This window comes from Crinia signifera, chromosome 1 (assembly GCF_055691185.1).
Source record: "Crinia signifera chromosome 1, ASM5569118v1, whole genome shotgun sequence".
Lineage (NCBI taxonomy): Eukaryota > Metazoa > Chordata > Amphibia > Anura > Myobatrachidae > Crinia > Crinia signifera.
Window position 1 is genome coordinate 139,823,530 of NC_139217.1, and position 1,084,753 is coordinate 140,908,282.

General features: G+C 43.6%; 6 protein-coding genes, 1 long non-coding RNA gene and 2 pseudogenes across 12 annotated transcripts; 5 read left to right on the top strand and 4 right to left on the bottom strand.

Annotated features, from left to right (window-relative positions):
* The first annotated feature begins 152,717 nt into the window (after nt 1-152,717).
* Nucleotides 152,718-152,937, top strand: LOC146045075 (U2 spliceosomal RNA; annotated as a pseudogene).
* A 157,023-nt stretch (nt 152,938-309,960) lies between these two features.
* SPRY1 (sprouty RTK signaling antagonist 1) lies at nt 309,961-314,159 on the bottom strand. 2 transcript variants are annotated; one of them, XM_083174265.1, is made up of 2 exons: nt 313,556-314,159; nt 309,961-312,119 (listed from the first exon to the last, which is right to left on the bottom strand). In XM_083174265.1, exon 2 carries the CDS (start codon nt 312,062-312,064, stop codon nt 311,105-311,107), a length of 960 nt encoding a protein of 319 aa, XP_083030391.1. In that variant the 5' UTR covers nt 312,065-312,119; nt 313,556-314,159; the 3' UTR covers nt 309,961-311,104. The 2 variants fall into 2 exon arrangements, with proteins under 2 accessions (XP_083030391.1, XP_083030381.1); XM_083174255.1 differs by lacking the exon at nt 313,556-314,159 and adding an exon at nt 312,855-313,334.
* Nucleotides 314,160-348,503: 34,344 nt separating this feature from the next.
* AFG2A (AAA ATPase AFG2A) lies at nt 348,504-756,041 on the bottom strand. Of its 3 annotated transcripts, XM_083174281.1 has the most exons (16): nt 755,764-756,040; nt 750,611-750,735; nt 743,559-743,716; nt 738,280-738,341; nt 731,528-732,136; nt 728,986-729,115; nt 727,222-727,278; nt 718,419-718,542; nt 716,020-716,275; nt 679,748-679,902; nt 677,300-677,509; nt 662,859-662,912; nt 643,523-643,602; nt 566,106-566,229; nt 404,538-404,702; nt 348,504-348,732 (listed from the first exon to the last, which is right to left on the bottom strand). In XM_083174281.1, the coding sequence occupies exons 1-16, from the start codon at nt 755,885-755,887 to the stop codon at nt 348,556-348,558; spliced, it is 2,610 nt and encodes an 869-aa protein (XP_083030407.1). In that variant the 5' UTR covers nt 755,888-756,040; the 3' UTR covers nt 348,504-348,555. The 3 variants fall into 3 exon arrangements, with proteins under 3 accessions (XP_083030407.1, XP_083030417.1, XP_083030427.1); XM_083174291.1 differs by lacking the exons at nt 348,504-348,732; nt 404,538-404,702 and adding an exon at nt 463,615-463,703 and having other exon boundaries at nt 755,764-756,041; XM_083174301.1 differs by lacking the exons at nt 348,504-348,732; nt 404,538-404,702; nt 566,106-566,229 and adding an exon at nt 638,622-638,697 and having other exon boundaries at nt 755,764-756,041.
* Nucleotides 756,022-775,503, top strand: NUDT6 (nudix hydrolase 6). 3 transcript variants are annotated; one of them, XM_083174332.1, is made up of 5 exons: nt 756,022-756,111; nt 760,684-760,887; nt 763,337-763,392; nt 770,865-770,919; nt 772,626-775,503. In XM_083174332.1, the coding sequence occupies exons 2-5, from the start codon at nt 760,743-760,745 to the stop codon at nt 773,018-773,020; spliced, it is 651 nt and encodes a 216-aa protein (XP_083030458.1). In that variant the 5' UTR covers nt 756,022-756,111; nt 760,684-760,742; the 3' UTR covers nt 773,021-775,503. The 3 variants fall into 3 exon arrangements, with proteins under 3 accessions (XP_083030458.1, XP_083030447.1, XP_083030438.1); XM_083174321.1 differs by having other exon boundaries at nt 756,064-756,168; XM_083174312.1 differs by lacking the exon at nt 756,022-756,111 and adding an exon at nt 756,176-756,563.
* Nucleotides 769,905-849,327, bottom strand: FGF2 (fibroblast growth factor 2). Its single transcript, XM_083174346.1, has 3 exons — nt 848,538-849,327; nt 812,493-812,596; nt 769,905-773,525 (listed from the first exon to the last, which is right to left on the bottom strand). Exons 1-3 carry the CDS (start codon nt 848,713-848,715, stop codon nt 773,340-773,342), a joined length of 468 nt encoding a protein of 155 aa, XP_083030472.1. The 5' UTR covers nt 848,716-849,327; the 3' UTR covers nt 769,905-773,339.
* A 60,591-nt stretch (nt 849,328-909,918) lies between these two features.
* Nucleotides 909,919-924,109, bottom strand: BBS12 (Bardet-Biedl syndrome 12). The gene is made up of 2 exons (XM_083174357.1): nt 923,762-924,109; nt 909,919-918,922 (listed from the first exon to the last, which is right to left on the bottom strand). The coding sequence occupies exon 2, from the start codon at nt 918,899-918,901 to the stop codon at nt 916,904-916,906; it is 1,998 nt and encodes a 665-aa protein (XP_083030483.1). The 5' UTR covers nt 918,902-918,922; nt 923,762-924,109; the 3' UTR covers nt 909,919-916,903.
* On the top strand, nt 923,905-940,329 carry LOC146060758 (uncharacterized). The gene is made up of 5 exons (XM_083174371.1): nt 923,905-924,219; nt 929,948-930,103; nt 932,288-932,416; nt 932,508-932,645; nt 939,800-940,329. Exons 1-5 carry the CDS (start codon nt 924,217-924,219, stop codon nt 939,887-939,889), a joined length of 516 nt encoding a protein of 171 aa, XP_083030497.1. The 5' UTR covers nt 923,905-924,216; the 3' UTR covers nt 939,890-940,329.
* Nucleotides 940,330-1,020,785: 80,456 nt separating this feature from the next.
* Nucleotides 1,020,786-1,035,286, top strand: LOC146026569 (uncharacterized). Its single transcript, XR_014454488.1, has 4 exons — nt 1,020,786-1,021,477; nt 1,031,927-1,032,058; nt 1,033,302-1,033,379; nt 1,033,487-1,035,286. It is a non-coding gene; the product is annotated as an uncharacterized LOC146026569 (long non-coding RNA).
* LOC146045087 (U2 spliceosomal RNA) lies at nt 1,029,503-1,029,639 on the top strand (annotated as a pseudogene).
* Nucleotides 1,035,287-1,084,753: the final 49,467 nt, after the last annotated feature.

The following is a 1,084,753-nucleotide window of genomic DNA, read 5'->3' on the forward strand; positions in this document are numbered from 1 at the left end:
ATGGTTAAGTCCACTCTCACATGCATTCCAATTCATTACACTGTACTCGCAGGTTGGACCTGACACTAGAATAAGCTTCATTGAAATTAGCATAATTCAATCATACACAATGCAGGAACATAAAGGGCCTGATTTAGAGCAACACGCAATGCTGATATTCATGAAGTTGGAGCAATTTTTCCCTAAAAACTCTTAAAAGTACATGCATTACACAGTGGTTCTTATTTTGGCTGCAAATTTTGCAGCCTTGCGAGTTCACTAGAAGACACCCGACCCCCCATCCATTCGCAGCCTTGGGTGCGTGGGTGAAATCACTCGATGGTCAGTGACCATCAAATTATTTCTTCAGCGCTTGCAGATCTGAGACACCTCTATGGTGTCACACACTTGAGAGCGCCCTGTGCGGGCAGCAGGCGGGCAGCTGACATCTGCTGACATCATCTTCCCGCCCTCCGCACGCGTGTCATCAGGGAGTTACCATGAGAACACCCAGCGTTCTCATGGAAATGCCCATAAAACGCTCTGCAGATGCCCACAGGCAAACAACTTCCCTTTTAAAGAAGCCATGACTCAAGGGCTGGAGCTACACACTTCTATCCCAACTCCCCTGAGTGACATCATGACGGCCCCAGCTGGCAGCCAAAGTAACGAGCACACGCCTTGCCCTCAGGCGCTTAACCAGTGAGAGGTGGAAGAGAACCAAAGAAATAAAGGTCCAGCACCCAATCCCTAGTAGTGACCACAGAGACAACTAGGATGAGATACGATGTAACAGAGTCAATCAGAAACAATATCGATTGTAACATTACAGTGCATACAATTTACCCACATAAACAAACAGTATAAAGAAAAAATGACAATAAGCACCATAGTACTCAGGTCTAAACCTTAATCATGTATAAACAAAGGATATGTCATGAAGTTAAAAATCAACATATATTTATATAGTACATGTTTAAATAAAGCACGTACATAGAGGATATTAAGTGAGTAGGCTAATAATTCAGTGCTAGTGACATAAAAGGATGACGTATGCTGTAAGGCTAAAAACATTAAGAAGAATGTAAATAAAAAGTGTGTTTATGTATAAAATAGAAATACAAACCCTCCCCGATCTATTTACGTGCATTACAGGTAACCCATAACGATTTAAACTATATTGTGTGTACAATCTATGAAAAATAAGTAACTGGTATGTGTATTTAAACTAGATTTATTTTAATTCTGAAAAAATGGGTATACTCGAGATGGGGTACTCAGAGTAGGAACAGGCGCCCTGTGGGGTGTGGTGCCAAGCTGCTCCTGCTTAAGGGGTGTTAACCCTCAGGTGGGTATAAAGGAAAGAAAAAAGGAAGTGGAGCGCTGAAAACGGAAAAATTGGATATTACAAATATGATTTAATAAGTAGGAATTTAAAATAATAGTAATAAAAAGACATCAATGACAATGTATGTATAAAAGAATTTTAGGACATGGATGATACTTATGTCTCTGTGATGCTGCTGTTAATGTCCCAAGGGATGAGGGGCTCCTTGATCCGATGGATTGTGCCCTGTAAGGATGGTGAAGGCAATATACCGTCCTGGATTGCCAAAAGTGACGCTGGAGGATGATCTGATTCCCAAATGGATATGGGGTCCTCACTATGTTGCGATTTTTGTAATCCACAGTAGGTTGGCTCACGCTGGAGGATGATCTAATTCCTGAATTTTGGAAAAGTCCTCACAATGTATGCGGAACTTGTGGTCCACAGTGGAAGAAGGTGGAAGTCCCCAATGGGGGGGGGGGGGGGAGGCAATCCGGAATAGGTGGCAATGAAAGGGGATTCCAGGGATGGGCAGGGAGTATAGCAGCAATAAACAGAGATCCTTCAAAGTCCAGGTTAAAAGTAGCAAGTGCTGCCTAACAAGTTTCGTCGTGACCTCACGACTTTATCAAAGGTAATTCCTACTTATTAAATCATATTTGTAATATCCAATTGATCCATTTATTTTAATTCTACATTACTGTAGGTCAAAATTACCTTATATAAGGTATGTGATAATATTAGATTCAAAATAATTGGTGAACTTCATATACTTTCAACTCTTTTAAGAGTCTCATGTGGGCTAATGGTGTTAATGGTGTTAAAGATCCACCAGGCTTCCACTTGTAACAGTTTCCCTGCTCTACTCCCGACGTAGGCTTTTAGGGACATGTGAAATGACTTGTTGCCTCAGGTCCATCAATGCGTGGCCTGTGTATGCAAACTGTCTTACCACAGGTTGTTCTGATAATGGCCAAAATGGCAGACTTAATAGTTGATCTACTGTATGTAGGGCCATAATTTCCCCTGTAGATGTAGTAGTAGTAGTAGTAGTAGCAGTAGCAGTAGTAGTAGTAGTAGTATGTGAGTGAGTGTGTGTGTGTGTGTGTGTGTGTGTGTGTGTGTGTGTGTGTGTTTTGGCAATGAAGGGATTCCTTCGGCATTGTTATCTGCAATTTCTGAATTAAGAAGAACAGCAGTAGTATACAGTAACACGCTGCGGAATGTATGTGCACTATACAAATAACTTAATTGATAGCTGAGTATGGCAGAATGCAAGGAAGGAGCCATGTGGAAGCATCTGAGTTCTGCTGGGTGTTGCACTGCAGTACAATCAGAGCATAATTGTAGCTGCAATTGTAGGCACTAGTTGCACGCTTATCTTTCAAGTCAGCATTCCAGAAGTATGAAGAAATAGCATGTTTATACACCAAACAGGAAGCATAGTAAGCCAGACACTTGCATCACCTCACCTGACAGATGTGTTTTTTAAATTAGTAAGTTTATTTAAGGCTTTTTGTGGAATGTGTGTTGACAATAATAAAAAGTATTGATAGTACAATCAAATTGTTTTCTCCCAGGTTAAATGAGAATTACAGAACATCTAATAGGACACAGATTGGGACAGCATGTGTGCCCCGGAAGCAGAGCTCACATGAAACAAAACAGCAAGTTATCTAACGTATAATAACAAGTTAGCTAAGCATAAAACTGTCACTGTTCTCGGCTAATAAATGGTTTGGCCAAGGGGGAGACAGGCTAAATCAATCTGGGAGTAAATGTTAAGCAGTATGAAGGAACGGATTTTAGTGCTTTTAGGGTGAAAACCATTTATCTCTGTCCTATTGTATTTCCCATGCTTCAGGTAGAATCCATACACTGGCCTCCTGCTTGGCTCCAGTCAGGCTCCAGCCTTGATTAATGGCAGATGGAAATGTCTACAAGTCTCGTTACCTCATGATAAACTACAACAGAAACATAGGTCTCAGGAAACATAAACCTATTATTATTACTTCAAAACATACTCTGTATTATTATCATTACTATTACTACTACTACTACTGTCTCTTGTAAAACTTTACATTTAGAGGAAAAAACTAACATAGAGTGAGTACAGTATATATTAATTTTACACATCTAAATGTAAGAAGTATATAAGTTAACATGCCGTCGATATATATTCATATAGTAATGGCTAATGTTTTTTTGTTCTGTTTGCAGCAGATTGTTGATGGAAATTAGTTAATTGTATAACTTGTCCTTCGATTGTCTGCACTCGGGGTCAGACTGGCCCACAGGGGTACATGGAAACACCAGGTGGGCCCCACTGCCTGGGGGCCCAGCTCCTCCTCTTGGTAGTAGGTTCCAGGCTGTGAATTTGAATTATACTTTGTACATATGTTACTGTATATCACAGGTCTGTAGTGTATTTTTACAGTGCATTATTGTTATTAATCTGAAACATTATCATGTATACAGTGGCGTAACTATGGAGGGTGCAGGGGATGCAACTGCTATGGGGCCCGTGGCCCTGCATGCAATCCCCTGCACCCTTTTATTGTATTTAAGTAACGCTGCATGCATAGGCAGTCTTTACCCTACCCTCTTCCCTTCCCTGTCAGCGGCAGTGTGCGTGGCATAATGTAAAGGGAGAAGAAGTGGTCCGGCTGTTCCAGCCTCTCCCTCCCTGTGCCCCTCCCTTCTCTATCGCTGCTGGGGCTCGACGTCACTATCTAGTGACCAGCCCCAGCGTGAATCACGCAGCACCTCTGATACTGTCTGCACCGTCAGGTTGTTCCAGACTCCCTCCCGTTCTCTCTCCCCTCCCTATTGCTGCCTGGGCTCATGCACCGTCTGGCTGTTCCAGCCTCCCTGTCCGCCCCCCTCCCCTCTCTATCGCTGCCGGAGCTCATGCACTATCCGGCTGTTCCAGCCTCCCTCCCTGTCCCCCGCCCCCCTATATTGCTCCCGGGGCTCGATGTCATCTAGTGACCAGCCCCGGCGTGAATCACGCAGAACCCACCCTGTTCGGAAGTACGGGAGCTACCTGCAGTTGAAGAAGAGAGAGGATGATTGGCAGACTCAGAGCTAGCACAGTCTACAGCAGCTGAAGCCCTGCGCCGACAAGGTGACCCTGCAGAGTGTGGGGAAGTACTGTCTCCCCACACTTCTTGAAAAACCCTCGCACTATTGCTTCCCTTTTTTCTCTCCTGGATATTCTCTCCCACTCTTTCTCACACCCCTCCTTTCTCCACCCCTACCTCTCTGACACCCTCTTTATCTGTCACTTCTCTCTCTCCTTAACCACCCCTCTGTCTCCCCTCTTTTTTTTCCCCAACACCCTCTTTGACTGGGGGGGAGGGGCCCTTTTCAACATTTTGCTATGGGGCCCCAAAGGTGATATTTACGCCTCTGCATGTATACTCCAGCAGTATTTACTAAGGATAATAGCCAATGCACTCACTTATGGTTAGGCAACCAATGTGGTGGCATGACACGCCCCCTCTGGAGACTGGTCACACCCCCTAACATGGGCCCCTACTGCTGCATTCCCCCGATGGGCCCTTATTCCCCCAGCTCAACACTGTGATTAAATATGTCTGCTGCGTTTTGCTGGGTACACACTATGCGAAATCTGGTTAAGTACAGTGGCGGTTTTTACCTATGGGCTGCAGCCCCCCAGGTAAAATCCACCACTGTAATGAAGCCAGATGCAGTCTGTTAGACTGCACTGGCTTCACTGTGACTGGCAGTGATTTTCTATTGAAAGTCCGACCTGCCAGTCACCAAGGCAGTCCCATTGGGAGGTATTCCCTCCCTGCGGAATGCCTAAATTGGTACTGCACAAACGCTGGTCCCGGTGCCAGTCATTTGTATTGTACAGGCGCCGGGACCATGATTACTTCTATGGGCTGTTGCTGAAGCAGCCCATAGAAGCTGGCCGCATGCGCAGTACAGAGGTTTGTACTGCGCATGTGCCAGTCTCTTTCATCAGAGCACAGGCGTTGGGAACTCTATCTGCAGGGACCGGCGGCGGCAAAAGGGGAGGGGTCCTGCATCGCAGTCAGGGGCAGCCCCCCTCCCCAGAAAAGGTACGGACCACCACTGGTTAAGTATATCGATGAATTATATATTTTAAGTACATCTGTGACGATTTGGTACTGAAAATATTCCCGTGAACATTTAAAATACAAATATTATAAAAAATATATTTACCAATAATTTTAAACAAACCTTGGCCAATGTTAACCACCCACAGTAATGTATAAGTAAAAAGAGATTTCGGTACTTGTTTAGTTTTAAGGCGGCAGCATGGCCGCGCGTCTGAGTCCCCTTGCGGGGCTCGCTGCGCTCTCCCACCCTACAGGCTCGGTGGCTCGCTACGCTCGCCACGCTATCTAAAATCAACTCCATGCCAACTTGGATAGTGGGGGTATGAACTATCCATGTTGGCATGAAGTTTATTTAGTTTATTTAAGAAAGTTTGGCGAGCGCCGAACCCGGAAGTAGCGGGCGGCCATGCTGCCGCCGTGAAACTAAACAGGTTCCGAGATTTTTTTATTCAAATTGCTCCTAAATATTATAAATACAGATTTCTTATTCCTCTTCTTTAGCTAGTGATGTCACTTTGCTCAGGCTAGGGGGGCCCCCTAACAGAGGGGGGCAGGCTATAGAAGCTCTTGTGTCCTTCCCTTAATCTGGCTATGCTGCCTCCAGCTGGTGGCAGAGTGTAACTGTATCAAAAAAATTAAACTGTCCTGTGAAAATTGGGACAGTTGGGAAATATTTCGGTACTTGTGAGTTATCCGGGCTGCCGATTTTTTGATTGTATGCCTTAAGTTAAGGCATACAATCAGATGCGATGCGATGCGATATCGCATCGCACGTGACCATCGGATGCGATGACCCGATTTTTCCATAGGAATCAATGTTAAAATTGACTGAGTCCATTTTAACATGGAATTCAATGGGAAAAAGGGGTCCTTTTCATACCCCTACTATCCAAGTGGGCATGGAGTTGGATATAAACCTGTGGCGAGCGTAGCGAGCCACCGAGCCCGAAGCGTGGCCAGCGAAGCGAGCCCCGCGAGGGGACAGTATTCTGTGTCCCCTCGCGGGGCTCGCTACGCTCGCCACGCTTCGGGCTCGGTGGCTCGCTACGCTCGCCACAGGTTTATATCCAACTCCATGCCCACTTGGATAGTAGGGGTATGAAAAGGACCCCTTTTTCCCATTGAATTCCATGTTAAAATGGACTCAGTCAATTTTAACATTGATTCCTATGGAAAAATCGGGTCATCGCATCGCATCGCATCCGATGGTCGCATGCGATGCGATGCGATGTGCCCGATCCGACCCGATTTAGAAATCGGCAGCCCGGATAACTCACAAGTACCAATATTTCATATTCATTTCTCAGTTCTGAAGGCAGCTTAGTTTGTAACAGTCTCAAGAAGGCACATAGAATGAGCAGCAAACTTTTGATCGACAAATGGGCGAAAAAATTTAACTTCCAGTCTATTAGTGCACTGTAGCTTTATCTGGAGTTAAGTATTGTGGGGGTTGTTCATTAAGGATCTCAAAAGCAAAAACATGTTCATTTCAAGTGGGCCAAAAGTAACATGGGTAGAGAGTTAGATTTGGGTAAATTTTGTTTCTGTGCAGGGTAAATACTGGTTGTTTTATTTTTAAACTGCAATTTAGATTTCAGTTTGAACACATCACGTCTAAATGGGGGGGTATTCACTTCTGGACGATATTTCCGATAATCAGAAATATTATCCAGGACATATTCAATCCATTTTCGAATTAGCATTAATTTTCCCCCAAAAAATATGTGTATTCGCAGATCCATGTATTTTTCAATCTGAAGAGCTAAATGGGCATTGAATAGGTTGAATGTACATTTGAGCTATTCTTGTCAAAAAAGGACGATAATTCCAACAGGTGGAAATATTGACTGAGATTTAATACCCCCATATGTCTGCTTTTTCAGTGCTACTTGTCCTAACAATGGGCCTGATTCACGTTGACTCGCTAAGCAGCGTAAATTCACTGCTTAGCGAGTGGGTAAATGCTGCCTGCCGGCACTGCGAACGGCTGCCCCCTTCACCAGATGTACTGCCGCATTTGCATGCGAATGGCTGTGTACACTCACACCCACATTCACATGGGGGTGTGAGCCTACAGGGACACTAAATGGACCCTAAAAGGACAATTTATCCCTTGTATCTCTATTATGTAAATGACAGTAGATGTCACAACTCTTATGTGCAGTTCAGAAGTTTACAGTTATTTTTGGATAGGGAATTGCCAACATTGATAAAAGGCAGATAATTGTATTGACAAGACCATTTTGCTCCAGCACATATTAAGATTTCATTTTTCTCCTTTCTAAAATCTGTTGCTGGAATTTGTAATTAAAAAACGTATAATATATCCAAACGTCACTCTCCAGATTCATATGGAACAATAAACCACAGAGAATAGCTGTTAGCTTCCTCAAAATGCCCAGATCCCTGATGTTAAGTACTATTACTTGGCATCACAACTGAGCAAGATCACCACTTCCTTTGCCCCATCTGGTTCAATAGCTTGGATTGATTTAGAAACACAATTTTTAGGCCTCTGTTCGCTAGCCTCTCTTTGGAGTCTTAAAAAACCCCATAGACCTGCCCTCGTCGGCACCCTACCCTTGCTTAAATTTCACCTCTCACTGTGGGATAATGCCCTCTACAAATACAAACTATCCTCCTGCCCCTCTCCCCTCACCCCCATATGGGACAACCATGCTTTCCCCCCTGGAACTTCTCCTTCATCCTTCGCACAGTGGGCTAAATCTAAAATACGCTTTATCTCTGACCTATCTACCCAAAACTCATGGCTATCTCTGGCGGAAATAAAAGACAAATTTCCCTCACTGGCGCCCCCTCTGTTTGAATTCTTTCAAATCCGACATTTTCTCTCATCACTACCACAAACGGAGACGCTACGTGTCTTGACCCCCTTTGAGAGACTATGTGCAACGAACCCTCTCTCTAAGGGCATGATATCTCAGATATATAACTTACTAATCGACACAACTGCCCCTACACTTATCCGCCACGAATCAGAATGGGAAAGAGACTTGGGTGCCCCACCAGATGGGAAGTGTTGGGAGGACGTCCGCGAGAGTATTGCAAAATGCTCAATATTTACACGCATCAAGGAGACTACATATAAACTATATTATAGATGGTACCTTACCCCAGAAAAACTTTCCAAGATGTTCCCCACGGTTACACCGAACTGCTGGCGCAATTGCGGACAGAGAGGCTCGCTTCTCCATATATGGTGGTCCTGTCCAAGAATAGTCCCCTTCTGGGAAGAAGTTCATACTCTTATGAACTCTCTATCAGGCCTCGCTCTTCCCCTAGATCCATGGTCCTTCTTACTAGCCCACCCGTTCCAAGACATTGACCCTCCCCTGAATAAATTACTATCGCATATCCTAGTTGCAGCAAAACTGGTCATTGCCAAACAATGGAAATCTTCGGTTACCCCCCCCACTGGCACTACTAACTAATTATGTATGGTACATAGCCCACATGAAGAAGATAACCTATTTTCTCCATGATTGTCCCCACAAGTTTGACGATGTTTGGAATCCCTGGACAGCCACGATGTCCTCCCCCTCCACAAACATTCCAACAATTAGCAACTAGACCCCACACAAGTGACCTCCCTCCCGATCTCAAGAAGCCTTGAGACTTCCCCCCCCCCCCCCCCCCCCCCGCCTGGGACCCATCTCTTTCTTTTCCTCTCTGCTCTCTCTCACCCCTCCCCCCTCCATTCCCCCCCTCTCTTGCTTTCTCATCCTCCTCCCCATCCCTCCTCGCCCCCCCCAACGCAAGTGAACCTATTGTTTGATTTATACTCCTGAAATGCTTAAATACAAAATCTGTGAAGGCACTTCTATATCTGTTACATGTATGTTCAATCATTCATACTGTGTACTTTCACTTTGTTCAAAATAAAAAGTAAAAAAAAAAAGTATAGTATATAAATTCTCTGAATTTGAATTATATGCAGAAAATTCACTATGGGATGTTGCTATGGGCAACATCCCATATTGGATTATATGGGGAAAAATTTCATATGGGGTGTTGCTATGGGCAACCAATCAGAATCTACTGTACTTCTTATTTATTTAGCACCTTCTAGAAGATAATAGATAGTATCTGATTGGTTGCCCATAGCAACATCCCGTCTGAAATAAACCATCTTAGTAAATTACCCCCATGTGCGCAGTATAGATGTAGACAATAAGACATAGTGGTAATTACAGTATATCAGTTTACATTATCACAATGTACCAGTATATTTGAATATTTGATCCCTCATTATGCTCCACAATAAATAACTATGCTTCATATGTATTGTTTGACGCCATGGGAGGCACTATACATACCTGTCTAATTTCAGTATTATTGCTACCATTAATAATTGTGATATGAAGATGCAGATGAGCATCAAGCGTTAAAGCAGCAATTGAAGTAAAATTACTCTAATTAAGTAAGACAAGAACAGCAGGGTGTTTGTATCCCAACTCCTACATCTCTGAGCACATTCTCTTAATGGTCCTACACACTGGGCTATTTGTGGGCATTTTCTAAGCAATCTCACTAGATCACTTAGAAAATGCCCCTACCTCACTCCATGTGTAGGGACCACAGCAATGCATGGCCCCGCACCGAGCTATCCCACAGCGATTAATACCCAGCATGCTGAATAAATCTACTTAATCATCGGTCTCGCCGGAGAACACTGACACTGACTGATAGCTCAGCACAGAGCACTGACATACTGCTGTGTGCTAAGCAATCTTGCCGAGCGTTCTTATCGATCTAGCATTGCTCAGAACGCTCAGAAAATCTCCTTGTGTGTAGGTCCCTTTACTTTTGTGTTGTTTTTATATATTTCACTGGTCCTTGGTTGATTATTATATGGTACAAATAAAAGTTAAGTTATATACAGTTTTAGTGTGCCATTATAAGCTAACACTTAAGCTGGCCAACATGTACACCTTACGACTTATTGTCTGATCTGTTTGGTTGGAACAAAACTCTGGTAATAGCTGAATTACAGTTTTTGTCATTTGCTACCATAATAACAGATTTTTGTTCCAACCAGCCAGATCGGACATCTTTAGGTGTATAGCTAGCTTTCGTCTTATAGGTTCGGTATTGGTTGTCAGCAGGCTGCACCCCTAATCTAATTGATTGGTATAAATTATGGGGTTTGGGAGCTTAATATTCAGAATTGATAAAATGGTGGCAGATGTTTCAGTGTCTTTTGCTCCATGATAATATTGGTACATCTGCCTGTGTATACAGCTGACGTGCTGACCAATGCAGCTGCAGAAACCAACATCAATGACATCACATATGGGCAGGCCAATTAAAATGTTCTCTCAGTTGTGATGTCTGGTCAGACAAATAAAACCTGTGTGTGTGTTAAAGGCCAGAAAGTAAACTGTGTAACAATAATGCTCAGTAGGTGCCATATCACTGCATTAATAACATAAGCACTGTAAGTCACAGTGTGAAGTTGTTATCATGTGTTTAAAGAACTGGAAAGAATGTTGCTTTTTGTAAAACGTGTGCATGCTCACAGCCAGGTAGCAGAACTGTGTTACAATAATGTTCAGAAGGTGCCATACCACTGTACTGATATTATAAGCACCGTGCATTCTAAAGTAATCAATACATTTCAACCCTTGTCAGTAATCCTTGGTTATTAATTGTACTCTTGTTGTATGGATGGCCTTTTCTTGTAGAATCTCTATAACAGATTTTTGCAATGTTTTTTAATTGTAAATAAATCAATAAATAACCAAGTCTATCCTCCCTTGTCAGGAATCTTTTGCAGAGAGTGTATTCCTTTACTGGCTTTTGTCTTAGTGGCTGCAAAACAGATGAATTCCAGGAGATTGTATGTAATGCTAAAAGTACTTCAAGTGGTCGGATAATTGATTAAGCTGCCATTCTGTCTGCCACTGCTGTTTGATAATATTTTTAAGATGTACTATAGGTTTTCAAAGTGCTGTGTATTTGTGCTTCCTCTGCTTTGCTTAGTTTAACCAGACTGTGGTTAATAATACCACCATAGGCACAAATGCAGGTTTAGAATTACAGGTTGAGTATCCCTTATCCAAAATGGTCAGAACTAGATGAATTTTGGATAATGGATCACTCAGAATATTTTTACATTTCAATGATGTATCTTGAGGTATCTTGCATTTATATTGTATAAACACATCAAACACAAGAAATACACAAAAATATATTTTATTTGTGCACAAAATAAGGATTCAAAACATGAAACAAAGTTTATGTGCAATCTCAGGGACTGAATGTGAATGCCAAGCAATCATTTTCTTGCAGATATTTAGTGCCAGTTACATATCATGTCCCCAGTAGTGCTTTTAGCAAGAATTTAGGTACTTATTTCCTAGCACGGCGCCCCCGATTTTTATCACACTGCATCTTATGCAATCGCATCGCATGCAATATAGCGGCATGCGATGCGATGTGATTTTTAATTGTACAAGCACCCTAACGGGTGCTTACAATGTTAAATGCACCCCCATTGTCAACGCCACCCCCACTATCAAAGCCAACCCGAAGCGTGGCGAGCGCAATTATTACTTTGCATGTATTCCACGTCCACTCGCCACGCTTCGGGCTCGCCACTCTATCTAAAATCAACTCCACGCCGACGTGGATAGTTGATGTATGAAAAGGTCGTAGGACGCATACCACCGCCCCTCGCGAGCTCGCTGCGCTCGCCAAGCTTCAGGTTGGCGTTCATAGTGGGGGTGGCGTTGACAATGGGGGTGCATTTAACATTGTAAGCACCCATCAGGGTGCTTGTACAATTCAAAATAGCACGGTATTCTGTGTCCCCTCTGTGTCCCCTCGTGGGGCTCGCTACGCTCGCCATGCTTCGGGCGCGGTGGCTCGCTACGCTCGCCACAGGTTTATATCCAACTCCATGCCCACTTGGATAGTAGGGGTATGAAAAGGACCCCTTTTCCCATTGAATTCTATGTTAAAATGGACTCAGTCCATTTTAACATTGAATCCTATGGAAAAATCGGGTCCATCGCATCGCATCGCATCGCATCGCATGCGATATGGTCGGGTGCGATGCGATGCGATGGACCCGATTTCAAAATCGGCAGCCCAGTTACTACATAAGTACCTAAGAAATTATTTGTTCTCACTTTCTGGAATGTATGGTTTTCTGAATAATTTGGATAACGGATATTTGGATTAGGGATACTCAACCTGTATATGATTTTAGCTATTTTAAAAAAAAAACATAAGAATGAATACAGATCCAGAACTAAAATATGAGGGTCAGTACACATCTATAATAATAATAATAATAATAATAATAATAATACAAAGCAAATTTAATCATGACAATTACCGACAAAAAAATACTTTAGTAACTTACTAAACCAGCATTCTAAAGAACAATATAGTTTTTCATGATCTGTGGCTAGGTCTGTAATGACGGTTTTGTTATTATGCCTATGAAGCTGCACATCTGATTATGCTGCTTGGTGTGAGACGAGTACAGTGTCAAAGTCACTATGGTCAATGTATTTGGCATACAGTAGCTTGCAATTTTGAAAGACTGTCCTTTATTTCTGTGACCCAAAACTTTATCCCGATTCATTGGGAAAGGTAAGGTTGGGAGATATTGCAGTTTTGCATGCTGTGGACTGTTCATCATAAAAATTGGAATTTAAAACAAAAACACAAAAAACGGTGACATGTCCAGAGCCCCATTTAACCATTTCATGCCCTCGGTCTTACATCGATACCTCTGAGTTTGTAATATGTATGTTTGGATAAAGATATAGCTGCTAATTTTAAAAGGGTGTTGCAGATTAGGAAGTGGAAAAAACACTGAATCATTGTCCAGAAATCAATTTATTGAGAAAACTGTCCTGGCATGATGGTGGTGGCAGATAACTTAGAAATACAGCTCTTACCATTGTGAGTGTGTGAGCAGGGCCCTCCAATCTCTATGTCTGTCTGTAATCACCCAGTTTGTCTTATCACTGTTGATTCCAAATGTAAAATGCAATGGAATATACTGCGCTATACTGTATAATATATACTGTACAGGCCTTTTCTCTCGAACTTCAGTTACAGCTCTCTCTTGCTCAGTGACCTTCTATAGCAGCGGTGGGGAACCTCAGGCCTGGAGGCTGTATGCGGTCTGAGTGGCCCACCCACATGGCCGGTGGCTTTGCCGGGAGTCAAGTACAGGGGAATTCTCGCGAGAGGTCGGTAGTTCTCGCGAGATTCCTCTTAATCAACAGCAGCCATAGACTGTCAGTCCTATTCAGTCCTATTCCGCCGGTGCATGGGACGGCTGCAGCAGGACAGTTTGTAAGAGAAATTTTTACATATGGCCCCCGAAGGATTTTTCCCCATACAAACAGCCCTTGGCACAAAAAAGGTTCCCCACCCCTGCTCTATAGAATGCCCTAGTAGAATTCCAATTTTGATTCGCTACATCTCAGCTGTATTGTGTTGTAAGAATTGTTCTGCTAAGGGTTACCTGTGCTCTGTTGTTGTTTTTCAGTTACTGTAATGTTAAATTCAGTGTACCCTGTATTGTTCTAATGTGTGATATATATACAGTATATACGGTGCTGCAAACCACTTGGGGTGAATTAAAAATAAAATATAATAATAAAAAAAGCAAAGTGACTCAAAGGAGCAATATTTGAAAATGCATAAATGGGAATCGAGCCCATGACCTGTGAGGCAGTAATGCTAACCATTACACCATCCATATTGTTCTAATATGTGCTATATGTATTATCTATATATATATATATATATATATATATATATATATATCCACATTCTGCCTGCACTCGACTCAAGTGGGCAATGATGCAGGTGCCATCCCAAGCAATAAATACAATCCGGGTAGAGGGCGGCACTCCCAAGAAAAAGGCTCAACACAAAATTGTGATAAAAAACATGTGTATTATAGCGACGTGGGGTTTTCGGGGTGTCCCCCGCCCTCAGGGCAATACACACAAGAGAGAAGCAAAGATGCAGTGTAAACTTACCCATATAAGTACCCCCCAGGGTCTCCGTCTGCTCCCACGCCGTCCGGCACCGCCGTACATCACGCCGGAAGCTCTACAGACATCACTTCCAGGATTGCGGCACCCGGAAGCTGGAGCGCACTCTCATGCGTTCCAAATCTCCGTGTTCCTGCGTTCCACTCAGAAGATCAGTCTGGGCTAATCCGCGCATTAGTGCTGACATCTCCTGGGACAGCGTCGGTACTACAGTCCTGCACAAAACATAAACACAGAAAAAATATTAACATACAAAAATGACACAGAGAAAAGGCAGACTGGGCAAATACCCAGCAGCTCTACCAAACTCATGGTCATTGAATCCAAAACGAATCCCAGATGTGATCCCAAACATAATAAGTGAAACAAAAAAATAAAAATAAAACAAAAATGAAAAAACCATATACATACAAAAATGACAATAAAACCACAGTAATGATACAAGGATATACTAAATACATAACCCCCATCTCTGCTATAACAACAGCTTATGGGGAAACTTTTCAATACAAGGAACCATGATAGCAGCCACCATATCATCAGCATTATCACTGAGGACACCATATTTCATATAAGTCTGTTCCAATTAATTTTCTCATTAAGTCCGCCAGGACTAGTAGTGCCTAAGCGGATAATCCATTGCGACTTTTTCTTAAGGAGCACCTTAGATCGATCACCTCCCCTAAGTGATTTGGGTACGTGATCGATCATAAAGTAGCGCAAGGATTTAAGAGTGTGGCCTGCCTCTTTGAAATGTCTAGCCACTGGTTGATCGATTTCGCGACCTTCCAGTGCTAGACCAATAGAGGACCTGTGTCCTGCCATGCATTGTTTAAATTTACACGATGTCTGTCCTACATAGTGCAGGCCACATGGGCAGATAATAATGTAAACCACATGAGTGGAATTACAAGAAAGTACAAACCTTAAATCATAGATTTTGGGGCCATGTGGATGTCTGAATTGTTTACACGGGGTAAGAAACTTACAGGTGATACAGTTATTGCAACTGTAGCATCCAGGTGGTTTAAAGATGGTATTGGGCGGGATACTTTGACCCAGTCCCGTGATGTCGGTTTTAACTAATCTGTCCCTCAAGTTCCTGCCTCTAGTGTAGGCCAGGATAGGGCGTTGATTTTTAAAGACAGGTAGGTCCTTGTCTGTGCTCACTATAAGTCATAGGGCCTTGGTGGCCCGCTGGACGATAGGATGCACAGTAGAATAATCGCATACTAAAGGAATGACCTTATCTTGATTCCTATGAGAGGGTTTCAATAATTCTTCTCTGGACATAGACATCACCTCCTGTTTGGCTATTAACAACTCACGTTCACCATACCCGCGGTCTCTGAATTTGGTTATAACCGCATCTAAACCTTTAGCTCTGTGATCCGGGTTGCTGGTTATTCTTGCCACCCTGATCATTTGTGAGCGTGGGAGGCCTTTCTTGAGGGGTGCAGAATGGTAGCTGGAGGATCGCAACAAAGTGTTGCGGTCTGTTGGCTTGCTATATACCTCCGTATGTAGAATACCATCACGTACTTGGACCGCCACATCCAAGAAATGTAAGCACTCCATACTGTAGGCGTAGGTAAATTTTAATTTCTTGTGTGTATTGCCCTGAGGACGGGGGACACCCCGAAAGCGCTAGGCACTATAATACACATGTTTTTTATCACAATTTTGTGTTGAGCCTTTTTCTTGGGAGTGCCGCCCTCTACCCGGATTGTGTATATATATATATATATATATATATATGTCTAGTGTCCATTTGTGTAGATCTATAGATTGTAAGCTTGCTGTAAACTGTAAATAACCAATAAATAATCTTTCTCTCTCACACATGCACAAAGAGGCAATCACAAGGTAGCAGACTAGCTTTCAAAGCATTTGCTTTGAGTCGGCTTACTAGTAATATATATATATGTATATATATATATATATATATATATATATATATCCATGAAGGGAAATAGTTTCCAGAGAGCGCACTCACCAGACTTCAGAAAAACGGTTTAAAACTTCCAAACTTTAATTCATCCTTTTAAAATTCAACATGGTAGTCGACGTTTCGGGCCATTGCACGACCCTTTTTCAAGACCTTAATCCAGCTTGATCTCCTGCTGTCAGCGATGACACTGTCCCTCTGCGCCAAGCCTTAAATGCTACAAGGTACGCCCATCAAGGTAAATTCATAGCCTATCAAAGCAAACTATATTCAAGAACTCAGCTGTTTAATTAAATCACATACCTGTCCGGTGTCAGAAAGCCCGCCGCTCGCTCGTGGGACGGCGTGCGTTCCACACATAATGCTGTATAGCCGCAGCTTCCGTGCGGCGTGCGTTCCATATGGAGGAAGTAGTCACATAGACTTACTCCTGAGCGTCCGGTCATGTAACTGATTGCCGGATGTGACGCTGCTTGCGTTCCATCTATGGGCCGGAAATGTATTATATACAACAACCCCGTTTCTTCCTGCGTTCCACCAAGGCGGGAGCAGGTTACTGATGGACATATACTGTATTTCAAAAGCGGGCATGATTATTATCGCAAAAAAGAGCTTTTTAGCAGGGGAACCGAGTCATCGCTGTTTATTACATCAAAATACACATGTCATATGAATAAAATTAAGTAAAAATACACATGCTTGTGGAAAGACAGCACTAATCAGTCAGTCAACCACAGGGCATGTGTATGCCGCTGTCCAGAGCCCATATCAGCCCATGTGTCACCTACCAAATAATATTTACACCAACTTAAGGAAAAAGAGAAACACAAAAAGAATCCAAAATCATAATAATGTTGAACCAAGCCATAAAACACAAGAAAAACCTAAATATCATGGGCATGTATCAACAAGGTAAGGCTTCCTTGTTTTCTAATTGTCAAGGAAAATCGACAAAGTATTCTTCTCATTAAGGCCTCTTGGCGATATTGTGTCCAAATAGTGTATCCAATAGGCCTCCTTTTTGAGTAGAGTCAGTCCGCGATCACCACCCCTTGGATTGGGGGCTATCCAATCAATGATCATATATCGAAGATTGGAAACTTGGTGCCTCTCCTTTAAGAAATGAGCCGCTACAGGTTTGTCGGTGGTACCAGTCGACAATGCTTCCCTGATTGTGTACCTGTGTTGGCCCATTCTTTCACGTAGTGTCCTTACAGTTTTTCGAACGTACATTAGCCCACAAGGGCACGTGAGAAAATATATTATGTGGTCCAAAAGACAGTGTAGTTTGTATCGTAACTGGATCTTCTTCCCGCTGTGCGGGTGACAGAAGTACTGACCCACAATCAACCCTTGGCATGTGGTACAGCCAAGACATTTTATGCAACCTTTTTTCTTTGATAACCACATGGTGTCAGCCGTCGTAGTATGTTTCGTACTCGTGCGATATAGGGTATCCTTTAGGTTGCGTCCTCTAGTGATGCTAATTAGAGGCTTGGTGTGTTGTAGCTTTTTGAATGCTGGATCCGTTGCTACAAGGTGCCAGTTTTTCTTCAATGACTTCTGTGTGGTACTTAGATTAGTGTCACAGTGTACATTTAGTACGATCCTGTCTTCATTGGACCGAGGTATTCTCCGGGCGCTGTACTGGTGAGTGGCTCTAGCTTTTATTAGGCTCTGTTGGACATCATGTTTACTGTAACCCCTCATGATAAATTGGTCGACACAGTCCTGGATCTGAATCTCAGCACGCACCGGGTCAGAATTATTGCGCATGACCCTCAAGAGCTGGGATACCGGCAGGTTCGATTTCAGCTGGGGGGGATGGTGACTGGTGGCCCATAGAAGGGTATTTCGGTCTGTTTCCTTCCTGTAGAGGGTATATTGTAGACCCCTCTCATTTCGGAAGATTGTCACGTCCAGAAAATTTATTTGGATCGGATCACACTCTGCTGTGAAGCGGATCGGGCTGTTGATGTTATTTAGAGTCTCTACCATTTGGTAGAACGTTTCTTTATTGCCCTTCCATATCACAAATATGTCATCTATGAAACGCTTAAAGTATATTAGACAGTCATGATATGCTGGGATGATGTTATCACGTTCATATGCATCCATATAAAGGTTGGCGTAGCTAGGGGCCACGTTGGACCCCATAGCCGTGCCAGCCAGCTGGATGTAATGCATGCCCTCATACATGAAATGATTCTCCCTTTAAATTTAAAGCAGAGATACCAAAAATTCAGTTGGGGGCCCGCCCTCATTTCTTTGGGTCAATGCCTCCCTAATTGTTTGCAAACCCTCTGAATGGGGTATAACGGTGTATAACGAGCATACATCCAGTGTGCCCAATATATATTCATCAGGTAGGACCCCCAATTGGTCCAGATCGCATAACAAGTGACCAGTATCCTTCAGGTATGTTCCCGTGTTTCTCACAAGGGGCTGCAAATAATGGTCCAAATATTTCGCCAGGGGTTGTAAAACAGAGCCCCTGGCCGAAATAATGGGCCGTCCCAGAGGATTATCCAGGGTTTTATGGATCTTGGGCAATGTGTAGAGCACCGGACAAACTGGATGCTCTACTGTCAAAAAGGCTGCCTCATCTTCATCTAACCAGCCCTGGCTGCTGCCTAGGGCAAGGAGTAAATCAACTTTAGTTTTTACCGTTGGCATCGGATTTATGGGGACCTTTTGATAGGTCAGTTCATCCGACAGCTGTCTCATGACCTCTCCATTGTAAGTAGAGAAGTCCTGTAGGACAACTGCCCCGCCTTTATCGGCGTTCCTTATAACTAGATTGTTGTTGTTTTTTAAAGATGTTAGGGCACGTCTTTCCTCACTGGTTAAATTGTCAAATGTATTTTTATTTTTTGTTGCTGAACTTTTGCAGTCCCTATCGACTACTCGCAAAAAGGTTTTTTGGTAGGTGACACATGGGCTGATATGGGCTCTGGACAGCGGCATACACATGCCCTGTGGTTGACTGACTGATTAGTGCTGTCTTTCCACGAGCATGTGTATTTTTACTTAATTTTATTCATATGAAATGTGTATTTTGATGTAATAAACAGCGATGACTCTGTTCCCCTGCTAAAAAGCTCTTTTTTGCGATAATAATCATGCCCGCTTTTGAAATATAGTATATGTCCATCAGTAACCTGCTTCCGCCTTGGTGGAACGCAGGAAGAAATGGGGTTGTTGTATATAATACATTTCCGGCCCGTAGATGGAACGCAAGCAGCGTCACATCCGGCAATCAGTTACATGACCGGACGCTCAGGAGTAAGTCTATGTGACTACTTCCTCCATATGGAACGCACGCCGCACGGAAGCTGCGGCTATACAGCATTATGTGTGGAACGCACGCCGTCCCACGAGCGAGCGGCGGGCTTTTTGACACCGGACAGGTATGTGATTTAATTAAACAGCTGAGTTCTTGAATATAGTTTGCTTTGATAGGCTATGAATTTACCTTGATGGGCGTACCTTGTAGCATTTAAGGCTTGGCGCAGAGGGACAGTGTCATCGCTGACAGCAGGAGATCAAGCTGGATTAAGGTTTTGAAAAAGGGTCGTGCAATGGCCCGAAACGTCGACTACCATGTTGAATTTTAAAAGGATGAATTAAAGTTTGGAAGTTTTAAACCGTTTTTCTGAAGTCTGGTGAGTGCGCTCTGTGGAAACTGTTTCCCTTCATGGATATGGATTGGCACACATAGGATCCCCTCTGTGAAGCCTGGGCTCGTTTGGCACCCCAGCAGGCGTCTCTAGGAAAATTGTGAGTGCTGCTTTATACTTTGGATATATATATATATATATATATATATATATATATATATATATATATTAGAGGCACTGTATACAATACTGTATATGATAAAGCAGTATACTGTAGACATCACTGTTGATATGTTTATTAAAAAAATAATGTAATCTCAATGTCTTCTAAATGCCAGGAAATATAATTTCCTAAAACATGAATTAGGGTCAGATTAGCAGCACATTGTAAGAAGAATGGGAAGGTTCCTATTAATGAATTAAGGCTGGTGGTTAGTTTAAAAATACATCATAGACATAATTTGTTATATATTTAGCTAAAAATACATTCTTATATAAGTTATTTAAAGGTTTAGCATGGACTGTTTAGCAGACCTCTCAGATGCCTAGAAAACATTCCATGTGCCATGATTAAAGAACAAAAACAAATGTATGGAAATATTTCTAATAAAATGATTTTCATCAGATTTTTAGAATGTCTACAAATAACTACTGGTTAATTGTCATAAACCTCATACACAATACAATATTCCTTAGTTTTATCCCCAGCCTTACTAAATTCCATACACACAACCTATTTACTGACTGTTAATATCTTACTTAAAAAAAAAAAAAAAACTCAGACATTCTTATCCCTACATTAGCCTTTAACACTGGTTCCTCTGTGTTGAGATTAACTGTTCCCAAGATCTGAAAAGAAAAGAAGTTGTTTAAACGGAATGGGGAAATTCTTGTTCACTGTCAGAATCTCAGCTTATCACAGCAGCCCCCTATTTTAACTCGATTGCAAACGATATCAATGATCAAAAGAAAAGAGCCCCTGCAGGAGCTTAGGTGAACAGCGTGGCAGCCCCAATTCTTCCTGTTGATCAGAAAGCAGGAAAAGACTTTTGACATGAAAGACAGCTTAACCAGAAAAAGAATAGCCATAAACCATCTGTAAAGTGCTCGGGGTTGCCCTTGAACTAATGCAAATTGTTCCAAACAATTTTTCCTTTTCTTCAGCTTGAAAGTTCCCTGCAGTGTCATTTATTCAGTCACATGCTTATCAACAAAAGCCCTATATAACTGGAAGTACAGTGTGCTTGTGTGTGTCCACAATGCACATTTGCTTCATTCAGTAACTAGCAGATTTAACAGTTATATTGACAACCATTTGCTACATAACTCTTGTTCATAAATATATAAATATATTAAATTAACATTCCATTTTGACATAAAAGAGGCTTTAAATACATTAGTTCTTGTTCAAACTTTCATTAGACAAACTTTAATGGAGTTAATATTACATTATTTTGTAAACCCATGTCAAGATTAACTGTGCAACATTTCTGGTGGAGTAGCTATAAAATTTTAAATATAAAATGCATTTATTTATTTATTTACAGTTTCTTATATAGCGCAGCAGATTCCGTTGCGCTTTACAATTGTAAACAGAGATTAAACAGGGTAACAACAGACAGATTCGGAGGTAAGAGGGCCCTGCTGCAAGCTTACAATCTATAGGGACATAGGAGGGAAACACAAGGACAGGCACCAGTAATAGCATAGCTTGTAGGTCCAGAAGGGAAGCTATATAATACATAAGTGCCTCAGAGGGTTATGTGTATGGAACTTAAATATGATAGGCTTGCCTGAAGAGGTGAATCTTCAGGGAACACTTAAAAGTTTGGAGGCTAGTGGAGAGTCTTATTGTGCATGGAAGGGCATTCCATAGGGTGGGAGCAGCTCGATGAAAGTCCTGTAATAGTGAATGGGAGCTGGTGATCAGTGCAGAAGAGAGGTGCAGATCCTGTGCAGATCGGAGTGGTCGATATGGGAGATATTTTGAGATAAGTAAAGAGATATAAGCTGGTGCAGAATGGTTAATAGCTTTATATGCTAGCAGAAGGGTTTTATATTGAATACGGTAAAACGCAGGTAACCAATGGAGGGAATGGCAGAGCGGATCAGCAGATGATGAGCGTCTTGCTAGGAAGATCAGCCTAGCAGCAGAATTTTGAATGGATTACAGTGGCGAGAGTCTGTTCTTGGGAAGACCAGTTAGGAGACTATTGCAATAATCAATGCAGGATATAATGAGTGCATGGATGAGAGATTTAGTAGTGTCTAAAGTGAGATAGGGTTGTATTTTGGATATGTTTTTTGGATGCATGTAACATGATTTGGTGACAGATTGAATGTGGGGAACAAGGACAGTTCAGAGTCGTGGATGACCCCTAGGCAACAAGCTTTTGGGGTAGTGTAGATTGTCGAGTTGTCAACAGTGATGGAGATATCAGGATGGTAACTGTTCTTAGTTGGTGGGAATATAAGTAACTCTGTTTTGGAAATATTAAGTTTGAGGTGGTGAGAAGACATCTAAGATGAGATGGCAGAGAGGCATTCAGAGACTCGGCCCAAAACCACTGGTGAAAACTCTGGGGTTGATAGATAGATTTGAGTATCATCCGCATATAAATGATACTGAAATCCGAAAGAGCTGATGAGTTTGCCAAGAGAGGAGGTATAGATTGAGAGAAGCAGAGGACCTAAGACTGAGCCTTGCAGAACTCTGACTGACAGAGGTAGTGAAGAGGAAGTAGAATCGGTGAAGCGATTACCAGATCATTCACCACTTTAGTCAGTGCTGTCTCAGTGAAGTGTTGGGAACGAAAGCCTGACTGAAGCAGGTCTAATAGGGTGTGAAATTTAAGAAAGTGTGTGAGTCAAGAGTAGACAAGTCTCTCCAGTAGCTTGGAGAGGCATGGGAACATGAAACATAGGATGATAGTTAGAGAGAAAGTTAGGGTCAGAATTGTGTTTTTTCAGAATGGGAGTAATCACTGCATGTTTGAGCAAAGAAGGAAAATTAACAGTAGCAAGAGAGAGATTGCAGATTTTAGTTAAGGTTGGGATAAGAACAGGAGACAGAGTTTTAATGACTTGTGCAGGAATAGGATCAAGAGGGGAGGTAGTAGAGTAGGAGGATAAGACGAGAGTGGAAACTTCCTTTTCATTTGTGAGTTAAAATGAAGAGATAGTGCCAGAGGGTTCAGGTGGGGAAGAAAGAGGGTTAAAGGTTATGGAAGAGCATAACATTTCATCTCGGATGTTATCAATCTTGTCCTTAAAGTAGGATGCAAGTTCTTTAAATGTGTTAAAAAGTCGTTTAGGGTTGGCGGCATGCGAAGAGATGAGAGATTAGAAGTATGTTTTTGCATGTGAGGAAATCAATCAGATTATGAGATTTACGCCATTGGCATTCTACTTTACGTGACTGAGTTCATAGTTGTCTTGTCCTTTTGGTGTGCCATGGCTGGCATCCAAGCCTGTGGGGGGTGTAATGGGTTGCTGGAGCCACTTCATTAAGGGATGTTTGGTACAGGTGGGAAACAGCAGAGTCGGGAGAGGTAAGTGTAGGAATTAGAGAGAGCTGTTGTTGCAGAGAGGTGGAAAGTTGTGGAAAATTAATAGCATTTGTATTTCTATAAGTTAGAGTAGGCATGCATGATTTCTGTGACAGTGAGCTTGGTATAATGGAGGAGAGCGAGAGGGTAATGAGATTGTGATCAGAGAGATGGAAGGGAGTGTTAGTAAAATCAGAGACTGAGCACAGCTTGGTGAAAATAAGGTCAAGGCAGTGGCCTTCCTCATGAGTAGAGGAGTCGGACCACTGGGAGAGGTCAAGAGAGGTTAGAGAGCGGAGCTTGGAAGCCTGCAGAGATTGTGGACTGTCAATAGCAATATTGAAGTCACTCAGGATGATGGTGGAGATGTCATAGGATAAGAAATGGGGGAGCCAGGCAGAGGAATCTTCCAGAAATTGAGATTTGGGAAGCCCAGGTGGACGATAGATAGCAGCACCACGCAAAGAGAAAGGGGGGGGGGGAATCCTAATAGAGTGTACTTCAAATGATATGAATGTGAGTGAAGGAACTGGTGGTAGAACTGAGTAAGTGAAGGATTGTCACAGTAATATACCTACCCCACCTCCTTTATAGTTACCAGGCCTGGAGGTGTGGGTGAAGTGGAAACCACCATGTGACAGTGCTGCAGGTGAGGCCATGTCTGATTGTGTGAGCCAGGTTTCTGTAATGGCCAGCAGGTTGAAGTTGTGAGAGATGAAGAGGTTGTGGATGGATGTTAATATATTGCAAACAGAGCGTGCATTCAATAGGGCACATTTTAGTTGCTTGGTATGTGGTGGGAGGCATGTGATATTTATGAGGTTAACTGAGTTTCTATAAGGCTTGGAATCAATTAAATCTGAGTGGGACAGGTGGTTGGGGCCTTGGTTTGGTGATATGTCACCAGCTATTAAGATTAGAAAGGATAAATAGCTATAGGTGGATGTTTGTGGATTTTTTATACTGGTGGTAAGATGTGGATGTAAAAGTACAAGTAGAGAAGTAAGTAAAGAGCTCATGAGTGTTTGGAAGAGGGGAGTGAATAATAGAAGAGGCAATGTGCACAGAGTGGTGAGTGTCAGGGGATTATAGGACGGGTGAAGTTTATTGAGAATTCCATGTAATGCAATGAGAAGTAGCAGTTTGGTGAGCATGATGTGATTGTGTGTATGGTGGAGGCAGTGTTAGGTAGAAAGGATATGTATAATAAAGATGTGTAATAAGTATTGTTTTTACCTTGCTTGAAGTCCTTCAATGTTTTTCAACTGTTTTTTAACTGTTCCTTTACGAGTAATTGCTACTCTGTACTTTCTACTTTGTATATTTTCTAACCAGACAACTGCCATGAGACTAAAAAGCAGAGATATAGCAGGGCTGATTAGGAGAAAGTAAGGAGAAAATAAGACTTATATACACACACACACATATACATATATATATATATATATTTATATACAGTATGTTTTCGCTGCAAGGAGGGGGGGTGCACCCGGGAAAAGACCAGCTTTTTATGTCCCCATGTCTCCACGGCCCGATGACCATCCAATGATTTCTCCTGCTAGCAGCTGCATGCATGGCAATTATGCATGCTGGGCGTTTATGGCCATTGTGTATGGACAACGGTGACCACTGTCATCACTGGGGGAAAACCGCTCAGTGCATACACACTGAGCAGATTTCACCCTGCCCGGCGCGGTCAGCAGGGAGGGGGGGGGGGGGTGGACGGCTTTTGCATAGTGCAGTGCTATGCAAATCCGTCCTCAAAGCCACTCATCTTCGGGTACTACCAACAGATGATCGGCTTTCCCGGCGATGATGCGGGAGCGCGCAGCAGCGCTCACCACTCATCGCCGGGCCATACACACCGGGCGGCTTTGAGCTGAAAGCCGCTCAAACTTGCTGTTTTGAGCAGCTTTCAGCTCAAAGTCGCTAGTGTGTATGGGCCTTTACTGTATACATTTAATAATTCATTTACCTTTAATATAGTGAGTAATATACATTTATATTATGTCCAGCATACGAAAACCCTTCTTAACAAACACCTTTTCTCTGTACAACTGGGACTGTTTAAGATACATGGTATAACTGAATATTAAATGCCAAATTACACCCTGAGGGGTAAAGCTTCTAAAAAATTAAAGAAGTGATATTGTCCATAGAAACCAATCAGATTCTATCATTTATTAAGATGCAATAGAGAAATGATAGACAAAATCTGATATGCGCAACATCACCTCCTTTTTTTGGTAACTTTAGTAAATTTACCTCTACAAGTGCCAAATAAATTTAAGGTGTCCATTATTTATGCACATTTATTTCTGTTACTATACTGTATCTAACATTTTTACTTTACCTTTAATACAGCATCACTGGCATTGTCAGATGGTAAGACACGTGCAGATTCCATCTTGCAGCTGACCCCCACCATGGCATCGTATAATCGGCTTCAGCAGATTGAACTGTTTACAGCATCATATTCGTTAGTTTAACCTCACTAACGTTATGTTGGTGATGTGCTATTTGTGACTTTGTTAGAAAGTGTATATACTGTACTGTATCAATCAGAATCAGCTTTATTGGCCTGGTATACTTGTGTATACTAGGAATCTGATTTGGATTGCTGTGCAACAGCCGTTCAGGTAACAATTAATCAGTGACAGTACAGATACACATAATACATACAGGTATACGCTCGAAGTGCCTTGGGCATTGTATACGCAGGGAACATTTACCTGCCGAGCTGCACAGTGCCTTGGCAGCAGTGCCACTGGTCAATGCAACAGGTTGGTAGGTAACAGTTAAGCAGGGACAGTACAGTTTTAGGTTACTATGCAGTGTGCGAGACAGGGGAGAAACAGGGGTACATATGGCCGAGTGGCACAGTTCCTAGACAGCCATCATGCTGCTCAAAGGCAGCAGTAATAATATTAATTTAATTTATGTAGCCAAAGCTGGCACACCCTGCCAGCTTGTTGCTGGCAGGGTGTGCAACCAGTGATGGTACAGCATACAGGCTTTGAAAATAGTGGTTGCGGAGGTACATGGTACAAATCATGGTAAAGAAACAGTAAAAAAAAAAATAATACATAGCTTTCATCAGCTTAGAGGCTGAGAGATGGTAATTGGTGAAAAATAAAAATAAAATGATTCAATGTGCGGGTGTAAGTCCAAATCCAGTCCAAACTCATGCTTCAGCTGACATGCTTAGGATGCAGGCTAAGATGGCAGGCAAGCCTTTGTGCTGGCTTCCAAATATTTCCAATTTTAAAGGAAAGTTTGAGTCAGCTGGTACAGGAGGAGGGGATGGTGTTTGAACAAATTGCTCAACAAGCTAATTAATGGTGGGGTGAAATGTAATAGAATGAGAGATTCAGAAAGTGAGAGATTTGGTAAGAAATCTCCAGTTTTTTTAAAGCGGCAATCATTTACACTGCAAAATCACACTGGTTTTGCAGTGTAAATGATTGCCGCTTTAAAAAAACTGGAGATTTCTTACCAAATCTCTCACTTTCTGAATCTCTCATCCTATTACATTTCACCCATAATGTTCAAAATGGGATTCATGAACCTGTAAAATAGGAGATGAGATGGTTTTAAAACTTCTCTCCAGTCATGCTTCATCTGACATGCTTACGATACAGGCTAAGATGGCAGGCAAGCAAACACGCAGACAGAATATGTAAAATATTGTAGATCCTTCTGGTTCATTTTGCATATTTAACCCTTTGAGTGCCAAGGGAGTTTATCAAAATTGGTGTGAAAACTGGCAAGCAAACTTTTTTTTATTAACCCTTTGAGTGCCAAAGTTGCTGTGTGAGATCCTCAACACATCCGTTATAAAATCCAATATTTAACTAAACTTTAATTAATTGACTTGGCTGTATCTGTATTTAGTTATACTAAAATAACAGTCGCTGTGAGCGACACTGGCATTTTAGTGGATATTTTGAGGATCGCTCACAGCAACATTGGCACTCAAAGGGTTAAGTCTGATAAACAGAGCTCGCCAAAGTGGTGATATCCTTTAAGTTAGAAAATATGCAAATTGTGGGGGTGTTGATAATGCCTGAATATAGGGTACAGTGCCAAAAGAAAGCAATAAGTCAGTTTATTAAATATCTCTGTGCTAGCTAACCTTAAATTGGATGAAAGGATTAGCAATAAAAGTATAAAATAAAATCCTGGGATATGTTTTGACATTGCAGCCCAAATATGCACCTTTGCTGCCAAAAAGGCAAATAAAGTTTGTGGTCAAATTATAGGACAGGAGAAAGAAAGAGAAGGAAGTAAGAAATATGTTTTATCACTTTGCATTTTTATTGTTTCAATTGTGCTTGCAAAATAAATGTCACAGTGGATAATTTTGGATTATGTTTGTCATTTTTACAACTAGCCTCCTTCCTCCTAATGATGGTTGAACATGACATAGGGTTTTATGATCCTTATTTCTGGGAACAATTATACAATCGTATAAAGAAGTCACATAGGATTTAAGGTCTTGTTAGCTATTTGGCAGAGCTAACTTTAAAAAAAACCCATTCATTTGGTTAGAAACTAAGCAGATACCCCTGAAATGCTTCCATTGAGTTGTTTTTCTTTGTTTTTAAAAAAAATATGTTCTCTGAATGATTAAAAGATTCAGAGTAAGCACTGTTACATTGAATATAAATATTTCATTGTGAAAGTGTGCAAGGAAACTAACTAGGAAAGATTGTAAAGTTCAACTGATTCAACTAATACAGTGGTTCCCAACCTGGGGTACTATTACCCCTGGGGGTACTCTGCAGACCAGTTGGGGGTACTTGAAAAATAATAAATTGGCAATGGCGGAAGATGAAAAAGTATTTTGATGTCATAAGACCCATTGCTATGGAGAAGAACCAGGGGCGAATTTAGGGGTCAGACCGCCCCTAGGCACAATTTTTGACTGCCCCCCCCCCACACACACACACACACACACATACATACATACATACATACATACATACATATATATGTGTGTATCATAATAAATTTTTTAACATGACAATTTATTAGCATATCACTTACTGTTTAAAAGAAGGTAGACAAGCAGTTAAAGTGGTCCAGTCCAGACACATTCCGTTCACTCCTGTGTAGCAGGCAGAAGCAGCATGATGACAGAAGGGAGGGCTAATAACCTGAGTGTACTGCAGGGAGAATAGTTCCTTGCCACTTGCAAGGAACAGAAAGCACTAGTAGGTAAGTTTGTGTGGACGGGCTCCGGAGTTACAGGCTGTCAGTGTGTGACTCTGTGAGCAGGGCAGGCATACTGCCTGTATGCTCTGCAGGGAGGGAGGGACGGGACTGTGGCTTCAGGCTGCCAGCGCTGCTGCCCAGAGAGGGACAGGTACAGCGGCAGCCGACAGCAATGCTGAGGGGATGCAGAGAGGCTAGAGAGCTCCTGCCTGCACTGAGAAGCGGCCGCTCTGTTAAAGTCAGTGTCATGAACTGAGTGGCAGCAGGTGCCCGGCGGCTGCCGCCCTTGACAGGTGCCGCCCCTAGGCACGTGCCTCACTGGCCTAGTGATAAATCCGGCCCTGAGAAGAACCATGTTGTGTCACTTACGGTTTTGTCTTCAGCATCATCAGTGTCTCCTTGTGCTTTTGCCCGACCAGCAATCCACTGGGAGCTACTCATGCTGCCCTCAGACATCAGCGATCCTCTGCCCAGTGCTGACATGGATGGAGGAAGCAGCGTTATTAATCCTACAGGTGTTAGTGGGGACCCTGGAGACAATACACAACCAGCGGCCAGACACGGAAGGGAACGATTCCTGACAACACACTCCTCCGCTACTCCTTCATAAAAGGACACGCATACCACTCACTTCCACTTCACTGTCTATATTTTAAATTGAGAGGAGGGGTACTCATCGTTGAAAAGCCTAATCAAGGGGTACGGGAGAGAAAAAAGGTTGGGAACCACTGAACTAATAGAATCATTTCTAAGAGAAATGCAAAAAATCCAAAGTGAACCATTGAAAAAAAATAGAGATGTTTAAGAAATCTGAAAATGACACGTACTGTATAATACTCTCTACTGACTCAGAATCAAGAGTACAAATCCAGGGTATACTATTACTAAGGTATTCTCATAAGCCACCATTTTACAAAATATACATTAACATGATGACATAGACAGGAAGCAACCTAAAGAGAAATGGTTTCATTTTTATGTTTTTAGTATAGGATAGCAGGTTACATATATAGCATTTTTTTTTAATCAAATGCACCGAAATATAACTTTTTTGTGGCGCTGAAGTCTGGTTAAAACATTTACTTTGACAGTAGATAATTTGCCAAAGTACTAGACTATCTCATGTTCTGAATACCACATGTAAAACAACTACTAAATTATAGCACCAAAAATAGTGGCAGGGACCAAAATACCAACTCTATAAGTGAAGTGGCAAAATAATAAGCTTTAACACACAACTAATGTTGCCTGCCAAACATAATCATAGAATACATTTTAGATAAGCAGAAAATAAGCAAAGGTAGTTATAAGAATTGCAACTTGTCAGTCTATCTGAGGGTCCTATGGTGCCTATCATTGAGAAGCAGTCTCATTTCAAAGGCTGGGCAAGCAGACCAACAGTATTTCATGCCATCTGGCCGGCCGCATAAAATACTGTTTAAAATGTCCTTTAAAATAGCCATGACCACAGAGGAGACACTTGTGAAAGATAGTAGGGGAGTAGTGCGGCCATTTTGGGAGGGAGCAGATTGTGTTTCATTATTTGTAAGGGGCTTTACTATATGAGGCATAATACGGTGTTAGGGGCATTACTGCATGAGGCATAATATTGTGCAAGAGGCATTACTACTGTATGTGGGGCATAGTATGGTGTAAGTGGCACGATTGTGTCAGTGTAAGGTAGTCTGTTCCATGACCATGCACCCTACAGCACATTTTTTGGGGCACTTTTTTTCTATTGTCGATGAAATTGTCAATAAACGGCTCTTCTGAGAAGTTGAATGTAGCAGAACTTATATGTATAATGTATATGTATAATGTATATACGTATACATATGTCTTTGATACAACCAGACATAAAGGGGTTGAGTCACAGATGACTCTGTCTACACACCATACTGCATTGCCAGCAGTTCCATCAACATGCCCTCTACATAATCTCATTTATTTTTCCCAACCTGTGGACTACTTACAGCATTACCACAAAATGATACCCATGTGGAGATGTGATTGGCTGTAAAATATAGCAGTTGTAAAGGAATCTGTAAAATCAGTGTGGTTTTCCGAAACTGTATGGAGCACCTATTCATGACTACATGGCATTGGTGTCACCTCCTCTACTTCTCATAATAGGCCTCTGAACATTTTCAGCTGCAGGCCTGTGAGCCTCTTAATCCAGCCCTAAGCAAAGTACAGTTTATACTCTAAGTCCTGCATAAGATAAGAGCCCTCAATATGAAACTCGATCCGGATAATTGCCATTTCTGTGTAACTGAGTTTCCATACGTGGGTCACTTCACCACTCTTGGTGTCAAACTGGATCCTGCAAAGAAACAGGCTTTACAGTTGATAACTACACCATCAGACATGATTAATGGGTATGATACAGAAGAAAGAAAAAAATGTTGATGCATACTTTAAGCAATAAAACATTGATAGTCAAAATACATTTGATAAACTCTTACAAATGTAATGGAGTATAAGTGAAGTTCTTAGTACAAATGTAACCAAATATGTGGGCTCATCCAGCCCAACCAGGTGTTTTTCAATACTGTATGGTTATAGTTTGTCACCAATAACACCATGACAACCGAATACATCATATCTGCTATTACAGCTTTCATGTGCAACGCTTAGTACCACAGGAGCTGTTGGATGTTATAGTCTAGCTCTGTGATTTGTGCTCTGTAAATAGAGTGAAAAATGTGTCCAATTTAAAGTACAATTCTGTTCATATGGCTCGGCGAGTGCCCCATATAGAAATACTTTTGTCTTAGTTTACACTGTCCACTACTTCTGGGTGCACCTCCCATACTTTATTATTATCCCCACATACCGTGAGACTCTCGCTCTCTAACAGGTTGGCTCCACGCCCATATGTTAGTGGGAACAAACCATAGAATTATTATTTCATCTAGTTTTGTGTGGACACAAACCTACTCCTATAAAAATGCCTGACAGCCTGAGGAACTTCTCTATGTGACATTCCCAGAAATGGTGGAACCTGAGAGGGCGCGACATGTAAGGAGGCTGGGAGCAATGAAATGGTAGAAGAACCAGGGACAAGGAGGCATCTTATAATGTAATTTTGCTGGTGCTGAGCGGTGTGTGTTGTTGGGTGTTTATTGAGGAAAGGGGAGGAATGACAATGCATGGTGGTGATTAATAAGGTGGGGGGTTCTGTGAGGTTAGTATTGAAAGGGCCATGCCTATGAGGTGATTACTAAAGGGGGTGCTGCTACGTGATTATTGAAAGAGGCGAGTGCTAGACATTTGGACTTTGTTGGATGTTTATTTATTTATTAACAGTTTCTTATATAGCGCAGCATATTCCATTGCGCTTTACAAAGGAGACAGTGATATAACAAACAGGGTATTTACAGACAGTCAAAATGTAGGAGGGCCCTGCTCGCAAGCTTACAATCTATAGGGAAATAGGCATTGATACATAGGATAGATACTGTATTCTTTATTGCATCAATTCCACCAGAATGCAAGGTTCCATGACTGGTTCTGGAATTTGATAAGCTTGCCTGAAGAGATGAGTTTTTAGGTAACACTTATAGGTTTGGAGACTGGAGGAGAGTCTTATTGTGCTTAGGAGGGCATTCCACAGAGTGGGTGCAGCCCGAAGAAAGTCCTGCAGTCGGGAATGGGAGCGAGTAATGAGTGTGGATGAGAGACGCAGATCTTGGGAGGAGCGTAGAGGTCGTGTTGTATGATATTTTTTTTTTTTTTAAACTTTTTATTTAGAGAGAGTGAAAATACATAGTATATGCTGGATAACATACAGATATGTAATACAGAAGTAGTTTCACAATTTTTCACAGTCAAATATGATGATGCATCTGATCATACAACAGGTTTAGTAACGAACATTAATAGAAAGCATATGGGGTGGGTGTAGGGGTCTCAAGGGGGGGAGGGGGGGGAGTGGGGGGGATAGGGGGGTACCTCAGGGTATATTTAGTCTGGGAGGTAAGAGTAAATTATCTAGTCGTGACTTATTTGGGTATCTGTGGGTGGAGAGGTCATCCGTGTAGTCCACGGGGTCCAAACTGTATCAAATTTATGGGGGCATTCGTGAAGATAGTACGTAATCTTCTCCATGTGGGCAATATACCAAATGTAATTGTTTAGTAGAGCTAGTGGGGGTGTGTCGGGGGACTTCCATTGTTTAGCAATGGTCATTCTGGCTGCTGCCAGTATATGTGAGAGTAATTTGTTCATGGGAGGGTCTATCTCTTTAAATGGGCGGGCTAATAAAAATGTCCATGGGTCAAGAGGAAAGACAAGACCTGATAAAGAGTGTATAAGGTCACGGACCTCTTGCCAGAATGGGACAATTTTGGGACAGGTCCACCAGATGTGCAGGAGAGATCCCCTCTGACCACAGCTGCGCCAGCAATATGGGGTGGCTGTTGGGAACATCTTTGAGAGTCTTTCTGGGGTAAGATACCACCTGTAATATACTTTATATGTGGTCTCTTTGATGTGGGTAGAGATTGAGCTTTTGGCTATGCTTTCGCGAATTTCGTCCCAGCAGTTTTCATCTGGTGGGGCGCCTAGGTCTCTCTCCCAGTCACATTCATGGCGGGTCTGTGTAGGAGCAGATACGTCTATCAGCATCTTATATATCAGTGATATCATACCCTTAGAAAGGGGGTTGGTTGAGCATAATTTCTCGAAAGGGGTCATATCTCGGAGTGAGTCCGTACTTGGTAGTGAGGTAAGGAAATGGCGAATTTGAAAGAATTCAAACATAGGGGGGGTCAGGGTAGGGTATTTGTTTTTCATTTCATCTAGGGAAAGCCATGAGTTTTGCTTAGAAAGGTCAGCGATATAACGGATATTAGATTTATTCCACGTTGTGAAGGTTAGAGGGGAAGTACCAGGGGGGAAGGCAGGGTTATCCCAGATGGAGGTGAGTGGGGAAGGATATGAAGATAATTTGTACTTATGTAGGGCCTTGTTCCACAGTGTGAGGTGAAATTTCAGCGAAGGTATGGTGCTGGCCAAGGAAGATCTATGCGGTTTTTTGAGGCTCCACAAAGAAGATAGGGATCTAAGGCCTAGGTATTGTGATTCTAGATCTATCCATGCGATTGAGCCTGGTGTTGCGAAGGACGTAGCGATTTGGCTCAGATGTGATGCCAAGTAGTAATATTTGATATCTGGGAGTCCTCTGCCTCCCCCCGCTCTAGGTAGTTTAAGGATGCTGAAGGCTATTCTAGGTGGCTTATCATTCCATATGAATTTGGAGATTAAAGTTTGGATATTTCTTAGTATTTGGTAGGGAATTTTAATTGGGAGGGTCTGGAAGAGATAAAGAAATTGTGGCACGATGATCATCTTAGTGGCTGATATTCTCCCGAACCATGAGATGATGTTTGATCTCCAAATTTTAAGCTCTTGTTTGACTTTGTTTAGGAGGGGAGGTAGATTTTCTTTGTAGAGGAGGTCATATTTGGAAGTTATGTATACACCGAGATATTTAACTTTGTTGGCTTTCCAGTTAAATCTATATGAGGATAATAGGGATGTTTTAATTGAAGGGGGGATATGTAGAAGCATTGCTTCAGATTTGGAGAAGTTTATTTTATAGCCTGATAGGGAGCCATATTCATTAATGATCTCATAGAGAGCTGGTAGAGAAGACTGAGGATGGGTTAGGGACAGTAGGACATCGTCAGCGAATAGTGAGATTTTATATTGATGGGTACCCACTCTCACCCCCTCGACCCTCTCTGAGAGTCTGATCCTGGCCGCCAGGGGTTCGATCACCAAGGCAAATATAAGGGGCGAGAGTGGGCACCCCTGTCTGGTGCCATTTGAGAGGGAAAAGGAACCAGAAAGGGTTCCATTTGTAAGGATGCGGGCAGAGGGGGCCGTATATAAAGCTGAGATTGCGGTAAGAAATTCCGCCGATAGGCCGAAGGCGCGAAGAGTCTGGAATAAGAAGGGCCACGATATTCGGTCAAACGCCTTCTCGGCATCTAGTGAAAGGATGATAGAAGGGGTTTGTTTGTTATTAATGATCTGAATAAGATCAATAGTCCTCCTTGTGTTATCCCTGGCCTGTCGACCCGGGATAAAACCCACTTGGTCGTAGTGGATCAGACCAGGGAGAACAGTGCTGAGGCGAGAGGCAAGTACTCTGGCGTATAGTTTGATGTCATTATTTAGTAGAGATATGGGCCTGTAACTTGCACATTCAGAGGGGTCTTTGCCCTCTTTGTGTATTACTATTATTCTGGCCTCTAGCATCGTTTTAGGGAACTGGGCGCCATGGAGGACCGCATTGAACGCCTTTTTAACATAGGGGATCAAAATATTAGCGAACTTCTTATAGTAGGCCGCTGAAAACCCATCCGGGCCAGGTGCCTTGGATGGCTTTTGGGCCTTTAGGGCTCTTAAAAGTTCCTCCTCTGTAATGTCCTGGTTCAGTTGTGCTGCGGCTTGCTCTGAAAGCTTGGGTAGGTTGGCTTTTTGTAGAAAGTCAGACATCATCTCAGTGGTGGGGATTGGGATCATTGGGTCATTATTCAGATTATAAAGGTTATAATAGAAGTTCTGGAATTCTTGATTGATGGCGTTGGGAGAATGGGACATAGTGCCATTTTTGGTTTTGATAGTTAGGATATTGTTCTGGGAGCGCTGAGATCTGAGTCTCGAGGCAAGCAGTTTATCCGCTTTGTCGCCCTTCTCGTAGAACGTCTGCTTCAGTTTTTGGAGTGTTTTAGCCGTACGCTCCGAGAGAAGGAGCGACACCTCTGCCCTGGCTTTGGAAAGAAGGTCAAGGTTTAATTGGGAGGGAGAGAGTTTGTGTTGTTGTTCTAGGGTTTGGAGCTTAGTTGTTAGGTTTTTGAGGCGGGAGCTTATAGATTTTCGGTGTCTAGAGGACAAACTTATGAGATGACCTCGTAGTACCGCTTTATGGGCTTCCCAGAGTATCAGCGGGGATGTATCTGGGAGATCGTTAATTTGAAAATATTCAAGGAGTTGGTCTTTAATTTGATTGGATAGCCCTACGTCGTGGAGAAGGGAGTCATTCATTCTCCATGTAGATGCTGTTGGTCGAGAGTGCATTGTGGAGATTGTTGCAGAGATAGGGCAGTGGTCAGACCATATCATAGGGTGGATGTGTGCTTCTTGAATTTTAGATGTCAGGTCCCTGCTCAGTAAGATCATGTCAATACGTGAGTAGGTTTTGTGGACAGAGGAGAAAAATGTATAGTCTTTAGTTACCGGGTTTATAATGCGGTAGGAGTCAAATAGAAGGTGACGTTTAAGAAGGGCGAGTAGGGCCAAGGTGGCTGGGGTAGGGGCCTTAGGGCTGGAGGAGGGAGGGGGAGAGGTGCGGTCCTGTTCTCTATCGAGCACTTCATTGAAGTCGCCTGCCATTATTATTGAGCCTACTGCATGTGCTGAGAGGGCGGAATCTATTCTCTTAAAAAAAGAAGCTTGTTGCTGGTTAGGGGCGTATATATTGACTAGTGTGCATTCCTCTCCATTAAGTTTACCCACTAAGATTAGCCACCGTCCTTTCCTATCCGCATGTGAGTGTAGAAGTTCGAACGTCAGATGAGAAGCAAATAGTATGGCCACTCCACGTTTCTTTTGTTTAGAATCACATGCGTGGAAAGAGAGAGGGTAGGCCTTAGATCTCAGTTCTGGGTGTGAGGGTTTTTTAAAGTGGGTCTCTTGGAGAAATATTATATCACTTTTGGATTGTTTTAGAGTAAGATAAAGTTTGGTGCGCTTTGATGGGCTATTCAGTCCCTTGACATTTTGGCTGTACAGTTTAATAGTCATGGGGGAGAAAGGAGACGGCGCTTTGTGGAGCTCTCCGAGTTTCCACTAGAAAAGACCATGATGTAACGTAAGTTGGGGTTGAAAAGGTTTTTTTCAAGTAGAGGTTAACCCTGAGGTGGGGGTTAGAGTAACTGCCTGAGGGGGGAAAGTAAAGGGATAGTGAGGGGAGGGGAAAAATGGAGACCAGATAGAAAGATGTCTGGTCGAACTTTCCGGTCGGGGGGAAGGAAGGGAGAGTCACGAAGTGACAATGACCGGGTTTGGGTATAAGACCCATATTTGGAGAGCGTGGCCTGGGCCTATGACAGTCCAGAGGTATTAATGGGGGAGTCTTGGTCTATTAGGGGAGCTAATCCCATATGTGAGCAACAGGTGTGTAGGAGGGTAGTAATATTTATAGCCTGCCTGTTTTGGGGAGAAGGAAGGAAGGAGAACAAAACATTTTCTAATACTCAAAACGTCAATAATGGTGTTAACAACAGTTCTAACATTTCTTACCTTTCGGAAACATTTTAGACATGGGCAGTTCTGTCCGCGTCTCCCTATACAGGAGAGGCCGAGAGAAGTATACCCAAACACTAAGCCTTTAGGTAAGATAAAACTTTAACGGAGACAGAGATGGTTGTTTTCAACCGAACATATGAATGAGTGGGTGATGTCAGGTGGAGTTAAATGTCTAAGGAAAACCTAGAAATGGAAAACTGGTCCACTTATCACCATAGCATTAGGGTTGTTGCCAAGCTGGGAGTCCAACAGGGCCTCATGGAGGTGGGTTAGGAGGGTTAGCCTTTTTGGTTGAGGATACCCTAGACCAGTCCCGATTCAAGGTACGTTTTGGTGTTGTCAGTTGATCAATATTGGAAGGGTCCTGAGGTTTAGCACTGGCGGTGTCTGGGGGTGCTGGGACCTGCAGGCCTAGGGTATGTAAGAGTTGGCGAGCTTCTTCAGGGTTCTTCGCCGTCTGAAAGCGGTTCTGATGCCAAATTAGGATGCGGAAGGGGAAGCCCCATCTGTAGCGTATTTTATTTTCCCTCAGAAAGGAAGTAATGGATTTGAATTCTTTTCTTTTAAGCAAGGTGGCAGGGGCAATGTCTTGAAATATTTGAAGAGAGTGTCCTTGAAAGGAGATTGAGGAGTGTTTTCTTGATTCACGGAGGATATCTTCTTTTGCCGTATAATAGTGGCATCTGAGGATGACATCTCTAGGCTGCGAGGACTCTTGTGTGCGAGGGCGGAGGGCTCGATGGGCTCTGTCTAGCAGGAGGTGGTCTTCTGGAGTGGTTGGGGTAAGATATGAGAAGAGCTTTTTAAGATAGTCGTCCAATTGTGTTGCCTCCACCTCTTCCGGAATGCCTCTGATACGAAGATTATTGCGTCTCGCCCTGTTGTCCTGATCTTCTTGATATTCTAAGAGTGATTGGACTTCTTGCCTTAGTAGGCGGATCTCATCCTCTTGTTCATTATGTGATGAGACTACTTCGTCCATTTTTGTCTCTAGGTGGTCGGTTCTATCTCCAATTTCATCGAGGTCATTCCTTAGTGAGTTGACGGCTTTGTGTACTTCAGATTGGATCGCCTGGACTGAGCGTCTAGTCTCCTGTACCTCACGGAAAAGAGATCGAATGTCCTTTCTAGTGAGTGGGGCATTGTCAGAGTCTTCAGAGTCTGAGTTGTCTTGTTGTAGGGAGGTGTTATCCTGCGAGGGCTTATTGGCTGAAAACGCAAATTTTTTGAGACTTTGGGAGAGATCTTGGTCAACAGGTTTCTTGCTGCCTTTCGGCATCTTGGAACAAGTCTAATTAATTAAGCTTCTAGGTTCGGCTGAAGAAAGAATTGTAGGTCACTGTGGCAGGATAAAGCGAGCTGGATTTACATTGGTAATATAGGATTGTAGGGCGCTCCCCAAGGTTCGGAGGGTTGAGGGGTGTTACATCTCGATATATAAGCTAAACTTCAATAGAAGCTGAGGTATTAAGGAGGCGTCCCAGGTACAGCTGGTGGAGTTTGCTTCTGAGGTTCAGGGCAGGTCGGTGTGCGTGAGCCGACGGAGGGCAGGGATGAGGTCACCTCTCCACTTGTAGTAGGTGGGGGGTCGGGTGATTGCTTTTGTTGTTGTGGCCCGCAGAGAGACAGTCACATCGGCCACCCAACCAAGAGGGACCTGCCTGTTTGGGTGCGCTTCTCTTAGTTTGAGCCTTAGGGGGATGTCTTTCCCATGCAATGTAGTCAGGGCCTTGGATATATAGGCAGTCGTGTAGTTGGTCAGGGCTGAGATCTGGTTCGATGCCCCCTCATATATGGCCACCCGTGCAGTATAGTGTTTCTAATTATTAAAAGTGCCCCCTCAGTGATGGCCTCTTATAGGTTGCAGGGAAGGGGGGAGGTCAACACAGCTCACCTGTGTCCTCTCCAGATGTCAGGGCAGCTACCAGGAGAGGCGAGCCTGGCTGCAGAGATGTGCTGCTGTGTTCTGTCCCCTTTATCACTCTATCTAAGATGTCCGCCGGGGTTTGTATATTTAATTTGCTTTTTTTTTTTTTAGTTTTATAGTGGCTCTGCAGGGCCAGCGCTAGTTTTAGTGGCTGAGCTGTTATGGGCCACCAGGGCTTGCTGGGTCCAGTGGTTTTACAGACAGTAGCTACAGTGCAGGAGGAGAGGAATAATGAGGGGAGAGATTTCTTCCACCAAAAAAATGGCCGCCGTCACCGCTGAGAAGCAGGGGCGCCTGTCCTCCTCACCTGTGTCAGCGCTGCAGTTGTTAGGTGGCCCCTGTGCCAGGGGAGGACTCCTCTGGCTGGGTGGGAGGCTGAGGACCAGTCCCAGGTACCGGAGCGGGCAGATCCGTCCGCGATCCTCTTCACGGGGCGCCGATCCGGGCCGGAGTCCCCAGGCGAGTCCCCGGCTCCGGCTGCTGAGTAGGCCGCAGCCCTTGAGAGCTATTCAGCGCTTCCCGGTCGGCGTCAGTGAGCTCCGGGGGTGTCGCTGTCAGCGGGTGTCCGTGCCCTGGCAGTCTCTGGAGTCAGCGGTGGCCGGGGTGGCACCAGTCCGTCGGGCGATCTCGGCGGGGGAGCACCAAACTCGAGGCCCCGGCCTCAGCACAGCGGGAAGGCCGCAACCCGCAGGACCACTATTAAGTGTTCCCCGGCTCCGCAGCGCAGACCCGCCGGTATCGGGGTGTAGGTAGAGAGGTAGTGGGCAGATGTAGTCAGTAGGGATGGGGGTTAATGTAGGGAAATTGGGGTTTTTAAGGGGCTTTGATCGGGAGCTCCCCTGAACTGCGTCCTCTCTCGTGTCCAGTCAGGCCACGCCCCCCGTTGTATGATATTTTGAGATAAGAGAAGATATGTATGTTGGTGTAGTTTGGTTTATGGCTTTGTGTGTAAGTAAAATAATTTTGTATTGAGTACGATAGAATACATGTTACCAATGAAGTGACTGACAGAGTAGCTTTGCAGATGATGAACGTCTGGCTAGGAAGATTAGCCTTGCAGCTGCATTCATGATGGACTGTAGTGGTGAGAGTCTGTATTGGGGAAGGCCAATAAGGAGACTATTGCAATAATCAATGCGTGAGATGATGAGAGCATGGATTAGAGTTTTTGCAGGGTCTTGTGTAAGGTAAGGGCGAGTTTTAAATATGTTTTTTAGGTGCATGTGGCATGATTTTGAGACAGATTGAATGTGGGGTACAAAGGAAAGTTCTGAGTCAACGATAACACCTAGGCAGTGAGCATGAGAGGTAGGAGTGATTGTCATCTTCTCAACAGCAATAGAGATATCAGGTTGGTAACTACTATTTATTGGCGGAAATATAATTAATTCTGTTTTTGAGATATTAAGTTTGAGGTGGCGAGATGACATCCAGGATGAAACAGCAGAAAGGCATTCAGAGACACGGCTCAATACAGATGGGGACATGTCCGGGGAGGATAGGTAGAGCTGAGTATTATCCGCATACAGATGATACTGAAATCCAAAGGAGCTGATTAGTTTGCCATGCGATGAGGTATAGATTGAGAAAAGCAGAGGACATAAAACTGAACCTTGAGGTACTCCAACTGAAAGAGGTAGCAAGAGGAGGTAGAATCAGAGAAATTAACACTAAAGGAGCGGTTAGATAGGTAGGATGAGAACCAAGAGAGGGCTGTGTCTTTAAGACCTATGGATTGCAGTGTTTGTATGAGAAGTGTGTGGTCAACAGTGTCAAACGCAGCAGAGAGATCTAGAAGAATTAGTAGTGAATAGTGGCCTTTAGATTTAGCAGTGACCAGATCATTCACCTGCTTTAGTCAATGCTGTCTCTGTGGAGTGTTGGGCACGAAAGCCTGACTGATGCGGGTCCATTAAATTGTGAGAGGTAAGAAAGTGTGTGAGGTGAGTGTAGGCAAGTCTTTCAAGTAGTTTGGAGGTGCATGGAAGTTGAGAAATGGGACAATAGTTTGAGAGAGAGCTTGGATAAGAATTCTGTTTTTTTTCAAAATCGGAGTAATAACTGCATGTTTGAACAATGAAGGAAAGACACCAGTAGAGAAAGAGAGGTTACAGATTTTAATTAAGATTGGGATGAGTTTTTAGGTAACGCTTATAGATTTGGAGACTGGAGGACAGTCTTATTGTGCTTGGGAGGGCATTTACTTATTTGCAGAGGGTATAGGGTCAAGAGGAGAGGTAGTAGAGTGGGAGGAAGAGAAATGTGCAGATACTTCATCTTTCTTCGTGGGATCAAATGAAGTAAATGCGTCTGAGGGCTCAGGTATGGAATTGAGCATATCTCCAACTGAGTTGAGCATACCAATTAATCACTGATCACTGGCGTAACTAAGCCTCCGCAGCCCCCGCCATTGCGGGAAGGCGCAGAGTAACTATGGGCGCCTGGGGGGCTGCGGTGCTATAGTTACCCGTTGCGCTGCTGCCCGGCCGCATCTGCGGTCACTGTCCCGTCACTCGCTCCCGGCGCCGGCTCCTGCTGATAATGAAAAGTGACACTTAGAAAATGGCTGCCCCCGTATTGCAGACAGTTTTGGCAGCCATTTTCTAAGAGTCACTTTTCATTATCAGCAGGAGCCGGCGCCGGGAGCGAGTGACGGGACAGTGACGCAGATGCGGCCGGGCAGCAGCGGTGACTGAGGGAGACTGGACGGGACAGTGACCGTCAGGTAAGAGTATGGGGGGGGGGGCGCGGGCGCCGAAAAAATTTGGCGGGGGGACGCAAAATATATAGTTACGCCACTGTCACTGATCTTGTCAATCTTATCCCTGAAGTAAGAAGCAAGATCTTGTGCATGGATAGTGGTTGGTGGCTTGGGTGAGGGAGGTTTGAGAAGAGATTTAAATGTATTAAAAAGACGTTTTGGGTTAGAAGCTTGAGCAGAAATGAGAGTTTGGAAATATGCTTGTTTGGCAGTTTCCATGGCATAACTATAGGACTGGTAGATAGTCTTATATGTAAAGAAATCCATTGGACTATGAGATTTATGCCATTTACGCTCAGCTTTGCATGAGATATTTTGTAGGTGTCTCGTTAATTTAGAGTGCCACGGTTGGCGTCTAGGCCTACGTGGAGTGTGGTGGGTAACTGGAGCCACTTCATCCAGGACTGTTTTGAGAGTTAGGTTTATGTGTGATACCGCCAACTCAGGAGTAGTGAATGCAGAAATAGGAGCAAGCTGTTGTTGCAGCGAGGAGGAGAGTACTTGAAAATTAATATCATTAATGTTTCTGCGGGCTTGAGGTGGATTAAATAATTTCTGTGTTTTTGAGTTAGAAGTAATAGAGGACAGCATGCAGGAGATAAGGTTGTGATCTGAGAGGGAAAGGAGTATTGGTGAATTCAGACACTGAGCACAGCTTAGTGAATACCAGATCAAGGCAGTGGCCCTCCCGATGAGTAGAGGAGTCAGTCCATTGGGAGAGGCCGAGAGAGGAGGTTAGAGAGAGTAGTTTGGAGGCATGAGCATCAGATTTTGGGCTATCAATAGCAATGTTGAAGTCACCCATGATGATGGTTGAGATGTCAGAGGAAAGGAAGTGACGGAGCCAGGCAGAAAAATCTTCCAGAAATCATGTTTGCTGCCCAGGTGGGCGATATATAGCTGCAACACGCAGCGAGAAAGGAGTGTAAGTTCTGATGGAATGTACTTCAAATGATGTGAATGTGAGTGATGGAACCTGTGGTATAACTGTGTATGTGAAGGATTGGGATAGTAATATTCCAACCCCACCTCCTCTGCTGTCACCAGGCCTGGGGGGGGGGTGAAGTGGAGAGCACCATGTGACAGGGCTGCAGGGGAGGCTGTGTCTGATTGTGAGAGCCATGGTTCTGTTATAGCAAGCAGGTTGAAGTTGTTTGTAATTAAGAGGTTGTGGATGGATGTTAATTTGTTGCCAACAGAGCGTGCATTCCATAACGCACATTTTAGTGGTTTGGTTGCTGAAGGGATGCATTTCATGTTTATGAGGTTAGCTGGATTACTATGTTCCTGAGCGTTAGGATGTTGCCCTATTGCCACTGGTTAAGAAGGGGCCCCCTATAACAGTGCTGATTACGATGTTCTACAATACCATACTATAAAAACCAGAAGATAAACTTGTTTTTAAGAAATCATGAATCATACAAGAGTATAAGGTCCTCTCTGTTACATAGAAACATAGAAACATAGAATTTGACGGCAGATAAGAACCACTTGGCCCATCTAGTCTGCCCCTTTTATAAACCTGTTACCTCAAACCATATTTGATCCTTATTTTTTTGTAAGGATATCAATATGCCTATCCCAAGCATGTTTAAATTGTACTACTGTATTTGCCTCTACCACCTCTGATGGGAGGCTATTCCACTTATCTACTACTCTTTCTGTGAAGTAATTCTTCCTCAAATTTCCCCTGAATCTTCCTCCCTCTAGTTTCAGTGCATGTCCTCGTGTTCTGTTGCTCCTCTTCCTGTGAAGAATGTCTCCCACCTGTACCTTGTTAAAACCCTTGATATATTTGAAAGTTTCTATCATGTCCCCCCTTTCCCTTCTCTGCTCTAAAGTATACATATTAAGATCTTTTAGTCTTTCCTGGTACGTTTTGTGATGTAGGCCATGCACCATTTTAGTTGCCCTTCTTTGTACAGTCTCTAATGTATTTATATCCTTCTGGAGATATGGCCTCCAGAACTGAACACAATACTCTAGATGAGGTCGTACCAATGACCTATACAGTGGCATTATTACTTCTTTCTTTCTACTGCTGATACCTCTCCCTATGCAACCAAGCATCTGACTTGCCTTCTTCATTGCTTTGTTACATTGCCTACCTGCCTTTAAGTCCCCTGAAATAGTGACACCTAGATCCCTCTCTTCCTCAGTAGTTTCCATTATAGTGCCATTTATACTATATTTAGTCTTTGGATTTTTGCAACCCAAGTGCATGATTTTGCATTTTTTGGCATTAAACTGTAGTTGCCATGCTCTTGACCATTCCTCTAATCTACCTAGATCATCAGTCATTTGTTTTACCCCTCCTGGTGTGTCTACCCTGTTGCATACCTTTGTGTCATCTGCAAAAAGGCACATTTTACCCTCAATTCCATTTGCAATATCACCAATAAAGATATTAAAAAGCACCGGTCCAAGTACAGATCCCTGGGGTACTCCACTTGTAACCTTTCCCTCCTTTGACTGTACTCCGTTTACTACAACTCTCTGTTTTCTGTCCTGCAACCATGCTCTTATCCATTCAACTATCTTAGAATCCAATCCCAAGCTTTCAAGTTTATTTAACAGTCTGCGATGTGGGACAGTGTCAAAAGCCTTACTAAAGTCTAGATAAGCTACATCTACAGCCCCACCTTGATCTATTACTTTAGTCACCCAGTCAAAAAAGTCAATAAGATTTGTTTGACATGATCATCCCCCAGTAAACCCATGCTGTTTTGGATCCTGTAAATTGCTGGTTTTGAGATATATATAAATGCAGTGCCACTATTATTAACAGCACTCACCATTGCAGACTGCACACTGGCAGTAGGGGGAGGATAGACAGAGTGTGTGGAATGGTTTAATTTAATAATGATTGGAGGCAAATACTGTGCATGTTAGGTTACATGAGATGGACATGTCAACATAATTAATATATTTACCAGCATCATTTTGTTATATAGATCATGATGATGAATATTGCCATTGCAACTAAAAATGTGAGTGTCTATATAACCATGTACTGTAACTGCAGTATACTAAGTAAGCTGAGAAATCTGTAGGTACTGTAGTTGTACAATCTAGATCAAGTGTATTAAATACTTTACACATGATTTTACAATTAAGGCTCCTTGTTTTAATAAAGTTAAACACATACCCCCAAAAAAGTATAAATATCTAGTGGCCACATTGTTTATATTTATAAATATCAACTTTAGATTTTTTTTTATTGCATTTTCATGTTCTGTTCTGAAAAATATTTTAGTAAAGCATGTTATTTTTGTGATTAAAGAATCCAGCCCGCTTATTATCAATCACACTCATAAATCGTAAAGAATGAAAAACATGTGATACATTAGACTGTTAATGGGATGAACTGAAACTAGATGCTAATTGCCAAGGATGATGAAAAGACTCATGGATCATTCTTGATTGTAAACATGGAGGTTAATGACGTGAATGTGAGGTTTACATTACCCCTGTGAATATACAACCAACTAAGGCACTATGGCTTAGTGATCAGTATATACTATAGTTTATGTAGCTAAGAAACAAGATAATATGTATCCATTGCACATACAGGTATTACACATTGTATTATCCAGTGTTCTATATACAGTATATTCCAGAAGGGAACTCCGATTTCAAAAGGCCTAATTGCCGGGGTGCTCAATCAAGGGAATGTGTAGGAACAGGCACTCAACTGGACTTGTATTGAAGATAACAGGAAACCAAAATCTAAGCAGAGGCTTCTGAATTTATTCTGTCATCAGGACATAGAACAAGAACAAACTGCAGGAGCCGTTACATATAATAAATATATGTTTGTACATGCAGTAAATGCAAATCTTCACCCAGATTTAGGTGCAACAAAATGAACAAAGTGAACCCACAGACTAGTAAGGAGAAGCCGTATGATGTGTGTTTACATCCTGCAGCTCCTCCTCCTAAATAGCACTATTGGCCATCTAGTGGTATAGCGACACCGGATTAGCCGATAGGCGTCCAATAGCGCTATTCGGGAGGAGGAGCCGCAGGATGTAAACACACAACCTACGACTTCGCTTTAATAGTCCGTGGGTTTGCGTTGTTCGTTTTGTTGCACCCAAATCTGGGAGAAGATTTGCATTTACTGTATGTACAAACATACATTTATTATAAGTGGCAGCTCCTACTTTATAGTAAGAGGGTGGCTGCCAATGGCCGGGATACCAGCTTTGGCAGCAGCCCATATAAATGAAATCACAATCCTGGCACCTTTACAATACAGATGACAGGCACTGGGACAGGCGCATGCACAGTACTGACCTAGGTACTGTGCATGCTCCTGGTTCTATGGGCTGCTTTGGCTTCAGCCCATAGAAGCCAAAAAGGCAGCCCAGAGGGAGGGAATACCTCCCAATGAAATTACAGTACATTGAATGACTGTCAGGTTGGCCTTCAATAGGGATCAGTACCAGTCACAGCGAAGCAAGTGCCAGTCACAGGGAAGCCAGTTCCGTCTCACGGACTGCATCTGACTTCACTTGGGCTAAGCACATTGGCAGATTTTACCTGGGGGTGTTGCAGTCCTGCAGTCCCGTCCTACAACCGCCACTGTTTCATTATTAATTATTTATATAGCACACATATATTCCGCTGCGCTTTGCAGAGAATATTTGACCCTTCACATCAGTCCCTGTCCCAGTGGAGCTTACAATCTATATTGATTGTGAGGCAGTAATGCAAACCATCAAAAGAGCCATCCAGGCATCCACACACTACTAATGTTGGCTTACATGCCCAGGACACTCCCACCCATGTCACAGAAACAGTGACCTTATCATTCCCTTCCACACTTGCGATATACAACCGCATGCATATGCCTGATTCAGGGCATTCACCCCTGCAGATTGCTTTCCACAGTGCACGCGCAGTATGCGGATACAGCAAGATGTCTCCATATACCCGCTTACATCCGACTCAGTGGGGCCCAGAATACACATCTTTCTCTGCCTGGGAAACTCTCCACTGAGGAAAGCAGGAATAAAAAACTTTTCACTTGTGTTTTTCCCAAGGCTAGATACACCAATGTGTGATCCAGTACAATTCATTTTCCATATAAGGAAATAGTGGGATTGACAGTATGGCCTCTGAAAACCCTTCCTCATGCAATTTGTAAGGAATAAATACAGCTGTCACTTGGTTAATACCACTGGTCAAACATCTGACAGCTGATACTTTAGAATTCAAAAATCATTTTTAAATTCCATCTTTTTAGTAAATGATTGCAAATGACCTTTGTCTTCTTGTCTCTCTGTTTCTCACCCTTCACATGTTCTGAGTCAGTTTTGTTACATATGGGAGATAATGTTTCTGAATCTGAAGGCTAGTAACAGGAGACTGGAACAGTCTAGGCAAATCAATCAAAATGATTGAGTCATAAGTGCTCAAATGGAAACACCTTTAAAAAAACGCCCTTTCAATGCTCCTGACAGGTTGTATACATCAAGAGCATTATTTTCAGGACAGCACATAAGTATCGTCACTGCACGCGCAAACAATGAACTAATTATTCTACAAATACAAGGACCTCTTTCGTACATTGGTGTTATAGGGTTTATATTTGCTCGAGTTCCAAGTAGATGTATGATGTAAAATGATGCACTAATCCCAGTAGGGGACTAATGAATGGTCAGGGGGCTTGTCATACATATAGTTGCGCATATTGAGAACATCCTGTTTATGTAAATTGTTCTCCCATGATTGGCTGTGGGTTAGCAGCACATTGCTGACAGCTGGAAATGTCTCTGGTGGAACATGCCTTTCCTATGACAAAGAGCCAGGAAGAATCAGTAACATTCATCTCCAGAAAAATGTAACATTTATATAGAAATGAATACTGTATTGGTTTGGATGATTTTTTTTTATTTGGACCTCTGCTAAAGGGCCCCATTGACCTATTTATACCATCTGAGCTAATAAATCCTTGGACCCCCTGTTCCGGGAATGTTTTGGGTAAGGTCAGCATGGCAAATTCCCCTCTTCTACAATATCAGATGTTATGGTAATTCCTTTTAACTAATGAGTAAGTGCAAAGGAATCTCTTCAAACCTCATCTAGACCCAGTGGAATCTGTTGAAAATGTATGACAGCTGTGAGCTTTGGCTGGGATTTTTTATGAATATATGAGAGCTGGCAGGAAAAAAACGGGATGACTGATTGTACATCTAGTTTCACAACCTTCTGTTTCGCACAGCATAGCTAACTCAAAGTGTTATCACCATGACCACCAATATTGTTTTTCACTAAATTCGCCCTGCCAAGTGCATTAAAATGAAAATGTTATTAATTTTCAAATAACGATTATTGTATGAAAAGTTGTTCTTAAGCTGGGTATTATATTGTTTTCTCTTTTTTTAACCCAAAATTTAGTATTCATGTTAGACATGATCATTTCATGAATACATTTTCTCTTGAACTACTGTACAAGTATTATGTTAACAGAAAACAGGACATGAAAACTAACCAATCACACAGTAGCTTACATTTTCTACATTTCTCAAAAAAATTACAGAATCTCATTGGTTCGGATGGGCTACACTACATGTTTTCTTAGTGCACATCGTTGGGGCCATCTTAAAAGCATTGTAGGCTCATTCACGGGAATAAATTAATAAGAAATCATTACACTTGTAAAGTACAATAGAATCTGCTGCGCTATATAAGAACCTAACTCTCCTCTGCTCCTGCGTCAACTCCTCACATGCTAACAGTGAATGGCTGGGTTAGCACTCTAATTGGTAGATAGCTCCTGCATACTGACCGCACCTGTCTTGGGCCTTTATTCTGATCTGTGCGGAAATTCCCGCATTCTTACGGAGCGGTCCGCACGCCACGGTGTTTTGCCGCATGCGGCCATCGTCCGTAGAAACGCCCACGTGTCCTCCGCATTCGGACGGACTCACTCTTGAAGAACAGGGCGTGTTTACGGACGACATACAAAGCATGCGTGTGCGGGAGAAACACTCCGATTCGGCACGGTATTACAGAGTATTACAGAGTATGCTCGGGAATACCGCATCCGAACGGGAGCCAAGCGGTGCTACCGCACGTAAGCGGAGTATTTACGCCAAACAACCCACTATGAAGTATCTTCTGCAATACATCACATGACCCACTTATTCAATTACCTATCCTCATAAAAAACTGCTTATTTGGACTTGGAATCAATTAGATTCCAATATATCCTTACAAGCATGCCTAACACATGCATTGCACACATTAACCCTTACAGCAATTGAAGTGCAATGGTTTCAATTAAAGCACTGACAAGCGGCCTATTAGTGAGTAATGAGTAAAGGAGTAGATTCTATTGGGTTCAGGTGTTAATGCTTGTAGTCATTAGGCGTACGTTCGCCTACCGCATGAACGAGTGGTGTCCGCAAAGCAATAGTACACTTGTGGACACCGCACATTTCTGCCCTTTTTGATCGCGTGCATTCGGAGTGGTTTCCGAATGTACGCCCCCCAACATAAGTGTACTCCCCCGTGTCCGCCCATGTTTCCGCCCCGTTTTGCCCACTTTGAAACTACGCCCATGTGTCATTCCGCATGACGCCCATAATACGCCCCTATTTCCCGAATGATAGCGGTGAACAGTTCTGGACGGGATTTGGCCGAACTGGTACCGAGTCAATGCGTGGCACATGCGCGTGGCGTTCTCCACGCATGTGCAGACGCCGTAAAGACGCGATCCGAAAGTACGCGGTAAAGTCCGCGTCAATCAGAATAAGGGCCTTGGTGCATATAGAAAATAAGGCATGGCTGGTCTGATTGTATAGAATTCTCTACTTGCCACCCAAGATACCCTCTGGGCCTGCCTGCCCCTGCTCGAAGGCCTACAAAATTGTGGGGCTCCTGGCAGCTGTCCATTGTGCCCATATGTTAATATGGCCTTGCCTGTAATACTATAATTTCTCCCAGTAAAAAGACACATCAACAAGCACAAGGTACATTTAGCTGTAGTTTGAAGCACAGAATAAGTTCATCTGTACTTTTAAAGAGTTAAATATTTCCAAATAAGTAGTAAATGGAAAGTCTGTATAGATGCTTAAGACAACTGCTGCAATACTTTTAATTCTTTCATTGCTACAAATTGTGTGGATGTACATTGTCAGTATTACGGGTTGCGATTTCAAAATAAAACACTATGGGCGGGATGCTGTATCAACTGCGCCCCCTTACCACCGCACATCGCCAGCTACCGCACACCTAATTATCGCATATGCTGTAACATATGCGATAATTATGGCAAAGGACAGCTCTTGCGTTAAGAGCTGTCCTTTGCGATCTTGCTTGCGATGTGCTGCGGGTCCCACGGCTCCCGCCTCCCTCCATTACCCGGGGCTGCTGCTGCCGGGTGGCCTCTCCTCCTGCTCCCTGCACCCGGAAGAGGATACAGTGCAGGGAGGAGGTCACAGGTCCAGGCAGCACGCGCTGTGCTGCCTGGACACAGCAGCTGAGGGGGGGTGTCTGCGCGAGGCGGCGGGGGTCTGTTTGGGGCGGCGTGGGTCACGTTAAGAAGCCCATAGGCTTCTATGGGGTATCGCCAGCTTTTGCTGACGATAACCCTCGCAGCAAAAACCCACCGTGCGGGCTTTGCTGCATACCAAAATGTGGTAAGAACCCCAATAACGGGTTATTTACCGCATAATTGCTTTACAGAATCTCCCCCTATCTAATTTAGTATATACACATGTACTAGTCTTTTGGAAAATATATCTAAGTTACTGTATGACTGATTTCATAAAAGAAAAATAACCACTCTAATTGACCCCACCCAGGAGATGAGCAAGTGTTCACAGAGCGGAGTGAATAATTTCTCTTTCTTTTTCTATAGCAATTACTATGTTAATTAACCGCCATAAAGACACCTGCAATATGTCCAACAAAAAACTTTTTTTTTTTAACCAAACAATTAAGGGGAAGCAGCTTATATATGACAGGAAAGAACTTGTGGTAATAGGTTGAATCACATTTACTATAAAATGTCTGGTTATAGCAAAGCTCATAATTGGCCATGGTTAAACACAATGCAAGTCAGGATTAAAAGGTAAACCAGTTTTTACAATTGTTCCAGCGTATGGTATACAATTCATTGTCTAGACCAGCTCTATCAAAATTTACCATGGAGTTAACCTTAATAAAAAAAGATTTTAAACACAAATAAATGATTGTAAGATAGATGATTACACCAAATAATGGAATCTGAGATAAGACAGTGACATAAAAAAAATCTGATTGTTTGCGATGGGCAACATCTATACTTCTAAAAAATTCACACTTTATTAAGTAAAACCCTTAATGTAAGTCAAATGACATATTCCCATGTGCCTATACCACAGTTGAGATGATTTATATGGGAACAGTGGACATGATGGAAATGTACACACCTATCTTCCATTTTGGTGAGGTGCGTTTGCAATATAGAGTGAGGAGATGCTAAACAATTCACAGAGGTGCACTGCAACTCACATGAAAGGTCAAACTCCTGTCATTCACCTTTGCTTGGCCCTTTTTGTACTAAATATTTCAGACTTCCCAACATGACCCTCTCCAGGAGGGACAGAATACTGTATTCCTGTATTTTCCTCTTAATTTATGGCTGCCATCACCTGTGGTGAAATACCTTTCTTATCCATTAACCTGTTTGAAACAGGTGATGGCAATCATACATTAACAGGGAAGTCCAGAAACAGAGCATTCAGTCCCTACTGGAATGGGCCATGTTCGGAGGTATGATAGTGGTCAATTTAACCTAATTTATGGTTTAAGATTATCATGAAAGTGATGTATCTATAAATTATTTTTATTATATGGGACAATTTTATGTGTGATGCATTTTATTACATCACTCATAGCGCATCCTCCATAATGAAGTGCAGCACAGAGCCATAAAATGGGTTTCATTAGAAGTATCTTAATAATGTAAAACTCCAGCTTGGAGCTGGCACAAAATGTATGCTCTGAGATAAATCTGCAAGGCTCGGTTTTAGGTTCTCTGCTTTTCTCAATCTATACCTGTACCTCATCTCTTAGCAAACTAATCAGCTCTTTCAGATTTCATATCACTTGTATGTGGATGATACTCAAATCGATTTATCAACCCCAGAGTTGTCACCAGTGGTTTTGGGCCGAGTCTCTGCATGTCTCTCTGCCATCTCATCTTGGACGTATTGTAACCACCTCAAACTCAATATTTCCAAAACGGAATTAATTATATTCCCACCAGCCAAGATCATTTACCATCCTGATATCTCCATAACTGTTGACAACTCGACAATCTACCCTACCCCACAAGCTCATTGCCTAGGGGTCATCCATGACTCTGAGCTGTCCTTTGTTCCCCACATTTCATCTGTCTCCAAATCAGGTTACATGCATCTAAAATATATATCCAAAATATGACCCTATCTCACACAAGACACTACTAAATCCTTTATCCATGCACTCATTATATCCCGCATTGACTACTGCAATAGTCTCCTAATTGGTCTTCCCAATAACAGACTCCCGCCACTGCAATCCCCACTCTGCCAATCCCTCCATTGGTTGCCTGTTTTTTACAGTATTAAATATAAAATACTACCCACATATAAAGCTATTAACCATACTACACCAGTATACATCTCTTTACTTATCTCAAAATATCTTCCAACTCGAGCACTCCGCTCTGCACAAGATCTGCGTCTCTCATATGTACGGATTACTAGCTCCCATTTACTATTACAGGACTTTCATTGGGCTGCTGCCACCCTATGGAATGCCCTTCCGTGCATAATAAGACTCTTTACTAGCCTCCAAACTTTCAAGTGTTACCTGAAAACTCACCTCTTCAGGCAAGCCTATCATATTTAAGTACCACCAAGTCTATCTGTTGTTGTTTCCTTTTATCACTGTCAACAATTTTAAAGCGCAACGGAATCTGCTGCGCTATATAAGAAACTGTACATAAATTGAATAATTAAATAAGAACACAGGAGAAGAAAGTTAGACCAATTTTAAATGCATGGATTATCATTTTCTAAATCTGTTTTAAAGTACTTTGTCCTGTACTGTACTTTCTGTTTGGTTGCTTGGTTGTTTATTTTAGGTATATGTTCAGGATTCCAGCAGTGGTGTAACTAAAATGTGTGCACCCCCCACCACTAAAATTTGTGTGCCCCCCTCCACTGCAACTGTCGCCGCTTCCAGGTCCGTTGCTGATCTGCTGCCGGCCCGCCAGGACCAGCAGATCTTCCTGTCTGCTGCCCCAGCGCTCCTCTTGTTAAAATGTCACTTGCAAAATGGCCACCGCCTTACAGCAGACCGTTATTTAGGATGCAAGAGGAGGTCGCCATCTCCTCTAGCATCCATAATAACACAATAAATACACAAACACAATAAAACCAGTACTGCGCTTTCTAAGCACACATTCTCCCACCTATCTCTTCTTCCTGGCAGCTGCTCTCTGGTCAAGTGCACTGATTGAGAACTCCAATCCACACACACAGCAAACCTGGTAGAATAAACTGCTATCACTAGGCCTGTGCAGCAGCTCTGCTCTGTACCTTACAAAGCATGATGTGACTGCAGCTCTAGTAATCGTAGGATATGCTATTGTCATATTTTTTGAACCACTTGCCATGAAGATCCAGGTTTCTGGGCAACCTCCAGGATTTCATACCTAACTATTACTTTGTATTTTGGCCATGTGTTACTGATGGACAAAGATAACCACCCCATGTCGCATACAGGAGAATTATTTTTTTTTCACAGAGGCAACATGACATGAGAAATATATTATACACACATATCCATGTGACAGGAAGTAGGTTCAGCCTACCAAAGAGTAAAGATGTGTGCAGATTCTCATGTTTTGTGTTTGATTCTAATTTCATTATCATGTGTTCACTTTTGGTTTTGCAAAACCACCCTCAAGTGTTTTGGCTCAGAATTTAAATTCAGATTTGAATCATGATTTTTGGATTAATTGAAAATGTATAAAAACCCCAGGAAGATCAGAACCAGGACTTAAGCCCCATATACTGTACACTAGACAATATACCGCTAACTACATGAAAGATATATCATCTCATATTATATCATGCTTTATTGTTCATATTGTCAAGTGTAAACGCTCAATATTGTTAACGATGCATGAATCATTAACAATATGTTCTGTTGTCTGAACATGCACATACCTCCCAACTTTCAGGGAGACGGAGGCGGGACAGAGCGATGCGCGCCGAAAAATGTAGGTGGCGTGGCCTGTTTAAAGGGGCGTGGCCTATACTTGCGGCTCTCCCACGAGGCCACGTCCCCGTTTTGACGCTATGGGGGCATGACCCAGAGGCTCTGTGAGCCTCTAGCCATGCCCCCAGCCCCCTGGCTGCGGGAATAGATGCTGTGCGCGTGCGACAGGGGGGACTCCCAACAGCCCCCCCTCGCTGCGGGACACTGCTGGCCGCGGGAGGGACGCGGGAATGTCCCCGAAAACCGGGACATTCCCGCGGTTTTCGGGACTGTTGGGAGGTATGCATGCAGGTCAGTATACTGTTGTCTGGACATGCAGGTCATGTTGACAATATACGTCTCAAGATCTCCACTATTAGATTATCTTTCAATGGAACCAGTACACACAGGTGTCTAAATAGTTATACTGATTTTATAGTTTGCCTTTGAAACATGTACCAGAGGAAAAAGTATTTATATATATGCAAAGTTTTAAACACCATTTGACAGTATTGTGACTTCTTTACAACCACAGAGTTACAATGGCTAAAATATTTTGGCGAGCACATGTAGAAAGCCACTTAAGGACTGTCCCACTACATTTTTCTTTGCCTATTGCTTAGAAAGAAATATGTGTTTTTTTCTGAAATGCATGCTATTTTAATTGCAATTTCTCTGAATTGCATAATGAAATAGGAACTGTGCACACATTCAGTAGCGTTAGTGAGCGTATATAAGTGTGTGAATGCAAAACAGCATACACCAAGGCATCTTCGCAAAGGAATGCAGATGACCAGGTAGGACTGCCTAATTGCCACAACATTTGCACTCACACTTAACAACCTTAACTTAACCTTAATGCAACAGCAGCTCTCCTCTACTCTTTTGACTGATTTTAAGTTAGGGCCTAATTCAGGTTGGCTCACAAAAGCAAAATCTCTCTCTCTCTCTCTCTCTCTCTCTCTCTCTCTCTAATAAGAAAAACCATGGGCACTGCAGTATGGGGCTGATGTCACATGTGCAGAGAGAATTAGATTTGTGGTGTGTTCAAACTGAAATCTAAATTGCAGTGTTAAAATAAAGCAGTGGTTATTTACCATGCACAGAAACAAAATATCTCAACCAAATCTATCTTTACTAAGATGGGAGTTCTATTTCACATGGGATGTTGCTATTGGCAAACACTCAGATTCTATCTATTATCTTCTAGAAGGTGCTAAATAAATAAGTAGATTCTGATAGGTTGCCTATATTGCATCCCATGTGAAATAGAGCTCCCATCTTATACCCCTTTTACACCGCCGAAAAATCCGGGTCAGCGGCGGGTCAGACCCAGGTTTTCGGCGGTGTAAATCTCTAACGCTGTGACCCTTTACACGGGACTTCTACCCAGGTCCTGACCTGGGTAGAACACGGCTAGGACCTGGGTAGAGGGCGGTGTAAATGGGAACGCCGGGTCGGATGACCCGGCTCCCATTTACATGCCTGTGTGTGGCATCCATTCACCTCCTGTGCGACGGCGGGGGGAGTGTGCGCGGGGACTGGGGGCAGCCCAGCAGCTTACCTTAGTGCTGGGCTGCCCCCAGCAGCGTTCCGGTCCGGCGGTGATTGGCGCTTGGAGATGACATCATCCTGTCATCTCCAAGCACGGGGGAGGGGGGCGGGTGCGGGCCGGGCTGTCCGCCCGGTGTAAATTGCACTAAAATCCGGGTCGCACCCGGCTTGAACCTGGGTCTAAAAAAGCCGGGTGCGACCCGGCGTTTTGGTGTAAAAGGGGTATTAGTAAATTTGGGCCATAGAATGTCCAGACCAGGGCAGTAGACAGCATGGCCAGGCCCAGGTATTTCTGTGGAGGTGTGTCCTAATCAAGGGAGGCATAGCCATGCACCCTTAAAATTCTGAAAAATATGTGCTTTAAGTGCCTCCCTGACCACACTAATGCCAGCACACAGCAGCATGTACTGGGTTAAGAAGAAGAGCTGCTGCAGCTACTGAGTCAAGGTAAAGGTGGGAGAACCAAGGGCCTCTGTTAGGGCCTTATTCTAGTTCACTCTTTCTGACAAAATCCTTCTTGGATGGACAAAACCATGTGCACTGCAGGGGGGAAGATGTAAAATAGATGTAAAATAAGAGAGAATTAGATTTGAGTGAGTTATTTTGTTTCTGTGCAGGGTAAATACTGGCTGCTTTATTTTTACCCTACAATATAGATCTCACTTTGAAATAAAACCCCACCCAAATCTAATTCTCTCTGCACAAGTAACATCTGCCCCACCTGCAGTGCACATGGTTTTGTCCATCTAAGAAGGATTTTGTCAGAAAGAGTGAACTAGAATAAGGCCTAGGTAATTAGTACCCCCTCTTGGCGCCCCTGGTCCAGACCAATTTTGTATAGGCAATTTAAATGAGATATGGGTATTTACACCCTGTGGTTTCTCAGTGTCTAACAGATAAATCCATTTTCTTTCAAGTTGAAACCTCTTATGATGATCACCTCTCCATGGATTTTATGGAACATGATATATGATGATATGGCTAAAGTGGAAAACTATGTCTGTTCTCTGCACAATGCCTAGTTAGTGGATGCTCAGAGCTCTTTACATTTAATGCTGCCCATATCACCAACCTATGCAGTGCCATACATTCTTTAAAAGGTCATAAGAACTTATCTACATAACAAGATCCCCATATTATTTAACCATGTACTGTATACTACAGCAGCTTGTGTGTTAAAGCAAATGTATACAATAACTGCGTCCAGTATGTCAATATATTAGTTATATTTGTCCAGTCACTTACATTCTTCCCCTGTTTGGGTCATGGCATACTTGTAGTCTGTTTGAGACCCTTCAGTTCTTTATCATATAAATATCTCCCATCTCGACCACTCCGCTCTGCACAAGATCTGCGTCTCTCTTCTGCACAGATTACCAGCTCCCATTCACTATTACAGGACTTTCATCGGGCTGCTCCCATCCTATGGAATGCCCTTCCATGCACAATAAGACTCTCCACTAGTCTCCAAACTTTCAAGTGTTGCTTGAAAACTCACCTCTTCAGGCAAGCCTATCATATTTAAGTTCAACACACATAACCCTCTGAGGCACCTATGTATTATATAGCTTCCCTTCTGGACTTGTAACTTGGTGGGACTGCTATGCTATTACTGGTTCCTGTCCTTGTGTTTCCCTCCTATATCCCTATAGATTGTAAGCTTGCAGCAGGGCCCTCCTACCTCCAAGTCTGTCTGTTTTTACCCAGTTTGTTTTATCACTGTCTACTATTGTAAAGTGCAACGGTGTCTGCTGCGCTATATAAGAAACTGTTAATAAATAAATAACAATATAGGCCATAATCTTTATTCCTTTTCAATCACCTGATACATCACTTAATACAATGCATCAATATACTGCCGCAAAGTAAGAACATGGGCTGTGTACCAATGAGAAATACTAAAGGAAATGCGTAAAAAATAGGTGTATTTGTATCCAGAAATTCACTTATTTTTGACATTTAGGGGGACATTTACCAAAATGGATTCGTAGAAAAAAGGTGTATTCGTAGGGAGAAATACACCTTTTTTTTACGAATTTGTATTTTCGGGATTTACAATCCCAAAAATACAACAATTCGTAGTCCTAAAGATGGAACATTCGTATTTGTATTTACAAATACGAATGTCTACACCATCGATAGAATACGACAGAAATCACCATTCAAAAGAATGGTGGTTTCTGATTTACTAAGCAGCCGTACTGATAATACGGCTGCTTAGTGGTGTAAAACACCCACGCAAATACGACAGGAAAATAGAACACCATTTTCATGTCGTATTTGCGTTTTAGCCTGCACGGATCAGTCACATCCGTGCAGGCTGCAGTGTAAAAAAATAGAAAAATTAAATAAATAAAAAAAAAAACGGCGTGGGGTCCCCCCCACAGCCGAAACCAGCACCAGGCTGACAGAGGCTGGAGCCGGTAATTAAAAATCAGGGAACCCGACAAATAGGGGTTCCCTGATTTTTAACAACCAGCCCCAGGCTCCTGCTCTGGGGCTGGTTCCCAAAATACGGGGGACAAAATGACTAGGGGTCTCCCGTATTTTAAGAACCAGCCCCAGGCAAAACCAGCCAGCAGGGTAATGCCACAGCCGGGGGGAGACTTTTTATGCAAGTCCCCCCGGCCAAAGCATTAACCCTACCGACCAGTCAGCCTGGCCAGGGGCCCTGGGGGAGTGGGGACCCCCCCAATAAAGGGGTCCACCCCCTCCAGGACTTACCTGACCAGGCTGAAGCCTGGTGCTGTCCTCGATGCCCCTGGGCGGTGGGCATCGAGCTGATAGCGGTGTAAAAAATAGAAAAAACTATTGTTTTTTACTGTGGCACGACTTTCTCGGCTCCTGATTGGCCTGCTAGGCGGCCAATAGAATTCAGTCTGAGGAGAGGCGCCGAATATGAAACATCTCAGCATCTCTCCTCAGCGCGATGCAGAGACAGCGGAGACAGCGGGGAGCGCCGACAGCTGTGAAGATTACCTGGCCAGGCTGACTGGTCGGTAGGGTTAATGCTTTGGCCGGGGGGACTTGCATAAAAAGTCTCCCCCCGGCTGTGGCATTACCCTGCTGGCTGGTTTTGCCTGGGGCTGGTTCTTAAAATACGGGGGACCCCTAGTCATTTTGTCCCCCGTATTTTGGGAACCAGCCCCAGAGCAGGAGCCTGGGGCTAGTTGTTAAAAATCAGGGAACCCCTATTTGTCGGGTTCCCTGATTTTTAATTACCGGCTCCAGCCTCTGTCAGCCTGGTGCTGGTTTCGGCTGTGGGGGGGACCCCACGCCGGTTTTTTATTTATTTATTTATTTTTTTTTTTTTTTACACCTTGCAGCCTGCACGGATCTGACTGATCCGTGCAGACTGCCTACAAATAATTTGTATTAGCAGCCGTATATACGGCTGCTAATACGAATTCCTACGACATCGGAGGGTTACAAAGCAGTCGTATATGACTGCTTTGTAACTGATCCTCCGGAACACGACTTTGCATACGACTTAAACAGTCGTATGCAGTCGTAGGGAAAATACCAATACGAAAAACTAGGTTTTTCATATTGGTAAATTTCCCCCTTACTATCCCGAAAATACGGCAATTCGTATTTGTATTGATAGCACATCAATACGACTACGAATTGCCGTATTTTCGGGATAGTAAATGTCAAAAATAAGTGTTTTTCTGGATACAAATACACCTATTTTTTACAAATTTCCTTTAGTAAATTTCCCCCATATTGTCTGTTTTAGGATTTTACATGTTTGTTCGTCCATTATACTCCAATTTTAGTTTTTGTACCCCCCTGTACTGTTTATATTTTTGTTTTCTAATATAAAAATATTTTATTATATTATATTTCAACAGCGTGTCCTACATTATTGTGCTCAGTGTGAGATTACTATTCTTCTCTCTAAATTTATTTTCTTGGTTATAGCGCGGTGTGTACCCCCAAACAACTCCTGCCCCCAGCAAACCTTCCTAGAGTTTAGCAAACTCTCCACACCAGCAGCAGATCCCCAAGTGAAAAAATGGATCTTTGTATTACATACTTCGTGTATATATTTTTTTCCATTAGCGCCGGGACTCTTGAGAGAGAAGTTCTCCTTCTCTCAAGAGAAAAATTTCCTTCTTGATTTTAGATAATGTGGTGAGCGCAGTAAGCCACCGAGCCCGAAGCTTGACGAGCGGAAGCGTATTACTTTACATGTGTTCCACGTCCCCTAGCGGAGCTCGCTGCGCTTGCCACGTTTTGGGCTCGGTGGCTCACTGCGCTCGCCACACTGTCTAAAATCAACTCCACGCCGACGTGGATAGTGGGGGTATGAAAAGGTCGGAGGACGCATACCACCGCCCCTCGCAGGCTCGCTGCGCACGCCACGCTTCGGGTTGGCGTTGATAGTGGGGGTGGGGTGGAGGTGCTTTTAACATTGTAAGCACCCCTTACGGTGCTTATACAATGAATAATCTTATTGGGGGGGCATTTAACATTGAAATTGAAACATCGCATTGTATGCCATTGTATGCCATATACAATGGTATACGATTTTAAATTGTATAACATCGGGTGCCATCGCGTCACATCACATCGCATCGCATACCATTGTAAGGCTTATGGTATACGATGCGATGGGCACCGTGCTACGAAACAAGTACCAGTGATTTTTTTTATATTAATTTTATCTTATCACATAGGACTTAAAATTCCTAGTCTATTCAAATATTCTAATATCCATCTGCTTAATTTATAGGGATGAAGTCATAATGAGTCAAATGTAATAGGGTGTGAGAATCAGAAAGTAAGAGTTTGGGAGAGTTGTCCCATTTTTTTTGAAGCTGCAATCATTTACATGGCAAAATCAACCTGGATTTTCAGTGTAAATGTTTGCTGCTTTAAAATATGGGAAAACTCTCCCAAAATCTCTCACTTTCTGATTGTCATACTGTACCCTATTACGTTTGGCCCAATATATGTTCAGAGGGAATGCAATGTAAAATTTTAAAATGAACTATACTGTTTTACACAAATGTAAACAATAAACACATTATTGCTATATCAAACCTTTACTGAAACTCTGCTCACCTGGTACCCTCAGGAATAAGATAAGGTTTTTTTGCTATCTAATCTCAAGTATTACAGTGACTTGTGTTCTGTCTCATGCAACTGTTAAAGCAGGTTCGAGCAGAAAGCGAAAGAACACCACAGTAATGATATAATGTGATTTTCCCAGTGATCATTGCGTCACAGTATCACTATCAAACAAGCATTAGACAAAGGTATGGAGAGTGGCTGACATTTTAAGAACTAAACATAAATCCATCAACTTTTTTGTAAGAAATCTAAAATATATATCCATAAACATAAAAATGATAATAGAAAAAAAGAGAATATTTACCATGTCAATCAACATCAAATTCATGTTTGTTAGGATAAACAATGTAACTATGGGATCTCCTGAGAAGAACGTGCCTCAACACTATGGAATTGTATGGACAACACGTGTTTTGGAAATTCATTTTACAACATCCCTCAGGATGAATTTTATTCAGACAAATGTTAAAATATCCATGACTGACAGATATATTGCCCTCTATCAATCAATGCTTTACCTTGGTTAATAGCAAGTAAATTCTGTCTTTCAAGTTTGTCACGGTCAACATACTTCAGTTGTCCTTGAGACATATATGATTATTTATGGAACTCTGTTGACTGTATACTGAATAGCAATTAAGTAAAAAGTTTAAGACACAAGAGGAGTAAAAATTCTAAGACACATGATTTTACATGACAGATATTTTCTTACTATTAGCATATCGCATAAGAACACCTCTATTTTTAGAATTTTATATTTTAAGTGTAAATCCAAATAACGATTTTTTAATCGGCATACCTCCATTTGGCAGAAACTTTGTAAGGAAAAGTCCAGGGAACACATATTCACTTTCTGCCTAGACACAGCAGCAGTGAGTACACAAACAGTACTGTAAAATGTACGGGCAGTAGGGATGGTGTAATGGTAAGCATTACTGCCTCACAGCACTGAGGTCATGGGTTCGATTCCCACCATGGCCCTAACTGTGCGGAGTTTGTATATTCTCCCCGTACTTGCGTGGGTTTCCTCCGGGTACTCCGGTTTTCTCCCACAATCCAAAAATATACTGGTAGGCTAATTGGCTCCCAACAAATTACCCCAAGAATGTCTGTGTGTGTGTGCGTGTACATGTGGTAGGGAACATAGATTGTAAGCTCCACTGGGGCAGGGACTGATGTGAATGTTCAACTATATTCTGTAAAGTGCTGCGGAATGTGTGTGCGCTATATAAGAAACTGTTAATAAATAAATAAAATAAATAATGTGTTAGATGGGTTCTACACATCTAAGACAGCATTAATAGGGTTAGCTGGGTTCTATACATAGAACAATATGATTAAGGTTAGGAAGGTTCTAAGCATAAAAAAGTATGATTAGGGTTAGGTGGGTTCTTCAAATAAGGGTTAAGTGGGTTCTAAAACAGTAGGATTGAGTTCTACACGCAATTTACCATTAGGCAAGGAAAGCATGTACTGAAGGGCAGCAATCTGATTCTAATTTTATTATTGTCAGTTATAGATTTCCTGTAATTAAACATTATTTCCATTGTACTGTACTGTGTGCCATCTTGAATGTGGATGGGTAACACATATGCAGACTACCTCAAAGAGGATTACATTTTGTATATAACTGATCTTGAGAAACATTTGCATTTTTTTGTTAATGTTGTTTAACATTGAAGCTGATTGTTAATAAAAAAAATTAAACAAAATATCATGTCAGGGCTTGTTAATTTTATTTATTATTTATTTATTTATTTACAGTTTCATATTCCGTGCCACTTTACAATTGGAAACAACAGTGATTAAACAAGCTGGGTAAATACAAACCAACATAGAGGTAGGAGGGCCCTGCTCGCAAGCTTACAGTCTTCATTCAATAGCATGGCAGTCCCACCCGATTATAAATGGGTTTACCTCAAAAGATATAAAGAGGGCGCTCCGTGATGAGCTGACAGGTCAAGTAGTTGCTATTACAAAATACTGGCGGTAGTAACTCCCCCAGTCAAAAACATGCAAGAAAATCGCACTGTGCAACAGGATGGAAGATGTCATACTTGGCCTTTCTTGCTTTCACAGACAGTTGTGGTTTATAAACAACAAGTTTTCTTGGTCTCTTTCTGGGATGAAGATTTACATCCCAGCAGCAGCAGCTGAATGTAGTTGCTCACAATGGGGCAGATGTATTAAGCCTTAACAAGAGATAAATCCAAGGGTGATAAGGAAAGATAAACGTCCAGCCAATCACCTCCTAACTGCCATGTTACAGGCTGTGTTTGAAAAAAGTCAGTAAGGAACTGATTGGCTGGACGTTTGTCTCTCCTTATCACCCTTGCATTTATCCCTTGTTAAGGCTTAATACATCTGTCCCATTGTGAGCAAATACATCTGTGTACAGGACTCCAAGAATAAGAACTTAAGTAAAAACAATCTTGATAAATCCGTTCAACAAAGCAACTGAACTGCATGTCTGTCGAAAATACAAAAATGAAAACGTATAATTACACTTTGTTCCAGAATATATTTTATGTTATAGAAGACAACAACAAAAATCATTTGAAATATTTCCATGTTACAGTACTATATGGCATGTGGTTATTTTTTTGCATGCTCCATGCTATAGTTTTGACTTTCTTCCAGGGAGTTGATGAAGCACCAATTTTGTTTTTAATCCAAAACCAAATGTTATGTCAGAAGCATAACAGATGCCAAAACTATCACCCTTTTGCAGGTATCGTTATCCATCTGGATACACATAAATATGTTTCACAAAAAAAAGTAAGTGACCCAAGAGAGCTGAGAGCTTGTCTTCCCACCAGTACTTGTAACATTACTAAATATTTCCCAAACATCCAGTTTTTCCACAAGGAAGATGTAAGGTATAGATCTCATAACCCGAAATGGTTTTAAAAGAGTAACTCTTTTATATCTCTACCACAGTTCCTGTATAACTATATGTATTTACATAATGCACCTGGAAAGTTATGATTGGCTGCCAATGAAAGCTCCTGGAACACTTCCCATCTTCTTCCCCACTATTTCCACATAGGCTCGGGTGGGACTTTGCCTATTGCAGCAACCTATACAAACAGATCTTTGTAATATGTTTTCCCCTTGATAATAATCCCAGAGTTATGCAAGTAGCTTTCAATGATCAGATTGAAGTAAGGGAGCATAGCACAGCGCAGTTGGGACAGACCCAACAAAGCCTAGTCCAGTTAGGGCATGCACTAGATGCCTAGTCCAGTTAGGGCATGCACTAGATGCCTATCTTGGGTTTTGAACACAGGACTTTGATGCTGCTATACTATAATTCTTCTCATGTTCTCTTGTAGTTTATTAATTTATTTGATTATTTACAGTGTCTTATATAGCGCAGCATATTCCGCTGCGCCTTACAATTGGAAACAACAGAGATTAAACAAACTGGATAGATACAAACCGATAAGGAGATCTGTTATGTCCTGTGTCCACGACTCTCCATATCAGCTGGGGCGACTTAGCGGCCGAGGCGATGTATGCCTCATAGGCAGTCATAAACGGCTTGGGGGACTGAAGGGGGCAGCCACACCGAGCATTAATCAGCAGGCTGTTCCTAGCGCACGTTGGTTCGCTGATAGTACATTTTAAAAACGTTAACACCCCCCACCCAGTTAACCAGCGTTAAGTGCAGCATATGCACTTAATGCTGGTTAATACATCTACCCCTTTGTCTCTATGATATGTTTCTGTCATGCTTTGTATTCCCTTCTATAGTTCTGACGTAACTTGTGCTATTCCAAACCTAGAGGGCATATATAACCGCTAAAGGCCCAACAGCACATTATAGTGAAGAAATTGGTGTTAAGTGTAATGGTTTGACAAGTCTCTGCACTTCTTCATCTTCTTGCTGTCCTCACTCAGTTTTGTCTGAATTTAATGTGTCTATGGGGGTTATTCTAATTGACTCTTTCTGACAAATTCCTTCTTAGATGGATAAAACCATGTGCACTGCAGGGGGGCAGATGTTACTTGTGCAGAGAGAATTAGATTTGGGTGGGGCTTTACTTATAAGTGAGATCTATATTGCAGTGTAAAAATAAAGCAGCCAGTATTCACCCTGCACAGAATTAAATAACTCACCCAAATCTAATTCTCTCTGCACAAGTTACATCTGCCCCACCTGCAGTGCACATGGTTTTGTCCATCTAAGAAGGATTTTGTCAGAAAGAGTGAACTAGAATAAGGTCCTATGGGCTAGATTCTCTAAGCTTCAAAAGTGATAAACTGGAGAGTGAAAAACAGCCAGCCAATCAGCTCCTACCTGCCATGTCACAGACTGTGTTTGAAAAATGTCAGACAGGAGCTGATTGGCTGGCTTTTTATCACTCTCCATTTTATCACTTTTGAAGCTTAGAGAATAAGGCCCTATGTCTTTTTTTTATGTCTTTTTTATTTTTCCATTTGCCTCCTGATATTGACCCCTCTCTATCGGACCTTGTGGCTGCTTGGACCTGGCATATTTTTCCTCTGATTGTTAAAACATTTACTATTATCACCCATATTATGTCAAGAAGTCATATACACTCTTTACACAATCTTCCAATACTCCTATCCTAATCATTTACATTACTCTGTTGTGGGATTCAGTTCTTCCTCAAGTACTAATAATCAGTATATATTTTAGTTTTATTTAGATTCTTCTTAAGTGGGTTAATTTCTCCTCGTTTCGTTATCTTAGAAGAAATAGGCTGGATTTCCTGTTCTTCTAAGATAACCAAAAATAAAATGTATCCTCATTAAGGGAAACAACGTTTGGAAGAACATAAGGGGTACATAACACACTAATAAAAGCTTACACATTACAGCACGTATAAATCAGAATATCACAATCACGTTTTTTAAATCACTATTTCTTATCTTTAATGCACTTCTTTATCTTATTTTTTGTGGAGAGGAGAAATGATATATATCTCCCCTCTTTTTAATGAGAATATAAATAAAGGTTACATTTTAATAACAGTTTTTTTCTCAAACTAGTTGAATGGACCGCATAACCATCCCCAGTATCTCTTATTTTTTCTTCTCTCACCATATATGCATATATACCTAGAGAAGGGTAGCACCACATTTGCTGAAAAATAAAAATATTGGCACACAAGATACAGTGTGATACAGGAAAAACCTAAAAAAATATATAGATAAGCAAAAGGGAATTGTATGTGGTCCACACAAAAGAGCACTCGGTGCGGAAAAGACAAACACTTCCTCCAAAACTTAAATGTTCAGTTATCTACAGTATTACCTCTTTTGTTACTTGTGTGTATCTACTAAATGCTACATGATAAAGAAAATCTGATATTTATACTGAATTCAATATCTCTACATTATGTGAAAACATATATTCCCATGCCAGATGCAGGAAAATTTTTGAGTAGTGGAATAATTAAGGGTGGATTTAGGAGTTAGGGAGCCCATAAACACAACCGTATTGGCCACTGACCAATTATTTTCATTTTCTTGTCCATTTAAGATGATAAATGGTGCATGGAGATGGTACAAACTGGTAATGTTGGACTGGCAGCAATGAAACTAGTGTCCAAGTACTGTCCCAGCAGGTGGCAGTCCTAGGCACAGGGAAAGGAAACCAAAACCACTAAAACTATATAACATTTCTTTGGGCGTGAAAACTAGCGCCAATAATGGGTCCAAAATACTGGTAATTATATAATGGGATAATTAATATATTGGGTGAAATTTAATAGGATGAGAGATTCAGAAAGTGAGAGATTTGGTAAGAAATCTACAGGTTTTTTTTAAAGCGGCAATCATTTACACTGCAATATCAAACTGGTTTTGCAGTGTAAATGATTGCCGCTTTAAAAAAAACCTGGAGATTTCTTACCAAATCTCTCACTTTCTGAATCTCTCATCCTATTAAATTTCACCCATTGTGTTGAGGAGAAGGAAATAAAGAAAACATTACTCAAGATAGATAATATGAATATAATATTCATTAATGGAATGCCTGTTGTTAAGGCTGTAAGATATCAATTATGTTTTACTGTATTATGGAAAGGCATAATTATAATTATAATATTTATCTCTGCTGTGCGTTTCTCATTATGTTGACTTGAATTACCTTTAGATTAAAAAAATAATAATGACAGCATTTTTTTTGTCTGGAATTACTTTTAAAAATATTGTTAGCCCAGGAAATGAATTAGTGATCTTTTATGAACACTTACACTAGGGGTGAAATTTAATACGATGAGAGATTCAGAAAGTGAGAGATTTGGTAAGAAATCTCCAGTTTTTTTAAAGCGGCAATCATTTACACTGCAAAATCATACTGGTTTTGCAGTGTAAATGATTGCCGCTTTAAGAAAACTGGAGATGTCTTACCAAATCTCTCACTTTCTGAATCTCTCATGCTATTAAATGTCACCCTAGGTTTTTACAATAATCTATTTTGCTTCTGGAAGCAAAACATACGTTTATTAGGGAAAACATTTAAACAATGGAAAAACCAAAGAAATGCTAATAGTACTTAATGCATTGTAGTAAGTAGCGGTCATACCGAGTCTCAGGTTTCTGATGAAAATCCAGTCTGAGTAATGTACTGTCACTGATAGAGGAGCTCACTGAAGTGGTTTGTGGTTAGTTCTGAATGAAGGCAGTGTAAGGAAATGGCCTTTCATTACATTCCGCAAATCATTTTGACCGGGCTAAGGATTTAATTCTTCTGTTATGCTCATAACTTATTATGTAGTCTGGATATTACTGCAAATAATATGTCTCATTTAGCCTCAGTGATCAATAAAATAACTCATCTAAGTTCACCATCCACTACCCCACTCACACGCTGGCAAAGAGCCCACAGTCTACAGTGCTGATTTTTAATGCTTTCTTAAGCCACCTTAAAATGATCAGTCAGTTCTCAGGATCCTTGACAGCAGCTGCAGGCAGCTGTGTTGTGGAGGAACAAAACATCCGATAGACCAAAGTCCAGACTGTACTTGTGTCCCAGATGATCCTTGTCTAAAATGGTGGAAACACATCTTTGCCTGCTGAGTAACAGTTTCCACAAGGAAGTAAGGTCCCATATGTTTCTGCTGAATGTGGAGAAAAAGCCTTCCATTCTCCCCTATAGGGGTGAGTCATTTCCACATGAACATTTTAGATCAGGCAAAATACCCTGTATTTTTTTCTCTGACGCAAGCTCAAACAGTTGGACACACTGGTTGCAAGTTGCTATAGTATCTTAAACTGGAAAATAATATGTCAGACATTCAAAAAAACAAGTGTTCCCTGGTGTTTTCAGAAGTGACGTTCTACTGTATAAATACGAATGTATGCCAAAGACATCTGCATTTACAACACCCATATAAGGAACACTATCTAATGATAATAAATGGTCATTTACCCTTCAACAAATCTGCTGGCCTAAAGAAAAAATGCCTTTTTGTCCATTTTACATCTATTTTGGTATGATTTTAGTATGATTTTAGTGTACCTAGATGGACATAACTGTTAAGGGACTAGGCAAGATACTAGAGTCTAAAGGCCCATACTAGCTTTTAGCATTGTACTGTAGATCACACTGTACTGCTAAGATTTTTGTGCTCAGGAACTCAATGCTTTCAGTTCTATTTACTAGCTAGGTCTAAAAACCCCCATCCAATACAGCAAGGCATCACATGCCGTACCCCGCATGAAATACTCCCCCAACTCAACCGACAGGTTCCGGGTGGCAGAATCGTATGATACATAGAATGTGGTCCTTTTCCATCGATGTATCATATGCAATCCTTTTTCTGGCTGCAGGTTTCAATGGATCCTTAGTGCAGCAGTGAAGATTCCCATTTCTGATCCAATGCACACGGGACCCCGTATCAGATTGGAATCGGAGGTTAACCACATGTGATGTAGGCCATATTCATCCGATTCCTTGGCCCTATGCCAAGAAATCAGATGAAAAGGGCACAAATCGCACAAGTGAATGGGCGCCTTTAGTTTATGTTCAATCTTTTTGCAAATCAAAACACCTAAAGCTTGATTCACAGCCCCTGGGGGCTCACACCAGATTGTATGGGGGGAACCAGTTAGCATATATAAACATACTTGCAGGAATACATGTAACATATGTGCTGGTCCCCAGTGATCAGCAGCACTGTTTCTATCACAGGCACTGCTGCAGCAAACAGGATTCATTAGGCATAACTCTATCTCAATCTAAGCCCACCCCCAGGCTCCCATTGGCTAGATTTCACAGGAGTCTGGGGCTTTGCAGGATAGTGGAGTCAAATGCAGCATCCCAGGTTCAGCAGTAGCTGTGACATGCACAGCACTGCCAATCCCTGGGGACCTGCAGCCAGTACATATGATCTAATCTTGGCCAAAAATTTGCCACATAGCGTATTAAGGCTAGGAGCAACATTTACTAAAATCAAATGGCTACAAATGATCCAATCTCGGCTGAGAATCCCATTTCAGAAATTTACTACACACAAAAATCAGTTGATTTTGCTCAGACACAAATGAAAGTCATGGTAGAACACAAATGTACAAATTAATAGACCATCAGCCAAACTCGGCTGGATTTTCAATAAGCATGAGGACAGCATTTACTATCATTTCTATAAGCAGTAGGGGTGGGGTGACGAAAAGGAAGGAAAAAGTTATGAATGAAAACAAACTCTCGCAGTGAGGAGGAGGAGGGAGAGGTGAACATGACCGCAGGGTCCACCACAGACACAATTAGCACAGAACCAGCAAACAAGACCAGCAAAGCCCCATACCACCCTCCACTCAGACAGACACGTACATCCTGCTCCCTTTCCAATGCTGGAATGAAGATGGCGCCGATCACTGGGGACGAATATAGAGTCTGGATCTCACGAGAATTTGACAGCGGGATGATGACATTTTGCCTCATGCCGGGATCCGAGTCTAGTGGGATCGTGAAGTTCAGGGGGGTTTGGATCTCGGAGATCCGAACCTGCTCATTCCTAATATAGAGTACTCTGGCCACGAAAACATATCCATATATCCAAAGGATAAATCCTAGGAAAGAAAAGTATCCAGCAGCTAAGTGCTCACACGATACTTAGTTTACAGTTTCTTATATAGCGCAGCAGATTCCGTTGCGCTTTACAATTGTAGACAGTGATAAAACAAACCGGGTAACAACAGACAGACTTGGAGGTAAGAGGGCCCTGCTCGCAAGCTTACAATCTATAGAGACATAGGAGGAAAACACAAGGACAGGCACCAGTAATAGCATAGCAGTCCCACCAAGTTTCAAGTTCAGAAGGGAAGCTATGTAATGCATAAGTGCCTCAGAGGGTTATGCGTGTGGAATATGATAGGCTTGCCTGAAGAGGTGAGTTTTCAGGGAATGCTTGAAAGTTTGGAGGCTATTGGAGAGTTTTATTGTGCATGGAAGAGCATTCGATAGGATGGGAGCAGCCCCATCAAAGTCCTGTAATAGTAAATGGGAGCTAGTGATCCGTGCAGAAGTGAGACGCAGATCTTGTGTAGAGCGGAGTGGTCGAGATGGGAGATATTTTGTGATAAGTAAAGAGATGTTTGCTGGATACTTTCCAATGCATTTCGTCTGCCTGTGCAAACTACCTGTGTGTGTGTGTACTGTAAGTGGGATATATATATATAAATATATATATATATAAATTTGAATAAAAAAAGCTTTACGTCGCTGATGGTCATATATATCTTTTACATTTAGCATTTTTTTTATATGATGTCCATTAACTAAAAATATGTCCATTTTACTGTGCTACAAAAAGTAATACATTTCCTAAAAATAAGTTTATATAATTAAATTGTGGAGTGTAAAAAAGTTATAAAAATAAAAAAACATTTACCCATTTGCCCATTTGAAACACATTGGCCCTTATTCTGGTTGGTGCGGTAATATCCGCGCGCGTTCGTGCCGCCGATGTTTTGTGTCTGCGCATGTGCAGAGGCGTCTCTGCGCATGTGCGAGCGGGGCGTACGGCCAAATCCCGCATGAAATGTGAACACTCCGAACAGGGGGTGGAGAGGGGCGTGAAGGGCTATTTGGGCTCATTACCATATGCATACGGCCCGCGTTTCATGGGCGTTCCCATGCAAACACTGGGCGTACGTATGGTAATGCGGCCGTGGCGCACGTGTAGGGGGCGGACATATGACATCGCCGGATGTCAGCTGCCCGCCCAGATCCCTGCTTTTGCACGGAGAAATGTCCGTGTGGTCTGAGGTTGCGGGAGCTGGTGGACAACTCGGTCCTGCATTCGATGGTCTGCGACCATCGAATGATGGGGGAGGTTCCCTGAGATGGAGGAGGCGTATTCCATGAAAAATACACGTGTGGTCCGTTCGGACAGCTTCTTACCGCGTACGGACGGAGTTGGCGATCCGTATGGAAGGCAGGGTTTCGCACGCACGGTCCTGGCCGCATATTCGGATCCGGCCGCACCGATCAGAATAAGGGCCATTGTGATATGTGGTCTGTTTATGATGGAGTTAAAACACTGCAGTCTTGAAATGGTTAAACATATATCACCATTAACATAAGCAAAGGATGTGACTTAAAGGATATCTATTTTTGTGCACATAGCGTGAAAAGCTGTGTGAATGTTTTCTCTGCATGCACCTGGTATGTGTGCCATGGGCCAGTTAATAGTTAGGCCTGCACTGCATTGCCCCCAAGCCTAAGTACTGTCAGACAATCGTTGCCCCTTAAGCATTAAATCAATGTATTTTATTGTCACAGAACATTTCTTTTATGGAATTTGCATTCCTGTACTTTATAGAAATACAGGTAAATAGTTCATTATTAAGCATGCCAAGGGGTATGTCTATTAAAAAAGCTAAGGCCTAAATACTAACAAATGCTGCAGTTTGTACTGTATGAAATGGGGTACTCCCTTTGGAATTTTAATTATAGGGGAAATTTTTTGAGGTGTATAATGATCGATCATGCTGAAGAGTTGAGAGAGTTTTAGTATAGCACTGTTCTAGGTTTTAACATTTCTGCCCTGCTACAATAATAATATCTTTATTGTAAAAAAATGCTTACGTACATGAACATTAAACAAAATTCAGGTGTAAACAGTACAGAATAAAAGACAATAAAAGAAAGTAGCATTGGGTACAAGATTTATGAGTAATTCAGTATTCCCACTAGGTGTTTAAGATACGGATTGCTGTCCGAAAGAAACTCTCTCTGTATCGTTTAGTCTTACACAGAACCGAACGATATCGCTTGTTTGAAGAAAGTAAGGAAAACAAATCACTACTAGGGTGGGAAGGGTCCCTCAAAATACTTTTAGTCTTTTTGAGAAGCCAGTTTTCCAATACGTGTTGTATACTTGGTAAGGCAACCCCGATTATTTTACTAGTTACAGATACCACCCTCTGAAGGGTTTTGTGATCAGCAATGGAGCAGGAGCCAAACCACACCACAATACCGTAGGTGAGAACACACTCGATGACACTAGTGTAAAAATTCACCAAGGTTCTCTTACACATACCAGACAAACGTAGTTTCCTCAAGAAAAACATACGCTGGTGGGCCTTTTTTGTAACAATGTTTATATGAGTGCTCCATAAAAGGTCTTTAGACATGTAATTACCCCAAAATTTAAAAGAATCAACCATCTCTACTGACCATTTAAAACAAGTGGACAATATGGGACTTTAGGTGGTTTCCTAAAATCTACAATTATTTCTTTGGTCTTGTTCACATTTAGGACCAAACAATTTTCCTTACTCCAAGACTCCAACCTGGATACTTCCAGCCTATAGTCAGACTCATTGTCGTTGACAATAAGACCTACAATAGCAATATCATGTGCAAATTTAACAATTTGAACAGAATTAGAGCTTGAAGAACAATCGTAGGTGAACAGAGAATACAACAGGGGGCTCAAAACACACCCCTGAGGGACCCCTGTGCCAATTATCAATTCACCAGACACTCGATCTCTTATCCTAACTGCCTGAGGCCTGTCTGACAAAAAGTCAAAGATCCATCTACACATAGACCCACTTAAACCAATGTTAAAAAGAAGATCCCTTTAGTTCAAGATGGGCAAGGGTTTAATGAAGTAAAGTGAGTGCCGTGTCATCCGTAGATCTATTTGACTTGTAGGCAAACTGACATGGGTCAAAGCCAGATGGGATGCTTTTCTTAATGTGTTCTGAGACCAACCTCTCAAAAGCTTTCATAATGAGGGATGTTAAAGCGATCGGCCGATAATCATTTAGGCAATCAGCCTTACCATTTTTAGGAACTGGAGTAATGATTGTGGATTTAAAACACTTAGGCACATAACATGCACTAAGAGACAAGTTAAAAATAAAGGTAAAAATACCAGCAAGTTGTGCTGCACATTTTTGTAAAACTTTACCCTGAATCCAATCGGGGCCGGGGTCTTCCCTACCTTGGTCCTAAGAAAGCACTGTCTAACAAACAGATGCCCAGGTCATTAAGGCAAAGCGCCAAATGGATTTAGCATTACTTATGTTGAGCTTATATTATACAATTGGTCCGATAATTGCATAGTGCAGTAGTTGGATGCTACCAACCACAAGTTATCGGTCTATCGAATATATACAATCGTCCGGCATGTCCAACAGATCCCATAATTTCTGAGCTGCCTTTCAGCTGCATCGAGCAGTGTATATGCTGCCCTAGCCCAACTGATCAACAGTTCTCCTGTTCCTTCCCAGGCGAGGAAAGCAGATATTGTGTGACCATACAACGTCGGCGCTTGGTAAATCTAACTGTATGGTTGACCCCATAGAAACGGGTATTTTCATGAGATATACACCGCATAATAATTGATAAATAAGTCTCTCATGTATAATACCGGTGTAAGTCCAGGCCCTATCAATATTATTATTGTAAGAAAAAAAATAAAGATCTGTTTTTTATTTTTATTTTTACCAGATACAAATCTTTATACTAAAAAAAAACAAATATCTATAGAAGTGACCCCATCCACTCTTTATTCTTACTGTTGACCAAGGTCACAGCCATTCTTCCAGAAGTAGAGAACCTCTGAGCAAAGGCAATGAACCAAATTTGCTCCACTTAAACCACACTTCAGGCAATTGCTATCATTAGATAACCCAATCTTATTCCTTCTATTTGGAGATAGATAGGTTCTGTGATAAATCTTTAGAAATAACTCTATATAAGTTGGCATAGGTAGCATCTTACAGATGGAACCCAAATGGGTATATATATATATATATATCATTCTCCATCAGATCCGAGAATACCTCCGACCATCTACTAATACCCGCAAATTTCTGTGCTACCTGACTGTAAGTCATGGGTTTCTGTTCTCGACATCTATTAATTGACCAACTCTAGATACACCTATATCTTTCCAGTGCCTAAATGGATACTCAGCTTTCCCTTCTTGGAAACCAGGGTTATTCAAGAAGTTTAGAGTATAGAAACTTTCGAGTTAATGCCTATGGCGGACGACGTACCATGTTCTTCTGGTAGATGTTAATATGGGGTTCGATGTAGCCCCCAATTCAACCTCCAGATCCGTGAACTGTTTTTTTTTTAACTGTATTTTTCACAGTAGTACATCTCATTCTATGGTGGAATGAAGATTGAATGAGCACGAATGCACCCATTTGTACCCATTCGATTATATTTGCGGCCAATTTATAAAGGACGAAATTCAGCTTAGTTGTCATTTTTACGTACAGCAAGCTCAGCCGAATTCTACCTTACAAATGAAAAGACCATCGATAGAAATTCGAATAGCCCTAGGGTTCTATCAGATCACCCTATTTACAGTCATTCGTATCGCTGAATTCATCCGTGGATTCAACTTAAAATACGAATGCAAACACATTTTCCATCCCTATTTCATGAAGCATGCACAAAACAAAAACCCAGGGGGTCCTGCTGTATAACTATAAGTCCCAGCAAGCCTCCCCTCATACAAGGACTTGGTGAACCACAAGTCCCAGCATGCAGAGTATTAAAGGGCCCACTGGCATGTCCATGTTTTTTTACTGGAGAAGAGCACCAAACCTATTTTTTCTTATTTTTTTTAAAAAAAGCATCACATGGATCTGACTGATCTTTGTAATGCTTCATGGTTGTCCGTATTTGACTGCAAGGAAATTGCCAAGTTTTAATGCCGAAAACATGGGCAATCCCTTCGCAGCCATACATTCAGAGGATTAACTGTGATCGGCCAGGTTAGTAAATTTCCCCCCTATGCATTTTGAAATTTTTCAAAACATTATATTACACAGAAAGAAAATTAAGATATGTACTAAATGTAATTGTATAGCTCAAAGTCTAATTAGGAAAGTAAGATTTTTTGTTTGTATATTTTATTTTATTTTTAAACCTAACTCATTTCCTTTTTTTTACCTCTATTACTTGTTCTCTATATGCCTCAAGGATCAGGTTTTTAACCTTTTTTTTATTACGCTAGCTGTGTCTTCCTCAGGTGAGGTGTTGTTTCTTAAGTGTAAAGTAGTAACATTCCATCCTCACCATGCCCAAGGTCATTTTAATGAAAATTCCTCGGTCCATGCCAAAGGGATAGAATTGCTCTTAATCCTTCAACCACCTGTTATTTGATCCCAAGCCCCACTGCAGCTTATTGTTGTGAATCTGTAAAACTCTTTGGCCTCATCACAACTGTAGATATAATAGCGGTCAGTTTACAAACATTTCAGCTTGTTCATGTTCAGTTTTTTTATACTACATTAAATAATAAATATATTACATTTTATGTGTGCTCTTTTAATACCCCTTCATTGTAGTTTTGTTTCATGATGCATATTCTGCTCTATATAATGTGCCTGAATAAACAAGTATGTATTTCACATTTCTATTATTAATTTACATATCCCACTGAATATAAAAAAAATAGATTCAATAAATAAACTATTTGTACTAATTGTCATAGGCAGGGATATATTTTATATAAGGGAATTCTTATACTTAATTTGTAGTGTTTTCTTTATTTGACTTTGATATCTTTTTACTTCAGTTACACAATAATTGGTGTTCTTTTTAACTCCACTCCACATAATCTTGGTGTATCACCCGTTGCTTTAATTTTCTTTCATTGTTCTTTTAGCGCTATTTTGAATTTCAGTGGCCATGCATTTGCTTTATGAGCAATGTAAAGTAGAAAAAAGTAGAAATGAGAAAACAGATAACAGTAGTTATATGTATATTTAGAACTTTTCTTCAAAAACATTATAAAATATGTGAATAAACATCTATACAGTGACTGTACTGTCTCAAGATCTGCACAGTGATAGTATTGCATTAACATCTACACACAGTGTATTCTATCAACATCTACACAGTGACTACTGCATCAACATCTGCACAGTTATGGTACCGCTTCAACATCTGCACCATTGTGCCACTGCATCAACATCTGTCCAGTGACAGTACTCAATCAACACCTGTCAAGTGACTGTACTGCTTCAACAGCCGCACAGTGACTGTGCTGCATAAACATCTACAATGCGACCAGGGCCGGATAAACAATGGGCCTGATGGAGCTAACACTCCAGGCCCACTCTCCAAATAGGCCCATTGTGTAGATGGGAGAAAGGGCTTTCCAACGAGCCTGGTCCTGTGTCGCTATCCCCCCCCCCCCCCCCCCCCGGGAACCGGAGATACAGCAAAGCAAACCTGGACATTTTCCCAATAGGATAACATGGGATCCGCTAATTCAGACCCAACCGGTTCCAACTGATTTTTTTCATTTCTGTAATTTCATGGCTGTTCATGTTGTTTGAGGACAGATTTCTCTGGACAAAACGGCCCAGTTTCACAGGACCAAAATCATTCGAAGCCCACATTTAAATGGGTCAGTTGGTTCTGAATATATAGCTGGTTGTTTAAAGGGGGGTTCTCTCCCCCTCACACCAGAAAATGCAGGGACTAGGCTGGTGTAAAAGGGGCTAGCCCAGGAATGTCCCTGCATGATCCTGGGACCATATTACTGGGTAAATCCCTGCATTTTCTGGTGTCAAAGGGGTATTATTTCAAATAGCCGGGTCCTGCAGTGCTCTAATTACAGCAGGGCAGCCCCCTGCTCTCTGCCCGGCTGTCACTGGCTGTCATTTCTGCCCAGCGGCGGCTGTCCTCCAGTTACCGCGAGCATGTAATCCCACCCTGGCAATGAGCATGTAGGTAAGCACCACTTATGCAGCATAATTTTTAATAGGCATTATGATGTTTGGCATAATACGTAATGGACATTATGGTGTGTGGCTTAACATTTAATGGCCATTATGGTGTACATTTTTAATGCCCGCCTTTGGTGCACAATGCTTCTGTTTATGAGGCATAGTGTGCATTATTGCTCAAACTGTTTGGTATAGTTTGTATTTTGGCTTAATCCATGAGGCAAAATGTGAATGTTGCCTTAATCTGTGTGGCATAACGTGAATTTTGACTCAATCCGTGTGCCATAGTGTGAATTTTGGCTCAGTCAGTGTGAATTTTGACTCATTCCATGTGGCATAATGTGTAAGAGGCATGTACATTATAAGGGGGTTACTATAGTGTTGCCTGATTTGTATAAGGGGCATATGGTGTGGTAAACTTAGGTGACCACATAAAAGGTGTTGAAATGCTGTCTACCAAGTTTCGGCTTTCAGTATATATTTTATGACTGGAGTGCCGCCTCACCTCACAAGTATTTTAGGACATCGGCATCCTGCGGGTGCACCTTTGGAGGGCACCTGCCAATACTGTATATCTCTCTGCATTTTTCCTATGCGAGCCCCCTGCCTTTTCCAGGCATATCTAATTAATTGAAAGTATTTACACAAATAGAGACACACCCATGAGCAGACCAGCCAAACAGAACACTGGTCACACCTCCCACATTATTTGGTGCTTGCCACAACCCCTAGTATTGTGCATAAGAGGCCCTTGATAATTTTCAGCTCCAGGCGCATTTAGACCTTAATCTGGCACTGAAAGTGACTGTACTGCATCAACATCTGCACAGTGAGTGTACAGCAACAACATGTGCACAGTGACTGTACTGCATCAACATCTGTCTAGTGACTGTACTTCTTTCACATCTGCACAGTGACTGTGCTGCATAAACATATATACATTGTTCTGCATCAACATATGCAAAATTACTGTTCTGCATATGCATCAAAACATTGACTGTAGAGTAAAACATCGGTCCAGTGATGTCATTCCTCAACACCTGCAACGTAACTGTACTGCATAACCATCTGCAAAGTTACTGTAATGCATAAGCAGACTGCGCATTGAGTGTACTACTTTAACATCTACACAGTGTGTGTACTGCATCAGCATCTGCACAGTGTATTCATCAACATCTGCATAGCGACTGTACTGTAAAACATCTGCACAGTGATTGTACTGCATCAACATCTACACAGTGAGTGTATTGAATCAACATCTGCCCAATAAGTGTACTGCATCCACATCTGCATAGTGTATGTACTGCATCAACATCTGTCCAGTAAGGCATCGCATCAACATCTGCAAAGTGACCGTACCTCACCAACATCTGTCCAGTGACTGTACTGCATCAACATCTTTCCAGTGACAGCACTGAATAAACATCTGTCCAGTGACTGTACTGCTTCAACATCAACATAGTGCATAAATGTCAACACAGTAGCTATACTGCATCAACATCTGTAAAGTGACTGTACAGCTTAAGCATCTTCACAGTATATTCATCAACATCTGCACACTGAGGGGCAGATTTATTAAGCTCGGTGAAGTGATAAAGTGTCTGGTGAGTGTACTGTATCAACATTTGCACATTGTACTGCATTAACATCTGCACAGTGATTGTGCTGCAAAACATCTGCCCAGAGACTCTACTGCATCAACATCTACACAATAAAAGTACTGCAAAAAAACCATCTACACATCAACTGTACTGCATCAACATCTGCACAACGAATGTACTGCAGAACATCTGCACAGCGAATGTACTGCATCAACATATATACAGGGGCCCTAAATCTGGTTGACTCAGTGAGCTACCCCTTGCCGCCATATCCCCCCACAACCATGTGAGGGGATGTGTTATGAAACGACCTTCCCTCGCATGTGCCTGCAGCTGGAGAAATAATATTATGGTCTCTGTCCATCGAATGATTTCTCAAGGGCTCGCAAAAATGCAGGCTTCTGGCTGAAGACAGGGCGGGCGGCTGATGTCATGTGACATCAGCCGAACGCTCCCGGCACCCTGCGTCCTGCTGCAATTTACATGGGAACACCAATGAAATGCTGGTGATTCCCATACTGCATCATTATCTGCACAGTGTACTACAGTACATCAATATCTGCACAGTGAGCGTACTGCATCAAAATATACACAGTGAGTCTACTGCATCAACATCTGCACAGCAACTGTACTGCATCAACATCTACACAGTGAGTACACAGCATCAACATCTGCGCAGTGTACTGCATTAACAGCTACATCGTGAGTGAATTGTATCACTGCACAGACTGTACTAGAAAACATCCGCACAGAAACTGCACAGCATCAACATCTACACAGTGATTGCACTGCAATAACATCTGCAGTGACTGTACTGCAAAACATCTACACAGCAAATGTACTGGAACAACATATGCACAGTGACTGTATTGCATCAACATCTGCACAGTGACTGTACTGCATCAACATCTGCATAGTGAGTATACTGCATCAACATCTACACAGTGGCTGTACGGCATAAACATCTACACACTGTACTGCATCAACATCTTCACAGTGACTGTACTGCAAAACATCTGCAAAGCAACTGCACCGCATTAACATCTGCACAGTGACTATACTGCATCGACATCTGTACACTGTGCTTTATCAACATCTGCACAGTGACTGTACTGTAAAATATCTGCACAGTGATTGCATTGCATCGACAGCTGTACAATGTACTGTACTGCAAAACATATGCACAGTCATTGCACTGCAAAACATCTGCACAGTAACTGCATCGTGACTGTACTGCATCAACATCTGGACACTGACTGTATTGCATCAACATCTGGATAGTGACTATCTTGATCAACATCTACACAGTGAGTGTACTGTAGGTATTTTTGTACTATTGAAATTAAAAAGTTACTGTATAAAAAGAAGGCAGATGGCAATATAACTATACTATAACATTACTATGATGCTGCCTTTCAGTGACTTTTACAATCCTTTCTCTACAGAAGTAAAGAATATTCTTGCATAAAACATTTTTAATCATAGCAATATTGTACAATAAGCTCATTGTTACATGTTTTAACACCTGTCTCTGCCAACAGGTCATAATCTTCTCAGAGTTCAGGAAGGGCCTTTCAATAAATTTAACCATCTTGTAAAATGGCCATGAATCATTTCTGGAAGCTTTATAACACAGGTAAATAGTCACATACGGCAGTGTCGGATCATCTTCATTACTGGCTGCAGTATTTCACTATCCCATGTCAATGAGTACGAGCTATTGAATGGTATAGCATAACATATTGTACAATGTTTGGCTTTGTTTATTTTATAAGCATTGGGCTTGGTTCGTCAGGATTCTAGCAACAGCTGGTGGGTTAGGTGCAAGCCTTCCGATAGATGCTGAGACAGTAGAGTGTCAAGGGTGCAGATAGCGGCTTAGCTGCGGGTGCCATGCTTGTGGCTAGTGCGTGTGCATTTCACACACGCAAAGCAAGTTGCATTGTATAGAAGGCTAAGCTCCACCCCCTGAATTCAGTTTTTACCTCAGTGCTCTGGATGGAGGACTCAGTGTCTGTGTCTGCTACAGATACATTTCTAAGGTGCCCATCCTTCATTTTAGGTAGGCAGTAGGGATGCCAATCCCGGGGCATTTTTTCAATCCTCGGATCCAGGATTGTAAATACTCAATCCCGGGATTCCCGGGATCCCGGGAATGGCATCTCTCGTTAGTAGGTGTGACCCTGTACCCACCCCAACACCGGCCGACCCACACATTTACTTAAATTGGAGGGCAGGCAGCCGGGAGTGGAGCATCAGTGGGTTCGGAGGTGCGCAGTGCCTCCGGACGCGTGTATCTCCTCCTCAGCAGCAGGAGAAGGGGCGGGCGCAGGAGGAGAAGGGGCGAGCAGGCACAGGAGGAGAAGGGGCGGGTGGGCACAGGAGGAGAAGAGCGGTCACTGGAGAAGGGGCAGATGGAGGAGAAGGGGCGGGCACAGGAGAAGGGGTGGCCGGGCAAGTGGGCACTGGAGAAGGGGTGGCAGCAAATGGGTGGTGTGGCCTGCGCAGCGCGACCTCTTACTGTCATGCTACGTAGGCCGCATGCCGGGGTTAGGAACGGCCGGGCAGCATCTGAGAGGGTGCTCTCAGATGCGCAGTCTAATCCCGAAATCCCGGGATTGAATGCTCCAATCCCGGGATTGAAATCCCAGACTTTTTTGGGCCAAATCCCGGGATCCCGCCGTTCCCGCCGATCCTGGGATTGGCCACCCTAGTAGGCAGCCTTCCAAACATGGCTGCAGGGTCTTCGCCTCCCCCCCACAGGGTTTTTTTTAGGGGTCAAGCTGCACCTAGGCACAACATTCCCCCCCCCCCCCCCCCCCCCAAGACAGAGACAGCAGCGGCACCCCTTGTCCCTTGGCTGACTTCTCTTGCTCCCCACCAAAAGAGCACCAACTGCAGCGGTGGACTATTAAGCCCGCCCCATCCTCCATCCCCCGTGCCCACTAATGCAGAGCCGTGGCTGACACATACCAATTCTTCCGGATTCCACCTCCACTCTCTGCATGCGCGCACAGTGCCGGGCTCCTCAGCCAGAGCTTGTCACACACACACAGACATAGCTAACTATCGAGCCCAGGTCACGGAGCAGGAGTGCCAGTGATACTGCATGCTCTGGGGTTTCTTATATGTCTTCAGCAAGGACAAGGTGGCAAGTGACTCTATTGTCTCCCGGTGTTCCACCTCTGGTCTGACTGCCACCTGTAATAGGTGCCACCCCTAGGCCCATGCATCACAGGCCTAAAGACAAATGTTGCCCGCCCCCCCCCCCCATACACACACACACACTTTTTAGACAGCTATAAAATCACACCTTATTGCATATGTAACATTTTAACAGAAGTGTGTGTTTTTTGGTAATATTGAAAACAGTTGTGGGGTCCCCCCCAGTCATAAAAAGCCCCAGGGGAAAATATGGGGGGGAAAACTGGGGTCCCCCATATTTTAAAAAAACAGCACCTGGCCCTTGGACCAGCCCTGGTTCCAAAAATATTGGGGACAAAAATAATAGGGGGTCCCCCATATTTTGGAACCAGCGCCGGTCTTCAACAGCCAGCAGTGTAATACCACAGCCGAGTGACACTTTTTCTACAAGGTCCTCCTACCATCATATTAACACCCCAGCTGGTCAGCCCCAGACAGGGTCCCTGGGGGATTTGGGATCCCCCCAATAAAGGCACCCCCAGCTTCTCATATCCAAGGCTGAAAATAAGGGCTGTCCTCAGCACCCCTGGGCGGTGGGTGTCAGGCTGATGTAAAAAAAAAAAAAAAAAAAAATAAAGTTGGGTGGAAGAGGCACTTCAAAGCAATCTATACATTTTTGGAAGAGGCACTTCAAAGCAATCACTATTTGAAAGCTTATGACTGCATTAGAAACATCTTCTTCTTTACATGCTTGGCATGCTGCTATTTTACGTGATCCTTAGCATCAGGTGCACTTAAAATTAAATAACATTGATTGTACAAATAATTTATTCTGTTTATAACAAAGATTCTTTGTGCTGAATTATTGATTTATTGATTTATTTTATTTATTAACAGTTTCTTATATAGTGCATACATATTACGCAGCGCTTTACAGAGTATAGTTGATCATTCACATCAGTCCCTGCCCCAGTGGAGCTTACAATCTATACTCCCTACCACATGTACACGCGCACACAGACATTCTAGGGTTAATTTTGTTAGGAGCCAATTAGCCTACCAGTATATTTTTGGATTGTGGGAGGAAACTGGAGTACCCGGAGGAAACCCACGCAAGTACGGGGAGAATATACAAACTCCGCACAGTTAGAGCCATGGTGGGTATCGTTGGGTTTATGTCTTTATATATATTTTTATATGCGTCATTAGTTCACCATAGTTACATGTAAACTAACCTACATGTTGCGCTGTGTAGTGGCGCCGCGTGATGATGTCATTTGTGAGCGTCATTGAACCGGGCATGCACGCCGGGGGGAGGCACACACACAGGTTGAAGGTATATAAGGTATGTCACTATTGTATATTGTTAGCCTCAGGAAAATAATAAGTTTGTATTGAAACTTTGCTATGGAGTAAAAGGATTTATTTCTATTTATACTGGCTAGAGACAGTTCGGAGCTTAGTGCGGTCACCTGCAGAAGCAGTTTAAAATCTTAGTTGGCTGTGCTGGACCGACCTGCCTATTGATAGATAGATAGATAGATAGATAGATAGATAGATAGATAGATAGATAGATAGATAGATAGATAGATATACAGTGTAGATCAGGGGTGGGGAACCTCAGGCCCGGGGGCCGTATGCGGCCCCCGTAGCCAGTCTAAGTGGCCCTCCCACCCGCCTGCCAGCTTTGCCGGTAGTCAAGTACAGGGGAATTCTCGCGAGAGGTTGGTAATTCTTGCGAGTTTCCTCTTAATCAACTGCAGTCAGACACTATAGCTATAGACACAGATAAGTGAACGAATAAGGTGCGCACCCAGCTGCAGGACAGTCAATTAATCCCAACAGGTTCCTCAAAAACCCTTCACCATACACCAACACACAAAAATGGATTAAGACTTAGCCAGCGCTTGGAGTTTTGATCAATACCGGAGTTCCTCCCACATAGCATGTAGAAAAAAATGGGAAAGAAATGGTACATGCAATAGTGAAGTACGTTTGATACAACACACTTTAATAACACATCATTATTTTAAAAAACACAGCTAGTGTTAAAAATAGCATTAACAAATGCAGACTTTCTCATATACTTCAATGAGTCCTTAAATGAATGGAGGTTTGTAATTACCGGATCACTATGGAACTGACAGTGAAGCAGTTCCACAATCGCATGAGATGTCACACATCAGGGTCAATGCTGCTGGGCACTTCTGAGTGGGTCTCCTCCGGTCCTCCAAATCCTTAAGTGGCTTCTGTGCAGGTCACCAAACCAGACCTGCACAGAAGCCACTTAAGGATTTGGAGGACCGGAGGAGACCCACTCAGAAGTGCCCAGCAGCATTGACCCTGATGTGTGACATCTCATGCGATTGTGGAACTGCTTCACTGTCAGTTCCATAGTGATCCGGTAATTACATTTAAGGACTCATTGACTTATTGACTCATTGAAGTATATGAGAAAGTCTGCATTTTTTAATGCTATTTTTAACACTAGCTGTGTTTTTTAAAATAATGATGTGTTATTAAAGTGTGTTGTTTTAAACGTACTTCACTATTGCATGTACCATTTCTTTCCCATTTTTTTCTACATGCTATGTGGGAGGAACACTGGTATTGATCAAAACTCCAAGCGCTGGCTAAGTCTTAATCCATTTTTGTGTGTTGGTGCAGTCAGACACTGTTAGTCCTAGTCAGCGGCAGCCGCCGGAGCGCGGGACGGCTGCAGCAGGACAATTTGTAAGAGAAATTTTTAAATATGGCCCCCAAAGGATTTTTTTCCCATACAAACGGCCCTTGGCACAAAAAAGGTTCCCCACCCCTGGTGTAGATTGTATATGTACATACAAAACACTCCTACATATGTTCAGGCACCCTATATATTAACTGTATTAAACTCTTTTTTTCCAAAAATGTCCACTAAATTGTACGCTTAAAGGTTCATTTTTTTAAATGTATTTTTAAATAATGTACTGTCAGTTTTTGAAGAAATGATCCCATAAAATAAATCCTTACTTTTCTGTCAGTTTTAGTCTTATATCATCCAACAGATGAAAAGAACAATGACTGACAGTTTACATCACAGTTTGGATGTTTCTTCCCTGGAATTGTGGAAGTTATTTGCCTGCTAAAATATAGAAACAATAAAATGATTATTTCCCTGAGTCAAAGGGGGCGGAGAGGAATATTAAGGAGAGCAAGGGAATTCAAAAACAAAAGCAAGCTGGATTATGCAGGACCAGCCATCTGCCCAGCTAAATGAAGAAAGCATCCACTGTTCCTGAATCAATTACTTCCCATTCACAGGTTCTCTGTATAAATTCAAAATGGCTCTCAGGGAATTCATGCCAGTTGCATAGCCTGCTTTCAGCCTTGGTACCTCTCTCTTTCTGTTGTGAGGCTGTTAGGAAGTTAGTATTTGTCAGCAGTGTATCCCTGCCCGCGCATACATAAGGATCTCAAAGAAAGCTGGCATTGAATCACATGGATTTGTGCAGCTAACAACTACAGCAACGCCATTCATTGTTGATTAATTCAGTCTGTTATATAAACACAAAACAACAAATGCCATTTGCCCAGCGTCCCCCGTTCTAACATTGAATTATGTTTATAAGACTAGAGAAATCGTAAAAGATCTTTTCATTTTTGTTTAGACACATTTAATAGCTTCCTTTGAACAAAAGATACATTTGTAGAGAAATGTAGTAAAATGTTACCTTGAAGCTAAAACGCCTGATAAAAATGATTTTCAAGGTTGCAGCGAGGACTGTAAATGTACTTCAGAAACATGCATTAGATAAGCAATAAAGGTAGGGTTGTATGGGCATAAAGAAAAAAAACACAAATGAAAAAATTCATATACAGGAGGAAATTTACTAAGATGGGAGTTTTATTTCACATGGGATGTTGCTATGGGCAACCAATCAGATACTATCTATTATCTTCTAGAGGGTGCTAAATAAATAAGAAGTAGATTCTGATTGGTTGCCCAATGTCATAGGAATTTTAGTGTTGCTGGAACATTTTTCAGAATGTGATTTATGTTTCAAATGACAGTCCTCACATAAGCAAATCCCTTTTACAGTATTAGACCTAAGGCTCCGGTGTGTCTCCGGAACAGTCCCAATTTGTGCTACTGGAAGTGGTTAGATTAGGATTCTCATTTTCCTAGAAATCAGACCCCCGATGCACCTGGATTAACATATTTAGCGGAGATGGACCTCACTGGACAGATTGGCTTCTCTCCAATGTATTTAGAACACTGCAGGTAGATTGTACTCTTCTCCGCAGCCTCCTGAAGTACATCACCTTTCTGCCAGCCAGTGCCTATCATACATATAATGCAAACTAAATTTAAATTCCTACCATAAAAAATGCTGGACCACATTATGTATTTAAGTTACAGAAGGTAAATTGTGGGGGAATTCCTTCTTTATAATTTTTATTTACAATGTGTAGTATACATTTGGTAGGAGGTGTTGGGAATCAGGCCTGACCTTCACTTGCAATCAGTTATACCTGGCAAATTAAGTGGGACAGTCTAGATTTGCATCGTCTTACTGTTACTATAAGTGGGGCTGTATATGGAGGTATGACATACTGACACTTTGTTTTTGCCCACTAGTGGGCAGGGGCATAGGGAGGGCGGAGCCAGCGGAACACAAACTCCAGTCGCTGAGACATCAAAGGGCGCCGGAGCCATGCAGCCTGCTTCCTCCCCCGTCCACTCCCTGCTCTGCCCGGTTGAGCGCAGCTGCTCGACTGCCCTGTCTGCCGCTATTAAGTCCCCCGCTGAACTGCTAGCCAATAGGAGCTTGCGGTCCAGCAGCCAATCAGAAGCAACATTGATGGCTGCTGGACCGCAAGCAACTATTGGCTAGCGGTCCAGCTGGAGACTTAATTGTAAATAGTTGCGGACAGGGGCAGCTCAGCCTGGCAGAGCAGGGAGTGGGCGGGGAGATAGGGGGTCCCCCTTGGCAATTAGCAATTTTAGTCCCCCTTGACAACGAGCAATTTAAGTCACCCTTGGCAATGAGCAATTTTAGTTCCCCTTGGCAAAAAGTAATTTTAGTCCCCCTTGGCAATGACTAATTTTAGTCCTCCTTGGCAATGAGCCATTTCAGTCCCCCTTGGCAACAAGCAATTTCAGTCCCCCTTGGCAACGAGCTATTTCGGTCCCCCTTGGCAATGAGCTATTTCAGTCCCCCTTGGCAACAAGCTATTTCAGTCCCCCTTGGCAATGAGCTATTTCAGTACCTCTTGGCAACGAGCTATTTCAGTGCCCCTTGGCAATGAGCTATTTCAGTCCCCCTTGGGATCGAGCATGAAGCCCCTGGCATCGAGTATGAATTTCCTAGCAATGAGCATGTAGGTAAGTGGCACTTTTGTTTCAGATGTGTAATGGGCATTACAGTTTGTTATATAGTATTTAGTGCGCATTATGGTTTGTTATATAGTATGTAATGGGCATCATGTGTGGCCTTATGTGTAATTGGCATTATGGCATGTGGCTTTATGTGTAATGGATATTACAAAGTTCGCTAAAATGTGCAATGGGCATTATGGTGTGTGGTATAATGTTAGGCTGCGCCCCCTTTTTGCCACGCAAGAGCCCCACCTACTACAAATCGGGGAGGGGGGTGAAACATGCCCTTACTCTGGGTACCGTGGCACCTAGCTACACCACTGCTTGTGGGATCCCAGCGCTGGAAAAGCAGTGGTATTGTTGAAGAGGTGTCCCTCTGGTAACCTCTCAATTGGCGGTGGCAATGCTGGGAGAGGAGCTGAGCCAAGAGCATCTGATCTCACCTGCAGTGCAGTGATAGGCACGGGGGGAGTAGTAGGAATGTGAGAGGCATAGGAAGGATAGCGGAGTGAGAGGCACAAGGGGGTAGAAGATAGGGGAGTGAAAGTTGCAAGGGAGGAGGTAGAAGCAGGGCCTGAAAGGGTAGCGGGGTGAGCGTAAGTTAAGGAGACAATTCAGGGAGTAAGAGTGTTACCTAGGACAAAGCTATGGACACATGAGAAGAGTCAAACACACACAGACAAGTTGACCCGCACCAAGTGATGTACTCGGAGTATAATCCCGTGGATGTCCAATTTCTGTTCAAACAGAGAGGATTTTTATATATAATATTCCTCTCAGATTGTGGGTGCTATCGACTGATTTAAGGATATAGATTGTACAAATAAAGTAAATAAAATAAAGTAACTGTAAATAAAGTAACGGATGGCCTTTTACCTTTAAATTGTGTGTTAATAAAGATATTATTAAAAAATTGTTTTGGGTCCTGCGGGACCACGTGGATGAGGAGTGCATCCCAGTAGAACTGATTTCTTTTTTCTTACTTTGTACAATACACATGAGAAGAGTGACAGATATAAGATACAGTAAAGACAGCAGAAGAGACACGTGATCAAAGGTTGTTCAATATATCCTGATACACAGGGCCGGTGCTAGTGATTACAATGCCCCAGGTGGGGGGAGCCCCGCCGCTCACCCGCCCATCACTCGTTGCTCACGCGCTGCTCACCTGCTGCTCACCCGCCGGGGGGTGGTGATGCGTCCACCGCCGCCGGGACACTCCAGGGGGAGGGGGAACTCTCCCGGGCGGCGATTGACAGCAGGGGCTCAGGAAGCGCTGCTCTGCTATGATGGTGGAGGAGCTTGTGCTGGGGAGAAGCTTGTGCTGATAGTGAGACAGCGCAAGTTCAGTGTACCCACACGCTGTGTGTCTGATGGCACCATCATAGCAGAGCAGCGCTTCCTGAGCCCCCGCTGTCAATCACCGCCCAGGAGAGTTCCTGCACATTGTCGCCAGGGATTTCTGGTCAGCACCACTGCTCACACGCTGTACAGTGGGGGTGGGGTAGGGGTGCGGGTGCTGCTGCAGTTCACCTCACCTGGCTCCAGGATTGAAAGAGGGGTACACTTTGACCTGCTCCGTCCCAAATGCCAGAGCCGGTGCCCTAGGAAAATGCCTAAAGCTACCTAGTGGTGGTGCTGGCCCTGCTGCTACATTGAGTATTACAGCTAAAATAAAACATATTATCAAATATTCTAAGGCTTCAGGGGAGGGTTGTGGGTTAAAATGTCCATACCCCCACTAAAGGTCTTGGAGCTATGCTAATAATGATTTTTTTTTGTCAATTTTGGCTGGAAGTTGTAAGGCATCCATGTTTACAGCTGCTCTGCCTGGCCTACATCGGAATTGCAGGGAGTTCTTTCATATCTTCCAGGAGTACTACACTACAAGGTTTACAATACATCCATGATAAAGGGGTTCTAAACTAATAAACAATCAAATGTATAGTGATAACCAGTGGTGGCACCACAGGGTTGCAGCAGAGTCCAAAATTCAAATAGGAGACCCAACCCAAACACTACCAAACATCGCTCTCAGGGACTTACTGGAAGTAACCGGTGTGGCTCTTCAATTTGCACGAGATGCATGCGCGTCCCCTTCCGATGGCGCTTCCCCCGGGTCCCCGCCGGCTTGCCGGTGGTCACCCGGGGTCCCCACCGCCTCCCCGCTCTCCCACCTAACCATGTCCGTCTCCCTGAAGCAGAGACGGACAGGGTTCCTGTCGCCACGCCGTCCGGAAACTGAGACGCGCGTGCGTGTGAGACGCACGCGCGTCTCAGTCAGATAGAGCGATTCGCCAGCAAGAGGGAGGCTTGCTCCATCTGTAGCTCCCTTTGCCTCTGGGCTCCATAGTAATGGCACCCCTTGCACTATAGATATGCACATGCTGTTTTCCTTTTTTATTGTAACTGTTGAGAGCAGGATATATATATATATATATATATATATATATATATTATATATTGCTATTGAGTCTCTGTGCTTGTAATGTTTATATATTGTAATTGTAATAATCAATTTATATATAAGTTATTTTGTGTAGTGTAGTAAGTGAACCTCTGCTTTACTAATCTATATTAATTGTCCGGATATTAGAAAGAAACATACATAAATGTATTTAAAGGGACAAATGTCACAAAACAATAACTACTGAGACAGAACAATGACCCTTTACTGTAATACACTATAACTGTACTGTACATAGCATATATAACAATGTCCCTTTAACATGACATGTAGCTTGTGCTGCCAAGTATTGACGCACTTCAGCACTTAAAATCTTGGCAGATCACAAAAAAACACTTTGCTTTTGCTTTTTTACAGATTAAAATTTAGCCTGCTCGGCTGCACAATGCTATACAATGTTGTAGATTTGTGAATGAGAGTCAGTGTTTTTTAGAATGTGGCAGGTTAATATTTTACTTCTATGAAACCGACTGCTTTCCAGCTTGTTGATCCCTGTAACCAGGATGGAGGATAGTTTGCAAATATTTGGAGAAGGTTCATCATTAACCTGCTCAGAATAAAGCAATCTGTATATTTTTAAAGATACAGACAAAAAATACATTCCTGCCATGAACAGAGTCCAAAATTCTTCCCGATTAGAGTTTCAGCCCTGACTGCTGTTTTGATGAGATAACAGTCTGTACCTATTAATATCACAATATTCAATAGTAATGTACTAATAATAATAATAATAATAATAATAATAATAATAAAAAAAACTTTGCAACATTTAGTTTTGACATAGACAATCTGTTAAAGCTTGTGTTTGCCCTATATTTGTTTCCTAATGTAGAATCCACTCATTGTAGTTGGTTGCTGCCCACAGTCCTCCTGGCATAATCAGACAGCAGGCGATATATATACACTATACAGTGTATATATATATATAAGTGCCACACCAACTGTCCCCTTTTCCTCCAAATGCTGCCAAACATTGCCAGCCGGGTCACACCGGCAGCGTGAAGGAAAAGAGACCTGGCATAGCAGCATTAGAACATTAGCTTGCTCCCAGCCTCTGTAGCCAACAAGTTTCTATTGACTATGACAAATGAGTCTGGGGGCAGGTAGTTAGCTAGATAATCTAAATTTTGGGCTACGAAGGTTGGGGTTCCAGGTGGCTTCACGCTGCAGGTGAGTCCAAACTGGTGGTGTTTAGCTGGGAATGTATTGTGATGATATGGTGTATGTATGTAAATAAAATACTTTATTCTTACATTCTAAAGGGGAGGGTAAGACAGACAGGAGTGACACAGAAGGGGTAGCAGTGAGCATAAAGAGAAGGTTAGGATGAGAGATGGTTGTATTTTATATAGGAGGGTGGGAAGATAATCAGTTAAGTCTTAGACATTTTAAGTCTAAGAAAGCGCTGGGTCATCCAAGAATAGATAGCAGAGAGACAGTTGGAAATGAGTGAGAATAGAGGGAGAGAAATCAGGAAAGGAGTAACCTTGATCTGATATATATATATATATATATATTATATTAATTGTATCACTTGCCACCACCCAAACCTAAAACATTCTGATGCCCCTGAGGCTGTATACCAGCAATATTTCATCAAGTCATCCAGACTGCCCATGTTGAGAGTTGACATGTCGGCATGTTAAATGTCAGCATTTAGACTACGTCAGTTAATTGATCATGTCGGCATAATGAATGTAAGTATATTGACAGTTTTGGTATTTTGACTCTCCGTCAGTGGGTGTTGGTATAATGATTATCGGTAAAATATTTGTTTAGAATTCATACTGAACCCATCTAAATGCCGGCTCTACATGCGCATAGCATCTGGATTCTGTTGTTGTTTTTTCAATTGGGCTAGTGCCACAGAAATCATCAGGAAGGGTGGCCAAAGCCTGGCATGGCCAGTTGACAAAACATTACACCTTTCACAATTGTACTAACAGAAAGAATGATTATTTCAAATATAAATAAAAGAAAGAAAAGAAAAGGAAAAACACTTGCTGGTAGTGTCAATGCCCACAGTACAAACATAACCTCTATACCCACATTTTTTTACAGAGATTATTGAAAAAAACAGATTTAATTTTTTTTAACCTAGTGCAACTGTCCCATTAAATAATATATATATATATATATATATATATATATATATATATATATATATATATATATATATATATATGTACAGGTGTTATTTCTCATAAGTCAAACAATTCAAGTTTGACCGTCTTAGCAATGGGTCACAAATAAGTTTGTGAACAAAAAACAGCATCTCCAGATGTACAATAAGAAAAAAAGGCAACTTGGGAACAATATAAAAACATATGTAAGCATTGGAGTTGCTAAGGAATTATAATCAGCCTACAGTAACACTAGACCTATATTCTGCTGGATTCTGAAAGGGCAAAAATAAATAGTCCCATAGGTGCATAAAACCATCAGAGTTCCACTGGTCTGAGGTGAAGAGTACATCATTCTTATGCAGCTGTGTTCAGAATGTAATCATAAAATTTGTAACGCAACACACACTGGTCACAAATCTATTTCATTTCAGTTATAATTAGTAAATGTGCCTTTTACACAGTAATAATTTTCCACAGACCACTTAGCGAATAGAATTAAAATAATGTGATTAAATTACACGAATTAGATTCATTGACCAATTATGAACACAATAAAGCATGTGAAAGCCTATAAGGGCAGATATAGCTATTTTTGTAAAATATTATTGACTAGGGGCCAGATGCACTAAGCTTCAAATCAGCTCCTACCTGCAATGTCACAGACTGTGTTTGAAATATGTGAGGCAGCAGCTGATTGGCTGGTTGCATAGGCAAACGCGGGGGGGGGGGGGGGGTCTGGTTGCCCAGATACCCCCCTCCTCTTGGCAAGTGCCTTACATTATAACAACAATAGCACTGGTGTATAATATGATCAATAGAGCTGCTACAACATCATGCAGTGTAAGGGACAGAGCAGAGCTGATGCACATGCCTAGCGTACCAGCTTCTTCTATCACATACTGTATGTGTGGATCTGAGCCCTCAAACATCACAATGGACCAGAGAGCAGCTGCTAGGAGAAACAGACAGGATCCTTACCATGTGGTGGGAGATTGTGAGCTTAGAAAGTGCAGTATTGGTTCTATTATGTAAGTGTATTTATTTATTATGTTTTTTTTCCTAACCATGTAACCTTTTTAAATGTTTGAGCCTATACTATAGACCATCTGTACTGATAAATATTAATACTGTATTCCATACTGTATCCAGTGTATAAAAAGACCAATTTTCTAGGCTGTTACCGCTCTCCCAGACTCCCGTACAGCATCACAAAGGCAGCTACTACTCTGTTACCACTAGTCTGCAATTTGGTATTTGGAGGTATTGAGTGTATGGTGATGGAGAGCTGTCAGTAAGTAGCAATAGCCAGAGCTCTCCCTACCAATGCAGTGGTTCCCAAACTTGATCCTGAAGACCCAACGCAGTTCAAATTTTCCAAGTTACCCAGTAGGTGCACTATGTATCACCAACTTTTATCCACAGATGACCTGAAAAACAAGAACTGTGAGGGATCACGAGGACTGAGTTTGAGATCCTGTGTCTAAGGGATAGGTAATGTCTGGAGTAATGGCTATAAATAACTTATCCAATTGATTTAATAATCATTAATCAGCCATTCATCAAAGCGAACCCACCCTGTGCACTGTATACAATAGCATCAGGTAGTTCACATTAGAAACAAGAGACGTTTATGCCCATGGTAGTGGTAACCTCCATGTGGCCCGCCATCTTTCAGGATTCTGATCGTCGGGATACCAATGCTTTTATTATGCCGCGGATCATATGGAACCTTTCACTGTTCATTGTCCTTTGCACGTTCAGTAGTGACTGAGAAGTAATAAAGGGTTACATCATGGGCTGTGTTCAGGAATGGGTGATGCATGATAGACTTTGACCTGGTTAAAAAAAAGGAAGTGGCGCGGACACAGCAGCTCTACATGACTTCTTGTTGTGGTAAAGTTTATTAAGGTTGTAAAGGAAGATTTATTATTATTATTCGGCATCATTTAAAATAGGAAAAACACAGGAAAGATTTCTCTAACCCAAATATGGCCACATTCACATATGTTTAGAAAACTTTGCCTGTGTTATGGGCTATATATATGCAGCTTTAAGTACTGCTAGGTGATTCTGACCTGCGCACATCTCAGTCTTATCTCAATGAGTGGGCTTTAATGGTGGTCACTGGGCATTCAGTTGAAAGAATGTTCAATGTGTGTGTGTACTTATATCCAGTGTTACTATTAGTCTGACGTATGCACAGTGCATGTTCTGTACACACAGACTGTCTACAACCCTGGTTGCATCTCTCGCATTTGGGGGTTATTCAGACCTGATCACATGGCTGCAAATTTGACTAAGAATCAAAAGACTGTGCATACATACAGCCCAGAGTGCACATGCACAAGGCCCTCCTGCTAATGTTCATCACTGACTGTACGCAAGTTGATGGGCTGACACCTGGAGCTGAAGTATATGATAATAAGCCAGAATTTAGGGGTGGTAACGGCTGTATTCTGGGAGTGTCAGGGAAAACATAGGCATTTTCAGGGAGGGTGTGTGTCAGCTCCCTTCTCGATCCGCCTGTTTCTTTCGCACCCACCGAATAAGTCCGAGGCTACGCACAGACTGCAAACACTAAAAAAAATCCTGTGATGTGAGCAGTTTACAGTATGTATGGATATTTTGCTAATCCAGTATCAGATTAATTTTCGCAAGCCTTGTGCATCAATTTGCAGGTTTGCACAGGACAGGATTCCACTCTGGCTGAGCGGCGATTACCTGATTGCAAAATGTCCACAAATTAGCAGCCCAGCGACCAGATCTACATGTCCCCCTTTTCCACTATTGCTTATTTACATACTACTGTATGATTGATTGATTTATATTACTTTTGTGTAGATGTTTTGGTGATTTTACCTTTGTGTTGATTGTTTGATTTTTTTCCCACCTGCACATAAATTAGTTTCTTTGTCTTTGAATATTGGAAAAATGTTAAATAAACGTGTTTAATAAGGCTGTAGTGTCACAGGTAAGGTTATTTGTGGACCCGGACAAGACTGGAATACAGGGCCCTGACTTGAACAGGTGATAAACATAAGAGGCTTGATAAAAGATTTATTCATGCATCAGTATGAATGTGATGACATGTCTTAAATGGCAAGGGAAATGAACCACAGTAATTATACTGTAAGTGAATGTCCTGCACCGTAGAGTGTGCTGAGAGGATGCAGGTCAGTCAGACTAGCGCTTGTGCTACTGGAGGTGAGCTGGAAGAATGTAGGCCAGCTGGTTGGAAATACATTGCTGGAAGGATGCAGGCCAAGCACACTATAGCAAAGTTGTACCTTGAGCGAAGTATAATGCTGAGCTGGAAGAATGCAGGCCAACATACGCAGCATGACACTACAGGTACAGATGGTTGGAATGATTCAATGGGCAGAGCAAAGCAGGGGCAGGTACCGGGATTGAACCGAAGTAGACATCAGTGCAGGCTTCCATGATGTACTGATGAGCAGAGCACAGCAGGTACAGTCACCGGAATTGAATCAAAGTGCAGCCAGCAGTGTAGGTTACCTGGATTGAGCTGGATGAGCAGACTAGAGCAGGTGCAGAGGACGGAACTGAACCGAAGTGCAGCCAGCAGTGTAGGTTACCTGGATTGAACTGGATGAGCAGATCACAGCAAGTGTAGAGACCGAGATTGACCGAAGTGCAGCCAGCAGTGTAGGTTACCAGGATTGAGCTGAATGACAAGACTACAGCAGGTGCAGAGGACGGAACTGAACCGAAGTGCAGCCAGCAGTGCAGGTTACCAGAATTGAACCGGATGAGCAGATCACAGCAAGTGCAGCAACCGAGATTGACTGAAGTGCAGCCAGCAGTGTAGGTTACCAGGATTGAACCGTAATAGCAGACCACAGGTAAGCTCCTGTATAGAAGAACCACATGAAGTCTGTAATAGCTGTAGAGGCAGCAGAGGTTATGAACATGCTGGTAGTGCCGGTGCAAGGCGCCGGAGCACCCCAGGTGGGGGGGAGCCCCGGCGCTCACCCGCTCTACGGGTGGGGGGAGGGGAGGAATATGGCCGCCGTGCTGCTCCTGGGGGGGTGATGCATGATGCCGCCGGCGGCGCGCTGATCTGGGGGGGAGAGGGATACGGCCGCCGTGCTACTCACCCTTCAGGAGTAGCTCGGGTGACGGTCTAGCTCAGCGGGCGGGAGGGAGAGCTGGAGGTCTGGCTTAGCGGGCAGGAGGGAGGGCTCGCTGCACTGTGTGCAGTTCAGTCCCGGTGCATGTTAACTGACATTTTCCTCCACCCGCACCGTGTACAGCCGCTCAGCGCTGAGCACTTGGCTCACCCTCAGATGCTGCCCGGCTGAGCGGCTGTACGCGGTGCGGGTGGAGGAAAATGTCAGTTAACATGCACCGGGACTGAACTGCACACAGTGCAGCGAGCCCTCCCTCCTGCCCGCTAATCCAGACCTCCAGCTCTCCCTCCTGCCCTGCTCCCAACTACCTGCCTAGTGGTGGCGCCGGCCCTGCATGCTGGGATACATGTATAAGGCCAGCAAGGGCTGACACCTGGATCTGAAGTATATGACATGCGCTTCTGTGCATGGTGTACCCGGGAGGGCAGCGCTGCCAAACCAGGCTTTGTGACATGCAGAAGTGCAACCTTCATCAATCCTTACTGGCAGGCTTCTTTCCATTTAATACAATATGGATGGTTCATATTCCAAGCAGATATGTACTGCACAGATTGTATTTAGTGTTCTAGTTTATTAATGAAAAATGATTCAGTAAATGATTTGTAAGTCACTGAAAAGCTTTCTTTCCTTGAGGCTTCTGTTTCATTTATAAGCAGCATCTGATATTATTTCTCCTGGTGTTATGGCAACAAGCACTCTCTGTTTACAGAACTATCAAGTTCTGACAGGCCAAGCAGTAGATTTTGCATCACTTTGTCACATTAACATGGAGAAAAGGGCTTGGTGTGCGTGCAAGGTTTTTGTGCATTAAACAGAGATTGAAGTGTTGGGGAACCTGAGGCCAGCACAAGATTTTTCTTTCTTTTTTTTTTAGTGTAACAAAAAATGTCACTATAAAGATGTTCAGAATTATATTGGAGGATACTCTAGAGAAATTAAATAGAACATGAAGTTCATTGTACTAATATTGTAGGAGCTTATAACAACAGAAGAATATACTATATTAAATTACACTATTTTAAATGACAATATACATACTGTATTATCTCTCAATGCAATCTTAGCTCTCTGCAGACTTCTAAATACAAATACACAAACTGTTTAATAATAATCAGTGGGTTCTAAACATCACTTACAGTATAAAAAATAATTCATGGCACCCATGTATAATTCCAGGGGTGCCCCATGTATGCTGTATAATTCCAGGGGTGCTGCCATATGTCATGTTTAATTCCAGGGGTGTCCCATGTATGCCGTATAATTCCAGGGGTGCTGTCACATGTCATGTATAATTCCAAGGGTGTCCTATGTGTGCCGTATAATTCCAGGGGTGTACGCCATGTGTAGTATATATATATATATATATATATATATATATATATATATATGGTAGGAAAATGTAAAGTGTGCTACTCTCACCTCTATGCACAATTGTTTTTATATAAAAATACAACTGTTGGTAAAAAACAATATTTTATTAAAATAATTTGAATTTCAGCATCTCAGACATGGGCCCTTATTCTGGTTGGTGCGGTAATATCCGCGTGCGTTCGTGCCGCCAATGTTTTGTGTCTGCGCATGTGCAGAGGCGTCTCTGCGCATGTGCGAGCGGGGCGTACGGCCAAATCCCGCATGAAATGTGAACACTCCGAGCAGGGGGTGGAGAGGGGCGTGAAGGGCTATTTGGGCTCATTACCATATGCATACGCCCCGCGTTTCATGGGCGTTCCCATGCAAACGCTGGGCGTACATATGCTAATGCGGCCGTGACGCACGTGTAGGGGGCGGACATATGACATCGCCGGATGTCAGCTGCCCGCCCAGATCCCTGCTTTTGCACAGAAAAATGTCCGTGTGGTCTGAGGTTGCGGTAGCTGGTGGACCACTCGGTCCTGCATCCGATGGTCTGCGACCATCGAATGATGGGGGAGGTTCCCTGAGATGGAGGAGGCGTATTCCATGAAAAATACACGTGCGGTCCGTTCGGCCAGCTTCTTACCGCGTACGGACGGAGTTGGCGATCCGTATGGAAGGCGGGGTTTCGCGCGCACGGTCCTGGCCGCATATTCGGATCCGGCCGCACCGATCAGAATAAGGGCCATGGTGATTTTTAATCCGTTTCATAAAAATATGGGAACAGATCCAACGCGTTTCGTCACCTGAGTGACTTCATCAGGGGTAATAGTTCCAACACCTTTAAATCGCATGGCGTGGGACCTTTAGGACATTGAGGTGGGACCTTTATTGGCACCTCAATGTCCAAGCACATGAAGAGAGTTTCTATTAAACAAACGTCAGTGTTGTATGATGTCCAATTGAACACATATAGTGTGTTGTATGTTGTCAAATTACACCTCTATGTAATTAGCTCCTCAGTCTCCAGTGTCTGAATGCAGCTTTCCCACTCTATCCTCCGCTAACAGGGAGGTTTTGTAAAGTGCAGCTGACCAATAGAGCGCAAACAACAGTCAGTTCCTTTCTATATATATATATATATATATATATATATATATATATATATATATATATATATATATATATATATATAGAAGACAGGGGCGGGCACTCCTCGCTTCCAGAACAGCAGTAGCCGGGGTGCAGCGCATAAATTAATTTGTAGACAGCGGGGGGCTGCAGCACTCTCTCGGACTTATTCAGTAAGAAAGCTCACACAGACAAGCAGGTGGCCGACGTTTCGGATTTAATTCCGTTTTCAAGGCAGGGACCTGCCTTGAAAACGGAATTAAATCCAAAACGTCGGCCACCTGCTTGTCTGTGTGAGCTTTCTTACTGAATAAGTCTGAGAGAGTGCCGCAGCCCCCCGCTGTCTATATATGTATATATATATATATATATATCAAATGCGGATTGCCGGCACTCAGCTCCAGAAAAACACTTTGTGGGCCCCGTGCCCTCGGTGAAGGCCCAAGCAGGGTCAAATACATACAGACGATGGCCGCGGCACTGGGGACTTCAAATGAATGAAACAAACAGACAAGCGTTTCTGTAACGTTTCAGCCTTTACTTCAGGCTTTTTTCAAACAGCTTACATACAAATAGAGTGAACACTCACCTCTAAATACTGTGCGGCATCACCCCAGCGTCCAGGGACAGCGTGCACTTCCAGGCGCTCGTGTCAGGCGCCTGTGTATGACGTCACTCCCAGCTCGGTGGTTACCGAGGCAACCAGCCGCTCTGCGAGCTAAACGAAATGAACAATAAAGTTATATTGTGAAAAAACCTTCTCCATATATCTGTGTTGCGCTCGTATGAATAAAAATGGAAAGACTACTGTTAACTACGTGGCATGTCCTATATAAGTGCCTGCTGTCTCTAGAAACCGAAGTGACACTGCAAATGAACAAAACAAAGACATAGTGAAAACATTTTTTACATAGCAGGACCTATATTCAGGCATGTGTGTTGCGCCTAACGCTTCACCTAAAAATCACAATATTTGTGTACACAACAAAAATATAAACAGAGAAAGAAAACATTACTAAACAATTAATTCATAAATAAGTATTGTGGACTATTGTATAATAAATGTGATAATACATTGATTTATACTCAAAATATAATGTGAAGTGTGGTAATTGTACCAATTCCTATGACTATGTACTAAGCACATCTCCGGACAAGGACAATATTCCCCTGACATGTACCCCATATTAGTTAACAAGTTGAGCCCAACTTACACTGATGGGTTGCTTTTCTGTATTATCAAATACTGCAATGTTTACAAGAAGCAATGAAGCCCTAGTTGCTCGTTTAACCCCTTAGGGGCCAAGGTGTCTAATTTAAAGATCCCTCTTGTTTCTAATTGGAGTAACTTTCTCCCTCTGTCCTCTCCCCTAGATAGGGGTGGCACATGATCAATGATCATGCAGCGTATAGAGGCCAGAGAATGGCGAGCCTGGGCAAAGTGCCGCGCTAGCGGTTGATCGCTTTTGCCTTTTTGTAGTGCTGCTCGGATAGCTGAGCGATGTAACGCCATCCGCTCTCTGAACTGACGTTCAGTTTTACCCACGTATAACAAAGAGCATGGGCAGACAATGATGTAAATTATGAAACTGGATGTACAAGTTAAATAAAACCTAATGGGGAACCTTTTGCCTGTGTATGGATGTGCCACTGTAGACCCGGACTGCATAGCATTGCAGGTAGTACAGTGTGGACACCTAAAGCATCCCTTCTTATTCAAGGTCAAAAATGTGGTTTTGGTTATTTTACCCCAATTGGTTATGTCTGTCTTCACTAATTGATCTTTTAAGCTCCTTCCCCGCCTATATGCTGGCATAAGTCTACACCCTTGTAGGTTCAGCCCTGGATCACTGCTGATTATGGGCCAAAACTTTTTGGCTGTTTTGATTTTTGTTGAGGATTGGTGGCAAAAGAGATTCACCCAGACTAGCTTGTTGGTTTGATTTTGTGTCGGAACTTGTGATTATAATAGTTCCTGTCTGGTTTTTGTGAGGGCCTTTTGGCATTGTTTTTCCAACTGTCTTTGACGGTACCCTCTCTCTTTAAATTTTAACATCATAACCCTCAACTCTTCTTTAGCTGTCTCCGGATCACTGACGATGCGAAGCACACAGAGAAATTGGCTATATGGCAGGGACTGCTTGCAATGTAGCGGGTGGGCACTTGATGATAATAAAAGGTTATTTCGATCTGTGGGCTTCCTGTAGATGTTAGTTGAAATACCCTCAGGACTCAAAGAGATAGTGACATCTAGATAATCTATGGTCTGGGTCTCCACAGTATAAGTGAACTTCACTGGGTGTGATGTACTATTATGGTTATCCATCAATTCTCTAAAGCACCCTTCCGTTCCTGCCCAGAAAACCAAAATATCATCGATATATCGAAAATATCGAACAATGTTTTTACTGATGTCACTGTTACTGAAAAACACATCATTTTTCACTTCGAACATGTAGGTATTGGCTAGCGATGGGGCCACATTCGACCCCATCGCCACCCCCGATGTTTGCAGATAGTATGCATTATCGAAGTAAAAATAATTTTTCACCAGGACCATTTTCAAAAGCTCTAGAAAAAACGCTGGGTCAGGACCATGATATGCAATGTTGTTAGAAATAAGCCTACGCATGGCTTGGATACCCGCCTGATGGGGAATGCAGGTATAAAGATTGCAAACATCGATAGTGATCAATAAACAATCTGTCGGTAACTGTCCCAATTCGTTCAGAGCCACTAAGAGTGACGTGGTGTCCTTAAGGAACGTGGGCTTGGACTGAATGATAGGTTGAACAAACCCATCCAGGTAGACCGCAATCGGCTGGAAAATAGACCCCCGAGCCGATATAATCGGTCTACCTGGCGGCCTGGTAGCATGTTTATGTATCTTCGGAATGGTGTACAGGATGGGCTTCACCAGAAACTCAACTGTAAGGTATTTTTTACAGGAGTCCGTAATGAACCCATCCTGCACACCCCTCTTCAAACACAAGTCCAGTTCCTTTTTAAAGACCTGGGTAGGATCACCTCGAAGCTTGGAGTACACTGTGGTGTCTGCCAACTGACGCTGCACTTCTTCTCTGTAGTCAGACACATTCTGGATCACGATTGATCCCCCTTTATCCGATTGACGGATAATGATGTCCTGATAGGACGCAAGATCCCTAAGGGCTTTGCGCTCCGCTTGTGAGAGGTTCCATTTGTTCGATGGTATTTTGATGTCACTTGATTTCTTAAATTCTGTTTCCAATAATCTTGTGTAGGTTTTTAAAGAAGCATTATTGCTTGTGGGCTCAAACGTGGATCGTGGTTTGAATGCTGTAATGTGTTGAGGAATGGAAGAGGATATTTCTTGGCTGGGTACGTTTTTGAAATGTTCTCTTAACCTGATTTTACGGTGCAATTGATAAATTTCAATTTTGCTCTGCAACGGATCCACAGGACAGGTATATAGGACATGCCACGTAGTTAACAGTAGTCTTTCCATTTTTATTCATACGAGCGCAACACAGATATATGGAGAAGGTTTTTTCACAATATAACTTTATTGTTCATTTCGTTTAGCTCGCAGAGCGGCTGGTTGCCTCGGTAACCACCGTGCTGGGAGTAACGTCATACACAGGCGCCTGACACGAGCGCCCGGAAGTGCACACTGTCCCTGGACGCTGGGGTGATGCCGCACAGTATTTAGAGGTGAGTGTTCACTCTATTTGTATGTAAGCTGTTTGAAAAAAGCCTGAGGTAAAGGCTGAAACGTTACAGAAACGCTTGTCTGTTTGTTTCATTCATTTGAAGTCCCCAGTGCCACGGCCATCGTCTGTATATATATATATATATATATATATATATATATATATATATATATATATGGGCAAGAAAGGAAAAAGCACTCCCTCGGTCTTCCACTACTAGCCCATATTATTCACTTTCTGGACAAGCACCTCGGCGGCTGTTGCCATAGGACAGGAGTGCCGGTCTGCCACAAGGACATTATATATATATATATATATATAGAAAAAAGAAGAAGCCAGCACATCCATTCCAAAAGGAAAAAAAGTTTTTTATGAAGTAAAGTGCAAAAAACAGGGACACATCATGGCGGGTAAGGGTCAATGCATAAATGCAGTCCAGTTACAATGTTACTGCAATCCAGAAAGATAATATGATGGTTCACTTTCAAGCCACTGATGCCCGACGGCCGTTTCGGTGTGGTCACCGTCGTCAGGAGCATGCTTCTTCTTTTTTCTAACTTATTTTTATGTGGCCCCTGCACTCTCACATTGTTTTGCTAAAGTGTGCGAATTGCCTGGACTCTATATATATATATATATATATATATATATATATATATATACGATGACAGGAGGCACTCGAATGAAGATAACAGTAAGAGCAAGTAGTGCGCTACTTGCGCTTACTGTTATCTTCATTCGAGTGCCGCCTGTCATCATATACCTGTGGAGCTCCTGCACAGGGATCTCCGTTTGGAAGGCACCGTGCTTTTGTGCAGATTGTACTGGAGTGCTACCCCGTTCCAAACTATATATATATATATATATATATATATATATATATATATATATATATATATATATATATATATATAGGAAGCAGAAAACCGGCACTCACTCCTTCCAAAATAAATTCAAGGACACTCAGAGGTGCATATTTGCAACGTTTCGGGCTTTTTTATTCAGCCCGTCGTCAGGCAGTACAGGATCCTGAATAAAAAATATATAGTTATATATATAGTTTGGAACGGGGTAGCACGCGTTTTTGTTGTTTTTTTGTTTTTTTTTTTGTTGTTTTTTTTTCACTCTACTTGATTGATCGTATTGATGGACTAATTGAATCATTGTACTGATAATTAGCATCATTTATTTACTTTAATAATACCAGTAAAGCTTCTTTTATTTAAATCAACATCCACGGTTTATTCATCATTTAAATTCTACATTTGTTTTCAACCATAAGAAGGGCGGAGCGCAGCACTAAACCAACATATATTCTGTAATTAAACCCAGCGGATTAGTCATCCGTTAAGTGCGGCAGCTAGCCCAAGAATTCAGTGCGCAGGTACAACCCCCAATACTATAAAATATAATGCAAGCCGCTAGCAAATGTAATCATGGTGACATGTAGTGATTGCGCTAAAAATACGTACATAAAAATGTTCACAAAGAGAGACTCAAAATAATGACATGTAAAAGAGACCCAAAAAGAGGCTCTTAGGTACAAAGGTTAAGGTAGCAACAGGTAGAATATAGCTAAAAGGACCAGAAGATCAACGAGATTGTTGACATTACTAATATCGAAGGTAATGGCATGACAGAAGAATTACATACTACATCAATCCAAACTATAAGGCAACAACCAGATACCATGGGTCATAAGTTGTTACTTTCTAGTGAGGCAGCTAATGCCCGCTAGCTCATTTAGACCGCGGGGAGCAAGCGTGTCTAAACGGTGTATCCACCGTGTTTCACATTTGAGTAACTGCAAACCCCGATTGCCACCCCTCAAGTTGAGAGGGATGTGGTCAATCATACGGTACCTTAAAGAAGGTAAGGTGTGTTGTCTCAATACAAAGTGTTTAGGTACAGGCAAATCGCATTTCCCACCCGCCAGTGCAGCTCTTATTGTTGAACGATGTGTGGTTATACGTTCTTTAAAACTGCGCTCGGTTTTTCCAATATATGAAAGGCCACAAGGACAAATTAATTGATATACTACGAATTTAGTTTGGCACGTTAACGTATGTCTGATGGTATATTTAGTACCCTGAAGTGGATGATAGAATGTATTACCCGGTATCATACATGCACAGACCGTGCAAGTGCACCGGATACAGCCTCTAGGGGGGGGGTTTTGGGGAGCATTAAAGCCCGTAATATCGGTTTTAACCAATATGTCACGCATATTAGGACCCCTCTGGTAGCATGCCATAAGTCTGGTGTTAGGAATATTAATTTGTTTGTCAGTTTTAACAATGGGCCACAATTTTTTAGAGATTTTATTAATATTTGGGCTGGCTTTGGTGTAAGTGGTAACCCAGGGAATGATCGGAGTAGTGGGTGTACTAGGTTTAGTGACCAAAAGGTCCTCTCTAGGAATACTTGCTACCCGGTCCCGAGCGGCAAGGAGATGTTGAAAACTGTACCCACGTAGACGAAATTTATGAATCAATGTGTCAATCTAAACATCAGACTCAATTGGGTCAGACACAATGCGCTTAATTCGCACCATTTGGGAAAATGGTAAACCCTTAATCAAACTAGTCGGATGACAACTGGTTCCATGCAAAAGATTATTCCTATCAGTCTCCTTCTGGAATAAAGAAGTGGAAATAACACCATTTGCAATTTTTACTGAGACATCAAGAAAGTTTATGGCACCCTGACTATAAGTCATAGTTAATTTAACCGGACTGGGGCCAGTATTGTGGATGTCAATATGAGCAACCAAATCAAGGATATCACCAGACCAAATTAAAAACAAATCATCGATAAATCTTCGATATAGGAGAATTCTGGCTGATATCGATGGTGTTTGAAAAAATAGTAATTGCTCAACATAAAACATGTATATGTTGGCATATGCCGGAGCGGCATTAGAACCCATCGAGCAGCCATTAAGCTGCAGCCAGAATTTTCCATCATGCAGAAAATAATTTCGACACAACACAAATCGTAACAATGCAATCAAAAAATTGATGTCAGGTCCCGTATAGTCAGGTAATTGGGACAAAAATAATCTAAAAGCCTCGACACCATCACCATGAGGGATGATGGTGTAGAGGCTTTTAACATCCAGTGTGACAAGCCAAATCTCACCAGTCAAGGTGGGTAAATTTTTAAGTGCTACCAAGAGCGCGGTGGTATCTAACAAATAATATGGCTGGCACACAATGAATGGCTGTAAGATAGCATCGATAAATACTGAAATGAACTGTGATAAAGACCGCCGGGCCGCTATAATGGGACGCCCGGGGGGCGCAGTTAATGACTTATGGATCTTAGGTATGCTATAAATTACCGGTACAACTGGGTGATCAGGAATTAATGCCGACATCAGTTCACGGTCGATTATCTGCCCATCAACAGCTTGTTGAAGTAATGTACATAGTTCTTTACAATACTCAGCTGTCGGATCATATGGCAGTTTCCTGTAGGTGGATGAGTCAGCCAGCTGTTAGTCAAGTTCCTCTTTATAGTATTTATAATCCATTATTACAAGGGCGCCGCCCTTATCTGCGGGTCGAAAAATAAGTTCTGTGTTATTGGACAAGATCTTTAGGGTCTTTCTTTCGGATGATGCAGGGGCAAACGCAGGATTTTCAGAAGGGGGTTTCCAGAGGGGCGGAGCAAAGCACGGAGATGGACACTTAGGTGACCCAGTATATGCCGGGTCAGTTAAAGTATTATAGATAGACCAAATGTATATAAATAATAATAATTAAAAAAAATAATAATAATATATATATATATATATATATATATATATGTATATATAACTCCAACAGGCAGCGGCACTCAGAGACTTGTAGACGGTGAATAAAACGTGAATTTATTGTCTACATGTTTCGGGGTACTCCCCCGTCTTCAGGACAGTAGTACCCCGAAACATGTAGACAATAAATTCACGTTTTATTCACCGTCTACAAGTCTCTGAGTGCCGCTGCCTGTTGGAGTTCTATGCATTGGGCTGTTTGCCTATACTGAAGGCACCAGAGCAAGTTAACCCTTGGAGGGTCCGAGTGCCGGGTTCACGGAGTTGATATATATATATATATATATATATATATCTCACATACATACAGGGGCGTCAACAGCAGTGTAGTCCCCTGGGCATAGCAATGTATTGGGGCCCCTACCGATCCTCCAGCGGTAGGGGTAGGGTGTGCTATGAGCGGAAGCTTTGATGTCTCGCGGGTGGTAGGGGGTATTATATCAACCGCTCAGCATGTAGGGCCTGGATCAGTAATTTCCACTAATTACCCCTTTACTGCACAGATGGTGGGAGATGAGGTGGGAGAAGGGGACATTAGGCTGAATGAAGGGGCCCTGATACATAACTTCCAGGGTGGTAGAGGATGTTTAATATGCAGAAGAGGGGTGTATAGTGGAGTGGGCTAATTATTCATAATTTTCTGGTGGGAGGACAGCTTGCTTGACTGCAGATATCTCCAGTTCCCAGAAATAGATTTCTTAGATTTTAATGGAATTAAAAACTAGAGAATCCCACCTACCAAATGGTATTGGGGACTAGGGGATCAGATTTTAGGAGGCAGAGCAATCTGCCAACGAGGATATAAAACTACATACCAGGTGTGTGGAGCTGGAGCAGTAACCAGCTGCTGGAAGGCTGATATCTCTGGTTCTGGGAACAGTAGAGACAAGCTACTAGTGTCCATTAAAGGGGGAGAGTCCCAGCTTTTGGAAAATACCCTCAGAAAAACTCTCAGTCAGACAGAACCTGAAATATCTGACTGGGAAGAGCAATTAACAGGCTTGGATGGGGACCACTGCTTTGAAGTCAGATATCTCCGGCTCCCAAGGGACGATTTTTAAAATTCTTGTACCAATGGAAAGAGGAGACCCTCAGCTTTCAGTTTAGGGTCATTCAACTCCTGGGGGGGTTTCTGGGTACTCGGAAACCCCCCCTGCGTGCGCTACTGTGATGACATGTTGGAATGATGCGGGGGAGACCGGTTCAAAGACTCATCAACCTGGGAATCCAAGAGTCGCATATATGTTTTAATCGACGGATTGGTCGACTGGGGGTCAAATGTCGACTTAGGTTGCAATTTGGCCAGTTGTGGGGGAATTGGCACAATAGGTGTCTCACGAGTGTTAACACAGGGAGATGATGAGAAATGTTCCTTCAATTTTAGTAATCGACACAGGGAGTACTTCTCTACCTGCCAATCAAGTGAGTCCATATTTAGAGATGGAACATATGATAAACCTTTCGAAAGGATAGAATTCTCTTCATCGGATAGGGAGTAGGAGGATAAATTGACGACTAGATTTTCATCGGCACCGGGGTTTTTTTGCCACTTGGCTTGTCTCTGCCACTGGCGCCCCCGCCTAGTAAATCGCCTGCGCCGTCGTTGTTGTGTCGTTGACGCGTTGTCACGGCTAAAGGGCCAGTGGGCTGTCGGCGTCCACGTCCTCGAGCTCTCCTAGGAGCTGTATCCATATCACTATTAGAGGAGTGATTGTCAGATGACTGGTCAGAAGTGACATAACCACGGTATCTGGCAAAAAGGGGGGAGTACAGCGCTAGGTTTAACTGAAAGAAATATACACTACCACATGTACATAAGTATATAGCATTTATTATACAAAGAAATAAATGAGAGCTCTCATAAAAACATATATAATAATAAAACAATGAATAAAAGTAATCAAAAAGAGGCTCTCTGATGTGAGTATAGCTCCACAGTGTATGCACCAGCAAATATATAGTTACCAGGGGGAGACGGAGAATGTGTGCGATCTCCTTGGTGATTTGGCTGCATTAAGTGAGTCCCAATCCGGATAAAATGCCCAGTAGGTCCAGGGATCTAGATGAGATGGTTTAGGCAGTCCTTAAGGTATATGAATACCAGGCATGATGTTACAGTGGCTGCTTGAGAATGTAGGTCCTGGAGGGGGATGAACTGGTCCGGAAGTAAAGTGCAGGATTGTAGTGCAGTCTTAGTTGGTGCAAACAGGCAATAAAGTGCAGTGGAGTGATATGGAAGCTGCTCAACACGTTTCGACGCTCGCTTGCGTCTTCATCAGGAGCTGGGGTATAACCACGGTATCTGTTTTAACGGAAAAAGGAACGGCGATCACTACGGGTAGATGAAGTCCAATTATATACTGTATTACCATCATAGTCTGCGTCAACCTTTTCACGTTTCGCTTTCTTGAACCGTGTTAGTTCACGCTTATATGCAGTGATCTGGCCAGCCAATTTGTCGTACCATTTTGTATCCACATCAGCAATAAGTGTAGGTCTGTGGATAACTTCAAATTGGTCAATTTTGACTTTCAAAGCAGCCGCTTCTTTAGAGGTAAAGTCAATAATAAGAAGCATGAGATCGAATGAGCACTTGTTTAAAGTGGCTACCCACTTCCTGCAAAAAATAGGATCCTTCTTACCCAATGTTGGGGCATTTTTGACCCTCAGACCCCTCGGGATCTTTTTTGCCCGGTAGTAGTCACTCAGGGTCATAGCGTGGAAAAGCAGGTCGATCTCTTTCTTCTTATGTTTTAATAAATATTTACACCAAAGCCAGCCCAGTTATTAATAAAATCTCTAAAAAATTGTGGCCCATTGTTAAAACTGACAAACAAATTAATATTCCTAACACCAGACTTATGGCATGCTACCAGAGGGGTCCTAATATGCGTGACATATTGGTTAAAACCGATATTACGGGCTTTAATGCTCCCCAAACCCCCCCCCCCCCTAGAGGCTGTATCCGGTGCACTTGCACGGTCTGTGCATGTATGATACCGGGTAATACATTCTATCATCCACTTCAGGGTACTAAATATACCATCAGACATACGTTAACGTGCCAAACTAAATTCGTAGTATATCAATTAATTTGTCCTTGTGGCCTTTCATATATTGGAAAAACCGAGCGCAGTTTTAAAGAACGTATAACCACACATCGTTCAACAATTAGCGCTGCATTGGCGGGTGGGAAATGCGATTTGCCTGTACCTAAACACTTTGTATTGAGACAACACACCTTACCTTCTTTAAGGTACCGTATGATTGACCACATCCCTCTCAACTTGAGGGGTGGCAATCGGGGTTTGCAGTTACTCAAATGTGAAACACGGTGGATACACCGTTTAGACACGCTTGCTCCCCGCGGTCTAAATGAGCTAGCGGGCATTAGCTGCCTCACTAGAAAGTAACAACTTATGACCCATGGTATCTGGTTGTTGCCTTATAGTTTGGATTGATGTAGTATGTAATTCTTCTGTCATGCCATTACCTTCGATATTAGTAATGTCAACAATCTCGTTGATCTTCTGGTCCTTTTAGCTATATTCTACCTGTTGCTACCTTAACCTTTGTACCTAAGAGCCTCTTTTTGGGTCTCTTTTACATGTCATTATTTTGAGTCTCTCTTTGTGAACATTTTTATGTACGTATTTTTAGCGCAATCACTACATGTCACCATGATTACATTTGCTAGCGGCTTGCATTATATTGTCCGTGTTGTATTTATATTGCCCGCTTATAATATATATGCCTTTTCTATTATCCATGTTCTATGTCCCATTTGTTGATCTTTAATCTGCAGATGGGGGTTTGTTTCTGTATGTATCCATGGTGATGGTAGCACTTTTTTATGATGTCATGCGCATTGCGCCGCCCTGCGTGGCGGCAGGTGACGCTAATTTGCACAGAGGGGTATAAAGTCATGTTTCTTCCAAGTGATTAACAGCCTGAAGAAAATGTCCAAATAAAGGACGTTGAAACGTCGCTCATTTAACAACGTGTACCTGATTCTTATTTCTGCTGAGAGTGCCGCTCTACCTCCAACAAGTATGCTATCCTTCCGTGCAGGCACCCAGCCAATATCCTCCGCATAGCTGCAGTGGACTGTCCCGGTCTCTTGGACTCGTATCTTTTGGAACTCGGGAGTTGTTACCCCGTGCTCTGACAAGGCACCCACCTGTTATTGCTTTGTGCTCATCTGTGCCAACTACAGTGCAGTAAGCATTACTCGTTTGTTACCTGTGGATTATATTTGAAGGCATTTATTGGGCTATAGCTTCAGTGACTGTTGATTTCGCTGTTTTGACATAACAATGGAAGGTGATCAAGCTACAGGTGGTTACTCCCACCCCACCTATCCTTTGGGAGATATTAACTGTTTCACTCCAGAAGATGCAGAAGCTATCCTGCGTGGCCCAGATTTGAATGATCTTTTTGAACCACCTTCATTGGACACACTGTACCACGATTTATTAAAACATAAGAAGAAAGAGATCGACCTGCTTTTCCACGCTATGACCCTGAGTGACTACTACCGGGCAAAAAAGATCCCGAGGGGTCTGAGGGTCAAAAATGCCCCAACATTGGGTAAGAAGGATCCTATTTTTTGCAGGAAGTGGGTAGCCACTTTAAACAAGTGCTCATTCGATCTCATGCTTCTTATTATTGACTTTACCTCTAAAGAAGCGGCTGCTTTGAAAGTCAAAATTGACCAATTTGAAGTTATCCACAGACCTACACTTATTGCTGATGTGGATACAAAATGGTACGACAAATTGGCTGGCCAGATCACTGCATATAAGCGTGAACTAACACGGTTCAAGAAAGCGAAACGTGAAAAGGTTGACGCAGACTATGATGGTAATACAGTATATAATTGGACTTCATCTACCCGTAGTGATCGCCGTCCCTTTTTCCGACAAAACAGATACCGTGGTTATGTCACTTCTGACCAGTCATCTGACAATCACTCCTCTAATAGTGATATGGATACAGCTCCTAGGAGAGCTCGAGGACGTGGACGCCGACAGCCCACTGGCCCTTTAGCCGTGACAACGCCTCAACGACACAACAACGACGGCGCAGGCGATTTACTAGGCGGGGGCGCCAGTGGCAGAGACAAGCCAAGTGGCAAAAAAACCCCGGTGCCGATGAAAATCTAGTCGTCAATTTATCCTCCTACTCCCTATCCGATGAAGAGAATTCTATCCTTTCGAAAGGTTTATCATATGTTCCATCTCTAAATATGGACTCACTTGATTGGCAGGTAGAGAAGTACTCCCTGTGTCGATTACTAAAATTGAAGGAACATTTCTCATCATCTCCCCGTGTTAACACTCGTGAGACACCTATTGTGCCAATTCCCCCACAACTGGCCAAATTGCAACCTAAGTCGACATTTGACCCCCAGTCGACCAATCCGTCGATTAAAACATATATGCGACTCTTGGATTCCCAGGTTGATGAGTCTTTGAACCGGTCTCCCCCGCATCATTCCAACATGTCATCATCCGAAAGAAAGACCCTAAAGATCTTGTCCAATAACACAGAACTTATTTTTCGACCCGCAGATAAGGGCGGCGCCCTTGTAATAATGGATTATAAATACTATAAAGAGGAACTTGACCAACAGCTGGCTGACTCATCCACCTACAGGAAACTGCCATATGATCCGACAGCTGAGTATCGTAAAGAACTATGTACATTACTTCAACAAGCTGTTGATGGGCAGATAATCGACCGTGAACTGATGTCGGCATTAATTCCTGATCACCCAGTTGTACCGGTAATTTATAGCATACCTAAGATCCATAAGTCATTAACTGCGCCCCCCGGGCGTCCCATTATAGCGGCCCGGCGGTCTTTATCACAGTTCATTTCAGTATTTATCGATGCTATCTTACAGCCATTCATTGTGTGCCAGCCATATTATTTGTTAGATACCACCGCGCTCTTGGTAGCACTTAAAAATTTACCCACCTTGACTGGTGAGATTTGGCTTGTCACACTGGATGTTAAAAGCCTCTACACCATCATCCCTCATGGTGATGGTGTTGAGGCTTTTAGATTATTTTTGTCCCAATTACCTGACTATACGGGACCTGACATCAATTTTTTGATTGCATTGTTACGATTTGTGTTGTGTCGAAATTATTTTCTGCATGATGGAAAATTCTGGCTGCAGCTTAATGGCTGCTCGATGGGTTCTTATGCCGCTCCGGCATATGCCAACATATACATGTTTTATGTTGAGCAATTACTATTTTTTCAAACACCATCGATATCAGCCAGAATTCTCCTATATCGAAGATTTATCGATGATTTGTTTTTAATTTGGTCTGGTGATATCCTTGATTTGGTTGCTCATATTGACATCCACAATACTGGCCCCAGTCCGGTTAAATTAACTATGACTTATAGTCAGGGTGCCATAAACTTTCTTGATGTCTCAGTAAAAATTGCAAATGGTGTTATTTCCACTTCTTTATTCCAGAAGGAGACTGATAGGAATAATCTTTTGCATGGAACCAGTTGTTATCCGACTAGTTTGATTAAGGGTTTACCATTTTCCCAAATGGTGCGAATTAAGCGCATTGTGTCTGACCCAATTGAGTCTGATGTTCAGATTGACACATTGATTCATAAATTTCGTCTACGTGGGTACAGTTTTCAACATCTCCTTGCCGCTCGGGACCGGGTAGCAAGTATTCCTAGAGAGGACCTTTTGGTCACTAAACCTAGTACACCCACTACTCCGATCATTCCCTGGGTTACCACTTACACCAAAGCCAGCCCAGTTATTAATAAAATCTCTAAAAAATTGTGGCCCATTGTTAAAACTGACAAACAAATTAATATTCCTAACACCAGACTTATGGCATGCTACCAGAGGGGTCCTAATATGCGTGACATATTGGTTAAAACCGATATTACTGGCTTTAATGCTCCCCAAACCCCCCCCCCCCTAGAGGCTGTATCCGGTGCACTTGCACGGTCTGTGCATGTATGATACCGGGTAATACATTCTATCATCCACTTCAGGGTACTAAATATACCATCAGACATACGTTAACGTGCCAAACTAAATTCGTAGTATATCAATTAATTTGTCCTTGTGGCCTTTCATATATTGGAAAAACCGAGCGCAGTTTTAAAGAACGTATAACCACACATCGTTCAACAATTAGCGCTGCATTGGCGGGTGGGAAATGCGATTTGCCTGTACCTAAACACTTTGTATTGAGACAACACACCTTACCTTCTTTAAGGTACCGTATGATTGACCACATCCCTCTCAACTTGAGGGGTGGCAATCGGGGTTTGCAGTTACTCAAATGTGAAACACGGTGGATACACCGTTTAGACACGCTTGCTCCCCGCGGTCTAAATGAGCTAGCGGGCATTAGCTGCCTCACTAGAAAGTAACAACTTATGACCCATGGTATCTGGTTGTTGCCTTATAGTTTGGATTGATGTAGTATGTAATTCTTCTGTCATGCCATTACCTTCGATATTAGTAATGTCAACAATCTCGTTGATCTTCTGGTCCTTTTAGCTATATTCTACCTGTTGCTACCTTAACCTTTGTACCTAAGAGCCTCGTTTTGGGTCTCTTTTACATGTCATTATTTTGAGTCTCTCTTTGTGAACATTTTTATGTACGTATTTTTAGCGCAATCACTACATGTCACCATGATTACATTTGCTAGCGGCTTGCATTATATTGTCTGTGTTGTATTTATATTGCCCGCTTATAATATATATGCCTTTTCTATTATCCATGTTCTATGTCCCATTTGTTGATCTTTAATCTGCAGATGGGGGTTTGTTTCTGTATGTATCCATGGTGATGGTAGCACTTTTTTATGATGTCATGCGCATTGCGCCGCCCTGCGTGGCAGCAGGTGACGCTAATTTGCACAGAGGGGTATAAAGTCATGTTTCTTCCAAGTGATTAACAGCCTGAAGAAAATGTCAAAATAAAGGACGTTGAAACGTCGCTCATTTAACAACGTTCACCTGATTCTTATTTCTGCTGAGAGTGCCGCTCTACCTCCAACAAGTATATATATATATATATACATATATATATTCAGGGGTGCCCTATGTATTCCGTATAATTCCAGAGGGGCCATCAGGTATTGTGTACAATTCCAGGGGTGTCCCATGTGTGCTGTATAATTCTAGGGGTGCTGCCATGTGTCGTATATAATTCCAGGGGTGCTGCCCTTTTTTTATTAAAGAATAAAAAGTTAATGTTTTGTTTACTGCACTGGTCCCTCCATCTGTGCTGTATAATTCCAGGGGTGCCGCTATCTATGCCGTATAATTTCATGTGTACTGCTATATGTTTGTATCAGGTCATGGCTGCCACCATCTGTGCCGTATCAGCCCAGGGATGCTACTATGTCTCCCAAATCAGTCCAAATACCGCCATGTGTGCCATATCATTCATGGGGTGCCGCTATCTGTGCTGTATAATTCCATGTGTGCCTAAATGTTGGGTGCTGTCAGGGGTGCCACCATTCGTAGCTGCCATTTTTCTGATTTTTTTTTTTTTACTGCCTTTAAGTGTCCTGTATAATTTCAGGGGAGCTGCCACGTCTGTTGTGTAATTCATGGGGTCCTGCTAAGTGTTCTTATATCAATCCAGGGGAGCTGTCGTTTTTTTATTTAAAGAAAAAGTTTTTTATTTTTTATTTTTTACTGCAAGGGCTATTAGGTGTGCCGTACCAGTTCAGGGGTGCTGTATCAGTCCAGGGGTGAGCCATGTGTCATGTATAATTCCACGGTGCCACCATCTGTCCCGTATAATTCCAGGGGTACCCCATGTGTACCATATCAGTCCAGGGGTGCAGTATCAGTCATGAGGGGTAAGCAAGTGTGCTGTATAATTTCTGGGGTGCTGTTAAATCAGACGCATACTTCCTGGGGAGATGCTTTTTTAAATTACAAGAAATAAAAAATGTTGTTGTTTTTTTTTACTGCAAGGGTGCCACTATGTGTGTCATATAATTCCATGCGTTCCGCCATGTGTGCACCCAGGGGTGCTGCCATTTGTGCCGAATAATTCCATGTATGCTGCCATATGTCCAGTATCAGTCCAGAGGTGCCAACATCTGTACCACCATGTGTGCTGTATCAGGTCAGGGGTCACACCATCTGTGCCATATAATTCTATGTGTGCTGTATCAGGTCAGGGTGCTACCATCTGTGCTATATTATTCCTGAGGAGAGCAAAGTCTGCTGTATAATTCATGGGGGGGGGGGGGGCTGCCAAGTGTGCCATATCAGACCAGCAGTGATGCTAAGTGTGCCATATCAGTCCAGGGGTGATGCTGAGTGTGCCCTATTAGTCCAAGGGTGCAACTAAGTGTGCCATATCAGTCCAGGGGTGATTCTAAGTGTGCTCTATTAGTCCAAGGGTGCTACTAAGTGTGCCATATCAGTCCAGGGGTGTAGTTAAGTGTGCCGTATCAGTCCAGGGGTGCTGCTAAGTGTGCCATATTAGTCCAGTGTTTGTGCACTTGTGTCGCTTAGCTTAGTCATCCAGTTACCTTGGTGCAACCTATTGGCCTAAAAACAATATTGTGAGGTGAAGAAAAGAAATGACTGGAAATGAGTGGAAATTTATGTTAATGTTATTGAGGTTAATAATAGTGATGCCGCCTGCAATTAGGAACAAAAATATAGTGCTATGGACTGATTGACGAAGAGGTCCTCTAATCTGGTATCTTGCTAAGTGAAGTCATATCTAAATATGGAATTTCCCACTGCACCCGAAGTCTATCACATTCAGGGATTGGTACATTTGCGTTATGCAACCAAATCTTATTTGTCATTTTGGGAGGTTTGTGCAACTGTTGCCAGCATATGTGTGATCTGCCACTAATCGTCCATCAACAGTTCTCTGATAAATAGGAAGAACCCCTTCATTATCCCATCTACAAAGATTATAGAGTGTTCTACTGGTTCAAAAATAAACACCAGACAGTACTATCATAAAATGCATAAAGTATTTAAGATTTAGTCAATATTTGTTTTCAATTTACAGGTTTCGCAAACATTCACCAAATTCAGCTTTGTATATTATATTATTTTTTTTTTTTTACCCTATTTGGCTTCAAAACTTTCAATTGCACTTTATTCTTAATGTTCCTTTAGCTTTAAAAAAAAGGAGGCAATTGAATAACATTTTAGAGAATAAGATGCAGGCAAAGTCGATGTTTACAGAGTGGATCGTATATATCTGCTGCCGAGTGGGATAATACCTGAAAACTTATACAGAACAGATGTTACACTGGGGGTTATTCTAATTCAATCGGTCCCCCGCGCGTTCGCACGGGGGACCGATTGTTTGCGACTGCACATGCGCATACATTTTATGCGCATATACAGCCGCTGTGTGCGAGTGTCCACAGCGATCACACACAGAAGTCTGGGTGTGGGGCATGGAGAGTCATGGGGAGGCAGGCTGGACAATTTGTCTATGGGAACACTCTGCCGCTGGGCTAGGGTGACCAACTCATCCCTTTAATCCGGGACACATATTAATTACACAGGTTCTGTGGAAGTTTAAAACCAGGTGAAATGGAGTCTTGAGGTGTGGCAGTTTAAAACCAGGTGAAAGCCAGCCACAGAACCTGTGTAATTAATATGTATCCCGGATTAAAGGGATGAGTTGGTCCCCCTACGCTGGGCATTCCCATGGTAATTCCCTAATGATGCAGGTGTGGGGGGCAGGCAGCTGACCTCAGCGGATGTCAGCTGCCCACCCTGTACTCACGCAGGGTGCCCGTAGATCAGAGACACCATAAAGGTGTCTCAGCTCTGCAAGCACTAAATAAATCATTCAATGGTTGCCGACCATCGAATGATTTCTCCCCCACACCCAAGGCTGCGAATGGATGATTATGCAAATCATCCATTCGCATGTCTGCGTGGGGTTCGGGGTGGGGCGGTCGTGCAAGAAACAGGCGGTGTCTGGGGGACTCGCAAGGCTGCGAAATGTGCATCCTTGTGAGTCAACCAGATTAAGGACCACTGTGTGTACACAGAGGGCCTAATTTGAACATAAACTAAATGTAACACTGTGAAACATAAATGATGGTCGTGATGGGGATCCAAAGCTGCATACTAAGACAAAGCACTCGGCTATGACAAATGCATGCAGGAGGCACCTATAACCTACAGATGCCTCCTGCTGTATTTGAATTGTAATACACGCTGACATGTGGCTGTGCAGTTCCTTTCAAACATGGATCAGAGCCGGAGTCGCAATTGAGATGCAAGCAGGGGCGCTGGAACGTTTTTAGGTTGGGGGGGGCAAGATATAATCTCATTTTGGCGCCCCCTAAATTGCTATATGTTACCCCCTGATAGTTAATGAAATATGTTTTCATCAATAGTAATAGAGTAAAAATACATGTGGGCATTATACACAGGGCAGCGGCATATACACGTGGGCATTATACACAGGGCAGCGGCATATACATGTGGGCATTATACACAGGGCAGCGGCATATACATGTGGGCATTATACACACGGGCAGCGGCATATACATGTGGGCATTATACACAGGGCAGCGGCATATACACATGGGCATTATACACAGGGCAGCGGCATATACACATGGGCATTATACACAGGGCAGCGGCATATACACGTGGGCACTATACACACTGGCAGCGGCATATACACGTGGGCATTATACACAGGGCAGCGGCATATATGCATGGGCATTATACACAGGGCAGCGGCATGTACACGTGGGCATTATACACCGGGCAGCGGCATATACATGTGGCCAGAGACACCAGGACTGACATTAATCCAGGGGTTGTCATTTACTCGTAAAAAGTGGAAAAAGTGGCAGTGTCACCCCCAAACAGATTTATGTGATTATGTCTGATGATGATAAAAATTACATAAACCTGTTTGGGTGTGAATCCAGGGGTAAATGACAACCCCTGGATCTGTCAGTCACTGGGGAAGGGAGGGTGAGAGGAGCAGCATTTACCTTTAAGTTTTAGTTGTGGCAGCACAGCGTGATGGCTGCTGCTGCGGCTGTTGTAGGATGCTCCCGCGGCTCCCGCCCATGCACTGATCCACGCGACCAGTCTCCCTCCCTACGGCCCGCATCACGCCCGCCAATCACTGTGGACGCATCACATCCACAGCCACTGTGATTGGCGGGCGCTGGTTCTCAACATCTCCCCGCAGCAGTCATCCATGTGGGCGGCGGACGGCTGCGAATAGGAATCGGATTCTTGCTCGGCGGGCGGCTGCGATTAATCTGTAATATAGGCGGACGGGCGGGAGGCTGGATCAAGCTTAATCAGCCCACCGCCCGCCCGCCTATATTACTGATTAATCAGCCGCCCGCCCGCACAGCTATATTACTGCAGTAATATAGCCAGGCGGGCGGGCAGCTGTTAAACAATAAAATATGCAGCTGGACGGGCGGGCCGGACAAGCAGGGTGCGGGGGCCGTATCCGGCCCGCGGGCCGGAGGTTCCCCACCCCTGCTTTAGCGCCTCAGTAATTTGGGGGGGGGGGCAAGCTGCCCCCTCGCCCCCCCCCGTTCCGGCGCCACTGGATTCAAGGTATGTTCATTGTATTTAAAATATGAGGGGTGGCTAGTCAGATGTCCAAAGATTGTCTATCTTATGGTGTGTTATGGGAGTGTCGCAAGTGTGTCACTGAACAGTTGACATATGATGATGGAGATTCTGCACCTAGCATGGGACAGAGGCAAAGTTCCCTGGTGCGACTGATGGTTGTGTCTAAAGATGCACCAAGCAAGATTCCAGCATCTGAACATACTGAAAAGAGGTTTTCCAGTGATTGTACTTTCAGGTGTATAGCTGTACCCCAGTAGAAGCGCTGAGAGCATCATTAGCATAAATTCACAGGTGTAACCACGACAACAACAGATACTAAAGCAGTCCAGTAGTGTGGAACTCAGAATCAGCTGCTAAATTAATGCAATAATGGTGTTGAAGTAGGCTGGGATTTTCACTGGCAATTGGACTATTCTATAACTAATTGCCCAAATCTCATTTGCATGTGCCAAAATACCTGCAAATCTTCATTATCAACTGAAGTCAGGGGGCGCTAATTATGCTCTCACCATGAATGCATCTGGCTATGGGCGGGATGTTGTAACATCCGCTGCCCCGGGCATCGCATTATTAATAACGGCATATGTTGTAACATATGCCGTTATTAACGCAAGGGACAGCTCTTGCGATAAGAGCTGTCCCTTGCTATGCGGTGCCGGCACTCGACTTCCGGGTCCGTGACCCGGGAGTCCATCTGCGCATGCGCAGACTGACGGCGCCTGCCGCAGGGCATGCTGGGAGGTATCCGTGACGGATCCCTCAAACAGCGCTGCGGTAACAAGCCCATAGGCTTCTACAGGGAATCGTCAGCAAAAGCTGCCACTGCGGAGGGGGGTTAGGGCATACAGAAATGCGGTAAAAACCCAGATAACTGGGGTTTTACTGCATTTCTGTGTTCGATAATCGCCCCCTATGTATGTTGTAATGGTATGACCATGCCTATGGTGCACTGGGAGACAACATAAGATACCAATGTTGTAATGTCAATTGGTGAGTAGATACTGGATACAAGGGGCTGGTCACAAAAACAGCAACATATCTTCCCACTGGATAATAAAGACCTCTATGTCACACAACCCCTGTTATACCTATCTTTGACATTATTTAAAAAATATTTGTTATATTTCTGTTATATTATATAATACTGAGACACTGCATAATGGCCCAATTCAGAGGTTCCCGGGGGAATGACAATGTGATAGGCAGTGGCTACCGAGCATTTTGTGGGAGTGGAACAGACAGCGCAGGCATTTCTGGATCGCTTGGGGGACAGCCCCGGAGGCTGTGTGACATCACACGCAGATCCCAAACATAGCTGGCCTGTGCCTGGCTTCGCAGTTAGGGGGCAGACAATAATGTTTAATTGCTCCACGAAAGTTTGCGGGCACATTGAGGGGAGCTATGGGCTTGCTGGGCAGCCTTGCCCTGCACTGAATCCCCCACAGCCTAGTGCCGGCAGTTGTAGATTAGCAAATCCTCCCTAAACTACAACTGACTCTTAAGTCAGACCCTAAATGTACAAAGGCCTTGAAACAATGTGATAAAGGAGCATTGTAAGGAAATTACAAGACCTATGAACAAATAAACCTTTTTTTATGGTGAGAAATTACTCAACCCCAAAATCTCAGATACATTTTAGATGACTCTACTAACAAGTATCCTTTAGAACATCTGTTATCTCAGATTTTCCAAACAAGATGTTACAATTTAGATAAAAGATATAATAATTTAAAACAAATCATTATGACTCGTTCATAACAAATAAGTGTATAACAGATTGTAACCACAGCAAGTAATGAGCAGGTGTACTTATAAAAGTTCCCAGCCAGTCTCAGCTCCGGAATGTGGAAAACAAGGCCAACTCAACAACAAAAAAAGGAACAACTATGAATAGATGAGTAATTGATGAACATACAAGTCATGCTTGGTTAGTAGAGTACTTAAAGTACAGGATGTGTAGCCCCGTTTCACTGTCTGTGATTATAAACCTCAACATCTGGTTGTCAGCAAGTTTGGTAGCAGATGTTACGAGAGAATTATTAGGGGAAATCACATTTGTATAGTTCCTAGATGTCCGGACAGCTGGTAAAAGGATGTGCTGAGCTCCATTTTGCTGCACATTAGCAGTAACTAACTATTGATAAATATGATCACAGCTGCAGAACATTTCAAACCAAACAGTTGTTTGAGTTTAGGTTGTTGGAGAGTTATACATGTTAAAATTACACAATTAATGGTGCTTTTGTAATTAAAATATAAAATGATCGTGAATGTTGAGTCTGCCTTCAGGTTATCCAGATCAACACAAAAATCCTAGTTGTTATAGTTATATATATATATATATATATATTTATTTTTTTTGTACAAAATATTTATTACGTCCCAGCTTTTCTATATAGAAATGCTAACACTTCATGATGATCACAAATAATCAGTAGCACTAGTCTCAATGTGGTGATTGGACATCCTGAAAGAATATGAAAGACCTAAAAAAAACACACAAATTTATTTGCATGAGGTGGTGTTGTTTAAAGTAACATATTACACCCAGGGGCATAACTAGAACTTTGTTGGACCCATAGCAAAATCTTGAAAGTGCTCTTTCTTTAGAATGTTGCAAGTAACCTGCAGCAGTGGCAGCGGGTTTCCTCGTCAGCCGGGCCTAGATTGTGCAGTCAAGCCTGGCAGTGCCAAGGAGGGGTAGTGAAGGAGAGGGCAGATGCTGGATCAGCTGGTCCTCTTCCCCTTTTATTGCATAACCACCTCTGCTGGCAGGACGGGTCAGCTTGGCAGGGTGTTGGTAGTGGGTCAACGGGACAGCGCTGCCACCAACTCTGCACACATGGCACTGCTTAAAAAAAAAAAAAAACATTTTAAAGAGTACAGGCATTTGCCTGCTGTGCCTTGGGGCCCCGAGCTCTCGGCCCCATAGCAGTGCATCCCTTGCACCCTTCACTGTTATGTGGTTTACTACACCATAAGATGTCCTCATTGTATATTTCCATGCTGCAGCCGAATAATGGAATAACTGTCTACAAAGAAAGCAGTCATATTTATATTCACAAGAATGAGTTGCATGGGCTAAGCATTATTTATCACATAGTGTACATATATATATATATATATATATATATATATATAGGTAAGTAGGTGTATCGGGTTGGCACTCATGGCTTCAATAAAAATCCGGTGCCAGGAACATAATAGAGCAATAAGAGACACTTACCCCCTCAGAGAAAGGATGGATCCGACACACGGTAGTATAGGTGAAGAAAAAGAGGTTTATTAAGAGTGCAACATTGCACTAAGTGACAGCTGCTGACCTGACAGCCGTTTAAACTGCTGGGTGCAGTTTTCATCAGAGGTGAGGCACAGTAGTACAGAGCAGGTTCAAATAGCTTCAAATTGCGCCAAAAATCATGCAAATGAGGTCAACCAAGCCTTCCTGCATCACTGTAGCTGAGTGACAGCAGGGAAGGCGGGGGGCGTGGCTCTATGATGCTATGGGAATCCCCAGTGTGTCTACAGTCTCAGAAGGAGACTGGCTCCGGGGTCCCGTGTGTACTTGTACTGTGCGGCGGCAGCTGTCACGGAAAGCACAGCTGAGCCGCCAGGAAGGTGATTGCAAGGGGTGCGGGGAAACAGTGCGCCTAAGGCACTGAGTGGCAGAACGGAGGCTGATGTGTATGGAGCGGGTGTGTGCACTAGCGGGCGGATCGGCAATGATGTACTTGGTTGGCCCCATCTACAGCACAGACGTGTACATACATATATGGGCTGGTACGGGGGTAACATGGCATATACAGAAAATAAGGCATATAAAGAAAATAAATAAAATAAAGCATAACAGGATATGTCTAGTCATTGGCAGCAGCATAGAAACATCTGTAAGGAGAGAAGTACATAGAATCCTAAGTACTTTATAAAACCGGTCGACACACGGCGGTGTTGACATTGAGGCAGTCCATAGAAAATGGTCAAAACAAACCGAAACGACGACACACAGCAGTGTCGACAATTATAATCAGAATCCTAGCCTCATGTTGACTGCAGTAGAGTAATCTATGCCATAAACGCTGACACAAGGTCCGGGCACCCAACGGTGTCCAGATTCTGTTCCAGTAGGACCAATGACAAGTGAATATGTATGCATATATTAGGGTAAGGACCCTAGGGAGTACGACGCACAGCGGTGTCAACACTTAGAGTACAATTATTTCCCGACGACACACGGCGGTGTCAACATCTTTAGAAAGGATGCAAATCTTAACAGAAGATTTAAACAAAGAGTATTGTCGACATGAGGGCATGTAACCAATATGCAGCCCATAGAACTGATGACATCTGTGCTGAGTACACGGCGGTGCTCACACAAATTATCAGACGGTGATTAACATAACAAGGGGTGGAAAAGATAAGTAGTAATGTAAAAAAAGAATTCAAAGAAAGCATCCCATCTTAAAGTCTTCATTTAGTCCCTGTGGAGCAAGGCAGTTAAGTCTAAAAATCCAGGAGAGCTCCCGTTGGAGAAGCAGTCTTTCTCTGTCACCCCCAAATTTCATAGGGGGGACATGGTCGAGAATGGAGCATTTAAGATCCGTGACTTTGTGGGATTTTGTCAAGAAATGTCTTGCAACCGGTAAGTTCTTCAGTTCAGTCTGTAATACATTCGGGCTGGTACTTTTCTTAATGGACGACCTGTGCTGGTTCAACCTTTCTTTGAGCATGCGGGTAGTTTTGCCCACGTAGACCTTTTTGCATGGGCACTGCAGGGCGTATATGACAAACCTGCTGTTGCAGTCCAAATGGAATCTGATATTGAAGTTCTCCCCATCCGCGGGATTGGTAAATTTAGTTCCTGTAAGTAGAAATTGGCAATTGACGCAGCCCCCGCATTTGTAGGTCCCCTTCTTTAGCTTCAGCCAGTTGTGTTTGGATGTTGTAGCTGGATCTATGCAAGTTTTGACTAGCATGTCTCTCAGGTTGGGGCCTCTGCGGTAGGCAAATCTCGGGGGCAGAGTAAGTTCCTTGGCTAAGACTGGGTCACTGGAGACCAGATGCCAGTGTTCATTGATCTTGTCTCTAATGTGCTTTGATGCCACCGTATAGGTGCTCACAAAGTTCAATCTTGGCAGTTCAGTACCATCTTTAGCTGTAGTCGGATTGAGCAGTTCCTCTCTGTTCAGTTGGGAAACCCTTCTTACTGCATCATCCACTTCAGAGGAGTTGTACCCTCTCTCCAGAAATTTGATTCTCATTGCTTCCAATGCCTGTGTCCTCATGTCTGGGTCGGATGTGATACGCACTACCCGTAGCAGTTGGGAGTAAGGTAGGCCCTTCTTCAGTGGTTCAGGGTGGAAGCTGGAGGCAAGGAGCAAGGTATTTTTGTCTGATTCTTTGGTGTATATTTTAGTGCTGAGGAGTCCCCTGTGCAGCATCACCGTCACGTCCAAGTAATTGATCAGCTTGCTACTGAAATTGGTGGTGAATTTGATGGTACCCGGTATAGAATTCAGGTATTTCACAAAATCCAGTAGTTTCTCCTCTCCCCCAGTCCATATCAGGAACAGGTCGTCTATATAACGAACATACATGGCGATATCTCTATTGAAGTGGGTATTGCCCATAATGTGCTCTTCCTCAAAGTCCGCCATGGTTAGGTTGGCATACGTGGGCGCCATATTTGACCCCATGGCGGTCCCCTGGCGCTGAAGAAAGAAGCGACCTTCAAAGAGAAAGTAGTTCCGTGTAAGTATGGTCTCGATGAGGAGCAGTAAGAATTCGGCTGGAGGTCCATCATATTTATCACTTTGTGTGACAGCTTGACGGCATGCTAGCAATCCCATGACATGGGGGATGTTGGTATACAGGCTCGTGACATCTAGTGTCACGAGCAGGGCCCCTTCGGGGACAGGTCCAATCGCTTGTATCTTGCGTAGGAAGTCGCTGGTGTCGGCAATTGTTGGAGAGTTATACATGTTAAAATTACACAATTAATGGTGCTTTTGTAATTAAAATATAAAATGATCGTTAATGTTGAGTCTGCCTTCAGGTTATCCAGATCAACACAAAAATCCTAGTTGTTATAGTTATATATATATATATATATATATATATATATATATTTTTTTTTTTTGTACAAAATATTTATTATGTCCCAGCTTTTCTATATAGAAATGCTAACACTTCATGATGATCACAAATAATCAGTAGCACTAGTCTCAATGTGGTGATTGGACATCCTGAAAGAATATGAAAGACCTAAAAAAAACACACAAATTTATTTGCATGAGGTGGTGTTGTTTAAAGTAACATATTACACCCAGGGGCATAACTAGAACTTTGTTGGACCCATAGCAAAATCTTGAAAGTGCTCTTTCTTTAGAATGTTGCAAGTAACCTGCAGCAGTGGCAGCGGGTTTCCTCGTCAGCCGGGCCTAGATTGTGCAGTCAAGCCTGGCAGTGCCAAGGAGGGGTAGTGAAGGAGAGGGCAGATGCTGGATCAGCTGGTACTCTTCCCCTTTTATTGCATAACCACCTCTGCTGGCAGGACGGGTCAGCTTGGCAGGGTGTTGGTAGTGGGTCAACGGGACAGCGCTGCCACCAACTCTGCACACATGGCACTTCTTAAAAAAAAAAAAAAAACATTTTAAAGAGTACAGGCATTTGCCTGCTGTGCCTTGGGGCCCCGAGCTCTCGGCCCCATAGCAGTGCATCCCTTGCACCCTTCACTGTTATGTGGTTTACTACACCATAAGATGTCCTCATTGTATATTTCCATGCTGCAGCCGAATAATGGAATAACTGTCTACAAAGAAAGCAGTCATATTTATATTCACAAGAATAAGTTGCATGGGCTAAGCATTATTTATCACATAGTGTACATATATATATATATATATACATATATAAATCTTACATATTTAATTTTTGAAAAATTAAGTTATTAGACAACATACAGTAGCGCCAAATATTGAATACATAATTACTGGTTTGTATATCTAAACATAATACAACTTAAGTTTGTCTAGGTGCATTTTATTATTATTTTTTTAGAAATATACCTCTAGGGACTTTTTATGAACTACGGAGGTGTCTATTCTTCTGTTCATTCTGGCATCACGAAAAACTACTAGATGAATTTACTATTGTATAGTTTAGTGATCTAGAAAGGTTCTGAGGTACAGTACTGTATGCGTGATCTCGATGTAACATCAGGGAAATTAAAACCAAACACTTTACACTCGGCATACCGAAAGCTGGTGTTCCAAAAAATCCATGAGAGCCTTGACTGCTGCGGTCACAAAAAGTAATTGTTTCATGCTGACACTTTTGCCTAAGTCATATCAAAGCTTTGAATTTGTGAATGGGGTTGAAGTCCTTCCAACCCAGCATACAGCAATCTCCATTACTAGGCTCCAAGGTATTTTGTACATACCTCCCAATCTCAATGCTCTATATGTACAGTATACAAAGCCAAGATACACATTTTTTACAAAAAATTTTTTTTAATTTTACTTTATTTATAACCCCTTTTCTATCCAATTTCTGCTCTTTACCACACACCACAGTACAATTCTAACACCTGCTTCAGTCCTCAGACCTGGTTAGAAAAGGTCCTTTCATGTGTATCGCTAATCACAGCTATATTTTGTTAATAAAGCTTTGTATTATAGGTGATGGGTTACTGGTCTAGTTAAACTAATAAAACATACTTTGTGAATTTGATGTTCTAAAGAAGTATATTTTCAAGGAACACATAAAACATGCAGGTTTATTGGGCCAATGTGTGCATTCTAGAGTGGAGGTGCAGCACAAATAAATATAAAAGGGCAATAAAAATGTGCCAGAAGTGAAAAAATACCAAGAACAAAGAAAAACAAGGCAATGGTATCAACGGTACTTGGCATGATTTGCTGAAAAAGAAAATGAACAATGAAAAGAATTGAGCTGCTAATATTTTATTTATTTATTTATTAACAGTTTCTTATATAGCGAATATATATTCCGCAGCGCTGTACAGAGTATAGTTGAACATTCACATCAGTCCCTGCCCCAGTGGAGCTTACAATCTATATTCCCTACCACATGTACACGCGCACACAGACATTCTAGGGTTAATTTGTTGGAAGCCAAATAACCTACCAGTATATTTTTGGATTGTGGGAAGAAACCGGAGTACCCGGAGTAAACCCATGCAAACACGGGGAGAATATACAAACTCCACACAGTTGGGGCCATGGTGGGAATCGAACCCATGACCTCAGTGCGGTGAGGCAGGAATGCTAACCATTATACTGCCCAATTAATATAATATTAATAGTAAGATAGAAAACCTGAATGATAAAATGACTAATACCATGAATCAGAATTTAAATATTAATGAAGAAATGAATTATTATTATTATTATGTAAGTGAATGGCAGTGAATGAATAGCGCAGTGCTACTCTACCAAATCTATTAACCATTTAGGTGCCAATGTTGCTGTGAGAGATTGCAAAATATCAGCTGAAAATGCCAGGGTCGAAGTCGAGGAATAAGAATCACTTTAGTTATTGCTGGCAAATGATCTAAAGTCAATTAATTGAAGTTTTGTTAAACATTTCACCCCAAAAAACAGTCACTGTGAGCGATGCTGGCATTTTTAGCAGATAGTTTGCACATCTCTTGCAGCAACTTTGGCACTCAAAGGGTTAAAGCATGCTTTCTGAGCCTAATGTTTGTGCATGTGTGTGTGTGGGGGGGGGGGGGGCTGCAATTGTTCCATCATGGTTACTCTTCCAGATATTCAAAGGCGCAGTTCTTGACTCTCCTCCGCAAGGATACATTGAGGAGCAGAAGACAGTAGTATCTTATTGGTTTTCTCAATTGAGTTGCTCACACACCAACGTGAGAGTGCAGTGGGGACATTAAAACAGTCATTTGGGGGGTCTGTCCTTTTCAGCGATAACAGGGTTTTTCACTGCTTAGTGCAGGCATGGCCACAATATGGTCCTCCAGCTGTTGTGAAAGTCCCATCATGCTTTGCCACAGTTTTGCTATTAGGGAATGCTAAAACTATGGTAAGGCATGCTGGGATGTGTAGTTTCACAGCAGCTGGAGGAGCACAGTTTGGCTATGCCTGGCTTAGTCCTATTCAGAGAAGGAGTTACCATGGAGAAATCTCTGATTTCTCCAAGGGTGCCCCTGATTAGTGTACATATTTTTCCCCATACACTACTGTGAGGAGAACAAGTCAGTTTTGCATCTCAAATGCAGACTGTAGAAATGCAGTGAAGACTGTGGTTTTCCTGGCTCCTCCTTGTCCTCTGTGGCCCTTTAACAGACTCAGAGGGGACAGGTAGTTATTGATGTGCACAGAGAGACTATATTTTGTGATCTTCCCGATTTTGTACTGCTATACATAAATCCACTATTGACTTTAATACCAGAGGCAGAACTCTGTAAGGCAATGAAGTCATCTGCCGCCGGGCTCCTGCTCCCAAGGGGGCACCTCTCCTCCCCATCAAGTTTGAATCAGTTAATTAAAAGCAGTTGATATTGCTAATGTGGCTGACTCCTCCTTCTAACATCATTTTTGCAAGTACCACACCCTGTATTAGATCCCATGACCTTACTGGCGACAGACACCTTACTGATTGAGCTATTTAGGGGGCCACCAATACTTATCTTGCCTCCGGGCAACTTGGATGAACTTATACCAATGTTTAATACAGAACAGTTTATACCCTACATTGGTAGTGCCACTCTTCTGCCCATCTCTTCTAGTCTAGGGGCCCACCCATGCAAGAAAGATTCAGATCCTCCCGCCCCATGGTGCCTGCTAATTGTCAGGGGAATCTCCTCTGCTGTCTTCGGTCCCTTTGTAACTGCCTCATGCTGTGCTCATTGTCAGAGGTTCTGTTTGTTGTCATCCCCCTCCTTTCAGACATGTCCCAATTAAAATTGCCCCTCCCATTTTGGGAGAGACATTTATTATAGGGGCAGCCATAATAGGACCACAGACAGGTATCTGCAGGTCCCAGTAGTGGCATAGCAGTACAAGCTGCAGACCCCAGTGTCCACAAGCCACCCAGCAAATCCAAGCAGTGGCAGAGTCTATGGGGGCTATAGCTATACCACTGGGGGGAGGGAGGCACCGAGCCCCCACTGCACCACCTACACTAAGCTTACAACCCTGCAACTCTCAGTCAGTGTTCACCCGCACCCCCAAATCTAAGAAAGGTCCTGATGCTGTATAGACCCGGGTCCAGATTGCAAGAGGAGAGGGCCCTTATGCATGCTCTGTAATGGCCCTTTCCTGTATGGCAGCAGCACTGAGTATAATGCACATGTGCACGTCTCTGGTAACATGGCACCTGCCAACAACCATTCCCCAATCATTTCTGTCTGCAGCGCCAGCCCCCGCAGGACTGCAAGTGGTTAATATAATTATATGGGTGGAGGGTGTGTGGTGTGGGCCCTCTCTGGACCCAGGGGCCCATGTGCATTACACACTGTGCACCTACTAAAGATACCACAATAAATATACCACTCAATGTTTTATTTACCCATACCATTAGTGTCTTAGGTTAACCTAATAATAGAGCAATCCCTGACTGCACTTCATGCACAATGTTTAAAGGTCCATACACACTAGGCGACTTTGCCCAGCGTGTATGAAGGGCCGTCTTAACAGCAGTGTGGGCCCCTGGGCAAAGCAATGCACTAGGGCCCTTACCCAATCTCCCCTCCTAGGGGTGGGGGGTACTATCAGCAGCAGCTTTGGTGTCCCACGGGTGGCAGGGGGTGCTCTATCTTCCACTCAACATGTAGGACCGGTAGCAGTAACTTCTGCTAATTACTCCTTTACTGCACAGGTGGTGGGAGGGAGAACACTAACATGTGGAAGGGGGAACTGAGCTGAATGAAGGGTCCCTTGTAAATGACTTCCAGGGAGGTAGGGGGTGTTTTATACGCAGGGAAGGGTTGGATAATGGAGTGGGCTTAATATTCATCATTTTCTGGTGGAAGGGCAGCTTGTTTGACTGCAGATATCGCCATTATCTGAAAACAGATTTCTTAGCCTTCAATAGTATAAAAAACTAGAGTCCCAACTTTCAGGAGGTGCTGGGGACTTGGGGATCAGAGATCAGTAGCCAGAGCAATCCATTGACAAAAATATAAAACTGTACACCAGACGTTTGGAGCTGGAGCAGGGACCGGCTGCTGGAAGGCTGATATCTCTGGTTCTGGGCATGATAGAGACAAGATAGTGTCAACAGAAAGGAGAGAGTCCCAGCTTTTGGAATATACTCTCAGAAAAACTCTAAGTCAGAGAGAACCTGAGAAATATGACTGGGAATTGCAATTAACAGGTCAGATGTGGACTGCTGCTTTGAAGTTGGATATCTCCAGTTCCCCAGGGCCGATTTTCTAAATTCTGGTATTCCTGGAAAAAGGGGATCCTCAGCTATCAGAATTGTCCTTATACAACTGGGGACCCTGGGCAAGTGCCCATTAAGCCCATACGAAAAGACGGCCCTGCGTGTATGGACAGCGATGATGCCAATCATCGCTGCGGGGAAAGACGCTCAGTGCATACACACTGAGCGGCTTTCCCCCTGTCCAGCGCTGATGGAGGGGGGGAGGACGGCGTTGCATAGCGCAGCGCTATGCAAAGCCGTCCTCAACGACGCTCATCTGCTGGTATAACCAGCAGATCAGCGGCTTTCCCGGCGATGATGCGGGAGCGTGCAGCAGTGCTCACCGCTCATCGCCGGGCCATACACACTGGGCGGCTTTGGGCTGAAAGCCGCTCAAACAGGCTGTTTTGAGCGTCTTTCAGCACAAAGTCGCCCAGTGTGTATGGGCCTTAACAGAGATTTCAGAACAAAGAAGATTCCTAACACCTGGCATGCTTAAAACTTTCATTGTTTTTCAATGAACAGTGTTGAGTGAAAAGTGTGATGATGTGGCTGAGAGCAGAGCACAATCAATCCTGGTGCAAAAGCCCATCACTGTATAAGTATAATAGGTCAATAAATAAATCTAACCAAAGACAACTTTCAACAAATACCGTCTTTTCTAGTTGATATCTTTAGCACATGTGCATAGGAGTGTACATTTACACCTATAATTATTTTTCCTATCCAACCTAACGCAGAGCTATAATAATTGAAATAACATGGCTACTGTGTCTAGACAGCACCAACGGTCACTGCAACTTCACCAGCAAAATGCTTTTCCGGTGTCAGTTTTTATAGAGATAAAACTTGGAATTGTGAGAAAGGGGAAGAATTTATTTTTTCCAAGACAGAGATTTCCTGCTCTTTGTCTTTACAGAAATCTGAGTTATTCTGCGCGCATTATTCTATACTCTAGTTTATTCAGGCGATTCTTTTTCCATAGATCACTGGTCATGAACTGCTACACATCACAAGACTCTGAGAGGAGACAAACAGGGAGAGCCTGGGGGAGTATGAATCCTCCAAGATGGAAATGAACCAAGATGTGATATAAACCCAGAGAAGCGAGGTTGTTTTTCAGGATATTGCATTTCTCAACTATTTTACTATAAGCTGTGCCAAAAAACGTTCCATTTATTGCATTAGTAAAATTGTACAAATGTACATAGCACATATGTACTATTTCTGCCAATGCGTTTTTATTGCACTTTGTCAATAAGTGTAGTTAAAGCCACTTTAAAGTAAATATTAACTTTGATGCACGTGCAGGGCACAAACTGTATTATGGATTACTACTTTATGTGCAAGGCAACACACGGAGCGATTGCAGCACTATTTCTAAGTGATCTGACTAGACCACTCAAAAATTAAGCACAGGTCGCACCCCTGTTTTGCGCATTCCCGTGCATCGCCATCACTGGGCTAGATTTATAATGCAGGCAGTATAAATCTAGTCATCGCCGGTGTTCCCTCACAGAGAACAATGGCCATGCCAGATCCCTCAGCACACATCACTGTGTGTTGATACAGTAGGTCTGTGCTAAGCAATTTGTGCTAAGCAGTATCACTTAGCAAGAGGCACCCTTCGTCCCATGTGCATGGGGCTTTAGTTTTTTTTTTTTAAAGCGTGCAGAGATTATGCATGGGGGTAGTGCTTGGTGGAACATATGTACAAGGGAAGATATGATATGTAATGGGCCCCATACATCAGCAATCACAATTTATGGATTTCCAGATACAGGGATTTTTTGGCCAGATAAATGGATTTTACAATCTATCTGATTTTGCCCACACATTACAGATTTATTTCAGTGATCGGCAGATTTTTCCATCTAAAGATTGCATCTTCATATCTGGAAATTGCCCAATCGATTGTCATTTCAGCTGTTCATAATGTAAATAGATGAAGAAGACGAATTGGGAATGCCCACACATATAAAAAAGATCCGCAGATAATACCAGATTATTAAGCATGTTTAAAAATCTGATTAAGCAATCAATTAGTGATCCCTATTAATTTTTGATTGGGATTGCCAAAAAGGGGGACCCCACACATCTAAAATTAATTGTGGCAATCATCTCCAGATCTCAGGATTGTCACAATTAATTGCTGATGTATGGGGCCCATAACATATACCCTCTCTTTTTTATTTGTCACCAATGACAACTCTAGAGGTAGGGTTGCGTCACGGTTGAAAATTCAAATAGGGGAACCACACCAACTGGCACCAATTGTCATTCCAAACTGACTCACTGACAGTGGGTGTGGCTCCCAATTTGAATTTTGAACTGAACCCTCTGGAGCCGCTACTGCCCATACAGTATGCTCCCCAACTGTTCTCCATGTAGTGTACCAGGAATAATTAATAGGGTATTTGGTAGTGGCTCACTATTTCTACCTCCCGTATTGATTTCCCAGTCACAATTTTGCAGTTCACTCCTAAGCGTTAATGGGTTTTTGGAGAAGTCTCTCTTCCTTACTAAGTTACTTACTAAGCAACAATCTGGCAGGGTGTGCCAGCTATGGAGGAAAAGTCCTATACAGTATAAATAAAATTATTTTTACTGCTGCCTTTGAGCAGCATGATCAAGATGGTTATCAGCCATATGTACCCCTGTGTCTCCCCTGTCTTGCACACTGCATAGCACCCTAAAACTGTACTGTCCCTGCTTAACTGTTGCCTACCTGGCTGTTTGCAATGACCAGTGGCGCCATTGTTGGCTGCCTAGGCACTGTGCAGCTCGGCGGGTAGGTGTTCCCTGTGTGATAACTGTACTGTCTCTGCTTATATTGTTACCTACCTGGCTGCTGCAATGACCACTGGTGCAGCTGATGGCTGCTTAGGCGCTGTGCAGCTCAGTATGTGTTATGTATATCTGTACTGTCACTGTTTAAATGTTATTTAAACGGCTTTTGCACAGCAATCCAAATCAAATTCCTAGTATACACAAGTATACCTGGCCAATAAAGCTGATTCTGATTCTGAAGTTATTACCTGAGGTGCAACTGTGTTGTAAAGAATATTTTTAAATTTAAAGAGATTGGATGTGTTAACCAAGGTTTAAAGGTTTTTATTAAACACAAATGTTAATATAAAATATGTATCATTTTGTGACACTTTTAACACCAAGCTTTTACTCTGACGATGGATTAAAAAACCCATTCACAAATGCAATCAATACAATTTTTCTACAAAATACAGTGAATGTTCAATTATAGATGCATGTCATCAACTAACCAGGATTGTGACTTCACTTACATCCTACTTCCTTATACTCTGTTACATACAGTGTTAATGAGCTGAAGATTTTACAGGAAAAAAACACATTTGCCGAAAACATTCAATTACAGTATATATTCCCACTAAGGGCAGTATTCAATGAGAATTTTGACGATGTGCAGCGAATCCTGTTTAGGATTCGCTGCACATTCGCCACTGCCCGCCGCGTTCCGGAGCCTCGGCGGCTCCAGTATTCAACGAGTCAGGGGCTCACTGCGAATTTTAACTCCTGCGGCGATGCCGCAGGGAGCCTGAGGACGGTGGCAGGCAGGGAGATGGAAGTCTCCCTGCCTGCCCCAGAACGTTTGTGGGGGGGAGGTGGGCTCCCCGGGAGCCAGGCAGCACAGGCTGCCCCCCGGGATAGCCAACAGGGGACCGGGTATTCACTACACCCGATCGTGCATATGTAATGATCGGGTGCAGTGAATATATGAATATCTAATGAGCTGCTCGGCTCCCGCCCCCCCCCCCCCCCCCCCCCTGGCTGCTCCGTGTAAAAAAAAATATATATATATTTTTTTTTTATTAAATATATATTCATGTGCTTACAGCACATGAATAAAAATAGCATGCCTCTCCTCAGAATAAAATTCCTGATTTTTTTACACCAAATGTAAAAAACAAAACACTTTATTTTAAAAGTTCACATTCCACTTCACCATTAAAAGATTGCGATTGCTACTCGGTGAATCATGGCGATAAAAACCTTGAAATGTATTCGCCATCTGGTCATTGAATAGGGTGATTCACCGTTTTAGTCAAAAAAATCGCCTTACAGCACGAAAATAGCACAAAATCGCCATAAAACATGGCGAATCAGCCTCATTGAATGCTGCCCATAGTCTACTGGGCTGAACCTCGTTGGTGCATTAGCTGTTCATCCAGGGCAATTTGGTGAGAAAATGCGGTCTGTTACTTTACACTGCACGTTGAGCTCTTTCAGTACAGTTTTAAGCATATGTGCTGATTTAAGTTTAACTTGGGAAAAAAGACAGAATCGGGAAGATATTTTGGGTCTGCGGTTGATGAACTGGTAAATTGTTGGTCAATCCTAGTTGCAGATGACTTGGTGTACAGGTTGAGTATCCCTTATCCAAATATCTGGGGATTTTTTGTTAAAAGCACTACTGGGGACATCTGTAACTGCCACTACTGGGGCTATGATATATAACTGGCACAAAATATGTATAAGAAAATGATTGCTTGGCATTCAAAGTCAGCGCCTGACATAGTACAAAAACTTTGTTTCATGTTTTGAAACCTTGTTTTATGCACAAATAAAATACTGTATATTTGTGTGTATTTCATGTGTTTGATGTGTTTGAACAACATAAATTCAAGATACCTCAAGACACATCATTGAAATATAAAAATATTCTGAAATAAAGAATAATCCGTTATCCAAAATTCTTCTGGTCCCGAGCATTTTGGATAAGGGATACTCAACCTGTATAAACTTCTGCTACTGGCAAGTGGCATAAAAATAGCTCCGCAGACCCCACGGTTGCTTAGAGGTGCTAGGTAACTTTGGGCGCCGCAGGGTCTGGGGAAGCTATTGTTAATGGGGCCGCCGCCGCATCTCTGCCGAGTGCCGGTGCTCCTGCTGCTCCTCCTGTTAGAGCGTAATTTGTAAAATGGCCACCCCCTTCACAGCAGACAGTTATTTAGGATGCTAGAGGAGGCGGAGACCTCCTCTTGCATCCTAAATAATGGTCTTCTGTAAGGTGGCGGCCATTTTGTGTGAGACATTCTAACAAGAGAAGCAGGAGCACCTGGACTGACAGCAGGTCCAGGAAGCCGGAATCGTCAGCGAGGCGGAAGAAGATGCAGCGGTGAGGGGGTGAGTAGGGTGAAGGGGGTGTGGAGGTGGGGGCGCAGAAATTTTTGTGGCGGGGGTGCCCCAATTCTAGTTACGCCACTGCTCTTAGAGTACATTTGTTCATTGAAAAGTGGCACAACATATGTGTTTCTTAATAGATCTTCTCTAAATACAATGTTTTGACTGTGAAAAACTAATTTCCCTGTTGGCCTTTTGCTTGTGCCGACCTTTTGTCCATATCGACCTACTGTAGTGCATGTTGACTGTTTTCCTGTTTTCCAATAGTGGTCGATCCAATGACTGTGAACTTAATTATTGTCTATCTAATAATCCAAAATACACAAGGATAGGTGCTTCATATAGCAAAATAGTCCTGGCAGATTGCACAGCGTTTGGTGGGATGGATGATATGGTTACAAAGCAATGTTGGCCAGGGGTGAGATAGATGGGAATGTGGACAAAAAAAAAGAAAGTGAGAACTGTACAGTGGGGATGTAATTGGATAAGAAAGCTTATGAAAGTTATGTGTGCAGTTCAGGAATTTGATAAGCTTGCCTGAAGAGGTGAGTCTTCAGGGAACACTTGAAGGTTTGCCGAGTAGAGGAGAGTCTTACTGTGCGAGATAGTGCATTCCACAGAGTTTTGCAATTTTAAATGGGAGCAAGCAATGTATATAAGAGATACAAATCTTTGTGTTAAGCGAACAGATGTATGCTGGTGTAGTTTGGTTACTAGCCTTGTGTGTTAGTAAAAGTAGTTTATATTAAATATGGTAAAATACAATCAGTGGCCATGTGCCCCCCAGGCCAGTATGATTTCAGGGTCCTTGGGTCAGAGGTGTGCGTCTAATGAGTCAGGAGACATACAGCAAATGCTACCCGGCAACTCAAGTTTAGGCTCAGCGCCACTGAGCAGGCTCATCGCCTGCGCTGATTGTGTAGTTCCCGCTACTTTCGTCTGGCGCCTTGGGGGTGAGAATGTCATACACTGCTAGCACAAGGGAGGGAGAGTGATTCAGAAGAAGCCTGAGTGTCAGCACCTAAATGTGACAACAGCCTTCTACTCCTACTCATGGCCATCCTCTTAACCCCAATACAGGAGTCAAGAACTGCAAGGTGGACAACAGAAGTTGGTAGAGACAGGTAGAATAGGATAGATAGATAGATAGATAGATAGATAGATAGATAGATAGATAGATAGATAGATAGATAGATAGATAGATAGATAGATCGATCGATAGATAGATTAAAAAAATGCACTCTCCCCCAACAAAAACAGCAGTGGGTTGCCCAACAAAGAGAACATGCACATAGTATGTACCCAAAAATAGTCTAGGTATTCCACATGCAATGGCGTCAAATAGTGAGCACTCGCCAGTATCACAAATCAGCCTTGTGATATTTATATTTAAATCAAAAATAGTAATTTATTGATAGCCAACAAATCCAACGTAAATTAAGGGTTAACGAATGTCGCAGAATACATGTAAAGTATATGTAAACGTATATTTAGATGAAATATATGTAGAAGTCTTTGGCATCTTTCACATTTCTGTTGAGAGGGATCCAATCAGTACCCTCCCAGTACCCCCTGCAGCACATGTGTCACTAGATGCATGCAGATTGGACTATAGGTCATAAACCCAGAAGTCCTATAATTGCAAAGGACAACTGTAACCGCAAGTGATGCAGTACTTAACTACAACACCGTACGACATTCTACTTAGTACTGAAGTTTGCCTATTCTGACTATTGTCCATCGCTGCCATAGTGTAGAAGACTATTACTCCACTACTAAGGGGTATATTTAATGCTTTTTACAAGCTGTCACAGCTCGCAAGGTCAGTATTCAACTGACCTCCCTGCACATGCCATTTCCACATCGCTGGGTTTTTACAGCGACGTGGAAATGGCGTGTGCGGCTGCTAAAACAGCGAGGCTCGCGACTAAATGCAGAGTTCTCCAAGCATTAGCCGCGAGCCTCGCTGTTTGGGGGAATCCTCGCAGTCATCTGACAGCAAGGGTTCCCCCGGAACATTGAATAGCGACCAGCGCAGGGGGTAAACGGCGAGGGTTGCTTGTTTTCGGCGATCCCTGCCATTTAATCCCCTCGCCAGCCGCATTGAATATGGCCCTAACTCTTGCGCTTTTGAGACAGTGCTTGTATTTGCTGAATTATTCTTATTGATACTGTATGTATTCTTTCTACGCTGCATTACTGTACACATTTCTACATTGTGTATGATCAGTAAAACCCTTTTGCATAAAATAGTATTGATTTTTACTGGACCATTACACTAGGGTTGTGCACTATACCTGCTTTTTCTTTGACAGTATTTAGTTATTAAAGGCTTTCACAGTATAGTTCGGTACTTGTTTCCTAGCACGGCCACAATCGCGGGCATCGTGTACCTTATAAGTTACACGATTTCACATTATATATGGCCCCGTCGTCACCCCACAATTGACGCCAACCCGAAGCGTGGCGAGCGGTGCGCGTCCTCCGACCTTTTCATTCCCCTACTATCCACGTCGGCGTGGCATTGAGAATATAAAGTGTGGCGAGCGCAGCGAGCCACCGAGCCCGAAGCGTGGCGAGCGCAGCGAGCCCCGAGAGGGGACGCGTATACCTGTGAAGTTATACGCGTCCCCTCGCGGGGCTCGCTACGCTCGCCACGCTTCGGGCACGGTGGCTCGCTGCGCTCGCCACACTTTATATTCTCAACTCCACCCCGACGTGGATAGTAGGGGAATGAAAAGGTCGGAGGACGCGCACCGCCGCCCCTCGCGGGCTCACTGCGCTCACCACGCTTCGGGTTGGCGTCAATCGTGGGGTGGGGTTTACGGTATAAAATTGGGGGTCTAGGGAATATTTTACATTGAATCCAATGTAAAATCGGGTCCCAGGGACCCTATTCACATTTGATTCAATTAAAAAATCGGGTCGGCCGCATCGATCGCATCGCATGCGACCAAATCGCATGCGATGCGACCGACGCGATTTTTCCGACACGACCACCACGATGGAAGTCGGTGTGGCCGTGCTAGGAAACAAGTACCTATAGTTCTATATGGAATGGCTTTATGGTACTGTATACCCTGGAGAATGGGGGGAACAATTATATGGCCCCTCATGTGACAGTTTTGTACCATCTTTGGCATAGGCACTGATATGGGAAGAAAAGAGGGGGGCAAGGTGAGCAACTCTCCTTCCCACACCACTCCCCCCCCCCTCCCAAACATTTGAAAGGTGGGTCACAAAATGCAGTATGGCTGTCATTAAGAGTTACCATGGGCAGTGTGAGTATGGATACAATCGCCTTTCTGGATGCTCCACCACTATCCTCCCCATGGTCCTTCTCCACCTTCCTTCAGGACCATCCATCCCCCTGCACCAAGCTAAAAATCCTATACTTTGTAGGAAGAAACTGGCGACTAGACACTCCTCCGGGACCAGCACTACACCTTTCTCAACTTCTACGTAATATGACCCCCCCCCCCCCTCTCCCCTTCCCTTTAGCTTTGGACTGCAAAGGGTTAAAAATTTAAGTATTTCTTGAATGTATTACATGGGTTCTGCAGCAGAACATCAATATACTGTACAGTATTGGAGTTATGGGGTGTTCGGAGTTAAATGGTGCTCTCCAACACAGTATCGGAGAGCGTGTGTGTGTGTGTGTGTGTGTGTGTGTGTGTGTGTGTGTGTGTGTGTGTGTGTGTGTGTGTGTGTGTGTGTGTGTGTGTGTGTGTGTGTGTGTGTGTGTGTGTGTGTGTGTGTGTGATTTTAACTACATCCAGGCTGAAAATTATTTTTTACAAGAAATGTTATTTATCATGTCTAAAACTTAATAAATAATACAACATGAGTTTGGCCGCTTCAATATGCCCTGATAATTAACATCAAATTATATCTAATCATTTTAAGTAGACTGAATGTGTACATTTGGTAACACCTTATGTTTAAGAACATAATTGAGAAAATCCATACTTTCACCATACACTGTATCCCCCAAATGACTAATGACACATTCTTCAAGCTACACATTATTACACATAATTACATAATTAATACTGCGATTGCAGCTTTCCACAGCATCATTTGATTTGGGGAGGTGGCTGTTTCACAAATGTCACAATAGTTTTACTTAGACCACAAAGGAAATTGTCGTAGTTTATTAGGCTATCACTGAATCATTCATTCCGCATTAATAGGTGTTGACCTGACATTTGCCAGATAAGCTCCTAAAAAGCTGACGAATGGTACACAAACCATATTTTTTTCGTGGAAATATAAACTTCTGACATAGCAGGGATGGTTTTCTTATACATGTAATACTTCCCATGACTAATCTTAACAAGTGCGTGTTTCTTGTCTTTCTTGTGTGCTGTCACTTGTATTGTTAGAAATATTAAAATATTAATCTACAACAGTGCATTGAAGAAAAGCAGATGCAGAACTAGTAGATATTACAATTCTGATAGCTGCAAAAAGAAAATAGTTTTTCACATATGGCCCGATTTATCACCATCCGCATCCACAGATGCAGATGTCCAGTTATAATATCGGACCAAGCTTGCGAGAACGCACTGCTCCTGCATTGCCACTCCGTTGCACTATTGGGGTATTTTCAGTAAAAAATGACAAGTACTGTATTGGCTGTGCAGTGTCACCTGACATCACCGCCACTGCCGGTACCCCCAATGCAACAACCCCCATGACACATGGACCAGTGATCAGGGCAGCTGGTCATCGGAGTAGGTGTGGATTGTTAGGTCTACAGTGTCTAGTTCGACAGTCGGTAGGTTGAGTACTATTGGTTCGACAGGCAATAGGATGACACGTGAAAAGGTCGACATGCAATAAGTCTGCATAGACAAAAGGTTAACATGGGTAAAATGCCGACATGGGAATGGTTGAAAAAGGGAAATGTTGATACAAATTTTCCCCTGCGCTCGGCATAGTCTTACAGAAGCTTTGTGCTCATAGCCTGAGATCTGCGGGACCCACTGTGGTAATTATTGGACAAACATATGTCCAAACGATACACGGAGCATTTCCACTGCATTTAGTTAGATGTTTATTTCATGCATACATTAACACTAAACTGATTTTTGTTATATTACCAAAGACCAGTAGCTTGCATTTACTCCTGTGGACTGTGTCGACAATTAGGGCAGATAGTGGCCAAGCACCTCATATTATCTATTGGTGGGCCACCACCAGCTCTTATTATAAATAAAATGTATATTATTGCAAAATGCAGCATTGACATTTGGTAGATATTGCAGAATGTTCAAAAACTAATATAGCAAACCTTATGTCCAGAGGACCACTATGTACTATTAGTAAGATCCACATTTTAGTATAAAAAGCACCAGTTTTTACATACTTCTTTACTGTATATGTATCAATTTAGAATTTACAACTTTTATATATATATATATATATATATATATATATATATATATATATATATATACAGCAACAAATAAGTGGCACTCGGAGGCTTGTTAAAGTGGTGAAATAAACAGGAATATTTATTCCTCCCTGCACTAGGAATAAATATTCCTGTTTATTTCACCACTTTAACAAGCCTCCGAGTGCCACTTATTTGTTGCTGCATATTCCCTAAGGACATCCCTTTTGAAAGAGGGCACCGGAGCAAGCAACAGGCATCCATCTGCAGACCTGAGTGCCGGCCTCATCGTTGTATATATATATATATATATATATATATATATATATATATATATATATATATATATATATAGAGGGTGTAGGTGCGGCACTCCGGAGCAATACTTAAGTAAAGTCAGACGACAAAGGACTGATGTGACAACGTTTCAGTTGTATTTAACCAACTTTTTTCAAGTCATACATATAAAACAAACAGCGTGTACATACCTTAAATACTATTAACAATCACCCGTGCAAAGTGAAGCTGCGGCAGAGAGGGCGGGACAATCCCCCGGCCTCGTCGCCGTGCAGTGACGTCATCGCTTGGTGGACGCAATGCAATGACAAATGAACCATCACCATGACAACAGACAAGCAATCTGGAGGAAAAAGCAAAAGTACTGGTTACCAGCAAATATATACATAAATGCGAATATATGCTAACACTGCATAAAAAGCAAGCATGAGCAAGAAGTACAATGTATCACATGTTTCATGAACCCATTACAAGGTAATCAACAATTAGCGGAAACATGCATATGAGATACTTTCATTTAGACCACGGGGAGAGACCACATCTAATTTATGAATCCACATTGCCTCTCGTTGCAACAATAGCAGAGCCCTATTCCCACCACGGATAGAGGGGGGAATTGTATCAATAATGCGATAACGTAGGGAATTCAAGGGGTGAGAGAATTCCGCGAAGTGCCGTGCTACCGGCTGTTCGCTGGTGCCCGCTAGGATGGCTTTGCGGATAGCAGCGCGATGTGCAGCCATCCTCTCCTTGAATTTACACTCGGTTTTACCGATGTAAGTGAGTCCGCAAGGACAGAGAATCTGATACACCACATGGTTGGTGTCACAATTGACGTGGTGCCGTATGGAGATGGATCTGCCAGTGTGGGGGTGTTTGAAGGTATTGCCTGCCAGCATAAACTGGCATGTGACACACCCGCAGCGGGTGCAACCCAGCGGTCTGCTGGTGAGGAAAGAGCTGATAAGGGGCTTGGACTGGCGTAGTTTAGCCACGTCCGTTTTGACAAGTAGGTCCTTAAGGTTTTTACCTCTCGAGTAACACGGCATCAGAGAAGTGTTGGAAAAAGGAAGCGAGGTGTCAGATGACACAATGGGCCAGTGTTTTTTAGTTATGGCATTAATGGACGGGGAGATCTGGCAAAATTTATTAACCCACGGTAGTTTGGGCTCAGTGGGAAGTTTGTTCTTTTTGCTCAACAGGACGGTGCGATCCAAAGTGAGAGCCTTGGTTTTGGCCTGCTGTAACACGCTGTCAGAGTAACCTCTGTTGCGAAATTTACGCATCAGAGCATCAATCTGTGTAAGTGCCGTGGAATGATCGCTGTTGATCCGCAGGATGCGGATCATTTGGTGAATATGGCAACCCGCGTTTGAGACTCTGCGGGTGACAGCTAGAGGATAACAAGGGTTGATTGCGATCAGTGGGTTTTTGATATAATGTGGTGTTCAACTTGGCATTAGAGAGTGAAATGGATACATCCAGAAATTGCATCTGGCTCTGACTGGCAGAGTAGGTAAATTTGATGGGACATGGGGATTGGTTGTGAACTTCGATGACTGCGGCAAACGCTTCTTTGGTGGATGACCAAATGATAAACACGTCATCTATATAACGACCCATGAACACTATATTGGCAAGGACCTCCGGTCTATTGTAAAATAACACATCTTCTATGGCGTACATAACAACATTAGCGTAGCTCGGAGCTGCGCTTGATCCCATTGCACAGCCCCGAGCCTGTTGGTAAAACTGACCATCATAAAGGAAAAAGATACAATAAATCGGCAATGGCATTAATCTGAGGTGGAGAAAAAGTACTCTTATTATGTAGAAACATTTTAGTGGCATGTAGACCAAAGTCATGGGGAATAGAGGTGTACAAACTCACCACATCTAGTCCGATAAGCCAACTGTCCGCAGGGATGCAGGTGAGCGCATTAAGTTTGGATAGAAACGATCCTGTATCCAGCAAAAAGCTGGGTTCGCTGGTAACCAGTACTTTTGCTTTTTCCTCCAGATTGCTTGTCTGTTGTCATGGTGATGGTTCATTTGTCATTGCATTGCGTCCACCACGCGATGACGTCACTGCACGGCGACGAGGCCGGGGGATTGTCCCGCCCTCTCTGCCGCAGCTTCACTTTGCACGGGTGATTGTTAATAGTATTTAAGGTATGTACACGCTGTTTGTTTTATATGTATGACTTGAAAAAAGTTGGTTAAATACAACTGAAACGTTGTCACATCAGTCCTTTGTCGTCTGACTTTATTTAAGTATTGCTCCGGAGTGCCGCACCTACACCCTCTCTATTTCGCTACTTTGTGAGGGCACCGGACCCAGTTACTTACTGGTTATTGGGAGTGCCGGACCTTGGACTTTTACATTGGATCAGACACCGATTTCATCGAGTGAGTGATCATGTCCGTGCACCCAGCGCAACATTCTACAAACTTTTTCCTGTTCATCGTGGAGCTACCCACACGTTTTTGCTTGTTCCCCACTGGGTGATTCACCTTGCACACCCCTTCTCATCGTGGTGTCTACAACCAAGCATGGCAGAGGAAACTGAAGACCTGTTTCCACACACCAAATACCCCTTGGGGGACATGTTCTCCTATTCAGAAACTGAAGCTGATAAAATTGTTTCGGAAAAAGGGATCAACGACGAGAATGAAGCTACCCCACCTGAAATTCTATTCAGAGACCTTCTTCGTTTGAAGAAAAAAGAGACGGACTTTCATTTGCACAGATTGTCACTTAGTGACTATTATAAGGCTAAGAAGATCCCGAGGGGCTTTCGCGTCCGCAATTGCCCCACCATCGGCCGCTATGACCCCCAGTTCTGCCGCCGCTGGGTGGCCATACTAAACAAATGTTCGTTCGACCTCATCCTATTGGTCATAGAACACTCTGCAAAAGAGCTGGCATCCCTACAAGAAAAGATCACCATTTATGAGGCAGCACACCTACCCTCCCTGACTGCTGACACTGAACAAAAATGGATTGAGAAACTTGCTAACCAGGTTTCCCAATATAAAAGAGACTTGATCAAATTCAAAAAAGAAAAATTGGTTAAAGTCGACACCGACTACGAGCGTCATACAGTATATAAATGGATTACAAACCCTCAGACGCAAGATCAACGCCGACCTTTCTTTCGCCGCAACCGCAAAACACAAGATCGTTTTGACACTGGGTCCTCGCAAGACTCAGCAAGTTCTAATACCGACCAAGAGCAGCAGTCGACATCGAGGGTCCCTTTAGGCCAAGCTCCCAGATACTACAGAGGCCGAGGAAGAGGCAATTCACGAGACGGGGCGGCCAGAACAAACGACTTCACACGGGGCCGCAAGCCACCTCTGGCGCACAATCAATAATATTCAATCTGTCATCCTACGACCTGTCTACAAGCGAAACCAGTCTGCTCAACAAGGGCTTATCCTTCATCCCCACCGTACAATTTGACCATCTTCAGTGGAATGTGGAGAAATCCAGACTACATCGCAATTTAAAACTCAAGGAATGGTTTGCCTTGCACCCCAGCCCAGTCACCAACACCAGCAAGAATATCCCAGCACAACTGAAGAAATTTAAACCTGTTTCAACTTTTGATCCGGTTTCTTATAACCCGAGTATCCGCACCTTCACACGCATCATCGATCAAGAAGTATCCTCACTTACTGACCCGATGCCTCCAGTTCACCCCAACTTGTCTCCAGCAGAGCGTCTTGCATTGAAAACCCTATCAGCCAATCCGAATCTGATCATTCGCGCTGCGGACAAAGGTGGCAGCATAGTGCTGCAGGACCTTTGTGATTATCGCAAAGAAGCTGAATCCCAACTGGCTGACCGAGATGTCTATTCTTTGCTCTCTAAAGATCCCTCACCGCATTTCAGGCGCTTATTGTCTACATCGCTTAAACAAGCAGTCGACGTGGATCTGTTGACCAAGGACATCAGTGACATTTTGGTACCGGACTTTCCCATCGTCCCCTTATTCTATACCTTACCCCAGGTCCACAAAAGTCTAACAAATCCCCCCGGGCGCCCCATTATCGCTGCCCGTGATTCGCTTTTTCAGCCGACTGCCATTTTCCTTGACTCTATCCTCCAACCCCTGGTTCAGTGCGAACCCAGCTTTTTGCTGGATACAGGATCGTTTCTATCCAAACTTAATGCGCTCACCTGCATCCCTGCGGACAGTTGGCTTATCGGACTAGATGTGGTGAGTTTGTACACCTCTATTCCCCATGACTTTGGTCTACATGCCACTAAAATGTTTCTACATAATAAGAGTACTTTTTCTCCACCTCAGATTAATGCCATTGCCGATTTATTGTATCTTGTACTTGCTAACAACTTTTTCCTTTATGATGGTCAGTTTTACCAACAGGCTCGGGGCTGTGCAATGGGATCAAGCGCAGCTCCGAGCTACGCTAATGTTGTTATGTACGCCATAGAAGATGTGTTATTTTACAATAGACCGGAGGTCCTTGCCAATATAGTGTTCATGGGTCGTTATATAGATGACGTGTTTATCATTTGGTCATCCACCAAAGAAGCGTTTGCCGCAGTCATCGAAGTTCACAACCAATCCCCATGTCCCATCAAATTTACCTACTCTGCCAGTCAGAGCCAGATGCAATTTCTGGATGTATCCATTTCACTCTCTAATGCCAAGTTGAACACCACATTATATCAAAAACCCACTGATCGCAATCAACCCTTGTTATCCTCTAGCTGTCACCCGCAGAGTCTCAAACGCGGGTTGCCATATTCCCAAATGATCCGCATCCTTCGGATCAACAGCGATCATTCCACGGCACTTACACAGATTGATGCTCTGATGCGTAAATTTCGCAACAGAGGTTACTCTGACAGCGTGTTACAGCAGGCCAAAACCAAGGCTCTCACTTTGGATCGCACCGTCCTGTTGAGCAAAAAGAACAAACTTCCCACTGAGCCCAAACTACCGTGGGTTAATAAATTTTGCCAGATCTCCCCGTCCATTAATGCCATAACTAAAAAACACTGGCCCATTGTGTCATCTGACACCTCGCTTCCTTTTTCCAACACTTCTCTGATGCCGTGTTACTCGAGAGGTAAAAACCTTAAGGACCTACTTGTCAAAACGGACGTGGCTAAACTACGCCAGTCCAAGCCCCTTATCAGCTCTTTCCTCACCAGCAGACCGCTGGGTTGCACCCGCTGCGGGTGTGTCACATGCCAGTTTATGCTGGCAGGCAATACCTTCAAACACCCCCACACTGGCAGATCCATCTCCATACGGCACCACGTCAATTGTGACACCAACCATGTGGTGTATCAGATTCTCTGTCCTTGCGGACTCACTTACATCGGTAAAACCGAGTGTAAATTCAAGGAGAGGATGGCTGCACATCGCACTGCTATCCGCAAAGCCATCCTAGCGGGCACCAGCGAACAGCCGGTAGCACGGCACTTCGCTGAATTCTCTCACCCCTTGAATTCCCTACGTTATCGCATTATTGATACAATTCCCCCCTCTATCCGTGGTGGGAATAGGGCTCTGCTATTGTTGCAACGAGAGGCAATGTGGATTCATAAATTAGATGTGGTCTCTCCCCGTGGTCTAAATGAAAGTATCTCATATGCATGTTTCCGCTAATTGTTGATTACCTTGTAATGGGTTCATGAAACATGTGATACATTGTACTTCTTGCTCATGCTTGCTTTTTATGCAGTGTTAGCATATATTCGCATTTATGTATATATTTGCTGGTAACCAGTACTTTTGCTTTTTCCTCCAGATTGCTTGTCTGTTGTCATGGTGATGGTTCATTTGTCATTGCATTGCGTCCACCACGCGATGACGTCACTGCACGGCGACGAGGCCGGGGGATTGTCCCGCCCTCTCTGCCGCAGCTTCACTTTGCACGGGTGATTGTTAATAGTATTTAAGGTATGTACACGCTGTTTGTTTTATATGTATGACTTGAAAAAAGTTGGTTAAATACAACTGAAACGTTGTCACATCAGTCCTTTGTCGTCTGACTTTATTTAAGTATTGCTCCGGAGTGCCGCACCTACACCCTCTCTATTTCGCTACTTTGTGAGGGCACCGGACCCAGTTACTTACTGGTTATTGGGAGTGCCGGACCTTGGACTTTTATATATATATATATATATATATATATATATATATATATATATATATGTAGGAATCAAGCGGCACTCTCGGATTTGATGCAAAGTGAAAAATTAATTATTCATCCGACATGTTTGTATAGCCCGTCCTCAGGGATAAACATAAGTGTTGACCCCCAGCAAGACATACGCTTGATGACGTCAGCGAGAAGTGTCGGGCGGAAGTACAGCCTTCTCAATGGCGCAGCACACGCGACTGCACGCTGGGGGAAGGCGGAAGCGGGGACCGGACCTGGAAGGCACAGGTAAGAGGGGCGGCGCTGGTTGATCATGGGGGGAGCTTTTCTCACTTGTTTTAGTAATTATATGTGTGGCATTATCACTTATGTTTATCCCTGAGGATGGGCTATATGCCTGAAACATGTCGGATGAATAAATAATTTTTCACTTTGCATCAAATCCGAGAGTGCCGCCTGATTCCTACCCCTGCATTAGGACTGAGAGTCCACGCTGGAGGGCACCGGGTCAGTATCTGTTGATTCATCCTTTTGGGAGTGCCGGCTCACAACAAATATATATATATATATATATATATATATATATATATATATATGGATTGCTGATGCCTGGCACTCCACTGTCGAATGTGCTTTGTTTTGTACCCGGTGCCTTCCAAATGTGCTTTTCAGCTTTGGATATATAGGGGGGTATATAGCAGGCGGCACTCCCGGTTTTCGTGATAAAGCAAATATCCTTTATTGGTCCGACATGTTTCGGGCGTCTGCCCGTCCTCAGGGATCAATATCAAATCACACAGTGATACATTTTATACACACACATCTAAGAACCCGCCCCCAACACCTTTACATTACCTGGCGTCCGTCTCACCTGCGATTTCCCGCGCGGTCTCCGTCTCCCTGAGTCCTTCCCAGCGTTACCATGGCCATGACGTCATCAGGGTGTCCGCCTCTCAGCGTCCACTACCTTTCCTGTCATACGGCGTTGTTCTCCGCTGGTTAGGACTTCCGGGATCCAAGCCTCGCTCTGGTCCACACAGTGTACGGTTGCCTAGGCAATTGTGCTATCTGAAAATCACAACAAATACATATTAAAGGTTTATATTAAAAAGTGCAACTTTAAGAGGCCTTTTACTTGGCCATATTAAGAGGCTCCTAGAAACCATAAAAACGTGAACATATATAGAAAAATATAAAAATACGATACATTGCAATCTCGTTACAATACATTGTATGTGATTAGACGCTGGGTAAGCTGTAATGCATGCTCTATGTTTTACATTTAATTATTATTAAATCTTATATTGTATATTTTTTTTAAAAAAAATTCTATATTATTATTAATATCATGCATTATTTTACGTCCATCTTTTTTTGTCAGTTACAGCCTTCTAAGGGTATATTTTATAAGAAATTTTGCATCCCATGTTGTTCATTAAGGCCTCTCGGAGCCAGAGTGTCCAGAATATCTATCCATCTGGCTTCTGCTTGCAACAGTAATCTACCCCTATTGCCCCCCCTGATATTTTGGGGTATGTGATCAATAATTTTCGATCTCATACTAGCAATGCTATGTTTTTTCTGTATGCAGTGCCTCGCCACTGGTTGATCGCTGGTTCCTGTATTTAATGCATGTCTAATAGAGGAGCGGTGATTGGCCATGCGTTCTTTAAATTGGCATTCTGTCTTGCCCACGTAGTACATTCCACATGGGCAGGACAGAATATATACCACATATTTTGTTGAACATGTCACAGAGTGCTTTATGGGAATTTTACGCCCCGTGTGCGGATGGCTCACAAAGTCACCTGTCATCATGGAGCTGCAGGTAGTACAGCCAATGCATCTATGACAGCCTTTGGGGCGTGACATAAAATGCACTGGAGCAACTGCTTTGGTTAATTTGGTGATATCGGTTTTAACCAACATGTCCGCCAAATTGCGTCCCCTCCTATAGGCTGGCATAATTTTTTTGTTCTTTAAACTTTTCAAATCAGCGTCTGTTGACACAATGGGCCACAATGATTTAACACGTTTAGTGGTGCTTTCACTGTTGGCTGCATATTGTGTTACCCATGGTATTTTGTCTTCTAATGAGCTGTTTTTAACTTTTGGTGTTAGCAAGTCTGCTCTAGATTGTTTTATTACCTTATTTTTTATGGCAATTAACTCTTCCCTACTGTACCCCCTTTCTTCAAATTTCAATTGCATCAGGTCCAGATCCTCCTTTGTCTTTTCCTCATTACTGGTGATTCTTCTCACCCTTAACATCTGAGAATATGGGAGACCATGCCGCAAGGCCCTGGGGTGACAACTCTCTTGTCTCAGCAGGGTGTTACGATCTGTCTCTTTTACATAGATAGATGTTACAATTTGATTATTCTCAATCTTGATCTTTACATCCAAAAAATTTGCTTCTTTGCTGCTCATGTTATATGTTAATTTGGCAGGGCTAGGACTTGCATTATGAGTTTCTAGTATGGTTTTAAGCTCTGATTCGCTGCCTCTCCAAAAAATAAGCAAATCATCTATGTAGCGAAGGTATAATAATACCTTAGCTACATATGGTGCTTCAAAGATCAGATTTTGATCTACTGTATTCATATACGCATTGGCGTAGGATGGGGCCACATTGGATCCCATCGCTACGCCAAGGCGCTGGCGGTACATTTTGCCATTGAAGTAAAAATAATTTCTATGTAATACAAGTGACATGAGTTCAAGGAAAAAAGAGCATTCTGGTCCCTTATATGCCACATTATCTCTGATGAGGGATTCCACTGCATGCATCCCCTCCTCATGTGGAATGCATGTGTACAATCCCACAACATCTGCGCTACACATTATTACATTATCAGGTACATCTCCTAAATCTTTCAGTTTAGTCAACAACATGTTGGTATCTTTTAAGTATGACTGTGTCGACTGTATACATGGGTTAAGGTATGCATCTAAGTACGTCGATACCACCTGAAACAGAGATCAACATCTATCTATGTAAAAGAGACAGATCGTAACACCCTGCTGAGACAAGAGAGTTGTCACCCCAGGGCCTTGCGGCATGGTCTCCCATATTCTCAGATGTTAAGGGTGAGAAGAATCACCAGTAATGAGGAAAAGGCAAAGGAGGATCTGGACCTGATGCAATTGAAATTTGAAGAAAGGGGGTACAGTAGGGAAGAGTTAATTGCCATAAAAAATAAGGTAATAAAACAATCTAGAGCAGACTTGCTAACACCAAAAGTTAAAAACAGCTCATTAGAAGACAAAATACCATGGGTAACACAATATGCAGCCAACAGTGAAAGCACCACTAAACGTGTTAAATCATTGTGGCCCATTGTGTCAACAGACGCTGATTTGAAAAGTTTAAAGAACAAAAAAATTATGCCAGCCTATAGGAGGGGACGCAATTTGGCGGACATGTTGGTTAAAACCGATATCACCAAATTAACCAAAGCAGTTGCTCCAGTGCATTTTATGTCACGCCCCAAAGGCTGTCATAGATGCATTGGCTGTACTACCTGCAGCTCCATGATGACAGGTGACTTTGTGAGCCATCCGCACACGGGGCGTAAAATTCCCATAAAGCACTCTGTGACATGTTCAACAAAATATGTGGTATATATTCTGTCCTGCCCATGTGGAATGTACTACGTGGGCAAGACAGAATGCCAATTTAAAGAACGCATGGCCAATCACCGCTCCTCTATTAGACATGCATTAAATACAGGAACCAGCGATCAACCAGTGGCGAGGCACTGCATACAGAAAAAACATAGCATTGCTAGTATGAGATCGAAAATTATTGATCACATACCCCAAAATATCAGGGGGGGCAATAGGGGTAGATTACTGTTGCAAGCAGAAGCCAGATGGATAGATATTCTGGACACTCTGGCTCCGAGAGGCCTTAATGAACAACATGGGATGCAAAATTTCTTATAAAATATACCCTTAGAAGGCTGTAACTGACAAAAAAAGATGGACGTAAAATAATGCATGATATTAATAATAATATAGAAATTTTTAAAAAAAAAATATACAATATAAGATTTAATAATAATTAAATGTAAAACATAGAGCATGCATTACAGCTTACCCAGCGTCTAATCACATACAATGTATTGTAACGAGATTGCAATGTATCGTATTTTTATATTTTTCTATATATGTTCACGTTTTTATGGTTTCTAGGAGCCTCTTAATATGGCCAAGTAAAAGGCCTCTTAAAGTTGCACTTTTTAATATAAACCTTTAATATGTATTTGTTGTGATTTTCAGATAGCACAATTGCCTAGGCAACCGTACACTGTGTGGACCAGAGCGAGGCTTGGATCCCGGAAGTCCTAACCAGCGGAGAACAACGCCGTATGACAGGAAAGGTAGTGGACGCTGAGAGGCGGACACCCTGATGACGTCATGGCCATGGTAACGCTGGGAAGGACTCAGGGAGATGGAGACCGCGCGGGAAATCGCAGGTGAGACGGACGCCAGGTAATGTAAAGGTGTTGGGGGCGGGTTCTTAGATGTGTGTGTATAAAATGTATCACTGTGTGATTTGATATTGATCCCTGAGGACGGGCAGACGCCCGAAACATGTCGGACCAATAAAGGATATTTGCTTTATCACGAAAACCGGGAGTGCCGCCTGCTATATACCCCCCTATATATATATATATATATATTTATATATATATATACAGTACATACCTACCAACAGTCCTGAAAACTGCGGCAATGTCCCGGTTTTCGGGGACATTCCCGCGTCCTTCCTGTGGCCGGCAGTGTCCTGCGGCGAGGGGGGGGTTGTTGGGAGTCCCCCCTGTCGGCTGGTGAGCAGCGGGGAATAAACGCTGTGCGCATGCGCACAGCGTATATTCCCGCAGCCAGGGGGCTGGAGGCATGGCTAGAGGCTCACAGAGCCTCTGGGTCATGCCCCCATAGCGTCAACACGGGGGCGTGGCCTTGCGGGTGAGCCACGAGTATAGACCACGCCCCCGAAATTAGGCCACGCCCCCTGTCCCTCCTCCGGCTCCTAAGAAGTTGGGAGGTATGACAGTGTATATTGTATTTCTTATTTTTTTTTCTTTATTTTTTATTTTCATTTATTCTTATTCTAAAAGTGCCCATACTCGTTATGGGCTGGATCGCATAACAACGCATGCATTTTGCATGCGATATGCGTGCAATGCGATCCGAGGGCAGTACAAAAGGTATGTGCAGCACATTGTTTTTATACTGTGCGATGAGAGGCCCGTGGGAGTGGGCATCGCATCGCACGGTGCAAACGCACCCTGTATGGGCACCTTTATTATCATTTTATTTATTTTTATGTCTCTATTAATTCATGTGTGATATTGTGAAAAAAAGTGATATGGTCAATACCTTTGGTCATTATCTTTATATATTCTTAGGTCATTACCAAAGAATATATAAATATTGGAAGTTTTTTAAAATTATTTTATTGTTGTGTGAATTATTTTGTGTCAGCACGCTTAAAGGTCACCATTATATAAACGCAGAAAGTTATTCTGTATTCTATATATGGTTCCTCATGAGAGGACCGTTGTTTAAAAGGAGTCCGCAGACCTGTTGGACTATCTGGCTGCTGCATGTATATATTTTTCAAAACTATATAAAAATAAAAACAAAAGATTGATTGAGCATAGTTCTAATTAATAATATTAATAATATACATATTGAGCTCTGATTTTATTGAGAATATTTCTTGGTTTCCTATTAATGTTTTACATCAGCTTGTATGTCTATCGGACCCACATACAGTAGCTCACACTGGTCCTGTCCCTACACTGCTTTCTCTGTCTAGGGGCAGAAAAAGCTGTGCAGGGCAGGTATATCTCAGTGAGCGCTGTGATGACACCAGCTGGCTCACTGCAGGGTTGTTTTTTCAGAATTTCCTTGTTTTTTTTAGTAAATTTAACTAGATCACATTTCCCATTATAGGTATAGGTATCGCTTCTCGGCCTTTTGGCTAAGATCAAGTGTAGTATCTGTTCTTATCAGTGGGTATGGACTGGCCTCTGGCAGAGAATAGAGAAAGGCTGGACTGAGTAGCTGCTCTGATGGGCGGAGGGTGTGGGACCCCTCATTTTTGCCTGGGAGTGGTGAAAAGTCTGGCTGAGTACCTTCACCTCTGCCAGTGGTAGGAGGTGTTGTTTCCGTAAACCCACTGTTATGTCAGCACTGCCATTTGGGTCTTGTGTGGTCTGCAGTGCCTCTGGTTACTCAGAGGTGCTGCTGTTATTATTTGCATCCTGCAGTACCTCTGTGTGGCCAGAGGTGCTGCTGTTTGGCCCTGCATGCAGGGTTGTGGTTTCTGAGGACAGTCCCAGCTGGTGTAATCAGCTGGGCTGGGCTGTTCTCAGAGTGCCATCCCCAGCTGCAGCACATGTGAATAATTGTGGGTTTGTCTCTATGTGCTGCAGCCATTGGTCTGGGCTGCCTTTAAAAGAGGCATTGGCCCTGAGCTCAGGGCCTTTGATAGTTCTCTGTTTGTTAGCTTCCTGTTAGTTTGCTGAGAGCTTTCTTATGTTATGTCAGCACTGCCATTTGGGTCTTGTGTGGTCTGCAGTGCCTCTGGTTACTCAGAGGTGCTGCTGTTATTATTTGCATCCTGCAGTACCTCTGTATGGCCAGAGGTGCTGCTGTTTGGCCCTGCATGCAGGGTTGTGGTTTCTGAGGACAGTCCCAGCTGATTACACCAGCTGGGACTGTCCTCAGAAACCACAACCCTGCATGCAGGGCCAAACAGCAGCACCTCTGGCCACACAGAGGTACTGCAGGATGCAAATAATAACAGCAGCACCTCTGAGTAACCAGAGGCACTGCAGACCACACAAGACCCAAATGGCAGTGCTGACATAACACCCACTGGTGAGAGGGGGGGAGAAACACTGGGCCTAGTAGTTTGGCTCTCTTGACGGGGTTCGTAGCCCCCGAAGGATGAGACAGCGAAAGGCTCAGTCTAGTATCCATTCCCAAGGAGAGGAGAAAGGCTGGGACTGAGTAGATGGCTCCTGTTCCAGAGGTTCGTAGCCTCTGATGGGGAGACCGCGAAAGGCCCAGCTTAGTACCTTAACCTTGGGATCGGAGAAACACTGAGACTGAGTAGATTGCTCTTCCGAGGGGGCCGCAACCCCTAAGGGAGTCTTTAGAAAAGTCCAGTGGAGTACCCATTCCCATGCCAGGGGCTGTAAAGTGCCCTACGATGGGAGCAGAGATGGTCGGACGCTGATCGGTCGGTTGCTTGGAGTCCGAGGCTGCACTGTGCCCCCGGGGAAACACGGGGGTGCCGAACATGCACGGGTGATCCCAAAATCACCATGCACTAGTAAGCACTTGCACTGCACACTTCTCTTCAGGTAGCGCTTCACGTCCTTACCTCGTCATTTTGGATGGGGTAGGACAATTTTTCACATCCCCACCCTGGCCCTCTGGCTCAGGTATCTTTATTATTTATTTCTCTTCCCCTCTCACGTTCGTCACTTTTCACGTTCCTTGTTTTTTTGTAGTTTTGTCACTTTTTTTGGGTAGTGTGGTCGACCCTTTTGGGCCTTCCATTTCCCCAATGTGCCGAAGCTCTCGCCTTTTGGGGAGAGCTTCGGTCCCCTCGAGGACAACCCCGAGCCGCAAGGCGGAGGTAAGTCTACTGAGGGTCTCTCCAAACCTTCGGGTGCGGAGGACCCACCGTCCTAACCCTTCCGGGGGTTAATGAATGAGGGTCTCTCTAAGCTTCGGCGAAGAGGACCCACCGTTCCCTATTTTCCCCTCTTCGGCCTTATGGCTGAGAGGGGTTAGGGGAAAAACGGGGCCCTTCTCCTTCGGGAGATAGCCCACTCGATCGCACGACCCCCTATGCACGTGTTTAGGCACAGCACTGGTGGTAGGGAGCACACCTCGGGCTCCTGAGTTTTTCAAACTCATTATAGGTATAGGATATGCGATCTGGTTAATTAAAAAATGTGATCTAAATGTTTTGGAGCAGTTTTTTCCCGAAAACTGCTCCAAAAATCATTTAATGCATTTAGGTGATACACCCTTATTTACTTTATTTTAGTGAAAAAACTGTAAATAAATTGGCCCTATAATAAGCCTTTTAGTCACTGCAAATTTTATGTAGTGTCCAGGAAAGAGGAAAGTCAGGAGTACAATTTTTTGATAATGTGTGATTTTTTGGTTAAAATTGTATGTTTACCGCAAATCGCACATGTAATAGGGAACAATTTTAGTAAAAAACACACGTTTTAACCTTCAGGTGTGTTTTCTAACTTAATTAGCCTTTATTATGGCGATATATCCCAATAGTAAAGTGCAGCTAGCTCCGTTTTGACTGACAAGAGGAATGCTGCTGATGTGGCACTCCCTAATTGGCTGCTAGGTCCTGAATTCACCCAGGGACCTGGCAATTGGGAGAAGGGAGCCCATATGAATATATGGATTTCCTTCTGTTCTTTTGGTTCGGATTTTTAGCTTTTTTTTTTTTTTTTTAAACCCATGGGTGCTTACCGGGACAGTGGAGGACTGATATACACTGGATTCAGGTGTTTTCTTTTTTGACAGGTAACTCTGTTGGATTTCTGTTGGATTTCTACAGGTCAAAGGGAGTGCTCTAGGAGGTGTCTTCATAGGTTAGAATGTGTGTTTTGGCATGTATGTATGTATGTATGTGTGAATGTACTGTATGTTAATAAAATGTTACCTTCACAGTGTGTGTGTGTGTGTGTGTGTGTGTGTGTGTGTGTGTGAGCATTTTTATTTTAGTATTGGTTTTGCTGTGGAACTAAAAGTACCAGCAGGCCCTTTAATGCCCTGCATGCTAGTACTTGTAGTTTTACAAGTACCAGCATGCGTAGGAGGCTTGTTTGGACTTTTAGTTCCATGGCTAAACCTAATATTAATTTAAACTTTTACACTAAATGGACTATCAATGGTCCTAAATGGACTATCAACTCCACTCCCAATGGCCCTTAGAAACATAGAAACATAGAATTTGACGGCAGGTAAGAACCACCTGGCGCATCTAGTCTGCCCCTTTTTTAAACATGTTACCTCAAACCATATTTTATCTTTATTTCTACGTAAGGATATCAATATGCCTATCCCAAGCATGTTTAAAATGCTCTACTGTGTGGCTTTGAGGTGGGGGATTGAAGGACCCCTGTCAGGGCTGACTATTTGGGGGGGTTAATACCAGGGCCATGGGACCTATGAAAAAGTGTCCCTCAGCTGTGGCATTACCTTACTGTCTAGTGCAACCTAATGGTGTTTTAAAAATACATCTTTTGTCCCCTGTATTTTTGGAGCCAGAACTGGTTGTATGTTTACAACCAGAACCAGATCAAAGAGGCCGGGACTGGTAATGCTTGGGAGCGGGAACTACATGCCAGTTTTCTTAATTAAACATAGTACACAAAAAGGCACTAAAAAATTACTAACTGTTACTAAAAAAATTGTACGTTTCTTTGAAAATCGCACCTTTGCGTTAATAAAAAATTGCCAGAAATCGCTTTTCGATTTCTCTTCTACTCTCAAAAATTCCACCCTATTACATGTGCAATTTTTAGGGGAAATTGTACATGTCACACATATGATTTGGACACACACACACCCAAAAAAAATATCACACCTCATTAAATTTGGCACCATATATGAGCAGATAACAATCAACCTTGCTCCTTTCCTTGTTGATATGCCCAATTCACTCAGTGCCACTGCCAAGCAGTACCTAATAATAAAATGAATTACTATATATTCTGCTGGTGCACATACTAGTATTGCTGACGTATCTACCTGTCTTGTGCCTAGTACTGCCTTATCTACCAGTGTGGTGCCTAGTACTGCCGTATCTACCTGTCTGGTCTGGGGCCCACTGCCTAATACTGCCGTATCTACCTGTCTGGTCTGGGGCCCACTGCCTAATACTGCTGTATCTACCTGTCTGGTCTGGAGCCACTGCCTAATACTGCCGTATCTACCTGTCTGGTCTGGGGCCCACTGCCTAATACTGTCGTATCTACTGTCTGGTGCCTAGTACTGCCGTATCTACCTGTCTGGTGCCTAGTAATGCCGTATCTACCGCTGCAGTGCCACTCTTACATGAGCCACTTGTTTGTGCCGCACACTTGTGTGGCTTAGCATAGTTATCCAGCTACCTCGGTGCAACCTTTTGCCCTAAAAACAATATTGTGAGATGTGAGGTGTTCAGAATAGACTGGAAATGAGTGGAGATGAATGTTATTGAGGTTAATATAGCGTAGGAGCAAAAAAAAAAAAAACTGCGATTTTAGCAGCTTTTATAACAAAAAAATTAGAACCCAAAACCCAAAAAATCCAAACACAAAACACTTAGGAGGTGTTTTGCCAAAACCCATAGAACCCAAAACCTCAAGCTAATCAGAACCCAAAACCCGAAAAGTGGCTGGTGCACATCCCTAGTATAATTGCAGTATCACCGTACAAACTAAATTTTTGCTAGAAGTTGGATTTTCAGTGATAACTGTTTACTTGGGTTACAGTGGATGATGATTCTCTTGATTATTCTCTATAGGACATATTTAGAGTCCCTTATAAATATATATATATATATATATAAATAAATAAGATGCATCTGTAGTCTTGAGTTTTCACATTTGTATGTTGTGCTTGCACCCAATCTAAGATATATAAGGTGTTAAATTTATCAACAACCTGATTGCTGGGTAAGTTTGAAACAACTGCATACTGTATCACGTTGCATAACCAGTGTTTTTGCCTAGAGCCAAACCTAACCAATGTGATGCCATAGGCAAGAATTTTGGTGGTGCCCCATAGGCACCTGTGCCAGTACCATCTCTATTCCAGCATCCCTCTCCCAGCACAGGACCTATCAACCAGCAGCATAGCAGTAGCCAGCAACACCAACCTCCCTTCAACCATAGCAATCCTCATCGACAGAGCAGCAACTAGACAACAGCAAGACATTCATATTTTAAATAGGTACAGAGTGCACCAAAAGTGAGTACCCCAGAAAGGGTTGTGGTCTTGTAGGAAAAAAAGTTGTGGCCACATAATAGTACCAAATCAAATTACATCACACAATAGTGTCCCTTATTCACATTACATGATATGTAGTGTCCCTTATTCACATTACATTACATGAAATCAAATGTAGTGTCCCTTATTCATGTAACACCACACAGTAATTGTACCCCTTTACATAATACACGTGCATACCCCCATATATTACTACAGCTATTGTTTGAAGGGTTGGAAGCCAAGTCAAGAGATATGTGCAATGTGCAACAGTTTCAAACCTGCCAAAACCCTCTATATCAGTATTTCTTTAAAGGAAACACTATGATTTTTTTTAAAGTGTTATACTCATTAATTTAAAACTGCACAAAGCAAACAATTGATAGCTAATTCATTTTGAATATTTATTGTTCATTGATTTTTTTAGTTATCTTCCTAATTTGTGTGTAAGTGGAATGATGTATACTATTTATTTTCTTCATATTACTTAGTAAAGGTGCAACATTGAAGCACCCAGAACCTGTCATATTATCATCATTAAGATATGGAATTTGCCTCCCATGGAAAGGAAAGCCATTGCATTTTTACAAGAAACAAAAGACATTTTGGCCAATGAAAGTGTAAAAATTGTCATATTACAGCATTTTGCTTTGGCGCCATCTTTTACTGGAAATGCAGTGTTAAACATAAGATATGCAACTGGTTTGAAGAATGTTGTATTTCTTTTGTAACTGGTATGAGAACTGATTGTTGTGTGAGAAACTTACATCAAATACTGTAAGTGAAATCAGTGAAAACTCAGTTTAGCCAAAAAGACATTCATTGACTGGAACAGTTATCTCAGGGAAATTTGTGCCACAGTTGTAAAGAGGAATTCATATTTATGAAGTGTAAAAACAATGCAGAAATTCTTACACCACAATGGGTGTTTGGGGGTATATATGTTGGGAAATTGCTGACATATTCTTGGCAGAAGTACCAGATAGCTCAGCCAAAACTCTATTAAATGTTGTAAAGCAACATAATTGGTAAATGATCTAACATATATTTTGGTTCCTGGCACACCAATATAACAGCTACATTGAACAAAGCAGGCTTTCATCACCTGAAAGTGAACCATAAGTAATTTTTATTTAATATGAAACTGGAGTCCACACACAAAATGTGGAAAGTACATGAAAGACCTACATTGGCGAGTTTGCATGGAGCATGAAATTGGGTGACTGATCTAGGGTAAGTATATGGGGTAAATTTCTATAATAGCCTTTAGATACGGGCAATGGCAAGGTGTGCCTGGTGTTTTAAAGGTAATAGGCAAAAACCAAGCTTTAAAACATTGTGCAGACTCTGCAGGAACTCCCAGTTTCTTGCAACTTTTAGGCGTTTATCTGCAACCCATCAATTCTGGAATCCAAAAATGTCATAAGAATGTTGAGGTCTGTTAACCAGTCTGTTAGACATGAGGTAGAAGAGACAGTTGGCAGATGGTTGAATGAGTTAGACCCTTTAATACATACAGTTCCTTGCAAAAGTATTCACCCCCTTGGCATTTTTCATGTTTTGCTGCCTCACGACCTGGAATTAAAATGGATTGCTTGAAAGTTTGCATCATTTCATTCACAGAACATGCCTACAACTTTGAATATTTTTTATTATTATTTTTATTATTGTGAAGCAAACAACAAATAGGACAAAAATAACAGAAAACTTCAGCATGCATAAGTATTCACCTCCCTAATGTCAGTACTTTGAGAGCCACCTTTTGCAGCAATTGCAGTTGCAAGTCGCTTTGGATAAGTCTCTATGAGCTTGCAACATATTACCACTGGGATTTTTGCCCATTCCTCAAGGCAAAACTGCTCCAGCTCCTTCATGTGGGATGGTTTCTGCTTGTAAACTGCAATGTTCCAGTCTGACCACAGGTTCCCAATTTAATTGAGATCTGGGCTTTGACTAGGCCATTTAATACATTTAAATGTTTCCCTTAAACCACTCGAGTTTTGCTTTAGCAGTAGGCTTCGGGTTATTGTCCTGCTGGAAAGTGAACCTCAATCCCAGACTCAAATAACAGGCGACTGAAACAGGTTTTGCTCAAGAATATCCCTGTATTTAGCACCATCCATCTTCCATCTCGACTCAAATCAATTTCCCAGTCCCTCCTTCTGAAAAACATCCTCACAGCATTATGCTGCCACCACCATATTTTACTGTGGGAATTATGTTCTTGGGGTGATAGAATGTGTTGGGTTTGCTCCACACAAAGCGTTTTCCTTGGTGGCTGAAAAGTTACATTTTAGTAAGTGAGTTCTTATTTTAGACAGTAAGTAATGGCTTTTTTTCTGGCCACTCTTCCATAAAGCCCAGCTCTATGGAGTGCACAGCACAGGGTGGCCATCAAAAATTGCAGAAATTGCAGGGCATGGGAGTGACAAGGTAGGCAGGGCCCCCCTAAATATATATTTTTTAAAGGTGGGTGGAGCTGTAGATACTTTGGGTGGTGCTACAGATGGGGTGGAGCTACAACTGGGGGGAGGGCAATTACAAATTTCTAAAATAAAAGGGGAGGCAGAGCAGGGGTGGCTGGACTATTATGACAGTGTAAAGATATAAAGATATAAAAATCCCATCTCGACCACTCCGCTCTGCACAAGATCTGCGTCTCTCTTTTGCAATGGGCATTACAGTGTGGTGCATGATGTTTAATGGGTATTACAATGTGCGGCGGAATGTGCAATGGGCATTACAATGTGTGGCATAATGTGTAATAAGCATTACGGTGTGCGGCATAACATGTTATGGGCATTATGATGTGTGGTGTAATGTGTACTAGGCTTTACAGTGTGCGGCATAATAATAATTAACACCACAACACCAATTTGATGGTAATTACTGACTACTTACCACTTTGTGGTAGCATGTAATTTTCATTGTTATAATTTTTTTTTATTTTCTTTCGTCTATCTTAGGTAGTTTGATAAAAGTTACATTTTAATTATTACTATTTATACTGCTATAAAAGTGTCCCTTATAAGAAATCAACTTCTGCTGATTGACCCTTCAATCTACCCGTCATTGGTAAGTTTGCATTACTGTATAAGATTATTTTTCTTAGTAGTAATACTCTTTATTAATATAAGTAGCACAGTCAGAGAATGTTTATTCATCCTCATCAGAGTCTCCTCTCTGGGGAATTTACAAAAGAAGTTCCCCGCCAGGGACACACAAATGTACATAGTGCCATTTTACTTAGGAAAATGAACTTACCAGTATGTTCAGTGCAAGGAAACTGGAGCCCAGGATGCTGTGAGAAAACTTCCCCTTCCCCACAATTGTTACTCAAATGTGAGTTTTGCTCCACACTGTTGTTCAGCACTGAGAAGGGCAGCGATGGAGTCAGGACTCTGGAGACAGGTGTACAGTTATACAACAGCTTTATTATATCCATATGTAGGAACAATATAAACAGGGACAGGACTGAGCAGGGGGGAAGGATAGATGGGATAAAAACAGTATTAACACTTACAGAGAGTGAGGCTACAAACTACACTCCTTCCTCTTGGTGATGTTTTCCATACAGGTCCTGTTGGGAATTATGAAGGACATAAAAAGGTCTTGTGTAAGAAGCAGAACTATACTAAATGTCTGTAAAAAGTAAACCTTTTTAGAAGCTGTTCCCAGAAACGCTAGGGCAGAAGAGCAGTGCACTACTTCTCATTAGCATATATGATCTGCTGGACTGTACAAAGGCCATAAAGGTGCCCACACACAGAAAGATCTGCGATCTTAAAATGTGCGCATAAATTAGCCTTGAAATCTTTTGTTAATCTTGGCAAGGGCACATCTTCACCAAAGATTTATTTTAAGATTAGATGTGCGTTCCTACTGTTCTTTTGGTAAATCTTCTGATCTTTCATGCAGCATGTAAGATTCGAAGATTTAGCAGAAGGTCCGCGGCCAATTTGCTGTAAAAAATTTCAGATTTTCTGCCAATTGGTCAGAAATCAGACGATAATTTCTGAAAGAAATTTGTCCTAGTGTGTGGGCACCTTAAGATCGCCCAATGAGTGGAAGACACCTTTTTCCTACTGGTGAAGTCACTGCAGATGCTTATCTTAGTAGAGAGCAGTGGTGGCTCCAGGGGTGAGGCTGCAGCCACTGGCGTAACTATCGTCCCGCAGCCCCCGCCGTGGCGGGGAGGCGCTGAGGGTATGTGGGCGCCGGGGGGGCTGCGGGACGACAGTCACTGTCTGGCTGCCTGTGTGCACCGTCCGGGTCCCAGCTCTCCCGGCTATTGCCGCAGCGCTGCTCTCACTGATACAAAAAGTGACACTTGGAAAATGGCTGCCCCCATACCGCAGACAGTTTTTCGTCTGCTGTATGGGGGCAGCCATTTTCCAAGTGTCACTTTCGTTAGCAGCAGTAGCCGGTAGAGCCGGGACCCGACGTGGACGGATGCGACCCAAGGTAAAATACACACGCACACAAACACACACATACACACACACGCTCTCTCCCCTCAATCATCCTCCCTCCCCCCCCCCCCCGCGCCACGGTTCCCCGCTGCTTTTTTTTTGTTTTTTTTAGGGGGGGGGCGCCCCCCTGCATTTTCGGCAGGGGGGCGCACAATTATTAGTTACGCCTCTGGCTGCAGCACAATTCAAAATTCAAATAGTGGAGGCACAGCAACTGCCACCTACTGCCATTCCAAACTGACTCACTGGCAGTGGGTGTGGCTCCCTTATTTCAATTTTGAACTGTGCCGCAGCCCCACCTCTGGAGCAGCCACTGGCAAAAGAGGTTACTTTTCCAATGCCAGAGCTTGCTTAGGTTATATCAATATACAGATGTGTCCACTTACATTGTTGCTGGAAGAACAATGCAGCAGGTTAAATTCAGTGCACATGCCCAGAGGTGTATTGTGGAACCATGGCATAAGGAGCAAACTCACCCCCATTTGGACACTGTTTACATTTTATGCCCACAGTTGCAGATATCTGTAGCGCTGCTTATAAGTAATGGCCACAGTTGCCGACAATAGAAAATAGAAGCACTGCTTATACATAAAGCCCAAAGTTGATGACAGTAGTAGCGCTGCATATATGTAATGCCCACAGTTGCCAACAGTAGTATTGCTGTTAATACATAAGACCCACAGTCGCTGACTGTAGTAGTGCTGCTTATACATAACGCCCACAGCTCGCAAAAGTACTAGCTGTAATTAAAGATAACGGCCACAGCTGCCGACAGTAGTAATGTGGTGGCCCCCTTCTCTGTGCAAAGAAGTTGGGGGGGTGGCCAGGCCAGAGTACTCACTGCCCCCTTTAGTCCCTGAGCATAAGCAAATACAAATAAAACGACACGTATGCTAATGCACATTAAGGGGGGTATTCAATCTTCGGGTCACGGCAGACGAGCTTGCTCGCCTGCCGTGACCCAGTCCCGTTCTCGGTCAGCTCGACCGAGAACATGCAGGCGGGATTCAATGTCCCGTCTGCAGCGGTTCGAGAAGGGGACGTGGCCGCGAGTTGCGGCCGGGAAGTGACAAGATGCAGCCGGCAGCTCGTCACTTCCCCGCTGTTCTCGGCAGAACGAGCCCGACAGCTAGAGATGTCGGGCTCCTTCTGCCAGGAAACCCTGTTCAATGCTGTCGGGGAAGACAGCATTGAATAGGGCCCGTCGAGCATCTCCCCCACGGGAGATGCTCGACGGCGATTGAATACCCCCCTAAGTGTTGGTATGTCAATTGCCATAAGTACAACACCTTCTGTTAACCACAAATAGAACCAAACATGTACTGTACTTGTCAGCACAAAAGTTTAAACCTTCTCTGTGGCAGTGTGTGATGTCACTGCTTGCAGTACATACTGTGGGCCTGATTCAGACCTGTTCGCTAGGCTTCGTAGGTTCGCAGTCTAGTGAACAGGTAAATGCTGCCTGGTCCAACAGAACACCCCCCGACATGCAAATCCGCACATTTGCATGCAAGAAGATGTGTACGCTCACACATCCCCTTGCATGCGACCGAACGGAGGAGAAATCGTTCGATGGTCACTGACCATTGAATGATTTCTGCAGCCTTTGGTCTGAAACTAACTCCCTACTTATTTTTCAGATAGCCACTGATCTCGGAAGTCAGGGTGGGCCCCGAGCATTCGTCCACACGCCTGCACTCCCAGCATTTTTATGGGTGGATGCCCATAGAACGCTTGACTTTCCCCTGCTCTAGCCCCCGGCCCACACCTTTTCCTCCCCTGACAAGGCGATTACCCAGGGGGTTTGCAGTGCACATGCGCATATTCGTGCATGCAAATGTTCCCACCATCGAAAACAGGTCAGAATTCGGACCCAAACGAATGGGTCTGAATCAGCCCCTGTATGTATGCTTTAAGATGGGAGAAATGTAACATGAGAAGCAGCAAAATAAGGAGGTCATTCTGGTTGACACGCAAAGCTTGAAACTGCCTGTCATTTTAACGCCACCCGCCACCAGCACGAACTGCAAGTATCCCGAATAGAATGGATGTTTAGCGGGACAATAGTGAGACAGTCCCGCTATAATCGAGACAGTTGGGAGATGTTCTATAGAGAGATTATTATTATAGAATAATTATTTCAACGTAAACAGCATACAGCAGTGAGTTAAGCTTATCACTGTTAAACATCAGCAGCATATTTGCTATCTGGGCTAACATCAGTAATCGTTTTACTGCACTGTTCCATAAATAAGAAACAGGCTTCTTAAATATTGTATTGATTTTTAAAAATAATTTAACAGAGAACAAAAAGAACACATTTAACAGCAGTAATCGTATCAATATGATAACTAAAAAAAAAAGTAATAACAATACCGAAAAAAATATTAAATACATTTCTGGGGAGAATTAAAAAATGACAGTGACACAGGAGAACACATACTGGGATAAAAACTTAAAAAAACACAACACAAAACAAAAAGGCCCTGTTTAACTTTACAAATAAGATCTAATTTCCAGTCAAATCTTTTGGTCATTTCAATCACTCTGCTTATTTGCATGTAACTAAATATTGCTATAACTCCCTGCACATTTTTGTTCTTCGAATAGGAAAGCACTGTTGCTAGCCAGGCAGAGCACAATACCAAAGTCATTTTACATCCTCCATCAAACATTTAGAGTCATCAAACTTAATTTCCCTTTTGTGCAATAAAACCCTAAGAGGAAGCTTTCATAGGTTGTATTATGTAACAGTTCTATAAAAATAGCAGTCCAGCAACTGGAGCACTTCCTTCCGGAGGCCCAATAACCTCCTGTGCTGAAAGCATACACTGGGTGCCATGGCAACCATGAGAGACGACACTAGGGGAACGCCAGCAACAAAAGGGACTTTTTTTGGTTAGTAAAATAAGTCCTGGGTTTTAAAAAGCCAGCAATGCTGTGAATAAAGAGACATTAAATGAGAAAAATGCTCAAGAATTCCTTGTAGGTTTCAGAGATCTTACAACACTGCTTTGTCTGTTACATTTCCCCTGAAAGTAGGACATAATTATTAAATTACATCAATTGTAAAACACAGAAAGATAATGTGAAATTCATGAGGATATGAGCATGATATAAAATAAATTGTTTATTTTGTTTTATAGGAATTTTTTTTTTTTTTTTCATTTAAGTTTATCATGTGTATTTTTGACACATGCAACTCAGACTGAAGATATCTTTTGACTACATGGTGGGCACCTCCTCAAACAGCTTCCTGTTTAGAGGTGAATACACCTTAGGCCAATGTTTGCCAACCCCGGTCCTCAAGTACCCCAACAATTCACGTTTTCCAGGTAACCTGGCATTTTTAAAAGATCCACAGGTGGAGCTAATTATTTCACTTGTGATTCTGTGTGGAGACCTGGAAAATGTAAACTGTTGGGGGTATTTGAGGACCGAGAATGGGTACCACTGTCTTAGATGATGTGTACCCAGCAGACAACAGGACCCGGTGGGGAAGCATGCATCAGCAAATGTATACGTATATGCAGCGATGGAGCGACAGCGGGGGCCATGCTGCATATGGCTGCATCTGATTGCTTTGCATGCAGGGGCGACAGAGGATGTTGCTGAATACACACAGGACCACGCATCATCTAAGACATATGGCCAGGTGTACTTATCCTTGAAAAGCGATAAAGTGGAGTGTGATAAACTACCAGCCAACCAGCTACCAACTGCCATTTCCCAAACCCTGCATGTAACATAACAGTTAGGAGCTGCACGGTTGGTGAGCTATCATCTTCTACTTTCAATGCTTAGTACATCTGGCCCTGTATATTGTGTACACACTAGATATTTTGAACATTTTGTCACTCTGACCCATAAAAAGCAGCATAAGCGTTCAAAAAAAATTGTCTATTGTTGTAAACTCAGATCAAGCTCATGAGGAATCACTTGCAACGTATCATAAATTAGTAGTCCGGATTAGAACATTTTCCCCCATATTGAAAAATGGCAAATAGAACAAAAATGGTAATGAAGATTTTGGCCTCTAGGAACTTCCACAATATAATATGCCATTCATTTCTAAGAGTACTGTATGGGATATTTCATATACTAAGAGGAGGTACAGTAGAAAGCACTTGATTCCTAGTCCGAGTTTGCGGAGGTACCGAATTGTGGTTGAAATGAGCCATATTTTTAAAGAGGGAATCACTTACAAGGCAAAAAATGCATTTCCCCACTGAAATAGAAGATCCTATTTCAATTAGGAAATACATAGATATTCTTAATATCCAGGTCTACCAATAAATAATAAAACACATATTTCAGATGAAAAAATTATTTTGTAAAAGAGAAAAACCTGAAAAGTGGAGACGCAAACAAACATAGCATCCTATGTTATTATCATTGATTAATAGTTCTAATGAAACTCCTTTGTTCTGTCTTGCATAGTGTACTCTATGCTGTATAGAGTTTGCTCAAATAAAAATCTAGTACTAAATACTAATACATTTTAATATTTCATTTACTTTGGTGATAAAATGAAAATGAAATAATTGGAGAACCCTCATAACTGAACATAAAAAGATGTTTAAATTGCATTTCATTTTGCACTGAGACATCCGCAAAGAAGTTCCATGAGAAAGATGCAGAAAATGGGGGGGTTGTTTTGCTGAAGATAGTGACTATGGGCCTTATTCTAGTTCACTCTTTCTGACAAAATCCTTCTTAGATGGACAAAACCATGTGCACTGCAGGGGGGCTGGTGTAAAATGTGCAGAGAGAATTAGATTTGGGTGAGTTATTTTGTTTCTGTCCAGGGTAAATACTGGCTGCTTTATTTTTACACTACAATATAGATCTCACTTTGAATTAAAACCCCACGCAAATCTAATTCTCTCTGCACAACTAACATCTGCCCCCCTGCAGTGCACATGGTTTTGTCCATCTAAGAAGGATTTTGTCAGAAAGAGAAACTAGAATAAGGCCCTATGTCCTTCATGAAGCTTACCTGGGTTCAGCAGTTTGCATTTCCTGGCCTTTTTAAATAACCTGAGGGTTAGTACAGATGACTAATGTTCACGCAAATTATCTACTGATGTATCCTTGGTCCATCATTCAACAAAGTGGTAGTGAACAATGCAAAGTGCATCCCAGTTCCATTATAGGACAGTAATGCCCCCTGGGCCAGCTCCCATGATTCAACGTCCTCTGCATATGTCATGTCATGACATCAAAGAATTTGCTGGGCAGCCATGATGCCAAGTTGCCACCCTATCAGTATTGCGCACTTTGTGGCAGCACCAATTATGCACTAATAGATGCCGCCCTAGTGTCCTATTACTATTTATAATAATGTATTTACCACTTTTGACATAGTGTGAAACTAAGTAGAGTGATGTTAACCTTTTTGCCAAGTGCTAATTTTTTACTTTTTCTAGATAACTGCATACTAGTATTCAGAGCACGAAGGAATAATGTGTATGTTCATGTGGACAGTGTAGCCAGGGTTGTCATCAAAGTTGTGTTGCCTGGGACTGAAAAATAGGCAGACCTCCCTTTCTTGAACCCCTGGTGTGCCTGATGAGATCTCTGGTATCTGCAGCACTGGTCGCAATTCTTTACATGTACATTGCTTCCAGGGAAAAGGTTTACATGATAGACCCCAGTCCCGGGTTCCCTTTCTGTATGGTCCTATGAATGGAGTCCTTGCAGCTCCCCCTGGTGACAGCTCTGAGTGTGGCTACAGTACCACAGTACATAACCAAAGTGTTAGTTATGTATATCCAGGGCCTGATGAATGCTTGCAAAACACTGCATGAACTCAATGGGTTTAACCAGTGGCAGCTCTAAAGGTGGAGCTGCAGAACAGTTCAAATTTCAAATAGGGGAGCCACACCAACTGCCAATGAGGCAGTTTGGAATGGCAGTTGCTCTGCCTCCCATATTTGAATTCTAAACTGTGCTGTGGGTAGCCCCTATGGAGTCTCCCCTGGGTGTAACTCTGCAGTATTTAGGATCATTTGTCATGTTTGCACAGTTGCCAGTGTTTCCATATCCCTGAAAGAGATCTGAGTCTGCTTCAACAACAAGGTCCAGTACTTCTCATCGAATGCACTGGTTGATAGCTAGTTTTGCTAAAGGCAAGTACAGGTAGACCACTGATAATCCAGCACCCTTGGTTCCAGTACAATCCTGTATTATCCTCCAACTGCCTAAACCCTAATCTTCCACAGACACTCCTTTTCGCAGCGTAACCAAGCCCTCCAGCAACCTACCTGAGCCCTCCTGTAGCCAAACTCCCCCCACGGTGCCTAAACCTCACGCAAGCCTGACTACACCCCCCCACCCCCCACCCCCCGCAGCCTAACTCTACCCCACGGACTAATTAAACCCTCTCAAAGCCTAACTGATCTCTTCCGCAGCCTAACTACCCCTCATAATCTACGGTGTACCTGTAAATAATTGTGCGTTGCATTGACAGTGTAGAGATAGTCAAGAAGTCAATGTCGCTGACATGTAGCCTCAACTGAGTATTGCAGGCAAACAATCTGTGCAGAATATATGCTAGAAAATCATATATATGTTTATATGAAATGTGCGTATTATATATAGGTATATAGAGCATATATATATACACACGTTTTTACATTTTAATAACACTTATTTGAAGTCGCTGAGTTAAAAAAAATTTAAACATTTATTTGACACTTTTTAAAACACCATACATTAGAAGACCAATACCTTGACATGTAGATATAAGGTTTTATATGAACATTCTTCACTAATTGCTTGGTGAGGAAAGTATGAAAATAACGTTTGATGTTAAATATACACAGATGTTGCACTGTAAGCTTGATTGCGCATGGCTCGCAGACAGTGATTAATGTTTCCATGAGACACATTTTGTATCTATTATCTCTTCTAAGGTAACAGCATATGTGTGACACCTACATATACTTGGGGCTGATCTCTGTGGTGACAAAAAACTCTATATAGTATTCTCCAGGAAACACAATGCAGTAATCATTCTGCGAGTATCAGAGTACTATGTTTGTTGTGTTTTAGGGACCACACAGAAGACAAAAATGTGGAGAACAAAAAATTGTTATGAAGATGAATATAATGCTCTCTTTAACATATAAATATACTAAAAAATCTCTTTCAGTTAAGAAAATACATGGCTAAACCTAGGAGTGGTAGAGCACGTCACCTGGCCACATAAAAAAAAATATTATTATCTGTATATATATATAGATATATATATATATAGATATATATATATATAGATATATATATATATATAGATATATATATATATATATATAAAATAAGCATGGTAGTACACTGCTTGGGCAGGGTTCTGTGCCGATCCCTCTCCTGAAGTAGGGCACTGCCTAGAGCGTCCTTAGAGCATCAGAATGTGCCTGCACCCTGCAAACCAAATAAAGGTGCCGTGGGGGTAGTGTTGTTGCCACCCTCAGTGCCCTGGTCCTAGATGATGGCTCTACCTGCATGCACGCGCACCTAGTGCTCTGCCATAGTCTGTATATGGGTGTGTGTATACATATTGTAGTGTCTATGTTAGAGATGTGTGCCGGACCATTTTTTGGTTTTGGTTTGCTTTGAATTTATCATCTGGTTTTTCCTTTGCAAAAATGCTGTCTAGTTTAGGTTCATTAATTTGGCCCTTTTTTGTTCCCACAGTATTATTAACCTCAAAAAACATTTCCAGTCAATTCTGACCATCTCACGGCTCACAGTATTGTTTCCATACAGTTTAGGCAAAGGCTGATGTGAGCTGGCTGGTTACAAAGCCTCAGACCAGCACTAACACAAGGCAGTTTATGGCACATCTATTAAATCTTGTCACACACAGCAGTGACAGAAAAGAAAAGTGATGCAAGCTATAATTGTCCATGGGTTCTTCCACTCACCTTTACGTGGAATATTAAAAATTACATGCACAGTTTAATAAACCAAGCACTTCAGCTTCAGGGACTGCCATGTTTGTGGTTGAGGTGCCTTGGTTTGTTCAGGCCCTCAAAAAACTGTTTTTGGAAGGATTACCTTGATCAATAACGAGGAGCTTAATGATGAAAGTGTTATTTACATTACAATTTTGTAAAATACATTTCAAGAACTTGCTACAAGTGCCCAGATGGCTAACACCCGCATCTCTACTATCTGTGTCCTCACATATGGGGCAATTGCCTTCACAAATGGTTTTCTTGGTTTAAAGCTGGGTACACAACTATACAATCGTCGGGCCATTTTTCCGTTCTTCCTTCTAGATGTAGTCAGCCGGCAGGGTGACTAGAGACAGACATACGGCAAATAGCTGGGGTGCACATCTAGATGTAGTCAGCCGGCAGGGTGACTAGAGACAGACATACGGCAAATAGCTGGGGTGCGCATCTAGATGTAGTCAGCCGGCAGGGTGACTATAGACAGACATATACGGCAAATAGCTGGGGTGCGCATCTAGATGTAGTCAGCCGGCAGAGTGACTAGGGACAAACATACAGCAAATAGCTGGGGTTCGCATCTAGATGAAGTAAGCCGGCAGGGTGACTAGAGACAGACATACGGCAAATAGCTGGGGTGCGCGTCTAGATGTAGTCAGCCGGCAGAGAGACTAGGGACAGACATACGGCAAATAGCTGGGGTGCGCGTCTAGATGTAGTCAGCCGGCAGGGTGACTAGAGACAAACATACAGCAAATAGCTAGGGTGCGCGTCTAGATGTAGTCAGCCGGCAGGGTGACTAGGGACAGACATACGGCAAATAGCTGGGGTGCGCATCTAGATGAAGTCAGCCGGCAGGGTGACTAGAGACAGACATACGGCAAATAGCTGGGGTGCGCGTCTAGATGTAGTCAGCCGGCAGAGAGACTAGGGACAGACGGTACTTGTTTCCTAGCACGGCCACAACGATCATAATCGCGGTCATCGGGGGTAAAATCGGGGCCATCGCGGGCATCGCATGCGCAAAAAAATCGGGTGCGATGGGCCAGACGCGATGCCCGCGATTTCCCCATAGAGAACAATGTTAAATGCCTCAATTTACCCGCGATGACCACGATTTCCCATAGGAAACAATGTGAAATGGCTCAATTTACCCAAATTATCATAGGAACAATGGTAAATGGGCCAAAAACACCCCTGAACATTGAAATGTCCCCCCAAAAGTAGTTTACGCCACCACGTGATCAACGTGAACCCGAAGCGTGGCGAGCGCAACGAGCCCGCGAGGGGCGGCGGTACGCGTCCTCCGACCTTTTCCTACCCCTACTATCCACTAGGGCGTGGAGTGAGAATAGAATAGTGTGGCGAGCGCAGCGAGCCACCGAGCCCGGAGCGTGGCGAGCGGACGCGGATTCCTGTGAAGCCCGCGAAGGGACGCGTTTACCTGTGAAGGTATCCACGTCCCCTCGCGGGGCTCGCTGCGCTCGCCACGCTTCGGGCTCGGTGGCTCGCTGCGCTCGCCACACTATTCTATTCTCACTCCACGCCCTAGTGGATAGTGGGGGTATGAAAAGGTCGGAGGACGCGTACCGCCGCCCCTCGCGGACTCGCTGCGCTCGCCACGCTTCGGGTTCACGTTCATCGCGGGGTGGCGTGAACTACTTTTGGGGGGACATTTCACTGGTCAGGGGGGTTTTTTGGGCTTTCTGGCCCATTTACCATTCTTCCCTATGATGATTTGGGTAAATTGACCCATTTAACATTGTTTCCTATGGGAAATCAGGGTCATCGCGGGTAAATTGAGGCATTTAACATTGTTCCCTATGGGGAAATCGCGACCATCGCGGGTGGACCATTTAAGCATTTTTAGGCGCACACGACGCGACCGACCCGATTTTTCACTGTTTTCAATGCATTTCAATGGAAAAATCGGGGGCATCGCGTCGCAGGCCACTATAATTACCCCCGATGGCCAAGATTTGTGGCCGTGCTAGGAAACAAGTACCAGACAGACATATACAGCAAATAGCTGGGGTGCGCATCTAGATGTAGTCAGCCGGCAGGGTGACTAGAGACAGACATACGGCAAATAGCTGGGGTGCGCGTCTAGATGTAGTCAGCCGGCAGAGAGACTAGGGACAGACATACGGCAAATAGCTGGGGTGCGTGTCTAGATGTAGTCAGCCGGCAGGGTGACTAGGGACAGACATATGGCAAATAGTTGGGGTGCGCATCTAGATGTAGTCAGCCGGCAGGGTGACTAGAGACAGACATACGTCAAATAGCTGGGGTGCGCGTCTAGATGTAGTCAGCCGGCAGGGTGACTAAGGACAGACATACGGCATATAGCTGGGGTGCACGTCTAGATGTAGTCAGCCGGCTGACTACATCTAGATGCGCACCCCAGCTATTTGCCGTATGTCTGTCCCTAGTCACCCTGCCAGCTGACTACATCTAGATGCTCACCCCAGCTATTTGCCAATTGTCTGTCTCTAGTCAGATACACCGTTTTTCAGAGCGACCAGATACACCGTTTTTCAGAGCGGTTTGCCGGACTTAACTTTTTATATGGCACTACAAGTACCTGTGCAGCAGGGGTGTTAACCATCATGCAATGACAATGACAATTAAGAGAGTGTGTATGTGGTACAATCTTTTTCTTGCAACTGTTTGGACGGGTGTACATCGGACATCGCAAGTAAAATTGTACAGGTGTGTATGCACATATCGGCTGATGTTTCTGGACGGTCGGTCGCGTCTACGGTCGGTCAAACGGTTGCAAGAAAACAGGGATTGTATAGATGTGGACCCAGCTTTATGCCCAGGCATCACAATGGTTTTCTTTGATCATGGATAAGAACTGTATCCACTTGAGTTATACAAACAAAATCATTAACATATGTCAGATAGCAGTAGTATACATATATCCCCCTCATTATGTTCCACTTCCACACAAGAATCCTCAATTTTTATTATGTCCTTATGACCACCTTTACTTGTGTTGCTCCCCCTACTGTATGTGTAGATGGTGGGTGCAGAAAGGGTGGTAGGAGGGGAAAGAGGCTTCTTAGCCACCATTTCTATTTTTCGTCAGTAATGGCAAGTGAGTTTCTCACCTTTAATTTAAACTGGTGTAGGTATGATACAGTATGTGCACATGACTGGAATGCAAAAGAAACCATTCTGAGTGCTCAAGCAGCAAAATAATCAATAACCACGTGTATAGCATGGCAGCATGCAATAATGGCACACAAACAAACCTGACATCAAAAATGTTATAACTTTATGTACAGTGTCAAGAAAACATCAGCTGAATGATGAATTACATAAATCAGTCCATTCTAAACTCATCATTAAGTCCAACAGGCATTAGGGGTTGAGTTTATGCATCTACTTCCAGTTCATGTTGTAGCACTATCCGTTCACTATCACCTCCTCTTGTCAGTGTGGGGAAGTAATATACGAGGGAGCATATCAACTGGCTGAGTTTGTATTTTTCTTTCTTGAAAATGATTAGTCATAGGCAAGTTCTTTAGGTCATTGCTAGTGGCAGCGAGCTTCAGAGTATTTTTGCAGCACTGTGCTAACCTCTCTTTGAGCATTCTGGACATTATTCCCAAATATAACAATTTGCAATGGTAATTAAGGCTGTAAATTACATATTTACTATCACAGATAAGTGCAAATTAGAGGGATAGTGTTTAAGAGTGATATGGTATATAATCAGAATATAAGAATTTAATAATTTGTTTAGAACAGTTAGGGCCAAACATAATAGGGTGTGAGAATCAAAAAGTGAGAGATTGACAGGTTTTTTTTAAAACGGCAATCAATTTCATGGCAAAATTAACGTGGTTTTGCAGTGTAAATGATTGCCGCTTTAAAAAAATTAGGAAAACTCTCCCAAAATCTCTCACTTTCTGATTATCACACCCCATTACATGGCACAGGAGATTCCTCTATAAGCAAATCTTGGCTTGCCTGTGATCTTATTTGAAAGAGATGGATACGAGATAAGCAAATGGCAGGATTTCAATACAATGGGGTGCCGGACGGGGTCCAGACAGTCCGGATCCCGACAGTCATTTACCCGAAATCGGGTGTTAAAACACCGACAGACGGGTTCCCGGCGGCCACCGGCTATTCTCCCTCGTGGGGGTCCATGACCCCCATAAAGGGAGAGTAGAATAGATGGCAAGCGTAGCGAGCCACCATGCCTGCAGTGTGGCGAGCGCAATGAGCCCGCAAGGGACTTTGTTGCACTTGCCATGCTGTCTGAGTCCGGTCAATCGGGATCCCGACATCAGGCTAATGACTGTCAGGATTCCGACTGTCGGAACCCTATACCACACCATACAATGACACGACTGTGCTCACCACACTTTCTAAAATTAACTCCATGCCCACGTGGACACTGGGGGTATGACGTGGATAGTGGGGATATGATTGTGTTATTGCGTGTTGTGTGTGTAGTGTGTGTGTGTGTGTGTGTAGTGTGCATTATACTTACCATCCAGGATCTACCCGGTGCCTCCGGCACTTGGCTCTCCGCACTTCCGGCCGCCATGAGCATAGTGCCGCTGGGGGAGCTGGGAAACCATGTGATGCTCCCCCAGCAGTCACTATGCTAAATGACGGCCATTGCTGCCGTCCAGCTCAGCAGCACTGCCGCCTGGATCTCCCCCCCTCCGGTCATCTGCCACGGTAGCCCCGCCGCCAGGGCCACCGCCCATCCTTCCTCCCGCCACCGCACCTCCTTCAGCCCGCCGGCAGCCCAACCCGCCGCCCGTAAGTCCCCACATATTAGCAGGGTGCCCGGCAATGGCTACGCTGACAATGTAGCCAAAGCTACGTTGTCAGCGTAGCGTAGCCGGGTGCCCTGCTAATACATAAGTACTGATAAAAGTAAAGCCTCACATTTTTGTAGGCTCACATCCCCATGAGGATCTCCATGATCTACCTTATAGAAACTTATGAGCCATAACTTGTAAAGTTTTGAACAATTCCTTATGACTGGAGGTAGTTCATACAACTCTCAATCATTCGGAATAAGGAAAGTCTTTATTTAAATGTTTGAAACAGCCTATAGCATGTGTCTTCAAACTGTGGCCCTCCAGATGTTGTGGAACTACATGTCCCAGCATGCCCTGACAGTTTTTGCATGCTCTTATAGGAAAAAATGTGGCAATGCGTTGGAACATGTAGTTTCACAACATCTGGAGGGCCGCAGTTTGAAGACCCATGGCCTATACTGTAGACCATCTGTACTGTTAAACATTAACACTGTACTCCATGCAGTATCCAGTGTATAAAAAGACACATTTTCAGAGCTGTTACCACTCCTCCTGACTCCCAGACTGACTCCAATGCGCTGCAGAGTGGGAGTCTTTGGGGTACATTTGGAAACCCCCCTCGAAAAATCCTGCGTTTGGCACTGTGCACATGTAAGCAACTTTAAAGTGTAACCCCTCTTAGTGTAGAGAAGCCTTTCTTATGCGTTTATGATTTTTTTTACCATTGCAGTTGATGACCCCAAATCCTCTACATGGTTCCTGATTAGTGCAAGATATTTGTAAGACAATATTTTGCATAGCCTTATATATAATATTTATTATTATATTTATTAACAATTACTTATAGTACCAGCATATTCCAATACACCTTTTTCCAAAGTAAACATACATAAGATTTTATAACATTTCTATATAAATTATCTTAAAGAGTTTACACTAAACAAGCATTTAGGGTAAAAAAAGAGGAAATATTTTCTTCATGAAAATGCTGATTCTAACATTGTAGGCGATTGGCTTTTAAATTTACAGTTCCGTAGAATTCAGATTTCCCTGCCTCACCACAAATGCAAGTGAATTACCAGCTTGTGGCAGTGACTCCCAAGAGTAGAGGACAAGCGCACTGTTGTAGAACCAGGGTAGTTAGCGCTGCACATCAGCTCCATTTTATAAATGGGGTGCACTGTACTGTATGTACTAAGAATAGCATCAGGTCAACATTGATTCATGTTTTTTTAATATAGCTTGAAAATCATAATATCAATGCAATATGCCCAGCAAAAAGAAATGTAGTAATATAGTAGTACACAATACCTTATTTAAGATAACGCAAAGATCTATTAAGTATTCTCAGTACGTCATACAGGTTTAACACCAAATGCTGTAACTGAGGGGCAGAGGTATTAAGTCTGGAGAAGTGATAAAGTGGAAGATGATAACATACCAGCCAATCAGATCTTAACTGTCAAGCACAAGGCTGGGGTTGAAAATTGACATTTAGTAGCTGATTGGCTGATGTATAATCACCTTCTACTTTTATCAAGGGTGACCGTGTAACTACCACAGGTGCAAAGGGTCCAGAGGTGAAGGGGGCCCCTCTTTGACCTGTAAGTTATATGGGCACTATACTTTTATCACCATTATTGGTACATAGGGCCCCTTACAAAATGTTGCTATGGGGCCTACGACTATCTAGTTACTCCACTGTACTTTATCGCTTCTCCAGGCTTAATACATTTGCCCCTAAGAGAAACTTCCTCAGTTTTATTGCCATTCAGAATGTGATATTTCACACAACAGTTTTAAAAATCACTCATCTCTGCTTCCTAAGAGAATCATTTATTATGCATTAAAGTATGGTACTGTCTACACTAATTCTAGACTTCCCATGCTGAGTCTATGGGGGATGTTGTCCAGGACACCCACATTTTCCCATAAAGCTTAGTTTAACCAGGATGTAAACACTCCAGATAAGACAGTTGAGATGGAAAAGTAAGATCATTCTATGCACAATTATCTACCTTGTCTAAAAGCATTCCATCATCACCCTGATCTGATTACTTATAAACTTATTTGCCTTTTCCTGCCCGTTACCTGAAGAGGAGAGTGAATGAGGTGAGTCATAGTTCCTGTGCCACAGCCAGCAGAAAGGGCTGTATATGTACTGCACAAGGCTGATACTAATTATTCTCCACAATTATAATCCATTCATTGTAAGTAACAGGTATTGTGCTGAACGCCAAAGCATCTTTATAAGGTATTTCTTTATTCATTTTGTAGTGATTTCTTGTTTTAAAAGCAGCAAATAAGAAGTAAAGAACTAAATATAAAGATGGAGCGCCTCCCATCCATCTGACGGGGACACGCAAGCGTCTCACACACTTCCGTGTCCCAATAAGCGCGATGGGGAGCAGATTCCCTGCAAATCTCCGCTTCATGGAGATGGGCAGGGCTAGTGGGGGCTGTGGGCGGCGATGGGGGAGCAGCGGGATCACTGACAATGGAATATACTTTTGTGGTTTTGGAAAGAATTCAGCTAAGAAAGGGCAAGGTGGAGATTTATTTATTAACAGTTTTTTATATAGCGCACACAGATTCTGCAGCGCTTTACAGATAATATGTGAACATTCACGTCAGTCCCTGCCCCAGTGGAGCTTACAATCTATATTCCCTACCACATGTACACACACACACACATTCTAGGGTTAATTTTGTTGGGAGCCTCTGTTTTGCTTGTTTGACTGCATTTCCACTTTGCCGGGCAGTACGGATGGTGTAATGGTTAGCATTACTGCATCACAGCACTGAGGTCATGGGTTTGATACTCACCATGGCCCTAACTGTGCGGAGTTTGTATATTCTCCCCGTACTTGTGTGGGTTTCCTCCGGGTACTCCGGTTTCCTCCAACAATCCAAAAATATACTGGTGGGTTAATTGGCTGCCAACAAACTAACCCAAGAATGTCTGTGTGTGCATGTACATGTGGTAGGGAATATAGATTGTAAGCTCCACTGGGGCAGGGACTGATGTGAATGATCAACTATACTCTGTAAAGCGCTGCGGAATCTGTGTGCGCTATATAAAAAACTGTTAATAAATAAATGCACAACTGGACCAATAGATGCAGACACAGAAAATTATTTGGGTTCTCGATACTCCACAAAAAATTAGGCCAGCCTTTCAATGTTGAGGTGTATGTGGTATATATGGTGGTATTTGTTAAAAATTGCTAAATGCCCAGTGTAGAATTAGGCTGAATTTGACTGGCCCTAGCCAGGTTACATGGGCTGCAGCTAGGTCAAGCTACTGTGCAAGCTCAGTACAATCACAGCTACTGCGCATGCACCAGTCCAACTACATTGTTCTGATGCCTTGACCTAACCAGTGGCAAGGACCTAGTGACAGCTCCCTTCCTCCATCCAGGTCGGAGCAGTTGTGCTCTACAGTCAATCATCATGTTTTGCTCCCTTCATAGTATCATACCTACCAAGATGTTTATAAAAAATGTGTATCACTATTAAACATATCTTTAATAGAGAGTGTGTATAATGCTCCAATAAATATGTAATACTCCTAAAGCTGTTCTGCTACATTAAAGTGCAGGCCTAAGAATGGACAGTTAGACCCAAACAAAGATAAAGACAGGTCTAGTGGGCCACACCATTGCACTAACCTTTATGGAGGAGACATTTTACTTCCAATCTTAGGGACAATGGGGCATATGTATTAAGCCTTAACAATAGATAAATCCAAGGGTGATAAGAAGAGATAAACATCTAGCCAATCACCTGCTAACTGCCATGTTACATGCTGTGTTTGAAAAAAGTCAGTAAGAAGCTGATTATATTATGTCAATGCCCCAAAGCCTACATTTAAACCCATACTAATGCCGGGTCCTCTGGGGTGCTCTATTTTTTAATTACTCATTGTATCAGCTATTTACAGTTATATATGCTTAACATTAACTCTAGTGCTGACAGACTCAGTATAGGTGAGGCTGGGTACCTGCATCCACTGGTGAATTCCCAGCATCCACCTAGCTGCAAATGCCCAGTCTATGTCAGATGAGTAGGTGAAGCATTATACATACAGTAACACATATATCAGCTGTATGGGGCCTTGTGTTATCCAGTCTGTGTACAAAGCCATCTGAGGCCTATATCACTAACAACCCCACAGTAACCAGTGTCTATGCCTTTATCCTGGGTGGTGTACATTGACAAATCCTACCCATAAAAAAGATATGTTACATTTATCATTATTATTTTATTACAAAGCTTTTTAAGGTTCTATGTAATAGTGGTAATATTCCAGTGATAAAAGTTTGACATATATCTGTCCCAAGTTTTCATTAGAGGGATTAAAAACAGACCATGATTTTTCAGTTAGTTTATTGCTGAAATTCCGGTCCAATGCCACAGATGTCAGCTCAATGCTTTCGGCTGTTAATGATTCAGCCAATGTTTATTCAAACCTTTATTGAACATCAGGGAAATCTCTCAACTTCTTAATGTTATGCGATCATGTTTTCAGCATGTGAGGCACATGTACAAAAGGGAAAATGGTTTGCCCAGCTGTTGTATTTAGCAGGAATATATTCCATGGAGTTATAAATGTTCCTGTAAATAATGTGTATTGTTTTATTTAAAATATTATTGGTCCACTTTGCAACAATATTATTATTGTAAATATTCCCTATTGTTGTGATAATATAAAAAGTGCAGTATATAATTAGATGGAAGTAAGAAGATACCATTGCTAGTGGTTGTGCGCAGAAGCATAAGTTCCTCCCAGTTGCTCCGGAGGCAAGTTGGACTTTGGTGTCCCCCTCTCCTTAAAAAAAAGGTGTGACACTGGTGGGTGGGTCTGGGTCTGGGTCAGACTCACAAGATTCAGCCTTCATCGGCATGATTCAGCATTACATCTCATTATACAGCAGCAGCAGAGGGTGCACCAGTGATTGCTGCAGCGCAGGCTGAGCGGAACCAGGTGGGAGCATTCCTGACCCCTATAGCAGGTGTTAGCAGGGCTCCTGGGACCGAACCAATTAAATCTGCAGAAGGTGCACCAGAAAGCTCCAATGAAAGTACAATGCAGTCCCATTATAAACCACACAGGTGCTGCTGTATATGCAGGTACCCCTTTAGGGCTTGAAGCCTGGAGGTAGGCGACTCCATTGCCTCTGGGAGTTACGGCCCTGAATATACATGTGTGTCTGTGTACTGTGGGTGTCCAAGACCAAGATGTTTTTCAAAATGTTAAAATGAACATTAAGAGGGGTATTCCAGGATTCTCATGGGGTATGTACATTCAAGAGAAGGCAGGAAAATGAAGTAACATTGTCCTAAAACAGAGCATATTTAGTTCTAGTTTAAATAACAACTTTACATTTCTTGAAATTCTATGAACCTCATAATGGGGAAAAGAGATAAAGCGAGGAGCTATACTTTACCATCCTAAATGCAGTTTTTCAAATACAGACTACAGGAATATGATGAGCCAGAGAACACTGATCACAAGCTGCAGTTTAAATGGAAAAGACATCCGTCCAATCTGCACCCAACTGTCATTTATCTTCAAACCCAGTCTGCAGCATGACAGTTAAGGCCTGATTGGCTGGTTTTTTATCACTCTCCACTATATTACTTTTTTGAAGCATGGAGCATCTGACCCAATACATGTTGACCTTCTTACAGTCCAAACAGACATGTTTCTATATCCGTTGCCCCATAATCTCTACAGAAAGATTAATTTGGGACTGACGAAAATCACTGGGTTAGGCTGGGTTTTTTTTATAATTTCCTCATAACCTCTACTCCTTTTGGAGCAAAATCCTCAGCTGATGTCATGATGATTGCACCCCTGAGTCTAACGTGTGATACGTTTACCCTTTGCCTAGTGCAGCATTAAACTTGTCTATATGATCACAATACCATACAGTATGCAGTGGCATCTCTATGGGGATGTAAGGGGGCGGGGTGGGCAGACTGCAACCGGGTGTCAAACCACTGAGGGGTGACACCAAAGTGTTGACTCCTCCACAGTGATAGAAGTCAGGTGCTGCATTTCAACATTACATGCAGCACCTGGCTCCTGTCACAGTGTAGGAGCCAGCACTGCACACAGACAGCCCAGCCCATGCCACGATCCCTACCCAGGAGACCATGGGGGTTATTCTGATCTGATCACTGAGCTACTAATTTTTGGAGCCCTGTGATCAGGCATACGCTGCCCTGCCAGAGTGACATCCCGCCCTGTGCAAGCCTGTAAATTGCTTAGCAGGGCTCGCAGAAATGAGCTGGATTGACGATTAGCTGCAAGCCACTCACGATCTAATTATTTTTCCACTGTTGCGGCTGCAATACAAACAGTCGGTTCCGGAGCTGGCATTACACGCCTTCCCCTCAAACACCTGAGCTCTGCGTTTTCTCGGACACTCCCCTAAAAATGCCCGGTTACCACCCCGAAGCACCCGCTTTCTGTCAATCACCTTGCATACGGCTGGCGATTAAAAAGTGTCAGGATTTTATCCCAGGAGGATATACCACACGGGTACTACCTATATTTATGCGCAGTCTATTGATTATCCCCTGGCCTGCGAATTCCCTGCTGTGCGATCTGAAAGGCCACCATGCCCCCTACCCGTGAAGCCACTTTATTTGTTCCAACATACAATAAAATGTTCGTTGAATTGTTAGGTTTACATATGCCCCCCCAAAAATATACAATATACCACTTAAAACTTCTCTAGGTATTATTATTATAGCTACTCCCAAGTACAATGTTTAGATTCATAAAGATGTTTAGTTTTTCTCAGCCAAATGGTAACTTACCGGTTTTATGCCACTTACAGCAATGCATCCTCTTAGAGTAGCCTACTTATAAAAAAGAATAGTCTTCCTGAATTCACCATACCGTATCTTGCCAAAACATCATTTGAATTGTGACGCGTGGCTTTTGCCTTAAAGTGTTGCACAAATAAGGTTCTTTGTAAGTGCAGAAAGTAATGTGAATATTGATATTGGCCTCTAGCAAGCTTTTATTAGGTAAAATCATAATATCCATCATCCCTCGTATCAAACTATAAGAGTTTGTGCATGCATCATATAGAATATATTTCTGTTTGAGTGTATTTCTTCCTAAGGGCATGGACAGGTTTCTTGATTAAACTTGTTTCCTTTGAAGCATAAGCACTAGGAAGCAGATTCGGCTTGGCTCTAATTACCTCTTTACATTCAGCTTCTTTACCTTAGTTTACACAATCATTGTCACAACATTTAAAGGTTTGTGAATTTAGAAATAAGGTGATCTTATGCACCCTTTATACTGATTCCTGTGCAACATGTCAACATTATCAAGAATGAATTACGTATTTTTATTTTATTAAGGGACAATGATAATTCATCTCCAGGCGTTTCCTTTATTTGGGTGTTTGAAACCCGCCGGGATCTGCCACAGACCTAGGGCCAGATGCACTAAGCTTCAAAAAGTGATAAAATGGAGAGTGATAAAAAACCAACCAATCCGCTCCTGCCTGACATTTTTCAAACTCAGCTTGTAACATGGCAGGTAGGAGCTGATTGGCTGGCTGTTTATCACTTTCATTTCATCACCTTTGAAGCTTAGTGCATCTGGCCCCTAAACTGAACAAGTCATCATTCCCCATTGGATTTGAAATTGCTGTTCTAGGTGTGAAGGTGCTGTGAAAATAATAGGAACTACCACCATCGCCCCTGCCTCATAAAAATAAAAAATGGTCACAAGGGGACATTCATCTAATTTAAAATCAAGGGGACATTCATCTCAAATGGAAACAACAGGCTCAATGCCTGTCATTCGCTTCACAGTTTCAAAGAAAAGTTGAGTGTCTGTTGCGATTGTGGTTTGCCAAGCTAGAACATGGATAATACAGGGGTCGACAAAGACTATCCCTGTGGCATTATGTGAATATAAAATGGACTGAAAGTCCACACAGAGCAATCATGCTAGGCAAACTGGTACTTGTGGTTCTCCAAATGCCAATTGACCCGGAAGTTAATAAAATTAGGCATGACAGGAATTACTGGGGTCTGTAGATTATGACATTAAAATGTATTTCCTAATTGCTGTTTGATAAATTTGATTCTTGAGAGGTCATTTTAGGTTTTATTATGGTTTCAGACTGTAGAATAATGAGAGTCAATCCAACAGAAAAAATACCTGTAGTGATTCAGAAATGAGTGAATAGAAATTAAATACACATTACCCAAAATAAGATGTATATATATATATATATATATATATATATATATATATATATAGTACTTGTTTCCTAGCACGGCCACAATCGCGGGCATCGTGTACCTTAAAGTTAAGGTACACGAAAGGCAAAATCGGGGGCATTGCGACGGTCGCGTGCATTAACATGGCCCCCGACGAGATCGGCCCGATGCCCGCGATTTTGCCATAGGCTTCAATGTTAAAATATTTTTAACATTGAAATCGGGAGCATCGCGTCGGTCTTGTGCCATTATAATGGCACAAGATGAGATGGACTTGATTAAGTCCATTTTACATAGGAAACAATGTGAAATGGGCCAATATGACCCATTTCACATTGTATATGGCCCCGTCATGGGTTACACAACCCCATTGTAAGCGTCTCCCCACGATTGAAGCCAACCCGAAGCGTGGCGAGCGCAGCGAGCCCGCGCGGGGCGGCGGTGCGCTTCCTCCAATCTTTTCATACCCCTACTATCCACGTCGGCGTGGAGTTGAGAATATAAAGTGTGGCGAGCGCAGCGAGCCACCGAGCCCGAAGCGTGGCGAGCGGACGTGTATACCTGCGCTCGCCACGCTTCGGGTTGGCGTCAATCGTGGGGGGGGGCGTTGAGGGGGTAAAATTGGGGGTCTGGGGAATACTTTACATTGAATCCAATGTAAAATAGGGTCCCAGGGACCCTATTCACATTTGATTCAATGTAAAAATTGGGTCGATCGCGTCGGTCGCATCGCATGCGATTTGGTCGCGTGCGATGCGACCGACGCGATTTTTCCGACACCATCACCCCAATGCAAATCGGTGTGGCCATGCTAGGAAACAAGCATATATATATATATATATACAATATTCTGTGGGAAACGCACACTTTCCAATGTAATTCAGGCAGGGGTTCAAGGTCTGAACAAATAAATATAGTAAGCCAGCCAGAGAGACCCTCAGTCTCCTGGAACGACAGGACCAGCACACCCTTATATTAGATGCAAAAAGTGTATTTATTGAAGCATCGTGTCAATCATCATCAAAGAGATAAAAATTCATCATACTTAGCAGTGACTGGCCAAGGACTGAAGACAGCAGCATACAATCATGCACAAGTGCCCTATATATGCGATTTGGTCGCGTGCGATGCGACCGACGCGATTTTTCCGACACCATCACCCCAATGCAAATCGGTGTGGCCATGCTAGGAAACAAGCATATATATATATATATATATATATATATATATATATATATATATATATATATCCATGGCAACACAACTGGAAATACAGTACTTTTTATTTTATTATCCTTGAGAAAACACAATATAAATACATTATTATTTTAATTATTATACCTACATTACGCTGAACTAATGATTCTTATTTAAAAAGCACCATCTAACTGTCAACCAGACTGCTACTCAGACAAGGAACACTGTTAATTAAGTGGGCCTTATAGCTTAGTACACAAATATGTTAGGTACTGGCATCTCTGCAGCACCTCTAGTGGCTGCTGGGTGTATTTCTAGGCACCCTCAAGCCAAATGCCGATGCCATAGGGCAGCACCCTGGGCACTGCTCACACTACCCTAAGTTACAGCCCTGAGGACATACTGTATATTTGATGACAAATCCAAATTTAAAATCACTAGTTTATTTCATTGGAACAGATTGCTCAGTCTAGTGATGTGTCTTCATTCGGTGATAGAGTTGATGGCTTCAATATATTTTTAATTCATTGCATCTCCGCGAAAAGAGTGAACAGCAACCATAAGCCACAATGATTTGCCGTTGTGTCTGATAGTGTTTCTCAAACCAGTCGTCATGTAACAGTATACACTGTACATGTTCTCCATCTCATGTAGCTGGAGCACATAAACATCTGTCATTTTATACACTGTACTAGATACATGCTAGCTAGAAGATGATTGGATGGGCATTTACCTCTTTTTAAGGACTGATACAGCTTCCTGTAAGATGTTACAAAAGATCCACAGGTTGTAATAATTATTTGTGATTCTTAGTGAGATTTGTACAATATATTGAAGGTCATGCAGATCCCATCGAATCTCCTACTTCATGTGCTAAGTACCGATGTTTGGTACTTTGTACAAGTGCAAACCTGTTCTGCATGTGTGTGTGTATGGGTCCCTAGATGTAGGAAGCTTGAGAGTCAACGGATGTTTAGGGGATGGGGAGGGGCAGCGATGGCCTCCATGCCACCACTGATTAGGAGGAGGGAAGAGGCCAGGGAACTCCACAGCTTGCACATCCCCATGGAGGCTGCAAGCTGCCCAATGGTGAGTGATTCTAGGATACAGGTCGGATCAGTCCTGCAGCAGGAGGCATCTGCTTGTAACAGACGCCTCCTGCTGCATTAACATACATTCCTTGGAAGCAGCAGCGAGAGCCACTACAACCACATGTGAATGAGCCCACTATGTTTATGTTTCCAGAGGACTGCATTTAGAAACACTTATATAGTATATAATTAGGCCCCATGCAGAAGCTTGGAGCACTCCATACCATAGACATTGATGCCTATGTGCTGCTGATTACTCCACACAAGGGAAAGTCACACTGGTGGATACCTGCAGCTTTCCTTGTGTAACACCAGTTTATTATTACAGCCTGAGGAATCGCCAGATTTCCTTAGCTGGCGCAGGCTGCCAGTCAAGCACTCCACCTGACGGGGATGCGCGAGCGTCTCACATGCACACGCGTCCCCATCTGCATGGTGGTGGGGATCGGTTTCCCTGCCCGTCTCCACTTCAGGGAAACAGGCATGGATCTGGGGCAGCTGGGTGCTGCTGTGGCGGGCTGAGGCTGGAGCTGTTGAGGGCGGCGGAGGGCTCCAACAGAATAGGGTGCGCAAGCATCTCATTCACGTGTGCCCCGTTCCGTCGGCTGGCTACAGCTGGCAAATGGTGATTCATCTGATTGTAACATATTCCAGGTTGCTCAGGATTAACAAGCCAAAAACATAATGCACACCTGTAGGAACATGAAACGTAACTAAGTAATAATGTCATGTAATTAAACTGCAGTTCCATTCACACTTGTGACTTTTGAATTTGCCTCTCTGGGAGAAACCTGGAGAGGACAACCAAATCTTCACGGGGACAAGGCTGACGTCTCAAAGCCCCACCCCCAATCCACGCAAACTCTGCGATTCGCAGGTCTGCAAGGAGGGGACAGGACTAAAATGATACAATTCCGCAAATTCCAGCATTCTCTTAGTAGCTACAGGGGGAGCGTGCTATGGCGGACATGCAGGAAACTTGTCCACCTTCCTGGGGGGCTGGAGGGGGACCTGATTTTCGGGAGCCTACTGGCCATTCCGGGAGGGTAGACAAGTATGGTTACATTGTATCACCAGAGGTCATCTATTGCAGGCATGTCCAACGTTGGCCCTCCAGATGTTGTGAAACTACACATCTCAGCATGCTTTGCAATAGTTTTAGCATTCTCTAATAGCAAAACTGTGGCAAAGCATGCTGGGATGTGTAGTTTCACAACATCTGGAGGGCCAACGTTGGACATGCCTGATCTATTGCATGTAGCAGTGAACTTCAAAAGGTTAACTACTGTATGAGTGGATGCATGGTTTAGCTATTTAAGGATAAAATACAATAAAAAATTGTTACGTATAAACAAAAGAATGCTATAATCAAGTGGAGGAATAAGTATGAAAGGGAAGTAACACAAATGAAAGCAGAAAAGAAAGACAGTAGATTCAGGAGTATTTCTTCACAGCGAGGTCTCATAGCAATCTTCATTCACATCTCAAAATATGACAGGAATCAGGAAATATTACTTCAGGTTGCATGCTTCTGTCCTGGCCTATCAAACACACAGAGTAGTAATAGCAAATTACTGGAAACTGCACTTTGAACTACGCCACTGGCAGGTATCCCAGTTAAACAAAATGTAAAGATTTCTTTCCTCTGTGGGGCCTCTTGCACAGGGGTGTCCCTATAGACTCTCTATAGCTGGCTGCAGCAGGTTGGAATGAGGCTCCAGGCCAGGAAAACAAGCCATGACTGGCATTATTTCCTACTGCCTGTGTTGTTTATAAAAAAAGAGATCTTTGGCACGTCTGTCTCTAGTTTGCTCAGTTATATTACAGCAGATTGTCCGCATGTAGGAATGTCATTGCCGGAGCAAAATACTTTAACTACAGCTTCATTATTTGAGAGTTATATACCAGTTCTCCCAGTAAGCACTGGAATGTGGTTATTGTTTTACAGTCAGAAGAAGACATTTTCTGGATAAAATGTGTTTAATGAAAGCAATGTTTCATTTAAAAGACATAAATAAGTAAAACTTATATCCTGCAGTGGCTACACCCACTGTAATTTGAAAAAAAAACAGTCTCAAAATTGAAAGAATATGGGGGGTTATTCGGGTTGATTTGCAAATTCGCAGCCTTGCGAGTCCACCAAACCCCGCCTGCGAAGGCAAGGCCGTCCACCAAGCACCACTAGCATATTACAGTCCTTTTCACATTAGACTGCAATAGATGATTTGTTCTAACATCCGCAGCCCTCTAACTCCCCCCTTCGCTGGGTACTGTATTGTTAATAATCGCATATGCTTTAACATATGCGATTATTAACGCAAAGGACAGCTCTTCCGGTGCTGGACTTCTGGGTCTGAGACCCGGGAGTCCGTCTGCACTTGCGCAAAGTGCCAGAGCTGGCCGCAGGGCATGCTGGGAGGGATTTGTGACAGATCCCTCACACAGCACTGCGGTAAGAAGCCCATAGGCTACAGCAGGGGATCGCCAGCTTTTGCTGGCGATTCCCTCCGCAGCGGTGACACTGCGGAGGGGGGTTAGAGAATACAGAAATGTGGTAAAAACCCTTATAACGGGGTTTTACCGCATTTCTGGTTTAGAGCATCCCGCTCCATGAATTCAAAATATAATTCCATTTAAACAGTAAACTATGCAATCTGGAAAATAAGTGGTTAACTGTCTTTCCGTGTTAGCTCTACAGCCCTGGTCAGGCTGGACCATCAAACATGAATCCTCACAGACAAAGGTATGTATTTATGTATGTATGGCAATGCATGTCTGCTTTTAAAAGCATTCAAAACATTATCAACAACAGGAATATTTCTAAACTTCACATTAAACCATGAAGCGCACATACTTGTATATTCTAATAGAAGTGTTTTGTTCAAATTTTTTTGACAGCAGGGCTGATTTTTATATATAATTTAATTCTAGAAAGCCATATCAATGAAATAGGATTGTAAGTTAAAACATTTTCAAATTGAAATGCTAAATATGCAGCACATAGCAGTTTTACACCTGTGCAAAAGCACCTGTTTGTGTTTGTTAGGTAATACTAGGTAGACAGCTACACCCCTTGATGTTGGAATGCACACCTGTGCAAGTGTTATCTTACGGGCGGTCATACGTGGGTTGGGCAGAGAGGAGAATGGGCATGCCAGTTCACCATGACTGCTATCACTTTACTATCACCCATTTATAATTTAGACCTTTTCTATTTTCTACTGAATTGTTGCTACCTCATTTTACTGCTACCTTATTTTACCTCATTTTATTGCTACCTTAATTTTACGTAAGTCATGGGGAAAAGATCCCAGAGCTCTCTTAATTTTCATTTTTTACATTTAATTAATACTTACAGAACACATAGAAGAAATGTAATTGCACATCAGTCATATAGCTTAATTTATGCATTTCATTTGCGAGCTCGGTCATTTTGTTTCATTGGGCGGGATGTACGAAACAAAAATTGTTTTTGAAATGCACTAAAGCCCCTTCTGCCGGGGCTTCGCTGCTTGGGTTACACCAGCTCTATCTGGCATAACCGCATAGAAGCCTATGGCTTCTCTCTGCAGCGCTGTAGTGTGAGTGATCCGTCATGGATCCCTCCCAGTATGCCCCGTGGTCACCGGTGTCTCTGCGCAGAAATGAGGAAGTCCAAGCAGTGGCAGGGATTGCATTGGGCAGCTCTTATTGGGAGTGCTGCCAAATCCGTTGGTCACTGCATATGTTAGTACATATGCAATGAGCAGCGGCACGTTGGGGGGCGTCATGTACAGTCACAGCTTGGTACAGACCGCCTATTATTCATTATTTTAAATCACACATTTCTTAGCAACCATACCAACAACCTACAGTCACATCCTCCTTTATTTTAAGCACCCACATAAAAATACTGTCCTACCCAGAGTATTTTGAAATGTGTGCCTTAACTAAAGGAGTGTGTGACTGAAGGTGCTTAGTGACATGAGTGACAGATGAGGCGGACAGGTGATGCCGGGGATTAAAGAACAGGAAGTTGCAAGTGACATTGATCATCAGCGAATCTCCAGCAGTATATACTGCTGCACATGTATATAATGCCGGCATGTACTCCTGAGCTCATATATTGTATGCAAATCTGGCTCTGGTACTTGGCAGGGACTTCACAGCCATTTACCTCACTGCATGTCCATGCCTATTTTTAAACCTAATACTAATCCCAGTCCTTACTGTTGGGATCCTGTAGGTCGGGATGTCACTTAGCATTCTGACCATCGGAATCCTGAAAATATTAACTACATTCCTTTGTGGTCAATTTAGGAACTGGAAATAACTCACATTCAGTCTCCATGGCCCTTATTCTGATCGGTGCGGATATATCCGCGTGCGTTCGGCCCGCCGATGTTTTGTGTCTGCGCATGTGCAGAGGCGTCTCTGCGCATGTGCGAGCGGGGCGTACGGCCAAATTCCGCATGATATGTGAACACTCCGAACAGGGGGTGGAGAGGGGCGTGAAGGGCTATTTGGGCTCATTACCATATGCATACGCCCCGCGTTTCATGGGAGTTCCCATGAAAACGCTGGGCGTACGTATGGTAATGCGGCCGTGATGCACGTGTAGGGGGCGGACATATGACGGATGTCAGCTGCCCACCAAGATCTCTGCTTTTGCACGGAAAAATGTCCGTGTGGTCTGAGGTTGCGGGTGCTGGTGGAGCACTCGGTCCTGCATTCGATGGTCTGCGACCATCGAATGATGGGGGAGGTTCCCTTAGATGGAGGAGGCGTATTCCGTGAAAAATACACGTGCGGTCCGTTCGGACAGCTTCTTACAGCATACGGACGGAGTTGGCGATCCGTATGGAAGGCGGGGTTTCGCACGCACGGTCCTGGCCGCATAATCGGCTCCGGCCGCACCGATCAGAATAAGGGCCCATCTCCGGATGTTTATGTAAATATGTTATCAAGGAATCAACTCTCATTTTTTAGCACATGGTTGCATAATAAGTACGAAAAATATAATTAATATTAGTTTTTCCCTTTTTTATCGTATATTTCTCCCAATCGGACCCAAAGCACTTGAAATTACTACAGAGTGTGAGGCAGCCATCTTGAGCACACCAGATTCTAATTCAGAGATGCAGGTAAAACCAATCTTTACATACATCTCTGAGATTATTTGATGTACCCATTCACAGGATCTGAACTGAGCATGTGCAGATCTATGGATGCGATGACAGTTGCATTGCCCCAAACGAATGATAGAAATGCTGCGACCATTTGCAGGTGAAGGTATGGCAGTCATGACCTGTATTATCAGAAACAAGAAGTGTCTAATACATTTTTGAGGCTTACAGAGATTAGGCAGCCATTTTGAGTAGGCTTAGGCTCACTCAAATGTCCGATGCTGCAACGGATTGTCATGATGATGATACGATGCTGCGTCTTCAAAGACAGTAGTTGGATCTGAGTTGCCGAGTTTCACTTCAGGCGCCTCCTGCGGCAGCTGTTATTCCTTTGGCAACAATCTCTAAAACAGGCCCTCAGTTGCTAGTAATTATTCAATTTCATCAATGCTTGTCCAAGTTCAGTTTACAGTCTAAATCAACATAGCTCTATGATTTTGGACTTGAATAAATCCAGAGCACCCAGGAGCGTCCCAATCAAAACATGGGAAGAACAGACAAACTGTACATAGATAGGGCCTTTTGGGAATGAAATCCAAGACCCCAGTATTGTGAGGCAGGAATGGTAACAAATGTGCCACCATGCTATCCCTTGCTTGTGCCTAGCTCTGTCTGAGGTCCCCCTGCAGAATCTAGAATCCCAATCTACCATCCTTTTATAGAAGAGTCTGCTTCAACTCAAAAATGTGCATATTTGTTAAGTGGTGATGGCTGCTAGGTGCGAGACTCCTCACCATTTTCTGGCACGTCACAACCACAGTGATCATGGAATTTTCATCACTTTCCAAAGATTTGTCCAGGAAAATCTGTGAGGCAGGATTAAAGTGCATTTTTATGGGACACAAACCTATATTTTCCCAGAATTTTTTTGTGAGACCCACTTTGTGCACCCAGACATGAGGGTACTGTAGAGTGCCAAGAAAAATACTACATGGCCACTGGTTGAGTCCTAGTGTTGTTGGTATAGCTATGAAGAGGACTGGACTCTTTTTAAGGCATGACTCTCCTGTAGTAGCCTGGTCACCTGGTCCGCGGCTGGTTGGGGGGATCCCATACTGTGGTAACCTGTGCTAGGCCCTGGTTTTCTTTTTCTATAATTCCTGTACTACTGGTAGATGAAACTTTGTACTACTGGTAGATGAAACCCTGGTTTTTCTTTTTCTATAATTCCTGTACTACTGGTAGCTGAAACTTTAGCATATGGCCACCTACAGTATGATGGAGACATTGTTATCAGTTAAATTGTTTCTAAAAAAGGTTGAATCCACATACACTTGAACAATTTGAATTATATTTGCCGGTTGGATGTCTGGCAAGTTAAACATAAACCAAAACAAACTCCCACAGCAGTTTTTAATTGGTGTTTTTTCCCCTTTTTTTTCTTTTTTATAATGTATTAGTTTTCATTAGTTTTATACGATATTGAACAAAATAGTAGGGTACAGAAAGATAAATAAAATAGGGGAGAGAAAAATAAAGGAAGAACACACATTGATACAGTCATAAATATATACATACATACACATATATATATATTATATATAATCGTGCTTGTAGGGCGGCACTATCTCAAAAAATCACGTCGTACAACTGGAGTAGATATCAACGTTTCAAAGTCTTTTACTGTTACTTCATCATCAGGACATGATGACGAAGTAACAGTAAAAGACTTCGAAACGTTGATCTCTACTTCAGTTGTGTGACATGATTTTTTGAGAGAGTGCCGCCCTACAAGTGTGATTATTGTTGGACCCCTGCATTTGGGAGTACCAATGGGAAGGCACCCCATGTGAGTAAACTGGTCGAGGAGTGCTTGCCCAAATTGTGACTAATATATATATATACACTAAATCAATATTATTATAGAAGCCAATCAGAAGGCACTCAAAAAGCAAAATCAGCCCAGCTAATTCCACCTTGATTACACTGCTCTGTGCTAATTTTACCTCACAACTAAATTAACCCAGAAGAATACATTTTTTATGTCATTATTGTTGTATATAATCAATCCTGGTTGAGAAAATGGATAAGTAAGTTTGGGCAAACAGTGCAGAACACCATGGGGGAAATTTACTAAGATGTGAGTTGTATTTCAGATGGGATGTTGCTATGGGCAACCAATCAGAAACTACTTTTTTATTTTTTTTAGCACCTTCTAGAACATGGGTCCTCAAACTGCGGCTCTCCAGATGTTGTGAAACTAAAAATCCCAGCATGCCTTGCCACAGTTTTGCTATAAGGGAGTGTTAAAACCGTGGCAAGGCATGCTGGGATTTGTAGTTTCACAACATCTGAAGGGCCACAGTTCAAGGACCCATGTTCTAGAAGATAATAGATAGTATTTGATTGTTTGCTCATAGCAACATCTCATGTGAAATACAACTCACATCTTAGTAAATGTCCCCCTGTGTGTTGAATAAAATGGATTTTGCTGGCTCATAGGTGCTGCATGAAATAATGTTTTCCTAGAAGGCAAACATGACTCAACATAGGTTCTTTCTAATTTCCTTGTTTCTGTTGTGGGATGATCTATCCATTTGCAGAAGTGGGTGCTGAATGCTGCCTCTCACTATCCAAACAAAGGGTCAGCAAGAGGCAGATGGAACCAAAGGTTAGACAGCTGAAAAAACAATGTTTTATTTATGCAGCAACACAGGTGATCCAGAGGAGGAAGTGCTAAATCCAAGAACTGGAATGCCGGCTCTGAAGGTGGAGGAGGCTATAGAGGAGGAATGTGAGGACAGCTGGCTTTGGAATCATCAACTGATTCATAAGGGACTTTTCTCAAGGAATGTCAGTAGGTTTTTAATGATCACTGAACTTCCTACTACAAATCTTTTTGTGCTGTTTAGTATTCCAGACGTGCCTTACCCTTTCACCCCAGGGTGATCTTTTAATCCCTTATTTGTATGGAGAGTTTTTCCTGCACTTAAAGTGTTAATTAAGCTTCCATATGTACTCAATTGTTAAAGCAACTGGTTGCCCTTCCTTTACCACTCTTAATGGGGTAAAAGAATATTATTCCAAGCGTTAAGAACATGTGTCACTAATAGGGCACTCCACTGAGGACATGTATACTCTTACAGCTTCATACATATTTAGGGAACTTGTCTTCAATTATTTCACATGCATTTTAACTTCTTAATAATTGTATTTCTTGAGTCCGATTCTCAGTAACCTTGGGCTAAGCATCATACAGGTTTATGTACTGGCTCAGGGGTTCCCAATCTTTTTAGAATCAGGGCACTCTAGAGTATCAGAATTTTTCCACGGCACCCCTCGGCCCCAAAAATTATATAAAATTAAGTAGATTGCGTTTATATGTGCTTCTTATGTTCAGTTATGTGTTAAAGGACAGGATTTGCTTCTGATTGTACACATATTTTATGATTGGCAGCCACCATAAATAGTTTTTATTGGTCCTGGACCACCAACCCGTGGCACCCCTGCCAGTGTCCCGAGGCACCCCAGGGAGCCACGGCACACAGTTTGGGAACCACTGTACTGGCTAATTTAAAACATGAAGGGTTGAGAAAATTGTAAAAAAAACTATTTTAAATTAGCTTACCCATAATTCCTTTGTCATCAATCCAGACCAATTAACAATTTCACCTAAAATGATTGTGGCTTTATCAGATCCTGCATCAGGCCATTGCCTAATTTGTCAGGTTTTCCCAAACAAGAAAATGATAGGTCTTATGCATTGTCTTGTCAACAGGTATGTTCACAGGATATTCAACCCCCCAACCGCATACCCTACCCAACACTTACCATATACAATGCATGTCCACAGGTCTGACCCCTACATACAACTAATTAAACCAGTGTTTTCTAACTCCAGTCCTCAGGGACCCCTAACAGTGCAGGTCTCCTACTGGGTGAATGGGGTGTAGTCACTACTTGCAGACGCATTTATTTATTTATTTATTTATTTATTTATTTGATTAACAGTTTATTATACAGTGCAGCAAACTCCATTGTGCTTCTTTACAAATGTAAACAGTGATAAAACAAATTGGCTAGTTATAGTCAGTCATATAAGTAGGAAGGCCAGCCCTGCGCGGAAGCTTTCAATATGGTTTACAGCAGGGTTGCCAACCCTCCCGGAAAAGCCGGGAGGGTCCCGGAAATCGGATCCCCCTCCCGGCCCCCCGGAAAGGGGGTCAACCCTCCCGCATTTCCATCCATCGCCCGGGACCCCCCACCCGGCAGGGAGGTCTGTGGGTTAAATGACGCAATCGCGTCATTTTAGCCCCACCCCCCGCAGTGCAATGACTGAAATACCGACATTGCACTGCCGGGGGTGGGGCTAAAATGACGCGTTTGATATAGCCACAGTCCCAATAGAGCAGCCCGTCCGTTGCTCCGCCCCCTACTTCAGTGAGATGGCTTCCCCTTTCCCGGGGAGGGCAGCATAGAAGTCGGCAAGTATGGTTTACAGGTGGAGCCAATTTTTGAATTGCGATACTGAGGAGATCTGTAAAACATGCACTGTAAGGGATCCCTAAGGACTGAAGTTGGTAAACACTGATATAAGGTCCATACACACTGGGCATTACATCACTGGCAATACATGCTGGGCAAAAACGCCCGCTAGTCTCGGGGAGGTGTCACGGCTCACCGTTTCAGGACGCTGTACAGTATACAATCCAACTCCAATTTATTTGCGTGTAACCACCCCACATATATATCCTACCACATCGTGTTGTCGGTTCTAGACACACCATCTATGAACTACCTATCATAGTGAATTTTTGATTATTTTCAATCCAATTTTTTTATATATATGTATATGCATTTCTTTCAATTTTTTTCTTCCTTTTTTGCAAAGCACCTTTGCTCTTGAAGGAGTGCATTCTTCCAGCATATACAGACTGGACAATGCACTGAAAGGAGCAAGTGTTCTGTTGCACAACTTTTGTTTGTGTTTTTGTTTTGTTTTTGTTTTATACATTAATAAAAACACCCATTCATTTTAACAAACCATTGTTAGAATCTTAGTGACAGAGCGCGGCATGTAGTGAAAAGTGCTGGCTGGAAAATCGCTCAATGCATACACACCCGGCCCGGCAATTTTCATGGGGGTGGACGGCTTTCCATAGCAGGATGCTTCTTTACCGCTGAATTCTGTATTTGCCTGTTCATTGCATACTGTATGTATATGTAAGTACTTCACTAAGAGAAATGACAGTGGGAAGAGAGGGGGGCATGCAGTCTTGATGCAGCCAAACCTCCCCGATCTGCCCATCTAACAAGAAGCCCATACTTTCTCATAGACCTTTTGTGGTCCCTACAGCAGGCAATTCTTCCAAACACAGAGACTTTATAGGAATACTTTGCTGTTTATGGACCTTGTTTTATTCTTTCCATTTATCTATTGCTTTGCTGTTGTTGTTTTTTTCAGCTTTTTAACTTATTAACTGAACTGATCATACTATATCTTAATCACAATAAAAAAAAACCTTGAGATGAATAGACACCATCTAAGCATTAACAGAAGGCAAAACACATGCTAACCATCCTATAAATTGCGTGCATATACATTTGATTGCGTACCACTCTGCAAATGTCTGGTTTTAAATGCTACAAACATTACATTACACAAAGATACATTTAAAAAACATATTAAACATATGCTGTGCATTGAATTGCTGCAAACATTTTTATACATGATATCTGTCCTTTTTTCCAACACTGCCATTCATTGTACACTTTTGTCACTGGGTGTGAACTCAGCAACAACCGGATAGACAATCACGTTTGGCAAGGCACAAAATTGCAGCAATTACTGTGCATGCATTATGCTTTTTAGAAGTTGAATGCTTTCCATGCCTGTGGCATTTAGTAATTGTAATCAGAAAGTAACATAACTAAGGTTAATAAGTTACTTCTAGAGGAAGTTAGTTCACATAATGGCAGCAATTTCTCTGCACTAAACGTTAGTCCTGAGTCTCAATATGATGAAAAGGAAATGGGAGCATTTGGCAAGATATGCTGTGTTGCTTGGTAGCTAAGCCATAGAAGATGGGTGGGGGTGTTCCGCCTGGAGGGCTGACTGTCTCTGTAGCCATGGCGTGTGTTGCAAACCATGTTTTTTTTTTTCCAGCAAGCTGTAAGCCATGGCATTGTGTCATGTTATAAGAAATCAGAATATACCACTAAAATACACATGGTGAATATGTAAGCCTCCTGAAATAGCCAATGATTTCACAAGAAAAGAATGCAATTTAAGAATTTGCCAGCCTTTATCAGGATGATGTATAATATTCTGGTACTCAGAGGTTTCTTGGAGACTGAAGAAATACGACATGTCTCAATGCTGTCCATCATGATAAAATAATTTCCTACTTTTATAAAGATAAATACGCAGCATATGAGGAAAATGCATCCACAGCAACAACTGAACTTTCTGTAGATATTCTCACCGGTATGGTACGGCATTATGGATGGTGTAATGGTCCCTATGTTTGCGTGGGTTTACTCCGGGTACTCCAGTTTCCTCCCACAATCCAAAAAAATGCTTGCAGGTTAATTTGGCTCCAAAAAATTTAACCCTAGAATGTCTGTGTGTGCAAGGACATGTGGTAGGGAATATAGATTGTAAGCTCCACTGGGCCAGGGGCTGATGTGAATGTTCAAATATTCTCTGTGCAGCGCTGAGGAATATGTGTGCACTATATAAGAAACTGTAAATAAATAATAATAAATAAGTATCTTTCGGTAAAAGTGATGTCACTTTATTCCACAGAACAGGATCTGGTCATCCGGTCTGCATGCTGAGAGCTGCAGCAGCTACATGCATATAAGCAGTGTGGTCGGGTTTAAGGCGTATCCACTCTCCCACTCCACTCCCTATTTTCTACACAATGAGCTCACTGAAGCGCCAGCCAGGTAATTTGTTTGAGCATAATTAAACCCTTAGGTGGGTCTGAGGATAGGTTCTATTCCCACCCTTGTAAGAAGTTGTAGGTGCTGTGCTAGAATTTCTTGATGGGTTTGTTACCCATTTAAGTTGAGGGGTGTGTTTATTATTGTATATATGCAAATGTTTGTTCCAAGAGAGATGCTGCTATTGTTGTTTGTCATTTTTCTATACTTTATGTCTTTGTTAAAAGCTATTTTCCTTTATCTTGCTTTTCTGTTTTTACTTTCCCAGTCCACTGTATGTGCTATTTGCGGTCATCCTTTTTTCTTTATTTATCAGCCATGTTTCTTACATCTTATCTTTATTTTTTTTCCTTTCTGCAGTAAACCCCTGGTAAGGTTTCCTCCATGTGCCTGAGGCCAAAGTCCTGAGGTCAAGGACGATTAGCGGATCCCCGCAACCATGGCCTCCGAGAGAAGGGGCAGATACTAATGACATGGTCCTAGGCTTGATAGAGGGGCTCGGACAGGGCCTGGTCCACCGCACATCCTCCCTCCTCCTTCCTTACCGGGCAGCTGCATGAGCTCTCATCCTGGGCCAGGTGTACTAAGCTTGAAAAGTGATAAAATGGAGAGGGATAAAGTGGCATCCAATCAGTTCATATCTGTCATGTCACAGGCTAAGTTTGAAAAATGGCACACAATCAGTGCAGCTAATAAAGGGATGGCTGGAGCTATCCACCAATTAGAATGCCAGGCAGCATTCTCTACCACCCTACCAGCCCGCATGCTGATAAATGGATGGCTGGAGCTATCCACCAATTAGAATGCCAGGCAGCATTCTCTACCACCCTACCAACCCGCATGCTGATAAATGGATGGCTGGAGCTATCCAACAATTAGAATGCCAGGCAGCATTCTCTACCACCCTACCAGCCCGCATGTTGATAAATGGATGGCTGGAGCTATCCACCAATTATAATGCCTATTTATTATTTAGCATTAATATTTGTGTGGGATTTACCATGTTCAAACACATCTGGTGTCTTCGCACTGGAAATTTTCCTTGAATTTGTCTTCATTCTGTTAATCCAAATTCCGAGTCAGTTTACATTCCGTGAAAAGAAAGCATTCCATGTTTCAGAGTTCCAAACACCCCAAATTGATCAGATCAGTGTTCATAGAAGAGGCCCATTGAACCTTTAAGATTTGAGGACAGATTATGAGGAAAAATGGACCAAAATAACAACTAAGCAATGTATGCGACTGCAGTGGCGTAACTTCATAAATTGTGTCCCCCCCCCCCCCCGCCGGGAATTTTGTCGCCCGCCCCCCCCTCTCAAGAAAAGTTACCCCCCCTCCTTTCTTACCCCGTTGCTGCTGCAGTGCTGCCTTTGAAACAGTACACGCAGATCTCTGCGGTCCCGGCGCTTCTCCTCCAGGCTGGCTCGGCTCCTGTCCTGCTGCTATTAAAATGTCCCTCCCAAGATGTGCGCCCCCTTACAGCAGACCGTTTTTTGGGATGCTAGAGGAGGCTCCTCTAGCATCCAAAAAAAGTCTGCTATAAGGCGGCGGACATCTTGGGAGGGAGATTTTAATAGCAGCAGGACAGGAGCCGATCCAGCCTGGAGGAGAAGCGCCGGGACCGCAGACAAGTAGATGTGCGTGTCCCGGCTACAGAGGTGGTGGCAGCGGGGGCAAGCAGGCAGCAGTGAAACAATAGCCCCGCAGACCCCCTGCACCCACACTTTACTCAGCGCCTCCCCGCCGCTGCGGGGGCTGCGGGGCTATTGTTACGCCACTGTGCGACTGGTTTCACCATACAGGAGACAACTTGAAGCTGTCATTACCAACAAAGGCTTTTATACGAAGCATTAACACACAAACACCCGCTTCCTGTCACTCAATATACAGCTTTGTTGCGTTTACTATTGCTATTTCACCTCGCACATGGGCAATGCTTATGGTACGCATGTGCATACATTCGATAATGGCTTGCAAAGTCTTTGATTAGCGATCCATATTTGTGTCCTCATTACAGTGCACAACTCAGACTTAAATTTAGACACTTCTCTACTGGGCAATCAGGGAAAACTTCCTGAACACATGGCAATGAAGGGGTTGCATGTGTACATTATACATAGATTACTAAGGTCTGCTGCATGTTATCCTTAAAACAGTAATTTCTGGAAACTATACTTAACTACATGTCATGAAAGGGTCTTGTGATGCTAGGATTACATTATTTACAGAAAATAAGCTACAGTATAATTATGTACCAGAATAATTGCTTCAGTCTCCATGCATTTATATAAGGTTACAATATGGATGTAGATGATACAGCTTTTTCCGACAAATTCAGTACTGATTTGTTTTTGTGTTTTTAAAAGATAAACAAAAACGTGTAAATCTTATTTGTACTATTATATTGAATATAGGGTTGATAGAAGAAATTCATGCTTCATCCAATGTAATTAATACATGATGTTGCACAGCGGGTATTCTTCAACCAATATGATACCTTATTGACCTGAACTATTTCTATACCCTCTATTACTTAATTGATACTACAGGGAATATTTCATATGTTACCACTTATGTGATGTTTTACAATCAGTTACAATTAGAAACCCAAAACAATGTTGTAACAGTTACAATTTATGTTTAATCATTATTCTAGAGAGCTCAAAATAGGGAGCTTACTATTAGCACCAAAAATATGGCAGATTTCTACATTATCTGATAGATTCAAGCTCATTTATTTATTTTTTGCATCTAGATCACACGATCGTTAACCTACTAATCCCATTCAGGAAGCGCAATATCCAATACACTTTAATTGTGCAGTGGGAATTTAATGTAACAGATATATACTGTTTGTCTTTTTATGTTATATGTTGTTTATGTCCTTTTATCTAATTTTGAATAAAATATTTTAAACATTTATAAAAATTATAAGAAGTGCCCCCCAAAAAAAGAGTTTCTCTCTTTACCCCTTTTTTTTTTTAATCACTTATAACTCTAAGGTAGCACCACCAGACGCGCAATTTCCTATACCTATATTTGTAAACATGGATGGGGTTGCCATAACATTATACCAATACCCCCTCTTTTCCCTAATTTGCCTGTGCAGAGTAACAAATTCCCCCTGTTGATAGCACTAGGTGGTCTCAGCTGTATGTGTGTGCAATCTGTAGCACCAAGGACATCAGGTATACCAGCTGTGCAATAGAATGCTACCCTGACATCATGCCACTGTGAATCCTGGCTAGGGAAACAAATAGAGGCAGCAGCAGGCTGCTCGAATGCCAGTACCTGCCTATGGTACCATGAAGGAAGAGGGGGCCCTAGACTGTTAGACTGCTAACATATATTCCTATTATATTTCATTTATGAGGTTGTTAGCATACGTTTGGCCAAAGATATGTACCTGCCCACCACGTTAAGGTCACCTCTTTAGAGCAGGTCCCTAGCACTATGGGGTTCATGCCTGGGGTGCAGGGCACCCCAAAACCAGTCCAGCAAAACCACCCCGGGGCATCACATAAATAAAATATAGCTGTGAAGTGTAATAGAGTGTAAAAGAGTGTAAAGTGTCATAGAATGTAGGGTATGTGAAAGCAAGTAATAGTATTGTAAAGCGCAACGGAATCTGCTGCGCTATATAAGAAACTGCAAATAAATAAATAATAGTGATAAAGGGTGTGTCAAAAGAAAAAAAAATGAAAAAATATAAGGGTACTTGTGTAGTTTCACAGCGCCAGCATGGCACTGTGCTACTTCCGGGTTCTACGCTCGCCACAAACTATGTTAAAAAAAAGTAACTTAACTCCATGCCAACATGGATAGTTCATACCCCCACTATCCATGTTGGCATGGAGTTGATTTTAAATAGCGTGGCGAGCGTAGCGAGCCACCGAGCCCGCAGCGTGGGCGAGCGTAGCGAGCCCCGCAAGGGGACTCAGACGCACGGCGCCGTGAAACTACACAAGTACCAATATATGTGAAAAAATACATATAAAAAAAAACATACATAGAAAAATTGATATGTGAATATTGATAAAGTAGAAACAACCTCATCCAACACATAACTTACTGTTAGAAAATTAGCTAAACAATCATTTACATTTGGAAATCACATCGAATGGATACGTATACGTGCATTTGTACCCATTGGATCTTAGTAAATTTCCCCCATTGTGTGGAAAATGGAACAAAATTACGCCTGAGCAATGCATGCGACGTTTCTCCATACAGGAGGTGTCTTGAAGCTGTCAATACCACCAAAGGCTTTTATATGAAGTATTAACACCAAACGCCCGACTCCTGTCACTCAATGTACAGCTTTGTTGGGTTTACGATCCATACGCATTTTCAGTTGCTATTTCACCTTGCAGAATGGGCAATACATATGGTACATTCATTCGATAATCACTTGCAAATTCTTTGATTAGCGATCCATGCTCAATTAGGCCCATATTTGCGTCCTCATTACAGTGCACAAGTGCACAACTCAGACTTAAATTTAGATTAAGACAAATATCTGTACTTGTTTCCTAGCACGGCGCCAGCGATAAAAATTGTATCCATCGAGTGCTAAAAAATCGGGTCGATCGCATCGCATGCAACCAAATCGCATGCGATGCGATCGACACAATTTTTTACATTGGAACCAATGTAAAATGGTCCCTGAGACCCGATTTTACATTGGCCCCAATGTTAAATGCCCCCCCAGACCCCAATTTTCATTGTATCCCCATCCTGATAGGTCAAATGCCCCCCCATTGTTAACGCACCCCACGATTAACGCCAACCCGAAGCGTGGAGAGCGCAGCGAGCCCGCGAGGGGCGGCGGTACGCATCCTCCGACCTTTTCATACCCCCACTATCCATGTCGGCATGGAGTTGATTTTATATAGTGTGGCGAGCACAGCGAGCCACCGAGCCCGAAGCGTGGTGAGTACAGCGAGCCACGCGGGGGGGACGCGCATTACTTCACAGATATTACGCGTGCGCTCGCCACGCTTCAGGCTCGGTGGCTCGCTGCGCTCGCCGCACTATATAAAATCAACTCCACGCTGACGTGGATAGTGGGGGTAAGAAAAGGTCGGAGGACGCGTACCGCCGCCCCTCGCGGCCTCGCTGCGATCGCCACGCTTCAGGTTGGCGTTCATCGTGGGGTGGCGTTAACAATGGGGGGGCATTTGTCATGTAAATTACCCATCAGGGTGGGTATACAATGAAAAATCGGGTCCATTGGCCCATTTAACATTGTTCCCTATGTAAAATCGGGTCCATCGCATCGGTCGCATTGTATGCCATTATAATGGTGTCACGCACGTAAAATTACCAGCTGTAGAATATCGTAAGCTGAGTGCTTTAACGTTTGAGGATGTGTGCACGACAGAGTAGAGGAAACAATGAAGATAAAATATAATGAATTTAATAAAGATATTGCAAACAGTGATAATGATGGTATAACTGGGATATGGCAGGCATGCAAATATAAAGTCAATTGTCCAGTAAGTTATTGTAATACATGATGAAGCTTGGTCCTTGAAGAATATTGCAATATACTTGAAGAGTGGAACTTGAATAATAGCCTTTAGATTGTAGAAGGAATTGAAGATTGGATGGGTTGGAGAACAAATGAAGATTGTATTGCAAATTGGAAGATTGGATAAATGATTGAAGATTGAGGTATTGGATGATTGGTTGAAGATTGAGAGATTGGATGATTGGTTGAAGATTGAGAGATTGGATGATTGGTTGAAGATTGAGAGATTGGATGATTGGTTGAAGATTGAGAGATTGGACGATTGGTTGAAGATTGAGAGATTGGATGATTGGTTGAAGATTGAGAGATTGGATGATTGGAGGATTGAATGATTAGAGATTTGGATGGTTGCTTGAAGAATGGAGGATTGGATGATTGGAGGATTGGATGGTTGTTTGAAGAATATTGATAAATGAAGAATGATGAAGAAGAGTTGTCCTTTGCTGTGTGAAACCGGGGCTGCTGCCAGAGGTAACCGTGGAAGTAACCGTCGGGAGTGTAGCAAGGTGAGACCCCTTAGAGAGCCTGACCTTGCATGGTCCACATTGGCGGTAAGCAGAGTCCGATGGTACGTGAAGCAGTGAACGGCCAGCAGGATCTCTTTCCGGGAGAAGCTCGGGTTGTAGTGAGGACTACAGAGCCAGGTTGGAGCGAGTAAGCTCAGGAGCGTAGCGAGTACTACAGAGCCAGATGGGAGCAATGATGGTGCAGGGTGGACATCATTGTACTGACTGCCGGACTAGCCTAAGTCAGTACTTACCAGGTGAGCTGTGCCGGGATTGGTCAGGCAATCAGGGAGTGAGGCGGAGCTGTGCAGGAGTGGCTGGGGAAACCAGGAAGATGGCGCCCGCCAGAGAGGGCGACAGATTCTAGCCGGACCTGATGATACGCAGCTGCGCAAGCACCGGCCTTTACACAGATGCTGACCAGGCACAAACACACATGGCGGCATGCTACACATATCCTGCATGACACTGGAGCACAACACGCCGGTGTCACCACGCGGTGACAACGCGACCATATGTACCCATGTGAGACATGAGCAGAGGTGAGCACCATGGTTTTAATGTACCCAGAGGGTCCGATGCTAAGCATGACACAGGGGTCTTTGGGTAAATGCCATGGTGGATGTGACAAATGGCATACAATGGACCCAATTTTACATAGGAATTTAACATTGAATACAATGCATTCAATGTTAAATCGCGTTGGTCGCATCGCATGCCTTAACTTAAGGCATGCGATGGATGCGATGGACGCGGTTTTTTAATTGTCGGGGAAAAGGCTAAAAATAGCCCTAAAATCGAGTCGGTCGCATCCATCGCATACCTTAAGTTACCTTAACTTAAGGTATGCGATCACCCACGATGGGCGCCGTGCTAGGAAACAAGTACCCAAATATCTAATGGGCAATAGGAGAAAATTTCCTGAGCACATGGTAATGAAGGGGTTGCATGTGTACATTATACATAGATTACTAAGGTCTGCTGCTTGTTATCCTTAAAACAGTAAATTATGGAAACTATACTTAACTACATGTCATGAAAGGGTCTTGTGATGCTAGGATTACATTATTTACAGAAAATAAGCTACAGTATAATTATGTACCAGAATAATTGCTTCAGTCTCCATGCATTTATATAAGGTTACAATATGGATGTAGATGATACAGCTTTTTCCGACAAATTCAGTACTGATTTGTTTTTGTGTTTTTAAAAGATAAACAAAAAACTGTGAACCTTATATACAGTATGTGATTGTAAAACTAAAGTTTGATATGGGGTTTTACAGTCTGGAATATTGAATGTGAATGTTTCTGCCAGTAAATGTTTGTGATCAGCATGCAAAAGTGGTAGCATTCCCTTCTTACCAAGCAGCATGCGTGAGGTGCCAAGATGGAATCCCCAAATGACAAGTAATACATAATACAGGAAACTGGGTGTTTAGTGGTAAGAGCAGTTTGACAGGGAAGAGAAAGCAAAATAAGTGATAAAAACTGAAAATAGCTGAGATTCAATCCTAGAACCCGCATGCCATCATCACTGTTTACTTTTTATAAATTCCTTCCGGGAACCAAGAATGACTCAGACCTGCTCATGGGAACACTGTTAAGGGTCAGTAGAAGCATAGCCGGAGGAACCTGGTATTTTGGGAGGAGAGGTGGCAAGACAGAGCGCTTCCCTCCACTGGCTATCTCCCGCTGGATCCCCAGCTGTTAAATATAATACAGAGACCCTGCACCCCTCCAAAGAAATCCACCGCCTTAGTGGAGACAGATGCTAGAGTCTTCCTGCACCTCTGGCGTCTGTAATCCCCTGTGGCAAGGAGCATTGAACCCCTGAATTCAAGCAAGAAACATCTGGCAATGAGCATGGTGTGAGGGTGTGGCATAATGTGTAATAAGCATTATGTTGTATGACAATGGCCAGTATTCAATTCATCGTTTTTTTTTCAGCGTAAGAAAAACGTAATGGCTGCATAGTCATGTAGGAGATTAAACATGATAGCTGGGTGTGACCTTAGAGGTCATGTGACATGGAGAGCCTATGGCTGTCTTGGATTTGGGTTGTTGGCTCTAATCATTACTCTGGGAGAAGGAGTTTCTTCCAGAAAATTTCTGAGTGAGTACACACACTTTTTGGCTCTGCAAGTTAGGCCCAGTTAGCTTAATTTCCCTCCCTAGTTCTATTCTTCTTTAGCTTAAAGCAAAAAGCATGTCCCGCTCTGCCCCCAGTCGCTCAAGGCGTGGTGTTAGGCCGCCCGCCCGCTTTGCGGAGGCCTTGGGGTCTGTGAGGGTGGCTGCGCCCTCACCTGAGGCAGGTAACCCTGCTTCGTGTGCTGCTGGTGGCTCCGGTGGAGGGCGTAGGGGCAGTGCGGCTGATGCTGCGGTCTCGGCGCTCCCTGGCTTGGAGCTAGCGGCTGCACGCGGGCTGAGGGCGTCGCGCGGCGGGCGTTCTGGTTCAGTAAGCGCCCGCCGCGGCCTTGCGCTGGTGGAAAGCAGCTTCCCCCAGGCGTTCCAGGCGCCCGGGCGTGGGAGGGAACGGCTAAGCACCTCGGCCGGGCGCTCGGGGAGAGGTCGCGCGACGGGGCCTGCAGCGCAGCGGGTGCCCGGCTGGGACGGCATCCCGCTGCGCGTGCAGCCATCCAGGCGCGGCAGAGCAGCATCACGCGGTGGGCGCAGGTCTGCTGACGGCGCCCGCCGCGCTGCTCGCGGGGCAGGGGGCACAGATGACAGGAGGGATATGATCAGCGCGGCTGCAGCTAGCGTGATGGCTAGCCCAGACCGGCAGCCATTACGCGGCTCAGCGCGTTCCCTTGACATGGCGGCCGGGCCTAGTCGCCCCAGAAGCCGCAGGGGGGCTGCAGCAAACACTGACACAGGGCTAGATGGAGGATCAGGGGAGTCAGAGAGGGGCATAGCTCCTTCCCCTGATCCTGAGACTCCCCAGTACGGCTATAGGCCTTCATGGGAGAGGCAGAGTCAGGATGAAGAAGAGGGGACACAGACTCCTCCCAGATCGAGGGGTGGAAGTAGCACTAGGAGTAGTAGGTTGCCCAGGAGTGATAGCAGGGACGGGGATCCCACAAGGGGGTCCGGCAATGCACGCAGGCCTTCCCCTGCAGCATTTGATCCGGCTTTATTATCTGCAGCCTTGTCATCAATGGCTGGGGCTCTGGCTCCTTTGATAGAGGAGGGTCCTGAGGAGGCCGGTTCATCAAGGTCTGCCAATCGCAGATCTTCTGCTAGGGGGCAATCTATTCCTGGTTGTGCGGAGTTTGTCAGGGCTTTTAGAAATATCAGCCCCTCAGGGCACGGTGCCCGGCCTAGGTCTTCTCAGAGGCACGATGCTAACATTGCTTCCAGTGGTCGCAGGTCTGGCCGGAGCAGGACAGAATGGCCCACCAGGCCTTTGTCTGTTGTTTCCTCAGATCCCGATGAGAGAGAGGCAGACCCTGAGGACGAAGGAGAAGCTGAGTTGGAGGATGACACAGATGACGACACCTGGGCGGCACAGCCTGAGTCTACAGGTGAGGAGAATAAAGATGAAGGGGCCGGTTCAGTGGCGTATTCATCCACAGTGGGGTCTGGCTCTAGTCGTTTTTCCTCTTCCTCCTCTTCTTCATCTGCTGGTGGGTCTAAGGTAGGCAGTACCAAGAAGGCGCGCAAGCGGGCGGCCAAATATGCTAAGAAGGAGGCGGGTCGCCAGGCGCTTAGTCGCAAGCGTAAAGGTGCAGCATCAATTACTAAGAGGGAACGCAAGCGCCGTAACCTGCCTGGGGTCGTGCACTGTGACTACACGGCCGTGCTTCGGGGTCTTAGGGACAGCTGTAGGGCAAAAATTCAGAAAGGGGAATTCGTGGACTTGTTCAGCCTGACTGACGAGTCCAAAAAAGCCTACAAAGCTGCTAAGGCAAAAGGGGGCATAGGAGCGGAGGCTTTCCGCTCTTATGATAACTGGTTGGCGGGATTCTGCGTTTTCTCCGCATGTTATCTAGAGGATAGGCCCCGTGAACATATGAACATCATTCGATACATCCACATGGTCCACGAGATGAGACGCACATATGGTGGGGTAGCGTGGAGGACATACGATGAGCAGTTCCGCCGCAAGCAGGACTGTTTACATATCATAGACTTTGGGTGCAAGGACGTTGAAGTTTGGATGGCCCTCACCAGGACTCCCGTAGAGGCAGTGGAGAGCACACGAGCTATTGTCGCTGCAACCCCTGCCACAACGGTGACTCAGCGTCCCACAGGGAGTGACACGGCTGGGCCAAAGCGTTTCCCTTCGGGCGGGAGGTCCTTTACCCCAGGTGCTGCCAAAGGCAAATGCTACGGCTTTAATAACTCCTTCTGTAATCAGGGGCAGCGGTGCCGATACAAACATATCTGCATCAACTGTTCAGGGAATCATCCTGCCTTTAACTGCTTTCGAGGTGGCCGCCCCTCTCGAGGGGCGGTTGCCTCGGCAGCACCAAGGCCCTCCGGGTCAGGCAACCCTAGATAGAGCCTTTACTCCGGTAAGGGTGGAGGCCATGTCACCGTGGCTCCGCCAATACCCGGACAGAGAGTCTGCTGTTTTTCTGTTACAAGGTTTTACTGATGGTTTTCACCTCCCTATACAGAGCGAAGTAGCTGGGGGGACGTTTAGAAATCTTCAGTCTGCTCAGTCTGCTCGCTCCTTGGGACAAGGTTGACAACGAGCTGCGGTTAGGTCGCATGGCCGGGCCCTTCCCATCTCCTCCCCTGCCCAATCTAATTATATCTCCCGTTGGGGTAGTGCCAAAGAAAGTTCCTGGTAAGTACAGACTTATCCAGCACCTTTCTTATCCTGCAGGTTCATCGGTTAACGATGCCATCCCGGAGGTATTCTGCTCAGTGACCTACCAGTCGTTTGATGACGCACTAGAGATGGTTCGGGCCAACGGTGCGGGGGCACTGATGGCGAAGGTCGATGTTGAATCGGCATTTCGTCTCATGCCCTTGCACCCCGATGCTTTTAGGTACATGGGCTTCCGCATAGGTGAGGAGTACTTCATCGACAAGTGTCTGCCGATGGGGTGCTCTGTATCCTGTGCCTTTTTTGAGAAGTTCAGTAGCTTTTTGCATTGGTGCGTGGAAAAGTCATCAGGGATGAGCGGGATCGCTCACTACCTGGATGATTTCCTTTGTGTTGGCCCTGCCGGTTCCAAGCGCTGCGCTGTATTGCTCGAGACGGTTCGTTCTATCTTCTCGCAGTTTGGCGTGCCAATTGCGGAAGACAAAACCGAGGGCCCTATGACCTGCCTGTTGTTTCTGGGGATCCAGATAGACACAGTTTTAGGACATTGCTGTTTACCTCAGGAGAAAGTTACCAAGCTGAAAGGGGTCATTGACGCGTGCTGCGATTCTCGTAAGATTACTTTGCACCAGGCTCAGTCGCTACTAGGTCAGCTTAACTTTGCCTGTAGAGTCATCCCAATGGGTAGGCTGTTCTGTAGGAAGCTAGAGAGAGCAACCTCCGGAGTCGCCAGAGCTCACCATCTGGTGCGATTATCCGCCGAGATTAGACGCGACTTAGCTGTCTGGTCAACCTTTCTGGAGGACTTCAACGGCATTCGCATCTGGCTGGCTCCCGTGGTTGACAATTGCTCCCTGCAGCTGTTCACCGATGCTGCTGGCGCGACGAGCTTTGGATGCTTTTTGGACGGTAGTTGGTGCGCGCAGCCATGGCCCTCTTTGTGGTTTGCTAAGGGTCTCCCAAAGGATATGCTGCTTCTTGAGTTGTTCCCCATCATGGCGGCAATGGAAATCTGGGGCGCGCGGCTTGCTAATCGCAGTGTACTCCTTTGGTGCGACAACTATAGCACAGTGCATGCGATTAACAACCAAAAGGCGAAGTCGCCATTAGTGCTAAGAGTGTTGGCGCAGCTATTTCTGCAATGTCTGCGTTTTAACATCCTCTTTAGGGCTAGGCATGTCCCGGGCATTCAGAACGGAGTAGCTGACGCTCTTTCGCGATTTCAGTGGGAACGCTTTAGAGAGCTGGCGCCTGATGCTGACGCTGTTGGGGTCTCGTGCCCGGTTTATATTTGGCAGGTCATCGGCCCGGACTGGAGGGGCTAGCGGAATTATCGGTGGCGCCGGCTACTCTTAGAACTTACCGCCAAGCTTGGTCGGAATGGGAGGCTTTTTCTGGAGGGTCGGCACAGCCAGGTATGCGTGGTAACAAGCTATTCCTATCTTTTGTCTGGGGACTGTACAGGGCCGGAAAATCCAGAGCAGTCACAGCGCGATACCTTGCGGGAATATCATTTTTTGCGCAGCTAAAAGGGGAACATGATTTCACAAAGTGTTTCCTGGTGCGTAGGGCCTTGAAGGGTTGGGCTCGCATTGCTCCTGTAGCTCCCGATTGCAGGCGCCCCATTAGTTTCCCTCTTTTGTTATCCTTGTTGGATAAAATTAGTTTGTTTGCAGACTCCGAGTTTGAGACGTTACTGTTCAGTTTAGCTTTTTCCATGGCCTTTCATGGGGCTTTTAGAATATTGGAGCTAGTTTCGGCATCAAAAGTTAAGGTTGCTGCGCTGTTATACACAGACATTCGCATAGATGCAGGGTCTCTTTGGTGCAGGATTAGGCGATCCAAAACTGACCAAGCAGCGAAAGGGACGTGGGTGCATATAGGCTCTGTAGTACCCAATTCAGCTTGTCCGGTGGCATTGGCCGAGCGTTATGCACTGGTGCGTCCAGCAAGGGCCGAGTCATGGTTGGCACACTACGATGGGTCTCCCTTGACTAGATATCAATTTACCTGGATGCTCAAGAAGTGCTTGGGTAGCCTAGGTTTGTCGCCAGGGGAGTTTGGCACCCACTCCTTCAGAATTGGAGCTGCAACATGCGCAGCTAGCGCTGGGCGGTCAGTTAAGGATATTAAGAGGCTAGGGCGTTGGCGCTCAGCGACGTATAGAAAGTATATTAGGCCTCACCTCCTGCCCTAAACTGTCTGTGCATGTATGGTTTCCAGCTGTTTGGTTGTACTCCTATGTTACCCCTGCCCTATTGTTTCCTACTCGGGGATTAGCCACGCTCTGTTGTTGGGCCAGCGTCCGGAGTTTTCACGCTTTTTTACCTGAACTGACGGACTGAATTCGGCTAATTCTAATTCGGCTAATTCGGCTTCAATTAAGAGTCCCTCAGCAGGTTCAGACGTTTTTTCCTCCGGCCGAGTAATCCCTGGTTTTCCAAACTCCCATCCAAACCCATTCCTCCCTTCCTTTGTGGCTTTCCCTTTGTGTCCAGGAGTGGCTTCGGTACTCTTTACTTAGAAGGGCGCCCACGATTTTGATCGTGGGCATCGTTAGTAAAAAATCTCGGGCATCTCGGGCATTGAATGCACTAAAAAATCGGGTGCGATCAACCGACGAGATGCCCGAGATTTCCCATAGGGAACAATGTTAAATGTCTCAATTGACCCAATTTTCCTGTTCAATGCCTCAATTGACCCGATTTTTCCATAGGAAACAATGTTAAATGGGCCACAGAGGCCAAATAGGCACCCTGAAGTGTATAATGGCCACCCGAATTGTTAACGCCACCCCACGATCAACGTCAACCCGATGCGTGGCGAGCGCAGCGAGCCCGCGAGGGGCGGCGGTACGCATCCTACGACCTTTTCATACCCCCACTATCCACGTCGGCGTGGAGTTGAGAATAGAAAGTGTGGCGAGCGCAGCGAGCCACCGAGCCCGAAGCGTGGCGAGCGCAGCGAGCCCCGCGAGGGTACGCGGACAGCTGTGAAGCCCGCGAGGGGACGCGGATACCTGTGAAGGTATCCGCGTCCGCTCGCCACGCTTCGGGCTCGGTGGCTCGCTGCGCTCGCCACACTTTCTATTCTCAACTCCACGCCAACGTGGATAGTGGGGGTATGAAAAGGTCGTAGGACGCGTACCGCCGCCCCTCGCAGGCTCGCTGCGCTCGCCACGCTTCGGGTTGACGTTGATCGTGGGGTGGCGTTAACAATTCGGGTGGCCATTATTCACTTCAGGGTGCCTATTTGGCCTCTGTGGCACATTTAACATTGTTTCCTATGGAAAAATTGGGTCAATTGAGGCATTGAACAGGAAAATCGGGTCAATTGAGACATTTAACATTGTTCCCTATGGGAAATCTCGGGCATCTCGTCTGTCGCATCGCACCTGATTTTTTAGTGCATTCAATGCCCGAGATGCCCGAGATGGGCGCCCTTCTAAGTAAAGAGTACCGTGGCTTCAATTGGCATTGAGGCATTCAGCACCAAATTGTGCAACAACCACGAAATTCCTTTTTTCTTTTGGCAGACCCTTCTAAAATTAGTGAATTAATGTTCCGGAATGCTAGAGGCAGGTTCTAACTGATGTTAAACATCTCCTTCCTTATAGGTGTGGGCTACGATGCATGCAGAGTATGGATAGTTGGGCACTCCTTTGTGCATTGGGCGGACAGGTTGATAGCTTCAGGCGAGGGTCCAGCAAGTGATTTTGGTCATTTGGTAAGGTGGATGGGCGTGAGAGGAATGTCCTGGCGCGAGCTAAGGACCTTCCTATTGATGAAGGTGAAGCGGTTTGGTTTGCCAGAAATATTGGCGATCCATCTTGGTGGTAACGATCTTGGGAAAATGTCCCAATTGCAGTTGCGGGCCCTGATTATTGATGACCTGGCCGCCATTAAGGGTGCCTGGCCTAGGTGCACCCTGATCTGGTCCTTTGTGGTTCCCCGGTTGTGTTGGAGAGGTGCGAGAGACTGTAGGGCCATAGATGAGGCCAGGAAGAAATTGAATACAGCTGTTGCTAAATGGGTGATCGGAACCGGGGGGGGCAGTGGTACCACACGATCGCATAAAGTTTAGGCATCACCAGCTCTTTAGGCCAGACGGGATTCATCTAGTTAAGGAGGGTCTGTATTGGTTCATCGAGGACTTGCTTGCAGTGGTAGGTTCAGTCCTGTAGTAGGTGGCGGGCGGGGGGCTCTGGGCAGAGACCCCGCGTTGGCGGGAAAGAGCGGCAAGTTATAGATTTAAGAGGTCTATTAAGTTATGTTATTGCGTATTTGGTCATGTTGCGGTGCGCTCGCCTCTCATTTGGCTTAGGCCTTCGCTAGATTACCCGACCGGGGATGGCGAACCCACTCGGAGGGGTGGGCAGCCAGTGCTGTGGGTTGAGTGGATACCGCTTTCTATGTTAGACGGATTACGCATGGGAGTTGGGTGGAGCTTAGTTAAAAGCCGCTCTTTTCTGGGCCACCATTAAAAAGCTAAAATAAAAATAAAAATAAAATAAAAATTAAACAAACAAATTAATAACAAAAATTAGCATAAAAATTCTTTCTAAATAAAATTCAGCTAACAACTGTTCTGCCAAATTCAAGTCTCCGTGTCTTTATTTATTACATAGAAGTATAAGTATTATGTGACATCAGAACATGCGTGGGGTCACACATCTGCTATTACAATGTTTATGTGTTTTCACTCCTTGCAGTGAATCTTTTTCACTGAAAATGTGATTCACCCTATTCAATGTTCACTGTTCGCCGAAAGCGAACAGTGAATGCCGGCCAGTTCTCCGTTTCATGCTCGCTGCAATTCGCTGGTGTATTTCATGGGGTTTTTACTGGGATTCGCTGAGAGTGTATTCAATGCTAGGATGGCAAATTGCTTTCTCCCTGATTTTTGCCATGATTCACCGTTTTGCATTCGACATCTTTTTAAGGTGGACTGGAAAGTGATCTTTTAAAATAAAAGTTTTGTTTTTTGTGTCAAAATGTCAGAATTTTTTTTCTGTGAAGGGGCATGCTATTTTTATTCATGTGCTTGAAGCACTATATTTAATTTGTATTTTTTTATATTTACATTGTTTTTTTACACATTCGCCAGCAGGGGGCCAGGAGATGCTCATTAGATATTCATATATTCACTGCAGTGGGACCAGTGAAGTGGCTCCCTACCCCTGTCCCCTGCCAGCTCTGTGGGGGGGGGCAACTTCTGCTGCCTGTGTCCCCTTAAGCGCTCCTTCTCCCCCACCAAAAATTCTGGGGCAGACAGGGAGGCTTACATCTCCCTGCCTGCCACCGTGGCCCGGTTCCCGGTTAAAATTCACCGTCAGGGGCAGCGAGCCCCTGCGGCTTTGAATAGGGTGACAGGGAGGGCTGGCAGCGAATGCTGCAGCCCTCCGGAACCCTGCGAATGTGCAGCGGACCCTAAATAGGATCCGCTGCACATGGAGAAAAAAATCATTGAATACTCCCCAATGTGAGATAGTAATTACAGTGTGCGTTTTCCTTGTGCAGTGTGTCTAAGGAGCTCTAGCTGGTGCACTGTGTATATATGTCACTACTGTGCGGTGTATTGTGAATAACGGACACTTCTATGTGGTGTAATGTGAATTGGTACTATTATGTGGCCACACAAAGCAGTAGCGTAATTATACTGGATGAAGTGTGCACAGTGTTCTGGCGATCTGCAAATGTGCAATGATATCTGAGTGCTTTATAGTTCAGACATCACACTGCTGCTGGTGCAGGAATTACTAGAAAAATAGGCATTGCACCATTTATCCAGAGATTTGCACATGTGTAATAGGGTCTAAGCACTCTAGTACTCAGTCCCTGCTACTCCCGGCAGAGAGTAGGGGGCTTGGCCGAAGGAGGCTGCACATGAGCCTCCTCCTCTCTTAAAATGTCCCTGCCATGAAGCCACACCCCACGGCACACACTGTACATATTTTTTGTGTTTATGGGAGGGGAGGACCAATTTTCTTGCACAGGGCACCAAAATGTCTGGTTATGGCATTGCTGCAACTCGGCTTATTATGTATATGAGGCAATACTGCTACAGGCCTGATACTGCTACAGGGCTTAAGGTGGTCCCCTGCCACAGCCCCCTCCCCATTAGCTAGAGCCCGGCCAGTGCCATGGTTTTTGGCACCCACTGCAAACTATACATCTGTGCCATACATTTGCTTGTGAGGATCTTCATACCCTGACAACCTAATCCCTGCCGACCTTCAGTGGGCGACACAATTCATGTCAATCTCAATGTATTTGGCCGTGTGAAGCATTACCATTTAGGGTATGGGTCACAACCATTAGGTGCGCAATGTCAAGATTCACAGTCTTAAGGGCGACATTTATTAAGGGATGCAGTTAAAATTCCGGCGGTCGGGATCCCGGCATTCAGAATCCCGATGCCGGAATCCCGACCGCCGAAATCCCGACACATTCTCCCTCCGTGGGTGTCCACGACACCCCTGGAGGGAGAATAAATTAGTGTGCCGAGCGTAGAGAGGCACCGGGCCCGCTGCGTGGCGAGCTCAGCGAGCCCGCAAGGGGGGGCGATCCACGTCCCCCCCTTGTCGGGATTTTGGCTGTCGGGATTCCGGCGTCGGGATTCTGAACGCCGGGATCCCGACCGCCGGGATTCAGTACTGAATCCTTTATTAATGTGTGTTTGTAATCGACATGTGTCCAGTACACTATGCTTGTAGATTACATTAGTGTGCCATGCCCCCTGACCAAACTAGTGTTGGCATGAAATGGCATGAAATGGCAGAAGACTTTGACGGGGAACTATGTCGACATTTGATTTGGGAATTAAAAAAAACAGTGCCATTGCCGGCCTAATGTTTGTGTCAACATTCAAGCACGGTTTAATATAGCCAAGACAACTGTGTTGCCATCGCTGGCTCAGATCTTTAGTGCATACAGTGAAAATCTAGTCAGATCGCTTAGCAAGTGCATACAACCAGGGCCGGATTATAATGGGGGCACAAGGGGTCAGTACCCCTGGGCCCCCCTCTAGCTAGGGCCCCCCCTGTGGTTGGCATGTATTTAAAAAAAAAAAAAAGTTTTGTGCATGGCAGTGGGGTAGTGCTGCAGCTTCACCTATGCCAATGTGACAATGATTAATGGTACTGATTAATGGTGCTGAGCATATAATGGTGTTGAGCATTTAATATCTATCTATCTATATATCCATTGCAGTTACCCATTGACCAAGTTTATACTGCCTTTACTCTGTGTTTTGACAGTGTAATATTCTCCCATGCAATTTGCGGCCAGTAATGACAAGTGCAAGGGGGCCCCGGCCCCCCTGTCTAAAGTGCCCTGGGCCCCCCGAAGGCTTAATCTGGCACTGCATACAACACATTAGTTAGCACATATCGCAACATGTGTATAAGGTAATCTAGACACTGAGGTATCGGCTACCCTATATCGTTAAGCACAAATGGTTAGTGCACATCTTAAGGAGTGTATGCCCAATTACCCTATAAGCCTATATCTGACTTTGAGGAACAGAAGCTTCTAGACAAAGAGGTTGTCACATAGATCCATGAAATCAAGCGTAGCGGCAATTATGTTCATTTAGACCCGGACACACAGAGTGGAATCGCGGTAGAGTTCTGTACAAAATAAGCTTGGATAATATATTTGAATTCGCATCTTGTACTAAAGAATCATGACCAACAAACAAGGTACTGTATACAGTATATATTTTTTAATTACTACTGAAACAATAACTTGCAGGACCTCTTCATAAATGTACTGTAGTACTTTTACAAAGGTTGCCATTGTCTGTAGTACCTTTTATAACAAAGATTTCAGATCTAAAGTAATACTTACTAATACACACCACAGAACTCTTTGCGGTTGAACCAACACCAACAAGATTTATTCCACAACAAAAATCTTCATGCGGATCAGGGAATGGGTTAAATGCTGCTCCCCAGACAATGCCTAAAGAGAGAATCCTTCCTTCCTACAGCATGTTCTGCCTGGCTAGCTAAATTAAATGGACTTGACTCTCCTGTTGCGGCCAGTAGGCTTGACCATAGTTAAAACTAACAAATGCAGTTTCTGGTGGGTGCTTCTGAAATGCCAGACTGAATCAACAAGCAGATTAATTGACATGCAAATGAATCTATGTTCTCAGCAACACCTTACGTGGCCTTCTTTACCCTCTGCCACTGGAAACCATTCTCAGAGCTGATTAACAGACTTATTGTTTGAGGGGACAAAACTGGAGGCGCTCGTGAGGAATATAAACTATAAAACTTTAATGGAACCTTCCCTGTAATGCACCTTTCAAAGACGTTCTAGAAATGTGAAAAAAAATTGCAGCAATTATGTAATTTGCTGTCACCTGTCAAAATATGCATATAGGCCTACGCCTAGGCACTGTGCATCTCAGCGGGTATGTGCCCCCTGCGTCTATATCCCCCAGGGTACTTCTAGTGTATACCTGTATGTGTTTGTATATCTGTCACTGTTTAACTGTAGCAAACTGGCTGTTGCACAGCAATCCAAGTCAAATTCTTAGTATATGCAAGTATACATGGCCAATAAAGTTGGATCTGATATTATAGAAACCCTGGCTGAGAACAATGGGTATAGGCAGTGGGGTAACTACATATACAGCGCCCCCCCCCCCCCCTGCTGGGAATTTTGGGTGCCCCCCCCCCATATTTTAACACTCTCCCTCCCCCCCTCAGAAAAATTAACACCCTCCTTACCCCGTTGCCACCGCCGCCTCTAACCCAGGCACGCAGATCTGTCAGGTCCCCGGCTCTCCCAGCTCCAGCTGCTAATAAAAATTGACACTAAGAAAAGGGCTGCCCCCATAATGCAGACAGTTTTTGAGGATGCTAGAGGAGGCAGTGGTCTCCTCTAGCAACCTTAAACCTTAAAACGGTCTGCAGTAAGGCTGCAGCCATTTTCTGAGTGTCAATTTTTATTAGCAGCTGGAGCCGGGAGAGCCGGGGACCCGACAGATCTGCGTGTCCGGGTTAGAGGCGGCGGCGGCAACGGGGTAAGGAGGGGGGAGGGTGTTAACTTTTCTGGGGGGAGGGCAGGAGCCGGGACCCGACAGAAGCGCCGGCGGGCAGATGGCAGCATGTAACTCCCCTTCTTAGTGCCTCCACGCCACCGCGGGGGCTGCGGGACTGTAGTTACGCCACTGGGTATAGGGGCCTGATTCTGAGCTGATCGCTGATCTGCAAAGTTGCAGATTACTGCTAGTAGAGAGCCATCACCCAGACAGAAAAAAACCTGCCCCATGTACCTGTAAATTTGCAAGATAATTATTAATGGAGTCCATCCAGTCTCTGCGTCTGACACTTCGTCAACTCTACGACAGGCTCATAGAGGACAACACGGATGCCACAGACCCTTCTTTAAAATGCCTGGGCACACCTGAACAGACATCAGATTACCAACCCCCAAACTACTAGAGGACTACGAGTATGATCCATGTGCATTTTCTGTCGATATTTCCCTCACCCATGCGCAATGCAGAATTGCTTGATCTGCTAATTTTGATTTTTGTGCTGTCAGCTTACACTATGGGCCTAACTCATGTCTGTACACAAAACCAATGTTAATGCAATGGATTGATTAGTATTGGCAGACTGTATCTGTGCGGCGATCGTACTGAGATTTTAATCCAGACTGATTGATAGGAAGGTACTGTTTGGGGGAGGTAATGGTAGATAGAAACAAAAGTGCAGATGTGTCATAGCCATTTTAGGGGCGTGTTTATGCTGTCATTCGCAATCAAGTATATATATATACAAAATACCGCCATGACATACATACAGTAGTAACATAGTAGGTACGTTTAAAATAAAGACGTTCCACCATTAAGTTCAACCTGTTTTAACTAGACTCATTGGAGTAAGTCCTAGATGTGATGGCCTCTCTCAGGATTATACATTTTGATTTCATCGTTGGCATAACTAGTTTGTTGGATTTTACCTCATTTAACCCACTGATGCTTTCACTAGACCATAACTTGCTGATTATAGCCCTGAATGTTATTATCCATCAAGTACTTCTCCAACCTTATCTTAAATGTATTTAAGGTACAGTATATGCCCTCACCACCTCTGCAGGCAGTGAGTTCCACACCTTTACTGCCCTCACAGTAAAGAATCCCTTCCTGCTATGGGTACAAAGCCTCCTCTCCTAACCCCTAACCGATGCCACGTTGTTTAACCGAAGTTTTGTAATCGGGTTGGAAATGGGCTGCATTTCCACAGAGGCCGTGTTCACACAGAGGGTCTGCCATAGTCAGGTGCAAGTGTCAACGCTGGAGCAACTAGCGGTGCTACTGCTTACAGGGGTGAAAAAACTGGGGGTCCAGTGACTTTCACATTCCAGCACACAGTGTACAAGGGGGAGGCTGAAATTAGCATTGCATGTGATCATAGATGCAACTCCAGCAACTCGTGTTAGAGGGGTTAAGTCCATCTCTGAATCAGACTCATAGGAACAAAGACTTATTTCACAGTGCATTTCTGTAATGGCAAATGTTTTATACTAAGCACTGGGGAAATGATCACCAATGATTGGAACAATAGTTGTAATTTTATCAAGTCATAATTGACTTAGAAATTTACTAAAGGAAATTTGTAAATAATAGGTGTATTTGTATCCAGAAATATAGTTATTTTTTACATTTACTATCCCGAAAATACGGCAATTCGTATTCTTATTGATAGCACATCAATAGAATACGAATTGCCGTATTTTCGGGATAGTAAATGTCAAAAATAAGTGTATTTCTGGATACAAATACACCTATTTTTTTTACAAATTTCCTTTTGTAAATTTCCCCCGTAATCCATTATGTTTCAGCTGTGAATGTCTATTATATAATATTCTTATATAATATTATACCCTGCAGCATTGTTCATGCTATTCAGACATATATTGGAGAACCATGTTCAAAGCTGTTGATGGCGGTAATATGATTGGGTGGTTTGGGCAGGCCAGGGTGCCCATCTGCCATGCCAGGAGCTGCAGCAGGGGTAAGTGCTGCTTATGCTATGCTAGAGAGATTACATAGCAAGCACACAAATATACAATAATAAGGATCCGTTTTATGCATTGGATATCTAATATAATGTACACAATTTCCTTTCCATAGCACTAGGATATAATACATAGATGGCTGCACACTGTAGGATACCTAAGTACACACATTTATTATGTAATCCTAGATCATGTACTAATATGTATAATACTTCATTCACATGCTAATAATGAATGGATACATAATAAGAACACCATAGCTTCTTGCTTTCTTTTCCTAAATAATAGTAATATCCAGCTCTGCCAATATCCTCCTACTATGTAGTTATCTTCGCACATGAAAGTATAAGATGCTTCAAAGCACAGCTTTTATCCGTCAGATTACTATAGGAAAATCCATGATGAGAGGTTTGCTAATGATAAGTCTGGGATGAGAGGGAGGAGGTAGGTTGCTGCTATGGATAATCATCACAATTCCCATGTAAGTAATCATTATCACCCAACAATGATAAAGCAAATAAAATACCTGGGACAGAGGGAAGGGAAAGAACAGGGGAGATTAAGTGGTCACTTCCAACTGTTTTATAGTATTGCCGTTTATAAAGTACCCCATGGTATCTGTGGCATATCTCATAGTTCCTCATTTCTCTGTTCTCCAGAGAATAGACATATGTACAGAGCAAATCATGAAGCAAATTTATTTAATCTGAGGCCATGTGTATTGGTCATGCACACCAAATATCCATACTGTAGGGCAGCATGGTTGGTGTAATGGTTAGCATTACCATCTCACAGCACCGAGGTTGTGGGCTTGGTTCCTACTAGGGCACTATATGTGTAGCATTTGTATATTCTCCTTGTGCTTGCATAGGGTTCCTCTCACACTCCAAAACTATGCTGGTAGGTGAACTGCCCTCCAACCAAAATATCTCTGCGGTATATGTGTGTGCTATATAAATAACTGGTCATTTTAAATTAATATTAATATGAGTGGAAGATGGGGGATGTCACTAGCGACCAGAAGGAGGGCGCATATCATGGGTATACAGTAGAGGATTTACCCAATGTGTTGCTACGGTCTGCAGGATTGGGAAACTATCATCTAGTGTACCTAGCTTTACAATCCAGGTTTTAAGTATATCCATGTTGGCCACAGGTTCCTTTATTAGTACATCAGTCAATTTGATGTAACCATCTATGCTGAGCCATGAAGATCTTCAAAATCTGTACTATTATATGGGTTTATTTACTAAAATGGGAGTTCTATTGAAAATGGGATGTTGCTATGGGCAATAATCAGATTAAATCAATTATTTTCTAAAAGGTGCTAAATAAATAAGAAGTAGATTCTGATTGGCTGCTATGTGCAACATCCCATCTTCAATAGAACTCCCATCTTAGTACATAAACCCTTTAAGGTGCATTAACATCCAAGTTTGGAAATAATAATAATAATAATAATGTTATTTATACAGCACTTTTCTCCTAATAGGACTCAAAGTACTTGCATTAGCCTTTTACAGCACAAAATATAAAACAAACTTAACAAGGGACATTAGTGAAATGCTTGGGTGAACAGGAAAGTCTTGAGTCTATTTTTGATTGTTTCCAGAGTGGTAGCTTCTTGAACTGAGCGGGGAAGTGAGTTCCATAAAGTTGGAGCCACAGTTCTGAAAGCTCGACCGCCCAGATGAACTCAGGGAAATTCTGGGTACTGTTAGTAGCCTACATCAACCGATCACAGCAACTGAGTGGGACAATAGGGGATCAGAAGCTGCTGCAGGTACCTTGGGCCCTGGTCATGTAGAGCTTTGAAAGTCAGTAAACCAATCTTGAAAATGATTTGCCATCTTATAGGCAGCCAGTGAAGGGAGTACAGAATGGGTGTTATGTGGCTGGAGCGGGGCTGATTGGTTAATAGACTGGCAGCTTTATTTTGTACCATCTGCAAGCGGTGCAATTATTTTGTTGAGAGCCCAAAGTAGATGGCATTGCAATAGTCAAGGTGCGATGATACAAATGCTTGTATGACTTTAGGCAGATCTTCTGAGGGAATTAAGTGCTTGATTCTGGCTATATTCTTTAGATGATAGAATGAGGATTTAATTGTGGCTGATACCCGATGTTTAAGTGTCAGGCTATTTTGCAGGACAACACCAAGATTCCACACAGACTAGGGAACAAGGAACTTCACAGGCCCCCATTACTGCAGAGAGATTCAGGTTTGCTGCAAGAGCCTGGGGAGTCATACCCCTCCTTGGGCGATATCTGGTCAACTCCATGAGTGAGGTTTTATTTCGAAGGGTTGCAACTGAGAACCAAATTGAGTGGAGGTCAGACCATGTGACTGGGTTTATTTTTAGGTCAGAGACCTAATCCAATCTGGAAGACAAGATCAAGAGTGTGACCCCTTTTATGTGTAGCAGAAGTAATGATCTGTATAAGGCACAGAGCATTCATCGTACACAGGAGTTCTTGACCAAGACATGAGAGCTCATCGTCGACCCATGCATTGAAATCACCAAGGATCAGCCATCTTTGGTGCTCCAGAACTAGTACCTGTAGAAAAATCTTTCCATCTAGATGAGAAGCACTCTAAAACCTAATTCTGTAGAACTCTGGGCAGCAATGCACTGCTTTGAGATATTTTCCAAATCTTTCAAATATAAAAAATTCTGAATGAAACAAACGGAATATTCCTTACTGCAATGCAAATCAATGAAAGGAAGTTATGTCAAACTAATATTTATATACAAAATGAATAAAGTTCATAGAATGAAATAAAATGTGTTCTTAATGAGCTGTTGATTGGGGATTTATATTATTCTTGAACAGTTGAATAAATAACAGAAATGGTCAAGGTCCATTACCATAAATATGTACTCAGTTATTTCCAAGGAGCCTCCCTTATTTGAGCAGTAAGTGTGCATTACATAAGATAACCTAGAAAAGGGAAGTCATTTATCTGGGGAATATATCAACAAATAGAAGAACACAATAGGAAACAATATTATATTGATTTTACATTACTGACTTATATGTAGGGACTTTAAAGGTATAAACCGCATAAAATAACCATGTGTACATAAATTTCATTTTCTCTACACAGCTTGTTTGAAAAGCAATGAAGGATTAATTGATCTCTATTGAAACAGCAAATCGGTAAGCACAAGCTGATTAACAAAGGTTAATAGGAGCGTAGATGCAAAACTACTGTTTAAATTCATGAGCATAGAACTAAGGATCAAGAATACTGTATTTCAATTTATCAAATATAAATCAATGGATAATCCTCACACAATTTAAATTTTTATTTTTGGTTGGTCATCAATAGGACCTGAGGTCCAAAGTTCACACAATCTGCAGCATCTGTGATTGGTTCTGCAAGCTGCCTGTTTAGAAAATTTTCCAGTTTTTAATATTATTATTATGCAGAAACTGCATTTTCCGTACATTTGTGGGCTTCCTGACTATGTACAGACTACAGTTTCCGTACATTTGTAGGCATCCCGATTATGTACAAACAGCCTAAACCAGGATATTTCACAGAAATCTCCTGCAAAAGTCTTACAACTGCTGCAGACCACAGGTCCCATTATTATCAATGGGGGACTATAGTCTGCACCTACAGTCTGCCTATTTCAAACGTAAAGCACAACGGAATATGCTGCGCTATATAAGAAACTGTAAATAAATAAATGAAGGCATATTTGAAGGAGATCTACCTTAAGATTCTCTCCCACAGCCTCTGGAAACGGTAACTTGACCTGGATAAATGCAGGTACTGTACTGTTTCAAATTCCCGCACAGATTCCTGATTATCGGGCATGTGTGCAGGCACAGGATCCATTATGTGCATGTACAGAATAGGTCCTGAGGGATCGTGCGCAGTACCTTTTCTGCCTCAATCAGGCAGAGGTGTGTGTGGGGCGCACCCTTTTTTGGGGAAGGGGTACGCGTCTCTGGATGCATACAGTACTTCCTGGATTCACAGGGTGCCCTGCGACAGCCAACCTAAGTAATCTGAGACTTCCTTGGCTGACCATCTAGGGGAAACATTGAGACCATCAGTCACAAAGTTGATCCCAGGCTGCAACCTTGGCCACAGAATTCAGATCACAAGTGCAGGAAGGAGGTTTCCAGCGGATTAATTTGCAAAGCAGCTTGCGGAACGCTTTCCAAAGCCATCTATTGCTCAATCGGGCCCACTGTGTGCAAGCACAGTATAAGTTCCATTGTCAAAGACTCCTCCTATACCCCCAGAATGTAGCTTGCAGGGACAATAATTATCGCTATCACTGTCCCTGCATGTTAGTTTTAGTACACAGTGGGGATAGTCATGGAAAAAAAAATATTATTACAGCTGAGAGGTACAAGAAAAATAATTGCAGCACTGCAGTGATTTTTAATACAATCACATTCAGAAGGAGTTGTGCATCCAATTTTATAAACATTACTTATTCCTCTCCTATCCTGGCTTTATCAGAAGGATCATTGAGTGCTATGCCTTCTGCTACTGGTAATGTGTGATTGGATCTTCATCCCACAAAGGGATCTGGTCAGGGCCGGTGCAAGGCACCGGAGCGCCCCAGGCAAGTCGGGGTGGGGGCGCCCCGGTGCCGGGGGAGGGGGGGTTACCTGTCCTGCGGCGCTGTGTATTTAAAGCTGGCGGCGGAGGCAGCGGGGGGTCCCTGCAGTCAATAAATAACGAGCGCTATTCGCCGGGCTATGCGGAAGCGCTTCTGTTGTGAAAACACTGTCCGCACGGCGCACGCTGATTGGCTGAATCTCAGCCAATCAGCGTGCGGACAGTGTTTTCACAACAGAAGCGCTTCCGTATAGCCCGGCGGATAGCGCTCATTATTTATTGACTGCAGGGACCCCCGCTGCCTCCGCCGCCGGCTTTAAATACACAGCGCCGCAGGACAGGTACCCCCGCGGCACGGGGGGCAAAATGCCGCCCTCCAGTGGCCGGCGCCCTAGGCAAATGCCTAGATTTGCCTAGTGGTGGCGCCGGCCCTGGATCTGGTAGAATACTTTTAGTAGTTTAACAACACAATTGACTTTTAAATACTTCTTTGCGGAGGGGGGGGGGGAGTAGGACATCAGTTATCCAGTTGCGTGGCAGATTACTGATGCCTTAACGGCTGTGCTGGTATTAGATGTGCATCTAGTATCTGCCATTAATCCAGTAGGTTTTAAACAGTTAATTGAGGTCCTGTGTCCCCACTACCAAATACTCATCCTAACCCTATGTTTATGTTTGCTTCTATCCCTGCTGTGTCACCCCAGTTTGTTTGCCCCTTACCTTTAGAATGTAAGCTCTAGCGAGCAGGTCCCTCTCTCCTCATGTGCTTTTCTTATATTATATCTCTGCCAGTGTTTTAATTGCATCAGTGTCCACTGCTGCAACTGTCTTTTTTATTTACCATGTACTTGTCCTAATTTGCATTTGTACTGCAAATCACAATCTTTCTTGTATTGTTCTTTGCTCATCTATGTATTGTCAGGTGCTGCAGAACCCATGTGGCGCCATATAAACGATAATAATAATAATAATACCATCTAGATTCCACTTCACTATCTAGATTCCACTTCACCAGCCGACCCAAGTTCACAATATGCAACCCGGCTGTGGGTGAGAGGAAGAGAGTGACCAAGGCAGAAGTGCACCCCTTAGTCCTCAGGGGCCCCGGTGCAATGTACCTGCTGCACCAATGGAAGTTTTGCCTCTGGTGACAGCCCACTTGGTAGGAGTATTGCATTCAGCAGCACCAACAGCAGCAGCAGCAGCACCATCATCATCTCACCATTTCATTCAGAGGCAGGATACTCTGTGCATCATGGTTTCACTAAGAGGCATACTGCTCTCAATCTTGGAAAAATACAGGAAAATCATTGCAAAATGTTTACTCTGCTTGGACTCTCCATAGGATTTGTGATTGCTGATGATGCCACCAATATTGTGAGAGCATCCAACACGTCACCTATTTTGCCAACTTGGTCGGTAAAAAATCTTTTAAAAAGTGACAGGGGTGTGCAGGAGATGTTCTCTGTGGCTCGAAAATGTCTGGATATTTTCAACATCCAATAAATGCATTGCAGCACCTGCAAGTACTGTGGAATTTGCCCTACCATCACCTGAAGCAATAGGCAGTAAGTAGGTGGAATTCTACTCTTTATATGCTTCAGCGGATGTAGGAGCAGCAAAAGGCCATCCATGACTATACAATGACCTATGACATAAAGAAAGGAGGGGGAATACTCCATAGTCAAGCACAGTGGAGAAAGCGTTCTGTGTTGTGCAAAGTTCTTAAACCCTTTGAAGTTTCCACATGTGAAGTTAGTTCAGGCACTGCCAGCTTAAGTCAGGTCATTCTCCTAGACCAGTGGTTCCCAAACTGTGTGCCGTGGCTCCCTGGGGTGCCTCAGGACACTTGCAGGGGTGCCACGGGTTGGTGGTCCTGGACCAATTCAAATGATTTATGATCAATTATTTATGGACAAAACCAGTGCTGGTGGCTGCCAATCATACAATATGTGTACAATCAGAACCAAATCCTGCCCTTTACCATATAACTGATCCTAAGAAGCACATATACACACAATCTACTTAATTAAATATATATATTTTTGGGCCTACGGGTGCCGTGGAAAAATTCTGATACTCTAGGGTGCCGTGATTCCAAAAAGATTGGGAACCCCTGTCCTAGACTCTTGGAACAGCAGCTGAAGAAACTGAAAGAGGAGTTGAAACAGAGTGATTCCACTAGGCATGTCGGCCTTGTAGATCAAGCCCTTATTTCTCTTTGCCTGGAACCAAGGCTTATAAATCTTATGAAATTGTATCGCTATACGTTAGTGACCATACTTGATCTTAGGTTTAAATCATATGCTGTTTATTGCTTTCTGATGATCACAAATCTAATGAGAGGCAAAGAGCTGTTGGTAAACAAATTTTCAGCTCAAGCGATACATAACATAGAAACTTCTCCACATTCAGTTTCTCTGGCAACTCTGGTGGTGATGCAGATCAGTCAGCATTACTTTATGACATTATACACAACAGTTAATAGATAAATACACTCCTAATAAATAAATATATTAATAGTTATTCAGCATGATCGGTGCCAAGATTGCAATTAATTAGTAAGTGTTCAAGATAAAATCAACTTCAATAAAAATGTTCAGTATTGAAAACAAGATGTTATCTCACCCTATTTGGCTCTGGTAGAGGTCAAATTAAGCCGGTATCACTCCTTGTGGGATTGTAAATTTGTACTTAAATGGGGACCCCAAAAATGGGTGCTAGATTGTGTTGGACCCTCAGGTCTATTCTGGAGAAATATTGTGCTTGTCCAGCAATAAAAGTTGCATAGAATCCTCACTAATAAGGTACCCGGCAGCAGTAGTGGTAGAGAAATTCAGTTGTGAGCGGACAGCTCAAGCTGCGCCCGCCCACCCGGCAGCCGTCGCCTATTGACGTACCGCCGCAGATGTATTCAGCAGGAGGAAAGCCGTCTCTCACCTGCTCAATGATGCATTTGACCGTGGGTGAGGCTTTCACCTGCTTGGGGATGGCCAGGATGTGTATATGCCTTCCCAGGTTTATCCCCCCCCCCCCCCTCTCTTTATTATTACTTGCCCCTTCATTCTCTTTTCTACGAGCTGCTATGGAAGCTGCACAAGGACTGATTAAGATGTAAAAGATATAGAGGTCAAAATGGTACGGCATTAAATTAATTGGATGGGGCGACTTGGGGGAGAGGAGGGGAGGGGGGAGGAGGAGGGGAAGGGAGATATATTCAAGGGGGGGGGGGTTTGTTCACCATATACAGTACTATATGCACATCATAAATAAAGAAATGTATAAAAATTCACTTTAAAGAATAAATAAGGAAAGGAATAGGTATAGAATTATGCACTATGTACACTAAATGTATAGAGTACCAAAGTAGAAATTTATCACTATAGTAAAACACTAAAAGTACAGTAGGAGTCCATCTCATCTATCTTCCTTAGGCCATGGCTCAGGATGGATAGCCATTGCTTTCCTATTGTTCTCAGCTGCAATACAATACATAGAACAATAGAGTTTAAAAAAAAAGACAAATAAATTTAAGGTACACTAAAAGGGGGAACTTCAAATCACAGAAGTAAAAATAAAGGTGTACAAATTAAGAGGAGAAGGGAGGGAGGGAGGGGAAAGGGAAGATTTCTCCCCTTTTTTTTCTCTTTTTTTTTTTTTTAGGGAGAGGGGGAAGAGGAGGGGGCATTTTTTATGCTTTTTAATATTATATACAAATAAATTGATACATTTGTATTATTAGTTATCTAATCGTGTGGCGATCTCTTTTATATATACACCAATGATAATAAATTAAATCTTAATTGTATATATTCTCATTCAAGTATCTTTCAAAGGAACAATTGCCAGATTGTTGGTGGGAGCAGCCTTTAAATAGCTTTTTTAAACCTATATTAGTTTATTATTATTATTGAACTGATATAATTAATCAATTATTGGAGTGTTCTCTAATGTAAATTTAAAACGATTACGATGTTATTTTGCGCAGATTGCTTTTTTGCTGAAATTACCTTATGACACCTGGTTGGGTCTAAAAGAACTGCCTACAAATAGTGATATGTCTACCATGACTCCATCTGACACGGTCCCCTTGCAAAGAATAATTGATGAATATTTAGTGATAGTATTCAAATAGGCATGTCAGACATACCATCTAACTACTGGCAAAATAAATGAAATTTGGAGGCCCTTTGAGCACAGAAAGAGTTTCCAGTGCAGCAATCAGCATAGGAGGTTACTTTCCCAAAATGTGGAAAACATGATGTTCATCAAAATGAATTACAAATTCCACAAGGAAGAACTTTACTAAAAATTATGCAAAAAATAAAATAAAATACAGAGGCACCTGTAATAGTGGATTCCATAGAACTCTGATTAATTCTATGTGAAAAAGAGGATGTACACACTGATGGAGTTGAGGAATCGGATGATGATAATGATGATGATGATGATGATGAAGATGAATTATTGGCTATGTAGAGCCAGTAGAGCAAGTTTGTGCATGCAGAGATCATTGCTCACACAATCAGACACGACCTCCCCTGCAGCACTGAAGCACGGTGGTTTCCACTTCACACACACCTCCAAGCCTGGTAAAAGTAAATGACTGTGTTTTTGAATATTACTGTCTCAATTGTGCACATACACAGTGCTACCACTGGTTCCATAACTGACATTCACATAATTTGAAGTTCACTCTATCAAAGTTTTCACCCCTTTCTCTCTGCATGATGCAGCTATCTGTCTCCCACCTTCCTACACAATAATTCCTGGAAGATTTCTCTGCCTAGATCCCACACTTTTTATCTTCTGACATCTCGACCATCATCATGGGTGATTTCACTCCTCACAATCCACGTAGACTTAGATGCCAACCATAGCACTCTAACAAAAGACCTACAAAAACACGTAGAGTGCAACATCAGTGGTGTAAATCTCGGAATCCAAGTGACTTCCTCACATTCAAGACTACCTACCACTCCTATCGTAATGCTCTGGACACTATTAAACAAACATATTTTCAATCTCTTCTCATGCCACCAATCCCACGCAACTTTTTAATACATTTAAATCACTTCTATATCATCCCACACCATCCCCGCCAGCTACTATCATTGCACAAGAACTTGCTTCCTTCTTCAAGGACAAGATTGATAAAATCAAATATGAAATGGCATGCTCTTCCTCAGCCAGTGACCTGCAATTTTCTCGTCCTTTGACCCCACAAGTGAGGCTGAAGTAACAACACTCTTCTCATCCTCCTACCCCACTACCTCTCCTCTTGATCCTATACCCTAGCAAGTCAGTAAAGCTCTGTCTCCTGTGTTTATCCCAAACTTAACTAAAATCTGTAACCTCTATCTGTCAACTGGTATCTTTCCTTCTCTGTTCAAGTATGCGCTTATTACACCCATTTTGAAAAAACAAAATTCCAATCCAAACTGTCACTCTAACTACCCTCCCATCTCTCAGATCCCATGCCTCTCCAAGCTACTTGAGAGACTACACTGGCCTCACACACTTTCTTAATGACTACAACTTATTGGACCCACTTCAGTCAGGCTTTCGCTCTCAACACCCTACAGAGACAGAGTTGAGTAAAGTAGAAAATTATCTGGCCACTGCTAAATCTAAAGGCCTTTTCTCACTTCTTATTCCTTTAGATCTCTCGGCTGTCTTCAAGATGGTTGCGCACTCTCTTGTCATACAAACACTACAGTCCCTAGTGTTTGGTTCTCATCCTACATAAATAATCGCTCTGTCAGTGTTCGCTTCTCTGATTACCTCCTGTTCACTACCTCTATCAGTTGGAGTACCTCAGGTCTCAGTCTTAGGTCCTCTGCTTTTCTCAATCTATACCTCCTCTCTTGGCAAACTAATCAGCTCCTTCAGTTTTCAGTATCATCTATAGGCTGATGATGCTCAAATAGATCTATCCACCCCTGAATTGACACCATCAATATTGCTCCATGTCTCTGAAGGCCTTTCTGCCATTTCATCTTGGATGTCATCTCACCACTTCAAACTTAATATTTCCAAAACAGAAGTAATTATATTACCACCAGCCAAGAGTAGTTACCAGCCTGATATCTCTATCACTGTTGAAAACACAACAATCAATCCTACTCCACATGCTCACTGCCTAGGGGTCTCCCTTGACTCTGAACTGTCCTTTATTCCTCACATTTAATCTGTCTGTAACTAATTTTTTATTCTTCTAAAAAAACATATCCAAAATTAATCCATATCTCACACAAGACGATGCAAAAACTCTAATCCATGCACTCATTATATCACGCATTGATTATTGCAATAGCCTCCTTACTAGTCTTCCTAAGAAAAGACTCTCACCACTACAATCCATTTTAAATGCAGCTGCGAGGCTTATCTTCCTGGCTAGACTTTCAATGTCTGCTGATCCGCTCTGTCCCTGTATTTGGTTGACTGTATTTTACCATAGTCAATATAAATACAGGTTGAGTATCCCGTATCCGTGCATCCCGTATCCGAATTATTCCAAAAACCGTGGTTTTTGGAATAATTCGGATTTTTTATTTATTTTTTTTACCCCCCCTAACCCTCTTTTCATACTTACCAAGTCCCCGAGCGTCCACGGCAGGCCTTCGACATCTTCTCCAGGCTCACCAGCGGTCCCAGGAATGCATTGCGCGAGTGTGTGCGCGCGCCGGTGACGTCACCGGTGCGCGCGCACACTCGCGCAATGCATTCCTGGGACCGCTGGAGAGCCTGGAGAAGATGCCGGAGGCCTGCTGTGGACGCCCGGGGACTGCGTGGAGGCCGAAGGACCACTGGACACCATCAGGGGACAGGTAAGTATGCTAAAAAAAAAATGTATTCCAAAAACCGTAAAATTCCCCTATCCGAAATACTCGTGGTCCCGAGCATTTCGGATAGGGGATACTCAACCTGCAATTCTATTCACATTCAATGCCATTAACATGACTACAACAACATACAGTATGTCTCTATGCTTATCTAAAAATATATCCCCACCAGACCTCTCCGCTCTGCACAAGATTTACATCTCTCATGCACACTCATTACTAGATCCAATTCACAATTGCAGGACTTTCTTTGGGCAGCACCCACCTTATGAAATGCCCTTCCATGCACATTAAGACTCTCCTCTAGCCTCTAAACTTTCAAGCGTTCCCTGAAAACTCACCTCTTCAGACAAGCTTATCATATTCCAGAACCCCCACATAATCTCCAGTAGCATTCATATTTAATTGCATCCCATCAGGACTGTCTTGTAATCTGGTGGCACTGCCATGCTATGGAGTCCTATCCTTATGTACCCCTCCTATTATCCCTATAGATTGTAAGCTTGTGAGCAGGGACCTCCTACCTCTATGTAGGTTTGTTTGTTCTATCAGTGTTTCCTATTGTAAAGCAGAATGTGCTGTGCTATATAAAAAACTGTAAGTAAATAAAAAATAAATACATTGCCAGCAATGTCCACTGCCTATTGGCTGTTTGTTTTGTGGGGGCTAAAAATAACATGATTATTTCAGCCACTTTGCAGCATTTTGTGGGCATTGCCACAATAATGATGGGAGCGCCCATAGAAACGCTGGTCGTACCCTTGTGAACGCAGGCGTGGCCATGCAACTTGAGGGCGGGCAGCTCAAATGAAGTTAGTGCACACCCTCAATTTGGTGGCATCTGAAAAGTAATTATAGCTACTTGTTCGAGCGAAGGCTGGAAAAATGATTGATGATGAGCGCCCATCTAATGATTTGTCTTCCGTGTGTCCGCATGCGAGCGGATGTGCAAGGAAACAGATCCGCTGACATGGTGGTGCTGGGATTTGCGGGAGGGGGAGCTTTTACCTATTCGCTAGGTAGTGAATATATGCAGCCTAGTGAGCAGGTGTGAATTAGGGCCATCACACCCCCTGCTATGCAGGCAGAGAGTTTGACTGATGTCTGAAAGTCGGCCCTCTGTGGCACCTAAAAAGCCCCCCCCCCCCTTCTAGAAGCGCCATATATGCCATTGCCATATTATTTTATTATTTTTCATGTGTAAGAACTGTAGATTTGGCGAACATACGTGACTTATAATCACGGGTCACTGCGGAGTACCTACACTACATACAGTGGTTGCGGCTACCTCCTTTGTATTACACAGAGCGGTGGGAGGCAGCCGAATACATGCTCTGGCCAAACAGCCGCTTCCCCCCGGATACAGCCCGTACCTGACACAGCGGTGGGAGGCAGCTGAACACCCGCTTCGGCCAAACACCCTCTCCCCCCTGATACAGCCTGTCCCTGTACCTGGTGTGTGTGTGCCAGGGCAGTGGGGTTGCGGCATACAGTGCTGGATGGGGTGGCCGCAGGCTGCTGGTAATGAAAGACAGCGGGGCAGAGGTGGGAGCACCATGTACCATGTAATGTGTGAGCTGCAGCGGCACACAGCAACCACCTGGATTTCTGGATCTTTTACCATTTTTTTTCTTGAAATTGTATTATACTGTGTGTACTTTTAAAATCTTTGTAATCATCTTTGTAACCATTTTTATAACTAAGCTCTGAAGTATTTTTGGAATAAATCATTCATATTTCCAGTTCTGACTTGGTGTTCATAGGATTTACGCTAAGAGGGCGGCTTTTCCCTACAAGCCTTTTTATATATTGTATTATGTATCCAGGCATATGCAAGCGCTCTTTCGAAACCTGCATTGGTGGCAGTGACCATATATAGAGGATGCATGGGTCCAAAGTGAACCCCAGTCACGGCCAGTGCTGCTCAGATTGACGTACCTGAAGGAGCGACCGGTGGGTCCGTGACAGAGATGTCAAATAAAATCTTACAAAACAACAACATCTTGTTTAGAATATTGCTGTATAAAAGGATTTTTCTAACATTAAAATAACTAGTTACAGTGGAAATGTTGCAGAATCGGAATCAATACCACTGATAGGTAGATACATATTATATCATGTGCTTGCTTGTTAGTTAAAAAAAAGGGCTTAACAAAATAAAGAACAAAATTCAAAACAAACAACATCCCACCACCAAGTCAATTAATTATTTTGTAAAGTAATAAATAATTTTTGTTTTAAATCAAATTATTACAGTTCTTAATATTCTTCAAATAAAAATGATATTCCTCTTATGCCCAAAATAGTACTTTTAAAATGTTTCTAATACCAAGTTGCATCTAATTTTATACAGTATTTTCTTCAAAGCATTCTTTGGTGTTTTTACTGTAAATATTGTCTGGAAAAGAGACACAGTATTTTTTTATTTATATTTTTGTTAAGCACAACATGAAAAAAGCAGACTGGAGTGTTTCCTACATATAAATGCTTTCTTCACTTTCATAATTCACCTGATTTTTGGATCTTTTCAGGCAAATTATATTTTGGGGGATATTTATCAAGCCTTGAGGTGCATTAAATGTATCAACAAATTAACTTCTAACCTGTCATTTTTTCAAGTAAAACCTGTAAAACAACAGACGCTGACCGGCTGGTACTTTATTCTCCCTACATTATCTCTCTCCAAAGCTTTCTGCATCTCTCTCTAGTCTGCCCCACTTTCTACCTTCAGACAATTTATTTACCAGTTTACAGTATATATCTCTCCTCCAAGTTTATTAGATACACTGCTTTATTTTTATGACTTTATTCTATGATTTACATCAAACATTTGTAGCATCTAGGTAACTGTTTAATTTGTGGTCTGCTTTGATATTGCATTTATACATACATGTTGAGTATCCCTTATACAAAGTGCAGTGTGGATAAGGGATTATTCCGGATTTTGGAATTATTATTCTTTACAGTTTTTACGGTTTTCATAATATTTTGGTTTTAGGATATCCGAATATAGGATACCCAACCTGTAATAAATAATATAACACAATTAACACAAAACTAATATGTGGATACAAATATATCACATCATCATGCACATAATAAACAAAATATGTATTATTATTATTATTATTATTATTATTATTATTATTATTATTATTGTTGTTGCTGTTGTACTTTAGAGGTATAAGGGGAAATTTACTAAGATGTGTATTCTACTTCACATGTGGTGTTGCTATGGGCAACCAATCAGAATCTACTTATTATTTATTTAGCACCCTCTAGAAGATAGTAGACAGGATCTGATTGGTTGCTCATAACAACATCACATGTGAAGTAGAATACACATCTTAGTAAATTTCCCCCATAAACTGTTACAAAATTGCTATCACAACTCCAGAAACATATGACTAAAGCCCCGTACACACGGGGGGGAGATATATTGCTCAGGAATATATTGCTAGCAATATATTCCTGAGCAATATATTGCCCAGTGTCTCCTTTGCATCAGCGACCAGAGATGGTTGCTGATGAAAAGGAACCTCTGCTGGGGGAGCCGCAGAGGTAATTTAGCTGGTCGCAGGAGCAAGCTCCTGCGACCAGCGATTACAATGGGGCAGAAAACGGGAGCGCGCACCCGGCGATTTATCGCTGGTGCGCACTCCAATCACTGGCAATATGGTCGCCTGCGACCATATTCCCAGCGATTATAGCCCCTATCGCCCCCGTGTGTACACAGCATTATGCTAGTGTGTCCTTTTCCTCTAACAGTCCACATTCTCATAAAGCTACATTTGCTTACATATACCCAGGTGCCCCAGAAGTGCTCATGATGGGCACTCAATTATTGTGACAGCACATAATACAGATTGGGAACTCTGCAAGAAAAAAAATGGGCCTATTTATAAATCTAATCCTGTCCTTAAAACATTTAAAACACCCTTGACCCTCCTATAATGGAGAGACTGCCTTCAATCTCTGGCTAGAAGGTCTGCAGCAAGATATCCGGAGCGATAGTGCCCCCCAATTAGCTATACAGGGATGCCTGAAAATTGCATAGGATTTGGCAAATTTTGCCACATAAGCTAACTGCACATCACTTCATTTGGTCTGGCCTATTGTTGGGTGAGACCATTATTACATTGCATCTCACAAGCTAGAGTAAATTTTTTCACGTTGATAAAAAAAATTTTTCACTGTAAATTTTTCATGTATGGGTACTGTTCCCAAGATCTGGGTGAGGGGGGGGGGGGTTCTAAGGTTCCCACTTCCTGGAACCTCTGATGGGAAGGGCAGAATAATCAGGTCTCTTGGAGAAGTCTTGGCAGATACATTTGGAAAAGGTTCTTCCCTAAGCATTGCCCTCGAGGGATCTATTCATTCTGATGTTTTTACACTTTATGTTCACTTGGGTAAAAAAAATCAACATTCCTGGCTTTAAAAAAAGTTTAAAAACAGCTGGCATTTTATTGCCAGGCAGTGGGAAAACTGAAAACGAAGTGTACGTAGTGGAAAACCGGAAGTGTCAGGCAGACACGCTGTTGGGCAGATGCGCTGAGAGAGCAGAGAGCGAGCAGTGAGGAAACTGCAGGGACGTGTGTGAGTGCTGCAACTCAGGTGAGTTGGCAACACAGGTGGTGAGTGTCAGCACAGTACAGACACCAGAGGGGATAGGAGTGTGAACCGTGCTAGCGCCTGGGCATGTGTGGTAGTACAGGCGGCAGGGTTCATAAGCAGGTGCCAGGGGGGACTGTGTGCAAGCACTGAGGGTGTAGGAGGGCAAGGGCACTTAATTTAGCAGCACAGTGGGAGAGTGTGGGCAGCAAGAAACAAGCATTGTGGTTTATATGATCAACGGTAATAGGAAGGCAGTGTGTGTGGGGGTGCTGTAAGAAAGGAGGAGCATAGAGACTAAGCATGAGCAGCTTCAGAGAGACACTTTAAAAGGCTCAGATAATTAGCTGTTGTATAGCTGCAGTGTAACCAGGGCCGGTTTATAATGGGGGCACAAGGGGTCAGTGCCCCTGGGCCCCCCTCTAGCTAGGGGCCCCCTGTGGGTTATTTTTTGGGGGGGATTTTGTGCATGGGAGTGGGGTAGTGCTGCAGCTTCACCTATCTGCCTATCTGACAAACACAGGCTTTTTATGTGGTATGTGTGTGTGTGTGTGTGTGTGTGTGTGTGTGTGTGTGTGTGTGTGTGTGTGTGTATGTATATATATATATATCCCCTGAAGTTACCCATTGACCAAGTTTATACTGCCTTTACTCTGTGTTTTGACAGTGTAATATTCCCCCATGCAGTTTGCGGCCAGTAATGACAAGTGCAAGGGGGCCCCCCTGTCTAAAGTGCCCCGGGCCCCCCAAAGGCTTAATCTGGCACTGAGTGTAACAGCAGAGTATTGTGTGAGGGGGGAGCGGAGCAGTCTCAGTTTACAGATGCGAGAGGTTGAGCTGCACATGCTAAGGGAGAAGGAGAGAGCGGCCAGAAGGGTGCGGAGCAGTCTCGGTGTGCAGCCGTCAAGCAGCAAATGCTAATTGAGAGCGCCCAGGTGCTGAGAGGAAGGTCAGATCAACTGCAGGATGGATATGGACTGGAAGGTGAGTATGTCTGTACCAGATGCAAGCAGGTGTTTGCTCTGGAAGCCCCGGTTAGAGATCTTGAGCAACACAATGCAACACTGAGGGAGATATCTAGCCTTGAGCAGAGTTTATAGCTTACAGTAGTTGCATTAGAGGACAGGGGGCCCTGTGGGGGTCTGAGGTTGAGTCAGACTAGGAATAGAGGATTGGTAGCTGGGTAACAGTTACGGGGACTAGGAGGAATAGAGCTCTGAGCTACCAAACCCTAGTAGATACGCCCGAAGGGATGATGATACTATGGTGGTGAGCGAAGAGCTGGGGTGCTGGAAAGCAGTCTGTCTTCTGAGTGCGGACGGGGTGGACAGATTATTGGGAGGGGCTGGGGAAGACTGGTGCATATTGGCACCAACGACAAAGTCAGTGGTAATGGCATGTCTTCAAAAAAGACTTTAGGGTTCTAGGCAGTAAACTTAGGGTGAGGACATCTAGGGTAATATTCTCAAAAATATAGCCTATGCCACGAGCTAGCCCAGGGAGACAGAGGGAGATTAGAGAGGTTAACATGTGGCTCTGAGTTTGGTGCAGGGGGGGGGATTTGAGTTCCTATAAAACTTGGCAGTCTTCTCAATCAGGGGCCATCTGTTTTGCCGCGATGGAATGCACCTGAATAATGAGGGGCAGGGGTGCTCGGTGATAGAATGGTGTGAGGGCTTGAGGAGATTTTAAACTAGGTGGGTGGGGGGAGGGTATAGTAAGAAACCATAGGGCAATATATGAGTGTAGAATAAAGGGAAAAGATCGCTATATTGTGGAGGAAGCAATGGGAAGGGAGGAAAGAGAGGAGCAAAGTGTATGACAGGAGTATGAGAGTTACAAAACCAAATACAAGTACTGTCTGTGATGCTGTTTTATAATTTCAGGAACCTTATGCAACCATAACAGGTAACACAGAGAGGGAGATGGAAAAACGTGACCTGAAATGCCTTTATCTGAATGCTAGGTGTTTAAATGGTAAAATGGCAGAACTACATACCCTAGTTCGGAGGAAGATTTTGATCTCATAGGTATTATCGAAACTTGCTGGGATGAATCACATGAGTGGGAGGCTAACCCCATAGAAGGTTATAGTCTGTTTAGAAAAAAATAGGTTAGGTAGAAGGGGGGGGGGGGATATTTATATGTTAAACCTTCCTTGAAACCATACATAAGGGAAGACATATATACGAGAACAGAATGGAGTCAGTAGAATCGATATGGGTAGAAATCACAGGTTACAATAAAGGGGATAAAAAATTTATAGAAGAGACGTGTTATAAACCACCCAGTATAAATACGGAGGAGGAGAAGGACCTCTTGCTACAAGTGGGGAAAGCGGACAGCTTAGCGGACATTATCATTATGGGCGACCTCAACTACCTGGAAATAAATTGGAAGGATATGTCAAGTAGTACCCCTAAGGGAAATGTTTTATCGGATGCCCTTAATGACCGCTATTTGTACCAATTTATTGAAAATCCAACCAAGAATAATAATATCCTGGATCTCCTGATAGGCATTAATGGGGAAATTCTGTCTTACATAAGCATAAGAGAGACATTGGGGAACAGTGATCACAATATGGTCACGTTTGATTTAAATTTTAACAAAGATGCCCTCCTGTAGTATTTAAAAAAAGACTGCAGGAGGGCGCTGATACATTTTTTTCTAGGGTAAACAAAAGAACAAATGTCAAAAGGAAACTGATGTGGCTTAACAGAAAAGTCAAAATTGAAATGGCTAGAAAAAGGAGGGCATTCCAAGCATTTAAACTGGATGGGACACCAGAATCATTAGCCTCATATAAAGAATGTAATAAGAAATGTAAAAATACAATCAATATGGCTATCTTAGAGACATAAAAAAATAGCTGCAGATAGCAAATCTAATCCCAAAAAAATTCTACAGTTATATAAAAGGAAAATGGTTAATGGAAGAAAATATTGGCCCGCTAAAAAAATAAGCAGGGTACCCTGGTAATTGTAGAAAAAGAGAAAGCGGAAATATTCAAATAATTTTTTGCATCAGTATTTACAAGGGAAGAATCTTCAGAGGTGTCCCACAGATTAAATGCTCAGCTCTTGATTATTCCCAAACCGAATGTTTGAGTGAGGAAATAGTCAAAAAGAGCTTACAGGACCTAAATAGTAACACATCTCCTGGCTCCTGAAATAATTAAGTTCTGTCATAGCACTTTCATTATATATGATGTTTGATGAATCAATAAACTAGGGGATGGTGCCAAGGGACTGGCGTATAGCTAACATAGTACCAATATGGAAAAAAGGTAACAAAACTAACCCTAAAAATTATAGACCGGTCAGTCTTACATCGATTTTTGGGAAAATATTAGAAAGAATAATAAGAGATAGTATCTAAAATTTCTTAGCACGGGAGAAGGTGATAAGTAAGGCTCAGTATGGGTTCGTTAAAAATTGATCATGCAAGACTAATTTAATTACTGTATTTGCTGGTGTATAAGACATGAAAAACATGCCTCCAAGTGGGAGGGTCGTCTTATACGCCGGGTGCATTTATATAACAAACTCTATATTTTGAGTGGAAATGTTGGGGGTCGTCTTATACGCCCAGTCGTCTTATACGCCGGCAAATACGGTAGCTTCTATGAAGAAGTCAGTAGGGGGTGGACATAGGGAAATCTATTGATGTAATACTTCTTGATTTTGTTAAATCTTTTGACATGGTACCTCATAAAAGGTAACTAATAAAAGGTAACTTTGGGGTAGGGGATACATTTGTAATTGGATTAAATACTGGTTTCACAATCAGGGACAGAGAGTGGTGGAAAATGGCATACATTTCAGCGGGGGGTACGGTCTAAAGTGGTGCCCCGCAAGGTTCAATATTGGGACCCACCATGTTTAATATATTCATTAATGATATAGGTAGTGACAAAGGGGTTTATTCTAGTTCATTCTTTCTGACAAAATCCTTCTTAGATGGACAAAACCATGTGCACTGCAGGGGGGCAGATGTAACATGTGCAGAGAGAATTAGATTTGGGTGAGTTATTTTGTTTCTGTGCAGGGAAAATACTGACTGCATGATTTTACACTTCAATATAGATCTCACTTTGGAGAAAAACCCCACCCAAATCTAATTCTCTCTGCACAAGTAACATCTGCCCCACCTGCAGTGCACATGGTTTTGTCCATCTAAGAAGGATTTTGTCAGAAAGAATGGACTAGAATAACCCCCATAGACAGTAAGATTGCAATATTTGCGGATGACATGACATTTAGTAAGGAAATTAACTCAAGAGAGAACGTGGATACACTACAAAGTAACTTAAATAAACTGGAAAGGTGGGTAGAAAGTTGGAAAATGCAGTTTAACTTTGAAAAATGTAAAGTTATTCATTAAGGGTACAAAAATGAGCAAGCTACTTATAGGCTAAATGGAGTCAACATAGGGAATTCCACAGTGGAGAAGGACTTAGGGGGGCATTATATATGATAAATTGGGTAATAGTGCACACTGCTCAAGTGCAGCAGCAACAGCAAATCGTGCACTTGCATGCTTTAAAAGGGGAATGGATTCAAGGGATGCCAATGTGATAGTCTTTACTCTTTACAAGGCATCGATGAGATCACACTTGGAATACTATGTCCAGTTCTTAAAAAGGACATAAATTAATTGGAACAGTTACAGAGAAGGGTGACTAAACTAGTAAAAGGTCTTGAATCATTAGAATACTAAGATAGGCTAACCAGGCTGAATACATTTTCACTGGAGATACGGAATCATATGGAACTGGGATATGATTTGTTCATTAACAGGTCTATACTTAGGACATGTTGTGGGCTCGAGGAGAAGAAATTCAATACTGAATTAAGAAGGGGATTCTTCACCATTGGAGCAGTAAAATTCTAGAACTCATTGCTGGTGGGGGTGGTTACAGCAACTACTGTTAAAGAATTTAAATCAAAATTGGATAGATTTTTGGCCACTAAGGGAATCATATAACTCAAGACAGCAGATACAAGTCAAATAGGTTGAACTCGATGGACTAACATATTTTTTCAGCCTCATTTACAATGTTACTATGGCCCTTATTCTGGTTCGTGCGGTAACGGCCGCATGCGGCCGTTCCGCCGATGTTTTCGGTCTGCGCATGTGCAGAGGGCACTCTGCGCATGTGCAGGCGAAATCGCCGCACACTTTTTTTGAACGCCGCAAAGGGGGCGGATAGGGGCGTGAGGGGCTACTTAGCCTCATTTCCCTATGCATACGCCCCGCGTTTCATGGGCGTTCCCATGCAAACGCGGGGCGTATGCATGGTAATGAGGCCGTGACGCTCGTGTAGGGGGCGGGCAGCTGACATCGCCGGATGTCAGCTGCCCGCCCCAATACAAGATTTCACACGGACAAGTGTCCGTGAGGTCTTGTGTTGCGGGACCTGGTGGAGCGTGCGGCCCTGCCTTCGATGGTCTGCGACCATCGAATGCAGGGGCTGCTCCCAAGGTGGAGGAGGCGTATCCCCGTCCACTTTCATACGGATCGCCACATATCCGCGTACGGACGGAGGTGGCGATCCGTATGCAAGGCGGGGATTCGTCTGTGCGGTCGGAGCCGCATATGCGGCTCCGGCCGCACCGATCAGAATAAGGGCCTATGTTATTCAGCCTATGCTTGCCACATTCAGGGGGAAATTTAATAGGATGAAAGATTCAGAAAGTGAGAGATTTGGTAAGAAATCTACAGTTTTTTTTTTTAAAAGCGGCAATCATATATGCTGGAAAACCAGTTTGATTTTGCAGTGTAAATGATTGCAGCTTTAAAAAAAACACTGGAGATTTCTCACCAAATCTCTCACTTTCTGAATCACTCATCCTATTAAATCTCACCCCCAGTCTTTGTCTGCCGCATTCATTTTTTGCCTGCAACTTTCAATTTCTCTGCCTTTGCTTAATGCAGGGGTTCCCAATCTTTTTCTAATCACGGCACCCTAGAGTATCAGAATTTTTCCATGGCACCCCTAGGCCCCAAAAATATATATCAAATTAAGTAGATTGTGTTTATATGTGCTTCTTAGGTTCAGTTATGTGGTAAAGGGCAGGATTTGGTTCTGATTGTACACATTTTATGATTGGCAGCCACCAGCACTGGTTTTGTCCAGAAATAATTGATCATAAATTATTTGAATTGGTTCTGGACGACTGTCCCGAGGCACCCCTGCAAGTGTCCCGAGGCACCCCAGGGTGCCTAGGCGCACAGTTTGGGAACCACTGGCTTAATCTTTTCAGTTTGTCCCTTCCGTAAATTTTCTCCTTAAAATAAATTGTAATACCAGTTATTCTGATATCCTTAAGAGCCTGTATGCCTTCTCATAATCATATTTATGTCTCATCATAAGATGAGACATAAATATGATTTTAACTACAGTATATTCAATGTTAGAAAGCTCTGTATCAAAATCTGATCTTATTTTGTGCTTCATAGTTCCAAGACTAATTTGAATGCATGTAGCATAACGCAACCAAATTATCTAAACCTAGAATAATTTAGCAAAGAAGTCTCACTTTGGGGTCAGAGATCGAGATGATGAAAGTTGAAAAACACGAAGCTTCAAATGGAACAAAAAAAAAAATGTGCTGGACACGTGGTAAAATGCCTCTACCTCTATGTCTCTCATTTAAACAGTGTCTCCAGTGTTGCGGGGTCCCTTCTGGCATAAAAGGAATTGCAATTAAGTAATTAAATGGATTAAACAAAAGCTTTTTATTGTGCAGCATGTTGCAAGCTATTAAAATAAAGGACTTACAGAGCCATTCACAAACAGATGGTTCCAGTTCCTTGCGATATCCTGTACACATTTGTTTTCAATTTGTCTAAAAATAATGGAAGAAAACACAGCTGAGGGGCCCAGCGTGATTTTTAGGGAAGTCACTTTTTTTTTCAATCTGATAAGTTTATAACAACATATGTTTGAAATCACTCCTGTTCTAGAACACTAGAAAGAAAGAATTCGGAAAAACTGTCAAGTATTGCATGTTTATTTTATGTAATACTTAGCCATGTTTTTCCAAGCACAGCAGACTTGATTCATCCAGGTCCACTAAATATTTGGCTAAGATTGTTCACTGGAACCCACAAAATCGATTCATTATCATCAACTCTTTGAAACTGGCAATACCCCAGGAGCTTTAAATGGATCCTTTCTAAACATTGTTGGAAAAGGTAGAAGACAATGCCAAATTTCTGATTGTATTTATTTTTCTTCTATAAATATTGAAAATAAGTTTATTTGTACAGAAATGCCTAGTGATTAGTTATGCTGCTAATCTCCTATTGTGACACAATTATAAATACTGTATTCTGTGTGATAACTGATCTCTGAGATATGTTATTGATCAGTGAACTATTATTTTTTTTATTAATGCTTATTTATATAGGGCCAGCATATTCTAGTGTGCTTTACACTTGGGAAAACGGTACTAAAACATTTTAGGGTAATAACAGGCAGACACACTGCAGATGAGATTATGTTTTTTTCTAAATGTTTCATGAAGTTAAAAAAGTTGCACTTCTAGCTCTTAAGTTATACAGTGAGAACAGGGCCGTGACTATGTCTGGGTGAGCGATGAACCGCGCAGAGCACAGAGGCTCTGTGGACGCACCGTCACTCACCGTCATTAACCCCGCTTCTGACTTTGAGAGAAGCAATGTGATAAGCCACACCCATCCCCTGTGCAGCCAATGAAGAGAGAGCCAGGTGTGGCTAACATGTGTTGGCATGTTACATTTGAAAAGAAAAAACTTAAAAAAATCTAAATGGATGAAAGGGTCCATTCTTTTTTTATTATGCAGAAATACAATACAACAGTGAGGTGCAGTAACAAGAAATACAATAACAGTGAGGTGCGTAGTATAAATGGGCTCAAAACAATGTGTGAACAGTTGTTTATAACATTTTTTATAAAATGCTAAATCACAAATAACCCCATCAAAGCCAAATAACGGAATCTGCTGCACTATATAAGACACTGTAACGGAATCTGCTGTGATATATAAGAAACTGTAACGGAATCTGCTGCGCTATATAAGACACTGTAACAGAATCTGCTGCGCTATATAAGACACTGTAACAGAATCTGCTGCGCTATATAAGGTGCTGTAACGGAATCTGCTGCACTATATAAGACGCTGTAACGTAATCTGCTGCGCTATATAAGGTGCTGTAACGGAATCTGCTGCACTATATAAGACGCTGTAACGTAATCTGCTGCGCTATATAAGGTGCTGTAACGGAATCTGCTGCACTATATAAGACGCTGTAACGGAATCTGCTGCGCTATATAAGACAGTGTAACGTAATCTGCTGCGATATATAAGACGCTGTAACGTAATCTGCTGCGCTATATAAGGTGCTGTAACGGAATCTGTTGCACTATATAAGACGCTGTAACGGAATCTGCTGCGCTATATAAGACAGTGTAACGTAATCTGCTGCGATATATAAGACGCTGTAAAGGAATCTGCTGCGCTATATAAGACACTGTAACAGAATCTGCTGCGCTATATATGGTGCTGTAAAGGAATCTGCTGCGCTATATAAGACACTGTAACGAAATCTGCTGCGCTATATAAGACACTTAACGAAATCTGCTGCGCTATATAAGACACTGTAACGGAATCTGCTGCGCTATATATGATGCTGTAAATAAATAATTAAATAAGTATATATACAGATAAAGATATTTACGGCAGAGCAGGGCGGCAGCAGAAGCCAGAGAGATTCATTCCCCCCCACCACCACCACCCCTCCCCTCCCCCGGGCCCCACCAATCCCCCAAACCCCAAGTTTATTACCATGTTTATTAGCATCATTAATTAGCTTTATAAAAAAAAAAAAAAAAAAACCTCCTCCTCCAGGGTACAGCCAGCGCTTGGGAAGGCTGATGACGCTGCTGTAGCCAGGGAGGAGGGACAGAGTCACCTGCCTGCGTAGCGCAGGCAGGTGACTCTGGGGTGACCGGGTGAGCAGGGCAGGAGGCAGTCGCTGTGCAGGGCAGCCGCCGGCGCACGCTGCCCGCTGCCCATTACTAGTAGTGCTAAATATGATCTTAGTGCAGGGCTCATTTGCGGAGGGGGGGCGGGCCGGCGGCGACATTCGACCAATCGGCGCCCGTAATGTGAGCTCCACTGGCTCCGCCCTTCCTACGCCTCTGGCGACAGGGGGATGGGATGAGTATTGATATAAGGGATGGGGAGGAGTGATAGACATAAAGATATGTGGAGGGGAGGGGTTGATGGGCATAAAGGTACATGAGTCAGGATATAATGTTGCCCAAGTTTGGTGGCAGTGTGGGATGCAGGCTGAACACTGCCATTTTTTAAGGGCAATCACTTACAAGGCATGGTTTAGCAATGTAAGTTATTTCCTTTTTAAAAAATGTCAGCATTCAGCAGGCATTCCGCATGGCTGACAAACTCATTATACCCCGCTTATGGGCTTATGGAGTGGAAGGGTGACGGGCATTAGGATATATGCAGTGGAGAGGAGGAGGTGATGATAATAAGGATATATGGGGTGGAGGGATGATAGGCACTTCTGAGGTGGGCATTTTGTGTATAAGCAGCGCAAATGCTGTGGGTATTATGTGTATAAGTGGCACTAGTACTGTGGGCCTTATATGTAGAGGACACTCTATTGTGGCATTATGTGTGTTAGCTGCACTACTGCAGGAATTCCTTGTATAATCAGCACTACTACTGTGGGAAATATGTGTAACTTGCCCTACTACTCTGGGAATTATGCGTATGGCACTGTGTGGTGAAATGTGAATAACGGATGCTACTGTGTGGTGTAATGTGAATTGGTACTGTTATAAGGCACGCCCCTACAAGTTTCCAGTTTTAAGCTTGTGTGTGTGGGGGGGAGGGGGGCAGCACCAATTCCAATTGAGAGGCTGTGCCACAGAGCATGTCTTGAATGTCTTCAATTTTCCTCCAAACAATTTTAACCATGGGGGTTATTCTGGTTCATTCTCTTGGATGCGAATTTGGATCCTTGGGAGTCATCCAGATCCCACCTTGTGAATGGCGGTGCGCCAGCCCACCATTCGCAAGGCGCGTACGTTCGCACTGGCTGTGAATGGATGTTTTACAACATCCATTCACATGCCACTGGGACCCTCCCACATCTTTTGATGGTCGCCGACCATCAAAAGATGTGGAAGGTGCACGCATATGTAAGGTTGCTCTGAGCAACCTTACATATGCATGTACGCTTGGGGGGAAAGTGTGCGGGCAGCTGACATCCAGTTATGTCATGCCCACCCCCTGCATGTCCATCACAGATGCTTTAGCATAACACCCAGCATTCTCAGGGGAACGCCCATGAAACGCTGGGCATTCTCATATGCTAATGGCCAGCCCGGCGCCCCACCCCCCGCCCACAAAGATGTGTGCGTGCAGCCAGCACATGCGCAGCAAAGCGCAAAGTGCAAACATCGGCCCCGAGTGAGCGCACGCACGCAGGCCAACAAATGGACCTGAATAAGATCCCATGTGCAAAGGCATCATTATCAATAGGAATTGTGCAAGTCTTATTTGCAGACTGCAGCAAGTGATAGATTTATTTATGTAGACTTGGAGAAGGATGTACATCGAAATTCTAGCAGAAAACCACAGGGCTCTTGGACCAGTCCTGGTTCTAAAAATACAGGTGACAAAAGGAATAGCGGTCTATTTTGGAAGCACTGGGCACCAACAGCCAGCAGGGTGATGCCACAGCCAGGGGAGACTTTTTATACAAGTTCCCCCTGACTGGTCAGTCCCAGGGTTTTTTTGTTTGTTATTTTACTTTCAGACACTTTTTTTTTACACTGATCTGTGCGTGGTTCTGTCAAAACAGGTGTGTAATGTTAGTACCTTTACAATTTTAATGTTTTAAATGAAAAAAAATTTTGATGCGTTTTTGAAGTGCGATTTTTTTTTTGGTCACAGCAAAATATGCGATTTTAGGTATATGCACAAATTTTGTCCATTTATGACCAAAAATTGCACGTTCTTAAAGATTGCACCCTATTACATCTTGCCCATATTTCTAAAACTCTTCCAGAGATCACTATAGTGACAAATCCCAATGGTGAAATATCAGGTAGTGTACCCTACTCACAAATTAGAAGATTGTGCACGTAAAGGTATCTTTAAAGGTCCACCATGTACAGATATAAAAACGGTATCACCATATGGGTAATTTTATTTAGCAATATCTTACCGTACTCACACAGGTACGTACAATAGTAAAGCAAATAGAGGTTTCTTTAGGGCATCACTGTGTTTACTTTCGATCTTCCTTGAATCTCCACTCACAGGCCAATGAAAAAATTAAAGCTGAACAATAACAGCCTCAGTTGGTACTTTAAGGGTTAAGTCGGCATATACTCAAGCAGCTGTCCTCCACCAGGGGGAGTAGGGTAGCGTTCCTCACTCACATGTAAATGAAGGAAATGGTGCAGAAAGGTAACTTTTATAGTACCACCAGGTATAAACCACAAAGGATAAATGTCACCATATAAACTGCGAGATCTTATAAAGCAGTTTCTTTAGTAAAGACCATGACTCCTACTGAGAATTTTCTTCCCGTTATCACTCTACAATTACTGTTAATGTGGGTCCAAGGAGCCCAAAAAGAGGTCCAGCCACAAAGTGGCTCAGGGAAGCAACATGTGGCAAAGTTGCATAACATACAGGTGTAGGGGACATTAATTGAGTCCAGATTAGGTTCACAGCCACTAATATCCACAATCCTGACACCACCGGAGGCCCAATAAGGGGTCCGGCCACTACACAAAGTGGGTCAGAGATGCAAGATATGGCAACATAAAGGGGGTAGAGGACATGCGGTTTATGATGCTGTGCTCAGATCTGGGAGTCCACCACAGATGCCGGTCACAACATGAACATGTCAAGTAGCTAAGCTTAAAAAAAAAAAAAGGATAAAGTTCAAGTAATGCTAACTGCACAACCAAACCCCAGAAACACCGGGTACCTCAGCTAGAACATAAATAAGAAATTGAATGTCTCATGAATGGGTGTGGTATAGGGGTCCGACAGTCTGGATCCTGACAGTCCTTATCCCGACGTCGGGATCCCGACTGGCCAGACCCAGACAGCATAGTGAGCGCAACTATGCCCCTTGTGGGCTCACTGCGCTCGCCACGCTGCAGGCGCTGCAGGCGCTGCAGGCTACACGAGCCACCTATTCTATTCTCCCTCTATGGGGGTCGTGGACCCCCATGAGGGAAAATAGCGGGTGGCCATTGGGAACCCAGCTGTCGGTGTTTTGACAGTCGGGATCCCGACGTCGGGTGAATGCCTGGCGGGATCCCGACTGTCGGGACCCTGTCCGGCACCCCTCAGGAATATTTTATTAAAAACACTCAAAATTGGCTTTATGGCCACAGATGGAGGGTTAGGCTGCCAGAAGTGAGAGGGCAGGGTGATGTTTATATACTTACCTGACCCCTGTTGGGATTCCCTCCATTAAGATGCCAGCATCAGTATTGTGACAGCCAGCACCGTGACCGCCGGTCCTCCGTATGCATCCCTATTCTATAGTATGTAAACACTATGGGCGGTATTCATTCCCGGGTCACGACTGTAGGGCCGGCCCGGCAGTCATGACCTGGTCCTGTTCTCTGCCCACTCAACTGCAGGCGATATTCGATGTCCTGCCTGCTTAGTGCCGAAAAAGAGGGCGCGGCCATGAAAAATGGCTGTGAGCTTGACAATCCATGGATGTTCTCATTTTGGTGAGATGCCTGTTCATTGCTGTTGGGAAAGATAGCATTGAAAAGGCACCCACTGCTATTTCCCCCATCGGAAATAGTACTGTGCTTGGTACACTTTACCATCCAATCTGAGTCCATGTGGATGGTAAAGTAGGAAAAAGTACAAATAAATGACAAAAATTGTCAAAAATTCATGTTGACCTTTTCATTTCTTGACCATTTTCATGTCAACAACTTTTGTCAGTGTCATCCTTGTGTATGTCAACCTTTTGCCAATGTTGTGCTTGTGTGTTTGGTGTTGACCTTTTGACTGTCGACCTACACATTATCAAACTGAACTTCGGATACCCCTGCGATATGGCCAAGCTTCTAATATGTTAAAATGTTACATTAATGTCTCTGTGTGCCGCAAGTGACAATGATCCATTTCCATGATGGCATGCACACTCAGTCCCTCTGCCATAATTCTTCAAACGTCAAGGAGTTTGCAACCTTGCACACAGGCTTACAAGTTACTAAAAATGCCCTGATGCAGGTAAAACTGATAGGAGACCTTATCCTGTTCAGGTATATTGCTCTAGAAACAAGACAATTTGAGGATACAACACTGGCCACACATCCATGTGTGGTGCCAGATCAAAAGTTAACTTTGCAAACCTATCAACCTTTTTTGTAGATATCTGTAATGCATTAACCTTGACATTTTGCATTATAGGATCTTGTCATGTGTTTTGTCTTTGAGATACCCTTTAAATTCAGGGTTTTTTCCCTACAGGATATAGCTATCAATACCTGGTTGAACAAGGCAATGTAGTGGATTAAATACTGGCACTGTGTGCCAGTTGATGATATGAGTAAATACTAGCTAAATAATTAGCTGCCATTAAGGAACACAACCTAACTTATCACTTGCTTTGTCAAACAACTGCCCACTCTAATTGAGAGCTTAATTAATAACTACCTGCCATAGTAAAATATGCATGCAGTTGTCACATGCTTTCTTGAACCAGAATAATTGGGGAAAACCTCATAAAAGAAGGACCCTATTTACTTTTCAATGAAAATCTTCTATGATGCAAAGCAATTGACAACAAACATCAAATGTATTTGACTTAAGAAATTACAACACGTTACAAAATGTTCCTTTATTTATTATTTATTTATTCTTATATAGCGCACACCTATTCCGCAGCGCTTTACAGAGAATATTTGAACATTTACATCAAAATAAAAAGGACAAAAGGATTCCTACAAGAGGCACTCTAGACCAGCTGATATTGTGACACACAGAGGGGAGTATTCAATAGTTTTTTCTCCATGTGCAGCGAATCCTGTACAGCCCTCCCTGTCACCCTATTCAACGTTGCAGGGGCTCACTGCCCCTGACAGCGAATTTTATTCGCCGCAGGGAGCCAGGGGACGGCGGATGGCAGGCAGAGAGATGTAAGCCTCCCTACCTGCCCCAGAATTTGTGGGGGAGAAGGAGGGCTCCCAGGGACACAGGCAGCAGAAGCTGCACCCCAGAAGAGCTGGCAGGGGACAGAGATAGGGAGCCGCTTCACTGGTCCCACTCGTAATAAGCTGGGACCAGTGTGTAGTGAATATATGAATATTTAATGAGCGGCTCCCAGCCCCCTGCTGGTAAATGTGTTTAAAAAATGGTACTTGTTTCCTAGCACGACGCCCCCGATGTCCATCTTACGGCCTCTCATTGCATCGCATGCCATATAGCCGCATACAATGCGATGTGTTTTTTAATTGTACAAGCACCCTGATGGGTGCTTACAATGTTAAATGCACCCCCACGCCACCCCCACTATCAACGCAAAGGCGAAGCACAAACCTGAAGCGTGGCAAGCGCAGAGAGCCCGCGAGGGGCGGCGATACGTGTCCTCCGACCTTTTCATACCCTTACTATCCACGTCGGCATGGAGTTGATCTTAGATAGTGTGACGAGCGCAGCGAGCCACCGAGCCCAAAGCGTGCCGAGCGCAGCGAGCCCCGCGAGGGGACGCGTATTACTTCACATGTATTCCGCATCCCCTTGCGGGGCTCGGTGCGCTCGCCACACTATCTAAAATCAACTCCACACTGACATGGATAGTAGGGGTATGAAAAGGTCGGAGGACGCGTACCCCCCTCGCGGGCTCGCTGCGCTCGCCACGCTTCGGGTTGGCGTTGATCCTGGGGGTTGGCGTTGACTATGGGGGGCCATTTAACATCGTAAGGACCCATCAGGGTGCTTGTACAATAAAAATTTGTATACAATCGCATCGTATGCCATTGTATGGCATACGATGCAATGCGATATTTTATTGAACAATATCGCGTTGCATCGCATACCATCGTATACCTTATTTAGTACAATGGTATACGATGCGATGGGCGCCGTGCTAGGAAACAAGTACCAAATTTTTTTTTTAAAAATAACTAAATAAAAATTAAATATATATTAAATGTGCTTCAAGCACATGAATAAAAATAGCATGCCCCTTCACAGAAAAAAAATTCTGATAGTTTTTACACCAAAAAAAAAAACCTTTATTTTAAAAGATCACTTTCCAGTTCACCAAAAAAAGATGTCGAATGCAAAACGGTGAATCATGGCAAAAATCAGAGAGAAAGTAGTACGCCATCCTAGCATTGAATATACTCTCGGCGAATCCCAGTGAAAACCCCATTGAAATACACCAGCGACTTGCAGCGAGCATGAAACTGAGAACTGGCCGGAATTCACTGTTCGCTTTCGGTGAACAGTGAACATTGAATAGGGTGAATCAGATTTTCAGTGAAAAAGATTCACAGCAGGGAGTGAAAACAGCCAGATTCGCTGAAAAAACTGTGAATCGGGAGCACTGAATACTGGCCTGAGAGTTATTTAGGGCAAGTGATAGCTAACTGCAACATCTCTAACATTTAAATCATAGAATTACAATAAAGATTAATAACAATAAAGAATCACACACAGCAGACAAGTTGTTTTTATTATTACACTTCAACACACATTATCACATTTTTTTTACACCTAATTCACTGTAACATAATTTTTTATCATATTTTGCCAGTTTTAATTATTATTAATAGTTAAAAGTTAGCTTTTATCACAACCATCGTTCTTGGGACACTTTATGAAGAAAATATAGCGACCATATGCTAAATATCAATATCAACTGGCCTAGAGTGCCCCTTGTAGGAATCCTTTTGTCCCCAATTTTGTTTGTTTGTGTGTGTGTGTGTGTGTGTGTGTGTGTGTGTCTAATACTGATTCCTGGGAGCACCTCCCTTTATATTAAACACTGAATCTGTGAATATTCTACAATGAAAGGATTGTCCAGCTGTAACATCTATTGACTATGTGGGTTAATCTTTTGGTTACAATCTATATTCCCTACCACATGTATACACACACACACACACATTCACTCTTTGGTTAATTTTGTTGGAAGCCAACTAACCTACCAGTATACTTTTGGATTGTGGGAGGAAACCAGAGTACCCAGAATAAACCCACGCAAGCACAGGGAGAATTTACAAACTCTGCACAGTTAGGGCCATGGTGGGAATCGAACCCATGACCTCAGCGTTGTGATGCAGTAATGCTAACCATTACACATCCGTGCTTTCCCTACTGGATATGCAAGGCTCTTGTAGATAGTCTTTGTATCTAGAAGTCATGTCTTACAATTCAAGATGTCCTTAATTACCTTTTACTGGAGGTTCTCAAGGCTCCTCCTTATACAAAAAGTAAAATATACTCTATCTCAATGACAGAATCTTTAGTAGAAATTTGAGGATAATGAAATATACAAAAAAAAAACGAGTGACATTGCTAAATTCTCATCATATAGATATGCTTGCAAAAAAACAAAACTGTACATGTAATTCTGATACTCTGCACTGGGGACTATGGGACAATGTGGCCTTTCCAGAACTCATATACCTTTTGACTGTCTGTAAATACCCAGTTAGTAGTATCACTGTTTCCTATTGTAAAGTGAAAAGGAATAAGCTGCACTATTTAAATAAACTGTTAATAAATATATAAATCATAGTCTCCGACATTCCAAATATATAATTCATGGTTAATTTGCACCAAACACTAATAACCCTAGTGTGTCAGTGTGTGCATGGATGTGTGTGTTTAGGGTAGACTAGATGAGCTAATGGGTTCTTATCTGCTGTCAAATTCTATGTTTCTAGATAAAACAGGAGAAATCAAGAGTATATATTTAAAATACTAGATTTTCTGGTTCATTTTATCTCAGTCCAGAATTTTAGAATATAGTTCAATCTAGAGGTCAAAAATTATAAACATAAAAGGTGCAATGACTGGGTCATGGACAAGCAATAAATCAGGAAGGATGGTCTCGGCCTTGATAGATGGTCAGAGTTTAGTAAATTCAAGGGAGCAAAGATTGAGGCTATTTTCTTTAAATATTGTGAGTGTACACATTTATTATTTATTACCAGTTTCTTATATAGCGCAGCATATTCCGTTGCGCTTTACAATAGTAGACAGTTATAAGACAAACTGGGTAACAATAGACAGACTTGGAGGTAGGAGGGCCCTGCTGCAAGCTTACAATCTATAACATATGTTATATCGCTGCTCAGCTATCAGTTTATTGAAAGATAATTATCCTTCTTCATCTGCAATAAGTCTCTATTGAAAGCCTAAATTACTATAATCATGGAAAAAGAAAATTACCAAGGTATTGTCTGTTTCCACACCATAGCATATATAAAATACCATTTAAAGTCTAGAAATGTTTTTGTTTTGTTTTTGTGGTTGGACAAAAAAGTATGGACAGCAATAAACAATAAGACAAGAGCTTTTAAAATTTTCAAGGCTAATGGGTATGACGGTGAGTTCATTAAGTACAAAGAATTAAATAAAATGTATAAAGCGGTAATCAAAGTAGCTAAAAGTGAAAATGAAGAGCGCATAGCCAAGGAGAGTAAAACCAATCCCAAATTCATAAATAACAAAAGAATAATAAAAGAGAAGATACCGTAGGTCCCATAAACAAAATCAATGGAAATAGCTTTACTGAGTATAAGGAAAGCAGAAATGTTACATTTTAATCATCCGTGTTTACTAGGGAGGAGCTGACAGTGGAACTCACAGGTACAACAAATGGGACAAGCCAACTTGACCTTAGTATTAAATTCTCTACAGATAAAACAAACAAATCCCCAGGTCCAGATGGGGATATTCAAAAAAAGAAAAATGATGAACAAATTTATTAACTTTGTGAGCTTAACATCAATAGTGGGTAAATTATTTGAGGGAATTTTAAGGGATGGTATCCAAAAACATTTAGAGCTGCACAGTATAATCAGTATTAACCAACAGCAGGTGCACAGATTATTCAGGCACATTTTAAAATATCCTCAGGTGGAGCTAATTATGTCACTTGTGATTCTGTGTGGAGACCTGGGAAACATGCACTGTTGGGGGTACTTGAGGACCAGGGTTGGGAACCACTGATCTAGACAATGGGAATTCTGTAGACGTGGTCTTCCTGGATTTTGCTAAGGCTTTTGATACTGTGCCACATAGAGGTTGATAAATACATTGGAGGAATTTGGACTTGGGGTAAAATGTATAGATGGGTAAAAAACTGGCTGCGGAACAGATAACAGAGAATTGTAAATTGTGATTGTAAATGGTGCAGTTTCGAATATGATAGCTGCACTAAGTGGAATGCCACAGGGTTCAGTGCTAGGGCCTCTTTTATTAAACAAATTCATTAATGATATTGGGGAGGGTATGCTCAGTAAAGTCTCAATCTTTGCTGATGAAACAAAACTGAGCAGGATAATTAGAACAGACAAGGATATATCTAAACTTAAGTTATGCATCTTGGGAGATATAACCAGTGTGCTAGTTATAACCTAAATGGGGTGGCATTGGGTAAATCAGAACTGGAAAAGGATCTACAGTAGGAGATCAAATAGACAACAAACTGGGGTGTAGTGCTCAGTGTCATGTAGCAACAAATAAGGCCAATAGGATACTAGCCTCTATAAGAAGGGGTATGGAGACTTGGTAGTCAAATGTAATTATGCCTCTATAAAACTTTGCTTAGACTGCAATTAAAATATGGAGAACAATTCTGGGCCCGCACTACAAAAAGGACATCCTGGAACTGGAAAAGAGTCCAAAGAAGAGCAAGAAAGCTAATACAAGGGTTGGAGAAATTAAGCTATGAAGACATGCTAAACATGTACTATTATCTTAAATGCCAATAAAATGAACTGTCAGGCAACCTATTTGCTATGAGGAAGGATACTAGGACACGTGGACATGAGTTTAGACTAGAGGAGAGAAGATTTCCTACGCTTAGAAGAAAAAACTTTTTATGGTCAGGGCAGTTAGATTATTAAACTCTCTTCCTGGAGCGGTGGTGCCGGCAGACACAATAATTACATTTAAAATAAGGTTGGACAAAAATCTATTGGGCAAAAACATCCAGCAGTACAAACAATAATCTGGATATAATTAAATCCGATTTCAGATTATATATGGAATGTAGCAAATGGATCATACTCTAACCAAAGGACACACGTCTTTATTCAGCCTTAACTACTATGCAACTATGTAACTATGTAATTGAATATGGGATGTTGCTATGGGCAACCAATCAGATTCTATCTATTATTTTCTAGAACAGGGGTAGCCAAACCTGTCTTCAGGATCTACCAACAGTTGAGGTTTGTCAGGTAACCTGTGGATCTACAGTATAGTAGGAATGAATGCAGCGTGTTTGAAAATGTGACTGTAAAGGCCCCCATGCACTGCAGCAACTTATCCCCTCGCAGAAGTCACACGCAGTGCTCCCTTGCGTGTCAGGTTTGCATGCCATATATATGGCATGCAGTCCTTTTTCATGCAATATATTGCATGTGGTCCCATGCAATCACAGCCAAGCCGGCCTGGCTCAGAAGCAATCCAAGAAATTGCTTCTGCAGCAGGGGCGAGTCGGAGGGTCTGATGCGATGCGCACTGGACCGCGCATTGCGTTGGACCCCCTGTCAGTCACCTGCAATTTGTTTGTTTTTTTCCTGAGATTGATTGCTGCAAATCACCGTGTATGGGGCCTTTACAGCTGATTTAGAAAACATGGACCGTTGGTGGATCTCAAGGACTGGTTTAGCCCTTCTAGAACAGTAGCATCAAATTAATCCCTCCCCCCCTTCCCATATAGAGCGCAGTGTTAGCTGAGACTTACTCGGCGGTGCGATGGCGGTGGGAAGATCGGGTCCGCTGATGACGCCAGCATCCGATCTTCCCAACGACTCGGAGCCACCTACGTTTCCTGGGGCACTCCCGGAAAATGCTGCTATGCTGCCCACAAATGCCCATCGGCTGTCACTCAGCCAGCATACAGCCTGGAACACAGGCCATCTCTGTGATCATATTGAGGGCTCGCTAATGCGCACTGCAGACCACGTGCATGCACGGTCCTCTAATAATTGCCAGGGCTTCAAATTTCAAAAAGTCTAAAAATCGGCCACAGTGTGCATTGTTTTTGCTGTCTGTAAAGCATCCTGAGTTCTGTTGGAGAGAAAGCACTATATAAATGAAATTGATGTTGTTATACTCATATTATTATTATTATTATTATTATTATTATTATTATTATTAATTATAATAATAATAATCCTTCCCCACCAGTGCTTACAATCTATATTCCCTACAACATGGACACACATACTGTACACACTTGAGTTCATTTTTGATCAGAAGCCAATTAAACTTCCAGTATGCATTTGGAGTGTGAGAGGAAACATAAACACTTGGGGAGAATATATAAACTCCACACAATCCGCACCTTAGTCTAGAAATGATCTTATGACCTCAAGGCTGTGAGGTAATAATGCTAGCCATAAGGTTTGTTTAATGAGACCACCAATCTGGCAGTCCTAAATATCATAAATGACATGTTGGTTCCACGGCAAATTATGTACTTGTGTTTTCCTGTCTGCATAATGGAAAATTAATGTTTCAGGGGATATTTCCATTAAAGTATATATTCCATATTTCCATTCCCTCGCTCCATTAGACTCTCCCCGACCTTGCAAAGCTTCAAACGGGCACTGAAAACTCACCTATTCATCAAAGCGTACCCTTCCACTGCATAAACCAGCTGGTTCTCCGACCCCTTGCCTGTTTCCTGTTTACATCCTGCTATCTAACCACCACCCCCTCGCTTGCACCTCTTTTAATCTGTCTGTCTCCCCTTCCTACTAGATTGTAAGCTCCTCCGAGTAGGGCCCTCTTCCCTCCTGTTGTCAAAGCCCACTTCTCTTCACATTTCACTCACAGCTCTCCTTTACTCCAACACTCAGTGACCATCTTCATACTCATCTCCATCATTGGCCTCAAGCCTCTAGTTGTATGTTGATTGGGTCCTCACAACTTACATTTAAGCTGTAATGTGTATTGAACTGTGGCGCTCTTTATTTGTACTGTATTTTTGTTATTTATTCAATGTTATGCCAAGTTTTGTCTCCCTGTATTGTTCCTTTGTACGGCGCTGCGAAACACTTGTGGCGCCTTATAAATAAAATTATAATAAAATTATAATAAAGTAATATTATTTTCATGTAGCCCATGCCATTAAATGTTACTTTTCACCTAATACCCAAGTGCTTCCTGTAATAGGGAGCTGTCAACATTTCCAGTGATTGGCAAAGCAGATTTATTTTAGCATTGTCTTTCAATGGCAATAAGCATGTGGATTTCCTGCCATTTGCACCTATTTAAATTGTCTATATTCATTTGCTACAGTGAATAGCTTGCAGTCCACTCTGAACAGGAAGGTGTACACAGGCAATTACTACATTGCTGTATACCCTTTCTTGTCAGCCAGCTAGCAACATAAAACTTAACAGTCACACAAAGCAAAGACATCATTAGTAAGTGTGGGGTGATTGCTTGAGATTATTTTATTTGGCCGAAGGCGGGGGAACACATTGGGTCATAAAACATCTCTTTTCCCCGGTATGCATTGTATCATTTGTTTCATCATTTGCTTATTTGTTGAGATTTTCACTCATTTGTCTACAGAGCTTTGTTTCAGCAGAGGTCAGCTCCCGGTCATCGTCCGAATGTCGCTCACAGTTATTTAAGAAAGTTGGGCAAATCTGCACTTAATCCATAGCAATTTATCAAACATTTACTTTCAATGTCTAATGAGAAATAGACAGATAAAAGCTAATTGCTGATTGATTGATTGATTGATTGATTGGTTGCTATGCAGATAAATCGTTCTCCTATCCATTCACTGTCAGCATATCTAGGAGTATACCCATAATCTGGAATGTTAGCGGTGGCTCAGATGTCCAGGTGCATGCCAGTAACATGGAAAGATCAATTCAAAGACCGCCTACTTTCAGTTGTCGACGCCCCTTAGATGAATTATGCTATCCATTAACTTTTCTATTTTCTTTTTTACATTCAGAGTTGGACATGGGAACTGTTTTTATTTCATATGTTTAATTTGTACAGTTTAGTATTTTCTTATATTGTCAACCTTGGCACAAATGGAAGCTCCACTTTCCCCCACCCCCGCAGAATACACGGAGAGAGAGGACTGTCTGCATCTGCAGCAGCCTCTCTCCCCAGTGCAGCATACAGACAGTCTGCCCTAAGTGCCCCTGTCTTCAATCAATGGGAAAGAAGCACTCCTATAGTAGGCCCGAGCCCCAGTAAACACCCCCATCTTTTTTTTTTGGGGGGGGGGGGACAACTGCTGGAGGGTCCTTTTGTTCTCTAAATTATTGATACTGCTGGAGGGTACTGTTACTTATTGTTACTTTTGGAGGGCTCTAAGGGCCCACCAGGGGAATGCATTTGTAGGGTCCATATTTAGGGGTGTGGCCAGTACCCAGAGGTTTCTCTTATGCTTTAGATCATGCATGGTTTAGGCCCCTTAATCAATGTATATAATATATATATATATATATATATATATATATATACAGCAAATATTACCACTGTAGTGCTTGCATGGTAATGTGCCAGATAAATAACAGCAATGCAGTCCTGTAGAAAATACACCATAGTCCTGTGCAGTATAAGGTAACATATGAGTAATGTATAATTAAGTGCACAGGTTGGTCTGGAACCTGATCTCTACATCTCTGGAGCAGTGTGTTCATGAAAACTGCTCCAAAATCCCTCTAATACATTTCTAAAGATTCAGTGAATGCCTTGATACTCTCCCACAACACCCAAGGAACTCCCGAATGTGAAGGGGCTCTCCTGGACTCCAGCAAGAGCAGGTAAGCCTCCTGTTATCCGCTGCCCACTACTTGCCACCCTTACAAATTAGTTTATGGTCCGGGTTTCTTGTTCTGCAATTCATAATTACATACCCCCGCCAAGAAGTCGGCAAGGATGGTGAAATATGCAGCTTGACAGGATGCACCATATATCAGTACAAAACATATATTATTATGTTTCTACTCATTATGATCACTCCAGCAGGCAATTGGAATGAAAAACACTATTACCAGAGCCGGCCTTAGGCATAGGCCAACTAGGCAATTGCCTATGGCATTTGGAATGCCTAGGGGCATCAGCAGCTTCTGCTGATTAAAATGATATGCAGCATGCCTATTTTGTGTGTGTGAGGCTGTTAGCGGCTGTGCGAGTCCTGTCTGCGGGTGGGTGGGTTGTGCAATAGTGTTCGGCATATGTGTAAGGGGCATTATGTGTGTCATGTATAAATGCATTAATAATGTGTGACATGTGTAAGGGCATAATGTGTGTCATGTGTATAAGGGCATTAATAATGTGTGACATATGTGTAAGGGCCATTATTTGTGTCATTATGTGTACTGTGTGATGTAACGTGAATAAGGGACACCATCGCATGATATCATGTGAATAAAGTTGCACTACTGTGTGGCATAATTTGAATTGGGGGTACTATTGTGTGGCCATGCCCCATCCCAGCAAGAACACACCCCTGTTTGGGCTGCACACCGAATGTGTGCGCTGTTTCTATTTAAAATATTGCGGGTAGGAGCACCAAAATGATGACTGCTATGATGAGGGTTGATGATGCTGGAAAAGGGGAGCAGGGTCAGAGGTGGAACTAGTGGTGGTGCTAGGGGGCAACAGTAAAAATCTTGCCTAGGGCATAATTTAGGCTAGGGCCGGCTCTGACTATTACAGTACTGACGGGCGGGTTGCAAAGCTTATTCATAGGTTATACAGTAGCATGGAACCATATGGTGGCGGAATAAGCATTGAATACTATTGTAGCATACTGAAGAAACAAAACAAGGAATTCCTCATTTCTAGCCTAGTATCACTAATCTGCTTGAAGTGATCAGCTTTAACCTTGCACTATGAAAAAAATGAGAGCAAAACATCACACCTCTGGCAGCCAGAGGGCTAAATGGGTTAAAGTAACAGGTCTGAGGAGTATGGTAGCTGTAATTGTTCCAAGCCAAAGAGCACTGACCTTCTGTAGGAGCACAAAAGGGAAATGAAGGTTTGAAATGTCACTAGTCATTCAGACAAAGGGGAGTCAATCCTAACATCTCCAAAGGAAATGCTAATGTGGGGACAATGGGTCTATGTATAGAGCATTTCCCATGACATCTCTGGATGACTAAAGAATTGCTTCATCCCATGCTGAGCTCTTTTGCAGTTAATAACGTGCTGCTTTATATCACAAAATGAATGCAATGTCTTTCATAGGAAATATCTATAGCGGATAATAAATGGCAGTCAACAGCTCACATTTTCCAAGTCAACTCGACATACTGTCATTTATAAAAATAGAATGCAATGAAAATATTTTTGGTCGTTTTATTATGTTTAAAACATTTATGTCTTATTATTCTAGCAGACTAGTTTGAAGTACTTAGGGCCCAATTCAAAGCTGCTCTCTGGGCTGCGAGTGTTTGGAGCCCAGCGAGCAGGTAGCTGCCGCCCCACCGTGTGTACTTCCCCCCCCCCCCCCCCCCCCACGCAAAAGTTTACCCAGCCATGCGCACATGGGGGGAAATCATTCACCATCAAATGATTTTTCCCCTGATCAAAGCGCTGAGTAAGCCAGGACTGTGCTGTGAATGCCATGGGGAGAGGAAGGCCCCTCCCTCCCAATGGGGATGCAGCATGCCCCCAAATGCCTTCATCTTGTCAAAACCCTTCGCTCGCTGCCTTCAGGCGGATGGTTTGCGTATACTCACTACATATGGCCTACACTTCTGGGAGTCAAAAAGAAGTTACAGACGGCTTTGTTCATTTCAAACAGTCCCAATGAGTGCATCAAGATCAACTCCAATCCCTGTAGACTTGGCAGTGCTAGTCTAAATTCAGCATATTTCTCCAAGGTAATGTGTAAAAGGGCTATATATGAAATGGGATGCAGTTGGATCCTGATGATAACAATACCAGTGGCAGGATCCCGATGGGTGAAAATGCAAACAAATTCAAAACGCAAGTATGAGAGTTCTGGTCAGGCTGCGGTAGAGGAGGGCTAGGTTGTCAGTGTAGAAGTTTGGTGTTAGGCTCCCGGGGTGGAGGGGATAAGCCTTACAATACTGATCAAAAGATGCTGCCACCAGATCATCGGTGCTGGCATTTTATCCATTTTTAACCATTGCGATTCTGAACATTGGGGTTCCGTTTCCAACATAAAACAACATTCAGCTTGTTTAACTTTGAGTTCTACATTAGTGTTATTGCACTCCTTCACTTATCCTGTCCATTATTCCCGAATACACATGGACTCGCATATTTATGCGCTGTTTCCCATCTAGTAACAGATAATAAAGCCAGGTTATGATGAAGAAAACAGACCAAACCAGCACAGACTAGTGTCCATGTACAGCTGGCTATTACATGGATCATTAATAATGTACTGTACATAGGACCTGATTCACCTTTGTCAGCAAAGCAAAATAGCACACAATTGGGAAAAACCATGATGCACTGCAGGTGGGGCAGATGTAACATGTACATAGAGAGTTAGATTTGGGTGCAGTGTGTTCAAACTGAAATTTGAGTGCAGTGCAAATGTAAAGCAGCCAGTATTTACCCTGCACAGAAAACATATCACCCACCCAAATGTAAATATGTCTGCACATGTTACATTAGCTCCTCCTGCAGTGCATCATGGGTTTGCCCAGGTGTATGCTTTTTTGCTTTACTAAACAGTCCCCTTTCAATATGTTATATGCAAGTCGTTCTATAACATAAGCAAACATTCATAGTATATTACTTTGAAAAACTCATAGTTGAGTTATTTTGATTAATATGTTGAAGTTTTGATTCTAGAATTCAGCTTTAATGCTTTTTGGTGGGAGGATTTTTCTTTGATGGTAAGACACCCAATACATACACACAATGCATGCACATTGCACAACACATAGCCGCCAGTAATCTGTATAATACTGGTCATCTTAATTTTGTAATTCAACCATCTCATGTATTCACATAACCTCTGAGGGTGTTGAGTAGCATTCCAAGGTCAAACTTAGCGAATACAAATCTGGGAGTCTTGAATCTGACATTAGGAAGTATCTGGTATCCATTGTGGTTAATGCCAGGAATGTAAAGAATAGAATTCCACACAAGGTTATTTATCAGCATGCCTGCTACATGCAGTGAAATTAGAGGACATCTTTAACCCTTCATAGCTGACACTTAAACTCAACAACACATCAAGTTACTCTCTATTTCCTCCATTTCGCAGGTGTCATTGATACGTTACATAACGAACCAGCTCATGTAATTTTTCAAACAGACCATAATATGGCAATTAGGAGCTGATTGGCTTGTACTTTACCTCTCCTCATTATCTCTCTCCACTGTTTAGTAAATAGACCACACAATAGAACATGGCAGTTTTTTTCCCCCACATAGTTCCTTATTCCAAAACTATCCTATTTAACTTTAAGTGAAGTTAATGTAGCCAGAAGAGCTGAAAGGCGGGGTGATGCGGGTATTACGTGTCCACACATGAGCCTGTCCTGGGGCCCATTCTGTTGGAAAAGTAGCAGCAACATGGGGTAATAACCGAAATGGTACGCACCATACAGGGAGGCTGTAAGCTCTCCCTTGCTGCCTCCAAAGTGTAAGCTTTCATAGGCACCCCCAGACAGGCCACACACACCCCCAGGTGGGGAAGAATGGGTGCGAGCAGGGCCGCCAAGAGGGGGGGAACTAATTACCTGGGCCTGAGCTTGCTGGAGAGGCCCAGCGGGGGGCCCTGGTCCGACCCTCCCCTTCCCCCTCCATCCCTCCTGGACAGCAGCAGCAGCAGCACACACCTCTACAGCATGTGCTGTGTTGACAGCAGGCTCAGCATGAGCATCCCACTGACAGTGTGAGAGCTCATGCTGAGCCTGCTGTCAGCACAGCACATGCTGTAGGTGTGTGCTGCTGCAGAGAGGGGGGGGACAATAACACCCCCTTGACTTTACAGCATTTTTCACCCCTTCTAAACATTTTGGGGGCATGGCCTAATCGCGGTAGGTGGCCATGCCTCCCACGATTAGGGCAACCACCCAAAATTTTACCGGGGCCCAGCATACCTCTCAGCAACCCTGGGTGTGAGCGATGCATGCACTTAAAAGACAACATTTGCTGCATGAAGCTGGTCCGGTCTGGCCTTCCGGGGTCCATGTACACGTATGGGTACTTGTGTATTTGCAGGGCGCCCAATTAACGTACGTACGCAGGCGTAGTGAAATCGTATTGCATCGCATGGCACGTTTTCGTGCCATGCGATGCAATGCAATCTCACTAGTTAATATGGTACTTGTATATTAGCATGGCGCCCGTTACGCAGTTAGCGTAGCAGCGCTGTCAGAATCAGCGTAGTGCTGCGTAGATAGTGTAGTCAGTCAGAGTAGCATAGTGTTCCCGCTCCCTGCCAGATTCAGTCAGAGGTGAAGGAGAAGTGACAGTAATGGCTGCAGAACCTGTCACACTGTTCACCTTGCCGCAGACAGAGGAGGCGGCAGTGGTTTTCTTCCAGCAGCACCATTTGCTGCCAGTGACAGTGATGCAATGTGATTTCACTAGGCAGAATAGCCCACTAAGCAAATAGCTTAGTGGGCGCCCTGCAAATACACAAGTACCCACATATGTCTTATACAAGGAATATAAGTGATGAAACTGATTATTAAAAGACAACATTTAGCAATATTCAATGAGACAGAAAATGTCTTAGGATTGTATATAGGAAATTAAAATTGTTGGCTTTATCATGGACAAACACTGAGTTATTAAGAATTTTTTTACTTTATTTTTTAAATGAGCCACTTTCACTATTGCCATTTGCTGTGTGACTTAAATACAGCCTTGGTGAAGGAACGGTTGTAAAATGCATTGGAAGTCGGAGAAAAAAACCCTCCTATAGTAAAATAGCAGCTGTGCTGTATAAGAAATGAAAAATACATTAAACAAAAGAAACAGTTTACAGATGGCTGAACAGAAAAAAAAAATCATTTGGCACTATGCACAAATCTTCTTCCAATATTTAATGAGGAGAGCTGAGAAGGAAAAAGTATTTTGGGGGAAAAAAAACCCAGTCTTATATAACAGATATTCTCCCTGCCCCCTGCTATAACATAGGAGGCCTTTGCTGTACTAAATTTTTGCAAAGCCTTGCATTGTTCTGACACCGGATCAGCAAACACATAAAGAAGCAACTGCCAGCTCCAAAGCAATTCAGTGATAGAGCCTGGTGCTATCTAATCAAGGCCAAAAGGTCACTTCCGAACAACTGGGCAATAAAAGATTATGTCTAACCTCAGAACAGAAAGGTCCAGAGGTGGCTGGGTGGGGAGGGGAATAGAGGGCAAAAGAACCCCACACCCCTCCCCTCTGTTGGAGGAAGTGCATTGAATAAAGCCAGCAGACAGGAACCATCTGGCTCTGTGAGTGGTCTTCTCTTAAGAAGTGAGAAAAGACTTCACAGTGGGGTAGTAACTTTCAGCAATGCTCAGCCCTTCAAAGCCGTTTCCCCTGCCTCTAAATAACAAAGAACAAAAAAATAAATACAAATACGAAAAGTATGTATTTATCCTTGTCAAATTCATTTAAATAGGCTTCCATATTATAAGTCTGACAGTAAAAGTAAACCAAAAACTACTTGTACAATAAAAGTAATATGTATTATCCATGATAAACTGCTTCAGATAGTGTGCTGAGGAAAATACATAGCACACTCCATATGATGAAGCAGCCAGATTAATATTGTTTTGGTATGTAATGGTGAGATTAGGAAAAAAAAAACTGCATTTTATTTTACAGTAGTAGTAGCAGTAGTACAGGCAGTAGTAGTAGTAGTAGCAGTATCAGCATACAGGTAGCAGTAGTAGTATTAGTAGCAGCATACTGGAAGTAGTAGTGGCAGCATACTGGTAGCAGTAGTAGTAGTAGTAACAGTAGTAGTGGTAGAAATAGCTGTACTAGTAGTAGTAGTACTAAGAGAGAATAGGATAAAAGATCAGGGAAAAAGAATAGAGATTAAAACACTAGGAATGTCTATTAGATAAAAATCTGCATGCTTAAAAACATTTTTTAATTGCTTACCATTGTGAGAATGGTTGCTTCAGCTCCACATTGGGAGATGTAGACACTGTCATCGGCAGTACCATAAAACAGGGGTGACATGCCTTCATTTTGAACAATAGTATCTGTTGCGGGCGCCCAACTCCTGGGATGTTTTTCATCTCTTCAGATCACCTAAACTAGTTATCCACCCACACTAATAGGTATAGGTTGCACACAGGGCCGGATTAAGCCTTCGGGGGCCCAGGTCACTTTAGATAAGGGGGCCCCTTGCTCTTGTCATTACTGGACACAAACTGCAGAGTAAGGCAGTATAAACTTGGTCAATGGGTAACTGCAGGGGGGAGGGGTAGGACAGTAGGAGACCTTAGCTCCTGATGCTCAGTACCATTAATCATTGTCACATTGGCAGATAGGTGAAGCTGCAGCACTACCCCACTCCCATGCACAAAACCTTTAACTAAAAAAATAAAAAATGCTAACCACAGGGGGCCCCTAGCTAGAGGTGGGCCCAGGGGTACTGATCCCCTGTGCCCCCCCTTAATCCGGCCCTGGTTGCACCACTGGCATCAGTGGCCGAGGTGAGAGTTATAGAGCTATTGGTTACTTGTGTACTGTATTGTATTGTACAGTGCTCTTTTACCATATAAATACAGTTTATTATTAATAAGATAAGTGGACGGGGGGAGTTAAAGAGGCATAAAATTTAAAATTGTAAAATGATTAGTACAGCCAATTCCAAATCTTCCATGGCCAAGGGGTTGAAGTAGATACAGTGCTGTGTATTTACGTCATCTGTGCAACTATAAATGGACTGAATTACCTTTACCTTTTTTTTACAAGAAGTAGGGGTATATTTAATAAAGCTTCTAAAAATTAAAGAGGTGATGTTACCCAAAGCCACCATAAATAACGGTTGTTCTGTCACACTCCAGAATTTTAAACAGACTGTCTTACCATTGCAGTGTTTATCCCTGCTGGCGGATATGCACACTGCCCGCTGCGGCATGCGCCTGACCTCCAGAGTTCCCTTCTGCTGCAACAGTTCACTATTCTCTGCAAGTCAACAGCCTGCTCCATGACAGAGTTCTCTGCAGAATTGGGACTAGGGGGTGCAGCCATAATGGATTTTGGGACCTGACTGCTTACAACTGACTGCTGGTCTCATCACTTCTTCGGTTCCAGTACAGTTGCCTATCCATTCCCAGCTCGTACATCTGGCCCATATCTGGCAAAAGATTCTGCACTTCAGCACAAGCCACTAGTCTTCAGCTCCTGCTGCATCCCAGAGCTTCTTGAGCTGGATCAAGCTTCTTAGCTTCTTCCATACTATATTACATTATAACCACCAGTATGCAGAGTATTGGGAATCTTAGCAAGTGGTCTGTCCCATCTATACACTTGGTAATCACATCTATATTCTCTATGGGTGAATTCAATTGGGCATGAGGTTTTGCCCATAAAAAACCTCACACCCATATTGCCCAATTTTGGATTACGATGGGCAGTACGGATGGTGTAATGGTTAGCATTACTGACTCACAGCACTGAGGTCATGGGTTCAATTCCTACCCACCTCTATATAGTTTCTACAGCAATAAGGTTTGCTTTCGACTTCCTAAACAAACAAATGGTACAGGAAAACAATGTGAAAACTAATACGGCCTACACACGAGGCGATTCCAGACCATTTTCTAAGTGATCTGACTTGATCGCTTAAAAAATGACCCTACATCGCTCCGTGTGTAGGGGCGATAGCGATGCACGGCCCCATGCAAGATCCAGCATGCAGGATAAATCTAGCATACCTCCCAACTGTCCCGCTTTCTGCGGGAACATCCCGTTTTTTTAGGGGATGTTCCCACGCCTCACCCGGGGTCAGCAGTGTCACGTGGTGTGGGGGCAGTTGGGAGTCCCCACTGTCACCCGTGAATAGACGCTGTGCTCATGTGTATTTATCCCCCCAAAAATGGTGTGTGGCCTCGCAGGAGCGTCGTGAGTACAGGTCGCTCCCTAAAAATTTGGGCAGCGTCCCTCCTCGTACCTCTCACTGGAGAACTCTGGTCCTAAAAGATTGCTCAGCACACATCGCTGTGTGCTGAGCGATCTTGCGGAGCAACCTACATTGCTCAGATCACAGTCACCTTGTGTGTAGGCCCCTTTTACAAATTGTTTTCCTCCTGCCATTCATATAATCAGTTCATATATCATATATTATTCATATATCAGTAACAAATGTATAGGATATTCTAGAACATAAAGAAATTGTTCGATCTTGATACACTTTACATAGATAGACACCAAAGTTTCCTTTTATTAATATCTTCTCAGAAGAAGCTGCAAATCCAGGCACATCACTTGGGGTAAGTACCATGGCCAATGTTAAAGCTCTGTCATTCATCAATACTCCTGTTAGGAAGTGGCAATTAGCATACCAATTTCCTACAGTCACCGTAGATTGTGATTCCTTATCTAGTCATTAACAATTGCATTTTGCCATTTAAAATATATTTGTACACATGTTAGATATAAATACATTTAAACATGTTAAATAAACTGTTAATAAATGATAATAAATAAATGCTACAGATTATTAAATATACTCTGCTTTATACACCAGTGCATTACATACTTGCCTATTCTTCCAGAAGGGTCGGGAAGCTCATGATTTTTCAAGGAGCCCTCTGCCTCCCCGCAAGAGCAGGCTTATCTCACCGCATCCTGACCATTCCCCAGTGAAGCAAGCAGAATCGGGAGATTATCACTGGAAGGGAGAACTCCAAAGTAGGTAAGTATGATGCATTGCAGATAATCTACAGTGCTTCACAGCAATATGTATATAATACAATTTATTATAGCCGTTGGTACTGAGAGGGGGGTAGCACGGATTCTCTTTTACCCGGGACCATTGGAGGGGCCTGCAGTGTCTTGGGTACCACTGCCCCCCCCCCCTTCCCCCCCTTCCTGTTGCAGACAGCAGGCAGGCAGGGTCAGACGACTGACTGCTGGTGCTCCAGGCAGGCTGCTCTTCCGAAGGGCAGCACACTCTGCTGTGTGTTTGACTAGAGATAAATGGAGAGGCAGCAGTCAGCCTCTCTCCTATGTGCAGTGGGGAGGCAATCGCACCTAAACCCCACCACCACCAAAACCACCACTAAATGTAACATAGGCGCCCCCGCCAGTGGAGCCTGGCCACACATACCCATTGGCTACTCCCCCTTAAAATAACCAGGGCCTAACAGAGCTGTCAGTGCCCCAGATTATAGCAGCACTGGAACTTGCCTATGCCATGTCCCATCATAATGCAGAGGCCAGCCCTACACTGCAGCCTGGGTCTAAGCGCTCCTAGCTGCAGTCCTGTTCTTTGCCAATGGCTATTACATGTACAACTGACGCCTCATTGAGGTTTGGGCCATTCAGAAAGTAGGAGGGCGAAACCCGTCAGGCAGCAGCCTTGGCCATGTGGGCCTGGTGTCGGCAATAGCCTTCTACTACAATAGCTGTTTTAAATGCTTTCTCTTTCGTGAAAGAATGTATTATTTACTACCAATGCACTAAACAAGGATAAGGTTGTAGGGCAAATACTTTAATAAAAATAACTGAAATATAAGGTGATTTTCTCATTTTTAGAATCTAAATGAGCCCATCCTGCATCTGCTTAACATTAACATTTTTGTCAAATAATACAGATAAGTACTGAACAGCTAAATTGTAACTATTGTAGTATTCTACCATAAGAAGGATTTGTTCTAAGTTTTGTCCCCAAAAGGTGGGGACACTGTTTGATATACAGTATAATGGACTGATGATATGATTCACTTCTGAACCAGAATAATAGAACATTTCAGCTTTTTTCAACAAAGTTTGTTCAGTAAATGTTTCCTTAAATTATATCTGGAAGCATATAAATAAGCACTACTGATACTCCTCTAGAAGCGACTTTACCACAATGCCTGAGTCAGGTGGAAAAACGAAACAGGAAACTGTGATGTCAAAGTTTTGACTTAGAAAGTGTGTTAATGTATGTGACATACTTTCCTTTTCTTTCTTTGTCTCTCTCATTACTTCTATCAAGTAATTGGAAATATCCTTTTTCAGACATATGTTTATCTTGTTATGAGATTTGAGAGTCACAAACACATGGTTGTTTCTGCATGATGCTTTCTACATGTGATTATCCAACATATCCCGTACTTGCCTATTTTCTAGAAATGTATGTGAGACCCCCAATTTTCTGCCAACTATCCTGGGCCCCTCACAGATCATTTGAAGGACCCCTAGAAGCCACTGTGTAATCAACAGCTACTGTAAATACAGTAGGTGATGCCATTGTATTACTTATGGCTAAGACAACAACGGCCAAGTAGCGATTGCACAGCCAGCAGATGAGCAACAAGGAGCAACGTCCTGCTATGGGAAGCCATCCACCCCATGGAAAATCACATAGACAGTGAGTATGCACTGAGCGATTTCAGTCCAGCGATTTTCCCCATCATCATTGTGCCTACAAGCTGGGCAAAAACGCCCAGTATGCACGGTTAGTGTTTTTCTAGATACATTTGCAATAAGATATTGCAGGGAGATTTTCAATTGCATGAAACATAAAAGTTTTCTATATATAATTTATTGTAGGGCTATTCTCAGTGTGAACATCATTCTGTTTCTAAAAATTGCATTTGGGTCCTTTAAATGACCTTTATATTTGGCAAAGCTAAATTGCAATCTGACTCGGCCAGCGATGGAACAAATAAGCCTCCAGCTTAGCAGTCCACTTACAACTGAATGCCAGAACAGTATAGGCTTATCTTGTAGGAGAATCTGTTTTAATCTTCGCCAAGTTATACAGTCAAGTCTAGTGCAGCTTATGCCTCAGTTGTGATAGCACATGCACTTCTGGTACCATACGTGAGTGCTAATATCCATGCAGGATAACACATTGGGCCTAATTCAGTAAGACTCAGTCCCCCAACGTATTCATGCCGGGGACCAATATGGCGGGTCTGCGCATGCGTATGGGCGAAAACACACATGTGCATACTCGATTTGCGGATGCCTTTGGTGAGTATTACACTCACCGCGCGTTCGTATGGCCAGGAGAGGGAGGGGGACGGAGAGCGGCCTGGGGCACGGGAACACCCAGCATTTTATGGGCGTCCCCATGAACACTGGTTGTTCCCCTGGAAACGTAGGTGGGCCAATGCCTGCTCTGGGCAGGCAGCTGACGTCACATGATTTCAGCACCCACCCCCTTTTTCGGCCATCTCCTTCACAGATAAAAGTCAGCTTAGACTGACATTTATCTGCAAGTGGGCAAAAAAACATTGACTGGTCGGCGACCATTGAATGATTTTTCGCCCGTACGCCTGCATGCGAATGGATGTGTCAGCGTACACATCCATTCTCCTGCCGGGGTGAATATTCCCATGGCAAAAGGGGTGTGGGCATTTGCACGGCCGGCCGGCAGTGTTTCAGCGCTAGGTAACCAGCAATTTTCACTGCTTACCGAGCCAACCAGAATCAGGCCCAATTCATGGTGTTCTATATTAAACTCATAATCCTATAGAGATGAAGTTTAGAGAGGAGCTGCAGCTTTCCACAGAGGGGGCAGGTGAACTCATCAATAAGACCCACTCACATTGTACCATAATCCTGCATTGGTCAAAGAGGGGGCTGGGCAAATCGTATACAAGTCACATGATACTGGTCCCTCCTACGTCCTACAGACCCACATTTACTAGGACTGAATGGAATGCAGGAGATCCAGTGTTCAAAGGATCATTAGTTTCCCAGACTTTCTAGGAGAGTAGGCAATAACAGTATGTGCTAAGTCCTTGTTTTTATCATCATCGTGTCTTGGCTTTCTAGGCTTTCTAGGACAACTTCTGGTTAAGTAATAGGAAAACCTGGACTGAGTACCCATTCAAATGCTGGGGGCTGTGGCAGAGGCCAGGATATAGAATGAAGAAAGGTCTGGTTGAGTACCTCTACCCACCAGGCGATCGTGAGCTCCTGGTGGGGAGAGGAGAAAGACCGGGAATGAATAGATTGCTCTAATTTTGGTGGTTTATGGCCTCTGATGGAGGGAGAGACACTAGGACTGCATATATTGTTCTTGTTCTGGGGTTAATAGATAGAAAAAAGCCCAGTTTAGTACACTCTTCTATGCTCGGGATAGAACAGACCCTAAATATAGAATGGAGAACCAATGGTCTGATGCTGGAAGGTCGGATGCCTGAAGCCTGAGGTGTTATGTCCCCCTGGTGCACTTTGAGCCAGTTGTGCCTGAACATGCACGAATGTTAGTCTCTCACCAAGGCACTAGTCTGGCACGTTATACTGTGCACATCCACTTCAGGCTCCATTTCACATCCCTTGCCCTGGCCTTAGGGTAAGGACACTTTTTTACACCCACACCCCTGCTGGCTGGGGTTTACTATTTTATTTCTTCAGGAATTGTCACTTTTTCACGTTATATGTTTTTTGTTGTCATGTCACATTTTGTGGCTGTAGGCATGACCCTTATGGGCTGCTATGCTCCTCGTGTACTGAGGCTCCCTCCTTATGGGGGGAGCTGAGGTCCTTAGTCCCCAGAGGGTCAATTCAGCCAACCCTGGGGCAGATGTAGCGACCATGAGCTGTAAGGTGAAGGGAAGCCCACTGACCTTAACCGCTTTGGTGGTTGAGGGATGACATCTTTTTCCCCTCAATAAGCCTTTTGGCTCTGAGGGGTTAGCAGAGTAACATGGCCCATCTACTTTTGGAAAGGGTCCACATGACCTACCCCGCCCCCTCCTTCCCCTACACATTTGGATTCACGAACTGGGTAATGAAGCCACACCCCTTGGGTTTCGAGCAAAAAATAAAATTGCTATAATCTGGCCAATTATCTTATATATAACAGTATAAGAAGCCATATTTATCTAAACAATAATACCCCTTTCACACCACACAAATCACCCAGGTCCAACCCAGGTTGTTGCCGAGTTGACCCAGGTCACTGTGCGGTGTGAAAGGGCATTTTGAAAAATACCAGATCCCACAAACCGGCAATCCCACCCAGGTTAAATAAAGGGTAGCCCAGGTCGGTCCCGTTCACACTATAGGCAGGAGGCAGAGCTGCCTCCTACCCTGCCCTGCCCCCCCCCCCTTCCCAATGAAGAACTGCTACTCCGCCCTGCTCCCCTATTATGCTTATTGCCTGGCAATGCGGGGAGCTACACCTCGCAAGTGCCGGATCACTCCCGGGATGGCCCCATGTCCAAATTCTTGGGTGGGACCCGGAATTTGCGATGTGAAAGTGGTATTAGAAACAGAAAGTGACATGTATTGTATTAGGCCAGCTGATTCTCTGAAATATAATGAACAGAGAGTTGTTAAAGTCGTAGATCCTGGCGATTTTTTTCCTGACTGACTTTGCCTTTAAACAAATTGCTGCTGTAATGGCAAAAATCACTAGGAAAGTAATAATGAATATAACACTTCTTAGCAAATCAGCCACAATTTGTAAATGTTTTTTTTCTTAAAGGGCTAATCACCAATGCTGCTTTCACATTGCAAACCTGCTTTCAACCCGTGGATGTCGTTTTAAATGGACTTCTGGGACACAGGATCACATATGACGTTTTTACAGCATAAAAAGGAGGGGTGGGGAGTGCCGCGAGCATCTTTGCAATGTTTCTGTACGTCACCGTATCCTTCATATAAAAAATATCTTTATAATAAATGTGATATACCATTAAGCAATTCTAATTTATTTGTGTGAGCGTATTCATCCATGGTGCAATAATTAATTAATTGAATAATAGAGCAGTAACTCTAATCTTTTTTGGCTCTATATTTGTTTTATCACTACATCAGTGCATGAGACTAAATCTCTCTGTGCACGGATGTGAGATAATTCTATGCACACACACTTGTGCATAAAAGAGAACTGCAGCTGAGTTATACTTTTACCTATATAAAAAAAATATTTTTAAAATTTTTATAATTTTTATTTATAAAATAACTATATTTCTTGTATACATCAGATAGCGCCTAAATTAACACTATTTTATAATGGCTGTTTCTTTTCGAAGGTTATATTAACTGTTAACTTTTTTTAATTAATATAAGTATATTGTACACTCATTATCAAATACCTTTATTAATATATTACATTTTTAAATATATTAAATGTATCAGAGACAGATCTACTTACAGCTATTATCGTGTAATGTCATGTTAGCAAAAATAATAGTAAAACAATCAAATTAAAACAAGTTATGTGATTTACAGCTTACTTGATGTTTATATATTTGCATCATAAGTTGTACAAGAAAGTAATGGAATCTCCAGGACACAGAAGGTTATTGTGAGACAGATCAGTTCCAGAGAGCAGAAGATGAGCTGTAGGGAAAGTGAGAGTGACAAGAGATTATTTATAGATCAAAGTGCTTTAAAAAAAATCTAAAGTCTAATTTTACATGTCGGCAGATGGATAGGGGGTTTTGGTGTATTTCGAGGCCTACACTAATCAACAATGGACTGTAAAATGTAAACACTGAAATGACAACTTCTCCACAGAGACAGGAGTTTAGTCCTGCAATTTGACATTCTCCTGCAGCACCTGGCTTCTGTCATAGACAATGAGGTATAGTGCAGGTGCTAGTATCCGGGGACAGCTAGGAACTCTGGGGATGCCGATATCACTGGTATTCCATCCAAAGCCCCGTCTTTTTATCTTACACCATGCACCCTTTTCACCAGTACATCGGGTGTCACCAGAACCAGTGATGCCTCTGCTAGTAAATTACTGCAGGGTACATTTCTAGGGATAGTTCTTTAAAATCTGGGACATCAGGCAAATAAATTGTAAGACAAATACTACATAGGCAGCTTTTGATTTTTATAAGAATAACATGTTTGTACCACTGGCGAGGGTAACTTCCCACTTGCAGTGAGCAATATATTCTACATGTCTGTAGGAGCCACACATTAACCACTTTCCCTCTGACAGTCATTAGTCCCATCACATGTCATATGCTCCTGTAAATCAAAACTTCCCCAGAAAACCAGCCACATTTGCCTACATGAACTATAACGTCTCTCAGAAATACAATTTCCACACTGTGACTCAATACTGGAAACTATTTCTCTCAGTTGTTATGAAGCGGACATCTGTTGTTAGAAATGAGAACATGTCATGCCGGAAACTAAATGGATTTACAGCTTTATCAATCCTTATTTTCATGCATTGGGACAACCAAAGCAATTACTTAACCCTCGGCCTACCAAGAAGCCAAGTCAGACATGAATATATTGCGTTGTACCTGTGTGTTTGTCATGTAGATTTCTCTCTTAATAAAAATACTGAACTATGTCTAATGGTTAACACTTTATGACATGAATAAAAGTTGATCACTTAGGATAAGTTTAGAATGAACAGGTGGTTTCTGGTGTTCAATACACACAGTCTAGGAAAATATTTAACTGTCTTGTATAAATGTCAATAAACTATAAATACATATACATGAGCCAATTTCACAAGTGTAGAGAAAGAAGAAAAAGTTAATCATTTGCATAGGGCCTATCACACTGGTTTATAAGCATGCTTTATCTAGCTAGTTCTTAATGCTAGGGAACACAGGTAAATGGGCATAGGGATGGAACCTATTGGCTCCTGCACCCACATTCCACACTTGCACATGCTTTGCAGTTGATAGTGGTGTTGACTTGGCCTTAGCACTGTTTTTTTGGATGCTGCCTGGTTCTATTTATTTGTGATCTCTGCATGGGATCTCAATGACATGATTGGTGTATCTTCCCTTGGCCACTCCAACCCAGGGGCGTTTTAAGAGAGGACGAGGCTTGTGTGAAGCCTACTCCAGTTGGGCCCCTTACTTTCTGCTGGGAGTAGTAGGGTCTGAGCACTAGAGCGTTCATACTCTATTGTGCATGATCAGATCTTCAGAAAAATGGTGCGTCATCATTTTTGTATGATTTCGGCACCAGCAGCAGTGTGGAGTCTGAGCACTCAGATTCCATTGCACATGCCAAATCGCCTTAAAAATGCAGTGGCAGCCACCATAAAGTGGCTAATAAGGACTCCTTCAAAATCTTTCCCCAGGATCAGAGCAGGTTTATTATCCTTGTATTGGTGACTATATAATTGGGTCCATAACAACCATTCTTTTAATCAATTCTTGTTTTTAGTGTATTGTATTTTAACATGTTTAATTGTCATTAAATAATTACTGAATTATTGGTAACAGTCAGCGCTGCTTTTTCTTGTCTATTTTTATTTATTTTTACCTATTTGGGAGCTGACTACTCCCATAAGCAGCTGCTTTTGATTAAACAACTCTGGGTAAGCGCTCTACACTAACCATAGGTTAGTTCCGTCTTATTTATCAAGGATACCAGTTAGGAGGAGATTGCAGTAGTCCAGCCTGGATATGATCAGTGAGTAGATAATGGTCTTAGTGGCATCCTGAGTGAGAAAAGGTCTAGTTCTGGAAATATTTTTTAGATCAAAATGGCAGGTTTGTGAGAGGTGCTGAATATGTGGTCTGAAGGAGAGAGAAGAGTCAAGGATTACTCCAAGGCAGCGTACTTGGGAGCTAGAGGTGATAATCGTGCCATCAATAGATAATGAGATTTTCGGACGCAAAGTTGTGCAGGAGGGTGGGAAGATGATCATCTCAGTCTTGGACATGTTAAGTTTGAGAAAGCGCTGTGACATCCAGGAAGAGATAGCAGAGAGACAGTTGGAGATACTAATGAGGAGAGTGGGGGAAAGGTCAAGGGATGAAAGGTAGATTTGAGTATCATCAGCATAGAGATGATATTGAAAGTCAAAAGAACTAATGAGCTCACCTCATGGGGATGTATAGAGAGAGAAAAGGAGAGGACCAAGAACAGAACCTTGTGAGACACCAACGGTTAGGGGAAATGGGGGGGAGGTAGTGTTATGAGAGGGTACAGAGAAGGAACGATCAGAGAGGTACAGCCAGGAGAGAGCAGTATCACACAGACCAAGGGAGTGAAGGATTCAGAGAAGAAGAGGGTGGTCCACAGTGTGAAATGCAACAGACATGTCAAGAAGAATAAGCACAGAGTAGTGGCCCTTAGATTTGGCAGCATGAAGATCATTGCAGACTTTTGTGAGGGCAGTTTCAGTGGAGTTGAGAGAACGGAAGCCAGATTGTAATGGGTAAAGCAGAGAGTGGGAGGAAAGAAAGTCAGTGAAGCAGTTGTAGACAATACGCTCAAGGAGTTTGGAGGTAAAAGGGAGGAGAGAGATGGGTCGGTAGTTGGAGAGGTTGTTATTATCAAGGGTAGATTTTTTAAGAATAGGGGAGACAATAGAATGCTTGAAGGCAGAGGGGACAGTGCCTGATGAGAGGGAGAGATTGAGAAGGTGGGCAAGATGGGAACAGATGTGTGTATATCAGTCATCTTACTGTGCCTACAGCATGCACTGTGATGGTAAATATGTTGTATCTTAGTATATTTGCTTTGTAGAATGTGATATGCTCCTGGTAGTCATCACTGATATGGTGAGCAGACCTGCTGAAAAACATTCCCAGAGGTGGTGATGCAGAACTGACAAGAGCCATCCGTAATGATTCTGTCCCATTGTTCTCTCTAGTTTCACCATATGAACTGTGTTACATCTGATGGCTCTACAGATGAACTTTGAAATCTATATATGATATGGTCACACAGTAGGGAACAAGTCATTCAATGAGCTGGGAATTTGTTTTAGGGTTTGCAATCTTCTATGTACTCTAAAGGCCAACACTGGGGGCTTTAATAGTGGAGCAGGGACACTTGGAAGATCAATTCTGCAGGTCAGATAAATGCTGCTAATCATCAGCGACTATCTGATCAGTGTGCACCTTGTGCACACTCAGCTACTTGTAGCTCAGCCTGCACTTTCTTCAATGGGATTGGGAGGTGAGGATTGGAATTTTTGAGCAGGACGTTTAATCCTGAACTTCCGATCCAGGAGCGACTGAAGCTGTTTATGGACTATCTCTAAAGTAGCTCACTGCAATGCTCATTACACATTATGCCAGACACTGTCATGCCTATTACATATAATACCACACATATTATCCCACATAAGTTCCACTTACCTAAATCTCGTTGCTATGGGTTTCATGCTTGATGCCAGGGGTTAACATGATCTGCTAGGAGTTAACATGCTCATCGCCATGGGGTTAACATGCTTGATGCCATGGGGTTAACATGCTTTGCCAGGGGATACATGCTCTGCCAGGGGTTACATGCTGACTTCCAGAGTTAGATCTCAGCCCCAGCAGCATGCAGGGAGGCAGCAGACACGGAGCACCCAGCCACCCACCTGCCACTTTGGAACACAGTGACCTGGACATGGGTGGGGAATCAGGTCTGAGACTGCTGGGCTGGAGACATTGCACTAGCACCATCTGCTGCTGGCATGGGATCCGGCTTCTCTCTGTCCCAGCTCCTCCCGGTATCCAGGGACTACCTGCCCAAAGTACGCTCCTGTCGCCGAGCCACGGAAAACTCCCTACTCATGTGATGGGCTCTCAGCAGGCCCTGGCACCGGAGAGCAGAACGCTGCTCAGAAGGACATCTGTGATGCTGCCGCCCCAGCGCCCGTGTTCCCACGGCTATAGAGCTGACTCCAGTGCTCTCAGACCTAGCACACTCACCACCAAATTAAAAAAAAGCTGTGTGTGTATGTCTGTAAATACATTTACATTTTTTTTTAAATTTTAGGTGTCCTAACTATTGAAAGCATGACTTAATCTGTAATGGTTTTATAATCTGGGGCAGGGGCAAATTTAGGGGTCAGGCCACCCCTAGGCACAATAACTGCAACAGTCTCACCCCCTCTCCACCCCCACAATATTCTGACCCATTGCCCCCTCCTGCCTTACCACTTGCAAAATAAAAACATCATTTGTAATGAGTCTGACAAAACAAAATAAGAATCATGCAGTCCACTGGTGCTTGTCTCTCTACCATGAGGACAGTTCTCCTGCTGAAATTGCACAGCAGATTAAAAGGGGTGTGGATCAGTTTAATCGACCACACTAAGGTCGACAGTCATTAGGTCGACACCGTTGGGTCGACGGGGGGAGGTCGACAGGTGTCTAGGTTGACATAGGACAATGTCGACATGGGTTTAGGTCGACATAGCATTAGGTTGACATGGTGTATGTCGACAGGTCAAAATGTTGACTTTTTTACTGTTTTTTTTACCCGAATGTCGACACAGTCGACATGGACAGAGTTGGAAGGCAACCGCAGCCCCTCGCATCGCACGCTTCACTCGCGATGCTTCGGGCACGGTGCCTCGCTGCGCTCGGCACACTATTTTATTCTCCCACCATGACCTAGTGGATGGTAGGGCAAGAAATACCGCCTGTCGGCACATGTTGTTTCAAAAAACAGTAAAAAAAAATATTTCGACCTTCCGACCTGTCGACATAAACCATGTCGACCTAGCGCTATGTCATCCTAAACCCATGTCGACCTTGTCTTATGTCGACATAGACACCTGTCGACCTTCCCCCCATCGACCCAACGGTGTCGACCTAATGACTGTCGACCTAAGTGTGGTCGATAATTCAACCGTATCCCAATAAAAGTATACATTGTTTTCAGTGTCTGTTGCTTCCTTCGTCTCTCTCCCATACTGACCCTAACTATTATGACTATGTTTAACAATATATAGGCCAACTTGCTGATTTGTCTTATGCTAGTCATGATTGTATTATTAGTTCATCACTAGGTCAAAATTAGACTAAAGGGAGGGAATCAGTCTTAAGCCCCATACACACGGGGCGATTTCAGCATGAATGGCCAGGGAGATGGTCGCTGAGCAACCATATCCCCGTGCGTGCTCTCGGCAACCAGCCCTGAAGTGATCGCTGGTTGCAGGAGCATGCTCCAGCAACCAGCGGCTTCCCCCGGTGGCTTCCCGGCGATCAGCAGCTTCCCCCAGCAGTCTCTCGTTTTCATCAGCGACCATCACTGATGAAAATGGGACATGGAGCAATATCGCTCAGCGACCAATCGCTCCGTGTGTACAGAGCTTTAGAATCATTTGTACTACCCCAAACAAAGAGTAATATATAAGTAACACAGTGGGTGACATTCTATGGGTTGAGATAATTAGACTTTTGCGATTTTTTTCGCAAAAACGGCCGAAATCGCATTTTTTACCATTTTCGCATATTTAATGAGCTGCGAAAATGTGAAAAAAGTGCGATTTTGGCCAACAAGTTGGACACACTGGAAATGCGATGGCTGCTTTTCGCAGCACATCGCATCCAGATGTTTTCACATGAAAAAGTATACAAATCGCATATTTAATGGTATGCGATTTGTATAAAGTGTGTCTATAATTCGCCCAAAAATCAGACCAGGTTCTGATGGGCGAATTAGCCAGAACCCTGCACAGATCGCAATGATCTGTGCAGGGTTCTTGTGTAAAAAAAAGTTTAAACAGTTAAAATAAAAAAAACCCAGCCCGGGGTTCCCCCGCCAGAGCATAACCAGCCCTGGGCTCATTGAGCCGGTGCTGGTGACATAAAATCAGGGTCCCCGACAAATAGGGGTCCCCTTGATTTAATGAAACCAGCACCAGGCTCAAGGTCCGGCGCTGGTTCCCAAAATACGGGGGACAAAATGACTAGGGGTCCCCCGTATTTTAAGAACCAGCACCAGACCCAACCAGCCAGCAGGGTAATGCCACAGCCGGCGGACACTTATTATATAAGGTCCCGTGGCCAAAGCATTATCCCCCTGGCTGGTCAGCATGGGCAGGGGTCCTGGGGAAGTGGGGACCCCCCCAATGAAGGGGTCCCCCCCTCCAGGACTTACCAGCCCATGCTGAAAGTCCGGGGCTGTCCCCGATGCCCCTGGGCGGTGGGCATCGGGCTGATGGAAAGTGTAAAAAATAGAAGAAAAACTATTGTTTTCTACTGTAGAACTATGAGTCCTAGCAAGCCTACCCCGCATGCTGGGACTTGGAGAACCACAAGTCCCAGCATGCGGGGCATTAAAGGGCCCGCTGGCACTTGTAGTTCTACAGTACAAAAATAGTTAAATAAAACACACTGACACCCTGAAAAATAAAAGTTTAATACACACATAACACACACACTGATACTTACCTACCTTGAGCCCGTAGGTTGGTCCCTGGATCCTGGGTCCGGGACTCCTCGACAGAAGAGTCCGGTTCCGGGGCCTTGGTCCTGGTTCCGGGGCTGGTCCGGTGTCCTGGGCTCCAGGGCTGATGTCTCCGGGGTCCAGGATCCGAAGTAGTCCAAAAGGGGTTCCTAAGGAAGGAAATCCTACTCACCTGCTCCCCGGCGACGACCTCGGCATCCTCTCAGGCAGACGCGCTGCTCCCGGCTGGTACCCGCTCTCGGACTGGAGAGGCGCAGAGATTTTCATCTTCCGCGCCTTTCCTCCAAATGATTCTATTGGCCGCCTAGCGGCCAATCAGGAGCCGAGAAAGTAGGCTCCTGATTGGCCGCTAGGCGGCCAATGGAATCATTCTGAGAAGAGGCGCGGAAGATGAAACATCTCTGCGCCTCTTCAGTCCGAGAGCGGGTACCAGCCGGGAGCAGCGCATCTGCCGGAGAGGATGCCAAGGTCGTCGCCTGGAGCCCAGGACCCCGGACCAGCCCCGGAACCAGGACCAAGGCCCCGGAACCGGACTCTTCTGTCCAGGAGCCCCGGACCCAGGATCCAGGGACCGACCTACGGGCTCAAGGTAGGTAAGTATCAGTGTGTGTGTTATGTGTGTATTAAACTTTTATTTTTCAGGGTGTCAGTGTGTTTTATTTAACTATTTTTTGTACAGTAGAACTACAAGTGCCAGCGGGCCCTTTAATGCCCCGCATGCTGGGACTTGTGGTTCTTCAAGTCCCAGCATGCGGGGTAGGCTTGCTGGGACTCCTAGTTCTACAGTAGAAAACAATAGTTTTTCTTCTATTTTTTACACTTTCCATCAGCCCGATGCCCACCGCCCAGGGGCATAGGGGACAGCCTCGGACTTTCAGCATGGGCTGGTAAGTCCTGGAGGGGGGGGACCCCTTCATTGGAGGGGGGTCCCCACTTCCCCAGGACCCCTGCCCATGCTGACCAGCCAGGGGGATAATGCTTTGGCCGCGGGACCTTATATAATAAGTGTCCCCCGGCTGTGGCATTACCCTGCTGGCTGGTTGGGTCTGGTGCTGGTTCTTAAAATACGGGGGACCCCTAGTCATTTTGTCCCCCTTATTTTGGGAACCAGCGCCGGACCTTGAGCCTGGTGCTGGTTTCATTAAATCAAGGGGACCCCTATTTGTCGGGGACCCTGATTTTATGTCACCAGCACCGGCTCAATGAGCCCGGGGCTGGTTATGCTCTGGCGGGGGACCCCGCGCTGGTTTTTTTTTATTTTAATTTGCGATTTCCTGCAAACGTGCGATTTTCAGACATGAAAATCACACATTTTCAGGACTAAAGACATCGCACCAACTCGCACCTATTCGCACTATTTGGGCCGTTTTTCGCATCTCATTAAATATGCGAAAAACGGGCCAATCTTGCGATTTGAAAAAGTGCGAAGTGGTGCGATAAAAAAAATGCGCATTTATCTCAATCCATAGAATGTCACCCCCTATCTCTATAGCCTTTTATCAAATGGATATAATCAATAAAAACCATAATAACCACCTTTAAATAAAGACTCATTATGGTATTTCAAGATATTTCCCTTCTGAACTGGTCTTGACAAGTTCTGTTATGTTATTTCTTTTTTTCTTCCTTCCATTCCTGTCACTCAACTCTCTGTCTACTTTCTTTACACATACACAGTACAGGACAATTAAGTGAACTGCCCCGACCCAACTGCACTCATTTTTCTATCTACCTTTAGAAACTAAGGTCATCAAGGGTGACATCCAAACAATCAGTCCTGACATCTCTATCACCAAATAGCATTGGTTCCTTCCACTTCCTCCTACATCCTCTCTAGGTCATATCAGGCTGGACAAAGAAGCGACAGGTTTTGATCGTTTAGAACAAATAGTTGGCTTTATATATGGTTTTATTCATTTACGACATACACTTTCCAATCATGTCTATTAAAAAAATGATCACTTATCTGTTTAGATTTAAAATATAATTACCCACATTATAACATTGATAGATTTATATTTCACGATGATATTGCAACTTGAATCTAATGAAACTCTATTAAACCTACTGTAATAGACCTTTTAGTGCTACAATTTTATGACATTCCCAGTTATATTAGTAATCAATTGATTTCGTTAAATGTAATGTTTTGCCTCACATACGTTTCAAATTTCCTTCCAATATGAATAAAATATTTGGATAGAGCGGTAAGCCAGCTTTAAGACATTTCTGTGTGAAATGGGGTATATTCACCAACAATGAAATATAAAATGCAGTTGTGGTAAGAAAATTTGTCCCAATCGCGATGTGGTCATAAAAAGGAAAGGTGGCATCTATCAGTTAGAATGCCAGGATAGAAGTACCCAAAAAGTACCGGCACTACCGGCAAATGCCTAGAGGTAAAGTGACCACCATCACTATCGCTTTGTTTGCTGAATCGGCACTGGCATTCTAACTGAGCACACGTGCGTCATTGGGACCAACGCAGAGGAATTTGGAGGATCCCTCTCTGGGAAAGTTTGCCAAAATGGAGACTAAAGGCCATTATGGCTAACTGCTGGGGCTAATCTTCTGAATGTATTGCTTTCCAGAGCTTGGTAACTTAGAGTTGCTTAGCAGCCCACATAGGGTCTGATTCAGGTTTGTTACCAAAGCAAGAAAACACAAAACTGGGCAAAACCATGTTGCACTGCAGGTGGGGCAGATGTAACATGTGCAGAGAGATTAAGGTTTGAATGGGGTGTGTTCAAACTGAAATCTAAACTGCAGTGTAAAAATAAAGCAGATAGTATTTACTATGCACAGAAAAAAAATCTAACCAAACCAAATCTAAATATGTCTGCACATGATACATCACCCCTGCCTGCAGTGTAACTTGGTTTTGCCTAGTTGTGTGCTTTTTTTGTTTTGCCATCAAAGCTGAATCGGGCCCATAGTTTCTATGGAATCCGCTTTTGCTGTCAGGGATCAAGGCAGATATCTGCTGGGAGCAAATTCTCTCTCTAATGGACAAAACCATGTGCACTGAATGGAGCAGATCTAACATGAGCAGAGAGAGTTCGATTTGGGTGTTATTTTGTTTCTGTGCAGAGAAAATACTGGTTGCTTTCTTTTTACACTGCAATGTAGAAATCACTTTGAAGTACAAACCTCACCCAAATCTAATTCTATCTGCACATGTTACATCTTCCCCACCTGCAGTGCACATGGGCCCTTATTCTGGTTGGTGCGGTAATATCCGCGTGCGTTCGTGCCGCCGATGTTTTGTGTCTGCGCATGTGCAGAGGCGTCTCTGCGCATGTGCGAGCGGGGCGTACGGCCAAATTCCGCATGAAATGTGAACACTCCGAACAGGGGGTGGAGAGGGGCGTGAAGGGCTATTTGGGCTCATTAACATATGCATACGCCCCGCGTTTCATGGGCGTTCCCATGCAAACGCTGGGCGTACGTATGGTAATGCAGTCGTGACACACGTGTAGGGGGCGGACATATTACATCGCCGGATGTCAGCTGCCCGCCCAGATCCCTGCTTTTGCACAGAAAAATGTCCGTGTGGTCTGAGGTTGCGGGAGCTGGTGGACCACTCGGTCCTGCATTCGATGGTCTGCGACCATCGAATGATGGGGGAGGTTCCCTGAGATGGAGGAGGCGTATTCCATGAAAAATACACGTGCGGTCCGTGTCACACATGACCTGAAACTTTGGCTTTAATTATTTACTAGTCCTTATGCGATATTATCAACTAAAATACTGTATATTTGGTTCAAAGACCAAAGTTGATCAAGGTGAAAACCAAACTTACCAACCTAACAAAATGTTTCCTTATATTACTTCAGTTTTTCATTACATTTTTTTATTTAATTGATGTTAAAGATTTAAGTTCTTCTTTTGTTTTTATTTTGCTTTAGTTATTTATTTAACATGATATATCCTTGTTGAAAATGGTTGTTAAGTTAATTTGTTGACTGAATTAATAGGGCCTACACACGGGTTATTTTAGGGCATTGTCTAAGCCAGTAGTGTTAAACTCATGGCCCTCCAGCTGTTGTGAAACTACACGTCCCAGCATGCCCTGCCACATATTTTATATAATGGATTGCTAAAACTGTGGCAGGGCATGCTGGTAAGTGTAGTTCAGCTGGAGGGCCATGAGTTTGACACCACTGTTCTAAACGATCTCACGCTCCATGAGTAGGGGCCATAGCAATATCAATGTGTAGCCCCACGCGGGGCTATCACCTGGCAATTAGGGCCGCTGAGTGGTATGCCGGGGCCCGGTAAAATTGGGGGGGGGGGTGTGGCCATGGGAGGCATGGCCACCTCCCACAATTAGGTCACGCCCCCAAAATGTTGTGAAAAAACACTCTACAGTCGAGAGTTATTTTGCCCCACCCCCCTCAGCAAAAGCAGCACATACCTACCTAAAGCATGTGCAGTGCTGACATCAGGCTCAACATGAGCTCTCACGCTGTCAGTGAGATGCTCATGCTGAGCCTGCCGTCAGCACAGCACATGCTGTAGGTGTGTGATGCTGCTGTCCGGGAGGGAAGGAGGGGGAAGGGGGGGGGGGTCTAACCAGGGTTCCCCCTGCCCCCCCCCCCCCCCCCCCCCCCACACACACACACACACACCCTCTCAGCGGCCCTGCTGGCGATTAATATCCAGCATGCTGGGTAAATCTGGTTAATCGACGGTCAGGGCCGGTGTTCTCATCAGATTTTTTCTGTCTGTTTCTTATCTACAGTATAAAAATATTCTTTAAATACCAAACAGACCTAGAAAAAATGTAGACCATTTACCAGACTCAAGAGGCAAAGTTTTTAAGAACAGGGAATTAAGGGACACTTGAAACATACACAGAGAGTGACTGCATACATGGGATAAAATTGTAATTATCACGCTCAGTCCATTATAGTTGGTCAACTTCAGACTTCCAGCTGAGACTGTCTAGCCAGAAATATATAACGTTTTTCAGGATTGAAGGAACTAAAGGAAAATAAATATATTACTATAGTACACATTTGTAATATCTAAACTATTGGTTAAAAAGTTATTTTTTATGTGCACTTTTTTTTTTTATAATCTGATCTTTGTTGCAAAGTAGACAGCATTAACAATCAGGGCAGCTCCGAGCCTTCCGTGTCCATCTGTAACGTTTTCAGAGTATTTTATCATAGACGTATATATGTATGTCATATGTATTCAATACTAATACAATTATTGTATCCATAAAGTAACAGTATCTGCGGCAGAAGCAGTATACGTACTTCTACCTTTTATCAGATCTGGAAAAAAATGCAGAGCAAACATTATCTATTGTTAATTAGCTGTAAAGTAGGGCTCTAGTCACTTCCACTATTTCTAAAGAGCTCTGAAGTGAAACCTGAATGAAGTTAGCCATTGTTTTCAATTGTGCAAGAGCCAGGAGCAAATGGGGGCTCAAATAGCAGCTCTGAAAGGCAACAGGAAATTGGCATACTGCTAATCTGCAGCAAACTATTCATAGTAACAAAGGCTACATTCCTGCTAAAATATTCACCACTGGAAATGCTAGGCAGATCTGTTTTAGCAAGTAGGACAGAACAAATCCACAAGAAGAGAAGGTCTTTAATGAGAGGGTCCCGGGGAAATAGCTTGCTTCCACTTTGGCCTGCTACTTGCAACTTGCACATGAATTATAAATGCTCCTAGAAGTTATTTCAAAAAGGAAGCTGAGGGTCAGAGTTGATCTCATCAGTACAAATATAGACTTCGCAAAAACTTGTGTGTGTGTGCGTGTGTGTATATTTTTTCTTTATACAATATATATCATTGTTTAACTACAAATCATTATGACACTCACACGATGATTTCAATTGTTATATATTTATATACCGTTTATTTCTTTGGAAAACAAAAAAATATGTAATTATGCAATTCATAACCACTGGACATGATAGCACTTATTTCTATGCTTGCATATAGTGAATTTTAGGGACAGTGCTTAATTTTCCATTGTAAGCAAAGTTGATACAACATTTATAGCATCTAACATACTCAGGACGATTATTTTATTCCTATATTTATTTAATTCACTGATTTGTTCATGCCACTGGTACTAGTTATAACAATTATAAATTAAACCAATATAAGGAGCGGGTATCCTGTACTGTTGCGTTATGTTGGGAGGAAACCAGTACATAGGGCCTATTTCTAGTTCACTCTTTCTGACAAATTCCTTCTTCGATGGACAAAACCATGTGCACTGCAGGGGGGCAGATGTTACTTGTGCAGAGAGAATTAGATTTGGGTGGGGTTTTACTTCAAAGTGATATCTATATTGCAGTGTAAAAATAAAGCAGCCAGTATTTACCCTTCACAGAAACAAAATAACTCACCCAAATCTAATTCTCTCTGCACAGGTTACATCTGCCCCCCTGCAGTGCACATGGTTTTGTCCATCTAAGAAGGATTTTGTCAGAAAGAGTGAACTAGAATAAGGCCCATAGTGAGCTGTGCATCTCTCTGCTCTTTAGTAAATGTCACACTGCCATGATTAACAAAAAAAAAAGAGGTTTATATTTTTCTGTTGAAAGATAAGCGTACGACAGTATATTGAGAAAGCAAAGCATTAGAACTACCCAACCAAAATATGTGCTGACACTTAATACTATAATATTAATATTTTTCCCAGTGGTTACCAGTCAATAGTCCAGACAGCATGTGTTCCCTAGCAGAATGTGCGCACAAGTCCCACAATTTACCAGTGCCAGCTTCATTCCTATTATCTGTACATCTAAACAAGCCTGTTCTATAGCTCATGTTCCTTGAGCTTTGCAGCTGCTGTTCCATGTCACATAAGCCTGAAGTAAACCCACTGACACAGAAAGGCAGTCTCTCAACATAGAATAGACCCTTTTTTGCACACTTGACCTTTTCCTGCCTGTTGTTTCCCACTACCTAAATGAAAGGCTTGTTGCTAAAATACATTATTTTTGCCCAAAAGAAGGACCAAAACTAGAACAGAATAAGTTTAACATAACAATTTAGCGGTATAATGTGTATCATCATGTGAAAATACGGATGGTGTAATGTTTAGCATTACTGCCTCACAGCGCTGAGGTCATGGGTTCGATTCCCACCATGGCCCTATGTGCGGAGTTTGTATATTCTCCCCGTGTTTGCGTGGGTGTTCTCCGGGTACTCCAGTTTTCTCCCACAATCCAAAAATATGCTGGTAAGTCAATTGGCTACCAACAGATATTTACCCTAGAATGTCTGTGTGTGTGTGTGTGTGTGTGTGTGTGTGTATGTATATGTGGTAGGGAATATAGATTGTAAGCTCCACTGGGGCAGGGACTGATGTGAATGTTCACCTATACTCTGTAAAGCGCTGCAGAATATGTATGCGCTATATAAGAAACTGTTAATAAATAAATAGATAATCAGTAATTGTGGGGGGGGGGGTTAGACTTCATTTGAAATGTAAAAAATTCAGAAATGTTTAGGGGGGGTATTCAATCCCTGCCACTATTTTTGACAGGGGAAATATCGACAGGCGCCTATTCAATGCTGTCTTTCCTGCCAGCATTAAAGAGGCAGATCAACAGAACAGGGCCGACTTTAAAAGCTGTTGGGCCCATTTTGCCCATAACGGCCGTGAATTGTTGCGATCAAAGCCGAATCTTGACAATCCACAGCCGTTTACGCAGACACCCCCCCCCCCCCTTTTGCCGATCTGCAGGCGCGACATAGAATCTAACCTGGTGATATGCTGTCAAGCAAAATGAAAACAGGCCAGGGTCACAGCTGCTGGGACAAACCGTGACCTGGGATTGAATACCCCCCTAAGCGTTATAGATTTGCATTCCTATGCGTATGTAAAAATATATATTCTAAAATGTTTCTTTATTCTAACTATAGATATGATATGTGTACATGAAAACTTTAATCTTTGGGGGTTTTTTTTCTTCGTCTGCTTTAATTAGCCAGGGTCAGCCCACTGTTTCGGTAGCCCAATCCATCCCTGTAGGTATATAATAGGTAAGGTAGGTGAGCAGTAAGGTATATTATTATTTATTTATTAGCAGTTTCTTATATAGCGCACACAGATTCCGCAGCGCTTATAAAAGATATTTAGTATCAAAACCCTTACTGTACTTAAATGGTGAGCTCTGTCAGACAATTTTATTGGTACTTGTTTCCTAGCACGGGGCGCCCGTCGTGGGTCATCGCATACCTTAAGTTAAGGTATGCGATGGACGCGACCGAAGCGATTTTGTGCTATTTTTAGCCTTTTCCCTGACAATTAAAAAATCGCGTCCATCGCATGCCTTAACTTAAGGTATGCGATGCGACCGACGCAATTTAACATTGAATGCATTGTATTCAATGTTAAATTCCTATGTAAAATCGGGTCCATTGTATGCCATTATAATGGCATACAATGCGACCGATGCGATGGACCCGATTTTACATCGGGAACAGTGTTAAATGGGCCAATGGACCTGATTTTTTATTGTATACCCACCCTGATGGGTAATTTGTATGTAAAATGCCCCCCATCGTTAACGCCACCCCACGATGAACGCCAACCCAAAGCGTGGCGAGCCCGCGAGGGGCGGCGGTACGCGTCCTCCGACCTTTTCATACCCCCACTATCCACGTCGGCGTGGAGTTGATTTTATATAGTGTGGCGAGCGCAGCGAGCCCCGCGAGGGGTCGCGTAATATCTGTGAAGTAATGCGCGTCCCCCCGTCTATATTGCATAAAAAAGCAAATTGGTTACTAATTTAAGAGTCTTTTACTGCAATAAAGGTTATAATCTGATTAATATTAATCAGTCATTTCTAAAATGACTAGTAACCAAGTGTAAAGTACATCAGCTGAGGAGTATTGTATATGCACAGTGTTTTTCATTTGCATCGCGAGGATGGACCTTGACAAAGCAGTCAGTAGCACTGCAAAACGCGTTGGTGCCTGCCTCTTTGGACCCAATTTGTTTTTAAGGAAACACCCTTCTACACCAAAGGACTTGTCCCACCTGTTGATCATCTGATCGGATCTCTTTTACCAGTTACACTATGGATACCTGATCACTCGCAGTAGTGAGGACTCCCGAGCTGGCTAATTCAATCTGAGCCATCGATTGAGTCCACTCAAACACCTTCAGGACACCATAAAGTGGCCAATACGGACTCCATCACATTCATCCACCAGGATCAGAGCAGGACAAAATACCCCTTAATTTGGTGACTATAGAATTGGGTCCATATTAATACCTTTTATTTATTTTCTGTTTTTTAGTGTATTGTATTTTAATATGTCTTATTGTTATTAAACTGATTACTGATTGATTGGCTAAAATCAGCGCCGCTTCTTCTTGTCTGTTCTTATTTAATTGCATTGCGAGGATGGACCCAGTTAGGGAACCAGGGATTTTCTACCTCATGAAGAGGGTCAGGAAGGCAAGTATGCCCTATGTTCCTACCCAGTGCTTATAGTCTATGCAGAAAGGTGCATGTACTCACCTACAGTTACAAGTTGATATAGGAGTTGGAGTACCTTGCACACTCTGGATAATTGTATGTTTATTTTTGTCAGGTCCGTTGTTGGTGTCTGAGAGTCAGTGGTGGAAGGATTAGTCGTGGAGGCAAGATACAGTTATCGCATGTGCGCTGGTATTTATTACAGGGTTGCCTACCTGATCCTCTGCTTCAGGGAGATAATGCTCTGTTCCTGGACCTCCCTGGTAATGTATGATTGCCATCACCTGTGGTGAAACACCTTTCTTATCAATTACCTGGCTCCCCACAGGTGATGGCAATCATACATTACCAGGGAAGTTCACGAACAGAGCATTTTCTCTCTGAAGGAGAGGGTCAGGTAGGCAACCCTGGTTTATTATGGAAGGATGCAGGTAAGCAATATGGCTATTGAAACAATGCAATTAATCAGGGTTGCCTAGCCCAGTGGTTCTCAACCTCAGTCCTCAGGGACATGCAAGTGCACGTTTTCCAGGTTTCCACACAGAATCAAAATGTGCCAGTGACTAATTAGTGCACCTGTGTATCTGTGAGGTGACCTGGAAAACGTGCACCATTGGGGGTTGTTGAGGACAGAGGTTGAGAACAACTGGCCTAGCCTACCTGACCCTCACCTTCAGGAAGTTAATGCTCTGTTCCTGGACTTCCCTGGTAATGTATGATTGCCATCACCTGTGGTGAAACACCTTTCTTATGAATTACCTAGCTCTCCACAGGTGATGGCAATCATACATTACCAGGGAAGTCCAGGAGCAGAGCATTTTCTCCCTGAAGGAGAGAGTCAGGTAGGCAACCCTGCAATTAATATAGTATGAGCAAATGGGAATAATCAGCGTGGAAGCTGGGAATCCGAGCAGTAAGGTGAGCGGTGTAAGTCCAGTAAATAATACAGGGAATGATGGTAGTGCTACTGAAATAGGAAAGCAACCAGGATTGCTTGGTGTGAGACTTGCACTAATAATCTTCAGCACCGGATGGGTTAATACAGGCTGGAATGAACAGGTTGTTGCTCAGGTGCTTGCTGGTGATTACACCTGCTGGAAGTCTCTGTTGCACTTAGTAGTAGTAAACTGCAATTTGGAAACTGGAGTCGCTGGGAGCAGTAGTTCCATGGAGGGTAATTGGAGTAGAGACACAGGGGTTTGGAAAGGAACAAAAGGAATAGCCATCAGGAGGTTACTGACTGCAGGGGTAGCCAACCCTAGTCCTCGAGAGCTACCAACAGTGCATGTTTTGCAGGTCTCCTCACAGAATCACAAGTGAGCTAATTAGCTCCATCTTTGTAACTTTTAAAATGTGTTCATGATTAATGAGTGCAGCTGTGCAGCAGCTAGGTTGTCTGGAAAATGTGAACTGTTGGTAGCTCTCGAGGGCTAGGGTTGGCTACCATTGGACTAGAGAAATAACACTGGGAGACAAGCAGGAGCAGGTAACTGTGTCAGAACTAGGAAATCGAACTGAGACAGAGCCAGGATAGTAGTCCAAGGCAAGGTTAGCTTGGGATAGATGATCTGTATATCGGAATGTTTGCAAACATTGGTGGAGCAGAACAGGGGAGGCGCGGCCTGTACAGGATTGGTCAGCACCTAAGCAGCAGGCGGACTAGAGCGCTCCAGCGCGAGAGAGGTAACAGTGCTGTATGCCGGTACATGACTATTTTATTCAGATCTGTAATGAGCTAAATGATTTTTTTCTGTTTCTCAAACTAGCTGTGGAACTAAAAATGAATGCTTTGGCTGCTGAGGGTTTTCTCAACCTTGTGCTGGCGCCATTTTCTGACATTAGCACATTCCAACATCAACATCACTTTTTATCTGGTACACACACACACACACATTATTCCATGGGGTGTTTTTTTCTTTTTCTCAGAAGACTTTGTATTTTCAGAAATACCATTAGTCTTAATTAATTCTAATAAGTCAAAATAAAATTACCCTAAATGGGCAAAAAAATGTTTTTAGTGAAATTACAAGAAAGGGAACCAAAAAAAAGTGTTCTTTTTCATCTTATAAGCACCACAAAGAAATACTTTGTGGTTCTTGTTTAACCAACAGTCCATATTTCCAAAATAGTATAAGCAGTTTAATACAAAGTCATGCACTTAGATCTCAAAACTCCTAAGGTTAAATATAGCATTAATGGCACTGCAGGTATAATGAAAACAACCGAGGAAAGGGATCTACTGTAGGTGTCACTATTTCAGGTGACTTAAAGGCTGATAAGCAATTTTATGCTTTACCATCTCCGTGGACTCTGAATAGGAGTGGCAAAGTGTGCCAAGCACAGCAAGGCACCAGGCCTGAAACATGGATCACTTTCCTTATCATGGAAGTGTACATGCTACACCAGGGGTGGCCAAACTGGTCCTTAAGATCTACAAACAGATCGTGTTTTCCAGACCACCTGTGGATCTGTAGAAGTTGTTGGTTAGGAATCAATGCAGAAAATGTTTTAAAATGTGACAGTAATGAGCACACCAGGGCAGCAGCTAGGTGTTATGGAAAACATGAACTATTTGTAGATCTCAAGAACCGCTATGGCCTGCACTACACTAATTGGGGCTCCACGTGCTCAGATGTTGACATTGACACCCAAAAAAATGACAAAATCATGTTGACCATTGCATTTGTCAACCCTTTACATGTCGACCTTTTGCTTGTGTTGTGTGTGTCACAATCTGGACCATTATAAGCTCTTTCGTACCTTTTAAGTGTTCCTCCAGGCTTGGTCTGCAGACTGTTTCCAATGGACACTTGCTCTGTATTTGCACAGCATGCATCCCGGCATCTGGCCAGCACTTAGTTCCTGCAGTGATCCAGCCTCCTCCATTCTGCCATAGTTATACACTGCACACCTCTTCACTACTATTAACTTCCCATCTCAGTACTCCACAGCATCTGCATTGTCTGCCATGCTTACAGACTGCAAGGCTGCTACTACCAAGCCAGGTGTACCTTCAAACTCCAGACATAGGTGCAGCCATGTTGGATGCAGTCAAATGACACCTTGCGACCAATCCTGAAATTCCAGTTCTGACATCTTTTTACTGCAGCCTATCCACTTACATAGACCACCAGTGGCAAACGCAGGATTTTCAGAAGGGGGTTTCCAGAGGGGCGGAGCAAAGCACAGAGATGGACACTTAGGTGACCCAGTATATGCCGGGTCATTTAAAGTATTATAGATAGACCAATATATATATATATACACATACAGGGGCGTCAACAGCAGTGTAGACCCCTGGGCATAGCAATGTATTGGGGCCACTACTGATCCTCCAGCGGTAGGGGTGGGGGAAGCTTTGATGTCCCCCGGGTGGTAAGGGGTATTATATCAACTGCTCAGCATGTAGCGCCTGGATCAGTAATTTCCATTAATTACCCCTTTACTGTACAGATGGTGGGAGATGGGGTGGGAGAAGAGGGCATTGGGCTGAATGAAGGGGCCCTGATACATAACTTCCAGGGTGGTAGAGGATGTTTAATATGCAGAGGAGGGGTGTATAGTGGAGTGGGCATATTATTCATAATTTTCTGGTGGGAGACAGCTTGCTTGACTGCAGATATCTCCAGTTCCCAGAAATACATTTAATAGATTTTAATGGATTTAAAAACTAGAGAATCTCACCTACTAAATGGTACTGGGGACTAGGGGATCAGAGATCAGGAGGCAGAGCAATCTGCCAACGAGTATATAAAACTACATACCAGGTGTGTGGAGCTGGAGCAGTAACCAGCTGCTGGAAGGCTGATATCTCTGGTTCTGGGAACAGTAGAGACAAGCTACTAGTGTCTTCCAATGGGGGAGAGTCCCAGCTTTTGGAATATACCCTCAGAGAAACTCTGAAACAGACAGAACCTGAAATATCTGACTTGGAATAGCAATTAACAGGCTTGGATGGGGACAACTGCTTTGAAGTCAGATATCTCCGGTTCCCAAGGGCCGATTTTTACCCATGGAAAGAGGGGACCCTCAGCTTTCAGCCTAGGGCCCTTAGATTCCTGGGGGGGTTTCTGGGTACCCAGAAACCCCCCCTGCGTGCGCTACTGACCACTACAAAGATAATGGGAAAACACCCCCAAATGGCCAGTGCAATGATGTCTCCAGCCTAGCTATATCCTGTGTACCAGCTCCTGTGGTAATCCTTTTGGTTACAGACTTTGTGCAAGTTACCATCCTGCTGCACAGCATGGCTTCTCCAGTTACTACTGGATTCCCCTATTTGTTTCCAGACGATTTCTAGTGCTATCATAGACTACTACCATAGTCTTCTACCATTTACAACTCTGATCATCATCGGGCACTGCTGTCTGCTTCCAAGCACTTCAGCCAATTCCATCGATTCACCATCAACCAATCATAGATTGTCGTTATTCACTGTTTACTTATACCAGCCTAACCGTTCATCTCCTAAAGTATTACCCTCGTCTACCAGTCAGAGGGGGAGATTTTCTAAGAATCTCCGCCCCCCTTCGCATTTATAATTATCGCATATGTTCTAACATATGCGATAATGATAGCAAAGGACAGCTCTTGCGTTAAGAGCTGTCCTTTGCGGTGAGAGTCTCCGGGTCCCAGCAGGTCCCGGCGGCTCCCCCCTCCCTCCCACACCCGGCGCTGCTGCTGCTGCGCCGGGCTCTCCTCCTCCCTGCACCCGGAAGAGGATCAGTGCAGGGAGGAGGTCAAAGGTCCAGGCAGCACTGCGCTGTGCTGCCCGGACACAGGTAAGGGAGGAGGGGGTGATGGGGGGCGGCGGGGGTCCGTGCGGGGCGGCGGGGGTCGTTGCGGGGCGGCGGTGGGATGCGGTAGAAGCCCATTGGCTTCTATGGGGCATCGCCAGATTTTTCTGGCGATGCCCCCCGCCGGGTTAACGTGGCGGGGGGCATCCCGATAACGGGGTTTTTACCGCATTTCTTGCATAGAGAATCTCCCCCAGAGTCACTACAAATCTCAGCCACCCTCATTGTGCCAACATCGGTAACTGCCATCATCGGTGGACTCCCATTGTGCCCACATTGTTCTTCATTATCTTCAGTACATCAACAGTCATTATCAAATTGATCCATTAACCGCACTCCATTGTTTCCAATATCTTCGATTCTGCCATTACAGTTGTATCCTGTTTCCACCTCCTTCGGTTCCACCTTATTCCAGTTTTATCTGGTTACAGTCCGGCCACAGTCCTCATTCAGTTCCAGCCAATTCAAGTATCCTTCGGATCCAGTACGGCCACAGTCCTCATTCAATTCCAGCAGATTCCAGTATCCTCTGGTTCCAGTCCAACCACAATCCTCATTCGGTTCCAGTCGATTCCCAAACTTCATAATAGTTGCTTTAAACTCATACTTACCTGTCAGCTGCTTAGTATACACAGCCAGGCCTTCGGCCCTGGACTTCACCTCTCACCCTGAGGTCACCCACCTATGTGGGAAAAGTTAATTAAGAGCCCTAGCTTTCATTATATTCCAGCCCGAGAACAAGTCACACCGAACTCCCAAGTTCAACCCTCATGCTTGACAGAGTGTTGTTCTGTTAATGTCGACCTATTGACTGTCTAACTTAATATTGGGCCTGAAGCGGACATGTTAGCAAGGCTGCACTTTTTGCAGATGGCCAAAACCATGCTGCACTGCAGGTGGGCAGATGTAACATGTGCAGAGAGAATTAATATGTTACCTAGGGCCTCATGAGGTCTAAATCTACCTCTGATCAGAGCACATACTGGCTAAGCTAAACTCTGCCAGTGACTGATGTGTGCTGATCTAGCACTGAAACCATCTGACTGCGGTGTTCTAATGTGAATACTGCCCTACAAAATACTGTAAACTGCACAAAGAGGGTTCTGCTTCAGATTACAGATTTATACTAAGGCTAGGTACTAGGCAATTACTGATTTATACATTCCTTCCGCAGACCTGCTGTGAGGTAAAAATAACTAATTAATGAGCAATTTAATTATAATAGTAAAGAAGGGGAAGGTTAAGGAATAATAATATCATTGGGGATGGGGTCAAGATATAAGTTCCCCACCAGAAAATATTTTTTGTAGGACTCACCCTCAAAAGCATAACCAGCCGCAGCACTTCGAACTAGCACTGGTTCAATTGATATGGGAAACCCCATATTTAATAAACCAACACCATTCTCTTGGCAATGCCACTGGGTCTAAAATATGGGTAACAAACAAATAGTGCTTCCCCACATTTTTAGAGCCATCACCAGGTTGCACTAGCAGGTGGGTAATGCCACAGCCAGCGTACATACTTGGTGGGGTATCCTGGCCCTTGCAATCAGTACCCCTAACTAGTCAGTCCAGGTCAAGGATTCCCAGGAATGCAGGGACCAATACTGGTAACTGCAAAGGTAAAGTGTCCGATCCCGTTGCTTTTCTCTCTGCAGTCATATCATATGGCACTACCCACCATCATCACCAGGAAGAGGGGGATCCGGCTGCATCGCAAAAGGGCAGCTCTTAACGCAAGAGCTCTCCTTTGCGATAATAATTACATATGTTAGTGCATATGCGATTATCTATGTAGTAGCTGATGTGTGGCAGAGAGGGGCTGCGGATGTTAGTGTATCGCCATCGTGGAGTCTGTCTTATGTTCCTCGATCACAATCTGGTACGGTGGCGCAAGCGAGAATGACAAACAAAAACTGCAGAGGGTAGTGAAGACTGCGGAAAGGATCATAGGGACCGACCTCCCCCCCGATAAGGGATCTGTTCTCATCCAGGGTAAGGAAATGCGCTGAGAAGATTGTGAAGGACAAGCTGCATCCCGGTCACAACCTGTTCGACATCCTACTATCCGGAAGACGGTTCAGGTCCATCCCCATCAAAATGTCCAGATCCGCAAGAAGCTTCTTTCCGTTAGCCGTCCATCACCTGAACAATCCAATCAAAGCGAATGCAATCCCAATATCAACAGCCAAACAACGTGTCCCTACTTGGCGACCTGACCACCATAGTAATAGCTAGAAATGAAATGCATGTAATGTCTTTATGTAATATATGTAATGCCCCCCCCTTTTCATCCCTGCTTGATGCTGCACTGTAATCCACAAAAAATTCCTAGTGTGTGCAAGCATACATGGCCAATAAAGTTGATTCTATTCTATTCTATCCCGCCCTATGGCTTTGTGTTTCCCAGGGGCTACTCCACTTTTCAGTCACTAGGTGTACACAGGGAAGATTAGAGCGGATTCATCCATATGTCTGCAGCCACAGGACAGGGGAGGTCACTGTGCTGCACAGTTGGCAATGACAGCACGGCAGACCCTGGTTGCGGTAACTCGGAAGTAGCGGGAGCATGAGGTCCCAATGAGAGTGGGCTTTTCAGTTTACATGTCCTGAAGATGCTCCAGGCAGCTGTATAGCAAGCAGTGGCGGATTAGCCCCCCGGGAAACCGGGTAATTTCCCGGTGGGCCGGTCCATAAGTGACCAGAACAGGCCGCTCGCCCCCCCCTGGCTGGGCAGCGGACCGCACGACTACAGCGTTTAGCGGCCGCAGCATCCATCACATGCCCATAACAAATATGGCCACGGCTGTCTGCAGCACTGAGAAACTTAAAGATGGCCGCGGGAGGGCAGCTGCGCATGCGCAGCTCCACGCTGCTCCTCCCGCGGCTCTATGCAGAGGTGGCCAGAACATCGATCGCGGGTGACGTCACTACACTACAAAGATTTAGGGCGGGATGTATTAAAATACATCGCCGCCCTTCGCCGCCCCCCCGCCGCGATGCTGCCGAATATGTACTAACATATGCGGCTGGCATCGCGTGCGGTGATGGAGGCCCCCCGCGATACCTGTACACTGGTGTGCGGGGGGTCTCCGTCACCTCCCTGCCGCCACGCTCTCCCCTCACGCCAGGGACAGCTATGCATGCTGTCCCCGGCGCTTCCTCCTCCCCCTGCAGCCGGAAGGATGTCCGGCTGCTTCACTAGGGGGAGGCAGGGCTTACCTTCCGGGGTCCAGGAGGACCCTTCAGGAAGGTAAGCCAGAGGGGGGGTCAGCGAGGCGGCGGGCGGCGAAAAGAAGCCCATAGGCTTCTATAGGGTATCGCCACCCAAAGGTGGCGATACCCTTCAGTGCGGTATCATTTTTGATACATTGGAAAATGCGGTAAAACCAGGGTTTTACCGCATTTTCCATTTGATACATCTCGCCCTTAGTGTCAAGTGTGAGCGGCTGCAGCGTGGGTGGGACGGCTGAGCAGCTGAAGAGGGGGAAGCAGCATAAAATGTAAGGGACTGGCATCTTTTCTTTGGGCTTGGGATTTGGGCTCTGTTTTAAAAAATATATATCTGGGTTTAATATAATATATGTATATGTACTGCATGTGGGAGGGGGGTTCTTTTTGCTGTTATTATGCGGAGGGGGTGTGTGTGATGGGGTCTCTTCACAAGTGTAAGTGCATATAAGTTGCTGCATGTGATGAAGTTATGTGTGTGTGTGTATATATATATATATATATATATATATATATATATATATTTTTTTTTATTTTAAAGGGGCACAAAACTCCAGTAGGGTGTGTGGCATATGTATAATGGCATCAAGGTTTGGCATATGTATAATGGCATCAGGGTGTGCGGCATATGTATAATGGCATCAGGGTGTGCGGCATTTGTATAATGGCATTAGGGTGTGCGGCATATGTATAATGGCATCAAGGTGTGTGGCATATGTATAATGGCATCAAGGTTTTTGGCATATGTATAATGGCATCAAGGTGTGTGGCATATGTATAATGGCATCAAGGTGTGTGGCATAGGTATAATGGCATCAGGGTGTGCGGCATGGGTATAATGGTGCATCATGGTGTGCGGCATATGTATAATGGCATCAGGGTGTGGGGCATATGTATAATGGCATCAGGGTGTGCGGCATATGTATAATGGCATCAGGGTGTGCGGCATATGTATAATGGCATCAGGGTGTGCGGCATATGTATAATGGCATCAGGGTGTGCGGCATATGTATAATGGCATCAAGGTGTGTGGCATATGTATAATGGCATCAAGGTGTGTGGCATATGTATAATGGCATCAAGGTGTGTGGCATATGTATAATGGCATCAGGGTGTGGGGCATATGTATAATGGCATCAGGGTGTGCGGCATATGTATAATGGCATCAGGGTGTGCGGCATATGTATAATGGCATCCGGGTGTGCGGCATATGTATAATGGCATCCGGGTGTGCGGCATATGTATAATGGCATCAGCGTGTGCGGCATATGTATAATGGAGCATCACGGTGTGCGGCATATGTATAATGGCATAACGGTGTGTGGCATATGTATAATGGCGTCACAGTGTGAGGTATATGTATAATGGGCCTTGGTGAAATAGGCCACGCCCATACTGATAGGCCACACACCCCAAAAAAATTGGCGCGCAACACCATTCCCCCGGAACCCCCACCTCCCAAATAGGGCTGCTTCGAGATATTTCCCGGGCTGGTTTTAATTCCCAATCCGCCCCTGATAGCAAGCATTGTTTGTCCCTCCAGGGAGCACTGCAGCAACAGTAGTTTGCAAACTTTCTTTATGCTAGAGCAGGGGTAGCCAACTCCTCGAGTGCTACCAACAGTTAACATGTTCCAGGTCTCCTCACAGAATCACAAGTTAAGTAATCATCTCTACATGTGGATCTTTTGTAATTTGTCAGTGAGTAAAGAGTGCACCTGCCAGGTGGTCTGGAAAACAAGAACTGTTGCTAGCTCTCGAGGACTGGAGTTGACTACACCTGTTCTAGGGTGTAGTATTGCCACCTAGCAACAGCTGGTGGTCTTGGAAGCAAGTGAAATTAAGTTGCACCTGCCCATCAAGATAGGTTGTGCACTGGTCACATGCAAAGTAGCAGCTGGGCGGGGCTAATGCTCACTGAACCAGATTTTGGAAGTTTACTGGTAGCAATCCTAATGACTAGAACAGCTCAGGGTTAATATTGTGTATTGGAACGCAAGATGAATAATATCCCCACTTTTATCTCTCAACTAACTAAACAGTTTATTTAGGCAAACCGTACTGGTAATCCTTGTGAAAAGTAAATAACATATTTAACGTCTCTTGACTCTTATATTCTTTATACTCTGATATGTATATGTTAAAGAAGAACAAGAAATGGAAGATAAACCAACTATGTTATAATTTTAGACAATTACAGTTGAGATAACAAGAAGTGTACACAATCAGAGAATAAAGTTTGTTTGAATTGATTTTTTAAGGTGTATTTATTTGTGTTTCCCCGTAATTCAGGGCTGGGCAATTGCGGCCCTCCAGATGTTGATGAACTACACATCCCAGGATGCTTTGGATACGTTTTGCTATGTGGCCATGCTGAAACTGATGCAAGGCATGCTGGGATTTGTAGTTCATCAACATCTGGAGGGCCGCAATTGCCCAGCCCTGCCGTAACCGATGACAAAACATTATAAAAAAAACCCTTTATTTGGCAAGTAAGGTAACAGAGATAATTGGGGCTTCTCAATTTTTAGAGATCTGTGTAGCTAGAATGGTATTTTTTAGTCCTGCAGCGCACCTAGGTGAATGTAAGAAAGATAATAGACTACTGTTTGAAAGAGATATCAACAGGAAGCAACAGTTACTTTGTTAGATTCGGGAGGGGTGGGATGGGTGCTGTTGCTAGATGGCAAACCTATACTCAGTAGTTTGCAGGAATCTATGACCGACAAACTTTCCTTGGTCTACACTGTTTGTTTGTCGGGAGGATTTCCACCTAGCAAGTGGGCAGACTACCACACCCCTTTGGTTGCCATGAGAGACCTAGGGGGCTATTCAATCTGTGCCAATATTTCCCAACAGGGGAAATATCAGGGCTCACCTATTCAATGTGGGCGTAACTGACAGCATTACAGGGTGTCAGATGCGATTTTTTTTTTTAAAGTTAGATCTGTTTTGTCAGAAATGGCCGCAGATTGTCAAAGAGCCCCAATGAACCATCCGTCCACTGCTTTGCAAAGTGCAGCTCTTATTGCAAGAGCTGCCCTTTGCGATATTAATCGCATATGTTAGAGCAGGGGTTCTCAAACTGTGGGTCCTGACCCCAAAGTGGGTCCCGACCTTCTCAGCATGGGGTCACGACTCCATGTTGCTGACCATCAGGCTGCTGACTTTTCTAAACTCAGTCAGTGATTCAAGGAGTCAAAAATCTGTTAAATTGTCTGTTATTTTAGACTCCTCCCATCATTCTGTGCCTCCACAATGCTGCCATGTATGTGCTGTCAGCTGGCTACACGTGATGTGATGGGTTATGGTATATTAGACTCCTCCCATCATTCTGTGCCTCTACAATGCTTCCATGTATGTGCTGTCAGCTGGCTACACGTGATGGGATGGGTTATGGTATATTAGACTCCTCCCATCATTCTGTGCCTCCACAATGCTGCCATGTATGTGCTGTCAGCTGGCTATACATGTGATGTGATATGGTATATTAGACTCCTCCCATCATTCTGTGCCTCCACAATGCTGCCATGTATGTGCTGTCAGCTGGCTACACGTGATGTGATGGGTTATGGTATATTAGACTCCTCCCATCATTCTGTGCCTCCACAATGCTGCCATGTATGTGCTGTCAGCTGGCTATACATGTGATGTGATGGGTTATGGTATATTAGACTCCTCCCATCATTCTGTGCCTCCACAATGCTTCCATGTATGTGCTGTCAGCTGGCTATACATGTGATGTGATGGGTTATGGTATATTAGACTCCTCCCATCATTCTGTGCCTCCACAATGCTTCCATGTATGTGCTGCCAGCTGGCTATACATGTGATGTGATGGGTTATGGTATATTAGACTCCTCCCATCATTCTGTGCCTCCACAATGCTGCCATGTATGTGCTGTCAGCTGGCTATACATGTGATGTGATATGGTATATTAGACTCCTCCCATCATTCTGTGCCTCCACAATGCTTCCATGTATGTGCTGTCAGCTGGCTATACATGTTATGTGATGGGTTATGGTATATTAGACTCCTCGCATCATTTGGTGCCTCCACAATACTGCCATGTATGTGCTGTCTGATGACTACACATGTGATGTAATGGCCTACTGCAGTAACTTGCTGGGGTCCTGTCATTACTTTTATTGTCTGATGGGGTCCCAGAACAAAATAGTTTGAGGACTCCTGTGTTACAGCATATGCGATTAGTATCGCTGCAATAGCTGGCGGATTTATATTTTTCAGTTATATTTGATAATACACTATATGGGCGGGATTTTCTAAAGCAGAAATGCAGTAAAAACACTTATCAGGATTTTTACTGCATTTCTGTATGCAGTAACCCCCTCCGCATTGCCACCGCTGCGGAGGTAATCGCCAGCAAAACCTGGCGATTCCCTGCAGAAGCCTATGGGCTTCTTAACCGCAGCACTGTGTGAGGGATCCATCACGGATCTCTCCCAGCAGGCCCCACGGCCGGCGCCGCGCTCTGCGCATGTGCAGACGGCCTCCCGGGTCTCAGACCCGGAAGTCCAGTGCCGCATCGCAAGGGACAGCTCTTATCACAAGAGCTGTCCCTTGCGTTAATGATCGCATATGTAAGAGCATATGCGATCATTAGCAATGCGAAGCCAGGCGGAGGGGGGCGGTATTTCTTAGAGCATCCCGCCCTAAGGGTGAGATTTACTAAGCCTTGAAAAGTGATCAAATGGAAAGTGATAAATTACTAACCAATCAGCTCCTACCTGTCATTTTTCACACAGCCTGTAAAATGGCAGTTGAGCGCTGATTGGCTGGTGGTTTATCACTCTCCATTTTAACCCTTTACATCTGCCCCTTACCATAAGAGAGAGAAACAGAGTCATTAAATACAAGTTCAGGAGGTAAATTGGTTACCAAGTATTATGGCTGAAGGCTTTCTCATTCCCTCTGATCGATTATTTTTCTCAGATGAGGCAGTAGTAGACACTGATGTAGCCTTTACTAAGGTTTTGTATGTCCATTTTTAACAATATGGCCCTTATTCAGATCTGATTGCAGTACAAATTTGTTTGGAAAATGGGTCAAACCATGTGCACTGCAGGTGGGGCAGATGTAACATGTGCAGAGAGAGTTAAATTTGGGTGGGGTGTGTTGAAACTGAAGTCTAAATTGCAGTGTAAAAATAATGCAGCCAGTATTTACCCTGCACAGAAACAAAATAACTCACCCAAATGTAACTCGCTCTGCACATGTTACATCTGCCCCACCTGTAGTGCACATGGTTTTGCCCACTTTCCAAACAAATTTGTTCTGCGATCAGATCTGAATAAAGGCCTATATGAGGAAAGAAGAGTGTCAGTCAAATTGAGGGCCAGATGTATTAAGCTTTAAAAAGTGATAAAATGGAGAGTGATAAACTACCAGCCAATCAGCTCCTATAATTTTTCAAACTCAGCCTGTAACATTTACAGCATTTAGGAGCTGATTGGATGTTTTTCAATCACTCTCCATGTTACCACTTTTTGAAGCTAGATACATCTGACCTTCAGTGAGCATTCGCCTGGCCCAGCTGCTACTGTGCATGAGGCCTGTGCACAACCTAGCCTGCTGGGTAGGTGCAACTTCACTGTTTTATAGAGGGTACACACTGTGAGATATGCACTATTTTTCTATTCGATTTTGCTTATAGAATGGAAATCGAATAAGCATCGAATGGTTTTTCTACATTCGATTCCAATACCTCCTCCCATGTAGCGTAAATTGAATAGAAAAATAGTCTTGGCAGGCAAGACTATATAGTACAGATCTGTGTTACATAGTCACTGTGAACACTGTAACCAACCCAGATCCAGATCGAATAGGGGTCCAATAGAAAGTGAAATCTCACCGTCTGTATGCACCTTAAGTGTCAGCAGGTTAGTGATGTATAAATGTCCAGTAGAAAATCAGGATGCTTGCTCCCAAGCCTACCAGCTGTTGCTAGGTGGAAATCCTCCAGCTGAAGAAATGATAGTGGCTATAAGGCTGCCATCCACAGAGCCCAGCACAGTGCCATCACTCACACAGCAATAGTTACAACCCTGGGTGCCTTACCTAATGTCACTCTATCATATCAATTAGGTCATTCAGAATTCCATGTGGATCTGTACACTGCACAAATCTAGGCATACATATGTAGAATCGCTGAGGTAACCTGCAATTTTAACTATTTAAAATTACACAATGTAAAGTAAAATATGTCACACTTACCAATATGTGTCCATGCCCATGTGCATGGACCATGATAAATGAGCCGCAGGTGCGAATAGATGCAGCTCATATGCGCATGACTACGTCTGTCATTTGTTTTTAGACTAATCAACACACAAGAGAATACACTGTGCATGTTTTTAAATTACCCTCACAGAATTACAAGTGATTTGGTTAGCGTGTGCACTAATATGTAGCACAATTGTTCTATTAAACACATGACGTACGTACAATTTTATCAAACAGTGAGTCATATTTTCCCCACTCCCTCTGTCACTTTCTGAATAGCCAATTCTATTGCAGGGGTATCCACAATTTGGCCCTCCAGCATGCTGTGATGTTTAGCGCCACAGCACCTGGTGGGTCACATGTTGAATAAACTGCAGAATATCCAGAAAGTGAGATACAGGAAGTAAGGAAAGTATGACTTCCTGTTTGGCGCAAAATCTTAAATATTTTATAGTGCAAATGAACTATGAGGCTTGGTAAATGTTTATGGACAGCTGCTTTCTCTCTGAAATTAAAGAATTAAACATTGTAACCAATGGCCATTCATGAATAATAAAAAAAACTAAAGTCCGCTTTTCTGGCACCAAGTTGTCATAATGAATGTTTTTATGCAATTGTCATTTGCTCCCATGCTGTACATTACCAGATATTCTAGTTGGATGGTTAGACAGCTTGCTTAAGGTGTATAGGTGCCCATACACGGTGCGATGATCGCACCCGTTATGGGCTTGATCGCATCGCATGCATTTTGCATGCGATGCGGGCAGTACAAAAAGTATGTGCAGGACATTTTTTGTACTGTGCGATGCAATGCCTGTGGGAGCACGCATCACATCACATCGCACCTTATGGCCTGTTTAAATTGTTACATCTGATAATTCATTTGAATAGGACTGTAATACTTTTGAAATATACTACATTCATCATTCTCCACCTATAACTAGCTAATTCAAGAGTATCTACATACAGTTGTCGTAAACTTACTTGTGACATTGTCCCGAATAAAAAAAAAAAAAACTTAGGGGAAAAAAAAAATGTAACCTTTTGCAAAGCCAGAAAGGAAAAAAAATGAAGTGAATTCTATAAACACTTAGTAAACTTTTATTGGATTTTATTTTTAGGTCTGTACTTTGCATTGAGAAGCAAACTGCGCTACTGGCAAGTTGTGTAACTCAGTAATTAAATCACTTTTTCCACATTTCTTCTGGGGACATCCAGTCCAGCTGTATTTTGAAACCGCGATGCAGGTTTTTCAGGTGCATGCAAATGTAAATAGAAAATCTCACACTCGTTTGAACACCTTCCACGCTAACAAAAAGCCAGGATAGTGATTTCATTTCAAAGCAATCAAGGGGTGCCTGTGTTTAAAAGGAGCGCGATTGAGTTAAGAATAGTTAATATAATAATCTAAACAAGAAATAGGATTATATAGTCACATCCAGCAAAACGATAATTGGTGTATTGTGAAAAACAAACATGACAGTAAGGTGGATAAATAAAACCTATGTACAGTATGCACAGTTGATATTAACCTGTTCAGGAGCAGAACTTGTTTTTTCCCCCCTCACATTTTGCAGGAACAATCATTTTCTTTGATTTTAAAATAAAATTGTACATGAAATTAACACATCTTTCTTTTTTTTTGATTGCAAAATTAGGAAAGAAAATTGCATTAACCAGAACACCAAATCTTCACCCACTTTTTAAAGGGATTGTTTTTTCTTGATTAAGTCAAATAAATAGTAAAGTTAGGGACACTATCTTAAGGTGTGTACACACGGGGGCGATATTGGCTGAAATCGCTGGAAATATGGTCGCTGAGTGACCATATTGCCAGTGATTTGGAGTTCTGCTGGCGATAAATCGCCAGCTGCGCGCTCCCGTGTGCACTCCCTAATGGTCGCTGGTCGCAGGAGCATGCTCCTGCGACCAGCGACTTCCCCCATCGCTGAGCAGGAGGTCAACGGAGATCAGCGACAGAAGGATTCCCTTCTGCTGCTGCTCCCTCCTCCCTTCGCGTCCCTCCCTTCCTTCTCCGTGACAGCAGCAGACGCTGCTGCTGCTCTCTCCTCCGTTCGGGTCTCCGCCCCCCACCCCCCCCCACCTCGCCGCATGATAGCAGCAACCAGACAATGCTGCTCCCCCCGCAGTGTCTCCTTTTCATCGCTGATGAAAAGGAGACACTGAGCAATATGATTTCTGGCAATATATCGCTAGCAATCATATTGCACCGTGTGTACCCAGCACTATTTGCATGAACGATGTTAACCATATCAGCGTGCATATTGTTTAGTTTGTACCAACTATATCGTTAACAATGCACGCTCCTGTGTATCCCTAGTGATAACACTGAGGGTCTGAGCTACAGGCCAATCTAACAATATCAGTGACTGTATGTTCCCGGGGGAGCCGTGATATATTGTTAGTTATTGGCAGTGCTGTATAATGTGTACTGGACTTTAAGCAATAACTTACTGCATGGGAAGTATATACATTGCTTAAAAGGATAAAACAAATAAAAACATAAGCTTAACAGTGTTATCCTACACATATGGATTTATACACTTAAAGTATCAGTAATAATTCCATCGCTTTGCAAGGCTCCCGTGACATCACACAAGCCTAATTGTTTATGGGTTTCCAGTCCCTAGTAAATAAGCAAGCTGCCAATTCAGAAAACATAGGCGATCGCCGGATTTAAGAAACAGGTCTAAGTAAAATGTTTCTGCATATATTTATGTACACACACACACACACACACCTATGTGTGTACTTTATGTTCCATAGAATGCAAACAGAACACAGAACACAACTTTAAACGCAGATTCAATATTGTGTGTATGCATATATCAATATTTCCATTCATTTATAAATCTATCCATTCATATGTATCCTTCTTCCCTAAATTGGACACACATAGAGTAAACCAATAGTAAGTCCACACTGATATTCTGTTCTATGTATCTTCTGGCAGATACCATCAGTGCAGAGTCAGTGTGTGCTGTCAGTCCCATGGGTAACAGCGATATATTTTAAGCCATGCTTGCTGTAATATCCCTTTAATCCATTTATAGTTTACACAGATTCTGTGGCAGATTAGAATCAGGTGAAATGAAGGCTTACAATTAGCCAGCCACTGGACTTGTGTAGATCATAGGTGTCCCTGAGATTTTAAAGCAAGCCTGATTTTAGTGGACAAGGAGCATCATATTTTTAACCTGTAGGCAACTGCAGTTGATTGCAGTGCAAACTAGTCATACTGCAACTTCTGAATACAGATGTTGTGGAGCATTTGTATCCTTTCAGGAACACAAGTATCTTCAGAGGCAAGTTTCAGTAGGGTGTGATCTCCAATTGTTTTCCCTCTCCTGCATGTGTAAACTAGATTTAGGGGGTGGGACCAGAACCAGCTTCAATGAACAGGCAACTGCTGGATTTCTGAAAGCGCCCCAGGCAAAAGGGGATGATACCTGTAAAAATGTACTCAGGCTACACAAACTTCATCCATGTTTAATGAGCAGGTCATATTCATGCATAAGAGAAACCAGAAGAAAATGTGTGTGTGAAAACACCCTCTATAGGAGACAAAGTTAATGTATTCAGTTTGCAGTGGCGTTACATGCTGCTTTAAAAGGAAGTTGTTGTAATTACAAAGAGCTTCCTGTAAGCGTGTCAGTGTATAGAAAGACAGACGGGTATGTTTGGAAGGTTTTTTTGTTCCTGTTTTTTTAATTTCCATAAAACTAGGACACTTTTAATGGGATGTTTGCTTAGCCCATAAATGCCATCCAATAGTTTATTTTGTCTGCCTGAGGGAGCAAGCGACTTACGAAAAGCCAATCAGCACGTTATGTAACAACTATCACACTATAATATGGATAAGCACCTGATCGAGACCAACTAGCAGAATAAAAAGAGGTGAAGTGAAGCAATTATCTGGCAGCCCACACTCACATCCCTCTCATTGGACAATATAAAGACACACAACACTTTTGCTATAAAGCACCCCGACCAGACAAAATGCAAACTGATGTTCCTGCAGTATTTTATTACCTACAGTATTTCCAAACCACGTGCGGCCGCCGGCTACAAAGAATAACTACACAACATTTTGCTTGTGCTGTTATCCATGTGGATCAATAGTTTATATTCTGCTAATGTTTAACGCCAGACTTCCAGAAAATATGTCGCAATAGGGATTAGGAAAGTATAAGAACAGCATTCACACTTTCGTGGAAATTTGTCTATAAAACGAACTGTAAACAAAACTACAAAGAACAATTTATATATGGTGTATTATATATTGTATTTAACAAACATATTAAACACAAAAAAAGCCCTGCTCTTGCCCAGTGCCGTTCTCTGCTTCTAACAGGAAAGACATGATTTTGAAATGCAGGTTTCATACAAATCTAGTCTCTCCCAAACAAGTTGGGTCTAGTACTGACAGATTCTTCTGCTCTCCGATATCTTCCCAGAACACATCCTGTGCCAGGAATTGTTATGTATTCGTGAAACACAGTTCCTGTTTTTTTTTTTTTCTCTTCCTCCCCTGTGAAAAAGCTGCAAAGATTCTACTTGATCTGAAAACTGGTCTAAAAATAAGCCTGTCGCCTCAGTAGACATGTCAAAATTATGTGCAGAGGTTTGATCATCTCTCTACGCCTAAGAACAGTTCAAGCTTGTGAAATCTGACCCATGCAACAAAATACAACCAGCTCCACCCAGCTCATAGAATCAACAAATCCAGACATTGTTTAGCAGCAAAAGAATGGAATATTAAGCAATGGCAAAAACATTCATATTTTACTGTACATTTGGTTGTTCTTAAAACTCTAATGCAGTCATTGTGGTGACTTTTCCACCTACTTATTCTGATGGATAAATCTGTCCTTTTCTCATCTTTATAAACAATCAGTGTGAGAGCTAGGTTACCCTACACTGTAGACATAATAGTAGAAGGACCATACCATTCTAGAAGACCTTACACTACCAAGTAGCACAAACCATCCACTTCAAACAGCTATATTGACTTGTGTAGACATCTGTTTCTTCCTTGAAACTCAATAGCAAGACAAATGAACCCATTGAAATTAGAACCTTTGATAGAATTACTGGTAACAGCTCAGATTTTAAACCCATGACCTCTGAGCTTCCCTTCCTTCCCCACAGTATTTTCACATTGATTGTCAGGGTACCTTGGCATGCAAATATTATTATTTAAAAATGTATAGTCTTTCAGATCAGGGTCATTAAACCCCCCCCCCCCTCCCCTTTTTTTAAACTAAACCTTTCACAAGAACAATTTTTTAAAATTAAACTTAGACTAAAGATTGAAAAAAGCAAACAGTCACTGCTACACAGAAAATCTGCCACCTACACATAAAAAAAAAGATCATATTTGTGGTTATGCTACTACAGGGGTTTACAATAAAAGACAGATCTAATAAAATAACTACTTAAGAGTGTGACTTATTAACAGTGTTTAGAGCATGTTTTTGTTTTATATAAATAATTAACCATTTACCAAGTAACCTAACAAGCATGGCACTTATTTCAACCAGTTCAAGAATACTTTGAAACACATCTTTCATTACAAAACAAGAACTAAAACAAAAACCCTTGAAGAAAGTTTCATACGTGAAAATATTAAATTGGCTGAAACGTTTCAAGGTCAGGAAGTCATCTTTACATAAGTGCAACTTCCCACTTCAACTGTGAAGAATGGCAATGTTCTTTCCACTCAGTGTGGATAGCATGCATTCTTAGCATTACAGAAATTTAACTTTGTAAAACCATGTCACCGTACCCTGGGCACAGCTGCAACAATAGATCAATGTGCTTCAGGACTAACAAAATGAAAAGGGAAGCAGACACCTTCCTAAAGTAGATCCAAACAGATTCAGCACCGCATATTGAATCAAACTTAAAAAAAAAAAAATTCAATATAGGTTTTTACTAATAGGTAAATCAACTGCCATCTGGCTCCTACCTTCAACATTTTTTTTTCTTTTTGGAAAAAAATAAAAGTACAAAGCCAAAACACACTCAAGTGTTCAAATTGTAGAGGATAAATGCATATTTTTTTGAATCTTGAACTCAAACTCCACAACAGAATGAATTTTAGAGTCCAGTTAAGATAATAGACAGAGTAGGTTCCCACAACCAAAGTGCAGCTCGGGAGTAAACAAAGAACTTGGACAAATAAGACAAAATGTATAAAAGAATATCAAAACTAAGTAAAAAAGTTAAAATACATTTTAATTAAATAAAAAAAATAATTCTGAAATATAAGCTTCAAAGTGGAACAGACCATAATGGTGTGGATATTGAATTCTGACAAATAATACCAGACACATATTAATTAATAATTATATTTTCTGCATTATAGTTAACATATGTATTTTATTTTGTGTCACCCTTATTTTTCTTTAAGTATTGATACTTTGTTATAATTCAGACTTAAATTTTCAACAGTCTTTTGAAATAAATATCATAAAATAATAGATTCACATAATAAATATTCTTTACAATAAAAAAGTTTTAACAGACTTTTGTCTTAAAAATAGGCAATATTCAATTTTGTGATTTATACATAAAATATACAAAAAGCCAGGACTGTGGCTAAGGCAATTAAAACACAGAACACTTAAAAAATATATATATAAGAAACACAGAGGAAAACAGGTCACTGCCAGGAAACACAAAATATTGGTTCCCTGGGGGAAAGAGCTTATTTCGTTAAGGCTACTGAATTTTCTGGCACCTGAAAATAACACATTAGTAACAGAAACAAGATAAGGCAAACTGGAGGCAGGGGTGGATTTAAATAGATGTCCTTCAACATAGACTACTGTGTCTGATGCCAATATATAAACAATAAAGGAGGGGCTGGGAGTTAATGCAGATTAACTCACTACAGGCTGGTACTGAATGTATCCATACCCCATGAATAGTAATGTAACTGCAATTTGCATGACTTTTCGGGAATGCACTGCTTGCAATTACTGTAATAGCATTTCAGTACTTTCACAAAGATGGGGAAAAGCTGTTCTTTTTGGATATAAAAAATAAAATAAAATACACAATTTAGCCACAAAAAGTTAAGATCTTACTAAACGTAACCTTTTGTCATTTTTGATAAATCTATCCAAAGAGAATAAACAGATGTAGGTGTTGCCATCATTCCTCAAGACTAAACATGGTATTAATGTGCTCATGGCAAAGCCAACAATGTATCTAGATCAGTAACTGTGGAATTCTAGTAAAAAGGAGTAACCAAGGACATTAAAAGGGGCACTGGAGGTACTTATGAAAACATCTTTATATATGTAACCTACACAACAAATGGATCCGTATGTTGCTGAAGAACATCCCTCCATTAAAGTCAGGAGGGCTTTCCCTGGCCACGTGGAACCCCATCTAGTTTGCAATACACAGTATTTGAGTTCTTACATCGGCAACCAGGGCGGTTTACTCTGTCATAGCAACCACGACACAGTTTCAGGCATCCCTTGGCAGGAGGGTAGCAGAGCAAGCACGGTAAGAACACAGACATAGCTCCCATGCACAAGTATCTAGAGCAGCAGTGTGACTGTGTGCAAGAGCAAGGATTATCCGCATACGAGTCCCCCTCATCGTCATTGGAACAGTGGTAGAAAGCTGCTTTTACCAAACACATGCAAGTGCTATATTCCACCATGCTTTCAGCAGAGCAAAGACATTGACGATTGCAAGCCAGGCATGACGGTAGGGTCCTTGGGGCCGTGCAGTCTGTACACTTGCACTTTCCACATTGTTCACAAATAAACCGATGCTGTGTTGAGTCCAATTTTAAAGAGCTCTTTAGGTCATCTACTACCAATGCAGATGCCTTGGGTTGCATTCGAACTACCCTGTCCATCCTATGCCCAGAACTATTCCTCGGTGGTGGCGATTGTCCCAGAAGTTCTTGTTCAGAAGAAGCACTATTAGCGCTTCCAGAACTTGCAGCACTTCCCGTGCTAGTAGACCTACTGAGCACAGGAGCTCTTGCAATGTACACATGTCCTGTATTAGCCAAGTGAGGGGGTCTGTGCTCATTGTTATTATTCACATTAACTGGTATGATTTCATGAGTCCTCTCCTGTTTACTGTGCCGTGGCGCAGTTTTTGGCCCATGTTTCCTCACCATGGATGGGCCCTCTGTGTACTCGTTCCTGCTCCGGAGAGCTTTAATCTGGTCCAGAGACAAGATAGTTGCTGGTTGAACCTCCCGCTCATATTCCAACCGTTGCCTGCTGTCTAAAGAAGGCTGCTGGATGACAACTAATGAACCGCTTGTGCCATGTTGACTTTGTAGCTCCATCTGTAGTGATCTCGACTTCTGGCATTCAATGTGAACTTGGCATGCATCGGAAAACCTAAAAATGGCAAAAAACAATATTTAAAAATACAAGTAAAAAAAGAAACAGAAAAAAATGGATATATATCATAACAAAGAGTTATGTACTTTCATTCACTATGCACTAAATGCATGTATCAAATTGATACACTTTTGTGCAGCGCCTCAAGAACTGTCTCTCAATAAAAAAAACGGGGAAAAGAAAAAAGTTGCTGTTTTTTTTTCTTGCAGAAAGAAGGATCTTTAGCCCAGCAAGACCCAACTAGCCCATGATAAAGCAAAGCCTGCAGATGTCAAATAAGTGTCAGATTTATAGGCTTTGAAATAATGTATTGTCAAAGTAATTCTTTTTAGCACGTAACAAATGTACATCAGTTACTGAAATGTCTGTACAATTGTGCAGAATTAGTACTACTTCTGAACACATATTCATATTTTGATGAAGTATAATGAAAACTTGTCTCAATAGTTATGATTTTACTCGGTTGCCAAATGAAAATTTCAATGTGACTTCTTGAATCAACTTAAAAAGAAAAGTACACAGGGTGTTAACAAATTAGCTACATGCACCAAAATTAAATTCAAAAGTGTAACAAATAGGCAAAGCACAACATTATTAATATTATTGTTACGTTTTCTTAAATACAACTTATATTTATGTGTAACATCAGTGAGTTGCTAGTAGACCATGAAAACTGTGTTTATGTGTGAGAAATATCTAACTCTGTAGTACATATAGCAATAATAGCTTTACCCCGTCTGATACAACAGCCATATCCAGAGAGAAATCATGTACACAGCCCAGCATCACAGTAGCCTGCAGACTGAGGCAAGAGATATGCCAACTTTTGTTTTTTCGTGTGGTGACTGGCATGCAGAGCAGGGGAGCCGATAATTTAGGGAGGAAAGTGGGATCAAGCCGGTGGGGGTGGTGGAAATGCCAATTGAGAAGAGATGGGGAGACGGAAAGGAAGGAAAAAGTTATGAATGAAAACAAACCCTCGCAGTGAGGAGGAGGGAGAGGTGAACATGACCGCAGGGGGGCGGACTTTCCACCCATCCAGATGTAGTGCCCTGTCTTGTCTCATCCACTCCCTGTGCCCTAATGCAGGACACACCCCTGCTGGCTGCACGGGCATCATCCTGATAACACACCGATGTGCCCAGGTGGGACGGGATGGGGCCTGGCTACCCCTGCAGGGCAGCGCACACAGCGGCCTCCCTGTACTAGTACATGCAGTGTGTGCACCGCTCACCTTCCCCAGCCCCCCTCCTGGGATCGCTGCTGCCTGCCCAACACCTGCCGATCTGTGCATTAGCAGCGGCCCCTGTGGCCTTGCACAGATCACCGCACCTGCTCGGTGTGACTGCGGCTGGAGCACGTGCATAAGCGCAGATGTTCCCCCTATTCTGCTGCCGCTGACACGCAGGAGCCTCAATGCAGCAACAACTCACCTCGTTGCAGGCAGGAGTCACACACAATCCCATGTAACGCAGCACTGCGCCAGATCCAAGTGTTAAGCATGGGACATGAGGCGTGTCATACTACTCCAAGCCGAATAATCCCCAGCCGGCGCTGTGCAGTGACAGCAGGATAAATACATCCAACGGGTTCCAGGTCCTGCTCCGCGAGTGTGCGCTGGGCAGCCACCGTGCATCCCACAGGCAATGCTGGCAGTCCGGATCAGCGCAGCACAGGGGTTCCGTGTTGCTGCATGCGATGGGAGGAGGCTGGGAAGGGAGGACTCTGCCTGCTGGGACACTGCTCTGCAACTCCCTTGTTGTTCCTAGAGACAAGTACAATCCAGCGATCGCCTCCTTCCAGCAGGGCACAATCCCCAGACCGGTACTCCGCTCAGTGTGGCAGGAGAGCGAGTGATGATGATGAATGAGGGTGTCACACTCACAGCACAGCAGCTCCCTCCCCCTGCGGGCACTCACACACATACACTCACGCAGAACCTTCCACGCCTCGCGCTCCCCTGCCTCTGAATGAATGGATTCCTGGAACACTGGGTTTGTGCGAGGAGAGCGCGCTGATTGGCCGGCTGCGGAGAGTGAAGGAAAAACACAATGTGGGGCTGCCCCGCCTCCTGTGATTGGCTGAGGGAGAGGGCGCGCTCGCCGCTGCTGCACATTGCCGCAGTGGCCCGGAGCCTGGGAGCCGCAAGGTGCTTGTGGCCAGCTGCGCCAATACCGACCTGCTGGGACCGCGGCTCTGCCCGATGCTGCGGGCTGGCGTCGGGGCTGCTGGAGGGGGGATAGCATGCCATACTGCCGGCCCTGTCCCCGCAGGCAGGCAGGGAGGGGGCGTGGGGGGCTTCCTGCAGATAATGGACATTGCTCTGTGTGTAGGAGATAATCCCCGGCAGTGAGAGTGTGACAATAGCACGTACATGTGCCCTGGCCGCACTAATAACAGCCCCCTGCTGGGGGAGACACAGCAGCGCCCGGGGCAGCAGCAGGAAGGAAGGAGACCCTGTTACCTTGCCCTTCTCATTTCCGAGGATCAAAGGGCCGCATACTAATTACCCCATTAGAAGCCCCCGCTGCCCCCTGCCCTATATCAGGGGAGGGATAGAGTTAATCCCCGGTGTTATATTACAGTGTGACCTGTTGTGATCAGCGTCCCGGCCCAATACAGCAGCAGCATCCATTCTAGTGTACGGGGTTACAGGGCTAGTGCTCGCTGTGTGTAGTCAGGTCAGACACATGTTCTTATCTCCCAGTACGGCCAGTCTGACCAGTATACTCCCCAGGCTGCAGCACACTATAGTACTAGACGTGCCCGGATCACAGGGACGGCACATACAGGGAACAATATGGCAGACTCACTCGTGCATTGGATTTCACAGCTGCGGGAGGGAAATGGTTAACACTTATGTGTGTGCCCTGTAAATATTTGCACGTGAGCTGCACTTCCATATCGCACACCACCCAGCGCGGTCGCAGGCTGCTGCTAGTGCTACCGCTCCCCAGCGCTGCACACGCCGGTTGTGTGAGTGACTGCTGTCCCCAGGACAGAGAGAGCAGAGCACACTCACGCTGCCGGCCAGACCCAGCTGTCTGCTGCTGCTCATTGTGTGACAGAGGAAGCGCCACATCCGGGTCCGTCTTAATGTGAGAGATGGCAGGGAGCCTGGGAGGAAGCAACTCGTGGGGGTGGGGGGCTGTACGCACTGACTGCCCCACATCCCCATCACCAGCCGGCAGTGCGAGCTTCCTATGCGGTCTATAGGATGTACTCTGACACCTGTCCCTAGCTTCTGGGAGTCTCGTGTGCTCTCTCAGGTCATCATCTTGGTGTTTATTGCTAAATAAACATAGCATGGTTCTATAACTGTATATCCTGCCAGCTACTCTGTAGTGACGCTATGGCAGGCACAGGCAGCATCTGTAACATTACATCTACATTGTGGAGCATAGTAATTACACTTAGTCACATGCAGCTGCTGGGGACAGGATTTCAGCATGTTATTATAATGTTATTTATATGTATCCACTGTAGGTCATAGGTGATGCAAACATGCACTGTCTAAATAGACGATGGTTATTTTTGAAAAACCCATGAGAGACTAACTCCAGGCAATAGTTTTATTCATATATTTGACAGTCTACTAAACCATACTGTATATGACAAGAATGGAACCCACCTCCACAACACTTACTAGACCTTCTCCAACACAGCTGCATAAACTGATTCCAATATGAAAACTGTTGCCTGTTTATCACTGTAGGCCCACAAAGTAACAATCCTTACTGCCACATATTGCGGGGATGATGAGTGTATTTGGAAGCTATGAAGTAATGCTAGGACAGATTGATGCTCCAAAAAGCAGCTGTCCCAGTGACTGCAAATCTTGTATATTCTTTGCTAACTGAAGTGGCAAAATGTCCCCATAGTGTCCCGAGGTCACACAGGTGCACATGTTACCCAAAAATGACAAGTGGCTATACCTATGTATAGCAACCAAAGAAGACCTGTTGTATAATCCAGTTATCGAGTAACAATAGAATAACATTAGTACATAGATTTAGTATGGTGCTGTTTGTTTAAATGAGCCATGTATTGCTGCTAGTTTGTAAAAAAAAAAAAAAAAAGTATTGTCCATTATAGGCAGCAGAGTGCTCAGAGGGGCCTACATACGTAGCGATATACAGGCATTTTGTTAGCAATTTTACTTAATTTAACTACATTGCTTCGAAAATAACCCTACATCGCTGTGTGTTTGTGTAGGGGCCATAGCGATAGTGTGACCACATTTTTTTTTATTTTGGCAAGCAAATAGGCTAAAAATCAATTTTTAAGTTCGATTTTGAAACAAACAAAACAATGTGCAATTCTAAATAAACAATTTATTCTACCAATGCACATTTGAGATGTGGATTATGATAAATGTTCCAAAATCCCTGAACATACTATACGATAACAATGTCGTTAACAGTGTTATCATGCCAATCGTTCAGTGAGAATTACGGTGGGTCACTGTAGACCTCTTTACTGTACATACAGTCATATTTGGCCTATGTCATTTATGACTAGGTGCATATCATTCATTGTGTGGTAAAAAAAAAATATGTATGCATTATATCGTCCATTCTGTACTCTGGGGAATCCAAGGGAAATCAGTAAGGATATCGTTAGCTGCCTATCGCATAGTGTGTGTGAGGCTTTAAGACCCGTGCACAAGCGATATTGCTCATTTTAGCCCTTCTGAGTTATATTGCTCATTATATAGCCCATGGTATGCCCTGCTCGACAGCCGATGTGCGCTCTAGCGGGTTGTTAACAATCCCCTCCATCATCTATGCATGCCACCCACTGGCATTGGCCAGGTCCCCACTGCCGCTAAGATTGACGGCATTGAGGATCACCCAGGGTGTACGGGCAATATAGTGACAGAAGTAGAACTTAATTAAGCAAAACCTAATTGATTTTCCAAATTTTTGTTTAGGTAAATTGTTGACACACAAACTGCACAGGTGTTCCTTGGAATATATATCAGGAAGCATATAAAAACAGCAGATACAGCACCAGAAGGGAAGAAGTGCATGGTCAGTACTGCACAATATCTAACCTACTCTACCAGCCCATAAATGCTCAAGCACAACAGCAAAATAACATAGATACAATCACTTCTGGTTCATGGATTCATTCTTAAAATGTAAATAAAAAGAGGGGAGGGTGCCAGTAAAAATTGGGAAACAATATCTCAATATTATGTTGCTAGTGCTGTTAGTACTGGTAGCATCTGCCAGCCTGAATTGGCAGTTTCTCTCAGCATATTAGTACAATAGCTTTGTAGTACTCTAACAGCATCCTGTTAATATATTTTGTGTGTGTGTGTATAGAAACCCTTGGCAACTGTGGCTTATGATCTAAAAACCAATACTAGCACGTCCACTAGGTGGGGTAATTCATCATCCTCAGGCAGTAACAACATGTACGATGTGGTTTGACAAGTTGCATGCAATTCCCGGACAGATTTTAGGAATGGTGCCAATTCTACACTAATTCGTCAAGAAGTTTTGGTTTTATTTTCACAAATAGAAACCCAATGAAGTGGAACAAATCTCCCAAAATGAAAATCCTTGTTTAAATGGACAGTTATGGCCAAAACATGTAATTTGTATACTGTATATGAGGCATGAAGGGGAATCTATTCTCTTTATCCCCCCATTCCCCTCCTGTCAGTAACTTTATGGCCATCCTATGCATGGTTACGTAGTATTGAATATAGATATTCTCAGTGTGACATCATGGCTAGGCCCTTTTGTTTGATTCATTTAACCCTTTGAGTGCTAACATCTCTGTAAGAGATCTGCTAAATATCCACTAAAAATGCCAGTGTCGCTCACATACGCTATATAAATTCAAATAAAAAAAATGTTGCGTGAAAAAGATTATATTTCCTATATAAGGTAAACATTACATGACATTATGGGGAATTAAAATGTTTGCTTAAATTTTCACACCAATTTTGATAAATTCCCTCGGCACTCAAAAGGTTAATTTTTAGTCGATGTTGAATATTTTTAATATATAGATTTCATGTCAATTACACAAGCTTTGTACTGCCCCAAAGTGCTGAAGGATAGAAAAGCACATTATTTCTAAGTGGCTGCCTAAGAAGGTTACCTTTGTCTAGAGGACAGAGAAAAAGGCCTCACATTGCACATATTTACAGTAAAACCACTTTTTCACATTTTATCCATCCAGGTAATCTGACATTCCTCCGCAGCAAATATTACCTCTCCGCTCCACTACTTTACTAATTCATTGTATGGCATTGTACAATAACTGATCATTATCTAAATGCCTGAATGACTCCTTCCCATAGATGTTAGACAAATAGGCCACTTCACTAGTGCACAGTAATTGTGCATGTCACTGAAAATCATCTAATCTTACTCTCCTAAACCACTCGGGTTATGCAAATTCAATATATACATATATTTTTAAGTCATCTGAAAATAAATGTAATAATAGAAAAAAAAAAAAAGGAAAAACAAATAAAACCATGGATTCTTACTTTTACAAATGTAATGCCCATTACACATTATGCCACACACTGTACTGCCCCTTACACATTATGCCACACACTGTAATGCCCATTTATACATTGTGCCACACACCAAGATGCCCATTACACATTATGCCACACACCATGCTGCCCATTACATATTATACCACACACCATAATGTACATTACATATTATGCCACATTAGTGCTGCTTACTTACATGCTCATTGCTAGGGGTTTCTTGTTCAATGCCAGTGGCTTCATGCTCAATGCCAAGGGGGTTTCATGCTCATTGCAACAGGAGATTACAAGATCATTGCCAAAGGGGATTACATACTCATTGCCAAAGGGGAGCCCATTGCCAAGGGGAATTACATGCTCATTGCCAAGGGGGAGTTAAATGTTTATTGCTGCCAGCTGGGCAGAGAGCAGAGTGGTCACCCCATTGGTATTTAGAGCAGGTCCGCAGCTATTTGAAATCTTGCGCCTGCTTGCGAGACAATTTGAGCTTGCAGCCCGGCAGCCACACAGCAGCCGTTTGGCTCACGATTCGGCACAAGATTTCAAATCTCCTCAGACCTGCTCTGAATACCGTCAGACTGCCCACTGCTCTCACTCTCTCTCTCTGCCAGGCTGTCACCGCTCTCTGCCCGGCCGGCAGCTGTTCCCAACTCCCTGCACTGACCGCAATAGAGCAGACACGGTCAGCGCCCTGATTACTATGACGTCTTACTCAATGTCCTGTTTGACTGGACGAGTGAATGGCTTTCCATAGTCTTCTACTAGTCTTCTACTATCGAACGTCGTTCATCCCCATAAAAATCGCTCAGTGTATTATGCACTGAGCAATTTTTAATTTTTTTGGAAACTTGGCAAAAACCATGTGCACTGCAGGTGGGGCAGATGTAACGTGCAGAGAGAGTTAGATTTGTGTGAGTTATTTTGTTTCTGTGCAGGGAAAATACTGGCTGCATTATTTTTTAAACTGCAAATTAGATTTCAGTTTCAACACACCCCACCCAAATTTAACTCTCTCTGCACACGCTACATCTGCCCCACCTGCAGTGCACATGGTTTTGCCCATTTTCCAAACAAATTTGTATTGAGATCAGATCTGAATAGGGGCCTATGTGTAGTGGGATGTGGAGCACTCGCCTTTTTAACAAGTGATTTTCAACTTTGTTATAAAAATCAAAAAAGTATTTTATTCCAACTTGTACATCATACAGTGCTTTTTAATCCATCATGCCTCAACGTTTCGGTCCTTCAAACATGGACCTTTATCAAGGAGCTTTGTTCAGATGGAAATATCACGATCATCATAGTCACAGGAAAAGCCCTAAGAAGGCAGGATCAGTGCTGATCCTTTTTTGATTTTTATAACAAAGTTGAAAATCACTTGTTATAAAGGCGAGTGCTCCACATCCCACTACACATAGTGGGAACCCACAGACAATTTTTAGGGTTCATGCTACACACATGAACTCTTTGTTGGGCACCCCAATGTTGGACTTAAATAGTGTGAGTGCAGTCTAAATCCCACTATGGCCTTTATTCAGATCTGATCGCAGTACGGATGGTGTAATGGTTAGCATTACTGCCTCACAGCGCTGAGGTCATGGGTTCTATTCCCACCATGGCTCTAACTGTGTGGAGTTTGTATATTCTCCCCGTACTTGCGTGGGTTTCCTCCGGGTACTCCGGTTTCCTCCCACAATCCAAAAACATACTGGTAGGCTAATTGGCACCCAACAAATTAACCCTAAAAAAAAATGTCTGTGTGTGCATGTACATGTGGTAGGGAATATAGATTGTAAACTCCTCTGGCGCAGGGACTGATGTGAATGTTCAACTATACTCTGTAAAGCGCTGCGGAATATGTATGCGCTATATAAGAAACTGTTAATAAATAAATACATACATATATATATCAAGGTGTCTAAAAGGCCCCTGTTACCTGTTAGACACCTTGATACGCTGCCTGTGTTGCTGCTGCCTTGAGAGACTCCTGAGGGACCGAAACGTCGGCAGGCCACTTATTTGAATAAAATATTTTAACAGTCACATCAGTTCCTGCCCCAGTGGAGATTACAATCTATATTCCGTACCACATGTACATGCACACATACATTCTGGGGTTAATTTTGTGGGAGCCAATTAACCTAGCAGTATATTTTTGGATTGTGGGAGGAAACCGGCGTACCTGGAGGAAACCCACGCAAGTGCAGGTAGAATACAAATTCCACACAGTTAGGGCCATGGTGGGATTTGAACCCATGACTTCAGCGCTGTGGGACAGTATTGTTAACCATTACTGTATACGTGCTGCCCCATCATATTTCTTTTGTATATTTTATTTTGCTCTTAATTATTATTATTATTATTATTAAGAATTAATAAAACAACAGAATGGGGCTTCTATGGTGAGGTCACCAAAATTACCAAAAGCATTGGGAGAAGGCAACATAATAGTGTCATTTGTATTCTCATAAAACAGTTGTCTTAGGTGCAAGCAGTGATCTCCAACTTTCCAGCATTAGTGTCTGAGCAGTTCCATGTTTTATAGCTATCACTTTGGAAACCAAGTGAAAGCATTTTCCTTTCCATTACGCAGGCTATTCAATACTGTAACACACTCACAATTCTTTACGTGGTGTTTTGAATATTTACATGACTTAAAGTAATGTCTATATTTATACACACAGCTCCAAGTGTTGTTTTAAACCATACTGTACCTAGATTTAAGTATTTAACACTACAGGTCAGAGCTATTTTGCAGATAAATTATCTTCCTTCATACATGGCTTTTAGTTTCCAACTGCACCAGAAATAAAATATGCGTTTTTCCTACAGATGCAGCCCCATTTTCGCAGGTGCTGCTGTTGGGGATTTAGTTTCACCTTCCTGATGCAGGTGGAGCAAAATCCATGATAAGACTACCTATTGGGCCTAATTGGAAAGCCTCAGAAGAGACAATAACCCTTGGTCAATGACCACAGGTTATTAAAAAATTATTAGGCTATCATTCAACTGCTTTGGCGGGCAGACAAAACAGTGAACTAATATTATTGAATGACATCACACAAAACGGATTCTTCCCCACATTTTGAGATATTCAGGCCAAATTTTCAATTTCTTACACATTTTTTTTCCAATATCTACAAATCTGACATTTTCATTTCACAATAGTAGCGCATCTTAATCATTGGCCTCTCACCACTTTAGAAAAGTTATCTCCAATAAAGGGCTTATCTCCACTCTATATAAGTTACTTTTTGCCCCCACCCCAATCAGATAGAGACTCCTTAGTAAGGGCTTGGGAGATAGATTTGGCGGAATCCATAGATAATGAGATTGGACTGATATATATTCTAACATAGCGTCAAGTTCCATTTGTGTGCAAGTTAAAGAAAATACATACAAGTTACTTTATAGATGTTATTACATTCCCGCCTGACTTAACTAAATGCACCATGAAATATCCTCTTTGTGTTGGCGGTGAAATTTGCCTGATGTTTCTGCATATCTGGTGGAATTGTTTAAAATTAGTTCCCTATAGCTGAAAATTGGTGCTCTATCCTAGATCCTAGATATTTCCTTCTTTTGGTATGTGTCCCTGGGGCATCTCATCACCAGAATAAATCATTTACCCATATAGTTTTTGTTGCCAGATACTTCATGGCCTCAACTTGGAATTCGTAGGGGAAATCATAGCCAAAATATGGCATATCCATTCTATTAAATTTCACCAAAATACTAAAGAGCTCTTCTAAAGAGTTTGTCAAGGTATGGGAACCGTGGACTTCATATTTCCAAATTGATCACTTTCTATTTTGTTTTATGACATACTGACCGCAGTATATGCTAAGTCTTATTTTTTTATTCTTCTAAATTGAGAAATCTCTGAGGAGACTTTATAATGGACTTGCCTTCGAATGTGCCCTATGATTGCCTTTTGCAATAGGCACTTTTTCAATTTGCATATCTCTTTGTTATTGTATGACAATACTGTTGGACCTCTACATAGGTAATTACTGTAAAGATTCTCCTCTTACTTTTTGTTTTTTTATAAAAATTATTCCCCCCCCCCCCCTTTTTTTTTGAATTTACTGCATCATGCCAAATTTCAATCTGCATAAAACTTAGGAAGGTATGTCACTTTAACTCCTATATGCTTAATGAAGAAGATGTGGATTTAGATGTGGATCATGTGGCCCCTACACAAGATACAGATTTAGGGCCCCTCTCCCTCAAACAATTCATAGAACTATATTTTCATTCCTGATTTATGCCCCTTACATTTCTTGTTGCTGTTGTTACTCATTATATTTTTTATTACTGTATATTACTTTACCTCTTCACTGATTGCACCATACCCCCTCACCTCTAATTTACATGATTACACCACTCAGTTACTGCATTTTAGATCAGTCCTCCCCTCAATGAATGTAGCAGGTCCCCAAACCCCATTATTAAACCCTCACGCACTGACTGCATTGTATATGAGTAACACAAGCTGTAGCGGATTCGGTATGAAATCCCGACATGGTCAAAATACAGACATTTAAAATCCTGACAAGGTCAAAATACCGACATTTAAAATACAGACAAGGTCAAAATACCAACATATAGAATGTAGACAGGTGAAAAAGTCAACATGACTTTCGGTCGACAGGTCACAAGGTCAACATGGGTTTTTTCAGTTTTTTTACCCAAATGTCGACACAGTCGACATGGACACAGTTGAAAGTCAACCGCAGCCCCTCACATCACTCGCTTCGCACGCCATGCTTCGGGCACGGTGCCTCGCTACGCTTGGCACACTCTTTTATTCTCCCACCACGCCCTAGTGCAGGGCTGGGCAACACCGGCCCTCCAGATGTTAATGAACTACACATCCCAGGATGCTTTGCATTAGTTTTGCTATGTGGCCATGCTGAAACTGATGCAATGCATGCTGGGATGTGTAGTTCATCAACATCTGGAGGGCCGGTGTTGCCCAGCCCTGCCCTAGTGGATGGTAGGGCATGAAATACCGCCTGTCGCCACTTGTTGGGTCAACAAACAGTAAAAAAAAACCATGTCGAACTCGCGAACTGTCGACCAAAAGTCATGTTGACTTTTTCACCTGTCTACATTCTATATGTCGGTATTTTGACCATGTCGGGATTTTAAATGTCGGTCAATGGTTGTCGATTTTTTGACCGTTGGGATTTTGACTGCATCCCGCTGTAGCATCACCTTACTCATTATTATCACCTTTTACTCACTGACTGATTTTTATAACAGCATTTTAGAATACCCATAATTACACCCCTCAGTCAGTGACTGTATTGATTGTATATCAGTGCCCCCTCACTGATTGTACTGCCTGCTATAATCAGTGAGGAGGGGGGAGGGGAAGAATTGATATACGTGTCATTGAGTCATTGCAGTAAAAGTGCTACATACCTCTGCTTAATATCACTGTGGTCACCCTCAAAGTACTTCCATTGGGAAGTTATGCACTGCTGCCAGCACCTAGTCCACCCTTCAAAACAATTTTGGAACTGGTTTTGTGGAATGGCCCTAAGAGCTGCCATTGTATTACTCTTGATGTCATCAAAGTTCTTTCCTTTCAATATTTTCTTTACCTTCAGGAGCAAAAAAAAAAGTAATTGTGTGTGGGGGGGGGGGGGGGCTAGATCCGGCGAATAGGAGGGTTTTCCAATGCAGTTGTTTATTTACTAGCCAAGACTCCCATGTGAGCAGGTGCATTTAACTGTTGGAAAACACTTTGAGTTGTTTCCGTCAACTTTGAACTTTTCAAGTAGCATTTTCGGTACTGTTTACCTAGCACGGCGCCCATCGCATTGATCGCATGTACATCGCATGCCATTATAGTGGCATGCGATGCCTGCGATGCGATGGGTGCGATTGTAGCGATTTTACATAGGGAACAATGTTAAATTACCTTCCAATCAACCAGATCAACCCAATGGCCCCGATTTTACATAGGGAACAATGTTAAATTCCCTTCCAATCAACCAGATCAACCCAATGGACCCGATTTTACATAGGGAACAATGTTAAATTCCCTTCCAATCAACCAGATCAACCCAATGGCCCCGATTTTACATAGGGAACAATGTTAAATTCCCTTCCAATCAACCAGATCAACCCAATGGACCCGATTTTACATAGGGAACAATGTTAAATTCCCTTCCAATCAACCAGATCAACCCAATGGCCCCGATTTTACATAGGGAACAATGTTAAATTCCCTTCCAATCAACCAGATCAACCCAATGGACACGATTTTACATAGGGAAGAATGTTAAATTCCCTTCCAATCAACCAGATCAACCCAATGGACACGGTTTTACCTAGGGAACAATGTTAAATAGCCCCCAGACCACAAATTGAATAGAATAACCACCCTGAAGTGTGAAATGCCCCCCCCCCCCCATTGTTAACGTCACCCCACGGTCAACGCCATCCCGAAGCGTGGCGAGCGCAACGGTACGCGTCCTCCGACCTTTTCATACCCCCACTATCCACGTCGGCGTGGAGTTAAGAATAGAAAGTGTGGCAAGCGCAGCGAGCCACCGAGCTCGAAGCGTGGCGAGCCCCGAGAGGGGACGCGGATACCTTCACAGGTATCCGCGTCCCCTCGCGGGCTTCACAGGTATCCGTGTCCCCTTGCGGGGCACGCTACGCTCGCCACGCTTTGGGCTCGATGGCTCACTGCGCTCGCCACACTTTATATTCTCAACTCCACACCGACGTGGATAGTGGGAGTATGAAAAGGTCGGAGGCCGCATACCGCTGCGCTCGCCACGCTTCGGGATGACGTTGACCGCGGGGTGACGTTAACAATGGGGGGGGGGGCATTTCACACTTCAGGGTGGTTATTCAATTCAATTTGTGGTCTGGGGGCTATTTAACATTGTTCCCTATGTAAAATCGTGTCCATTGGGTTGATCTGGTTGATTGGAAGGGAATTTAACATTGTTCCCTATGTAAAATTGGATCCATTGGGTTGATCTGGTTGATTGGAAGGTAATTTAACATTACAAACACATAAGATGCCTGCGATTTGCGGCAAGATACCCGCGATATAGATCGTGGGCGCCGTTCAAGGTAAACAGTACCGCATTTTCAATACTTCCAAATAGTAAACTGGGTTAATGTTAATTTATTTATTTATTTACAGTTTCTTATATAGCGCAGCAGATTCCATTGCGCTTTATAATTGTGTCACTTGCTCTGTTATGCTCTTGACAGTCAGTTGACTGCACATCCTAGCATGCCCTGTAACAGTTTTAGCATGGCCAAATAGAAAAACTGTGGCAGGGCATGCTGGAATATGTAGTTCTACAACAGCTGAATGGCACAGTGGTACACTAGTACCATCCAGCTAGTTAATACATAATCATAGCACCCAAAACACTGCAGTCACCTCATCAGACATTGTACATTACATATCAATATTCTAACCAGTGTTTGCTTGTTTGAAATATCACAGCTCTGGAATCTAGGTGCTATTGTCACACGGCATGTCAGAGTCACTGCCACAGCTGCCATTAGATTAGCTAAAACCACCTAGCTGTAATCGCTCTCATGCATGCCTGTAATAGGGTCATATTACATAGGATCATGTGCCCTGGTCAAATCAACTATTGATCGTCACCTCTGCCTATGCAATCAGTACTTCTATGTTCTTGGTATGGAACTGGCAGTAATATAATACCTGACTTGTGTTTGCCTACCTGTTAATCCGGTTTTTCGGATTTCTGAGCCAATTCTTTTCTTTGAATTTTTAGTTGCATGACCTTAAAGCATGATAATGCAACCATGTTGTTTTAAACATTTTTTTGCACTGAATAAATAAACTAACAAATATAACTACTCACTAAAAATAATATCCCAGGAAGATGCACCTCGAGTCCTGTTGGAGAAAGAGCACTACAATATATAAATACAATTATTATTACAGTTAAAAGCCCCAGGGTTCTATTTATTAAAACAATATCCTTCCGTATTGCGCATATTGTGGTGATTTGGTAAGTTTTATGGATTGCTATATACAAATACCGGCCTATACATGTACAAGTGCAGGCTAGTGAAGAGCCTGAGCTCAAAAAAGAACATTAAATTGTAGCGCATAGTCTTAACCCATTTTGACCCCATGCCATTTTAAATGGACATTAAATGTATTGCGTTTCCTGCATTGTGATGGCGGTTGCCATTCATATCCCAATGTCCAACTAAATGTTCAAAAAGCCTGTGGAAAGTTCTCCAGCAGATGGTAAAGTATCGAAAAACTGAATTAGAACAAATCGCAATGTTTTGGTGTACCAGCTACAAGGCTTTACGTTCAATAAATGAAAATTCAGCCTGTAGCGAATAGCTGTGATACAAAAACCATATGGAAACCACAATTAGACCCCCCACAATGACAATCTATGTACATACATTTAAGATTACATGAAGCACAAATGAGGCATTTTATAGTTTTTATATCAACTCCAGAAGAAGCATGATACCTTTAATACAGAGATATTTAAATAAGAAATGAGGTATTCCACCATCTGATGTCCTCCTGACTACTTTGCGTTTGAGAAATATCCTATGAATGCAATGTGGAAGTATTCTAAAATTGTTTTCTTTGTTTGATAACAATAGGTGCTTAGCATTCAATAAGAGGAGCGTGACGATCAGGAAGTGGCTGCACAAGGCAAGCATATCGCATTCCATCGTTTAACAAACACTGAGGAGTGCAGAGTAATTCTAGGGCAGCACTTCCTAGCTGGGCACTTCCAATTACATTGCTCTACTATTGTTGCTGTAAGGATCTAAGCTCCAAGAGAAAACAAAACAGATGCAGCAAAGAAATATCGGTCTTTACAGTTGTTCCGGCAGTTTTCTGTGATCCAGTACATCATATGGTATCAAATGACTAATTAGATTAGAAGCAAAGTAGAACATATTGAAGTATGGGCGCTCTATAGCGATAGTAACATTTGCTGTACCCATGCCATGGTAGTTATATATGTACAGTTATATATTTAAAGTAGAAAACATATTTTTTTAGTCTAGAACTGTATTTTTATTTCTGATAGTCTCAGTTTTTGGAATTCCCTGGATATTCTCCGGTCACAGCCTGTGACCTGTGTTCCTGCAGATATTCCTGTTCTTTAGACACCTACTACAACAGCCTGTATTGAGCCTAGTCCTAGGTTTTCTGCTCTTCAAGATCACGGATGGGACATCCCTGGACTGGTGTAGATCCGTGGCTGACTTTGCTTCAGAGTAGGTCTGCCGTGAGTAACATTATGGGTTGGCCAGTAAAAATGGGACCATCTTTTTAACTTTATTACAAGATGATGCATTAGCCTGTAGGTTTCTTCTTGCAGATAATGACATCATAGAGCAACTTTTATTCAGTTTTATTCACATGTGCCCTTTAATCAGGGATTTGAGCAGGGGCAGAATAAGGTCTGTGGGGGCCCTGGACAACAAAAACTGTGGGGGCCCCCTCCTCTCACCCCCCCCCCCCTGCAGCCTAATTAGGCAGATGCAAGTCGGCTGTTCAGTGGCTTTACAGCAGGGCAACAGTGGGATATATCCTCGACTTGCAGACCAGACCAGCAGGGTCTCCAGCGTCACTGTGGACACGCCGTCAATGCGTCACGTAAGGACTTTGTCAGGAGGTGTGTCTTGAGGCATCATAGGTGAGTATAAATAGCTAACTTCTATTGTAATCAGCTGTGTCTACTAAACGCTGTCAATTAAATAATCACATTTCTACTGGGTTCTTTCCTAGTATATACAAGTACATGCGGGTAAAACATCACAATTTAAGAACAATTATTCAATAACTAAAATAAAATAAGCACTTTAGTGTTAATCACATGTAAAATACATATATTGATACAACATTTTATACAGATACATCAATCCAAAAAACTTTTTAATAAAAAAACACATTGTACCATATAAAAAGTTTATACCATAAAAAAAGTTAATGATTCCTACACATTTTGGTACTGACAAATTATCTAATTCATCTTACTTATTAGACCTATGAAGGAGTAAAAAGAAGAATAAAAAACGAAACAGAGAAGACAAATTTTAGTAATTAGACAAGGATAACCAATGTTCTTTAAACAAGGTTAACATAGTAATAGACATAATAAATATACAAGGATATCCAATGACCGTTTGAATTTTTACCAAGAACAAATTTTAATTGAATGACTAATGACACTGAATCTGCATCACTCATGATCACCCCCCTCAGCATGCCAATGCAGACAAAGGAGCCGTAGCTCAACAACAATGTCACACCTATCTGACGGGGAATTCAAGAGCTTAATGCAAAAAAGGAACAATGTCAATACTCTCATTCATTCCTCGCGGGAACATGGTATTGGCTGTGTAAATCCAATACGTTTCTCTTTTACTGAGTTTACTTAGTATGTCACCGCCTCTTTCATCTAATGTGACATGTTCCAATACGTGACATGTTCCTATGTAGAAATGTTTTATTTCTCTTTCTTTATACTTTAGCAATTCTGTTCTATTACGTTTTCTAGCTTGTTCTTTACAGTCATTAACCAAACCAGAGGGGTATTTTTTTTCTAGAAACCGCTTACTATAAACATCCGCTTGTTTTGCTGGTATTTTCACAGTTTCTACGAACTCTAATAAATTGGGAGTAGGGTATATTTTTTATCCATGTTTTTTATAGTGGCAGCTATCGTAATGTACATAACTATTGCTGTCCACTTTTTTAATATATATGTAGATGTTTCTAATATATTGGTTTGATTGGACCATTTAGAAGTGTCCAATAGTAAATCCAAGAATTCGATTTGATTTTTATTTATTTTAAATGTAAACTTGAGGTTAAACTGATATTAATATCAGCAACAAATTTATTAAATACAATTTCATCTCTATCCCAAATAATCAGGATATCATCGATATATCTTTTATATCCTATAATATTATTTTTATAGGTATAATTAAGATCTACTTTACCCTCCTCCCATTGCTAGGTGCGTATGGAGTCCCCATAGCTACCCCCTGTAGCTGAAGGAAAAATTCCCCCTGGAAGACAAATACATTATTGATCATCACTAAATTGATACATTCAATAATAAAAGCTCTAAATTTTTCATCAATTGTGTCAACTTTATCCAAGTAATATTTGATAGCTTCAAGTCCACCTTTATGCGGGATTGAGGTGTATAAGGCTTTAACGTCAATAGTACACCACATATATGTGTCAAGCAAGTCTATGGCCCTTATTCTGGTTGGTGCGGCCGGAGCCGCACACGGTGCTCCGGCCGCACAAACCAATCCCCGCCCACGAGACGGATCGCCACGGCCGTCCGTACACGGACGGCTGGCGATCCGCATAAAAATGGTGGAGGCGTACGCCTCCACCATGGTGGGAGCTGCCCCCTGCATTCGATGGTCGTCGACCATCGAAGGCAGGTCCGCACGCCACAGCAGCTCCCGCAAGCTGAGACCACACGGACAATCGTCCGTGTGATAGCTTGCATGGGGGCTGAGAGCTGACATCCGGCGACGTCAGCTTTCCGCCCCCATGAGTTGCGTCATACCCTCATTACCATGCATACGCCCCGCGTTTGCATGGGAACGCCCATGAAACGCGGGGCGTACACATAGGGAAATGAGGGTATGAAGCCCCTCACGCCCCTATACGCCCCCTTTGCGGCGGACGAAATCCGTCTGCGGCGAAGGGGGCTGCACATGCGCAGATTGACCTCTGCGCATGTGCAGAATAAAAACATCGGCGGTACGGCCGCACGCGGGCCGTACCGTCCGAATTAGAATAAGGGCCTATATCCTGTACATACATGAGCACTTGGGTGGAATCTTTAATATAGGATTTTAATTTACTAACATACTTCTGTATTTGTAGGTCTACAAACTCTGATAGCCCTGATCTAGCTGAATTTATGCTGGCTATTATAGGTCATCCTGGGGGTTTTTCAACCTTTTATGAATCTTTGGGACATAAAACAAAGCCAATGGTGGATTTTTATTGATGCTATAACGGCGCCTTTTATTATACCATCATGTATGAGAGTTGTAATATTCTTTATTATTTTGGCAGTTAGATTAGGTTCTATTTTGACGTATGTCTCTTTGTCATTTAGAAGTCTATAGGCTTCCTCCAAATAGTCTTCATGATTTAATATAACTATACTCCCCCCTTATCAGCCATTTTAATCACTATATTTTTATTCTTTTCAATTTTTTTATGGCACCTCTTTCATTGCTTTTCAAATTATACCTGTTTCTAGTTTTGTTTTTATCATTACATAAATTGTCAAAATCATTTTAAATTAATTCAAAAAATGTTTCTATATTGTTTCCCCTGGATTCTATGGGGGAAATTTACTAGCGGCCAATCAGGAGCAGAGAAAGTCGCTTCTCCTGTTCGCTGGTGCCCGAATCCCCTCAGTAGCATGCAAGTGGATGCATTCACTGGGGTAGAGAATTCAGCCCACACTGAGCGTGTTTGAATTGGCCCCAAAAGAATGCAGCGCCAGATTGAGATGTTTGTGTTGTCTAGCAGAAGCAAATATAAACAAAATTTCGGTACTTGTTTCCTAGCACGGCGCCCACGATATTCAGTCGTATGGCATTGTATTCATTGTATCGCATCGCATGACATATACGATTTTTAATTGTATAAGCATCCTCTGACCTTTCATACCCCCACTATCCACATCGGCGTGGAGTTGATGTTATATAGCGTGGCGAGCCACCGAGCCCGAAGCATGGTGAGCGCAGTGTTCCCCGCGAGGGGACACGTATTACTTTAAATGTATTCCGCGTCCGCTCGCCACACTTTGGGCTTGGTGGCTCGCTGTGCTCGCCACACTATCTAAATTCAACTCCACGCCGACATGGATGGTGGGGGTATGAAAAGGTCGGAAGACGTGTACCGCCGCCCCTCGCAGGCTCGCTGCGCTCGCCACGCTTTGGGTTGGCGTTGATAGTGGGGGTGTCGTGGGGGTGCTTTTAACATTGTAAGCACCCATTACGTTGCTTATACAATTAATGCTCTTATAGGGGGCCATTTAACATTGAAAGCACCCATTAGGGTGCTTATACAATTTAAAATCATATACAAACGCATTGTATGCCATATACAATGGTATACAATTTTAAATTGTATAACATTGGGTGCCATCGCGTCGCATACCATTGTAAGGCTTATGGTATGCAATGCGATGGACGCTGTGCTAGGAAACAAGTACCAACATTTCTAATCAAAATAACCTCATGCGCCAGTGAGTGAGGTCATGAACTGCTGGTTCATTGCAAAAAAATGCTACCGCAGTCCATTGCGCAAAGAAGAGCGGAGGCAAGATGGGGTCCGCTGCATGGAGCAGCCTTGCTCTGTCCTGGGTAGAACCTCACAGCCTAGCAACACGGGTTGTAGTTTTGTAAATCCTTGTAAAACTATAACCTACACTGAATTAGGATCCATCTCACTAATGTGATTGTGTGTGCCGGAAGTAGTGTGCGATTTACTGTCTCTCTTAGAAAGAAAATTTGATTAAAACAAAAGTAATGTTCATCTGCCAGCCACCAAGAAATTAACATTTGAAGGCTCTTTTAAATCTCTATGGTGGCAATCTTCTGTGGGTTATCTGGATATATCTCACGTACTTAGAACTATTTGCAGAAAAATATACTCCTTTGTTTTAAAAAGTAACAATATGTTTGGCATGCTGGAGGAAATATTATATATGTTGTTTATAAAATATATACATGTTACCAATATCTAATGCTCCACATCCTTCCCATTCACACCGAAAGCAAATATTAAACAAATATGTTCCACCCCCCATAGTAATGCTTGCGTTATAATAAGGTTGTTACATTTGTCAGAGGACATTTTGAAATCACAGCACTTACCATAATAAACATTGGGGTTTATTATATTGTTTTTAAAGCACCTACATCAGATGAACCTTTTGGAAACCCTTATAGCACAAGCTTCAAATAAATCTCAGCAATCGGATTAGTTTGGTTTCCCTGGGCGGAAAAGGATAAAGACTGACATCTAATACTAGGCTCTGATTAATATCTCATTGTTGTGTGAGCTCATTCATTCCTTAAATGTTTGTGGACTACCTTTATGTCTTACTCCATTCCCCGGGTGTATGGTCTTTTCTTCTTACAGTATTTAGGTGCTGTTTTGTAATATTCCTGTTATCGTGTTAACTAAAATCAGGGCCGGTGCTAGGGTGTCCGGCGCCCTCCTGCAAACCATAAATTTTGCGCCCTTTCACATTGCCATTGCAACAAGCTGCAGCCCGATTGTGGGAGCGTATGCAACATGAGATCCTACGGAGGATCTCGGGTGCATGTACATGTATGCATACACCATCTCAGTGCTGTGTCTGCAAAATGTTGTAGGTGCCCATACACACTGCGAGAATCGTTATGGGCTAGATTGCATCGCATCGCACGGCATGCATGCAATGTGTGTGCGATGCATTCCAAAAGCAGTACAAAAAGTATCTGCAGCACTCGTGACTGAGGGGGAAAGGAGGGGAGAGAAGGAGGAGATGGAAGAAGAGGGGAGGAGATAGAGGGGGCGGAGTGATGTGGACTGGCAGCGGCACTGGCACAGCAGACTGAGAAGAGGGAAGGAAGGGGAGGCGGCGCTGCTGCCTGTTCGTCATTTGATTGACAGCTGACAGGCGCAGGGTAGGGGGCAGGGTAGGGGGCGGATCCGGACATGACATGTCATCCAGGCATTCACAGACAGCGCTACATGAGTCAGCGCAAGTGTCCGTGTGGAAAAGGGGGCATGTCGAAGGAGGAGGACAGTGTGTGTGCGGTGCATTGAGCTGCTCAGCCTTCTCTTTTGGTGCACCAGACCTGTGACAATCCCTACTCTGTCTCAAACCAAGCTGCTCAGCCTCTCCATACTGCTGCCGGCTGTCAGACAGGCGCTGCGGGCGGCGTGCAGGAGGCAGTGACAGTGAGGGCTGAGGCAGCTTTAGCAGAGCAGGGAGGGAGACAGCGCCTTTTCAGCATGGCGCCTCCCTGCTTTGCAGGAGCTGCTGAGTGGGTAGCGCCGGCCCTGACTAAAATCATAAAAACCTGACAAACAGCATCTAATTAGTACACAATTTCCCATTCCATTAGGCTTTCTGGGAAGCACAACATGAGAGAACCCGGGAGCTGCATGAGGCTAATCATAAATCCCATTATCTCTATTATTCAGAAAGTGCCATCTGGTGCTACACCAGCTCTAACGTTCTAATATAGCCAGGAAATGCCCACATGGTGCAACATTTCTTTTTTTTTTTTTTATTCCTTTTTATTGAAAATTTTTCGACATACAGACAGAAAAAATTATCAACAGACAGTGTTTTACACATTTTAGAATCATGGCCCTGGGGATAACGATAAGATCGATTTCATTTAGTTTTCACCATCTTTGATTCACCATCAAATCATTCTTCCCCAGTATTCAATGTATCATTTCACATGACATAAAACACTTCTAACATTTAACACACTTTAACATTTAACACTTAAAGCCCAGTCTATTCTAACCCTAAACAGTAGTCTCCTTAGTTTGCCGCTATTGCTTCTCGTATATTAAGTCAGTATCGAGGGATGAAGAGAGAGAAGATTACTTATGTATTAACTAGTCTGTTGCCCCCATATCCTACAATCAGTATGTCTTATACCCAAAGGAGCTCTTCTCTTTTCTTTCTAAGTTATTGGTCACTCCCCTCTTGATGACCCATGAGGGTTTTAACTTACAAAAGGCCTGTGTATATAAATTGCCCTTAGTGGCCATGTTGCATGGCCTCATTGTCTGGCTGGGAGGGAATATATCCCCATCTGAGTATATCCATCATTTGAACCTTATACTTATTGTGGATTCTAATTTGTTCTTGTGAAAAAAAGAGGAAAAAACTAGGAGGGAAAACCAAAACCTTTGTATAATCGTGCTGTTTTTACACATTATTGGTCTGTCCACCGACTCCGAATTTTAGTGAATGTATTCAGTGTATTCCTGGAACTATGTATAAGTTTCTCGTGGTCAGCATTGAGTGAAAAAAAAAAAAGGGGAAATAAATAAATAAGTAAATAGCTAAATTTTTAAATGTTACAAATATTATCCTTTATATGGTCGTGCTATTTTTACACTATCGGTCTATCCAACGACTCCAAATTTTAGTGAATTTACTACGTGTATTTCTAAAAATGTGTATAAATTTCTCGTGATCAACCGTGTAATCCACCAGTGCTTTCCATCCTTCAAAATCTGGTTCAGTATCAGCCAGCCATGTCCTAGCAATCATTACCTTGGCCAGGGCGCATACATTGTTAATGAAGGCCTTATCCTCCTTATTTAGATAACCATCACTAATCATATTCAACAGACAACATTTATTTTGTCAAACATGCTCTATTGATGCCCAAATCTACAAGAGTTCGTATAACTTTCTCCCAAAAGGCCTGAATTTTTGGGCATACTCAAATCAAATGATAAAATGAGCCAGTTGACAATTGGCACTTTGGGCAGATATCCGATGATCTAGCACCAAACTTCAACAATCTTGTCGCTGTTAAGTATGCCCTATGCAACATAAACATCTGCACCTGCTGCACTCTGATCGAATTTGTAGCAGCTGGCACAGCTGCCATTGCCTTGGACCACTCATCTGGGTCTATTGGCCCTACATCATCCTCCCATTTCACACGCAGCTCTTGTAGCTCACCCCCTTCTACTGATAGTAATAGATTGTAAATTACCGAGGTTAATTTATTTTTCTTGTCCGATCTAAGCACCTTTTTAACTGGAGATAGCCCAAACTTCGGAGGCTTATCCTTAAAGTATGCCTCAAGTGCATTTCTCAATTGGAGATATCTAAAAAAGTGCTAAGAGGGTACCGAAAATTCTGCCTGTATCTGACTAAATGATTTAAGTGTATCACCATCATAAACCTGGCTCAGGGATATTATCCCAAATGGTTCCCACACTTTAGCAACTTGGAGGTATTTAATCCCCTTTAGTACCAAAGGGTCACTTAGGGGAAATTCATCATCTAGCTCAAGGAATCCCAGCCGCTTATTTGCCTCCCGCCAAATTTTAACCGCTTGAACCACTATGGGTATATCCTTACTACTTGTCTGTCCTCTTACTAATTTCTGCAGGGGGGAGATCCCTCTTTCAGACTGTGAGATTACATCCACTATCCCCGCATTCTGGACTTCGGGACTGACCCAGTCTAATAATAACGTCAGCTGGCTTGCCATATAATACAGTTTAAAATTAGGTAATGCTAAGCCCCCCTTGTCCCTCTTTTTAGTTATATATTGTAGTCGTACTTTAGAGCTGGCATTATTCCAGATAAAGGTGACAAGCATATTATTTATTTTTCTAAAATAGGAATCCGGTACGTATTGGGGTGAATGCTGTAATATATACAGGAATTTCGGGAGCACTATCATTTTTATCAGGTTCGCTCTACCTGAGACCGTCAATGGTAATTTTGCCCATATTTTGATTTTATTAGCTAAATAGACTAGTAGAGGGTCCAGATTTTATTCCCTATATTCCGCAGGGTTCCGGGATACCCACACTCCCAGGTATTTAAAGGTTTGCACCCATTTTAATGGTGTATCCACTAGTGTGGATCCCGAATCAATTGATCTAATTGAGAAAATATTGGATTTACTCCAATTTACTCTGAATCCAGAATAGTCCCCAAATCTCATGATCTCCTTCATTACATTGGACAAAAAAATTAGCAAGTCGTCGCGTAGAGAGCCACAACATCCGATATATCCCCCGTCCTAAAACCCTCTATTCCCGGGTGTTGTCGTAAAATGCAGGCTAGGGGCTCAATCGCCAGGGCAAATAAGGCAGGTGACAACGGACACCCCTGCAGAGTCCCTCTATGGAGGGAAAAAGCCTTTGAGACATGCCCATTAATAGCCATTCTGGCACTTGGGGCCGCATAAAGCATTTTTATCCATTTTATGAACCCTGGTCCAATTACCATCGCTCTCATCACCTCCCAGAGGTAATGACACTCGACGGCATCAAAGGCCTTGACTGCATCAAGCGACATCACCACCGGGAGAGGACGGGCATCATGCGGAGCCTGCAAATGCAGATCCAGCTTCCGTAGGTTGGTCGATGTTGACTTCCCCGGCATAAAGCCGGTTTGGTCAGCATAAATTATTTTGCCTATATGTTTATACAACCTTGAGGCAAAGACTTTCGCCAAAATTTTGGCTTCCGTAGCTATCAGGGAAATTGGCCTATAGGAGTCCAATAGTAATGGGTCTTTTTCAGCTTTTAATAGGACCACTATCTTGGCTTCCGACAAAGAAGGGGGAAGCTTATTTTTCCTATAGCTAGCGATGAATGACTCCAATAATAATGGGGCCAGAGTCTCAGAGTATTTTTTATATGCCATCCAGTCCTGGCGACTTCCCGCTGGGTAGTGAGCTGATAGCCTCCTCAATTTCGGATATATTAAGCGGGGCTTCCAACTCGAGCATGTCCCCCTGTGATAACCTGGGCAGGTCTATATTACACAAAAACTCACAAGTCTCTTCCTGATTATACTTTGCCCTGGACTCATATATGTCCATAAATTAGTCTCTAAAAGAGTTAATAATTTCTTTACTTCCACAGACCATTCTACCGTTTCTGTCTACTATTTTTGTAATAATGTTTGGAGGGCTATCTACTTGGGCTATATTGGCTAGAAACTTGCCTGATTTATTAGCAGTTGCGTATCTAATCTGGGAGCTATGCAGCATCATCTTTGCGTTCTCTTCCTTTACGCAGTTGAGCCATTTCTCTTGGGTAACTAGCCACTTTCTTTTAAATTCTTCATCATTGTTGGCCATATATCGTTTATCACAGGCTTCACTCTCTGCTTCCAAATTAGATATTTTGGCTCTACTTGCTTTTTTTAAATTCTCCTATGCTCTTTTTAAGACCACCCCGCATATATGCTTTAAAGCAATCCCATACCATTCCAGGCGCCACCGTATCTCTATTTATTTCCCTATACTCTTTCCACTGCTCTGAAAATTTGTTTTCTCCTCTAATTTATCCAGCCATCTTGCATCGAATTTCCAAAAGAAAATCTCCTTACTACGATCATCAGACAACTCTAGAAAGACCGGAGAGTGGTCTGAAATCCCCCTATTTTTATAATCTACTTTCACTATGTTTTTTGGATATCAGGACCAGGTCTATTCTGGAGAATGATTGGTAAGAGGCAGAGAAACATGAGAATTGTACTACGTCGGGGTTCCTCTCCCTCCATGGGTCCACCCATCCCAGGTTCTTATCGAATTCATCAAACCCTCTGTTCTTCCTGCAACCGGCCATTGGCAATCTACTCCACCTATCGGTGTGAACATCTAGGATATTATTGAAATCCCCGATACAGGTTATCGGGGTATCTAGCGTGGTAGGCGAGAACTCCACCATGGTGCAACATTTCTAATGTAAAACTTAATATAAATTGTACAGTAAAATGACCGTAAAGTACTCGGTAAAGTGCTGCGGAATATGGCCCTTATTCAGATCTGATCGCAGTACAAATTTGTTCTCAAAATGGGAAAAAACATGTAGTTAGGGTGGGGCAGATGTAACATGTGCAAAGAGAGTTGGATTTGTGTGAGTTATTTTGTTTCTGTGCAGGGTAAATACTGGCTGCATAATTTTTACACTGTAATTTAGATTTCAGTTTCAACACACCCACCCAAATCTAACTCTCTCTGCACATGTTGCATCTACCCCACCTGCAGTGCACATGGTTTTGCCCATTTTGAGAACAAATTTGATCAGATCAGATCTGAATAAGGGCCTATGTGTGTGCTATATAAATGACTTAATAAATAATAAATAAATAAGCAATCTTATAAGTGTATGTGGGCCTTCTGTGGGGATGTTTTCATTATAAATTAAAATATTTATTGATAATTGTGTCCTTGCCGCGATTATTAATGCATAGCCTCCTGAGACTTGCGTAGTTTGGGTTACTCCTGCTCAAGTGCATTACACACATTTCCAATTGGATGCTGGTCAGTAATCAACAGAACTTTTATTGTACTTGGTTGAATACAGAATTATTAATCTTCTTTATTCTATACATTATAGTCATTGTACTTCATTTTTGTTTTTAATTCAAAGTATAGTAAAAAATAACACAACCAATCACGATTATTGTGAAAATAGTTAAAACTCAGGAAAGTTAATGTTACGTTATTACAAAGCAGTTTTGTTAAACTTGAATTACATCGTTAGTCATGAAACATAGGGAGGGGGAAAAGGTTAAGAGAAAAATTAGCTGTTTTTTCCCTAACCCTTCCAATGAAAGCAGACCAAGCATATACCGCGTTAGAAGCATAGAAGGTTCTTTCAGTGCCTTGTACCGAAAGGTTAAATAAGAATGAGTGACGGAAGTGAACCTGCAGTTTCCGTACACACACAAAAAGTAATGAGGCAGGTAGAAGGGAAGTGAGTGATCGAGGTGTTCTCGCAAAACACAGAAGGCAGCCTCTGTCTGGCCTTCTGAATACTGCACTGTGCACTTAACTTTCCTTATACCAGGCTTAGGCAACCTCTACCTATACAGCTGTTGATGAACCACAAAATTCCCATCAGGTCCAGAGCTGCAGATGAGCCAAGAGTCAGGACCACAGGCTGGCTCTCCCTGTCTGTCCCACATTACAGGATATACAAAAATCCACATTATTGTGGAGAAAAACTTTCTTGCTAAAAAAAACTCATGGAAGAGAAATAAATAAACATACTGTATGCTTGTAAAATGATTATGTCCTTGTGCTCAGTGGATGGTCTGCACATCACACAAGTGAAGTGATGATGTAATCTTCATCTGTGAGACTATAGTTTATCCTTATAGCAACAGGTATATGCTCAACTGCTGTCATTGTGTCTCCTCAGAGGAAAGCGAATAAAGATATTAAATCACACATCCCAACTGTCCTGATTACTGTGGGACAGCCCTGCTAATTGGACTGTCACAGTCCCACCTATGGGTCGCAGTGTCCAGTGGGCAGGGAAGGATCGTTGGGGGAGCCGGTGATCAACACTGCTTTGCTCTGATCACAGTGGGTCCCGAAACGATAAAGGAGAGAGTTGGGCTGTACAGAAGGTTAAAGGTAAGCATTATTAGAAGTGAAAACAAGTTACTTATAACACCCAGGGCGGGGTGGGGGGTGGGGTTGATGTATTAAGCCTTAACAAGAGATAAATGCAAGGGTGATAAGGAGAGATAAACGTCCAGCCAATCAGCTCCTTACTGACTTATTTCAAACACAGCCTGTAACATGGCAGTTAACAGGTGTTTGGCTGGACGTTTATCTTTCTGTATCATCCTTGCATTTATCTCTTGTTAAAGCTTAATACACCTGCCCCATTGTCCCCTAACTGCAGGCTCATCCTCTACATTCAGAACACTTTCATTGTCTGTAAACATTTGAGTCATACTTACGTTGTAAACAGTAAGAATAAAGTGACATAAGAGATATATTTCATGTGCCACATTTCTGTATTTGAATTATTATTACATGGCTTCTATGGGCCTGATTCAGAATTGGATGCATATTGGCTCTATGCTACTTGTTCTGATACAGAAGAAGATATAGAAACACCTCAGGAGCCATCTTTTATAAAGAGGTCTTCCACCAGTTTCCCAAATCCATTGCTTGTGTCTGAAAATGCAGCATCACATGCATTGCTACCATTGTGCGGTCACTGACTTTAGTGTGGCCTTTGAAAATGTGCCCGTCACTGACCCAAAAGCCTGCAGCCTATCAATGAAGTTGAGGCTTATATGATGACACCTGCAAACTTTGTCTCTTGCGCAACTGCACAACAGAAAATATAGCATCCACCTCTGAATCAGGTTCTATTTGTGGGCTCATAAAAATGCAGATTGATGCATGAAGGCTCGCTCAGACGTAATAATAATCTTATTTCCATAACATTTTTCTCCAGGAGGACCCAAAGTTGGTTTACAAGCATCAAAAACCTAGCCATTACAGAAACCTGGATTTCCTCCACTGACACCACTTCTCTAGCTGCTCTCTCTACTTGTGGCCTCACACTCACACACACCCCCCCCAGGCCCAATACTCAACAAAGTGGTGGCGTCGGGGTCCAGCTGTCCTCCGGTTACACCTGTCATACCATACACCATCTCTTACATTCACCACATTTGAGGTCAATGCCATACACATGTTCCAAGTTGTTCACCTTAGAGTAGCTGTCATTTACCCCCACGCATTCCCACCAAATTACTTGACCACTTTGCTTCCTGGCTCACTTACTTCCTCACTTCAGAGCTCATCACAATCCTCACATCTCTTTTCCAGCATCAACTACCTCCTCTGCCCACTCCAACCTTGTCTCTGTTCCACACTATCTACACTTGAGTTTGCCACCTATTGCACATCCACTGGAGATGACATAATGACCCTCTTCCAGGCCTCCTCCCAACCACCTCTACATTCGACCCTTTCCACTTCTGCTTCCTCTCTCCTTCTACCTGTTCCCAACTTGCACACCTCCTAAATCTGGCACTGCCTTCAAGCATGCCCTTGTCTCTTCTATTCTTAAAAAAACCTACCCTTAATCCGTACACACAATCTCCAACTACTGTGCCCTCTCTCTTCTACCTTTTTCCTCCAAATTCCTTGAACACATCTATAATGTCTTACTGTCTTTCTTTCCTCCCACTCCCTACTTGATCCATTCCAGTCTTGCCTCCGTCCTCTTCACTCCACTGAAACTGCCCTCACAAAGATAAAATCTCAGGAATATTCTAGGTAACATCATACTTACCTACCCTCTGAGAATGGCCAGGAAGGTCTTGAAAATTGGCTCTGCCTCCCGGCACCCCTGGGGAGGTGGGCAAGTCCCCCAGAATCCCCCGTCTGCTGCAATCTTCACTTGCCGGAGAGTCACGGAATCTGATGCTGCAATTCATATCATCGTGGCCCTGACCAGGCTTGCAGGAGATAGTGGAACAGCAGCATGTGATACATCCCTCTCTTCTGGATCTCAGCGGTGCACATAGAGAGCCACCGGAAGGCGGAGCCTACACTTTGCATGAAGAAATTGGCCCACCTGGCCATCAGCCACTCTGGCATTTGCCAGAAGTGCCAGATGGCCAGTCCGGCAGTGTTTCTAAATCAGGTTATCACATCTATGTATATATCATTCTTTAGTATATACAGAATGTTAGTTTAGATACTTATGTACTGACAATGAATACGTGTAAATTCACTAGGTTATACTTGTTATATCAGCAAGTCCCAGTTGCAGTGCGAGAACAATTCACAAGGAATCTGGGAAATCTAGTTCTGTGTAAAGATGTTTTTTATGTAAGCCTATAGAGGAATTACAGCATAGGGAGGAAACAAATAGGATTAAAGGGTTTAGCCAGAGATGGATTTAGTGCATAACAAAACAAATATTTCTCCCCCATTAGTGTCTTCTTTTAAGAGCCCAGAAGTAAAAATTCATTCTTAACCCCATCTGGGCTGCACAATCGCACACTTACACATTTTGAAAGGCTATCCTTTGTTCTCATCCATAAATACATTTAGATATGTGAATTTTATTCAAATGACATTATCCATACAAAGAATTGCAACCTAATATTTGCAAACAGGCAGCAGACTATAGACAGCTATATACAGCAGATACAGTATATAGAGTATCTCTCAATATGTAAAATAAAGTCCTTGGTGGTAAGCTTCTGTCTGTTCGTTCGGCTAATTTGGATGGATTTTGATGTAGTTTTTACCATGTTCTAGAGGAAGATTTCGGTATGAAACATTAATTTTGGGAGCTGAGCACACACAGTTTAAGTAAGATTAACAATACCTCTAAGAGAAGAATGGTAGTGCTGTACACCACACACAATGATCAGGAGCGGTACTGCAGTAGAAGGCAGATCATCCTTCACATATGTCCCAGTCTACATCTTTACTTAATGCTCCTCCTTCCTCCCCATGAGTGCCTCTGACACCCCTCCCTGTGAGTGCCTCTGACCCCCTCCCTGTGAGTGCCTCTGACCCCCTCCCTGTGAGTGCCTCTGACACCCCTCCCTGTAAGTGCCTCTGACACCCCTCCCTGTGAGTGCCTCTGACACGCCTCCCTGTGAGTGCCTCTGACACCCCTCCCTGTGAGTGCCTCTGACCCCCTCCCTGTGAGTGCCTCTGACCCCCTCCCTGTGAGTGCCTCTGACACCCCTCCCTGTAAGTGCCTCTGACACCCCTCCCTGTGAGTGCCTCTGACACCCCTCCCTGTGAGTGCCTCTGACACCCCTCCCTGTGAGTGCCTCTGACACCCCTCCCTGTGAGTGCCTCTGACCCCCTCCCTGTGAGTGCCTCTGACCCCCTCCCTGTAAGTGCCTCTGACACCCCTCCCTGTGAGTGCCTCTGACACCCCTCCCTGTGAGTGCCTCTGACACCCCTCCCTGTAAGTGCCTCTGACACCCCTCCCTGTGAGTGCCTCTGACACCCCTCCCTGTGAGTGCCTCTGACACCCCTCCCTGTGAGTGCCTCTGACACCCCTCCCTGTGAGTGCCTCTGTCACCCCTCCCTGTGAGTGCCTCTGACCCCCTCCCCATGAGTGCCTTTGCCTCCTGCCTCACCATGTGCACCTCTCATCTCCCCTTCCTATATATACCTCTGCTCCCTGTCCCCATGAATGCCGCATACCACTGACTCCCCAATTGTGCATCTGACCCCCCTCCCCATGAGTGCCTTTGCCTTCTAGCCCCCCATCCATATCTGCGTCTGACCTCCACAAGCGTGCCTCTGCTACTGAAAACTGAACTATGCTTGGAAATACGGCTTGTGTTTTGTAGTGAGTTAGGAATGACTTCAGTTTTGAGCCAGTTGGCAAGGCATTAGGGCCAGATTCAGACCCTAGCGAGCTGGAAAGCGCCGAACGCCCACTGCCAGTGCTGCCCGCATTCCCTTGGTAACATGCGGGGGGATAGTCTGAGAACACATCCTCTGGCATGTGGCCGAAGGGCAGAGGAAGCATTCGATGGTAGCCGACCATCAAATAATTTCTCTCCCCTTCGCAAATAAAAGTCAGTGAAAACTGACTTTTATTTCCACCGCTATTCGCCAATCATGTGACGTCAGTCTCCCGCCCCGAGCAGGCATCGGCCCGCCTGCGTTCCCAGGGGAATGTCCAGTGTTTTCATGGGGACGCCCTATAAAACGCTGGGCGTTCTCCTGCTGCTGCCAGGTGTCTGCCCCACCCATCCTCTCTGGAGCAAATGGCTCGGCGGGTGTGAAACCCCCATCGGAAGTACCCAATAATTACTTGGGGGCAAGGGGTCCCCATTTTTTAAGGGGTTCTGAATTCTGTATGTTTTCCTGCCCTGACCATTTTGGGGTCAGCTGCCATTATGGCAGGATGTGTGTGTCACTGCTACAGGTCCCATCTCCCTGGCTGGTTTAGCCTGGTACTAGAGGGAACCCCACACACTTTTCCAATACCAGCCTAGGCTCAGGAGCGTGGGGATTGTTATGGATTATTGAAGATTTTCCATTTTTATTTCACTTGTGTGTCAAATAACAAATGCTATTGTGGAATTCTGTATATTAAGTGTATGGGATACAGTCATTAGTTCAACAGTTAAAAGGTCGACACATGAAAACGGTCGACATGCATTAGGTTGACATGGTCAAGAGGTCAACAAAAGCAAAAGGTGGACAATGAAAAGGCCAACATGAGTTTTTAATGATTGTTTTCAAAAAATGACTTGTTGATACCGGTGACCATGGAGGGGGAATATAATAGCGCGGCGAGGTACCGTGCCTGAAGCATGGCGAGCACAGTGAGCCATGTGAGGGGACGCGGCACACTTATACGGTGTCCATGTAGACACCAAAAAGTGAAAAACTCATGTCAACCTTAATTGTGTTGACCTTATGACCCATACCCAAGGGTATGACATGTTCTTCCAATATTATCCTATAGATAGATAGAAACACACAAATCTAGTGGTACATTTGGTTTGGTAATACACATAGGGTTACACAAGTGCATATTAGGATCTGGCTGCTGGAACAGCTCAGAGAAATTAAATGAAAAGTTAATCATTTACATACAGTCATCAACTATCAACATCATAAATATAACCACTTGTGTCTTTTGCCTTGTTATTTTTAGTTTTCTTTTCCAAACATATAGGGCCCCATGCAGAGTTGGATGTAAAGACAAACCATGCACAGCTTTCTCCCTGGTTACATACGGCTCTATGGGGCCCATTTATCAAGCAATATTTGCGGCTAAATCCCCGAAAACACAAGTTTTCGGAGTTTAGCCACAAATATTAAGTATCACCTAAATGTATTAATGCTGATCCCTGCTGCGATCCCCCCCCTGCAGCGCCGCCGGCCGCATCCCCCATAGGTTTCTATGGGGGATGCAAAGCTGCCCGATGTATCAACATCAGGCAGCCCGGCATCGCAGCCCCGGGCTATCGCCATTCTAATGTGGCGATAGCCCGTTGTAGCCTATGGCTACATATCGCACTGCCCGAGCGGCAGTGCGGTCAGTGCGTAACCGCGCATGCGCAGACCCTCCGGCTTCCGGCTCCAGGCATCACAGGGACGGGCTCCTTTCGGAGCCCTCTCCCTGCACCCTGGAAGATGATACATGGGGGCGAAATGATCGCATTTTACAATGCGATCCTGGGCGGTAATATTCCGCCCAGATCGCATTGTAAATGCGATCAATGATAAATGGGGGCCCATGTACCAAGAGCGCCACAATAGGGTTTTGGAGCAGACAAGATGATGATGGTGAAACAATTCTAAGACACATTTTGGTAAACATGCAAATTAATAGGATCACAGTATATTGAATACTCATTTTAAAAAATAATAGCATTTGCACACCTTTCTATGCTTCTGGAAAGCAACATCTCCTGTTGTATTCATGCTGCATCTTCTTCTGGTACTTGCAGATGGAGGGAAGCACATTTTGTACCCATGCAGTTAGCTGTAGCTCACCTTTCTGGCACTGTCTGGGCTAATCCTCCTGCTCCCAGTACCCTCAAAGAGGGAAAAAGTACTCAGCAGGCTTACCCTTCAATATATAATTCAGAATCAGCTGGATTGCGGGTACTTATTCAACCTTCTGCAAGTTGTCCAGTAAATCTTCATTCATAAAACTAGCTTCAGCGCAGACCAGTGCTCACTGAATGGAGCTTACTAAGTGAATAAAGCTGAACATTTTGGGGGTATCTGGTTTTCACCATAAGGGGGGTACTTCACACTTCCAGTTTCCCCATTACTGTAAGTGTAAGCTCAGGTGGGACTACAGTGTCTATATAAGAAAACTATAAAATAAAATATTACTCTTATGCTAGGTACACACCAGGACGACTAGGGCCCGATCAGCACAATCTAGATCCAATTCCGATCAATCGGATGTAGATTGTGTGCTGATTGGGCCCTTTTCTGACCTGGTGTGGAGCGATTCCGATCCGATGCGCGGTCCCGCGGGTCGGTCGGTCGTTATTGAGATCCTACCTGCTGCAGGTAGGATCTCAATGACGACCATAGAACCGGGTGCGGGTCGCCATCGGATCGGACCCGCTCACGGTGCACATCGTGAGCGGGTCGTGCCCTCCCGCGTCATCGTGAGCGGGTCGGACGAGACACTGACGACCCGCTCACGATGTGCATCGTGAGCGGGTCGTCCTGGTGTGTACCCCGCATAAGTATTAAAGGCACTGCTCATGCCAGGCTGGGTACACATTAGTCCAGTTGTCATCCGAACCCAACCTCTGCCCTACCACAGAAAGGGTAGTGGATAAGTGGAATAGCCTCTCAACAGGTAAGGTCCTACAGTACCAAAGATTGGATACATTGTCACAATCCTTACAGCACGCTGGAGATCACAGCAACATTGGACAGGTGTGTATGCATAGATCAGCATTGTATATGCAACCTAGGTCTCCAGTATTGTTTGTTGAGAACCCACACTGACTTATATTGATATATGGGGCCAAATGTAATAGCAGGAACTGGCTTGATTCTGGTGAGATTGTCAATAGTATAATGACAATTTTAGGTTGATTTTACCATTAACATAATTGCCACTATTAATGTAATAACTTTACCAGAATCGTAGCGGCACCCGAAAATTTCAGGCTAGTACATTTGGCTCATGGAACCTTGAAAGGAATATTATGCGTTAAAAAAATGAATCTGATATACCAGAGGTTCCCAAGTGTGCTCCTCAAGGAGTACAGGTTGTAAGTATATCCATGTCTCAACACTGATTGTTAAAACAAATTGACTGAGGTACTAATTAAGTCACCTGTGACCAAGCATAGATATACTTAACACCTGAACTATTGGGGTGCCTTGAGGATCACATTTGGGAACCTCTGCAATTTACTGGAAATGTTATGGAGTATGTAATCTTGACCCTCATCTTATCGTCACACCAGCCATACTAAATCAATACTTTAGTCAACTGATAAAAGCTTATAGAAATGTTGATGCCACACAGTCAGTTGAGTGCTCAATATCTGCAGACATCTTGTGCAATTTAGCCCCCTGCAAGTTTAGCCAAAGTGCAGGGATCCTATTGCTAAGTACAGGGCCGAAACTAGGGTTTCCGGTGCCCGGGGGCAAGGCAGTCTTTTGGTGCCCCCCCACCTAGTGATGCTGCTGCGCGCCGGAGGCGTGCCAATATTTTCGGGGGCGTGGCCTAATTTGGGGCGGGGCCTATAATCGCTGCTCCCCCGCGAGGCCACGCCCCCATTTTGCCGCTATGGGGGCATGACCCAGAGGCTCTGTGAGCCTCTAGCCATGCCCCCAGCCCCCTGGCTGCGGGAATAGACGCTGTGCGCATGCGCACAGCGTTTATTCCCCGCTGCTTAGTTAGCAGCTGACAGGGGGGACCGACCAAATGACGCCTTGTCCCTGGCGCCGGAGACCCCCCCCCTTCCCCGCACAGCCGGAGACCCCCCCCCCTCCCAGTCCTCTCACCGTCCATCTCCTACTAGCGCGGCTGCAGGAAGCGCTGATGACTTCAAAAAGACTTGCCGGACGCTGATTGGCTGAATTCAGCCAATCAGCGTCCGGCAAGTCTTTTCGAAGTCATCAGAGCTTCCTGCAGCCGCGCTAGTAGGAGATGGACGGACTCCGTCCGGTGTATGTGGATGCTGTAGTGTAGCGGCGGGCATGTTACATGCCCGCCGCTACACTACAGCGTCCACATACACCGGACCTCACAGCGCCCCTCACCTCCAGCGCCCGGTGCGCGTGACCCCCCAGCCCCCCCCTAGTTACGGCCCTGCTAAGTAGAAGCAGGTTTTGTATCTGTATGTGTATCTGTGTGTATATCCTGAATATATATGAAATATCCGTATATGATATACACATTGTATACATGTCACCTATGCATAAAAATAGCTGGGCAATTTCAGCACTTTTTAAGAATCTTTAAGTCGCATTTGCTGCTGCCAGCTTATCTGACCTTTCTCTAGAATGAGATCTCTCCATTTTGCCTCAGCAAGATGATACTGTTTCCTCATTAGGAAGCCCATTTCATTATTTGCCTCAGCTTTAGGAATGTGCCGTCTTTGAATGTCTGTCAGGCATCTACTCTCACCACACATCTTAAAATTCACCTCTTAAAGCAGCACTTCAGCAGTCACTCAACAGGTGTATGCACTAAAAATCACCCAATCCATCTGCTTTATATATTTTGCTATGTGGCAAAAAACATTATTAGCAATTTATACATAAAACATCGACAAACTAGGATCCTTGTTATAATTGTATTTAATCATCATTGCGTTCTGCCAATAAAAATACAATTTATAAATTATGCAGTCTACTTTTCTGCTGGTAAGTCTCGTAAAACTGGATAAGAGAGTCTGGAATTCTTGGGGTCACAATGGTCAAAGCCTGATCAAAATGTCTTCCCGTAATGCACTTGGCATCAATGTCCTCTTGTAAAGCAAGCAGTGCAGCCTCTCGACAAACAGCAGTGATCTGAGGGGAAATAAATGTATTTTACTGTATTTTTTATTTCTATTTTGTTAATACAAAAAATGGTATAGAAGAAACAAAACGAACAGGAACACGCAATAGAAAAAAATAAAAAAGGTAATTAATCATTGTGACCAATTGCATATCTTAGCAAGTGCTGTGTCTGACCTCATGAGCCCACACCCATCCACCATAGAAATTGGTTGCCCTAGCCAATATTGTGTAGTATCTGGAAGCAAATGTAACTCTCCTAAGTATCAGACTTTGGCTGGACAGTCCTGGTTGCTGGGGAATGTTTTGCCATCCTACCAGCATACTGCTGTGTCCTGTGATGGGACAAGTTGGGAAGCATCCGGCACTCGCTGCTCTCCAGAGCAATTTTTAATAGATTCTATGCATGTCTATTCATAGGGGAGAGGGACTAGGGACATGTCCAGCAGCTCATGGGATGCAAACAGCACTCACCATTCCCAGGTTGGGATGCAGTGGCCTGTGACCACATGCTCTAGTAAATACAAATACAGCACTCACCATAATAAAATAACTCACCTTAATATACAAATAATCAAATAAATAAATAAATAGTGGGGTTTTAGTAATGAATTGATCAATGCATTTATTTATTTTTTCGGTACTTATTTCCTAGCACGGCGCCCGTCTCAGTGATTGTATGCCTTACTTAAGGCATACAATCAATACAATTGAAACAATTTTTTAATTGTATGGATCTCATCTTATGCATCTCATGGATCTTATGCATCCATAAGATGCATAAGATCCATGAGATGCTATAAGATAAAAATCGTGAGCCCCAAATAACCATTGTTAACGCCACCAGCACTATCAACGTCAACCGGAAGCGTGTCCTCCGACCTTTTCATACCCCCACTATCCACGTCGGTGTGGAGTTGATTTCATACAGTGTGGCGAGTGCAGCGAGCCACTGAGCCCGAAGCGTGGCGAGCGCAGCGAGCCCCACGCCGGGACGCGGACTACTTCACATGTATTCCGCATCCGCTCGCCACGCTTCGGGCTCGGTGGCTCGCCACACTATATATAATCAACTTCACGCTGACGTGGATAGTGCTGGTATGAAAAGGTCGGAGGGCTCGCTGTGCTCGCCACGCTTCGGGTTGGCGTCAATAGTGGGGTGGCGTTAACAATGGGGGGGGGGGGGGCATTTCACCCATGAGGGGGGGTTAGCAATTAAAATTTTGGGGGTTTTGGGGGCTTTTTACATTGGAATAAATGTAAAATTGGGTCTCAGGGACTATTTCACATTGATTCCAATGTAAAAATCTTGTCGATTGCATCATCTCATGCATCTTATGCCGCACAAACACATAAGATGCATGCAATGCTTGAGATATCAGCCCGACACATACAATCTAGATCGTGGGCGCAGTGTTAGGAAATAAGTACCATTTTTTCCCCTTTTTTTGTCCTACCAAAAATGGTATGAGGGGGAGCCACATACTAATTTGGCAGGGGGAAGCAAAATTTATAGTTATGCCACTGGTGAAAACCTAAGATGCGTGTGTAGAAGAGTGAAAATACAAACCTAGCTAAGCTATGCACAAAGCTGAAATGACGTTGATCTCATACTTGGTACAGAGACATATACTTTGTATGTGTGCAGCAAACAATGCATAGCATGGCCAGTGGTCGCAGGATTTTTAGAGGGGGGTTTCCAATTGTAATCCAAAGTGCATGTGCAGCAGCTCTGCTTTGTCCCTTACACTGATGTAGTGGCAGCTCGGATTCGGTATGAAATGCTGGCAGTCGGAATCCCGACCGCCGAAATGCCGATATGGATCGCCCCCCCCCCCCTTGCGGGCTCGCTGTGCTCGCCACGCAGCGGGCCCGGTGCCTCGATACGCTCGGCACACTATGTTATTCTCCCTCTATGGGTGTCGTGAACACCCATAGAGGGACAAAGTGCCGGCATTGCGGCGGTCGGGATTCCGGCGTCGGTATTTCGTCCGTCGGGATTCCGACCGCCGGCATATTGACTGCATCCTGGCAGCTCTATTGATCGTATTATATACCAGTGCTATTGTCATAATTTAAGGCATTTGCCAAGAAGAGGGGGTTTCTGTGCAACCAGAAACCCCCATGCCTTTGCCGGCAACCCATACACAGCCTGGTACTCAGCAAGTGAGCAATGTGCCTACTCATTGCCAGGATAACAGCAGTGATATTCAGCCCCATACTCACCACCTATATTCCCAGCTCACCACAGTTCCAAAGTGTATATCGCATGCCCAGCAGGACAACATTATGGCCACTAAATCGAATGCAAATCGATCATGCATCTGTATGCCTTATGCTTTTGGCTGTATTTATAATTTACCCCATTGAAATACATAACCCGCAAATGGTTTTTTGTCGATCCATAAATTATGATCAGTGTAGACAAACAAACAAACTTTGTTTTATACCAGTTTCTGTAACAAATTAAATTGGGTAAATTATTTGAAACAGCAAAGACGACCTGTCGTTACCGCTATTCTGCCAAACACATTCTGTGCTTTTATTTAAATAGTGTTTAGATAAATGGGTAAAAGGTTTTTCGATGGTTTGAATGCTTTCTTTTTCCAGCACCCAGGCCTTTAGACAGCGGAAGCAGACTGAGGCTGGTGTCATTCTAAAGACAAAAAGACACATTGCTTGTGGGATGAAAAGATATATTGTGGGTTTTCAGTACAGCGCAGAATAAAGTGATTGGTATTCATAGTGCACCCATTGCTGTGAACCAAAAACCCAACTGAACCTTAGTTGTTTGCCCATTCAGAATATGTGACTGTTTGTTCACTTGCTGATGCCTTGCTGATGGGTGCCAAAGCAGTGAAGTCACATTTTAGAGGATTTAGCAGCATGTTTAAGAAATGGACACAAGCTTAAGGTTGACACGAATAAGGTCAACATGAGTTTTTCACATTTTTGGGGGGTATCTATGTTGACTTGAACAGAATAAGTGTACTACGTCCCCTTGTGTCTTCAATAACAGGGGTGAGATCCCAAATAATTTCATTATTTTTACATTTGATAAGTAGAGCCTATATATTACAGTTTCACTGGGCAGTATCAACCATATACTTCTTGGTTTATCTGGTTCTCTGAACATGGTGGATAACAGGTATCCAAATAAGAGATTCTTTACGTGTACTGCTAAATGCAAAAGATGTTAATTTTATAGAGCCAGCCGTCCTTTGTGCCTTAGTTATGCTACAGGCTCCTAGTGAGTTGATAGGCTGCAGTCTGGTAAATATTGGTTCACGCTACCTCCACTACAGTACATGTAAGCAGTGGGGCTGCTTTGTGGAAATCTAGCCACACACCCACAGTAATGAGAGACAGAGGTAGCGTGCCTAGAACATCCTATTGACACTGCATATTTTTGACTTGCTCCAGCTTTTCCATGTTGTAGCTTGTCACTTGTAGCGATGAGGCTGGTTGTGATATAACATGGATATAAAGGAGAAGAGGAAGCCCAGCATTCCTTTGTGGTGAAGAATAAGAGGATGTTTTGTGAAACAATAATAAACACACGTTCCGTCCATACACAAATGATATGGTATTCATGAGATGCAATCGTGCTTTAAAAATTATTGGTGTTTCATCTACACAATACTGCAACAACACTGACACACATGTAAGCAGGGGAATGAGACATTAGTGTTACTATATAGTGGATGTCTACCTATATTACATTCTTAGAGAACACAAGAGACACAACGAGTTAAACTGTGGAATCTCAAGCAATGTTTTAAGTTCACATTCAACAGGTGGGGAGGATTCAGGCCAGAGGTTCCTCCCGCTGGTTCTAACTTGCCCGGAAGATTTGTTTCCTTATATACAGTAACATAAACCATTTTCCAAAAATGTACAAATTATAACAAAATTTTATGTCTTTCTTAGAAAGGTATGTACAGGAACAAACATGACTGAAAGCATCGCAGCACAGAGGAAGGCACAACCTGAAGTCTTATATGCACATTGTTGTGTAAGATATGCATTTCCATACGGTGCATGCACACCTACATCTTTATATAACTATTATTGTTTCATTGTGGCTCATTATACATAGAGATGAGGAACGGAAGAGAGCAAGTGTGAGAGAGGTCAGGTTGAGTACAATAAGTGGATATTCACGTAAATGCTGTGGACATACCCCCAGATAAGCCTCTAGGGCAGTGGCTCCCAAACTGTGTGCCTAGGCACCCTGGGGTGCCCCAGGACACTTGCAGGGGTGCCTTGGGTTGATGGACCAGGATCAATTCATATTATTTAGGGAAAATGTACCAGGAAAAACCAGTGCAAGAGAAGCAAATCCTTTCCCTTGCCACATAACTGTGATATACAGTATATATATATATATATATAATGTGCTTATTTTAATATTTTTTTCTGAATTTCTCAATAAGAAACATTTGGCCTAGCAGTGCCTTAAAACATTTTGATTCTCTAGGGTGCCATGATTCAAAAAAGTTTGGGAATCACTGCTCTAGGGGGTACTGTAGGGTGGTGTAATGACAAACAATGAATTACTGTCAGTCTCTTCTGATTGACCCCTCCAGCAGACAGTACTAATATTTAGTTCTGTGGCTATATGATATCACATCGAGGCTGCTTATTTCCATTACTGACTTGACATTTGTGTATATAACACATTATCATATTATTATATTGTGTACAAATAGGGCAATATGACTTTACCACTAACACAGTAAAGACATGTTCTTTTTCTATTGTGGGGCCTAAGTATAACAACTCAAAATATGTCTCATGCAAATATAGCTGATTTCAAGCAAGATGCATCTTGTGACGTGTCTGATGGAACATACTGTATGTCATACTTACCTACCATCCCGGAATGGCCGGAAGAGTCCTGAAAACGTGTCCCCCTCCTGGACCCCTGGAAGGGTGGGAAGCCTCCAGGGCAGGCGACAGGGGGGGTCAAAGAGGACACCTGTACTGGGCCCCAAGCTTGTGAGGGGCCCTAACTTATGACAGCTGTAAGCATAGCTGCAGCAGTGAAGTGCCTATAAATGGTTTATAAAGGCACCCGCCTGGATTCCTGTTAGGGTACTTACCCAGACACCCCTCAATATGCAGTATACTTAAATATTCTGCTCAAGGGGGCATGGTTAGGGGGCCCCAGAGATATCAGTGTACCGGGCCCCAAGATTTCTGTTGCCAGCCCTGGAAGCCTCCCGCATTTAGTGGGGTCCCCGAATCCCCTCCCTCTGCCAGTCAAATACCGGCATTTTCGCCTCTTTTGTGAGGGGGTGGGGCTAAAATGATGCAAATCATGTCATTTAGTACTACCCCCCTCCCCGAAGAGCTGCGAATCACGGCAATTACAGGGCTGGGGACAGGGCTTAATGCAGACAAGCCCCGCCCCCAGAAAAGCTACAGAGAGTTTCCTCTCCCAGAGAGGAGACTCTAAAGGTAGGCAAGTATGTACTTAAACTGCAGCTACTGGAGAGGCCCAGAGTTGAGCACTGCATTCAGGGTGAATTCAGGAACATGTCATCTGCCCAATATTTTCGATTACATCTCGGCTGCTCATGCACAAATCTCCGGAAAATGGTGGCTGCAGCATTATCCCAATGAAATTTGCAGTGGCATCATGAGGCTCCAGAAAGGTGAGAACAATATATGGCCACTGAAAACTAAAAATTAAATAGTCCCAAGGCGCAAAGCCAGAAACCTGCTGCCTCGCAAAGGAAAATGAGGATCACCAACAATCCTCTTGTAGTCGATATATCGGAGAAAACCAGAGTGATGTGGGCGCTGGATTCTTGCTTGGCCACTGCCCTGAGGCCCTCACAGATGTAAGGCCAGCGATGGGAGTATGGGCTGCATAACCTTTTGGATGTAACGTGCTTTGAATTAGGTTTTAATTCCGGAATGCATAGTCTTATGATATGGTGTTTTTATTAAAAAGGAATAATTGCACATACACACACAAATATATATATATATATATATATATATATATATATATATATATATATATATATATATATGCACACAAATGTATTAATTGAAATATTTAGTATATGGCAGAATCCTAAAGCTCTTTCCTGGTATTTCTTCATACATCGCACAGACGAGCAGCCCGGGAGCTCTAGGTGCTTTACCTATGTAAACAGACTGGATTTCAGTGACAGGACAGAACATAAATCAATTGAGTTTTTCAGGCCTCTGGTTGCAGCAACACATGCCATGAAAATCAATCCTATTTTTAGATGCAAAGCTGAAGGGAAAGATTGCCATTTAGGGGAATACACCATGGTATTATGAAAGGAAGTAACATCTGCATGTAAAAAGGCAGCAAACAAATGTCAGCCTATACAGAAACAAGCCAGAGAGGAAACGGAGCTGCAAACTTTGCATAAACATCCAATACGCTTTGGTTAGGGCAGCAGAATAAATGGATTACGTGAGTGAATGGAGCTGACGCAGAACAATTAATGACTGAAAAACTGTCCATGTATACAAGATCACTATTAACATAGCTGTACCAAACATAATCCAATAGATTATGCTTTAGATTGTACAAAGTGCTAGTGCAGTGTTTCCTTTTTCTGAGAGGCTCTAAAGTGCTCCAGCTGGCAAATGGTTTAATGCTGCGAGAGCTGGGTGCAGCGGGCATCGCATTAACAGCAAGCTATGTTTTCTTTTCTCCTTTACTGGTTCAAACTGAAGGCAGGGTCATGTAGATTTATAGAACAAGGCTGCATCTGGGAGAGAGGAACATAATCACCACCTAAACATTCTAATGTAATCTGCAGCATTTCAGTAGTGATGATGTCTGTGTCGCTCTAGTGTAAATGGGGGGAGTGGGGTGTCATTCATATTAACCCTTTGACAACGTTGCTGTGAAAAATGTACAAAATATCTGCTAACAATGCCAGTTTTGCTCACGGCGACAGTTCTTTTTTTGCCTCAAGGTTTTTAATGAAACTTAAAAATTCACTTCAGTTCATTTCCCGGCAATAATTAAAGCAATTCATATTCCTTGACCCAGGCATTTTTAGCAGATACTTTGCACATCTCTCACAGCAACGTTGGCACTGAAAGGGTTAATATGAACAACACCCCACTCCCCCCATTTACACTAAAGAGACACAGATATCATCAATTGTGTTTATCTTCAAGTGAAATGCATTAGAATTTTTAGGTGGTGATTATGGCAGAGCACCCACTATCAGCACCATGGCCCTTATTCTAGTTTTTTCGGATGGCCACCTAGTGTTCTTAGCCCTGCCTACCATACGGATCGCTCACACCGTCCGAATGCGGTAAAACGCAGAGCGAACGGACCACGAGTGGATGTTTCATGTGAACAACACCCCGATCTGTGGGAGCCTCCCCCATCCTCCGATGGTCGCCGAATGATGGACTGAGCGGTCAGACAGCTCCGAGTGCTCCAGACCACGCGGACATTTCTCCATGTAAACGCAGGGATATAAGCAGGCAGCTGGCATCCGGCTATGTCAGCTGTCCGCTCCCCCACAATCCGGCTGGATTACCATATGTACGGCCAGCATTTTCATGGGAACGCCCATGAAACGCGGGGCGTACGCATATGGTAATGAGCCCAAACAGGCCTTCACGCCCCTCTCCACCCCCTGTTCGGATTGTTCCGACCGATTGTTTTCTGTACGGAATTCACGCCGTATTCAGACTTCCACAGTGTTCTAACATGCGCAGAAACGCCCCTGCACATGCGCAAACACAATACATCGGCCATCCGACCGAACACGCAGCCGTCCGACTCAATCAGAATAAGGGCCCATGGGTGATCTTCTGTGCTGGTTGTTAAAGCCGTGACTATGGACCTCCTTGCAAGCAGATTGCCGCAACTTGTCTCCTGTGTGCTGGGCCTTGGCTCAGGGACAGTGGTGTAACTAGGATATTTGTGCCCCCCCCCCCTCCGATATAGGCAGCGCCGCCCACCCAAGTAAAGTTAAACACCCCCCTTGCCCCTCCACATGCCGCCGCCGCATTCAGGGTCCTACAGTGCAGATCTCCTCCTGGCTCTGGACCGTCTCCTCCTGACCTGTAGTGCTAATGAAAAATGACCATCACAAAATGGCTGCCCCCTAATAGCAGACAGTTTTTAAGGAAGCTAGTGGAGGCCCCCCCTCCTCTAGCATCCCTAAAAAAACTGTCTGCTGTATGGGGGCAGCCATTTTGTGAGGGGTGGTTTTCATTAGCACTGCAGGTCAGGAGGAGACGGTCAAGAGCCAGGAGGAGATCTGCGCTGCGGGAATGTGGCGGTGGCCGGCATGAGGAGGGGTAAGAGGGCTGTTTAACTTTACTTGGGCAGGCGGGTGGGAGGGCTAGGGGGAGGGGGGGCAGCGCTGCATGTCCCGACCACACAGATGCATAGTAACATAGCCCCGCAGACCGGCGCCCACAGTTACTTAGCACCTCCCCACCACAGTCGGGGCTGCGGGGCTATAGTTATGCCACTGCTCAGGAAGAGGTGCCTGTTTGGAGGAGTTGGGGCAGAAGTCACTGACCCAGGTGTCAGTGCTGAAGCCACCAGTGATTGGGATGTCGGGCGTCCTATAGGAAAAAAATTGAAATGAGGGACAACAGCAGCAGTCCCTCCAAAAGGGAGCCCTTCTTTGCCAGGACCAAACTGAAAACTGGCTGGCCTGGGTCAGGAGCTGTGGGATGCTGGGCAATTAAAATGAACTGTCTGGTGCCCTGACTCTCCAGGCTATACACATGGTGTTCCCCCCATGCCCCCTAGTGGAGAAAGAAGACATAGGGCAAGATGCAGCAGGCATGGCAAAAAGCTTGTGATGCTTGCCGCCAGCCTCCGTATGCATAACACTGTATGCATGAAGAATTCTGCAAAGGACGGCTCTTGGGTAAGAGCCGTCCTTTGCGATGATAGGACTTCTGGGTTCTGCACACAGAGTCCTATCTGTGCATGTGTCAAGTGACTCACGTGCTGCCGAGGATGCTGGGAGGGATCCGGTTGGATCCTTCACAGCAGGGAAAGTGCGAAAGAAGCCCATAGGCATCCCCGGAGGCACACACGGTACTCAACGCATGTGCAGATAGGACTCCAGAGGCAGAAACCGGAAGTCCCATCATCGCAAAGGATGGCTCTTACCGCAAGAGCCGTCCTTTGCAGAATTCTTCATGCATACAGCGCGAATGCCGGTATGCATACAGAGGCTGGCGACAAGCATCGCAAGCTTTTTGTGATGCTTGTTGAATCTCGCCCATGATATCCTACATCTGTTTTAGAAAACAATGTGTAACTGAAAGTGGACAGGGACTTTAGTCATCCATTGAGGAAGCACAATCATTTACACTTTACAACCATTTTGGGTTGATGTCTTCTGTAGGGTTAAACATCTGTCAAGTTTGTTCATAACTCCAGTGGGTGCATCTCTGGAGAAACACTTATTATTGCAAGATTTAGGTGTGATCTCTCTATTACAAACATACCACTATGAGTTTAATACTGTCTTTATTTGAACAGATTTATAGCTTTTAATTTATGACTATTCTGGGCCTGGAATAATTACACGATCTCTAACACTATTTATTTTTTCCTTCTTTGCATGTACTGGACTAAACCCACTTTAAATCATTAAAATTTTCTATATTTGTCATTCAAACAAGCAGCGTGAATGATCTGCATATTTTATCATGATGTGTTCTAATTTTATGTATCAAAATTGTAGAGTGGGTGGCAGCCAATCAGAGCTCCTGAAACTAGGGCAGGGTTGCCGACATTTTTAATCTCCTCTCCGGAGAGGAGACTTGCAGCAGAAGGTCGGGGCCAGGGCTTGAGGAGCGTTCTGTCATTAAGCCCCGCCCCATTATGGAAATTACCCAGGGCTAAAATTAGGCAGGGCTAAAATTACGCGATTCTGCCACTTTAGCCCCGCCCCCTTAACGGAGATATTCCGCTATTTAAATGGCGCGGTACGGGGGAAGGTAGCCGCAAATGGGGGGGGGGGGGGGGGGTTAGGGGGTCACCCAGAAACTGGGAGGGTTCCCCACCTTTCCGGGAGGGGGACCTGATTTTTGGGACCCTCCCGGCCATTCCGGGAGGGTAGGCAACCCTGAACTAGGGAGTATATTTAAGTGTAGGATTATAGAAATCAAGCCGTTGCCCATATCAGCCAATCAGATTATATTATGTTGTAGAAGGTGCTAGATAGTTGTCAAGTAGTAACTAATTGGTTGCTATGGGCAACATCTGCTCTTCTATAAACCTGCACTTTTGTAAATATACCCCTAGGAGATTTTACAGTCATGTATCATTTTCCAGCCTCCTGCTATAGGAGAACATACTAAGCTTAGTATCTCACAAATCCTGGGGTACCTGAACACTGGAGCCCAGGTGCTTTTCTATTTAAGGCAGAATCCTATGCCTGTGCTAATTTACAGCACAGCAAAACTGTCTTTTTTAGCCGAATGGTATTATCGGACTATTTAATTACAGCCATTTTTACAGTGCAGTAAATGACCCGATTTCAGGCATTACCATATGGGCTCTGGTATAAGCTCCTGGACCCATGTGTTATCATGTTAAAACAGAGCTAATAGGGGTTATTATAGGGGCTAGTGGTTAGGGCTAATTGGATAACCCCCGGCGGATCCATTTGCTGCGGTAATGTACTGCGGCTAATAGTATATCACCTTAGTTTGTTACAATATAATTCTAGCTCTTCCTGGAGTTCTTTAAACATGTTTCTTCAAAGTATTTTTGGCATTTTCCTTCCTTTAAGAAATGTACATAAAGGTTACAATCAGTAAAAGAGTAGTATAACTTACACATAATGCACAATTGTAGAGGGCAAATTGAACAGTATATTTCTTAGTTGTAATCCAATATAAATCATATATATACATGGTTACCCTGCTCTGTAAGCAGGGAGGGGGATGGCTATTGTGGTCAGAAATATATTAGTACTTGGGGAAAACTGGCTTTGAATTTAATGTAATAAAGTCATTTATCCAATAAGACAGTTGTGCTAGTTGAAGACCTCGACGATACTCTCTAGAACAAGTTTTCTTGTTTCCTGAAAGGGTGCAGAGAAGGAATCCAGTTCCTAATGGACACATTATTCACAGTGCGGTGCCAAACTCTGCTCCAGAGTTAATTTTTAATTTCCTGACCTAGTTGCAATGCTCAAACAATCTTGGCTCTTTTTCCCAACATATGTGGACCTCACTGCAGGAGTCAGAGCAAAGTCAGCCCAAAAGGGAACTACCAGACCAACTCAACAATCCCTGTAAAATGAGACTCTTAAAAATGTTCCAGTACCACAGTACACTGAGCAATGAATGTAAATGCGTCGTACTGCTGAAAACAGTAAATGTTAAACAGGTGTTTCCAAACTTATTTACATTTATCCTACTTTAAATCCCAAGTTGCTGGGTCTGTGCACAGGACAGGGTAACATTTCAGCCAGTAAAGCGATGGCGTGGATATATTACTTGGTTTTATTTTTTGCATGCAAATAATATAGACACAATTCTATTTCTGAAACTTGTAGTTTATAGACAAAGCAAAGTGCAGGCCTATAAGATTTGTTACGGTGCATATTTGGATAAATGAAAATCTTGGAAAGAAGTGTTTGGTTTTCACAGTGTTTAGATTCACTTGCCATAAGAACGTTGGACTAATGCTGGCACAGTGATCATACAACTCTATGTCTGATGCATTTTATATAGAAAGTAGTACAGGGTGTATTCCATTAGCCACATTAACCTGTCTCACAAGGTATCTTCGGCAGCACAATTTTTTTGCGATTCAAATAGTAGCACAAGTAAACCAGCATTTTCACTTTAATCGGATCAAACAGACTTTTTTCTTGCAGCCACCAGTGACACCACCCCCCCCCCCCCCCACCTATGATAAATAAAGCACACAGGTTGTAATTAGCTTATGATACTCAATAATTACATGTGCATTGTAAGGGTGATACTGTGTAAAGTCCGTAATAATTGGCTAAACGACCATTTCAGATAAGGTGCCAGCTGGTGAGCCAATCAGAGCTCGGACTCCAGCAGCCATTCACCGTGGCTTCCAGCATGCAAGCTCCGATTGGCCGGCAGCCAGCGCTACATTTGAAATGGCTGCCAGAGGGGTGGGAGATACATGCACTTCTCCCCATAGAAGCGCCACAGGGGCAGTCATCAGTGAGGGGCCAGGGCACAGAACATATGGCCAAGTGGCGTACTGAATTCAACATCACTTCCACCTTAGCCATGCTTTGGGGCCCCCTCAGATCGATGGGGCCACGTCACAGCTGTTCCCTTCACTAATCCTCTTTATTCTTCTATCCCATCTAGCATTGATAAGTCTCTACATTCTAAAGGTATAAAAGCATGGAATGTTGCTACCTGGACAACCAATCAGATACTAACTATTATCTTCTAGAAGTTGCTAAATAAATAAGAAGAAGATTCTGATTGGTTGCTGCCATCTTAGTATATTTTCCCCAGAAAGTACAGACTGATGCAAAAAATCATAGGACTTGGTTTATGACAGTACCACACAATAACATGTAGTGTACAATAGCTGTAATTATGATACAATCATTAGTAAATGGGCGCTCATCCTTTTGCTGCTTGCAGAATGATGTGATGATCTATACAGTCTGGGATGCATTACCTTGATGCATATCCCTGAGCCTCAGCTGTCTCTATGTACAGTACTGAATAGCCTCCCCTGTCATAAAGTTATAGACTCTGTTCTGTGTCTGAGTTGCTCTGTTCCTGTGTTTACTGAACTCGGATAAAACGCCCTTTAGCTCCATGTTCCATTACTGAGAGCCTCCATAAACAAGCTGATATGCGCAACCACTGATTATATTAGCCCTAAAAGAGTTTTGAAGCAAATGAAAAATATCAACTTCCATTCCTAAATGCACTGTTTTCAATGTTCTGAAGGAAATTAAATAATGTATAAATCAAGTGTTGGGCCGGAGCCCAGTCAGCTGAACATCACTTGGTCCTTTTAAGGCGGAGAGGAAGTGTCTGTTGCAGTGGGGACGAGCCAAGAGAAATAACAGCTAACCTCAGCTCCATGTGAAAGTCATTTGAGATAATCGGGGGAGGCTGCACACTGGTTGCAGGCAGGACCACATACTATTACTGTGAGCAGGAAAACATATAACTCCTACATGTTCATTCTGTCCACAGAGACACGGGGTCACCTGATAGACAAGTGTGACTCTACGTACACAACTGGAAATAAACGCAAGAATATACATTTTATATGGATGTATGCAGAAACACTTTTCTGTCCTTCCATAATAGTCACATTGTTAACCAGTGACAACATAATGGGTGTGCATCAAAGGGTCAACAAGACACCAAAAATAAAGGAACAACTAATTTTAACCTTTACTTGTGTTGACCGTTTGTCATTGTCATCCTAGTGCACATCGACCCTTTGTTAGTGTTGACCTAGTGCACGTCGTCCTTTTTGTGTTGACCAATTGTCTGTTGACCTAGAACCCCCATTTAACTAGCACAAACTATTTCCCATCCCCATAGTACACATTATAATGTACCTCACAGTGTATCTGTTCCCACGACTTCCATTGCTGACGAAGGTGCTCAAGCGAGTAAGAAGTCAAAGGGTGGAAGCCATTTTAGTGGCGCCAGATTGACCAAGAAGGGCATGTTATGCAGATCTTCAGGCCCTGTTGGTAAAGGACCCGTGGCGTCTACCTCTCAGAAGCGATCTGCTCACTTAAGGCCCCTGCATCTACCAGGACTTAGGGCGACTTTGTTTAACGACCTGGAGGTTGAGCAGCAGAAGGCTCATAAGGGCCTTCACGCCTCAGTCATATCCACGATGACTCAAGCCCGGAAGCCGGTAACAGCAGCTCACTACCATCATATTTGGAGAAAATACATAGGGTGGTGTGAGAAAAAAGGATTTCTACCAGCGGAATTTAACCTGGATAGGTTTGGATTTGGGCCTACGTTTGGGCTCATTAAAGGTACAAATTTCGGCCCTGTCAATTTTTAATTCAGAAGAAATTGGCTGTCTTACCGGAGGTACAGACTTTCCTTCAAGGAGTCCTTCATATTCAGCCTCCTTTTGTGCCGCCTACAGCGCCGTGGAGTTTGGATGTGGTTTTGTCCTTCTTACAGTCATCCTGGTTTGAACCATTAGCATTGGTGGACATGAAGTACCTCACCTGGAAGACAGTGGTACTTTTGGCATTGGCCTCGGCTCATAGAGTCTCCGAGCTAGGGGTTCTGTCCTGTAAGTGCCCCTACTTGATTTTTCACGAGGACAGAGCGGAGTTGAGAACAAACCCGCAGTTTCTCCCTAGGGTGATTTCTTCATTTAATCTGAACCAACCTCTTGTGGTCCCTTCCGGTTCCAATTCTCCAGATATGCCGGAGTCTCTGGACTTGGTTCAGGCTCTGCGTGTATGCGTCCAGAGAACGGTGAGAGTTCGCAAGATGGACTGCCTCTTTGTGCTCTATGACGCATAGAAGAAGGGACGTCCGGCCTCAAAACAGTCCATTGCACGTTGGATTTGGGCAACGGTTCAACAGGCTTACGTAAGCCTACACCTTCAGGATTGAAGGTGCATTCCACTAGATCGGTGGGCGCATCCTGGGCGGCTGCTCGGGGTGTTTCAGCCTTACAGCTCTGCACAGTTGCAACTTGGTCGGGTCAGCATACCTTTGTAAAATTTTACAAGTTTGACGCCCTGGCCAAAGAGGATACCCAGTTTGGGTGGGTGGTACTGCAGCAGTCTCTACACGTTCCCACCCCTTCTGGAAGCTTTGGGACTTCCCCAATGTATTGAGACCATCCTAGTATCCCATAGGACGATAGTGAAAATAGGATTTTAATACCTACCGGTAAATCCTTTTCATAAAGTCCTCATGGAATACTTATGTGGTGTCCTTATGGGGTACTTATGTGGTGTCTCGCTGCAGATAAGTTAGTCTGGTTGTTGAAAAATCCACCTCATTCATTATGGTGGCCTCATTGTTGAGTACAGTTTTTTTGTTTGGGTTGTATGCGGGTGTGCTGGTATAAATCTCACCACATGTTTCACACATATGTATTTACATATTGACATAATTAACAAATCCTTCCACTCATATGTTCATCCTCCTTCGGGCACAGTTTTACCTTAAGTGGTTCGTGGGCGGGAAATCAGAGGGGAGGAGACAGTACACCCAGTTCAAAGTTATATATGTGCATGTCTTCTGCGGATACCCTTTAATACCCAATGTATTGAGACCATCCCAGTATCCCATAGGACGATAGTGTAAAGACATCTTCAGTAGGGGACATTTACGCTATTTTAACAGTGGCAGAGAGAGATACACCATATTCTTAGAATAGCGCACAAGGAGAGAGCTTACAATCTAAAGGGAAGGGGCAGACAGACTTGGGTGACATAGTAGGGGTAGAAGTGAGCATGGTCATATTGCTAGGATAAGAATTGGATAGATTGAATGAAGAAGTGGGTCTTGGATATCGTTAATGATTTCCCTTGAACTCCCTGCAGCTGCAGAATGAACGATATAGTGCAAACACGCTGAACGATTTAAAAAAATAGATAAATTATTTGCATTACCACTGATATCTTGGTTTATGAAAATGTATCTTTATCGTTCGTACACACTGATATGCACCTAGTCATAAATGACATATGCAAATTTGACTGCATGTACAGACTAGAAAGGGGGTCAATAATGAACCATGGGAGCGTGCATCGCTATCGTTCATACACACAGAACGATATGCACGACAATATTGTTAACAATATATTATTGTGCATATAATCTGCCTTTATCACATAGTGTGTACAAGATTTAAGATAGATGTACAAGGCTGGCAACCATTTTTGTTACAAAAGTCCAATCAATATTGCATATATGATAACAAGGCCATTATACAAACTCACTTTTCAAACTGGTCCTGTACTCAGCCAGTGTGTTAGATTGTCAGCACACAGTACTGCACAGCAATGCGTCAGCACTGTGTGCTGATCGAACTGTCAGTGCCAGTGTTCTCCGGTGAGAATACTGGCCCTGACCAGCTATTTTTATATTTATCCAGTATGCTGGATATTAATTGCTGCCCAATATCGTCACGTGGGGCCACGCATCGCTATCGCCCCTACACACAGGGGCATTTTGTACACACAGGGGCCTCTAGAGAGATCACTTAGAAAACGTCCTGAAATTGACCCATGTGTAGGCACCATAAGACTTAAACTGGATAAACACTATAAGATTATCGTTTTTTTTTTTTTTTATTACTTTTTATTTTTTCGAACAGATATGTTCATCAATACATAAATCTAATTCTTCTTCTTATTATTTTTCAAACATACATTTCAGTCCTTATATCCATACCTTATTCTTTTATAAACAATTAGGAATACTCTTCAGATATTTCAGTCATATCTTTTCTTGGGGGGGAGCTTTATTATTATAAATTATTATAATATTGACTTGTTATAATTCCCTTTTTATGGTGTGTGCTTTGTGATTTTTGTGTTGTACTATGTTTGTGTGATGTCTAATGTGAAGGAAAAGGGGGGGGGGGAAAGATGGGGGGACCCCCTATATAACACATTTTATTATGTGGTCTTGTGTACTTGCTCACACAAAGGGAATCCAAATGGATTTTTCATTTAAATGCCCTAGCGCTAGTAGGCCTAAATGAAAAAATAGCCTGGAACGCCTTCATTTAAAATAGAGGGACAGCATTGTCCACTAACAGACTAGCCAGCCTGAATCAGCCCCCATGTTTATATTTACCTCGATATGTTTATGTGCATGTATTATGTATAGGCATATGTTAAAGGTAAATTTTCTATACAGAAATGATATATGTAAAGATCCATCAATGTGGAACTAAGGGGAAGGTGCAATGAGATGCTGTACAAAAGGAGCCCATGTATTTAAGCCCAGTAAATAATAGCGGTCCTTTTTAATCCATTTTTAACTTCTTTAAACTTTAAACACCAGTTATTAGCAACTAGCAGCCCACGCACTTGTGATTTATTTATTTTGGTATGTAACACATTGATTCACTTTTTTCCAGCAGCGTGACGCTGGTCTTCTACACCCCCTATCTCCGGAGACGCAGGGAAAGAGTGAGCTGCAGCGTCCAGGGTATCCTAGCAAACGTCACGTAACACAGAGGCGGTGCACAGCACCCGGAAGTGCGGCTGCCGGTCCCAGCGCCCGGAGGAGGACACACACACACACACACACAGGCTGCACGTTTAAAAGGTAGGAGAGCTTACAGCTCTGTTTTCTTTCTTCTTTCACACAGCACCTTGCACCTTCTTTAAGCGTCCTGAGGAAAAGACTAACCTGTCTTGAAACGTTGACGACGATGTTTTGTGCCGATGTTTATTCTATGTTTTTCCATTGCACCATAAAAATGCTTTAAATAGCTAAGCCAATCGAGTGCCGCCTCCTTCCTTGGGGACCCCCAAAAAGGCCACAAGGTACCTGCATATATATATATATATATATATATATATATATATATTATATTGAATTGGGCTATGGGTATTGCTTACAGATTTAAGGCCTCTTTTACCTTAACCCATATTATAGATATGTCGGTGTCTGCACAATGCATATGATCATTACATTGGTATTTTGTTATCCTTCTTCACCCTGGTCTGGCCTCACTTTATAAGCCACGATTATTATTATATAATTAGACTGTGGGGAAGGGCTGGTTAGGGTCAGACTGTGGGGAAGGCGGTGGGGTTATGGTTATCTTGTGGAGAAGGTGGTGGCTATGGTTAGGCTGTGGGGAAGGCGGTGGTTAGGATTAGGCACTGGATGAGGGTTAGGGGCAGAGTCTAGGAATATATTCACCAGAACACCTCCTGCACTGAGACTGCTCGTCAGGGACCCAGAAGACGACGTTGTCTCTGGGACAAGGTACGTAACCACAGGGCCACCAGGAACATAAATATGACATTCTATCATAACATCTTATCCATTTAAACATGATAACTGTAGACATGATAAGCATTTTGAACATGTCGACATGAAAGTGTTGACCTAACATACAGCCATATCATGTTAGCATTACGCATGATCTTGTTGTTTTTTCTCCTAAAGGACTAGATGGTAAGTCAAGCCATCATTTTAACTGGTCTACAATGGAAACTTCTTTTTAAGGTAGTAACTAACTGGTCTGTGAGATATATCTTTGGAAATGACTATTTCTGACAATAAGGAGTGTGATGTGGAATTTCGGAATGTGCCTTGCAGGAGACTTATAGAGAGAACATAGGATTTTCACATTCTCAACTTGTTTTGAAATAAAACTTTAATTTTAGTCTTTTTCATAAACCCGTTGGTCTGGTTTAACGGCTCTTTGTTCACTCTTCCTTTGTTATTCATTTCAGAAAAAGAAATACAAAATATGTCCCCCTGTAGTGTGTTTTAATTGACGGGATGACAAAAACATTTATTTGAATTGAAATTTGCATGCCTGAGAAAAAGCAGTTACTTATACTGAGTCACTCATATTCTTTTCTAAAGCAAGCCACACACTTTGCTTACAGTAAAAAAAAACAGAAAACAACCCCACAATATCCCCATAACATGCAGCTGAATCTAACTAGGGGCTTGATTGAGAAACTATCGCAAAGCACATTTTTTCTCAAATAGACAAAACCATGTGCACTGCAGGTAGGGCCAATGTCAAGGTCCAGTGTATATGCACAGCAATGATGAGGAAAATTTGCTAAGCTTAACCCCTTCCCGACATTTGACGTATATATACGTCATGGCCGGGATGTACTTCCCGACACATGACGTATATATACGTCATGACTTTAAACTGTCCCCGCATCTATAGACGCGGTGACAGTTTAAACATGTCCCTGCATGCCCAGGGGGGGCGGCGATGCCTCCCCCCGTCGGCGATCGCTGTGATTGGCTGTTCAATGTGAACAGCCAATCACACGTTTTCCTGTGTTACCGGCGAATATGACGCTCGGTAACACAGGTGTCAATCACCGCCGGGTGTGAGGGGGCGTGAGGGGGTCACCGGTGATGACCACACCTCACCCCACCTGCCCCCAAGGCTGTGATTGGTCCGTCGGACCGACGGACCAATCACAGCCATGGCGCGTGATTTAAACTAACGGTGACTGCGCTGCAGATGCGATTTCGGTCTGGAATTGCGTGCAGAGCGGTCACCGTGCCAATCTGTCGTGATATACATACCTGATCCTTGCCTGATACTTACCTGATCACCGCTGGTAGCGTGCTGCCAGCAGCTGGATGCTTCCTGGATCTTGTCACTTCCTGTGTGCTGCTGCTGCAGTGTCATAGAGTGAGAGATAGTGAGAGATAGTCAGAGATAGTCAGAGATAGTGAGAGATAGTGACAGAGAGTGATAGAGAGTGCTATATTTTGTGTCTGCTGCCCCCCCTTTTGTGCTGATCAGTATATCTGTGCTGATCAGCAACTTTTTGGGGGTGCAGGTTTTTTTTTTTTATATATATATACCTGTCAGTTGCACCAAAGCTTGTGCTGCCTGTGCAACTGACTGCTGCCCCCCCTTTTGTGCTGATCAGTATAAATTAACTGATCAGCAACTTTTTGGGGGTCCAGGGTTTTTTTTTTTATATATACCCTGTCAGGTTGCACCCACAGTTGTGTGCCTGCTGCCCCTCACTGCTAATCAGTGTTGCATCACTGCATCACTGATCTGCAGTTTTTTTTTTTTGGAGAGTGCAGTGGGGTTTTGTTTTTACACCCACGTTGCTTTTGTGGGTGTCCTGTGGCCGCTGAGCGCTGATCAGTGACATACATCACTGAACAGCATTTTTGGCACAGGGTTGATATAATTTTTTTTCTGCAGTTTTTTTAAATTGTTTTTTTTTTGGAGAGTGCTGTGGTTTATTTTTTTTAAATTGTTTTTACACCCACGTTGCTTTTGTGGGTGTCCTGTGGCCGCTGAGCGCTGATCAGTGACGTACATCACTGAACAGCATTTTTTGCACAGGGTTGATATAATTTTTTTTCTGCAGTTTTTTTAAATTGTTTTTTTTTTGGAGAGTGCTGTGGTTTATTTTTTTTAAATTGTTTTTACACCCACGTTGCTTTTGTGGGTGTCCTGTGGCCGCTGAGCGCTGATCAGTGACGTACATCACTGATCAGCATTTTCAGCACAGGGTTGATATAATTTTTTTTTTTTTTGGATCAAATTCCTGTTGCCTTTGAGCGCTGTTCAGTGACGGACGTTACTGACCAACATCTGTGCTCAATTTTTGGCGCAGGACCTTTTTTTTTTTAACCCCTTCAATTTTTTTTTTTTTTTATTGGGATCAAATTCCTGTATAAAGTATTTTTTTTTCTGCACTACATACACACTACATACCCCCCGTGTTGAAATAAAGTTTGTACCCCCCTACACTATACACGTGTTGAAACATTACACTTACAGAAACACAAAAATAAAAATGGCATCCCAAATGTCATCCCAGTCATCCAGAAGAATGTATTCAGCGGAGGAGGCATATGCCATGCCTGCCTCTGACTCTGACACAGCCAGTGATGCAAGCGGGGAATTTGAAGGATTCGTCTTAACCTCATCTTCCTCCTCTAGTGATGAGGGACCCCCTCAAAGACACCCCCGTAGAGCAGCTGAGACCCCCCCCCAAATGATTGATCCCATATGGACCCCACCACCAGACAATTTTGAGCCCCAGGTTCCTGAGTTTTTGGCCACCCCAGGAATCCAATTTGATTCAACAGGTCTCAGAGAAATTGACTTTTTCAAATTATTTTTCTCTGATGATTTTATAAATTTAATGGTGGACCAAAGTAATTTATATGCCCAGCAGTTTATTGCTCAAAACCCCACGTCATCATTTGCTAGGTGGACCCCTGTAGATGCAGTAGAGATGATGACGTTTTGGGGTCTGGTGTTACATATGGGCATAGTAAAAAAGCCAGAAATTAGGCAATATTGGAGTACAGATGTTCTGTACAGCACCCCACTTTACCGTATGGCCATGACTCGGACTCGTTTTGAGACAATCCTTAAATTTTTGCATTACAACGATAATGCACAGTGCCCACCCAGAGATGATCCCACCTTTGACCGGCTATTCAAAGTCAGGCCGGTCATTGATCATTTCAGTGCCTAATTTGCAGAGATGTACATCCCTGAAAAATTTATTTGTATCGACGAGTCCCTTATACATTTTAAAGGAAGGGTTAAATTCCGCCAGTACCTTCCCAGTAAGAGGGCAAGGTATGGCATAAAAATGTATAAACTGTGTGAAAGCACCTCAGGGTACACCCACAGGTTTAGGGTATATGAAGGGAAGGATTCAAGAATTGAACCGCCAGAATGCCCCCCCCTCCCTCGTAGGTGTTAGTGGAAAAATTGTCTGGGATTTAGTGCACCCCTTCCTGGATAAAGGTTATCACCTCTATGTGGATAACTTTTACACTAGCATCCCCCTGTTTAAGGCCCTTGGTTCAAGAGGTACAGCAGCTTGCGGTACTGTGCGCAAGAACCAAAGAGGCCTCCCAAAAACGCACATTGCCCAAGTACTGAGAAGGGGTGAAAGCAGGGCACAATCCACCGAAAATATGTTGTTGGTCAAATATAAGGACAAGAGGGATGTCCTTATACTGACAACAATTCATGGAGACAGTACCACCTCCGTCCCTGTACGAGGTACCAGTACCCACACCTCAAAACCTAATTGTATCCTAGATTACAATAAGTACATGGGCGGAGTGGATCTTTCAGATCAGGTACTGAAGCCGTACAGTCCCCTGCGGAAAACAAAAATCTGGTACAAGAAGCTGGCCGTGTATATCATCCAGATGGCACTGTATAACGCTTACGTGCTATTCCGTTCTACCAGCCAGAGGGGGACATTTATGCACTTTCAAGAGGAAGTCATAAAGGGCCTAATATTTGGGAACCAGCAGGCAGAGGGCCCCAGTACTTCTAGTACTGGCCCCCGTATTGTACCAGGGCAGCATTTTCCTAACGAAATCCCCTCCACTGCAAAAAAGGGCAGGACACAAAAAAGGTGCAAAGTTTGCTATAAAAAGGGAATAAGAAAGGATACTATTTTCCACTGTGAAACTTGCCCCGACAAACCCGGCCTATGTATAAAGGAGTGTTTTAAAATATACCACACATCTATGGATTATTAGGTTCATCATTTCACCGTGCTTCGGGGGTCTTGCTAATGCCACATAGCACCCACCATTCATTCCACCACAATCTGAGCTGCAAAATCCAAAAATCACTCCTTCCCTTCTGAGTCCTGCCATGCACCCAACTGGTATTTTTTGGTCACATATGAGGCATTGCCATACTCGGGAGAAATTGGGGCACAGATTTTGGGGTGCTTTTCCTCCTTCATACCTTATGAAAATGAAAAATTTTGAGCCAGAACTGCATTTTTGTGTAAAAAAAATGTAATTTTTCATTTTCACTGCCCAGTTGTACCAAAATTGGTGAAACCCCTGGGGGTTTGAAATGTACACTATACCCCTAGATGAATTCCCTGAGGGGTATAGTTTGCAAAATGGGGTCACTTGTGGGGGGGTTCCACTGTATTGGTGCTTTGGGGGTCTTGCTAATGCAACATAGCACCCACCAACATTCCACCAGAATCTGTGCTGCAAAATCCAAATATCACTCCTTCCCTTCTGAGTCCTGCCATTTTTTGGTCACACATGAGGCATTGCCGTACTCGGGAGAAATTGGGGCACAGATTTTGGGGTGCTTTGTCTCCTTCATTCCTTGTGAAAATGAAAAATTTTGAGCCAGAACTGCATTTTTGTGTAAAAAAATGTAATTTTTCATTTGCACAGCCCAGTTGTACCAAAATTGGTGAAACCCCTGGGGGTTTGAAATGTACACTATACCCCTAGATGAATTCCCTGAGGGGTATAGTTTGCAAAATGGGGTCACTTGTGGGGGGGGTTCCACTGTATTGGTGCTTTGGGGGTCTTGCTAATGCGACATAGCACCCACCAACATTCCACCAGAATCTGTGCTGCAAAATCCAAATATCACTCCTTCCCTTCTGAGTCCTGCCATGCACCCAAATGGTATTTTTTGGTCACATGTGAGGCATTGCCGTACTCGGGAGAAATTGGGGCACAGATTTTGGGGTGCTTTGTCTCCTTCATTCCTTGTGAAAATGAAAAATTTTGAGCCAGAACTGCATTTTTGTGTAAAAAATGTAATTTTTCATTTTCAGTGCCCAGTTGTACCACAATTGGTGAAACCCCTGGGGGTTTGAAATGTACACTATACCCCTAGATGAATTCCCTGAGGGGTGTAGTTTGCAAAATGGGGTCACTTGTGGGGGGGTTCCACTGTATTGGTGCTTCGGGGGTCTTGCTAATGCGACATAGCACCCACCAACATTCCACCAGAATCTGTGCTGCAAAATCCAAATATCACTCCTTCCCTTCTGAGTCCTGCCATGCACCCAAATGGTATTTTTTGGTCACATGTGAGGCATTGCCGTACTCGGGAGAAATTGGGGCACAGATTTTGGGGTGCTTTGTCTCCTTCATTCCTTGTGAAAATGAAAAATTTTGAGCCAGAACTGCATTTTTGTGTAAAAAATTTAATTTTTCATTTTCACTGCCCAGTTGTACCACAATTGGTGAAACCCCTGGGGGTTTGAAATGTACACTATACCCCTAGATGAATTCCCTGAGGGGTGTAGTTTGCAAAATGGGGTCACTTGTGGGGGGGTTCCACTGTATTGGTGCTTCGGGGGTCTTGCTAATGCGACATAGCACCCACCAACATTCCACCAGAATCTGTGCTGCAAAATCCAAATATCACTCCTTCCCTTCTGAGTCCTGCCATGCACCCAAATGGTATTTTTTGGTCACATGTGAGGCATTGCCGTACTCGGGAGAAATTGGGGCACATATTTTGGGGTGCTTTGTCTCCTTCATTCCTTGTGAAAATGAAAAATTTTGAGCCAGAACTGCATTTTTGTGTAAAAAATTTAATTTTTCATTTTCACTGCCCAGTTGTACCACAATTGGTGAAACCCCTGGGGGTTTGAAATGTACACTATACCCCTAGATGAATTCCCTGAGGGGTGTAGTTTGCAAAATGGGGTCACTTGTGGGGGGGGTTCCACTGTATTGGTGCTTCGGGGGTCTTGCTAATGCGACATAGCACCCACCAACATTCCACCAGAATCTGTGCTGCAAAATCCAAATATCACTCCTTCCCTTCTGAGTCCTGCCATGCACCCAAATGGTATTTTTTGGTCACATGTGAGGCATTGCCGTACTCGGGAGAAATTGGGGCACAGATTTTGGGGTGCTTTGTCTCCTTCATTCCTTGTGAAAATGAAAAATTTTGAGCCAGAACTGCATTTTTGTGTAAAAAAATTTAATTTTTCATTTTCACTGCCCAGTTGTACCACAATTGGTGAAACCCCTGGGGGTTTGAAATGTACACTATACCCCTAGATGAATTCCCTGAGGGGTGTAGTTTGCAAAATGGGGTCACTTGTGGGGGGGTTCCACTGTATTGGTGCTTCGGGGGTCTTGCTAATGCGACATAGCACCCACCAACATTCCACCAGAATCTGTGCTGCAAAATCCAAATATCACTCCTTCCCTTCTGAGTCCTGCCATGCACCCAAATGGTATTTTTTGGTCACATGTGAGGCATTGCCGTACTCGGGAGAAATTGGGGCACAGATTTTGGGGTGCTTTGTCTCCTTCATTCCTTGTGAAAATGAAAAATTTTGAGCCAGAACTGCATTTTTGTGTAAATAATTTAATTTTTCATTTTCACTGCCCAGTTGTACCACAATTGGTGAAACCCCTGGGGGTTTGAAATGTACACTATACCCCTAGATGAATTCCCTGAGGGGTGTAGTTTGCAAAATGGGGTCACTTGTGGGGGGGTTCCTAACTTTTAGCATCTTATGGTGCCTAGAAACCTACATGGCGCCTAAAAAATAATCTCATAAAAAGGAGGCTCCAAAATCAAGTAGGTGCTCCTTCTATTATGAAGCCTGTGGTTTGGTTAACGTGCACACTAGGGCCACATATAGGATATTTATGAAAACAAAAGAATTGGGGGAATACATTTTTAGTCACATTTCTCTAGTAAAATCTACTGTGTTCCTTAGAAAAATGTATTAAAATTGCAAATCTGCAAAAAAAATGAAATTTTGAAATTTCACCTACACTTTGTTTTAATTCCTGTGAAACACCTAAAGGGTTAACAAACTTCCAAAATGCTGTTTTGAATACTGTGAGGGGTGCAGTTTTTGAAATGGCATCATTTATGGGGGTGTCTCACATACAAGTCCCTCAAAGTCACATCAGAACTGAACTGGTCCCTAAAAAAATCAGTATTTGAAATTTTCTTGAAAATTTGAGAATTTGCTATTCATATTTTAAGCCTCCTAGTGTCCAAAAAAATTAAAAGGATGTTGAAATAATGATGGAAACATAAAGTAGACTTTTGGTCTATGTTAGTTATTAACTATTTTGAGTGGTATGATTATTTGTCTCACAAGCAGAAAATTTAACATTTTGAAAATTGCTAAATTTTCCATTTTTTTACGACATTTTGGTATTTTTCACAAAAACCCAAATTTACCACTAACTTGAAGTACAATGTGTCACGAGAAAACAATCTCAAAATCACTGGGATAAGTAAAAGCAAAAAAAAGTTATCCCCACTTAAGTGATACCTGTCAGATTTGAAAAAAAGGGCTCTGTCAGGAAGGCAAAAACAGGCTGCGGCGGGAAGGGGTTAATATCGCTCACTGCATCCATACTGAGCGATCTTTACCAATCTAAGCAATTTTCCCGGGGGTGGATGGCTTTCCATAGCAGGGCGCTATGAAAAGCAGTCCACCCTTCAGCTCATCTGCAGGTAATACCAGCAGATGAGTGGTGGTGGCCGGTGATGATGCAGGAGCGTGCATCGGCACTCATCCCCGGGGCCGTACACACTGGGCGGCTTTCAAGCTAAAATAAGCTCAAATGGCAAAACTGATCTGCTTTCAGATCAAAATCACCCAGTGTGTATGGCCATTAACATGTGCAGAGAGAGTTAGATTTAATGGGCTGGATTTCTTGTTGTTTTCGCAGTTTGTGTGTTTCTGTTGTTATTATTTACTATTTCATATGCCTTGCTCCAGCTACGTATACTAATTAGACAAAAGAAAAAATATTCCCATGGTGGGAAATTCACAGACAAACTCCCCAAAAATTTAAATAAAGTCACATAGTTATCGAAGGGTAATCACTCAATAGCCATTAAAGATTACCTCGTATTGTACATGGTTTAACCCTTTGAGTGCGTACGGTGACGTGAGTGATCCTTAAAATATCCACTAAAAATGCCAGCGACTGCGCTTTTAGCATAAATAAATACAAATACAGCGGTTTAGTTAAATATGGCACCCAAAAAAAGAACAGGCAATTTTTAAGGGATAATTTGAGGATCTCTCACAGCAACATTCACATGGCACTCAAAGGGTTAATAAAAAAGGTTTACTTGACAATTTTTTCACCTATTTTTGACAAATTCCCTTGGCGCTCAAAGGGTTAAACGCCAACAAAACATTAGTGGAAGTTCTAGCTACGTGCCTCAAACACAACCTATCTTAAGCTGGGTACACAATACAATCCAAAGCCTCACCCCGATATTGTGTGAATGGGCCGACGACTGTATGTGTGTGAAAGCAGGAGCATAAACTAATAAACAGCTTATGATATTGCTGCAACAGGAGATCACATCTTATTTGCTTGTGTGATATATATTGGCCTGAATTCCCAATCCCATAGAAGCCCATACACACTGGGCTATTTCTATCCCAGTGTGCATGTGGCTGTGAAGAGGCTGACAGCAGGTAAGGCTGGGTAAACACTGTTCTGCTGATTGGAAAAAGCATCAGCAGAGTGATCGTAAAAGTTTGTACCCTGCTTTACACATCATGAGGCAAATATTCCATGCATATAGGCCAAGATGTACTTAGCTTTGAAAACTGAGGGGTAAATGTATGAAGCTTGGAGACGTGGTATTTATCCCCATAAAGAATGTTATGTGGAAGGTGATAATGCACCAGCCAATCAGCACCAATATGTACATTGACAGTTAGGGGCTGATTGGCTGGAGCATTATCACCTTGCACCTAATGTTCCTGATGGGTATAGATATCACTTCTCCAAGCTTCATACATTTACCTCTAACTGCCATGTTTGCAACCAGTCTGTAACATAACAGGAGCTGATTGGCTGGTAGTTTATCACTTGTCAATACAGAGTAAACGTCTTCAATAATGATGTCAACTAGTGAACATGCAGCCAGACCTGACACTGGGCACAGGCCATTTTGGTGAATGCATATGGTGCCATTGCTCGTGGGCTCATCCAGCATGCGTGGACAGACTCATGTTGCCCAGGCAGCACATGAAGGGCACCCAGCTTAAATCTCGCTTAGGGCACCAAATTGTGCCCTTTCTAATGTACAGCAGGATTGGCACCTTAATTAAAATATTTTATAATTCAAGATTTTCCACTGCTTTGGAGGACAATGATGCAGCTATACACCAGAGGCCTGCACCACCTACCCAGGGGAACTTCTGTTGGACAGAACAATTGGTGGTTTCTACCTATTAGCTGATGGACTGCAGCCACCCACAGGTAAAATCCACCAATGTGCTCTGAATAATTGAATCCAGATGTAGTCTGTAAGACTGTACTGGCTTCACTGTGGTTGGCAGTGACTTCCTATTGAAAGTCTGACCTACCAATCACCCAAGGCAGTCCCATTGGGAGGTGTTCCCACCTTCCTGGATGCCTCTATGGTCTGCTTCGGCTGCAGCCCATAGAATCTGGGGTATGCACATGTGCAGTTCCGAGGCCGATACTGCTCATGTGCCAGTCCCATGGCCTGACATCTGCAGTGTAGAGGTGCCAAGACCGTGATTTAGCTTCTATGTGCTGCTGTTGAAGCAGCCCACAGATACTGTAGGCATGTGTACGCATCTCCTAATATCTGCTAATGTTTACCAATTTACATCTTATATGTGTAAATTTACGGATTCGGTATGAAATCCCGACAGTCAAAATCCCGACAGGGTCAAAATCCCGACAAGGACAAAATCCTGACATGGACAAAATCCGGACATGGACAAAATCCCGACATTCAAAATCCCGACATATAGAATGTACAGGTGCAACAGTCTATATGATTTTCGGTCGACAGGTGCGAGGTTGACATGGGTTTTTTCACTGTTTTTTTACCCGAATGTGGACAAAGTCGACATGGACACATTTGCAAGTGAACCGCAGCCCCTCGTTTCGCTCGCGATGCTTCGGGCACGGTGCCTTGCTGCGCTCGGCACACTATTTTATTCTCCCACCACGCCCTAGTGGATGGTAGGGCATGAAATACCGCCTGTCGGCACATGTCGGTTCAAAAAACAGTGAAAAAACCCATGTCGACCTCGCACCTGTCGACTGAAAGTCATGTAGACTGTTTCACTTGTACATTCTATATGTCAGGATTTTGAATGTCGGGATTTTGACCATGTCGGGATTTTAAATGTAGGGATTTGTCCTTGTCGGGATTTTGTCCTTGTCGGGATTTTGACCCTGTCGGGATTTTAAACATTCGGATTTTGACTGCATCCCTGAATTTACACCTAATACTCCCTATGTGTAAATATATACTACTGTATATACTCCATAATGTAATGCATATAAACCAAGGCTGGATGTACAGTGGAAGGAATACAGTCTTTCCCTGTTTTGTAAGCTTTTTTGTTTGTTTTTTTACAATTTTCCCTTTTTAAAGCTTCAACATGTGACAACAAGATCATTCAAACATAATTACAAAATCTTAGCTATGTCTATCCATATGCAGCAGATATGATGACAATGACAAGTATGACAATGAAATTGTCATACTTGTCATGATATTATGACAATAAAAGTCATGATATTATGACAATGAAAACAAAATACCTAGCAATGACTCCTCTGGCATTTGTTATTGAAAAACATATATACAATAATTTGCCACGTCAAGAGGTCTCTCTTCCAGCGCTGGCTCTATTACAAATGATATATTATCTAAAAAAGATGGTTTCTTTCAAGAAAAATATTTCTTAATACACAAATAACTTAAACAGGAAATTCCTAAAATAATCCAATGACACATTATGACAATCACTGCTATGACCCGCCAGAGAAATTTTTGAATGGTGGCTAATGGGAGATGTCCATAATGGAGAAAGTTGTGGTGTCAAGGATATAAATGCTCAGCTCAACGTGTTTCTCTGGGATATGAACCTCCCAGTTTCATTCTGCTACAGATGAAACTGGGAGGTTTATAACCCAGAGAAACGCTTTGAGTTGAGCATTTATTAAACATACCAACATTTTATGTGTCCCTTTAGCATGTAAAACTTTGTACCTTCTTAGCTTATATAACTAAACCTGAAATAAAGACTCGGAGACATAGGTTTGGCAGAAATTGTTAACTGATTTATTTATCGAGATATTTTAAGCTAGATTGATTATTTAAATTAGATTAATTAACTAATGGTGGCCAAGAAAGAACGGCTACTAACTATAACTCCACCCCAACTATAAACGTAACTGGCCTAACTCAAAACAAGCGGTATCCAACTCCACCCATCTGCATTGACTTGCCAACCAGCCGGGTGGGGTCGCTGTCCCCGAATGGGTGATCCAGCGAAGGCCTAAGCCAATAGGGGTGAGTGCACCGCAAACAAGCCATAAACGTCAACATCAACACGTAATGTGAGCTAAATTGATTTAACCTGCCGTTCTTTCCCGCCTATCAGCTAACGCGATTAAACCCACCACCCTCAGTAGAGCAAAAGGGAAGGGAGGGCGGGGAATTCTGCAGGAAGAAGAGGAAGTCTCCTCCTCTTCCTGCTATAGTTAAACTCAGTCAACCAGCCAGCCCTATGCCCCTATTGGATCCCCGAGTCACATGCCTCCCAGTGTGACATACATATGGGGATGTTAAATTCACTCCATGTCTATTGCTGGCATTACGTTACTCATCTTTGACATCACAACTCCCGAGGATCGCTTTTCATGCATTAGGAGAATTAAAAGGACCGAACTTGTCTGATACTTTTTTAAACATGTAATCATATTTGAGCCTTATTTATTTGCAAGGACTGCAATATGCCTATCCCAAGCATGTTTAAATTGCTCTACTGTATTTGGCTCTACCACCTCTGATGGTAGGCTATTCCACTTATCCACTACCCTTTCTGTGAAGTAATTCTCCCTCAAATTTCTTCTGAATCTTCCTCCCTCTAGTCTCAGTGCATGTCCTCGTGTTCTGTTGCTCCTCTTCCTGTGAAGACCGTCTCCCTCCCTTCCTCCTGTACCTTCTTAAAACCCTTGACATATTTGAAAGTTTGGTACTTATGTAGTAACTGGGCTGCCGATTTTGAAATCGGGTCCATCGCATCACATCGCACCCGACCAAATCGCATGCGATGCGATGCGATGCGATGCGATGGACCCGATTTTTCCATAGGATTCAATGTTAAAATGGACTGAGTCCATTTCAACATGGAATTCAATGGGAAAAGGGGTCCTTTTCATACCCCTACTATCCAAGTGGGCATGGAGTTGGATATAAACCTGTGGCGAGCGTAGCGAGCCACCGAGCCCGAAGCGTGGCGAGCGTAGCGAGCCCCGCGAGGGGACACAGAATACCGTCCCCTCGCGGGGCTCGCTTCGCTCGCCACGCTTCGGGCTCGGTGGCTCGCTACGCTCGCCACAGGTTTATATCCAACTCCATGCCCACTTGGATAGTAGGGGTATGAAAAGGACCCCTTTTTCCCATTGAATTCCATGTTAAAATGGACTCAGTCCATTTTAACATTGAATCCTATGGAAAAATCGGGTCATCGCATCGCATCGCATCGTATCGCATCGTATGCGATGCGATGCGATATCGCATCGCATCTGATTGTATGCCTTAACTTAAGGCATACAATCAAAAAATCGGCAGCCCAGATACTACATAAGTACCGAAAGTTTTTATCATGTCCCCCTCTACACAGATCTTTTAGTCTTTCCAGGTAAGTTTTGTGATGTAGGCCATGCACCATTTTAGTTGCCCTTCTTTGTACAGTCTCTAATGTATTTATATCCTTTTAGAGAGATGGCGTCCAGAACTGAACACAGTACTCTAGATGAGGTCGTACCAATGACCTATACAGTGGCATTATTACTTCTTTCTTTCTACTAATGATTCCTCTCCATATGCAACCAAGCATCTGACTTGGGAGAGGAATCAGTAGTAGAAAGAAAGAAGTTAGTGTTCATTCTAGCACCCGCTATCTTTGAAAACCCATGCAGTTCCTCTTCCCTGCCTGGGGTGTCGCTGCCTGCTGTAGTGCTTCTAGCACAGTGTGGTCTGTATATCAGCAATCATATGCAAACCAGACCTGTGCTAGCAACACCACAGCAGACAGCGACACACCAGGCAGGGAAGAGGAACTGCATGGGTTTTCAAAGATGGCGGGTTCTAGAATGAACACTAGAAGTAATAATGTCACTATATAGGTCATTGGTACAACCTCATCTAAAGTACTGTGTTCAGTTTACAGTACTGTGTTCATTATGGACATCTTCTATTAACCATTAACCAGAAACCATCTTTTTTTAGATAATATATAAATTGTAATACAGCCAGCACTGGTTCAAAATCTTTATGTTCTCTTTCTGTATTTCTTGGGGACTGACAAACCAGTCGCAGTTAGCAGTGCACCTTACTACATAACCTCTTAATTCCAGTGTTGCTCCATTCTGGCATGATAAGGGAGGACACATTTCAGTTTGCAGTCCCCAGAAGTGGCGAGTTGAAACAAGTGAAAAGTGACCCTTTTGGCAGTTTTTTCTCATGGCTCTCAGCACTTTGGTTGGGTTTAGTCATTTTACACGGCTACACCTAGTCTGCCTGGGCGTGATAAGCTCAATAGAAAAGAAACAATTAAATTGTGCTCTACAAGCTTCTGTCACTTTAGAATTTAGATGGTTGATTGGGCGTTCAAAACAGTTGAATTACCCCTATAATATCATCGTAACTATAAGAATGAAGAACCAATATGTGAAGTGATATTTTTATTCTTTTCACATGCACATTTATATTTACAACCAAAAAGGTTGCAAATAACATTTTGGGGCAGCTGAAATTTCCACAAATAAGAATACAATACAACCTGCATCTCATCCACTATTTACTGGATCAACTTTCCCGGTTATATGAGCGGGATTAGGGAGCCTGATCTGCCAGACAATATGGTAGACGGGTGTGGTATGGGACTCCGACAGTCGGGATCCCGACAGTCATTATCCGACATCGGGATCCTGACTGCCCGGAGTCAGACAGCATGGCGAGCGCAAAAAAGCCCCTTGCGGGTTCGTTGCGCTCACATGCTGTGCTCGCCAAGCTGCGGGCACGGTGGCTCGCTACGCGAGCCACCTATTCTATTCTCCCTCTATGGGGGTCGTGGACCCCCACGAGGGAAAATAGCGGGTGGCCGTCGGGCACCCGGCTGACGGCTTGTTGACAGTCGGGATCCTGACGTCGGGTAAATGACTGTCGGAATCCCAACTGTCGGGAACCCGGCCGGCACCCATGGGAGACTACGCAAGCAAAATATCCTTTGATTCATACAGTATATTGCCTTTTCTGTGGATGTGTCAGCGAGATGTGACACAGCTCCGGGTCCCAGTAAGTGGGAATGGGCACAGGTAAATATCATAATGAAAATGTAGAGTAGGAAAAAAACAATTCATTCTAATACGTTTTACATTGTAAGGTACTGTAATTGCTATTCTGTTGCCCTTTAATAACGACATCCTGTCAATAAACACATATACACTATAACCACGAAACATAGTTTACGTCATGCTAATTACTCTTAGTAAACTGATACATTTCTTAGTAACTAAAACATAAAGCACTTTAGACACGATCCCCCTAGAAGAAAGATCTCTGCCAGAATTACATGTTTACTTGGGCATTACGCATTAGATGTTGAATTTGTGTGCCAAGTTATGTTTCTGTATAATTGTGTGCGGTACACAGCACATACCAGCAGGATCTGTCTCGAGCAAACAAGACAGAAGAGTATCCCGCACAGGAGAAATATACAATTAAAGTAGTATCACAAACCAGCCATCATGATTTGTATGTGCTCTTAAGTGGATCTAAATCATGCGCTGGAGGTGCCCCCAGAAATCGAGCCTTTTTGCTAATTAGCATAATTTGGCAGGAACTTTATTCTTAGTACTTTCTGAGACTAGATATTCCTGTAAACGGTAGATAGCCACTATATTGAGGATCTCTATAAAATACATGATTTATGACATAAACGCTGTGAATACATGTATAGTCCTATTGAGGACATGCTCACATGACGATTAGCTATTTATGCTTTCTGACTATTTGATATATGAGCACCACGAGTATTACATTATTCCGAAAAAATGTATTCTATGTAAGCTACCTTTATAATCTCATCAACTATTTAAAAAAAGTAGATCAATAAAAGTTACATTTTTTTTGTTCAGCTGATTACACTTGCCAATTAACTGTGTATATTTATGAGTATCTGTCTCAGACCATCAAGATGTCCAGAGAAGGAAGATGCAGGCGGAACCAGACAGCCCAATGATGTAAGGCAGGACATCAAATAACGCTAAGAGGCTAATAACAGTATTTAATACAGACAGGAAAAGCAAATATGCAGGGCTTGTCAACCTTAGTATGACAAGCATGGTCTACTTATTGTACATAAAAAGGAAAGTGTAACTAGCAGCCAAAGCACGTCTACACACTGATTAATCAACAGCAGACTGATCCTGCTATAACACCGCAGACTAAACCCAATGTGCCAAGAAACAAAAACAAAACCACAACCTCAACTGAAAGTTAAAGACATAAAACAGATAAATTGAGCAATGCGCACATATTATAACTCTTGTCCTCCGGCAGTGCACTAATGACACAGCAGAGATGAAAGCAGCAATCTAAATGACAAATGAATTGTCTTTTAGTGAACTGAGCACCATATTGTCAATGTATCTCTGTAGCATGGATCATGCATGGATCTGGTTTAACTCACCTTTGGAGAATGCAAAAAGCAAAGATGCAAAAATGTGGGCCTCTTGTACAAACGTAACCATTTGGATAGCAGTTACTTAAGTTTCACTGTGATTTCCACTTTCAAGGTGCATGTAATACTGGTCAAGCCATTTATGGACATACTACGATAAACGTAATACAGGGAATCAATAACAATCATAATATGTGTACTAAACACAATCCCAATGTCTCCACGCACTCAAGATTGAGTATTATTGTAAGAGAAAACCATAAAGGAGATAATTAATGAGAGGATGAAGTGGAGAAACAGCAAGTAGGACTTTTAAATTATTGGGCCCATTTATCAACAGTTTTAGAATTTTGAAACTCACTGGCCCTTATTCAGATCTAATCGCAGTTCAAATTTGTTCTCAAAATGGGCAAAACCATGTGCACTGCAGGTGGGGCAGATGTAACATGTGCAGAGAGAGTTAGATTTGGGGGAGTTATTTTGTTTCTGTGCAGGATAAATACTGGCTGCATTATTTTTACACTGCAATTTAGAAATCAGTTTCAACACAATCCCACCCAAATTTAATTCTCTTAATTCTGCACATGTTACATCTGCCCCACCTGCAGTGCACATGGTTTTGCCCATTTTGAAAACAATTTTGTACTGCGATCAGATCTGAATAAGGGCCACTGTGTATAACAAATGGTGGTCCAGCCAATCAACTACTAGCTATAATCTTTCAAACACATGACAGGCTTATTGGCTGGATCCCATTTATAAGAAGCAGCAAGTTTGTAATAGCTAAAACTTGTTGATAAATGAGCCCCTATATTTTTATTCCATCAGCAATATATATTTCACTATGGCCTATATGTGGCTTTTTTCCCCCCTGGATCTGCTGGGGGATGCCAGAGGAGGAGGGCCAGGTGGGAGATGCAAGGAGTACGTCACTGCTGTATTAAATGTTTTGGGAAAAGTTGTCAAAACCTGGATGCAGATCTACTGTTTTGAGGTCCAAGAGAGTTCCTGACGCTATATACAGTAGTTGTAGTTTGATTGACAGGAAGCCAGCGTTTGAGGGCAGACAATACTTCTGGATGTGTCTGTTACATCAGCGATGACCACTTCAGCCTGTCTCTTACACCAATAGTCATGAAGTGCTTTGAGCGGTTGGTGTTAGTACATCTGAAGGCTGGTCTCTCCCCGTCTTTAGATCCATTTCAGTTTGCATACCGTAGTAATAGAAGTATTGATGACGCAATTTCTCTGTTAATTCATACTGGGGCAGATGTATTAAGCCTGGAGAAGAGATAAACTGGAGATAAAGTGGAGATAATTTGGAAGAGTTAACGCACCAGCCAATCAGCAGTGTTTGAAATATGACAGTTGGGATCTGATTGGCTGGTGCGTTATCTCCTTCCACTTTATCTCCAGTTTATCTCTTCACCAGGCTTAATACATCTGCCCCACTGTGCTATCTCATCTGGAGAAAAACAATACGTACGTCCGACTGTTGTTTGTCGACTTCAGTTCGGCGTTTAATACGGTGTTACCAACTAGATTAGTCTCGAAACTTTTAGATCTAGGGATCAACGGTCCATTATGCAACTGGATAGGGGATTTTCTAAGTGATAGGCCCAAGTAGTCAGAATAGGTACAGTGAGCTCTGGATCGATTAGGCTGAATACTGGAGTGCCACAAGGCTGTGTATTGAGCCAGTTTCTTTATTCCATCTTTACATCTGACTGCAAGTCGGTTTACAATTCTAATACCATCATTAAATTTGTGGATGAAACAATATTAATTGGCCTAATTGATAACAATGATGAAATAGCATAAATGAATGAGATTCAGCATTTGATTGATTGGTGCGGGGTAAATAATCTCTTTCTCAATGCTAGCAAGACTAAGGAGATTGTGGTAGATTTTCGGAAGAAAAAATCTATCCCGATCATGCCGATACAGATTAAGGGTACATGTGTGGAACGTGTCTCTAGCTTTAAATTTTTGGGTACTCAGATTTCTGAGGACCTAACATGGTCAGTTAATATTAAATGTTTGGTAAAAAGGCTCATCAATGCCTTTTTTTTCCTTCGGATGTTGAAAAAACATCAACTGTCACAGCGCATATTGTTAAATTTTTATTGATGTGCAGTGGAGAGTATTTTGACTAGTTGTATCTCTGTTTGGTATGGGAATTGTACCGCTGCAGAAAGGAAACTAATACAGAGGGTAATTAAATCGGCCCAACGGATAATGGGCACTACACTCCCGTCTGCTGAGGAGATTCAGAGTTGTACGCAGAGCTGTTTACGCAGAGCTTATAATATCTTAAAAGATAACACCCACCCGGCAAATGGTTTATTTGTGTTATTACCGTCAGGTAGGAGGTTTAGTTGTTTACGGTGTAGGACGACTAGGCTGAGGAATAGCTTCTTCCCGAGGGCTATTGTAGAATTAAACGTGGATTTTGGTCAGGGGGGGGGTTAATGGGTTTTAAGTATTCATTGTAAATTGTTTATGGACTTCTGTTTTTTTTATAATATGTATGTGTTCGGATGGATGCTAAATTGAATTTTGTCGCCCTAAATTAGGGTGATGACAATAAAGTGGTATCTATCTATCTATCTAGCTCATGTGACAGGATTTACGATTCCATTTGAAATTCTCTTGCAATTTAGAAGGGACATTTTCTCTTTCTGTCTGGGCAGCGGCTTTCTCCTCGCAGTCCACTGCGACTTTTCAGATTAATCATAGGGTCTGAATTAGGCCCATAATCCTTTTTTTTTTACAAGGGCTTTTTACAAAAGCATAATGTGAGTATGCACTGTATGAGCTGGGCACACAAATAGTCTATGAGGGTAAATCTATTACGTTTCTACTATGAGCACAAATGATTTTAAAACCTGCAATTTTCCTCTGAGAATTAAGATACAAATAAGAAAATGGAATAATATGAATTTGAATAACAGATGGGTTCAGAAGGAATCCTGTAAATGTATTATTCAATCTGCTTCCCAGGCACAAATACCTTTTTGTTTATCCCAATTATGAGCCAGCCAAGTATATGCTACAGGGTCGGACTAGCCCACAGGGGAATAGGGGAACCCCCTGGTCAGTGGCGGAAATTGTGAGTGGTGGGCCCAGGTGCAAAACTACAATTTGGGCCCCACAACAGTGGGTAACAGCAGTACAAGCTGCTGGTCTAGGCAGTAGTGTACCCCTTAGTCCTCAGGGACCCCGGTGCAATGCACCTGCTGCACCAATGGTAGTTCCGCCTCTGCCCCTGGTGTGCCCCACTGCTTGGGGCCCCACCTCTTCATCTAGGGATCAGGTTCCAGATTATGCACTTGAATACCATATTATACAAATGTTACCTCAAGACTATGGAGTATTTTCTATTGGTGTTTCATTGGTGTTATTAATCTGGAGCATTATAGTGCATGCACTAGCAGTATTTACTATAATTTACCACACTATTTACTCTCTAATAGATAGCCAAACCTCTGTAGCAGCTAGCCACACCCCCTCAGAAGACTGGCCACACCCTAAATTTGGGTCCGTTTCACTGCATTTCCGAGTGGGCTCCTCATGCCCCAGTCCGACACTAATGTGCTACGGGGAATATGAAGAGGTAGTGATGGTATATGAATAAATTATGACGTAAGTCTAAATAAAGAGATGCGGTCACTGGGTAGACAATGTCTAGGTCGACAGTCACTAGGTTGACCACTAATGGTTGACAGTGACAGTATGACACATTGGAATGGTTGGAATATGGTCACTAGGTTGACAAGCGTGAAAAACCCATGTCGACCTTTTGACTGACTGTCGACCTTCCCAATGTAAAGCTAATAATTGTGTTGACCTAATGACCTTGTCAACCAAAAGCCATGTTGACCTGTTTTCATGTGTCAACCTAAGGCCCATCGACCTTCAGTGACCAACCTAATGTATGTCAACCTTAGTTTGATCGACCTAATGACCCATACCCAAATGGTTGACCTAACCAAGGTTGACACACATTTATAGTCGACACAGACATGGTCTTTTTTTATTTTATTTTACTTTTTATAAAAAAAGTTGTTTTTGATACTGTACTAGCCAAGTGGTCATAGAGCGGGAATATAATAGTGTGCCGAGTGCTGTGAGGCATTGTACCCGAAGCATGGCGAGCGGAGGCTTTACACTTCTATCTTACCCTTAGACATCTGTCAATATGGACCTCTGATTAAGGTAACGCGTATGCTCACCATGCTTCAGGCATACTTTAGCGTTCTCAATTGTAGTCCATGTGGAATGTAAAGTAAAACATGAAAAAGTTATGTCCAAAAGTTTGCATGTGTTGACCATTGCTATGTCGACCAATTCCATGTGTTGGCCTTTTGGCAATGTCAACCTAGTGCATGTCAACCAATAGTGGCTGACCTATTGACTGCCAACCTAAACACTATCGAGCTACAATAAGAACTGGAACCAGCTTTGAAAGAATCATCAGCCGGTCTGTAACTTTGTCTGACTGGCTCATGACACAAATGGAGAATGGTGTAATTAATTGTGTGGACGTCTCACAAAGCCAATAAAAGACAGTGTCCAACTAATTTACACAAGACAAGTCCTATTTGCTGCCACACAGGGTCAAAGCAAACAATTGAGAGAACAGTAAATGTAAAGTATTGTATGCTGGGGCCTTGGCATCAAACAATCACTGTGTACATCCCAACACTACAATAAAAAGACAATTGTGATGTCATATATGCACTTGCATTAACCTTGATTATTTCTATGTAATATTATAACACTATTTGGGTCAGCCTACAGTTACTTCTTTGGTGTATAAAGTTATTAATTGAATCCAAAAAAACTCTACTTAAAGGCTTAAAATTACCTCACAAGAAATCCTTAAATGTTTTATGCTATTAACAACATAACTAAAACACAATACGTCACAGAGCTGATCTAATGCGTATATAACACTTACATCACTGCTACATTGCTTAGCTTTCTCTTCTTACCTACTATATTCCCAATTCTCTTATTTCTATGTATGTACACCTTTGCACAAAAGATGGGTGTTTTCAAGGACAGCGCAAGACAACGAGGTACAGCAGCTAGTGAGAATCACCAAGTGTCATGTCAATTCAACACTCAATAATGGAAATCAGAAAACATATAGGGTTTGTGAGACCACCCAGTGCTACCCTCACATGTAAACAAGTGCATAAATAAAATTATACATAACTTTCAATAAGGTGATTGTCCGTTGGTTTTCAAAGGATAGGTAGTAAACCTAAAATAATATAAATGACAAACCCTTTCCCAAATGTTTGGGATTAATGGTATGGGGTATAGCAACATAAGAAAATCATTGTGCAATATTTTAGTAATGGTAAAAATTTAATATGTACAAAAAACTCACAATGGTAAATAAAATCAAGCATATAATCACATATCAACGGCAGGGACCGCACCAGCATCCGAACCATCCCAGACTCTGTTGGAAAGGAGGGGCTCCAAGTACCAGTATCTGAAGTCCTCTAGGTCCAGGGATGGTGCAGGGGTAATCGTCCAGCCAGGAAATAACAAGTTGCATACACCACACAATGCATTTTGGACTAGATGTCCTTCCTCAGAAGTGTATAGTCTGCTTAGCCACGCTGCACTCATGTCAAAACTTCTTTTGTGTCATTCTGATAAAAGCCTGGTTCATGGCAAGCATTTTGTGAAGTATCAAGTAGATGTATTTCGATGAGATGCCTGTCTCCTTTTTGAACTGGGCCATGGTCACCCTAGCATCCACCTTAACTATGGCCCTAAGGGTATCAATGTTGTCCTTTGTAATGGCAGACACAGATTGGCTGCAGTATTCGTCGTCTTTATGTACTGTACCATCCTTCACGCCAATATTTTGCAAACCACTAAAACAGCTGTTCAGGGTGGTTCTTCCTCCCCAACAGCAGGTTGCAGTCGGTCAAAACCCTCCTGTTGTTGCAGACCACTCTTGTAGCTGTAGAAGATGATTTTCCAATGGCCTCTGTTGAGCTCCATAACCAGTTTTTGAAGTAAACATGCTGACTTCTTCAGTGTGCAGTGCTACTTCTATATGGTTCTGTGCCTTGACACTACTCAAGAAATGTAATCAGAGATCACAGCTGACAACTAGACACTGTATTGTACACTCCTGATATGTGTACAACTACCTATGTGTGAATCAGAGCACATGGTGATTGAGATGATTTATTGTATGTGGTGGTTGACCATGCATTTTGGGTGTTGACCAGTTGACAGGTTGACCCAAACTGACATCTTTAACCATACACATCTCTATAAACAGTTTGAAAGTCTTGTACAACAAGAAGGAATCTGGACACCTCTCCTACATGCAGTGCCAGATTATACCCCATAGAGGCCCCTAGGGCAGTGATGGCTAACCTTGACACTCCAGCTGTTGAACTATACATCTCGGCATGCCCTGCATCAGTTTTAGCATGGCCAAATAGTAAAACTGTAGCAGGGCATGCTGGGATGTGTAGTTCAGCTGGAGTGTCAAGGTTAGCCATCACTGCCCTAGGCTGTCAAATCATCTCCTGATACGCTTTCAATGTGAATCTTATATCTCTGATTTATGTACTATAAGTTTTTAATGGGAACATTACATTAATACAGCGCTTTTTGCGTTTCGGGCCCCATAGGACAGTGCCTACTCCTGCTACCTAGAAATAGTAGCGCCTGAAAAAAAAATACTTTCCTGCAGCTAGGAAGGGTGCACGGTCTGAAAAATATTAATGAACTTGCATGCAACTTGAAATCAGCCCTAAATCATTCCATCCTGCGCCACCACCAAAGCTTATTTACTCCTCTCTCTTCTTTATGTCAATTTATGTTTATATTTTAAAATCAAGTTATTTGAACGGATTGCAGGTTGGCTATCAGTGTTGACACAAATATAGGGGGTAATATGGACCTGCAATCTACTGCTTTTTTACAAACGCAATTTCCTGCACTTTACTGGAAAGAGGTAAATACAACGAGAAGCTCCCAAAGAGGATCTGCACTGTATTCCAAGCCTGGCATGCCAGGACTCAGTACCAATCTTGAAGCAGTAAAATGGAACAAAGGACAGTTTAGTTAGGTTAGTGCCTTCCTCCATTCATCCTATATAGCACGTACAGTCACACAGTGTGAAACAGATGGCAGAATCTGCAGTTTTCCTGTTGTAGCTGAGAGGAAAGGAGGTGAGAAAGTCATAGAGGGCAGAGAGATGAGGAGACGGAACAGGGAAGGATTAGACAACGGCTTCTAACTATACAAAGATAGGATCACATAGGAAATATGAAGCCCCCCAAGGCACAGGAACAAATATGCAGCTGTTAATCATTTTATTACTCTTGTCACGCAACTTCTGAGTGATTTCTTTGCTGTCTGTAATCCAATTGCATGGTTTGCTCAAGTCAATCAGCCACAGAGCCTGCCATGAGCACCTACAGAGTAAGACCTGTGTCTAGGAGCTGACATGCAGAAGAACAAGAGAGATAAATAACTGCAAACGAACCTCACTGCATGTGAGATAAAGCAATAATATATCCTTAACAATACAGGAACACATATTGACATTATGTAGACAAAGTACAAAGCTTTATTGTCCAATGTTGGAAAACAACTATATACTTTATATTAGTTCCTACTATGCTGAGGAAGTAACTCATTTAAAGAAAAATAGCAACAATTATTTATCTAACTACTAATCAGTCACAAGGAATATTGCCGCAGCTGTGTCTGTGTCTTACGCTAATACCATGGCCGATTTTCCATAATACTCAGACTTGTTACCTCCCTGGAACGCCTATTGATTGCCACAGACCCTGACAACTGGGGAGCATGTACAGATTTGTGAGAGTCGGTCAAACTTTGCTAGACCTCATTCATTACTATCGCCATAATAAAAATACGAGATTGAAGACCTTATATAAGTCATTATAAAATATCCAGTGTTGGAATATAGGCATGTTATTTTCTTTTACAGTGTTTTCATCCCTTAGCTTTGATTCCATTGCAAAATAATCTGAAAAATATCAAAGTCCACCTCAAAGACTTGGCGGTTACCTAGCAGCTTATTCTACTGATCTACAATGCTCTATCATCTCCACTGTAGCACTACCCAACCCCAGTCTGTTGCCAAGCAGAGCCATTCCTTTGGCTGGTTTTGGTTATTGACAAGCTTTCAACTCAAATCTTGACATTTTCTAGAGAGACCATCAACTATATTGCACCAGGATGTATAGCCTAACCTGTAGAAATGTCAGTTTAATACACGTATTAGTTAAGTGGTAAATCTAAAGGAGACCTCAAAATAATCCCCATATGTCCTTCACAGCACGATGTAAACCAACGTGTAAGAGATGGTTTAATGTAAATGTGTGCCATCTAGTGGTTGGAGGCATCATTTCACTCTATAGTCCAAGATTTTTATAACTTTGGTACAAGTCTACTTCAAACAGGCATAAGAATATTTTTAGTAAACATTTATAGGCCTACAGTACAAGCAGATAAGTGTAAGAATAACTTTAAAAAATATATATATAAAAATAGATAAAATTGGTATATGCACATTGTGGTTATCTGCTGGTATTTAATGAAGTACTGCTTTAATTCACAGTGGTTTAATGCATTTGAGTATTTCAGCTTGCCAACTAGCAGATGGAGTGGGATGTAAAGCTGGGTACACATATGTACAATTTCATTTTTCTTGCGACCGTTCGATCGACCGAATACACGTTCGGCCGTCCGAAACATACGACCGATCTGCGCGTACACATATGTACAATTTTACTTGTGACGTCCGATGTACACCCGTCCAAACAATCGCAAGAAAAAGATTGTACCACCGTACACACTCTCCCGTTCTGGCTATTCGCACGATAAAAATGTACACAACATTATAATAATGGGCTGGATTTAAAAGAGCATACCAAAACGAGGCGTGATCACGGAACAAAGAATCGTTCGTGTAGTACAGTGAATAGAGCCGTGACTATTCAGATCCATTGCTAGCTGTACAGGATATACGTACGTTCGTTCGTCTATCGGTGCATTTGGGCCTTTTTAATTATGAGCTTGAGGAGAAGGAAGGCTCGTGCGTGCATTTTGGCTGCTATGGCCATTAGATTGCAGGCTATTAAAAAAAGAAAAAGGACCAAGAATCGGAGCTGCTGGACCAGAGACTGGCTTCTGAGGAGAGACACCTTCTCCCACATGCCATTGCTACAGGAGATACGGGAGAACAATCCTGATGATTTCAGGAATTATCTCCGTATGGATGACGCTACCTTCATGGAGCTGCTGACACTGGTTACCCCTTTAATAGAGAGAGAGGACACCTATTTCAGGAGGCCTATTTCTGCAGAGCAGAGACTGGTGGCAACGCTGCGTTACCTGGCAACAGGCAGGACCCTTGCCGACCTGAGATTCACCACCGCAATATCATCTCAAGCGCTGGGGTTGATAATACCAGACACCTGTGATGCCATCGTCCAAGTTCTACAGGACAAATACATGAAGGTAAATATGGAAATTACATACATGTCCCCCATATGTATAGCTGTGCACATACCTGTACCCTATATGTATATCTTTACAATGCCTGTTAATTTAATCTTTTACACCAGTGGGTGGGGGGTCATTTTGATAAGGCGGGTAATAGCTTTGAGGCTGCAATGGGGGAGGGCTGATGGGTCTAAAATCAACCCAACAGATTATTAATACGCATATACTTTTATATTGCAGTTTCCATCGACCAAGGAGGAGTGGCAAAATATTGCACGTGATTTCCGTGATCTTTGGAATTTCCCTTATTGTGGTGGAGCTATCGATGGCAAACACGTCAGAATCATGCCCCCTGCAAAGAGTGGCTCTTTTTATTATAACTATAAGGGGTTCTTCAGCATTGTTCTAATGGCCATCGCTAATGCTCGATACGAGTTTGTATTTGTGGACATTGGGAAAAATGGTAGAGTTTCAGATGGAGGAGCCCTGGAGAATACATTTTTCCATGACAAACTGAAAAAAAATGAACTGAATCTGCCAGAGCGGACTGAAAATGAGCACGGTTTGAACTTTGTTTTTGTGGCGGATGAGGCCTTTGCATTGCACCCTAATGTCCTTAAACCCTACCCACAAAGGGCACTGAACAGGGAACGGCGCATTTTTAACTATCGCCTGTCACGTGCCAGGCGAGTGGTTGAAAATGCGTTTGGGATTCTGAGTAATAAATTCAGAATTTTTCACAGTGCCATCAATCTGCGCCTAGATAAGATTGACAAAGTGGTGCTGGCCTGTTGTGTGCTGCACAACTACATGCGCAGAAAAGCGGTGCACACACAACAACTGGGGGCTACAGTGGACGACAGCCAAGTTGTTGACGAGCCTATTGGTCTGACAGCTTTGGCAAATAATTTAAACACCAGAAATGCATCAACGCAAGCAAAGTTGTCAAGAGACGAGTACTTGAATTATTTCAATGGTGTTGGGGCTGTGGAGTGGCAGAATGACATGATTGCTTGAAAATATACGTTTTTGTCATTGTAAATATATTGTTTTTTGGTGTGTACTAATCAATATTTTGCCAATAAAATTTGTATACTCACAGTTCCGCACAAGTTGTCCTCTGCGTCTTCTTGCAGCAAGGAGGGGGAGGTGGAGGCCGAATCACGGCAAGTGAGTGGTAGTACTCAGGTGCCAGGCATTCCTGGAGGGCACAATGCCACGACACCGGGAGTGCAGACTGTACCCAGTACTGGTGTTTATGTACTAGCAAGTAGTTGCTCCACCACACCTATTTCTATGCCAATTTCTCCTGGTACTTTTGTACAGTCTCCAGGAGCAATACATGAAGGTAAATATTGAAACAATATGCATGTACCCCATATGTATATCTGTGCCCTATAGTCACCCTGCATGGTAAATGATATTTTCACACGGACACCAACTAGATTAGAGAATTTTTAATTTTTATATAAATTATTAACTTATAAACTTATAACAAATATAACATAAATAACAAGTAAATAAATAATAAAGAAATACTTAAACATAAAAATATTTAAACTATATTATTAAAACAATAATGCACTTAAATAAACTATATAAAATATTTACATATGGTGGTAAACTTGTCCCACCCCATAATCCCCTGTATCCATCGGTGGTTGGGAGGGAGATGGACTTTCCACTAAACTCTGGAAGGGGCCACCAGGTGGACCTGGTGGGAGCGTATTAGCCGACGTTGCCGGTTGGTGCTGCCTTTGCCCAGTTGGTGGCTGGAAATGTTGGTACTGGGGATATTGCACCGGGTGAAATACCGCTTGTTGGGGTATAGGAGCTGGGCTGATGGGTTGAAATTCAACCCTAGGCAGAGGGGTCTCATCGGTGAGCCGTGTGTGCCGGGACAGAGTCCCCACACGGGCCCGGTACAGCGTCTCATAAAATATGCGCTCTACCTCCACCCTTGTAGCCGGGTCCAACTTTCGCAAATTGTCAGCCAATACACTCCCCACCCGATCCGCATCATCCTCCTCCATGGTCAACAATCTGTTGGCAGACTCCAGGATCTTGGTGGTTGCCACGTCCGCAGCATCTGGAGTCTGCCTCGGCCTTTTGCGCCCTCTTCTTGATGGTGCTTCTGCTGTAGTTTGAGCGCTTGCTAGAGGTTCAGCGCTGGTCGTGGCGGTTGGTGTGGGGGTGGAGCAGAGGGCCGGTGAAGGCAGCTGTGATGCCACCTCCAGCGATGCCGAAGATTCCTCCTCGGCAAATAGCGATGGCTGTAACAAAACAAGATGATGTATCACTATCGATTTTTAAGACTTCCATATATTTTTATATCTACGCAGAAGAACGCAGCCCACACACCACCATGTTGCTGCCATGGATGAAAGTGAGCTAGTTGAAGAGGCGTTATGACTGGCATCTCTGGAAACTAATTATTTAGATACCAGACATACCAAATACTAATTTAAATACCAGAAATGCATCTATGCGTGCTAAATTAACCAGGGATGAATACATGCAGTATTTTATTGGTGTTGGCGCTGTGGATTGGCAGAATGATATTATTTCGTTAATTTTAGACAACAAAAAAATATTACAATAATCCGCGCCAGAAAGACTACAACAGTGTAGATACCAGGGATTACCAATGCCAACCAAAAGTTCCAAATACAAAAAATGTGGTAAATGCACTTGCGATGTCTGAATATTGATCACTGTGTTCTCAGGCGGATAAGAGTATACCTCCACCACTGAGAAGAACCAGAATTAGGGCCACAGAGAAGGTCAAATTGACGATGTATAACCAAAAGGGGGGGTATCGCCCCCTGCAACTGACCTCTCTGTTGTGCCCAACAGAGAGGTCAGTTGCAGGGGGCGATACCCCCCCTTTTCATTTTACATGTTCACAATTTTTATACTGTACTTGCTGTTATATTTATCTGGTTTAAAAAAAAAAATTTAAAATAAAATCCGTCTACTTACTGTGCCGCAAATGGTGTCATCAGAAACCTCTTGGTTGCACGCGGAGGTGGAGGGGGCAGGCTGGTTCCTTGCAGTGTTGCTGACCGAATCCCTGGGCAGCTCCTGGTCCACCGTGAAGGCCAGCAGGTCGTAGTACCACAGCCTGGGCACATAGACTTGGTCTGCCCCTGCCCCAGACCGCTTTGAGGACTCCACCTTATTTAGTTCCTTTTTAAATACGGTCCTCATATTAGCGATCCGAGTCCGGACCCACTCTACATTTGCTGTGGGGTAGTATGTCTGGCTCACCCTCACCAGCTCCTCCAGAGCAGATAGCCTCTTCTGCCGATTCGAATGGTCTTTGGATTTGGTATTCCAGAGACAATTCTGATCCCTGTAGGCCTCAATGAAGTCCTTCATAAATTCGACATTTTTTTCTGCCATGGTTGAATTTCTGTTCCAAAAAATAAAATAAAAAGGCATATTATTTTCTTGATACACAAAGCACACCATAAACCATTTAATGTACAGGTGTTCAGTCTGTGGGCCACTAGATATACTGTAGCTATAGTACAGGAGTTGAAACTCTGTGGGACATAGGATACACGGTCACTACAAGCCCCAGCATACCCATGGCCCACAGATTGAAGTCCCTGTCATAGAAAACTACACATTTTGTTTTAATACTCACCGAAAGAAATGTCGATAAATAGTCCGGAAAATTCGCAGCGCAGCTCCGATCACTCGAACAGCAACGACGGAATATTCTTTCGTGCTGAACGTGGCTTGAAACACAGTGATTGGATGAGCGCAGGAATCTCCGCCCCACTCACGTGCTTCGCGTCACACAGACACGGGACATCGAGGAGCCATGTCGGAGGGTCTGGCGCCACCGCATATGGGGGAGGCCAGTACAGCACCTTTGTTTTCCAATTCAGCACTGATAACAACAGATAAAGAAATCGCTGAGAGACAGGACAACAAGGAGAAAAAAGTGACGCGCGCCTCCGCCATGTCATCTGCAGAGGTGGAACTGATGGTCAAAATGCTGGATAGAAGGGACTACGATTGTTCGCGAAAAACATACCCCAAGACAAATTATAGAAAAGAAATTATTATGCAGCGTGTATGCAAGGAGATAAAGGAGAAGTTTGGAAAAAGAAGGTGGTCGGACCTGAAGCACAAGGAGCAGGCCAAGCTCAAGAAAATTCGTGGAATTATTAAAAGAAGTGAGTACAATGCCCTAGGTGGCTTTATTAATATACTGTCTTGATCCATTACATTTTGTGTGTTTTGCTGACATGTTGCTTGTTTTTACTCAGAGGAAATCCAATCCAGGAGAAGACATGAGGAAGGCAGAGACAGGGCCTCCAACCTGAAAATAAAGAAGGAGAGTACAACAGGTAAGGTTTTGTACCAGCACACCAACAGAACAACACATGTTTTATACACAAAACAAGGAGTAGTAATATGTCACTTTACCTTGTCACTATAGATGATATCCAGGCTGCGCAGCCGATGGAAGGGACCACAGAGGGCCACCAAGTGATTGCGATCACCAGCAGTGTAGATGGTGAGTGTATACTGCAAATCATCTTTATGGGATAGTGACGTATCATTTGTGGAAAGGTAAACATTTCTTTATCTGTACTTATTATAGATATCATCGAGATTTCAGATGTCAGTGCAGAGGGGGAGAAGAACACACCATCACCTGACACGTCCAGCGACGAAAGCACAATGCAAGAAAACATGACACAAGTCCATAAATGTCTACAAGAACTAAGCGGAAAAGTCCATACCGTAGCCCAAAAAATTACGAAAATCCAAAAAGGCGTAGCAGTAGTACACTCTTTATATGAAAAAATGTATAACGGTTTGCATTATAAAGTCAAAAAATAGTTTGTCTACTTTATTTTACTTTTTTCTCCTTCTTGTTTATTTGGAGGCCAGCAGCATGCACCTTAAAATGGTGCATGTCATGGCAAGCAGTCCCACGGCAGCAATGCATCACATGTGAGCAGGCCGGGATGTTCCCATGTGATGCGTTGCTGCCGTGGGACCGCTTTCCACTACATACACCACCATGTTCAAATGTGTTTTTATGTTTTTTGGGTGGGTGGGCGTTCCTGCTACACCTTCACACGTGGCACTTATGTCATGGCAAGCAGTCCCATGGCAGCAATGCATCACATGTGAGCAGGCCGGGATGTTCCCATGTGATGCGTTGCTGCCGTGGGACCGCTTTCCACTACATACACCACCATCTTCAAATGTGTTTTTATGTTTTTTGGGTGGGTGGGCTTTCCTGCTACACCTTCACACGTGGCACTTATGTCATGGCAAGCAGTCCCACGGCAGCAATGCATCACATGTGAGCAGACCGGGATGTTCCCATGTGATGCGTTGCTGCCGTGGGACCACTTTCCACTACATACACCACCATCTTCAAATGTGTTTTTATGTTTTTTGGGTGGGTGGGCGTTCCTGCTACACCTTCACACGTGGCACTTATGTCATGGCAAGCAGTCCCACGGCAGCAATGCATCACATGTGAGCAGGCCGGGATGTTCCCATGTCATGCGTTGCTGCCGTGGGACCGCTTTCCACTACATACACCACCATGTTCAAATGTGTTTTTATGTTTTTTGGGTGGGTGGGCGTTCCTGCTACACCTTCACACGTGGCACTTATGTCATGGCAAGCAGTCCCACGGCAGCAATGCATCACATGTGAGCAGGCCGGGATGTTCCCATGTGATGCGTTGCTGCCGTGGGACCGCTTTCCACTACATACACCACCATCTTCAAATGTGTTTTTATGTTTTTTGGGTGGGTGGGCGTTCCTGCTACACCTTCACGCAAGCACCTGTATGTGATACTCTGTTCAGGTCCGACCACCCAAATAAACAAAGTGTTCACAGTATTTTTTGTCAGTATTTCTTAATAAATGTTAAGTGTTTATGCAGAACAATGAACATCACATATCTATCTATCTATCTATCTATCTATCTTCTATAACTATATCTGTCAGGAATGCACACACAACGATTATTTATTTCAAAAGGAATGCACACACAACGAATATTCTTTAACAGCATGGCGCGGAAAGTACGGGGGAGAAGACTTCCTGTTGTTTACATGCTGCGCTGATGGAGGGATGACGCAGCTAGTCAACACCCACATGGGCGTGCTGCTTTTGGGAGGAATGATCGCAGGAACGGGCTGCATATCGATCGAACGTGCGTACACATGTCACTTTTCTTTCGATATGGAGCCGTCCTGTCGGAAGAATATTAAGCAGCAAAGAACCTGCGACCGACCGACCGTGGACGGCCAAGAGCGTTTTTGGCCGTTTATCGATCGCAACGAAGGGATCGGGACAGCGTACACATATATACAATCGAACGGCCGTTCGTCCGCAGATCGGAAGAACGGCCCGACGATTGTACATATGTGTACCCAGCTTAAGGCTGCCAGAGAACTTAATTCCAGCACAGACTAGCCATGTGTTTCAATACAAGCACCTAAAGATCACGCCCAATCAGATTTCCCCAAAAAAGGGCACAGTTTAAATTACTGCAATTGTTCTTTCTTATGCTGCCCGTGCTCAAGGACTCATTTCATGAATCCTTCCTCATCATAATCATCATCATCATCAGGTTTTACAAAAAAAAAAAATAATCCAGTCAGTAATGCCTCTGAAAATGTATAATCCCCATTGTCATAAATAGGGGTAGGCAAGCGGTGCTGCTGCTGCAAGGGCACAGGGCATATGTAGTGGCACCATTGTGTCACCATGGCACCAATATATTCAAAACACAAAGGTTGCTTTGCTTTCTAGTGTAAAGCTGAAGGGAGCATCTTTTGGTCACTCTGGAGGTTATTGTGATCACTACGCTCCCCTGCGCGTTCATGCAGGGGAGCGATGGTGAGCGACTGCGCATGCTCATCAACTTTTATGCACATGTGCAGCCACTTTGCGTGAGAGGGCATAGCAAAGTACTCATTCGCCGTCCCGTTTGCACCTGGCGGTGCGGGCATAGGGCGGCGGCGAGGGGCTGTGCCCATGTAAACGTCCAGTGTTTCATGGGTGAACCTATGAAAACGCTGGGCGTTCCCATGACAATGCAAAATCATTTGATGGTCGGCAACCATATAATGATTTTGTCCCCGCATGCAAGGCTGCAAATGGATATTTATGCTAAACATCTAATTACATGGGTGCAGGGATATTCGGCGTGCAACCGGGGGCGGGCATTCATGCAAATAGCGTTTAAATTACACAAAAAGCTGCATGTCAACCAGAATAAGGTTGGCTGAGCACAATCCTGGTGCCAGTAGCCATACCCCTTCATCACAAGAATGGGGGGCGGGACTGGCATGGGGCAGAATTTCACCCTGATACAGCCCTGATCCTCCACACCTCAAGTCTCCCTTTGTCTGAATCAGAAACATCAAACCTACAGCAGGGTCAATAAATGCACTAACACTAATTCCATAGTCCAAAGTTAGGAAAAATGCTGAACAAAGCTCTAATTCCAAAGCATCTCTTCTATGAGGAACCTCGGCTTCATATTCTAACCTACTGTAGTAGCCTTATCTTTGCCACTTGTGAATACTGTAAAAGAAGTAGGATTTAAATGGCCACGGTGGGTTTAAAAGACATTTAAAAATTGCTGGGCTATAGCAGGGTTGGCAACAGAAATCCTGGGCCCCATACACTGATATCTCTGGGGGCAGCCCACCCCCTCAAACGCTATGACACCCCCCCTCCCCCCCCCCGTGCTGGAACATAAACTGTACACACACCTTCACCCTGAAAACTGTGTTCTATCTCACTGATGCACTCCCTTACCCCGTGGCCTGTGCTCTGTCACACTGATGCGCTCCCCACCCTGCAGCCTGTGTTCTATCACACCATTGCACTTCCTTAATATGCAGCTTGTGTTCTATCACACCGACATGCTCCATCTCCCTGCGGTCTGCATTCTAAAACACTGACGCGCTCCCTCAACCTGCGGCCTGTGTTCTATTATACCAAAGCACTCCCTTACCCTGCAGCCTGTGCTTTATCACACTGGTGCCCTTCCTCACCCCACAGCCTGTGCTCTATCACACTGACGTACTTCCTCATCCTGTGTTCTATCACACTGACGTACTTCCTCACCCTGCGTTCTATCACACTGACGTACTTCCTCACCCGGTGTTCTATCACACTGACGTACTTCCTCGCCCTGCGTTCTATCACACTGACGTACTTCCTCTCCCTATGACCTCGACTCTATCATGCAAGCGCACTCCCTCGCCCCACAGTCTGGGCTCTATCACACTGGCACTCTCCCTCCTTCTGCGGTCCATGTTCTATAAACGCCGATGTGCTCCCTCACCCCACGGCCTGGGCTCTATCACACTGAAGTGCTCCCTCATTCTGTGGCCTGCCTTCTACCACACTGATGCCTTCCCTCACCATCGGACATGCGCTATATTACATTGACGCACAACCCTAACTCCACTCCCAACTCTCACAGCCTAATCCTGACCCTCGTACACTGCAGCTAACCCTTACCTCACCCCTGCAGCCTAACCTTAATGCACCCCACATGTATGCACATATCACTTACTCCTACCTTAAAAACCCCTGGCAGAGAGCAGTTTCACTGGCTGGATGGCCCTGGAACTGCTGCAGCCTCTTGTCTCCCTCTTGCTCAGACTCAGCAGCTGCCGAGTCCCATGTTGCTCCCCCCCCAGTCCAGTCCACACCCCGCCGAGGGGAAGGGGCGTCTGATTGGCAGGGGTGAGCGCATGGGTATCTTAACGAGGGGGGGCGGCTGTGTGAGGGACTGAGCACCTGGGGAGTTGGCATTGAGGCCCCTCAAGTCGTCAGGGCCAAGGACGGATGTCCCCTTTGACCCCCTTGTTGCCGGGCCTGGGCTATAGAACCTGGTTCTGAAATATTTTATTTTCCTCACCAAACTAGTTGCAGAAATTGCAACATAAATTTGGGGGCCCGACACACTTCGTTCTATGAGCCCCCCACCATGCAGAATAGTTACTGCTGAAAAAAACTAATTTAATTACTTGACAAGTGAAAGTATTACGTTTATTTATAATTAAAAAAAAAACACACAGTTGCATATGTGCTCACCCCTTGTTAGGGTTGGACCCAGTTAATGCATGGAACAGATGATACTTGTAGGCTCACTGTGTACTGCAGCTGCCAGGAACATCGAACTCCATATGGTCCAAGTGTGCATAATGCTGATGCAGCTCACTAGCTAGTGGTGCAGTGTGGCTCGTGGTATGAACACATTCCTGCATCATCACTTTGAGGGCCAGATGCACAAAGCTTGATAAAGTGATAAAGTGGAGAGTGATGAACTACCAGCCAATCAGGTCTTTTGCTGGTTATTCAGGTTACCTGATCCTGAAGACGGGGGCTGAGACCCCCCAAAACGTAGATCTCCTTATGGATTAGATGCAGTCCTGCTTTTTTCATTAAGCAACACAGTCTCTGAGTGCCGCTATGTCTCCCAACATATATTGCGCCACTGACATTAGATTAATGAGCTATGCACATTTAAGCTGAAAATATTGCTTCTAATTAGCCATTACAACATAACCTGAAGTGGAAAGCATAATGCGTTCCACACAGAGGAAACAGCGCTATCATTACATCCCTAAGTGCTGTCCGTCTAGTAACCAGCCCCCATATGCGTGACACGCACCAACCAGACACTTCCTGGTCAGGTGATGCTGGTGCACGCTTCCGCTTTGGGAGACTGAATCCCTCAATAGAGGAATATATCTATAGACGAACGCCGCCTTACAACATCCGGCGGCGTGCGTTCCACCTAGTAAGCTACCACACATATATAACGCTGGCATAACACTTTGACTCTTAAGGTATAGTACAATACTTAGAATATAATATTGTGATGTAGTGTGAAAGCCTATATGTTTATCGATATACTGCTAATTGTATTTTTAATTGGATTGATATTGCTGCTATATTTTATTAAGACCATACTGATTGAAATGTACAACTTCCGAGTTATGCTGTGTATAAATATTGATGCATTGATGTATAAGGCAATTGATTTTGCGGTACAATTAGATGATATGGAATGTGTGACTAGCAGTCGATATGTCTCCTGCACAAACAAAACCTTCATAACAAAAAACATGGAAGGCTGGACATTCAGCACAATACACAAGCACTATGCTCAGAGTGGCTTCAATCAGATGCTAGAACTGCTGATTTGTCAGCTGCCGAGATTAATGGATTTAGAACAAGCACAACAGAAACAAAGCTTTCACTGACTTTGAATGGCCAACATCCAATACATATACACTTCTGCAAAGTGCAAACAGAGGACTGTCTGACAGAAAGACACCATCTTTGTCCAAAGCAATAGCGAACAACACAGATCCTGGACTTCTGCTATTGTATAGTATTTTGTGGCTTTCACGATGGAATGGCTTCCCAGCAGGTAGAAATGTCTGGCATACCGACAAAGTTAGAGGCAAGGCGGCACACAGTGTTCTGCAAGATGTTGGTGTTACTGCTATAAACATCCAGCATTTGCCTGTAGCGAATTGTAGTAAAGGATAAGCTGTTTGCCAATTTAATAAGATTAGAAACCAAACCTGCCTGAACAACTTTACATAGAGACACCTGTAGCCTTTTTTCCTCACACTTCAAAGATGTAGCAACTGGTATCATTATTACAGCAGATTTATGCCTAAGAGAGGTGTTGATAAGAATATGAAGTACCAATTACACAGATTGCAACAGTTTTCTGATAATACAGGTTTATATACTCATCTAACATGTCATTACTGTATATTGGAATTATTACCCAGATCTTTATGGATTTGCCATTTCTGGGTCATATCAAATGCATTTAGCTTCTATTGTTAGCATTCCTATGTCCAGCATGTACATTATGGAGAGTTTCAAGGCACTGTCGTATATTGATTTGTATCATAAAGGCCCCATACACTATGCAATTTGAGGACGATTTCACGCGCTTCTGGCGGATCGGGATGAGAAATGCAGAAGGATCGCATGCGATGTAGCTCAAGAGGAATTGGATGCCACTGTAAGTGAAGTCGCATAATTTAATGGGGCTTAAGGTTTGTCATAAGGAAAGAAAGCCTCCATGTATATAGTTGCATTTCTTTGTATATCAGTGGAAAACAAGCTAGTATCCAGTGGCCAATACCGGGGAATTTTTTCAAACCTAGGATTCGGGATTGAAAAATTCTCAAGATTGAGTTTGTCAATGTAATAATTAATTGTAATCCTCCCCAAACATCCAATTGGACACCCTGCAGTGTTCTTTATATGGGGCTGGTTGGTGGCGGAAGGCAGTAGCAAGATCAGCAGCTGTGAGTGGGAGTGGTGGGCTGCCTGCACAGTGTGTGACCTCTGACATCAGGTCACACTGCGCACAGCTGGTGTCAGGAGCAGACCGGCAGCATCTGAGCAGGTGTTCAGCGCTGCCCGGCATTAGATTGCACATGCGCATTTTATTCCTGGAATAGGAAGTTCTAATCCCTAATCCAGGTGTTTAAACTGATTTTGGTTACATTATACAGTGTCAGATTTATCTAAGATACACAACTCTAAGTCACTTATTTTTCAGTAGTCAATCATGATCTTAAGCCATGATGTACCCTGTTCTTATTACTGCTGCATGCCATAGTAACCATAGTCTGCATCATCCTCGATGTTACAGTCATAGACATATATGCAAGATCTTGTGCATTAATGTCAGTGACAGTTCCAGTAATGGAAGGTGTGAAGTTGGCACCTGCTTACATGGTCACAATACCATCATACTTACCAACTTCCCAGCTGCAAAGTTGGTACCTCCCCTGACTGCCCACTTTCAAGGATAGCTACAGGGTTGTTGTGAGAGGCTCTGTGTGTGTGTGTGTGTGTGTGTGTGTGTGTGTACAAGTATGAGTAGCAACCAATCTAATGTCTCCTTCACAACACCCCTCATTCCAATAAAGTTACATTTATAACATGAATTTCGCAGCTTTGCTGGTCAACCAGAACGGCTCATCCACACAATAAATAAGCAACAGCTGTGACTAGACAACTGCCAATGCTTACCTCTGCACCCGAGTACCTTTCTGTCTGCAGCACTAGATCATCTAGGCTAACATCATTGTCAATAGGCATACACTGGAACCGGATTCTAAAGATTTCCCTGCGAGTAGCAGCATCTGGCAGAGGCACAAAAATGATTCTGTCAATGCGCCCTGGACGCATCAAAGCCTGAAAAAGAGAAAGACACATAAATGTAAACAAAACCCCCAATAACTAGAATCCTCAAGCATACACAATAATCTTCACCGAGCACCACAAAACTGCATAAATAATTACAATATAATTTCCTAATTACAAGATCAGAAGAGTAGTTAGTCCGCTACAAACAAAAGATGTGCATCTGTAGCGAGGACTTTCCAAACTCCACACAACAGGAAGAGACCCACAAGCTCCAGCAGATCTATCATAGTGCCCAGGAGGTGATGACCTTGAGCTTTCGAACATTGCCCTTTTATGTTGGTTGCCCTTGTGACATACAAATTATTCTACAAAGTCCTGCATGCCTATGGTAAGAGCTAAAGTTAAAACGGTTAAAATAACAGCAATTGTTCTTTTTGAGCCACATTTACCAGCAACACTTGACAAGTGTGTTGGATTCTTTCAATTGATCTACTGTAGGTTGTGTGCACTGTTTTGACAAATCTTTGACTTCCTAACATTCCTGTATCTCTCACTGTCATGACATAAGCTGCAACAGTGGTATGGACTTGCTTGTTAACAACTATGTATATACTTTTCCTTGTAATCAGAAACTGAGGAGCACAAGGTCAAAGCTTGATATACTGCAATCTGAAACTTTATTTTTGTTATCTTTGCTTGTCAGCCTGTTTTCTGGTAGTATAACTAGCTACTGCGAACGGAGTAATGGGGCGACACTGCTGAGCAATGTACATTTGAAAATGTCTACAGGGCATTCAAGTACTTTTAGAACAATTGCTTCATTATATTATCATGCATCATAGTAATAATTGTAAGCCTTAAAATATCCACATTACTATAACTAAAGATCTAAATAGGAGAAAACAGATTATTTCTAGCAAGATGACGGACCACTGCAATACATCTTATTATAGATATATACAGTCTTTTTTTTAATGAACTATTCCTTCGTTATATGTTGAATAAGTCATGGATTAAGTGGTAGTAGAAAATTTGTGAATTACATACTTGTCTGACATATCAGTGCACCAACAGGGCAGCGCTCTTGGCTTTGTGCATCAATACTGACTGCAATTTGCTATATATAGCCCTATGTATAACTGTGTGTGTGTGTGTGTGTGTGTGTGTGTGTGTGTGTGCATTTATTTGATGTAAAATGCAATCTGAGTACTAACATGATATAATCAATTGGCTAAACAGCACAAATAGTAACTCTTCGTTAAGTCTAGTGTACATGGTCACACAAGTTACACTGGGGCAGATTTATGAAAGCTTGGGGAGAGCTAAAGTAGAGAAGGTGGTGTCACTGGGGGGGGGAGGTGTGGGCCACACCCGAGTGTCACCTGCCTATGGGTGACACTAAAATGCCAGCTCTTTGCCAGTGACAGGAGCCAGGCGGTGCCTGGCTCCTGGCACTGTAGCCACAGCACTTCCCGGTGGCAAGCAGCATCTCCCAGACCACTGGAGTACCGAAAACGGGATTCGAGCAGCAAGGCCACACCACCTCCCACAAGATCACACACCCTCACATAAGGCTTTGCCACTTTCGCGCCATCCACACTAGGTGGCATCAGGGTAAGTGATGCCTCCAGATACAGAAACAAATGTCAACCAATCAACAGTTACAGGCTGTGTTTGAAAAATGATAGGAGCTGATTGGTACGTTATTTCTCACCAACATTCAATATATCTGCCCCATTGTGTGTCCATGTATTTATGGTCTTTACGGAACTCTCTGCTTTTATACAATCATACTGCAAATAACAGGCAACATAAATGGAACATCATCCTTTAACCCCTTGACTGGTTTGGTCTAATAAGATCAGACCAAACCAAGCCATATTTTCCCTGACATGGTTGCATCTGATGCCACCATGTCAGAAAACCCATATGTTGAATGCTGGCACTTTAATAGGTGTAAAAATTGCCAAGCAAAAAAAATCTAAACATATAAAAAATACATTATGGTGACCAATTATTTAAAATTAGGAATCAGATAAGAGTGAATAGAGTTCATAGAGGGAAAAAATTCATGTTAAAAAGCAAAAACACCAATTCATAAAAAAAAAGAAATAAAATGTAATTCAGAATCTTCATTAAGCCGATTGGGTACCAAAGTAATCATTTCAAAAATGGATTTAATTCCGCATGTTCCAAACTAATTTCTGCATCTTGTATTCTCCAATGTTTTTCAACAAACTTGATAATAATTACTCATTTAAAATGTTTAGCTTAATCATTGTAATGTTCTTTAAAGTGGTTTGATAAAGAGTTTTTCAGACTCCTTTTCATATTTCGTAAATGCTCCGTCCATCTTTCTCTAAACAGTCTGGATGTGCGGCCTATATACTGTAGACTGCAACTGCATTCAATTACATGGACACGGTATCTACTATGATATGTTAAAAATTAATTTGGGCCTAATTCTGTGATATTCGCAACTTACCAAGTCCCGGAATGCCTATCCCGGGAAAAATGCTCCCCCCCCCGCCATATTTCCTCGCAACCATGAGAGGGGATGTGTTATGAAAACAAATCCCCTCCCATGTGCCCGCAGCGGGAGACTTAATTTGATGGTCGGCGACCATCACATTATTTCTCCTGGGCTTGCAAATATAAGTCAGTGGAGACTGACTTATATTTGCGGGCTCAGGGATGAAGACGGGGCAGGCAGCGACATTAGTCGCCCACCCCTGGCACACTGCATAACTGCCGCATTAACATGGAAACGCCCAGCGAGTGCATGGGGATACCCATGTTGGAGCATGTGTTCTGGTTTAATTTGCACAAACAAACTTTCAGATCTGTTTCACTGCCTTCCCATATAAATAAAATGTCATCAATAAATCCGTCACATTTTTTACATTCTGGAGTAATCAAATGTCCACATAGCATGTTCTTACCAGAACACCATAAACAAGTTTGTGTTTGAAGGTGAAAATCGGGTTTCCATTGCAGTACCCATTTTGTGCTAATAGGATTTATCTTTGTGCCAAAAATAAGTTATTTTCTAAAATAAACTTGATCCATCCTCATTTTATCTATTTTCTTGGTATCCATATTGCTGTTTTCAAGAAAAATATACAGATTTCAACTCTAGTTCTTATTTACATCTCTACATATGATTTGAACAACTTGTAAACAGGTTGTAAATGATTATCTATAAAGTATGAGGTATTGGAAATAGCAGAATCAGTTCCAGCAATTATAGGCCCAGTGGCGTACGCAGGGGGACCAAAAAATCTGCTAAGTACCATGTGTATTTGTGTGTAGAACTGCCTTGGAGCGCAGGACGCAGCTGCAGATTCAATTATTGATGCAAAGCACCGCAATCCCGTCCCTCCTCACCTCCGCCTCCTTGGGCTGTGAGCTTTGCACCTTAGTGGGCAGCCGGGGACAGGTTGATCATGCAAAGTGCCCAGCGCTGCAGTCCCAACCCCCCCGGGCTTTGAGCTCTGCAATCGCATCGGGCAGCTGGTGATAGGTTGAAGAAGCTGAGGCTGCTCTGTCTGGTAGTGAGAGTGGCCGGGCTGCTGGGCTGCTTCTTTGAGTGGCCGGTCTGCTTCGGCTTCTACCTACTGTATGTAACATGGGGACAGTGCAGCCATGGCTCCCAGTGGCCTACAATACAGTGTGAGTTCTGTAGAAATTTGAAGGACTGTCGAGCTGACTCAGGTACAGTTCCATGCCATGATATAACATAGTTTGCTGCCTGCACCTGATATCATATCAGCTTCTCCTCTAGGTAAGCCCATATCTGACTATCTCTGCACTTATCTCCTCTGTGCCTGCTTTCTGCTTCCTTCCTCTGTGCCAAACTCACTTCCTTTCTTTAATCCATCCCAGCCTCTCTGCCATCTTCTTTCAGTGCCAGCCTTTCTGACCTGTCTCTGTCTGGGACAACCTTTTTGCCTAATTAGGTCTCATTAGGTTTTCTCAATCATTATGAGTTTTAGGCAAATATAGAATACAAGTAATATTTAATTTTATTTCACAATATAATTTTTATTCCCTTTTACCCTCATGTTTGTACTAAGATTACATCTTAATTAGCATTTTCAATAACACTGGGATTTGTTCTCATATTTTATAAGTTTCTCTATTATTTAGTTGCCTTTATTATTTCCTCTTTGTACTTTAAAATATCCATAATTACTATTCCTCCCCATCCCCCTCTTGTGTCAGCTGGTTTAATTATTATTTCTTTATGTTTAATCTTTTCATGCTTTCATTTCTTAAAATTGTATATTAAGTTTATACCATTTAGGTTCATTGAGGTAAATTTCTGCACTTTACTAACGCTTTCTATAAATCATCCTGAATTGGGGTTAAAATTTCTAAATAAATCTCGGATTTGTTAGATTTGCTGTTTGGTACAAACTTTGGTCTTTTTTGTAAAAACAAACTCTCTTCTTTTGTGATTCATGTTTACCGAGGTTACATATTTGTTTATTTTCTGTAGGCCATTGAATAAATGTGTTATTGCTATTTATTGACATTTTATTACTTTCTTCGCTTTTCTTCCTTTTTTTGCTTTGTATATTTCATTATTTTCTTTAATATCACATTTTCTTTCTGAAACTCCTGCCTAAAAAATTGTCTTTATTTACAATTCAAAATATGTTCCTTGTTGGTATGGGCTACTGACTAGCGGAGTACATAGTGGCCGATGAATCAATCTTAGTGAACCGAATTCGGACCCTGGCCTGATGGTCAGGGTTTGTGCATGTGCATTTGCAAATCTCGACTGCAAACGGTATTGGTGATTTACAATGTTGCCACGCCCTTCACAGCAGAGAGCGAGGGATGGAGTAGTAGTGGCCCTGGGACATGGAAACACCCAGTGTTTAATGGGGGTCCCCATGAAAACGATGGGCATTTCCATGGGAGTGCGGGCGGAACGAAGTCTTCTGGGGCGGATGGCTGGCATCACATGACGTCAGACGTTCGCCCTGGCACCCACATATATAAGTCATTCTCCACTGACTTATATATGTGAAGGCAGAAGAAATCATTCAATGGTCGACGACCATCGAATGATTTCTCCTGCTTTGGGCACATGAGAGAGGATGTGTTTCGTAACACCATGCGGCTGCGAGGGGGCGGTTTATTCACTGAGGCTGTCTCACAGCCTACCGAGTCAATTAGAATTACCCCCTTAGTGAGATAGTATTGGTCCTTTACGTAACGTTTTCCTTTTTCGGTGAATCTTTTCCTCCTAAATATTAAATTCCTAAATATTCAACTCACCTGCATCTTTTTCCTTCCTTCTATCCTCTATCGGATACTAATCTATATAAGTTCTCATTATTATTTTGCTTTGCATACTGAACCATACCTCACATGTATCATACCTCCTTACTTTTTATATTTACCATACTGAATTTCCTCACACCCAGAAGTGCTACATTTCTGATAAACAAGTAATACTTTGCTCTGTGAAAGCTGCCAACTGCATTCACAGAGTGAAGAAAACGGCATATAAGTGCAGCATTAACTATACTAATAAATGTGTTTGCACAAACAAGTGCTGCCACAGAGCCTGGTTATTCCTAGTGTTTGGGAACGTGGCCACATACAGAGCTGCAGGAAGCTCAGGATCAGGCCCTTTGCTGTTCTACTGGTGCCCACGAAATAGGAACAGAAATAACCGGATGTAATAGAAGTGAAATTCCAGCATTATTTTTAAATCTATGGTCAATAATCATAAAAGCCAATGCCATAAGCTGAAGATCTCCCATGCATATTGCTTTATGATCATCACATTGTTGCTGTGACTAAATAAATAAAACAACTTAATGACTAACAAAACCACAAATATCCTTTACATATATTCCTCCCTGTAGTATAAAGATATGATTAACAAATGGAAGAGATCAGATTCCTGAGCAGCTCTGTGTACACCTAGACTGTTGTCTCACTCTCTGTGAAATATATGTTATTTTCCATGTGCAGAACATTATATTTATATCTATAAGCTAGAACTGTTTGTATTGTACTTGTTTCCTATCACAGCGGCCATCGCATGACATCGTGTACCTTATTTAGTGGTGTGCGATGCGATACTTGTACAATTAAATATCGCATAGCATTGCATGCCAGCAAATGGGATGCGATGCAATTTTTAATTGTACAAGCATCCATGCCATGACATGTGATGGGTGCTTACAATGAGATGTAACCCCCAGTATCCACGCCATCCTGAAGCGTGGTGAGCGCAGCGTGCCCCGCAAGGGGCCGTGGTACGCGTCCTCCGACCTTTTCATACCCCCACTATCCACGTCGGTGTGGAGTTGATTCTAGATAGTGTGGCTAGCACAGCGAGCCACCGAGCCCGAAACGCGCCGAGCCCCGCGAGGGGACACGGAACACCAGCCCGAAGCGTGGCGAGCACAGCGAGCCCCACGAGGGGACGCAGAATACATGTAAAGTAATCCGTGTGCGCTCACCACGCTTCGGGCTCGTATTCCGCGTCCGCTCACCACGCTTCGGGCTTGGTGGCTCGTTGCGCTCACTACACTATCTAAAATCAACTCCACGCCGATGTGGATAGTGGTGGTATGAAAAGGTTGGAGGACGCGTACCGCTGCGCTCGCCACGCTTCGGGATGGTGTGGATACTGGGGGTTACATCTCATTGTAAGCACCGATCACATCTCATGGCATGGGTGCTTGTACAATTAAAAATCGAATTGCATTGCATGCCGCAATATTCCAGGGGGATGCAATGATATTTTTAGGAGCCCATCCGATGGAAAACATGGGCGCCGTTCTAGGAAACAAATATCGTTTGTATAATTGTTAATAGGGGGATTGCCATATTAGCAATGGGTGGGTGTACAAGAAACATTTGTAAAGAAATTAGAAAGGCCCTGGCTAAACGGTATAAACTATGAGGGCCAGGTGTATCATGCTTCAACAAGTGATAAAATGGAGAGTGATAAACAGCCAGCCAATCAGCTCCTACCTGTCATGTTACAGGCTGAGTTTGAAAAATGTCAAGCAGGAGCTGATTGGTTGGTTGTTTATCACTCTCCATTTTATCACTTTTGAAGCTTGATAAATCTGGCCCAAAAAAGTCACTTGGCACTATGAATGAGCCAGTCAGAATTGGCTTGCATTGACATCTCCAAAAATGAACAAAGAAGTTAGCTGTAAAGTTTATATTTTGAAGTCCTGTTGCCTCTGGCAGTTATCCAGCTTAGTTTACATGTTCATTACACCTTTAAGACAGATTATGTCAAAACGGTTCATGTTCTTTGATGCCTATTCATAAAGAACAACTTAAGTATTCTAAAGTAAAAAAAATAATATATATATATACATATATATATATATATATATATATATATATATATATATATATATATATATAATAAAGGCTTTTCTTGTAATGCTTTTTGTTCCAGTTATCCCCCCTGGGCAGCATAATTTAAGTTCCCATTGATTACAAATATTACATGGTTGCCTTGGGCTGCAGGCCAAAAGCAGCTTTCCCAGCTTCATCATGTCAGTGAAAGTCATGCAGAAAATGGAAGGGAAGGAGCTTCCTTCCTGTAACACATCAATTCAGCTAACACCCTTCCTGATCATTCTTTATAAAGGTTGTTGTGTAGGAAATTATTGGCTATGACAATTTATAACTCTTTTTAACTATGCAATAAATAACAAAAAGCACCAACAAGTGAAGGTTATTTGTCCTTGCTCCTGGCTATTTAGATTGCATGCTGTTAGCCTTGGCTCAGACTGAAATCAGAGCATCCTCAGAGTGCACTCAGACCCAGGGACATGGACATATTTTTGCTATGGTAAAATTCTGAATATGTTCTGACAGGTCTTAGAGGCATGGGTCTCGGGTTTCAGAAAGATTCGCTCTGCTTGCATTAATGCAAACACTTTGCACAGAAATCTCCTCACATGCAGGCTGAAGTCTGTGTTATGCCTTTGAACTCATTTTCTCCATCGTAAAACATAGCTAACCTTCTCTGCATTCCATTGTCAGACTCATCTACCATCCTTACGATTTCCTTCTCGGAGGTGAATAAAGATGCCTTGGGGGGTTACTGGCATGCAAAACTAAATCCTTTCGCTATTTTTCTGACATCACCTGTGTAATATCGTTAAACATAAAGAACAAAGGCGCCTTAAACGAAAAGATGGGATTCAAGCAGGTAAAAGCTATTTCTGTTTACTTAATATGGCAGAGGTGACCTCATCACTTACTGACTCTGTACTCAGTGTACTCTTACCAAAAGCTGGCATCTTCCCTGCAGGTGAATAATTCGCACATGCCAACCTTCAAAAGTGTTTGTTTGCTTTTCTGTCGAATAACATTTCACTTTATAATGACAAGAATGTTGGATAGGGCTGTCTACGGTGTTGATCGCAACCTACCAGTCGAACATGGACACAGCCAATAAGAATGATGTTTTGTAAATATGCAAATGTGCCCTGCCTGTTTGCAAATGGTGATTTGTGCCTTGCATTCCACCATAGGCAGATCATGGCATCACTACACACAAGCATATACTGAGTCTAAGAGGGTCATTCAGGATGTACTGCAGCCAATAGGATCGTCAAATGGGTACTTGTTTCCTAGCACGGCCACAACGATCATGATCGTGGGCATCGTGAGTAAAAATCGGGGGCATCGCGGCCATCGCATGCACTAAAAAATCGGGTGCGATGGTACCGACGCGATGCCCGCAATTTTCCATAGGGAACAATGTTAAATGCCTCAATTTACCCGCGATGCCCCCGATTTCCCATAGGAAACAATGTTAAATGGCTCAATTTACCCAAATCATCATAGGGAACAATGGTAAATGGGCCAGAAACCCCCCAAAACACCCCTGAACAGTGAAATGTCCCCCCAAAAGTAGTTTACGCCACCCCACGATCAACGCGAACCCGAAGCGTGGCGAGCGCAGCAAGCCCGCGAGGGGCGGCGGTACGCGTCCTGCGACCTTTTCATACCCCCACTATCCACGTCGGCGTGGAGTTGAGAATAGAATAGTATGGCGAGCGCAGCGAGCCACCGAGCCCGAAGCGTGGCGAGCGTAGCGAGCCCCGCGAGGAAACGCGGATACCTGTGAAGCCCGCGAAGGGACGCGTTTACCTGTGAAGGTATCCGCGTCCGCTCACCACGCTTCGGGCTCGGTGGCTCGCTGCGCTCGCCACACTATTCTATTCTCAACTCTACGCCGACGTGGATAGTGGGGGTATGAAAAGGTCGGAGGACGCGTACCGCCGCCCCTCGCGGGCTCGCTGCGCTCGCCACGCTTTGGGTTCGCGTTGATCGTGGGGTGGCGTAAACTACTTTTGTGGGGACATTTCACTGTTCAGGGGTGTTTTTGGGGGTTTCTGGCCCATTTAACATTGTTCCCTATGATGATTTGGTGAAATTGAAGCATTTAACATTGTTTCCTATGGGAAATCGGGGGCATCGCGGGTAAATTGAGCCATTTAACATTGTTTCCTATGGGAAATCGGGGGCATCGCGTCTGGACCATTTAAGCCTTTTTTAGCCGCATACGACGCGACCGACGCGATTTTGACTTTTTTCAATGCATTTCAATGGGAAAATCGGGGGCATCGCGTCGGTCGCGTCGCAGACCACTAAAAATTACACCCGATGCCCGCAATTGTGGCCGTGCTAGGAAACAAGTACCGTCAAATGTATTTATTCTAATGTTCATCCAACAGTATTGTCCCCTGCTTTACCATGAATTAAAAAAACTCAAACCACAAATGCTTTATTTCCTGAAAACTACCTGCAAGACACAGAATTGTGCCTAGTATAACTAGTCAATAAACAACAAAAGCAGTCATTTTAGGGTTTACGTTCATCAGTTCTCTTTTAAAGGATATAAAAGTTATTTTCCATTTTGCTGTTTGACTCTTGCACAAACCAAACTTCAGTTGTTTTAGTTACACATTTAAAAGCTTCATGTGCTTGGTGTTTTTTCATTGTTATGCTTTAAGTTCTTTTAAATCAGGGGTTCTGAACAGGTCATGTTTTGTGGCGTTCTTTTAACATGCCCAGGAGAGTTCTTCTAATTACTCCACCTGCTTCCACAGACAGAAATCCTCAAAACATGACATGATTGGGGAAACTTGAGGCCTCATGTAGAGGCCCACTGTTTTAAATGATTGAGAATACGGTTTTCTCGAGTGTGTCAAACCTCATACACACTGAGGCGATAACATAAGTGATATTGCTCATGTTCGCCCTTCTAAATGATATTTCTCAGTATATAGTCCAGTGTGTATAGACCCATCAGTGGCCAATGCCCGCCATGTGCATATAAAGGAGAGGGAGCAGATCATGTACGAGGGCCATGCTGCAGAATACAACATGGCCCCCGCTCCCCCAGCCCTCGGCAATGCCAGCAGCTGCAGGGATCGTACAGTGCACCTGCACCTTCAAGCATGTAGTTTACTTAATTACAGATACAGGGAACATTTTATCATAGTGGTTTAGGTAGAAGTTATTGTAAAGATACATATGGTCAAATAATGTATTGGAACAAATAACGTAGTAAGCTCATTAAAGCTCAACACGTGTATTATGTGTTATTATTAGTGCTGCATTGTGGGAGTGTATGTAAAAGCACTTCCACCTGTGATCCTCAGCTCAGCACCGATCCTTCCTCTAACCATTGTTTTCAGCACTAAAGTGACACGCATCAGTGCTTATTATAGCAATTGCATAACTTCCATGCACAATTAAATGTGTTTTATGTAAATAATACATAGTACGATAAAGCAGAACTGACATAGCCAATTGCCCTTGAGCAATGGATTTGTGAAAATGCCGTAATTTTAATTCTGGTAGCAGAGAGCAGTGCTATAGAATAGTCTCCCATGTTCTTTGTTTTTGGTGTACCATTGAATAAACAAAGTATTTACTAAATATTCATCTATCGAACATACTGTAGATGAAATTAGCTACACTTATGAGACACGAGGCACAAAATAACTCATGTATATTGTTGCAGTGGCTTAGATATAGAAAATGGCTGACCTCAAGTCCTCCTTATTGCTTATTTTATGTGGAAGAACACTGTTAACAATCCAAATCAAGTTGTTTACTTCACATTGTAATTTTAAAACATAAATTTTGGTTGTAGTGTCAATTCCAAAAACCTCATGATGACCTTGTTTATAATCACAAACCTTCTCAATCCCCCTTAAAACATATAAATTACTTTTGTTGTATGTAAAAAAAAAAACAAACTAACCACAACACTTCTATTTAATGCCAGGACAATTCTACAACACTACTTGTGGCTTATGTTTCAGTGATAGAAACTAATTCCTCAACTAGAACCCTAGGGCTTTGCTAGTCAAAAGCATCTGCCATTTGTTAGTTTGTTAGACTGATGTTTAGCCACAGTGGAAAACTGGTTCGTGCCAAGTGGTTCAGTACTAACAAGCCTCTATTGGCCAAATGCGAAGAGAAGATTGTGTTAGGTAGAGGGGAAATCCCCAGCTATCTACTGGGCTCTTGTACATCTGCCAATTACATTAACCCTATCCTCTTGTACTTAGCTATAATAATCCATTTGGAGTGTTCTATGAATTCTAATATCTCACAGATGGATTCCAAAACGTTTCTATAAGATTACAAAGGGCACTATTTACTGTACTGGGATATATAGTTTCAGGGAAGGCGTTATATTTAAATAAGTGTGTCTGCAACCTCTCCCAGTGTCAGGCATTTAAACATAACATGGAAATATGCAGTCTTCAGCACACAAACTATACCGGGATTTACAGTACATTCCCGAGGCTATTCCACACCCTACTTACCTCTATATGTCATCAGGGTGCCAAACTCCACTCAATTTCATATGTAAAACATAAGGTATCATTTTTCCCTATAGGTCTGTAATATGCCAATAATGATTGCTATACAAAATTGAATGAAAAACAAAACTACTAAGTGAACACCTGCTGTATTCCTACAAATCCAGGGTCATTGTAGGTCTTTTCCACACAACTGGGACTGTCTTTCACTAACCTACACTCCCCTCAATACACAGTCAATCACAACATAATGTCATTTGGAAGTAGTATTATTGTTTAACAATGTCCTCTATAATGTCCTCTATAAATTCTTCTAGTAGTCATCATTAGGGTGGTGGGGGGGGGGGGGGGGGGGGGGGACAGGGCTTCTACATCTCTCTAACTGTGGGGGTATGAAGCAGTGATAAGGGAGGAGAAGTGATAAAGGGCCTGGTTCTTTATCACTGGCCAATCAGCTCCTGACTGTTACGTTACAGGCTAGGTTTCAAAAGGGAGCTGATTGGCCGGTGATAAAGTACCAGCCACTGTATCACTTCTCCTCACTTATCACTGCTTCATACATCTACCCCTATGTCTTGCACTGGATTGTTAGAATATAAGTGGGCTCAGTTCTCCACTTAAGTACAGGATGGTCATGTCTCATTTCAACAAGGCTGAATTTTATATTGCTTACCTGCAGTAGACTCATTTGCAGGACATGACAGCTACTGTATATCCTTATAGTTGTCTATGTCACACCCTAACCCTACTATCAATCCAAAACAACTGGAACTATGACTCAATGGACCACGCTACATGTTGCTAGTCCTCCAGGGTCCAATTAGTGATTTCACAAGCCCAGGTGAGGACATGTGCCCAGTGTCATTGTATTAACATGTGCAGTCTTTTGTGTTTTCTGCTCCATATGCTGTGGTTGCTAAAAATAATACTGCGCTGACCTTGTGGATATGCATTTGGTAACGCCTGCATTAAATATGGATGTGTTTTGAGCCAGTGTCACTTGTCTTTTACCACAGACAATGCTGGCCAGACACTTTCACAATCATTAAGCAGCTACGGTCACTGATCTGTCCAAGATGGGTGGTAATGCCTTCCATAAGGTATTCCTGGTATACACGTGACACCATAGATAGTCTAGCCTGTGTTCAAACTGACTCATGAGATGCCAGATTTTAACGGTTGCACGTCTGCAAATTTAAAAAATATCACAGTATGGTGACAGCCATTACCTTTACAAGCTGCTCGTGGCTTCTGGCACGTCAATGTATTGTACATTGTTATATCATTTAAAAGGTACTTCTGTCAGCAATAATCAATTTTGGTGGATTGAATAGCTTTTGAGAAATATAGCCCCTCGTGAGTTTAATCATTCCATTACAGATTTTTGCAGCAAAATTATGGATTAGCATTTCGCACTTTTGCCCAGAAAGAACTATAGGATACACATGTATTGAAATAGACACTGTGTCAGGCTGTACTTCTATGGCAGGGGATATTAAGGCCTACATCCCTGTAGAGGCTTGTAAGAAGAGTCAGTGAAACTCATCTGCTTTCTGGAAGTAAAACATTATCTTGGAATGCTTCCTCTTATGAGGCACCTTGATTTTGCAGGAACTTGTTGTTAGGGTTATTTCAGGTCTGGATCTGATTTCAGCACCTACATTTGCATTACAAGTGGTTATCGAAAGTGAGCTCATCTCTAAAAACTTCATCAGGCTGCATAATCTTGCCAGAATAAATTTGTTTTTTATACCTCTTTGCTAGAGGAGCCAAAATGCAGGAAAATTTTGCGTGCATTCAGCTTTCCGGTGCCCCAGGCCGTATATGAGGGGTTTCAGTGACAACAAGCTTTTTGTTGTTCTACTTTACACCGTATCTGTAAATGGGCAATAGTCATTTCATTTTGTTGTGTGCCGTTGTTTGCAGTAGGACTGGCAAGGTAAATAACACCAGCAATTCCAATCTAAATGCACAATGTATATCACGTAGTGATTAAATGATTTACTGGCTATTGCAGACAGTAGAACTTTCATGGAAAATATTACTAGAAAAAGTATATTCATTTAAATAAAACATTTGTATAAAGAGAATTGCAGCCAAGAAGTAGATCATTTTCTGTTTGGGTGAATCGGTAAAGGTGGTGCATGCATGGAAGATCCATCAATGCTGTCCTTGGAACCTTCACAGCAGTGACAATTGCTCAACCAACATCTTTATGATCAGTGCATGATTCACCAGTAGGCTAATAATGCTGCTGGTGTCAGCCTGAGGAATGACATTTCTAGTTACGCCACTGATTGTGCTACAGCACCATCTGGGCAGCCTAAAGCCATAGGGGTATATTCAATGCAGGCAGTGAGCCCCTGATGGTGAGCTATATGGTGAGCAGTGACGATAGCTCGCCGTCAGAGTATTAAACGTCCTCCCCTTCACTCGCCGTTTCCACCTCGCCTGTTTCCTGGAGCAAGGTGGAAACGGCGAGTGTGGCCATCAAAATAGTGGGGCCCGCCACAAAATGCAGCGGGCTTGCTGCATTTGCAGCGAACCTTAGAGGACAGTGAGGATTTTGCCTGAACAATACGGCGAGTGGTCGACGAGGTTTTCGATTCTTGCCGAAAACCCCCTTGGTGCCCACATTGCATGTACCCCATTGTCTCCATTCCATGCCACAAGTATTAGATCCTACATGCTGGCTGTATAACCTCCCTTACATGCACATGATCAGTATGACTGGCGAGTCCATGAGCGCCCACACACACGTATTTAGAAACATTACAAGGGGAGCTACATGTGTATTAGCCTAGGGCACCTGGAACCTTTCATCCGACCTTGTTTATGATATATTGTGGCAAAAACTGATTTTCTCTCATGGCTATATTGTTATAGCTTTATATTAGTAAACAGACCTCTCAGCCATGTCAGGGGCAAACGCAGAAGGGGATTTCCATGTGTGTGCATGCGCGCACGCACACACACACACACATTCAGCAAGAAGAGTGGCCAGCATTATCTTAATAATAAAATCACATATTTGGAATATACTCGTATATACACACACCCCTGTGCATACAATATACATACATACACACTTACTAAGTATACATGCACGCAGACACCTGTTTCACATAAAAATAAAAATCATCCGGCATAATTTGCTAAGGCACATAAGCCACCGCAATAGATCCTTCCACCCGCCATCCCATAGAATGTGCTCACCCAGACAGCAAAATGTATTATTGAAACCTGCATGGTCTGGTTTGTCAATAACGAGGCAATGCCTGCCTCACCCGGCCAGCCAAGCAGGCCACTCAGAAACATCTGAAGAGATGCGCTCTGCAGCTCCTCTCACAGGCAGCCTACTGCCTAGTAGCCTCTCAGGGCCTTATTCTAGTTCACTCTTAGGGCAGTGTTCAATGACAATACTCGGCATGTTCAGCGAATCCTGTTTAGGATTTGCTGCACAGTCGCCGTGATCAGGAGGGCTGGAGCCTTCGCTGCCAGCCCTGGCTGTCACCGTATTCAATGCCGCAGGGGCTCGCTGACCCTGACGGCGATTTTTAACTCCTGCGGCGAATGCTGCATGGAGCAGGGGGACGGCGGCAGGCAGGGAGATGGAAGCATCCATGCCTGCGCCGGACACTGTGAGGCAGAAGCAGGGCTCCCGGGGACACAGGCAGCAGAAGCTGCCCCCCAGGACAGCTAGCAGGGGATACGGGTAGGCAGCTGCTTGCACTGCTCCCAATCGTGCACATGTAATGATCGGGAGCAGTGAATATATGAATATCTAATGAGCATCTCTCGGCCCCCTGCTAGCTGTTATGTGTAAAAAATAATATATTTTTTAATTAAATATATATTCATGTGCTGTAAAGCATGCCCCTTCACATAATAAAATTCCTGATTTTTTTACACCAAATAAAAAAAATCTTTATTTTAAAATCATGCCTTGAGAAAGGACAATTTGTTTGAAACGCGTTGGCAGCAGCGACTGGCACGGAGAGGACCCATCACCAGGAATACCATCTTGACTTCAGCATCCAGGGACGCCTGTGGTCTTTCCATTCTATGCTGTATCTGTCTACATTCTTGTGGACATATGAATCTGGTGAGAGTCCATCACATGCACCCGTATTTTTAATTGTATTTTGTTGAATTGAATAAAACGGTATTTCACCATTGGAGGTCTATTTCCATTCTCTCCTACATTGTAACCGGCTTATAAAGGGACAGATGAATGCGACGTGGAGTTGACTCCTCTCCCATTTGAGCGCAAAGTGTCTACTTTAATTAAGGGGACAACGTCAGAGGGTACGGTTCCCCACTTGGGGTTATTTCTTCTATAATAACCCATAAAAATCGGGTTTCACCCTATGTATTTTCTCTCTTAATTTTTCATGTACATTGAGAATAAGAAGTATATGATATAGAACGGAATTGAGAGCCAGGAGCGCCTTGAAAAACTGTCAGTATCTTTTTTCTAGTATTTCCACTAGCAATGTTTTTTCTGGGGTGCAGTCACCATTATGTCGATATATATTATACCAGATGCATTAGGTCGACCACTATATGTTGACACATGAAATAGGTCAACATGCATTAGGTTCGCATAGTTATGAGGTCGACATGGTTATCAGATCGACATGCGTTTTTCATGTTATTTATTATTATTATTTTTTTAAAGGTGGTTTTCATACTTTACGATCAAAGTAGGCATCGAGTGAGAACATAACAGTGTGCCGAGCATAGCGAGGCCGAAACATGGGTAGCGAAGCAGTACACTTACACAGTGTCCATATTGACTTAAGTCAGCATAGACTCAAATAAAACCTCATGTTGACCTTTCTTCATGTCAACCTAATACTTGTGTGGAAATAATGCATGTCGACTTGTTGCATGTGTCGACCTAGTGACTGATTAAGTGAAGGCTCTTTACTGTGCTTCTACCAATTTCAAATACTGCTGTATATTGAAACTGAAAGCCGCACAAAGAGGGTTCACACATCCCCCCGAACTGCAGTACCAAGGATCCTCCTACTAGATGATGGTGCAACTTAGTTTGCATTAGTGTCCATTTCTGGCACCTGTGGGGAACTGTGTTCCTGAAACCTGTGCAGGTCATACAGTACATAAGCTTCTTTTCTGTTTTTTTTTTTTAACTCTCAGCAAAGTAAGGCTATCCATCACTTAACAGAGATACTTCCTGTTTTCAAGCAGTTGGGAAGGCATGACTTCCAAGCCAAATACTTGACTTGGCAAGCAGCACATGTGTTGATAGATGCTTTTCTAACCACTTCATTCCACCTGATTTTTTTTTTTCCATAAAATGTTTAATGCTTCAGAGATAGGACAGATGTTTGCAGGAGGGACCACAAAAGGGGAGAAGTGTGTGGATCTGGAGAGTTGAATATAAAAAAATGCTACCGCTGCAACAGATGGATGACAATGCTTATAGTATGTAGGACAGATGTTACTGGATAACCTCAAAATGACATTATGGAAAAAAAAAAATTGGGACTTGTCCAAAAATATCCATTTCTTTTTGAAAAGTCATTGCAGGCTGAAACACTATCTGTGTCACACTGGTGTGTTTTCCATGCAAAACTTGTGCCTTTGGATTAGCACTAACATGGGTGATTAAATTACCACTGTGTTATTAAGAATTCCTGTGTACAAACCGAAAAGATAAGGCGGGGGGGGGGGGGGGGGGCGGTACTGTTACAGCAAAGGTGCTCCATGTATCTGCAATCTGAGCATATTGATAGATTTTACATGGATGCAAGAGGGGTGCTGGGTGCGCCCAGGAAAATGCTGGGCATTACCGGATGATAGCTGCCCGCCCTCTTCACGGAGCAGGGTGCCGCTAATCTAGATTAGCGAGCGCTTCTGAAATCATTCGATTGTTGGCGACTATCGAATGATTTTGGGTCCCCACACAAGGCTGCGAATGGATAGTTATGGAAAACATGCATGCATGTGAGGACATTCAGCAGGCAGCCGAAAAACAGCTGCTTTGGGGGTCAATCAGAATGAGGGCCTCTGTGTTGTCCTACTGCACTGCTACATGTGACACCGGTAGTAGGGACTCCCCAAAACGACAAGCTGGAACATGTTCAGCAAATTATATATACAGGGCTGCCGAGAGGGGTTGGGCAGGTATATTTTACCGGGGCCCGGGCCTGTCAGAGGGCCCGGGTCCAGACACACACACACACTTTTTTTTATTTACTTGGGCGGCGGGTGTGCAAAGCGCCAGGTCTGAGAGCAGCTGTGTAGCGGCAGCAGGAGCAGGCGGGTGCCGGGTATGAAGGACCTGGAGGCAAGGTCCTCACTCATTTTCACCTGACAGCGGAAGCGGCAGCAGCAGCACATTCAGTCCACCACTGCGGAGCTCTCCAGACACTCTCAAGAGATGATGATCTCACGAGTCTGTCTGTGTCTTCCTGCAGAAGCTGCAGCAGCCAGCTCCTGCTGCCTGCCGGGGGAAGCGAATGCCTGGGACCGGATGCCATGTAGGGATTAGAAGGTGAGAGGCTGAGGTCGAGCTCCAGCTGAGCTTTTGCCAAAGCTGACTGTAAGAATATTTTTCTGCCTTTATACATATAGATGCTATGATTAATGCATAGATCTATAGGTATATAGATATATCTATATATAAATATAGGTCTGTGTGAGGTCCTGCACTCTGCTTTGCAGTGCTGTAGTCCTCCTGCCCCTGTCGACCCCCTCAGTGTGGCAGTTGCTGCTACGGAACTTGGCACCTCCTCATTGCCTCTGGCAGAACATGTTACTCCTGGCAGAGCATGCTAACCCCATGGCAATGAGCATATTAATCCCTGGCAGAGCATGTAACTCCTGTCTTAGCATGTAACTCCATGGCAACGAGCATGTTAACCCCTGGCAGAGCATGTAAACCCATGGAAATTAGCATTATAACCCCTGGTAGAGCATGATAACCCCTAGCATCAAGCATGAAACCCATAGCAATGAGCATGTATGTGGCATAATATGTAATCATGGTGTGCGGTATTATATGTAACAGGCATTACAATGTGTATCATAATGAGTAATGAGCATTACAGTGTGTGGCATAACGAGTATTGGGCATTATGGCATGTGGTATAATCTGTAATGTGTGTTTGACATGTGTAATAGGCATTACGGTAAAAATGTTTGATGCGAGCACTGTCCCTATTTCCGGCTCTACACTTTCATCCTGTAACCTACATTTTAAAGAAATTTAGCGAGCCCTGATGTATAGATATATATATATATATATATAGTATATATATATATATATAGAGAGAGAGATAGAGAGGCAATGCAATAACTGACACTCAGTAAGCACCCGCCGCAGACCCGACGGTGGCATGGGGGAGCCAGCGCCGGCGAAATGTATGTGGACCGCCCTCCGTAGGGTCCCAGGGAACTTTTTGTACCGGGGCCCAGGATTTCTCTTGGCAGCCCTATATATATATATATATATATATATATATATATATATATATATATATATATATATATATATATATATATATATATATATATATAGTAGACGAATAGTCGGCACTCTCCTTTCGATTATTCAGCTGCCGGGGTGCCTTGTATCAATTGCATACAACAGGATGGTTCTTACCGGCACTCCTCGGACTTAATTTAGGTCATCAAAGAATTTTCAATCGTGTACACTGCCTGATGACAGGATGTGATTAAAGTGTCCCGAAACGTTGCACGAAGCCAGTTGTGTCCGATTGAAAATTCTTTGATGACCTAAATTAAGTCCGAGGAGTGCCGGTAAGAACCGTCCTGTTATATATATATATATATATATATATATATATATATATATATATATGAACACTGTGGCGGAAATCCGAGGATTTTCCCTGGATGGCTTGTTTTTGGCGAGCATTACATTCTATATATATTTGTATATACTTTCTCTTTCCTGTTTGGATTGACCATATTTACACTGAAAATATTGGGTACTTTGTCCTGTGGAGGTCATAATCTTCAAAACTCAATGGTAACTTTGGTATACTGTATCATGTGTGAAGTAGTGAGCTCCCCTGACTACCAATCAGGTTTTGTAACACTAGTGAGTTCAGACCCTTCTTCTTACAGTGTTACATATTCATGCTGGTAGATACACTGTTAAAGTAAGTTAATCAATATCCAATCAGATACCTCCCAGCATCCCCGCTGCTGTCACGTCACTCTGTGAAGTCCAGAAACAGGCGGCCATCGCAAAGGACAGCTTTTATCGGGAGAGCTGGCTTTTGCGTTACTGATCAAATATGTAAGTACACATGCAATTAGTGGTGGTGCAGTGTGTGACGGGATGTACAACAGGAGGTTGGTACATGCGGCCCATAGTCCCTACAGCCATGTGCTGTCAAGTCCCCTGGCCTCTTTGCATTAATTGTTGTGATGTAGCCTGGGGGATCCTATCCCTTTAAGGAGATTCTCACATTCATGTTAAAATTGAAGGAAGAGCTGTGGGGAATATGAATAAACATGCTTATGTAATGCTTCAAACAGGGCTGCCAAGAGCCAGGCACTGTATAGGGGGAGTAAGGCAAGCTCTAGCAAGTTGCTGGAACCAGACCATCGAGTTGAGGAGATCCTTTTCATCACCTCCTTCCTTTCAGTTCTGGAAGGAACAGCCAGATGCAGTTACCAAGGAAGCCCCTTGATTGCGAAATACAGGTAGCACTGCCAAATAAATAGCAAAACAGGATCACACGTCTGAGGAATGTATAGAGAGAGAGGTATGGAATAACACAGACTGGCATTAGCTACAAAATAGTGTACATTTCTAATTATAACAGTTTTCATCATATGCAAGCAAGAAACGGAACTAATATCAGTTGCATTTCTAAACAAAAATTGTTCTAGTTGTGTTTTCTTTTTTTGCGGCAACTACTGCTTTTTGGAGTTTTAAAATAAATACATAAACTTCTTTACATTCTGCTCTCTATGCAACAATATTAAACTGATAGGGTAGAACCAAGTGCTCACTTATAAATTGAGGGTACCATGTAAAAGACACTAGCCTAATTGTTAGAAACGCATCTGGCTCCTAACATAAAGATGCACATATTCCACCGGAATCATTTGCAGGACAAAATGTAGTTCACTTAAAAAAAAAAAAAGGTAATAAAAGGTAAAAAAAAAGTAATAATTGCTCAAATCCATGACCTCAATCTTCAGTATACAACATGTACAACATGTTTCAGCCAGTGCATATATAAATTAAGGTCACATATATTTTAAAAGTTTGGTGTAAACAATGGGCTACACTGATAATGTGGATAGAGGTAAAGTACCAGACAGTCACTGCCATGTTAGAGGCTGTGGTTGAAAACTGACAGGAGCTGATTGGTTAGTGCTATATCAATCTCCAAATTTGTATACAGCTCCAAAACTGCACAAAGATGATTTATGATGTTGGACGATACAGATGACTAATGTATTCACAAGCTTTCTGCATTGACTTTTTGGGCGGTAGTCAATGCCCTCAGCGAGTGGCGGTGAGGGGGGTTTGTACAGCGAATATGGCTTTTTTTTAGCAACGAAAAGCCATCCTCGTCGTCCAGCCCCCTTGCCAGCCGTTCCCCGTATTCTATGTTCCAGGGAAATCCTCCCCGTCAGAGGGGATACGGCGGCAGCCTCTCAGGGACTTGGTAAGCAGCTTGCCGAGTCAATCAGAATGACCCCCCCGAAGTTCATTACATATCACTTCTTAAGGTGCCCATACATGTTACAATAATTGGATGCGTTTTGGACTAGATCGCATCACATGCAATTTGTGTGCAATGCGATCCGAACCTAGTTAAAAAAGTATGTGCAGCACTATGTGCTGTGCGATGGGATGTGCGCGGGAGCGTGCATTGCATCACACCCGAAAAATGCACCGTGTATGTGCACCTTTAGAGCTCAGCTAGGTCTTGCAGTGTACACACATTATACCTCATATTCTATAGTCTGGTGACAGCATCACACCTGTACTGTAATAAATGACAAAGCAGATATTTGTTTTCAGTCTTCAAACTTAACTATAATGTTAGATTGTTTGTCCCAGGTAGCAATGCGGAGAACATTTGCATGCAAATCATACAGCATGGGAATTAGTAGGTAATTTGTATGCATAGGACTCCTTGGTCTGCATTCGTAGCCTTTCAAGTAACACTGAATGATTCTTATCCAAGATTTAACCTCATTACTAATAGGAAACATCTTATCCAGCTTCATCCTGTCTCCAGTGAACAGGCTGGAACTTTTTATATATAGGAAGAAAAAAAAAATCTTTTTTTCTAACATTGTGTATGCACACAAACATGTGTTACTGGTTTTCATGCCTAAAAAAAAATCTGTCTTCTCAGGAGAACAAGAAGAATTCCTCCAGCAGGATAATTAAACAAAATCATCCAGAAAAACAAGCTGGATTGTAGGAGAAGTAATGTGTGCAAGGCTGTTTAAAATGCAGATGTTGGGTTGAGGAGACAATAAGCCTTTATTTGTTTTCTTATCTGGTCCAGCTATCACAGACATAGTAAGAAATCATGCAAGCACGCTTGGAAAAGGCTCAAAATCCTCAGCACAGGGTCTCAGTTAGGGGTACTGCTGAAAGCGAGAAACATGGTCATTATTAGATCAGGTTTAGGAGTAAATCACCCATTATCCAGTGATTGAAAACATCTGATATCTGCCATTTTTATCCTGAGGACAGAAAGCATTAAAGTGATACACCATGCTGACCAGCCAATTGTTTTAGAAAAAAAACAAAACAGATACACACACACAGGTATTTTATTTAGTGATTAGCTCTTGTGCAGGGGGCTCTATTTCACCACTCTAATCAGGGGCGGAACTAGATATTCGTAGGCCCCATAGCAAAAGTTTGTAAGGGCCCCCTATTAAGCAACTGAGGGTGATAAAATGTATGTAAAACATATTACTTATACAGCAAATATGGGCTCCCTTCAGCTCTGGGCCCCATAGCAGCTGCACCCCTTGCACCTATGGTAGTTACGCCCTAATGATTACTTCAGAGGAATTTGCTAATTCAAGGCTGGAACAAGCTTTCTGTCCTGACTGCTTGCTCCCCAGTCACTTCACATAACACCATCAGATCCCCTTCACACGTCACTAAAAATGTTCATAACCATCGCTTGTGCCACATGGCAATTTGTGTCTCATTGGGGGAAATTTACTAAGATGGGAGATCCATTTCACATGGGATGTAGCTATGGATAACCAATCAGAATCTACTTATATATTTGGGATCTTCTAAAGCAGGCCTATCCAACCTGCAGCCATCCAGCTGTTGAATCTACACATCCCAGCATGCCCGGCCACAGTTTTAACATTTTCTAACAGCAATAGTGTGGCAAGGCATGCCGGGAAGTGTAGTTTCACAACAGCTGGATGGCCGTAGGTTGGACAGGCCTGTTCTAGAAGATAGTGAGGCTGAGACCTGTTTGCACAGGTCCAAATTCGTCCCCTGTCCCCGACGAATAGTGCGCTAACCCCTGGAGCTGTTCCTGGCCTTCCCTGGTAATGTATGATTGCCATCACCTGTGGTGAGCCAGGTAATTGATAAGAAAGATGTTTCACCACAGGTGATGGTAATCATACATTACCAGGGTAGTCCAGGAACGTAGCATTTTCTCACTGAAGGAGAGGGTCAGGTAGGCAACCATGCCATAGAAACACAGGCGTGCCTCTGCCTGCTTGTGTGGATGATGTCACATGATGACAACACCCGTCTTCAATTCTCCGAAGACCGTCCATCTTAAAAGTAAGTCCTGGCTTACTTTTTCTGCCATGTTGTGACTCTGTAGCACGAACATCTTTGCGTGCACTTTTTCCCATAAAAATGTGTCTTATTCGCAAAGTGATGCAAACATGGCACACAAGCAGCTTCGCTGAATAAAATGATGTGTGTCATGTCTATATTCTGTGAGTGACTGCTGCTGTATCTGCATATAAAATGCTACGGTACAGTGTACTGCAGCAAAAAGAAGATGCATTTTAATGGAGAAAGTTAAAAGCAAAGATGCTCAGTGCTACTGTGTCACATGTAGCTCACGTATTCTGTGTAATTCGACTTGTAGAGCATGGAGGATAGATCAGTGGCGTAACTAGGCACCGCCGCCCATGCAAACCCCCCCATCCCCCACAGTCTTACCTGCGTTCAGTACGCGCTGGTCCCGGCTCCCTTCTTCTGCTATGAGGACCACCACAAAATGTCCGCCCCCATACAGCAGACAGTTTCAGAGAACTGTCTGCTAAATGGGGGCGGACATTTTGTGGTGGTCCTCATAGCAGAAGAAGGGAGCCGGGACCAGCGCGTACTGAAGATAGGTAAAGACTGTGGGGGATGGCGGCGGGGTGTAACTATAGCACTGCAGCCCCCAGCGCACGCACATGCACAGCGCCCCCCCCCCCCCCCGCGCGGGGGCTGCGGTGCTATAGTTACGCCCCTGGGATAGATGTATGTGGACACTTCTGTATTGTGTATGATTCTTTCAGCAAACAAAATAAAAATAATAATTTTCTCAAATAATTGTAAAGTTTCTGAACTGCAGCATATGATGGTAATGGTAACCATCCTGTTTAATATATGTTTATATATGATGTGCATGCATTTTGCACTCTAATTAATAAAGTAAAGGTTTCAGCAAGCTTACTCACCAATAGTATTCTTCTATTCACCAAGAAACATTACATTCTTTCTAAATCCCCACACACACTAGAGGATATAGAGAAAGATATCGCTCACAAAGGGTTTTCTGAGCCATATTTATTTATTTACAGTTTCTTATATCTTTTCCTACAGTAAATCTTCCAGTTTGTACACTGGCTATTGTTAACAATACACGCTCCAGCGCATCATTAAAGACCCCGCTCCCCCCACCGTCGCTCCCTTCCCCGCCGGCATCGTCAAGTGGGTGTGCACTTGCCTATGGAAACACCCCACCGAAGGGAATATCGGTGTTGGCAGGGATTGTATAGTGTGTATGGGGCTTAAGTGCTGTACTAATTGTGCCTATAATCCTCATGCACTGATGATAATATAATTAATGCACATGACATCTACTACAGAATGCATTTCTAACAGAACTGGCTGATATAAGCTTACATATATGAACACACTAGTTGCAAACATGACATGACACTCATGGTGTAATTATAGATTCAATTTAAAGGATTGGAGGTGCTCTAGTCTGCCCTTCCCATATCGCAACAACGTGCAAGTGAGTGCTGCCTTGGGGAATCCTAACTTCATTTACTGCACGCTATTCACCAAAAATGTTTACGATCCCGACCCATCATTTTCTATGCACACATTAGACAAACTTTTAAACAATATGCACAATAGTGACCATTTTTTAGGGTATATGGTCTAGTGTGTATGCATTATATTGTTAACAATGCTCCCGCAGGTCTTTAGTGATGTCCTATGTCGCCTGTTTATGCAGCTCAATCTGAGGACATTGTCACTGACAGCATACTTCTGGATGTTGCCATTGACGATATCTTTTGTGAAATCACTCAGTGTGTATGCACTATATTAGGGGTAGCCAACTCCAGTCCTCGAGAGCTACCAACAGATAACATTTTCCAGGTCTCCTCACAGAATCACAAGTTAAGTAATTATCTCAACCTATGGATCTTTTGGAATTTGGCAGTGAGTAATGACGGCACCTGTGCACCTGCTAGGTGGTCTGGAAAACATGAACTGTTGGTAGCTCTCGAGGACTGGAGTTGGCTACCCCTGCACTATATCTGTTGTCCTGGAGTTCAAGGGAAATGCTGAACAAGGTTGTATCGTTGGAAGTGTTGTCTACCCCTGAGAACTCTATGTTAGAATGTATGTAAATTTGCAAGAGCAAATATAGCAAAGCTTCTAAAGAGGACAAGTGACTATAATGCAATCTATAAAATGATGTGGGCCTTTTGAAGCCTATTTAAATGTTTTACTCTATAAAGTGTTTCATTGTCATCAATTCAATTTCTTATGCGATTACTTTTACCCGCCTGACTATTCCACTCCAAATGACATTCCAGCACACATAGTATGTACCGCCTCCAATGGTGGCAGTAAAAAATGTTGTACCAAACAATAGAGGAAATTCATAAAGGCCTTTCCATACAGTCATAAAGTCATCTATTGACGGAAATATATTCTGTCTAGACAAAAAGTACAGACTATTGCTATTCCGTACAATTACCCATTATGAAGAACAAATATTTCTAGTTAATTGACTCATAAATTCCACCATGACAGTTTTGTGACTAATTAAAAGAGATAGTAATAAACTACAACATTGTTACACAGTTACTGAGGTTAAGAAAAAGTCAAGAGTCTATCAAGCTCACTTTTACTTTCTAACAACGCACATCCACTGATGTAGAAGAAGGTGACTATGCCATGTTGTAGCAAATACCAAATGTTCACACTGAAGTTTATTCCTTCCTTGTAATTACTGTTGATGGACTATAGGTCCTAGCAAACCAAAAGGTGGTCATGGACATGGAGGATAAATGTGCTCAAAAGAACCACACTACCAAAAATGTTATATTTAATGCATTCTCTTCTCAACAATGTTCCCCCAACTTGATTTTACGTGATCAAAGGTATTATTAGAACTTGTGCCTGCGGAAGGGGGAATCCCAGGTAAAGGAAACCCTGCTCTGTCACAGGAACCATGTTGAGCACTGAGGTCATGGGTTCTAAAAAGATGGTGGGAAGCAATATGGCATGAAGTAGAGGAAGATTTTAACATTTTATTGGTCTACACAATCTGTTCTGCAAAAATGGTCTTAAGTTTAAAGATCGGAGGGCAAAAGAATTTAGTGCTAGTCCCGTCTCCTCTACTTGCTGACCGGGCTCCCTCAGCTATCATACTTTTTTAGGCCCCTGGAAGGCCATTAAAGATGTGTATATATATATATATATATATATATATATATATAAAAATATTGCATTTATATACTGTACATACATAACATTTCAGGAGTCTAAATTTTAATTGCACTGTGGGCATGAATACTTCGATTCCTAAATCCCACATGGCTGACTAGCTGATATCTCGGCGTAGTCGATACAGCCAAACTTCGTTTAGTCTTTGAAGTAAAAAATGCAACACACACGGATACTGGTCTTCACAAACTGTGCAAGTCTGAATGGCGTTCACTACTACTAAGTGTACCTGTTGTTATTGTGACCACATGGAGCGAAGGCCAGAAATGAAACATTAGCTTCTTTCTTTTCAAATGAAAATTGTTCACACTTTCCTCTCTAACAATAAGTCTCTTTCCATAACCTATTAATTAACATGCTCATTACTCTGGAGTCCTTCAGTTCCAGGGAACTTGTGCTTGGGGCATGCTGGCTTAAGACACCTTTATGAAGTAGAATTTCCTGTCAGGCAGGCTATTCAGAGGAGGGAAGATAATTAGAAGGCATATTTTTTTATTCTTTTTTTTTACTCAGAGCTGTGAAATGAAGTGGGCTGGAGTAATCCCCCTCTTTTCAGTGCCAGTATTTATGATAATCCTGTTTCACTCAGGGAAAGGCCTTTTGGCAACATTATTTTGAAAGTTTTTACAAGCCGAATGGTGGGAAAAACAGGGCTAAAGACCAATTAAAAGCTTGTGGATGTTGATTGAGTGATGAAAGATGCCTTGTTGACAAAGGGGCACATGCCAGGAGCCTGAATGGGGCTAGAAAATAAAAGACAAATAAGGAAGCTATATACAAAATTGTAAAGTGTATACATTGATAGACACTAATATAAATCAGCCAACTTCTCAACTAAATGCAGCAATTACTGGCAAGGGCTGTACTGACATCCAGCCCAAAGCACAACATGCCTAAATAAAGCAAAACAATGAGTTAGATAATTGCTTTATATGCAATTAATGGATATCCTCATGGTATAAGTGTAAACTGTTACATAACCAAGCCCCTGTGTTACAGGAGGATGAATGCATTTGAGGCAACCAGCAGAAGAGAAAACGGGACAACTATTGTGATTGCGACGAAGGTTTCCTTTGGTGGTTGCAACCTGAGAAGGCACACAGACTACAGCTACACTACACTATACACTATGCACAGACTACACTACACTATACACTATGCACAGACTACACTATAAGCTATGCTCCGCTAGTGATATCGTTCGTGTTTTCCAGCTTACTGCCAGGTGAACACAATTGTGCATACACACACGTTAATGATGTTCAATTACTGAAACTGACTTCAGATCATTTGCCGGCAAAAAAATAACTAAAAAGAGATTCACATTCCTCGACTACGGACCTGGCATTTCTAGTGGATATTTTGAACATCTCTCACAGCAATGTTGGCACTCCAAGGGTTAATTAGCATGCATTAAGTGGACAATCCATATTCTAGTATAGTACCCAATTATTAGTAAAAGTGTAATTACTTAAGCATAACCATTTTCAGTTCCCCATCCAAAGGTAGGTAGGGTTTAGTATTTGTGGATCACTCAAAGACAGCAAGCAGTTGTGGAATCGGATGCCAATACAAGGGTGCAGAGACACCTTGCTTGTTACTACCCAGTTTGTTTTATCACTGTTTCCAATTGTAAAGCGCAACAGAATACGCTGTGCTATATAAGAAACTGTAAATAAATAATACATTGCTGGCCACAGGGAATGGCACCCTGCAACACTGCTGCAATGCTCTAGAGCAGTGGTTCCCAACCTCAGTCCTCAACTACCCCCAAAATTTCACATTTCCCAGATCTCCACACAGAATCACAAGTGAAATAATTAGATTTCCACCTGTGGTCCAAAAGGTGTCAGGGAATAATGAGTACACCTCTGCACCTGCTGGGTGACCTGGAAAATATGAACTGTTGGGGGTACTCAAGGGCCGAGGCTGGGCACCACTGCTCTAGACACACACCCTGCGGCTTATATAGCTGCCCGCATAATGCTGCACATCTAGTCAGGCTCAACAGCCCTAGCGCTAGTAGCAGATCCAATGGTGAGCCACTTTAAAATAAGAACATTAACATCGTTCACCATTCATTTAGACCATTTAAACCAGACTGCTTGAATTGAAACTTGTACAAGAAACTGAGAAAGGGCAAAGTTTCAGGTGACCCACTGGCAAGAGGGTGGGGGATTTTGAACCCCCAGAAACCTCTCTAACTGACCATAATTGGAGTCTGCTCCCTTGCATCATAAAGCTGTGATTTGCAGGTGTAATTTTGGCTCAGCACCCTCCCATATACAGTACCAGCAAATCTTTATAATAGTTCTATCAGTGGGTGGAGAATCAGTGGGTAAATCAGTAACAGCAACATGACCCATTCCAGCAGGAACACAATTTTCTGTTCCTGGACTTCCCTTTGAATGTATGATTGCCGTCACCTGTTTTAAACAGGTTAATGGATAAGAAAGGTGTTTGCACACAGGTGATGGCAATCATAAATTAAAAGGTAAGCCCAGGAACAGAGCATTGTGTCCCTCCTGGAGAGGCTCATGTTGGCAGGTAAGCAGCAGGCATAATGGCAGTCTACTAATATAATTGTATCATACTTGCCTAAAGCAGCCCGCTGCTCACGGATGAAAAGTGGGAGGGGCAATAATATAGTTCAAACTAAATCACATCATTGTATCCCCCCCCCCCCCCCACTTTGCAATGTTGGTAATGTGTACATTGCATAGGGGACAGCAGGGCCGCAAGGATGCAATTGTGTCTCCATGCCCACATGCTGCCCATTTTTCAGAGCCCTGACCCCTGTTGCACAGCTTCTCCGTCCTGGAGGGAACAGTAAAAAAGATATCATGTATGGGTTGAATGTACTCCCAGAAATGCTACCAGCCATGTGCTTACTTGACCCTCTCCATGAGGGAGAAAATGCTCTTTTCCTGGACTTCCCTGGTAATGTATGATTGCCATCACCTGTGAAGAGCTAGGTAATGGATAAAAAAGGTGTTTCACCACAGGTGATGGCAATCATCATCCAGGGAAGTCCAGGAACAGAGCATTTTCTACCTCATGGAGAGGGTCAGGTAGGTAAATATGCACATGTTATAAGAATTTCAACTCACAAGTCACAAATCTCAGGTAATTCTGTTGAAAATTAAAAAGCCAATTAAATAAAAGAAAGCAAGCAGCATTAGTTAGTGATTCCTGTAAAAAAATGTTTTCATAATTTCCCATCTTTGTCTGTTCCTCTAAGGTAGTACAGTATTTAACAATCAAAGATTAAAGAAAGCTTTGATTCTGGGAAGAAATTCCTTAGCTAAAAATTGGTCCTACATACTTACAGATTGCATTTCCTTTTCTGGACATAATGGACCTTATTCTGGTTGACTCGAATTCTGCATATTGGCAGCCTTGAGATTCCACCAGATGCCACCCTGCAAATGCCCCCCGCTGCAATGTTTGGTCAGTCTGTTCGCACCCAGCACATACACAGAAATGCACATGCGCATTTCGAAAACATCGAGCTTGCATGCGAGCGAACGGACCTGAACCATTGCTACAATTACAGACGTGGTGTGTAGTCAGGGGCTGGCTGGCAAATTTTAGCCTGGGGGGCAAGTCCAGAGCATTGGCCCATAAGTAGCGCATTGGTCTAGACACCACATGCTGATCTCCTGCATAAATAAAGAACAGGACACCGCAGGCTGTTCTCCTGCATAAATAAAGAACAGGACACCGCAGGCTGCTCTCCTGCATAAAGAACACAGCACCACAGGCTGCACCCTTGCGTAAAAGACAGGACACCACAGGCTGCTCCCCCTGTATAATAATCATGCCGTGACATTACAGGCCGCTCTCTCTGTATAAGAAAAGTAAAGCCATGACACCACAGGCTGCTCCCCCTGTATAATATAAAAGTAATGCTATGACACCACAGGCTGCTCCCTCTGTGTAATAATAATGCCATGATGCTCCCCCTGTATAATAATTTGTGTCATGGCATTACTATTATTATATTATACAGGGGGATCAGCCTGTGGTGTCTTGGCATTATTATTATACAGAGGGAGCAGCCTGTGGTGTCATGGCATTACTTTTATATTATACAGGGGGGAGCAGCCTGTGGTGTCATGGCATTATTATTATACAGAGGGAGCAGCCTGTGGGGTACTTGTGACTTATCTGGGCGCCCGATGTTGAAATTGTATGCCAGTACCCATAGGCGAATCTAGAATTATGATAATGGGTGGTCCCAGATCTAGACACAACAGCAGCGGTACCTTTGCGCGGCGCAGCCGCGCGGCAAAAAGGGGGCGTGGTCTCATGGGAAGGAGGCGTGGCATCACAAAAAGGGGTGTGGTATTACACTTTAGACCATACACAGTAATGTCGATTACACATATTAGCAAACTCCATAATACCCATTACACATAAAGCCACACGCCATAATGCCAATTACACATAAGGCCACACACCATAATGCCCATTACACATTGTGCCACACATCATGATGCCCATTACATACTATATAACAAACCGTAATGCCCATTACATATTTGCCACATAAGTGCTGCTTACCTACGTGCTCATTGCTAGGGGGTTCTTGCTTGATGGCACACCATAGTACCCATTACACAGGATGCCGCACACCATACTACCCATTACACATGATGCCGCACACCATAGTACCCATTAGACATGATGCCACGCACCATAGTACCCATTACACATGATGCCGCGCACCATAGTACCCATTACACATGATGCCGCGCACCATAGTACCCATTACACATGATGCTGCACACATAATGGCCCTTACACATGAGGCTGCACACATAATGTCCCTTACACATGATGCTGCACACATAATGCCCCTTACACATGATGCTGTACACATAATGCCCCTTACACATGATGCTGCACACCGTAATGCCCCTTACACATTAAGCCACACATTATGCGTAATGCCCCCACATACTGCCACTTGTAGCGTCCCTTAAGCAATGCCCCCAAAAGTGCCACTTACAGTAAATTTTTATATGAGCCTTCGCTGCTGCTGCAGGGAGAGATGGAGAGCGGTGCAGCTGCTTCTATGGGAAGAGGAGCAGAGCGCAGCGCAGAGCACGCTCCCACTCCCCTCCTGGTGTCCCCTCTAGCTGAGGGGACATTTGAAATATTGTGCGCGCTGTTGTTGTGCGTGACGTCGGGGGAGCACGCCGGGCGCCGGCACCATATGATTAAAGGGGGGTCGGGCTGAGGTGAAAGCGGGGAGAAGAATTGGAGCAGAAGCTGCAGGGGTGACAGTCATTGACAGCTGGGCAGAGAGCAGGGGGCTGCCCGGCTGTATTCAGAGCACTGCAGGTCACGGCTGTTTGAAAGAATACCCCTTTCACAACAGAAAATGCAGGGATTTACCCGGGAATATGGTCCCAGGATCATGCAGGGACATTCCCAGGCTGATCCCTTATACACCAGCCTAGTCCCTGCATTTTCTGGTGTGAGGGGGAGAGACAACCACTCCCCTCTCCCTACCCCCCTTTAACCAACCAGCTATATCTTCGGAACCAACTGACCCATTTACATGAGACCAGTATCATATTGAAGAACTTTTGAGTTGGCTTCGAATGATTTTAGTCCTGTGAAACTGGGCTGTTTGGTTCCAGAGAAATCTGCCCTCAAAGAACATAAACACTCATGAAATTACATTTAAGAAATTAAAAAAACGGTTTAACCTCAATATCCCTGGAACCAATTAACCCATATGGATCCAGCCTGGTATCAGATTGAAGGCCCAGCGATTTAGGTTCGACTAGATCAACCTCGAGCTTCAGTGATGCCGAAGGGGGAACTGGCAACCGTTGAACTGGGTGGGGGTCGGAATTAGTGGGTTATCCTATAGAGAAAACGTTCCAGCTTTGCCTGGCCATATATCCGGTTCCCAGAGGGCTAGAGACACGGGGCTGGGCTCGTTGGAAAGCCCTGACCCTCAGCTACAAAATGGGCTAATGGGTGGTCCTGTGCACCCCCGGACCACCCCCTAGATTCGCCTATGCCAGTACCCTAAGCATGCGATTTGATGCGATTTGATTCGATTTCCCTTGAAATTCCCTTGAAGAGAAAATTGCTGTTGCATTGTATGCTATTGTATTGCATGCGATGCGATTTGATATGTACAGGCACCCAGATGCCTGTTTCATATGTGAAATGGCCCCCCAGACCCCATTTTTAATTGTATACCCACCCTGATGGCTAAATGACCCCCATGGTTAAAGCCACCCCACTATCAACGCCAACCCGAAGCGTGGCGAGCGCAGCAAGCCCGCGAGGGGCGGCGGTACGCGTCCTCCGACCTTTTCATACCCCCACAATCCACGTTGGCGTGGAGTTGATTTTATATAGTGTGGCGAGTGCAGCGAGCCACCGAGCCCGAAGCGTGGCGAGTGCAGCGAGCCCCGCGAGGGGACGTGGATACCTTCACAGCTATACGCGTCCCCTCGCGGGCTTCACAGGTATCCGCGTCCCCTCGCCACGCTTCGGGCTCGGTGCGCTCGCCACACTATATAAAATCGACGCCACGCCGACGTGGATAGTGGGGGTATGAAAAGGTCGGAGGACGCGTACCGCCGCCCCTCGCGGGCTCGCTGCGCTCACCACGCTTCGCTCGCCACGCTTCGGGTTGGCGTTGATAGTGGGGTGGCGTTACAAATGGGGGGCATTTAGCCATCAGGGTGGGAATACAATTAAAAATGTGGTCTGGGGGGCCATTTCACATATGAAACAGGCATCTGGGTGCCTTCACATATTAAAATCGCGGCAAATCGCGGCAAATCGCATCACATGCAATCTGATTGTATGCGATGCGATTTGATGCGATTTTTAGGTGCGATGAAGAAAATCGGGCGCCCAGATAAGTCACAAGTACCGCCTGTGGTGTCATGGCATAATGTCATGACACCACAGGCTGCTCCCCCTGTACAATAATAATTATGACACCACAGGCTGCTCCACCTGTATAATATAAAAGTAATGCCATGACACCACAGGCTGCTCCCTCTGTATAATAATAATGCAATGACACCACAGGCTGCTCCAGCTGTATAATATAATAATAGTAATGCCATGACACCACAGGCTGCTCCCTTTGTATAATAATAATGCAATGACACCACAGGCTGCTCCCGCTATATAATATAATAATAGTAATGCCATGACACAAATTATTATACAGGGGGAGCAGCCTGTGGCGTCATTGCATTATCATTATACAGAGGGAGCAGCCTGTGGTGTCATGGCATTATTATTATTATACAGAGGGAGCAGCCTGTGGTGTCATGGCATAATGCCATGACACCACAGGCTGCTTCCCCTGTACAATAATAATTATGACACCACAGGCTGCTCCCCCTGTATAATATAAAAGTAATGCCATGACACCACAGGCTGCTCCCCCTGTATAATATAATAATAGTAATGCAATACAGGGGGAGCAGCTTGTGGTGTCATTGCATTATTATTATTATTATACAGGAAACAGCATAAATATGTTTTTTTTTTATTTGTGAGTTTAATGCTCACTTTATTTTCTCCCTCTTATCTTGCTGCTGCTGCGGCTCCGGCCCCCCGACTTGTCCTGCCTGCGGCCAGCCTTCCTCTGCAGACGCGTGGGTGGGAGGCGTCATCGTCATGACGTCCACTCCTCACCCAGCGTCTGCCACGGCCGCCCGGGGGTAAGAGGGAACAGGCGGCCGGGCCCTCCTCCACGTAGCCGTGGAGGCCGGCGGCCATGTTCCTGTGGCCGCAGTCTTTTAAAAGACTAGACTACAGGAACATGGCCACCAGTGCAAAAAAAAACCTTTAAGGCTGCCGCGGACACGGCCGCGGCCCGCAGCACACCTGCCAGAGCGGACTGGGGGGCAGATGGCACCCTGCCCCCCGGCCCAGCCCGCCCCTGTGTATAGTCTATAAAGAAATTATAATGTGTGAGTACTGTAAGCTTGCGAGCAGGGCCCTCCTACCTCTATGTCGGTTTGTTACTACCCAGTTTGTTTTATCATTGTTCCCAATTGTAAAGTGCAACGGAATATGCTGCGCCATACAGGTTGAGTATCGCTTATCCAAAATGCTCGGGACCGGAAGAATTTTGGATAACGGATTATTCTGTATTTCAGAATATTTTTATATATCAATTATGTATCTTGAGGTATCTTGCATTTATTTTGTAGAAATACATGAAATACACACAAATATATTTTATTTGTGCATAAATAAGGTTTCAAAGAAACAAAGTTTGTGCACAATCTCAGATAGTGAATTTAAATGCCAGGCAATCATTGTCTTGCACATACAGTATTTAGTGCCAGTTACATATGTCCCCAGTAGTGCTGTTACAGATGTCCCCAGTAGTGCTGTTACAGATGTCCTCAGTAGTGCTGTTACTGATGTCCCCAGTAGTGCTGTTACAGATGTCCCCAGTAGTTCTGTTACAGATGTCCCCAGTAGTGCTGTTACATATGTCCCCAGTAGTGCTGTTACAGATGTCCCCAGTAGTGCTGTTACAGATGTCCCCAGTAGTGCTTTTTTTCCCTTCACTTTCTGGAATGTTTGGTTTTTCGGAATAATTTGGATAAGGGATATTCAACCTGTTTAAACTGTGAACGATATTTTCGTACCTATTGTCTTTGATATTGGAAAAATCAGGTATCCCATAGCACTACGGCTACAAACCAAGTCTAAACAATTTATTTTTCCCTTAACGAACAACTGAAATTTTCTGAATTTTGCAACAAGAAGGAAGCAACTAAGTATATATAGAGTATACTTTGTAATTACCTTAGTATTGTGCTGTGTAAATAATCCATATGGTCTATAAACAGTTAAAGTACATTTTATCATGTAAAAAGATTTACCAAAAGGACTGATTATCAGCATAAACGATGTATGACACATGTTGTGCATACTCTTATAACTATGATACACAGCATTGCTTCTGATGGGAATGGTAACAAATAATAACGGACTCATTCACATACAGTATATATTTTGCTAAAATTCTTACAGTTTAGATGCAAAGTTCCAATTTTAGAACGCAAATGCTGGAAAGAGCCCATTAGAAAACCTGAATCTTACTTTTATTGTGTTTTTCAGGTGCTGGTAGCTGAAAAATGTATTAACAGCTGAGAGGTGTGACAGGAGCACTGACGGTTGAGTAAAGCTGGCCATACACCTAAAGATTTATTGTCGTTCCTGGCTGGTTGGAATGAAAATCTGGAATGTATGGGAGCAAATGACAATTGACTCTTTGCTTTGAATTGCTGGGAAACTGACAATTAATATTATTTTAAAAAATGGTTAAATCAAATGTATGTAACCAATTTGTCGGATTGACCATTTTTGTCTGTTTTTTTTTCAGTGATTTTTATTCCAACCAGCCCGATTAGACATTGGGCTATGTAGTCTTAAACAATACATAAGATAGAAGCAGGTGGAAGCAGTCCTGATTGGCCAGGGAATGTTTTGCTCAGGCAGAAATGGGGCATGGAGCACAGTCCTGCTTCATACTACTATACTAGTGAAGGGGGAGCTGTGTGCAACTTACAGTGTAGGACACAGCACTGCCCATGTAGGGCCACAGACACACACATAAACTTTTATTCTCGCTATAAAGTGTCTGCAGTTCGGTATATTATATTCACAATGTCAATATGAGAATTTCAGCATGCCAACACTGTTGAAATTGGCCAGAATGTCAGTACTGTCTTTTAAATGTGAGTGTATCCTTAATGTTAAAGCCCATTTAATAGTACCTCCGAGACTATATGTTAAGGTACTGACCATTTAGGTGTAGACATTGATTATGTCGACATATTAACCACGTCAACATTCAGTGTCGACTGTGAATGACTCCAAGTGTCTGGCGGTACAGGGGCACTGCTGTGTGTGTGTGTGTGTGTGTGTGTGTGTGTGTGGGGGGGGGGGGGGGGGGGACAGCATGGAACAATAGGAAAATGCGATCTTTACTGTTGGTGCATGCAGTCACATTCCCCCGTGGGGGGGCTTCATCTCTAGTCTGTTTCTATGCATCTGCATTTATTAATAATCCCTGCCAGGGCACCAAGAAAAAGACTTTGTGCGTGCACTAACCCCCAGCATCTCTCACGGAAATCATGCAGAGTCCATGGAATTGCTAACAATTATTTCTAGGTACTGTACAGTATGTATATAAATGGGAGCAGTTATTTAATAAAAAAAAAAAAAATCCCAGGAATTATTTTATGTGAGATCTAGAAGTTATAAAATATGTCTCTGAAGTCTCTAGTTGGTTTCTTATATGGCTCTCAGCTAATGAAACAGCACCATGTGTATTTTGTACGAAAGAACGTAACTAAAAGTCTATTTGCAGGGATCACATTGTCAACAAGAGGCAATAAAACTCTGGACGGCCTATTTCTATAACAACTGCATGGCAACAAAGCCGAAATAAAATGTCTGCAGATAAATGTGCATATAACAGAGAATGGACACATCCAGCAAAAAGAAAATCTCTGCGTTAAAGGCCAGACTGCAATCAGCTATAGGCACCACGCTGCTGGAGCCCCAGGCTACTTGGTGACAGTAGAATCAGGTGAGGGAGCCACTTGATATCCACTATAAACAGAGCCAGCTTGTAGGAAAGCACTGGATTACTGACACTTCCGGGTTTAAAGGAGACCTCCAGTGTGTCGGCTTCTTTCCAGGTCAGACTGGCTGCCGCCACTGATGCTGACAGGGAGAGTGAGCATGATGATTCCATACACAATGATGAGTGAGACACACAAAAGCAAAATAGGCCAGTAGGTAATCAAACTATTATACCTTTTTTTTTTTTTTCCCATCAATAAATTTTTATTGGTGCAGTAATTTATATGGGGTACAAAAGGAAAGAGGGGACATTACAGGGGGGGGGGGGGGGGGGGGAGATGGACTTCAATTATAACACATTACATTTCGGCAAAGAACACAAAACATTACATGTCGCTGCCCAGAGCGACCAATATCGAGAACATGTTGATAAACAAGACATAAGCATGGCGACCCTGATAGTCTTAAGAGCTATAGATGGGTCATTCAGTAAGAGGGGGAGGAGCGGACCTGAGGCTTTTTGCCTGGGGTGGGGAGGCCTCTGGGGATTCTATCAAGCTAAACTGTGTGGAGTGTAGGGAGGTTGTGGAAGGTAAAAAACTGGCACCTTCGCCTTCTGTGGTATAAACGTACCATGGTAGCCATCGGGGATGGGAGTGGGGGGATCCCGGAGGGGAGGATATTGAGCAGGTCTCCATAAGGAAATGGTGATTTGTTTTCAGGATGACCTGGAGGAGGGATGGAGGGGAGGGTTGTTTCCATTGTTGGGCTAAGTTTGCCCGTGCCGCAATGAGTATGTGACCGAGGACGTATGTTTTTTCTGTTGGGACCTCGGGGGGAAACAGGTGAAATAGTGCAATACTTGGTGCTGGGGTCAGTTTCAACTGGAGGACCTTTTCGATTAGCTTGAATACTTCGTCCCAGTACGGGCGAAGCTTGGGACAAGACCAGAAGATATGATGTATGTTGCCCACACAGCCACACTGTCTCCAACACTGGTTGGAGCAGGACGGCCAGAAGGTGTGGAGGCGGTCGGGGGTCAGGTAGAGTCGGTTGATGAGTTTGATATGCATCTCCGTATGGTTGAGGCAGCGGGACATTGAGTAGGAGGATAAAAAGATCCGGCGCCACTGGGGGGGTGAGAATGTCTCGCCTATGTCCGCTTCCCACTTCCTATGGGCAGAGGTCTTAGAGAACTCAGAGGGGGTCACCAATACTTTGTACCAAAAGGAAATATCTCCTCTGGAGTGTAATAGGGCCGGCCTGGAGAGAGCCACTTGTGAGCATGCATCCGGTGTAGAGTAACTGTGGAAGTTGGTTTTCCACCAATGTGATAGCTGTAAATAGTGGTACTGTTCTGTATTGGGGAGTGAAAAGCGGTGTTGGAGGGTAGTGAAGGGGATCATAGTGCGGGCCTCCAGGACGTCCCCCAATGCGACAATTCCGCAGGACTTCCAAACAGACAAACGGAGGTTGGGAATCAGCTTTGCCACTGTGGTGATGGGAAGGGTAGTAATGAGGAAAGTTGGGTCGGGGAGAGTAGCAGACATTTGGTCCCATACGTGTAGAGTGGCTTTAGTGGAAGAGAGTAGATTCGGAAGGGTAGCTCTAACATGTTTTGGCATCTTAAACAGTTCTGATAGTGGTATGTGGGGGGAGCGGGATTGTTCAATGTTTACCCAAGCCCTCGGGGAGGAGAGGTCAGTGTAGTGTTTTATTGGGGCCAGTAGGCAGGCTGACTGATAGTGGGATAGGTCGGGGAGGTCTAGTCCACCAAAGGCTCGGGGGATCGACATTTTGGAGCGAGCCATTGCTGGGGGCTTGGCTGACCAGACATATTTCGTCAAAATAGAGGAAGCAAGTTGGAGCGATTTTTTGGGGAAAATGTAGGGGATAGTGCGGAAAAGGTACATTAGTTTGGGTAAAAGGGACATCTTGAACGCCGCCATACGTCCCAACCAGGAAATTTCAAATGAAAGCCAGGATTTAGAAATGGCGGCTAGGGATGTGAGAAGCGGGGTTAGGTTGGCTTCAAAGACATCGGCCAAGAGGGGCGTGATATGTATGCCTAGGTATTTTATCGATTTTTCTTGCCAATTGTATTTGTAGGTAGCTTTGAGGTGGGGTAGGGAGCTGGTAAGGTTTATTGGGAGGGCGTCAGTTTTCGTTGTATTAAGTTTGTAATAGGAAGCCGCACTGTATGCAGTGAGTGCTGTATGAAGGAGTGGGAGGGAGGTGGTAGGGTTGGTCACAAAAAGCAGTACGTCATCCGCAAAAAGGCTAAGCTTATGGCTAGTAGGGCCTACTTGTAGACCAGGCAAGTCGGGGTTGTTGCGGATGGAAATGGCCAGGGGTTCTATGGAGAGGACGAAAATCAGTGGGGAGAGAGGGCATCCCTGTCTGGTGCCGTTGGAAATATTAAAAGGGTTTGACAGGAAGCCGTTGCTGAACACCCGGGCCGACGGGGAGCTATATAGTGATAGGATTGACGTGAGGATCCGATCTCTGAAGCCGAAGCGCGTCAACACCTCCTGCATATACATCCAATTTAATCTATCAAACGCTTTTTCAGCGTCTAGGGATAGGAGGAGGAGATCTTGCTCGGCAGAGAGGGAATCAATCAGGTCGAACACTCTTCTGGTGTTGTCCGAAGCCTGGCGGCCTGGGACAAATCCCGTCTGGTCCGGGTGTATCAGCAAAGGCAAAAAATTATTGATGCGGAGAGCCATTAATTTGGCAAATAGCTTGATATCATTATTCAATAAAGCAATAGGTCGGTAGTTTTGACATAGGGCCGGATTTTTGCCTGGTTTTGGGATGGTTACTATGCGGGCTTCTAATAATTCAGGGGGGGCATAGCCAGTTGAGGATAGTTCATTAAAAAGATTAGTAAGATACGGGGATAGAAGGTCATTGAAAGAGATATAGAACTCTGCTATGAACCCATCAGGTCCGGGGGCCTTATTACGGGGGAGAGATTTAATCGCTGAGTGGACCTCAGCTTGTGTCCAGGGGGCGTTGAGGGATTCTAGTTGGTCAGGGGTGAGGGAAGGGAACTGTAGGCCGTCTAGGAAGCTGGAGATTGAGTTAGTAGTAGGCTGTGGTGTGGAGGGGTCTGTGGAAAGATTGTATAACTTGGAGTAATACTCTGCAAATTGGTTGGCGATATCTTTTGGATTGCAAAGTTTCTTATTAGTGGGGGAGGTGATACATTTGATTCTGTTCCTGGCTTGTTGGGCGCGAAGCTTGCGGGCAAGCATTCTGCCTGACCTGTTACTCGAGAGGTAGAATTTGTGGCGTAGCCTGTTCAGGGCATTTTGGGTGCGTGCGTTGAGGAGTTTTTGGAGTTGGCTACGTACAGCTGCTAATTCCTTCTTTAACAGAACAGAGGGGGAGGTTTTGTTTTGGGTCTCAAGGTCAGTCAATTTGGCTTCTAGGGCTTTTTGAGCCATTGTGGTTCTACGCTTTAAGTTGGCCCCTGCTTGTATTGCTGCGCCTCTGGTGACCGCTTTAAAGGCGCACCAGTGGTTGGTTATGGAAGTGTCGTTCGGCGAGTTGTTAGCCATATAGGAATTGACTGCCGTTGAGATGGTGCTTTTCGCTGTGGGGTCCGTCAATAAGTGTGGGAATAACCGCCACGGCCTGGGGGGGATTTTGGATGGATGAAAGTCCCAATGCCATACAACTGGGGCATGATCGGACCATGTGATTGGAAGGATGTCGACTCCTACAGTGTGTTGCAGGGACCATTTGTCGCAAAGGACAAAGTCGATCCTAGAGTATGTGTTGTGTACCGGGGAGTAAAAGGTATACTCCCGTCCGGTTGGGTAGGTCGTTCTCCAGGTGTCATAGAAGTCAAATTCCACTAGGAGATTGCGAAATGCTAGGGATGCGTTGGTGGCAGAGGGTTGGCGGGAGGTGGGTTGTCGGGACCTGTCCAGTATAGGGTCGAGGGTCAAGTTGAAGTCTCCCAGTAGAATTAGGGAGCCCTTGGCTTCTCTTCTAACCATGGAGAATAGTTTGCGTAGGAAGGGGATCTGGTTTGAGTTGGGGGCATAAATGCAAACGATAGTGGAGAGTCTGTCTTCAAGCAAGCCCGTTAGGAGTAAGTATCTGCCGTTCTTGTCACTTATCTGGGAGTGGAGGACAAAGGGGGTGTGTTTATTGAATAGGAGCGCCACACCGTTCCTCTTAGCTGGACCATTGGCGAAATAAGTCATTGGGTAGTTTGAGTCTTTAAAGGTAGGGGGCCTGGGAGAGGCAAAATGCGTCTCCTGGAGGGCAACAATGTCTGCTTTTTGCTTATGGAAATAGGACAGGGCTAATCTACGCTTGTTGGGAGAATTCAGTCCTTTGACATTTAATGAAAGGAATTTAGGCATTAGAAGGGTTCAAGAGGGAGCTAATGAACGCCATAGAGTACCCAGTAGGCGTGTCAGGGCTAAGGGTTAGGGCGGCGTCAATTACTGAAGTCCGGAGACAGAGGGGGTAAGAGGGAGAGGGGGTGTGAGGGGGGAGGAGGACAGAAAACAGAATAAGGGTTGGGGCAAAAGGGAAGGGAAAACAAAAGGGTCCAACATACGGGACCCGCATGACTACTGCAGGGGGGTGGAGGACGGGGGTTTCTTGCAGTAGTATAGGAGTAGTAGGGGGGTGGCCTGGTGTCCTGAAAAGGGAGGGACCCAGGCTGCCACTCACAACTTCAAACATATAAAGAAAAAACTGTATACTTATAGAATCTAACATACTGTGGGTAAGTTAATACTAAGAACAATATCACAGCTATATATCAAGACCTATGACGTAACTCGGTATCTAGTGTGTAACTGCCCGCAGTTTGGTCGTGCAACAAGCAGACCGATACCAACTAAAGGGTTGGAAAATAAACGTCTAATGGACTAAAATCCTAGGGCCCTGCTTTGCTTAACATATAAATATCAAAGATAATACTTATCAAACGATCCTCATCCCGGTGGAGAGGAAGCAGGGGAAGGGGCAATGAAGTCCATTGAAACATAGTTCAGGGACTAGCTGAACGCAGTGTGGTTCCTCAGGTGTCTGTCCATTCCGTACGTAAGGTCTGCGGGCGTTTCGATTCTTGGGGTCTGGTTACCGAAATGTCCCAATCCATCAGAAGCTTGACTCCTGCATCTAGGGAGGACACGGTGTAGGCGGTATCTTCGTAGTATATGATGAGCTTAACTGGGAATCCCCAGCGGTACCGAATATCGTGGGAACGTAGTGCTGAGGTGATGGGGGCGAATGCTCTTCTGCTTGCCAAGGTTGCAGGGGAGAAATCCTGAAACAGTTGTAAACCGCCCAGGGTGTCGTTGCTTTTTTGTTCCCGGGCTGCTCTTAGCAATTGTTCTTTTATTGTAAAGAAGTGAACTCTGAGGAGGGTATCTTTAGGTAGGTCAGCTGGGACAGTCTTAGGCCTGGGCAGCCGGTGGATGCGGTCAATGAGGAGGTCTTTGGGGTCTACGGAGGGAAGAAGCTTGCGGAACAAGGAGGTGGCGTATCCTTCGAGTTCAGAGTTGGCCACTGAGTCGGGTATGCCCCTGATCTTGATATTGTTGCGTCTGGATCTGTCCTCCAGGTCCGCAAGTTTGGCTTTGAACTGGGCAATCTCTTGTTGCTGGCGGTCATGTGAGGATATAAGGTCATTGTGGGATGTGACCAATTCCTCCATTTTCCTTTCCAGGTGATCTGTTCTGTCACCTATCGCCACTAGCTCTGTCTTCACTTCACGAATGGCAAGCTTTAGGTCTTTGGCTATTTCTGCTTGAAACGCGGCGAAGACCTGGCAGAGGGATTTGACCGTGACAGGTTCATCTGAGTCGGCATCTATCCCAGGCATTCCAGGGTGGGTCATCTCACCAATTGTTCCCAGGGGGGGAGGCGTGTGCTTGGGTGAGCTTGGGTGGGGTATCGGGATTTGGGAGGATCGCCTGGAGGCCATGGAGATCTTCACAGGGACATTGTCCTTGGTTCTTTTGGAAGGCATCTTGATATTGTGTGAACAGTGGAATTATGGGGCGCAGAAGGTGTGGTACCGCTGGGGAGAGTATCTTGCGTTAGATAGGAATGTTTGACGTTAGGGATGAACGCTAGGTGGTGGCAGCCATGGAGGTAGGTAGATTACATTTGGGCAGACAAATGGGAGCCTCTAATGTAAACTATAGTGGCTGCGTGCTTTTAGGCCCTGGGTGTAAGCAGGCAGGGGTCTCTTCAGGTGTGTATAGTGGGCCCTCAGAATTATCTTCAGGTCTTTGGTAGGGTGACGATGAGAGGGATCTGTGTGCTGAGAGGGTCAGCCCCTCTAGTGTAACAACTGGGGAGAAGGACTGTTTAGTGTGCAGTCACCTGTAGGGCCTTGAGCTGGTTGTGATTAATACCACAGCTTCCTTGGCCCCTGTTATTCCAAATCCAGGGGGGAACAAAGTGTGATGCGCAGTTAGCTACAAAGCCCAGATCTGACTGAGGTTAATACCCCAGTTTCCTCTGCCCTTCCTGTGTCACAGCTGAGGGGGAGACCTGTGTGATGTGGAGCTCTCTGCTCTCTGCAGGGCTCCGCGCTGGCTGTGGTTAATACCACTGATTCTCCCTGGTTTTAGTGCTGGCTGTGATTGATACCCCTGCCTCTCCCCGGTTTGAGCGCCGGGACAGCGCAGGGTAGGGAGCGGGTGTCTATCACCCTCCGCTTCCCGCTGCCCGCCGGCTGCAGTCCGGGAAGGAGGGGAGCCTGCCTGTCGCGCTGCTGCGGTCCCAGGCAAGATGGCGGCCGCAAGTGACTCTCCCGGCTGGGGACTGCCGGGTGCCGCTAGAGTGTCGGGCAGTGGTGGCTTACCCTGTCCGGGGGCTGACGGACCGCTCTGTGTGCTGTTCAGGCGGGAGCCGGGATGGGATCCGGCTTCCGCGCGTCGCTGGGTGCTCCGGCAGGCCGCTTCACTACTCGAGGCCCCGGCTTCTGGAGGACAGGTAGGCCGCAACCTGCAGGAGCGTTTAAAAACACTCCCCGGCTCTGCAGCTGCTACCCGTCTAGTCTCCCCCCGGCGCCCTGCACCGAGAGAGGGTACAGAGGTGTTCAGGTGGGAGAACAGGAAGGCTGGATGTGCTTTTTTTAGATTGCTGGGGCAGGAGCTCGTGTACGCCACGTCTGCTCTCTTCTCCAGCCAGGCCACGCCCCCACTATTATACCTTTTAAGTCATGAAAACAACATGCGGCTAAGTAGCCCTAACACAGTCCCGATAGCTAGAATCGTTATAGTGTTGTGGTCTCGGATGTTAACCCCATCAGGCATGGTTTTATATAGCGCTCTTTCTCCAATAGGACTCAAGGCGCTGAACAGACAGAATGAATGTAATACAGTACAGAAACAATGAAGTACTGAAAAGCTTTTTATAAACAATACTCAAGGGAAGAACGGAAATGCTTGAGTAAACAGGAAAGTCTTGAGTCTTGTTTTTGAAGAATCTTAGAGTGGGGGCCTCTCTGTGCGGGGAAGTGAGTTCCATAAAGTCAGAGCTAAATGGCTAAAAGCTCGACCCCCTGATGAATTACGGGAGTTCCTAGGTACTGCTAAAAGTCCATCATCTACAGACCGCAGTAATCGGGTGGGACAGTATGGAATCAGAAGCTGCTTCAGGTACCTCGGGCCTTCGACATGTAGGGCTTTGAAACTCAGTAAGTTGATCTTGAAAATTATTCGCCATTTTATTGCCAGCCAGTGAAGGGAGTAGAATATGGGAGTTTTGTGGCTAGAACGGGGCTGGTTTGTTAACAGCCTGGCAGCTGTGTTTTGTACCAGCTGTAGTCGGTGCAGTTATTTTGCTGGGATACCATGGTAGAGGGCATTGCAATAATCCAGACTAGATGATACAAATGCATGTAAGACTTTTGGCAGATCTTCAGAGGGGATTAAGTGTTTGATTCTGGCTGTGTTCCTCAGAAGAAAGAATGAGGAATTGATTGTGTCTGATATCTCGGGTGACATTTAATAGAAGGCGATTTTGGAATTTTGGCGATAATTAGGCAACAAAATGGCGTTATCGCATTTTTTGCTGAAATCGCAAATTTAATATGGTGCGCTAAGTCCCGAAAATCACACATTTTGTGCGATAAGTTGCACGTTCTCACTTGGCGGTAAAAATTTGCATTTTAATCGCATCCAGATATTTCCCATTCTAAAGTATAGATATTGCTTATTTAATGGCATGCGCAAACAGAATTCACATTTTTGAGGTGTCTAAAAATTGCACTTTTTTCAGAACAGGTTCTGATGGGCGAATTTGTCAGAGACATGCACAGATCATTGCGATTTGTGCATGGTTCTGGTGTAAAAAAAAAGAGTTAAAACTAATTTTGGCCTGGGGTCCCCCCTCCTGAGCATAACCAGCCCCGGGCTCAAAAAGCCAGTCCTGGTTTCATAAAATCACGGGGCAAAACAAATAGGGGTCCCCAGGATTTTATTAAACCAGCACCAGGCTCAAGGGCCGGTCCTGGTTTCCAAAATACGTGGGACAAAATGAGTAGGGGTCCCCGGTATTTCAAGAACCAGCACCGGGGCCAAACAGCCAGCAGGGTAATGCCACAGCCGGGGGGAGACTTTTTATACAAGTCTCCCCGGCCAAAGCATTCAGCCCTTTGACAGGTCAGCATGGGCAGTGATCCTGGGGAAGTGGGGACCCCCCCAAAGAAGGCCCCCCCCCCCCCCTCCAGAACTTACCTGCTCATGCTGAAGCCCGGGGCTGTCCTCGATGTCCCTGGGGCTGATTATAGTGTAAAAAAAAAAGAATAAACCATTGTGTATTGCAGTGGCACTACAAGTCTCAGCAATCCAGCCCCGCATGCAGGGACTTGGAGAACCACAAGTCCCAGCATGCAAGGCAATAAAGGGCCCGCTGGGACTAGTAATGCCCCAGAAGTACAAATAGTTAAAAAAACAACAACACAGAAACACAATATAACTTTATTGCCCACGGAGCCCATACATTCCAACTCACCTGACTTGATAGAAGATCTGTCCCCTTCTCCAGTAGAACCCATAGTGGGGTACCTGTGGAGATAAAACATATTCACCGGACGTCTTCTGCGCTTCTCCGGGAACCCTGCACCGCTGTTACCAAGCTCCGGTGTTCTGTTTACTTCCGGGGCTCCACCCCCCGACCAAGACTTAGGCTCGCCAACCAGCCAATCATGGTCCGGCATCGGAAAATCCCATACCTTTTGACTATTGATCTAGCCCTGTTGACTTATTTCATGTGTACAATCTACCTGATGTGAATTGGGAGGAGTCTTTTGCAAGATCATCTAAAAGTGGCAAATTTCTAAATTCCCTACAGGGAGCCTCTCTCAAGCAATTGGTGAGGGAGCCTACTCGCAAAGACTCAATATTAGATTTATTACTCACAAATGGTGACAGGATATCAGACATATATGTGGGTGAGAACCTGGGATCCAGTGATCATCAAGCAGTATGGTTTAGTATCAAGGCAGGGTCCAACTCCAGTCACACAAAAACTAAGGTGTTGAATTTTAGGAAGGCTGACCTTGCAAAAATGGGGAGATGTTTAAGCGACTCATTAGCGGATTGGAGGAACTTGAAAGGAGTGCAGGAGAGGTGGAGAAAATTAAAAAGTGCAATACTAAAGGCAACGGACCTTTGTATCAAAAGGGTTAAGAAAAGTACCAGGAAAAGGAAGCCAGTGTGGTTTACTAAAGAGGTATCAACTAGTGTAAAAGCAAAAAAGATGGCCTTTAGGACATACAAGCAGACTCAAAATAATAATGACAAAGAAGTGTATCTTGCCAGACGCAAAGAGGCTAAGAAAGCTATCAGGCGTGCCAAGGCACAAGCTGAGGAGAAAATGGCTCAGTCAGTAAATAAAGGAAACAAAACTTTTTTTAAGTATATAAGTGAAAGGAGAAAATCAAATGGAGGAATAATAAGACTGCGGACAGACACTGAGAATTTGGTGGAGGGAGACAAGGCAATTGCAGATCATCTAAATAATTACTTTTGCTCCATATTCATTATAGAAGGAGAAGGGAAGGGACTACAGTTAAGTTGCAAGGACATGCATAAAATTAAGGTAGATGGAAGTACATTTACTAGGGAGAAAGTCCTAACAGAATGGTATTGAAGGGAAAGTATGTATTTTTGCAGATGACACAAAGATATGCAACAGAGTAGACACACCAGGAGGGGTAAATCAAATGACTGATGATCTAAGTAAACTTGAGAATTGGTCAAGAGAATGGCAACTACAGTTTAATGCTAAAAAATGCAAAATTATGCACTTGGGATTCAAAAACCCAAAGGCTCAATATAGTATCAAGGGTACTATAATGGAAACTACTAAGGAAGAGAGGGATCTAGGAGTCACTATTTCAAGTGACTTAAAGGCAGGGAGGCAATGTAACAAAGCAATGAGGAAGGCTAGTCAGATGCTTGGTTGCATAGGGAGAGGAATCAGTAGCAGAAAAAAAGATGTAATAATGCCACTTTATAGGTCATTGGTACGACCTCATCTGGAATACTGTGTCCAGTTCTGGAGACCATATCTTCAGAAGGATATAAATACATTGGAGAGTGTACAAAGAAGGGCAACTAAAATGGTTCATGGCCTACATCACAAAACTTACCTAGATAGACTAAAAGATCTTAACATGTATAGTTTGGAGCAGAGAAGGGAATGGGGGGACATGATAGAAATCTTCAAATATATCAAGGGTTTTAACATAGTACAGGTGGGAAATTTTCTTCAAAGGAAAACAAGTAATAAAACACGAGGACATGCACTGAAACTGGAGGGAGGTAGGTTCAGGGGCAATGAGGCAGATGTATTAAGCCTGGCGAAGAGATAAACTGGAGATAAAGTGGAAAGAGATAACGCACCAGCCAATCAGCTGTGTTTGAAATATGACAGTTGGGAGTTGATTGGCTGCTGCGTTATCTCCTTCCACTTTATCTCCAGCTTATCTCTTCGCCAGGCTTAATACATCTGCCCCTATGTTAGAAAGAATTACTTCACAGAAAGGGTAGTGGATAAGTGGAATAGCCTCCCATCAGAGGTGGTAGAGGCTAAGACAGTAGAACAATTTAAACATGCTTGGGATAGGCATATGAATATCCTTACAAAGAAATAAGGATTAAAAAGGGTTGAGTTTACCTGAAGGGTAAAAAAAGGGGCAGACTAGATGTGCCAAATGGTTTTTATCTGCCGTCAAATTCTATGTTTCTATGTAAGCCATGCCGACATTCAGTGGTCGACCCCAATGCATGTCGACCTTATATGTATTGACCGAACATATACCGGGAAAAAAATCCTTTTTTTTCTTTCTTCAAATGAACAGTGTTGCATAATTTACAATCCTATGGAAATTAATTAACCGAAGTATAGAACATACAGGTTTCTTACATTCAGATAACATTTATCAATACTCCACCTCCTTGTTGGCTGTAGATCCCCTTCCAAAAACTTGTATGACTATAGTCACCCCCCACTACTGATAAAGCCCCTAGTGCACTTAACCTGTTGTGTTACACAACAATGTATAGGTCACTGAATGACCCAGTTCTTCTCATTGGGAATATGTTACTAATATAAAATCTATCTCATAAAGACTATTTTGGTGTTGTTCTTTACATCTCTCATGGTTATTACTGTACGTGTGACATCTGTTGTGCATTACTATGCTGCATGAGGGGGTTTGATGTAAGGACAGTTGATCTATTGAGCATATAAATAAGCCAAAAGAGGACTGTCTAACTCAGTCTTGGGAGCCAAAATCCTTTCAGTTCAAGGATCTCAGTAATTAAAATCAGTTGGAATTTGCATTATACTTGAAATATATATTAATGTAATAAGAGGGATTTCTGAAAAGTGCAGTACAACAGTCAAAAATCTTATAATAGGCCCATCATAAGACATATCTCATGGTCCCATGATAACACTAAACATAGCCTTCATTTTTGGGGTTTTTAATATTCTCTATATTACTATAAAGCATGCCATTATTAAATTGTTATGAACTAAATGGATAGAAAGGATTTTTATCAGGCATACTGCTAACACCGTGGGGCATATTTATCACAATTTTCATATTTAGGGGGAGATTCTCTAAAACTCTCTGCCCCCCTTCACCGCCCATCGCAATCATAATTATCGCATAAGTTTTAACATATGCGATAATTATAGTAAAGGGCAGCTCTTGCGTTAAGAGCTGTCCTTTGCGGTGAGAGTCGCCGGGTCCAAGCAGCTCCCCCCTCCCTCCCACACCCGGCGCTGCTGCTGCGCCGGGCTCTCCTCCTCCCTGCACCCGGAAGAGGATCAGTGCAGGGAGGAGGTCACAGGTCCGGGCAGGTCAGCTCTGTGCTGCCCGGACACAGGTGAGGGGGCGATGCGGGACGGCGGGGGTCCGTGCGGGGTGGCGGTGGGTTCGCGTTAGAAGCCCATTGGCTTCTATGGGGCATCGCCAGATTTTTCTGGCGATGCCCCCTGCCGTGGTAACCCGGCGGGGGATGCTTAGAGCATCCCGAAATGCGGTGAAAACCCCGATAACGGGGTTTTTACCGCATTTTTACCTTAGAGAATCTCCCCCTCAATGTGTATGTTTTTTTTACCTGAGATCACATTGTGAAATTTATATTTTCATGCAGATTTACCTTTATGCTTTTTCTGAAAAACTGGCTCCAAAAAGAGCCCTTTCCGTGCGAGGAGCTGGAAGCAGTGGGATAGCTATCACTGTCACTTTACTTCCTGATTCAGCTCCAAATCACTATTGCCCATACGCGGTCAGTGGACTTTGCATGGCTAAGTGAGAGAACACAGAGAAGGATCCCTCCACTAAAAAAATCTCCAAAACCCGTAACCTGCAGGCTATCATCTTCAGATGTCACTAGCAACTGGGGGGGGGGGGTTCTAGTTCACTCGCAAAGGCACAATCACTCGCAAAGGCTGCTTTATTTTTACACTGCAATATAGATATCAGTTTGAAGTACAAACCCCCACCTAAATCTAACTCTCTCTGCACATGTTACATCAGCCCCACCTGCAGTGCATATGGTTTTGTTCATTAGAGAGTGATTGTGCCTTTGCGAGTGAACTAGAAAAACCCCCTGTGTCCATGCCAGAGCCTGGTTAATATGATTGGCAAAGCACAATGATGTTGCTATGTGGACAGAAAAGAAGATCCGTTCATAGGCAAACGCAGGGGGGGTTTCTGGTTGCCCGGAAAACTCCCCTTCCTCTTGGCAAGTGCCTTTAATTGTGACAAAAATAGCACTGGTATATAATATGATCAGTAGAGCTGCCACCACATAATGCAGTGTAAGGGAAAGAGCAGAGCTGCTGCACATGCCTAGTGTACCGGCTTCTTCTTTCACATTTACCGTATGCGTGGATCTGAGCCCTCAAACATAGTAATGGACCAGAGAGCAGCTGCCAGGAGAAAGAGACTCAAATGATGAAATAGTATAGTGACATAAATCACATACACTGGATCAGTGTCGTAAGTTCATCCAAGTTGCCCGGAGGCAAGATAAGTATTGGTGCCCCCCAAATAGCTCAATCAGTAAGGTGTCTGTCTCCAGTAAGGTCATGGGATCTAATACAGGGTGTGATACTTGCAAAAATGATGTTAGAAGGAGGAGTCAGCCACATTAGCAATATCAACTGCTTTCAATTAACTGATTCAAACTCACAGTGGAGGAGAGGTGCCCCCTTTGGAGCAGGAGCCCGGCGGCAGATGACTCCATTGCCTCCCAGAGTTCTGCCTCTGCACTGGATGAAAACAAAGTTGTTTCTTTTATGAATGAAGTGGGAGAATGTGAGCTTAGAAAGTGCAGTACTGGCTCTATTATGTTTATGTATTTATTTATTATGATATGTTTAACCTTTTCCTGACCACTTATCTTATTTAAATGTTTGAAACAGCCTGTACTATAGCCCACCTGTACTGATAAATATTAATACTGTATTCCGTACTGTATCCAGTGTATAAAAAGACCAATTTTCTAGGCTGTTACCGCTCTCCCAGATTCCCGTTCTTACTCCAGTGCGCTGCAGAGTGGGAGATTTTGGATTACATTTGGAAACCCCCCCTCTAAATATCCTGCGTTTCCCACTGCCGTTCATGGTAAATCTTGATTTATAAATAGGCCTCTATAGGTCATTCATATTGCAGCTGCACTTTAGTAAATTTAGTCCTGTGCTCATGGTACTAAGTTAATGAAATGAGGCTTTCCTCTCATCTGGCAGCATTTTTATGAAAGGAAGGTAAACAGAGACTTACTTTAGCTTGTATGCTTACAACGTTTGCTCACAGGGAACAAAACGGAAATCATTTATCAGACTATTTTGTCAGGCGTTATAATGAGTAACTAGTTAAGTGACTTGCTCAAGATCACAGTACTGATGGCACAGGCAGAGAGAGAACTAGTTGTTCTTTGTAATTATAATGCTGGCTGTACATCAGGATGAAATCAATCAACTAGTTGAAAATCTGTTAGTGTGTCTGGGAGCAAACGATAATTAGCTGTTTGCTCCCAGCTCAGTAAAAAAATTGTCCGTCCAACTAATTGTTTGATTTTTCCCAACTTATTGTTCAGGTGTAGTGCAAACGTTTCCCCTAACTGAACGATAAGTTGGCAGACCATGACCAGCAGTCTCTGCCTATGTCTTCACCTGTGAGCAACAGCAGCGAGCGAGAGAAAAGGATCAGGTGCTGCTGATCAGTCTGTGCATACGCAATAGATTCTGAGCAGAGAGTCTGGCAGAAAGGAGGGGGCCCGAACAGAGGAGGCTGCACATGGGCCTTCTCCTTTCTTAAAGTGCCCCTGCCTGTAGGAGTACTTTCACACCAGATTCTGCAGCCCACACCCATCCTGCTATCACCCGCGCCCCCCCCCTCCCCAAGATCACCACCATCAGCTGCACCTTCACTTTGATCTCCTCTGCCAACAGCACCAAACATCACCCAGCATCCCCTTTCCCTTTGCATGATCAAAAACCTGCAGCAGCACCATAACATTATATTCCCTATCTGCACCCTCTCTGCGATTACCAGGATCCCACCATGCACGATTACCACCTGAGCAAAGTGGGGATGACTATACAGTATACACACTGTCATGGGGGTGGGGGATGTATGTGTGCACTTGTCATGAGGGTGGGGAGGTGGGAATGTCTGCGAAAAATGTCACTGTCTTTGGGGGAAGGAAAAGTGGTCACTGGGTCGGGGGGGGGGGGGTAGGGGGGAGGGAATGTTGTTGATAGTTGTCACTGAATGTAGGAGAGATGTTAGCTAGAGATTTTTGTTTTTAGCCGAAGTTCTAACCTAAAGCATATAGAGCTCAATTTTATTAAATACATCTTTCGGCAATGTTCGTTAGCAAGACAACAAAATACAAATATATATAGTCCTATGGTTAAAAAATGTATTTAGGTAAGATTTGACTTATTTAAAATAATCAGGAGCTCTTTATAGGCAAACCAAAAACATTTCATGCTACAATGACAGAGGGCCTAATTCCTATTTGTACATAAACCTGATTATTTACATACAATTCCTATAATGTGGGGTCTGCATAGGCACAAGACTAATTATGTTCAAGTGCAGAATGGGTCTTACAATATCGCTCACAGCCCTCTGTCAGTTGCAGCATGATTAACAAGCTACAGTATAACTATTGGTCTTCGTACGCAGGCTTACTGACAGGGCCATCTTAACGGCATTGTGGGCCCTAGGCAAAGCAATGCACTGGGGCCCCTACTAAAGTTTATAAAATCCTGCTATCAGCCATCCAGCAATTAACAGGGCCCTACATACGCAGAGATTTGTGCCAGAGATTCATAACGGGAGATACAGCACGGGAGATTTCACTCTCTCAGATAATTAGCCACATACAGAGAGATTTGTGTCAGAGATTCATAATGGGAGGTTCAGCATGGGAGATTTCAAATCTGTCACAACTGTCACAGAAAAGTGACGTAAAAAACTGCACTTCATCACAAAAATAATGTTATATGGTATAGACAGTAATTTCCTAAATAAACTTAATAAAATAAATTTCCTTAATAAATAAACATTGGTGGCATAATGTCGCTCTCCCCCCCCCTCCCTCCCCTAAGCAAATAACGGTTAGTGGCAAATAAAACAATTTAATCATTGGTGGCCAGTCCCCCGCCCCCCCCCCCAAAAAAAACCAACCTTTTAAATCATCGGTGGCCAGTGACCCCCCATAAAAAACTTTTTAAATCATTGGTGGCCAGTGCCCACCCCCCCCCCCAAAAACAAACAAACAAAAAAACAACCCTTTTAAATCATTGGTGGCTAGTGGCCCCCCGCCAAAAAAAAAAAAAAACAATTTAATCACTACCTCTCCATCAGGGTCAAAGAAGTGTATAATTCACTTGGTGGCTGACATTGAATTACACAGAATTGGACAGCCACTTCCTTGCAGATGTGTATTACCTTACAAACATGAATCAGACCAAGCGTCGCCATAAATAGAAGCGTTCTGACATGACTTATTCTGTAGTATTCTGCATTGATAGTTTTGGTGCTATTGCTACTTAGGAAAAGGTTTCGTCAAAGGCTTTAACTTACAATGTTACAATTATGAACAGCCAGTAGGAGTGCCCACATTAATAGGTACATACAGTATATTTACAGGCCAAATAAAACGTGAAGACTGATAACAGCTCTATTCTTCAATGCCTGGGTTCAAAAACAATGCTATGTTGGTTTAACACATTACAGTAAATGACAGTGAATAATTGGCTTGAATTCTGCTTCCCAGAAATGCTGTACTCATAGTGTCCTTAATTTGCCTTTTAACTGTAAACAGCATGTATAGAAGGATGTCAGAGGTGTACTTGAGAAATGGTAAGATAATACCACAATGTAAAACATGCAACTTGAGATAATCAATACCATACCGTGAAATTAAGCCAACAGTCTATTGTGGGTCAAAACACGTATTCTTCCTGTTATCTGCACTTGTACTGTAAGGAACACTAGCTTAAGGAAAGTTCCTAATATTCCTTCGAATGTGCGCCACCGTGCAGGGGCAATGTTCTGGACGGAGTGTCATGCAAGCTACAATGTGATTATGTGACATTCACAGATCTGAACAAAGCAAGTCAAAATGTAGCCAGAAATAAACTCAAGAACAAACAAGATATATTTTCTCATTTCCTTAGAAATAAAAATAAAAAATAAATGCATACTGTAGGTTACTGTAGCACACTAGAATGTTGGTCATTATCTTTGTTTTGTTTTTACACGCCATTATTAATGATTAGTAATTCTTCATTTATTGCACATTTTTGTGTAACTACCACAGCAATTAGTCACATCTGTTAGACTGGGACATCCTTCCCCTCATCACTACATGCTGGGAACTATGGCCCTTATTCTGGTTGGTGCGGTCGAGCCGCATATGCGGCTCCGACCGCACCAGACGAATCCCCGCCCACCATACGGTTCGCCACGGCCGTCCGTACACGGACGGCTGGCGAACCGCACGAAAATGGTGGAGGCGTACGCCTCCACCATGCTGGGAGCTGCCCCCTGCATTCGATGGTCGACGACCATCGAAGGCAGGACCGCACGCCGCGGCAGCTCCCGCAAGCTGAGACCACACGGACAATCGTCCGTGTGGTAGCTTGTATGGGGGCTGAAAGCTGACATCCGGCGACGTCAGCTTTCCGCCCCCATGAGTGGCGTCATGCCCTCATTACCATGCGTACGCCCCGCGTTTGCATGGGAACGCCCATGAAACGCGGGGCGTACACATAGGGAAATGAGGGGATGAAGCCCCTCACGCCCCTATACGCCCCCTTTGCGGCGTCTAAATTTTTAACACGGAGAATTCCCCTGCACATGCGCAGAGTGACCTCTGCACATGTGCAGAGAGAAAACATCGGCGGTACGGCCGCACGCGGGCCGTACCGAGCCGATTAGAATAAGGGCCTATGAGCTGCTATCTATGTAGTAAGTAGACTATGGGGGGTATTCAATGCCGGGATTCTGACTATCGGAACTTCGTGATAGTCGGAATCCTGGGCCATTTTCGCTCAGTACAACTGTAACTCTACAGCCGGAATTCAACGTTCCGGCTGTCGAGTGTCGGAAAGTCGGTAAAAACATCTGTGAATTGGCGAAAAATTATAAATGACACAATCCGTAAAAAAAACAAAAAAAAAAAACACACACATATATATATATATATATATATATATATATATATATATATATATATATTGGAATAAAATATTAAAGTACACAAAATAAGGCTCAAGGATTGCTAAAAAGAGTCATTCTGAATGTAAATTTCAGAAGCACATAAAATGCTCACAAAATGTTTTATTAAAAAAAAAAAATGCACTATAAATATCTCCACTTGAGGAGTGATATATTTGATAAAAAGAGTAATCTTGAATATAAACTTAGAAGCACTTTAAATAATCTTATCCGAGGAAGAGATATATCTGTAAGTACAAGATTTATAAAGAACGGTTATTAAACTTGAGTGACAACCTGTTAGACCATACTAACTGAGTCAAACTGTTACACAGTAAATCAGACATAAATAAGAAGAAATAGACATATCTATGGGAAATTATAGTCTTAAGGAAATTAAAATACCTTCGAATATAAAAATATGAATTGAATAAGATAGGAATATGTAACCAAAGAGAAGGGGAGGGAGAAAGGTGAGGGAGAAAGGTGAGGGAGGGGGGGGGGGGGATATTAGAAATATTAGAAATTGATGACGAGTTCTATAGCTTAACCGTAAAAAGTACTGTTTGTGTAGTTTGTGTTATTGTATGTATGCTTCTTTCTTTATCTTTTTGTATGTTTTTTGTATGAAATTATAATAAAGATCAATGAATTAAAAAAAAAAAATTACACAATCCGTGCCCGTTTCCGACTTGTTTTAAAGTCGGATATGTTTTGTCATGACCTGCCATCAATGCTTTCGGAAATGGCATCAATGAAAAGGAACGGCCGGGATTTCTGCCTGCGGAAATAATAGCTGCGATTAAATACCTGCCTATGTTTAGCAGCTAGACAATTTGTGCAATGTGATATGCTCATAATATTAGGTACACATTTTTCTCATAAAAGTAATGTGGAAGATCCGGTCCAGTGTGATCAAGGTTGGGTTGATTAGCAGCATATCAATAAAAGTGTTTCCAGGGCAAGAGGTAATTGCTCTTGATGGTGGAATAGCTGCCCAAGTGTTAGGCTAGGGTATGGGCTAAGGTAGTGACCACTGGAGCATTTAAAGAGTTTGAACTATGCTTTGATTACCTGTATGCTGCTTGCTGTAACTATACTTGCCTATGCTGTGTACCTGGTATGCTGTGACCTGCTCCAAAAATAAAGACCAAGTCTTCATCTTGATCAAGTGTATGTAATTCCTTGTCACAATACATTATTGCTTATTCTCCAAATATATTCTAAAATGCCCTTAACAGATTTGCTGGTATTCCTTATAAACATAATAATTGGATAATAGTGATTATTTACTGGTCATCTCCAAATAAGACTATTGTAATATCCTCCTATCTGGCCTCCCTGAGAAACACCTACCTTCACTTCAACAGGGCCGTAACTAGGGGGGGCTGAGGGGTCACGCATACCGGGCGCTGGAGGGGGCGCTGTGAGGTCCAGGGACAGCCAGCGGAGGTCTGGTGACAGGCAGCGGGGTTCCGGGGACTGGTGTAGCCGCAGCTTACTTTGACTCCGTCCGTCTCCTACTAGCGCGGCGGCGGGAAGCGCTGATGACTTTGAAAAGACTTGCCGGACGCTGATTGGCTGAATTCAAATGACTGCCTTGCCCCGGGCGCCGGAAACCCTAGTTTCGGCCCTGACTTCAATCCATCCCTAATACTGCTGCCTGGCTCATCTTCCTCTCCAAATGTACTATGTGCCCCTCTTCTCTATTACAAAACCTACACTGGCTCCCTTTCAGGATTAATTCAAGCTCCTCACACTCCTTTACAAAGGCCTCACCAATTCTTCTCCAACTTACATATTGAAAATGTGGACGTCCCGACCTCCTAAATTACAAAAGTTGGGAGGTACTGTATGCTAAAAATTATCAAATTCCATAACCACCCACATAACTTTCATAAACCTTCTGATCCAACATCCCCACTCTATAGTCTGCACATATTCTCACATACTTTCTCTTTCTTCACATTACCATTCTTCTGACAACATTGCAATTTGACCATTTCATAAATCCCGCCCAAACCTTTGGAATCTGGTGGACCATTATCCAACAGATGACGCCTATCCTTGAGTATCAGAGTTTTCTTTCATATAGATTGTAAGCTTACGAGCAGGGCCTCCCTACCTACAGATGGAGCCGGCTTAATCTTTGCCCGGCGCTCGACAGAGACTCCTCTCTGGCATGCGCTGGCGATAGACACTGGGACGCACATGCGCGTCCTAGTATCACGGCGGCTGGGCAGCGTCTCCCTGCCCGTCCCCGCTTCAGGGAGACGCTGCCCTCGTGGCGGCGAGGGGGACCGGTGGCGACGGCGAGGGAGGCAGCGGGGACCCCCGCCAAGCTCTGTTGCCACGGGGGCACGCGAGCGTCTCGTGCGCGCGCCCCTGGCGGTAGCCGGCCGGTAGAATCGCCATCCCCTGCAAAGATGTAGATCTGTATATGACTGTCTGTTATTATCCAGCTTTGTTTTATCACTATTGTTTCTAATTGTAAAGCGCAACGTGATTTGCTGTAATATATAATAACTGAAAAGTGCAAAAGTGTCCTTAAAAGCTACATAAATCACTTGAATTATAGTAGTTGCCTCTTTTGTCTATGCTATTTTTTGTTTGTTTTATTATTTAATGGATAAGAGGAAGCTGTTGCCTGTTTATTGTACACTTAAACGATTGATCACAAACACAGTTACTTCTACTTGGGCTATTTGAATTTTATAAAATATTTGGGAGGTTTATATATTAGCTACATGTCAACTTAATAACATCTATAAACACTATTACAGATATTTAGGGGGAAATGCGATAGGGTGAGAGAATCAGGAAGTGAGAGATTTGGTAAGAAATATCCAGTTTTTTTTAAAGAGGCAACCATTTACACTGCAAAAGCAAACTGGTTTTGCAGTGTACATGATTGCCTCTTAAAAAAAAAAAAAAAAAAAAAAGGATATTTCTTACCAAATCTCTCACTTTCTGATTCTCTCACTCTTTTACATTTCCCCATTAGTATCCATTTGGCAGGTTAAAAAAAAATTACAAAGGTGAGTGGACGTAAATGTAAAATAATACTGTTTAGGCAGAACAAAGACAAGTCAACAACTTCCATTTAGAACTGATGAATAAACACGCAGAAACAGGCTAATGTATGAAACCACACAATGAAGACAGATTTCCTTGCCTGCTCCAGAGTCTACAGTGCGGTGCGCAAACTACTTTGTGATGACAAAATGAAGGTGGTAATAAAAGTCTTTGAAATACTGCTGGCTGCCTTCATTTGTTTCTTCATACTTATCTTTTTGGATAATGCCTGGATTTGTTGCCTCTATTCTTCTACAAAGCAAGGATTACAAACGCGGCACCTGTAAAAACAAGGCTGAGGTCTACATCAAGTCATATACCCTTTAACTCTTCTCATAATTTCATTCCTCAAAAGCAGTGCTAGCTGGCCACAGGAATTCAAAACAATTCATCAAGGTAGCAGAGCGCTGTGATGGGTCCCCACTTTGATGTACCAGGAAATGCTAATCAACAACAATTAGGCAGGTGTCAACATCAGTCATCTAAAAGGTTCTCGTGCTCATGTGGAGATTTTTCCTTAGCTAATGAGCAATGTTATAAATGGAAAGTCTCTTTAATAAACTTTTATTCTGTATATTGCTCACACTGGAGACCACAAATAGTGATCAGGAACATCTGGGCCAAATGTACTAGTCTGTGAGTTGCAGCAAGTCCAGGATATAAGCAAGGGGCGTACGTACAGTGCGATTAATTTTCTATTGATTCTCGATTCGATCAGGATTGAATCAGGAATGAATCGCATGACGCTGTCTTGCCAACTCAGTCTTTTTTCAATGCCGTGGGGCCACGCATCAGGATCGAATGTAGCTGTAAACCATTCGATTCTGATAACATTTAGCCTATATAAGCAAATCGAATAGAAAGCTAGACAAAATCGAACTGTGCGTATGGGGCATTAAAGCAGCACTCTTTAAGAGGTGGGTTTTGTTTAAATATTGTGCTTAATAGCAGTTATTTGGACACTTGTGCAAATGAGAAGGCTTTTACATTTGTCCCTTTTGTCCCTTTTGTTAGTTAATAAAACGGATCCGATATGATATCCCGGCGGTCGGGATCCCGGCGGTCGGAATCCCGACACTGGAATCCCGACCGCCGAAATCCCGACAAGGGGGGGACATGGATCGCCCCCCCTTGCGGGCTCGCTGCGCTCGCCACGCAGCGGGCCCGGTGCCTCGCTACGCTCGGCACGCTATTATATTCTCCCTCTATGGGTGTCGTGGACACCCACGGAGGGAGAAAGTTTCGGGATTTCGGCGGTCGGGATTCCAGTGTCGGGATTCCGACCGCCGGGATCCCGACCGCCGGGAAATTAACCGCATCCCAATAAAACACCTAGGACTTTAAGGCCAGCAATAGAACCCAAACTCGCACCCTTTGTGAGTTTCAGCCCGAATTAGCACAAAGTTACTTGCTGCCCTATGGGGCAGTGAGCATTATGTGAGAAATCCTGCAGTCATAAAGTGTGTCCGCTACCGCAATGATTCACAGCTGCAAAGTAATCGCGGCTAATATGATTGACCCCTTTTTTCTGCATCTTTTCAAAAAAATTGTTTAAGCAGTTGCTGTATTATAGAGGAATGATGGGAAGTAAAGATAAGCAGCCTGGTGGAAAATGCAGTCAGAAGAAAGTTTCTATCTACTTTCTTGTTGAGATGCTAGAATGGAGTTGGAGTTCTGGCTGCCAGGTAATAACTGCTCTGACTACCAATGTGCGCAGCTAAAGTGACAATAAAACTGGAGAGGGTAAGAAAACACTTGTAGGGTACCAGCTGTGTGTGAGTGGTTGAATGAGAGTGTGAGAAAAGGGCCTGATGGTGGATGCTATTTTCCGCAGGCAGCCTCTAAAAAAGGTAATGACTCTGGCCAGTGCAGCATTAGATCACCATTTTCTATGGGTCCATCACCAATCTGACATCTGTTTCCAACTGTTAGAATATCGGCCATTTGATGGTTGGAATTTAATCTTTCGACTGTCAGAAACTTTCCAACAGTTGGAATGCACGTGGGTTGTCAAATCCACGTGTAGTGTGTTGAAAACAGAGGTGGATTCCACAACCGTGTGGCCATTTTCAACGATGCAGATTCAAGTAGAATCTGCATGGGGCTTCAATGTGGTTGAAAACAGACACATTGAATAGATTTGTGCCCATATTTAACACTATTGGAAATATCAGCACACAATGAGCAGATGTATTAAGATTGGTGAAGAGATAAAGTGGAGAAAAAGTGGAGATAAAGTGGAAGGAGATAACACGCCAGCCAATCAACTCCCAACTGTCATTTCTCAAACACAGTTGATTAATCTCCTTCCACTTTATCTCATCACCAGTCTTAATACATCTGCCCCATTGAATACCAGCCTAAGCTTATGCTGAATTCCACTGCTGGGCCCAGGGAATCTTCATCAGAAGATGCAGATCCAGGCCTTGGCATGTCCATTGTTTCTAAAAGAGTCCTGACCCCAAATAATTGACATGCTGCAGGTTAGGTAGGACTGTGAGCAATCTCAGGGGAATGAGAGCATATAACTCAGGTCCAGAGATATAGCATGGTCTGTACGAGGCAGTTGTTTGCGCATATGCTGCGTACAGTCCTGAAGACTATGGGTGCAGTGCTTGCTCTTATAAATTAAGTTATCCAACAGTGTCCAACATGTTGTAAGGCAAAAGCTAGGAAAATCAGTGGCCTGAAGTACACATGCCATTTCTATTTGTCATCTTTCCACATATTGCTAAATAAACCACTCGTATGCTACCTACCAACATTATGAATACAGAGTTCATCAAGAGCATATCAAAAGCTTCAGCAACACAAATTACCAACATATTATAGAGCGCATTTACCTCAAGTGAACTAGAGAAAAACACAATGTTACAAACTGAGATGACAGGCTGATATCTGTCTCCGTACTGTACTGATCCGGAATAATAATGTTCACGCACAGTGCCTCAGCACCAACACTGTACAACAGTCTTACCCAGCGATATCTCCTTCTGCAGGATCACAAGTAGAGAAAACAAATGACGAATTTAACTCATTGTTGGGAGAGAGCCCACTGATACAGAGGGGGAAAGCTAGAGACATACCAACAAATCCATTATTTTGGGGAATTTATTAAGTCAATTCAAACATATATATATATATCTATATATATATATATATATATACACACACAAACATAGCATTTTGGGGACTATTATATGGGATAAGAATAAAAACTACTGCATTCTCTCTCTCTCTCTCTATATATATATGCTAACACATAACTATGTACAGTGAACACAAGCTCTCAATGTAGTGAGCAAGGGGAAGAGTGCCGCATGCAGGAGCATACTGCCAGCACATTGGTTGTAGGCTTGTGCAGGATGCTTTATTTCTTCCTCTCTGCAGAAGTGGAGAAGGTTAACATCATCCAGCCCCCTTAAAAAGTCCTGGCTTCAAACCAATACTGGAAAATGCAGAAACATAAATAACAGACACCTGACAGTTTGTTCAGCCCCTGAGGCAACAAGTCGTTTTCAGAGTCATATCCTATACTAGGTGGATATGACAGGAAATGTAAAATGCCAAAGCAATACTATAGAACAGCATGAAAACTATGTGTATTATTTTGGCATACATTGATTTCAGCATCTGCAAAAACTAGTTACCGGGTCACAAAGTGAAAAAACAGCTTAAGGCACTGAAATCCCGCTTCTAATCACTTTCACTGCACTTCCTATTAAACATTCCATAACCTCCAGCTCCCAGAAGGTAAGCAATGTTTTACCAAAGAAGGGACGCTGGGGTTTTAACTGTTGGCACACACTCACAGCGGAGAAACATACATATGTTTTTATGATGAAAAATCACAGCTTTCACTCACTGACTGGGCTAAGAATGGACACTAGGCCCCATGGGATGCAGTCAATTTGCCGGCGGTCGGAATCCCGACACTGGAATCCCGAAACTTTCCCCCTCCGTGGGTGTCCACGACACCCATAGAGGGAGAATAAAATAGCGTGCCGAGCGCAGCGAGGCACCGTGCCCCCTGCGCTCCCCATGTCGGGATTTCGGCGGTCGGGATTCCAGTGTCGGGATTCCGACCGCCGGCATTACATATCGGATCCGGCCCCATACAGAGATGTCACAATGTCACACACAGCAGAACAATTTGTTGCCACTGCTCATGCATTTAGTTCGCACTGAGCATGAGCTGCAATGGCCTTGTGCCAGCAGTGAGGATCTATTCGCAAAGTTAGGGTCTGGAAGGGTGCCTTGGTGGGAAGAGTGAGTGAAGGGGGACACTGAAACACAGGCATATGTAGTTAAAATGGTTCCGGGGTCTTACTTCCCCCGGCCATGCTGCAAAACCATATGGTTACTCAGGTTGAATACTGACCAATGTGATTAATGTAGATTAAACTATTGGGGGAATTCAATAGCTGATAAGAATCACACTAAGGCCCTTATTCTGGGTGACTAGCTCGGATGCAAATTCGCATCCTTGCGAGTCACCCTAACCCCGTCTTAGCCGGTGCCACCCATTCGCATGCAGGATGCGTCCGCAAGGCTTGCGAATGGATGTTTTACATGAGCATCCATTCGCGTGCCAGTGGGAATCTTTCGATGGTCGCCGACCATCAAATGATGGTGAAGGTGCATGCATATGTAAGTGTGGTCCAGACCATGGGAACGTCCATGAAATGCTGGGCGTTCACATATGATAATGGCCCAGCCCAGCACACCATGCCCCTCTCCACCCCCCACTCGCAAGGCTGGAAGTATGCACCCAGCGAACAGACTTTTCACTGAGTCTCCACGCACCCAGCGTATACACATGCGCAGAAATATGCAAAACATCGGTCCCCATGCGAATTCACGGCTGCTGCAAATGAACCAGAATAAGGGCCTAGGCTCAAAAAAATATATATATATTATATATGGAGAGAGATGTCCGGCACTTACAGTTAGATGAGGGATCAGCATTGCCCCGATGCTTGTCCGCAATATATAGATCTATTTGGTGTGGGTGGAAGGCACTCAAAGTCGGAAATAAATAATACACGGAGTCCAGGTGGTTGTCAACGTTTCAGAACTGTTGAGTCTTTTATCAAGACTAAAGTCTTGATAAAAGACCCAACAGTTCTGAAACATTGACCATTGTACTTTCTGCTGGTTTAGTAGGCGCTTGCATTCAAGTGACAACAAAAATCCACAGTTTGGACATGCCTGCCATACAGGTTACAATTATTGTATACAATATTGCATCTCATCGCATCTCGGATTTGCGATGAGATGAGATGTAGTACAAAAAGTATGTGCTGCACATACCTTAAGGTAATCAGTGGAGTACCTCAGGGATCAGTCCAGAGCCGTGTCTTGTTTGATGCATTCATTAGTGATGCTGCTAGTGCTGTTCAAGGGTTGGTATGCAGAGTATACACAGATTTGTAACCAGACGTATACTCCAGAAATAAGAGAACACATCTGTAATTATGTAATGTCAGCAAAACAGAAGAATGCGACCTCCAGATGATATGAAAGGTATGGAGGCATTAGTAGCAGGAAGAGGTAGAGTCAGAGGCGTAACTAATATTGTGGCGCCCCCCCCCCGCCAAAAAATTACCTTACCCCTCCGCATGCCGCCGGCCCCGCATTCAGTCCGGCACCGCAGATAGCCTCCGGGCTCCGTCTCCTGCAGTAATGAAAAAAGACACAACAAAATGGCTGCCCCAGTACAGCAGACAGTTTTTTTGGGGATGTTAGAGGAGGCGGCGGCCTCCTCTAGCATCCTTAAAAACTGTCTGCTATTAGGGGGCAGCCATTTTGTCGTGTCATTTTTCATTACTGCAGGAGACGGAGCCCGGAGGCTATCTGCGGTGCCGGACTGAATGCGGTGGCGGCGGCATGTGGAGGGGTAAGGAGGGGTCTGACCAGAGTGCCCGGGCACCGGGGGCACCCCGCTGGCGCTTGCTCCCCCAAGCAGCCGCGGTGGCTGCCTTACGGTAGCTACGCCTCTGGGTAGAGTATAAGAGCACATTAATGATCTTACCTTTCATAAGATGTAAAGTCATGGGGGACATGTCTCCAAGAGAGATAGTTATAAAGTGAAAATAAGTCAGAACAGGGATATAACTAAGGTGCATGAGCCATATAGCAAATCATACTATAAAATATGTCAAGAAGATCATGTACTCTACAATTTTTTTTGTTCTTTTATGGAATGGGTGATAGATATATATAGAACAGTAAATGAATTGTTTGAGAAAGCATCGGACAAAAACTATCAATAAGAAAATTAAAAACTAACAAACTGCCATGAACTCTGCCCACCCCTTCACCTCACTATAAGGGGCAGACTAAATGGACAACTACAGACAAAGTGCCCATAATAGTCATATAATCATGTATATTATTTCTGGAAGGCGACTTTTGGTGACGATCCCTTTTTCTCCCTTTATACTTAACCAAAATCGATAAATGAGGTACCATTTTAAAGATTCTCCGCTTCTGACAAATTGTTAATTTAGAATTGCACACTGTACTGTTTGGTTAAAATGTGAAGTAAAAAATTGACTTTTGGCCCAATCACATGCAAAATTTTCGCAAGGGCCATATAGTATTTTGTAAGCAACAATCCCACATAAAATGTAATTTTTTGTTTAGTTTTCTATTTTTCTTTAAATAGCAAAATACATAATTACATTTTAAGTAAGCATAGTATCTTAGTTCCACCCTACAAAATCTCGCAGAAAGGGGAGACAAGTATAACAGCAAATCACATTCACACAGCTCACAACTATACATTAAAAGCAGCCTGATGAAACAAACCAAGGAAAAATGTCTATTACCAAGCTTATTCATATAGTTAGTATGCCATTGAAATTTATGGTAAAAAAAAAAAAAAAAAAAACAACACACAAACTGTTCATGGCATTGCTGCTTTAATTTGCATTTTCCAAACAAGACTTTCATCATGAATAAAGTTATTACCAAATCTGATAAAAGTTACTGGAAAGAGCAAATAAAAACAGACTCGTTCAAGATCAGCGATTATGTTGAAGTTTAGCTAATGGATTGCAGATTGCTTTCTCTCCTACAAAAATGAAGACTACCCAGGAGCAGGAGATAAACATTTAATATAATAAAAACACTTTCCCGCAGAAATCAAAATACATGTTTTTACTGAAGTTTTGTCATGCTAATTATAGCATGTATATTGTTATAGGATTGGAAACCACTGGTTTTAATGACTCCCATAACCACATTTATGCTTGCATGTGTATTCCTGCAGTGAGTAATGGATGCTGCTTGCTTAATTTACTTACAGTGGACATTCATTCTAGCACCCTGCACCTGATCAGTAAGGAGAGCCATATTTTCATTTATATTGACAAAATTGTACATGTAGTATATGGCTACAGTTCACAGTTCCAGGTTTCTCTCTTGGAGAAGCCTAGAGAGGAGACTCTGCTTGCCACTTCAGGGGTTTGGGCAGGGCTGTCAGTCAAAAATGTTGTGACTCAGGGCTCCGCAGGGTGGGCTTAATGATGTGAATGCCTGTTATTCTGCCCAACATGGAGCAGCAATTCCCTATAAAATCTCCTCATCCTGCCGGTTTCACAAGGAAGTAGGCTGGATGCGGGAGAACTGGCCTCTTTTCTGTGGTTGTGGGGGACTGATGAAAAATGATGAGTCTCTCGTAACATAAACAAGCTACTGCTATAGTACAGTAACTGTAGAGATGTCTTCAAAATGAAAATATACCCGGCTCACTGCCTAGGTGCAGAGTGCTGGAATAAACACTAGTGAAGGCATGGGGGCCAATGGAGGGGATGCAGTCACCAGGTCTACAAAAGCATTAGGTCCACCACTATAGGTTGACTGTAACTAGGTCGACCACTATAGGTTGACAGTCACTAGGTCGACACATGAAATAGGTTGACATGCATTAGGTCGACACAATCATTAGGTCGAAATTAAAAAGGTCATTGTTAAAAAGGTCCATATGAGTTTTTCATGTTTTTTCTTTTTTTATCATACTTAACTATCCAAGTGGGCATGGAGCTAGAATATTATAGTGTGCTGAGCAAAACGAGACACAGTGCCCAAAGCATGGCAAGAGGAGCTGTACTTATACGGCGTCCATGTCTTAAGTCGACAGACACAAAAAAAAAAAAAACATGAAAAATTCATGTCAACCTTTTCCATGTCCACCTAATGCGATGTCGACATATTACATGTGTCGACCTAATGACCGTTGTCCCTATGACCCATAAGACCAATTGGTACTCTTTACTTAGAAGGGCGCCCATCTCGGCCATCTCGGGCATTGAATGCACTAAAAAATCAGGTGCGATGCGACAGACGAGATGCCCGAGATTTCCCATAGGGAACAATGTTAAATGTCTCAATTGACCCGATTTTCCTGTTCAATGCCTCAATTGACCCAATTTTTCCATAGGAAACAATGTTAAATGGGCCACAGAGGCCAAATAGGCACCCTGAAGTGAATAATGGCCACCCGAATTGTTAACGCCACCCCACGATCAACGTCAACCCGAAGCGTGGCGAGCGCAGCGAGCCCGCGAGGGGCGGCGGTACGCGTCCTACGACCTTTTCATACCCCCACTATCCACGTCGGCGTGGAGTTGAGAATAGAAAGTGTGGCGAGCGCAGCGAGCCACCGAGCCCGAAGCGTGGCGAGCGGACGCGGATACCTTCACAGGTATCCGCGTCCCCTCGCGGGCTTCACAGCTGTCCGCGTACCCTCGCGGGGCTCGCTGCGCTCGCCACGCTTCGGGCTCGGTGGCTCGCTGCGCTCGCCACACTTTCTATTCTCAACTCCATGCCGACGTGGATAGTGGGGGTATGAAAAGGTCGTAGGACGCGTACCGCTGCGCTCGCCACGCATCGGGTTGACGTTGATCGTGGGGTGGCGTTAACAATTCGGGTGGCCATTATACACTTCAGGGTGCCTATTTGGCCTCTGTGGCCCATTTAACATTGTTTCCTATGGAAAAATCTGGTCAATTGAGGCATTGAACAGGAAAATTGGGTCAATTGAGACATTTAACATTGTTCCCTATGGGAAATCTCGGGCATCTCGTCGGTTGATCGCACCCGATTTTTTAGTGCATTCAATGCCCGAGATGCCCGAGATTTTTTACTAACGATGCCCACGATCAAAATCGTGGGCGCCCTTCTAAGTAAAGAGTACCGACCAATTAAGTCAACCACTGGATCAAGCATTCGTGACTGTTGCCAAATATGAATGCATTGGACATGTGGTGTCACTAGCATTTAATGTAAAGCAAGTAGGTAGTCAGCAGAAGTTGTTCAGATACTATACAGATGTACCTGAATCCCTTTTATTTATTTTATTTCTGCAACACCTTTGCTATGTGGTCATTTAAAAAAAAATAATAATGTAAGCACAGCTTTCTAAACAACGAAGTCTCTTCAACAGGTGGTCTCATGGGCAAATCCAGTATTTGCAGAGTCCATTCACTCCCCCAGTGTCATGTAGATGTACTAGCAGATGAAGCACTGGTAAGCTGCCTGGCTTTACTGTTAGCTTCAAATGGCAAATACAACAGGAAACTACCCACAGAGATCAAGGTGCATCAGCCTCAATGAATTCAGCAAACAAAAGCCGCTCCATCTGCAGAGTATTATCACATGGGGCTGAGAATCCAGGTGCACAAGTGACAGACAGTTACGAAATCTCTCTTCAGCTTCCTCTTCCTGGCCAGCACGTGGATATGCATTAATGAACATGCTATGGACGCTAATCTGTTCTCTTTGTATAGCACGTACAAGCACAACATATCAACCAGCTGTAATAAACTTGGAAAACTACAAATGGGCATACAAATGCATCTACAGTATAACAGCAAGAACATTATATCAGGGGAAAATCGCATATTTATATGCATAGCTCCCTATTACTATATGATTTAATAACTGGTCAATTATACATGGGAATTGGTCTGTATAAAGGGGCATACACATGATTTTGACTATATAGCATCTGCAGTCTGTGCGTAGCGTAGGACTTACTCGGCCAATGCGATAGAAACAGGCTGAATGGGGCCAGAGCTGACGCCACACGACACTCCCCAAAGGTCGGCTTCATGTCAATCAATGTAGGCATGTGCAGTCCTTCAATTATCGTTTAGCCGTGCGATCTGGTGTGACTAACCCCCATATTCCTATACTGATATAACTTAAAAGCTATTTAATATGTACAGTGCATCTGGACAGTATTCAAAGCCAATCACCTTTTCTACATTTTGATATGTTACAGCCTTATTCCAATATGGAATAAATGAATTGTTTCCATCAAAATTCTACACACAATACCCCATATTGACCATGTGAAAAAAGTTTATTAAATTATTATTATTATTATTATTATTATGTATGCAGCTAACATGCTCCTCTCCCCTAACATCATAGGCAAATCATCAAGGCGGTCTAGCATGTCTTACCCAAGCCTTTTAGCAGTGGTAGTTACCGCTCAGATTATGGGTCCTGGTGGTCAGGCGAGGAACAGTTCTGGCAAAATCATTTGATATGCCAGTCTTTCCATGGTACAAGAGTCCAATCCCCCTGATTCCTAACTCTCCCACTAGTGCCCAACCCTAAAGCACCCCACCCTCCAGTAGCTTAACCACAATCTCCCCAATATCTACATTCTGGAAGTATCCACATTTCAGATGTCGACGTGGTTAACATGTCAAAATTCTAAGGATGGCGAATTGTTGCCTGTTGACATTTCAACAATGTCAACATTATAACGGTTGACACAGTAGTAACAAAATTATTCTTAACGTTGTGAATGTTGAAATGCATCCCGTCCCATAGAAATCAATTGTATTTATATTGTTACTGGTTACTTATACAGAACATACATATTCAGCATAGATTTATAAAGAATATTTGCCCATTCAGATCATTCCCAGCCTCAGGGATATTTCCTATCACTTGTACACACTAAGGCTCAATTTTTAAAATATCCAATTAAACTACAAGTATAGTTTTAGAGTGTGGGAGAAAACTGGACAAACTGGAGGAAAACTACACAAGCATTGTGGGATTATTATGTTAATGCTTCTGAATGAAGCTGCAGTTTTATGAATTAAGGTTTATCAGGGATGACTGGAAGGGGGAATACCAGCGGTCAGAATACAGATGCTGGCATTCCAATGGACAGAATCGCAACAGGAGTCAGGTAACTACACTTCCCCTCCCCTCTTCAAAGACTAAAGCTAACCCTCCACACAGCCTTACCCTGCCCGCTAGTGCCTAAGCCTTGAACTCTGCTACCTATAACTAACCCTCCTGGTCTGAGGCCTATCCCTGAACCCCTTCTAAGTGCTTAAACCTAACCCACCCTCCCTGCAGCCTAATCCTAAATCTACCCCTAGTGTCTAAACATAACCCCTCTTCCTAGCCCAGTGATGGTTAAATTTGACACTTCTGATGTTTTTCAACTACACATACCAACATGCCCTGCCACAGTTTTGCTATTTGGCCATGCTAAAACTGATGGAGGGCATGCTGGGATGTGTAGTTCAACAACATCTGGAGTGTCAAGGTTAGCCATCACTGTCCTAGCCCAACATTACCGATCTCCGCAAACTTATGACATAAATGGGTGTGTGTGACAATGGAGTCAGGTGCCAGGAGTTAAAATCAAAAAATTTATTGTACATAAACAAGAATGATATAAAACATGAAATCTTCTTACCTCTAAGGGTATTTGGAGCCAGCAAGGATGCAGCCCGGAAGTGCACCCTGCTTTGGCTCCAAATACCTTAGCACTGGGCAGGTCCAATCAATGGAAAGAAGTACCAGTCACTGCCGATGCGTTTCGAGCATCTAGTGCTCTTCTTCCTGGACGCAGTGACTGGTATATGAACTGGGCCGGTATTTATGGCCGGAAATGGCGCTCAATACACCCGTGACCGGAAGTGCATCGCCTTCGCTTCCGGTCTCACGGTGCATATTTTCAATGCGATTCCGATCCAATGCACATCACCGCTGGTCGAAGGGTCGCTTTGGAGATTCTATGTGCTGCACTCAATCTGCCTCCCATCGGGTGTCCATTGGATGCACATCGTATATGTTTTTGGACGTACAACCATTGTACGACAACACCTATTTGAGTGTAATTTCCTGTCCACCCCCCCCCATGCCATGTTTTACATCATGGTGCACAGTGCTGACGCAACAGTGGGACTCTCCTCATCATTTCTGCATCCTAGTATTTGTCCACCAATCCTATGCATGCTTTGCTATGCCCTAGATGCCCACTTATACCACTGATATAAATGCTATAGTGATATTATGCTATGTAACCACTGTTTGCTATTTTTATGGGGCCCCAGGCCCCTGATTGTAAAGCTACACTGGGCCAGGAACAATCTATATTCCTTACCACATGTACACGCACATTCATTCTGGGGTAATTTCTTGAGGGAGCCAATTACCTACAATGTTTATTTTTAAAATATGGGTTGAAACCGGAGTACTCGAAGGTAACTGGGTACTGTACATAACATTACCCACGCAAGCACGGGGAGAATATACAAACTCCACACACTTTAGGGCCATGGTGGGAATCAAACCTATGTTAACCATTACACAGTCTGTGCATGTCCCCCATTGTTATGTGACAGCCAGTTTCTTTTATTAAAAACTACAATGTGTGTAAAAAACATTAAACGTGATCGGAGTGAGATCGTTTCACACAACAACATAGTTTTTACAAAACTTGAGCTGGGGACTGCCCAGGAGCTCCAGGGAAGTTCAAGGGAAATTTTTCTCGATCATGGTTGTTCTTGTGTGTGCATAACTGCCTTCACTTCTCCCAACTCCTCCCTTCTGCCGCTGCAAATTGGTCCTCAGCAAATGGTTCCATCCTGTTCCATAAACCTATGTGCCCCAACAGTAATCTAGACACCTCCAATGGGGTATGCAGTATAACACTGCCTGTGTGTTGCTACAGGTTGAGTATCCCGTATCCGAGTATCCGTTATCCGAATTATTCCGAAAACCATACATTCCAGAAAGTGAAAAAAAAATATTTTTTTGCTAAAAACTCACTGGGGACATTTGTAACGGCACTACTGGTGACATGATATGTAACTGGCACTATATATGTACAAGACAATGATTGCTTGGCATTCAAATTCAATATCTGAGATAGTACACAAATTTTGTTTCATGTTTTGAAACCTTGTTTTTTGAACAAATAAAATATATTTGTGTGTATTTTATGTGGTAATAAAATATATTTGTGTGTATTTTATGTGTTTATACAGCATACATGCAAGATACTTCAAAATACATAATTGAAATATTAAAATATTCAGAAATACGGAATAATCCGTTATCCAAAATTCTCCTGGTCCCGAGCATTTTGGATACGGGATACTCAACCTGTATACCTTAAATGCATCCATCCAACAGTTTGTCAGCAGTGTTTGTTCTCCTATGTGGTTCATCTTTCATTTTAACCAATAAACTATATTCAATAGGGAACAACGATCCCTATTTCTACCTCAGTTTGTGCTGAATTTAATGTGCTGCATACACAGCAGTGCGTGGCATAATGCCATTTACTAATTTCCGTCCTGACATTCCTTCTACCTGAAGACTCTTTTCTTTGTTTGCATTTCCCCCTCCCTTTTTTTAACAATTTACTTTACTCTGTTACAAAACATGTAGACATGTATGGCACTTTATTATTACTTCATCCTACCTTCCTTATTACATGTATACATACAAATTATATAAACTTTGGTGACTAAAAAAGATTGTGATAAACATTCTTTTTAATCGACCCTGTTGTTTTCAACAATACCTGCACCTAAAAGCACTTTATGTGTCAGGAATGTTGGGCTGCAATCCAGAATCTACCAGGAGTAGGAATAGTATACGTCATATTATTAAATGGTATTTCAGAAACATAATTTTGACTGAAGTTAATGGGAGGCCTTAACTGAGTAAATAAAGTTATCTAACACATGGTAACCAATCAAATGATGTCATTTTTATGTGCCATTTAAGACAAGAAAGTAAAGTGCTGACTGGTATATGGGTTACAATAGCATCTTTTCTATAGTTACCTATGCATGGTTTTGTTAATAAAAAAAAGGAAGGAAAAAGGGGTACTCTTTACTTAGTGCGGCGCCCGTCGCGGGCATCGCGGGTACATTAATGTATGGCCGCGACGCGACCGACGCGATGCCCGCGATTTGCCATTGAAATCAATGTAAAACATAAAAATCGTGTCGGTCGCGTCGCGGCCGCACATAAACGCACCCGCGATGCCCGCGACGCGATGCTCACGATTTCCTATAGGGAACAATGTTAAAAGTCGCGATGGACCCGATTTTAGTGTTAAATGGCTCAATCAACCCGATTTGGCCATAGGAATCAATGTTAAATGGGCCACAGAGCCCATTAACCCTTAAATGTCCCCCCAAATTTTTAACGCCACCCCACGATCCACGCCAACCCGAAGCGTGGCGAGCGCAGCGAGCCCGCGAGGGGCGGCGGTACGCGTCCTCCGACCTTTTCATGCCCTACTATCCACGTCGGCGTGGTGTGAGAATATAATAGTGTGGCGAGCGCAGCGAGCCACCGAGCCCGAAGCGTGGCGAGCGCAGCGAGCCCCGCGAGGGGACGCGGATACCTTCACAGGTAGACGCGTCCCCTCGCGGGCTTCACAGGTGTCCGTGGCGACCCGGACACCTGTGAAGCCCGCGAGGGGACGCGTCTACCTGTGAAGGTATCCGCGTGCGCTCGCCACGCTTCGGGCTCGGTGGCTCGCTGCGCTCGCCACACTATTATATTCTCACACCACGCCGACGTGGATAGTAGGGCATGAAAAGGTCGGAGGACGCGTACCGCCGCCCCTCGCGGGCTCGCTGCGCTCGCCACGCTTCGGGTTGGCGTGGATCGTGGGGTGGCGTTAAAAATTTGGGGGGACATTTAAGGGTTCATTGGCCCTATTTGGGCTGTGTGGCCCATTTTACATTGATTTATATGCCAAAATCGGGTCCATTGAGGCATTTAAGTGTCAAATCGCGGTCAATCAGGCTTTTTAACATTGTTTCCTATGGGAAAATCGCGGTGATCGCGGTAATCGCGGGCATCGCGACCATCCAATTTTACCCGCGATGCCCGCGATTACCGCGATCACCGCGATTTTTACCCGCGATGACCACGATTTTGATCGGCGGCGCCGTTCTAGGTAAAGAGTACCGAAAAAGATAAAGGAAAGAAGAAAAAAAAAGGTACTTGTTTCCTAGCACGGCCACACCGATTTACATCGGGGTGGTCGTGTCGGAAAAATCGGGTCGATCGCATCGCATGCGATTTGGTCGCATGCGATGCGATCGACGCGACCGACCGATTTTGGACCCGATTTTTTTTTTTTAATGAAATGTAAATCGGGTCCCTGGGACCCGATTTTACATTGGATTCAATGTAAAATATTCCCAACCCCCCCAAATGTCACGGCGTACACCCCACCCCACGATAGACGCCAACCCGAAGCGTGGCGAGCGCAGCGAGCCCGCGAGGGGCGGCGGTGCGCGTCCTCTGACCTTTTCATTCCCCTACTATCCACGTCGGCGTGGAGTTGAGAATAGAATAGTGTGGCGAGCGCAGCGAGCCCCGCGAGGGGACGCGGATACCTTCACAGGTAAACGCGTCCCTTCGCGGACTTCACAGGTGTCCGCGTCGCCACGGACACCTGTGAAGCCCGCGAGGGGACGCGTATATCTGTGAAGGTATCCGCGTCCCCTCGCGGGGCTCGGTGGCTCGCTGCGCTCGCCACACTATTCTATTCTCAACTCCATGCCGACGTGGATAGTAGGGGAATGAAAAGGTCGGAGGACGCGCACCGCTGCGCTCGCCACGCTTCGAGTTGGCGTCTATCGTGGGGTGACGACGGGGACATCTAAAATGTGAAATGGGTCATATTGGCCCATTTCACATTTTTCACATTTTTTCAGGATTTCAATGTTAAAAAATCTTTTAACATTGAAGCCTATGTAAAAATCGGGGGCATCGCGTCGGGACCTATGTTAATGGTCCCGACCGACGCGATGCCCCCGATATTTTACCTTTCCCGACACGATTTCAATGTTAAAATATTTTTTAACATTGAAGCCTATGGGGAAATCACGGGCATCGCGTCGGTCGCGTCGGGACAATTGTTAACGGTCCCGACCGACGCGATGCCCCCGATATTTTGTCCTAGCCGGCCAAATGGACCTGATTTCAAAGGAAATCGGGTCCATCGTATGGATCGTGTACCTTAACTTAAAGGTACACGATCCATACGATTGTGGCCGTGCTAGGAAACAAGTACCAAAAAAAAAGATAAGTGGAGGAAAATTTCCACAAAATGCAAAAGTTGCTTAAAAAAAAACCTGTGTACCCACAGCCGGTATAGGACAGGAGAGTGAGAAACACCGGGGGTCCAGGTGTATTGGTTATTCAGATATAAGGGGGGTATTCAATGCTTGGTTTTCGGCAAGGAGGTGTAACTGGAAAAATCAGTGATGATTATGCTCCGTGCTCATAGAAATTGTGTCAGACAGAGTTCAGGTGTTTGATGGGACATTCATAAAAAACAATGAATAAACATGGTGTGAGAATTTGAAATGTATTTAGATATGTGGAAGAGATAGAGGGGGGTGGTTTCATACCGAACTCACACAATTATACGTGAGATCCTGTGTATAAAAGTATCTTTTCAGGGTACACCTCCAGTGCTGTTTAAAGGGTGTAAAAAAATGGCTGTGTACCGTACTCACAAAGATATAGGTGAGTTGATTCTTATAGCAGTTTCTTTGTTTGCAGATATCCGATTTATGATCCATATCTAGGGTTTGGGGATTTTCTTACACAATTTTCATATGTCAGAAAAGAGAAGAAGGACTTGTAACAGTGGCCCTTATTCTGGTTGGTGCGGTAATGTCCGCGTGCGTTCGTGCCGCTGATGTTTTGTGTCTGCGCATGTGCAGAGGCGTCTCTGCGCATGTGCGAAGGGATGCACGGCCAAATCCCGCATGAAATGTGAACACTACGAACAGGGGGTGGAGAGGGGCGTGAAGGGCTGTTTGGGCTCATTACCATATGCATACGCCCCGCGTTTCATGGGCGTTCCCATGCAAACGCTGGGCGTACGTATGGTAATGCGGCCGTGACGCACGTGTAGGGGGCGGACATATGACATTGCCGGATGTCAGCTGCCCGCCCAGATCCCTGCTTTTGCACGGAGAAATGCCCGTGTGGTCTGAGGTTGCGGGAGCTGGTGGAGCACTCGGTCCTGCATTCGATGTTCTGCGACCATCGAATGATGGGGGAGGTTCCCTGAGATGGAGGAGGCGTATTCATGAGAAATACACGTGCGGTCCGTTCGGACAGCTTCTTACCGCGTACGGACGGAGTTGGCGATCCGTATGGAAGGCAGGGTTTAGGACGCACGGTCCTGGCCGCATATTCGGATCCGGCCGCACCGATCAGAATAAGGGCCCGTATGTGGAAGAACAGTTTAAAAATTGCTAAAAGCATGCAGGACCAGGATAGCGTACCCAGGATATCTGCAAACAAAGAAACTGCTATAGGAGTCATATATCTATAGGAGTCAGCTATATCTTTGTGAGTACAGTACGCAGACGTTTTTTTACACCCTTTAAACGACACTGGAGGTGTACCCTTCAAAGATAGCTTTATACACGGGATCTCACGTATAGTTGTGTAAGTTCGGTGCAAAACCACCCCCCTCTTTCTCTCCCACATATCTAATTAAGTTTCAAAATTCTAGCACCACGTTTATTATTGTTTTTATGAACATCGCGTCAAACACCTGAATGCTGTGTACACACGGTGAGATTTGACATTAGATTTTGACTATAAAGTCAAAATCGCATGCAGATCGTATACAGATCGAATGCAGATCGCACAGGTTTATTACCTTGCGATCCCGATGCGCGCTCCCGTGACAGCACAAATCGAAACACAGATAGACAGGGCAGCAATAACTATATAGTGCAAATCGAATGTAGATTGTATGAATTGTATGTAAATAGTACAGAGTGAGCAAAGATTGCATAGCAGTCAAATCTTAAGTCGAATAGCAAGGGAATCTCACCATGTGTGCACGCCAAAACACTGTATGACACAATTTCTATGAGCATGGAGTCAAACGCCATCAACATTGGTTTTTTTTCAGTTGCACTTTCGAGAAAGGAGGCTTTTCAGTGATCCTCCATTAGCATTGAGGCTGCACGGACTTTTAGACAGCGCCTTGGGACTTTCTCACCATCTAAAATGGCGAGTGAAGGTGGGTCAGTCGAATACTAACCCGTGAGCTATGATGGCGAGCAATCGGCACTGCTCACCGTCATAGCTTGTTAAAACGCATTGAATATACACCATTGTGTGCCGATACTTCCGACTGTCGGAAATATCGTCACTTTTCAACAAGAATAGATCAAATTAACATTCTACCTAGTCAATAAATCAGACTGTCGGAAAACACGTGGATCAGCGAATCCACACTAAATGATCTTAATTTTCACCGCTGCTTATGTGTATTGTGTATTTTCTATATAGCAGTGACTACCCTGTTTGTAGTAGCTGCTTGGTGAGACTACTTTCCTCTCCTTAAGGGTTCTCCTTCCATGTTTGCTTTTACTCTGCATTGCTATGCACACATGCTATGGGGCCAAAAGCACCAAGCTTCAAAAAGTGATAAAATAGAAGGTGAAAAACAACCAGCCAATCAGTTCATAACTGTAATTTTTAAACCCAGCCAGTAACATGACATTTAGGAGCTGATTGGCTGATTGTTTATCACTCTCAATTTTATGACTTAATGGGAACATGATGAGGAGGTTTACCATCCAGAACGCACTGGCCCCCTTAAAATAGGTATGCCCGTGTCCCAGGACGTATGACGATAAGACATTAGACAATGTAGAAACAACTGTCTTTCATTTCGTACACATTACTAGTAACCGAGACTGATATTCAGCCACTGATGTTTTTACCTCCATTTACTTTCAAAATGGTTTACTGTGTTTTTCAGCTACAACAGCAACAGAGGGGATGAACAGTTGAAAGCATACTGGACCTTATTCTGGTCTATTTGCAGCCAGCATTCGCTTGCATGGGGACAGAGGTTTGGTGTATGTGCAGCTGCATTTCTGAGCATGTGCATACACCCAAGGCTGCAGCCGGGGGGTGGATAGTTCCCATGTAAACACTGGGCATTCCCATGGCAATCGGGACCATGACGTTGGTGCCGGGGGCGGACAGATTCCATCACCGGATGTCAGCTGCCTTTCCCACTTCCTCCCGAGGGTGCAAGCAAATCTAAGTGACCTGATAGTCAGTTAGATATGTGTGCAAGTTCCACATCATTCGATGGTCGGCGAATGGAAGTTTATGTTAAACATACATTCGCAGGCCCTGCTTGCGAACACATGCTGCGAGGGGGGGCGCGGACGTACCACCATTTGCAGGGTGGGTTCGGTGTGTGAATTCGCATCCGAGCAAATCAACCAGAATAACCCCCACAGTGTGTAACTTATATGAAACACAGCTAAAAAGATCAATTAATGGCTAACGAATGTGCGCATTGATACCTAATGGATTAGAGGTTTTCCTCATCAGAGAATAAGGACTTTCTGCAAAATAAATCAAGTGGTTTGTTAATGAGGCAGTCAAAGTGTATGTAGAGAACAGACTTTTCATCAGCATATACATTTTAGTTTGACACAGATTTCCCCCAAATTTGTTGTTTGACCCTAAAGCTGATGGAAACAGAAGGATTTCAAATCATTTCCGAACCCTTAGCATTTCCTGTGACAGCCAACTGTCCTTTTAGCCAATGGCCACATCTGCTCTGTCTATTGCAAACAGGAACAAGTAGAGCAAGAGCTTGTCATTTGTACAGATGCCCTTTCCAGTCAGATGGAGACTTTCATGTCCGCAGCCAGCACTAACATTACAGCTATAAAAGCAGACCTACTCTGTCATTGGAATAATCAGTAATGCCTTTCCATTATGTTACTGCATGGAGAAGCACATTAGTGGCACACCATTTCCCAAATTCATATACCCAAATATTTATAATCCCTTCTTGTTTAAAATATTTGTTTTCAGGCAGCACTTATTGATTAAGGATCTTCCTTTCACTACTTATTGTACTAGGGCAGGGGTGGCCAAACCGGTCCTCGAGATCTACCAACGGCCAGCTGTAGTCATTACTAACTGTCACATTTTCAAACCTGCTGCATTCATTCCTACTATACATCCACAGGTTGCCTGGAAAACAAGCACCGTTGGTAGATCTTGAGGACAGGTTTGGCCACCCCTGTACTAGGATGTCAAATTCATATCAAAAAGAAGAAAAAACAGACTGAAGGGTTATATTGCACAAACATGGTTGAAATGTTAAAACTATACACTATCCTTGTTTTTTATTTTTGTACATACTGCAGGTTTTATATGCACTAATTCACACCTGGTTGTGCCAATATATGTGGGAAATTCCATATTCCTCATCATCATGCTCATCATTCATCCACTCCAAGCTATCCTCAATGCTGCTGACTGGCTCATCTTCCTCTCCAAACCTACTATGTCCACCTCCCTTCTCTTACAAGCCCCATGCTGGCTTCCCTTTACCTTCAGAATACAATTCAAGCTCCTCACACTCACTTACAACGCCATCACCCATTCCTCTCCCATCTACATATCTGACCTGAATTCTCTTAACACTCCCTCCTGCTATACAAATACATGCCACCTCTCCTGCCAACAGATTACTTCCTCCCATTCCTGCTTCCAAAGATTTCGGCCGCTGTGCTCCTTATCTCTGAAATTCTCTACCTCTCTCGCTATCAGTCTCTCTATCCCCCAACAAAACTTTAAACCCACGTCTTTATTAAACACAGCCATCTCTCATCCTAAACTTCTGTATTGTTAGGCGTAGCAGAACCCTTATGGTGGCATATAAATAAACAATGATGATAATAATAATGATTGAACCAATAAGATATTTCCATTGCATTTATTGGGGTATCGTTATGTTTTACATGACACACAGGGTTTTGTTTTCATGTTATGGGTGGTTAAAGAGGAGTTTTAAAGAAACGTGAATCTTCCCATTGGCATATCTATATTGGGTGCAAGATGAGCCTACAGTTCTACAGAACATCCACAAAAAAAACCCACTGGGTGATGGGCACCTCCCATCTCCACTTTATATTCTATTGGTACTGATATGTCCAGAAACATGGTGCAGGTGATACAAACACTCTGGCACTGTTTCACAGCTTTTGCTATAATCTGCACATGCATCATACCCCTAGAAATAACACTGGAAACATGGTGCTGCAGACAGAAGTATGCAGGGGGCACTGCACACAGACTCATCAGGCTTTAGAGTGCCTCTGAATATCCCCTAACCCTAACCCTTTTTTAAAGACATTAATTGAACACATAAATCATATGCGTTGCTAGGTTCCAGATGAGGAGAGCATGTTGGTGAAGATAAAGGAGGATGGAAGGTAGAAGGGGTAGGATGGATTTCATGGCTTGTCCAACGGTAGTGGTCAGCAATTGAAAACACTGAGTCAAACTCTATGCAGCTACAGGTTGCGCCCAGCCAGAACATGGACTGGTGAGTGGCAAAGCACAGCATATACAGTAGTAGTGGAGACACTGCTGCATGTCAGAAATTAACCTCTGGACGAGGATCTCTGGCTACTGCTGCAATAATGAGGATGTGTGACAGACCTTGATATAGGTGGTGTTGATAATGCCAGTATGTACACTATTGTTCAAAAGTATGGGGTCACCCAGACAATTTTGTGATTTACAAGAAAAGATAATAGACAAGTATGCCCATAGTCATATATTAGTGGATTTGATTTAATTGATATGCTTCCTTCAGTAAAAATTAACAAAGAAACCAAGAATGAGAGAATATATTGCGAGTATTGCATAAAAAAAACCCCAGGAAAATATCTAGGCACAAACCAAAGTACAAGTGTTTACAACGTGTGACTGCCACTGGTAATCAGCAAAAGCTGCAATTATGGTTTTAAGTGTGTTTATATTTCCATTAAGTCTCAAAAATAACAAATCAATCATATATTTCCATGTTAATAAACTTAATTTGGCCTATTAAAAGAAATGCGTGCAACATCCCTTCATTTCACAGAGATGAACGATTTCAAATTGAAAAAAAGGTAATTAGCTCAGAGAATTTCCTCATCAATGCGTCCAGAAACATGTATAGTCAGTATGCCAAAGACGTTCACTTTCTGTAAGCAGTCAACAAGTGGAGTATTCACACAGCTCAACTGACTTTCAGCAAAACTGTTGACATTTCCTTGAAAATTGCTTTCTTAAGAGTTGGAAAAGCTATCACATTAGTGGGGCTATTTAAAGCAAACACTACTCTAAAGCCAAAACAGGACAAGAGCTATAATCCCACCAAGCTGTCTCCAGGAGCATTACCAAAAGCTTCTAGTTTCCATTCAGAAGAAGGCGTGATTCATAAAGTGCTAATCACTAATATTCTACTGGTGATGACTGACACATCTCATAGATATATTATTACACAGAAACCAAGCTGCACACCTTGGGCCAGACGCACTAAGCTTCAAAAGAGATAAAATGGAGAGTGATTGGAGACATTTTTCAAACACAGTCTGTGACATGGCAGGTAGGAGCTGATTGGCTGGCTGTTTATCACTCTCCATTTTATCACTTTTGAAGCTTAGTGCATCTGGCCCATTATCTGTCCACCAGAGTAGTATTTGGGTCGCTTGAAGTTATACCACAACTTAAAGATAGCTGCCATGTTTGCGACACAACAAAACTTATTGTTACTATTAATTGAATAACAATTAGTTCAATAAACAATTGTATATTGTGTGTGCGCAACGGAGTCTGTATATGGAACAGAAAAGAGCTTGGAATGGAAAAGAGTAGTGCCCGCTGCATCGTAGCACTTCATATACTAATACAGAGACTCACAGATATACAAGTGTCACATGTATCAAATTAATCAGCAGAGTCTCCACTTACATCCTAGCCGCAACACTAGTAGTCGCTCACAGGGACTTGCACAAAAAGAGTGTTCTGTCTGGTGCCACTGCGGCAATGATGTTTGTGGACACATCTGTACACTATCATTACATTAGTCTAATTTAATATGCATGTTTTACAGGTATTTTTTCTAACTCTTACCTACAGTAGCAATTTAGTTATTTATTTTAAAGTTACAGATTATATAAGCTCACACCGATGATAGCTATATTAGTACAGTATATGTCTAATATTAGACATTTGTTAATCAATTCTGTGCTCAGACCAGAGCTGTTTCTTCATGTTTAAAGGCCCATACACACTGGGCAAGTTTGAGCGGCTTTCAGCTCAAAGCCGCCCAGTGTGTATGGCCCGGTGATGAGCGCTGCTGCGCGCTCCCGCATCATTGCTGGGAAAGCCGCTCATCTGCCGGTATTACCTGCAGATGAGCGGCTTTGAGGACGGCTTTGCATAGCGCAGTGCTATACAAAGCCGTCCGCCACCCGCTGACGGTGCCGGGCAGGGGGAAAGACGCTAAGTGTGTATGCACTGAGCGGCTTTCCCCCCAGCAATGTCAGCGGTCATCGCTGCCCTAACACGATGGGCAAAATCGCCCAGTGTGTATGGACCTTAAGAGCAGAATTAAGTAACCCAAAAATGTATCAATATTGTAGATATTTCCTGCTTTCAGTTTGCCAGCTCCCCAGTATCCAGGCCCCATGTTTTTTATGGGGAAGGTGTTTAACAAAATTCTTAAAGAAAAGCTTTGCAGCTCTTTCCTGCATTGGATAATGCCATCTGAAGATGACTATAGCCCATTGCATATAGTCCCTTCTTGGAGAGGGATGACTAGTAGGCTGCAGGAGGTCCCAGAGCTTATTGTGCAGGTTTCCACATTGTGCAAGTGCAGTCTGAGAGCTGTAATTGCACAATAGCCGTGAGGGGGTCGGCAGGTAGTGGTTCCGGTTGACAGATCTACAGTGTCTAGGTCAACAGTCAATGGGTCACCACCAAAAGGGCAACATACACTAGGTCTACACTGATATAAGGTCAACATGCACTAGGTTGACACTGACAATAGATCAACACAAGCAAAAGGTTGACACATGAAACTGTCAACATGAGTTTTATCTGGCTTTCATGCTTAACGATCTACGTGGACTACAATTTGGAATGGGAAAAGTGAGGCACCATGCCAGGGTACATGCTTCACTAATTGGGGATCCATGTCAGGTGTCGATATTGATACAAAACCTCAGTGAAAAATTCCCCAACCTTTTGTTTGTGTCATTCTTTGTCAATGTCGACCTAGTACATGTCGACCGTTTGGTCTTGACCTAGACATTGTCGACCTTTCCATCCATACCCCTAGGTAGAAGTAATATAGAAGTAAAGTGATCTCTTATGAAAGTCTGTGCCCTATTTAAATAAATTCCAATGAAAGAAGAATCCAGATAGCCATCACATGACTGATACGGAATCTTAATATTCAATATTTTTATAAATATTCAGTTTATATAAAACTCAGAAACCAGATGTTATACTGTATTTAAGCTAAAAATTAAATTTATTGAAGGGAAGTCAAGGTTTTCCACAAGAGTGCCACCATGGAGCAAGAGCCAGTACTGGAGCAATAATGATTGGAAATGTGTTCTATGGGATTGCTAATAGACTGTTGAGAGCTGGGAAACAGTGTACTCCCTTAGAACAAGATGCCACATTCTCCTGACTTGCCATGGCCCCAATGGTGTAGAGTTTGTATATTCTTCTTGTGATTGGGTAGGCTTCCTAGTTTTAGCACACAATCCACAAATACTGTACACTGGCAGGTTAATTGAGTTCCAACAAAAATGAACCCTAGAATGAATGTGTGTGCATGTACACATAATAGGGAGTAGAGATTGTAAGCTCCACCGGGGCAGGGACTGATGGGAATGGCCAAACATTGGCCCTTATTCATACAAATTTGTTCTCAAAATGGGTAAAACCATGTGCACTGCAGGTGGGGCAGATGTAACATGTATAGAGAGAATTAGATTTGGGGGAGTTATTTTGTTTCGTGCAGGGTAAATGCTGGCTTCATTATTTTTACACTGCAATTTAGATTTCAGTTTCAACACCCCCCCCCCCCCCCCAAATTTAACTCTATCTGCACATGTTGCATCTGCCCCCTGCAGTTCACATGGTTTTGCCCAATTTGAGAACAAATTTGTACTGCGATCAGATCTGAATAAGGGCCATTATCTGAAAAGCATTGTGGAATATTTGTGCAATATATAAATAACTGGTAATAATAATAATAGCACAACTTTCTATGTAGAGATAGTGGAACAGTACAAAAGAAACATTGAAGATCCCTATTGTGGTCAAGTCTATTTTACAACCTACAGCAAAGCATTCCCTAATGTCCTAATCAATGTAGAAGTGATAGATTGGTGCTTTCTACTTATTTACTTTGTATACAGTATCATACCTCCCAAAGTTTGAAGATCAGGAAGACGGATCTGGGGAATCAGATCAGGAAGATCAGGAAGCCTGGGGAAGAAGCGAGTCCGCACACACCGCCGCCGATACCGGAAGTCTACAAACCCGAACTTCCGGCCAAGCGCGGCACACTCGCGGAGGTCCGGAGCGCGGCGTGGAGGAAGATAGAAGGCCAGAAGACCTAGGTAAGCTTAGGGACAGATAGGGCTACCAGGTCTCCGCAAAATAGTGCCACACTTTCACTGCCTCAGCACGGACCAGCAACCCCACCCACCAGGAAAGGGCTGTAAACATTGTTCTTACTCTCTCCTTATCTTTTTAGCGGCTAAGCACTTGTACTTATTTGTTTTATATACTCACCACTAAACACCCCCAAGCGCTTTTTTACTCTTATTTTAAAACTGCACCTACCAAATAAAAAACAGCTCCTTTGAGCGCAGGTTATACTTATTGTTTTTTACTCAAAATCAAACTAAAGGCCCCCATACACTATGCGATTTGGTCCCGATTTCACCCGATTCAGATGGATCAGGCAGTGAAATCGGGCCAAATCGCATGTTTAGACACCCAGTCCGAACCGATGCATGGTCCCGGATCGGACTTGGGAGGTCGGACCGGCTGCACATAAGATTTGCTAAAATCATATGTGCAGCCTGGCAGGAGACTCTGTGAGGTGGCTGGTGAGCCGGAGCAGGGAGCTGTGCTCCGGGCAGGTGGAGGGAGCAGGGGACGCTGTGAGGTGGCTGGTGGAGGACGCTGCTAGTTGGGCAGAGGCAGCCGACGCTGCGGGGGACACAGAGAGCCGGGCAGGGGGAGCCCGGAGCTGTCAGCGCAGAAAAAAAATGCCCATACAATGAATGGGCAGCCTGTGATTGGCTGAACGCTCTCTCAGCCAGTCAGCAATTGGCTCCCAGCTCCCCCGGCCCGGCTCTACGTTACTGCCGCCTCTGTGTCACTGTCCCCTGCAGTGTCCCCTGCCTGCTGCCTCTGCCCTACTAGCAGTGTCCCCCGTCAGCCACCTCGCAGTGTCCCCCGCCTGCCACCTCGATGTTCGCCGCCCCCCCTGCTCCCTCCACCTTGCAGCTCTCCAGGAGTTGCATATGATACATGCAATGTATCATATGCAAAACTTGGCACATCAAGTGCCTAATCGTATGTCTCCCTCCCGGGAGTTGCAGGGGAAATCAGGTCCGACTTGTCCTTAGGACAAGTCGGAATAATGTATGGGGGCCTTAAGCAGTTTACTGATTAAAGTATGTGACAATTTATTACAAAAATATGGAGATAACAGGAATACTCTATGAGAGGATGTAATGAGTAACCTCTGAGTAGTCTGACATAAGTAAAGGCAAGATAAAAGTTCGCCCTACTTCTATTATTTTCTACTTATAAATTTATATTCCTTTACTCATTTTTTATATAATTTAGGGTCTGGTACACAGTTGAACGTGTGTTTGCATACCATATCTTCTGTAAATGCACGCGGCGTAAGCTTCAAAAGTGCTTATACGAGGATGCATTCTTGTCACTTCTACATTTATGACTGGAGCAGTAGAATGGGGGTTTGTTCATGCAAATGCAATCCATTCAGACCAGTACGTAAATATAATCAATCACTGATGGACCCATTAGGAACTAGTGTTAAATGTATGAAGGGTCATTATGGGGGAGAAGTGGTATGCACCCATCATTCTGCAATTTTTAAGATTGCATGCCGATAAGTGGTGGCATTATATGAATGGTAAGTAGGAATCTCAATATTTACAGTTGCAGATGTCATTGCCCCATTGACAGCCACTGTAGTGGCTGCAGCTCCCGACTCAAGGCTGCTGATGCTACTCTGCTACAGGGGTCAGACTAATTAGATCTCTGTCCAGTCTTACTTCATAATGCCAACCAGCTGGCACAATATTTATAGGGAGAAAACTGCAGCACTGTAAATACTCTTTGAACTTTCCTTAGTTTTGATAGTGGAAGGTTATGTACCAGAACTGAGTCTGAGTCTTCCAACTACTCACCCCGTATGACCATGTGCAAGTCAATTCATCTCCCCTTATGTTCAGCACCATGATGTATTCTTCTATAGAATTGCATACCATGCCAAAAAGTACATAAATACTTAAAAAAAAAAAATCTTAAAACAAATTCCATGTCTGTTTTCAAAGAATTCTAAAAGCTGAGGCTTAACTCATACTAAGAGTAAACCTTCCTTGGGTTACACCTCTGACCACTTAAGCTTACATGCCACATTGAGCAGAAATATTGAGAGGAAACTCTCAGCTCCGCTGTGTCTAGTGTCCAGGTAGAGACAGACAGTCAGGCACCAACACCAAGAGTCCAATTTGCTGAGGCATACTGGAGCCTGCAATAAACTAAAACCCCTGGCTTTGTTTGCAGGTTTATGATATGAGCGTAACAAGATATAAGAGCTAACAAGTAGACACAAGTTGAATGTTATTATTTTAGAAATCAACATTATCAATACTTTGGTCCCATGATGGACCTTCCCTGTGAAAAATGTCTGCATTTATGGTTTTACCTAGCCATAAATTGCCACTTAATGTAACCCTACCTATACGTTCCTCAACATTATACAAACAAAACCACTGGCTTTTTACAGTAGCAGTGAATTGCTTCTGATAGAGATAGATGATATGCATTAAATGAATCCTTCACATTCATACAATGAGCCTAGTATCCAGCATTCTGAGGAGCTGAACCTTACAACCAAAGTAAATCACTACACTTAGGCATGCACTCCCCCCCTCTAGGCTTTGTGTGAGATTCATTTCTGAGAAACCATGACATTTTTAAGGTCTGCATATGTCTTGTGGAAATTCTTCCTGAACATAAACATAATGCTATCACTTTAATGTGCATTACTAGAACACTGTAATGTTATAAAAGGGTCCCTGAACCGGATACACAGTATGATTGGAAAAAAATGTTGCTGGTTAATGTAACTAATGCAGATGGCAATATCAAAACTTGGCATATTCATAATTAATCTGAAGTACATGAAGCTGGGTGCATATGTGTAAGTACCTTGAAAATGTGCCAAGTAAAATACTTCTACCTAGACTGAAAATTTTCTGAGATAAACTACCCATAATTGGCATTGCTGCCATATAAAAAGCCTTATATGAGGTCACCTATGATGCCACAGTACTAATAGGGGCTAAGTCTGTGTTGTGTTGTCACATGACTGGCCTGGTTGTTACTGGAATAGTTTTGTGACACAATGGCAGTTTTTATGGGAAGCCACTGTTTGTTGTACTGTAGATGATGGGTGCAACATGCGGTTCAGGATCATATATATATATATATATATATATATATATATATACCGCGTTGGATGCCGGCACTCAGCTCCTTGTAGAAAGATAGCTGCCTGGTGCCCTCGGTAAGGACACAGCTTGCGCTGGGCCCCAATGTATATAGAGACGGTGGGCCGCGGCACTCAGGTCTTGATACTGAACAAACGAATAGCTATTCGTTTGTTCAGTATCAAGACCTGAGTGCCGCGGCCCACCGTCTCTCTCTCTCTATATATATATATATATATATATATATGTATATATATATATATATATATATATATATATATATATATATATATATATATATATATATATATATAGAAGGAGACCAGGGGCTTGTGGTGGGGCTCCCCGAAATAAGGCGGCACTCACGGATTTTAGTTTCAATACGACAATGTATTTAAGGGTGACAAGGATACGTCATATGTCAACGTTTCAAGGTCACGCAGGACCTTTTCATCAGGACGTGCAGGGGTGCATAAAGTGCTGTGCATATGCACCCCTGCACCTCCTGATGAAAAGGTCCTGCGTGACCTTGAAACGTTGACATATGACGTATCCTTGTCACCCTTAAATACATTGTCGTATTTAAACTAAAATCCATGAGTGCCGCCTTATTTCGGGGAGCCCCACCACAAGCCCCTGGTCTCCTTCTACATTGTCTGCGGAGGAAGGCACCGCGGTTCATTCCTTGTCGTCCGGAGTGCCGAACAAATCTACTGCTATATATATATATATATATATATATATATATATAGATATATCTATCTATATATATATATATATATGCTAGTGTCCGTGAGTCTCCGAAACACTACTAGCAGAGAGTGAAACTACATCTCTTTTTCACACATGCACAAACACAGGAGGTAGCAATTCCACTGAATACGGTGACATGAACATATATGTGCACAGAGTACTAACTTGGAGCTATAGCGCTAAAGGAGGGCAGATATTGACCAAGTTCCATCTGATTTTTACGTTAATCCTGGCCACAACACAGCAGGAAAAAAAGCAGTAGGTGACAGGAGGAAGCAGTGAGTGATGGAATAGCACTGGGTGACTGGGAGAGGCAGTGGGTGACAGTCAGAGGCAGTGTAAGACTGGCGAAGAAGAGGGTAATGGGGGAGGCAGTGGGTGACTTTGAAAAGACAGTGGGTGACTAAGGAGATAGAGTGGGTGACTATGCCACATGCCCCATTGTATGTTTAAGTTGTGAAAACTGCCATTCCTTTACATATTTAAGTTGTGCCACCTGCCACCCCTCCTCATATTTACGTTTTGCCATACCACCTTTTAGAATATATTTACATTATTCCCACTGTTCTCGCTTCTATATTTACCTTGTCCTCCTTCTTGATTTGAGGAAATGTTGTGCCCTGTTCTTCACTTACCGTACATCTTCAAGTTGTTGTTACAGACCAGGACATGAAGTCAGTCGGTCTCACTCACTGTGCACAGTAACTGGTATAGGAGGCTGGTTTGTATAGATTTTGATTTGGGATTGCCGCATCACCCTTTAATAATGGCAGGACAGACTGGAGTAGTGGTAGGCAGATGGGGTGGGGGGTTGCACGAACTTCCTAAGGTAAGGGGCAGGTTCCTCAAGGCAGTGGGGCTGACCATACTCCCTGCTACCTACCCTGAGTCAAAATGAGTTTTCTCTTGGGCCCAATCAGTTTGAAATTAGTCGGAATTAGCCCAAGGGACTACTCATTGGTGTCCATGGCTGCTAAATCAGTTTGTAATCAGTTGTATTGTTGCTCCTGGAGGGAACAGGATCATTGTTTTTTCGTTTTGCCTAGAACCGTGGATACTACAAGGACCAAAGAGACCTGTACAAGAGATTTGCAAGTAATAATTTGGTGTAGGAGTACTATCTTAATTCAATAAAAGGTACTTGTTTCCTAGCACGGCCACAATCGCGGGCATCGGGTGTCATTTTTAGTGGCCTGCGACGCGACCGACGCGATGCCCCCGATTTTCCCATTGAAATGCATTGAAAAAAGTCAAAATCGCGTCGGTCGCGTCGTATGCGGCTAAAAAAGGCTTAAATGGTCCAGACGCGATGCCCCCGATTTCCCATAGGAAACAATGTTAAATGCCTCAATTTACTCGCGATGCCCCCGATTTCCCATAGGAAACAATGTTAAATGCCTCAATTTCACCAAATCCTCATAGGGAACAATGGTAAATGGGCCAGAAACCCCCCAAAACACCCCTGAACAGTGAAATGTCCCCCCAAAAGTAGTTTACGCCACCCCACGATCAACGCGAACCCGCGAGGGGCGGCGGTACGCGTCCTCCGACGCTTTCATACCCCCACTATCCACGTCGGCGTGGAGTTGAGAATAGAATAGTGTGGCGAGCGCAGCGAGCCACTGAGCCCGAAGCGTGGCGAGCGCAGCGCGCCCCGCGAGGGGACGCGGATACCTTCACAGGTAAATGCGTCCCTTCTCGGGCTTCACAGGTATCCGCGTCCGCTCGCCTCGCTGCGCTCGCCACACTATTCTATTCTCAACTCCACGCCGACGTGGATAGTGGGGGTATGAAAAGGTCGGAGGACGCGTACCGCCGCCCCTCGCGGGCTCGCTGCGCTCGCCACGCTTCTGGTTCGCGTTGATCGTGGGGTGGCGTAAACTACTTTTGGGGGGACATTTCACTGTTCAGGGGTGTTTTGGGGGGTTTCTGGCCCATTTACCATTGTTCCCTATGATGATTTGGGTAAATTGAGCAATTTAACATTGTTTCCTATGGGAAATCGGGGGCATCGCGGGTAAAATGAGGCATTTAACATTGTTCCCTATGGGAAATCGCGGGCATCGCGTCGGTACCATCGCACCCGATTTTTTAGTGCATGCGATGGCCCCGATTTTTCCTCACGATGCCCACGATCATGATCGTTGTGGCCGTGCTAGGAAACAAGTACCCAATAAAATACAACATTTGGTGTTTATAGCCTGTGCTTATGTTAATATTTTTTACAGGTGTTCTACAGATGCCAGCAGGCCCTTGATGCTGGGAATGCAGGCAGTTCCCCAAGTACCGTCCATCAATCCCTGGAAGTTTCCCATCAGCCAAATTGTAAAAAACATTATTAATAATGAATATCTCTGTAGTCTTTGCACAATGGGAATGGAGAAGAGCCTGGCTGAACTTATTTAGGAGGATATCATTTTTAACAAAACTCTGCCCCTTACCCATTACCTGCAGCACATCCTTAAAGCTCCTTATTTTTGAGGAAATTATTGTAATAATCCATCATTAAAAACTTTCCTGGCCCATTCATATGCAGTGGAATTGAAACTGGGATAAATGTAAAATAAAAACACAACACATTTATTCTAAAGCAGGTCTAACTAAACTGTGGCTCATTATTTGTTTAAAAACTACAAGTCCCAGTATGCTCTACCATAGTTTTTTTCTATTAAGGATTGTGGCAGGGCATGTTGGGATGTGTAGTTTCACAAAAGCCAGGTTAACCAGGCTGGTTCTAAGGCAATAGCTAAACAGAAAATAAATACATTCTAAACCATTAAAGCATTTTTTCCCCCAGAGATTCAATACTGAAGGATAAATGAAATTACACAGAAATATATCTTTCCATTGATGCAAGATCCTTTGCTATCACCAATCTAAGATGGTGATAGAAAATGGAGGATTGAGTCACTAAATAAATGAATGTATTGAACAAGGTATGCAGAGAAAGCTGGTTAATCCCTTTGACAGCATGGTTACAACTGGATATAGCACAGTGGCACTGTAGTTCTGTAAACGCCTAATGAGAGGAAAAAGAGGTTAATAAATAAATCCACTACAATGAAAACCCAGAGTCTATCCAAGGTTTGTATTCACACAGGCACTTTCAACCTGGCTCACAAATTCATGCACTCACGTGTAATAACGCAGGCCTTTGCGTAAAAGTACAGTTGTCAGATAACATCACAAGAAGACCTGTTATTTCAATAGATCTATCATTAGACAGGGATAATAATGATGATCTCAAAAAAGAATTAAATATAATTCATGTAGACATCTCATTTGAGAAAAACTTCTATGAGGTATTTAAACTTGTCCATCAGGGATTATAGAATATGATAGAAGACATCAGCTTAGAAACCAACATAAACAATTAAGAGAAGTATAAAACATTCTGATTAATCCATTTTTTTTTTTATAATTGCTTACATTGGAGGCCATACTCTGACAGACAATCTGAACCTAGCAAAGGGCTTGTGCAAGTTTTGCTGATGCAAAAATGGCTGCCTTTAAAGATGCACCTGTTGACGGGGCTGGCGGCTGGGTGCAGCTGCTTGTGAAGGGGGGTGCTGGTGGCCATGTGGGGATAGAGCTGCCCGGGCTCTACTCTCTGTCAGAGCAGCCGGGCCCAAAGCATTGTCCTGATGGTGGCCTTGTCCCTCTGTGATTGACAGCTGCTAGAATAATTTTTTGGGGGGCAGCCGGTGACTCTGTGTTTCTCAGTGGCGTAACTATATATTTTGCTCCCCCCAGCCAAAAAAAATATTGCTCAGCTTCCCGGGCTCCTCTGTCTGGCCTCTCCAGCGTGTGACGTGATGACGTCACACGCATAGGAGAAGCTGAGGCAGAGTAACCAGCAGCCACTGCTGCTTACCCTGTCACTCAGTGTCAGGCCACTCCCCTGCCCGCCCTCTCATACCACAGCCAAATCACGCCCGCCCTCCCTCCCATTAGACAGCCGCCTGCCCATCAAGCAATGTGACAGTCTGACAGTGAGTCTGTCAGACTGTCATGGCTGCTCCCGTGCCGTGGCCGACTCGCCTGTGCGGCAGCGGCAGGCGGCGCACCAGCAGGCGCACGCAGCACACTAGAATGTAAGTTTTAAAAAAAAAAACAGCAACCCGCCCATTTTGACACATAGTGCGCCGGGCGGGAGCCGGCGCCCACGCAGCCCCCGCTCCCCCAAGCAGTGGCGGGGGCTGCCTTACACAAGCTACGCCCCTGGTGTTTCTGACTGTTCACATTGATTGCAACCAGGTCAGATAATGCATTGTATGGTGTGGTCGCAACTGATGTAACCATGCCAAGCAAATGGTTAATGTGTACAGCACAACAATTAAAGTGAACTGCAAACTCTGGAACCAGTGGTTAAATTACAGCTAACTAGAGGCCTGTTATGTCCATATCATTTAAACAATGTCTTTAGTTAGCATTACACATTCACAAAAATAGTATATTCCACTAGGACTTTCTGGATGTTTTTTTCCTTACAAAGCCCCTGAGTCATTTAAAAGTCAAATTCATGATCCTACACGAAATATTAATGGTCTCATTTCACACTGGCGGGCATGTTTTTTTTTTTTTTTTAAACACGTTGAGACCCGCTATCTTAACACAAGCTCTCTACATAGGGGTAAGGCCTAAGAAAGATTAGAAAAAGAAAACAACAGCTGTCATATAAGGACACCAAACAAGTCATATACCAGCATATCTATTCAAACCATGTTATATTCTCTGAGATTAAATGGCACAGGACACAGCTGTACAATACGGGCCATTGCAGTCATTGGTCTGAGCAGGAATAAATTAAGAGTTTCCTCCCTTCAGCTAGTCATTAATCTCTTGAGTCAAGGGTAAGCTTGAATAGTCCTCTTCATACTGGTTGCCTGGTGTTCACAAAATGAAATGAATAAAACACGCACAGGCCTAGCATAAGCACAAAAAGATTGCCAATCGTGGTTAGAGGATTGTCTGCCATCAACATTCAATCCTGAACGTTCACATTATGCTTTTAAATATAATTTCTATAAATAGAACTTCAGCCAATCAGATTCATGAAGATTTATTAACAATTAAGTAAATGTTTCAAAGATAATTTAAAGCCAAAAGCAGTTTTTTTTATTTATGATGTACTGTCTAGAACAGGGCTGGGCAACACCGGCCCTCCAGATGTTGATGAACTACACATCCCAGCATCAGTTTCAGCATGACCACATAGCAAAACTAATGCAAAGCATCCTGGGATGTGTAGTTCATTAACATCTGGAGGGCCGGTGTTGCCCAGCCCTGGTCTAGATTACACCAGGGGTGAGATTTAATAGGATGTTTTTAGAAAGTGAGGGATTTGGGAAGAAATCTCCAGTTTTTTTTAAAGCGGCAATCATTTACACTGCAAATTCAAACTGCTTTTGCAGTGTAAATGATTGCCACTTTAAAAAACCTGGAGCTTTCTTCCCAAATTCTCACTTTCTGATTATTTCATCCTATTAAATCGCACCCCAGTAATCTAAATGCAAAACCTCTAAGGGGCTATTATAAAATAATAGTTTCAGGACATTTCATGAAAACAGGTGAAGGCAGTCGCACAGGCAGGGGAGGGGGAGAGCAGGGGCCGGCAGCAGGGGAACGCCCAGTGTTTTAAAGTCAGCGACAATCGAATGATTTCTCACTTGTGTGGCCGGAAGTGAGGGGATGTGTAAATGTACACATCCCCTCGCATGCAAATGCTGGGATTCACGTGGAGGAGGGGCAGACATTCGGTCGGTCGCCCAGCATTTGCTGGGTTGGGATCGTTCGGTCTACAGCAACTAGGTCGACAAGCATTGGGTCAACACCACTAAGGTGACAGGCACCAAGGTCGACATGGGTCTAGGTCGACATGGAACAATGTTGACACTGGTGTAGGTCGACATGGCATTTGGTCGACCCAAGCATTAGTTCGACATGTGCAAGGTCGACAGTCAAAAAGTCGACAAGGGGGTTTTCACTGTTTTTTTTAACCTGAATGTCGACATGGACACAGTTTGAAAAGCAACACATCCCCTCACATTGCTCGATATGCTTCGGGCACCCAATTTTTTTCCCACCATGCCCTAGTGGATGGTAGGGCATGAAATACCGCCTGTCGTCACATGTAGGCTAGAAAAACAGTGAAAAACCCAATGTCGACCTTGCCCATGTCGACCTAATACTTGTGTCGACCTAATGAGCTATCAACCTAGACTCATGTCGACCTTACTGTCGACCTAGTGGTGTCCACCTAATGCTTGTCAACCTAGTTGCTTTAGGCTCAATGACCTATCCCGCATTTACCTGTTCACTAGGCTGCGAACATACCCAGCCTGGCAAACTGGTCTGAATCAGGCCCTAAGTTTGGCCAGTGTACAATATGTTATAGCTGCAAATAGTGGCTAGAAGAAATTGCAATTATCGGTTCTGAAACTCGATAACTGATAAATATGTCCCAATGAGCATAACAGTGTAATTATGTACAAACATTACCGCTGTACCGCTTCCTCATGCCTAATGGGACACTGACACGCCACTCCCAATATCATACTGTAGTATAAGCATTCTGGCACTGGACCTTTATGTGACTGTTTATGCACGAAAATGCCATGTGCAAACCTGAACTCAAGTCGGTATGAAAACAATCAGGAGACATTTAAGTACAGTAAATAAAGATCGTTTAGCAAGTTAACAGCTTATGAAAGGCAAAAATAGAAATAGGAGGAGAGAAAAAAACAAGCTTCTAAGTACTGCGCCCAGTGTGATGGAAAAAGCCTTCATTTGTGCTTTTACATGGTGGGTAACAAAATCTACATTGCTACATAGCTATTGATAAAGGTCCGCACCAGGACCGAAACGTTGGCAGGCAGAGACTAATGTAATGTAGCTGAAACAGTCAAGCTCATAAATAGATTAGTTTGATTAACTTATTTCAGGCTCAGGGTTCTCGGTGCTAGGGCTTCTCTTTAATATATTTATTAATGACCTAGGTGAGAAAGTAGTGAACAAAGTGTCCATTTTTGCAGTGATATCAAATTACTCAAGGTAATAAAACCAGATAAGGATGTCGCCAGTTTACAAAGCGACTTTGATAAACTGGAGGATTAGGAAGCAAAATAGAAGATGAGGTTATATATAGATAAATGTAAGGTCATGCATTTTACAGTATGCAATATATAAAATAAATGCGGTTAAGGCAGGTAAATCACTCACAGAGAAGGATTTGGGGGTGCACATTGATACACTTAGCTGCTCAATGTCAAGGAGCAGCATCCAAGGCAAATAAGATCTTGGCAGGCATAAACAGGGGCATAGAGGCTATGGACCAGAATGTAATTTTACCATTGTATAAATCATTGGTAAGGCCTCATTTAAAAAATTGTGCTCATTGCTATTAAAAAAAGACATCATGGTATTGCAGGGGTGGGGAACCTTTTGTCTGCCAATGGCAATTTGTAATGTAAAAAAATCCTTTGGGGGCCATATATAAATTATCCACTTACAAAATTCCCTGCTTCACCCGGTCCCACACTCCAGCGGCTCCCGCTGAATAAGACTCCCATGCTCTGGATGCCGCTGGCCACTGGTGAGAACTCCAACTTCCTCGACTCCCGGGCAAGCCGTTGGGTGGGTGGACGGGCCAGTCAAACTTGCTACAGGGCCTGTTTACGGCCCATGGGCCGGAGGCTCCCTACCACTGTGGTACTGAGAAGGGCAACAACATTGATAGAAATGGTTGTGTTTCTGTTTGTTATGATTGGCAGGTACCAACACTAGTTTTGTTTATCACATTGACCAGGTTGGACTACCAAAGTGCAGCACCCTTAAAAGCGCAGGCCGTGACCTACCTATATTGGGTGCAGGGAATTTGATGCAAATGGACCCTTAGGTCCAGGAAGAGGGGGGCACACCACACACCCTGCACCGATGTTATACAAATGCTTACCTTTACCAAGTCCCTTATCAGTAGCAACAGCGCTACACAATTCACAGAGAAGATGGCTGCTGCAGAGACTTGCACAAGCTCAGTACCAGAGTCTAGTCAATTGTTCCAGAGGGGAGAGGGTCTGGACTGAGACTACACATGCACCCCATTCAGGGGGCCAACTACATGCAGTTTGCTACTGGTATAAATAATACATTTGGAAAGCCATCAAGCCTCACTTACTGTTTAATTACTGCAACATAATAATAATAATACATACCCAGTCAATGAATTATTTAACATTTATTTCTGTATCTTACAATTGTTAAGAAAATAATATATTAATAATTGTTTTAATATGCATATGTTATGTAAAACAAGTAAATATTAAAACACATTCAGAGTAACATGTGCTCTTTAAATAACCTTTGTTTAGATACCACGGAAGTACCCATAATGCGCTCGACCAATATGTCATAAATACACTAGAAACAATTCATTTGCTTTGTCCAGCAAGTTAACAGTAGTGCACAGCACACTTGTCTACGCTCTCAGAACTGTTCAGAGACCCCTGAATAAGACAAAGTTATCCCAAACTTCTATCCACTTCCAAAGTCACGTTCTTTACTACATGATTCGCTAGGAATTGCCTCATCCTGGCCCCATGCACTTGCCTAGGGGACCTCCCAAGGGAAGCAAATAGGGTGAACAGCAATGAAATTAGGTCAATGTGCAAAATGACTGCCTTCACAGTATGATTGTAACACTTTTAGTGTGTCTTATTAAAATATACAGTCATAAAAAGAAATTAATACAATCATTATTAGCTTAATTAGAATGACTGGAGAGCTAAGTAAAACTACAGTAATGAATCATACTAAGGAATATACAAAACACAATATGCATACAATAAAATATTATTATTCAATTAAATATTTTTATTAATTTTCTGTATACACTAGTTTATTCATTCACGCTACATCAATATTTTTTTTTAAATGTTTAATAACGGAAATTTAATTTTTATGTGCCTTTTATTTTCCCTAATCATTTCTTGCGCTTATTTATATTTATGAACTTTATGTTTATATTCCGCTAATAACAGACATATTTTCAATTTCCAATCTATGAACACTTTTGAACAGCGCACTCTGGTAAATATAACAACTCTATGAATAAATAAGTACACCAGCTGCAATATTTTGGAAATTCTATAAATGCATATATATATATATATATATTTTTTTTTATTTAATTCTCATTCGTTAGAAAAATGTGTAATTTAACACTGTTCAGGGTAATTCTTATTGGCCATCAGTTTATTTAATAATAAGAAAAAATGTGATTATAATATGTGGTAATATTGTGATTATTAATGCGTTTAAAAATAATATATTACAAATGGTTAGGGATAGTATGGAATATATACTTTGTCATGGCCACAATTCTTTGGAATATCAATGAACAAGAAATAATATCACCATAAAAAGAATAGCTTTTCATGCAAGTATGGGTGTCAGATGAAATTTGACACCCATACGCAAGGCTTCGGCAAGCAAAAAGGAGGATGTAGCCTTGCTAGAAAGGGGTGTGGTCTCACAGTCCATCCCCCGCTTTTTTTAACTACAGAGGTCCCAGAGATGCTGGCTGCCCCAAAAACTTGTATGCAGTGCCGGCTCCTACCCGTTGTTGCATGTAACAGTACAGTCACTGAGAAATAGTCATCATTTGGTGACTGACACCTGGTGTGTGGAAATTAGGGGACATATTAAAAGAAAAGCAAATGGCTATACAAAGCTGGTGGGGCAAGTGGGCATGCTAGTTGTTAGCTTAAAACAAAATCTTGCTGACTATATCCAGTTAACGTGTTTTGGAAAGCCAATAGGGTAAATCCAAAATTGTGCTAGTTTAAAACAAAGTAGATCCAAATAGCTCATTTCTACTGACACCACAGTACTGGAGCTTTCCCAAGATCCTAACACCTACTACCAGTGTGTAAATACTACATTTCTGACATCCTGCTACCAATGTTTTATAAACTCTTTTACTGGTGTGCATTTTAAAAATCCTGAAATTTTGCTACCAAATGCAGTAATGAGTTCCACTGCTATCCATGTTATCCTGACATTCTGCTACCTAATTGCAATCATGGATTTTTTTTTATTAATTTCATACCCAAAAGCAACCTGTAACCTGTATGTTATGTTCAAAATAATAAAAAGCTGTACATTTTTACATTCTGCTTGTGACATAATTCCAAACAAATGTGAAGTGCATTCTTACTAAGCGCTGTACTGAAAACATTCACTTCAGTCCGTGCCCCAGTGGAGTTTACAATCTATATTCCATACAGGGATTCCATATTCCATGAGGCCATGATGGGTATCAAACCCATGACGTCAGTGCTGTGAGGCAGTAATGCTAACCATTACACCATATTTTTAGCATATAAATGGTCACCTATGCATTTAAGACAACCTTTGCAGAAAGTAAAGCAAAATGGAAAAATATATAGGGATCATCTATAAGGATTAGAAGGAGATCCTTCAAGTCCCAAACTGAAATTTTTATTGATATACATTAAAAAACACATATTTATTAAAGCTTCCAAAACAGACAGGTGGAAGTGGTGCCCATAGCAACTAATTATTTTCCGTCTATCATTATCTACCATGTAATATGACAGAATCTAATTGGTTAGTATGGACAACACCTCCACTTTTCATTTATAGAAGCTTTAGAAAATCAAGACACCAGACACACCCTAATGTAATTATAAGCGATTTTGAGTTACTCACAAATGATGCCCTCCCTTTGTGGTCTATTTACATCTACCCTAGAGAAGCTGAGGCCAGAGCAGTGCAGTGAGTATTACATGTACTATAAAAAATGCACCATCTTGGGGGTCTGACAGTTTTGCATGATATGAACTGGAGAACTTCTTCTTGTTATAAAATGAATTGAAAGAACTTCTGAAAGGCATAATGCTCATAAGTAAGTGTGGAGAGGAAGAATATAAAAATGCAGGAAGGTACATGAGAGAAAGCAGATATTGAAACAATTAGGTAAGTATTGAGAATGGCGCTCTAGTGCTCAGACTCTACAGTGCTGCACTACAGATGGGAGAGAGGAGGGGGTCTGGATGGAGGAGGGTTCTCCCGAGCCTCCTCTTCTCTTACAATGCTCCTGCTCTTTGCAGTACCATTGGAGACACTCACCCACTAGCTCATAACATAGACATTGAAGGTGGGAAGTGAGATTTTTTTGGCCAGACGTACTAAGCTTTGAAAATTAGAAAGTGATAAACTACCTTCCATCCTACCAGATATGTCCTATGCATATTTCCTTCATAGACCATGCAGCGGCGTGAGGGAGCTGACAAGCCACGTGCAACTCTTTTAGTGTCAGGTATCTTTTTTATAATATGCAAATAAAATGCGTTCTGCTGACTAAAATGCTATGCGGCATGCCTAAATTCTGTGTGCAGTAAAAACACAGATGCTTGTATATCCTCTTCACTCCATTTTTCAAATAAGATGCATTGTAATGGAAACAGTTGCATGCAAAGATGCTCAGTGCTACCGAGTAACACACATTATGTATAATAGATGTATGTGGACACATCTGTATATTAGATTACTTACAGTATCCTGAATTGGACCCATAGTGTGTATAATATGTACTCAGCTTAAGATCCTCCCCGCTGCAACCCTATGTCAGTACCTCTTTTAAAAGAGCCATTAAATAGTCGTTACCAACCTATATCTATTGCTGTTGAGAATATGACAAGCACTCCTACCGCTAAAGCTCGCTGCCTAGGTGTTATTCAATCTGTCTCAAAATCATGCCACATGCACCTACAAAACATATTCAAAATTCGCCCTTACCTTACACAAGACACTGCAAAAACTCTAAGCCATGCTCTCATCATCTCATGCATTGATTATTGCAATAGTCTCCTTATTGGCCTTCCCCAATACAGACTCTCACCACTACAGTCCATCATGAATGCAGCTGCGAGGCTAATCTTCCTAGCCAGACGTTCATTGTCTGCAAAGTTACTCTGTCAGTTACTTCATTGGTTACCTGTATTCTACCGTATTCAATACAAAATTATTTTACTTACACACAAAACCATAAACCATACTACACCAACATACATATCTTCTCTTATCTCAAAGTATCTTCTAACCCGACCTCTACACTCCACCCAAGATCTGCGTCTCTCATCCACACTCATTACTTGCTCCTATTCCCGATTGCAAGACTTTCTTCGGGCTGCACCCACTCTGTGGAATGCCCTCCCAAGCACAATAAGACTCTCCAAACCTATAAACGTTTCCTGAAAACTCATCTCTTCAGGCAAGCTTATCAAATTCCAGAACCAGTCATGGAAGCTTGCATTCTGGTGGAATCGATGCAATAAAGAATACATTATCTATCCTCATGTATCAATGCCTATTTCCCTAAAGATTGTAAGCTTGCGAGCAGGGCCCTCCTACCTTTTGACTGTCTGTAAATACCTTGTTTGTTGTATCACTGTCTCCCTTTGTAAAGCGCAACAGAATATGCTGCGCTATATAAGAAACTGTTAATAAATAAATAATAAGAGTATGGCAAGGACTGACAATAAACCAGTGAAACTGTTGGAATAATACCAAATCTGTAGGGAACAAACTGTCAAGAACCAACTTTTTTATGTAAATGGACAAAAATCCTATTTTCTCTTTCAGCAAGGCTGGTGGGACTCTGAATTAGGGCCAGATTAGCAAAGGGATGAAGATGAAGCTGCAGCTCCAGGCCTCCAAATAAATATAGGGTCATCAACATCATGAAAGCATGATGATCATCAGACAGACAGCAGCTGGCCACATGGTTGGTCAATAGTATTACAATTGCATTCCTATTTTACACATTTATGCAATTTTTGTACTATTATATATATATTTAGGTAGACATTGAGGTATATAGTGTATGGGTTCTACATTCCCACATGGCATTGGCCTCACATCCTCCATTGTTCATAATAGGCCCTTTGAACCTTTTTCAGCTCCAGTCCAATGAGGCCCTTATTCCAGCCCTGCTCTGAATCATTGGACATTCAAGTCACCCCAGGGGAGAAAATGCTCAGGCTGCCTGCATGGAGAACTGTACGACCAAAGTGTGCATCGCAGGTGGAAAAAAACATGAAACGGTAAAAACAAGTAGATGTGTAAAAATAACACTCTGTAGCTGCACAATAGACATGGTCTGTGAAAGCCCTGTGTTCTGTGAGGTACACTTCGAAATTCCTCCTTAGATTTTCCCTACAGCCCAAACATAGGTTGTATATATTGTATCTGTATTGATGGAGTCAGCCCTCAAATTGGTGTCTCCTCACTAGGAATGAGCAGATCCTCTCCTCTTCGACTAGATTTGTCTACTTTTAAGAACATTTTTGATGAGCCTGGGTGATCATCTTCAGCCTTCAATAAAATGTATCAGATCAATGAAGAGTCTTGGGCCATCAAACCAATATGTAATTCAGTTCCAAACCTTGCCATCAGAATATGATGCACTAGAAGCAGCCTTTTAGATAGGTCTATACAAGTGTTTGAAGGACAAACTTTTCACATGTCAACTGCCCGACCGGCTAGAGGAAGTAATCTCTTTATGTGCCAAAGTTGACCACCAAATTCATGAACGAAAATTGGAAAGGTTACCCAACTCATTTTCATTCATCTCCATCAGTTAACTCTTTGCCTCAAGTCACTGAGGAGCCTATGCAGATTGCCAAGGCCCAAAGGAGAGGTCCTAGAAAAATAGAAGAAAAAAAAAATGTGTTTTCTTTCTGACCATTTTGTAAATTCTTGTCCTACTCGACTGGGAAATGCAAAGTCCTATCCTAGCTTGTGATGGAGAAGTCAAGCTAGGTTGTATGGCCCAATATTCTCTACTTCCTGATCTTAATGTTCTTGTAATTGTAGAAACCAAGAATGGGTCACATAACATTACTGACTTCACTGATTTCGGCGCAGCAGGTAATTTCATAACTACTATGCTACTGGAGAAGTTTTCAATTCCAGTAAAACCCCTCCTTCAACTCTTTATCGTAATTGCCATAGATAGGAGTTGTATACCTGAAGGAAAGCTAACTCGGCATATAATCCCAGTTATACTTTGTGCATGAATTTTCCATTTGGAGAAAATTAAGCTATTAGCCATTCCGAAGTCTTCGTGTAATATTGTACTAGGTATGCCCTGGGTTAAGGCATCACAATCCTGCTATCGACTGGTCAACTCTAGTTAAAGCTTGCCTGGACTCCCATAATTCTATCAATATTTTGATAATGTCTTCAATAAAAAGACAATGGACCAATTACCACCGCATCAGGATTGCCCCACTGACCTCATACCTGGCAAAATTCTACTCAGAGGGGGTAATTCTGTTTCACTCGTAAAGGCAAATTCCTTATCAAATGGACAAAACCACGTGCACTGCAGGGGGGGCAGATGTAACCCTAATTGACGTGCGTCGTGAAAGGGCCGTCTGAAAATTCCCGGGTCCAGCAATCTAGCATTTCAACCCGGGTTAAAAGAAGGGTTAATCCCAGCTCAGACCTGGGTTGCTGTGCAGTGTGAATGCATAACCTGGGTCCTGTACACATTATAGGATGGAGGCAGCATCAGCTCAAATCACTGCCTCCTCCCCCATCCCCGATTATGCGCCACTGCTCCGTCCCACCCACCGATGATGTCAGTGGCCAGGCTTATTGTTGGTTCGCAGTGGGGGAGATTGCATCGCAAATGACGGCTGCTCCCGGGACGGACCCCTGTCCAAATCCAGGGTGCTACCCGGCATTTGCGATGTAAAAGGTGTTTTAAGCTAAAGGTCTTTACAAAATTCTATTTTCATGGGGCATACTGCATAATTTAATCCAAATTTGAAAAAGGGTTGAATGGAAGACAGCCTTTAATACTTGAGATGGACATTAAAGAACCTAGTAACACCCTTTAGTCTCTGTAATGCTTCTGCTGTGTTTCAACATTTCGTCAATTAAATCTTTTGTGATATACTGTATAAGTTTATTGTCTCCCTGAACAATATACTAATATTTTCCAAGGATCTGTCCACGCATCGACGTCATGTCCAGAACCTTTTTTCGTCTCTGGAGGAACCATTTTTATGGGAAACTATCCAAATTTACTTTCGAGGTTCCCTCCATACCATTTCTAGGATACATTATTTCCGGCTCTAAACTTCGCATGGATCCTGTGAAATTGGAGGATATAACTATGTGGACCCAACCTACTAGCCATCCAGTACTGGTCCCTGGAGGCTACATCTGCATTACATTTCTTAAAACAAGCTTTCATCTCAGCTCTGGTACTTCATCTATCAAATCTAGATAAACCCTTCAATCTGGAAGTAGATGTTTCTACAACAGGTGTATGGGTAGTATTATCCCAAGAAGTAAGTTGCACCTCTGTACAGTTTGTCTCACAACTGAACATATTTTGTCAACCTGGTCTGTACTTTATGTACGTTTTTGTGATGCCAACGAATGAACAAATAAACAGTGGCAATGACGATCATTTCTGTGCAGAACCATACAGACTTTTAATAAAAATGCAACAGAGCCTGGCATCTTTTTGAACCATTTGGAGTAACTGCTACATTTCTTGTGTAGCCCATGCTCTGTATCCTCAGTTTTTCTATTGTTCATAATACTGGATCTAAAATATGGAGAGGAACCTCATTTTTTTGTTATTTTATAATGCTTTCCCCGTGTATTTAGAGTTGAGAAGTTTACATATTCACTGATTGTCTTAGCATTTATACAGCGCTACCCTGCATTATAGTTCTAAATTACTATTAATGCATGCTTGGTTTAGTCCCTACTGTACAGAACTGTTATATTGTAAATAATATTAGTATTTTGTTTTTACTTTGCAAACCTCCTTTGTTCTTCACTATAACGTTGTGTGCTGTTCTGTTCTAATTACTACTTGAGTGTCCACTATAAACTTCACAGTGGCACCGAACCACACTTGAGTTATGACCTCCTGGCATTTAAGAGTTTAGGGATGGCTTTCATCCTTGCAGGCTGCACAGCAGACACAAAGCGCTTGTGAGGATTTCATTTCACTATGAATTAGTGTCTAACATTGAGTACGCCTTTCATCATTGGCTTGTATTGCCTTCAGGTGCCCATAAATTCCTCCGTCTTTGTGTAGCACTTGTCTATCAGACTGTGTCATCAGTTTTACTGCAGGCAAGAGACAGACACGCCTCTTCCTGAGACACAGACAACAGGACAATTACCAAAGCCACTCTCCACATTATCACTCCACATCAGCTCATCACTAACTGCTAATCACCCAGGTCCTACTAAGGCAAACACATGCAGGTTACACTCATTTTGTTTTATAACACAGGTCGGAATGGTGAGTGCTAAAGTCTTTCTCAAGCTAAAGCTATTAAAAATGTGGCCAATTTTCAAAGGGTTTATCAACATCCTTTTTTGATGCTGTATACTTACATAAAGGGCCTGATTCTGGTTTAATCGGCCCGACATATTTGCATAATGTTTTGGCTCTGCGCATCTGCTAATATACGCACATGCAGGGCCGCTGTGCGGACGCCTTCGACGTTCACACGGGAGGGGGGAGGCAGGCAGGCAGGGGGCTGTTTTATAGGGACGTCGAGGAAAACGCAGGGCGTGGGTGCGGTGGGTGGCGGCGCCCAGGAAAATGGTGTGTGCACCAAGGAAACTACTGTCCCCATGCAAGCCAATGACTTCCGGGGTCCGGCATTGACGTCAGCCGCCTATCCCGTTCTCGGAGCCGGAATGCCGCAAATATAGATCAATCAAGAATGACTTATATTTGAGAACAGGGGAAAAAATCATTAGATGGATGTTACCACGCATGATTTCACCCCCACAATGCGGTGGGGATGTTTGCACGGCGTCAGGGGTTAGGCATTCGCTCGCTCTGTTGGCAGAGTTACGAATTTATGCTGCTTAGCGATTCAACCAGAATCAGGCCCAATATGTATTAATAATGCCATCACAAAACACTAGCATGGGTATAAATACCAGAGACATTTATTAAAGGTATTTTACAGGTGATATCACACACATCTGCTGTGCTACCTCTGAACACCACCGCCCCCATAGTTCTCAATGGGTATAGTGATCATCTCACTTTTTAAAAACTCTGGAGAAGCATTGCATTCTGGAGCTTGTGCTCTTTAGCACCATCTCTAGAAAATGATAGCAGCAGAGATCTGCACTGGGGAAAACAAAACCGAGCAAGCACCAAAAGGATCTCCAGGCAGCATGTCATCCTGCACACTTTTTCTCTCTGACCAGGTCCACGAATGTGCAAGAGGAGAGTTCAGAAGTGAGCGCTTTAGATCAAAGGCAGGACAGCCGCTTATTGCAGGTGCTGTCCCAGGGGTTTCTTATTGCTGTTCCTCAATGTCTCATAGTGTGGCATTAAGAATCAATAAGGGCTTATAAAAAAGGCTGTCAGCTTCTGAAATAATAATTGCAATGTTTTTTTTTATTTATTTTAATTCAACCACTTAAAGCAGAATTACCAACTGCACTTAAGCTGGATACTCACTGGGACGATGTGTACCTGGACAATATGGCTGCCAACATATCGTTACTGTATTACACATCAGAACGGTCTAATGAAGAACAGAACAATAACGGTTTCATCCTTCATTGGCACACAAGATCACATACGGGGAAGGTCCCACTATTTCAATAGGTCTGGCTGTGAAAATTAGCCACTGGGCTAGAAATTAGGCCCCAAAGTACAAACCAATTAGCTCCTAAGTGACCTTTCACACCAGAAAAAATCCCGGGCTGGCCCCAGGAACAACACGCGGCTAGAGCTGGTGTGCAAGGTTCCTAGGCCAAATTCCCGACCAGCCCGGGTTACTGGCTGGTGTGAAAGGTACTTCCCAGGGTCTGGGTGGTGGGGTCCAGATTGCGGGGATCCGGGCAGCGGCGGCCAGAAGCTAGTAGCGCTATTTGCCAGGCAGTGTGGCGGTACGCACTTTATTTGAAAGTAGATTGAAAAGACTTGGTGGACGCTCTCAGCCAATCAGCATCCAGACAGACTTTTAAAAAAAAAATCAAATTCAGCTGCGCTTCCCGCCCCACTGCCCAGCAAATAGCTTAGCTTGTAGCGCAATTTGCCAGGCAGTGGGAAGTGCTGCTGAATTTGAAAACATTTTGAAAAGACTGGCCAGATGCTCTTAGCCAATCAGAGTCCGTCCAGTGTTTTTAATATGTTTTCAAATCCAGCGCTGCCCAACAAATAGCACTACAAGCGCCTGGCCGCCGCTGCCCGGATACCCTCAGTCTGGACCCCGCTGGCCTCCCTCACACCAGAAAATGCATGGACAAGGGTGCTGTGAAAGATTCCAACCCGGGAATGTCCCTGCTTGATTCAGGGACCATTTAACTGGGTAAGTCCCTGCATTTTCTGGTGTGAAAGGGGTATACAAGGTCGATGTGCTAAGCCAGGGAAAGAGATAAAGTGGAAGGAGATAAAATGAGCTACTATTGGAGCAGGTTGGTTGGTACTTTTTCTCTCTCTACACTTTCTTCTCAAAATGATCTGTTACAAACTTACTTGATATGAAAAGAGGGCACTGTGAATACAGACACTGGAGGTAGGAGCAGATAGAGACTTAGGGGGGTATTCAATCCCCGTTGCTATTTAATATGGGGGAAATAGCGGCGGGCACGTATTCAATGCTGTCTCGTCCGAAAGCATTGAAGAGGCAGATCGACAGAACGGGCCCGAATTTAAAAGCTATTAGGCCCATTTTACCGAGAACAACCGTGGATTGTTGTGACCACCATCGGATCTCGACAATCCACGGCCGTTTACGTGGCCACGCCTCCTTGTAGCCAATCGGCACCCATTTGATGTCAAGCAAAATTAAAATGGGCCAGGGTCATGGCTGTTGGGAAGGACCAACAGTCATGACCCAGGATTGAATACCCCCTAAGCCATTACATTCACAGGTACTGAAATTAACTAGTACAACCTGTAATGTTAATATGAAAAATGTACTACTTAACTGGTAATAAACAAAAAAATATATATATATTTATATAGCGCATACATATTCCGCAGCACTTTACAGAGCATATTGGAACATTCCCATCAGTCCCTGCCCCAGTGGAGCTTACAATCTATATGCCCTACCACATGTACATGCACACACAGACATTTTAGGGTTCATTTTTTGGGGAGTCAATCTACCTACCAGTATATTTTTTGTATTGTGGGAGGAAAGCGACTATGGCACATAGAGAATATACAAACTCCACACAGTTAGGGCCACAGTAGAGTATGTATATTGTCAATATGGATTTATTGCGCCTTACGCTGCAGCATCTAGTTACAACTTCAAAACAGACATCAGACAGAGAAAGACTGCCTATATTAGCTTATTTTTACTCTACTATATCTATAGATTGTAAGCTTGCGAGCAGGGCCCTCTGACCTCTATGTCGGTTTGTTTCTGCCCAGTTTGTTTAATCACTGTTGTTTCCAATTGTAAAGCGCAACGGAATATGCTGCACTATATAAGTAACTGTAAATAAATAAATATTATATGTTTTTTTTTTTTTATTTATTAATAAGGAACACAGAAGAAGTTAATGTGTCCAGAGTAGGTATTCTGTAATAAATTGCTATTTTTCCCTGTTAAACCAATGTAAAAATAGTCACAATTCTGAAAAAGTTGGGAATGAGTTAAAAAAAAATGCACATTTCTAATTTGATTCATATGTTTGCCTAATTAAAAAGATCATTCTCTGATATGTGAATGGTTTGAGTTTTTTTTATTATTATTATTATAATTTGTATTCCCACATATTCTAGCGGTGTGTTTCTCTCCTGGTCTATGGCTAGGTTCCCAGTTTCCACTATTCCAGCCTGTTTATATTGCTTGTATGCTATCCATAACTGTAACCACTATGTAAACATAGGACAGAGCCTAGTAAATCTGCCTGCAGAACTCATTCAGTACTCAGAGATAAACCCTACCCAAATGAGCACTCAGTTCCTTTGTTAGCCTGTGGATCTTGTTTCAGAGGAAGGAAGGCAGGAAGACATGAAGGATGTCCAGATAAACAAATTGCAAGACAAAAGCATGTACAGTCCAGTCACCTGAGTCATAGCCCTTGAAAGGTCTATTCTATCTAAATGTTCTACTTTACGGCTGTCTGTTAGGAAGCAGAAAGGTCATACTCAATAGCGAATTGAAAAAGGAAGACAAAGTCACAAAGTCAAAGCCATCATAAAATAATAGATATCTATATTTAAAAAAACTAAATAAAAATGATTTTTTTTAAATGCTGAGAAGACGCTAAACATCACTGTGGCTGTAAATACAAAATAAAAAGTCTGCCATTCTATAAAATATATATTTAGAGCAGCAGCAGTGGCAGCCGGATAATTCGATCCAGTCCAGGTTTCCTAGGCTGATGTGATCAGGGTTTGGCTGATTTGCAGCACCTGTGGCTCACCTCTGGAAAGCTGTTGCCTGCTTCAAATAAAGATGTAGGCTGGGTACACACCTACAGATTTATCTGTCCAATCTATCAGGTGGGAACAAAAACTTGGAAATGTATGGGAGCAAATGACAAAAATTTGCTCCCAGATGCTGAAAACAGACAATGTCAGTTAGACAAATTAGTTAAATCAATCTGATATAACAAAGTTATCCAACCAATTGTTTTTGTCTATTTCCACTATATGGGAGCAGATGCTGATTTTCATTTGCTCATATAATGTACATTTTCCAGATTTTTGTTTGCACCACACAGACTGGACAGATCAATCTTAGGTGTTTACATAGCCCTAGACTGCATCTGTGTCCAGTGTATGTGATTCCTTGTCCAGACGGGCAGCACTCAGACAACTTGTAATAAAGTAATCCGCTATCAATGTACAAGAGAGAATACTGTCTTTATTACAAGTCATCTGAGTGCCGGCCCGTCTGACTCTACATTGTGCTACAGTTGCATGTTGTACTGGGAAGAAAAAAATTCTCAAATATTAAAGTGAATAGGTTAAACAGCCACATAAAAAATAGCCACAAACATTTGATAGATTAACAAAATGTTAGTACAATGATGAACAGTACTTATCTCACGGGGGAGCAGGAGAATGGCCTTAAGGACTCATATACAATATATATTGGAATTAACGTGTAGTTGCCTACATTTCAAAAGCAGCAGGGATTATCAGGGGTTGGAGACAACCATCCACATCATTAGGCCCGCACCCCATGATGGTAAATCCCTTGAGATAGGAGTGGAGCTAAAATGATGGTGAGTCACAGAATAGCCACCATCTGGATCAGTGGTACCCAAACTTAGACCAACTTAGATCAAGCCTTTACATCTGGCTGGAACTTGGGGGGGGGGTTATTCTGGTTGATTTGCAGCCTTGCGAGTCCACCAAACCCCACCTGGCGAATGAATGCCCACCCGCTGCCCCCTCGAAGCTGCGAATGGATGTTTTGCATAAACATCCATTCGCATGCCTCGGAAACCGCCCACATCTTTCGATGGTTGCCGACCATCAAATGATGTGGTGCGTGCACGCATACATAAGTGACTTTTAAGTTACTTACTGTACATATGCGTGCACGCTGGAGCGGATATGGGCGGCCAGCTGACATCTGGTGATGTCAGCTACCCGCCCCCTGCACCCGCGTCACTGCCTCATTACCATGAGAACGCCCATGGAACACTGGCCGTTCCCATATGGTAATGGGGCAGCCCGGCGGCCCCCACCCATCTCCGTGCGAATGCACAGAGGACCGAATGGATATGAATAACCCCCTTAGTCTCTCTGCTACACACCGCACCTCAGACTCTTCCAACCTCATTCAAAAGCAACTTCTTACTCAACTCCACGTATTTTACGCCCCAGACTACATTTACCATGATACAAATCCATATTCCTACCTTTATGGGGAAACCCCAACTTTTACCCCATCTCACTTCCCCGATATTCAGGGAAAGGCATAAACAAGGCCTTTGCCACATATTTCAATTCTTACAACCAGAATCAGTTACCCTTCTAACACAAATACAACTTCAACAAAAATTCCCAACACTGCAGATACCCTTGTTCCCTTTCCTACAAGTCTGTAGCTATATTAACTCAATAGTGTCTACATTAGGCAATAAAAGTATGTCCACTGACCTTGATAGTGCCATACGACGCAACCCGGACTCTCCACTCACCACCTCAGGCATCTATAACTAGACCCGTGTAACATTGAATTTTGAGGGAGACACGAGGGGACTATCGAAATGGAAGCGAGAATTCCCCGACATCCCCATGAAATCGCTTCTCCTAGCCTACCAAACTCTTAACAAACAACTAGTATCTATGTAATATGTAGAGATGAACCAAAATTTTCTGCACAGGGCATATTTTACACCCAAGCTTAAATTTGTGATGGGTAAAGCAGACACATCAGCTTGTTTTAAATGAGGTGCCCTGGAAGCCCACATTAAACACTGTTTATGGTCCTGTCCTCTGGTGGGTTCCTTATGGTCCATTCTTCAAAATGATATAAACCATGACTTACATCTATATTTTACCATTAACGATACATGGGCCTTTTGGGGTATAATCCCTGGCAACGTCTGTCCATTGGTAACTTAAAATTACTCAATATACTAGCCGCAGCAGCCAAAAAGACAATATTATCCCAATGGATATCCCCCAAACCAGTATCAATTACCCTACTATTCCCCAGGCTATCTTACTTGTTCACAATGAACTGGTCTGAAGACTCCCTACAAAAAGAAAAGCAAACAATAAAATTATTTGACATTTGGTTGCCCTATATCATAACTCTACCCCCAGAAACCAAAATACTCCTGCGACAAAGCTTCCACCTCATAACAACGTAATAGATACAGGCCAACCCTTCTAAACAACTTGTGTGAACTTTCTTTAAGTTTAAATTTTTTTTATGTCAATAAAAACTATAAAAAAAATTTTTTTAAACAATTATGGTGGCAAGGTTTTTGCCCCACCACTTGTGCGAGTACCCATGATTCCCAACTTTTTTGACATATTTTGCCTGCTTCCCTAAGAAGCAGGAGGGATGAGTGCGGGTTGCCCACTCTTATGGTACATCAACATATTTTTAAGACCAAGTGTGTTTATACTTTTCTGTTTACTGTACATACAAACACAAAAAACAAATACCATATATATTCTAGTGCTACAGGTTTGTGTACAGGTCACAAATGGTAGATATATGGGTGGAATTCAAATGCAAGCAAAGGTTAGAATTGCCGTTGCTGGCGTGTTCAAGCTTTGGCTTTGGCAATGGCAATGCAACTCACACCGTTTGCACACACACCCAAATTTCAATTTCCTCAAGTATCCTTGCTACCCTGTTGGGTAGCAAACAGTTTTGTGTGAGATCAGGCCACCACGCTGATTCCGCCATGCAAAATATTTCACCCATAATTGAACAGAGATGGGTGGATGTAAGCTCCAACAGTCTGCTAATAAATGGCAAACTAATGGTGAAACTCCCCCAACAAACCTGCAAGCCCTGCTCTTATCCAGAGCCATTACTATGGACTATCCTGCCACAACACAAAACGGAGATAGATGTTTTTCCTGAAAATATATTGAAATAATAAGAACATAAGCAGATTGTTCGCCCTGAGGAGTACAGTGATATCCCCAGCTTCCCCACTCGGGGTTATCCCTTCTATAGAGTTTACTGCCTCCGTGTATGGTCCAGACGGTTCCAGTTTTAACTATTTTGCCGGACCGAACATGGAGGTTGTAATTTCTCCCTCTCCGCCTCCCTGGAGTCAGATGTCACAGACAACCCACCAGACAGAGCACCCCACCAAAGGGAGCGGAGGGATAGGAGGTGCACTACAAGTACCAGAGACTGCTGTTCGATATGGCATTCTGGCATTCTGAGGTCCATTTTGGTTTTTACCAAACTTAGTCAGATGCTACCAGCTGTAACACTTTTAGAATGCTATTTGCATTTGCAGTACATTTTCAAATCAGTTGGGTTTGTAGCTTTATTTTCTGAATGTGCACTTGAACAAAATAAATGATTGCTACAGGTTGAGTATCCCTTATCCGAATAATTCCGAAAACCATACATTCCAGAAAGTGGAAAAAAAAATTTGGGGCTAAAAAATTTACTGGGGAGATTTGTAACAGCACTACTAAGGACATGCTATGTAACTGGCACTATATATGTGCAAGAACATCATTGCTTGGCATTCAAATTCAGTGCCTGAGATAGTATACAAACTTTGTTTCATGTATTGAAACCTTATAATATATAATAAAATCTATTTGTGTGTATTTCATGTGGTTGATGTGTTTATAAGGCATAAATGCAAGATACTTCCAAATACATCATTGAAATATAAAAATATTCTGAAATACGGAATAATCCGTTATCCAAAATTCTAATGGTCCCGAGCATTTTGGATAAGGGATACTCAACCTGTATTGATCTCAAGCAAGAGGTATTTGAACTTGCTGGCCAATGTAAAAATATGATGCAGAAAGCACAGTTTCTTTCAGAATGAAACTGTACCTTGCAATAAGTCCCTTTAAACCGTATTGAGGACTTTCTGAACGGCTAATATATGAAAAGTTTCCTCTTTTGTTCCGAAATTTCCGGCTGTGGATTATTTTTAGTCTACTTCAAAATAAACACTACCTCTGGGAAGTCTTCAAAGGGGAGAACACGCTACTCTGCGTAATTACTCAGCTTTATCATCACACTGTGGTTTACAGTAGATTCACATCCCCAGGTTCACACATTATTTATGCTCACTTAATGTGATGCTTCTCCTTTGCAAATGTAACTTTATCCGTGGTGCCTCTTAAGAAGCTGGCACACACTGCTGCACAATGTTTATAAAACAACACTTTTAACTTTAGTATTGAAGGAACAAAGAAAGAGTAGAGCAAACCTATTCAGCGCTTACCACTTCAAAAGCAGGTTTGTGTTTATAATTATGGCAGACCTTTATTTAGAAAATTAGTATTTTACTTCTAAGCAAGAGCAAGCAGTTTCCATAAATCAACCTTTGATGAAGCGTCTTCTGAATTTAAATAACAGAAATTTTACAAACCAAAATGATTGGTCTACATATATCTCAGGTTTCACTGCCAACTTATTATATCATATCGTAAAACAACCCCATAATAATCTGTCAGACCTGCCCAAAAAGGTAGATCGCGATCTACTGGTAGTTCGAGGCCCATTTCTCCGGTAGATCACGAATAACTGAACAAAAATGAACCTGTGATGGTTTCTGGGGCCTCAGATGGCCAGCTCCCAGTAATGCAGCATGCTGTGGGAGACGGCATGTCACCTGTGTGATGTGGGGAACCCTAGTTGAAGACGGACGGGAAGGAGGTTGTGACGCTCTACTTCCAGCTCTGAGACATGCTACTACATCATGCTTATGATTTCCTGCATTTCCGCTGCTACTGTAGAGCAGTCTGCCCGGGGGTTGAAATCTAATGGGACCCTTTGAAGAAATACATTATTATACATTATACAGATCTGGCACTAACTATGAGATGTAAGCAGGTCTGTATCAGAAGCAAATTATTTTTTCTGGTATGCATGAGTTTGCATGTGTGCAAATTTACATGCCCTATAGATTGTAAGCTTGCGAGCAGGGCCCTCCTACCTTTTTGACTGTTTTTAACTGCCCAGTTTGCTCTATCGCAGTTTCCAATGGTAAAGAACAAAGAAATTTGCTGTGCTATGTAAGAAACTTAAGTAACAAAAATAATTTACTGCTGCATGGATCCCTCTGATCTCTGCAGCAGTATTCTTTATAAAACCAAAAAAGGGTATCTACCACCATTCTAAAAGTAAAACTCTTGCATGGTATGCAGTCTCTGTCTCTAAGGCCAGAGATCCCATACGAAACTGCTGCCGCCATTGTACAGTTGCAGTACTGTAGGTTCAGTAAGGATTTTTGTGTAGCTCAACCGCGCACACATCAGTGTAGTTCTATCTCTGAACGGATTGATTGCAATTTGCGGAGCCTGACTCACAGAGCATCACTGCCCAGGATAAAAAATTATTGTTTGATATGGACATTATTTTTGATTATATATTTTTACGTGTGCATTTTAACTGGTGGTATTGTTTGATGTGGGCATTATTACTGGTGGTATTCTTTGATGTGGGCATTATTATTGGTGGTATTAAGGATATTTCTGAGTACCTTACCACCTGCTTATAGACAGGAAGGAGTACTTACTTATTCAGAGCTTGCTGGCACCATGCAGTACAGCTCATCTCATCCATATGTTCTGCATTATGTTTCAATGTTTAGACGCGTTGTAGATCACCACTAAGGAAGTGAGCAAAAAGTAGATCCCAGGTCTGGCCACCCCAGATCTATGTTATCCCCTTGTTATGCTTTGAGTAGAGGTCAGCAAAATGGCGGACAAGCGGAAGTCTCACTGTGCAAGTGCCATAGACCATTCCAGCACGTGCATCCTTGGAGCTCCATACATGGAGCTGTATGTTTTTGTCCTGTGATGATCAGTATTTGGCCTTTAGATAAAATGATAATAAATAAGGATCTGCATTTATTGTTTCAAGGATATTACCCTGCCCTGTAAAATACAACCTTCCTGCGCGCACACATACATTTATACAAGTGAGTCACAAACGTCTCAGTGTACTGAAATATACGTCGGGTATGGTTATGTGTGTAATGGCCCCCATCAGTAGCACCAAAGCAAGCAGCTGTTCTGGGCCTTGGGACTGCCAGCTGTGCTGACTAAATTGCACGGATAAAAACATCTATTTGCTACGGTCTACAGACGTAAAACTTAACACTCACATAAAAGCTGCATGCATACATATACATTAGTATGGCAGCTGTAATGCCCTTGGAATGTATGCAGACCAACTACCAGTTCTGCAGCTAATTACCTGACACACAAGTGTTTGTTACAGTACACTGCTGAGCTTACTTCTCATTTTGCCCAGTCATAACACCAATGCTGGAGGACTTGCTGGACAGCACATTTGTTTTTAAATGTTCTTATATCCATTACGTAAAAGTAGATTTTCTTAAAAGGGTTTTGCCCATGGCCAGTGCTTGCAAAAGCAGAAACACTTCCATGGCACTCTATACATATTTAGGAATGTTCCTATAACTTTTGATCACATCACTTACAGAAATATAACATTCAAATAAATGTACAGACTAGTATAGCAACACAGGCATTATAAAGTAATGATGGCTTCCACCTCATTCCAGGAGTAAATTGCACGAACACCTTCCCCCCAACCCCCCCTCCCGTATGCCGATTTCCCTCCATGCATGCAAATGGATGCTTGCGTGTGGGGGGGCGAAATCATTCAATGGTTGCCGACAATCAAATGATTTCCACAGCGCTCGCAGACCTAAGACACCTCTCTGGTGTCTTAGATCTGTGGCATTCCTGTACGGGAAGAGGGTGGGCAGCTGACATCCGCTGGGGCGCCCATGAAACGCTGGGCATTCCCATGGGTGCAGCCCCTAGCCGTCACCACCCCACATGCGCATAAAAGTTTATGCGCATGTGCAGCCGCTAAACATTGCTCCCCTGTGCGATCGCGCTAGGGAGCGAATAAACCAGAATCAGGGCTTTGTTGTCCATTTCATTCCAGGAATAAACTGTGTCTAGTGCACTTGTCGTAACTAAAGCAGGCGGCCATCTTACTGTATGTGTATGGCTACTTTCCCCTGACTAGCCACCATCTCAGTTTATGCAGGAAGAAAGGAAACATTTGATAGTGTCTCTGAGTTGTTTGCAATGCTGGCAAGCACGCAGGAGGAAACCACTGACAGCGAGGCTGGAACAGACACACGTGTTTTTCCCATGGTGTGCACTCACCCTTTCCAGTGTAGAAGATACAACTTTTGTACCAAACATGTACCCCTATATAAAAGGCAGTCACATAACCTAGCTCAAATCAAAGTACAGGGTTAGGAACATCATAATTGCTTGCCATCCTTTCAATAGGTAAAAACCATAAAAATATATGTAGAGAGGCCTATTAAGCTTCATATATTTACAATCCTCTCTGTCCAATTTATTTTCTTAAAAGTTTATCCCTTTACATTATCTTTAAATATAGGCTGTTGTCTGAAATTAATTCAAGCCCTATCTATCAAAGAAAACTGTAAATATTTTTGTGGCTCATTTAACAAAAAGACAACTGTTATACTGGCAAACACCAATAATATCTCGGCAGTTGGAACCTGACAGACCCTGGAGAATAATACCCAGCCTTGCGTGTGGGAGAGGGTAGGTATAGGCATCGGGAGGTGGCAGGAAGGTTAGTGTAAAGGTTTAATTCATAATTAGGGCGAAAATACTTACTGGATGCATCAGGATACCAAACGTATATACACAGGCTTGCTATACATTCCCAAGGAACTACACCGTAAATATGGTCTGTTGTCCTTTTCTTGGTAAAATAGGGGGAATAAAAATCAATTGAAGACGATGATATTGATATCTGTCTACTTAAGTCTTGGAATTGATTAAAGCAAAATAATATAATAATATCACTAATGCAAGGGCACACACTAGTCCATATGAGCGATGTACAGTAGGAAGTGTTTTCTCTTAAACTCCCGGGCAAACCATATCAAGCATACATACTTAATGCCCTCTCTAATGATATCATTAAGTGACATCATACTGTCCCCACTTTGTACACACAGACGTTAACGATATAATTAAAATTGAGCTGCATGTACAGTTGAAGGAGGACATCGTAACAATAGAGTGCGCACACACAGGGCAATATTGCAAAAATTTTACTCAGAAGGGACAAAATAAGTAATATTGTTTATAATATTGCTTAGTGCATACCCAGCTTAAAAGATTATGACTATTTTAGAGTTATAATTACTTTCTCATTTTATGGAATTTTGTTTTTCAAGGACTTTTTTAAAAGTATTCCATGGGATGAAACTGGAACAATTTAGGCAGGGCAGGAGGTGCATTATGGGGTGCAGGGTAGAACTACTCTTGCACACAGAGAGGGAAGTGTATTCATCATACACACTACCCGATCCGAACTAGGTGGGTGCACTTACATTGGTCTGCCCAGTTTAGATATCAATCACCACAGGCTACTGTGTGGGCAGTTAGCGGAACTCCTGTAAACACAGTACAATGATGAGATCTGTGAACGATGCCAAACCTTTTCTACTTAAGGAAAACCTTTTCTGCTAAAGTAATTCATATGTCACTTGATGAAACAAATGAATGATGGAGTCTAAATGACATGTACTTTAAAGCATTGGATCACTCCTAAACATGAATAAAAATGATTTTATGTGCCACAACATATAAAAAGCAGAAATTATTTCCTCTGACAATCAACTGGAAACACTTGGGCAGCTCTAATTGCAGCTGTTTCCAGTCACCTCCTGTAGTCTTAAATGAACCTTGTTTTTTTGTTGCATGTTGTTGCCTGAGGCTTGCCATCCCAGAAGTCCAATCATTGTTAATTAAGAAGCCATAAAGCCTACAACAGGAACTGTCTGATGACAGGCATTTACAGTGGCTTGCCACAGGAAATCAATTCTATAGTCACATCCATGGAGTCTCCAAAACCATGAAGAGTAGTTACTGTGACTGGCATCGTATGAAAAGGTCAATTCTACACGTATCGCAAAGGGATCTGAAAACTGAACAAAATATCTATCTATCTATCTATGTACTCTCTATATTAACTAACAATAATAAATAGCGGAGATTTAGTTCAAGGGCAATGGACCCCACTTTTGTGTGTGTGTGTGTGTGTGTATATGTGTATGCACACAAATGCTAACACGCTAAAACATTACCTTGGGTTGTGCTGAACCGCACAGGAACACACTTTCAGTACTTCCTTAGGCCCTTTTACCGATTAAATAATTTTTAATGTCCTCAATATGACCACAACTTTCCTCACAGGAAATACCAAGTTATATAATTCAATTAGTCCCGATTGTGTTTGTATTTTTAAAAGCAGTCATTGTGTAGATAATACCATTGCATAAACAGAATGCATCTTTATAGGTCACATATATCTTGTTCATTATTCAAAAAGTCTTATGGCTTTGAACACTCAATTTAATCAGTATTTGTTTAAGCACTCAAATGAAAATTCTCTGATTACATCTATGGCAAATAAGTGAGACGCAATACGCCTGTTACAATATACCTTGCTGCATGCTTATTTCCCAATGGACTGCATAGCTGCCCTTTACAATCCAAGCTCGTGGTTTAAAACAACAAAATTACATTTAAATTGTTAAGGAATTTTCTCCCTCCTTCTACTGAGGAATTGCAACACACAGGCAGAGGAGACCCTATTGTAGCTATCTCGGGCGGCTGTGGAGAATTCTGCTTTTTCCTTTCCTCTTCAGCATAGCTGTCCCCCAGAATATAGAACATATGCCTGCTGTGCCCTTAGGTGCAGCAGAGGGCTGTCTGTGTACAATTACCTTGGTTCCTGGTTTTAATAAATCCCTCTCTGAATGGCCATTAAGTTCTGTTTTTGTTCTCCAGGAACAAGGGACCTATTACTGATGGGCTCTTGAAGAGGAAGGAAGAGGGAAAGCAAACGGAGTAGCTGCCAAGCTCACAAGCAGTTCAGCTGCGCTATCCCCAAGGGAATAAGCTTCACAGGCACAAGACTGTCACCAAATTCTTTACACCAAGCTTTCTTTTTTGGTTTCTCTCAGACTTCCTTTCTCTTATTAAAATTACACAGATCGCTCTTGGAGCATCCGTTTTTAAAATGAACTGGGAAATAAATCCCATGGAGTGCGACCTTTAAAGTTACTAATATGTTGTTCCTGTGTCAATGTAGCAGATATTGTTTTTGTTGTAATTATTATTTTTTATTTAAACATTCATTTATATTGCTTGACAATATTGGAAAGCATTTCTCAGAGCATTTTTTACCATTCATACATCTATTTATCATTCGTTTTTCAGTGCTTGGGGCCCAATTACATTGCGATCTGGGCGGAATATTATTATTAACAGTTTCTTATATAGCGCACACATATTCCGCAGCGCTTTACAGAGTATATTTGAATATTCACATCAGTCCCTTCCCCAGTGGAGCTTACAATCTATATTCCCTACCACATGTACACGCACACACAGACATTCTAGGGTTACTTTTTGTTGGAAGCCAATTGACCTACCTGTATATTTTTGGAATGTGGGAGGAAACCGGAGTACCCAGAGGAAACCCACGCAAATACAGGGAGAATATACAAACTCTGCACAGTTAGGGCCATAGTGGGAATCGAACCCGTGACCTCAGTGCTGTGAGGCAGTAATGCTAACCACTACACCATCTGTACTGACCAGGATCGCATTGTAAAATATGATATTAGCGCTGGGATGTATCATCCCACAAGCGCAGGGACAGGGCTCTGAAAGGAACCCGTCCCTACGATGCGCTCAAACGGAAACAATGCGTGGTTAGCGTAGACACACGTGCTACAATATATATTGTTAAATCTAAAGCTGTGCACACACCTAAAGATTTATCTGTCCAATCTATCTGGAAATGTATGAGAACATATGAGAATCTAACATTTTCTCCCAAACATTGGAAAACAGACATTGGGCATTCAGCCAATTTGGTTAAATCAATTTGATTTTAAAAAAATGTACCAAGCAATCCTTCTGTCTACTTTCCAGCATTTGGGAGTGAATGATTGTCACATGCTCTCATACATTACTCTTTGTTCCCACCAGACAGATTGGACAGATAAATCTAAAAGGAAAGTCAGTCCAAACAGGTGAGCAGCTGGAGACCGTGGCTTGTGAGAGAAAGCTACCAGACACAAGGGAACAGTGCCGGTGACCAAGGAGTGTATTTCAGCAACACCATTGGCACCGGGCGGCTTGAGAGATCTAGAGCCGGACCGGGAGTCCTGTTTAAGCGACACAGCTTTTGGTAACAACTTTTGCCGTGAAACCCCGCCAGACTGCGAGCGCAGGCAGATTCCGGGTGGGAGGGTAGTACAGGCGGCACCATCAGAAGCCGTACACCTAGCTCACAGAACTCCCATCTTTTTTTCCACTAAAGATCCTGACACACAGGGAAAATCTGAGGGAGAGCCGTAGTGGCAGTGCGGCATCTTGAAGAGGAGTACCAGTGTGAGAGCGGCAGTAGCCCTGCCAAAGAAATATAATATCTGGGAATTAAGGATAAAAATCATGTCCCCAGAAGTGAGCTTACCATTTTTTCTTGTCGATAAGGAACTGTCAGATAATTTTTTAATTTTTGTATTTTTTTTTTTTCTATTTTTGACTGGTAGAATTTTTTTATGGAATAAAGAGACTATTATTTTTTAAGAAAATCGTGGAAATTGTATAATTTTGGAGCCCTCGTTTCAAAGATTCAAAGACTAATCCTGTATATCCTACATATTTTTAAACAGATCTTTTCAGCACTGCAGTTAACCCTTTTTGCATATCCTTTGGACAGGTAAATCTGTAGGTGTGTACCTGTCTTTAGACTGTCACTAGATCGATGCATCTTTCAGATGTATACTCAGCAGAGGCCATGGGCTTCTGCTACTAAGGGGGCACCTCTCCTCCCCTGTATGTTTTAATCAGATAATTGAAAGTTGCCGATATCACTTCTGTGGCTCACTCCCCTTCCTAGCAGTACCACAGATGTCACACTCTCTCTATTCTAAACATGTCTCACACACACGCACATATATATATATATATATATATATATATATATATACATTGCATACTGTTACACTTCTGTCCCGGACCCGCCGGGACAGACAGTGTAGACGAGTGCCGGGGGAGACGTTGGCGGCGTCGTGCAGCAACGCCCCTGGCTTCCGTCCCCACGGCATCGTCAGCAGGCATCGGGGCGTTGCCGGGCAACGTCCCCGAGCGTCTCCGTCAGCGTGCCGGCGCGCTGAGGTCATGCGCCCGGCAGTGCGGCGCACGTCAGCGGGGATTTTGAATAAAGAGCCGGCGTCTGCCCAGGACAGACGCCGGTTATAGCTTTTGCACCTCAGGGTCTCAAGTGTTCCTGGTTCCCGCTTACTCACTGCTCCTGGTTCCTGTGCCCAGTCGTCCTGTGTCCTGTCGTTCATTCCCAGCCGTGTCCTCCGTTCTGTCTCCTGTCCTCCTGGTGTCCGTGCGTTGTCCAGCTGTCTTTACCCTGGTTCCCGCTGCCGTTGTCTCCTCGGAGCACAGATAAGTGGGGTTTATCCCCAGACTGCCCTTACTCGTATCTTGATTCTTATGCAACACCTCTGTGTATTGTTACACCCGTTTGGTATAGGTTTGTGTTACATCTCTACGTATTGTTACGTTTACCCAGTTTGCTACAGAGCAAGGGTGACCTCGCCTTCTTGGGGTAGTTAGTCATCCCCTTGTTCATCCTTGACATTGGTGGCAGCGTTGTCAACTCTCAAGACCTGGTGGCATCGGGGGCGGAGCCTGACTAACGGGCTCTGTCGAACGCGGCTATTATAGGCGAAGCCTAGCACTAGCACGCAGCCATCAATCCCATTCGATGACAACGGAGTTAGGGTTGGCGAGGACTCCCGCAGATCATAACATTATAACCGGCCAGACCATACTCTGAGACTGTTGTAGCCCCTACAGCTCAGAGGTTCGGTAGTCGTGGGGAAACCCAATCATGGATCCGTCACAGCAGGCTGCTGCCCACTCTCTTGCAGGACAGATGCACACACTGACACAGAAATTGCAAGAGCTCACCCTACGGGTAAACTCACACGAGCAACGGTCTCAGTCTAGCTCCTCCTCCGGTGGGAGTCTGGAGCCCAGGTTAAATCTCCCTGACCGTTTTTCTGGTGACCGGTCTTTGTTTTTTAATTTTAAACAGTCATGCAGGCTTTATTTCAAACTGCGCCCAGGATCTTCTGGTTCTGAGGCTCAACGGGTTGGAATGGTTATATCACTCCTGCAGGGAGATCCTCAGTCTTGGGCCTTCGGCCTTCCAGATGGTGCTGAGGCTCTCTCTTCAGTGGATGCATTCTTCTCAGCAATGGGGTTATTATATGATGACCCGGACCGGGCGGCCTCGGCCGAGTCAAATCTTAGGGCCCTGCGTCAGGGGCAGGACACAGCTGAGGCATACTGTACTAAGTTCAGACGTTGGGCTATTGATTCTGGCTGGAACGACCCAGCGCTTCGTAGTCAGTTTCGGATTGGGTTATCCGAATCCCTTAAGGATGCATTAGTACAGTACCCCACTCCCAAAGACATTGATGGGATCATGCAGTTAGCCATTAAGGTGGATAGGAGATTTCGGGAGCGGCAGAGAGAGAGACGGTCTGGAGTGTTGCCTTCCTCATCTGTAGACGAGTCTACCGAGGTACCCGGAGACGAGCCTATGCAGTTGGGGGCCACTCGACTATCTTCATCCGAAAAAAACCGCCGACGTCTCAAGGGCCTCTGTTTGTATTGTGGGGGTCCCGGTCATCTTGCTGTTGCTTGTCCGCTGAAGGCGGGAAAAGACAGGGCCTAAGTGATACTTGGGGGGTTCACTTGGGCCTGTCGAGCTTTTCTCCCTCAGATTCTGTATTAATTCAGGTATCAGTCTCTGTTACCGACCGTTATTGGAACGGATCTGCCTTTGTGGATTGTGGGGCGGCCGGTAACTTTATAGATGAAGGCCTGGTGCAACAATTGGGCCTTATGCCCATACCCTTGGAAAATCCCGTTTCTGTTTGTGGGTTGGATGGCCGTCCACTGTCTAAAGGCGGTATATCTTTTAGGACTCCCTCCCTTCGGCTGTCGGTGGGGGCCCTTCACTCCGAAGATATCACCTTTCTTATTTTTCACTGTCCTCTCACTCCTATAGTCCTGGGGCTGCCCTGGTTGAAAAAACACAACCCTGAATTTAATTGGGAAACTGGTGAGATCACTCGGTGGGGAGGGTCCTGTTCGGATGTTTGTCTCACTCTCCCTCTCCGTGTGATGCACCCCGATTTTCAAGCTCTCCCTTCTCAGTACCGTGAATTTTCAGATGTTTTTTCTAAAAAGGAAGCCAACACCTTGCCTCCTCATCGCCCCTTTGATTGTGCCATTGATTTAGTGTCTAATGCCAGACTTCCTAAGGGTCGTTTATATGCGTTATCCGCACCTGAGTCCCAAGCCGTGGACCTCTACATTAAAGAAAGCCTTGAAAAGGGGTTCATTCGGCCCTCTAAATCACCGGTGGGGGCGGGGTTTTTCTTTGTTGAGAAGAAAGATGGGTCTTTACGGCCCTGTATTGATTACAGAGCCCTTAACAAAATTACGGTAAAAAATTCCTACCCATTACCCCTCATCTCCGTATTATTTGACCAGATTCGGGAGGCAGTGATTTTTTCCAAAATAGACCTCAGGGGGGCCTACAACTTAATCAGAATTAAAAGTGGTGATGAATGGAAGACCGCGTTTAATACCCACTCGGGGCATTTTGAGTATCTTGTGATGCCTTTTGGTCTAGCTAACGCCCCGGCAGTCTTCCAAGACTTTATCAATGAAGTCCTTCGACCGTTTTTAGGGGGTTTTGCCGTAGTTTACTTGGACGACATTCTCATTTTTTCCAAATCTCTTCCCGAACATCGGCAACACGTCCGCCTGGTGTTGCAGAAGCTACGGGAAAATCATCTATATGCCAAATTGGAAAAATGTGAATTCGAAGTGTCACAAGTGACTTTTTTAGGGTACATTATTTCCCCTCAAGGTTTCTCCATGGATCCATCGAAGGTTCAGGCCATTCAATCCTGGGCTCGCCCAACCACGCTCAAGGCCATTCAGCGATTTCTTGGTTTTTCTAACTACTATCGCAAATTTATCCGCTCCTTTTCGGACATCGTGGCACCCATAGTGGACTTGACTCGGAAAGGGGCTGACCCAGGACAATGGTCTCAACGGGCGATGGATTCTTTCATAAAATTAAAGAAAGCGTTTTGCTCAGCTCCAATTCTGCACCACCCAGATCCCAGGCTTCCCTTTTTAATCGAAGTCGACGCCTCTGATGTGGGTGCTGGAGCAGTCCTGTCTCAGAAGGGGCCACTGGATCTAAAGATTCATCCATGTGCTTACTTCTCCCGCAAATTCTCTCCAGCCGAGAGAAATTATGATGTAGGCAATCGTGAGTTATTGGCCATCAAATGGGCGTTTGAGGAGTGGCGTCACTGGCTTGAGGGAGCTCAGCATACCATCACCGTGATCACCGATCACAAGAATCTCTCTTATATTGAGTCCGCCAAACGCCTCAACCCACGACAGGCTCGGTGGGCACTATTCTTCACCAGATTCCGGTTTATTATCACCTTTAGGCCGGGATCTAAGAACGTGAAGGCGGATGCCCTCTCCCGCAGTTTTCAGACTGTCCAGGGGTCTGAGGCGAAAGCATCTCCCATTGTCCCTTGCTCAGTAATCATGGCGGGCCTGACCAAAGATTTAGCCACCTTAGTCATTGCTGCCCAAGCGTCGGCTCCTCAACAGACCCCACAGGACCGTTTATTTATTCCCCAGAAATTACGGCAGGCGGTTCTCAGGGACTTTCACTCGGCAAAAAGCTCCGGGCATCCAGGTATTGCCAAAACTTTTGAACAGTTAGCCAGGACTGTTTGGTGGCCCTCTATGAGGCAAGATGTCGACAAATTTGTGGCCTCATGTCTGGTCTGTGCGCGACACAAATCGTCTCGACAGTCTCCTATTGGGCCGCTGTTCCCCTTGTCCATTCCCAAGAAACCATGGTCCCATATTTCTATGGACTTTATAGTTGACCTGCCTCCGTCTAGCAAGTTCACCACCATCTGGGTTACTGTGGATAGATTTTCCAAAATGGCTCACTTTACTCCATTACATGGGCTTCCTACTGCAAAAATCCTAGCAAATTTATTCATCACCAACATCTTTAGGCTTCACGGACTCCCGGTCGATATTGTCTCGGATAGAGGTTCCCAGTTCGTGGCCAGGTTTTGGAGACAGTTTTGTGCTGCCTTAGGGATTCAGGTCAGTCTCTCCTCTGGCTATCACCCGCAGTCGAATGGACAGACCGAGAGGGTCAACCAGGCTTTGGAACAATACCTCCGCTGTTTCGTTTCAAAGTGCCAGGACAATTGGGCTGAGCTTATTCCATTAGCAGAGTTTGCATACAATAACTCTTATCATTCAGCTATCAAGAGCTCTCCTTTTTTCTGCAACTCAGGTTTGCACCCCAAATGTAGTTCATTCATGCCCCCGGTTGATCCGTCAAGATCCTCTTCCACTGTCTCGTTTTTTAGGAAAGCCTGGAAGAATGTACACATAGCCCTTAGACAATCCTCAGCCCGGTCTAAGATTTTCTTTGATAGGCACAGAAGACCGTGTCTCTTTAAAGTGGGTCAGAGAGTATGGTTATCCACACGCCATATTAGACTTCGACAGCAATGTCCCAAGTTGGGTCCCAGGTTTATCGGTCCATTTCCGATTATCGGACAAATTAACCCTGTGGCATTCAGACTTCAGCTTCCCAGGTCTCTGCGCATCAATAATGTCTTTCATTGTTCCCTGCTCAAACCTGTCATCGGAACCCTTCCATCCAGCTCTACACGTACTCAAAGACCTGTCTTGGTTCGAGGGCATAAGGAATATGTGGTGGAACATATCCTGGATTCCAAGGTAGTCAGGGGTCAGCTCAAGTTTCTTGTCCACTGGAAGGGGTTTGGAGATGAAGAAAGATCTTGGGTCCCAGAAAAGTTTTTGCATGCGCCCCGGCTAAGAGCGGAGTTTTTTAGAAAATTTCCCTGGAAACCGGGTTCTAAGGGTTCGGTGACCCCTCCTCAAGGGGGGGGTACTGTTACACTTCTGTCCCGGACCCGCCGGGACAGACAGTGTAGACGAGTGCCGGGGGAGACGTTGGCGTCGTCGTGCAGCAACGCCCCTGGCTTCCGTCCCCACGGCATCGTCAGCAGGCATCGGGGCGTTGCCGGGCAACGTCCCCGAGCGTCTCCAGCAGCGTGCCGGCGCGCTGAGGTCATGCGCCCGGCAGTGCGGCGCACGTCAGCGTCAGCGGGGATTTTGAATAAAGAGCCGGCGTCTGCCCAGGACAGACGCCGGTTATAGCTTTTGCACCTCAGGGTCTCAAGTGTTCCTGGTTCCCGCTTACTCACTGCTCCTGGTTCCTGTGCCCAGTCGTCCTGTGTCCTGTCGTTCATTCCCAGCCGTGTCCTCCGTTCTGTCTCCTGTCCTCCTGGTGTCCGTGCGTTGTCCAGCTGTCTTTACCCTGGTTCCCGCTGCCGTTGTCTCCTCGGAGCACAGATAAGTGGGGTTTATCCCCAGACTGCCCTTACTCGTATCTTGATTCTTATGCAACACCTCTGTGTATTGTTACACCCGTTTGGTATAGGTTTGTGTTACATCTCTACGTATTGTTACGTTTACCCAGTTTGCTACAGAGCAAGGGTGACCTCGCCTTCTTGGGGTAGTTAGTCATCCCCTTGTTCATCCTTGACATTGGTGGCAGCGTTGTCAACTCTCAAGACCTGGTGGCATCGGGGGCGGAGCCTGACTAACGGGCTCTGTCGAACGCGGCTATTATAGGCGAAGCCTAGCACTAGCACGCAGCCATCAATCCCATTCGATGACAACGGAGTTAGGGTTGGCGAGGACTCCCGCAGATCATAACACATACACATGCACACGCATACATATATTAATATAAGGTGGTGTGTGTGTGTGTGTGTGAGTGGGGGGCCAATATTTATCAGTGCATTTAACAGTGCATGCTTTCCACATCATCTAGCACTGGTGGTGTACTTACTAACACAAGAGATCTACAGGTGGAACTAATTATTCCTGAGGTCACAATTTTAGACACACTTTGGACAAGTCTACTGCGCATACAACACAAATAAAAGTACCCATAACAAAGAGAAAAGGGTAACTGTCACAGCAATTATAAGAACTATTTAAAACTGTGTTGCTGTCCACTGTAACCAAAAATATATATTTTCCAATAATAACTACAACCTAATTCCCTCCAATTTCCTGATGGACTCTAAGCTTGCATGCATGACTATTTTTGCTTTTCAAATAGTGGGGTTCCTGTACAGCCTGTGAAAGCCAAATTTAGTTTATGTGCAGTCCAGCTGACGATAGGTTTTTAAACCCAGATGTAGCACAAGCTGGTACAGTATACCTACATCACGGGTCTGCTGACATAGCTGTCAAAAGTGCCACAAAATCCATGCCCTCTTGCCTAGTGGTACACAACAACACATAGCCATGTAACTTTGCACCAATTACAAAAATCTATTCCTAACTAATTTTGATAATTGAACTAGGACTCGGAGTATTGGAAACCAATTCATTACTGGTTAAAACACTTGCGAAAAATCAAGATATCCTGAAGAAAGTGTGGCACATGGAACATTGGATAACTGCAAAAAATATAATTTTGTGCACACCCGACACTCATTAAACCCAAACAGATATATAGGGCCTTATTTTGGTTCATTCTTTCTGACAAAATCCTTCTTAGATGGACAAAACCATAAGCACTGCAGGGGGGGCAGATGTAACATGTGCAGAGAGAATTAGATTTGGTGAGTAATTTTGTTTCTGTGCAGGGAAAATACTGACTGCTTTATTTTTACACTGCAATATAGATCTCACTTTGAAGTAAAACCCCACCCAAATCTAATTCTCTCTGCACAAGTAACACCTGCCCCACCTGCAGTGCACATGGTTTTGCCCATCTAAGAAGGATTTTGTCAGAAAGAATGAACCAAAATAAGGCCCATAGATGTGATCCTTGTCATCCATCCTTTTATAAAGGCTTTGTTACTGTTATTTATCTACAAATGCAGAGATTGGATGCTAGCTCTATACTTTCACAAGTTTCCTGAACCCAGTAATATTTAACAGCAGAGTTCTGCTCATTCCAGAAATTATTACTTTGTACAATATTTTTATGTGGAAACTTTCTGCTAGTAGCAATAACACAGCTTTACTTGAGCTGTATAATATCATTGAATGATATTAAACAGCTGCCGGATGTACTGCAAGAAGTAATGGGATCTATAAAGGATTGGTTGAATGAGAACATTTCCCAGTATTTGTCCAATGAAGATCCCAGACTGACCATTGTTCTAGTTTTAAGAAGACACCGGAAGCTAAACTAGTGTTCCAAGAAGAACATGAACAATGCACTGTAATAAAATACAATTTATGTAACTTTAAAAAAAAATTATATTTAAATATCTGTGCGGCTAATCTCTACAACCCATGCTCCAGTAGCGCACGTGCATACATGCCCCATGCTTATATATACCAAGTCCAAGATCCAAGTTCAAACGACAATTGAAATGTGCCCGCAGAATACCAATGTTTGTGGATCCTGATGGGTATGGGCTTTCATGTTACCAGTGTCTGTCTGCAGTCATTTTCAGACAGTGACACTTGCCATTACAGTTATCCTCTGATACACAGGTAGGGCATTTTTGACTCTCCAGCTGTTGAGGAACTACAATTCCTAGTTAGTCAGTACAGAGGCTGCCCGGTGGTTCTATAACACCAGAAAACACACAGCTTACTTAGGGCCTGATTCTGCTTCGATTGGTCCCCGGCTTATTTGCTCAAGGGACCATTGGTGTGCACATGCGTATGGCTGATTATACGCATTTTCTGTGAGACAACTACTATCGCAGCCGCTGAGGCTTTTGCACAGGTAGGGGAGGAAGGGAGGGGGGGGGGGGTAGTGGCCAGAGTGGGGGAACCCCTATCGTTTTACAGACGACTCCATGAAAACACTGGGAGTTCACCTGGGAGCGCAGGTGGGCAGTCACTTGGGGGGTTATTCTAGTCCATTCTTTCTGACAAAATCCTTCTTAGATGGACAAAACCATGTGCACTGCAGGTGGGGCAGATGTAACTTGTGCAGAGAGAATTAGATTTGGGTGGGGTTTTTCTTCAAAGTGAGATCTATATTGAAGTGTAAAATCATGCAGTCAGTATTTTCCCTGCACAGAAACAAAATAACTCACCCAAATCTAATTCTCTCTGCACATGTTACATCTGCCCCCCTGCAGTGCACATGGTTTTGTCCATCTAAGAAGGATTTTGTCAGAAAGAATGAACTAGAATAAACCCCTTGAGGTCAGATCCCACCCCATTTTTTGAGGAAAAGTCAGTTTAGACTGACTTTTATTCCAGAAGGTGAGAGAAATCATTTGATTTCTCTCCCTTTCGGCCGCATGTAAGGGGAAGTTTATGTACAGCTCCTCGCATGGTAACGAGGGGGCTCAGTGGCAGGGGGGAGTGGACGTTTGGCCGGGTGCCATTAAGCCGCTCGGTAATCAGCAAACTACTGCTGCTTAGCTAGCAGTACTGAATCAGGCCCTTAATGCACTAGTGCAAACATCAGCATTACTACACTGCATATAAAAGTGACCTAGATGAAGAAAAGGTTTAGAAGTGGTAAATTCACTATCACTGCCCAGGGCTTTTCTGCAAAGCTTAATATTTGTTCTTTAAATGTTTCTTTGTATAAAGCAAGAATTCCTCTTTCTATGGCTGACATAAAGAGCGCTCATGTTAAACCTTAACAAGATATGTACCACTTATGGACTGTGTACATTAGCTTGGAACACCATACGTAATATGTCATTGGTCACCATGGAACTGAAACTGTGACAAAGTCAAGGTGCAAATGTATCAATTGGTTATAGGGGTTATTCAGACCTGATCTCAGGGATAATTGATAGCCTTGCTCGTAGTACGCATGTGGGAGGCCATCCTGTGATAAAATCCTGTTACTATTTTTTTGATTGCTGGCCATATGCAAGGTGATTAACAGGAAGCCGGTGTTGGGGTTGGTAACCAGGAAGCTTCTGCCAATGTCAGGATAAACGCAGGCTAGCTTAGGTGTTTGAAGGGAAGTCATGTGACATCAGCTCTGGCCCTGAAAGCCAGTTTCTATCGCAGCCACTGAGTAAGCCCTGGGCTATGCACAGACTGCACACACTAGAAAATCATTCCATGATAAGTAATTGCGAATGGATTTGCAGCTAATCACAGGGCTGCAAAATTTTCACAGGCTTATTTCAGCCTTGCACAGGGCGGGATAACACTGTGGCTGGGTGGCATATACCTGGCTCTGCAAAGTAGCAGTTGTGCAATCAGGTCTAAATAATCCATATAATAGTTTTTTGGGGTGTTTTTGCAAAAAAAAGTTGTTATTATTGCCTCACCAAATTGTATTAAAAGGCCCACAGTGGAGAAAGGTGACATCTTCAAAGCAAATGGAACCCCCATGTTTACCAATGGAAGGAGGTACAAAAAACCCCGTCCGTAAATCCTACCCTCTCGACTTTAAAAAGCACTGGGGGACATATGTAATAGGGCCCGAGTTGCTGGTCAATCCCTGACTTTTTTTAAAAGTGGCAGCCATTTACAGGCGTGGTTTTGCCTTGCATTTGCCGCTTAAAAAAATGTTTGCGATTGACCGGCAAATCCTGCAAAAATAAAAAATGACTCGCCGCCTCCTAGCAATAGTTGCCTCTTAAAGACTAGAGCAGCAGTACATATTATACTTCCCAAACACCACATGCAGCACTCCTTGGCTATTATTGCGGCCTTACAGAAAGATCTTAGCCTCATACAGACAGAGAGGTAAACTTGTAGGTCATCATTATAGCACAGCATATACTGAAAGAATCATGCTCCCACAGCAACAGGAAATCCACAAGCTGCTGCCTACAGCCCGTTCACACCACACACAATGGTGAGCACTGCCACTTGGCAGGGACTCTCCTTACCTGCCTCGGCTGTATGGATTGTGCAGGCCACGGGAAGGGAAGTGTGGCAGCACTCCTTACATATTGTGAAGGTATAAACTAGTTGGATTGCATGGCACTGGCAATAACACAATCTGGATACTTAAACATACCTCCTAACATTCTGTTCCTGAAGATAACAGATGTGCACTGTACACAGCTTGGCCCAAGTGTATAAAAAGGTGTTGGAGAGTGTCTCAGAATTGGGTAAAATGACAACAGTGTCCTTTGCATTATAGACTTGTGCCCTCTGGCAGTATAGTATGGAAATCCTGTATTAGTCCTGCTTCTATATTACAGGACAAATAGTGGATGTTGTCTCACCTACAGAAAACACACCTTGTCAATGAAGCATTTCAATTACTTCATATCAAGACTCAACAAACCTCTCCATAATATTCTCACAAGTCTGATCAAACACTACAACCCAGTGCACTTATGCACACTCTAAGTTCCTCTGTGCGCCTTCCAATATACCACTCAGACAGAAAGCTTCCTTCTCCTCTGTGTTTGCCTTTATGCTTGGATGCACTTATCCTTGTATTGTATCATGATTTCTGGAGTTCTTATGTATCTTTTGCAAAGTACTGTGTACATATTTCACAATTTACAAATAAAATCTATATGCATACATAATGTATTACTGCATTACTCATTCAGATGGGGGGATGTTGGAAGGAAAGCATGTTAAATAAAACCAAGATATGCCTAGGCCTGGAACCATGCTGGACAGAGAGCAGGACACATTAAGTTCTACTATGATATACTGTATACTATCATAGTTCTAAAGTACAATTGCTACAGGTATCACTATCTCTTAGCCTGTATCTAGCCGGGGACAGATAAACAAGGAGACAGTTGGAGCTGCAGCTCCAGGCCTCCTCATAAATATAGGCCCATCACGATGGCAACATGATGAGCCCCAGCTGGCCACATACCATAAGTATTACAATTGCATTTCTATATTCCACACACAATTATGCAAGTTTTGTACACACACACATATATACATACAATGGTTTCCAATATTTGCGCAAAAGAGTTTCAGCATTTATATGGATCCGTCCATTAACTGAATTCACATGTAGTGCAGCTTTACTCAGTTGTGGTAATCACCATATCCCACAAAGAAAGACATGTAGAAAAAACCAGAGAAGCGCACGAATGAGCAATGTAAAAGTAACACTTTACTATAATAATATAGCTCACGTACATGTAGGTTTAAGACAATATGTATGCAGTCAAACTGCGAATCTTAACCCAGGCGGCAGGAGTCCGTCATCAGCACGATGTGGAGACACCAGACCGGTGTAAGGACTTTGCGGCCTGGACCAGCCAGATCGAGAGACGTCAGCGGCATCACAGGGGTGTCAGCGTCAGCCAAGGATCCGTCCCAACGCGTTTCGTCAGGGTATGACGCCTCCTGACAAAGTCATACCCTGACGAAATGCATTGGGACGGATCCTTGGCTGACGCTGACACCCCTGTGACGCCGCTCATCATTAACTTTTATTGATTAGGCAAAACAAGTATCCACAGGTTGCACAGGGTAACAAAAAACCTTTCACACTAGTAACTATAGCAATAGCCATGGGGTGCCACTGATGGCTATAAATATTAATGTCCCAGTACCAAATGTATGGGTGTTCAGTGTCATTATCACTAGACTGGATTGAGTAGCACCGGTGACAGTGTGCGGATTAATAGACAACGGTATGTCCATCAGTAAATTAGTCAACATGCATGGGTATAAAAGGTTGGCAGATGAAAGATCGACAGTGGTTAGGGTCGACAGGTACAGAAGGGCGACAAGTTCAAAAGGTCGATATGATAATGGTTAATACTATTTTGGGGGCCAGATCAGGGATATTTCATGATCTAACCATCAGCACAAACGTGTTCACTTACTTCTGGCAAGATGAACATACCCAATAGATGTCCATGCATAAAGTAAATCAAGCAAATGTTGAGAACATTAAAAGGGTATGGGTAAAAACCGGAACCGGACAGAATCCTGGAACACCGGACCAGCTCCATCAATTCCTGTAATTCCAGAGCTTGTAGTGTCCGGAACGAAGTGTACTATTCGGGTGGGGGGGGGCTGCCTGTGACCAGGGAGAGGAGGGAGAGAATAAAGCCTCCCTGTATGGTCCGGGCATGTAGCAAAAACTGTAGCGGTACGGACCACATGGGGGGGGGGGGGGGGGGGGAGCTGTATTCTGCCCTTCCCCATGTCCCTGGTGAAAGTTATCAGAGGCATCCCCCCCGGACAGGATGCCCCACAGGGTCTTGTCTGGTTCCGGCTTTTACTTAGTCCCCATTAAGTATCAACCATTCATGTGAGTTGACCTTTTATACCCGTCAACCTTAAGCACCGCCGACCTTTAATTTGGCGACCTAACAACTGTTGATCGATCATTCAGATACCACACTGTCATGGCAAGAACAGTAGGGTGGGGGCTCTGTCCCATGCTTGCATATGGGTATGTTAATAGACTGTGTGTATTTGCAAGCATCTGTATTTTGTGCATTTGTCAACACATGTTTTTATCATGTAGTGATTGACATTGCCATTCCAAGACAGAGAGATATAGCAGACACTGCGTAGAAGTCAGGGCAGGCTTTAGGCTGGTGCAAGCTATGAGACCACAGAATAGACTGCTGGCTGGCACATCATTATCAAAGGAATTTTTAAATAGTAAATATCTTAATTTAATTGTATGTGGAGAAACCACAACACAATCACTGATTGCTTCCTATTTGGCTGTGACTCCTGGCCAATACACCCTATCCATTTACATAAATGACATCCTAAAATAGGGTAGCAGATGGAACAGGAAACGGGGCATCTGTAACAAGAGGCCGCTCCTTTGTAAAATCTGCAGCTGTCAATTCTTCCCTTCTTTTCTGATATGTGTACATTCAATAGCAAAGCATATTGTCATTTAATTCAGCAGCAATAGAATTGGGAACTCCATGTCTATTGGGGTTACTTAGACCTGATCGCACGGCTGCAAATTCACATGCTGGGCGATAATCAATAGACTGTGCGCGCGTACGGCTCATAGTATGCATGCGCAAGGCCATCCGATAAATACCTGCTACCTTATTGTTGGCTGGCCTGGTCTCCGGGAGCCAGCCATTTCCTGGGAGTGCCGCCAGGGAAATCGCAGGCGTGCTCACACTGCTCAGGCGTCGGACGAGTAAGTCCAGGGCAGGGGTGGCCAACCGGTCAGAGGTAAAGAGCCGAAAAATATCGGTAGTCAAGCTAAAGAGCCGACATCATGCGCGCGCCGAAGGCGCATGCGCCAAAAAAAAGGGCATAGTCTATTTTGACCCCTTGGGTGGGTGTGATACAAATATGCCTCCAATAGTGCAGTGCCATATATACATATGCCCCCAATAGTGCCAGATACACATATGCCCCCCACGGTGCCAGGTATACACCACACGGTGCCGGGTATGTCCCCACAGTGCCAAAAAGCGATGCGCGCTCTCCTCCCCTCAGAAGGAGAAGGGATGCAGGGAACCGGCAGCAGGGGGGACTGGGACAGACGGTGGGCGGCGGGCAGCAGTGGGAGCAGGAGCCGCACTTTACAAGGGGGAGAGCCGCATGAGGCTCAAGAGCCACAGGTTGGCCACCACTGGTCCAGGGCAATGCACAGACTGCACACACTAGAAAAAGCATATGATGGTGAGCGGATTGTGAATGGATTTGCAGCTAATCGCAAGGCTGTGAAATGTTTACAGGCTTATTACTTGTACAGGGCGGGATTTTACTCTGGCTGGGCGGCTCATACCTGGCTCTGCAAAGTAGCAGCCATGCAATCAGGTCTGAATAACCCCCTATGTTTGATGATTTGGATACAAGAAGCCATTGTGAATAAAAAATGTCGCAATTGATGCAACGTAAAGATCAGATCTTACCTTATGGATGTGATATAGCAGGTCGACAATGTGTAAGCCGACCTCCAAAAGTTCGACATGCACAAGGTCGACATTGGAAACAGGTTGACACAAGCAAAACATCAACACAGTTTGAGCAGCTTTCAGCTCAAAGCCGCTCAGTGTGTACGGCCCGGCGATGAGCGGCTGAGCGCTGCTGCATCATCGCCTGGAAATCTGCTCATCTATTACCAGCAGATGAGCAGCTGTGAGGACGGCTTTGCATAGCACTGCCCTATGCAAAGCCGTCTCCCCCCCACTGACGGTGCCAGGCCGGGGGAAAGCCGCTCAGTGTGTATGCACTGAGAGGCTTTCCCCCCCCAGCGATGATAGCGATCATCACTGTCCATACATGCTGGGCATAATCGCCCAGTGTACTGTATATAGACCTTTAGTGTATGGTGTCACCCCGCTCTCCATGCTTGGGGCCAGGTGCCCAGACTAATAGTGGCACACGGATATCGTTATCCCCTCCATCTTCAAGGGGCAACATCCAGAAACCAGATCCACTGTGGTCTGTTGCCAAGTGGGTCACTCCAGGTGCATTCATATACCATCACCTGCACCGGTACCCCAATACCATCGGTGGACATTCATTTGAGTACCCACTGAGGCTCTACCCACCTACTCCTTCCCCTAATGAAAGTGGATCGATCTTTATACACCATCTAAGGATTGTCCACACGGGACTTTCTGCTGCCCACTCCACCCTCCAGCGGTTTGTGGTGGCCCCGCTTCAACTAGAGAGGACCATTGGGCACGAAAGAAAAATCTCTACAGAACCCTCCAGCGGCCTAAAAGATACAAGCCACCGCACATATAGTGAGGACCTGTTACCCCACTTTCCCACTCCATCTTGGAGCAGTGTCTTTTTGGATACCAACCATTGGGCAAAGTGCACTTACCCATCATTGAACCCAACTTCAGCGTCCATCCTGAGAGTGAGATACCCCCCTTTTACATATTCTCCCATTTTTATTGTATTTCATTGCTTTATTGTTACAATTGCATTCATATATGCTAATGTTTTAAACTGTATTTATATAAACTTCTTAATTTAATCCATCAATTGTGTATTTCTTCATTGTAGTACAAGCGCTGCTTTCCACTTTTTTCTTTCTGAATAATCCCCTATGTTTGATGATTTGGATACAAGAAGCCATTGTGAATAAAAATGTTGCAATTAATGCAACGTAAAGACCAGATCTAACCTTATGGATGTGATATAGCAGGTCGACAATGTGTAAGCCGACCTCCAAAAGTTCGACATGCACAAGGTCGACATTGGAAACAGGTTGACACAAGCAAAACATCAACACAGTTTGAGCAGCTTTCAGCTCAAAGCCGCTCAGTGTGTACAGCCCGGCGATGAGCGGCTGAGCGCTGCTGCATCATCGCCTGGAAATCTGCTCATCTATTACCAGCAGATGAGCGGCTGTGAGGACGGCTTTGCATAGCACTGCCCTATGCAAAGCCGTCTCCCCCCCACTGACGGTGCCAGGCCGGGGGAAAGCCGCTCAGTGTGTATGCACTGAGAGGCTTTCCCCCGAGCAGAGATAGCGATCATCACTGTCCATACATGCTGGGCATAATCGCCCAGTGTATATAGACCTTTAGTGTATGGTGTCACCCCGCTCTCCATGCTTGGGGCCAGGTGCCTTGCTGCACTGATCATGTTGACCTAGACATTGTCTGTCCCCCATCTGGACACTAAAGAAAATCTACGAAGTTCATCCAGATGCTGCACAAATGTTTTCACCTAGCAAAAATAAACCAAAGCTTTAATTCTTTCATATAGAAGTGAACTGTGGAATGGAGTATATAGGGGTACTTAACAATGAGATAAAGCTTTGTATTATGTACTCCTGCTTCCTCCCTATTCACAATCTGTCCCCAGTCCTTTATTTTCTGAACTAGGTACATTCATTTATTTATTATTCATTTACAGTTTCTTATATAGCGCAGCAGATTCCGTTGCGCTTTACAATAGTAGGATAACATTCTCCACAGCTTTTCGGAAATAAGTGATTGTTATGGTTGTAGCCGTTGTTTGAAAAGACACAGTGGGTTACTGCGTGCACGCAACTGTCAGAAAGAAGGGGAAAAAAATTATCTGCAGACTTTAAATAGCAAAGTGTCGGACTTGTGAGGGCATGCAGTGCCACCAAGTGCCAGCCAAGCAGTTACAATAGGACACCCGACACTTTCTGAAGCTACAGGGAAATCACATTGTATTCTACTGTTACCAAAAGACACCCACTTTGGAGCTGCTTAATGGACTGCACATAATGTAGATATTCTAACACAAGGTTGGATGTTTGAACTGGCTTTCATATAGAGGTGTATAGAGCATAAACTTCCTACAAGCTCTTTTTTCCTGGAAACTGACAGGACTTTCTCTAGTTAACTCTCGGGAGCCTATTTATAAAAAAAAAAAACACGAGGAGGGCCACTAATTTTATTAGTGCATATGGTGGCAATAGAGAATGATTTTTTGTAATTACTTGTCAATTCAGAATCAGAATCAGCTTTATTTGGCCAGGTATACTTGTGTATACTAGGAATCTGAATTGGGGGAGTATTCAATGATATATTTCTCCATGTGCAGCGAATCCTGTTTAGGATTCGCTGCACATGCGCAAGGTTCAGGAGGGCTGCAGCATTCGCTGCCAGCCCTCCCGGTCACCCTATTCAATGCAGCAAGGGCTCGCTGCCCCTGCTGTTGAATTTTAACCCCTGCGGAGCTGGGGGACGGAGGCAGGCAGGGAGATGTAAACCTCCCTGCCTGCCCCAGAATTTGTGGGGCAGGAAGCCGCTCCTCTAGTCCCGCACGTAACAAGCCGGGACCAGAGTGAAGTGAATAAATTATTAATGAGCGGCTCCCAGCCCCCTGCTGGCGAATGTCTAAAAAAAAAAAATTGTTTAAAAAATATATATATATATATATATATATATATATATATGTGCTGCAAGCACATGAATAAAAATAGCATGCCCCTTTACAGAAAAAAAAAATATGATTTTTTGACACCAAAAAAAAAAAGCGCTTTTTTTTTAAAAGATCACTTTCCAGTTTACCTAAAAAAGATGACGAATGTAAAACGGAGAATCATGGCGAAAATCAATGGAGAAAGCAGTTCTCCATTTGAGCATTGAATACACTCTCGGCGAATCCCAGTGAAAACCCCATTGAAATACACCAGTGAATTGCACCGAGCATGAAACGGAGAACTGGCCAGCATTCACTGTTCGCTTTCGGCGAACAGTGAACATTGAAAAGGGTGAATCGTATTTTCAGTGAAAAAAATTCACCGCAAGGAGTGAAAACAGCCCGATTCGCCGAAAAAAAACGGTGAATCGGGAGCATTGAATACTGGCCTGATTTGGATTGCCGTGCAACAACCAGGTAAGGAACAAATAAACAGTGGCAGTACAGATATACATAGCACGTACAGATATGCACTAGATGCATCCTAAGGAGGGTGGAGGACAAGGACAGGGGAGAGAGATGGAAAAACGGAGAACATATTTTTAACTGAGCACAGCATCCATGTAGCCAGTTCGCAGCACTACTTGGTCATTGCAACAGCCAGGTACTGTAGGCACAAGTAAACAGTGACAGTACAGATAAACATATATATATATATACGCTTGTGTGTTGGCCGGCACTCCAAGTAGAAGGTCCAAAACATTGATCCCTGAGGACGGGCAAACAGTGCCCGAAACATGTCGGACAATAAATTGATTGTTTCACTACATGGGGGGCAGACTAGATGGGCCAAGTGGTTCTTATCTGCCGTCAAATTCTATGCTTACATCATTAAATCCGAGAGTGCCGCCTGATTTCCAAACCCTATATAAATATATATATTATTATTAGTGGGGAAAACCTGCCACTCCACCCACAATTGATTTTTGGTCTTGAGGATGGAGTAAAATCCGAAAACGTTAAAAGCGTATACCCTTGTGGTGTCTGTGTTTTTGGAAATCCGTGTGAGTGCTGCTTCCTCTCCCCCTCTCTCTCTATTCTCTCTCTCTCTCTCTATATATATATATATATATATATATATATATATACACACACACAGTATGTATATGTATATAGGATGGGGAACAAACTTAGCTGAGCTGCACAGCTACTAGGCAGCCATCAGCGGCGCCATCTTGATCATACCTACTTCCAGTGCAGCAGCAGGCCTAGCAGGCCATTTTTCTTATTCAGCATGTTATTCAGTCCCAATCTCCTGAGCTGAGGGGGCCAGCATGTCCAGGGGCCATAATAGGGGCTGCGGCTGTGGGGTGGGCCAGAGTGTGTGGAGAAAGGTGAGGCTGGGTACATCGCCGCTGCCCCCAGAGGCAAGGGCCTTACCTCCTCCGCTGCTGTATTTACCATGGGGATCCTGCAGGCCAGGATGTTCCCCCACTGGGGTCACGGTCGTGGGTCTACGGGCTAGCGGGGCACCCTCTGTTTTTAGCCAGGGGGGGTCGCGAATGCACCTGGCTGTATTGCTTCCCTCCCCTAGGGTCGGCAGATTGCTCCCCCTGCCGGATCTTCTGTCAGCTGTTTGCTCCCACCGCTGGGGTTTTCTATCAGTGGATCCTCTAGGCCAAGGGATTTGCTGCAGCTGCCGCCGGGGGGGCCACGGCCTAGGATCATGTCCTCTGACCATCTCCAAGCCAGGGGCGCCGCATCTGTCGCGAGGGGCTTGCGGCATCATCGCAATGGGGGGTCACTAGAGTGGACGGTCATTCACTACCCATCAGAGCATCTCTTCTCTGGGGGCTGAGGATGGGAGCTCCATGTGCATGCTATCATCTCCAGCCCCCCGCCAGAAGTAAGAATATATCCATTTTGGGGCAGAAGTTCTAATTACTTGGGAACTTTCCCAGCAGTGGCGGGAGACTCCCGATTTATTGTGGAGACTACCACACTCCATAAAGTGCAGGCAGATCCTCCATATTAGTCCGCATCCTAGTGATGGGTATGTGGTCATTAGGTCATTGGGTCAACAGTGTCTAGATGAAGTTGGGTTGACCACTATTGGTCAACATGCAAAATGTCGTCACATGAAAAAAGGTCGACATGTGTAAAGGTAGAAATGGAAAAAGGTCAACATGAGTTTTTCATGATTTTAATTTTAAACCAACTTGTTCATACTTTATATTTATATAATTATATATTTATAGGCGTGGAGGAAGAATCCACCGCTAGAGGGGCAGCCTGATAGCACAGCATATGGGGCCAGAGCCCATAGCTGGGTGTTCAGGTATCTTGTGTGGTTACAGAGGGAGGATGGTGGCTGGGGTGCAGGGGAAAAAATGATGGTTAGAGGCACATATTGGATGGTAAAGTATGCAGTCTCCAAATAGAACCATATATTATTAAGTATATATAAATAAATTGTAGTACCTCTAGCTTTGAAAGGTCAAAATTGCTCATACATTTTTATAGCTGTGCAAAGAATGACATATAACATTAATGCCATACCTACCAGCTTTCTGCCTAACCGCTATTGGAGGGGGAAGCAGGACAACACAACAAGGGGTGTAACATACTGTATAGTGCATACTAGGTCAAGCTACAGGCTTTAATGTGCTTTACTATCCTAAAAACAAGTCTAACTATAGAAAAGCTATTGAACTAGATAAATCTGGAGAAGCTAAAAGCAGACTCGTTATTCTAATATTTCACTACAGGAAATTATCATTCAGAAAACACATTTTCCTGATGGCTTTCCTCTAAATACGGTTCTAGGAAAACCATAACGGAGAAGATACAATGATGTGTCATGGGGTTAGGGGTCTTGGACTTAATGAACATCATACTATAAAAAGAAGAGAACACTGTTATTTCCAGGTACATTTAGTTCTCATAATACTCTGTCAGAGCACATTTGGTTTTTGAAACACGTAGGTCAACAAAAAGTTTTAATACGCATCAGAAGAATTGCTAAAACATTTATGAGTATTAATCCAAGAAAACAAAAAGAAAAGGACTGTCTTTGTTGCTGGCGCACTGAAGAAGATAAATTGTGTATATTAAAATTTAACCTTTAATAATATCAATAAAAGAAAGCCATTAAGGTGAAATAAGAATTACATACATGACTGACAAAAAACATTGAACAATAATAAAAGGAGCACGTGCAGTGTGTGTGTCAAATGTGCTGGTGTATTGTGTGGTGTTATTAATGCTGTTGGTAAGGGAATATTTCGTAAGATGGTGCACCACAAGATGGTACACTATGGTGTTTAGTGTGCTGAAGCTCACAGTTATAATACACAGGGTACTGTAGCCCAAGAAGGTTGTTAGTGCTAGAGGCTAGCTGAGGTGAGATCGTATGGGTGACCAGACGTTGAATATGGCCTGGCTCCTCTATTGTTTACGACTAAGGGTCTATTCTAGCGAATAGTATCGAATGTGCCTCGCACAAGTTAATACAGTGAGAGAGATCTAGATATCAACTGTATTGCCCCAAAAAGTTGGGTTAACAAGAGTTGTAATTTGCACACAGATGAGACTTATAATAATTAAACTCTACGTAAGTGAGAGTATTAAATAAGCACAAATTAAGCAGGCAGATAAAATTCTGTATCCTGCGTGCGTGGAAAATTAGGTAGGCTTATGGTGATTGAGTTACCAAAAGGAATTCTAGGTCCTGCGTGGGTAAGAGTTTGAGTAAGCACGATTCAGCAGGCAGATAAAATTCTGTATCCTGCGTGCATAGGAATTGGGCAGACCTATGCTGCGTACCAGATTGACTAGAATTTGGCCGTCAATGTGCTAGTAGATCCCTTTATTTTATATACGGCAAAGTCAATGGGTGCAGCGAGAACAGGTGAAAATTGTATGGTCTGCGCAAATATCGCTTGTCAAGTTAAAGCACACGAATCATTCGTTTATTGCTGTCTGTAGCCAAGGATAAAGGAAGGATTGTCTGGGCGATCTGGCAGTGTGTATACTGTCCAGGTCGCTCTATATTATTACAATGAGAACCTTATCAAAATAGCTAAAGTGACAGTATCTGTGTGGAGCGTGCTTATCCAACCACAACAGTGGCAGGGCACGTACAATCACCTGACACGGCAGGCGGATCTTTCATAAAGATGTGCAGAGTACAATCATTATTTATTAAGCCGCATTGTTATGCATAGCCATATTTGCTATTTGTACAATAGTATTTTTCTTGGGAGTGTATTAATACACTCCCAAGAAAAATACTATTGTACAAATAGCAAATATGGCTATGCATAACAATGCGGCTTAATAAATAATGATTGTACTCTGCACATCTTTATGAAAGATCCGCCTGCCGTGTCAGGTGATTGTACGTGCCCTGCCACTGTTGTGGTTGGATAAGCACGCTCCACACAGATACTGTCACTTTAGCTATTTTGATAAGGTTCTCATTGTAATAATATAGAGCGACCTGGACAGTATACACACTGCCAGATCGCCCAGACAATCCTTCCTTTATCCTTGGCTACAGACAGCAATAAACGAATGATTCGTGTGCTTTAACTTGACAAGCGATATTTGCGCAGACCATACAATTTTCACCTGTTCTCGCTGCACCCATTGACTTTGCCGTATATAAAATAAAGGGATCTACTAGCACATTGACGGCCAAATTCTAGTCAATCTGGTACGCAGCATAGGTCTGCCCAATTCCTATGCACGCAGGATACAGAATTTTATCTGCCTGCTGAATCGTGCTTACTCAAACTCTTACCCACGCAGGACCTAGAATTCCTTTTGGTAACTCAATCACCATAAGCCTACCTAATTTTCCACGCACGCAGGATACAGAATTTTATCTGCCTGCTTAATTTGTGCTTATTTAATACTCTCACTTACGTAGAGTTTAATTATTATAAGTCTCATCTGTGTGCAAATTACAACTCTTGTTAACCCAACTTTTTGGGGCAATACAGTTGATATCTAGATCTCTCTCACTGTATTAACTTGTGCGAGGCACATTCGATACTATTCGCTAGAATAGACCCTTAGTCGTAAACAATAGAGGAGCCAGGCCATATTCAACGTCTGGTCACCCATACGATCTCACCTCAGCTAGCCTCTAGCACTAACAACCTTCTTGGGCTACAGTACCCTGTGTATTATAACTGTGAGCTTCAGCACACTAAACACCATAGTGTACCATCTTGTGGTGCACCATCTTACGAAATATTCCCTTACCAACAGCATTAATAACACCACACAATACACCAGCACATTTGACACACACACTGCACGTGCTCCTTTTATTATTGTTCAATGTTTTTTGTCAGTCATGTATGTAATTCTTATTTCACCTTAATGGCTTTCTTTTATTGATATTATTAAAGGTTAAATTTTAATATACACAATTTATCTTCTTCAGTGCGCCAGCAACAAAGACAGTCCTTTTCTTTTTGTTTTCTTGTATGACCACCATTGTCTTTGGCAGCACCCCCAGTTATGTATCAATTGCAATTATAACACGGCAATTCAACATTGGGGACCCCCGATTCATTTTCTAATTTATCTTGTGCAGAACTACATCCCCAACCCCTTTTCCCTTATTTATGTGAGTATTAATCCATAAATGTATTATTCAGATGAGGAATAAAACCTCTACCATATAATTGGAAAAAAAAACATTTTATTGGAAACAGAATCTGACATGTGACATTACCTTGCTCAACCTTCAGAGGTCCCTGAGGCAGATTGCTAAGAATGGTTGTAGAAAACAGATATGCATGTTTGCATGCCCTCAATGTCTGTTTTAGAATACTGTTATGGTCCACACACACTGGGCGATTTTGCATAAATTGTTGGATTGAAAAACACTCCGTGCATACACACTGAACGGTTTTCGGATGTTTTAGAGATTTTCCCGGTGGACAACCTTCCATAGAAGGACGCTATGGAAAGACGTCCACCACGTCGTTCATCTGCTGGTAATACCTGATGAGAGGCCAGCCATGATGTGGGAGCACGCATCAGCGCTCACCACTGCCCCGCACACACCTAGCGGCTTTGGAGCTGAAAAGACAAAACAGAGCTGCTTTCAGCTCAAAGTCACCCTGTGCGTATAGGTCATTAAACACCCAAATAGCAACAGATGTATACAGTACAATATAGCATGTAAAAATATAAATCCAAGGGAAAATCTGGTAAACATGTTGCAGATACTGTTCAGGTATGAAGCTATGAGGTTTGTGGGCAGGAAAGTACATAGGACACAGGAAGAATGGTGGAGGAGTCTATATGCAGCACACTGAGGGGTAAATGTATGAAGCCCCTAGAAGTGGTATCAATCCCCAAAAAGAACGTTATATGACAGGTGATAATGCACCAGCCAATCAGCTCCAGCAATGCAAATTGACAGTTAGGGGCTGATTGGAGCATTATCACCTTGCACATAAAGGGCCTTATTTTAGTTCACTCTTTCTGACAAAATCCTTCTTAGATGGACAAAACCATGTGCACCACTGCAGGTGGGGCAGATGTAACTTGTGCAGATATAATTAGATTTGGGTGGGGTTTTACTTCAAAGTGAGATCTATATTGCAGTGTAAAAATAAAGCAGCCAGTATTTTCCCTTCACAGAAACAAAATAACTCACCCAAATCTAATTCTCTCTGCACATTTTACATCTGCCCCCCTGCAGTGCACATGGTTTTGTCCATCTAAGAAGGATTTTGTCAGAAAGAGTGAACCAAAATAAGGCCCAAAGTTAGATACCACTTCCCCAAGCTTCATACATTTACCCCTGAGAATGTATACAGTATGCCTTCTTCACTCTACTTGTCAAATATTTTCCTCCACCTTTCTGCCATTGTCACAAACTTTCAGCTCTAGATTACTGTGTACCCTAACTGGAACAGAGAGTTACCAAATCGCCCTAGTGTATGGGGTTCTTAAGGCTATATATGCGTTTTTTCACAACACGGTAAATAACAACAAAGTGAAGATGCAAAGAACTGAATTAATCCTTCAGAAACACAGTAAAATTTAGAAATCAATGCAAAGCACATTGGTAAGCGTGGGGGAATTAGATGGGGGATGGTGGCTTGACACTTAAACATCAGATATAAGCCACAATCAAATCCTCATTCTTTCATCTGAGGTACATAGCCAGAATCAAACACTTAATCCCCGCTGAAGATCTGCTAAAGGTCATACATGCATTTGTATCATCTCAATCAGATTACTGCAATGCCCCCTACCTTGGTCTCCCAGCAAAATATTTGCACCAGTTGCATCTGGTATAAAACACAACTGCCAGGCTGTTAACCAACCAGCCCTGTTCTAGCCACATAACTCCCATTCTCTACTCCCTTCACTGGCTGCCCATAATATGGCAAATTATTTTATAAGATCAACTTACTTAGTTTCAAAGCCCTACAAGGTCCAAGGTACCTGAAGCAGCTTCTGATTCCATACTGCCCCACGCGATTACTGCAATCTGTAGATGAAGGACTTTTAGCAGTACATAGAATCTCCCTTAATTCATCTGGGGGTCGAGCTTTTAGCCATGCGGCTCGACTCTATGGAATTCACTTCACCGCACAGTTCAAGAGACCCCCTACTCTAGAATCCTTCAAAAACAGACTCCAGACTTTCCTGTTTACGCACACATTTCCATAATTATTTTATAGTTTATGAAAAAGCTTTTCTGCACTTTATTGTTCCTGTACGGTATTACATTTATTATATCTGTTAAGCGACTTGAGTCCTATTGGAGAAAGAGCACTATATAAATTCAATTATTATTATTTCAGACCTTTACAATTTTGCTAGATAGGTCAGGAGAGATTATGAGATATGCTTCAGGTTATAGTTCATACAATGCTTTTTATCTTAAAGTTAAAAAAAAATGTGAAAACAAATAAAAAGACTACAGAACAAAAAATGTGCAAATAAACTAAAAGCAGGAATCAGATTAACTAAAGACAAGCAGGAAAAAGTGACAGCAGGAATTCATCATTACAAGATCACGGCTGGAGGTCCCACAGATAAATGGCTTAGACATTCTAGAACACCACTGTGAACAAATTATAATAGCCAAAGGAAGGAAGGAATTAAGTGAATGTTTTCTGTTTTCATAGTGAAAAGGGTAAGTACTGTAGAGGGGAAGATACAAAAAAAAAAATCACCAGCAGGAACAATTTGTTAATTTATTGACTCAGTACTAGAATATGAGATAGTTGAACAAATGCAGAATAAATAGAAGACCACAGAATATGTGTATAAATTATGTTTTAATAACTAATTGCATATTATCCGCTTCTAAATTAATGAAAAATTTTATATTTAAACAACATGATATATTTTAAATGTTGCAATGTAATTGTGTAAAGGTGCCCATACGCGGTACAATTATTGTATGCGTTTTGGACTAGATCATATTTGCATGTGATGCGATCTGCATGCGATGCAATGCGATCTATTTAAAAAAGAATGTGCAGTACGTACTTTTGGAGCTGTGCGATGGGATGTGCGCAGGAGCGTGCATCTCATCACACCCGGCATTTGTATGGTGTATGGGCACCTTTAGTTATACTGTACATACATTAAACTTAGTAAAATATCTGGCACAAATACCAAGTTGCATGCAAAAGCAAATAGGATAACTATGCATATTTAATGGAGCCTGAACATCTGGTCAGCCATTCCTTTAGGATGTTTACACCTGACTAGGCAGCCATGACACTTGCACAAGCAGGTTACTTTATCTTAGCAATACAACACCTTTAAAATCCCTTTAAAATTACCATCAAGAATAAAGAATAAAGGGCAATAATGTAGGCATGAACAAAACACCTTGGTAGTCTGAGAAATGCAGAGGACAAATAACACAGTAGTGAAATATACAGGGTTCTAAGACGTGGTTTTACTACCTGCATGTGAGCAGTCCCTTTACTGTAAAAGCACATCTGAGGATTCCTTCTTATGCTCTACACTCATATACATGTACTGTGCACTATATAAATAACTGGTAATAAATAAATAAATAAATACTACATATATCGCATTCACAATTTTAATGCAGATGTGATACATATATTTTATATAGGGAGTGGCCCTAGACTGCACACCCTTTGTACTGGGATCAGCAACCTTGCTGAGGCTTATAGTGCCGCACACCAAGAGAAATAATAACATTTAGTAATTAGAACTGCAATACATTTAGCAGGGCTTATTTTTTTTTTTTGCAGAATCTTGTGATTGGATCCCTCACCACGTCCAGGTAACCTCATTGGGTATGTCTATAACATTGTAATGGTTACTTAAGCCAGGACACCCACCAAACCCGCCCGGCCAAAGCACCCCAAGGCATCACACTAATGGAGCAAGAGACATGTTGGAGAGGAGATGCTATTGCTATGAATGTTGGATTGGCCAGACACGCACTTTACACAAGGCCAGAGAGCAGGCAGTATGGATGGATACTGTCAGCACTGGTATGAAACAGGAAAAGCGGAAGTTTACTCTCAATTAGAAATGTCATTATCTGTGTCCACTCTCAGTGTTGTTTTTACCACCCTCTGTTGACTCCCAGTCTCCAGGGCACTGCCTTGACAGAGCCATGGGATAAAGGGGTGTCCGACACAGCAATCACATATCCAAGCAAAACCTGTATGTAAAGGTTTGTGTTGTACAAACCTTTTCTTTCTGAGCATAGAAGAATAGAACATCAAACAGGTTCCCATTTCCAATTGTACATGTATACATTTGGACAATTATATATCAATACATTTCTTTCTGAATAGCTAAAGCTCTTTAGAGTGGATTTGAATCCCTTTATAGTTTTAATAACAGTTTCCACACCATGCTTGGCACTACAAAAACAAATGCTAATGAAAGTATTAATAGTTCCTGTATTCGATTTAACAAGAGAACAACTCACAATAGTAGGAAATAACAGAGCGATGGGAATAGACATAGTCAGAAGAAATGTAATAATGCTTTCACAAATTTCCATAAAGCATATTTCTTTTTCTAGCTTGCACTGAGAGAACATTTTACTGCATTAAGGAACAAATTTATTTTAAGCAAATAAACCTTTAAAAAACAATTACGCAGATGTGCACATTGTTCTAATAAGAAAGACAGCTTATGACAACCCAAAAGCATTCATAAAAGGTAGGGATGGCCATTGTTGTATTTGCTATCGATGGTTGAATGATGGTTGGGAAGAAAAATGCCTATTCCCATTAACAGTTTCACCAACCAATGGTCATCTCTGTTTTTTCACTGACTGGCTCGTGGGCTATTCAGAACTTTGAGTGTGGAGCTTCGTATGTGTTAGGGGGCGGGGGCTATGCTCTGTGTCACAGCACTTTGTATAAAGAAAACAAAAAGGGTACTTGTGTAGTTTCATGGCGCCGTGCGTCTGAGTCCCCTTGCGGGGCTCACTTCACTCGCCCACGCTGCGGGCTCGGTGGCTCGCTACGCTTATAGCACATGAATATATATTTAATTTTTTACACAGAGCAGCCAGCAGGGGGCCGGGAGCCGCTCATTAGATATTCATATATTCACTGCACCCGATCATTACATATGCACGATCGGGTGCAGTGAATACCTGGTCCCCTGCTTGCTCTCCCGGGCGGGCAGCCTGTGCTGCCTGGCTCCCAGGGAGCCCACCTCCCCCCACATACGTTCTGGGGCAGGCAAGGAGACTGCCATCTCCCTGCCTGCCACCGTCCTCAGGCTCCCTGCGGCGTCCGCCGCAGGGGTTCACACTCCCTGTCAGGGGCAGCGAGCCCCTGCGTCGTTGAATAGGGGGGACAGCGAGGCTCCGAACACGGCGGGCAGTGGCGACTATGCAGCGAATCCTAAACAGGATTCGCTGCACGCCGTGAATATTCTCATTGAATACGGCCCTAGGTGTGTGTGTGTGTGTGTGTGTATATATATATATATATATATATATATTATATATATATATATATATATATATATATATATATAATTTCATATTGTGCCATCTCTGTCTTCACTGCTTTGATAATTTCCATTTTTGTGAGTGACTGTGTAGGGAGGGCCCCCTTGCACTGCTTTGCCCGGGGGCCCAAAATACTGTTGAGATGGCCCTGGAGTGGCATGAATCAGTGACAGGTTTCTGGTCAACTGTACTTTTGTAAACGCTTGCTAGTATCTCCACAACATTAAAAACAGCATTCTAATTAGTGAACACTCACCCACCAAGGTACAACTGGGCAAAAAATAATATATTATGTATGCTCTTTTATGCATTTTATTCTGCAGATTTCACTATTTTGTATTTTATTGGAACGGTTTTGTAAATAGAAAAATTCACTTCACAAATATATTGCATAAAACTACAATGCTTCCCAAACAGGGCCCAAGCTTCTATTTGGCAAACAATGGTTGTGGATACCTAAAACACTTACTAAGTGAAATAACACCAGGCATCTTCTTACATGTAAAGCTGCAGGTGGCAACTGATATATGCCTGTGTCACAACGTGAGTCTGGCTATGATGTGACAACCAAGCACCACACGTACATCCCCAGGACCGGTGTAGGATTAGATGTGGGGCCGCAATGTGAGTGAGGACTATCTCCCAATAAAAGGAAGACTGCCATCTAGTGCAACTCCAAGGCTAGCATGAGCTCCAGCTCCAATTTAAAAGGCAATGTGAATACAAAATGTACTGTGATTGGTCCATGTGGGGATATGCTATATTGTGATTGGTCCATGTGGGGATATGCTATGTACCGTGTGGGCCTGCCTAGCAAAACTGAAGAATTAGGACCCCAAGCATCGTCCATATTGACATATGCAACACAAAAAAACCTTCCTGACATTCAGGATAAAAGAGGTAATTCAGACCAGCTCTCTAGGCTGCGTATATATCGCTGCCTACCGAGCAGGCAAAAGCCGCCCGTCAAACGTACGCCCCCCAATGCTGCCCGAATCCTCGTACTTACATGCGAGCAGATCTGTACGCTTACACATCCACTCGCATGCGGCCGCACAGAGGAAAAATCATTCAATGGTCCCTCACCAACAAATGGTTTATCCTCTGTTTGTTCTGAAAAGTATGCCAGGACCAATCTAACTCCAAATCTAACTCTCTCTGCACAAGTTACATCTGCACCCCCCTCCCCCTGCAGTGCACATGGTTTTGTCCATTAGAGAGAAAATTAGCTTTCGCAAGTGAACCAGAATAAGGCCCAAAGTCACCAAAATCGTATACCAATCTTTTACCTTGATATACCTCTCCTGATAGCCCTGACTGCAGGAGTGGGTGTGGGACTGCAGGAGTGGGTGTGGGACTGCAGGAGTGGGTGTGGGACTGCAGGAGAGGGTGTGGGGCTGCAGGAGTGGGTGTGGGACTGCAGGAGAGGGTGTGGGGCTGCAGGAGTGGGTGTGGGACTGCAGGAGTGGGTGTGGGACTGCAGGAGAGGGTGTGGGGCTGCAGGAGAGGGTGTGGGGCTGCAGGAGTGGGTGTGGGACTGCAGGAGTGGGTGTGGGACTGCAGGAGAGGGTGTGGGGCTGCAGGAGTGGGTGTGGGACTGCAGGAGTGGGTGTGGGACTGCAGGAGTGGGTGTGGGACTGCAGGAGTGGGTGTGGGACTGCAGGAGTGGGTGTGGGACTGCAGGAGAGGGTGTGGGGCTGCAGGAGTGGGTGTGGGACTGCAGGAGAGGGTGTGGGGCTGCAGGAGTGGGTGTGGGACTGCAGGAGTGGGTGTGGGACTGCAGGAGAGGGTGTGGGGCTGCAGGAGAGGGTGTGGGGCTGCAGGAGTGGGTGTGGGACTGCAGGAGTGGGTGTGGGACTGCAGGAGAGGGTGTGGGGCTGCAGGAGTGGGTGTGGGACTGCAGGAGTGGGTGTGGGACTGCAGGAGAGGGTGTGGGGCTGCAGGAGAGGGTGTGGGGCTGCAGGAGAGGGTGCGGGACTGCAGGAGAGGGTGTAGGGCTGCAGGAGAGGGTGCGGGACTGCAGGAGAGGGTGCGGGACTGCAGGAGAGGGTGCAGGACTGCAGGAGAGGGTGCGGGACTTAAAGGGAAATATGGGGGGGGGGGTTTCATCTGAAAATGGGAAAAGGAGTGAGATGGCATCTGCCTTAAACAGACAGGACATGTTTTATTTCATTTTGACCTGGTTACCTAAGAGGTGTGGTACACCAGTCTATTCCATTACTATGCACATTCACCAAGACACAGTCTCACCATTCAGCACTTATTTATTTCTTCTTTTTTATAATCTCTCTTTATTGTGGAATATAAATTAATATAGAAAAAAAGTATAATATACATACAGTAATGCACTTTTCTAATGGTGCCCACACACGCACAGATTTCAGTGCTATGCGTTTTTGGCTGTACAATGGTTCTTTACAATTTTTCTGCCAGAATTAAGCATGACCCGATGTGATGGTTATTTTGCTGTCTGCGATGCGATGCTGTGCGATTTAAGCACACTTTTTCACTGGCTTTTTCTGACCTTTATTTTGTTCGAGTTTACATGTTTTAAACCTGCAATAAAGTTGTTGATAACAATTTGTATGTAATTATTTCCCAAATAAAAAAAAAAAACATCGTATAGCATCGGCTCGTATGCCTGTATAATGCTGAGCCCGATGCTATGCGATAATGTCCAAAAAAGTACCTGCTGCACATACTTTTTTGGACATCTAAAATCGGCCCCCGGGAACGCGCATAGCACAGCATCGCGTCGCACACGCCGCACGAATACATCCCGATAATTGTACGCACGATGCGTTTTGTACTTTAAAAGTACAAAACGCGTTCTAAAATCGGTGCGTGTGTGGGCTGCATTAGAGTCAAATGTGCTACTATTGAACTTGACATAATAAAAATAAGAAACGTGCCATCTCCACATTATGTATTTATATACCACACTAATAAGTTGTTTTGTTTATTAACTATTATTCTACAAGGATCCTCAACTATCTTTTTATTACTCTCTTTACTTGTTCACCTAATTCAGTGGGAACAAGTCGCACCTGAGTGAACTACCTCGGTGCGCCATTCGCTGAGAATGGGATGCGCGTGCAATGCTCGCGTGCCCCATTCGCAACAATGGGGTACGTGAACATCTCACACATCACACACAGCCCATTCTCGACCAATGGCGTTCGCTAGGGCGTGACTGGAGGACAGAACAGCGCGGCTCTATCTGTAAGTATGGCATGTTAACACAATTTACTTAATTTAATATGTTTTTATAAATTGCTTGATCAGGAAATTTTGGCCTAGTGGAATAGAATCTGAATGGTTGTATGGGTAATTTCTAAACATGTCCTCTTCAGAATGTTTGCTAAATCTCCCATATTCCATAACATTCACCAGTAGGGGTATTCAATCCGAGATTCTGACAGTGGGAACGTCCCGACAGTTGCAATTCGGTCCGTTTTTGCCGGCTTCCGACACAAGCTCAACAGTCAGAATTAAATGTTCCTAGTACCAGGGGCTTATCTCAGTGTACATCTATGGGGGGGGTTAAAAAATACCCTCTACTCATTACCCCTCCCACTTTTTGGCTCCTCCCATTTTCAACACATTCTCTCCTGTGCACCCAGCCCCATCCTGGCAGGAAGTCCACGACTTCACCTGGAAGCTGGATTACCCTCACGGCTATCTGCCCCCTGCCCAAATCCACCACTTACCCATGTGCTGGCACATGCTCTGTGTTACTTGGGACTGACAATTGGGCTTCATCAGCTCTGTGACTGACAGGAAGACGCCTGTTGCTATGGGAACGCCTCCAGTGCGACTACCGCACACACCCCCAGGTCTCACTTTCTGGGCTGCCACTCCCTGCCCCGCTAAGAGCCGACTGCTGCTCCTTCCTGCCGCCAGCGTGTGATGCTGCGACCCGGCTCTGATCTGCGATCCGACTACTGCTCCTTCACAAGCTGGTGGCAGGAAAAAGCAGCAGTGAGCACTTAGCGGGGGAAGGGGTGGCAGCCCAAACAGTGAGGGGAGAGACCAGCAGCAGCGACTCCTCCTTCTGCAGCCGCTAGCAGCAGCAACAATCCTTCTCCTTGCCCCGGCGCTCCGTCCTCCCTGCCAGTGACATCAGTACATAGCCCAAACTGCATGGTGTCCCGGCTGACAGCAGAAGTGTTTTTAAATATGAATGTTACAAAATGTTCTTTCATATAAAAGCAGATTATAGTTTTGTTAAATATTTGCCTCTAATGAAGCAGTCAGGAAAGTCTAAAATGCAAGCTCTCTTCTCTTTGCAATAAATCCTACACCCAAAAGTGGCAGCTGTCACCACCCTGTTTTATTATAGCTGGGCCTGAAGGCTGGGGCCACTGATTTACTGCCCTTCTTTAAAGCTGTGACAATCAAGCAGTTTAAAAAAGTTGCTGTTGAACACCTGGGAAATATTAATTACCTGTACTTCAGGAAAACCCTCTGTTTTCTACAGCACTGTAATACGTTCTGTGCAAGTAAAAACCCTACTACAGTGATGACTGGGAAATAAACAAACACAACCATCTATGTTCCCACACAGTGCATTAAGTATATTATTCAGTACAAATGTACTTCTCATAGGTGCTGCTCCCGTCATGCCACTCACCAGCCCGCACAACCCATTCCAAGCAATGGATCCGTTCCCAGCAATGGATCCATGTACGCAGGGCAGGCGACAGGGGGGGTCAAGGGGGACAAGTGTGACGGGCCCCAGAGATCTGAAGGGCCCCAGAGCTTCCATGCCCCGGCATGGCCACTGCCTGTACTAGCTGGCCTGTCAGTGACCCTTGCATCCCAGCCTTACCCACCGCTGGTGCTGTCGCCTCAGTCACTGGCTCCTGTACATTTACTGCGCAGGTCGTCTGTTCCGCACTCTGCAAAAGACCTGCCCTGCCTGCACGTAGTGCTCAGCATTCTTTTGTGAAAGTGACAGGCCAGCAGCAGCCGGAGCCAGCAGGAAGCAGCAGCCAGGAGCCAAACCAGCAGGACTGCGAACGAGAGAAGTCCGCACCTGAAAGCAGGATCTGGAGCAGTGAAAGGTTAAATGAGGCTCATGCAGAAGAGCATTGTGTGGTTTGGGATTAGGTGGGGGGCCCCAGAAATATCATTGTACAGGGCCCCAAGATTTCTGTTGCCGGCCCTGCATGTACGCCGGCCACCAGAAATGCATAGCTGGCCAGGTGGATGAGAGCTGCTCCATCTGTATACCCTAACATCCATGCTCCTTGGGTACACAACTCAGCAAATGAACTGTGGCATAGCGGGTTGCATGCGTACATAACGCAGACTACTGTATGCATCAGAAGCAATGAGGGAGCCGGTGGCTGCGGTAGTGTCGCTACAGAAAGCTGCTTTACGCAAAGATGCAAAGGGATAAATCTGCATAACAAACTCACATGACATTACATTGATCTACTCTACTACTCTACTGAATGTGTTTGACAAAGTAGTATGGGCACTCAATAAAAACAATGTTTTGTTAAATACAACAATCATCTTATAGAGGGCATACCAATGTGTCCTCATACATCTAGCCTCAATATACCATGCAGTTTTCACACTATCACCTAAATACATTAAAGGGCTTCATGTGAGTTAAACCATCATGAGAGAACGTTATCACAGGGCTCACTGTACTGCAACCTGCTTACACCCTGTACAGCTTTCTATGGCCTTATGCAGAGAGAGCTGGCCAGTGTGATCAGCTATGTGTGTACGATAAACACACAAGCTGATCACTGTGCAAAAGAGCAACAAAAAAAAAAAAAGATTTTGAAAAAAAAAAAAAAAAAAAAAAAACATACTCACCTACATCCAGGGACTAGGTGATCGGCGCTCCCATGTGACCCCTGGTACAGTAAAACAGCAGCTCACTTTACAGCAGCAAAGGACATGCAGCAGAAGAGGATCCGATGGCTGGCAGTGCCCCAAGCACCATTACCCGTCCCTGGACAAAAAATAATTGGTGCTGGAGTGAACACACGAGGGGAGGTAGGCTAGTCATGACAGTAGGGGTTGTTTCCCTGTGGTAGTGGCGGCGGTGCATGCACATACTCAGGGTATTTCTCACTAGCTTTGTCCCTACATGCGATAATGTAATCAACTATCGCATTGTGGACTGGGCTGATATTATCCCATCCGCATCCTTATATGTGGATGGCGATAAACTGGCTTCATAGTGTTGTTTGTTATCATTTTTTTAAATGGATCTCCTGGTATTGAGGGCTCCATTCCTAACAAATTAGAAACTGCATGTATGAACAACTGTGGAAAGTTTGTTGCTATTTGTATCTCTCAACAATTGTAAATTAACATGATTATGCTCATAAATAAGTAACTTATATAAACCAGCCCTGGGTAGCTTCAGGCAATGATGCCAGCATGCTAGGACAGGTAAGTGAGCATGCCCATTATATAGGCACAGTTTTCATCACTGATCCTATTAGGTGAAGCAAAAACAGCCTTGAAAAGTGATAAAATGGAGAGTGGTTTATCACTCTCCATTTTATCACTTAGTACATCAGGCCCTCTGGGGTAAATGCATGAAGCTTGGAGAAGTGGTATATATCCCCATAAAGAATGTTATGTGCAAGGTGACAATACTCCAGCCAATCAGCTTCTAACTGTCAATTTACATATTGGAGCTAGTTGGCTGGAGCATTATCACCTTGCACATAGCTCTCTTTATGGGGATAGATATCACTTCTCCAAGCTTCATACATTTACCCCTCAGATATATTTAAAACTATCTATTCTATAGTACCACTGGTATACATACCTACAGCCAGTGGTGTAAGTTCGTCCCAGTTGCCCGGAGGCAAGATGAAAATTGGTGCCCCCCCCCCCCCCCACACACACACACACAAACACATTATTCAAAATATATATAGCCTCTCTATAGGGGAGAGGGAGAGAGAGAGAACACATATATATTTCAGAACTCAGCCACAGAAGCAATTTTGATGGCTTTCAATTAATGGATTTAAACTGGCAGTGGTGGAGAGGTGCCCCCCTGAGAGCAGGAGCCCGGTGGCAGATGACTCCATTGCCTCCCAGAGTTCTGCCACTGCCTACAGCATTGTACTATTATCATTTTTAGATGGTAGAAATATGCACTAGACAAGATCCTCTAGCAGTCCTAGCTATAAGAGGTTGCATTGCCTCTGTGGCTGCTCTGCCTATTACACCACCCTGTCCTCCTTTTTCAAACAGTAATGCACTTTAAAAAAAAAAAAAATTAAATATAAAGTCACATGTCTCATCCAATGTGATATCAAAATCATTACAAAACAGGATTGTTAGTACATAGGTTGCTATTCAGGCCTGATCGGTTCTCTACTAATTTGCAGAGTCCTGCGACCTGATAGCCGACACCCTGCCAGAGTGAAATCCCCCCTGTGCAAGGCTGTGATTGGCCGGTGAAAATATCGCAGGTCAGGTCAGAAATCCATTTGCAACTCACTCAACATCAAATGATTTGTCCAGTGTGCGCAGGCCGTCTGTGCACAACCCAGGACTTACTCATACGGAGCAATAGAAACAGGCTGCTCAGGGCCGGAGCTGACGTCACACATCTCTCTGTAAACACTCGGGGACGCGTTTTCTCTGACAAATTGCCGGGTGACACCCACCAACCCCAGCTTCCTGTCAATCAACTTGTGAACGGCTAGCGATATCTAAAGATGCTGGATGGCCTTGTGCACTTATACTGCGGAACGTACGCATGCGCAGACATTTGATTATCGTCTGGCCTGTGAATCCACAGCCCAGCGATCAGGTCTGAATAACCCATATAGATGGGGTCACATTGTCCAGCATTTCCTACTGCATAAATTTCCCTAGGTGAGGCTAATGGGCACAAATCATGGCAAAACTAAAATAAATAACAAATCTAAATCTAGCAGCAGAAGTAACAAGTCAGCATGTCGTTCATCTTTCGCAAACCCCTCAATATAATTGTGTACATATTGAACAGAACAGTCATACTTGGGTAACCACGAGGAAAAATGATTAATCACCACTGTAGAAGTTGTGGTAAAAAGGGATTTGCTGAGTGACATAAGGATGTTGTCCTGGCGTACTGTGTACAGGTGTCCCGGGATGTGACCTGGATACGGACTTACTAAGTTGGCCGGCTTCCAGCAATGCCACCTACTGTTAGCCAGTGAGTAGTAACGCCGAAAGATTTAGTCACGGTAATGTGTGATTGGCTGTCTTACACCAACTAAAACATCTTCTTTTTACGTAGCAAGTTTCTGACAAACTTTCAGTACATTTCAATCTCCTGCCTGGAAGTGAGAAGCTTCTACCTAAAAGTGACCGCAAGAGGACAAGAATTTGTTTCTCCCATTTATTCTTGTACCCAAGAAATCTTTCATGATCCTGTCACAGAAATGTTTATTTTAATGAAGACACCCCGGCCCTACGAGATCACAGCGAATGACAGCTACTAAGAAAATATAAACTCCCATCTGTCTAGCATTCAATGAAACCTCTTTGTGCGGTGGTGTCCTTTCTGCTCCAGTTCTGTGCAGTGAGGAAGCCCCTTAAGCTTGATGGAACTCAGGCCCCCCATCCATCTTCTGACAATGGTCCTGACTGACATCACTGCCTTTCATTCATCTTCATTTGTCCAATCACATCCTGTCATTCTTATGTAAATTGGACATTTGAGGATGCATCTTTTCTGCACTCTATGATAAGGTGGAGAAAAGCTGTCAGGGGCCCCAGGGTGCCATCCCAGACAGCAGACCTTGGAATGATTCTGTACTTTGCATCCCAGCTAATGTGTCTGACATTAACATCCAGCTCAATGGGAGACCCCCCCCCCTCTATGTCCTACATTGAGGCATCCCCTGACTTCCCTGTAGATATGACACTTTACTTAGATAGAGCGCCTCTCTTTCAGCGCCGGGGATAGCCAGAATGTCCCCACTGGCGATCGCCAGCAGAGAGGCGATCCATCTGACGCGTGCGTGTCCCAGTCTCTCGGCGGTGGCGCAGGGTTAGGGGGGGTAGGGGTGGCGAGGGGGACTGCCGGCGGCACACAAAATACCTGACTAGGCTGATACTGACACAAATGCCTCCATACACCAGTACGAAACAGTACTAGCAAATGTCTGTACCTGGGAGTCCTGCATTTTATGTGCAACTATTAATGTGTGCATTAGCTGTCATGGTCCAGGTTACTATAAATTGTACCCGGCATTACAGGATATATGTTCCCTCTGGCTGCCCCCACCTTACAACAGGGTGCTTTTATTTTTTATTTTTTTTACTCACTCACTCCTTTCAACAGCACTTTACTCTAGGTCTCTGTCACCCTAATAATTACTTTAGTGTCCTGTACCCTGATGCAACGGTTTTATTTACCATGTACTGTAAGTCATTGTTTTCTTGTTTTTATTTAATTTATTTATTCTGCTAGGTGCTGCAGAACCCTCGTGGAGAAAATAAACGATAATAATGCGAGAGATGAGGGGGTTCGGAAGCGCAGTTGCTAGACAGACATTTAGCGGCATTATATAATACTGTAGATAAGAATAGCCGCTCTTTGCTGGTTCACAGTAGTATGCAGAGGAATTTTTCCGATTTTCTAGGTAATGCTTCCATTTCTAGCTGTCGATGTGAACTTCCACACTGATTGAGCAAATACCACTTCTTAACAGTGTACAAGGTACAAATAAGCATTTCTGGTCCAGGTATAAACACACAATATCACATTGCTGCAGAAGTGTCAATGAGCCCTCATTCTGATTAGTGAGCGTCCCCCATGCGTTCACATCATAGGGGACCGATGGTGAAGCCCTGCTTATGCGCATGTGTAGGGCTTCTGTGCGGGCGCCGTCGGAGACTTGCATAGTCTCCATGGCGCTCGCAAGGGGGGGTTGGAGGTGGGCAAGGGGTATTTGCCTGTGAATGCCCTGTGTTTCCTGGGCATACCCATGCGAACTTGGGTGGGTACCTGCGTTCCGGGGGCGGGTGGCTGATGTCACCGGACATCAGCCGCCTGCCCAGTTCTCAGAGCAGGACGCCACAAGTCAGCAGAGACTGACTTAGATTTGCAAGCACTGTAGAACTCATTCGATGGTCGGTGACCATCAAATGATTTCAGGCCTGCATGCTAGCCTGCAAATGGATATATATGCAAATCATCCATTAGCAGCGGGTGGCGTTACATGGCTAGCTTAGCAGTGGAATACCGCTGCTGAGGGAGTCAACCAGAATCAGGGCCATAGTCTGTCAAGCAAAAAAGCTATAAATGGGAATCTGAAAATGGTCTATGGGAAATCACAGGAACATTGCACTAGTAAGGGAAATCAGGATTAAATATATTGATGACTGTTAATTTATGAGGATAATAAACCATACCTCAGAACAGTAACAAAACATACACATTATGACAATGGCTTACACACTCTCCGTATTTACCAAAAGTTCCCAAACTCAGCCCTCAAGGTGCCCATATGGTCAAGCTTTTAAGGATATCCATGATTGAGTACCGATTAATTAATTAATACATCAGTCAAATTGATTTGGCTGCTCAGGCATGGATATCCTTAAAACCTGGACTAGTCCCTTGAGGACTATTTTTGGGAATCACTGGTATATCCAATGTATTAATGCACAGCATCTCTTGTGGTGGATGGGGCAGTTCTCATGATTTCTTCACTGTGAAGGCACAAAGATTTCTCCTAGTGTTTGTTATTTCTCTTGTGTAATTGTATGTAATAGTGTTTTTCTTTCTCTTGTGTAATTGTATGTAATAGTGTTTTTCTTTCTCTTGTGTAATTGTATGTAATAGTGTTTTTTCTGGTGGCACTCGGGGATACATACTATTGGCACTTGTTTTGGTGTCATTTTTTTCATTCTTATAATTAATTGCAGAGGCAGGAAGAGATTAGTGAAGTAATTCAGAAATTAATGAAATGAGCATTGGAAGACTTATCCAGAAGCTACTATAAATCTTGTACCAACCTGTAATATTTTTTTCTTATATAATACACACTTGTTGTTATAGTAAAACCCAATTTGGCTGAATAATTAATTCGTTAACATTATTGCTGCTGAAAGTACATCTCATGTGGCTGCACTTTTAACGTTTTATAGCATAGGCCCTTATTCTGTATCGGACGGTACGGCCCGCGTGCGGCCGTACCGCCGATGTTTTTAGTCTGCACATGCGCAGAGGTCAATCTGCGCATGTGCAGCCCCATTCGCCGCAGACGTATTTCGTCCGCCGCAAAGGGGGCGTATAGGGGCGTGAGGGGCTTCATACCCTCATTTCCCTATGTATACGCCCCGCGTTTCATGGGCGTTCCCATGCAAACGCGGGGCGTATGCATGCTAATCAGGGCATGACGCCACTGATGGGGGCGGAAAGCTGACGTCGCCGGATGTCAGCTCTCAGCCCCCATACAAGCTATCACACGGACGATTGTCCGTGTGGTCTCAGCTTGCGGGAGCTGCTGCTGCGCGGAAATGCTCATCGTTAACGATAATGAGTGTACACATCAGAGGTTATTGTAAAAGGCCTCATCTTGTACAATATCCTCTAATACAGCAATGCAATACAACCTCTGCAAGTGGACAGAGGCAACCAGTTTCGGAACCACTGGTTTAGGGCAATGAAGGTCTTAATGTATTTTTATTTTGTTGTTACATGCATATTTACATACCACAGAAGTGGCTTAAACATCAATGATATTCCCTGTAAACATGTGCTTTAACGATGGCAGAGTTTGTATGTTCCCTCAATTGTGTGTGTGTGTTTGCTTCCTCCAGATGCTTCAGTATAATTCTGCACTTCAAAAACATACTGTTAGGTTACCTGACTGTAAACTAAAATGTAACCAAGTTTGTGTGTGTCCGCATGTTAAAGAATATAAGGTACCCATACACGGTTTTTTTGTGTGATATGCGCTCCTGCTCAAAAAGTATGTGATGCACATACTTTTTGAACTAGATCGCATCGCACGCAAATCGCATGCAATCTAGTTCAAAATGCATACAATTATTGTGCCGTGTATGGGCACCTTTAGTCTGTGAACTCAAATGGGGCAGCGGCTGATGTGAATTAAAAATCTGGCTGTATTGACTTGTGTAACTTGATGTAACTTTGATCACATCAAATTGAATTCAATAACTATCAATTTGAGAACTAAAAAATGGCCAAACAGTGCCTGTTTTTGCATGAAAAATGCATCAGGTGATATAGAAACTTTATGCTGGAGGAATGATGTTACAGGCCTACCTTGTCTATCAAATCGGGACGGTTTGTAGCTGCCAAAATCACCACATCTTTTAGCTGTTCTATTCCATCCATTTCTGTCAGCAGCTGAGCTAGAACCCGATCAGCTACATTTCCAGCTCCAGAACTGTGAAAGAAGCAAATAATAAATTAGTGTCTAGAAAGCAAGAATAATGTGCTGGTTCAACAATTTCATATGAGTAAATGCCCTCTTAAAAAGTTTCCCCAAGTTATTGAAACATGACCTATCTCCTTGCATTTTCGTACAGCTTTCATTAACAGTTTTGGGTGGCAATGAATTGAGGACACATATTAACTCATCATACGGATAGCCTACTGCTATTAATTTGGATAAAAGTCACATTTTATTGAATAAAGCCTTATTTTTGACATACAGTGACATCTGCACACATCCAAAGTAGATAATGCCATTGTGTGACATCACAGCTCTCTTGCTCTGAAAAAGGAATAAGACAAGCACCTCCCAATATACGAACAAAACAACAAAGCCTCTGGCCAACATGGGTATCTCCAATTATTAGCCGCTAGTATCAGAAACATAGGAGGTACATTTACTAAGATGGGAGCTCTATTGAAGATGGGGTGCTGCCCAAAGCATCCAAACAAGTTCTATATATATAGCACCTTCTAGTGCAGGCTTTCCCAACCACGGTCCTCAAGGCACACCAACAGCGCAGGTTTTAGTTATATCCAGGCTTGAGCACAGGTGACTTAATTAGTATCTGAGTGATTCTGATTAAACCATCTGTGCTGAAGCCTGGATATCACTAAAACCTGCACTGTTGGTGTGCCTTGAGGACCGTGGTTGGGAATGCCTGTTCTAGAAGATAATTGGTTGCCCATAGCAACATCCGATCTTCAATAGAACTCCAATTTTAGTAAAATGACCCCATATAATTTGACAACAGATAAGAACCACTTGTCCTATCCAGTCTGCCTCTTAGAAACTTTTGGTAACATCTACCCTGTTTAATCCTTAGTTCTTTGTAAGGATAGGCGTATGCCTATCCCAAACATGTTTAAATGTCTCAGCTGTCATATGGAGGGTTTATACGTGTTCGATAATTGGCTGATCGAGTAAACACTCCCGATCAGCCAGGCTGAAGATTGTGAACACCTTTAGCATCTATCACCTCTAATATGGGAGGCGAATCCACTTTTCACTACTCTTTTTTTTTTTTTTTATATGCTTTAACCCTATCTCCTCCAGTTTCAGCACAGCCTTTGTAGTCATAAACCCCTTCAAAACACATTTAGGGCCAGATGCACTAAGCTTCAAAAGTGATCAAATGGAGAGTGATAAAAACCAGCCAATCAGCTCCTGCCTGACATTTCAATCCGTTGTCACGACTCACCAAAAAGGGGGCATGGCCACAAGATACGGCCGTAAATCATCGAGTTGCGGCTGGGAGCTCGACAATTCCCGTCTGTTCTCTGCAGAACGGGCCCGACTGCTTTTAACGTCGGGCCCGTTCTACCGAGATCTCTGTTCAATGCTGTTAGCGAAAACCGCATTAAATAGGGCCCCGCCGCTATTTCCCCTGTCGGGAATAGCGGCAGGGGATTGAATATCCCCCACAGTAAAAAACAGGGTTTTTAGTGTGGCGCCCCTCAAGTGGGAACGATATTTGTATTATTCAAAAAGGAGAGACCATACCGTCTCCTCGTGGTGTAAAGTTCACAATGTTCAGTTGAAAAACCGGACCATATAAAAGAAAAGATACAAAACACAAAATATATAGTCTCAGTCTCTGTGATGTCACACTTTTTCAAGAAGATGTTGGGAGATATATGGGGTTCTTCTATATACCCGGGTGTCTTCTTTAATTGTTTAAGGAACACCTCGTGTGGTCAAAAAGAAGGCACGCTCACATGTATGCTTACATATGCATCTTGGGTAGTAAACCTATCAAGGTATCTTTTCTTGAATCACCACAAATTCTCCTGTATGTGTCAGGCGATCTTGCTTCCAAAACTCAATCAGGGGTGTGGTTTAATCCAAACATGAAAAAGAGATAATTTTTCAGAGATGGATTTAGTAGATGTTTATGCCCACATATCTATTTTAGTAATAGATCAGGGAAGTGGATGAATGGGGTCCTTTCTAAAACCCAAAAGTGTTGTCCTCATTTGATTTAGGGGACACCTCGTGCAGGCAGTACGTTTCTTAGCTTACATGTGTGCTTACATATGCAAAACAAAGAGAACACCTATCACGGTATCTTTTTATGATGTCACATTCATTCTCATTCAACTCCAGAAAGTGTGCTTACGTGTATGCTCACTTTAAAACAACAGTGGATCCTCTCATCAAGGTATCTTTCGTATCTCAAATAGAGGGGATGTCCATCCAATATAATATCCAAAAGACAAATCTTTTATTCTCAAAACACAGCAGAAAAATTGTATGTACAAGTCTGTAAAAACTGATCTTTAAAAGAGCCTCCTTTTCTCCTCACTTTATCACTGGGAGTAAGATGGAATAAAGCCCGGGGTGACTCACCAGATCAAAGTTGAGGTGTCCAGGAGGGCAAAAAGTTGTACAGCAAATGGCCAGGAGGTACCGCACCAACGCGTTTCGACCCGTTGGTCTTTTTCAAGGTGGTACCTCTAACCTCCATTAGGCCTTTTTTATACACATCTAAAAGGAAACTCCTCCCCTTCCTCTCCCTCGCAATAGGTTGATTATAAATTTCATCAAAAATGATTAAAATATGCATGGTACATGATTTATATGACAAACATCCATTAAAATCAAATAGAAGACAATTAAAACATATTACTGTGAGTATTGCTGGAGATGGGATCGCAAACAAAAACGTCAACAGGAAATCCTGGAGACTGCCCCGGGCGCTGTATGAGCTATTTCCACGGCGCTGCTGAGGTTACATACAATATATTACATACAGATTCCTTACTCACAACATGGTCAATCACTCGTATATAAGAGAAGAGTTCCCGACGTCTATGACCCGCACGTGGAACGCAAGTTCCTTCCGGCGGTGCGTCATAACGTAGTCTGTTCTAGACAGACTCCTTCCGGAAGTCGCGTTCCCGCTGGGACAATGGAACGCACGGCTTCCGGTGTTGTACTCTCATTCTTCCCTCGGTAATACAGGTGTATGTTTTTGGGTCCGCTCACAGGATTCGCATTGTGCAAACCTCTTTTATCTCCCTTTGTTTGTATACTAGAGATTTCTGAAGCGCAGAACCCGGAAGTAGGTTCCGTTTTGGAACACAAAACGTAGATAGGTGCATATATATATATTTTTCCGATTTTCACAGTAAAAATGTGATTATAAAAACAGATCCCAAGGATGTAATAAAAATGAAAATGAAAATGAAAATAAAAATAAAAATGAAAATGGTAAAGACTGGATTTCTTGAATATCAACTGGGTTAAATCTATTAACTTTTTTCTATTGTTATAATTTTAATAAAATATCAACTGGGTTAAATCTATTCTCTTTTCTCTATTGTTATAATTTTAATAAAACTCCATAGAGTCACAGGAACCATTTCATTTCAAAGTCGCCGTTTAGGCCTTTTGGGGCCAGAGTACCCAGATTGTATATAGTTTTCATTTCGGATTGGGCAAGTGCGATATCACTTCCCCTCTGTCTCCAATTGCCGGTGACTTTCTTTATCCCTATGACCGATTTAATTTCTTCCAAAGAGCAATTGTGTATCTTCTTGAAATGTTCAGACAAATGGTGGCCTTCCAGACCTTTTTTAATATTCCTAACATGCTCTGACCAACGTTCCCTTAGACTCCTGCTGGTCTTCCCTACATATTGTAGGCCACAACTGCATTCTATTATGTAGATACAATTTTTTGTATTGCATGTTATGAACTCTTTGATATCATGTCTGGTTTTGTTCGAGCTGGAATGATATTCTGTCACTTTTTTTGCAGTTTTTTTATGCGATTTGCACATTTGACAGGTGCCGCACCGGTGGAAGCCCTTAGTTGTTATTCTTCCTGTCATGGTTTCTTCCTGAATGGCACTTCTAACCACTTTGGACCTTAGGTTGTCCGCTTTTCTATAGATGAACCTGGGCCTCTCCCCTATATGGTCTTTTAGCACTGGATCTCTGGTGAGGATATGCCAGTGTTTTTTCATGATTTTCTCCATTTCTTTATGTTGGTTGTTGAACTTAGTTATAAACGGTATCTTGGAGGTGTTGTTCTTTTTTTCCTTTTTCTTTTCCTTATACACCAACAGCGTTCCTCTTTCTTTTTCCTTCAAAAGGTCTATAGTCCCATCGATTTTTTCTTCTTCATATCCTTTCTCTACAAAAAGTTCTTTCATCCGGGTTGCTTGTTCTTCAAACACTGTCTTCTCTGAACAGTTCCTTCTAATCCTTGTTAACTGGCCTGATGGTATATTACTCAGCCATTTTGGATGATGATTGCTCTGAGTTGATATGTAGTTGTTATTATCGGTGGGTTTTGAGTAATTCTTTGTTTCCATACAACCATTTTTAATGTATATACATAAATCTAAGAAATGTATTTCTTCTTTGCTCTTCGTGAAGGTCAATTTGATGTTGTAGGGGTTTTCATTCAGGGCTGCACAGAAAACATCCAAACTCTCTTCGTCCCCTTCCCATATGAAGAAGACGTCATCAATGAATCTTCTCCATATTATTATGTTTGCTAGGAATGGGGTTGCCTGTCCAAACTGCTAACTCCTCCCACCACCCCATAAACATGTTGGCGTAGGAGGGGGCAAATTTAGTGCCCATAGCTGTACCCGTAATTTGCTTATAGAACCTCCCCTTAAACCAAAAGTAATTGTTGGTCAAGATGAATTGGATGGACTGTTTTAAAAAATCAATTTTTTCTTTCTTCATTTCGGTCTTTTGTAGAAAGAACTCTACTGCCTCAATGCCCCTTTCGTGGTCAATTATAGAGTACAGGGATGTTACGTCCGCAGTGACTAGGAAATAATTTTCCTTCTATGTGATGTCTTTTATATAGTTCAACATGTCAATGGTGTCCTTTAAATACGATTTTATCTTTACAACCTCCGGTTGTAGGGCATGATCCACAAATTGGGACAAGTTCGCTGTTACAGAGTTTGTCCCAGCCACAATGGGCCTTCCTGGGGGGTCTTCAATGCTCATATGAATTTTTGGCAATATATATAGGACCGGAAAAGATGGATTGGGGTTGATGATGAAATTGGCTTCTTTTTCGGTGATGATTTTTTCTGATTCATGTTTTCTGATCAGAGTTGTTAGATCCTTATCTATTTTTAAACTTGGGTCTCCACGTAGGAGGCTATAGGTGTTTCTGTCGCCTAATTGGCGTAGGACCTCTTTTTCATATTTGCATTTATCCATCACCACTATGCTCCCCCCCTTGTCCGCGGGTTTTATCACCAATTCTTTATTTTCTTGTAAAGAAACCAAGGCGTCTCTCTCCGCTTTCCTCAAGTTTGATTTTTTCGGCCATTTTGGTTTTATTTTTTCAAGGTCCTCGCATACCATTTTGTGGAATGTCTCGACTAAGTGGCCTCTAGCAAAAGTGGGATTAAAAACAGATTTCGGTCTGAATGTTGTGGCTTGTACTTCTTCTGTCCCTTTCTCTTTTTCATTGAAGAAGCGTTTAAGGGCCAAATTTCGAGTGAATTTGTGGACGTCTACATATGTGCCGAATTTGTCAATCCTATTATCTGCCGCAAATTTTAGGCCTCTGTTTAATACTCCTTTTTCCTCTATGGTCAGTTCATGTTGGCTTAAATTAAATATCCTGTTATCTACCTTGTTTACATTTTGTACTTGGTGCTCTGGATGTTCTTGATATTCCGGGATCTTTTGTTTACTTTGTTCCGTATTCTTTTCTTTTTGTGTTTTTCCTCCTCTTTTTCCTCTGTTTTTTCTTCTTTTGTACCGGATGACTACTTCTGGGGCCTTCTTGGTCTGGTTTTCTCCAAAAAAGACGAATAATCTAAGTCCTTATGTGTGGTTCTCCTTTTTATTGTTGAAGGGTTTATTCTCCATTCATCCCTAACAACGAAGTTCTCCCGTAATCTGGGGGTCTCTGGGTGCCTCCAGTTTTGTCTTTGGCTTCTTCTTAACACGGGCCGGTCCTCTGCCTGCCTCTGATGTGAGTTATACTTCAAGACATATGATGTTTGATCAATTCCGTATCCACTTGTTTGATGTCTCCGCCATTCTTTTAAATCCCTAAATCTTTTGTAGGGTGTTCTAAATTTTTTCTCTTCCCTTTGTCCCTCACGTAATCTTTCTTTTATTTTCCTTGTCTCCTTCCCTCTGTTCTCTCTTCTGGGTGGGGTTCTTTCTCTTCTATTTCTTTCAAGTCTTCCCTGTGTTCTTGGTTCGGTGTGATGTCCCAGTGGATGTTTCTCACAATCACAATTAAAATCACCATCTTCTTCTCCTTCCGCTAGGAGCTCCTCCCCTATCTCTTTTAATTGTTTGTCCCTTAAATATTTTTTATGTTTCCGTTGTATAATACTTTTCTCTTTATTTTTGACCCTAAACTCCATGTCCTTTTCCAATTGTCCATAATCTTCCAGATTTCTTGATGGTTCAATAATTTTGGTGATTGAACTGATTTCCTCCTCGAGTTTGGTCATTGTTCTTCTCCTCTCCTTAATTATTAGGGACATCAAAGAGACGGAACACTCCTCCAGGATTTTGTTCCAACCCATAACAAACTCCTCTGACTCTTCATGGTTTGATGGCTCTTTTATGATAACGAGTCCCTTTGGGATTAATTTTTCTGATAGGTATTGTTCTAGGGTGGCTATTTCCCACCAAACAGCACTCTCTTTGTTCAGGGCTTTTTCAAGCCGACTCATAATTTGATCTAAAGTTTCCTCCTCCTCCTCTACCTCTTGTTCTTCTAATTCCTGATCAAAATTATTGTCGAACATATGTTCCAGGATCCTCCTCCTCCTATCCCTATATCCCATCATGTCTGCTGCCAAACAATATTGATAATAAAATATAGAATACAATAGACACGCAATATACTGTTTAGGCGCTGAGTAGGGTCAGCCAATACACTAAAACCAGGTATTATCAACCTGGTAACATAAAATATACAGTAAAAAACAGGGTTTTTAGTGTGGCGCCCCTCAAGTGGGAACGATATTTGTATTATTCAAAAAGGAGAGACCATACCGTCTCCTCGTGGTGTAAAGTTCACAATGTTCAGTTGAAAAACCGGACCATATAAAAGAAAAGATACAAAACACAAAATATATAGTCTCAGTCTCTGTGATGTCACACTTTTTCAAGAAGATGTTGGGAGATATATGGGGTTCTTCTATATACCCGGGTGTCTTCTTTAATTGTTTAAGGAACACCTCGTGTGGTCAAAAAGAAGGCACGCTCACATGTATGCTTACATATGCATCTTGGGTAGTAAACCTATCAAGGTATCTTTTCTTGAATCACCACAAATTCTCCTGTATGTGTCAGGCGATCTTGCTTCCAAAACTCAATCAGGGGTGTGGTTTAATCCAAACATGAAAAAGAGATAATTTTTCAGAGATGGATTTAGTAGATGTTTATGCCCACATATCTATTTTAGTAATAGATCAGGGAAGTGGATGAATGGGGTCCTTTCTAAAACCCAAAAGTGTTGTCCTCATTTGATTTAGGGGACACCTCGTGCAGGCAGTACGTTTCTTAGCTTACATGTGTGCTTACATATGCAAAACAAAGAGAACACCTATCACGGTATCTTTTTATGATGTCACATTCATTCTCATTCAACTCCAGAAAGTGTGCTTACGTGTATGCTCACTTTAAAACAACAGTGGATCCTCTCATCAAGGTATCTTTCGTATCTCAAATAGAGGGGATGTCCATCCAATATAATATCCAAAAGACAAATCTTTTATTCTCAAAACACAGCAGAAAAATTGTATGTACAAGTCTGTAAAAACTGATCTTTAAAAGAGCCTCCTTTTCTCCTCACTTTATCACTGGGAGTAAGATGGAATAAAGCCCGGGGTGACTCACCAGATCAAAGTTGAGGTGTCCAGGAGGGCAAAAAGTTGTACAGCAAATGGCCAGGAGGTACCGCACCAACGCGTTTCGACCCGTTGGTCTTTTTCAAGGTGGTACCTCTAACCTCCATTAGGCCTTTTTTATACACATCTAAAAGGAAACTCCTCCCCTTCCTCTCCCTCGCAATAGGTTGATTATAAATTTCATCAAAAATGATTAAAATATGCATGGTACATGATTTATATGACAAACATCCATTAAAATCAAATAGAAGACAATTAAAACATATTACTGTGAGTATTGCTGGAGATGGGATCGCAAACAAAAACGTCAACAGGAAATCCTGGAGACTGCCCCGGGCGCTGTATGAGCTATTTCCACGGCGCTGCTGAGGTTACATACAATATATTACATACAGATTCCTTACTCACAACATGGTCAATCACTCGTATATAAGAGAAGAGTTCCCGACGTCTATGACCCGCACGTGGAACGCAAGTTCCTTCCGGCGGTGCGTCATAACGTAGTCTGTTCTAGACAGACTCCTTCCGGAAGTCGCGTTCCCGCTGGGACAATGGAACGCACGGCTTCCGGTGTTGTACTCTCATTCTTCCCTCGGTAATACAGGTGTATGTTTTTGGGTCCGCTCACAGGATTCGCATTGTGCAAACCTCTTTTATCTCCCTTTGTTTGTATACTAGAGATTTCTGAAGCGCAGAACCCGGAAGTAGGTTCCGTTTTGGAACACAAAACGTAGATAGGTGCATATATATATATTTTTCCGATTTTCACAGTAAAAATGTGCTAATAAAAACAGATCCCAAGGATGTAATAAAAATGAAAATGAAAATGAAAATAAAAATAAAAATGAAAATGGTAAAGACTGGATTTCTTGAATATCAACTGGGTTAAATCTATTAACTTTTTTCTATTGTTATAATTTTAATAAAATATCAACTGGGTTAAATCTATTCTCTTTTCTCTATTGTTATAATTTTAATAAAACTCCATAGAGTCACAGGAACCATTTCATTTCAAAGTCGCCGTTTAGGCCTTTTGGGGCCAGAGTACCCAGATTGTATATAGTTTTCATTTCGGATTGGGCAAGTGCGATATCACTTCCCCTCTGTCTCCAATTGCCGGTGACTTTCTTTATCCCTATGACCGATTTAATTTCTTCCAAAGAGCAATTGTGTATCTTCTTGAAATGTTCAGACAAATGGTGGCCTTCCAGACCTTTTTTAATATTCCTAACATGCTCTGACCAACGTTCCCTTAGACTCCTGCTGGTCTTCCCTACATATTGTAGGCCACAACTGCATTCTATTATGTAGATACAATTTTTTGTATTGCATGTTATGAACTCTTTGATATCATGTCTGGTTTTGTTCGAGCTGGAATGATATTCTGTCACTTTTTTTGCAGTTTTTTTATGCAGTTTTTTTATGCGATTTGCACATTTGACAGGTGCCGCACCGGTGGAAGCCCTTAGTTGTTATTCTTCCTGTCATGGTTTCTTTGGAAGAAATTAAATCGGTCATAGGGATAAAGAAAGTCACCGGCAATTGGAGACAGAGGGGAAGTGATATCGCACTTGCCCAATCCGAAATGAAAACTATATACAATCTGGGTACTCTGGCCCCAAAAGGCCTAAACGGCGACTTTGAAATGAAATGGTTCCTGTGACTCTATGGAGTTTTTTTAAAATTATAACAATAGAGAAAAGAGAATAGATTTAACCCAGTTGATATTTTATTAAAATTATAACAATAGAAAAAAGTTAATAGATTTAACCCAGTTGATATTCAAGAAATCCAGTCTTTACCATTTTCATTTTTATTTTCATTTTCATTTTTATTACATCCTTGGGATCTGTTTTTATTAGCACATTTTTACTGTGAAAATCGGAAAAATATATATATATGCACCTATCTACGTTTTGTGTTCCAAAACGGAACCTACTTCCGGGTTCTGCGCTTCAGAAATCTCTAGTATACAAACAAAGGGAGATAAAAGAGGTTTGCACAATGCGAATCCTGTGAGCGGACCCAAAAACATACACCTGTATTACCGAGGGAAGAATGAGAGTACAACACCGGAAGCCGTGCGTTCCATTGTCCCAGCGGGAACGCGACTTCCGGAAGGAGTCTGTCTAGAACAGACTACGTTATGACGCACCGCCGGAAGGAACTTGCGTTCCACGTGCGGGTCATAGACGTCGGGAACTCTTCTCTTATATACGAGTGATTGACCATGTTGTGAGTAAGGAATCTGTATGTAATATATTGTATGTAACCTCAGCAGCGCCGTGGAAATAGCTCATACAGCGCCCGGGGCAGTCTCCAGGATTTCCTGTTGACGTTTTTGTTTGCGATCCCATCTCCAGCAATACTCACAGTAATATGTTTTAATTGTCTTCTATTTGATTTTAATGGATGTTTGTCATATAAATCATGTACCATGCATATTTTAATCATTTTTGATGAAATTTATAATCAACCTATTGCGAGGGAGAGGAAGGGGAGGAGTTTCCTTTTAGATGTGTATAAAAAAGGCCTAATGGAGGTTAGAGGTACCACCTTGAAAAAGACCAACGGGTCGAAACGCGTTGGTGCGGTACCTCCTGGCCATTTGCTGTACAACTTTTTGCCCTCCTGGACACCTCAACTTTGATCTGGTGAGTCACCCCGGGCTTTATTCCATCTTACTCCCAGTGATAAAGTGAGGAGAAAATGAGGCTCTTTTAAAGATCAGTTTTTACAGACTTGTACATACAATTTTTCTGCTGTGTTTTGAGAATAAAAGATTTGTCTTTTGGATATTATATTGGATGGACATCCCCTCTATTTGAGATACGAAAGATACCTTGATGAGAGGATCCACTGTTGTTTTAAAGTGAGCATACACGTAAGCACACTTTCTGGAGTTGAATGAGAATGAATGTGACATCATAAAAAGATACCGTGATAGGTGTTCTCTTTGTTTTGCATATGTAAGCACACATGTAAGCTAAGAAACGTACTGCCTGCACGAGGTGTCCCCTAAATCAAATGAGGACAACACTTTTGGGTTTTAGAAAGGACCCCATTCATCCACTTCCCTGATCTATTACTAAAATAGATATGTGGGCATAAACATCTACTAAATCCATCTCTGAAAAATTATCTCTTTTTCATGTTTGGATTAAACCACACCCCTGATTGAGTTTTGGAAGCAAGATCGCCTGACACATACAGGAGAATTTGTGGTGATTCAAGAAAAGATACCTTGATAGGTTTACTACCCAAGATGCATATGTAAGCATACATGTGAGCGTGCCTTCTTTTTGACCACACGAGGTGTTCCTTAAACAATTAAAGAAGACACCCGGGTATATAGAAGAACCCCATATATCTCCCAACATCTTCTTGAAAAAGTGTGACATCACAGAGACTGAGACTATATATTTTGTGTTTTGTATCTTTTCTTTTATATGGTCCGGTTTTTCAACTGAACATTGTGAACTTTACACCACGAGGAGACGGTATGGTCTCTCCTTTTTGAATAATACAAATATCGTTCCCACTTGAGGGGCGCCACACTAAAAACCCTGTTTTTTACTGTATATTTTATGTTACCAGGTTGATAATACCTGGTTTTAGTGTATTGGCTGACCCTACTCAGCGCCTAAACAGTATATTGCGTGTCTATTGAATATCCCCCACAGTCTGTGACATGGAAGTTACAAGCTGATGCATTAGGCCCTTAGTGAGATGCAGCAAAGGGTAAAATGTGGCCAAACCTCAGAAAATGACGTTTTCAGAGGTTTGGCTGCTTACTGCATATGCACAAAGTAATAAAACATGATATAGAAATAATAACAGAGATGTGCGCATATACATATATATATAATTATATTGAATTTTAATCAGATATACAACACATTGAAAACAATCCACTTAGATGAATCCAAGCCTAAAAATATTAATTAAAATTGCATTGGCCAATGGTAGTAAATGAGTTCCATATATTGATTCTTTATAATAGTCGTTTAGGAAATCCAAGTGTCTATGTGGCCACAGGAGTAACTGCTACACTTTCCCTCATCCCATTCCATTCATTAAGAATAGACTCTGTCACTCACTAACCTGGTGGAGGTTAAGCATGGTGTAAGCAACTGAAAGCCACTTTTTATCTGTACACTTGGATTTCCTACGCTGCTATTATAATGATTCATTATATTGAACTCATTTACAGCCATTGGCCAATGTAGTTCTAAATAATAGTTTAAACTTGGATCTAAGTGGGGTGTTTTTTAATTCAATACAATTCCGTATAATGTATGTATATGCGCTCTTTTTGGTTATTATACAGTATATAAATATATTTACATTAACGGATTGTTACTGTGCTCTAACAACAGTCCATTGTGTGCTACAGTGGCAGCATCTTCCAAGTGTGAGCGTATGTGTAGATCTTGCGTTAATTGATGTTTTGCATATGCGATACATTCTGGGGCTTGGATGTGTTGGGCAATGCCATCTTCAGATCTGTGTTACCCTACAGAAGCTATAGCCTTCTATCGTGCCGCCCTGTTGTGAGGTACCCAACCGGATCCCTCCTAGCATCACCTGCTTAGCACAGGTCAATCGTCACATGCGCAGATAGAACGTCTCGTCCTAAACCCAGAAGTTCTATCATCACAAAGGACAATTCTAACTTCAAGAGTCATCTAAAATCTTCATGCATATGGCATTAGTTAATAGATGCCACAAGCAGCATGAGGCATTGCAGGCAAAATGTAATGCTTGCTGGGGTGTGGTATAAGACACTGACATTATGTCAAATGTCATTAGCCAGACATCGGAATCCAAACTGCTTATTCTCCCTTTATGGGGGTCGTGGATCCCCACAAGGGAGAATAGCCGATACCAGTCTGTCAGGAATCCAACATCGGTGTAATGACTGTCGGAATCCCGACTGCCGGTCAGTCATTCGGCACCGGCTTGCTGCATCCCACACAGTATATAATATTGAGTTTTTTTAGAATGTAATAAAATTGTATCAAAGACGTAACATAGGTCCAGTTTCTGTGGTCTATTTTTTTTATATTTCTATTCTAAATTTGATAAATATTGTTATATCATCTCTCACATAACAATATTTGTAATTCAAAACAATGGGAAATCTGGGCAAAAGACTGGCAAGGCCCTGTATATTCACAAAGCAGTCATGCAGAAGCTGGTTGCTACTTACTTTATAAACATTGGAGCAATCTGTCACAGTATGCACACCACTGTGCACAGCCCAATAACATACCGTGCAACAGAATGGTAATCTGACAGGACAGCCCAGATTCAGACTTTAAGAGAAATTTATACAAAAGTGGGATGAGTTTCAATCATAAGTAGGCTTATCATGGTTAATATTGGTGAGATCAGGAATAATTTATTTTGTCCTAGTTTTACAGGTCTAAAATTTGAAAGATATGACATAGCAGAAAGCAGGCTGTCCTAGCCTGAGGTTAACCAATGCAGCTAGCAGCTGTAAGTTTCGCTCCCTGGCCACCAGATGGCGATATACAGCATTTCAAGTGAACTCTATGTACAGCTTCATGCTGCGGTGTACTCTTCTACAATTAAAACCCTTAGGAAAGGGATTTTCCTGTTGAAGGCAAACCATGGAATACTTTCGGTGGCATGAATCTAGAAATAAAAATACATTTGGAAAACACTTTTAAACACATCTATAATACACTATGTGGAATCTTCCTGACAAAGTGAATATGGACTCTTCCTACATGTATATATATGTAAGCAAGCGTCGTAGCAGATTATTTGCTGATAAAATGACGGACAGGAAACGCACTCGGTTACAATGGTCGAGCTGCGGCTCACAAGCCTCTGATCACAAAATCCAATACACGACAGAGACTTTGTTGGTGTAAGGAGCGGAAAAACTGGACGGTGGAGCAATGGAAACAAGTCTTATGGAATGATGAATCACACTTCACATTGTTTCGATCAGATGGGAGTGTGTGGGCATGGCGATTGCTTGGAGAACACCTGTTACCCGAATGTGTAGTGCCAACAGTAAAATTTGGAGGTGGAGGCATCATGTTCTGGGGTTGTTTCTGCTGGCATGGCGTGGGCCCACTCGCACAGGTGCATGGGAACATGACATCGGCGACCTACCAAGATAACTCCATGTTACCTACGTTGTGGCATTTCTATGGGAACGACGATTGTGTGTTCCAGGATGACAATGTGACGTGTGATGTTTCGAGGGCTACAATGGAGTGGTATGACGAAAATCACGTCACCCGACTAGCGTGGCCATCGCAAAGCCCTGATTTGAACCCCATAGATAGAACATCTGTGGGACGAACTTGAGTGCAGGTTGCGGTCGCGATCGCCTCGCCCTTCTACACTATGCTAGTTGGTGACTGTACTGCAGGAGGAATGGCACAATATCCCACTATGTGTGCTACACGATGTTGTGGAAAGTTTACCACGAAGAGTAACTGCTGTTATTTCTGCAATAGGTGGACCTACCCCCTATTGATTGTAAATAAACGCATGGTTTCCGTTGACATGTGGTGTCCAATGACTTTCTTCCTTGTAGTGTATAACTACTTAAAAGCCCGTCAAAATGACGGCTTCTGCAATATACTTTCAGTTTGAGCTGTGACAGCTTTTAGCCCACAATCCTTCCAACCCGCTTTCAGTCCTTATCTGCTCCAACTTCTGTCTCTCCATATCCAGCAAGTTTGAAACTAATCAGTGTCCCTGCAAAAATTGCTTTCACTTTCTGTTATGACATCTTTTAGCACATGTATGAGTAATTTGGTCACTGGGGGTAGGTCTGACCTCCGACTCAGCACGACACCAGTGCATCGGACCCGAGGGGACATCGAAGGCATCCAATTCTTGCTGTAGTGCAGTGTTTTTCAACCACTGTGCCGTGGCACACTAGTGTGCCTTGAGCTGTTCTCAAGTGTGCCCCCAGATCTAGAGATGCCCAAACCAGTTTACAGCCACCACCAGTTCAATTTTTATTTACTGGTCTCTTCATTTCATGTAAAAGGCCAATGTATTTTATTTGTGTGCACCTGTGGGGACCAGTGTGATTGTTTGTTGTATGGGAGCCAATAGGTTTGTTTTTTTTCCTGTGGGGGCCAAGGTGTTTTGCCCTGTGGGGATCTCATGGTGTGCCTTGGCAATTTTTAAATCTTATTTAGTGTGCCGCAAGGTAAAAAGGTTGAAAATCACTGCTGTAGTGTATGGGGGCCTTTACACTTGAAACTAGAACACTGCCAGAAGAGGTGATAATGCTGATTGTGAAACACTACTTCACATATTGAAACACATGTTAAATTAATGCGCTTAACTTGTCATATTAAAAATAGGATGTCACAGAAAATACAATCTGAAATCTACATAGAGAAGAGTATTGTTTGTGTGGCTATTGTTTAACATTAGTGTAACAGGAACATAGAGAACTGTAAATGGTCTACAGCATGATGCTCGACAGTCATTAGGTCGACATGGGTGTAGGTCGAAATGGGAAAAGGTCAACATGGTTCTAGGTCGAAAGGTCATTAGTGTCTAAGTGGACAGTCAAAAGTTCGACATGGGGTTTTTCACCGTTTTTTGTGCTGACATGTGCCGACGGGTGGTATTTCATGCCCTACCATCCACTAGGGTGTGGTGGGAGATTAAAATAGTTTGCCGAGCGTAGCGAGGCACCATGGCCGACGCATTGTGAGCAATGCAAGGGGATGCGGTGCACTTTAAACTGTGTCCATGTTGACCGTGTTGACATTCAGGTAAAAAAAAACAGTGAAAAACCCCTTGTCGACCTTTTGACTGTTGACCTAGACATGGTCGAACTAATGACCTTTGACCTATTACCATGTCAACCTTTTCCCATGTTGACCTAATGGTGTCGACCATCATGCTGTAGACCAAATGATCCCAACCCCTGTAAATCCTTTGAGTTTGTTCCAGTGTTCCCTTTTGTAATTTACATTTTTGACAGGAGGTCTGGAAAGTTTGCTGGTTGATATCCAAATAGTTTCATCAGCCATAAACCTAGAGAATCACAGTTTAAGCAGGATGTTTTTGACATGGTGATCCAGTGTAGATAGAAAGGCAGGAAGCTGGGGTTTGTAATCCTGTCTCTTTCCACTGAAGCATGGAATACTGCGCGGCTCTTAGCAACCTCAGAGTGACAATTGGAGCAGGGGGCATCTCATACTAGACAGGCACAAATCGTATTGTTTATTAACTTTTCTGGTTAAGGAATACCTGATGCATGACAGCATGAACTTTGACATTGAAGATAAACTCTGTACCTTTGCATATTTCTTGTCCAAGGATCCATATCAATGCAATGTGGTAGCGTACCAATTCATTTGGGTTTTTTTCTATTCTATTTTTTTTTTTAATTAGTAATAATGTCTTTTCTACTATAAATCCACATCAGCTATGTGAGCATATGATAAAAAAATAGGTCAAACAGAATCTGTATAAAAATGTGATTTAACAGATGTGTCATTAGTACACAAGTACTACAGAAAATGTATTTGGAAAAATACTAATGTTGTGGGTATAAGCACGTTTATTTTTCATTAATTAATTAATTTATTATTTATTTACAGTTTCTTATATAGCCCAGCAGATTCTGTTGCGTTTTACAATTGTAGACAGTGATAAAACAAACTGGGTAACAACAGACAGACTTGGATGTAAGAGGGTCCTGCTGCAAGCTTACAATCTATAGGGACATAGGAGGGGAACACAAGGACAGGCACCAGTATTAATACTTTGAGGGTTAAACCAAACAATAATGTGACACAAGTGCATCATTGGGAGACCGTTTAGGACTCTAGTAGATGTGTGCATATATGCACAGGTTGAGTATCCCTTATCCAAATATGCGTTATCCAAATTATTCCGAAAACCAACATTTCCAGGATGTACTTTTTTTTTTTTGCTAAGAGCACTATTGGGGACATGATGGGTGAGATTTAATGGGATGAGAGATTCAGAAAATGAGAGATTTGGTGAGAAATCTCCAGTTTTTTTAAAGCAGCAATCATTTACACTGCTAAACCAGTTTGATTTTGCAGTGTAAATGATTGCCGCTTTAAAAAAAAAAATGGAGATTTCTTACCAAATCTCTAATTTTCTGAATCTCTCATCCCATTAAATCTCACCCCTTATGTAACTGCACTACTGGGGACCTGCGATGAATTGGTATGCTCCGACTCTGTCAGTGATCTGCTCAATTCCCTACCTAAGCCCTCTGATGCATTTACTTCATTTGATTCAACAAATGAAGATGAAGTATCTGCACTTTTCTCTTCCTCCCACTCTACTACCTCTCCTCTTGACCCTATACCCTCACAAATAAGTAAATCTCTGTCTCCTGCTCATTCCAAAATTAACTAAAATCTGTAACCTCTCTACTCTACTGGTATTTTTGATTCATTGTTCAAACATGCAGTTATTACTCCAATTCTGAAAAAAAATAAAATTTTGACCAAAGCTCTCTCAAACTACAGTCCCACCTCTCAGCGTCCATGCACCTCCAAACAACTTGAGAGACTTGCATACACTTGCCTCACACACTTTCTTAACTCGCACAATGTATTAGACCCACTTCAGTCAGGCTTTCGTTCCCAACACTCCACTGAATCAGCACTGACTAAAGTGGTGAATGATCTGGTAACTGCTAAGTCTAAAGGCCATTACTCACTACTCATTCTCCTAGATCTCTCTGCTGCTTTTGGCACTGTTGACCACACACTTCTCATACAAACATTACAATCCCTAGGTCTTAAAGACACAACCCTTTCTTGGTTCCTAATTCTGGTTAACTCGCAAGGCTGCAAATTTCTCAGCCTTGTGAGTCTACCGGACAGCGTCTGCCGCCTAAAGTGCCGCCCCCTCCTCACACATTGCGGTCTCCCACGAAACCCTGCACGTCTGTGAATGGATGATTCGCATAATCACCCATTCGCAGCCACGGAGAAATCATTCAATGGTCGGCAATCATCGAATGATTTCTCCTTTGCTCGCAGATCAGAGACACCTCTATGGTGTCTCTGACCTCCGAGCTCCCTTGTGGGGGAAGCAGGCGGGCTGCTGACATCCAGAGATATCAGCTATCCACCCCTCACACCTGCGCCACCGGGCTATTACCATGGAAACACCCATGAAATGCTGGGCGTTCCCATGTGCGTATTCCCCGGGCCGGTGCCCCACGCCTCCCAGCTGCACTGTTGTGCACGAGCGCCCCGGGGAATATTCTATTCGCCGTGGCTGCTCGAACATAAATAACCATGCGCAGTCGCAATAAATTGGACCCCGTACGAACGCACACACATTTAAACCAGAATAAGGTCCATTATGTATATAAGGGATACTACTGTGGACATTATTTATAAGGGGCAGTACTGTGTGACATAATGTGAATACGGGACACCGATTTGTGTAACGTGAATAAGGTACACTACTATGTATTGTTAAGTGAATCAGGGGCACTACTTCTGAATAAGATTGCACTACTGTGGGGTTGCTATTGTGTGGCCATGTCCCTTCATGGGAGGCCATACCACTTATTTGCAACGCACGCCTTTAGCACGAGCTGTCCATTTATTAAATATGGGAAGAAGGGCACAAATTTATAGTTTGCACAGGGGCACTGAACACCCTAGCACCAGTCCTGCTTACATGAGCCATACAACACAAACAGTGGACTGCTCTAATCTTGTCCTCTGGTCTCCTGCTGATACTGTCTGTCTTGCAGTCTGCTGACACACCACTCTGTATCTGTCCGCTTCCTCTGTAATTTTTTCCCGTTGCACGTTTTCCTCAGTGGCCCACTCTCAGATCATGCAGCACACTGTATCTGCACTTTGTGGACCCTTTAACAGGTCAGGCACCTGGGCTTCAAGCAAAGAGAAAAAAAAACAGAAACAGAAAGGACAGAAGCCTCTTGCAACCTGGTTGTACCCCTTCTTGGATATAACTCTACACTTATTAAAAATGGCACTTAGAATAAAATGGCAGTTCAAAATTCACAAGTTCATTACATTCACTTGCCCCCTGCTGTTCTTATACTGCTGCTACTAATCAGCTACCCACCTGAGCAGATAACCACTCCCACCTTTAGCACTAATCTGAGCAGATAACCACTCCCACCTTCAGCACTAATCTACTAAACACACAACTCCTTCTTGGATATAACTCTACACTTATTAAAAATGGCACTTAGAATAAAATGGCAGTTCAAAATTCACAAGTTCATTACATTCACTTGCCCCCTGCTGTTCTTATACTGCTGCTACTAATCAGCTACCCACCTGAGCAGATAACCACTCCCACCTTCAGCACTAATCTGAGCAGATAACCACTCCCACCTTCAGCACTAATCTACTAAACACACCACTCCTTCTTGGATATAACTCTACACTTATTAAAAATGGCACTTAGAATAAAATGGCAGTTCAAAATTCACAAGTTCATATATGGTGCATGTTGTAATAAGACCCACTACAATACAGTTAATACAGGGTAACATACTGCACACTAGCTGAATAAATTGCACTTACAAACATACGCTTATTATACTATCCTGGTAGATTCATCCTCAAATTCTAAAAAAAAAAAAAAAAAAAAAAAAAAAAAAAAAGACTGACTGACTGGATAAATAGAAAAAGCCAGGTAGACAGAAAACAAAATAGAATGCACATAAAATAGTATGGGCTACAGGGTCAATGGGCAGTTTAGCAAAGTGTCCAGTGCTATAATAAACGATCATGCAGCTGTTCTGTGGATATACAAATTAGGTCACTCTTCCATTCCCATACATTTCACAAACAGAAAAAAATTACATGAACGCAAGCAAGCAAAATGCTAGGAATTTTGTGACGCATTACCAGTATGACATCCGTTGTTTAGATATGTCTTTACTGTGCCAGAAAGTCAAAGCAAGCAATACTGGATGTGAGTTCATGGAAAGCAGAGCTTTTGGGCTTACTGCGATGCTTTATAGGAATGCTGGCTGATATTAAGAAGTTCATTTGACTACTTTTTATAAACACTCAAAATGTGTGCTCCGAAATGTCACATGCTTCCATTTGCTCTCTGCCTTGATGTACTGTACAATACAAAGCAAGCCACACCTGGGAAGTGTTACCTGGGAAGGGTAACCCTTATAATGCATGTGAAACTTGTGTCCTATTCTGGTTAAAGCATACTTATTTACATTAGTTATATGGAATGGCTATGGTCCATTATTTGCTTTATATGACCATCTTTTTATTCAGAAAGGGCACTTATTGCTTTAAACGATCTCTCTCTACAAATATGGAAATTGTAACAGAAAGTCCTAAACATAATTAGTGTAAATGTAGCATCAATGTATAACAGTGAGTACCAGCACACGTTAGAAAGGGATGAGGGTAGTCAGAATACTGATGCTGGCTGTCTGAATACTGATGCCGACACTACATCTCACAGCCAGTAAATCTGCACCGGCACAGCAGGAGATGCGCCACCTATTCTATTCTCCCTCTATGGGGGTCGTGGACCCCCACGAGGGAAAATAGCGGGTGGCCGTCGGGCACCCGGCTGTCTGCGTTTTGACAGTCGGGATCCCGACATCGGGTAAATGATTGTCGACATCCCGACTGTCGGGAACCCGTCCGGCACCTGGAAGAGAGAGGGACTGGAGCCGGCCCTGGATACAAGCTTTTCTCTTCTCCCTTCTTCTCTCTGGTGTATGAAAACCTAGTGAGAAAAACTACGGATATAGAACACAGATCAGACACGTGTATTTAAAGAAACCGTTATAGGAATACGGCTATAAGTACGGTTTATATACACTTCTCAAATGACACTGTAGGTGTACCCTTAAAAGATACCTTTATGCACTGGATCTCACGTTTATTACAGCTCAGCTGCCCACCCATGCGAAAATCGCTTGGACGGACAAAAATCGCTCAGTATGTATGCAACTTAAGATCTTGAAGTTATCTTCATACCTGTCAACCATACTGCAGCTGACGGGGCTTCAAAAGATATCACAAGATTCATTGTACACTTAAGCAAAATGGGTCTTGCATCTACCCAGCCCCCCTAAACATTATATTTTAACACAGACCACCAGATTGTGTACATATACAGTATGAATCAAGCCCTTTGTGCCAAAACGTCACAATACAATCAAGATGCATAGTGTTAAAAAAATGAAATACCCAGTCAGTATCAGTGCTATTGCTTTCCCAATGATGTGGAGAGTTTATCAGAGAAATGTGTTGAAAAGTGGAAAGTTAAATTACTTCACGCATGCGGTCATGGATTTGCAAAGCCACCTAATTTAACATTAAGGGCCAGATGCACCAAGCTTCAAAAAGTGATAAAGTGGAGAGTGATAAAAAAAACCCAGCCAATCAGCTCCTACCGGTCATGTTACAGACAGAGTTTGAAAAAAAGACAGGTATTGGCTGATTGACTGGTTTTTTATCACTTTTTGAAGCTTGGTACCTCTGACTCCCTATGTTTGTGCATTTTCTTCCTAAATGGGTGCATACAGTATAATAACATAGGCCCTTGATCTAGTTGAATTGGATGGATGTGTATTTCGGACAGGAAGCAAGTGTTCTTAGCCCCGCCTATCGTACGGATCGCTCACACCGGCCGAATGTGGTAAAACAGCGACCGACGGACCGCGAGCGAATGTTTCATGTGAACACCTCCACCATCTGTGGGAACCTCCCCCATCCTCCGATGGTCGCCGACCATCGAATGATGGACCGTGTGGTCAGACAGCACCGAGTGCTCCAGACCACTCTGACATTTTTCCATATGAAAGCAGGGATATGGGCGGGCAGCTGACATCCGGCTATATGTCATATGTCGGCCCCCCACATGTGCGTCACGGCCGCATTACCATACGTACACCCAGCGTTTTCATGGTAAAGCCCATGAAACGCAGAGCATACGCATATGGTAATGAGCCCAAACAGCCCTTCAGGCCCCCTCCATCCCCTGCCCGGATGGTTCTGTACGATCATTTTCTGCACAGACCTCATGCCGTGTTCGTACATGTGAGGCGTTCGCACATGCGCAGATACCCCTCTGCACATGCGTAAACACCAACCATTGGCTGTCCATTGATTTTCCAAGGCTTGCATTATATCATCAGACTGTTACTTTGGCATGTATTCTTAATAAATACCCCAACATTTATAAAATGTTTTACCTACTCTTTCTATATCTGATGTGGCTAAAGGTCTGTCAAAATAGAGAATGGATAGAAGCTCTTGGGGAACAGTACTCAGTAATGGTGATTGCTTAGATATCCACTTCTGTAAAAGGACCTTCCTAGAAATAGTAATTAAAATTGTCAGGAATGGTGTAGGAAGAGGGCGACTAGTCAAGTGGGACCATTTAGTGAAGTCTGCTAGAACAAAGGGTTCCCATGTGAGAGGCATAGGGAGTCCCATGATTTGATTTTTAAATACGTGTAATTTAAGCCAGAACCTCTGAATCTTTGGGCAGTACCACACATTGGGGGAAATTTACATCACATGTGTATTCTACTTCACATGTGATGTTGATATGGGCAACCAATCAGAATCTACTTTTTATTTATTTAACATCTTCTAGAAGATAGTGGACAGGACCTGATTGGTTGCCCATAGCAAGATCACATGTGAAGCAGAATACACATCTTAGTAAATTTCCCCCATTATGTGCAAATGTGGCTGATTCAGTTTTTCACTTTCAGTTTTTCATAAGCCAGTCTCCTCCATCACTACATGTACCTCTTGTAATTTTGCAGATCTAAGGAATTTCAGGGATGTTGGCATTAGGTTTAAAAGGTGTTCAGTTCGATCGAAATCTGGAAAGTCATGGGTCCATGAGTCCCAAATGTTAGACCATCATTTTCCAATATCACAAGTGAGCAAATCGTCATAGATAAATCTTTTCTTAAACGTGTTTATAAAGGCCAAAGTGAACAGCGATCTTAAGGGTTGATCAGTGTGTAAGTTATCAGTGGTTGTGGAGAATTTGTTAAATGCTTAGTGTCTGGATTGAAGATATAAGTAGAATTGGGAATGTGGGAGGTCGTATTTAGTAACGAGTTGGATAAAAGATGTTCCTGATAGCCGCGATACCCTTTACCTTCTAGGTATTATATGTGCAATCGGAGGGAAGGGTTGGAAGTACGGGTTGCCCCAGATTGGAATAAACTTTGATACTGAGGGGTCTGCTTTTATTAATAGATAGCCATGCTTTATAGGTATCTTTAATTAGGACATTCATCAGGAAGCCTTTAGGGATTTTTGATTGGGGTAAGTGTAAGAGGGCCGCAGGGGAGTATGGTGAGAAGAGTTCTTCCTCTAGCAGTAAATTAGTAAAGCGGTTTGAACGTAAGCACCAGTCGGAGAAATAGCGAAAGGCTGCAGCTCTGGAGAATGTCAAGATGTCGGAGAGGCCTAAACCCAGGGCTATTTTTGTGCAGGCTCCAGCAGGAACTGTGGCCCTTATTCTAGCTCACTCTTTCTGACAAAATATTTCTTAGATGGACAAAACCATGTGCACTGCAGGTGAGGCAGATGTAAAACCCCACCCAAATCTAATTATCTCTGCACAAGTAACACCTGCCTCACCTGCAGTGCTCATGGTTTTGTCCATCTAAGAAATATTTTGTCAGAAAGAGTGAGCTAGAATAAGGGCCACAGTTCCTGCTGGAGCCTGCACAAAAATAGCCCTGCCTAAACCGTCCTTAATCCTAGGGTGGATTAACCGTTGTTTGGATATTCTCTGCTTTTTGCCTTTCCATAGGAATTCTATAAAGGCTTTCATGCATCTATTCTCATCTGACTTAGAAGGAGAGAAGGGAAGCATCTGGAGAGGGTATACAAGTTTTGGAAATAAGATATTTTTAATCACTGCCAATCGGCCACGTAGGGATAATTGTAGCCTACTTCTCTTTTCTACTCTCCGAGAGAAGCTCGGAGAGGCAACCCATCAGAGGGGGCATGGGTGGCATCACTTGGCCCCGCCCCCATGCCGTAAAACTCCGTGATTCACAGGTCCGCTGAGAGAGGTCGGGGCTTAAATGACGCAATATGCCCCGATATAACATTATTGTAGACCAGCCCCCTCTCCGCGGACCCGTGATTTGCGGTAATTGAATCAGGAAGTGGGGAAGGGGGTTCTGGCCGGCAAGCGGGAGACTTGCCCCCACCTTCCCGGGGGGGGGGGGGGGGTGCGGTAGGCAGACCGGATTTTCAGGAGCCTCCCGGCCATTCCGGGAGGGTAGGCAAGCCTGCTCTAAGTCTGAATTAAAAATAGCTTATACATGCCAACAATGATTCATTTACAGGTTGCTTTACAAGGAATGAAAAAAATAATAATATAATAAAGCTTCCCCTCAGTTCATCATAGACAGTGGATAATGGCAATAAAGGGGAGTGAGGTCAGAAAGTAATGCAGTTCACATGTGTCTCATTGACAATTCTACCCCGGGAAGCCGCAAAGACAGATAAAAATGGAAATAACCTTTACGCCTAGTATTGCATTTCTGGCTAGTCAATAAAATGGAATAGAAAAAAAAACTGATACATACTGGCTGATCTGCTCATTGAGATAGCCATTCAGAACCGTGACATATACTGGAGGTAAGTAGTGGGGTTAGGCACTAGGGCGGGGCTGGGCAATTGCATTGATGAACTACACATCCCAAAATGCTTTGCATTAGTTTTGCTATGTAGCCATGCTGAAACTGATGCAAGGCATGCTGGAATGTGTAGTTCATCAACATCTGGAGGGCCGCAATTGCCCAGCCCTGCACTAGGGAGAAGTTTAGGCTAAGGCTTGGTACATGCTACACAAAATATTGGCTAGAATATTGTTCCGACATGTATGAAAATATAGTGGCCACATAACATAGTGTTTACGCACTATATAGGTACATCAGTTGCGCCCTCATTGTGAAAACACATTGCATAATGGTTGGACAAAAAGTTAGGACAGCAATTAACAAGAAGACACAAGCATTTACATTTTACAAGGATAATGTGAATGAGGAGGCATTCTGTAAGTACAAAGAATTAAATAAAATTTGTAAAAGGGTAATCAAAGTAGCTTAAAGGTAGAATAAGGAACGTATAGCCGATGAGAGCAAAACCAATCCAAAAAAGTTTTTTAAAAACATCAATAGTAAACAAATAATTAAAGAAATCTTGGGCCCATTAACCAACATCAATGGAAAAAGCTTTACAGAAGATAAAGGAAAAGCAGAACTGTTAAACAAGTTTTTCTCATCAGTGTTTATTAAGGAAGAGCAGACTGAGGAGAATACAGGTACCACAAACGGGACGAACAAGCTAGATATTACCAAACATACAAAGGGTGACATTTATTATAGATCGTTGTTGTGTTTTTGGCGATTTTTATCGCAAAAACGGGCGTTTTTCATTTTTTTCCCAAATCGATTTTTTAATGGCTGGCGATTTGCGGCATAAATCGCACTTTTTGCCGCGAAATCGCACTTTCTAAAAGTGCTATTTTTAAAATCCAGATGTTTTCCCCATTGAAAAAGATACAAATCGCATTTTTAATGAGATGCGAATTTGGAAATCGCCACAAAAAATGGTCTAAAGTTCCCAAAAAAAAATAGACCTGATCCTGACTGGCGGTTTGGTCAGAAACATGGCGATTTTGTCAGAACCATGCACAGATCATTGTGATCTGTGTATGGTTCTTTGTTAAAATATGTGTAAAAGTTTAAAAACAAAATGGCGTGAGGTCCCCCCTCCTGTACATAACCAGCCCCAGGCTCATTGAGCCGGACCTGGTTCCAAAAATACGGGGGACAAAAAGCGTAGGGGTCCCCCATATTTCTGAAACCAGCCCCGGACTCTTGGACCGGTCCTGGTTCCAGAAATACGGGGGACAAAAAATCTGGGGGTCCCCCGTATTTTGAAACCAGCACCGGGCTCCAACAGCCCGCAGTGTCATGCCACAGCCGGGGGACACTTTTTACACAAGGTCCCCCGGCCGCACCATGAGCACCGTGGCTGGTCAGCCTTGGACGGGGTACCTGGAGGAGTGGGGACCCCCCCAATAAAGGGGTCCCCCCCCCAGGCTTCACCCGTCCAGGGCTGAAGCCCGGGGCTGTCACCGGCGTCCCTGGCCATTGGACGCCGGCCTGATAGGGTTAAATTCTCATTCCTAACATTGCTTAATACAGGAGAACTGCAAGTGCCAGCAGACCTCCCCCGCAGGCTGGGACTTGGAGAACCACAAGTCCCAGCATGCGGGGCATTAATGGGCCCGCTGGGACCTGAAGTCCACCTGTAAAAAGAATGTTAAAATAAAGCACACACACAGATTTTACACCGCTATACATACCGATCCAGGATCCAGCGCTGGTCTCTCTGCAGCAGAGCCGGACAGCCCGCACTATCAGCGGGCTGAACCGGCTTCCTCCGATGCAGCGAACAGCTTCTGTCGCGCTGTCCCAGCGCGACACAGGCTGAGAGCGTCTCCGGCTTATGTGTCTCCATGGAGACGCATAGCTCAGCCAATCAGGACTGAGCTATGCGTCTCCATGGAGACGCATCGCCCAATCACGCTCTCAGCCTGTGTCGCGTTTGATGTATCATTAAAAGGGAAGGGAGATATTTGTCAAACGTGCTTCACTATTGCATCCCTATTTCTTTCATGTGAATAATCAATGGGAGAAATTCCTGTATTTTCCTGATGTGAAGCGCCTGAGAGGTTATGTTTCAAACTTTGTGTGTTTGGTGATGGTGAAGGGTCTTTGAGGGACCCAAAAGAAACTAGAACCACTCGGCAGCTCTTCCGCTGCGCCATTTTTTCCACTACACTCATCCCTGTTACATAAGCTAGATATTAACATCGATTTCACGACAGAAGAGATAAAATCGTGGCTCAGCAAAATCAAAACAAACAAATTCCCAGGCCCAGATGGGATTCATCCTAGGGTTCTAATGGAATTAAGGGAGGAAATAGAGACCCCTCTTTATTATGTTTTTGTGAACTCACTTTCATCAGGTAGGGTACCAAAGGACTGGAGAATAGCAGAGGTAGTACCAATATTCAAAAAAGGAAAAAAAGGATGACCCAGCTAACTACAGACCTGTGAGTTTAGCATCCATAGTGGGTAAAATATTTGAGGGATTTTTAAGGGATGGTATCCAAAAATATTTAGATCTTCATAACTTAATTAGTATTAACCTACATAGGGTTTGTGAAAAATCTATCATGCCAAACAAATTTGCTAGGCTTCTATGAGGATGTCAGCAAAAACCTTGATAATGGAAATGCTGTAAATGTGATCTTCTTGGATTTTGCTAAGGCTTTTGATAGAGTGCCACATAAGAAGTTGATAATCAAAATGGAGGAACCTGGATTAGGGGTAATAATTTGGGGTGCCGGACAGTTTCCTGACAGTCGGGATCCTGACAGTCATTACCCCGACGTCGGGATCCCGACATCAGGATTGCCTGGTGATCCACAGACATTAATTAAAACTGGCATTTGGGGGCGGGGGGAAGGATACAAACTTTAGCTCCCCCCAAAAAAAAAGTTGTCCCTCATTTATCTGCACAGATGAAGGTCGTTGTCTCATACCCTTCTTAATTTATTGAAGAAAACCCATGAAGAATATGTTACAAAACAAAAAATTCAAGGTGCCAGACTGGAGATCTAGGCACAGTGGAGCATATTATTTGGCCATAGTAAAGTGGAAATAGTTGAAAGTGGACCTGCAGTTATCTGTGAAGAGTCCATAGGTGAGATTTAATAGGATGAGATATTCAGAAAGTGAGAGATTTGGTAAAAATGTCCAGGTTTTTTTTTAAGAGGTAATCATTTACACTGCAAAATCAAACTGGTTTTGCAGTGTAAATGATTGTGGCTTTACAATAAACTGGAGATTTTTACCAAATCTCTCACTTTCTGAATCTCTCATCCTATTAAATTTCCTCCCATGTTTTTCAAGACGACCCATGGCACAGGGTCATGGGAGGTGTAATATATCCAATTATAAGTGACTATTGGTTGCTGGTATTTGTCTCACTCTGGGCTATCCAAGTAGCCCCGATACGCTGGTACATGCTGCAGCTTATCAGGGATTTTTTTTTGCCTGCCTGGGGGGTGAAAACACAAACACTAAACCTGTGTGATTTTGGGAGAAAATGTGTGTTGTCAGGAGGGCAAATGGAAAAGCTTGAAAAAAAAAAGCATCAGCAAAACATCGAGGAAAATGTGAAAAATTGAAAAATGTTTTAACGGGTGTAATTGTATAACCCCCCCACCGCACAGAGTACTGTTTACAGCCATATTATGGAAGTGCAACATTAATTAAAACAAGAGGAGACTTTTAAAAGCGGATTATATCTATTTGCTAGGTCCAAGCTGTATTACAGATGTGTGTGTCTATTGCATAAACCCAGTTCCTACACATATATAAAAAGTCAGCTAGGGTTCAGATTTCAAGCTCTTATAAACAGCTTATTGCATGTCTGTCAGAGTCATTTGTGTGACTATGTGTCACAAGTGAAAAGGGTGGTAAGGAATTCAAATAGAGAATAGGTTAAATACAGCATATCTATCTATACATACATATATACACACACATTAAATATATATATATATATATATATATATACACATATACACACATACATACATACATACATACATACATATACATACACACACACACACACACACACACACATACCTATATGCTCCTTCACAGGGCCGGATGAACAATGGGCCTGATGGAGCTACAGCTCCAGACCCACTCTCCAAATAGGCCCATTTTGTAGCTGAGGGCCAGGGCTTTCCAACGAGCCCAGCCCCGTGCCGTTAGCCCCCCGGGAACCAGAGATGCTGCCAGGCAAACCTGGAACATTTTCCCCATAGGATAATATGGGACCCACTAATTCCGACCTCCACCCGGTTCCAACGGCTGCCAGTTCCCCCTCCGGCATCACAGAAGCTCGAGGTTAATCTCAGTCAAACCCAAATCGCTGGGCCTTCAATCTGATACCTGGTCCATATGGGTTCATTGGTTCTCGAGATATTACGGGTAAACCAATTTTTTTTTTTCATTTCTTAAATGTAATTTCATGGCTGTTCATGTTGTTTGAGGACAGTTTTTTCTGGAACCAAACGACCCAGATTCACGGGACCAAAATCATTTGAAGCCTACATGTAAATGGGTCAGTTGGTTCCGAAGATATAGCTGGTTGTTTAAAGGGGGCGGGGGTGGTTTTCTTTCTCACTCAAACCAGAAAATGCAGGGACTAGGCTGGTGTAAAAGGGGCCAGTCCGGGAATGTCCCTGCATGATCCTGGGACCATATTCCCGGGTAAGTCCCTTCCTTTTTATGGTATGAAAGGGGTATTATTTCAAATAGCCGGGGCATGCAGTGCTCTGAATACAGCTGGGCAGTCCCCTGCTCTCTGCCCGGCTGCCAATGGCTGTCATTTCTGTTGTCATTCGGCGGCTGTTCCCCAGTTACCGCGAACATGTATTCCCCTTGGCAATGAGCATGGAACTCCTGGCAATGAGCATGGAACTCCTGGCAATGAACATGGAATCCCTGGCAATGAACATGTAGGTAAGCAACACTTACGTAGAATAATTTTTAATGGGCATTATGGTGTAAATTTTAAATGCGCGCCTTTGACGTGCAATGCCCCTATTTATGGAGCATATTGTGCGTTATTGCTCAATCTGTTTGGTTTAGTGCAGGCATGTCCAAACTATGGCCCTCCAGCTGTTGTGAAACTACAAGTCCCATCATGCAATGCCACAGTTGCTATTAGGGAATGCTAAAACTATGTCAAGGCATGCTGCGATGTGTAGTTTCACAACAGCTTGAGGGCCACTGTTTGGACATGCCTGGTATAGAGTGTATTTTGGCTCAATCCATGTGGCAAAATGTGAATTTTGCCTTAATCTGTGTGGCATAACGTGAATTTTGGCTCAATCGGTGTGAATTTTGGCTCATTCCATGTGGCATAATGTGTAAGAGGCAAGTACAGTATAAGGGGGTTACTATTGTGTTGCATGATTTGTATAAGGGATATATGGTGTGGTAAACTTAGGTGACGACATAAAAGGTGCTGAAATGTTGTCTACCAAGTTTCGGCTTTGAGTATTTTATTTATGACTGGAGTGCCGCCTCACCCCGCAAGTATCTTAGGACATCGGCGTCCTGCGGGTGCACCTTTGGAGGGCACCCGCCAATATATCTCCCTCCATTTTTCCTATGCCAGCCTCCTGCCTTTTCCAGGCATATATAATTAGTTGACATTATTTACACAAATAGAGACACGCCCATGAGCAGACCACCCAACCAGAACACTGGTCACGCCTCCCACATTATTAGGTGCTGGCCACAACCCCTATTATTGCGCATAATAGTCCCTTGATCATTTTCAGCTCCAGGCCCATTTAGACCTTAATCTGGCTCTGTCCACAATTATAAATGAATAAGTAAGCATTTATATACCTTATATAAATAATCCAAAGTTCCTCACCGTAACACCCCAAATAGCGATCACCACTTCTCTCAAATTACTATAATTCTAATTATTATTGTCCGACCCAGATTCTCTTCCCCCATCCCATAAATAACATGTACACACTTCCCCAGCGCCATGGTAACACGCACGCTTACTTTAATACGGCATCTTCTATCCCAAGTACACAGTAACACCTTACACTACACTTCCATGAGGGGTGTGGTATAGTAGCCCGACAGTCGGGATTCCGACAGTCATTAGTCAGACGTCGGAATCCCGACTGCACAGCGTGGGGAGCGCAATGAAGCCCCTTGCGGGCTCGCTGCGCTCGCCGCGCTGCGGGCACGGTGGCGACCTGCGCTCGCCACCTATTTTATTCTCCCTCTATGGGGGTCGTGGACCCCCACGAGGGAGCAGTCGGGATTCCGACGTCGGAGGAATGACTGTCGGAATCCCGACTGTCGGGGAGCCGTCCGGCACCCTCCATAACACATATCATCATTAGTTATTATATTCTTGTTTTCATCCTTCCGCACACCCCTAAACCAAAAAGTACAACTTTCCACAACATACGTACAATTACCGCATTTGATTCCTTGCACAAACTGGCCAAAACTGCAATACCTCATAAGAGGTGTACACATGGAGCGATTTTTGCTAGGGTGCGATTTTGACTAAGCGATTTTGTCTATACTAGAATTAACATACGGGGTTGGAATTTAATTGCAGATCGCCTAGTGAATATCTCCCTCAGCAGTGAATACCAGCGATTTTGACTAGACAGCCAGTGATTCTACTCAAAATATTCTTTAAATAAACTTTTTTTACTAAGCGATATTATAGGGCGATTGTTCTAACCTTGACAGCGATCTTTACTAACCTTCTAAGCGATTTTGACTATGTAGGATCGCTCCATGTGTACACCCCTATACACAAATTCCCAGTTCCAAGAAAGATGCCCCCGAGTGTCTCCCACCGCAGGCCACTCAGGAACACGGAGCTCAGCTCATTTACAGGTCTGCTTGTGACTCTTCCCAATTCAGCTCTGAAAAGGGCCATTCCTTACCACTACTGCCTGCATTTTCGGCGACACTCACAGAAAATGTTGGGGTGCTGCAGACAAAACATGAAGGCTGTCAATCATCTTGCCAAAAGCCTGTGATAGCTAGCTTGCTTTCATGCGCACAGTGTACCATATGCATGCGCGGGTACAATGCGCAGGGCTGGATTAACAATGGGTCGAATGGAGTTGCAGCTCCAACCTCCATTGTAAATAGGCCCACAGGACACTGACAGTTTTTCCTGTCACAGACTGACTGCGGCCATCCTCTCCCATGCCCCCCCCCCCCCTCCTCCGGCTGCAGCACTCTCACCTGATATCAGTGGAGCGGTTGCCCCTCCTTTCAGCACTCTCCTGCTCTGAGGTCCTGAGCCTGCCACTCAGTCACAAGCTCCACCTCCAGACTACACGAGGAGCTGCTGCATGAAGCCTGGCAGGTAATGTAATGTGTTATGTGATGGCTACTTGATGAGTAGCATCAATTAGTGTGTATACTGTATTGTATGAGTGGTGTGTATTGTATATGTATTGTGAGTGTGTTGATGTTGTGATGTGTGTAGTGTGTACATGTGGTCGGTGTGTGTGTACTGTGTGTGCGTATATATGGTATGTTGTGATGTGTGTTTATATGTTGTGGTGTGTGTGTACTGTGTGTGCCTATATATTATATGATGTGATGTGTGTGTGTATACATACCCTCCAACATCTGAAGGGCAGAAATCGGTACACATTCGGGAAGGGGGAGTGGTTACGGTTTAAAGTGGCCGTGGCCACAGGTAAAGTGGGCGTGTTCACACCCCCTTTCCAAATGTGTTATTGTGCATTCTTTTAATATATCCCCTATAGCGCGCACACACACAGCACAGTGTATATTTACCCCCTATAGCACCCACACAGCACAGTGTAGATACCCCCTATAGTGTACACACACACCAGTGTGTATACCCCCTATATCACACACACACACACACACACACACACACAGCACAATGCATATACCCCCTATTTCACACACACACACAGCACAGTGTATATACCCCCTACAGCACACACACACACACACACAGTACAGTGTATATACACATAGGACAGCACAGAGCATGTCATCACATCACATACAGTATCAGGGACAGCCCGCTCCAGGCATGCTCAGCTCCCCAGCGGTGAAGGGCGGGATGACGTCATGGTGGGCCCGGTCTTACTTACCTGGTACACGGAGCCATGTCACACGAACGGAGAGCTTCCAGGTCCCGCCCCCTCACTCGCCCATTGCTCTGGGACAGGTGCCCGCGTTCTACTATTGGATGGTGGAGACGTTACTCAACCTTTCCAGGGCCCTCAAGGCTCACGCTGCCGGAAGAGCAGCCAGCGTTGAAACAAACTACCACTTGGAACTACAACTCCCAGAGACGGAGGAGTCAGCTATCAAAAATCGGTACATTCGGTACAGTTAGATTTAGCCGGTACAGACCATTAAAAAACGGTACTGTACCGGCTAAATCGGTACAGTTGGAGGGTATGGTGTATAGATGCGGTGTCTGTGTACTCTGTGTGAGCATAGATGTGGTGTGTGCTCTTTCTCTCTCACCTGTTCTATCTTCCCCCTGCCCATTCTCTTTGTCTTAACACTCTCTTACTCCAGCTCCATCTCATCATTTATTCTCTCTCTATCCCTGGTCTGTCTTTCTCCTCAATCTCTCTCCTCTTTCCCCACAGTTTCCCTTCCTTTCCCTAACAGTCTTTCTCTCCCCCCTCTCTCTTCCTGAGACCTCTCTCTCTCCCTTTTACCCTCTCTTACTCACTGTCTGTTTACACCCTCTCTCTCTATCTCTCGTGATGGGGCTTTCAAAATGTTGCTATAGTTACACCAATGTGTGTTTGTACTGTGTGTGTATATATTTGGTGGTGTGTATATGTTTGGAAATGTGTGTGTGTGTGTGTGTGTGTGTGTGCTGTTTGTGGTTGAAGTGTGTGAGTGTGGGGCATTTATTATGTATATAAGTGGTTCTGCTACTGTGGGCATTTATTATGTATACACAGTAGATGGATCTGTTACTGTGGGCATTTATTATGTAGATAAGCGCTACCGCTACTGTGGGTAATTAATATATAAATAAGTGGTTTTGGAACCGTGGGCATTAATTTTGTACATAAGTGGTTATGATACCATGGGCATTTGGTATATAAGTAGATCTGATATCGTGGGCATTTATTTGGTATATAAGTAGATCTGATATCATGGGCATTTATTATGTATATGAGCAGCAATGCTACAGTGGTCATTTAAAATTTGTACGCAGCGCTGCTATCGTGGGCATTTATTATGTGTATAAGTGGCACTGTTACCATGGGGATTATTCTGAGTATAAGTGGTTCCATTAGACCGTATGGGGTTAGGCCTTTTGTAAATTGCAGTTCCAGGCCCATGTGGACCTTAATCTGGCACTGACCATGCGCATGCGCAGCCTATCGATAATAGGTCTGTGAAATCGCAGCCCTGCAAATAGGTCTCAAATCAGGCCCAATTTGTAGGGTGGATCTATTTATGAGAGGTAATGCAAATATTTTGTATGGGCGCTGCTTTCATAGGATAGGCTAAGTAACTTTACTCTCCTCCTCCTCCCTTACAGCCTGTTTCTTTTTTTTTTATTTATTTACAAAATATTAAAACTTTATTGACAAAACCAATATATGCAGAGGGACAGGCTGCTATTATGATGTCACAATGGCATTGTGCTACATAACCCAGCTCACTGCACAAGTGTCTTTACTGCAGGCTCACTGGACAGTAAGCATCTATTACTCACTGTACAGAGTTAGCAGCTATTACTTGGTATTTGCTATTAATTAGCATCAAGTTAATATTGAAATGGATTCCTCTAACAACAGCTATTGGGAATCTAACAGTCCATGGACTGATGAAGAAGAAGAATATAATGAAGAACAGGGTGTAGGTCCTGAGGGAGAACCACCCACTAATAATTCTGTTTTTTCGGGATCTATGACCGAAGATCTGGGAGAACAACAATGTGGCGAGCATTTCTATGAGCTGAGACCGATGACGGCTGCAGAACCTGAGGATGAAACTCTCATGGTGACCAGAGAGAATGGAAAAGTGGAGATTGCGATGTTCGGTGATACTATCATGCATCGCTTTGACCGCTATGCTCCTCATAATGGCTGGATGGAAATGCAGATGGAGTACTATTCTACGTGGACCCTCGATGTGAGAGCAGAAAGGGACACCAATGCCACTGATGAGCCTGACACCGGGAATGGAGATAATGGCAGCCTGGTTGCAGAGACCAATGCCAAACTGGAGGAAGTGGTAGAATCTCTTCCCAATGACACTGTACAGGCAATAGAACACCATGCTGAAATAAAGCAGAAAAATGCTGAACTGAAAGATCTGCAGCATCAGCAGAAAGAGATCTGTGGCAGATGTCGTGATCAGACCACACGCTTCTGGAGGCAACAACTAATAAGACAGATTGGAACATCAGTGCTGAATGTAATCCACAGACGCAACAGGGTCGTGCCCATTGTATGAAGGTTTAAGGGTGAGCTCCAATTTATTCCAACTGTTCCTAATGGACCATTATTGTTGGAGCTCTCATGCCCAAATCATCATAAACCTGAACAGAAAAGAAAGCTGGGGATTAGGGCTACTGGCGACACCCCAATAAAAAAAACGACATTAGGCAGCCACCCCATGGGTGTGTTGGAAGAGCTGCTAATCCTAACCATACCCCCTTAGTGCCTATCCCTACACCTCCCTTCTTAGTTCCTAATCGTAACTATACCACCTTAGTGCCTTACCCTAAGATCTCTCCCCAACCCATTTTCTCTCTCTCATCTTTCTCTCTCCCCATACCCCCTTAGTGCCTTACCCTAACCATACACTCTTAGTTCCTAACCCTACCCCGCAGCCTAACCCTGATCTCCCCCACCCCCTAGACTAAATATACCATACAGCGAGAGCTTGCGGCGGGATGTTCTAACATCCGTAGTCCGTTTTCGCCCCCCTCCGCCGGGCATGCTAGGAGAGATTTATGACGGATCCCTCACACAGTGCTGTGGAGAGAAGCCCTTGGGCTTCTACAGGGTATCAACAGCAAAAGCTGACAATTCCCTCTGCAGCGCTGACACGGCGTGCACACTTTAGAGCATTTGAAAACACGGTAAATCTGCAAATCCAGCATTGCTTTTCGTTAGTTGCATCTTCAGATCATACGTGCAGCATATAAGGTCACAGGTTCGACCTCAGGTCCCGCGGGACAGCGCATCATACCTAAACACCCCCCCCCCCCCCGATGTGCACAAGAAAAAAACACACAAGTCATCACATGGCCCATTGAAATCGCTATGATGTTAGGCCAACTTAACCCTAACCCTCTTGTCTAGTGCCTTACCCTCCCCCCTCCCCCGAAATCTCAACCTCACTGTTAAGGTGCCCATACACGGTGCGATTATTGCACCCGTTATGGGCTGAATCAGCTCGCATCTAATGCATTTTGCATGCGATGCGATCAGAAGGCAGTACAAAAAGTATGTGCAGCACATACTTTTTGTACTGTGCTATTGCACCGTGTTAAGGGAACCTTTATACAGGTACTTACTATATTGGGATGCCGGCAATTGGAATTGGATCCAGCAGCCGTGATCAGCCATGTGATCAATGTGTAAGAAAAAAACTTTAAAAAATGACAAAAATAAAAGGAATCCTAACCTGCACCCAGGAACAGTTCAGTAAAGTGATGCTGTTAAGCTGGTGTGTCACTGTACAGCACCGGGGGTCACAGCGAAGCACAGGATCAGTTGTACCGCTGCCATCTTGAAATGATCATTGTGCTGGCGGCAGGTAATATTGTGTGGGAAGTCATGTGGGGGTACGGTAGACGGAGGCAAGAGATGCAGCAGAGCGGAGTATCACAAAAAATAACCATAAAAGTACCGTAAGTGGATCAGGGGTGGAGCTTTTGGTCGAGTTTATCACAACAGATGCGGATTGTAATAGGTAGACCTTTAAGAGAGCTACAAATAGATGAATGTGTCCCCAAACCCCAGGAACTCCAGCAGTCAGGCCACCAGACTCAGACTTTTTATGCCACACCCTTTACCAGTGATCACACCCCCTTTAGCTGTGGCCACGCCCCCTAGTTTACCTGTATTGTTTTTTCACTGCCAGATGCTGCATGGAATGTTCAAAGTCTGTACCCACCTTTTCCCTCCCAATAAGTTTCATGTGTCCTATATGATTTAATATTCCAAGCACACATCATGGGGTCTGGAAAATTGGAGCATCTCTCACTTTCATTTTATATTTCTCTGTAATCTCTTGCTGACCTCCCTCCAGCGCCGGCCCTAGCCGAAATGACACCATAGGCAAGATTTTGGCTGGTGCCCCCTAGCACCGCCACTAGTTCCGCCTCTGACCCTTCTCCTCTTTCCCAGCACCATCAACCCTCAACATAGCAGTCAACATTTTGGTGCTCCTACCCCCCCCCCCCCCCCCCCCCCGCAATATTTTAAATAGAAACAGTGCACACATTCGGTGCGCAGCCCAAACAGGGGTGTGTTCTTGCTGGGAAGGGGCATGGCCACACAATAGTACCCACATTCCAAATTATGCCACACAGTAGTGCAACTTTATTCACATTATATCATGCGATGGTATCCATTATTCACGTTACAACAGACAGTAGTACCACTTTACCTTATATGCATTACTCCTCTCATTATTCACATTATACCCTTAGAAAAAAATCCTGAAAAAATATTGTATTTTAACCACCTCCATGGCCACGCTGCAACCCAGCACAAAGCAGTGTGTGCTGGGCAGAGGAGAAGAGCTGCAGCTGCTGCTGTCACTTAAGGGGATGGGGCCCGGGGCCCTCACTGGGCCTTTCCATCAGACTTTGGCCTGGGTCATTTGTACCCCCCTACCCCTTTCTCTTGGCACCCCTGATACCACACAGTAATGCCCCTTACACATGACACACATTAATAATGTCCTTATAAACATAATGCCCCTCACATATGCCAAGCTCTATTAATGCCCTTCATACACATAATGACACACACACAATGCCCCTTACACATATGTTGCACATTATTAATACGCTTATACACATGACACACATAATGCCCCTTACACATGTTGCACATTATTAATACCCTTATACACCTGACACACATAATGCCAGTTACACATGTTGCACATTAATAATGCATTTATACATGAAAAACATAATGCCCATTACACATAAGCCGAACACTATTGCACAACCAACCCACCAGCAGACAGCACTTGCACAGCCGCTAACACTGTGACCTCTGCTTGGATACAAATGTTTCCTCATACATCTTGCCTCAATAGGCCATGCAGCTCCTGGCCAGTTCTGCTAACGTTGGGTGCCTTTTTTTGCTGAAAATTCGTCTTATTTGCATTGTTATGTGACCAGGACACACAAGGAGCTTCTGATGATTAAAATGATATGTGGCATGCCTATATTCTGTGTGTGACTGTGGCTGTACCTGCATACGGAATGCTATGTTACACTGATTACCATGAATACACTATTTCATATGCAGATACAGCCTCACTCACACACAGAATATAGGCATGCTGCATATCATTTTAATCAGCAGAAACTGCTGGTGCCCCTAGGCACCAGCCTATGCCTAGGGCCGGCTCTGCCTCGCTCTTGTCCGCCACTAATATGGAGCCTGTATATTTCTCCAACATGCAGATTCCCTGAAACACATTGAATGTACCGGATATAGCAACAGCAGTAATATCACTGTCTCCACTAGCAACACTTTCCCCAGAGGCAACGCAAACTTCTCCCAAAACTTTCTTTGTACTTTTTTCCTGCTTTCAGATATTCCTCAAGGACTATTTCAAGAGGAGCGGATTGCAAATGATGTTTGCTGACAGATCTTGTGTGTCTCCACGCTGCCACCCTGCAGCCCCACCTCACAGAGGTCTGCAACCCAGGGGGATATGGTCGCTAGGGGGATCTACCGGCATCTCCCCCTGTGTAATATATACCCCTCCAAATGCAATACGTTCCTTACACATTATGCCACACGGAATGAGCCGAGTTTCACATTCTGACACGGGGCCATAAAAAAAAAACATCCCATTTAACAAGGATCAACAGGGACCCTCTGTCCCTGTCGTGTACCCCCCAACCCGCCACTCTGTCTTACTGCCTCCTCCGCACAGCTTTCATGCCAGACAAAAGCTCCTCAGTCCTGCATTGCGCCGGTGCGTGGTGACGCCACCCGTGTACCAACGCAATGCACTACTGGGAACGCTGAAACCAGAAGAGGCTTCAGAAGGAATGTTGAGGTAACAGGTGCTAAATACTTTAGAAAAAGATCGTAATCTACCAGCGGAAGGTCCGTGATCGACCGGTAGATTGCGATCAACTGTTTGGCCATCCCTGACCTGATGTATGTCAACTTTCATACTGTCAGCCCTATGACCCTTACCTGGTGCATAGATGCATACAAATAATATCCATACTTTACCCCATGAATGATAAGCGGTGCATCCTTATTGCCATCTTGCCTTATCGTTCGCTGAATTTTTATGAGCCACCTGAACGTCCTACTTGCCTACCCTACTGAAATAGCCCACGAGGCTCGAGAAAATCAGAGGCCCCCCCAGCCTCCTGGAAAGGACACAGGGATCAGATGACACTATTCATGCTGAACTGCATCATTGTGCGTAATACCATCATTGTGCAGTGGGGGCGTGGTCACAATGACACAGTTGGGTGTGCCGCGCCCCCTGGACTACCTCCTCATGTGAACCCGCCCCCTATCTCTCACAGAGAGGGTAACCAGAAAGTCAGCAACCCTGTACTTGCCTACTGTTCCGGAACATCTGGGAAAACCTCTAACTTTGGCCTTTCAAGAGGTCTCCTGGTGATCAATAGGGGCTCAACTTGGTAACTCTGACATCTTTGCAACCGCCTTAGAATCTATGGGGCTAACGGCTGCCGTCAGAAATAAAGGGAAGGACTAAACCAGATATCTGCAATATCTGCTGCAATCCCTCCTTCATACATGGCGGTGATATTAAATATGTGCAGTTAACCCATGAAAATGTCTGATTGCAAGAAATATTCCACATTATAAATGAATAAATAAGCATTTATATACCTTATATAAATATCCAAAGTTCATCACCGTAACACCCCAAATAGCGATCACCACTTCTCTCAAATTACTATAATTCTAATCCTCAATATTGTTCGACCCAGATTCTATTCCCCCATCCCATAAATAACATGTACACACTTCCCCAGCGCCATGGTAATATGCACACTTACTTTAATACGGCATCTTCTATCCCAAGTACACAGTAACACCTTACACTACACTTCCATAACACATATCGTCATTAGTTATTATATTCTTGTTTTCATCCTTCCGCACACCCCTAAACCAAACAGTACAACTTTCTACAGCATACGTACAATTACCCCATTTGATTCCTTGCACAAACTGGCCAAACCTGCAATACCTCATAAGCGGAGTACACATGGAGCGATTTTTGCTAGGGCGCGATTTTGACTAAGCGATTTTGTCTATGGGTGATTTTGACTATACTAGAATTAACATACGGGGTTGGAATTTAATTGCAGATCGCCTAGTGAATATCTCCCTCAGCAGTGAATACCAGCGATTTTGACTAGACAGCCAGTGATTCTACTCAAAATATTCTTGCCTGGCAACTTTTTTTACTAAGCGATTATAGGGCGTTTGTTCTAACCTTGACAGCGATCTTTACTAACCTTCTAAACGATTTTGACTATGTAGGATCGCGCCATGTGTACACCCCTATACACAAATTCCCAGTTCCAAGAAAGATGCCCCCGAGTGTCTCCCACCGCAGGCCACTCAGGAACACGGAGCTCAGCTCATTTACAGGTCTGCTTGTGACTCTTCCCAATTCAGCTCTGAAAAGGGCCATTCCTTACCACTACTGCCTGCATTTTCGGCGACACTCACAAAAAATGTTGGGGTGCTGCAGACAAAACATGAAGGCTGTCAATCATCTTGCCAAAAGCCTGTGATAGCTAGCTTGCTTTCATGCGCACAGTGTACCATATGCATGCGCGGGTACAGTGCGCAGGGCTGGATTAACAATGGGTCGAATGGAGTTGCAGCTCCAACCTCCATTGTAAATAGGCCCACAGGACACTGACAGTTTTGATAGGAAAAATATTTTTCCTGTCACAGACTGACTGCGGCCATCCTCTCCCATGCCCCCCCTCCCCCCCCCCCAGGGCAGCTCCTTTCTGAAGAGATTTCTTGTGCAATTCTAATCGCATATGTTAGTACATAATTGCGATGTGTGGTGGGATGTACCACAAAGGTTTAGTATATCCCGCCCATAGTAATAAATAGTCCTGGCTTTGCTATGACAATACTTCTTTTCCTTAGCTACTTTCATTTGGAATACATGCTGTAGCTTTCAGGCATTCTTTTAATTTAAACATTTCTTGGACAATGTGGCTTTGGTAAACTGGTGCCAAACGTGCTGAAAAACACATTTTTTCCCTTCGCTTCCTGATGTAATCATTTCGAAGCCCCGGGTGTATGAGGCCATTTCTGCCAGGACCTAAGATTTCCATATTTCAAACTGAAGGGAATCTGGCATCCTGCACTGGACATTATTTCCTTTGCACATTCCTTACAAAGGCCAGCCAAGCTTTTTTTTTTTTTCTCTTTTCATATCAATAATATTTAAAAGAATAACAGATGCTACATGTAACCCTTTTGCTTCAGAAAATCGTAGAATTGCAGCAGAATATTGAACACAGATTCTGGGGCTTCTGTTATTTTACATCACACAAAGACAGACAGAGGGAAACTGAGAGATATACAGTAAATGTGCAAGTCCTTCCATCCATATGGAGCATGAAGTCCTCAGAACAGAACTGAAGATATCCAGTAGATAGAAATGTTTCAGCAATAAGAGTTTTGCTAAACAATATTTGTTATCAAACTCCCTCAGTTGGTATTTGTTTACGGATTCACTTAGGGAGTATTACTGCATACCTCCCAACCATCCCAGTACGGCAGTGCTGCTGTACCATCCACAGGCTGCTGTGTCCGGGGTGGTGGTGGGTGTTAGTGGGGGAAGCTGTGAGGTCCCCCTGCCACTCACTATATCGCTTAGCAGAGCTGCAGTGATTAGATGCTGGGTGCTTGCACATGATGTCTATTCTGTGGTGGCGGGGGGCGGGGCATGTCAACAGCTTCCGGAGTGCGGGCCTGCCATAACATTGAGGAAATTGGGGGCATGGTTTGCAGCATTTCTCATATAGCCATGCCCCTGTTTGGGTGATATCCTTATTCTCCATACTGACCTTCTCAAAGACAAGAAAAGCCTCCCATTTGCTGTTCCATCAATGCCACCCCCCCACCCAGTCTATACTACACCATTACACCCCTATCCTTCTAGTCTCCCTTATAATAGCTTAGCCTTTTTATTCCATACAAGCTATGCTTTATATTTATATGACAAATTAATAAAACTTTGGCCTTATGTCTATAAGTACTACTTATTTTCTATTGTATGTAAAGCTTGTTTTGTGTTGTTTTGGCGCACCCATTAGAGCAATTCAATTGTTGCTCCAAATGGGCGTCTATAACTATATACAAGCCCAATTAGATGGGGAATAGCCATTAATCCCATCTAAAGTCCTGGTTAGTGCACCCAAGCCACAGACTTTACACACATTTCTTCTCGCCACCTTAAGAGGCAGTGAGAAGAAATGTATCTCCCACAGCAAATGGACCTCCGAATAAAGCAACAATTGATTTGCTCTGTTTTGTGCCACTTTGTGGTAGCTGCTGGGAAAACCAATTGAACCGCCTTTGAGTCCTACTGGGTAAAAAATGCTAGATAAATAAGACCACTATGGCAGTCCATTCAGAAATGCAATATCACAGAAGAAAAATTGTCATGAGCTTCCAGGAACACATGAGAACAAGGGCAAGTATTGCAGACAATACCTCTGCTTTATAGCTAGCAAGTTCTTCAATGACATGCAGTTGAGTTTAAATAAATGAAACATCTTCTCAGGTAAGTATAGGCATTTGTGCTAAAACTGTGGCAGGGCATGCTGCAATGTGAAGTTCCACAGCAGATGGGAAACCACACAATGCTTTCCCTTCCTTAAATATTCCTAATTAAAACAGGTGTCAAGACCCTGTGATACTTCCTGCAGCAGTTACCATAGTGCGTATTCCAGCAAGTCATGGCTTAAAATGCTTTCTACGTGTCTGCTGGCCCTGCAATTGGTGACAATGATATAATCCAACAGCACAGATCATTCTTTTTAGTCTACTGTCCCAGGTCTTGTCAGGTTTGTGGCCTTCCCACCAACTTCATTTATTAACAGTTATTCATGTACTGTAGCATACACATATTCCAAAATGCTTTAGAATATTTTGTCATTGGTCATTATTTATTTTGACGGAATCCAGATGATCTGATTCTGGATTGAGGATGGAAATACAGAAGAAGCGCATGCAAACATGGGAAGAAAATACACATTCTCCTTACATGGGGGGAATCCAAATAGATGCGCGTAGCTCAGACTTATAGGGCTGTGAACAAAAATGTGTGACTCTGGCACTAGAAGGGGCTGCAAATTTGGATGCCATTGCTGGTGTTTACACACTGACGCAGTGGCATAACTAGTAGTTTTGCACCCCCCCGAAAAAAAAAAACGTTTATGGTGCCCCTCTACATTATATATATTTTTTTTTACCTGCATGCTCATTGCCAGGGGATATGTGCTCGTTGCCAGGGGGTTCTTGATTATTGCCAGGGGTTACTTGCTCATTGCGTATCTACAGAGACCCAGATGCCACTTCCTCCACCGCAGCTTGGCCTGAGATGTTGACTTTACACCACTGCACTGTCGCAACCACAACTGGCACCCTCCGCAAGCTGTTCTTGGCTAGTCATATTGACCCAATTGTGCATATACACGTACACAAATGTGTACTTTGTGCTTTCTCTTTTGACGTACATGTTTAAGAAATATATTTTAGTCACAGTTTCTGTAGTGTCGGAACCTTACAATTTTATGACTATTCCACTATTGGCCACTTTTTGGCCACTTTTTTGGAAATCAAAATGACAGATGGATCTTAATATATAATAGTAAGCCTGCTCGAAGCAAAAGCTTTGAAAGCTAGTCTGCTACCTTCTGTGTTTGTGCATGTGTGAAAAAGAGATATAGTTTCACTCTCTGCCTGCAGATGGCAGTGTTTCGGAGACTCATGGACACTAGACATATATAGATGATCCCTCATAATCTGGATATACTGTAACAAAGAAAGGAAAAAAAAAACAACCAGGCTGGCTACAGAAAAAGTTACAAAAATCAACAGTAAGTATCCAGAAACACACAACGGAAACAGTGATTAAAGAAACAACTCCTACATGTTTCATGCACGAAAAGAGTTTAATCACGAAGTACCGAGACTAAACACTTTCTGGTTATTTATAGCATAAGATCACATAATTACAACATCTGTGGGGAAACCTAGAGACTCTTGGAAAACAAATTTTAAGGATAAAATTGGGTAATTTATATTTTTAAGCAGAATGATGAGATATGGAAGTATTTTATGGGGAACCAGATATGATGTGAAATATTTCAAACTTTTAAACAATTACAAATCACTCAGATTAAACAAAACCAAGAGAGCATGTCCTATAAGTCTCATTCTTCTGTGTCATCATAACTCTTCTACAGTATGCCTCTGGCATCGGTACCAGAACAGGATGCAGTGATGCAGAAGACAACTCAGAAAAGCACTGAGCTGGGGGGCGGGGGGGGGGGTTGTTTTCGTGGCTTCGACGGCTATGAAGTAACACACGCTGAGCTCCTCCAAAATATTCTGCCTACAATCCTGCTGGCTCCCTCCCAGGAAACTGCGACGCTTGGCTGTGAGGGCACTCTTTTTTTTCCAGCTCAAGTGGCGAGGAGCACAGAGCCAGTCCAAGCTGCACCACGTGACTTGCCGCCCTTCTCCTCCAGCAGTGTTCGTGTGCGCCGCGGCTGCCCCAGGCCTCTGTGCGGAAGATGCCACCACCGCCTGCTGAAGCCTGAAGCGGAGCACGGAGCCGGACCAGGCAGCACTGTGTCTTCCTGAAACCCTGTCTCCCTGTCGTGTCCGTGTGTGCCGTAGCTTCCCCCGCGTCCCTGTGCGGGTGGTGCTGTCGCTGCTGACTGCCAGAGTGTGCTGCTCTGAAGCCCTGCTGAGGTAACGGAACCCCCTTTTGCTACCCTCACCAGTCTCCCGGCCACCTGTGCCTGCGTTACCCTTCCTGGATGCCATCTTCCCATACCCTGTGAACTGAGCACTATTGACACTGGAGTGCCATATATACTTGGATATATACGTGGATATATGCCACTGGCTATTTTTACACTTTGGGACAAGCCTTATCTGGTGCCCCTCCTGCTCCTTCTCCCTGTGATGGTGAGTTCTCTATTTGGAGCCTGTAACCCTGGCTTTTCATTATAATCATTTCACAGTAGATCTCTATTTATATACCTTATCTGTCATGATGAAGCATCATCATCACGCCGTGGCAGCCGCTAAGCTTGAGAAACTCTCCAGTAACCCATCTACACTGCCTACATCAGGCTAGGATGCTGAGGATCCTCCCCCCCCCCCTCTCCTCATCCTTGACTTCCCAGGACACCCCACCAGATGCCTTTCAGAAGGTCATGGATGCTCTTTTGGCGAGTGAGACCAGGCTGGCTGATAAAATTGCACAGGTGCAGACGGATGTGTCCATATGCAGAGATCTGCAACAGGTTCGTGAGCGTGTGCGTGAAGTAAAAAAAACAATCAACAGTAGATGACATACTTCCTTTGAACGCCACACAGCTTCAATCTCACATGACCAATGTCCAGAGGAAGCTTATGGACATGGAAGGCCGTTTGATACGTAACAATGTCCGATTTGTGGGTCTACTGGAGATAACTTCCCCAGAACAATTTCTGGAGAAATGGCTGGTAGAATCCGTTATTCTGGAAGAATTCTCTTCCAGTGAAGGGCCTCCACATGTAATCAATTAGTATCTAACCTTTACTCCAGTATTTAGCTCTCAGATTCTAGCAACCTACCCAAGTTTAAGTCCGAGTGGGAGTCAGACCAAGGTCCCATAGCAGATGAGACATGGGAATTAGCTTTTGCTAGTTCTCACATTAGTACAATAACCATTAGATTTCAGCAGTTAAATTCTTTATAGTCCACAGAATATACTACACACCAGATAAACTGTTTCGCATTTGCAGCATTGCTGCCCCACAATGCCCCAAATGTGGAGACCTAATATGGTCATGCCACCATATAGAGACTTTTTGGTCAGGTGTTATAGATATTGTAGCCAATACTGGTATCCGACGGTATGTCTTCTAGCTTCCATAGACAATGACATTTTTTTTTTTAAATTGAGTAATTTTTTTATTGGTTTTGCAATAACAAACAAATAACCTTGCAGACAACAGTGTAGTGGTAGCTCAAAAGGTGCATACAGGAGATATGTAACCTTCAATACATTGTATAAGGAAAAGCATAGAATAGCAACTATATTCATTCACATCATGTAGGACATATATAAAATGAAGACCATCCTCACAGGATAAAGGCGAAGATATATCAAGTCGAGTACCCGGAGGTGCCATCCGGGTTCCCAGGAGCAGGGAAATAATTGGATGGTACAAGAACATGGATATGATGTATGACAATTCACTGAGCACCCTTAATCTGCATCATGAAATAATAATCTAACAGTAACACTACCGTCGAATTAAATGGACTACCAATGCCAATAAAGAAAAATAAACCCCAAAAAGGAAAAACCTCCCAAAAGACCCAAAGCAACCCTCCACATATCCCCCACCCTGTACTACCCATCCCCAACTTAGGTGTACCTGGAGCCCTACAACATAAACCTAAACCCACTAACTCAAATAAATGAACACCCCCGTAAAGCCCAAATCAAACCACCCCCTAAACCCCCCACCCTGTACAACCCAACCCCAACTAAGGCGTACCTGGATCCCCATTGCAAACCCTATACCTACTATGCTAATCTGAACAACCTCTACCCCCACCCCCTCCCAAGAAAACATATGAGATTAGGAGCAGGATGTGTCGGGGGCTACGAGGATATGTCTCTAGAGAGTATTAGGATATGTCAAACCTTCTCCCTATGCGTAGCTCTACATTAAACAAGTTAGACTTAGAGTAGGTAAACAAAAAAACAAAAATAAAGGATGTAAACTACACAGATTGAGCCCTCTATCCCCCAAAAAGAGGAGACCCAACATATGTACAGAATGAGGCAGCAGTTAAGTATCATCAATAATAAGATCACTGTACAGGATAGTGAGAGCATCATAAAAGGTATCTTGACACTAATCAATCTAGGCAATTATTGTAGGGAGTTAACAAAAGGAACAAAGTGAGACAATTAAACATTTTTTAATCCGGCCAGTCTTTCTGTCCCTGAAAAATGATGGGCACAATAGAAATAAATTTGTCCTCAGGAGCTCAAAGATGAACTGGGCAGCAATCAGATAAGACAAACATATGGACCTAGAGAGTTATAGTTCCCATAGTAATTTTCCCATCTAACACAGTCATAAAGGAGCGCAGAGCTGGAGTTGGTACAGGAGGAATAAAGTTCCCAGGTGAAATGAGGATATGTCTGCCGATCTCCGCTATCACCACATCCTCCACGATGTCAGCCGGGGTACATGCAGGAATCGGGGCAACATATTTTACATCATCCAGCTTGTCCAAAAGCCTGGCAGTAGAGGCATGGAGAAACAGGACCAGTCCCTCAGCATCAGGGCAGCAGAATGATAGATCCACAGGCAAAGAGAATCCAGGATCTACATCCCATTCATTCACAGATGTAGTAGGAGTTATGTCAGGCAATGGACACGGATCCTGCGCGTCCTCCCCACAACTCAGACCATATGAATAGCAGGGGGAATCAGTAACCTCTGTTGCAGCATCAAATATGTTGAGAATCCTCTGGGTTGAAGCAGATATGGCGCAGAGAATTAGTTGCAATGAGTTTTCCATGGCTCAGAACAAATAGCTCACTGTACAGTATCGATATAGACCTAGATGACCATGGATCTCAGCGCACCAGGAGAATCTACTCAATGAGCGAACAGTCACCGGGGACCAAGTCACTGCAGTTCTCAGCAGGCCGTCCACGAAGAAGCCCCAGAACACAGAACAGTGGAGCAGGAGGAAATCGCCAGCCGATCACTGCACCAGAAGACAGCCAGCGGGCGCAGGCCAGGGGCACAGGAGTGTCTCTAAGCAGGTGTCCCTGTCCAGGAGGCAGGCAGGCAAGATGGCGCCGGTCCCCCCGTGCGGCCAAGCAGCGCGCCTCGTTAGAGACGACTCCCGGTCACTTCCACCACTCCTCCGGAGAGTCTCCAGGCGCCCCCACCCGCCGAGTCCCCCGACAGGAGGCACCAGCAAAGCACCGGAGCCCAGTTAGAGCCGCAGGAAAATCCAAGATGGTGCCCGCATCCAAGAAGGAGGACCGACGGATTTCAGCAGGCCCCGACAGTCAACCAGGTCTCCACGAGCCGTCCAGGAGGTCCACAAGTGGCACAGGGAACTCAGGAACAATTCAGTAGCCAGAGGAGGTAAGTACAGGGCATCCACAGGTCCCAGGGTAGGATATATTTAAAGGATAGGGTCGGAGCTCCCGGTCCGCGCATCCTCTCACAATTCCGGCCAAGCCACGCCCAGACAATGACATTTTGGATGCACCGACTAGATGATATGTGGTTAATCTCTGCACCCTGGCCAAGGTGTGAATCGCCAGGGCATGGCTGGCTAAAACTTTCCAGACTAAACACTCCAGGATATCACTAGTCAATGAAATAACTTCCAATGAAAAATTCATGTACCTGGCCAGGACCTTATTCTGGGACACAAGCAACACTGCGAATTTTGCAGCCTTGCATGTGGATTAAACGCTGCCCACCGCTCCTGCAGGCTCACATCCACCACTCGCACATGAGCTATAGGGGCACAAATGGTATAAACAAGATTCACTATATTGAAGATTAAAACATATATATAAAAGTAACAAATAGCAAATAATTATACAGAAATAGAGATATAGGGTATGACCACTATTTGGCGCACTGCTGCCTATGGTCCGTACTATCCCGTAGTTATCACCCAATAACTTTTACAATACCAAACAATACAAAGATGGGAATTCCGGACTTCTTAAGGCACAAATGATCCATATGGTATCTAGAACATCAATGCTTCAATGGATCTTTTCATGTTTAGATGTTCTCTCCTCATGTATTTTTGATACGGCACTGATCGCACGGGAACCGGCCAGCGTGTAAAGGATCAGTATACATCAAGGGGGGAGCCATAAATATGCCCCTTAATGGGTCGTGGACCATCTCAAAACAAAAAGGTGAAAGCTGTTTCTCGACGTTGTTCCCGCACACCGGAAGTGCCAGCAGGGTTGTCATGGCAACCGTTTATGCTGGAATAAGAACTGACTATATCTATATGGGAAAAAAATCGCTTTAATGGAAATTTTTACATATATCAATACAAATGTATATGTAAAAGATTAATGCATGTTATTGTACTATTTGAATGTATGCTTTGAATTATAGAAAGTGTTAATTGCATAGTAATTATGTCATCACTTCCTGTTCAGTGTATTAGGCTGCTCAGGGTATAAAAGAATGGCCTCTCACCCTCCACCAGCATGTCTTGAAAAAGGTGGTTTACACACGAAACGCGTCGACAGCCAGTGTGGAGTGTGAGCAGCCATCACCCTTTTTGACCCTACATTGGATGTATGTATTTTTTATTCATTTATTATTCACTTTTATACTTTTTGTCCATAATTGTTTGACCGCTGTGGGTTTTTGTACTGTACTGCTTTTGTGATATCTGGTATCCTACCATCATGGGGATGGAGGATTTTTAATCTTCTTGCTGGAATAAATTGTTTTAAAGAAATCCATAAAAGGTATTTTTTCTGCTTTTGCTGAACATTAAGAAAGGGAGAGAAGGACTTATATCCTTTTAAGAACATTGAAATACTTCCCTATCTCTTTTTGCTTTTTGTATACCGCCCATACGACTGGACGAGGATCCACCAGTATGTACTGGTAATATAGGGCCAAGAAAACGCTATATGTATATAAAGAAATTACCTAACCGTAAGTCTGGTACGCAAATACTGCTATCCTCTATAGACACCATTACCACTGGAAATATGTCTTTTTATTTCTGCACAAGGTGAAGGATATCTTGATCACAGAAATTCACTTAAAGATACCTTTATACACATTAAGAAAACACTGCAAAGTTTGAGTTCTGGTACGAATCTGTACACTATTCTTAAATCTTCTTCTGGTAAATAGGAAATTCCTATATAAATATGTATACTAGTTAAAGCAAGACTACACATTGTTTGTTCTCCTCGTTTTTTTTATGTATTCACATTTGATGGGAGAAATCCTGATCACTATAAATGATTAGAAGACACAAGGAAAAGAACCTGCTATGAGCACATACATCATCTGATTTATCGTGAGTGGGGTATACACTGTTTTTGATCCACCCTTACTGGAAGGGAGAGAAACCTTTATATGTGTACCTCATCCTTTGATTGGGTGAGTGAGGTACGCTCATAAAAGAGATTCTTCCCATTGCTCTTCACTGGGGGGGGGGGGGGGGGGGGTGAAAGTAATAATACTAAGAAAAAACGAATTTACACAATTATGTTTATTTTTTATTCTTATATACACACATTTGGAGTTGAAGAGGATACTGTAGAAAATCGATCTACGTGCACATACAGTTCTATATACACTGTGAGTAGGGTACGCCTATCTATATACTCCCGCTTCACTCTATTGGTAGTAATCATTTATTAATACACCGAATGGTATCTAATTATTGGTTCCTCTGATTTATTTTCCACACCACCGGAAATACATGAGGAGAGAACATCTAAACACGAAAAGATCCATTGAACCAAAATACATACATCAATGAAAAACAGTAGGAATTTAATGACACATATACAATCAGACTAAATGACAATAAAATGCAATATAATTGGAAGTAATTGATATTACGATAATAGTAGAGCCTGTTCAGGATTATAGTCACCATTGGTTGTAGATGAACCTGCACTGATCGATGTTAATGTCCAGAGTCCGGAGGTGAATTTGTAGCTCCGTTTATACAATTCCTCGTTTCTGCTTGGTTCAACCCGTTTGTGGCAATGTTGGAACTTTAATCAGTCCGGGGTACCTTCTCATACGGCAGTCCAGTGTCCAGGTAGAGCCAAGATGTAAGTCCTCAATGGATTGGTTTGGATAAGATCAGGATATTCAGCAGGTGGTCTACAGTTTCCAGATGGAGGTGAGTTTTTTCCTCAGTTCTTAGGTCCACAAGACACCAATGCGTTTCGCTGTGTGTACCCACAGGTTTATCCTTGATCTTTATACTGGCGCTGTTGCTATTCCTAGTAAACACATTAACACCTGCCCTGATGGTCCAGAGACAGTGTAAAGCATCCAGTGTGGACAGGGGGTTGTGTGGTTCCCGTGCAGAGACACTGCCGTTGCCGCCACCATTTTCATGCCACACATCAACCGGGTAACCCCCCTAGAGGGGACCCTGGGAAACACTTACTGAAGATGTCATAGAAACATAGAACTTGACAGCAGATCAGAACCACTTGGGCCATCTAGTCTGCCCCTTTTTTTAAACATGTTACCTCAAGCCATATTTTATTCTTATTTTTTTGTAAGGATATCAATATGCCTATCCCAAGCATGTTTAAATTGTACTACTGTATTTGCCTTTACCACCTCTGATGGGAGGCTATTCCACTTATCTACTACTCTTTCTGTGAAGTAATTCTTCCTCAAATTTCCCCTGAATCTTCCTCCCTAGTTTCAGTGCATGTCCTCGTGTTCTGTTGCTCCTCTTCCTGTGAAGAATGTCTCCCACCTGTACCTTGTTAAAACCCTTGATATATTTGGAAGTTTCTATCATGTCCCCTAAAGTATACATATTAAGATATTTTAGTCTTTTTTGGTACATTTTGTGATGTACTGTAGGCCATGCACCAATTTAGTTGCCGTTCTTTGTACAGTCTCTAATGTATTTATATCCTTCAGGAGATATGGCCTCCAGAACTGAGCACAGATGAGTTTGTACCAATGACCTATACAGTGGCATTATTACTTCTTTCCTTCTACTGCTGATACCTCTCTCTATGCAACCAAGCATCTGACTTGCCTTCTTCATTGCTTTGTTACATTGCCTACCTGCTTTTAAGTCTCCTGAAATAGTGACACCTAGATCCCTCTCTTCTTCAGTAGATTCCATTATAGTGCCATTTATACTATATTTAGTCTTTGGATTTTTGAGACCCAAGTGCATGATTTAGCATTTTTTGGCATTAAACTGTAGTTGCCATGCTCTTGACCATTCCTCTAATCTACCTAGATCATCAATCATTTGTTTTACCCCTCCTGATGTGTCTACCCTGTTGCATACCTTTGTGTCATTTGCAAAAAGGCACATTTTACCCTCAATTCCATTTGCAATATCACCAATAAAGATATTAAAAATCACTGGTCCAAGTTCAGATCCCTGGGGTGCTCCACTTGTAACCTTTCCCTCCTTTGACTGTACTCTGTTTACTACAACTCTCTGTTTTCTGTCCTGCAACCACGATCTTATCCATTCAACTATCTTAGAATCCAATCCCAAGCTTTCAAGTATATTTAACAGTCTGCGATGTGGGACAGTGTCAAAAGCTTTACTAAAGTCTAGATAAGCTACATCTACAGCCCCACCTTGATCTATTACTTTAGTCACTCAGTCAAAAAAGTCAATAAGATTTGTTTGACATCATCATCCCCCAGTAAAGCCACGTGGTTTCGGATCCTGTAAATTGCTGGTTTTGAGATACTCTACAACTCTTTGTTTTAAGAGTGTTTCCATCATTTCCCCTACTACTGATGTAAGGCTCACTGGTCGATAGTTGCTTATCTCTTCCTTGCTTCAACTTTTGTGCAGTGGGACAACATTCGCTGTTTTCTAGTCCTCTGGGATTACTCCAGTAGCTAGTGACTGGTTGAATAATTATGTTACCAGCTCCCTTTTAAGCTCTTTTAGTATCCTTGGATGTATCCCATCTGGCCCCATTGATTTATCCACTTTCAGTTTTGAGAGTTCTGTTATGACTTTCACCCTCTGTAAATGTACTTCGAACTGAGCCAGGGGTGTGCGGCAAGCTGGGGGTGTGAAGCGCTGCAGCGCAACGCCCGCAACGACAATCACCCACACAGGACAGTGGTCCCGCATCAGGGACTGTTTGGTACTTTGGAAGGTCAGCAACTGTAACCCTCCCCTGGCTTCCCACGAAGCAGAGAGCTGTTTAGTCCAAAACAGGCCCCCCAAAATAACAAACAAAATTAAATGAAGAAAAACTATCTTCAGGAGCTCTGTAAATGCAGCCTTGTTTCTAAACTGAAGATGTGGAGCAGTAAGTAGAGGGGAGGAGCCAGTACACCCACTGTAAAGAGTTCTATGTGCCTGTCTCCTGCGGAGGACCTTTTCTTCCCCAGTGTATTGAGAAACCAGTATACCATATGAATGATAGTGAAAATATCTTAACATGTACAGCTGGGGTAGCCAACTCAAATCCTCGAGAGCTACCAACAGTTAATGTTTTCCAGATCTCCTCACAGAAACACAAGTGAAGTAAATAGCTCCACCTGTGGATCTTTTAAAATGTGTACGTCAGTAAGGAGTGCACCTGTGCCCCGGCTAGGTTGTCTGGAAAATGTGAACTTTTGGTAGCTCTCGAGGACTGGAGTTGGCTACCCCTGATGTAGAGTTTAGAGCAGAGAAGGTAAAGGGAGGACAGGATAGAGACATTTAGTTATACTAAAGGCTTTAACAAGGTACAGGAGGAAGACATTCTTCAAAGGAAGAAAATATAGAACATATTGTACACTGAAACTTAAGGGAGGTAGGTTCGGGAGAAATTACAGGAAAATTACTTCACAGAAAGGGTAGTACCCTACCTTCAGAGGTGGTAAAGGGTTAAGACAGTAAAGCTAAATAAACATGCTTGGTATAGACATATAAATATCCCTATGAAGAACTAAGGATAAAAAGGGTTGAGATTATACCTAAAAAATAAAAAAAGGGGGCAAACTAGATTAGCCAAGTGGCTCCCTTCTGCTGTTAGATTCAATATTTCGGTACTTGTTTCCTAGCATGGCGCCCATCGCATCGTATACCATAAGCCTTACAATGGTATGCAATGTGATGTGATGGCACCCGATGTTATACAATTTAAAATCGTATACCATTGTATATGGCATACAATGCGATGGTATACGATTTTAAATTGTATAAGCACCCTAATGGGTGTTTTCAATGTTCAATGTTAAATAATAAGATTATTAACTGTATAAGCACCGTAATGAGTGCTTACATTGTTTAAAGCACCCCCACACCACACCCCCAGTATCAACGCCAACCCAAAGCATGGCAAGCGCAGCGAGCCCGCGAGGGGCGGTGGTACGCGTCCTCCAACCTTTTCATACCCCCACTATCCACGTCGGCGTGGAGTTGATCTTATATAGTGTGGTGAGCGCAGCGAGCCACCTGACCCGAAGCGTGGCGAGCCCCGCGAGAAAAGTAAATGTAATCATGTAAAGTAAAGCGCGTCCCCTAAAATCAACTCCACGCCGACGTGGATAGTGGGGGTATAAAAAGGTCGGAGAAAGCGTACCGCCGTCGCTCGCCACGCTTTGGGTTGGCGTTCATAGTGGGGGTGGCTTGGGGGTGCATTTAACATTGTAAGCACCCATTAGGGTGCTTATACAATTTAAAATCGCATCCCATGCGGCTATATGGCATGCGATGCGATACAATGCATAAGATGCCATACGATTGAAAATCGTGGGCGCCGTGCTAGGAAACAAGTACCAATATTTCTATGTTTTCTTTGCAATGGTAATAAACAGTTAGGGTACAACAACTGACTGTTGCTAGAAGCAGTTATAGATTAGCTAGTTATGCGGTTGAGTAGGACTCCAGATAGAGGAGAGTGCCATGGCCATGCCAGGACACCCAGGGCCCCCTGCATGAAGTGTTTTGAATCTCACCACCGCGGGGGAAGCAAGCGTGACAAAACCTTGCAGGGCAACTACAGGAAGCAGCACCCTGGTCACTGCGGGCACTTCGACCCATCATAGCAGGGTCAGCGGTTGCAAGGCATAACCCTGTCCTCACACTGGGGACAGTGGCAATAGCTGCAGGGCAAAAAAACGTACTGCTCACAACTGCTCCACCCACCAGGCCTGCAAGAGGCAGCAATGGCTCCTACTAGCAATAGCTACAAGCTGCACCAAAGAACTGCTGGCATCTATGGCCTAACCCATCCCCCAAGCTACAATGACCCTCCGGCAGCAGCACCATGAGGAGCTGCAACTGCATGTATGTATTTATGCACGAGGGAGGAAGTGGTTGGATGTATTCAACATGTATGGATGGATGAGAGAAGCAGTATATGTATGTATGTATGTATGTATGTAGCGTGTGCACCATTTACAACCCCTTTCCATTTTCACGCTCAAGCAGAATTCCACTGGGAGGGGGTGCACCAGAATCAATATCCACTTGCCAAAGGTCGGCCCTGGCTAGGAGCATTCAAAGATTAATCATGGGGAAGGTGGTTATGGGGGGGGGGGGGGGGGGTGGAATCATTTTAGCAGTAGAAGTTCCTGGAGGGGAAAGATACATGGGGCAAGAATCACAAGAGGGTTTTGCGCATGAGAGATTACATACAATGGGAATGGGTTGAACAGTTGGATAGTGAACTGGGAAGGATATATATAGTGGAGTTGTGTATTAGTGGGAAATGCTGGAAAGAGGGGATGAAAGTCTGGCCGCTGAACTCGGGTGGCATTACTTTTCACCCTTAGGGAGGAGAGTCAAATTTGAAAAAATTTAATTAATAAACCATGAATTGTTTTTATGCTATTATGTATACATAAAATATATTACTGTACCATGGTAAAAAAAAAAATGGGCAAAAAACATACAGGTGTCACTCCATTCCATGTTTTTAATTGAAAGTATAATCTGCAAGTTGTGATCACTTAATTAGTAACTAAAAAATTGTAAGTCAGTTTATAGGCGACTTCCTCTTGCTGAGTGATTTTGTGTAATTATTTATGACAGTTTGGTAACATTTCTCAACCTATTTATTAACAGGAGGAGAGGATGATGTGTGTCTGTTAGGTGAAGGTGACAACTGGAAAATAATGTTGAGAAGGAAATATCTCAGAATTAATTCTGTTGGTCTCAGGTATAAGAAATAGAAATAGAAATAAAATGTGGAGCATATCAGGACACACCTAAGAGGTACACAACTTCAAAAGAACAGCAAATGGGGATGAAAATAAAAATCTTCTTTATTTAGTATTCTAGCCTGACACAAAGAGCCTTATTCTAGTAACTCTTTCTGACAAAATCCTTCCTAGATGGACAAAACCATGTGCACTGCAGGTGGGGCAGATGTTACTTTAGCAGAGAAAATTAGATTTGGGTGGGGTTTTACTTCAAAGTGAGATCTATATTGCAGTGTAAAAATAAAGCAGCCAGTATTTACCCTGCACAGAAACAAAATAACTCACCCAAATCTAATTCTCACTGCATATTTTACATCTGCCCCCCTGCAGTGCACATGGTTTTGTCCATCTAAGAAGGATTTTGTGAACTAGAATAAGGCCCAAAATCTCTTCAGTATTTAGTATTCTAGACTCAGACATAACTCATAACAGACCACTTTCTGTCAAAGTAGCCCATCAACATATTTAAGTTAGCATCTTTTACTTACATGGCTTCCAAGTGTAGTGAGCAGAATCCAAGAAAACGATAATGTCCAAAAACAGTATCATAAAATGAAACTATAAGACAATTATAGAACTAAGCAACAGTTGTTAACAATAGCACTCAATGACCCAATGCCCTGGGAATAAGGGGGTGGGGGGCACAAGTACAATGCAAAGTGAGAAACAAGAGGGTAGAGGGCAAATATCTGCTAGCGTTTATTTAATATTGTATTTCCTTTTAACTACTCTATTATTGAACACATTTGTTATAGCTACAAAAATATGTTAGGTAATGAAGTAACTGTTCATAATCACTAATAGTAATCACTATATCTGTTTATACGGTAGTACGCAATCATTTTGCAAAACTCCGAAAATGTAATTCCACCTTATATAGCCAATCCACATGCAGAGAACAAAATGTAGATATGGGTTTGTTTTCAATTATCCAGATAAGAAATGCACTATGCAAGAACACATAATGATAGCATTAACTGACCATCTTAAATATGCAAAGTACAATGATCTTATTTCCAAAGTAGTGATAGCGTTTAGGGCACTACAGACCATTCACATGGTAAGTCCTTAGTGGATTAAAATGGCTCATGAAACATGCTGTCAGTTATAAACATGCTAACAATTCAATCTGAATTGAATCTACATTACAGGTTGAAGAGGTGGTTTCTCAAGTAGGTACTTAAGGTGTGACTACGTGCTTGCCAAATGTAGCCAAGAAAAACAAAGACATGTCAATGCTAAAGAGACTTGACAATGTAAATATTATGCATTTGTTTTGAACAGAGAGGCACTACAATGCAGAGTCTAGGAATTACCAAAGACTATTTATCCAAAGGAACATGTGCCATCGATGTCCATAAAATGATTAGAGCATTGTGGCTGGTTCACTGTCACAGTGGGGAAAAGGCAAAGGATAGGCACCATATAAATGGCCAGATGACAACACTTTTCAAATGATCTCACACTCTCTCTCTAGCATAGGTTAATTGATTATAAAAGTGCTTTTGAGCCCAAATAGACTGAAGTAAACTAGGACTAAAGCCCCTTAACTTCATTCAAGGAACCTATCAATTAATTACAAACAATGCGCCTTTATATATGGAAACTGCAAAAAATAAGATACAGCATTAATAACTCAAAATATGGTTCCACCCCAACTTATATTTCATGTGAACCGACAAAAAACAACAACACTGTATTTAGGGCTACATCAGTATTTTTGTTTTATGAGTGATTAAGCTGTAGGTCTACAATCAGCAAGGAAACAGCTTCAATCATTTACCAGAGATGGTTATCTCTGGCTGAGTGATAAATAACTACTTCAGCATGACTGAATGAAAATATATAATACCTTCTCAGAATGTAGACAAACAGTAAAGGAGCTGCTTGAATGAGTGCACGGAAGATAGTTTTCTGTGTGAGAAATACAGCACATGACACACAACACTACACAAAGACAAAAATCAGGGACACTGTCATAATTAGTGTTACAATGTTATTACACATCATATGTCCTTGACCTTCAGTACATCAGCTCATTATTAATGAATCATTGACTTTGTTAAATGGCAAATTTATCCACTTTTATTTAAATAGCGTCACAAGGGTTCCATACCAAAAATTTACAAAAGGACAAGACATTACTATACATAATTACAGCCTTCTGGTCATGAATCATAGAGGAGGCAAAAGGAGAGGCCCCGTTTGTGTTCTTGGTCCTCTCATTTTCTTTATCTGTACATCCTCTCTAGGGGAGATCGTTCGCTTATTCAGCTACCAATATCACCTTGATGCTGATAATACTCAAACCTACCTCTTGTCTCCTGATTACTCTCCTCATTTGTATTTACTACTGTCTCTACACTATCTTTTCTTCTTAAACTTAACATGTCTAAGACTGAGCTGATCATCTTCCACCCTCCAACATAACCTCAACTTCCACAAGTTTAGTATCTATTAATGGAACAACTATCTCCTCTAACAACCTAGTACACTGCCTTGGCGTTATTCTTAATTCCCCACTTTCCTTTAAACCATACATTCAGTACCTCTCATAGGGCCTTATTCTAGTTCACTCTTAGAGGAAAATTCCTTCTCAAATGGACAAAACCATGTGCATTGCAGGTGGGGCAGATATAACATGTGCAGAGAGAGTTAGATTTAGGTGGGGGTTTTTCTTCAAAGTGAGATCTATACTGCATTGTAAAAATAAAGCAGTCAGTATTTTCCCTACACAGAAACAAAATAACTCACCCAAATCTAATCTTCAAGATCAGGCACATACTGAACTGCCTTTCCACTCATGTTGTATACCTTATAATCTGCTCGTGTCAACTGTATTATGTTGGCAAGACTGTGCGAACAATGCGCGAAAGGATGGCGCTGCACCGGTCGGAAATTAATTCTGCCCTTAAGGGGAAAACATCAGACCAGCCCGTGGCCCGCCAGTTTGCAGAGAAGGGCCATTCCTTGTGGGACCTTAAACACATGGTAATCGACCATATACCGCCATCTTTACGCAGAGGTGACCGGGAGGGCAAATTGCTCGAGTGTGAAGCCCGGTGGATCTTCCATCTCAATACCAGCAAGCCCAAGGGACTCAATGAAAGATTGTCCTATAATGTCTTTAAGTCTTGAACCATGTGCCTGGCTTCATTGGGGGGGCCTCCTTGGCATTTTAGGACCGCTAGGTCATAGAATTGAATGTTCCGTTGGATTACAGCAGGTCCGCATACATATAGAATAGCGAAAACCCCTATTGGACAATAGGACTGCAGATTTGTCCAAATGGGTTTCTACGTTTATTATTGCATTACTTATTCCTTTAGTATAATTATGAACCAGCCCACACACATACAGTGTGTTATATCACTGTCCACGTTTTTATGTGTTTTTTTAAGTGTATATTAACTACACGCAGCTTGAAGCGAGCATCTTATTGATCACTGCATATTTTTGTCTCACTTAGAGTACTTCCCCTCCCGGGACACGGCGCTGGCAGCATCAGTTGCCGGGCAACATAGAGGCTAAGAAGAGCACGGCCGGAAGTGCTGTAGCGTCACCCTGACAACGGGAAAGCTACACAGGGGCGCACAGTGGTCACATGACCACGATATGATGTCACACATCGCCCGCCCCGTGACCGGGACTCTCCTGAACCACTCCACACTGCTATTTAAGGTATGTCTTTTGCACATTTTCATTTGTTACAACTTGACAAAGGGGGTTGTTGACCCCGAAACGTCGGATTACCACTAAACTTTGCCTGATTTTACAAGACCTTGAGAGTGCCTCTGCTTGTTTTGTACGGTCTACTATATATATATATATATATATATATATATATATATATATATATGTATAGAAAAAACCGTAGTGCAGGTGGCGCTGATGATTTTCAAGTCTCTAATGAGTCCAGCAATGTTAGCCCTTTAAACAAAGAGGCACAGAAGTTTCACCAAAGTCCAATGATATAGACTGCAGCTCCCTCAATTGGAAAATGACCAAGCATCCAGGGTCAGGACGTATGAATCTAGAGAAAATATAGAACAGAGGGGCGCTCCATGGTGCATGTAAACGATATATTTATTATGGAGGAACAAACACTCCTTAAAAAGGATAAAAGCAATTGCTCGTACCAATAAAAGAACAGTGTGGGCTGGTTACCACATGATAAAACAAACAATACCACGGCAAATCTGCTCCAACCGCATCTCCACTGGCATCAGGTCGACAGGGACTCGCAGACGCTGGGTTGCGCCGACAGGACTCGGAAACCGGTGGCCGGGGACACAGGCAGAAGACAGCGCCGGGACACAGTCAGCACGGGTATCACTGACCAAGCCCTAACATGTTTCGTCAGAGACTTCGTCAGAGGGCGTGGTTCAGTGACTAACCGAGGATAATTTATCCCAACTATCCACCAATCAGAATCTCTGAAATGCCGGTGATGTCATGTACTAATGACAGGTGGGGTAAAAGCCTTACAGGTGATTTGAGTTTCACCACAGACACACTTTTTGCAAAAGAATATTAAAGCCACAGATCTAATGAGGATTTATAGGTGCCTTGAATAGTTAGATATATTATTATCAAGGTGGAACACCTTATATATATATATATATATATATATATATATATATATATATATACACATACACATATACATACATATATATATACATACATACACATATATACCAAAAATGTTTATGGCATCTCAAAGTTTCCAATGTTGGGAACAATAAAAAGAAATTTATGAATATAAAATTTCATTAAATACACAATATATCAATTTTACATGTGCAAATATGCAAATAATTTTACAATCATGAAAAACAATATATTTTCTTTATACAAATATATCATTAAAAATTTCATAAAAATTTCATGAAAAATCACATAAAAATACATAAAAATATATAAAAATACATATAGAAAAAAATACATATAGAAAAAAACCCATGCATTACAAAACAGTAGAATATCGATGAAGCAGGATTTTTTTAGAAAATTGCTGAAAAACATAAAAAGACATCACTGGTTAATATACGGGGTGATTTCATAACCTTCATTTAATCCCAAAGGAACCAATGTATTTAACTTCAGAATCCAGTGGGTTTCACGGCGCAATAATAATTTTTCTCTATCCCCTCCTCGTTTGGGGGGCAAAACCTGTTCAATTATTCTGAAAACCGCTCCACTGGGGTCACTGTTAAGGAAAGTTTTAAAGTGCCTTGGAACACTATGGTTTGTTAGACCATTTTTTATATTTCTCATGTGTTCCAAAGCCCTTATTTTAAAAACTCGTTTCGTTTTTCCAACATAGTGAAGGTCACATTTACAGGACAAAACATAAACTACAAATGTTGAATTGCAGTTTGTAAACTGTTGTGGTTTAATAGCTGATAATTTTGGATTAGTTAAGTCTGCTCCTCTCGCTATATTTTTACAGACTTTACAGCTATTACACTGATAACATCCTTTTAAATCCAAAAAAGTTGTAGTAGTGGGATTCTGACATGTATTACTTAGCTGGCTCTTGGCGATCATATTCTTTAAAGTCCTCGCTTTTTTGTACACTATCTTGGGTCGTGATGGTAATGACTCTCCAAGAATAGGATCCAGCTTAAGAATGTGCCAGTTATTATCCAATATACGCTTAATCTCTTTCTCTTTATCATTAAATTGCGTGACAAAGGAACAATGGTCTTCTATGTGACCAGTTTTATTATTCACACTTTTATATTGTAAGAGATTATTGCGTTCTAATCCACGTGCTCTATCTCTGGCTCTATTAATGGTGTTAATAGGGTACCCCCTTTCACTGAATCTCTCAGTGTATATATCTGCTTGGGTATCATATGTTACAATATTAGAGCAATTTCTGCGAAGTCGAATAAACTGCGAGAAAGGAATATTTTGTTTCCAAGAGTCCAAATGGCAACTCTGGAATTCCAGATAACTATTACAATCGACTTGTTTGAAATATGTGGAAGTCTCAATGGACTTAACATCAGGGTAATTTTCCACACTCAACATTAAATCCAAAAATTCAATCTTAGTTTTGTGAAAATTATAAGTAAATGAAAGATTATAGCTATTTTGATTCAAAACATCGACAAATGATTTAAATGATGATTCATCACCCCTCCACACTATCATAATATCATCGATGTATCTTTTGAATAAAATTACATTGCTCAGCAATTCAGGGGTTAAAACATTATGTTCCCAGTCCCCCATATACAGATTAGCCAGACTTGGGGCACAGATCGTTCCCATCGCCGTGCCCCAAGTCTGGAGGTACCAGCACCCCAAAAACTCGAAATAGTTATATTCGAGAACAAATTTCAGACAATCACATATAAACTTAATTTTCACTGGTGACAACTTGCTTTTAGACAGAAGAACTCTCTCTATTGATTCAATACCCTTTTGGTGTGGGATTTTCGTGTATAATGATGAAACATCGATGGTCCCGAAACTCAGACCATCGTCCCATTCTATGTCTTTAAGGATCTGCAACATATGGGTAGAATCTTTTACATATGTTGGCAATGCAGGGACATATTGTTTAATGTATGCATCCACAAATTCAGATAAACGTGAGGTGAGTGATCCGATACCAGCCACTATCGGACGCCCCGGGGGGCGTGTCCGATTCTTGTGGAATTTTTGGATTTAATGTTGAGTGTGGAAAATTACCCTGATGTTAAGTCCATTGAGACTTCCACATATTTCAAACAAGTCGATTGTAATAGTTATCTGGAATTCCAGAGTTGCCATTTGGACTCTTGGAAACAAAATATTCCTTTCTCGCAGTTTATTCGACTTCGCAGAAATTGCTCTAATATTGTAACATATGATACCCAAGCAGATATATACACTGAGAGATTCAGTGAAAGGGGGTACCCTATTAACACCATTAATAGAGCCAGAGATAGAGCACGTGGATTAGAACGCAATAATCTCTTACAATATAAAAGTGTGAATAATAAAACTGGTCACATAGAAGACCATTGTTCCTTTGTCACGCAATTTAATGATAAAGAGAAAGAGATTAAGCGTATATTGGATAATAACTGGCACATTCTTAAGCTGGATCCTATTCTTGGAGAGTCATTACCATCACGACCCAAGATAGTGTACAAAAAAGCGAGGACTTTAAAGAATATGATCGCCAAGAGCCAGCTAAGTAATACATGTCAGAATCCCACTACTACAACTTTTTTGGATTTAAAAGGATGTTATCAGTGTAATAGCTGTAAAGTCTGTAAAAATATAGCGAGAGGAGCAGACTTAACTAATCCAAAATTATCAGCTATTAAACCACAACAGTTTACAAACTGCAATTCAACATTTGTAGTTTATGTTTTGTCCTGTAAATGTGACCTTCACTATGTTGGAAAAACGAAACGAGTTTTTAAAATAAGGGCTTTGGAACACATGAGAAATATAAAAAATGGTCTAACAAACCATAGTGTTCCAAGGCACTTTAAAACTTTCCATAACAGTGACCCCAGTGGAGCGGTTTTCAGAATAATTGAACAGGTTTTGCCCCCCAAACGAGGAGGGGATAGAGAAAAATTATTATTGCGCCGTGAAACCCACTGGATTCTGAAGTTAAATACATTGGTTCCTTTGGGATTAAATGAAGGTTATGAAATCACCCCGTATATTAACCAGTGATGTCTTTTTATGTTTTTCAGCAATTTTCTAAAAAAATCCTGCTTCATCGATATTCTACTGTTTTGTAATGCATGGGTTTTTTTCTATATGTATTTTTTTCTATATGTATTTTTATATATTTTTATGTATTTTTATGTGATTTTTCATGAAATTTTTAATGATATATTTGTATAAAGAAAATATATTGTTTTTCATGATTGTAAAATTATTTGCATATTTGCACATGTAAAATTGATATATTGTGTATTTAATGAAATTTTATATTCATAAATTTCTTTTTATTGTTCCCAACATTGGAAACTTTGAGATGCCATAAACATTTTTGGTATATATGTGTATGTATGTATATATATATGTATGTATATGTGTATGTGTATATATATATATATATATATATATAAGGTGTTCCACCTTGATAATAATATATCTAACTAATCAAGGCACCTATAAATCCTCATTAGATCTGTGGCTTTAATATTCTTTTGCAAAAAGTGTGTCTGTGGTGAAACTCAAATCACCTGTAAGGCTTTTACCCCACCTGTCATTAGTACATGACATCACCGGCATTTCAGAGATTCTGATTGGTGGATAGTTGGGATAAATTATCCTCGGGTAGTCACTGAACCACGCCCTCTGACGAAGTCTCTGACGAAACATGTTAGGGCTTGGTCAGTGATACCCGTGCTGACTGTGTCCCGGCGCTGTCTTCTGCCTGTGTCCCCGGCCACCGGTTTCCGAGTCCTGTCGGCGCAACCCAGCGTCTGCGAGTCCCTGTCGACCTGATGCCAGTGGAGATGCGGTTGGAGCAGATTTGCCGTGGTATTGTTTGTTTTATCATGTGGTAACCAGCCCACACTGTTCTTTTATTGGTACGAGCAATTGCTTTTATCCTTTTTAAGGAGTGTTTGTTCCTCCATAATAAATATATCGTTTACATGCACCATGGAGCGCCCCTCTGTTCTATATTTTCTCTAGATATATATATGTATATATATATATATACCAATAGGTAGTTTCACATACGAGTATTGATCCCTGATTCGACCATAGACGTATGTAGGTCTAGAAAAAAAACCTACGCGTTTCGTCCTTTAGGGACTTCCTCAGGGGTAACACACCAGGATCAATTTATAACTGTTTTCAGATGAATAAATATGATGCATAGAACACTCTAAGGTGTATTGGTGGAGGTGTAGCCTGAAGCTATTATTCATATATCGCAGTGAAACTTCATTTCTGGTTAATAAAAGTCAGAAATATCAAACTTAATCCAACAACCCTCCAACTGGTTCTGCAGTAATTTCTGTGTCTGTAATGATAGGGGTATCTGCAGTCAGGGTAGAGACTGACTGCGGATACCCCTATCATTACTGACTCGATATATATATATATATATATAGCAAGGAAAGAAAGACTGGCACTTCTGGTTCTTGGTGAAAAACTTGTATTCAAATGATGAAAAAACCAACCAACGTTTCAGGGCAGCACCCCTTTGTCAAGGTGTAGGCGAGAACATTCTCACCTACACCTTGACAAAGGGGCGCTGCCCCGAAACGTTGGTTAGTTTTTCCATCATTTGAATACAAGTTTTTCACCAAGACCCAGGAGTGCCAGTCTTTTTTTCTTTACTTGCTACATCCCCACCAGGACAGGCACCGGGGCGGATAATCAAACGGAGTGAGTGCGGGGCCGCACTGATATATATATATATATGCTGGGGGTGGGCTATGGTAGGGACCATTGGAGCCTCTGCAACAGTCTGTTATGCTGAGATTACCTGTACGCTACTGCCTGTAATTATGATTACATATGGAATTAACCTGGTATGCTGTGACCTTCTGTTGGAAATAACCCTCAAAGTCTTCATATTACTCCCCGTGTTTGTTATCCTTGTTACAATATATATATTTTTTTTCACTCCTTACTCCATGCAACGGCACCTGACCATACAGTAGGTCTCTATCACCATAATAATTACTTCAGTGTCCTGTTCCCTAATGCAACAATCTTTACTTTCTGTGTACTTGTCCTAAATTCCCTTGTACTGTATTGTCTTGTTTTTACTCATTTATGTATTGTTAGGTGCTGTGGCCGCAGTTTAAATACTAATATAATAATAAAACGAAAAATATGTCATCCTAGTGCCTAACATATAATGATGAGAGCAGAATAGTTGCCGCCATACAAAAATAAAGAGAACAGACTGACATTCCTCATCGTAGTGACGGCCATAAAATACAGAGAAAATCTTTTTGAGCACAGTGCAATAGTCTCCTCTTCCACAAACTCATTATCTCCTGAAGCCGCATCACACCAGCCACTTCAACATAATTTATAACCATCCCCAAAAGTAATTAAGCACCACAAATTAATCAAGGTTTTTCACATTGCTATACCTCCCCCAGACTAAGTAACCCTGCTGTTCTGTTTGGGTTTACTTGATCAAAAACAAATTTGTTTCTGTGTAAGTTCGTTATTTATGTAATTATGATTCCCATATTTTATTCCTTTTAATTTTTGGGAAAATACTAATGATCAAAAAAAATATATTTTTATTATTTTTTCAAATAATGAGTATTTACAGTAGCCCTAATGTACCGTTTGGGTCAGTATGACCCGATGTCAATATTGTATTAGAGAGTGACCGTAAATGTTTCTAAAGACATCACTTCAACATTGAAATTCTGAAAATTTTGAATATAGTGTCAGTTAACTGGTTTACATTTGGATTATGTCATCTTTCAAGTTTTCACACATAAAGACGAAAAAAAGGTAAGCAATAGGCAAGACAAGAAACCAAACATAATTTTGGATTATAATGCAATAAAAGATGCAGTGGATACCTTAGATCACCTTGTGAACACGTAAAATTGCAAAACAGAAAACAAACCGATGGCCACTGATAATATTTTATAATATCAGTGCATACAATACCTTAGTCCTATGGACTTCCATAAACCCCAACTGGAACAATAAGAAACTTACCAAGAGGAGAATATATTTGTAAGAGTTTAGAAAAACACTCATCAAACCCCACATTTCCTCATGACAATATATGCCACAGACAGTATAGTCATGTAACACTGTGAAGAACATACAATCAACTACTCATGATCTTCAACCAGGAACTTCTGCAGGGGAATGTTAGAGCGATCAAATGTGCCAGATGTAAATTTTGTTAATCCAAAAATTATAATAAAACAAACATGATATGTATCAAGTGCATTAAACATGTTTGTAAATCTCATGTAACACAGTATTGCCCAAATTGTGCAAAAATACCTATCTAAAACAGCTTTACCAAAATGTTTGTCATTTTTGTTGGTTTTGGTTTCTTCAATTACTCTAATAAAATTTGGAGAATATCCCTTGTTTGAATATTAATGTAAAGAGTAATTTTATGTTACAGGTCATATTGACCAGAATGTAAGCTCTAACGAGCAGGGCCCTCTCTCCTCATGTGCTTTTCTTAGAATATATCTCTGCCACTGTTATAATTGTATCAGTGTCCACTGTTGCAACTGTCTTTTTTATTTACCATGTACTTGTCCTAATTTGCATTTGTACTGCAAATCACAATCTTTCTTGTATTGTTCTTTGCTCATCTATGTATTGTCAGGTGCTGCAGAACCCATGTGGCGCCATATAAACGATAATAATAATAATAATAACAACAACAGAACATGAGTATAGCAGACTTGAGAAGAACAGCAGGGTTAAAATAATGTAATTATGTGCCTAGTATACCTGTAATCTGAAAAGTGTACTGCCCTGTGTTCCCAGCATCTATTCCTATAAATGCATGCCCAGTGTACTTGTCCCTATAAAACTGCATAAAGCAGGGCGAGCTGGTTCACAAGGTGATATATGTTTGCCTACTAGGACCAGGTGGGTGGGAGGAGAAGGCTTGCCACTTCCTTTTTCCATGTCTTTCGCCAGGGGCAGTGTCAAGATATCAGAGAGGCTGTTGTGATAATATATCTGTGTTTTAATAAAAAATGTATAATCAAGAGACTGCACCTGAGATCACTCCCCCAATTAATCCAGGGTATAAAAACCCTGACCGCAGTCACACCAAACACTCCAGCTCCTGATGAAGGCGTGTGAACACGCCGAAACGCGTTGAGCAACAGCACCAGTATTCCAGCTCATCTTTGGAGAGAAATCCCATTCCACACCTTTCTCCAACTTTGGCGCTATTATACCAGACCCCATCCGGACCAGTTTTTTGCCATCTCCTTGGACCTCATTGGTGAATCCACACTGCAGGACTCAAGCTGGGTATAGTTATACCACAAAACTGCATGATTCCAAATTGGAGTATCATCATTGGCACCCACCACTGGGCAATCACTGGGACTTTGTATAAGCTCTCATCCAATCAAGAACATCCAATTATTCTGGTAAATATACATTCCATGGTGTTCCTGGGATAACAATTGACTCTCTCCAACGCATTTGCACCTAGCTGGAATTCATTTACAGTTTTAAATTCCCCCCATTGTGTTTCTTGAGAATTCTCATATGAAATATACATTGTGATATTTTTATATTAATGTATTGTTTTTTAATTTATTTGTAATAAATTTACTATAATAGAAAGCTAGCGCTGTATCATAGATTATTCACCTTTTGCCATTGTATTTTTTGGGAGCCTCACACCCTCCCGATACAGCTGCTTTAGCAACACCTGTGGTTCACTCTCCTTTGTAATACTAGGCTGTTGTGATAAAGCTGGCACGGGAAAGTCCCTAGCTGGTCCTCTATCACTCTCCTAAGTATATGATGGGGGAGGAGAGATTAATGGGTGCGATCAGGTACCGGATGGGCATACCCATCGCTCAGTCTGAGCTTTAATTAATTGAGCAGCATTTTAAGAATTTTTTTAATGTATTCATTAAAAAGCTCTGAAGTTATATTAGGCAGCACATGAACAGGGAAACATTTTAAGATAGCCCAAGCAAGGCATTCATCTAAGCAATCCTTTTAATAAATGCCTCTGCCCCCTCCCTTCTATCTCCTCTCAATCCAAACCTCTCCATGAGAGTCTTTCTCTCCTCCCGATGATTGCCTCTGAATCCTTCCCTTTTAACAAGTGCCTCAGCATCTCTTTACCTCTTATAATTACCATGTGTGCCTTTGCCCATTTTCCACTTCCCATGTGTGTTTCTGTGTGACACACCCCGCCCAATGTGTACAAAGCACCTCAACCCCTCATCCACTGCACATCAGTGCATTTTCTTCTCATCCCATCTGGTTCCCAACCTTCTTCTATCTGCTCCCCCCCACCACCACCACCACCCCATTCCTCTTATCCAACACCTTTATTTCACCTCAACTTTCTACCCCCAGGTCTTTCTGTCCTCATCTTCTTAAAAGGAAGCGCAACCATGTTTGAGGCCACATACACTGCTCAAAAAAGTAAAGGGAACACTAACATACCACATACTAAATGTGAATGAATTAAATATTCTTATTAAATACTTTGTTCTTTACATAGTTGAATGTGCTGACAGCAAAATCACACAAAAATTATTAATGGAAATCAAATTTATTAACCCATGGAGGTCTGGATTTGGAGTCACGCTCAAAATTAGTGGAAAAACACACTACAGGCTGATCCAACTTTGATGTAATGTCCCTCTCACAAGTCAAAATGAGGCTTAGTAGTGTGTGTGGCCTCCATGTGCCAGTATGACCTCCCTACAATGCCTGCGCATGCGCCTGATGAGGTGGCGGATGGTCTCCTGAGGGATCTCCTCCCAGACCTGGACTAAAGCATCCGCCAACTCCTGGACAGTCTATGGTGCAACATGGCGTTGGTGGATGGAGCGAAACATGATGTCCCAGATGTGCTCAAATGGATTCAGGTCTGGGAAACGGGCGGGCCAGTCCATAGCATCAATGCCTTCGTGATGACACACTCCAGCCACATGAGGTCTAGCATTGTCTTGCATTAGGAGGAACCAACCGCACCAGCATATGGTCTCACAAGAGGTCTGAGGATCTCATCTAGGTACCTAATGGCAGTCAGACTACCTCTGGCGAGCACATGGAGGGCTGTGCGGCCCCCAAAGAAATGCCACCCAACACCATTACTGATCCACTGCCAAACCGGTCATGCTGGAGGATGTTCCAGGCATCAGAACATTCTCCTTGGCGTCTCCAGACTCTGTCACGTCTGCCACATGTGCTCAGTGTGAACCTGCTTTCATCTGTGAAAATCACAGGGCGACAGTGGCGAATTAGCCAATCTTGGTGTTTTCTGGCAAATGTCAAACGTTCTGCCCTGTGTTAGCTGTAAGCACAACCCCCACCTGTAGACGTCGGGCCCTCATGGAGTCTGTTTCTGACCGTTTGAGTAGACACATGCACATTTGTGGCCTGCTGGAGGTCATTTTGCAGGGCTCTGGCAGTGCTCCTTCTGTTCCTCCTTGCACTAAGGCAGAGGTAGCATTCCTGCTGCTGGGTTGTTTCCCTCCTACGGCCTCCTCCACATCTCCTGATGTACTGGCCTGTTTTCTGGTAGTGCCCCCATGCTCTGGACACTACGCTGACAGACACAGCAAACCTTCTTGCCACAGCTCGCATTGATGGGCCATCTTGGATGAGCGGCACTAACTGAGCCACTTGTGTGGATTATAGACTCCGTCTCATGCTACCACTAGAGTGAAAGCACCGCCAGCTTTCAAAAGTGACCAAAACATCAGCCAGAATGCATAGGAGCTGAGAAGTGGTCTGTGGTCACCACCTGCAGAACAACTCCTTTATCAGGGGTGTCTTGCTAATTGCCTATAATGTCCACCTATTCCATTTGCACAACAGCATGCAAAATTGATTGTCAATCAGTGTTGCTTCCTAAGTGGACAGTTGGATTTCACAGAAGTGTGATTGACTTGGGAGTTACATTGTGTTGTTTAAGTGTTCCCTAAATTTTTTTGAGCAGTGTAATTATTCTAAAGATGGCAGGTACTGTACGTACAATCCTGATTTATTAAATTACTCTGCACTCCAGGCTACAATGTTGCACCCTTAGGGGCAGATGTATTAAGCCAATCAACTGTGTTTGAAAAATTACAGTTGGTAGTTGATTGGCTGGTGCATTATCACCTTCCACTTTATCTACACACCAGGATTAATACATCTGCCCCTCAGGGTCAGATTTATTAAGCTTGGTGAAGTGATAAAGTGTCTGGTTTTTATCACCGGCCAATAAACTCCTAACTGTGAAGTTACAGGCTTGGTTTGAAAAATGACAGGTAGGAGCTGATTGGCCGGTGATAAATACCAGACAAGTTATCACTTCACCGAGCTTAATAAATCTACCCCATAATGCCTAAGGATCCACTGGTACCCCGCTCCATGATTGCTAGTTCTGACCCAGCTCACACACTGGAATGTGAAATGCATCTGGTAAAAGGATCATACTCCGGAACAATGGCCCTTATTCTGATCGGTGCGGCCCGATCAGAAATATGCGGTGATGTCCGTCTTGGCGAATCCCCGCCTTCCATACGGATCGCCACCTCCGTCCGTATGCGGATATGTGGCGGTCCGCATGAATGTGGACGGGGATACGCCTCCTCCATGGTGGGAGCAGCCCCTGCATTCAATGGTCGCCGAACATCGAATGCAGGGCCGCACGCTCCACCAGGTCCCGCAACACAAGACCACACGGACACTTGTCCGTGTGAAATCTTGTATGGGGGCGGGCAGCTGACATCCGGCGATGTCAGATGCCCGCCCCGTACCCACGCGTCACGGCCTCATTACCATGCATACGCCCCGCGTTTGCATGGGAACGCCCATGAAACGCGGGGCGTATGCATAGGGTAATGAGGATAAGTAGCCCCTCACGCCCCTCTACGCCCCCTGTGCGGCGTATAAAGAATCCATGCGGCGAAATCGCCTGCACATGCGCAGAGTGACCTCTGCACATGCGCAGACGATAAACATCGGCGGGCCGTACGCAAGCGGGAATATCCGCACCGATCAGAATAAGGGCCAATGTGCTCCCCCAGTATATTAGCAATTTACATTCAGGAGTATTCACCATATGATGCATTAATACAAGTCTCAGAGAATTTCTGCATCTTTTTTTATTGTTAATTAGAATCCCTTCTCTGACCCTGCTTGTCGTTCCTAAATTACTACCCATATTAGAAAATATGAAGAAGTGTCGGTTACAAGTAGAAAATCTTTATATTTATAATATTCTTTGCTTGCCAATCCCCTTTAATGTGACAGCCTTATAAAAGCTGTTGAAGTGGCAATTGACATTTATAGTGCTCATTTCATGCTCTTGCTGATACTCTTTGCTACTAAATGAAGCAGATCTCCTCCAAAATGACCTTCCACACAATACAAGTATATGTGTAAATATGTACATATAATAATATGCAGGTGAGGCACTTTCCTTGTGCACAATAAACCATACCCATATGTTTCACTTCCTTCCAAAGGGAAATAAAGTATTCTTATAAATACCAAAGAGAGCGTATTTTCCTTTAATGTGGACTCGTAGAACAAGGAAAATCTGACTGCTGATCCTATTATAAGATTGTGAACTTTTTGCCAAGCTGCATGCTGGTACATTAGTCTGGAGTAAGCATCTACTGCCAGAATGAAGGATCAGAGATATTTTAATAATTTCCAGTCTTTGGCATATTCAAAAAAAGAAATGTATTCGGTGCTGCCAGATTCTCCACCTCAGGCTGAACTTGTCGATACTGTATTTTTGCAAATGAAAAGAAAATCTGTTTATTTATACCCCATATATGGAAACAGCAATCATAACGATGTTTAGACTTTAGCCTAAACATTTTCAGTGGGTCTGTGAATACCAACTTATAATTCTACATATCATATTCAAACACACGCATGTCATTTCTGTTTTTACATTAAAGTATTATTTACCGACACCGGGGAAACTAAAGTACATAAGCCCAGCATTCCATAGTAACAAATCAGCACTTAACATTTATTTGTCTTGTGCAAGTTAGACAATTAAGCGGTTATTGTACCTTGTTGGCAAAGTTTGGTGCTCATTTCCAATTTTGAGAAAGTTTAAGGCAGCACATTGGTACAATAAAAAGCATTGCACTATTACAGCACTGGGGCCATGGGTTTGACTCCAACCATGGCACTATCTGTGTGTACTATTCGATTCCAACCAGGGCACTATCTGTGTGTACTATTTGATTCCAACCAGGGCACTATCTGTGTGTACTATTTGATTCCAACCAGGGCACTATCTGTGTGTACTATTCTATTCCAACCAGGGCACTATCTGTGTGTACTATTCTATTCCAACCAGGGCACTATCTGTGTTTACTATTTGATTCCAACCAGGGCACTATCTGTGTGTACTATTTGATTCCAACCGGGGCACTATCTGTGTGTACTATTTGATTCCAACCAGGGCACTATCTGTGTGTACTATTCGATTCCAACCAGGGCACTATCTGTGTGTACTATTTTATTTCAACCAGGGCACTATCTGTGTGTACTATTCGATTCCAACCGGAGCACTATCTGTGTGTACTATTTAAATAAAGTTTAATTGATTACTATTATATAATCACTGTCATTGCCACTGTAGTTTACTTTTCTTCTTAGTATGTGCTGCTGACCTGACCTGTCAGTCAAGTGGAGCTCTCGTTCAATTTAAAACGGGGAGGTAATCCCTGCTTTAAATAGGTATGGGAACTTTGTGGTTCCCTGTCAGACCACAATAAATGTAATAAAGTGATACATTATTTGTGTGGGTGACAGTTCTTTTGGTATTGGTTCTATACTGGGACTAAAAGTCCCAGCGGGCCAAGAAATTCCCTGCATGCTGGGTCTTGTAGATCTACTACAAAACCCAATACTTATGTTTATTCTTTTTTAAACCATTTATTTTGACACCATCAGCCTAGCGCCCACTGCCCAAGAGCACCGGAGACAGTCTCGGGCTTCAGCCCGGGGTGCCCTGGAGGTGGACCAGCCACAGAGTTACTGCTTTGGCTATGGGTCCTTATATAATAAGTGCCCCCTTGCTGTGGCCTTACCCTAAAGGCTGTTTGAGCCCAGTGCGTTTCCAAAATACAGGCGTCCGCTACTCCTTTTGTCCCTCTTATCTTGGGACACAGGTATTTCTATAGCCAGCACTGGCTCAAAGAGTCTGAGGCTGATTATTAAACTCATGGAGGGGAGGGACTTCACACCGTGTTTTAAAATAATTTTTTTTTTTTTAACACAGAGAAGCATCGGATGGATCTGACTGATCCGTGCGATACTTCATACTCGTTCCTATTTGGCTGCCGGGGAAACTCAGCCGCCAAATACAAATCACGTCACCATAGCAAAATAAGAATCTTGAGAATAAGGCAGCTTAGTAAATTAGCTGTGTTCTAATTTGTATTTTCAAATCCCGTATCCATTCTTACACAGGATCGGCCATAATCGGAAATCTTAGTAAAATTTCTCTCTCTATGTTACATTTGCCACACCTGCAGTGCAACATGGTTTTGAATAAAGATTAGACAAAAAACAAGAAGGAGCCATAAGTCATAGGCCACATTAAGTAACTGTTCCAAAAAGCCATCTTTGCGACGAAGACAAAGATTTGAAGAAAGGAATTCATGGTCCTAAATAGTAGTCTTTGGAAACAAACTCCTAATTACTTCCTTTTGGAATTCTGAAGAATAGTTGATAATGACTAATAGAATACTGAAGAAATCCGAAGACAAAAAATGGACGTTTGAATTAAGTAGTAGCATGGGTCTTCCTGGAAAGCAGAAATTTCAAACTCTATACAGGCCTGGAGCAGCATCTCTGGTTGCAGGTCCGACCAGGAGATTGGCCCGAATCAACTAGGCGGCAGCGAGGAGACATTGCTATTGCGGGAACAGCAAGGATGCAAGTGAAGACTGCCCAAAGTACCAGGAATCTCCAACCAGAAGTACCATAGGCTGTCAAAACTTTTGTAGTGACAACCCCAAGAAGGTCCTCTACAAACCCTGATAACTAAAATCATTGGAGGCTGGCCAGAGATCTTGGATGGTGAATAAGCGGACTTCACCAAAACCAATATGGTGGTGCCGGCCTGACATGCGCCAGTCTTCTTCCCTCTGCCCGTGCTGAGCCGCGATCCTCCTCAGGATACCACACCCGCCCTGCATGGAGACTCGTTGCAGCACACGGGTGGTTGAATATCGAACCCGCAGAGCTCTGCGACGGTGAGTTATGACAGGGTGTTCCACAAAATATCTATCGACATTCAGAGTTTTAACACTAAGATGTTGACATATTATGAATATCAGTAAGGATGAGAGATCAACATGTCAAATGTCAACATTCACAATATCAACAGTGACATAATGTCACATTCAGCATGTCTCCCATGTGGTTTTCCATTGACAAGGTAAATATCACTAAACCTAAACCAATCCGCAGCCTAACCTATTTGCAATGTCATCATTATGGCATATTGATATTCGGTCACTGATTAATGTTGCTATTCTATCCATTCTGAATGTATACCTTATTTAAAGTGTTCATATGTAAACTGGTTGTATTCAGAAAACTTATTAAATGGTGATTTTAACACATTACACAAAACAGGGCAGTCACATAGTGTTCATCTGAAAATCCTTTCCAGCTGATAGAATTTCTGTTGAATAGACTTCTACAATTTCAGATAATTCCCTACAAATTGCAGCAGACTTGTTTAAGGCCTGAAAAACTAATTTATAGCATGGAGAAGCATGAGGTATGGAGAATGAATGGCGGAGACAAAGTAGACAGGTGTTTCCCTAAAAACCTCAGCATGGTTAGCACTAATAGTACAGGAAATTGATCTCCAGAGGCAGCAAATTGTTAGCATCTCTAATGCATTTTCAAATTCCTACTGTGCAAAATCAGCTTGTAAAAACAGATCATTCCTAACAAGTGCCATGTCTGGGTTCCTACACCGTTTCATTTCAGATGACTTTAATGAGAACTATGCTACATATTTTACCTCCCATCTGGTTCCTATTTGACAATGAAATATTTGTACTGCGCAACCCGTGTACTTTTTGAGCAAAAAGAACAGATGTGTCTCCTTAGAACATGACAGGTTTTTTTTCCCCACAAAAAAACAAAAATAAAATAATTATTAATGATAACACTAAAGGGCACACCAGATTACTATTTCCAGTTTAGCCTTAAAATGTTAAATAATAGTTGTTACAGGGATGTGAGAAAAATTAGTCTACATTTGCATACACCCACGTTTTCTCATCAGCTCCTCAACTACCTGGGTTGGAAGGATTTAAGGGTATATGTTCCCCTGCATTTTGTTAATGTAGTAAGCCAATTTCCTTCACTACAAGTATGGCATGGAACCAGGTGTGTGGCTGAAAGAGGAGAACAAAAATCGGCTGTATTTGCCGCAAAAGGTGGCTCTACAAAGTACTGACTTTAGGGGGGTGAATACTTATGCACGCCAAAGTTTTCTGTTATTTTGTCCTATTTGTTGTTTGCTTCACAATAAATAAAAAAAAAAAACATCTTCAAAGTTGTAGGCATGTTCTGTGAATGAAACAATGCAAACCTTCAAACAATCAATCTTAATTCCAGGTTGTGAGGCAAGAAACTATGAAAAATGCCAAGGGGGTGAATACTTTTGCAAGGCACTGTACATAAGATAACTATAAAAGGTCTTTCTTTATAAGTGACATGATGAAATGCTTTAAAGGTGAACAAGGATAACTACATCAGGTGTAAAAGGCACTGGAGACCAGGAGGATTTGGGACTATGGGGGTTATTCTGAGTCACTCGGAAAGGCACAATCACACTCTAGAGGACAAAACCATGTGCACTGCAGGTGGGGCTGATGTAACATGTGTAAAGAGAGTTAGATTTCCGAGTGAATCAGAATAACCCCCATACCATATAGTACAATGTACAAGGATTAGCAGTCCAGTCACATGCTTGTGTTTTTAAACCTTAATGTACATTTTTACTGTGACTAAAGATGCTCATTTTAAACTTTATCTTACCTTGCGTACCCCAATATTTGATTAAACTTCTAGAAAATTAGAAGCCTGGTGAGAAGAGGCTTGGTTTACATAGGACTGGAGAGCTACAGTACAACACTAAATAAACTATTTGATGAACTTGACTACTTGCACTGGACAATTTACTTAGTCTGATGCTAAATCAAAACACGCTCTATGTACAGTACACGTAACAGGCATGCCGCTCCCCAGAAGTAAACAATCTTTGTGGTCCCATTACAAAGTCGTCAAAATTTGTGGTGCAAAGCAATGTGCAAACTAAGCAGTACTGCAAAGGAAACTACAAAATAATAACATACCATACTGTCACTCTATTATTTACATTGCCTGTCACAATTAACAAGTGCTAAGCATGTCACTGAGCCAAGTGAATGCAACAAACAGTTTTAAATTTAAATAATAAAGAATTAATTTAAATAATATTGTAATTTGAAATAATAATTGCAAATTAGTTACTTGGAATGGTTATAAAATGCTTAGTATGTAGGAGAAATGTTAGTTTCATACCTTCCTCTCTCGACAGCCAAAGCGTCAATTTCATCAAAGAACAGAATTGCTGGTGAAACTGTTCTTGCTTTTCTGAATATCTAGGAAACAAATACAATGCACATATATGAATAAAAAAAGATCTAATTATGCTTTTCAGCCGCTTTTATTTTTCAGACAAGATAGATGAAAACACAAGTACGGGCTCATGCAAATTGCTCAAATTGCAGGTAGTAACAGTAGCCTAGGTACCTGGTTTACACCAGGCATAAATCACAGAGACTTAAGGTGCCCACACACTAAAACGATTTTTGGGCCGATTGGCCAATTTCCGATCAATCGGCCGATATATCGTCCGATGTTTACCGATATACCGATATCGGTCCAATGCGCGCTCCCGTGGATCTTTTACTAAATCTTCTTCTTACGTGCTGCACGAAAGATCAGATAATTTAACAAAAGATCCATAGGAACGCACACGGGATCTTAAGAAAAATCTTTGGTAAAGATGTGCGCTTGTCTGAAATCTTTTGTCCAGGACAGATAAAAGATTTCAATGCTAATTTATGCGCACATCTTACGATCGCAGATCTTTCTAGTGTGTGGGCACCTTTATATTCCACTTGTGTCCATGGTGTAAGACAATTTATTTTATGTGTAATTAGCCCTTTGAAGGCCAACATCTCTGTGAGAGATGTGCAAAATTTCCGCAAAAAAATGCCAGTGTCGCTCACATTTGTTCTAACAATTCAAATAAAAAATATTGTGTAAAAAAAGATTCGATTTCCTTTATATAATGAATAAAAATGTTTTCTTGACAATTTTCACACCTATTTAGCCAAATTCACTTGGCACTCAAAGGGTTAATACACTCACAATTAGACATCAATTTACAGTAATTACAAAAACCTATCTAATACAGCAAACCTCCATCTTACTTCCACAGTCTGCATTGGCGTTTAAGCTTCTGTATACCGTTCTTCTACACAAGCAGTTTAAATTTATGCCAAATATGCCATGCCAACTGATACAGTATTTACTTTGCATCTGCCCCTTACGGCAGTATTCAATTAGAAAAATTTGCCATGTTTTATGGCGAGTTTGTGCGTTTCTCGCGTTGGACAGAGAAATTTGGTCTCAAAAAGCGAACAACCCTATTCAACATGCACTTCTCGCCGTTTTTTTTAAGTGATTTTCGCCGTGTCTCTCCGTGTAGCAATTCTCCATCTTCTCCAAATCAGGAATTTTATTCTGTGAAGGGGCATGTTATTTTTATTCATGTGCTTATAGCACACGAATATATATTTAATTTAAAAAAATATATTTCTTTTTAATTTTTTTTTTTACACAGAGCAGCCAGCAGGGGGCCGGGAGCCGAGCCGCTCATTAGATATTCATATATTCACTGCACCCAATCATTACATATGCATGATCGGGAGCAGTGACTATACCCGGTCCCCTGCTGGCTCTGGGGGGGGCAGCTTGTGCTGCCTGGGTCCCGTGGAGCCCTCCACCCCTCCACAAAAGTTCTGGGGCAGGCAGGGAGACTTCAATCTCCCTGCCTGCCACCGTCCCATGGCTCCCTGCAGCGGACGCTTGTCCGCTGCAGGGGTTAAGATTCGCCGCGAGGAGCAACTCGCCCTTCCGACATTGAATACAGGGAGAGCGAGTGGCAGCCAGCCCTCCGGAACACAGCGAGTGTGCAGCGAATCCTAAACAGGATTCGCTGCACACGGTGATATTTGACATTGAATACTGCCCTTAATGTATAAGAAAGACTATTTCAAGAAAGAGCATGAGCTATCGAGAATTCTCATGGTGGCCCAAACATAGAGTAAAATGGGGAATGTCTCTATATCAAGGGAGAATTTATAGTGGTCCCGAAAGATTGCCCAGCATTATGGATCCGGATTAACTCAGTGAATAAGCAGGGAATTTCAAGTTGATGGTGTCAATGTACCCAAATGCGTCTTTCTGTCCAGAACTGAGACTCTGGAATCCTTGTAGGGCAATCTTCCGGGACCACTATAAATTCTCCCTTGATATAGGAGACGGAGCATTCAACCTCCATCTGGTAACTATCCAATCACATTGGTGCATTGAACTGCCACTTTGACTATATCCACTGAAGCATTACCTATCCAGATTGTTTTTTAGACATTCCCCATTTTACTCTATTTTTGGGCCACCATGAGAATTTTCGATAGCTAATATCCTTCATGTCTTTTTATATTGTTTAATAAATGTATTTTTCTGATGGATTCAGTATTGAATCCCGGCGGTCGGGATCCCGGCGTTCAGAATCCCGACAGCCGAAATGCCGACAAGGGGGGGACGTGGATCGCCCCTCCTTGCGGGCACGCTGCGCTCGCCACGCAGCGGGCCCGGTGCCTCGCTACGCTCGGCACACTAATTTATTCTCCCTCCAGGGGTGTCGTGGACACCCCAGGAGGGAGAAAGTGTCGGCATTTCGGCGGTCGGGATTCCGGCGCCGGGATCCCGACCGCCGGGATCTTAACTGCATCCCTTTCTGATTAATGGTATAACTCTGATTTATTCAGTCAAACCCAGCGCTGTATATCCCCCCCCCCCCTTTTTTCTTCATACATAATATATAGGGAGCCTTACACACTCCCATATACAGCAGCTTTAACTGTACTTGTGCTTCTATAGTTTCTACATGACTGACTTAAACAATACATTTATGTATACAATTGTCCTCAAAATCGCACCAAACAGCTCCATTTATCCTGCCACAGACTGTGCTTCTTAGCTCCACCAAAAGACTATTTGCATTCATTTTGGGACATTTTTAGTCATGGTTCGCATGTTCAGTTTAAAAGGGCCCCTTACACTTGTGAGATTTTGTAAGATTTTACCAAATTCAGGTGGATTGGGTCAATTTATCTGACAAAATCTAATGTGCTTGTCTGACAAAATCTTATGTGCCTGATTTAATTTCCCATGCCATTGGGTATAACCAAGAGATTGCAAGAGATTGATCCTCCTGCACATAGGTAAAATCTCGAGTCAATCAGGTCCAACTTGTTCGACAAGTGTAAGGGGGCCTTAACTTTTTGAAACTTGAAACTGCATCGGTGAAACATGACTAAAAAACAGTTAAAAACAGCCGCAATTACAACATAAACATGTGGAACAGTGAGTAATTGACCGATCCACATGTTTTACAACTGTGCAGGATTCTTTTCGAGTCAGAAAATAGGCACAGCAAAAAGTGTGGGGTTTTTTTCAATCATCAAAAAATCTGTCACGAATCTGAATACCCCCTTACAGATAAAATTGAGGGGAAAAAAAGTAGTAAGACTAAGGAAAGAATAGCAAATTTACAGTAAGTAAAAAGTATAGAGGGCAGGACTGAGAATTGTCTATGACAGTATTTGGAAACTAATAATCTAATTCCACAAATGGATGTTTTATGTACATCTCTGATATCTGCCAATCTGCAACTTTGCAGGATCTGCACTGCGTATATGCAGATCTATGCCTGTTACGACTGCGGCAGTACCCCTTAAGCTGCAGGATGATTGACATGCTGCTATCTTTTGGGGGCACCGATGGCCAGAAGTACAGAAAACTGAATTCTTGAATGAAGCTTCAGTGGGCCAGGAAGCGTGAATAACACAACTATCCAGAATTATTCAGATGATTGATGTTCAATGCAGATGATCAAATGCTGGTCTTCGGATGCAGTACTGGATCACAAAAGCATGCAGTGGGAAGATTTCTGCTGAATTTATATATTTTCACACAGCAGCTGCGCCCAAAGACACCACCATTGTGCAAATACACAATGCAGAGGTTTATTTACTAAGATGGGAATTCTATTGAAAGTGGGATGTTGCTATGGGCAACCAATCAGATTAAGTTCTAGAAAATACTAAATCAAAAAACCACTAAGGGGTATATTCAATGCTTTTTGCCAGCTGTGACAGCGAGCAGTGCTGGCTGTGACACCTCCTTGTTGGATTTTTACAGCGACGTGGAAACGGCGTGTGGGTCGGTGGGCTTCCTGCATTAGCTGCGAATTTCGCTGTTTGGGGAATCCTCACCGTCATCTGACAGCGAGGGTTCCCCCGGAAAATTGAATACGGTGAGCAGCCGGCGTGGGGGTTAAATGGGTCGCTTGTTTTCGGCGATATGCGCAATTTAACTCCCTCGCTGGCCGCATTGAATACTGCCCTTAGTGTCCATTTTTTACTCTAAGACAGGAATTTTGCCAAGCTTCTGGAGCCACATGGAGAAAAAGGGCTCGGTGTACAGAGACACATTTGTGCATGTTGCTTTCAATTTAACAGAACAGAATAAAAGTGTGGCTGAAATGGCGATATATATATATATATATATATATATATATATATATATATATAATAGAATAATTGCTAAAGGGTGTCAGCGTTCAGAGGACAGACAGTGGCATCCCAATACCTTTTAGAAACTTATGGTACCCCACTTACTGTATGCCAACATCAATCGTATCCCCTTAGTGCCTAAACCTAAGCATCACCTCCACCCCTGCTGCCTAAGTGCAATCCTCCCAAGGAAACTTACAATCGGCAAGCCATTAGTCGTGTGCAGATTACAGCATCCGCATTTTTACTGCCAGCATACCAAACGGATCACATCTGAAGACCCATGTCACTCTAAAAGTGCATTTAGTACTATGCAAAAGTTACATTGACAAACACATTATATTTTATCTAAAATGTAGTACTTCTAGTTTACATGTAAATTCTCCAACTGTTTACTTAAAAAAGAGTTATTGAGCAAACTCTATTTATTTAATTGAAAATTAGCTGACTTTTTATTTAAACATGAATCATTTTAATGATTAAGTATGTTCCAACTGCAGTAAAAATGAATGCGATGTTCTTAGATTATGGTTCCACCACAAACAAGCCTGAACTTAATTATTTCTGGATTCCTATTGCGACAATAGCCTGTCAGTATTTTATTTTTGCACATAAAAGCACAAGAAATGTTGTTGTTTTTGTCTAACATGAAGGAGATCAAAAAACCAAATATTTTCGAAAAGGTCATAATGAGAAAGATGTTGTAACAAAAGTATAACAAATGTTCTTTTTTATTAGCTTATACTTACAGTAACTATTTATATATTCCACATTATTAACAGAAAGTGGGCAAATAAAACCTACAATTATACAATAAAGAAAACTGAGCTTACAAGCTAAAAGGAAATATAAAGAGTCGGATATGTACAGTGGCCAAAATATAACTATATAGATAGATGGATGGACAGAAACTATGCCAATTGGACACAATGAGCACAAGTCAATATTAAGAAGAGTACACAACATACTAACCACAGTCTGTAGAGTAACAGTGAGAACATTAAAATTAGTAGGAAGATCTCAGTGGCAGACACCACGTAAATAAAAAAAATGACTTAGTGGAAAGTGTTACTGGGGCCCATAGAGTAGTCTGTTTTGGGCCGATCAGACCCAAATCGAACGTGTTTGAAATCTTCCGATGAGCGGTCCCGTGTGCATCCCACCTGAACGGAGGTTAAACCTGCTGCTCGTGCAACCTTCGACTCGCCCCCGCAGATCGCCATACACTGCTGTGATACACCGCAGTAGTGTATGCCCACATTTAAAGGACAATGAATCCAAGACATCCAACAAAGGAATGTGTTTTAAGACCAAACCAAAGAAAAGCTTCAAGGAATTAATTCCCAAAAGGTACAGATTTACATGTTGTTCTAAATTAGAGACTCATTGTTCAAATCCACTGGAGGATCACCCATGAAGTACCAATAATTAATCTTTAAAATGGAAAAAATACATCATCTTGGTGGTTGTAGTGAGTCTATATACAGTAACTTTCCCAAACCTTGAAAAAAGTATTTAACATCTATTTCATTTATCAAAGATTCAGTCTTATTCATTATGATGACAGCAAAAAAAGTTTTAAAGTCTTAAAAAAAAATTGTAGGAGGGCTGCCATGAATTCGGATTTGTTGAAAAAAAATAATTCTGTGTACGCCCAAAATATTTTAGTTATGTTTTTACTAACTATTGGTATGCTAAAGAGTTACAGGTTGAGTATCCCTTATCCAAATATCCATTATCACAAAAATTGTTGCTAAAAACCTACTGGGTACATCTGTAACTGGCACTATTGGGGACATCTGTAAATGGCACTACTGGGGGAATATGTAACTGTCACTAAATATGTGCAAGACAATGATTGCTTGCCATTCAAATGCAGTGTCTGTGATTGTACACAAACTTTGTTTCAAGTTTTAAAACCTTGTTTCATGCACAAATAAAATATATTTGTTTGCATTTCATGTGCTTATACAACATAAATGCAAGAGACCTCAAGCTACCTCATTGAAATATAAAAATGTTCCAAAAATACAGAATAATCCATTATCCAAAATGCTTCTGGTCCTGAGCATTTTGGATAAGGGATACTCAACCTGTATCACCAGCAGAGCCAATTCAGACATCAATGTAGGACTTAACAATTTTCTCAAAATGTAAGACCCCCTCGCAATATAATAAATGAAAACTTCTAAAGACCACAACACATAACACATCAATATCCCTCACAAACTTCCACTCAATATCCATCACAATCAATGTTAATCTCGCTGAGCCACATGCACACCATTTGCACCCAGTTTAAAGTATGCTAGATAGTAGTGCCCTTGATTCATAGTATGCTAGCATTTTATAGTATGCTGCACAGTAGTGCCAAATATTTATAGTATGCCACACATCAGAGCCAATAATTGATTGTATGCCAGAGAGCAGAGCCCAAACAGGAAGTCCACCAATTATTAAAGTGCCACAGAGCAGGGCCTCCAATTCATACTAAATTACACAGTAGAATGGCCAATCCATAAATTGCCTCACAGTGGGGCCCCAATTCATAGTATGCCAAACAGCAGTGGCCCTAATTCATATTATATCGCACAGTAGGGTGCCAGATATAGGGGTTTATTCTAGTTCATTCTTTCTGACAAAATCCTTCTTAGATGGACAAAACCATGTGCACTGCAGGGGGGGGCAGATGTAACATGTGCAGATAGAATTAGATTTGGGTGAGTTATTTTGTTTCTGTGCAGGGAAAATACTGACTGCTTTATTTTACACTGCAATATAGATCTCACTTTGAAGAAAAACCCCACCCAAATCTAATTCTCTCTGCACAATTTACATCTGCCCCACCCGCAGTGCACATGGTTTTGTCCATCTAAGAAGGATTTTGTCAGAAAGAATGAACTAGAATAACCCCCATAGTATTGTACACAGTAGTCCTGCCAGTTTATTTTTAAGATGTTTTTATGCTGTAAACATGTATTAATATGAAATTTGGCATGGCAGTCAGTGCTGTAAAATCTGAACAGATTTTGACCATTCAGCCTAGAGCATTACATAAATCAATTAGAAGTGTTAGTACTTATGTATTATCTGGGCTCCCATGTTAAATGAACCCCATTTTTTCATACCCCTACTATCCAACTACGCATGGAGTTGATTTTATATAGTGTGGCAAGCGCAGCGAGCCACCGTGCCGGAAGCGCGGCGAGCGCAGCGAGCCCCGCGAGGGGACGCAGTCTCATAAGAAAAACGGGAGCCCAGATATTACATAAGTACCGAAGTGTTCTATAGAAGTGCGGTTATCTTAAAGTTTACATTTGCTGTGGATATTTTATTAGGCATGTTAAAAAAAAAGCACTTTTAACACAAGACATGTCTGGATCTCACATAAGTAACACAACTGTAGAGAAGATGGGCATACTATGGCATATTGGAAGTAAAATAGTTTTGAGATTGTGTCAAGATTCTGTCTATACAGATAAATACTTTCAATTACCCTCAGAAAGTCTTGAGACAATCCTGTGTAGATGCATTAATATGTAGATTGAAGAATGGAGGGTACTCTTTACCTAGAAGGGCGCCCGTCGTGGTGATCGCGGGTACATTTATGTCTGGCCGCGACGCGACCGACGCGATGCCCGCGATTTCCCATTGAAACCCATGTTAAACATGGAAATCGCGTCGGTCGCGTCGCGGCCGGCCATAAATGTACCCGCGATGCCCGCGACGCGATGCACCCGATTTCCCATAGGAATCAATGTTAAATGGCCCGACCAACGCGATTTTACTGTTAAATGCCTCAATGGACCCGATGTGGCCATAGGAATCAATGTTAAATGGGCTACAGAGCCCAAATAGGCACAATTAACCCTTAAATGTCCCCCCAAATTTTTAACGCCACCCCACGATCCACGCCAACCCGAAGCGTGGCGAGCGCAGCGAGCCCGCGAGGGGCGGCGGTACGCGTCCTCCGACCTTTTCATGCCCTACTATCCACGTCGGCGTGGAGTTGAGAATAGAATAGTGTGGCGAGCGCAGCGAGCCACCGAGCCCGAAGCGTGGCGAGCGCAGCGAGCCCCGCGAGGGGACGCGGATACCTTCACAGGTAAACGCGTCCCCTCGCGGGCTTCACAGGTGTCCGTGGCCACGCGGACACCTGTGAAGTCCGCGAAGGGACGCGTTTACCTGTGAAGGTATCCGCGTCCGCTCGCCACGCTTCGGGCTCGGTGGCTCGCTGCGCTCGCCACACTATTCTATTCTCAACTCCACGCCGACGTGGATAGTAGGGCATGAAAAGGTCGGAGGACGCGTACCGCCGGCGCTCGCCACGCTTCGGGTTGGCGTGGATCGTGGGGTGGCGTTAAAAATTTGGGGGGACATTTAAGGGTTAATTGTGCCTATTTGGGCTCTGTAGCCCATTTAACATTGATTCCTATGGCCAAATCGCGGGCATTGAGGCATTTTACATGAAAATCGCGGTCAATAAGCCTTTTTAACATTGTTCCCTATGGGAAAATCGCGGTCATCGCGGGCAGCAGATTTTTATGTACCCGCGATTTACCCGCGATGACCGCGATTTTACCCCCGACGCCCGCGATTCCAATCGGTGGCGCCCTTCTAGGTAAAGAGTACCGAATGGAGTCTTAACCCCTTGGGTGGTATGCCAGAAATTTTCCGGGCTCAGCTACTGTATGCTGCCGCAGCGGGCTGTCCCAGAAAATTTCCAGGCATACCACTAATATAGGATAGGTGCGTGCCAGTGGTGTCCACCTCTAGAGCCCCCTGTCACACCCGCCGCCCCCCCCCCCCCCCCCATCACCTCTGTTCCGACGATCGTACGCCGGAGCCCCCCTGACCACGCCGCTTCCCAAGCCGCCATTCATTTTACAACAATGACGTAGGCGGCAGGCTCGGGGGGACTCGGTAGCGCTCAGGAGTTCAGTCGACCGAGCCCTCCCAAGCCGTCGCGAACATTGCCGAGCCTAGATTACGGGGTTCCAGCTGCTAACTCTGTGGGATAACCAATCCCTAGAAACAAGACAAGATAGAACCAATGGAAGTAGCGCTAGGAACCACTCGGTATAGGTAATATTAAAAAGTGAAAATAAATAATAATAAGAGGGGGTCAATATGAGTTATAGTTAATATAACATTTATATTATTTCCTTGATAAAACATACATAAAAAGAACAATCGATATAATCATATTTAATAGTTTATCTGTATTGGCCGATACGGCAAAAAAAGGAGAAAAAAATAAAATAATAATTTTATATATCAGAGAGAATGCTAAAAATAAATACAGTATAAAAAAGAATTGAAAAAATATATGTGAAGAACACTAAAAATTGGGGATCAAGGGGGTTTCCTCGTATCTGGTTAAAAAAACAATGAATAGTCCACTTAATTCAGTCATGTTGATACAGTGTATCCAATTGGAGGGATAAATGCTGAAGTGATATTGCTGTAATAAGATAATAAGTGCCAGAGTACCTTAATTATGAAAGACTTGAGCCCAGGTTCAAGTCAGACTCAGAACTGATGCATTTCCCAGCACACTTTTTTCCATCTAAAGCCCGCCGGCACATAGGAGTCTGACTTGAACCTGGGCTGAAGTCCTTCATAATTAAGGTACTCTGGCACTTATTGGCTTATTACAGCCATCACTTCAGCATTTATCCCTCCAATTGGATACTGTATCAACATGCATTAAGTGACTGAATTCAGTGGACTATTCATTGTTTTTTTAACCAGATACGAGGAAACCCCCTTGATCCCCGATTTTTAGTGTTCTTCACATATATTTTTTCAATTCTTTTTTATTTTTATTTTTATTTTTCACCACTACTTTCACTATCATTCTCTCTGATATATACTTTTTTTTTCTTTTTTTTTTGCTGTATTGGCCGGTACAGATAAACTATTAAATGTGATTAACATTGATTCACAGTTCATCATCATATATTCTTCAGCTACATCATCGATTGTTCGTCCAACATCGACTCACAGTACTTTAGTCTAAGCATCCTCTGAGGGCTCCTCGGTTTGTGTATACATTCACCCCTACGTCTCAGGCTGCCCAGGTGCAGCCTCAACCCTCAGGTGTGACAATTAGTAGGTGCATATTGTTTAGAGTGTACGAAAGATAATAAAACAAGATGGTCACTGTTAAAGAAAATATATCTTTAATATGTGTCAAATTGTTCAGTGTGTATGCACTTCATTCATTCTGAAGCTCTGGAGAGTTCACAGAAAATCATTAATATCATTGACTGAGAAAATAAGTGTGTACCTAGCTTTAGGATACACAAGAAATATGCCCTATACTCTCTAAATTAAGTAAAAGAACAACATGATAAAAACCAATGCATTCAACAATTATAACTATTGATGAATTTCCAGCTGATACTTACAAAGCATTCGTCGACACAATGCGTTTCTGTTATCAAAACATTTCTATTATGCTCTGCTGACATAAATGGTGTAGATGTGACCCAATGAGCCTGAGCGATATGAAGGGCAATGTTTGATTCCCTTGGACCAAATGCACTAAGGTTCTCAAAGTAATAAAGTGGAGAGTGATAAACAACCAGCCAATCAGCTCCTACCTGTCCTCTTTCAAACCTAGCCTGTAAGGTGGCAGGTAGGAGCTGATTGGCTGGTAGTTTATCACTCTCCACCACTAAACCTACATGTCACCCACTAACTTTGCCTCTGAGCTGCAGGAGTCTTCAGAAGGATTACTTAGGCACTACAGGAGAAGCAGTCACACAACAGTAAAAGGAAACAGTATATATAGAGCAGACACCATATAATAGCCTATTCTGTATAGACAAGTAACCACAATGAAAAATGTTGCAAACCAATGTGTACAATAAGAATAGTGCTTTAAATAGTCACTGCGTCAACCCACATTTATAGACAAACAATCTACCGTATGTCTAAATTTACAATGTAGGGATATAGCATTTTGAACACTTAAGTGTCTAACCAGTGCCAAATCGAAGTATTTATGGAGAAGTTACCCAAAGCCAGACTCCTCTATCATTGTAAATAAATGTTTTAGCTTAAATGGAAATCACAAATGGACAATAATAAATCACTGGCAAACATCAATACCTTGATCACTAATTACAATACCCCTTTAGTGAGGATTTGAGTCCAAAGAGGAAATCTAAAGCTGGACTGAACAAAAGTGCGGAAGGTGGACCTCCTGGTCTGTGGGGCTGAATACACACCACTTATAAACTCCTTGCCAAATAGCCACACTTCACAAATTATTTGAAGATGTCACCACAATACTTTGTTAAACCCCTTTTGGTAACTCAGCTAGATGTCCTTCACAATAATAATTGCAAGTATGTCTAACTTTACTTAGCGATGACTGTGCATGAACCGCATGAACACGTCAGAAAGGATGGATCTTATTCAATATCCAGGTTTAGCAATATTAAAGGTGACAAGAAGTCTGAGCATTTTCCAAGTTTAAAAAGACAAGTGGTGTACAAAGCACTAAAGCTAGAGTGAGGCAACAAGTCAGTCTGGCACTTTTATAAAGCGTTGGCCAAGCTATTTGTTATTAGCAAGTGAAATTACATCCTCTACTTCCTTTTCCATGCTTTCAGCATTCAACAATTCCCGTTGTGAGTTGAAGGAGTGAGGGATGTCAAGCTGGGCCCTGTGGAGATTGTAGAAATAAAAACAGTGTAAATCCAGTCCAGAAATCAGGCTCTTTTTCTGGTGCTGGTTGGCAAGAAATGACAATATCCTTCCTGATTAACTACTTCAATGGTGGTTATCATGAGTTCCGTGCAGCACTGAGGTTTCTGGGTTCAACTTCCATAAAGGGGGATATTCAATGCTGGCCTATATTTCCAATACTCAGAAATATCGGCCGCATCCTATTCAATCCCAACTGATTTCGGCAGGGACTTGCTGATGCAGAGTTGGGTCTTTGAAATGGATGCTAAATGTGCAAACTAGCAGAAAAAGAAGTGAATTCACCAATCCATGTCTTTTCTAACTTTCAAAATGTTTCAGAAAGTTGAAAAAAAGAAGAACATTGAATAGACAATGCGAATTCGATCTAGGCAAATATTTCTGAGGATCGGAAATAGTGTATTTGCTGGGATTAAATACCCCTAAGGCTCTCTCTGCAATGATTTCATATGTAAAAGACCAAGTACTGTATTCCCTGTAAAACACTGCAGAGTATGACATCGCTAAATACCTGCTAATCAAAAAATGTGTGGATCGATCAGGGCTACTGCAAATCACTCCAGTAGAAGCAAATTATGGTATAAATTATTTTTGTTGGCTAGAAGAACTTGTTCTATTGAGACAGTAATCAAGTTGCCTTCTGGTGTCCCTCACCCTCTAAGTCAGTGGTGTCCAACCTGGGGTACTCTGCAGACCAGTTGGGGGTAATTGTAAATAATATTGGTAATGGTGGAAGAAGAAGTCTACAATTGTCATGGAGATGAATCACGTTGCGTCACTTCCGGTTCCATCTGCAGCGTCATCAGAGCCCTCAGACATCAGCGATCTTCTGCTCCATGCTGACACGGGTGGAGGAAGCAGCAGCATTAATGCTACAGATGTTAGCGGTACCACTGGAGAAAATTCACAGCCATACAGAGAGGGACACAATTCCTGACCACATTCTCTTAATATAAGGACACGCATAACGTTCACTTCCACTCCACTCGTAAGTACAAGGTGCAGCGTCATCAGAGCCCTCAGACATCAGCTATCTTCTGCTCCATGCTGACACGGGTGGAGGAAGCAGCAGCATTAATGCTACAGATGTTAGCGGTACCACTGGAGAAAATTCACAGCCATACAGAGAGGGACACAATTCCTGACCACATTCTCTTAATATAAGGACACGCATAACGTTCACTTCCACTCCACTCGTAAGTACTGTGGATATTTCAAATTGAAAGGAGGGGGTACTCAAAAATGAAAAAGCCTACAGAGGTACAGGATAGAATAAAGTTGGGAACCACCGCTCTATAACTGTGTACACACGGTGCAATATATTGCTCAGTGTCCTGTTTCCATCTGTCGGGGGAGCCACAGGGGGAAATAGCTGGTCGCAGGAGCATGTTCCTGCGAACAGCGACCATTAGGGGCTGAACACAGAAGCGTGCTCCAGGCGATTGATCACCCACAGCACCTACAAATCACTGGCAATTTGGTCACTCAGCGAACATATTGCCAGCGATATGTGCTTAAAATCGCCCCGTGTGTACACAGCTTAAGTGAACAATTGAGAATATCCTAGAAAGGAAACAGTTTTATCAAGCAGGTAAGAATGGTGTCAGTGATCACAGGAAGGCCAAAACAGTTCAAATCGGTGAGTGTGTGACTCTTCATGTTCAACAGATGGCTCAGATTGGTTGATGGTATATAGGCAAGTCAAAGGTGGATAACTGTTTAACAAAATCTGCAGCATGTTGGACATGTTGGAAATAAGGATTAATAAATACTGCAGAAAACAGGTATAATATACTTTAATTCCGATTGAAGAAAACAGTGCTAAACCCTCCAGAAATCTTCTTAAATGCCAAAGGTTCAGCCACAAGGGTAAGTAGTAGAGCATAGTATTCAACAGAGCAAGAAATCTCATTGCATCAAAAATAACCTTCCTGCTGTTTATTTGAAGACAAAACTAACGTAGCATAGTGTCTAAAGCTGTGGGATGTAGACCAACAAAGTACCTGAAGCGGTTATTTCATGAGTAATAATGAGGCATAAAAAATAAGGTACTTGTTTCCTAGCACGGCCACAACGATCATGATCGTGGTCATCGGGTGTAAAAATCGGGGGCATCGCGGCCATCGCATGCACTAAAAAATCGGGTGGGATGGTCCAGACGCGATGCCCGCGATTTCCCCATAGGGAACAATGTTAAATGCCTCAATTTACCCGCAATGCCCCCGATTTCCCATAGGAAACAATGTTAAATGGCTCAATTTACCCAAATCATCATAGGGAACAATGGTAAATGGGCCTGAAACCCCCAAAAACACCCCTGAACATTGAAATGTCCACCCAAAAGTAGTTTACGCCACCCCGCGATCAACGTGAACCCGAAGCGTGGCGAGCGCAGCGAGCCCGCGAGGGGAGGCGGTACGCGTCCTCCGACCTTTTCATACCCACACTATCGACGTCGGCATGGAGTTGGGAACAGAATAGTGTGGCGAGCGCAGCGAGCCACCGAGCCCGAAGCGTGGCGAGCACAGCGAGCCCCGCGAGGGGACGCGGATACCTGTGAAGCCCGCGAAGGGACGCGTTTACCTGTGAAGGTATCCGCATCCCCTCGCGGGGCTCGCCACGCTTCGGGCTCGGTGGCTCGATGCGCTCGCCACGCCGACGTGGATAGTGGGGGTATGAAAAGGTCGGAGGACGCGTACCGCCGCCCCTCGTGGGCTCGCTGCGCTCGCCACGCTTCGGGTTCACGTTGATCGCGGGGTGGCGTAAACTACTTTTGGGGGGACATTTCAATGTTCAGGGGTGTTTTGGGGTGTTTCTGGCCCATTTACCATTGTTCCCTATGATGATTTTGGTAAATTGAGCCATTTAACATTGTTTCCTATGGGAAATCGGGGGCATCGCGGCTAAACTAAGGCATTTAACATTGTTCCCTATGGGGAAATCGCGGGCATCGCGTCTGGACCATTTAAGCATTTTTAGCCGCATACGACACGACCAACGCGATTTTGACTGTTTTCAATGCATTTCAATGGCAAAATCGGGGGCATCGCGTCGGTCGCGTCGCAGACCACTAAAAATGACACCCGATGCCCGCGATTGTGGCCGTGCTAGGAAACAAGTACCAAAAATAATGCTCTTCTGGATCACAGCCTCTTCAGGAAATTATTCAGCCAGTGTCCGATTATACAGTATGTGTACTCCCAAAGTGGTCCCTCAGAGATCTAAAGTGCCTTGCAGACAGGGGAATAAACAGTATCCAGTCCAGATGTAGCAAATGCTGTATGGCCATATGTGCTGCTGGGGGTGCTTGCAGTTGTATAATTCTTGTATTAGGTACTACTAGTTCTGGGGAGGACCTGCAAGCTTCCACACTACAACATACCAAAGGTGGCGAACGTAGAGGAAAGATAGTGGTGTGGGCTGGAAAAATTTTCTCATGCCTTGGTGAGAATGCTGTAACCCAGTGTTAGCTAACCTTGACACTCCAGCTGTTGTTGAACTACACATCCCAGCATGCCCTGCTACAGTTTTGCTATTTGGCCATGCTAAAACTGATGTAGGATATGCTGGGATGTGTAGTTCAACAACAGCTGGAGTGTCAAGGTTAGCCATCACTGCTGTAACAAGATGATATTACCTGGCTGTGAGACAGTCCTTGCTAGTATCTATAGAAGAGGACAGGATCCAAAACGTGGTCCTCAAGGAACCCTAATGGTCCAGGTTTTAAAAATATCTAATGTTCAGCACAGATGAATATAGTAAATTGACTGATGCACTAATTAAAGTCACCTGTGGACAAGCATGGAAAACCTAAAACCTGGACCATTTGGGTGCCTTGAGGACCGTGTTTTGGAACGTTTAATCTAGATCATTTTAAACTATGGTCTGTGCAATTCTGTTCGTCCTTGGACCACTAAAACTAAATACAAGTCAGTTTGCACTGTGGCATACTTCACTAGAATTATTCACATTTTATAAAGCAGTTTTCACTGATACCAAGTTACAATTTAGTGGCAAATAGTAAAACAGATTGAAGAGAGATCTTAGGGAGCTCTATAAAATGTACCCTGCCCATAAAGAAGGTAGTAGGACCATAATACTTAAGCAAAGAAAACTGGTGAGGTAGGACATTTTAGATAATGTATAGGGAAAAAACAGATAACATTTTGGAAGCATGAATGGTAGTTGAAAATAAGGTAGGACTATTAGGCATAGCTCCATGGGCAGATAAATATAACAAAGGACCACATGAAATTGAGTCAACAGAGATAGTTTGTTAACCGAGGGAAGGCATGGTCATACATAATCATCTTTATTGGCCAGGTATACTTGCGTATGCTTGGAATTTTTTTGTGGTAACAGTGCAGCATCAATCAGGGAACACAAAGGGGGTGGGAAGAGACGTATAAACATACATCAGATACATTTCACATATATCTAGAACAGTTTGAGTTAGTATTTAGTATTTGGTACGTTCAATACGGTTTAGTTGGTGGACAGCTATTGGGAAGAAGCCTTTTGTAGTTCTTGTCGTCTTTGCTGGGATGGACCTAAAACGTCTGCCTGACGGAAGGGGTTCAAACAGGTTCAAACAGGTTGTGGCCAGGGTGTAGCTTGTCCGCCAAGATCTTTCCTGCACGCTTATTGACCCTGGCTAGGTATAGTTCTTGGACAGGGGGGAGCTCCGCCCCAATGATATTTTCTGCCATCCTCACCACTCTTTGCAACCTTCGTCTGTCATTCTCGTTTGCTCCTCCGAACCAGATTGTGATCGAGGAGCAAAGGACAGACTCTACTATGGCAGTGTAGAAGATGAGCAGCAGCTCCTGCGGGATGTTGAATTTCTTGAGTTACCTCAGGAAGAACAACCGCTGCTGAGCCTTCTTGACAGTTGTAATGATGTTGGGACCCCATTTGAGGTCGCAGGAAATCTTTGTTCCTAGGAATTTGAAGGAGTCAACCCTCGACACTACTCTGTCAGATATTATGAATGGGTGCATGGCATTTGGTTTCCTTCTGAAGTCCACCACCATCTCCACCGTTTTGAGGGGGTTGAGGTCAAGGTTGTTTCCGCTACACCATTTAGTTAGCCGATCCACCTCCCGTCTGTATGCCGACTCGTTTCCATCCATGATTAGGCCGATAACCGTTGTGTCGTCTGCAAATTTTATAATTTTTACTGACTGTTCTGCTGAGGTGCAGTCGTTTGTGTAGAGGGAGAAGAGCAGGGGGGAGAGGACACATCCTTGAGGGGCACCGGTGCTTATTGTGCATGTATTTGACATGAATGCGCCTGCTTTCACCGCCTGTTTCCTTTCAGTCAGGAAGTCAGTGATCCAGGAGCATGTAGGTTCTGGGACTCCTAGTGAACGGAGTTTTGGCTCCAGGATGTGAGGGATGATAGTGTTTAATGCAGAGCTGAAATCAACAAATAGTAACCTTGCATAGGTGCCTGGACTGTCCAGGTGCTGTAGAATGTGGTGCAGCCCTAGGTTGACTGCATCCTCAACACTTCTGTTTGCTCAGTAGGCAAACTGCAGGAGGTCGAGGTGAGCATTTGTAACAACTCTCAGGTGGTTCAGCATAATACGTTCAAGCACTTTCATGACCACCGATGTGAGTGCAATCGGCCTGTAGTCATTGAGGTCTTTCGCAGTTGAGCTCTTGGGAACCGGGACGATAATTGAGACTTTGAAGCAGGTGGGGACCTTACACATTTCTAGTGAAGTGTTGAAAATCCTGGTAAAGATAGGGGCGAGCTGTGTTGCACAGGTCTTGAGGGCAGATGGAGACACTCCGTCTGGGCCTCCAGCTTTCCTAGGGTTGACCCTCTTGAACATTCCTTCTACCTCTGTTTGGTCCACCCGGAGAGTCTGGGGGTGGCAGTTTTGGAAGGAGGGTGGGCAAGCCGTTTTGCCCCAGTCAGGGGTAGGACTGATGCAGGTAGCTTCCTTCTCGAACCTGCAGTAGAAATCAGGTGTTTTCATTGGCACGCACAGAAGCTGATGTAGGCTGTCACTGTGTCAGTCAGATCGTCTAGGTTTGTAGCGGAGGATTCAAAGACTCCCCAGTCTGTGCATTCGAGACAGGCCTGAAGCTTCATTTTTGCCTCGTTTGTCCAGCTTTTGACTGATCTGACCACTGGTTTAGCTGACCTTAGCTTCTGGGTGTAAGTTGGTAGAAGGTGGACTATGCAATGGTCAGAGAGGCCCAGAGCTGCCCGAGGGATAGCCCGGTAAGTAGACTTGATAGTGGTGTAGCAGTGGTCTAAGGTACGTCTAAGGTAATTCTTTCACATTTCCTTGGGGAGGTATATACACCCCCACCAGGACTATTGAGGCAAATTCCCGGGGGGAGTAGAATGGGTTGCATTTAATGATGAGTGTCTCCAGTTGAGGGCTGCTTAATTTACTCAGAGTTTTTACGTCGGTGCACCACCCTTCATTTATGAAGAAGCAGATACCTCCTCCCTTGGTTTTTCCGGTGAGCTCCTTGTCGCGGTCAGCCCTGAGGAGACTGTAGCCCGGCAGCATCACCGAGGAGTCGGCAATGAGTTAATCTAGCCATGTCTCAGTAAAGCATAGGATAGATGAGCCAGCAGTACCTGATCTTGCATCATTTATGAGCAGGGACAGCTCATCCATCTTGTTTACAAGGGATCGGGTGTTCGAGAGTAGGATAGCTGGGAGTGCAGATCTGTGACCTCTGCGTCTCCACTTAACTAGGGTCCCAGCACGGTGGCCCCTCTTGCGAGTCCTGAGCCTCACATATCTTCCTGTCAGCCTAGCTGTTAGGTGGGGGGCCCCTCCAGGCCACTTGGTGGTGGTAGGGGCATGTCTGTTCCTACTGGAGGGAGCCAGCAGCCTGGCTGGGATTGCCCTCATTGTTGTTGGGGGCTAAGTTCTGGCTATCTTCTCAGGTGGGCACTGAGTCACACCACTTCCTAATTTGTATTCTGTTTCTGTACAACAGGCTACCAGAAATATTATTTGCTTGTGTATGTCTCCCCAGTATATTTAATCAAGGAAAATGTATTGTGAGAAGATTACAAATAATTAAGACTGACAATAACACTTTAGGAATTATAGTATAAAACTCTATAGCTCCCTATGGCATGGCAAGTGCATGAGTGACAAATCCAGTAGGACATTAAATCATGAAAAGCATCCACATATATTTATTGCGATTATTTTTAAGCTAAGCAAATACAAAGAGAGAATTCAAAAATCAAATATATGCTGATGCGTTATAACAATAGTTACACTCACCTCTCGAACAGCCCGTTCTGATTCACCAACATATTTGTTCATCAGCTCTGGGCCCTAAAAAATGAATAGATGTTAAGTAAATGCTTATAAGAAATTGTGACCAGAAAAATTATTTAATTTTTTCAGAGAATTCTTTTGTCCCAGGATATTTTTTCATTTGGATTTGGCGACAGATAAGCTCACTTATACATTGCATCCATTAATATATCTATTGTTGCATTGAGGGGAAACAGAAATGACAAATATGCCTGAAAAAAAACACTACCATGGGTTCTTAACCCTTTGCAGTTAAATTTTTCTTTTTTTTTCAGTTCAAAGGGGTCTGGTTTAAATGTTTAAATTAATTGTAATTTTTTTATTTTCTATTTAAAATGGTCTACATTGACTGTTGAACGATGTTAATTTTCTTTTTTTAAAGTGGCTCACCATTGGATCTGCTACTAGCGCTAGGGCTAGGCTAGGGTTAAAAGTAGAGTTTAACCCCTTCCCGACATATGACGTACATTTACGTCATATGTCGGTTGCGGGGGAATCAAGCCAGCTCACGGAGTGAGCTGGCTTGAAAGAGAGCAGGTAATGGCTGTATATTACAGCCAGGTACCTGCTCTCACGGCCACGAGCGGCGAGTTCGCCGATCGTGGCCGTTTAACCCTTTAAGCACCGCGGGCAAAGCGCCCGCAGTGCTTAAATAGCTGATCAGAGGGGGGGCGCCCCCCTCCGGCGCCGATCGGGGCCCCCCGCGGCGAGATCGGAGGGTGCCGATCGGTTGCCATGGCAGCCAGGGGTCTAATGTAGACCCCTGTGCTGGCCGTGTCAGCATTCCTATTACATCCTGCCTGAGGCAGGATGTAATAGGAAGTGCTGAAAATCACTATGTTCAGCCATAGAGCTCTATGGCTGAACCTAGTACAGGCGATCGCGCCCCCTAGTGGTCAAGTACACTAGGGGGCCTTGTAGTAAAAGTAAAAAAAAAAAAAAAAATAAGTTTAAAAATAAAAAAAAAATTTAAAAATATTTAAAGTTCAAATCACCCCTTTCCCCATTTCACAAATAAAAATAAATAAAAAAATAAAAAAAATAAACATATTTGGTATCGCCGCGTTCCTAAAAGTCCGATCTATTAAAATATAACATTAGTTATCCCGCACGGTTAAAGGCGTAAACGGAAAATAATTCCCAACGCCAAAACTACGTTTTTTGGTCGCATCGCCTACCCAAAAAAAAATAACTAAAAGAGATCAGAAAGTCGCCCATATCCCATAATGGTATTAATTAAAAAGTACACTTCAGCCCGCAAAAAATGAGCCCTCACCCAGGTCCGTAGGTGGAAAAATAAAAAAGTTATAAGCCGCAGAACATGGCGACGCGACGCAAATTAGAAAAACCGTAAAATTTTCTATTTTTTTTTTAGTGGTAAAACGTAACGAAAACTATATAAGTTTGGTATCACCGGAATTGTAACGACCCATAGAATAAAGATAACCCATCATTTTAAACGAACTATGAATTTCAAAAAAACCGTAACCAGCGCAAAATTGTGGAATTGCGTTTTTTTTTCTTTTTTACCCCACATTGAATTATTTCCTGATTCCCCAGAATATTATACGGTATAGTAAATGGTACCATTAAAAAGTACAACTTGTCCCGCAAAAAAAAAAGCCCTCATGTGTCTATATAGCCGGAAAATTAAAAAAGTTACGCTTATTTGAACGCGAGGAGGAAAAAAAAAAAAATTTAACAAAAAAGGCCTCGTCGGGAAGGGGTTAATTTGCAATCAGGGCAGTACGGACGGTGTAATGGTTAGCATTACTGCCTCACAGCAATGAGGTCAGGGGTTTGATTCCCACCATGGCTCTGACTGTGCGGAGTTTGTATATTCTCCCCGTACTTGTGCGGGTTTCCTCCGGGTACTCCGGTTTCCTCCCACAATCAAAAAATATACTGGTAGGTGATTTGACTCCTAACAAAAAATTAACCCCAGAATGTCTGTGTGTGTGGGGACTGATGAGAATGTTCAAATATTCTCTGTAAAGCGCTGCGGAATATGTGTACGCTATATAAGAAACTGTTGTTAATAATAATAATGTACTGCAGAGAATCCACTACCACCAGCCAAAGAAGAGGTTGGCAGACACTGGTGGTTTGGAATGGGAGTGCTTTCCTAGAGATTGGGTAAACTGGCGGGGGGGGGGGGGGCTATGTTTTAGGAGCCTCTTAGCGGTTTCCGAAGTGGGAGAGTATATATTAACGAGTAACAGATGAGAATAGTTACTACCACTGTATAGATATAACGTACCAAATATTCAGTAACTACCACTGTATAGATATAACGTACCAAATATTCAGTGGAATCAACCCTTGTTTACAAACCTAACAGTATAAATTGTCAAATTATTTTCTATGACACAATGTATATTATGTGAAGCTATTGAGCTATTATTTTAAAAAATTGGAATTCAAAGCGAAGTTTCATTATCTCTTAGTACATAAAAGTGTGCCTCCCACAAGGAATCTCTTCTGTGAACGGCTGCCCGCTTCTTGTCGTCAGCCGTTTCCCCTTTCTGAGTATGTATTACTAACATTTCTAAATATATCTACTGTACTGCAGTTTTATATCTGAGGGTATATTAATGACATTGGATCTGGTTCAGAGGTGGACATCAAGTAGTAGCAGCTTTGACTTTTGTCACAACCATTACTGCAAAATGATGCTAATGAGAAGCTGTTTGAGAAGCTCTCAGACTGCAACTGCAATCTGCAGTTGTACAACTCTTCTTCAGGTTTCTGAGCAACCCCAGGCTGCCCGATGTTAATTGACTGTCAATGCCACTAGTACTTCGCCCACTAACGTCTATCAGAACTGTATGGATCTACCTGTAGGGCTGTGTTTGATAGGGGTAACCTTCAGGAAGCATGTGCAGGGCAACTCGGACTCATGCATATACAGGTTGAGTATCCCTTATGCAAATATCAGTTACCCAAATTATTCCGAAAACCATAGTTCAATCTTGGGTCACGGCTGTCGAACTGGCCCAACAGCCATGACCCTGTCCCGTTCTCGGTCTGCTCGACTGAGACTTTGCAGGAGGGATTCAATGTCCCGCCTGCAGCGGGACGAGAAGGGGGCATGGACGTGACCTGCGGCCGAGAAGAGGCGAGCTGAAGCCGGGTCATCAATTTCCTGCTTGTGAAGTCGGGCTCCTTCTCCCGAGATCCCCTGTTCAATGCTGTCGTGGAAGACAGCATTGAATAGGGCCTCACAGCCGTCTCCCCAGTTGGGAGATGGCTGCGGGAGATTGAATGCCCCCCATAGTCTCCAATTGTACTTTTATTTAATAAAATTTTGCTAAAAACCTACTGGGGACATCTGTAACTGGCACTAATGGGGGAAAACATGTAACTGGCACTAATGGGGGAAAACATGTAACTGGCAATAAATATGTGAAACGGAGGTTAAGCTTCTGAATACTGACACCAGGCACCTTACCAAAATGAGTTTTAAATAAGAGTTGGTCTAGCATATAGTTTTGCCATTTTATCAATGTCTCACATCCTCAGAGTTTACAAATATGTCAAAACAAAGTTCCATGGTCAGAAAATATTTATGCAGCTGTTCCGTATATATCTGGCATGAGGTTGGAGTCTGCCTCTTATCTTTTCCGCTGTGTGCTCTTATTATTTATTATCTTTACCAAATCAAAGTTTGAAATGTAAAATATGGGCTAGATAGGAATGGCTTGATGACTATCTTGTTTTGGACATATCTCATTCAGTATAATGTATAAAGCCTTAAAGGAAATGTAGAAAATACTTGGGCAGTACCTCCCATTCCCATTTCACAAAGTCATATCCGTCAGGCTTTCATACTATACAGTGGGTACACAGTCCGTCCAGCACTTGTACCCACTGTATAGTATGAAAGCCTGGAACTAAGGATTACCAATATTTACTTATTTCATAGATTTCAACATTTTGCATTTTGTAGATTTTATGCATATTGAATATCAGGTATTGCAACAGCAATTTGAGAATGTCTTGAACTTCTCTGTATCTAGCAGTAGTCCACAAACACAAAATCCATCACTGTATAGAGCAAATGGAATGGTTGGGCACAAGTAGGGAGCCAATCCCGGGATCAAGATCGGCGGGATCCTGGGATTTTGGCCTAAAATAGGCGGGATTTCAATCCCGGGATTGAAGCGCTCAATCCCGGGATTCGGGAATTACTGCAGGCATGCAGAAAACACTTCTTCTTTAAAAGCCGGGCAGCGCTGAGCACCTTACATGGCTCCGATGTGCTGCCCGGCTGCTAGTACTGACCCCCAAGGTGCTGCTGCTGCGGCGGCTGTGCACGGCGCAGCGCAGCGTGACGTGATGTCAAGGGTCACGCTGCGCAGCCCAGCCGCCGGCATGACACTTATTCTTCTGTCTATTGTATTCGGTCGCCCAGCCACCCGGTTGCTGTGCCTGTGCCGCTCCCAGATACCCGCTCGCTGTGTCGCATGCTGTGAGGACCGGAGAAGGTCATGCTGCCTGTCACTGGTGCTGTGTAAGTGACAGTGCAGGGCAGGGGTGATGGGAAGGATTGGGGGGGGGGGAGGAATTAGTTGGGAACAGTGGCATTTTTTTATTAGGGAGGCCAATCCCGGGATCCCGGGAATCCCGGGATTGAGCATTTTTCAATCCCGGGATTGAAAAAATGCCCTGGGATTACAGTCACTAGGTCGAAACCACTAGGTCAACAGGCACGAATGTCGACATGCAGGAAGGACGACATGATTGAGGGTTGACATGGGTTAGGACAACAGGTTCATTAAGTCGACTCAAGCATTGGGTCGACATGGGGAATGTCGACATTCAGTTGAAAAGGTTGACAAGGGTTTTTTTCACTCTTTTTATTTTTGAGTCGACAAGCGGTAATTTATGCCCTACCAACCACTAGGGCTTGATGGGAGAATAAAATAGTGTGGGGATGCGGTGCTATGTTTCAGTGTCCATGTCGACTATGTCGAAATTCGGGATTAAAAAACATGAAAAATCCCATGTTGACCTTTTCACTGTCGATCCTCACTATGTCGACCTAATGGCCCTGTCAAGCTTCTGTCATATCGAACTTCCTGCATGTCGACCTTCAGTCATGTCGACCTTGTTGGTGTCTATCCAATGATCCATACCTGGCACAAGAACCAGCCACATGACCTTCATATAAAACGTTCCTATCCAATCATATCCCCACTGTACAGGCCACACATATCCTCTCTCTTTCTTTAGCACTTTCCATCCTCCTGACCCCTGGCCAAACTGCTGGGTCACCGTGTCATACAGCACACCTGGAACCTCTGCATTCTGGTGGACTTTATGCAATAAAGAATATCTATCCTTGTGTATCAATGCCTATTTCCCTATAAATTGAAAGCTTGCAAACAGAGCCCTGAAACCTTTTGACTGTGTGTAAATACCCAGTTTGTTGCATCACTGTCTCCTATTGTAAAGCGCAACAGAATAAGCTAACTTGTTAACCTTCCTGGCTGTTGCACAGCAATCCATATCTAATTCCTAGTATATGTAAGTATACCTGGCCAAATAAAGCTTATTCTGATACCAATGGTACAGAAAGTTATGCTAACTACGTTTCAAAAAGTGCCCATGTTTCCGCTGGGGATATAAAGAGCCACAAAAAGGAAAACACAAAAATAGCATACCCCCAACTGTTCAGAATGCAAGAGAGTCCTTATATACTAATGCTGCTTTCCCACTGCCAAACCTGCTTTGACCCGTTTTTTTAAACGGTTCTTTAAACGGGTCAAAGCAGGTTTAACCCCTTTCCCACTGCATGTAGTAAATGGTATATTACTGGTTAATTACCGTTTTTGTACTTTTCACATTGAACCCCTTGTGAAAGCTACAAAACGGTAATTAATCAGTAATATACCCCCCCTCCCCTGGTAACTGCCCTGTGCCCACCCTCCCCTGATACTTACCTGCGTGGGGGATCCGGGCAGCGGGGTTCACGCACTTCTGGGGAGGCATCAGGTCTGGCATGGGCACAGTACTTGGGGTCTCTCTGGATGCTGGGCAGTGGGGATGCTCCGGGGTCCATCCCACATGGGCACTGTGCTGTGGATGCTGGTGGTGCAGCAGGGTCCATTCGGGGTCCATACGGCATCGGGGCAGTCCCTGCAGCTGATGGGAACTAATAGTTCCCACTATGCGCATGTCTACTGAGCGCCGTGCATATCAATGAGCTGCTCATTACATATGCACATATGTAATTAGCGGCTCATTGATATGCACGGCACTCATTAGATATGCGCATAGTGGGAACTATTAGTTCCCATCAGCTGCCGACGCCGTATGGACCCCGAAATGACCCTGCTGCACCACCAGCACCCACAGCACCGTGCCCATGTGAGATGGTCCCCGCTGCGTTCCCAATGCCCAGCATCCTGAGGGACCCGAAGTACTGTGCCCATGCCGGACCCGATGCCTCCCCAGCAGTGCGTGAACTCCGCTGCCCAGATCCCCCACGCAGGTAAGTATCAGGGGAGGGTGGGCACAGGGCAGGTACCAGGGGAGGTGGAAGTAGTGTGGTATTTTAAATACCGTTTAAGAGGCATTCCCACTGCCTTAAAAACGGTATTTAAACGTGTAGGACTCTGCTTTTTAACCAGTATTTCAACTCTGGCACTTTCCCACTGCAGCCTTAAACGGTAAATTGTGGGGAAAAACGGCAATTTACCGTTTAAGAGCTGCAGTGGGAAAGGGGTATAATACTAATCCCGAAAGTGGTGGAACGGCAATGGAATGCATCGTTCAGCGTATCAAGAAAATGTTTTTTGTTTTTTAAAATTAAGGCATGTGCATAAATGATCAAGGACCGAACATATTTTGTCATGATTTAATGTCGAAAGTAATAAAATGTATTGATGGCAAATGATTATTCTTTTGTTTAATGAGTAGGGGTGCAAATCATTGTTCAAGCATGTTACAGTTTCTGCAGTGTACCACTATACAGTCACAGACATGCAGTCAGATGTGCATAAGTAAAAAAGCCATGGCCTTCAACACTTCAACTTAAAATCTATTTGTTTTGAGAAGCTTCTAAACTGTATGGTTGTCCAGACTGTTAGCATCTACTTGAAATGTAATTTAATATCATTTTAATACCAGTAATTTATAAAAAAGCACACAAACTTTGTCAGGAACTGAACCCAAGACCTCAGTGCAGTGAGGCAGTAATGCTAAAAAATACACCGTCCATGTCGCAAAAATACATGCACATTTTAGTGCACTTTAATATGTACTAGCCTGCATTGTCTCTTTTACAGGACCTTCACTTTCCAGCAACTACTACAGTGTACTTCTATAGAAATATAACTAGCACACCTTGTAAGGTTATCATAACATTTGGCAATAATGGTATGTAACAATTTGATGAAACAGATAACTTTGTTTAGACACTTCCAGGTGAGAGACAATGAAAATCTATTATAATTACGGGCCTGGAATGTGTAAGACGATACCTGTAGAGATAACCAAAGCACCAGCTGTGGACATTGATATTGAATAGAGCCTTTGATCTAAAGCCATCTTAGCTTTTATTTTCAATGTAGCACAAAGCAGGAACTGTCACATTCAAACATTAAGAAAAAAAAACTTCTGGTCTCAAGACTAAAGGTGCATACATGGGCCCTTATTCTGATTGATGCGGACTTTACCGCGTTCTTACGGATAGCGTCTTTACGGCGTCTGCGCATGCGTGGAGAACGCTACGCGCATGTGCCACGCCTTGACTCGGTACCAGTTCGGACAAAGCCCGTCCAAAACTGGTCCCCGCAATCAGTCGGGAAATAGGGGCGTATTATGGGCGTCATGCGGAATGACACATGGGCGTAGTTTCAAAGTGGGCAAAACGGGGCGGAAACATGGGCGGACACGGGGGAGTACACTTATGTTGGGGGGCGTACATTCGGAAACCACTCCGAATGCACGCGAGCAAAAAGGGCTGAAATGTGCGGTGTCCACAAGTGTACTATTGCTTTGCGGACACCACTCGTTCATGCGGTAGGCGAACGTACGCCTAATGACTACAACCATTAACACCTGAACCCAATACAATCTACTCCTTTACTCATTACTCACTAATAGGACGCTTGTCAGTGCTTTAATTGAAACCATTGCACTTCAATTGCTGTAAGGGTTAATGTGTGCAATGCATGTGTTAGGCATGCTTGTAAGGATATATTGGAATCTAATTGATTCCATTTCCAAATAAGCAGTTTTTTATGAGGATAGGTAATTGAATAAGTGGGTCATGTGATGTCTTGCAGAAGATACTTCATAGTGGGTTGTTTGGCGTAAATACTCCGCTTACGTGCGGTAGCACCGCTTGGCTCCCGGTCGGATGCGGTATTCCCGAGCATACTCTGTAATACTCTGTAATACCGTGCCGAATCGGAGTGTTTCTCCCGCACACGCATGGTTTGTATGTCGTCCGTAAACACGCCCTGTTCTTAAAGAGTGAGTCCGTCCGAATGCGGAGGACACGTGGGCGTTTCTACGGACGATGGCCGCACGCGGCAAAACACCGTGGCGTGCGGACCGCTCCGTAAGAATGCGGGAATTTCCGCACAGATCAGAATAAGGGCCATGGTATCAGCATTGCAAGAAAAAATAGACTGTGAAGGCAAGCCCCATTTGACTATATTGTATATATAGTGTAGTCAATATCGGCCATAGTCTTTAAAATCTCAAGTAAATGGGGGGCGGAGCTTGGCACGGCTTGAAGTAGGAGCACGCTGTGTCAGCTCCTGCAATAAATCCGGTTAGTTATCCTGAAGACCCTGTGCTTTTTTGCCCGAGAAAGTGCCCAGCTGCATCCTTTATGACAGTGCACCTCACAAGCCTCGAATCATCCATCTACGGACCAGCGTCTGTGCCCGGGAGCCTGACAAAATCTGAGGCCCTGCTGTGTTTTGAAGTATCTCCGGCGGCCATCTTGGTAGTGTGAACCTGAGACGGACCGCTCCCGACTACTGCTCCCACACCCTGACACACATTCTAGGGATGGAGGACTGCGCTTGCAAAATCCCTGCCTGGAGACGCTACTTGACGCTGCTGCTGCCGGGAGTGATGGAAGAAATACTGACCCTCTGCTCCGGTTGCCTGAGGCGGACCTGACACATCACGGAGGCTTGATCCTGTCTTCAGTGTGTGGGGGTGAGGAGTGCTGGTGATCTCTCTGAAGCTATTGCGGTGTGAGCGGGAAGTGGGGTCTCGTGAGGGACTCACTGCCGCTGTCCGCACGGGGGGGGGGGGGAGCCGGCGCCGCCTTGCTACGCGCACACTTGTGGATTGTGGTGTTTGCTGTTGGCTGCTTTGGGGCCCGGAGCTGTCCGCCACTATCACGGTGATCTGGTGGTCCCTATTGATTTCCATACCATTCCATATTGTAACCGTTGGTCGGACTTGCGGTGTGCCTTAATTATACCTCAGAATCTATCTTCTATATATTGGTGTGTGGAGACTTGCAATTACCTGTCTATCCTGTATAACTAGCGGCGTGCTAGCCGTCGCCAGCTTCTATTGTAACTCATACCTGGCGCTGTGACCTCTCCTGAACCTATGTCCCTATTGCCAGGTGAGAGTGTACTTCACACGAATATGGAAATTGCACTACATCAAATACTGCAGGCTGTTCATGACTCTGCAGATAGGCTTGTCAGCAAGTTCACAGAAAGAGATTTTCTCTCCCGGCTGCGCCGAAATGAGATGTGAGGAGATGTCTCAGGTGTCCAAGGGCTATATACCTGAGTGCCGTGCTGCTGCAGGCACTATGGCTCCTATACCTTTACAATTTGAGATGCCTTGGTTTATCCTGTCCAATTGCGCAGTAAATGATGAGGCTCAACTGAGATCGCTTTGTTTCTATCCAATAAAAATTACAGGACTATGGGACCACCTGTCTAAATGTTTTGACCACTATCCTGAATGTACACACGATGCTAGAGTGGAGTCTTTTGTCATTTCTCCTTTACTTTACGGACTTAAGGACTGGCCGGATTAAAGAATCATATTGTACTGGTTTTCCTTTTTCTTTCTTTTTGAGATATCCCTTTCATCCTTCATACCATTTTTACTTTTTATTATCAATATCCACACATTATTGATGCTGCTTCATCTACATATAACCTGTTTGTACTTTTGTATATTATACTATATATATTCTTATTCATAAAATGTAATCCAGTATCATATAATATGAACGACAAGTGCACTGTCGTTGAGTATGATAGTGGGAGAGCTGGACTTCGATTCGATCCGTTTACGCATAGGGTCTCTGTCCATTGCCCCTGGCATATCCTTGCTTCATTCTTCTGAAACTGGGGGGGGGTGCTTAATGTTTATTTACGAAATGTGACCATATATCTGTAACTCTCTCCACCTCTCTCCACTCTCCTGTTCACGGGATCCCGGATGGCGCCTCCGAGTGTTCCTGTAATTATTTTGGGCTAGAGGATGGATATTTGTCCTACGTATCCCTACACATTTGTACATGATTATATGTATATATTCTTCTATTCTCCTTTATACATACTATAACTGTTATTCCATATGTCCCATATGCATCTTTTTTTTTTTTAACACTACTGTCTGTGATGTTCTTTTGTTCTCTCATACAAAATCAATAAAAAACACTCAATTAAAAAAAATCTCAAGTAAATATAGTCAAGACTTAATGGTTCTGTGCTCCGGGCAGTTCAAGGGAAATAGCATAGTCAAAATCATACATAGCCAAAATCTCACTATGTTCATGTATCTTACCTTAAAGGTGGGAACACACGGTGCGATTTGAGCTTCCGATTTTGACTAGTCAAAATTGGAAGAAAGATTATCACAAATCGCACAGTGTGTATACAGCTTGACTGTGTAGGCAAGCTAATTTTGACTATATTGTATACAATTTAGTGTTCTAGTATGGTCAAAATCGGTCATAGTCAAGATTGTATGGTCCTGGGCTCTGGGTCCTTAAGGTGCATACACACAGTGAGATTTGGCAATGTAAAACCACATATGTTGACTATACACAATAAGATTTTGGCTATGTAAAGCCCCACACACACTAGATATGAAAGTAAAAGATATCACCCAGAAAAATGTATTAAGACTTAAATGACTGTACACAAACGTATGCCATTATTGATGGAAATGTATTTCTACACATCTGAATGTTAAGAATGTGACAACTTCTACGGCATGTATACTATGTAATGTGCACAGAATGTCTTAATAAAATAAGTTTTGAAAGAAAAAAAAAGATATCACCCAGAAGGGCACTTCTGAGCAACATCTTTTTACTGTCTCGTCTAGTGTGTACACTCAACATTGTGAACAAGGCGCGCTCCTGCACCTCATCTGAACAGTTCAGACCAGAGGCAGATTTAAACCTCATGGGGTCCTGAGCAAGACACCAACTTGGGATCCACCCCATCCTCATTTAATTCATAACACTGAAGCATATTTAACGCCATCGGCAAGCTCCTCACAGCAAGCTATATGGCGAGCAGTGCCGATAGCTCGCCATCAGAGTACTCAATGTCGTCCACTTCACTCACCGTTTCCACCATGCTGGTTCTTTTCAGCGAGGAGGAAACGGGTGCGCCCATCCAACAGCGGGGTTCACCACAAAATTCAGTGGGCTCGGTGTATTTGTCGCGAACCTTGCTGGTTTCTCCCAAACACTGAATACGGTGAGGGGGGTTGGATGGCAAGGATAATTCCCACCTTACAAACCCCCCTCGCCTCCCGCATTGAATATACCCCTATATCCTGTCATCGCTGCCCCGGGCTGTGCCTGTTGTCTTTGTGCCTGTTCATGACTTGGCAGCAACAGTGCAAGTCTTATCTGCAGATTCCAGTGCCTCCTGTCAGGCAGCATTATATTATATATATATATATATATATTATATATATTATTTGCAGTTTCTTATATATCGCAGCAGATTCCGTTGCGCTTTATCTGGACCAATTCTACACATCTCCATCCACTCCCAGCAGCCACACTGCTGCTAGGATAGCTTATGCTGGTGGTAGAGGCTGGAGACATTCAGAATCATCCCTAAACAGCAGTAGTGAATCAGTAATAATATTTTTGGGTGAGCTGTTGATTTAAGTCTCTATTGAAGTCAGGAATCACTCTGGGTCACCCTCAATGGCACATGGTGTAGGTGTACTATGAGAAATATTTGGAAAATGAGGAGGAAGCCAGGGCAAATGCCGGATTTGTAAAATGAGGGAGGGGCAAGTTCCACATATGTATTTTGGGGAGAAATTCAATTGTGGACCAAGAAGGTGAACTGCCGCTGCAGTGGCATTTAAATGTCAGCAATGACAGCCCTTGTACATTTCCCTGCTTGATTTGCAGCCGTCTTCCCTTAAAAGTGCTCTCTACGTTATTAGGTATATGATACCCCCTGTAGTGCCATTTACATACATAATGCCCCCATTAGTGCCGCTTCATAATGCCCCCTTAAGTGTCGCTTACACATAATGTGCCCTGTAGTGCAGCTTATACATTATGCCCCCTGAAGTTCCACTTACACATGATGCCCAGTAGTGCTGATTAAACATGATGCCCCCTGTAGTGCCGCTTACACATGATGCCCCCTGTAGTGCCGCTTACACATGATGCCCCCTGTAGTGCTGCTTACACATGATGCTCCCTGTAGCGCCACTTACACATGATGCCCCCTGTAGTGCCGCTTACACATGATGCCCAGTAGTGCTGCTTAAACATGATGCTCCCTGTAGTGCCACTTACAAATATTGCACCCTGTAGTGCCGCTTATACATGATGCCCTCTATAGCGCCACTTATACAAGATGCCTCCTGTTGTGCAACTTACACATGATGCCCTCTGTAGTGTCGATTACACACAATGCCCTATGTTGCTCCATCTACACATGATGCCCCCTGTAGTGCCGCTTTCACATTATGCTACCTCCAGTGCCACTTACACACATAATGTCTCCCTTAGTGCTACTTTATAAAGTACCCGTTAGTGGGGCAGATGTATTAAGCTTTAACAAGAGATAGGCGGCGGTACGCGTCCTCCGACCTTTTCATGCCCTACTATCCACTAGGGCGTGGAGTGAGAATATAATAGTGTGGCGAGCGCAGCGAGCCACCGAGCCCGAAGCGTGGCGAGCGCAGCGAGCCCCGCGAGGGGACGCGGATACCTTCACAGGTAGACGCGTCCCCTCGCGGGCTTCACAGGTGTCGGCGTCGCCACGGACACCTGTGAAGCCCGCGAGGGGACGCGTATAACTGTGAAGGTATCCGCGTCCCCTCGCCACGCTTCGGGCTCGGTGGCTCGCTGCGCTCGCCACACTATTATATTCTCACTCCACGCCCTAGTGGATAGTAGGGCATGAAAAGGTCGGAGGACGCGTACCGCCGCCCCTCGCGGGCTCGCTGCGCTCGCCACGCTTCGGGTTCGCGTGGATCGTGGGGTGGCGTTAAAAATTGGGGGGGACATTTAAGGGTTAATGGGCTCTGTGGCCCATTTAACATTGATTTCTATGGCCAAATCGGGTCCATTGAGCCATTTAACAGTAAAATCGGGTCCATCGCGCCTTTTAACATTGATTCCTATGGGAAATCGGGAGCATCGCGTCGCGGGCATCGCGGGTACATTTATGGCCGGCCGCGACACGACCGACACGATTTCCATGTTTAACATGGGTTTCAATGGGAAATCGCGGGCATCGCGTCGGTCGCGTCGCGGCCAGACATAAATGTACCCGCGATGCCCGCGACGGGCGCCCTTCTAGGTAAAGAGTACCATCTTTTACTATCATGTCTATTATGTATGGGGCTTTAGGGTCAGTGATGTGGTGGTGGACAGTGGTGCTTCTGATTATTCATATGTTTTATGCCCGTAGCACTGTTTTTTCCACTGGTTTTGTGACTTTAACCATGAATAATTTGATTTGGTCCTGGACCACCAACCTGAGGCAACCCTGAAAGGACATTGTGGTACCCCTGGGTGCCCAGGCACACAGTTTGGGAACCACTGTTTTAAAAGGGGTGCCGGATGTCAGTATCCCGACGTCGGAATCCCAACTGCCGGTGCTCCGACAGGGAGGATCCCGACTCACAGGGGCTATTCTCCCTTGTGGGGGTCTACGACCCCCATAGAGGGAGAACAGAACCTGTGGTGAGCATAGGGGATTCTTTGTGCTCGCCCCCCTGTCGGAGCACCGGCAGTCGGGATTCCGACGTCGGGATACTGACAGTCAGGATCCCCCCTGTCGAAGACCCATACCACACCCTTTAAAAGTTAGCTCATTGCTCTGTAACTGTGGGAATGACAAGAGTAGACATACAATGGTCATGCAAAAATCCCCTGTGATTTATTTTACATATACAGTGTAACTTACCTTTACTGCCAAGAAGTTTAGGCCACTTTCATTTGCTAATGCCTTTGCAATCATAGTTTTGGAGCAGCCCGGGGGACCATAGAGCAATACACCTTTTGGTGGTTGTATGCCCATGCGTGTAAAGGACTCTGGGTGCTTCAGGGGCCATTCTACTGCCTGCTTTAACTTTAACTTAACATTTTCCATCCCTCCAATGTCCGCCCATGATACCTGAAAAGAAAACAGTAGCATAAAATATAGAGGACTGTTTGATTGATAGAAACTTCTAATTACAGTATTGATTCTAGAAAGGAGATATATATTGTTCTGGTCTGAAATGAACAAAAAATACTGTCTTCCTTAGCCTTCCCTGGAGGGCCCAGTCCATCCCTACTGTAAGTCCTATGAGTTATTTTGTAACTTTTTGTCACAGTAGCCTTAGATCTTACTTAATAAAGAAAAAAGAGGCACTGGGGAAAGTTGACCATAAAGACGAGATTTGATTTTAATATCATTGAGAGCAACATTCCCACAGTGGCGGAGTCACGAGTGTGAGTGTCAAATGAAAATACAGTAGCAACCTTTGCCAAAATATTCTGTGTACATGTCAAATCCCACATACTTATTTATCTTAGACAACCAACTCAAAGGGCGGTATTCAATGAGGCTGATTCGCCAGGTTTTTATGGTGATTTTGTGCTGTAAGGCGAATTTCTGACTAAAACGGTGAATCACCCTATTCAATGACCAGATGGCGAATACATTTCAAGGTTTTTTTCGCCATGATTCACCGAGTAGCAATCGCTATCTTTTTATGGTGACGTGGAAGGTGAACTTTTAAAATAAAGTGTTTTGTTTTTTACAATTGGAGGAGGGGCATGCTATTTTTATTCATGCGCTGTAAGTAATTTAAAAAAAATATATATATATATTTTTTTACACAGACCAGCCAGCAGGGGGCCGGAGCCGAGCCGCTCATTAGATATTCATATATTCACTTCACCCGATCATTACATATGCATGATCGGGTGTAGTGAATATACCCGGTCCCCTGCTGGCACCCCCGGGGGGCAGCCTGTGCTGCCTGGCTCCCGGGGAGCCCACCTCCCCCCCACAACCGTTCTGGGCAGGCAGGGAGACTTCCATCTCCCTGCCTGCCACCGTCCTAAGGCTCCCTGCGGCGTCTGCCGCAGGAGCTCAAATTCGCCAGTCAGGGGTAGCGAGCCCCTGAATCGTTGAATACCGGAGCCGGCGAGGCTCCGGAACGCGGCGACCAGTGGCGAATGTGCAGCGAATCCTAAACAGGATTCGCTGCACGTCGCCGGTATTCACATTGAATACCGCCCAAAGTGTTTTGTGTCTTTCATGTCTGGTTTCAAAATATCAATATACCAAAAGAAGTTGGACCATGTAAAATATAAGTATACCGCTTTTATGTGTACACCAATCAAAACAAAAACAATTTATACCATGTTCCCTTGGAGCAATATACCTGGACATTAACCAGAGGACCAATAAAGAGTGCAGGACCCTGGTAATGTCAAGTCCTGAGCCAAATGTGATTCCATATGATATTTTTAGGCCGAGGTTTCATGTGTCATACAGAAAAGTTTACACACTTCCACAAAGGAAACATAATCCCTTTTTTACCAAAAGGCAACACTTTGGGATCACCTGCTTATTTAACTAGCTTTAAGAGTCTTTCCTGAACAGGAGTTTATAGGAGAAAAGTCTGCATGGATTAATTGCTCAGAAATGACCAGACACGCAACAGCATCTCCAGATGTACAGAGTGGAAAGCCAAAAAGTTTAGGTTTGCAGCATCCTATTACTGGAACCTGAGACTATACAGGAAAACAGAATTTATTACAGCAAAGGAAATTGCTTTCCCTGTTCTAGTACCTTCGGTCTTATAGTGGAGGAGTGCTTATTTCAGATCTATCATTCTCTCTGCACAGGATGCTACTAGGTACATGACAAATAAATAAGTGTGCCCAAGACTGCATTCATCACATTACAACACGTGTGTCTATGCACAATACTACATAGTAAGTATTTTAATATGGCATATACATTAAACACATTATGCACAGTTCTGGTGTTCTATTGCTTAACAATATTTTTTTAATGAAGCATAACAGACATGGGAGTATCTCTGTTTGCTCAGAGTGGAGATTGCAATACAGTACATATAACAATCAGTAGCCAGTAACACACTAGGGGCCAGATGCACTAAGCTTCAAAAGTGATAAAATGGAGAGTGATAAACAGCCAGCCAATCAGCTCCTACCTGCCATGTCACAGACTGTGTTTGAAAAATGTCAGACAGGAGCTAATTGGTTGGTTGTTTATCACTCTCGATTTGATCACTGTTGAAGCTTAGTGCATCTAGCTCTAGATTCTGATCAACCCAAATCAGCATGGCTTAACCTTACATTGGTTTATCAGTGACTGCTAATTAGTACTTACATTGGGCACATCCACAGCAACCTCCCGCATGGCACTAGGCCTGACATCATTCATCGCCTGTAGGAAATCATTCAGTGTGATTACCACAGAGCCAGCCACTTCCTTGTCTGATGGGCTGCTTAGCTCTCCCAGCTTTCTCCGCAGAGCGTTCAAGCCTGTAAAGGAAACCGTTCACACATGAATTATGCTATCACCACTAATAGAGACAAACATATAGATGTAAGCTAAATGATACATAGTAAAGTTCAATAATCCATAAGTAGATTCCTCAATTAATGTCTTATAGTACCAGGGCTACATTTAGTTATGGCTTCTGCTCCTATAGCAAGAATATACCCTTAATTAATTACTATAGTACAGGAGTGAAGAACAAATAAAATGCGCAAAGAGCAGCCAGTAAGGGAGTACTCCAAAAAAGTACCCTTCGCCATAATTGTGCACAACTAAGAAATGTAATATTTAACCTATCCGGCGCTTGTCACGTGGAGTATTCATATATCCAAGCAATGCTGCATCACTTCACCACGTTGGTATGGTATTTCATGCAGAAGATATTCATACCATAGTAAAGTATAACTACGTTTAATGTGCAATAAAAACACACATAAAATACATATGTAATGCATGTGGGGTACAATGCATAAAAAACAATGCCAGAATCAGTGGTGGGTAATTACCAGCTCGGTATAGAACTGGTATCAATCAGATCCAAAGGAGCATGAGCATAAAGCCAAGGTCCCGATAAACCCATCAGACACAGTCGCCGATGCAAAACTCAATCTGGAATATACTGTAGTTACTCCACTGCCTGCCTGGATCAACTGTAAAACTTCACCGATGCATTTCCTCCTTCTCCGGGGACTTTATCAAGGCGCGACAAAGGTTAATTAGATCCCCGGAGAGGGAGGAAACGGGTCGGGAAAGTTTTGCAGCAGATCCAGACGGGTGGTGGAGTAACTACATTCCGGATTGACTTTTATAGGTTATATATTCCATGTCTTTGTTGTGCACCTTAATTAATAATGGCTTATCACCATAATTCTGACTATAAAAAAACAAACAAGCAAGCATAAGAAAGCTAAGTAAAAAAATACTGTACTTCACAGACGTTGGTGATAAATATAGATTTATATGGAATGTACTTGCAGCACATCAGTGTTTCCCTAACGTTCTGACCACTAACCCTTGGTTCCATAAACTCATCCACTGTGGGGACCCCTGTCCATACAGATGACACAAAACATTTATGATTCATCTGACTTTATTCCAAATACAACCCCACTACCCTAGAACTACCCTCCCCCCACCCAAAAAAAAGAGGATGGGCCCTCATTTGGAATCTAAAGGGGTGTATAAACACTTCGACTTTGAGAGGTTTTCGATTTGATTCAACTTATAGAAGCAAAATCGAATCAAAACCAAACGGTTTTTAAGAAGCTTTCCATACGCATTTGATTCGATGCACGCTTCTGTTTTCTCTATATCGAAAATAAAAATAGACCGTGCAAGGTAATATCAAATTCGATCCAGTAAATCGAATGTGTGCACTGTGCCTTGAATGCAAATCAAAATCGATATCGAATGCAGAAGTGCAGATCGACTGTAAAATCAAATAGAGTGCAAAGGCCAAATACAAAGGGAGTGGAATTGGGGAAATCAAAAGCAAATTGAATTGAAAGTAAATTGATGCGTGTATACACACCTTAAGGTTGATCTAGATGGACTGACATCTTTTTTCAGCCTCACAAATTATGTCACTATGGGCCTTATTTTGGTTCACTCTTTCTGACAAAATACTTCTTAGATGGACAAAACCATGTGCACTGCAGGGGGGCAGATGTAACATGTGCAGAGGGAATTAGATTTGGGTGAGTAATTTTGTTTCTGTGCAGGGAAAATACTGGCTGCTTTATTTTTACACTTCAATATAGATCTCACTTTGAAGTAAAACCCCACCCAAATATAACTCTCTCTGCACATTTTGCATCTGCTCCCCTGCAGTGCACATGGTTTTGTCCATCTAAGAAGGATTTTGTCAGAAAGAGTGAACCAAAATAAGGCCCTATATTTGCCCATCATCAGTTATTTAATTAGCAAGTACCATCCTCTTTTAATGATACAATTAAGGCAGTGTAATGAGGTGAGGGGAGGGGGGGGGGCAATAAATGGAGTTTATACATTTAGACTTTTCCTGAGAGAATAGTGTAAGGGAGAGCTCTGATTTTTTTGTCTTCATGTTACATATTAAAATGGAAATTAGTTGATCATTGCAAAACAAAAATAAATATATGTACAGAGTAAACCTTTTCGCCATAAATAACAAAATCTATATTTTACTGCAATACCTAAAGCTGGGTACACACCAGACTTTGGGGCAGATGTATTAAGCCTTAACAAGAGATAAATGCAAGGGTGATAAAGAGAGATAAACATCCAGCCAATCACCTGCTAACTGCCATGTTACAGGCTGTGTTTGAAAAAAGCCAGTAAGGAGGGGATTGGCTGGACGTTTATCTCTCTTTATCACCCTTGCATTTATCTCTTGTTAAGGCTTAATACATCTGCCCCAATGTGTGTACCTAGTGACATCGGAAGCGACGGGACAAGGCAGGAAGCCAGCATTGGTATAGTGCATACACACTTGCCAGCATTTGTCAGTAGTGAAGTCTTCCATCAGCCTTGCATGTAGGACTGGCAGGGGATTCGCTGACAAGGCATAGCGGACACACACTAGATGATGTGTTAGTCCATCCAGCGGACTGGACAACATATTGTCTAGTGTGTACTCAGCTTAAGTCATGTGACCAGTTTTTGAAGAAATAATAAAATAAAAATGAAGCCAACCATTAAAAAAAGAGAAAAAAAAGCATAAACAGACATCATTTACTAAGTCCTGTTAATGGACCTGATATACTTTAAACACAAATAAAACCGTACCATGCAGCATCTGGTGCCTACACAGAAAGATACAAGAGCTATAAAAGGGCATGAACACCTGCCTCAATTCCCCAGGCTCTGTAACAGAATCACAAATATTTGCAATACAGACTTCCTGTAATGTGGCACATTCATAATGAACAGGATACGGTACAATATCAATAAAAAACATTCCAGGAGGCCAGCTGGAGAAGGAGAGAGCTACAGGCAAAGGAAATTCTACAAATATCTTCCCTATTGTGACCGCAGATCATATTTTTAAGCTAATTATCTTAAGAAGCCCAATGGCAACAGCAGACGAGTTCTAACAGTACACAGGTCATCATATTCCCCATAAATGCAAATTATTAACTAGTCTGCGGCAGAAAAATTAACCACATAATTTAAATTGTAGTGTAATGTGTCTTTCTGTGTGTTAACTTACTTCATAGAGTTTTTTTCTTTTCTAATAACGTCCTTTTAACTGAACTTTTTCTTCTACAAAACGTTACAGGAAGCGAACTCAGTCTTAATGTGATTCATTTAGTCTTGAAAAGACTTAATTGTGTTTATCACATGATGACCAATGTTTTCAGCGGCCAAATCCAGATTTCGGATTTGGCTGCTGATTGATGCTCACCCGGTAGCGGGACAGGTGAGTGCGGTGGGCTGGATACGGGCGGCAGACGGAGGGTACGGGCAGCAAGGATAGGAGAATGGCGCCGGGTACTTATATGTTAGTTGGGCGCCCACTATAGTTAGTACGCTCATACCCCCACTATCCATGTCGGCATGGAGTTGAATTTATATATATTTTGGCAAGCGCAGCGAGTCAACGAGCCAGAATCGTGGCGAGCCCCAAGAGGGGAAGCGGAAAACTAAGCAAATAGCTTAGTGAGCGCCCAACTAACATACAAGTACCTGGCGCCGTGTAAACTGCTGCTGCTCACCCGGCACCATCCTCCCTGACTCAATCCGGCATTTTTTCATGTTGGATTAAGATTGCCAGAAACATGGCCAAAACCTTTCGGAAAACCGAAAGGAATTAAAATTTGGCAGCATTAGGGGAGCAGCACCTGACATCATTCATTGGACGCAGACTTACTGGACCTAGCTTTCCAGATCTGATGGGCAGCCAGAGTATAGGGGCCTACACACGGGGAGATGAGCATTCTGAGTGATGCTAGATAGCTCAGCACACATCGCTGAGCGATCTGCCAGGGCCAGAAACATGAAAGATAAACACGTCACTGTAAAACTTTTAAGAAGCTGCCGGCATATAGGGCTTCTACCTATTCTGATTCTAGAAAAGGCTTTTACATTGCTTTCTTGTAGTTACCTGCTAGCTTATAGTACCACTTGATTACTGTGTTCTGTAGATGAAGGACCAAGGCTATAACTATGGTGATGCAGTGTGTGCCATTGCAGCTTTGCAGTATAGAGGATGCTGCTGGTTTTCTTGCCCCCATCGGAAAAATGTGTGAGTGTGGGGGGGGGGGTGCAATCCTCTTCATGGCACAGGGCACCAAGAAGTTTAGTTAAGTCTCTGAGGCTACAACACATAGACTCTCCATGCATTCATCTGTGGATCAAGCTTTCAGCTTTGTGGCTCTGACACTATGGAACTCACTTCCCTGCAAAGTTCGAGAGGCATCCACTCTAGAATCATTCAAAAATAGACTCAAAGCTCTCTAATAACAACTGATAAGCTTGTTTTTCTGTAAATGCTAAGCACTTTGGGTCCCCCTGGATTGAAAGTGCTATACAGGTTGAGTATCCCTTATCCAAATATTCGTTATCCAAATAATTCCGAAAACCATAGTATCCAAAATGTACTTTTAATTTGTATTTTTTGCAAAAAAAACTACTGGGGACATGTGTAACTGGCACTACCGGGGGAATGACATGTAACTAGCACAAAAGATGTGCAAGGACATGATTGCTTGGCATTCAATGTCAGTGCCTGAGATAGGACACAAACTTTGTTTCATATTTTAAAATCTTGTTTCATGCACAAATAAAATATATGTGTGCATTTCATGTGTTTGATGTGCTTATACAACATAACTGCAAGATACCTCATTCAAATATAAAAATATTCCAAAAATACGGAATAATCTGTTATCCAAAATTCTTCTTGTCCCGAGCATTTTGGATAAGGGATACTCAACCCGTATAAATAACATTATTAATATAAATGGGATATTATTTCAGTGTATTTTACAAACAATTCTGTCCCCGATGTCATGACACCCTACTTTTTTTGCTGTGTCATTTCTCACTGCAATTTTGAACTTTTTTTTTATTTATTTTTTGTGGGAGGCACCGCACAGAACCAAACTTTTGTCCACATTCCATAAAGCCATGCTACCAAACCAGTGTTCATCAGAATGCATGCTTTGGGTCATATGGTAGGCCATATGATTAATGATTAACTTTTTGCAGTCCATTTTTTTTTTTTTTTATTATCGGATGACACCTAAGCTCAACTGCCCTGGACACTTCCAGCACAAATGCTACATACAGTATTTTATATTGCCCATACTTTCCAACCCAATAAGGCAGGGTTTTACATGAAAAAATGTGCCGCTTTAAATCTTTTTTTTGCAAAAATCTCATATTTGGAAAACTCACACCTTATCAAATAAAACTTTTGGTCTGATCAGCTTTTGACAAGTTATTAGGTGAGCGCATAGCTACAATCTCGATAGTGTGCAATCACATAATAAACAATCAGTTGGCCTGGATGTGGAATGCTGCGCGAACAAAACAAAGTCCCAGATGAAACGCCAGAGCTACAATGGAATCATTCAACAATGAAACGGTTAATGCAGCTGTTACGCTTGCCTGCTTGTATATGAGATGTTAAATATGTATGGAGTACTTTAAGTATTTAGATCAAATTCCTTTCCCCTCTTCAGACCCCTTAAATGAAACAGTACAGTATATGTCTGGACTAGGTTTTCTCGCATAACAGAGGCATGTTAGGGAACATTATATAAGTGAAAAATGTTCATCTTCATTTCATTGTGGGTGAGATTTATTTTATACCTTTATGTGGATTGCCATTATCTGCTCAGTGACATTCGACATGTGAGGTTGCTGGTACGTAGACGCAGTTTCTAGGCCAATCACTGATACAGGAACAAGAACATACTCCAAGAGCTCACTTGAATTGAGGAAACCATTCAACCTGTCTGAGCTTGGCCGCAGTTGGTAGCAGGTGACTAGGAGACATGAGTTTAAAAGGAGTTCGAAAGGAACTTCTCCTGATCTTATATCAGTAACGGTGGAGATGCATATGGTGATTAGTATCTCACTGCCTCCTTACACTGCCGAGTAGGTATGGAAACTGACATACGGGGTGATTCAGAAGTGGTTGCAAAAAGCATCGCTGATGCTTACCTGGAAGCAGCAATGATGCCCAGACATTGGGCCTTATTCTGGTCGGTGCGGATATATCCGCGTGCGTTCGGCCCGCCGATGTTTTGTGTCTGCGCATGTGCAGAGGCGTCTCTGCGCATGTGCGAGCGGGGCGTACGGCCAAATCCCGCATGATATGTGAACACTCCGAACAGGGGGTGGAGAGGGGCGTGAAGGGCTATTTGGGCTCATTACCATATGCATATGCCCCGCGTTTCATGGGCGTTCCCATGCAAACGCTGGGCGTACGTATGGTAATGCGGCCGTGACGCACGTGTAGGGGGCGGACATATGACATCGCCGGATGTCAGCTGCCCGCCCAGATCCCTGCTTTTGCACGGAAAAATGTCCGTGTGGTCTGAGGTTGCGGGAGCTGGTGGAGCACTCGGTCCTGCATTCGATGGTCTGCGACCATCGAATGATGGGGGAGGTTCCCTTAGATGGAGGTGTATTCCATGAAAAATACACATGCGGTCCGTTCGGCCAGCTTCTTACCGCGTACGGATGGAGTTGGCGATCCGTATGGAAGGCGGGGTTTCGCACGCACGGTCCTGGCCGCATAATCGGATCTGGCCGCACCGATCAGAATAAGGGCCATTGTAATGCAACAGAAGGTGTCCTTCCAAGAAATCAGCATCAGATCATCTGCTACGCCATAGGCGGCCAAGTAACCCTGAGGCTATACAGACCGGCTGCCACAGCTCTGTCACTGAGACCAGGTAAGCTTGGCCAAAAGGTGAAGACAAGGTTGCACGTGCACAATTCAAACTCCCAATTTATTAATAATAATCATTGCAATAAAATGTAGCATTTTGAGTGAGGTTCTTCACATAGTTATGGCCATAATTACCAGCTTGCCCACCACATCCAGGTGACCTCATTAGTCAGGCAAGTCCATAACCTTTTGGGGGGAAAAAATCGAGGACCCAAAATTATGCAGCTGAGTGACCCGTGGGCAACACAAAAGTGAAAAAATACATAGTAAAAAAGCGAGGATAGGTTAGTGAGAGGCTCTGCTGAAAATAGCAGAGGTAGATTAAGGAGAGTTAATGAGTTGAGAGATAAAGTAGTAAGAAGTGAAGGTAGGAATTGAGTTACATTGAAACAAAACACACAATAGGGATGGAAGCAAATATGAAAATAAGTGTTAATCTGTTACTCCTGAGCCCCCCGATATACATTTGTGCAGGTCTCACCTTGCTCTGCATGCATTCTAAAAAATGTCAGGAACCTAATTAAAACTAATATATAGGAGAGGTGGGCATGGATGTTAGCGCGCCCTAGATTTGTAACTACCAAAGTTTTAGGGACTTGCCTGACTAATGAGGTCACCTGGATGCAGTGGGCAAGCCGTTACTTATGGCCATAACTATGCGAAGAGCCTCGCTCAAAATGCAAAACTTTATTGCAATGATTATTATTAATAAATTGGGAGTTTGAATTGTGCACCTGCAACCTTGTCTTTGTATGCAGTACTAGTGAAAGGTCTCCGCAGGGTCGCACCTCTCATTACTATTGTGCACCCCAGGGCCCCATCCCTGTATACCAAAAGATTAAGACCTTTGCCTCTGCAAAAATTTTGTGCAACGAACACAGTTGCTCCCCCATCATGCCGGCAACTGTAAAAGAACTGGAAAAGGGGTTGTCACTTTATGATTTTCTTATGTTTGAACACATATTTTATGATTGGAAGCCACAACTATTATTTATTTTATTTATTAACAGCTTCTTATATAGCGCAGCATATTCTGTTGCACTTTACAAAAGGAGACAGTGATACAACAAACACACTCACTCACTTGCTACTTCTGATGAAACCGCTATACACTACCCACAGCGGAGAAACGCGTTAAGGGGTCTCTGGACAAGCTTAACTCCTGTGCCGACTACACATCCTCCGGCGCTACAAAAAATCCCGGCTGACTTGTACCATCTGCGGCTTCTACTTATTTCCCGATCCTCTGGCGAGTCCACTACCTTGTTGGCTATCTGAAGCAGAGACGGACGGCTCGCTCCCTGTCTGCCTACAACATCAAGCAGCATAACATCAAGCGGCGCTGCCGCACAGGTGAGCTTGAGACGTCCGGCATAATCAATCTTGGCTATTCCAGCTATCCTGCACAGAAAGGGCATATGCCCACAACAAACATCTTTACAAGCCATTAATAAAGTGGATATATACATGCCATTAATTACAAAAGGCATCACAATAAATTTCTGTGGATACAAATAATAATTATCCACCCGATAAATGAAATACCGCGGCACGGGACTATAATTCTCCCTATTAAAGGGGAACAATTCTATTCTATTCAACACAGGAGTATAACTTCCAGCAAAATTTATTATTATCATTGTTGTTTTTATTTAATTTTTAATGTGTTTATAAAATGTTATAAAATGTTATATGCTTTTTATTTATGAAAATATATTAATGATATAATAATAAAACAAATTGATTAATTATACTCAGCTTTGTGGCGCTCTCTTTTAGAGGAGAATTTGTGTGTGATTCTAATATCACACATCTATTTACCTCTATACCTTTCGATACAACAAACAGCAGTTTGGCCAGGGGTCAGGATGATGGAAAATGTAAAAAAGAGTGGATATGTGTGGACTGTACAGTGGGGATGTGATTAGATAGGAACGGTATATGAAGGTTAAGTGGCTGGTTCTGGAATTTGATAAGCCTGCCTGAAAAGGTGAGTTTTCAGGGAACGCTTATAGGTTTGGAGACTGGAGTCTTACTGTGCTACTGGTTTTACCTATTACTTTGACAATAATTCATATGAACTGGTCCTTGTCCACCAACCTGAGGCTCCCTTGCAAGGGTCCCAAGGCACACCAGGGTGCTATGGCACACAGTTTGGGAACAACTGCACTAAGGCGATTATGACAAAAGGAAAAGGACGTGTACTCTTATTAATACACTTACATGATATTTCTGCAAGACAGGTACACTTTACTTCAAAGTACTATTCAATGTAACCTTGTAGAACAGAAATATAACTAAAGCTGGGTACACATATAGCGATATTTGCGGCAAGGGGATACACACTTGCCGATGCCAGCAAAGACAACCATGCTTTGCTGATATCCTACATTGTCTATACATGCAGGGTGAAGGTGGACATAGTTAACATTGTTAATAATATAGGGCGTACACACTAGATGATATGCACAAAAATATAGTTAACAATATCATGCATATCATTAACGATAACCATCTAGTGTATATGCACCTTTAGTAACACTAACTGTATATATATATATATATATATATATATATATATATATATATATATATGTACATACGTAGACATGAATGAAAAAAAGAGGTATGTTTACTTGTGCTTGCATTATTAAGCCTATCAAAAAGCATCTACAGATCTATTTAAAGTTCTAAAATCCGGGTGCCCCTTTCCAAATCAGGGAATGAGCGATCAAAGCTCTCCAAACAAAGCCTGAAGTCATTTGAGTAAAATGTGCGTGCACAAGCCACTTCTGGGGTCATCATTTATCTGGAAATATTTTGTACATTGAGCGATAATAGAAAACAGACAAGGAATAAGAGCGTGTGTTTTCCGGTTTCCTCATACTGTTTTTATAATCAAGGCTCTCCTCCCACATTACTCCAGCGCTGAAACCTGACCACACAAAACTTAAGACGCATCAGGCTGTATGACATACCACAACAAACCCACAGCAAATCTCAGATGTGCGTGCAATTGTGTTTTCCTTTTCAGAAAGCCACTGCAAGCAAAATCACATGTCAACTGTAAGATCCATAATCCTACTAGATTACACATGCAAGACCACGTATAACCTAAACATTGTGTACAGACTTGGCTGCTCCAAGGCCATATTTTTTAAAGTAGATTGCACAGTTCCAGAGATTACTTCAGCACATGAGTAAAACCACATGACTTCCCTTTTATTATTAAAAGGCCCCTAACCATGAACCACAAATTGACCCAACCTAAAAGTAATCATGTACTATTCACAAGTATATGTGTAGAAGTCCCTATATACCGACAGCATTACCCCATTCATGCAACAGAAAATATATTGTTGTTTTTATATATGACATCTTGTGGTCAAAAAATGTATGAAGGCATTTCACTCAAGTGGCAATTACAAGGTTAGTAAAAAGGTTGTACATTACTCCAGGAGAATTCATGAAACTAAAAAGTCCCCAGCGCCTCAGCATCTCTTAATTTTAAAGTCACCTTCCGAGCAGCAGCGTCAAAATAATGGTATTTCTCAAAGTATGCGGTCAGGCTATCACCGTTCAATATACGAATGCTGGCATCCCGACTAACACCAGAACACCGGCACCTGAACTTCAGAAAGTATCAGGATCTCGACACTAATACTGACATCCGGGTTAGGCTTAGGTGGCAGGGTGCGGGGGTTAGACACTAGCGGGGAAGATTAGAGTCAGACTGCTGCAAGGGTGGATTAGGGTGGTAGGGAGACACATGGGAAGACATAGGGTACTGTTGCCAGATAGGTAATTGTTTGCATAAATTATATCTTAGAATCAGAGTTATTGTTTGCATTTCCATATTAATGATGAAAGGTGATTTTTAACCTTAGTGAAGAGTCTAGATAGATAGATATAGTGTATAGTGAGGAATAGATATGAATGTATTAGGTGAATGCTTATATGATTTAGGATAGTGTTTGAATATGTCTGTATATAGATCTACATTTGTGTCTTACTGCAAGGTTATGGATTTTTATGTAGGTATATGTCTACTGTATGCCTGATTCACAGCAAATAAATCATTAGAACCTGGTAGAATAAAGAATAAAGTCAACAGGTCATCTGGTTGTTAGGCCACATAATATGCAAACAGATCCTGGTATGTGCAGGGGGATGTTTAGATGCAAAGTTACAGATCACAATCAAAGATCTGCATACCTTAAGAAGTGTAGAAGCCAGCTGACCTACTGTACTGTCCAGTTATGGTGCAGGCCAGAGGCAATGACAACATGATAACAAACTACTCCCAACAGGTTATAATTGTCCACGCCAATGCCCTAGGCAAAACAGATCATTGACACATCAACACAACCAAGGGGAAGCCTCTGAAGATTAAAGAAATACTATGTTTTATGATCTTGGGATCATAAATACCCTACATGCTCACCACCTTGGGGCAGAATGAGCAGGGCATGTTTTATGACACTGTGGAATCTGGCAAACCCTATAATTATCTCACACACTGGGCACAATGGGAATAGGCCAGTTTGAATGGGCAAAATAAGGGATAAAAGGAGCAAGCTTATGGGTAGAAGTCAGTCAGCAGAGGGACATCAGGAGTGAGACATCAGGAGAAGAGGAGAAGGATGAGAGTAAGAAGGGGAAGATGAATAAAGCTTGGTGGAGATGTTCATACCTAAGGAATGGAACAATGAACTTGCAAGTATTCAATTAGTGTTAGTAATTGTCTAAGTTTGTTAATTTGTTTTATGTTCAATGTTTTATAAGGAAGTATAAATATAATTATAATTAGCATATATATCACTACTGTGCACAACTTATTCTGTATGATTTGTGTTTTTCCTGTAAATAAAATATCTTTGATCAGAGCGGCAAAACCAAGTTTGAACTCACTTTGGAATCATAATTTCATAATTCCTATATATGAGAATTGCATGTATGTATCAGCAGCCTAGGTTGTAAGTCTGACGCAATATATTTGCAGATATATAGGATAAACGTGTATTATAGAGTATACATAATTTATTATTATTGAAGAGTCCCCTTTTCAATAATTGGCACCCCAGGTATTAATATAATATAAGATTCCCAGTCCACATTTGGCACCCCAGATGGGACTTGTTTTTGCTGTATCTGATTTTATGATTACAATATTTATAAGGAGTAGCAGATGCTGTAAGCTGGCTACCAAATCTGCAGAATCATAGTGGGGATATATCATATATCTATGAAAACTTATTATCATTGTGTTTTTGTATCCTGTAATTTGTTACCTAGAATAGAGTATTAGTGATTAGAGCTGATATTCCATGGTTCACAATATTGGGGACATGGAGTTGTTCAGTATGTACTGCAACTAAATACAATATTTATTGGTAGCGGCACAAGGGCTATCAGCCTGCCGGCAAATTACAAGATCACAGTGGAATAGGTTACGAAGAATTCAAAGGCCTAGGAAAGAGAAAATGTGCACAGTGGAAATAGTATTTCCAAATAAAAGAATGTATGTACCAGATATTAGAGGAACCTTAAGAAACCGGTCACTCTTAGGGAGAGGATATCTCGGGTACTAAAATAAGAAGTATATGAACAAATACAGCATTGTAAAATGAGTGCAATGCTGAAAATGCAAAAAGTTGCTGTGGTATTTAGGAAAATGCACAGAGCAGCGACTTTAGAAGTTGAGCAGGAATGTAAAAAGAAATCAGGATCACGCCTCAAGAGCGCATGCCTGAAAATGAATGCAAAAATGCAATCATTGTTAAAGTCCCTTAAAGGGAAGAAAACCAAACAGGAAAAAGTAGAAATAAAAGCAAAAAGCCTGGCAGTTTGTAATCAAACTGGCAAGATCTCTCATGAGAAGATAATAGAAACACCCAACACTACACAGAGAAATAGTGTTTCTGTATGTGAGACTCTGTACACAGGGTCTACAGAAAAATACATGTTGCAGGATTGTATCAATGTGCAGCCTACAGAGGCTGTTATGGTCACACACACCATAAACAAACAAGCCTCTCTGATAGAGGAAGGAGGCAACACTGCACAGGATGTATCCATCCTCAAAAGGCACATTAACACAAAGAAGGGAATAGCAAAAAGAGATTATCTCTATAATGATTTTAGCCAGTGGGAAGATCAGTGTAACGTCAGTGTAACTTATGTGGAGAGTTCTTCTACTGAGCACACTCTCAGAGTTCCCATTATGATGGAAGAATTTGTTACTAAAGGAGAACGGTCAATAGCCTTAGGCCCAGACAGCAGCAGTGAAGTACACACAGGGGTGGAGCAGTTCTCCATGATGCAAACTCCCATGGTAACCAAAGTTGTTACACATGCAACCCCTAAAATCATGTGTCCACCCAAAAATGTGTTTAAAGGGAAGATCTATGAAATTAATTTGAGCATGCATGTTTACATACATAGCTCTCACACCTTTGTAACCTCCACACAGCAGTTAAGACCAACTAGTAGTGGAGCAAATGTTTGCAGTCTCTCAGAGAGACCAAATGCAGATCAATCTGAAAACACCACACCAAGGTTCAGCAATGATACAAAGTGTCACCAGGATGAATATGTTTTTGTACCCTGGAAACCTAACAATTTTGTTATAGACCCGGACAAACAGAAAACCCTCCTGAAACCCGCAAAAGGTATCCGGCATGGATTAACAAGTTTCTCTCCTCACAAGAATATTTTTCAGGGCTGGCAAAATTCTCCAAGGCCGAAGAGTCATACTGAACATCAAGCACTGCAGATGGAGAAAGGCTGGATTCAGTCCGCTTCAGGGAGTGCAAACACAAGTCAGACGGTGGTATCACTTTTTTTACTTGTAAAACCCAATGAAACCATTGTTTGCTTTCAGAGGATCTCACATGGCAAACCAGCCCAGTTTTCCAAGTTAAATTTGTCCAGCATCATATATGCAGCAGAGTTTGTGCTGTCAATGACACACAAGACTACAGAAAGTAAAGACTGCCACGGACCAGCAACCGTTGCTAGTTATTAAGTCCTTACAGCCATAGTTATGGAAAGTCTGCATCTGACAGTATGCAGGAGAAAGCATATGATGCAAAGCAAGCAATGCTAATCCAGTAAAAATAGTCATGATATTAATTGTATTTCTCTTTTGTTTGAATCTCAGTTTACAATGGCGGTCTGAATCCTGAATGATGTGAGAATCCAAAGAAGGTTCCAATTCACATGAAAAGGAAAACTTTCCATTAACCCTCCCATCGCTGCAATCCTGTAGATATATGTCACTACTAGCTCAGCCCTGCACAGCCAATGGTGCCAGTAATAGCAAACCAACAGAGTCTATAGAAACCCTAAAGGCTGACAAAGGGACAGATCTAAACTTTTTCCAGTCTCACCAGAAAGGAGGAAAAATTCCATTAACCCTTTCACCACAGCGACTATTGTTTGTCTTTCAGAATCAGTGTACACACCTATTGCAGTGTGCATCTCATCGCTGCAATTATGCAGAACTATTTTATTCCAACATTTACCTTTCATCACAAGATCAGTTCACATATCTGGTGTATATAATATATTGTCACAATATACCTTGTAAATATTTTAATTTTTTTAAATGTTTTAATTAATATTTATACTTCCTTCGAAACTTCAACCAAATTAAATATCTAATAAGGATGGTATACCCCTTATAACTAATCGGGCCAAAAATATGAATTAACTCTCTTAATACAGACATCAAGTCTAAGAGAATTACTTAAAAAAAAAAAAAAAAAAAAAAAGGGATCATTTGCATTTGCAGTATATGCACATGTCTGCATATTACATGATACTGGATGAATTAGATATGTACAAAGCCATTCCTAAATGATATTTAATATCAGTTTGAAGCAAAATTATATTCATTCATTGTATTGTTAGGATGTTGCCATAAACACAGCAAATAATTTTAATAGCATTGTTTGTTACAATATAAGGTTACATAGCGAAAGCCTTTAGATGGATTTAGATGGTGCAAGGTTTTAGTTTTTAGTTTAATTTTAGTTTTAAGTTATATCAAATAATTATTAAAGCATATAGGAACATGTTAGGATAGGGAGGAGACCTGACCCTGTATGGTAAGTTATTCAGTGAGGAAATAATGTAGGAGTAGATCTTATCTACCCCAGACATTTGTATACCACTGCCCAAAGACAATTAAGGCCTATTATCAACAAGTAAGGAATTAAAGGAAAAAAAAAAAAAAAAGACTTTGTTTTATATACCTGCTGTATTCAACATCATAGCCTGTTTGGGCAAATCAACAACAATGGCATAAAGACATGGACACTTGTTATGACTGCGACATTGGATAAACGTAAAAGACGCACAAGTATAAGACTGTATAACAACTATTACTGAGGGTCATCACAGGAACTGAGTGTCGCAAACTGTGGTGAAGAAGCAAATCAAAACCACAGCACTCAAAGTACACAGCCCTCTGCACCAAACATCAAAATGGCAAGCAAAGTGGCAGCTTCAATGAAGAATTCTACTTCTACTGCCTCCATACTGCAAATGTAAGGCGTCTCCAATGACAAGCAAACCATGCAGATGACAGTCCTTCTTACAGCAAAATCGCTGAAGACAACAGTACTTTTAAACAGATCTACAACCGAGTTACTTTATGGCATGGTATCTAAATGTCTGTAGTGAAATACTGTAGTTTTCCTCAGTAATGCTGAATAACCACCTCAGTGATGGTCCCATTAAACTAGAATAAAGTAAAATAAGGTTAGGTTAGCTAAAGATACTCAAGAGGTTTTCTTTTAAATGTACAATTACATTGGTGATCATGGTTATACTTAAGGTTAAAATTGTGGTTGAAAGTAATAAATTGATTAAATATTTTAAAAGGTATTACAAACAATTACGTTAGTTTACTGTGTGACCAATCAAAATAACTTCTCATGGTCACAAGCGGGGGACTGTTGCCAGATAGGTAATTGTTTGCATAAATTATATCTTAGAATCAGAGTTATTGTTTGCATTTCCATATTAATGATGAAAGGTGATTTTTAACCTTAGTGAAGAGTCTAGATAGATAGATATAGTGTATAGTGAGGAATAGATATGAATGTATTAGGTGAATGCTTATATGATTTAGGATAGTGTTTGAATATGTCTGTATATAGATCTACATTTGTGTCTTACTGCAAGGTTATGGATTTTTATGTAGGTATATGTCTACTGTATGCCTGATTCACAGCAAATAAATCATTAGAACCTGGTAGAATAAAGAATAAAGTCAACAGGTCATCTGGTTGTTAGGCCACATAATATGCAAACAGATCCTGGTATGTGCAGGGGGATGTTTAGATGCAAAGTTACAGATCACAATCAAAGATCTGCATACCTTAAGAAGTGTAGAAGCCAGCTGACCTACTGTACTGTCCAGTTATGGTGCAGGCCAGAGGCAATGACAACATGATAACAAACTACTCCCAACAGGTTATAATTGTCCACGCCAATGCCCTAGGCAAAACAGATCATTGACACATCAACACAACCAAGGGGAAGCCTCTGAAGATTAAAGAAATACTATGTTTTATGATCTTGGGATCATAAATACCCTACATGCTCACCACCTTGGGGCAGAATGAGCAGGGCATGTTTTATGACACTGTGGAATCTGGCAAACCCTATAATTATCTCACACACTGGGCACAATGGGAATAGGCCAGTTTGAATGGGCAAAATAAGGGATAAAAGGAGCAAGCTTATGGGTAGAAGTCAGTCAGCAGAGGGACATCAGGAGTGAGACATCAGGAGAAGAGGAGAAGGATGAGAGTAAGAAGGGGAAGATGAATAAAGCTTGGTGGAGATGTTCATACCTAAGGAATGGAACAATGAACTTGCAAGTATTCAATTAGTGTTAGTAATTGTCTAAGTTTGTTAATTTGTTTTATGTTCAATGTTTTATAAGGAAGTATAAATATAATTATAATTAGCATATATATCACTACTGTGCACAACTTATTCTGTATGATTTGTGTTTTTCCTGTAAATAAAATATCTTTGATCAGAGCGGCAAAACCAAGTTTGAACTCACTTTGGAATCATAATTTCATAATTCCTATATATGAGAATTGCATGTATGTATCAGCAGCCTAGGTTGTAAGTCTGACGCAATATATTTGCAGATATATAGGATAAACGTGTATTATAGAGTATACATAATTTATTATTATTGAAGAGTCCCCTTTTCAATAATTGGCACCCCAGGTATTAATATAATATAAGATTCCCAGTCCACAGTACATATGGAGCATCTGTTGGTATTTTTGATATCAGGATGCTGGCATTCTGACCATCGGAATATTCATTTCTTAACACCACACAAAAGGAGTATATTTAATACAGCCTGGTAATAGTTAATGTACCAAAAAATATACTCCATGCATTTATTCAGCTCCTAAACTCCTGTAAAATGACAGAAGCTGGTTGGCTGATACTTTATCTCCAAGCTTTGATACATTCCACCCAAAGGCGTAACTCCTGGCTGTCCTCTCACACAGCGCCCAAATCCAGCAGCATGCTGCAGTCTTACAGTCGGCAGGCATCAGTCACCCACAGTGCCCTGCACAATATATTGGAAATCCGAGCTGTCCCCACATTTTGTGTTCCCCACAAGGCATCAAACATCATTTGGAGGAAAGCAACCTCTTCAATTCTGCCTCACTGGGACCACTAACCACCTTTCTGCTTCAGATATTTCAACTTTTGGAGGAACGCCACCCCCACTATGCAATTGGAGGAGGCACCATAAAGGGACATTGTGTATCACTCGGACCAACTCTTTTGGGCCCAAAAGAGGGACATTTGCATTTACTGAGGTGACGTTACCAATATTCCCAATTGTTCTGGATGCAGCTTTTTCTTGTAAATGCCAGGTTCAGTTTTTGAACTTTTACACAATTATTATTGTTTAATTTTTTTTATTTTTAATATTTACTAATAAATGCACACTTTTTAATCTATTTACTATTATTACTATATCAGTTTTTTCTATACTGTCAGTGATTCAGTGCAACCACTACCCCTTTTACATTCCACCCAAACCAATGTATATGCTGCACTAGGAATGGACGGCTTTATAAAATAAAATGTTAATTAGTATCAATGAAACAATAGACACAATTTGTTTGAACATGGATAAGCATGTTACTAAACAGTAACAGTAAAAGCAAAAATACAAAAACAAGGGAGACCCAATTACATTCAATACAGGGACCATGCACATTTTAACATGCCATGAAATGAATACAAATATATTAATTTCCTTACACGGTATCTGCTGAAAAGTGTTTTCAGAAATCAAAGTCACAGAAGTTAATTTCTTATACTATTATATCAAGGCTTAAGTTTGAAAGAGTGGACAAAACATAACACTAAACACACCCCACGTTATGCACCTGGAGTAGGAAACTTTGCAAATAGAACTAGCATGCTCTTCCATGCTGTGCCAGGACTATTGACCAGACTGAACTTGCCATGTAGGCAGGCTATCTATGTCAAACATCCAAAGGCAGTGAGCTGGAAAATACCAACAGAAGAGACTCCTGCTAGGTTACAGGTTCTTATCATAAACACATCTGTCTGTAAATAGTTGTTATGGAACTCCAGACAATTATGTAAGATACCTAAAGCCAACTAGAGGATCTTCTGGCTAGAACAGCTGACCATTGTTCTCTTAATATTTGATGTACACACTGGTACTTAGGATGTTGCCAGGACTCAAACCTCTGTAGTACAGTGTTACCCAATTAGCTGGGGACCGCACGGTATTGGCTGGAGTAATATACAACAGTATACACAGGACTGGACACTACCTGTGCGCTGGGCTCTGGAATATACTGAGCTCAGGATTAACCCATATACTGAAAGGAATGAGTACAGTGTAATAGAGAGGGGAAGGTAGGTGAGAAGGCAAATAACCATTAGCAAATAAGACCAACTAATGGAAACTCCCCAAAACATACCAGAATCCTCAATAACCCTTAAGAAACGTACCTGAACAAGATATACAATTATACCAATCACAGAATGTCTGTAGTAAGTAGGGAAATAAGCTTGTTAAACACATGCATGTGTTTGAGAATCTAGAATTTAGAAGCCAAAATGCGCATGTCATCTTTATTACAACAATACTGAAGGTTAAGGAGAAACAGACTAAATATACTTTCAGTTGCAAAGCAAGAAAATACATAACAATCAAACTGTAGCTACATTTTCTTAACCTTAACTGAGAGCTATAACGAAGGTACTAGAGAACTATTAGCTGACAAGTAAAATATGCAGCTGAAAAACTTCCCTACAGTTTTTTTCTTCAGGTCTGGATTTAATATTTGCTAGCTGCAATCACTCTAAACTCTGCTCTTTCCTTTAATAGTTGTCCATTTGCCCTAGGTTACCATACAGAATGAGGATGTGGTTTTGTGGTTTGTTCATTTTCTTTCCTGGTAGCCTCAGATTTATTTGGATGTCTGCATAATTCTTTTCCTAACAATTACGGTTTCCTAAAATGTAATTATGCTTATATTGAATATGAATGCAGCCCTTGACAACTTAGTGAAGTCCTTAGGAACAGGGACATATTTTTGGCTAGAAAACGAGTATGTGGGTGGATGTGCATTGCTTTCACAATTTTTATGGGGCAGGAAGCTCTACTGTTTGCACACTGAGAACATAGGATTGCCAACAGCCCCCAGCACATAAATGTCCTCCAACTAAGTAGACAACACAATCACAAAAGACAGGCACATTGTTTAAAAAGATAAAACAATATATAGATATATGCAATGTAAAGCAAAGTGATACAAATTATATAGCCATAAATATCCCAACAGCACAAAAGATCAAAACACCCCTGTGCAACAAATTAAGCAAAGGTGGATAAAGAGAAGTATTGTTGAATGGTAGGAGAGGAAGAAATAGTATATACATTAGCTGTGTAATACAGAAAACACACAATAAATTAAAACATTCTCATACGTTTAACAGACATATCGTTATATATGTAATTCTGCTGGACTAATGCGATGCTACGGATTCTGTTATTGGAACCATAAATGTTCAAATTATATTATTCACTTTATAATTCTTTTTTTCTTTTTAGAAAGCCACTATCAAATGACATACCATACTTACTGAATTGTAACATGAATATGGACAAACGCCCAAGAAGACCAATGTGCTGCATTTTAAGCTGGGTACGCATTATACTTATTTTTTTTAATAACAATATGCGCAATAAATATTTTATTGTGCATATCAGCTAATGTGTATGCACTACATCATTAACAATGCGCACACCCGAACCCCTCTGTCATCTGAACATGCAGTCAAATCTTGACGGTCATGTCAATGACCGCATGCTACTGGATGTGGCCTCTGAATGATAGTGTTCAGTGTGTACAGTATGCACACTATCATTTGTCCAGGAGTTCCAGGCAGTTCAAGTGAATTTATGAATTCTATCACAAAGGGGTTTATTCTAGTTCATTTTTTCTGACAAAATCCTTCTTAGATGGACAAAACCATGTGCACTGCAGGGGGGCAGATGTAACATGTGCAGATAGAATTAGATTTGGGTGAGTTATTTTGTTTCTGTGCAGGGAAAATACTGACTGCTTTATTTTACACTGCAATATAGATCTCACTTTGAAGAAAAACCCCACCCAAATCTAATTCTCTCTGCACAAGTTACATCTGCCCCACCCGCAGTGCACATGGTTTTGTCCATCTAAGAAGGATTTTGTCAGAAAGAATGAACTAGAATAACCCCCATAATGTGGTTTGCTCAATGACCTCCACATTATGTAAATGTGTTTATTACTATCTCTTGTACCCAAATTACCCTTTGGTCCTACAGGATAACATATTGAAGATGCTACTGCTGTCCAGGGTGGAGAAATTATGTCTGAAACATATAGTAGAGAACTAGGTAAAATACTCTTCACCAATTTTTGTTTTGTTTACTTTGTAGTGCACAGAGCGATGTATAGTAAAGCAATACAATTGAAATGTAATAAAACAAATATAAATGCTTAAAAACATGGTTGCAGGTCACTTTAATCCAATGAACAAGAAAATGTCTACCACTTGATGGAAATGTTTCTAAGGGGACTATTTATTAAGTATTATTTGTCGGATAGCCCTAAAAAACACATTTTTGGGGCATAAAAGCAAATAATAAGTGTCTTCCGAACGCTTGTTGTCAGAGATCAGACATATCTGCTGCAGTCTCCAGTTTACGCTCAAAAAAGCAGCTGCCATAGGTTTCTATGGGGTAAACCTTTTTAGGAAAGATGAGCGATTGAGTTTTCAGTGAGTTCTTTTTGCCAACGTAGTGCAAATTCTGTCCTGAAAGCTTAATATTATAAGCTATTCAAAACATGTGAGAACCAGATAAGATGTTTTCCGCTCTTCTTTTTAGCCAGTACAAAAAATGGCATTAGCCAGCTGCAGAATATTGGCCTCATTTTGCAAAAAAAGTACCAGTACTCCCTTCTTGTGCATGCATGGTCAGCAGACCGCACATACATATAAATGCACCTAAACACTAATGGGATCCCTTCACTAATTACATATCGCAAGGATGGGCTCCTTCTGGAGCCTCTGTCCCTGTGAGTGTATTTTGGATGAATCATATTGGGAATATCGGCAATAAGAAAGTCTTGCAATAATGTTGTGCTGTTACCATAAACATGAAAATGTATACATCTTTAAATGTGCCTAATCAAGATGTATCAAACCTTCTAAAGATTGGAGAAGTATATAAAAGGCAAAGGGGCCCCTAGCAACCAATTAGATTCTATTTATAATTCTATAAAATATGAATCAAATGCCTTTTTAACCTATACCGATTCCACCCCAAAAAAGTGAAATGGCAAAGGAGAAAATGTATTTAAAAAACCGGTCGAAAATGTCCGCAGTTGACTACGGAGAGGCCGAATTCGTGCCTTTTTTGGCTAGCCAAAAATATAGCACTAATTGAAAACTCCCCATTGAGTGTAAGAGGTTAATGCAATAATCTATGGTAATTTACTACAGGCTAACTGAAGCTTTGCGGTTATTTGATTAGTCCAAAAGAGACCCCAGATGCTGCAGTTACCAACTATTTTATTAAAGTCTGAGAAGGCTTGAAAGAAATCCACATCAAATAGGCTGTTTTGATTCTGCAACAATGTTAACAAATGTGCCCGGGAAATTATCCCAGAATCTATAGGATAACATTCATTAACACGGTAATTTACCATAAGAAAAAAGGGTACTTATGTAGTATCTGGGCTGCCGATTTTTTGATTGTATGCCTTAAGTTAAGGCATACAATCAGATGCGATGCGATGCGATATCGCATCGCATCGCATACGACCATGCGATGCGATGCGATGCGATGACCCGATTTTTCCATAGGATTCAATGTTAAAATGGACTGAGTCCATTTTAACATGGAATTCAATGGGAAAAAGGGGTCCTTTTCATACCCCTACTATCCAAGTGGGCATGGAGTTGGATATAAACCTGTGGCGAGCGTAGCGAGCCACCGAGCCCGAAGCGTGGCGAGCGAAGCGAGCCCCGCGAGGGGACGGTATTCTGTGTCCCCTCGCGGGGCTCGCTACGCTCGCCACGCTTCGGGCTCGGTGGCTCGCTACGCTCGCCACAGGTTTATATCCAACTCCATGCCCAATTGGATAGTAGGGGTATGAAAAGGACCCCTTTTCCCATTGAATTCTATGTTAAAATGGACTCAGTCCATTTTAACATTGAATCCTATGGAAAAATCGGGTCCATCGCATCGCATCGCATGCGATATGGTCGGGTGCGATGCGATGCGATGGACCCGATTTCAAAATCGGCAGCCCAGTTACTACATAAGTACCGAAAAAAGGAGATCTACTGTAATTGAAGCCTGAGGCTACCATCCTTTTTCTCCAGTGGCAAATTATTAAATCTGATTGCATTCACCTGCAAACTGTGATTATAATCTGGAAAAGTAATTCAACTGTATTTTAGAAAAACTGTCAATAAACAACACCGTAAACACATGAAGGTAATGGGATATGCTTATCAGGAGAAATTGGTAGGCTAACTCTACAGCAGGGGTGGCCAGACTTTTGTAGCCTGGGATCTACTTTTTGTACCGGTGTTTCTTCCTGGCCAAATATTCAACTCCCAGTGCAATACCCCCCTTACATATTATGCCACACGGTACGAGCCAAAATTCACAGTATGACACATGGAACGAGCCAAAACTCACATTATGACAAATGGTATGAACCAAAGTTCGCATTATGAGCCATAATTTACATTATGACACACCAAAGAGAATCAGAGCAACTATGTACACTAACCTAATCTAAACACAGTGGGTCACCTATACTGTGCCCATCCATCCTGCTACCAAACCTGGTGGTGACAAAAGCAAAACTGACATGTAAAACCCCATGCCCCTCAGGACTGTTGCCCCCCCCCCCCAAAAATGATTTTTCCATTGTGAAATTACAGATAATGGGGGCCACAAAACTCCATCCCATTGAACTGGGATGAACAGGGACCCCCTTTCTCCACCCCTTCCCAAGTCCACAACAACCACATAAAAAAAAGCCAAGCATCTAACACATTCTGCCCGCTGCCTTCGCTGTATTCTGCCCACAGCCGCTGCTTTATTCTGCCCGCTGCCTTCACTGTATTCAGCCTGCCACCTCCACGTTTCAGCGTTCCCAGCAGACGCTGACTGCTCCTCAACCCTTGCAGTGCTCAGGTGCGTGGTGACGTCACCCGTGCATTGCATTACAGGGACTGATGAAGCCAGAAGACGGGGCTTCAGCAGGTTCAATACTAAAGCAAATAATCTTGATCGATCGGAAGGTCCGGGATCAACCAGTAGATCACGATCGATGTAATGGTCACCTCTGGCCTACAGCGTTAAATCTCGAGGCTACCCCATTACGGGTGTGGATTACTAGATAGTATATAGATAGTGTAATAAGGATCACAAACATGGGGACTCAGATGAAGACTGTTGGTGTTTATTTTCAGCTCTTGATAGGCTCCAATGGTCCCTAGTTTAACCCACACAGCCGGGCCTATCACTTGGGCAGCTAATCCACCATCAAGAGCAAGGTGACTCTGCCCTGGAAACCCTTAACTCAGGAAATCCCAGGTGCTGCTGATTACACACCTGGGATTCTGCTACTACTCCCAAAACCTGGTCTGGTTCCTCCACATTACTTTTCATGTGGGGAGATGCTGCCTCTGCCATAATAAATTAGGCAAGGACAGATAACTAATACTGTACATTTATTGACATTTTCAGATATCTGGAGCAACCAGCCTAAACTATACAACATTACGTTTATGAAGCAATAACTGCTGCTGAACACACACACACACACACACACACTTCACCCCCTCCATTATGTAATTTAGCGGAGACTGCACTTGGTGATCATTTCTGTCTGTATATCATTACCGCCAGACGGTAGTAATTAAAAAATGTTTTCCTCATGCCTAACAAAAAATGTATTTTACTGAATCTTATAATCAATGTGATCAAACACTAAACATACTGTTTGCCTTACTAAGTTACACTACTGCATAAGACTCAAAGATCTATTAGTGTGCAAAGCATGAAATAAAAATGTTCTCATCTGCCCAGTCCCTTATGTGAAAATGCAGTATCTTTCGTCTTTCATATCTAGTGTGTAAATTGACCAATTTGCCTGTAGGACCAATTTGTGTCTGTTTTCCATGTTTAGGAGCAAATGGACAATTGTCATTTGCTTTCAAAAATTTCCAGATTTTCATTCCAACCAGCCAGATTGAAAATATAATCTTCTAGTGCAGGGTCCTTAAACTATTTGGCTCTGGGACCCCGTTATACAATAAAAAATAATTACAGGACCCCGGCAAGTTACTGCAGAAGCTCATCACATCACATGTGTAGTCAGCAGCCAGCACATACATGGCAGCATTGTGGAGGCACAAAATGATGGGAGGAGTCTAAAATAACAGACAATTCAACAATTTTTTCAGACTCCTTGAATCACTGACAGATTAGAAAAGTAATCAGCCTGATGGTCAGCAACATGTAGTCATGACCCCATGATGAGTCGGGATCCACATTGAGGTCAGGACCCACAGATTGAGAACCGCTGTTCTAGTGTATATGGGCCCTTGCCAGTATTTCGCATGTTTTGTGCTGAAGTTACGGGTTGCAGGTAAATGATTAGAATGAAGGGGCATATATGCAACCCTGTCATTATTGGCATCACTATTAATTAGATAGGGCGTGGATATGTTTTGGCTGTTATGAACGGTCTGTGGCCATTCCAACAGCTGAAGCTATCAATTTTGGTAGTTCCAGCTGTCACTGCCGCACCCGCACACACAGCACAGTACAGCCCATGGATTGTGTTTAACAAAACAATAAAGTTTTTAGGGGCTTTTCTTTTTTCTTTCAATCAGCCACGGGTGCCTATAAGGGTTGCCAGATCATCACTTTAATAACTGCACATATGAATATGGGTAGATGTCTCATACCAATGAGCGGTCAAGAACCTATGTGATTCATATGTGCGCTTATTAAAGGGGTGATCTGGCAACCTGGTGCCTATGAGAACCATTGCTCAGTTCATGCACAGGCTGCCAGCAAGTGCCAGTCACAGTAGCAAAAAGATGGAAAGTGTGATTCATCAGAGGGGCGAGTTAACACTCCACTTCATTGGCAATTGCTGTTTTAATACATACAGGTGGAAAATTACACCGCTGTGACGTGTTAATGGTCAGAGAAAAGTATGACATTCTAATATCTTAAGACACAATAGTAATATATATACACCCACTGTGAGAAGTGAAATAAGCAAATACAGGAGATAACGGAGAGCGCTGTACCAAGCAAAGATATCACAAGGGCTGTTTATGATGTTGGCCAGTCACACGATCAGCCTACTGATGTGATAAAACACAACCTGCCGGCATTTCACTATTATCTATCAGTAATTTAACATTACATTTTAGTTTAAAAAAAAAGCTCAAGTTACATCTTTAGATATCAAATTAGCAGATACAGCTTATTAATGACAGTGTAATACCAAGCAGTGTTTTTTTGTGGGTTTTATTTTTATAAAAACTAAATGAGATCACAGAGGCTGTTCTGCTTTATCTATCCATCTCTCAATTAGGTTAAAACCAGCTTACCGTACACTGAGATCAGTCAAATCTGCAAAAACTGCTGATTATTGAATGTTCAATACCAAGCAGTGACATCACAAATGCGGTTTACGGTGATAGCCAGTCCCATTATCAGCCTTTTGAGGTGATAAATCCCAACCTGCTCCAATTTCCATATCTATCTATAATTAATATTACATACCATTTTGATTAATATAGGCTTGCAATACTTCATGAAATGTCATATTAGCAGATACAGCTAAATGACAGAACAAAGGCTGTTTATGATATTAGCTATTCACGTGATCAGCCTCCTGAGGTGATAAATCACATCTTGCCTGCATTACACCACTCATATGTTTATGTCTATCTCCAGGTGCATAGCACAAACTTTATGGGATCATAGCAACATTTTGAAGGGGCCACTGTTATAATGCTTCTAGAGAAACACCTACGCCCCATTATAGTACCATAGTAAATTTTCCAAATTTCTATTTAATGTTATACCCCATGGTAGCACCTTTGTTTATTTTGTTAACCATAGTGCCCTTAGTTATGTCACATTATAGGGATGCAAACTGAAAATATACCACACCAACCATGTTCAACATTATAATATAATATGCCATTTACAAAGCCCCGATTTTATACCTCCCAATATGACCCATTCCAGGAGGGACAAGAGGCTCTGTTACTGGACTTCCATGCCAGTGGCAGTTGCAGCGCTGCAGCACAATCCAGATATCAGATAGGGGAGTCTCACCAACTGCCACCCCATGAACCACAGTCCGGTACTCACTGGCAGGTGGGGCTCCCCTATTTGAATTTTGGACAGTGGTGCAGTCCCACCTCTGCAACTGCAGTTCAGGAGCAGAGCATTTTGTCTTTCCTGGAATGAGTCAAGTTGGGAGGTATGTGATATTATATTATGCCACACTATATTTCCTACAGTACATATTGTGCCACATTACAGTGCCCTAAAGTTCAAAATATACCACAGTACATACTGTGCCAAATTACAGTGGTTTATTTTATTATGTAGCATTATAGTGCCCTCCAGTTCATATTCTACCACATTAGAATGAGCAGGTCAGAGTATTCCAGTTTAGATTATGCAACATTAAAGTGAACAGTCCATTTAATGCCCCATTACAGTGCTCTCTTAATATTGTAATATCCACTATACACAGGTCTTACAAAAAATGGCTGGGAAATGTGTTGGAGCCAATTGCTTAACAAAGAAAATTGGTATGCAACTATGTAACCATAAGCCTCTGGGCCCCAAAGCAAAGGCACCCTCTGCACCCACAATAGCAACGCCTATGCCTCATTAGAAAATCACACAGGTATATATGTATTTAACAAACACAAACAACCCATTTTCCACTATTTTGGAGGGGAAAAAATTGTACATTACCGCAAATCAAAACGGGTTTTTGTTCAATGGAAAAAGTCCCCAAAGAATCTAGGTCCAGTTACCCAGGAAGCTTGCAGGGCTGGACACGGGTTGGTCATGGGTAGGACCCAGGATAAGGGGCAGTGTAAATAGGTAACATAAGAACCATGCTGCAGAATGGCACTGCCAGGCATTGGAATGTGTTTATGCAGTTGCCGATGCCAAGTCCTCCACCAGGCAATGTCGCTGGGTACACACACACACATCGCATTGTGTGTGCCCAGCATTTTAATTACAGTTACAGGGTCTCAATTGAGGAACTATTTTATTATTATTATCCTTTATATATATGGTGCCACAAGGGTTCCGCAGCGCCCAGTTACAGAGTACACATAATAAAAACAGGAAACCAGAGACTTACAGTTGAAGACAATACAGGACAAATACAGGGTAAATGATTATAGGAACATCAGCCGATTACTGCAACATAAGTATCCAGGTGGCAGCAAACAGCGTGCTTTGGTGCAGTCGAAGATGACTGAATTAAGAAATGATAAACACATGAGAAATAAAAGCAATATGCAAACATTTGGTGACTTCTTGTTATTATCAAACCAGCATCGGTACTTGTTTCCTAGCACGGCCACCCCGATTTACATCGGGGTGGTCGTGTCGGAAAAATCGGGTCGATCGCATCGCATGCGATTTGGTCGCATGCGATGCGATCGACGCGACCGACCGATTTTCGACCCGATTTTTTCATTGAATGAAATGTAAATCGGGTCCCTGGGCCCCGATTTTACATTGGATTCAATGTAAAATATTCCCAACCCCCCCAAATTTAACGGCGTACACCCCACACCACGATAGACGCCAACCCGAAGCGTGGCGAGCGCAGCGAGCCCACGAGGGGCGGCGGTGCGCGTCCTCCGACCTTTTCATTCCCCTACTATCCACGTCGGCGTGGAGTTGAGAATAGAATAGTGTGGCGAGCGCAGCGAGCCACCGAGCCCGAAGCGTGGCGAGCGCAGCGAGCCCCGCGAGGGGACGCGTATACCTGTGAAGTTATACGCGTGCGCTCGCCACGCTTCGGGCTCGGTGGCTCGCTGCGCTCGCCACACTATTCTATTCTCAACTCCAGGCCGACGTGGATAGTAGGGGAATGAAAAGGTCGGAGGACGCGCACCGCCGCCCCTAGCGGGCTCGCTGGGCTCGCCACGCTTCGGGTTGGCGTCTATCGTGGGGTGACGACGGGGACATCTATAATGTGAAATGGGTCATATTGGCCCATTTCACATTTTTCACATTTTTTCACGATTTCAATGTTAAAAAATATTTTAACATTGAAGCCTATGGAAAAATCGGGGGCATCGCGTCGGGACCAATGTTAATGGTCCCGACCGACGCGATGCCCCCGATATTTTACCTTTCCCGACACGATTTCAATGTTAAAATATTTTTTAACATTGAAGCCTATGGAAATATCGGGGGCATCACGTCGGGACCATTGTTAATGGTCCCGACCGACGCGATGCCCCCGATATTGTGTCCTAGCCGGCAAAATGGACCTGATTTCAAAGGAAATCGGGTCCATCTTATGGATCGTGTACCTTAACTTAAAGGTACACGATCCATAAGATTGTGGCCGTGCTAGGAAACAAGTACCCCAGCATCTACCACTTTTATAGAAAAACAAAGACTCCCGCTAAATACACTGCTTTCAGTATATTCCTGCTCTATTTTAACTGGATAAACATCACCACTGCATAGGAGAAACACGTAAGGTCTCTGGCCAAACAAAATAATATATTAACACAGATTTCAATGGCTTTGCTGTTCTATATAAACGTTCGTGTGAAAGACCAAAGGGATGCTATGCTAAAAAAACATCTTAAAATGATTCAGGTCTGGTGTTTCTTTAAGAAGACAAAAGCTGTAATCTGGAAATATAGGGCAGAGAACCGGGGGTTTAGTAATTCATTTTCCTGTTGCACCCTCCCCTTCTCCTTCCTCTAAATGATAATAAACTTTCAAATAATACAGCTCCGTCTGGATTCAATTAGACTTTCACTGTCTAGTCTTACTCTTTAAACTATGTCTTCAAACCTCACTGGCCCCCAAGATGCTATCACATCAGAGGCCCAGTGTTTCATAACAGCACGCCAAAAGGGTGTGCAGATCGTGCGGATATTGAAGATTAATTTTAAGCATTACAAACTAAATACTTCCTTCCACTCTAAACAAATCACATGAATCCCCTTCTTGAAGAAATCAGGCTCTATTTACATTCACCCTGATGCAGCTGCGCAGGCTGCCTTACAAGGCCACGATCGCAATAAATCCCTATATTAGGAAAGCTAGATTGCCAACCAGTGATCTCCGCTGCTTGTTCCCTGCTCAATTATTAACATTTCCTAGTGGTTTCCAAAAAGAAAGGAAAAAAAAAAAGAGACGGCTTATCTTTCTCATGACATTAGAAAAGCATGCACGCTTTAAGAGATTAATATCCTGCTTACGGGCGGAGGGCCGAAAAGTCACTATTGTAAATTAATACTTCACTGTGAAAAAAACAGATGTTGCTTGAATATGCTTAATGCTGCTGTATGGCTCTACAATGCTGTGTACATATCACAAAACATCAATTATAAAGTGTTTAATAGTGAGAACAGTAGGTGTGTATGTGTGTGTGTTTGTTTCAAATGTAGCCTACACATCCGCTCCACACTTCCCAGGTGTGAGGTCACAGAGTGCTACTGTATTACATTTTTTACATTTATTGGTACTTGTTTCCTAGCACGGCGCTCAAGATTTCCATCTTATGGCACCTTATGCCATCGTATGCCATATAGCCGCATACGATGCATGCTATTCGATACGATTTTTAATTGTATAAGCACCCTAACAGGTGCTTACAATGTTAAATGCACCCACACGCCACCCCCACTATCAATGCGAACCCGAATCGTAGCAAGCACAGCGGTGCGCGTCCTCCGACTTTTTCATACGCCCACTATCCACGTCGGTGTGGAGTTGATTTTATATAGTGTGGCAAGCGCAGCGAACCACCAAGCCCGAAGCGTGGCGAGCGCAGCAAGCCCCGCGAGGGGACGCGTATTACTTTGCATGTATTCCGCGTCCCCTCGCGGGACTCAGTGGCTCACTGCGCTCACCACACTATCTAAAATCAACTCCACACCGACGTGGATAGTGGGGGTATGAAAAGGTCGGGGGATGTGTACCGCCGCCCCTCGCGGGCTCGATGCGCTCGCCACGCTTCGGGTTGGCGTTGATAGTGGGGGGGCATTTAACATTGTAAGGAACCATCAGGGTGGTTGTACAATAAAAATTCATATACCATCGCATTGTATGCCATTGTATGGCATACGATGCCATACAATTTTTTATTGTACAACATCGCGTCGCATCGCATCGCATACCATATTTAGTCTTATGGTATACCATGCGATGGGCACCATGCTAGGAAACAAGTACCCATTTATTTCATTATTTGGTGTTTGCCCCTCTACTGCTGCTTGGATTCCTTTTATACTGCACTGTTTGTTTACTCTACGGGGTCAATCCTATTGTTTGCAATTAATCCACTTATGCAAATCATCACAGCAGCCGCCAGGCCCCATAAGATAGCGAGCAATTTTGAGTGAATTTGGGATGATACCAGCCTGCAAAGGGTGCAAAATCAGGTGCCATGGGAACTGCACCTCACACCATTCCCAATTCACAGGATTGACTCCTATGTTAAAAAAGTAGATTCCGGCAGAGGCAGTCCATACTGAAATTACTTGGACCAAGATCAAGAAGTCCATAGGGGACAGTCCTTCACCATGAACACCCAATGAGGATGTGTGGGCTCTGCTACTGGTCAAGGACCCCAGGCAAGCACTGGACATGGCTTGCAAGTTTGGATACAGGCTGGTAAATTGGAGTCAAGGGGTACAAATGATGAACTATATAAGGGATGAGGCTGAAGAACAGTCCAGGACCGGGACTAGCAACAGGCAAAATAAACCATAAACAGCCTGAGTTCAGGAACAAGAAAAAGGTCATGTCTCCCCGAGCATGGGGCGAAGTGACATTGCAGGACCAATCCATGTTTGGTGCTTTAGGATACCAAATTCTCACTGGACTATGGGATTCCGATATTGCTGTAATAGCAGAGGAATTAACCTTTCCTGTGGCACATGGAAATTACACCTGCATTTCCCCAATTATTGATCTGGTCACAAGAGATCTCCTTACATGTAGGGTTAGATTACATTTCCCACACTGTTTGTAGCACAGATAAAGCTACATGTTTAATACCAAATACTACATTCGTCTGGGATTTCAATTTGTGGTAAACCTGCAGGGAACACGTTACCCCGTACAATCCGTGATAAGTGCCAGAATGTAGGAGTTTCCCCACATGTGCATTTAACTCAGACAAGTGCATCCTTACAGCCTTATTGAATTGCTCATGACAGAGCAACTAGCCGTGGGTGAACCCACGACTTATTGAATCTGTCCCATAGAGGAAAGATTTTCTTCAGTCCAGGCCCATATGGCAGTGCTTATTTACCACCTAAGCCAGTGGTTCCCAAACTGTGTGCCTAGGCTCCCAGGGGTGCCTCAGGACACTTGCAGGGGTGCCTCAGGACACTTGCAGGGGTGCCTCAGGAGTCAGGACACTTGCAGGGGTGCCTTGGGTTGGTGGACTAGGATCAATTCATATTATTTATGGTCAATGTCCAGGCAAAACCAGTGCTTGTAGCTGCCAATCATAATATAAGTGGACAAACAGAAGCAAATCCTGTCCCTCACCACATAACATGTGACATATAAACACAATGCACTTCATTTAATATTTTTTTCCTGAATTTCTCGATAAGAAGCATTTGGCCTAGGGGTGCCTTGAAAATATTTTGATGCTCTAGGGCGCCGTGATTCCAAAAAGTTTGGGAACCCCTGGCCTAAGCGTTAACTTGGTCCAGGTACCTGAAAGGCATACAACATTCCACCTACAAGAATAAAACCTGCAGCTAAAGCAAACTTCCTATATAAAGTAACATGAATCTGTTATGTAATATTATGCATTACAGTATCTTTGCCTAAGGTTACTAGTGATTACTCTTCTCTCACACTTGATGAGCTGTTCTCTGCTCTGCGTTCACACTGATTTTAACAGCACCTTAAGGTGTGTACACACAGTGCAATTTTGACTATCGATTTTTACTATATATATAGTCAAAATCGATAGCTAATTAGTTCAAATCAGTGGACCAAAAAGTGCTATCACTGCAGCAGAGGAAGCTGGTGTCAGTGGTTTGGTGACCGTCAAAGTTATCACAGCCAATCGGGGGTGAATCTTATAGGAGCCAACAGGAACAGCCAATTAGCTTTTAAATGTGACCAAAATGTATTGGATTGTGCTCCTGCTCTCTAATGGGAGCTCTTCTCTGGAACATGGGGCAAAACAAATTGAATGTAGGAGATTTATTCTATACTGAAATATATTTCACACCACAATCTTACTAAATTGTATACGTTAATTTCACTTTCTACCACTACTTAGGTGGCTTCCTGTTGTCTTGTTTCCCTCCACACAACAACACCACCCCCCTACTAGCATAAAGGTCTGTAATAAAGGTGTAGATGTATGAACTGCCATTATCAGTTCAAGTTATGTACAATTCACCCCTATTTACTATTCTGATGTGTGGTAAATGATGGGGGCGCCATGTAAGATAGGTCACTGATGTGCAAGCAGGTGTATAATTTGACAGCTGCTGATATCATTGCCACACCACAGCAGTGACCCTGGCTGTCCGCTCTGACACTCAGATTGTGGAAAAAAATGAATTAGCCATGGGGGCCACTGGGAGAAGCACTGACAGTGCCCGCACAGTACCATCTCCAATGCCAATAAAGACTGATGAAACAGCTGCATCCTATACAATTAGTGTTCATTCTAGCACCCGCTATCTTGGAAAACCCATGCAGTTCCTCTTCCCTGCCTGGGGTGTCGCTGTCTGCTGTAGTGCTTCTAGCACAGTGTGGTCTGTATATCAGCACTGATATGCAAACCAGACCTGTGCTAGAAACACCACAGCAAACAGCAACACCCCAGGCAGGGAGCAGGAATGAACACTTAAAGGCTAACACCGTCCACCACACTAGACACTCTAGTTTCTGATTCTAGTGGTTTCTGCTTATATCTGTTGAGGTATATATTTTGTTATTTTCACATTTGTACGGGATATACTTCTCTTTTCTATGCCCTTACTTTCACCAACTGGCTTGGCACCACTTCCATAATATTCTAGTTTACAGCAATTACTATTATCTTGGGATCTGTTATGCTGCTGGAAAATGAAAAACCCCTTACCCCCAACCTGTTGTCTTACCTTATTCTCCAAAGCAGTAACTAATATGTCATATTTCATAACATATAGTAAAAGCTAGCATAACAGAGTCATTAAGGGTCAGAAAAGATGCCTGGAAACCACAGACCAATCAAAACATTTCTAAGCAGTGTGCAAAACAGCTGGATCAGGAGTCATTGGATAGGGAAGTATAAAATAAAAATAATGACATTTATAGTATAAGAAAGAGGGCATAAAAAATTGCAGCGGGGAAAAGTAAAAATATTATTTTTACTGGTAAAGCCATTTTAAAGACCGAGAGCTAGTTACATATTTTCTTTACAGTTGCTTGGATATCATGAAATCTGGGCTATTCATTTCATTGCACCGTACAAGGTAAAAGTCACAAAGAGTTGGAGAGAAATAAATTCTTTCAGTAGCTGTTTATAATATGGGATTGCAAAATCACATAGCTACTCGTACGATGCACACCAGCTAGAAAACAGACACTGAACAACACTGAACACTATAAACGCATCATTAATTATAATATTACTTGGCCTTACCTAATTGTCTTTTCACCTTATTTAGCAGTGTAAAAGATCTTATGTCACAATTGCTAAGCACGACACAGGAAAGCAACAGTACACTAGACAGCAGGAATACACATTGGCTTTACAGTCCCAGCTTTGTTACATGGAAGATTCTCCAAGAGAATGCTGTGCTGTATTTACGGAGTATAGAACATTTTTTAATAAAATAAATAGTAAGAAATTCTTGTATCTTTTCACACCAACTTTTTCATGGCTTCAGAATAACATGGCAGGTTACTGAACAAAGTCTGCATGGTTCAGCAATGACCTTGCAGAAACCAAAACCCACAGTATAAATGTTTTTATGTGATGTCATGTGCTTTTGCACAAATGCTCGCCCGTTTTATGGGAAAGACCATGATTTTATAGGCCAGGATGCCAACATTTAAGGGAAGGCAAGGTTTTTACACTCCAGTTGGAGAAGTTAATCAGGATGGGGGCAATTCTTGCACTGTGCGATACAGGAGCAAGAGAGAGTCACTTTGTAGCTACACGGAACAACTAGATTCACTTTTGCAAATATAGCCAAAAAGTTTGTCCTCATACACCTTCTTAAATAGCTGTAGAACATACTACAGACTGTAACCGGTTCCAAAATCCAATCACAGGCAAAATCCACCAGCAGTTCGGCGGTAACAATCATGAATTCAGCAATATGTGCTGTGATGTGTGCTCTGTCGGCCATGATTGCGGCACTGCTCATAGCCTTACCCAGCCCCTCCTTTTGTTTTATGTGTCAGACATCATAAATATGAGCCAAGAAAGTGCATTTAAAATCACATTACCACTTTTTAACATTGGGGACCTGGGTTGATTGTGAAAGGCATCAAAATGCACTAACCCAGGAATAACCTGGGTCTAAAATGCACTTTAGGATCTGAGGTACTTGTGTATTATCACGGCACCCTCATTTCTATCGCATGCCATCGTACAACCCAAAAAATCGCATTGCATGCCATATGATCGCATGCGATGCGATGAGACGCGATTATACCCGATTTTAAATTGTACACGCACCCAGACCCGATTTTACATTGTACACCCACCCTGATGGGTACTGACAATGTTAAATGCCCCCCCATTGTTAACGCCACCCCACTATCAACGCCAACCCGAAGTGTGGCGAACGCAGTGAGCCTGGGAAGGGAGGCGGTACGCGTCCTCTGACCTTTTCATACCTCTACTATCCACTTCGGTGTGGAGTTGATTTTATATAGTGTGGCGAGCGCAGCGAGCCACCGAGCCTGAAGCATGGCGAGCGCAGCGAGCCCCGCGAGGGGACGCGTATTACTTTACAAGTATTACGCGTCCACTCCCGGGGCTCGCTGCGCTTGCCACCCTTCGGGCTCGGTGGCTCGCTGCGCTCGCCACACTATATAAAATCAACTCCACGCCGGCGTGGATAGTTGGGGTATGAAAAGGTCGGAGGACACGTACCGCCGCCGCTCGCCACGCTTCGGGTTGGCGTTGATAGTGTGGTGGCGTTAATAATGGGGAGGCATTTTAACATACTTATTACCCGTCAGGGTGGGGAAACAATTAAAAATCGGGTCTGCCTGGGCATTTAACATTGAAATCGCGCAGGAATAACTTACAAGTGCAATATTATTTTCAATCCTTTTTATAGAATGTGCATGATATATATATATATATGTACTAACCTGCCTCCTTGCACAGTGCTGCTAAATCTGCCCCCACATAGCCATGGGCACTGTCTGCTAGCTGCAGCAGTTCCACTCCTGTCAGCTGATGTGGGACCTTCACAAGTATCCGCTGGAGGATGTCCAGACGTCCAGGAGCATTGGGGACACCAATTTCTATTTCCTTGTCAAATCGCCCCGGACGACGTAATGCGCTGTCCAAGGAATGAGGCCGATTGGTTGCACCGAGCACTAATAGCTGACCCTGGCTTTCTTCCTAAGATATAGGCATATGAAAAACAAATGTGAAATACAAGTACTTAGTGGTTATAATGCCTACCAATTAATGTATTCCAAAAGGAGGGGGAATAAGATTACTGGAAAGATGGCAGCTGTGTATGGCAAAGAGAATAAAATGTGAGGGAGGGGATGGAAACAAGAAAAAGTAGAATACATTGAAAAAGGTACTAAGGGGCCTTTTGATCATCACAAAATGCAGTGTAAACGGTAATTTACACTTACATTTGAAAATCCCTGTATTGGAGGTCCTAACTATAGTGGTAACACAATCACGTACGCCTCCTGCTTCTATTTTATCTTGGTCGTGGTCCCCATACTGTAGAATGGGGACCTTCATTCACTGGACTCTGAAAACCAAAACTTTTTGGGAGGAATTTATACCATCTTCCGATGGCAACAGTTTGCAGTACCCCACTGCTTCCTATGCGAACAAGGTATTAGACTTGTTCCCTCTGCCCGTGCTGACTTGCATGAACTAACAGAGTTCCCTGCACACCCTTTCAAAGCAACTGTCCCGCAATGAAGCAAAATCCACATGTAAAGCGGCACTCTGGGACTACCAAATTGGTGAAACAATTCAGTGTTTAATGCAATTGTTTATTGTGTTGGAACGTGTGGATATATAAATATACAGTAAATAAATCACAGTACAAAAAGTATTTGATGGTGAGCGTCTTGCATATGGATTAGCTGCTCATCACCTATCTGAGTAATTTTCACAAGCCATTCACAAACTATGCACATCGATTTGCAGGCTTGCACAGGGCAGGATTTCACTCTTTCTGGGGGGTTACCTGATTACAAGGTTTTGCAAATTAGCAGCCCAGCGATCAGGTCTGAATAACCCCCTATATTGCCGATACATAGATGATATCTTTCACTATATGGCCTAGTAATCAAGAAAGCTTTCAAACAGCAATGGCTAAAAATCAACACCTGGGACACTTCTATTAAGTTTACATATTCCTGCATATATGAATTATTAGTATACAATCTTGACATGGCTGTAAGTCAGAGCGCAGATCTACACTTGAATAACTCAATGTATTTCAAACCTGTTGATACAAATACCATCTTACAGACGGGGAGCCGGGTCGCGTGCCATCCATCACAAAAAATTGTGATGGATCGCATGCATCCCTTCATGGGCGGCTCGCCGTACACTGCTGTGAGACATCGCAGCAGTGTATGGCCACCATAAATCCTAGGGGAGACGATAGGTGTCAGACTTTACTACAGTGCGAAACAAGATAGATCCATGAATTACGAACTGTATAACCATATGTGTTGAATGAGATGCTGTCTATTTATAATCTATTCTGCTGTGCCTATCCCTGTATCTATCCTGTTTTTTGGCTTCAAGGCTGCAAAGGGCTTGCAAAAATACTGCAGATCGCAACTCACCATCTAATGATTTCCTTAGTGTGTGCAGTCTGTTTGTAACCCAGAACCTACTCAACCGGTGAAACAGGCTGAACAAGGCCGTGGCTGATGTAACACACCACCCCTGGGTACGCTTGCATTTTCCCTGACACTACCAGAAAATGGGCAGGCAACACCAACAATTGCCGGCTTCATGTCAATCAACTTGCTAACGGCTTGCAATTAAGATGCTGGATTGGCCTCGTGCATGCATGCTCTAATCCTAATGCATGCACAGTCAATCAATAATGGTACTTGTTTAGTTTCCCGGCGGCCGATATATCGGATGTGATATCAGCCGATCCGATGCAATATTTTACCTGTTCATAACCCCACTATCCACTATGCATGGAGTTGATTCTATATAGTATGGCGAGCGCAGCGAGCCGCTGAGCCCAAAGCGTGGCGAGCGCAGCGCGCCCCGCAAGGGGACGCGTATCACTGTGCTCACCACACTATATAAAATCAACTCTATGCGTAGTGGATAGTGGGGTTATGAACAGGTAAAAAAATCTCATCGGATCGGCCGATATCGCATCCAATATATCGGCCACCGTGAAACTAAACAAGTACCTCAATTATCATCCAGCCTACCCAATTCACAGCTCAGAGATCATGTCTGAATAACCGCAATATTATAAGGTTGTTTAATCTTTTATCCACTGAATTAAAACAATATCAGGGAACAATAAACTTACCGAGCCAATCCCGTCCATCAGCGTGAGTAATGAAGCTACCACCCTCTTCTCCACTTCATTCTGCGCCCCTTCTCTTTTTGGACACAGCGCATCCAGCTCATCAATAAATATAATGGAAGGTTGTCTATGAAAATATAACAAGCATTCCCTTTAAATTTCAGATCTACATAATAATACATTTAGAGAATCTACATGATTAGAAAATGAAATGGCCCACGTCCAAAATCAGACGATTATGCTGAGCAATAGCAGTCATGTATTGTCTATCATATTTCTGCTGCCCATTGTCCATTATATATGAACATAGAAAAATATATGTTGTAGAGTAAGAAATGCAGCATTCAGACCTAAGATCAATATAAATTGATGGCTCCAATGTTATAAATAGGTTAAATATACAAACATGAAAACGTTCTGGTGAAAATACAGATGGGGAAAAAGAGCTAAAAATAGGATTTATGGGATCTCCTGAAAGTACCTTATTCGACGGCTTTATCTCCCCACTTTCAACACTTGGAGCCGGGGGAATATACCATGTGTCTCAAGCTGCAGCTGAGTGAGGTCTCCGCTTGCGCTATCCGTGGATTCTCTCCCCGAGGCCTGGCGCTCTCGCCGGTGGGGCCCCGCCGGCGTGACGCTCCGGGCTGTGCTGTCCTGCTGGAGGGCGCCGTGTGCTGCGGCATTACTGGTATCGTGCCTAGCGGCCGGGACTGCTGCCCTCGGCTCCCTGACTATAAACTACCCTGTCATCTCCCGGTGCTGCCTGGTCTCTTGTTGCGAAGTCCTCGAACTTGAAGACGAAGTGCGGCCATCTTGGAGCCTCCTGCTTGTGAGTCTCTACATAGTGGACCTGTGACTACTAGTACTACAACGACCTGTTTATCTCCTGCTCACAAAATTTCTAGTCTAATAGACCAGGAGAAGTGTAATTCTGCTGCTAAAGACTACTCTGCATAATTTCCACCAGGTCAGTTCTCCTATTAGCTCCTTTGACGACTCCATTCTGCTTAGTGCGACACAGTGCTGTTCTTTCCATCTGCTTTGTCATGGATGTCCTACACATTATAAACCACATTCAGGATTCCAGTCTAAGGCTCCTGCACCAGATTCATCTAATACACAATGAACTAACATCGGCCATACCAGCTCCAATGCTTGGCACCATTGATCTAGCCATTGCTGCACCTAACAGCTACGGGTCTGCTGATAGCGAACATCCTGCTGCCACCCAGGGAGAGGTATTTATCTATCAATACAAAAATGAGATCGACGCAGAAGACTCCATGCTTCTTGGCAAGAAGTGGAGCAGGTCCCTCTCTGTTCCCTCTCCGTTGTCGACTGACGCCGTGCTGTTGCATATTCCAAACATACTGGATCCTAACAACACATGTACTACACCTCCCTGCAACGTTCTGATTGCCTTTGCTAATCCTGCAAGCTACACTACGTGTGTGTTTGACCATACTCCAAACCGAATCGACCAGATGATTCCACGCGGCCTACAAACCTTTACTCCCTACCTATCCGGACTTTATGATGTGGTCACCCCTTCTACACCGATGTCGTTATTTATCCTGTTGCCCAACGGGATATATCGTGGATCTGCATGTGAGAGACTTCTTGTCACCGCTCCTACACCTCTAAGACAAGGGACTAGTACCCTGTTGCTATACTTTTGGGTCACTTCAAGTTGGCCAGATTGAGACAGTCCTCCACTTAATTGCAATGGCAGGTCTGTCCGTACCGGTTTTGTTTGACCATGGCTGAACCATCTTATGCTTTGGATAACTCCATTATCTCTAATTTTTGTTTTTGCTTTTTTTTTTTTCTCTTGTTTTATGTTATTGGTTACAATTTCCCTTTGATTATGTTCATTATCTGTGATACCTTTGACATACATTAAGCCAGATATACTTGCTATGGCGGGAGAGCCAGCATTCTCTTAATCCTAGGTCATTAGTACTTTGTCCCTCCATGTGGGTGGGGGGGTTTATTTAATAAGTTAGTGTGGTAGGATAGTAAGGTTAAGTATTACGGGATCCAAGTATACCTAGTTGGGGGTAGGCTATACAGGGAGGGGGGTTTTACTGGGATGGGGGTTTAATTTTGGGTTTTTACTTATTTTTTCCTGAAATGACATATACATCTGGAAGCATGGAAAAATGGCCGGACTAATAATCTCTATTCCATTAATATTGCTGACCTCCCCTAAGTCGATTTGTTCCCTTTTCTCATATTCATCGCTTATGGTTGTCGTTAATTAATATCCTGCTCTCTATACATTATAATGATTAATGCGTATTCTGTTTCTGTGAGGATGGTCATTTCTATGTGCCGAGGTGGCTGCTGCTATTTTCTTTTTGTTTTCTTTTTTTTTTTTTTGCATTTCACTATATCCTCCAGCTTATACGATTGCTATTCTTACTGGTAGGGTGGGTGAGATATGAGGGGTAAGTTAGTTGTGGGTAAGAGGGCTAATTAGGTGGTTTAGGACCGCCATTGGCTATTACCACTAATTTACTACCTTCTTGGGGGGGGGGGGGCTTTTCTAGGTTAGTTAGTGTAGTTTAGAGGGTTTTAGAGGGTAGGTTGCTAGGTTTAGGGCTCCAGGTATTCCCAGGTTGGGGGTGGGATATACAGGGTGGGGGGTTAATGGGGGGTTGCTTTGGGTTCGGTTTGGGTTTTTCTTTTCTTACATTACTATGGTTTATTTTGGGATATATCTATACTTAATTGCAATTGGACAGTGGCAATTAACAATTCTGTGTTATAGGTTGGTGGGGTACGGTGAGCCTGATACAGTATATCTCTATATTTGCTGTACCTTCTTTTTCCCTCCATTCCCGAAGACCCGGATGGCGCCTCCGGGTATTTGACTGCTGTATATTTCTCTCACTCCTGGAGTGGTGAAAGTCCTATAAAATCCTGCTGTTTGTGCGTGACTACGTATGTTTGACATACATGCCTATGTCTATATGTAACACTCTGGATATTGCGGGTTCCTCTTGCACACCTGCCGATATAATGCAATATTACTGTCTGTATTATTATTGAAAAAAAAAAAAATGTCCCTATATGTATGCATGCCAAAGCTATATCTGCCCCTGTTATATATGCTATTCCTTTTGATGCTCTGGTTACTTACATCATCGTTATGGGGTTTTTGTTGTTAAATGAACAAAATATCTTCAATAAAAATTACCGAATTTAAAAAAAAAAAAAAATAGCATTTATGGGCTTACTTTGGTAAATCATTTTCTTTGACTCCCACAGTGCCTGCCCACCAGTTTAGTAGCAAGCCCAAGAAAGGAGCTGGCAAGGGAGATGGAAGACACATGAAACACACAAGCACTACCAGACCTATGGGAGTCGAAACCACCCACACTACCAATATAGGCAAATCCCCCACATGTCAGCAGTGAGAGGGAGGGCTTCCTGTGCCCCCTATGGACTCAAAGAAAAATATTTACCAAGGTAAGACCATAAATCCTATTTTCTTTTTCATTCACTAGGGCACAGGAAGAATCCTTACAGTGGGTCATCCTAAAGCTGTCCCTATTAGTGGCAGGAACGCATTACACAATTGTTCAGCTGAAGCTCCCACGGAAGCTGCCCACGAAGTACCTACAGAGCTAAAGAAATGATCAGTAACTCCCAGCAGAATAGGAATGTTTGCCATAGAATAAGCATGTTGTATCATCAGAGCCACCTGGCCAAGGTTTGCTTTGAGAGGATCCATCAACACAAACAAAGAGTATGTGTTAGACTCTGTCCGAAGAGGGTTTACAAGCCTGAAACCTCTGGGGGAAAACCTTTCTTTCTTAAGATGTAGACAGGGGCCCTAGGACAGAAGGTTCAGAAAGAGAGAAAGACGCCATGGAGCATCTACAGACAGAGCCCAAAAATCAGCGTACCACAGCTGCTGTGGTCAATCCGGAGCCACCAGGATCATCTTTTCCCCTTTCTGCTTGCATTTCGAAGGATCAGGGAAAAGTAAAGCCATACACCAGCGGGAATGTCCACGGAACGGTCAGAACATCCACAAGGAATGCCTCTGGGTCTCGAGCACCGAATTTGGCTACATAGCAGTTGTGTCTCAAAGCCATGAGGTCTATGTCAGGTAGGCCCCACCCACAAACCAGCATCTGAAAGAAGTCTGGGTGGAAAGCACACTTCCTGGAGTGTATGTCCTGCCAACTGAAGAAGTACCCTGGGTATGAAGACCGCCGACAAGGCTGGCAGATGTTTTTCTGGCCCTGAGAATGATCAGAGTAACCTCCTTCATTGCTCCACAACTGCTGGTAACTTCCTGCCAGTTGAGTTGAGTGACAGCTGTCGCATTGTCTGATTGTACCTTTACAACCCTGAAGAAGAGAGTGGACTTTGAAGATCGCTTTGTAAATCGCCATCAGCTCCAAAACAATGATTGGAAGTATTGTCTCTTGAAGAGACAAACAGCCTTGGAAGGAGTGACCCGTTACCAGCGCCCCTCAACCCTGAAGGCTGGCATCGATGGTAAGCAAGCTGGCATCGATGGTAAGCAAGTTCCACTCTGGCTAAACTGGTCCAGATTGGATTGCAAGAGCCACCAAGTCAGGGAGAGGCGCACATTCGGTGGCAGAACAAACATCTGTGTTTTTATTCTGAGTGGAGTACCATCCCACTGTCTGAGAGTCTCCCATTAAAGGGGATGGGAGTGAAATTGGGCATATTCGACCATGTCGAAAATTGCCACCATGGACCCCAAATCCTTCATGCAGGAGTGTATGGACACCCTGCTTATCTTGAGATGGTGACAAATTCTGGACTGGAGCAGTGTGAGCTTGTCCAATGGCAACAAAACTCAATGAACCCTGGAGTCAAAAACGGCTCCCAGATGATGCATTTCCTGAGAAAGTGTGAAAGATGATTTCCGACAATGAGACTGAAGACTGAGAATGGAGGTCTGAATATGAGTTTAAAGTTCTTCCTGAGACTGACCAAGAAGCAACAGGTCATCTAGATATGGTAAAATCCTCACACCTTTGCGCCGTAGATCTGCCGCTATCACCACCAAGATCTTGGTGAAGACTTGAGGAGCTGTGGCCAGACCGAATGGTAGTGCCCAGAATTGATAATGTTGGTCTCTGAAAGCAAACTTGAAAAACATTTGATGATTCTGTCTGATTGGTACATGTAGATAGGCATCCTGGATGTCCAGGGATGCATGTAATCTTCTGGCTGCAGGGAAATAATAATTGAGCACAGGGACTCCATGCGAAACTTGTGGATTTGCAGATATGCATGAGGTCCTTAGAGGCTGTGCTAAAGTTGCTCAAGCCAGGAAGACATAGCCTTATTAACTAAAGCCGACGCAAGTGCCAGCCTAGCAATTGTACCTACATAGGAATATGCAGATTTTAGAAATGTTTCCCATCTGTGGGGTCCTTCAGTGAAGAACGTACCAAACGCACCACGTGTGCGTCTACTGGTGGAGGAGTTTCCCACTTAGGAATATAATAGGAGTGGATATATCAAATTCTGTGCAGGTGCAGCAGCTGGGATGAGTTTTCATAGAAACATAGAATTTGACGGCAGATAAGAACCATTTGGCCCATCTAGTCTGCCCCTTTTTTATCCTTCAGGTAATCTCAACCCTTTTTGATCCATATTTCTGTGTAAGGATATTCATATGCCTATCCCAAGTATGTTTAAATTGTTCTACTGTCTTTGTCTCTACCACCTCTGATGGAAGGCTATTCCACTTATCCACTACCCTTTCTGTGAAGTAATTTTTTCTAACATTTCCCCTGAACCTACCTCCCTCCAGTTTCAGTGCATGTCCTCGTGTTCTATTACTTATTTTCCTTTGAAGAAAATTTCCCTCCTGTACTATGTTAAAACCTTTGATATATTTGAAGATTTTTATCGTCCCCCCTTTCCCTACTCTGCTCCAAACTATACATGTTAAGATCTTTTAGTCTTTCCAGGTAAGTTTTGTGATGTAGGCCATGAACCATTTTAGTTGACCTTCTTTGTACACTCTCTTTTTATATCCTTCTGAAGATATGGTCTCCAGAATTGGACACAGTATTCCAGATGAGGCCGTACCAATGACCTACAGTATAAAGTGGCATTATTACTTCTTTTTTTCTGCTACTGATTCCTCTCCCTATACAACCAAGCATCTGACTACCCTTCCTCATTGCATTGCTACATTGCTTTCCTGCCTTTAAGTCACTTGAAATAGTGACTCCTAGATCCCTTTCCTCCTCAGTAGTTTCGGTACTTGTGTATTATCTAGACGCCCCCCATTTCCATCGCAGGGCATTGTACAACCACAAAATCACGTTGCGTCGCATGTTATGCCATATGATCGGATGCGATGCGATGAGACACGATTATACCCGATTTTAAATTGTACACTAACCCAGACCCGATTTTACATTGTACACCCACCCTGATGGATATTGACAATGTTAAATGCCCCCCATTGTTAACGCCACCCCACTATAAACGCCAACCCGAAGCGTGGCGAGCGCAGTCCTCCGACCTTTTCATACCCCCACTATCCACGTCGGCGTGGAGTCGATTTTATATAGTGTGGCGAGCGCAGCGAGGCCCGCATCACTTCACAAGTATTACGCGTCCCCTCGTGGGGCTCGATGTGATGAGACACGATTATACCCGATTTTAAATTGTACACGCACCCAGACCCGATTTTACATTGTACACCCACCCTGATGGGTACTGACAATGTTAAATGCTAAGCAGTGATGCTTATCTCTATTGCATATGGACTTATGATATAGATGGATGCTTAACATTCTTACTGTGGAATTGTTTAAAAAAGCCTATTGGGAAAACTCCCCAAAAAAGCTTCTCCACAATACAAACAGGGAAGTAATATTGATAAGGTATGCGCTGGTGAAGAGTTTCCCACTAAGACTGTTCCTTGAGAGTAAGTGGATAGAAAGAAAAAGTGTTTGGCCAGTTGAAACCTACGCACAAGGGCACGTACGATGCCCGTTGCATTGGAGGATGTGTTCAATGGCTAAAGATCTGGGTCAAGCCTTGGACAGACTGTGTTAAGGATTGATCCCACGGTGGCACCACCTGATATGACAGCTGTGTTGGCAACCCCTGCAGGGGCGGGTGGAGGTGCCATAACCTGAGGGGTGGGTGGAGGCTGAGAAGCAAGGTGGTCAACTAGCTACACCATTACCCGAGTCAGGGTAAACAACCATATAGGCTCCAGAGGAGGGGAAGCCGACTGGGCGCATGAGGCACTGGTTGCTGTGAAGTAAGCAGATTAGGCACAAGAACATGGTTCTTCCACTATAGCCTTCTTATTTTGGATGACATAGCATCACAATATCAAAAGAGTATCCCTGATACCCAGTATAAGGAAAATCCCACACAACAAGATTGTTTACTGAAGCAATTAAGAATGTCTATAAGGCACTTCTGGCTTAGAGGAAGGATTTACCTCACTGGAAGTATAAAGAAGAATCACTACCCTTTCTATACTATCCACACAGACAGGGGCACACAATGCAAGTAAAGCAATAAAGTAAAGTCTCAACTGTCCACCAACAGCAGGCAGGAGATCAGCTGAACCTGAAATTAGGGGACATCAAGCCAAAGCCTTCCTCTCCGCAGGGATTCCAGCATCATGTGATGTGAAAAGAGAATACTGCTCGCAAGTCCCAGGGGCGGAGGAGGGGCTTCAGGCTGGGACCCCTCCCCCTCAGATGCTAAAATCCCAGGAATCATGCACACCTGTCCTGCTGCTGTGCCCTGGTGGTCTAAAGAGGAGGTGAAGCAGACTGAGTCTAAACTGCCAAATTCAGCAATCTGTGGCTGATACTGCGGGGGTCCATGACGGAGGTCACTAGGCAAGAGTTAGTACTGCCATCCTGGCTAGAGGTGCTAGAGCTACTGCGCCATACCGCCCATGTAAAGTAATAAAAATAATGAAAACTAAAATCCTGGCTTAGCTCTGAAAAATGGTGCCTGTTCTGCCTTGGCGGGCAGGGCTTGGGGGTGGAATATAGGGGACTGGAAAGCCAGGCACTGTGGGAGTTTTGACTTAACTTTTTTGGTGCCTACCAGCCAAGCCTATACCCACTATAGAAAGCAGTATCTATTTTCTCTCTTTTTAATCAATAAGCACTACCTCCTATATACCAGGTTTTCTCATTAATAATGTTTGCAGCATACAGAAGTGTCCTCAAACCTCCAACCTCAGTACTCAATGCAGCGCAAGATGCCTGCCGTGAATGAGCCGGCATTTCCCAGGCAACTCTTCTAATGTCAGGCGTATTTCTACCCGAAAAAACATCCTACTTGAAACGTAATGTAATCAGGGCGCACAATTTGATTGTGCTGATTAATCTGATATATGTCACGTATATTGTGTGTGACTGAGTCTGTATACAGAACGGAACTTGTATTGGGAAAACAAGCTGCAGGTGCTACATTGTAGCACTTGGTATATAGATTTGGAGACTCAGGTACATTTTCTAAAATTTTGTAAAAAAAAAAGTGATTCTAGCCATCATTTCTCTGTTGCATCCTAGAAAATGATAGACAGAATCTGAAGTCACACACAATTGACCAATGTCCTATATAAATTTGATTAAACTCATATACTGTATGATACTTTTATATTGTGTGTTACTGAGTCTCATGCTTCTTAGTCACATTGCGTTGCAACGAAGATACAGTGTTACAAAAACAAGAAGAATATGTTTGTATTTTATAAATAACTTAATAGAGACTCATTTGGCTACTATTAAAATGTTCTAAGTTGTAACATTACCGTTGCGATGCTTCAGCAAATATCTGCCGCAGTCTAGCCTCGGACTCGCCATAATATCTGTGTTTGATATAGAAATAGTGTTACTGTTTAGCAGCCTGCACTCACAAACATTAAGCTGGACAAACACACACAACACAACTAAGTTTCTTGATAAATTTCAAAACATCTTTCGAGGAAGGCGCTGAGAATCTTATACAGGTGGAGGAATTACATTACCCTAATTACTCTGAGAAGCCTCTATACGAAACAGCAACTCATTTCCTCCATTAGGCTGCACTCTTGGGGTATTCAATGTTGGGTCACGGCTGTCAGGCTGGCCCGACAGCCGTGACCCTGTCCCATTCTCGGTCTAGTGTATCCGCATGTATATGCAATGTGTCTGAACAATGTTTTGTGATATGAGAGCTAGTGTTCCCTCTAAACTTCTTTTGCAAGGTGCCGCACCCTGCCTGTTTTTTTAAAACCTCAAAATGCACCCTGCCATTTTTGTGTGTGGCATTGCGCGCCCTTACGCTGCCCCACCACGCTGACATGCCACTGAGAACTTTCGGTGTGTGCCATCATGTGTAATGGGTATTACGGTGTATGCCATCATGTGTAATGGGCATTATGGTGTGTGGTATAATGCGTAAGAGGCATTACAGTGTGTGCCATAATCAGGGCCGGCGCAAGGCACCGGAGCGCCCCAGGCGAGTCGGGGTGGGGGCGCCCCGGTGCCGGGGGAGGTGGGGGTACCTGTCCTGCGGCGCTGTGTAGTTAAAGCTGGCGTCGGCGGTGGCGGCGGCAGCGGGGGGTCCCTGCCGTCAATAAGAAGAAATAACCAGCACTATCCGCCGGGCTATGCGGAAGCGCTTCTGTTGTGAAAACCCTGTCCGCACAGCCAATCAGCGTGCGGACAGGGTTTTCACAACAGAAGCGCTTCCGCATAGCCCGGCGGATAGCGCTGGTTATTTCTTCTTATTGACGGCAGGGACCCCCCGCTGCCGCCGACGCCAGCTTTAACTTCACAGCGCCGCAGGACAGGTACCCCCGCGGCACGGGGGGCAAAATGCCGCCCTCCAGTGGCCGGCGCCCTAGGCAAATGCCTAGATTTGCCTAGTGGTGGCGCCGGCCCTGGCCATAATGTGTAATTGTCATTACGACAGAATATGTAATGGGCATAGCAGAGTATGACAATGTTTGATGGGTGGATTCCCAGTGCAGTGCGCAATTTTTTATACATTTTTTTGTTTGTTTGTAATGTAAATTTCTAATATAAAAAAATCGTAGAGTGAACACTAGAGAGTAAATTTCTAATATAAAAAAATCGTAGAGTGAACACTAGAGAGCGGCACGTAGAAGGGCTGATCGGTAAGTGTATATGTTTACCTAAATCGGCCATGCTGTTGGCACGATTTCGCCATCAAGTGGTTAAACTGATGTTTACAACTTAGTAACACCGGATCTATTTCTTTACAGAGTAGCAGACATGCATACAGGAACACTTACAAAACAGACATGATAAAGAAAAAGGTAATTACAATAGTGTGCAGAGGATACTTAACACCAATAGAATGATATGATAATTTATAGCTGGTGTGTATCTTTATCCAGCATGTAGTCAAACACTGGCGCTGTGTTGGCAAGCTCATTTCTCATTCAAAAGAACAAGCTGAGAACTTATAGTAACAGGTTCATTGAACTGTAGATTAGTTAACAGTGGCACATCAGTGTAAATCAGAAATGCCACATAGTCAAGAGTTTCAGGATCAGAGTTAATCTTACTTGCTCATTATTTCCGGACCATTGATAACTGAAACATTAGCCCCAACTTCATTAGCAATTGCTCGTGCTATCAGTGTCTTGCCTGTCCCTGGGGGCCCGTAAAGTAGAACTCCGCGTGGAGGAGGAATTCCTGGAAGTTAAACAATACAAAAACCCTTTAAAATCTACATTACACTTTATAGAGAGGGTATTTTGACAAAAATGAAAAAGACACATTATTAATGTCGGTTTATATGACCATTTCTTGACTTATAAATTAGTAGCACATTTCACTATTTAAAGTCCAGATAAAATAAGTAAAACACTTAAAAGCAAAAAAAAAAACAGATAGAGGAGTGCATTTGAGGACATTTACCACTGGCATGTAACTATTGTGCCCGATTACTGTACTTGTAACTATGAGGCCCTGGAACATGCATGTGTGCTATACCAAATCTAGGTCAACCTGCACTGGGAAAAGATCAACAAAAGCAAAACGTTGACACATGAATAGGTCAACATGAATTGTTCACGTTCTCTGCGTGTCAATTTTGAAACCTGAGCATGTGGACCCCGAATTTGTGTACCACATCCCCTGGCATTGCTCACTTCTCCCGTCATGCTCCAGGCCCGGTGCCTCGTTGCACTAAGCACATTTTACCAATTCCAATAAGAGGTTACATGTATAGTGAAAAATGAAAAAGTCCAAAAAATTAAAACGTGACCTTTTAATCACGCGAGCCATATGTATGTCGTCCATAGGTTTGCTTCTGCCACAGGTATATGCTGCCTATTTTATGATAACAATGCTGCAGCCAATGTTCTGTCTATGACCACTGGCTGTAGCTCTAACCTACCATGACGTGCACAAAGGTGAACTATTGAGAGGACGTTGGCTACGCTACCGGCATTCGGAGCAACCCTATGTCCATATGATTTTGTCCGTCGGTGTCAGAAGAACTTCTTCTAATGCAGTCCCTGACACCTGCAGGTCCCTGGACCCCCTGTCGCCACCCAGAAACGCTTATCTGGATTCCACTGAAAATAAATCATTCACTTCATTGAATGGGTTATTGACATAAATGGAGCTCTGCATCATGGCTCATCTGTATTTTCTACATAATTAGATACTAAATAACTCTATTAATGTTTGGTCACAGAAGGAAGTTCCCGTGACTCCCTTTCAACCAACCAATTGCACCTAGAGTGCGAAACCACTTAAGATTGACTAAAGGAGCTAAAGGGAGATCCAGGCAATTCACACTCCTATTCTGTGGTGGAGATCCTAACGGAGCAGTTTATATCATCTATTATGTATTACAACACAACAACCTTTTCCACAGATTACAAGCAAAATGAAATACAAGAGCAATATCTTTTTTCAAATAAAGAGTATATATAACTCATGTCTAGGGTGGCCAATCCCAGGATTGGAGTATCCATTCCCGGGATTAGAACGCGCATGTGCAGTCTAATGCCGGGCACGGCTGTTCCCGAATCCCGACCCCGGCGCGCGGCCTGCGTAGCGTGACAGTAGAGGTCACGCTGCGCAGGCCACACCGTCACCACTCACCATCCATTTTTCTCCTCCGCCCGCCTACTTGCCGGGAGGCACCATGCACCTCCAACCCTACTCCCGGCCACCCACCCGCTCGCTAATGTAAGTAAATTTGTGGGTTGGCCGGTGTGGGGATGTCTATGGGACTATAGGGATGCCAATCCCGGGATCGAGCATTTTTCAATCCCGGGATTGAAAAAATGCCCCGGGATTGGCATCCCTACTCATGTCTAGTACTTTTATACCTAGGGAATGTGTAACACTAATTGGGGGTTCACATGCTCCGGTTTCGACAAAAAATGTGAAAAACTCATACTGACCTTTTCATGTGTCAAACTTTTTAGGTGTCGATCATGTGCATGTCGACCTAGAAATTTTCAACCTGGTGGTATACTGCACAAGCATGTGCTAGGTCCTACTCTTTGTCACCGCCTTCTATTTGTATTTGTAAGGAGGAACAAATACCCTAGCAATCAGATTTCAATATTTCACAGCGCAAAACAAATAAAAATGTTTGCGCCGATAGAAAAATGTGTACGTGATTTGCTAAATAATAATGTGTTAACAGGGCAGCCATCAGAAATTGTGGGGCCCAAGACTGAAAAAACAGGCAGGGCCCCCTTCCCTTGTTCTCAAACACCTGGAATACCTGGTGAGACCTGTGTCTGCAGCACTGGCCGCATTACTCAACAACTATACATTGCTTCAAATGATCTTTGTTTATAACAAGTTATACTTAATAAACTTAAGTCCTGGGCCCACTTTCTGTTTGGGCCCGGAAATGGGAGTCCCCGCAGTACCCCCCTGATGGCTGCCCTGGGTGTTAATGTTAGGGTGAATACCTTATTACATACACAACTCACTTACATATCACACACACATACACATGTATTTGTGCTGCATTCCCACAGTTTGCACTTTTTCAAAATTGATCTTTATTGACCTCATGCACAGTGTAATCAAATAGTTATTTTGCTGAAGTGTAGAACAATACAGACAACTTACCATAAGATTTAAACAGTTCAGGCTGCTTCAAAGGCAACTCTATGGTTTCCCTGATCTCCTTCAATTGGGCGTGTAATCCACCAATCATGTCATACGTAATTTTGTTTCTGATTTTTTCTGTCTGGGAAGACAACTTTGGACTCCTGTATCTGATATGAGTTTGAGGAGAAATGTAATAAAATGTATCTGTGTTACTCCTGACTCCAGTTGTCCTGTGTGTAAATACTCCACCACTGTCACTTCCGGTACTGGATAATGTACAGACAGGACTCTGAAAGGCCTCTTGGCCTGTTTCTCCTGTGCTCTGCTCTTCTACGAGGGCCTCTATGTCAGAAGAAGGAAGGGTAGCTCTACTGTCACCAGGTTTGCATGGAGTGCTTGTGACTGCTACATCCTGTTGGTCCTCAATATCAAGTAGGCTGAGCTGTAAAGATAAGTTTATGCAACTGCTGTCTCTGCGGGACGTTTCCATCGGTGTCTCGTGTGTGTTATTGAGCAACGGCTCCTGTACTACGCCATCAGGTCCTTTTATGCTGGCAACTTGCAGGCTGCACGGCCTCCCATAGAAGCTTATGTTTAATAAGTTTCCAGGTAAAACTATCTTCCCATCTAGAATGCAGAAAGCAAGCGTACAGTGGTAAAGAAAGGAAACACATGAGGAAAAAACAAGCACTTAATTAGCACTCCCAAATTATCTTCCGTAAATGAAAAATTGAATATAAAATAAAAAAATATTGTTCTTATGTTGAACCGCCATCTTATAATATATGTGTTTTTGATGGGGGCATCGACATACTTCAAATTTTCAAGACAATTTAATAATTGCTAAAAGCCATAAAATACCAGAGAAACAGTCAGAAAGCTAGGAACCTTGCGGCCCCCATAGACACGGGCAGGAAAGTGCGTGATGCTGGGCAATCTCAGATCGCTGGGATGTGAGCATTGAAACATGTCTGCACTGAGCATGTCACTAGCACTGCTGACATCTACCTCGTCCTTACTCAATAAACATATGAAACATTCCCAACTTGACAGATAGCATACAATCATCTATGTACATGGAAACATACAGAAAACACATGGGCAGATCGGCAATTCCAATTACAGGGCCATTGTCTAATGGACTGATTAATCTACAGTAGGCCGATAACTGTCTTATGCTCCACTACTTCTTAGGACAAACAGTTTTGCTTCAGTTGTTTTAACACAGACAAGAAAGCTCCTCAGCAAGAGAGATTATTTCACTGTTCAGAGCAACTCCTTACCATAGTTTTCATTACAAACTGCAGAGGCAGGAGCCATACATTGTATTACAGTGCTCGGGTCCTAACGGGTTTGGGTTGTTAGGTCTACAACAAGGTCGACAAGCATTGGGCCGACACCACTAGGTCGACAGGCAGCAAGGTCGACATGAGTCTAGGTCGACGTGGGTCAAGGTCGACATGGGTCAAGGTCAACTGGATATTAGGTCGACACAAGCATAAGGTTGACATGGGCAAGGTCGAAGTCAAAAGGTCGACATGGGGTTTTCACTGGGTTTTTTTTAACCGAATGTCGACACAGTCGACATGGACACCGTTTGAAGTGCACCGCATCGCTTGCTATGCTTAGGGCAAACTATTTTATTCTCCCACCACGCCCTAGTGGATGGTAGGCATGAAATACCGTCGGCACATGTCGGCTCAAAAAACAGTGAAAAACCCCATGTTGACCTTGCCCATGTAGACCTAATACTTGTGTCCACCTAATGACCTGAAGACCTAGACCCATGTCGACCTTGACCCATGTCGACCTAGTGGTGTCGACCCAATGCTTGTCGACCTAGTTGTTGTAGACCTAATGACCGTATCCCGTCCTAACCTGAGCTATGGTCTGTTTAGTTCACATATTAGTAATTACAAAAGAAAGGAGACTGAATAACCTTTTGTTTAATACTCTTTGCTCTATCTGCCTTACAAAGGCTAGATGTCAGTTAGAAACTTAACATATAGCAACATTTCATGTAATACCTTGTAATTGCTCATTCCCCAAATGCAAAGCAGCATTGTCCACTTTTGCACATAATGGGGTATATTCAATGGTTTTTGTGCTGACACAGCTCGCACGGTCAATATTCAACTGAACCCCTTCACACGCCGTTTCCCAGTTGCTAGGTTCATGCAGCGACTAGGAACCGCCTTGTGCGGTTGCTAAAACAGAGCGGGCTCCCTGCATTAGCCATGAGCCTCGCTATTTGGTGGGAATCCTTGCTGTCCTCTGACTGCGAGGGTTCCCCCGGAACACAGAATAGGGTGCGTGCCCGCGCGGGGGTCAAACGGCGAGGGTATCAAACGGAGAGGGTCTCTTGTTTTCGGTGATCCCCACCGTTTAAACCCTTCGAAATATTTAGGGTGCAAAATACACTCACTTAATAGATAAGTAGAAACCTTTTTGTTAGTGGATTTTTCCAATGGACCTTTCCCTTTTTTTTTTACAATTTTGGTTACTGTAGCCAGAAATGCTGTATTACAAAAAAGGATTTCCAAACAGACCGCTACATTGAGCTTGGTTACCCAGGAATTGCTTTCTATTTTGTATTTCAACAGTAGATGGGCTCTAGTAGATATTGAGATGGGTGTAGCCAAATTCCATGATTGCTGGAAAGTAAACCATCTACCGAAGTCTCAATCTACCCTCATAATGCAAGTGTTTAAAATAACATCTTTGTATTTGACATGTAATTTGTCTTGAACAACTTTGTTGCAAAATCAATAATATACTGTAAATTCACTGATGTCATATTGGATGTTATAAGGAATCACTAAAACACATGACAGGTCATTTGAATCTATTCTAATAATAATATTGTTCTGTCTTCATTTTCTTTCTTTAGTGTTCCCTCTAAGCTTCTTTTGCAGATTGCTACACCCTTCCCATTTTTAAAACCTCGAAATGCACCCTACCCTTTATGTGTGTGTGTGGCACGGTGTGCCCTTACTTTCCCCCTTAATGCGCTGACATGCTGCTGAGAACTTTTGGTGTGGGCCATCATGTGTAATGGGTATTATGGTGTATGCCATCAAGTGTAATGGGCATTATGGTGTGTGGTATAATGTGTTAGAGGCATTACAGTGTGTGCCATAATGTGTATTTGTCATTACAACAGAATATGTACTGGGCATAGTATGACCATGTTTAATGGGTGTAATCCTAGGGCAGTGTGACATTTTATTATTTATGGTTTTGTTTTTTAACAAACTAATATAAAATGTGCCCTCGCGATTGAAAAAAGTGCCCTGTCTGGTGGTCACCACCCTGCCCTAAAAAAAATCCTTGAGTGAACACTATTTCTTCCTTTTCTCTTCTATTTCTTCTCTTTTCCTCTATTGTTCTTTCCTGGGCTCTCTGTCCCCAGGATTCTCCTTTTTTTCGCTCTTGGTTATGGTTATATTTAAATCTAATTATTTGCAAACGTTAGGATTGTTTTTTGGCCTTTTTGTTATTGATCATCTGGTGGCAAAAAGTTCTGTTCTTCATTATTGTATTATGTCAATGGCTCACAATGTTTATGGTTCTGTATGTGAATCTTATCTTTTTTTTCTTAAGCCTTTTAGAGTCAAAATCTCTTTGAGAGATGTGCAAGATATCCATTAAAGATGCCAGCATCGCTCACATTTGTTATATAAATTTAAATAAAAAATGTTGTATAAAAAAAATAATATATATATATATATATTTCTATATAAGGTAGACATTACAGGTCACTATGATGAATAAAAAGGTTTGTTTGGCAATTTTCACACCAATGTTGACAAATTCACTTGGCACTCAAAGTACTGAATTACTGTATATTGTACCATGCATCCCCAGGCCTCATATGAACCATATTCTGGATACTGTAGCTGCCAGTATATAAATTCCTAGGACACGTTCCTGCTGGGAAATGTGATCTTGAGGCACTGCAATAACCGTAATGTTCTGTTTACTTAACAGGATTATAACATCATTTAATTTTGCTGCCAATTACAAAGCCCAGGGACTAATTGTGATGTGAGACCTGCAAGCAATGTACAAAAAAAGGTATTGTACTGAAAATAGCCAATATTAGAAAACAGGATGTTTTCAATGGCAAAAATCCAGAAACAAATGTTTTATATCTGCGATTAAAAACTAGATAGAGACAACTATAATTGTGTGTTTATTCTAGATATGCAGTCAGAAATTTTTAGGCCCAAAACATTTCCACAAAAGTCAAAGAAATAATAGCTCTAGTAGAACCTGTTAGTTACCTAGTGTTTTTTTTGGACTGTAACCATGATGATGAAAAACATATGTGATTTAATATGGACCAGTTACCTAAATGATGTGTTGGAAGCTGCAAAAATGGGCAAGTAGACGGAACTGAGGGGTAGATTTGTTATAGCGGAGCTTAACGCGCCACTATAAGACTTCCTGCTTCGCCTCATGAGCGAGGCGAAGCAGGAGGGGAGACGAACAAGATGCATGAACATCTTGCCCGCCAAAGCAGGGAAGCGCTAACTCCCCTCTCCGGGAATGCCTCCTTCTGCTGACAGAGCATCAGTTAACACTGATGCTCTGTCTCCTTCCCCCTGCCAGCTGGATTGGGCATGCGCGGGATCTCGTTACTCATGCGAGATCCCCAGCACAGCTCAGAGCCAGCAGCAGGGACAGTGCTGTCCCTGCTGTGGGCATAGGGTATCGCCACCTGCAGCTGTCGATAGCTGAAGGGGCAGGTTCATACATTAGGTAGGAGGCAGGCACCCAACATAAAATAACGTCCCTGCACTAAGCCTCCCGCCCCACACCGCCGCAGCGGGTATTTCCCCTGCCATAACTCACGGGGATATCGCATATTCCCCTGATCGCCACTTAATAAATCTACCTGAGTGAGTTTGTCAAGGCACAAATTGTGATGGCTAGATGACTGGGTCACAGTATGTCTAAACTGGCAAGTGTTATCGGGCGTACCTGGTATGCAGTAGTTAGTACCTACCAAATGTGGTCCAAGAAAGGTCAACTCGTGTCATGGGCACCCAAGACACACCAGTGCACTCAGGGAAGACACCTTCAGAAGTGTTGTGGAGTCAAAACAGTATATTCAATGATTTTTGCTCACTGTGACAGCTCCCAGGGTCAGTATATTACTGACCCCCTGCACATGCCGTTTCCCCTTCGCTAGGTTTTTGCAGCAGCAGGGAAACAACGTGTGCGGCTGCTAAAACAGCGAGGCTCAGGGCTAAATGCAGCGGGCTCCCTGCATTAGCCGCGAGCCTCTCTTTTTGGGGGAATCCTCGCTGTCCTCTGACAGCGGGGATTCCCCCGGAACGTAGAATATGGTGAGCGGCCGGCGCGTGGGGTTAAACGGCGAGGGGCTTTTTTTCCTACGATCCACATTGTTTAACCCCCTCGCTTGCCGCATTGCATACGGACCTAAGCCTTAATGGGTCAGAGTGTTTGGGGGCATGAGGGTAACCTACACAGTTTTCCATTCAGACATGAAAAACTTTTGAAAGACTATTGCCCCTTTCAGACCGCACTTAAAAACCGGTATTTTTCCGATTTTTAACCGTTTTAAAATGGTAATCTGTGCGGTCTGAAAGGTGCACAACCACTTTACCATTTTAAAAAAGCAGGTTTTTTTTTGGCATCAAAATCGGGTCTGAAACGGTATTTGTGACCCAGTGCAGTGAATATTTAATGAGTGCTCATTAAATATTCACTGCGCTTCACCCCCGCTCCGCCCCCCCTGCACGCCGGTTAAAATCCCCCCCCCCCCCTGCCGCGCGCCGGTTAACGTCCTCCCCCCCCCCAGGGCTAACAAACCCCCCGTGCAACCGGTACCTCCTGCGACGCGTTGAGGATCCCGGCAGTATGGACGGATACATTGCACTTGTAAAAAAAAGTGTATTTTGGAAAATGGCTGCCCATAGGAAAGCCCGTTTAAAAAAACTGTCTTTCGTATGGGGGCAGCCATTTTCCGAAAGTCACTTTTCTTATAAGAAAAGTGAATTTCGGAAAATGGCTGCCCCCATACGAAAGACAGTTTTTTTAAACAGGCTTTCCTATGGGGCAGCCATTTTCCAACAGACACTTTTTTTTTACAAGTGCAATCCATCCGTCCATACTGCCGGGATCCTCAATGCGTCGCAGGAGGTACCGGCTGAACGGGGGGGGGGGTCCTTAAAAACATTGGGGGGGTCCTTTAACACATGGGGGGTTGTGTGTGTCTGTGTTAATCCGCAGGGGGGGGGGGGGGGTGGTGCCCGGTTGTGTGTGTGTGTGTTAAGGGGGGGGGGGTGCCCGGTTGTGTGTGTGTGTTTGATGGGGGGGGGGGGGGGGGCACTGAAGACCGCACTGGTTTTGACTCTGTTTTTGGAAAGCTTCCAAAAACGGGTCTGCCAGTGTCAAAAAGACGCCACTTAAACGGTAATATACCGTGCAGTGTGAAAGGGGTTTTACCTGGCAGACCCGTTTTTGGAAACGTTTTCAAATACAGGGTCAAAGCCAGTTATGCGGTCTGAAAGCAGCATATGAAAGTGTTTATCCATACAAGCAGATACAGAAGATCCTAAGCAATGGAAGAATTCAGGAAAAGAGGGATTAGAACCAGGTGGATGGTTTGCTGAAGAACGTAACATGATGGACTTTTTAGTTTAACCTTTTTAGTCAACAAAAAGTGGAACTGTGTGTGATCACACAACATATTACACACGAAGCATGGAAAACAAGCGAAAAAAATCAAGAGCTCTTACCCATGAGCCTCAGCAGATAAGATGACAGTTCTTCAATATTGACAGTGTCAGCATCCTTCTCCCTGTGATGAATGGAAATGAGGCAACATGGTAAATAAAGGCCCCTCACATGTAACGTGCGCTGGCACGGTGTCTCACAGATGTTAATACTTAAAGTTTATCAATCTTTTTTAGGAACAAGCGTAACCCAATTTTGTATGCTATATGTACTTGTCCAGGAGGGAAACAAATACCAAGCAGCCCTGTTACAGGGAACTCGTGTTTCAGCAGAACAAATAATACAGCATAAAGGAATGAATTCAGACCACAGCAATCCCCCCTCCACATCTGGAGCCGGGTACGCACACTGCACGAAGAGGGGTATGGACACAGATATTACCCCTGCATTATCCCCTGGGGAATGGTCTATTCTTTGCAAGAAAAAAGATAGAAATGTTTTTACATTTACAGTAATGGATTTTCTGTGTGTAATATTATTGATAAAATATTTTGAAATTACATATAACTAATGGTGAATACAAACAGTGAGATTTCTTTGCTGTGTACACACGGTGAGATTCCTTTGCCATGCAATCTTTGCTAACTCTACTATTTACATACAATTCATACAATCTACATTCGACTTGCACTATGTAGTCATTGCTGCACTATTTGGCTTTTTGATTTCAGCTAAATGGGAGCGCGCATCGGCATCATATTGGGATAGAAAGCTTAAAACCATGTTCTATCTCCATTCTATGCGATACCGATACGATTTTGACTTTATAGTCAAAATTGAATGGTAAATCTTACCGTGTGAACACAGCATAAGATTTTTACAAAAACAATTGTCCCATGGTTTATGCATGGTACCTGGCAAGTGTTATTTCAGTAATAATGGCAGTTTCTTCTTACATTGCCACTGAGTGCCCCTGGTTTATTGCAACTAACATATTATACTTTAGCAGAGACAAACAAAACAGTTGTATTCACAAATATTTAAAAATAAACATATTTGAAAGAACATTTTATTTGAGGGTAGTAATAATAATAATAACAACAATAATAATTGTATTTATGCACTGTAGCGCTGTTCTCCAGCAGGACTAAAAAAGTTGCTTTAAAGACTTAAAAAATACAGAAAATAGGGCCTGATTCAGACCTGTATACTCTCAGCCTATCGAACAGGTAAGCCCCCAACCACCGAATCCCCTAACTAGCATGTGAGGGGATGTGTACTGTACTCAAACACATCCCCTCGCTGACTATCCAAAGATTTTTCTCCCCTTAATAAAAAGTAATAAAAGTCAGTCTAAACGTCATATGACATCAGCCACCCGCCCCAAGCAGGCGACGCCACGCCTGCGTTCCCATGGAACCGCCCAGTATTTGTTATGTGGATGCCCATAAAATGCTGGGTGTTCCCCTGCTCCAGCCCCCTGTCCATCCCGCCTGACCCCTCTGGAGCAAACGGCCCGGCAAGTGTGAAACTCCACGAAGCCATTAGCTCCTGGGGTTTGCACATGTGCATAAAGGCACATGAGCAAAACCCCAAACATCGGGGAAGGGGCCGAATTCAGCCCGTTACGAGTTGGTCTGAATCAGCCCCATAGTACAAAGTGCATAGAATCACAGAAAGTAGAAAACCACACATAAAAAAAAAAAAAAAAAAAAAACCTAGCGAACACAATAACCCTAATGCTTGATTGGTGCAGTCATTATGGGTGCTATTTCCACGGCTAATATATTGCACCCATGAAAGGTACCAGGAGAGGCAGCCATCTTGGGCACAATACCCAAGATAACCCTGGGTTATAACCCTAAATTTAGGTATAGGGTCCTAACATAACCCCCAGGACCATGTACAGTATATTGGAAAAAGGTTGAAATTAGATTTTAATGTTTTTAGGGTGTCTATGTCGACATAGGTTGACATGGACACTGCCTAAGTGTACCTAGTCCCCTTGCATGGTTCGCTGTGTTTGCCATGCTTCGGGCTCGGCACACTATGTTATACTCCCTCTATGCCCTAGTGCAGGCATTCCCAACCACGGTCCCTCTATGCCCTTGTGCAGGTTATGTAGATATCCAGGCTTGAGCACAGGTGACTTAATTAGTATCTCAGGGATTCTGATTAAACCATCTGTGCTGAGGCCTGGATATCACTAAAACCTGCACTGTTGGTGTGCCTTGAGGACCGTGGTTGGGAATGCCTGCCCTAGTGGATGGTAGGGAATGAAATACTGCCTGTCGGCACATGTCGGCTGAAAATTTTGTAAAAAGATGCTTGTCCACCTTTTTCATGTCGACCTTTTGACATGTTGACCGTTAGACCCTGTCGACCTATTGTGTGTCAGCCTTTAAACCCTGTCGACCTAGTGACTGTCGACCATTAGTGGTCGACCATATGACTGTCTATCATGAGTCAGTCTATGATCAGTCCGGATACCTCTTTTATTATAGACTGAGGAAAGGAATAGCTGATTTGTGCAATGCTAGTATTAGACTAGGATATACAGTATAATCCCATCAAACAGCCTGGCCTATAACTGCCGCAAAACACACAAAATGGGGATATTAACCCCTTCAGTGGCAATCCCGGGGGGCGCAGGTCCAGGCCAGGCAGCCGCTGATTGACAGTGCAGCGGCGCTGCCCGGACCTGGGGAGGTAGTGGTGGGTTTACTTTAAGGGAGCGCTCCCCATAAAAAAACTCACCCAGTGGGGAGCGCTCCCAAAAAAAAAACCCACCACTGAAGGGGTTAAGATGCATCTGGCTGAGGCCTGAGTACAGTTTCTCATAGTTCTACAGACATGGGCACCCTATTTTGATGTTGGTAGAGGTAAAAAAAAAAAAATCGAAACCAGTGAGATCATTAAAAAAATACCAGCGTTTATGATATAATTAGATTAATATGTTGATCTTGTGAGAGGTAGTGAGCACTGTCTATATCTGTACACATCAGACATCTGGATGCTGAAAGACTTGCTATTGTGGTGATATAAAAAATTTACCACAGTCACCAAAATAAAAAGTAATGAAATGGAAGACATAATTGAATAATGCCTCTCTCCCAATCACACACGTAAGGTAGCCACTACTGTATTAATAACAAATACTTGGAACTTTTACATTTACCTTTATAGCATACTTGCCTACCTGACCCTCTCCATGAGGGAGAAAATGCTCTGCTCCTGGACTTTGCTGGTAATGTATGGTTGCCATCACCTGTGGGGAGCCAGGTAAAGGTGTTTCACCACAGGGGATGGCAATCATACATTACCTGGGAAGTCCAGAAACAGAGCATTTTCTGCCGCATGGAGAGGGTCAGGTAGGCAAGTATGCTTTATAGTCAAGTACCAAACTGTCAAAACAGTCTGTTACAGAGTCAAAAGTAAAAAATATTTCACACAAAATATTTGTGTAATATATAAAAATTATTACATAAAAAAACTATAGAAAATATTGTACGTACATTGATATTTGCACAGCGAAAAAGGGTCACTGCTTTGTAAAGTAAACAATGTAAAACTGGAAAGTACTGCTATTATTCCACTAGATGGTGATACAGGCCTGCAAATAATCTTCTAAAATACATTGAAAATTTAAAGTAGTCACTCTGATCAGCCATGAAAGTGGTTTCTCATGATATACCAAACTCCTATAGGTTTTTTATCAAATTTATTTCCAGATGTTCATTAAATAAAATCAAAATATGCCTTTTAAATCAGCAAGCAATTATTTAACCTAAGCCAAAAAGAGTACATGTATTATTTGTTGTGAAGGAGTAATTCATAAAATGAACTGTGGGGATAATTCACAACTGGTTGTATTGGTGTGTGCAGGATGGGTCCTTCGATTGCATTGTAGATTTGTGAATGCCTCTCACCCATGACCAGGTCACCCCCATTTTCCACGAGTGACCTGCACCACAAGGCCTCGCAACCTGAGAGAAGTTAGACTAAAGCTGGCCATACAGATTCAGATTTATTGTCAGATCTGACCGGTTGGAACAAAAACCTGGTAATGGATGAGAGCAAATGACAGTTGAACATTTGCTTCAAAAAGATGGAAAACTGCCAAAATGGTCATTGAGATATTACCAGGTTTTTGTTCCAACCAGCCAGATCTGACAATCAATCTGTAGATGTATGGCCAGCTTTACTCAGGTTGCAGTAGCAGAGGAGCATGGTTCCTCTAGAACCACAATCGCAAATACAGGCAGGAGGTGGCGCATTGCTGTGAGCAGCTTATTATGTGCGGTCCTTACTGAATCAGATACTCTATACAGTTCTGTAACTGGACATTTCTGTGCAATCTCACAGAGCTATGGGGGCACACAACAGATATCATGGGATAACAGCATAGAAAGTTAATGAGAGACAAATGTAGTTTACATTACAGTTTATAGGTAGGTTATTAATGCATATTACATGCAATAGATCCATAATGACAGCAATGTAGATGTAAACAGTGCGGTATCCAGTCCCTGGGCTGACAATGTCTAGATTGACAACTCATTTTTGACAGTGACTAGTTGGACACCTAAGAATGGTCGACATACCCTAAGTGGACAGTGACAGGTCAACACATGCTAAAAATCACTATGTACATGGTCGACACAAGTTTTTTTTTAAACTGACTTAAACCAGCCCACCAACATCATCAAAGGGGGCGGGCCAGCCTGCCACATCACCAAAGTGGGCGGGCCAGGCCCCGACAGAAGTAACTGCCGTGGAAGCGCCGTGCTTCAATATGGGCTCTGGGCTTCCCAGTGAGCATTGGCAGCAGGGCGTTGCTAGAGGGGCAGAGCGCATTTTGCCTTTTAAAAATCAGGCAGGGCACAGCGCCCCGCTTAAACAGCCTAGCGGGAACACTATGTATTCATATAATCCCACAAATGCCAGATAGATGATTATAGGATCCAGAGTCGAAATTACAAATAATGATATTTGTTTGCTTTTTCAGTAATGCATTTCCATCCCAACAGGGAATATATCGGGGCTCACCTATTCAACGCTGCCACTAATGACAGCATTGCACGGTGTCAGAACCGACTTTTAAAAAGATCTGTTTTGTTGTAAACTGCCGTGGATTGTCGAATTCAGACATTCCTCTGTCTTTCCAACACTCAACAGCCAGAACATTGAATTCTGGTTGTCGTGTTACCGTCGGAAGAAATGAAAACGGCCCAGAAATCCGACTGTTAGAATCCCAAATTGAATGCCCCCCCTTAATGTTCAGGCATTTCTGTTCTATAATCCAATGTAGAATTAATAAAGACTAATAGTAATGACATACCTGAGTGTGACTTGTAGTTCTTCTGCTTGTAACACAGATCCCGTCAGAGGCTGAACATGAACTAACTCACCAGGCTTCACTTTGAGGTTTTTCTGAGCTGTCAAACTTATACCGACCTTCCCAGAAGGGAAACTACTGACAGGCCACGCAGTGCACACCTGGGGAGAGTGTGGAACATAGAACTATGACATACCAATAACAACAAGAGACTTATAACACGAGAAACAACACCTGCTAAATATATACTAGTCATCTACACAATGCAGACAGCCAACTATAATACTGCATGGGGGAAAATCACTGAAAATGCCTATATTACAATGGAAGCTCTTATGACCAGGGACCTATTCCCTCATATGCTTTTCCTTCCTTCAGTCCTAACCTAAATCTAATTCTCTCTGCACATGTATATATCTGCCCCCCTGCAGTGCACATGGTTTTGTCCATTTGAGAAGGAATTTGCCTCTAAGAGTAAACTAGAATAAGGCCCTCATTTTTAGGTTGAGTCTCCGTATCTAAAATGCTTCAGACCAGCAGTAGTTTGCATATCACATTTTTTTTTTTTCGTATTTTGGAAAATTTGCATGCCACAATGAGATATCCTGGGGATAGGACCCAAGTCTAACAAGGAAAAGGGGATTTTTGTAAGAACTTACCGTTCAAACCCCTTTCTCTGAGTCCAGTCCGGTGACACAGCTAACCTTGGGATGTAGAGGGGTCCGCCAGGAGCCAGGCACCTATGCTTCAATCTTTGGGAGCAGGCTTCTCCCTCTGCATCCCATCATGCTTCAGTTCAACTTCAAGAGCACACTAGGATACATAACTCAGAACAATGCCTGAACATTTTTTTTTTTTATGTAGCATAACATAACATAACCATAACATGGTAACACATGAACGGTACACTTAACTGAGCGTAAGGGAGGGATCGCTGTGTCACCGGACTGGACTCAGAGAAAGGGGTTCGAACGGTAAGTTCTTACAAAAATCCCCTTTTCTCTTTCGTCCAGTCCGGTGACACAGCTAACCTTGGGACGTTCACGAGCCGGTCCTTTGGGAGGGTACGCTCAGACCAACAGTTTTCATCACTGCCCGTCCGAATGAAGCGTCCTCCGACGCGAACTCATGAAACCTGTAAAATTTGGTAAAGGTATGAACAGAGGACCAGGTGGCAGCCCTACACAACTGCTCCGCCGTAGCCCCATGGCGCACCGCCCAGGAGGAAGCAACCGACCTGGTAGTATGTGCATTAATTCGAGACGGGACTGGTCGACCTGCTTTACAGTAGGCAAAGGCAATGGTAGATCTCAACCAGCGAGCGATGGTCTGCTTAGAAGCAGGCCACCCAATCTTATGCACATCATATAGCACCAAGAGTAAATCCGATTTCCGAATGTCCTTTACCCTTTCAATGTATATTCGCAAGGCGCGAACAACATCCAATCTCTTCATTTTGTCCCTATTTTTTACCCCTTCTGGGGGAGAAAACACTGGAAGTACAATGTCTTGATTCAGATGAAAAGATGACACTACCTTAAGTAGAAATTTTGGGACTGTACGCATCACAGCCCTGTCATCATGAAAAATTAAAAACGGTGATTTGCACGACAAAGCACCCAACTCAGACACTCGTCTGGCTGATGCAATAGCCAACAAAAAGGTAAGTTTCCACGTCACATACTTTAACTCCGCTGATCTTAGCGGTTCAAAAGGAGGATTCTGCAATATGGATAGAACCAAAGACAAATCCCAAGGCGCCACCGGCTGCTTGTAAGGTGGTTTAAGTCTAGCAACCCCTTGTAAGAACGTTTGAATCTCAGGTAACAAAGCTACCCTTTTTTGAAAAAATATGGATAAAGCCGACAGCTGCACCTTTAAGGACTGCAAGCTAAGGCCTGATGAAAAACCATCCTGCAAAAAATTCAAAAGCCTGGACAATTTGAATCTGGATGTGTGAAGTTTCTGTCTCTCACACCATCTAATGTAAATCTTCCAGACCCGATGGTAATTGGCCGCAGACACCGGCTTGCGGGCACTCAGCATGGTCTGAATGACCTCCTCAGAAAACCCCTTTTTTCTCAATAAGGAGGTTTCATAAGCCACGCCGTCAAATTGAGAAGAGCTGGGTCCTTGTGAAGAAAAGGTCCTTGTCGCAACAGGTCCTGCCAAAGAGGAAGTTTCCAGGACTCTTTCGACAACCTCAGTACAGTGGAGTACCAAGACCTCCTGGGCCAGTCCGGAGCAATTAGAATTGCCCGCACTTCCTGGCTCTTTATTTTCCTCAACACTCTCGGCAACATGGGAAATGGAGGGAAGATGTACACCATCTGGAAGTCCCACGGAACTGTCATGGCGTTCACTGCCCAAGCAGTAGGATCCCTTACCCGGGAACAAAATCTCTGAACCTGACGGTTCAATCTCGTTGCCATCAGGTCTATGTCTGGGAGACCCCAACGACTCACAATTTCCTGAAAGACTTCCTGATGAAGAGACCACTCCCCTTCCTGAAGGGACTCCCTGCTGAGGAAATCCGCTTCCACATTCTTTATTCCTGGTATAAATATTGCTGACAATGCTGGTACATTGATCTCCGCCCAACTGAAGATCTTGGAGACCTCGGCCATCGCCATCCTGCTGCGAGTCCCGCCCTGATGGTTTAAATAGGCCACTGTTGTCGCATTGTCCGACTGTATTTTCAGTGGAGACCCTTTCAGAAAAGTCTCCGCCTGTAGTAAGGCATTCAGTACTGCCCTTAGCTCTAATATGTTTATGGGCAGTTTTGACTCTTCTACTGACCAAAGGCCCTGTAACCTTAGATGAAGAGCTACTGCCCCCCCAGCCCTTCAGACTGGCGTCGGTCGTTATGACCAGCCAATCCCAAGACCTGAGAGATCTTCCCAGCTGTAAATTTTCCACATCCGTCCACCACAAGAGGGACCTCCTGGACTCCACGGATAGATAGAATCTCCAGTTTCATCCTCTTGGCATTTCCTGACCAACAAGCTAGGATGTTCCACTGAAAAATTCTGGAATGGAATCTGGCAAACTGCAGAGTGTCGAAGGTTGCCACCATCTTTCCGAGTAATCTCACTCCCTGCCACACCAACGGTGCCGGGGTTTGTAGAATCTCCAATACCATCAGTCGAATCTCCACTGCTTTGGACTCTGGGAGAAAAACCCTGTGAAGATAAGTGTCTATGATCACCCCCAAAAACTTCAAGCTTTGCGTTGGTGTCAAATGGGATTTGGGTAGATTTTAAATCCAACCCTGACTTTTCAAAAACTGAGTCGCTACCTCCAGTGGGCCTTTAATCTCTCTGCCGATTCTGCTTTGAACAGCAGATCGTCCAGGAAAGGGATAACAATTATTCCCTGCAATCTGAGAGCTGCAGCCATAGTGGACATCCCTTTGGTGAAAACTCTCGGGGCCGTGGCTAGTCCAAACGGGAGTGCCTGGAATTGCCAATGCCTTCCCCCTATTGCAAAACGGAGTAAGGACTGGAAATCTTTGTGGATGGGAACATGGAGATAAGCATCCTGAATGTCCACTGACGCTAAGAACTCCCCTGGTTCTATGCTCCGCAGTACTGACCGCAGAGATTCCATGCGGAAGTGATCCACCCAGAGATGAGCATTCAAAGATTTTAAATTTAGAATGTGCCTGAAAGACCCGTCTGGTTTTGGAACTAAAAAGAGTATTGAGTAGAACCCTTTCCTTCTTTCCCCTCGAGAACCCCCTTCTCCTCGAGCGATAAGGCTGCTGCCATGAGAGAAGATCTGAGAGACGCTGTTCTTGGTAAGGGTGTTGGAAAAAAACTGTGAGGGAATGGACCCCTGAGCTTTATCTGATAACCCCCTGAAACAATGGAAAGTACCCACGGATCTTCCGTGGCTACCCTCCAACTGCCCTGAAATTGCAGGAGGCGACCCCCTACTCTGGTTCCAGAACAGGGAGTCTCCGCCCCGTCATGCAGAGTGTTTGTCCTCCCCCTTGGCAGCATGTTTCTTATTAAAGGCGCCAAATTTGGACTTAGAAGCCCTGCCTCTGCTGGCTTGGAATCTTCCCCGGCCTGACTGACCTCTGCCAGATGCTCCCCCCCGAAAGGCGGGACGAAAGCACTGCTTGAACACTCCAAACTTTGAGCCAGCTGATTTAGAGGTAGTGGGGAGAAAAGTGCTTTTACCCCCAGTAGCCTGCTTGATGATCTCATCCAATTCTGAGCCAAACAACAGGGATATTTAAAAGGGATATTTTCCAGACTTCTTGGACTCACTATCTGCGTCCCAGGCCTTTAGCCAGAGAGCTCTCCTAGCAGTAACAGACGTGACTGAGACTTTAGACGCCATCTTGGCGCCCTCCTCACTAGCCTCACAAATATATTCTGCAGCACACTTTAACTTTTCAACCATAGAAAAAGCCTCTGCATCATGCTGGAGATGATTCCCCAATGTCTCCGCCCACTTGATCATGGCTTTTGCCACCCAAGCCGAAGCAATGATGGGCCTCATGGTGAAACCTACTCCTTCAAAAACTGCCTTCAGACAGCCTTCAACTTTTTTGTCCACTGGATCTGTAAAGGCCGCGCCACCCTGCACTGGTAACGCCGTGGCCTTAGACAATCTGGCAACAGAAGAATCCACCAACGGGACTTTCTCCCATACCTTAACATGATCCTCCGGCATGGGGTACAAGTTAGCATATCTCTTAGCCATTAACAATCTCTTCTCCGAAGCCTTGCCAGCCTCGCCTAATAAAGCCACCATGCCTTTATCTGAAGGAAAGGAAACCGGTTCCTTACGACTTCGCTTAAACACACACTGTGTAGCAGACTTTTCCTCCACAGGTAAATCCAAAGCCTGTTTCACAGCTAAAATGAGATCTTCAACACCAGAGGCTGAGGAATCTGCTTCCTCCCCCTGAGACCAATATAAATCATCCTCATCCACTCCATCATCATCGTCAGTAGTCGCTGGAGGTACCATAGGAGACCCCTGTCTGAGCATAACTTCATCAGAAACCTTTGTGAATTGCTCTAAAAGAGAAGACATTTTATGTACCCCTTGCGATGTGTCCTGCATAGCCTGCAGTAAAATAGGGTCTCCCTGTGAGAGGGGAAGTGATCCCTGAGATGAGGGAATAGGACCTGGTGATCCAACTAAAGATCCCTTTTGCCTATTTAAAGCCTCTGTTAAAGCCTTAACAGACTGTCCCAAAGCCACAGCCCAGGCTGGCTCAGCTCCTCCGGGACTTAGGGTGCGTGACCCACAGGGCACAGCTTCACAGGAAGGGCACAATTCCCCCTGGTCCAACTGTTCAGCCGATAAATTAACATTACATTTCTTGCAATGATAAAACATCTCAAGCGCTCCCTCCCCAGCAACAGAACTGCACTCGTCCGCCATGTTATCAATAGAATATCAAACACTACTTAACGTTCAGGCAAAGTCACAGAGTAATGCACCAAGTGTACTTATCTGTGTTCTTGTTGCCAGCGATTCAGCGGGGGAAGCGTTATCCAGAGAGACTTCTGAGCAGGCTCTGTCTTTTTCAGCTCCGCAGCAAGCACAGAATAATGGCGCCAGGAATTAGAGGAAGAGACCAAGTCTTCCTTACAGTGAGGGGAGCTGCCGCTTTTGGCGCCAAACCCACACACACAGGCGCTCCCACCGCGTCTCTCTCTACTCCAGTAACTCCCCCTCCAGGGACCACTTGGAGTTGCCCAGAAACGCTGGGCATCCTGTAAGAAGCTTCAACTCCCCTGGGGGGATTTCAGCTTCCAAACCGGTAAAGATGGCGGCCGCCATCGCTGGAGGACCCTTCCCCAAGATCCCCTTCTAACAAGGCGCTGGATGGGGTCCCCCGTGGCCCAGGACAAGTCTCCGTCTGAGCGGAGCTCAGCGCTGTGCAGAGCGCACATTCTGTGTGAATGTACATCACTGCACACAGGACACTGACAGGACGCGCTTCTGTCAGCGTCCTGTTGCGCTCTCAGCATGCACTGACTTCAACAGAAGTCGCATGCTGGCAAACCTGCATCTAAGCTAATGTTAATAAAATAATAAAAGCCTAGTCTAACTAAAAAACCAAAGAAAACCAGTGTGGCTGCAGCGCAGCCACTCAGCATTGCACCCACTCCTGTGGGCACCTAAACGAAACTGAAGCATGATGGGATGCAGAAGGGAGGAGCCTGCTCCCAAAGATTGAAGCATAGGTGCCTGGCTCCTGGCGGACCCCTCTACATCCCAAGGTTAGCTATGTCACCGGACTGGACGAAAGAGAAATGCATTTATGTTTCATACACATCTTATAGACATATCTTAAAGATAATTTTATAAACCGTGTTAAATAATTGTGTACATTAAACCGTCAGAAAGCAAAGCTAACTCAGTTGTGCTGAAAAAAAAATCCATGTTTTGGAACTATGCATGTGGAAAACTCAACCTGTACATTCAATTATATTATATTTGTCCTAAAAATAAACATATATATGGAGGGTTCAGCCTGTGCCTATAGTTTCCTCAACGAAAGATCCTCCACTGTGATAACAGAGGTTTATGTGATACTACAGAGTATGCTACAGTCCAGGGGAGGAAAAGGCTGTTTGCCTGCTAGAACTTTTTTGGAAGATTTAATAAACCCGTATGACCTCCACAGATTATTTAATAGTATGGAGCAGAAAAGCAGAGCTAGAACCTTAATTTGATGTGTAAAAATGTGTTCTGTACTAGTGTAATCACAGAAAATCACAGAAGAGTCTAGCTAACATTTACATGATACATTCTAGAAAGGGAGAGCTAGAATCAGATTGATTGTTACAGTAACAAGTGAAGCAGAGTTATCCATCAAAACGGTCACAGCCAATGGCTGATGGCTGGCACCCGTCGTTGAAAAATCATTGATAGTTTAGCCAGCAATGGTTTGTAGCCACACATGCTCAAAGGGAAGTAGACACATTTGCACACGCACTAAGGACAACATGCCATTGTGCCCCTGCCATCATGGGTAAATGCATGGACACGCATGGACAACCCTAGAGTCATTTCATTTATACCTCTTGTCTTCCATCTGTGCTGGTAAGTAGAGCAGGACGCCCAATACACAGACCAGCTGATTTCATACTGTTCAGTCCGAGCTGTAGGAAAAAGCCTCTGTAAGCCTTCGGTACCTTGTCTTCCACTAGAAGGGAAAAGAAAAATAGCTGTAATAATTATGTGACATAGGGAAAGCTGAGCTCTACCTATACTAGCCCTGTCTCTTCCACACAGAGAAGCAGATGTTCTATGGGCTGAAGTGGGAACCAGTACATAATATACAGTATATTGGTCAGGCTGCGTGTCAGCAATGTCACTAGTTCCCAGTATCACAGCCACACAGTTTACACCCAATTAATGGCTGTTTGAGTGGTCAATTTTTACATATAAAGTATTTCCTTGTAATTAGATATATACCAGCTTTTCTCAATAATAAGTAACCATGTCATTACCCCATTATTGTATGCAGGATACATAAGTGATATATTAATGACATTTGTGTAACCCAGGCATGACCAAACTATGGTCGTCCAGCTGTTGTTAAACTACAAGTCCCATCACGCCTTGCCACAGTTTTGCTATTAGGGAATGCTAAAACAATGGCAAGGTATGCTGGGATGTGTAGTTTCACAACAGCTGGAGGGCCACGGTTGGGCATGCCTGGTGTAACCATTTCTAGTGCACCCCCCTCTGACATTTGTATTTTCCATATCTGTTTAGAAAAATATGATATCTGCCTCCCTCAGAGGCTGAAGGACAAAACTTGAAGGACAATTCTATCTCTGAATATCAGTACTGTAGTACGTGCCCAAACACTGTGGGGTAAATTTACTAAGATGGTAGATCTACTGAAGATGGGATGTTGCTATAGGCAACCAATCAGATTCTACGTCTCATTTATCACCTTCTAAAAGATGACAGTATCTGATTGGTCACCCATAGCAAATTCTAATCTTTAATAGAACTCCCATCTTCCTAAATTTACCCGTGTCTCTGTTTTGGTCTTATAATTTGACCCATGGAAATATAACACACTGTTTCTTATGGACTAGAAACCCAGCTTAATATCATACCATGTTTGTTTTCTATGCAATAGATTTAATGTAAGCCACTTGTTTAACAGAGAAATGCCCTTTTAAAGCAACTTAGGTCTAATACAGTGATATAAGAGTGCAATGTGTATTATCAGTAAGAACATTGCTTTATGCTAGAACTGTATTAAATTTGGTTTATAAAATAATACTGAATATAATCAAGCCAATCAGCATGGTTTGTACTAGAGCTAGACTTAAGACTTTTTTCTTAGCATCTGAGCAATGTTTAAAAGTGTTTTTATTTTATCCTGACAAAACATTTAGGGGCAGATTCAATTAGCCACCTGGCTTAAGTTGTGTGTACACACAGGCCCTTATTCTGGTTCACTTGCAAAGGCAAATTCCTTTTAAAATGGACAAAACCATGTGCACTGAAGGGGGGGCAGATGTAACATGTGCAAAGAGAGTTAAATTTGGGTGGGGTTTTACTTCAAAGTGGAATCTATATTGCAGTGTAAAAGTAAAGCAGTCAGTATTTTTCCAGCACAGAAAAAAAACAAAACTCACCCATATCTAAATCTCTCTGTACACCTGACACCCCACCACCCCTGCAGTGCACATGGTTTTGTTCATTTGAGAAGAAAGTTGCCTTTGCGAGTGAACCAGAATAAGGGCCATGGTTCAATGTACTTTCTATTCAATCTAGAATCACGTGGCGCCATGTACACATTCAATGCCGTGCATCAAGATCGACTCAAAAGCTAGAAAAATAGACCAAATCAAACCGCGTGTACACCCTATTACTATAATTATTTCATGATCAATTAAGCAGGTAAAAGGTCTGGAGTTGATTCCAGGTGTGACATTTGCATTTGGAATCTGTTGCTGTCGACTCTCAATATAAGACAAAAAGAGCTGTCATTATCAGTGAAGCAAGCCATCACAAGGCTGAAAATTAAAACAAACCCATCTCAGAGATAGGAAAAACATTAGGTGTGGCCAAATTAAATGTTTGGAACATTCTTAAAAAGAAAGAACGCACCAGCAACACCAAAAGACCCGGAAAGACCACGGAAAACAACTGTAGTGGATGACAGAATAATTATTTGCCTGTTGAAGAAAAACCCCTTCGCAACCATTGGCCACATCAAGAACACTCTCCAGAAGGCAGATGTATATGTGTCAAAGTCAACAATCAAGAGAAGGCTTCACAAGAGTGAATATAGAGGGTTCACCACAAGATGAAAACCATTGGTGAGCCTCAAAAACAGGAAGACCAAATTAGAGTTTGTGAAACATGTAAAAGAGCCTTAACAGTTCTGGAACAACATCCTATGGACAGATGAGACAAATATCAACTTGTACCAGACTGATGGGAAGAGAGTATGGAGAAGGAAAGGAACCGCTCATGATCCAGAACATACCACCTCATCAGTGAAGCATGGTGGTGGTAGTGTCATGGCGTGGGCATATATGGCTGCTAATGGAACTGGTTCCCCTGTATTTATTGATAATGTGGCTGCTGACAAAAGCAGCAGGATCAATTCTGAAGTGTTTCGGGCAATATTATCTGCTCATATTCAGTCAAATGCTTCAGAACTCATTGGACGGCGCTTCACAGGACAATGACCCGAAGCATACTGCAAAAGCAACCAAAGAGTTTTTTAAGGCAAATAAGTGGTATGTTATGCAATGGCCAAGTCAGTAACCTGAACTGAATCTTATTGAACATTCATTTCATTAGATGAAGACAAAACTGATGGGGAAATGCCCCAAGAACAAGTAGGAACTGAAGACATTTACAGTAGAGGCCTAGTAGAGCATCACTAGGGATAAAACCCAGCATCTGGTGATGTCTCTGCTTTCCAGGCTGTACATTTGGGTATGGATCATTAGGTCTACAAGAGAATGGTTGACAAACATTTGGTCTACAACATTAGGTTGACTCGCTGCGCTCCCCATGCTACGCTCGGCACACTATTTTATTCTCCCACCACGCCCTACTGGATGGTAGGGCATGAAATACCACCTGTCGGCACACGTTAGCTCAAAAAACAGTGAAAGACCCCATGTAGCCCTTTTGACTGTCCACCTTGTCCATGTCGACCTAATGCTTGTGTCGACCTAGAACCATGTCAACCTAATAATGTTGACCAAATGCTTGTCGACCCAATGACCGTAGCCCTGTAATTGACTGCAAAGGATTTGCAACAAAGTATTAAAAAGTGAACGTTTGATTTAGGTTTGTTTGGTTTGTCCCATTACTTCTGGTCCCTTAAACAGTGGGAGGAACATATAGAAACCGTTGTAATTCCTACACCGTTCACCTGATTTGGATGTAAATACCCTCAAGTTAAAGCTGAAAGTCTGCAGTTAAAGCACATCTTGTTTGGTTCATTTAAAATCCATTGTGGTGGTGTACAGTGCTCAAACTATAAGAATTGTGTCGATGTCCCAATATTTATGGACCCGACTGTACAACTCACCTCCTTGCAAGTTTAAAAGAAGAAAAGTAGTCAGGTGAACGCTTTTATTGAGCATAAGTTTTGATTGCCCCTTACAAGTTTAACTGCCCTTTAACATGCCATGGAGTAACTCAGTAGCGCTGAGCATCTTTTTGTGCGACTTTTACCATTAAACTGCATCTTATTCACAAAATGATGGATGCATATGTAATGCTAAGTTACAGTGTTTTCCTAGAGGAACACTGTATCGTAGCAGTTCCTCTGTAGCTACAGATGCATTGGCACACAGAATATAGGAATACTGCATATTTTATTCAACAGTCTGCTTGTGCGTTTTATTTGCATAGTGATGTGAACAAGATGCATTGCCAGCAGAAAAAAAAGACGCCTGACACTAAAGGCCCCCATACACTTATCCGATTTGGGCCGATTTTTTGCCGGATTCCGATGGACTAGACTGAGAAATCGTCCCAAATCGGATGTGGTCGACACCTCATCTGAACCGATGTGCGGTCCTGTGCGCACAGCAAGTGTGCTAACCCAGCCAGAGACACAGGTGGGGTCAGCGGCGTAGCTACGTTTTGGGCGCCCCCCCCGCCGCCCATGCAAACCCCCCCAATCCCCCGCAGCCTAAGGCTGGTTTCACACACTCCAGCTCCTGCCGGACGGTGAAATCCCGCACGGCCAGGGAGCCGTGCGGCACACACTAGTTTATCATGAAAGGGATGGCCACAGCCCGGCAGCCGTCCCTTCCAGTGGCGGGATCCGGCTGCAATCGTGCGGCCGGGTCGTGTCCGTCCCGTGTGAATGGACACAATAGTGTCCATTCACAACTAATGTGTGCGGCACGGCTCCCTGGCCGTGCGGGATTTCACCGTCCGGCAGGAGCCGGAGTGTGTGAAACCAGCCTTACCTTTCGCGCTGGTCCCGGCGGCTCCGTTCTTCTGCTGAGGACCACCACAAAATGGCCGCCCCCATACAGCAGACAGTTTCTGTCTGCTGTATGGGGGCGGCTATTTTGTGGTGGTCCTCAGCAGAAGAACGGAGCCGCCGGGACCAGTGAAATAGGTAAGCCTGCTGGGGATTGGGGGAGGTGTAACTATAGCACCGCAGCCCCCGGCGCCCCCATATGCACAGCGCCCCCCTCCCGCGCGGGGGCTGCGGTGCTATAGTTACACCACTGGGTGGGGTATGCTGGCCCGAAAGTCATGATTCTGACGATCAGTGCACAAACATCGGAATTCCGACAGACGGCGAGCGCAACAAAGCTCTTGCGGGCTCGCTGCGCCCGCCAAGCTATGGGCTTGGTGGCTTGCTCCAATTTCTGTTCTCCTTTTATGCGGGTCATGGATCCCCTCGAGGGGAAAATAGCCCCGTCAGTTGGGATCCACAGTGTCGGGCATTTTACAGTCAGGATTCCAATGTGGGTATACTGACCATCGGAATTCCGACTGTCGCTCCGTGGTCTGGCACCCACAGGGCAAGGCTCAGCATGTCCTGGGGAGATGAAAATACTCATCAATAAATCATCTTCCAGCTAATTTTACAAATTGTAAACGACAGTAATGAGATGATAGGTTGCTATGGGCAACTTCTTCACCATCTCTAGGTTTGATCTACTTGCAAGAGACGCGCTCACGCTCATAGCAGTGCACACAGCGCGGACATGGCTACCTTTCTCTATGAAGTCTGTGACTGCATACAGCGAGGGCTGGCCGCAGACAGCAGAGGTGTCCGGGCTGGGTGAGGCGCTCAGGGCGCTAGCTTTCCCCTTGCTCTTCTTCTTGCTGGCAGACATGCTGCTGCCGCTACAGTGGGAGCCGGGTGTACAGTGTACACACCAAGCTAAGCATGCAGCAGCTTCCTCACATCATACACATGCTGCGGCCGTAATCTGTCACATATAGGCGCAGTTGACGGCAGCGTCAGCATTAAACGACCATTAGCGGAGTCAGTATTACAGAAATTACATCAGGACGTCACTCTCCTGCTCCTTGGCCTCTTATTGGAGCAGTCAGCGTGGTATGCCGAAGCAGCTATCGCCATGTTGAAGTCTCCGTGGATTCGCAGTGACATGGCGTTAGTAGGAATGCGCTAGGACGGCAGCAGTTGCGGTCATGTGCTTATCTATCAGTGTCGAACTCTGAAAAGCCTAGCATGTATGCTGCTCTCTTAAAGCGCAGTTGCCGCATTCTCTGGGTCAGGGTGCCCATAGCAGCAATGGCTGCCGGAGAGCCGGGAGGCAGAGTTTGTTATTCAACTTTCTACATAGACTACAGGGATGTGGCGGCTCGTGGCACACTGGCTACGGAGGTCTGTTACCGGCCACACCGGGATGTGGGGCCGCCGTTTCACCTCGGAGATACGGCCTGAGCTCTGGCCCCGGGGCGCGGTAGACAGGTTTGGCGGAGTGAGTGTTCAGCTGGAGCCGGCACACTCACGGGACGAGGCTGCCTTCACTAGCTGGTTACAGGGCAAGTGTTTTATGCCAGGCACTGGGGACAGATGCATCAATCATTGGAGATAGTCAAAGTGGAGATGTTGTCCATAGCAACCAATCTGAATTGGAAAATATCCAATTTACCATCCAGGAAAATCTCAGGGTTATGTGAAGCTGCGTAAACCCTGTTTGTTACGCCCTGGGTTAACATGCCATACCGCCCAACTGTCCCGCTTACCGCGGGAACGTCCTGATATTCGGGGACGTTCCCGCGTCCCGCCTGGGGCCGCCATTGTCCCGCGGTGGGGGGGACAGTTGGGAGCCCCCCCAGCTTGCCGAGAATAGACGCTGTGCGCATGCGCACAGCGTCTATTCAGCGCCGACGAGCGGTGAAAACGGGGCGTGGCTGGAGTTCGTGTCACCCCGTGAGGCCACGCCCCCTTTTCGGGAGTGCGCGCGGCTTTGCCGCGCGAACGTCCCGACCTCCCAACTTCAAAAGTTGGGAGGTATGACATGCCCTAACCCAGTGTTCCCAAACTTTTTTGAATCACGGTGCAATAGAGCATCAAAATATTTTCAGGGCACCCCTAGGCCAAATGCTTCTTATCGAGAAATTCAGAAAAAAAATATTAAATTAAGTGCATTGTGTTTATATGTCACAGTTATCTGGCAAAAGACAGAATTTGCTTCTGTTTGTCCACATATATTATGATTGGCAGCCACAAGCACTGGTTTTGCCTGGTACATTGACCATAAATAATATGAATTGGTCTTGGTCCACCAACCCAAGGCACCCCTGCAAGTGTCCTAAGGCACCTAGTTTGGGAACCATTGCCCTAACCCATTGATTTTGCATAAAATGCGGAGTCCATGGGATTCCACCCAAGTGAGCCAAGGTGCAAAAGTATAATTTGGCCCCCCTTCTCCACCCCAAACCAAGTTCACAATATGCAGCATGTCAATGGGTGACAGGGAGGTGCTGGCTCCTCCACATTGACAGGGAGCCGGGTGCTGCAATGTGACGGGACTTTGTAAAAACCGGACCGGACTAGACTCCGGACCGCCGGACAGGACATCAAAATCTGCAGTCCGGAGCTTAGAGGGTCCGGTCCGAGGGGTGTCCTGTCCGGGGGGGGGTCCCTGTGATAGCTATCATCAGGGACATGGGGAAGGGGAGATTACAGCCTCCCCCTGTGGTCCGGGCCATCCGGTTTTTGCTACATGCCCGGACCATACAGGGAGACTTTATTCTACCCCTCCTCCTCTACCTGGTGACAGGTATCACAGGCAGAACCCCCAGACAGAACACCCCCGGACAGGACGCTACAAGCTCCAAAATGCAGAGTTTGATGTCTGGTCCGGGGGTTTTGTCCTGGTCCGGTTTTTACCCATACCCCAATGTGACACTATTATACTGAACCTGCCTCATTTTACTTATATCTAGGGTGGCCAATCCCGGGATTTGTCCCCAAAATGTCCAGGATTTCAATCCTGGGATTGGAGTATACAATCCTGTGATTTTGGGATTAGACTGCGCATGTGCAGTCTAATGCCGGCAGCATCTGAGCACCCGCTCAGATGCTGCCCAGATTTTCCCGGCATGCGGCCTGCATAGTGTGAGAGTAATTGTGTGTACACCAGTGGTTCCCAAACTGTGCGCCTAGGCTCCCTGGGGTGCCCCGGGACACTTGCAGGGGTGCCTCGGGTTGGTTGTCCAGGACCGATCAAATTATTTATGATCAATTATTTCTGGACAAAACCAGTGCTGGTGGCTGCCAATCATAAAATGTGTACAATCAGAAACAAATCCTGCCCTTTACCACATAACTGAACCTAAGAAGCACATATAAACACAATCTACTTAATTTGATATATATTTTTTGGGGCCTAGGGGTGCCTTTGAAAAATTTTGATACTCTAGGGTGCCGTGATTAGAAAAAGATTGGGAACCCCTGGTGTACACACTTGTACAATGTGCATGATATATTGACTATATAGTCAAAATCTCATCTGGATCTCATGCAGATTGTATGGGTTTTAACCCTTGCGATCCCGATGCACGCTCCCGTATCGCAGCCAGAAAGTCTTGGCTGCATAGACCATATAGTACAGATCTGCACTATATAGTCTAAATTGTACAAGTGTGTACACACCTTAAGAGGTCACACTGCACATGCCATACTGTTGCACATTGCCGATCATGACCTCATTTACCCAGGAATCCAACCCTGCAAATGCTCAGGGTCGGACATGGGGCATACCCTGAGTCAGCGGTCATGTAAACGGGTAACCCGGGTCATCCCCCCTGGACTCCTTTCCACAATTCCCACTCCATAACTCCCGACCACAGTGTCCTGCAGTCAATCTGTATGTTGTGTACGGGCAGTGTACAGCTTCCGCTTCTGTACTGTGTAGACAGCAGTGGAGTCAGGGAGGAGGTGAATGGATGTCTGCTTAGCATCCATTCCCCTCATAGAAGGAGGCTGGGGGCAGCCCAGCAGCTTTCCCTGGTGCTGAGTTTGTCCCCAGTGTGTCGAATGTCATTCGGGGGAGTCCCGGGGCTTGGAGATGATGTCATCTCCAAACGCCGGCTCAGGGCCCGCCTTTGCCGATGTCACCCTCCCAACATTATGCCGGACGAGAAGCGGTGTAAGAGAGGACAAGAGCTCGGTCGCATCTGTGTTTGAGCTGAGTCCCGGCATCTTTGGTGTAAAATAGTGGTATAAGGAGGAGAAGGCAGCCTATGGGAATGTTGGGCACACCCCTGGAGTGATATGTTGTGATGCCACACTCCTGGATTGAAGAAATGGGTGCTTCACACATTCATGCATAGTCTATATAATGTCTGTTTAATTCCAGCAGCAGTTTATACTCAGACTGTGCCTTATATACTTTGATGTTATCCATTCACTGTCTTCGAGCACTAATAAACTACAATAAACTCAGATTTCTCATCTGATTAGTGTATTGCTGTTGAAAGTTTCATCTTGGAGATCGTTTTAGAGAAGCCTTGCATGGAAAGCTACATTTTATGACTTAAAATTCGGTGTACTGTTTATTGTAACAGTAACTATCCTAAACTATGATTGTGACAGAACAATTGTTCTTGCCCTCTCTTCTATTAACTACATCTCATATCTCAACTCTTTTCCACCCTATGCTGCCAGCTGGTGACCGCCACCTCTCATCCATTTCCAAGGCATACACACCTGCCCCAAAATGTGGCACTCTTCATAAAACTCTCCCCCAACCTCCAATGCTTCAAAAGCTTCCACAGAACTCCTATTCATTAAAGTGAATGAGAGCAGTAATGGCTGCCCACTCTACCCTGCTCATGTCTCCACAGTACTACAGCTTCCATTTAGAATATTATCTCATGTAGGGCCCTTCCTGCTTTTTATTCATCCCACCACCCTTTAGTTGATGTAACTTTTGGCCTGATTCAGAGATATACACAATGTATGGAGTTTAGCATTTTTCTACCACTATATAGGACACACTGCACATGTGCCACTATGGTCCCGTGATGTCGCTCGCAGTGAAAATTTATTGGCAGCTGAGACTGTGATCCCGTACTCAGTTACAATGGCTGAGGCGTCTTGAGTCTAATGGTCATAGGGTTACTCAGAAGGTTGATTATCAACCAATATGCTACTGATGTATGATACATGGTACACAAGCTCCAGATCTTAGAAGCATCCAGTGGGCATGTCAATACTAATCCCAGAAGCTGCTACATGTGCATAATTATGCACAGACACTACATCCTGAACCAAAACTGTGTGTCATCATTTGCATAAATTTCTGAATATGGCCCTTAGAGTATATATTCTTTGTTACATTGTGAATTTGTGATTGTGCCTACCCTTCTGCATTAATGCTCAGTCAACTGCATCAATAAAATGTCCCAAGTAGATATCGGAGTGGTCTGTAAGCAGTTGCAAGTTCAGCCAATAAAAGCGCTTTTGTCTATGCTACAGATATCGGAGCCTTGTCTGCAACAAATTCAACGTAGGTTAGAAAAGAAAAAGGTTTTTATGTGTCATTACCACATGACAGATGAAAATTTACTTGAGCTTAATACAATCTGTAATGCTCTAGTGTGAATTTATTATTAACGTAATATTATTTCTGTTGTATTTTCGTCACTTCAGATGCTATCAAGAGATGGAAAGAAGAAGGCAGGATAGCGGTGTGGTTGCACGTTCCCATCATGCTGAGTGGACTGATAGCTCAAGCGGCCTTAGCAGGATTTACATTTCATCATGCTGAGCATAACACATCCACATTGACTCTATGGTTAAAGGATGGCCCCAACAGCCTGCCTGGATATGCCACACACCAAGTAGGGGTTGCAGGTCAGTTCTTAGTCTGCCTTTTTTTGTATATTAAGAAAAATGTTATTGGACTGTAAGTTGAATTTTGGATCTAAAATTTTACATTGTTTGCAGAGTATGAGACGAATGTACTAAGCCTTGGAGAGAAAGTATCAGCATTAATGCAAAATACCCAGGTGTATCTGTTTCCACTAGTATAGTATAAAAGGAGGTCTGACTGTTCTATAATGGGATGTGAGGGAGGTCTAACTGGCATGTAGGGGGCATAATGAGGTCTGAGTGGCATGTGGAGAAGTCTAAACGCTACATGAGGAGGTATGATTGGCAAAAAAGGAGAAGGATGACATATGTAGCATGTGGGAGGTATGAGTGGCATGTACCAATGTTTTAGTGTCCTATGAAGAGGTTGATTGGCACTTATTTTTTTTCTCTTTTTAAGGGTAATAGGGCTGATTCTGAGTTCAAGTAAAAAATAAAAAAGCAACTTGACACATTGACAAAACCCTATTGCACCGTAGGTGAAGCAGATTAAAAATTAGATGTACATTCAGGTGGGTTATAGCTCAAATCTAAACTTCAGTGTAAATATAAAGTTGCCCAGATGCACACTAGACAACATTTTATGCTTTGCTGATATTTAAAAAATGAACCAAATGATAATGTTGTTACTATATGGTTGTTAGAGAATGTGACCAGCAGAGGGCAGCATATTAATAAATGATGTGTAGTTGTTGTGGACATGTTGCTACATGTTTGTAACCAATTAACTTCATGTGTTTTGCTCTCATAAGGTCCCATTTAATATGGATCGTGCATACAATACGATCTGGGTGGGATCTAGAAAAGTTGAGTTGTGACAGCACTCAGATTAAAACTCACTCCAAGGGATTGCTGTTACAACACACTTTGGGAGGTTTCCTACTAGCCTCAATGGTGAACCGCTTCTGATTTATTTTTTATTTTTTTCATGTACTCCTATCATATTCGTCTCTACAAAAAGCTGTGACCTTTGTATTTTCATAGCACTTATCATTCAGTTGTACTTTTCAGGAATTTGGATTCGTCTGCATAACCAAATGCCCAACCAGTGCCCTGTCACACTAATTAACTGCAGTAATTAACCATGCCTAATAGGTTACTGGCCTTTATATAGAGCGATAGTAAAGCACCACATTTAGGCAGCTAAATTTAGTTTGCTAAAATAAATAACTTCGTTGCTAAGTATTTTTTTTTGTTTGTTTTTTTAAATGTGTCTTTAGTTTATAAACCCTTTGAGTGCCAAGTGACTTTGTCAAAATTGTTGTGAATATTGCCAAGCAAACATTTTTATTTATCATAATGAACTGTAATGTTTACCTTTTATATAGGAAATATATTCGATCAGGGATAGGGAACCTTTGGCCCTCCAGCTGTTGTTGAACTATACATCCCAGCATGCCCTGCAACAGTTTTGCTATTTGGCCATACTAAAACTGTTGCAGGGCATGCTGGGACATGTAGTTCGACAACAGCTGGAGAGCTGAAGGTTCCCTATCCCTGTTCTAGATATATAAGATTTTGGCATTTTTAGAAGATATTTTGATCATCTCTCACAGAAGGATTAAAAAATACAGTACGTTTTCGGTCTTTTTTATATTATTATGATACTATGTAATTGGACTCTCCCTTTCCCTTGTTCCCCCTCTCTCCCCTTCTTTTTGTTTTCTGTATCCTATCCCCTTCCATGGTTTATGGAAAAAAACTCTTAATAAAAACTATTGAAAAAAAAAATACAGTAAGGCTGCAGCCAAACATAGCGGCATAGTGGGTCCAAATCAGCGGGACCCACTGCGCCACAAGGCTCCTATGTGGCCGTCTACACATATGCTTTTAATATCCAAAGTGATGGATAAAATAAAAATATTAAAAAGCGATGAGTTTATTAGTAAGAAAAAGTACCGCAATCTGGGTCCTATAATTTACTAGTGTAGAGCCACATGATAATGGCCCTTTATTTAAATATACCTAAATTAAGATTGGTGTAGCTGGGTAACCAACCTTATTTAGCATTTGAAATGATTGACACGTTAAAAATTGGAATTGCAGCATGTGGGCAGGGTCCTGGTGATGCCACTCTCGCCATCCGGCTGCTCTCTCTGGTGTAATTAGAGCAGGGGTAGATTTTGAGAGGAGAAGACTAGCAGATTATGTCCCTGATGTGGAAGGATGATGGCTGACCTCCAAATCCCATAGCCACTGCTCCAGCTATAGTCTCACCCCTAATTATAAGTATTAGAAATGACCCCATGTACAGATTCCCGACTTTACACTGAATATAAGCAAGGCGGCAATACAAAAAAAATGTTGAAAAATAGTTTTCGTGGTTTTTTTGTACAGCTTTCTGATTTACAGAACAGAAAAAAAGATGTCTAAGTGTATATACTGTAGCAAAATCTAATTTATGTGGTGATTAATTATTGGCTAATTCCAGGTGCTGTTTTAGATGAGGACACTGGCAAAGTATTGGTAGTACAGGACAGAAATAAGGTATGTGCACAGAAAGCAAAGATTTACTTGGAAAATATTATTTATACCATATGTTACTGATGAGCTGGTTAGAAATATAATGGATAATGGGTTCCCTTTAAGTGCACCTAGACATGATTTATTACAGTGTAAGAACATACTGTCTGTGTGATTACTGTGTGTGAGAGGACATTCCACTTCAGCAGGAACATACAAAGGATCTGTGCCCCCCTCATCCCATGCTTAGCTTTCTCTGTTCAACCACAATTCAGCTTATGTTAAGCCCCGTACACACTAGGAGATTGTTAAAGATATCGCTCAGAAAGGGCTATGTCTAGTGTGTACACTCAATATTGTTAACTGTTTACCGATATCGTTCAGCACATACACTCAATATCGACCACCCGCAGCCAGGGTCGGCTAAACATGTTCTTCCAAAGGTTAAGATGCTTTTTCATTTTCTGTGCCCTGTCTATCTGTAACAGAGCTTCAGTGGTGTGCTTACATTAAAAGTAGTTATTAATGTTTATGCCTGTCATATTGCACATGGTTCATGGTGACAGTATCTCAAATGGCGCTGAGCTTATTCTGACAGCCGTCTCTATTGTTTAGGCTTCAGCTGATTTTCTTTACTTTGCTCTCAAAATACAAACCAGTCATAAAACTTGGACAACTGCTGAGTCACCTGGCATGTCAGTAATATTGTTCCACAGCTGGTACCATTTACAATATGGGTAACCCAAGCTCAGGCATATTTCTTACCTGTTTTAGATTTTGCCTGGTGCTGTCATGGCTGCTGTCAGTCAAAGATATATAAAGGGGCTGCGAATGAGGCGATTTCAGGGCATTGAATCTAACTAGATCCCTTAGAAAATGCCCTTACATCACTCCGTGTGTAGGGCGATAGTGATTTTCGGCCTCACTCACCAGAGAACACTGGTCCTGACAGATCGCTCAGCACACAGCGCTGACACATCAATGTGCTGCTCTGTGTGCTGAGCAGTCTTGCTGAGCGATCTACATTGCTCAGATCACTCAGCAGTGTCGCCCCATGCGTAGGCCCCTTAAGGCTGATTTGGATGTGATTCTGAGGCCAGATCCTGTCTGCATGAGCTCATCTCTGTCTTGGAGATGATCAGATTTGGCTGTAATGTAATGATGTGCGCAGCATTTATGCCAGTGTGGGGAACTGCAGAGAATCCATGTCACAACTGCAAATTCATTTGAACAACTGTATAGGAAATGTTTAGGGTACATTAATGAAGACTGACATACATGAATACATTTGACATTTTAAACAGATTTATTACAACACTTTATGCATCGTTCCTCAGTTAGTCTTTGAGTGCCCCCTGTGTACTAGAATAGGCATAAAGGATGCATTTTACCATTTATATGGCCATGTGCAGAGGTCTGTTTGTAATTGTACATTGGCCTCTATGCATAATATATTACAGATCAATGCTGTGGCCCAGGGCTACTATACAGAGTTCCTTCTTCAGTTTTTGTTTTAAAAATAATTTTAGGAAATGTTCTTTAGCTTTTAGGCTAATCAAATGTGTGGCTGTAAAAAGTTCCAGCATTAGTAATTAAAGTCATTAAGAGCTGTCTCTTTGTTTTATATTTTAGTAACATCATGTTTTTGTTTTCTGCTAGCTAAATACTCCCATACACTTAGCACAAGTTCCACAATAGAGTTTTATTTTTGAAGCTAAATTGTCAGATCCAACCAATAAGCACCATGAGAGGACAGCTCTGATCGCAGTGTACAGCCCACATGCAGAACACACCATGTTTCTGTGTATGTAGGAATCCTGTAGAAGGGCCCCAAGCGCTGGCCATTATGCCTGATGAGAGAGAGTCTTGGCTGGAGTTGCAAAGATCTTTTGTTTTGGAGAACAAATTAGTAACAATAAGAAATAGACTTGAATGCACCATCCACAGGTTTTTGTTTGTTTCAAATATTTAAAAAAAAATTCCGATACACAAAAAAAAAACAGATATTTTGCTGGATATCAATTTAAGAATGCTCATTTTGTGACACACGTTAACTAGATCAAAATAAAAAAAATATACCGCAGCATTTTATTCAGTTTTTTTTATAAATGTTAACAACATCCCATACCAACATAACAGAATTGGTAATAGATTTTTTTATTTATTTCAGAAGCAAATACCGTTATGTATCATTGTATTCTAGCACTTCTAATGTTCCCTGGTTCAAGCTGTCCTTGCAGTGTTCGTTCTAGCACCCTGCACCTAGTAAAATCCTCACAGTTCCTCCATTTTGCCTGGGGTGTTGCTGTGTACTAGGTACTTCTAGCACAGTCTGCTTTGTATATCAAGGGTAAAATATAAAGCAGTCATAGAAACACCACACTCCAGGCAGGAAGGAGGTAGATTCATTGTGGGCAGGGGTGCCAAGGGGAGTAGGTACTAACTCTCCGGGATTCTTCCTCTTTGTGAGGAGGAAAAGTGTCCCACTTTACAACATGCAGCGACACCTCCTGGCATAGCATTTTATGTTCTTCTTTTTGAAAGTAGACACTACTATCTTTGGCTACGTACCCTTCAGTTTCCAGGTCCTGTGGGTCCCTCACACTGCCCTGACCATGGGCCATATGTAACAGCCTATGAGATGCAGGCATGGGTGCTTTTCCACCAAATTAGGCTATATTTTTATTGCGGCAATCATTTAAAAGGCAAAACCAACCTGATGGCAAGTGCTTTTGAATGGGGCTTGCCTTACTGGCAAGTTCATTTAAAATGACTGGAGATCCATGAGGAGAAGTAAAATCTTTGGTATAAAAATAAGAAAACGGTACTTGTGTACTAGCACGGCGCCTATCGCATCGCAGACCATAAGGCATGCGATGCGATGGCAGCCGATGTTATACAATTTTAAATTGTATACCATCGAATTGTATGGCATTGTATGCCATTCTATCGCATATACAATGGTATGGGATTTTCAAATTGTATAAGCACCCTAATGGGGGCTTACAATGTTAAATGCACCCCCACCCAACGCCCACTATGAACGTGAACCCGAAGCGTGGCGAGCGCAGCGGTATGCGTCCTATGACCTTTTCATACCCCCACTATCCACGTTGGCGTGGAGTTGATTTTATATAGTGTGGGGAGCACAGCAAGCCACCGAGCCCGAAGCGTGGTGAGCGCACGCGGAATACATGTAAATTAATACGTGTCCGCTCGCCACGCTTCGGGGTCGGTGGCTCGCTGCGCTTGCCGCACTATATAATATCAACTCCACGCCGACGTGGATAGTGGGGGTATGAAAAGGTCATAGGACGCGTACCGCCGCCCCTCGCGGGTTCGCTGCGCTCGCCACGCTTCGGGTTCACGTTCATAGTGGGGGTGGCGTGGGGGTGCATTTAACATTGTAAGCCCCATTAGGGTGCTTATACAATTAAACATCGTATAGGGGGCTTATACAATTTTAAATCGCACCACAGTGCATCGGTTTTATGCAATGCGATTTATATGTCGTGCGACCAAATATCGTGGGCGCCGTGCTAGTACACAAGTACCAAGAAAACTTCTATAATATTACATACATACAGTAAGAGGTAATTAACTAACATTAGATATTTATGTATTCAGTATGTAGCCAAATCACTTGCCAGTAGGGAAAAGCTCTCAATGTTCCTGTCTGTATATTGCACAGCCCATTAGAAGATATCATTATAGTTAAGCCATGCTGCAGGTCAGTACCAGTGTAGGTTATTAGTGGTGGATTTTACAGGCCCTTTAGAGATCATTTCTGACCGCTTAAGCAGATACAATGTAATGCGATTTCCTTAGGTCGCTATTCATAATATCGACACCACAATGTTCACAGTTAGGGTGCTGACATGTCAAATGTCAACTTTGGCAGAATGTCCACAGTGAGGTTAGTCTGCGGAACAGGAGATTGTATTTAGCAGAACGCAGCTGCCACCCAAAATGCTACTGCAGCCGTCAGGAACAGATTATATGCCACTGGGCCACCATGGATGACATATCAACAGTCTATTATGTCATCATTAAATCAGTGTCTACATGATGAATATCAGCATGGTCAATGTTGCCATTCTGATCATGTTGGCATTATGACTGGCAAAAAGTGCTCTGTGAGATGAGATTTTTAATCCTGTAAGAGTAGGTTGTTAATGCGGGTATAGGTGTGAATATAGATTGCAACCCACTTTCCTTTACTTACCTGTACCTATTAAACAAGAAATAAAGTGTATTAATTACCTTCATCCTTTGCCGTTTATTATAACCATTATAATTAAAATGGTACTGGAGTCCATAGCAACCAATCAGATTTCTGCATTTAGCATACCTGTAAGTAATACAAGCTAACATTTGCAGAGGATGCTGTTCTTTCACCATTGCATACCTGACGACGTTTCTGATTGGTAGTTAAGGACAAATTAGGCCCTTTCCACATGTGCCCATACCATGCCTCTTTTGGAAGTTGTCATGCCTTTATACCAATTGGTCTACTTGACGTGTACTGTATGCTACTGGATTGTACTTTTAGTCTAAAAGACTTAAATAATGTCAGTCTTTTCCCATCTATCATGACTACGCTGACTGAATGTGACCAGGGGAATAAAAAGAAAATGTTTAAAATCGATGCTAGCGATGAGTAGCGATTTTAAAATAAATAAAAAGCGATTTCGTGTTTTTCATTAAATAGTTTATTTAATAATAGTTTAAAAAAAAGACATGCCACTGCAGTCAGTGCACTAAGAACAGTACTACAAATCAACATTTGTTCATTTGATGAAATATAATGTAAAATATCTTTGATAAAACCAAAAGCGATTACAAGGCACATACAGCATATCCCTTAACATAGCAGCTTCTGCAAGTTTCCCATATGATTAAACAGAAAGGATCACATTCATGTGCTTTGTTCAGTTACCACTTGATTGCTCGCACCTAATTACCGGGGTTCTTGCCGGTTCGACCCAGTAATGACCCTGGCGCGATGTGAAAGAGGTTACCGGGTCATGCAAAAAGGTAGCAACATGGCAATACAAACCGGTAAAAAGAAGGGTTCCTACCAGTTTGTTGCTGTGTTGCTTTGCAGTGTGAATGGGTTAATCGGGTCAAGCGACCCGTTTCCTGTTCACACTAATGGAGGAGGCAGCGCTTGGAGCAGCGCCAGCTCTAAGCGCTGCTTCCTCCCCCGCCCCCGATGACGCTCTGCCGCACCCCCGTATGACATCAGCGAACAAGCAATAGCGCTGGTTTGCTAAAGTAATCTAAACAGACCAATATGCAGGGTTGCACTGGGACTGAACCTTTTCAAAGTCTTGGTGCGACCCTGCATTTTGCGGTCTGAAAGGGGTATTACCTTCTGTTATATTTATCATCATGAAAGTGATCAGTTCCCTTTATTTAAATGACTAGCAGCATTGTTTCATATTAGTATTTAAATCTGTCACTGTTTTACTATCATTACAAGCAGGGATATCACATTAACAAAATAGATATTCATGTTTTTGCATTACACACAAACACAAAGGCACGGGGTGTCATATGTGAAGCACAATGGATGCACAGCACTTATCACCATGGTCCTGGATGGTGTATCAAGCACACCTCAAGATGCACACCCACACTACGGGGAAAGTGTCTGCCACCTAGGTGTGGCAAGAAGCAGAAAAACAGACACATGCTGCAAAATTGTAAGTGTCACACTAAAGTCTACTGACCAACTATTTTAGGGTTTCCGGATGCCAGGTTGACCGGGTTTGGATCAACCATGTTATGGTCGACCACCCTAACTCAACCTGGCTTAGTTAGATGGCTAAAGATAGTTGGCGGTCGCTAGTGCGGCAGTAACGCTAGTTAGACGCCATTGAGTGATCGGCAGGACCATGGTCGACAGGAATTTTTCTGGATTTTTTGGTGCAGGTCCACTTGGATCGTACGTTAGTATCAAAGTACACATAGATGCATGGCAAGCGGACACTGTGCGCATATACAGTGTCCCCAGGACCCCTGCGACATTCGCCACAAAAAAAAAAATCCTCATAAACTCATGTCGACCATGGTCTCGCCGATCAACCGCTGGCATCTAGCCAACGTTACTGCCACTTTAGCGGCAGCCGACTATAGTTAGCCATTTACTTCAGAACATGAGAGATTTGGTAAGAAATCTCCAGGTTTTTTATAGTGGCAATCATTTACACTGCAAAACCAGTTTGATTTTGAAGTGTAAATGATTGCTGCTTTAAAAAACCTGGAGATTTCTTACCAAATCTCTCACTTTCTGAATCTCTAATCCTATTAAATTTTACCCAGTAGATCTATCAACCGGATACTGAACCAGAAGCTCAGGGGGAAATTTACTAAAGGAAATTTGTAAAACAGTTAGGTGTATTTGTATCCAGAAATACACTTATTTTTGACATTTACTATCCCGAAAATACGGCAATTCGTACTCATATTGATGTGCTATCAATACGAATATGAATTGCCGTATTTTTGGGATAGTAAATGTCAAAAATAAGTGTATTTCTGGATACAAATACACCTATTTTTTACAAATTTCCTTTAGTAAATTTCCCCCTCAGTGTCTTTGTGCAGGTGAATGCAGTTTTTGGGGAGCAAAAACTATCATGTTCCTTCATACAGCAAGGGTTCTCTTTGCCGACTTATCCCACTATATAACTTGATGGCAATTATACAAGACCATTTCACTGCACTTGGCCTTTGTGAACCTTCCTCTACAAGTGCTACCTTTATACTCCGTGTATTTCTGCACTTTACCAAAAAGCTTGGTACTCAAGAATCATGTAGCTGATCTTGTGCTGCTCACCAAATGCACTGCACTTCACAAATGACATCCAATGTCCACAGAAGAGTAAACACATTGTTTTCCATACCTACAAACAATCGTTCTTTCAGTTACTCGTAAACAGTACAGCACTTTGAATCAAATGTATGCACAAGGAATACACATTACAGTGTTGGTTTGTATAGACATGATCTTAATATGTTTGATTGTGTTCTATTGCAAGGAAGCTTGTTGTGAAGTTATACTTGTATATAAAATATACCTATGATTACTATATAGCTAGTAGTCTCCAGTGGCCTATTCAAGTTTTACAACTAGTCTGCATTAATACAGCTTGTGGGGTCTCTATGTTTTCTCATTCAAATCAATTTGACAGCATATGTTTTGTGTTCTGTAAGTATATTGCATGGCGAGTCACTTACGTTGTGAACAGATAAGTACTGTTTGGGCTACAAGTAATAGTCATGGACAGTACTGCACAATCCAATAGTAGAATTCTCATCTGATTAAATGCTGTGGTTTATAATACATTTCTGGACCATATTATATTTAATAAACATCTTTATATTGTGTAAACACCATCAGAGACATGAATACTGGTTGTCGTTATAGTTGATATAAAACATAAATGGATTTTTTTTTTTTCTTTTAATGTCCCTTTTTAACATTGCAGACTGTAAATGCATGGAAGTTTCCAGGCGGACTGTCTGATCCTTGTGAAGATATTGGTTAGTAGATTTTTGTTTACTTGGATTTTTAAATGCTTTGAACATGTTATCTAGCTTGCCCATAGCAACCAATTTGTGAGTGATCATTTATCTAGCACAGTCTGTGAAATTACATAAAGCTGATTGGTTGCTATAGGCAACTGCACTACCTCTTTTGAAAGTTTCCTACATTTCCCTACAGTCTTTATTGTACAATGTATAGCAGCTTATAAAAATACAATGTTATTCGGACTATAGTAAAACTGACCAGGTTTGGTTTCTATCAGTACTTTGTAACCTATAAAGAAGTTACTTTTTCTGAGCTTCTTGTGTTCTTTTGCTCAAAGTGTAATCCACCACAAATGTGCTTTTACCTTTTTTAAAATGTGATTAATGCTACAGAATCAATTTAAAAATAGATACTCAAAGTCTACTCACCTTTAGTAGCTTTACATCGGGTTGGGATCATTTGGTCTACAGCATGATGGTCGACAGTCATTAGGTCGACACCATTAGGCTGACATGGGTCTAGGTCGACATGGGAAAAGGTCAACATGGTTCTAGGTCGAAAGGTCATTAGTTCGATAGGTCGTTAGTTCGACAATGTCTAGGTCGACAGTCAAAAGGTTTTTGACCTGAATGTCAACACAGTAAACATGGACACAGTTTGAAGTGCACCGCATCCCCTCACGTGGCTCGCTATGCGTCTGGCACGGTGCCTCGCTGCGCTCGGAACACTATTTTATTCTCCCACCATGCCCTAGTGCAGGGGTCCTCAAACTTTTTCTCTCTGGGACCCCATCAAACAATTAAAATAATGACAGGACCCCAGCAAGTTACTGCAGAAGGCCATCACATCACATGTGTAGTCAGCAGACAGCACATACATGGCAGCATTGTGGAGGCACAAAGTGATGGGAGGAGTCCAAAATAACAGACAATTCAACAGATATTTCAGACTACTTGAATCACTGACTGGGATTAGAAAAGTCATCAGCCTGATGGTCAGCAACATGGAGTCGCGACCCCATGCTGAGGAGGTCGGGACCCACAGTTTGAGAACCGCTGCCCTAGTGGATGGTAGGGCATGAAATACCGCCTGTCGGCACATGTTGGCTCAAAAAACTGTAAAAAAACGCAGGTCGACCTTTTGACTGTCAACCTAGACATTGTCGAAGTAATGACCTTTTCCCATGTTGATCTAATGTTGTCGACCATCATGCTGTAGACCAAATAACCGCATCCCCTTACATGAATGAAGAAAATAAACATTCACAAATGAACTGAACTGATCAGGTAAAAATACAGCACGGATTGTTTTATGTGTAGTTTGTGCTGTTTTTCATTTGTACAATGAAGGTGAGTGCGACACTATAGGGGTAATTCAATTGCCAGCGTTTAGTTTACCTCACCGAAACTGTACACCACCCATCACACTATACAGCAGTGGGATCTCACACAAAAATGTTCACTACTCCATAGGGCAGCGAGCGCTTCCATGCGAATAGGCCTGGTGAAGGTTGCGAGATGGCGTGCTATTGCTGGAGTCTAAATGCTGCTGCAATGGCAATTTGATTCTTTTGCTGGCAATTGTATCCCCCCCTAAGCATGTTGTATTTTATCTTTCTGAGGACATTGCTCGATGACCTCCTTCATGATCTATACTGGTCATATTGGAATACTACCTGTGCTATTCCTGACCAGTGTTCTTGTTTTTAATTTTCCAGGAGACACAGCAGTCCGGGAAGTTCTAGAGGAGACTGGCATTAAGTCAGAGTTTAAGTCTCTCTTAAGCATAAGGCAGCAGCATAATCACCCTGGTGCATTCGGAAAGTCAGATATGTATATCATATGTCGCCTGAAGCCACTGTCTTACAGAATAAACTTCTGTCCTCACGAGTGCATACGGTGTGAATGGATGGACCTCCATGAGCTTGCATATACGAGCAATACTACCCCGATCACCAGCAGGATTGCTAAACTGCTGATGTATGGATACAAGGAGGGGTTTCAGAACATTGACCTGACTATAAGGACATTCCCAGCTGTTTACACTGGACTGTTCTACTCTCTGTATCACAGAGTATTACCAGATCACTACGAAACCAAGACTGACGTCTAGCAGACTTCACATTGAGACAACCTAGTACTGGGAAAAGGTAGTATTGGCAATTTATAGCCAACTCTTCAGGAATGCTAAATACCTCACTGTGCCTAGGTGCTAGGTGTGTAACATAGGCACGTATGTATTATTACCTATTGACAGTATTTAATTGGAATTACATTAAAAGATGGTTTTATACTGTATATATACTTTAAAAACTGGCACAAGAGACTTTCAATCACATTTAATACTGATTGGAAATATTTATAATCTATTCTTCAAAAATATACCTCTTAATTTGCATGACACAAATACACAAAACAAGTGTCCTGTGAGATCAGCGTTTTGCTGACATGGGAAGGAATAGGATAGCTTTCTGTCCCATACTAGTCTGTGATCCGTTTTTGTACTGCCCAGTCCTCTTCAGCGCCACGTACCAATCACTGTACTTGCGAGATCGGTATGTGTTGTAGTTGTTTTGCTCCAGCCGTTCGTAAAAGAAGCATTCATCAGTTATAGCTCTCTGAAATAAAGATGAAAGGAGATGGTGTTAGAGTTCAGGAATAATAGCCTAGTTATTCTTATCATTTATTGCTATGTTGCCACAAGGGTTCGACTGCGCCAAGCAGAGTACATAAACAAATGAGAAAACAAGAAACCTGTGAAATAAGAGTACAAGGCCATGCAGGACTAGTACATGGTATAGGAACATTGCTGCCTCAGCAGCCATGACACTGGAGTAAGCATCAGGGAATCATTTCAAATTATGGTCTTTAAAATAAAAAAGTCGAGAGTCAGTGTTGACAGCAGTAGCACCACATTAATGATGGTTAGAATGACAACACCTTAAAAATGTTGATATCAGCATTTTCAGAAAGCATAACAATGTCAGCACACAAGTGTTGGCATGCTAAATGTCGACAAGTTCAATGTTGACAACATGTTCAGCACGAATGTCGATCATAGGCAAGGTTTGGTCTTTGACCCTTCTGTATGCAGTGTGTACATCTTATATATATATATATATATATATATATAGATATAGATAGATATATATATAGATATATATATATATATATAGATCTATTTTTTTATATTAAATGCATTGTGTTTATATGTCACAGTTATCTGGTTAAGGACAGGTATTGCTTCTTTCTGTCCACATATATTCTGATTGGCAGCCACCAGCACTGGTTTTGCCTGGTACATTGACCATAAATAATATGAATTGATCTTGGTCCACCAACCCAAGGCACCACTGCAAGTATCCTGAGGCACCCCAGGGTGCCTAGACACACAGTTTGGGAACCACTGCCCTATACAATATAAATAAAAGAGCACTGAATACATTACATAGGAAAATCTGATTGCATCGCATCGGCACTTACAATGGCCCATGCGATGAGATGCAATGCGATTTTCCTACGCAGAATAGCCCACTAAGCAAATAGCTTAGTGGGCGCCGTGATAATACACAAGTACCAAAAATTCTTATGTCACAAAATATAAACAGTAAAACACACATATTTATATGTCATTATTACATATAAATAGAGTGGCTTGCTTCACCAGCGGATGTTTTCGAACATCTAAAGTCAACAACGTTAAAGTATTTCCAAAATATACACATGGCTTCAGTATCTAACATGATAACAGAAAATGACAGCCTTTTGAAATTTGTTTAAACTCATATAAACATAGTTGGATGTCTGCCATGCTGCTATTGGTTAGACTGTTTACATATGTTTCCAGCCTTCTATATATATTTGAGAGCTTCATTAGTGCTTCCCGGTAATTAGTATAAGAAATGTGAATCCATAACCTGTAGTTCCAGGTCATGGATTCATGTTTCATATATTAGTTACTGGGAACCACTGATGAAGCGCTCAAATAAGACTGACTTCCCTCAGTGTAACATCCCTCCTGTAGCCTCAAGTGAACTGTGAGAATGACTACTGTGGCTCTTGGTCCTATTATCTACTCTGCAATTTAGGGGATGATTCTGACCTGCTTGCTGCAGGCCGAGCTAGCTCCCCTGTCCAATGGTGCGGGTTTGCGCATGTGCAAACCCCCATGACTCAGCACCTTTGGAGAGTTTCACACTCACTCATCATGCAAGTCCGCTAAAGTCCTATTTCTCACCATGTTTAAATTAGGATAGCATGCGCTCCTCACCTCATACTGATATATAGGTCTTGTGTCCGTGTGTAACCAAATGACTGACATCTGCTGGCAGCGAATTATACTACATCTCTTTCTGTTTCTCAGAGGCAATCACACATATAAACACAGAGGCAATCACAAGGTAGCAGACTAGCTTTCAAAGCTTTTGCTTCAAGCGGGCTTAGCTAGTATTAAATAACTAGCCTCACAGTCTCTGGTAATGTTCTGTGATTTCACCATTTCTTACCTGTATAGTTTTTTCTATAAAACCATATGTTCTGCCACATCCTTCTTTTATTTTATGTTTTCAACATATTATAAGCCATTTTATTCCTTATTTTATTACTGTTCATTTTTGAATGCATAATTTGGAGTTTATTTCTGAACTATGAAAACTGCAAATAAAAGAATTGAATAAAGTAACATATTACATGACCTTATTATTGAATTTGGAACTATAACAGCTCCAGATTTATTTAAAACCAAAACATGATCACAAATTTGTAAATTGTATTTTAGTTTATCCTATAACACACCACAATTGAAAGTAATGATACACCAAAGGATCCATTAAGAAAAATGTTACATGGATGAGCCAAACAAGGTATAAAGCTGGGTACACACTAGACGGCTTGTGTACCCAGCCAATCCAAAAGGCAACCGGACCCTGCATCGGCAAGTAATACAGGACCCATTTTGTTACTAATTACATTTATTTCATACTGAACATGTTGGATAACTGTCCTGCATATTCTCAGTGTATGGTGTTCACCTTGGGATATGGAGGGGTTTAGTGAGTATCATTCCTATGGTTACTGTACACTAAGGACCTTATTCTGGTTGACTCGCAAAGCTGCAAATTTCACAGAGTCCACCAAACGCTGAACGACCACCTGACACACACACACACACACCCCCGCACACCTAGTTTCTTGCACGCATCATGTAAACGGATGTTTTGCATAAACATCCATTCACAGCTTGCATGCAGGGAGGAATGATTTCTACAGTGCACGCAGATGTAAGACACCTCTCTGGTGTCTCCTGTACAGGAACCGGGCGGGCAGCTGAAATCTACTGACGCCATGCCTGTTCGCACCAAGTGTCTGCAAATGCGCAGATGCTAAACATCGCTCCCACATGCGAACGTGCAGGGGCTCAATTAAACCAGAATAATCCATTAAGTACTAAACTGTCCATATGTAATTTTTTCTCATGTACTTTATTTACAAAATAGATAGGTATTTCATATATAACATTTAAAAAAAAAATCTTTACAGTCCCAGTATTCGCACTTACTACCAATTCTATTATCTTCAACTTAGTGGCGTAAATATAAACCTGGCATCCCCCTCGGAATGGTACCGGCTCCTTGGGTGGTACAGAGTTTGAAAGGAGCAGGAAAGCAGGTGCCCGCCCATTAATCATCCCAGCAGGCTGAGGCATTGTCTTCAGGGAAAGGCAAGGTCTCCCTCACACTTCTAGCTCCCCTACCCATGGAGCAAGGCAGCCGCTGACCTGCTACTACTTGCACCCTAAGCCCTTCACCCGTGCGTGGAGCAGGTCAGCATCAAACGTGGTGGAGTGGGTGGGGGTAATTGGGAGCAAATACCCCCCTGGAGCATGTAAACAGATACCACCTCGCCTCTGGAGCTTGATACCTGCGGCAGACACCTTTTTAAAAAAAAAATGTAGGTACTTGTGTATTATAGCGGCGCGCATCGCATACCAAAAGGCATGCGATGGTATACGATATTGCCCGATGTTGTACAATGTCATACAATTTTAAAATTGTATGACATTGTACAGATGTATCGGGATTCATCTTTGCAGGTGATGGCGTCGCCATCTCCATCACCTGCATCCCCGGCATCCCCTTCCGACGGTGCTGCCCTCGGTCGCCCGGTGCCCACACCGGGCGACCGCACCCCCCCGCAGCCTCCTCGGGTCCCCCCCAGCACTATCGAGCGGGAGGCGGACAGTATTGAGTCCGCCTCACCGCCTGGATACTGAGACGCGCGTGCGTGGGGGACGCACGCGCGTCTCAGTCAGATGGAGCGCCATGTTGCTGGCGAATCGCCAGCAAAGATAAAACTGGCCCCATCTGTATATGGCATACATTGCGATGCGATTAAAAATTGTATAAGCACCCAAATGGGTGCTTACAATGTTAAATGCACCCCCACGCCACCCCCTCACTATAAACGTGAACCCGAAGGGTGGCGAGCAGCGGCGGTACGCGTCCTATGACCTTTTCATACCCCCACTATCCACGTCGGCGTGCAGTTGAGAATATAAAGTAAGGCGAGCGCAGCGGCTACCTGTGAAGCCTGCGAGGGGACGCGGATACCTGTGAAGGTGTCTGCGTCCCCTCGCGGGTCGCGCTGCGCGCGCCACGCTTCGGGCTCGGTGGCTCGCTGCGCTCGCCACACTTTATATTCTCAACTCCACGCCGACGTGGATAGTGGTGGTATGAAAAGGTCGTAGGACGCGGACCGCCGCCGCTCGCCGCGCTTCGGGTTCACCTTTATAGTGGGGGGGGGGGGTGGCGTGGGGGGTGCATTTAACATTGTAAGCACCCATTTGGGTGCTTATACAATTTTTCATCATATAGGGGGCAAAAATCGCATCGCATGCCATCGGGTGTATGGCATGCGATGCGATAAAAACATCGTACAACCAACATCGGGGGCGCCGCTATAATACACAAGTACCAAAATGTATTCATTGTAATGAAGTGTATGGAAATATAACTTTTTGTTACACATTTTTTATTTGAGTTTATATAACAAATATAAGTGACGCTGGCATTTTTAGCGAATATTTTGCACATCTCTCACAGAGATGTTGGCACTCAAAGGTTAAAGAGGTCTCTCCCAACACCACCATACTATGCCTGCTTCCTATTAAAATGCCAATGCTCTCATTACTAAGCGCCTTCTTACCATTTGTTTTCATGTCAGTATTTAGTTTTTCACCTTGCTGTCCCTGTGTATATGCTCTGTTCTCCCATTTTTTCAGCCTGGAAAGCATTGTCACTTAGAAATCAACATTATTACATAAATGTACAGTTAAACTTGGAACTTTTAGTCTTGTGTCTGGGCTTTAAAAACTCTTAATCCCGGGATTCCCAGGATTGTCCTTCTGACACCACACTGGGAAAAGTTATGAAGCAGTCCTTCGGCAGGCAGAGGGTGCAGGCTGGTGTGTGGCTGTGCAGTGTGACTTCTGACATCACACTGCACAACTAGTTTGCCAGGCAGCACCTGAGGTCAGCACTGCTGGTGCTCAGTGCTGCCCAGCAGACAGGGATCAAATCAGCATGCACATTTTGATCCCAAAATTCCAGGATTAGAGACTCCAATCCTGGGATTCAAATTGCAGCCCAATATGCCTTTAAATCCCTGGATCTAGGTGATCCCTATACCAGCATAATGCAGATATGTGCACATATAATACCCCGTTCTCACTGCCGCAAAAACACGGGTATTTGCAAGGGCAAGCAGTAAATTACAGTGTCCTGTCTCAGTGTGAAAGGGTCTTTGTGAAATTCCCGGGTGTTATGCCCTGGGAATTAAACACAGGTTTTTTGCAGGGTTTTTCCTGCGTAATACACGGGTGTATGGCAGTGTGAACAGCACAGACCCTGGTTTTTCTCACAAAATGCAAAAAAGCAAATTCATTGGGGGATGTAATCATGTGATGTGTGACAGCCAGCCAATAAAAGCTGTTTATTAAACAGCCTATCACAGCAATTTGTACAAATTTCCCAACACCCAATCAAATTCCACACACTTGTTGGAAGGCAGACCATGGAAAGCAGTGTGAAAGGGGCAGACAGGAAATTCCCAGGTCTGAGCTGCAGTATGAAGGGGGTCTGTTGAGCTGAGAAGATCTGTTCCCCGCCAAAAATCTGGCAAGAAAAACCCGGGATTTTGTTGGGGCGGCAATGAGAACGCAGCATTATAGGGGAGGACATATTGGGTCATAATTAGATGGGTAGCTCACTATAAATCCGGCTCAACTAAATGAGCAAAGTGACCCGTGAGCGGCAGTTCTTCTTGTGAGACGGTTCTTTACTAAAGCTAGACACACATCTACAGATTGATTGTCAGATCTGGCTGGTTGGAAAACCTGGTAGTATTTGAAAAACAGTTTTTGCCAGTTTTCCAGCATTTCAAAGCAAATGGTCAACTGTCATTTGCTCTCATCCATTACCAGGTTTTTGTTCCAACCAGACAGATCTAACAATCAATCTGTAGATGTATGGCCAGCTTTAGTGTGATTGATTGGAAGAACTGACTCGCTCCAGGAACCGCTGCTCACTCTCTGACTGGTGTTCACTGACTTACTCTGAGTCACATGTCCTCAGGCAGCCAGTAAACAAGCGTTGGTTCCTGGAGCGAGACGGTTTTTCCAATCACAATCAAAGAACCCTCTCGCTCCGTGTGGTGCACTGCACCCTGTGCAGGACTTGCACACCTGTACAGCAGCCTCCCCCAATGGCTCACAGCTCACTGTAATAATAGTAGCACATAGGCACTTAGGTGCCACTAATATTACACATTTGTAACAAGTGTGCTGCTATTATTACAGTGAGTTGTTCAAAAGACCCGGTTCTTCTCCGTGAGCTGAACCGCTCATGGAACAGAGTCGAGTTGCCGATCTCTAGTCATAATTCCCTCTCCCCTCCCACAAATCCATGGATCATGAACGAAACCCATGAGGTGGGCAGGCCACACAGGTTAGCCAGAGAACCCTACACAGCTCTCACTGACTCAATCCCCCCCCCCCCCCCCAGAGATGAGAAGCAAAAGACAGGGGGTGGTGCAAAGAGGACAGAGATGAGAAACATGGGAAAGATATCTGAAATGTTGAGCATGGTCGCGCACAGATAAAAGATGGGTACAAAATAACAGTGTCTATGAAAAAATATACGTGCTAATACAATGTTATTTACCAGGGCTGCAGGGTAGCAATGGTAGTTCACAGTATGGGAGGTTTTATACAACTATTTAACAATGTTTTAAGAAACAATAATGATTTATCAACTTTAGGCTGTGGCCCTTTCCATTGATATTTCTAATAATCTGAGCTAATAGAAGCTAAAATAACTGAATAAACTAAAATTCAACTGTTCATCAGCCAGTAATATCTGCTGCAGTATTGTGTGTGTCTCTCTCTCTCTCTCTCTCAACAATGTAAATGATTACTCAGGAAATACTGCAGATGATGTGTAGGAGACGGTGAGGCGTGCGTGTGTTGTTGACGTAGTGTTTGATTTTGTTTATATGCTTAATAATGTTATTTTTGTAGAGTAAATATCCCAGAGAACCTACGCAGGCATGTGAGGAGGGGAAGTTGCCTAGTGTCAAAGTAATCTTTTTTGGTTTCAGAGTCATAGAAATTGCAGAAATGCACATAAACGTAAGCTACATGGAAAATATTTAATGTGTGGACCGAATGCATCGTCGCACCAGCCAGGAAAATCACTCACGCACATTACACTTTTACTACACTTACTAAAACATACTGAAAAATAATAGATATGCGGAAATAATGTCTGCAGGATTGATTTAACTCTTCAAGAAACATATGGAACTTCATTATGGAACTTCATTATGGAACTTAGGGCCTTATTCTAGTTCACTCTTTCTGTCAAAATCCTTTTTAGATGGACAAAACCATGTGCACTGCAGGGGGCAGATGTCAAATGTGCAAAGATAATCCAATTTGGGTGAGTTATTTTGTTTCTGTGCAGGGTAAATTCTGGCTGCTTTAATTTTACACTGCAATATAGATCTCACTTAACCCCACCCAAATCTAATTATCTCTGCACAAGTAACATCTGCCCCACCTGCAGTGCACATGGTTTTGTCCATCTAAGAAGGATTTTGTCAGAAAGAGTGAAATAGAATAAGGCCCTTAGTGAAATGTTTAGCTGGTAATACATATATAATATCAATGTCTAAGAGGGTGTGGGTATGATAACGTAAACAGTGATGAAATGTCAACATTGTTAAAATATCAACATATCATCCCTGGTGGCCCAGTGGTGGCTTACCTGTCTTAGCAGCTGCAGTGGCTCCAGTGGCATTTTCCTGGTCCTGGCAATCCTTCAGCCACAGGTCCCCAGAGGTTTCCCTCACAGGGGGTTTTGCCTCTCCTGAGTGCTGAAGGATGACTCTATGCGAGTCATGAGGCTACCACCAGCTTGGTCCACTTATAGGATAAGCTTGTATTAAGGACTGACCAATCTTGGTCAAATATTTCCTAATTTATAATGCAGAGTAAAAAAAACGCGTAATTTATTTAAAAACTCAATAAAGTTCTTTTACTTTTCTTTTGCTTGATTGTGTCTTTGTTTTATGAATGTATGCTATCAGAAGACAAATGGGCTTGTGAGGCCTAGCAAGGTCAGTGAGACCAGAATAAATAATGGGAAATAATACAGCAGGTCGGGAGCTGAGAAATCTACATTATATATACGGTACTTATGTAATATCTGGGCTCCCGTTTTTCTTATGAGACCGCGTCCCCTCGCGGGGCTCGCTGCGCTCGCCACGCTTCGGGCACGGTGGCTCGCTGCGCTCGCCACACTATATAAAATCAACTCCATGCGTAGTTGGATAGTAGGGGTATGAATAAAATGGGGTGCATTTAACATGGGAGCCCAGATATTACATAAGTACCATATATACTATAGAGCATGGGGAAAGGCGTACAGTGTGATGATAATAAAAAATGAGCATGTTAACCCCTTCACGACATTTGACGTATATATACGTCATGGCCGGGAAGTACTTCCCGACACATGACGTATATATACGTCATGACTTCAAACTGTCACTGCGTCTAGAGACGCAGTGACAGAGGGACGATGTCTGCTGTCCCTGACAGCAGACATGTCCCTACGATGCCGCCCCCCCCGTCGGCGATCGCTGTGATTGGCTGTTCAGTGTGAACAGCCATTCACAGCGTTTTCTGTGTCACCGGCGAATAACGTTCGCCGGTGACACGGGATCGGAGGTGATTGGTGCTGTAAAGTACAGCACCAATCACCGCGGGGTGTAAGGGTGACACTGGTGTCACCTCACCCCGCCCGCCCCCAAAGGCCGTGATTGGTTCGTCGGACCGACGGACCAATCACAGCCATGGAGGGGGGTTTAAACTAACGGTGACTGCACTGCAGACGCCATTCCGGTCTGGAATAGCGTGCAGTGCGGTCACCGTGCCCAGCTGCCGCCATATACTGACCAGAACCTTGCTCAATACTTACCTGATCACTGCTTGGGATCTTGCTTTATCTTGTGACATCCTGTGTTGTGCTGTGTTGTGCTGCTGCAGTGTCATCGAGTTAGAGAGAGAGAGATAGAGAGAGAGAGATAGAGAGGCCTAGTGACAGAGAGTGCTATATTTTGTGCTGCTGCAGTGTAATAGAGTTATAGATAGAGAGATAGAGAGAGAGAGAGAGAGAGAGAGATAGTGACAGATTGTGCTATATATTTTTTATATAACTGACTGCTGCCCCCCCTTTTGTGCTGATCAGTATAAATTAACTGATCAGCAACTTTTTGGGGGCGCAGGTTTTTTTTTATATATATATATATATACCTGTCAGTGCTGCTGCTGCAGTGTCATAGAGTGATAGATAGTGAGAGATAGTGACAGAGAGTGATAGAGACTGCTATATTTTGTGTCTGCTGCCCCCCTTTTGTGCACCCCCAGCAACTTTTTGGGGGTGCAGGGGTTATTTTTCATATATATAACTGTCAGTGCTGCTGCTGCAGTGTCATAGAGTGATAGATAGTGAGAGATAGAGAGAGATAGTGACAGAGAGTGATAGAGAGTGCTAAATTTTGTGTCTGCTGCCCCCGCCTTTTGTGCTGATCACTATATCTGAGGTGATCAGCAACTTTTTGGGGGTGCAGAGGTTTTTTTTTTATATATACCTGTCAGTTGCTGCCAGTTGCACTGTCAGTTGCACCAAAGGTTGTGCACCTGCTGCCCCTCACTGGTAATCAGTGTCGCATCACTGATCACCTTTTTTTTTTTTGTGGGTGCTGTGGGGTCTTTTTTTAATTTTTTTTTTTACACACACTGTGATTTTGTGGGTGTCCTGTGGCCACTGTGCGCTGATCAGTGACGTACATCACTGATCAGCTTTTTCGGCACAGGGTTGATCTATTTTTTTTTTTTTTTTTGATCAAATTCCTGTTGCCTTTGAGCGCTGTTCAGTGACGGACGTTACTGACCAACATCTGTGCTCAATTTTTGGCGCAGGACCTTTTTTTTATTTTTTTAACCCCTTCAATTTTTTTTTTTTTAACCCCTTCAATTTTTTTTTTTTTTTTAACCCCTTCAATTTTTTTTTTTTTTTTAACCCCTTCAATTTTTTTTTTTTTGTATAAAGTATTTTTTTTTTCTGCACTACATACACACTACACACTACATACCCCCCGGGTTGAAATAAAGTTTGTACCCCCCCCTACACTATACACGTGTTGAAACATTTCACTACCAGTAACACAAAAATAAAAATGGCATCCCAAATGTCATCACAAATGTCATCCCAGTCATCCAGAAGAATGTATTCAGTGGAGGAGGCATATGCCATGCTTGCCTCTGACTCTGACACAGCCAGTGAGGCAAGCGGGGAATTTGAAGGATTCGTCTTAAGCTCCTCTTCCTCCTCTGGTGATGAGGGACCCCCTCAAAGACGCCCCCGTAGAGCAGCTGAGACCCCCCCCCCCAATAATTGATCTCGTATGGACCCCACCACCAGACAATTTTGAGCCCCAGGTTCCTGAGTTTTTGGCCATGCCAGGAATCCAATTTGATTCCACAGGTCTCAGAGAAATTGACTTTTTCAAATTATTTTTCTCTGATGATTTTATAAATTTAATGGTGGACCAAAGTAATTTATATGCCCAGCAGTTTATTGCCCAAAACCCCACGTCATCATTTGCTAGGTGGACCCCTGTAGATGCAGTAGAGATGATGACGTTTTGGGGTCTGGTGTTTCATATGGGCATAGTAAAAAAGCCACAAATTAGGCAATATTGGAGTACAGATGTTCTGTACAGCACCCCATTTTACCGTATGGCCATGACTCGGACTCGTTTTGAGGCAATCCATAAATTTATACATTACACCGATAATGCACAGTGCCCACCCAGAGATGATCCCACCTTTGACAGGCTATTCAAAGTCAGGCCGGTCATTGATCATTTCAGTGCCAAATTTGCAGAGCTATACATCCCTGATAAATGTATTAGTATCGACGAGTCCCTTATACATTTTAAAGGAAGGGTTAAATTCCGCCAGTACCTTCCCAGTAAGAGGGCAAGGTATGGCATAAAAATGTATAAGCTGTGTGAAAGCACCACAGGGTACACCCACAAGTTTAGGGTATATGAAGGGAAGGATTCAAGAATTGAACCGCCAGAATGCCCCCCCTCCCTCGTAGGTGTTAGTGGAAAAATTGTCTGGGATTTAATGCACCCCTTCCTGGATAAGGGTTATCACCTCTATGTGGATAACTTTTACACCAGCATCCCCCTGTTTAAGGCCCTTGGTTCAAGAGGTACAGCAGCTTGCGGTACTGTGCGCAAGAACCAAAGAGGCCTCCCCAAAACGCACATTGCCCAAGTACTAAGAAGGGGTGAAAGCAGGGGAATATGCACCGAAAATATGTTGTTGGTCAAATATAAGGACAAGAGGGATGTCCTTATACTGACAACAATTCATGGAGACAGTACCACCTCCATCCCTGTACGAGGTACCAGTACCCACACCTCAAAACCAAATTGTATCCTAGATTACAATAAGTACATGGGCGGAGTGGATCTTTCAGATCAGGTACTGAAGCCGTACAGTGCCCTGCAGAAAACAAATATCTGGTACAAGAAGCTGGCCGTGTATATCATCCAGATGGCACTGTATAACGCTTACGTGCTATTCCGTTCTACCGGCCAGAGGGGGACATTTATGCACTTTCAAGAGGAAGTCATAAAGGGCCTAATATTTGGGAACCAGCAGGCAGAGGGCCCCAGTACTTCTAGTACTGGCCCCCGTATTGTACCAGGGCAGCATTTTCCCAACGAAATCCCCTCCACTGCAAGAAAGGGCAGGACACAAAAAAGGTGCAAAGTTTGCTATAAAAAGGGAATAAGAAAGGAAACTATTTTCCACTGTGAAACTTGCCCCGACAAACCCGGCCTATGTATAAAGGAGTGTTTCAAAATATACCACACATCTATGGATTATTAGGTTCATCATTTCACCGTGCTTCGGGGGTCTTGCTAATGCCACATAGCACCCACCATTCATTCCACCAGAATCTGAGCTGCAAAATCCAAAAATCACTCCTTCCCTTCTGAGTCCTGCCATGCACCCAACTGGTATTTTTTGGTCACATGTGAGGCATTGCCGTACTCTGGAGAAATGGGGGCACAGATTTTGGGGTGCTTTGTCTCCTTCATTCCTTGTGAAAATGAAAAATTTTGAGCCAGAAGTACATTTTTGTGTAAAAAAATGTAATTTTTCATTTTCACAGCCCAGTTGTACCAAAATTGGTGAAACCCCTGGGGGTTTGAAATGTACACTATACCCCTAGATGAATTCCCTGAGGGGTGTAGTTTGCAAAATGGGGTCACTTGTGGGGGGGTTCCACTGTATTGGTAATGCAACATAGCACCCACCATTCATTCCACCAAAATCTGTGCTCCAAAATCCAAAAATCACTCCTTCCCTTCTGAGTCCTGCCATGCACCCAACTGGTATTTTTTGGTCACATGTGAGGCATTGCCGTACTCTGGAGAAATGGGGGCACAGATTTTGGTGTGCTTTGTCTCCTTCATTCCTTGTGAAAATGAAAAATTTTGAGCCAGAAGTACATTTTTGTGTAAAAAAATGTAATTTTTCATTTGCACAGCCCAGTTGTACCAAAATTGGTGAAACCCCTGGGGGTTTGAAATGTACACTATACCCCTAGATGAATTCCCTGAGGGGTGTAGTTTGCAAAATGGGGTGACTTGTGGGGGGGTTCCACTGTATTGGTAATGCAACATAGCACCCACCATTCATTCCACCAAAATCTGTGCTCCAAAATCCAAAAATCACTCCTTCCCTTCTAAGTCCTGCCATGCACCCAACTGGTATTTTTTGGTCACATGTGAGGCATTGCCGTACTCTGGAGAAATGGGGGCACAGATTTTGGGGTGCTTTGTCTCCTTCATTCCTTGTGAAAATGAAAAATTTTGAGCCAGAACTGCATTTTTGTGTAAAAAAATGTAATTTTTCATTTTCACTGCCCAGTTGTATCAAAATTGGTGAAACCCCTGGGGGTTTGAAATGTACACTATACCCCTAGATGAATTCCCTGAGGGGTGTACTTTGCAAAATGGGGTGACTTGTGGGGGGGTTCCACTGTATTGGTGCTTTGGGAGTCTTGCTAATGCAACATGGCACCCACCATTCATTCCACCAAAATCTGTGCTGCCAAATCCAAAAATCACTCCTTCCCTTCTGAGTCCTGCCATGCGCCCAACTGGTATTTTTTGGTCACATGTGAGGCATTGCCGTACTCGGGAGAAATTGGGGCACAGATTTTGGGGTGCTTTGTCTCCTTCATTCCTTGTGAAAATGAAAAATTTTGAGCCAGAACTGCATTTTTGTGTAAAAAAATGTAAATTTTCATTTTCACTGCCCAGTTGTATCAAAATTGGTAAAACCCCTGGGGGTTTGAAATGTACACTATACCCCTAGATGAATTCCCTGAGGGGTGTACTTTGCAAAATGGGGTGACTTGTGGGGGGGTTCCACTGTATTGGTGCTTTGGGAGTCTTGCTAATGCAACATGGCACCCACCATTCATTCCACCAAAATCTGTGCTGCCAAATCCAAAAATCACTCCTTCCCTTCTGAGTCCTGCCATGCGCCCAACTGGTATTTTTTGGTCACATGTGAGGCATTGCCGTACTCGGGAGAAATTGGGGCACAGATTTTGGGGTGCTTTGTCTCCTTCATTCCTTGTGAAAATGAAAAATTTTGAGCCAGAACTGCATTTTTGTGTAAAAAAATGTAATTTTTCATTTTCACTGCCCAGTTGTATCAAAATTGGTGAAACCCCTGGGGGTTTGAAATGTACACTATACCCCTAGATGAATTCCCTGAGGGGTGTACTTTGCAAAATGGGGTGACTTGTGGGGGGGTTCCACTGTATTGGTGCTTTGGGAGTCTTGCTAATGCAACATGGCACCCACCACCATTCATTCCACCAAAATCTGTGCTGCCAAATCCAAAAATCACTCCTTCCCTTCTGAGTCCTGCCATGCACCCAACTGGTATTTTTTGGTCACATGTGAGGCATTGTCGTACTCGGGAGAAATTGGGGCACAGATTTTGGGGTGCTTTGTCTCCTTCATTCCTTGTGAAAATGAAAAATTTTGAGCCAGAACTGCATGTTTGTGTAAAAAAATGTAATTTTCCATTTTCACATCCCAGTTGTACCAAAATTGGTGAAACCCCTGGGGGTTTGAAATGTACACTATACCCCTAGATGAATTCCCTGAGGGGTGTAGATTGCAAAATGGGGTGACTTGTGGGGGAGGTTCCTAACTTTTAGCACTTATGGTGCCTAGAAACCTACATGGTGCCTAAAAAAAAATCTCATAAAAAGGAGGCTCCAAAATCAAGTAGGTGCTCCTTCTATTATGAAGCCTGTGGTTTGGTCAACGTGCACACTAGGGCCACATATAGGATATTTTTGAAAACAAAAGAATTGGGGGAATCAATTTTTAGTCACATTTCTCTAGTAAAATCTACTGTATTCGTTAGAAAAATGTATTAAAATTGAAACTCTGCAAAAAAAATAGGATTTTGGGTACCTACCGGTAAATCCTTTTCTCGTAGTCCATATGGGATACTGGGCTTCACTACTATGGGGATTGAGACCTCCGCAGGAGAGACAGGCACATAAAAGAACTTTCAGTGTGGGTGCACTGGCTCCTCCCCTCAATCTCCCTCCACTAGTCAGTTAATGCAAAAACTGTGCCGAAGGAGAGCCTGTGAGGAGTATGTGATAATGTATTGTGGTGAGATTCATCCAGCACACCCAACCGAACAACAACATATAAAAGAGGTGAATCCTAACAACTTAAGAGGACACCTGTAACTAGGAAACAAGTCTATAGACATATCTATCCTATAGAAAACAAGGCAATAAGCCTAACATGAAATAATATCTGACAGCAGAAAAGCCGCACCGAGGTGGGCTCCCAGTATCCCATATGGACTACGAGAAAAGGATTTACCGGTAGGTACCCAAAATCCTATTTTCTCTACCGTCCAATGGGATACTGGGCTTCACTACTATGGGGAGGTCCCAAAGCTACCAGAACGGGTGGGAACGTGCGGATTCTGCTGTAGAACCGCATTCCCGAACTGGGAATCCTCCCTGGCCAGGGTGTCAAACTTGTAGAACTTCACAAATGTGTGTTGCCCTGACCAAGTTGCGGCCCTGCAGAGCTGCATTGCCGACACCCCTCGAGCAGCCGCCCAAGAGGTACCTACAGACCTGGTTGAATGAGCCTTTACTGAAAAAGGAAGCGATAAACCGGCTGATGCATAGGCCTGTTGGATAGTACATCTTATCCACCTGGCAATGGTACGCGTTGAAGCAGGTAACCCCTTCTTCTGCGCATCATAGAGCACAAAAAGGCTGTCCGTCTTCCGGATCCTCGCTGTGCGCTTGACATACCCTTTAAGGGTTAGGACCACATCTAAGGACTCAGGTATATCCGGATGTGCCGTGCTAGAAGGGACCACAATAGGTTGGTTTAGGTGGAACCCTGACACCACCTTTGGAAGGAATTGTGGTCTGGTCCTGAGCTCCGCCCTATCGTTGTGGAACACCAGATAAGGGCTCCGACATGATAAAGCCCCAAGCTCGGATACCCTCCTGGCCGAAGCCAGAGCCAGCAGAACAACAGTCTTCCAAGTGAGGTGTCGCAGTTCAGACTCCTCCAGTGGAACAAACCGGGCTGATTTTAAGAAAGTGAGAACCACTTCCAAATCCCATGGTGCAGTGGGAGGCACAAAGGGGGGCTGAATCCTCAGAACCCCCTGTAAGAAGGTTTGCACTTCCGGCAAGGCCGCAATCTTTCTCTGGAAAAACACCGACAGCGCGGAGATTTGGACCTTTAAGGAACCCAATCTGAGCCCCTTATCCAAACCAGCCTGCAGGAAGCGTAGCAGGTTGTCTAGACGAAAGCTGGCCGGAGGCAAGTCATTCTTCTCACAAAAGGCAATATATCTTCTCCATATGACGTGATAGTGGGAAGCCGTCACTGGTTTCCTGGCCTTGATCATTGTATTGACGACAGAAGGATGTAGACCCTTGTGGACTAGGATCTGCCGCTCAACCTCCAGGCCGTTAAACGTAGCCGCTGTAAGTCCTGAAAGACGAACGGGCCCTGGAGGAGCAGATCTTTTCTTATGGGCAGACGCCACGGGTCTTCCACTAGCATGGCCTGAATGTCCCCGTACCAGGCCCTTCTTGGCCAATCTGGTGCCACCAGAATGGCCTCCGTCCCCTAATGCCGGAGCCGCTTTAGCACCCGAGCCAACAATGGGAGAGGTGGGAACAGGTACACCAATTGGAAATCCCAGGTCCAGGTGAGAGCGTCCACCGCTATCGCCCCTGGGTCTCTGGTCCGTGCACAGTACATCGCTACCTTGTGGTTCAGTCGTGAAGCCATCAGGTCGATCTGAGGGAGCCCCCACAGATCCACTATGGCATCGAACACTTGAGTGTGAAGGCCCCACTCTCCCGGGTGAAGGTCGTGACGACTCAGGAAGTCCGCCTCCCAATTGTCGATCCCCGGGATGAAAATGGCAGACAGGGCCTGGACATTCAGTTCCGCCCAAGACAGAATCTTTGATGCTTCTCTCATGCAGGGCATGCTCTTGGTAGCACCCTGCCGGTTTATATAGGCCACAGTGGTAGCATTGTCCGACTGGACCTGGATCGCCTTGCCCTGTAACAATGGAGCTGCCTGTAACAGGGCATAATAGACCGCCCGCAATTCCAGCTTGTTGATGTGCAGGCCTGACTCCAGTGGAGTCCATCGACCCTGGAGGCGGACTCCCTGTGTCACCGCCCCCCAGCCCCTCAGGCTGGCGTCCGTGGTTACCAGAGTCCAGTCCTGGAGCTGGAACCGTCTGCCTGCTTACAGATTGGATGAATCTAGCCACCACTGTAGCGAGATCCTGGTTCTTGGTGCAAGTCCAATCCTTCTGCGCATCTGCAGGGGGGAGCCGGACCATTTTGTCAGAATGTCCAATTGAAAAACCCTGGAATGGAAACGGCCAAATTGTATTGCTTCGAATGAAGCCACCATCTTGCCTAGAAGTCGGAGGCAAAGATGGATCTGTACCAGAGGAGACTCTAGAACCTCCCTGACCAGCTGCTGAAGTGCACTGACCTTTTCCATCGGCAGGAAGACTCTCTGTTCCGATGTATCCAGTATCATGCCCAAGAAAACAATCCTCTGGGTCGGAACCAGCGATGATTTGGACTATGTAAGACAGTGGCAGGGAAAGTCATAGACGGCAGGTACTTTTCCCCTAGAATCCTGTCTTATGGCATATAGACTGCAGGCTATTTCAATCTGTGTGGTAAGCTCCGGCTTACAAAGGGTGTTCTGTCCTGGGCTGGTAATCAGGAGAACACCTGATTCTTTAAAAAGGAGTCAGCCCTCTCCTTAGAGCTCTCTCTCTCTCCCTGGGTGTTGGAGGCAGTAAGCTGCTGCTAGAGAGAGACAAGGCTGTAAGTACTGCATTACTTGATCTATATCTGCTGTATGCGTCCAGTGTCACATAGTGTGGCCCTGGTATAGAGAGGGACGTTTATTCTGTTTAGTTAGAGCTCAGACGAGCAGGTTTTTGTTTTCTGTTTTGCCTGAAGTGTAAAGGCTGTTGTTAGTTTCTTGCTCTGAGTGCTGCAATAAAACTCAGGCAAGCCCTGTTTTGGACCCAAGCCGTGATGTCACTGTCTAAGTCTGTGCCAAATCCTCACCTGTGCCTACCCGTTTGATGCTAAAACCCCACATATGGTGGAGAATGCGAGCAAGCATCTCACTTAAAGAGACATACATCGAACTATAGGACTTTTGCTACAGCAAGCTGGAAGTTGTTGCTAAAGGCAACCAGCCACAAGTGAATGTCTGGAGTGTGCTGATACTTGTATGTCCTGGCTGAAGGCTGCTGTAACACTGCAACAGGAGACTGTTAAAATGGAGGACCTTTTAAAACACTTGGTGCAGGCAAACGCATGTCAGCAAAAGGTGCATGAGGAGGCCATGCGTGCCCAGGCTGAAACCAATGTTTTGCTGCTTGAATCCAACAGACTAGCCTTAAAGGAACAGCAGCAAATTAATCTGCAATTACAAGAGCAAATACAGAATGTGGCTAAGAGTGTGGCGCAGAGTGTGCAAACACCCCAACCCTTGCTTCCAACCACACGGGCTGCAGTACAGAAATCTCTGCAAAAGATGACTCTCACGGATGATGTAGAGGCCTTTCTTGCGGTGTTTGAACGTGTAGCAGAGCGTGAACAGTTACCCGTGGATCAATGGGCAGGTGTGGTAGCACCTTTTCTAACTGGAGAACCACAAAAGGCGTATTTTGATCTGAGTGAGCAGGATGCTAACGACTACGCGAAACTCAAGGGAGAGATCCTTGCTCGCTTAGGCGTAAACATGAGTGTGCGTGCCCGGAAGGTGCATAACTGGACTTTTTATGAACAGTTACCTGCGCGGTCCCAAATGTATGACCTGGTCCACCTGGTAAGGAAATGGCTACAGCCAGAGGAGTCTACACCAGCGCAGATCGTGGAGAGAGTCGTGCTGGACAAGTATCGTTGTTCCTTACCTCCAAAGGTTCAGCGCTGGGTCGGTCAGGGCGACCCTAATGATGCCGAGGGGCTTGTCAACTTGGTTGAGAGGTACAGAGCTACTGAAAATCTACTCCAAGAAGTGCCTCCTGGACATTCCACCCTCAAGAACAGCAAAACGGCCGGATCATCTGGTAAGACTGTTCCGTTTACTAGAGGGGTGAATAATGTTGTAAAGGGAGGTGGCCTAGATGGGGAACAAACAGTGGAGAGGCGTTCCCAAGGGACAGTGGGGTCCAAACCTGGGTCGCAAAAAGACTGGGGCCGCATACAGTGTTGGCGTTGTCATGGACCTGGGCATATTGCTGCCAATTGCCCCCTTACTTCTGAGCCAATGGAGTGTGATACAGCCTGGCGAAGCTCTTTATATGCACGTTCTGTTTTCTCTGCTGAGACTGTGTCAGAAACTGGACAGCAAATATGTCATGTAAAGGTGGATGGTTATCCCGGGAGGGCTCTACTGGACTCTGGGAGTTTAGTTACTCTCGTCCATGCCAGCTTGGTAGACCCTGGGACACTCACAGGACGTTACATAGGGGTCTTCTGCATACATGGGGACACCAAGGAGTATCCCACAGCTTTAGTCCAGCTAAAGAGTACTTGTGGAACTGTGTCCCATGAAGTGGGCGTGGTAAAGACCCTGATGCATAGTGTGATCCTGGGAAGAGACTTCCCATTGTTCTGGGACTTGTGGAAACAGAGTGTACACTGCACTAGAAATGCTGTTAATAATGAGAATGTGTGCCCTGTGATTAGTCCTGAGCCTTTTGATCAGGATACTGAGGTTCAAACGGTAGGGGTGACCACTATTGAATCTGACCGTTTTCCCCTAGCTGTTCTTGCAGGTGAAGCTGAGGAGCAGGAAGAAGCAGGTGACATGCCTGAGCTAGAGATGTCACGTGATAATTTTGGGACTGCTCAACTTAGAGATCCCACCTTATTAAGAGCTAGGGAAAATCCTAAAGTCATAAATGGTGAGCCCCAATACCCCAATGCTGACAAAGAGTTCCCAAAGATGGCCATTAACCAGGATCTACTGTATCGGGTAGATAAAAAAGTGGGAAGTGTAAATTATAAAGTGTATCAACCAGGTAAACGGAAGCCAGAACAGTTGTACCATGTGAACTTAATTAAACCCTGGAAAGACAGAGAGACTCTGACAGCTGTAAGTGCCCCCTCTAGTGATAGCCCAGAGGTGCGGGTGTCAGAGACCCTGTCCAAATCCCAGAAGCAGGAAACTAAAGAGTTAGTACAAAGGAATTATGATGTGTTCTCAGAACTTCCAGGGCGCACCACAGCCATAAAACATGACATTGTCACCGAACCTGGAGTTCGGGTACGCTTAAAACCCTATAGAGTACCAGAAGCGCGTAGACAGGCCATATCTGGGGAGGTCCAAAAACGTTACCTGGGGTATGTTATCGGGAGAGGTATAATAAAGCCACAAATAAATAAAGTGGAGGCTATCCAAGACTGGCCTCGTCCTTCGACAAAAAAACAAGTCAGGGCTTTTTTGGGAATTCTGGGGTATTACCGTAGGTTCATTCCCCAGTTTGCAACCATGGCAGCGCCCCTAACCGATCTTACCAAAGGAGGTAGGGCAGTTATGGTCAGCTGGAACCCAGAGGCTGAAAGGGCATTCCAAGAATTAAAAGTGGCCCTTTGTAATCAACCAGTCCTGATCACTCCAGATTTTAAAAAAGAGTTTGTCGTACAGACTGATGCTTCTGATGTGGGACTAGGTGCTGTCCTCTCCCAAGAAGTTGGTGGAGAGGAACACCCGGTAACATATTTGAGCAGGAAGCTCACACCTACGGAGAGAAACTACAGTATAGTCGAGCGGGAGTGCTTAGCAATCAAGTGGGCCCTTGAATCCCTAAAGTACTATCTCTTAGGACGCTCCTTTAGATTAATCACTGACCACTCCCCACTTACATGGATGTACCAAGCCAAAGAGAGAAATGCAAGGGTCATGAGATGGTTTCTCAATTTGCAAAATTTCAAATTTACAGTGGAACACAGAGCAGGAAGGCTTCAGGGTAATGCCGATGCCCTATCCCGAACATACTGCCAGTTGGCAGACAGTGTCCGACCCCACAGGTTCGAACAGAGGGGGAGGGTATGTAAGACAGTGGCAGGGAAAGTCATAGACGGCAGGTACTTTTCCCCTAGAATCCTGTCTTATGGCATATAGACTGCAGGCTATTTCAATCTGTGTGGTAAGCTCCGGCTTACAAAGGGTGTTCTGTCCTGGGCTGGTAATCAGGAGAACACCTGATTCTTTAAAAAGGAGTCAGCCCTCTCCTTAGAGCTCTCTCTCTCTCCCTGGGTGTTGGAGGCAGTAAGCTGCTGCTAGAGAGAGACAAGGCTGTAAGTACTGCATTACTTGATCTATATCTGCTGTATGCGTCCAGTGTCACATAGTGTGGCCCTGGTATAGAGAGGGACGTTTATTCTGTTTAGTTAGAGCTCAGACGAGCAGGTTTTTGTTTTCTGTTTTGCCTGAAGTGTAAAGGCTGTTGTTAGTTTCTTGCTCTGAGTGCTGCAATAAAACTCAGGCAAGCCCTGTTTTGGACCCAAGCCGTGATGTCACTGTCTAAGTCTGTGCCAAATCCTCACCTGTGCCTACCCGTTTGATGCTAAAACCCCACAACATGTTCAGAATCCACCCGTGGTCTCTTAGGACTCGCATGGACAGATTGAGAGCACTTCTCAAAGCCTCTGCCGACCCTGCCTTTATTAGCAGGTCGTCCAGGTATGGCACTACATTCACCCTCTGGAGTCTGAGTAGTGACATCATTTCCGCCATTATCTTTGTAAAAACCCTCGGGGCAGTCGACAGGCCGAAAGGCAAGGCCCGGAATTGATAATGGTCGTTCCCCAAGGCAAATCTGAGATAGATTTGGTGTGGGGGCCAGATAGGGATGTGTAAATAGGCGTCTTTGACGTCTATGGAGGCCAAGAACTCCCCTCTCTCTAGGCTGGCGATCACTGAGCGCAAGGACTCCATCCTGAACTTGAACACGCGCAGGAAAGGGTTCAGTGATTTTAAATTCAGGATGGGCCTTACTGAGCCGTCCGGCTTCGGTACCAGGAATAGGTTGGAATAATATCCCTGGCCCCGCTCCGTGCTTGGAACCGGTACAATTACCTGAGACTGAAGCAGCCTGGTAATGGCCCCCTGGAGGCGAACCTGGTCCTCCTGTGACGCTGGAAGGGCCGACCTGAAGTATCTTCTGGGAGGGGGCTTGTCGAATTCCAGCCTGTAACCTAGTGAAATGAGACCCCTGGCCCAGGAATCCAGACCGAGGCGTCCCACACATGACTGAATTGCAACAATCGCGCTCCCACCGCGAGAGAGTCTCGTGGCGGGAAAACCCCGTCATGCAGCAGGCTTAGAGGACGCTGCGGCATTTGGACAGTCCTGGGTGCTGGAGGAGTTAGGCTTCCTAAACTTGTCTCTTGTGCCTCTGTTGGCATTTGAGGCGCCCCTGGCCTTGGGGCGAAATCTGTTCCCACGAAAGGACTGCTGGGAAGTACCTGTGAAGGTACGCTTTGCCACCGTGGGAGCTGATGGGAGGAAGGTAGATTTCCCTGCCGTGGCCTTGGAGATCCAACCGTCTAATTCACTCCCAAAAAGCCATTCTCCTGTAAAAGGAATACCCTCCACACTCTTTTTAGAGTCCACATCCGCAGACCACTGACGCAGCCACAGGGCCCGTCTAGCTGAAACCGCCATGGCTGAGTTGCGTGCGTTTATTGCGCCCAATTCTTTTTGCGCTTCGCACAGGATCTTAGCGGTATCCTGGATGTGACGCAGGCTGTCGCCAATCTGAGCCACAGTCATGTCTCCTAACAACCCCTCCTGAATCTGGGTTGACCAGGTATGTATGGCTTTAGCCATCCAGCAGCTGGCTAGAACTGGGCGCTGGGAGGCCCCACTAGCCGTGTATATGGACTTGAGGGTAGATTCCAGCCTCCTGTCCGCCCCGTCCTTAAGAGTGGATACACCTGGGACTGGTAACAACACCTTTTTAGAAAGACGGGAGACAGATGAGTCCACTACTGGTGGCTCCTCCCACTTCTTCCTGCCCAAAGGTTCAAAAGGATAAGCATTGGTGAACCTCTTTGAAAGAGTAAACCTCTTATCAGGATTTTGCCATGCAGCCTTGAAAACTGTTTCTAACTCCGCCTGCTCAGGGAAATATACTGGCTGTTTCCTCTGAGTCATGAAGAAAGGATCTCCTTCTGCGGATGCCTCCACCGGGAGATCTAAAACATCCCTGATTGCCCTGATAAGCGGTTCAGGCCCATGCACTGCTGCCTCAGGGACTGGTTCCTGCAGAACCTGCTCCTCACCCTCCTCTAGTATGTCCTCATCATCATCGTCTGAATCAGGGGCCATCGCAGTAGCCGGCCTCTTTTGAGGCTGTGCGGGAGGAGGTACACTAAGAGTATGAAGAATATCCACCCTGGCAGCTAACATGGACAATTCTCTCTGAACCCTCTGCGTTTGCTGAGTGTTATTGGAAAGCTGTGAAGCCACAGAATCCAACAGGGTCTTTATGTTGGAGGCCCAAACAGGCTCCTGCTCGTCAGCCTGAGATGGCCCCACAAGCTGTGGGGGCACCCCACTGATCTGAGTGTCCGCACTACTGGGCTGTGGTGACATACAAGCCTCACAAGTAACCTGGGACTGTGATTTTGGCACAAACTTGGTGCTACACACCATACAAGTGAACTTTTTCACCATGATGAGACAGTACTACAATGTCTGCAGTACAACACAACCCCCACGCAGTCACACACGTGCACACCCCACACAGCTGAATGTGAAAAACAGACTATGTGCTTGTTTTATGCTGTGATAAGTAACTAATCAGTGGGGAAAAACAGAGCAATTGGGGAGCCAAGTGCACCCGTAACCTGAACTCACAGATCTGGGTGAGCTGGTAAAGCTAACACAGTGATATGAACCAACACAGTGTCTGAGTAAGCCAGATAGCGCAGCAGCGCTAAATCGCTATAAAAAACCTGCTGTCTCTGCCGTGCTGCAAGTACCCGGATCCACCACGCCAGTGAGGAGCCCTCTGTAATGGAGTCTGGCAGCGTGTGAAGAAGCAGGAAGTGACAGCGCGCGCCCAGCAGAGCTTGGTCCCGCTCTGAGTGAAGCCCCGCCCCCTGTACACGGAGCTGGCGCTTCTATACATATTTATACTGACATATAATAAAGGTGTAAAATATATATATAATACATTATAACCTGAGGGGTGTCCCTGGTGGTCCAGCGGCAGCACCCCTATGCCAGTTACCAGACGCGGTGTTCACGCAGTCCCTGCTGGAGAGCCGCCATTACTAGCCGTCGTCTTGCCGCACCAGAAATGGCTGCGGGGACCCCTTGTGGGACCCCCAGCCTGTACTCACCACTGAAGTCTTCTGACCTGTCAGGGGTGTGCGGCGGCTAGGGGACTTGCTCGCCACAGCGCAATGCTGTGCGGTGACAAGTCCCACGCAGGACCGAATTGTCCTGTAGCAGGGTCAGCTCTGCACCTGAAGAGGTCGGGGACTGACCCTTCCCCTGACACCCACGAAGCAGGACAGCTGTGTGGTCACCACATCGCCCCAAAATAACAAACTTTGAAAATAAATGTAGAAAAACTCTGGAGCATCCAGACGCACTGCCTCTCCTGAGGCACATTTTTCAAAACTGACTAGTGGAGGGAGATTGAGGGGAGGAGCCAGTGCACCCACACTGAAAGTTCTTTTATGTGCCTGTCTCTCCTGCGGAGGTCTCAATCCCCATAGTAGTGAAGCCCAGTATCCCATTGGACGGTAGAGAAAAAGAAATTTTGAAATTTCACCTACACTTTGTTTTAATTCCTGTGAAACACCTAAAGGGTTAACAAACTTCCAAAATGCTGTTTTGAATACTGTGAGGGGTGCAGTTTTTGAAATGGCATCATTTATGGGGGTGTCTCACATACAAGTCCCTCAAAGTCACATCAGAACTGAACTGGTCCCTAAAAAAATCAGTGTTTGAAATTTTCTTGGAAATTTGAGAATTTGCTAGTCATATTTGAAGCCTCCTAGTGTCCAAAAAAATGAAAAGGAGGTTGAAATAATGATTGCAACATAAAGTAGACATATGGTCTTTGTTAGTTATTAACTATTTTGAGTGGTATGATTATTTGTCTCACAAGCAGAAAATGTGACATTTTGCATATTGCTAAATTTTCCATTTTTTCACGATATTTTGGTATTTTTCACAAAAAAACACAGACTGTATCGACCAAAATTTACCACTAACTTGAAGTACAATGTGTCACGAGAAAACAATCTCAAAATCACTGGGATAAGTAAAAGCAAAAAAAAGTTATCCCCACTTAAGTGAGACATGTCAGATTTGAAAAAAAGGGCTCTGTCATGAAGGCACAAACTGGCTCTGTCATGAAGGGGTTAATGGGAAAATGATGACAATGGATGGATGCTGCTGATAGGTGGTCATATTTTAGGTGGAAATATTTTATTTATTTATATATATTTATTGTAAGTAGAAGATACACTACATAAAAGACAATAATAATTATATCATAACTGGGAAATAAATACTTAAGTATATCTGCTGCTACATCATCATGAAGAGGATTCCGTGACATTTTGCAAATAAATGATGATAAATTAGAGAGAACGAAATGAAAGAAGATAAAAACAAAATCAAACCAAAAAATAAAAACAAAATTAAATACTGTAAACCTAAAAATATTATATTAATTCCTAAATACCTATTTCAATTGTTTATCTTGGTTGTACTTGGGAAATTATTACTCTACCTATTAGTGTCCCGGTTTTAAATGTATTACTTAGAAACATAGAATTTGGTGGTAGATGATAACCATTTGGCCCATCACACACTTACACACTAGGGTTCATTTGTGTCAATAGCTGATTAATATACCTCTATTTTATTATTGTGAGAGGAAACCATTTTACCCAATGGAAAGCCATGCATGCATCTGGAGAATATACAAACGCCACAAAGTTAAGGCCATGTTGGGAATTGAACCCATGACATTATTGCTGTATCTATCAGGTTGGGTACATCCCAATGGTCAAAATTCCCAATTTCCTCACCCTACCTTATTTATCTTTATTTATTTTTTATCTATATATATTTAACTTATAAAGTTCAGTGTAATAATATCAGAATAATCACCATAAAAAACGAAATAGTCTTTTCTTTGTGAATATTAGGGTAAGGTGCGCTCTAGATGCAGATTCTGGATGCTGGACATCATGGGTGCTTCATTACCAATAACTAATGGCAAAGTCGTATCAATTTATCACTGCTGAACAATTCTGTAGTGTCCAATCCCAGCAGCAGTAGCTAGAGCACCACTTACTAATACTTTAGTGAGCGCAATTTTCTAGGCTGTGGAATTGGTAATGTTAGCAAGTGTTGCTGCTACCCAGAAATGTATAAAGACGTCCCCTGGACTCATCACATGCTCACTCACAATTGCAAACACATTAGTGGACTACAGGCCAGCTCTGTTAGCAAAGCAAAAAAGCACACAAATGGGCAAAACCATGTTGCACTGCAGGTGGGGCAGATGTAACGTGCAGAGAGTTAGATTTGGGTGGGCTGTGTTCAAACAGAAATCTACATTGCAGTGTAAACCTAAAGCTGTCTCCAAAACCAGTGGTTCCCAACCTGGGGTACACTGCAGACCTGTTGGGGGTACTTGAATATAAAATTGGTATTGGCAGAAGAAGAGGCAGAGGGTGTAAGAAGCAGAGCCGGACCTAACTATTTGGATGCCCTAGGCAAGAGTTTTGTTGCTGCCCCTACCAGATAATCCCACCATTTCAATTGTGACCGGCCCGATGCAATGCAACGGTTGCGCCAGTGCTAGTTGCGCCTCTGACTCAGTACCCCTCTCCCAGCGCAGCACCCATCACCCAGCAAGCACAGATTGGCCACCACCTTGACTCCACTGAATTCATCAGAAAAAGAGAAAGATAAGTGATGGAAGAAGTTAGGGGAGGAGTACATATGTGAGGGGCACACTGACAAAAATGGGTTATTGTACAAATACAGAAGCAAGTGTGGGGGCAGATATAATAAGAGCAGTACATGGAGATGCATTCAGATACAGGGACATATAAAGGGGGACAATAGCAGGGAGGCAAAGAGACAGATGGACAGAGATCTCTACATATAAAATGACAAATGCACAAAGAGGGGAAATCGATAGAAAAAAAGCACAGAGTAAAGGTGGTGACAATTTATTTGTTTATTAGCAGTTTCTAATATGGTGCATACATATTCTGCAGCGCTTTACAGAGTATAGCTGAACATTCACATCAGTCTCTGCCCCAGTGGAGCTTACTATCTATATTCACATGTACACGCACACACAGACATTCTAGGGTTAATTTTTGTTGGAAGCCAATTGACCTACAGTATATTTTTGTATTGTGGGAGGAAACTGGAGTAAACTCACGCAACAACGGGGAGAATATACAAACCCTGCACAGTTAGGGCCATGGTGGGTATCAAACCCATGACCTCAGTGCTGTGAGGCAGTAATGCTAACCATTACACCGTCTGTGATGCCCTATGATGACGATACAGAGGAAGAGTAGAAGACATATATAGAAGAAAATAGGGTGGAGCAGACAAGGCAAATGCTAAAGCTGGGACAGATAGTGATAGGCAGACAGGCTAGTGCAGTAGTATAGGCTATCACTATAGAGCAGGGGTGGCCAACCGGTCAGAGGCAAAGAGCTGAAAAATATCGGTAGTCAAGCTAAAGAGCCGACATTATGCGCACGCCGAAGGCGCATGCGCCAAAAAAAGGGGCGTAGTCTATTTTGACCCCTTGGGTGGGTGTGATACAAATATGCCTCCAATAGAGCAGTGCCATATATACATATGCCCCCAATAGTGCCAGATACACATATGCCCCCCACACGGTGCCAGGTATGCCCCTACGGTGCCAGAAAGCTGGTATGCCCCCACAATGCCAAAAAGCTGGTATGCCCCCAAAGTGCCACAAACTGCTATGCCCCCACAGTGCCACAAACTGCTATGCCCCCACAGTGCCACAAACTGCTATGCCCCCACAGTGCAAATTTCCCAGCAGCAGCACTCACCGTTGTTGCTGCTGCTGCCGGGCGGGGAGAGGACAGTCTGGCGTCCCCCTGCCGTCCTGTGATGTCACCGAGGGGAGGAGAGCACAGCACACTGCGCGTCTCCTTCCCCCTCACTTCCCTGTGACTGGGCCTTCCACCAATCAAAGCTCGCTGGCCGGCTCCTGATTGGCTTCTGGCCCGCAAGCTCTAATTGGCAGACGTCCCAGTCACAAGGACAGTAAGGGGTAGGAGAGATGCGCGATGCGCACTCTCCTCCCCTTTAGAAGGAGAAGGGATTCAGGGAACCGGCAGCAGGGGGGACTGGGACGGACGGTGGGCGGCGGGCAACAGTGGGAGCAGGAGCCACACCTTACAAGGGGGAGAGCCGCATGAGGCTCAAGAGCGACGGGTTGGCCACCACTGCTATAGAGGATAGGATTGCTCAGAAGGTAAGAGAGGCTGGCACAAACAGTAGATGGTAAGAAAGGCTAGTGGAGACATGATGGGTAGAAATACTGATACAAAAGAAGGCAAGGGAGGCTGACGCAGACAGATAATGGCAGAAAGCTGTTGCAGACAGGATGGGGATAAAGGTTTGCTCATAGGAAGGGAACACAGGCTGGTGCAAACAGCGGAAGTAGACAGAGAGGCTGGCACAGCAGAAGGGAAAAGTAACTGGCAAAGGCAGAGGGTAGGCAGAAATAGTCGTGCAGAGGATGGGAAAGGGGATGGTGCAGTCAGAAGTTGGGCAGAAAGGCTGGCATACACAGAGTATGGGTAGAAATCTTGGTGCAGAGGATAAGAAGAGAGGTAGCCAAAGAACTAGGGAAGTGATGTTGGTACAAAGAGGATGGACACACCGGGTGGACATGTATGAAGATTGGCTGCCGCTGGCATAGAGAGAGAAGAAAGAAGTAAGCTGGCAGGAGAAAAAAGGGCAGAGAGGCTGGGGGAGATGATAGAAGATCAGGGACAATCCTTTCTTCACTAAGGGCACTGGGAGCTGCAGCTGAGCTGACCAAATATGTGCATAAACTTTATCAGTGGAGATGGCAAGGCATACTTGCCTACTTTTAAAAACTAGTTTCAGGGAGATTACTGTTGGTAGTAGAATTTTTGCACGGCGCCCTATTGAGGGGGTGTGTCATGCTCAACCGCATTTGCATTTGGCTTCACTGCAGTGGTGGATTTTACCTGGGGGGGGGGGGCTGCAGCCCTGCAGCCCATACGTAAATAACGCCACTGTTTATTAATAACTGTATATACCAGTGCTTTATATTTTACCTTTATTTAATCTTGACCCATCTGTAGAGTCTCAATCTAAATCTTTGGGGTTTTTTTCTAGTAAAATTGTTGCTTCCCCTTCATTTGTATTCTCTTCTTTCAGACTAAATAGTTACAATTAATTTGTTCATATTTTATGACTATTTCATTTCCCTCATTTGGCCTCTTTTCATTATTGGATTTTTAGATTTGGTCAGTGTGAGTCTGCTTTGTCCCAATATTTTCCATGTCTCTTATGCATTGGTCTGTTCAATATCCAACATCCTCAACATAAATTCTAAATGTGCTTTGTTTCTTTCAGATGACCTCATTTTCAGTTGTGTCCAATTTATTGAGTCATCTTGTTTAAATGGACTAATGGTTACAATACATTCTGATTAGCGATTACTCATAATTTCTTTGTTGTACTAAATAATACATAAATTCAACACAACATTTACAGAAATTTTAGTTTTTTTCATATAATATAGATTTCTTTACTATGATTAGGACTTTTGGGATTTGTTTGTCGTATCCTACTGTAATTTAATCTCATCTATTAGAATTTTTTTCTAATCTAAGAAATCGGGTAAAGAAATGATTTGCTTAAAATTTCTTATGTGTTTTGCTCTTTATGTATTGACCATGGCGCACTTCTATTTAATTTAACTATTTTAGTATTATAATTTTGTTGATGTCATTGTTTTTTAAATAAAAGTATATTTTTTTACATATTTGTTCCCAAGTCCTGCTGAACTTCAGAATCTAATTAGCAGTGAAAGCAATCAGCATTGTGTATACTACAATCCACTGGAATGAGATCCAGGGCACATCACTTCTAAATGTGAGAGCAGATGTAATATATTGGACTGATTTAAAAAGAAAATGGGAAATTAAAATGTTTCTATTGATGAAAAATGGCTTTTGGTTTTCTTTTCTTTCTAGGATGCCCCACATTCACTTTTCACACAAATGTACAATATATTGTTTGAGGGTTTTTTTCAACCATTGACAATGAACACATAGGATGGTATTCAATTAGTTCTGTTTTTTCAGATAGACAAAAAGATGGAACCAATTCAATGCCCAAATATTCAATTGCGGCCATTTTCACCTCCACATTTCATTGCATTCTTCCTTCCCCATGCCTTTTCTCTTTTTGCTTAGAAAATAAGCACAAATTATTGTGTGTCCATGCCCCATAGCGATAGCGATGCGTGGCCCTGCGTGTCTCTATCGCCAGGTTAGATATTTCAAACACGTTTGAAATATCTAGTCATTGCCAGTGTTCTCTCCCCAAAGAACACTGGCCTGCTAGATCGCTCAGCACACAACACTGGTGCAGAACTGTGTGCTGAGCAATCTGTGCTTACTAGATCTCTCAGCACAAAGCTCAGCTTGCCCCATGTGTTGGGGGCAAATGACCGCATGCAGTCAAAATCTAGTCATCGCCCGTGTTCTATCTACGAGCATTGACAGATCGCTCAGCACAAAGCTCCCATTGTTTATAGAGTGCTTAAGTTGTGCATTAAAACAATACACAATTTTGCCTAAAAGGGGTCTGGCTAGCCCAATTACTGCAAGTTGCTATAAGGTGGACTACTGAAAGCTCAACTAATGGTGGTGTTGCACTTTAAATGTATTTCTCCAAAGACAAAAAAAGGTAGTTTTTTTTTTTATACATTCCCTAATTTTTGCACTGCCCCACAATTTTGGGTCCCATGACTTACCGTGCCAGTAGGTACAGCATAGTTAAAGGACTATAGAAATTAGAACAATTCATACAGTAGGAGCAATTTGTTGCAATTGCTGTATTGTAGAGAATCCTCCTATTATCCAGTGCAGTAGCTGGTCTATTCCCACATATATTTTCATTGGAATTGTGGTCCAGTCTTACCTACTTAATTTGTCTCCTCTGTGGGAGACACAGAAGGAGACTTTGGCACAGTGGGAGACTGTCCCGTCATTAGGCCCCACCCCACAATGCAGGGAAAGCCTGTGATTTGCTGGCCTGTGGGTTGGAGACAGAGCTAAATGGCATCATTCTTGTCTTTTACCCTGCCACTTCCTGCTGTTGCAGAGGTTCCCTGCTATTATCGCCATCCTGATTTCTTCACTAGAAAACGAGCAGGATGCAGGAGAATTACTTAACCTTCTGGGGCTGCGTGAGACTAAACCAAAAATACTGAGCCTCCCGCAGCTTCTGGGAGGGTAGGCTAGAAAGAGGTGGTCACAAATATACACACTGTACTTTTCCTGTGCATCTACTGTACTGTATGTGAGCATATTTCATAAGAAATAACTTGTAGCTAAATTTGATTTTTTTTACAACATATATTTAAGTTGCCAATTTCCTTCAGTAATCTGAAACAATAAACAGGGCTTTGCAACAACACATTCTAAAAGAAAAAATAATGGCAAATATTGCAGATTACAGCAACATGTATATACCCAGATGCATTATTGGTTACAGGAAATGCTGGGAAAGCCTACAAGTTTGCTCACTTATGTCTTACAGCCAATGAATGAGGTCCTCTCTGTACAGGGCCAACATTCAGCACACATGATTTGTTTCCATTACACTACTTTTTACTATTACAATGCACTTTTAAAAAAAAAAACTTAACTCTTTGTTAATACTTCTTTCTAATACAAATACAATAATTAGTAAGAGATATGTTTACAAAACTTGATAATTATGTTAAACTCTCACAGAGGGCCAGATGCACTAAGCTTTAAAAGTCATAAAATGGAGAGTGATAAACAACTAACCAATCAGCTCCTGTCTGACATTTTTCAAACACACTCTGTGACATAGCATATAGGAGCGGATTGGCTGGCTGTTAATCGCTCTCCATTTGATCACTTTTAAAGCTTAGTTCATCTGGCCCATTTTCTTTTATCTTTTTTAATAACTAAGTACATACTTTGCACATTGTACAAACCTTTAATAACTAAGGATTAATAACTGATGTTTTTGATGGACAGGAGCTTGGATACTTCATAAGAAAAATCTTAATAATAATACTGTAATAATGTTATTTATATAATAACACTGATAGGACTCAAACATTCCACCAATATTATGATTTGCAGATTTTCGCCACCTCACATGCACATCTGAAAAGGAGGTGGGGCCTCACATAAAATGGGCATGGCCTCATGGAAACCCTCCATCTGCTTCACTATGGGGGTATGCCAAGCATTTCATCCCCAGGCTCTCCCTTAACTTTAAATAAATGATATGCACATCTTACATTATCTATTCACCCCCCCCCCCCCCTACAGTGGCATAACTATGAAATCCCCACCCACACACACACACACCCCACAGGCTGCTGTGTCAGATACGATTGGACAGCTAAGCAATAGCTCAGCTGTCCAGCTGTCCTGGCCTTCTATAGGCGCCGGCAGGAGCGAATCCAGAAGTAAATTATAGGGGGGGGGCACCATTATAGCGGATGGGATGGCTTGAGGGGGTTAGTGGTGCCAAGGTGCACATTTTTTGAAAGAGCGGAGAGAGACAGGAGAGAGAAGGAGAGCATGGAGAGAGGAGAGCAGAGACAAAAAAGGGGAGGCAGAGAGAGAGAGAACGGTAGGCAGAGAGAGAGCAATGGTTAGGGCCATGAATGCACCTCTATGTCCTCTCATCCTCCCAACTGGGCTTTGTCCTCTGGCATTTCTTTGGCAGCCAAGATAAATAGATAGCATTTACATTCTCATCTACACTGTGCAAAAAAAGGTTGGACTTAAAATAAGGGCTGATTCTGATTCACACGGAAAAGAGGAAGTAGTTGTGGGCAGTCGCCGAAGCCATATCTACTACCTTATGCATAATGCCAGTATCTGTTCAGTTAATATGGGGGGTTTGTTTATCGTGCAAAAGGAACCCTACCGCCATTCATTTTATGATGGTAGCAGAAACAACAATCATTGGTATTGGTACTTGCTGGATTTATACAGTAATATACTTTACACAACCATATCCTTCAACATCTCCGAGGTAAAACTGCTACAGGGGATGTGGCCATATAGAGGTGTGATCATGGGAAAAGGGAGATCGTGTATCCACTATGTACAGTATCACAATTTGTTTAGAGTCCTGTCAGCCATCGAGCGGTGCACCCTGGGAGATGTAGTCCTGGTTGGAGACTCCCCCACGCTCTTGGGGAACAGCCAGCGGTGTCGTGAACTACAACTCCGATTGTCTTCCTCAGCTGACTCAGAGTGTGTCTAAATCCCGGTACGATTGGTACTGGGAGTTTTAGCCGGTACAGACCAAAATGCGGTACTGTGCTGGCTAAATCAGTACAGTTGGATGCTATGCACAGGGGTGCCGAGAGGGGGGGGGAGCAGGTACAATTTACCGGGGCCTGGGCCTGGGCCTGTCAGGGGGGCCTTGGTCTGGACACACAGTTTTTTGCTGGTGGCTAGTGTGCCGAGTCTGAGTGCGCCAGAGTCAGCTGTTCAGCAGCGGCATTGGAAGTGCAGATGTGGGCAGACATGGGCTGGCGTGGGGGCAGCAGCATCACAAAGGTCCTTCTGAGCGTTGTTCCGCTCTCTGACTACAGGGCCTGCTGAAAGCTAGCCACATGACTTGGGAGTTTACCATGGCTCGACGACAGGAGGATACTTAGGGTAAGTAGTCCCTGGGTGCCAGGAGGAGCTGGGTCAGAGAGAGGCCATCTCCCACGGGAGTACCACCCATTCCACAAATCCAGTCTGACCCTCTGCCCATCCCAGCCGCCATCAGCAGCAGCAGGTGCCGGTGCCACGTCTCCAGCCAGTCCCAGACCTGGTTCCCCATCCATGTCTAGGTCACTGTGTTCCAAGGTGGAAGGTGGGTGGCTGGTTGTTCTGTGTCTGCTGCGGGTGTGGTATAAATCCCCGACGGTCGGGATTCCGACAGTCATTAGTCAGACGTCGGAATCCCGACTGCAGAGCGGGGGGAGCGAGGGAGCAGTCGGGATTCCGACGTCGGAGTAATGACTGTCGGAATCCAGACTGTCGGGGAGCCATCCGGCACCCGTCTGCTGCCTCCCTGCATGTTGCTAGGGCTGAGACCCAACTCTGGAAGTCAGCATGTAACTCCTGGCAGAGCATGTATTGTAACTCCATGGGAAAGAGCGTGTTAACCCCTGGCAAAGCATGTAAACATACCCTCCAACATGGCCAATTCCAAAATTAGGTACAAAATTCTCTGTTCCTGGACTTCCCTGCCAGTGGCAGTTAAAGAGGTTTGGCTCCAGCATAGTCCAGAATTAAAAAAAAAAGGGGGGGGGGGGGTCACATCAACTGCCAGTGAGTCCAGGACAGTGATGTTTGGAGTGGAATTAGGTGTGGCTCCCCTTTTTAATATTGGACTGTGCTGCAGCCCCACCTCTGTAACTGGGCCACTGGGAAGGAAGTCCAGGAACAGAGCATTTTGTACCTAATGGAATGGTTCATGTTGGAGGGTATGTGTAAATTATTTGCAAATATCATGTAACGCCTGGCAGAGAATGTTAACCCCTGGCAGAGAATGTTAACCCCGGGCAGAGCATGGAACCCCGGGCAGAGCATGGAACCCCGGGCAGAGCATGGAACTCCGGGCAGAGCATGGAACTCCAGGCAGAGCAGGTTAATCCCATGACAAAGAGCATGTTAACCCTTGGCAGAGAATGTTATCCCCTGGCAGAGCAGGTTAATCCCATGGCAAAGAGCATGTTAAAACCCTAATATGCAATGATCATTACGGTGTGTGGAATAACGTGTAATGAGCACTATGGCATGTGGTATAATATGTAATGGGTGTGTGACGTGTAATAGGCATTACAGTGTAAATTTTTGTACGTGTATCCACCTTGGAAGCAGTGGCGTAACAAGGGGTCCGCAGAGTGTGCAGGGAGCTCCGTCCATGGGGGCCCCAGGAAGTTCTTGTACCGGGGCCCAGGATTTCTCTCGGCAGCCCTGGCTATGCACAACATAAATAATAATAATGCAAAACTGTACAGCACAGGTTACCATGTTGAGCGAATCAACATGATTGATTTTGTTTTCTTTATTCCTATTACATATGAATGAATGAAAATGAAATGTAATTACAGTACTTCTGATTTAAAACTTCTATTATTAAAAAATAGTTATTTAACAAATTATTGCAAATCAGAAATACATATGTCTACAAACTGCTTTTAATTATCAGCATTATTCTAAATATTTATATTCAAGCAGGATCTGGTAAGAAAAAAAAATTCTCCTTCACCACAGAACAAGAAGGCTATTGTGCAGCAGAGCACTGAGATATAGACGTCAGCTTCTGTATTTAGCTGGGAGAATATTTCCAAGACCTGTATTTCATCACTTTATTTACTCCGCTGGCAACTTTGAATCAGGTCTTGTCTGATACTGTTCCTCTGTCGTCTAAGCTACCAACACAATTTTTCATATGTATGTACAGATGTAGACGCGCTCATCTGAGCTCCGCCTATTTGTACCGATTTGTTTGTCGCTGTGCCCACACAGGCATGCACAAGTACATTTGCAGTGGTTCACGTGTAATTGTGCAATCACAGATGCGCAGGAAAGGGGACACAGGTCGTTTCAGGGTTTAATCTTCAACGGGAAAAAATTGTTACAAATAAAGTAGCTTACCTAATTAGATCCCCATCTGGAAAACATCCATGTGACAGGCCCCAGACCTCACTCTACATCTGGATCCATGTCAGTATGAATATAATCACCAGTATCCGTGACCGTAGCAATTGGTACGGAGACAAAACAACGCCACAGGCAAGGTACATCAATGCACTAAATACATCAAAGCATAGAGATAAAGCAAATACTCTGTCAAGAAGATGAAAATTAATCAATTGCGACAAGTAGCAGGGATCCTATAACTGGTAGAGTCTATAAAGGGTTTAAGAAAAGGGCTATTTAAAAGTTAGGTCCTAAGGGAACATGTACCATATTGTAGCCCTCAATGGTTAAAATAATGGATATAATAGCAAACTGTCAAGAATATTGAAAACTAGAACAAGTCCACAAGGAAAAACACTAAATAGTATCGCCATGCAGAAAATAGCTAAGCTGCAAATTCACATAATAGCTTGACAAGAACACATTGAATGTGAATTGGTCACTTGGTCTAACAGTGGCCATTTTGAAAATCCATTGTGTCCCTAGTTGGAGCAGTCTTTTTCCTTGATCCCTGCCACATAAGTCATTTTGGACTTGGTCTATAATGATATACCACAGTTGGGTGCCGGACGGGGTCCCGACAGTCATTAACCTGACGTCGGGATCCCGACTGTTAAAACACTGACGGACGTCTGCGATTTTCCCTCGTGGGGGTCCACGACCCCCATAGAGGGAGAATAGAATAGGTGGCTCGCGTAGCGAGCCACCGTGCCCGCAGCGTGGCAAGTGCAGCTAGCCCGCAAGGGGCTTTGTTGCGCTGGCCACGCTGTCTGAGTCCAGGCAGTCGGGATCCCGACGTCAGGATAATGACTGTCAGGATCCCGACTGTCAGAGAAACATACCACACCCCCACAGTTATAACAAGCTGATTATAAACAGTTGTAAAGTGTTCCGCAACCACTTGATTAATCTCTTTCTTATTCAGAGTTCCACAAATTCCAGAGCGTTGTAGAGCCATTTAGGGGTGGGCCTCTGTACTAAGACTTGGAGAGAGATACAGTGGATAGCAATAAAGTACCAGTAACTTGGCAGTTAGTGTTGGGAAACACATAGCGGCCAAGCGGGTCCTGTTCAGTGGGACCAGCTTGGCCGCAAGGAGGCATGCTGCGCTAGGCATACTGTTAATGTGTGGGCGGCTGCATAGGAGCCTGTGTGCATCTGAAGAGGACCCGCTGTGCTCGCTATGTCCTTAGGTGTGCCGCTATGGCCTTAGGCGCAGATTGGCTGATGCCCAACAGATTTTTAAAATGCCAGCTGTTAAACCTAGGAGCCCAAAGTATTCTTATAAAGCTATTTGCAGTTATTTTCTGCATAGTTTGTATACTCCAGTACTATTTAGTATTATGATTTTAGGACTAGTTTTCAATATTCTTGACAGGGCGCTATTAAACCCATTATTTTGTCCATTAAGGTTGCTAGGGCCAGATGTACTATGCTTGAAAAGTGAGAATGGAAAGAGATAAACCATCAACCAACTCCTAGCTGTCATTTTGCAAACACAATTTGCGGTACTTGTGTATTATCACGGCGCCCGATTTCATCTAAATCGCATACGATTTATCGGCCGACTTGCGGACGATTTTTTTTTTTGACGATTCGATCTGCGATGCGATTTTGCGGCCGTTTTTTTTTTTCCGATTTTCGGCCATTTCCTGCCGATTTGCATGTTATTCCATCCTTGCACACCCCCAAGTACTATGCGATGGTATGCAATGTGATTTTCGGGAAAATGCCCCTGATTGTACAATTAAATATCGCATAGCATTGCATGCCAGCAAGTGGCATGCGATGCGATGTGATTTGCAATGTTAAATGCACCCCCATTGTTAACGCCACCCCCACTATCAACGCCAACCTGAAGCGTGGTGAGCGCAGCGAGCCCGCGAGGGGCGGCGGTACGCGTCCTCCGACTTTTTCATACCCCCACTATCCACGTTGGCGTGGAGTTGATTTTAGATAGTGTGGCGAGCGCAGTGACCCACCGAGCCCGAAGTGTGGCGAGCGGACGCGGATTACTTTACATGTATTCCGCGTCCGCTCGCCACGCTTCGGGCTCGGTGGCTCACTGCGCTCTCCACACTATCTAAAATCAACTCCACGTCGACGTGGATAGTGGGGGTATGAAAAGGTCGAAAGGACGCGTACCGCCGCCCCTCGCGGGCTCGCTGCGCTTGCCACGCTTCGGGTTGGCGTTGATAGTGGGGGTGGTGTTGACAATGGGGGTACATTTAACATTGTAAGCACCCATCAGGGTGATTGTACAAATCGAATCGCTTCACATGCATCGCATGCCACTATATTGCATGCGATGCACTACGATGGAAATCGGGGGTGTGCAAGGTGTGCAATAATGGAACAGTATGCAAATAGGTCGGAAATCGGCCAGAAATCGCATGCGATTTTTGCATGCGATTTGCATGTGATTTGCGGCCGATTTTCTGCCGATTTCGTGGGCGCCGTGATAATACACAAGTACCCAATTTGCAACATGTCAGTTAGGGGCTGCTTGGCTTGTAGTTCATCACTTTTGAAGGCTTAGTACATCTGGCCCATAATAAGGTATATGTTTTCTTACGACTTACTGTTTAAAATAGACCTCTTCTTAAACTTTAAAATCTGTTTTAAATGATTAATTTTCATGTTCTCCTTGACAGAGTATTTGTTTTAAGTATATTCCAGTCCGATGTGATGTTTTGTATTGAGCTTTGATGTATTTAGTGCACTTTGCTTATTGTTTTGTTTTGTCTCCATAGTGACTGCCATAGTTATGAATGCTGGTGATGGCATTCACTCTTTCAAGCTGCAGACACTGGAGTATATTTACTAAAGGTTAATTATGGATTTTGATCATAGTAACATAGTAATTAAGGCTGAAAAAAAGACATTAGTCCATCGAGTTCAACCTATCTAACTTGTAACTACTGACTTGAATAAGTCATATCAATAGGATTCCCTTAGTGACCAAAAATTCATCCAGTTTTGATTTAAATTCATTAACAGTAGTTGCTGCAATCACCCCCACCGGCAATGAGTTCCAGAATTTTACTGCTCTAATGGTGAAGAATCCTCTTCTTAATTCAGTACGGAATTTATTTTCCTCAAGCCCACGTGCACAAACCCGAGGTCAACTGCATTCTGCAGGTGCCTGGACCCAGCTGGCAGCAGCATTATCTCTTCCAAAGCAGCTGCCAGCATGGCAAGTGTCAGCCCCCCTCCTTTTCAAAGGTAGAATCTGCCACTGATCAACATCACCTACAGGCTAAACAGCAATATAGTAGTACAGTAAATACTCACCAGCGCGGTTAGCTTTCCATCTTCCTTCATGGCCAGATAGCGATTTGCACTGATTCCTTTGATCGATACAACACCACGCTCTTCTGCTTGAAGCTGCAATTTGACTGCAAATAAATAAAAATAAATCATGTGTATAAGGATTCAAAAGCAACAAAATATGCATGCCCTATTAAGAAATGCATAAAAATAATTCCAAAGTTAATTTATTTTTAGGTTTTGGCCTCCAGCAGTTTTACATATCCTTTATACCGTAAAACCAGAAAAAAAAGTGAAACCGCTTATTTCAAAGCTTCATATATGATATACAAAACTGATAAAGGAGTGAGATGATGCTGGTTGAAATTAGGTTACCATGCATGGGAAAGCTTCACTGGGGGGGTGACTCAGCTTGGCCCGGTAAGCAGTGCAAACTCACCGAGCGGTAGAGATGATAATCCCGGGGTATTTTTTCAAAAATGCTCAATCCTGGTATTCCTAGGCTCCCGGAATTGGCATCCCTAATAAAAATATGGCTTGGGCAGCAGCAGCAGAGTGTGCATGCAGTGTGGCCAGGAGGTGAGGTCAGGATCAGCAATGTGCGACAGTGTGGCTTGGGCAGCGTTACCTTTACTGTCACTCATGCAGGCCATACACCAGGTCGGGAGCTGCCATGTACAGTCTAATGCCGGGCAGCGTCTGAGCATTTTGGAGCAAAATCCCGGGAACCCACCGATCCCGGGATTGGCCACCCTACCGAGAGGTTAAACACCACCCGCCGGCGAGCTATAGTCCACCCGCCTGTGCCGAGTGAATGGCCTTACAGGCAAAAAATCATTCGATGGTCGCCGACCCTCAAATGATTGTTCACCCACTCGCAGATAAAAGTCAGTCTGATTTCACTTTTATCTGGGCCGAAAATGGGCAAAAAGGGGGCTGGTGGAAGATGTCAGAGCATCGAATGATTTAAACTGACTTTTATTTATGAGCGCTATGACAAAGACTGGGTGGGCTGCTGACGTCCTGTGACATCAGCCCCCAGCAGGCATATATATATATATATATATATATACACGAGGTGGGGGGGGATGGCGGCACTCGAAGAAATAACAGACCACAGGGTGGTTTGCAAACCACCCTGTGGTCTGTTATTTCTTCGAGTGCCGCCATCCCCCCACCTCGTACATTATAGCAACAGGTGTGTTGCGCCACGGAGGGCACCGGATCACTACACTACTAGCCATCAATGGCATCTTTATGATTGCGGGAGTGCCACCACACCATATATCTATATATATATATATATATATATATATATATATATATATATATATATAAATACTCCAACAAATGATGGCACTCCGGAGGCAAACAGTTCAGCAAACAAAACTTGTGTATTGCAGTTAAGCTTTCGGGGTTTGATCCCCTTCTTCAGAACACATACAACAAACAACACAGAATAGCACTTACATATATACACTCTTCAATGGTGATAGTCACTCCTCTCCCCGGCGTTCATTGCAGGGGCGCACGCTGGTCTGGCCGGGAGTCCTAGTGATGACATCACAGCTCCAGGACCCAGAAGCGTCGCCGTTGCTAAGCAACGCAACACGCTTGCGCTTCACGCTGGCTCTGTTAATCACCGCCGCAGCTCCGTGCCGCCTGCTGACAGCCCTACACACGCCGATCTGGGGGGGGACAGAATCAAAACACAAAGCTTTATAACAAAAGCATTGCCATGATATATAATAAATGCAACGTATACATTGTGGAACATACAAGAAAACATAAAACATAAATAAAGTAAAAATACATAAACAAAGCGGACATAAATCAAATACAACAGAAAGCATTATGTGATAGCATTCCAACTGATCTTATCATTCAGCCCATTGGGGGCAATAGTGTTGAGCCTGAATATCCAACGTGATTCAGTGATTAACAGGCGTTTAGCCCTATCACCACTACGAGGAGACTCTTTAATCTGATCAATTATAAAATATTTAAGACTGGACAGAGGATGTCCAGTTTGTTTGAAATGGCGTGCAACAGGCTGATCCACAGTCCGGCTGGCTAAAGCCAGATCTATGGCAGACCTGTACAACGCCATTCTAGTACGAAAAGATTGGGTAGTCTGGCCCACATAATGGTAGCCACAAGGGCACACCAAAATGTATACCACATACTCCGATCTGCAAGTGAGCACATGCCTGATGTCATAGTGCTTGTCCAAATGGGGGTGCTTAAACTTTTTGCAAGGCACTATATATTTGCATGTGGCGCAGTTATGGCAGCTGTAGCATCCAGGTGGTTTGCTATAGACATTAGGGGCCCTGGGTGAATTCATGCCCGTAATGTCGGTTTTTACCAACCGGTCACGTAGATTGCGACCTCTTTTAAAAGCTGCCAAGGGACGTGCAAATTTAAGGCCTGGCAAATCAGGGTCATTTTTGACCATCGGCCACAGGGCTTTAGATGCATATTGAAGAACCGGACTGGCTACTGAGTAAGTACTGGTCCAGGGCAACAAGTTACTGGATTCACGGTTACTGGGTCTCAAAAGGTCAGAACGAACCATCGACATGACCTGTAGTTTCTGCTCATTCAATAGCATAGAATCATATCCTCTGGCTTGGAATTTTGTAACCAGATGATCAAGTCTTTCAGACAATATAGCAGGATCACTGATTATCCGTGCCACTCTCAGCATCTGAGATCGAGGCAAGCCTCTTTTGAGGGCAGGTGGGTGGTGACTAGACGATAGGAGGAATGTGTTCCTACCCACTTCTTTGTAGTACACATCTGTACACAGCTTATCAGTGATGAAGACTCTTTGTCTATAGCAAACCACCTGGATGCTACAGCTGCCATAACTGCACCACGTGCAAATATATAATGCCTTGCAAAAAGTTTAAGCACCCCCATTTGGACAAGCACTATGACATCAGGCATGTGCTCACTTGCAGATCGGAGTATGTGGTATACATTTTGGTGTGCCCTTGTGGCTACCATTATGTGGGCCAGACTACCCAATCTTTTCGTACTAGAATGGCGTTGCACAGGTCTGCCATAGATCTGGCTTTAGCCGGCCGGACTGTGGATCAGCCTGTTGCACGCCATTTCAAACAAACTGGACATCCTCTGTCCAGTCTTAAATATTTTATAATTGATCAGATTAAAGAGTCTCCTCGTGGTGGTGATAGGGCTAAACGCCTGTTAATCACTGAATCACGTTGGATATTCAGGCTCAACACTATTGCCCCCAATGGGCTGAATGATAAGATCAGTTGGAATGCTATCACATAATGCTTTCTGTTGTATTTGATTTATGTCCGCTTTGTTTATGTATTTTTTCTTTATTTATGTTTTATGTTTTCTTGTATGTTCCACAATGTATACGTTGCATTTATTATATATCATGGCAATGCTTTTGTTATAAAGCTTTGTGTTTTGATTCTGTCCCCCCCCCCCAGATCGGCGTGTGTAGGGCTGTCAGCAGGCGGCACGGAGCTGTGGCGGTGATTAACAGAGCCAGCGTGAAGCGCAAGCGTGTTGCGTTGCTTAGCAACGGCGACGCTTCCGGGTCCTGGAGCTGTGATGTCATCACTAGGACTCCCGGCCAGACCAGCGTGCGCCCCTGCAATGAACGCCGGGGAGAGGAGTGACTATCACCATTGAAGAGTGTATATATGTAAGTGCTATTCTGTGTTGTTTGTTGTATGTGTTCTGAAGAAGGGGATCAAACCCCGAAAGCTTAACTGCAATACACAAGTTTTGTTTGCTGAACTGTTTGCCTCCGGAGTGCCATCATTTGTTGGAGTATTTGTATTATTTGTTTTTGGGCACCGGGGCCAGTTGATATTGCTGAAGAGTGCCGGCAGGATTGGATTTTTATATATATATATATATATATATATATATATATATATATATATATATATATATATATATATATATATATATATATATATATATATATATATATATATATCCTCCAAAGACACAGCACTACTATTTGGGATGTCAAAGATAATATTTATATCTATTTTTTTATGAATAACCACCAAAGTGCTGACTGTAAAATTAAATCTATTAAGTACATTTAATCCACCAAAGAATTTGTTGTTAACTCTTTACTGTTAATTGCTTAAAAAAATAAATGGAGGCTATCAGCATTACTTCACACATATATAGTTTTGTCAAAAAACTAAATAAAACTATGAGAAAGAAAATGCTGCATAAAAGCCACTTAAACTGGAATATAATGCACTGTACAATATGGAGTAAATTACACAGGACTGGTCTTGCCAGCTTTCCAGGGGCCCAGATGAGTAAGTCTCCAAGATACAGCGTGCTGCAGTAGTATTGTTATTCATTTGGTTCCAAACTTGTAATTGCGTGATACAAATCCAGCCCCCACACCTCCCGTCACCAGCCAAAGGAAACCACTAATGTGTGTCTGTTTCAGCATCAGAGTGACGAGCCTTATAAAGTTTTCTTCCGGTCATGAAAGTAAAAAAAAAAGGTACTGCAGATAAATGGAAAAAGTGAACTATATAAGACTTTACAAAAAAAGAGTATTCAATCATCTAACCTCAGAAGTAATTATCTGAACCACAACTTCATAGCGACATTACCTAACCTTTACTTGCCATTTGTGGATTGAAATCCAGCACTGATATCAAGATATTCAGTCTGTTTGGAGAAAATACTATGTAAAACATTATAGCACATGTAAAAAAAATTCTGTGCTGTGCTGGCAGGATAAATGGAACAGTAAATATATATATATATATATATATATATATATATATATACCAAGTAATTAATACAGCTGCACTCAAGCACAAAAGTCCTCCTTTTAAACAGAACAGAATAGACCGTCGCTCCCAATGTATTTAGACCTGTGTCCAGCGAGTATTAGAAATCTGTAGGATTGGAAGAACAATGACGTAGAACAGGCACGCCTCAATTGTGTTTCGTCATAGAGACTGTGTCAGTGGGCCCACTTACGAAGTCTCTATGACGAAACGCGTTTGGGGCGTGCCTGTGTGACGTCATCTGTGCTCCGTGTCCCGGTGTCTGGCGTGTCTTGTATCCTGTGAGGAGAAGGTCCCGCCGTGCGTTGTTGTCCCTGGAGGGCGCAATGCACGGCGTTGTGCACTGGAATCCCGCTGGAGGAAAGGCGGTCTGCCAAGAGCCGTGGATTGGTAGCTATAACACCTTGTGGTATTTCAGCCCACACCTGAAAAGATCCTCTGATCTTTTAAGTGTAAAGATTTTGTTTTTATATTAAAAAATACTGCACTATGAGGCACCCCCATTGTTCTTCCATTCCTACAGATATATGTATATATATATATATATATATATATATATATATATATATATATATGAGAAATAATACATTTTGAAAATGTCAAATGAACACAGATACTTATAACAACATCTTCAGATAATAGGGGGTTATTCAGGACTGACCACAAATTCAAAGGTCAGATGATAATAGAAACACTGTGTATGCGTACGAATATTTGTTTCCAACCAATACAAAGGACAGAACAAACTGACCTTAAAAGGTAAATCACACCCTACAAACAACTAGAAGACAAGACTTCCAAAATGATCCATTCAATCCCAGATAAAAACAAGAACACAGAAGAACTGTGGTGTGAAACACACAGAAGCACAGTGGAAACACAGAGGGGATTTTCCACCTACCCATCCAAAAAAATTGTTTTCTTATGGAGAGAAAAATTTTTGAGACTTCTATCTGCACAAATAGAAAAAAATTGAACTTTCAGTTCCAAGGCACATGTGGATCCTGGTATATTGGCTTATGCATAAACTCCTTGACAACTAAACGACAGGTCAGTTGAGAGACTACTGTTACTGCTGCTGCCCAGTATCCCCAGTGAGAGGTTTCTGTTACTGCTGCTGCCCAGTATCCCCAGTGAGAGGTTACTGTTACTGCTGCTGCCTAGTTTTAACAGTGAAATAGTTTCAGTTTCAGTCCAAAACATATGTTGTTTTTGTTTTGTTTGGGGGGGGGGGGGGGGGGCAATTAACCCAAATGCATTTCACTCCCCAAAAATGGGGTATTTGTAAATATTTTGATATCCAGCAGAGCCCTTTTGTTTATGCGAAAAATGTCATGTTTTCTAGTGATACCACATGAGGTCCAGGATAACTACCCAGATCCATTAGTTATATCAGATCCATGGCTGCTTATCGGGAATTATGCTTTGAGTTCCACGACTAACTGGATATTGCCCTTATACTTTGTCTACTGCAAATTAAGGCTATGAAAATTAATATCGGACGTTTGAATCCTGACTGTTAAAAACCACACAGCTGGGATCCTGTATTACAGGGGCTATTCTCCCTTGAGTGGTCCACGACTTTCATAGAGGAAGAAAAGAACCTGTGGCAAGCGTCATTAGACGCTAATGATGTAGGCGGCTCATACCACACCCAGTGGAATAGCCTCAGAGGTGGAAGAGGATAACACAATAGAGCAATTACACATGATTGGGATAGGCAAATGAGTATTCGGTACTTGTGTATTTTGGCGGCGCCCCCGATCTCCATCGCGCGATGTGTACATCGCATCGCATGCCATGCACCCGATGGCATGCGATGCGATGTGACGCGATTTTTGCCCCCTTTGCGATAAAAGATTGTATAAGCACCCTAAAGGGTGCTTTTAAGCACCCTAATGGGTGCTTACAATGTTAAATGCACCCCCACGCCACCCCCCCACTATAAACGTGAACCCGAAGCGTGGCGAGCGCAGCGAGCCCGCGAGGGGCAGCGGTACGCGTCCTCCGACCTTTTCATACCCCCACTATCCACGTCGGCGTGGAGTTGAGAATAGAAAGTGTGGTGAGCGCAGCGAGCCACCGAGCCCGAAGCATGGCGAGCGGACGTGGATACCTTCACAGGTATACGCATCCCCTCGCGGGCTTCACAGCTGTCCGCGTGCGCTAGCCACGCTTCGGGCTCTGTGGCTCGCTGCGCTTGCCACACTTTCTATTCTCAACTCCACGCCAGCGTGGATAGTGGGGGTATGAAAAGGTCGGAGGACGCGTACCGCCGCCCCTCGCAGGCTCGCCACACTTCGGGTTCACGTTTATAGTGGGGGAGTGGCGTGAGGGTGCATTTAACATTGTAAGCACCCATTAGGGTGCTTATACAATGTTTAATCGCATCGCATCTCATTGCATGGCATTGTATGCCATATACAATGGCATACAATTTTACAATTGTATGCCATTGTACAATATCGCGCAATATCGCGTTGCATCGCATACCATCGCATGCCTTATGGTATGCGATGCGATGGGCGCCGCCAAAATACTCAAGTACTGAGTATTCTTTCAAAGAACTGAGGATCAAAAATGTTGAGATTATACCTCAAAGATAAAGAAAACGGGCAGACTATTGATGAGCCAAGTGGTTCATATCTGCCATCAAATTCTGTATTGTTATCTGATAGGCCCTTATTCTGGTTGGTGCGTACTTTGCTATGCGCATGTGCCACGCACGGTCTCCGTACTTGTTCTCACTAATACCGTACAGAAATGTGCACCGCAATCACTCGGGAAATATGGGCGTGTTATGGGCGTCATTCGGAATGACACAGGGGCGTACTTTCAAAGTGGGCTAAACAGGGCGGAAACATGGGCGGACACAGGGGAGTGCACTTATTTTGGTGGGCGTGCATTCGGACAGCACGCCGAATGCACGCGAACAAAAAGGCGAGAAATGTGCGGTGTCCATAAGCAAGTATTGATTTGCGGACAACACTCGGTCATGCGCTAGGCAATCGGAACGCCTAATCAGGATGGACGCACCTCAACCAATGTCAGCTGAACACAATACAATCGCCTACTTTACTTATTACTTGTTAATTACACGCTTCTCACTGCTTCAATTGGAACCATTGCAGCTTAAAGGGAACATTACATGCTGCACTTGTCACACACTTTTACACTGCAAATAATGAACCCAACTTAATATAAATAATACAAATACACATGTCACTTCTACATGTAACAATTAAATCACACATTTGGGGGAAACAACAAAACATTTATTAAAGGAACTTATAAAATAAATTTGAAATCATCACAAAATAAAAGGTAGCATACCAGCCATAAAAGTAAATAATATATAATAAATGTATTATAGACATACATAGCCACAGCAGAATCATTAGGAACACATCAGGTGGCTTCACAACAAAAGTATAGCACCAACACTTCAAGTACAGCACACAGTAATGCTAGCCGAAACAGGGCAACAGGGGAACCAAACATGACATTCGAAGCGAGGGCAAATGTGGGTACCCTCGGCACGGAATTGGACACAGGAAGCTGACACACACAGCTCAATGAAAGATTTGGGAAGACATAAGGGTGGAGATTAATGTGGACACAAGTTCATTTGCGGGCACGTTTGCCCCTGGCAGGCTCCTTGCCACGTGCAGCAGCTCTTCCGCCACGGCCACGGTCAGATGGTGGGCCAGGTGGAGCACATGCTGGGGAGGGGGTGGATCTTCTTCCCCCTCTGGCAGCAGGGAGTGCTGATGTTGGTAATGCACCAGAAACGGATGCTATCAGGACCCTATTGCTGGTAACTAGCTCCACCATAAGATCATTATGGCGGAGGAGGAGCTCATTTTGCCGCAGGGCTTGATCAGCCAGCACCTGCAGGCTAGCAGCAATAGATTGCTGGCTGGCACTCATAGCCTGCAGGCTTTCAGCTATATTCTGCTGACTGGTGGTCAAACCCTGCAGCACCTCCTCGGCCCTACGCACCTGCTCTGATGCCGACTCTCCCTGCTGCACAATATTTTCAAGCACATGCCCCCACGTGGCAAATTCAGCCGCGGACATTGGCGGCTGCTGCTGCACGGGCCTGCTACTGGGGCCAGGTGGCACAGACTCCACAACCTCCTCAAGAGATTGTTGACCAAGCGGTGGGGATGCTGTTGAAAGAGAAAATACCAATTACCACACATTCCATGCAAAATTCAAAACATCTACTTATGGCCTGGCAAATAATTACCTTCAAGCATAGAAGGTATGCTGTGTGTACTCAGTAAAAAAGTGTGGTATTTAGCGTAAACACTCCGCATCGGTGTGTACGGACAGCTTCCCGTCCGTTTTAACGCGGTAAGACCATGCTTACGCGGGAAGACCGTGCAGAATCTGTACGTGTCCACCGCACACGCACGGTTTGTATGTCGTCCGTACACACGCCCTGTTCTTAAAGAGTGAGTCCGTCCGAATGCGGAGGACCCGTGGGCGTTTCTACGGACGATGTCCGCACGCCACCGCACAGCGTCGCGTGCGGACCGCACCGTAGGAATTCGGGAAAGTACGCACCGATCAGAATAAGGGCCATAGTCTGAAACATTTGATGCAAAAAAACAGGATCAGTCATATGCTAGTGGAATACAGTGAGGTGACACAGACATATACAGTATTTGTGATGACAAAATCTGCTTTTTCTTCATTATAATGGGTTTTAGGAGTAAGAAATGTAAACTTCCTTAAAGGCTATATACCTAGCTGTGTACATGGATGAAACTGTTATATATTATTAAATAAATTGAATACGTAAAATGACAGCCATGTCTAAATAAGGTTCTGGGAGGAAGAATGTTGGCAAAATATTATTGTATTAAATAGGAGGAGGCAGTCATATTACAGAACGTGTTGAGTGCCAGGCTGCTAATAGGAAGTCTGAAGAATCTAGAACAGCTTGAAAATACAGAGAACTATAGCGATCCCCATGACCGCCGATATCGGCAGCCGCAGGACCCGACGAGGTAAGGGCATCGACAAGTGCATACAATCTTGCTAATGCCGGTGGGCCAGGAGTGACGGTGCAGGGCCATGCTGCATCCACAGATGACAGAGGGGGTGTAAATGGCCCACGGGGGCACACATCGAGCGTCGCATAAACTCTGGGCAATAAAATGAGCGATATCGCGCCTTTCTGTATCTGCCTAGGAAATACACCACAGTGACAAAATGATGGAATGCTCAGTGCTATCATCACCACATCTCCCTAAAGTGACCTTGACATGCTGTAAATCAAGACTGTGGGTCTAGAACAAAAGAAAAAAAGTGACAGACTACTACAGAATAAATTGTGTCTTCAAAGTGGGATTTTAATATTTACCAAATAATTCAGAAAATGGATTTTTCACATTTTTAACATATATTTATAGAGTACCGGCATATTCTTTACAATTAGTAACAAAACAGTAGTAAAAGGAGACTGGGTAATAATAACACACAGGCAAAGAGGTAAGCTTACAATATGTAGGGAAATAGAAATGCCTTTATAAGGAAGGATCCGATACGTAATCCCGGCGGTCGGGATCCCGGCGGTCGGAATCCCGACCGCCGAAATCCCGACATGGGGGGGACGTGGATCGCCCCCCCTTGCGGGCTCGCTGCGCTCGCCACGCAGCGGGCCCGGTGCCTCGCTACGCTCGGCACGCTATTTTATTCTCCCTCTATGGGTGTCGTGGACACCCACGGAGGGAGAAAGTTTCGGGATTTCGGCGGTCGGGATTCCAGTGTCGGGATTCTGAACGCCGGGATCCCGACCGCCGGCAAATTGACTGCATCCCATAAGGACCACTACTAATGATGAAGAAGAAATACTATATGATAAATAGAATATACCGGCTAATGATATAGATACATCCTGATCCCCTCTTAGCACTCATAAGAACCTGTGCACAGCTGGCTGGATAGGAAGCATGATGCACACTATACGCTGCACAGAAGATTCCCTGAGGGAACTAAGAAAACATTTCTAAATTCCCAAGAGTAGGACGGTAAGCCAAGGAAGGGCAAGGAAAGTGATTTACCCAGCATCAAACGGAGGTTAAGTGGCTAAGGCCGAAAACAAACCCACAAAGTTGTTGATTTTAGGCCAGCACTGTAACCACTAACCTCCTTCATCCAGGGCATGGGCAAAAAAAAAAAAAGCATATGTTATGTTTCAAGCATATAGAAAGAAATCTGCCTGAACAGACATGTTAACTATATGAGTCCCTATTACTTACATTGTAGTATTTGGCACAAATCCATCAAGAATAAAGCTATATCTATTAAATGGATTCTACAGAGCATTTAGGCGGATGCAGAGACAAATGCAATTATAGATTGTAAGCTAGCGAGCAGGGCCCTCCTACCTCTATGTCGGTTTGTTTCTACCCAGTTTGTTTAATCACTGTTGTTTCCAATTGTAAAGCACAACTGCTATCCATAGACCTGATTCCACGGATGTCATCATTATCAGTGTGCACCAGTCCTATCCATGATACAAGAGATACATCTGAATACAGGGATTAGGTATGAAATCCCGACGGTCAAAATCCCGAATGGGTCAAAATACCGACAAGGACAAAATCCCGACAAGGACAAAATCCCGACATATAGAATGTACAGGTGAAACAGTTAACATGACTTTCTGTCGACAGGTCGCGAGGTCGACATGGGTTTTTTCACTGTTTTTTTACCCGAATGTCAACACGTCGACATGGACACAGTTGGAAGTGAACCGCAGCCCCTCGCATTGCTAGCTTGGCTCGGGCACACTATTTTATTCTTCCACCACGCCCTAGTGGATGGTAGGGCATGGTGGGAGCACATGTCGGGTCAAAAAACCCATGTCGACCTCGCGACCGAAAGTGATGTTGACCGTTTCACCTGTACATTCTATATGGCGGTAATTTGTCCTTGTCGGGATTTTAAATGTCGGGATTTTGTCCTTGTCGGGATTTTGACCCTGTCGGGTTTTAGACTGTATCCCAAATACAGGTATATATATATGTATGTATGTATGCATACAACATTCTATAATTCTATTTTATTAGCACTAAATGTAGACCATGTGAACAACTGGCGGGTATGTGCATCACCATTCGTCCTTCTGCGCAAACGCACTAAACGGAATTTTGACCAATTTAATTCAGAATGGCTAAAATGAATGGAATTGGTCAAAAAAGTTGGTCAAAAAAATCGTACAGTGTGTATGCACCTTTAGTGTTCAGGTTAATCCAAGACTGGCAGTACCAAGGCTGTGTATGTAGGCCTTGTAAGCAACTGAACCATATGGCCTGATAAAGCCCACTCTTATCTGGGGTCGGATAATAAATCTCACCCTTACCCATGTAAAATTCCATGCGCTGGCACCAATCCCATACAGTCGGTGGGTGTGATGACCACCAACGTTCTAGGGCAGTGGTAGCCAACTCCAGTCCTCAAGAGCTACCAACAGTTCACATTTTCCAGACAACCTAGCTGCTGCAAATGTGCACTCATTACTCACTGACACGTTTTAAAAGATCCACAGGAGTAGCTAATTGCTTCACTTGTAATTCTGTGAGGAGACCTGGAAAACATTAACTGTTGGTAGCTCTCGAGGACTGGATTTGGCTACCCCAGTTCTAGGGGAACCGCCCTGGCTGCATTATTCATGTGTCTTAATAGGGATTTTTTATATTTATGTATAGGAATATTAAAGTAGGATAATAGACAAAAGTCAGGTTCCATAGGTAGCGGGAAGCCTAGTATCTCCTTCAACAGCTGCCTCATATTGTCCCAATAGTGCATCAACAAAGGACAATCCCACTATAGTTCACCTGAATCCCTTTGAGGGACAAATCTCTATCCCAAGGCTCCTGGTAAATGGGAACAAATAATGCGATTCAGTGGGTAATAATCATTAATCCTACAACTTCTGTAAATATTTAGGAAATCATGCAAAAGGTAAAAAAGTACATTTAAAAAGTGGTTATGTATACAATAACAAAAAGTGTAATTAGTACCATCCATTACCTCTTGTTAACAGAACCCTTTAAAATATTCTTCACTTCCTTTTAGGTGACAGGTTCATGCTTAATTTGATCCTGTTCTGTACATTCACACTCACTAAAATGTTTAATACTGTAGGTTCTTTTTAGCAGTGACTACACATCTATTTATGTCACAAGCTAACACACATGTTCTCTTATAAGGTGATCCTGAACATACAAACCATAATGATCGCTTGTTGATGGATTGTAATTTGAAGTCTTTCAGGATTGTCATTCATGTGGAAGTGTGCTAGAAAGACTCTTTGAAAAACATGTCTAGAACTAATTTGTATAATAGTTTCCTTTCATACTACTTAACTATAACAGGTAGAAGGACTCAGTAAGTCGAAACTCTAAATCTTTCACCTCATTTTGATCCTGATTTTATTTTGGAACATTTTGTTCGGGATTCCACAAGAAGAGTTTAAGGAAATTTTTTCTTCTGATTTTAGTGGAAATGACCAGTAATCTTCCATAATTACACTATTTTAGTCACCTAACATATTTCAGATTTACCATTAAAATTTTCAATGGATTCTTTGTCAAGGAAGTCATTATTCAGAAGTTCTACTTCAGAAAACATTTTTTTTTTAAATAACATAATTTGTAACAGTTGCTAGCAGGAGACACAGTAGGAAAGGGGTCAGGGGCGGATTGGCCATTATATTTACCGGGAACTTTCCCGGGAGGCCGCTGCTACTGAGGCCGAATTAGGCAGCAGGGGCAGCACTGAGCACAAATTACAGCTGAGCAGAGCTCAGTGCGGGGCCTGCACGCTAATCATCACAGCCGGCCACCGCAGGGTTGTGAAGCTGCTGCCACACATTTAGGGACAGGAAGTGTGTGGATGGGAGGAGCAGGGGAGTCAGCAGCAGCCAGGGCTTTCGAGGTTGGCCACGCCCACCACACTCCGTGCATCAGCCTGCTGCTCTCCCTGCTCTGTCCTGTCACCCGGCTGCCCTATGCTGCTTCCCCCAACACCACACAGACTGCTCCCACCACCCTGGCTGCAGGGTCCCTGCACTCCCATGGAAGGAGCAACACAGGCAAGTGCTTGGGAGTAGGTCTGTAATATGAGGGAGTAACTGTGAGCACATGGTGTAATGTGTTTGGGAGGGGGAGGGGGGGGGGGGGCTGTGTATATAATGTAATGTGTTTGTGTGGGGGGCTGTGTATATAATGCATTGTGTAATGTGTTTGTGGGGGGGGGGAGGGGGCTGTGTATAATGTATTGTGTAATGTGTTTGTGTGGGGGGAGGGGGCTGTGTATAATGCATTGTGTAATGTGTTTGTGTGGGGGGAGGGGGGGCTGTGTATAATGTAATGTGTTTGTGGGGGGGGAGGGGGCTGTGTATAATGTATTGTGTAATGTGTTTGTGTGGGGGGAGGGGGCTGTGTATAATGCAATAAAGAGTGGACTGTTTATAATGTAGTATGGGTTGAGCTGTGTATAATGTAATATTGGGGTGTGTATAATGTAATAATGTGCTGTGTGTTATATGGCGTGGCTGTGTACAATAGACTATGCGCCTGATTCAGACCTGTTCACTAGGTTGCATATATTTGCAGCCTAGCGAGCAGGTAAACGTGATCCAACATCACACCAACCCCCCTCCCCCCGCGCGTGAATCCCCGCATTAGCATGATAGTGGATGTGTACATTTACACATCCCCTCGCATGTGGGAGAGAAATCCTTCGATGGTCGCTCCCCATGAAATGATTTATTTTCCCCTTCTACTGACTCACTCATCCTGGCCGAATTCAGGGCGAGAGCTGATGTCAATAGTCTGCCCCAAGCAGGCATAGTCACTCTTGCGTTCACAGGGGTACGTCCAGCGGTTTTATTGGCGCACCCATAAAACACTGGGCTTTCCCCTGCTAGTGCCCTGTGTCCTCCAATACTGGAGCGAACGCCCCAGCGAGTGTGAAAGTCAGCGAAGGCATTCTACCAGGGGGGTTGCACATGCGCAGACTCCCGCCTCATTGGTGCTGCAAAATTTACTAGCGCCTGGAATCTCCCTGAAACTAGTTTTCAAAAGTAGGCAAGCATGGTGTGACGTCCATTGCGCCGCCTCCTTGAGGATCCTCTGCGCCGCCCATCGCCATTGCCAGTGATCAATAAAATACAAATAAGAGAACAGTACCGCTGGGTCCCCGATCAGAGGCCGCCAACGCCACACCCAGTGCACTAATAATGTCTGTGGCTTTGCTTCCTCCCGCCTGCTGTTCTCTGAGTCCCGGAGAACAGTGGACGGGAGGAGCAAAGCCACAGACAATATTAGTGCACTGGGTGCGGCGTCGGCGGCCGCTGATCGGGGACCTGGCGGTACTGTTTTCATATTTTTAGTTTATAATCAGGCCAGGCCACCACCAGGGTCACTCACAGGGTGGAATAGATTTTATATTTTAAACAAGAGAGGACAGAGGGCGGAAGGAGGCAGGGCCGCTTAACAGGGCAGGTCAGGCACTAGTAGGCACTGTTCACCGGGCTTGGGAGTGTAAGGAGGCGGGGCAGCGGAGACTATCTCCTCAGTGGAGTGGAGTTGAGAGGTCAGGTAGGGATGGCCATCGACCATCGATGATTTGAAATCATCGATGGTTAATGGCCGATGTCGAATACTTTTGCCATCGATGGGGGAGAACCAGATGCTTTCCCTCCATCGATGGAACAGCAAAACGATGTTTTGCTTTTTTTTTTTTTCAAAGTGCCGGGACACGGAGCACAGCTCCGCCCCCCATGTTTTGATTGGCCCACAGGCCAATCAATCAAACACAATGGATGACCATCGATATGTAAAACTATTGATGGTCAGCCATTGCATAGTTTAGCACTATCGATGGCCAGTTGCAGAATTGCCATCGATGGTGATGGCAACGATGGCCATCCCTAAGGTCAGGTGACACTGACAGACAGACAGTCACTCTGCTATGCCTCTGTCTGTGACTGTCTATGTGAAATGTGCGTGGTTGGTGACGTCATGATGTCACTGCGCACATTACTAGAAGCGCAACCTGTGCTGGGGCAGGGCGGGAGCAAGCTGCCAGTGCCAAACCGACGAAACCGTGAGACTCTGCTGCGCAGCAAAATAAAGGAGACCGAGAAGACTGCACTACTACCTGCCAGCAGCAACTCATTGGTAAGTTCTGCCTAGGCTGCAGTGTGTGTGTTTTAAGACTACGTTTTCCCTGTATTCTGTCAGAGAGCCAAGAATTGTATTGATAACCTGGCAATATAGTATACACATATACATGACCCATCAAAATATGACCCAGGGGCGGATCACTGGGTGGGGGTCCTTGACAACAAAATTGTGCCCCCACAGACACAACCCCCCCCCCGGTACCTGGGCACGCTGCACGTCCCTGCAGCAGGGCTAGCCGTCAGCGCGGTTCCCTTCAGTGGATGAGAAGTCAGCAGCGCAGCGCTACTACCGTCGGCAACTGGTGTGAGCATTATGTATAGTTAGTGTTATGTATAGGCAGCGCTACTAGTGTTGGCAACTGGTGTGAGCATTATGTATAGTGAGTGTTATGTATAGGCAGCGCTACTAGTGTTGGCAACTGGTGTAAGCATTATGTATAAGCAACTCTACTCCTGTCTGCATCTGGTGTGGGTATTACGCATCCCTACTTCTGTCAGTAACTGGTGTGGGTGTTAGGTATAAACAGCGCTACTACTGTCGGCAACTGGTGTGGGCATTATGCATCGTTACTTCTGTCGGCAACTGATGTGGACATTAGTTATAAAGGAGCCCATACATGCTCCATTTTGCGGCGGCTCCGTTTTGTACTATGCGATGCGCGCTCCCGCGCATCACATAGTACGGTACAAAAAGTATGTGCTGCACATACTTTTTGTACTAGCTACACATCGCATCGGATCGCATTGCATGCACAAGGCATGCGATGCGATGTGTATTTAAGTCCCGAACGGATCCGTTAAATGTGCCGTGTATGGGCAGCTTTAGCAGCGCTACTACTGTCGGCAACGTGTGAGCATTCGCTAAAAGCAGCGCTACTACTGTCAGAAGCTGGTGTGGGCATTAAGTAAAAGCAGCGCTACTACTGTCAGCAACTGGTGTGGGTATTAAGTAAAAGCAGCGCTACTACTGTCAGCAACTGGTGTGGGCATTAAGTAAAAGCAGCGCTACTACTGTCAGCAACTGGAGTGGGCATTGGGTATAAGCAGCGCTACTACTGTCAGCAACTGGTGTGGGCATTAAGTAAAAGCAGCGCTACTACTGTCAGACACTGGTGTGGGTATTAAGTAAAAGCAGCGCTACTACTGTCAGACACTGGTGTGGGTATTAAGTAAAAGCAGCGCTACTACTGTCAGACACTGGTGTGGGTATTAAGTAAAAGCAGCGCTACTACTGTCAGACACTGGTGTGGGCATTAAGTAAAAGCAGCGCTACTACTGTCAGACACTGGTGTGGGCATTAAGTAAAAGCAGCGCTACTACTTTCAGACACTGGTGTGGGCATTAAGTAAAAGCAGCGCTACTACTGTCAGACACTGGTGTGAGCATTAAGTAAAAGCAGCGCTACTACTGTCAGACACTGGTGTGGGCATTAAGTAAAAGCAGAGCTACTACTGTCAGCAACTGGAGTGGGCATTTGGTATAAGCAGGGCTACTACTGTCGGCAACTGGTGTGGGCATATGTATAGGCAGTGCTACTAATGTCAGCAACTGGTGTGGGCATTACGTATAATCAGCCCTAAGACTTTCTGCAACTGGTGTGGGCATTACGTATAGTCAGCTCTACTACTGAGGGCAACAGTGGGCATTATGTATAAGCAACGCTACTACTGTGGCCAATAGTGGGCATTATGTTTAAGAGGCACAACTACTGTGGACATAATATGTGTGTGTGTGTGTGTAAGGGTTCTACTACTCTGGGCATAATATGTATAGCAGCGCAACTACTGTGGACATTTTTTGTAATGGGCACTACTGTGAAGCGTAATGTGAATAAGGGGCTCTAGGTGCTGTGCAGGGCAATAACTAGGTGTGTGCCAGTGGTGCCTTGCCCATTTGCACTGTGGGTACATCATGTGGTCCAGCAGCTGCAGTTATTGATTGCCTGTTGGACCAAAAGCTATGATTGGCTCAAAACCTGGCGCCATATTTGAAAATCAATTCAGTGCCTCTGCAGGCTCTGCTGGGCTCAGGGCTAGACAGGACTGGATTACACATTGAGCAGTACTGAAGGCATACTGCAATGGGCACTTCTCTGGGCATTGTGTAAGGGGAACTACTGGTGGCATTATGTGTATAAGCAGGAGTACTTGGGACATTACGCATAGCATAATGTCATATGGGCATTAAAGTGTGCAGCATATTGTGTAAGGGGAATTACGGTGTGTGGCACAAAGTGCAATGGGCATTATGTTGTGTAGCATAATGTGTAAGCACATCACAATATGTGGCATAATGTGAAATTGGCAGTAATGTGTGACATAATGTGCAATTGGCATTACCACGTGTGCCATAATGTATAATGGGCATACGGATACTGTTACAATTTTTTTTTTCACTTTATTGAAACTTTTTATAAGCATCTCCATGTCATATTGCTTATATACCATTTCCACCTTTGATTGTACACCTGATGCAGCTAGCGATCAACCTGATTGACCAAAACTCCCACTCCGGACTCTGAGAACCACACATAACGGAGGGATGATGATACAGAGGTTTGGAACTTGAGTGAAGCGCATACTTCCGGGTATAGTGCTCTCCATGGAACTACCTATGGAACGCATCCTTACGGTTACTATGCGTCCCAGTGACTTGAGCCGTAGAGACGGAAGTGACGTCATCAGGCTGGACATCGGCGCAACATCGGCGAAACGCTGCACCTGGTGAGTGTTATCTTCACTGTTTTAAGCCCTATTTAAAGCAGCTTTTACACTTTGTTATTACTGACAAAAAATCTGATAAAGATTTGAAACGTTGGAATCTACCACAGTTTGGTCGGAAGTTGTGTATTATCACGGCGCCCAAGATTTTCATCGCAGGGCATCTCATGCGATGCGATCCGATTTTTAATTCTATGGCATGCAATTTTTTTATTGGACAAGCACCCTGATGGGTGCTTACTATGTTAAATGCACCCCCATTGTCAACGCCACCCCCACTATCAACGCCAACCCGAAGCATGGCGAGCGCAGCGGTACGCATGCGCCGACCGTTTCATATCCCCACTATCCACGTCGGCGTGGAGTTTATTTTAGATAGTGTGTCGAGCCACCGAGCCCGAAGCATGGCGAGCGGACGCGGATTACTTCACATGTATTCTGCGTCCGCTCGCCACGCTTCGGGCTCGGTGGCTCGCTGCGCTCGCCACACTATCTGAAATCATCTCCACGCTGACATGGATGGTGGGGGGTATGAAAAGGTCGGAGGACGCGTACCATTTTAAAGGTTGGAGGATGCGTGCCATTTTAACGGCATGCGATGCTATGCGATATTTTATTGTACTGTGCGGGTGTTTTGACCCGAAAATCGCATTGCATCGCATACCACTATCTAAGGTATGCAATGCGATGCGATGGGCCATATCTCCTCATATATACATATTTTTTAAGTGTATGTATTCAAAGTAATCAGCACGGTTTTCTGCAGTGTCCGCGGCTGAATTGCTTGGGCGGCGCAACACTAGTGATTAGGTAGAAACACGTGCAGCTTCAAGTTTGGCAGGTATACTGATGTAGTAACCCCGCCTACTGTTCTGCTGGACACGCCCATTTTGTTTTGGTGCCACCCACATGAGGCCGCTTCCAGAAATTTTCCAGGGCCACTTTTGGTCCCCAATCCGCCCCTGAAAGGGGTGCAAATGAGTGTGCAAGGAATAATATAAATATAGAACAAAAAGTGGCATTAGAGAGAGAAAGTACCAGCCAAACAGCTCATAGCAACCATGCTTCATGCTGTGTTTGAAAAGAATATGGCTTTAAGGAGGTTATTGGCTAGTGCAGTGGTTCCCAAACTGTGTGCCGTGGCACCCTGGGGTGCCTCGGGACCTTTTGCAGGGGTGCCTTGGATTTGGGGTCCAGGACCAATGCAAATTATTAATGGTCATTGTAATAGGCAAAACCACTGCTGTAGCTGCCAATCATAAACTATGTGGACAAGCAGAAGTTAATCCAGTCCCTTTCCACATAATTAAACCTAAAGATGACATATTAACACAATTTACTTAATTAAAAAAAAATCTCAAATCCCAGGGGTGCCTTGAAACAATTCTGATACTTACAGGGTGCCGTGATTCAAAAAAGTTTGGGAACCCAGTAGCGCACGCAGGGGGGGGTTTCCGAGTACCCAGAAACCCCCCCAGGAGTCTAAGGGCCCTAGTCTGAAAGCTGAGGGTCCCCTCTTTCCATGAATACAAGAATTTTTAAAATCGGACCTTGGGAACCGAAGATATCTGACTTCAAAGCAGTGGTCCCCATCCAAGCCTGTTAATTGCTCTTTCTAGTCAGATATTTCAGGTTCTGTCTGACATAGAGTTTTTCTCCCTCTTTGAATGACACTAGAAGCTTGTCTCTACTGTTCCCAGAACCAGAGATATCAGCCTTCCAGCAGCTTGTTACTGCTCCAGCTCCACACACCTGGTATGTAGTTTTATATACTTGTTGGCAGATTGCTCTGCCTCCTGAACTCTGATCCCCTAGTCCCCAGTACCATTTGGTAGGTGGGATTCTTTCGTTTTTATTTCCATTAAAATCTAAGAAATCTATTTCCGGAAACTGGAGATATCTGCAGTCAAGCAAGTTGTCCTCCCACCAGAAAATTATGAATAATAAGCCCACTCCACTATACACCCCTCCTCTGCGTATTAAACATCCTCTACCACCCTGGAAGTTATGTATCAGGCCCCCTTCATTCAGCCCAATGCCCCCTTCTCCCACCTCATCTCCCACCATCTGTGCAGTAAAGGGGTAATTAGCAGGGGCGGATTTAGGGATGAGGGCGCCCCTAGGCACAACAATAATGTTTACTAAGTAGGACAGTTTATAGGGGCAGTATCTGCATGTCCTATCCATTTACACTCTATTTAAGATGGAATACAGTACAGTACAGTGGATATTTTGCAGTTATTGGTACATTTTGGGCTGACAGTACTATCACAGGCATCCAAGTGCCGCCCCCAAACATGTGCCGCCCCTAGGCACGTGCCTCACGTGCCTAATGGGAAATTCGGCTCTGGTAATTAGTGGAAATTACTGATCCAGGCCCTACATGCTGAGAGGTTGATATAATACCCCCTACCACCCGCGGGACATCAAAGCATATACTGGGTCACCTAAGTGTCCATCTCTGTGCTTTACTCTGCCCCTCTGGAAACCCCCTTCTGAAAATCCTGCGTTTGCCCCTGGAACCACTGGGCTAGTGCTTTATATTTTCTCCATTTTGTCTCTCTCCAAGGCTAAGGTGCAAGTTCCTAAAAGTGCTTTACTTTAGTAATAGACTTCGGTGTCATTAATAAAGTCTTTGCACAATAAATTATAATAGTTCAGGCTTCTTTGTAATGACTGTATCCTAGAATATTCCTCATCACCACCATCATCATCATCATCAACAACATGTGTTGGCATAAATGATACAGCTTTACTTTGCATATATGTGTCTCTGCAAGTGTTCACAATTACACACATTACTGTATGTCAATGCCAGTTCCCTTTCCCACACCGCCTCTCGAGACCTAAGCATTCTCTTAAGGTACATACACACTGGGCGATTATAATGTGAATTATAACCAAATCAAAAAATCTATAATACAGTATCCTTTGGTTAAAATTCACATTCATATCCTGCCAATATATTATCCAGATTTAATCTCAAGCTTTAATTGCTCTGTGCATATATAGTTTTAACAGCAATGTTCCCAACAAATAGCAGGTATTAATACATAGCGTATAAAGTCTCCATTGAACAAAAAAACGTTAGTACCCAGCCATGGTGTGTCAATGGCTGGTATATTTAGTTTATACAGATGGAGATTCTGTAAACGATTTGGCTCCTTATCCCTGAGCTCTCACCTCTAGGGAAATGGCGTCCTGTTGTCAAGGGAAACCTCACAGGTCGGTGTAGCTGGATACTCACGCTGCGCTTCGGGAGCACAGTGGTATAAGTGGACGCTTCTTATGGATCTCGGACCGCTGATCCTGAGCTGACACCTCTATGGAAGTGGCGTCCTCCTGTTGTTAAGGGATACCGCTCCATCTAATGAGCTCTATGTGATCCTGCTCTGTCATTTGAGCATAGTATCATCCGATGCGGCTATTGCTGGAATCAGCCGCTAACCAACTCAACTCAGGTGAGAGTGTGCCATAGTCAGACAGTGGGGCAGATGTATTAAGCTTTAACAAGAGATAAATCCAAGTGTGATAAGGAGAGATAAACATCCAGCCAATCACCTGCTAACTGCCATGTTACAGGCTGTGTTTGAAAAAAGTCAGTAAGGAGCTGATTGGCTGGACGTTTATCTCTCTTTATCACCCTTGCATTTATCTCTTCTTAAGGCTTAATACATCTGCCCCAATGTAACAGTAATGTCTGAGTGGTCACCTCGCCAGGTTTATCCCCTCATGTCGCCGGTGCTAAAGTGAGAGTGAGCACAGCCGCCAAGCTCATAACGACGGTCCTCAGCAAAGCAACGGCCGAATCCTAAGTGGAACAAGCTGATGCTGCACAGACGGGTACTCTGGATAATAACGGGGGTACAGTAACTAAACGTGTGTCCTCATATATAGGGTGCCTGACGCGTCTCGCCCTTAGAAGGGCTTTCTCAAAGAGCAATTAAAGCTAGAGATTAAATCTGGATAATACATTGGGAGGATACGAATGTGAATTAAAACCAAAGGATACTGTATTATAGATTTTTTGCTTAGTCGATACTAGTATAAGATTATTTTTTTTCTTATTTTTTCCCCTTTTTGCCTATTTTTCTAATAATTAATTTTAGATTTTTTTCTGATCCACCTCGCAAAATCTTTTTCTCCTAAAAGCTATTTAATTAGATTAGGTCTACATAGAATTATATACTGTGATATTTATATGTATATACCGTGATTTTTTAATTTATATATTTTATGTTATGTTTTGATTTTTATATATGTTTAGAATAAATTTTATCTAAGATAAATATCCTGTTTGGAGTACATTTCTAGTATTCCTGTTTTCTTAGAATTAGCGCAGAATTCCCCAGTCCAAAATTAGTTTGTTGTCTCTTTAAGAGATATCGTTGTACACCCTGCACAGGTGTACTAATTGTTTTCTGCTGCTGCTTTTTATACAAAGGATTTAATTTAAAAGATGTATTTTTCATAGCTTTGTGTATGGATTTATAAGCGCCTGAGTAGAAATTGTTTCTTCCCCCTAATCAATTCATATATGTCTTAGGAGTTCAGTGACTTTGGGAATTGCAGAATAATCCTCTGATAAATAAAAAACTGCTGCCAGAGAAATGGGCTCTAAAAATGTGACTCTGATCCACTCTAGTCTGTTGCAGACCTCTCTAGTCTGTTGCTCTCCTCCCAACCTATAATACCTATCACTCCCGCATCCATACTACACCCATGCTGACCCTAATCTTTGGAACACTCTGTCTCCATCAGCCTGCATTCCTTAAGATGCTCTTTTAAAATTCACTTATTCACCCAAGCCCACACCATGTGATCCTGCTTACCCACACTCCCACAGTGTATGGGTCATTGGGTCAACCAAATTAAGGGCAACATGCATTGGGTCGATTTAGGTCGACACATAAAAAAGTTTGACAGGGTCAAAAGGTCAACACAAGCATTAGGTTGACAATGGGAAGGTCATCAGTCAAAAGGTCGACATACGTTTGACTTTTTTTGTCCTGAAAGTCGACATGGACACCATATCGGTGCACCGTATCGGTCCGCATGCCATGCTTCGAGCATGGTACCTCCCTATGCTCAGTACACAATTCTATTATCCCTCCACACCCTAGTGGATGGTAGGGCATGAGAGACTGCTGAGTGATTTGTGACACGTGTAGAAAGACGTGACGCCAGTACCCTGATGGCCGCCATAAACCAAAGCATTGAACCAGGGACGACCATCTACTCCGATTGCTGGCGTGCCTATAATACAGAGCAGCTGGAGCAGGCAGGGAACCACCATGCTCGGGTGAACTACCGGTTCAATTTCGTAGATCCGGAGACAGGGGTTCACACACAAAACATTAAACGGCTGTGGGGATCCTGTAAATGGTGCAACAAACGTCAAAGACTGTAGGTGCACAAAACACTTTTGAGCACATTCTTTATGCCCTTTCACTTCTACCAAAGGCTGATGCGGAATCAGAAGAATGGCTGCTTTATTATTTTCTTTGGTCATGATAAATTTAGATTATTGTTATTTGTTAATGTGATCTTTTCTCCTTTATTATTAACTGAAATCCAGTTAACAGTTAACACATGTCGTCATTACTGTCTCAGATGTATGATATGGCAGATGTGAATGTGTTCCTGAAACATCCCCACTATCCACGTCACCCCGAAGCATGGCGAGCGCAGCGAGCCCCGCAAGGGGATGTGCTACGGGTCCTCCTGACCTTTTCATACCCCCACTATCCACGTCGGTGTGGAGTAGACTTTATAAAGTGTGGCGAGCGCAGCGAGCCACCGAGCCAGAAGCGTAGACAGCGCAGTGAGCCCTGCAAGGGGACGCTGATTACTTTACATGTGTTCTGTGTCCGCTCACCACGCTTCAGGTTTGGTGGCTCGCCACACATTTTTTAAAATCAACTCCACGCCGACATGGGTAGTGGAGGTATGAAAAGGTTGGGAGGAAGCATAACACGTGCGCTCGCCACACTTCGGGGTGACGTGGAAAGTGGGGCTGTGCTATATCCCATTACATCACATAGACATGTACACTGGGGGGCGTTGTTCTAAATCGCAATGCACGCAAAATTGCATGCGATCGCATGCAGTTTTGCATGACATGCAAAGCGATGCGATCCGCCTCCAGGGCGCAGTGAATAAATTAACTTGGAGCAGTGAATAAATTAACTAGTGAGATTGCATTGCATCGCATCCCATTTTCGTGCGATGCGATTTCACTACGCAGAATAACCCACTAAGCAAATAGCTTGGTGGGTGCCCAGCAAATACACAAGTACCCAACCTTTTTTCATGTGTCAAACTAAACCCTGTCGACCTTCAGTGGTCGGTCCAATGCATGTCAACCTTACTAGTGTGGGCCTAACGACCGTAGACCCTGCCTCCACCACTTTGTCTCTCCACAACTACCGCTACCCGCATCTCTCCCTTACAGTTCCAGAGAATCAGGTCTTGCCATTTTGTCATTGTTGATTGGTACTTTATCTCTGTTAAGGCCTGGTACAGCTCCCCCACATCTGGCAAAGGAATGAAAACATTTGGGAATTTGTCAACATATCAGATCTTCTCTCTATTGTTTAAATCCTTCTCAGCAGTAATTACTGTACTATCATTATTTACTATAACTAATAAAGATTACACAGTAAGTATTTTTCTAATAAGTAAATAATTTTTATAGTGTTTTGTGTCCATAGTGGCAGATTATTGAGAGATTTTGAGATATAACTGAGCACTTCAATTTATGGGCCAGATGCACTAAGCTTCAAAAAGTGAAGAGTGATAAACAACCAGCCAATCAGCTTCTGTCTGCCATGTTACAGGCTGAGTTTGAAAGATGACAGGTAGGAGCTAGTTGTATCACTCTCCAATTCTGCCAGTAGTGTTTGATATTTCATGAATACGTTGTCTTATTGATAAACCAAATGCACTAGAAAACTTTGACCTGAAAGCAGCTAAATTTTTGCGGTTTGAGCTGCTTTCAGCTCAAAATCCCCCAGTGTGTATGGCTGGGCAATGAGCAGTAAGCGCTGATGCGTGCTCCCGCATCTTTGCCGGCCACCGCCAGCCATTGTACTATTTGACAGAACAAGTGAACGGCTTTCTATAGTCACCTACCAATGAAAGCCGTTCAACCCCGAGTGCATACACACTGAGCCATTTTCCAGCCAGTTATGCGCATTTCATCGTTGGGCAAAAACGCCCAGTGTGTATGGACCTTAAGTTTCATTTACAAAATTAATAAAATCCCTCCCAAATTAATGATTACCAGGAGAACATGGAGGCAAGGGGGGTTGGGGGACTTATATACTTTTATCCAACTTCCAAAAGTATTTATAACGGCTTTTAATTGGTTTTACTGTTTTGTTGGGGTCAGTCCCAAAGTTGGAAAAGCAAAGTTATATGGCTGGGAAGTAAAGAAGACTTTTTGTGTTGCACTCAATGTCTTTTTAAATTTCAATAAAGTACAGTTTAAAATGTAACTTATTTTTTTAGATAAGAAAGATAACATCACACTGATTAAATAGGAACATCTAAATGGACCTATGTTCTGGCTATGTTCAACAATATTATTTATGACACAAAAACTTTGCCATTGGCCTTAGTGAATACTTTGTGTGTATCCAAATAGTCCTATGGTTTTTTGGGTACATTTTTAGAGTAGTTATTCTTGATTTCTTTTTAGTATTAGAAATATAGAAATGTACCTAGAATTTCACAGCAGATAAGAACTATGCGGCCCATCTAGTCTACCCTTTTTCGGGTATTCTCCTGTGAACTCTAATTATACATGTATTCATTAATTAGTTAATCAATTAATACACACTTATATTACAACAACCTTTTTCACTTTAAGGGTATAACATATGGGAAAAATAATTATAGGTGTAATTATACATAGTTGATCTGCAGCCTTGGGGCTGCAATGATGACCACCTAGTGCAGGAGGGGACTGCCAAGCACATATACACATACTTCTAAAGATGCATGTATAATACCCCTTTTACACCAGAAATGCAGAGACAAACCCGGGAATTAAATTCCAGGGACAACCAGGGACATTCCCGGGTTGGGACCCATTCACACATGCTTTTGAAGCAGGGACAACCTGGGTCGGCACCTTTCACACTGAACCATGGATGACCCTGCATTTCTATGAGAATAGCATTGAAAATTGCCTTTTTTAGGCTCACATTAGATTATTAAAGAAAGAAAAAGAGAAGTGGTGTGTATTGCGCTGCTAGCCACAAATAAATCTAAGGGAATATACTCCACAAATAAAAAATATATATATAAAAACAGTAAAGACCGATGTGCAAAGATGATGCGGACACACTGCTTTAAAAAAGTATACATTTTATATAATTAAATGCATCAAATAAAAAACAAACAATTAATGGAAATAAACATAAAGAATAAAAATAAAAGACACAATAAGTACACTATAAATACGTTTAGGCAGGATAATCAATATCAGTCCTTAATAGGATAAAAGATGGACGTTTATTAGCTTGGGGGTGCACCGCTGTAAGTAGGTAGCATAAGTAATTAGGAGTCAGATGGTAAATGCTGTTATAATGTTATTGAAATGGTGGTTAGTAATGCTCAGTCCAATGAAGGTTCATATTTATGAGGATGAAGTTAGTAATGGTTAACAGTCATTTATGCATATAGAATAAATGCAGTAGAAGTCGAACACGATCCGTCTTGAAAAAGTCTCCATACAACGTAGGAGACGAAACGCGTTGACGTCACTACATCGAGACGTTAGAGGCTGATCGCTGCTTTAGGAGTAACCACGCTGTACACAGCTCCCCAGCGCCTCCATCAGAATCAAGCTCCTATTTTTAAACACTATTGCAGTCTGCATACTTTGGACGCTCCGTACGACGGGAAGAGAAATCCTTAACCGCCGGCACCTATTCTAAGGTGACCCACAGAGGACAACTACCGGCGGCAACCCGCACCCCGGGAACGGAGCAACCACCAGACCGCATAAGCCGCTACTTGTACAGGGTGAGATAACCAACTAAAAATCCCTGCATCCTAGTGCTGATTGTTTAATTGCCGCTTATATATTTTACACTGGCGTGGAGCCTAGTCGTGTTCGACTTCTACTGCATTTATTCTATATGCATAAATGACCATTACTAACTTCATCCTCATAAATATTAGCCTTCATTGGACTGAGCATTACTAACCACCATTTCAATAACATTATAACAGCATTTACCATCTGACTCCTAATTACTTATGCTACCTACTTACAGCGGTGCACCCCCAAGCTAATAAACGTCCATCTTTTATCCTATTAAGGACTGATATTGATTATCCTGCCTAAACGTATTTATAGTGTACTTATTGTGTCTTTTATTTTTATTCTTTATGTTTATTTCCATTAATTGTTTGTTTTTTATTTGATGCATTTAATTATATAAAATTTATACTTTTTTAAAGCAGTGTGTCCGCATCATCTTTGCACATTGGTCTTTACTGTTTTTATTTATATATTTTTTATTTGTGGAGTATATTCCCTTAGATTTATTTGTGGCTAGCAGCGCAATACACACCACTTCTCTTTTTCTTTCTTTAGTATTAAATTCTGTGGGTACAGGCAATTCCCACAGGTGTGACCTGCAGCAGCTGCCACTCATATGCTAATCCCATTAAAGTCTGATTGAGAGCGCTGGGGTTCCTACTAGCTGTGCTTTTGGCTTATCCCCAAACTCACAGCCTGTAAGGATTTTTATATTCACATTAGATTATTGATTATTAATAATTAAGACACAAAACATTTGTAGTGTTTCAGCCTTTGTTTACTTGTATAAAACAAATAAAAAGACATGTGAAAGACTCTTCCCCTCTAATGATTAATAGCTCTCTCACCTCCTCATTTGTCCAATACATGGCACACATTGTAAGCTTAAAATGAACTTCTGGGGTCTGTGGTGCCACAGAACATGCACACTGTCTCCCTGCACCCTGCACGCTGTATGCTGTCTCTAGGCATGTCTGTGAGTGTCCACCACAACAGGAAGTTGCCCTGCTAGCAAATCAGCACTAATAGAGGCAACACGGGAAGCAGGGACATGTCCCTGCACCTTTCACACCAGCCAGTAACACTGGAAGTACCCGGGAGCAACCCTGCTACCTAGTAGGGTTGAATTTTCGGCAAATTCACCTGGGAATTTGTCCCTGGAACCTTTCACACCAGAGCTAGTCCCAGGTTGTTCCTGGACCCAACCCGGGAATTTTGGCTGGTGTGAAAGGGGTATAAGTGGCAGTGTATAAGGGGTAGGCAGCACCGTGTCTATCACTGCCACCATGGTGAATCTGGGGCTAATTAAGCTACACTCTCCTAAGCCCACTCCCAAGTCTCCCGTAAAACAATGTTCCTTGTAAGTAGTTACTATGTAATCACTCAACAGTAATATTTTAATAATCTACAAACTGTTTCACTTTCTGGAATAGAAGTGAATAAGTAACAATTTGGTTTGCAAACAAAAGCATTTAGGGGGAAATGTAATAGGATGAGAAATTCAGAAAGTGAGAGATTTGGTAAGAAATCTCGGTACTTATGTAATATCTGGGCTCCCGTTTTTCTTATGAGACCGCGTCCGCTCGCCACGCTTCGGCCGCGGTGGCACGCTGCGCTCGCCACACTATATAAAATCAACTCCATGCGTAGTTGGATAGTAGGGGTATGAAAAAATGGGGTGCATTTATCATGGGAGCCCAGATAATACATAAGTACCGAAATCTCCAGGTTTTTTTAAAGCGGCCATCATTTACCAGTTTGATTTTGCAGTGTAAATGATTGCCACTTTTTAAAAAAACTGGAGATTTCTTACCAAATCTCTAACTTTCTGAATCTCTTATCCTATTAGATTTTCCCCATAGTATCAACTAGAATCACAAAATTATCACGTATCAGTGAAAAAACAAATCAATTACATTGTCAGACCTGTTCGCTCATCTGCATATTTGAAGATGACTGCGTGTAGGTAGCCACCACCAGAGCGAAAACCCACCCTGTGTAAATCTGCAGTGAATTGCGCAATTCCCCAGTCTTGGCAAATAACTGACTCTTCCACAACTCTTCGACAGATACAAGCTTATCTAGGCCGGCGCAGACATCACACACCCTTCCTTAGAAAGCCTGGACATTAATGCATTTTTTCTGTCACTTCCAGAAACAGCAGGTTACCACCCCCAAACGCTGACTTCCTGTCCATCAAATTCTGACACATTTCTGTCCAGTTAGGAGATTATAAAATCACATGCAGTGTGTATTTAATATTAAAAGAAACAGTACTTATTACACAAAACAAATACCATTTATTTTAAGATTAAATTCCAACTGCATGTGATTTTATAATCTCCTAACTGGGATAGTTGACTAACAAAGTATTTTTACTAACCAGGAAAGAATGACACTACTAAGATTGAACTTGATGGACGTATTTATTCGGCCTTAACTACTATATAACTATGTACTAATTTAAGCTCGCTGTGTTACAAATTTGTTACCTGTGCATTCTCAGCTGCGAGACATTCACATCCAAAAGTGTATTTTGCGTAAGAGAGCCCTGATATGATAAGCTGTATTGCACTAACAAACCATACAAAATACTGAACAGACTTTCTAGTAGCAATTATTCAATGTACAGTAGCTGATTTATAAAATCATTTTTGTGCAGTTTTTTTCCATAATCTTTATTTTTTTTTTTTATTGTATATATATAATTTCTTCTTTAAGACCGTCCGGTTTTTTATGTTTTTTTGTTATAAACTTGATGAATAAATACATATATTAAAAAATAAATTAAAAAAACTCAAAAAAATTGCCTATTGGGTGTTTCTGGCTTTATACTTTAGGGGTTGAGTATCCCTTAAAAGCAGCTGCACTTTGGATGTGATTGCCAATCAGCGCTCACTCACTATCTGTGTCTGTCACTGCTATAGGCAGCTGCCGGGCTGTGACTAGTCAAAGCCTGGTGAGTAGTGCAGTATGCAATGTGAGATCGCAAGTCCGAACTGTAGCCAGAAGTCAAATTATTATGACAACCTAATACATTTGACGTCTGCAGTGTGCAGCCCATGAAGTACATCTCATGTCGTGTGATGGCTTGGTAGGTACATAAGGTATGCCATCTGCCCACATATCACTTGTTGCTGTCATAAGTAAAATATGCAATTTATCACAGTTTGTGAACTATACACGTGCTGCTGTGGTCTATTGTGAATGGACAAATGGCACATTGTGAATAACCAATGTGGAAACTGCAGAGCACTACGTGCCATTAAAGTGAGAGGTGGACATCTTTCTGACGGTGCGTGATGGCCAATACGCTGCAGTGGAGCAGCTCACCATCAAAATGAACCTGGGTGCTACCAGATGTGTATCTAAAATGACAGTTCAGTGTATCCTGCTGTGTATGGGGTTCCAGAGCAACCAATGCTAACTCATACCCCTTTCACATTGTCAAAATATCCTGGGTCGGACCTGGGTTGGTGACATGTTGACCCCGATGTGAACGCACCACACTGAATAACCCGGGTTGACCGACCCGGGAATATTGGAACTCGGTTGCGTTCTCTGATGAGTCACATTTTCTGCTTCAGGGAAGGGATGGACATTGGCGTGCCAGACAAGAAACATTGGAGAACATACACTCATATGTGCCGACTGTCTTCCCTGGTGCAGAGGGGATCATCCAGCAAGATAATGCAACATGTCACACAATAAGAAATGTCCAATAGTTGTTGGAATAGAAAGACAGAGACTTCCAAATACTTTCCTGGCCCCCTGATTCCATGGACTTAAACCCAATTGTGTATCAGTGGTACCAATTGGATCATTGCGTTTATTCTATGGATCCTCCACCTCGCACCCTGCAGCTGCTGTGGGATAAACTACAGTCAGCAATCATGGCTCCAGATACCGTGCAAAACTACCAGCACCTTAGCGAGTCACTTCCGGATGTCTAACTGCTGTCTGTGCTGCAAATGGTGGTTACTCTGGCTAATAGCTTGTGGTCATAAGAAGTGACTCGACTGTGTGTAATGAGAGGTAGGATAAAGTCATTGGTAGACATTGTCTCAATTGTTGTGACATTCTACAATTTCAAGCCTTTTAAAAGGCTCTAAAACTTGTGGCTATGTTTCAGACTCACATGCAAAGAGAGGGAGCGAAGCTAAACGCCCTCATACACTATTCCGATTTGGGCCCATTTTATCCAATTCCAATGGATTGGGGCGAGTAATCGGGAAAAACGGATGTGCAGGACCGAGCTCAGACTCCGATACCCTCCCAATAGTGAAGAATGGCATCTTATGCGATACATTGCATGTGAAAAGACAGTATGAGTAGTATTGCATGCGATCCTGCCACCAGGTAAGGTAAGGGGGATAGGATCGCCATACACTGCTGCAAGAAATACAAACCCTGCACAGTTATGGCCCATACACACAGCTCAAAAGCCGTACAATGTGTATGGCCTGGCGATAAGCGCTGAAGCATGGTCTTGCATCATTGCCAATGCTCATCTGTTGGTATTATCAGATGAGTGGACCGCTTTCCATAGCGTCCTGCTCCACCCATAGTGAAAATCACTGGGCCAGACGAAAATCATACACGCTAGGCAAAAACACCCAGTGTGTATGCACCTTTCAGGCCATGGTGTTAATCAAACCCATGACCTCAGTGCTGCAAGGCAGTAATGCTAGCCATTACACTGTCCATGCTTCCCATTTATCAGCTTCACTGCTAATATTTAATAATATATTCTGATTATAATGATGCCAGTTCAATGTATTGTAAGAATATAACATATGTTCCTAAACTAAAGTAATCATAACAGTGACAGTCCATGTATTAAGGATAATGCTAGATAATGCTAGAGCGGTAACCAGTGTCTAGGCCAGGCATGTCCAACGTTGGCCCTCCAGATGTTGTGAAACTACACATCCCAGCATGCTTTGCCACAGTTTTGCTATTAGAGAATGCTAAAACTATTGCAAAGCCTCCTGGGATGCCTAGTTTCACAACATCTGGTGGGCCAACGTTGGACATGCCTGGCTAGGCCAACAGCTAATACAGTAGGTCAACAATGTCAAAACGTCGACACAAGCAAAGGGCTATTTTGTTTCCCATTTATTGGGCTTTTTCCTGCTTTCTGATCCAAATGGTCTTTGATTAGGAACGGTAAATGTACTGGAATGTACTGTATCGCATTCCTGAAGTGATGCTTAGTACATCCCGCCCAATGCCTGTGGGAAAGGTAGCAATGTCATTTTCATAAAAATGTACAGAGGAGGATTGAGACTGCATAAGGGGGAAGACTCCATAGGCACATAACAGCCAATGCCATCTGAAGATGTTGATACCCAATTGGGTGAAGAACCCAAAAAGGCCCAGCTGCAGGCTCTCCCTCTCTCTCTCTCTCTCAACCAAACTAAAGAATCATCTATATATTTATATCTAGTGTCCGTGAGTCTCCGAAACACTGGCAACTGCTGGCAGAGAGTAAAACTACATCTCTTTCTCAGACATGCACAAACACAGAGGCTTAGACAAGCTGTCAAAGCTTTTGCTTCGAGTGGGCTTACTAGTGTAATGAATGAAATACTAACTACCCTGATGTCCCATTACTTTCATGCGTTATTTAACACACGAATGAAGTTCGAAGAGAGTGCACCTGTTGATGCCCTTGACATGCTGCATACTATATATATATATATATATATATATATATATATATATATATATATATATATATATATACTCGTTTGCACGGATTCAATAATATTCTCAGAGCCGGCCCTAGGCATAGGCAAACTAGGCAACTGCCTAGGGCATTTGGAATGCCTAGGGGCAGCAGCAGCTTCTGCTGATTAAAATGATATGCAGCATGCCTATATTCTGTGTGTGAGTGAGGCTATATCTGCATATGAAATAGTGTATATGGAAATCACTGTAACATAGCATACCGTATGCAGGTACAGCCACAGTCGCACACAGAATATATTCATGCCACATATCATTTTAATCATCAGAAGCTCCTTGTGTGTCCTAGTCACATAACAATGCAAATAAGACAAAATTTCAGCAAAAAAGGCACCCAACGTTAGCAGAACTGGCCAGGAGCTGCATGGCCTATTGAGGCAAGATGTATGAGGAAACATCTGTATCCAAGCAGAGGCAGAGGTCACAGTGTTAGCGGCTGTGCGAGTGCTGTCTACGGGTGGGTTGGTTGTGCAATAGTGTTCGGCATATGTGTAAGAGGCATTATGTGTGTCATGTATAAATGCATTAATAATGTGCGACATATGTGTAACAGGCATTATGTGTGTCATGTGTATAAGGGCATTAATAATGTGCAACATATGTGTAATGGGCATTATGTGTGTCATGTGTATAAGGGCATTAATAATGTGCAACGGTACTTATGTAGTATCTGGGCTGCCGATTTTTTGATTGTATGCCTTAAGTTAAGGCATACAATCAGATGCGATGCGATGCGATATCGCATCGCATCGCATACGATGCGATGCGATGCGATGCGATGACCCGATTTTTCCATAGGATTCAATGTTAAAATGGACTGAGTCCATTTTAACATGGAATTCAATGGGAAAAAGGGGTCCTTTTCATACCCCTACTATCCAAGTGGGCATGGAGTTGGATATAAACCTGTGGCGAGCGTAGCGAGCCACCGAGCCCGAAGCGTGGCGAGCGAAGCGAGCCCCGCGAGGGGACGGTATTCTGTGTCCCCTCGCGGGGCTCGCTACGCTCGCCACGCTTCGGGCTCGGTGGCTCGCTACGCTCGCCACAGGTTTATATCCAACTCCATGCCCACTTGGATAGTAGGGGTATGAAAAGGACCCCTTTTCCCATTGAATTCCATGTTGAAATGGACTCAGTCCATTTTAACATTGAATCCTATGGAAAAATCGGGTCCATCGCATCGCATCGCATCGCATCGCATGCGATTTGGTCGGGTGCGATGCGATGCGATGGACCCGATTTCAAAATCGGCAGCCCAGTTACTACATAAGTACCTGTGCAACATATGTGTAAGGGGCATTATGTGTGTCATTATGTGTATGAAGGGTATTAATAAAGGTTGGCATAATGTGTAAGGGGCATTATGTTTATAAGGATATTAATACTGTGTTTCATGTGTAAGGGGCATTATTGGGTGGTATTATCAGGGGTGCCGAGAGAAAGGGGTAGGGGGTACAAATTACCCAGGCCAAAGTCTGATGGAAGGGCCCAGTGGGGGCCTCGGGCCCCCTCCCCTTAATTGACAGCAGCAGCAGTAGCTGCAGCTCTTCTCCTCTGCCTAGCACACGCTGCTTTGTGCTGGGTTGCAGTGTGGCCATGGAGGTGCTTAAAATACAATATTTTCTCAGGATTTTTTTCTAAGTGTATAATGTGAATAATGTGAGGAGTAATGTATATAAGGTAAAGTGGTATTACTGTGTGATGTAACGTGAATAAGGGACACCATCGCATGATATAATGTGAATAAAGTTGCAATACTGTGTGGCATAATTTGAATTGGGGGTATTATTGTGTGGCCATGCCCCTTCCCAGCAAGAACACTCCCCTGTTTGGGCTGCGCACCGAATGTGTGCACTGTTTCTATTTAAAATATTGCGGGTAGGCGCACCAAAATGATGACTGCTATGATGAGGGTTGATGGTGCTGGGAAAGGGGAGCAGGGTCAGAGGCAGAACTAGTGGGGGTGCTAGGGGGCACCAGCCAAATCTTGCCTAGGGCATCATTTAGACTAGGGCCGGCTCTGAATATTCTGCACCTCTACATGTTTATAGTTGATAGATGGATAACTAAATTACAATCTGCAGGTATGTATCGAATCTATCTATCTCTCTGTCTGTCTATCCAGCCATCTATGTATTCATCTATCCCCCTATAATTTTCATGTGCGACTGCATTCTGGCAGCTGGCCACAGTTAGGAGGCCGGTGACCTGACAGGCCATTCCACAGAGAGATGTGGTGAAGGTGTTTACAAATTTTTGTAGCCCCAGAGCTGGCACATTAACCCATTACATAAAGGACACAACATTACACATTACTATGCTTGTTTTATAAATTACTACTTGAACTATATGTGACCAGTTAGTTTCTGTAGCAGAGTGAAAGTGACATACTGTATACAGATTTTCCCTTCCTAGCAGCAACAATCATCTATCAGTCAGTCACCAGAACACAGTGTAGCACCCAGAACACAGTGTAGCACCCACAACACAGTGTAGCACCGAGAATATACTTACTGTGCGAATCACCTTTCTCCCGGGATCCATCCACTCTCCCATCCGCGTTGATCCTCAGGAAGAACCCCCCATTCTTACAGTACAGTCTCTTAGGGTCCTTAAAGTTCCCCGGGGGGAAGGGGCTGCTTCCTCCGTCATCTGGCCCTATTGGCAGGGTGGTGATGCTCCCTGCTGCCATGCCCCTTCTCCCTGGCACACTAGTGAGGGTGCAGCAGGTAGCAGCGGCTCCCAGTCCTCCAGTCACCGTCTCTCCCCAGTCAGGGCCTCCTCGCTGCTCATTCAATTACTGGCAGCTGGAAGTAGGGCCAACTTCTCCGTGTAAGCGCTGTCTATGCACGGCAGTATCACATGTGTCTGCTCAGCAGCCTCACTGCATGATGTATGAGCATAGGATGCTGTGGCCCCAACTCTGCTGCTGCCTCCTGCTATACTGCCAGTGCCTCATCCATGCTCCAGCCCATACTGATGTTACTTACAGATGGGAACAGCAGAGGTGACAGCCAGGGCTGGTGACACTGTGCTGGTGGCTGCTCCTCATCCTAAATCCCCAGGACTTCTTATTTATTTATATAGGTGAATCCCTCCTCCTCCCCTGCTTCTTCCTCCTCCTGGTAAGTTTAGGGCAACTAAAAGCAACAGTCTCTGTTGTGAGCAGCAGCCTCTGAACCAACGCATAATATTTTTCCAGCCCCTGAAGTGTAGGAAGCTAAATGAAAGCACTTTGCCAGGAATGGGCTATAAGAAGCAGTATAGTGTTCCTGGGTATTTTCTTAGACAGGCTCTGCCAGTCACTTCTCAGTACTCAGCTCCCTCCCCCCAGCACCGAATTACTGAGCAGGGCAATCAGGGAGGAGGAGGGAGAGAAGAGATGGGGGCTTGCGCTGCAGGAGCCTGATGCCAGATCTTTTATTATTCAGCTATAACGTTCTGCAGAGGAACAGCAGTCAGTCCTGACTCCTGAGACAGGGGAGCAGAACAATATGCTCTGCTCCAAGCTTTCCAGGCCTAGATGTATTAATACTGTGTTCTTGTCCATAAGGCATAATTCTATTCTATCAGCAAAGCCCAGATATAAGACTAATATTCATAAATGCTCTATTTATTATTAATAGTTTCATTATTGTTACAATCAAAGTAATAAGAACAAGACACAGCTGATTGCTGGCAGTGGCAGCTTATAAACTATGATTTCTTTCTAGCGTTTTCCCGCAGCTTCACTCGGATGGATGTCTGTTATTGCTCAGCAGAACTAACACGCACCAAATGTAAAGCATCTGCTTTTCCTTCATTGTTCTTGTATGTCATATCACATCAAGAAAATACATCATACTTGCCAGAGCTGGCCCTAGGCATAGGCAGACTAGGCAATTGCCTAGGGCGGCAGCCTATGCCTAGGGGCGGCACTGCAGCAGTTTATCAGGCGTTCTGGAAACTAAATTGTGACTTACAGACAGTTCGCCACCTGCTGGTCTGGCACTGGCTGCAGCCGCAGGCTCGCAGCTACTTGACTTCCGCCCGGCCAGTCAGCTGCGGCGCACCCCCACGTGACGCGGTTGGCTCAGTGTTCACACTTGTGCAGCCCATGCTCTCACTGACATATAAAATATTACTGACAGTTCCAGGGCGCAGGCAAGATTCTCTTTTCAACCCTGTAGGCTTGAAAAAGAAGCCTACAGGGTTTTGAAACGCGTTGGCGAGGAGGAAAGAGGGTGAACCACTGTGGACCTGATGCTGGGTGCAAGCTACCAGGGACGCCTCTTATATAACAACTCGCTCATTTGTCTACACTAGTGTTGTGGACCAACACACTCGGTGAGAGTCCATTGTACTTTACCCTTGACCTTTTATGATGTTATTTTATGAATAAAAAAACGGTATTACACCATACCAGTCTTTTTTCCATATGTGCTCACTGGATGTATCTATACCCACCTTGAAGCAGTGTACTTTATCAGTTTATCAAAGTGTATTACACTATTGTGCTTTTTTTTTTCTCTTTCTCTTTTTTGGGTAAATTGAGAACAAAAGAAAAGAGAATCTGGTACTTATGTATTATCTGGGCTCCCATGTTAAATGCACCCCATTTTTTCATACCCCTACTATCCAACTACGCATGGAGTTGATTTTATATAGTGTGGCGAGCGCAGCGAGCCACCGTGCCCGAAGCGTGGCGAGGGGACGCGGTCTCATAAGAAAAACGGGAGCCCAGATATTACATAAGTACCGAGAATCTTGCCTGCGCCCTGGAACTGTCAGTAATCTTTTTTATGTCTTAAATTCTTGTGTATGATTGGTGTGTTCAAATACTGTATACTGAATCAATTCCATAGGCAGCGGCAGGTGCAAGGGTTTACCTCATTCACTTTTGTCATGCTCTCACTGACACACTGTCCTGTGCCAGCCGCCACGGCACGTGCTGGGAAGAGGAGGCGGGACAGCAGTCGGCGGGCGCCATCATCACACAGCCCAGGACCCTGTGGCGAATTGTGAAGTTTGTAATTCAGGGTTGAGGTTGAGCAGCCAGCCAGTGCGACACCAGTGAGTGCAGTCTGTGACTGGTCTATAAGTAAAAAAGTGACACTCATAGAAGTTAGAACTCTGGTTTCCTGCAACTTCCCTTTTGTTTTCATGGCTCACTCATTTTAATATTCAGCTTAATTAACATTTCAGTCATTCAGTGATCATCATGAAAAGTTCATGATACATGATTTTGGCAACCCAATTTCAAATGGAAATATTACAGTAGCATGTGCAAAAAACATAAGCTACAAAAGATGGAGCCTTTTTTAATGAAAGTCACTTAGCTGATCAGTGATGATTATCTTTCATCTGCTAGGGGGCGCCAACAAAATCTTGCCTAGGGCATCAATTTGGATAAGACCAGATCTGATACTCGCCTAACTGACCCTCTCCATGAGGGAGAAAATGCTCTGTGCTGACTCCCTGGACTTCCCCGGTAATGTACGATTGCCGTCACCTGTAGTGAGCTAGGTCATTGATAAGATATACCAGTGGTCAGGGAACTCGGTCCTCATTACCCCACACAGTGCATGTTTTGCTGGTAACCCAGCAGGTGCACAGGTGTACTAATTACTCACAGACACATTTTATAAGGTCCGCAGGTGGAGTTAATTATATCACTTGTGAATCTGTGAGGAGACCTGCAAACATGCACTGCGTGGGGTAATGAGGACCGAGTGCCCTGACCACTGAGATATACTGTATCTGACACTGTTATAACTGCATCAGTGTCCACTGCTGCAACTGTCTTTTTCTATTTACCATGTCCTAATTTGCATTTTTACTGTAAATCACATTATTTCTTGTGTTCTTTTTCTCATCTATGTATTGTCAGGCGCTGCAGAACCCTTGTGGCGCCATATATATAAACCATAATAATAATAGAAATAATAATAATAAGAAAGGTGATGGCAATCATACATTACCCGGGAAGTCCAGGAACAGAGCATTTTCTCCCTCATGGAGAGGGTCAGGTAGGGAAGTATGAAATACAGGTACTTGTTTCCTAGCACGGCCACAACGATCATAATCGCGGGCATCGGGGGTAAAATCGGGGCCATCGCGGGCGATTTCCCCATAGAGAACAATGTTAAATGCCTCAATTTACCCGCGATGACCCCGATTTCCCATAGGAAACAATGTGAAATGGATCAATTTACCCAAATTATCATAGGGAACAATGGTAAATGGGCCAAAAACACCCCTGAACATTAAAATGTCCCCCCAAAAGTACTAAACGCCACCCCGCGATCAACGTGAACCCGAAGCGTGGCGAGCGCAGCGAGCCCGCGAGGGGCGGCGGTACGCGTCCTCCGACCTTTTCATAACCCCACTATCCACGTCGGCGTGGAGTTGAGAATAGAATAGTGTGGCGAGCGCAGCGAGCCACCGAGCCCGAAGCGTGGCGAGCGCATCGCGGGGACGCGGATACCTTCACAGTTATACGCGTCCCCTCGCGGGCTTCCCAGGTGTCCATGGCGACGCGGACACCTGTGAAGCCCGCGAAGGTAAATTGACCCATTTAACATTGTTTCCTATGGGAAATCGCGGTCATCGCGGGTAAAGTTACCCATTTAACATTGTTCCCTATGGGGAAATCGCGGCCATCGCGTGTGGACCATTTAAGTATTTTTAGCCGCACACGACGCGACCGATAGGGGGGCCCCACTATGTCACCGACGTTTTTTTTTTGGGGGGGGGGGATGGGGGGGACACTATGCCACCAATGTTTGTTTGTATGGGGTGAGGGGTTGCACTATGCCAACAATGTTTATTTGTTTGTGGTGAGGGGGGGGCTCTATGCCACCAACATTTCTTTATAAGGCCGCTAATAATGTTATTAATTATCAGCCTGGCGCCCACTGCTCTGGGGCGCCAGGGACAGTTTCGGGCTCCAGCCCTGGCCAGTGGCACCCTGGAGGTGGGGACCCATTTATTGGGTTGGTCCCCACTCCCTTTAGGGTCCTGACCCCGGTTGACCAGCCACAGAGGTAATGCTTTGGCTGTGGGACCTTATATAATAAGTGACCCTCGGCTGTGGAATTGCCCTGATGGCTGTTTGAGCCCAGTGCTGGTTTCCAAAATACGGGGGACCCCTACTCCTTTTGTCCACCGTATTTTGGGAACCAGGACCGGCCCAAGAGCCCGGTGCTGGTTTCTTGAATATAGGGGACCTTATTTCTTTTTTTCCTCTGGTATTTGAGAAACTCATAGAGCCCGACGCTGGTCAAGCTCGCGTGTGAAACCCCACAACATTTTTTTTACATTATTATTAATTTTTTTTGTCTATAGACAAATATGAAGACTTTTTTTATTCCCCTGAAGTTGCCTGAGAGATTTGAAATCTCTCATGCTGAATCTACCATTATGAATCTCTGGCACAATCTCTCTGTGTGTGGTTTCATTATCTGAGAGATTCAGTTTAAGTGAAATCTCTCATGCTGAATCTCCCGTTATGAATCTCTGGCACAAATCTCTCTGTGTGTAGGGCCCTTTATAGAAAGGTGGATATTCCACAGAAAGGGAGCAACACGTGAGTGGGAGGAAGAAACCAGTTGGCAGGAGGGGTGGCATGCATTAGCAGAGCGAAGAGGATGGGCAGGAGTCTAAAGGGATGTAAAGTCACAGATGTAAATACGAGTGGGTGAGGGCTTTGAAAGTGATTGTGAGAAGCTTGAATTGGGTTCTGAAAGGGAAGGGAAGGCAGTGAAAGCTAGCAGGAGAGGGGGATGGATGTAGTTAATCTACCCCTTAAATATCTTTGGGAGGTTAAGAAGATAGTTCCCAAATTTGTAAAATGCTTCAGTAAATGCCTGGTGGGGAAAAGTCCTCTTGTTCAAGAAACAGAATTCATTGGCATATATTCAATGCCGTGGGCGAGCGGTGACTGCAAGCAGGACTTTTTGCTCGCAGTCACCGCTCACCCTGTCAGTATTCAACTGACCCCCCTCATACGCAAATTCCCCCTCACTCCGTTTTTTGAGCAAGGGGGAATTTGCGTATGTGCCTCCAAAAGCTGCGAGAATCGAGGCTAATTACAGCGAGTTTGCTGCACTAGCCGCGGCTCTCGCAGTTTAGGGGAATCCTCGCCGTTCTGTGAACGTTGCATAGTGCGAGCGGCCGGCGCGGGGGTTAAACTGCGAGGATCACTGGTTTTCTGGGATCCTCGCAGTTTAACCCCCTCGCCGGCCGCTCGCACCGGCATTGAATACAGTCCAATATAGTGGCTGCAATGTGAGAAAAGCTAACTGGAAATTGGAGTAAATATTGAGTGTGAATGAGAGATGCTGATCCTGGGCAGAGTGGAGGGGTTAAGTTGGGAAAATATTTTGAAGAAGCTAGAGATGTATGTTTGTGAAGTTTAGTGGATAGCCCTGTATATTAGAAAGTATATTTTATTGGACTGGATAAAACACAGTATAGGAAATGAATATGGGAACTAACAGCAGAGGACACAAGTCAGAAGCATTGTGTGCACATAAATAAATGCAGATATTTACCAGTATTCACAGTTGGCTGCACTGCTCATGCATTATTGTACCCTATTAATAGTTATTCATATAGCACAGTATATGGAAATAGCTCTCATGAGTATTCTATTTATTTTTTATTTATTTATTAACAGTTTCTTATACAGCGCATACATATTCCGCAGCGCTTTACAGAGAATATTTGAACATGCACATCAGTTCCTGCCAGTGGAGCTTACAAGCTATATTCCCTACCACATGTACATGCACACACAGACATTCTAGGGTTAATTTATTGGGAGCCAATTAGCCTACCAGAATATTTTTGGATTGTGGGAGGAAACCGGAGTACCCGGAGAAAACCCACATTATTTGCACAAGCCCTATTCCTGGAGCAAGAGATATGCCCAATTCCGAGGGATCTCTGTATACTCTGCATACTTTCACTGCAAAGATAGTTCAGTACGATTGTTGTGGTTCCAAAGCACTAAAGTCAATTATTTGCAATATCATAAACTACAGGTATCATCCATTGCATACACGTGCACACAGACAGCACTGTCCCAAGCCTCAAAACAGAACGCTCAGACCTTTAGAGCCATCAGGCATCAAGGCATCAGGCATCAAGAAACCCCTATGCTGTATTAACTTGGCGAGGGCACCCAGGTGAATGCATTATCATTGTGGAGTGCCAAACCAATTCAGCCCTATTTAATGATGACCCCCCCCCCCCCATATGACACATAGCCAGTGTCCAAAACATTTTAGAGTCATCCTACTGTCTGCCCTCCTATAAGCATGTACTGTCCCTGCCCCTGCACTCTCCCCTGTCAGCCTCTTCTCCAGTCTTACCTACAGTAAGTTTCCTTAACAGCCTGATCAGTGACAGCACGGTGGAGGGGGGGCTGATCGCAGGGCAGGCAACAAAAATTTTAGGGCCCCATTCACTGACACCTCTTGGGGTTCCAGACCCTTTGAAGCACTATCAACCCCCCCCATCCCCCAATGTTCTAACATAAGCTGGTTGCGCACTGTGCCCATGGCGGCCTTACGAGGTTCTGGGGGAGCAGGTGCCATGTGCTGCTGTGGCTGGGCACAGTGGGCACAGTGGGCAGAGGCAGAGCTGGTTCCACCTTGTTCCAACCTAATTTACCCCCCGTCACCAACACCCACACTGGCCCATTACAGCACTCACTTTCCCCTTCACTGTCCACCACTTGTCATCCCCTCCCTTTCAAAGTCCACCTCACAGCAGTTCCCTTTACTCAACTATCCACTTCCCTGGCCCCTTCTAGCAAGCACTGCACAGCACCCCCACCGGAACCACACACACACTCTGACCCCCCCCCCCCCCACACACACACACACACACATACACACACTCTGCCCTTCCAGGACTCACCCCTCCCTTCAATGCTCACAGTACCTCCAAATTCACTCTCCAACCCACCTTCACTTACCACATCCTCTGCGCCTGCCTTCAGCAGCTGGCTATGAGCAGCAGTGTGGACCTGAGCGTGCAGGGGGCTGAGCGGGGGAGACGAAGGTGAGCAGCTAAGCTGGGCTTGGGACTGGCTTTGGGGCCCCTCAGATGGGATGCAGTTAAGATCCCGGCGGTCGGGATCCCGGCGTTCAGAATCCCGACGCCGGAATCCCGACCGCCGAAATGCCGACACTTTCTCCCTCCTGGGGTGTCCACGACACCCCTGGAGGGAGAATAAAATAGCGTGCCGAGCGTAGCGAGGCACCGGGCCCGCTGCGTGGCGAGCGCAGCGAGCCCGCAAGGGGGGGCGATCCACGTCCCCCCCTTGTCGGCATTTCGGCTGTCGGGATTCCGGCGTCGGGATTCTGAACGCTGGGATCCCGACCGCCGGGATTCAATACTGAATCCCCTCAGATTGTGGAGGCTTGGGATGGCTGTCCCCTTTTAATGCCCCCTGTTGCTGGCCTTGCTGATCGTGCGGGAGATGGGCAGTACAGCTTGGCTGTCAGGAGGCGCTGTGTGCCTGGCGGCCGGGTTGTGCAGGAGATGGACAGTAGAGATCGGCTGTCGGGCTTTACCAGCAGTACTACATGACAGCCTCCTGACTAGCTGCTGCTACTCCCTCTGGTCAGCACGGAGTTACACGGGACCACCAGAGTATGCCACTGTCAGCCCCCCCCCTGTCAGTGGCAAACGCAGGATTTTCAGAAGGGGGTTTCCAGAGGGGCGGAGCAAAGCACGGAGATGGACACTTAGGTGACCCAGTACATGCCGGGTCAGTTAAAGTATTATAGATAGACCAAATGTATATAAATAATAATAATAATAACACACACACACATATATATATATATATATATATATATATATATATAGAGAGACGGTGGTATGGCACTCGTGGCCAATAATAAATAGAAGAAGGAGCCAAATAGATAACAACGTTTCAATTTTTATCAATTTTCATCAGGTTATAAGTACAACAGTGCAAAAAAAGTACCTTTATAGAAGGAGACACCGGTAGAAGTGAAGCTGATACGCTCGTGCAAAAAGAGGGGGAAGCCGCCCAATGGCGCAAAAAGATTGCGTCATAATTACGGACGGCAACTAACGGTTGCCAAGGGGATACAAAAAGAGGCGTCGCTCCGGGTATTAAGGAAAAATAAGGAAATGAATTACTGAAAATTCTATACAGAAAGCCAGAGAGTCTCAACTTCACTTAGTTGCGGTATTTGTACAAATCATCATACACAAATCAAAAGTCAGCGGTACAATTGATATATAAAAAAAAGAAAAAGAAAAAGAAGTATAAAAAACGACATAAGCAAACACCAAGCATCTGAGGACACAGCCTGTCGACATAATTTTAATGAATCAATAACTATATCATTTTGAAAGATTTAACTAAATAGATAAATACATGCGCAATATAAGACAGAGCTGTGGATCCGTGGTATAGATGCTTCAGAAATACTTGTGTGCAAGTCGACATAAAAAGAGAGGACATCGTCATAGTTTCAACGATATGAGCTGAAAAAAAACAGATAAATGTATTAATAAAAATGCATACAGTCATCTGAACACAGAAAAAGACATATGCTCATTTAAACCTCTTGGTACTAGCGTGTCAAGGCGGTGAATCCACCTGGCCTCACAGCGCAACAGTTGTAATCCACGGTTGCCACCTCTTAGATTGGGAACAATGCAATCAATCATGCGATAACGCAAGCTACTCAAGGTATGTTTTTTATCAACAAAATGTCTAGCAACAGGATGGTCGCTAGTGCCCGATGCTAGAGCTTGTCGGATGGTACACCGATGCATTGCCATCCTTTCTTTAAATTTCCTTTCAGTTTTTCCTATATAGGAAAGGCTACATGGACAAATAAGTTGATACACCGTGAAGGTGGAGTTACATGTGAAGTGGTACCGTATTTTGAATTCTTTACCAGAGTGGGGATGGTTAAAAGTATCTCCCGTAAGTAAAAATTGACAGGTAGTGCAGGGGCATCTGAAGCAGCCATGGCGGATATTACTCAACCAGGATAGACTGATTGGATCTGGATTAAATGATGTGTTGGTTTTAACCAACAGGTCTTTAAGACTGCGGCCTTTTGTATAACAGGACATAATGCGATGGTCAGTAAATGGTAGGGATTTATCACTAGAGACAATCGGCCAGTTAGATTTAACCAGTTTAGCGGTAGATACCGAAGTGGTATTATAGCGATTGACAAATGGCAGGACCTTGGCGTCAGAGTCTGTTTTATCTTTAGGTTTTAATAAAGTTGCTCGGTCAATTTGTAGGACCTTGGATTTACAATCCAACAGATCCTGTTTGTTATAGCCACGATCAATAAATTTGTCTACCACCGTGTCAAGTTGGACTGCACAGTTAGCCTGGTCATTGTTAATGCGGTGGTATCGCAACATTTGCGAATAAGGTAAAGAATTGATTAAACTGCGTGGGTGGCAGCTAGTGGGACCTAAAACAGTATTACGGTCGGTCGGTTTGACATACACACTAGACGATACCGTTCCATTCTTGAGAGAAACCTCCACATCTAAAAAATGTACAGCAGTTCTAGAGATTTCAAACGTAAATTTGATTACATTGTCACTTATATTATGTGCATTGATATGATTACTCAGTATAGACTCATCTCCCTGCCAGATAGCAAAGAGATCGTCTATATATCTTTTGAAAACCAAGAAATGTTCAGAAAAAAGGTTGTTAGATAAAAAAATGTCAAACTCAGCGGAAAACATAAATATATTTGCGTAGGATGGAGCGACCGAACTGCCCATTGCGCAGCCGCGCGTCTGCAAATAAAATTTGTTATTGTACAAGAAAAAATTGTTATGCAAAATCAAATCCATCAAAGAAACTAAAAATTCAATTTTCAAAGGGTTAAAGTCACTGTACGTAACCAAAAACTTTTTCAAGGCTACCAAGCCCAACGAGTGTGGTATAGACGTGTAAAGATTAACTACGTCAATAGTTACCAAGCAGCAGTTTTCATCCAGGTTCTTAAATCGTTGCAGGTTCTGAAGAAAGGCTGTGGTGTCCAGAAGGTATGTCGGTTGCTCCTTAATCAATGGCTGCAGTATATCATCCAAGTATGTAGCAATGGGTTGCATTAATGAGCCACAGGCAGACACGATCGGACGACCAGGGGGAGGGAGAATTCCCTTATGAATTTTGGGTAACGTGTAAAAACACGGGACGATTGGAAATTTGGGGCTGAGGACATCACGGATATCTTCATTAATAATTTTAGCATCCACTCCCATCTGAAGTGTGTTAGCAAGTGTATTTTTACACTGTGGGGTGGGATTGCTGGAAAGTTCACGATAAGTGGATGTATCGGAGAGTTGACGCATAATTTCTTGGTGATAATCAGAGGCATCTTGAAGCACGATGGCGCCGCCTTTGTCGGCTTGACGTATAATAAGATTATTATTTTTACTCAACGTGGTAAGTGCATTCCTCTCAGCTGGTGTTAAGTTTGGATGGATAGATGCTGCTTGCTGGATAATCGAGGGGAGCCCGTTGTCAATCATCCTAGAGAACGATTTAATACTTGCACTAGAAGTGTTTGGTTCAAAGTTAGATACCGGGCCAAATTTCTTAATCGCTGCCGGGAGTATAGGTTTACTGAAAGCCGGTTTAGGTTGGGAGGCAAAAAATTCTTTCAATTTTATTTTTCTTATGAGTTCGTGTTTTTCTATGCGCCACTGGAGATCATCAAAGCCCACCGTGGGGACAAATGACAGTCCGTGATTTAATAATTTAGTTTCGCTATTGGATAAATCATAAGAAGAAAGATTAAAAATTAAGCTTTCTTGTTCGTTGGTGGTCGGCCGGGACGGCCTCCTCCTCTTCCACTGTTTGCCACGTCTGGTACAACGCCTTTGTTGCTTAGGCTTGCTCTGCCGCGACCACGTCGCGCTGCGCCCCCTAAAGGGATGTCACCTTGAGAGTTATAGTCACGGTCACTATTGGAGCTGGCGTTCTCTTGTGATGACTCAGTGTCAAACTGATTTTTCGGTTTGCGATGTTGACGTTTTTGGCGTCGGAAGAAGGGTCTTTTGTTGTCTTCTCCCGGATTGCCCGCAAGCCAGCGGTAGACAGTATGTCTGTCGTAGTCACCCTGGACTTTAACTAATTTTTCTTTTTTATATAAAATCAGTTCTCTTTTATAGGAGGCCACTTGAGTTTTTAGACGATCCAGCCAATCAGTATCCTGTTCCGCGGTTAAGTTCGGCAGGTGTATTAATTCAAAGTTGGCGATTTTTTCTTTAATTATAACTAATTCTTTGGCGGCTTGATCAATGACGAGGATCATTAGGTCGTAAGAACATTTGTTTAATGTTCCTACCCATTTCTTGCAAAACTGGGGGTCGTAGCGTCCTAATGTTGGACAATTTCTAACACGAAACCCGCGAGGGATTAGTTTGGTTTTGTAGTAGTCACTCAATGAGAGCACATGCAGGTGATAGTCAATCTCCTTCTTTTTTAAACGTAGGAGATCACGGTATATTATGTCTGGTGTTAAAGTATCCTCTTCATCATTAATACCTTTTTGTGATACGATGGCATTAATTTCTGCGTCTGAAAATGTATGGATAGTCCCAATAGGAAATTGAAATTGCCCAATGGAGTTTTCATCAGTCATTTGTACCTCGAGCAGCTGGTAAGTGTAGAGCTCTGTACAAGATGAGTACTGGCAATGTCCAGGAGCGAAGTATTTTGTAATCCTGCACCGTTTGTGCAAAAATAGAAGAAGAGTCTAAAAACAAGTGGTCCCAGGATCCTGCAGCAGGATTGAAGGGGATCAGCAAAGCAGTTTCACCGATGAAGCCAAAATTGAGCAGTGGTAGGGTGCCTGAACAGGTAAGCTCCTGTGGCTCAGGAGCAAATCTATGTAGAGCAGCTGTGGTTCGGCACTCCCCGTAACGAGATAACTGCGGCCGGTGCCTATACAAAAGGCAAATGTAGAGAGACGGTGGTATGGCACTCGTGGCCAATAATAAATAGAAGAAGGAGCCAAATAGATAACAACGTTTCAATTTTTATCAATTTTCATCAGGTTATAAGTACAACAGTGCAAAAAAAGTACCTTTATAGAAGGAGACACCGGTAGAAGTGAAGCTGATACGCTCGTGCAAAAAGAGGGGGAAGCCGCCCAATGGCGCAAAAAGATTGCGTCATAATTACGGACGGCAACTAACGGTTGCCAAGGGGATACAAAAAGAAAGGAAAAACTGAAAGGAAATTTAAAGAAAGGATGGCAATGCATCGGTGTACCATCCGACAAGCTCTAGCATCGGGCACTAGCGACCATCCTGTTGCTAGACATTTTGTTGATAAAAAACATACCTTGAGTAGCTTGCGTTATCGCATGATTGATTGCATTGTTCCCAATCTAAGAGGTGGCAACCGTGGATTACAACTGTTGCGCTGTGAGGCCAGGTGGATTCACCGCCTTGACACGCTAGTACCAAGAGGTTTAAATGAGCATATGTCTTTTTCTGTGTTCAGATGACTGTATGCATTTTTATTAATACATTTATCTGTTTTTTTTCAGCTCATATCGTTGAAACTATGACGATGTCCTCTCTTTTTATGTCGACTTGCACACAAGTATTTCTGAAGCATCTATACCACGGATCCACAGCTCTGTCTTATATTGCGCATGTATTTATCTATTTAGTTAAATCTTTCAAAATGATATAGTTATTGATTCATTAAAATTATGTCGACAGGCTGTGTCCTCAGATGCTTGGTGTTTGCTTATGTCGTTTTTTATACTTCTTTTTCTTTTTTATATATCAATTGTACCGCTGACTTTTGATTTGTGTATGATGATTTGTACAAATACCGCAACTAAGTGAAGTTGAGACTCTCTGGCTTTCTGTATAGAATTTTCGGTACTTATGTAGTAACTGGGCTGCCGATTTTGAAATCGGGTCCATCGCATCGCACCCGACCATATCGCATGCGATGCGATGCGATGCGATGCGATGCGATGGACCCGATTTTTCCATAGGATTCAATGTTAAAATGGACTGAGTCCATTTTAACATGGAATTCAATGGGAAAAAGGGGTCCTTTTCATACCCCTACTATCCAAGTGGGCATGGAGTTGGATATAAACCTGTGGCGAGCGTAGCGAGCCACCGAGCCCGAAGCGTGGCGAGCGTAGCGAGCCCCGCGAGGGGACGCAGAATACCGTCCCCTCGCGGGGCTCGCTTCGCTCGCCACGCTTCGGGCTCGGTGGCTCGCTACGCTCGCCACAGGTTTATATCCAACTCCATGCCCACTTGGATAGTAGGGGTATGAAAAGGACCCCTTTTTCCCATTGAATTCCATGTTAAAATGGACTCAGTCCATTTTAACATTGAATCCTATGGAAAAATCGGGTCATCGCATCGCATCGCATCGCATCGCATCTGATTGTATGCCTTAACTTAAGGCATACAATCAAAAAATCGGCAGCCCAGATACTACATAAGTACCGAATTTTCTGTAATTCATTTCCTTATTTTTCCTTAATACCCGGAGCGACGCCTCTTTTTGTATCCCCTTGGCAACCGTTAGTTGCCGTCCGTAATTATGACGCAATCTTTTTGCGCCATTGGGCGGCTTCCCCCTCTTTTTGCACGAGCGTATCAGCTTCACTTCTACCGGTGTCTCCTTCTATAAAGGTACTTTTTTTGCACTGTTGTACTTATAACCTGATGAAAATTGATAAAAATTGAAACGTTGTTATCTATTTGGCTCCTTCTTCTATTTATTATTGGCCACGAGTGCCATACCACCGTCTCTCTACATTTGCCTTTTGTATAGGCACCGGCCGCAGTTATCTCGTTACGGGGAGTGCCGAACCACAGCTGCTCTACATAGATTTGCTCCTGAGCCACAGGAGCTTACCTGTTCAGGCACCCTACCACTGCTCAATTTTGGCTTCATCGGTGAAACTGCTTTGCTGATCCCCTTCAATCCTGCTGCAGGATCCTGGGACCACTTGTTTTTAGACTCTTCTTCTATTTTTGCACAAACGGTGCAGGATTACAAAATACTTCGCTCCTGGACATTGCCAGTACTCATCTTGTACAGAGCTCTACACTTACCAGCTGCTCGAGGTACAAATGACTGATGAAAACTCCATTGGGCAATTTCAATTTCCTATTGGGACTATCCATACATTTTCAGACGCAGAAATTAATGCCATCGTATCACAAAAAGGTATTAATGATGAAGAGGATACTTTAACACCAGACATAATATACCGTGATCTCCTACGTTTAAAAAAGAAGGAGATTGACTATCACCTGCATGTGCTCTCATTGAGTGACTACTACAAAACCAAACTAATCCCTCGCGGGTTTCGTGTTAGAAATTGTCCAACAATAGGACGCTACGACCCCCAGTTTTGCAAGAAATGGGTAGGAACATTAAACAAATGTTCTTACGACCTAATGATCCTCGTCATTGATCAAGCCGCCAAAGAATTAGTTATAATTAAAGAAAAAATCGCCAACTTTGAATTAATACACCTGCCGAACTTAACCGCGGAACAGGATACTGATTGGCTGGATCGTCTAAAAACTCAAGTGGCCTCCTATAAAAGAGAACTGATTTTATATAAAAAAGAAAAATTAGTTAAAGTCCAGGGTGACTACGACAGACATACTGTCTACCGCTGGCTTGCGGGCAATCCGGGAGAAGACAACAAAAGACCCTTCTTCCGACGCCAAAAACGTCAACATCGCAAACCGAAAAATCAGTTTGACACTGAGTCATCACAAGAGAACGCCAGCTCCAATAGTGACCGTGACTATAACTCTCAAGGTGACATCCCTTTAGGGGGCGCAGCGCGACGTGGTCGCGGCAGAGCAAGCCTAAGCAACAAAGGCGTTGTACCAGACGTGGCAAACAGTGGAAGAGGAGGAGGCCGTCCCGGCCGACCACCAACGAACAAGAAAGCTTAATTTTTAATCTTTCTTCTTATGATTTATCCAATAGTGAAACTAAATTATTAAATCACGGACTGTCATTTGTCCCCACGGTGGGCTTTGATGATCTCCAGTGGCGCATAGAAAAACACGAACTCATAAGAAAAATAAAATTGAAAGAATTTTTTGCCTCCCAACCTAAACCGGCTTTCAGTAAACCTATACTCCCGGCAGCGATTAAGAAATTTGGCCCGGTATCTAACTTTGAACCAAACACTTCTAGTGCAAGTATTAAATCGTTCTCTAGGATGATTGACAACGGGCTCCCCTCGATTATCCAGCAAGCAGCATCTATCCATCCAAACTTAACACCAGCTGAGAGGAATGCACTTACCACGTTGAGTAAAAATAATAATCTTATTATACGTCAAGCCGACAAAGGCGGCGCCATCGTGCTTCAAGATGCCTCTGATTATCACCAAGAAATTATGCGTCAACTCTCCGATACATCCACTTATCGTGAACTTTCCAGCAATCCCACCCCACAGTGTAAAAATACACTTGCTAACACACTTCAGATGGGAGTGGATGCTAAAATTATTAATGAAGATATCCGTGATGTCCTCAGCCCCAAATTTCCAATCGTCCCGTGTTTTTACACGTTACCCAAAATTCATAAGGGAATTCTCCCTCCCCCTGGTCGTCCGATCGTGTCTGCCTGTGGCTCATTAATGCAACCCATTGCTACATACTTGGATGATATACTGCAGCCATTGATTAAGGAGCAACCGACATACCTTCTGGACACCACAGCCTTTCTTCAGAACCTGCAACGATTTAAGAACCTGGATGAAAACTGCTGCTTGGTAACTATTGACGTAGTTAATCTTTACACGTCTATACCACACTCGTTGGGCTTGGTAGCCTTGAAAAAGTTTTTGGTTACGTACAGTGACTTTAACCCTTTGAAAATTGAATTTTTAGTTTCTTTGATGGATTTGATTTTGCATAACAATTTTTTCTTGTACAATAACAAATTTTATTTGCAGACGCGCGGCTGCGCAATGGGCAGTTCGGTCGCTCCATCCTACGCAAATATATTTATGTTTTCCGCTGAGTTTGACATTTTTTTATCTAACAACCTTTTTCCTGAACATTTCTTGGTTTTCAAAAGATATATAGACGATCTCTTTGCTATCTGGCAGGGAGATGAGTCTATACTGAGTAATCATATCAATGCACATAATTTAAGTGACAATGTAATCAAATTTACGTTTGAAATCTCTAGAACTGCTGTACATTTTTTAGATGTGGAGGTTTCTCTCAAGAATGGAACGGTATCGTCTAGTGTGTATGTCAAACCGACCGACCGTAATACTGTTTTAGGTCCCACTAGCTGCCACCCACGCAGTTTAATCAATTCTTTACCTTATTCGCAAATGTTGCGATACCACCGCATTAACAATGACCAGGCTAACTGTGCAGTCCAACTTGACACGGTGGTAGACAAATTTATTGATCGTGGCTATAACAAACAGGATCTGTTGGATTGTAAATCCAAGGTCCTACAAATTGACCGAGCAACTTTATTAAAACCTAAAGATAAAACAGACTCTGACGCCAAGGTCCTGCCATTTGTCAATCGCTATAATACCACTTCGGTATCTACCGCTAAACTGGTTAAATCTAACTGGCCGATTGTCTCTAGTGATAAATCCCTACCATTTACTGACCATCGCATTATGTCCTGTTATACAAAAGGCCGCAGTCTTAAAGACCTGTTGGTTAAAACCAACACATCATTTAATCCAGATCCAATCAGTCTATCCTGGTTGAGTAATATCCGCCATGGCTGCTTCAGATGCCCCTGCACTACCTGTCAATTTTTACTTACGGGAGATACTTTTAACCATCCCCACTCTGGTAAAGAATTCAAAATACGGTACCACTTCACATGTAACTCCACCTTCACGGTGTATCAACTTATTTGTCCATGTAGCCTTTCCTATATAGGAAAAACTGAAAGGAAATTTAAAGAAAGGATGGCAATGCATCGGTGTACCATCCGACAAGCTCTAGCATCGGGCACTAGCGACCATCCTGTTGCTAGACATTTTGTTGATAAAAAACATACCTTGAGTAGCTTGCGTTATCGCATGATTGATTGCATTGTTCCCAATCTAAGAGGTGGCAACCGTGGATTACAACTGTTGCGCTGTGAGGCCAGGTGGATTCACCGCCTTGACACGCTAGTACCAAGAGGTTTAAATGAGCATATGTCTTTTTCTGTGTTCAGATGACTGTATGCATTTTTATTAATACATTTATCTGTTTTTTTTCAGCTCATATCGTTGAAACTATGACGATGTCCTCTCTTTTTATGTCGACTTGCACACAAGTATTTCTGAAGCATCTATACCACGGATCCACAGCTCTGTCTTATATTGCGCATGTATTTATCTATTTAGTTAAATCTTTCAAAATGATATAGTTATTGATTCATTAAAATTATGTCGACAGGCTGTGTCCTCAGATGCTTGGTGTTTGCTTATGTCGTTTTTTATACTTCTTTTTCTTTTTCTTTTTTTTATATATCAATTGTACCGCTGACTTTTGATTTGTGTATGATGATTTGTACAAATACCGCAACTAAGTGAAGTTGAGACTCTCTGGCTTTCTGTATAGAATTTTCTGTAATTCATTTCCTTATTTTTCCTTAATACCCGGAGCGACGCCTCTTTTTGTATCCCCTTGGCAACCGTTAGTTGCCGTCCGTAATTATGACGCAATCTTTTTGCGCCATTGGGCGGCTTCCCCCTCTTTTTGCACGAGCGTATCAGCTTCACTTCTACCGGTGTCTCCTTCTATAAAGGTACTTTTTTTGCACTGTTGTACTTATAACCTGATGAAAATTGATAAAAATTGAAACGTTGTTATCTATTTGGCTCCTTCTTCTATTTATTATTGGCCACGAGTGCCATACCACCGTCTCTCTACATTTGCCTTTTGTATAGGCACCGGCCGCAGTTATCTCGTTACGGGGAGTGCCGAACCACAGCTGCTCTATATATATATATATAAATATATACATACATAACAGCAGTGTAGACCCCTGGGCATAGTAATGTATTGGGGTCCCTACCGATCCTCCAGTGGTAGAGGGTGCTATGAGCAGAAGCTTTGATGTCCCGCAGGTGGTAGGGGGTATTATATCAACCGCACAGCATGTAGGGCCTGGATCAGTAATTTCCACTAATTACCCCTTTACTGCACAGATGGTGGGAGATGGGGTGGTAGAAGGGGGCATTGGGCTCAATGAAGGGGCCCTGATACATAACTTCCAGGGTGGTAGAGGATGTTTAATATGCAGAGGAGGGGTGTATAGTGGAGTGGGCTTATTATTCATAATTTTCTGGTGGAGGACAGCTTGCTTGACTGCAGATATCTCCAGTTCCCAGAAATAGATTTCTTAGATTTTAATGGAATTTAAAACTAGAGAATCCCGCCTATCAAATGGTATTGGGGACTAGAGGATCAGAATTCAGGAGGCAGAGCAATCTGCCATTGAGTATATAAAACTACATACCAGGTGTGTGTAGCTGGAGTAGTAACTAGCTGCTGGAAGGCTGATATCTCTGGTTCTGGGAACAGTAGAGACAAGCTACTAGTGTCTCTCAAAGGGGGAGAGTCCAAGCTTTTGGAATATACCCTCAGAAAAACTCTAAGTCAGACAGAACCTGAAATATTTGACTGGGAAGAGCAATTAACCCCTTCCCGACATTTGACGTACATTTACGTCATGGTCGGGATGTACTTCCCGACACATGGCATAAATGTATGTCATGCCATTAAACTGTCACCGCGTCTATAGACACGGTGACAGAGGGACGATGTCTGCTGTCCCTGACAGCAGACATCTTCCCTTATTGCCCAGGGGGGGCAGCGATGCCCCCACCCATCGGCGATCGCTGTGATTGGCTGTTCAATGTGAACAGCCAATTACAGCGTTTTCTGTGTAACGGCGAATAACGTTCGCCGGTGACACAGGGATCGGTGGTGATTGGTGCTGTTAAGTACAGCACCAATCACCACCGGGTGTAAGGGTGTCACTGGTGGTCACCCCACCTCACCCCACCTGCCCCCAAAGGCTGTGATTGGTCCGTCGGATCGACAGACCAATCACAGCCATTTCACCTCAAATGAAATAACGGAGACAGCCCTGCAGCCGCCATTCCGGTCAGGAACAGGGTGCAGAGCGGTCTCCGTGCCCATCTGTGCCCTATACTGACCTGATCAGCGTTGGTGGCATCCGTGCTGCCAGCTCCTGCTGTGACTTCCTGGTGCTTGTGCTGTTGGTGCTGCTGCTGCTGCTGCTGCTGCTGCAGCAGCAGCGTCGTTGTGTCAGAGATTTATAATTGTGTGATATAATTTTGTATCTGCTGCCCCCCTTTTGTGCTGATCAGTGTAAACTAACTGATCAGCATTTTTTTTGGGGTGCAGGTTTTTTTTTTTTTATATATATACCCTGTCAGGTTGCACCCACAGCTGTGTGCCTGCTGCCCCTCACTGCTAATCAGTGTTGCATCACTGATCAGCAGTTTTTTTTTTTTTGAGGGTGCTGTGGGTTTTTTTTTTTTTATTTTTTTACACCCACGGTGATTTTGTGGGTGTCCTGTGGCCGCAGAGCGCTGATCAGTGACGTACATCACTGATCAGCATTTTTGATCTAATTTTTTTTTTTTGGATCAAATTCCTGTTGTCTTTGACTCATCAGAATTTTTTTAAATTTTTTTTTTTTTGGAGGGTGCTGTGGAGTCTTTTTTTTAAATTTTTTTTACACCCACGGCGCTTTTGTGGGTGTCCTGTGCCCGCTGAGCGCTGATCAGTGACGTACATCACTGATCAGCATTTTTTATCTAATTTTTTTTTTTGGGATCAAATTCCTGTTGTCTTTGACTCATCAGAAGTTTTTTTAAAAAATTTTTTTTTTGGAGGGTGCTGTGTAGTCTTTTTTTTAAATTATTTTACACCCACGGTGCTTTTGTGGGTGTCCTGTGCCCGCTGAGCGCTGATCAGTGACGGACGTTACTGACCAACATCTGTGCTCAATTTTTGGCGCAGGAGCTTTTTTTTTTTCTTTTAACTTACACGTGTTAAAGCACTACATACACACTACATACCCCCCGTGTTGAAATAAAGTTTGTACCCCCCCTACACTATACACGCCTACACAAAAATAATAAAAATGTCCCAATCATCGCAAAGACTGTTTTCAGCGGAGGAGGCATATGCCCTTATTGCCTCTGACACTGACACAGCCAGTAATGCAAGCGATGAATTTGCATTCGCCTTAAGCTCCTCTTCCTCCTCTAGTGATGAGGGACCCCCTCAAAGACGCCCCCGTAGAGCAGCTGAGACCCCCCCCCAATGATTGATCTCGTATGGACCCCACCACCAGACAATTTTGAGCCCCAGGTTCCTGAGTTTTTGGCCAACCCAGGAATCCAATTTGATACTACAGGCCTCAAAGAAATTGACTTTTTCAAAGTCTTTTTCTCTGATGATTTTATAAATTTAATGGTGGACCAAAGTAATTTATATGCCCAGCAGTTTACTGCCCAAAACCCCACGTCATCATTTGCTAGGTGGACCCCTGTAGATGCAGTAGAGATGATGACGTTTTGGGGTCTGGTGTTACATATGGGCATAGTTAAAAAGCCAGAAATTAGGCAATATTGGAGTACAGATGTTCTGTACAGCACCCCACTTCATCGTATGGCCATGACCCGTACTCGTTTTGAGACGATCCTTAAATTTTTGCATTACAACGATAATGCACAGTGCCCACCCAGAGATGATCCCACCTTTGACCGGCTATTCAAAGTCAGGCCGGTCATTGATCATTTCAGCGCCAAATTTGCTGAGATGTACATCCCCCAAAAATTCATTTGTGTAGACGAGTCACTTATACATTTTAAAGGAAGGGTTAAATTCCGCCAGTACCTTCCCAATAAGAGGGCAAGGTATGGCATAAAAATGTATAAGCTGTGCGAAAGTACCTCAGGGTACACCCACAGGTTTAGGGTAGATGAAGGGAAGGACACAAGAATTGAACCGCCAGAATGCCCCCCCTCCCTCGTAGGTGTTAGTGGAAAGATTGTCTGGGATTTAGTGCACCCCTTCCTGGATAAGGGTTATCACCTCTATGTGGATAACTTTTACACCAGCATCCCCCTGTTTAAGGCCCTTGGTTCAAGAGGTACAGCAGCTTGCGGTACTGTGCGCAAGAACCAAAGAGGCCCCCCAAAAACGCACATTGCCCAATTACTGAGAAAGGGTGAAAGCAGGGGAATATGCACCGAAAATATGTTGTTGGTCAAATATAAGGACAAGAGGGATGTCCTTATACTGACAACAATTCACGGAGACAGTACCACCTCCGTCCCTGTACGAGGTACCAGTACCCACACCTCAAAACCTATTTGTATCCTAGATTACAATAAGTACAAGGGCGGAGTGGATCTTTCAGATCAGGTACTGAAGCCGTACAGTGCCCTGCGGAAAACAAAAATATGGTATAAGAAGCTGGCCGTGTATATCATCCAGATAGCACTGTATAACGCTTACGTACTATTCCGTTCTACCAGCCAGACGGGGACATTTATGCACTTTCAAGAGGAAGTCATAAAGGGCCTAATATTTGGGAACCAGCAGGCAGAGGGCCCCAGTACTTCTAGTACTGGCCCCAGTACTTCTAGTACTGGCCCCCGTATTGTATCAGGGCAGCATTTTCCTAACGAAATCCCCTCCACTGGAAAAAAGGGCAGGACACAAAAAAGGTGCAAAGTTTGCTATAAAAAGGGAATACGAAAGCAAACTATTTTCCACTGTGAAACTTGCCCCGACAAACCCGGCCTATGTATGAAGGAGTGCTTTAAAATATACCACACATCTATGGATTATTAGGTTCATCATTTCACCGTGCTTCGGGGGTCTTGCTAATGCGACATAGCACCCACCATTCATTCCACCAGAATGTGTGCTGCAAAATCCAAATATCACTCCTTCCCTTCTGAGTCCTGCCATGCACCCAAATGGTATTTTTTGGTCACATATGAGGCATTGCCGTACTCGGGAGAAATTGGGGCACAGATTTTGGGGTGCTTTGTCTCCTTCATTCCTTGTGAAAATGAAAAATTTTGAGCCAGAACTGCATTTTTGTGTAAAAAATGTAATTTTTCATTTTCACAGCCCAGTTGTACCAAAATTGGTGAAACCCCTGGGGGTTTGAAATGTACACTATACCCCTAGATGAATTCAATGAGGGGTGTAGTCTGCAAAATGGGGTCACTTGTGGGGGGGTTCCACTGTATTGGTGCTTCGGGGGTCTTGCTAATGCGACATAGCACCCACCATTCATTCCACCAGAATCTGTGCTGCAAAATCCAAATATCACTCCTTCCCTTCTGAGTCCTGCCATTTTTTGGTCACATATGAGGCATTGCCGTACTCGGGAGAAATTGGGTCACAGATTTTGGGGTGCTTTGTCTCCTTCATTCCTTGTGAAAATGAAAAATTTTGAGCCAGAACTGGATTTTTGTGTAAAAAAATGTAATTTTTCATTTTCACAGCCCAGTTGTACCAAAATTGGTGAAACCCCTGGGGGTTTGAAATGTACACTATACCCCTAGATGAATTCCCTGAGGGGTGTAGTTTGCAAAATGGGGTCACTTGTGGGGGGGTTCCACTGTATTGGTGCTTCAGGGGTCTTGCTAATGCGACATAGCACCCACCATTCATTCCACCAGAATGTGTGCTGCAAAATCCAAATATCACTCCTTCCCTTCTGAGTCCTGCCATGCACCCAAATGGTATTTTTTGGTCACATATGAGGCATTGCCGTACTCAGGAGAAATTGGGGCACAGATTTTGGGGTGCTTTGTCTCCTTCATTCCTTGTGAAAATGAAAAATTTTGAGCCAGAACTGCATTTTTGTGTAAAAAATGTAATTTTTCATTTTCACAGCCCAGTTGTACCAAAATTGGTGAAACCCCTGGGGGTTTGAAATGTACACTATACCCCTAGATGAATTCCCTGAGGGGTGTAGTTTGCAAAATGGGGTCACTTGTGGGGGGGTTCCACTGTATTGGTGCTTCGGGGGTCTTGCTAATGCGACATAGCACCCACCAATCATTCCACCAGAATGTGTGCTGCAAAATCCAAATATCATTCCTTCCCTTCTGAGTCCTGCCATGCACCCAAATGGTATTTTTTGGTCACATATGAGGCATTGCCGTACTCGGGAGAAATTGGGGCACAGATTTTGGGGTGCTTTGTCTCCTTCATTCCTTGTGAAAATGAAAAATTTTGAGCCAGAACTGCATTTTTGTGTAAAAAATGTAATTTTTGATTTTCACAGCCCAGTTGTACCACAATTGGTGAAACCCCTGGGGGTTTGAAATGTACACTATACCCCTAGATGAATTCCCTGAGGGGTGTCGTTTGCAAAATGGGGTTACTTGTGGGGGGTTCCACTGTATTGGTGCTTCGGGGGTCTTGCTAATGCAACATAGCACCCACCATTCATTCCACCAGAATCTGTGCTGCAAAATCCAAATATCACTCCTTCCCTTCTGAGTCCTGCCATGCACCCAAATGGTATTTTTTTGTCACATATGAGGCATTGCCGTACTCGGGAGAAATTGCGGCACAGATTTTGGGGTGCTTTGTCTCCTTCATTCCTTGTGAAAATGAAACATTTTGAGCCAGAACTGCATTTTTGTGTAAAAAAATGTAATTTTTCATTTTCACAGCCCAGTTGTACCAAAATTGGTGAAACCCCTGGGGGTTTGAAATGTACACTATACCCCTAGATGAATTCCCTGAGGGGTGTAGTTTGCAAAATGGGGTCACTTGTGGGGGGGTTCCTAACTTTTAGCATCTTATGGTGCCTAGAAACCTACATGGTGCCTAAAAAATAATCTCATAAAAAGGAGGCTCCAAAATCAAGTAGGTGCTCCTTCTATTATGAAGCCTGTGGTTTGGTCAACGTGCACACTAGGGCCACATATAGGATATTTATGAAAACAAAAGAATTGGGGGAATCAATTTTTAGTCACATTTCTCTAGTAAAATCTACTGTGTTCCTTAGAAAAATGTATTAAAATTGAAAATCTGCAAAAAAAATGAAATTTTGAAATGTCACCTACACTTTGTTTTAATTCCTGTGAAACACCTAAAGGGTTAACAAACTTCCAAAATGCTGTTTTGAATACTGTGAGGGGTGCAGTTTTTGAAATGGCATCATTTATGGGGGTGTCTCACATACAAGTCCCTCAAAGTCACATCAGAACTGAACTGGTCCCTAAAAAAATCAGTGTTTGAAATTTTCTTGAAAATTTGAGAATTTGCTATTCATATTTTAAGCCTCCTAGTGTCCAAAAAAATTAAAAGGAGGTTGAAATAATGATGGAAACATAAAGTATACATATGGTCTATGTTAGTTATTAACTATTTTGAGTGGTATGATTATTTGTCTCACAAGCAGAAAATTTTACATTTTGCAAATTGCAAAATTTTCAATTTTTTTACGACATTTTGGTATTTTTCACAAAAAAACACAGACTGTATCGACCAAAATTTACCACTAACTTGAAGTACAATGTGTCACGAGAAAACAATCTCAAAATCACTGGGATAAGTAAAAGCAAAAAAAAGTTATCCCCACTTAAGTGATACATGTCAGATTTGAAAAAAAGGGCTCTGTCAGGAAGGCAAAAACAGGCTGCGTCGGTAACGGGTTAACAGGCTTGGATGGGGTCCACTGTTTTGAAGTCAGATATCTCCGGTTCCCAAGGGCCGATTTTTAAAATTCTTGTACCCATGGAAAGAGGGGACCCTCAGCTTTCAGCCTAGGGACCTTAGACTCCTGGGGGGGTTTCTGGGTACTCAGAAACCCCCCCTGCGTGCGCTACTGCCTGTAGGTATAATTTATCACAGCCTGCGGCGCTGAACTGATGGGAAGAACTGGGTACTTCTGGAGTTGGAGATGGGCCACCGTGCACATATTGTGCTCATTTCCGTAGGTTCACCGGAAGCACCCTCTCGGGCCAGATGCACTAAGCTTCAAAAGTGATAAAATGGAGAGTGATAAACAGCCAGCCAATCAGCTCCTACCTGCCATGTCACAGGCTGTGTTTGAAAAATGTCAGGTAGGAGCCGATTGGCTGGCTGTTTATCACTCTCCATTTTATCACTTTTGAAGCTTATGCTGGCCATACATCAGAAAGATCGATCTTAAGATCGATTGCGCTCATGATTGTGTCCAATTTCCCTTCAATTCCCGCCAGTCCTTGGTGGTTTTTGGACACACAATGTGCACACAATCTGCATACAATCCATGTTAACGTGGCCATACATCAGAAAGATATTGTACCCAATCATACAATCTCAATTGATCGTAAGATGGATTGTATGCAGATTGTGTGCACATCTTGTGTACACAATCATACAATCAATCAGCAGATGGATAGTATGACTGATTGTATGATGGATTGTATGCAGATTGTGTGCACACCTTGTGTACACAATCATACAATCTATCAGCAGATGGATTGCATGACTGATTGTATGATGGATTGTATGCAGATTGTGTGCACATCTTGTGTACACAATCATGCAGCAGATGGATTGTATGACTGATTGTATGATGGATTGTGAGTAGATTGTGTGTCCAAAAACCACCAAGGACTGCCGGGGATTTCAAGGGAAATTGTACACAATCATGAGCGCAATCGATCTTAAGATCGATCTTTCTGATGTATGGCCAGCTTTACAATCAATTGAGATTGTATGATTGGGTACAATATCTTTCTGATGTATGGCCACCTTTAGTGCAGGGATAAGGAAAAATCACAAATCAATTTTATCCAAATAGTACACAGTATTGACTACACAAAAGCATCTTTATTAAGTGCAGTTGCAAACATATCTTAAATATAATGATTTCATAATCTGTATCTTTTACATTATAACCTTTTGTCATTTCCACTGTTCATGTAACTTTTGACTTTTATGACATTGCAATCTTAAACGAACGCAATTGCAAAAATAATATCTCATACAGTAAAAATGCATTCAGTCAGATAGAATACAACCAAATATCAGGCAATCAGTTCATATTCAATTAGATTGGTATATCGGATCGGCCTATCAAAGTAGTTTTAACTGAATTGCACAATAATTGACCCATACCCATACTGGATGAAGGCATAGAAATGCTTTCATCAAGTTTACTAGAGTTTAGCAACTCAAAACATTGCATAGCTCAGAATTCTGGGGTGGGCCCTGGGGTGACTGGCTTTTGCCGACTTTTTGGGGGGTCCTGCACCCCAGATTCAGTAGTATTAGGGACCCACCAGAGATACAAGGTCACCTTGATGCTGCTTGGTGGGCAAATATTTATTGGCCAATGAATATACTAAGAACTGCGAAGTCCCAGCATGATAGCACCTCATGTAAATAGGGTGTGCATTCTAACCCCCCCCCCCCCCCATAGCTCAAAATTCTGAATACATTCAGGTCACCACTCTGAACACAAAGGCAATTGTCACCTAATTACACCAGTTCATCCACTCATTCAGTTGCTCATAGTTGTATATGCTAATCTTGGACACATATGTGACAAATCTCTAGATTCAGCTATAAAATGACCTTTGTGTGAGTCTAAAACAGCCCTTTGCGAGGAAAATGTTGTTACTTTAATTATGGATACTTGTGTAGTTTCACGGCGCCAGCATGGCCGTGCGTCCGTGTCCCCTTGCGGGGCTCGCTGCGCTCACCCACGCTACGGGCTCGCCACACTATCTAAAATCATCTCCATGCCATCATGGATAGTGGGGGCAGGGCATAAAGTGGTAATGCAGTGGTGATTACAGCCCCTCCGCTCCCCCCATTAGGCAGACACAGGGCCAGTGGTAGGGTTTTTGTCATCCCCATGCAAACTAGAATGCTTTTCTGTGAAAATTACTGCACTGGGCCAATGTGGAGGTTAAAATGTTCCACCTCAACATTAGAGGTGGTGGAACTCAGTTCCACCCCGTTCCCCCTCACTTTAACCCCTGAGTGGGGGTATGAACTATCCACATTGTCATGGAGTTTATTTTAGAAAGTGTGGCGAGCACCGACCCGAAAGTAGCGCGCGGCCATGCTGGCGCCGTGAAACTACACAAGTACCTAATTATGTTATAAATGACCACTACACCTTAACGATACACGGGGCGGGCTGGGGCAGGGTGCCATGTGCCCCCTAGCCGCTCAATCGATTTGTGTGTGGGCTGCCTTGTTCTGAGGGTGCTGCTGCAGCCTTGGCTGACCAGTATCCGACTGGTCTCCAGAGACATGGCACTGAGGACATGTTTATTGCAGGGGGGGGGGGCAACCTGTTGTGTGCTGTTACTATAAAAGGGATCAGCCTGTGGGGTCCAGTTATTATTATTATACAGGGGGGGGGGCAACCTGTTGTGTGCTGTTACTATAAAAGGCATCAGCCTGTGGGGTCCAGTTATTATTATTATACAGGGAGAGCAGCCTGTGGGGTCCTGACGGTTATTATACAGGGGGGAGAAGCCTGTGGGGTCTTGTTTTACAGGGGGAGCAGCCTGTGGGGTCCTGTTATTATTATTATACAGGGGGAGCGACCTGTTGCGTGCTGTTATTTTAAAGGGGAGCAGCCTGCGGGGTGAAGCTGGGACAGCGCGACACAGGCTGTTATCTGCACCGGAGAAAGCCGGTTCAGCCCGCTGTCAGTGCAGGCTGAGCCGTCTATGCAGAAGGGTGAACAGCGCTGGATTCTGGATTGGTAAATAGGTTGGTGTAAAAGAGAGGTGTGTGTATGTGTATGTAATAAAGTTATACTTCTCTGTGTGTGTTTTCTTTTAACATTCTTTTTACAGGTGGACTACAAGTCCCAGCAGGCCCATTAATGCCCCGCATGCTGGGACTTGTGGTTCTCCAAGTCCCAGCCTGCGGGGGACTTGTAGTTCTCGTGTATAAAGCAATGTTAGGTATGTCAGATTTAACCCTATCAGGCCGGCGTCCACTGGCCACGGACGCCGGTGACAACCCCGGGCTTCAGCCCTGGACGGGTGAAGCCTGCGTGGGGGGGACCCCTTTATTAGGGGGGGGGTCCCCACTCCTCCAGGTACCCTGTCCTAGGCTGACCAGCCACGGTGCTCATGGTACGGCCGGGGAACCTTATGTAAAAAGTGTCCCCCGGCTGTGGCATGACACTGCGGGCTGTTGGAGCCCGGTGCTGGTTTCAAAATACGGGGGCCCCCCAGATTTTTTGTCCCCCGTATTTTTGGAACCAGGACTGGTCCAAGACTCCGGGGATGGTTTCAGAAATACGGGGACCCCTAAGCTTTTTGTCCCCCGTATTTTTGGAACCAGGTCCGGCTCAATGAGCCCGGGGCTGGTTATGCTCAGGAGGGGGACCCCACGCCGTTTTTTTTTTTTTTTTTTTACAAACACCCCAGTAAAGGGGACTACCTTGGCTTCACCCATCCTGGCCTGAAGTGTGGGGTTGTATCCTGCATCCCAGCTCAGTAGACGCTTAGCTGATGCATGTAAAAATCACATTAAGCATACTAGTTTTAACATGAAAACTACAACGCGCAGCATAGGGGGGCGTTAATGTGGCTGCTGGGTTCTGTAGTTCACCAATAAAAATAATGTGCAAATAATGTCACACTCAACCATAAAATGATACCTTTATTTCTTCATCATTTTACACCACAAAAAAATTACCATCTTCAATCCAGCGATGTTATTTGAGTGTAACTGGTCACTGTGAGCTGCACACAGTGCAGTGGCCAGCCAGAAATGACGCGTTACATTATCAACCACAACAAGACCACTATCACTACCATTTAAAAATATATATAAATAACAACAACATGCTGTGCTTTATTTATTTTTTTATTTGAAAATAGGAATAGAACACAAAAATATGTATTTCTGAAATCTTCAGATAATGCCATTAATTTTGGTCATTGTGAGTATTGAAATATTCTCACTGCTTGGCAAACCAAAAACAAACAACATTATTCACAACTATACAATCATTATGCTGACTGTTAAACAGTAATAATGAAAAATTATTAAATTTCTCCCACTACCTTAATAACAATGTAAAGAAATAAGTATGGGAACATGTACAGACTAATAATAATATTTTGAACAAGCCTGCCTATTGTTTTGGTTGTGTTCTGCTGTAACCTGGCTTGGGAACATTAGTGGCACCACCCCTTGTTCGGACGCTACGCCGTGGTGGAGTTTTGGGTGAAGTGCTAATGGGCGTAGTGGAGACGCTGCTTGCAGTAGAGGGGGCATTGGGAATGCTTGCTCACATTCAGCAGCAAGATAGGTGTGAAGTGAAACTAGTCTGCTGTTGTCGGCTTTGATTTGCCATGAACTTTATTTGTTGATTTCGAAACCCATCTAATGATCGGGCTAAAGCTTCCACAGTAGGGGCTGGTTCTGTGCCCATTATGTTGGATCTTTCAGTAGGAGGATGTTGTGGTGTTGGATTAGGCGGATCAGGCCTATCATCCTCATGAGCAATTGCATCCACAGGCTCCAGTACATTTTCCACCATCTCCTCACTGCGCTGTGACTCGTCAGGTGGCTGCATGTCTTGTTGTGATGTCCCTGTAAATATGTTCATTTAGATAATTAAGGGCCAGATGTATCAAGCTTCAAAAAGTGATAAAATGGAGAGTGATAAACAGCCAGCCAATCAGCTCCTGCCTGTTATTTTTCAAACCCAGCCTGTGACATGGAAGGTGGGAGCTGATTGGCTGGCTGTTTATCACTCTCTATTTTTTCACTTTTGAAGCTTGATACATCTTATAGTGCTGTAACATGTTCAGTTGCACATGTGTCATTATGTGTTTGACTTTCGGTATGGGTCATAGGGTCGACAAGAAGGAGTTTGACATTAATTAGGTTAACCACTGAAGGTTGACATGCATGAATGTCGACATGTATGAATGTTAAATTGGATAACTTGAAAAAACCCATTGTCGACACAGTCAACATGGACACCGTATTGTTGCACTGTGGCCCCTCGCATGGCTTGCTGCGCTCGCCATGCTTTGGTCACGGTGGCTCCCAATGCTTGCCACAAAATTACAATCGGCCTCCACGCCCTATTGGATGATAAGCCATGAAATACTGCCTGCCGGCACATGTCCACTCAATGAAATGGAATAACAAACTCATGTTGATGAGGAGACATGTCGACATTCAGTCGTCAAACCAATGCATGTTGACCTTCCTCTTGTCAAACTAGTGACCATATACCAATGTATTATATGTGTGCAAATACAATGGTTATGTGATAATGTGGTGTTGTGGTCCCTTTTTACAATGATACACTCACCAGCACCTTCATCATCCATGCTCACACGTTGAACCCTTTGTGATGCTGCGGCCCTTCTTGGTTGTGGGGCTACCAAACAAAACAGGATAAAATTGTAACATTTCACCAACATTACACTTATTCACAGCAGCCACTTTATGAAGTTAAAATTATGAATTAGTATATTTGGATATGCGTTGACATTTTTAAATACAACTATTATGTTTTTCTGTGGCAGATGTATCAACTAGTGTTAAGTGCATATCTGCAGTTATCGCTAGGTAACTGGGAGGATTTTTAAAAATACTGTAACATTTATTAACACTGCACCTAACGCGTGCTAGGGACAGCCTGCCGAGTAACGCTCTGCAGGGCTGTCCCCTGCAATCCTCAAAGTCATTAGCAGCATCCTGCTGGTGTTTGTACTGCCACACTATCATGGTAATACATTAGGAAAGTACTAAGCATAGGCAGAAAAATAACATTAATATTGTATTTGTTCAATATGTGTTAGCTTACCTGGTCGTGGGGGTGTTGCTGGACGATCAGTGTCCGCGATGTGGAGCCCAGGCAGAACTTCAGGTGGAATTATTTGTTTGAGCTGCTGCTCGTATTCATTGTACTGGATTGGTGCTGCAGTACCTCCCCCTGTACGCATTGCCTCCGACCTCTCTTGCGCCATTTTTTGTTTCAGATGCCTCTTTATTTCATTGTAATGTTTTTTAACATTTCTGATATTGCGCTTAAACTGGCTGACTGCATTTACTGCTGCTGTTATGTTCAGCCACATCTGTTTTTTTGGGGGCCATGCTTGTACGATGGTGGTATGGCCCTAATAGCCGATCATACACTGGCATAATTGCCCTGACTAGGGCAAAATTTTCATTATGTGAAAATCAAATGTTTCGCCCACTGGCAGTGTGCCCTGGCAGTAAATCACTTTCCTCCTCAATAAATATTGTTCTATAATGTTGCTGTATCTTTGAATGTTACTGTATTAATTTCTAAATTTTCTCTGTAACTTTAGTGTTTACTTACTTTGTAATCTTACTTTTATTTCACTTGTCAGCAAATTATTGTTGGTTATTCTTGATCGGCTCTTATATTTTATCTATTTAATTGGATGACATGATTCTACCACTGTAAATATATGTTTGAATTCAAAACTTGTGTTCATTGACTCTGAAATGCTTTGCCAATAATGAACAGGAAAAAAAGAGGTTAGTTACTTATTTCATAAGACTCTTTCATAATTGTTTCAAATTTACATACATGTTTCAAAAGTACTATAATCAAGGTTCCAGTCTGCCAACAAGTGGATTAAACATTACATTGCATTAGCACCAGAACAGGCTTCATATTTTAATACTATTTGAAAGAAAACTTTCTGGAAATATTTAGCAAAACACCTTTTTCCTCAATTATGCTACACACATTAAACAAAGGGTGGACTCATTGTCAGGACATTTATGCAACACGTAGACATATTAACTCATGACAATAAGGCACTTTTGCTGCCACAAGAACATATTTGGAAGATGTATATAAGCATTGTTGATTGATTTTCTTCTGGCACCAAATATTGTCATATTAGTAGTACTTGCCTGTGAGTGACAGTTCATGTCCTCTGGGGCTATGCATTCATGTTAACATTCAGATTCTATGTATTATATTCTAGAACAGGGCTGGGCAACACCGGCCCTCCAGATGTTGATGAACTACACATCCCTGCATGCCTTGCATCAGTTTCAGCATGGCCACATAGCAAAACTAATGCAAAGCATCCTGGGATGTGTAGTTCATTAACATCTGGAGGGCCGGTGTTGCCCAGCCCTGTTCTAGAAGCATACCCTCCAACATGACCCATTCCATTAGGTACAAAGTGCTCTGTTTCTGGACTTCCTTACCAGTGGCAGTTGCAGAGGTGGGGCTGCAGCACAGTCCAATATTCAAAAAGGGGAGCCACACCTAATGCCACTCCAAACATCACTGTCCTGAACTCACTGGCAATTGATGTGACCCCCCCCTCTTTGAATTTTGGACTGTGCTGGAGTCCAACCTCTGTAACTGCCACTGACAGGGAAGTCCAGGAACAGAGAATTTTGTACCTAATGGAATGGGTCATGTTGGAGGGTATGTAGAAGGTGCTAAATAAATAAGAAGTATAACCGAGTTGGTTGCTATGGGCAACATCCTATCTTCAATAGAACTCCCATCTTAAGGCCCCCATTCACAGGTCCGACTTGTACGAGGGACAAGTCGGACCTGATTTCCCTTCAGCTACCCCAGCAGCTTCCCAGGAGGGCTGCATACGATGTGCCATTGTTTTACATGCAATAAACTTCTCTGAGGCATATAGCGCCGCCGACGCTGCTGCTGTTGCTTGGCAGTGTTGGCAGCAGAGAGCACCTCTCCTGCCCGGTGCTTCCTTGCTCTGCAGACTATGGGCGGGATGTATTCGCCTGCCAGCCGTCGCTCTGCAGACTATGGGCCCGTTCGCCTGCCAGCCGCCGCGATGCTACCGCATATGTACTAACATATGCGGCTAGCATCGGGTTGTGGTGACGGAGACCCCCCCCCCCCGATTCCTGTAATGTGGTGTGCGTCCCGGCGGCTGTCCCGGCGGCTGTCAGTGTCCCCCTGCGTCTCCTCCTCCCCCTGCAGCCGGATGTCCTCCCGGCTGTGACACCTGCTGGGAAGGAGGAGATCGCTGGAGGACGGGAGGGGAGGGGGGGGGTCGCGCACACGGTGGACGGCGATAGAAGCCCATAGGCTTCTATAGGCTATCGCCACTGGGGGCGCCTTGTGGGGGCAGGCAGGGAGACATACAGTGAATGGGGGCAGAGTGGGGGACATAAAGTGCAGGAGGGGCAGGCTGGGGGACATACAGTGAATGGGGGCAGATTGGGGGACATACAGTGAAGAAGGGACAGGCATGGGGACATACAGTGAATGGAGGCAGTGATGGACATTCGGAGAAGGGGGGCAGGCTGGGGGACAGAGTGGATGCAGAGTGGGGGACATGCAGTGAATGGGGGCAGGCTGGGGGAATACAGAGAAGGGGGGTAGGCTGGGGAATATACAGTGAAGGAGCAGGCTGGGGGACATAGAGTGAATGGGGGCAGAGTGGGGGACCATTCTGATGTGATTAATGTTTCAAAGAATGTCAGGCTGAATGGTCGGCCCCCACACATTTAAAACTCACCAAATCTGGCCCTCAACGCAAAAAGTTTGGACACCAATGCATTACACATACATACTGATACTTACTTATCTTGAGCCCGTAGGTAGGTCCCTGGGTCCGGGGCTCCAGGGCTGCAGAGTCCGGGGTCCAGGGCTCCAGGGCTTCAGGATCCGAAGAAATCCATAGGGGTACCTGTGGAAGAAAATCCTACTCGCCAAGGTCCTCCAGCGAAGATCACGTCCTCTTCTTTCCGATGTAGTAAAGGTCTTCTTAAAAAAAAAAATGCTACTGTCCTGGCCAGTACCCTTTCACGGACTAAACGGAGAGACGCTGATGTTTAATCTTCAGTGCCTCTCCTCCGAATGATTCTATTGGCCGCCTAGCAGCCAATCAGGAGCCAAATTTCTCGGCTACCCTCCTGCATTCTGCAGGAGACTCCCTGAAATAGCAGCAATCTCCCTCTCTCCCTCATTAGTCTAGCAATCTCCCTCATTTCACTTACCCCCATTACACTGTTGCATTTTTGGGGGAAAAAGGAATGAGAGATAGACAGTGGCGTAACTATAGTGCCGCAGCCCCAGTGATGGCGGGGAGGCACCGGGGGGTCTGCAGGCGCTATTGTTACTCCCCCTGCTCACCCCTCCTTGTGAGTGCAGCGGGGAGCAGGCAGGGGGGTCTGTGCGACGCTGAGGTACCTGTGGTCATAGAGAGGTCCCTGCAGCGCTAAGTATTACCTTGGCGGGGTCCCTGCATTGACCTGGAAATAACGCGCTATCCACCGGGCGGCGGCGTGGGAAGTGCTTCTGACATTGAAAATACTGGCCGCACGCTGATTGGCTGAATCACTATACCACGGTGACCACAAAGTGACATGCCATTTATTGTAACAAGACTAATGATTGGTCATATGCTAGAGTTACAATTGTTATATCTGAGCCAACTCTGACTGATCCAACCTCACTCCACTACCTCATGTATATGTGACAGGAAATGCTGCTGTTATATTTATTACCCACACAACCTGTTCTGTTCCCATATCAGAATACTAGTAAGCCCGTTCAAAGCAAAAGCTTTGACAGCTACAGAACCTTCTGTGTTTGTGCATGTGTGAGAAGGAGATTTAGGACCAGAACATTCGCATGGGGATCGATGATGGGTACATGCGCATGCGCAGGGTCATATCTGACCAGAATATCCCCGTAGTTTCACTCTCTGTCAGCAGATGGAAGTGTTTCGGAGACTCACGGACACTAGACCTATATATAGATGATAGTAGTGCACTCTCTAACAAGTGAAATATTTCAGTACATGGACAATTCTTTTGCTAAATAATAATTTTGACTCATAATAATCATGCACTATGAACCTTATTCTGGTTGACTCGCTTTTGTGTGAATTCGCAAGGGGGACCAATGTTTTGTGTTTGCGCATGTGTGGCTGCATTTCTGCACAGGTGTATACGCCGGGTGCGTGTGAATTTGGCAAAAAGACGAGTGCACACTCCCTGCCTTTCAAGTGGGGCGTATAGAGGGGCGTGGGATGCCGGGCAGGACCATTAGCATATGTGAACCCCCAGCGTTTCTTGGACGTTACCATGAAGACGCTGGGCGTACACATGCTATTGCGTTTGTGACGCACATGGGGGTGCGGGCAGCTGGCATAACTGGATTCCCTGGATTTCTTCACGCATATGCGTGCGCCTTCAACATCAGTCGATGGTTGGTGACCATCAAAAGATGGGTTAGGTTCCCACTGGCATGCGAATGGATGTTTATGTAAAACATCTATTCGCATGCCGGGCGAACAAACCTGGCGTGCAAAGGGGGGGTGGGCGTACCACCATTCGCAGGGTGCGTTCTGGATGACTCGCAAGGGTGGGAATTCGCGCCCCAGCGAGTCAACCAGAATAAGGGCCTATATATATTTAATATCTTCTTTTCATCAACATGTTTAAACAATACAATTTCATGTACTTTTATTCAGAAATGCAAGAAATAAGCCTGTTTTGAGTTATTATGTGAAATCAGCGATATCATTCCTACCTGATGATTTAAAGATTTTTTTTATTACATGCACTTTTCCTGAGAGTCCGGCAACATCCTATCTGGTCAGCTGCCAAAGCCCACACACCGCGGACACTCAATTCTTAGGAATTAGGTTCTTTTTCTGACCTCAGTGGAATGTCTGCACACAGCCCATCTTTGGGAGTCACACCATCTGGTATTCCTAATGTCACTGACAATGAAGTAAGAGGATTGGGAGTAATCATATTACATCACATAGTGACTTGCTTATTGCCAAGGATACAGGTTCCATATTCTGCTAGTACCATACACTGGATAATGAATATGCAGTGATCTATGAGACTATTATCTCCAGACATTATTATTAATATCTGGGTGTAGCACAGTACTGCGATGGCATAAACCATTGTGGAAAAGTCATTCTCTATATGACACACTGGGAAGTGACTATTTGTTTAGACTAAATTTGCCTTTCGGAACATTGGTGGACATATAATTCACATTCTTCTAAAAGTGGTAACATGACAAATATAGGAAGTCGGGTTCTGAAAATTATAACTAAATACATCCACCAGATTTTGTATGGAAATAATATCAAATTTCAGACTAAGGCAGTGACTTGTTCCAAGATGACATTTGTATGAATAATAACTTATAAGGCAAGAGTGCAATATGATCACATCATGCTTCTCTCAATGGTATAAGGTCACTAGGTCAACCACAGGAAGGTCGACATTTATTAGGTCAACCCCTGAAGGTTGACAGGGATTATTAGGTCGACACACTCAAAAGGTTGATATGGCTTTAGGTCGACAGGGTCATTAGGTCAACACAAGCATTGGGTAGACATTGGGAAGGTTGACAGTCAAAGGTCAACATGGGTATTTTTTTTTTTTTTTTTTAGCCGGCATGTGCCGACAGGTGGTATTTCATACCCTACCATCCACTAGGGCATGGAGTGAGAATAGAATAATGGCACCACACCTGAAGCATGGCGAGTGCAGAGAGCCATGCAAGGGGACATGGTGCACCAATACAGTGGCAATGGCGACTGTGAAAAACCCAAGTTAAAAAAATGTCAACCTTTTGACTGTTGACCTTCCCAATGTCTACCTAATGCTTGTGTCAACCTAATGTCCCTGTCAACCTAAACCCATGTTGTTATGACTGTCGACCTTTCCCAATGTCTACCTAATGCTTGTGTCAATCTAATGTCCCTGTCAACCTAAACCCATGTTGTTATGACTGTCGATCTTTCCCAATGTCTACCTAATGCTTGTGTCAACCTAATGTCCCTGTCAACCTAAACCTATGTCATTATGGTATCACAATAAATGGGTCCCCCCCAGGCTTAACCCTTCAGGGGCTGTCCCCAGTGTCACTGGTCAATGGACGCCGGGCTGATAATTTCGTGGTAAAAAATAGATTCAACATTTATCCCTCGGGTTGTGTTGTGAAACAACAAGTCCCAGCAAGCCCCCCGCATGCAGGGACTTGCAGAACCACATGTCCCAGCATTAAAGGGCCCGCTAGGATTTGTAACTCCACAGCATGACCAACATTAAATAATTACACGCACAAACCATGTACAGTAATACTTTATTACACACATTCACCATGTAGACATACATACTCGCCTTGCCACAGGTCTGTCCAAGGTGTTAAAAAACCCCCCAAAAACAAGGTAAGTGAATCTCAGACATACCTTAAAAAAATCAAATTGATTGCGCTATCCAAGAAGCGCCAACTAGAGGGGTGCAGCCAAAATATCTGACTAAATTATTTTGTGTCAGATAGGTGGGGAAGGGGGGCCCGTCTCAACATCAGTGAGGGCTCCTGGGCAAAATAATTCACTACCCCCCCCCCCTCATACATAACCACCCCCCACCCCCTATGTGCAGATGATCAGAAACAAACCCAGCCGGATGCTTTTGTCTTCAGCTTCTGAGTACTGAGACGTAGGGTGACCAACTCATCCCTTTAATCCGGGACATATATTAATGACAGTTTAAAACCAGGTGAAATGGAGTCTTGAGGTGTGGCAGTTTAAAACCAGGTGAAAGCCAGCCACAGAACCTGTGTAATTAATATGTGTCCCGGATTAAAGGGATGAGTTGGTCACCCTACTCATAAGCCACCCTGAGCTTTGCCATAGATGTGACTGTCTGTTCACACAGGAGCAGCACTCTCAGCAGCTGGGGGACAAGGAGCTGGCGGTTACAAGGAGCTGCTGCCGCTGCCAGGCTCATGGCGACGAAAAGTCACTACTCTGTCGTCAACTTTCTCATCACTATTTCCAGCAGCACAGGATCACCGGGGAAATCAGTCTGTGCGGCGCGACTCTCTGACCACTCCAGGAGGTGAGGGGTGTTCCCGAGCAACCTTCTCCCTCCAATGGTGGCAGCCGGCTGCGAGCCTGGGTCTGGCAGTCCCATGTCTCAGGTGAGAGCAGCAGCCCCGGTGCCCCTGTTACTGGCAGCAGCTTGTAACGCTATGTGCCGCCAGATGGCGGGGTGGGAAGCACTGCTGAATTCGAAAAGACTGGCCAGACGCTGATTGGCTGAACAAAGCGCTGCGCTACAATTTCTCAGCCCCCTCTGCCCACCGCCATGCCGTCTTTCCCATTGGGGTGGGCGTGGGTCCCCAGAATCCTAGAAACTGCCCATTGTGCCCAATTGGAAAGACCGCACTGGCCCTGCCTATTTCTGATGGCAGCCCTGAGTGGACAGACCTGCGGGGGGAGCATGTGGTAAGGTGAGTATGTATGTCTGCATGTGGCCATCCCGCTCTAACATGCCAGTGTTTGCAGAAGGAGAGGGGGCCTTTGACACACATTGATTTTTTGTTGTGCTATTATAGCTATCCCCTGCCCCCAACCTGACATTGGTAATCCCCACCCCTAAATTTACACAGCATCGGCTCACGGAGCTGGTGCATGTGAAAGGCTCTGACATCCAGCAAAAAAAAACGTACAAAGTTTTTCCACCTTTTTGCTTTCCAGTCAAAACCGGAGTGTGTGAAATAGCCTTCACTGTGCATTGCTTGCCACATCACAGTGTGTTTAAGGGGGCCTGGTCACCGAGGTCAGCAAATAGGCCATGCCCCTAACTTTAGCTTGGACAGTCACTGTGCTGCCCTACCTGCTGCTGCTTCTGGCTAACTCCTGCAGCCACTTGACCTTGAGGTTACCTGTCTGTGTAGTGGCTGAAGGGGACATGGTGTGTGTGTGGGAACTGGGTGTGGGGGAGAGACAACCGGCTGTGTGTGTGGTACTCTCATATATGTGTAGGCACTATTATATGGGGTTACCCCTGTTTGATTTCACAATTTACTCTAGCTGTAGTCAGGTGCAGGAGGGGGTAGGTACATGCTCTTTGCCCCCTCTCCACAAAGCACCAACTGTTTTATTTTCTCTTGGGGAACATTTTGCTGTAGCAGCCCCATCTACCTTAATGTAGGCTGCTGTGAACTCTTGGTTGCCTTGGCTGTACAGGGAGGGGGATCTTTTCTGGTTGTCTAGTAACTTCAGGGGCCAATGTACTACCTTATTTAATGTAGAGGTTGCAGGGCAAAGGCTGAGATGCCTAGGAATACATTATGGGGAAACAAAAAAATGTATGTTGTGTGGTGCACAAAAAATATAAAATATAACCTTTATTATTATATTATATTATATTAAAAAGTTTCAGCGAAAGAGTTTTGATAAAATAGACATACAACATGTAAAGACTAAAAAGGAAATGACATTCCTGACGTTGCGGGGGTTAGCAGATAATCTTCTTCTAAATATTAACTTAAAAAGTTTCTAAGAGGTAATATTATAACATACAAGTCTTTTCTTTAAAGCATGGGAACCATGTCCCTGTGTGCGGTGAGTCAACCAATATCAAAGTTTGTAGGGGATCGGATGCGGGCAGCATCCTGGCCGCTCCTTTTCACCCCGCTATCAAATTTGTTATAAGGTCAACTCATAATTTGGCCCCCGATAGTATATATACTCATATTGTATGTGCCACTAAGAAAAAGTAATTGCCAGCGTGGTGCTAGGTTTTCTACAAGCAGCACCACGGTCAATATCCAAATGGCTGTTTGTTACAGCATGTAATGCCGCTGGAAGTACGCAGCAGACCGCTGCTGCAAGTCACACTCGTGTACACACTAGTAGGTATTTTTAAATAAAGCAATAAATACACATGGGTTTGTAGTCAGGCCCCCCCCCTCTAACGTGAAATGCTGACGCGCGTTTCGCTATAGGCTTTTTCAAGGCTAACCGGGCAGGCCTATAGCGAATTGCGCGTCAGCATTTCATGGGCAGACTGGTGGATACTCTTTTACCAGGATGGCTGGTTTATAGTACACAACTGCCTTGTGGGGGGGGGGGGGGTTTACTAGTTATTGTAGATGAACTCACAAAGTAAGAGTCCAATCTAACCCCCTTCTTTAAGCCTGTTTGTGGTGTTTTAAATAAATACTGTATTACACTATGTGGAGTTTTGTCTACAATATATTGATTATGTTTTATGGAGCCTTATGGGAACAAAATATGCAGGTGGTGAGAAGGACCTTCAGATCTGCATTTTTCAAGGCAATTTCCTAATTTGTGGTTGAGTCTACCATTTTGAGTAGACCACTCTTTCTCCGATATGAGCTTCATAATAAATGATTTGGGAATCATGGACGTTTTATCAGAGGAGGAGGCCTGTGTGCAGACTCTGGGTGGGCACCCTCCTCTTCCCAGCACGTTAGATTACTACTGCACATGCGCAGGTCTCAAGAAACATGGTTCCCGACATGTTCCAGAGACAATAATTTTACTGCGCATGCTTAGATGCCATTTTCCTGGCAAATTTATTGCTTCAGCAGCTCCACCATGGGGCTCCAGAAAGGTAAAGTAATAAAATATGGGTGCAGTGTGGGCACAGGAGTCCAGGTGCATCACACACACATTGCACCCATTATAGGAATGCCAAAGTATCATACAGACAGTCGAGAGGGGGGGAACGCGTACTAATTACCCGGGCCCAGACTTGCTGGAGGCACCCCGCAGGGGGCCCCGACCCCTCCCTTCCCCCTCCATCCCTCCCGGGTAGCAACAGCAGCACACACTTCTATAGCATGTGCTGACAGCAGGCTCAGCATGAGTGTCTCACTGACAGCGTGAGAGGTTATGCTGAGCTTGCTGTCAGCACAGCACATGCTGCAGGTGTGTGCTGTTGCTGAGATTGCAGTTTTTAGAGTTTTCTTTTTACCCTCCTCTAAACATTAGAGTTTTCTTTCACCCTCACAAAATTTTACCGGGGCCCAGCATTCCTCTCGGCTGCCCTGCATACAGAACAGAGAGGGTATCAATTCCTGTGGTAAAACATTCTTGTTTTGCCAATTTAATGACTGTAGGAGGAAAGACAAATGTTTGGCACCCTAAGGTGGCTGAGGGTGGTGCCACAAATGCTGTCATGAGTTGAATTAATGACACTAGGCCAGAGGTTCCCAAACTGTGTGCCGTGGCTCCCTGGGGTGCCTCGGGACACATGCAGGGGTGCCTTGGGCTGGGGGTCCAGGACTAACTCAAATTATTAATGGTTAGTTATTTATGAGCAAAACCAGTGCTGGTGACTGCCAATCATAAAATGTGTACAAACAGAAGCAAACCCTGCCCTTTACCACATAAATCACCCTAAGAATCGAATACTGTATATACCCAATCTAATTAAATTTTGTTTGGCCTAGGGGTGCCGTGAAAAAAGTTCTGAAACTCTAGGGTGCCCTGATTCAAAAAAGATTGGGAACCCCTGCACTAGGCAGATGCCTGGACTGTATAATTTATAAACAGGCAAGCGTAGAACAAGTATACACAAGTGGATGCTAGGTCAGTCATTTCCATGGGGATCCCTGTGGTTTGGCAAAATGACTCGCCAATATTCGTAATACATATATATTATTTTGATGGACTTCATTCAATATTATACAGTATTCTCAGTTTTATGTGGAGTTTTGTTTACAGTATTTTTTTTTTAAATGATAATGTAATTCTAATGGTGAATTATTAACTGTTTACAAATCATCTTACATCCACTGAGGAATATGTTTTTTTTTTAAATGTGTGGCGTTTAATGCTGTGTACACACGGTACAATTTGACATTTGATTTTTACTATATAGTCAAAATCGAATTGGGATTGCATTGACATCGAATGGAGATTGAACATGTTTTTGAGCTTTCTATCCTGATGCGATGTTGATGCGTGCTCCGGTTCAGCTAAAATCGAATAGCCAAATAGACAGTGCACCAATGACTATTTAGTGCAGATTGAATGTAGATAGTATAAACTGTATGTAAATCTTAATCGAATAGCAAAGGAATCTCACCAGGTGTACACAGCATTAATGTTGTTTTGGCTATCTATGATGGGTGTGGTATGGGACTCCGGAGTCAGACTGCATGGCGAGCGCAAAAAAGCCCCTTGCCGGCTCGCTGCGCTCGCCACGCTGCGGGCGCGGTGGCTCGCTAAGGGAGCCACCTATTCTATTCTCCCTCTATGGGGGTCGTGGACCCCCACGAGGGAAAATAGCGGGTGTCCGTCGGGCACCCGGCTGTCGGCATTTTGACAGTTGGGATCCCGACGTCGGGTAAATGACTGTCGGGATCCCGACTGTTGGGAACCCGTCCGGCACCCATCTATGATCCTGTATGGTTACAAACAATGGATCTATAATAGAGGGTACACACGGGGAGATATGCACTATTTTTCTATTCAATTTTTCTTATAGAGGCCAAATCTAATTGAAATCTAATAGAAAATCAAATGGGCATCGAATGGTTTTGCTACATTTAATGCAGATTCAATCGTAATGCGCACTCACACTACGTCAGTGTAAATCAAATAGAAAAAAAGTCTTGGCAGGCAAGACTATATTGTACAGATCTGTACTTCATAGTCAAAATCTAATGTGAACACTGTAACCAACCCAGATCCAGACACAGACCCAGATTAAATAGAAAGTAAAATATTAATACTGTGTCCTGAGAAATGCTGTGAGCAACAGGTGATTGCTGTTACACACACACACACACACACACACACACACACACACACACACACACACACACACACATGCACACACACTGCCTATCTGACATATTTCCTGGGATTTGGAGACATTTGTTACAACAGCTGGCAGTTGGCTGTAATCTCTCAAATGAGAAGAAGTTCAGTTTCACTTATGTCACACAATACTAGTCATGTAAAACCCGCATTTTTAGCACAAGATGGCTTAACTACAGTAACAGTGGTGTTTTGCCAGCCTTGAAAAATATGTAAATCAGTGTGAGTCGCAAAGCATATAACAATTCAACAAATTACAACTAAAGAGGTGTTTTTTCTTATTTTTAACACTCTCACAGACAAATAATGTATGTGGATATTGTAATGACTTACTTGATTACACAACTCTATGAGATTATATGAGTCTATCAAAGCTGTATGGAGGGGTAAGGGAGTGGTGGAAGTGCGGGTGGTGGTTACCGGCGCATAAGTCTATTGCACTAAATATACGAGCAATAAATATCAATCATATAGATTATAAGCACCACTGGGGCAGGGACTGATGTGAATGTTCAAATATTCTCTTTAAAACGATTCAGTATATGTATGCGCTATATAAGAAACTGTTAATAAATAAATAAATATATAACTTCCACAGTCATTTAAATGGGATGCCTAGGTTAGTATTATGGCTAGTGGAGGTGCTCCTCAGAGAGTAAAATATGAATAGTATTGTAAAGAAAAAAAATACTCTTTTTTTGGGGGGGCAGAACTTTTACAAAATATTAAAAACTTAACTTTTAATTATATAAAAATAAAGGGTACTTGTTTCCTAGCATGGCGCCCATCGTATGCCATTGCATACCACTAATTAAGGTTTGCGATGAGATGCGATGGGACCCGATTTTCGGGTCCTGAGACCCACACTGTACAATTTTAATATCGCGTCGCATCGCATGTCATTACAATGGCATGCGATTTTTAATTGTTCAGGCACCCTGATGGGTGATTACTATGTTAAATGCACCCCCATTGTTAACCCCACCCCCACTATCAACACCAACCCACCGAGCGTAGCGAGCCCACGAGGGGCGGCGGTACGCGTCCTCCGACCTTTTCATACCCCCACTATCCACGTCGGTGGGGAGTTGATTTTATATAGTGTGGCGAGCACAGCGAGCCACCGAGCCCAAAGAGTGGCGAGTGCATTGAGCCCCGCGAGGGGACGCGGAATACATGTGAAGTAATCCGCGGGGCTTTGGGCTCGGTGGCTCGCTGCGCTCGCCACACTATATAAAATCAACTCCACGCTGACGTGGATAGTGGGGGTATAAAAAAGGTTGGAGGACGCGTACCACCGCCCCTCGCTGCGCTCGCCACGCTTTCGGTTGGTGTTTATAGTGGGGGTGACGTTAACAATGGGGGTGCATTTAACATAGTAGTCACCCATTAGGGTGCCTGTCCGATTAAAAATCGGGTCTGATCGCATCGCATGCGATCGGGTTGCATGCGATGCGATCCGATCAATACGATGGCATACTGTAAGATGAAAATCGTGGGCACCTTGCTAGGAAACAAGTACCAAATACAGAATAAAAATGGCATACAAAGACACACCAACATACACACATGAAGCAAATAAGTGACACTTGTAAGGTGTCACCAATACACACACTCAGAATTGAGGGTGTGCGCTGTTAGTTTTTTTATACCTTCATTTTGAGATTTTCTACAAATAGAGTTTTACATATATACCAATAAACATAAAACATATGCAGTGATGCCGAGAATGTCACAAATAGACCACACAAATTATAGTGAATGTGTATGGTGAGTCTGAGAAGTTCTCAGAGATATTACACATAACCGTCATTGTATACAACAGGGATATACATATTAAATAATTCTGAAATTGAGATAGTACAGTATTATATTTCCCTTATAGCAGTAATTGTGCTATTCCGGATATGATAAAGCTTGAGGCAATGTTAATTAAATTTCAGTTTACTGTTTGACCACGCTCGGCATAAGCATCGGACTCGGAATGCGATACAGTCCACAATCTCCCAACTCTGCAGAACATTGGAGTATGAGTGGGAGTCTGGGGGAGCTATGGAAGAACCAAGTATTGATCCCTGGACATAGGTCTTTTTATATACTGAATACTGCATGGAATATAGTATTACTAGCAAACACTATAGATGGTCTATAGCAGTGAAGGCTAACCATGGCACTCCAACTGTTGTTGATCTACTTATCCCAGCATGTCTTGCATCAGTTTAAGCATGGCCAAATAGTAAAACTGATGCAGGGCATGCTGGGATGCTAGTTCCCAAGTGTATAGGCTGTAACAAACATATAAGTAAATGGTAAGGAAAGGTTAAATATACCATAATACAGGCATTCCCAACCACAGTCCTTAAGGCATACCAACAGTGCAGGTTTTAGTGATATCCATGCTTGAGCACAGAGGGCTTAATCAGAATACCAGAATATCCATCAGATACTAATTAAGTCACCTGTGCTCAAACCTGGATATCTAGAAAATCTGCGCTGTTGGTGTGCCTTGAGAAACATGGTTGGGAATGCCTGCCATAGTAAATACACAAAAATAATGGATCCAGTACTGCCCTTTCTATGCTCACATTCTCCCACCTCATGGTAATACTCCTGTCTCTTTTTCCTGGCAGCTGCTCTCTGGTCTACTACACTGATGGAGGACTCAAATCCACACACACAGCAAACCACTGGGCATGGGCAGTATCTCTGCTCTGTCCCTTTAACTGAATACTATTGCTATTGTCATAATTTGAGCCACTTGCCAAGAGGAGGGGGGTTCACGGGCAAGAGAAACCCCCTCTGCTTTTGCCTATGGGATGCATAACATCAGATCAGTGTTGCCCTATTGAAGCCTTTGGGCTTCTACCATGGATTCTCAGCTCCCCCTACAGTTCATACATCACTGGATGCATGCGCAGATGACAGTCCTACCCTTGTAACTTATCACAAGAGCCATCCTTTTGATTTTCTTTCTTCTTCATGCATATAACATTACTAGACAACCTATATTTATGTGTTTGTGTATATATGGGGGTGGGGGGTTATGAACTTGCTCCTGGTGTTGTGGCTCCACGCTACGCCTCTGACTGGAGGTGGTAACTTCTGGTACCAAATGCCCGGGACTACTGCAAATTCGAATTTTCCTGCACACAACAGAATGCTCTGGGAAATATAGCCCACACCCATGCCACCTTTAGAATACACTAGAAAAGAAATGTCTGGAATTTACCATTTTCATAAACTTTTTTGAATCAAGGAACACTATAGTACCAGCAATTTAACTACGGCACCCCTAGGTCAAAAGTTTCTGTTAACATGTTATCTTTAGGTTTTGTTATGTAGTGAGGGACAAGATTTTTCGGTACTTGTGTAGTTTCACGGCGCCGCCGCGCGCACACTCTGGCTCAGAAACTTGGCAGCCTGCCAGAGGCTCTGATTAACCGTGCACGTGCCGCTCTAGCTCAGACAGAGTGTGCTCGCGCCGCTCTAGCTCTGTCTGACTGAGCTTGTGCCGCTCTAGCTGTACGTAAACAGCGTAGCGGACGGCCAGCAGCAGCGCTGCCCAGGCGCTGACAGGTCAATGTCACTGTGGCACTTGTAGTTCCACAGTGAAATAGGCAGCGCCTGGGCACCGCTGACAACGGGGGTATGTTAAAGTGGACACCCCGGCACAGCGATTCCGGGGCTTCTAAACTGTGCGCGAGATTCAGACGCAACTGCGTCTGAATCTCGAGTCACATAGATAGCCGCTAAGAAGCCGGAAAGCCTGGATTCAGACGCTAAAGCGTTAGAATACAGGCGCCTTGCAAGCTGCAAAGGTGTTGGGGCTTGTAAACCCAGACGCAAATGCGTCTGGATTTACTTAGGTGAAGGGGTACATCTAAATTTAGACGCAAAAGCATCTAAATTTAGGTGGCCCTAGGGGAACACTATTGAAACCCACCCTCAGTGCCACTAGTGGACGCCACAGCTGTGGACCGTGTAAATCCCACTATCCACGCCCACCCAAAGCGTGGCAAGCGGCGGCGGTACGCGTCCTACGACCGTTTCATACCCCCACTATCCACGTCGGCGTGGAGTTTAGAATAGACAGTGTGGCTAGCCCGAAGCGTGGCGAGCGTAGCGAGCCCCGCGAGGGGACGCGGATACCTTCACAGCTATCCGCGTCCCCTCGCGGGCTTCACAGGTGTCAGCGTCCGCTCGCCACGCTTCGGGCTCGGTGCGTGGCGAGCGGACGCTGACATATGTGAAGCCCGCGAGGGGACGCGGATAGCTGTGAAGGTATCCGCGTCCCCTCGCGGGGCTTGCTGCGCTCACCACGCTTCGGGCACGGTGGCTCGCTGCGCTCGCCACACTTTCTATTCTCAACTCCACGCCAACGTGGATGTGGGGGTATGAAAAGGTCGTAGGACGCGTACCGCCGCCGCTCGCCCCGCTTCGGGTGGGCGTGGATAGTGAGGCTGATTCAGGAACACATTCACCTCAGTGTCTCATACAGGGCTACTGCTGACTGACTACGCAAACTGCGTAGCTCCCTGATTGACTACGTAACGCTGTCCGCGCGTGTCTAAGCCGAAGTGCCGGGAGTGTGAATTGAGACGCTAAATAAGTTAGCGTCTACATTGGGAACACCAGCGGTGTGCCGGGGTGTGCGATGTGCCGGGGTGTGCGATTTATAATACCCGTTTGTCTGTTTTTAAGCCCCGTTTGTCTGTTTTTTACACGATACACTTCATTACATTTGGCACGCGCAGCGCTGCGCTACGCTACCTGGCAGGCTGCCAAGTTTCATAGCTAGAGAGGCACGCGAGCCTCTGCACTTCCGGCGCCGTGAAACTACACAAGTACCGATTTTTCTCCTGTTTGTAAACACATTTTAATTATTGGGAGCCACAAGCACTGGTTTTGCCAATTACAATGACCATAAATAACTAATTTCAATTGGTCCTGGACCACCAACCTAGGGCCACCCCTGCAAGAGTGCCATGGCACACAGTTTGGGAACCACTATCCTACTATGCCTCAAATGTTTCTGCTATGTACTTCAATGGGAACATGCATTTAGTGCCTGTCCTATACAAATAGGAAGTATTTCCTATTCCAAATAAAACAATTTTAAAATAGCTATTCCAGAACAAATATCTACAGATTTTATATTATTTTTAGAATCACTGCCTTTCTAGGTTATTGAAGCCAATGTGAAATGTAAACCTGTGGTTATTCATTTATGGGAAACATACACTTTCTACCAAGTTGTAGTGTGGAGATGTTGCCATACAGTATGTACACAGGATCATAGTAACACAATTAGCTGACATATCATTGCGGTTGAAGCAGCTGCCAGAGTGTCTTTACAGATAGAAATTCTGGCTGTCTTTCCTCTGCTTTGTAGTATATATTTCCATGAAGAGAAAATATACCAGTACATTCTTGAACTGGAAACCAAACTGTATTTGATCTTACTTTACCATATCTAGACAACTGATGGCACAAACTGCCACATGTTAAGAGAAAACCAATAAGTATATAATTGGTGATGAGATCAGTCATCATCCTTTAAGCTGGTGGCACACCACTGTGGCTGTCTCTGCTAGTTGTGCACAGCATGCTGGGATTATCGCCTTGGCGCACCAACAAAAATCTTGACTAGGGCATCAAATTGCTTAGGGCCAGGTCTGGGCACATATGTCAATCCACACATTCACATAATGTCTCCTGAGTCTTAAACTTGGAAGTACTTTTATCTCAAAAGACAGCTCTTACCAGGAGAGTTGTCCTTTGTGTTTTCTTCAATCGTTCGGTGTTAGTATGCAGCAACCTTGTATTCCCTAGCACTCTGAGAGCAGGCATGTGTGCTGCATGTATGGGACAGAGGTGAGAGGGCTCCCTCCTTTATAGTAGAAAAAAAAGATATTAGGGTTAGTTTAGGGGTTTGGGTATTAAAATCAGAATTGCGTATACTAGGAATTGGTTTTGGATTTCTGTGCAACAGCCAGTTGCGTACACACGGGCTATAATCACTGGCAATATGGTCGCTGAGCGAACATATCGCCAGCAATTGGAGTGTGTGCGCTCCCATTTTTAGCCCCCTTATGATCTCTGGTCCAGCTGATTCCCTCTGCAGCTCCCCGGCAGAGGTTCCCTTTCATCAGCGACCATCTCTGGTCGCTGATGAAAAGGAGACACTGAGCAATATATTGCTCAGCAATATATTGCCCCTGTGTGTACACAGCTTTACACATACAGGTATATGCTAGTTGTACCTTGGGCTATAGAAGCAGGGAACATATATTTGTTGAGAAGCACAGCGCCTAGGCAGCCATCAGCGGCGCCACTGGTCATTGCAGCAGCCAGGTGGGTAACAATATAATCAGATACAGTACAGTTATCACACAGGGAGCATATTTTCACGGAGCTGCACAACGGCCAGGCAGCCATCAGTGATGCCACTGGTCATTGCAACAGCCAGGTAGGTAACAAGTATGCATAGACAGTACAGATATAGATTGCTGTGCAATATACGAGAAAGGGGAGACAAGGGGGTTACATATGGCTGAGTGCACAGTTCCTAGGCAGCCATTTGCGGCGCCATTTTGATCATGCTGCACACAGCAGCAGAAGGGCACAACTGGCCATCTTCCCTGAAGGAAGAGCCAGCAAGTGTGGTGGTGGTGGGGGGAGTCCCTAAGGCCGGGTCGAGTTCGAGATGGTGCAGTCATACCTCCTCCCTTTGGGGGGCCCGCTGCTGCTGAGTTTCACCTGGAGCTGGTGCAGTCTGCTGGGGGGCCTGCAGGCCGGAAATCCCGTTCACGGCCAGGGGTCTGCTGTGCCCAGTGGACTCATCAGGAGGGGGGGTTCCTGCCAGCCAATGGTGATCACCGCCTCTGGTGTCATGCTGGGGCCGTGGCTGATGCGCCTCCTGTCCCGGTCAGGGGGGTTGCCATGTCCTGTGCAGCGTCCTCCTCACTGCGCCCTGTGCCGGGTCCTCCTTGTCTCGTCTGCCTTCTCCCATCCACTTCTCCTTCTCCAGGGGCCGAGGATGGGAGATCGGAGATGGAGCTCCCCGTGCAATCGATCATCCCCAGCCCCACTGGATAGGGTATTAGGGTTGGTGTAGTAGTTTGGGTAATGGCAGTGTTTTACATACTATGGGCTTAGTGACCTTAGTGGGGTGCCTGAGAACACTTGCAGGGGTTCCTTGGGTTGGTGGTTCAGAACACATTAAAATGCATTTTGGCCAATGTATAGGCATTGGTGGCTGCCAATCATAAAATATGTGGCTAAACAAAAGCTAATCTGGTTCCTCACTACACAATTAAATCTGTGGATGACATATAAACACAATCTACTTAATTTGATAGTGATTTTCAACCTTTTTAAACTTGTGGCACACTAAAGAAGATTTAAAAATTGCCAAGGCATACCATCAGTTTTAATCAAATGATTACAAGTAAACAGATCACAGGTGCAGATGGTTACCTTTAGTAGCCATTCAAACCCGTTTGTGTCAACTTGTGTGCATGTTATCAGGCCCAAATCTCCAGGGTATGTAAGCTTTTGATCAGGGTTTTTTTGGGTAGTTTCTGTTGTCATTATGATTTAAAAACACAGTTGTTTGAAATAAATAAATGGCTTCACCCAACCACTAACCATTAATGAATGAAAAGTTTGTGAGTTATCATTCATATTCTCTGATATATGGCCAGAAAATCACAAATTCTGCTAGGGTATGTAAACTTATGAGCACAACTGTATGTAGATATTTGTTTTTTTATTTATATTTTTCTCCAAAGGCGCCAGCTAAACATGATATGCCTTCCAGCAGTGCCAGAATCACGATATGCCCCCCAGCAGTGCCAGATAGACATTATGGGTGAGATTTAATAGGATGAGAGATTTAGAAAGTGAGAGATTTTGTGAGAATTCTCCAGTTTTTTTAAAGCGGCAATCACTTGCACTTCAAAATCAAACTGGTTTTCCTGTGTAAATGATTGCCGCTTTATAAAAACTGGAGATTTCTTACTAAATCTCTCACTTTCTGAATCTCTCATCCTATTAAATCTCACCCTAGATGCCTCCAAGCAGTGCCAGGTACATAATTAAAAAGAAAATATAGAGAGTGCAGATAGAATTAGATTTAGGTGAGTTTTTACAAAGTGAGATCTATATTGCAGTGTAAAAATAAAGCAGTCAGTATTTTCCCTGCACAGAAACATAATAACTCACCCAAATATAAATCTTTCTGCACCAGACTTGCCTACCCTCCTGCATTTAGCGGGAGGCTCCCGGTTTTTACAGGAGCCTCCCGCTGCCCCGCAAACCTGCCCCTACCTCACGTTTTTTGCCCGGCCTTCAGCACAATGCCGACTGCGCATGCGCACACACCGCTTCCGGGGGACCTGCACGGCGCACGGCATGATGACAGCCGGCCACCGCAGGGTTGTGGCCGACCGACGTGCTGTATTGGGAGAAAGAGGGGTACTTATGTAGTATCTGGGCTGCTGATTTTTTGATTGTATGCCTTAAGTTAAGGCATACAATCAGATGCGATGCGATGCGATATCGCATCGCATACGACCATATCGCATGCGATGCGATGCGATGACCCGATTTTTTCATAGGATTCAATGTTAAAATGGACTGAGTCCATTTTAACATGGAATTCAATGGGAAAAAGGGGTCCTTTTCATACCCCTACTATCCAAGTGGGCATGGAGTTGGATATAAACCTGTGGGGAGCGTAGCGAGCCACCGAGCCCGAAGCGTGGCGAGCGAACGGTATTCTGTGTCCCCTCGCGGGGCTCGCTACGCTTGCCACGCTTCGGGCTCGGTGGCTCGCTACGCTCGCCACAGGTTTATATCCAACTCCATGCCCACTAGGATAGTAGGGGTATGAAAAGGACCCCTTTTCCCATTGAATTCCATGTTAAAATGAACTCAGTCCATTTTAACATTGAATCCTATGGAAAAATCGGGTCCATCGCATCGCATCGCATGCGATATGGTCGGGTGCGATGCGATGCGATGGACCCGATTTCAAAATCGGCAGCCCAGTTACTACATAAGTACCGGAAGAGGAAGTCTGTGCATGCAGCAAGAGGAACAGGAGAGCTCGTCAGCCAGGGCTTCCTTGATGCTGGCCCCGCCCACCCACTCACACAGTAAGCTCCGTGCAATGCTGTTCCTGGAAGTTCCTGGCTTGCTCCTGTCACTGGCTGCTCTGTGCTGCATCCACGATTGCCAGCTCCCTGCACCTCCCAGGAAGGGACAACACAGCCAGGTGATTGCTATGTACTGGGGGAGAGACGGGCTGTGTGTAATCTAGCACTTGTAGGATTTACTGTGGGGCTATGTGTACTAGTCTGGGGGAGAGGGGACTGTAATATGACTGTGGGTACTCTGTGTAATGCATACCTCCCAACAGCCCCGATTTCAGCGGGACAGTCCCGATTATCAGGGCCTGTCCCGCTGTCCCTCCCGCGGCCGGCAGTGTCCCGCGGTGAGGGGGGGCTGTTGGGGGTCCCCCCTGTCGGCTGCTAAGCAGCAGGGAATAGACGCTGTGCGCATGCCAGGGGGCTGGGGCATGCCTAGAGGCTCACAGAGCCTCTGGGTCATGCCCCCATAGTGTCAAAATGGGGGCGTGGCCTCGCGGGAGAGCCGCGAGTATAGGCCATGCCCCCGGAATTAGGCCACGCCCTGGAATTTTCTACGCGCCTGCGGCGCGCAGCAGCGGTGTCCCGCCTCCGTCACTTTGAAAGTTGGGAGGTATGGTAATGTGTGTGTGTGTGGGGGCTGTGTATAATGTCATACGGGGGCTGTGTATAATGTAACACTGGGGGGGCTGTGTATAATGTAACACTGGGGGGGGCTGTGTATAATGTAACACTGGGGGGACTGTGTATAATGTAACATAGGGGCTATGTATAATATAACATGGGGGACTGTGTATAATGTAATATGGGGGCTGTGTATAATGTAACATGGGGGCTGTATATAATGTAATATAGGGTGGGCTGTATATTATGTAACATGGGGGGCTGTGCATAATGTAATATGGGGGGACTGTGTATAATGTAACATGGGGTGCTTTAGTACTATAGCATACCTCCCAATTGTCCCAATTACAGCAGGACAGTCCTGCTATTTGGAGACTGACCCGCTGTCCTTGCCACGTGGGTAATTGGGGAAGCCGAAGTTCACCGCAGCTTTGCTCTGCAGAGCAGCTGGTGATCGCTGAAATTATGCCGTAAGCCTGCATATGGCATCTCTTCAGCGCAGGGATGGAGGGAGTGCAGGCAGGGAGCTGCCCAGCTGCTAGGAATGATGAAAATGGGGGTCGTGGTGCTAGTCCATGCCCTCTCCCCAAGGCCACACCCACCTGGTGTGTAGCTCCGCCCATTCTTGGGCCGGCCGCAGTTTGAGACGGCACAGCGCATTTTACTAGCACCTGAAATATCCCTGAAACTAGTTTTCAAAAGTAGGCAAGTATGCTCTGCACATGTTACATCTGCCCCCCCCCCCCCCCTCTGCAGTGCGCATGGTTTTGTCCATTTGATAAGGAATTTGCCTTTGCAAGTGAACCCGAATAAGGGCCAATGTTTTTTAGCAATGTACTTTGATAGGATGGGACACCGAAAAAATGGTTTCATGTGGGTGGTTGGTTAATTTAAATTTGTTACACGTCTTAACTCTAATTCCAAAATCGTAGAGTCTGATTCAGATTTGTACACAATGCCAATGTCCATACAATGAGCAATTATCAGTAGGCTGCACACAATCCAGGTACTTTGCAATGCCACTTGTAAAGAGAATTTACAGGTAGGAACCATTTGGGGGAAGCAATGGGGAGAGGCATCAAAAATGAAAGTAATGATAATATAGTTATATGGATTGTTTGAGGGAGGGGGTCAAACCATTCTATTGCCAAGGGCCCCATGATGTCTAATTCCGGCTATGCCTGTGGGCTCCTCCAAACGGCAGGGTCCCATAGCAAGTGGTTGGCATATCATGTCTATCTCTATAGTTACACCAGTTTATAAATTAAATAATTTAGGTTACATTACAAACCACAAAAAGGTTGCACTAACCTTGGACTCACAGTGTGTAGGCATTGTCCCAAGGCATTCCAGCTGGCACAATGCAAATCAGAGACCGTGAGGCGTGAAAACCTTTACTGGAGATGAATGGACCATGGTTCGTAATACACAGGCTCAGTGGAATGTACCTCTATCTAAGCATAGGAATGTGTGTGTGTGTGTGTCAATCTCAAAATGCTGAAGTATTAATAACTTTATTTCTTTCAGCTCTGAAGAGCTTTCTTAATGCCAGATGCTATAGTTTTATGATAGGATCATTCAACTTCAACATAGGGCATAAATCAAATGATCACCATTCCTGCTCTCCTGTAACCAGTGGTGCAAGTGTGGTGGTGCAGCGTACCGCTAAAACATATTGTGCCGGTACCCGGTACCGCCATAACAAATGACCCGACCGTTCACGCATCTGGAAATGTCAGGGGTGGGGCATACAGGGAAAATGTCAGAGCTGACCACCACTAGCCACAATCGCATGGTGGCCAGCTCTATGCAGTGTATGCTATCTGGGGAACATCCGGGAGAACAGAGATGGGCAGCCAGCACTTCCCTTCCCTAAGGCTGGCCCCACCCACCACACTGAGAGGGCTCCGTGTATAGCCCTGCTCCTCTGCCTGCAGTATCCTGTCTGCCCCCACCACACTGTTCTGGGGCCGGCTGTCTTCACATGCCAAGAAGAAACATTGTTGGGTGAGTGCTGTATGTACTGAGGGAGGGGATGTGTATAATGTGGTACTACTGGGTGTAATATGGGGATAATGGGTGCTGTGTATAATGTGCTATAGTGCCCTGTGTACTTGGGGAAGGGGGACTATGCATAATGTGTAATATGGGGATAGGGGGTGCTGTGCTATAGTGCTCTGTGTACTTAGGGGAAGAGGGCTGTGTATAATGTGTTACTGGGTGTAATATGGGGGTGGGGGGTGCTGTGTATAATATGCTTAAGTGCTCTGTGTACTGGATGTTAAATGGGGAAGAGGGGCGGTGTATAATATGCTGGGTGTAATATGGGGATGGGGGGCTGCATATAATGTACTGGATGTTACATGAGGGGGAAGGTTGGCTGTGTATGATGTCCTGTGGTGCTGTGGGGGAGAGGGTAAGTATACTTACCCAGCTTCTGTCGGTCTTCTGATCACAGACACGTGTACTGGGTGTGATATGTGGAGGTGGCTGCGTCTAATGTAGCGTAACACAGTGGTGTGTGTACTGGTATATGTACGTTTGTGTGTACGTATAGAAAGAGGGTCTGGGTAATGCAATATAGTCCCCAAAACTCACCATTTAGGGGGGTTAAATAGTTAACAGGTTAAGGGACTGTAAATTTGGTTATGCCCCTTTTGTCATGTAGCCACTCCCCCTCATGTCATATGGCCACACCCTGACCATGCCCATTTTCGGTGCACGGCACAGTACCGCTACGACATTTTTTACACTGCTTGTTACTCTGTGATTCTTGTGTGATTTTCTCATTCACTCATTTACGCTTACTGTATATGCAGGTGGTGGTGTCGTGGGACCAAATGCCTGAAATTTGGGGAGACTGGCCTACCTTTCCTGCAGAACCCGATTTCCGTGACCCTCCCGGCCATTCCAAGCGGGTAGGCAGCCATGATGTATAGCTGTAAATCCATGGCTATTAGTGTGCTTTAAGCATTAATGTTTAGAAACTCTGGGGAAGGTGTATTAAGGCTGGCGAAGAGATGAACTGGAGATCAATCCAAATCAAATTCCTAGTATACGTGAGTATACCTGGCCAATAAAGCTGATTCTGATAAAGTGGAGATAAAGTGAAAGGAGGTAAAGCACCAGCCAATCAACTCCCAAATGTCATTTTCAAACACAAGGCCTTATTCAGATCTGAACTCAGTACAAATTTGTTTGGAAAATGGGCAAAACCATGTGCACTGCAGGTGGGGCAGATGTAACCTGTGTAAAGAGAGTTACATTTGGGTGGGGTGTGCAGAAACTGAAATCTAAATTGCAGTGTAAAAATAACGCAGCCAGTATTTACCCTGCACAGAAACAAAATAACTCACCCAAATCTAACTCTCTCTGCACATATTACATCTGCCCCACCTGCAGTGCACATGGTTTTGCCCATTTTCCCAAAAAATTTGTACTGAGCTCAGATCTGAATAAGGCCCACAGTTCATTGGCTGGTGCTTTATCTCCTTTCACTTTATCTCTTCTCAAAGCTTAATACTAATAATCTGCCTCACTGATCCAAGTGATAGGGGAAAAAAAGGATTTACATAAATACATTTAGAAAATTAATGTTCTACATATCAACATAAGATATAAAAGTATATGCACTATTGTTTATTATACGATACATTAAATATCGGACAGGCTTTTGTAGCATTGTCAGAATTGTTAAAACGTCTTTATGAACTTGTTGCAACATCAGAAACATGCAGCAGTTTCTTGGTATGGTCAGGGCTGCCACTAGTAATGTTGGGGCCCGGGACGGACCTTCAGCCTCGCGCACGCCGGTACCCTCCCCTCCCCCTCCCCCACCGGCACCCCGCCTCCCCTACCCCCCCCCCCCCCAATTACTATAACTTACCAGCAGTGGCGGCGGTGCAACACCTCCCAGGCTCACGCTGCGGCAGTGTGTGGGGGATACATTGTGCGGGGGGGGGGGGGGTGCCGTGCCGTACCCCTGGCACCCCTCTGTCTGCAGTCCTGGGTATGGTTTGTGGCTCTTGAATCCAGTGTACATTATAAATCTGAACTCAAACATATTTAATGAGGCTGCAAAAGTGTAGAAAAAAGTTGTTTTCATAAACAGTGGTTTGTGGTTCATGACGGTTCTATAGATGGCCAGATCAACAGTGCTGTTATATATCCCCTATGGATACCACATTCTCATTCAGCAGAAATAAGAGTATTTGTTTACCTACTGAATATACATGTAACATGATACTAATAGGATTTTAATAACATTTTATAAGCCATGTTTCTAGTGTAAACATAGAGCTCGCTTACAAAATTCACAGCAACAAGATGTACTGTATCCGGTTTGTGTATAAACTATCAGGAGTCTGCCATCTAGTGGTACAATATAACATTGCAGTTCTCACTTTAAATATCTATGCTTAAAATAACATTTGAGAATGGTTATATGTTCTAAATTTTTATATTTTTAAATTATGTAACAAAAACAGGATTTAGGTGGGTATTCTGGATCAGGATAGATACGCTAGAATAGTCTTTCCTGGCCTCAACTCAGATTCCACTACATTTTCACTTGATACATGGTGTAATGCATCAAGCAGTCTGAATTTCCCTGGTCCAGGAGGGTAGACCCAGGTTTTTTTTCTGTCTGAAAGGGTCAACCGGGTCTAAAATACCAGGGCTTCAACCCGGGTCTGTATTCCAGAAATCCGGATCGCCAGCTGTCTGAAAGAGTGCGACCTGTATTTGTGGCCCTTATTCTAATTGAGTCGGACGGATGCATATTTTCGGACGGCCACCGAGTGTTCTTAGCCCCGCCTACTGTACGGATCGCTCACACCGTCCGAATGCAGTAAGACGCATACCTCCCAACATTTGCAGACAGTGGGTCGGGATGGGGTGCGCGCCGATACAGGGTTTTTGGGGCGTGGCCTATCTGGAAGGGGGCGTGGTCGATACTCGCGGTGCTGCCACTGCCCCATTTTTCGTCACGGTGGGGGCGTGCCCAGCAGCTCTGTGAGCTGCTGGCCAGCCCCCAGCCCCTCTGCCTGCAAGAATAGATGCTGTGTGCATCTATTCTTGCGTCTATTCAGTGTATTAACGTACGACAGGGGGGGGGGGACAGTGGACTCCCAACTCCCCCCCCGCCACGGGACACTGCTGGCAGTGGGAGGGATGCGGGGATGTCCCAAAATCCAAAATATCAGGTTGTTCCTGCGATAAGCGGGACAGTTGGGAGGTATGAAGACGCCAAGCGAACGGACCGCGAGTGGATGTTTCATGTGAACTCCCCAATCTGTGGGAACCTCCCCCATCCTCCGATGGTTGCCGACCATCGAATGGACCGAGTGGTCAGACAGCTCTGAGTGCTCCAGATCACTTGGACATTTCTCCATGCAAAAGCAGAGATACGGCCGGATTGCCATACGTACGCCCAGCGTTTTCATGGGAACGCCCATGAAATGAGGGGCGTACGCATATGGTAATGAGCCCAAACGGCCCTTCACACCCCTCTCTACCCCCTGCTCGAATTGTTCTGACCGATTGTTTTCTGTATGGAATTTCCGCCGCATTGGGACGTGTGCGGCGTTCGCACATGCGCAGAAACGCCTCTGCACATGCGCAAACACAATACAATGGCCTTCCGACCGAACAAGCAGCTGTCTGACTCAATCAGAATAAGGGCCATTGTTAGGCACTGATTGGCTCTCCTGGTGGGGTGCTGGCTGATTGGTTGTGAGGATGGGCCTCTCTGATTGGCTGGGAGGGCATGGCACAGAGGTCATTAGGGAGCTGAAGAAAGGACAGCATGGCCTACTGGATGGAGCAAGAGATGAGAGCTGCTAGCAGTAAGAGGGGAGGAGATCTGCAAACAGATGACTGGGACAGTTAAAGATGCCACAGTGTACTCAAACAGTGCAAATATACTGACAGCCATGTGAGGTAACATGTACCTACCAGTATATAAAAACGGTACTTGTGAGTTATCTGGGCGTCCGATTTTGGTACTAGATCGCATGCGATTTGCATGCGATTTAGCATGCGATTTGCATAAGATTTGCTATTCATTTCATTACCCCACTATCCCCAAAGTGTGTCTATCAACGTGAACCCGAAGCGTGGCGAGCGCAGCGAGCCCGCGAGGGGCGGCGGTACGCGTCCTCCGACCTTTTCATGCCTTACTATCCACTAGGGCGTGGAGTGAGAATAGAATAGTGTGGCGAGCGCAGCGAGCCACCGAGCCCGGCGAGGGGACGCGGACACCTGTGAAGCCCGCAAGGGCACGCGGATACCTGTGAAGGTGTCCGCGTCCCCTCGCGGGGCTCGCTGCGCTCGCCACACTATTCTATTCTCACTCCACGCCCTAGTGGATAGTAGGGCATGAAAAGGTCGGAGGACGCGTACCGCCGACCCTCGCGGGCTCGCTCCGCTCGCCACGCTTCGGGTTTACGTTGATAGACACACTTTGGGGATAGTGGGGTAATGAAATGAATAGCAAATCTTATGCAAATCGCATGCGATATCGCATGCGATATCGCATGCAAATCGCAAGTACCCAAAATCGGGAGCCCGGATAACTCACAAGTACCATAAAAACAATAAAACTTGTTTACAACATATCCTTGTGTCATGCCATGGTTAATGCAATGCAGTGAGCACTCACCACCCACTTTTCATGACCTCATCTCTGTGTGCCTTTAAAACGGTCATTTTCTTATGACACACAGTATTTTGCATGAAAAATCAGGCTTCTGTGTGAAAGGGGTTGACATGGGAAATACCCGGGTTTTTCATGCGGTGTGAAAGAAGGTCAGAGCTTTTAGCCGAGTCTTACCTGGGTTTTTGTATCCGGGAAACACCTGGGATTTTGGGATTTTTCGGTCTGAAAGGGGTATAAGAAGGGCAGAATGGGGGACTGAAGATGGCAGCTGAGTACAATAATGCCACGTTCTTGTAATTAGATGGGCCTGTTAGGAAATGTATCAATACTGGTGCAACTATTCGTCGGACAATTCTGGGGCCACTACAGTCTTTAAAAGCACATACAATATGGCATACCCACCCATAGCCACTATTTGGGATCCCCACCACAAAAGCCACAACCAGCACAAATTATTGAGAGACTGATCACATAGAAAAGGGAAATCTGCAGCATGGGTTCCCCCTGCCCTTAAGGCAGGGATGGGGAACCTTCAGCTCTCCAGCTGTTGTTGAACTACACATCCCAGAATGCTTTGCTACAGTTTTAGCTGGGATGTGTAGTTCAGCAACAGCTGAAGGGCCAAAGGTTCCCATCCCTGTCTTAAGCTAATTGACCCAACAAAAAAAGCAACACCCATTGACTCCCAAATCCTTTGTTCACCAATTTATTAATTACCTAAACCCACGGTCTTAAGTCAGTTACTTTCTTCCAGGTTTTATCTTAGTCCAATCACAAATGACAGCTCAGATGGCCACTGATAAACTGCGCAATACAGAGCATCTTCTCTTTGAATGGTTAAAGCCTGAGAAAGCTGAACTGGTTGGTTAGCAGTGCCTATACTCCACATGGGATCTTGCCACAATAAACTACATTGATACAATTTTTAAATTAACCTGATTGATACAGTAGCAATGAAGTTCATTGGCACTCTGTATAATAATTTCAGAAGGGTCGTCCCGTCAACTCAATGCGTGTATACTGTGAGGGAGACAGGACAGACTTAGGAGAGGAAGACTAGCCTCTGGGGTAAGTAAGGAGGGGGGCAGACTGGGTGACAATGGGGGCCCTTGGGATGTAACCACAACATGGGGAACAGCAGAGAGCATGAGAGAGTGGAGGCTGATGTGCCAGAGCTAATAAACTAGTACTGATCAGATGGCCTCTATACTGTTCGCTGCTTTCACATATTAGTGGTCCAGAGCTTGATGATAAAAGGGCTGATCTTTGAAATAGGGGACTTGACTGAAATTGTACCTACACTTTATGCTGGTGGGGAATGGCCTAAATATGTTCCACTCTTAGGCCCTTATTCTGATCGGTGCGGACTTTTCCGAATTCTTTCGGATGGTGTTTTTTAGCCGTCTGCGCATGCGTGGAGAACGCTACGCGCATGTGCCACGCATGGTCTCCGTACTTGTTCTCACTAATACTGTACAGAAATGTGCACCGCAATCATTCGGCCAATATGGGTGTGTTATGGGCGTCATGCGGAATGACACAGGGGCGTAGTTTCAAAGTGGGCTAAACTGGGCGGAAACATGGGCGGACACGGGGGAGTACACACATTTTGGTAGGCGTGCATTCGGACAGCACGCCGAATGCACGCGAGCAAAAAGGGAAGAAATGTGCGGTGTACAAAAGGTTACTCTTGCTTTGCGGACACCACTCGGTCATGCGCTAGGCAATCGGAACGCCTAATCAGGACGAACGCACCTCAACGTCACCTGAACACAATACAATCACATACTTTACCCATTACTTGTTAGTTACACGCTTCTCACTGCTACAATTGGAAGCATTGCAGCTTAAAGGGAACATTACATGCTGCACTTGTCACACACTTTTACACTGCAAATAATCAACACAACTTAATATTAATAATACTAATACACATGGCACTTGTGCATGTATCAATTAATACAGACATTTGGGGGGCCAACATAAAATTTATTAAACAAACTTTGGTACAAATTTCAAAACCATAACAAAACAAATGGTACCATACCAGGACAAAAATGACATAATATATAATAAATAGCCACAGCAGAATCATTGGGAACACATTAGGTGGCTTCACAACAAAAGTACAGCACCAACACTTCAAGTACAGCACACAGTAATGGTAGCCGAAACAGGGCAACAGGTGAACCAAACATGACATTTGAACCGCGGGCAAAAGTGGTGACCCTGGGCACGGATTTGGACACAGGATGCTGACACACACAGCTCAATGGAAGATTTGGGAAGACATAACGGAGGAGATTAATGGGGACACAAGTTCATTTGCGAGCATGTTTGCCCCTGGCAGGCTCCTTGCCACGTGCAGCAGCTCTTCGGCCTCGTCCACGGCCAGAGTCCGATGGTGGCTCATGTGGAGCACATGCTGGTGAGGGGGTGGATCTTCTTCCCCCTCTGGCAGCAGGGAGTGATGAGGTTGGTAATGCACCCGAAGCGGGTGACATTAGGGCCCTATTGCTGTTAACTAGCTCCACCATAAGTTCATTATGGCGGAAAAGGAGGTCGTTTTGCTGCAGGGCTTGATCAGCCAGCACCTGCAGGCTACCAGCAATAGCTTGGTGGCTGCCAGCCATAGCTTGCTGGCTGGCACTCATAGCCTGCAGGCTCTCAGCAATACTCTGCTGGCTGGTGGTCAAACCCTGCAGCACCTCCTCGGCCCTACGCACCCGCTCGAATGCCGACTCTCCCTGCTGCACAATACTATTCAGCACACGGCCCCACATGGACAATTCAGCCGCAGACAATCCCGGCGGCTGCTGCACGGGCCTGCTACTGGGGCCAGGTGGCACAGACTCCACAACCTCCTCAAGAGAATCTTGACCAAGCGGTGGCGATGCTGTTGAACAAGAAAATTCCAATTACCACACATTCCATGCAAAATTTAAAACATCTTCTTATGGCCTGGCAAATAATTACCTTCAAGAGTAGAAGCCATCACTTCCGCTGGGGACTCGCTGTCTATAGTACTCACCCCCCAGACCTCCTCCACTGCAATACAGCACTGGGCCATCTCTTCCAGGGGGGTGAGCTCCAGCTTGGATGGCATGGGGCCAGCCCCAGAGGTCTGGCTGTGTTGCCACCGCTCGGTCAATTTCTTCTTGAGGTTGCCTTTGAAGTCGTGCCACCTGCAATCAAAGTGTACATATTAATACATGTAACTCCTGATGTTTGCTGTAGCACCCATTGCAATCTGAAACATAATACAACATGTGCCTACTGACACCAAACTTACATTATATTCATTTTTCATACCAACCCTTAGAAGATACAAAAACAGTCACCCTCCAATAACTATCAATTCAATGTCATGGCCAACATGTCTGTGCCTCCAAGCAACGTGAACACCCATTGGCCAACTCCATCTAATATTGAATGTAAACATTACTGGACTTGTACTACTCTAATGTAACACACATGTACTTGCCTCTTCTTAACATGCTCTGTCTGACGAACTTGTGGAGCCACTGCATTAATCTCCGCCGTTATCTCCTCCCAGATCTTCCATCTCCTTGTGTGTGTCAACTTCACCGCTGGACACTCAATTAAATCATGTGCCCGGGTCACCAGGATGTCAAGCTCCCGCGGTTCATATGCCATGTTTCGTGTTGTTGGTTCCCGTGTTGCCCCACTGCGGGCACGGGCACTGCCACGGCCACCGGTTGCTGTACCTGAAGTGCTGGGCTGGCTACTCTGTTGGGAAGCCACCTGCTGTGTTCCCAATGATTCTGCTGAAGCTGAGGATGGCCCAGCTGTTGATTGGCCTGATGTTGATGGGCCATCTGGGTCCTCTGGGTTGAGGGGGACATAGGTGGTGTTGGCCTCCATGCGTGCCAAGAGATTCTGCACCACCTGGTCTTCCTCTGACTCTGAGCCTGGCATGTTTGCAACAAGTGTTTGCCTTTCTAGGACTACTTTAAATACTATTTCTGTAATTGGCGTTAATCAGCTGCAACCTGCGTTCCGTACGGCCGCGTCCCGTACGCCAGCGTCAACCATGCGGCGCATACGGGACGCCCCTTGGTGTTGAAAAATATGTACAAAAAACCTGGCAAACTCAGTAAGTCTGATTTATTAGCTAAATGCAGATTCCAACACCAATGACCCAATACAACTGAGGTCAGACATTACATGTATATTTGAATGTACTTCTGTACTGTGCACTTGTTTGCTATGTAGTACAGGTTGAGTATCCCGTATCCAAAATGCTCGGGACCAGGAGAATTTTGGATAACGGATTATTCCGTATTTCGGAATATTTTAATATTTCAATGATGTATTTTGAAGTATCTTGCATTTATGCTGTATAAACACATAATATACACACAAATATATTTTATTACCACATAAAATACACACAAACATATTTTAATTGTTCAAAAAACAAGGTTTCAAAATGTGAAACAAAATGTTTGTACTATCTCAGCACTGAATTTGAATGCCAAGCAATCATTGTCTTGCACATATATAGTGCCAGTTACATATCATGTCCCCAGTGATGCTGTTACATATGTCCCCAGTGAGTTTTTAGCAAAAAAAAAAAAAATTTTCACTTTCTAGAATGTCCGTATTTCGGAATAATTCGGATAACGGATATTCGGATACGGGATACTCGACCTGTACAACTGACACTACCCATTCCATATGTCAATCCAGTCCACCACTTAGCCACAAGTAATCAGTGCTAGCATCCAAATCACATGTGAAAGCACTCCAAATTCAGGCTGGATGCTAGCTACTTTTCATCCCACCTCTGTAGTATGGCCCAGTAGAAGGTAAATGTACACATGGCACCATGGCGTAATTTTGGGAAAAGGTCTGCCACTATTTGCTATGTTTCTGTTGCATAGCTTTCATTATAAAATAGCTGTTTAGTACCTTGTTGAGTTAGGTGTTAGTGTCTAGTGATGCAGACTATTTCACCTGGTGCTTATACCCATGTTTGGTGAATGTTATAGATTATATATAATGTGTTTACATCTTAGTTTAGGATGGGGGTGCGATGCAATGGGTTAGCCGTCTGTTCGGGCGCATACACGCTGTTAGTGTACAAATGAACAATAAAGTTAATACCAAATATCACTCTAACCAACCAATGACAGCACATGATTGTTTGATTAGTGCCACTCCTAAAATGGCTGCCTACCAGCGTGCAGATCCCTTCTCCACTGCGGAGCTACTGGCGCTGGTGGGAGTGATGGAGCGGAGACTGGGGCAGGCAGGCCCCTTCATCTCCAATAGGGATAAGCGCCGGGCGTATGTTGCGGCCCGGCGCCGCATATTCGCCCGCACGCATGTGCGGAGGACCATCGCCCAACTGGAGAGGCGATGGTCCGACCTGCGGAGGCGGGAGACGGATCGTCTGCAGGCTCTGAGGCGGCGTCTGCAACGCTGTAAGTATTTTCGCCAAATACCTATAAATTACAGTGGCCAGGATTCGGTCTGCTTCAAAAGTGTTAAAATGGAGAGTAACAAACAGGCAGCCAATCAGCTCCTACCTGGCATTTTACAACTACAGTCTGTGACATGACAGGAAGGATCTGATTGGCTGCGTGTTTATCACTCTACATTTTATCACTTTTGAAGGCTACTGCATCTAGGCCAGTGAGTGTTTGCATTTTAACATTATTTAATATTAATATTACATGAGGTCAATTGGGTGTTTATGACATAGAAAAGCCATATACTATATGTGTGATATATAACACATATATAATGTGGTTATGAGATGTACTTGTTAGAGTAATTTAAATGTGAAATGACACTCACCCATTTTGTTTGTTTAACCCACAGCGCGGGAGAGAGCCAGACAGGCCCGTCAGGAGGCCCAGGAGGTGGGCAGTGCGGAGGCCAGACAGGAGGTGGGCAATGAGGAGGACTCCCAGGAGGTGCCCATTGAGGAGGCCAGACAGGAGGTGGGCATTGAGGAGGAGTCACAGGCCCACAGTTATGTGACAGAGGAGGACACGGAGGAGGCACAGGAGGTCTACGTGGAGGAGGAGGAGGTGCCCCTACCCCTGGACGATCTGCCACCACCTCCCAATGTGGAGGATGAGGACCTGGTGGAGCTGCCTGGCAGGGGTAAGTAGACATAATGCTTCATTACTGAGTTAGGTACAGGTTGTTACGTCGCACAGCTGATTCAATTTTCCTATAATATAGTAAAGAATAGTCCCAAAAAATGGAAAACAACAGACACACTTTGGTCTTATAGGCCCATGCTGCAAACGTGCAATCTGGATGCTCATGTAGGTGATGAGTCTTAATTTATGGATGCTCTTTGTATAGAAACAACAATAAAACATCAATGGAATATGGGCAGGCCTGATTTATACTGGAGTCCCATGTGGGCAGTTTGCATGGGCCCCCCTCTAGCCAGTGTGCCTGTATTGTTGTCATGTATTTTTGTAAGGTATTATGTATGATGGATTGTCCTTAGAAATTGTTTGGTGTATGGAAGCGGATTAGTGCTGCACTTTCACCTATGTGGCAAATGTGACAAGGAATCATGAAGTAATGGGAAGAGGGAGTAGCCTAGCATTTTCCTGTGGTATCTATTCTATCTATTCGATCTATCTATCATGCAGTTTAGCTATTAAGCAGTAACATGCAGGTATATATGTATGGGTCAATGTGGCATGTTGTAGTGGGTGTATGTTTTGAGTTGAGTGAGGAGTCTTTGGCCAGGACAAGTGTGAGTGATCCTCAAGTGTGGTTCTGTTTTTGATATATAGATTGTGAAATGTATATGTCACACAAGTGTGTGTGTGTGGTGGCAGCATCATGATCATATATTTGATGACATAACATACAAGAGTGGATAAGGCTTTTTTTGTATGTATGTTTTCTCATGGTGTAGGTCATGGGTCTTCAACCTTTGACCCTCCAGATGTTGTGAAACTACATGTTCCAACATGCATTGCCACATTTTTTCCTATAAGAACATGCCAAAAAACCTCAGGGCATGCTGGGACATGTAGTTCCACAACATCTGGAGGGCCACCGGTTGAAGACCTGTGGTGTAGGTACTTAGGATTGACTGTACAAGGTGTACGTGAGTAGCATAATTAATGTTGTACCCCCTTTCTCATGCACACAGATTACCAGGAGCCACCCCAGGGAGTAAGAGGGGCTCTCATGAGCTTAAGGGAGGACCTGAGGCGGATGACGGCTCATGTGGAGGACCTCTGTGTCCTGCTGCTGGACGAGTGATGGTGGTCCATGTGTTGTATTTATTTAAATAAAAGTTTGCCGTTGTTTAAGAAGTTGTCTGTGTGTTATTTTAGAATTTAACATTAAAAGTATAAAAAGCATTTAAAACACAAACATGTGGATGTTTAGATATGTACACAGTAAAAGGGTAGATAACATTTTTATCCACATAGGGAATGTTAGGGTTAATGTATAGTGCTTGTAAGTGTTTAAGGATCAATTAGCTAAATAACAGATGACCAGGAGCAACAATCTGTTCTCAAAGTGGTTTGTTAATTGCATAAGTGTGTCATGTGATCTATTTGGGAACTCAGATAAGAGTAGTCTGGTTTTGTGCGTAAGTACACCGCATCTGTGCGTAGTGGCCGCTTCGCGTCCGTTCTGACGCGGGAAGGCCGTGCATACGCGGTCAGACCGTGCAGAATCGGAGTGTTTCCCCCGCACACGCATGGTTTGTATGTCGTCCGTACACACGCCCTGTTCTTAAAGAGTGAGTCCGTCCGAATGCGGAGGACACGTGGGCGTTTCTACGGACGATGCCCGCACGCTGCCGCACAGCGTGGCGTGCGGCCCGCACCGTAAGAATTCGGGAATATCCGCACCGATCAGAATAAGGCCCTTAGTTAGTTCCCATCTACATGTGCTTTAATTGTTTGTTACTACAAACCACAAGTTATGAATGATTTCATCTCATTTAGATTGGATTTCACATTTATAGTTAATTTACGTCTGGTGGTGTAAATGAGGTAGATAACTGGTTAAATGTATAGTCTGTCACATGTATGGTGGTGTAAACAAGGTGGGTAACTGGTTTTAATATTCCTTCCCAATGTGCATCTATCCTTATCTAAACCACTGCTGGCCTTATTGGCATTTACTATTACTTTGTTCTTTATAAGTAAATGTAGCTGGTTACCATTATACCATTACCATATGGCAGTGATGTGACACTCCTTATGTAGTATGACTGGGATAGAAAACACATTTCTACATGAAAAAGTTTATACATGCAAAATGTTAATAAATATTTGTTTAGTTAATACTTATTCTTATATCCGATGCCCATACCACAGGTTGGTAGTCCAGTCCCATTTCAAATGATTTGCAGTCAATGATAAGCAGAACTATTGCTGATGGCTGCCGATCATGAAATATTTTTACAATTTAGTAAATGTAATAATTTTTATTGATTATATCTTCAAGAAACTTTTGGCCTAGGTGTTCTGTAAAAAATGCTGACACTCCAGGGGGCATTGATTCAACACAGGTTGGGAACCACTGACAGTGATATGAAGTACAGTATGCCGCTGGAGAAGTGTGCCATGGCAACCAATCAGCTTTAAAGTAACATATCAAGTGCAGTCTATAAAATTATACGTAACAGCTGATTGGTTCCCATGGACTTCGTTCCGGTCTCAATTCTCCGCTGTTATCACTGCTTCATACATCTACCCCACAGATTTCTAAAGGAAAATACAATTTTATCTGCAACAAGTGAAGCTATAAGAAAAGATGTTCTCCATGTCCAGCTTCCCTTTGTATCATATGTGTAGTAGAGCCTGTAATAATCTCTGCATCTGACTGGAGCACGGTGAGAACTAGATGCAAGGCACTGCGCCATGCCTCCACCTTTGGAACAACATTATCATACACCATTGCTGGTTGGCTTTCTGTGGGAACTCCTAGATTGTCAACCTCACCAAATTTTCGGAAGTACTCATTTAGTATATATGAAGAAGGAGAAGAAGAATCACTCATGTTTTGCAGTTCATTGTGTAGGAAGGTCATGGATTCTAACTCTGAAGAATATGTGCCCATGTTACAGAGAAGAACAGAAATATATCTATACCAGCCTTCAGCGAGACACCTGAAAACAGAAGCCTTGTAGTCTTTGCCCATCGTGGACACCCATGATGACATATAGTGTCCTCCGTTGTCTGAACTACCGGGTGCTTCGCTATTTTCAAGCTTTCTAAGATGACTGAGACACAAAAGTTCCAATGCACCTCCACCAGGAAAAACTCTCTGGTCATGAAGAGCATGATGTAATCTATATGAGCAGGCCCAAAATTGGTCTTCTAGTATTTGCATTTTGGGCATCAAACAACAGTTTAGCACAACTGTGACCAGGTTCATCTTGTCTGCTTTGAGGGTAACAGCAATTACTTGGCTAGATTCCGATAACGAGCTGTGCTGTGTGTGTATGTTAACATAAACCCCAGACCCTATGCTGTGCCGATTTATCTGCATGTGGTAGGTCACTGGCTCTGCTCCCGTGCACTCACTAAATGCCTGAAGAACCTTTTGCTTTACCTTAGAGATAATAAGAATATTCTTCTGAATGCAGTTCATCATAAGCTTTGGGCAGACAACACCCCTGACTAATATTAAGTCAATATTAGCTTCAAGAAGTTTCCTACTTGCAGAACTTAGCCATGAATCCTCAGAGGTACCTTGTCCCCAGTTTGTAAAATCAGATATTGATTTTACATTGGTTGCATTATTAAAGCCTAAATGACGATACTTCTCAGTCAATTCCCCTTCCACAAGTAGAACCTTCAAAGGTTTGCCCTCTAATGCTTTGGCAATGGCAGCATTCTCTGGTGTGATTAAAGTTGTATATCCAAAGGAAGCATTTGAGTGCATGTCTGATTGACTCTGTACAAAACAAATCTCAAGTTGGGAAGCCTGAAAGAGGTCTTTGGTCACAGATGTATCTTCAGAATTTTCGAAAAGATAAGTAACAGCTTTTTCCACAAGTTTCATGGCTTCTGGACTGCCATGGCTCAAAGACTTAGTCAGATCTCCTAAAGTGTGATGATTGGCTGGCATTGTGGAGGTATTCTGAAAGCAGCTTCTGTTCTGGATGGAAAAGTATCTACTATGAGAGAGTCTACTTATCTGATGTGCTCGACTATTTAAGCCTGCTGCATTAGCTTCAGTTAGTCGTATGTTCTTGCTGCTTTTGGAGGAATGCTTTGACCAGTCTTTATCCATGGAAGAGTGATCCATAGACCATGGAAAGCAATGGTTATCCCTATCAGAAGTGTTGTCATGTCTGACAGTGGTTGAGCTACTTGAACGGTGATTTGTTAGAACTATATTATTGAGGTTTATGTGTAAAGAGTCAAGACTTTCAATGCAAGAGTTTAGTCCTTCTAACATGACTAAAATGATTAAGGACATGGGGACTCCTTGGTGAAGGCATTTTAGTACTGCGTTACTCCATGCTCCAACAAGGAAAAACAGGGTTGTTGTCCCAGTTTTATATACTTTTTGATGAGATTGAATGGTTTCATTAAGAAGCTGTCCAACTGGGCTGGTCAAATCTAGACTCTCCAGAAGGCGGAATGAAGAACAAGTCAAAGCACTCTCATGGGTATCTTGATCGTAAATAAACTTGTATGATTTTACAGGTCCCAGGAAGGTTCTTACTGGAGCAGACAAGTTATATAATTCAATCAGTCCCACGTGGCCTTGCATTTTTCTAGCCGTCATAGTGTTGTTTCCAAATAGTACCTATGTTTAAAAAGAGTACATATTTTATAGGCTAGGTATAGTTCTTGCACAGTATTATCTAACACTGAAGTAATATGACAGATCTTATATAATAAAAAGCTAACACTGCTCCTCACCTCTGTGGGGGGAATTAAAGTGCTGTGTGAGTCTGCGGCTACTGTATTACTGTGCAGAGTTTGCATATTCTGCCTGTGCTTGTGTGAGTTTCCTCTGGGTACTCTGGTTTCCTCCCATAATCCACAAATATACTGGTAGGTTAATTAATACAGAGACCGAAGAGGACGCTATCTTGGCTGGAGCAGCTTGTAAGTATAGTTTCCTTTCACAGGTACCCACACGTTGATTCTACTGGACAAGTGGACCAAACCTTTGGGTCAAGATAGTGTAGGTAAGTATCTGTATGAGTGGGCTCTGTGTGTAATGTGTCTGTGTTTTTATTTGGCTATTGGTTTTGCTGTGGCCCCATTAATGGGCCGCATGCTGCGACTTGTGGTTCTTCAAGTCTCAGTATGTGGGCCAGGCTTTCTGGGACTCAAAGTTCCACAGCAGAACCCAATAGTTAATCTTTCTTATTTTTAAAACAAAGGCTATCAGCCCGGGCAGGGTTTATTTTGGAGAAGGAGGGTCCTCACTCCCCCAGGGTCTCTGCCCGGGCTGACTGGTCAGAGGGTATAATCCTTCAGCCGGGGTAACTTGTATAAAAAGTTTCCCCCGGCTGTGGCATTACCCTGCTGGCTGTTTGGGACCTGGTGCTGGTTCTCAAAATTCAGGGGACCCCTAATCCTTTTGTCGCCCGTATTTTGGAAACCAGGAAGGGCCTTGAGCCTGGTGCTGGTTTTAAAAATGATAGGGAATTCCCTGAAATTTTAAAACCAGGACTGGCTTTTTGAGCCCAGGGCTGGTTATGGCCAAGGGGGAACCTCACGCCGTTTGTTAACTTGATTTATTTTTAACATAGCCATCTGACTGATCCATGCAGGCTTAAGCCAAATATGCCTGGAAAATTAGTTGTATTTTCCAGGTGTATTTTCTCGGCTGAATAGTGATTCCTATTCGTATTCTTTTGATGGTGTATGCATTAGTATTCATAAATACGAATGTGCCATGACACACATGACAGTTAGGAGCTGATAGGCCGGAGCACCATTTATGATATCCAATGAGTTTTATCACTCATTGATAAAGGAGCCTCTGTTTTGAATAGATCTTGTTTTAATACAATCGGATTTGAAATTGCCATAACATTGTCATACTCACCCTACAGCAGTGGTTCCCAAACTGTGTGCCGTGGCTCCCTGGGGTGCCTCAGGACACATGTAGGGGTGCCACGGCTTGGTGGTCTAGGACCAACTCAAATTATTAGTGGTTAATTATTTATGAGCAAAACCAGTGCTGGTAGTTGGCAATCATAGAATGTGTACCAACAGAAGCAAATCCTGCCCTTTACCACATAACTGCCACTAAGAATCGCATATAAACCCAATCAAAATTAAAAAAAATTGACCTAGGGGTGCCGTGAAAAAAAGTATGATTTTCTAGGGTGCCGTGAATCAAAAAAGATTGGGAACCCCTGCCCTACAGTATAACCAGGGTTTGAACTAGCCTAGCCCTACATTTAACATTATATAATGTAAGTTGGGTGAGTTAGGATATTTAATTATATACATAAATGTACACCCCTGAATTCCACTAATGAAATGTGTTTATATGGTAAATCAGACTTAATAACATGTGTTATTAAGTCTGACCCTACTGCGCATGCGCGTATTTCTGAAAAAAAATGGCACTGCGGACATTTTTCTGCCAATTTTCGTATCGCACTAGAATGATCAGACTACACTACGCATGTGCAGATTGAAAGAAAAATGGCATCTGGCCAACAATTTCAGCAGCACTTCTGCCACTGCATTGTAGAAGAATAGAAATTGATATATTCTTTCACTTCCTGCTTACCGATAGGTGTGCAGGTCGCATGGAAGTGACCTAATGTGGCTGCCCATTAATGCCTAGCAACCAGTATATACAAGATTACGACAATGAAATACAGTACAAAATACAAGCACAACTAAACATTGCAGGACGTGGCTGTGAACATAATAACGTACATGTGTATCTTTGCTATAGATGCGTCAGTAAATTAAGTGAACAAATGGCAAACGCAATCCAACTTAAAGCAGTGTATATACAAAAAGCAAATAAATAACACTGACAGACATACGTAAAGGGCCAGATTTTTCACATATGTTAGCTAATAGTTGATCCACTTATAGCAGCCTGGTGTTCACTCTTTTATAGAAAGCAATTGAGACCCAAGGTCTCGTTCAAACCTCTTGGGGCCAAAGTGCCCAATTTATGGATCCACATTGATTCTAACTGCAGGAGCCTCTTATCACGGTCCCCACCTCTAATGGATGGGGGAACATGATCTATCATATGGTATCTAGTGGTCGAAGTTTTGTCTGGCCATGACAAAATGTCTGGCCACCAGTTGTTCACTGGTCCCTCTGTTTAGGGCTGCCTTTATGGCTGAACAATGTAATGCCATACGTTCTCAAAACTGGCATTCTGTTTTTCCTACATAGTGTAGGGAACAGGGGCATAAAATGACATAAATAAAAAATTTGCTTGCATGTTAAGCGGTAATCAAGGTCAAATTTCTTCCCCCGAAAATGGATGAAAGAATGTTGGCCCAGTTAAGAGGTAGCCGTAGGTTACACAATTGGGGCATTATAGCAAACTTTCTTTTGTGAAGGAAGAAAAATGCCTTGGTTTGAAGGTCCTATACAGGTAATGTCGGTGTGGACCAATCTGTCCCTAAGGCTTCTACCACTGCCTCAACCTGGTGTTTGGTAAATTTAAAGAACTGTCCAACTGGATAAATGGCCAATATTGGTTTGCCTTCTGTCTGATTAAAGGGGAAATATGTGTGAAGGAGCTAACCCACAGCATTTTGGACCTATTGTCTACTCTCTTTCTTGATCTTAATAAAGATTCTCTGTGAACACGGATTGCTTTATTTTTCATGGTGTGCGCTACTCCACTGTGTGCCGGCACACGCATCTGCAGCACTGCCACTTGCCTCCTCTGACTGTGCTACAGTCAGAGGAGGCAAGTGCCAGTGCCGTGGGTGTGGGAGCCACATCTCATTAAGAACAGAGCCGTCAGCCACTGGTTGGCCACCGCTGCTCTAAATAATCAAAAGTGTCTACCTAACAAAACAATCAAAAAATTCTTACCCTATATCAGTTTACTAGTAGCAGCATGCTATGGATGAGTGCACACCAGCACAGATAAGAATGTGCTCTGCTGTCAGGGGATAATACAGACCTGATCACTGCTGTGTGAATTCGCGCAGCAGCCGATTATTGATGAACTGCACATGCATATGGACCGCAACGCGTGTCCACGGCACCTGATCGCAAATGAATCCTGCTTATGTTTTCCTTCGCTCAGCAGCAGTCAGGTCTAAATTACACCCAATCAGGGTAGACTCCCTTCCTGAGCAGATGCAGCAAATAATGGTCCTTGCAGAGAAACTCCTTAACGTGGCCATACACTACTCTAACTTCTCGCATGCGGTCCTTTTGCATGTGATACATCACATGTGATTTATCGCATGTGATGCTATACATCACATGCGATCCCAACAAGTGCTGTTGTCCAATCCAACATACCCTGTGTGCATATAGATTGTAAACTTGCGAGCAGGGCCCTCCTACCTCCATGTCGGTTTTTTTTCTACCCAGTTTGTTTAATCACTGTTGTTTCCAACTGTAAAGCACAACGGAATATGCTGCTCTATATAAGAAACTGTAAATAATAACAATAATGTGCAGCACTTGCGATCTAGGAATTTCAATACAATGCGCAGAGAAACGCACATCGAATCAAAAACACATGTGATTTGCCTGATTTCTCGTCCCAATGCATCAGAATCGGTGAAATCAGGGAAAATCACAGTATTGTGTGGCCACCTTTAGGGGCCCATTTATCAAGCAATATTTGCGGTTAAATCCCAGAAAACATCCGTTTTCGGGGGTTAACTACAAATATTAAGTAGCACTGAAATGTATTAAGGGGAATCTCGGATCCCTGCTGCGATCCCCCCCTGCAGCGCCGCCGGCCGCATCCCCCATAGGTTTCTATGGGGGATCCGAAGCTGCCCGATGTATCAACATCGGGCAGCCCGGCATCGCACCCCTGGGCTATCGCCATTCTGCTATGGTGATAGCCCATTGTAGCCTATGGCTACACATCGCACTGCCTGAGCGGCAGTGTGGTCAGCGGGGTCACGGGGGGGGGTCAGCGCGTAACTGCGCATGCGCAGACCCCCCGGCTTCCGGCACCGGGTATCGCACAGCAGGTAATACATCCCGGTGATATGATCGCATTTTACAATGCGATCCTGGGCGGTAATATTCCGCCCAGATCGCATTGTAAATGCGATCAATGATAAATGGGGGTCTTAGTATCACCCCTGACTGAATTCGGGAGATTAGGATGTCAATTCAGGGCAGCAGGAGATAGGTTGAAACGAGGGATGGAAGGCAACTATCGGTAATAGTAGATAAGCACCCATCTTACCCATAGGCTACCTGATGTACTAAACAGGGAACAGAAGGATCAGTGAAACACACGTGATATATATACTGACGATTACTAAAATATCCAGCAGATGACTGCTGCCGGGGATGAGCGCTGTCACTGGGCACTGACCCGTCTGACTACAGTGGCCCCATCTCCCAGCATAGCAGCCCCTGTGTATATACGTGCTATGTACACCTTGCAAGAACAGTGAGTCAGTCCATCCATGTATACAGAACAGCAGCACATACTTACGGTGAGTGCAGAGGGCGGAGCCTACCTGCTGCAGGCCGTCACTGCCGCTCAGTGCTGGGTGACACAGTTGGGGGCGGGGCCACCCACATCCAATGCAGTGGCGGGGGGAGGGGTGTTACCATGGAGACGTCCCCATTAGCGTCTCTGCATGTTGCTGGCCTCTGGCTGGCGCCCCGGCGGGAATGGCGGCTAGGAGCGCGGGCGCCCATTGTTCAGCTGCTACCAATGCCGCCGCCCAGAAGTCGCTATAGCCGGGGGCGGGCGCTGCGGCTCCCTGATCCATATACCCTCACACGGGGCGGGGGCGCGGCTAGGAGGCGGCCTTAGCAGCAGGTCGGGCGTGTGTTGCTGGTTTGGAGATCCGTTACCCAGTAACAGACGGTCCCTACTGCTGCTGCTGTACGGAGGAAGAGGACTGGCATTGGGGCTCGGTGTGTCTGGCTGCACACAGGGACATGGTATGTATGTACTGATGCCGGCTACATTGTATTAACATGCCCGCCCCGTATTACACACATACAGCACCCGGCTGCTCCTGTATACCGTCCGCACCATGCACCTGTATTGCTCTGTCACCATGGTTACGTGGAATAAATAAAAATATTATTTATAGAACTGCTCTCTGCCAGCTACACAGGTACCCCATGCATTCACATTAGCTGTCTTCTGCAGCTATGCTCACGAGCAATGAATCTGCACCCCATTGGGCCACCTCTCTGTGTATCTATCTAGCTATGTATCTATTATTACTAATGATTCTGTCTTTTTACAACCTTAATTACTATGTTACCGGCCTATGTTTCGGTCCTAACATTGACCTTTATCAAGGCAGTGCAGCCAAGTCTTCAGGTGCAAATCCAAGTAGGTTTCTTCCCACTTGGATTTGATGTACTTGTTTTCACCTGATGACTTGGCTGCACTGCCTTGATAAAGATCCATGTTGGGAGTGGGACCAAAGCATCGGCAAGCCTTTCCTCTATGGCATAACCCTTTTTTTTTTTTTTTTGGACTGCATTTGAACTAACTTCTACAGACTGGTGAGTGCTGTTTTCCCATATAGGGATCATTGGTATCTACATTGGGGAGGGCTGCTTTATTGTGCTGCTCTGTAAATGGCACCCCAGCGGACGCATGGTTTTAGGGTGAGAGTGCAGCGCTTTGATCCTATATTTTTAAACATTGCAAGAATATTTTGCAGATAGTATGCCCAGATTTTTATAGAAGTGCACATGATGGTTGCTGATGTTACTGGGACAAAAGTCAAGCTGCTTTAATGAGAGCTAAATGCAAAGTTGCCCCAGGCCACCTGCACAATGTAAATAGGAGGCACACCATCTCCTTCTTGTGTAGTCTTATTAGCAATGTGCATCATCCTTCCAGTTTTATTAGCATTGTGCATCATCCTTCCCACATAGTGTTGGCAGCATTGTGTCAGTCATTGATGTTACCAAGATGTAGTAATAACCCTCTGGGGGAAGGAAGATACAAGCACAGCACATCCTTCTCTATCAGGCAGTATAAGGCAATATGGGATCCTCATCATCTGCTCTCAGCACTTCCCATCCAGTGCGGCCTCCACCACTCTTCGTGCCACCTGTGCGCTCAATGTACCCTGTGCTCAGGATGCGGACAGACATGACGGTAATTGTATATTGATAAGGGAGCATGCTGTCTTCATAGATCAGAGTTGTGACATTGATTTAGATGCAATGGGGGAAGTTTATTAGGATGAGCAAGTGAGAGATTTTGTAAGAAGTCTCCATATTTTTTTAAAGCGGCATTCATTTACATTGAAAAGGGTGTGGATCGTTTTATCGACCACACTTAGGTCGACACTTGTCTAGGTCGACATAGGACAAGGTCGACATAACGTTAGGTCAGAAGGTCGACATGTTTTTTTTTTACTGGTTTTTGACCCGAATGTCGACACAGTTGACATTGACACAGTTGGAAGTCAACCGCAGCCGCGATCGGCACACTATTTTATTCTCCCACCACGCCCTAGTGGATGGTAGGGCATGAAAAAAACAGTAAAAAAAACACCATGTCGACCTAGACACCTGTCGACCTTCCCACCTGTTGACCCAACAGTGTCAACCTAAGTGGTGTAGACAATATGACCGTATCCCATTGCAAAACCAGTTTGATTTTGAAGTGTAAATGATTGCCGCTTTAAAAAAACTGGATATTTCTTACCAAATCTCTCACTTTCTGAATCTGTCATCCTATTAAATTTCACCCTTTGTCCCAATGCTGCTGAAATAAATAATGTAATCTTATAGCTTTCTGCTTCATTACGTAGCGTCTTCTATTGTACGATTTGGTAATATTTCTTTAAATTTACTTTTTTCCCATAGGGAGCAAATGTGTTTTTTTTTTTTATTATTATTATTATTATTATTATTTACGACCAGTTATTTATATAGTGCACACGTATTCCGCAGTGCTTTACAGAGAATAATTAATATTCACATCAGTCCCTGCCCCGGTGGAGTTTACGATCTATATTCCCTACCACATGTACATGCACACACATTCTTGGGTTATATTTTGTTGGGAGCCAATCAACCTACCAGTAAATTTTTGGATTGTAAACTGGGGAAACCAGAGTACCTGGAAGAAACCCACTCAAGCACTGCAGGAATATACAAACTGCACAGTTAGGGCCATGGTGGGAACTGAACCCGTGGCCTGCTGTGAGTCAGTAATGCTAACCATTACACTGTCTGTGCTGTAGATATGAGAAGCAAATTTGTATCTAACTACAATAGACATTTCTCAGACATATTTCCGTCTCGGAAGTAAATAAAAACAAGTTACATTGAAATGTAATTAGATTGTTGGCATAGTCTCTTTTTTGAACTTGTGTTCTGACATATTGTATCTTTAATTTTTATTGTGGGTTTTTGTAAATAATCTATGTATTGGTATTTTTTTTAACTTTTTTTTTTTTTTGGCTAATCTTAACCTGTGATTACTGCAATCCATCAGATTATCATAACAGGAGATGTGTGCTGTTCATTGTGCACTTGTGACTGAGGACATTGTTGCTTGTAATTAGGATGGTGGTAGGAATGGAGGTCAACCACAGACTGTGCTGCTAAAGGGGAGGGTGGCGCCTTGCAGATGACAGCCCAGGAATAAAATGAAGTGCTAGTTTATTCCATGCTTGTTGGCCATCACCTGTCCTGATGTACTGTGGGGGTAAAGTTCTTAAATTGACTGCCAGATGGCTGTGCCAATGTAACTTATTGATGAGACCACCAGTAAGTTATGTACATTGAGCTACAGTGCCACACGGGCAGCCTAAAGCCAAAGTAGTCGTCACAGGCCACAAGCATACATGCCAGTTGTATACCCTTTGCTACATGCACATGGGCTTTATGACTAGTGAATTCCTGAGTGCCCATACAGGTGTGTTTGGCAGCATTACAAGGCAAGGTACATGTGTATTCGCCTAGGGCACCTGGAACCTTTCATCAGGCCCTGATGCTTGTCTTATTTTTACATTTGAGCTTTAATAAGAGGTATACAATCCGTGTAATAAAACACACTTTATTAGAAAGCATGTGTGTGTCCTTTTATTGTTCTAAATCTTCTCTTATGCACATGGAGGAGAAGAACATAAAATAGATGTGTACCTGATCTTCAAGGGCTCCCACAGTTCACGTTTTCCAGGTTACCCGGCAGTCCCATAGGTGTACCCAATACTCACTGATACCCCTTTCACATTGCCAAAATAACCCGGGTCGGATCTGGGTTGCTAACTTAAAAATGCTTATAAACTAGGTCAAGATATTTTACTCTAGTTATAAGAAGGGTTAAAACCATGTCTCGCTCTGTATAATGGACGACCTGGGTTTAGTGTGAAAGCACTGGACACAGAATCTGGATTCCAGGTCTTTACCTTGGTTTTGGGATGTAAAAGGGGTATGACCTATTTTAAGTAGAGATGTGCAGGTTCTGATTTCAAAGCAGGATATTATTGGTTATCCCAAATCACTTGACAGTTGATAGCCAATAAGATCCTGCTTTGAAATCAGAGTAAATCAGAACCTGCACATCTCTAATTTTAAGAGCCGCAGTTGTCGATAACTATTAAACTTGTATTTCTGTGATGAGACCTTGGAAAACGTGCTCTGTAGGGGGTCCTTGAGGACAGAGTGCTCTGTTTGAAAACCCTGTAACATAGTTTTTAGGCTGCAGTCACACGCTGAATATAGACATGCTGCATATCCTTGTAATCAGCACTAGCTTAGATGGATCATTGTAAAGACTCCAGTGTGCCGTATATGTAGAGTAGCAGATGTTGGCGGGCACGGCACTGGCAAGTCTCTGATACTATTGCTATCTGGCTGGCTCCGATCGAGGCAGTGCATCAAGTCATTTGTTGGTCTATTTACAAATCCTTAGAGAGAGATAAAGTACCAGCCAATCATCTCCTTTTCAAAAACAGCCCGTAACATTGCCTTGATGAGTACTTTAATTCTCTCCAAGGATTAATAAATAGACCCTATAGTTCCCTGGGAGAAGAACCTTGTGAATCTTCAGCATATAGTGCAAGTGTCTGCGCCAAAGAGTTGTGGATCAAAGGGTCGACGGTGAATAAATTAACCATGGATGGTCTACATGCAATAGGTCAACACAGCTAAAAGGTTGACACGCAAAAGGTCAGCATGACAATGGTCAACTGAGTTTTCACGTTTTGTGTAGGTGTGGTTGTCGAGTCAACACAATCGGGCGCTATAATGGTGTGTCGCAAAGCTACTACTAAAAAAGGAGTTGGAGGTCCATTTAACAATGGTAAAAAATAATGCACCGTGATAAGAATTATAAGATGTAATAAACCTTGAAGCACAGGCACCTAGAGCACTTTGCTATTGGAAATATGGTAAGGATCTGTTACTATTTATTCCGGCAGAAGTAGTCCTTATGTAGAATACATTATCCGGAAAAAAAGTCTCTCTAATTTGTAACAGTGGGTGTCCATTGGAGGAATTAATCCGAGTTGGATTGCATAGCAGCGATATCCTTCAGATGGAAATAGGAGAAAAGCTTTGGTACTCTTTACATCAAGGGCATCGCGGGCATCTTGTCCCCCCAAATAACACCCGCGATGCCTCAATCACCACGATTTTGCATGGTGCCGATGAAAAAGTTGAGGCATCGCGGTCATCTTATACCGCAAATAACACCCGCGATGCCTCAATCACCGCGATGACCACGATTTTCGGCCCAACAACCGCGATTAGCATCGTGGGCGCCGTTCTAGGTAGAGTACCAAAGCTTTTTAAACTCTGTAGAAACTGTGGCTGAAATAAAAAATTCCGGTGGCGGCTTGTCTGGATCCAAATAACAAAAAGCAAGGTGGCAGGTAGGTGGCTGGACTGATGCGTTTCGCTGTAGCCAAGTACAGCTTTATCAAAGTATCTACAGCAAAACGCATCAGGACAGAGCACCTGGCCACCTACCTGCCACCTTGCTTTTTGTTGTTTGGATCCAGACTAGCCGCCTGGCTGGCAGTTTTAAATAGTAACGGATCCTTATATTTCCAATTGCAAAGTGCTCTAGGTGCCTGTGCTTCATGGTTTATTACATCTTATAATTCTTATCACTGTGCATTATTGTTTACTAATGTCAATTTATTAAATTGTAAGTTTTTTTAATTCAATATTGTTTAGCGCTACAATTTTTTTATTTTCACAATTTGTGTCAATGTCAACATGGACCCCAATTTAGTGTAACGCATGGCTCACTTTGCTCGGCACATGTCACCATTCCCAATTGTAGTCCATGTAGTTCGTAAAACGTGAAAAAAAAGTCCAAATAAAGAAAAAACAATTGTGGAATCTCATGTTGACCTTTTGTCCACTTTGACCTTGTACCTGTGGATCAATAGTGGTAAAGCTACTGTATTGACACTTGACTTATCAACCAGAACCAGAGTTAAACCGTTTTAATAGTGTAAATATGCCGTGTGTGTGCCGACAAAGAAAATGATACTGTTTGTGCCGATACAGAGTAGCACTTCTGCCGCTTTATCATTTCCAAGCACTTCCATATTTGAATGTAGCAGGAAGAGTTCTTATAAAAAAGTTATTTTCTTATCTTTAAAAAAATCTACCTGAAGGGAACCAGTAACATAATATACAGGAAACATTACCTTTGTTCTTATTTACTTATCAGGCATCTGTACTGAGAAAACCTGGCCTTGGGGCAGTCCAACGCAAGAAAACTGGTGTAAAACCAGAATTAACAGAAGAACAGAAGCAGGAAATCCGTGAAGCATTTGATTTGTTTGATACAGATGGATCTGGTACTATAGATGTCAAGGAACTGAAGGTGGGCAAAGGTGTTTGGTCTACACTTTTTATATTTTACACTAGGTAAAAATGCACTTTCCCTTTGAGCTGTGACCGTTTTTAGCCCACAGGCTTTCCACCCGGGTATAGATCATTAGGTCACCACACTGTTGGTTGACAGTCATTAGGTCAACATGAGTCTAGGTTGACATGCAGGAAGGTCGACAGTCAAAAGGTCAACGTTGGGGTTTTTCACTTTTTTTTTTTTTGTCCCAAATTTCAACACAGTCGACATTACTATTTTATTCTCCCACCGTGCCTGAGTGGATGGTAGGGCATAAAATACTGCCTGTCGGCCATGTTGGCTCAAAACAAATGTGAAAGACCCCATGTCAACCTTTTGAATGTCGACCTAATGACTGTTGACCATCATGCTGGTGACCCAATGACCGTATCCCCTCCACCCCACTCCCAGTCCCAATCTGCTCCTACCTCCAATCTGTCTATATATCTAACTGTCATCTACATTGTGTGCTGGTCCTTTCTTCCTCTTTCCGCTCAGAGTGGAGGGGGCGAGTGTGGTTTGTAACAATTGTCAGTATTTACCCTGCACAGATCATCTTCTAAGCATAAGTGCCTCCCTGTCCATGTATTTGTGTGTGTATGTGTGGATAGATAGATAGATAGATATGGTGGGTGAAAGTTAATAGGATGAGAGATATAGAAAGTGAGAGATTTGGTAAGAAATCTCCAGGTTTTTTTAAGCAGCAATCACTTACACTGCAAAACCAGTTTGATTTTGCAGTGTACATGATTGCCGCTTAAAAAAACCTGGAGATTTCTTACCAAATCTCTCACTTTCTATATCTCTCATCCTATTAACTTTCACCCATAATCTCTCTGTTACGATAAGAAAAGAGAGGGCTGCGCCATAGTGCATAAAAAACATCTTTCATGCCCCTCTTTTCTTATCTTAACAGAGCTTTTGTTCCAGTGAATCACATGAATCCTCTCTGAGGGAGCTGCAGTCCAGAATTTGGGAACTTTTATACCTATTGTGTAGGCTTAAATGCTGGCCGTAGTAATGTCATAGCGCTGAAACATCCTACTGTGTTTTCATATATAGGTACAGTAGATATATATATTTATTAGAATTGGTCCTTTATAAAATAGTGTGTTGGTTTCCCTTTCCATGAACGCTAATATTTCTAATATAAGTCCTTCTGCACTGAATTGTTTGATTCAAAATTGTATTGCCAATATATTTTCTTGAAGATATTTGCACTAGCGATATATTCTTAAGTGATTATCAACAGACTATTCATGTGTGACGCTCACACTCCGCATGCCTTGGCATGCATAGTGTGAGCGTCACCCTGCTCACAGTGAGGCTTTATGTGCAAAGTGATTCACAGTCAGGGACCATTTGAGAGCGGTTATGGGAAGTGGCAGAAAAAACGCAGGGATGTCACCAAATTTGGGTTCCTCCTCAGCCAACAGCTGGTATTCTGTAATCAGAAACCTGGCGTTGGTGTGTGTTACTGCACCCATTCCGCATAACCAAAGTGTTGCTCAGATGGCCAATTATTAAACCAAATGCAACCAAGGCTCCAGGTTTGTACGCAGTTGCTTGGATCTGCGAATCGGTTGGTGGGAATCTCAGTACGTGTCCAGGCGGCTGCAGCATGAACATATTTTCACTCATCCGCTGTACAGGATCACAGGTGCGGAAGCATTAGCTAACCTCACTGAGTTTTTGTAGAACCATTTGAGACTGTGTTCTATGTGCAAATGATGATCTTCATCTGCTCCTGGGTTAGTCAATAGGTTGACAGTATGAAGGTCGACCGCTAAAGGTTGACACCTGAAATAGGTTAACAGTCAGAAGGTTGACACAAGCATTACCATGTGAGGGGACGCAGTACGCTGATGGTGCTCATGTTGACATTTGTTAAAAAAAAAGGTGAAAAACTCATGTTGACCTTTTGACTGTCGACCTAATGCTTGTGTCTTCCTAAGCCCTGTTGGTATTTAATGGTCAACCTGCATACTGTAATCCCTATGACCCATACCCCTGCTCCTGTGGTTGGGTATGACCCATACCCCTGCTCCTGTGGTTGGGTATGACCCATACCCCTGCTCCTGTGGTTGGGTTAAACGTAAGTCATGTTGTGAATGTAATATGTTGAATTATGTTTGGACCGTTTGATATGTCCTCATTCAGGTTGCCATGCGTGCCTTGGGTTTTGAGCCAAAGAAGGAAGAGATGAAGAAGATGATCTCAGACATTGATAAAGATGGTTCTGGCACCATTGATTTTGAAGATTTTCTGTCTCTAATGACACACAAAATGGTGAGCAGTCACTGGTACCTTCTGCACGCCCTGTTACGCACCACATGACGTGTTATACTTAATAACATAACTTTATTTTTCTTATTCCAAGAGTGAGAAAGACTCTAAAGAAGAAATCATGAAGGCTTTCAGATTATTTGATGATGATGGTACAGGAAAAATTTCTTTCAAAAACCTGAAGAGGGTCGCCAAGGAATTGGGTGAAAACCTTACAGATGAAGAACTACAGGTATTGTCTAATGATGCAACGATTTATGTATGATATTTTGAGGTAATGTTTGTGTAATCATGTTATCGCTCTACCGTGTTGGAGATAACTTGTTCATACAAGTTTAGTTTCCCATATCCAAAAATCTGATGTCCGAAATACATCATACGGTCTGAAAGCTCCCACAGCGACCCAGCTTATTGCTGGATTTCTGGCATCAGACGGGGGTGGGTGTGGTGGGGGGGTGCCAGACGGCTCCCCACTGGTGAAGGAGGCAGCACTTGAAGCTGATGCGGACTCCAAGCATTGCCTCCTCCATAGTGTGAACAGGACCTGTTCTTAATGCACATCAACCCGGGACACAGCCATATTGAAATACCAGGTTTCTCGATCCAGGAAACATGGCTGTGGCACTTTCAGACTACAGATCAAAACGGATTTGGCAGTCTGAAAAGGGGTATTAGTACCACTTTTGTTTTTATTTACAGAATTATTAAAATTATTACAGTATATAAAATGACCTGCTTTCTAGAAGGTGTATTGTGTATATATGAAACACAAATGCATTTTGTGTGTAGACTTTGGTCCCATCCACAAGATATCTCATTACGGTATACAAATATTCACAAATTCTTCTGGTCGCAAGCAATTTATAGAATCAACCTGCATATGAACCTGCTCAAATACGCCTTATACCTAATCCCCCATACATGCTAGCCAATCGCTAGTTGGCAGTGTTTCCCCCTGACATTTAGTACTCACTGAACGATATCATAAACTATTTGTTTCATCCAACTCTTAAACCCCATATACAGTCTCATCTAGTGTGTATGTGGCCTGGGTGAAACTAATATATTGCAAGGTAGCAAGCGAATTGTAGATGTAAATTGAGACAGCTGATCATACATACAGGTTACAAGAAGAGGGGGAAGGGGGTACCCGCACCAAAAACTTATATAATTCTTTAACAATTTGTGGATGACGAAACTGTCAGTCAGGGGGAATTTTGAGCATATATATTCCCTCCCTGGCTTAGGGTGCTGCCTACTGATTAGAATATAAGGTATACAATATGAAGAAGTAAGAAAGAAAATCAGTTAGTTTAGACGCACTCCACATCCACACAGTCTATTGCGACCTAAAAACACAATAGTGTGATACCTTAGAGGTGTATATTTAAATTGTATAGATATTTCACTTCTATAGCTAACAGGCCATCAAATATAGTGTATATTTTACAATTTTATTAATTATGTTGGACCTGATAGTATAATTCCCTGTAGCAGGGATTAATATGGCGAAAATGTATTAAAAAAGGATAATAGATATAGGAAAAAGAAAATTAGGAAAGATTAAAATTAAGGTCTCCGTACTCTGTTGGTTCCAATATTAGAAGGAAGGCTTTAATGATGCCTTATCCCATTAGATGTGCCAAATGTATGTTCATTTATAAACGCTATACTGCTTTATTGCGAAAAAAGTGTATGTCAGATCTAGTGTCAGATTATTGCGGACCTTTCAGTGTGTTTATCCTTTCTTCAGTGTGTAAGTTCTTTATTTGTAGCATTAATGTTTCTTATTTTTATGCGTGGTCAGTGTATTTAAACACTGTTGCACAAATGCTACAAATACATATATGTCCTGGTTTATCCTGTCTGTATCACAAAGGGTACAGCTTACAGTGATATCCTTGTTCGTGTAGCTTGAAGTCACCCCAGATCTATATTTAGTGTGTATCTATAATTTCCACACTCAGATAGGAGATGTGTCTGCCGCAAGAGCCCCTCACTCTCCCTTTAATATCTGATGTGTCCTTATTACATCCACACTGTGCAATCTTCTGATTGCATACACACTGTGCAATCTCACTGCTATACCATATACATATATGCTGATGCCCTGTGCTGGACCTAATTATGGTAGTGTCCGCACTAGATGGCTTTGGGGTATTTGTGATTTTTAATGTCCTAATATCCGTTTTCTGTTACTGTAGTGCGCTATCATATATAGTCGCATAGTAATTACACTGTGGTAGGTTGCAAATGCGTGTGAGTTCTCGGAGGTATAATTTGACTCATATGTAATTTGCTCAATCTTTATCTTAGATTGTGCTACTCCAGGTTTTTAGGTACACACTGAGCGATGTTAGTCTTTATAATAGACAGATTATTGTTTATATTTCTCGCAGGAAAAACACACACTCTGAGTTGTTCAATCTTTACGGTGGATATGGCACTCCTCTTGTGTCATATACTTTATTCCTAAATGTTTATAGATTAGTATTTATTTGCGGGTTTTTTTTAGTTGAAACAGCGTGTGTGCGGGTGTTATTATTTACTCCCACTTAGGTATCTGTTTGGGGTACTGCCCCTGTTAGTATCTCTGGGCAGTAAATGTATTAATCATTATAAACCCTATACCAATGTGCGTGTTATATTATGGGTGAGATAACAAACCTACACCGGGTCTTGCACACAGTGCACTCCGGCTAGGTTACACTCACAACTAAAGTCTGGCGCTCACTGGCCAGGTTACAGCAGATCTAAACACATAAATCTGCTCAGCCGGCGTTGATACACCGTGTTGCTCGGCTGGCTGGTTAGATACCCATGCGCCCACTGCCGGCGTCTATATAACACGCTGCCCGGCTGGTTGCCCGCACGGGTAGCCTGGGTCGGCGTCTGCACACCGCTCTGCCCGACTGGGTTGCCCCGCTGTCAGATGTTAGCCGTGTTACTGACAGCGTGCACCCGCACTATTATGAGTGCGCTTTGCTATCGGCGCTCTCCACCGCTAAACCCACACTGCTTGTGGGGATAAACTGACTATACACAATTAAATACAATACATTGGCTACATTTAATCACAGATCTACAGAGACCTATTGCCGATGCGCATTTCGCCCTTGCAGGCTTTTTCAAGGCTCTACCTAGCCATAATATAACACGCACATTGGTATAGGGTTTATAATGATTAATACCTTTACTACCCAGAGATACTAACAGGGGCAGTACCCCAAACAGATACCTAAGTGGGAGTAAATAATAACACCCGCACACACGCTGTTTCAACTAAAAAACCCCCGCAAATAAATACTAATCTATAAACATTTAGGAATAAAGTATATGACACAAGAGGAGTGCCATATCCACCGTAAAGATTGAACAACTCAGAGTGTGTGTTTTTCCTGCGAGAAATATAAACAATAATCTGTCTATTATAAAGACTAACATCGCTCAGTGTGTACCTAAAAACCTGGAGTAGCACAATCTAAGATAAAGATTGAGCAAATTACATATGAGTCAAATTATACCTCCGAGAACTCACACGCATTTGCAACCTACCACAGTGTAATTACTATGCGACTATATATGATAGCGCACTACAGTAACAGAAAACGGATATTGGGACATTAAAAATCACAAATACCCCAAAGCCATCTAGTGCGGACACTACCATAATTAGGTCCAGCACAGGGCATCAGCATATATGTATATGGTATAGCAGTGAGATTGCACAGTGTGTATGCAATCAGAAGATTGCACAGTGTGGATGTAATAAGGACACATCAGATATTAAAGGGAGAGTGAGGGGCTCTTGCGGCAGACACATCTCCTATCTGAGTGTGGAAATTATAGATACACACTAAATATAGATCTGGGGTGACTCCAAGCTACACGAACAAGGATATCACTGTAAGCTGTACCCTTTGTGATACAGACAGGATAAACCAGGACATATATGTATTTGTAGCATTTGTGCAACAGTGTTTAAATACACTGACCACGCATAAAAATAAGAAACATTAATGCTACAAATAAAGAACTTATACCACTTTCACATCGCAGACCCGTTTTAAAAACCGGTATTTTAAACCGGTAATTAAAACGGGTCAGAGCCTTAATAGTGGCCAGATTACCGTTTTAAATGCAGGTTTCAGTGTCATTCACATTGCAGTTGAAACGTTTCATTCTGAACACGTTTCAAGGCAGTGTGTGACCATTGCCTGTCATTATTGCCTGTCGGCAGCAGCGCGGAGGGGAGGAAGAGTGTCACAGTCTGAGTGCTGTTGCTGCTGCTGTCAGACTATCCACTCGTCCCTTCTTATTTACATCAACTTGCTGCCGCCGCCCCCACCGTGCACTGTAATAGCATCACTGCCGCCGCTGCCTGTCAGGCTGGGCGGCTGGGGAAGAGCGACCTAGAGCCGGGCTGCTGCCTGTAATCCCCACCCTGCATGGATGCGCCGCCGCACGGTTAGCCCCTGTACCAATGCACAGCGTCCGTGCGGCCATGTAAGCGGCTCCTGTGCGGTACTCGCCGTGTGACAGTGCCTGACAGTCACGCAGCGGCCGCTGCCTTCGTCCCCGCAGCGCTGCCCTTGTGTTCATCCCTGGTACATAGCCGCATTCCCCGCCGCACGCTTCCCGATGCCGAGGAGATGCAGAGCCGGAAGATGGTAGAGATGAAGCCGGGGGGCACCGTGCTGGGGAGCGGGGAGAGCGCACTGGCCCTGTCCGCCCGGCAGCACTGCGAGCTCATCCACTGCCGCCTCTAACGACCTCACGCAGCAGGTGATCCGGACCCTGGAGGTGGGTAATAATGGGCAGCAGCTGCCTCCCTGCCGCTCCCTGTCCTGTGACTATAGAGAGAGGGTGCAGCAGTAATGCCCCGCAGCGGGGCTAGTAGTGGGAACTGTACTGGGATGTGCTTGTGTTGTTTGCCTGAAATACCGTTTCAGACAAACTGTACACATTCACATTGCAGAAAAAACGGCAAGGAACCGTGTAGGACTCTGCTTTTTACACGGTTCGAAATGCCAGTTAACTTAAAACGGTAAATTGCCTGTGGTGCATTCACAGTGCACCCTTAAACGTTTTAAAAAGGGAAAAAAACGGCAATATACCGTTTTAAAAGTGCGATGTGAAAGGGGTATTACACACTAAAGAAGGATAAACACACTGAAAGGTCCGCAATAATCTGGGACTAGATCTGACATACACTTTTTTCTCAATAAAGCAGTATAGCGTTTATAAATGAACATACATTTGGCACATCTAATGGGATAAGGCATCATTAAAGCCTTCCTTCAAATATTGGAACCAACATAGTACAGAGACCTTAATTTTAATCTTTCCTAATTTTCTTTTTCCTATATCTATTATCTTTTTTTTAATAAATTTTCGCCATATTAATCCCTGCTACAGGGAATTATACTATCAAGTCCAACATAATTAATAAAATTGTAGAATATACACTATATTTGATGGCCTGTTAGCTATAGAAGTGAAATATCTATAAAATTAAAATATACACCTCTAAGGTATCACACTATTGTGTTTTTAGGTCGCAATAGACTGTGTGGATGTGGAGTGCGTCTAAACTAACTGATTTTCTTTCTTACTTCATATTGCATACATACAGGTTGTATGCTACTTCCTGGCTCCAGTAAGTGTACCCGTTCTGCACTTAGGAGCTACTTCCGAGCAGTTGGTAAACATGGTACAGTGTTAAGCTGGGTACACCATAGAGGACACTGCAAACCATGCAATGTCGCTCACCATCTCCCTTGAACTCCTGTACAAAGATATAGTGCATACAGACTGGGACATTTCACTAAAGATATATAGTCAGTGTTCACATCCAGGAGTATGCGGTTGTACACTATCTCTTCAGATTGCACTATATCCACCATCTTCTGTAGATGGAGCGCAAATACTGGTTTCTATATATGAAAAATGTCCTTATCCTGCATTTATTTTAAAATGTAGTCTGTGTATGTGGCCTTAGCTCTTGGCTCTGCATAGTACAGCCCCATACACACTAGATGAGAACGTAAGATATCGCCCAAAAGGCCCCGCTGTACAATATATTTTACTTCTCACCTAGTGTGTACACTCCATATCGTTAATGTTGTGCACTCCCATGCATCGATAATGACACCCCCCCCCCCCCATCTGCTGAACGTGCAGGTGGATTTCTGGCTATATAGCCAATGACCCGTATGTTCAGCTGGTCACGGTGACATCGCTAATACCCCTTTCAGACAGAAAAGTCTGAAAATCCCGGCAAATACACAGCATTTCAAATGCCGTGTCAATTTGCCGGGAGCAGCCTGACCCCCCTTCACACAGAAGAACAAATTACCGGGTTGAAAATTTCTACCCGGTAATTTGCTGAATAACACTGGTATTTCTTCTGTGTGAAAGGGTCAACACGGGTCATAAATCCCGTGTCCTCGACCCTGGTCAATTCCCGGGTCGGAGACACGGGATTTACGACACAGGTGTGCCCTTTCACACAGAAAAAGGACCCGTGTATTTAATGAAATTCCCGGGTGGAACTGCTTCACCCGGGTATTTCATTTTCTGTGTGAAAGGGGTATTAGTGATATTCAGTGTTTATGCTTAATATTGTTTACTCAGAAACTGGCAGGGAGACACTAGCCCAATATAGGTCATACAGCACATGCATACATGGGGAGGAGCATTATCTGCAGCACATGTGTGCAGATACTACTATACCCCATAGCGCAGCATCATACATCTATTGCTGTGTTTCTTCGCTTATGCTCAGTATGACTTTTAGTCCGTTGTGCTTTTTGTATTCTCCTGGTTTGCAATCTATCATGTTTTGGAGCTTTGTAAACGTGGAGCTGTGAATTGTTGTGAGGGGAAGACCTTCACACTAACAGAAAATAACCTTTTACATGCCTGTACCATACGCACAACACTTTTTTGAGGTGTTGTATTCCAGATGGACTCAGAAAAGTAGATTTAAATGTGAGTACCCAAACCAAAGCCCTGTATTTCAGAAAATATTGGCTTTATTGCAAATATAAAATTATATATTTATAATATTTCAAACCTAACTCAATTATTTATATAATGTTGTTGGAAGTGTTGGCGATATGAATTCCATCATCTATAGTTGTGTGTCTGAGGCACACTTTGTACGTTTGCAATCTGTTGCAATCCCCTCTGGCATTGAATTAACCATAGAGAAATTTGCTCAGGACATGTCCGCTGACGTCACTGCACTTATATGTATTCTAGTTCATAAATGGCTAACAGCCTTTGTTCTGAACATATGGTTTTAAATGTAAATAACACGCAGACTCCTGCTGCACTTTAATGTTTGTGTTGACATGTCACAATTTAATTTATCCTTATTAGGAAATGATTGATGAAGCTGACCGTGATGGAGATGGCGAAATTAATGAGCAAGAATTTCTTAGGATCATGAGGAAGACAAGTCTTTACTAACTAAACGCTTGTTGGTAACATTATGGCGGTATATTGTAACCCAAACGAAACCATGGAAAATAACCGGTGTTCTTCACAATTGCGTCATAACCATTATGTATCATTCTACTGAATGCAGAGGGTACGGTTCCACTGAAATGTGCCATTTTGGAAGGCATGGCCAAACAACTTGCACTGTGTTCCTAGCTGCTGTTTAGCTAAGCTTTAAAATATTAATATTTATATATTTACAACATAATAAATGCATTTGTGTATGGTTTGTTTGACTAAATGCATGTTTTTGTAATTTTGCCATCTATAATCCTTTGTCTGTTTGGTGCCTTTTTTAATGATTGTAATGGAGTGGCTGTTGGTCAATCTTTTTGTCCTTTCCAGTGTTGACGTATTGTAGCATATTGACGGATTCAAATATTTTGTAATAAACATATTTTTTTATAGTGGTGTTGGCTCTATGGGGTCTGAATGTTTTCTTGTATTTTTTTAGGTCTACATTGGATGAATGTATATTTCTAATCCGCAATGGTAACTGGATGGCTGATAGTGTCTAGGTTGACACCATATGGTCGACACCTAAAAAGGTTTACTTTTTTGGGTGTGGATTAACTTTGCCATCCATGTGGAAGTGATACACTAATTTGGGGGTTCATGTGCTCAGTGTCGACTTTGACACCAAAAAAGTGAAACACTGTTAACCTTTTGCTTGTGTTGCTCTTCGGCATGTCAACCTTTTTTGTGTCGACCTAATATACCACACCCATTTGCATTGACGTGGCACCCGAGTTTTTTTTATTTTATTTTTTTAGGGACATTCGCACCCGAGATATATATATATTTTTTAGGGGCATTCACATACAAGGTATGGTTTTTGCCTTTTAAGTGATTGCTCCTTTAAACATTCATTCCACCCAATGTGCACTTCTTCCATGGTACACCGCATACACTGACATTGCAAGGTGTTTCTCGCACCTCACTATTTTGCATTCGATTTAATGGCTGTTCTGGTTGCTGCCACTCTGAGTAATGCCTAATTGGCCTATCAATAGTATACATAATGGTCTCTAGGGGAAAGTGTGCGTTGGAGCGAATATGCACAGTGCGGTCTCTCTCTGAAACCCTCCTACTGCATATTAACTCAGCCACTGCACCCCACACACCATGCACTCCTGGTGCCTATGACCCACTGCTGATTGACTGCATTCAGAGGCCCCCTCAAAGGAGTGATGTGAGTGACATGCAGGGCAGACTGATACATAAGGCTTACAGGTGAACAAGCCCACATAGTGAATCGTGTTCTGATCGACTGGAGCAGCCTCCTGCTGCAAGAGAGTTCAACTGCTCCATACTGACAAGCACCTCGACACTCTGGTGCTGCTCATACAGGTATTTTTCCGTGCAAGAGGTCACCCCTCAGGCAATGCACTAAATGCAAGTGAGTGACCTAAAGATTGTTCATTTAAAAGTGCCGTGTTCACTCAGGCAAATTTCTTCTCAAATGGACAAAACCATGTGCACTGCAGGGGGGCAGATGTAACTTTTGCAGAAAGAATTAGATTTGGGTGAGTTATCTTGTTTCTGTGCAGGGAAAATACTGCTTTATTTATACGCTGCAATATAGATCTCACTTTAAAGTAAAACTCCACCCAAATTGAACTCTCTCTGATCTTGTTACATTTGCCCCACCTGCAGGGCACATGGTTTTGTCCATTTGAGAAGGAATTTGCCTTTGCGAGTGAACCAGAATAAGGCTGGTATCAGGCACTGACTGATGCTGCATATGGAGTGAACCTCCTCTCACTCATCTATCTTTCTGCTCTCCCTGGCAAACCAACACTCTGCTTTCACCTCCGTCTTCTCGCTGTTGAAGGAGGATTGGACTCACTATGCCGAGTATTTATTGACAAAAGCATATCATACACACTTGTGTTCAGTGGTGTAGCTAGGTGCCATGGTGCCCGGAGCAAGCAAGGGCATGTTTCACCCCAACCCCTGATTTGTAGTAGGTGGGGCTCTTGTGCGGTGAAAAGAGGGTGCGGCCTAACATTATACCACACACCGTAATGCCAATTGTACATTTTAGCAAACTTTGGAATATCCATTACACATAAAGCCACATGCCATGCCTTCACCGTTGGTGTACACCAACAGATCGGACCCAACACATTGTGAGTGCTAAAAAGCATCCATGATTTGCCACTCATTGATCTGATAGATTTTATGTGCAGCCAGTCTCCCGACACCGATCTGATGCGCAGGGGACCACACATCGGTTCGGAAGGGATGTCAAACACATCCGATTCGGGCCGATTTCTCGGCACAATACGTTGGGATCAGGCAAAATCGCCCCAAATCGGATAAGTGTATGGGCACCTTATCTATCTAGCTATCATTTGGTAATCCATACTAAATTACTGGACTGTAATATCAGAAATGGAGTAATAGCTACTATACTACTTAAGTTAAAAACATTACCTAGCTAGGTGCCCTCACATAGGGTTCATAGTATAGGTCACGGAAATGGTTCTGCACTTTGGAATATCGGTCAGATACCTGGGGCTGCCGGTGGTCAGACTAACAACGCTGACATCCGTCCCCACAACCTAAACACCCCCCCCCCCCCCAGCCTAACTGTAACTCTCCCTCCCCGTTAATGCCTAATCGTAACCCCCTTACCCCAATGCATAACTAACACTTCCTTAGCAGCCTAATCCTTCCCACCAGTGCCTAAACCCAACCCCTGTACCCCACCACTATAACCTAGCTGTCCTACAGCCTAACCCTCACCCCCTTCTAAATGCCTAACCCTCCCTCCCTGCAGCCTAAAACGAAATCCATAGTGCATAAAATTTTAATTCCCCCCCCCCCCCAGCCCTGAGGGCTATTTCACATGCTCCGACTCCTGCCGGGCGGCGAAAACCCGTACGGCCAGGTAGCCGTGCCGCACACCACACCCTTCCAGTGGTGGGATCCGGCTGCAATCGGGTGGCCGGGTGTCCATTAACAACTACTTTGCACGGCACGGCTTTTAGCCGTGCGGGATTTCGCTGCCCGGCAGGAGCCGGAGTGTGTGAAATATCCCTTACAGTACTGCTCCCTGCATACTTGTGCTCAGGATGTCGGCAGTCAGGATTCTGGTGTCTGCATCCTCAACGATGTCAGCATTCCAGCGTCGGTATTGTGAATGCTGGTATCCTGTATGGGCGCTATACACAGCAGTAGTGTTGTAAAAGTTAATATAGAGAGAGAGTACAAAACCCCCTTCTAAATCCTGCATTTGCCCCTGCTGGAGTTAACATACTAAATTGCCAGACCAGAGATAGTCTGGATGTCTCACACATCAAACAACATTAAAATATAATGTGGCTAAAGCTGGGAACACATTTTGAACATGGCAACTAGTGGCAATGACCCATTTGAAATTGGCTCCTAGTACCCTTTAAAGATGGTACAGCTGCATGTAGGTTGCCCCTTCAGTACCATGGCCGCCATTAGCACCACAGGGGGCGCTGACTCAGGTCTGGAACCTGCCCACAGTGTTCTTACGCTGTAGCCTCAGAAGTGCCAACCAGCCCCTTACAGCAGGCTCTCCAGCTGTTGAACTACACATCCCACCATGCCCTGGTACAATTTTAGTATTTGGCAATGCTAAACTGTTGCAGGGCATGCTGGAATGTGTAGTTCAACAACATCTGGTGAGCCAAAGGTTTCCCATCCCTGCCTTACGGTAACTCAGCCACGCTTTCATTCATAATGGGGATCTTATTTGAATACATAAACAACTGGAAACACAACATGACTTTGCTAGAGTACACTTATCAATTTGGTCACGATGTATGACATTTGTACATCTGTGTGTGTCTGAGGGCACTTGCAAACTCCTCAGCAACTGTGCACACAGACAGAGCAATGGCATAGAGTGAGTCTATACGCACACAGACTGCCCGCAGGAATATTGATGCTGGCGACAGGTTTCTCCACATACAAGGTCACAGCTGAAAGCAGATCCATGTTGTATTAAAATGCTAAATTATGCCCGCCATTACATTGCTTTAGTAAGGGAATACTGCAAATAACCTGTGACTCATTGAATTGTCACTGAAGCCTCAATAATCCCCTTTCAATTTTGGGCAGGGGATCTGTGTGGGTGGACTTATTACCAGAAGTCTCTCCCCTACACAGACCTTTTGAGAATTTGCAGAAATGATGAGCTAGTGGAATCATTTCAGTAGAATACAGGAAAACCTATAATAAAGTCAATGAAGGTTATCCCAAGAGATGAAACATCTCACGCTCTATTAAAACACAGCGGAATATGTTTCTCCAAAACACCCAGATTTGTTTCAGCTAATTACAAGTTAAATACATAGCCTTGCTACATGGCAACATAATGCTTTATGTCAGTCTTTAGCATTGCTAATAAAGGTGTGCCAAATATAAATCAGCGTGTCATTCTCGTGGGTCCAAGTATTCTGCGTAGACAAAAACATCCTGCTACCATGGCTGGTGATGAGCTGTTTTTCCAACCTCATTAAAATGCAGCTCTCTAGAGATGTTTTGCTATTTGAGGCCTAACAACAGTCTGTTTCCTCTATGCAGACCAAACCCTTTGAGAGGAAAAAAGAAACATGATTGAAAACGGAATTATTTTATACTCATCCATTTAATAATAGGGCAGCATTAATCTGATTTACTAACAAGACATCAAGTAATTTGAACAGTTTGCAAAAGTATTTCTTCTAACCATCAGGGAACTAATCCTCTGTCCCGTGATGGGGGACTTTCTTCTGATTTGGAGTGGTAGGGAGGTATATCTGATACCACAGACCGTGTATACTGTGTTTTTGTAGCAAAACCCCTGATCATACCTCCCAACTGTCCTGATTTTCGCATCGATCTGATGCCGGCAGTTTACTGCGTTGGGGGGAGCAGCTGGGAGTTGGGAATAGACACTGGGAGGGAAGGGACATGGCCAGCAGTTCATAGGAGCGCTGGCCATACCCCCACATCGGTGAAAATGGGGGACATGTCCTTGTGGAAGTGCTGTGGTCATAGGCCCTGATCACGAGGCCATGCCCCCTAATAGTTGTCCCTCTTCCCTGTTCTATAAAGTTGGGAAGTATGTCCATGACCACACCCACCACACTTGTACCCATGCCCATAATGAGTCATAAGTCACCTTTTGTAGGTAGTCAGAAACCCCCCCCCCTGTGTGCGCTAGTGGCTCTACTGGGGCGGGGACTGATGTGAATGTTCAAGTATTCCCTTTAAAGGCCCTGCGGGATATGTGTGTGCAATCCCGCAAATAATATTATGTGTATTTGTATAACTGGAAAGTTGTGAACTTGTTTATACTGAACTGTTTGTTCTCCCATGTGCTATGTAATATTGCTGTTATGTTATGTCCACTATATACAACACAACTAAACTTATTTGTGCAAACAAATAAATAAATAATAGTAGAGGAAAGGACAGTTGCGGCTAGAACCACTTTTGTCATTTTTACTTTTCCCATCATGCACTGGGTCCACATATACTTGGAGGGGAGGGGTAATATAAAAGTGTGGCCCGAAGCGTGCCTGCGAGGGTTCAATTTAGCTGCAATGAAAGAAATTAACCTACACCTACGTAAATTACAGAGAAAATACAAAATGCCCGCAAACCACACCTCCTGCTGTCGATCAGTATGGGGGTATGGTCAGTGCTGTGTGAGCTGCCCTGCTCCCTGTCACTCAGTCTCCAGTGAATAGACCACATCGATAAGCAGAGCAGTGAGTGACAGGGGGACTCCCAACTGCCCTCCCCCCCCCTCCCCACGGGACTGTCCTGTGAAAATCTGGACATTTGGTAGGTACGTTTATATTGTGAGAACTGATTTCTTCTCTAACCCAACTACCAGCAGTTGATGACATTACATTTAGCATAGAGAACATGAGACAGGCTAACATGTACTTGTCTAATTACACAGCAAAGAATATGTAATTACTGAGATTGAAAATTGAATTTCACTTTTTATTTATTTTATTTTTAAATTGTTAATACATAGGGCAGTATTCAATGAGGCCAATTTGCCATGTTTCATGGCGAATTTGTGCTATTTTCACTTTGGAAGGTGATTTTTTGTGTCAGAAAGTGAATCACCCTATTCAACGTGCACTTTTCGCCGACGGTGAACAGTAAATGACGGACAATTCACCGTCTGATACTCTCCACAACTCGCTGTGGTTTTTCAATGTGATTCGCTGTGAGTGTATTCAATGAGAAGATGGCGAATTGCTTTCTAAGTGATTTTCGCCTTGTGTCACTGAGTAGCAATTGCCATCTTTCATGGTGAAGTGGAATGTGAACTTTTAAAACAATGTTGTTGTTTTTTTAATTTGGTGTAAAAAAAATCAGGAATTTTATTCTGAGAAGGGGCATGCTATTTTTATTCATGTGCTTACAGCACATGAATATATATTTAATTAAAAAATATATATATTATTTTTTTACACATAACAGCCAGCAGGGGGCCGAGAGCCGCTCATTACATATTCATATATTCACTGCTCCCGATCATTACATATGCACGATCGGGAGCAGTGCATACCCGGTCCCCTGCTGGCTCTCCCGGGGGGGCAGCTTGTGCTGCCGGAGTCCCGGGGAGCTCTCTTACCCCCCACATACATTCTGGGGCAGGCAGGGAGACTTCCATCTCCCTGCCTGTGTCCGCCGCAGAGGTTAACATTCGCTGACAGGGGCAGCGAGCCCCTGCCTCATTGAATAGTGTGTCAGTGAGGGCTGGTAGCGAGGGCTCCAGCCCTCCGGAACATGGCAACTGTGCAGCAAATCCTAAACAAGATTCGCTGCACATAGCGATTTCTGTCATTGAATACTGCCCATAGAGTGAAAAGATCCATTAACAGGAATCTATGAAAAATGTTGCAAATGGTCCTGTAAGATTGATATAGTTCCATAATAGTATGTTAAGCAGCAGCGCCATCTTCTGGGTAAATGCATTAATACCATGACATAAATCATTCCTATTATTATTTTCATTTGTTTAAATGGCGCGACAGGGGTTCCGCAGCACCTTATAAAGTATATAAAGGAATGAGTATAACAAGAAAACAGCTACTTACAGCACAGGACAGCGCAGGACAAGTACATCACATATAAACATTGCTGCATCAGTGACACTCATAAGAGAGGCAGCAAACAAGTGTTTGGTGTCCTCGCAGTGAGCGTAGAGTAGATAATGGTAAGAGTAAGGGAAGGAGAAGCACAAGGGGGAATAGCACCCTGCTCCTAAAAGCTGACACTACATTCTACTTGTGTGTAAATATACTGCTAAAATTATTTATTTAATTTTATGCTTTATCATTAATCAAGGTGTGCATTGAGGGTACATACAGTAATGCGCACACACGGTAAACAGGAAAAAAGAACCAGTGGGCGCCTTCTGTACGCTAAAACTATTTATTACACAAATAACACAAAAACACAATATATACACACAAAATTATACTAAAAGACAATGGTTTGCATGCATGCAATACTTCAATAAAAAGATTATAAAAAAGCCATGTCACTGTATTTGCATGAGAAGTAACCAATAGTTACCAGTTCCTGATTTGATGGATAAATTGCCAGGTGTGGACAGATGTTTCAGTCTCGCACAAATTTGCTGTGGGCAAGATATTATAAGTCTTTCCAAGAGGGATCAGGGCTTCCAGGACGGATACACACCGTATATATAGCAAAACTTCTTATTGGTGCTTGGTGCTGTCTCCTCCGATCATGAGGGCATCTGTGAATTGGCCTGATGGATGTACCGAGCCAAATGCCTGGTGTTATTAGAACCCTTTCTCCGGGTGCTGCGCCAGCCGGCGGCCCGACTTTGGGCTAGGATGGACAGTGCTCCACTGGGTTAGGAACAGCCCAGCACTTCCATGTGCTGGCGTGTGCAGCGCAGACCTCTGGTGCAGACAGCGGCTGCTGGACTCACTTCCCAGCCGGCTGTCTGTATGCGCAGTGGGGACCTGGTTGCCGCAGATAAATGTCAGGCGGCGGGCTAGTATTGTTAGTGAAGTGCCCTGCAGGTCCTCAACTGCTGACCCTCCTCTATGGACTCCTCAAGACGCGTTTCGCAGCGCTCAGGCTGCTTTGTCAATTTTAGGATGCCTGAATTGTGAAATATTACCAAACTCTCGCTGATAGCACATGGCAGAGCAAGGCAGTCCTGCATGCCAGGCCCCTCCCAGTTATGCAATTGCAAAATTTTTAGGGTAGCCCCTGTCTGCGTAGTCTAGCTACCAAGGTAGGTGCTCTGGGCCTCCATGTTTTAGAACACAGCTGCTGTGTTTGACGCCATGCAGTTGCTGAGGCCCAACCCACAAATGGTCCTGTTTAGTACCTTGAACTCCCCCCCCACAACGCCATGCCCACCCAAGATTAATTATATGTCTGCATTCCATCAATTAACTGGTCAGCTCCCGCTGTGTGATAATTATATACCCATCTATTCATCTATTCACCCACAGCAAAGTTGTGTGCCCTCCCCAATTTTCCCCACCACTGGCAAAATGGGACTTTTCCACTGAATACGGGACATTTGGGATGTTGCTACAAGGGGATCACATAGCTAGTATAGAATTGGCCAGTTTATTATTTATTTACTGTTTCTTATATAGCGCAGCAGATTCGGTTGCGCTTTACAATAGTAGACAGTGATAAAACAAACTGGGTAACGACAGACAGACTTGGAGGTAGGAGGGTCCTGCTGCAAGCTTACAATTTATAGGGATATAGGAGGGAATCACAAGGATAGGCACCAGTAATAGCATAGCAGTTCCACCAAGTTACAAGTCCAGAAGGGAATAGAATTAAAAACAAAAAGTGAACAGCGCACTAGTGTTGAGAATCGATATGACAAATTTATTTATGACAATATAAGATAAATGATAAAAAGCAATTCATAAAAAATACAAATGTTAAAATGGGGTTGAAATATATTGCACAATTGATAGCGGATGGGTGAATGATGTGGGGGTCCCCCTGCAGTTGGAATAAATGCTGGAGAGTCCGTTCCTATATTCCCCTGGACAGAATAGTAGATGTCATAGTTACCACCCTTGATGGATTTAGGAATGTCCTCGTCCGAGTGTCCACAGGTCGGCCCAAAGTTGGCACAAATTACCGACGGTGGAGAGATGGCAATGTGCTCGGATGCTCCCAAAAGGATGTGAAGTGAACGGTAGATTACTGGGTATTGTCCTTTAGGTGGAGGCACGAGGAGACAGTATCCTTGGGTGGTATTTGTAAATCCAGGGGATGGTTCGGGCTGCAATCCGGAGGTTTGTTGGCAAATATGAGGGGGGAGGGGTTCCCCAGTAGCTTTCTGACGCGTTTCGCCACTCCTGGTGGCTTTATCAAACCCACCTGACATCTACTATTCTGTCCAGGGGAATATAGGAACGGACTCTCCAGCATTTATTCCAACTGCAGGGGGTCCCCCACATCATTCACCCATCCGCTATCAATTGTGCAATATATTTCAACCCCATTTTAAAATTTGTATTTTTTATGAATTGCTTTTCATCATTTATCTTATATTGTGATAAATAAATTTGTCATATCGATTCTCAACACTAGTGCGCTGTTCACTTTTTGGTTTTTATTCTATTGTCTTCTACACGGGACTAACTACCCCGTCCACCGAACAGCTGCAGGTTAAGCAAACTCGTGACATAGCGCCCCCAAGTTCTGACCCCTAGGGGACAGTCCTATTTTATCTTATAAGTCCAGAAGGGAAGCTATATAATACATAAGTGCCTCAGAGGGTTATGCCTGTAGAACTTAAATATGATAGGCTTGCCTGAAGAGGTGAGTTTTCAGGGAAGACTAGTGAGGGTTGGCCAGTTTAACATGCATTTCAATATGTGGAACCAACATTCCTTGTTTTTAAGTACAGTGTGAATTAGCTAGAATGACACGGTGTGGTACAGGGGTCCGACAGTCGAGATCCCGACAGTCATTAGCCCGACGTTGGGATCCCGACTGGCCAGACCCAGACAGCATGGTGAGCGCAACTAAGCCCCTTGCGGGCAAGATGGCTCACTACGCGAGCCATCTATTCTATTCTGCCTCTATGGGGGTCGTGGACCCCCACGAGGGAAAATAACTGAAGGCCGTCGGGAACCCGGCTGTCGGTGTTTTGACAGTCGGGATCCCGACTGTCGGGACCCAGTCCGGCACCCGAATGACACATCATGTATTTGGTGACTGCTGTGGAACCAATTTTCCAAAAAATTGTATATTTGATTTTTACTAGCAATAGAGAACTGGTAGCAGTCATCATAATTTATTGGATGTGTTATTTACCTAAAGGAAATGAAGAAGAGGATCTATTGGGTTTTGTGGCCTCATTAATATAGGAAATTATAAGGAAAAAATGTGTATATATTATATGGCAAACAGTTTTAAAACCAAGAGATTTATATACTGATAAAAATGTTGATCTCTATTTATAAAAAAAAAAAAAGCCCAAATTGTAATGCCTTCACTAGTGATGTTTTGGTTCTAAATCACATCATATTTTGGTTTTCAAAAGCCACCATGAAATGTTTTGATTTAAATTCGGTTTTTAGTTAATTTTGGATCACTTAAAGTCGATAAAAATCGATAAATACTGATTAAAAGAAACAAATTTGGTCCTGATCACATGCAATCCAAAACCCGAGTTTGGATTCTAAAGGGGCATACACACGTAGAGATCTGCGCTAAGCAATTTTGCTAAGCAATTTTGCTGGTGTCAAGATCTCCCATGAGGAGCACATACACATGCAGAGATTTGTGCTAAGAAATTTTGCTAAGCAATTTTGCTGGTGTCAAGATCTCCCATGGGGAGCACATACACATGCAGAGATTTGTGCTAAGAAATTTTGCTAAGCAATTTTGCTTAAACAAAAAAGGCAGGGTTATGGATCAGAATGAGAGATTGCGATCAGTATTTCTCATTCTGTACACACAGAGAGATTTGCAGTCACTTGCTAAGCAATCTGATTAGATTTTGACTGCATGCACTGACTCAGTTAGCAAGAGATATTTAATCTCTCGGGGCATACACACGGAGAGATCTGTGCTTACTTTTTAAGCAATCTAGTCAGATTGCTTAGAAAATAGCACAAATTTGTGTGTATGCCCCTTTAGGGGGAAATTTACTAAGATGGTAGTTCTATTTCACATGAGATGTTGCTATGGGCAACCAATAAGAATCTACTTTCTTATTTATTTAGCACCTTCTCATACCTCCCAACTTCTATGCAGGTGGAGGGGGGACACTAAGAAGAGCAGGTGATAGGGGGGGACTCTTAACTCGCCCACACTGCCACGGGACACTGCCGGCCCCAAGAGAGATGCGGGAACGTCCCTAAAAACCAGGACATTTCCGCTATAAGTGGGACAGTTGGGAGGTATGCTTTCTAGAAGATAATAGCTAGAATCTAATTGGCTGCCCATAGCAATATCCCATGCTAAACAGGTCTCCTATATTAGTAATTTTCCACTTAAAAGCGAGTTTCGAACTAGCAGCAACCCAAGCTGGGACTCGGTTCCACTCGGAACCCCAAAGTATTTCCGAACTAAGCGGGTGTCTCAGGTTGGTTTGCAAAAGCAAACTCCTTCTTTATTGGACAAAACCATGTGCACTGCAAGTGGGGCTGATGTAACATATGCACAGAGAGTTACATTTGGGTGAGCTATTTTTGTTTCTGTGCAGAGTAAATATTTACTGCTTTATTTTTACACTGCAATTTAGATTTCAGTTTGAATACACTCCATCCAAATGTAACTCTCTCTGCACATGTTACCATCTGCCCCACCTGCAGTGCATATGGTTTTGCCCTTTAGACAGAGATTTTGCTTTTGTGAGCCTAAGACTTGAAACCCCGGAATTCAACTCGGAACCCATAACTTTTTATAAAAACATTGATTCCTTAATCTGCACCAGCATCTTAAAGTAAACTGCATTTCACACCTTCCATTAGCAATTTTTGCAGACATGTATCATGCATTTTTCAATTCTTTTGTTGTACAGTATGCAGCTTAGGAAAGTACCTGAAAGTTTGAAGTTTCACTGACTTTCAAGACCTTTGAAAGCGAAATAACTAAACATTAGTCACAGTCGATAAATGATTAAAATGTTTTAAACAAATTGCGCTAATTGTCTAGTAAGCATTATGCAGAAAAAATGATACTAGAAAGGAAATGTTTGCACTGTTTGTAAATGTATTGCTTGTTAATAGCAGAGATGTGTGGTTCAGTGTACCTGAAATATGAACACACCCACACTAAGGCGTTACGATTTGATCCGAGTGCCGGCTTCAGTGGCAAATGCAGGATTTTTAGGGTGGTCCCACTCTGCAGCACATTGGTGTAAGTACAGGAATCTAGGGGAGTGGTAACAGTCCTGAAAACTAGTCTATTTACACACTGGATACAGTATGGAATACAGTATTAATATTTAACAGTTTAGTCAAAGGAGAAAGAAAAGTTTGCACTATGGATGCACACCGAAAAGATATTTTAAAACTTATGTTTTTTTATCGGTTCTTCTTAATAAGTAAGGGGGAAAGTATTATCTGTGGTATTTTAACATCGACGAAACGCGTAGGGCGTGGTCTGTGTGACGCATCTCTGAGCCGCTGTGTGCAAGCTGTGTGGTCGCCCGCTGCTAGGACGCTGAGGCGCCGTGTCCTGGAGTAGCTGTGCCTGCTGAATATCTCTAAGTGGTACCGTGAGTGACACAACCTTTTGGGCCTACAGTCTTTGAACCAGTGGATAAATTACATATCTTGTGGTATTCAGCCCACACCGGATGATTATTTCGGTACGGGCATAATTCTCTCATTGGGAGAAATTTTAAAAGTGATTTCCACGTTTTATAAATAAACGATAATACACCATGAAGCGCCCCCTCTATCTGTTTTAGGTGGATTTGTTGTTAAAGGTCCCGTGGGAATCGGGTCATTCAGTGGGGAGCTGCAGTTCCTCAAAAACACTGTTTGGACTGTTGTGGATTTGATTATCAAAGAACTTGTTTCCTTGAGAAAAGACAGACTTTTAAGTGTTAGCGCACCTGTATACCTGCATTATATATTTATTCATATTTAACAGTACAGATAGTCTATAGTACAGGCTGTTTCAAACATTTAAATAAGATAAGTGGGCAGGAAAAAGTTAAACATGCCATAATAAATAAATACACATACATAATACAACCAGTACTGCACTTTCTAAGCTCACATTCTCCCACCTCATGTTAAGTCTCCTGTCTTTTCCTCCTGGCTGCTACTCTCTGGTTTATTGTGATGTTTGAGGGCTCAGATCCACACACACACAGCAAAGAAGCTGCTCCAACAGGGCATGTGTAGCAGCTCTCCTTTGGCCCTTACACCGATATGGGGGCAGCTCTACTGATCATATTATATACCAGGGCTATTGTCATAATTTAAGGCACTTGCCAAGAGGAAGGGGAGTTTCTGTGCAACCAGAAACTCCCCTTCATTTTCCTATGCACTTGGACCTGTTGTCGGTTCGAAAAACCAAACTTGGGTTTTGGATTGTATGTAAACAAGTTCAAATTACATAATTTAAAATGGTTATTGATTTCTTTGTTCCCATTAATGTTTTCCTTGTAAATGTTTGCCTTGCTTTTAAAAAACAGGCAGATCTAGCCCTCTCCTTGCACACTAGAACCGAGCGCTTGTGTCTTCAGGCGATGTTCCATCTCCTTTACAGTGGGCAAGGTGGAAATAGGGCATTCTATGGAAATGAGAGCTATGCAGAGTTGGGTGCATAGGCGCCGATTCTGTGGGTGCTCAAGGGCTTGAGCACCCATGGAATTCATGGGCACCCTCTGGCGGCCGCCCCCTGAGTCCATGCTGGCCGCGGCAGCACTGCTGAATATTTAGCTGATAAAAAAAATCATACCCGCCGCCGCCCTACTATAGGACACTTCTGCCCTTTATCAGTCCACCTCCTGCGCACACTTATGCGTCCTTCGTCACGCTCCAGCCTGGCGCCATCACCAACGCCAACCACCTCCCCCTCCCTCTCCTCCGCGTGCCATTGTGCAGGACAGGTAGGCACTGGACGCCAATCACCTCCCCCTCCCTCTCCTCCACAAGCCATTGTGCAGGACAGGTAGGCACTGGATGCCAACCACCTCCCCCTCCCTCTCCTCTGCGCCATTGTGCAGGACAGGTAGGCACTGGACGCCAACCACCTCCCCCTCCTCCGCGAGCCATTGTGCAGGACAGGTAGGCAGTGTCACTGAGGCTGGTACATGTGCTAATAGGATGGATGATGCAGCAGTTAGCATAAAATCAGTGGCCAGTCTGACTTTCAGGTGGAAGATACTCTTACTCACATTAAATGTATGATATATGGCATTCGCAAAAGGGAGTAAATGTGGCTTCCGTGGCTTTGCAGATTAATGTTGTGTACTTTCCAGAATTAGTCCCAGTATGTGGCCAGTGGCATCTTACTGTGGCATTCCACCAATATTTAAAAAATTGTAGAGCTGGGGTACTGGCAGGGCCAGTGCAAGGCACCGGAGCGCCCCAGGCGAGTCGGGGTGGGGGCGCCCCGGTGCCGGGGTACCTGTTGCGCCGTCTGGGGAGCGGGCAGGGGGTCCAGGCTGGCGTCTGACAGGAGCCAGCCCTGCAGTGGTGTCCTTGCCGCACGGGTACCTCCTGCGGCGCTGAGTATAAAGCTGGTGGGGGTGGGGGGTCCCTTCAGTGAATAAGAAATCCCTAGCGCTATGCGGTGGCGTGGGAAGCGCTTCTATTTTGAAAACACTGGCCGCACGGCGCACGCTGATTGGAATCTCAGCCAATCAGCGTGCGCCGTGCGGCCAGTGTTTTCAAAACAGAAGCGCTTCCCGCGCCGCCGCATAGCGCTAGTGATTTCTTATTCACTGAAGGGACCCCCCACTGCCGCCAGCTTAAGCTTTATACTCAGCGCCGCAGGAGGTACCCGCGCGGCAAGGACACCACAGCAGGCTTCTGTCAGAAGCCGGCATGGACCCCCTTTGCACGGGGGGCGAGGGGCGAACTGCCGCCCTCCAGTGGCCGGCGCCCTAGGCAAATGCCTAGACCTGCCTAGTGGTGGCGCCGGCCCTGGGTACTGGGATGTTTGGGTGCAACAGGGATGTAAAGTGATGGGATGCTGTGTAAGTAGGGGCAGAAGCAGAGTCACTGAGGACAATTCTGACGTACTGGGATATTTGGGTGCAGCAGGGTTGTATTAGTGGGGTATGTAGCCTATACTGTTCTGTTACATTCACTGTATCAGCAGTGTCTCACAGCCGTGCTGGTGTAGGATTGTGCATTTGATCTGTGATGTACAGTATAGGCATGTCATGAATCATTTTGATGGCATTGATTACTTTCAATACATTTCATGGTGTGTATCGTTACATTGTGTTGCAATGTGTAAAAAGGGGGACTGCTGCTGTAATGTGTAAAAAGGGGAACTCTGCTGCCGTAAATTGAATATTGGAGACAACTGTGCTGCGTAATATAAATTGGTATTATTTTGTGGCCATGCCCCTTCCCCATGAAGCCACTCCCCTATAGTTTTTGCATGAGCACCGACCAGCAAAACGATAAATCGGCACCTATGGTTGGGTGAACACAGAGCTATCCATGATTTCAGACAGATCTCTAGCACCGAGGATGGGACTGGAGCTATGATACTAAGCGTATGGTGCACTTGGATAAATGTATACAGTGCTTCGGCAATACCCACACTGGGGGTAATTTAAAGTTGAACTTAAAACTTAAATGTTTGTGCTTGTGCAAATCTAGGTGGGGTACAGTGGTTAGGGCTCGGCACTAGCAGGGTGTGGCTTTGCGATTGCAGACATCCTGCAAAGCCACTCCCCCTTTTTGTGCCCGAGCACGGCGGCCCATGCCAGGGACCTCCCAAACTTGGAAAGTATGCCATGCTTCACTGCAGGTAGGGCAAATGTAGCATGTGCTGAGAAAGTTAGATCCTAGTGCCCCATACACACTAGGCAATCTGGGAGCGTACATCGTAAACGATATTCAGTGTACACAATAAAGGGTATTTTACAATATCTTCTTGTGGAGTGGTTCTCAAACTTGGCCCTCAGGACCCCACACAGTTCACATTTTCCAGGTCACCCAACACATTTTAAAATATTCACAGGTGGCGCTAATTATTTCACTTGATTCTGTGAGGAGACCTGCAAAACATGCACTGCGTGGGCTCCTGAAGACCGAGTTTGAGAACCTGTGTTCTAGTTTGTATGTGGCTTAACCCTTACTACAAGCTGGATACGTTTCCACTGACCAATAAACCTGATTGTACAGAATTTTACTACTGTGGTATTCAGCAGTCACATACTCTAGCTTATCATGTGGTAACTACAGAAATCTGTAGCCCAGAAAATAACCGGTCAGTTAGTCCATCAGGAGGGTATTGTGTCTGATGCATCACAGGGACTGAAACTAGTATTTTTGGCACCCAGGACAAGGCCATAATTTGGATCCACTTCGTCTCCACCTCCTGCATGCACGTTTGGGTATCATATCCAGGACCAGGGTCATGCGACTTTCTAGTCTCCACCCCTAGTTGCAGCCCTGCTCGCTCATTACTGCCTACTGACTCCCACACTGCAGGGGAAGAGATGGCAGAGCATCTGTACCTTTATGGAAGACCTGTCCAACCACTCAATGAAGCTTGACCTTATGACTGCACACACTTAAGAAGTGGGGAAAGCCAGGGCTCGACTGGGACCAGAAATTGGCCCTGGCATTTTGCCCAAACAGGCCCACCCGCAGCAAGTGACACCCTTGCACCGCAAAGCCACGCGGTAAAGGGGCGTGGCCTCAAGGAAAGGAGGCATGGCATCACAAAAAGAAGGCATTACACTGCCCATTACACAGCAAAAGACCAGCTGCTACCCTGGCTGTACTGGCTGCACAAAATCGTCCCACAAGGCCATTGGTCCTTCTGGCATTTGTCAGAAGTGCCAGATGGCTAGTCCGGCCCTGGGGGAAGCACTTGGTGCACTGTTGCCAAGTTATGGGTCTGCCTGTCAATGGGCCTTATTCTGGTTGGTGCGGCCGGGCCGTACGCGTATGTCCCGGGGTTTTTTATGATCTGCGCATGCGTACATTCGCTAATGCGCAGGCGCGAACACTCCACAACGCTTACGGACGGGTCTCTACGTGCGAAAAAACCTGTACGCGAGTGTACGGGCATTGGGGGCGGCATAGGGGCGTGTTGAGGGGAGCGGCCGAAATAATGAGGGAAAATGGGCGTAAACATGGGCGTACACGGGGGGTGTGCACCAAAAATGAGCGGTGCTACTACCGCACGATCGACTAAAGCACCGTTCATTTCGGACACAAAACAGGCGGCCGCCAACCGCCATCTCAGACCACCCCTACAGATACTGCATGCCAGCGTGCGCCTGGGTTTGCTAATTTACGCTGATTACTACTCAAACACATACACCTGAATGTAATAAGCAATGCTGCAGTCTATTAAGTCCAAACCATGATTTCACTACCTGCAAGCCACACACAGCACTCAAACACATTGGAAGCTTATCTTTCTATACTTCTCTACATTTAAAGGTTTGTTTAATTTAAGGTAAGAATCTTTTTAAGACCTGCTTATATATGCTAAGGTAGCTATTTGCTAAACAGTTATACACATTCACTACGTGCTTTCATAGACTTTACACAGTAGCACACTCAATCTACACAAGTCGACATGTGTCAACGTGTTCACTCTAATACAAACATAGGTTTTGTATTTATGATACAATAACATAAACCACATCTAACACCTACAAAGGATGTTTCAGCAATGTTTTAAGCCCATGCCCACTATTTTGCACACAATCTTTGTATAGTACCCAAAATACAGAACTGTACCACTATCTGATCTGCTATGAATTGGATTTGACTACACTCTGGATGTAAGATGCCACCAATCACATTATTGCACTCACATCTCTCTAACAAAGGATTCCTACATCTGCTTATGACACTGTCAAATCATATATATTTAAAAACTTATACATGTTTGTTCACAAGCAATTTTCTCATGTTTGGCCGATTCACACATCTTTTTTTAGGGAGGACACATATGCATTCCTACACAAATGTACCTTTTGACCCTTGTTTGTCTGCCTCACCCACTCCATGAGGAAAGCATTGTTCTGGACCTGCTTTTACCTACTAATGTAGGAGCTACCTCACCTGCACACAAACTGCTTTCTCACCTATTAAGTTGCTCTGCACATGTGCTGACACAAACTAATTAGCAGGGAAAAGTTGGATAGGAACATGGGAATGGCCATGGAGAGGGTTACACATGGGAAACTTCTACCACACTTCAACAAATGTTCAAAAATACCCTGGTCAGTAAGTACACATAAATGTAGTATTTGTTTCACACAAGAAATTACACATACAACAATTTTGTTTTAATTGGTAAAATAAATTTATTTGCTGTTCAGCATCACAGCTTATTTGACACTTTCATGTCATAAATCAAATAAACAAATAAAATAGACACAAAAATAAAAAATCAGCCAGAACAAGAGGTTGCATATCTCCAAACATGTGTTACCCTGCAAATGCAATGGTGAAAGAAATGGGGACACCAGAATACGTACTGCAACAACCAGAGTGAATACTAAGCAAGATACACACCATCAAAAATTTATCCTGCATTTGTAGAGGTCAAAATAAGAACTTTAATGCCCATGGCACGAAAATAGATCGATGGCCAACTCAGGAAGTGGATGTCCAGTGCAATTTAAACATTTGGGGTCCAACCACAGAGGAAGTGAACCAGGTCTCATTATTTGGGCCCTTTTTCCCCCCTTTTAGATGGGGCCTTGGGGACAGGGGCCTTTGGGTCAGATGGCTTGCGGCGTCTTCCCCTAGTGGACACAGGAGGGTCAGCAGAGGTGGAAGGTTGGGGAGCAGCTTGGGGTGGGCCAGCAGATGGGGGATTGTCCCTTAGGGACCTGGCGGTGGTCAGCAGCTCCGCAAGAATGTCATTCTGGCGGCTGAGGTGTTGGCCAATGCTTTGCATGCTAGCCGCCAGAGTGTCATTCATGCGGTTGAAGGCCTCACACTGCTGCCTGTTTGTGGCCTTCCAATCCTCCAAAAATTCCCCAATCTGCTGCTGACGGAGCGCAGCATCCACCCCTTGCTGCTCGATCCTCTCAAGCATCACCATCACGCTCTCATCCCATGTCTCCTGTGGCTGGGGCTGGGGGTGTCTTCTTGGTGGAGGCTGGACCACTTGCTCCACCTGTGGCTCTGCAGAGGAAGATGCTGCCGGTTCATCCTGGGTTTCTGCTTCTGCTAGGATAATAATTGAAAACAATGTCACCATCACATACGCACTAAAAAATATCTTTCAAAATACAATGCATTACTGTGACTTACCATCAAAAGCAGCATCAAAGACCTCCGCCGGGAGCTCACTGTCCATATTGGAGATCCCCCTGACCTCGGCCACATCAATGACGTCCAAGGCGTCCTGCTCCAGGGGGGTATACTCCAAATTATCGGGCATAGGACCTCTCCCGGTGGACATGCTGTGGTTGTACCGGTCAGTCATCTTCCTCTTCAGTGTCGTTTTGAAGTCTGTCCACCTACAAGTTTAAAAATACAAATATCACCATGAGATATGTGCACCACTGTGCTAGTGAACATCATGACTACGTTACATTTCCTAGTGTGGGTGATCTTATGTTTTTTAGCCATATGTGTCCCACACACACATTAATGTCTCCATTAGGAGGCATTTCAGTGTCTCATCTCATTCATTAGGCCACTAAATGCACATACATAGATCACTATGCAGAAATGACATCATCCATGGCCAAATTAGGCACCTCCACCTGTTGTGAAACTACACATTCCACCATAGCTTGACAGTGTGGTTATTATGGAGTCATTTAACTATGGGATGGCATACTGGGATGTGTAGTTTCTCACCAGCTACATGTGCACAGTTTGCTCATTCTTGTTTGAGTTGCATCATATGGAACATGTTACAACAACTCTTTCAAAAACACACTTTCTCTTGTCCCATCACATACTTCACATACTTCACATGAGCAGAACTGTGCCCATAACCTCACATCACACCAATGGTGCATGTTTCATATATCAATGTGGGTTATTTGACATGGTTGTGTTCACATGTGACATTGAAGTGTAGCACTATCTACAAACACACCTTTCTATTATTCTCAAAACATACATGTAACATATGTACACACATATGACATTATCAGGGGGACAAACACACTTGCCTTTTCTTCACCGCTAGCCAATCTCTGACCACTGGTGACACCTGGTTCACTTCCTCTGTGATCTTGTCCCAAAGGTTTCTCCTTGCACTGGCACCCGGCTTCCTGGTTGGCAATTCAATCCATTCGCGTGCTCTGGGCACTAAAATTCTTAATTCTGCCTCTACAAATGCAGGGTTTCTCTTTTTGGTGGTGGTATCCTGCTCAGTCCTCACCCTAGATGTTGCAGCTCATTTTCTGGTGGCCCCAGTTCTCTCAACATGCACCTGCTGGGTCACATCTGTTTGGAGAGATGCAACCTCTTGTTCTGGCTGGTTGCTTGGCCCTTGTGGAGCTGGTGGAGGTTGAACAGGGCCTGTTAGTGAGGGGCCCGCTTGGTCTTGCAGGCTACTTCTCTCTTGAGCCCTCCTTCTCCGCTCCTGTTCCCTCTTCTGTAAAGCTTCAAGCAGGGATTCTGCTGTAGCTCTCTGTAGAGCGTCCTCAGCTGCGGAATCGTCTGAGTTAGACATGTTTGCAGCAATTCTGGCCTGCATCTGACTGAATATTTATATGTTAATCTCCCGCCATGAACAAGGGGGCGTATATTTTTCCCCGCAATGTAGTTGCTAATTTACGCCGATATTTCCCGCCGATAATTGCCGCTTAAATTACGCAGGTCTCCACGCACCTGATCAATCACCTGTATATGCACATACACAGGTTGTGGAGCATTGTGTGCTACATTGTGAAATGTGTGCACCTGTCATTCCAATGATGAGTGTTGTCAGCTGGTATCTGTTGGAGTTTGTGTATGCTTTGTGAGTCACATTTCAAAACATCACGTTATAATGCTTTCCTTACATATGTAATGAGTATGAAATTGTCATACACCAACATGTTGCATTGTGCCCCTTTTAGCAGCGTATTTATTAGTAGACGGTTGCGTGTATTCTTTTACGCACACTGTATATACAGTACGTCTCTCCATGGAAATGGGTGTATTGTGCCCCTTTTAGCAGCGTATTTATTAGTAGACGGTTGCGTGTATTATTTTACGCACACTGTATATACAGTACCTCTCTATACATTGAATGCATGCTGTTGGTTATGGTGTGTGTATATCGGAACGGTCCGCGTAAGTTTCTATTCGCATCCAGTTTGTTCATGTAAGAAGGATTAATAAAGTTAATACTAAACAAAAAATTTTTACACCAATCAGCAAGCACCAAAAGTGATATATGTACCTGCAATTAATAACTGCGCCATTGCCACTATGACTTCAACCAGGGCTAGGGCGTTTTCTACCCAGGAGCTGTTGGCCTTGGTTGAGGTCATGGACCGGCTCCTGGGGCCCAGGGGCCCATATGTGTCGAATATGGACAAGCGGCGGGCGTATAATGCTGCCCGCCGGCTAATCTTCGCCCGGACCGGCGTCCGCAGAAGCCTGGCCCAAGTTGAGCGGCGCTGGTCTGACCTGCGCCGGCGGCAGCCAGTGTTGCTTTCTACACTTTGCCGCCATATTGGCCGATGTAAGTTTTTATTTACTAGTATGTCTGCGTTTTTTTGCAATGTTTTCTGTACTTTTTATAAATATGTTCCTGAGTATGTGGGTGTATATGGGGTGTATAGGGGGTGTATAGGGGGTGTATATGGGGTGTATATGGGGTGTATAGGGGGTGTATATGGGGTGTATAGGGGGTGTATATGGGGTGTATAGGGGGTGTATAGGGGGTTTATATGGGGTGTATAGGGGGTGTATATGGGTGTATAGGGGGTGTATAGGGGGTGTATATGGGTGTATATGGGTGTATAGGGGGGGTTTAAGTAGTTGCTCAGTTTTTGGGTGTAGCATATCAATTAGTTTGCATGATAAATGTCTGAAATATAACAGCAATGATAATTTGGAAGGTTATGAGCATGACTAATGTGAATTTTTCTTTCCCCCTTTTTTATGAACCCCAATCTTCGATTTCTATACCATCAACATGAACATTTCAGCACGGGCAAGGGCACGCATAGAAGCCCGGGAGCAGGCAGCCCGGGAGCAGGCAGCCCGGGAGCAGCCAGACGAGGAGGAGGAAGAGGAGGAGGAAGAGGAGGAGGAAGAGGAGGAGGAAGAGGAGGAGACAATGGGTCAAGCTGGGGCCCACCAAATTTCCCCATCCCCTTCCACCAGCCACTCCCCAACCCCCACCCCCTCCCCCACCCCCACCCCCACCCCCTCCCCAACCCCCACCCCCACCCCCTCCCCAACCCACACCCCTACCCCCACCCACACCCCTACCCCCACCCCCTCCCCAACCCCCTCCCCAACCCCCACCCCCTCCCCTACCTCCACCCCCTCCCCACCCCATTTCCAACCCCCCTACACCTCTCCACCACCCACCCCCAAACCTCTCCAATCCCCACTCACACCCACTACCAGTATCCCAAGTCCTATCCCATCCCCCTTGCTCCTGACCCCCCCCAACCACCGCACACCCAACCAGCGGCGAGCAGGATGGCTCAACTAGCCGTAAGTAAATAATGTGTCTAATGTTTACCTACACATTTCTACACATAAACAATCACAACAACCACATATGTGTATCCAACATCAACATTAGTTGCAACATATCACTGCAGGGCGACCATGAGGTGTGGCCTGTCCTTCTCCAGGAACAAGGGTCCCCTTGGTGGTTTTTTGGAGTGTGGCCATGCCTCACCCCTTGAATAATTGACATAACAGTACATCCAATGAGATATCCGACATTAGTGGTGTTGTAGTTATGTGGGTCCAGGTGTTGGGTAACTCCACTTCCCAGCATGATGTGCAACATAAATTTATAGATTGTTTTGTTAATAGTGTGTGAGGCCATGCGGATGCATGCTTTACAAACATAGCTTTAGGCCTATAATTTGTACAGCAATGTCCTAAATTTAAAATAGTAAGGAGTGCTTAAGCCGCAACAATGTCATAACCCTTAAATAGCACAGCCTAATTGTGAGGTTAGAGGAGAGTCCCCCAAAACCAAACTACCAATTGGGATACAGCATACATTCATCCAAGAAGGAGTAATTTAATTAATGTTATTTACTATGTACAGTATGTGTGTGTTAACATATTATTTTTTAGTACTGTGTTTACAGCAGACCCATCTTCAATGTAGTTTAAAAATGTATGTGGCCTTCACACATAACTCACAACTTTTTATTATGTACAAATACAACAAACATTTGTGTATGTCATATATTAATTTTTTTTTTTATCCCTTCACTACAGACACTGAACAGCACCAGGAGGAGGTGGACAACATCTTGCGCAGAGGCAGAACTCTGGGAGGCAATGGAGTCATCTGCCGCCGGGCTCCTGCTCTCAAGGGGGCACCTCTCCACCACTGCCAGTTTAAATCCATTAATTAAAAGCCATCAAAATCGCTTCTGTGACTGAGTTCTGAAATATATGTGTTCTCCCTCTATTTCTGTATATACATACAGTATATAATGTATATTTCATAACTGACTATATATATTTTGAATAACGTTTTGTGTGTGGGGGGGCACCAATATTCATCTTGCCTCCGGGCAACTGGGACAAACTTACGCCACTGATCTTGCGGGAGATATTCCTTACCCTTTTTTATTTAAATCTTCTTTTTTTACGTTTGGAGGCCCGCATTTAATTTATTTTTATCCCCCCCCCCCCCCCCTTATTATGTTTGTTCGTAATAAAAGTTTAAGTTCAGTTAGAAGTTGCCTGTGTTTTTAATAATAAATATGTTAGAGGGCTTGTAAGGGTAGGTACATACAGATGTGTAATGTAAGTTATATTTGTAATTTGAGGTGAGGGGTAATGATTGATGTGTGAATGTGTGTGTTTTTGAGTAAAATAACACATAGTGAAAATGCATGAATGTTTAATGTTGTTAGATTAAAACATCACACATAACATCAGGGTAGGTATACATGTTACACATTTTGGACAAACTAATTATGGACATAATTTAGTACATATACAGAAACACCTACATAACTTGATTTAAAAGTAACAGCAATATGGGGACACATAGATAGTGATTAAAATGCCACATTAGAACATAACAAATATACATGTAATGAGGGTTAAAATGTTGTTTTATTCGGGTCTTTATTAAGGTAGACAATTGAGTTAATAGAAAACAATAATTGAATAACAATTAGAATAATTAATTAATTGTCTGATTTGTAGTTGAAAGGCAAGATTTGCAGGTCCATATATGTGAAGGGTATGCCAGCGTGCACGGACGTACGCTCACTCTCACGAGCGGTGACATAAGCTGAGTTTTCCATTGAAAACAATAGGGACCCGTCCGTGCAAGCTGGCGTACGCTCAGATCTCCGCAAGAAGTCGGTGGGAAGACGGACAAGAGACGTCCGTAAACGGTGGCGTACGCTCTGTTGTACGCCAGTTGTCGGAGTGTAAGGGCTGGGCCGTCCGTGTACGTTGGCGTACGCTCAATTGTACGCCACTCCCCTTTGACGTTGTTTCTGTCCGTACGTATGCGGCTGACTTGTGGGTGGACTTAACCCCAACGGCCGCGTACGGATAGCGTACGTTAATATGGAACGTACGCACGTTTGGCCGCTACGATCAGAATAACCTCCAATGTCAGGAAGTAAATAAAACTTTCACGCAGTAGTAGTTATTATTTTTTTATGGAGCTGAATGTATCAGAAAGGGGAAACTGTGTGTCATAATATAAACTAGGTGCACTTTAAAGTGGCATAATGTGAAATGGCTGCACTATTATGGGGGCATAAAAAAATAACTGCTGCAATGAGAGGTTTCTTAATGCTAATGTGGGGGCACCTTTAAAATGTTGCTATGGCACCTACACAGTTCTGCTTAGGACCCTGGCAGCAGAAACACTGCAACTATCTGTCAGACTTTATAGAGCGGTGGGCACTAGGCATTAATGGATCCAAAAGACACCCAGCAGCTCACTCTTTCACCAGAGCCTGGCATTGCCTATTTTGTACCTACTTCTGTGTGCCCTCAGACTGGATGGGCTTCTCCCAACCTAAAGCAGTTATTACCCAGCTGCACAGGAGTGAGTTGGAACTACCAGAAGTCAGGAGACCGACAGCAGGTTCCTGATAGCTAGAATCCTGACACAGCCCGGTAAGTGTTTTCTACTTACCCGTACCCTCCCCTACCACAACCTAACCAACTCTTACTGCAGCCTAACCCTAAGTGCCCATACCCAGGGAAAGATTAACAATAGGGCAGATGGAGCTACAGCTCTAGGCCTCCACATTAAGGGCCTTATTCTGATCGGTGCGGCCGGATCCGAATATGCGGCCAGGACCGTGCGTGCGAAACCCCGCCTTCCATACGGATTGCCAACTCCGTCCGTACGCGGTAAGAAGCTGGCCGAACTGACCGCACGTGTATTTTTCACGGAATACGCCTCCTCCATCTCAGGGAACCTCCCCCAACATTCGATGGTCGCAGACCATCGAATGCAGGACCGAGTGCTCCACCAGCTCCCGCAACCTCAGACCACACGGACATTTCTCCGTGCAAAAGCAGGGATCTGGGCGGGCAGCTGACATCCGGCGATGTCATATGTCCGCCCCCTACACGTGCGTCACGGCCACATTACCATACGCACGCCCAGCGTTTGCATGGGAACGCCCATGAAACGCGGGGCGTATGCATATGGTAATGAGCCCAAATAGCCCTTCACGCCCCTCTCCACCCCCTGTTCGGAGTGTTCACATTTCATGCGGGATTTGGCCGTACGCCCCGCTCGCACATGCGCAGAGACGCCTCTGCACATGCGCAGACACAAAACATCGGCGGGACGAACGAACGGGGATATTACCGCACCAACCAGAATAAGGGCCTAAAATATTCCCATCACTATGGAAACATGGTGATGGCCAGCTGCCTAGCATGAAAAGTGATACAATGTAGAGGGATAAACTACCAGCCATACTCTGTTTATATAATACAGTATATACCTTACTCACTTCATACAGATGGATCTACACTTGATCAGCCCACCAGTGCACCTGGGCGATCCGTCTCAGCACGCTAGTGGGACGAGTGAGCGTCTCACACGCTCATGTATCCCATAGCCACGAATGGGCTGCGCAAGTGTTTTACGAGTGTCCCATTCTCTGTGAGCCTCGATGAACGACGCGCCAGCACTCGCTGCTTTCCGGATGGATAAGTGCAGCTCCATCTGTACATACTGCTTGGTTTCAGTGTATAAAGGGCCAGTTTTACTAAGCATTGAAAACCCCCCAAACCAATCAGCTCCCAAATGTCATTTTTTAAACAAAGCCTGTGACATGGAAGTTAGGAGCTGATTGGCTGGTGGTTTATCACTCTCCATTTTATCACTTTTTAAGCTTAGCACATCTGGCCCAAAATAACTATGCAAATCATCATTACAATAAAGTCACCATGTAAATGTATACATAAACCATCAGTTATACTTATCGCAATTATCTCAGTTGTGTGAATGTAAATATCCCGTATCAATCTGAAAATAACTTTCTATTATAGAGGGGAGTTTTATCAAATTTTGGAGAGAAATAAAGTGAGGGTGCAATACTGTGCCAACCAATCAGCTTCTGTCATTTTAAAGGCTGTGTTAGAAAACTGACAGAAGCTGATTGGTTGGTACTTTATTACTCTCCGCTTTATGTCTCCCCAACTCCAAGGTTTGATAAATCGCTCATAGGTCACAATTGTTATTAATTTATAGTTAATTACACCGAAATATATCAATGTCTTTAAAATATACAAAAATAAACTTTCCAAAAAATAATGCTGAAATAATCTCCTCATCTCATCTACATAATTTTAGTTCATTTAATATTCAAAATGTTCTTAAGACTTTGTGTTGCTATGCTTATATATACAGTATAGACAAAAATAGACATCAAAACTTTCATGTCTTCAAACAAAGATCAACGATGGCAGTAATGGCATGGTATGATAGGGCAGAGAGTCTATATGAAACTCACGGCTTTTGCTTTTAAAGGTCAGCATTGATATTTTGACTGGCTGGAACACAGAATATTAAGCATCGCTAAAAGTCACACGGAGGCTTTGGCCAGTGACTGGATGCTGGCATGATATAAACAAGGAAGATAAAGGCGTTATGAGTCAGTCTGGCCTCAGGAGTGCCTGATACCGTATAAAGAAAAAGTGTTCTGTACAATTATTGCTTGTGGATCAGTGATACGGGATTGCCATGCGTTATTTTTCAGGTAGCTTTTTTTTACATTTTCATACATGGTAATTAGATATTTGCCTAATTTCTAAGCAAACTATTTTAATGTCTATAATAACTTTGTGCATAATGTTGAATTGTGTAATTGTTTTGAATTTATATAACAAATGTGGTGTTTTGAGCAGATATTTTGAACATCTCTCAGAGATGTTGGCACACAAAGGGTTAAATAATTAAGCATCAGAATGACCTTAATAAAAAAACAAGATAGTTTGGTAACTTGCAGCAGGTTCTTATCTCATTTATGATGTTGGAAATGAGAAAATGGACTGTGTATGTGAAAGATAACCAGGTCAGCAAGAGGCTTAAGCAGCAATAACGTGTGTACTTTATGGGATTGCGCACACATTAGATAAAATGCATGAAACCAATGTGATCTTTAATGCTGTTTGTATCACTTGGGCTGTTTACATGCTCCGGATTTTCCCATATATATTGTTGGCTGTGTGGGATGGATCTCTGCGTATAGACACAAATGGCGAGTTTGTGTGAGCATCACATATACAGATGCACATTATTGCATATGTCTGTCCTATGCTGACTCCATCAGATGAGTATTCCCGTGAAACTGGGTGTTTCAGGACAGTAATTGGGCAGCCACAATGCAAGTGACGGAACTGCATTGAGTTTTGGGAATGCAACGGAGTGTTGTATGCATGTATCTAAAACTGAGTGGCATGGATGGGGAAGGGAAACCTGTTTTTATTAGGTCTTTTTGAAATGATGACGATTGAGATGGCTGGTGTAAAATCATTGGGCGGCACAGGTTTTTGCTTGTAGACGCACGAGCCCTCTGGCAATATATTCATACCAAACAAAATCAGTTACAGGACTGTGCCAGTATAATGTATAATCCTAAATCCTAAAGTTGAAAGTTGGAGCTAAAACAGTTTTCAAAATGACTTCTAATTCAAAAAGTCTGAGTAAAGATTCAATTGTGGTAAAACTCTTCAGTGCTTGATAATCTTATCGAATAAAACGTGTGTACCAGAAAGATGAATAAATTAAACACGCACCAATCTCTTTGAAGCCACTTGTTCCAAAATCATTTCTATTCTATTCGATTCCTATTCTGTTCATTCACTTTGTATTTTGTTAATTGATAAAAAATAAACTATTAACACTTCTAATTTTTAAAGAAATGTTTACTTTGCTGCATTTTTTCCTGCTTAAAACTTTTGTACAGTACTTCTATCTATCTATCTATCTATCTATCTATCTATCTATCTATTCATAGTTATGTATGTATGTATGTATGTATGTGTATAATATATATATATATATATATATATATATATATATATATATATATATATTGGCAGAGTCCGCACTCAATTGTTCATGTTTTCAAACGGGGGTGCTCCAACAGATGACTGAACATCAATGGTACATTAGTAGAAGAAATGGGCACTCACCAAGGTCTTAATCAGCAACAAGGATTTATTGTAGATACAAAAGGTACATCCGACGTAACGTGACGTTTCGGTCTAGTATAGTCCATCATCAGGAATATGTACAGCAAGTATAATCAATCTCATGATCAGCACAGGCAACCTGGTATCCATCCTCCAGAGAGGATACAAATATATATATATATTATATATAATGTTTCTTTTAAATAAAGAATAAAGTGCTTTCAGTGTGAGCTAGGTACTTTACTGGCAGATGTATCTACAGTATGACTAACTTTGATCATAGACCTTCTTATTTCCTTTTTCTTATTGTTTATAATTAGATTTACTAAACCGGTGGCTACTGTCCATTTTTAGAGACATGTTGTCCCTAAACTAACAAACAGACTGTTGATACGGTAACTGGTATGTTGTAAAATGAAATATCATGTTCCACAAGAAAAGAAATGTGAGCTGTTTTAGGTCTACTTAAATAGATGATTAAGTACCACAAACAAACCACAGTTTGGGGTTGGTGCATCTTGGGTACTATGCAGGTAACAAATAATAGTTTATAAATGCTTTTCCTGTTATGTCTTTTGTTTCTGTCTATCATTTTCTCAGCATAATCCACTGAAGCATTTACTTAGGTGTGGCTAATCTTTATATTTGTATCACCCTACATGTAAATTCATTGGGATCCAAAACATATGATCCCTATAACATTGTGTATGTTTAATAAAATCAAGCATGAATTTGTGTGTGTATCTATCTATCTATCTATCTATCTATCTATCTATCTATCTATCATGCATTTTAGAAAATTATCCCCATCTACGGTATTTTTTCTACTTTACATTTACAGTAACAATAGGCATTTTTGTATTTAATTTACTACTCATTATGAAACACGACTATATTGCCAAGATGATGGATGGTAGCTTTTACGCTTCCTTTAGACATTGTTAAGAGATATGTTGTTGTGGGTGGCATTCCCTCATGGTTACTTATATCTGGAGAACATTACATTCTTTACTTCAAAAGCTCTGTACATAAACGACAAGCGTACAGCAATTTTATGCTAGCGTTACCCACAAGTAAGCCAAGTGATGTGTTTACAGTCATATTCCAATGCTTGATATGATACTATGCTTCGAGGTACTCAAGTTCCAAAATGAGCAGTCTATATTTATACTGCGTAAACTTTCTGTTGTTCATTACTGGTATGAGGTGTGGTGAGGTGTTCTGCTAAAACATTTTGACATCAGTAATGAATAAGGCATCTCTTTGCGTGTGTGTGTGCACAGCTCTACCACCTTATAAGTTCAGTGAATAAAGTCTGTGAAATTTCAGCTGCTCTGGAAAGTATATTATATATTATAGAGGTAAAGCTCCCTGGTCCTCTTGTGTCTAGATATATGCTAATTTAGCCCATTATGACTGTAGAGGAAAAGGTGCTAATCTAAACAATCTTGTTCAGGGCCGGCTCTACCATTAGGCAGCTTTAGGCAGCTGCCTAGGGCGCCAGGATCTGTGGGGGCGCCATCAAGTCTACCTATCAAAAAAATCAAGGACGTCCATGAGGATCTTTGTTGTACTTAATGCAGGTGGCTGCTGTGGAACTTCTAAGACCTCACCTCCATACTTTCCCTTGAGGCTTACTTTCCTACATATCTGCCAGCATCTTATTGTACTCTATTGTGGATGGCAAAGGGAGGCCTCCATGGAAAACATGGGACTTTCCCACCTTCCCGGTGGGCTTGGAGGACCTGCCATTCCGGAAAGTGGGTATTGGTAGCAGTTGGGGGGGGGGGGGGGGGGAGTTGGTTGAAGTTTTGCCTAGGGTGCTGAGAAGCCTTACACCGGCCCTGATCTTGTTTAGTACAATCTTGTACTAAACAAGATTGTGGTGCCCAGAGCACATGCCCAGGGCACCATGGGAGGATCAGCAGAGGTGGTCACTGCCAGCTGGGGCAGAGTACCCAGTGGAGTATATGCTACTGGTCATTCCCCCACCCCCCAAGTGCTCATGACTGCTTGGCCTACATCCGGTAAGGCATTGAGGGGGTAATGCTACGTATTAGCAGTGCATCTCTCAAGCTCCACCAACCCTGCCTCCTCTAGTCACTGACTAGCCTTTCACTGGGTACATGGGTGGCATGATGGGGGAAGACACACTGCACGTTCTTTATGCATACAGTAAATCTCCAAGGCCAGATGACTTACATCCTAGTGTTCTAATGTAGCTGATCTCAGAAAAAGCTAGGCCATTATACTTTATTTTAACAGATTCAATTTCATCAGCTCAGTTACCAAGGCACTAGCGAATAGCACATGTTGTGCCAATATATAAAAAGGGAAGTAAATCTGATATCAATAGTGGGAAAATTACTAGAGGGTATATTAGTATGCCCAGAAAATTTCCGGGAGTGGGATCTCCCGAATAATTTTAGGGCATGCCACTGATATCTAGGGGAGCACCAGTAGGGGAGCACCAGTGCTGCCTCCAGCAGTCTGGCTGGCGCACCACCATCTGGCAGCACCGCTGCTCCCCCTCCCATCGCTCACCCCTCCCCCCCCCACATGTCAGTCACCATGGTGACTGTATGCTGGGAAGTTTGTGGCTGCTCAGGCCACTGAAGCGTTCATGTGTTCAGGTGCCTGAACACATGAATGCCCGAACGCCCATGAACTTCTACAGGCGGCAACTGGGAGCATTCGGCAGCAGCCCCTGGAGAGCAGGGGCTGCTGCAAAAAAGCAACAGGGTGATGTGTTCACCAGGAGGACTGTACACAGGAAACGTGGTCACCCCATAGGGTCAGAGGATAGGAAGTTTCTCACCCGGCGTAGGAAGGGTTTCTTTACAGTAAGGGCTGATACAATATGGGTTAGACACATTTTTAACAGAAACTAGTATCCAAGGGTATAATCATTAATTGCTATGTACTATAGTGGACTCAGATTGGACAGCCACTTTGGGTCATCAGGGACCCAAAGTTTATGGTATATAATGAATTGACAGTAACCTCATCCGGGTCATTTACACCGCGGAAGATCAGTTATAGTTTGAACTTGATAGACTGATGGTCTTTTTTTCAACCTCCCAAACTGTTACTATGTTACTGGCTTGGCCTTCCTATAAGGGGTACAACCTAACGGAAAGGAGGACATTTGCTGTGATCATGATAATGGGGCTTTAGTAAGCCCTCCCCCCTGCCCCAGCCTGCTCAGCGACCTGTTCCCTCTTCTGTAATTCCATCAATGCTGGCATAATGAGTATAATGGACACCACTACTGCATAATGGGCAATACTACTCTGTGGTGTAACATATATATATATATGATACAGTTACTGTGTGGCTTGTTTATAATGGACACTATTATGCGGTGTGGCATGTGTATTATGAGCACTGCTCTTGTGTAGTGTAACAATGTATACATGGGGTACTGCTGCTATGTTGTGTAATGTTCATTTTTGGAACAAATAATAGTGTGACATGTGTATTTTGGGTACTGTACAGGACAGTACGCAGGGGCTGGCTGGCAACTTTTAGCCTAGGGGGCAAGTCCAGAGCACTGGCCCATACCCATATCTTTCTGGAAGGCTGAATGCTTGTGCGTGCCGGAGGCGCGCTGAAAAATTAGGCATGTGGCCTATCATAGGGGGGCGTGGCCTGTACCTTGATTGTATTGTGTACCTGCAGATTGCACATTGTGATGCTAATTACACATTATGCCGCACACCTTGATGCCCATTGCACCCCATACTGTGATGGCAATTACCCAATGCTCCCCACACCGTAATGTGATGCCCATTACACCGCACAATGTGATGTCCACAGTGCCAGATTTGCCCCCACAGTGCCAGATATTCCACCACAGTGCCAAATACACATATGCCCCCACAGTGCCAGATATGCCCCCACAGTGCCAGAGACACATATGCCCCCACAGTGCCAGAGACACATAATATGCCCCCACAGTGCCAGATATGCCCCCACAGTGCCAGAGACACATATGCCCCACAGTGCCAGATATACCCCCACAGTGACAGATACACATATGCCCCCACAGTGGCAGATATTCCCCCACAGTGCCAAATACACATATGTCCCCACAGTGCCAGAAATGCCCCCACAGTGCCAGAATTTCCCACCAGCAACTCACCATTGTTGCTGTCTCTCCATCTGCTGCTGCTGCTGCTGGGCGGGGGGCGGGAAAGGGGTCTGGGTCCGACAGCCCTCCTGCTCCCCCGGGCCGCTTAGCCAGTCACTGGCTGCGGGCCGCGCTGGATCTCCATCCACCTCCTCCAGGCAGCCCTCCTGCGCTGGCCGCGGCTTCCAGAGCACGGCCGCGGCTACAGGAGGATGGCCGCCGGCCTCCTGCACTGAGGACATGTCCTCACAACCACATAGATAAATACATAAAAAAATAGAATAAATATAAAACATTAATAAAATAAGTGTAAGAGCATTTATGAACATGGACTCAACTCTCATTTTGAGTTGAAATGGTTTTTAAATTAAATACCCCATGAGAACATTTTAATATATATTAATTCTTAATATTATATTAATTTATATTTTATTTAAAATATACACCATTTTATTATATACAGTATATATATATATATATCCTGTTATCCTGTTACACTAAAGTTTATTGCCACCTGTTGACCTACACCGCCGTGTGTAGGAACAGTCCAATACTAAATTTTTTTGTATATATGGTCCGGGATCGACACGGCTCTGTGTCGACTGGACAGGCACTGGTTGCTTATTAGTGTCCTGATAATGTATTGGTTTGAGTTTGTAAAGGAGTGCTATACCCAGCATACTGTTTTGCATTTTATCCAGTACATGTCACTACCCAGGTCGACACATGCTGGTGTCGACTATTTGTGAATATGTCTTGTATATGCCATGGCTCCGCACAGATTCCTTAACCACAGGATATAGGTGACCTAACGTGTTATACAACTATGTGATTGTGACTGTAAAGATTCCGTTCATTGCATGCCATTTATGTAACAGGCGACAGATACATATGCTTCCAGCGCTATTTACATGTATTTCCCTGTATGTGTTCACTTGTATTCCCCCGCATGTGTATGCTTATTGACGGTCTGAGTTGACAATCAGACCTCCGTTCCCGCATCCCCTTTCACTTTTGTCCTCACTTTTGTCCTCACTCCCACCAGACTGCAGCAGCGTCGGCGCTGTACCCCCGCGGTCATCTGCTATGAAGTCCCATGTATTACACAGGATAACCCCGATGCCAGCACTTAGCTGACGCATCGGGAGTTCCCTGATGACTCACCATGAGCCGCGCCCCCAGCAACCAAGCCCCGCTGTCACTCACTGTATGTGACGCTTGCTGACATCACAGGAGGTCTGACTGGCCTCTTTCTGGTGCTGAATTTGGCGCAATTGTATGCTATTTAAACGGCTCAGTGTAATGCTTCTTCACCTCTGACGAAAACCACTAGGAAGTGGTTGAAACGGCTGTTAGATTACAGCTGACTGTTTGTGCAAAATTATGCTTGTACAATAAACTTCACTTTTTTTCTTCACTAAAACTCGTGTGCCGGTTCCATCCTCGCCTGCAAAGGAAGGGGGTAAGTGCTCTCTATTATTGTATTAAGTTCCTGGCACCGAAGAGCTACCTTATTGAGTGCCATCCTGCTAAACAACTCCTATATATATATATATATATAGGGCAAGGGGGTCCCGGCACTCGTCTAGTGGGTACAGATACTTGCGGTGCCTCTCAATTTCCAGCGGAAAGATGTAGCAAAAAATTTGCAGATGGCACTCACAAGGTTATACGAAGTCTGCACGGCGGCAGCAATGATAGAACAAAAAAGAATCAACACAGGCTTGTGTGTCAACGTTTCGGGCAAAGCCCTTTATCAAGACATGATAAAGGGCTTTCCCCTGAAACGTTGACACACAAGCCTGTGTTGATTCTTTTTGTTCTATCATTGCTGCCGCCGTGCAGACTTCGTATAACCTTGTGAGTGCCATCTGCAAATTTTTTGCTATATATATATATATATATATATATATATATATATATATAGGGGCGGACTGGCCTGGCGGGGAACCAGGGAATATCCTGGTGGGCCCCGATTATTTCTGACCCGCCCACTTGTTTAGGGGGCGGGGCCTTTGCAGGCTATCGCTCATTATCCCCGCCGCTGCCGCCACAATAGCAATAGCTATTGGCTGACCCGGCGGCTGCAAGCAGGGCAGAGGAGCCCTACAGGCAAGAGGGGCTGTCACGCTGCGTCATGACATCAGACGCACCATGATGTTGCACAGTGGGAGTGAGTCTGCAGTTGCAGACAACGGGAGCAGTCGCCGCCGGGGCCCCAACCACAGATTCCTGCCCGCACGGTCACCGCCTCCCCCGGCTGCAGGATGCCTCTGGGGCTGTGGGGGAAGTAGAAGTCCCGGGAGGTCTCCTCCCGGCTGGTGAAGAGTGAGGTGCTTTTGGACCCCCTCTGCAACCTGGTAGGTAACTAACCATGTGCTGCATTAACTTTTTTATATATTTTTTTTTTGAGGGGGGTATGTGCTGTATGGGGGGGGGAGGGGACCTATGTGCCATATTATCTGGGTAGGGAGGACCTATGTGATGTATTATATGTGGGGGTACATATGTGCGGTATTATGAGTGGGGGGACCTACAGATGGGGCAGGTCCCATCCTTGCCGCCAGGCCGCCATGGCGGAGGTCCTGGAGCTCCGATATTCTTCTTGCGCCGGCGTCCGCCAAGGGGCGTGGGTGCACGCCATGCAATACAATCCGCCACCACTGGGTGGCTAATGCTCCATCAAGCTAGTTGGAGTGGTATATTGCAATGTGCCAATGGAAACCCGCCATTCGCCGTACAGAGCACGCTTACAGTATGAGACGCTCGTGCGCGATGAGATGCTCGTGCCAATGAGTCGCTCGTGAACATCGGAGCGCGCAAAACGGCTGTGTAGTGTCATGATCCTATACAAGCATCGTTCACGTAGCCGATGCTGAATATTCTGAACTGTTGGTACTGTGCATAATGTGTATGCAGCTGAAGTCAATCGCCTCCTCCCTTTCCAGGGGTTGGAGGGGGTCGACTTGACCTGAAATACAGTACAGTACATTATATCACATTACAGCGCTAATTCATTAAAGGACCGTATCAGACGCTGCCGGGACTCGGGTTTCGCCACTGGGGCTGCGGATGCCACAGATTATATCAGCACTCTACAGACCATACACATCACTGTGTTGCGTAGTGTAGTGGGCAGCTGCGCGGGTCTTCATGCTGGAGACCTGTGTTTGATTACGGTGTCAAATTTTTTTTCTTTTATTCAAATATTTTGTAGAGTGATATTTCTTAAAACTAGACCATGAAATGTAACAGTTTTAACAAAACTAGACAAATAAAACAGTTCATGTTTTACAGGTCTCCTCACAGAATCATACTGTAAGTGAAGTAATTAGCTCCACCTGTGGATCATTTATAATGTGTCAGTCAGTAACGATTACACCTGTGTCCCAGCTACTGTAGGTGTTCATGAAGTGTTGGTACTGTAGAGTAAGAGGACTTGATTTGGCTACAGTACAGTACCATTGCACTATTGTCTCTTCCAGGGAGTAATGTGTATGCAGCTGAAGTCAACCGCCTCCTCCCCTCCCCCCAGGGGTGGAGGGGGGTTGAACTGACCTGAAATACATTACAGGACATTACACTACAACATCCCCTGCAGCGCTAATCCACAAAGGCGCGGGCCGTCTCAGACGCTGGTTTCGCCAAGGGGCGGGCCGTCTCAGACATTGCCGGGACTCGGGTTTCGCCACTGGTTTATATCAGCACTCTACAGACCATACACATAACTGTGTTGCGTAGTGTAGTGGGTAGCTGCGTGGGTCTTCATGCTGGAGACCCGTGTTCGATTACGGTATAATTTTTTTTTCTTTTATTCGAATATTTTGTAGAGTGATATTTTAATAAAACTTAAGACGTACAGTACATAAAAGAACTTGTTTCCATAACAATTTGTTGCTTCCATTTCTACTGTCTATTACACATTTTGCATGGTGACCCAGATGAACTGCAATGCAATACTGTCTCTTCCAGGGAGTAATGTGTATTGAGATGAAGTCAACCGCCGCCTCCCCTCCCCAAGGAGACAATAGTCTGAGACGCATAATTAATTACAGTACTTGTGTAGTTTCACGGCGCCAGCATGGCGCCATGCGTCTGAGTCCCCTTGCGGGGCTCGCTACGCTCGCCACGCTATCTAAAACCAACTCCATGCCAACTTGGATAGTGGGGGTATGAACTATCCACGTTGGCATGGAGTTACTTTATTTTAGATAGTTTGGCGAGCGTACCCAACCCGGAAGTAGCACGCCATGCTAGCGCCGTGAAACTACACAAGAACAAAATAAAGTTTTGGGACGCATGATGAAAGTCATGTGTCGCACACAGCGTGTGTTACTAGGACGCCCGCTTCGCCATTTTTAGACTACTGTACTGTATGCTGTACAATGGCACAGCGCAGCAGAGAAGACCCATACAGCACCCGGGAGCTTAGGCACCTGGTGCGCTGTAGAGATCTGACTCTCTCCAGCAACATGGAGAAGCTGCTGGCGTACAGAAAGGCCCGTAGGGCCATTCTGGCAGACACCGGTCGTGAGCAGTCTGTCCGCTCCCTAGAGCGCCGGTGGAGCGACCTGGTCAGGAGAGATCCTGACAGACTTCAGGCCATCAGGCGCTGTAAGTACAGTAATGTGAGGATACTGTACAGTGTACCAGAATAAAGTTTTAATAAAGTGGTGACTGCAGTACAAGTGTATACAGTAGTAACGCCAAGTGTACCCTTTAATTCCTGTGTTCACTCAAAGTTTACTGTACACAGTGTACAGTACCTGGATGCCCGCCATGTGTATCCTACTGTATAATAATACAGTACTTGGTGTCCCACATAATACCGGTGGGGTCCACCATGTGTATCCTATAATAATACAGTACTTGGGGTCCCGGTTAATACCGGTGGGGCCCTCCATCTGTATCCTATAATAATACAGTACTTGGGATCCCACATAATACCGGTGTGTTTCCACCATGTGTATCCTATAATAATACAGTACTTTTGGTCCCGCATAATACCGGTGGGGCCCTCCATGTGTATCCTATAATAATACAGCATTTGGGGTCCCCCATACTGTAATACCAGTGTGGTTCCACCATGTGTATCCTACTTTATAATAATACAGTACTTGGGGTCCCACATAAAACTGGTGGGGCCCTCCATGTGTATCCTATAATAATACAGTATTTTGGGTCCCACGTAATACCAGTGTGGCCCTCCATGTGTATCGTACTGTATACAGTACTGCAATAATACTGTACCTGGGGTTACAATATTTGTCACAGTGTTGCAAACAAATACTGTAGGAAATCCCTCATGCCAACCATCTAGCATGTAATCACCCCATGGCAACAGGCATGTAAAGACCACATTGAAAACAAATACTGTAGGAAATCCCTCGTGCCAACCAACTAGCATGTAATCACCCCATGGCAACAATCATGTAAAGACCACATTGAAAACAAATACTTTTGGAAATCCTGTGTGCCAACAACAGAAGCATTTAATCACCCCATGGCAACAGGCATGTAATGACCACCATGACAACAAATGCTGTAGGAAATCTCTGGTGCCAACTAGCATGTAATCACCCCATGGCAACAGGCATGTAATGAACACACTGAAAACAAATACTGTAGGAAACTAGCATGTGGCAATAGGCATGTAACGTCCACATTGAAAACAAATGCCGGCCCTAGGCATAGGCAAATTAGACAAATTTCTAGGGTGTTTGGAATGCCTAGGGGCACCAGCAGCTAGGCATAAAATGATATGCAGCATGCCTATAATCTGTGTGTGACTGAGGCTGTATATGCATACAGTATGAAATAGTGTACTCATGGAAATCACTGTAACATACCGTACTGTAGCATTCCATATGCAGGTACAGCCACAGCAGTACACAGAATATACTGTAGGCATGCCGCATATTATTGTAATCATCAAAAACTCCTTGTGTGTCCTGGTCTCATAACAATGCAAATACCGTAAGATGAATTTTCAGCTAAAAATGCACCCAATGTTCGCAGAACTGGCCAGGAGCTGTGTGGCCTATTGAGGTAGAACTAGTGGCGGTGCTATGGGGCACTGCCACTAGGGCCAGCTCTGGAACACATTGAAAACAAATGCTGTAGGAAATCACCCATGGCAACAAGCATGTACTGTACAGCATAGTTGCCTACCCTCCTGCATTCTGCAGGAGACTCCCTGAAGTACTGTAGCAGCAATCTCCCTCATTAGTCTAGCAATCTCCCTCATTTCACCTAACCCAGATTACATTGTTAAATGTTTTGGGGAAAAAAGGAATGAGAGAAAGATACTGTACTGTACATTTACATTGAATCATCAGCACCATTTCCCTGCACTTTACCACGTACTGTATAGTACTGTAGCTCTTACTAACTGCTTTGGGGCTCATCTACATTTGGATATAATATACTGTACATTATAAAATGACTATTTTAAAAGATTCCTCTCACTACACACCCATGCTTCTACTGTAGGTGCCATGTTCACAATCTCTTTTCACAATATCTCCATATACAGTATGGAACTAGACGGGCCCTTTGGGTGGAGCATGACATGCCCTCTCAACCTGTGCAAAATTCTACAACCAACTACAGTATATTCTCCCTGAAACTCATTTTCAAAAGTAGGCAAGTATGCTGTACAGTAATCAGCACATTAAAAACAAATAGGAAATCCCCCATGGCAACAAGCAGAAAATACAGCACCCAATACTGTACAGTACTTACATTCCCTTAGGGAGTCCAGCAGTTGGGGGTCCCGACGGACCAGGTCGCTCCATCGGCGCTGGAGGGCCCTCACTGGTCTCTCCCTCCTGAAGCGCACCCTGATGGCTTGGCTAGCCTCCTGGTCAATGTTCCCTCTAATTTTACGAAGGCTGTGTGCGGTAAAAGATTTTGGCTGTGCAACTTTGGAAGGAAATTGAAATTTTTGTGCGTCACTTATATATAACTGGAAAATGACATTCAGCATTTGTGTTAACTTTACTTCAAAATGATATTTAACATTCAAAACACAGCACACAATGTAGTTAATGGGTGAAACACACATTAATTGAGTCCACAACTGCAAAAAGGGACCACTGCTGCTTTGTGCGCTCTGTTGTCATGTCTGTGCGCACACCTGTTGAGTTGTGTGCGCGCGCACGTGCGCACAGCTTAGAGGGAACACTGCTCCTGGTATGCCTCCACCACCTCTCTGTTGGACACCAGGGGCCTGTCCCGCCAAGCCACCAGGATCAGGAGTTTTCCACGCATGAAGGGCCTAGCTCTGCGTGGTGCAGCCATCTCTTTTATTGAAAGACAATAAAAATGGCGCCCTGATCACGTGCGTCCTGTGCGGAACAAGCGTCGCATTCTGCGCGCCTGCCAGTGAGTAGTGAGTAGTTTATCACTGGCCAATCAGCTCCTACAGTAACTGTGAATTTACTGTACTGTACATGCTTGGCTTGAAAAAATGACAGGTACTATACAGCACAGTAATGTACTGTACTGCAGTATACAGTAGCAGCTGATTGACCACTGATAAAAACCAGACATTGTATCACTTCAACGAGCTTACTGTACATGACTGTAACAGTACTGTGTGTAAAAGTAAAATGATCCCTATACGAATCAGTAACTTACTGTGAATGTCATAACACCAAAATGTGGCCACCGTTAGAACATATACTGAGACGCATTAGCGTCCGTGCCGCTCCAGCATAGTACCACTATAGTACCCGTGTAGACGCTCAAGCGCCCATGCAAATTTAGACGCCAAGAAAGCCTTATTGGTAACCGGAATTTTTATTTGTGTTAAAACTACAATACTGTACTAGCCAAAGGCCATCACCTTTCAACAAAACCAATGAGACGTACAATACAGTACAGCATAATTTAATGTAATGATTCTGTACGCAATTCAATGTAATTTTATTTATTAGTGTGTACACTATCTATAGAACAGTACAGCTTGGTGGACACAGCACAATAGTAGTAAAGCACTTTACTGTAGTACCCTGCCGTAATAACAACTCAGATGCAAAAGCGTCTCATTACTGGAATGTCTGAACAACTGGGTCGCAAGAGCGTCCATCAGAGACGCTCCTTCGTGTCAAACAAATGCAGTGCCTCTCCAACCGGCGTCAGCATGATCCTCTCCTCCAAAGAGACGGGATCATGCTCGTGCCGGCGGTGTGAGAGAGGCGCTGACTAGGCTTGCCAGGGACAATAAATTATTTACTGTAGTTCCTGCGCTTCATGCACGCGCTGCAGCACAAATTTTACGCATGCGCATAGAGGTTTTCAAAAGTGACATCTGGTGGATGATCACTGGTATTGCACTCATCCGGAGACGCCACGGCCAGCTGGTGGTCCTCTCGCCATAGGTAGCCAAGATGGGACCTGCCCCATCTATATGTGCTGTACTATTATCTGAGTGGGGGGACCTATGTAATGTATTATATGGGGGGCCTATGTGCTGTACTTTTATCTGAGTGGGGGGACCTATGTAATGTATTATATGGGGGGGGGGCCTATGTGCTGTACTATTATCTGAGTGGGGGGACCTATGTAATGTATTATATGGGGGGGGCTATGTGCTGTACTATTATCTGGGTGAGGAGGACCTATGTGCTGTATTATATGTGGGGGGACCTATGTGCTGTACTATTATTTGTATGTGGGGGACCTATGTGCTTTATTATCTGGTGGGGCTATTTGCTGCATTATTATCTGTGGGACCTATGTGCATTATTATCAGGGTGGGGGATTTACAGATCAGATATCACACACCTGCGATTTTGGGCCGATTTCGCCCGATTATCGGCCCAAAGTGCCGAAATCTAATGACATTGGCCCCAAATCACATAGTGTATAGCCACTCCTCTTTGGTCAGGTGGCCACACCCCTTCAAAAAGACCATGCCCCTTGGTGGGCGCCTGTGAGTGCATTTCCCTGGTGTGCCCTTCTTGCCCCAGTCCGACACTGTATATATATATGTATATATATATATATATATATATATATATATATATATATATATACCATCCAGTAGAGAGACCGCACTAGCACTGTATAGCCCAACAGTGGGGTGCCCAACAAAGGGTAAATTTACCCAAAATATATTTATTCCCCAAATCTTATGATCCGGAGTGTGGGGCACTCGCCAGTACAACACCAGTCCATAGGCGTGTTGTCAATCAAATAATATTTATTTATTTCAGCAGGTGATCAGATGAGTCAATTCAAGCATCATGATTAAATCCAACCATGCCTGATGTTTCAGTCCTCAAACAATGGACCTTTATCAAGGAGCTTAGTGCTAGTTGGAGAATGTAATCGTCAGCTGTATAATGTGGTAAACCTCAATCTGGAGGAGATCAGCCTGGCAGTATACATACTCCATTTCATAATTGCCCTTACACTTATTCTATTAATGTTTAATACTTATTCTATTTATGAATGTATTTATCTATGTATTTTATCTAATTTATAGGAATAAGGCCACAATGTGCATTCTATTATCATGAGCTGCAGCAATGATAGTCCCTTTATGGTATAGCTCGCTATATGCGTTCCATCGATGTGAACCGCAGTGTAACGTAACGAGTCTGTGGCATAGTGGTGAAGCCCATGACGGATATCAAGGAACCCTTGCGTTCCACTGAGGTTGAGCGCACAATGCAGTGTCCTTTTCAGTGAGTGATCTGACTACTGGTCTCGGTGCAGTCCGCCCACATCATTTAGCGGACTTCTGGATCATGCGCATTCCACTGAGGTGCACCGGACAGCACATATATATCTGTTCATTATTGGATCATTTGTTGTTTATTCTTAGTTAAGTATGGATCATTATATATCTCTGATATACAATGTGCCTTGATAAAGGTTTTAATCAAAACAAAGACTGTCTAACAACTTGCTGGTGACCAACTGATCCACACCCTATTAATAATCCATTAGTATTCTAATGTGATTAGCAAACATAAAGTACCATTAGAACACTGGATTGATGGTTGCTGGAAATGGGCCTCTATACACCTATATAGATATTCCTTTAAAAATCAGACATTTGCTGACCTTAAAATATATGCCAAAATACTAGTGATGGGCTTTGATGGTAAAATTCTCCAAGGTATTCAAGCCCTATATCAATACGCCACTGTCACAGTATCTTCCACAGTATCTGTTAACCGCTTTACATCCTCTTCTTTTGGAAACACAAATGGTACTAGGCAAGGATGCCCACTCTCACCCCTACAAAGCACTTCAGACATCACAGGTGTGCAGGTTGGATTATCTGAACACAAAATTGCATTATATGCTGATGATGTTCTGTTATCTTTCAGAAATCCGACTCAGTCTCTGCCGCCTCTTTTGTCTGAAATTAACCTACAGCAGTGATTCCCAAACTTTTTTGAGTCATGGCACCCTAGAGTTTCCATATTTTTTCATGGCACTCCTAGTCCAAAAGTTTCTTATTGAGAAACTTAAAAAAAAAGTCAATTGTGTTTATATATCATCCTTAAGTTTAATTAGGAGGGACATGATTCACACCCACATATGTATATTATGATTGGCCGCTACCAGCACTGGTTTTGCCTATTACAATGACCATAAATAATTTGCATTGGTCCTGGACCACCAAACTGGGGCACCCCTGCAAGTTTTCTGAGCAGTGGCGTAGCTTGTGTAAGGCAGCCCTCGCCACTGCTTGGGGGAGCGGGGGCTGCGTGGGTGCCGGCTCCCGCATGGAGAGGCAGGATCTCATTCTCCTGTGTACTCCCTGCTGCATCTGTCATACTGGAGGGACTGGCACAGTGGCGTAACTATAACGCTATATTTACGCCCCCAGCTCCCGCCTCCTTGTGGGTGCAGCGGGGTGCGGGCAGGGGGGTCCGTGCAGGTGTACCTGCGGCGCTGTCTGATTTAAAAAACACTGGCTGCACGCTGATTGGCTGAGATTCAGCCAATCAGTGTGCGGACAGTGTTTTCGAAATCAGAAGCGCTTCTCGCGCCGCCACACGGCGGATAGCGCTAGAGTCAGACTTCTTATTTACAAGACACTGCAGGGACCCGGCGGCCCGGTGCCAACTCACTACACAGCGACGCAGGGAACCTTCTCACCGTGGCTTCTAGACAGCGCCGCAGGTACACCTGTGCCGCACGGACCCCCCTGCCTGCTCCCTGGGGGGGGTGTTTTAACTGGGGTGGGGGAAATGGGGGCGCAAAATTTTTCCCGGCTGGGGGGGTGCAATATTTATTGTTACGCCACGGCACATAGTTTGGGAACCACTGACCTACAGTATACTCCAAATTTTCAGGCTATAAAATTAACTGAAGTACTTGACTTCTACCTCGTAGGGACAACCAAGCTAATGCTTGAAGCAAAATCTATTAATTATGCCCATTCCAAATGACCGTATCCCATTAGATGTTCCAACACTGTCCAAACAACAATATAAAATGATGTGGCATGTCGTTTCTGTGACCACCTGCCAAATTGTTATGGACTGGAAATGAACCAACTGCTCCTTCCATACACTCCATAATACCCCGTGTTTGGCATGTGTATTGCATGGAATATATGACAAGCATCCTTAAAAACTCTTCTAAGAAATTAAATTCCGCATGGTCTCCCTGGGTTTCCCTCCAGCAAATCACCTCTCCCTTCACTACTTGATTTCGAGCCATGCTGTTTGAATCAGGATATATTTTTATTTTTATTCCAGTATCTTGCTGAGGACTCACCCTCTCTTTCTTTCTTTCTTTCTTTCTTTCTTTCTTTCTTTCTTTCTTTCTTTCTTTCTTTCTTTCTTTCTTTCTTTCTTTCTTTCTTTCCTTCCCCTTCTTTGTCTTTTCTTCTCTTTCTTCTTTCTACTCTTTTCCCCCTCACTACTCAGACCTCTCTTTCTATTTTTATTTCCTTATAAAATTGTTAAAATGGATTACATCTTAAATTTCATTACAAATGGTTCTTTACATTTTCTATATATACTTTTATAAGTTTGTATTTTTGAGTTCCTTCTTTGTACTGTGTGTGATCTACCAACAAATAAACTTTTTTTTTTATTCAGACGTTTGCAGCTAGTATAGTCATTTACTACATCAACAATGTATAGAGTGAATTTCTGATTAATTTAATGTTATCTTCATAAAAAAAAAACTGACCCCAAACTTTTGAATGGTTGGAATTGCCGTATAATAACTGAGTTGTCTAATATATGTGGGCACATGCAAAAGCAGACAGTATTTGTCCTGCACAGAAAAATATAAATATTTTTGTTCCCCTTAAATAGCAGCTACTTTGCTTTTTTTTTGCTTTTTTTCCAAATCAGAATCAGAATTTTCTGTTTAATCTGTTTAATTTAAGCTGCCACAATAATTCGATTTAACATGGGTTGTGAAAGGGTCCCTGAAAAATAACCTAGGTTAAGGGGTAGTTTGAAGGGGTGACTCCGTTTATCAGTCCAGTTTCCTGTTTACAGCATAGGAAGAGCCAGATCCCCAGTGCTTGGAAATAGTAATATGTTGGGTTGGAGCAGCGGTGGGAATCACACGAGCCAGAGTCATTGTGTGAACGGAGTCTGGCCTGGGTTGGACTCGTGTTCCAAAAAGGGTATAAATTAAGGTTAATGGAAAGTCTAGATTTCTTTATTAAGCACAAGTAGTTAGCACTGTGATTGAAAACAAGAGTTCAGGGGCCTGATACTTGTTTGACCGGTCCCCGGCGTATTTGCCCTGGGGAGTGGGGACCAATGTTTTTGCTCTGCGCATGCTTACATTCACATACGCGCATGTCGAGGGCTGCTGTGCAGATGCCATTCGGCGACTTGCACAGGCGTTCACCTGGGGGGGGGGGGGGGGGGCAGGTGCTGTCACATGGGGACAAAAATGGTGGATGCACCCAGGAAAGAGCTGGGTGTCCCCATGCGAACACAGATGGGCAGCTGCCTGCCCTATTCTCGGAGCGGACACCACAAGTATAGGTCAGTCAACACTGACTTATATTTGCTAACAGGGAAAAATTATTTGATGGTCGGCGACCATTGAATAATTTTGCTCTTGTTTGCTCCCTTGCAAATCGATGTTTATTTATTTACAGTTTCTTATATAGAGCAGCAGATTCCGTTGCGCTTTACAATTGTAACAGAGATAAAACAAACTGGGTAACAACAGACAGACTTGGAGGTTAGAGGGCCCTGCTGCAAGCTTACAATCTATAGGGATATAGGAGGGAAACACAAGGACAGGCAACAGTTTATGCTAAACATCCATTCACAAGCATTTGATCGCCAGGTGGGCTACGTTACATGGCTAGCTAAGCAGCGAATATACGCTGCTTAGGGAGTCAACTAGAATCAGGCCCCAGATTGGTTTCACTGATGTTGATTGTTATTAGTCAGAGGTTTGGTTCAACTTAGTGATCATCAGGTAAAAAATAGGGCAAATTTCAAAAGTAATGCTAATCCTTTATGGCAGATGTTCCCAAACTGGGTGCTGCAGTGTATTGCAAGTTGCAACGGGTTGGTGGTCCAGTACCATATCAAATTATTTATGGTCAATGTGATATGCAATGATAGAATAAATTAACAAATAGAAGCTAAATACATAACTGAACCAAAAGATGACAGGTAAACACAATCTGCCAAATTGTATCCATTTTACAGACTTTCTTGGCCTTGGGGTACCATCAAAAAAATGCTGAAGCTCTAGGACGCTGTGATTTTGTGAAAGTGCTTTATAGAATGATTATGCCCTCTAGTGTTGGCCATTAGGTAAATCATTCAGATTGTACAGTAGTAAATGTGTAGCAATAAGATTTTCATTGATGTAGTGCTTTTCTCCAGCAGGACTCAAAGTCGCTTTACAGAAAAAAAGCAAAAGGTACCAGGCAGCCATCTTGGTGTCACGTGGGTGGAATAGGTCGCGTCTAGAGTAGATGACACAAAATGTGGTGGTTGTTATGTTCATCAATGGTAAAACTCCTGTGCCTTCAGTGTTCAATACAGAAGTAACTATCCTTAAATCTGATTTTTGTGTGCGTACTGAACACAGCATGAATGTCAGATTGTAGTAGCATCTTACTCCTGGATTTCTCCTTGTGTTCTCCTCGCTCAGTTATTACAAGCTCCTCTGATGATATTTTACATAGGCAGAGAATTGGGGAGGGCAGAGCAATATAGTGCACTACATTCTTACATTCATACAAGTGCTTCAGTGACAACAGGGTTTATTTACTGAGATGGGAGTTTTATTTCACATGGGATGTTGCTATGGGCAACCAATTAGATACTATCTATTATTTTCTAGAAGGTGCTAAATAAATAAGAAGTAGATTCTGATTGGTTGCCCATAGCAACATACCATCTGAAACAGAACTCCCATTTAAGTAAATAAACCCCAACGTGTCTATATTTTATACATATAAATATAAAACAACAATGGATCGGTGCCCTAATAACCTCCATGATTGAGAGGAGATTGATGAACCTGTAGGACTTTAGAAGTTCATACAATAAAATGTTGTTACATTACGTCCAATCAAATTTATTAAAAGTCGTTCATAAAAATCAATGCACAGTTTTCATCTCCTTCCGGTGTACATGACCATAAAACTAACATGTTTCCTCTACTAAAGACTTCATAGTTGTAGGGGTGTGTCTTCAGAACACGTCTTTTCATTAGATTGACATACCCTCCAACATTTGAAGGGCAGAAATCGGTACACATTTAGGGAGGGGCGTGGCCATGGGTAAAGTGGGTGTGGCCTTGGGTAAAGTGGGCGTTGTCACATCCCCAGGCACCCTGCCCCCTGGCCCAGCAATTGCTGCAGCTCATGTCACATGGTGGCTTGGTGGACTGCTTGCATATTAAATAAGTATATTTAATACTTATTTAATAAATAATAGATAAGTATATTAAATATACTTAATTAATATGCTAGCAGTCCACCAAGCCACCATGTGACATGAGCTGCAGCAGGTGCACATGTCACATGATGGACAGAGTACAGTATAACAGAGTCAAGTGAGGAGATTTTATTATTCAGTCAGTGCAGCCTGAGCCACAGAATTGACAGCTGGGCAGAGAGAGCTGTCTGTGCGCTGCCCGGCTGGCTGGGTATGTTCTCCTGCGTGCTCTCTCCCCACTGTCCCCTCCTTTCACTGTATACCCGCCATCTTTATACTCCCAAGTTCTCCAGAACGGAAGACACCCGTGGTGGTCTCCCGCATAGCCGTCCGTTACCTTGCAGTGACATGTGTACACATGCGCCCAGTGCACCCAGGCTGATGTCGGCGCCGGGATCCCAAGGGACTCGGAGGAGATCGGAGTGCGGTCGCCGCAGGGGGGGTGCAGTAAGATGGCTGAGTAGCGGCAGCAGCCTGGTCTATTTTCAATTATCCCACTGGACGGCCGCGAGCCAATAGGAGCTCCCGGTCCAGGCAGCCAATCATGAGCGGCTGCCGGACCGTGAGCTCCTATTGGCTCGCGGCCGTCCAGACTAGGGAGAGTTGATAACAGCGTCGGACCAGGCTGCTGCCACTGCTGCTTTGACATGACTATACGGCATAAAGTCAAAAACTAGATCCAGCCGGGCAGCGCACAGACAGCTTTCTCTGCCCGGCTGTCAATTCTTTAAAAAATCGGTACATTCGGTACAAGTTTAATTTGCCGGTACAGACCGTTAAAAAACGGTACTGTACCGGCAAATTCGGTACAGTTGGAGGGTATGGATTGACTACATTTTCATAAGAGCAACAATATTAAGACCACAGTTGGAGCTTTTAATTATGCACATTTTACATCTGCCCCCCTGCAGTGCACATGGTTTTGTCCATCCAAGAAGGAATTTGCCAGAAGGAGTGAACCAGAATAACCCCCATAAAAAGGACAAAGAGGAAAGTGAGACTCAGAATAGAAGTAAAATAAGATAAAAAAGATTAAAATAAAAATTGCAAGAAATAAGTAAATAAAAATAAATGAATATACATATAAATGCAATAAACTGTTTACACTAGGGATGAGCGGGTTCGGATCCTAGAGATCCGAACCCGCCCGAACTTCCCTTATCCAAGGCCGGATCCGAGGAGTTCGCCGGGTCCCGCCATCTTCCCGAGTCCAAAACATCATCATCCTGCATCGGATTCTCGCGAGACCGGATCTCTATAAAAGACCCGGCTCCGGCGCCATCTTCATTCGGCAAGTGGAAGTCAGACAGCACGGATGCGTCCGTGCTGTCTGCACATAGGAATAAGCTATGGGGGACAAAATAACACTGTGGGGGGACATACTAAGGGGGGACAAACTAATGAGAGAACAAATAGAGGCTGCATAAATTAATTGGGGCTGCTCAAGGGGGACAACTGTACATCGGGAATCTAAAGGTACATTTACTAAGGGGGAACTAATGGTGCAGGAACTTTTGTACATCTACTAAGGGGGAACTAATGGTGCAGGAACTTTTGTACATCTACTAAGGGGGAACTACTTAGGGGGAAACTATACTAAGTGGAAAACTATTTAGGTTACAACTACAAAGGGAGCATTACTAAGGCTATTACTAAGGGGGGCTATTATATCGGACTACTGTAGGGGACATCTAAGTTTTTTTGTTTGTTTTTTTACAACAGGGCTGCCTCAAATTAGTCCAGCTGTGCTGCCCAGTGTCCTGTATCAGTCCAGGGGAGCTGCCCCCATTTTTTAATTGAAATAAAAAAGGTGTTATTTTTTTCTTAACCTGCAAGGGGTGTTAAGTGTGCCATATCAGTCCAGCTGTGCTGCCCAGTGTCCCGTATCAGTCCAGGGGTGCCGGCATGTGTGCCGTATAATTCCAGGGGTGCCCAGTGTCCCGTATCAGTCCAGGGGTGCCCGCATGTGTGCCGTATAATTCCAGGGATGCCCAGTGTCCCGTATCAGTCCAAGGGAGCTGCCCCCATTTTTTAAGTGAAATAAAAAAAGGTGTTTTTTTTTCTGAACCTGCAAGGGGTGTTAAGCATAGGTGCCAATTTATGTTTTTGCTGGTGGGTGCTCAAGCCAAAAATATAGGGTAGTGGCTTCCTGGGAAAGGGGCATGGCCACAAAATAACACTGATTTATATTACGCAGAACAGTTGTCTCCAATATTCAAATTATGGCAACAGTGCAAAATACATAAAGGGGAGTGCAGTGGGACATGGGCGGGTGGGCCGCTGCCGAGTGGGTGGGTGCTCATCAATTTCCGTGGGTGCTCAGGCCCTCAAGCACCCACAGAATCGGCACCTATGGTGTTAAGTGTGCCATATCAGTCCAGCTGTGCTGCCCAGTGCCCCATATCAGTCCAGGGGTGCCCGCATATGTGCCGTATAATTCCAGGGGTGCCCCCATGTGTCCCGTATCAGTCCAGGGATGCCCCCATATGTCCCGTATCAGTCCAGGCGTGCCCACCTGTGTCCCGTATCAGTCTAGGGGTGCCCCCACGTGTGCCGTATAATTATATGGGTGCCCCCTTGTGTCCTGTATCAGTCCAGGGGAGCTGCCCTTTTTTTGAATGAAAAGAAAAAAAAAAGGTGTTTTTTTTTTTTTTACTGCAAGGGCTGTTAAATGTGCTGTATCAGTCCAGGGGTGAGCCAAGAGTGCCGTATAATTCATGGGGTGTTGCTAAGTCTGCCGTATAATTCCAGGTGTGCTGCTCTTTTTTTAAATTAAAATAATACAAGTTTTTCTTTTTTTTTTACTGCAGGAATGTTGCCATATCTGCCGTATAATTCCGTATAAGTCTGCCGCCATGTGTGCCGTATCAGTCCATGGGTGCCGCCATCTGTGCCTTATAATTCCATGTGTACTGTATCAGGTCAGGGGTGCCCGCATGTGTGACGCAAAATTCCTGGGGTGAGCCAAGTGTGTCATATAATTCATGGGTTGCTGCCAAGTCTTCTGTATAATTCATGGGGTGCTGCTAAGTGTGATGTATCAGTCCTGGGGTGCCTGCATGTGTGCTGTGTAATTCCATCGGTGCCCACATGTGTCCCGTATCAGTCCAAAGCAGTGGCGTAACTATAGCACCGCAGCGCCCGGGGCCCCGGGGGGGCACTATGCATGTGCGGGCGCCGGGGGCTGCAGTGCTATAGTTACGTTACACCCCGCCGCCCGCCGCACCAACCCCCGCAAACCCCCCATACCCAGTCTTTACCTGTGTTCAGTATGCGCTGGTCCCGGCTCCCTTCTGCTGCTGAGGACCACCACAAAATGGCCACCCCCATATAGCACACAGTTCTCTGAAACTGTCTGCTGTATGGGGGCGGACATTTTGTGGTGGTCCTCATAGCAGAAGAAGGGAGCCGGGACCAGCGCGTACTGAACCTAGGTAAGACTGCGGGGGTTGGTGCGGCGGTCGGCGGGCGAGTGACTGGGCGCCCTCCCTTTAACGGCGGGGGGGCGCCCAAAATGTAGTTACGCCGCTGGTCCAAAGGTGCCCGCATTTGTGCCGTATAATTCCAGGGGTGAGCTAAGTCTGCCATATAATTCATGGGGTGCTGCCAAGTGTGCTGTATTAGTCCAGGGGTGATACTAAGTGTTCCGTATCAGTCCAGGGGTGATCTAAGTGTTCAGTATCAGTCCAGGGGTGATGCTAACGCGAAAAGTGGCCGGTGCACATCGCTAGTTTACACTCCTTTTCAGGATGTTTTTGTTTGGAGCAAGCAGATATAGCTATTTGCTGGGGGTCAGTGGTATTTGGTCGCTCTCCCTATGTTACCCTGTCTGTGGGGTGAAAGGGGATAGTCAGTCCTTTAGCTGGGGGCTGCTTGCAGGAGTCCACTTCTGTCGGGAATGACGGAACCCGCCGGCTTCTTGTAGCGGCTTGTAATAGCGGCCCATGGCGGATTGGTCAGCGGGTTTCCAGGTCTTTAATAGCTTCTCTGGTGGGCTCCACAGATCTAAGTTGTTCTTGAACATTTTTTTCTCCAAACATAATATAAAATATATTTAGCTGTATGACAAGAAAATCTACACTAATTTCCAGTTTCATACAAAACTCTGCAAAAAGATTAGCAAACCCACAAGGCCACAGTAGCCGTGCATTGCATAAATCTGTGTTGCTGCGACTATACTCGAAACGTTTTACTGTAATATAATTTCTCTATGATTAAGCCTGATGACTGAATAAAAAAGTAGAACGTAGGCGGCAATGTATAACATGGCACTTTCATTTGCCACAAGTCAAAACAAATGTGGAGTTCTGTTATAATTTGTCAGATCTCTACATGAATATTGGGTACTTGTTTTCTAGCACGGCGCCCATCGCATCGCATACCATAAGGCATACGATGGTATGCGATGCAATGCGATGTTAGCCAATGTTATACAATTTTAAATTGTATACCATCGAATTGTATGCCATTGTAAGGCATATACAATGGTATACGATTGTTAATATATAAGCACCCTAATGGGTGTTTTCAATGTTAAATGTGCCCCCTATAAGATAAATAATTGTATAAGCACCGTAATAGGTGCTTACAATGTTAAAAGCACCCCCACGCCACCCGTACTATCAATGCCAACCCGAAGCGTGGCGAGCGCAGCGAGCCCAGGAGGGGCGGCGGTACGCGACCTCCGACCTTTTCATACCCCCACTATCCACATCGGAGTTGATTTTATATAGTGTGGCGAGCGCAGCGAGCCATTGAGCCCGAAGTGTGGCGAGCACAGCGAGCCCCGTGAGGGGACGCGGAATACATGTGAAGTAATCCGCGTTCGCTCGCCACGCTTCGGGCTTGTAAAATCAACTACACGCCGTCGTGGATAGTGGGGGTATGAAAAGGTCGGAGGACATGGCGTGGGGGTGCATTTAACATTGTAAGCACCTATTAAGGTGCTTATACAATTAAAAATCTTATAGGGGGGGCATTTAACATTGAAAACACCCATTAAGGTGCTTATACATTAACAATCGTAACAATCGCATACAGCGCGGCCTCATCCGTCGGCTCGCGGGGGGAGAGGGGGACAGGGGCCGGCCAGCGGGGTGGCCCGCAGGGGGCGTGGGGGTTGAGGGGCCCCCAGAACTAGGCCCGGGGTCTGCTCAGGGGATTTGAGGCAGGGCACTGGCAGCACGGGGACGGGGCGTCCATCTGGGATACCTGTACTGGCTAGGAGGGCGCAGCAGGTGCCTCTGGGTCCTGTAGTGGCGCCGCTGGTGGCTGACACTGTGAGTTCTCCCCCACTGCCTGCTCCTGCTGCGCTGGGCATGTCCCCTTTGCGCAGGGCAAGGATGCAGTGGCTGAGCAGAGCCAGGCGTCTGTCCCAGCGCGTGCGCAGGGCCTCTGTGACTGTGGCATCTCCCACGGCAACGGTAACACTGGTGGTGCCTTCCCATACAGTGTCGAGAGACCAGGGGTCTACAGCGTTTGCGGTGCAGCGCTTAGTGTCCATGCTCAGCCCCTTGATAGGACAGGCCCCCGGACAAGGTCCTGGAGCGAGCCCTGTGGCTACGTCTCCCGAGGCCTCAGCGCTGAGCCCGTCGGTGGTATCAGCTCACGTCCTGGCAGCCTTAGGCCTGGCACCCCAGGTAGACAGGCCTTCAGTGTCGGCTGTGCAGCCCCCTCAGTCGGCCGGGGCGTTGGTTGCTCCTCCCCTCCCTGTCTCCACAGCCGCTGTTACCGCGGCTCCACGGGAAGAAGTGGCTGGTCCCTCGAGAGCTGTCGCTGTGCCGGCTGCGGCAGCAGCTTCAGGTGAGTCGGCAACTGTGCGCAAGAGGCGCAGGCGTAGGCGCTCTGGCTCATCTACCTCTTAAGATTCAGAGATAGTCACGTCTGGGGAGGAGGGGGGACACAGATCTAGATGCAGGCGCAGATGCTCCAGACGGCACCGTCGTCGGTCCCGGTCCTCTAGTGGGAGCTCAGGGTCCCCCTTGTATCCTAAGGGCGATGTAGTGCACTGCGAGAATATGGCAGTGCTGAGGGGCCTTAGGCGCAGCGTGAGGGACAGGATTAATGAAGGAAAATATGTGAGTTTTTTTACCATGACGGCGCAGGCGGAGAAGGACTACCGGGAGGCAAAGCGTCGGGGTGGCATTGGGGAAGAGGCCTTTTGCACGTACCAGAGATGGCAGATGGGCTTATTTATGTTTGCGGTGTGCTACTTGGAGACTAGGCCTCAAGAGCACATGAACATGGTGCGCTACATACATACAGTATGATGCATGCCATGTTCGTGAACGAGGGGGGTACCTCATGGCGGACCTATGACGAGGAATTCCGACGGAAGCAGTCGGGTTCTGACATCATGAAGTTCGGATGTAAGGATGTGGAGATCTGGATGGGTTTGAAGTGGTCGGCCTCTCCAGTATCTTCTACAGCCACGGCAGTGCCGGCAGCCCTGGCAGTGCCTGCGGCCCCAGCTCCCCCTCGCAGGGCTGCTTCGTCTTTTCGAGGGGGCGCCGGGGGGGCCGCGGCGGGGAGGTGTTTTGCCTTTAATGGGGTGGGTTGCCCAGCAGGGAACCGTTGCAGATTTAAACACCTCTGCTCTAAGTGCTGGGGTCCCCACGCAGTTAAGGATTGCCCAAAACCTAAATCAGGTGGTCAGGCTCCCAAGCAGGCTCCCGGGGGCCCTCCTCAGTAGGGCTCCCTCACCAGTTCAAGGGGAGCGTATGGCCAGCTGGCTTTGCAAATATCCCCTTAAGGACGCGGCGGCATTTCTCGGCAGTGGCTTTGATAGCGGCTTTCGCCTCCCCGTAGTGGGGGAGGTGACGTCCGGCTTCCCTAGGAATTTGAAGTCTGCCATGGAAATGCCGCGCGTCGTTTTGGAGAAGGTGTTAAAAGAGGTGGCCTTGGGTAGGATGGTGGGTCCCTTTCCCTCCCCTCCAATCCCGGGCTTGGTCCTCTCCCCGGTTGGCGTGGTCCCCAAGAAGGAGGCTGGAAAATTTCGCCTCATTCAACACTTGTCTCATCCACCGGGTCGGTCCGTGAATGATGCTATTCCTGAGGAATTGTGTCATGTACGGTACCAATCCTTTGAAGAAGTGCTGGCGATAGTGAGGGGGTTCGGGGTGGGGGCATTATTAGCAAAAGTCGACATAGAGTCAGCCTTCCGACTCCTCCCCCTGCATCCTGAGTCTTTCCGCTTTATGGGATTTAAGCTTCCCTCTGGGTTCTATGTCGACAGATGTCTCCCCATGGGCTGCTCAGTGCCATGCGCGTTCTTCGAATGCTTCAGCAGTTTCTTGCATTGGTGCGTCACGCAGAGCTCCGGCGAATTGGGGGTTGCCCATTATTTGGACGACTTCTTGTGCGTGGGCCCTGCGGGGTCACCGAGATGCGGGGCTCTGCTTGATAGAATGCAGGATCTATTTAACCATTTTGGGGTCCCGATAGCGGTGGACAAGACGGAGGGGCCGGATTCGTGCCTATCCTTCTTGGGCATTAAGATTGACACGGTTGCTGGTTGCTGCCGCTTGCCCACTGATAAGCTTGCATGGCTACAGGGGGCAATCGACCAAGCACTGGCCTCCGGCAAGTTGCGCGTGCGTTAACTGCAGTCCCTACTGGGTCTGTTCCATTTCGCCTGCAGGGTCATACCGATGGGGAGGGTATTCTGCAGAAAGCTTGAACGCTCTTTAGCGGGTAATGTCCGGCCATTGTTCTTTGTCCGTTTAAATGCAGAATTGAAGCGTGACCTGCGGGTTTGGGAGGTATTTTTGCGGCAGTTTAATGGGGTCCTGATATGGCCTTCGCCCCCTCGGAACAGCGAGGAAATACAGCTATTCACTGACGCTGCGGGGGGAGTGGGTTTTGGGGCCTACCTACATGGATCCTGGTGCGCCTCCACCTGGCCCGTCGATTGGGTGAGGGAGGGGCTCACCAGGAACATGCTGCTGCTGGAGCTTTTCCCGATAGTGGTGGCCATGGAGCTCTGGGGCGATAGATTGAGGGATGCATGCATCACTTTCTGGTGTGACAACCTGGGAGTGGTGCAGGCCATTAATAAGCAAAGCGCGTCATCAATGCCGGTGGTGCATTTGCTTGCTCGCTTAGTGCTCCGCTGTCTGCAGGTTAATGTACATTTTGTGGCTCGCCATGTGCCAGGTGTTGACAACTTCCTTGCAGATGCTTTGTCCAGAGGCGAATGGGCAAAGTTTCGATCCCTGGCACCTGGTGCGGACCTGGTGGGTGAACCTTGTCCTAATTATGTTTGGCAGGTCATCAGGCCGGCATGGAGGAACTAGCCATGCAGGCCATTGCTCCTAGGACTTTAAGATGCTATCAGGCCGGCTGGCTTGAATGGGAGCAATTCAGACTGTCCGCTCCTCAGGCAGGTAAGACTCCTCGTGAGGTCATGTTAGCCTTTGTGTGGAGTTTATACTCTGGAGGCCACTCGGTGGCAACTGTCAGACGTTTGTTAGCTGGGGTGTCGTTCTTCTCATCGCTGTATGGGAGGTCGGACCCTGCAAAATCTTTTATTGTGGCTCGAGCCTTGAGGGACTGGCGGCGAGCCGTACCTGTGGCTCCAGATAGTCGGCGGCCGATTGATATCTCCCTTTTGCCCCCTCTTTTGGGGTCTCTACGCAGGGGCAAACGCAGGATTTTCAGAAGGGGGTTTCCAGAGGGGCGGAGCATAGCACGGAGATGGACACATAGGTGACCCAGTATATGCCGGGTCAGTTAAAGTATTATAGATAGACCAAATGTATATAAATTATATATATATATATATATATATATATATATATATATATATATATATACACACACACATACATAACAGCAGTGTAGACCCAAAGGGGGAGAGTCCCAGCTTTTGGAATATACCCTCATAAAAACTCTAAGTCAGAAAGAAACTGAAATATCTGACTGGGGATAGCAATTAACAGGCTTGGATGGGGACCACTGCTTTGAAGTCATATATCTCCGGTTCCCCAGGGCCGATTTTTAAAATTATTGTACCTATGGAAAGAGGGGACCCTCAGCTTTCAGAATCGGGCCCTCAGATTTCTGGGAGGGTTTCTGGGTACTCAGAAACCCCCCCTGCGTGCGCTACTGCTACGGGACATATGCCGCTCGGACTTTGAAGTCAAGCTATTTCGCTTGGCTTATGCCATGGCTTTCCATGGAGCCTTCAGGGTCGGTGAGCTGGTGGCTCCCTCAAGGTCTCGACCTCCTCCGCTTCTGAGGGAGGACGTGGTTTTACAGGTCGATTTGGTTTTGTGCCGCTTGCGCCGCTCAAAGACTGACCAGGCTGGGAGGGGTCGCTGGCTGTCATTGCGGCCATGCTCGGTGGAAGGGATCTGCCCGGTGGAAATGGCTAACGCCTTTGCACTGGTGCGGCCCGACCTCCCTGGAGCATTGCTCATGCATTTGAACGGCTCATCGCTGACCAAGTACCAGTTCTGCCATGTCTTGGGGCGGGCTTTGGGCGCTCTTGGCCTCGATCCAAAGGAGTTTGGTACGCACTCATTTAGGATCGGGGCGGCCACATCTGCTGCTGCGGCGGGCCATTCCGACACAAAGATTCAGTCTCTGGGTCGATGGCGTTCTGCAGCATTCCGCAGATACATTCGGCCTGGTCTCTCTGTCCTGCCTGACCATGGCCCACTGGACGCATAAGTACTCGTCTCATCTTAGCGGGAGTCTTGAGGTGGTCCACTTTCCCCTGGGGGCACAATTCGACTAATTTCAATTTGATATGGCGTACTTACTGCTAGTTTACTCCGGGGGTTTTCTGTGCAATGTGTCTCAAGGTCCGGTCGGCCATGGTCTCTCTCCTCTCTCTTTATCTCTCTTCCTCTCTCCTTCTTCCATCTCCTCCCCTGGTGTGCCTGTGGCACGTGTTGATTGCCTTCGCATTCTGGTTAACCTATTTACTGACATATTGCAGGTTTTCGAGATGCCAAGTCGATATGGGTGATGGGCCACTCATTCGTGCATTGGGCTTCAAGGTCTCAGGAGCTCGGCTGCGTGTGTGTGTCCGCGGGCCTAGTGGGTCCGATGGATTGGTGTGAGAGGAATGCGTTGGAGTGATTTGCAAAGTCTGCTGTTGCAATCGTTGCGGGACTTTGGAGTCCCTGAGGTGCTGATACTGCACTTGGGTGGCAACGACCTGGGGCACTGCACGGCCTTAGAGCTTAGGTCCGTCATTATTAGAGATCTGCATATCATTGCACAGGTGCTGCCCAGTTTCCAGTTGGTCCTCCATGATCCCCAGGAGGGTGTGGAGGAACGCCAGGTCTGGTCCCCGCTTGGATGGCGCCCGTAAGAAGGTGAACGCTGCAGTCCAGCGTTATTTGCTAGCAAATGGAGGGGGCGTCATCTGCCATGATGGCATTGCATTCAAGCGGGACAGGCTGTATAGACCGGACGGGGTCCATTTGAGTCAGGAAGGAATGGCCATCTTCCTTGACAATTTGTTTAGTTGGATTAGTTCTAGTGCTGTGCGTTTATAGTGGTGGCGGTGCTGCGGCTTGAGGCATAGCTGTGGCGGTAAAGAACGGTCTTGTATATTTGAAATCATCTGAGGATAGTGGGGTGCGCTCTCCCAGCATTTGATATGTCGTCAGCACATGCTCCTTGGACAGGGGATGGCTGCACCACCCGGACGGGTGGGTGTGTTTGGGAGAGTTGAACACCAGCGATGTTTGAATGGTGTGTGTGATCTTTACACCCTCCTTTCTATGACCGTTCTTTAGGGCCGCCTACACCTTAATAGTCAGAGATATTTAAATGTCAATTAATAAATTTGACAATATATTTTAAACGCCAGCACTTGTGTCTGTCTCGTTATTTTTAGTGTTAAGTTTAGTTATAAGTTAAATAAGTTTTGTTAAAGTGTGCGGCAAAAAGGTTGCCGATGGTGAGTTTAAGAAAACCGAGGGCTGTTTTAAGCAGGAGGTGTCATAAACCTCCGAAGGTACCTGCGCTGCTGGCACTTTAAGTACCAAGTTGTTAGGATCTGACTTTGTAGGGATTAGCCAATCAGGGTGTAGGGTGGAGCTGTCTATGCTTAAGGCAGAAGGAAGTCAGGGTGAACTTCCTCTATGATCCAGCTTTCCCCTCCCATCCCTATTTTTCTTCTTTACAGGCGGCGGTAAAGAACGGTCTTGTATATTTGAAATCATCTGAGGATAGTGGGGTGCGCTCTCCCGGCATTTGATATGCCGTCAGCGCATGCCCCTTGGACAGGGTATGGCTGCACCACTCGGACGGGTGGGTGTGTTTGGGAGAGTTGAACACCAGCGATGTTTGAATGGTGTGTGTGTGATCTTTACCCCCTCCTTTCTATGACCGTTCTTTAGGGCCGCCTACCACTTAATAGTCAGAGATATTTAAATGTCAATTAATAAATTTGACAATATATTTTAAACGCCAGCACTTGTGTCTGTCTCGTTATTTTTAGTGCTAAGTTTAGTTATAAGTTAAATAAGTTTTGTTAAAGTGTGCGGCAAAAAGGTTGCCGATGGTGAGTTTATGGGTATTGTTCATCACTTTATACATTGTGACAATGATTACACTAATCCTTCTAGAAACTATGTATATACATTAGTTTTGAGAATAATATAGCCAAGCATAATAGAATGTACAGTGCATCCGGTATTCACAGTGCTTCACTTCTCCCACAATTTGTTATGTTACAGCCTTAATCAAAAGTGGAATAAATTAATTTTTCCCTTAAAAATTGTACACACAATACCCCATAATGACCATGTGAAAAAGTTTTTGGGAGATTTTTGAAAATTTATAAAAAAAAAAAAACCTAAGAAATCACATGTACATAAGTATTTACCGCCTTTGCTCAATACTTTGTTGGCAGCAATTAAAGCTTCAAGTTTTTTTCCATATGATACCACAGCTGGCACACCTATCTTTGGGCAGTTTCATTCATTCCTCTTTGCAGCACCTGTTCAGCTCCATCAGGCTGGATGGGAAGTGTCGGTGCACAGCCATTTTCAGATCTCTCCAGAGATGTTCAATCAAATTCAATTCTGGGCTCTGACTGGGCCACTCCAGGACATTAACAGAGTTGTCCTGAAGCCACTTCTTTGATAACTTGGCTGTATAAAGTCTGCATTCTACTACCAAGCGAATAAATCTACTTTTTTCAACTAATGCTGAACTTGATTGTGTGTCCCATACTTTTCTTCTGAAGAGGGTGTTGTGCTAGTATATTTGCTTTCTGTGGACTGGGCTATGCTAATGTGATTACCAGATCTAGGTAGTTTTTTCACTTATCACCGCCTGGTTTACATTCATTACGCTCGCTCAGCCTGAGTACCTTCCAGAGCGCACCACATTACTAAACTAGTTTATATTCTTAATTCTATATATGACGGAGTGCTGCTACCAACAAATGTGCGCGCGCTCTCTCTCTCTCTGGGCCAAATGTATCAAGCTTCAAAAATGGAGAGAGTGAGAGTGATAAACAGCCAGCCAATCAGCAACTACCTGTCATTTTTCAAACACAGCCTGTGATATACTAGTTAGGAGCTGATTGGCTGGATGCTATCACTCTCCATTGTATCACTTTTTGAAGCTTGGTATATCTGGCCCTCTCTCTCTCTCTCCTGGAAGTACTCACCAGTATTCTTAATGTATTATTTATTGTAGCAAAAAGGAGTATCTCACTGATGCGCTTTTACACTTAGTATAACTGTAAGATAATGTTTACAGCGTGTCCGCCGCCCCTCCGGGCTGTACAATGCACAAGGGACTTCCGGCAGCAGGTGTGAAACACATGACGCACTTCCAGTCCCGGGGGAATCCATGCTTGTCAGATATGATTATTCCTGTGTCCCAGAACTTTTTTTTTTAATTAAACATGTTACTGGTTATTGTTGCAATTTGATTTATTATTGATTCTGTAGTTAAATAGAGTGTATTGTTCATTGTCTTTTGGTATGATGTAATTTCATGGGGTGTATACTTTTGCTAATGGACATGGGTATTTAACCTGGCCCAGGGAGACGACAGTGCAGTTACACTCACTCCGGTGGATGGATGCCCTGATGCTTGATGTTTGTACTATTTTGAACCGGTCCTGATGATGATCCTCTATGGATTGAAACATCCACCATTGGATATTGGATTAAAACTGCTGTGAACCTATGATTCTTGTGAGTGCCCATTTTTGTTACTTTGTATTCAGTGGTGCACCATCTGGCAGCACCAACCACATGGCCGCTCTCCCCCGCCAATCACCCAACTGCCCGAGCACTAGAATACTAGAGTGCTGAAACGTGCCCGAATACCCCCGAGTGCCCAAATGGCTGATGGATGAACAGCAGCAGCAGGGGACCGGCAGCAGACCCGGGGAGCATGAGTAGCCGCAGGTGGCCAATGGCAGCCCCTTCAGTGGTGAGTAGTTCTCAGAAAAAAAACACCCTGGGAGATGTGTCATGCCCCAGATGAAAAACACCACTGAAGGGGTTAAGAGGACTGGTGAGTGCTTCGGGAAGAGCCCAAAATAAGACCCATTAATTATTTTATCAGCTCTTTTTAAAACTTTTTTTTTTGCAAATATACAATTTAAATGTAGTGATTCATTAAAGACAGCCTAAAAGATGACCTTTTTTTATCATGGTACAATATAAAAAAAATTCAATAAAATAGGAAGTTGTTTATTTCCCTGTGTATTGTTTTACTGATGCTCACCCGCCTTTACAGTTTTCCATCTGCGTGGAATCACACTGGTACAATCAAAATCACAAGCCGTGGTCACCTATAATCCTTGTGTCTTCAAGATTTCCTCACCGATAAACATTAAACTCTACTAACCCATGACATCACCTAGGAAATAAAAAAGGTCTTGTATAAGACACAGGAAATGTAAAGATACATTCATTCGATACAATATTTTTTTTTTGTTGTTTTTATTGATTCTGAATCATAGCAAACATTGCAAACAATACAATATTAATTTAGAGGACCTAATGGTATAAGCAGTAATAATTACTCATAAGTAAAGGTGGGTGGGTATCGTTCTTCACACATTATGGGCCTGATGCACTAAGCTTAAAAAGTGATAAAATGGAGAGTGATAACCAACCAACCAATAAGCTCCTACATGACATTTTTCATACACAGTCTGTGACATGGCAGTTAGGAGCTGATTGGTTGTTTGTTCATCACTCTCCATTTTATGAAGCTTAGTGCATCTGACCCTATTAATTAAATATTAACAATAACTAAAAAATCGATAAAATGGAAGACACGTCACTCAAATTTGGAAGGATAATTCACTATGGAATAGGCCTAGGGGGATCATTTTCTACAAGCCTCGTTATCTAACACAAGGTAGATGAGAATAAGCAGTTGTTGCGTCTGTGAAGGGAGTACAAATATGTAACTAGATACAATAGTTGATTATTTTTTTGTTAAAGTGTGTAATTACACAATGCACTTTAGCTACTACACATTAGCATTAGGGACAAGCAAAAGGAGAAAAGTACTCTCTCTTTTTGTGGAGCACTCTTGATTTGTTATAGTTATTAAAACTTAACTTTTAATAGTTGGAATATAATATGATTGACCAACACACAGGACTTCAACACACATGAATACATATACGATAGGTCACCCCATTAGTATGTGATTAAATATAATAAATAATCTGAGGGGCATATGCAATTGACTTTGTGTGAATTTGCGAAAATATAACAATGGTATTAACACATACGTTTGTATTACATCATAATACAAGATATACAGCGCTCTGCAGGCTGCACTGTGTATTGTACATGCCTGGCTGGGGGGCCGCCGGGTGGGGGAGGCGTTGTGCGGGTGCGGGGGGTGGCGCCATGCCACTGTGGGCAGCTGCCCGGGCCCCCCCAGAGGCCGTGGCCCGGAACAGCTGTACCCACGGCACCCCCTGTCGGTGGCCCTGAAGATATAAGCATTTGATGCATTCTCACCAAGGAATCTGTGGAAACGTAGACTCTCAAACACAGTACAATGGAGCGTCATACAGCGTAAATTGCCTGCTACAGTACCACGCCAAACATAGATAGAAATAAGAAATTAATAAATGAACCACATATAACACTGCCCAAACAAAATTTAAGAGCCAACAAATTCCTGAAGAAATCCTTACAATATAGAAATCACTGAATTGATTATACTATAAGCGATTCCTGAAAAAGTTCTCTTTTGTGGATGCATATCACAGTGGTATCGCTTAATAACAAGTAACAGGCACATTCAGCAAAGTAAGATCTGCAACAATTGTTTCTTCTTCAGTGGATGTAAATAACAAGTGTTTTAATGTTATGAGCCATCATTTGCTGTATATCGAGATTATTGTTATCTGTACAACCAATTGGTGCCTAACAATAATCTCTTATATTGTTCATTGGAGATTAATTTTGTACAGCTAAACTGACTTCCACAATAGAAAACTTTTTCAGGAATTGCAGGTGCTTATATTCTAATTAAATCAGAGATTCCTACATTGTGAGGATTTCTTCAGGATTGTGTTGGCTCGTAGATTTTCTTTGGGCAGTGTTATATGTGGTTCATTTATTTTATTTATTTATTAGCAGTTTCTGATATAGCGCACATAGATTCCGCAGCGCTTTACAGAGAATATTTGACCATTCACATCAGTCCCTGCCCCAGTGGAGCTTACAATCTAGATTACCTACCACATGTACATGCACACACAGACATTCTAGGGTTAATTTTTTGGGAGCCAATTAACCTACCAGTATATTTTTGGATTGTACCCGAAGGAAACCCACACAAGTACGGGGAGAATATACAAACTCCACACAGTTAGGGCCATGGTGGGTATTAAACCCATGACCTCAGTGCTGTGAGGCAGTAATACTAACCATTACACCATCCGTTTTGCTAATTCCTTATTTCTGTCTCTGTTTGGCGTAGTACTGGAGCAGGCAATTTACACTGTATGTTGCTCTATTGTACATGTACCATGTTTGAGAGTCTATGTTTCACAGATTCCTTGGTGAGAATACTTGCATTAGGAATTGTCTGATTTTTTGAATCTAGAATTATGTCTAGATCATGAACAATTGGGTTAGTGGTAGGCTGACGGTAGGGAAAGGCTGGGGGTAGGTTATTCTGTACATAGGGTTAGGCATAGGCTGAAGTTAGTGGTTTGGATTGGGTTAGGAATAGGCTGTGGTCAGGTTTAGTCTCAGGTTAGGGTTACACTCAGGTTAGGGATAGTGGGCCTTATTCTGGTTGGAGCGGCCGGTCCGTACGCGTACGTCCCGGGGTTTTTTATGATCTGCGCATGCGTACATTCGCTAATGCGCAGGCGCGAACACTCCACAACGCTTACGGACGGGTCTCTACGTGCGAAAAAACCTATACGCGAGTGTACGGGCATTGGGGGCGGCCGAAATAATGAGGGAAAATGGGCGTAAATATGGGCGTACACGGGGGTGTGCACCAAAAATGAGCGGTGCTACTACCGCACGATCGACTAAGGCACCGTTCATTTCGGACACAAAACAGGCGGCCGCCAACCGCCATCTCAAACCACCCCTACAGATACCGCATGCCAGCGTGCGCCTGGGTTTGCTAATTTACGCTGATTACTACCAAACACATACACCTGAATGTAATAACCAATGCTGCAGTCTATTAAGTCCAAACCATGATTTCACTACCTGCAAGCCACACACAGCACTCAAACACATTGGAAGCTTATCTTTCTATACTTCTCTACATTTAAAGGTTTGTTTAATTTAAGGTAAGAATCTTTTTAAGACCTGCTTATATATGCTAAGGTAGGTATTTGTTAAACAGTTATACACATTCACTACGTGCTTTCATAGACTTTACACAGTAGCACACTCAATCTACACAAGTCGACATGTGTCAACGTGTTCACTCTAATACAAACATAGGTTTTGTATTTATGATACAGTAACATAAACCACATCTAACACCTACAAAGGATGTTTCAGCAATGTTTTAAGCCCATGGGCACTATTTTGCCCATTAATTAATTCAATCAATTAATTAATTTTCATAATTATAGTTGAAAGGCAAGATTTGCAGGTCCATATATGTGAAGGGTATGCCAGCGTACACGGACGTACGCTCACTCTCACGAGCGGTGACATAAGCTGACTTTTCTATTGAAAACAATAGGGACCCGTCCGTGCAAGCTGGCGTACGCTCAGATAGCCGCAAGAAGTCGGTGGGAAGACGGCCGAGAGACGTCCGTAAACGGTGGTGTACGCTCAATTGTACGCCAGTTGTCGGAGTGTAAGGGCTGGCCCGTCCGTGTACGTTGGCGTACGCACATTTGTACGCCACTCCCCTTCGACGTTGTTTCTGCCCGTACGTATGCGGCTGAGTTGTGGGTGGACTTAACCCCAACGGCCGCGTACGGATAGCGTACGTTGTTTTGGAACGTACGCACGTTTGGCCGCTCCAACCAGAATAAGGCCCAGTATGTGGGTAGGGATAGGCTGTGGTTAGGATTAGTCTCCGGTTAGGGATGGCCTGTGGTTAGGGTTAGGCTCAGGTTAGGGATAGGCTGTGGTTAGGGTTAGGCTCAGGTTAGGGATAGGCTGTGGTAAGGTTTAGGCTCAGGTTAGGTTTAGGCTCAGGTTAGTGCTAGGCTGTGGTTAGGCTCAGGTTAGGCTTAGGATCAGGTTAGTGCTAGGCTGTGGTTAGGCTCAGGTTAGGGATAGGCTCAAGTTAGGTTTATGCTGCAGTTACGTTATGGATAGACAGTATGGTTGACATTTTTTCCCAGTCGACATCTCTTTATCCCTGACCTGTTCGGATGGCCCAGCTCCCTGGACTAAAGGTCAGAGCATAGTAATGTGGTGGGAGGGACTGGGAAGATTTTGTGGATTGAGAGTGTGTGAGGGAGACAAAGTGGGCAGGAGGAAATTAGGGAAATTAGTGTTGGAGAGTGGATGGATCCTTGAATAAAAAGTCTTATAATGAATTGGATGACTATGTTAAAAATAACATTAACCAGAATAAACCCGGAACTATCCTGGAACCAGGATAGTTCCACTGCACAAAAGCGGAAGCAAAGAAGAAGCAAGTAACTACAGACCAGTGAGCCTTACATCAGTAGTAGGGAAAATAATGGAAACACTATTAAAATAAAGAATAGTGGAATATCTTAAATTAAATAACTTACAGGATCCAAAACAGCATGGTTTTACTGCAGGGAGATCATGCCAAACAAGTCTCATTGACTTTTTTGACTCCGTGACCAAAATACTAGATGAAGGGGGGGCTGTAGATGTGGCATATCTAGACTTTAGTAAGGCATTTGACACTGTCCCACATCGCAGGCTGCTAAATAAACTTGAAAGTGTGGGATTGGATTATAAAACAATTAAATGGATAAGAACCTGGTTGCAGGATAGGAAACAGACAGTTGTAGTAAATGGAGTGCATTCTATGGAGGGACATGTTACCAGTGGAGTACCCCAGGGATCTGTACTTGGACCAGTGCTCTTTAATATCTTTGTTAGTGACATTGCAAATGGTATTGAAGGGAAAGTATGCCTTTTTGCAGATGACACAAAGATATGCAACAGAGTAGACACACCAGGAGGGGTAAATCAAATGACTGATGATCTAAGTAAACTTGAGAATTGGTCAAGAGAATGGCAACTACAGTTTAATGCTAAAAAATGCAAAATTATGCACTTGGGACTCAAAAACCCAAAGGCTCAATATAGTATCAAGGGTACTATAATGGAAACTACTGAGGAGGAAAGAGATCTAGGAGTCACTATTTCAAGTGACTTAAAGGCAGGGAGGCAATGTAACAAAGCAATGAGGAAGGCTAGTCAGATGCTTGGTTGCATAGGGAGAGGAATCAGTAGCAGAAAAAAAGACGTAATAATGCCACTTTATAGGTCATTGGTACGACCTCATCTGGAATACTGTGTCCAGTTCTGGAGACCGTATCTTCAGAAGGATATAAATACATTGGAGAGTGTACAAAGAAGGGCAACTAAAATGGTTCATGGCCTACATCACAAAACTTACCTGGATAGACTAAAAGATCTTAACATGTATAGTTTGGAGCAGAGAAGGGAAAGAGGGGACATGATAGAAATCTTCAAATATATCAAGAGTTTTAACATAGTACAGGTGGGAAATTTTCTTCAAAGGAAAACAAGTAATAAAACACGAGGACATGCACTGAAACTGGAGGGAGGTAGGTTCAGGGGAAATGTTAGAAAGAATTACTTCACAGAAAGGGTAGTGGATAAGTGGAATAGCCTCCCATCAGAGGTGGTAGAGGCTAAGACAGTAGAACAATTTAAACATGCTTGGGATAGGCATATGAATATCCTTACAAAGAAATAAGGATTAAAAAGGGTTGAGTTTACCTGAAGGGTAAAAAAAGGGGCAGACTAGATGGGCCAAATGGTTCTTACCTGCTGTCAAATTCTATGTTTCTATAAAACATGAGAGTATTACTGAAATCTAGAGAACTGTCCGTAGTCAGATGGATCTGCTGTTATAGCATCTCACAGTTAAGCTAGGCTTATGTTAACCTAAATGCAGGGCTAGTGCAAGGCTTCTCGGCACCCTAGGCAAAAGTTCAACCTACTGCCCCCCCCCCCCCCCCATACTGCCACCAATACCCACTTTCCAACCCCTTAAGGCATAGGGATCTAACGGTAGAGCCGGCTCTGCCTAAATGCTAAATTAAAGTAACACTGGACTAGATATGGTAGAAGCTCTTTTATGGCCTGCTGCTGAAATCCAATCCCCATCTTGGAAATATGATTGTGTATTGCATTTGTTCTAAATTAATACATGTAAACCTATGACCTTGTGTCCATTATGGACTTTATTAAAAAAAAATGTATTGCTTGTGTTGTGATGATGGTTGCAATACACATTTCAAATGTTTATTTATTTATTTACAGTTTCTTATATAGCGCAGCAGATTCTGTTGCGCTTTACAATAGTAGACAGTGATAAAACAAACTACAATAGGTAACAACAGACAGACTTGGAGGTAGGAAAGCCCTGCTGTAAGCTTACAATCTATAGTCCAAAATACTGTGAAGATGATTCCAGCAGATGGCAGCATTAGCTTTTAATGGTTGCTGCAAGTATGAAGGATGGCAACACAATGAGTTGAGTATCTCACTTTACAAGGACATCAGCATACTATAGTTTATCAATTGAATATTGGCAGCAGCATAAACACACACACACACGCACGCAGTTATTTCTGTTCAAAAGTTTTCTGTAAATTAGTAATATATTAGCAATAACCAAACAAATTTGCAACTACCTTCAATAGAAAACAATCCAACAAAAATTGACTAAGAATTGTGTGTGGAATATCATTGCTCTAAAGTAGTAGTACTTAATACCTATGTAAAGCACTGATCAATCCGCCTTTTGTTGAGCAGTTCACTAAAATCTTCCCAACCATAAAAAGAGTTCAGTTCAGTTCAGTAACTGTGTGATACAGTACAGGTTACAATGTGGGTCGTATACAGTGTGGGATACAGTGCGGGTTGGATACCCTGTGGGATACAGGGCCTGATTCTGGTTTGATTGGTCCCCGGGGCATTCGCACCAGGGACCAATGTTTTGGTTCTGCACTTATATACACACTAGGTAAATCATCGTGCCCTATGGGCGCTCTTCACACCGTCATAAGGGGCTGTGAACATATTTATTGTGTGGGTGTGGGTTGGGTGTAAGGGTGCTATTTATAGGGGTTGGTGCTTGGGGGAGGGGGAGTGGTGGTTTGCGAGATACTGTGGGTGGTGGAGTTGCAGGTGCGGGTTGGGCCGTGTGGGTGGTGTGGTTTGGTTAGGTTGCGGGTTCGCATCTGGGTGGTGTGGGTGGGGGAGATGCGGGTTTGCTATAGTTGGGTTGGGGATGGACAGCAGCGGGTGTGCCACCGGTGTTGGAGGGGCGGGCACAGTTGGCGCGGGTGAGGGATGGGGGAGAGGCTGGTGTGTCATGGGGGAGGGGTGGGTGTACTGTGGGTGGTGGAGGTGCGGTTGTGGTGTTTTGCAAGTGGATGCTGGTGTGTTGCGGGTTGTGTAGGGGCGGGTGCGGTGGTGTTGTGGGTGGGTGTGGTGGTGGTATGGGTGGGGGATGGCGCGGTGAGAGGGTGAAAAGGGTGGGGGAGGGTGTATGGGGGGTTGTGTGGAAAACTGTGGGTGTTGGAGTTACACTTTCAGATGCTTTCCGTGTGGGTGGTGTGGGCCGGTGAGGTGCGGGGTGCACTGGTTGAGTGATGGGCAGTTGTCGTGGTGCTGTGGGGGCAGTGGTGGTGTGGGTGGGGGAGGGATTGTGGTAGATTTAGATGGGTTTGTGGAGCAGCGGGAGTATGTTAGGTGGAGCAAGAGCCTCCTATAGAATGCCCTTTGTCCCAAACCTTGGGGTCTCTGTCACTCTGTGTGGGCGGAGTCAGAGGCACTGATAGGCTATTAGCCTATGACTCCGCCCAGCATTATACACACACTCACAGAGTGACAGATCTGGGCATGTGCAGGGCCGATGTGGATTCCTTCAGCGACTTTCACAGTTGCTAAGGCATTTGCACAGATTGGGGAGGGATATAGGTGGGCAGGGGGCTGTTGCATAGATGGGTTGGTGCACCCAGAAAAACGCTGGGCGTCCCAATGCAGATGGGCAGCTGCCTGTCAGAGGCAGGCGGCTGATGTCACAGGATGTCCATCAAATGATTTAGCTTGATTTATGCTAAAGATCCATTTGCAAAGCAGCGGGGATGTTTGCACGGCAGCGGTGGTCGGGCATTAGCTCGCCTGCTGGGCACCATAAGATGGCCATTTAAGCAGCAAATATACACCGCATGGCGAGTCAACCAGAATCAGGCCCACAGTGCAGGTTGGATACAGTGTGGGATACAGTGCAGGTTACAGTGTGGGTCCTATACAGTATGGGATACAGTGCAGGTTGGATACTGTGTGGGATATAGTGCGGGTCTATACAGTGCAGGTTAGAAAAAGTGTCGGTTGCATACAGTGTGGGTTGGATACAGTGCCAGATTCAGTAAAGCAAAAAAGCCAGTCATTTTGTATTTGGAACATACAATGTTTCTATGTAAGGGGAGCAAATACATTTATATTGTTTCTCTGCAGGGTAAATAATGGCTGCTATTGCATGTAGCCCACAGTTGCTAGACAGCTTTATTTTTACCTTGCATTTTAGATATTAACACACCTCACCCAAATCTCTTTGAAATGTTAGATCTGCTTCAACTGCAGTGCTCCTGTCAATTTGCATGCTTTTTTTCTTTACTATTGAAACTGAATCATGCCTCAACCAACAGGCGTCTCAAATGCATCAACTTGCCCTGCAAAATCATCATACAGTATCTATAGGGCAACCAGTCGCCTTGTGGGTGAGGTCCGTTCTATGAACTCTCTACATAGAGAGATTCGGAATGACCTCCTCGAATATCGGTCATGGTACTTAACACTCATGAAGACCCGTGTCCAACAGCAAGCCACCATCAGGCTGATGGAAAATCAAGGCCAGGCTACCCAAGAGATGATTAACACTCTCATGCAGTTGCTATGCAATCAGGGCTCTGCAGCATAGAAAACCTCTGGCCCCTCGACTTCTACTATTACCCTTCTGCAGTCTCCAATGCGTAGATCTGTATGGCTGGCCCTGTAATCTAATATTTCTGCGCACCCCTCCCCCCCCCCGCATGATCCCAAACCCACACAACACTTTTCTGCATGTACCAATAAATATATATGACAATAACATTGACTCTCACTGCAGAGATGAGCTCCTTGACCTGTCCTCACCTATACTTTCAAAAGCTACACAAAACGAGTTTTACTAGTCGCACAGGAAATATAATTCAATTAGGAATAGAGAGACCCCTCATATGATTATAGTTTGTACATATTGTCATAGTAATAATACTGAGGGTGTGCTACCACGGGACACTGGTTAAGAACAGAGAAAGTCAAAGAAACAGAAGAGTGTCTCTGTGTGGTGCACCAAAAGAGAATTGGATATTAAAATATAACCTTTATTAGTTCAATGGTAAAATGTAGCGAAATAAAAGACACAAAAAGACATTTGACATGTAATAAAAAGGATATTACTACCCACACAACGTGGACCCCCCTCTCCCAATGAATGCATGTATTTACTTTAATAGTGATTTTAAGAAATGCTAGAGAGCTGTCTCAATTGATTAGGCTCCTGACGAAGCTCATTAGTGAAGCGTACACCGACTGTACACTTCGTGGTTTACCCCCCTCTCCCCTCCCCACTGAAATGTATATTTTGATCTGTCTAGCTTAAAAATACCAGTGCGAGTACGAACAGTCTCCGGACCAAACAGTCTGTGCGACTAAGAGGCGCAGTGGGTGATGTCCCGCACTGCGACCTCGGTACTCTGGCACACAGTCAGACTGCACGGTAACTCCGTACAGAGTACCGTGTTTCCTCACCTACCTGGCGGCTGCAATACTCGGCCATGTATTGGGTATCTAGGCGCATGCTGATATTAATCAGATGCTGTATCGGAACCTTTATAATTACATCTGCCATATCTCCACCGGGTGGGGGTTATAGTTGAATTTTCTCAACACAGTGGGTTACCTTAAATTATGAAAGGTGACCTTAATAATATTGCACTGACTACTTAATGCATTAGCACCTTCTTTGGAGCTTAATTAATTGAGACAGCTCTCTAGCATTTCTTGAAATCACTATTAAAGTGAACACATGCATTCATTGGGAGTGGGGGGGTCCACGTTGTGAGGGTAGTAATATCCTTTTTATTACATATCAAATGTCTTTATGTCTTTTTGTGTCTTTTATTTTGCTACATTTTACCATTAAACTAATAAAGGTTATATTTTAATATCCAATTCTCTTTTGGTGAGCCACACAGAGACACTCTTCTGTTTCTTTGACTTTCTCTACTTTCCAAAGCTCCAGAGCCCTGCCTCCAACCGGGGACTTCACTTCTGTTCTCCGACTGTCCTATTGGCTGCTGCGGCGAGAAGGCAGGGCAGGCAGGTGGCAGCCACAGAGCGTGGAAGGGGACAATGACCAGGGGTGCCGCACATGCTCAGTAAGCGTGTGGGTATGGCCGTCCATGTGCGGTGCAGACAGGAGACAGCCCAGACTCAGTCTTTGAGCCTTGAGCGGCTGCGGCCTGCACCGCACACACACACACACACAGGAGAGCCATGATGGCAGCGCACCCACAGAGTGAGGATCTTCACCGAGCGGCCACACACAGACGGGCGGACGGTAGTCACTGGCGGCACAGTAGATGGCCTGATGGCCGGGCGGCGGGGGACACACAGTCACTGACTCAAAGCCAATACAAACAGGCCAAGCTCTGGGGCCCTTCAGATCACCGGGGCCCATCACACTTGTCCCCTTGGACCCCCCCCCCATCGCTGGGCCTTCCAAGAGGGTCACAAGGCCCCCTACAGGCTCCGCACCCAGAGGCAGAAGAAGGTGAAGGCCAACAACAAAAAAGAGCCCCCCTAATGGTAATGGCACATCATGTGCCTATCATTTATTTTGTTTTAATGTTTTCATTTAGTCTACATTGCTGTTTGAAAATATTCAGTAAAGGTTTACAGAATGCATAAAGTTTGTATGTTTTTCTTTCAAAATTAGATTAATAATTATATGGTTAGCAATTACAGACATTATTATATACACGTTCATACCCAAATTCATGTTGTTGCCAAGTTAATAAAATGTGGATTACATTATTATTATTATTATTATCGTTTATTTATTTATATGGTGCCACAAAGGTTCTGCAGTGCCTAACAATACATAAATGAGCAAAAACAGATAACAAATTACAGTACAAGACAATTTAGGACAAGTACATGGTAAATATGTATAGTTTTATCAGGTGACAGGACACTGAAGCAATCATCAGGGTGGCAGATTTTTATATATTCTAAGAAAGGCACATGAGGAGAAAGGGCCCTGCTCGTGAGAGCTTACATTCTAAAGTGGAGGGTTAGACAGACAGGGGTGACACAGAAGGGGAAGAAGTGGGCATAAACAGGTTAGGATGAGAGATGGTCAGGTTTTATGCAGGAGGGTGGAAAGAGGTTAGCTTAGTCTTTGATATTTTAAGTCTAAAAAAGCACTAGGACATCCAAGAGTAGATATCACAGAGACAGTTGGAGATATGAGTGAGGATAGAGGGAGAGAGATCAGGAAAGGAGCGATAGATTTCAGTATTATTACCATAGATGTGAGAGTGGAAGTCGAGTAAGCAAATGAGCTCCCCCAGTAAGAACATGTAGAGATAGAGAAGAGGACCAAGAAGAAAGTGTTGGGGGAAACCTACTATCAATGGAAGAGCAGAACAGGTGGAGGCATTAGAGGTTCAGCTGGGCATTTTCAAAACTGACAGTGCAGTTCAAGATTTAACAGTGATAATCAAAGTTTTAGCAGATATAGAAATGGTGATATCACAGCTGAATAGGCAGATTAAGCAGCCAGGAGTAGTATGTTGTGAGTATGAAGTGAGCTCACTCCAAGCAGTCCTTTGGTTTTCTGAGTTGCTGTTGTTTTCTGTCCTTCTGTTTCACTTTGATACGAAGATACCAAGTTGGAAACATGCAAGGGGATGTGTACGAGAACATATGCCCTCGCATGAGCCGCTAGCAGGAGAAATTATTGGATGGTCGCCGACCTTCAAATGATTTGTCCTGTCTTTGCAAATAAAAGTCAGTCTCAGCTGACTTTTATTTGTGAGCACTGAGACAAAGACGGGGTGGGCGGCTGATGTCATGTGACATCAGCCGCCCACCCCCTGCAGGCATCAACCAGCGTTTTCATGGGGACCCCCACTGCGAATGGGCCGGTGAGCGTGTAACTTGCTGCGACCATTTGCTGCCAAGGTTTGCCCATGCGCAGAAATGCGCATGCACAAACCCCGGGGCAGGGGCTGGATTCGGATCACTGCAAGCGCTCCTGAATAGGCCCCATATTTGTTAGACAAGAAAAGATCCAAGTATTTTTTAAATTAATGATCACATTACATTTGTTAAACACATTTAATGCATGTTTACCCATACCAACTATATAACTAATGTATATGGCAAATGTTCTTGATTACTGGAGTGATATGTGCACAGTTCTGCATGTGTAAATATTGAACATGGGAAATACGCCTCAAAATCAAATTCATATTTTTATATGAATTTCACTAGTTTACCACTGAAATACGTACGTATTTCACAATGGTTATATCTATATGTATATATCTATATATACACAAACACACACACAGGTGAATGGGGCCTAGCAGAGAGGAGTTCATGGAATACTGCAATGGTGGACAATGGTTATATATATATATACACACACACATGGGGCCCACCCGAGCAAACAGTGACATGGTCGGGTGCACGGTTGCCAAACCAGTGCTCTATACACACTATATACATTGGTGGCAACAGTGAGCATGCATAGGAGAGCATTGGGAGTGCAAACATACCAGGTTGTTGTTCTGGGAGATGAGACAAGAAGGAGAGTCCAACTGCTGCACCAGCGCTGTTTGCTATGTGGAAAAACATGGCGCCGGGGGAGTGTTTAGGAAATGCCACTCAAATAGGCTGGATCAAATGACGGACGCACCGACGGACGGCCGACGGAGGCGGCAAAAAACACTCACGATCTGCATGCGATTGACGGTCAGTCGGCCTGGGATTGACGGATCCTACCTGCAGCACGTAGGACCAAAGATGCGACCAAACGAGTGCCGTGTACGCGCATCGGATCGGAATCGGATCAAATAAATGACAAAAATGCACAAAAATACATACAATCTGCATACAACCGGTCGGAATTGGATCTAAATTGTCAGAATCGGGCCCTAGTCGTCCTGGTGTGTACCCAGCATAAGAACTCATAGTAAATTTGGCTACACAAGGGAAGTGTATGGAGAAATCCATTTGTATTCTTTTCATGGTGTATGCATTCGTAAGACTAAATACGGTAGGATTTACCGGCCATAAAAACTGCGAATTATATGAATTTCAATGTTAGTAAATTATCAAAATGATGTTTAACGTTCGTAATTCACATCGAATGGCTATGAAACGTGCATTCGATCTTAGTAATTTTAGCCCAATGTCTTCTAAAAAGTGATCATTTTTTTTTCTGCCTGACCATACTAACCACATAATAAGTCAAAGCTGTTTCTTTTTATCTCAACGTTTAGCTACATACATTTGCATACTTATATACAGTATATGTTTGCTTCAAAAGAAAAATTGTACCTGTAAACCAAAAGCTCAACTAAAAAAAACTGACTGGTAGCTACCATACTACTTTAATGCATAACCACAAGAAATGACACAGAAAGCCAAATGCAAGTAAGCAATTTCCTATTGTGTCTATGAGACAAAAGTAAAGACAATGCTTTTTTATGTTTGAAACGCTCAACAATTAACATTGTAATAACTCACCTCTGCCGGAATCATAGGCCTACTGCAGCTCGTCCCCAGTATCTGTGTAACTGTACATCACAATAATACTTGGGCTGTACTACTGATGTGATATATTCAAAAGTACACAAACTAAACACCTATATATTTGTGTAAAAAAAACATCTCAAATAAAAATATGGGAGCTCTAAATAGAAAAAGAGACTGGTACTCCCCTGTTGAGGTGTTCAGTCCTGATGTCCATCTTCACTTCTTTTCATCTTTGGGTACCTTTTCCTTTCCTCTTTTGATTTCTGTTCATTTACTCCCAACATGACCTTCTCCAGGAGAATAGGCAGCTCTATTCTTGCGCAGATAAATAGAACCCCATCATTCAAAAATAAACACCTATATAAATGTTCTTTGTCGCAGATACCGCTTTTGGTACTTGTGTATAATCACGGCGCCCATCGCATCGCATACCATAAGGCATATGATGGTATGCAATGCGATATCGCGCGATGTTGTACAATGTCATGCAATTTTAAAATTGTATGACATTGTATATGGCACACAATGCCATACAATGCGATGGGATGCGATTAAAATATAGTGTGGTGAGCACAGTGAGCCACCGAGCCCGAAGCGTGGCGAGCGCAGCGTGCCCTGCGAGGGGCCGCGCTTAACTTCACAGGTATACGCGTCCCCTCGCAGGGCTCGCTGCGCTTGCCATGCTTCGGGCTTGGTGGCTCGCTCCGCTCGCCACACTATATTAAATCAACTCCAAGCCGACATGGATAGTGGGGGTATGAAAAGGTTGTAGGACGCGTACTGCCTCCCCTCGCGGGCTCGCTGCGCTCGCCACGCTTCGGGTTCACGTTTATAGTGGGGGGTGGCGTGGGGGTGCATTTAACATTGTAAGCACCCATTAGGGTGCTTAAAAGAACCCATTAGGGTGCTTATACAATTTTTAATCGAATAGGGGTCCAAAATCGCGTTGCATCGCATTGCATGCCATCGGGTGTATGGCATGCAATGCGATGCGATAAAAACATTGCGCGATCAATATAGGGGGCGCCGTGATAACACACAAGTACCCCGCTTTTCTATAATAGAGATACAGTTTGGCAGTTGCCTAGTGACTAAATAAATTATTAACAAAATGTAAAAACAGAAAAGGACTCGTTTAAATAAACCACATGCCATGAGCATATAAAACGTATAATATTGGATTCATTCGTCAGGTGCTGTTACAGTGGGTTAAATTTAATGGGATGAGAGATTCAGAAAGTGAGAGATTTGGTAAGAAATCTCCAGTTTTTTTAAAGCGGCAATCATTTACACTGCAAAATCAAACTGGTTTTGCAGTGTAAATGATTGCCGCTTTAAAAAAACTGGAGATTTCTCACCAAATCTCTCACTTTCTGATTCTATCATCCTATTAAATCTCACCCAGTATGTCTAATACATTTTCTTCAGCATATATCACACAATAGTGAGGAGATTAAGAGATTTATTGGCCCACATACCCACAGAATCTGATCAGTTTTACCACTATTCATTTGAGTTGTCTTTATTTATTCATTATTATTATTATTATTATTATTATTATTATCATGTACCCTTCTTGGTGCCCTGAAACATTACTTATTGATTCAGATCATCTCATTATTATACTCCTTTCAGACCACAAATGACCATTTGCACCTGTGATTTGAACACGGGTCCATCCCAGGAGCGACCCAGAATTTGCGAGGTTTAAGTTCCCCACAGCAACCCGGGTCGCTGATGTCAGATGTCATCGGGGGAGCGGGAGGAGGCAGCGCTTGGAGCTGATGCTGTCTCCAAGCACTGCCACCTCCATAGTGTGAACAGGACCTGGGTCCATGGACCCGGTTACCCATTCACACTGCACAGCAACCTGGATCAGAACCATGTTCAATCCTGATTGTGACCCAGGTTGAAATGCCGGGTTGCTCGACCCAGGAATTTGGCTAGTGGTGCTTTCACTCAGCAGCTCAACCTGGGTGGATGCAGAAATAACCTGGGTGCTGAGTTGCAGGCTGAAAGGGTATTAGTCATGACTTGGAACTTGCAGGAGCTGTAGTCTTGGAGACAGTAGATGGCAGACATAAGCTAAATTTGATAGGCTATCCACAAAAATACAGGGGTTGAGATTTTATCAAATCTTAAAGGGAAATTTACTAAGATAGTAGTTCTAGGTCAGATGAGATGTTGATATAGGCAACCAATCAGATACTATGTACTATCTTCTAGAAGGTGCTAAATAAATAAGTACATTCTGATTAATTGCCCATAGGAACATCCCATGTGAAATAGAACTCTCATCTTATTAAATTGTCCTCTTAGAGGGAGATGACTTAGAGAGAAATAAATCACTAACTAATAAACTTTTGAATTTGTACAGGTTGGTTTGTACTTTAACTCTCTCCAAGATTTGATCAGCCTTTCCCAAAGTTTTAGCACCACGCTCCACCGCTTTCTCAAGACCATATCAGCTGAAACAAAATTTGTGGCATCAAACGCAGAGACCAGGCTCCGGAAGCCACACACTTCGATAGTGTTCATGTCGGCCATGTTGACATTCGGAACAAAAAAAACTCATGTTGACTTTTTGACTTTCAATCTAGCCATTGTCGACCTTCCAACCCTGTTGACCTTAGCCATATCGAACTTCTTTGGTTGACCCAATGCATGTTGACCTAATATGTGTTGACCCAATGACCCATACGCAGTGCATCTGCCACCTGGATTTTTTTTATAAAGTAGACATTTAGTTGTGCTGGACTTTACCGTTATGTGCCCATTACTTCAGTAGTCAGATTCTGGGAGCCATTATTAATATATCATGCGGCACCTATTATACATATTGTTCATTATATGGTTATCTTTAAATTCAACGTATGTATGCATATGCATTTCTATCCATATCCACCGAGAGCTTTCATTATAGTGTATTTTAAATATTTGTATTACTAATTGCAGATTACAGGCCAAGTATCCCTTATACGGATATCCAAAAACCAAAATACTCCAAAAGCTGTATGTTTTCAGAATATTCGGGGGGTTTCCCCCCTTCTTCCCACACCCTTTTTCATACTCAGCGGCTGCCCGATGGTTCCTCAACGTCTACGGAGGACATCGGGTTTGTTTTTAGATGTATCCCCGGTCCAAAGGATGCATTGCTAGTAACATCATGACCTCACCGACCTCCCCGCGCAATGCATCCTTTACCTCTAAAGATTAATGCAATTGCTGCCGTGGACCAAGGGAGTATGTAAAAAAAAATAAAAAATTCCAAACGCTGGAAAAAATCCCTTATCCAACATGCTTGAGGTCCTGAGCATTATGGATAAGGGATACTCAACCTGTATTATGTATTATTAAGCACCACTTAGTTTTGTGTTTCTTTCCAATTTGGTTAATTGTGGAGGTCTACATACCTCCTTTGCCAGTGGCTACTAATATACATAGTAGTGGGACAAATGTTCAGCCTCAGACAAATACATTATTTCTGTTTACATTAAAGCTGAAAGAGTCAAGGGCTGGTTATGCTTGTGTGGGGGGAGGGGGGTATTTGCAAACATCTGAGCAGGTAAAAAGTATTAGGAAATACTGTACATAAAGAAATAATGCTTTCTTTGAATTTATTTCCCAACGAATACACAGGAGAGTCAAGTTTAACACTCCTATTTTAAAAATGAATAGGCATGTGTTTTAAGCCTACAATTCACGTACTCTGTATCCTCTGTTACTCCACTGTTGCAATGCTGAAGAAGACAGTGTGACTCCTGCCACCACGGGGCATGCCCTCTGAGTTCCTTCAAGCACCTCCTATGGCAGGCCCTCCTCTGCAAGCATTGCTCATTTTGGTTGGGATGGTAATTCTCACCTCAGACCAAAAAGTTTAGGTGAGGTAGTGACATAAAAGGACCTTTACAAATCTCCCAATGATGTAGCAGAATCTGTACTAACAGTCATCATAAGGGAAAGCACATTTGTTAAACACTTTACAACACATATGCAATTTCCTACTGCAAACACTAATCATGATACACTAATACACTAAAAACTCCCAAAAGTTATATTTTCCTATGGAAATAACTAGAATTTAATATAGTTGAGATAATAGATTTCCAAGAGAATTTCCTATAGGTTTGGCATAATGGTAGTTTTACAATCATTTTAACCCCTTCGTGTACTTCATTGGTGATATCTGTGGTTTTATTATTCTGTTAATCCATGTCATATTAATTTAAGAGGAAAAAAAGCAGCTTTTTGATATCACATTGGGACACGTATTTTATTTAGGGATAGTTCCTTTGGCTGTGCCAGTTATGAGGAAACCTGAGGCCAGTACAAATATGTGCTGATGACAGCAGCTCCCTGCAGCCTTACAGTCGCAGCAGACTGTCAATGCAGGTGAAAATCTGCTTTTAGACTACACTACAATGTGGCTGCATAATGGAGGTAAAAAGACAGACCACACTTTGGCAGGTATGGTTGAGGCTGCACCTGTGATCCTGTACACAGCCACAATGTCTCCAGGGTCCTACAGCCTGCGGCTATGCTGTGTGAACACAGGGACAGTTAGAATTTTGATAATCAACTGATCGGCCACAGATTTTGCTTCTTTGTATGCAGTCGCAGGAATTGTCAAAGCTGCCGGTGGCTGCCTCCATACAAATCCTGGTGGCTGCGGCTTTAGCATCATTTCACACAACCATTGCCTACAAATTGGCAACAGAGAATGTATTTTCCATACAACACTGAACAGAACCCATAGATAAAAACTATAATTAGAGAAAAAATTGGATATTCCTGCCTGCGCACTATGGGCCTTATTTTGGTTCATTCTTTCTGACAAAATCCTTCTTAGATGGGCAAAACCATGTGCACTGCAGGTGGGGCAGATGTAACATGTGCAGAGAGAATTAGATTTGGGTGGGGTTTTACTTCAAAGTGAGATCTATATTGCAGTGTAAAAATGAAGCAGTCAGTATTTTCCCTGCATAGAAACAAAATTACTCACCCAAATCTAATTCTCTCTGCACATGTTACAACTGCCCCCCCTGCAGTGCACATGGTTTTGTCCATCTAAGAAGGATTTTGTCAGAAAGAATGAACCAAAATAAGGCCCTATATGTGGCTGCCTCTTAGTCCGAACAAAATATGGTTTCCCTTAAACCATATAAGTGATACTGAGAAAAGGTATATTTTGTGACACGGGTGCTGAGATACAACAACAAATTTATTTACATACAGTATACTGAAAAACATGTATACAAAAATGTATAAAACAAGTAGGTAAAAAACTATAATTAGCTTTATGTTGGGATTCGTTATCATAAAATGATGAAACTAGAATAATGTACTGAATCCAGATATAGCTACCTTTTTATTACATATCCATATTGCAGTAATTAGAGCACCATGTATAATATTTGCCCATTTAACGTATTGACATAATATGAGTAAGGGAGATGACTTGCCAATAGCCCCTGGGTCACCTGACCCCACCTGAGTCAGGAGAATTTCTGTGCTTGCATTAGATGTTGGAATTTTTCCAGGCCAATGGACAGATTAGCATAACCACCTATCCCCCTCCTACCACCCCCATACAACAACAGACGTACACCTAGCCAGCGGAAAAGAAAAAACGATTACTCATCATCCATCCTGCAAAGCTTTCCACGAGAAATGGGCGGGATCTGTAGTTTAGGCACTAACAAATAAATTGGTAAATTGTCAATCTGAAATCAAACAAAGATTAGGATTCAGTGAGCAACAGCAATATTCATAGACCATGGGGAAACTGTTACTGTGCTCTATGTGTCTGCTGGCAGTAACTGCTCTGTTACATGCAGATTTACCAAGCCCTAATCGCTGCAGGGAATTGCTCAAAGTTGCCCAAGCGATCATTCAACATATAAATAATACTGTAAGTATACATGTAAAGATTGTTACTGCTCTGTGTGTATTGGCAAACAAACTATAACGCCACTTTCTCTTTATTTGTCTAGCACCCACATTCTTTTCATGTACCATCGGATGTCAAGGTAAGCTATGTGTAAGCATAAACCTTTATTGGTAACATTATTATTCATCTGCAGCCGTATTATACAGAACAAAGTTACACGTTGCAATTATCCGATGGACTTGTCACAATCACTGACTTACGTAATAGTATATAATATTACATATTTACAAACTTGAAAGTGAATGTTTAGAATGTGTTTCTATTTTTGGAGTAATAATCCTTAATCGAATGCTAACATGTGAGTCACAGTAAGAAACTGTCACCCACACACATACTGCTACAGTATATTAGAGCAGGTCAAAGGTTATTGTCCATCTGATGGGACATTATGCATTTCAAGAATCATTTTCAAAAATAAGCTGCAAACATATTTGACTATAATCTACTACAGACGTATTCTTGCTACAACATCTACAATGTCAGAAAAATACATTTATTACATATTCTGAAAATGATTATTGTTTAAGTTACTTTTCCTTAGAGGAACAGAACAATAGTCTATATTATACAATAGGCCTATTATATTACCTGTGCGTTTTATTCATTCAGTCACAGACTTTGCCCACAGAAGATCATTGTGTCTTAGGAGAGTGCCCCATAAGAGAGCACTTTTATTCCTTTAGTGCCTGATATGATCACAAAACAGAAATGTGTGTAATGAGTAATAGTTTTCTAGCAGCGCACATGCAGTAAACAGAACCACAAACACAAATCATAAGCATGAGTACATTCTTTTCTGTTTTAAAACGTCGGAGTGAAAATATTCAAATAGGATGTTAGAGGCTTTACGTTAACCGCAGAACATGAGATGGAGTGAGCTAGAGACACATTACATGACTAAACACGCCGATCAGCCACTGTGGCACTTCTCAGTCTAGAGATTAGCCAAGGATTCATGGGGGATACTAATACAAACTATTAACAGGATGCAGTATATGTAATTAGATTATAAATATATATTTATTATAAATAGCCCAGTGCATACTTGCCTACCTGACCCTCTCCATGAGGGAGATAATGCTCTGTTCCTGGACTTCCCTGGTAATGTATGATTGTCATCACCTGTGGGGATACACCATTCTTATCAATTACCTACCTCACCACAGGTGATGGCAATCATACAGTACCAGGGAAGTCCAGGAGCAGAGCATTTTCTCCCTCATGGAGAGAGACAGGTAGGGAAGTATGGACCAGTGTTACTAAAGAAGACAAATACTGTACACTGCAACAAATAAAGACCATCCATCATGGCCCCTTCCACCAGGTATAAAATGCTCTGCTATTGGACTTACCATTGAATTTGTGATTGACATCACCTCTGATAACATAATTAATGATGATTAAAGTCTACACAGATGACAGCTGTCCTAAATTCAGTGAGAAATCCAGGAACAGAGCATTTTGTACTGGTGAAAGGGGATGTCATGCTACTAGAATTACTAGCGATGACTTGTCTTGTTGTCACTACAATTAGACAGAGTTGCCGGACAGCAGAGATAAGAGGTCATACATAAAAACTGGGGCATATATAAATCTGCGACCATTAGGGTTACCACCTAGTCCCTTTAATTCCGGACACATATTAATTATACAGGTTCTGTGGCTTGCTGACTTCAAGACTCCACTTCACCTGATTTTAAACTGCCACAGAACCTGTGTAATTAACATGTGTCCGGAATTAAAGGGACTAGGTGGTAACCCTAGCGACCATGAAAGTTTATATTGTGCTTGTTGACACACATTAACATAACCTGCATAACCTGTTTGTTCACGTCCGCTGTTTCTGTCATTTGTTACTGCATACCTTCCACATGAGCATCTCCAGGAGAGACAGATGTATCAAGCATTAAAATGTGATAAAATGGAGAGTGATCTTCAACCAGTCAATCAGTTCCTATCTGCCATGTTACAGGCTGCGTTTAAAAAATTACAGGTAGGAGCTGATTGGCTGGTAGTCTATCATTCTTTATTTTATCACTTTTTGAAGTTTGATACATCTGGCCCTAAAGGTGCCCATACACTGTGGGATCATTGCATGCAAAGTGATCCAAAACTAGTTCAAAAAGTATGGGCCTTATTCGAGTTCACTCTTTCTGACAAAATCCTTCTTAGATGGACAAAACCATGTGCACTGCAGGGGGGCAGATGTAACATGTACAGATGGAAATAGATTTGGTGATTTTTTGGTGATTCTTTGCAGGGTAAATACTGACTGCTTTATTTTAACACTGCAATATAGATCTCACTTTGAAGTAAAACCCCACCCAAATCTAATTAGATCTGCACAAGTAACATCTGCCCCCCTGCAGTGCACATGGTTTTGTCCATCTAAGAAGGATTTTGTCTGAAAGAGTGAACTCGAATAAGGCCCTATGTGCAGCACATACTTTTTTGAACTGTGTGATGGTATGTGCGCAGGAGCGTGCATCGCACCTACAAAATGCACCGTGTATGGCAGGCATGTCCAAACTGTGGCTCTCCAGCTGTTGTGAAACTACACGTCCCTTCATGCCTTGCCACAGTTTAGCTAATAGGGAATGATAAAACTATGGCAAGGCATGCTGGGATGTGTAGTTTCACAACAGCTGGAGGGCCACAGTTTGGACAAGCCTGGTGTATGGGCACCTTAACCCCTTCAGTGGTGTTTTTTTTGGGGGGTTGCGCTTCCCACTGGGCGAGTTTTTTTATGGGGAGCGCTCCCTTAAAAAACCCCACCACTACCTCCCCAGGTCCGGGCAGCGCCGCTGCACTGTCAATCAGCGGCTGCCCGGACCTGCGCCCCCCGTGCCACGTCCCTGTCCCCGGCAGCCAGCTTGTCATAAGCTGGCGACGGGGACTTCAATAAGAAACCCGGAGGGGAGGGAGAGGAGGAGGGAGGAGGAGGCGGCGCAGAGGGGAGAGAGCCGGGCAGCGCGACACTGCCTGAGATCAGTGAGTGAACTCAGCAGCGCTGCCCGGCTCCAAACAGTGGAAATCCAGAGAATTTTCCAAGCTTGCCAGACTGGGCACTGAGGCGCAGCCCGGAAAATTCTCGGGATTGCCACTGAAGGGGTTAAATGATCTATTGCTGGGCTTCCCTCTTAGTTTATGATCACCATCACCTGTGGTAAAATGCCTTTCTTGTCAGTTAGCCTGTTTAATACAGGTGATGGCAATCATAAATTAATAGGCAAGTCCAGAAACAGCATTGTGTCCCTCCTGGAATGGGTCATGTTGGGAGATATGTTACTGCACAGTATATTAGTGTAAGGAAAATGCAGAAAAGGAAAGTTCATGTTTCTAGATGAAAATCTGATTTCTCACTTATTGGTGGTTAACAGATAAGCTGGATACATACACAAAGATTTACAGTATCTGTCTGGTGGGAACAAAAATCTGGAAATGTATGGGAGAAAATGACAATCGATCAATTGCTCCCAAATACTGGAAAATGGATAAAAAATTATTGTTTGGTTTAATTTGATAAATCGAATTACTCTAACCAATTTATCTGAATTACTATTGTTTGTTTTCCAGAATTTGGGAGCAAATGGTTGAGTATGATATTCTCTCATACGATTGCCAGATGTTTGTTCCCGTCAGACAGATTTTTGTTCCCATCAGACAGATAAATCTGTAGGTGTGTACACAGCATTAGCGTTGATTCAGTGTTGGAACTTGTGTGTAATGAGCCCAGGTGCAAACATATAATTTAGGCCCCCCCTCATCCACCCCATCCTAAATTAATAATATGCAACATGGCAGGAAGCAGCAGTGGGCTCCTTAGTCCCCAGGGGCCCCAGTGCAATGCATCAGCTGCACCAATGGTAGTTATGCCTCTGCCTTGATGTCTTGTCTGATCAGCCTATGCTGCACTATGGATAATGTGTTGTGCTTCCATGATTCCTGAGACTATTAGGGGTACATTTATTAAAGCTTCCAAAAAATGAAACATAGCAATCAATCAGATTTTCATTTTCTAGACAGAAACCCTTAGGTAACCCTTAGAAAAATGTAATGCGCATTGCAGGCAGTCCGTCGGTTATTTTGCATGTTTACTTTCTTTGTGAATCTGGTAGATATTTTGTTCTAATGGAAAAATATGCCATAATGCACATATTTTCCATCTCAATTACTGTAAAATAATCTCATGACACAAAACTTGTGGTTTCAAAGGAGTTTTACTTTGTTAGCAGCACCCATTTCCCCAGAGACGGCAAAGGAAATTACTAAGCAAGTCCACCTGTCAAAATCGACCTGAAAACATAGTGAGAGAAGTCTGAATGACACAGTGTTGCCACCCTCCCGGAATGGCCCCGGAAATTGAGTCCCCCTCCTGGCCCGGAAAGGGGGGAAAACCTCCCGGATTGCATGCAGTCTCACAGTCCCCAATGCCCCCCCAGCAGTCACGTTGTTGTCGCCGCAGCTATAAAATAGGCAATCCTGGAATAACAATGATGATAAAACTAAAATAAGGAGGGGTATGGGTCATTGGGTCAACCAAATTAAGGTCGACATGCATTGGGTCGACCAATGAAGGTAGACAGGGCAGTGTAAACCGTATTGGTGCACCGCATCCCTGCACATGGATTGTTGCACTCTGCGCACTATTTTATTCTCCCTCCATGCCCTAGTGGCTGGTAGGGAACGAAATACCGACATGTTGGCTCAAAATAAAGGTGCAAAACATTTGTCAACCTAATGCTTGTGTCGAACTTTTGAGGCTGTCGACCTTAGTCATGTCAACCATTTCATGCATCGAGCTAAGCCCTGTCGAACTTCAGTGGTCAACCCAATGCATGTTGACCTAATAGTGTCGACTTAACGAACCGTATACCATATGGACATAAGGCCTAATTCAGCAAAGTTTACTAATCTGAGAAGTTATAGTTGTCTGTGAGTAGAAAGTCGCACTACAGACAGAAACAGAAAACACCATGTGCAAATATGCGAATACAATGCAGATCGCTATCCACTCGCAGATACATATATGCAAATCCTGGAACATCACTGAGGGCCAGATTCTGCCTGTGCTGCTTTCCTGTCTGGAGTGTATGCAGTACTGGATATTGGTGCAGTGATTACATTGCTCCCTCACAGTATTGAGGTTATGCCATTGATTCCTATCAGAGCCATATTGGTGTGCAGTTTGCATGTTCTCTCCATGGGGCCAGATGTATCAAGCTTCAAAAGTGATAAAATGAAGAGTGATAAACAGCCAGCCAATCAGCTCCTGCCTGAAATTTTTCAAACACAGTCTGTGACATGGCAGGTAGGAGGTGATTGGCTGGCTGTTTATGACTCTCCATTTTATCACTTTTGAAGCTTAGAGAATCTGGCCCAGAGTCTTTTGCCATCTGTGCAAAGGTGAGTAGGCCTGAGGATGCCACTTATATGCAACTGAGGCGAGTTGAAAGTGGTCAAAGCTGATGTCACAGACCCTCCCCAAAAATAGCTGGGCACACCTGCGTTTTTTTGTACACACCCAGAAAACCGCAGGTCTTTGCCCCCAAATGCCAGCTTTCTGTCAGTCGAGTCAAGCTCCAGCTGCATTGCATTTTCAGTCTACTTCCCCTTGTGCATGGGCAATGCGAACGGTACACATATGCAGTCATTCGATTCATTTGCAAATTCTGTAAGTATTGCTCCATGCAGAGGCGTAACTAGATATTCATGGGCCCCATAGCAAAAGTTTGTAAGGGCCCCCTATTTAGCAACTGATGGTGATAAATGTATGTAAAACATATTACTTATACAGTAAAGATGGGCCCCCTTCAGCTCTGGGCCCCATAGGAGCTGCACCTCTTGCACCTATGGTAGTTACACCCTTGGCTCCATACTGAATTAGGCCTGTATTTATTAATATTGTTTAAAAAAAAAATAGGTGTTTTCACAATATTACCATGTTATTGTACTAATGGGCATCTGGACAAGATTTGACAACATTTTTCTCAAATGCCTTGAACCCTTTATAAGGTCCAGAGATAGCAACTTCCCATGTTGGTCTAATTGCACACACAGCAATTTTATTTAAATGCCCTCTCCCCGACCTCCTCATGCATTACCAAAATCGCTGTGTATTTGCAGAGTTCTTGAACCATGACAGCAGAACAGAGGATAGGGTATGATTGGTTGACCATTATGGTGTCAAAACCATAACTGTTGGCACCCTCACAATGTCAACATTGTAAAGATGTCATCATGGTGTCCATTGATAGTTTGAACTATGTCGACATTCTAATGTTGACATTATGAAAGTCAACAAGGTTACTGTCAACATTCTAAACAGAAGAGCGCTGGACTATTGTCAGTTTTAAGTGGGTTTATGCGAAAAGTCCATGCTAGAATAATGTGTACAACTAGTGCAGTGGTCCATTACAGATACAAAGCCACGCAAGCGCCCAAAAAGGGGGTGGGGCGTATGCAAATGAGGGTGTGGCTTATGCTAATTAGCCGCAACCTCATTTTCATACTAGAATAGACGCTGTGCGCATGCGCACAGCGTCTATTCTATTAGATTGGGGGGTCTCCCAACTGCCAACCCCCGCAGCGGGACAATGCCTGCCGCGGGTGGGACAGCGGGACAGGACCCGAAAATCGGGACTGTCCTGCTGTAATCGTGACAGTTGGGAGGTATGTAAATACAGAATAAACAATCAATTGTACGTATGGGGCACACAACTTAAGCATTATATATTATATAGAATAGAATAGAATAAAATCAACTTTATTAGCCATGTATGCTTGCGCACACTAGGAATTTTTTTGTGGATTTACAGTGCAGCATTTATAATCAGAATTATTTTATAATATACATTACTAAATTCTATCCAAAATAAATTTTTATAATCAGTTCTTTTCCGTCTGAATATAAAAGCTTGTGTCATTTTAATGTGCTCGATAAGACTACTATACAGTATAACTGGAGTCATGCTGAACGCGTGTAAGATACACTTCCTCTGGTACAGTTTTGGAGTTCACCTCTGAGTGATGTTTCCTATTGTGCTTGTTTCTATACATAAAACTGTAAGAGACAAACACTACTTGTGGGTCTGTTGTGGTTAGCAAGTTGCATGGTTTGCCAGTACTTTTTGCTCACTCAGGTGCTGAAGTTTCACTGCTCTTTCCACACTGTGTGACTGAAACTGTAGAGTAAAGTCATAGCCGTGATGTCAGACACTGACAGTACATGAAGCCCCTTTCTATTCTTAGATTAGTAGGTCGACAGTCAGTAGGATGACACTATATGGTTGACATGCAAATAGACAACCAGGTGACACAAGCAAAATGTCGACATGGCAATTGTCCACACATGGAAATGTTGAATTTTTTTTTTTGTGTGGAATTTTTCATACTTTCCTGTTTCCTGTCCATGTGGGTTCCAATTGGGAATGGTGAAGTGTAGCAGAGCAAAGTCATCTGGTCTGGAGGATGGCGTGTGAAGATTGACACTAATTGGGGGCCACATGAGGGTATGCGGTACACTACTTGGGGGCCCACATGATGAAATGTACAAATGGACACAAAAAAACATGAAAAACGAATGTCAAACTGTTCATGTGTCGACCATTTCCATGTCGACCTTTAGCTTGAATCAATCTTTTGTCTATGTTGACCATTTGCATGTTGACATTTTGGTGCTGCCTATTGACTGTCTACGTAGACACTGTATACCATGTAGACCGTAACCAGTAAACGTATGTACATTCTACCTGCTGTAGAATACGGACACAGGAAATGTGACCATTTAGCTGAACATGCTGTTACGGACAGCGCACATATGTGGACATTTATCAAAGATTGGAGAGAGATATAGTGGAGATAAATGATTTACCAGCCAATCTGCCCGCTAACTGCCATTTTTCAAACACAGCATGTAACATAGCAATTAGAAACTGATTGGTTGGTATTTTATCTCTCTCTACTTTAACTCTATTCAAGTTTTGATAAATCTCCACCATATAAAGGAAAGGGGATTTACCAGTTACAATAAACAGTGGAAACAGCAGCTGTACATTTGTACTCTACCTAATAAATTATCCTATGGAATGCCCTTCCACGCACAATCGCTTCTCGGCCTTTTGGCTAAGATCAAGTGTAGTATCTGTTCTTATCAGTTGGGTATGGACTGGCCTCTGGCAGAGAATAGAGAAAGGTGAGACTGAGTAGCTGCTCTGATGGGCGGAGGGTGTGGGACCCCTCTGTTTTTTCCCGGGAGTAGTGAAAAGTCTCACTAAGTATCTTCACCTCTGCCTTTGGTAGGAGGTGTTGTTTCCGTAAATCCACTGGTAAGAGGGGGGGAGAAACACTGGGCCTAGTAGTTTGACTCTCTTGACGGGGTTTGTAGCCCCCGAAGGATGAGTCAGCGAAAGGCTCAGTCTAGTATCCAATCCCAGGGAGCGGAGAAAGGTTGGGACTGAGTAGATGGCTCCTGTTCCAGAGGTTCGTAGCCTCTGATGGGGAGACCGCGAAAGGCCCAGCTTAGTACCTTAACCCTGGGAGCGGAGAAACACTGGGACTGAGTAGATTGCTCTTCCGGAGGGGGTGCAGCCCCTAAGGGAGTCTTTCGAAAGGCCCAGTGGAGTACCCATTCCCATGCCAGGGGCTGGAAAATGCCTGCTGGTGAGACGGAGAAAAGCTTGGTCGGACGCTGAAGGGTCGGCTGCCTGGAGTCCGAGGCTGCACTGTGCCCCCGGGGAAACTCGGGGGTGCCGGACATGCACGGGTGATCCCAAGTCACCTTGCACGAATGGCACTTGCACTGCGCACTTCCCTTTAGGTTAGCGCTTCACGTCCTTACCCTGTCCTTTTGGATGGGGTAGGACAATTTTTCACACCCCCCCCCCGGCCTTCTGGCTAGGGCCTTATTCTTTTCTTTTTATGATTTGCACGTTTTGCACTTCACGTTTTTCGTTAGTTTGTCACGTTTTTTCATTTGGGTAGTGCGGCTGTCCCTAACAGGCCTTCCGTTCCCCAAACGTGACTGGGACTCTTCACCTTTTGGGGAGAGTCCCGGTTCCCTCGAGGGCAACCCCGAGCCGCAAGGCGGAGGGAAGCCTAAGTCGGGTCTCTCCAAAGCACGGGCTGCGGAGGACCCACCGTCCGAAACCCTTCCGGGGGTGGAGGAAACGCGGGTCCCTCTGAGCTTCGGCGAAGAGGACCCACCGATCCCTTTTTTCCCTTCCTCGGCCTTATGGTTGAGGGGGGTCAGGGGAACCATGGGGCCTTTCTCCTTTGGGAGAGGGCCCACACGTTCGTACGGCTGCCCCCTGTGCACGCGTTTAGTCACGTCACTGGTGGTGGTGGGAGCACACCTCGGGCTCCCTGAGTTTCTTCAAATTCAAACTCATGCCCTTCCACGCACAATAAAACTCTCCACTAGCCTCCAAACTTTCAAGCGTTCCCTGAAAACTCACCTCCTCAGGCAAGCCTATCATATTTAAGTTCTACATGCATAACCCTCTGAGGTACTTATGTATTATATAGCTTCCCTTCTAGACTCGTAAATTGGTGGGACTGCTATGCTATTACTGGTGCCTGTCCTTGTGTTTCCCTCCTATATCCCTATAGATTGTAAGCTTGCAGCAGGGCCCTCTTACCTCCAAGTCTGTCTGTTGTTACCCAGTTTGTTTTATCACTGTCTACTATTGTAAAGCGCAACGGAATCTGCTGCGCTATATAAGAAACTGCAAATAAATAAATAAATAAATAAATTGATTTACATCATGTGCTAGCAATACAATAGACATATGGCACCGAATTGTAACAGCCTCCGAGTTCGGGGGCTGTGCGGAATCCCGGACGAACTTGTTTTTTTTTTTTTAAAAGGGATAATCATTTACAAGGCCAAACCATGCCTTGTAAATGATTGCCCCTATAAAGAAAAGAAGGGTTCAGCCGGCATCCCACACGGTTGCCGAACTCGGTGACCATTACATTTGGCCCATGGAATAAACTTTATTACATGCTGCACTGATTTGGTTCATTTTGTGGCAATATTTACTGCAATTTTGCTGGTACATTGTTCTACAAAGCATATTCTAACCACTAGAGGGCAGACTGCCATCAAAACACAAATACTGTAGGACATTTTTAAAATTATTTATTCAGAAAGAAAAGAATGTCTCTGTGTGGTGCACACAGAGACATTATTTTCTTTCTTGTGTGCATCAAACGTAAACCTCCAAAAATGCAGTTTGGCCGCATTTCTTATACGTACCAAGCTTAGACCCAGTATGTTACTTAACCGAAGCCTATGGTCTTCTTTAACACTGTACACCGAAATTAATCTAATCAGATCCCTAACAGTGTCCCCTGTCTATTGGGGAGAGCTGCTCTTTGCGATTGCATAAGTGTCAGTATGCATTGCATGCAAAAAGTGATCTATGATGCACCCTCCCATATGAATCTAAGTTTCCTTTTTTTATTTATATTACATAAAGTGCTTTTTATTTTATCATATAATCCTGACCCTACTGTTTGTTTTCAGCACGAGTGTCTAGGCTCTGCGGTAACATGTTTCAGATGGCAAGTTTCCAAATTACACAAAGCAAATGGACACAGTAAAAAATACTTTAACTTGGTTAAACAACTGAAGCTGAGCAAACTTCATGAGAAAAAGGTGAGGTTATGTTAGTGAAACAAAATACATATAATAACATGTCAATATCCTATATAATGCTGCTTCAAATGTTGTGCTTGCCTACTGCCAATAGATGGCACCCGATGGAGCAATTCGAGTACTGCTCCGTTCGAGACATAGCCGCTGGCCCTGACAGTGTTTTGATTATCGGGCTGTAACAGTGCAGTGGGTGGCAGCGGTACAGCAACAATGTCCTGCACAGTGTGGAGAACAGGGGGCATGTACCTTGGTGGGGGCAGGAACACAGTGGTCTCTACTCTGTTTGTGACAGGAGCCCCTGTCCTTTCCTGATGTGAGCTGCCTTTAATTCACAGACAGCAGTGAATGGAAAATATGTACAGTGGTCTATTATGTAGGACCCCACACAGTTCACGTTTTCCAGGTAACCTGACAGGTGCACTAACTACTCACTGAGGCATTTAAAAAGATCCACAGGTGGAGCTAATTATTTTACTTGATTCTGTGAGGAGACCTGCAAAATATGCATCACATGGGGTCCTGAGGACCGACTCTAAGAACCTGTGATTTAGAGGCAGTATGTAGCTGTGATCAATAGTACTGATAGTTGGCAGGACTCTTCTATCACAGAAAAGGTCAGCTGTGCCTTCCTAAGGTAAAGGGCAGGTCCCTCAGGCAATAGGGTCCACCCCACACTCTACTCTGGGCAGCTCATCTGACATTGGCCAAAATCAGGGCTGGGCAATTGCAATTGAACTACACATCCCAGGATGCTTTGCATTAGTTTTGCTATGTGGCCATGCTGAAACTGATGCAAGGCATGCTGGGATATGTAGTTCATCAACATCTGGAGGGCCGCAATTGCCCAGCCCTGGCCAAAATGGTCAGGGGATAACTTACTGCTGGTCTGGCCAGAAGTGGGACCCTTAATCCATTGGTGCACTTACTGCACCAATGGTACTTCCACACCCACACACACTAAGAGGGGGGGGGGGAGGCAGAGAAGGTTAGGGATTTAGGGATAGGCTGCTGGTTGAGGGGGGGAGTATACTTATGAAGTTTATCTAGTGCATATGGTATATATTATTATACCAGGAAAGCCATGGGAGAACTCTTACCTATTCCAAATCATTCATATCTTAGACTATTAACAAAGCACTTCTATCACCTTGATGGTAACACAGTTTATTGCCATTTATTTTTATTTAGCAAAGTGTTTAAAATAACATGCAATAACATAATTATTGTTCCTTTTAATTTAAAGGACTGTATTCCCTGTTCTAATTACACCATGCACAGACCAAAGGAATTCATGGACCATATGGAGTTGCTGTTGCAGCAGGTAAGTGTACCAGGGTATTATTGCCACAGTCCAGGTTGCATTGTCTACTATTCTTTGCATATCATTTAAAATATCAGTTGGTAATGTGTCTTCTTTTCTACTCACAGATTATATCTCAGAAACCCTAAAATCTCCCAGAAGAAAAAAATTTCCTGTCATCCTCCAGTATCTGCCATCAGCCAACTTTTCATGTGTAAACTGATTACCTACATGTACTGTACTGTCCACCTTAGAACCCCAGGAAGTGCTAAACGTTATCCGTGATTCGGCTGTGTAGCCCTTTGTTCATGGTTTATTCCATTTCTTGTGTAAAGTCTCCCGGATCCCTTTGCACTACTAGGTTTCCATAGAAAACATAGGCAGCATATTCTAAGTCAGCCATTAGCATGTGCTTTACCTCTTACTACTAGCCTATTACATGTTCATACCTGTAGAGGCTACAATCAGCAATGGCTAAAGCCAGCTGCCTAAAGATAAAAATAAGCAAATTCAACTTCTGAAATAAAAGGCTTTATCCTTACAAACTGTGCAGATGCCACAGGTTAAATAATAGTTGTGTACAATACATGAGAATAAGAAAGATTTAATTTAATTCTATAACACTATAATATTTAGGGGGGGGGGGGGGTGATCAAACAGCTGCTGTAATTTACCACAGGCTAATTGCTCCCTGGGATTATTCAATTAGCCTAAAGGCAGCTCTAAGGTGCAATTAACATGGATTTTTTAAACCCCAAAAAAGAAATCCTCTATAAATAGCTGTTTTTTTTGTGTGCCGCGTAAAAGGGCCTGTAATTGAATAGCTCCAACTATTTTTCACCTCCGTTACATTAACAGAGCTAATTGAATATTCCCCTTAGCATATGTACTGTATGACCAATGCATATTTTAAATAGAATTCCTTTTACAATTTTTTTTACAGTATTTCAGTCTAGAAATGCAAAATATATTATTTGTATTAAAACTAATTGAATTTAACAGATACAAATGTCTTTCAATCCATGAGCAAGGGCTAAAGTTGGGGTAATGGATCCTTTTTGGGCAAAGAATCAAACATAAGAAGCAAAAAGGAAATATATTTAAAATGTTTTAGAAGATCCAGAAAAAAATAATAATCCAGGAACATCTTTTAGATACGTTTAATATTACATATAGTATAATCTACTCTGAGTCTGCATGGATGGACAATTTGATGTAAAAGATTTAGCATTGGGAGCAAAGCAAAAAAGGAGCACGTTTGCACTTTGGCAAAATGTACAGATTTTTCTATGAGCCTAATTCTAGATTACAGTATTACTAAATTAAATCAAAACCAACCAGTATTTAACCTTCATACAAATAATAATATAATGAAATGGATGTATTTGCACCTTTTCATTGTAATATGATTTGTCCAGTCGCAAGGTTGCACCTTTTTGCTTGCTCCCACTCTGAATCAGATCCTTAATCTGTATACTGTAATACTGTGCCGACATAATGTCACCACTTCCTAATTTGTGACTTGTGTATTTATCTATCTGTTTATTTATTACCCTCCCGTGTCTGGTGGGAATTATTCCAATTTTGTAAGAAACACAGTTATATTTATGTTTTCTTAATATATTTAAATTATTATCTAATTTATTATGTTTAATTTACTTTGGTATTATTGTTCAAGCTTGTTAGAACTCGGGTGACTCTTTGTAATTTAGGGACTGATTCATAGATTAATGGACCTTTAATACACAGGAGGCTCATTGCCCATTGGCAGATTTGAAGCTGCAGAGTTGCTTGCTGTGTCTGAAAGTCTCAGCATGGATTGGCATGATCCTGGCATTTGTGCATGAAGTAGTTGCAGCTTCACTCGCAGCGGCAACATGTTTTTCCCAGATATCTGGAGTAACCTGAGAGCTACTCAGATGTCCGATAGTCACACCCACTGACAGCTTCTGTGATCCTCTGCTGTGTCCGAAGCATCAGATCCCCTATCTGATGCTTCGGACACAGCAGAGGATCACAGAAGCTGTCAGTGGGTGTCTTTTAACACAAGATGCCTCCTGTGGCTTTTGGCTTAGCATCCATCTCTGAATCAGCCCCTTAGACTTATTTTGTGTTTGTGTATTCAGTGTAATAATTGCAGTTAATATGAAGGTTCTCCATATATGAAAGTATCACCTTGTTTGGCATATGTTGTAACCATTTTCTAATAACAGTAAGGTACAGTACAGCTGATATGTAAAAAGTAATGGACAAAGAAAATCATTAGCCTCACATAATGGGGCCGATTTAGCCCAGCACGTACAGGTCCGAATACGACCCCTGTCCGATGGTGCGGCTACTGCAAATGCTCATTATCGGTAAAACGCGGGGAGCCCGGCTTCATGCACCTTCGGAAAATTCCTCCCTTGCCAATGCGCTCTGACAGGCGGGGTGCATGCTGGGGTGAACCCCGGGCGTTTCATGGGCTTACCCACAAAAATGGTGGGTGTGCCCATAGAAAGGCTGGGAGTGCCCAGCCAAACGCAGGTGCTCCTTTGCCTGCACCCCAAACCCGCTTAAATCCGTGCAGCCGCCAAATGACTCCTGGGTCATGCAGCAGCTGCAAGTGCCAGGGAGAGGTGGAAAAATCATTCTATGGTAAGTAACCATCAAATGATTTTTCCTCTGTGCGGGCGCTAGGGAACGCATGTGTACCCAATCACATCTGTTCTCAGCCCTGCACAGGGGCACGGATGGCCATGTGCTCAGCAGGGCGGTGTTAACCTGCTCCTGGGGCTCCAAACACATGCAGCCGAGCAAGCAGGTCTGAATCGGGCCCATTATGACAAAATGACCATTATGAATATTTATACATTTGTATGATAAAAGTGCAGATCAAAACTGCACATATTGTTATACAGCGCTAAGCATTGATTTGAACATTGGTTGTTATACAGTTTTAGTAAAGCTTAACTTATGACTTTAAGTGTTTTTATATGTTGTTTGGCTCTTTCCATCACATCATATAGTATACTGTATGTATATGAGAGGCGTTTTTTTGAATAGTTTTTTTTATATTATAGTATAAAGTCTCCCATACAGTTTTCTCTTCCTCCTATGGAGGTTAGTAAGTGGAAACATAAACGTTTGTATTTATTTATTATAGTTAATGTTCACATGTGGTCTATTGATGAGAAAATGTATTTATTGCAATGTGTTATTTTGCACTTTTCCTTTTTGAAAACTCATTAAAATCTATTGTCCCACTGAGACTTGATTTATGTTTTTATATAGTTACATAGGGGTTGAGGTTGAAAAAAGACTTTAGTACATCAAGTTCAACCTATATGATGATCTCCTGTAGTGTAATGATCCGCTGAGATTACTGTCCAACTGTTATAAACTAGAATCTCCGATGACTCCAAATGGCTGTCCAATTTATTACTGATCCACTGTAGTTCATTATGATTAATGAGAAGAAAGGTTCAAATCACTGAGGTATTGTGGGATAACCTCCATAACTACCCCTGAATTACACTTGCTGACTTCAACCAAGTGCGCACTATCTGTGAACCCAATCTCTAATTGTACATTATGATTAATCGTTATAACCCTGTATAGTTATTCCTGCTACAAATTTGTCTAACCCTTTTTTTAATCATATCAATCGAGTCTGCCATCACAACCTTCTCTGGCAGAGTATTCCATATCTTAACTGCCCTTGCTGTAAAGAAACCTTTCTGCGCTGGGACAGAAACGACATGTCCTGTGTGCAGTCCTCCTGGAAAATAGATCACCTGATAGTTAATTTGACCTGCATCTTGCCGTCACTGTATTAGGAACATACAGCAGTGACTGAGTTAGAGTAATCTGCAATTACTGAGGATTGCAAGTAAGATCCAGGGCCTGATTAAAGGTTCCGGGTGCCCTAGGCCTAGATTTGTAGGCCCCCTTGTAATGCTTCTAAACACCTGTGTATGGGCACTCAGGGACTCGCCATTCATACTGCCCATGTAACAAAGGTTATACAACTGCCATGCAGCATCTAATGCTTGTTGAATATGAAGGAGACTTTGATTTAGGCTGACTAGCTGACGTGTAGCAGAATGTACATAAGGTAATAGTTACATTAGGACTTAACTTTACTCCATGACTGTCACCTACAAGGCATCCCCCCAGTCCTGTGGCCCCAGTCAGCCTAGTGGTTTATATCAGGCACTGGTAACAGCACAGGTTTGCCTCATAGCCTTGTCTCTGCTGCCCGGGATGTGTTGTCTGAAGCTGGGTTCTCTCATGAAATGCATCCAGACAAAACACCTCCTGTCACTTGGTCTCACATAGGGGTTGTAATGTGGAAAAGGAGCTTTATCTGTGTTGTAAAAGGAGGCTCTACTTGGCACCATTGCTGTCACTCTGCTCTTGTCTGTGTACTGTACAGATGCCGCTTGGATGGTGCGTGGTGATTTCATGCGCAGTGCGCAATGCATCCCTGGGACCGATAGGCTTTAGCTGTACCATGGCTGCTACTGTACCGGAGAAGCATCCATTTCATGCAGGGCGGGGGTGAGTGGGATAGCAGGGTTATCAGTAGTTTAGCGCAGGGAAAATGGAGATTTCGGTAAAGCTTATTTTTGGAGAAGAGCTTATTTTGGGCCGCTGACCGGAAATAAGGGTAGGGCTTTTTTTCAGGGTAGGTCTTATTATCGGGGAAACATGGTAAGAGGTGTGGGTGGGGGGGAGCGACCCTATTGCCAGCGATTGGAGTGTGCACAGGTGATAAATCGCCGGGTACGCGCGCCTGTTTTTAGCCCCCTTATGATCGCTGGTCGCAGGAGCTCCCCCAGCAGAGGTTCCCTTTCATCATCTCTGGTCGCTGATGAAAACGGGACACTGAGCGATATATCACCCCGTGTGTACGCACCTTTAGAGTGGTTCATAATTTATTGTAGCATAGTAAAAAAAAGTACCAGCTTGTCCTAGTGCAAAGTGACTGACTTTGGCAGAAGAAAAAAATCCCTGATAACTGACCTGTTTTCATGGTCACAATTGTGAATATTGTGTTTTCACCCAAATGTGTTTTTTTTGGGAGAGAATGCTCTATAATTGAAGTGACCAACAGCAAAAAATTGGAGCAAAAAATCAGGGTAAATCCCTTTTGTTTTCCCTTAATAAAATAGTGCACCTCTGTGTCTTCTAATGTCCAACTCTTTACTGAATGCTACAGTAAGTTCAGTAAACATTTCTGTTTATTGTCTTTAATTGTGGCAGTTTATTTTAAACATGAATTGGTCTGAAAAACTATTTACTTACCAAACTTACTGTAGCATTCAGGGATTTACCATGATTTATTGGGCAAGTTTTTTTTTTCTCGGTCACTTGAATTACAGAGCATCCTCTCCCCAAAAAAAAAAACAATTTCGGGTGATAACACACAATGGGCCTTATTCAGATCTGCGTGCATTCGCACGCACTTCCGATGTTGGCCGTCTGCGCATGGCGGTGTGGGGGGGGGGGAGATGGACGGGGGGCGACGGGCTGCCCCATTACCATATGGGAACGCCCAGCGTTCCATGGGCGTTTCCATGAGAACCCTGGGCGTTCTCATGGTAATGAGACAGTGACGCGGGTGTGGGGGGCAGGTAGCTGACATCACCGGATGTCAGCTGCCCGCCTATATCCACGCCAGCGTGCACGCAAATGTAAGTGACTGAAAAGTCACTTTTATAGGCGTGCACGCTAAACATCATTCGATGGTCGGTGACCATCGAAAGATGTGGGCGGTTACTCGAGCCATGCGAATGGATGTTTATGCAAAACAACCATTCGCAGCTGGTCGGGCGAAGCCGCACTTTGAGGGGGCGGCGGGGGGGGGGGGGGCGGTCGTTCGCCGGGCGGGGTTTGGTGGACTCGCAAGGCTGCGAATTCGCAGCCTTGCGAATCAACCTGAATAACCCCCATATTCATAATTGTGACCATGAAAACGGGTCATTTATCAGGGATTTTTTTTTCTCCCGCCAAAGTCAGTAACTTTGCACTAGGACAAGCTAGTACTCTTTTTTACTATGCTGATGTATATTAATGAACCACTGTAATACGTCCTGAAGTAATTATAACTAGAGTGGAGCTTCTTCATACGTTTCGTTATTTTCATCTAAAAAGTGAAACTTTAGGTGTTTTGCCAGAAGAGAAGATATTGGTTGAGATTTAATAGGATGAGAGATTCAGAAAGTGAGAGTTTGAAAAGGAATCTCCAGTTTTTTTAAAGCGGCAATCATTTACACTGCAAAATCAAACTGGTTAAATGATTGCCGCTTTAAAAACCCTTGAGATTTCTTCCCAAATCTCTCACTCTCATCCTATTAAATCTCACCCACTGACTTAAAGTGTGTATACACGGAGCAATTTTTGCTAGGGAGCGATTTCGACTAAGCAATTTCGACTAAGCGGTTTTACTAGATACAACAGCGATTTTGACTAAGCAATTTGACTAAATGCACCAGTGATTTTAACTAAGCGATTTTGTCTATAGGCGATTTTGACTATACTAGAATTAACATGGTTAGTATTCATTGCAGATCGCTTAGTGAATATGTCCCTCAGCAGTGAACACCAGCGATTTTGACTAGACAGTAAGCAATCTAACCTTGATTTGTCTAACCTTGACAGAGATCTTTACTAACCTTCTAAGCAATTTTGACTATGTAGTCAAAATCGCTTAGAAGGATCACTCCGTGTGTACACCCCTTTAGAGCAAAACGCTTTTGCAAGTTTCACACTAGCCGATTTTGAATATCTCAATTTAAACTTTTTCACTCCGCCCTAATACTTACCCCGGATGGCACCGTTGTAGTTGCCTATTGTCAACAGCGCCCAATATTCAATAGGAATTATTCCGTATTTACAAACAAACAGGATTCAGTGAATTTAATTTTTTTCTTTAAATACAAATTAAAATTACGACTACTTCTTGTTTTTCTCCAAAAACCTGGACTGTTCAGTGCATGACGCAGCCATCATTTTATGTTAAATTGTGGGTAGTTGTAGGCGCGGAGTATACAAGAGTCTGAGGAACGGCTTGTTGCGAGCCCAGAGCCAGTAGCAGTGTCACCAGTAGCAGGGAGATGGACAGCCTGGCAGCAAGAAGAACAGCGACCTGGCAGCAGTGTCACCAGCAGAGACCACACGCATCTGCAGATTCTTATTAATAGATATTTTTTAAACTTAAAACCTCCATTTAACGATGCGCTGTTACTTATGGGTTAGTGCTCTGGACTTGCCCCCAGGCTAAAATTTGTCAGCCAGCCCCTGCTCTTCCCTTTAGCCATGCAACATGATAATGTCTTGAAGAATACCATGCAGCATTAAACAGCAGGAAGATAATACTGAGATCTGGAACAGATTTTAAAGTCTGCAGGACTGCGGTGGAGGATCCTGAATGATTGTGCTGGTAGCACCCAGCAGGCATTTTAACCCCTGTCTATAATCACCCTTCCCAACTTCCTGGCCAGCGGTAACTACATGCAGTATAAATGGTGGAATAGAGGGGCTGCACATGCCCAGTGGCCCCTGCCCATCCCCTCTCCCAAAGCATAACCAGCACCAGGCTCATTGAGCCAGTCCTGGTTCCTCAGATACAGGAGAGGAGGGGGGGGGGGGGAATCATTGGGATCCCCCCTATTTAAGGGACCAGCACCAGGCTCTTGGACCAGTCCTGGGTCCAAAACTATGGGGGACAAAAAGACTGGGGGGTTCCCCGTATTTTTGGAACCAGCACTAGGCTCCAACAGCAATCGGTATCATGCCACAGCCAGGGGAAACTCTTTTGTACATGGTCCCCTGGTCGAACCATGGCTGGTTAGCCCTGAATGGGGTACCTGGGGGAGAAGGGAGCCCCCCCAATAAAGGCATCACATGACATCAGTGCCCGCCCCAGATTTGGATGGCAGCATTGAAATGAAAAGTCACTCTGAGTTGAGGCTGAGTTTTCATTGTGAACAGGAGAAAATTAATTCGATGGCAAGTGACAATCAAATGAATTTTCACCCGTGGGTGCAAGTAAGCGTACACATCCACTCGCAAGCAAATGTGGGTAATCAAAGGGTGGGGGAGGGGGGGCGAATGTTTGCCAGGGCGGCATTTTCCTGCTCGCTAGGCAAGGAATATATGCTGCCTAGTGAACAGGTCTGAATCAGGCCCATTATTAGTATTGGTGTAATCACTAGGGTATATAAGTCAGCATGACAAACACTAGCACATCCTTGATAAAGCTGCATTCTGGGCAAGCAGCGAAACGCGTTGGGAACCCACCCAACTTCACACTGCTGCTTTGCTGGACATCCCATTCCAATTTCTGGACATACAATTTATTGGATACAACATCACAACCATCTCCATTGAAGCGCTGACAATACGACCGGAAAACCTCCAGTGGCCGTGGAACTTGACCATCTTTCCTGTGGCCATCTCCTAGAGAGGATCCAGCATCGAGGAGTCATTTATCCTCCCAGTCCAGTGGGGCTACAACACCAATCTCCACAAAATAATAGAATTATACTGGAAATCATTGGGACATTATTCCCCATAAGCCAACTGGCAGGAGGACTCCCATCATCCATGTCACATATCGTCTCCTTGGAGTGGTAAATATATCCATAATACTAACTGTACAATGTCCATCTATTTCCCATTTTCCACCTTGGGATCACCTACTATGTCCAACAAGCAGAGTGTGTTACACAAAGTGCAATATCATGCTTTTTTAGTATGTTACTTTTAATTGTGTTTATATTTTAACATTAAATGTTTATTAAATTAATAAATTGTATATATTGTAATAGATCATCCAATTTTGAACCATTTATTCTAATAGCGCTGCTTTAGAACCAGTGTTCCATTTTTTTCTTTACCATTATTTTTTTTTTAGCTAAAGGTTTTGTGCATGGGAGTGGGGTAGTGCTGCAGTTTCACCTATCTGCCAATGTGACAATGATTAATGGTGCTGAGCATCGGGAGCCAATGCACAGTGATTGCACAAGTGTGCAGTGCATTACTGGGAGTTGACTAAGTCCCATGACACTTTAAACCAGAGGGCAGAGGCTGAGAGGTTTGTGCTGAGCTCTAATTGGTGGAGCTCATTACATGCCCATGGAGAACAGCAGCAGCAGCAGCAGCTTAGACATGGGAGGGTTTTTAATCAAAGGCAGCACTAGGACTGTGAGGTCTCCTACAGAGTAAGGTGCAGAGGGACAAACACAGGCTTTTCATATGGTATGTATTTATGTGTATAAGTGTGTGTAATATATATATATATATATATATATATGCAGTTATCCATTGACCAAGTTTATACTGCCTTTACTCTGTGTTTTGACAGTGTAATAACACAAGTGTAATGACAAGTGCAAGGGGGCCCCCCTGGCTAAAGTACCCTGGGCCCCCCAAAGGCTTAATCTGGCACTGGGAATGGCGCATGAGCAGTATCGGTGATGGTACTGTACACGTGTAAAGCCAAATTGGGCAAGGCAATTATTGGCTTCTTATAGGAAGCCAGCTTTCTGCATATAGCAGCCTGGACTGGCAGTCCTGAAGAGAGGGAACATCTTATAATGGGACTGATTTACTGTGGGCAGTACCAACACAGGCATCCAAGTGCCACCCCTAGGCACGAGCCTCACATGCCTAATGGGAAATTTGGCACTGACTATGGGTGACTGGCAGGTCGGACTTCCATCTGGTTTCACTTAGGCTGAGCATAGTGGCGGATTGAGCTAGGTCATTTAAAAGTAATCACAAGGCAGAAAACTATCAGGAATTAGTCCACAACATGCTAAAATATTTTGACAAAGTACACAGTCATTTACATCGCTTCCCATCCAATCGAGGAGATCTAAGCGAAAAACAGGGTGAACGGCTGGCTGTACCGACTTAATGGAATGCTCTCCCTCTCACAATACACTGTGGAGAAAATAAGCTCCCTTGAGCTGCCCTGAACCTTCCTGGGCAGTAGGATCACATGTGATATATCGCATGCAAGCCTAGCCATGTCCTGACTCCAAGATGCACAAGCAATCCAAGGATTGCTTGTGCAGCCGATGCAACTTGCAGGCTTCGGTGCAATGTGCACAGGACTACGCATCGCATTGGACCTGTGTCATTCACCTGCAATTTGGGCTCTTTTCCTGTGATTGAGCTCCGCAATTGCAGGAAAAGAGCCCAAATTGCAGGTAAATTGCATAGTGTATGTGGCCCTTAAGACTCTCCTCCACTCTCCTACCTGCATAAATAAATATTAAATATTTCTTGTGGGGAGGGGTTAGGAGCTCCGGCTACAGGAGGTTTATGTGCTGGGGGGAGGGTGGGGGGAGTTGGCTGTGAGAGGGCATAGGTAGGCTGTGTGAGGGCTTGGTTATGCTGGCCACACAACAGACCAACTTTCCTCCAACCATCCAACTATTGTAGATTCTTGGATGGAATAAAATTATGGTACTGGATGGGAGCAAATGTAATATTTTGTATTATTTTTTAAAGTCATGCATTTTTTATTGAATTTTGAGAATACAAAAATAAAAAGAACAAACAATAAGAAGTGGTGCATTATTCAAACAACACTGTACGCATAACACATGTTTAGGTACTCTTTACCTAGGACGGCACCCATCGCGGGCATCGCGTCCATCGCATGCACTAAAGTAACGGGTGCGACGCGACCGACGCGATGCCCGCGATTTCCCATAGGCAATTTTTCAATGGACGTGATTTTTCAGTTCAATGCCTCAATGCCCGCGATTTTGCCATAGGAAACAATGTTAAATGGGCCACAGAGCCCAAATAGCCACCCTTAGCAGTGAAATGTCACCCACAATTGTTAACGACACCCCACGATCCACGCGAACCCGAAGCGTGGCGAGCGCAGCGAGCCCGCGAGGGGCGGCGGTACGCGTCCTCCGACCTTTTCATACCCCCACTATCCACGTCGGCGTGGAGTTGAGAATAGAATAGTGTGGCGAGCGCAGCGAGCCACCGAGCCCAAAGCGTGGCGAGCGCAGCGTGCCCCGCGAGGGGACGCGGATACCTTCACAGGTAAACGCGGCCCTACGCGGGCTTCACAAACTTTGCTATACTTGCTTACACAACCACGTTTAGAATACATAAATCGTTCATGGGACAAAGTAATATTAACAAGTGCAACCCACATGGTAGGGGACGGTGGGTCTGGGCTCATCCAGGTTCTGGCGATACAAACACGGGCTGCAAATGTAATATTTTCTTCAGAAATTTGCTCCCAAAATCTGGAACAGGACAAAAACCGTCGCTCAGACATGGTAACCTGTTTGATTTAACAATTTGACTAAATTTTTTTTTCCATTTTCCTGGGTTTGTTAGCACATTTCTAATTGTCCTTTGCTCCAATCCAATACCATATTTTTATTCCAACCAAGCAACTAGTTGGATAGTTGGAGGAAAGTTGGTCTGATGTGTGGCCAGCATTAGGCTGTGGAAGGGAGTACGGATGTGGGAGGTTAAGGTTTAGATGTTGGGGGTGGAATGGAATGAGTGGGAGGCAGGGAAAGCGGTCAGAAATACCGCTGTATGTATTACCGATAATTTGACAAAATGGATAATCCTGGACAGTGTTAGAATGAAGGGTCTCATATTATCGGTGGTGTACCTGTATTCTTTGCATATTTAAATGAATAGAGTTCCACTGTCCCCTAGTGGACTTGGGGAATAATGACATACTTCTATACTTTATCACAGAATTCTGAAAATCTGGAAATTTTGATGCATTTATTGTTCTGTTAACCTCCTAAATTACAAATGAATACAGAGCATCTAATAGTAATTAAAGTACAGTACAATTACTGTACCAGTCTTTGTGGGAAATTTAGTAAGCTGAAATGGCTACAAATACGCCTATGTGTAGTCATTTTTCAAATACCAATTTACGGCCATAAATTGGTATTTTTCAAATTTACTATGGCTAGACAGCCAATTGCGCATTTTGGGGGAGGATCGGAGAATGTAAACAATACATTCTCCGCTACTCAGTCTGATGGGTTTCGGTATTTTCGGTTTTTTATTTTACCTCTCCTGGGGATTCCTACTTGGAACGAAGCAGACCGCTCTTGGTGAGTATAATTTCCTTCCACAGGTACCCTGTGGTGGACCCTAGAGGCAGGGACAGTGTAAGGATTCTTAGCACCCTAGGCAAAATGTCATTTTAATGTCCCCCAATACTGCGACCAATCCCCACTTCCCAATCAATTAGGCATACTTGCCTTAGACGTTCCATCGCATTAAGTACAACAAGGATCCTCATAGACACCCTTGATTTTTGGATAGGCAAACTCAGTGGCGCCCCCCCAGATTCCTAAAGCTGCCTAATGGTAGAGCCGGCCCTGTCTAGAGGTGAGTATATTGTATGTGTGATTGTAGTGTGAAATACATTTCTACTTTATTGGTGTGTGTGTATTATTTAACTATTTGCATTGTTGTAAAACTACAAGACCCAGCGGGCCCTTTAATGCCCCACATGCTGGGACTTGTGGTTTACCAAGTCCCTACATGCAGTGCAGGCTTGCTTGGACTTTTAGTTCCACAACGATATACAATCGGTTTGATCTTATTTTTACACTAAAAGCATCAGCCCAGTGCCGACTGCCCAGGAGCACTGGGAACAGCCCCGGGCTTCAGCCGAAGCAAGGTTAATTCTTGAGGGGAGGACCCCTTTATTGGGAAGTCCCCTCCCCCATTGTCCCTGATCAGGGGGGGTAAATGCTTTGGCTGCAGGGCCTTATAAAGTAAGATGGCTGGTTATTATCTGACTGACCCATGCAGGCTGACAATTCGTTTTTGTATTCTGCGCCCGTAAATATGGACGCCAAATATGAATAGAAAAAAATATGGCCGTCTATGCCATCAGAAAATACGAATCCTGTATATATATCAGATTAGGAAATCTGCCCTATTTGCGAGTCGCATTTTCCCAAAAATACGTCCTATGTCGGTCGTATCCTGCATTGGCCGTATTTGTATTTGTTAGTAAATTTCCCTCTACATATAAAGTGGTTAATTAAACATAAATCCTTCCAATGACACACCTGGCAACTTAAGTGCTCTGACTTGTCGACTGTATTAATGCTGTACTTGGATTGGGTAAAATGGGGGTCCTTCCAAAAAGCATTTGGGTAAGACCATAGAAACACCTCAATGTCCACACTTATGGCAGTTCGAAAAATCAAGCATCAAAAATGTTTAACAATCCCCACCATCTTCCCCAACCCTTCAAAACACCCTATGCCAGGGGTTCCCAATCTTTTTTTAATCACGGCACCCTAGAGTATAAGAATTTTTTTCGCGGCACCCCTAGGCCAAATTTATTTTAATTAGATTGGATTTATATGCTATTCTTAGGGTCAGTTATGTGGAAAAGGGCAGGAATTGCTTCTATTTGTACACATTCTATGATTGGCAGCCACCAGTACTGGTTTTGCTTATAAATAATTAACCATTCATAATTTTAGTTGGTCCTGGACTACCAACCCAGCGCACCCCTGCATGTGTCCCGAGGCACCCCAGGGAGCCACGGCGCACAGTTTGGGAACCACTGCCCTATGCTGAATTTCATAATAAAGTTAAAAACAGCCACACCTATACTACTGCATATCAGTTCCATTAGTATTGCTTTGTTCTACAATCATTTTCAAAATGCATGCCGACACCGATGTCAACAATGTGTTTACTGTCACTTTAGTTTGGCAGCACTGCCCTGCCAGATACTCAGCTGTGTGCACCACGTGCATGTCATATACTTCATCTCCATGTGTCAGCCCTTGCCAGCCTTATACATGTATCCCAGCAAGAAATAAAATAGATATAACCAAGCGCAGGGCACTAGTGAAGGTCCCAGCTTCCGTTTATAAGGGATACTCAGCCCTCAGAAAATACAAAAAACATACACACCAGGTAAACGGCGCTAATGGACCACACTAGTTAGTATTCAAAAAGGTATAAATTTATTAAAAAAGAAATTATATATAATACACAATAATACAATTTTAACAATGCCACCGGCCGGTAGAGCTATCAAAAATGTGCACAGTAATTTCTGGCCATAAAAAATACAAGAAAGAAAGCTTCTTTCATTGGGCTGCAGCGTGTGACTTAGGATCAATGTCCCATTATCCTTTAATCTAGGGTTGCCTAATTAGGCTACAGCATATAACAAATCTGAGGCTTGGTAGTTTTAAATCCTCTCAGTAGTTTAACAGTCCCAGAGATCTTTTAGGACACATTGATAAACGTTGATGTTAAATGCAAGCGTGTTAGTCAGTCACACAATTAGGCTTAGTGTAAAACAGCCCTTAGAATTGCTCCATGTATAAAAAACTGCAGGTGCTCATTCATTCAAGCAAAGCAGCGTATTTGAGTAAAAGTAGTATTGATACTTAGGCTTCCAAGCGAGTGCAGCACTTTGGTGCCCACAAATGGGTGAGAGTTCGCTGGCCTGAAGCGGGTCCCCAGCTGCTGGTCTTCCCAATTTTGCAGCTCCTTTCTGGGACTCACAGCTCCGGCAAATTTCTCCCCAGCACACGTGGTCTTGCTTGTTTGCGGAAGTAACAGTGACGCTCGATGACGCGTTTCCCCGCCTTCTGGTCAGCGGCTTCATCAGATGTATCCCAGCATGTTCATGGCCTCCGTTGCCTCTATAGCAATTAATTACAGACTAAATGCACTAAGCTTCAAAAGTGAAAAAAATGGAGTGATAGACAACCAGCCAATCAGCTCCTACCTGCCATATCACAGACTGTGCTTGAAAAATGTCAGTCAGGACCTGATTGGTTGGTTGTTTATCACTCTCCATTTTAGCACTTCCTGAAGCTTAGTGCATCTGACCCTTCATGTGGTTCTGCCATACAGGAGTTTACCTCCAGGTCCAGTACTGGGTGCAGCTGTGACAGTCTGAGTCAGCTGGCCACTCTAGACTCAGGGGTAGATTTATTTATGTGGCCATAAGGTTCTTTATGGGCGCAGGTTCGCTTCACCACTTTATCGTGGTGAAGCTCCCCTGCAATTCGCCCAAATGTATCAACAGAGTGGCCTTCATTATGGGAGTGCATTTTCCCCTGCTGCCGGGGATACGCTGCCTCCCATAACGTATCCCGCGCCCCCGTCCGGCTGTGTAATATGCGCATGCGCCAGATACTTTTTCTCGCAGTACCCGGGTGATGCACAGTTTTCCATGTTAGGTGCCGCTTGTCGGTCTCCGGCAGCTTCAGATTAAAACTGCGCATGGTAATGTTCGCCGGGGATGCTGTGTACCCGGCGCATGCGCAGTTTGAATTTGAAGACACCGGAGACCAGCAAGCGGCGCTGACTATGAAGCAGGAGACCACATCGCCAGAAGAAGATGACGATCCGGGACGGGGCTCTATAAAGAACAAAGCCCCACATCGCCAGATCATACATAAGGTAAGGCGCAGGTGCTCTTTTTAAAAGCTATCCCTCCTGCCCCGCACCGCCACCTGTTTAACACCTGCATCACAGGTGTCATAGATCAGGGGAAGCGATATCCCCTGCCATAACGCATGGGGATAGTGCATATTCCCCTGATCGAAGTTTAATAAATCTACCCCACAGTGAGCTCACACACTCGTTAGCTAATGTATCATGGCCAATCACCTTTCAGCCAGGAGTTAATCGTGGTACCTGCATCTGCCGTGGTCTGCTCATCTGGTTCAATCCCAGTAACCTACACTGCTGGCTGCACTTCGGGTCAATCCTGGTCCATGCACCTGCTGTGATATGATCATCTGGTTCATATCTGTAACCTGCACTGCTGGCTGCATATCAGTCAATCCTGCACTGCTGTCTGTACTTTGGTTCAATCCCGGTAACTGCACCTGCTGTTCTCTGTTTATTGGATAATCCTGACTACCAGTACTGCTGTGTTCTCCTCTGTATGCTGGCCTGCATTCTTCCAGCTCACCAATAGACTCCACTTAAGGTACTGCCCTGCTACAGTGTACTTGGCCTGCATTCTTCCAGCACTGTGTTTCCACCCAGATGACATGCATTCTCCTAGCTCAACACCAGTAGCACAAGTGTGACTGACCTGCATCCTCTCAGCACACCCTATAACTTTGCATTCACTAATAATTACTTTGGTCTGTTTACATATCCATTGCCATTTCTGGTATCTTGTCATATTTATACTGAAGAATGAATAACCCTTTTATTAAACCTGCAGCATTTTTCACCTGTTCAAGCCTGGGCCCCATACGCCAGTCTTGTCCAGGTCCACAAATAACCTTACCTGTGACACTCTTACCATAATGACCACAATAGATCTAACCCCAGCCTTAACCGTAATGCAAATGTAAACAATTTGGCAATGTTTTCGCCATTTTTCAGGTGTCAATATTTATTACATTGACTTTGTAAATGTCAACTTGATGATTACATTACCTTAAGATGGTGGGTTATGTATTCTTTTACTTCCCTCTTCCAACTTTCCAAACAACTTATCACTGACAAGAGTTTCCACTCACCCATGAATATCTGCAAAAAACTATTTACATAGTTGTTAGTGCAAAGATGGGGTCTGCAAGGCCAAGACTGCAAATGTATGGGTAACCAAACTAAGTGACAAGACAATACATTGGGTGCCAGTCAGACAAAGCTGACATTGCTTATCTCCCGGACATGTACTGTACACAGGGCGGGTTGGGTTGTTGAGAAGGCCCCCTTACACTTGTCCAACAAGTTGGACCTGATTGACTCAAGATGTATCCTATGTGCAGGAGGATCAATCTCTTGTAATCTCTTGGTTATACCCAATGGCACGGGATTGTGCATTGGGTCCTACACATCAGGCACATCAGATTTCATCAGACAGGCACATCAAATTTTGTCAGATAAATTGGCCCAATCAACCTGATTTGGGTCAAATCTGACAAAATCTCACAAGTGTAAGGGGGCCTAGACACCTCTGCAGGTGTCTACTATTTACAGATACAGAAAGTATGCTGGAGATGACAAACTATATGTATAAACAAAATCAAACAAACATTCACTAATGTTTATGCAGCTAGTTAAAAACAATCATTCTTCCTGATTGTATCTAATTAAGCTAATAGATTTCAACCAGAAAAAATGATAGCATCTTAATAGAGAATCCTGACAGGCATCCGGTAAACATACTTACCTTCTCCCTCCCTTCCCACAGCCTAATCCTACACTTCCCCATTATTGTCTAACCCTAATCCTCCCTTCCTGTAGCCTAAACCTAATGTCCCCTGGCAACCCACCCTGTAGTGCTTAACACTAACCATACATGCATACATCCCACAGCTTTATATAATGTGTAAGGGGCATTACAGTGTTGTGTGTATTCTATAAGTGGCATTATGGTGCAGAATGTAAGGTACATTATGGTGTGTGGTGTATAGTGTGAGTGGCATTAAGATGTGTTGCATAATGTATAAGGGACAGTACGGGGGGTGGGAGCCAGAAAATATTTTGGCTGGGGGGAGCAAAATTTATAGGTACACCACTGGCTGGCTATTTGAGCCTGATACTGGTTTCCGAAATATAGGGGGCCAAAACTCCTTTTGTCCCCCGGATTTTGGGAACAAGGACCGGGCCAAGAGCCTGATGCTGGTTATAGAATTACAGCAGGACCTCCGCTTTCTAACCCCAATGTATTTCTGTAACCAGCATCGGCTCGAAGAGGAAATGGCAAGGGAAAGAAACTACACAGATAAAAAACTAGACATTCCCCTTTTGTAGTCAATGCTATCTGCTAACTGCTTGCTAAAGCTTTGTGTTGTACAGCCATCAGATGGCAGCAGATCACCTACCATGAAATGTCAAGGGTTTTATGTTTCCGATGTTGATATATGAGTAGATCTTCTGGACAAGATATCGTATTTTATAAACATTTTATATTTCACTAGTCATTTTAGATCTAAAGTGATAGCTTGAGATTCTAAGCTGGGAGCAAAACAAGAAAAGCAAGTACTTGCACCTAAGCAAAACCAGTTTGCAGATTAAAATTTGGGTGGGGTGTGCATAAACCATAATTGCTTACCCTTCGGGAATAGCTGGGAGGCTTGCAAAAATTGGGTCTACCTCCCTCCCTGATGTCTCGACATTTTAACTTTAAAATACAGATGTTTCCAAATTTTGCCCATATTCTACAGCGTCAAGATAAAAAATGTGTTTGTATCTATTGAAATCACCAGGGATAAAATTCTTGTGGTTTATTAACCCCTTCAGTGGTGTTTTCTTTTTTAGGCGAGTTTTTTATGGGGAGCGCTCCCTAAAAAAAAATAAACCACCACTGTCCACCCAGGTCCTGGCCCTTTGCCCCAGCACCCCGTCCCTACATGCTGTGACCCAGCTTGCCATAAGCCAGCGCTGCAGGCTGTAATGTAACAGCCGGGGGGGGGGGAGGGGGTGTGAGATTTTAAATACAGCTTTTTTTATGCTCAATCTGAAAGGTTTGCATTAATTTGTCTCACCTGCACACATCTATTCCAAGCTTTTAGAATTCTAATAAGTAGAATTTGGAAATTGTTTAACATGGTATAAAAGCATGGGGTGACATTTAATGAGATGCGAAAATGTGATTTTTGCAGTTTTTTTCCACCAAAAACGGCCAAAATCGAACTTTTTCCCGAATTCGCATATTTAATGAGATGCGGAAAACGGCAAAAAAATTTACGTCGCGCCGGAACTCGCATACAGATGTTTTCCTATTGAAAAGTATACAATTTGCATATTTAATGAGATGCAAATTCGGGAAAATGTGTCTAAAAATCGCTAAATATTTAGACCAGGTTCTGATATGCGAAATTGGCCAGAACCCTGCACAGATCATTGAGGTCTGTGCATGGTCCTGTGTTAAAAAATGTGTTAAAGTGTTTTTTATTTTTATTTTATTTATAAACAGCGTGGGGTCCCCCCTCCTGAGCATAACCAGCCCCGGGCTCATTGAGCCGGAACTGGTTACAAAAAAACGGGGGACAAAAAGTGTAGGGGTCCCCTGTGTTTCTGAAACCAGCCCCGGACTCTTGGACCGGTCCTGGTTCCAAAAATACGGGGGACAAAAAAATATGTGGGTCCCCCGTACATTGCTTTATGCAGGAGAACCACAAGTCCCAGCATGTGGGGCATTAAAGTCCACCTGTAAAGTCCACCATTGTAGTCCACCTGTAAAAAGAATGTTAAAAGAAAACACACACACACACACACACACACAGAACTATAACTTTATTTCACACACATACACACACCTCACTTTTACACCAAAATACTTACCAATCCAGGATCCAGCGCTGGTCTGTCTGCAGCAGAGCCAGCTCACCCCGCACTGACAGTGGGGTGAGCTGGCTTTCTCCGCCGCAGCTATCACCTTCTGTAGCTCTGTCCCAGTCCCTAGATCCCCTTGTTGCAGGATCTAGTTTCCGAAGTTTTTTTGCAACGTTGTTCCACACTTGGTCCTGCTCATCTTCATCCAATGCCATGAGTAGATTGGCAGAGTCCAGAATCTGGCGAGTCATCACCTCAGATGTATCTGGTTTCTGCCTTGGCCTTTTACGGCCTCTCCTTGGTGGACCTTCAGGCTGCTGCATGGCTTGCTGAGTGCTGGTTGTGGGTGTAGGCGTAGAGCAGAGAAGGGGTGAAGGCAGCTGTGAGGGCACATCCAGTGTCGAACACTGCTCTTCCGCAGATAGAGAAGGCTGTAAAACATAATGTAACAACAAAATCACTGATTTGTTTTGTAAAACCTCTTCACTTATATATTTCAGACTGAGGAGTGGCAAGCTATTGCCCAAGATTTCAAGGATCTTCGGAATTTCCCCAATTGCGGTGGTGCCATCGATGGAAAGCATATCCGAATCATGCCACCTGCTAATAGTGGCTCATTTTTCTATAATTATAAGGGCATCTTTAGCATTGTTTTAATGGCTATTGCCAATGCCAAATATGAATTTATCTTTGTGGACATTGGCAAAAATGGCAGGGTGTCTGATGGTGGGGCTTTGGAAAAGACCATGTTCCGTGACAAACTTAAAAACAATGGACTTAATTTACCAGAGCGGACACAGAATGTGCATGGTTTGAACTTTGTTTTTGTGGCTGACGAGGCCTTTGCCTTGCACGCCAATGTTGTGAAACCCTACCCCCAAAGGTCCCTTAACAGAGAACGTAGAATTTTCAACAACCGCCTGTCAAGAGCTTGAAAATACATTTGGCATACTTCGCAATAAGTTTAGGATTTTTCATAGTGCCATAAATCTGCAGATAGATAAAATAGACAAGGTAGTTTTGGCCTGTTGTGTGCTGCACAACTATCTACGTAGAAAAACACAGTCTGCACACCCCAATTTTTCAACCATGGATGACAGTGAAACAGTTGAGGAGCCAGTAGGATTGACGTGTTTGGAGACCAATCTAAACACAAGAAATACTACTATGTGTGCAAAATTGACCAGGGAAGAGTACTTGCAGTACGGGTGTAGGCGCAGTGGATTGGCAGGATGACATGATCTGCTAAAAATTGCTATGACATGATACCTTTGTACTGTACTTTCTTTGTACTTTTTATCTTCATTTTCAATAAATATTTCAAATATGTGTAATCTGTGTACTTGCTGTGCCAGAGAGGGTTTCCTCAGCAGCTTCAGGGTTCTTAGGTGTGGAGCATGGGGTAGCCTGTGCCGCAGCATAATTGCAGATGGAGTCCCTCGGCAGCTCTTGGTCCACCGTGAATGCCAGCAGGTCATAGTACCAGAACCTGGGCACATACACTTGGTTTGTACCAGCCCCTGATTTTTTGGATCCCTCGACCTTGTTCAGCTCCTTTTTGAACCCATCCACAGATCATATTTACTTTGATCTGTTGGTGGAGTTTTATGAATACCATAAAACGGGGTTCTCAATTCCATAAGGCTGCTTGGAAGCATTGCAGTGTGGAGAATGTTCTAGTTGCCTGGAGCTATTAGATGCAGCACGTGTCCTGTGTGTGAGGATCCAAGGCTGAACACAGGTCGCCAAAGGTGCTTATCGGTGGATCCCTCTCTCTGGTTCCGGACTGGATGTTGGACCCCTGGTTGTAAGACCCTCTTCCATCTGACTGTGAGCTGTTTTTGCCTGGTGGATTGTACTACATGCTGTTTTAAAAGCTTTTATGTTGTAAGTGCGGACTGTTAATTAAACTCCTTTTAAAATCAAGGATAATCTGCACTATATTTCTCCTCATTTCACCCCCTCACATAATCTGTGAGATTGGGTGGTTATCATTTCAGGTTCACTTAAAGCCTGCAGATTTGAGACCTCCATTTAAAGGAAAAACAAATGGTGATGTCTTTTTTTACTATAAGGTTATACACAGAGCGCTGTATGTGAAACACCTTTGTTGTTGTTGTTACTAGATGGAGTCCCTCGGCAGCTCTTGGTCCACCGTGAATGCCAGCAGGTCATAGTACCAGAGCCTGGGCACATACACTTGGTTAGTACCAGCCCCTGATTTTTTGGATCCCTCGACCTTGTTCAGCTCCTTTTTGAACACGGTCCTCATGTTGGCAATCCTTGTCCGCACCCATTCGATGTTCGCCGTGGGGTAATAATGGAGGCTGACCCTCACCAACTCCTCCAGTGCGACAGCTCTCTTCTGCCTGTTGGAATAGTCTCTGGATTTACTATTCCAGAGACAATTTTGGTCTCTGTAGGCCTTAATAAACTCCTTCATGAACTCCACGTTCTTCTCTGCTATTCTCAAAATGTCTGTTCAAAACTAAAACATAATGGACATTACTTTCATGATACACACAATACACCAATACAGCATTTGACATAACTGTGGTTGAGTACTCACCAAAGTAAAAGCGTGAAAGGAAGAGTGTGTATTCTGCTGTTTACGTCCACGTATTCCAACAGAATGAAGATTCTTTTGTGTCTCAAGCATAGAAAACCTGTCGCACGCATGCAGAGAAAACTGTGTGATTGGTTTATAGCACTCGAATGTCCTGCCCATGCACGTGTTCAGTAGCACAAACAACGTGCCTACACGGAGCCATGTACTGCTCTCTGATCCCAAAACTGGCTTTTGGCGCTGTATTTGAAAACCACTATAAACACGGGGTACGCGTCAGCCGGCAGGGTGACTAGGCACACTGAGTGTAGTCGCGTACCCCATCTTTATAGCAGATTGCCGTATCTGTCCAGGATGACCCTGCCATCTGATTGTAGACGTTTTCCCCAGTCTTTATAGCAGCCGGCAGGGTGACCAGGGACAGGTACGGCAACCTGCTACAAAGATGGGGTGCATGTATATTATGATTATTTATTTAATTATACATGGGGAGAGGTGAACGCTTCTTGTGCTGTAGGAGACATCATGCAGCTATGGAACGCCCACATGGGCGTTCCAGCTTTGACAGTATAGTCTCAAGAACGTCCAGTATATCGATTGAACGTGCGTACACACTGCACTTTTGTTCCGATATGGACCCGGCAGGTCGGATGAAAATTAAACAGCAATGAACTTTCGACCGACCGAGTATGGACGGACAAGACCATTTTTGGACGTTTATCGCTCGTACGGGACAGCGTACACACCTATACAATTGAATGGCCGTCTGACCCAGAACGGAAGAACGGCCCGACGATTGTATGTATGTGTACCCAGCTTAAGGGTTGAATATAATAACAGGTTGGAATAATAACAGGTCTGTGCTCTATACATTTTTTCAGATAAAATAGTAAGTTTTTAACTCTATTTTGTAAAATTCTGCAACAGTTTTGTTCTGTTTATTCCCTGATTACTGGGTGCAGGGACATTTTTATAATTATACTTCATATTTCAAAAAGTTCTTTAATGATAACCATATGGTAAAAAAGCAAAGTGTGACTAAATTAATGAGGAAATCTAATTATGATATTATATAAATAATGATTAAATTATGATTTTTGCATTAGTTAAAACATAATTGAATTCCTTGGGATATTACTATTACATATTAGAAATTACTTAAATATACACATGAAATCACAGTCTGTAAAATGGATTTGGCTGGTTATTAAATACACAAAATGTTAGTTGTAAGCATATTGTTAAATCTGTTCTTGTAATAGCAGAATCTCCGTCCACAATCACCAGAGGGTGATTTAGACCTCATGGGGCCTTAAGGTTCCTATACATGGTGCGTTTGCATCGTGCGAAGCGCGCTCCCATGGGTATCTCATTGCACAGTACAAAAAGTATGTGCTGCACATATTTTGTACTGCCTTCTGATCGCATTGCACGCAAAAAAAGCATGCAATGCGATCTAGCCCATAACACATATGATTATCGCACCGTGGATGGGCACCATTAGGCAAGATACTGGTTCGGGGCCCTCCTCCAGTGGTGTAACTAGGGCTCTGCAGCCCTAGCAGTGGTGGTGGCAGCCAGTGCCACAGGAGCGCAGTACAGGGCCTGTCAGACCATTACCCGGGTACGCTGCTGAGTAAGGCGCCGCATTGATCAGATCATGCTGCCAGCAGCAATAAATAGACACTAACTGACAGCATTATTACACACTGTCCGTAAGCCAATAGGAGCACTTAGCTTTGCAGCCAATCAGGCAATGGTGGCTCCTGATTGGTTGTCAAAACAAGCTCTGATTGGCTCGTGAGTCAGCTTAACATTTCAAATGGCTGCAATGGTCTGGGGCGCAATATGCAGGGTCCGGGACCAAGGAGCAGGTGAGCAGCAGCGGCCTGAGACCAAGGAGAGCAGCAGCGGCCACAAAGGAAAGTTGTGAGGCTGATGCCGGGGAACGGGAGACCCCTCAATCATGGTGAGAATGAGACCTGACACCTCTTCCCACCATCTCCTCTTCCACCTGTCACCTCGCTCAGCTCACCCCCATCACCTACCATCTCACCCTCTTTCGTTCCAGTCGCATCTCCCCTTCTCAACCCCTGTCAGGTTGCCCCACGTCACCAGTGCTGCACACTGCGCTGTATACTTTCTTCATCCTCAGTAACTAGCCCCCTCCTGTAAAGCAGAGGATGCACTGGTGTCTGGACCCCGGGGTGTGAGCAGGCACAGCAGCCATCAGGAAGGTCATTCAGTAGCAGGTTTGACCTCTGCCTCCGCAGCCTGGATGAACTTAGCAGATACTTTATCCCCTCCATGCACTTGTACTGTATGTGGAGTGGGAGCTCTAGTGCTGTACCCGTCTATGCAGCATCTGCTGGCATAGGATCCTGGCTGCTGTGCATTGGCTGCCTGATCTAACCCCTGGCAATGAGAATGTAACTATATGTAACCCCTGGCAACAAGCATTTAACCAAATGTAAACCCTGGCAACAAGCATGTAGTTGCTTGTAACCCCTGGCAATGAGCATTTAGATAACACAATGTTTAATCAATGTTGGGGAGGTGCCAGAGACTTTTTTTTTAGCTGAGGGGGGGGGGGGGGGGGTTCAAGTTACTCCACTGCCCTCCTCCCTCCAGCAATCCTGACCTACTTCATTTATCATTGAGGTCGCCTATGTCGGAATAATTCATTGATAAGAAGGCTTTGCAACACAGATGACTGCAAACAAATATGAAGTAGAAAGTCCATGACCAGATAGTTTTGTGCCCAGTGGAATAGATTAGTAATATTCAATGCTACGGCGAGTGCGGCACTAAGTTTGCCAGTAAACACTCACATTAGCATTTCCCCCTCACCATGCCCGACTTCACAGTATTCAATGAATCTCGCCACCCCTCACAACAAGAGTACACCAATACGGCGTATAAGGAGAGGGACTGCCTTCACTTCCTGCACTTCATCACCATTAGAAACAGGGCTGTACGCATTGCTTAATCACAGCCAAAGCAGCTGACTGTAAAAGCTGTGGCTCAAGTGCCAAACAAAGGAGTGAGGAGATGAGGTGAATCATGGGTCAAAATAATGTGAGAAAAAAATACATCATGGGGAAAAAGAAATTACCCCCCAAAAATGTGGCGCTTAAAATAATAATAATATAGATCATTAAAATAAGTACGTAAGCTGCGTTCACCTTAAAAAAAATGACGAGAGGAAGTTGGCAAGGCATACCACAAAAAACAGTGAGCAGCGTTCACCGTATTAGCATTGAATAGGGTGATGGCGAGGTCTGCTATTTTTCCCATAGAGAACAAAGGTGAGGAGGCAGCAGTGAAGAGGCTGAAGCTCAATGCTTATTTTTGGCGAATATGGAGCATTGAATATGGCGAGGACCAATCGCTTTGAATTTTTGGAGAGAAGCATGACATTCTCGCTATGGGGTGTATTCAATGCTCCCATTTTGCTTGTTTTCCGGCGAGGTTCGCTTTTTTTGGCGAGAAGGCAGTCCTCTCTCCAAATATGTTCCTCTCCCTATTCAATGCTCCCGGTTCGCCAAAAAAATAAACAGAGAGATTTGCCCTGTTCGCTACTTGGTCATCGCTGTTCGCCATTGTGTACCTCACTGTTTGTGTATTCAATGCAAAAATGGAGAACGCTGCTCACTGTTTTTTTTGGCTTGTCTCTCCGTTTTGCTCTCTGCATTTTTCGGGGGTGAACTGAACTTACGTACTTATAAAATAAATGTATTTTCTTATCTTTTGATGTCTGCAAGTCTATTTTTTTATTATTTTAAGGATCTATATTTTTTTTCTTTAGAAGCGCCACATTAATATATTTTTATTTATTTGTGGTAATCCCTCCCCCCATTATGCATTTTTTTCTCACTGCATATTCTACCCATGATTCACCTCTTCTTCCTCACTCGTTCGTTTGGAGATACACAGCTTTTCACACATTTAGCTGCTTCGGAATAATTTTTTTAGCCTAATTTGCGTTTTTATGCGTTTTTTTTAGTTGTATAGATCTAGGCGTCTAGTTCTGGACACTGTCTAAGTGTACGGCAGCACCTCGCATCGTTCGCTGCACTTGGCACACTATTTTATTCTCCCTCCATGCCCTGGTGGATGGTAGGGCATGAAATACCGCCTGTTCTGGAACCACAGTGAAAAAAAAAAAGAAAAAAGAAAACTGCGTCAACCTTCTGCATTGTCGGCCTTCCACTGGTCGAACTAAGGACACAGTCAACTTTCAGTCCCTGTTGACCTCCCTGTGTCAACTCAGTGAACACTGCCTACAAAAGGAGCCATCAACCCCTTGTATGCCGCATTGGTCAATGCTCGCCGTCAGGGGTGGCGAGCAGCTGACACGTTGAATAGGGTGAGCAGAAGGCACGGCGAGGGGCCCAAAAATGGAGAACGCTGTGAAGTGCTCGCCGGAGCATTGAATACTCCTGTATATGTTGCAGGGTTAGGTATGTTGTAAGTTAGGAAAAATATTAATTGAAGAGAAAGTTGCATGGGCCAGCCATGAACCATATCATCTATCTATCTATCTATCTATCTATCTATCTATCTATCTATCTATCTATTGTCTAATTGTGTGTCTTCAAAACACTGCCATCTGTTGGCAGCAAGTGGAACTACATCTGTCTCTCACACACATGCACAAACACAGAGGCAATCAGAAGGTAGCAGACTAGCTTTCGAAGCATTTGCTTCGGGCAGGCTTACTAGTAGGTCATATGTTACACAGCAAAAATGATTGTACTCATAAAAAAAAGATAAAGAAAAAGAGTAAAAGTTGTTTAACTGTTCATAAACATCTAAATCCTTTCTAAAAACAGATTAACAGTAAAACCCCATTACACCACAACCACAGAAGGGTAAGTCCCTGATGCTGTACTTATCAGCTATCCTGCAGTATAAGGCATCTAACCACAAGACGGCTGCTTTACATTACTTTCATATCACATAAAGACCCAACAAATCATATAGGCAGATTACAGAATTTTCCAGCCATGAAAATAGGAAAGTTGCTGATAAACAAAAAAAAAAATTATTATAAGAATTTCTCACATTTGTTAGACTCTTAATAAAATTCAAACAACTATTAATATATTTCTCAATGGTTTTGATAAAGTTGGTTATTAAATACGTAGTTATGACTCATGGGAATATTATATTTTTTACAATGAAAAAATATATGAGCACTACAGTATGTGTAGCGTAATGCAGAGTAAACTGTAGCAATAAAGAAATAGCACATCCAATAAATGGGTATAGGTCATAGGGTTGAACACCAATGAATATAAGTAGTGCCTACAAGTTGCAGAGAGTTGCAGTTTTTGCAATAAAATAACATTTTATAAACTGAAAACTTTACTTATATGCTTAGGGATGAATTCTCACAAGGTCAAATTGCATTTGAAATGTATTGTATAGGCATCACATTAATTACGTATGCTGTGCTAAGTGAGAATAAAATAAATATCACAACGAATATATAGTTGCAAACAACAAGAACAACAAGAAACCCCATATTGCAGGCAGCAATTTTAGGATCAGTAGTTGCAAAGCTTCTAAATATATTTTTACTAATGTGTTACAGCACAGATACTCAAAGTCGGTCCTCAGAAGTGAAATAATTACAGTAGCTCCACCTGTGGATCTTTTCAAATGTGTCACTGAGTAATGAGTGCACCTGCCGGGTGAACTGAAAAATGTGAAATGTGTGGGGTCCTGAGGACCGAGTTTGAGAACCACTGTTTTACAGTAATACTCTTTCTTGCAACAACAAGCATTTAAGCATATAAACACCCATATGTGCCCATTAATCAGAGGGTGATGCACCCCCTTGATGGCGCGCTGTGCTTTGAGCATCTAAAGCCCTGTACACACACATCGATTTGCTTTTGATTCGATGTTAGATTCGATTTGCTTTTAGATCTGGCATTAGATATTTCCATTCGATTTTGCATTAGATATCAAATTCGATATACATTCATGGTACATTGTACACATTTAATTTACTAGATCGAATTCGATATTTCCTTGGCTGCACAGTAGATTTTTCTGTTCGATTTTGTGAAAACGGGAGCGCGCATCAAATCGAATGTAGATCGAAAGTGACACAAAAACCATTCAATTTCGTTTAGGATTCGATTTTGCTTCTAGAAGCAAAATCGAATCGAAAATTGGGAAAAATCGATGCATGTGTACAGGGCTTTACATTAATCTCCCTGATACTAGTTTTCAAGAGTAGGTAATTATGGAGCAGTGATTGTGTCCTATAGGAAATAGATCAGAAATTACTATCTGGTTCTCACTATAACATTTCAGAAGCATCCACGCACCTGTATTGTGCAAAAAAGGTTCATGTAAGATGTGCACATCTGTACCATGAATGTATGCAGGAAAGACACATGTTCAGTCAGTAGCATCTAGCTGTAATATATGTGCTATATGTATGTGAAGAATACTGTATATAGTTTATAACTACCAACCATTGATTATAATTAGTAAGACTGTGCAGGATACACACAGATGACCTGTGGCCAGGATGATGGCGGTCACAATACCAACGCCAGCATCCTTACAGGTGTCATTTAATTATATTTATCCCCTTAACCCCCCCTTCTTGCAACCGTACCCTAATCCCCCTTGTAAGTGCCAAACCCAAAACACCCCTCTGCGCAGCCTAATTTTAACCTCCCCGTAGCCGAACCCTAAATCCTCCCACTAGTGCCTGAACTTTTCCTCCCTTCCCCAGCCTGACCCTAACCCAGGCTGAATATTTAACAACCTGGATGCCAATGTAAACTGTTGGCAATCCTTCGTCAACATACTAATCCTTTCATAGTTCTGATTTCAGTGTTTTGGTGGCAGTCGGGATGGCGGAGGTGGTATACTGAATTAGGGATGGCAATCCCGGGGCATTTCTTCAATCCCGGGATCGAAAAAAAATGCTCAATCCCAGGATTCCTGGCCCCTAATAAAAAAAAACCCGCAACAGATCCCAACTAATACCCCCCCAATCCTCCCCATCCCCACTGCCCTGCACTGTCACTTCCACATCGTTGATGACAGGCAGCAGAACCATCTCTGGTCTTCACAGCAGGCTGAGTTGGGTGTCTGAGACCGGCACAGCAATGGGGGTGGGGGGCATGGCGACTGAATACAGCAGAGCAGACACAGAAATGGCATGCCAGCGGCTGGGCTGCGCAGCATGACCCTTGACCTCACGTCACTCTGCACTGCTCTTTTTGCACAGCCATACCACCGGGGGGTCAGTAATAGCAGCCGGGCAAAACATCTGAGCTATGTCATTTTGCATTGCTGCAGTAATCCCGGAATTTAAGAGTTTGGGATTGGCCTCCCTATACTGAATGCAGCATCCTGACCACCAAAATGCTGATTGCATCCCTACGCAGATAAGGGATGCAGATCTAGCCATGATAAAGTGGGACACTATGCAGTATATTTAATAAGTGTTGGTTTGGATTTTTTTCTTTGGCCTATCAATCTGGATTAACAATACTAAAGGCAAATCCAATAGCTACAAGGTGGCAGGGAATATGAGAGGGGTCCCAGAATAGAGATAGGCGAAGGGACAAGGTGGCAGGGAATAGGAGAGTGGTCACAGGATAGAGATAGGCGAAGGGACAAGGTGGCAGGGAATAGGAGAGGGGTCGCAGGATATAGTAGAAGGGACAAGGTAGCAGGAAATAGGAGAGGGGTCGCAGGATAGAGATAGGCAAAGGGACAAGGTAGCAGGGAATAGGAGAGGATTCGCAGGATAGAGATAGTAGAAGGGACAAGGTGGCAGGAAATAGGAGAGTGGTCGCAGGATAGAGATAGGCGAAGGGACAAGGTGGCAGGGAATAGGAGAGGGGTCGCAGGATATAGTAGAAGGGACAAGGTGGCAGGGAATAGGAGAGTGGTCGCAGGATAGAGATAGGCGAAGGGACAAGGTGGCAGGGAATAGGAGAGGGGTCGCAGGATATAGTAGAAGGGACAAGGTGGCAGGGAATAGGAGAGTGGTCGCAGGATAGAGATAGGCGAAGGGACAAGGTGGCAGGAAATAGGAGAGGGGTCGCAGGATAGAGATAGTAGAAGGGCCAAGGTGGCAGGGAATAGGAGAGGGGTCGCAGGATAGAGATAGTAGAAGGGACAAGGTGGCAGGGAATAGGAGAGGGGTCGCAGGATAGAGATAGTAGAAGGGACAAGGTAGCAGGGAATAGGAGAGGGTCGCAGGATAGAGATAGTAGAAGGGACAAGGTGGCAGGGAATAGGAGAAGGGTTGCAGTATAGAGATAGGAGAAGGGACAAGGTGGCAGGGAATAGGAGAGTGGTCACAGGATAGAGAGAGGAGAGGGGGCAATGTGGCAGGGAATAGACAAAGAGCAATACAATATGGATATAGAGAAAGTATAGGGGGAGATGGGAGGGATATTAGAAATCATTGGAAGAGACAGAAAAACCCCTGCACAAGGACATCTCAAAATACTAGTCATTCTAAATCAGGACATTTACTAAAACTAGTGTTGAATTGATTGTCACATTCATAACATTGCATTGGGACTGTCCCCTTATATTTTATTTATGGTGGCACGGTTGCCACTTTTCTAATACAGGTTGAGTATCTTTTAACCAAAATGCCCGGGACCAGAAGAATTATTATTAAGAATAACAGATTATTAAGTATTTCAGAATACATTTATAGTTCTTTTGGTTTGATTTATAAGGAAAAGGGGAAGTGGAGAGACAAGTGCACAGGCATAGGAAATCTGAGAATGTCAGGTATGAATATGTTGGTCCACAAGTAATGACAATATGAATAAAATATATTTTATTTAGACAAATAACATATGTGGAGGTGCTCCCGTGAGAGTGGGATTTAATGCAAACAGAGAAAGAGAAAAAATGACTCTCTTTTTGTTGGGGCACTATTTTAAACAGTTAGTTTAAATTTATTAGAGATTGAGGGTTGTGTCTCTGAGGGAATACTCCGCCTAGAAAGTGTACAAATTGGGGCGTTTGTGGGGTAACCCCCTGGTGGTTTAGCTTTAACTTTTAATGACGCAATAATTTAAAATAAGTTTGAGGAATCGACTAACACACACACAGAAAAAGACACACATTAAAACACATAGAATATATACAAATGTACAAGAAAGACCTAAGCACAATTTCTTTATCTAAAGTGATTTTAACAAATGAGTTCTGCTGTCACTATGAAAGGTGTGACCGTTTTTCAGAACAAGCTACATATGCGGCCAAGCTACATATGCAACCAAACTGTGGTAAGACTGCTGCTCTTTATACCTGTTCATCTAAATCTAGTATCCTCACACTCGCTGTAACTCTCATCCCGCTAGTGGAGTTTTGAACAATCCCTGCACTGTTATTAACAACAGGGTCCTCCGACCTTTTCATACCCCCACTATCCACATCGGCGTGGAGTTGAGAATAGAAAGTGTGGCGAGCCCGAAGCGTGGCGCGCGCAGCGAGTCCCGCGAATACCTTCACAGGTATCGGAGTCCCCTCGCGGGCTTCACAGGTATCCGCTGCGCTCGCCACACTTTCTATTCTCAACTCCACGCCGACGTGGATAGTGGGGGTATGAAAAGGTCGGAGGACGCGTACCGCCGCCCCTCGCGGGCTCGCCACGCTTCGGGTTCACGTTTATAGTGGGGGGGGGGGGGGGGGGGGGGTGGCGTGGGGGTGCATTTCACATTGTAAGCACCCATTAGGGTGCTTATACAATGTTTAATCGCGTTGCATCGCATTGTATGGCATTGTATGCCATGTGCAATGTCATACAAGTTTAAAATTGTATGACATTGTACAGCATCACGCGATATCGCATATGCCTTATGGTATGCGATGGGCGCCGCCAAAATACACAAGTACCTAATTTTTTGAGACTGCGGGCTGTCACATTATAGGGTCATTCTCCCTGTCTATATGCACTTGCACTTTGCACTTTCAGCGCACGTCCAGAGGACAAGACTTAAGCAGTCTCGAAACGTTGACCACAGCTATGTTTTGATTTGTACATCATAAAAATTCTACAAATATCTTCAAAAAAGTCGTCTGAGTGCCGCCTCCTTTCCTGGGGTTACCCCATCAAGGTCCCCGGATCTTGCCATATATATATATATATTTCTTCACCTTGATAACGGGGTCTTGCCGAAACGTTGGTATGTTTTGCACCATGTACTTATAAAGAAGAGTTGTTTTTTTACTGCAAGTCTCCAAGTGCCGCCATTTTTTCCACGCTATATATATATATATATATATATATATATATATATATATTGTATATACACACACATACACTCAGGTGGGAGGACCAGCACTCTGTCCCTAATGTTGGCTGTGGCTGCTGTGCCTTCCGAGAAGTAATAATCCACAGACCGAAAAGTCGGCGGCACTCGCAGACTTGCATACAAAGTAATCCTTTTATGTAGTAAAATACATGCAAAATATCCCAACGTTTCAGGGACTAGCCCCGTTTTCAAGGTGCAGATCGTGGTCACATCTGCACCTTGAAAACAGTTCTAGTCCCCGAAACGTTGGGATATTTTGCATGTATTTTACTACATAAAAGGATTACTTTGTATACAAGTCTGTGAGTGCTGCCGTCTTTTCGGTATATAAAGAAGTTAAAGAAGTTATTGCTGTAAAGTGTAGACAGGGCTTAATGTGGTCCTGAAGAGGGGATGGAACTCCTTTCTCCTGCCACCTCCCCCTCCTGTTATGCAGAGAAAGGGTCAGTCATAGAATTTTCGGTACCCTCTTTCAAATTATAAAATTGTGCCCTACCTACCATACTTATATATATAAAGGTACAGTGGTATTAAAAGGAAAGGGCATGGTAAAGCAATAGTACCCCCAATTCAAATTCTGACACATAGTAGAGTGCATTTTTCATATTGCATTACTAAGTAAAACATTATGCTACAAATTAGTACCCCTTACACATGGTATGCCACACAATAATTTCCCTTATACACAATACCCAAGTAGTGCCCCTTATACACAATTCCCACAGTAGTAGTTCCCCTTACAGATGTCAACAGAAGTAGTGCCTATTACACAAAATGACCAAAATGCACACAAAAAACACTTACATATAAGGACACAGTAGTGCCGCTTATACACATAATGCAGACAGTAGTGCTCCTTATGCACATAATTCCCACAGTAGAAGTGCCCTTTATACACATGTACCTCCAACAGGTCCAAGCCTTATTTCTCTCCAGCAGCTTCCCCATCTTGCCTTTAGCATACAGAGTCTGCTCATCTTAGTGACAAAGAAGAAAAAGGTGGTGGAACTCCCCTTCACATTAACCTCTGATAATGGCCAATGATTGTTCATTGTAGGCAGTAATTAGGGGTTTATTTCTCATTGTCCAAGTCTTACAGTATAACAGAATTAGAATGAAAGCCTACTGTAGTTATATTTATAATTTAGCCCATGGAGATAGAGTTATACCTATTAGCTACTGGGTGTAATGCAGGGTTGAATAAAGGGCCTAATGGACCTGGAGCTGGAAATGTTGAAGGGCCTATTATGAGAAGTGGAGGAGGTGATACCAATGCCATATAGTCCCCATACACTATATTCCCTAATGCCTCCCAAAATATCTAAAAGTACAAAAATTGCATACATGTGTAAGATAGGAATAACATTTTAACACGTTTAATATTTTAATCAAGCTATTAGCCATGCAGCCCTGACCCCCACTCTAGAATCCTTCAAAAATAGACTCGACTCTAGAATCCATCAAAAATAGACTCGACTTTCCTGTTTACTCAAGCATTTCCGTAATTTCTTTAAGCATAATTAATGAAAAGCTTTTCTGTACATCATTGTTCCTGTACTGTATTACTGTACATTCATTTTGTTGAGTCCTATTGGAGAAAGAGCGCTATATACTGTAAATACAATTAATTTAATAACTTATGCTTTATGACCAACCATGGGTCAATTATTATATGGAAGCCTGGAGCTGCAGTTCCATCTGCTCCATTGTTAATCTGGCCCTGGTATACTGGACATGATGATGGCTGTTGTCATGTAGTAGAATGACAAATGTATGAAGTCTTAGATAATGGAAATCAAATGAGGATATAGTATTTTTTTGCTTCTGTATTTTAGAAACCCCAGCTGTAAGTTATGTATTAGCAGAGGTCAAGCATGTTAAGGATTTTTGACCACATTAAGCCACAGAGGGAAGTACGTGTGACTTCTGTTTCCTGTAAAATCGAAATATATAAAAAAAATGCTTACACAATGACTATCTGCAGTGGAATTCTAGGTTTGAAATTACTAGAGTGAAAAAAACCACAGTGATTTCTGCCACACAGCACTAGCATCATTGTCGTCAGACCCAGAGGCATCGCTGACCTTTAGGACACCTGGGCCCTTATTCTGGTTTACTCACAAAGGCAAATTCCTTCTCAAATGTTACATCTGCCACCTGCAGTGCACATGGTTTTGTCCATTTGAGAAGGAATTTGCCTTTGCCTTTCACCAGAATAAGGGCCCTGGTGCTGCAAAAAGAAGGGGTTTCAGGGCAAATGCAGGATTTCCCGGGGGGGGGGGGGGTAGGTGTTTCCAAATATGTGGTGACACAGACATAGTGGCATCTTTATTCAGAAACAGAGCCAGGATCGTGTTTGGAGGGACTCTGTGGTGTTGGGGATCATTGTATAGCTGGAATTGGAAGCACTGTCCATATACAACCCTGTGCAACTTATATTTGAAGCAAATCATTGCACTGACTCCTGTGTTGTATTATTTTAATATTTATTTGCTGCCCATTACAAAAGGGAAAAGTTGGGAGCTGCGACTTGCATGAATGAGGGACTGCAGAAGATATCTCCAATATCTGTTGCAATCCCTCCATTCCCACCTGCAGCCGCATCAGCATAAGTCCACTGCACTGTGCATGTCTGTCAAAAAGCATGTATAGCCTATCCGGCACCATACTAAGAACATACAGTAGCAGCGATGGGCTCCTTTCGGGGACCCTATCCATGTCTGTGCCAGGTGATATATTCAAAGAATATAATTCTGCAATGCGTTCTTGTGTGTTCATGAGATCAGTGAGGAATGGCCCTGTTTGTGATTTAGGAAGCTGGCACAGGAACATCACAAACATCGGGATTCCGATGCAGGAATACTGTCACCCAGCCAGGGCAGCTAAGAGAAATCCTGGGCCCTGGTACAACAACTTCCTGGGGCCCCCACAGAGGGTGCTCCCCACACACTCTGCCGTCGCTGGCTTCCCCAAGCCGATGCGGGGTCTGCGGACCTGTTGTTACGCTACTGGTTCCAAGGTGGATGCTTACTGAATGGCAGTAATTGCATTGACAATATATATATATATATATTATACACACACAAGGGCTCGACAAACAGAGGCAGTGCGCTTGCCGAAGGCTCGAACCAAAAATTTTCACTGCAATGCCTATTACACGTCACACACCCATTACATATTATTCCACATGCCATAATGTCAGTTACACGTTATGTCACACACTGTATTGCCCAGTACACATTATGCCATACACCATAATACCTATTACATGAGTTTGCGCTGCATTGGGAGGTACTGTAGTTCCGGAGCTAGGGTAGATGCTCCCTCTGCACTAGCTCCAACGCTCACTCCTGATGCAGCATACTGTTGGGTCCGCTGCGTGCACTGCGTACCTGCTCCCCCCATGATATTATCTCAGACAGGCAGCTAGTAATAAACAATAATATAATAATAAATTTGATCCTAGACAGGCGGCCGCCGTCAGTGCAGCTCGCACACCTGAGCTGACCTTAGGCTGCATCAGTATGGATCGTGGAACTGTTTCGAAACTGTGTAGAGACTTGGCTGCCCTGCCCCTATAGTATATATGCATTGTGGGCCAGCTGACAGTAACAAATATGGAAGGGGACGGACAGACTGCTGAGCATGCCCTCATGCAGCAGCATGTCCTCCCATGAACCTTTTGGAAGTCCAACTCTGCCAGACAACATTCTCTTCCTTCCCCTAATTCAAAGCAGCAAATACATGGGCGGACTGACATAGTCCAGAATAAATGTGGAAGTGTATATAACAGAGGCAGCGCCTTGAGGTCTTATAATACATTTGAAAGAAATCATGCAGGCCGGTTGTGATCCCTGATTTCCCTGTGCCCCCGCCCGCAATTCGTCCCGCTGCACAGGTGACCCGGGCGGCACACCCGCTGCCTTTAAAAAAAAGTGTGTGTGTCCTCGGACCCGCCCCCCCCCTGCCTTTTGGCAGCCCTGCAGCCAGCATCCCAATCATAGTATGCAGGGTGGGCTAGTGTGCAGCCGGGGATTGGGGGGGGGGGGGTTAGGTTTAGTCATAAGGGGATTAGGGTAGGGATAGCTGCTAGATGGAAGGGTTAGGGGGTAGAGTGTGAGAGTTAGGTACCTGTCGGGCCTTTTTTTGTAATGGAGAAAAATGCCATCGAGCAGTAGGAGCTTCCTGGAGTATCCTCTTCCATGGGGATAGTCATTAGGTCGGTCCAAGAAAGGTCGACATTCCTCAGGTCGACACCAGGTCAACAGGCAGAAGGTTGACAGTGTCCTTAGGTTGACTGGCAGAAGGTCAACAATGAAGAAGGTCGATGCGGGTTTTATTAATTTTTCCCCACTGTGGTTCCAGAACAGGTGGTATTTCATGCCCTACCATCCACTAGAGCTGTCGTACACTTAGACATTATCCAGAACTAGACATCTAGATGTATACAAGAAAGAAACGTAGTATAGTGTGGTGGCGCTTTGCCTGTATCAACAGAAAATGATCTGTAAGGAATACTTAACTTAGAAGTTTCCTTTGAAGTTCTGGTGATTTTCCTCATCGGTCCTCCCGTTCCCAGTTGATTAATTATGTGAAAAAAAAAAAGATTTAATGTGTATGAGTTCAAACAGATACTTCACACAATGGGCGGTATTCAATGTGAATACCGGCGACGTGCAGCGAATCCTGTTTAGGACTCGCTGCACATTCGACACTGGTCGCCGTGTTCCGTAGCCTCGCCGTCTCCGGTATTCAACGAGTCCGGAGAATGACCGGCGAATATGAGCTCCTGGGACGAACGCCGAAGGGAGCCTGAGGACGGTGGCAGGCAGGGAGATGGAAGTCTCCCTGCCTGCCCCACAACGTTTGTGGGGGGGAGGTGGGCTCCCCGGGTGCCAGGCAGCACAGGCTGCCCCCCGGGGGTGCCAGCAGGGGACCGGGCATATTCACTACACCCGATCATGAATATGTAATGATCGGGTGAAGTGAATATATGAATATCTAATGAGCGGCTCGGCTCCGGCCCCCTGCTGGCTGGTCTGTGTAAAAAAAAAAATATTTTTTTTTTAAATTAAATATATATATTACAGCACATGAATAAAAATAGCATGCCCCTCCTCAGAATAAAATTCCTGATTTTTTTTACATCAATTGTAAAAAACAAAACACTTTATTTTAAAAGTTCACCTTCCACTTCACCATAAAAAGATAACGATTGCTACTCGGTGAATCATGGTGAAAAAAACCTTGAAATGTATTCGCCATCTGGTCATTGAATAGGGTGATTCACCGTTTTAGTCAGAAATTCGCCTTACAGCACAAAATCGCCATAAAAACCTGGCGAATCAGGCTCATTGAATACCGCCCAATATGTTGTCACAGTCTGAAAATAGTGGTATAATTTTTCGGTAGCGCACCTACAGTGACTCACATCGGGTTAGGCGTTTCCAGACATATCTAGGTTTCTTTTTGGATGAATTCAAATGTTGGCATACCAGTACTCACTGTTATTCATGTTAGGCTCCTCCCATCAAGGTATCTTTGATGTGGAAAATGGAATCCGATATCTTTAAAAGGTTTTTATTGCTTAAAAAAAACACAATTTTTACATAAAAAGGATATATAAAATATATAGAGAGGATCACAGTTATCCGGGAAGGGTTTGGTAACCACAAACCTGGTCAGTCCGGCCGTGAAAAATACAAAGTTTTTTTAATAGTGTGTTACCTTTTCCTTCAGGATGCTGTGATGACAGAATGAGCCTCTCTGTTCCAATGTGGTCCCCTCTGGCCAACCCGTTTCGGGAATCACAGTTCCCTTTATCAAGGCATGAGGGGCTATTGTTCTACAGAGCTTTATTTAGGAAGCTGTGTTAAAAGTGGCGTTGCTTCCGGACTCGAGGGGACACGTATTATGTTACATGTATTACGCATCCCCTCGCTGCGCTCGCCACGCTTCGGGCTGTATATGCTGAAAGCACGGCTGCATTTTTTAGACACATTTACACTGCAAGCAATGGACAGAACTTGGTATCACTAATACCCGCTTCCCGTCACAGCTTCCCGTACGTTCTGACGCTGTAAGACCGTGCAGAATCTTTGTGTGGCCACCACACATGCACGGTTTGAATGTTGTCCGAAAACACACCCTCTTCTTAGAGAGCGAGTCCGTCCGAATGCGGAGGACCTGTGGGCGTTTGTTCTTACAATGTCCGCACAGCGTGGCATGCGGTCCGCTCCGAAAGAATTCGGAAAGTTACGCACCAACCAGAATAACCTCCTTAGTAGGCAACCATATTCTGAGGTTATCTTCGCATAAACTCATTGCATTATTACTGGTAATCCATACATAAGCTCTGCTGAGTACAGGCAGCCTTTACATGGAAACTCTAAAAATACGACCGTGTGTGCACAATCATTGTAACAGTAGGACGTTACTCTGTCTTCTGCAATTAAATAGAAACTGTTGCCACATTCAGACAAATCATGACACGCTGGATTACACATGGGCATATATTCAATGCCGTGGGCGAGCGGTGACTGCGAGCAGGACTTTTTGCTTGCAAGTCACCGCGCACCCTATCAGTATTTAACTGACCCCCCTCATACGCAAATTCCCCCTCGCTCCATTTTTTAACTTGTGTCTAAATCCTGTTGTACTGCATTCAGAAGTATCTAACATGCTTAGCTGCAGAAACAGTAATATTGGCATTTTAACTGCATTGAATACATTTGTAATATAAGTTTTTTTATCTAGTTTTCCCTTCAAATCATGGTAAACTGTTATCATCATTATTATTATTATTTATAGCACACACATATTCAGCGCTTTACAGAGTATCTTTGAACACTCACATCAGCCCCTGGCCCAGTGGAGCTTAAAATCTATATTCCCTACCACATGTACATGCACACACAGACATTCTATGGTTAATTTTGTTGGGAGCCAATTAGCCTACCATTATTTTTTTAGATTGTAGGAGGAGTAAACCCACACAAGCAGGGGAGAATATACAAACTCCACACAGGGTTATAGTTGGAATCAAACCCACGACCTCAGTGCTGTGAGGCAGTAATGCTAACAATTACACCATTTGTGCTGCCCTAAATAATCATAACACACTTTTGTCTTATGACAGACACAGCTATCCTTGAAAAAGGCCCATTGATGCTGAAATGCGTTGGTGTAGTCACTCCAGGAGAAGCCGCAGTCCCACGAGACCCGCTACCCGGAAGTCACATCCCGGATCCAGTGTCTGTGGAGCCAAGCACCCAGCAAACGGCCAGCAGAAGGACGCTACAGCCACACCACTCCAACATCATACGCTGCCAGACACAGAAGCACAAGAAGTGAGACGGATGCAGTGACACCAGATGGTTTCCCTCCATCGATGGAACAGCAAAACAATGTTTTGCTTTTTTTTTTTCAAAGTGCCGGGACACGGATCATAGCCCCGTCCCGACACCCGTGAAGCCCCCCCCCCCCCTGTTTTGATTGGCCCACAGGCCAATCAATCAAACAGAATAAGTACAAAGAAAGAGAAGTGTGTTGTGGTGTGGTGCACCATGGAGAATAAATGTATACCAATAAAATAAAGCCTTTATTTGACATCTACAAAATATAAAAAAAAAACTACAATAAATGACAAAGTGAGGGTAGTGCGTGTTTAAAAACAACTTTATTTTTTCCTTGATAAAGCAGTAAGCGAAACGCGCGCCGGCAGCACGGCCATGCTGTTGTACTATTGTGTGCTCGTTCTCTCCTTGCATAAGAAATACTATTCAGCATCTCATACGGGATGCAGTTTAAATCCACTCCTCTACTCATTACTTACACTCTTTTCATTGCTTCAATTGGAACCATTGCAGCCTAAATGGACCATTACAAAACACACAAATACTGTATATGCTGAAAGCACGGCTGCATTTTTTAGACACATTTACACTGCAAGCAATGGACAGAACTTGGTATCACTAATACCCGCTTCCCGTCACAGCTTCCCGTACGTTCTGACGCTGTAAGACCGTGCAGAATCTTTGTGTGGCCACCACACATGCACGGTTTGAATGTTGTCCGAAAACACACCCTCTTCTTAGAGAGTGAGTCCGTCCGAATGCGGAGGACCTGTGGGCGTTTGTTCTTACAATGTCCGCACAGCGTGGGAATACGGTCCGCTCCGAAAGAATTCGGAAAGTTACGCACCAACCAGAATAACCTCCTTAGTAGGCAACCATATTCTGAGGTTATCTTCGCATAAACTCATTGCATTATTACTGGTAATCCATACATAAGCTCTGCTGAGTACAGGCAGCCTTTACATGGAAACTCTAAAAATACGACCGTGTGTGCACAATCATTGTAACAGTAGGACGTTACTCTGTCTTCTGCAATTAAATAGAAACTGTTGCCACATTCAGACAAATCATGACACGCTGGATTACACATGGGCATATATTCAATGCCGTGGGCGAGCAGTGACTGCGAGCAGGACTTTTTGCTCGCAAGTCACCGCGCACCCTGTCAGTATTCAACTGACCCCCCTCATACGCAAATTCCCCCTCGCTCCATTTTTTAACTTGTGTCTAAATCCTGTTGTACTGCATTCAGAAGTATCTAACATGCTTAGCTGCAGAAACAGTAATATTGGAATTTTAACTGCATTGAATACATTTGTAATATAATTTTTTTTATCTAGTTTTCCCTTCAAATCATGGTAAACTGTTATCATCATTATTATTATTATTATTTATAGCACACACATATTCAGCGCTTTACAGAGTATATTTGAACACTCACATCAGCCCCTGGCCCAGTGGAGCTTAAAATCTATATTCCCTACCACATGTACATGCACACACAGACATTCTATGGTTAATTTTGTTGGGAGCCAATTAGCCTACCATTATTTTTTTTAGATTGTGGGAGGAGTAAACCCACACAAGCAGGGGAGAATATACAAACTCCACACAGGGTTATAGTTGGAATCAAACCCACGACCTCAGTGCTGTGAGGCAGTAATGCTAACAATTACACCATTTGTGCTGCCCTAAATAATCATAACACACTTTTGTCTTATGACAGACACAGCTATCCTTGAAAAAGGCCCATTGATGCTGAAATGCGTTGGTGTAGTCACTCCAGGAGAAGCCGCAGTCCCACGAGACCCGCTACCCGGAAGTCACATCCCGGATCCAGTGTCTGTGGAGCCAAGCACCCAGCAAACGGCCAGCAGAAGGACGCTACAGCCACACCACTCCAACATCATACGCTGCCAGACACAGAAGCACAAGAAGTGAGACGGATGCAGTGACACCAGATGGTTTCCCTCCATCGATGGAACAGCAAAACAATGTTTTGCTTTGTTTTTTCAAAGTGCCGGGACACGGATCATAGCCCCGTCCCGACACCCGTGAAGCCCCCCCCCCCTGTTTTGATTGGCCCACAGGCCAATTAATCAAACAGGATAAGTACAAAGAAAGAGAAGTGTGTTGTGGTGTGGTGCACCATAGAGAATAAATGTATACCAATAAAATAAAGCCTTTATTTGACATCTACAAAATATAAAAAAACTACAATAAATGACAAAGTGAAAGTAGTGCGTGTTTAAAAACAACTTTATTTTTTCCTTGATAAAGCGGTAAGCGAAACGCGCGCCGGCAGCACGGCCATGCTGTTGTACTATTGTGTGCTCGTTCTCTCCTTGCATAAGAAATACTATTCAGCATCTCATACGGGATGCAGTTTAAATCCCGACGGTCGGGATCCCGGCATTCAGATTCCCAACGCTGGAATCCCGACCGCCGAAATCCCGACACTTTCTTCCTCCGTGGGTGTCCAGAATAAATTAGCGTGCCGAGCGTAGCGAGGCAACGGGCCCTTTGCGTGGCGAGCGCAGTGAGCCCGCAAGGGGGGGCAATCCACGCTTTCGGTGGTCGGGATTCCAGCGTCTGGATTTTGAACGCCAGGATCCCGACCGCCGGGATTTCATACTGAATCCTCTCATACATCTAGCCCTTTTAAGGGCTCTAATTGGATCCAGAATTGTCTATTTGCTATAAATGATTTGTCTGGTAAGAAGCGGTCAAGCTGAATCAAAGCGGGTACCGCTGTTACACTGATATTCGCACCTATTTGTATTACATCTTATACCACAACACATGTGACACTCTGGCGGCAGCAATAATATACTAGAGGTTTTTATACTCTGCATATTTATTATACCGTCCGCAGTGGTGCCACCATTTCAGATCATATAGGTTGATTCGCGGGCTACCAGTCTTATATATCTTATTTATCTTTCCAATTTATTGCGCAGATATTAGAACTTCAGTAGAGTCTCTCACTTAGGGCCTTATTCTGGTCGATGCGTAATTTTCCGAATTCTTTCGGATGACGTTTTTTAGCCGTATGCGCATGCGTAGGCAATGCAATGCGCATGTGCCACGCACGGTCTCCGTACTCGTACTCTAATACTAATACCTAATACCGTACAGAAATGTGCACCACATTCACTCGGGAAATATGGGCATAATATGGGCGTCATTTGGAACTACACAAGGGCGTAGTTTCAAAGTGGGCTAAACTGGGTGTAAATATGGGCGTACACGAGGGAGTGCACTAACTCTGGTAGGCGTGCATTCGCACCGAACACCGACTGCAAATGAACCAACAGCCAGGAAATATGCGGTCTTCATAAGTATTACTTTGCGGACACCACTCGGTCATGCGCTAGGCATTCGGATCGCCCAATTAGTACGGCCGCACCTGAACCACTGTCAGCTGAACACAATACAATCCACTCCTCTACTCATTACTCATTAATTACACTATTTTCATTGCTTCAATTGGAACCATTGCAGCCTAAATGGACCATTACAAAACACACAAATACTTTATATGCTGAAAGCACGGCTGCATTTTTTAGACACATTTACACTGCAAGCATTGGACAGAACTTGGTATCACTAATACCCGCTTCCCGTCACAGCTTCCCGTCCGTTCTGACGCTGTAAGACCGTGCAGAATCTTTGTGTGGCCACCGCACATGCACGGTTTGAATGTTGTCCGAAAACACACCCTCTTCTTAGAGAGCGAGTCAGTCCGAATGCGGAGGACCTGTGGGCGTTTGTTCTTACAATGTCCGCACAGCGTGGCATGCGGTCCGCTCCGAAAGAATTCGGAAAGTTACGCACCAACCAGAATAACCTCCTTAGTAGGCAACCATATTCTGAGGTTATCTTCGCATAAACTCATTGAATTATTACTGGTAAGCCATACATAAGCTCTGCTGAGTACAGGCAGCCTTTACATGGCAAATCTAAAAATACGACCGTGTGTGCACAATCATTGTAACAGTAGGACGTTACTCTGTCTTCTGCAATTAAATAGAAACTGTTGCCACATTCAGACAAATCATGACACGCTGGATTACACATAGGCATATATTCAATGCCGTGGGCGAGCGGTGACTGCGAGCAGGACTTTTTGCTCGCAGTCACCGCTCACCCTGTCAGTATTCAACTGACCCCCCTCATATGCAAATTCCCCCTCGCTTTGTTTTTTGAGCGAGGGAGAATTGGCGTATGTGCCTCCAAAAGCTGTGAGAATCGAGGCTAATTACAGCGAGTTTGCTGCACTAGCCGCGGCTCTCGCAGTTTAGGGGAATCCTCGCAGTTCTGTGACTGCGAGGATTCCCCCGGAACTTTGCATAGTGTGAGAGGCCGGCGCGGGGGTTAAACTGCGAGGATCACGGGTTTTCTGCGATTCACTTTCAGTTTAACCCCCTCGGCGGCTGCTCGCACCGGCATTGAATACATGCCATAGACTATAGAGACTCACTAAACACATAATAAGTCCCTGTACATGCTGTTTTTAAACACACACTACTTTCACTTTGTTTGTCATTTATTGTATTTTTTTTATATTTCACAGTTTTAGAGATCTAAATAAAGGCTATATTTTCTTTCTTTGTACTTATCCTAACATGTTAGTGTCAATGGTAGCACAACCCTGAAAGGTATTGGTTATTATTATTGATTATTTACACAAACAGGGGGCCACAATACTCATCATCTAATTGTAATTCCAAATCCTGTGCGGCAGATTCCCCCACTCTGCCTTTCAATCAATCAAACACAATGGATGACCATCGATATGTAAAAATATAGATGGTCATCCATTGCATAGTTTAGCGTAGAACCCGGAAGTAGCTACACAAGAGCTAAAAATCTAGTTCCATCCTAATGCTCTCACAAAACTAGATTTCAGATCTACCAAGCTAAGGGGGTTATTGAGATGCTAGTTTACAGAGCCCTGCGATCAGATAGCCACCGCCCTTGCCAGAGTGAAATCCCGCCCTGGGCAAGGCTGCCTAATATATTGCAAATTGGCGAATAGCTGCAAATCCATTTGTCACTCACTCACCAGCTAATAATTTCCCCAGTGTGTGCAGTCTGTGCGTAACCCAGAACTTAAAATCAACCAGTGCAATAGATGCAGGCTGATCAAGGCCGGAGCAGATGACACACGACCTCCCTGAAAACACCTCAGTTTTCCCTAACATGACCGGTTGCCATTCCCAAACACCAGCTTCCTGTAAATACGGCTAGCGATTAAAAATGACGCTGGATTTTATCACAGGATAGCTATGATCTGTACGCCTGCGCAGTTAAACAATAATCAGCCAGGCTGCGAACTCGCATCCCAGTGATCAGGTCTGACAAACGGATGTGGATAGTTTTAATCGACCATAGTTAGGGCGACAGTCATTACATCGACACCGTTGGGTCGACAGGTGGGAAGGTCAACAGGGTTCTAGGTCGACATGGGTTTTTTTCACCCGAATGTTGACACAGTCGACATGGATACAGTTGGAAGTCAACCGCAGCCCCTCGCATCGCTTGCTGTGCTTTGGGCACGGTGCCCCGCTGCGCTCAGCACACTATTTTATTCTCCCACCACGCCCTAGTGTCAGCACATGTCGGCTCAAAAAACTGTGAAAAAACCCATGTCGACCAAATGACCTGTCGACCTAACCCATGTGGACCTAACACATATGTCGACCTAGATGCCTGTCAACCTTGACCCATGTCGACCTAGATCCCTGTTGACCTTGCCACGTGTCGACCTAACTATGGTTTATAATACCACCGTATGCCCTGACTAACCCCCTAAATTTATTAAAACAATATCAATCAGTTCAATATATTTCTTCCCATGATCAATGGGAATTAGAGAAATGTCACATACACACCACAAAACAAGAAAAATATGTCCTGGTAAATGGAACTTTTAAACTTTAACCTTCAGTCAAGAGAGAAATTAAAGATAATATAGTTTCAGTGGAAACAATGTACACGGTCTTCTTTTTCGCTTTACAGATGTTGTTCTGGAATTAATAGATTCCAGAACAACATAGATTGTATAGATTGTAAGCTTGCAGCAGGGCCCTCCTACCTCCAAGTATGTCTGTTGTTACCCAGTTCGTTTTATCATGGTCTACTATTGTAAAGTGCAACGGAATCTGCTGCACTATATAAGAAACTGTAAATAAATAAATAAATTGATGATTTAACTCACTTGCATGTGTTGCATGAAGATTTTAGCTATGTTATATTGACATGCATCAAGTGGCATTCATTCCATAGGTATAGAAATTCATGGTGACCATAACTAACGACTAGCATCACTTGATCAATACAATCAAAACAGCGTTTGAAGCTTTTTTTTTTTTTTAAGTCGGTTTTATTGCAGAGCTTCGTGCATAGCCATACAGAACAAGTAATGCAACATATAGATGTCCAGAAGCAATATGAGTCTTCAACTTGAGCAACTGGAGAAGCAATGCAGATTTAACATAAATTGTAAAACAATAAACCATGTAATAGTAAAAGAATAGTAGAAGAGAGAAGAGGTTGAAAATAGGAAATAGAAGCAAGAAACAAAGGCCCTTATTCTGATTGATTTGGACCACTGCGTGTGCGGTCGGACGGCAGATGTTTGGTGTTTGCGCATGTGCAGAGGAGTATCTGCGCCTGTGCGAACGCCTCGCATGTCCGAACACGTGGTGAGTTCCGTGCAGAAAATGATTGGTCATAACAGTCAGAGCAGTGGGTGGAGCGGTTTGGGCTCATTACCATATGCGTACGCCCCGCGTTTTGTGGGCGTTCCCATGAAAACGCTGGGCATACTTATGGTAATGCGGCCATGACGCATGTGTGGGGGGCTGACAGCTGACATAGCCGGATGTCAGCTGCCCGCCCATATCCCTGCTTTCATACGGAAACATGTCCGAGTGGTCTGGAGCACTCGGTGCTGCCTGACCGCTCGGTCCATCATTCGATGGACGGTGACCATCGGAGGATGGGGGAGGTTCGCACAGATGGAGGTGTTTACATATAACATCGACTCGCTGTCCATTCGCTCTGTATCTTACAGCGTTTGGACGGTGTGAGCGATCCGTACGGAAGGCGGGGCTAAGAACACTCTGTTCCTGTCCGAAATACGCATCCATCCGAATCAACTAGAATAAGGGCCAAAGAGTGAGGAATAGCATTTGAAGCTTTTACTCATGTTTACATCATTCCTGAACTACAGAGTTGTACCAAGATTCTTCCCCTTAAATTAATTAGGATTATCTTTACTATTTACAGTAGTTTTTTTAGGTGGTTTCAAACTATTACACTTTGCTAGATTTTATATTAATTTCTTGGAGAATACAATTCAAACCTTCCATTGTTAATGTGAAATATCCCATACTGTAATGGGTCATACTAATAATATGTCCTCTCAGGGTGCCTGAACCAAATTCATACTCCTGCATTTAGAGATACCTGCCCCAAAGCGAAATAGCATTGGGCCTTACTGTTACCCTGTTTGCTAGGCATTAGAATAACAAAGTTAAAGTGCATAGATAGCATTCATAGATCTTTTATTAGAAATAGATGTCCTTTTATCTAGTTCTGCAGAAAATCCCTCCCCTGCTCCAGTGAAAAATTTACTTATTTCCTTTCCCTGACTTTTAATTTGATTTTCAAGGCATAATTAAAAACTATTTTGAATGGCAGCTAGGTTGGAAGAAAACTTTATGGGTAAAATTTACTAAGATGGGAGTTCTATTTTACGTGGGATGTTGCTATGGCCATCCAATCAGAATTGACTTATTTAATTAGAACCTTCTAGAAGATAATAGACAGTATCTGATTGGTTACCCATATCAACATACCATGTGTTATAGAACTCCCATCTTAGTAAATTTCCATGCCCCCAGTCAACCAACCACCATAGAGTGATGGAATCAGGGGCATTTTAAGAGAGGAGGCCCATGTGCAGCCGCCTCCTCTCTGCTGGGAGTAGCAGAGCACAGTAGATTCTGAGAGCTAGAGCGCTGTGGCAGCCATCTTTTCAGCGATTTCCGCATCACAGCATTGTGGAGTCTGAGCACTTGAGAGCTCACACTCCATTGCGCATAACGCCAGAAAACTGTTGCAATGGTAATTTTTCCAGTGAAATACCCAAGCGCTGAAGCCACCATTGCTGGACTTCAGGGGGTAAGCATTAAAAAAAAAAGAAAAAGTGTGCAGCATAGTGTGTACTGGAGGCCCAAATTAGAGCGGTCACCATGTCCACTTGGCTAGTTGCCTGTCTGCACTGCAAGGTAATTGCTTTTTTCTGTACCAGTTTTCACGTAGCAGCTTATCATGGATTTGGCTTTGCCTTCCTAATGCCACATGAAACCAATGAGCACTGACATCGTGGGATAAGTGTTGGCTAGCCAAGCTGCCTTGTATAGCACCCAGCAAACCCATAATGCATATTAAATTACCACAGAAAATTGGATCCCACACAAGAATCATGTGGTGAATATGAGTGAGAATATACATTTCACTTAAGCGTTGGTGGCAATAAAGATTCCACCAGAGTTGAAAACACTGAAATATCAATTCCTTACTCCATACAAAGATAAAACCATTTATTGTCTATAGAACAGCTTCTACATTATAAATAAACCTCTCCCAAATTAATGTAATAAGTCTTTCAACTATTTGATACTGGCAAATTATTGTTCTTCATCAATATTAATAGACTGTAAAGAGGATCTAGTACCAGACCAACTTATTTTTTTCTTTGAAATTAGCCTAAGCCATATAAAAGGAGCGAATACCTTCGTAAAACTCAGCACAGTGGGTATGGAAACTGATAAGTCCCTTTCATCATGCAATACTTAAAGCAATGTGTGTTTTTTCTATGTTCTCTCCAGTGACTAACTTTTACAACAAGGTTGATGTGAATACGCACACATAAGGAAAGATCTTTCTCTTTTGAAGAATAGACCTCAGAGAAGGAAAATAAGTCTACGCAAAGTTGTTTATTTCATTATTTTTCATGTACACATATCCTGAGAGAAAGAGATTAAGGAAGAGATAAGCCGAGATATAAAGTAAAGAAAACGCTACGTGCACATACCCCGCCATACACACTGTGAGTGGGGTACGCCCATTGATATCTTTTCAACCCGAGCTTCTTTGATTATAATTATTTCCACCCACATGGAATGTTTTGTAATTGTTGGTCTCCTCTGTTGATTTTCTCCTATACCACTGGAAATACATTGAGAGAGGATATCCATAATCCAGACGAGATCCATAAAGATATTGACGTCTGAAACACCCTCCCAACCACCTGCGCCTTAGAAGTCTGGAACCCCTAATTTTATTGTTTCTGTATGGTTGATGTGAATGGCTACTGGTTGTCATTTTTATTTTGCTCCCTATTTACTTAATGCAATGAGCTGACACGGAATGAATATACTGTAAGCCACAACACGGAAGTCATACTTACCTATTAAATCTCCTCTCTGGGAGAAGCACATGGAATAGATGCAGAGGCTACACACCAGAGGGGTGAACTCCATCTGAAAACCGTCATTTGCGGGCTTGCCGCGGAGAGCCAAAAATTCCAGCATTTGTCTCAGTAGCAAAGGGGCATTCGTGCACTCCAGGGAGCATGAGAGGGACTTGGCCACCCAATTTTCGGGAGCCTCCCGCCAATTCCAGGAGGGTAGGCAAGTGTTATGGAAGTGCTGGATGCAAACACACTTTGCAGGATATTGGGACATGTTGCTTGGGAAAGGAACTGAGATTTTAGAGCATTGAACATAGATACTATTGTGTCAATTGCTATAGATGACAACCATGTTGATTTAGTAAAATGTCGGTACTGCATATATAAATATCTTACTGTACATACGATTGTTTCTACATCAACTGGTAAAACATCACTGGCATTTTGAATACTGTAAAGTGTGAACATCAAAAACCAAATAAAAAAAAGGTTCCTTTTATATTGTATTTGTTTTAAAAATAATGCCTATAGCAGTGGTTCCCAAACTGTGTGCCGTGGCACCCTGGGGTGCCTTGCAGGAGTGCCCTGGATTGCTGGTCCATGATCAAATTGAAGTAGTTTATGACTAAAGTAATAGCCAAATTATGGACAAACAGAGAGGAATCCTGATAATTACCACATAACTGACCCTAAGGATGAGCTATAAACACAATTTATTTAACTTAATATTTTTTTCTGACTTTATTAATGAGAAACTTTTGGTCTAGGGGTGCCATGACAAACTTTTTGATACACTGGGGTGCCCTGATTCCACAAAGTTTGGGAACCCCTGGCCTATAGTGTGTTTGGGAATTGATAACAACAATTGTGTAAACAACATACAGTAAGTGCAGTTAATAACCACCCTGAAAGGTCACACTCATAAAGTAGGGGCTTTTCTGAGTTAGTAGCAAAGCAAAAATACAGCACGTAACTTTGCACCTTTGTAAAAACCTATTTGAATTGCAGCATTTGTGGCCATATGCAAAAGCAGCCAATATGTATCATGCATGCAAAAAAAGAAATGTATTTGCACCTCTTGCATTGTGACATGGCTTGTTCCAGATATGAGGTTAAGGACCCTAATACATCTGTGGCCTAATTGCTGGTTCAAGGAATCAGGACTGATCAACATGTTGATTAATCTTGATTCCCAGAACCGAAAATGGTCGGGATCGTCAAATTTTTTACATGAAGAATTTCTAAAATTCTCAGTCATAGATTGTCGTCTATCTAGGTTTCCAAAATGTGGTTATGGTCATTTCAGTCCCCAGATGTATGAGGGAAGTTACATAATTTTTCTTCCCTGCCAAGCCCAGAAATCAGCCTCAAATGCTCTGTGTAGTGTAGGACCTAAAGAATTATGTACTAACACAAATTTATTTTCGTTACATGATCAATATAATCAGTAGACATTCACCATCATTGACACTAAGGTGGTGGGGATCAGCATCTAGACAGTAGATATTTCATGAGTTTTAAGGGGACATGGCCAAATCTCTGTGATAAGGCCACAGCCCCCACATTGCTGTGATCCAGGCAAGCTTTCTTCAGACATGACCACCATTATCATTATACTGCAGTTCAATGAAAGGTTAAACTTTTTGAACTTCTTTAGTTTCCACCATACATGCTTAAATAAAAATATTTATAATTAATATTATATTAAGATATACTTTATTTATCAACAGTTTATATATATTATATAACCCACAATATATATTCCCTACCACATGCACACACAGTCACTCTAGGGTTAATATTTTTGTTGGGAGCCAATTAACCTACCAGTATATTTTTGGATTGTGGGAGGAAACCGGAGTACTTGGAGGAAACCCACACAAGCAGGGAAGAATACACAAACTCCACACAGGGTTATGGTTGGAATCAAAACCACGACCTCAGTGCTGTGAGGCAGTAATGCTAACCATTACATCATTTCTCCCTCCAACTAATTTACCCTTTTCTTACAGGCAGGGTTCTTATCCCTCTTGTTATTCCTCTGATCCCCTTGAGGGAAATATACTAAACCTTGGAGAAAGATAAAGTACCCACCAATCAGCTCCTAACTGCCATGTTACAATATGTGTTTGAAAAACAACAACTGGGAATTGAGTGATCGGTAGTTTACAGTATCTTTCCCCACTTTATCATTCTACAGGGCTTAGTACATCTGCTCCCATGTCCCCAGTGTAATTCTCCATACCTCCCAACTTCGCCGCACGTGTGTCCCGATCCTATTGCAGAAAAAGTTGGGAGGTATGATTCTCCCTTGATACTTTCACAGAGCTGGATTAAAGCTTTGGGGGGGCCCAGGGCACATAAGCCTGAGG

Bases quoted from the DNA above. Each gene is read 5' to 3' on its own strand.
- SPRY1 (XM_083174255.1), bottom strand. From the start codon at position 312,892: ATGATTTCTCTCTGGATATGGCTGTTGTATCAGACGGG. The intron at 312,120-312,854 runs GTAAAGCTATTA...TGCCATTTTTAG, and splicing joins TGGCTGTTGTATCAGACGGG to GTTTTCCGATGCATGCCAAG.
- AFG2A (XM_083174281.1), bottom strand. From the start codon at position 755,887: ATGTCTGCCAGCAAGAAGAAGAGCAAGGGGAAAGCTAGCGCCCTGAGC. The intron at 750,736-755,763 runs GTAGCCATGTCC...TTTCCCTTCTAG, and splicing joins CACAGACTTCATAGAGAAAG to TGGAAGACAAGGTACCGAAG. The intron at 348,733-404,537 runs GTAAGCATTGGC...ATTTCCCCTCAG, and splicing joins AAAGGTACTCGGGTGCAGAG to ATCACTGCTGTTTGTCGAGA.
- NUDT6 (XM_083174312.1), top strand. From the start codon at position 756,371: ATGTGGCGGCTCGTGGCACACTGGCTACGGAGGTCTGTTACCGGCCAC. The intron at 756,564-760,683 runs GCAAGTGTTTTA...TCGTCACTTCAG, and splicing joins CTTCACTAGCTGGTTACAGG to ATGCTATCAAGAGATGGAAA. The intron at 770,920-772,625 runs GTTAGTAGATTT...TTAATTTTCCAG, and splicing joins TGATCCTTGTGAAGATATTG to GAGACACAGCAGTCCGGGAA.
- FGF2 (XM_083174346.1), bottom strand. From the start codon at position 848,715: ATGGCAGCAGGGAGCATCACCACCCTGCCAATAGGGCCAGATGACGGA. The intron at 812,597-848,537 runs GTAAGTATATTC...ATTTATTTGCAG, and splicing joins GGAGAAAGGTGATTCGCACA to TCAAATTGCAGCTTCAAGCA. The intron at 773,526-812,492 runs GTGAGTATTTAC...TCTTTATTTCAG, and splicing joins ATGGAAAGCTAACCGCGCTG to AGAGCTATAACTGATGAATG.
- BBS12 (XM_083174357.1), bottom strand. From the start codon at position 918,901: ATGACGGCTAGAAAAATGCAAGGCCACGTGGGACTGATTGAATTATAT.
- LOC146060758 (XM_083174371.1), top strand. The intron at 932,417-932,507 runs GTGAGCAGTCAC...TCTTATTCCAAG, and splicing joins CTCTAATGACACACAAAATG to AGTGAGAAAGACTCTAAAGA. The intron at 932,646-939,799 runs GTATTGTCTAAT...TATCCTTATTAG, and splicing joins TTACAGATGAAGAACTACAG to GAAATGATTGATGAAGCTGA.